The sequence below is a fragment of the Somniosus microcephalus genome, chromosome 9 (genome assembly GCF_052327205.1).
Source record: "Somniosus microcephalus isolate GS21.2 chromosome 9, FLI_Smic_1.0, whole genome shotgun sequence".
In the NCBI taxonomy this organism is placed as follows: Eukaryota; Metazoa; Chordata; class Chondrichthyes; order Squaliformes; family Somniosidae; genus Somniosus; species Somniosus microcephalus.
Genome location: NC_140995.1, coordinates 102,503,285 through 103,484,690, shown reverse-complemented (window position 1 = coordinate 103,484,690; position 981,406 = coordinate 102,503,285). Strand labels below are relative to the sequence as shown.

Sequence of the window (981,406 nt, the reverse complement as noted above, 5' to 3'; positions counted from 1 at the left end):
AGATGTTGCATAGTCTGTGCCTCAGTTCCACATTCACAAGTTGTCGGGCTGGTTGAATATCCCCATTTGCTTAGTGACACCTTTGAGCAACCTACACCGGTCCTAAGTCTGTTAAGGCACTTCCAGGTTGCCCAGTTGCAATTAGCTCCTGGGGGAAGGCTTTCATCAAGTAAAATTTCCATCGCTGGGGGTTGTTCAAGACTGGCGAGCCGGTCTTTCCACAAGGCGATGCGGGCTTCAGATGAGGTTGATTGTAATGGAACAACACTTCATGAAGCTCTTTCTTGACTTTAGGTGGCTGGGTGTAGGTGTATGACAATGCAGAGGGTGTCTCTCATCTGATGTTTGACGGAGTCGCTCTTTCTTGCTGGCTACCGCAACAGAAAAAGAAAATCTAGCAGTAATGTAAAATAGGCTGCTAATCACTATCGCCCGTTTTGGGCTATCCTAAGCAATATATAAATGTTTACAGAAAACCATTTCTATTTGGATTTCTTGCTTGCCTCTTCCAGTATTTCTTTGTCTAGAACTCACAACCAGAATCTCTATCACAACTTCTAACAGTCTTTCGCACAACAAGGTCATATTGGCTGGGCAGTATGATGTTTATCTGCTGTTACACATACAAAATTTTGTCATTGAAAACAATGTGTGTATGTTTGTAAATAGAGGCTTAGAAATTCGCAGTCTTACCGCTGGCCGTTAAGGAACGATTCGGGAACAAAAAAGGTTGTTGCCGCACCTACGCCCGCTGCCATTGGGTCCCGCAGTGGCAGCCATTTTCAGCTGGGCGGCAGCGCTGCCAATGTCCACGCTCGCTATCATTATGGAGATTATGCAGATCGTGACATCAGTGAGTGTGCACTCGACACCCGATCTGCCGTTTTGGAGTGCGCCACTCAATTTACCAGCCTGTGTTAACTGCAATCTGCTGCGCAAGTGTTGACAAGTAGGAAGGAGGCTCCAGCAGTGTCATTTAAAGGGATCATCAGCAACAACTTGCAGCTGACAAATTTCTTCAGTTTGACTGGCTCTGTGGGACTTTCTGCAACTTTAGCAGCTTTATAAACTTCTTTCAAGGTCCTAAGGTGACAGGGAGTGTTGGGGCAAGTGGAGAATGCCTTCATTCTTATTTAAAGGGTTATACTTATTACACTTGCTCATAGTCATGGGGCTCTACTTGCAGTCACCCATGCCCTCAAGTATCTTCAGGAAAGAGCAGAGGCAACGAAGAAGAGAAGATGGGCGCAGAGGGAAGAGAAGGAGGGCTCTCAACGGGAGGCCTTGCCCACCTAGGGTCTTCAGAAAGTACTTCTCTTATATCCACTTAAGCAAGGAGCAATGTATTAGGAGGCTCCGCTTCAGCAAGGAGGTGGTCACAGAACTCTGCCACCTCCTGCAACCAGACCTGCAGCCTCGGAACAGGGTGACCATGGCTCTCCCAGTGGCCCTAAAGGTCACGGTGGCCCTCAATTTCTTCGCCAGCAGATCCTTCCAGTCTGCAGCAGGAAAAATAGCTAACACCTCCCAGTTCGCTGTCCATCGCTGCATCCGGGAGGTCACAGAGGCTCTCTACACCAGGAGAAGGGACTATGTTTTCTTCTCTCTGAGCAGAGAAAAGCAGGAGGATCGCACATGTGGCTTTGCAAAGATAGCGGGATTCCACATGGTGCGGGGCGCCATCGACTGCATCCATGTGGCTTTGTGGGCGCCGCATAACAATCCTGAGATCTTTGTAACCGCAAAGGCTTTCACTCACTTAACGTGCAGTTGTTGTGTGACTACCCACAGCGCATCCTGATGGTCAATGCCCGCTATCCTGGCAGCAGTCATGATGCCTTCATCCTGCATCAGTCCGGTGTGCCAGCAATCTTCCAGCCACGACGTCAAACCCGAGGGTGGCTGCTTGGAGACGAGGGCTATCCGCTCTGCGCCTGGTTGATGACTGCCCTCTGCAACCCCAATACTCGTGCCCAGCACTCCTATAATGAGAGCCATGCTGTCACTAGGAACTTCATCATGAGACCATCGGGCTGCTGAAGCAACGGTTCCGCTGCCTTGCTTACTCAGGAGGAGCCTTCCAGTACTCGGCTGAGTGGGTGTCCCATTTTGTGGTGATTTGCTGCATGCTCCACAACTTGGCCATCATGAGGGCGCAGCAGGAATTGTGGGACCACCTCAGAGGAGGAGGAGGAAGGGAGGAGGCAGACAACAAATTCTCCATTGGCACAGGCTGTCCGTGATTGCTTTATCAGAGTGAATGAAATCCCAGACCCCCGTTGCTCACCACATCCTCATCAACCACATCCCCATCATACCATCTCTCTGTCACAGAATATCACAGCATGCTCCTGGGCACTAAGCTGACATATGAGACACTACAAAACAAAGATTCCAAACAAAATGAGTAAATTTATCACTAAACAATTCACAAATACAATATCAACTAATCACCCTTGTGTAATCTGTTAGTGCCTGTCATTCGGGTGCCCTTTCCTGCTCTGGTGCTTCAACTCAGTGCTCCCCCAGTTGATACAGCATAGTTGGTGGAAGGCTGCTGAGTTTCTGTGGGGGAGACTTCAGATGGCCTTGCAGGACAACCTCGAGCAGCTCTGAACCCAGAAGGCCTGGCTGTAGACTGCACCACCTTGATTTGGACGTCAGCAGTCTGGACGGACTGGCTGGCTGACGGGCAGCGGCAAGGGCAATGGCGGAGTGGCAGTGGTGGGAATAGGAATGCTGTCATCCTGAGAGAAGACGGCAAGGTCCTGCTCCACAGACGCACTGCCACTCTCTCAATCCTAGCAATCTGTTGGAGGACAGATTGCTGGGCTGCTGCAACATCCTGCAAGCCATTGGTAAACCCAGGCACAATGTCAGCAGTCTGAGCTTGGGTGGCAGCAAGCTGAGACTGCATGAGAGCGGTCTATGCTTCCACTCCAGCACTAAGACGTTGGGTCGCTTCCGCCTCTGCTGCAATGGCAGCCGCGACCTCACCCATCACACGCAGCATCATGTCTGGGTCGACACGGTCTCTCCTGGAGTTATCCATCATTTCCAGCCTGGAAATCCTGGGCGCCAAGCTCTGTGCAAAGCCCCGACCAATGTTGGAGGCAGACTCCACCATGCTCCTTGACATTGTCAAGACGCGCTCTGGCAGGCTTGCCATTTCACCTAGTAATTCGGTGTGCATGCCCATCACCCTTCTTCTGAAGGCCGCCCCATTGTGGTCCTGAATTTGAGTGCTGACAGGGTACTGAATTTGGATGATCAACCATGATCTCATTAAATGGCGGAACAGGCTCGAGGGGCTGAATGGCCTATTCCTGCTCCTACTATGTTTCTATGTCCTCCTCTGAGTCGTGTGCAGAAGAACTTGTGCATGAACTAGCCCTCCAGGGAGCTGGCCCCTGAGCTACCTTTTCCCCCTGGCCTTGCTGCAGCCCACTTGTGCCCAGTGCCTCACCCTGTGCAGATCCCATATCTACACTACTCTTTCAGTACCGCGCAGTGCCAGTTTCTGAGCTGGTGTCTGCGAGTGTCAGAGACAGTGACGATATGCCGCCTTCCTCCCGCTTGCTCTTCTCCATCGCCTCGGGGACAGACTCTGCGGCTGCTTGTTCTTGGTTACCTGAAAGCAGAAAGGCACAAGGGTTGGGTTGTGGTGAGGAGTGGGGGGTGGGGGGGGGGATCAAGATCTCCATGCATACAGCATCAGCAGTTTGAAAATGAGAAGAGATTGTGGGATGAGGGGGAAGTGGGATGTGAGAAGAAGGATTAGGAATGAGCAGACCGTTGTTCTCCCCAAGGGCTTCAACTTCACCCGTTGTCACGGCTTCGGTGACTTCCTCTCCAATAAGGTCGAGTATACTCTCCTCCAGTTGGCTCACCTGTTGCTGCTTGCTCCCGGCCTGTCTGCTGCTGCTCTCTCTCATTGTGAGCAACCTTAGCCTGCAAGAGAAAGGGAAGTGTGCCAGTGAGTGTGGTGCAATGTGTTTAGGTGATGTGCCTACCATAGTTGAATAGCTGTCCGTGTGTGCAAGGTGTGAGATGTGGACGTGAGTGTTGCAGCAGTGGTAAGGTTGTGAGGGTGAAGTGAAGCTATGATTGTGAGGTCTGAGTAGTGGAAGATAGAGATTGTTGGTAGGTGAGTGATGGGGGTGTGGTGCATTGAGCAGTGAGCATGGCAGATGCAATATAACGTGGATAAATGCGAGGTTATCCACTTTGGTGTCAAAAACAAGAAAGCAGATTATTATCTGAATGGCAATAGATTGGGAGAAGGGGAAGTGCAACGAGACCTGGGCGTCCTTGTGCACCAGTCACTGAAGGTAAGCATGCAGGTGCAGCAGGCGGTTAAGAAGGCAAATGGTATGTTGGCCTTCGTAGCGAGAGGGTTTGAGTACAGGAACAAGGATGTCTTGCTGCAGTTGTACAGGGCCTTGGTGAGACCACATCTTGAGTATTGTGTGCAGTTTTGGTCGCCTTATCTGAGGAAGGATGTTCTTGCCACGGAGGGAGTGCAGCGAAGATTCACCAGGCTGATACCTGGGATGGCAGGAATGACGTATGAGGAGAGATTGGGTTGATTGGGCTTGTACTCGCAGGAGTTTAGAAGAATGAGAGGGGATCTCATCGAAACTTATAAAATTCTAACAGGACTGGACAGACTAGATGCAGGAAGGATGTTCCCGATGGTCGGGGAGTCCAGAACCAGGGGTCACAGTCTAAGGATAAGGGGTAAGCCATTTAGGACAGAGATGAGGAAGAATTTCTTCACCCAGAGAGTGGTGAACCTGTGGAATTCTCTATCACAGAAGGCAGTAGAGGCCAATTCATTAAATATATTCAAGAAGGAGTTGGATATATTTCTTAAGGCTAAAGGGATCAAGGGATATGGGGAGAAAGCAGGGACAGGGTACTGAATTTGGATGATCAGCCATGATCGCATTGAATGGCAGATCAGGCTCGAGGGGCCGAATGGCCGACTCCTGCTCCTATCTTCTATGTTTCTATGTGTGAGGTTAGTGCTGCAGATGATGGATTATAGCATTTGCTGAAGCCTTCATTCACCTTGACCTGCTGTGTGCGGCATTGTATCCAGGACCTGGGGACCATGCTGTTGGCTGTTACGTATGCAGATATCTCCTGCCAGCGTCTTCTAGACATAGGCAGATGGCTTCCTGCCGGTCTATGGAATGAGGACAGCCTGCCTCCTCTCAACGACCACCACCAGTGCCTCCAGAGCCGCATCTGAGAACCGTCTAGCGCTCTCCCTCTGCTGCTGCTCAGCCATCTCTTGCAAGTTCAGGTCTGCTTCCAAGTGGCGCTCCAAATGGAATGATAAGTTGCTGTTACATCAAAGAACTTCCCCTTTAAGTAGTGGAGAAAGCCTAGGCCAAACATGACTTGCAATTAGACTGCACCCGATATTGGCCTACCAGTTGAGCGGTAAGCCAATGAGCCGTGGGTTTAGTGCTGAGATCGGCACTGTAATCATGGCACTGTAATCATGTAAATAAGCACTCGGCACTAATTTTGCGTGCTACCTGGACCACTTTGACCCGGCGCAGCTAAGTAGTGCTGGGCCATGACACCGCCCGTTTTTGGGCCATATCCAATTTCTCAGCCAGTGTGTTCTATACATCAATTCTCCCTCATACTACTTCACCTCTTCTAGCAGTACATAAAACTCAGTCAGCTATCAAAACATAAGTGGGACTTGTTAAAATTAAATTGTAATCATAAATTGAATATGTAGATTGCCTTACAAGTGTTTCTTGGACAGTAATTATACATATTAGTCATTTCTGAATTTAATGTGCTAGAATCTTAATGAATACCTATTTGACGTGCGGAGATCCTCTATGTGAAGTGTAACAAATATTCACTCTGAATTCCACTGATAAAGATGTGCTGAAATATGTTTTTTTAAAGTAAAATAATTGCAAACAGCAGCTCTGAATGTGTTTGTTTATCACAGCCTAATTAGCACTTTAATGTTTTTTGGTAAATTGCTAAATAACTGCCAAAAGTGTTTTAAAAATGACATTCAATCCCTATGCTCCTTATATGAACTTTGGTCAATGAGGTTCAAACCAAACTGCTGTTCTAAATACATTAGCTAATGCTTTACATATGAATAAAAACACTTCCAATAACACATTTACACACGTAACAAATCACCTGATCATATGTACTGGTGCAGGCATCCCCATTTGGGTTCTCAACACCAATGACATGACCTGTATGAATAGGAAAAGGTTCCATTCCATTTTTGTGCAGATGATCTCTGACCAAAGGGACCAAACCATGCAAATGAAAAAGAGACCAGCTGGGATTTGCAGGAGGAGGCATGGTACACTTTCACACAAGCTGCAAGTCACTTGCAGGGCCATGTAATGAACTGTTCTGAGAGACTCCTATGGATTGTATCCCAAGTTCCTAACAGCTACACTCCAGGCATTCAGGAGAGATGCTGCAACTGGCCTTTGCACCTCTGCCCATGGGGGCTGCATTACAAATGGCCATGGAGTTCCCACAGACTACATGGCAGCTCGCAGATCTGTGAATTCATCTGCACCACTAAGTACTTCTGAACATTGTCTGACAGGTCTTGCAGGATCATGTGAACTTTCTCAAAGGACTGGAAGAAGCACTTCTGCTAATCAATTAGATCCATTCCATAGGTATCCTCTCTGAGGTAAACGTCTATGGGCTCTGCAGCATAGGACAATCTGGTGTTGAGTTCCTCTTCTACCAGCTCAACTTCCTCCTCACTTTTGCTGTGTGCATTACTCAGTGCTCACTCCTGACTCTCACTTTCTAAGAATCCAGGGTGCATATCTCTGAGAAACCACCTGCACAAGGTGGAATAAATTATTATTCTTGTAATGCAGTGGGGTGTTGTGTAACACTGGGGCCTGGTCCCTGTATTTTGAGAGGTCCCGATAGAAAGAGACAAGAAATATGTGTTACATATTCTCGTGTTTGATCAGGTATCTACCAAAACTCGCTTTCACAGCCACATCTCTTTCCTTAGCCGCTGTCTCCGGCTCTGATTTATTCCACGTGGATTCCAACTGAAATTCCACCCTTCATGTTTCAGATCCACCCAGGAGTACAGATATCTCCAAGATATTCAGCATTCGTCGAACCACTGCTTTCACTGCATCCTGAGATCTACGCTCAACGCCATTGCCACAAACATCCACTATAAGCCCACTGACTCCCACAGCTACCTGAACTACACTTCCTCCCACCCTGCTTCCTGTAAGGACTCTATTCCATTCTCCTAGTTTCTCCATCTCTGTCGCAACTATTCTGACGATGCCACTTTGCATAACAGTGCTTCCGATATGTCTTCCTTTTTCCTCAACCGAGGATTCCCGTCTACCGTGGTTGCCCATTCCATTTCCCGCACTTCTGCTATCACTCCTTCCCCTCCCTCCCAGAATCAGAATAGGGTTCCCCTTGTCCTCACCTTTCACCCCACAAGCTTCCACATTCAATGGATCATCCTCTGCCATTTCCGTCACGTCCAGTGTGATCACACCACCAAGCACATCTTCCCCTCCCCTCTCCTTTCAGCATTCCAAAGGGACCGTTCCCTCCCCGACACCCTGGTCCACTCTTCAATCACCCCCTCCCCTTCCCGTGCAAGCACAGGAGATGCAATACCTACCCTTTTACCTCCTCCCTTCCCACCATCCAGGGCACCAAACATTCCTTCCAGGTGAAACAGCAATTTACTTGTACTACTTGCAATTTAGTATACTGTATTCGCTGCTCACGATGCAGTCTCCTCTACATCGAAGAGACCAAATGCAGATTGGGTGACCGCTTTGCAGAACGCCTCCATTCAGTCCGCAAGTGTGACCCTGAGCATCCAGTCGCCTGTCACTTTATTTCTGTACTCCACTCCCACTCTGACCTCTCTGTCCTCGGCCTCTTACACTGTTCCAACAAAGCTCAACGTAAGCTATAGGAACAGCACCTCATCTTTTGATTAGGCACTTTACAGCCTTCTGGAATCAACATCAGGTTCAACAATTTCAGATCATAACCTCTGCCCCCATTTTTTCAGATGGCAGCTGTTGATGATTCTGCTATACCCGTTTACACCTCTTCCAGACCCATCTTTTGTTTCTTTACTTGTCACATTACCATCTGCTTTTGCTTTGTACAATCATACCTTTGTCATTTAATCGCTCCTGCCTTCCACCCTATCAAGACCTTCCCTTTTGTTATTTCCTCCGTTCCCTGCTTTCCCTGCCCCTGTACTTGCTTAAAATCTGTTACATCTCTAATTTTTTCCAGTTCTGACGAAAGTTCATTGAGCTGAAATGTTAATTCTGTTTCTCTCTCCACAGATGCTGCCTGACCGGTAGAGTATTTCTAGCATTTTCTGTTTTTGTTTCAGATTTCCAGCATCCGCAGTATTTTGCATTTGTATGAAAGATTATTAGAGTTTTAACATTTCTGTTTAAGCATTTAAAGTTTTTTTTACAAAGTGCCTTAAACACATTCAATACAGAATTCTGGAGAGAGTGATCAAGCCTGAGATTTTGCATGACAACAGTACGAAGTCCACTCGAGTGTAGCTTCCTGGGGTTTTGACTGAATGAATTAAGCCATTGATTTTGTGAAATAATTATTCTGATTGGTCAGGAATACTTAGAAGACTACTTCCATCTTTTAATCTCTTCATCTAATTCTGTTTTATTCAATCTCTCTGCGATTATTGCATTCTAAAAGTAACTGTGAGATTGCACAGGTGTTTTTTAATTAGAAAATGTAATCTCCTAATACAATGTTTCAAAAACAAGTAACCATAATTATAAGTATTGGAAAAAGTTCAAATACACAGATGTGAGGATTAGCGAGAAGAAAAATGGAGTAAATATTGACGTAATAAAGACTCACTACGCACTTGGTTGTACATAAAGCAAGGCTTTAATCGACTTGTAACAAAACATGGAGGTCTAGTTAATAGTCACTAGCTTCCTGTTTCCAGACTGTCTCTGGCCAAGGTGGGCCCACGCCCGAGTATTTATACTCCTCGGGCGGCGCCCTCAGCTGGCCGTTCAGTAGTACTTCCTGAGTTACTTCTTGTAGAAGTTGCGATTTACGACAAATATTTTATCAAAATTGTTTCCAGTCATAACAATAAATATAAACGGTATGAGATACCAACTACAGACAACACATCCTTCCAAAAACAATATGAACTTTGCTTCCTGAACAGTATTTATCTTAGAAACCCAACTCATGGGGAATAGAATTTTTTCTAGAATGCAGCAAAGTATTCAATGTTGTGTGTTTGATTGGAAAAGAAACTGCCCGCTGATTTTGCACCATGTATTAGGCATGTGGGTGATGCAGTCCAAATCACAAGTTTTTTTTATAGATGTAGAATGCAGGCACATCTCACAGAACCATAGAGGTTTATGACACAGAAGAAGGTCATTTAGCCCATTATCTATGCTGGCTCTTTGCAAGAATAATTTTAAATGAATCTTACTGTTCGACTCTCTCCCCATAGCCCTGTCCTCTGCTTCAAATGTCATAGTCATAGAGTCATAACGGCACAGGAGGAGGCCATGCGGCCCATCGAGTCTGTGCCGGCTCTCTGTAGAGCAATCCAGTCAGTCCCATTCCCCTGTATTGCGTCCAGTTCTGGTCACCACACTTTTTAAGAAGGATGTGAAGGCCCTTGAGAGGGTGCAGAGGAGATTTACCAGAATGGTTCCGGGGATGAGGGATCTTAGCTACAAGGACAGGTTGGAGAAGCTGGATTTGTTTTCATCAGTGCAAAGGAGGTTAAGGGGTGATTTGATAGAGGTGTACAAGATTATGACGGGTTTGGATAGGCTAGATGGAGAAAGACTTTATGACTCTATGGGGGAAAAATTGGGTCGTGCCCCCTTTGGGGCTACTGGAAGTGCCCCGCCTCCCTCTTGGGGCGCTGCGAGTGAATATCGCGGCGCTACGTGCTGCAGCGACACGCTCTGCGGCACATCGCACCGCAGTACTGCAGGCCTTCCTCCCTTTATTAAAGGGAAGGGACCAAGCGCAGCGCGACCCGGAGCCCAGCTGGGCCACCAGGGATCGGAGTGCCAGCAAAAGAGCCCAGCACTCAAGAGAAGTGCCGGGCTCATGGAGCACAGCTGGCACCCCGTGGGGGGGCTGCAGAGGAGACCGGGAACATCAGAGGGGGCAGGTGCTGGCAGGTGGCCAACAACAAAAATGGCCAGCCGGCATCTCCCCTTTAATTTGCGCTGCCCTGGCCGCAGGTAGGCCCCCCTGACCCCATCAGACATAGTGTCCGGCGGTAAGTTGGGGCGCTACAGATGATCGCAGCCGGGGCACGAGCGGGGCGCTGCACACGGTGATGACATCATCGCCGGTGGCGCAACGCTGCGGGGCGCTAACGGTTACCGCCGCCGTTAACCTCCCACTGAATTTTGCGGGAGGCGTTGGCACCGCGCCCGGGCGCTAGTTGCTTTGTGAGGCACAAATCAACCAAATTTTTAGGCCTGTGACTCTACAACTATGACTCCTTTCCCTTTACCCTAGCATTATCCCAATCAATATTTGGGTAATTGAAGTCCCCCAATATCACCACTATATAGCTCTTGCATAGCTCTGCGATTTCCCTGCAGATTTGCTCCACTACCTCCCTGTCATTATTTGGAGGCCTGTAGAATACCCCCAATAGCGTGATCATACCCTTTTTGCTCCTCAACTCTAACCAAATGGATTTTGTCCTTGTCCCCTCAAGAACATCCTCCCTTTCCAACACTACAATGTCTTCCTTAATCAGCACTGCCACCCCACCTCTTTTTTTCCTTCCCAATCTTTTCTGAACACCTTCTTTCCTTGAATATTAAGTGCCCAGTCCTCACCGTTTTAAAGCTACGTTTCCGTTATTGCCTCAACATCATGGGCCCGATTTTGTGGATTGTGTGGGAAATGGTCGGATTCCCTGAATGTGGGGTTCTGACACACAAAAAAATGTCAGCCAGCTGCATGCAATTTTCCCTCAAGTGGCCAATTAATTTCCAGCGTGTGGACAGCCTTGCTAATTGTCCATTTCTAGTCAGAAAGCCCCACAGTATGATGTCATCATTCGTGGTGCTTTCAAGGTCCACAGCAAGCATTGCTTCCTCTGTTGGCTTCCAAACGAACCATACAGGATGGCAGAGGAGCCGGCAGAGGAGCCTGCAGCAGCTGTGGCCAGTGCCAGACCCTGAGCTGCCTCCAAATTCGACGAAGCTTCACGGCAGGCATTATTGGATGGGGTTAGGGCCCACAGGGAGGTCCTCTTTCCTAGGTCAGGCAGGAAGAGGTCTCCCACTGAGACCAAGGCTGCATGGATGCAGGTGTCAGCAGATCTCAACTCGAATGTGCATGTAACCTTGGCATCACATCTCTAACTCCTTCCTCTACTCCCCCACAGGACCATCCAGAGCTCCCGTCCCCACTGTGGAGGAGGAAGAGGCTGTGCAGCCAGCCTCCTCAGAGGAAGCTCCAACCTCGAGGGCGCAGCGTCAGCAGAAGTAAGTGCACCCAGCACCAGTGCAGACACTCACACCTCGGGGGGACCTTTGGGACATAGAGTAGTGTTGTCACCTGGTGTTTTACAGCTCACAAGTGAGCCTCAGCAGATTCTGGAGACAGGGACAGCAGTGGAGAGTCCTCGTCGGAGGGTGCAGGACTCTGCCAGCTCAGCTCAGCTCAGCTGCATGTCGACCCTCTGCCTCTGGGTCCATCCGCAAGAGAAGAGGTGATGGATCTCCATGCACAGATGCAGGAGTCTCTGGCAGGTTTTGTCTCCAGGGTCACTGCGAGTGTGGAGCGAATGGAGGAGTCCATAGCGACCATGAGCAGAGCCTTTGTGGAGTCATTGGCGCATGAACGCATCACCATGGAAAGGTTGGCAACCTCCATGGAGGAGATAACTCGCCAGGGTACGGAAAACACGGTGAGTGCTCATAAGAGAATGACATCTCTTGAGGAGCGTTGGCCATCTATTGAACAGAGAAACCAGACCTTCATGGAAGTCCTTCTGAGTAGGACTGCCAGTGCAGATACGGGTCCCCATGGCCCCCTAAAACGCAGCAAGGTGCTCTCAAGCCACTTCCAAGCGCTGGCCCCTTCTGGCCTGTGCAGCTTCAGGTGAGTGAGTAGCAGCCTGGTGCTCCTGGTGCTCATCCTGCTGTTCCAGGTTCTGCTGCTGCCGCCTCTGCTGCTGGAGATCCTCTAATGGCAAGAAGGGAAGGAAAAAAAGGCGTCCCATGCTTCTCGTAGATGCCTCCGCTGAGGAACCGCTGAGCGAGGGTGGTGAGAGGGGCTTCCCAGGAGATCACATTGGAGAAGTGTGTGAGGCTCCAACCTTCCACAGCTGTGCCTAAGCCTTGAAGAAGCAGCCCCAAGCCTGCAGCAACAAGGTCCTTCACCATACAAATGCTCTCCGTTTAAATCGCAGCTTTCCCGAATGACCTGCAGCTGACGGCAAGCAAGCCGACAAGCTTCATGCCAGGTTTCATCAGTGGGGTTCCCTGCAGGCGTGTTTAGTGTGGGGGACCCCACAAAATCGCAACGGCCCCTGAAAATAGGTTTAAAGAAGGTAATAATTGCTGATTAGGATCCCGACGGCCAGTCCCGCCAGCGGCGGCGGGACTGATTCGGGTCGCGGAGAAACGGCAGTCCGAAAGTCGGGCGGGGGGGTCGCGACCCCCTATTTCTGCGATTTTCGGCCCCCGCCCGCCTGAAAACCCGCCCAACGGCTGGCAGAAAATCGGGGCCCATATTGCCACACGGTTACTTGTGCTTGTCGCTCATCAACCTTATTCACCACACTTTGGGGGAGAAATTGGGTGAGTAGCGCCACCTGTTAGCGCCTAAAGAGGCAGGCAGTGGCTGTAGTGCCACTGGCTGCGCCTCCCGCGATATTCAGGAGGGGCGCTAATGGTGGCGTTAGCCTGTTGCGCTGTGCCGCCACCGATGATGTCATCGGTGTGCGCAGCGCCCCATTCGTGCCCCGTTCGCGATATTTGGTAGCGAATGGCGCAGTTGCACCGTTTGCTACCTGCGCCCGGTTCACGGGGCCTTACTGTGCTGGCAGCAGCGCAAGTTAAGGTGGAGGTGCGGAGCGGCCGCTTTTTTGGCGGCCGCCTGCCAGCACCTCCGTCCCCGGCCTCCTAACCCCCCCCCCCCCCCCGCGGCATTGCCAGCTGTTTCCCGAGAGCCCGGCACTTCTCCTTGGTGCCAGGCTCATTTGCCGGCACTCGCGAGCGGGGATCGCGCTGTTGCAAGCACCTCCCCCTTAACAGTGGGAGGAAGGCCTGCAGTACCGCAGCGTGTGGCGCTGTGGCACGTTGCGCTGCGATAATCAGTTTCAGCGCCCTAAGAGGGACACGGAGCGCCTCGAGCCTCGCCCCGTGTCCCTCGAGGGGCACTGAAACTGAATTTCTGGCGATCGGTATTACTCCGATCGCTGCGCTAAATCTTGCGCTCGGGCGACTTTTGCGCCACTTTGGCACCCCAACCCAATTTCTAGGCCTTTGTGCGTTTACGTACATGCATTCTAAACCCATTTTTGAATTTTTCATAGTCTTTCTTAGTCTGCTCCTATCTAATATGGTACTACTACCGCCTCGAGTACTACTTTCTTCTCTAGTACTATCCAACACACTCACTCTTTTATGCACCTTATTCCTCTTTTCTACTCCTATATGCTGGTGCCCATCCCCCTGCCAAGCTAGTTTAAAACCTCCCCAACAGCACTAGCAAACCTCCCCGCGAGAATATTGGTCCCGGCTCTGTTGAGGTGTAACCTGTCCAGCTTGTACAGGTCCCACCTTCCCCAGAAATAATCCCAATGCCTCAGGAATCTAAAGCCTTCCCTTCTGCACCATCTCTCCAGCCACGCATTCATCTGTTCTATCCTCCTATTCCTATACTCACCAGCACGTGGCACCAGGAGTAATCTGGAGATTACTACCTTTTGAGGTATTGCTTTTTAATCTCTTTCCTAGCTCCCTATAGTCTGCCTGCAGGACCTCATCCCTCTTTCTGCCTATGTCGTTGGTACCGATATGGACAGTGACCTCTGTCTGTTCACCCTCCCCCCTCAAAGTGTCCTGCAGCCGCTCAGTGACACCTTTGACCCTGGCACCAAGTATTTCTCAGCCCCGCGGATGCACTGTAGTGACTCCAGCTGCCACTCAAGTTCCGAAACCCGGGGCTCGAGTTGCTGCAGTTGGCGACACTTCCTGCACACGTGGTCGTCCAGACCATAAGAAGCGACCAGCATTTGCCACATGGCACAGGATGTGCAAATCACGGGACTGAGCTGCCCTGCCATACCTCTATTTACCAGACTATGGAGGTAATTTAGCAGAAATTAACTTAAAACTTAATAAGAAACACTCAACAGCTACCCACCAAGCAGCACTTCCCTATATTAGATAGGCTATGAACGACTTAGCAGAAATATACTCAAAACAGAACAAAAAAAATACTTACCACAAATACTCACCTCTCAGCTCCCTTGTGCCAGCGACACCTTTGAATTCTGACGTCACTCCTTCGTTGTGTCGCTTGCCAACTGTCTCGCTCGCAGGTAGTCCGCTCACTCAGACTCCCAGGCCTCTGCTCCACGCTGCCTTTACCCTCGATCTCTGACTCTGTTCCTCCCGCAGATCCGCTCACTCAAATGTTGATCTCTTCTTCCCCCACTAACTGTGGCAAAAATTACATCCTGTAACAACTCTACATTTCTCATAATTTCTCTCCAAATTCTATTACTGACCATTTTCAATTATGGCTTCTCATGACTGACTCTGCAACCACAGGAAACAGTCGATCCATATTCATCTTATCAAAATCGTTCATAATTTAAAAATCTTTTATCAGATCTCTTAGTTGTCTCAGCTGCAATGTTTTTGCCTCTATCACCCTAATTGTTAGATTATTCCAAATATTTGTCAATTATTGTGTGTCCTGCTACCGTACTAGGAGATAGAGGTCAGTGAGAGTCAACTTCTGTAAGAAGCAGGCAACCAGACCGCTTATGTGAGCAACTGACATCACTGAACGGGAGGAGATATCTGCAGCAGACTCAAATTCATAAAGGTTGGTGGTAACTTTGACCAGAGAAGTATTGGTGCTGTGGGCAGGGCATAAATCAGACCCAAGGGATTTGAAATGGGAGAGGCGAACATGGAGCTGGATAGTGGCAACACTTTTTTGAGGACTGTAGAGAAGCAAAGGTGGTTAGAGATGGTGTAGAAGCTGGACATGATGAAGGCAGCAATGTGTACTTTTAGAGAAGGGGGATGAGCAACAGGATAGAGCCTGAGGATAGAATTGATTACATCACTTTGTCTCCTATCTGTTTTCAGCACAGTAGCATGGCTCTTAACTTTGTTGTTTAAAAGAGTAGCCGCAACTTTCCTCAACAATACAAAGTTCCTTTTCCATCATTCCTTATCCTCAGGCTCTACCCTGCTGCTTTTCAAATTCCAACAGCAAAACATCATTGTGATTTTTGAAACGTTTGAAAACGTATTGAATTTATATCTATGTCTATATAAAACTGATCTCCAAGTGTGTTAAGCAGATGTAATACAATTATAGAGTTCAATTAACTTCCTAAACAGCAAGAGTATATGCTGCCCACTGCATTGTTCAATTTACTAACATCTTTGTAACAATTGAGACATCTGTTATTCAATTTACTTTGTCAGAAAAAACTCAATAAGCTAAGAGTTCTGAATCCCAGAACCATGCTTCTCTTTAGTGCCTTAATGTCCTTTTCTAAAGTTAGTTGCACACAATTAAATTCCCTTACAAATGAGTGTTATATGTAATTAAAAGAACCTTTGTTGATGGAAGAGAAGTCTTGTATCCAAGCTCTCTTGCCAAGGTTTGCCAAGTAAATTAGTGGTATTTCTTATAAATTCTGAAATCATGACCTTGAATTTCCTGGATTGCACTTATGCAAAAATGATGCTGAAATTTACGGTGGGAATTTACACTCAAACTTCCTGCAGTGCTTATTTGCCTATTCCGGAACGCAAACCCACCATAAAACAAATGCAAATGCAGCAACCGATAGTGCAATTAGGAAGTGGGCTGCCATCTTCTGCCTTGAAGCACCTCTCTCAGAACCTCTTCTGCTCCTCTTCCTCTTCCATTATTATGCAGAACAGGAATGTGCCCATTGAAAAGTCCACTCCAGCTGTTTAGTACTTCTGAACACAGGGAGGGGATGGGGTTCAAGAGTTCTGGGTGCACTGAGACTGATAGAACTTAGGTTGTGAGAGTGCAGGTCATAATAAGAAAAAATAAAACAAACACAAAATTGCTTTCAAACTCCAGAAATCTCAGTTCTACTGAGATCAGGTGCCATGCTGCACATAATTTTTTGGGCGTAAATCTGCAGCAGCGTATTACTGGCATAAATGCAGAAAATTCTGATTACTGCCTACCACCCTCCCTCAGCTGATGAATCAGTACTCCTCCATGTTGAACATCTCTTGGAAGAAGCACTAAGAGTAGCAAAGGCGCAGAATGTACTCTGGGTGGGGGACTTCAATATCCATCACCAGGAGTGGCTCGGTAGCACCACTACTGACCCAGCTGGCCGAGCCCTGAGGGACATAGCTGCCAGTCTAGGCCTTGTTGTGTTCATAAATAGACATTTTCATTATGAACAGCTAGCTTGAGCTAGTCATTTATTCAGCCATGTGGACTAGTGTACAGGCATCCATCTTGACGACTGCCTTCTGGGTGTTACATCCCCCTTCCTTAGAGGTTAAACAAAATCAATATCAATCAATCATAACGACATAAACATCTTCACAACAGTCAACACATTTTCAAAGCTTAACTTTATGAACTCTAAGCTTTTCATTCTTAGACTTAATCTTTGAATACAAAGAAAACTATATCAGGCTTTTTTACTTCACGTGTGGATCTTTTCAGCACAGGTAAGTCTGATGTGTTTTCATGAGAGCCTGTATGTGTGTTTGTGTTAGATTGTTCTGGTGGTGAGTGACAAGATTCAGTTGCGGCATTGTCATCGATTTGCTCTTGGATAGTTTCTTGTGTTTTCAGGAGGGAACAGCGTTCCTCCTGAGAATCTGTCCTTCCTCAGTTCTAACAGTGTATGACCTTGGTCCTACTTCCTCAAGAACTGTAGCTTTCCTGTTCCATGCATCTGGATCCTGAATCCTGACAACATCATCCCTTGTCAATGGTTTCAGAGTTTTGGATAACTTGTCATAGTGTGATTTCTGTTTCAGCTTTAACAGTTGAAGTCTCTGTCTCAGTTCCTTACTCTGCTTTTCTTTTGCACAGCAGGGTAGCGTGGTGCGCAACTTGCGACCCATTAGGAGTTCAGCAGGTGAAGAACCACAGTCTAAAGGGGAGGCTCGGTAGCTCAGCAGGGCGAGATAAGGATCAGACTTGCTTTCTGTTGCTTTCTTCAGCAGCTGTTTGAGAACTTGAACACCTTTCTCTGCCTTACCATTCGACTGAGCATACAGAGGACTGGATGTGATGTGTTGAAAGTCATAATGTGCTGCAAACTGTTGCCACTCCTTACAGTTGAAGCACGGACCATTGTCGCTAATGGCAATCCTGGGAATTCCATGTCTGGCGAAGATGGATTTAACGTGCATTATGACACTGCTTGCTGATGTGCTTGAGAGCAGCGCCATCTCAGGATAGTTAGAATAGTAGTCAATCACTATTAGATAGTCTTTACCTTTCAAATGAAAGAGGTCCATACCAACCTTTTGCCATGGTGCTGTTGGTAAGTCAGCTAATATCATTGGTTCCTTTGCTTGTTTGTTTTGGTGTTTCTGACATGTCTCACATATGCCTATCATGTTCTCAATGTCCTTATTTATGCCAGGCCAATAAACAGTGTCTCTTGCTCTCCTTTTGCATTTTTCAATTCCAAGGTGTCCCTCATGAATTCTTTTGAGCATGTCTTGACGTAGAGCCTGTGGAATGACTATTCTGTTATGTTTTAGTGATAGTCCACTTGCGACACTTAACTCTGACCTGATGTGATAGTACTTTGGACAGGAACCTTTTGGCCAACCATGATGAATGTTTTCTATTACTGTTTGTAACACTGTATCTTTTACTGTTTCTTCTGCTATTTGCTTTGATTTTGTGTCTGACACGGGCAGCACAGCAGTGACCATACTCACATGAACATCCACGTCTTTCTCAGTAGAGCTCACATGACTCATTGTGTGTGCTCGGGATAGTGCATCTGCTAACACTATGTGTTTGCCTGGTGTGTAGATCAGTTCAAAGTCATATCGTTGCAGCTTCATCATGAGTCGTTGAATCCTTGGAGACATCTCATTCAGGTTTTTTTTATGATGGCAACCAATGGGCAGTGGTCTGTCTCAACTGTGAAGGTGAGAAGTCCATATATGTAGCCATGGAACTTTTCTAGTCCAGCTACCAAGCCCAGACATTCCTTTTCAATCTGGGCGTATCGACACTCAGAATCAGTCATAGACCTGGAGGCATAGACAACAGGCTTCCAATCTTCACCCTCTGCTTGTAGCAAGACATCTTTTGATGCATCCGTTGACACTTTGATTCTCTTTGTTGGGTCAAAGAAGGTGAGTACAGGTGTGGTTGTCAGCACTGTTTTGAGGTTCATCCACTCTTGTTCATGTCTTTCTGTCCATGTGAACTCATTTGTTTTATGTAGCAGGTCTCGCAGACAGGCTGTCTTGGCTGACAAGTTAGGAATGAACTTTCCAATGAAGTTTATCATCCCCATGATGCATAGCACTCCTTTTTTGTCAGTGGGTCGGGGCATGTTGAGTATGGCGTTTACTTTTTCCATATCTGGCTCTATTCCTTTACCAGATAGATTATCTCCTAGGAAAGTGACTTCCTGGAAGCCAAACTGACACTTGGCTTTGTTGAGCTTCAGTCCATTCCGGCATATGCTCTGTAGCACTTTAGTCAGTCTCTCATTGTGTTCTTTCAATGTGGAGCCCCAGATGATGATGTCATCAACATAGACCTGAACTCCTTCCAGACCTTCAATTATGTGTTCCATCGCTCTATGAAAGATTTCAGATGCAGATATTATCCCGAAAGGCATTCTGAGGAAACAATACCTGCCAAATGGTGTGTTGAAGGTACAGTATTTGGTGCTCTCTTCATTCAGTTTTAGTTGCCAAAATCCTTGTGAGGCATCGAGCTTTGTGAAGTATCTGGCACCTGACATTTCACTGGTGATTTCTTCTCGCTTGGGAATCTGGTAGTGTTCACGTTTTATGTTTGCATTTAAGTCCTTTGGATTCATGCATACTCTTAGATCATTGTTCTTTTTCTTTACACATACCATGGAGTTAACCCAGTCTGTTGGCTCTTCGACTTTCCTGATGACTCCTAGTGTGGTCATTCTGTCCAGTTCTTTCTTGAGCCGGTCGCGCAGGAGTGCTGGAACTCTCTGTGGAGCATGTACCACTGGCTGAGCATCCTACTTTAGCTGGATTTTGTAAGTGAATGGTAGAACTCCAAATCCTTTGAACACATCCTGGAAATTACTCACTACAGAATCCACTGAGTCATCTGGTCTGCTTATGGCACAGTTTATACGGTAGACTCTCTTGACCAGTTCTAAGTCCTCACAAGCTTTGTCACCCAGTAGTGAATCAAGTCCTTCAGCCACAACAGAAAACATGAGATGATGCACTTTGTCTTTGACTGTCACTTTAAGTCTGCATACACCTAAGCTATCTATTTTCTGTCCATTATAGTTCTTCAGTAGTACTGACTTTTTCTGTATGTTGGGCTTTTCTTTCATATTTTTAATGTCACTCATACTGATTAAGTTTGCTTTTGTCCCAGTGTCTAGTTTCAATGTAACTAATGCTCCATTTACCTGCAGTGACATCATCCATTTGTCCTCTTTTACTGCATTAGCTTTATGTTCAGCATTGTCCATTCCTGAGGGCTGCACATTTTCTGTATCCTTTTCGATATTGTCACATGACACCATTCCTACAAAAAATGTCTCACTTAAATCAGTGTCCTCAATCACATTGATTTGTTGCCCTTTCTTTGTTTTTACTTTTGAAAAGCATTGTTTGGCAAAGTGATTCTTTCCATTACATTTTTTGCACATTTTTTCAAACGCAGGGCATTGTCTTGACTGGTGCTGGTAACCACAGCGTTTACAATTAAAAATTCCATCCTCCGATTGCTTTGCATTTCTGTTCTGCCCATGTTTCTTCCCTTTGTAGGACACAGCACCGACAGCAGCACAGTCACTCATTACAGTCGCATCATTATTAATTTCACTGAAAGTCTTTGCGTGCTGTTGAGCTAGCTCACTGGCATGGCATATTTTCACAGCATTCACCAATGTTAGTTCGGTTTCTCTCAACAGACGTTCCCTGACTTTTTTATCATGAATACCAAACACAATCTGGTCACGAATCATGGATGATTTCAGTTCAGAGAAATTACATGTCTGTGCTTTCAGTTTCAGATCGGTCACAAAGCTATCAAAAGTCTCATTTTGCTGCTGTGTCCGTGAACGGAACATGTATCTCTCATAGGTCTCGTTCTTTTTGGGAGAACAATGTGTATCAAACTTCTTTAGCATATCGTCCATTATTTTTCTGTCCTCCTCTTGATCAAACACAAACGTATTAAATACCCCTATCGCCTGCGGGCCTGCAACCGTGAGCAGCAACGCTATTTTCCTTGCATCTGGCATCGTACCGAATCCGATGGCGGCAATGTAGTGTTCGAATTGTTGTTTGAAAGTCCGGCAATTGCAGTCAACATTCCCCGTGAGTTTCAAACCCTCCGGTGGCTTCAAATTCTCCATGTCGCATTTCACAATATTCAGCAGATATTACCAATCCTGGTACCATGTTATATTCATAAATAAATAGACATTTTCATTATGAACAGCTAGCTTGAGCTAGTCATTTATTCAGCCATGTGGACTAGTGTACAGGCATCCATCTTGACTACTGCCTTGTGGGTAGCCCACTACTAAACATACAACTCCACCTAGTGTACCATTCTAGAATGACATGTTACTGATCATTACAGGCCTGTGGCATATGGTGAGAGAACCAACATGAGGGAAAAACCTACTTGACCTTGTTCTCTCCAATCTACCTGTCCCATATGCATCTGTCCATGACAGTATTGGTAGGAGTCACCACCGCAGTGTCATTGTGGAGACAAAGTCCCATCTTCAAACGGAGGACACCCTCCATTTGGCAGATGGAATACAATACTGGAAAGTGTGAGGTTATGCACTTTGGCAGGAAAAATCATAGAGCAAGTTATTATCTTAATGGCAAGAAACTGGAAAGTACTGTAGTACAAAGGGATCTGGGGGTCCTGGTGCACGAAACTCAAAAAGTTAGTATGCAGGTGCAGCAAGTGATTAAGAAGGCCAATGGAATGCTGGCTTTTATTGCTAGGGGGTTGGAATATAAAAACAGGGAGGTATTGCTGCAGTTGTACAAGGTATTGGTGAGGCCGCACCTGGAATACTGCATACAGTTTTGGTGTCCATACTTAAGAAAAGACATACTTGCTCTCGAGTCAGTACAAAGAAGGTTCACTCGGTTAATCCCGGGGATGAGGGGGTGGTCATATGAGGAGAGGTTGAGTAGATTGGGACTCTACTCATTGGAGTTCAGAAGAATGAGAGGCGATCTTATTGAAACATATAAGATTGTGAAGGGGCTTGATCGGGTGGATGCGGTGAGGATGTTCCCAATGATGGGTGAAACTAGAACTAGGGGGCATAATCTTAAAATAAGGGGCTGCTCATTCAAAACTGAGATGAGGAGAAACTTCTTCACTCAGAGGGTGGTAGGTTTGTGGAATTTGCTGCCCCAGAAAGCTGTGGAAGCTACATCATTAAATAAATTTAAAACAGAAATAGATAGTTTCCTAGAAGTAAAGGGAATTAAGGGTTACGGGGAGCGGGCAGGAAATTGGACATGAGTCTGGGTTCGGAATGTTTATGGCCCTGTGGGTAGTGGAGCGGGCCCAGGGGCCGTGTAGCCTTGTTCTGCTCCTACTGTGTTCTAATTCTGTTAGATTTCAGGAGATGGTTTTATTCCTGTTCCTGGCTGGGGTGGAGATCGCCTTTACAGAAGGTAAGTACTGTAGAAAATATAGGGACAGAGTGATCTCCTGGAAGAATTTCGATCGCCTAGATGGGTCGGAGAGGAATTTCCCAGATTTTTTTCTCCCAAATTGGCCATTGGGTCTTTATCTGGTTTTTCGCCTCTCCCGGGAGATCACATGGGTTCGGGTGGATGCAGAGTGATAGAAGATTTGAGGTTAGGATCAGATCAGCCATGATCTTATTGAATGGTGGAGCAGGCTCGAGGGGCCGATTGGCCTACTCCTGCTCCTATTTCTTATGTTCTTATGTTCTTATTGTGTGACAGTACCACCGTTCTAAATGGGATAGATTCAGAACAGATTTAGCAGCACAAAGCTGGGTGTCCATGAGGCGCTGTGGGCCATCAGCAACAGCAGAATTGTATTCCACCACAATCTGTAACCTCCTGGCCTGGCACATCCCTCACTCTACCATTACCATCAAGCCAGGGGACCACCATGAGGAGGGTAGAAGAGCATGCCAGGAGCAGCAACAGACACACCTAAAAATGATGTGCCAACCTGGTGAAGCTACAATACAGGACTACATACATCATAAACAACAGAAACAGCATGCTGTAGACAGAGCTAAGTGATCCCACAACCAACGGATCAGATCAAAGGTTTGTGGTCCTGCCACTTCCAGTAGTGAATGGTGGTGGACAATTAAACAACTAACTGGAGAAGAAGGCTCCCTGAACAGCCCCATTCTCAATGATGGCGGAGCCTACACGAGTGTAAAAGACAAGGCTGAAGCATTTGCAACCAACTTCAGCCAGAAGTGCCGAGTGGATGATCCATTTCAACCTCCTCCTGAAGTCCCCACCATCACAGAAGTCAGTCTTGAGCCAATTTGATTCACTCCACATGATATCAAGAAAATAGCTGAATTCACTGGATACAGCAAAGGTTATGGACCCCGACAAAATCCCGGCTGTCGTGCTGAAGACTTGTGCTCCAGAACTAGCCGCACCTCTAGCCAAGTTGTTCCAGTACAGCTACAACACTGGCATCAACTCGACAATGTGATAAACTGCCCAGGTATGTCCTGTCTACAAAAAGCAGGACAAATCCAATTTGGCCAATTACCGCCCCATCAGTCTACTCTCAATCATCAGCAAAGTGATGGAAGGTGTCGTCGACAGTGCTGTCAAGTGGCATTTACTCACCAATAACCTGCTCACCGATGCTCGGTTTGGGTTCCACCAGGACCACTCTGCTCCAGACCTCATTACAGCCTTGGTCCAAATATGGACAAAAGAGCTGAATTCCAGAGGTGAGGTGAGAGTGACTGCCCTTGGCATCAAGGCAGCATTTGACCGAGTGTGGCATCAAGGAGCTCTAGTAAAATTGAAATGAATGGGAATCAGGGGGAAAACTCTCCACTGACTCACCACCGGTGTACCGTGGCTGCAGTGTGTACCATCTACAAGATGCAATGCAGCAACTCACCAAGTCTTCTTCGGCAGCTCCTCCCAAACCCGCGATCTCTTCCACCTAGAAGGACAAGGGCAGCAGACGCATGGGAACGCCACCACCTCCAAGTTCCCCTCCAAGTCACACACCATTCTGACTTGGAATTATATTGCCGATCCTTCATTGTCACTGTGTCAAAATCCTGGCAGCACAGTGAGAGTACCTTCACCACACAGACTGCAGCGGTTCAAGAAGACGGCTCACCACCACCTTCGAAAGGGCAATTAGGGATGGGCAATAAATGCTATCCTTGCCAGCGATGCCCACATCCCGTGAACGAATTTTTAAAAAAAACTCACGAGCTGGTCTTTAGCATGAGGTGGAGCTATGTAAATGAGCGGAAGAGGATTTGGGCAGATATATCTCAGAAGCCGAGCAAACGATCAAGGAAATTTGCATGTACCAATGTTTTGACGTAAAACCAGCGTAAATCAGTTACACACAGTTAGAACAGCCGAGAGAAAGGGTGAGAAGGTTCTCGGATGCTGCACTTGGGGGCCTTTGTCCTGGGGTTAGAATGATGACAGGCTGTCCTTTACCTGTATTGGGTCAAGGGGCCATCAAAAATAATCAGCAGAAGGATTTGGGAGGAGATTGCACAATCTGTTATGGTGACGACGAATGTTGTCCTCAGGACATGGATCCAGTGCCGAAAAAAGTTTAATGACCCCACCCGGCTGGTCAAGGTGAGTGAAGACTTCAGCAAATGCCATATCCTACCATCTGCACCACAAGCCTCACACACTGCTCAATGCATCACACCCCCATCACTCCCCTGCCAACAATCATGGCTTCACTTCATCCTCACACACTTACCACTGCTCCCACACCCACATCTCGCACCTTGCACACACTGACAGCTGTTCAACCATGGGAGGCACATCACCCACGTTGGACCACACTCACTGACGCACTTCCCTTTCTCTGGCAGACAAAGGTGATACACAACTGCCGCAAGCAACAACAGATGGGAGGCGACCAAGCAAGGATTCACAGCCTGATGGAGCCCAAGGAATCTGTTCCAAATCATTGGAGAGGCAGTGACCGAGTCCGTGGCTAGCGGAGAAGTTGAAATCTTTGCTGATGATGATGGCAAGCTCATACCTAATCCTTCTCACACCCCACTTTCCCCTCTTCCCACAATCTCATCTCACTTACAAGCTGCTGATGGTGAATGCATAGATATCTTGCTTCCCCCAGGCCCCCCACCCCACCTCACCACAACCCGACCCTTGAAACTTTCTGCTTTCAGATACCCAAGAACAGCCTGTCCCTCAACATCTTGAACAAACTGATGGAGGAGGAGGAGGAGAAGAAGACGACACACCGGCACTGCATCTGACACTCACAGACACCAGCTTAGAAAATGGCACTGCGCAGAATTTAGAGGGTAGTATAGAGGCAGGATCTGCACATGGTTAGGCACCGGGCACGAGTGGGCTGCAGCCAGGCTAGGGGGATAGGGTAGCTCGGAAGCCAGCTCCCCGGAGGATGAGTTTGCGCATGAGTTCTGCTCCACAGGACTCAGATGATGACCTCGATGGGGCAGCCTTCAGAAGTGTGATGGGCATGCACACAGAAATGCTAGGTGCATTGGCAAGCCTGCCAGAGAGCCTCTTGTCAGTTACTAGGAGCTTGGAGGAGTCCAGCTCCATCATTGCATGGAGCTTTGCACAGAGCTTGGAGCCCATGATTTCCAGGATTGAAATGATGGACAACTCCAGGAGAGACCTTGTGGACTTACAGGTGATGTTGGGTGTGCTGGGCGATCTCGCAGCTTCCATGGCAGCACAGGCATTTGAGCTGAGAGAGAGTGTGGTAAGTGGGAGAAAAGTCATTTAAGTGTATTTTGTGAATTTTAGTGTGTTAAAAAGTTAAGTATTTGAAGTGAGTTTAATTTTTTAAGTGTAAATTAAACTGCTGGGGAGTTTAAACCGGAAGTAGAGAGTGTGTGGTAAGTGGGAGAGTTCGGGCAAGTGGGAGGTGAGGGGGTGTTTTTGCTCTGTTTTGTTCCCTACTCCCAGGCTTAGGCAGCACTGCGGAAGCGGAGCAGCAAGACGAGTCAACCAAACAGGCCCCACAGACAGTATTTAAAGAGGAGGTTGGTGATCAGCTGGTTGGTAGGTTTTCTTCCTTCTCTTTTATACCTTTAAGTTGGTAAGCCCTATTGAATAGTGGTGTGATATTACCATCTATATCCTTGAGGGTCTTCATAACTAATAATAAGAAATTTAATTAATTATATAGAATGGAGCAGGTGATGTGTTACTGTTGCGAGATGTGGGAGCCGGTGGACCCCATTGAGGCTCACGGTGATTACATCTGCGACAAGTGTTTGCTGCTAGAGGAACTCCGGCTCCGTATTGAGGTGCTTGAGACTGAGCTTCAGACACTGTGACACATCAGGGAGGGGGAGAAGTTCGTGGACTTTCTGTTTCAGGAGGTAGTCACACCTATGAAATTAATTAATTCAGATGTAGTCCGTGGTCAGGGACAGGACGGTGTGACTATGAGTGAGGCAGGTACGGGGAACTAGAAGGTAGTGTTGGAGGAGCCGCAGCCCTTGCTCTTGTCAAACAGTTTCGAGATTCTTTCTCCCTGTGAGGGCGGGAGCGGGGACTGCAGGGAGGATGAGCAACCTGGCCACAGCTCCGTGGAACAGGGGGCCATTCAAGTGGGAGGAGTAAAAAGAAATGTTGTAGTGGTAGGGGATAGTATCATTAGGGGGATAGATAGGGTTCTCTGCAGTCAAGAGCGGGAGTCCCGAAGGCTGTGTTGTCTGCCCGGTGCCAGGGTTAAGGACATCTCTTCTGGGCTGGAAAGAATCTTGGAGCGGGAGGGGGAGGATCCAGTTGTCGTGGTCCATGTTGGTACAAACAACGTAGATAGGACAAGGAAGGTTCTGTTAAAGGAGTATGAACAGCTAGGGGTCAAATTAAAAAAGAGAACCTCAAGGGTAATAATCTCTGGATTATTACCTGAGCCACGAGCGAATTTGGCTAGGATAAATAAAATTAGAGAGTTAAATGCGTGGCTCAAAGACTGGTGTGGGAAAAATGGGTTTTGCTTCTTGGGACACTGGCATCAGTACTGGGACAGGAGGGAGCTGTTCCGTTGGGACGGACTTCACTTGGCCAGTGCTGGGACTAGAATCCTGGCGAATCATATAACTAGGGCTGTAGAGAGGGCTTTAAACTAATTAGTGGGGGGGAGGTTTCTAGAGAGCAAATAATAAAATGATTACGGAGAAGGTCATAGACTTAGGTAGCAGTGGGGGGATTAAAAAACAGAGCATGTCAGGAAGGGACAGAAGGTATGGAGTAAAAGGTAAAGTAGTAAAGGGGGAAAAAGCAGGAACTAAGTGTCACAAAACTTATTTGAAAGTTCTTTATCTGAATGCACGTAGCATTCATAACAAAATGAACGAGTTAACGGCACAAATAACTACATATGGGTATGATCTTGTGGCCATTACAGAAACATGGCTGCAGGGTGACCATGACTGGGATCTAAATATACCAGGTTATTTAACAATCAGGAAGGACAGGCAGGAAGGAAGGGGAGGTGGGGTGGCTATGTTAATAAGGGAAGGAATCACTGTAATACAGAGAAATGATATTGGGTCAAAGGATCAGGATAGTGAAACAGTTTGGGTGGAGATACGGAATAATAAGGGGAAAAAAACACTAGTGGGCGTAGTCTATAGGCCTCCGAACAGTTGCAACTCTGTTGGACAGAGTATTAATCAGGAAATAGCTGAGGCTTGTAATAAGGGAACAGCTATAATTATGGGGGATTTTAACTGTCATATTAACTGGACAAATCAAATTGGGCAGGGCAGCCTTGAGGATGAGTTCATTGAGTGTATTAGGGATGGGTTTCTTGAGCAGTATGTAACTGAACCGACCAGGGGGCAAGCAACCTTAGATCTGGTCCTGTGTAATGAGACAGGATTAATTAAAAATGTCCTAGTAAAGGATACCCTTTGAATGAGTGACCATAACATGGTTGAATTCCATATTCAATTAGAGGGTGAGAAGGTTGGATCTCAAACAAGCGTGCTGAGCTTGAATAAAGGAGACTATGAAGGTATGAGAGCAGAATTGAGTAGAGTGGACTGGGAAAATAGATTAAAGGGTAAGACGGTACATGAGCAGTGGTGTACATTTAAGGAGTTATTTTACAACTTCCAAAAAATATATATTCCACTGAGGAAAAAAGGGTGTAAAGGAAAAGATAGCCATCCGTGGCTAAGTAAAGTAATTAAGGATAGTATCCGACTAAAAACAAGGGCATATAAGGTAGCCAAATCTAGTGGGAGGATAGAAGATTGGGAAGTCTTTAAAAGACAGCAAAAAATAACTAAAAGATTGATTAAGAAAGGGAAGATAGATTATGAAAGTAAATTAGCAAAAAATATAAAAACAGATAGCAAAAGTTTCTATAGTTATATAAAAAGAAAAAGGGTGGCTAAAGTAAATGTTGGTCCCTTAGAGGATGAGACCGGGAAATTAATGGAGATGGCAAAAACGCTGAACAATTATTTTGTGTCAGTCTTTACGGTAGAGGACACTAAGAATATCCCAACACTGGACAAACAGGGGGCTCTAGGGCGGGAGGAGCTAAATACGATTAAAATCACTAAGGAAGTGGTACTTGGTAAAATAATGGGACTCAAGGCGGATAAATCCCCTGGACCTGATGGCTTACATCCTAGGGTCTTGAGGGAAGTGGCGGTAGGGATTGTGGATGCATTGGTAATAATTTTCCAAAACTCCCTGGACTCAGCAAAGGTCCCGGCAGATTGGAAAACTGCTAATGTAACACCCTTATTTAAAAAGGGTAGTAGGCAGAAGGCTGGAAACTATAGACCTGTTAGCCTAACATCTGTGGTTGGTAAAATTTTAGAGTCCATTATTAAGGAGACAGTAACGGGACATTTGGATAAACATAATTTAATAGGACAAAGTCAGCATGGTTTTATGAAGGGGAAGTCATGTTTGACAAATTTGCTGGAGTTCTTTGAGGAAGTAACATACAGGGTGGATAAAGGGGAACCAGTGGACGTAGTGTATTTAGACTTCCAAAAGGCATTTGACAAGGTGCCACACACAAGATTATTGCTCAAGATAAAAAATCATGGGATTGGGGGTAATATTCTGGCATGGGTGGAGGATTGGCTATCTAACAGAAAGCAGAGAGTTGGGATAAATGGTTCGTTCTCAGACAGGCAATCAGTAACTAGTGGTGTTCCGCAGGGGTCAGTGCTGGGTCCCCAACTCTTTACAATCTATATTAATGATTTGGAGGAGGGGACCGAGTGTAACATATCAAAGTTTGCAGATGATACAAAGATGGGAAGGAAAGTAGTGAGTGAGGAGGACATAAAAAACCTGCAAGGGGACATAGACAGGCTAAGTAAGTGGGCAGAGATTTGGCAGATGGAATACAATACTGGAAAGTGTGAGGTTATGCACTTTGGCAGGAAAAATCATAGAGCAAGTTATTATCCTAATGGCAAGAAACTGGAAAGTACTGTAGTACAAAGGGATCTGGGGGTCCTGGTGCACGAAACTCAAAAGGTTAGTATGCAGGTGCAGCAAGTGATTAAGAAGGCCAATGGAATGTTGGCTTTTATTGCTAGGGGGATAGAATATAAAAACAGGGAGGTATTGTTGCAGTTGTACAAGGTATTGGTGAGACCGCACCTGGAATACTGCATACAGTTTTGGTGTCCATACTTAAGAAAAGACATACTTGCTCTCGAGTCAGTACAAAGAAGGTTCACTCGGTTAATCCCAGGGATGAGGGGGTGGTCATATGAGGAGAGGTTGAGTAGATTGGGACTCTACTCATTGGAGTTCAGAAGAATGAGAGGCGATCTTATTGAAACATACAAGATTGTGAAGGGGCTTGATCGGGTGGATGTGGTGAGGATGTTCCCAATGATGGGTGAAACTAGAACTAGGGGGCATAATCTTAGAATAAGGGGCTGCTCTTTCAAAACTGAGATGAGGAGAAACTTCTTCACTCAGAGGGTAGTAGGTCTGTGGAATTTGCTGCCCCAGAAAGCTGTGGAAGCTACATCATTAAATAAATTTAAAACAAAAATAGACAGTTTCTTAGAAGTAGAGGGAATTAGGGGTTATGGGGAGCGGGCAGGAAATTGGACATGAGTCTATGTTCGGAACGGTCATTGCCCTGTGGGTAACGGAGCAGGCCCAGGGGCCGTGTAGCCTGGTTCTGCTCCTACTTCTTGTGTTCTAATTATGTGTTAGATTTCAGGAGATGGTTCTATTCCTGTTCCTGGCTGGGGTGGAGATCACCTTTTACAGAAGGTAAGTACTGTAGAAAATATAGGGACAGTGATCTCCTGGACGAGTTTCGATCGCCTAGATGGGTCGGAGAGGAATTTCCCAGATTTTCTTCTCCCAAATTGGCCATTGGGCTTTTTATCTGGTTTTTCGCCTCTCCCAGGAGATCACATGGGTTTGGGAGGGATGTAGAGTGATAGTAGATTTGAGGTTAGGATCAGATCAGCCATGATCTTATTGAATGGTGGAGCAGGCTCGAGGGGCCGATTGGCCTACTCCTGCTCCTATTTCTTATGTTCTTGTAAGCAACCCAATGTCTCACTGCTGCCATGGAAACTCAGACTGCTGCCATCGTCGCTGGGCTTATGAGTCACGTGTGTGCAGTCGATGATGCCCTGCACCATGGGGAAGCCCGCTATCCTGGCAAAGCCACATGTGGGTTCATCCTGCTTCTCTCTGTTCAGAGAGAAGACAATGAAGTCCCTTCTCCTGGAGTCGAGAGCCTCTGTGACATCCTGGATGCAGCTATGGATGGTGAATTGGGAGATAATCTATGTCTCCTGCTGCAGATTGGAAGGAGATCCGCTGTCGAAAATATTGAGGGCACGGTGACCTTGAGGGCCACTTCAGTGCCCTGCTCTGAGGCTACAGGTCTGGTTGCAGGAGGTGGCAGAGTTCTGTAACCACCTCCTTGGTGAAGCAGAGCCTCCTAATATACTGCTGCTGGCTTAAGTTTGGTTGGAGAAATGCTCTCAGAAGATCCTAGGTGGATAAGGCCTCCTGCTGAGAGCCCTCCTCCTCCTCCTTCTGCGAGCATCTTCTCCTCTTCTTCGCTGCCTCCACTCCATCTTCTATGATACTCGAGCACGAGGGGTACTGCAAGTAAAGCCCCCATGACTGGGAGTGGTGTGTGCAGGTGAGAAGCAAGGCGCTCTCCACTTGCAGCAACACTCCCTGTGACCTCAGCAACTTTGAACAAGTGTAGAAAGCTCCAAACTGTTGCAGAAACAGTCAATAGAATTGAAAATGCATGTCAGTTACAAGTTGTTGATGATCCTTTTAAATAGTGCTGTCGGGGGCTCCTTGCTGCTGCTGAAAGCTTGGTCAGCTGATCATGATTAGGAGAGGGCGTTAAATGGAGCAGCGACGTTGAAAATGGCAGCTCATGCGTCAAATCAGTGTTGCACACTTATTGACGTCACGATCTGCCTTATCTAAATATCTGGAGCGAGCGCTGACAACGGTAAAAACAACATCCCCAAAATGGTGGTCGCTGGAGGACCTGCCACAATTGGGTGGAAGCGAGTTAGTGCCATTTTTTCTTCAAAATGGGCCTTAACGGCTGGCGCTAAACCCTCTAATTTCTAGGCCCAGGTCAGAACAGCAGGATGACTAGAGAGCTGTAATATTCCTGATTGACATCACTACAAACAATATTGGAATCCTGCAGTAGTGAGCAACTTTCTGAATTGAAGCTTCAATTAGGCCCATCACAGTATGTCTCTGTGAGATAGAAATAACTTGTGACATCAGCCTGCTAGGTATTTCCATCAAGAGAATGTTGTAGCAAGAAATGAACAACAGAATCCTCATTCTGTGGCTTTATCTTGTACTTGTTATTGCGATAAATCATTATAGACAGAATGAAATCCATAATCCACATCTAATTAACAACCCAAATCTCCACAACTTTTTAATAAATAGGGTTTTATAAATTAGGGCATAGAATACAAGAGTAAATAAGTAATGATAGGTTTGTACAAAGCAATGGTTTGGCCACGATTAGAATACTCTGTGCCGTTTGGGACAGAGCATTATAAAAAGGATATTAAAGCCACAGGAAGCGTACAGCTGAGATTCACCACAATGATACCAGGAATGAGAGACTATACTGATGATGAGAAACCTGAGATACTAGGACGATTTCCACTGGAGTAGAGAAGAGTAATAGGAAATTTAATGGAGGTTTTAAAAATTATTAAGGGTATTATAGAGTCAATAAGGAAAATCTATTTGCACTAGTTGGTGATTCAGTGACAAGGGGTCACAATTTAAACTTGACATTAAGAGAGTGAGAAGAAAGGTTAGGAGAAATATCTTTACTCAGAATGCCTTTGTTGGAGTATAGATTGCTTTGCCACAGGGACAGCACCAGGCAGAGATCACTGCATCTTTTAAGGGTATATATATTTCAATAAATTTGTATAAATATTTTAAGTACAGAAATTTACAGGATTATGTTGAGAGAAAGTGGGGCAGGGGGATTAGTTTTGGATTGCTCTAGCAAACAACCAGTTAACTAGTTAGCATCTCCTAGTTGTTACGTGAGCTCAGTGACAGTAAAACAATACACTCGCAAGAAAAGTTTCACTTATTCAAAGTCTAATGTTTCAATGAAGGTAAAGTCCTTACAAGGAAACAAAGCTTGGTTTGGGAAATTATGTCTCTTGAGTTTACAATTCTTGAGTTCAATCTTCTTGGGTCGAATCTAAATTCCCATTAAAATTGTCTGGTTTATATTCCTTTCCAAATCAACAATCTATATGCCTTTTTAAAGCATGCTAAGCATAGTCTATTCACGCCTTGTTCACATGTACATCTCTAAGCTACTATACATATATCTGAGTAAATTTATACTATTAATTGACATGGGTGACCGTGATTCATTTTTCAAACATCTAGTTCTCCACTTTCTCAGGTTTCTTATCTCTCCTTCCCGAGGTCATCGTGCCATTTTTAATTAAGTCTTAAGGGTAGTGCCAGGCAGTATCTTTCTGTTCTCTCTCGCTTGGTCCATACCATGATAATGATGCTCTTTCTAGTGCTTTGGCAGAGATAGAAACTTTCTGCCTGCATTTCATGTGTGCTGAAGTTGGTACTCTACGTTTTAACCCTTTCTTAGTCATGCCGTCTTACAAACCGACATAGACACAAGAACATATGGGGCCATTTTGACTTTTGGCAGTAGTGTACATACCTTTGGTGATTTTTGTTTCCATTGAAGTCAATAGAAATGAAAATCAAGAGAAGTGTTTAACAAGTAGCTGAGCCAATATTGTACATTTATTTTGACATTTGTGCTCGCAACGTTCTACAGCTTTGAGGTGCTGCAAACACTGACGAGCACTGCACAGAGGTGCTTATGGAGGGAGTCACAGCACGCAGGGGGTTTCTCTTCCCTTCCAATGGGCGGAAGAGACCTCCACAAGAGGCCAACACAGCCTGCTTGTACATTGCAGAGGAGGGCACAAGCAGGGATATCGTCAGGAGGACCTGGGTGCAGTGCCGCAAACATTTCAATGATCTCAGTAGATCACGAAATGTTAATACAAAGCCACACTCAACCTCATCCTGCTGTGCCTCTCATCACAGCCCCATTACTCTGCCTTCCCTACCCTACTCCTGTACATCCTTGCTCACATCAACTTACCTTACACATCCACCCATCCCCCTCTTTCTCTCTATCTACATTATCACATCCCCATCTCACTAGCCACCCGTCACACTCACCCTCATCCTAGTGCAATCATACCAACTAATCACACACAAGGGTAGGCACTTGGGTGTTTTATGTAATGTTCATGTAAAGTTTCTGTTAATGTGGTTTCAAACATTGAACTCTTTATTTTCAACACTTTGCGTTCTTGGACAGATTTGTGTGCACCTTTGGAAGTGGCTTAGTGAGTTGCAGTGAATGGTGAGACATAACTGTACCCCCGGCAATGGTGATAAGTGTGAAAGGAATGGCTTGGACATTGTAGGGATGCTTTATGGTGTTGGTGTGGGGTGGTGCTAACCTGGCACATCTTGTGGCAGCCAGGGTATGCGTCAAGTGAAGTAAATCTGGCCATGGTGAGGCCATCCCTGACGTCCCGGGCAGCAATGTGGTCAAGTGCTGATGCCCTCTGTCCTGTGCAGCAGCAGGTGATGGCAAAGAAGGTTGGTGGTGGTGTTGCTGGTGTGCCTGATGCTGGTGTGCCTGATGCTGCTGGTGTTGGGGCTGATCATGGCGGGATTCTGAGGACCAAGGTGAGTGAGTATAAAGTGTTTGCAGCACCTCAATGCTGATGGAATAGAAGGCAGATGAAGTAGAGTTGACAGAAGTGATCTGTCAGTGGTGGAAGAGGTAATGAGGTCAGACTGGATGGAGACTTGTGTAAAGACTTGCAGCATGGTGACTGTTGTGGAAATGCAGTGAGGAAAAGTTTGTGGCTGAGGGAAGATATCTCTGTGAGGTGGGAGCTTTTACTGTACATTTGAAGCTGTCACCTCAACAGCTGATGCAATGGCCAGTGAACTCCCGCATCAGCTTGACAGACGTGAAGAAGGTGAGCTGAAATTCATTCTTAAGTGGCTATAAACAAGCCACTAATTACCTGAATTGAACCCGCCACTGCATGTCGGGTCTGCTCGGCGCTGACAGACCCGACATCGGGGAAAGGCAGGTGGCAGTGGGTTCACAGCGGGCTCCCGACCCACTGGGGAAAAAAAAACTCTTTCCCACCCGACCCGCCACCGATCGTGCCCAGTGACCCCCCGCAAAATCCAGCCCTTAGTTTCATCCGCAAACTTGGATATACACCTCTTTATTCCTTCATCCAAGTCATTATTAAATATGGCAAAAAACTGAGATCCCAGTAGAGATCACTGGGGAACACCACTTCATACATGCCACCAATTGGAAAATGTCCCCTTAATCCCTAATCTCTGTCTTTTACCTACCAACCGATTAGCAACCGAATTACCATGATGCGTCAAACAGCCTATTCTGTGCTGTAAACCTCAATGGTTTTACACTTTTTAAGTAAGAATCTTGAGTTGAATAAGATGTACTAATTTCTTTGCATAACTACTGTTTTTGACAGATAACTGAAATTATGCATCTTTCACAGTAATGAAAGAGCAACTATGCCGTTAACCAGTACTGTGATAATGTCATGGATCTCCAAGATACAATTCACAACAGTAATCAGCATAAGTGATTTAGCACCTTTGATTTGTATTATGTATTTCATAATATTTAGAAATCCTCCTGCACACTGCCAATAGGAACCACATTACATTAGCAGCAGCTCATTTAGTTAAATTTGTTAAGATTTAGAGGTACATGTCCATTTAAAAATAATAGTGCAAATAGACTGAAGAGTATAATGCCAGTATGTGTCTTCTGTGAATGTATTGCACTATTTTGTTGCATTTAAAATTTGCGCCAAGGGGAAGCATTGACAACTTGAAGATCAAACTCCTCCAAAGATGAGTGGTGTTTTTTTCAATTAAATTTAGTTATTTATGTCATAAAAGTTGCCAATGGACCACCACCTGTTAAATACAATAAGACTTAGCGCTGCTTAAACTAAAAGCGTGCTGTGTATATTTGTAGAAAAGGCCTGGTCCTGAATATTGCTGGATACAATTTCTTTCTGAACCATTTTAATCTAGGATGAGCATACATCCCTGTTTTTTGGGGACAGTCCCCGGATGAGGTACTGTGTCTCTGGGCTAACCATACCTCCGGAAGAGTCCCTGGTTAACGAAACTCATCCCCGAATACCCTAGTTGCCATTTTCTTTAAATGAACTCCATTCAGCCTAATTGCAGCTCACGTAAATCCGCGCCCGCACTCATGGACTCAGACAGATCAAGCAACAGAGCCCATGGCTGATTGGCAGATTCTCTGCCCATTGGCAGCAATGAAAGGGCAGATCACGGTTTGTGACAACAGTTTGGCTTTGACCGTATTGGCTTTCGTTTGGACCAATGAAAGAACAGAGTGGGAGGTGAGTGCTGGCCAGTTGGGTGGCTGTGTTTGCACAGGAGGTCTGATGGCGGCGTTGTCTTTGTGAGCTGGAGCCCGGGGACAGGTAACACTGAGGGTGCGTTAATGCGCAGAGTGGAAGGATTTTAGTGTCTGCCTCTGTAACTTGGCAGACAGGGCTCGATACCTCAGTCTCACTCAGTCCTATGAGAACAGTGCCAGTCTGAGGCTAAATGTAGCTCTGTGTGTCTGTGTATATAGAAGGGGCTCTCTTTATGCCTGAGGATAGTGGAACTGCTGCTTGCCATTTCCATTATAATAATACGATTGGAAAGCAGCATGGTAACCCCCGCCCTCGACCGTCTCTGCGCCAGTCCGACTCCCCTCTTCCCCAGCCTGTTTGTGACAGGAGAACCTCTATTTTATGTAAAGTAGTAACATTTACACCTGGAAAACTAAATCGGAAGAAAATAAGAAAGAACCGACTTAGGCAACGTGACACTTAACTGTCCAAGCACTGATTCTTTTTCTGCTTTCGAGATGGGCATCATTTTTCTTTCATGTGAGAGCATGAATCGTTTCGCAAACATAAAGTAGATTAGCTGGGTGGTCATGTTTTCATATCTTTTTAATATCTATAATGTTTATATTCTGCACATTCTAATGTGGAATGCTATAACACAATTAGAGTAATATGCATAACCAAAGTATATTTGTCTATTCATGGTATTGTAGAACAACCTTTTAAAAAATGTAATCTTGTGTACTTGTGTGTTTTTTATATATATATAAAATTTATCTTTCTGATTTTGGTGTTGCTACAGCCTTCAGAGCACAGCCCAATTTAAAACTGAACAATCTGTGTATATCTCTATCTGAATCACCAACCACAACATTAATTAGTCTCTGTTGGCTGTAATGCTTGAACAGACCTTTATTTAGGTTTTGAAGAAATGCTTAATAGACAGCATTCACATAAAATTCTCTGTTCAAGCTTTCATATAATTTGTAGGTTCCATAAAACTTTCTATCTGTGAAACATTCTATGCACATAAAAGAAATGCACTTACATGGCAGTTTTAGGGTGACTGTAAAATGAATTTAGTGTAAAATAACAGAGGAAACATCATTTGAGAGTTTCAGTAAGACTGTCTAAACCTGCAAATTGCTCATCATATAAATATCTTGCCACATTATTCAAATACGTTTTTACACTCCCAGTAAATCTGAGACTAACACTCTCCTGACAAGATTTCAGAAGTATCTGGGCTGTTAATAAATTACTTCATCGTTGTCGAGCCCAAAACGCATCAGAGCTTCGACCTAATTACTTCAATGATGCAGCCAGGCTGCTTTTTCAAGTCCTGAGCCTTGATTGGCTGGAAAATGATTTTGGAGCTGGTTTGCAGATAGACAGAGGACACTGTTGGAGGACATAATCCTAACCTCAAGAACAGATGATACGATCTTGCAGGTAAAGGAAAACATGCAAGTTTAATCTTTAAACTTGTACATTTAACTAAAAAAAGTTAGAATATATTATGTTATTTAGAAATGAAGTAGCTGAATGATGGAGAGAGAAAGGGAAAGACAGAATGGAAGGGGGGGGTGACGGTGGGTGGAGGTGAAGGTGCAAATAAAGGTTGAACCTTACTAGAGCATGGGTGGGATTTTGGGTCTGAGGTCAGCAACCAGTCTTTGATGTATGAGAGTCCTGGACGTATACCTTCTGAAGACCCAGTCAGAGGTAATGCCCTTTTTGCAACTAATTGATGCAAACCCAGCCACAACATACATATATCAGGGAATGCCACTGATCTCAACATCATGCCACAATACAAAGTGAATGCCCTTGTGAGGAATAGAGGGGCACAAGTACGTATACACAGTGGGGGGAATTCTCCAGCATAGCTTTGCCAGTGAAAAGCCTTGCTCAATGAGAATATAGAATGAAAATGCAGATGTGGATGATTATTGAATCTAATGGTTGTAAAATCATGCAAAGTGCACTCCTGAATCTCTGATACTTTCTGCTGGTGGGCAAAGCTCCCTGACAGAAGTGTAAAGTTGGAAAATGACTCCTGGTGTGTGATGAAGTGCAAACATTTCATAATTTATAACTGTATGCAATCATACAACCGTATGCATAAAATCTCTCCTGACAGTAGAGAGTGAAGACCAAACACGCAATGGTGAACACAAAAAGGTCGTATGTAGCATCCATTTTGTAAGTGGGGTAATATTCATGTGGTTGAGTATTCAGAACTGCACCAACAGATAAAAAGATGGTTGATGGAACAACCTATGGAAGGACAATGCAGACATTGTAGTTAAGGAGGAAGATTGTGAAATATTAGATGAGATAAGTATAGTGAGAGAGGATATATTAAGGGGTTTAGTATCTTTGAAAGTTGATAAATCGCCAGGCCTGGATGAAATGTATCCCAGGCTGTTAAGGGAAGCAAGGGAGGAAATAACTGGGGCTCTGACCATCATATTCCAATCCTCTCGGGCTACAGGTGTGGTACTGGAGGACTTCTAACATTGTACTGTTGTTTAAAAAGGGAGAAAGGCATAGACTGAGTAATTACAGGCCAGTCAGCCTAACCTCAGTGGTGGGCAAATGATTGGAAAAAATTGCTCAGCATTTAGAAAGGCACGGATTAATCAAGTACAATCAGCATGGATTTGTTAAGGGAAGATCGTGTCTGACTAACTTGATTGACCCTCTTTGTTACTTCCTCAAAAAAGTCAATGAGGGTAGTGCATTTGATGTAGTCTACATGGATTTTAGCAAGGCTTTTGACAAGGCCCCACATTGCAGGCTGGTCAGAAAAGTGAAAGCCCATGGAATCCAAGGGAAAGTGGCAAGTTGGATCAAAAATTGGCTCAGAGGCAGGAAGCAAAAGGGTAATAGTCGACGGGTGTTTTTATGACTGGAAGGTTGTTTCCAGTGGGGTTCTGCAGGGCTCAGTACTAGGTCCCTTGCTTTTTGTGGTATATATCAATGATTTAGACTTTAATCTAGGGGGTGACATGAATCAGTCATTCATGAAAGAAAGACTTATGAAATAATACTGAGTGGCCTATGGGTGGCGCTGTCCAGGGAGAGTATAAATACTCGGGCACGGGCCCAGCTTGCGCAGGACATTCTTAACAGGAACTAGTGAAGGACACAACTAGACCGCCATGTTGTAAAACAGTTGATTAAAGCTTTGTTTAATGCTTAGACCAAGTGCCTAGTAGTTTTCTTACGTCAGGGGGCATGATTAAGAAGTTTGCAGATGACACAAAAATTGGCCATGTGGTTGATAGTGAGGAAGAAATCTGTAGACTGCAGGAAGATAGCAACGGACTGGTCAGGTGGGTAGAAATGTGGCAAATGGAATTCAAACCGGAGAAGTGTGAAGTAATGCATTTGGGGAGGCTTAATAAGGCAAGGGAGTACACAATAAATGCTAGGATACTGACAAGTGTAGAGGAACAGAGGGACCTTGGAGTGCATGTCCACAGATCGTTGAAGGTAGCAAAACAGGTAGTTAAAGTGGTTAAGAAGGCATACAGGATACTTTCCTTTATTCGCTGAGGCATAGAATATAAGAACAGGGTGGTTATGCTTGAACTGTATAAAACACTATTTTGGCCATAGCTAGAGTACTGGGTACAGTTCTGGTCACCACATTACAGGAAAGATGTGATTGCACTAGAGAGGGTACAGAGGAGAATGTTACAGTGCTGGAGAGAGAGAGGATGTCCTGGAGGGGTCAAGGACAGAATCAAAATGGCTAGAGTTAAGAAATAATAGAGGTGCCATTACACTACTAGGTGTATTCTATAGGCCACCAACTAGTGGGAAAAATATCGAGGAGCAAATTTGCAGAGAAAATACAGAATGATGCAAGAACTATAGAGTAGTGATAATGCAGTCTTCAACTATCCTAATATAGACTGGGATAGTAATAATGTAAAGGGCAAAGAGGGAGAAGAATTTCTGAAGTGTGTTCAAGAGAACTTTCTTGATCAGTACATTCCTGGCTAAACAAGGAAGGAGGCATTGCTGGATCTGATTCTGGGGAATGAGGTAGGTCAAGTGGAGCAAGTGTCAATAGGTGAACATTTAGGGAACAGTGATCACAGTATCATAAGGTTTAGATTAGCTATGGAAAAGAACAGGGAGCAATCTAGAATAAAAATACTTAATTGGAGGAAGGTCAATTTCAGTGGGATGAGAACAGATCTAGCCCATGTAAATTAGAATCAAAGATTGGCAGGTAAAACTGTAATGGAACAATTGGCTGCCTTTAAATAGAAAATAATTTGGGTACAGTCGAGGTGCATTCCCACTAGGGGGAAAGGTAGGGCAACTAAAGTCAGAGCTCCCTGGATGATGAAAGAGATACAGAGTAAGATGAAGCAGAAAAAGAGCATGTATGACAGATGTCAGGTTGAGAATACATCTGAGAATCAGGCTAAATATAGAAAGTTCAGAGGAGAAGTGAAAAAGAAAATAAGAGGGGCAAAGAGAGGGTATGAGAATAGTATGGCAGCCAACATAAAAGGTAATCCAAAAGTCTTCTATAGGCATACGGGTAGTAAGACGAGGGGTGGGGCCGATTAGAGACCAAAAAGGAGACCGCACATGAAGGCAGAGGGTATGGCTGAGGTGCTAAATGAGTACTTTGCACCTGTTTTCACCAAGGAAGATGCTGCCATAGACATAGTGAAGGAGGAGATAGAGGAGATACTGGATGGGGTAAAAATTTATAAAAAGGAGCTATTATAAAGGCTGGCTGTTCTTAAAGTGGATAAGTCACCAGGACCAGATGGGATGCATCCTAGGAAGCTGAGGGAAGTGAAGGAAGAAATTGCAGAGGTACTGGCTGTAATCTTCCAATCCTCCTTAGAAATAGGTGTGATGCCAGAGGACTGGAGAATTGCAAATGTTATACCCTTGTTCAAAAAAGGGCGTAAAGATAAACCCAGCAACTACAGGTCAGTCAGTTTAACCTCAGTAGTGGGGAAGCTTTTAGAAACAATAATCAGGGACAAAATTAACAATCACTTGGACAAGTGTGGATTAATTAAGAAAAGCCAGCACAGATTTGTGAAAGGCAAATCATGTTTAACCAACTTGATTGAGTTTTTTGATGAGGTAACAAAGAAGGTTGATGAGGGCAATGCGGTTGACGTGTACATGGATTTCCAAAAGGTGTTCGACAAAGTGCCATATAATAGGCTTGCCAACAAAGTTGAAGCCCATGGAATAAAAGGGACTGTGGCAGCATGGATACGAAATTGGCTAAGTGACAGGAAGCAGAGAGTAGTGGTGGCTGGTTGTTTTTCGGACTGGAGGAAGGTGTACAGTGGTGTTCCCCAGGGGTCAGTTCTAGGACCACTGCTTTTCTTGATATATATTAATGACTTGGATGTGGGTGTACAGGGCACAATTTCAAAATTTGCAGATGACACAAAGCTTGGAAGTATAGTGAACAATGAGGAGGATAGTGATAGACTTCAGAAAGACAGACAAGCTGGTGGAATGGGCGGACACGTGGCAAATGAAATTTAACGCAGAAAAGTGCGAAGTGATACATTTTGGTAGAAAGAATGAAGAGAGGAAATATAAATTAAAGGGTACAATCCTAAAGGGGGTGCATGAACAGAGAGACCTGGGGGTATATGTGCACAAATTGTTGAAGGTGGCAGGGCAGGTTGAGAAAGCAATTAAAAAAGCATACGAATCCTGGGCTTCATGAATAGAGGTATAGAGTAAAAAAGCGTGGAAAATAATGATGAACCTTTATAAAACACTGGTTCGGCTTCAACTGGAATATTGTGTGCAATTCTGGGCACCACACCTTAGGAAGGATGTGAAGGCCTTAGAGTGGGTGCAGAAAAGATTTACAAAATTGATTCCAGGGATGAGGGACTTCAGTTACATGGATAGACTGGAGAAGCTGGGGTTGTTCTCCTTCGAGCAGAGAAGAATGAGAAGAGATTTGATAGAGGTGTTCAAAATCATGAGGGGTCTTAACAGGGTAGATAGAGAGAAACTGTTCCCATTGGCAGAAGGGTCGAGAACTAGAGGACACAGATTTAAGGTAATTGGCAGAAGAACCAAAGGTGACATGAGGAAAAACTTTTTTACTCAGTGAGTGGTTAGGATCTGGAATGCACTGCCTGAAAGGGTGGTAGAGGCAGACTCAATCGTGGCTTTCAAAAGGGAATTGGATAAGTATCTGAAGGAAAGAAATTTGCAGGGTTACGGGGAAAGGGCGGGGGAGTGGGACTAGCTGAAGTACTCTTGCAGAGAGCGGGCACGGGCCCGATGGGCTGAATGGCCTTCTTCCGTGCTGTAACCATTCTATGATTCTGAGATTTACGAGGATGTTGCCAGCATTGGTGAATTTTAGCTATGAGGAAAGATCAGATAGGCTGCGTTGTTTTCTTTGGAACAGGGAGGCTGAGAGGAGACTTAATTGAGTTGTATAAAATTATGAGGGGTCTAGATAGAGTGGTTAGGAAGGACCTATTTCCCTTAGCAGAATGGTCAATAACCAGGGCACATAGATTTAAAGTAGTTGGTAGAAGGATTAGAGGGGCGTTGAGGAGAACCTTTTTCACCCAGAGGGTGGTGGGGGTCTGGAACTCACTGCCTGAAAGGGTGGTAGAAGCAGAAACACTCATCGCATTAAAAAAAATATTTGGATATGCACTTGAAGTGCTGTAACCTACAGGGCTACGGACCAAGAGCTGAAAAGTGGGATTAAGCTAGATAGCTCATTTTCGGCTGGCACAGACACAGTGGCCTCTTTCTGCGCCGTAAGTTTCCATGATTCTATGCTCCCCAGTGATCAAGGCATCAAAACTGTCGCTTGAGAATGTTTACTCAATGATAGATCTGTTGCTTTGTTTAACTGGTTGTATGTTTTGCTTCCTTTTCTGTGGTCGATTGGTGACGAGAGCGTATATTTTGCAAGGTAATGCTCCTATTGCAGATGGGCACGAGTTGCAGATAGGTGACTTAACACAATAGGACCAGTTCTGCGATGCACTCTCCTGTTTAGTGAAGCTCCACACTAGGGCCAAAATTTACCCTATGGTTTCAAACTGTAATTATGGTTCCCCAGCAGCCAACCTTGCAGAGTAATATTCTGTGCAAACAACCTCAGCACTTATGACTAGTCGAGTCATGTGCTGACCCTAAGAATTGGACAATTTGTGTGGAGGATCCTTCTAAGTATCACACATAACATAAGAAATAGGAGTAGGAATCGCCACTTGGCCCCTTGAGCCTGCTCCACCATTCAATAAGAACATGGCTGATCTTGGGCTCAAAGCCACTTCCCTGCCCGCTCCCCATAACCCTTCACTCCCTTATGTTGCAAAAAATCTGTCTATCTCCACCTTAAATGTATTTAATGACCCAGCCTTCACGGCTCTCTGGGGCAGAGAATTCAACAGATTTACGACCCTCTGAGAGAAGAAATTCCTCCTCATCTCAGTTCTAAAAGGGCAACCCTTTATTCTGAAACTATGCCCCCAAGTTCTAGATTTCCCCACGAGGGGAAACATCACCTGCATATTGAGGGAATTAAAGCATTTATAGTTGATATCCATTATTAGATTAACTAATGACCCCCTAATCACCCTGCATCTTAACCACACCCAACCCTATGAGAAAGCTAGTAATAGCATAAAATTGTTCACGTTTCTCTCCTTTTATTGAAATTTATGAAATTGGATGAAACGTTACAGCTTCTGGATAAGTGGATTAGTTAACTCTTGGATTCAGTGGTGGTGCCTTGTCTAATATCCAGGTGTTTGGAATTACTCTGTGTTGGAAAGCTAATGGTTGACTTGCCTATTGCAGCCACAACCAAACCAGTTAGAATCACTTAAATTGACGATACCATCAACCGGTTATACCTCCATCAGTGTCTCCCTGAAGAACCTGAACCTTTTTATGTATTGCTTCTCAGTCAGACCAAGATTTGACATTTGCTGGAGTACAGTTCCTTATGGTCTTCATGTCCTTACTGTAGGCATTTAGAAGATTCTTTGCCTTGTACGATTTAAATGGTAGAATAAAGTTAAATTTTCTTTTGGATTTGCTTGCTGAAAAATATAATGTAATCATTGCAGGCAATTAATATATATCACTGTGAATTATATTGAATGCTGATGAATCCCAATAATTCAAAAACTCACAACCGTTTTATATCGAGCAGAATATTGCTGTCAGATTTGTGACTGAACATTTGTCCAACTAAACATTACTTCAAATTTGCCTTGTAGAACATATCTTTAATGCATCAAAGAATTATGGAAATACTTATTTGCCTTTGTTTAGTTGAATCTACCTCCCAATTAATGTTTTATGGCTATATTTTCCACTGTATAGTAATTTTAGTGAAAAAGTGTGCGCCCCTACTTTAAAAAAAATTCATTCTCAGATGTGGGCGTGGCTGGCAAGGCAGGCATTTGTTGCCCATCCCTGGATGCCTTTGAGAAGATGGTGGTGGACCACCTTATTCAAGATACAACTGAATAGCTTGCTCGGCGACTTCAGAGGGCAGTTGAGAGCCAACCATGTTGGTGTGAGACTGGGTCACATATAGACCAGACCAGGTAAGGAAGGCAGGTTTCATTCTTAAAGGACATTAGTGAACCAGCTGGGTTTTTACTACAATCTTCATGGACACTTTTACTGATACCAGCTTTTTATTTACAAATTTTTAAAACTGAATTTAAATTCTCAAACTGCCGTGGTGGGATTGGAACTCACAGTCGCTGGATTCTTAGTCCAGGCCTCTGGACTACCAATTCAGCAACATAACCACTATTCTACACACACCTACGTTTTCACAAATAGCAAACTGAGGAAAATGTACCCCTCAGTGATTTTCTAGTAATGCATTGAAAATATGTTTAATTCACCATGCAAAATACAAACTTGGAGTATTTGGCAGGTTGACTGCCAAAAACAATTCCCTAAGCAGGACCAAATAGTAATATTACTGTGGATGGTACAATTGTAGCCATTTTCTAAAAGCAAAGTGATGAATGGTTTTACATTTATTTAAGTACCTCAAATCGTTGGCCGTGAAATTCGGCCCATTTGTGCCGGCTGATGAGGCCAGTTGGAATGAAAAAATGTGTGCTTCTGCCCACTTCTGGCATGGAATGCCGCCATTTTGGGAGATCGGCAGTGCTGCAGTTGCCTGTGCTCGCTTCAGATATGGAAATTAGTCAGATCGTGACGTCAATTAGCGTGCAACGCTGAATTGACACACGATCTGGTATTTTGGATATCACCACTCCTTTCAATGCCCTCTCCAAAGCACGCACAGCAGACTGTGCATGCCGCTGTATGACGGACCCCTACCAGCACTTCTTAAAGGGATACATGCAGCTTTCAGGTAAGTTTAGATTTATGGTTTTGTACTGGTTCCTTTACATTTTATTGGAGTAGTGGTTTGGTGTAAGACATTTAAAAAGTTGTTAAAGTGTGCAGGGAGTGCTGCTGGACATTTGCAAGACTTTGGCTCTTAAAGGAAGGCCTCTTAGAACACCAGTTGCTCCCAGTCCTGGGAGCTCTAGTTGCAGTCCCCCTTGGGCTGCAGCATGATGTGGAGATGGAGCGGAAGCAGCAAAGGGGACAAGCTGCTTGCAGAGGGAAGCGGAGGAAGCAGAAGAGGAGGAAGTGGAAGGAAGGAGGCAACCCAGACAGCCCCGTTCTGGCCACGATATCTGGGATTGAATCATCTGCCTGTGGTACCATTGAACACAAACCCAATTCCCCTTTCAACATTTGTCCCACACCTTACCTTCCCTCTGTTGCTGACCATCACAATGTCCTCTTGGCCACAATGCTGAAATAAAAGCCACCAAAAGAAAACTTTCCAATCCAACTTTATCCATATATACATCCAATATGACATCGAAAAATCAAGTAATCACCCTTGTGCATTCTTTACCTATTCTAGTGCTCTTACACAGTGCTACCCCAGTGGCTGCAGCATGGCTGGTGGAAGGCTGCTGACTTTCAGTGGGGGACTCTGCCGATGGCCTTGCAGGCTGACCTCGAGGAGCTGGAGCTGGTGGCTGGGAGTGTGAAATCAAGTGACAGTGTTGCTTCTTCTTCACTCTCTTCTCCTTCTTCTTGTTGATCCACTGGCTGAGAAAGACTGGATTTCTTGGGTGTTGTGTATGTACCTTTAAGAGAATAACTGGTCTCAGACTGCAGTACCGGCAGTGACCACCCCTGTATAAAAGGCGCTAGTGAGCCTCTGTTGTTTTCAGTTTCACTATTGACTTCCATCAGTAAAGACTTGTTTTGTTCAACTCCTGCTGTCCGTGTCTCAATCATTCACGGACGTAATACTGGCGACGAGCAGATACGAACCTACCTACAGCCTGCACCACCTCCTGGGATCCATTCCTACAGCGAAGTGAGCAGAGGTCGAGGCCAGAAAGAAAAGAAAGTAAGAGGCAGTAGAAACGGGCGTCGACCGTGGGCATCTGCCCCTGTGTTTGCGGAGTTGAAGATTGCTGGAGAAGCTGTCGGAAGCAGGGCCTGGTTCCTGTCGACGGTGCTTCAGCTAATCAGGCTGGTGGCAGATAGTGCACTGATCCTTCCTGGGCTGCGGCGGTCGCGAACTCGAGTGGGTGGTGTGCAACGGGGCCGAGCAGCATTGTCAGGAAGAGAGAGAGAGGGTGGAGCACACAGGGCGCGGCCGGTGCTACGAAGCCAGGCTGCGTATAGACCCGCGAAGAGGGAGGCAAGAGTCCCACAGGGTTGTTCCACGACGGGAAAATAATTTTTTTTTAAAATATTAAACGTGCAAGAAACTGCGAGGAGCTGCAGGTTGCAACGGGAACCACGGAAAGCAGCACAAACAACAGCGGGGAAGAAGGCAAAGCGCAGGAGGCGCCATCTTAATCAGCGGGGAAGAAGGCAAAGCGCGGGAGGCGCTATTTTGTTAAATCGGGGAAGAAGGCAAAGCGCGGGAGGTGCCATTTTAGATTTGCAAGATGCCGAAGACTGGCTGTATCACTGCTTTTGATAATACAATAGAGGACTGGACCACGTATGTGGAAAGAGTCGAGGTATATTTCGAGGCAAACGAAATAGCGGAGGAGAAAAAGGCATCGATATTGCTAAACTTAATGGGTGCTAGAACGTACAGCCTATTGCGGGACCTGATTACTCCAGCCAAACCGAAGGCGAAGAGTTCTAACGAAACTGTTGCTGTCCTACAGGAACACCTAAACCCTGCACCGCTGTTGATAGCAGAAAGATTTAAATTCCACAGGAGAACTCAGCATAAAGATGAGAGCAATGCTGAGTACCTTACGGAACTACGCAAGCTATCAAAGCACTGCCAGTTCGGAGCAGGACTGGCAGATACCCTACGGGACAAATTTGTCTGTGGACTCCTGAGTGAAGGAACACAGAAGAAGTTACTCTCAGAGAAAGAGCTGACGCTAGATAAGGCTTTCAGCGTGGCAGTATTGGATGAAGCAGCAGCCAGGGGAGCTGCAGAAATTCAACAAATACCACAGGAATACGGCACCCACGAAATGACACGGGGATTTGCAAAATGTTATCGCTGCGGCAGAACTAACCATGACCAGAAGGACTGCTGGTCCAAAGACAAAATATGCAGGCAATGCAGGAAGATGGGACACATTGCACGAGTTTGCAGGTCTGGGAAGAAGACCAGCAACAACAAAAAGGCTACTAAAGAACCGTACAAGAAAGTACAAAAGATGACTGACAGTAGTTCCGAAGACCAGATGAGCGATAGTGAATCCGGGAACAGGAGATTAAGCTGTCTCAAACTTCACAATGTAATCGCAAAAGAGGATCACCGAACCATTTGGGTCACCCTCACGATAACAGGGTCCCAAGTTAAAATGGAATTGGATACAGGATCAGCGCTAACCATCATGAATCGACGAGACTACGAGCGACTATTTTCACACATACCCTTGAGAGAGACATCCATCATTTTGACGACGTATACGGGGCAAAAAGTATACCCCAGAGGAAAAATAAGGGTGCCTGTCGAATACAACGGCAAGAAAATACGGAAATTGTATCTCTACATACTGCCAAATGGTGGACCACCGTTATTGGGACGGGAATGGATCAGGAAGATAAACTTCGATTGGCACTCCATTCATGCAATGACGGTGGATGGTAAAAAAGATGAAGACGTCGCTCCTGGACGATTGTCAACAATCTTAGCTAATGCCAAAGAGGTATTTCAACAAGAACTGGGCACGCTTAAAGGCGTAACTGCCTCGATAAAAATAGAAGAGAATGCAGTTCCCAAGTTTTTCAAAGCAAGACCGGTACCATATGCAATTCGCCCAGCCGTCGAGGCAGAGCTGGAGAATCTGGAGAAGGCAGACGTGTTGTCTAAGATTGACTGGAGCGAGTGGGCGACACCCATCGTTCCTGTCATGAAGAAAACGTTAAGCAATAAGTCCGGGGAGCCAAGGAAGATTCGCATCTGTGGGGATTTCAAGGTGACGGTGAACCCAGTCCTTCACACAGTACAATGTCCTCTTCCAAGGATAGAAGACATCTTCGCCTCACTGTCTGGAGGGAAGCGTTTTACAAAAATTGACCTAGCACAAGCATATTTGCAGATGGAGGTTGAAGAGTCCTCTAGGAAGTATCTCACGATAAACACTCACAAAGGTCTTTACCAGTATCATCGATTGGTATTCGGAGTAGCATCGGCTCCGGCGATATGGCAAAGAGCGACGGAACAAGTCCTGCAAGGGATTCCGGGGACTCAGTGTTACTTGGACGACATCCTTGTGACAGGTGAAGATGACAGTGAACACCTTAACAACCTAGAACAGGTGCTCTCTAGACTACGGGAACATGGGCTGCGAGCCAACTGCCCCAAGTGCGAATTTTTAGAGAAACAGATATCGTATTGTGGCCACGTGATTGATGAAGAGGGGTTACATAAGTCCCCTGACAAAATTGAAGCAGTTGTTAAGGCCCCCGCGCCTGAAAATGTGTCGCAACTGAGGTCATTCCTCGGATTGGTGAATTACTACCATAAGTTTTTGCTGAATTTGTCGACAATTCTGCACCCACTGAACGCCCTGCTACGAACGGGGGTAGCATGGAAATGGAGCGATGATTGTAAGCAGGCCTTTCAGAAGAGTAAGGACTTAATCACTTCAAGGGAAGTATTGGCTCACTACAACCCAGCACTGCCGATCAGACTGGCGTGTGATGCGTCTCCCTATGGCATTGGGGCGGTACTGTCACATAAATTCCTTGATGGTTTAGAGAGGCCGATAGCTTTTGCGTCACGCTCGTTAACTTCTGCCGAGCGTAACTACGCCCAGATTGACAGAGAGGCCCTCAGCCTAGTGTGGGGGGTGAAGAAGTTCAATCACTACCTGCACGTTCAAAAATTTACTCTACTAACCGATCATCAACCTCTTGTCTCCATTTTCAACCCTCAGAAGGGCGTACCGATAATGACAGCACAACGGCTGCAGAGGTGGTCCCTTTTCCTAGGGGCACACCAATATGACATCGAGTACAAAGGAACTAAACAGCATGGAAATGCTGATGGATTGTCACGCCTACCGTTGCCGATGGTGGAAGAAGAAGACCTTGCAGTGGATCCAATGGAGTTATTCCACTCGACCATAGTCGAATGTCTCCCTGTGACGAATGCAAACATAGAAAAGGAAACACGGAATGACCCGACACTATCACGGGTCTATGATTTAACGGTGAAGGGATGGCCAGCACATGGCGAACGACTGCTGCCAGCATTCTCGCCGAGAAGAGAACAGCTGTCAGTGTGCAGAGGAACCTTGATGTGTGGATCCAGAGTAGTAATTCCACCTAAGTTGTCGGATAGAGTGCTCAATGAGCTTCATGAGGGTCATCTGGGTCAGGTAAAAATGAAGAACTTAGCCAGAGCATTTGTGTGGTGGCCGGGAATCGATAGAGAAATCGAAGAGATGACCAAGAGCTGTGCAGGATGCCAGAAGGTCCAAAACGCCCCACCACAAGCTCCTCTGCATCCATGGGAGTGGCCCTCATCTCCATGGCAAAGGGTGCATATTGATTTTGCTGGTCCCTTCATGGACTCGATGTTTTTAATTGCGGTGGATGCACATTCAAAGTGGCCAGAGGTAATAAAAATGTCCTCAACCACCACGGAAAAAACTATCACGGTTTTACGAACCATATTCGCCAGGAATGGGCTGCCTGAACAGATTTGCTCTGACAATGGACCACAGTTTGTGTCTGAAGAGTTCCGGAGGTTCTTAAAGAACAATGGTGTTAAGCATTACACATCTGCCCCATATCATCCAGCCACTAATGGATTGGCCGAGAGGTTTGTCCAAACATTCAAGAAGGCTATCAAGGCAATGTGTAATGAAGATATACCCCTACAACACAAGGTGGATAACTTCTTGTTTGCCTACCGGAATGCGACACATGCGGTTACCAACCAAACTCCAGCCATGATGTTCTTCAATCGAAGACTACGATGCCGCTTGGATTTGGTTAAGCCAAACGTCCGAAGAGATGTGGAGAACAGGCAGTTTCAGAATATGAATGAAAGGCCGACCAGGAGTTTTAAGCTAGGTCAACCAGTTTTGGCCCGGAACTACCGCACTGAGAAATGGCAGCCAGGAATGATTTGTACACGACAAGGACCTCTCATGTATACCGTGGACATTGGGGAGAGCATTGTAAGACGCCATGCTGACCAGATTCTAGAGTCACTGGAAAACGTCAACTCCACACCACGATCTGATACACCTGGTAATGAAATCGACGTTCCAAGTGCAGCTACCGCAGAACCGGTAATATTGGAAGCAGATGAACCAAACAACGACATTGATCCCGACTCAACATTGCCAGAAGAACCTGATACCCCAAAGAGACGTTATCCAGACAGAATCAGGAAGCCTCCTCAAAGACTGAACTTATAATTGCTTAAACTTAACCAATGTATCTAGCAACCGTAATTGTGATTGTAATTAGTTATCATTTAGTTGTTAAATGAATGTTATGTACTGTTTATCACAAAGGGGAGGAATTGTTGTGTATGTACCTTTAAGAGAATAACTGGTCTCAGACTGCAGTACCGGCAGTGACCACCCCTGTATAAAAGGCGCTAGTGAGCCTCTGTTGTTTTCAGTTTCACTATTGACTTCCATCAGTAAAGACTTGTTTTGTTCAACTCCTGCTGTCCGTGTCTCAATCATTCACGGACGTAATATTGGGTGTCTGAAATGAGGAAGGCACAAGGGTAGGGTTGTGGTGAGGTACGTTGTGGGGTAAAGCAAGAGGTGCATGCTTACACCATGTAACTCCATTATTCAAGAAAGGGGGGATAGAGTAAACAGAGAACTACATGCCAGTTAGCCTGACATCAGTTGTCGAGAAAATGCTGGAATCCATTATTAAGGAAGTGGTAAGAGGGCATTGAGAAAAACCATAATATGGTAAGGCAGAGTTAACATGGTTTTATGAAAGGGAAATCGTGTTTTACAAATTTATTCATTTTTTGAGGATGTAACTAGCAGGGTAGATAAAGGGGAACCAGTGGATGTAGTATATTTGGATTTCCAAAAGGCATTCGATCGATAAGATGTCACATAAAAGGTTATTATGCAGGATAAGGGCTCATGGGGTTGGGGGTAATATAATAGCATAGATAGCGGATTGATTAACGGACAGAAAACAAAGAGTAGGGATAAACGGGTCATTTTCAGGTTGGCAGGCTGTAACTCGTGGGGTGCCGCAAGGATCAGTGCTTGGTCATGGAAATAAAGTAACACTTATGGTGGAAATTATCTTGCAAACAACTTCACTCCAACCACAGGCTACAGTGCTGTGATTTGATCCATTCTCAGGTTGTTGGGACACCAGTCTGCCACACCCTTGATTTTGGGAACATTCATCAAAATCTAATGTCGGATTTGTCCTTTGAAAGCTACTTCCCTTTCTGTTGAGCAAATTGAGGACACTCTCACTAAATTTAAAGCAAATTGACAAGCCATGAAGACTTTGCTTCCATGACTAAGCCACCTAAGGCAGAATTATTAGTGGTTTCAGAACAAGGATCCTTTGGAATAAAACTACCTTCGCTGCAGTTTTCAAGTCCTGTTTTACATAATTCCACTCCTCCCAATTCCAACAATTCTGCCATGTTCATGCAATTCATTTTTCTCCTTCAATTTTCTGCCCTTCTTTATTGAAGGCACTAACATATACTGGTTCCATGGGCGCTGGTTACTCTCCAATACCTCATTCAAATGACCATTCTTCATATGTGAAATGAAATGCTGGCAAGACTGGAAGCAAAGGGTCCTAAAAGATTTCCTTCCCTCTCTGCTTCTTTTTGGTGAAGCATATCTAAAGGAGGATGATGTAAGAAAACTACTAGGCACTTGGTCAGAGTATTAAACAAGGCTTTAATTGACTGTTTCACAACATGGAAGTCTAGTTATACTTCACTAGTTCCTGTTTACAAAATGTCCCTGAGCAAGCAGGGCCCGTGCCCGAGTATTTATACTCTCCCTGGACAGCGCCACCAGCAGGCTGCCCAGTATATTTCATAAGTCCTTTCTACATGAATGGCACGATTTATGTCGGAGGACAAGAAGACAAGAAGTTAGAATGGGTTGGTGAGGAGCAGTGTTCACGTGACTTTTAGTAGAAGGGAGTGACATGAAAATTTCATGATCTATTTTGCTGAGCGGTAATGCGAGGTATAATAGGATGATAAAGAATAGAAGCAGACTGTCATGATGAACTCACAGTTGACACCTGTCCTCTGATTTCCCCATTTCTGATTCTCTCTGTTGGCCACCTTTCCAGGAGCATCAAAGCTTCCTCCTTAAACAGGTTGAGAAAGTGGAGGATGGAAGGGCAGAGATGGAGTGGGGGGGGGGGGCATGGCGGTGGAGGGCTACCACCTGTGGCAACCACTCTCTGGTTGTTTGGGTGGTTTTCTCCTTTATAAGAATTCAAAATATGAGAATGGCATCTGGTTGCCGTGAGATACAATTAAACCTATATGTCAGCAGGCAGATCATAATGCGGGTGTTGATGGAAGTATGAACAAAGCAATTACATAGCACATGAGACTTTTATTGGAATGCATGTATGTAAGTTTTGTATGAAGGAGCATCTGCAGGTGATGGATGGATGTGTAAAGGGCCTTATGCTACTTCTTGAACATTAATGGTCAACTCTTCAAACTTTAACACAGTGAAAGGGAGATTGTTCTAAATGGCTGATATGCTTAGTTCAATGTATTCTTGGAAGCTGTGTCTGATTCTTCTTGCCTTGCCTGACCTGGTAAAGTTATTAAACTTCTTGTGGCATTGATTTGCATGTGTGGGGCCGCTCGGTTGGTATTGACTACCATGACCGTTTCCTTCCATTGGGCCTGAGCACATCCTTTTGGGAGCCTTCAACGCTCAGTCTCTAACAGGGTTTCTCTCCTCTGCTTTACTTAAGACAGCACGTTGTTGTCTCAAGACAGCAGACCTGTTTTGCATTGTCCAACGGAGTAAACTCATGATTCTGCTAATGCCTGGCAATTTAAATGCTGCAGTCGCATGCCTTTTCCTGTCCCCAAACCAGCAAGCTCCCAATCAGAAGCGGTGACAATGTTTGTCCAGTGACCACAATAATCAGATTAGGCTGAGCCCAGAATTCATCACCAGTGCAAAATAACAACAGACAACGCTGGAAAAACTCAGCAGGCTAGGCAACATCCGTGGAGAGAGAAACAGAATTAACGTTTCAGGTCGAAACCCTTCTTCAGCAGTGCAGTTAGGTGAGGGACGAGCCACCCTGCCATTTCTAGTGGTCACCACACTGCAGAGGAAAATCTGGTCGTGTGTCAAACAGCACTTTTTAATATTTTCAAGTGCTCGGAATTTGCAGTCTGGCTGACGGTGAACTGGCAGCGTTCACCGTCATTCCGCCTTTAAAACTGACCACAACTTCGGGATTTGGCGCATGCACAGGCGGAAATCCCGAAGTTGCAGTCTGTCAATGACAGCTCTGTAACTGGCTGCGCTCTGCCACCCCCACCCCCCTGTCCCCTACCGCCTCCACACCCACAGAGCCGGCAATCAGTGAAATCTTGTAAATCATTCATACTGACGAAAACATTGGCTCTTCTGCTGTTACATTCCTCACTAAAAGTTAGACCCAAAGGGATTGGGTGTAACTAGGGTTTTAACAGTGTATTGACTGCTAAACAAATGTTAAGGGCCTGGAAAACTAATTTTAATGTTGTGCAGTGTGAAATATGTCCATTTAATAAAAATCTAAATTTTTAAGAAACTTTTCAAAACATTTTTTAAAAAAAATTCACATTTGCCTTTTCCCTATGTGAGAGCCCCAATCTTTCTTTTGCTCTCTCTAACTATTTTAAAAGGATAGAATTTGAAGGGCTTCGTCACTTCCTTGTTCGCTGTCTGTGAGAATTCTGCCTTTTTAATTGGCTGCTTGGATTCCCGTTACAGTCCGTTGACTTGAATTGAAGCTCGGAAAACCCAAACTTCTCCACACAGGGATGGTGAGATCCTCGTGCAGAGTGTACTTCGGGGCCAGCAGCGAATGTCTTTGCTTCACTGCTGACCGCAAATTCCGGGACAAGATCCCGGTGATAAGTTTCATAGATCTGAGTCTTCCTGTCTGGCTATATTACATCAAATCCATCCCAGACCGATAGCTGCGGAGGGTTCTATATGAAATTAATTTGTGCAATCTCAACTCACTTCCTCTTGGGCATGGACTTGCAACACAAAACTATCCTCATTTAGCTCTGATTTGCAATTACATTAGCTGAGCAAGTTCTATTTCCCTTTAATCGTCTGCTTTAAAGGGATACACCTCCTTTGATGCTGCTGAAAGTCAGTGGTTCTCTCATGGCCTAAGAATGATTGGAAATGGTAGATAATGAAAAATGCCTTTTCGTTGCTAATTAATATTTTTTTATATTCAATGAACCACTGCATATCATCTATTATTACCACTGCAGGTGTCATCAACAAGAGACGTTTATGCCCAGGTTCTCAACATAACTGGTACCTCTGCTTCTTAGCAGTAATGTGTTGAATGCAGATTATCCCTCTGGAGACAAGGAAATCTCAGCTCTGCTCAGTGCACATTAATAATTGCCTGTGACAGATGAAGGTGAAAGTGCTTATATTCCTAATGCAATTACTTGTACCTTACTAAGCTTTGTTTCAACCAGCAGAACTAAGATATTCTTTTACTCCTTCACTGTTGTGTTATGATCATTGAAAAGCTTACCATTCTTCATTAAGCTCCTTTTTTATAGAAGGTTTTGCTTGTCCTTAAATAGTTTTTAATCTCTTGATTCATTGAACTGTCCATGTTCATATTGTTCCTTGTTTGGAGTATGGCAAACAAAGTAAATTTTATTGATTGCAGAAAAATGGAAAACTACCATGAATGTAGGTTATCTCTCTGTCCTGATTGATGACAAAACGATTCCCATAATTTCCAATAATATAATGAAACTCCACGAGTAAAAGAGCTAATGCAGTTCTGTTGACATTTTATAAATCATTGGCCCAGAAATTCTGGTCGGAGGCTTCCCGCGGGTGCAAGCCTCCGACCTGCATTTACCTTGCGCGCCGGCCGTTGTGCTGTGGGCCCGCGTGGGATTCCGATCCTGGGCCTCCTCCAACTGCCGGCGTGCAGTGCTTGCGTATCCCAGGGGCGCGGTTAGTTCGAAGCGTCCCCTGGGATCACATGGGCCATGGAGAGCCAATGGTAGCAGGGAATGCCCATTCATAAATTTGACAGGAAGAGCTGTCAAAACTATAAATACAAATCAGCCCCAAAACATAACCAAAACTTCAAATACATTTTTTTTATCAAATCACATTTTTAAAATAACTATAAATTACATAATATAACTATTTTAAACAATAATTTAAATTTTGAAAAAATTAATTACAGTTTCTAACGGGGCTAAAAATAAACTTACCTTTCTTTAAAGTATTTAAAAATAATAACCCTGTGGTAAAAATGTTTTAATTTTACTTAATTCACCACTTACCTTGTTAAAAGCAGGCCTTGCGACTGCTTTTTAAAAGTGTAACTGCTGGAGACTTACCCTCCCGGAGAAACCTGCAAAAAAATGTAAGTTCCAGGCACACGCGCTGCCTCTCTGGTGCACGCGTTCGACCTGTGAACCCCTTCCTTTAAGGGAACGGAAGTTCCGGTTTCCCGCGCATGCGCAGTGCATGCACGAAACTGACACTTTCGTTGGGCCTACGCGTGAGTACCCAGCGCTTACTCACCCATGGGGACCCGAATTTCTGGGCCATTATCTTGCTCATAAACAGTCAAGAGTAACCTCTATATTCACAAGATGACTATAAGAACATAAAAGCATAAGAATGTAGGGTTAAGTAAAGATCATTCCATCCATTTGGTGGATCACTTCCTCATCTCGATCCCATTTTAGGAGCAGAGTTGACCATGTTTCATGTTTTTCCTGCCCTGAGGCCACCTCTGCTAAGGAAGAAGGTGATCCAATTCTCTTGTGAATACATTGGATGAGTTGGGTATTTACTAAACTAGCTGGTTGGTTGTCCATATATTGATGGCATAAGGCATGTAATTATCCAGTGAGTAAACCTTGGCTCCTAGTTTTTACTTCTAATCATATCTTATGGCCCTCTTGTCCTATTATCTTCCTATTATCAATTCTCCACTACTTTTAAAAACTTCAATTATGTCTCCTTTTATCCAATCTCTCTGTCTCACATAAGTGCCATACCATACACTTTACTTCTAAGTTGTTCTTGCTAATCAGTTCAAGATCACCTCTAATTCATATTTATATTTGTTGCAGTAACATATTAAATAACAAGAATTTAATGAAATGAGATACTACTAAACTTTTTCAGCAGTTCCATTGATGGTTCAGTGTGTTTATCTGGGGCCCAAGTCGGGATACTCTAATTGGCCTTAGTGCCCCTGCATTCAGGAGAAGAAAATCAGCCAGGAAATCCTGTTTGTGATCATTATCCCGTAAGCCCCACTAGAAGTGCAGATGTGCAATCATTGAACAACAGGACCTTGATCGTGATGCCCCATCATAAAATGGCTGACAATCACTTTCAGTGCACACATGTGCATAATGCCCATTGGACAAGATACTAAAGGGTGACTACTTCATTGGAACTGTACTCCAGTAAAGAGACATTGTCTTCAGCAGATGAAAGAATGGGACAAAATTGGTAATCAAAACAAAGCTGTTGGTATACACTTTGTTTTTTCTTCCCTAGCCTCTGGCACCATTCCATATTGATAACACCGCCACTATGTTTGATACAAGCTGATTTCCCATGGCATTGCACAAGGGGAGTCAAGATCAAGTGTAGTCTTCAGGTGAAGCATGGTTAGAAGGTGGGAGATAATTCGGCGAGGGTATGCAGGTGTAATTCAGTCCACATTTTGTAGTCGTACTTTTTGTCCTTTTTGTCATAAAATACTTTGTTTTTATATGATTGCTAAAGTTAAATAGCAAAATGTACAGCAATTTGGGAAGCAGAGAAGTAGTTGGAACACCATCATTTCTGGGAGATGCACTGTAGTCCTCATCACTGGCAGGGTGTAATTACAGAGTGACAAATTTATGTAGGCAGTTTCTATTGTAAATGTGGGCGTAGGAATTTATAATAATCAAAGAAAGAAAGACTTCCATTTGTATAGCGCCTTTCATGGCCACCGGATGTGCAAAAGTGCTTTACAGCCAATTTGAAGTGTAGTCACTGTTGTAATATAGGAAACGCAGCAGCCAATTTTGTGAACAGCAGCTCCCATAAACAGCAATGTGATAATGACCAGATACTGTAATCTGTTTTATTGATGGAGGGATAAATATTGACCAGGACACCAGGGATAACTCCCCTGCTCTCCTTCGAAATAGTGCCACACCTGAGAGAGCAGATGTGGCCTCGGTTTAACGTCTCACCTGAAAGACGGCACATCTGACAGGGCAGCACTCCCTCAGCACTGCACTGGAGTGTCAGCCTATATTGTTGTGCTCAAGTCTCTGGAGTGGGACTTGAAACCATAACCTTCTGATTCTGATACCAACTGAGCCACAACTGACTCTGAAAAGGTTGACACAAAAGTATGATGAAAATGTGGCAATGGGAAGTATGATTTTGCAAGAAAAAGCTTACATTTATATGATGCCTCATGTCTCTCTGAGATGAATGGTCAGTTAATCTATTTTGTTGATCGCACTGAGGGATGAATGTTGTTCAGGACACTGGGATAACTCACTGCTCTTCTTTGGATCATGTTATGGAATCTTTAATATGTACCTGAATAGGGCCTCGATTTATCTCATTGAAGAATAGATGCTCATTGCTTACTGAGCTACTTAACACATTCCTTTCTTGCATTTTGCCATCTGTTTATGGAGCTAGTTAAACTTACCAAAGCCTAAGGAATTCAGTAAGTTCCCTTTTCCGGAAGAATGATGCTAGAACGAACTGAATACTGGAGTAGGTCTCCAATATCCACTCTGCTCCTACAGGAACTGCCCCATTATATTACAGGGCATTTTTATTCTGAACTGATTCTCTTTGAAATAACTGTACAAACACCAACTGCTTCACTGAAGCTGGTGTCTTCTGCAGTGGTTGGGAATTTTTTTACATTTATTTGTTCAACAGATGTGGGCGTCGCTGGCAAGGCCGGCATTTATTGCCCTTCGCTAATTGCCCTTGAGAAGGGGAGCTGCCTTCTGTAATGAGATCAGCAAATAGAGATGGTATTTGCCTGTTTGATTATGATGCCTTATCAGCATGTTTGCATGTATTGATTGCTTGTGCCTGACCAGCAGAGGTCATGTGAGAGACAAGCAAGGCAGTTTAGTTTAGTTTCAGTTTCGTTCTAGATGCATCACAAGCATCGTGTCTCCTGTAAAAGCTGTATAAAAGAGTTGAACAAGCTTTAGATCAAAAGTCATTCTCTTTCATAAATGTCTCGTCATTGAACCCACAAAGAAATCAATACATGGTGTCAGAAGTGATTGAAAGAGATGAAGAGGAAAAATCTGAAGTTAAATCAGCTCTCCACAGATTAGCAAGCCAAAAGAGAACATCGTTACTTACCATTAGAGAATAGCTAACGAAGTGAAAAATGGAAGGTTTACTCCCACCGGCGACGCTTCAGTTGACAGGTAATGTGGCTGAAAATTGGAGAAGGTTCAAACAACGTGTGGGGTTGTATTTATCAGCAATCGGAGCTGACGAGAAAAGTAATAAAAATAAATCGTCACTGTTCTTACATGTCGTGGGTGATGAAGCGCTGGAGGTGTATAATAACTTCACATTCGCTGCTGATGGAGACAAAATGAAGTTAGATAAAATAATGGAACAGTTTGAGGCCTACTGCATACCTAAACGTAACGTGACGTTTGAGAGGCACAGATTTTTCACGTGTTCAGAAAACGGGTGAGACTATTGATCAGTATGTGACTGAACTGAGAAACAGAAGCAAATCGTGTGAATTTGGGGGACTGACAGACTCGCTGATAAAAGACAGACTGGTGTGTGGTATTCCAGATAATGGTCTAAGGGAAAAACTGCTAAGAGAGCAAGATCTAGACCTGGGAAAAGCCATAGCACTGTGTAGGGCTACAGAGACTGTGAAGTTGCAGGCAAAGGAGCTGTTCAGTGACAATAGCTGCAACGTGGATGCAGTGAGAAAGAACGGATACAAACCGGTTAACAAAAAGAGCGCCAATGTGAAAAAAGAGGCGTGGCCAGCGAACGAAAATGAAAGGGACAATCGGAAGTCATGTAGTCGATGCGGTACACAGCATACACCAAGAAAGTGTCCAGCATATGGTAAAACATGCAATAGTTGCAACAAGAACAACCATTATGCCCGTTGCTGTAAGAACCAAGTGCAACAAAGCAAGGTCCATACAGTAGATGAAGGCGAGATAGAGGAGTTCAATGTAGATGTTGTGTCTGAAAACAAAGAAGAAAAAAGAGACTGGATGTTGACACTAAAAGTGAATGACATACACATTCCATTTAAATTGGATACTGGAGCACAAGTTAATGTGATATCAGAGACTGATTTTAAGAAAATTAGACCCAGACCAAAGATACATGGAATAAAAGTGAAAGTGACAGGATACTCAGGTACTGAAATACCAGTGAAAGGAAGATGCATTGTCAAAGTGACACACAATGACAGAGAGCACACGCTAGCATTAATCGTAGTGCCAAAGGATGTGCAAGCCATACTAGGTTTAAAAGCCTGTGAGAGACTGAACCTGGTAAAGAGAGTCCTCGCTGTGGAAAGTGAAGGAGAGACAGTCTATGATGAACTGAATGTTGCGTACACACCGGGTAAGCTGATGTATACAGCAGACACGTTGTCCAGAGCTGTTGAAGCAGGAGAGCCCGCAAACACAGTGAAAAGACTGAAGTACAAGGCAAAAGACAGTGGAACTGACTTCTACCAAAGCATGCTTGTATACCGCACAACGCCGCTCGAGTGTGGTATGTCACCAGCCCAACTCCTGATGGGACGTCGGCTAAGGTCAAACCTACCCATCCCGGAGAACCTCCTGAAAACAAAAGAGGGGGAGAAAGTGAGGAAGTTCAAAGAGCAACAGAAAGAAAAGCAAAAGTACTACTATGACAGAGGAACACAAAACCTACCTGAACTCCACACTGGTGACCAAGTAAGGTTGAAAGACAAAACAAACACATGGACTCAGAAGGGAACTGTCCTGAGTGAAGTTCAACCAAGATCATACACCATTCAGACAGATGAGGGTGCTGTTCTGAGAAGAAATCGTCGCGATCTTCTCATGGGACCAGCCACAGCAGGTCAAGAGACTGATACTGTTGAACAACCTGATCACACAGCTGAGAACACATCATCTGAGGCAACAACTCAGATTCAAGGACAATCAATCAGAAAATCCTCAAGACACGTGAAGCCTCCTGAGAGACTCATTGAGCAAATTTAAGGACTATTGTTATAGAAGGAAGTAATGTTATCTTATTCTTCCTTCAAGTTCTAGTGTATTGACATATTTCATGTGAACACACAAAGCAAGGTTAAAAAACCTTGATCATGATAATGATAATGTAAGTTCATTAAGTGTTACAGTTAAAATGCAGATTAATACAAAGAAAACATGTTGTTAGTTAAAAGTAAAATACTTTTGTTTTAAGAAAAGGAGATGTAATGATATCAGCAAATAGTGATGTTATTTGCCTGTTTGATTATGATGCCTTATCAGCATGTTTGCAGGTATTGATTACTTATGCCTGACCAGCAGAGGTCATGTGAGAGACAAGCAAGGCAGTTTAGTTTAGTTTCAGTTTCGTTCTAAATGCATCACAAGCATCGTGTCTCCTGTAAAAGCTGTATAAAAGAGTTGAACAAGCTTTAGATCAAAAGTCATTCTCTTTCATAAATGTCTCGTCATTGAACCCACAAAGAAATCAATACACCTTCTTGAACCACTGCAGTCCTTGTGGTGAAGGTACTCCCACAGTGACTTTGTCATTGCGGTTTGGTACAACTGAGTGGCTTGCTAAGCCATTTCAGAAGCTGTAAAGAGTCAACCACATTGCTGTGGGTCTGGAGTCACATATAGGCCAGACCAGGTAAGGATGGCAGGTTTCCTTCCTTAAAGGACATTAGTGAACTAGTTGGGTTTTTACAACAATCCAGTAGTTTCATTACTGATACTAGCTTTTTAATTCCAGATTTATTTAATTAACTGAATTTTTATTCCCCCAGCTGCTATGGAGGGATTTGAACTCACGATTAGGCCTCTGGATTACTAATCCAGTAACATAACCACTATGCTGTATTAACCCATACGGAGACAGGCAATAGGCTCTTCAGCTGTTCAGCCCATTAGAAGCCAAAAAATACAACCATCTCCAACTCATACAGCAGAGTCCTTTGCATTTATACATTAGCCCTATTTTGGTGGTACTTGATGCAACCACTGTTTCAGAGGTCCTGCCAGCACCAAACTGTAAATATAAATGGACAAGTTTAGACAGCTTTGCAACATTTTGAAATAATTCAGCATTTGCAAATTTTAATCTTTCTGCTTTTTCTAAGCCAGTTGATGCACTCTCTGCAATTGCATACACTACTCTGTTCTTTATCCAAAAAATATCTCTTTAAACTGATGATTTTATTTCATCCTTTAATAGGTAGTCTTACCCTTGGATGCAATGTATGAGTATTCATTTTGTAAATTCTTATGTTAGGTCTGGTCCCCAGAATATGTGAATCACACAGTAACAAAGCTTAACTCCCCAATTCAAAGTTAATAGTGCTTTGGTTGAGAAAATGTTGGGCAGGATTTTACCAACCTTGGCGGGTCCGTGGTGGGCGATGTCAGTGGCGGGTCCCGGCCTCACTGCTGGCTCCAGCCCGCTGTCCAAACTGATTTTACCCTGATTGGGCTTGTTAAGCCCGCCAATTGAAGGAAGCAGGTCAGATGACGTCATTTAATGGTTTCCTTAAAGGGACCATGCAGAAATTGATTTTGACATTTGTGCTGGCAGTGTTCTAAAGCATTGAGGTACTGCAAACACTGACGAGCGCTGCACAAAAGTGCAGGGCTGCACCCAGGCTCTCCCATGACTCCCTCGATATGCTTATGGAGGGAGTCACAGCATGCAGGGAGGGTCTCTTCCCTTCCAATGGGCAGAAGAAACCTCCCCAGGAGACCAACGCAGCCTGGTTGCACATTGCACAGGAGGACACAAGCAGGGATGTTGTCAGGAGGACCTGGCTGCTGTGGGGCAAACCTTTCAATGATCTCAGTGGATCACAAAATGTCACTGCAAAGCCACACTCCACCTCATCCTGCTGTGCCACTCATCACATCCCCATCAGTCTGCCTTCCCTACCCTACTCCTGCTCATCCTTACTCACACCAACTTAACTTGCACCTCCACCCATCCCCCTCTCTCTATCTACATTATCACTTCCCCATCTCACTAGCCACCCCTCACACTCACCCTCATCTGAGTGCAATCATACCAACTAACAACACACAAGGGTAGATACTTGTGTGTTTTAACCAATATTCATGTAAAGTTTCTGTTAATGTGGTGTCAAACATTGAAACCTTTATTTTGAACACTTTGCATTCTTCGACAGATTTGTGTGGACCTTTGGAAGTGGCTAAGTGATTTGCAATGAATGGTGAGACATAACGGTAGCCCCTGCAATGGTGATGAGTGTGAAAGGAATGGCTTGGACTTTGTTGGGATGCTTTATGGTGTTGGTGTGGGGTGGTGCCAACCTGGCACATCATGTGGCAGCCAGGGTGTACAGCGTCAAGTGAAGAAAATCTGGCCATGGTGAGGCCATCCCTGGTGTCCCAGGCAGCAATGTGGTTGGGTGCTGATGCCCTGTGTCCTGTGCAGCATCAGTTAATTGCGGAGAAGGTTGGTGTTGTTGGTGCTGCTGGTGTTGGGGCTGATCGTGGTGGGATTCTGAGGAACAAGGTGAGATAGTTTCAAGGGTGCTGATGGAATGGATGGCAGGTGAACTGGAGATGTCACCACTGACAGAGGTTGTTCCAATGAGGTGACACTGGTTACAGAGTTTACTCCAAACACTTGCAACCTGCATAAAGCTCAATCTGTCTTCCAAAACAACAGCTTCTGAGCTTGGAAGTGAACAGCTGTGAGATGGGAGTTTTTATAGCACATTTGCAGCTGTCAAGTAATGAGATGATTCCATGGCCGTTCAACTCCCGCCCTGCTTGCCTGACATGATCCCTGAGCAGAGTGCACCACGTGGCCAACCTAGTAAACTCTGAAGGTGAGCTGAAAATAATTCTTAATGCTCTGTTAATCTTCTTCTTAGGCAGTCCCTCGGAACCAAGGATGACTTGCTTCCACATTAAAATTGAGTTCACAGGTGACTGATGAGTCCAATGCGGGACCTGCAGTCTCTGTCACAGGTGGGGCAGATGGTGGTTGAAGGGGCGGGTGGGTGGGTGCTTGGGTTGACGTGCGCTCCTTGCGCTGCCTGCGCTTGGCTTCCACTTGCTCCCGGCGAAGAGACTCGAGGTGTTCGGCGCCTTCCCGGATGCTTCTTCTCCACTTTGTGTGGTTTTGGGCCAGGGATTCCCAGGTGTCAGTGGGGATGTTACACTTTTTCAAGGAGGCTTTGAGGGTGTCCTTGAAGCGTTTCCTCTGCCCACCTGGGGCTCTCTTGCCGTGCCGGAGCTCCAAGTAGAGCGCTTGTTTTGGGAGTCTCGTATCGGGTATTCGGACAATGTGACCCGTCCGTCGGAGCTGATCGAGCGTGGTCAAAGCTTCGATGCTGGGGATGTTGGCCTGAGCAACATCAGTGTTCTTGCTCTGTTAATAACGTCATAATGACTTTAATTGCCTCCCCCGCCGCTGCGTGTCAGGTCTGCTCAGCACTGACAGACCCGGCATTTGGGAAATGCGAGTGGCAGCGGGGTCCCGACCCGCTGTCAAAAAAAATTCCCACTTGACCCACCACTGATCGCACCTTCTGACCCCCCCGGAAAATTCCCCCCGTTGTGTCTGCTTTAAATGTGCAGTTGCATTGGCTAAAATCCAGTATCAAATGTTTAACTGTTTTCTGTGGTATTGTGCAAATATACTGATGAGGTGATAATGTGGCATCTTTTTGAATAAAGTTTTTTTGAAATTTAGCAATCTGCTGACATGATACCTGGTCTATGTTGCACAAAATGTGGATGTATTTAGCTATCAAAGTAACACTTTTGAAACTGCTGAAAATATACAAGATTCTGATCCTGTTCCTCCTTGTTCCTCAATTGACACTTCTTCACCCCAGCATTAACATTTTGCAAAGTGCAGCGAGTGTTATGCAAGCAAAGGTGGCAGCCATTTTGCACACAAGATTTAACGAACAACAATGTGACGAATCACCAGCTAATCTGTTTTGGTGGTATTGGTTGAGGGAGGAATGTTAGCCAAGACATGTTTCATTTCTTCGAAAACTGCCAAAGGATCTTTAACATCCACTTAAATCACGAGAACAGACAGTCCTCAGTTTAATGTCTTATCCAAAGAGCAATTGTACTTATTCAGAGGCCGGAGAATGGCAGAACACAAAAAGGTACTGTTGGTAAATACAAAGGATATACGGCACAGAAACAAGCCATTCGGCCCAACCAGTCGATGGTCCACTCGAGCCTCCTCCCGTCTTTCCTCATCTAAATCTATCAACATAACCCTCTATTCCCTTCTCCCTCATATGCTTGTCTAGCCTCCCCTTAAATACATCTATACTATTCACTTCAACCACGCCCTGTGGTAGCGAGTTTCACACTCTTTGGGTAAAGAAATTTCTTCTGAATTCCCTATTGGATTTCTTGGTGACTATCTTATATTGATGGCCTCTAGTTATGCTGTTCCCAACAAGTGGAATCATTGAGCTCGATTTTAATAGCCCTGAGGAGGTGGGTTTGGAGGCGGGTTGGCAGCGAAAATTGGAAAAAATGGCTTCAGACACCCAACCCGCCTCCATCCCACCTTTACCCAATTTTCATGAGTGTCGGGTCAGCCGCTCCCGAACTGACCCGACTGGAACCGGTGGGACAGGTAGTTAAGGCAGTTAACAGTCTGTTAACTACCTTGCTAATCCTATTTTTATAGTGGTTTCCCATTTTTGTGCTTCTGGCTCCTGTTTCCCATCTTGTCAGAAAGAGGCCAGCTGCATGGAGATGAGTTTCTTGAGGACATGATTTGGAGTCATTGGTGCAGCACTTTAAAAGCGCTCCTGTAACATGGCTGACATTCAAATGCAACAACTTTGTTGTTGGAGTTTTGGGATAAGATTTTGCAAATCTACTGACCTTTGTGATTGTTCAAGCTGACAGCCATCTGCAGTGTGACCTGATTGGAATAATCTCAGGCTACTTCGACTGTGCACTTGCAAGCTTCTTGCCTCAACTGAAATCTATAGCAATGGGATGGGAAACATTTACTTCCTCTCATCCTGCCCGTCAGATTCAGAGGAAGAGCAGCCGCGGCAGCAGCACTAGTACCAGGAGCGCCAACCTCCTCCTCACCCATCTGATGATGCACAGGGCGGAGGGCCTCAATGCAGGGCTGCACCTCGCCGCAGGAGATACCCCCAACACAGGGTTTACAGGCAGAGGATCAGCTTCCTCAGCATGACTGAGCAGCAGTGCCAAAGGAGGCTGAGACTTTTGAGAGAGGTAGTCGCTGACATCTGCGCATGCTGTACCAACACCTGGAGCCCCGAGGAGCGTGTGGACACTCCTTACCAGTGGCTGTCAAAGTCACCACCACACTCAACTTCTTTGCTTCAGGCTCCTTCCAGGGATCAGCTGCAGACATCAGCAGCATCTCCCAGTTGGCCGCACACACCTGCATCACGCAGGTTACCAATGCCCTCTTTGCAAAGGCGCACAGTTGCATCCACGTCTCCATGGATGGCCCAAGTGTGACCGCGCATGCGGTTGGCTTTGCCAATATGGCAGGCTTGCCAATGGTGCAGGGTGTCATAGACTGCACACATGTAGCCATTAGGGCCCCCATCACAACCCAGCTGTATTTGTCAACCGCAAGGGCTTCCACTCCCTGAGCATCGAGCTGGTGTGTAACCACAAGAAGATCATCGTGCATGTTTGCGCAAAGTACCCTGGCAGTTGCCATGACTCCTTCATCCTGTGCCAGTCTACTGTGTCTCAGCTCTCCCATCTGCCAACCCAACTTTCCAGAAAGCTTTTGGCGACAAGGGCTATCCCCAAAAAAGTGGCTTATGACACCGATGAGAAGGCCATCAAACGATGCTGAGGAGCGGTACAATGTGAGTCACATATCTACCAGAAGCATCATCGAGCAAACCATCAGCTTGCTCAAAATGCGATTCCGATGCTGCGACAGATCTAGAGGAGCCTTGCAGTATGCACTAGCCAGGGTGTCCAGAATCGTCGTGGTCTGCTGTGCTCTGCACAACATCGCACAGCAGAGTGGCTTAGTGCTGCCGAACAAGTGGCTCAGCACACAGCCCCCTCGGAGGAAGAGGATGAGGAGGATGGGGAGCGACGCTTTGCGGGGCCGGATGTGGCCAATCCAGCAGTAGGCGACCACATTGCTGGCTGTCAGGCAAGGGATGCACTCATCCATGCCAGATTTGCGTCAGCTTACGCTTCAACCACAGGTGGCTGGCACATGGAGCTGAATATAAGGCTGACATTCTCAAAACCCCAGGCATCATCTGTCCAATAAATGATGGTTTGCGCTCAGTTTCACCACCAACATTCTACATGGAATTCTCCCTGAGCCCTCACTCTTGAACTTCCATTTCCCAGAACACAGAGGCCACAATTTAGGTGATCTCAGCAGATCATTAAACCTTTTTCCACACTGAACCCATGTGCGTCTGCACACAGACCTCGAACTCACCTCCTCAGCAACTTGCAGCCAAGCTGCCTTGGTTTGCTGAGGAGGCTTCCTCCTTCCGTTTCCAGGGAAGAGGAGCTCCTGACGTCCTCTAACACCCTCCACAAGAGCATGGAGGGAGCCCTCATTGATCCTGCGTGCAGCCTTAGTTTTTTGGGGCTGCCGTTCCTGCAGCAGCCAGCACCTTTAACAGAAAAAAGCTAATGCTTCTGCAAAGGGGACATGGCCGCTTTAAATCTTTCCTGAAATGACGTGTCATCAGAGGCGAGAAACTGACACTCTGCAAGCACTTGCCTGGAGGGACCCGCACGTCGGATGTAATGAGGCCAATCAACATAAAATCTGATCTGCGGGGCAGCGGCAAATGGGAGCAGGTCTGGAAGTTGCCGAGCAGCGGGCCTACCGTCAATCCGCCTCCTTCATTAAAATCGAGCCCATTCTCTCTCTATCCACTCTATCAAAACCATTCATAATTTTAAAGACCTCTATTAGGTCACCCCTCAGCCTTTTTAAGAGAAAAGAGACTGTGGTAAACCACTGTATTGTATATTGCCACCTCTGGGTGGCGCTGTGTATGGAGGCATGCCTCAGCTGACTCCACCCACCACTGTGTGGGTTTCGTTCAGACTTGTTCAGTCACTCACGAAGAAGCATGGTCTCTTCTTAGCTAATAAAAGCCTTATTCATCTCTTCTTTCGACTCATCATCTCTTCTTCGACTCATCACCTTTTATGAAGTAATTGATAAGCGTATCAATTTTATTAGCTAAAAGTTAAATGGCGACACCTGAGGAGCAACAACAGCAACGGATACAGCAGACATTGCTGAGAGCCCTCAGACCACCACGCCTGGACCTCGACCCTCAAGATGTGGGTGCATCAGCCAAGTTTGAACACTGGCTGAGCTGCTTTGAATCCTTCCTCGCAATCTCACAGGTTACAGAGGAGGATCACAAACTGAAAATTTTGACCGCCCAGGTGAGCCATCAAGTATATATGCTAATCCGGGACTCTAATACGTACGTGGCGGCCCTCGAGCTACTAAAAGGGCAATATACGCGCCCAGTGAACACAATTTACGCCCGACACCTCTTGGGATCCCGCAGGCAGCAACCGGGAGAATCGGTAGGGGCATTTGCACGGGCGCTACTGGCACTCTGCAGAGACTGCGATTGTAAAGCGGTAACGGCTGTGGAGCACGCGCAGGGACTCGCCTGTGATGCCTTCGTCAGGGGCCTCCAGTCAGACCACACCCGGCAGAGACTGCTAGAAAGCAAGGAACCCGACCTGAAGACGGCCATTGCCCTTGCGCTCTCGTTAGAGGAGGCCCACCGAAACCTCGAGGCATACCCCCGTAACGGCGCCGAGACATGGCAATCGAAACCGTGGGACACGGGACCGCCGCCCCCGGCACCAACCGCTGCAGCGACCCAACCGAGACAGCAGCCTCCGGTAAGAACTGCTTCGATGCCCAGTAACCAGGCCCAAAAATGCTATTTCTGTGGCCAGTTAAAACATCCCAGAGCGCACTGCCCAGCTAAGACAGCTACCTGCTCGGGCTGCGGGAAGAAAGGCCATTACGCTAACGCCTGCAAGGGGAAGCCAGCCAGCAGCGCAGCGTGCGGGCCGTGGGAGCAGCCATCTTATCCGCCATTTTGTGTACCCCCGGCCGCATGGCATCCGCCGCCATCGTATCCAACGCACTCAACCGCCATTTCGTCACCGGAACCGACCACCGTCTCGGCGGATGACTATAGTGACTCACTAAGCCACATACTGGCCTCCGTGACGCTGGATCAAGGCCACCCTCACCATCTATCCAGCTCCATGATGGATATCGCGGTAAACGGCCGCGCCACCAGTTGCCTGATCGACAGCGGGAGCACAGAGAGTTTCGTCCACCCCGACACGGTACGTAGCCACTCCCTCACGATTCTGCCAACGCACCATCGCATTTCTATGGCGTCCAAGTCCCAGTCAATGGACATCAGCGGCTACTGTGTGGTGACCCTGTCAGTAGGGGGCACTGAATATCAAAAATTTAAACTGCTAGTCCTGCCCCGTCTTTGCGCTGCCGTCCTGCTAGGGTTGGATTTTCAGTGCCACCTTAAGAGTGTCACACTAGCATACGGTGGACCCCTCCCCCCACTCACAGTCTGCAACCAACAACTTTTAAATCGCCCGCTGCAAACCACCTGCAGCCTTTCCACATTAAAAGTCCCCCCCCCTCCCCTGTTCGCTAACCTCACCCGCGACTGTAAACCCATCGCTACCAAAAGCAGGCGGTACAGTGCCGGGGACAGAGCTTTTATCAGCTCTGAGGTGGAGCGGCTCTTGAAGGAGGGCATTATCGAAGGTAGCACTAGCCCCTGGCGAGCCCAGGTTGTAGTCGTTAAAACCACTGCAAAACGCCGCATGGTAATCGACTACAGCCAAACCATAAACCGGTACACCCAGCTGGACGCGTACCCCCTCCCTCGCATATCTGATATGGTCAATCAGATTGCGCAATACAAAGTATTCTCCACCATCGACCTTAAGTCAGCGTACCACCAGCTGCCCATCCGCCATGAGGACCGCCAGTATACTGCCTTCGAGGCAAACGGCCGCCTCTACCACTTCCTTAGGGTCCCCTTCGGCGTCACCAACGGGGTTTCGGTCTTCCAAAGGGAGATGGACCGAATGGTTGACCAGAACGCGCTGCGGGCAACCTTCCCCTATTTGGATAACGTCACCATCTGCGGCCACGACCAGCAGGACCACGACGTTAATCTAGCAAATTTCCTCCGTACGGCCCAACGGCTGAACCTAACGTACAATAAGGAAAAATGTATGTTTCACACCAAGCGCCTGGCCATCCTCGGCTGCGTGGTGGAGAACGGAGTCATCGGGCCCGACCCCGACAGAATGCGCCCCCTAATGGAGCTACCCCTTCCCCACTGCCAAAAAGCACTGAAGAGATGCCTGGGGTTTTTCTCCTACTACGCCCAGTGGGTGCCCCTCTATGCAGACAAAGCCAGGCCCCTCATCAAAGCCACCTCCTTCCCCCTGACACCAGAGGCGTGTGCAGCCTTCACTCTTATCAAGAACGATATCGCGAAGGCCGCAATGCACGCGGTGGATGAGTCCATCCCCTTCCAAGTGGAGAGCGATGCCTCCGACTTCGCCCTAGCCGCGACCCTTAACCAGGCGGGCAGACCCGTGGCCTTTTTCTCAAGGACCCTCCAGGGCCCCGAGACGAGACACTCCTCCGTCGAAAAGGAGGCCCAGGCTATTGTAGAAGCGGTGCGTCACTGGAGGCATTACCTGGCCGGGAAACGATTTACCCTGCTCACTGACCAGCGTTCAGTAGCTTTTATGTTTAATAATAAGCAGAGGGGTAAAATCAAGAACGACAAGATCTTGAGGTGGAGAATCGAACTCTCCACCTACAATTATGATATCTTGTATCGGCCAGGGAAACTCAATGAGCCCCCAGATGCCCTATCACGTGGTACATGCGCCAACGCGCAGAGTGATAGGCTGCAGTCCCTCCACAATGACCTCTGCCACCCGGGGGTCACCAGGTTTTTCCATTTTATCAAATCCCGTAACCTGCCCTACTCCATCGAGGAGGTCAGGACCATGACCAAGAGCTGCCAAATCTGCGCCGAGTGCAAACCGCACTTCTATAGGCCGGACAGAGCAAGCCTGATCAAGGCCACCCGCCCCTTCGAACGCCTGAGCGTCGATTTTAAAGGGCCCCTCCCCTCCGCTGACCGCAATGTGTACTTCCTCAACATAGTTGATGAGTACTCCCGTTTCCCCTTTGCCATCCCTTGCCCAGACATGACCAGTACCACGGTCATCAAGTGTCTGAATGACATCTTCGCTCTGTTCGGGTTCCCCAGCTATATACATAGCGACAGGGGCTCATCGTTCATGAGCGACGAACTTCGGCAGTACCTGCTAACAAGAGGTATCGCCACGAGCAGGACCACCAGTTACAACCCCCGGGGGAACGGCCAGGTGGAAAGGGAGAACGCGACGGTTTGGAAGGCAGTCCTCTTAGCACTAAAATCTAAGGGCCTTCCGACCTCCCGCTGGCAGGAGGTCCTCCCTGCAGCGCTTCACTCCATTCGGTCACTGCTTTGTACTGCCACTAATGCGACCCCTCATGAGAAAATGTTCGTTTTCCCCCGGAAGTCTACATCGGGAACCTCGCTACCGGCATGGTTGACTTCTCCTGGGCCCGTCCTACTGCGGAGGCACGTGAGGACGCATAAAACGGACCCCCTGGTCGAGCGGGTGCACCTCCTACACGCCAACCCCCAGTATGCCTGGGTGACATACCCAGACGGGCGGGAGGACACGGTCTCCATACGAGATCTCGCACCCTCGGGTACCCCTGAATTACCACCGTTATCCCCCTTACCACCGTTATCCCCCTTACCACTGTTATCCCCCACCACCCCTCCCAACCCAACCCCTGCAGACGGCATGCCAAAGCCCCAGGAATCTTCGCCAACCACCCAGACACCAGACCCGACGTCGGATGCTGCAACACCACCGCCGCCACCACGACGATCAGGACGTCAGACAAGGCCTCCTGATAGACTTAACTTGTAGTACCCTTCACCCCGCCGGACTTCACATTAAACAAGAGGTGAATGTGGTAAACCACTGTATTGTATATTGCCACCTCTGGGTGGCGCTGTGTATGGAGGCATGCCTCAGCTGACTCCACCCACCACTGTGTGGGTTTCGTTCAGACTTGTTCAGTCACTCACGAAGAAGCATGGTCTCTTCTTAGCTAATAAAAGCCTTATTCATCTCTTCTTTCGACTCATCATCTCTTCTTCGACTCATCACCTTTTATGAAGTAATTGATAAGCGTATCAGAGACCCAGCCTGTTCATCCACCCTTATAGGTATACCCTTGCATTTCTGGTATCATCCTTGTAAATCTCCACTGCCTCTATATCCTTTTCATACTATGGCGACCAGAACTGTATGCAGTACTCTAAGTGTGGTCTAACCAAGGTTCAATACAGGTTTAGCATAACTTCCCTACTTTTCAATTCTATACCTCTAGAAATAAACCCGAGTGTTTGGTTTGCTTTTTTTTATGGCCTTGTTAAACTGTGTCGCAACTTTTAGCGATTTGTGTATTTGTACTCGGAGATCACTTTGTTACTCTCACCCTCCAAGTAGTAAGTGACCTCCCTATTCTTCCTACCAAAATGTAATACCTCACATTTATCTGTGTTGAACTTCATTTGCCAATTATGTGCCCATTCTGCAAGTTTATTAATGTCCTCCTGTAATTTGTTGCAGTCCTCCTCAGTGTTGACTAACTCCCTTGATTCAATTTAACAATGCTTCAGTGGCTCCATAACATGGCACAGGACGGGTGAAATGTATTTTTATATCACTCAGCACAGACATCTTGGGGGTGAAATTGTTTTATGTAATGTATGTACCTTTAAGGGGGAGAACTACTTTTTACAGCTCATGTATACTGTAGTACCGGCAGTGACCACACCTGTATATAACGTTGAGTAGTAATCTGTACAGTTCAGTTGCAGTCTGAGCCACGTTGAGTAAACACCGTTTGTACCGTTCTCCGCAGTCTGTGTCTGATTATACACGGACATAACACTTTAGGCCCATTTTCAGGCCTGAAATAGGCACCACACATAGAAGCGCACCTGAGGCCAAACTGAAATTGGGCTTTGGGCCTCATGAGCGTTATTTGGGTAAGCTGAGGACACCTGTTACACCTCCACAGGCAGCTTGCCCATTTAAAAAAGATTAATTTTAGGCCGCTCGCCTCGCCGGCAGTGGCCCAGTAGTGAACCCGAGTGGGGGTGGATTGGCAACGGGGCAGGGGGCGCAATCTGGATACTGTGGAGTCAGGGAAGCACACTTGTTCCTCCTGGCTCCACAGGAGCATGTTTAGATTTTTTTTTTAAACTCACCTTTTGTTGGCGGCCACTGAAGAATCGGGAGTGGAGCAGGCCCGGCTCCTACTCCGTTCTGCGATATCCAGTTTCATAGAGGGGGCCTAAAACAGACGTTACATATGTATGGCACCTAACAGCTGTTTTAGGCACCTGCCGGGCATGATCAGACACCTTGGGCTGGATTTCTGAATGGGAAGCTTTTGGAGGCGGGACTGCTGCTTGACGGGTTTCAGTCCCGTCTCCATCAGCTTCTGCCAACCAGCGGGAGGTTCCCTTGATTGACCTTGTTAAGCCCGCCCGGCAGGCCAATTAGGGGGAATTCAGTGACGGAGCACGTTAACGTATGACGTGTCATCTGTCAAGAACTTTTGAAAGAAGAAATGTCATCATTTGACAGCTCTGTGAAGCTATCAAACACTGACATTCTGTGTAGTTTGATGAGTCCTTGTGTTCAGGACTCATCAAACCTTTCAACTTTGCAGAAACCACCTGGCTGTTGGTTCGGAGGATCCAACAGCCAGTCTGTGAAATCTACAATGGAGATGCCGGGACTCTGGCTTCTCGGTGGCTGAAGGCTGTAGGCATAAACAAATGTAAGTGAACATTTTCTAACACTTTACACTCACCTCACATACTTACCACTCCACACTTGCACCCATCACTCACCTCTGCATCGCACTTTCAGACCCCTCCAACCCCCGCAGACCTCCTGCACCCCGGCAGGGTTCCCCAGGTCGGGAAGCCCGCACTTCAGCATGAAAAATGGGGATAATCCTATTTTCTGCCTGTTAACAGGGAGTTAATAGGCTTTAATCCCTTCCCGCCTCCAAGGAGATGGAACACGGGGCAGGGCGGCGCTTTGGGCGCGGGTTTTCCACCCACCCCCAAATTCTGCAACTTTCCTGGCAGTCCCGCCTCCATACCCACCTCCTCGGGGCTGAGAAAATTCAGCCCCTTCTAAATGTCCTTCGGGCATGGGATGTTGGTCCATCAAATTGGCCCTCGTGTCCATTTTATGCCTGTAAAATGGGTGCAAAGATGTCCAATTGCTATATCCTTGACCTTGGCATTTAACTGGTGCTCACTCCCTTTTACATTCTGCACAAATGGACTTTAGTGCTGAAATAATCAGTTTGCTTCAAAATGTAGTTTTGCTTATCAAAAAATGGGGGGAATTTTAACCTAAAAAAATGGGTGGGGTGGGGGCATGGGGGTAGTTAAAGTGTTGAAAATCTGAATCCTGACCTGAACCCGCCCACTTTCGGTTTTAACGAGGTGGGCAGCTGACCTGTTGCCAGGAGGCAGGCCGCCTATTTAAATATTATAATGAGGCTTCCAGCCTCTTTAACCTCCATTTTGTGTTTAACTGTAGCTGGTCGAGTTTTGCACACTTTGTAAAACTCGCCAGCTATAGCAAGGCGAGGACTGCTGCATCCAGGAGGTAAGTGCCTTTGCACTAACCCCCCGGATCCAGGATCCCTGCCTAACCACCAGCCCTCCAATTACCTTCCCGGAATCCCCTGCCCCGACCACCGATGATCCTCAGGCTGGCCCCAATACCCCAGCCTCGATCGTTGCTTCTCTCCCTCCCCGTCCCCGTCCCCCCCCAATGCTCCGACCCCCAGCCCTGGTCCCCACTCGATCTCTCCCTCCCTCCTCTGTGCATCCTAGTGCCGCAGGCCTACCCGCTTGCAGCCAGCCAGCCTCTCCATCTGCCGTTAAGTTTGGCAGGGCCTGCAGGAAACTCATTCTCCCAAGTTTCTCGATTGCCTCGGAACCCCCCCTCGTCTTCCTCATTAAAGTTCAGCCCAATCACTCTGCAAAAAGAGCACATTGAAATGTTCGGGGGTTATTTTGACCGAAGGGTGAAAACAGGTGCTAAATGGGTGCAGTGCTAATAAGGCACTTGTTTGAAAGTCTGGATGAAGCACACAATTTTGGTCCTAATTGCTGATTACCATAATTTGAACTTGCCTGGAGGTGCTAAACCAGACACCTGCAGATTTAGCACTTAAGTGCTGATTAGATTCCATTTTTTGGAGCAGTATATGTGGGCTCCTTGCACCCACCTCCACTGAAGGTGTGGAGTGCTCTGGCTGGCACACAGCGGCACGTTGCGGGATTGCTCAGGGACTGAGGGAGAGGGCACACAGGTTCTCGGATGCGGCACTGGAGATCCTGGTGGAGGAGATCCAGAGGAGGAGGGATGTCCTGTACCTGCAGAAGGAACAACGCCACCTCGCCCTCCTGCAGCAGCTGGTGCTGCTCTGGCTGGGCTCATGTCCTCTCCCATTCCTCATTCAAACCAAGGGGGGCCCCTAGCAAGATGCCGATGACCAAGCACTCTTGTTCTCCTGGTGACTCCTACAAGGTGTCCAATAAGGTAGAGTAGCACAGCACGCACTCTTTTTAGGTGAAGTCCTTGGAGAATTTCCTGAATAAATGTTGCTCGAGTGTTGGTGAAGTCGTGACAAAGTGTCCCAGAAAGTCTCTCAATGTGTTTGAGGTGCTCTTCACAGCTCCAGCTGCAAGTGAACATGAAATGGTGAGTATCCCTTTAAGTAGCACTTGAAATCGACATCAAAGCCACATTTACTCCCAAACAGCTGGTCGCTGTTAGGAGAGGTTGTTAGTTGAAGTGCTAGCCACCAAAATGCCATGCAGCCTCCTTAATGAGCACTAGCAGTCAATTTAAGTGGCAGTCAGTCCCTTAACGAGCCTCCGAGCAGCTGTTCCTAACTTCAACTCCTTTACCAAGATGGCATCTTGCGCTAAACGCAGGTTAAACCGGCATTTTAGCTCAAGACCCCATTTTGGCTACCTCGAAGGATCTTTAGGGCCTGAACGTGCTGCCAATAATCACCCCCTTAATATCTGTGTTGAGCAGCAAAATGCACTACTTTGTGGTACTATCTTCATTTTAGATTACTTTGCTCTGCACTTTCGCAGGTTCAATCTACAGGTCTAAGGTGTCACTGGCAGTAAACACAGTCAGAATTGCAATTTGGCAAAGAAAATTCATACTTAGAAGCTTTTTAAAATTTTAAATTGAGTTCTCAAATAGTTTATTCGTAAAATATTTATCTTAACAGTATTGCATAAAGTCTATTGTTCCTTTGTTAAAATAGCAGACAAATAAATTGCACCGAAAAGTGCTAGCGTTTGTTACTAGAGCACAGAGTACAATCTCAATCCATTTGAATATTTGATATTGAAATGAGCCTCATAAATATATGTATCAGAAAAATACAACATATACTTCATCTGTGATTTGGCATCGAAACCATGTTTCTTGGGATCAGCTTAAAATATGTCAAGTTGTTTTTTTGCAAGTAATTTTCAAGAACATTTGAATATTTTTCAGTATAACCACATTATTTTTAAGGAAGGAAATATCTTCCCACTTTCTGTGCAACTTAGTATTCCTGATCTTTCTCTAGTAGTTTTTATTGGCAAAATGGACACTTTTGTGGTTACAAAAATATTTAAATCTGGAAAGTCTTATTAGCCATTCACTAGGTTGGGGTTGCTTGTTTATTCATCAATCTTAAAAGAAAATTACAAAATATCGTGGCATGTGCTGGCCTTCATTTTAATGGTGACATGACCAATAATTTTGTGGTTGTGAAAAGATTACATTTTAAATCCTTTCTGTCGTTATATTTTTGTTAGACAAATCCAACAAGAAAAACAGGATGTGGCTCAATATTTTATTATTCCTCCATGTTGTGGCCCACTGCCAGCTGAGGACAAGCAGATCCTTGCGTATTGAATGTGTGACAGTGCAGCCCTATTGCCTTGTTATTTGGAAGTGACAAACATAAGAACCATAGGTATTTCAAAAACATATTTTGAGTAATTATTTGGAAAAAATCTACAGTATATAATTGTGTGATACATGATGTAAACACAGTAAAAACATTGCAGGTTACAGGCCACTCAATCTATTAACTTCCTCTCTGTGGTTGCAGTAGCTGTATATCCACACCCTTTTTTAACCAAGGTGACTTAGATGCTTGCTTAACTTTGAGTTTTCGGTTCTGATGGATGTTTAGACCTGAAATGTTAACTTGTCTTTTCTCCTTACAGATGCTGACTCATCTGCTGTGCCTTTTAGCATTTTTATTTTTATTTCAGACTTCCAGCATTTCCTTTGTTTTATTTTACTTATACTGTTTGATTTACTGTCCCCTCTCTTTCAGGAGCATATGCCCTGAAGACGTTATGTTCTTCTCTTCGTTGTGATTTTCATTTGTCTCTTATCTTACAGTGCTATCATTTTTCTCCCTGTTCCTTTTTGATTGTAACTGTGTACTTGCCAAGAACCATTGTTATATCATGGGGGAGAATTTCCATGGGGTTCTCCAGATCCACTGCTGTAACTTCGATGGAAGCTCCTGTTTCTTCCGCAGTTCCACCAGTCTTCCGTCAAAGTTACGGCAGTAGATCGGGAGAAGCTTCGCGAAATTCCAGGCACAAATTCTCAGCATCTGCCTCAGCTCTGACTCATTGCACATGGATTGCTGCTGAAGTTGCACCCTTCTTTGTTCAGATTCATTCATGATCAGTGATATCTTTGTGACTTTCAGTGCCCTTCTGACTACTCTTGTCGTTTCATGCAATCCACCCTCTCTACAATGCATTGTCATGTACGTGCTCTCAACCTCTCTGCAACAGCCTTGGCTAAACCCATATATTAGCTGCCCTGGTTCTGTTATACATCATCCTTCCTGTCATCTGGCACCTTAACAGAACATTTTATTTTATTGTTTTAGTTAAAAAAAACTTTAAACTCAAGCAACTCTTGGATGCCATCCAAGCCACAAACCCATTTCCCCTTCACTTTCCTCTGGCTCGGACTCTCCTAATCTCAATCCTTGCCAGTCTTTATCATCTCCTTTCTAACCCTTGACGCTCTGTCTTCAGCAAGGGTATTAGCTTCTTCTCCCTACTTCCCACCACAACAAACCCCAAGCTTGACATGATGCTGTACTTTTATTCTGCTGCTGCCACCACAGCCTTTGCTTCCTTGTCTCCTTTTTCAGCCAGAAGAATCCTCCTCCTGTGCGTTTGACCCCTTTTCCTGAATCTAGCCGCCTTGTTCCTCCTGGACACCTCCTTCTGGTCTCTTGATCTGTTCAAGAATTCCTACCATTAGATCGGCTGTCGAGCTTTTTCTACTGCCTTTACTCATTCTAATTCCTCTCTGAACTGTTCTCTCAATTGCAACCCCAACGTCGTTATTATACATTCTAACAAAGAATGCTGTTGTCATATGGCAGGATGACCCCTAACAGGCTGAAGCTGCTTGACAATCACTCCACTCTTCTGCTGCTTTGATAATTATCTCCGTTTCCCCAGGCATCTTTTTTTCATGATGAAAGTATAGACCCTCTACGCCTCCACCCCTCACTGCTTCTGCTTCTTCTTTGATGCCACACATCTTCACTCTGGTAATATGTAATTCGAATGTTGGATATTTTTTAACCAGAGAAGCATTAAGGAAAGAAATTACATTTAAATATAGTGTATTAGCATATTGATGCGCTATTAATTACTCATAAAAGACGGAGAGTTAGGAGAGTAACTAAAAGGCTTTTATTAACAAAGAACAGAGCATGCCTCTCGTGGTTGACTGGTTTCCAAGAAGGCAGGGGGCTGCAGAGCAGTCACCTTTATACCTGGGCATGTGGGTGGAGCCAGGGGCGGAGCCAGCTGAGGCATGCATAGATACAACAGTGTGCAACAACAACAACGGTGAACAACAATAACAGTGGTTTACCACATTCACCCCTTGTTTAAAATTGAGTCCGGCAGGGTGAAGTGTACTAAAGGTTCGTGTAAGTGAGTCTATCAGGTGGCCTTGTATGCCGTCCTGATCGTCGTGGTAGCGGTGGTGATGGTGCAGCAGCCAACGTTGAATCTGGCGTCTCATTGAGTGGTTGGGTGGTCAATGACGGGTCCTGGGGCTGCGGCATGCCGTCTCCAGGGGTTGGGTTGTGGGTAGTGGTGGATGGCAATGATAGTGTTTCAGGGGCACCCGAAGGTGCGAGGTCTCGTATGGAGACTGTGTCCTCCCGCCCGTCCGGGTACGCCACGTAAGCATACTGGGGGTTGGCGTGGAGGAGGCTCACCCTCTCGACCAGGGGGTCCGTTTTATGGGACCTCACGTGCTTCCGCAGTAGGACGGGTCCTGGAGACGTCGGCCATGTTGGTAGCGAGGTCCCCGATGTGGACTTCCTGGGGAAAGTGAACATTTTTTCATGGGGGGTGGCATTGGTGGCCGTACAAAGCAGTGACCGAATGGAGTGGAGCGCCGCAGGGAGGACCTCCTGCCAGCGAGAGGTCGGAAGGCCCTTAGATTTTAAGTTTAAGAGGACGGCCTTCCAAACCGTCGCGTTCTCTCTTTCCACCTGGCCGTTCCCCCGGGGGCTGTAGCTGGTGGTTCTGCTTGTAGCAATACCTCTCGTGAGCAGGTACTGACGGAGTTCGTCGCTCATAAAGGATGAGCCCCGGTCGCTATGGATATAGCTAGGGAAGCCGAACAAGGCGAAAAGGTCATTCAGACATTTAATGACCATGGTACTGGTCATGTCTAGGCAAGGGATGGGAAACTGGAGTACTCATCAATTATGTTGAGGAAGTACACGTTGCGGTCAGAGGAGGGGAGGGGCCCTTTAAAATCGACGCTAAGGGGCGAGTGGCCTTGATCAGGCTTGCTCTGTCTGGCCTATAAAAATGCGGTTTGCACTCGGCACAGATTTGGCAGGTCATGGTCCTGACCTCCTCGATGGCGTAGGGCAGGTTACGGGATTTGATGAAATGGAAGAACCTGGTGGCCCCCGGGTGGCAGAGGTCATTGTGGAGGGTCTGCAGTCTATCAACCTGCGCGTTGGCGCATGTACCACGTGATAGGGCATCTGGGGGCTCATTGAGTTTCCTGGGCCGGTACAAGATATCGTAATTGTAGGTGGAGAGTTCAATTCTCCACCTCAAGATCTTGTCGTTCTTGATTTTGCCCCTCTGCTTATTGTTAAACATAAAAGCTACTGAACGCTGGTCAGTGAGCAGGGTAAATCGTTTTCCGGCCAGGTAATGCCTCCAATGTCGCACCGCTTCCACAATGGCCTGGGCCTCCTTTTCGACAGAGGAGTGTCGAATCTCGGGGCCCTGGAGGGTCCTTGAGAAAAAGGCCACGGGTCTCCCCGCCTGGTTAAGGGTTGCAGCTAGGGCGAAGTCGGATGCGTCGCTCTCCACTTGGAAAGGGATGGACTCATCCACTGTGTGCATTGTGGCCTTCGCAATATCTCTTTTTATGAGAGTGAAGGCTGCACATGCCTCTGCTGTCAGGGGGAAGGAGGTGGACTTGATGAGGGGTCTGGCTTTGTCCGCATAGTTGGGCACCCACTGAGCATAGTAAGAGAAAAACCCTAGGCATCTCTTCAGTGCTTTTTGGCAGTGGGGGAGGGGGAGCTCCATAAGGGGGCGCATTCTGTCGGGGTCGGGGCCGATGGCTCCGTTCTCCACTACGCAGCCAAGAATGGCGAGGCGCGTGGTGCGAAACATACATTTGTCCTTGTTGTATGTTAGATTCAGCCGCTGGGCCGTACGGAGGAATTTCTCTCGGTTAACGTCATGGTCCTGCTGGTCGTGGCCGCAGATGATGATGTTGTCTAGATAGGGGAAGGTGGCCTGCAGCGTGTTCTGGTCAACCATTCGGTCCATCTCCCTTTGGAAGACCGAAACCCCGTTGATGACGCCGAAGGGAACTTGGAGGAAGTGGTAGAGACGACCGTCAGCTTCAAAAGCTGTGTACTGGCGGTCCTCAGCCCTGATGGGGAGCTGGTGGTATGCCGACTTCAGATCAATCGTCGAGAACACCCGGTATTGTGCTATCTGACTGACCATGTCAGATATGCGGGGGAGTGGGTATGCATCTAACTGGGTGTAGCGATTGATCGTCTGGCTGTAGTCAATAACTAGGCGCTGTTTTTCGCCAGTCTTCACTACCACCACTTGTGCTCGCCATGGGCTAGTGCTACCCTCAATAATCCCTTCCTTCAGGAGTCTTGCTACTTCGGATTTAATGAAGCTCCTATCCCCGGCACTGTACCGCCTGCTTTTGGTAGCGATGGGCTTACAGTCGCGGGTGAGGTTAGCGAACAAGGGGGGGGGGGGAGACTTTAAGCGTGGAGAGGCTGCAAATGGTGCGCGGCGGGCGATTTAAAAGCTGCTGGCTGCAGACTGTGAGTGGGGGGAGGGGTCCGCCGTACGCTAATGTGACACTTTTAAGGTGGCACTGAAAATCCAACCCCAGTAGAACGGCAGCGCAGAGATGGGGCAGGACAAGAAGTTTAAAATTTTTGTATTCTGTGCCCCTTACTGAAAGGGTCACTACACAGTAGCCACCGACGTCTGCTGAATGGGATTTGGAAGCCATAGAGATCCGATGGCGCATTGGCAGGACCGGGAGAGAGTAACTGCGCACCGTGTCGGGGTGGATAAAGCTCTCCGTGCTCCCGCTGTCGAAAAGGCAGGTAGTGGCGCGGCCGTTTACCGTAATGTCCATCATGGACCTGGACAGTTGGTGAGGGAGAGATTGGTCCAGCATCACGGAGGCCAGCGTATGGTCGAGCGAGTCGCTGTGGTCGTCAGACGAGGCGGTGGTTGAGTCCGGGTCACCCGCGATTGGAGTTGGAGGCATCCAAGATGGCGGACAAAATGGCTGCGCCCATGATCCCGATCCCCACGCGGCTGGAGGTGTCCAAGATGGTGGACAAGATGGCTGCCCCCACGGTTCACACGCGGCGCTGCTGGCGTTAGCGGTTTTACCTTTGCAGGCGCTGACGTAGTGTCCTTTCTTCCCGCAGCCAGAGCAGGTAGCGTTTTTCGCCGGGCAGCGTGCTCTGGGGTGTTTTGCCTGGCCACAAAAGTAACATTTCGGGCCCTTGGACATCGCTGCAGCAGTTGGTGCTGGGGGTGGCGGTCCCATGACCCAAGGTTGTGGCGTCCACGGTGCGGAGCGGTTAGGGGAGAATGCGTCCATATTCCGGTGGGCCGCGTCTAGCGAGAGCGCGAGGGACACTGCCTTCTTCAGGTCGATTTCGCCCTTCTCCAGCAGTCTCTGCCGGGAGTAGTCGGACTTGAGGTCCGCAACGAAAGCATCTCGGATAAGTCCCTCCGTGTGTGTCGCGGCCGATACCTCTTTACAATCGCAGGCTCGGCCGAGTATCTGTAGTGCCCGTAGGAATGTCTCCACCGATTCCCCGGACTGCTGTTTGCGGGATCTCAGGAGGTGTCTGGCATAAACCGTATTTACCGGGCGTGTGTATTGTCCTTTTAGCAGATCGATAGCAGGTAGTCGCGTCCTGGATGAGCGTGTAGACTTGGTGGCCCACCTTGGAGGCCAGGATTTTTAGTTTGTTTCCATCTAGTGTCACGGCTGAGGCTTCCAGGTAAGCTTTGAAGCAACGCAGCCATTGTGCGAACTTGGTAGACGAACCCGCCTCTTGAGGGTCTAGGTCTAGGCATGTTGGTCTGAGGGCATGCAGCAGCGCCTGCTGCTCAGCGTTCGGTGCCGACATTTTGTTTTTGTTAATAAAATTGATGCGCTATTAATTACTCATAAAAGACGGAGAGTAACTAAAAGGCTTTTATTAACAAAGAACAGAGCATGCCTCTCGTGGTTGACTGGTTTCCAAGAAGGCAGGGGGCTGCAGAGCAGTCACCTTTATACCTGGGCATGTGGGTGGAGCCAGCTGAGGCATGCATAGATACAACAGTGTGCAACAACGTCAACAACGGTGAACAACAATAACAGTGGTTTACCACACGTATCCTCAGGACATCCCAAAGCACTTCACAAACAATCTGAGGTGCAATCACTGTAGGCAAAGGCAGAAGCCGATTTATGCAGCAAGGTGCCGCCATCAATAAATGAGATCAATGACTAGTTAAACTATTCTTAGTGGTCAATGAGGGAGGAATGTTGGCTAGACCAGAAGAACTCAGTACACCTCTTCAAGTAGTGCCGTGGGATCTTTTATGCCCACCTAAACAAACAGACTTAGTTTAATGTCTCATCCAAATGACAGCACCTCCGACAGTGCAGCACTCCATCAGTACTGCACTGAAGTGTTAGACTAAAGCATGTGCTCACGTCCTGCAGTGATAATTGAGCCCACAACTTCTGACTCGGAAGTTAGAGTGCTACTAATTGAGCTAAGCTAGCACTTGGAGATCTTAAAGTGTATTCTATTCCTTCCCTTTCTAAATATAAACCCCTCCTGCAGGATAACATATAAAGAGTATATTTACCATAAATTTCACCACAACGTCCCACTGGCTGACTATAACCACAGCATCACTAATTTCCCAACAGGAGGAGAATCCAGCCTTTTATCTATACTCACCCCGCAGTATTTTATCCATCCTTCACTTACCTTTCCTCCTTTGAATCCCTGCTTCCGTCATCCAATGGGAGCAAACTTGAAAAAAGAATGCTATTTAATTGGCATCCTTTCCTGCAACATATCATCGACAACGACGAACACCTTGCTAAGGCCATCCCCACACCTCCACTACTCGCCTTCAAACAGCCGCCATCCTCAAACAGACCATCGTTCGCAGCAAATTACCCAGCTTTCAGGAGAACAGCGACCACGCCACCACACAACCCTGCCACGGCAACCTCTGCAAGACATGCCAGATCATCAACACAGATACCATCATCACACGTGAGGACACCACTCACCAGGTACATGGTACATACTCATGTGACTCGGCCAACATTGTCTACCTCATACATTGCAGGAAAGGATGCCCCGGAGCATGGTACATCGGCGAGACCATGCAGACACTGCGACAACGGATGAACGGACACCGCACAACAATCGCTAGGCAGGAGTGTTCCCTCCCAGTCGGGGAACACTTCAGCAGTCAAGGACATTCAGCCTCCGACCTTCGGGTAAGCGTTCTCCAAGGCGGCCTTCGAGACACACAACGCAAAATCGTCGAGTAGAAACTGATAGCCAAGTTCCGCACTCATGAGGACGGCCTCAACCGCGATCTTGGGTTCATGTCACGCTACATGTAACCCCACCTGACGTAGAGTCATCCAGACTCGAGTCGTCGTTGGCTTGTTTTCTCTGCACAGATGCGGCTGGACCTGCTGTGATTTCCAGCAAAGTTTTTTGTTTTTTTTCTGTTTTTCATACAGACCCCAGCATCTGCAACATTTGACCCCTTGTGACCCCACCTCATTGTTCTTTGATGTAATGTTTTCCTGACTGACCTGTTTGGACACCATTCACACCTTTGATTGCTGTGATTATCTCTCTGCCGAGGTGTGATAAAGGGCAGTTAGAAAGATTACCTGTAATCATCTGGCAGTTTTCTCTGACTATATATGCTGTGCCTATATGCTTTTCTTCACTTCACCTGACGAAGGAGCAGCGCTCCGAAAGCTTGTGATTTCAAATAAAGCTGTTGGACTATAACCTGGTGTTGTGTGACTTCCTACATTTGTATTATTTTCAATTAACCCTTTGAGCGTTGCGGATGGGATCGAGGGACATGTCCTGGTAATTTTCATGTCAAAGATTAATCTGCCTGCTTCTATAATGTAACTATATCATTCATCTGAGTTTCTGATTGGCAGAAAATTTAACCTTGAGAGGCAATTGTAAGCCAATTAAATAGCATTCTTTTTTCAAGTTTGCTCCCATTCCTAAAGTGGATGACGGAAGCAGGGATTCAAAGGAGGAAAGGTAAGTGAAGGATGGATAAAATACAGCGCGGTGAGTATAGATAAAAGGCTGGATTCTCCTCCTGTTGGGAAATTAGTGATGGAGCGGCGCTAACACCCGCCAAAGTGACTTTTCCGCTAACTTGCTGCAAATTCCTCTCCAGGGCCGCATAGATGGAGGGTGTGGAGCAGTAATATACCTCCTTACTGGTTTACCACTGCTGGGAGCTAGAAAAATTCAGACTGAAGCATTTAAAGCATTACAGCCATCTAAAGGGAGCAGCAGACAGCCGTGGCCAAGATATCTTGGCTGTGCAGCAGCCTCGGGTGACCGCAGCCAGAAGGGCTCCTGATTCTTGACACATTGGAGGACATCTTCTTGACTTAAGTGAAGGCCAGAAGATTAAGATTGTTGGGCACTAAGGTCAGGAAGTCCAATGAGAGGGTAGTTCAGGCTATATGAAGGGATTTGGCAGAGGCAATCTGTGTAACCTTCACCATCCCACGAATTGCCACATCAGTGACCTCCCAAGGGTAGCTAAGGTAAGTTAGGGATTGGTGCCAAAACACATCATCTCCTACTCGTACTGCCTTCATACTAACAAAGGACAACTGCTGAAAACACTCGAGCATCATCTTAACTAACAACCTCTCTGTCAACTCGCATAGTTTGCCACAGGAGCTTCTGCTAGTCTTCAAGGACACTTAATTTGAAGGGACAATGCACCTGCTCCTTTCATCATTGCAGTGTAAGCCCTGTGGCTAGCCGGAGGAATATTACCATAAATTAATATATATGTCACAAACCTTATACATTATTAATTCTTCCAATCTTGCCATAGTAATATTTTGCAATAATAGAAAATTACTGTAGACTGGTGAGATTCTGTTAAGCTGGCCAGTATGCTGTTTTACTGCTATGCATTTTTCTTAGAATACTGAGTAATTTTTAACAGTTAAAACTGTTAGTATTATGAGGATGAAGTGGCAGCTTTGTTAAAGCTGCAATGTCTCTGTGAGTAATTGATAGTAACCTAATGTCCTGACTCAACGGTTTCAGTTGTGTAGAAAGAGGATATATAAACAGCTAAAATTTGTGGCTGCGAAATTCAACTCTGTAGCCAGATAGTTTTGGCCATTGTTTTTTTTTAAAAAAGTGCCGCCCGGCTCGCTTCCGCCCACTTCTGGCGTGGCCCACATTGTTCGGCTTCTTGGTGAGGACGATAGGGCGGGAGGTACGTGTGTGCGCTGGCAGTATGCAGAGTAGGCAGATCGTGATGTCAGTCAGCATGTAACGCTGACTTGACGCACGACCTGCCATTTTTGGCGTCGCTGCTCCATTCAATGCCTCTCCTAAGCACGCACAGCTGAACGTGCTTCCAGCTGCACAAGGGAACCCCCACTCACGTTACTTAAAGGGATACATCCAACTTGCAGGTAAGCTGCTTACTGCTTTTGTACTGGCTCTTGCTGAGTTTGTAGGCATACTTGGTTACTGTAAGATAGTTCCAAAGTTGATAAAGTGTGCTGTTTTCGGGCCGAATCTAATTTTTAGCCCTGTATGTGGCGTGACACAGGGAAACAGACCAGATGGTTTTGTAATCCTGGTTAGAGCAAAGGTAGTTTGGTATAATTGTGGGCAGTGTAGCTGCTGACTGTTAAAATAGAGCAGGCTTGCTGATGGTTAGAATAGGATAGAAATTTTCAGAACAGATTCAAGAAGATAGCGTGCTAAAACTGTTATGTATTGTGTGTTCTCCTCCCACCTGTGGTGGCGCTGTCACAGGAGATAAATGGTTGGGTGTTCTCGGTTAAGTTTAGCTCTCTTTGTTTGGAACTTTCCAGAACTTCCTTTCCTTCCAATAAAGCACTTCATGTTTGAATCTCTGTGTTCTGAGTCCTAAATTGTGTCTAGGTAGAAAGGTACCAACACAACAAGTGGCAACGAGGAGCGGATGAATCTGTGTACGTTACGGGTGCAGTGAGTAAACAGAAATTTTAATTTGAAACGTGAGATGGCTACTATATTAGGAAACATCGGTGATTTTGATGAAAATGTGGAGCAATGGAGTGCTTATACAGAACGTTTTGACTATTTTGTATTGGCGAATGCGGTGGCAAATGAAAAGGTCGTGCCTACCTTTTTGAGTGTAATTGGGCTGAAGACATTCAATTTACTTCGCAGCCTCGTGCAGCCAGATAAGCCAGGAACTAAAACATATAAGCAACTAGTGGAAATTCTTGGAGCACATTTTTCACCAAAACCTCTGGTTATTGCTGAGAGATTTCGATTTCACAAACGGAATCAAGAGGAGGAGGAATCAGTGACGATGTTTATTGCTGCTTTAAAAAGGTTATCAGAACACTGCGAGTTCAAGGAGGTGCTGAAGGACACCATGAGAGACAAACTCGTGTGTGGTCTGCAAAATCCAGCCACACAGAAGCGCCTTCTTACTGAGGACAACCTTACTCTTGAAAAGGCCATTGAAGTTAGTGTCTCCATGGAGATGGCGGAAAAGGAGGCTCACCAGTTGAGCTCAACAGGGAGAGTTCACAAGGTGTCGTCTGAGCCTAAAGGTGCGCGGAATGGCACATGTTACCGTTGTGGGAAAACGGGCCATCACACTAATGACTGCTGGTGTACGGAGCTGGAATGCCGAAATTGTGGCAAAAAGGGTCACATTGAACGCGCCTGTAGAGGTAAAAAAAGATCAGACAGAGCTGGGAAGCATGGAAGCAAAATGTCTGTATTTGGACAAGAGAGGAAAAAGAGTGTTCATTCAGTGCAGTATGATGGAACAAGCAAAACAGAGGGGAGCGACACCTCTGAGGAGGAAGAGGTGCACATACTGACGGTTGCAGGTGATTCAAATGGCTACTGGGTGTCACCACTGGTGGAGGGACAATCAGTGCGGATGGAGGTGGACACAGGCGCGGCTGTGTGCCTTGTTTCAGACACTGTCTACAACAAAATGCTAAAGCATCTTACCCTTCAGCCAACAAACATTGTGCTAAAGACGTATACCGGCGAACCTGTGGCCATGAGAGGCGTCATTGAGGTGACAGTTAAATTGAACGGACAGACTGCAAAACTGCCACTATATGTGGTAAAGGGAAATTACCCATCGCTACTGGGACGTGCGTGGCTAGAGAAAATCACGCTGGACTGGCCTGCAGTCCGCATGATGTCAAAAGGGGAGTCAGGTCTGACTGCATTGTTAAACAAACATGCAGAACTCTTCAATGGGGAACTTGGGAGCATGAAAAAGATCAGCCTGAGACTGTACATTAAACCTGACAGCAAGCCGAAGTTTCACAAAGCCCGACCTGTACCCTATGCAATTAGGCCAAAAGTTGAGGCTAACTTGGAGGCCTTAGTCGAGAATGGAGTACTGGAGCCTGTGAGCGTGAGCAAATGGGCCACACCCATTGTTCCTGTCCTGAAAAAGGATGGATCTGTTCGAATCTGCGGGGATTTTAAAGTGACTATTAACCCGGTGCTGTCTGCGGAACAGTACCCTCTTCCCCTCATTGAGGATCTTTTTACGGGCCTGGCCGGAGGGCAAAAGTTCAGCAAAATAGACTTATGCCAGGCTTATCTACAAATGCATGTCGATGACAAATCAAAGGAGTTGCTGACAATTGTGACACACAAGGGGCTATACAGGTACTGCCGCCTTCCGTTTGGAATTACGTCGGCCCCTGCTCTATTCCAAAGGGCAATGGATCAGATTTTGAGTGGACTGCCAGGAGTCCAGTACTACCTGGACGACTTCCTTGTCACTGGGACAAATGAGGAGGATCATCTTCTGAACTTGGATGCGACACTACAACGACTGAAAGAGTACGGACTCAGAGGTCGTAAAGACAAATGTGAATTCTTTCAGTCTTCAGTTGAGTACCTGGGGCATGTGATTGACGCTACTGGCCTGCATAAGGCGCCGTCAAGGGTTAAGGCGATCGTGGAGGCCCCAGCACCCCAGAATGTGAGCCAGTTACGTTCATTTCTGGGGCTACTTAACGACTATGGGAAGTTTATTCCAGACTTGGCAACATTGCTGAAGCCGTTACATCAGTTGCTATGTCAAGGCAAAACATGGAAATGGACTGAACTGTGCAACGAAGCTTTCGCCCAAGCAAAGAAAGCATTGCTGAAATCGGAGGTCCTGACACACTTCGACCCAAAGCTACCCGTGCAGCTAGCATGTGATGCATCACCATATGGTGTGGGAGCAGTCATATCCCACTTCATGCCTTTGGGTGAAGAGAAACCTATCGCCTTCGCATCACGCACATTGAACAAGGCCGAGAGTAACTATGCGCAGATCGAGCGCGAGGCCTTGGGAATCGTTTTTGGAATTCAAAAATTTCATCAGTACCTGTTTGGGAGAAGGTTCACACTCCTGACGGACCACTGTCCATTGACTTCAATCTTCGGGCCCCACACCGGAATTCCGTCTCTCGCTGCAAGCAGGATGCAAAGGTGGGCTTTACTGTTGTCAGGACACACATACGACATCAAATATCGCAAATCAGACTTGCACAGCAACGCAGACGGTCTCTCGAGGCTACCCTTGCCTGTTACTCCCCCAGAGCTTCGTCAGATAGACATCTTCTACTTTCGACAAGTGGAGGGAGCACCTGTCACTGCAGTTCAGGTGCGAAGGTACACCCGCAACGATCCAGTCCTGTCTGAGGTAATGGATGATGTCATTCGAGGGAGAGCTATAGGAGATTCTCCTAGTTTGAAACCTTACGTTTCAAAAAGAAATGAGCTCTCCATCCAGGCAGGTTGTCTTCTTTGGGGACGCCATGTCATCATTCCGCCACCTCTGAGGGAACCTATACTGCAACAACTTCATACAGGCCATAGTGGGATGGTTCGGATGAAGGAAATGGCAAGAAGCTACTTCTGATGGCCAGGTCTCGATGGGAATATTGAGGAGAAAGCCAAAACATGTTCCCCATGTCAAAGGGTCCGGAATGTTCCACAGCTGGAAACCCTACACCCCTGGGATTGGCCTGCAGAAGTGTGGCAGCGAGTACATGTGGACTTCGCCGGTCCTTTCGAAGAGAAGATGTTTATGGTGGTTGTAGATGCTCGTAACAAGTGGCCGGAGGTCGGTGTGATGAGGTCTACCACGCCAGAGAAAACAATTGAGAAACTTGGTGAGATGTTCAGCCGTTATGGCTCACTGGAACAACTCGTAAGTGACAACGGTCCACAATTTGTATCACAGCAGTTTGCAACCTTCCTGCATGTGAATGGTGTCCAACACATCAGGTCTGCGCCCTATCACCCCTCTACTAACGGCCAGGCAGAAAGGTTCGTGCAAACTTTGAAGCACGCCTTGAAGGCATCGCAAGGTCAGGGCTCAATCCACCAACGTCTGAACAGCTTCCTGTTGTCCTACAGGAACGAGCCGCATGCCACAACCAAAACTTCCCCCGCTTCGCTCATGATGAAGAGGCAGTTGCGGACAAGTTTTGACTTACTCAAACCTCCAAGGGCAGAGCAGGTTGTCCATCATCAACAACAAGCTCAAGTTGAAAAGAGCCAAGGAGAGACGGTTTCATCCGGGAGAGCACGTCCTAGCTCGAAACTACAACACTGGACCGAAATGGGTTCCTGCTACGGTGATTGCGCAGATGGGCCCTGTGTCTTACATGGTTGAGACTGCTGAGGACATCGTCTGGAGAAGACACACAGATCAACTGTTGCTAGGAGCAGAGACAGCCACAGAGGCTCCAACGGCTGGTTGGCCTGAACTGTTTCTGGATGATACCGCAAACCAGCATCTCTTGTCACAGTGCTCTTCTCCAACACAGGAAGTCAAAGAGACTGTTCCACCTGTGCAAACTCCTGACTTTCAACTGACACAGGCACCTTCTCCATCCAGGCCTGTGTCAATGCCTACTGCTGTGGAAGCCAGCGATGACCGCCGATATCCTGTCGGGGAGCGGCGGCCTCCAAGACGCTTGGATCTGTAGGCTTAGCGACTTACCCACAAGACTGGGGCAGAATAAACCCCAGGGTAAAGTCAGGGTTTGAGGCTGTCTACCTCTACCCTAGGTTCGTTGAGTGCATTGAAAGTAATTTACCTGTTGAGGAATAATGTGGACCTTCCATTTAAGAGGGGAGGAAATGTTATGTATTGTGTGTTCTCCTCCCACCTGTGGTGGCGCTGTCACAGGAGATAAATGGTTGGGTGTTCTCGGTTAAGTTTAGCTCTCTTTGTTCGGAACTTTCCAGAACTTCCTTTCCTTCCAATAAAGCACTTCATGTTTGAATCTCTGAGTTCTGAGTCCTAAATTGTGTCTAGGTAGAAGGGTACCGACACAACAAAACCACTGTACTTTTATTCCCAGAAATTGGGGTAACTATCAACTCTTTCTGTATTTCAGTGTTGTTCAATAAAGATATTAAACTAAATTGCTGTTGTGAAACTTGATTATCTGATGTCCAAAACCAAAAGACTCGGGTGTCGAAATTGTCCACCTCGATCCGGTCAAAAAATGGCGGCTGCCATTCTAGCGCCCTTCTCTGGTGCAGGACTTGGCGGTCACCATTTTGATGAGGGCTTTAGCGTTGCCGATAGCAGCACAGGCCCATGAAATGTAAATTGAGAGGGTGACGTCTGTCGCCGTGCAATGCCGACTTAACGTCACCTCAGTGAACTTGGACCTTAGCGCTAAGTTCAGCGCTGGTTCCTAAGCTTGCCATGAAAACTCAGCAGACTGACAGAGATGCTGTCAGCACCTCTTAAAGGGACACACAGATCTTTCAGGCAAGTTTGCATTCAAGCTTTTTGGACTGGATTTTTTTAATTTTATTGAAGAAGTGGCTCGGTGCAATACCTGTTAAAAGTTTTTTTTTAAGTGTGCAGGGAGTGCTGCTGGATGCTTGCAAGGCCTCTGAAAAGACAGAAAATGGCGGAAATACTCTGCAGGTCAGGCAATATCCGTGGAGGGAGAAACAGTGTTTGTGTCTCAGGTCAAGATGCTGCCTGACCTGCTGAGTATTTCCAGCATTTTATGCTTTTATTTCAGATTTATAGCAAGCAGAAGAGGAGGAAGCAGAAGGGTACAACCCAGACAGCCCCTTTCTGGCTGGGATGTCCGGGATGGAACCATCTGCCTGTGGTACCAGTGATCACAACCCCAATTCATCTTTCAACATTTGACCTACACCTTACCTTCCCTCTGTTACTGACCATCACAGTGTCCTCTTGGCCAAAATGCTGAAATAAAAGCCACCACAAAGCAAACTATCCAATCCAACTTTATACATCAATCCATCCAATATGACATTAAGAAATCAATTCATCATCCTTATGCATTCCCTTAGTGATAATCTTGTGTGTGCCTTTGCCTATCCTACTGATTTCACGCAGTGGTTGCAGCATGGCTGGTGGAAGGCTGCTGACTTTCAGTGGGGGACACTGCAAATGGCCTTGCTGGTCGACCTTGAGCGGGTGGCTGGGAGTGTGAACTTGAGTGACAGTGTTTCTTCTTCATCATCATCTTCTTCACTCTCCTCCCTCTTCTAAGTCAACCACTGGCTGGGCAGGCTGCATTTCTTTGGTGTGTGAAATGAGGAAGACACAAGGGTGGAGTTGTGGTAAGGGAAGGGCGGGAAAGCAAGAGGCACATGCGAGGAGGAGGATAGTATATGAAGATACCAGCATCTTGTATCCTTTCAGCCACGCCGCTGGCCAAGGGCTCAGCTATGCCCCTGGCAAGAATGGCCTGCATCATCTCTTCCAAGGGGGTGAGGTGAAGCTAGGAATGGGAAGTGTGTCTTGTGATTGGTACAGCTTGTTGGTAGGTGAGTAATTGGGGGTGGGGAAGTCATGCATTGAGAAGTGTGTGAGACTCGTGATTCAGTTGGTACGAGACGGCTTTTGAAGATGCATTCACTGGCCTTGACCAGTGGTCTGATGTCATTAAGCTTCTTTGGGCACTGGAGCCAGGTGGTCGGGGCGACACTGCTAGCAGTGATGGCCTCGATGATGTGGTCCCACATTGTTCTTTCTGGAGAGCCTCCTGGCCCCTGTGGGTAGAAGACCTCTCTTGTAGTGTTGACCCCCTGCAAAAAGCTGGAGTGCTACGTGCAAGACCCTGGGTGTGCTTTCCCTGGCTTGCTGAACCACTTGTTTTGGTGCTGAAACACTTTTCTCTTTTTTCAGGTGTGGAAGGGAATTCAGCTTTAAGAGCTGAAGCCTCCACTTGGAAATTCTTTTTAATGTTAATTTCTGTTTCAGAAGGCAGTTCTGCCTATTTTTACATCATTTTAATTTTTTTCATTTCAGAAGGCATTGCCCCTTTCAGAAAATGATAATGCATTGCCCTTTTAAGAATTCCACAATGTTTTGTGAAATCACAGCCTTGCTTTCAGAGGCTGTTCCAGTAGCAACGTTGCTTGTGGACGACACATTGCTGCCTCCTGACGGGACCAACGCCACCAGGACGGCATTCCGCAGTGAGTTAAGTGCTGGGCTAATGGTAATTAGTCCCCAGTGCCAATTTTTTGGTCCTGTCAGCGCCACCATTTTTGCCAGCCATTAACCCCAGGCTTCAGTCTTTAGAGGATCAACATTATCGAGGGATGGATGTGTTCCTATGGAACGAGTGTCCATGTCTTTAACAGTGTCTTCTTTCCCTTCAAAGGAAAATCTCACCCGTAGCAATTGCATGAGAAATGCAACTGGGGAGGAATGCCATCACTCAAAACTCTGAGTCTGTGGGAAGAAGAGTCTTATGGACAGCAGACGAACAGGAGAGGCTGTGGGAGATGGTAAGCTTGGAGGCAAGATGGCAACCAAAAGTTGGTAAAAGCTGGGCAAAGCTCATCATACCTAGTCTCAGCTTCATGTGTTTTCTCAAAGTACTGCAATGCCATTACACAAAGGGAAATGTAGGAAGTCACACAACACCAGGTTATAGTCCAACAGCTTTATTTGAAATCACAAGCTTTCGGAGCGCTGCTCCTTCGTCAGGTGAAGTGAAGAGAAGCATATAGGTACAGCATATATAGTCAGAGAAAACTGCCAGGTGATTACAGGTAATCTTTCTAACTGCCCTTTATCACACCTCGGCAGAGAGATAATCACAGCAATCAAAGGTGTGAATGGTGTCCAAACAGGTCAGTCAGGAAAACATTACATCAAAGAACAATGAGGTGAGGTCACAAGGGGTCAAATATTGCAGATGCTGGGGTCTGTATGAAAAACAGAAAAAAAACAAAAAACTTTGCTGGAAATCACAGCAGGTCTGGCCGCATCTGTGCAGAGAGAACAAGCCAACGACGACTTGAGTTTGGATGACTCTGCGTCAGGTGGAGTTACTTGTAGCGTGACATGAACTCGAGATCCCGGTTAAAGCCATCCTCATGAGTGCAGAACCGCTTTGGAGAATGCTTACCCGAAGCATTGTTGTGCGCACAACAATCGCCAGGCAGGAGTGTTCCCTCCCAGTCGGGGAACACTTCAGCAGTCAAGGACATTCAGCCTCCGATCTTCGGGTAAGCATTCTCCAAGGCGGCCTTCGAGACACACAACGCAAAATCGTTGAACAGAAACTGATAGCCAAGTTCCGCACTCATGAGGACGGCCTCGACCGCGATCTTGGGTTCATGTCACGCTACATGTAACCCCACCTGACGTAGAGTCATCCAGACTCGAGTCGTCATTGGCTTGTTCTCTGCACAGATGCGGCCGGACCTGCTGTGATTTCCAGCAAAGTTTTTTGTTTTTCATACAGACCCCAGCATCTGCAACATTTGACCCCTTGTGACCCCACCTCATTGTTCTTTGATGTAATGTTTTCCTGACTGACCTGTTTGGACACCATTCACACCTTTGATTGCTGTGATTATCTCTCTGCCGAGGTGTGATAAAGGGCAGTTAGAAAGATTACCTGTAATCACCTGGCAGTTTTCTCTGACTATATATGCTGTGCCTATATGCTTCTCTTCACTTCACCTGACGAAGGAGCAGCGCTCCGAAAGCTTGTGATTTCAAATAAAGCTGTTGGACTACAACCTGGTGTTGTGTGACTTCCTACATTTGTCCACCCCAGTCCAATACCGGCATCTCCACAACAAAGGGAAATGTTACTGTATCCACAGCTAAACAAGCTCTTCTGTATTTCATGTCATAGAGGAAGGAATACCTTGGAGGAAGAGGCCAGCCACTCATATGACTACCTGAGCACTTCCAAAGACACAGCTTCTGCTACCATCACAAACTCTGTCATAGTATCTTATCTGCGCGAGCATCAGCCCAGAGGCACCCTCTTGGGAGGAAGTAGTTAGTGAGTCAGAAGGATTTTCACTGGGTAAAGCATCGAGCATTATTGAGGATGAGGACCTGGGAGTAGAAAGATGGAGAGTGCTATTCATCTAAGGAGTGAGCAGAAACACCTCCCTCTAAAAGCCTTCAATTCTACGTCATCATCTTCATAGCATAAGATTAGAGGAATTCCCATTGGGAAATCTGTGTTGCCAAAGCAGTATTTTGAGCAGAGCGGACTAAAACTAGCAGCCAAAGTTCCTGACTGAAATTCCAACGTACTAAAGAGATCAATTTGCGGGAAAAATAACACCAACCTTCAGTGGCAGCACACAAAATAGCCCCCTGAATGTGGTATCTACCTCAGGAATAGCTTCCTGCAGCTCTCACTGACACTGAAATAGTGGTGGTAATTATTTGGGGTGGGTTTGGTGCAGAAGTTGGAGGAGATGGGTTGGACAATTTAGCCATATCTCCTTGACTCTATTTACAAGAGGAATTGAGCTTTGGGCAGACCTTCAAGGGAAGATCATTTTTTGGGGATTATTCTGGTGCAGTTTTTTAGTGGTGGTTTGAGTAACATTTTACTCCATTTTATGCTCCAAATCGGCCCCAAAACAGAGAGTAATTCAGAGGACAATCCAGCTCTCAAAGTATTTAAAGTTTTTACTTGTATGTAAAATTTTGCTTTAGGCATTTAATTTAGTAGTTTAGGGTTAATATTAAAGTGATAAAAGTTATCTCAGTCATTTGAGTAACTTTACTACTGTAACATTAATGTTTATTTTAACATCAAGAGTGCATGAGCTAAAAGCAAACAAATCCAGTGGGGAGCTGGGGGTTTCTCGGAACCTACCAGCAATTTAAGGGTTAAATATTCACGTATATGATAGTTGGCTCAGAGGTTGTAAGTTCTTAATTGCAGGTTGGAAGGAGAGGTAGAGAAAGTACTGAGGACTGTTAATGCAGAGGGGAGTTGGGGAAGGTTTAAGGGGAATGAGTAAATCAAGCGAAGCACTGGGCAAGTCGTTGATCTGAAAAGTTTCTTACTGTAAGCTGGTATCTTCGGGGTCCCTCTTCTGCTCCTTCCTCGCCTACATCTGAATCTTCCTCGTCAGATGAGGGGAGGTCCTCTTACTGTTCTTCCTCCATGTGCATTCCTCTTTGCACAGTGAGGTTGTGCAAGATGCAGCACACAATCGCAGTATGGGAGACTCTTTGTGAGCTGTATTGCAGCGAGCCCCCAGATCTATCCAGGCACCGAAAGCATTTCTTGAGGAGCCCTATAGTATGCTTCACTTTGATTGCAATGAAAAGCCCTGCTTAGGAAATTCAAGGTTATAAAGTTTATGAATCAGTCTAACATTGTTGGTGGAGAAGATGCTCTGGAGAATTTTACAGGATTCTATCAGAGGTTTTTGAAAGAACATAGTGGCTGTAAAGACTTATCAGTGTGGATGTAGCAGCAATGAGTCTCGGCTAACAAATCTAGAAAAATTCTTTTGAAGACAGTTAGACTGCTGGATGAGGGTAATCCTGTTGATCGAATTCACTTTAGTAAACTTCCACACAAGGCCTTTAAAGAAGGTTAGAATTTAAGCTAGCTGTATTTAAAACACAAAACAAATAGGATATTAATGATAATTCTTTGTTACTATTGAAAGTAATATTAATGGCGAAACAAGCAGAATTGTGAGAACAATTTGAATGACAGTGGAACATCAATTATTCAAATTACATTGGACATGGTGCAATCATCAAATACAAGTTGGAAAAGTATTTTGCTGATTCTTTCATTGTATAATGTAACACACTGTACTTGTACTTGATATCCGTGACGTTTTCATGAATAGTAAAGAAGTGCTGTCTGCATAGTGTTAAGGAGCACAGGTGTGTCGTGGTTGTTAGCGAACTAGTAATCCAGAGGCTTGGACTAATAAGCAAGAGAAGATGAGTTTAAAAGCACCATGGCATTTTGAGAATTTGAATTTGGTTTTAAAAGAAAATATGTAAATAAAAATCAGTATCAGTAATGACATCAGTAAAAGTGACTATGAAGCTGTCAGATTGTCGGGAAAGGCAATTGGTTTGCTAATGTGCTTTCGGGAAGGAAACCTGCCGGCCTTAACAGGTCTGGCCTATATGTGACTCCAGTCCCGTACCATTGTGGTTGATTCTTAATTGCCCTCTAAAGTGCCCTAACAAATTACTCAATTGTATCAAATCGCTATCATGCAGCAGTTCAAGGGCATCTTCTCAGGGCAACTGGGGATGGGCACTAACTTCCTGTCTTGCCACCAAAGCCCACATCCTCGAGAATTAATTTTTAAAAATCAAACCGCGAGATGGATATGTTACTCCTAGTGAAATTATTATTAGTGCATCATCAAAATATTGTATTCACTATCTGATGTGTTATACAAATTGAAATAAATGCAATAGAAAAAAGGTCCAAAGTTTTATTGGATACTGGCCAACCAATTAATTGATACTGTTGACCCATCAACTCTGCTCCAGAGTTTCAGTGCCAAAACTCTCAGGGTGTCGGGGACAGATGCTATTGATTCAGCATGTTGTATTTATTTTTAATAAACAAGGAAAGAATGCTTTGATTTTAAAAACGAGAATCATCAAAGGAGATTACATGCATGCTGTATTTTTATTATTCTATGATTAAATCTTGTTCCTATCAATTTAAAACCAAGCAGTTGTTTAAATCAGTATTATGCAACTTCAAATATTACAGATTTTTGTGGCGCTGTATATGATTGACTCTTCTCAGCAAACCACATTACAGTTAGCATAAATAGAATAGTGTAACCCATGCTGAGCACCATACACTGAGAAACAAAATCTTTAGTAGCAAAAATTACATTTCAGAATTGGCACACTGGCCGGAATTTTACCGGTGCTGAGAGGATGGGATTGGAGGCGGGTCAATGGGGAGGCCTTTAGAAGGAGGGTGGTGGGCTTGCACATGGATGGGTGCAATGGCAAGGGTGCCTGAGAGCCTCTCGGCAATGGGAAGGAATGTGGAGGAGTCCACCTCCAACATTGCACAGAGTTCTGCGCACACCATGGAGCCTATTGTTTTCAGTCTGCAAAGGATGGTAGACTCTGAGAGACTGTGGCGACCCAGACCTGATGCCGCGTGTGATGGGCAATCTGGCAGCTTCCATTGCAGCACAAGCGGAAGTGACGCAACGTCTTAGTGCTGTAATGAAGTCTATGCGTGGTGACATCTAATCTCAGACTGCTCTCATGCAGTCTCAGCTTGATGCAATTCAATCTCTGACTGTTGCCATCATGGCTGAGTCTACCACCATCGACCCGGGCTTGCACGATGTTGCAGCAGGCCAGCAATCTGTGCTCCAACAGATTGCTAGGGATGCTGAGGTGCTGCCCCGAGGGAGTGGCAGTGTGTCAGTGGAGCAGGAAGCTGCTGTCCTCTCTCAGGATGACAGCATTCCTGCTCCCACCACTGCCACTCCGCCATTGTCCTTGTCACTGCCTGTCATCCAGCCAGCCCAGACTGCTGCCGCCTATGCTGAGGTGGTGCAGTCTGCAGCCGGGCCTGCCAGGCCGAGCTGGTAGAGGGCGTCCTGCAAGGCCATTTAAAGTCTCCCACACAGACACTCAGCAGCCTTCCACCAGCCCTGCTGCAACTACTTGGCCAACACTGCGGAGGAGCACTAGAGTAGGCAAAAGCACAGTAATGAGAGGCACTAAGGGATTGCACAAGGGTGAATAGGTAATAATGTTACTGTAAATATGTATTCACTGATAAATTTATTAATTCAGTTTGGATTATTTTGTGATGTGTCTCATTTCACTTTTGCGTGTGATATGGCCTGCGACAGGGATGGAATGATGGGGATGTGGTGTTTAATTTATTGGAACCGCAGTCTGATGAGCCGCTTATGGATCGCCCTTCCCGAAGGCTGATTGAGTGGCTGCCTCCTCCTCTTCCTCCTCCTGAGGTGGTCCCACAATCCCTGGTGGCAAAGGCTGGGCCCTCATGATGGCCAAGTTGTGGAGCATGCAGCAGACCACGACGAAATGGGACACCCGCTCAGCCGAGTACTGGAGGGCTCCTCGCGAGTGGTCAAGGCAGCGGAACTATTGCTTGAGCACTCCAATGGTCTGCTCGATGATGTTCCAGGTGGCGGCATGGCTCTCATTATATGAGTGCAGGGCAGGAGTGTTGGGGTTGTGGAGGGGAGTCATGAGTCAGGTGGAGGGAGGCTAGCCCTTGTCTCCGGCCAGCCAGCCGCGAGCTTGATGCGGTGGCTGGAAGAAGGCGGCATCGTGGCTGCTGCCAGGATAGCAGGCATTCACATTGAGGATTCACTGTCTGTGGTCACACACCAACTGCACATTGTGAGTGGTAGCCTTTGCGGTTATGGAAGATGTCAAGATTGTTACGCAGTGCCTGCAAAGCCACATGGGTGCAGTCAATGGCACCCTGTACCATGGGGAAACCCGCTATCCTGGCCATGGCCGCCCTGATCTGAGGCTTGAGGTCTGATTGCAGGAGGTGGCAGAGTTCTGTGACCACCTCCTTGCTGAAGCGGAGTCTTCTAATATACTGCTCCTCGCTTAATTGGAGGTAGGAGAAGTGCTCTTGGAATACCCTCTGCGGGTGACGCCTCCTGTTCAGAGCCCTGATGGCCCTTCTCCTCCCTCTGGCCACATGTTCCAGTCTTTCTGACTGCCTCCGCTCCCTCCGCCGTAAATCCTGGAGGGCGAGGTCGACTGCCAGTACAGCCCCCATTAACGTAACTGAGTGTAGCACTTTGATATGTTGTGAGAATAAATGTAACTAATTATTAGTACCACAACACTCCTGATACTAAACAACCCTTAAATGATTGAATGAATTGGTTTCACAATGTCAAACTGACAAGGAAGCAGTGAAAGACCAACCTGACAACTGTGACTCATTACTCATGATCCCTTTAAGTGGCGCCCCTGGAGCCGGCGTCCGCCTGCTTGACACCTCCTCTCCCTGTCGCTGTCAGGGCGAGGTGCTAAGGCAGCGGGCGACAATGAATTTTACAGATCAGGTGACAATGAATTTTGCAGATCGGGTGCCCAGTGAGCATTGCACACTCACTGATGTCATGATCTGCCTGGCGCTGAGGACCACGGCGGTAACTCGTAGCGGCGGCACTACGGGGGGCCAGATTTGGCGAGCATCGCTGGATTCACCTTGCCCTGGCGCTACTGCATCAGCGCCCGTCAGGTGCTAACTGGAGGCGCAAACCAACTGAATTTTTACCCCATGATCTTAAAGAGATGCTGAGAATGATCTGCTGTGGAATGTTTCAGTCTCTTTTTAAAAAAAAAAATGTCTTTATAGTTTTAGTGCGGGTGTCAGTAAAAATAATTGAAACTCTTCTATTTTTGACACGCAGTGCCAGCTCAACAGTATTTCCTGGTCAGGTATAGCACAGTAAAATGCTATAAATTCCCATTGACCTTCCCCCACCAATGTCCCTGAAATATAACCCCAAAAATCACTTCCCCAATGTAACGTTGTGTATTTTTGGGGGGTAGATTTTTCTGCTTGTTGCTCTGTTCCCAGGCACAGCAAAGAGGAGTTAGGCTGGAAACCTGTTATTTCTGGTCTCCACCCTAATTTTCCTTAACCTTCTGCATACTAAAAGTTTTTCGTAGTATGCTCTTAAGTATTACAGGATTCAATTTTCTACAGAGCTATGATTGCCCAAACTCCTCTGAACTGAAGTTAAAAGTTAAGGTCATCTCACAAGATTTCCAGAAGTATTAAAGTGCTAGCTTTATCCTGTCCTTGTCTGTGTCCACATCCACACATTCACATTTTCAACATGGGATGGAATCAGGAACAAGAACTCTGGATGATCTGCCTCCTTCCCGAGGTGAATAAGATACTTTCTGCAATCCTATCTGAGATCAACAAACTCAGTGCCTTGAATCTTCCTGGATTGTGTAGCTCAGTGACACACTATGTGGTGCATTTACCCACTGAGCTATTGGCCCTATTTAAATCCTCTTTTGGTTATATCTAAATAGTTTATATAGAATTATCAAAAGTTGAAATAAACACTTTCATGATTATGGATTATTGGCTATTTTAACAAGGAGAGAATTTTGTTTTAGGCTACAATTTTTTAATAAGAGTTCAGGTGCAGGACTTCAATGGTTAATTCACAAAGATACAGTCGCTCGCCTCTGGGTTACTTTAGATATAGGGAAATGTTGATGTTGCTGGGACAAAGAGGGGATTGGTATGTTGATGAGCGAGCTACTGAAACAGTTATCCAAAAATGACTTGGGAAAATCGATAATTTGTTATCTTCTTTCAGGCTTCCAATAGGTTACTCACACGAGCTGGTGCTGTTCTTGTGAACACAATAGGAGCTGACAGACAAGAATCCACTCTAGGGAGGGCAAGAGCCCACTGAATTTGCAGCCCCAGTGAATGGCCCCTGGAAAAGGAAGATAGATAGACTCTCTGCCACCCCCACCCCTACCATTCTGTGAACAGAGGAAACAAAAGGAAAAAGATCCACATAGAGTCATAGAGTTATACAGCACAGAAAGAGGCCCTTCGGCCCATCGTGTCTGCGCCGTCCATCAAGCCCTGTCCAATCTAATCCCATTTTCCAGCATTTGGTCCATAGCCTTGTATGCAATGGCATTTCAAGTGCTCATCCAAATGCTTCTTGAATGTTGTGAGGGTTCCTTCCTCTACCACCCTTTCAGGCAGCGAGTTCCAGACTCCAACCACCCTCTGGGTGAAAAAGTTCCTCCTCAAATCCCCTCTCAACCTCCTGCCCCTTACCTTGAATCTATGCCCCCTTGTTATTGACCCCCCTACTAAGGGGAAAAGTTCCTCTTTATCTACCCTATCTATGCCCCTCATCATTTTGTACACCTCAATCAGGTCCCCCCTCAGCCTTCTTTGCTCCAAGGAAAACAACCCCAGCCTGTTTAGTCTTTCTTCATAGCTGAGGCGCTCCATCCCAGGTAACATCCTGGTGAATCTCCTCTGCACCCCCTCCAAAGCAATCACATCCTTCCTATAGTGAGGCGACCAGAACTGCACACAGTACTCCAGCTGTGGCCTTACCAGCGTTTTGTACAGCTCCATCATAACCTCCCTGCTCTTATACTCTATGCCTCGGCTAATGAAGGCAAGTATCCCATATGCCTTTTTAACCACCTTATCTAACTGTTCCGCTGCCTTCAGGGATCTATGTACATGTACACCAAGGTCCCTCTGTACTTCCTAGGGTCCTACCACTCATTGTGTATTCCCTTGCCTTATTTGTCTGTCCATAATGCATCACCTCGCACTTTTCAGGGTTAAATTCCATTTGCCACTTTTCCGCCCATCTGACCAACCCGTTTATATCGTCCTGCAGCCTGAAGCTTTCCTCCTCGCAATTTACCACCCCACCAATTTTTGTGTCATCTGCGAACTTACTGATCATACCTTTTACATTCTCCTCCAAATCATTTATGTAGATCGCAAACAGCAAGGGACCCAGCACCGCTCCCTGAGGTACCCCACTGGACACAGACCTCCACTCACAAAAGCAACCTTCGACCATCACCCTCTGCCTTCTGCCACTCAGCCAGTTTAGGATCCAACGTGCCAAGGCACCCTAGATCCCATGGGCTCTTACCTTCTTGCCCAGTCTCCTATGCGGGACTTTGTCAAAAGCCTTACTGAAGTCCATGTATACCACATCCACAGCATTTCCTTCATCCACACACCTAGTCACCCCCTCAAAAAATTCAATCAGATTGGTCAGACATGATTTACCCTTGACAAAGCCATGCTGACTATCCCCGATTAATCCTTGCCTCTCCAAGTGGAGACTAATTTTGTCCCTCATAATCTTTTCCAATAATTTCCCTACCACAGATGTTAGGCTCACTGGCCTGTAATTCCCTGGTTTATCCCTGCTACCCTTCTTGAATAATGGTACTACGTTAGCTGTTCTCCAGTCCTCTGGTACATCCCCTGTGGCCAGAGCGGTTCTGAAAATTTGTGTCAGAGCCCCTGCAATCTCCTCCTTTGCCTCACACAGCAGCCTGGGATACATCTCGTCCGGGCCTGGGGATTTATCCACTTTTTGGCCTGCTAAAACCTCCAGTACCTCTTCCCTCTCGATGCTAATATGTTCAAGTATATCACAGTCCCCTTGCCCGATTTCTATGTCTACATCGTCTTTGTCCATAGTGAACACAGATGCAAAAAATTCATTTAAAACCCTGCCTACATCATCTGGCTCTACACATAGATTGCCACTTTGGTCCCTAATGGGCCCTACCCTTTCCCTGGTTATCCTCTTGCCCTTAATATACTTATAAAACATCTTAGGATTTTCCTTTATTTTGCTCGCCAGTGTTATTTCATGGCCCCTCCTCGCTCTCCTAATTTCTTTTTTAAGTATGCCCCTGCACTTTTTATACTCCTCTAGGGCTTCCTCCGTCTTAAGTCTTTTGTAACTGCCAAAAGCCCCCCTTTTTTTCCTAATGCGTTTTTGTAGATCCCTTGTCATCTAAGGTTCCCTTTGCTTGTTGGTCCCACCCTTGACCTTTACGGGAACATGTTGGCGTTGTACTCTCTCTATTTCCCTTCTGAAAGTCTCCCACTGTTTTGATGTGGATTTTCCTATAAGTATCTACTCCCAGTCCACTATTGCCAGATCCTGCCTTATCATATTAAAATCAGCCTTCCCCCAATTTAGAACCCTTATTTCCGGGCCGTCTTTGTCTTTTTCCATGACCACCTTAAATCTCACTGAATTATGGTCACTGTCGCCAAAATGCTCTCCGACTGACACTTCCACCACTTGCCCGGCTACATTCCCTAGAATTAGGTCCAGTACCGCCCCCTCTCTTGTAGGACTTTCTACATGTTGGCTCAAAAAGCTCTCCTGGATGCACTTTAAGAATTCTGCACCCTCTAAGCCTCTCACACTCTGACTATCCCAATTAATATTGGGGAAGTTGAAATCTCCCACTATTATTACCCTATTATTTTCGCACTTCTCTGAGATTTGCCTACATATCTGTTCCTCTATCTCCCCCTGACTATTTGGGGGCCTATAGTACACTCCCAGCAAAGTGCTTGCCCCCTTTTTGTTTTTAAGTTCTACCCATATGGCCTCATTAGAGGAACCCGCTAATATATCATCCCTCCTTACAGCAGTAATTGACTCCTTAATTAATATTGCAACACCCCCTCCCCTTTTACACCCCCCTCTGTCTCGCCTGAAGATTCTATACCCCGGAATATTGAGCTGCCAGTCCTGACCCTCCCTCAACCATGTCTCCGTGATAGCAACAATATCGTACTCCCATGTGTTCAACAACAACTTCAGTTCATCCACCTTATTTGCAAGACTCCTTCCAGCCTTCCCATATTGCCTTTTGCCTTCACATATTTGCTCTGCTTCCCAGCTGACTTGTTTTTTCCTCCGTATTTGGCTGTAAATCACCCCCTACTATAGCTCCACTCTGTATCCCATCCCCCTGCCAAGTTAGTTTAAACCCCCCCCCAACAGTGCTAGCAAACCTCCCCGCAAGGATATTGGTTCCCCTCTGGTTCAGGTGTAAACCGTCCGACTTGTACAAGTCCCACCTTTCCCAGAAGCAGACCCAGTGATCCAGGAAACTAAAGCTCTCCCTCCTGCACCATCCCTTTAGCCACGCATTCATCTGTTCTATCTTCCTATTCCTATACTCACTAGCACGTGGCACTGGGAGTAATCCAGAGATTACAACCTTTGAATGTAATGTTTGAAGTCAATTGGTGAGGCCTGCTGAGAGGCAAGTAAAGCTCAGGCACTTTGCCTTAAGAATAAAGCAAACAAATCCAGCATAAGCCTTAGACAATTTCAATGCAAAAACTGACCAAAAGCAAGTATATTTAGCTTGCTAAATGGGACAGGGTAGTTTATTATTTTTCTTAAACTTAATCTCAGTCCCTCCTAGTAATTAAGTATTTGGGATTTGCTGTAACTGTTACACTGTTCACTTACTGACTGTAAAATAAAGCACAAAATGTTTTGTATCTAGCCTCATCTCTAAAGTACTGTATTAACGAGTCTACCTTTTAGGACATTCTTGACATGCATATGAGGGCACTTGCGATGATCATAGTATCCACTTTACCTAACAAAGGGGTCTCACTGTTACACCTCCTGAGGTCTGCTATTGCACAACTAGATATTGGGTAGTAAAAGTAAACTTCTCATTGTGAGGGACATCACTTGCTGAACAGACCGATGATACTAATCTGAGAGAATATCTCAGGAGGACTCAAAATTTGTAATGCACTTCTTGAAATAAAGTAAATGTTCGGTGGCATAGTGGTTAGCACTGTTGCCTCACAGCGCCAGGGACCCGGGTTCGAATCCGGCCTCGGGTGACTGTCTGTGTGGAGTTTGCACATTCTCCCCGTGTTTGTGTGGGTTTTCTCCGGGTGCTCCGGTTTCCTCCCACAGTCCAAAGATGTGCGGGTTAGGTTGATTGGCTATGATAAATTGACCCTTAGTGTTAGGGGGATTAAATACGTGGGGTTACAAGGATAGGGTGGGATATGTGTTGGTGTAGGGGTTACGGGGATCGGGTGGAATATGTGTCGGTGCAGGCTCGATGGGCCGAAATGGCCTCTATCTGCACTGTGGGGTTTCTGTGATTCTGTGAACACCTGAACTCGGTAGCATTCAAAATTCAAACAAGTACATCCAACATGAGCAGTTAAGGATTTTAAACTACATAAATTGGGTAACAATTGGTAATTGGAACACTTAACGTGCATGTCCCAAATTCCTCTCTCCATTACTTTAATGGAGGCATTAACCCATTTAAAATAAGTGGATTAATGCCTCTATTAAAAAAAGAGGGAAATTTGGTACAAGTGCATATTCTTTTGATAACTCTGCCGACAGTAACTGTTTAAAGAAGTTGTGTGCACTTAATATTTCTAACTTGTCACCATCAACCAAATGAGTTGCACTCCTACAGCCTTACCAGAGTCACAATTTTAAATGTGTGTGGGCTGAGCAGATTGCAGCTGTCTGCTTCCACACAAGCAGCTTGGCCCTGTTTCCCAGACAGACTGTGGTACATGAACGGATGCAACCGATTCTTTGCAGCGATATTGAATTGTTTCACACTGGTCAAAAACACACTTCCCAGGAATTTCTTCAGGGTTCTCCCGATGGGCTTTGGCAGAATATTGACAAAATCCCCAGATAAATGCGTAATGGGATTTCTGCAGATCTTCCGTCGAAGTTACGGAGTCTGATTGGGAGAACCCCTGAGGAAAGCCTTAGCAACTGAATTTACTGTCACATTTGTTATTAGGTAACAGGGAAGAGTAGGGTTGCCACCCCTCCAGGATTGCCCTGGAGTCTCCAAGTGAAAGGGACACTACTGGAGCCATCGTGGCAGGGGGGGGGGCAAGCTCGCATATTGGTTTGCTGTAGAGGAGTCAGATAAGGACCTTGTAGGGCCCAGCTTCAGAAGAAGGATGGTGGGTTTAGCAAACCAAATACTTGGTGCAATAGACAGCCTGCCTGAAAACTTACGGGTCGTGGTTAAGGGGATGGAGGAGCGAACATTGACCTGTGACTTGACGCAGAGCCTGGAACCCATTCTCTCCAGCGTGAAGAGGCTTGCCAATTCCATCCTGTGGAGCCCAACATCATGTAGCATCTGATGACTGAGGTCACAGCTTCCAGTGCAGTCATTGCAGCTTCCATGGAACAGCAAAGTGCAATCGGAGCTCAGGCTGCTGCCATGGTGGCTCTGGGCTCCTCCGTTGAAAGGGGCTTGCAAAGTGTCTCAGTGTGATTCATCTCCTTTACCAAGATGAGGTTATGTGCTAAAGGCAGGCTAACCAGGTGTTGCAGCTCAAGACAGCAACAACAACTTTTATATAGCATCGTTAAGGTGCTTCACAGGAGTTTTATAAAACAAAATTTGACACCGAGTCATATAAGGAGAAATTAGAGCAGATGACCAAAAACTTGGTCAAAGAGGTAGGTTTCAAGTAGCATCTTAAAGGAGGAAAGAGTGGTAGAGAGGTGGAGAGGTTTAGGGAGGGAATTCCAGAGCTTAGGGTCAAGGCAGCTCAAGGCACGGCCACCGATGGTTGAGTGATTATAATCAGGGATGCTCAAGAGGCTAGCATTCTAGGAGCACAGATATCTCCGGGGGTGGGGGGGGGAGGGTGGGGGTGGGGCTGGAGGAGATGGGGAGGGGCGAGGCCATGGAGGGATGTGAAAACAAGGATGAGAATTTTAAAATCGAGGCGTTGCTTAACTGGGAGCCAATATAGGTCAGCGAGCACAGGGATGATGGGTGAACAGGACTTGGTGCGAGTTAGGACACGGTCAGCCGAGTTTTGGATGACCTCAAGTTTATGTAGGATAGAACGTGGGAGGCCAGCCAAGAATGCGTTGGAATAGTCAAGTCTGGAGATAAGAAAGACCCCATCTTGGCCACCTCAGAGACCCTTTAGCGCCTAAAGTATCCGGGGAAAATCGCCCCCACCCCCATTAGTCCTAACATTTACAAAAGAAGATACTGTATTGTAACAGTTGTCATTGTGAGGACAAATTTGTTGTGAATTATTTTTCTCATTTTAATGATGGGTAATGGTATACTACCTTTCTCATCAGCAAGACAGTGGAATTTGTCTACAAATTTTGAAAAGTATTCAATAAACCCATCACTAAGATGTGTAAACAAAAAAAGTTTGTATTTACACCAGAATGTCTCCTATAAATAAGACTAATGAAGGCAAGTGAGGTATTAGGTCAATTGAAAAGTTAAGTTCATGACAAAACTATGTTGTCTATCCATTATGGTACACACCAATTATGCAATGTCCAAACCTCTATCCCATTCATACGCATATACTGAAACAAGATCATAATAATGCTCTCTGCTGTAATAATTTACTTTGATACCACATATAGTCCAATAATACACAAAAGTCCAACTTTTTCCTTTGATAGAAAAAAAATCAAACAATACTGGAGACAAACCAGTTATGATGATAACCACAATAATCAATCCTCCTGTATTCCATAGATGCATCATATGCAGAATAGAAGACAGGTAATGGAGAATTGCAGACTTATATGCATAGCCCAAATTAATTTTAGTTTTACTTTTTAAAATTGTATTCCCTAGTCCATTTTTTCTCAATCACAGATCTTCTCACATCATTTCAGTCACGTCCTGAAACTCCTTCAACGCGATGACTCCACCGCATGATGCACACTCTGGTGCTGATAGATCCGTGTATCTTGATGTTGTGTGTCCTTCAATAATTAGACAAGAGACTGCAGGGAACAATCAACAGATGTTTACTGGATGAGGGTTACTCTAAAACTAAGTGTACAGATCCCTAATCAGGGTTTATATACAGGTGTGGTCACTGCCGGTACTACAGTATACAGGAGCTGTAAAAAGTAGTTCTCCCCTTAAAGGTACATAATCTAAAAGGGGAGGAATTGTAGTGTAACAGTACCGTAACATTCATTTAACAATTAAATATCAACTAATTACAATTAACACTTTTAACATGCAACATTAACTGAAAATAGTCTATTTATAAATTCAGTCTTTGGGGAGGCTTCCTGATCCTTTCTGGATAGCGCCTTTCCTGAGTGTCTTGCTCTTGGTGCGGAGGCGATTCTGGCCCCCTGTCGTCGGTTGGTTCATCAGCTTCCGATGCTACTGTTTCTGGGGTAGATGCTACCTGTATGTCGGGTTCATCACCAGGTACGCGAGACATGGGGTTGACTCGTTCCTGTGACTCTAGGATCTGGTCAACATGGTGTCTCACAATGTGCTCCCCAACATCCACTGTGTACATTAGTGGCCCCTGCCGTGTGCATATTGTTCCTGGTTGCCATTTCTCTGTTAGGTAGTCGCGGGCCAAGACTGGTTGCCCTACATTGAAGCTCCTTGTCAGCTTCTCATTGATGTGCTGGAATTGCTTATTCTCAACATTTCTTCGTACATTTGGTCTGAGCAAATCCAGACGAGATCTCAACCTTCGGTTAAAGAACATCATGGCCGGGGCCTGGTTGGTGACTGCATGTGTCGCTTTTCTGTAGGCTAACAGGAAATTGTCCACCTTATGCTGCAGTGGAATGTTGTCATCGCACATGGCCCTTACTGCTTTTTTAAAGGTTTGTACGAACCTCTCAGCCAATCCATTTGTGGCTGGATAATACGGGGCGGATGTGTAATGCCTTACCCCATTCCTTTTCATAAATCTTCGAAACTCTTCGGACACAAACTGTGGTCCGTTATCAGAGCAAATCTGCTCTGGCAAGCCGTTCCTGGCAAATATGGTCCGTAGGACTGCAATAGTTTTCTCCGTGGTGGTGGAGGACATTTTGATCACAGGCCATTTCGAGTGCGCATCCATGGCTATTAAAAACATTGAGTCCATGAATGGACCAGCAAAATCAATATGCACCCGTTGCCATGGAGATGAGGGCCACTCCCATGGGTGTAGAGGGGCATGTGGTGATGCATTTTGGACCTTCTGGCATCCTGAGCAGCTCTTGGTCAGGTCCTCGATTTGCTGATCGATCCCCGGCCACCACACAAGCCCTAGCAAGGCTTTTCATTTTCACCCCTCCCAGATGGCCTTCGTGAAGCTCATTGAGCACTCTCTCCCTTAACTTGGGTGGAATTACCACTCGGGATCCACACATCAAGGTCCCCTGGCATGCTGACAGCTGTTCTCTTCTGGATGAGAATGCTGGCAACAGTGAGTCGCCATGTGTTGGCCATCCCTTCACCGTCAAATCATATACCCGAGACAGTGTCGTGTCATTTCGGGTCTCCTTCACTATATCAGCGTTAGTTACTGGCAAGCGTTCAATTATAGTCGAATCAAATATTTTGACAGGGTCCACTGCTGGTGCTTCCTCCGCAGTAGGCAGTGGCAGACGTGATAGCCCATCAGCGTTTCCATGCTGTTTCGTGCCCTTATACTCGATTTCATATTGGTTCGCCCCTAGAAAAAGGGACCATCTTTGTAGCCGTTGCGCAGTCATCACCGGAATGCCCTTCTTTGGATTAAAGATGGAGACAAGTGGTTGGTGGTCAATCAGCAAGGTGAACTTCTGCCCGTGCAGATAGTGGTTGAACTTTTTTGCTCCCCACACTAGGCTGAGGGCGTCCCTGTCAATCTGGGCGTAGTTACGCTTGGCTGAGGTTAGTGACCGAGACGCAAAGGCTACTGGCCTCTCCGAGCCGTCCGGGAATTTGTGCGACAGCACCACTCCAATGCCATAGGGTGATGCATCACACGCCAACCGAATTGGTAGTGCTGGGTTGAAATGAGCCAACACCTCTTTTGATGTGATCAATTCTTTGCACTTCTGGAAAGCTCGTTTACATTAGTCATTCCACTTCCATGGTACCCCCGTTTGCAGTAGGGTGCTCAGTGGGTGTAGTACTGTAGACAAATTCGGCAAGAACTTATGGTAGTAGTTCACCAGCCCGAGGAACGACCTCAGTTGTGACACATTTTCCGGTGCTGGAGCCTTGACTACTGCCTCAATCTTTTCAGGGGACTTATGTAACCCCTCTTTATCAATAACATGGCCACAATACAAGATCTGCTTCTGGAAAAACTCGCATTTGTGGCGATTAGCTCGGAACCCATATTCCTTCAATCTAGTGAGCACCTGCTCCAGGTTGGCGAGGTGATCACTGTCATTTTCGCCCGTGACCAGGATGTCATCCAAATAACACTGGGTCCCTGGAATCCCTTGCAGGACTTGATCCATTGCCCTTTGCCAAATAGCCGGAGCTGATGCTACCCCGAACACCAGCCGGTTGTATTGGGTAAAGACCTTTATGAAGGTTGATTGTGAGGTACTGTTTCGAGGCTTCTTCTACCTCCATTTGCAGGTACGCCTGGGCCAGATCAATCTTAGTGAAGCGTTTCCCTCCAGATAATGAGGCGAACATATCTTCAATCCGCGGAAGCGGATATTGTACCGTGTGAAGGACTGGGTTCACTGTCACCTTAAAGTCCCCACAGATGCAAACCTTCTTTGGTTCCCCAGGCGTATTACTCAACGACCTCTTCATTACAGAACGATGGGTGTAGCCCACTCGCTCCAGTCCACTTTGGACAGTATTCCTGAACGTTCCAAACCTTCCAGCTCTGCTTCGACGGCTGGACGGATCGCATAAGGTACCGGTCTGGCCTTAAAAACCTTTGGGCTTGCATTTTCCTCTATTTTGATCGTCGCTGTTATGCCTTTTAGTGTTCCGAGTCCCTCCTGGAACACTTCTTGTGCGTCAGTTAGCATTTTTGACAGTCGTCCAGGTGTGACGTCGTCATCCTTGCCGTTATATAAAACGTTCACCCTTATTTTTCCTTTGGGGTAGACTTTTTGCCCCATGTACGTCTTCAAGACAATCTCTGTATCTCTCAAGGGTATATGTGAGAATAGCCGCTTCTAGTCCCTTCGGTTTATGACTGTTAGGGCTGATCCTGTGTCCAATTCCATTTTCACTTGGACTCCGGCTATCTTGAGCGTGACCCAGATAGTTTGGTGATCCTCCGTTTTCATCACATTCTGTAGTTTCTGACAACCCAGCTCCTTGCTTCCAGAGTCTGTATCACTTTTCTGTTCATCTGCACTACTCTCCGTCACCTTATGTACCTTCTTGTACTTCTCCTGTGGGGATTTCTTGCTGCTGGTTTTCTTTTCCGACCTGCAGACTCTTGCTATGTGTCCTACTTTTCCACACTGTCTGCACACTTGGTCCTTGAACCAGCAATCCTTATGGTCGTGTGTTGTTCTGCCACAGCGATAGCACTTCACTGTTCCGTATGACATTTCATTTGTCCCATATTCTTGCGGTCTCCGTTGTATCTCTGCCGCGCCCCGTGCTGCTGCTTCATGTGATACTGCTATGCTGAAAGCCTTGTCCAGCGTAAGATCCTTTTCTGATAGAAGCCGTTTCTGGGTTCCTTCACTTTGAAGCCCACACACAAACTTGTACCTTAAAGTATCTGCTAGTCCCGTTCCAAACTGGCAGTGTTTCGATAGCTTGCGCCGTTGCATTGAAAACTCAGCATTACTTTCATCTTTATGCTGGTTCCTTCTGTGAAACTTAAATCTTTCCGCTATCAGCAGCGGTGTGGGGTCTAAGTGGTCCTGTAGGATTGACACTATATGTTTTCAAAATCCTTTTCCACTGGCTTCTCTGGGGTTACTAAGTTTCACAGTAAGCCATACATTTTTGCACCCATTGAATTCAACAATACCAGCGCTTTCCTGTCATCTGGCACTTCATTCGCCTTGCAGTTCACTTCTATGCGTTCGACATATGTCGTCCAATCTTCGACTTCATTATCGAACGCTGTGACACTGCCACTCTTCGGCATCCCTGGGTGTGGTTAGACTGGCTCAAAATGGCATCTCCCACGCTCTCCCTTCTTCTCCGCTGTGGCTCAAAATGGCGTCTCCCGCGCTTTCCTTTCTTCCCCGCTGACGCTGCTCGGCCCTTGAACACCGGCTGCGCTCTGCGCGTTTTCTTGTGCGCCTCTCTCTCGTTGACGCTGCTCAGCCCTTGAACACCGGCTACGCTCTGCTCTCTCTCGTTGACGCCGCTCGGTCCTGAACACCGGCTGCGCCCTGTGCGTTCTACCCTCTCTCTTCTCCCGTCGACGCTGCTCGGCCTTTTTCTGTGCCGTCGGTCGGCTCTAGCCGCCGCTGTCCGGGAAGGGTCTGCGCCGTACCTGTTGCCAGCCCGTTTCGCTGGACCACCGTGACTGGAGAACCAAGCCCAGCTCTCAACAGCCTCCCCTGCGATGCTCATGTCTCCGCTGGATGGTCGACGCCCGTGCTTCTGGACTCGGCCTTCTTCTTTCACTGTTCTCCAGGAGCGAATCCCTGGGAGGTGATGCAGAGTTGCAGGTAGGTTTGAATCTTCTCGTCGCCAATGTTAGATCCGTGTATCTTGATGTTGTGTGTCCTTCAATAATTTGACAAGAGACTGCAGGGAACAATCAACAGGTGTTTACTGGATGAGGGTTACTCTAAAACTAACTGTACGGATCCCTACTCAGGGTTTATATACAGGTGTGGTCACTGCCGGTACTACAGTATACAGGAGCTGTAAAAAGTAGTTCTCCCCTTAAAGGTACATACACTACAGGTGCAGTGTCAACCCAGGTTTAAAATGTACCCAGCCAGACCTTCTTGGACCTCCTGGATGCTTTTTAAGTCTACCTGCTCCCAATTTAAATATTTAAACAGTGTAGGCACTGCCATCTGAGCTCTCTAAACATACAAATTTAAATGCCAGGAAAGATCTTCACAATGCGGGTAACTGTGCATGCTGTCTACTGAGTGGAAGAATCAAAGTTTCAGCCAAGCAGTGTGTGGTAAACCACTGTATTGTATATTGCCACCTCTGGGTGGCGCTGTGTATGGAGGCATGCCTCAGCTGACTCCACCCACCACTGTGTGGGTTTCGTTCAGACTTGTTCAGTCACTCACGAAGAAGCATGGTCTCTTCTTAGCTAATAAAAGCCTTATTCATCTCTTCTTTCGACTCATCATCTCTTCTTCGACTCATCACCTTTTATGAAGTAATTGATAAGCGTATCAATTTTATTAGCTAAAAGTTAAATGGCGACACCTGAGGAGCAACAACAGCAACGGATACAGCAGACATTGCTGAGAGCCCTCAGACCACCACGCCTGGACCTCGACCCTCAAGATGTGGGTGCATCAGCCAAGTTTGAACACTGGCTGAGCTGCTTTGAATCCTTCCTCGCAATCTCACAGGTTACAGAGGAGGATCACAAACTGAAAATTTTGACCGCCCAGGTGAGCCATCAAGTATATATGCTAATCCGGGACTCTAATACGTACGTGGCGGCCCTCGAGCTACTAAAAGGGCAATATACGCGCCCAGTGAACACAATTTACGCCCGACACCTCTTGGGATCCCGCAGGCAGCAACCGGGAGAATCGGTAGGGGCATTTGCACGGGCGCTACTGGCACTCTGCAGAGACTGCGATTGTAAAGCGGTAACGGCTGTGGAGCACGCGCAGGGACTCGCCTGTGATGCCTTCGTCAGGGGCCTCCAGTCAGACCACACCCGGCAGAGACTGCTAGAAAGCAAGGAACCCGACCTGAAGACGGCCATTGCCCTTGCGCTCTCGTTAGAGGAGGCCCACCGAAACCTCGAGGCATACCCCCGTAACGGCGCCGAGACATGGCAATCGAAACCGTGGGACACGGGACCGCCGCCCCCGGCACCAACCGCTGCAGCGACCCAACCGAGACAGCAGCCTCCGGTAAGAACTGCTTCGATGCCCAGTAACCAGGCCCAAAAATGCTATTTCTGTGGCCAGTTAAAACATCCCAGAGCGCACTGCCCAGCTAAGACAGCTACCTGCTCGGGCTGCGGGAAGAAAGGCCATTACGCTAACGCCTGCAAGGGGAAGCCAGCCAGCAGCGCAGCGTGCGGGCCGTGGGAGCAGCCATCTTATCCGCCATTTTGTGTACCCCCGGCCGCATGGCATCCGCCGCCATCGTATCCAACGCACTCAACCGCCATTTCGTCACCGGAACCGACCACCGTCTCGGCGGATGACTATAGTGACTCACTAAGCCACATACTGGCCTCCGTGACGCTGGATCAAGGCCACCCTCACCATCTATCCAGCTCCATGATGGATATCGCGGTAAACGGCCGCGCCACCAGTTGCCTGATCGACAGCGGGAGCACAGAGAGTTTCGTCCACCCCGACACGGTACGTAGCCACTCCCTCACGATTCTGCCAACGCACCATCGCATTTCTATGGCGTCCAAGTCCCAGTCAATGGACATCAGCGGCTACTGTGTGGTGACCCTGTCAGTAGGGGGCACTGAATATCAAAAATTTAAACTGCTAGTCCTGCCCCGTCTTTGCGCTGCCGTCCTGCTAGGGTTGGATTTTCAGTGCCACCTTAAGAGTGTCACACTAGCATACGGTGGACCCCTCCCCCCACTCACAGTCTGCAACCAACAACTTTTAAATCGCCCGCTGCAAACCACCTGCAGCCTTTCCACATTAAAAGTCCCCCCCCTCCCCTGTTCGCTAACCTCACCCGCGACTGTAAACCCATCGCTACCAAAAGCAGGCGGTACAGTGCCGGGGACAGAGCTTTTATCAGCTCTGAGGTGGAGCGGCTCTTGAAGGAGGGCATTATCGAAGGTAGCACTAGCCCCTGGCGAGCCCAGGTTGTAGTCGTTAAAACCACTGCAAAACGCCGCATGGTAATCGACTACAGCCAAACCATAAACCGGTACACCCAGCTGGACGCGTACCCCCTCCCTCGCATATCTGATATGGTCAATCAGATTGCGCAATACAAAGTATTCTCCACCATCGACCTTAAGTCAGCGTACCACCAGCTGCCCATCCGCCATGAGGACCGCCAGTATACTGCCTTCGAGGCAAACGGCCGCCTCTACCACTTCCTTAGGGTCCCCTTCGGCGTCACCAACGGGGTTTCGGTCTTCCAAAGGGAGATGGACCGAATGGTTGACCAGAACGCGCTGCGGGCAACCTTCCCCTATTTGGATAACGTCACCATCTGCGGCCACGACCAGCAGGACCACGACGTTAATCTAGCAAATTTCCTCCGTACGGCCCAACGGCTGAACCTAACGTACAATAAGGAAAAATGTATGTTTCACACCAAGCGCCTGGCCATCCTCGGCTGCGTGGTGGAGAACGGAGTCATCGGGCCCGACCCCGACAGAATGCGCCCCCTAATGGAGCTACCCCTTCCCCACTGCCAAAAAGCACTGAAGAGATGCCTGGGGTTTTTCTCCTACTACGCCCAGTGGGTGCCCCTCTATGCAGACAAAGCCAGGCCCCTCATCAAAGCCACCTCCTTCCCCCTGACACCAGAGGCGTGTGCAGCCTTCACTCTTATCAAGAACGATATCGCGAAGGCCGCAATGCACGCGGTGGATGAGTCCATCCCCTTCCAAGTGGAGAGCGATGCCTCCGACTTCGCCCTAGCCGCGACCCTTAACCAGGCGGGCAGACCCGTGGCCTTTTTCTCAAGGACCCTCCAGGGCCCCGAGACGAGACACTCCTCCGTCGAAAAGGAGGCCCAGGCTATTGTAGAAGCGGTGCGTCACTGGAGGCATTACCTGGCCGGGAAACGATTTACCCTGCTCACTGACCAGCGTTCAGTAGCTTTTATGTTTAATAATAAGCAGAGGGGTAAAATCAAGAACGACAAGATCTTGAGGTGGAGAATCGAACTCTCCACCTACAATTATGATATCTTGTATCGGCCAGGGAAACTCAATGAGCCCCCAGATGCCCTATCACGTGGTACATGCGCCAACGCGCAGAGTGATAGGCTGCAGTCCCTCCACAATGACCTCTGCCACCCGGGGGTCACCAGGTTTTTCCATTTTATCAAATCCCGTAACCTGCCCTACTCCATCGAGGAGGTCAGGACCATGACCAAGAGCTGCCAAATCTGCGCCGAGTGCAAACCGCACTTCTATAGGCCGGACAGAGCAAGCCTGATCAAGGCCACCCGCCCCTTCGAACGCCTGAGCGTCGATTTTAAAGGGCCCCTCCCCTCCGCTGACCGCAATGTGTACTTCCTCAACATAGTTGATGAGTACTCCCGTTTCCCCTTTGCCATCCCTTGCCCAGACATGACCAGTACCACGGTCATCAAGTGTCTGAATGACATCTTCGCTCTGTTCGGGTTCCCCAGCTATATACATAGCGACAGGGGCTCATCGTTCATGAGCGACGAACTTCGGCAGTACCTGCTAACAAGAGGTATCGCCACGAGCAGGACCACCAGTTACAACCCCCGGGGGAACGGCCAGGTGGAAAGGGAGAACGCGACGGTTTGGAAGGCAGTCCTCTTAGCACTAAAATCTAAGGGCCTTCCGACCTCCCGCTGGCAGGAGGTCCTCCCTGCAGCGCTTCACTCCATTCGGTCACTGCTTTGTACTGCCACTAATGCGACCCCTCATGAGAAAATGTTCGTTTTCCCCCGGAAGTCTACATCGGGAACCTCGCTACCGGCATGGTTGACTTCTCCTGGGCCCGTCCTACTGCGGAGGCACGTGAGGACGCATAAAACGGACCCCCTGGTCGAGCGGGTGCACCTCCTACACGCCAACCCCCAGTATGCCTGGGTGACATACCCAGACGGGCGGGAGGACACGGTCTCCATACGAGATCTCGCACCCTCGGGTACCCCTGAATTACCACCGTTATCCCCCTTACCACCGTTATCCCCCTTACCGCTGTTATCCCCCACCACCCCTCCCAACCCAACCCCTGCAGACGGCATGCCAAAGCCCCAGGAATCTTCGCCAACCACCCAGACACCAGACCCGACGTCGGATGCTGCAACACCACCGCCGCCACCACGACGATCAGGACGTCAGACAAGGCCTCCTGATAGACTTAACTTGTAGTACCCTTCACCCCGCCGGACTTCACATTAAACAAGGGGTGAATGTGGTAAACCACTGTATTGTATATTGCCACCTCTGGGTGGCGCTGTGTATGGAGGCATGCCTCAGCTGACTCCACCCACCACTGTGTGGGTTTCGTTCAGACTTGTTCAGTCACTCACGAAGAAGCATGGTCTCTTCTTAGCTAATAAAAGCCTTATTCATCTCTTCTTTCGACTCATCATCTCTTCTTCGACTCATCACCTTTTATGAAGTAATTGATAAGCGTATCAGTGTTAACTAGGAACTGCCTGGCTGGAGCCCACACTGCAACCACCAGTCTGCAGCAAAAGCAACCCAGCCAGTGATATGTTCCCAACTGATAAGTCTCTTACCAGGTTGCTTGAAGCTACAGCAGACTGTCTCACTTTGATTTTCCTGCCTTCACTTAAGCTTCCACTTGTCCGGGACTAAATGGAGAATGTGATGACTAATTGTGCTGCATTTCATCAAACTGTGTGTTGGGGCGGGATAGGAGAGAGAGAGAAAAATAACCCAAACCTTTGTGCTCCCACCAACCATCATGGTCAGATCTGTGAAGCAAATTATGGATAGTTACCCCAGGCTGTGCCCAGTTATCTCACACACACCTGCATATATCTACACAAAAAAAGAATGGTACCATTAACTCCTCCTATGTACTGACTGGAAAATTAACAGAAAGTCCAGGCAACAGAATGCATAGTTTACACAGGGATGGATTTTCAGTCAAGTGCTGAGTGATAAGGATCCACAACAAATCCACAATAAAGGGCTGATCAATCCGCTGTAGCTAATGCAAAATACTGATAATGGGCTATTGGCAAAAATATGACTTAGTTTTAAAGTGTGAATAATGGTTAATGGAGCTAATAAAAATCAACCAAAATAAATACAAGTACCTCTTTGCAAAAATTATATAGGGTCGAAATCTAAAGTGAAGTGAAAGGCAGGAACTACAGTAAATATGATCTCTAATATGAATTTGAGGCAAGGAAAAGGAGGATTGCAATGAACTGAATGTGACAGTAGAGAGTGAACGTGTAAGAAAGAAAAGGTCTGTAAAAAAGTGGAAGACAAAGAGAAAATCACAAAAAGTCAATGCGAGAGGAGAGAGATCCCTAACCAAAATAAATAGGAGAGTAAGGAGAATACTAGAGAGTGAATGGGAGAAAGTAAGTACAATTAAGGCTGAATGTGGGGGGAAGAGATTAAGAAATGCATTAAGCGAATTTGATCTGCAATAAGGGGAACGGGTGCAGGAGAGAGGCAATCCGCAGCGAAGCCATTTGCGGGAAGCGGCAGTGACTTCTTTTCCTCGGAGATGGAGATTTAGCGCCGAGCTTTGAGGCTGCTGCAGGGAGCCTGGTCCCGGTCCCACGGCGCCTGCCTGCGGATCACAGCGGGCGGCACTGGGCAGAGCAAGCACTCCTGGGCTGAACGCCAGGGACATTCGGCTGCCCAGGTGAGGGGAGCCCGCCGGCAGAGACCTCCGGTAAGTGCCGGCAAACCAGCGGCGGCGGCAGCAGGAGGAGGGCGACAATGTATCAAACATGGCCGCGGAGCCGCAGCTCTCTTCCCCACCGGCCCTAACCTCAGCATCGCGTCTGGCTGCACCGCCCCTCCCCTGTCAGGCTCTGGGAGGTGTCCGCGAATTAGGGACGGAGATTAAAGCGCACCGCCCGCAGCTCAGGATCTACAGCCTCAGCCCAGGTACAGTGCAAAGTCAGCGGCCAGCAGCGGGCCGGCCTCCCTCCCTCCTCCTGCAGGGGGGTCGGTGCTGTGTCTGCTCATTACCTTCAGTCCTTGCTTCGTTTAGCGGGAGGAGCTTCCTGCTTTCTCCTCGGGGTAGAGAGTGAGTGAGACCAGTTACCCGCTGACTCACTGCCCGCTCACTTTTTACACAAGTTACTGTGGGGTTTGTTTGCAGGCGGCTCTCTTTCTCCCGCTAACTTGTGCTGTTTTGATGTTTCCCTCCTCCCTCCCCCAAGACTCTGTGAACCCACATTCCACAGAAGTCGTCCGAAGACTTGATTTCCTCTAATAAACTGAGGTGAATTATTAACATTTTGCAGTTGAACACAGCCACAGGAACAATGTTCGGTATTGTTGTAATGCTGTTATTTATGCGGGGGTGGGAGAGGAATTGCTGTTGTTACAAAGTGAGTGTGTAAGCCGGAGATAAATGTGTGTATCTTTATTTAAATTCGCATCACAAGGTCAGTGTTCAAGGTGGGGGACGATACTTATGCCAGGTCTGGAGTCTTGTACTTGGAGTGGTATTGTGGAGTGCTTTGTAAGTTGATTTGGGTTCACACTGACTGTGTGCAAGGATGTGGGTGCTTATGCATAAGATTTGTTCTCTTGTTCCCCTGGAGCTATGGAATGTGATGGTAATGGTTTAATTATTTTTTTTAAGACGTGCAGTAGGGAACCAGCTCGTCCTCAATTAGCACATTGGTTTACAGGAAGGGGATGCAGCCAGAAATAAGGCACAATCGCATCTATTACAAATAAACAAACTATAGATCAAAATATTAATTCATCATGAGCTGTTGGTTTAATTCTCTGGCTATGTTTTAACTAGATCTGTATTAAACTGGTGTACAGTAGAATACTTAAACCCAGGTTTAAGTATGATACTTAAACCTAGGTTTAAGTATGATACTTAAACCTGGGTTCCATATTCAGTGTAAATGTGTGAGTGCAGCTATGTTTCAGAGTAATGTTCAATTTTATCCTTGTTTTAGGATCTTCATTATGTTGCATGGTATCTGTGTAAGTCTAGGCTTTTGCAGATCTACAGTACAGTATGTGGAATTTGCCAAACCAGTGAAAATTTGGAAGCACCAACTCTATTGTACAAAGTGTGTTCAAATGGTTGGTATCCAAATAGAACCTCACTATTTACATGGCAGTGTCTATACCAGAGTTGCTATGATGTAGGCTGGCCTGTAATGTTAGTCCTGTTCCCAGTATTCCACTGTGAAAACTCCCTCTGGGCTAGGTTTATTAACTGGAAAAGTATTGTGGTGGTGTGAGCACTGCACTGGCATCTTCGTTCTGTGTCTGTGGTATTGGCTTTCAGAGGTGTGCAGAAGTGCATATGCTTCAGGCAAGGAAAGTGATGCACATTAACGTGATAGAACTCCATTTATGTATTTGCTGATGTATAGTGGATTACATTTACTGCATTTGCAGTCCAGTGCGAAATGTCCACACACTGAACTTGGATCAAGCCTTGATCATGTGTGTCATACAATAATGGCTAAGTTTAAAGCCATAATTCAGTCTTCGATTTCTGCTGATTGTTCATTAACCACTTACTAAAAAATTTTACGTTTAACTGAAAGGTCTTGCTAACTCCTAGACTGCAAGAATAAACTGCCTCATCACTGGTGAATTTCAGGGATTTGTTCACTTCTGCAAAAGACCTGGACATAAACTCCTGCCTATGAAAGAACACTGATAATTCATTGTCATTGTTGAAAGCCTCAGTTTGTGTAAGGATACTAGATGTATTTACAAAGTAGTAATCCAGTTGATTGGTGCAGATTAAGCCATAAAAGTAGAGATTGAGTGATTTATGTTTGTTACATGAACCTTAAAATCAGATTATTGGATTTTTATAATATTCATTTGCGGGATGTGGACGTTGCCACCAAGGTCAGCATTTATTGCCCATCCCTAATTGCCCTCGAGAAGGTGAGCTGCCTTCTTGAATACAACTGAGTGGCTTGCTAGGCCATTTCAGAGGGCAGTTAAGAGTCAACCACATTGCTGTGGGTCTGGATTCACAAATAGGCCAGACCAGGTAAAGACGGCAGATTTCCTTCCCTGAAGGACATTAGGGAATCAGATGGGCTTTTACAACAATCCAGGAGTTTCACCATCACTGATATTAGCTTTTTATTCCAGATTTATTTAATTAACTGAATTTAAATTCCCCAGCTGCCGTGGTGGGATTTGAACTCGTGTCTCTGGATCATTAGTTCAGGCCTCTGGATTACTAGCCCAGTAACATAACCACGATGCAACTGTACCCCATGAATTATAATTCATCCACAGCTGAGAAGCCAATCAGAATGCACCTGCAATGATAGAGTATTATAACTAGCAAAACACATTTTTTGGCCCTTGGGCTGTGGGCGATGCTGGCAAAGTCACATTTATTGCCACTCCCCAGTTGCCACTCCTGACCTTTTGACGGAGGTAAGGCCATTGATGAAGTAGCTAAAAATGGTTTGGCCAAAGACACTTCCCTAAGGAATTCGTGCAGTGATGTACTGGAACTGTGATAGCTGGCCTCTGACATCCACAGCTATTTACTTTTGCTTTGGGTATAACGCCAGTCCTTTTGATCCCCATTGACCTTAATTTTGCTAGGACACTTTGCCATACCCAGTTGAATGCTACTTTGATGTCAAGGGCAGCTACATGTACTCTGGCATTCGGTTCTTGACCTATGTCTGGATCAAGGCTGTGATGCGGTCTGGAGCCAAGTAGTTCTGCTGGAATTTGAACTGCATGTCAGCAAGCAGCTAATTGGCAAGTTGGTTTTGCTCGATGGTGCTATTGACGACTCCTTCCAACACTTTACTGACAATTGGGAGGAGGTTGATATAACAATAATTGGCCAAGTTAGATTTATCCTGTTTTTTATGCATGAAATATACCTGAGAGTCTTCCATACTGTTGGATAGATGCCAATGTCATAGCTATACTGGAACAGCTTAGGTCTGGTGCACAGGACTTCAGCGAGAATGTTGTTAGGGCCTTTGTCGCATCCAGTGCGCTCAGTCACTTAACGCCACGTGGAGTGAACTGAATTGGCTAGGCACTGGCATCTATGATGGTAGGGACCTCAGGAGAAGGCGGAATAAGATTATCCACTCAACACCTTTTGGCTGAAGGCATTTGCAAACACGCCAGCCTTGTCCCTTGCGCTCACTTATTGGGCTCCACTCTGGTTCTAGATGGGGATGCACATGGAGTCACCTCCTCCTGTTAGTTGCCTCGTTGCCCACCATCATTTGCAACTGAAAGTGGTAGGGCTACAGAGCCTTCCTCTGATCTTTTGGCTGTGGGGCTGCTTAGCTGTCATTACCCTCCTACTGCTGTGTGACATGCAGATATCCCTGCATAGTAGCTTTACTATCGTACTACTTCTGGTGCTGCTCCTGGCATGCCATTCTACACCACATTGAACCAGGGTTAGTGTCTTAACTTGGTAGTGATTATGGAGTGGGGGCTACTTGGTAGTGATCGAGATTGTGGTGGCATATTGCTGATGGCTTAAAACACCGCATGGGTGCCCAGTTTTGGGCTGCTAGATCTGTCCTTAATCCATCCCACTTAATATGGTGGACATGCCACACTACACAATCGAGGATGTCCTCATGGTGGAGGTGAGATTTTGTCTTCACAAGGACGATGCGTTGGCCTCTTCGTCAAGGACATACATGTGCATGACAGATGGGTTGGTGAGGACAGGGTAAAGCAAGTTACTTCCTCGTGTTGGTTCTTTCACTACGTGATGCAGGTCCAGTCTGGCAACTATATCCTTTGTGGATTGGTCAATGGTGGTACTAAAGAACCACTCAGTGGTTGGCATTGAAGTCCCCTACCCAGAGTAAATACTGTGCCCTTGCTTCCCTCAGAGCTTCCTCCAAGTAATGGTCAACATGGAAGAGTACGGATTTGTCAGTTGAAGTGGGGGCAGTAGATAGTGATCAGCAAGAGGTTTCCTTGACTTTGTTTGACCTGAAGCTATGGGACTTTATGGTGTCTGGAGTTAATGTTGTGACTTCCCAGCGTCACTCTTGTCCGACTGGTTCCCGACATTAGTGAGGAGGACTTTGCAGGGCCAATTGGGCTAAGGTTGCCTTAGTCTTATCCTGATGTCTGGATTGTTGCTGATAGGTCTGTTCAATTTACATCTCATCACTGAACTTCATAGCAATTGTTTAGAATGGGTGGCTTGCTTCAGATGGCATTAAGAGTCAACCACCTAGTGTGGAACTGAAACCACACATGGGCCAGCCCAGATAGTGATGGCAGGCACCCTTGCTGAAGGGTATCAGTGAACCAGTTGGGCTTTTATGACAGTCCCACTCCAGAGATTTGAGCGCACATTCTAGGCTGGCATTTCAGTGTAGTACTCAGTGAGTGCTGCACTATTGGAGGTGCCGTCTTTTGGATGAGAGGTTAAACCGAGGCCCTGGCTGCTGTCTCAGGTGCACATTAAAGATTCTATGGCATTATTTCAAAGAGCAAGGGAGTTCTCCCTGGTGTCCTGGCCAAAAAAAGAACTTGCATATATTTCATGACCTCAGGGTGTCTTAAAATGGTTTATAACCAATTAAATACTTTTGAAGTATAATCACTGTTGTAATGTAGAAAACGTGGCAGCCAATTTGCGCAATGAGATAAATGATCAGATCATCTGTTTGTGATGTTGGGTGACACCCCCGACAGTGCAACACTCCCTCAGTACTGCACTGAAGGATCAGACTAGATTACGTGCTCATCTTGGGAGTGGGGCTTGAACCCATGTCCTTCTGATTCAGAAGTGAGAATGCTACCACTGAGCCACAACTTCATTGGTCAGACATGCCCTCCTCACTCAGAAGTTGAGATGGCTCTGTTGCTTATGGTAGAAACATTGTCTGAGATAGTAGCAAGTACTAGTTGCCCTATCTATGGCCTCTGATCCATTTCCTTCACATGTCCAGCAAAGTAATACTTGAAGCTGCTTCCACGCTGCTGCGCTGCATGTGCTAGAACAGTTGAAATGTTCCTTTCTGTGTCACTGGCTTTGCTCTGTGCTCTGCCTCTGGATCTCTGGGCCCCTGTGCTGCTTGAATGGCAGCTTTTATGTGGGCACCGTAAGTGCAGTTGTACAAATCTAGCTAATTGTTGCTTTACGAGTCAGAAAAATAAATGATTCTGGGTCAACAACAAAAAACTTGTATTTCTGGTGAAGAGCCTTCAGCATCGAAAAATGCCTCAAGGTGCTTCAGAGGCGTAGTCAGACAAAAATGGAAGCCAAGCCAAAGAAGATGTTAGGAGGAGTAACCAAAAGCATCATCAAAGATCAGGTTTTATGGAGGAGTTGCCATTGGTGGGGCAAAGGGATGGGGAACGTACGAGGCCAAAGTTGGAAGAACAGAGTTGTGGAGGGGTTGTAGGGCTGGAGGGGGGTTACAGAGATAGGAGTAAGGCCATGATTGGAGGCATTGGAGGGGGCCAGGAGCCAATGAGGGTCAGCAGGGACAAGAGTGATGGCGGTGCAGGATAGGACATGGGCAGCAGAGCTTTGGATGAGTTGATGTTTACAAAGTGAAAAATAGGAGGCCGTCGAGGAGTTTATTGGAGTAGTTGAATCTAGAAAGATGACCAAGGCATGGATGAGAGTTTCAGCAGAAGATAGGATGAGGCAGTTATGGAAGTAGGTGGTCTTTATGGGGCCAGAAGCACAGCTTGGGGTTAAGTAGGATGCTGAGGTTGTGAACAGCCTGATTATAACCGAGACAGTGGCTGGGAAGTGGGTTGGAATCGGTGGCAAGGGTATGGAGTTTATGGTGGGTGCTGAAGAAAATGGCTAGAGTCTTCCCAATGTTTAACTGGAGAAAATTGTGGCTCATCCAAAATTGGATGTTGGACAGGCAGTCTGACAACAGAGACAATGGAAGGGATCGGGAGAGATTGTGGAGAGCAGAGCTGGGTGTCATTAGTGTACATGTGAAAATTGACTCCATGTCTTTGGATGATGTAGCCAAGAGGTAAAATGTAGATGTGAAAGAGCAGGGGAGAAAGGATAGATCCATGGAGGACTCCAGTGATAGCAATGTGGTTTAGGAAGAGAAACCATTGCTGGAAATACTCTGTCTATGCTGTGGCAGGGGTGGAAACCCAATTCATACATGGAGTTGTGGGTAAGATAGACACTGGGAGGCAACAACACATTCATAGAGTTTGGAGATGGTTCAGTAGTTTGCTAGGGTAAAGGGTTTGAGGTTGGAATTTTTTGAGAAGAGGGATGATGGCAGTTCTGATAGGAAGACTAACAGTACCTGAGGAGAGGCAACCATTTATAATGTCAGCTAGGATAGTGCCAGAAAGCAATGTTGGTCATCAGCGGTTCAGTGGGAATGGGGTCAAGGGAGCAGGTGCTGGCTCTCCTGGCCAAGTTTAGATTGGAGAGTGAATGAAGAGAGAAACTAGAGAAAGACACAGGATCAGAGCTATGGTAGGGGGAAGCTTAGTGTAGGTTTGACTTGGGGCAAAAGGCGAAGGGAAGGTGCAGAGCAGCTGAATGGATGATTTGAACCTTATTGACAAAGAAGTCCATGAGCTGCTTGCACTTGTTGGAGGTGAGGGTGGAGGGGCAGGGGTGAGGGTTATAAGGAGACGCTTGGTCGTGGAGAAAAGAAGTCGGGGATTATTTTTGCTCTTCTAGATGATCCTGCACTAGTGGGTGGTTTTGGCAGAGGAGAGTGAGTAAGGTCCTATAGCACTTGATGTGGCCCAGCCAGATCTGGTGAAGGATGGCTGAACAAGTTGTGTGTCAGATATGCTGAAATCTGCACCCCTTGGGGTACTGGGGACAAGGGCATCCAAGGTGGAGCTGAAGGAGTGGTTAAGCAGATCAACAGCTGCCGAAGTATATTGTGGTAAACGGAAGGCCAAAGACCAGGCAGTTGGGATTTTGAAAGTGCAATTGTACGTGACTTGGGGTAGAGTTTTTTCCCCAGATGAATGTATTGATGTGCTTTGCTTCCATCAACAATTTTAGGGATGTGGGCTAAAGTTTGTGATTGTTCCATTAGTGCTGACAACAACAGCAACTTGCATTTATATAGCACCTTTCACCGTAGTAAAATGTTGCAAGGCACTTCACTGGAGCGTTATCAAACAACATTTGTCACTGAGCCACATGAGATATTCGGAGAGGTGACCAAAAGCTTGGTCAAAGAGGTAGGTTTTAAGCAACATCTTAAAAGAGGAGAGAGAGACGGAGAGGTTTAAGGAGGGGATTTCAGAGCTAGTATCAGTAATGGTGACCATGAAACTACCAGATTGTCGTAAAAACCCATCTGGTTCACTAATGTCCTTCAGGGAAGGAAGTCTGCCTTCCTTACCTGGTCTGGCCTATATGTGACTCCAGACCCACAGCTGTGGTTGACTCTTAACTGCCCTCTGAGAGGGCCTAGCAAACCACTCGGTTGTATTCAAGAAGGCGGCTCACCACCACCACGAGGGCAATTAGGAATAGGCAATAAATGCTGGCTTTGCCGGTGATGTCTATATCCCATGAATGAATTTTAAAAAAAAAGCTTAGGACCTAGGCTGCTGAAGGCATGGCTGCTAATGGTGGAGCGAAGAAACTCTGATGTGCAAGAGGCTAGAATTGGAGGAACACCGAGTTCTCGAAGGGTTGTAGGACTGAAAGAGGTTACAGAGTTAGGGAGGGGCGAGGCCATGGAGGGATTTGAACACAAGGGTGAGAATTTTAGGCATTGTTGGACAGGGAGCCAATGTTGGTCAGCAAGCACAGGGGTGATGGGTGAACGGGATGTGGTGTGAGTTAGGATACGGGGGGCAGAGTTTTGGATGAGCTGAAGTTTAAGTCGGGTGGAAGACGGGGGGCCGGCTAGGAGAGCATTGGAATAGTCAAGTCTAGAAGTAAAAAAAAATGCATGGATGAGGGTTCTGGCAGCAGATGAGCTCGGGTAAGGGCGGAGTTGGGCAATGTTACAGGGGTGGAAGTAGGCAGTCTTGGTGATGGAGAGGATATGGGGTCGGAAGCTCCGGTCATGGTCAAATAGGATGTAAAGATTGCGAACAGCCTGTGACAGTCTCAGCCAGTGGCTAGGGAGAGTGTACATTACGTTGTTTTCAGATGATGTTGCTGAGGGGAAGCAGGTAAATAAGAAATAGGAGGGGGCCAAGAAGAAAAAAAGAAAGACTTGCATTTATATAGCGCCTTTCACGGCCACCGGACGTCCCAAGATGCATTACAGCCCAAAGAAGTAATTTTTGAATGTAATGTGGGAAACGCGGCAGCCAATTTGCGCACAGCAAGCTCCCACAAACAGCAAATGTGATAATGACCAGATAATGGCCCAGAAATTCGGGTCGGGGGCTTCCCGCGGGTGCAAGCCCCTGACCTGCACATACTAGTGCGCCGGCCGTTGAGCTGTAGGCCCGCGTGGGATTCCGATCCTGGTCCTCCTCCAACTGCTGGCGCGCAGTGCTTGCGTATCCCAGGGGCGCAGTTAGTTCGATGCGTCCCCTGGGATCACGTGGGCCATGGGGAGCCAATGGTAGCAGGGAATGCTTCATTCATAAGTTTGACGGGAAGAGCTGTCAAACCTATAAATACTATAAGCCCCAAAACATCACTAAAACCTCAAATAATTTTTTTTAAAAACATCACATTTTTAAAATAAACTATAAATTACATGAAATAACTATTTTAAACAATAATTTAAATTTTTGAAAAAATTAATTACATTTTCTAACGGGGCTAAAAATAAACTTACCTTTCTTTAAAGTATTTAAAAATAATAAACCTGTGGAAAAAATGTTTTAATTTTAATTAATTCACCACTTACCTTGTAAAAAGCAGGCCTTGTGACTGCTTTTTACATGTCTAACTTCTGGAGACTTACCCTCCCGGAGAAACCTGGAAAAAAAAACGTAAGTTTGATGCGCATGCGCTGCCTCTCCTGCGCACGTGTTCCACCTCTTAACCCCTTCTTTCAGGGGAACGGAAGTGCCGGTTTCCCGCGCATGCACGAAACCGGCACTTTTGTTGGGCCTACGCGTGAGTACCCCGTGCGTTGGGACCCAAATTTCTGGGCCAATGTGTATTTTAGTGATGTTGATTGAGGAATAAATATTGGCCAGGACACTGGGATAACTCCCCTGCTCTTCTTCAAAATAGTGCCATGAGATCTTTTACGTCCCCCTGAGAGACCAGACGGGGCCTCGGTTTTACGTCTCATCCGAAAGACGGCACCTCCAACAGTGCAGCACTCCCTCAGTACGGCACTGGAGTGTCAGCCTAGATTTTTGTGCTCAAGTCTCTGGAGTGGGACTTGAACCCACAACTTTCTGACTCTGAGGTGAGGGTGCTACCAACTGAGCCACAGCTGACATTTAAGAATAGACCGATGGGGGAAATCCAGAGGAAATGATGTGGGAAGAGAAGCCATTGCAGGTGATTCTCTGGCTATGACTGGATAGATAGGAATGGAACCAAGTGAGGGCAATCCACCCCCAGCTTGACAATGGAGGAGAGGCATTGGAAGAGGATGGTGTGGTTATCCATGTCAAAAGCTGCAGAAAGGACAAGGAGGGATGGTTTACCATAGTTACAGTCGCAGAGGATGTCATTTTTGACTTTGATAAGGGCAGTTTTGGTACAGTGGCAGGTGCAGAAACCTGATTGGAGGGATTCAAACATGGACTTGCGGGAATGATGGCTACGGATTTGGGAGGTGACCACATGTTCAAGGACTTTGGAGAGGAAAGGAAGGTTGGTGATGGGACGGTAATTTGCAAGGACAGAGGGGTCAAGAGTGGATTTTTTGACGAGAGGGGTGATGACAGCAGATTTAAAGGGGAGGGGGACAGAACCTGAGGGCAGTCAACCGTTAACAATATCAGTTAACATGGGGGTCAGGAAGGGAAGTTGGGTGGTCAGCAGTTTAGTGGGAATAGGGTTGAGGGAGCAGGAGGTAGGTTTTGTGGATAAGATGAACTCGGAGAGGGCAATCGGGGAGATAGGCGAGAAACTAGAAAAGGTGCAAGTTCAGGGCTAGGACAGAGGGGGAACCTTGGGAGAAGTTTGGCTTGGTGGACATGGGGAAGGGAGGGAAGCAGCAGAGGCAGCTTAATGGATGTCTGAATCTTAGTGACAAAAAAGCCCATGAGTTCCTCACACCTGTTGGAAGTGAGGGAGAGGGGTTTAAGAAGACGGTTTGTAATGGAGCAGAAAAGCCTTTTTAAAAGTTCGTTCATGGGATATGGGCGTTGCTGGCAAGGCTGGCATTTATTGCCCTTGAGAAGGCGGTGGTGAGCCGCTTTCTTGAACCACAGAGGGCAGTTAAGAGTCAACCACATTGCTGTGGGTCTGGAGTTACATATAGGCCAGACCAGGTAAGGATGGCAGATTTCCTTCCCTAAAGGACATTAGTGAACCAGATGGGTTTTTACGAAAATCTAGGAGTTTCGTGGTCACCTTTACTGATACTATTTAAAAAAATTCCAGATGTATTTAATTAACTGAATTTAAATTCCCCAACTGCCATGGTGGGATTTGAACTCATGTCTCTGGATCATTAGTCCAGGCCTCTGGATTACTAGCTCAGTAACATAATCACTATGCTACTGTACCCCTTGACATAAGCTTGGGGTTATCCTAGAATAAAGAGCAGTTTCAGCAGAGGAAAACAGGACCCAATAGTGCTTTGAGGTCCAGCTAGATCTGGCGATGAGTGACTAAACCAATTGTCCATCATAAATGTTCAAGTCTGCGTCCCTTGGACTTATGGGAGTGGAGATGGGAGACGATCAAGGTGAGCAAGTTTAATAGTTTTAATGGGGGTAAGGGCATCAAAGGTGAAGGTGAGGGTATGATTGAGCAGATAACACATAACATTACTACCTAGGTGCACAATTAATGTGTGTACAAGCTATAACAGAGTAATTTTGACTCCCTAATGTCACTATGTAGTCATTTCAACCTGATGTAAAAGGGTGTTGCTTCAAAATTAGTGATGCCAGCAAAACATTGAAGGTGTTGCCCCATGCTTGCTGTATGTAGTGAGAACATTTCTAATCACAGCCAGTTATGTCATCAGTTCACAAGGGCAGCAAGCTGCATCAACAGCACAAATTCACTTTGTGACTGTTTAGTACTTAATGGATGATTCAGTCCTATCAACGCTCACTAAATTGGAGTGAGACTTGCTCATTTTGGTTAAAAATGTGACCTATTCCTGCATCTCATTCTCTCTTTAAAAATATATATAAACAGAGCCCCATTTATTTCAATTTGGTAGTGATTTTCTCACTCTGCATCATAAATCTCAGTTTTGAAGGTTCTGTAATTTGACATCATGTGCGTTATAAATTCTGATTACAAACATTTTCATTTGTTTTCCAGTTGATTGAAGGGCTTGTCTCGTAGATATACAGTAAAGTAAAGAGCACCATGAGTGTGAGAAGGTTGCAGCCCTGTGAAGGGTTTTAGGTTATCTAATACAGACCAATGTTCTCGAGTCCACAATTGGCAGTCTTCTGACAGTGTTTGTCGTCGGCCTCACAATTCAACTGGTTGTTATTGTATGTTCATCCAACTCTAGTTAATGTGAGAGAAATGAATTCTTGGCATTGATACTTTCTGTTTCAGTCAACTACCTTGCTTCCTTTGTGGTAATCCATGATAATGCACAATATTACATAGAATGTACAGCACAGAAACAGGCCATTTGGCCCAGCTGGTCCATGCCAGGGTTTATGCTCCACACACGCCTCCTTCTACCCCTCTTCATCTAACCCTATCAGCATAGCCTTCTATTCCTTTCTTATTAAAAGATACATTTTTATTAATCTATGGATTTACATAGTATATGGTAATAAAAGATCATAAAATTCAAACACCTTCTGAAAATCCATGTATCCAATATCTAAACTGTGATTTTTCTCAAATTAAATGAAGTTAGCCAAGCGTTGGTGTCCTTTACAGATCCATGCTGACTGTTTGTTTAGATTAGCCCAACCCCTTTTAAGTGTTCACTAGTTTCATGGCATAAATAAGTGTGCTGGTCACTTCTGCATACAATTCTTATGGGACCCATCAACCGTGCAAGTTGGGAAAGGTGCAACAAATGCAAGTTGGAAACTCTGACATATTCATTTAAAGCATTGCACACACCCATTGCTCTTTTGCACGCAATCTTTCACTTTGTCAAAGCTGAATGGCACACTCTACTTGCAGATGGGAATGCCGGCCGAGGGAATGCTTGGTCTTGTGGCTCAAGGCTCTGCTCTGCTGTTGGTGGGAGTTGGTGGGGGGGGGTGGCGGGGGTGGTGGTGATTCTCCATCGGGTCAAAGGTTAGTCCTTGACTCCTATTAGCTATCCCGCAGTGCTTCTTCTCCTCCTTCCAAAAAATTTGGGCACTGTAGACTGCCACACAAAAATGTTTCATGGCAGTTTCTTGAATAATGGCCATTCACATGTACAATGATGTTTCTGTGATCAAATATCACCTGAATATTAATTGAGTGCAAGCCATTTCTGTTTATTTAGATTATAGTGTTTATTTGAGCAGTTCTGATGCCCACAGGGTGCCTGCAACACCCTGCACATGGGGAAACCCTGCTATCCTCCCCAACTCATCATGTTTTCTTTCCACAAGGATAGTTTTGAAGATGTTGTCACTTGCTTGATGCATGTCTTCAATGCAGACTGTCTGATGTGGCAGATGACTCCTGCAGTGGCTTGGAAGGATTTTGTAGCATGTAAGTTCGACACTGTGGTGACTTTAACTTCTGTCCTGCTCCAAATGTTATTTGTGATGGCCGGTCTTGTGAAATGGAGGCTGTGAAGACAAGTCTAGATTTGTGTGTAGGAATTTCTAAATGTGAGTGATGGGAAGGCCAAAATGCCTCGGGTGTCAATTGTCCCTGTATTTGTCGTTCCCTCAAATTTGTTGTCTTCATCTAAATCAGACAACAGTTTGGGTCTCCCCAAAGGAATTTCCATCCTCGCCACTTTGAATGGTGCAATTTGAATGGCAGCAACATCAAAGAATAATGAAGAAAAGTATTGGGGGAGGGGAAGCACAAAGTCAAGAATGATACATAGGCCACAGGCTAGCTAATGCATATAGAGCAAAATGTAATTGCAAAAAAAGAGTTTCCCAGAAACTCTAACTGTAATCTTTTAAGAAGTATCCTTGAGCAGGCCATCTCCCAGAACTTTGTTGCGGCATTTAATATAAGCAAGATGAACAGACAGCCTCGCCAGAAGTCATGAGATTTGGCATGGAACATTTTAATAATGTGATTTAAATAAGACTTGCAAATGTCTATATCACTATTTCCCTGTTAATCCCCAAATCATTGTAGTAAATCATGTGTGCGGTCACATGTGTGTTTGTATGTACTGTGTCCTCCAGCTGTACATCGCTGGCAAAATCTACCCATGTATCTCTATGGAAATAACCTGCTCGCAAATCGGCCAGTTACAGAAAAATAAGATAAACCTGGTGATCTCCTGGAAGAGTTACATTGACTGAACGTCCGTATAACGCAAATTGAATTGAAATATAAAGGAGGCAATTTAAAAAAAGATAAATAAAAAAAAATGAATTCCCTAGACAGTCGTGTCTCCTGAGTCCTGTCTGTGGGTCAGTTAGAGTGTAAAGCTCACTAGCCTGCCTTTTACTGTACAACCATGTACTGCTTCCAAAGTGGGTCAAGCTGCATGTGGGTGGGTATCTGCAGCTGCTGTCTGCTCAGCCTGCCCACATGCAAAGTAGCGACCTTGTGCTTGTAATTAAATATGTTTTGTGTCTGTATAGATAATTTTTTAAAAATTACATATAATTACATGTAATTTCTATTTAGCAGGCTGTTGCTAGGACTGCATTATTCATTCCTATCAGGAACAAAAGATCGGATCAGAAACCTGGCAAAAAAAAATTGCAGAAATGCTGCTAAATTAGAAGATTGCAAACTTTAACAAGTAACTTTAGATTACTGGTGCAGGAACAGTTCCTAATTCTAGTCTAGGTGTTTTCTTAAAATTTCTTCAAATGATTTTTGAGTTGCTGTCCACTTGCAAAGAGTAGGAAACAAGAGTCTCAAAACAGCACTTGTGACACATGTTGAAACTGTTGTTAAAAACAGGATGTTATGACATTGATCACCAGGATGTGAAAACCTTACAATACAAACGGTTATGTGGCAACATTTAGAAAACTCATGCATACAATCATAACAATGGTATTAAATAGAGTGGAGAAGCAAAGAGATCTAAGGGTGCAGATGCATAGATCTTTTAAAGGTGAGAGTGCAGGTAAAGAGACCATTAAAAGAGCAAATAGGATTCTGGGCTTTCTGCAGAACATTGGTTCGGTCACAGTTACAGAACTTTTTTTTAACCATTGGGCATCGCTGGCAAGGCCAGCATTTATTGCCCATCCCTAATTGCCCTCGAAGGTGGGGGTGAGCTGCCTTCTTGAACCGCTGCAGTCCGTGTGGTGATGGTACTCCCACAGTGCTGTTAAGTAGGGAGTTCCAAGATTTTGACCCAGCAATGATGAAGGATCGACGATATATTTCCAAGTCAGGATGGTGTGTGATTTGGAGGGGAACTTGGAGGTGGTGGTGTTCCCATGCATCTGCTGCCCTTCTCCTGCTAGGTGGTAGAGGTCGCGGGTTTGGGAGGTGCTGTCGAAGAAGCCTTGGCGAATTGCTACAGAACGTCTTGTAGATGGCACACACTGCAGCCATGGTGCGCCGGTGGTGAAGGGAGTGAATCTTTAAAAGTGGTGGATGGGGTGCCGATCAAGTGGGCTGCTTTGTCCTGGATGGTGTCGAGTTTCTTGAATGTTGTTGGAGCTGCACTCATTCAGGCAAGTGGAGAGTATTCCATCGCACGCCTGACTTGTGCCTTGTAGATGGTGGGAAAGCTTTGGGGAGACGGAAGTGAGTCACTCACCGCAGAATACCCAGCCTCTGACCTCTCTTAGGCACAATATTTGTGTGGCTGGTCCAGTTAAGTTTCTGGTAAATGATGATCCCCAGGATGTTGATGGTGGGGGATTTGACAAATGTGTCACCATGGCCCTAATGATGGGGAGCTTGTGGAAAGGCTACAGCAAAGCTTTATTAGACTGAAACCAGGAATGAGAAGTTCTAGTTATGTAAAAAGGCTCAAAACATTTAGACTTTTTTCACTGGTACAGAGGACACCTAATAAAAGGCTTTCAGAATTCTGTAAGATTTTGGAAGGGAAAATAATGAAAGCTTCTTTCCACTGATTGGTAAATTGGTAGCAAGGGTGCATAGACTGAGAATTGTATGAGAAAGGTGATGCTTTTTTTGCAGTGTGTTGAGAACTTTTATTTGTGTCAATATGTTGCTTCAATAATGAAAGATGCACCGTTTGTACTAGTACTGGGTGATGAAGCAGAACAGGAAGGTGGGTTAAAAGTAGTGGAACATTTGGGAGCACAATACAGATAGATTCAGCATAGGAATAAAAAAAAAAGAAAAAGACGAGGACAAAGGTCAGTCATAATAAGACTAAAAAGGGACCTTGCCCAGATTAAATGGAAGGAAACATAAATGAAATTGTAAGTCAGCAGTAGGAAGTATTTAAACAGGAGATGGAAAAGATACAAATCAAATCAAGTGTGTTCCAGCAAAGAAAAAGGGAGCCTATCAAAGGCTCTGGTTCCATGTATTGAAGAGGGAGACTAGATCAAATCTTTAACTGATAAGAGAAGCATTTAGCATCTCCAGAGCAGATAAAAGAAAATCAGCACAGTCCATATTTGAAATTCAGTACATGGAGCACATATTCCATTGATAAATCCTATGGCAGCCTCCTCTTATGGGAAATCCCATTATACATGTGTCCACATTTTCCTGCAATACCTGCCACGCCTATAGGTGACATTGTGGTCAGACTTTCACACCTTTTTGTCTCAAGTATTTTATTTTATAGTGAGAATAGGGATAAAAAGACTGCTTTGAGTCTGCATACAGTTCCTGGCTCCCGCCACTAGGCGGTGCCCATCAACAACTTTCTGATATCTTTGTGCCAGGTCAGACATCAGAATTTGCTGCAGCCATGTATTTCGCGTTGTTCCAGGTTAGTTAGACTTTTCGCTGCACCTTTCAGCTTACAAATTTTTTGCCCTGTAAATTGCTGGATGTGCTAGCTGATCGCAGCGAGGGCAACAAGGTGTCTGGGACCTTCGCGAACAGTGTGACCAACAATGCATCTCCTTAACCAATGAGATTTATGGAATGAGAGATAAACAGAAGAAGGATGGAGAAGGAGGGTGAATTAGAATCAAATCTGGTACAGATAGGGAAATGAAGAGGGAAAGGAAGATTTGATTCATGGAAAAAAAGAAAAAATGGTTAAAATTTTAAATTTGTAATTTTTGAGATTTGATAATTTACTACTGAAGGAATGAGATTCCACACTTTGAATTGTTCACTTTCTGGGACAGTGAGGTTGATTGGTGGTCATTAACAATTAGCACGTCGTTAAAAGGGAACTTGTAGTATTAATTACTAGACTTAACTTTCTGTGGTGAATTTAATGGACAATTTATGTGCAAATGCAGCAACTTCATGAAAGTCATGGGGAAGTTAAGTGCGAGATGCCGTTTTTGTGAAGGTGTCGATGCAAATCTTCCAGCAGTTTGTGGCGATTCACAATTCATGGGGTATCCCTTCTTCCTCACAAGTTGCTGGCCGATTTGCACATTAATAAAACTTTTTTTTAAAGCAAATTCCGGCCCGATATTTTTTTTCCCCTGAGGTAACTAAACTTGGGTTTTTCTTTATCTCTAACTTTTCTGATTTTTATTTTTTACATATTTAACTATTTATACTTTTTTAAATGACTTTTTCAATTCAATTAAATTCAAATCGCTTTATTGGCATGACAAGGTACATCTTATGTTGCCAAAGCATCGAAAAACATTCATGGTTGAACACATAAACACAGATCTATCCATACAGTGTATAAACAGATATATCCCTGAGTGTATAAATATACATTCATATAATTTGTATATACTCTTATATTTAGTGGTTGTCCCTCTGTTTATGGCAAGCTGTAACATAGTGTGCCGCTAAGGTTACACAATTTCTCTCTTCCCCTAGTAGGTATGGGAGTTTTTGGCCGTCATTCAAATTTCTGAATTCCGGGCATATTTTTGTGAATTTTGGGTAGAAATTCTCTCTTATGCCCTGATATTTTCTACAAGCTGTGAGGAAGTGCATCTCTGTCTCCACCACTCCCTGACTGCAGTGAGAGCATATCCTGTCCTCTCTTGGTAGCCGGGTCTGCCTGTGTCTACCTTTTTCGATCGCCAGGCTATGTTCACTAAGTCTGTACATTGTCAAGGTTTTTCTCAGTTTGCTATCCTTTACCATGGTCAGGTAATCAGCCATGTTGTATTGTCTGTTTAGGGCCAAGTAGCAATTGAGTTTGTTTTGGGTTTTTGTTGTTTCTGCCCAATATGACAGATATTTTTCCTGTTGCTTAGTGACGATTGTGTTGGGTCGAATTCTTTGTGTTACGCTGTCACTGTCCTGGGGCTGGTTATTGTTAGCAGTGTTAGTAGTTACTTCACTGAGTCCCAGGACTAGTTGACTGAGGGTATTTTTCTTTATGGTCCTCTCTTGGCATTTCAGGGCTTCATAATGATAGCAGTGGGGGTTGCTCATTTTTAGGTGTTTCCAAAATTTGGTGGCTCTTTTTTGGATAGTGATTATTAATGGATATTGGCCTAGTTCTGCCCTGCATGCATTGTTTACGGTTTTCCTTTGAGTCCGGAGGATACTTTTACAGAATTCTGCATGTAGGATCCCCCCTCTTGGTTCCTCCTGCTCCCGTGTTGTATCCCCGGCTTGCCCTTCAGTTCTCCCAGGAGATTACATGGTTGCGGGGGGAGGGAGGAAGTGTTTCGTCAAGATGCTCAGGCCATCATGAGTGTGTGAAATTCTGTATGTTCTTAATTAGAGCTGGGCCATTCAGGTATGATGTTAGGAAACATTTCTTCAGACAAAGTAGAGGAACTCTGGATCGATCTCCCCCAAAATGTTGTTTAGGCTGGGTCAATTGAAAATTTCAAAACTGAGATTGATAGACTTTTGTTCGGTAAGGTTATTAAAGGTTATGGAGCCAAGGTGGGAAAATGGAGTTAAGATACAGATCAGCCATGATCTAATTGAATGGTGGAACAGGCTCAAGTGGCTGAAAGGAACAGGAGTAGGCCAATGTTCCTTCTTTCCTCCCTTACCTGCCCTCTATTCTACTCAACCATCAGGCCATAGGCCATTGTTCTGAGGCTTTTACAACTAACTCCCCACCTCTCAATGATCCACCAATGTCCCGGTGGCCTGCTTGGTTTGGTGTTGGTGGCAATGTTCCATGGAAGCTGCGTGGCTGCTCCCCACTCCAGGGATCCCGCGCAGCCAGTTTGCTGGCTTTTCAATGTAGAAATCGCGCATGCGCAGTATTTTAAATGGCCCTCGCAGACCCATAAGGGGAGTCACTGCAATAGCCTCCTGTTTTAGTGCTGGCAGCTTTAAGTTGTTCTTCCCAGCCTGGTACAGGATTCTGTTAGAAGGTGCCGTCTTTATTTTCCCATCCAAAGCCTCAGCAGCGCTAACCTTCCCAGCGCGATGCCTCAAGTATCTTAGTGACCCCACCACTTTTCCATGCTGCTGGCCCCCTCTGGCTGCCTTCTGGGTAGTGGTGGCACCCAATTTCTGAGCCCTGCTAAACTTGCAGTCCCAGGCTTCAATATTTTTGTGGCCTTATGCAGCAATTTATCATAATTGAATATTAATAACTATGATACCTCTTTTTTTAAAGTTTATATAAAGAGACTCCTGTGTTTTATTGTGAGAAACACTTTCTCTTATTAGATGGTGTTCAGGATTTTACCTCTCCATTCCACCTTCCTCCTCCATTTCGTCCCTCTTGTCCCTCCATTTACCCCCTCACTCCTCTGTATTGATTTCTTTGTGGGTTCAATGACGAGACATTTATGAAAGAGAATGAGTTTTAATCTAAAGTCTGTTCAACTCTTTTATACAGCTTTTACAGGAGACACGATGCTGTGATGCATCTAGAACGAAACCGAAACTAAACTAACTGCCTTGCTTCTCTCGGTCACATGCCCTCTGCTGGTCAGGCACAAGCAATCAATACATGCAATCATGCTATTAAGGCATCATAATCAAACAGGCAAATACCATTTCTATTTGCTGATATCATTACATCTCCTTTTCTTAAAACAAAAGTATTTTACTTTTAACTAACAACATGTTTTCTTTGTATTAATCTGCATTTTAACTGTAACACTTAATGAACTTACATTATCATTATCATGATCAAGGTTTTTTAACCTTGCTTTGTGTGTTCACATGAAATATGTCAATACACGAGAACTTGAAGAAAGAATAAGATAACATTACTTCCTTCTATAACAATAGTCCTTAAATTTGCTCAATGAGTCTCTCAGGAGGCTTCACGTGTCTTGAGGATTTTCTGATTGATTGTCCTTGAATCTGAGTTGTTGCCTCAGATGATGTGTTCTCAGCTGTGTGATCAGGTTGTTCAACAGTATCAGTCTCTTGACCTGCTGTGGCTGGTCCCATGAGAAGATCTCGACGATTTCTTCTCAGAACAGCACCCTCATCTGTCTGAATGGTGTATGATCTTGGTTGAACTTCACTCAGGACAGTTCCCTTCTGAGTCCATGTGTTTGTTTTGTCTTTCAACCTTGGTCACCTGTGTGGAGTTCAGGTAGGTTTTGTGTTCCTCTGTCATAGTAGTACTTTTGCTTTTCTTTCTGTTGCTCTTTGAACTTCCTCACTTTCTCCCCCTCTTTTGTTTTCAGGAGGTTCTCCGGGATGGGTAGGTTTGACCTTAGCCGACGTCCCATCAGGAGTTGGGCTGGTGACATACCACACTCGAGCGGCGTTGTGCGGTATACAAGCATGCTTTGGTAGAAGACAGTTCCACTGTCTTTTGCCTTGTACTTCAGTCTTTTCACTGTCTGGACCGATTTTTCCACTAGTCCATTGGACTGTGGAAAGTGAGGACTTGACGTTGTGTGGACAAAGTCCCACTCTTTGGCAAAGTGTCGGAAACTTGCATTGTAAAACTGGGGTCCATTGTCTGTGAAGACCTCGCTTGCCACGCCATGTCTGGAGAATATGGCTTTCATACATGTTATCACAGCATCTGCAGTGGTGGTGTGCAGTCTACAAACCTCTGGATACAGGGAGTAATAGTCTGTGACTACAAGATAGTCCTTCCCTTGACATACGAATAGGTTAGCGCCTACCTTCTGGTAAGGTCTGTCTGGTGCTGGGTGTGGCTTTAGTGGTTCTACCCGATTGCTTGCTCGATATTTCAGGCATATTGTGCAGTTTGACACCTCATTTGTCACATCTTGGTTGATTCGTGGCCAGTACATCACCTCTCGTGCTCTTTTCTTACACTTTTCGATTCCCAGATGTCCTCCATGGATCTTTTTTAGCATCTCTCTTCTCAGACTCTTTGGGATAACTATTTTACTTCCTTTGTAGATGATGTCTTCGACCACTGATAGTTCCGCCCTGCAGTTCCAGTACTCTGCTATATCAGGTGAGCAGTCTTGCTTCATGTTGGGCCATCCATCCAAGATGCTTTTTCTCAGTCGTCTCATTGTTTCATCTTTGTTTGTCTCAGCCTTTATGAGCTCCATTTTTGCATCTGCTATGGGCAGTGCACTTGTGATCATGTCCACGTAGGCGTTCACTTTGTCATCCATTGTGGTGTTTACGGGCTCACTTGGGTCTACAGCTCTGGACAACGTGTCTGCTGTATACATCAGCTTACCCGGTGTGTACGCAACATTCAGTGTATAGCGTTGCAGCCTGATCATCATTCTTTGTATTCTAAGCGGACAGCTATTTAGTGGCTTTTGGAACAATGCAATCAAGGGCTTATGGTCAGTCTCTACACTGATTGCTTGTCCTGCCACAAACTGGTGAAATCTTTCGCAGGCGTATGTGATGCTGAGCAGCTCCTTTTCTATTTGAGCATATCGCGTCTCCGCGTCTGTTATTGAGCGCGATGCATATGCAATAGGTTGCCAGTAGTCATATTGTTGCAGAAGAACGGCACCGAGCCCACTCTGTGATGCATCTGATGATATCTTGATGGGTCTCGCTGGGTCATAAAACCTCAGAACTGGTTCCTCTGTGAGCAGTTTCTTTAGATCGCTCCATGACTTCTCATGCTCATGATTCCATTCCCATTCTATGTTCTTTTTCAGTTAGTCTTCTCAGTGGCGCCATCTTTTCTGAGAGGTTGGATATGAATTTCCCCATAGAGTCATAGAGTTTTATAGCACAGAAAGAGGCCCTTCGGCCCATCGTGTCTGCGCCGCCCATCCATCCCTGTCCAGTCTAATCCCATTTTCCAGCATTTGGTCCATAGCCTTGTATGCAATGGCATTTCAAGTGCTCATCCAAATGCTTCTTGAATGTTGTGAGGGTTCCTGCCTCTACCACCCTTTCAGGCAGCGAGTTCCAGATTCCAACCACACTCTGGGTGAAAAAGTTCCTCCTCAAATCCCCTCTAAATCTCCTGCCCCTTACCCTGAATCTATGCCCCCTTGTTATTGACCCCCCTACTAAGGGGAAAAGTTCCTCTTTATCTACCCTATCTATGCCCCTCATCATTTTGTACACCTCAATCAGGTCCCCCCTCAGCCTTCTTTGCTCCAAGGAAAACAACCCCAGCCTGTTTAGTCTTTCTTCATAGCTGAGGCGCTCCATCCCAGGTAACATCCTGGTGAATCTTCTCTGCACCCTCTCCAAAGCAATCACATCCTTCCTATAGTGAGGCGACCAGAACTGCACACAGTACTCCAGCTGTGGCCTCACCAGCGTTTTGTACAGCTCCATCATAACCTCCCTGCTCTTATATTCTATGCCTCGGCTAATGAAGGCAAGTATCCCATATGCCTTTTTAACCACCTTATCTACCTGTTCCGCTGCCTTCAGGGATCTATGTACATGTACACCAAGGTCCCTCTGACCCTCTGTACTTCCTAGGGTCCTACCACTCATTGTGTATTCCCTTGCCTTATTTGTCCGTCCAAAATGCATCACCTCGCACTTTTCAGGGTTAAATTCCATTTGCCACTTTTCCGCCCATCTGACCAACCCGTTTATATCGTCTTGTAGCCTGAGGCTTTCCTCCTCGCAATTTACCACCCCACCAATTTTCGTGTCATCTGCGAACTCACTGATCATACCTTTTACATTCTCCTCCAAATCATTTATGTAGATCACAAACAGCAAGGGACCCAGCACCGATCCCTGAGGTACCCCACTGGACACAGGCTTCCAGTCACAAAAGCAACCTTCGACCATCACCCTCTGCCTCCTGCCACTCAGCCAGTTTAGGATCCAACGCGCCAAGGCACCCTGGATCCCATGGGCTCTTAGCTTCTTGACCAGTCTCCTATGCGGGACTTTGTCAAAAGCTTTACTGAAGTCCATGTAAACCACATCCACAGCATTTCCCTCATCCACCCCCCTAGTCACCCCCTCGAAAAATTCAATCAGATTTGTCAGACATGATTTACCCTTGACAAAGCCATGCTGACTATCCCCGATTAATCCTTGCCTCTCCAAGTGGAGACTAATTTTGTCCCTCAGAATTTTTTCCAATAATTTCCCTACCACAGATGTTAGGCTCACTGGCCTGTAATTCCCTGGTTTATCCCTGCTACCCTTCTTGTATAATGGTACTACATTAGCTGTTCTCCAGTCCTCTGGTACATCCCCTGTGGCCAGAGAGGTTCTGAAAATTTGTGTCAGAGCCCCTGCAATCTCCTCCTTTGCCTCCCACAGCAGCCTGGGATACATCTCGTCCAGGCCTGGGGATTTATCCACTTTTTGGCCTGCTAAAACCGCTAGCACCTCCTCCCTCTCGATGCTAATATGTTCAAGTATGTCACAGTCCCCTTGCCCGATTTCTATGTCTGCATCGTCTCTCTCCATAGTGAACACAGATGCAAAAAATTCACTTAAAACCCCGCCTACATCATCTGGCTCTACACACAGATTGCCACTTTGGTCCCTAATGGGCCCTACCCTTTCCCTGGTTATTCTCTTGCCCTTAATATACTTATAAAACATCTTAGGATTTTCCTTTATTTTGCTCGCCAGTGTTATTTCATGGCCCCTCCTCTCCCTCCTAATTTCTTTTTTAAGTATGCCCCTGCACTTTTTATACTCCTCTAGGGCTTCTTCCGTCTTTAGTCTTTTGTAACTGCCAAAAGCCCCCCTTTTATTTCTAATGCATTTTTGTATATCCCTTGTCATCCAAGGTTCCCTTTGCTTGTTGGTCCCCCCCTTGATTTTTACAGGAACATGTTGGCATTGTACTCTCTCTATTTCCCTTCTGAAAGTCTCCCACTGTTTTGATGTGGATTTTCCTATAAGTAGCTGCTCCCAGTCCACTTTGGCCAGATCCTGCCTTATCATATTAAAATCGGCCTTCTCCCAATTTAGAACCCTTATTTCCGGGCCGTCTTTGTCTTTTTCCATGACCACCTTAAATCTCACCGAATTATGGTCACTGTCGCCAAAATGCTCTCCTACTGACATTTCCACCACTTGCCCGGCTACATTCCCCAGAATTAGGTCCAGTATCGCCCCCTCTCTTGTAGGACTTTCTACATGTTGGCTCAAAAAGCTCTCCTGGATGCACTTTAAGAATTCTGCACCCTCTAAGCCTTTCACACTCTGACTATCCCAATTAATATTGGGGAAGTTGAAATCCCCCACTATTATTACCCTATTATTTTCGCACTTCTCTGAGATTTGCCTACATATCTGTTCCTCTATCTCCCCCTGACTGTTTGGGGGCCTATAGTACACTCCCAGCAAAGTGCTTGCCCCCTTTTTGTTTTTAAGTTCTACCCATATGGCCTCATTAGAGGAACCCGCTAATATATCATCCCTCCTTACAGCAGTAATTGATTCCTTAATTAATATTGCAACACCCCCTCCCCTTTTACACCCCCCTCTGTCTCGCCTGAAGATTCTATACCCCGGAATATTGAGCTGCCAGTCCTGACCCTCCCTCAACCATGTCTCTGTGATAGCAACAATATCGTACTCCCATGTGTTCAACAACAACTTCAGTTCATCCACCTTATTTGCAAGACTCCTTGCATTAAAATAAATGCCTTCCAGCCCTGCCATATTCCCTTTTGCCTTCACATATTTGCTCTGCCTTGTTTTTTCCTCTGTATTTGGCTGTAAATCACCCCCTGCTATAGCTCCACTCTCTACCCCATCCCCCTGCCAAGTTAGTTTAAACCCCCCCCAGCAGTGCTAGCAAACCTCCCCGCAAGGATATTGGTTCCCCTCTGGTTCAGGTGTAAACCGTCCGACTTGTACAAGTCCCACCTTTCCCAGAAGCAGACCCAGTGATCCAGGAAACTAAAGCCCTCCCCCCTGCACCATCCCTTTAGCCACGCATTCATCTGTTCTATCTTCCCATTCCTATACTCACTAGCACGTGGCACCGGGAGTAATCCAGAGATTACAACCTTTGAGGTCCTGCTCTTTAATCCTTCACCTAGCTCCCTAAATTCTTGCTGCAGGACCTCATCCCTCTTTTTACCTATGTCGTTGGTACCAATGTGGACCACGACCTCTGGCTGTTCACCCTCCCCCTCCAGAATGCCCTGCAGCCGCTCAGTGATATCCTTGACCCTGGCACCAGGGAGGCAACAAACCATCCTGGATTCACGTCTACGGCCACAGAAACGCCTATCTGTTCCCCTTACTATAGAATCCCCCACCACTATTGCTCTCCCACTCTTTTTCCCCCCTTCCTGGGCAGCAGGAGCACCCCCAGTGCCAGAAAGTTGGCTGCTGCTGCCTTCCCCTGGTGAGTCATCCCCCTCAACAGTATCCAAATCGGTATACCTGTTTGAGAGGGGAATGGTCACAGGGGTCTCCTGCACTACCTGCCTGCTATTGCTCCGCCTGGTGGTCACCCATTTCCTATCTTCCTGTGCAGCCCTACCCTGCGGTGTGACCAACTCACTAAACGTGTTATCCACGAACCTCTCAGCATCGTGAATGCTCAACAACCCATCCACCCGCAGCTCCAGTGCCTCAATGCGGTCTGCTAGTAGCTGCAGATGGATGCATCCTCTGGCACACGTGGTCATCAGGGGCACCGGGGTCCCTGAATTCCCACATAGAGCAAGAGGAGCATATCACGGGGCTGGGCTCACCTGGCATGACCTTCCCTTTACTTAATTTAAATTAATTTACTATCCCCAATTAAAGATATCTCTAAGGCGCTTGTATAGTCTACCAACAGTCCCTGCTACACCAGAAAAGACCCTAGTAACTATAAACTACAGAGTTTAAGTTTAAAAAAGAGAAATACTCACCAACCAATCACTTACCTGCTCCCTGGTGACGTCAGACTCTGATTACTTTTTACCTCTCTCCCCGCTGCTGAGTTGGTGTGCCTCGCTGGTGCCTCCGGTTTTTATACTGGGCTCACCACGCTGCTCCCTGCTCCGAGTGCTCTGGCCTCGCTGGTGCCTCCGGTTTTTATACCGGTCTCACCACGCTGCTCCCATGTAGTTGATCATTCCATTAAACCTCTGCACGTCCTTTTTGCATTGTGGCTTTGGCATATTCTCAATGGCGGACACCTTTCTGGGATCTGGTCTGATGCCCTCACTGCTAAGGATATCTCCCACGAATGTCAGTTCTGTCACCCCGAGCTGGCATTTCTCTCTCTTCAGCTTCAGGTTTGTTTTCCTTGTTGCTTCCAGCACTTTTTTCAGTCTCTCGTCATGCTCAGTTCTCGTGGTTCCCCATACTATGATGTCATCCATTGATGTATCAACTCCCTCCAGGTGCTCATAGATCATATGGATAGTCTTGTGATACACTTCAGGAGCTGAGGCAATGCCAAATGGTAACCTTAGGAATCTGTATCTGCCAAATGGACTGTTGAACGTGCACAGTCTTGAACTTGCTTCGTCCAGCTTCATCTGCCAAAATCCTGATGATGCATCTAACTTGCTGAAATATTTTGCATTTGCAAACTGTGCCATGATTTCCTCACGTGTAGGAAGCTTGAAGTGCTCTCTCTTTATTGCTCTGTTTAGATCTCTTGGATCCAGGCAAATTCTGAGCTTTCCATTCTTTTTGTCCACAACGACGAGGGAACTCACCCACTCAGTTGGCTCATCTATCTTCTGAATCACGTTCAGGCTTTCCATCCTGTCCAACTCTGCCTTCAGTTGCTTTTGAAGAGCAAGCGGAACTTTTCTGCATGGATGTATGACCGGTGTCATACTTTTATCTACTCTGATTGTGTGTTCTCCTGGAATGCAGCCTAGACCCTTAAATAGGTCGTTGTACTCTTTCATGAGTTCATCATAGACTGTCTCTCCTTCGCTTTCCACAACGAGGACTCTCTTTACCAGGTTCAGTCTCTCACAGGCTTTTAAACCTAGTATGGCTTGCACATCCTTTGGCACCACGATTAATGCTAGCGTGTGCTCTCTGTCCTTGTGTGTTACTTTGACAATGCATCTTCCTTTCACTGGTATATCAGTACCTGAGTATCCTGTCACTTTCACTTTTATTCCATGTATCTTTGGTCTGGGTCTAATTTTCTTAAAATCAGTCTCTGATATCACATTAACTTGTGCTCCAGTATCCAATTTAAATGGAATGTGTATGTCGTTCACTTTTAGTGTCAACATCCAGTCTCTTTCTTCTTTTTTGTTTTCAGACACAACATCTACATAGAACTCCTCTATGTCGCTTTCATCTACTGCATGGACCTTGCTTTGTTGCACTTGGTTCTTACAGCAACGGGCATAATGGTTGTTCTTGTTGCAACTATTGCATGTTTTACCATATGCTGGACACTTTTTCTTGGTGGATGCTGTGTACCGCATCGACTACATGACTTTCGATTGTCCCTTTCATTTTCATTCGCTGGCCACGCCTCTTTTTTCACATTGGCGCTCTTTTTGTTAAACGGTTTGTATCCGTTCTTTCTCACTGCATCCACGTTGCAGCTATTGTCACTGAACAGCTCCTTTGCCTGCGACTTCACAGTTTCTGTAGCCTTACACAGTGCTATGGCTTTTCCCAGGTCTAGATCTTGCTCTCTTAGTAGTCTTTCCCGTAGACCATTATCTGGAATACCACACACCAGTCTGTCTTTTATCAGCGAGTCTGTCAGTCCCCCAAATTCACACGATTTGCTTCGGTTTCTCAGTTCAGTCACATACTGATCAATAGTCTCACCCGTTTTCTGTACACATGTGAAAAATCTGTGCCTCTCAAACGTCACGTTACGTTTAAGTATGCAGTAGGCCTCAAACTGTTCCATTATTTTATCTAGTTTCATTTTGTCTCCATTAGCAACGAATGTGAAGTTATTATACACCTCCGGCGCTTCATCACCCACGACATGTAAGAACAGTGACGATTTCTGTTTATTACTTTTCTCGTCAGCTCCGATTGCTGATAAATACAACCCCACACGTTGTTTGAATCTCCTCCAATTTTCAGCCACATTACCTGTCAATTGAAGCGTCGCCGGTGGGAGTAAACCTTCCATTCTTTCACTTCGTTAGCTATTCTCTAATGGTAAGCAACGATGTTCTCTTTTGGCTTGCTAATCTGTGGAGAGCTGATTTAATTTCAGAGTTTTTCTCTTCATCTCTTTCAGCCACTTCTGACACCATGTATTGATTTCTTTGTGGGTTCAATGACGAGACATTTATGAAAGAGAATGAGTTTTAATCTAAAGTCTGTTCAACTCTTTTATACAGCATTTACAGGAGACACGATGCTGTGATGCATCTAGAACGAAACCGAAACTAAACTAACTGCCTTGCTTCTCTCGGTCACATGCCCTCTGCTGGTCAGGCACAAGCAATCAATACATGCAATCATGCTATTAAGGCATCATAATCGAACAGGCAAATACCATCTCTATTTGCTGATATCATTACATCCTCCACCTTCTCTACCTGCTGCCCACCTCTTCCATCTTTCCTCCCATCACCATTTGCCACCGCCATTAAAATTATCCCATTTTCTCCCTCGCCAAACCTGAATCTGCCCCTGAATCTAACTCCTCTACTTTCCCTTACCTTCTCCCAAACGCACTCCGGCTAACTCTGCTCTAACTTCCCCATTCCTTTTCTCTCCCTCCTCTCCTCCCCCTCCCCCGCTCTGCTTTGCTTTGCCTTTCCACCCCACATCGCTCCATTATACCCCCCCACCCATAGCCTCTTCCAGCAGTCCTACATCAGCTCTGATCTAATTGTGCCCTGCCCGCTAGCCATACCTGAACAGAAGATTCCAATTAGTCTTGACTCTCCATGTATAACACTACAGGATATCGCCTAGTAAAAAGAAAGTATATAGGAAAGCTACAAAAAAGATTAGAAAGGCTGAGGGAATATGAGAGAAAATGATCAGAAAGCAGAGCATAAAAAAAGCTTTCTATAGGCATATTTGTAGTAATAGGATAGTCAACATAGGGGCAGGGCTGCAAAGCAAGAGACGAAGGAGGCACGATTGTAGCGGCGAGCGAGGGGAATGACCGATATTAAATAAGCACTTCACCTCCTCTGTGAAAATTAAGGCAGAATTAGAATTGTAGAACCACCAAAGATGGATGCAAAACAGTATGTGGGTGTTACTATTCAAAGAGAAGTGGTACAAAAGAAGTGACTCAGACCTAAGGTGGACAAATCACTGGGACCTGGCACTTTATATATGCAGATCGTGAGGGAAAAAAATGAAAGACTTGCATTTATAGAGCGCCTTTCACGACCATTGGACATCCCAAAGCGCTTTACAGCCAATTTTCTTCTTTGAAGTGTAGCCACTGTTGTAATTTAGGAAATGCGGCAGCCAATTTTGGCAAGCTCCCACAAACAGCAATGTGATAATGTCCAGATAACCTGTTTTAGTGATGTTGGTTGAGGGATAAATATTGGCCAGGACACTGGGGATAACTCCCCTACTCTTCATTGAAATAGTGCCATGGGATCTTTTACATCCACCTGAGAGAGCAGATGGGGCCTTGGTTTAACGTCTCATCTGAAAAGCGCACCTCCGACAGTGCAACACTCCCTCAGTGCTGCACTAGGGTGTCAGCCGAGATTTTAGTGCTCAAGTCTCTGGAGTTGGACATGAACTCACAACCTTCTGACTCGGAGGTGAGGGTGCCACCAACTGAGCCACTGGCTGCGCACACTGAGGGAATCCAGGGAAGAAACAGTGGAGGCTCTAGCTAAAATTTTCTGAGATTATGTGGGAAGGAAAATTGTGCTTGTGGACTGGAAAGATGTAGCAAGTGGTTTTCCACAGGGTCTGTGTTGTGGCTGCTCTTATTTACTGTGAATTTGAATGACCAAAGTAGATTGTTCCAGTTAAAGAGCAAACATCGGGACAGGCACAAAGGGTCGAATGGCTGGTTCATGCGCTGTAAATTGATCTTCAGTGATGGGAATCTGGTTAATTTGCTAATCCATTGCTTCTGCTACCCTCCTCCCAAGCAAAATTCTAGCATTGAAATATGGACCGTGTATGTGTAATTGCGATTGAAATATTGTCTACTAGCTTTGCTGTTTATGAATTTTCAAGTTTCACTTTCTGTTTTTGAGAGCTATTGAAGAAGCACTTGTTTTGCTGCTTCTCAAGCAAAAGCTCCTTATACTCATTTGATAATTTTAAGGACTTTACTGGACTTTATGACTGAAATTATGTATTTAGCTGCAATATTTAATTTAGACAAGTTGCCCTGAAGCTGACAAATGGATATAGTTGCACATTTAGTTATGGAAGATAAAAGCATTTGCAGCACTAGGAAATGCTTGCCATGGAATATTAATAGATTTTATACTGAAGAACTGTTAGATCCATGATTCTGAGAGTATGATGTTTTTCAATAACCACACGGATGCTGTAACTGAACAATCAACAGGTATTTACTGGAGTAGGGTAATCTCAAGACTGGGGTACAGAGGCATGCTCAAGGCTTATATACAGGTGTGGTCACTGCCGGTACTACAGTATACAGGAGCTGTAAAAGTAGTTCTCTCTTAAAGGTACATACACTACAATTCCTCCCCTTTTAGATTAGTCGTACCCCTAATATTCAAATAACAATTAACACTTTAACATGTACATTAAACAACAATAGTCCATTTATAGATTCAGTCTTTGGGGCGGCTTCCTGATCCTTTCGGGATAGCGCCTTTCCTGAGGTTCTTGTTCTTGGTGCGGAGGCGATTCTGGCCCCTTTTCATCGGTTAGTTCATCGGGTTCCACTGCTACTGGTTCGGAGGTAGATGCTACCGGTATGTCGGGTTCATCCCCAGGTACGCAAGACATGGGGTTGACTCGTTCCTGTGATGCTAAGATCTGATCAACGTGGCGTCTCACAATGTTCTCCCCGACATCCACTGTGTACATTAATGGCCCCTGTCGTGTGCATATCGTTCCGGGTTGCCATTTCTCTGTTCGGTAGTCACGGGCCAAGACTGGTTGTCCTACATTGAAGCTCCTTGTCGGCTTCTCATTGATGTGCTGGAATTGTTTATCCTCAACATTTCTTCGCACATTTGGTCTAAGCAAGTCCAGACGAGATCGCAACCTTCGGTTAAAGAACATCATGGCCGAGGTCTGGTTGGTAACTGCGTGTGTCGCGTTTCGGTAGGCTAATAAGAAATTGTCCACCTTATGCTGTAGTGGAATTTCATCGTCGCACATGGCCTTTATCGCCTTCTTAAAGGTTTGTACGAACCTCTCAGCCAATCCATTTGTGGCTGGATGATACGGGGCGGATGTGTAATGCCTTACCCCATTCCTTCTCATAAATTTTCGAAACTCTTCGGACACAAACTGTGGTCCATTATCAGAGCAAATCTGCTCTGGCAAGCTGTTTCTGGCAAATATGGTCCGTAGGACTGCAATCATTTTCTCTGTAGTGGTTGAGGACATTTTTATCACCTCAGGCCACTTCGAATGAGCATCCACTGCTATTAAGAACATTGAGTCCATGAATGGTCCAGCAAAATCAATATGCACCTGTTGCCATGGAGAGGAGGGCCACTCCCATGGGTGTAGAGGGGCATGTGGTGGTGCATTTTGGACCTTCTGGCATCCTGAGCAGCTCTTGCTGAGGTCTTCGATTTGTTGATCGACTCCCGGCCACCACACATAAGCCCTAGCAAGGCTTTTCATTTTCACTCCCCCCAGATGACCTTCATGTAGCTCATTTAGCACTCTCTCCCTTAACTTGGGTGGAATCACCACTCTGGATCCACACATCACTGTCCCCTGGCATACTGACAGCTGTTCTCTTCTGGATGAGAATGCTGGCAACAGTGAGTCGCCATGTGTTGGCCATCCCCTCACCGTCAAATCATATACCCGAGACAGCGTCGGATCATTGCGGGTCTCCTTCTCTGTATCCGCGTTCGTTACTGGCAATTGTTCAATTATTGACGAATAAAATATCTCGATAGGGTCCACTGCTGGTGCTTCTCCACAGTAGGCAGTGGCAGGCGCGATAGCCCATCAGCGTTTCCATGCTGTTTCGTGCCTTTATATTCTATTTCATATTGATTCGCCCCTAGAAACAGGGACCATCTTTGTAACCGTTGTGCAGTCATCACTGGAACGCCCTTCTTAGGATTAAAGATGGAGACAAGTGGTTGGTGGTCAGTCAGCAAGGTGAACTTCTGCCCATGCAGATAGTGGTTGAATTTTTTTACTCCCCATACTAGGCTGAGGGCCTCCCTGTCAATCTGGACGTAGTTGCGCTCGGCTGAGGTTAGTGACCGAGACGCAAAGGCTACTGGCCTCTCCAACCCGTCTGGGAATTTGTGCGACAGCACCGCTCCAATACCATAGGGTGATGCATCACATGCCAAACGAATTGGTAGTGCTGGGTTGAAATGGGCCAACACCTCTTTTGATGTGATCAATTCTTTACACTTCTGGAAAGCTCGTCTACGTTCGTCATTCCACTTCCATGGTACCCCTGTTTGCAGTAGGGTGTTCAGTGGGTGTAATACCGTGGACAAATTTGGTAAGAACTTATGGTAGTAGTTTACCAGCCTGAGGAACGACCTCAGTTGTGACACATTTTCTGGTGCTGGAGCCTTGACTACTGCCTCAGTTTTTCAGGGGACTTATGTAACCCCTCTTCATCGATGACGTGGCCACAATACGAGATCTGCTTCTGGAAAAACTCGCACTTGTGGCGATTAGCTCGTAGCCCATATTCCTTTAATCTGGTGAGCACCTTCTCCAAGTTGGCGAGGTGATCACTGTCATTTTCGCCCGTGACCAGGATGTCGTCCAAATAACACTGGGTCCCTGGAATCCCTTGCAGGACTTGATCCATCGCCCTTTGCCAAATGGCCGGAGCTGATGCTACCCCGAACACCAGCCGGTTGTATTGATAAAGACCTTTATGAGTGTTAATCGTAAGGTATTGTTTCGAGGCTTCTTCTACCTCCATTTGCAAGTACGCCTGGGCTAGATCAATTTTGGTGAAGCGTTTACCTCCAGATAGCGAGGCGAAAATATCCTCAATTCGTGGAAGCGGATATTGTACCGTGTGAAGGACTGGGTTCACTGTCACCTTAAAATCCCCACAGATGCGGACCTTCTTTGGTTCCCCAGGCGTATTACTCAACGACCTCTTGATTACAGGAACGATGGGTGTAGCCCACTCGCTCCAGTCTACTTTGGACAGTACTCCTGAACGTTCCAACCCTTCCAGCTCTGCTTCGACAGCTAGTCTGATCGCATAAGGCACTGGTCTGGCCTTAAGAAACTTTGGGCTTGCATTTGCCTCTATTTTAATCGTTGCTGTTATGCCTTTTAGTGTTCCGAGTCCCTCCTGGAACACTTCTTTTGCGTCAGTTAGCATTTTTGACAGTCGTCTAGGTGTGACGTTGTCATCCTTTTTGGCCTCATCCTTTTTGGCCTCAACCTTCAGTGCCTGTATGGAATGCCAATCTAATTGTATCTTCCGGATCCATTCACGTCCTAGCAGTGGTGGTCCTCCATCTGGCAATACATATATATCCATTTTAGGTATTTCCTGGCCTTTGTATATCACTTTCACCCTTATTTTTCCTTTGGGGTAGACTTTTTGCCCTGTGTACGTCTTCAAGACAATCTCTGTAGCTTTCAAGGGTATATGTGAAAATAGCCGCTTGTAGTCCCTTTGGTTTATGACTATCAGGGCTGATCCTGTGTCCAATTCCATTTTCACTTGGACTCTATCTATCTTGAGTGTAACCCAGATAGTCTGGTGATCCTCCATTTTGGTTACCTTTTGTAGTTTCAGACAACCCAGCTCCTTGCTTCCGGAGTCTGTGTCACTTTTCTGTTCATCTGAACTACTGTCCATCACCTGGTGTACCTTTTTGTACTTCTCCTGTGGAGATTTCTTACTGTTGGTTTTCTGCCCAGACCTGCAGACTCTTGCTATGTGTCCTGCTTTTCCACACTGTCTGCACACTTGGTCCTTGAACCAACAATTCTTCTGGTCATGTGTTGTTCTGCCGCAGCGATAGCACTTCCCTGTTCCATAGGACATTTCATTGGTGCCATATTCTTGCGGTCTCCGTTGTATCTCTGCAGCGCCCCTTGCGGCTGCTTCGTGTGATACTGCCATACTGAAAGCCTTGTCCAGCGTAAGATCCTTTTCTGATAGAAGCCGTTTCTGGGTTCCTTCACTTTGCAGCCCACACACAAACTTGTCCCTTAACGTATCTGCTAGTCCCGCTCCAAACTGGCAGTGTTTCGATAGCTTGCGCAGTTCCGTTAGGTACTCAACATTGCTTTCGTCTTTGTGTTAGTTCCTTTTATGGAACTTAAATCGTTCTGCTATCAGCAGCGGTGTGGGGCTTAAGTGGTCCTGTAGGATTTCTACTATGCTTTCGAAATTCTTATTCACAGGCTTCTCTGGGGTTATTAGGTTTTGCAGTAACCCATAAGTTTTTGCACCCATGGAATTTAACAAAACCAGTGCTTTCCTAGCATCTGGCACTTCATTCGCCCTGCAGTACACCTCAATACGTTCCACATATGTCGCCCAATCTTCGACTTCATTGTCGAACGTAGAGATACTGCCACTCTTCGGCATCCCTGGGTGTGATTTAACTGTCAAAAATGGCGTCTCCCGCACTTCCCCCTTCTTCCCACGCTCGCCCTTCTTCTCCGCTGCGGCTTCTAAAAATGGCGTCTCCCGCGCTCTTCCTCCTTCGCGGCTCAATGGTGTCTCCTGCGCTCTCCCTTCTTCTCCCCGCGGACACTGTTCAGCCCTTGAGCCCTGGCTGTGCTCTGCGCGTTCTTTTTTGTTTGTGTGCGCCTTTCCCGTATCCGCCGCTCGGTCCTGAACCCGGCTGTTGCTTTACCCTCTCTTTCCGTTTTGTTTTTCCTCGACGCCGCTCGGTTTTCAACCCCCAGCTGCACCCTGTGCGCTTCACCCTCTGTCTTACCCCGTCGATGCTGCTCAGCTTTCTCTCCGCCGTCGGTCGGCTCCAGCCGCCGCTGTCCGGGAAGGGTCTGCGCTGTACCTGTCATCAGTCTATTGCTGATCGTCGTGGCTGGGGAACCAAGCCCGGCTCTCCACAGCCTCCCCTGCGATGTTCACTCTCTGCCGGACGACTGGGCGGTTGCTCGTGGTCGACGCCCGTGCTTCTGGCTTCGTTCTTCTACCGCCCTCCCGGAGTGAATCCTCGAAGGGAAATGCAGAGTTGCAGGTAGATTCGAATCGACACTCGTCGCCACTGTTAGATCCGTGATTCTGAGAGTATGATGTTTTTCAATAACCACACGGATGCTATAACTGAACAATCAACAGGTATTTACTGGAGTAGGGTAATCTGAAGACTGGGATACAGAGGCATGCTCAAGGCTTATATACAGGTGTGGTCACTGCCGGTACTACAGTATACAGGAGCTGTAAAAGTAGTTCTCTCTTAAAGGTACATACACTACAAGAACAACTAGGTGCATCAAAATATTACCAAAAATGAATTCCCATGTGCGTATAGTGCAGGGGATGTACATAGATGTGAGAAGCATGTTGATGCATTCACTGCAGTAATGAGTGACTACTAAAGCATACGTTCATCATTCCATACTGTTTAGGCACTGTGCAGCTTCATTTGGCACTTAAAAAATGAGTTTCATTTGAAAATTATCTTAGCTGAAATAAAGAGCAATGAATGTTTTTATTGTCTAATTTACCAGCTTAATTAATTTGGTATTATATGTATCTTACACTTCAAGAAATGACTCATACACTATTAAGTGCATCAGCCATGAATGAAATAACATTTACTGCATGGCCTATCTGGGAATGCTCTCTTGGGCCAGGTGTTTCGGACCATGGTGAGGAATACTGATACTAATTCATGTTTGTGTAGTTAACGAGATGTGGTTCAATGGAAGTAATTCCTGCTGTAATCTTAATTAATAAATAAGACCTTTGTTACCATATAACCTCGTAAAATGGAAAAAACTGTTGATTTTGTTGACTGAAACCATGCCAGGCGAGTGGGACACTTCTGATGAACACAACAATTCATGCCGCCTTACTCCTTTCCAACTGTGAACATTTGAACAAAGGGAACAGCAACCAGAAAGCTCCGGTTTGACAGGAAGCCAAGGCTCAAGGTCACTAAAAGAGCTCAAGAATTATTTAACATTCATGGGGTTCAACTTAGTGGAATTGAATGCACTGTACTATCCAGTCACATGTTATATCTTACCCTGATCCATCAGTCTATCAATCAATCAGCATTAAAGTTTGTTATTTACATGTACAGTCCACTTCTGATCAGAATAGTTTTCCCACAATGGCGTCTCTCCCCACCCCTGTGCCGCGACCATTTTCCTCCTCTATATGTTACCCCTTGGCGGCAGCATCTGAAGACATGGGCTCAGGTTCCACATGGATGCTGATGATGCCCAATGTTTTTCAAGCCACCACCTCTCTCGACCCATCCACTGCCTCTTTGTTGCCAGCCCGCATCTTTGGCATCCAGTTCTGAATGAGTCACAATTACCTCCCAGATAAACATTGGGATGACTGAAGCCATCATCTTTGGCCCCTGTCACAAACTCTGTAACCTTGTCACTGATTCCAACTCCCTTCTCAAGGCCCACCACCAGCTTCTCCAGGACAATAAATGCCAGTGATGTCCACATCCCGATAATTTTTTATAAAAAGCACCAGTCAGCTGTATTGATTGGATATTTTTCTTTACCTCCTAGCACTTTTTGCCTAATAGTTTTTCTACAAATAATTTTGAAAACAAATGGAGAAATTTCAAAAGCTTTACTAAGGTAAAATTTGTATTGAGTGCTTTTTAAAAATAGTCTTTGTGTGTGTGTAAGGAAAGAAATGACTTATGGTTACATACCTGTTGTAGTTTGTTTCCTATTTATCGACTTTAAAAAGTTTATTGGAGTGAGAGAGATGGACAGTGAGAGAGAGACAGATTAGGGGAAAAAAGTGTGTGCTTTATTCATTTAATGTTGCTTAATTTTTCAAAAAGAAACCACCAGTTGAATTGTGAAGCCGGCTGATTATCTCCACTGGACAGAATAGTTCAATCCTAATTGAATACACATATCCAACAGATTCTCATTTTTAACAACAGAGAGAGACAAACAGATCTGCACTGGTGTTTCAACCTGGATGATGTGATGAAGTCCTGGAAGCGGCCTTGAACACACAACCATCTGACTCATTGGCAAAAGGGCTACCAATTGAGCCAAGCTAACGATTGCAGATCAGCCATTTAAAACTATCTAACGCTAGATGTACACGGCCCGTGGCTCAGAGTGCAATCACGTGATCTTTTTCAGGGACTTTAGCATTTTTTTTTGGCACTTCCCCAGAACAGCGCTGCTGAGCTTGATGACTTATTGTTTGGGCAATTACAGATGTGAACTTGTATCCTACCACACTGTGAAACCTCTGAGTGCCACACCATGCAGCTACCCTCATCAGAAGCTACTCTTAATCAGTGCACGGCTTGGCTGTCACTTATTTTAAAAGCTCCTATCATCATTCCTGTATGTATCACTTACTGCATGGCAGGTGTATTTACATTGATCAACAAAGAGACATGTTGGACCATTACAAAATGGCTATTTTCAAATTAAGTCAAAGTAAGTCAAAGTAAGTGATAGAGGAGCAGGTGTTACCGTCTGTGAATGCTGAAATTGCCCACGTGGTTAATTTGACAAATGACTATCGACAATTAAACTGCTTTCTAGTTTTGAAGATGTGACATTTTCTAACTTTGATTGAAATGATCAAACACATGCACCGTTTATAAATTCAGCTGGCAGAGGATATTTGTGCTGTGCTGCTTCTGCTTCCTGCCAATCATGCAGTCAGGAACTAGTAGCACTGGATGGATGTCAGAAAATGCATGTGTGAGGATCTCAATGTACTGAGATTATGTACTATTCAAATACTGCAAGACATTTTACAAAGCAATCATGTAACCAATTTAGATTTCAAGTTAAACTGATTTAATTTTAAAGGCTAATGTGCAATGTGAGTATTTCACTAAATCTTTTGGAGCAGTTTATGCCATTTAAAGAGGCTATTTTCTGAATCTCAGTAGTATTTACACACCATTTTGAAAAAGTATTTTTGTGATATGGATTTAGTACAATATTAAATGATTTCTTGGAGAAGATTGAAAACAGCAAATTGAACCATTAGGGGTGGAGCCAATCAACTGAAGTGACTCTCTGTTTTCAGCTGTTATAAAAGAGAATGACACATGTCATTGAGTCATTTTCCAACTGGGAACAGTACCATTGAAATTCTTGTTTTCAAGAATTAACTTAGTAGATAAATATGTGAAGGAAAGGGTACTGCATTGAAAAAGCAGAGCGACAAGAGCCAGCCATGCCCTGGCAACTTTAGTATCGATGCTATTGGATTTTTTTAAGCTAATCACTGAGATAACAAATGAGCTTTGTCAATTGATTGCACCTAATTTGGAGGGGTCCACAGTAACTCCCAACTGTTCTGCTGCAGTGAATTTTGCAGCCATTTGCGATCACTTTACTGGCTGAGGGGTCACTTCAGGTGTTGGGAGTTGACTGTAGCACCAGTTAGCACACCATATCTATCTGCATTCAACGGAATACAGATGCACTGTTCCAGATGGGTACTGGGTTCATCCATTTTTTTCAGAAATCCAAGGGGAGTTGATTAGACAACAAAGGTTTTGTCGGTTTTCAGAGTTCTGGATGTAGTCATCTGTGCTCATGGAGACGCACGTGCAGACAGAAACTGTAAGCATGTCTGTTGCCTCAGTAAACAGGTTGTCTGTGATGCTGCCCAAAATACCTTTGTGATGAATACTGAATTCCCAGGGTCAACTCGAGACTCGTTTATCCTCAACCTGTGTTGTGTTTCTTGGTTATATGAAAATAAAGTAAAGAAATAATTGCATTTCAAATCTGTCAAAGCAATTCACATACCAAATTATTTTTGTAGTCGTGAGTCTTGTTATGCAATTAATACTTGCAGAACCAATTGGCAACACCAAGGTTATATTCAAATTTTAGGCAGAATAAGCATCATTTGGAAGCAACTTGCCACTGTCTACGAGAGTGTCCTACCTGAGCTTAACTTCAAAGTAGAGCAATTCTGAGAAGAAGAATGTGAAAATAGCTGAGAAGGAGGAGGAATGTTTTGGGAAGAGAAGAGTAAATAAATAAAGTACCTGTATAAGTAAATGCTGCAAATCTACTTTGGGAGCTTATTAACTTGGAGTAGATGATGCTGCGCAGACTTCTTGAGTTCAATTACCTGTCTAATATCATGGTGTGAAATGTTCTCATTTCAGTTTATTCCTGTCAAAATGCTTTTTGGCAAAATGTTACACATTCAATGTTGCTGGTCACTTTTGTGATTGGTCCCCCATACCCCGGCTTATGTTTAGAGTGCACCCGTACTAGTCTAATTAAGCAAAAGTATAACCTGGGGCATAATAATAGAACGCCTTGTAATCTGAACTGGATACCATGTCTTTCACCTGTGCCTGCACATGCACTTCTCCAAACTTTCATTAGATGAACTCAGAGCAGTTTAGTGAGACAAGATCAGACATGAATTGTTAAGCTGCTTTATTTTACAGACAGCATGAACATAAGGAAATTTATCATTAAAATTCACTTACTTCACTGATCTTCAAGCCCCTCCTTGTAAATGAGACAAATAATAAACCTGGGTAGGGTTCTAAGTAATACTTCCTTTGGCCACTCTAGCATTGAAATAGGCCAATACACTGGCTTGGTTGACAACTCTTCTTACAGTGAACTGCCTCAGCTTTTCTTTTTTCTCAGTGAATCGTCTCGAATGACCTTCCACATGGATTTTTCTCTATTTTTGTTACTTCTGACTACAGGAACTGGGTGACCTGGCTCTCTGACTTCTTCCCCATTGAACGGTTCACCTGTAGGCTCATAACGAAAACCAACCACTTTTTACTCCCCCACCACAATACTGGCAGTAAAATGGCCATAAATTTTGGCGTATCTTTGTTACGCCTTTTGAGGAAATTCTGGGCTGCGATTCCTGTTTGTACCAGTGACTGCAGCATAGAGCTGGAAGGAAAATTTTAAGCCATTGTGAACTCACGTTTTAAGGTAAAATGCAACACTTATATGTAACTCATTTCCAGAGGAAAATGGTCAACAAATCCTGAAATGTGACACATAGGCCCAGATTTTAAGTGGGGGATGGGAAAATGGAGGCCTGGCTGTTATTTACACAAGATTTCAGGATTTCCCGGCTAAGTGACTCGTCTGCTGGTTTTCTGACCACCTGCATTGTGCAATTTCCAGTGGGCGTCCCGGCCACACTAAAAAGCGCTAGTGCACCACTTCGCGGGAGGCTGCATTCAGGTCAATGCTCAAATCTGAGTAATTGTAAATCACTAGTGGAAAGTCTTTGGTTTTATCTTCACTGTTCCCATAGTGCTAGCTTGTCCAACTTGGGATCTTCAGCTAGTTCACATGGCATGGTGGAGGGATCACTTGTACTCCTTCATAGTGTAGCAGTAAAGGAAAGAGAGCTTCAAACAGACATTGTGCTGGACTCAGTGCCTTTGAAGGGGCAACTTAATGTCACGTTCTGGTGCACTGTTCTGATCTGAAGGACAGGCTACTGGCTTGCATTCCACTATCCTATACCTGATATCCCCTACTTAGGCCATGGCTGCCAATGATTAGGTTTCATATATAGAGTCAACGTTATTGCCTCAGAGCTGAACACTTTCTCTTGTCAAGACTGTCCTGCCCTCTCTGGTGAACATGGTTGATTGAGCACATCAGCCATGAATTGGAAGTATTCATCCAAGAAATTATCTCTCCATCTTGCCCAGCCACTCATCCAGCATGGTGTGTATGGTGGCCAGGATATTGTGCATGTTGTTTTAGTGTTCAACAACTTCTTGTAGTAGTTGGGGCGATGGACCTCTTCTGACTTTTCATTTTAAATTTTAAAAAAGCATAACCCTGATTACAAAGTCACAGCCTGTAGTGCAATGAAAGACCACTGTTGCAGCTGCATTCTCGTCGTGGCCCCTTTACATCCAGCACACTGAGCAGTGCCAGTCCAGTCCCACCTGTGTTTCCCATGCTGCACCAGTTATTAGAATAACATCAGGGCCCTAATTGCATCTCAGGACCCCAATTTGCAGATCTTCATGAGCCTCCCGTCTCTACATAGCTGGAGACTCGTCAGCCCCAATGCGTGCCAACATTAATATTGCGGCGGCCAGGAACGTGGCAGGTTGGGGACAGGAACGCCTTTTCCGCCATTTTAAACCCTTACTTGACCCTGGGATGGCAAAATCGAGGCCATAGTGACTAGTTAATCTCTCTTCAATTTTTATACTGACCTCGGTAACCATATATTTGATCAAGTATGTAGATGCAAGGATGTTTTTGCCATACAAATATTGACCTTGTGGAGGCGCACTACGAGAAAATACAGAACAACAGTGCCACGTGCTAGTCAGAGTAGAAATAGAAGGATATTTCAGATGAATACGTGGCTAGAGGAATGGTGCAAGGGGGAGAGATTCAAATTCCTGGGACATTGGAACAGGTTCTGGGGGAGGTGGGACCAGTACAAACTGGACTGTTTGCACCTGGGCAGGGCCGGGACTGATGTTCTGGGGGAGTGTTTGCTAGTGCTCTGGGGGAGGGTTTAAACTAAAATGGCAGGGGGTTGGGAACCTGAGCAGGGAGACAGAGGAAAGGGAAAGAAGGATAGAAGCAAAAGACAGGAAGGAGAAAAACAAAGGCGGCAGTCAGAGAAATCAAGGTTTAAATCAAACATGGCCACAGTAAATAATAATTCTAAAAGGTGTAAGAGTGTTTTTAAAAAAAAAAAAAAAAAACAAGCCTGAAGGCCTTGTGTCTTAATGCGAGGAGCATTCGTAATAAGGTGGATGAATTAGCTGCGCAAATAGAGGTAAACGGATATGATATGATTGGGATTACGGAAACATGGCTCCAGGGTGACCAAGGCTGGGAACTCAACATCCAGGGGTATTCAATATTCAGGAAAGATAGGCAAAAAGGAAAAGGAGGTGGGGTAGCACTGCTGGTTAAAGAGGGGATTAACACAATTGAAAGGAAGGATATTAGCTCTGATGATGTGGAATCTGTATGGGTAGAACTGAGAAATACCAAGGGGCAGAAAGCGTTAGTGGGAGTTAGACCTCCAAACAGTAATGCGGAGGTTGGGGATGGCATTAAATGGGAAATTAGAGATGCGTGCAATAAGGGCACAGCAGTCATCATGGGTGACTTTAATCTACATATAGATTGGTCTAACCAAATTAGTAACAATACTGTGGAGGAGGAATTCCTGGAGTGTATACGGGATGGTTTCCTGGACCAATTTGTCGAGGAACCAACTGGAGATCAGGCCATCTTAGACTGGGTATTATGTAATGAGAGAGGATTAATTAGCAATCTTGTTGTGCGAGGCCCCTTGGGTCGGAGCGATCATAATATGATAGAATTCTTCATTAAGATGGAGAGTGAAGTAGTTGACTCAGACTAGGGTCCTGAATTTAAATAAAGGAAAATATGATGATATGAGGCACGCGTTGGGTAGGATTGATTGAGGAGTGTTACTCAAAGGGTTGATGGTGGATAGGCAATGGCAAACATTTAAAGATTGCATGGATGAACTACAGCATTTGTTCATCCCTGTTTGGCATAAAAATAAAACAAAAAAGGTGACTCAACCGTGGCTAACAAGGGAAATTAGGGATAGCATAAGATCCAAGGAGAAGACATATAAATTGGCCAGAAAAAGCAGTAAACCTGAGGATTGGGAGCAGTTTAGGATTCAGCAAAGGAGGACAAAGGGATTAATTAAGAAAGGGAAAATAGAATGAGAGTAAGCTTTCAGGGAACATAAAAACTGACTGTAAAAGCTTTTATGGATATGTGAAGAGAAAAAGATTGGTGAAGTCAAGCGTAGGTCTCTTGCAGTCAGAATCAGGGGAATTTATAATGGGGAACAAAGAAATGGCTGACCAATTAAATACATACTTTGGTTCTGTCTTCACAAAGGAGGACACAAATAACCTCCCCAGAGATGTCGGGGAACATAGGGTCTAATGAGAGGGAGGAACTGAAAGAAATCAGTATTTGTAGGGAAATGGTGTTAGGGAAATTGACGGGATTGAAGGCCGATAAATCCCCAGGGCCTGATAATCTACATCCTAGGGTACTTAAGGAAGTGGCCCTAGAAATAGTAGATGCATTGCTGGTCATCTTCCAAAATTCGATAGACTCTGAAATAGTTCCCATGGATTGGAGGGTAGCTAATGTTACCCCACTATTCAAAAAAGGTGGTAGAGAGAAAACGGGGAATTATAGACTGGTATGCCTGACATCGGTAGTGGGGAAAATGCTAGAGTCCATTATAAAAGATGTAATAGCAGAGCACTTGGAAAACAGTGACAGGATCGGACAAAGTCAACATGGATTTACAAAAGGTAAATCGTGCTTGACTAACCTGGAATTTTTTGAGGATGTAACTGGTAGAATAGATAAGGGAGAACCAGTGGATGAGGTGTATTTGGACTTTCAGAAGGCTTTCGATAAGATCCCACATAAGAGATTAGTGTGTAAAGTTAAGGCACATGGGATTGGGGGCAAGGTACTGACTTGGATAGAGAACTGGTTGGCAGACAGGAAGCAAAGAGTTGGAATAAACGGGTCTTTTTCCGAGTGGCAGGCAGTGACTAGTGTGGTACCGCAGGGATCGCTGCTAGGACCCCAGCTATTCACAATATATATAAATGATCTAGACGAGGGAACTAGATGTAATATCTCCAAGTTTGCCGACGACACAAAGCTGGGTGGGCATGTGTGCTGTGAGGAGGATGTTGAGAAACTCCAATATGATTTGGACAGGTTGGGTGATTGGGCAGAAGCATGGCAGATGCAGTATAATGTGGATAAATGCAAGGTTTTGGTGGCAAAAACAGGAAGGCAGATTATTATCTGAACGGCAATAGATTGGGAGAAGGGGAAGTGCAACGAGACCTGGGTGTCCTTGTGCACTAGTCACTGAAGGTAAGCATGCAGCAGGCGGTTAAGAAGGCAAATGGTATGTTGGCCTTCGTAGCGAGAGGGTTCGAGTACAGGAACAAGGATGTCTTGCTGCAGTTGTACACTGCCTTGGTGAGACCATACCTTGAGTATTGTGTGCAGTTTTGGTCACCTTATCTGAGGAAGGACGTTCTTGCCATGGAGGGAGTTCAGCGCAGATTCACCAGACTGATACCTGGGATGGCAGGAATGACGTATGAGGAGCGATTGGGTCGATTGGGCTTATACTCGCTGGAGTTTAGAAGAATGAGAGAGGATCTCATTGAAACTTATAAAATTCTAACAGGACTAGACAGACTAGATGCAGGAAGGATGTTCCCGATGGCCGGGGAGTCCAGAACCAGGGGTCACAGTCTAAGGATAAGGGGTAAGCCATTTAGGACAGAGATGAGGAGGAATTTATTCACCCAGAGAGTGGTGAACCTGTGGAATTCTCTACTGTTGTATCCGCGTGTTAATGGAGACACGGAATGCAGGAGTTGGTTTAACAGGCGTTCACTGAACAAAATCTGGAGGTGAACTAAAAGATACAAGACGCTATACAGGCTTATATACCCGAGTGGTCACTACTGGTATTACAGTACACAGGGGCTCTTAAAGGTACATACACTACAATTCCTCCCCTTTTAGATAATTAGTACATAACATTTTAAGTAATTAACATGTTTACAAGAACAATAATCTACACATTTGCTGCAGTTAATCAATTATAAGTCAGACTCGGTCCGGATAACGCCTCGGTGGTGTAGTAGTTTTCGGTGGTGTAGTAGGTTCTTTTGGCAAGGTCGCTTCGGCTTGAATGCCAGCGTCGGGTTCATCTGGTTCCAGTATCACCGGATCGGAGGTAGATACTATGGGTATCTCTGCTTCATCATTAGGCGTATAGAGTTGTGGTGTAGGTTGTCCCTTTTCGGATGACTCTATGATCTGGTCAGCATGGTGCCTTATGCTTTCTCCAATGTCCACGGTATACATCAGCGGTCCTAGTCGTGTGCAGATAGTTCCAGGCTGCCATTTCTCGGTACGGTAGTCCCGGGCCAAAACTTGTTGACCTATCTGGAAGGTTCTAGTTGGCCTTTCATTCATGCCTTGAAATTGCCGGTTCTCTACGTCCCTTCTGATGTTTGGCTTGATCAAATCCAGCCGGCATCTTAGTCTTCTATTGAAAAACATCATGGCGGGAGTTTGGTTTGTAACCACATGTGTTGCATTCCTGTACGCAAACAAGAAGTTATCTACCTCATGTTGTAGATTTATGTCTTCATTACCCATGGCCTTTATGGCCTTCTTGAAGGTCTGGAGAAACCTTTCAGCTAATCCATTGGTGGCGGGATGGTATGGGGCGGACGTGTAGTGCTTAACCCCATTGTTTTTTAAGAACTTCCTGAATTCTTCGGACACAAATTGCGGTCCATTATCAGAACAGATCTGTTCAGGCAGCCCATTCCTGGCAAATATGGTCCTTAATGCTGTGATGGTTTTTTCCGTGGTGGTGGAGGACATCTTTATTACCTCCAGCCACTTGGAGTGTGCATCACCGCGATTAAGAACATTGAGTCCATAAATGGACCAGCAAAGTCGATATGTACCCTTTGCCATGGAGATGAGGGCCACTCCCATGGATGTAGAGGGGCTTGTGGTGGGGCGTTTTGGACCTTCTGGTATCCTAGACAGCTCTTGGTCATTTCTTCGATGTCTCCATCGATACCTGGCCACCACACAAACGCCCTGGCTAGGTTCTTCATTTTCACTCCACCCAGATGCCCCTCGTGAAGCTCCTTTAGCACTTTAACCTGGAGTTTGGGTGGAATCACCACTCTGGATCCACACATCAAGGTTCCTCGGCACACTGACAGCTGTTCTCTTCTTTGAGAATGCTGGCAACAGTGGTTTGCCATGTACTGGCCATCCCTTCACCGTTAAATCGTAGACTCGTGAGAGAGTTGGGTCATTTCTCGTTTCCTTTTTCAATGGTAGAATTTGTTACTGGTAGACATTCCACTATGGTTGAGTGGAACATCTCCACTGGGTCCACTGTAGGTGCCTCTTCTACCGTTGGCAACGGTAGGCGCGATAAACCATCAGCATTCCCATGCTGTTTTGATCCTTTGTATTCTATGTCATATTGGTGTGCCCCTAGGAAAAGGGACCATCTCTGTAGCCTTTGCGCTGTCATAATGGGAACGCCTCTTTTAGGGTTGAATATGGAGACGAGGGGTTGATGGTCAGTCAACAAGGTAAATTTTTGTCCGTGTAGGTAATGGTTGAATTTCTTCACTTCCCCACACCAGGCTGAGTGCTTCCCTGTCGATCTGGGCATAGTTACGCTCAGCTGAGTTCAATGAGCGTGACGCAAAAGCTATCGGCCGCTCCGAGCCATCAGGGAATCTATGTGATAATACCGCTCCTACACCATAAGGGGATGCATCGCACGCCAGTCTGATTGGCAGTGATGGGTTGTAATGAGCCAACACTTCCTTGGACGTGATCAAGCCTTTGCATTTATGGAAGGCACGTTTACAGTCTTCGCTCCATTTCCAAATTACTCCCGTTTGTAGCAGTGCGTTAAGAGGGTGCAGAAGAGTTGACAAGTTTGGTAAAAATTTCTGATAGTAATTTATCAATCCCAGGAACGACCTTAATTGTGAGACATTTTCAGGTGCTGGGGTTTTTATGACTGCTTCAATTTTTTCAGGTGACTTATGCAACCCTTCTTCGTTAATTATATGGCCACAATATGATATTTGTTTCTGGAAAAATTCGCACTTGGGGCGATTTGCTCGTAGGCCCCGTTCTCTCAGCCTAGTGAGCACCTGCTCCAAATTGGCAAGGTGCTCGTTGTCGTTTTCTCCTGTTACAAGGATGTCGTCTAGGTAGCATTGAGTCCCCGGAATCCCTTGCAGGACTTGCTCCATAGCTCTTTGCCAGATAGCTGGAGCTGATGCTACTCCGAAAACCAGTCGATTGTACTGGTACAGGCCTTTGTGTGTGTTTATCGTGAGATACTTTTTAGAGGCCTCCTCAACCTCCATCTGTAGATATGCCTGTGCCAAGTCAATTTTGGTGAAACGTTTCCCTCCGGATAGTGAGGCGAAAATATCTTCTATCCTCGGAGGATACTGTACTGTGTGAAGGACCGGGTTTACAGTCACCTTGAAGTCCCCACAGATGCGAATTTTTCTCTGTTCTTCAGATTTATCATTATTCAATGTTTTCTTTATGACCGGGACGATGGGTGTTGCCCACTCGCTCCAATCTACCTTGGATAACACGCCTGCCTTTTCCAAATTCTCCAGCTCTGCCTCGACTGCTGGACGAATTGCGTATGGCACCGGCCTTGCCTTAAAAAACTTGGGAATTGCCGCATCTTCTACTTTTATTGAGGCGGTGACGCCTTTCAAGGTTCTTAGTTCCTGTTGAAACACTTCTTTGGCGTTGGCCAAGATGTCTTTTAATCGTTCAGGTATGACGTCATCATCATTTTTTTTCTTACTGGTCACCGTCAGTGCCTGAATGGAGTGCCAGTCTAAACGTATCTTCCTGATCCATTCACGTCCCAACAGCGGTGGACCACCATCTTGCAGAACGTATAAATACAACTTCTGTATTTCCTTGCCGTTGTATACAACAGGCACCCTTATTTTCCCTCTGGGGTATACTTTCTGCCCCGTATATGTCTTCAAGATAATGGATGTGTCTTTCAAAGGTATATGCGGAAATAGCCGCTCGTAATCCCGTCGACTTATGACGGTCAGAGCTGATCCTGTATCTAGCTCCATTTTAACTGGGGACCCCGCTATCGTGAGGGTAACCCAAATGGTCTGGTAATCTTCTTTGGCAATTACATTATGTAATTTGAGACAGCTTAGTCTCTTGTTTCCGGTGTCGCTATCGCTCTTCTGGTCTTCGGAGCTACTGTCCGTCATCATTTGTACCTTGCTGTACTTTTCCTTTACTGATTTTTTTTCTCAGTGGATTTTTTGTTTCCAGATCGGCATACACGTGCAATGTGTCCCATCTTTCCGCATTGCCTGCATGCTTTGTCCTTGAACCAGCAGTCCCTCTGGTCATAGGTGGATCTGCCGCAGCGATAACATCTCTCGAAACCCTGTCTCATTTCATGGGTGCCGAAGTCCTGTGGCTTTTGCTGTATCTCTGCAGCTCCTCTTGCGGCTGCTTCGTATGATACAGCCACACTGAAAGCCTTGTCCAGTGTCAAATCTTTCTCAGAAAGTAGCCTTTTCTGTGTTCCTTCACTTAGGAGACCGCAGACGAATTTGTCTTGTAGAGAATCTGCCAGTCCTGCCCCAAATTGGCAGTGCTTTGACAGCTTTCTTAATTCGGTGAGGTAATCAGCGTTACTTTCATTCTTGTGCTGATTCCTCCTGAAGAATTTGAATCGTTCCGCTATCAGCAGCGGTGTTGGGTTTAAGTGCTCCTGTAGGGTATCAACAATCTCCTTTAAAATTCTTGTCCATCGGTTTGGCTGGAGTGATTAAGTTTCATAACCGCCCGTATGTCCTTGTGCCCATCAGATTTAGAAGTACCGATGCCTTTTTATCATCCTCTACTTCATTCGCTGTGCAATATACCTCCACTCTTTCCACATATGTGGTCCAATCCTCTATATCACTATCGAAAGCAGTAATATTGCCAGTCTTAGGCATCCTGAAAATCAAAAATGGCGCCTCCCGCGCTTTCCTTTCTTCCCGGCCGAGAAAAAATGGCGCCTCCTGCGGTTTCCCGCCACTGCCGCGGTTTTTATTTACACAGATATTTTTAATAGTTGGAGACTCATTCCCGCCGGACTCTCTGGGACTTTTCCCTCCCTCTGCTTGGTCCGAACGCCGACCTGCTTTGCAGCGCCGGCCGTCTCCCGAGTGCTGCACCCTCCGTCTCTGTTTGCCTCCGCCTTCCGACTCGCTGCTCGGCCCCGCTGCAGAGCCACCCGATCGAGCCCCAGCCCGCCGCCCAGGAAGGATTAGTGCAGTACCTGCCACCAGCCCGGCTAGCTGGTGAAACCACAGGTTTTTTTTTTCTTCGACCTTCATCTGAGGAATCGATCTCCTTGAGGTGCTGCTGAATTGCAGGTAAGTCTGTTTCCAGTTCGTCGCCACTGTTGTATCCGTGTGTTAATGGAGACATGGAATGCAGGAGTTGGTTTAACAGGTGTTTACTGAACAAAGTCTGGAGGTGAACTAAAAGATACAAGACGCTATACAGGCTTATATACCTGAGTGGTCACTACCGGTATTACAGTACACAGGGGCTCTTAAAGGTACATACACTACATCTACCACAGAAGGCAGTGGAGGCCAATTCATTAAACATATTCAAGAAGGAGTTGGATATATTTCTTAAGGCTAAAGGGATCAAGGAATATAGGGACAGGGTACTGAATTTGGATGATCAGCCATGATCTCATTGAATGGCGGAGCAGGCTCGAGGGGCCGAATGGCCTGCTCCTATATTTTGCAAATTGCAGGTCTTGTGCTGACCTCTTTGTGAAGGTATACTCGGACCTGGGGTTTGGTGCCAGTCCTAGTTTTGCCTCTCACATGCTTCTATGTTTCATTTTAGTTGGTGCATCCCTTCAGTTCAGGTTTTCAACTTTTGATTGACACATTTCGATCTAAGAGATTGGTGCTTACTGTGGGAGTGGGGAGGGGTGTGGAGAGAGATGCTCCAAGTAGCTTATTCTCACTTACTTTTTCTAGCGCAATATCTGTAAATTAATCTGCAGCTTTTCCTTCAGTGTTTTATCATTAGTACCAGTTTTATCAGTGTTGACAAATACCTGAGAATTCTATGCTTTTTGTAGCAACAAAAATGTTGTACAGGCAAGTATATTTGGCACAGGCTCGATGGGCCGAATTGCCCCTCATTCTGTGATTTGGTTACCATGGTGACAGATGACAGCGGATGACTTATTTTTGTTTTCTTTGTAAGATTGCTTGCCCAGAAAGATGTTTGGTAGGAGTACACACAAATGTTTTCAATTACTGGTGGCTTTCAGGGAAATTAGTTGTGATTAAGTCATTATCTGAGGTATTTACAATAAATTCTATATTCAACATAGGTAGGATAACAACCATTCATAAACATGTTCTTGTCTACTTAAAGGTTATATATGGAATGTTTCTTGTGTGCCTGGCATTAGAAGTGCAAATTTTGCATTGTGACTGGATGCTTTCCCAATTCAATATCCCCCTCCTCCATAGGGCTGGCATTGAAAACAGGAAATTAACTTAACCCCAGCAACACTGTTTAAAATTATGAAACCTCTTGACACTTGTAACCAGCCAGGAGTTCCATTTCCTGACTGTGGATGAACAGAGATTTTGAAACCTGATGATATTCAGTTTCTGTGCAAGACCTCCATTAATGTTTAGTATCCAACTTTCTGGAACTTTTTTCTCGTTTCACCCCCCCTCCTCTGCCCAAAAGTAAGATACAATTTTGGAGTGAAAGTTTTTTTGCGAATGCTGCAAAGGTTTGCTGTGAAGTCCATTGATCGTTGCACACTGATGTGCTTGATATAATGCTGGAGCTCGGATAACCTATTGGAGTGTATGTATGTAAAAGTACAACATTTACAAGATTAAATATGCCAGTTTTAACTTGCATGTGCAGAGTATTGTAGAAAGAGGTACGACAAAGTCGAGCGTCCTTTAAACAGTATGGCCTGGAATTTACGGTCGGAATGTCGGCGAACTGGCAGCGTTCACCGTCATCCTGCTTTTGAAACTGACCCCGCAACTTAGGGATTTCATTGACCGCTCTGGACCAGGCTGCTGCCCACCCACCGAGCCGGCAATCTGTGTAATCAGCCAAATCATTGAAACTGATGAAAACTTCGGCTCTTCCACAATAAGTACGCGGTTATCTTCCCCGCTAAAAGTTAGACCCAAAGGGATTCGGTGTAACTGGGGTTTTAACAGCGTTATTACTGCCAAACAAATGTTAAGGGCCTAGAAAACTAACTTTAATTTTGTGCAGTGTGAAATTTGTCCATTTTAATAAAGATTAACATTTTTAAGAAACTTCAACAAAAATATGATTTTTTACATTTAAAAAAAAAGTTTGTCCATCTTTATTTCAGGTTTGCCTTTTCCCCATGTGAGAGCCCCAATCTTTCTTTTTCTCTCTAACTATATTTTAAAAAGTTAGAATTTTTAGGACGTAACTCACTTCCTTGTTTCCTGTCTGTGAGAATTCTGCCTTTTGATTGGCTGCTTAGACAGCCTGTTGACGTCACAGAAATTCGAACAAGGGGATCCCCACTGCAGTCCATTGAATTGAAGATCGGAAAACCCAAAGTCTCGACACAGGGACAGTGCACAGCTTCCTTCGCTGCTGACGACAAATTCTGGGCCTATACGTATGGTCTCCACTTTTGATTCGGACTCCACAAGCAACTGTTGGAACTTGTTTCTGATGCATTGCTATCATTCAGTAATATATGTGGTCATCAGGTGCTTGAAAAATGTTGACCTGAGTTTGATCATGTAGACATAGGCCCTCCAATAAAATGATAAAGTGCCCAAAAACAGATAAACTAACAAAGGAAAAATATTAGAAGAAACTGTATAAATAAAACATACTTGGGACCGGAAAGTAAACAAGCTGTGTTGTAGCTGATATAACTTGGATATCGCGGTGAGACTTCTAACTTATTTAAACAGCACTAATCAATTTATTTTCTGCAAGCTACGAGTTCATGGCTTGCATTCTTTATGTAACAGATGTGCTGTTATAACCACAACATTTTACAACTAAGAGTTTTTCAGTGGTGTTGTTCAGTATCATTGTGTTCTGGTTATTTTTGCCATTAGTTTGAAAAATTGAAACAGAATGCACTAAGTGCACTTCTGTGCTTTTTGAACCCAATGATTGTGTTGAGTTTGCAAGTAAAGTACTGCAAACCAACTGCAGAGTAAAGCATTTCGACTGTGCCCCACTGGGTGCCTTAAGTCTCACATCAGGAGAGGTGTATTTATTCCACATTCCGCCCCAGACATCCTTGTGTCCCCTCAGTTTGTGCTGAATTGTAAGTATTTTTGTGTAGTAGGCCCACACCCACAAGACTGCCCAAACTCATTTCACATAGGCAGCGGTGAAGACTTTCATTCCAGTGTTATGTAATTGACTTGACCCTATGTCTGAATTACAAGGACTGTGCCAACCCACTCTGCCACTTGGTCTGCTTTGTTTGGAGTTTTTAATGAAACTCAGTTATTTGTGAAGTTGCTGAATTGAAGGCTGAATTCTGAAGGAAAAAAACTTGCAGGGCTACGGGGAAAGGTCGGAGGAGTGGAACTAGCTGAAGTGCTCTTGCAGAGAGCCGGCACGGGCTCGACGGGCCAAATGGTGGCTTCCTGTGCTGTAACCATTCTATGATTCTGTGAAGACTGTAGAAGAAACGGCACTGTGCAAACTTCGGAGTTGTTTCTACCTAATATCAGTAGTAAATCAGGAAAAATGTTGTCCCTTGTGTTATTCGCTGTGAAGATATTTCACTTCTTGTGGTAGCGATTGATATCAGTAATAGCTTGAACTGATTTTATAAGAGGAGTTATAGCTACCATTTTGGCTGTAGGGTGTAATTGACATGTTGCTGCTTACAATTTTTTTTTCTGTTGCCCTGTAGCCATTTGTGTTTTTACTGTTGAGCACCTGATTGCCGGAGTTTGTGTGTTGAGGATACAATGTAGATTCCACATGATGTGGACGATGTATACAAGCAGGCAATTCTGCCCACCACTTCCATTATTCAGATTTTCACAATACTCCGCCAATGTGAACATTTTTTTTTGCTGCAGGCATTTCTAAGCATGGCTGTTTTTATAAAAAAAATATACCAATGCACATATGCACTTGTATAACACCTTTAGCATGGCAAATCATCTCGAGGCCTGACCAAGTTTTTGAGGTGGGTTTTGCAGCGAGCTTGTGGACAGTCACCATTAAGTTACAGTAAGTAGGAAACCGTCCTTGAATTGTATTTAATCTTAAGACCCCAGTTCAGCTCCTCAGTTCTTCTGACACTAGTCTACCCTCTATCCCCACCTCTACTGTTGGTGGCAAAGCTTCCAGTCATCATAAAAGGCCACTCTGGAATTCTCTTCAAACTTGGCAGAGGGACTTATGATGCACAATTGAGGTATGGAGGATCCACAGAAGGAATGGTGGAATATCTTGTTTATTCACAATGCGAGCACTCCAAAATGACAAGGATTGTGTGTGTATTATGAAGGTCTTTTTTGTGGAATAATCTCCATGCACATTGTTTTGGGCTTTGTTTATACACAGGTAAGTTGGTTGAATGAATAGCATTCTGAGTCTAGGATGGTTTCAATATTATCCATTATTCCCATTTTGCTATATGGAGCACACTGTAAGAATGCAATGTTGTCACAAAAGCTGTTTCTCACTGGACATGACTGGCTGTCATTTTTGAAAATGAGTTCAACATGGGAAGCAGATCACAAGGAAAGGGTGAAGCAATAAATTTCAGTCCAAAGTATTAGTATTAAAGAACATAAAGTACAGAACAAACTGTTCCATCCTGACACTATAAATGCTCATTCTATTGTGGACTCTTTCTCTTTCCTCCCCACCCCAGTCACCATGTGGTATGTATGATACTACCACTATACAACATCTGAATGTGCTAATAGTGGGACCATAGTTGTACATTTGATGTTGCAACATTCTATGGTTACACTTTGTAGCCTACTGGACTGTGATATCTATTCAGGAAGATTCATCAGAATGCTTGTCATATAAACTTTGACAATCCTTCGAATTTTAGGAAGCTCTGAAAATCTGAAGTAGCTAAATGATGATTTGTGCCGATATTTTCATATTTTTTTAACATCACAAAATATTACTCCACAAAATAACTAGCATATTTTATGTCACAGAAATCTATATTAATAATTTGTTATTTTAATAATGTGATGTAATATTTTGTTCTTTGGGCATTATTCATTTTAATGTTTCCGTACAGGTTTGAAACTTTGGCTGGTCTTCATAGCTCCGAAGAGCTTTACCTGCCATTCATTCTGCCTGAGCACAGCCTTTCTGATAGAGAACGAAGATCAAAGCTGCTTGTGGAACACTCTCAGTGGACAAAGCTTTGAACTTGGTGGCTAGTGGGGGGCGAGACTCATTACAAAGTTAATGTCCACATGTTTTGTTCATCTGCAAACACGTAAAATGTGTAATGTTGCTACAATGAAAATGCCATGCAACTGGTTTGTATCTTCTTGCTCGAGAACAGGAGGGGAATTGTTGCATATTTTTTTAACGTGAAGACTGTGCCTCTAAGTTTTGCAATTGTACCAAAATTTGTATCGAAGCTTTTCTTCCTTGTGCTCTGAACTGTGCTTCAGTATTAGTTTTGAGTTTTGAATGTCAATGTTCCATTAGCTCTGGAATTGGTCTTTTTGATTTTGTTTCTAACTTGAAGTCTAAGGGCCTGTTGGCCACTTTGCTGCATAATGATTGAACAACAACATCAGTTTCACCTGCCAGGGCACTGCTGGCAGTTAGCTACTGATGCAGAATGATGGATTTTCTGTCAGCCAAGAAGTGTTTCTTCAGGTCACAATAGAAAGGAGCAAAAAGAAGTTAGTTGACTGAAGTATTTAACAAAGGCTGACTACAAAGGCTGTATTTTTTTAGGGTAGAAGGGGAAGTAATGCTCACCTCAGTGAAGGATATCATCCATATCCTGGTTGTGGAACTGACTATAATATTCAGTATCATGATGTTCATTCATGCAGACTCTGGTAAATTGAAATCTCCATAGTGCTCAGTTTCACACCATCAACAAGTTCATAAGTGTTAGACTTACCAGCTGGGTAGCTTGCTGGCAGATTTTTAGCACCTACTGATCCTCATTTCCCACGTTGCAAAGAAAGGAAACTAAATGTTGGGCTGCATCTTAAAGGGTATAAAATATAAATTGAAAGTGGTAATTTTTTTTTAATTTTAAGTGTTTTTGGTGGGACTGCATCTGGAGTATTGTCTAGTTTTGCACCCTCTACTTCAAAACGGCTATCACATTACTGGAGAGGGTTCAGCAGAAAGCTATACAATCAATACCAGAACTTGGAGAACTGAGCTACAAACCACAATTGTCCACCGTGATGTTTTTCTCTCGACAAGAAAAGACTAAAGAGGCACTGGAGAGAAATTGTTGAGATGAAATCAAATAGAATTTCTCTATGGTATATGAAATACCAAAAGCAGGGGGGAGGTAGATTCAAGGAAAACTAAAGTAAACTAGTAATCTCCGCTGGTGTTACAGAACATGGAGTGCAGTTGCTGATGTTTACCAGTTTTGCTGTAGTCAAAATGTGACAGCAGTTTACTCATCATTGCATTATATTTACTGAAGCAATGTATCACGTGATTGAAGTAAAAATATCAAACATTACCAATAAAAGATACAGGGCCTCACAAATAATATCTGCAGTACTATTTATCTATCACTTTACAAAATTTGCTCAAGATTCAAGTAACCTTGAGACATCTTGGGGAAAGAAGAACAAACCAGTTATTTACATGATTTTGTTTTCTCTACCTACAGTGGTGGATTTGCAGTATTTGCTTAAAATGCAACAACAACAACTTTTATTTATATAGCGCCTTTAACATAGTAAAACGTCCCAAGGTGCCTCGCAGGAGTATTAAAAGACAAAAAAATTGACACCAAGCCACATAAGGAGAAATTAGGGCAGGTGACCAAAACCTTGGTCAAAGAGGTAGGTTTTAAGGAGTGTCTTAAAGGAGGAAAGAGAGGTTGCAATGTGGGGAGGTTTAGACAGGGAATTCCAGAGCTTAGGGCCTAGGCAACAGAAGGGAAGTCCTTAATTGATTTATCTCACCTTTTTCTTAGTTCTTTATATGAAAGATATTTTCCACGATGAATTTTTACTTCTTTCTGAAGCTATCATTGGCGTTGGACAAGCCCAGGATTCTTCAATAGCAAGCACATTCAACATGTGGTCATTTACCATTGTACGAGGCTGACTGGTTGGCTCTGGCTGCAGTGTTTGAGCTCAGCAACAAAGTGCCTCCTGAGCATCCCTGTAGCCGTAATCCAACTGATGTAAGAAATGTAATCATATAAATAGTGAATTCAAAGAAAATGTTTTCAGCAAAAGTGTGATTGCTATATGGAACAAACTGACCGTGCAGACGTTTGAAGAGATTTATGGTTAGTACATTTTATAAGTTCCGAGTTGATTGCACACAGGGAGTCAAGACAAAGTGTTGTATTCAGATCAAGCAGGTTTGGAGGGTTGAAAGGCGGGGGGGATAATTGGACCCAAGTGGGGAAAGAGAAGGATGCAGATGGCGATGGAAGGGGGAAAGAGGTGGAGACAGAGAAGGAGCAAGATGAGGTATGCCTTTTCTGCTGATAACCCACCTTTGACCCATTTTCCCCCTCTAACCTCCCTTTCTTCTCTACCGTCCTTGAACATGCTCATCATTCCCTAATTTTCCATTTAACCCCTTTATTTTGGGTACTGGTGATCTCAGCACTAAGAGTGCCCTGGCCAAAATCATGAATGACCTTCTTTGTGACTGTGACTATGGCGCGCCATTCCTCCTTGTCCTCCTCAAATTCTTCAGTGTTTGTAACGGTTGACCATGCCATTCTTCTCCCCCTCTCTTCCATTGTCCAGCTGTGTGGGACTACCCTCGTTCCACTCCTACCTATCTGAATGTAACCAGTCCTGAACCACCATCTCGAGAGTCTTCCAAAGTTCGATTCTTGATCCCCCTTCTTTTGCTCATCTACATGCTGCCCTTTGGTGCCATCAACCACAGACTCGTGGTAATTTTCCTTATGGATGCTGATTAACACACAGCTCTACCTCGTCCCCCTCTTTCCTTGACCCTTCAACCACTTCCATGCTGTTAGATTGCAGGTCCAGTGTCAAGTCCTGGAAAAGTCAAAACTTCCTCCAACTGCACATTGGGAAGACTGAAGCCATTATTGTCTGCCCTGCCATAAACTCTGCTTCCTTGCCATTGACTCCATCCCCCTGCACAGCCACTCACTAAGGCTAAATTAGATCTTGTAAAGCTTTGGTGTGTTGCTTGACCCAGAGCTGAGTTTGAATCCCCACATCATTATCAGCACCAAGATAACTTATTTACTCCTCTGCAACATTGCTTGCCTCTGCTGATTCCTCACCCCTTCCCGCCCCACCTTGCATCCAGATTTGATTTCTACCAACGTCTGTTCTCCAAAAGCTCCAGCTTGTCCAAAGCTCAGCTGCCTGTATCCTGTCCCACACCAAGTCCTGCTCAGTCATCCCCATGTACTCGCTAACTTATACTGGTTCCCTTTCCCCAAACACATTGGGGGAAAAATTGAGTCGCACCCCCTTTGGGGCACTACTTTAAGAGCCCCGAAAAAATTAGTACCCCTGCGGCCGAAATTAATCGGTAGCGGGGCACTACTGGAAGCGCCCCGCCTTCCTCTTGGCCTTCCTTCCCTTCTTAAAGGGGAGGGGCCTTGCGCAGCACGACCCGGGGCCCAGCTGGGCCGCCAGAGATCGGAGTGTCGGCAAAAGAGCCCGGCACTCGAAGTGCCAGGCTCACGGAGCGCAGCAGGCGGCCAGCAACAAAAATGGCCGCCCGGCACCTCCTTTAATTAGCGTCCGGCGATAAGTCAGGGGGCGCTACCGAAGACCGCTGCCAGGGCGCTGCGCACGGCAATGACGTCAGCGCCGCGGGGCGCTAATGGTTATTGTCGCCGCTAACCTCCCGCTGAATTTCGCGGGAGGTGTTGGCAGCACCACGCCCGGGCACTAGTTGCTTTATGCCCCGTTAGCGCCCTAACAGAAGGCGCAAAGCAACCGAATTTTTAGGCCATTAAATTTAGAATTCTCATCTTCAAATCTCCCCGTGACCTTGCTCCTCCTATTTTTCTCTATTTCCTTCCTGCTAAGTGAAGGGTGTTACATAATTGCAAAATATTTTGAAAGAAAAAGAGAGAAATAAAGACGTTCATTAAGCGTCTTATCATGTCTCGCAAACACTTAGAAGCACTTGATGGATAATGAATTAATTTGAAATGCAGCAACGAGTGTTGTGTGGGCAAACATGACTTCCACAAACAGCAATGATGTGAGTGACCATTAAATTATCATTGGTCATTGAGGAAGTAAAATATAAAACCTTATGATGTGGTCCCTTAGAGTTACTTTGACAAAGTCCCTCACAAAAGGCTGCTGTATTAGCCCAAATGAGCTGTGTCAGCCCATAATTTACAGCAGCAATCCAGACTCAATGCAAAGTGGTCAAGTTCACAGACACGAAACTCAGGGGGAGGTGGTATGGTGGAGGTTGAATCAGGAGATGGCATTGGAAAAGGAAATGAAAAAAATTGGAAATGGTTAGGATAGTGGCAGATGAAGTTAATTGCGGATAAGTGTAAAGTAGTACAGGTACATATTGGGAAACCAAGTGGGCAACATAATACTCTGTCAGTGGTGTCATAATAATAGCGAAAAGAGAAGTTAAAAGACATCTGGGGCTGTGAGCAGACTCGGCACTTAGCAGATCAAGTCACAGCAAATAGCAAGACAAATGGAATGCTGAAATGTATTACCACATCATTGTGGTGTAAGTCAGTGGAGGTTGTGCTAAAACTATATACTGCTGCTTCAGTACTTTGCCCAATTTTGTGTCACCAAGACACAAAAGTAACATCTGGAGGTATTTTAGAAAAGAGCCCTGAGGCTGATTCCCAGCATCTGAGGACTGGGTTATTGGGGTAGATTAGAGAAAACAGGGTTATTCAGTCGAACGAAGGTGATCGAGGAGGGACCCTAAAGAAATAGAAACAGTATCAAAAAAAGTAGGGGTTTAAATGTCATTTAGGGCATAACATCAATGCCACTGATTTATAGTGATGAGGTCAAATTTAGTTTTTATTAAATGATTTTTTTTAATGCTTTGGGGATTGACTTCCATAATTCCACCCATTATTCTATAAAAGCTTTTATAGCTATATAAATTCCATTACCAATTTGTTCAAATTTTGTCCCAATCCATTTTCCAAACTAAAACTACACAGCAAGATGGTCTGCAAGATACACCAGATATCTGCACCACTAATTTCTGTGTTTTCACCCCCCCAATTTCCCGCTGTAATTTTGGCAAAAATGCTGGAGAAATAGCGTAAACAGCTGTTTTTGGTGAAGTTACAGCGAGAGATCGGGGCACCCCTGCGGAAATTCTACCACTTAGTATTTAGCAGCACTGGAGAGGGGAAATGTGATCCAGCGGCACTTGGGCAGTCCTGTGTTTTAATAGTATTGTGAGATGCTTCTTGGCTTTGGTAGCACGGGGGAATAGTCCTGGGGTTTGACAGGCTCGGGTGGGAGTTCTGGAGATTACCATGTTGCAGTGGAGCTGCTTTAGCTTTCCAGCATGAGGGTGGGGAGGAGTTCTTCGACCCAGCATCCCAATGGAGGGGACTCCTAGTTTGGCAGAACTGGGGGTATAATATGAAGTTTGGCTCATTGTTTTATTCCTAGTATTGATCAGCAGTGAAGGGCAGGGAATGGGCCTGACAGCACTGGGTGTGGGAGAAGCCATGGCTGGCAGCATTGCTTTGTGGCTTTCTATGGGATCTTTGCAAAGACAGAATTTGGCATTTTGTGATCGAATCAGAGAATGGTTACAGCACAGAAGGAGGCCATTTGGCCCGTCAAGCCCATGCGGGCTCTTTGCAAGAGCACCTCAGCTAGTCCTACTCCCCCGCCCTTTCCCCAAAGCCCTGCAAATTTTTTTCCTTCAGGTACTTAACCAATTCCCTTTTGAAAGCCACAATTGAATCTGCCTCCACCACCCTCTCAGGCAGTGCATTCCAGATCCTAACCACTCGCTGCGTAAAAAAGTTTTTCCTCATGACGCCTTTGGTTCTTCTGCCAATCAACTTGAATCTGTGTCCTCTGGTTCTTGACCCATCCGCCAATGGGAACAGTTTCTCTCTATCTACTCTGTCCAGACCCCTCATGATTTTGAATATCTCTATCAAATCTCCTCTCAACCCTGTCTGCTCCAAGGAGAACAACCCCAGCTTCTCTAATCTGTCCACGTAACTGAAATCCCTTAACCTTGGAACCATTCTTGTAAATCTTATCTGCACCCTCTCTAAGGCCTTCAAATCCATCCTGAAGTGCGGTGCCCAGAATTGGACACAATTCCCTTGAAGTCTCCTTGCATCTTCCTCACAACTTACGTTCCCATCCAGCTTTGTATCATCAGCAAACTTGGATATGTTACATTTGGTCCCCTCATCCAAATCATTGATGTAGATTGTGAATAGTTGAGGCCCAAGCACTGATCCTTGCGGTACCCCACTAGTTACAGCTTGCCAACCAGAAAATGACCCGTTTATTTCTACTCTCTGTTTTCTGTCCGTTAACCAATCCTCAATCCATGCTACTATATTAGCCCCAATCCCATGAGCCCTAATTTTGTTTAATAACCTCTTGTGTGGCACCTTATTGAATGCCTTCTGAAAATCCAAATACACCACATCCACTGGTTCCTCCTTATCTATTTTGCTAGTTACAACCTCAAAAAACTCTTAACAGATTTGTCAAACACGATTTCCCTTTCATAAATCCGTGTTGATTCTGCCCAATCCTATTATTATTTTCTAAGTGACCTGTTACCATGTCCTTAAAAATAGATTCTACCATTTTCCCTACTATTGATGTCACGCTAACTGGTCTGTAGTTCCCCGTTTTCTCTCTCCCTCCTTTCTTAAATAGTGGGGTTACATTTGCTACCTTCCAATCCATGGGAACCATTCTAGAATCTATGGAATTTTGGAAAATGACAACCAATGCATCTACTATCTCTATAGCCACCTCTTTCAAAACCCTAGGATGTAGGCCATCAGGTCCAAGGGATTTATCGGCTTTCAGTCCCATTAATTGCTCCAGTACTACTTTTTTACTAATACTAATTTCTTTCAGTTCCTCATTCTTGCAAGAGCCTGTGTTCTCCACTATTTCGGGGAAGTTTTTTTGCGTCGTCTTCCGTGAAGACAGATACAATGGGCACGATCTTGCCAGCTCTGGGGAAGCGGGACTTATGGGAAAATGGCAGAATCTGGGGGTGGGTGCCCAACCCGCCTCCAATCTGCCTTTGTGCCATCTTGCCAGGAGGCGGGTAACCGACCTGCGCTGGGTCCCGTCTTCTTGGAATCAGGAAGGGGAATAGTGCCACTTATCTGCCTGTTAACAGATAGTTAACAGGCAGATAAGAGGATTGTCCCCATTTTACCCATACAAGTGCGGGCTTCCCGAAAGCTGCGAACCCCGCCAGGGTCACCGAGGCGAGCAGTGGGTCGGAGGGATGCAAAAGTGTGCTGTGAAGGTAAGTGATGGGTGCAAGTGTGGAGAGGTGAGTATGTGAAGTAAGTGGAAAGTGTTAATAAAAGTTTACTTACCTTTGTTTCTTCCTGCAGGCTTCAAGAGTTGGATATGCGGAGAGTCTCACACGTCCGCGGCAGAGATGACAGATGGCCGTTGCATTCTCCAATGCAGCAACCATCTAATTTCTGCTAATAAAGAGGTTTGATAAGGTCTTGAATTCAAGAACTCAACAAACTACAGAGAATGTCAGCGTCTGACAGCTTCACAGTGCTGTCAAACAATGACAATATATCTGTCAAAAACTTTTGACCAATGAAACGTCATACGTTGACGTTCTTTGTAACCGGCTTTCCCTTAATTGGCCTGCAAAGCCCGCTGGGCGGGCTTAACAAGGTCAATCAAGGGAAAATAGCATGGGTTAGCCAGAAGTTGATGGAGGCGGGACTGAAACCCGACAAGTGGGAGTCCCGCCTCCAAAAGCTCCCCATTGGCAAAATCCAGCCCAAAGTATTTGTTTAATTTCTCTGCCATTTCCTTATTCCCCATTATAATTTCTCCTGTCTCAGCCTGTAAGGGACCCATGTTTACTTTCGCTAATCTTTTCCTTTTTACATACCTATGGAAGCTTTTACAGTCTATTTTTATGTCTCACGCTAGTTTACTCTCATTCTATTTTCCATTTCTTTATCAATTTCTTGGTCCTCATTTGCTGAATTCTAAAATCCTCCCAATCCTCAGGCTTACTATTTTTAGCAACATTATAAGCCTCTTTGTTCTAATACTAGCTTTAACTTGTCAGCCACAGTTGGACCACTTTCCTGTGGGATTTTTGTGCCTTAAAAGGAATGTATGTTTATTGTAAATTATGTATTAATTTATTAAATGCTAGCCATTGTTTGTCTACTGTCCATACTGTTTAATGTAGTTTCCCAATCTACTGTAGCCAACTCACCCCTCATACCTACGTAGTTTGCTTTGTTTAGATTTAAGACCCTAGTTTCTGATTTAACTAAATCATTTTCAAACTCAATATAAAATTCTGTCATATTATGGTTACTCTTCGCTAAAGGCCCCTTTACTACAAGGTTATTAATTAGCCCTTTCTCGTTGCACAATACTAGATCTAAAATAACCTGTTCCCTAGTTGGTTCCTGAACATACTGATCTAGAAAACTATCTTGCAAACATTCCATGAATTCATCCTCCACACTATTACTGTAAATTTGGTTTGCCCGGTCTATATGTATATTAAAGTCCCCCATGATTGCTGTATTACCCTTGTTACATGAGCCTCTAATTTCCTGATTTATACTCTGCCCTACATTACAACTACTGTTTGGGGGCCTATGAACAACTCCCACCAATGTTTTCTGCCCCCTGCTGTTTCTTAGATCCACTCAAACAGATTCAACTTCTTGATTTTCAGAGCTAAGATCCTTTCTCTCTACTGTCTTTATCCCATCCTTTATTATCAGGGCTACCCCTCCTCGTTTTCCATTTTGCCTATCTCTTCTAAAAGATAAGTATTCTGGAATATTTAGTTCCCAACCTTGGCCACTTTGCAACCACGTCTCCGTTATGGCTATTAGATCAAACCTGCTAATTTCTATCTGCGCTATTAATTCATCTATTTTGTTGCGAATGCTTTGCGCATTCAGATATAGTGCCTTTAGCTTTGACTTATTTCTATTTTTCCCTGATGTCACCTTACCTTATTACCTTTGTTATTCTCTCTGACCCTTCCTGACCCACTCTGCTTATTTTTATCCAAAACTCTACTCTGCTCGAGAGCCTTGACATTTCTCTCGCTGCTTTTAAATTTACTCTTTCCTGAATCCTCCCACACCCACTTCATTAGTTTAAAGCCCTGTCTACTGCCCTAGTTATTCAGTTCGCCAGGTCACTGGTCCCAGCCCGGTTTAAGTGGAGCCTGTCCCAATGGAACAGCTCCCTCTTTCCCCAATACTGGTGCCAGTGCCCCATGAACTGAAACCTCTTCCTCCCACACCACTCTTTGAGCCATGCATTTAAACCTCTAATCTGTTTGTCACTATGCCAATTTGCGTGTGGTTCAGGTAACAATCCAGAGATTATTACCTTTGAGGTTCTGCTTTTTAAGTTGGATCCTAGCTCCTCCAACTCCCTCAGCAGAACCTCATTCCTAGTTCTACCTATGTCGTTGGTTCCTACATGGGCCACGACAACTGGATCCTCCCCCTCCCACTCCAAGTTCTTCTGCAGCTGCAAGGCGATGTCTTTAACCCTGGCACTGGGCAGACAGCACAACCTTCGTAACTCTTGGTCGTGGCTGCAGGGTACAGTATGTATCCCCCTGACTATACTGTCCCCCACCACAACTACATTCCCCTTCACTCCCCCCCCCCACTTGAATGGCTTCCTGCACCATGGTGCCATGGTCAGCTTGCTCATCCATCCTGCAGGCTTTTCCCTCATCCACACAGGCAGCAAGAACCTCATACCTGTTGGACAAGGGCAAAGGCTGAGGCTCCTCCAGCACTGGGGTCCCCTTACCTGCCTGAGTTGCAGTCACACCCTCCTGTACCTGACCACTAACCAGACCTGTACCACTACCTAACCTAAGGGGTGTGACTACCTCCAGGATCAAAGTGTCCAAGTAACTATCCCCATCCCTGATGCCCCGCAATGTCTGCACCTCAGACAACAGCTCAAAAACTGAGCTGAAGTTCTTCAAGATGCAGGCACTTACTGCAAATGTGGTTGTCCGGGATCACAATGCTCTCCACAAACTCCCACATGCTGCAGTTGCTGCACACCACCTGCACTGCCATCCCTATATGACCTTGTTTTATTTAATTAAATTTGTATTTAGGTAATTTAGTTTACAATGTCGTTTCTTGACTACTTACTTGATCTAGATTAAGTTACGGGTAATGAAATTAAATATCTAACTGTATTTACCTCATCAAAAAACTCAATCAAGTTAATTAAACACGATTTGCCTTTAACAAATCCGTGCTGGCTTTCCATAATTAATTCCCACTAGTCCAAGTGACTGTTAATTTTGACCCGGATTATTGTTTCTTAAACCTTCCCCACTACTGAAGTTAAATTGACTGGCCTGTAGTTGCTGGGTTTATCCTTATACCCTTTTTTTGAACAAGGGTGTAATATTTGCAGTTCTCCAGTCCTCTTGCACCACCCCCGTATCCATGGAAGATTGGAAGATTATGGCTAGTATATCTACAATTTCCACCTTTACTTCCCTCAACTTCCTAGGACGCATCCCATCCGGTCCTGCTGACTATCGACTTCTAGTATCTCCTCTTTATCAATTTTTATCCCATCCAGTATCTCAACTACCTCCTCTTTCACTATGGCTTTGCAGCATCTTCTTCCTTGGTAAAGACAGATGTAAAAAACTCATTTAGTACCTCAGCCATGCCCTCTGCCTCCATGTGTAGGTGTCCTTTTTGGCCCCTAATCGGCCTACCTGTTTACTCTTTATATGACTATAGAAGACTTTTCGATTCCCTTTTATATTAGCTGCCAATCTATTCTCATATTCGCCCCTCTTATTTCCTTTTTCACATCCCCTCTGAACTTTCTATATTCAGTCTGGTTCTCACGTGTATTCTCAACCTGACATCTGTCACACGCCCCCTTTTTCTGCTTCATCTTCCATTCTATCTCTTTTGTCATCCAGGGAGCTCTGACTTTAGTTGCCCTACCTTTCCCCCTCATGGGAATGTACCTCAATTGTACCCGAACCAGCTCCTCTTTAGAGGCAGCCCATTGTTCAATTACAATTTTGCCTGCCAATCTTTGATTCCAGTTTACCCGGGCCAGATCCAATCTCAACCCACTGAAATTGGCCGGCCTCCAATTAAGTATTTTTGCACTAGGTTGCTCCTGTTCTTTTCCATAGCTAATCTAAACATTTATGATACTATGATCACTTCCCTAAATGTTTCCCTACTGACACTTGCTCCACTTGACCTACCTCATTCCCCAGAACCAGATCCAGCAATGCCTCCTTCCTCATTGGGCCGGAAACGTACTGATCAAGAAAGTTCTCCTGAACACAATTCAGAAATTCTTCCCCCTCTCTGCCCTTCACACTATTACTATCCCAGTCTATATTAGGATAGTTGAAGTCCCCCATTATCACTGCTCTATAGTTCTTGCACCTCTGTAATTTCCCTGCAAATTTGCTCCTCTATATCCTTGCCACTCGTTGGTGGTCTATAGAATACACCTAGTAGTGTAATGGCACCTCTGTTGTTTCTTAATTGACTCTTGGATGTCGATCTCTGTCTTTCAGCTGTAAACATTCTAATTACTAGCAACCAAAACAACACTGGTCATAATTTAGAGCTTTCAGAATTCAACTCTTGTTTTTTATTTAAAAACATCTCAAAATGAGGAAACACATCCTTACACACACTCTGTCTTATGTGGAACATTAGATATTTCAATTGGAGTAAAAATGGCATTTGGAAAATTTTCTAAAAGCATTTTGCGTATGTTGGAAGAAAAGAAAATATGGTGGCACTAAGTGGCCAGAGCCTGCAACTGTATCTATCCGTAAAGCAATGTTCATGTTTTTCACGTGTTAGAGTGTAATTTTCTACCGACAGATTCAACAAAGGGTTGCATAGAAGTTTTAAGTGGAAACATGGCAGATACACTGATTTTGATGGTATAGAGATTATGAAAATACAGAGAGTGAGGGAGCAGCTTCTGCGAACATTAAAAGGTCGTCACTGGTATAATTGAGCTTTGTGCAAGCATGCTGAAGATTATCTCCTATTCGATGTAGTTTAATTTGCAGCCCTTGTGTAACTCTGGACTTTGACTGTGCTTTGTACTCCATGGTGATTGGTCTCAGACAGTTAATTATGTATAACTGCAGCTTTAGAGTACTGGGTGATCTTTTCAGCTTATAAGACCTGTGCATGCTTTCTGTTCTGCAACAGCTGTAACAATGTTTTTCTATAAATTTCTAATCTGACAGATTATGGAGAACCGGAGGAATAAATGTTGAATTGCATTGCATTTCATGAACTCAGAGTATTCTCTGGCATGGATGAAGTACAACATTGTGACCTTCATACGATAGCAAAATACTGCAGATGCTGGAAATCCGAAATAACAACAGAAAATGGTGGAAAAACTCAGCAGGCCAGGCAACATCCGTGGAGAGAAATTAGAGTTGACGTTTCGGGTTTGATAAAGGGTTTTGTCCCGAAATGTCACTCTAATTTCTCTCCACGGATGTTGCCTTGCCTGCTGAGTTTTTCCAGCATTTTCTGTTGTTATTGTGACCTTAATGTTTTTTTTGTCGTGGGGATTGATTTCTTTGTTTATGTTTGTGTGTATTTTTTATGTTACTTGAACATGATGTAACAAAAATATTGCCAATTTTACTGGTACTGTGTAATACTACCTACAATATACATGTTTTCTATTCTAGTAGAGTAGAAAATAAATCACTCTGATATGTCTTATCTAGAGGATACTGGCTAGGTGACAGTGGATTACTGGATATTAATCCACTTGGGAGTTCAAAGAATGTCACAAACTGCAAGAATAAAGCTGAAGTCATTTGTAAGGTGAAATTTGAGCCTGGATTACTGCCTATAATCTACTAACAGGTATACAGTATTGCTTATGTATCTTTAAAAACCTTGCGGCATTTTGGTTCACTGATTTAAGGACGTCACTTGATGACGGGGCTGTGAGATAAACACTGCAGGATACTGGAGTCTTGTGGATGGTCTATTAGATAAGATATTACCATCTCCGTACTGTGCAGTATAATCAATACTTGGATGAATTACAAGGCTGTAATTAAATTAAGGGAGGTGTGGTGTCACCAAAAGCAAGATTGAAGTTTGAGATGATTGAATTGCAAGCTTAACTTATTTCCAGGTTATTAATTTATTTGGAAATTAAGTTGCTTACTGTGCTATCGTACAGCGGGTACATTGAGTGTACTTATAGGGTTGAGACAATTTGATACACAGCAAAAAATATTACAGCTGATTAATTTTTCAAAATAAAGGATTTCTCTCATTTTATGGTTTGAAAACTATTCCGTTTTATGAAGTGATGCTGCTTCATTCTACAGTGGTGAAAGGCCCCACTCTTCCTTAACTTTTGGCTTTAATTAATTCAACTTAATCACCAATAGCGGAATTTCTATATCTCATCATAGAAATCAGTGATCCTGTGACAGTAAATAAGATTGGAGTGACTTCAATGTTAACCATCAGTAATGGCTCCATTTCACCTCTTCTACAAATCCCTACATTACAAAGCGACTTTATTTTAAAAAGACATAATTGCGTGTAGCGCTTTGGGACACCCTGAGGTTGTGAAAGGCACTATATAAATGCAAGTTCATTCTTTCTATAGTGAGGTCCTTTGTTATCTTATATGACCTTGAATAACTTTTTTTAGCCTCCCTGTATCCTAATTGTCCTGGTAATTCAACTAATCTCTTGGACTTTTTTCCCCTCCCCTCCAGTGTTATATTTGTCTCTTAATTGTGGGCCCTTTCTGATGACTTTTGCACATTGCCTTGCACTGAACTGCATTCTTTAAACTTGATTTGCTCTGTAAGACAGCTAACGGGATGATCGTCAATGATCCTTTGCTCCTTTTCTCTGGTTTAACTGCTGTTTCCACTTTGCTGACCCTTATATCTGTGCCAGTGCAGTAACTATGTTCCAGTTGAGGAGCAAAGTTTATGTCTTGGCTTTCCTTCTGCCAGACCAGGTACCACAACATTTTTCTGTTCCATAATATTCTGCCTTTTTCATTTATGTTTCACAAATGACATCCTATGTGTCTGATACAAAGGTAAACGATCCCTACTCGTCCTGTCTGCAGCTTATGACACGGTTGATTACACCATCCTCCTCCAACGTCCCTCCACTGTCGTTCAGCTGAGTGAGACTGCCCTTGCCTGGTTCCATTCTTATCTATCCAGTCATATACAGTGAATCACCTGCAATGGCTTCTCTTCCTGCTCCCACACCATTACCTCTGGTGTCCCCCAAGGCTCTACCCTTGGCCTCCGCCTATTTCTCATCTACATGCTGCCCCTCAGCGACATTTTCGGAAAACACAGCGTCAGTTTCCACCTGTACACTGACAACACCCAGCTCTACCTCACCATCACCTCTCTCGACCCCTCCACTGTCTCTAAATTGCTAGCCTGCTTGTCCAACATCCAGTACTGGATGAACAGAAATTTCCTCCAATTAAATATTGGGAATACCGAAGCCATTGTCTTTGGTCCGCGCCACAAACTCCGTTCCCTAGCCACCAACTCCATCCCTCTTCCTGGCAACTGTCTGAGGCTGAACCGGACTGTTCGCAACCTTGGTGTCGTATTCAACCCCAAGATGAGCTCCCGACCACATATCCACACCCTCGCTAAAACCGCCTATTTCCACTTCCGTAACAGTGCCCGTCTCCGCCCTTGCCTCAGCTCATCTGCTGCTGAAACCCTCATCCATGCCTTTGTTACCTCTAGACTTGACTATTCCAATGCACTTCTGGCTGGCCTCCCACATTCCACCCTCCGTAAACTTGAGGTCATCCAAAACTCTGCTGCCCGTGTCCTAATTTGCAGCACGTCTCAATCACAACTCGCCCCTCCTGTGCTCGCTAACTTGCATTGCCTCCCAGTTACACAACGCCTCAATTTTAAAATTCTCACCCTTGTTTTCAAATCTCTCCATGGCCTCGTCCCTCCCTATCTCTGTAGCCTCCTCCAGCCCTACAACCATCCGAGATCTCTGCGCTCCTCCAATTCTGCCCCCTTGGGCATCCCCGATTTTAATCGCTCCACCAGTGGTGGCCGTGCATTCAGTTGCCAAGGTCCTAAGCTCTGGAATTCCCTCCCTAAACCTCTACACCTCTATACCTCTCTTTCCTTCTTTAAAGCGCTCCTTGAAACCTACCTATTTTGGTCATATACCCTAATATCTCCTTATGTGGCTCCCTGTCAAATGTTGTTTGATAATCACTCCTGTGAAACACCGTGGGACATTTTACTACATTAAAGGCACTATATAAATACAAGTTGTTAACATCTTGATCAGTCTGAAGCATGCCAAGCTAATTTTATCAGTGTTTATGACAATATACCTCCATTATTAGAGTTCCTAAACATGTACTTCATTGAAAAGGAGCATCAATTGCCGTTTTTCTGCTCCTCTAAAAGACACTACTTCTGGTCCGCCAAAGCTATGTCACACAGCAGCTGTGAATCCTGCCCCCCCACCACACACACACCTTTTCCATCCTGGCAGTACAGTTGATGGCTCTTCTAAAAGGGTTGACCTTTTTGTCATAACCCTGTGTTTCTTCACTCTTTTACTTCCTTTCCTACTCCTTTCGGGATTTGCTCATGTTCATCATCTGCTTAATAAAGACGAGCGCTCTTTCCCTCAAACGACTGCCCTATTGCCTTTACAATTGTAGGCAGAATGATGCATGAAGCTTTTTTTATTCATACTCCATGTGGACTTTTTGGATTAATACAGAAAGGCAACGTGCAGTTGCAGAAGTTCATGTGCTCTTGACATAAACATGGAGGCTTGACCTAAACACTACCAGCTGTACTGTTCAACTCCTTGTAGACGTTTGACCACATCACTCCAATATAGATTGTGGATTGTATTCGTACCAGTGAGTGTCAACCTTTTACTAACTTGTGGTCCATTTAAATACTGCTTCAGTTAGTTGAATAATGCTACCTATTTTGTTTTATTGAAGCTGCACTGTTATAATATTTGTTCACTATTTAAAAATGTTCAATTCATAATCCAAGGAGTTGTAGTGGTTGCTACTGTCCTCGAAGAGATTTAAGTGCATAGTTTAAAGTTTTTTTTTATTGTTCATTCAATGGATGTGGGTGTCACTGGCATGGCCGGCATTTATTGCCCATCCCTAATTGCCCTTGAGAAGGTGGTGGTGAGCCACCTTGAACCGCTGCAGTCCATGTGGTGAAGGTACTGCCACAATGCTGTTAGGTAGGGAGTTCCAGGATTTTGACCCAGCGACAATGAAGGATCTGCGATATTTTTCCAAGTCAGGATGGTGTGTGAGTTGAAGGGGAACTTGCAGGTGGTGGTGTTCCCATGTGCCTGCTGCCCTTGTCCTTCTAGGTGGAAGAGGTTGCAGGTTCGGGAGGTGCTGTCGAAGAAGCCATGGCGAGTTGCTGCAGTGCATCTTGTAGATGGTACACACTGCAGCCATGATGCGCCGGTGGTAGAGGGAGTGAATGTTTAAGGTGGTGGATGGGGTGCCAATCAAGTGGGCTGCTTTGTCCTGGATGGTATCGAGCTTCTTGAGTGTTGTTGGAGCTGCACTCATCCAGGCAAGTGGAGAGTATTCCATCACACTCCTGACTTGTGCCTTGTAAATGGTGGAAAGGATTTGGGGAGTCAGGAGGTGAGACACTTGCCACAGAATACCCAGCCTCTGACCTGTTCTTTTCGCCACAGTATTTATGTGGCTGGTCCAGTTAAGTTTCTGGTCAATGGTGACCCCAAGGATGTTGATGGTGGGGGATTCGGCGATGGTAATTGTTGAGTCTGTATGTTCCAGTTAGGTTTAGGATCAATCACTGGACACAGACAACAAGAATAACTTTTAACAGGTCTTTACTATTCGAAGGTCAGGGCTGAACTGCCCAGCAAATCCTTGCACAACACTTATACACCAGTGTGGTCACCACCGGTATTACAGTATTACAGTATACAGCAGCCAAGAGAAAGTAGTACATCTCTTAAGGTAGTTCTCTTAAGGTGGAACAGGTTACATGCACCACAATCCTCCCTTTTTAGCTTAACAGTTATATCCCCATTTAACATAACATAATAACATATATATATACAACTTCATGCAAAACAGTTCAAAGATTCAGTCTCTGAGGAGGCCTCCTGATTCGAGTTGGATAACGCCTTTCAGGGGTCTCTGATTCTCGTTGCTGGGGTGACTCATCTAGTTGGTCTCTTATGGATTGGACATCATCATCAGGTACATTCACTTCTGAGGTAGATGCTTCAGGTTCACTAACTTCTTTCACGGTTGTCTCTGCCGTAACCATGGGTTCGACCCTTGTTCTCGATTCTACCAGTTGGTCAGCATGACGCGATATTACATTTTCACCAATATCTACCGTGTACATCAGGGGTCCTTGTCTGGCCCGAATTGTTCCAGATTGCCATTTCTCGTTTTTATAGTCCCGGGCTAACACTGGTTGTCCTATTTCGAAACTCCAAGTAGTCTTGTTATTTATATGCTGGAACTGTTTGTTTTCAACTTCCCTCCGCACATTTGGTTTTAACAGTCCAACCTGGACCGCAACCTCCTGTTATAGAACATCATGGCAGGACTTTGGTTTGTCACTGCATGAGTGGCGTTTCGATATGCCAGTAGGAATTTGTCCACCTTGTGTTGTAGTGGAATCTGATCTTCGCTCATGGCCTTTATTGCTTTTTTAAACGTTTGTACAAATCTCTCGGCCAACCCGTTTGTAGCCGGATGATATGGGGCAGAGGTATAATGTTTCACCCCATTCTTCTTCATGAATCCTTGGAATTCTTCTGACACGAACTGCGGTCCGTTGTCTGAACATATTTGTTCTGGCAATCCATTTCTCGCAAATATCGTTCTTAACACCGCGATCGTCTTTTCCGAGGCAGTGGTAGTCATCTTAATCACTTCTGGCCATTCAGAATGTGCGTCCACTGCAATTAAAAACATGGAGTCCATGAAAGGACCAGCAAAGTCAATATGTACACGTTGCCATGGGGTTGAAGGCCATTCCCATGGATGCAGCGGTGCAATCGGAGGTGCATTTTGCACTTTTTGGCACCCTGAGCAGCTTTTCGTCAGCTCCTCTATCTGTTGGTCGATACCCGGCCACCACACATAAGCCCTAGCAAGGCTTTTCATCTTGACTCCCCCCAGATGACCTTCATGCAGTTCCTTTAGAACTCTCTCTCTTAACTTAGGAGGAATAATCACCCTTGTTCCATACATCAATGTTCCTTGACAGACGGACAGCTGTTCTCGTCTTGCTGAGAATGCCGGTAACAGTGGATCACCATGTGCTGGCCATCCCTTCACTGTCACTTCGTAGACCCTGGACAGTGTCGGGTCGTTCCTGGTTTCTCTTTCAATACTTGCATTGGTGACTGGTAAACATTCGATGATGGTCGAGTGAAATAACTCAACAGGGTCAACCGTCGGTGCCTCCTCCTCTGTAGGTAGTGGCAGGCGCGACAGCCCATCAGCATTACCATGCTGCTTTGTACCTTTGAATTCTATCTGATATTGATGTGCCCCTAGGAAAAGGAACCATCTCTGGAGTCTCTGTGCTGTCATCACCGAAACACCCTTCTTAGGGTTAAAAATGGATACCAACGGCTGGTGGTCTGTCAGAAGCGTAAACTTTTGGCCCTGCAGGTAATGATTAAACTTCTTTACTCCCCACACAAGGCTAAGAGCCTCCCTATCTATCTGAGCATAATTGCGCTCAGCGGAGGTCAATGATCTGGATGCGAACGCAACTGGCCTCTCCTGGCCATTTGGCAACTTGTGTGAGAGTACTGCCCCAAAACCATATGGAGAAGCATCACAAGCCAAACGAATAGGCAGCGTTGGGTTGAAGTGAGCCAACACTTCCTCTGAGGTGATCAATGCCTTGCTTTCGCGAAAGGCCCTCTTACAGTCCTCGCTCCACTTCCATGGTACTCCCTTCTGCAATAGAGCGTTCAGCGGGTGCAGCACCGTGGATAAATTTGGCAGAAACTTATGGTAATAGTTAATCAACCCTAGAAACGACCTCAATTGGGATACATTATCCGGAGCGGGAGCCTTCACAACAGCTTCAATCTTGTCAGGAGACTTATGAAGCCCCTCCTGGTCAATGACATGACCACAGTACGAGATCCGCTTCTGAAAGAATTCACATTTCTGGCGATTAACTCGAAGACCATATTCTTTCAATCTGGTGAGCACCAGTTCCAAGTTTGCAAGGTGTTCCTCGTCATCATCTCCTGTAATCAGAATATCGTCCAGGTAACATTGTGTACCTGGCATTCCCTGTAATACCTGCTCCATGGCCCTCTGCCAAATTGCTGGAGCCGATGCCACTCCAAAAACCAGTCTATTATACCGGTACAAGCCTCTATGCGTGTTGATCGTGAGATACTGGCGTGACTCTTCCTCAACTTCCATCTGTAAGTACGCCTGCGCCAGGTCTATCTTGGTGAAGTGTTTCCTGCCAGACAATGAAGCGAAGATATCCTCAATCCGTGGAAGCGGATACTGCACCGTGTGAAGCACCGGATTAACAGCGATCTTGAAATCACCACAGATGCGAACCTTCCCCGGTTCCCCCGGCTTGTTGCTCGATGAACGCTTCATGACGGGGACAATGGGCGTGGCCCACTCACTCCAGTCTACCTTAGACAGTACTCCTGAACGTTCTAGCCCTTCCAGCTCAGCTTCCACAGCAGGTCGTATTGCATAAGGTACCGGTCTGGCTTTGAAAAATTTCGGGTTTGCATGTTCTTCAATCTTGATGTTTGCCGTAATTCCTCTGTTCCCAGTCCTTGTTGGAACACCTCTTTAGCATTGTCCAATATTCTGGACAATCGTTTAGGTTTGACATCTTTTGTACCGGAATCTACCGTTAGTGCTTTTAAGGAATGCCAGCCCATATTTATTTTCCTAATCCACTCCCGTCCCAGTAGTGGTGGACCTCCCTCAGGTAGCACATATAAGTCCATTCCTCGGCTTTCTTTGCCCTTGTGGACCACCTTTACCTCTATCTCCCCGATGGGGTATACTCTTTGCCCCGTGTATGTTTTCAATACAATCTCCGTATCCCGTAGGGGAATATGTGGGAATAACCTTTTGTAATCTTTCTTATTCATGACCGTAAATGCCGATCCAGTGTCCAATTCCATCTTCACTTGGACTCCTGCTATCTGAAGTGTGACCCAAATTGTTTGGAGGTCTGCTTCCTTACCAACATTTTGTACTCTTAGACTACCCAGTTCATTACTGCTGGCGTCTGAATCTGACTTCTGTTCGTTCGAACTGTTCTCTGTCACCTTGTGTACGTGACCAAGCCTGCCACATTTTCTGCATTCCTGATTTTTAAACCAGCAATGGTTCTGATCGTGTGTTGTCTTTCCACAACGATAACATTTTACTGCACTCAAGACCATTTGATTGGTACGGAGTTCCGGTGACCGTAGCTGCATTTCCGCAGTGCCTCTTGCTGCGGCTTCTTGCGATGCTGCAATAGTGACAGCTTTATCAAGCGTAAGATCATTCTCTTCAAGCAGTCGCTTTTGTGTTCCTTCTTTTAACAATCCACACACAAATTTATCTCTCAGCGCATCTGCTAGCCCTGTCCCAAACTGACAGTACTTCGATAGCTTACGTAGTTCAATTAAAAATTCAGCGTTGCTTTCGTCTTTCAACTGCGTTCTTCTGTAAAATTTAAATCGTTCCGCTATCATCAGCGGCGTGGGGTTTAAATGATTTTTCAGGACAGTAACAATATTCGCGAAGGTCTGATCCGCCGGTTTAATTGGTGATAGAAGGTGCTTTAATAACCTGTATGTCTTCGCCCCCATTGAGCTTAATAAGGTTAATGCTTTCTCATCATCTGGTACCTTATTTGCTTTACAATAAACTTCCATGCGTTCTACATACGTGGTCCAATCTTTGACATCACTATCAAAGGTATTAATGCTCCCATGTTTAGGCATCCTTGCAAGTTTAAATTTTTTTTTTTTTTTTTAAATGGCGGCTTCCCGCGCTTGTCTTCTTCCCCCGCCTACTAAAATGGCGGCTTCCCGCGCTTGGCTGTCTTTCCCGCGCTCGTCTTCTTCCCCCGCCGACTACAATGGCGGATTCCCGCGTTTGCCTTCTTCCCCCGCTGGCTGCAATGGCGATTGCCTTGCTGCTGCCGTTCTCGCCTCCCCAGCGGTTCTCACTCCCCGACGCTGCTTTGCCTTGCAGCCCGGTCCTTTACACCGGCTGCGTTTGAATTCTCCGCGGCTCTCGTGCCTTAAGCTTCTCAACTCCCCGACGCTGTTTTGCCTCGCAGCCCCGCTCGCAGCCCGGTCCTGTACACCGGCTGCGTTTGAGTTCTCCGCGGCTCTCGAGCCTTAAGCTGCCCCAGTCGCTGCGCCTCTCGGCCTCGATTGCAGCCCGGCCCTTTCTACCGGCCGTGGTCGAGCTCTCCGCCCTTACTCCTCCGTTTTCCCTCCCCTACTCCACAGTCAACGCGGCCGACTTTCTGCTCGTGTCGCTGATCGGCTTACCCACCACCGTGGTAGAAGGGATGAACACTGCCTGTCGCTGATGGAGGGCTTCGTGGTCAGAATTCTTTTTCTCTTTAACCCGGGTTCTCGATGCCTCCCGTGCGATGGTGCTCAGCAGGATGATGAGGGCGGATGCCTCTTCTCGACGCCCGTTTTGAGGACGAAGCTGCCTTGGATGTAAATTTGCCGCAGGGTAAGATCGGACTCGTCGCCACTGTTGAGTCTGTATGTTCCAGTTAGGTTTAGGATCAATCACTGGACACAGACAACAAGAATAACTTTTAACAGGTCTTTACTATTCGAAGGTCAGGGCTGAACTGCCCAGCAAATCCTTGCACAACACTTATATACCGGTGTGGTCACCACCGGTATTACAGTATTACAGTATACAGCAGCCAAGAGAAAGTAGTACATCTCTTAAGGTAGTTCTCTTAAGGTGGAACAGGTTACATACACCACAGTAATGCCATTGAATGTCAAGGGACAGTGGTTAGACTCTCTTGTTGGTGATATTCATTGCCTGGCACTTGTGTGGTGCAAATTTTATTTTTCCTCAATAATATAATGATTTTGTCGTCTCAGGGCTACAGGTAACAATAGCACAACAAATTGCACTTATGTAGCACCTTTAATGTAAAGAATGTCCCAAAGTGCTTCATAAATAACCATAAGGGAAACAGAGGCTAAGCCAGGAAGGGATCACCAAATGTTTCTAGAATAGATGGGTTTTGAGAAGGTTTGGTTTTAAAGGAGGCCAGGGAGGTGGAGAGGTTCATGTGGAGAATTGCATAGAGTAGCACCCATGTGGCTGAACATTCTGCTGCAAGTGGTGGGCAAAGTGGGTGGAGGATGCATAAAAGGCCAACATCAGAGGACAAGAGTGGTGGGGGCGGGGGGGGGGGGGTGGCAGGCAGGGCTGGAGGATATTGGGGCAAGGCCTTGGAGGATTTCAAGTATGAAGGTTTTAAAGTTAACGCAGTGGGGGGCAGGGAGCCGATGTAAGCCAGTTTTGGCGGGGTTGATGAACCAGCGAAACTTGGTCCAGGAAAGGATGTGTACAGCTGGGGTTTTAGACAGATTGGAGTTTATGGAAGTTGGAGAAGGGAGGTCAGCATGACAACATTAGAATATCTGGCAGTCACAAAGGCATGTATGATCGTATCGATAGTAAGGGGGGAGCCAGGCAAAATTGTGAAAGTGGAAGTAAGATGTCCTTGTGATGGAAAAGTTTTGAGGTCTGAAACTGAGCTCACGATCAGACAGGATGCCGAGGTTGCAAATGATATGACTGAGCCTGTGACAGTGGCTGGGGACAGGAACTGAAGTGGTGAGAAGAGAGTGGAGAGAGGACAAAATGCACCATTCACTGTCTAATACTGTCCATATCTGCCTGCTGGATTAAGCTGCTAGTTACCTTTCAGACAGAGGAGGTAACTGGTCCTCATCAGCAAAGAGGGCATCGTCACTTTTGACGTCTTTCACTGGTTAATCCTGCACAAATTCAGTCATTGCTTTCAGCCATCCCAAGGCTCCCACTAACTTTTCTGTTTTTATTTATACTGTTGCTACTGTCACCACTTGTGCATCTGTTTCCGTCGTCTTAGAGGACGTTGCTACTTTGCCAGTACTAAGACTGCATACAAGGTTTTTGGCACCCTCTACAGACACAGGTATTTGCCCTAACTGTACTCTGTGTAATCTACAGTGTAAATGACATCCCAAGATAGGTTGCTACTTTGCAATTTAAAAATAGGCATGATCAAAACAGGGTCACATTGAGGATCATTTTAAATTAGTTAACTGAAGTGGTTCTAGTTGACATTGGTCCTATTCACATAAAGAGATTAGAATTGCCTAAAATGTAAGCATGTGTACTGTATGACACACAAATAATACTTGACAATGGTTTCATGTTACAGCAAAGCTCAGTATTTTAGTGTGATTTGTGTCACATTTCTCTTTTAAAACGTGTTTATTGAAAACTAAAGTTCTGTTTTGTATTACCTAATCCCTGGAATGTGCCAAAGTCTAACCTAGACTGCTTTCAAAATAAGAACATAAGCATATTAGAAATAGCAGCAGGAGTAGGCCATTCAGCCCTTCGAACCTGCTGTGCCATTCAATAAGATCATGACTAATTTTCAACCTCAACTCCACCTTCCCACACTATCCCCATATCCCTTGGTTCCCTTAATCTGACATGAATCTAGTCTAAAGATGTAATTGCAAGTTGCCTCAATCATTTCTCCTGCTTTTGTACTGGTGACCTCGAATTGGGAGCATCACACACTACATGAGTAAATTTGTCGATTCTATGGGTGATTGTGAGACCGCTCATTGTTTTATTTGCTTAATGAATAGTTCCATTTAAAGTGCATCAAGTAGGTCTTTATTATTGAATGAATTAATAGGAAGTCTGATTCCTTGTCTCCTGTAATTACAGAAAAGTTTTGATACCATCAAGCCCTATACACACAAGGAAAGATGAGAACTATTGTACTGGCTTTTACTACAATTTTTTTTTGAAAAGGCATGTTTTTGAAAAGATGGTTGGTGTAGCCTCATTTAAGCAGATAGGTACATGCAAATTAGCTCAGAGTTGAAAAGAGTTTGAGCTTCCTTTTCTTGAGTCAGCAAGCAGTGCTTCAAAAGAACACTTCAAAATTAGCGAAGAAAAAAGAACAAAAAAAGTTGTCAATGCCACAAATCTGAAGTTGAAAATGCAAATAGATCAGACAGTAGAGAGAAAAGGCAGGTTAATGTTTCAGGTTTGTACCCATCATCAGATGTCATGACGAATGGTAAAAATCAAAAACCTGCCGTATTTATTCCCAGCATTTTCTGCTTTTATTTTAAAATTGAATACTGTAAATCGTTAGCTGTGATGCATATTCTAAATTTGCTGAGTTAATGTTGATATTTCATCTATTTACCGTAAGCTGGATACCATTTTATATATAATTAAATTAGACATTTCACAAGAATGCTGGCAAGTAAATATCAAATATAATTCTCCCTTGTAGAAATTTCAGTGAAAAAATATGCTTTACAAACAAGCTATAGTGCCTGCAGGCTACAATGTCTGCACGGAAGTGATTGTAATGCAGTAATGTGACCGAAGACACCTTTCACCTTTTCTACCAAACTTCTTGCCACAGGGCAGTTGTTTTAATGGGACAATGTTAGAGGATGGAAATACTAAAGAAATAAGATACACTTTTAAGTGGAAACCCAAGGGTGCAATAATAGCGATGTCATTTTCAGACAAATAATGTAAAACTCTTCCTTCAACAGTGTCTATACAGGGTAGGTAACAATAATATCCAAGTTCTTTTTTGCCTTTAGACATGCATTGCGCAATTGGTTATTTCATTAATTTTGTATTCAACAAGTTGTAAGTATTGTTCCGTGCATAAATGAAGGTGGGATTTGAGGAGCGTGTGTCACCTTATGTCTTCCCTTGTGAATACTTGGAGGAATTACTCATTCAGAATATTTAGTATTTTACCTTGATCTTCAATCTCAAGCCAGTTTGCTTATCTTTTGTGCTATCCTCCGACTAAATATCTAAATTTTCTGGGGTAGATGTCTCTGAGCTAGTGAGTAAACAGGATTGTGCAGTGACAGGGTGCTAGTTTTGCTGCTGCTACATAACATGAGGCTTGCTTGCTGGTGAGTCCCGAATGGGGTGGCCTCTGGATGTCTGAGAAGATCCTGCAGGCATAAAAAGGACAGTCTTTTATGAAGGAACTAAGAAAGGTAGTGCTAAACTTGCATAGGTAAGCAAACTGGTTTAAAATTGAAGATGAACACAAAGTAGTAAATATTCTTTATTTTCATAGAATCATAGAAACTTGCAGCACAGAAAGAAACTTGCAGCACAGAAGGAGACCATTCAGCCCGTCGTGCCTGTGCTGGCTCTTTGAAAGAGCAGTCATGTTTATTCCCACATCCCCGCTTTTTGTCCGTAACCCTGTAAGTTCCTCATCCTCAAGTACCTGTTCAAATCCCTTTTAAAATTATTTATGGAATCAGCTTCCACCACCTGTTCAGGTAGAGCTTTCCAGATCCTGACAACTCTGAGTGAAATTTTTTTTCATCATCTCCACTCTAGATCTTTTACCAATGATAACCTCTGGTTATTGACCCACTTGCTAGAGGGAATATTTTTTCCCTAACATTTTCCCTATTTACTCTTCCAAAACCTCTGTTGGGTCACCTCTTTAACCTTCGCTGTTCCAAGAACCTTCTCTGTTCCAAGGAGAACAGTCCTACCTTTTCCAACCTCTCCTCATAACTGAAGTCCCTCATCCCTGGCAACATCCTGATAAACCTTCTCTGTACCCTTTCTAAGGCCTTTTCATCTTTCCTGAAGTGTGGTGCCCAGAATTGTCCACAATACTCCAGCTGAGGCCTAACCAGTGATTTATAAAGTTCTAGCATGATCTCTCTGCTTTTATATTCTATTCATCTGTTTATAAACCCAAGTAACCCATATGCTTTTTTAACTACCTTATCAACTTGCCTTGCCACCTTTAAGGATTTGTGTACATGGACATTGAGGTCTCTCTGCTCATACACACTTTTCAAAATTGTGTCATTTATAGTATACTGGCTTTCCATATTAATCCTCCCAAAGTGCATCACTTCACACTTCTCTGCATTGAATGCCATCTGCCATGCTTCTTTAAAAAATTTTAATTTTAATTTCTGGATTTCATCCAGTCCAATGAAAGCACTTGCCGCACAAGCGCCAGGCTTTCTGAGAAATCAACCAGGTCTAGGGGGGCGGATAGGGAGAATGTGGTGTGGATGTAAAGAGGGTGTGGTTGGAAGAATGTGATCCACGTCTAAGGGGGTGGGGAGAATGTGATCCGTCTTCTCATCTGGATTACGTTCTCTCTCTCATCACCCCATTTTAGACCTGGATCACCGTTCTTCTCCCATCCCCACTTCTCTCTATGCTCTTCTCCCACCCCACCCCCCCCCCCCCCGCCACCGAGTTCCTGACTACCTCTTCCCTGCCCCCCCACAAGTTCTTGAACCTCTTTCCCCCTCCCCCCCGCCCTGAGCTCCTGACCTTCTCAATCCCCTCCCCCCCCCGAGTTCCTGAACTTCTCAATCCCCTCCCCCCCCCCCCCGAGTTCCTGAACTTCTCAATCCCCTCCCCCCCCCCCCTGCCCCGACTTCCTGAACTTCTCTCCCCCTCTTGGGTATTAATGAGGTAGAAGTTCTAAACAGGTTAAAAGGGCTCAAACCAATAAATTCCCAAAGGTAGATGGTCTTTATCCCAGAGTACTGAGAGAGACTAGGGAGGAGTTTCGGATGCCATTTAGGATCATTGTGAGGGAGTCATTGGACACTGGAAGGTACGATTGAACTAGAAAGAGAAAAATGTGGTGCCCATATTCAAAAAGGGGACAAAACCGACTCGAGCAAACAGATCCTTTAGGGTAATTTCCCTTCAGTGTAAAATAATGGGATTGACTATCAGGAGTAAACTTGAAGATTATCTATGTAATATTAACCTAGTAAACATTAGTCAACACAGATTCAGAAAGAGAAGATTCTGCATGCTCAACCTCCTTCACTTCTTTGAATAAGTAACAACTTAGGTGAACTGTGATGAACCCTATGACATGGGGTACCTAAAGTTCCAAAAGGCATCTGACAAAGTTCCACATGAAAAGCTATTAATTAACCGCAAATCCCTCAGGATTCAGGGAATGCATAAGAAATTGTGAAGGATAGAAAACAATGGATACTAGTTAGGAGTTCTGTCGAGCTGGAGGGTGCCACAGAGCTCCTTGTTGGGATCTCTTCTGCTTAGAGTTTGCATAAATGTCTTGCATTATAAACTCAACGCAAAGTGGTCAAATTTGCTCATGATACCAAATAAGGAAAGCCAGTGGATTCGGAAGCGACAGCTCAGCAGTTACAGCATCAGTTAGGACAAACTTGGTAAGTGGACTTGACCCTCAACAAGCACGGTGGCATAGTGGTTAGCACTGTTGCCTCACAGCGCCAGGGACCCGGGTTCGAATCCGGCCTCGGGTGACTGTCTGTGTGGAGTTTGCACATTCTCCCCGTGTTTGCGTGGGTTTCCTCCGGGTGCTCCGGTTTCCTCCCACAGTCCAAAGATGTGCAGGTTAGGTTGATTGGCTATGATAAATTGACCCTTAGTGTTAGGGGGATTAAATACGTTGGTTTACGGGGATAGGGTGGGATATGTGTTGGCGTAGGGGTTACGGGGATCGGGCGGGATATGTGTCGGTACAGGCTCGATGGGCCGAAATGGCCTCTATCTGCACTGTGGGGTTTCTGTGATTCTGTGAAGTCCAATCAATGCTGGGCAGCAATCAACAAATCCAATGGAATGTTGAACTGTAGAGTCATAACCATAGAATACAAGTCACAGGAAGTCCTGATCAAACTGAATACAGTCCTCACTGCTTGTAGCTGGCGTGTTTGTGCGAATGCAGTTTGCCCGTTATACGTAATGGCCAGTATAACACATACACAGTTTGTGAATCGTGTTATTGACCCAGTGCTGACAGCATTAGGGCCCACTGCTGATAGCTGACACCAGAAAGCTGGTCGTCACGACCCTGCTTCTCTCCTTCACTCACTTGCAGCGTACCCATGGCCCTGCCAGCTCCATTCAATTATGCGATGTATGTAGAATCCATCCCATTGAATCCTTTACTCATTCACTTCATTGCTCATTTGAATAGAAAGCTCTGGATAGTGGCAGCAGATTATAATAGCGCTAAACTCTGGACACTGGCAGCAGATTATAAGAACGTTATAAGAATTTCTTCCTGAGATAATACACTGCCTGATTTGTCCTTTTTGCTTTTGGTCCTTAGTTCAGCTTCTCCCAATGAGCTGTTTAAAAGACAATGCATAGCCAGTGCATGAAGTGTTATTTTTGTTAAATATATGTGTACTTCATTCATACAATGTCACAGGTGAATAAGCACAGCTGTTTCTGCCTGAAGTAAATGGAGCACTTAAGACGCTATAACCGGCAACTTTGAAATTGGCATTAATGTAAATGACTAATGGTTGTTGCGTTTTGGCCAATATAAGCGACTGTCTGGTTTAGAGGTGGACATTATAAGTGAGGGACTGTAGTGCTCTGGTCAGACCACACCTTGAGGAATTGGGGAGTTCTAGCCACTGAGACAAAAGGGTGATATTTGAGCTTGGGATGTCTGTGTGTCTGTTCCCCAAGATTTCTGTTCCACCACACTACTTAACATGTTATTTAGATTATGCCTCAATTTCCACCCCCCCCCCCACCCCAAATGTGCTCCTAATTTATGAGTTGAACTACATTTACTGCCTATCTTCTCACTCCTTGGACATGTTTGTGCCCTCCAGCATGCTTCCTCAGTTTTTCATGGCTTCTAATTTGATGCAGTCAAGAAATTTATTTTTAGTCTCTCTGTGCCCATGTTCAAATCAGTTTTGTATATGTAAAATAAGAGAAGTTCTAACACAGATCCCTGAGGAATATCACTGGCTACACCTTTCCAATTGACAAACATCCATTTAATCCCAGTTACTGCTTTCTATCCTTTAGCCATTCCCCTATCCATGCCATCTTTAACAATACCTTAGGGGGGAATTTTCCCAGCCCTGGGGAAGTGGGTATGGAGGCAGGACTGCTGGGAAAATGGCAGAAACTGGGAGCGGGTACCGACCCCACTCCCAACCCGCCTCCGTGCCATCTTTCCGGGAGGCGAGTCCCTGAGTCGCGCAGGGACCTGTCTCCTTGAGGCGGGAAGGGGATTAGAGCCAATTAACTACCTGTTAACAGGCAGTTTTGAGGTTTTTCCCCATTTTACGCCTGCAATTGCGGGCTTTCCGACGGCTGCGAACCTCGCCAGGGTTAGCGAGGAGAGCAGTGGGTCTGTGGGGGTGAGAGGGGTCGAAATGTCAGCTGTAGGGGTGAATGATGGGTGCAAGTGTGGACAGGTAAGTATGAGAGGTGAGTGTAAAGTGTTGGAAAAAATTTCCGTACCTTTGCTTCTTTCTGCAGGCTTCAACCATTGAGGGATCCGGAGGTGCCTCACCTCAACGGCAGAGATGACAGAATGGCTGCTGCATTCTCAGATGCAGCAGCCATGTGCTTTCTGCTGAGGAGAGAGATCTTGGTGAGCCTTCTGTGCAAGGGCTCACCTTAGAAATAGAGATTTCCAGTGTTTGACAGCTTCTCAAAGCTGTCAAACACTTGACAATTCATCTGTCAAAATGTTTTTGACAGATGAAGCTTCATACACTGATGTAATCTGTCACCGGCTTTCCCTTAATTGGCTGGTAGGGCGGGCTTACCAATGCCAATCAAGGGAAAATAGCATGGGTTGGTCAGACGTCACTGGCACTGAAACATGGAAACCAGAAGTCCCGCCTCCAGCACGTCTCCATTGATAAAATCCAGCCCTTGGTCTTTACAACAGGTTTCTTGTGTGGCATTTCATCAAATTTTGTTTGAAAGTCAAAATGTACCTATCCATCAGATTCCCTTTGTCTCTACACATCCTCAAAGACTTCAATTATATTAATCAAGCAGACCTACCTTTTACAAACCCATGTTAGTTGCCCCGATTGATCCATAGCTTTGTAAGTGTTCACTAATGTTGGTCCTTATTATATTACGTAAGCTACTTCCACAATACCCAAATAATGTCAAAAACGATAGCATTTTGCAAACCAAATAATTTTTAGTTCACTCATGATGCCGAAAGAAATGTTTTAACAACCCAAGCTCATCTGCATTAATTACTGGCATTAGTGTTATGTAAATGAGGTGTTGCAATGAGAGGTGGCACCATGAACATTACTTCAAAGCAACCACCCATTAAAAGTGAAGTACGTAATGTATTATCGTGAATGTACAGCTTGCAATGTTTAATTGGATCCTAAGTTTTGGGTATCCATCAAATATTTGATCACTTGGATTTTCAAACAAAATCGATTTTAGAGGCGTTACTGAATTAAAATTGTAACGAAATTATTGATGAACATCTGCTATTTTTAAGCTTTAAAAAGCACTAATTTCACAATTGATCAACTTTGAGTGATTTAGAATTATTTAAATCTGACTGATTAAAAATGTAAGAATATCTCTGCCACATTTGGAGATTTTTGAGTTTTTCTAGAGGTTTTTGTAAAAAAAAATTGTGCTGTGGTTTTAAAATAATGGCCCAGAAATTCGGGTCGGGGGCTTCCCGCGGGTGTAAGACCCCGACCTGCACTTACCTTGCGCGCCGGCCGTTGAGCTGTGGGCCCCCGTGGAATTCCGATCCTGGGCCTGCTCCAGCTGCCAGCGCGCAGTGCTTGTGTATCCCAGGGGCGCAGTTAGTTCGATGCGTCCCCTGGGATCACGTGGGCTATGGGGAGCCAATCGGAGCAGGGAATGCCCATTCATAACTTTGACAGGAAGAGCTGTCAAAACTTAGAAATACTACGGGCCCCAAAACATCACTAAATCTACAAATACATTTTTTTAAAAATTCACATTTTTTAAATAAACTATAAATTACATGAAATAACATTTTAAACAATTTAAATTTTTGAAATTTTTTTTAAATTTTGTAACGGGGCTAAAAATAAACTTACCTTGCTTTAAAGTATTTAAAAATAATAAACCTGTGGAAAAAATGTTTTAATTTTAATTAATTCACCACTTACCTTGTAAAAAGCAGGCCTTACGCCTGCTTTTTATATGTGTAACTTCTGCAGACTTGCCCTCCTGGAAAAACCTGTTTAAGAAAAACACCTAAGTTCGATGCGCACGCGCAGCCTCTCCCGCGCCCGCGTTCGAACTCTGAACCCCTTTCAGGGGAACGGAAGCATATTGACACAAGGTTTTTTTTTCCAAAAACAGATGAAATATGGTTAAAATGTTAATGAGTTAGACATTGAAGTTATTTCTCCAAAGATTGAATACAATAAGCAAATCGCTAGCCTGTCCCAGTAATCTATAAAATGCCTCACACCCATTGTGTTGGAAAGTCTCTGATCTTAGGCGCTTGGAAATGGCAGTCTGACATTGGCCCTATCCTTTGGTTGTAAACATATGTGCTTCTCCAATCTTTTAGTAGGTGGACTGTTCACACTTTTAGTGAGATAAAACCAGAACAAAACATTAAGCCGATTTATTTCTCAGATAGCAAACGAACATACAGAACAACAGATTTGATGAGATTCACTAAGTTCAATCAGTACAACTTGTCTAAGTGTAATAATACAAGATAATGAATATGCTACATTTATCCACATCAGTGAGTTACTTGAATTAAAATAACTAGTATCGATGCTCCTGCATCCTAACCTTCTGAGTCTGGGTGGAAGCTTGCCCTAGCAGCATTCTGTTTAAGAACTGAACCCTCGGCGTATGTTTCTGTATCTATTGTTCTCCTCTGGTTTCAAAGATAGGAGAGAAGACCTAAGCCAGACAACTTCTGCAGAGCACCTGGGATCTTCCCAAAACAATGAGTGTGAAGTATTAGTTACAGAGACAGGCTAACAAATTGCCTGCGATGCCACCTTCCACACCAGTGCTTCCGACATGTCTTCCTTTTTCCTCAACCGAGGATTCCCCTCTACCGTGGTTGACACTGCCCTCGACCGTGTCCGTTCTATCTCCCGCACTTCTGCCCTCACCCCTGCCTCTCCTTCCTGGTACCATGATAGGGTTCCCCTTGTCCTCACCTTTCACCCCACCAGCCTCCACATTCAATGGATCATCCTCCGCCATTTCCGCCACCTCCAACGTGATCCCATCACCAAACGCATCTTCCCCTCCCCTGTCAGCATTCCGTAGGGACCACTCCCTCCGAGACTCCCTAGTCCACTCCTCTATCACCCCCAGCACCCCTTCCCCTTCGCCCGGCGCCTTCTCGTGCAAGCGCAGGAGATGCAACACCTGCCCTTATACCTCCCCCCTTCCCACTGTCCAGGGCCCCAAACACCCCTTCCAGGTGAAACAGCGATTTACTTGTACTTCTTGCAATCTAGTATACTGTATTTACTGCTCATGATGTGGTCTCCTCTACATTGGGGAGACCAAACGCAGATTGGGTGACCGCTTTGCGGAACACCTCCGTTCAGTCCGTAAGGGTGACCCCGAGCTTCCGGTCGCCTGTCATTTTAATTCACTGCCCCATTCCTGTTAAGTCTGTGTGTTATATTGAGAATTACTACACAGACCACAAGAGTAAACTTTAACAGGTCTTTACTAGTCGAAGGTCAGGGCGGAACTGCCCAATAAATCATTACACAGCACTTATATACCGGTGTGGTCACCGCCGGTATTACAGTATACAGCAGCCAAGATAAAGTAGTGCAACTCTTAAAATAGTTCTCTTAAAGGTGGAACGGTTACATACACTACAATCCTCCCTTTTTAGCTTAACAGTATATATTCCCCATTAAACATAACATACTAACATATATACACAACTTCATGTAAAAACAGTTCACAGATTCAGTCTCTGAGGCGGCGCCTCCTGACTCGGTCCGGATAACGCCTCGGTGGTGTAGTAGTTCTCGGTGGTGTAGCAGGTTCTTGTTGCTGGGGTGACTCATCTAATAGTCTTTCACTGAACTTAACAGCTTGAACTTTCGTAACTTCAGTACCAGCATTGCTGACTTCTAAAGGCTCGAGTACCTTGGGAAGTTTTTCTACTTCCAGACTGATTTGGCTCAGTTCGGAGGGACCACGTGCGTGACCTGGTAGGGGTGATAATGGTTCAGATCTTCTGCTTCTTTTCTAATGTCTTCTATTTCCTCCATCACTTCAGCTTTTGCCTCTGCCAATTTCAATTTTTCATCTGCTAAGTTCAATTTTTCATCTGCTAATTTCATCTGCTCAATGTTTTGTTCTGACTGTAAGCTTTCCACTTGCAGCTTCAGCTTTTCATTGGAAAACTTAAGTTGCCTCATCTCCTCCATGCCCAGCTGGATGTTAGCCAGCTTTTGTTTCAAATCCAGACATCTCTCCTGAAGAGGCTTCTTCATGTGTTCAGCTTCATCCAGCTTTTTCTGGGCTTCCTGCAAGTCTTTTACTAATGACATCACTTGTGATTTCAATACTTCAACTTCATTCGGAGATTGATTGTTCGGACTATTCAATCCCTCTACTGGAGCAGCTGATTCAGCATTCTGTTGTTCTACATTGACGTGAGTCAGCGTACCCTTGGCATCCAAGGGCTGCTCTGCTGCAATCTTCTCAGTCGGTGTTGCAACCTCAGCTGTTTCAATAACTTTTGAGAGCTCCGAAACCCTTTCCTTTGAAGATTGAAGCTCGTGTTCAAGTTTTTCCAATTTCAGAGTCTTGTCCCTCAGCATATGAAGGAGTTGGCTGACCGTTAACTCTTCTGACATCAGACGTTTCCCAGTATCGTCGTCATGTGTTTTTGACGTATAGGCTGCAGGGCTGTTTGTAACCTTGCACTGGGGCTCCTTTGTTGCTTTTAATTCGCCATCATCCGCAGCCTCCACCATTCGAATTTCAACAAATGAATCGTCCGGTGATGCTGCACCCAACTTCAGTAGGAGCTCGGAATTCATGGCAACCAAATCAGCCTTTTCTGCCTGCAACCTGCTAACAAGCGCCTTCAGTTGCTGAACATCCCGCTCCACCAGATTAGAGCACGCACCTTCAGAAACTGATTCAGCTTTGATTCGTTTGGCCTCCTCGCGCAGACGGTTTGTGTGTTCCTGATCCATGTTCTCAATCAGCTGCTTCTGCTGTCTTCCCAGATTCTCCAACTCCGTGTCAAAGAACTTTTTCTTTGCATTCATCTCTTGCTCAAAACGACGAATCATTTGTTCTAATTGTTGTTGTAGTTTGAAATGGAGTTGAGTTCAAGCCCGGTGTTCCTCAGAAATGTGCATGTCTGTAGACTGGAGAGACTCAGAATTCTCTGTCAAACTATGTTGTTGTTGTTCAGTGGAATTCTGTTCTGATACTTTGTTCTCTCCTGAAGCATTTATGCCCTCCTTCGTTTTTCCATCATTAGACTGCAAGTCCATTTTAGACTTGTCTTTTGCACATGGGCTGGTCCTACCATCATCAGTTCCAGAGTCTGAGCTGATTGTCTTCACCGAGTTCTCACTCTCTGCCTTGTCATTGTCACTGCTGCATATGCCCTCATCCAATATTCTGGACAATCGTTCAGGTTTGACATCTTTTCTTTTTCCGGAATCTACCGTCATTGCCTTTAGGGAGTGCCAGTCCATATTTATTTTCCTGATCCACTCCCGTCCCAGAAGTGGTGGACCTCCCTCAGGTAGTACATATAAGTCCATTCCTTGGTGTTCTTTGCCCTTGTGTCTCACCTTGACTTTTATCTTTCCGATGGGGTATACTCTTTGCCCCGTGTATATCTTCAAGACAATCTCGGTATCTCTCAAGGGCATATGTGAGAATAGCCGCTTGTAGTCCCTTCGGTTTATGACTGTTGGGGCTGATCCTGTGTCCAATTCCATTTTCACTTGGACTCCGGCTATCTTGAGCGTGACCCAGATAGTTTGTAGGTCAGCTTCTTTACTCACATTGTGAATTCTCAGACTACCCAGTTCCTTGCTGTTGGAGTCTGAATCCGAATTCTGTTCATCCGAACTCTTCTCAGCCACCTTATGTACCTTTCTGCACTTTTCCTGCGGTGACTTTTTGTTGCTGGTCTTCTTTCCTGACCGGCATACTTTAGCTATGTGACCAAGCTTGCCACATTTTCTACATTCTTGGTTTTTAAACCAGCATTGGTTCTGATCGTGTGTTGTCTTCCCACAACGATAACATTTCGTTGTACCCAAAGCCATTTGATTTACGCCGAGTACCGCTGCCTTCAGCTGCATTTCCGCAGTGCCTCTCGCTGCGGCTTCGTGCGATGCTGCAATAGAGACAGCCTTATCAAGTGTAAGATCATTCTCTTCAAGCAGCCGCTTTTGTGTTCCTTCTTTCGACAATCCACACACGAATTTGTCTCTCAGTGCCTCTGTCAGACTTTCCCCAAACTGGCAGTATTTCGCTAGCTTCCGCAGTTCAATTAAATACTCCGCGTTGCTTTCCTCTTTCAGTTGCGTTCTCACATAAAATTTAAATCGTTCCGCTAACATCAGCGGTGCGGGGTTCAAATGATCCTTCAGGACAGCAACAATATTAGCGAAAGTCTGATCCGCCGGCTTAGCTGGTGATAGAAGATGCTTCAATAGCCCGTATGTCTTTGCACCCATTGAGTTTAGTAAGGTTAGTGCTTTATCTTCATTTGATATTTTATTTGCCTTACAATATATCTCTATGCGTTCTACATACGTGGCCCAATCTTCCACATCGGGATCGAAATCGTTGATGTTACCACGCTTAGGCATCCTCGCAATCTTCTTGAGAACAAAGAGAAATTTTTCTTTAACTTTTTTTTTCAAAATGGCGGTTTCCCGCGCTTGTCTTCTTCCCTGCCTACTTTCAAAATGGCGGTTTCCCACGCTTGTCTTCTTCCCCGCCTCCGAAAATGGCGGCTTCCCGCGTTTGCCTTTCTCCTTTGGCTGTCTCTTGTCACTCCCGCTCGCTCGGTCTCGGTCTCCCTCGCTCGTTCTCCCTCGCTCGGTCTCGTTCTCCCTCGCTCGGTCTCGTTCTCCCTCGCTCGGTCTCGTTCTCCCTCGCTCGGTCTCGTTCTCCCTCGCTCGCTCGGTCTCCCTCGCTCGCACGGTCTCCCTCGCTCGGTCTCGGTCTCCCTCGCTCGGTCTCCTCTCTCCCGCTCGCTCTGTCTCTCCCGCTCGCTCGGGCTCTGTCTCGCCCGCTCGCTCGGGCTCTGTCTCTCCCGCTCGCTCGGGCTCTGTCTCTCCCGCTGGCTGTAACGGCGATTGCCGTATTGCTGCGTTCGCCCTCCCCAGCGGTTCTTGAATCGTGCCTCACAGCCCCTCTTGCAGTCCGGTCCTTTCCCCCCCGGCTGCGGCTGAGTTCTCCGCGGTTTTTTTATTTTTTCCCGCGCCTTTCGCTGTCCCGGTCGCTGCGCCTCGCGGCCTCGGTAGCTGCCCGGTCTTTTTCACCGGTCGCGGTCGAGCTTGCTCTCGACGCTGTTGCGTCTCCCAGCCCGCTTGCAGCCCGGTCTCTCTCACCGGCTGCGTTTGCATTCGCTGTGGTCTCTCACACCGGCTGCATTTGCATTCACCGCGGCTTCCGTGCCTTACGCTGCCCCAGTCTCAGCGCCTCTGGCCCCGACTTCTGTCCGGCTCTTTTCCCCGGCCGTGGTCGAGTTCTCCGCCCTTATATCCTCTGTTCTTCCCTCCCCTATTTCACAGCCAACGTGGCCGACTTGCTGCTCGTCGCTGATCGGCTTACCCACCACCGTGATAGAAGGGATGATCACTGCCTGTTGCTGATGGAAGGCTTCGTGTCAGAATTCTTCCTTTGCTCTGCAGACCCGAGTCTTCTCTCAGCAGAATGATGAGGGCGGATGCCTCTTCTCGACGCCCGTTAAACTGCCTTGGATGTATCTCTGCCGCAGGGTAAGATCGTACTCGTCGCCACTGTTAAGTCTGTGTGTTATATTGAGAATTACTACACAGACCACAAGAGTAAACTTTAACAGGTCTTTACTAGTCGAAGGTCAGGGCGGAACTGCCCAATAAATCATTACACAGCACTTATATACCGGTGTGGTCACCGCCGGTATTACAGTATACAGCAGCCAAGATAAAGTAGTGCAACTCTTAAAATAGTTCTCTTAAAGGTGGAACGGTTACATACACTACAATTCCCACTCAGACCTCACCGTCCTCGGGCTCTTGCATTGTTCCACGTAAGCTCGAGGAACAGCACCTCATCTTCCGATTAGGCACTTTACAGTCTTCCGGACTCAATATCGAGTTCAACAATTTCAGATCATAACCTCTGCCCCATTACATTTTTATATATATTTTATCCACACCTTTGTTTTGTGCCCTTCCCCCTTTTTTTTTCTCTCCCACATGGCAGCTGTCTCTCATTCTGCCAGCGCATTTCACACTGCATTCATTTAATAAACATCTAGAGCCGTCTCTTTACTAGTCCTATCACCATCTCGTCTCATCTTGAATACCTCTTAATGTCTCTTCACTTCTCTTTTGTTCTTTTATCCCCATTTCCCAGCCCCCAAACTGGGCTTTTAATCTGTTTCATTTCCTGTGTTTTCTCTCAGTCCTGACGAAGGGTTTCGACCTGAAACATTGACTCTCTTTCTCTCTCCACGGATGTTGCCTGGCCTGCTGAGTTTTTCCAGCATTTTCTGTTGTTCTAACAAATTGCTTATTGTCTTTTGTCTTCCTAGCTTGTTGTCACTTCAACCACATTTTGTCTCTGCTTTTTAAAAAGATTTAAAAAAAACTTGTGTGAATAAACTTTGCTTTAAAAACCCAACATTTAAGTATAACATTTCTCCCATTTTTTTCCTGTGGGGAAAAATTGTCAAGAATCCAAAAATGAGACAGTCTGATTCGGGTAAATTTTCATTTTTAGCAATCTGGCTCAGAGCTTTTCACTCTGGTATGTGAAGCTCTACAGTGGGAGCATTGAAGGTAAACCTGTTGTTTATAAACTTTAAAAAAAATTGCGGTTCCTTTTTTCCATTTTCTTTCATTTTCCTAAATCAAATATTATAATTTGACAAAACATCAATTTTGGGGATATTGCATATTTAAAATATATTCCTTTGTAACAATTAACAATAGAATGAGTGGCAATTTGCCGTCCTTTCTGCTTATTATTTTTTGATTCATGCTTAGTATTTAGCAGTTCTGGTCTTGGTCAGTGGAGCTACTTATTCAGTTGGATGATGTTTTTAGATTGAAAGCACAGTGTAACTGAAAGAAACGGCACCGTGTATGATAAAGTGCAATTGTATTGTCGTCTATGATAGATTAGCCAAACATTACTGTAACACTAAGCACGTGGATTATTGGATTTATCTAGAAGATGCCAGTGAAATGTAAGTGCTGCTCCAAAAATAAATATGATGCAGTGAAAAATGCTTTCCTCAGTGCAGGCTTTTTACAGATTCGGGTAAACGTCAAATGGAAAATAAATAATAGGCATCCGACTGTCTAGATTGAAACTTGTATAATGTAAGTGTGCACACAGGCAAACACTTTTCACTTGAGATGTAACTTTTTTCAGAATGTAATCGAATATAAGATGGTTAGCTCTGAGTTTTTTGGAGCTGCAAACACTGTATTGCATATGGCAGAAAATTCAAGCTGGTTCATTATTAAGCACCTTGCGACGGTTCACTATGCTAAAGGCACTACATAAATGCAAGTTGTTGTACACCTCTTAACCCTTGTAGAATGACCAGGGGTGGAAGTGTGGATGTCTAGATTTTGTTTTGATGACTGCAGGATGACAATAGGTGAGGAGGGGACAACATTTGGTTCCTAGGCTGGTGGGCTGAAGCAGTGTGCCAGTAGTTTATATAACAGTCACTTAAAAAGTAATTCATTGAGTGAAGCGTTTTGAGAGGTCTTGCTATTATAAGAAGCTATATAAAAGCAAGTATTGTTATTAGTTCTTGAAACTCTCTTTGAGAAAAGTATTGGTGAGAAACCTTTCAAAAATAAATTATTGAACTGTTTTGCTATAAAGTTGGAGGTGAATGATACAGCTGAGTTGGAAGAATGGGGCTGAGTGAATTTTGTGACCTGAATTTTTAGAGCACTGACTCTAGTTTGTTGTTCCATTTGCAAATCTGTCTCGAACGAGTGTTTTGCATGTCGTAGATATTCTAAATTGAGTATTTGTCTGCCGGCGCAAACTTACTGGGATTCTGTGTTTGAAAAGAGGTATTTTACGGAACCACAAAGAATTTGAATTTCATTTTATTGTTTTCATTTACACTGTCAGCTTTATTTTCTTTACAGTAATTTAAAATGAGCAGACCGGCTGGGTGAAGTGAATTTGTTCCATTACGATGGAAACTATTAGAGACTTTTGAGTTTAGTTTGAGCCTGGTTTATGGCGGCTTCTGCATTGAGAAATGTCTATTGGTGATGGATATGTCATTTAATGCAATAATGTAAAAACAGTGAGAATTTTTTTCATTATAAAAATATTGCACTGCTCATTAATCTTAAAATAGGAAACTGACTTTAAGAATACAAATTCCACAGCAGAACGTAAATCGATTTTGTTTGATGGACTACTCTGTGCTTGTTTTGATAAGTGATTTTTACACTGGAAATGGACAAACGTTGAAGCCAGTGCCCACCTCCAGGCCCCCATGTTGGATATAGCATGGGTTATGTGTAGATGAATGCTCTTTATCAGCCCCAGTCTCAGAAGAGCACACTTAGTATGCTATTTTCCATTCACTTTCCACAGCCATTCTTAAGCTGATCTGAATAATCTTGCCAAGTTAGAAGCAGCTTTTTGCTGTACTTACTAGGAACTATATTGAGACGAACTAAATTCTTTTTACATAGGACTTTTACAAACATGGGTTGGGCAAATAACCTGGAATATGTCGAGGATGGTGATGTTCTTGCTGGATCTTTGGTGGTTGCTAGCATGATGACAAAGGAGTTTGATTCTGAGTAAAGTAAAACGGATATCAGTTTTCCAAAAACCAAGATCATGCCATAGTAGGAAGAATAGAGAAGGATGATGGAAAACTTAAGAAATTGGACAAGACAGTAAGGAAATAGTAAGCCAGCTTATATAATTGGGAAACTATATACCTAGTGCAGTGGGATGTGAGAAAGAAATGAAGGGCATAGTATTTTAGTTGGAGGTAGGTTTGATTGACTATCGAAGCCTCTCCGACTCCCTCAAGTGATCAAAACCAGTCCAGGAGATCACATGGGCCAAGTGTTTTCTATAAGGATGCTTACCTTCTATATGATGTGATCTCTGCCCCAGTCAAGAAACGGTCCAGCTCCCTCTTGAAGTCATGCAGAATCAGCACCCACCACACCAGCTGTCAATCTATACCAGAGGCTCACTACACTCTGGGAGAAGAACTGCTGAACATCCAGTCTATTCCTGCTCTTACATGGTTTAAACTCGTGTCTCCAGGCCCTCCCCAATCTGTTAAACTGGAATAATCTATCAATAGGGAAGGTATCCAGCCCTTTAATTATTTTATAGATCTCTATCAGGTTGCCTCTAAGTCCTACACTGCTCTAAGGTTCTTAAGCCTACCTAAGTAGCTGAGGTTCTTTAAGCTAGGAATCATTCTTGTAGCTCTCCCATGGACTTTTTCCAAGGTCAATTTATTTATTCTCTTTTTCCATTTATTTTCAGTCAATAGCTGCAGATCATAACTGGTGTCTGCCCACCACCAACATGCGCCCATGCCGGCAATCAGTTTTCCAGCCTCGAGGTCATTTAAATAATTTTGACCTCTGGCAGGGCGTCTGACAGGAGGGGTTGGTGGGGCCAGAGATTGGCTGCGCAGACACGCTCTGTGTCTTTAATAAAAGGATTACTTATTTGAAACTTTTGCCTTGATTACTTTCTAGGTTTTAAATTTTAAATATTGCCCTCTGTTGCCATAACATTGCTGGATGCCAGGGATGAACAGGTGTCCAGCGATTCTGTGGCGCACATGATGACACATTTGATGGATGTTGCATTTCTGTCATTTGAATATGATTTACAATATGGTTAGGGACATTGTTTGTTACCTGTTGCTGCTGGAATGGTGGGAGGGCTGTAGAAATGGCCAGGGAACCAGCAAAACCTGTCTCCGACCCATTTTCCACCCCCAGCCACCTCAGTCCCACTGATAAATTGGTGGAGGGAAGGTGGAAAATTCTGGCCAAAAAAATTTGTTAATGAAATATGTGTTGCATGTTACAGATGTAATTAGGTGTAAACTGGCTCAGTGGTAGTACTGTCGCCTGAGTAAAGCAGAGTTCATGATTGCTTTAATAAGGGAATTAAGATAGTATCTTGAAAAAGAGGAATAGCAAAGACTATGGGAAGTGGGTGGGAGGGTGGGATTAGACTAGGTGGTTGGTGGATTTTTAATGGACTAAATAACTTGGTTCAGTAATTCTCATTCTTTCCCAGATCTAATTTCTTACAGCTCCATGTCTTTTAATAGCATTTTATGATTATCAAGTAATTCCTGTTTAATTCAACATCTGAAAATACATTTTACATGGAGTGCGTAACTTTAAAGTAAAATGGTGATAGTCCAGTTTTGTGACACAGATGGCTCTGTGGCTTTTTGTATGAAATCCCTCTATTCTTACTTCTCTTCCACATGGGTCTAACTGGGAAACATACCACCTGTGGACAGAGCACTGCTAATGGGCCTCTGCCAATCTTCTGCTGGCTGCTAGAAAGCAAATGACATCAACCAGCAATTATATATTTTTTTAAATTACAAAATTTCTTCCCACAAAGATATGGCTAAGTTCAGGAGCTCAGAAGTATAATACATAATGCACTGGACCACTGTGCTTTGTCCTTTTTTCCCTTACTGTTTGTCTTTGGGAAAATTGGTGGCACTGCAAGTTTGGGAACAGCAAAGACTAAAAGACATTAAGATGTAGGGGATTAGATCTGGAAAGGATTGGGAATCAATAACCCTAAGACAAGGTGAGAAATTTAGACTGGAGAGCCATTTGAGATAATGAATTTTAAAGCTGTGTGGGAGAGATAGGATGGTGAACTAAGTTCAGCAAAACTAAACATGACTTGGTGAGTCTTAGATGCTTTGACCAATTATGAAGCATACCAAATATGCTGAACTACTTGTAAACATTTATGGTGTGAATGCTTTGCTTTTAATTAATTTTGAAAACTACATTAGATGGTATCGACCATCTCAATCTGAAGTCTCCTGTCTGTGAATTGAAGGCTGTAAAGTACTAGTTTAAAAATATGTTTGTGGTAAATCCATGTAGTGAGACAAGGAACTCGAAGAGGCGAGGTATGAGGATTAAGACGAGTACTTTATTGAACGACTGCGAGACAACCAGGCAGGCCTGCTTCCAGGCATTGCACCCTTGCTGACCTTAGCAGGAAGCTAACCCCTGACCTTAACAGGAAGCAACCCCTGACCTTAGCAGCAGCATTGGCTACAGCACCACCTGGTGGATAACCTTAATCATAACATCCCAGATTACTATATCCCTCCCCCCTTAAGATTTCAGTATGAATTTCTTAACAAACAACCATTCCTAAGGGTCACATAAGAAGTCTCCATTCACCATGTTCCATACTTGACGAATCTAACAGGTCAGTATCAATCTCTCTGGTGGCTTGCGAGTCCTTTGTGAACATCTGACAGTAAAGTCCCTGCTCGTTTGTGGTGAAGCCACCAGCTGCTCCTGAGCAGTGCTCGGAGTATCTGACTCTGCAACGATGGTTTCCTCTTGACGAATGGGTTCCTGTGGAATTGTCTCTGTCCCTGGTGGTGGCACCACAGAGGCACTTGGATAACTGGGGGCAACCCTGTCCTCAGCCATTGCATCTGGAACCTTCATTTCAATTTCCCCTTGTCTGGTAAGTATCTGATCTACATGTCTGCGTACTACCCTACCATCACCCAACATGACCTTGTATGATACGAGACCGGTCATTGAGTCTATGAAGCCAGGAATTCACTTGGGTCCATAACTGAAATTCCTGGTAAGGACCGCATCTCCTTCTCCAAAACTTCGGCTCTTTGTTCTTTTGTCATGGTTCTCTTTTTGTTTGTTTTGTCTGTTTTCCATTTTCCTTTTTAGGTCTGGGTGGACAAGGTCAAGAGTGAAGCGTAGTCTATGACCTAATAACATCTCAGCAGGAGAGAGTCCTGTGGTGGATTGAGGTGTTATTCTGTAGCTGAACAGAACCTGTGACACTTTGGCTGTTAAACTCCCTTCTGCACTTTTTTTCATCATCTCTTTAAATGTTTGTACGGCTCTCTCCGCAAGTCCGTTTGAGGACGGATGATATGGGGCCGAGGTCACCTGCACTATGCCATTTTTTCCTCAAGAACTCTTTTGTCTCTGTACTCACAAAACAAGTGCATTGTCACTTGCCACGATCTCTGGTAGCCCTTGATTACTGAAGCTCCGACGCAGGCAGTCTATAGTAGTAGTGGCGGAAGCAGAATTTACAGGATAAACATCCATCCATTTGGAATGTGCATCAATGATTATGAGGAACATCTTACCCATGAATGGACCCGCATAATCTAAGTGCAATCTTCTCCATGGTTTATCCGGCCACTCCCAGGGGTGGAGAGGAGCTGCTGCTGGTGCCTTCCGGTGTTCCTGACAAGTGCTGCATGTCTTGACTAGATTTTCTATCTCCTCATCTAGCTTTGGCCACCTCAAGTAATTCCTAGCCAAGGCTTTCATACGCGAGACCCCAGGATGACACTGATGTAGTTGCTCTAGGATAGACTGTTGTGCTGGCTGTGGAATAATCACTCGTGCTCCCCACAACACGCAACCATCCTGCACACTCAGCTCTGTTTTCCTGACACTGTAGGGTGTGAAGTCAGCCCCTTCCGGATGCTGTGGCCATCCCCTCACCACATATTCTCGAACTCTAGACAGTACTGGATCTTTACCTGTCCATGTTCTTACTTGCTCTGCAGTCACAAGTGCTGTGTCAGTGTCCTCCAACATCAACACTCTGTCCTCTGGAGCTGCACGGATAGGTGTGCCTGGCAGTGGAAGACGGCTCAAGGCATCTGCGTTCCCATGGTACTTGCCTGCCTTGTAGACGATGACATACTCATATGCCCTCAACGTCACGGCTCACCTCTGGATCCGGGGTGACACCATCTGTGGAACTGCTTTTATTTCATTGAAAAGAGAGATAAGAGGTTTATGATCGGTGCATATGGTGAACTTCCTGCCATATATGCACTTGTGGAACCTCTGTAACCCAAACATTACTGCTAACCCCTCTTTGTCTAACTGGGAATAGTTTTTTTCTGCTGGTGTTAGAGTTCGGGACATAAACCCTATTGGTCTTTCAGTTCCATCTTCCATGCAGTGTGAAAGAACCGCCCCCACCCCGTAAGGTGAAGCGTCACAAGAGAGAATGATGTCTTTCTCTGCATTGTAGTGAACCAGCACATCCGACGACAGCATCAGTTTCTTGGACTGTTCAAATGAAACCCCCTGCTCCTCTCCCCACTGCCACTGTGTCTCCTTGCGCAGTCGTTTGTGAAGAGGTGCTAACACAGTTGACAAGTTTGGTAAAAACCTGTTATGATAGTTCAGCAGTCCCAGGTAAGCTTTTAACTCAGCCACATTTGTAGGAGCAGGGGCGTCCTGCAGTGCTTGTACCTTCTCCTTGAGTGAATGGAGCCCGGTGGCGTCCACTCTGTGTCCCAGGAACACTGCCTCATTCCCCAGGAAAGTGCACTTACTCCTCTTGAGCCGGAACACTGCCCTCTCCAATCTCTGTAGTACCTCTCTGAGTGCTCAGATGCTCCTGGTCGGTTCTTCCCATCAGCAGAATGTCATCCAGATAGATGGAAACATGTGGAATCCCTTGCAGTACACCTTCGATTGTCCTCTGGAAGATAGCTGGACTAGATGAGACACCAAACGGTAAGCGGTTATATGTAAACAAGCCCTTGTGTGTATTTATGGTGACATACTTCTTTGATTCGTCATCCAGTGTAATCTGCAAGTAGGCATGACTCATATCCAACTTTGTGAATTTCTTTCCTCCAGCCAGGTTTGCAAAGAGATCCTCTGTTTTGGGAATAGTATACTGCTCTAGTTTGGACACCCGATTGACTGTCAATTTATAGTCTCCAGAGTCTTGCTGAATTGTCCGGTTTTAAAACCGGTACTATGGGAGCTGCCCATTCAGAACATTTCACTGGCTCCAGTATGTTCTCAATAGACGGTCAAGCTCAGCCTCTACCTTTGGCTTCATGGCATAAGGCACAGGTTGTTGTTTAAAAAACCTTGGCGGTGCCTCCTTGTCTACATAAATCTTAGCTGGGGGGCCATTAAATGTGCCAAGTTCCTCCTTGAACACATTCTCATGTTCACTCAACACTTCTTGCAAAGTCAACTGTTTGCCCGCATCTATTTGATGTACTGCTCCCCAGTCTAATTTAAGTTCTTTTAGCCAGCCCCGACCTAACAGGTTTGGTCCGGTACCCGATACTATAACTACAGGTAGCTGTTCCACTGTGTCCCTGAGTTGCACAGTTAACTTAGCTGTACCTAATGTCGCTACTTGTTCACCTGTATATGTTCTAAGATGCAGGGAGCAAAGCTTTAACTCTGGAACTTTTGCACGGTTCCACAATTTTGAGTACTCTGCCTTGTTCATTATGGTCACGCCGCACCCTGTATCCACTTCAAAGTTCACCTTGGAGTCATTTACTGTCAGTTGCAATGTGATAGGAGCCACTTTAGGAATGTTCTCTAACATGCCATACATTATGAACATGTCCTCTTCTTCCTCAGCTTCCCCGCTGATGTGGTGTGCTCCATGTTTTTTCACTTCTCTCCCTTGGTTTTGCTGTCCTCCACCTTTTGGTTTGGATTCCTCCACAGGTGATTTCGCCCTGCAAGCTCGTTTTATGTGTCCTTGTTTCCCACACTTGTAGCACTTTTCCTCCAGAAACCGGCATTCACTCGCCAGGTGATTGCCCTTGCATCTATAACATGCCTTCACATGCTCACGTTGTGGTTTCTGACGCATGTTCAACTTGTGCACAACAACTTGACCTGCAACTTGCGTAGCATTAGCCCTGTCTGAACCCTGTATTTCTTTTATGTCTCGGTTCGCTGTCTCTATGGCTTGAGCAAGTTCCAATGCTTTTTCATAAGTAAGCCCAGTCTCGGATAATAATCTGCGCTGCATTCGGTCGTCCATTATTCCGCAAACTAGCCTATCTCTCAGCATTTCCTTCAGGTTGTTCCCATAATTGCAATCTTGTGCCAATTTACGCAACACCGCTACATAGTCCATTACACTCTCTTCCTCTTTCCTGTTCCTTGAATTAAACTTGAACCGCTGTACAATCTCACTAGGCTTAGGGTTGAAATGTTCTTTTAGCACAGCCACTAATTCAACAAATGATTTGTCGCCAGGCTTTTCAGGACTGAGCAGGTTCTTCATCAAACTGTAGGTTTGGCTTCCCACTGAACTAAGCAGAATGGCTTTCCTTTTTCTGGCATTATTTATTTCATTTGCTTCGAAAAAATAACCCAACACTTCTCCGTATTCCTCCCAAGTTTGTGCTTGAATATCAAAAGCGGAGACCGTTCCTACCATGGCAGCCATGCTCTCTTCCAACTGGTAGCTAACTGCAGCTCGTGATTTTGTTGTTTAAACGTCCTGGCAGACTTCTCTTATTCAGGGTCCTGTTTTACCTCGTCGCCAAATGTGATAAATCCATGTAGTGAGACAAGGAACTCAGAGGCGAGGTATGAGGATTAAGACGAGTACTTTATTGAACGACTGTGAGACAACCAGGCAGGCCTGCTTCCAGGCATTGCACCCTTGCTGACCTTAGCAGGAAGCTAACTCCTGACCTTAACAGGAAGCAACCCCTGACCTAAGCAGCAGCATTGGCTACAGCACCACCTGGTGGATAACCTTAATCATAACATCCCAGATCACTATAACGTTGTCTTCACTTTTTTCTTTTCATTTGTGGAGTTTTTAATTTGACTTCCTTTCCTTCCATTACCTATTGTCACTACAGTCAAGAAGGAGTTAGATATATTTCTTAAGGCTAAAGGGATCAAGGGATATGGGGAGAAAGCAGGGACAGGGTACTGAATTTGGATGATCAGCCATGATATTAAATGGCGGAACAGGCTCGAGGGGCCGAATGGCCTTCTCCTGCTCCTAGCTTCTATGTTTCTAAAGTGCTGTTTTACACCGAGGCAATTGTTCAAAACAAGCCAGTATTTCAGGGATTCGTGAGTTTACGTGATTCCTGCCTATAGAACGTCTATCATTAAATTGCTGTTGGGGTTTAAAGCTGGCAGTGCACTATAGTGCAGAGTGTCAGGCTTGTTCTGCATGCAAATTTGGGGATTATTGGTTGTTGAGAGGAGAACCCACAAAATTGCTGTCTTCATGCATTGAATCTACAATATGCTAGATTTGTCCACGTGTAATGGGTGTCTGAGCTTGAGCAAGTTCTCTCCTATCAGCAATGAGGAACCAGCTACAGCACTGTAAAATCAGTTTGTCTCATCAGAAAGTTCATATAATGTGGATTTCTTTTGGTGCTCCCTTGTAACTTGATTTAGTGGAGGAGGACAAAAAAAGAGAAGAAAAAGGGGGCCAGAGATGCCACTTCACACCAGAGGTGTATTATCAGTGCCAGTCCCGAAACTGCCCATCCCAAGGGCCCAGGCACAGCCACCTGGCAACTACTGAGAAGCAATTCCTCTTGAGGCTCAAGTTTAACAGGGAAGCAATTAAACAACTGTGCACCTATTTGAAGAAAATTAGCATACAACCTTGAACATAGAGCTGGCATTGCCAGTGGATATCAAGGTGACCACTAGCCGCAATTGTCATGCGCCCAGGACCTTCCAGGATACTGCAGAAGACATCAGCAGGGTCAGTCAGTTTTCTGTTCAAAGCTGCATTATTCAACAGGGCCAACAACTTTATCAATCACTTTTGCCACGTTCCAAAAGCAGCAAAGGGAATGGACAACACAATTCTGCAGAAGTGCTGGCTTTTTCAGAGTCCGTGCTGTCACTGTCATTTGGGCCTCTGTGCACATTTCTGTGCCCTATATGACCAGACAGAACTTTTATTTAATCGCAGTGCTGCCATGGTATGTGACCTGTAGCACAGAATCATGCAAGGCAATACCAACTCAAATTGGCTGCTGCATTTGCCTACAAAAACCAGTGACTACACTTCAGAAGTAATTTATTGGCTATGAAGTGCTTTGGAATGTCTTGAGGTTGTGAAAGATGCTTTATAAATGCAAGTTTGTTCTTATCCCAGTCTACTTTAAGATAGTTAAAGCCCCACATTGTTATAACTGGTTACTGTACAAACCTTTCAAAATTGCCTACAAATACCATCAATTTCTTTCTCGCTGTTCTGTGGTCTATAGATATACTTACAATATGGTAGCCCAGCCTTTCTTATTTCTTAACTCAGACAGATTTTGAACATCACCATCAATTAAAACTTTCCTTTCTGTATCTGAAATTCACTGTCTTGCTGGCAGACTCCCATTGTAACTCTGGGAATTTGCCGGAATCTGAATATGTCTGGTCACAATCTTGTGTGGGGTTTCTGTATGATCTTGTAAGGGGTGGAGCCTCTGCCTGTCCCTTAAGCCAATGGAGCTTGGGGTGGTGATTCCTAAGGGTGGGAATTCCTTTGGCCCTGGAGTCAACACAAAATTCACTTATGGTGACAGTTGTCCTTCTGAGTTTTCCTTGTTCATGGTTTACTTACATCCTTAAAGAAAATGTTAGCCTCCCTTGATGGCTCAGTGAGTTTTTCCTGTCAATAGCTGAACCAGGCAGACTAGGAAAGTCTCAGGCTTTGATCTCCTGTCCATGCTGAGTCAACTGTACTCAGCTAGAGAAGTAGCGGGAGCACCACAATAAACCTCCGCTCCCAGTGTAAGCAAAGGGAAAGCCAGCCAGGGTTCGTGTTTCTGATTGCTATCGAGCAGCTTCTGTTGGAAATGCATGTGTGTGAACAATGGGTAGGGTCAGCATAAGCAATATTCTTCCCAGGGTTAAATAGCCTGCAAACACTCTCCATCAGGACTTGTTCATAAATAATGAACATTTGGGGAAAGTATTGCCAGTTCTCTGCTGCTAGCACTTCGACAAGAGGTTGGTGCTGCCTGGAGGAGAGGGGACAATAATGCTCAGGCAAAAAGAAATACAAAAATTATCCTCAATCATATATAATATTCATGAGGGAAATGAAAGTTGTAATCTGGTTTTGAAGTTCACCTGACTTTGACAAACTACTTGAGCTTGTCATCCTTTTTTGATTAATGCCACGTCGGGTGAATTGACACATGGAGATGCCCAGGATAGCTGGTACCATGCTGGAGGATATACAGTGTATACAGTATAAAGGAACTTTTTATATTAAGGGTAGGTTCATATTTCTAATGAAAATGGTGTCTTGCCTGTGGTGCCAAAGAATCAAAAAATTTACTCGACTGACTAATCTATAGCTTTTGCATGAGCAGACTCTTTATGGGTATGGAAGTAGAACAGATAATTGTTAGTATATGGACTTCATAGTGTCAGGCTTGGCTCAATGGTAGCGCTCTAACCTCTGAGTCATAAAGTTGTGGGTTCAAGTCCCACTCGAGAGTCTGGAGCACATAATTTAGGCTGACACTTCAGTGACGTACTGAGGGAGTGCAGCACTGTTGGGGGTGTCGTTATTTCAGATGAGACGTTAAACTGAGATCCATTCTGCCCCCTTAGGTGGACGGAAAAGATCTCATGACACTGTTTGAAAAAGAACATGGGAGTTCTCCCCAGTGTCCTGGCCAATATTTATCCCTCAACGAACATCACTAAACAAACAGATTATGCTGTCATTTATTATATTGTTTGTTAGATCTTGCTGTGGACAAATTGGCTGCCGCATTTGCTACATTGCAACAGTGACTACACTTCAAAAGTACTTCATTGGCTGTGAAGTGCTTTGGGATGGGCTGGGGTTGTGAAAGGTGCTATGTAAATGTAAGTTCTGTTATACGTTATTTGGATAATACAATACTCGGTTGAGGATTCCATATTTTGGGGAGAAGACATCCATTCCACCACTTGCCAAATAAATGCTGCAGCTGTGTTTTTCTAAAAACAGTTATGTTTAATTTGGCAAACTGCTGGGAAATTATTCACTTTTATATAAGGCACTTATCCTTAAAAAAAAATCTTTTCTTCTGTTTCTGTGATTGGATTTTTAGAACTTTTGTTAGACTTTCATTGAATTAGTCTAGTTAGCAGTTTTAAACCTTATTATAATTATAACCAAAGGAAAGCATTCATTTCAGGTATTTTTAATTTGGATAAATGTTATGTTTAAATTAAAACTGTAAAGAAGTATTTATTTTTATATTCTCCACCTTTAATTCTTTGTGTACCCTTCATCAGAACCGTGTATGTCTGGAATTTTATGTTTGTTTCCTTTATATCTTATTGAAAGGTGTGATTTCATTTTTTGATGTAATTTTAAATGGATATGTATTTTATTTGTGTGTGTGTTCGTGTTCTGCCTTGCAGAATGTGAGGTACTACAGTTTGTAAGATTAGAAACCGGTGCAAACCAATTGGTGCATTATCACCAAAATGGGGGCAGTGTGTGCCAGCTTGAATAATAAGTCAGTTTTAAGCTTTTCAAAAACTATCTGCTGCAATGGTTTTGTTTGAGAAAGAGAGGAAGTAATAGCTTCCTCTTTCTTTTTCCCCCCTCGCATCTTTCAGCGTGCCTGCTGCACGCCTGACGTGTGACTGGCAGCCACCTCGCCTCTGTCATTTGACAAGCTCCGAGCTCAGCCCAGCAGCAGCATGACGTTCCCCGAGGGTCATGTACTGTACACGGTAATGGCTGTGGTCTGTTCGCGCCTGTGAACGACTGGGGAGTGCGGTGTTGTGGTGGTTGGCGAAGGAGCTTGAAGCAGCTGTTTTGTTAACTGTTGAAGGAATGCACTGTAAGGAAGAACTGCCGGATGCTGTGGGCAGGCAGGAATAGTGTGGCTATCGGGGCAGTGATCTGAAGGAGGAATGCAGAGAGATTGCTGAACAGGCTGGGTCGGAGCTCTTGTTTTGCTGCTTTGCAGGTCAGTTACAACAACACGCTGCACAGCCTCCTCAACGTGAATGTGTCTAATGACCCGGGAAAGCACGGAATAACGAATAGGGCTGACTGATGGTCCATCCAGAAAGGCAGGCTAAACAGGCAAGTGGGGAGGATTCTCCAGCAAGAGGGACAGAGTGCCATAGGTATGGAATCCTTGGCTGCAGCCCTTTGCATCTACACATCTAAAAGCATGCCGTGTTTGTGGGGTTCGTGCCCGATGTGCTTGTCCTTCTATTTTCTACGTGCAATTAAGTCTATTGGTGAGCACTTGAATCAAATGTGTTCAATGCTCAGACCGCTTTTCCGGATTGTGTTTTGTCCGCAGATGTTTTTCTTATTCAACATATACCCCTCGGTTCGGGAGAGGAAATGTTGCTGTTGCCGTGCGTTCTCGGGCAGATTTTCAGCAACTTAAAAAATGCAATTCATTTTAGACGTGCGTAAAGAGGGCGACTTCTTGTTCTATATTTGCACTAAGATACTGAGGAGGACAAACAGACGGTGCGGCAGTTTCGCGAACTTGCGTTTTTCACTCAATCACTGAGTACCTTGAATTCTCGAAGTAACATCCACTGCAGGGCACATTACCGATTTGGTTCCTTTTGAGAGAAATCTTCAGGCTGGAATTTTTTTTGCCATTTAACTACTGCACTGTAACTAAGAATTTTTAGCTATTGGTATTGAGCATCCTTCCTACAACTGTGAATATCCTTTATCAGTGTGGAGTGCTGTACTTTTTAAAACGTTTGATTTATAGGGAAAAAGTTAAATAGAATATTTTTCAGTTATCATCATTCGTGCTCTCCTTTCTAAAGCTGAACATGCCTTAATATTAAACTAACTGCCAAAGCTCCTCAGTTCGAAATTCCTTTTCAATGCAGTAGTTTAGTACATTAAAATGCTTATCCAAACATTGAGCTTTTTCCACATTTATGGGTTGTGTCTTAATATTTAAATGATTACACCAATGATGCCAAAAAGCAGTTGTATATATTGGAAAGCCACAGGCTCCACTTTCTCATTTGGATTCTCAAACTACCTTCTGTGTATTTTTACAAAATTTCTTGCTGATAAAGGGAAACATTGGCTAGAGCTGCATTTTTTCCAACAACTAATCCAGCTGCAGAAACCCATGCCTATTTAAAAAAAAAAACTCTTATCGTGTGCAGCAACGCTTGTTACAGCATCAGACTCCCTAGGTAATGACAGGTTATATAATCTATAACACAGTACTTACTGCCGGTTTTAGTGGTTTGAAAGTGGCTGGATTAAAAAGGCAGTGTGCTGACTAGTGATCTCAGACTTTATTTCATGTTATTTTGCTTCTCCAGCACTGCATTAGTGTTTCAAGTTTTAGTATGCATTTTAAATCCTTTTCTGTTTCATGCTGGGCACCAGGTATTTTAGAAGGATTTAGCTCATAATTTTTGGGTGGCACAGTCCATTCTCTGAATTAAAACTGTAATTACAGTGGGTAAACACTATTGTGGTACAGGTGTGCTTTGTTTAATCCTTGTCTGAGCTCCATGGATAGAATATGCTACTATTCACCCCACTCCATCCCTTCCACAGTATGACTCTTCAAACTTACCACAATGTCTGGCTGGACATGCAGGGCATTTTCACTTTGAATCTTCTATAATTACAGCGTTGAGCCAAGAATTCAGACCAAAGACATACATTCCTAGTGAAGTATGCCACTGTCTCTTGAAACGGAAACTCATTTACAAAATGTTACCACGAGGGCTGTGCTCTTTATACTTCACAAAAATTACAGTAACCAGAGGGCAGATGTTAGACATGCTGACTTGCCTTTGAGGAGCAGATTATACACATTTGTTTTTTTAGGTTTATATATGACTGTCAAACTTTGAGAGTTAAACTGAGTTTTTGTGTGGGTGGTGGACATTTTTGAAACTGTACAGTATTTGTTGCTAAGTGATTATCAGCTTGTTTTCATGTGAAGAAGAGCAGGTGACTACAAGTCACTGTGTAAATAGGCACAGTTAGTATAATTAGGACAGTGTGACCTGAAGCCGTGAGGCACCTGTAAAACATGAATGCAGAAGGCAGACATATTAACCACAATTTGTTTTTAACCACAATTTGTAACCCACATTGGGTATTCAGTTATGTTAATATTGACACTGTCTTACAGTTACAGGTTTTAAATGGCAATAAAACTTAGCTGTGTACATTTAAGTTTATAAAGCCTATTTTTTCCTTTTTTGGTATAGTTTATGCCAGAATGGCCATTGCTGGGTTATAGACAGACAGCAAGAGAAGTGTACTATTTGCACCTAATTTGCCCAGGTCAGCTTATTAGCATAGTTACTGGTGCAGATTTGGATGGATGTAAACAGCGCACTAATGATGGGAGTGTAAAATTGCATGCAAGTGAAATTTAAAGGACTGGGGACCATTAAAGAGTATCTTAAAATCTCTGAAATACTTTGGAAAGTCTTACAAGGCATCAAGAACTATTAATAGAATTTGTTATGGTTGAAGAGGCAAGGGACTAAGAAGGGTGGAGAAAAATGAAAGGGAAGGATACCAAATCCAAGGTGCAGGTTTGAATTTGCAGACAAATGATGGGGCAGCCCAGCTCCTGACCCTCTGTTTTGACTGCTGAAGTGGAGGTGGTGCAGCATGAGGTGGGTGCAAGGATCAAGACCTTCTGTTCCATTGCGCCATCAGCATTGCAGCACACATGCAAGAATGTGGAGTCAGGCTTCAGGCCTTTACTGTTGATGGTTGGGTCACCCTTTACTGCAGGTGTTCTTGCAGTTGATGGCATACCTCTGCATCTGCCTCTCTGCTGACCCAGACTCTGAGATGATAGTTGCCCATGCTCATCAACCGGAAGGTGTGCCAGACCCTTCAGAAATGGTTGGTGGCATCTTGCTGGGTGTGGCTCATCAGGCAATGCTGGTGGTTGATCACCCTGCCATGACTTCCCTATAAACTGAAAACAGGATATGCTGTGATTTGGGTTGCTTCTGAGGAAGCATCCAGCTTTACTATTAGTCACACATTCACACATCTTAATGATGCCATTGGATCTGCTGTCTCAGCTTCTTTTGGAAAGAGGTGCCTCCATCAGCACTAATTGTCTGCCGAAGTGAGGTATATTCCCCTGTGACTACAGCTGCAGGTGTGTACACCCCTTGTGTAGCCTGACCAGTCTAGCATCCTATTGAACATCCTCCTCCTTCCAAATACATCATGTAAGTAGATTTACATTTGGGGAAATTCACTAGTTCCAGTAAATAAACAATTAGCAACAATTGGCACAAAGGCTCATGAAGATTTCCGTGCCAGCTGGGGGAATAAAACAAAAGAAATGGCTGAAGTAAACTTGCCTTTATATAAACAGTATCCTCTTCGTGCCTTTTTAGGATACTTACCATTGCCTAGAAACCCTGGATGCTTGTTTTAAATGAAAGTTCTATGTATTTATATGTATTTAACATCCTGGACACAAGGACTGGAAAATGGCATGCAAGATGGATACCCCCTCCAAATTAATAAACTCTGCTTGAGCTGAGTGCTTCTACCACCACTGGTTACGTCCATTGGGAAATACATTGACATCCAAACTTGGTGCAGTTCTGGTGGCTTGGTACTTCCTTCCAATTTTAGCATCTGGTTGCCACAGTATTGCCCAGGTAGGAAAATCATGGATAAAATGTTGCCATGGATCACTGAATGTCTGGATTTAATTGGCACTTGTGCTGCATTTGTTCATACAGCTGAGAAAATCGATTGCAATCAGGAGTAGTAACCCTGATGGACTTTCCCCTTCGCAAACCAGTGGTGCTGAGGCCCATTGCAGGACCTCTACTGCTGCTTAAGTCAAGATTAGATAAATTGATTGAATCATCTAGAGGACTGAGCCTAGAACCTCCTCGGTATGCATGGCTCAGCTACTTACTGCCCTAACAAGCTGTAACTTGTAAATTACTATCCATGTAATGACATAAATGCTTCCTCCTATGGTGGATTTTGTAGTACAAAGTTTAAAAAAAAATTAAAACGCTGTTTAAAATTAGAGGTCAAAATAGGCTGTTTGTTTGCTAAGGCACTTAACTAGTTAATACTATAGAATTGCATAGATTAGTGACTTCAAGTATATTTAACTGTCCTGTGGTGAAATTTATTGCACTACTTAAAGTGAAGGGTAGATGACCAAAACTAAAAGCCTCTTCAAAAATTACCGAGATGAAACTAGGCTCTTGGTTTGCTAAGGTACTTAACGTGCTGATACTATATTATTGTATGGTGTGGTATTGATAGAGGCTAAGGATCAGGGAGAGAGTCTGACTACCAAATTCAGGTGGGAAGCGGGACATAAAAATAAAATTCATGCCATTCTGGATGTTTCATGGTTGACAGAAATAAGCCTGTGGGATGATACAGGACTTTTTTTTTAATTTTTTTTTAAAAAGAGTCGCAAGTGATGTTAGCTTTGGCAGTTTATTTGAATTGACAGCAGTTAAGACAAAACTCTTACTTTGACACTTTGTTCAGCACGTTGATAGGCCTGGTTCTGAGAGCAATGTGAAGAATATTAGGTCTCTGTGATCCAGGCAGATGAGAGATATTTTCCTGAGGACATGCGATAGACCAACACTTGCTATGTCCTTCGCTCAAGTTCCAACCCAGACAGGTCATAACTATTTTGGTGATATTAAAGATTAATAGCACATTTTTAAAAATATGGTAGCCTAAAATATTAATATGCAAGTAAAGTGTCCATTTAGCTTTCTGTTAATACTGTACCTGAATACGATGACCATTAAATATGTAGATGTTGAAGATGGTCTAAATAACAAAATGCAGAGGATAGAATTATATGGTTAGTGTACTGGTGCATCAGCTTGGAGAAAAGTCTTGTCTAGAAAGGTTAGAAATGTTTTACACATGATGTGTCGCCAGTTCAGAGCATCATTGAACATAAGAACACAAGAAATAGGAGCAGGAGCAGGCCATTTGACCCTTCGAGCCTGCTCCGCCATTCAGTAAGATCATGGCTGATCTTCTACCTCATCTCCACTTTCCTGCACTATCCCCATATCCCTTGATTCCCTTAATATCCAAAAGTCTATCAATCTCTGCCCTGGATATACTCAATGACTGAGCCTCCACAGCCTTCTGGGGTAGAGAATTCCAAAGATTTACCACCCTCTTGAGTGAAGAAATTTCTCCTCATCTCAGTCCTAAATGGCCGACCCCTTATTCTGAGACTGTCATCCCTGGTTCTAGACTCCCCAGCCAGGGGAAACAACCTCCCTGCATCTGCCCTGTCAAGCCCTGTAAGAATTTTGTATGTTTCAATGAGATCACCTCTCATTCTTCTAAACTCTAGAGAATATAGGCCTAGTCTACTCAATCCCTCCTCACTGGACAATCCCTTCATCCCAGGAACCAGTCTGGTGAACCTTTGTTGCACTCCCTCTATGGCAAGTATATCCTTCCTTAGGTAAGGAGACCAAAACTGTACACAATACTCCAGGTGTGGTCTCACCAGGGCCCTATATAATTGCAGTGAGACGTCTTTTATAGCCAAATCCTCTTGTAATAAATGCCAACATACCATTTGCTTTCCTAATTGCTTGCTGTACCTGCATGTTAACTTTCAGTGATTTGTGTACAAGGACACCCAGGTCCCTCTGAACACCAACATTTCCCAATGTAAGATCTTAATGATCTCTGAGTTTTTGGACAAGACACCAATAGGCAGCAGCCAGTATGTTTGAGCAATAGATCAAGATTTATTAAGCATACAGCGTAATATACTTAATATTAGGCAATAGTTTTAATGAGTAGCTCACAGCCCTTGGTCTCTGGAACCTCTCGGACACAGATTACGTCGTCTTAAGTCTGTTCCTTTGTTCTTGCAGTATGTCTGTGTAAAGTTGTTCTTTGAGTATCGAGGTTTTAACCCTCATCAAAAATTAGTTTGGCCAGTGTCCATATATGGCCTTTAACAAAATCACCACCTTTAATTGGTTCTAATGGTCAAAATACCATTGTCACTCAGATTAAGGCTAGTAACCTGGCCACTCCTTTTCCAGTACATTTCCGCTAACTCTGCCCAGCTGTCGTGTTATCTTGTTTATAGCTTTTCACGCCATTGGAATTTACCATATCTCTTTCATTTCATAGCCTCCCTGGTATAAGGCCTTTATACCAAGGGCCCATATCATTATGCTGTCTCGCTTGTCTTGAGGTATCCAGACTCTATCACTTTTTAATCTACCAGATAAATACCTTAATTTCCATGATCTCTCTCATTTTATGTCCTTATACTAATTATCCTTTAAATATTGTTGCAATTAGTTTTGTTAAGCAAATTCAAAGTTCTATTTAGCATTATAATATGTTATCTAATGATTTGACCTTAACTTGCAGCCTGTAGCTGCTTGTTATCAAAGCTTAGTCAAAACTGCGTTTGGCTTTCCCACAGCTGCATTCTGAACAAGTCTTAGCTTTTTAGTTACCCAGGGGTAATTATGGGTAATATTATTTGGTCAATGGCTATATGATTCTCATCCACTAAATATCAGCCTTTCATACACCAATCTCTCACCATTTTAAAAAATACCCTGCTTTTCTATTTTTCCTACCAAAGTGGATAACTTCACATTTCTCCACATTATATTCCATGTTCTTGCCAACTCACTTAGCCTGTCTATATCCCCTTGAAGCCTCCTTGCATCCTCCTCACAACTTACATTTCCACCCAGCTTTGTATCATCAGCAAACTTGGATATATTACATTTGGTCCCCTCATCCAAATCATTGATGTAGATTGTGAATAGCTGAGGCCCAAGCACTGATCCTTGCTGTACTCCACTAGTTACAGCCTGCCAACCCGAAAATGACCTGTTTTTTTCCTACTCTGTTTTCTGTCCGTTAACCAATCCTCAATCCATGCGAGCATATTACCCCCAATCCCATGACCCCATATTTCCTAGCCAGCCTCCCATTCTTCACCCTTCATAAACTTCAGCTCATCCAATACTCTGCTGTTCGATCTCATACCAAATCCTGCTCATCCACTGACCTGGTACTCGCTGATCTATATTGACTCCCAGTCCACCAACCCCTTAGATTTAAAATTCTTATCCTTGTGCATAAATCACTTCATGGCCTTGCCCTTCCCTATCTCTGTAACCTTCTACAACCCTCCGAGAATGAGTTGTTCCTTCTATTCTGACCACATTTACATTCCCCACTTCCTTCACCTCCCCATTGGCAGCCATGCCTTCAGCCGTCCATGCCATACACTCTGGAATTCCCTCCCTAAACCTCTGCCTCTTCGTGTCTCTCTCCTGCTTTAATACCCTCCTTAAAATCCACCTCTGACCAAGCTTTTTGTCATCCCTCCTTAATATCTCCTTATTTTGACTCAGTTGTTCATTTTTTGTTTAAGCTTTGGCAAATGTCATCCACAAAATCATACTTCAGCAAGAATGCCTTCAGGAGAGAAGGGTAGGGGAGAAAATTGGCAGAAAAGAGCAGGAAAATTTCCGTATGTATTTTTTATAAGTATGGTGACTATAACTATATTTGTAGTTCAACCTCCTTAGACTTTTACTCTATGAACACTGATACACTGCAACACTATTTGCCTTGAAAGTTGCTGCCAATGTACTACGTTAGGTTGGCTTATCTGGTGCTGCAATAGAGGGCTAGTGAGCACCTCCACTGAAGGTGGTGTAGCTTCAACAACTTTCCACAGCTTATGTTACATCTATAGTAGCAAATGATGCAGAATATACCTTTGTCAACTTCACTTACTGTGGCATGAACGTTCTGAAACAAAATCACTTAATAATGGGTCGATTAGTAAGTAGCTGACTCTAATTTGTATTTCGGCCCCTTGAGATTGTATTCATTTGAATGATGAAGATGTGAAGAGAATGCAATCTTTTGGGATTACGCAGAGGGCAGTTCCAAGTCGGTTCATTTCCTGGGAGATAAAATAACCTGCTTAACAGGTGATGACTTTCCATTTGTAGTGCTTACATTGGCTTTATGGAATGCAACACTTGAAACATCTGAGGGGAAAAGGCAGCTTTTCTTTAAACTGCATTCTAATTGGAGCAACTAACTCCTCAATTTAAACTTTCCCAGTTCCTGCCCACAACAAATGCAAATTTGTTGCTATTAGATTGTGCAAGTTTAGCACAGAGTTACTTCACTGGAACCTGTTTTCAATTATAGCCAAGACTAATATGATGAAACAATCTCCTCTCAAGAGCTGTAAGGTGTAATGATATCAGCAAATAGTGATGGTAGTTGCCTGTTTGATTATGATGCCTTACCAGCATGTTTGCCTGATTGATTACTTATGCCTGACCAGCAGAGGGCATGTGACAGAGACAAGCAGTTTAGTTTTGGTTTCGCTTTAGGTGGATCTGTAAGATGGTGTCTCCTGTAATGCTGTTAAATTAGATGAACAAACTTTAGATTAAAAGACATTCTCTTTCATGAATGTGTCGTCATTGAACCCACATACAAATCAATACATGGTGTCAGAAGTGATTGAAAGAGATGAAGAGGAAAAATCTGAAGTTAAATCAGCTCTCCACATATTAGCAAGCCAAAAGAGAACATCATTACTTACCATTGGAGAATAGCTAACGAAGTGAAAAATGGAAGGTTTACACCCACCGGCGAAGCTTCAGTTGACAGGTAATGTGGCTGAAAATTGGAGGAGATTCAAACAACGTTTGGAGTTGTATTTAGCGGCAATCGGAGCTGACGAGAAAAGTGATAAAATGAAAGCGTCACTGTTCTTACATGTCGTGGGTGATAAAGCGCTGGAGGTGTATAATAACTTCACATTCGCTGCTGATGGAGACAAAATGAAGTTGGATAAAATAATGGAACAGTTTGAGGCCTACTGCATACCTAAACGTAACGTGACCTTTGAGAGGCACAGATTTTTCACATGTGTACAGAAAACGGGAGAGACTATTGATCAGTATGTGACTGAACTGAGAAACAGAAGCAAATCGTGTGAATTTGGGGGACTGACAGACTCGCTGATAAAAGACAGACTGGTGTGTGGTATTCCAGATAATGGTCTAAGGGAAAGACTGCTAAGAGAGCAAGATCTAGACCTGGGAAAAGCCATAGCACTGTGTAGGGCTACAGAGACTTTGAAGTCACAGGCAAAGGAGCTGTTCAGTGACAGTAGCTGCAACGTGGATGCAGTGAGAAAGAACGGACACAAACCGTTTAATAAAAAGAGCGCCAATGTGAAAAAAGAGGCGTGGCCAGCGAACAAAAATGAAAGGGGCAATCGAAAGTCATGTAGTCGATGCGGTACACAGCATCCACCAAGAAAGTGTCCAGCATATGGTAAAGCATGCAATAGTTGCAACAAAAACAACCATTATGCCCGTTGCTGCAAGAACCGAGCGCAAAAAAGCAAGGTCCATGCAGTAGATGAAAGCGAGATAGAGGAGTTCTATGTAGATGTTGTGTCTGAAAACAAAAAAGAAGAAAGAGACTGGATGTTGACACTAAAAGTGAACGACATACATATTCCATTTAAATTGGATACTGGAGCACAAGTTAATGTGATATCAGAGACTGATTTTAAGAAAATTAGACCCAGACCAAAGATACATGGAATAAAAGTGAAAGTGACAGGATACTCAGGTACTGATATACCAGTGAAAGGAAGATGCATTGTCAAAGTAACACACAAGGACAGAGAGCACACGCTAGCATTAATCGTGGTGCCAAAGGATGTGCAGGCCATACTAGGTTTAAAAGCCTGTGAGAGACTGAACCTGGTAAAGAGAGTCCTCGTTGTGGAAAGCGAAGGAGAGACAGTCTATGATGAACTCATGAAAGAGTACAACGACCTATTTAAGGGTCTAGGCTGCATTCCAGGAGAACACACGATCAGAGTAGATAAAAGTATGACACCGGTCATACATCCATGCAGAAAAGTTCCGTTTGCTCTTGAAAAGCAACTGAAGGCAGAGTTGGACAGGATGGAAAGCCTGAACGTGATTCAGAAGATAGATGAGCCAACTGAGTGGGTGAGTTCCCTCGTCGTTGTGGACAAAAAGAATGGAAAGCTCAGAATTTGCCTGGATCCAAGAGATCTAAACAGAGCAATAAAGAGAGAGCACTTCAAGCTTCCTACATGTGAGGAAATCATGTCACAGTTTGCAAATGCAAAGTATTTCAGCAAGTTAGATGCATCATCAGGATTTTGGCAGATGAAGCTGGACGAAGCAAGTTCAAGACTGTGCACGTTCAACAGTCCATTTGGCAGATGCAGATTCCTAAGGTTACCATTTGGCATTGCCTCAGCTCCTGAAGTGTATCACAAAACTATCCATATGATCTATGAGCATCTGGAGGGAGTTGATACCTCAATGGATGACATCATAGTATGGGGAACCACGAGAACTGAGCATGACGAGAGACTGAAAAAAGTGCTGGAAGCAACAAGGAAAACAAACCTGAAGCTGAATAGAGAGAAATGCCAGCTCGGGGTGACAGAACTGACATTCGTGGGAGATATCCTTAGCAGTGAGGGCATCAGACCAGATCCCAGAAAGGTGTCCGCCATTGAGAATATGCCAAAGCCACAATGCAAAAAGGATGTGCAGAGGTTTAATGGAATGATCAACTACATGGGTAAATTCATATCCAATCTCTCAGAAAAGATGGCGCCACTGAGACGACTAACTGAAAAGAACATAGAATGGGAATGGAATCATGAGCATGAGAAGTCATGGAGCGATCTAAAGAAACTGCTCACAGAGGAACCAGTTCTGAGGTTTTATGACCCAGCGAGACCCATCAAGATATCATCAGATGCATCACAGAGTGGGCTCGGAGCCGTTCTTCTGCAAAAATATGACTACTGGCAACCTATTGCATATGCATCGCGCTCAATAACAGACGCGGAGATGCGATATGCTCAAATAGAAAAGGAGCTGCTCAGCATCACATACGCCTGTGAAAGATTTCACCAGTTTGTGGCAGGACAAGCAATCGGTGTAGAGACTGACCATAAGCCGCTGATTGCATTGTTCCAAAAGCCACTAAATAGCTGTCCGCTTAGAATACAAAGAATGATGATCAGGCTGCAACGCTATACACTGAATGTTGCGTACACACCGGGTAAGCTGATGTATACAGCAGACACGTTGTCCAGAGCTGTTGACCCAAGTGAGCCCGCAAACACCAAAATGGATGAAAAAGTGAACGCCTACGTGGACATGATCACAAGTGCACTGCCCATAGCAGATGCAAAAATGGAGCTCATAAAGGCTGAGACAAACAAAGATGAAACAATGAGACGACTGAGAAAAAGCATCTTGGATGGATGGCCCAACATGAAGCAAGACTGCTCACCTGACATAGTTCCGCCCTGCAGTTCCAGTACTCTGCTATCAGTGGTCGAAGACATCATCTACAAAGGAAGTAAAATAGTTATTCCAAAGAGTCTGAGAAGAGAGATGCTAAAAAGGATCCATGGAGGACATCTGAGAATCAAAGTGTAAGAAAAGAGCACGAGAGGTGATGTACTGGCCACGAATCAACCAAGATGTGACAAATGAGGTGTCAAACTGCACAATATGCCTGAAATATCGAGCAAGCAATCCGGTAGAACCACTAAAGCCACACCCAGCGCCAGACAGACCTTACCAGAAGGTAGGCGCTGACCTATTCGTATGTCAAGGGAAGGACTATCTTGTAGTCACAGACTATTACTCCCTGTATCCAGAGGTTTGTAGACTGTACACCACCACTGCAGATGCTGTGATAACATGTATGAAAGCCATATTCTCCAGACATGGCGTGGCAAGCGAGGTCTTCACAGACAACGGACCCCAGTTTTACAATGCAAGTTTCCGACACTTTGCCAAAGAGTGGGACTTTGTCCACACAACGTCAAGTCCTCACTTTCCACAGTCCAATGGACTAGTGGAAAAATCGGTCCAGACAGTGAAAAGACTGAAGTACAAGGCAGAAGACAGTGGAACTGACTTCTACCAGAGCATGCTTGTATACCGCACAACGCCGCTCGAGTGTGGTATGTCACCAGCCCAACTCCTTATGGGACGTCGGCTAAGGTCAAACCTACCCATCCCGGAGAACCTCCTGAAAACAAAAGAGGGGGAGAAAGTGAGGAAGTTCAAAGAGCAACAGAAAGAAAAGCAAAAGTACTACTATGACAGAGGAACACAAAACCTACCTGAACTCCACACTGGTGACCAAGTAAGGTTCAAAGACAAAACAAACATATGGACTCAGAAGGGAACTGTCCTGAGTGAAGTTCAACCAAGATCATACACCATTCAGACAGATGAGGGTGCTGTTCTGCGAAGAAATCGTCGAGATCTTCTCATGGGACCAGCCACAGCAAGTCAAAAGACTGATACTGTTGAACAACCTGATCACACAGCAGGTCAAAAGACTGATACTGTTGAACAACCTGATCACACAGCTGAGAAAACATAATCTGAGGCAACAACTCCGATTCAAGGACAATCAATCAGAAAATCCTCAAGACACGTGAAGCCTCCTGAGAGACTCATTGAGCAAATTTAAGGACTATTGTTATAGAAGGAAGTAATGTTATCTTATTCTTTCTTCAAGTTCTAGTGTATTGACATATTTCATGTGAACACACAAAGCAAGGTTAAAAAACCTTGATCATGATAATGTAAGTTCATTAAGTGTTACAGTTAAAATGCAGAGTAATACAAAGAAAACATGTTAGATAAAAGTAAAATACTTTTTTAAGAAAGGGAGATGTAATATCGGCAAATAGTGATGGTAGTTGCCTGTTTGATTATGATGCCTTACCAGCATGTTTGCCTGATTGATTACTTATGCCTGACCAGCAGAGGGCATGTGACAGAGACAAGCAGTTTAGTTTTGGTATCACTTTAGATGGATCTGTAAGATGGTGTCTCCTGTAATGCTGTTAAATTAGATGAACAAACTTTAGATTAAAAGACATTCTCTTTCATGAATGTGTCGTCATTGAACCCACATACAAATCAATACATAAGGAACCTATGATACATGTCTCAATACTTTTGGATGCCCAAGGATACCTTGTGGGACCCAGAGGAGAACAACTTCTCCTCGTAGCCCAGAAAGAAACCTTGAAAGAATTTTAAACATTACTTACCTGGGCCTCTTCTCGCCCTGGATCCCTTTCACGGCAGCATTCCCTGTCATAGTCAGCACTGTGCGCAATGCACGCAGCCCGGGGTTAAAGTTGTGTTGAAGTCTAAGGCCGGAATTTTAATCTGGAGGTGGGTTAGGAGCGGGGTGGGGGGCATTGGGGGCTAGAAAGCAGTAGGGAAACCCAGGATAACGGGTTAACGGCAGGGCCTGATTAACATTTCAAAGCTCAGTTTCCCACCAGCAGCCAGCCAGATGTGGCACTAGGCCGCAGAGAGGAGGGAGGGAGGGATTGGGTGGGGGGTGGTCGGGGGGCTGGAGGATCGGGGCCGACTGGAAGAGCATCGGGGGGTGGGATTGGGGCTGGAGCATTCTGCGGGTGGGGAGAGGATCAGGGCCAGAGGATCATCAGGGGGGCACTTGCGTCATGGATCCAGCAGTCCTCACCTTACTCTAGCTGGCGGGTTCCCCGAGGCCTGAGAAACCCGACAGCCAGAGTTAAATTTGTAATGGCGGGTAAATCTGAGGCACGCCAGCCTCATAATATTTAAATGGACGACCCACCTCCTGGGAGTGGGTTGGCTGCCCGTTCCACCTTCATGAAAACCGGAAGTGGGCAGGTTGGGGTCAGCCTGCCTCTGCCGAGACTTCATCAGCCTCCCGAAATCCAGGAGCTAAACTAACGGCCTGCAAACGTGCAGTGAGAATGGGGGAGGTGAGTACTCTGCCCCTATTTTAATCCCTCACAGCCACATTTTGACAGATACGGGGTTAAAATTGGGGCTAACGTCACAAAGCATGACTTTGAAACAATTGCGTGGATGCAATATGAAGTTGTTTTGTTCCAGTGCTGTGGAACCTGCCCCACAATATAAACAGAGAGGATTCGACAGCACTAAGTGCCTCTGGCAAATTTTAAGAAATGCTTCTCAAAATATAGCACAAGTGCCAATGCATACTCCTATTGCAAGACCTTTTCTTTCTTCATATTCTGCCCATCTGGTCTCCGAGCAATACTAAATAAGCTCCAATTACAAGTAATGATTCTTGGTGATTCCATCAGGCCAATTTTACACAACAATAATTAGATCACGATCAGCAAAAATCATTTCAGAACAAATTCTTCTTCTTGACTATTGGTCCCTGACAACATGGCTATTGTGTTTTTAAGATGACTGAAGCTGTACACAAATTCTTAATGGTATATTTTTTAATCTCAATATTCCCCACCTATCCCAATCAAAAAAAATGCCTCCTATGTCTATCAACTCATTCTTGGGAGCTAAAATAAGGTCAACTTTATCCTTCCTCCACCACCCACCCGCCCGTCCGGCATCTTATGAGACACTTTTCCCTTCTGAGTAGCCCCAAATGATCTCGATTCAATCTTCGGGTCCACTTACAGTGCAGCTACCTGCTTGAGAACAGCAGCTGCGGTTCAGGTTCCATCCTGTTTACGCTGCTCGTCTCCTGGCGGTTTGGAACATCTAACTGTCCTGTTGGGAAGGAAGTTCGGCACATGCCTGGATGCTCGTATTAGCAGAGCTCCCTTCCCACGTTTAAAAATTGGAACATTTAGAGAGTAGGCATGGGAGAATCTCTGCTCCCTAAACATGTAAACTGAAGCAAACTACAGGTCCCCAAGGTGTTTAATAGACCTGAGCTCGTTGTAAACCAGGTTTAACATGGCACTGATTTACCTTCTATCCAGCATCAGACTAAAGTGGTTCAAGACTCCCCTTCTGGGAATCTCGCCCTGCTTCACTCCGGAGACAAGTCGAGGCCCCATTCCAGGTTTACACTACCGACTTAGAAACTGGACTGAAATTTCACCTGATTTTTCTCAGACTCTACATTTTACAAATTAAATAAAAACTGCAAAAATGATTTGGGTGCAATTAAAACATGGTGAAAATAAACACTGAAATCCAAATGGAAAGCAAAACTGAAAACCTTAAGTGTAATATTGAAGACTGGCCAATTTGTCTTCTGGTTGCTGAAACACAAAGTGAACAGTTTTGTGCAGTCATATCACCCTTCCTAGCACAAAAGTAAAAAAAAAAAAATTCTTAGAATCTTTACCTCCATGTTAGTCGCTGCCACACAAAATGATTTATAACCATGGCGACACTGCAGAGTTAAAAATTCAACACAGAGCTGATTTACAGCAATCATCTCATTTGGCCATGAATATTTTTGTATATTATTTTGATTCATATGCTAAATATTTTTTATATTGTGTATTTTTTTATATAACTTTTCACTGGCTTCTTTTAAGCGAGAAATGCATTTTGTAAATTAATTCTTTTGGAGCGATTTCTATCTTAGTATCCTTCTATCTTATAAGGAGTTGAGGAATTTATTTGATTTATTATACATTATAATAGTCTGCATAATCCAAAGTATGATATACCATCAGAATTGATTATCGACAGTTTTAATCAACTGTAAGTCCAGATCCAGCAGTCAAGAAGCACAATGCATTCTGATCAGTACTGATTTAGTGTTAACCTGCCCTAACTGAAGCATCGAGTACCATTAGTTGATAATGATGTGGCAAACTCACTTTGATGCCAGAGACTCCGACTCCTGTCTTGCCTTTTGTAACAAACACTTCTTTTCCCCATAACTCTCTATGAAGCCTTAAACACAAGGACTTCAATATTGCTCCCGTATCTGAAGAGGAACTTCTAGGACCTCTCTTGCACTCCAAGATAGATTAGAAGTAAAACGTCATTGTTTGAGAAGCAACCCCTCTTGCACTTAAACTGCCTCTCTCCATTGCACTTCTTGTTCTTCTTCACTTTGATCGATAATTTTAGTCAGTGCTTCTCTGAACTTTCTTGTTCTTTCAAAGCTTGAAATATGCCATCTTACATGCTCTTCCTACTCCTACAACCCACTGCACTGAAATCAAGACTATTAACACTCTCTTGCTCCAATTTGTTCCTTTCTTAGGATCTCAAAATTGTGGAACTCCTTCCCTCCCTCAATGTTTCCTTCCTCCTATGATCTTCAGCCTTTTAATACCCAAATTTGTCATCACCTCATTTCTACTAGCTGATTTACACATCCTCTCTTTTACTCTTCTTAACCTTGGTGGTATTCTGCATTATTGGCTTTGTCCCTTCACCAAGATTTCATCATCATAAACACACACGCAATCTACGAAAGTACCCAAATACAAGAAAGACAACAGCTTTGATTTTATGGTAAGACAAAGATTTATCAGAATAAACTTTCAGACTAGACTGATAATTATTTGCAGCATCCATTACTCTTATACTGCACTTAATTTTTACTGGTGTACAACTCTACAAAGCATTTATATTGATTTGTTAATAACCTGCGTAGGCACATACTGTGAAGATATATATTTGAGGCATTGCACATGAATGCAAAATGTGTGTTTGGAAGTTATTTTTCTCCATTGTTATCTTCCTATTCTGAAATGTTTTCAGTGAAAACATTGCAAAATAACAAAGTTAGTCGATGTCCTATAGCACTGCACATGGGGAGTCAAGAGCAAATGTAGTCTTCAGGTGAAGCAGGATTAGAGGTCAAGGGAGAATTGGACTAGAGTGTGCAGACATAATTCAGTTCCCATTTTAAATTTATAAATTTTATTCCTATTTTTATACTTGCATCATAAATTCCAATGCTCACATATATAATGGAAACTGCCGTTGTAAAATTGTTATGTCTTAATTACAACCCACTAATAAAGAGAGAGCTAATAGTGCGAACACACCAGTTGAAGCAGAGAGCACATTACTGAGTAAGCTGTAACAGTGAGGTAGGAACAGAGTGAAAATACCTGTAGTACTTCTAAAAGAGGAGGTCACAGCAGAGTAGTTTAATTGAAGTTTAAGCAGGGAGCTGGCAATGGTAGAGGAAGGAGTGGTGACTACCAACAGGGCAGGGAAAGTGAGGAGAGACAGGTTAGAGCCAGAATGTCCACAGCAAATGACCTTTTCCAACACATCTGAAGCAAATATGATGGAAGACTTGAAAAATTGGGGCTGTTTTCATTAGAGTGCAAGAGATTTATGAGGTCTTTGAAACTATGAAAGGATGGGACAGGATAGAAACAGGCTGTTTCTGGTTTTTGAGGGCTCTAAAACATAGATACAAGATTCAATATAAGAGATTTAGCACAGAGAGCAGGAGAATTTTTTTTAATTTTTTTTTTTACACAGAATGTTGAGAGTCTGTGGAATGCACTGCCAGAGTTAGTGACTGAAGCAGAGAGGCTGTCAACATTTAAGTATAGGTGGTTGAAGGAAAGGGGAATGAAGAGATATGGAGACAGAGTAGGCACATGCAATTAGGGCTACTGCTTGTGTGGAGGATAAACACCAACACACATAAATTTGGCTGAACGGCCTGCTTCCATGTTGTAATTTCAATGTAATTCTCTCTCAATCCCTTCTCTCTCACCCTCAACCCTGTCATCGAAACAAATTAACTTATCTTATTGTTATTTGAGAGATCTTGCTGTGTGCCAGTTGGCCACTGAAGTAAGTCATTGACAATACGGCACTTTAGGGTGACCTGAGGATAGGAAAGGTACTATATAAATATAAGTTCTTTCTTTCAATCTCCAACCTCGATGCTGTCTGCATATTATCAAGGCCAATAATTAGCAGTTTTTGTAGGAAAAAATGGATGCAATACGATCCCAGACACCTAGTGAAAATCATAGCAAATGGTCAACACCTTATGTAATGAAACATTTTTTACTCAGCCATCTTAAAACATCAGGGCTGATTATAAACAGATAGCTGTGCAGAATGCTGTCCCTCAAACACATACAAATCCCAGAATCCAATGTAATAAAGAGAGAATTTGACTTATCAAGTTACCATTCAATAGCAGAGCTGTCACCACTGAGATTGGGAATCACCCAAGGCATGTCAACAATGCACAGCAAATTTTTCAGCAGCACAAATCCAAATTTAAAACAGGATTTCAAGAATGTTTAAAAATAAGTGGGGCAACCAGGTTTCCCAGCACAGACCAGGCTTCTTAAGTGAGGTGTGAATCAAACATTCCCCTCTATTTCAGTTGTTGATCCCTGGCTGGATGGTCCAGAGGTGGAGAGGTCTGCCTGGATGAGGATAGTGCCTCCAATCCATCTGCAGAACAGCAAGGTTGGAATTGAAACACACCCATCACCACACAGGCAGATTTATTAAAAGCTGAAAGGATTTCACAGTACTCCGTGGGTACAGAAAAAAGGTTTGGGTTCTCCACAAAGCTTGCTCAGTAACAGTAATGGGATGGATCGGTGAACACAAAATGTAATTGATCATAACAGCAAGTAGTCTTTCAGCTGAATATCACCTGTAGGTACAATCCCCTGTAGGCTGTAATTCAGCAAAACTAATGCATCTTCCTGAAATGAAGGAAGAGTGTACTATTGTATGTGAAAATGTGATTTCTGTTTTTGGTTCCAAAAGCAACAGTATTGGGCTCATATACTTAATTGCAGCGTGAATTAAATGCTACATTACAGGTAAATTGCAGTGAAGGGTAGGACTGACACTAAACTATTATCTGCACTCTAATTATAGCCAGGAAGAGAAAAAAAGAGCCATGTGTAGCTTGAGACAAACAATTTGAATCATCTTTACAGAAATCAAAGTGCCTTGAGGAGAGGATGAAAAATGAATATGCTTCAGTTTATTTCACTTTTCTCCACACACAAAGCTTGTTCATCACCTGCAGGCAACGATTTCAAGACAATGTCATTATTGGCAATCTACTCTCATCTCAATGTTACCATGCTTTAAAGGCTAGTCACACCTGAAGATGCATTGGCTCCCAGTTAAGCAACACCTTGATTTAAAAATTCTCATCCTTGTTTTCAAATCCCTCCAAGGCCTTGCTCCTCCCTATCTCTGTAACCTCCTCCAGCCCCACAACCACCCCCCCCCCCCCAAGATATCTGTGCTCCTCTAATTCTGCCCTCTTGAGCATCCCTGATTATAATCGCTCAACCATTGGTGGCTGTGCCTTCTGTTGCCTAAGCACTAAGCTCTGGAATTCCCTCGCTAAACCTCTCCGCCTCTCTTTCCACCTTTTAAGACGCTCCTTAAAACCTACCTCTTTGATCAAGCTTTTGGTCATCTGCCCTAATTTCTCCTTATATGTCCCGCTGTCAAATTTTTTTGTCTTATAATACTCCTGTGCAGCGCCTTGGGACGTTTTACTTCGTTAAAGGCACTATATAAATACAAGTTGTTGTTGCTGAAGACCAAATTAATAATTTGTATGGTTATCTCCAGGTTAGTGCTTGTACAGGAAACTCTCGTTTAAACAGCACCTAAATATCCGGAATTCTCTATTAACCGGCAAAATTCATACTCCGAAAACAACACCTCAATAACCGGAAATGTTGCTGAGTCCGAGTCCGAGTCTCCCGCGGTGGCCGAGTTAGTCAGTGGTGGTAGTTCTCCAAACTGCCACTACTCGGCTTCTTGGCGCTGTCGGAAGTCATTACAGAGTTATGGATTACCCTCAACTGGCAGTACTGTACTTAATCAAGCATCTTCCACCATCCATTTAACACCACATTCTGTAGGTGAGTACCCAATTACTGTATACTGCACGTTTCTTGATTTTTTAAAATTTTTGTTTGTTAAAAATAGCCTCGGTAGATAACCCTCTCCGTCATCCGGAATTTTTAATCAACCGGCACCATCCCGGTCCCGTCGGTGCCGGATACCAAAGAGTTTCCTGTATATGTATTTCTTCATAACGCCCATTCTTGTTAAAGTTCCACTCCCGTTTACTTTATCCAGGACTAAGTAACATTTGAAAATAAAATAAGCCACAAGACTTCTTGCTGATGACCAGTTGAGTGAGTGGGCAAATACATGGTAGATGCAGTATATCGTGGATAAATGTGAAGTTATCCACTTTGGTAGGAAAAACAGAAAGACAGAGTAGTATTTAAATGGTGATAGATTGGGAAATGTTGATGTACAGAGGGACCTGGGTGTCCTTGTACACCAGTCACTGAAAGCAAACATGCAGGTGCAGCAAGCAGTTAGGAAGGCAAATGATATGTTTGCCTTCATTGCAAGAGAATTTGAGTACAGGAGCAAGGATATCTTACTTCAATTATACAGGGCCTTGGTGAGACAACATCTGGAGTACTGTGTGCAGTTTTGGTCTCCTTACCTAAGAAAGGATATACTTGCCATAGAGGGAGTGCAGCGAAGGTTCACCAGACTGATTCCTGGGATGGCAGGACTGTCGTACGAGGAGAGATTGGGTTGACTAGACCTGTATTCACTAGAGTTTAGAAGAATGAGAGGGGATCTCATTGAAACGTATAAAATTCTGACAGGGCTAGACAGACTGGATGCAGGGAGGATGTTTCCACTGGCTGGGGAGTCTAGAACGAGGGGGTCACAGTCTCAGGATATGGGGTAGGACATTTAGGACTGAGATGAGGAGAAATTTCTTCACTCAGAGGGTGGTGAACCTGTGGAATTCTCTACCACAGAAGGCTGTGGGGGCCAAGTCACTCAATATATTTAAGAAGGCGATAGATAGATTTCTAGACACAAAAGGTATCCAGGGGTATGGGGAGGGAGCGGGAATTTGGAATTGAGATAGAGGATCAGCCATGATCATATTGCATGGTGGAGCAGGCTCGAAGGGCCAAATGGCCTACTACTCCTCCTATTTTTCTATGTTTCTACTGCTCATACTCTGTGCCCCTTGAGTAGGGAAGGGGGAAATTAGCCAAAGGTATTGCTCCTGATCACTATATAGGGATTCCTGCTGGAACATGTGTATGTGTGAATGAGGACCTTACTGTGCTCAGCTGCAATGCCTTCCACATTTCAATACTCTGATGGCACACTATCTAGAGTCATCCATGAAAAATAGTCACTTGTGTGAGGTGCACAAGGGCCCCTACAATCATACTCCAGCAAGAGAAACTGGAGGAAGAAAAAAAAACTTTATAGCAAATGGAGAAAATGTCTTAAACATATTTGGCACATCTAGATTGTCTTCACATTAACTTTATGCATAAAATTACGTATCAGAATTTTACTTCAGTATTTTTTTTTGTTGAGAAGTGAACCTAAAGTGAAGGCCAAAGGCCTGACAGTAGGAGATTACCAAGGCTGAAAAGAGCAGGAGAGAGGGGTAATTCTGGAAGCTGTGATTAATTAACCTCAAAATGTTTCTTCTAAAAAGCTGTATATTGTACAAGGAAGGGAATACTGAAGAGCATAAAGAATTCTACAGTACTGAGGTCCTAAGACATTTAAAAATTAGTTAAATTATAACATAGTAGAATAGCCAAGGGTGGTTGCTTTACTATTTAGTCATCAATATTGGAGTTATAAAAAGTTGCCAAATGTTCCTGAATGCATTTCCCAAACACTTACAATGTACAAAACAGAACCCATATTTAGTGTGATTGCTATTCATTTACTAACTACTAATTATCTTTGGAAATACTTTAGGGCATGTAAATCCTTACAACAAAGCATAAGCAAAAGAAATAAAAAAAATAACTTGCAAATCATTTCTTGGGATTTTCAAAAGTATATTTTTCTTTGTATTTTAAAAGGTAAGCTATATGGAAGAGCCCCAGATGAGTTGAGTGTATATTCACAGCATAATTATGGAGCCCAAAAGAGGAAATGAGTTATAATTTATCTTTCAAAACTTTCAATATATTCTTTCCATTGCATCTCAAAAAATTTCTCCCCTCCTTTTTGCAACCCTGGTCCTGTCTTGTGCTCGGAGCCTTGGTCTTTTATCTTGGTTTTTCAATTTTAACAATTTTTTTTCGATAATAGTGTCTAGATATAAAAACCTGTTTCAATTAAAATCAGATTTATAGGACAGAATTGAAATTCATTGTTAGTGTTCCAGATGGCGTGACTTTTTTTGGTTATGAAATGGACACGACATAGAATTTGCTGCAGTCAATGATACTGTAATAAACAAACCACATTTATTCTACATGTTGATTAAAGTAATCCTACATTTCTCATTATCAGAGATAATTTTAAAATGGCATCCATCACTATTATTTGTATATATCTTCTCAAAGTTGGGTGGGAATGTAAGTTGTGAGGAGGATGCAAGGAAGCTTCAAGGGGATATAGACAGGCTAAGTGAATGGGCAAGAACATGGCAAATGGAATATAATGTGGCGAAATGTGAAGTTATCCACTTTGGTAGGAAAAATAGAAAAGCAGAGTATTTTTTAAATGGTGAGATTGGGAAATGTTGGTGTTCCGAGGGACCTGGGTATCCTTGTACACGAATCACTGAAAGTTAACATGCAGGTACAGCAAGCAATTAGGAAAGCAAATGGTATGTTGGCCTTTATTACAAGAGGATTTGAGTATAAGAGTGAAGACATCTTACTGCACTTATGTAGGGCCCTGGTGAGACCACATCTGGAGTATTGTGTACAGTTTTGGCCTCCTTACCTAAGTAACAATATACTTGCCATAGAGGGAGTGCAACGAAGGTTCACCAGACTGATTCCCTCGATAGGGGGATTGTCCTATGAGGAGATATTGAGTAGACTAGGCCTATATTCTCTAGAGTTTAGAAGAATGAAAGGTGATCTCATTGAAACATACAAAATTCTTACAGGGCTTGACAGGGCAGATGCAGAGAGGTTGTTTCCCCTGGCTGGGGAATCTAGAACCAGGGGTCACAGTCTCAGAATAAGGGGTCGGCCATTTAGGACTGAGATGAGGAGAAATTTCTTCACTCAGAGGGTGGCGAATCTTTGGAATTCTCTACCCCAGAGGGCTGTGGAGGCTCAGTCATCTATCTGTATATATAAATAAATCGGTCGATCTGTCTGTCTGTCCTTCTGTCTGTCCTTCTGTCTGTCCTTCTGTCTGTCATCACGTGTGCGTCTGTCGGGCTATGCGCTCGAAAGTTACAGGGCGTACCTACGTGTGCGTTACGTCGAAAGAAAGCTTACCTTTCCAAAACGGTCTTAAGCATATTTACGTTTCGGCCGGGCTAAAATCGTGCCCGCGGTATCCGAAAAACCTTCAACATTCCGCTCATTAGCATCTCATTATCCGCTCATTAGCGACAGAGTGACCTCGAGGTCGACCAATCGTAGGGCGGCTTGCTGCCGCGTGCGGCCGGGCCCTCCTACGGCCGAGTGACGGGACGATTGACCAATCCTACGCTTTGGTGACCTGACGGTCGACCAATCGGTGCGTGTGTGGGCAGGCCTTATCGTTCTGAACCGAGGTGAGTAGCCGCCATCCTGCTTCCATTCTTTTTCCTGCTTTCTGCGTCTTTCTTTTCAAATATACATTTCCAGCAAAATAAAATTCAATTTATTAAATTCTTTTAAAATAAATCACTCATTTGTAAATATTTTATCTAACCTGAACATTCTTTTTCCTACCTTTGCCCATTTTTTGCTTAGGCCTGAAAGCCTGGGCCTTTCTTGCCCAGCCAGGCCTGAGCTAGGTAACTGGGCTGCTGCTAAGCTCCTCACCGCCGCCACCCCCCCCCCCCCCCCTGGTGTCACGTTACCCGGGGCAACGGCGTCAGCCACGAGGGTCAGGGTGCGCGCGCAGCAGGAGCAGGTGAGACTCTGTTCCGCGCTCGGCTCGGGCGGGGTGGGGGGGGCGGGGCTCTCGAGAGTGCGGATCTCGGCCTTGGTGAGCGGGAAGGGTTACCCCGGCAACGGGAGTGCGGGCCGGCTGGGGCTTGGAGAGCGGGGCTCTCGGGAGTGCGGGGCGGGCTCGAAGAGCGGGGCTCTCGGGAGTGCGGGGCGGGCTCGAAGAGCGGGGCTCTCGGGAGTGCGGGGCGGGGCGGCTGCGGCTTCGAGAGCGGGGCTCTCGGGAGTGCGGGGCGGGGCGGCGCGGCAGGGTTACCCCGGTAACCGGGCGTGGCCGTGGCCGTCTCTCGGCCTCAAGCCCGCCCTTCCTCCCTCCCCCCCGCCCTTCCCCTCCCCCTCCCTTCCTTCCCCCCCTTCCCCTGCCCCACTCCCCTCCCCCCTTCCCCCCCGCCCTCCCTTTCCCCCCGCCCTCCCTTTCCCCCCGCCCTCCCTTTCCCCCCGCCCTCCCTTTCCCCCCGCCCTCCCTTTCCCCCCGCCCTCCCTTTCCCCCCGCCCTCCCTTTCCCCCCGCCCTCCCTTTCCCCCCGCCCTCCCTTTCCCCCCGCCCTCCCTTTCCCCCCGCCCTCCCTTTCCCCCCGCCCTCCCTTTCCCCCCGCCCTCCCTTTCCCCCCGCCCTCCCTTTCCCCCCGCCCTCCCTTTCCCCCCGCCCTCCCTTTCCCCCCGCCCTCCCTTTCCCCCCGCCCTCCCTTTCCCCCCGCCCTCCCTTTCCCCCCCGCCCTCCCTTTCCCCCCGCCCTCCCTTTCCCCCCGCCCTCCCTTTCCCCCCGCCCTCCCTTTCCCCCCGCCCTCCCTTTCCCCCCGCCCTCCCTTTCCCCCCGCCCTCCCTTTCCCCCCGCCCTCCCTTTCCCCCCGCCCTCCCTTTCCCCCCGCCCTCCCTTTCCCCCCGCCCTCCCTTTCCCCCCGCCCTCCCTTTCCCCCCGCCCTCCCTTTCCCCCCGCCCTCCCTTTCCCCCCGCCCTCCCTTTCCCCCCGCCCTCCCTTTCCCCCCGCCCTCCCTTTCCCCCCGCCCTCCCTTTCCCCCCGCCCTCCCTTTCCCCCGCCCTCCCTTTCCCCCCGCCCTCCCTTTCCCCCCGCCCTCCCTTTCCCCCCGCCCTCCCTTTCCCCCCGCCCTCCCTTCCCCCCCCCCGCCCTCCCTTCCCCCCCTGCCCTCCCCTTCCCCGCCCTCCCTTCCCCCCCACCCGCTCTCCCTCCCCCCTTCCCCCCGCCATCCCTTCCCCCCCTTCCCCCCCGCCCTCCCTTCCCCCCCCTCCCCCCCGCCCTCCCTTCCCCCCCCTCCCCCCCGCCCTCCCTTCCCCCCTCCCTTCCCCCCTCCCTTCCCCCCTCCCTTCCCCCCTCCCTTCCCCCCTCCCTTCCCCCCTCCCTTCCCCCCTTCCTTCCCCCCTCCTTCCCCCTCCCTTCCCCCCCCCCTTCCCCCTCCCTTCGCCCTCCCTTCCCCCCCCCGCCCTCCTCTCCACCCCCCAGTCGCGCTCTCTCCACCCCCCAGTCGCGCTCTCTCCACCCCCCAGTCGCTTTCTCTCTTACCCCCCCCCCCGTCGCGCTCTCTCTCTCTCTCTCTCTCTCTCTTTCCCCCCCCCCCCCCCCCCCCAGTCGCGCGCTCTCTCTCTTCCAACTACAACATGCCCTCGTAAAAGCCTCGGCACCGCCGGGCACTTAAGCTAGTTGAGTATATTCAAGGCAGAGATCGATAGATTTTTGGATATTAAGGGAATCAAGGGATATGGGGATAGTTCAGGAAAGTGGAGATGAGGTAGAAGATCAACCATGATCTTATTGAATGGTGGAGCAGGCTCGAAGGGCCAAATGGCCTACTCCAGTTCCTATTTCTTATGTTCTTATGAGAGCATTGGAATAGTAGAGTGTGGTGGCGACAGTGGCATGGATGAGGGTTTCAGCAGGAGATGGGCTGAGGCAGAGGGCAGAACTGAGTGATGTTATGGAGGTGAAAGTCTTTATGATGGAGAGGATATGGGATCGGAAGGTCAACTCGGGGTCAAATAGAATGCGGAGGTTGCAAACAATCTGGATCGAACTGACCTCAGTGGGATTCGGAAACGGTGTTCAGGGTGTGGTGTTTGTGGTGAAGGCTGAAGACTAGGGCTTCTGTCTTCCCAAAGTTTAATGGAGGAAACTGCAGCTCATCTAGGACTGGATGTTGGATAAGCATTCTGACAACATGGAGGTAGTGGAGGGGACGAGAGAATAGTGGAGAGGCAGCACTGTATGTTGTCAGCGTACATGTGCAACTTGACCTACGTTTTTGAATGATGTTGCTAAGAGGCTGTATGCAGATCAGGAAGAGGATGCGGGGAGGTGGGTAAGGATAGATTCTTAGACAATTCCAGCGGTAATGGTACGGGGTGAGAAAGAGAGCCATTGCTGGAGATGCTCTGATTATGATATATTTTTGCAAAATATTGTTTAGGCCACAGTGTTTTGGGCACTCCATTATAGAAAGACATTAAAAATATAGAGCGCATACAGTATAGATTCACCAGGATGATGCCAGGGAGGGAAAACTATAGTTATGAGGAGAGACGTGAGATTTTAGCCTTTTCTGCTCCAGTGGAAATAGACCGAAGAGGAGGTTTGAGATGTTCCTACAATTATGAAGAGTTTTGATTGAACAAATAATGAAAGACTATTTCCTCTGGCCTGAAATCAGGGATGATTGGGTGGGGGAGGGGGGTAGGGTCATCAATTTTAAATGGTCACTGATGGTGAGGAGAGAGTTTGGCAGAAATGTCTTTTACTCCGAAGATTGTTGGAGTATGGAATACTTAGCCACGGAGTGGTTGAGGCAGAAGCCATTACACCTTTTAAGGGAAAATTGGCAAAATATTTGAAGCAGAGGAAGATACAAGGATCTGGGGAGCACATGGAACAATGGGCTTAGTTTTGGATTGTTCCAATAAAGAGCCAGCATGGACTTGATAGGCTGAATGGCCTCCTTCTCTGCTATAAACGTCTGTGGTTCTATCACACTTTGTACAACCAACGGATCATAGCTGAACAACAATCTTTTTTTAAAAGAACATTTCCAGAAACGGAGAGCCAGTTATTTCCAGCTTTTTTTTCTAATTTAAAGACAACCTGATATTCCTCACGGAGATTAACCAAGAAGCTGATCAATCCAGAAAAACTTGCAACAGCACTCATTGACCTCAGGATGTGCACATTTAGATCAGTTTCCCACAGGGGACATCTGCGCAGTGGCCTTCAAGAGACAGTCTGTTTAACAGCCAAATATAGCCACTACTCCAGACCGCAGAGCATTCAAGAGTAATGCTGGAATAGAGCTGCTAATATCTCATATACTTGGAGAGTGGGTAACCACTTCTCACTCTCCATATATTCTAAGTTTTGCATCAGTCTGAAAAGATAAAACCATGCAAGTGTCATTCATTGCATAAAATTATCAGCTTCAGTCTGATTTTTGAATCTCACTGTCTATTTTAATGTAATATTTATACTACAGGTACAACTATAAGATCAAGTCAAAGTTTCAGTAAAGAAGCTGTGGTGTATGTACCCGTTCCACCTTTAAGAGAACTATTTTAAGAGTGGCACTACTTTATCTTGGCTGCTGTATACTGTAATACCGGTGGTGACCACACCAGTATATAAGTGCTGTGTAATGATTTTATTGGGCAGTTCCGCCCTGACCTTCGACCAGTAAAGACCTGTTAAAGTTTACTCTTGTGGTCTGTGTAGTAATTCTCAATATAACACACAGACTTAACAGTGGCGACAAGTACGATCTTACCCTGCGGCAGAGATACATCCAAGGCAGTTTAACGGGCGTCGAGAGGAGGCATCCGCCCTCATCATTCTGCTGAGAGAAGGCTCGGGTCTGCAGAGCAAAGGAAGAATTCTGACACAAAGCCTTCCATCAGCAACAGGCAGTGATCATCCCTTCTATCACGGTGGTGGGTAAGCCGATTAGCGACGAGCAGCAAGTCGGCCACGGTGGCTGTGAAGTAGGGGAGGGAAAAACGGAGGATATAAGGGCGGAGAACTCGACCACGGCCGGGGAAAAGAGCCGGACAGAAGTCGGGGCCAGAGGCGCTGAGACTGGGGCGGCGTAAGGCACGGGAGCCGCGGTGAATGCAAACGCAGCCGGTGCGAAAGACCGGGCTGCAAGTGGGCTGGGAGACGCAACAGCGTCGAGAGAGAGCTCGACCGCGACTGGTGAAAAAGGCCGGGCAGCTACCGAGGCTGCGAGGCGCAGCGACCGGGTCAGCGTAAGGCGCGGGTGAAAATTTTTTTTAAAAAACCGCGGAGAACTCAGCCGCAGCCGGGGGAAAGGACCGGACTGCAAGAGGGGCTGGGAGGCACGATTTGAAAACCGCTGGGGAGGGCGAACACAGCAATTTGGCAATCGCCATTACAGCCAGCGGGGGAGAAAGGCAAAACGCGGGAAGCCGCCATTTTCGTAGGCGGGGGAAGAAGACAAGCGCGGGAAACCGCCATTTAAAAAAAAAAAAAATTCTTTGTGTTTCTCAAGAAGGTTGCGAAGATGCCTAAGCGTGGTAACATCAACGATTTCGATCCCGATGTTGAAGATTGGGCCACGTATGTAGAACGCATAGAGATATATTGTAAGGCAAATAAAATATCAGATGAAGATAAAGCACTAACCTTACTAAACTCAATGGGTGCGATGACATACGGGCTATTGAAGCATCTTCTATCACCAGCTAAACCGACGGATCAGACTTTCGCTAAAATTGTGGCTGTCCTGAAAAATCATTTGAACCCCACACCGCTGATGTTAGCGGAACGATTTAAATTTTATGCGAGAACGCAACTGAAAGAGGAAAGCAACGCGGAGTATTTAATTGAACTGCATAAGCTAGCGAAATACTGCCAGTTTGGGGAAAGCCTGACAGAGGCACTGAGAGACAAATTCGTGTGTGGATTGTCGAAAGGAACACAAAAGCGGCTGCTTGAAGAGAATGATCTTACACTTGATAAGGCTGTCTCTATTGCAGCATCGCACGAAGCCGCAGCGAGAGGCACTGCGGAAATGCAGCTGAAGGCAGCGGTACTCAGCGTAGATCAAATGGCTTCGGGTACAACGAAATGTTATCGTTGTGGGAAGACAACACACGATCAGAACCAATGCTGGTTTAAAAACCAGGAATGTAGAAAATGTGGCAAGCTTGGTCACATAGCTAAAGTATGCCGGTCAGGAAAGAAGACCAGCAACAAAAAGTCACCGCAGGAAAAGTGCAGAAAGGTACATAAGGTGGCTGAGAAGAGTTCGGATGAACAGAATTCGGATTCAGACTCCAACAGCAAGGAACTGGGTAGTCTGAGAATTCACAATGTGAGTAAGGAAGCTGACCGACAAACTATCTGGGTCACACTGCAGATAGCAGGAGTCCAAATGAAGATGGAATTGGACACCGGATCGGCGTTGACGGTCATGAATAAGCAAGATTACAAAAGGTTATTCAAACATATTCCCCTACGGGATACGAAGATAGTATTGCAGACATACACGGGGCAAAGAGTATACCCCATCGGAAAGATAAAAGTCAAGGTGGTACACAAGGGCAAAGAACACCAAGGAATGGACTTATATGTACTACCTGAGGGAGGTCCACCACTTCTGGGATGGGAGTGGATCAGGAAAATAAATATGGACTGGCACTCCCTAAACGCAATAACGGTAGATTCTGGGAAAAAAGATGTCAAACCTGAACGATTGTCCAGAATATTGGATGAGGCTAAAGAGGTGTTCCAACAGGGACTGGGAACACTGAGAGGAATTAAGGCAAAAATCAAGATTGCAGAACATGCAAACCCAAAATTTTTCAAAGCCAGACCGGTACCTTATGCGATACGACCTGCTGTGGAAGCTGAGCTGGAAGGGCTAGAACGTTCAGGAGTACTGTCTAAGGTGGACTGGAGTGAGTGGGCCACGCCCATTGTTCCCGTCATGAAGCGTTCATCGAGTAACAAGCCAGGGGAACCGGGGAAGGTCCGCATCTGTGGAGACTTCAAGATCACAGTTAATCCGGTGCTTCACACGGTGCAATATCCGCTTCCGCGGATTGAGGATATCTTTGCTTCATTGTCTGGTGGGAAACGCTTCACCAAGATAGACCTGACACAAGCGTACTTACAGATGGAAGTTGAGGAAGAGTCGCGCCAGTATCTCACAATCAACACGCACAGAGGCTTGTATCGATATAATAGACTGGTTTTTGGAGTGGCTTCGGCTCCAGCAATTTGGCAGAGGGCCATGGAGCAGGTATTACAGGGAATTCCAAGCACTCAATGTTACTTGGACGATATCCTGATTACAGGAGATGACGATGAGGAACACCTTGCAAATTTGAAACTGGTGCTCACCAGGTTGAAGGAATATGGCCTTCGAGTTAATCGCCAGAAATGTGAGTTCTTTCAGAAACGGATCTCGTACTGTGGTCATGTCATTGACCAGGAGGGGCTGCACAAGTCACCTGACAAGATCGAAGCTGTTGTGAAGGCTCCCGCTCCGGAAAATGTATCCCAGTTGAGGTCGTTCCTAGGGTTGATTAACTATTATCATAAGCTTCTGCCAAATCTATCCACGGTGCTGCACCCGCTGAATGCTCTTTTGCAGAAAGAAGTACCATGGAAGTGGAGCGAGGACTGTAAGAAGGCCTTTCGCAAAAGCAAGGCATTGATCACCTCAGAGGAAGTGTTGGCTCACTTCAACCCAACACTACCTATTCGTTTAGCTTGTGATGCTTCTCCTTATGGTATTGGAGCAGTACTCTCACACAAGTGGCCAAATGGCTCGGAAAGGCCAGTCGCATTTGCATCCAGATCATTGACCTCCGCTGAGCGCAACTATGCTCAGATAGATAGGGAGGCTCTCAGCCTGGTGTGGGGAGTAAAGAAGTTTAATCATTACCTGCAGGGCCAGAAGTTTACACTGCTGACAGACCACCAGCCGTTGGTATCCATATTCAACCCTAAAAAGGGCGTTTCCATTATGACAGCGCAAAGGCTACAGAGGTGGTCCCTTTTCCTAGGGGCACACCAATATGACATAGAATACAAAGGATCAAAACAGCATGGGAATGCTGATGGTTTATCGCGCCTACCGTTGCCAACGGTGGAAGAGGCGCCTACAGTGGACCCAGTGGAGATGTTCCACTCAACCATAGTGGAATGTCTACCAGTAACAAATTCTACGATCGAAAAGGAAACAAGAAATGACCCGACTCTCTCACGAGTCTACGATTTAGCGGTGAAGGGATGGCCAGCACATGGCGAACCACTGTTGCCAGCATTCTCGCACAGAAGAGAACAGCTGTCAGTGTGCCGAGAAAGTTTGATGTGTGGATCCAGAGTGGTGATTCCACCCAAACTCCAGCATAAAGTGCTAAAGGAGCTTCACGAGGGGCATCTGGGTGGAGTGAAAATGAAGAACCTAGCCAGAGCGTTTGTGTGGTGGCCAGGTATCGATGGAGACATCGAAGAAATGACCAAGAGCTGTCTAGGATGCCAGAAGGTCCAAAACGCCCCACCACAAGCTCCTCTACATCTATGGGAGTGGCCCTCATCTCCATGGCAAAGGGTACACATCGACTTTGCTGGTCCATTTATGGACTCAATGTTCTTAATCACGGTGGATGCACACTCCAAGTGGCCGGAGGTAATAAAGATGTCCTCCACCGCCACGGAAAAAACCATCACAGTAGTAAGGACCATATTTGCCAGGAATGGGCTGCCGGAACAGATCGGTTCTGATAATGGACCACAACTTGTGTCCGAAGAATTCAGGAAGTTCTTAAAAAACAATGGGGTTAAGCACTACACATCCGCCCCATACCATCCCGCCACCAATGGATTAGCTGAAAGGTTTGTCCAGACCTTCAAGAAGGCCATAAAGGCCATGGGTAAGGAAGACATAAATCTACAACATAAGGTAGATAACTTCTTGTTGGCATACAGGAATGCAACACATGCGGTTACAAACCAAACTCCCACCATGATGTTTTTCAATAGAAGACTAAGATGCCGGCTGGATTTGATCAAGCCAAACATCAGAAGGGACGTAGAGAACCGGCAATTTCAAGGCATGAATGAAAGGCCAACTAGAACCTTCCAGATAGGCCAACAAGTTTTAGCCCGGGACTACCGTACCGAGAAATGGCAGCCTGGAACTATTTGCACACGACTCGGACCGCTGATGTATACCGTGGACATTGGTGAAAGCATAATAAGGCGCCATGTTGACCAGATCATAGAGTCATCCGAAAAGGGACAACCTACTCCACAACTCTATACGCCTAATGATGAAGCAGAGATACCCATAGGATCTACCTCCGATCCGGTGATACTGGAATCAGATGAACCCGACACTGGCATTCAAGCCGAATCGACCTTGCCAACAGAACCTACTACACCACCGAAAACTACTACACCACCGAGGCGTTATCCGGACCGAGTCAGGAAGCCTCCAGAGAGACTGAATCTGTGAACTGTTGTACATGAAGTTGTGTATATATGTTATGATGTTATGTTAATGGGGAATATATATTCTGTTAAGCTAAAAAGGGAGGATTGTGGTGTATGTAACCGTTCCACCTTTAAGAGAACTATTTTAAGAGTGGCACTACTTTATCTTGGCTGCTGTATACTGTAATACCGGTGGTGACCACACCTGTATATAAGTGCTGTGTAATGATTTTATTGGGCAGTTCCGCCCTGACCTTCGACCAGTAAAGACCTGTTAAAGTTTACTCTTGTGGTCTGTGTAGTAATTCTCAATATAACACACAGACTTCACAGAAGCCAAGCGTTCAATATTGCTCTTCAAAGTCTGGAGGTTGGGATATTCATATCAAGCTCAATCTTGCAGTCATGGTAAATAGGTAAAATGTGCAAAGAGCAGCTAAAGATATGAAACTGTGATTAGCACTAAAACTGTTGCACATAATTTGATCCTCCTTGCCCCATCATGTTAGTGAAATTATGTGATGACTGTTGGACGTGGTAAATTTTGGCATTTTCAGTTCAATTACTTTTAATCAGTTTGATAATAAGGATCGATTTTAAAAATTAGTCTCAAGTGGATATTATTTTATTGAAACTATGATTTAATATGAGCATCATGAAAGTAAGCTGTCTCATTAGGGGAGTGGGACTAATAGGATCGTTCTTTCAAAGAGCTGGCAGAGGCACGATGGACCAAATAGCCTCCTTCTTTACTGTATGATTCAATGATTCAGTGGGTTTTAATGTTGTATTGCAACTTGCTAGTTAAATCTTTCCAAAACAGATAGACAAATTCAGAAAGTAATGCCATAACCTGATGTCCGATTAATGAAAGTAACTGAACTGACTTTTTTTTATTGATTACGTTGTTTCAGGAATAAAAACAAGTTATAGATTGTATTCCCCCAAACTTATTTATTTCGAAAACCGACCATGAAAAGAACGTACTTGATTCGGCATCTAGAATCACTGGAAGAATTTGGCTAAAGGAGTTGTTCTGTGCATTTTATTAATGCTTCTGTTTCAAATAGAGTGGGAAGAATTTTGAGACACTGTGGCATCCTGTCAGCCAGTGTTTAGCAACTCGGGCATCTGAACAATGTCACCTATACTGTGAGTGCTGCACTAGGCAGGCGCACAGATTAACTTGATGATACCATCATTAAGTTAACAGCATAACACCAGCTTCCAGTTGGATTCTGACTTCCCCTTTTATGTGTAAGCCAAAAAATAGGCAATATATGAGACTTTAAGAGGAGTAGTTGTTTTCCATTAAGTGTGTGACGGACAGCAGTATTTCCCTAAAATAATTCAGCATCCTGCATTTCTAACTTTTTATTGCCAACTGCAGGATTCTAGGTTCTCGCCTCCAGAGCTGTTGGCTGCTGGAAATTGTAGTAGTGATTCACGCCTAATTCTCACCACCTGTGCTCACAGAACAGCATTGAAAGTGATCACAAGCTTCAGTTCAGCTGTCTTCACATCCCAGCTAGACAAGGATGCATGGTGCAAAAACAGGGGAAGTGAAGAAAGTGATAAGATTGATGTAATAGTTGATGAGTAACTTTTCATTATCACTGTCATTCATTTTAATGTGTGTGCATCCAGAAAATGACTGGGGACAGTGGTTCATCACAGACAGAGTGATTTAAAACATTTTTTTATCCTTATAATTTTGGATTTTGACTTAATTTTAATACACTGCCATATTAAGCAAGTGCCATGCCCATGTGATATTCTAGCTTCCTTCTAGAAACCTATAAAATTCTGTCAGGCCTGGACAGACTAGATGCAGGAAGGATGTTTATGATGGCCGGGGAGTCCAGAACCAGGGGTCATAAGGGGTAAGCCATTTAGGACTGAAGTGAGGAGGAATTTCTTCACCCAGAGAGTGGTGAACCTGTGGAATTCTCTGCCACAGAGGGCGGTGGAGGCCAGTTCATTAAGTATATTCAAGAAAGAGTTGGATATATTTCTTAAGGCTAAAGGGATTAAGGGATATGGGGAGAAGGCAGGGACCGGGTACTGAATTTGGATGATCAGCCATGATCTCATTGAATGGCGGAGCAGGCTCGAAGGGCCGAATGGCCTACTCCTGCTCCTATCTTCTATGTTTCTATGTTTAATGGGATGGCTAACATCTGCCCATGTGTACAACTCTAACCATTACATCTCCCTAATAAAAAAGCTGTTTGGATTTTCACCAAACTCAATAAGTAACTATCTGTAGGCAGACACTAATTTTGATTCTATTTGCCGCTAGTGCTAAAAGGAGATCCGATAGTTAATAATTTTATTTTCTAAAATGTAGAATGTTTCCACTGTTGGTAACTCAATCTTTCAAAACTAAGTTTACTGTCAATATTTCAAATAATGGAGTTTGAACATGGGGAAAATTATGAATTAGATTTGATAGAGAAGAAAATGTTATTTGATAGCTATTAGTGAATGGAAAATAACATTTGTTATCTAAATTTTTCTGTTTTGGGTTGATTTGTGTAAATCCTAATTTCGCTTTAAATACATCTGGATAGTTTTTGAAGAATAAAGAAATAATGGCCCCGATTTTCTCCTAGCCGTCGGGCGGGTTTTCAGGCGGGCGGGGGCAGAAAATCGCAGAAATAGGGGGTCGCGACCCCCCCCCCCCCCCCCGGCCCGATTCACCGCCCCGCCCGACTTTCGCCCCCGTGTTTCAGCGGGACCCGAATCCATCCTGCCCGCCGCGGGCGGGAATGGTCAGCGGGAGCCTAATGACCAATTATTAGCATGGTTAAACCTATTTTCAGGGGCCCTTGCAATTTTCTGGCTTCCCCCATGTAAAACACGCCTGGTGGGAACACCACTGATGAAACCTGGCATGAAAAGAGTTGGCTTGCTTTCAGCTGCAGGTCAATCAGGACTAAAGAGATTTAAACAGGCAGCATTTGCAGGCTGCAGGACCTTGTTGCTGAAGGCTTGGAGCAACATTTTGTGGAAGGTTGGAGCCTCACACACTTCTCCAGTGTGAGCTCCTGGGAAGCCCCTGTCACCACCCTAACTCAGCGCCTCCTCAACGGAGGCATCTGCCAGAAGCATGGGAGGCCATTTGTTCCTTCCCTTCCTGGCATTAGAGGATCTCCAACAGCAGAGGAGGCTGGGGCAACAACAGCAGCACCAGCAGGAGCGGCAGGCTGCCGCTCAGCGACCTGGGGCAGCACAGGCCAGAAGGGGCCAGCGCGTGGAAGGCCGTCGGCGCAGGAGATACCCCCCAAACAGGGTCAGCTACCTCAACATGACTGAGCAGCAGTGCCAGAGGCGGCTCCGACTTTCGCGAGAGTTTGTGACTGACATCTGCGCAATGCTGCAGCAAGACCTGGAGCCCAGAGCACCAGGTCCACACTACTTAACAGTGGTCATCAAAGTCACCACCGCACTCAACTTTTATGCCTCAGGCTCCTTCCGGGGATCAGCAGCAGACATCAGCGGCATCTCCCAGGTGGCCGCACACACTTGCATCACGCAGGTAACCGATGCCCTCTTTGCCCTCGTGCACCATCACATCCATTTCACCAGGGATCGCGCAAGTGTGACAGCGCGAGCGCGTGGATTAGCTCAGCTGGTAGACTTTCCAGGGGTGCAGGGCGTCATTGACTGCACACATGTGGCCCTTAGGGCACCCCACCGCAATCCAGGAGTTTTTGTCAACCGCAAGGGCTTCCACTCCCTTAACGTTCAGCTCGTGTGTGTCCACAAGAAGGTGATTTTGCATGTTTGTGCCAGGTTCCCTGGCAGCTGCCATGACTCCTTCATACTGCGCCAGTCTACTGTGCCTCCGCTATTCAGTCCGCCAAATGAACTTCAAGGATGGCTACTTGGAGACAAGGGATATCCCCTGCGCTCTTGGCTAATGATGCCGTTGAGGAGACCAGCCAGCGAAGCTGAGGAGCGCTACAACTCCAGCCACATTACCACCAGATACATTATCGAGCAAACCATCGGATTGCTGAAGATGCGCTTCAGATGCCTCGACAGATCAGGTGGAGCCCTACAGTACTCATCAGCCAGGGTCTCCAAAATCGTCGTGGTATGCTGTGTGCTTCACAACATGGCACAGCGTCGTGGCTTGCCGATTCCGCAGGACCAAGAGGCTCCTCACAGAGCCGCCTCGGATGAGGATGATGCTGAGGAGGAGGATGGAAACGAGCATCCTGCAGAGGCCCGCCAACCAGTGGCACCAGTGCGCGAGAACATTGCTGGGCGGAATGCAAGGAACGCACTCATCCTGGGCAGATTTGCGTAGCCTGGTACATCAAACACTGCAGCCTCACTGCTTCTTAACTGACCATGGGCAGTGGCCCATGCCTACACTTTCCTACCTATTCTACCAGCTTGCTGACATCTGCAAGTTATCCTAAGGCCTCTATGTGATATCCCCATTCGCCAAATGACAGACGCCATAACTGCAGCAGCTGCCACCAGATTTTTTATGTACAGGAAAATGATGGCATTAAAACTATTTACAAGACTGGATGGTGGAATAGTTATGTGAATGTGAGCATCGAGAGATACGGAATGGGTAAGGGTACATGGATGTGACTGTGAAGTGGGATGTGGAGGGAGAGATTGCTGAAGCTGAGTGCTGTTGGGGAAAGGCAATGGGGATCAGGTTGAGGGTGATGGAAACTTTGTACTTGCTTTCCCTGTGCGGTGAAGGTCATGGAAGCGCTTCCTGCACTGCATCCAGGTGCGACGGGTGACTCCCAGAGAGTTTACCTCTGCTGCCACCTCCATCCAGGCAGCCCTGGACTCTTTGGGAGGCTTCTTCCTCCCTGAGCGAGGGTAGAGGACCTCCCTGTGGGCCCTTACCCCATCCACCAAGGTCTGCAGTGATGTCTCGTAGAATTTGGCCTTCAGCTCAGCCTCTGCCGCTGGCAGCAGCTGGTGCAGGCTCCTCTGCCATTGTGCAAGAGTGGTTGAGAAGCCTGCAGAGGTGGAGAAGCTTGCTGGACACTTTAAAAGCGCCACAAATGATGACATCATACTGTGGGGCTTTCTGACTGGAAATGGACACTTAGCAAGGCTGCCCACACGCTGGAATTTAATTGGCCACTTGAGGGAAAATTGCGCCCAGCTGGCTGACCCATTATTTTTCGGGTCGGGACCCCACATTCGGGCAACCCGCACATTTCCCGCACGATCCAGAAAATCGGGCCCAATGTGTATGTTGAACTTGGCACAGGTAGTTGATGGTCCAATGCATTGGCGTTTTAATGTGCCACAGCATGGTGTGGTAGAGTGGACAGCCCGAAAAGAAGCATTTTTTCCCTACAGGGCATGTGAGAAAATCGGAAGACGATTCATCCTATTCCAATCTCAGACCTGTAGAGGCTGGAATAGGTTTGCTTGCCTGCCTGTCCTCATTTGTGAATCGGTGTGCCTGGCATGTGGAGATTTAAGAGTGGAAGGGCAGGGTTTCTCCTTGACTATTTCTCATGCACGATGCCATTTTCTGCCCCTGTCATCAGGGCATGCACACCCAAAGAAACAAAATGCTGTTCTAGTTTTGTATGCACGCTGGAATTTTCCAACGATGGCAAGATGAACACATCTGCATCAATGGCACATCACATTTATATATCGCTTCTTATGTAGAGAACAACATTTCACAGCATTTTACCAAAAGTTGGATACTGAACAGAGGAGAAATACAAGTGTTATGGTGGAGGGGGTGGGATGAAATTATTAGCTCTAGCAATAATGGTGTGGTCACCTTTTTCTACAGTCGAGAATGGAAGTTGGCAGATGACTGAATGTCCCAGGATTTTGGCTTGGACCAGTCATATTCCAACCATTAGAATGAAAACAAATAAAATGCAAATAACAAAAGAAATGTTTTATTCACCAAGCAAAGTAGATGAATTGGTGGACTATGCTGTCATGTGACATTTTGTGCAAAGCTTTGTGCTGCAAAAAGTCTGGGGGTAAGTAAAAGTTGCACTGTAACTAATTTTAAAATGTAGGAAGCATATTGATGGCAAGACTTGCTTTTTAAAATGAAAAGAAACCAAGTGTTGAATACAGCGGAAGACTCTAAATGATGGAGCTCTGCACCAGACAACATTAGTTTATCCAACAGCTGTGCTTCTTTCAAGCACATGTTAAGCTTAAGTGAATTGGTTACCATTTGTGATATGATTGTCTTGAAAAAACTGAAAATGAATGTTGGTCCACTTAACCTAATAAAAACCTGGTACAGGAAACTTTCGATTTACCGGCACCTAAATAACCGGAAATCTCGGTTAACCGTCAAAATTCAGGAGTAGGTTCAGGTAACTTTTATTACTTGCTTTCCTCCATCTGTTGCTGTGCAAGGGTGTGGCTGCAGCTGTTGCTAAGCTACAGAGACGCTTGCAACTTGTGGCCATTGTTCTGAACCTGTTGCTAAGCAACAGGGTTTGTTGCTGGAGCTCCGTATCTTGCTTTCAGTTATCCGGAATTTTTGATGAACCGGCACCACGTCGGTCCCATCCGTGCCGGATAAAAAATAGTTTCCTGTTGTAGTTATCAGAGAAATAAAACTGTCGTCGTTGATCTCCAGAGATATTAAACCCTGTTTATATTGTGCAATTGTTTCAGTACTCTGGAAACTGCCTTGTATACATACAGGCCAGCGACATAAAAATTGCAATGTTTCTCTATACTCAGGACCAAAGAGAGTGCAATTCTGTGGTGCACAGTGCTGGCACTGGCTGCTTGCTTGGTGTCGTCAGGTCAGTGCTGTGTCTATGGTGGCATGGAGTACCACCTTGAGATGGTTTCCCCAATGCAGAAGCATAAAGAACTAATTTATATTGCAGTGCTGTAAGATTGCAATATAAATGCAGCATACGTGTATTCCGAGTTAGTCGTAGGCAGTTGTACGGTATTTGAAATGCACTCTGATGGGACCTTATATTCTGCTAGTTCATTTGTTCATGAAAAGCTAATCAGCACTACCCTGTAGGACTACAGTACTCGGCTAACTACATGCAAATGAAACTGATTATTGCATTTGTTTTAATAGCGTTTCCATCTGTCTGATTATTCAGTAAGCAATTGGTTAGGTTGCTGACTGGTAGCCTACAGAGCTTCAACCTAAACTTTCCATTTGAAATAGTTAATCAGTATCTCAGGGCAAATGCTCATTTTAACCAAATGTTACAGTTGAAAGCGTGTTCATTGAATGTTGCATACTTACCCTACTTCAGAGTCACTGTACTCTCAAAGTGATTGATTATGTGAATTGCTTTGAGATGCTTCAACAACATAAGACACCATTATTTCATAACCATTTGCATTCCTCCAAAGTAGATTTATTTTAATTGAAATTTAATTATAAAATTGCAAGGCCTTCGATTAAAAATAGTCTGTAATTTTCTATTAAATGCTTACTTTAAAAGGGGGAAATTGATTGTGATGTTGATAAGGTGATTGTTTTTGTGATGCTAGTTTTGACATATTGTTTACATCCGACAAGTCAGTGATTTTCTCCAACAACTTTTACCCTGGCATTTTGCCTTGCATAAGATGAGTTTTTGAAAACAAGTTTTATATCCCATTTGCTGTGGTAATGCAGTTCCCTGCAACTATATTTTTGGTGTCTCTTGGGGCAGTGGCAGAGTACAAGTCTGATCCCTGGCAGCTTTTGCATCTGAATAGCTTTGGCTTCCATTAAGCTCAACACTACTTGCTTTCCCCCAACTGGAACTAAAAGAAATAAGCTGAGGGTGTTTCTGTGTGATCGGTTTACTTGACAAAGCAACAAATGACAGCAGAAGAGTACAATGGCTTCTGAGTAGTTGCTCATTTCAGTATCAGCAATATTTACTGACTGCCCAGAGTGTGCCAGTGAATATGTTGTCAGCACAAGAGTGAATTGAACCTAATATATTAGAAACAAGGGTGAATTTAGTGGCTTTCTTTCATTTTGGTGGTGGATATGATATTCTTAGCCTTTATGAAATGTTGTTAAAACTGTTGCTGTAGATGTGGAGCCTTAGTAATTTCTACAGGTCTGTCTTATATATTTGTATTCACAAGATAGCACAGCACAATTCTCAAGGTACTGAAGACAAAGTGGTTCAAGTATCCAAAATCATGTTCTCAGACTCAAATGTGGTAGCTATGATTGTGATGAGGAATGTTTAAACTCAGTTGAAGAAAGTTGATAAATAACGGTGGTTTGGGTGGTGTTTTGTCGCAGGAGGGTAATACAAATCATGGGGAACATAATGCACAATAATATGGCAAGCGGTATAACATTTTTGTGAGGGAAGAATGTTATGCAAATTATTTCATTCCATCTGTTCTTTGCGTAAGAAAAGGGCAGCTTTATAAAAAAAAATCACGGCAGTGCTCCTCTTTAAATCGCGATTTGATGATCTCTCCAAAATATAACAACATTTGTAAAATTATTGTACTGTTACTTTTCAAGTAAAATAATACCTGTACTAGCTTTCTATTCTGAAAGCAACAATTTTTTTTACTCATTTGTGTTCTTTTTATTGGTAATTATTGCTATATCTTCAGACCACTCTGCTGCTGACAGAGCAAGCAGTTGCTGCCTGATTTATGCTACTGTTCCTTGTTGCTCACCAAATAGTAAGATGTTGCTCAGGCGGGACATCTCATCCGAGTCCACCGCCCTCCTGTGCAAATAAACCAGGTTTCAAACCAGTACATTTTTTCCTGCCGTGTCTCAGGGTGAGAATGGAGTGGGTGCTCAAACCTCTAGTCTTTCTGCAGTGTGATGCTGTGTATTCATGCTCCAATACACAGCACCTGATCTTTGAGAGACTAAACATACTTGGGGAGGAGATACAGGCAAATAAGGAAGCCCCAGACTGGAACCAGAGTGCATGAGAAACATCTATGAATTGGGGAGGAGTTTGGCCCAGGCTTGGTGGCATTCCTCATTTACCTCAAATAAAATGAAGTAGTCTGGAAAAGAGTTCTCTGTGCTCAACCTGGCTGAAAATATGCACTTGTTTATGATGCCTGTTGATAACATTGTATGTTAAAACAGTGAAGAGTATGCCTTTGAATAATAGGAGGAAAGAGAAGGATTTGAATGTGATAGTTGACCAACCATTGAAAAATAGTGTAGCAGTTATTTTCTGTGTAAACAGTTCGGAGTATGGGTAGTTCCCAGTCTAAGAAGTGAATTTGGTACTCCATGGCTGATCTGCACCTCAACTCCATTTACCCGCCTTTGATCCACATCACTTGATACCCTTAGCTAATAAAACTCTGTGGAACTCAGTCTTGAAAATTTCATTTGACCCAGTATCCATAGCCTTTTGTGGGGCACAGAATTCCACATTTCTCTAATTTTAAGATTGTTCTGAATTCTCCCACCAGAGGAAATAGCTTCCCTGTATCTATTCTATCGAATCCTTTGATCATTTTAAACGCCTCAATTAGATCACTCCTTAACCGTATAAACTCAAGGGAATAGAACACAAGTTTATGTAGGGAGGTTAACTAGTGCTGTGAGGGAGGGTTTCAACTAATTTGGCAGGGCACCAGAATAAAACATCTGAGAGGATAAACAAGGTGCACAGAGGGAGAGACAAATAGCACTAGATTAAAGGATAGTTCAGGATTAGGAGGGATCAGACGGGGGGAAATGCGAGGCAGTCTAAGATGGATTTGGAGTGCATGTGCGGCAATGCACACAGCATGGTAAATAAGGTTGGTGAACTGTAGGGCCAAGTCGCCACATGGGACTATGCTACAGTGGCAATACCAGAGATCTGGCTCAAAGAAGTGGAGGATTGGGAACTAAATATTCTTGGCTACAAGGTATTCAGGAAAGATAGGGAAGTGAATAAAAGGTGTGGTGTGATAGCATTGATCAAAGAAACTATTATAGCACTAGAAATGGATGGTTTGGTTGAGGGACCCAAGACAGAATCTATTTGGTTAGAATTAACGAATAGAGGAGCTATTTGGTGTATACTAGAAGATAGAGGAGCAAGTCTGTAGGCAAATTACAGAAAGATGCAAGAACAATAGAGCAGTGATAATGGGGGACTTCAATTAATACTGGGATAGTAACAGTGTAAAGGGCAAAGAGGGGGAGGAATTCCTGAAATGTGTATCAGAATTTTTTTGATCATTGTGCTTCCAGCCCAACGAGGAAGGAAGCAGTACAGGTCCTGACTCCAGCAACCTCGGGACTGAGGCCGAGCCGATTTTCGTGTTTTTCCGGACTTCGGAACGTGTTTCTGATGTCCAAAGTCCAGAAATTTCGCATCCTGGGCTCGGGCGTTTCCGGATTTCGGACATCAGAAACACGTTCTGAGTCCGGAAATGCCTGGGCTGCTCCGCATAGTGCTGACGCGTTTCTCCGCCCCTCCCCTTCTGTTAAAGGGGAGGGACGCTGCGAGCTCTGCAGAGCATCCGATGGCCCACACTAGGCCACCAGGGTAGCGTGGTGCCGTGGCCGCAGCCTGGCAGAAACACTTAGTGGAGCTGTGCAGATTAAGGAGGATAAAACACAACACTAAAGTTTTATTGCATCACTTGCATTTTTCATAGGATTTTTCAAAAAAAGACAACAAAAGTTAATGGCTTTTTGAAGTACAGTTTGAGCATCCAACATCTGGTGTTCCGGATTATGGAACATTTTACGGATTCCGGACGACCCTGCCACCAATCGTCTCGAAGTCTGGATTCCGGAACATTCTGGATTCTGGAACTCCGGATTTTGGACGCTCAATCTGTACTGGAGAATGAAATGGAGCATGTTTCAGTGGGGGAGCTTTTGGGGAACAGTGATCATAATGTCATCGGGTTTAGAATAGCTATGGAAAAGGACAAGGAACAATCAAGCATAAAAATACTTAACTAGAGGAGGGCTAATTTCAGTGAGTTGAAGAGGGATCTGGCCCAGGTGTATTGGAATCAAAAATTGGTAAGTAATACAGTAATTGAGTTAAAAGTAGGCCTTCAAAGAGGAGATAATTTGGGTACAGACTAGACACATTCCCATGAGGGGGAAAGGAAGGGCATTCAATGCTAGAGCTCCCAGGATGATTAAAGATATAGAGATTAAAATGAAACAGAAAAAGGAGGCTTATGACAAATCTAAGGTTCAAAATACAGTGGAGAACCAAGCTGAATAGCAAAAGTACAAAGGAGATCTAAAAAAGGAAATGAGAGATAAGAGGGTCAAAGAGAGACTATGAGAATAGATTAGCAGCCAATGTAAAAGGGAGCCCAAAATCTTTTATAAACATATAAATAGTAAAAGGGTAGTCAAAGGAAGGGTAGGGCCGATTTAGGGACCAAAAAGGAGATGTTCTTGTGGACAAGTTTCACAAGGATGATGCCAGTGATGTGAAATTGTAGAGACTTGAGGTATAGAAACTACTTTTACAGCAGCAGATAAGATTAACAGTTGATTTAATTCCCACTGTTCCCTTTGCTCCACCATTGGTGCCTGTGCTTTGAGCTGCCTCGGCCCTACACTCTGAAATTCCACCTCTTCTCCTCCCTAAAACCCACCTCTTTGGTCACCCGTTCTAACATCTCCTTTGGCTCAGCATCCATTTTGTCTGATTATGCCTCTGTGTCTCGGTATGTTTTCTTTTCCCAGTGGACAATTTTCCAAGCACCATTTCTCAGCACTTGTGCCTTTCGGACACCTAAATCCCTTTGCTCCTCCATAGCTCATAGTCTCTAACCATGTCTTTCTTGGATCCAAAGTGGATAACCTCACACTTCCCCACATTGAACTCCATTTGCCACATTTTTGCCCACTCACTTAATCTGTCTATGTCCCTTTGTAACTTCCTTCTTTCATCTACACAATTTACTGTGTCTCCTAATTTAGTGTCAGCTGCAGACTTGGTATACAACTCTCTATTCCTTCATCCAAGTCATTGATTTATATGGTGAAAAGCTAAGGCCCCAGTACAGATACCTGGGGAGCACCACTTGTCACATTCTGCCAATTAGAATGCATTCACTTTATCCTTACTCTCTGCCTTCTACCTCCCAATCAATTGCCAACCAATGTCACAAGCAGAGTCCATATTTCTTCTAAAAAGAAATTGGATAGCTGTTTGAAAAAGAGGAATAGAGGAATGAAATCAGTGGCTGATGTGGAGAATAACTGAGACTGATTTGATAAGCTGAATAGTCTATTTCTATGCTGTAACATTCTATGATTCTATAATATGACATTTGGTGTAATTAATCGGGTTCTGGTCATCCTAGTTCTAAGAAATTATAGAGTAAATGGAAGGACAGAAAAAAGGCAATATTTTATTTGTTGGTGACAATAACAGTTATGGTGAGACTTGAGAGTGAAGGAGAACTAGTATTTAATTAGTATCTTATCAAATGTCTCGAAGCCCTTCACGCATTAAATTACTTTTGGACTGCAGTGACTTTGACTAGGTTATAAGGTTACAGACTAGAGGACGAGCAATAAAACTGATGTTGTTTCATCATTCAGAAGGGAAATTGGCAGCTTCCTTATTCAGCATAAGGCAATAAGATATAGGGGAAACTGTGTTTTTTTTAAGGTGTTGGCTATGGCTCTTATAAACGCTAGGAAACAAATCATGTTTTTTTCCTGAGAAACGTAGGTGAAAGGTCAAGGTCCACCGTGCAGGTCACCAGCAAGATTGAAAAGTGTAGGAGAGAAGATCAGATAATTTGAGAGGCGGTGTGTGGATGCCACCAAGCCTGAGTTTTAAAGGCCTGTAGATTATGGGAAGCTAAGAAGCTCCACAGTTTTTATGTCCTGGTAAAGAATGACTTGGAGCAGGAGGCTGTGCATTGGATTTTGTTTTCAACACCGTGAGGATGTCGGGATGAAGAAGAGCTCAATTTAAATTCCAGTACTAAGAAAAAGACAAGTTTTTCCAAACCAGATGATTTGTTTTGTTGACCCACTGAAAATAAATCCAAGCACAATCCAACTTTGATATTTTATCTGATGTAATCTCTAAAGCTTCTGTAATTCTCTGGCATTCAGCTGGTCCCATAAGTTAATCTTCTGAAGTCCATTGCGAGCTTTGCTATATGTACCAAGATGTTGCACAGAAATGCAGTGTTTTAGTGTAAGTTTCTGCAGTGTCATGTTGTTCCCTCCTTTAACATGTGCCTAACAGTTTGAGAACTAGATTTGCTTTTTTTGTCTTAAGTTTGTATTCATTAGAAACTGGTTCAGATTTTTGTTTGCTTTGGCATGAAATGCAATTCATTCTGAAATACTATCTACAAAAATTAGGCTGTTTTACTATATTATTCCCAATAATAATCCTTGGGTATTTTATACATATAAAAGAAAGACTTGCATTTATTTAGCGCCTTTCATGACCAAAGTGCTTTACAGCTAATGAAGTACTTCAGAAGTGTTGTCACTGTTGTAATGTAATATTTTAGTCTCGGTAGCTGAAATATCCTAAATTCTGTCCTGTGAATTGTTCGATCATTTTTTTTAAAGCGGTCAATTAATTTAGATTTTAAAGTAAGCTTAAAGTAGGCTCTTAATATGTGAGGCTTTATTTTCCATTGGCTTACTGCCAAATTGGAAGCATAGCCTGTAGATTCTTCCCAGGGCACACAGCTTTATAGCAGCATTTTCAAGATCCTTGATTAATAATCTTTACCTCAGCGTAAATTACATGCCATACTTTCCGCATGTCAAAAATCAGCTTGCGCTTTATAAAAGACAATTTTCTGAAGATAAAAGGAAGTGTTTTTCTATTGCAGTGCATAGCACAAGGGAGTTATCAAAGTCCATCACCTGCAATATTTTTGCAATAAATCAAATATATTAAGTTATTTATTAAAAATGACTACTGTACCTTCTACCGTCTGATGAGGCCAGTGTACAGATTGTGCAACTAGAATACAGGGCTCTTGGAAGAAATTAAACATTTTTCCATCAGTGTTCTTTCACAATGCTTCAGTAGGAGTGCAACAGCAGGTCATAACATCTTCTGACTCACCCAAAAGCAGTGAATTGCTGTAAACATTGGAGAAGTAGGACGACTATTCACCAGATAATTATGGATGAGAAAAGCTATTTGGCTGATCTTAATTTACCTATCCAGCAATATCTTACATGCCACCACTCCCTCCCCCCTGCCCCCCACATTGCAGCATTCAGTTATTTCTCAAATGATTCCAGGGTTTTTACCCACATTATTCTATCCCGGAGTCTATTCCATGTGTTGACCACTTCATGTGAAGAAGAGTTTCATGAAATTAGCCCTAAATTTGCCTTTTACTAATTTGAACCTGGGTCCCCTTGTCCTATTCCCAGTTTACTTTAAATTAGTATTCTGAATATACCTTTTCCTTACTGCTAACTATCTTGCATATCTGTAAAAGAGTGTCTCTCATGCTTCCTTTACAAGATGAAAAGCCCAAGTTCTCTAGTATTGCTTCATAACTCAGACCTCAAACACTAGGGATTAACCCGTGGCTCTTCTCTGCACCACCTCCACTGCTTGAATGTCTGTTTCTCGTGTGTCTCAGCAACCTGAACTGGATGTAGTACTCGAGGTGTGGTCTGACCAGCCACTGCACAGTTTGATCATGATGACCACCGACTTAATATTTAACTGTTTTGGCTATGTAGTTCTACATCCTATTGGTTTCTATTGCTGCTCTGCATTGATTGGACATGTTTAGTATCTTGTGTTTTACAGCTTCATCCATAGCTACTTTAACACCATTCTTAGGCTCGGAATTTGCAGTCAGTGGCGAATCGACAGCGATCGCCGATGACCTCGAAGAAAGCTGCCCTCAAAGATCTCGTGATCTTTGTGGCAAAAACTTTAGGTTTCTCGCCGTTAAATTGATTGTAGTGCTGTCAAATGGGTGTCCCCAATGCAGAGTAACAGTGATGTCATCGAGCTGGCTAAACAACAACAACTTGTATTTATATAGCACCTTTAATGTAGTAAAACATCCCAAGGCGCTGCACAGGAGTATTTTAAGACAACAAATTTGACACCGATCCACAAGGATGAATTAGGGTAGGTGACCAAAAGCTTGGTCAAAGAGGTAGGTTTTAAGGAGCATCTTAAAGGAGGAAAGGGAGGTAGAGAGGTTTAGGGAGGGAATTCCAGAGCTTAGTGCCTAGGCAACAGAAGGCACGACCACCAAAGGTTGACCGATTATAATCAGGGATGCTCAAGAGGGCAGAATTAGAGGAGCGCAGATATCTCGGGGGTGGGGGGGGGGTGGTGGTTGTGGATAGGAAGGGGCGGGGCCATGGAGGAATTTGAAAACGAGGATGAGAATTTTGAAATCAAGGCGCTGCTTAACCGGGAGCCAATGTAGGTCAGCGAGCACAGGGGTGATGGGTGAATGGGACTTGGTGCAAGTTAGGACACGGGCAGCTGAGTTTTGGATGACCTCAAGTTTACGTAGGGTAGAATGTAGGAGGCCAGCCAGGAGTGCATTGGAATAGTCAAGTCTAGAGGTAACAAAGGCATGGATGAGGGTTTCAGCAGCGGATGAGCTGAGGCAAGGGCAGAGACGGGCGATGTTGCAGAAGTGGAAGTAGGCGGTCTTTGTTATGCTGCGGATATGTGGTTGGAAGCTCATTTCAGTGTCAAATACCAAGGTTGCAAACAGTGTGGTTCAGCCTCACAGATGTTAGGGAGAGGGATGGAGTCAGTGGCTAGGGAATGGAGTTTGTGGCGGGGACCGAAAACAATGGCTTCGGTCTTCCCAATATTTAATTGGAGAAAATTTTTGCTCATCCAGAACTGTATGTCGGACAAGCAGTCTGACAATTTAGACACCGTGGAGGGGTTGAGAAAAGAGGTAGTGAGGTAGAGCTAGGTGTCGTCACCGTACATGTGGAAACTGATGCTGTGTTTTCAGATGATGTCACCAAGGGGCAACATGTAGATGAGAAATAGGAGGGGGCCAAGGATAGATCTTTGGGGGACACCAGAGGTAACGATGTGGGAGCGGCCAATCACATTGAAGAATTCTCACAGACAGCAAACCAGGAAATAAAAAGCACTGATTCAATTCACTTTTTAACATTTTTACAAAGAGAGAAATAAAGATTGGGACATGCACATGGGGTTAAGGTAGAAGCTGAAATATCAAACAAACTTTAATTATTTTAATAATCGAGTAAATTTCGATCATAATGCAGAAATTTGACATTCCACAAATATAACATTTGTTTTTCAGGGCCAGAACAGTTGTTCAGCAGTCAATATGCCATTAAAACCCCAGTTACACCTACTCCAACAAGGCTTAACTTTTAATGGGGTGTTTAACAGCCCAGTTAGACTGGAAAAGCTTAGTTCGTGGCGGAGCAGTGAATGACTGACTGCAACTTCAGGATTTCCACGTTTATCTGCACACGTGCTAAATCTTGAAGTTACGACCACAAAATCCGGGCCTTAGAGTTTTATCATTTCCCTTCCTATGTGCAGTACTTTACAATTGTCTGCATTGAATATCATCTTCTATTGATCTCCTCACACAATTTGCCCAACTTAGTCTGTAACTTTTGAGCTACTTCCTATAGCAACAACAACTTACATTTATATAGCGCATTTAATATAGTAAAACTTCCAAAGGCGCTTCCACTGATCCTCCCCACTTGGAAGCATCAGCAAATTTGTTCACTTTGTATTGAGTTTCTGCATCTAGAAACAGCAGTGGTCCAATCACTGAGCCCTGGGACACCCACTCATTACTTTTCTCCCCACTCCCATCCCACTCTGGCATAATTTTCTAAGGAGTACTGATTATTTTCTACCCTTCAGCTAATTTCTTATCCTTCCAAGGTTTATCTCCAATCCCCACAGATTGGAGTTCAACGAATGACCTTTCCAGTGGAACTTTTGGAAGTCTTTAAAGGAGAATTTTAAAATCTGGCACCAGTCACTTGCTGGGGAAAATAAAATCTACAACCAAGTTTCAATTTGTTTGTGCTTCATTTCATACTGTACAGATGTCGCCATTCCTGACATAAACATGTCCTTATGTCCCTATGTACTAACAATATGCGTAGAGGCTTCAATGGGGTTTTTATCCTGGAAATCTTCCTATCTTCCCGGGGGAAGAAACACTTCAGGGCTCGGTAGATCTCTGTGTGATGACAACTTTTATTTTCAACACATACAAAAATTACATTTTTAGATTTTTCTAAGAAAGAAGCAAAGAAGCTCTCGAGTCTTGCATGCAATGTTGTTGGCGATTTTTTTTAAAAAGCAAATGTTTGCTGACGAGCACCAACCCCCTTAAAATGCAAAGTTCTGGTCCCAGCACAAAGCAGCAGTCGGCGACTGCACTACCGACCTGTGTTCCCAAGTCTCTCAATTGCGGGGCTTGAAAATTGATGATGGGACTTCAGAGTAACTGGAGGAAGGGGAGTCACAAACAGACCAGTCTGGATTTATGTCATTACATTCCCTGCTCAGCTTTGGTGTAGCTTTTATTTAAGCCATTGCATTTATTTCAGAACGCTGTTGACCAACTAAAATTGAGCCACTTCCACAATTTATTTATTTATCTATATATATATATATAAAAAGCGGTCGATCTGTCTGTCTGTCCTTCCGTCTGTCTGTCTATCCGGCTATACACTAAAGTTATAGAGTGTACCTACACGTGCGTTACATCAAAAGAAAGCTTACGATTCCAGAACGGTCATAAGCATATTTACGTTTCAGCGAGACAAAAATTGCGCCCGCGGTATCCAAAAAATGTTCAAAATTCCGCTCATTAGCATAGTGACATTAAGGTCGACCAATCGTACGGTTGAGCGACCCGACGGTCGACCAATCGCTGCGTGGAGGGGGCGGGTTCGTCGCGCGTGCGGGCCCTCCTAGAGTCGAATGACAGGACGATTGACCAATCTTACGCTTCGGTGACATGACGGTCGACCAATCGGTGCGTCTGTGGGCGGGCCTTATCGTTCTGAACCGAGGTGAGTGGCCGCCATCTTGATTCCATTCTTTTTCCCGCTTTCTGCATGTTTCTTTTCAAATCTATATTTCCAGCAAAAAAAAATTGCTTTTATTAAAATGTTTTAAAAGAAAGTTCATTCATTTGTAAATATTTTCTCTAACCTGATGATTCTTTCTTTTTCCTACCGTTCCCCGTTTTTGTAAGGCCTCAAAGCCTAGGCCTCAAAGCCTGGGCCTCTCCTGCCCAGCCACGCCTGAGCTAGGTAATTGTCCCACGGCTTCTGGTAAGCTCCTCGCCCCGCCGCCCCCCCCCCCCCCCAAAGTCCCCCCCGTCACGTTACCCGGGGCAACGGCGTCAGCCACGAGGGTCATGGGACATGCACAGGGTGCGTGCGCAGCAGGCGACGCACAGAGCGCGGGAAGCCAGCAGCTCAGATGCGGCGTCCCTCTTCCCGGCTCGGCGGTCTTGAAGCGGGGGGGCGGGGCTCGGAGAGCGGGGCTCTCGGGAGTGCGGGGCGGGCGGGGCTCTCGGGAGTGTGGGGCGGGGCGGCCGGGGCTGTGAGAGCGGGGCTCTCGGGAGTGCGGGGTGGGGTGGCGTGGCCGGTGCTGGGGAGGACGGGGGCTCGGAAGGGGGGGAAGGGTTACCCCGGCAACCGGGCGTGGCCATCTCTCACAGCCTCAAGCCGGCTCACGCCTGTTCCCGGGGCTTGGCTCCATTTGCGGCCGCGGGCCACTCGTCCTCTCTCTCTCCTTCCCTCTGTCTCTGTCTCATTTTCCCCCCTTCTCTTCTCCCACCTTCCCCTTCTCTCCCCCCCCGCCTCCCTCCCTCCCCCCTCGTCCCTCCCCCCCCGTCGCTCTCTCTCTTCCCCCCCCCCCAGTCGCTCTCTCTTCCCCGCCCCCAGTCGCTCTCTCTCTTCCCCACCCAGTCGCGCTCTCTCTTTCCCCCCCCCCCCCCGCAGTCGCTCTCTTCCCCCCCAGTCGCTCTCTCTCTTCCCCCCCCCCCAGTCGCTCTCTCTCTTCCCCCCCCAAGTCGCGCGCTCTCTCTTCCCCCCCCCCCCAGTCGCGCTCTCTCTTCCCCCCCCCCCAGTCGCGCTCTCTCTTTTTCCCCCCCCCCAGTCGCGCGCTCTCTTCCCCCCAGTCGCGCTCTCTCTTCTCCCCCAGTCGCTCTCTCTCTCTCTCTCTCTTCCCCCCCAGTCGCTCTCTCTCTCTCTCTTCCCCCCCCTGGTCGCGCGCTCTCTTCCCCCCCGGTCGCACGCTCTCTCTTTCCCCCCCGGTCGCACGCTCTCTCTTTCCCCTCCCCGGTCGCACGCTCTCTCTTCGCCCCCCGGTCGCACGCTCTCTCTTCCCCCCCCGGTCGCGCGCTCTCTCTTCCCCCCCGGTCGCGCGCTCTCTTCCCCCTGGTCGCGCTCTTTCTCCCCCCCCCCCCCCCGGTCGCGCTCTCTCTCCCCCCCCCAGTCGCTCTCGCTCTTCCCCCCCAGTCGCTCTCTCTCTTTTCCCCCCCCCCCCCCCCCGGTCGCTCTCTCTCTTTCCCCCCCCCCCCGGTCGCGCTCTCTCTTCCCCCCCGGTCGCGCGCTCTCTCTTTCCCCCCCCCCCCCCCGGTCGCGCGCTCTCTCTTCCCCCCCGGTCGCGCGCTCTCTCTTCCCCCCCCCCAGTCGCTCTCTCTTCCCCCCCCCCCAGTCGCTCTCTCTCTTCCCCACCCAGTCGCGCTCTCTCTTTCCCCCCCCCCGCAGTCGCTCTCTTCCCCCCCAGTCGCTCTCTCTCTTCCCCCCCCCAGTCGCTCTCTCTCTTCCCCCCCCCCCAAGTCGCGCTCTCTCTTCCCCCCCCAAGTCGCGCTCTCTCTTCCCCCCCCCCCCAGTCGCGCGCTCTCTGCCCCCCCAGTCGCGCTCTCTCTTTCCCCCCCCCCAGTCGCGCGCTCTCTTCCCCCCAGTCGCGCGCTCTCTTCCCCCCAGTCGCGCGCTCTCTTCCCCCCAGTCGCGCGCTCTCTTCCCCCCAGTCGCTCTCTCTCTTCCCCCCCAGTCGCTCTCTCTCTTCCCCCCAGTCGCTCTCTCTCTTCCCCCCAGTCGCGCTCTCTCTTCCCCCCCGGTCGCTCTCTCTCTCTCTTCCCCCCCGGTCGCGCGCTCTCTTCCCCCCCCGGTCGCGCGCTCTCTCTTCCCCCCCCGGTCGCGCGCTCTCTCTTCCCCCCCGGTCGCGCGCTCTCTCTTCCCCCCCGGTCGCGCGCTCTCTCTTCCCCCCCGGTCGCGCGCTCTCTTCCCCCCCGGTCGCGCGCTCTCTTCCCCCTGGTCGCGCTCTTTCTCCCCCCCCCCCCCCCCCCCCCGGTCGCGCTCTCTCTCCCCCCCCCCCCCCCCAGTCGCTCTCGCTCTTCCCCCCCAGTCGCTCTCTCTCTTTTCCCCCCCCCCCCCCCCCCCCGTCGCTCTCTCTCTTTTCCCCCCCCCCTGGTCGCTCTCTCTCTTCCCCCCCCGGTCGCGCGCTCTCCCCCCCCCCCCCCCCCCCCCCCGGTTGCGCGCTCTCTCTTCCCCCCCGGTCGCGCGCGCTCTCTTCCCCCCCAGTCGCGCGCTCTCTCTTCCCCCCCCGGTCGCGCTCTCTCTCTTTTCCCCCCCCCCCCCCGGTCGCGCTCTCTCTTCCCCCCCGGTCGCGCGCTCTCTTCCCCCCCCCGGTCGCGCTCTCTCTTCCCCCCCGGTCGCGCTCTCTCTTCCCCCCCGGTCGCGCGCTCTCTTCCCCCTGGTCGCGCTCTCTCTCTCCCCCCCCCCCCCCCCCGGTCGCTCTCTCTCTTCCCCCCCCCCCCCCCCCCCCCCCCAGTCTCGCGCTCTCTTCCCCCCCAGTCGCTCTCTCTCTTTCCCCCCCCCGGTCGCGCTCGCTCTCCTCCCCCCGGTCGCGCTCGCTCTCCTCCCCCCGGTCGCGCTCGCTCTCCTCCCCCCGGTCGCGCTCGCTCCCCTCCCCCCGGTCGCGCTCGCTCCCCTCCCCCCGGTCGCGCTCGCTCCCCTCCCCCCGGTCGCGCTCGCTCCCCTCCCCCCGGTCGCGCTCGCTCCCCTCCCCCCGGTCGCGCTCGCTCCCCTCCCCCCGGTCGCGCTCGCTCTCCTCCCCCCAGTCGCGCTTGCTCTCTCTCTCTCTCTTCTAACAACAACATGCCCTCAAAAAACCCTCGGCACCGCTGGGCACTCCAGCTAGTATTTAAATAAACGAGTCTGAAATTGAAGGAGATTAAATAAAACAGAAGATTGTTAATGCATTCACATGAAATAGAGTTTGCCTTCCAAAGTCGATACCACTTTTATTTTCGGGTCTGTGGAAATTCTAGTAGTCATGTGACTGTTACAAATTGCAATATTGTCATCTTTTTGACGACTGTCAGTTCAGCCTGAGGACCACAGATGAAGATAAACTCACTCTATGCCACTGCTTCACTCACTTCTTTGCTAAATCCTTTCTCACTTTGTTTTCCTAATTATTTCCTTCAGAAGATATTTGCTGGTGCCATGAAAACTTCAAACTTACTTTCCTGTTTTCTGAATGTTTCCAGTGGATGCGCCCAATAAAATCAGCGCTGCTTCACCGGGTTCCAATTTTCCTGTCTCGGACGCTGCTGTAATTGATGGGATATTGCCTGGACAGCGTGTAAACTTGGATCCATTGAGCTGCGTATGTGGATAAGTGAGGCATGCTTGTCAGCTTCCACCATGAGTAAGGCAAAATAGTGAGAAAATAATAACTGGAGATAAAGGTGATATCAGAATAGGTGACGAAGTGCTTGGTCAAAAAGGTGGATTTGAAGGACAGTGGTTTAAGGATGGCATTCCAGAGCACGGGGCTTAGGCAGCTGGTTGCCAATGATAGGGAGAGAGGGATGCACAAGAGTCAGAGGAACGGCGCGGTCTGGGATGGGGGTTGGGCAGGGAGTTGTAGGGGTGGCACAGGTTACAGCGATAGGAAGGGCGAGGCCATGAAGTGATTTAAACAGGAGGATGAGAATTGTAAATTAGAGGGACCAGGAGCTAATGTAGGTCTACAAGGATTGGAGCAATAGGTGAGAGGGATTTGGCGCACGATAGGCTATGGGCAGCAGTTTTGGTTGAGTTGTAGTTTAAAAAAAAAATTGTTTTTTATGGGATGTGGGCATCGCTGGCAAAGCCAGCATTTATTGCCCATCCCTAATTGCCCTTGAGAAGGTGGTGGTGAGCCACCTTCTTGAACCGCTGCAGTCCGTGTGGTGGAAGGTACTCCCACAGTGCAGTGAGGGAGGGAGTTCCAGGATTTTTTGACCCAGCGACGATGAAGGATTGGCAATATACTTCTAAGCCAGGATGGTGCGTGACTTGGAGGGGATCTTGGAGGTGGTGGTGTTCCCATGTGCCTGCTGCCCTTGTCCTTCTAGGTGGAAGAGGTATCAGGTTTGGGAGGTGCTGCCGGAGAAGCCTTGGCGAGTTGCTGCAGTGCATCTTGTAGATGGTACACACTACAGCCACAGTACGCCAGTGGTGGAGGAAGTAAATGTTTAAGGTGGTGGATGGAGTGCCAATCAAGCGGGCTGCTTTGTCCTGGATGGTGTCGAGCTTCTTGAGTGTTATTGGAGCTGCACTCATCCGCTCTCTCTCTTCGGCAGTCCCTCGGAACCGAGGATGACTTGCTTCCACATTAAAAATGAGTTCTCAGGTGACTGATGAGTCCAATTTGGGACCTACAGTCTGTGTCACAGGTGGGGCAGACGGTGGTTGAAGGGGTGGGTGGGTTGGGTGCTTGGGTTGATGTGCACTCCTTCCGCTGTTTGTGCTTGTCTTCCGCTTGCTCCCGGTGAAGAGACTCGGTGTTCGGCGCCTCCCCGGATGCTTCTCCTCCACTTTGTGCGGTCTTGGGCCAGGGATCCCCAGGTGTCGGTGGGGATGTTGCATTTTTTCAAGGTGGCTTTGGGGGTGTCCTTGAAGCGTTTCCTCTGCCCACCTGGGGCTCTTGCCGTGTCGAAGCTCCGAGTAGAGTGCTTGTTTTGGGAGTCTCGTATAAGGCATGCGGACGATGTGGCCCGTCCATCGGAGCTGATCGAGCATGATCAGAGCTTCAATGCTGGGGATGTTGGCCTGAGCGAGAACACTGACGTTGGTGCGCCTATCCTGCCAATGAGTTTGCAGGATCTTGTGGAGGCAGCGTTGATGGTACCTCTCCAGTGCTTTGAGGTGCCTGCTGTACATGGTCCATGTCTCTGAGGCATACAGGAGGGCGGGTATCACTACTGCTCTGTAAACCGTGAGCTAGTGCCGGGTTTGAGGTCCTGGTCTTCAAGCACACTTTCTCATGCGACTGAAGGCTGCACTGGCACACTGAAGGCGGTTTTGGACTTCGTCATCGACGTCTGTCCTTGTTGACAGTAGGTATGGAAAGTGGTCCACATTGTCCACGGCCTCGTCATGGATTTTGATAATCGGGAGGCAGTACTGTGTGGCGGGGGCAGTTTGGTAGAGGACCTTTGTCTTATGGATGTTTAGTGTAAGGCCCATGCTCGCGTACGCTTCGGTGAAGGTGTTGATGATGGTTTGGAGTTCGGCCCCCGAGTGTGCACAGACGCAAAAGTCGTCTGCATACTGTAATTCAATGACAGAGGATGGGATGACCTTGGATCGGGACTGGAGGTGACGGAGGTTGAAGAGTTTCCCGTTTGTTCTGTAGATTAGCTCCATTCCAGCGGGGAGCTTACTGAGGGTGCACTCATCCAGGCACGTGGCGAGTATTCCATCACACTCCTTACTTGTGCCTTGTAGATGGTGAAAAGGCTTTCGGGAGTCAGGAGGTGAGACACTCGCCGCAGAATATCTAGCCTCTGACCTGCTCTTGTAGCCACAGTGGCTGGTCCAGTTGAGTTTCTGGTCAGTGGTGACCCCCAGGATGTTGATGGTGGGGGATTTACAGAGCATGGAAGATGGGAGGCTTGCCAGGAGGGCAATGGAAAAGTCGATCTGGAGGTGACAAAGGCATGGATGAGGGTTTCAGCAACAAATGAGCTGAGGCAGGGGTCGAGGTGGGCAATGCTGTGGAGTTGGAAATAGATGGTCTTTGTGATGAAGAGGACATGGACTCGGACGCTCAGCTCGGGGTCAAATAGAATGCTTCAACCCGAGACAATGGCCGGGGAGGGGGATGGAATCGGACACTAGGGTGCGGAGTTTGTGGGGTGGGGTGTGAGGGGGCTCTTTGAAAGACGATGGCTACTGTCTTCCCAATGTTTAAACACTATTGGATGAATTTTCATTTTAGTAGCCTGGTGTAGAGCTTTCCATGTGCGAGTGCCAAAGTGCCAAATCTCCCCTGTACCTTATATGTAACATATATATGTGACTTTACAGTTTATGTTACTGTGATAATTACTGGATCATCTAGTTAATTGGGCCCATTTGTAGGAACAGAACGGTTTAAACTATGTGATTAAATTTCTATTTTGTAGACTTCTTTTGAGAGACTCATTCTGGTGACATTCTTCTGTGTGGAACAGTATCCAGTCAGAGACACTGGTGTGCAGTGTAGGTCTGTGCTGCCAAGAGTTGAGGGAGGCAGTATCAGAGTGATAGATTTTGTGGCTTTTTGTTTGGGGGTTGGGGGGCATTGAGCGTTTTTTGTATGTGTTTGCAGGAATGTACTTGTGGCATATGGCTCAAGGCTTCAGCGTAAGACCGATGAGAGTGTGTAACAATAGTGCCGTGTTGTGGGGTGACCGGAGCTGCTCCACTCCTGTGCTATGGATTTCTCCAGCCCCTGGAGAGGGAAAAGGTAGATTTATACTGTGAAATATATTTCAGACCCCACTGGAGTGTGAGAACATCAATTTGTCCTCCTGACAATCTCTCCACAGTGGTAGTTGAAATTGAAAATTCTGTTTTATTTCTTTGGGACTGTATCTGTCGATCTGTATTGCTGAATGTGCCGTCAGTATGCTGCTGTTAGTGGTTTCTGATCTCATTTTACGGAATGTCATTGACTATGTCTGCAGCATACTCAATATAAGCTCAAGGCTTTGGAGCCATTCACAGGGCTGACCTCTGTTCTGAGACCCAGTAGCCACAAACTGCTTTCCTAAAGTATATACTTAGCAAGGCTTTGCATTAAGAGGCATGATTTCTGCAATACTAGTTGATCTCCCATGATGTTGCATATGGAAATTAAAATAGGGCTAGAGGTTGGGAGATAATTTTGAACCGGGCTGTAGTACATGGATGGTGGTGGGTAGGGGTATGATGGAGCAGAGTTGCAGGTCATGTGAAGAAGGTAGAAGAGGGTTATGGGAGGGCAAGAGTGGCGGTAAACCAGGGTTAGAGGCTGGTCGGGGGAAGGTAAACTCGGGTTAGCAGTTTGGAGGGGCAGGGGAAAGGTAGAGCAGGATTAGAGAATAGTGGAGGGGAAAGATAGAATCGGCTCAAAGGCTTGGGGGGGGGGGTGGGGAAGGGGGAGAGGAAATGGAGCAGTGTTACAGGCTATAAGAGAGTTAGAGTGTGGGGGAAGAGAGAGAATCGATGTTGTTAGAGTCTATGAGAGGACACCAGTGGGATGGTCCTGAGCAAGTAGCCACACCACTGCAGCCAGTGACACCAGTACAGTAAACCTCGCCAGAAGAGGGGGAGGGTGGAGCAGCGAATAGGAGGAAGGGGTGGCGGAGGGGGGAAGGAATGTGGCAGAAGGGGAGAGAACAGAAGAGTGGTGGTGGACAGGCAGACGGCGGAGTGGAATGTGAGGGCAGTCGAAGAATTAGAATAGTGCAAGAGAAGAAACAGGAAGGGGAAAAGATGTGAAGCAGAGAACGGGGCATGAAAATCATGGGTGCGCGGGGAAGAAAGGGAGGAGGGGAGCAAGGGGGTTGACTGTGGAGTAGGGTGGGAGGGGAAGTTCTTCCATAGAAGAATTTAAAAAAAAATCTACATAAAATAATTGAGATTTTGTAATATCTATCAAATAGTGGATGAAAAAAACATATGCCAGGAACTTCCTTGGGAGTTCTTCCGATCGGCTGCCAGATCTTTGGAAGGTTGGTGGAAACGATGAGAGATTGGGAAATGTTGGTGTTCAGAGGGACCTGGGTGTCTTTGTACACCAATCACTGAAAGTTAACATGTAGGTACAGCAAGCAATTAGGAAAACAAATGGTATGTTGGCCTTTATTACAAGAGGATTTGAGTATAAGAGTAAAGACGTCTTACTGCAATTATATAGGGCCCTGGTGAGACCACACCTGGAGTATTGTGTACAGTGTTGGTCTCCTTACCTAAGGAAGGATATACTTGCCATAGAGGGAGTGCAACAAAGGTTCACCAGGCTGGTTCCTGGGATGAAGGGATTGTCCAGTGAGGAGAGATTGAGTAGACTAGGCCTATATTCTCTAGAGTTTAGAAGAATGAGGTGATCTCATTGAAACATACAAAATTCTTACAGGGCTTGACAGGGCAGATGCAGGGAGGATGTTTCCCCTGGTTGGGAAGTCTAGAACCAGTGGTCACAGTCTCAGAATAAGGGGTAGGCCATTTAGGACTGAGATGAGGAGAAATTTCTTCACTCAGAGGGTGGCGAATCTTTGGAATTCTCTACCAGAGGGCTGTGGCGGCTTAGTTGTTAAGTATATTAAAGACAGATATCGATAGATTTTTGAATATTAAGGGAATCAAGGGATGTGGGGATAGTGCAGGAAAGTGGAGATGAGGTAGAAGATCAGCCATGATCTTATTGAATGGTGGAGCAGGCTCGAAGGGCCAAATGGCCTAGTCATGCTCCTATTTCTTATATTCTTATGTTCTTAAACCCCGGATAGGCAGGGTTGCTGCTGAAGCTATGGCGGCCAGTCAGAAAAACCAGCTAGGATGTTGAGTGATGGCCTTGGGATTTTTAGAGTTTCAATACCTATTACAAATATAGCTTTAATCATGTTGCTAATCAACATCATCTCTTTCATTTTGACTACAGTCTGAACAGCTGGAAATGACAGAAGACAGAACAGAGTTCCCTAAAGATGGAATAGCTAGTGTTTTTATTGTACAGTTCCAAACAATTACAATGCATGAATTTGAGTTGGACAGTTTAACAGATGCAACTGCAGAGAACTGGGTAATTGGCTAGTAACTGTCAGGAGAAAGTGGAGTTGCCATTTGGTGGTTAAAAATGGTCTCCAGTTTCTGTGCTGTGCTGTATACACAGGGTTTATATGCAGAATATTTAAAAAAAAACCATTGAGGGCTAAAGAGAGCTAAATGGAGCAGGCTGAACAGTGAAATAAAGAAAGAGTGGGAAAGGAGCACAAGGCTGTGCCCAGGATGACTGATTACAGCTGTGGTCGGCCTTGTCCCTCCCTCATTGCCTGTGGACCTTTTATATCCCTGTTGGAGCTGAGTTCCCGAGTCCCAGTCTCCCACACTACTGCCCTTGGAAGTGAGTTTGACGATGCTGTGATTCTGGTCCCATTCGGAAATCATAGAGACAGGTACCAGCTTACAACTCGGGTGATAACTTGGCACAACCATAATGGGTTTGATGAGCAAAGGTTGGGGCATGATGTAGGGGTGGTTTAGAATGGGTGAGCACATAAACAGCGCTTGTGGGTGGCAGTGGTGGTTGCTGATGGAAAGAGAAATGGAAACTCAAGGTAATCACGTTCTAAAGACAAAATTTTGCATTTATTGCTTCCCATGAAGGCGCGCGCACTTTTTTTGCAACATTAAATTCAGTACATGGGGTGTACGTTGAAAACTTACATGTATCCGCAGTACCTGTTACACCTGTAGGTGGTGCTGTGATAGGTATTTTTATTGTTAAGATATTATGCCGTGTTACATACATTAGTTGCGATTTTATAGCGAGCATGTTCGCTTGTGATTGTGCAACCTGACCATTGAATTCTCACAACTGTCTCAAAATGCTTTCTGAAATATTTTTCAGCTGCCTTTTTTGCTCAGTAGCTAAGATTACTAATGTCCAAAATAAGGGTTTAACCAAAAGGAAAAAAATATATATTTCACATTAACATTTATTAAGTTATCAATTGAATAGTCTTGTGTGTGTCTTTTAATGCCTTCATTAAAGGTTTCACTTGAAGGCCCAAGCCTCGCACAAAAGCCCTGGTTTGGAATTGCTATTTTTGCCCAGTCCTTTGACATTGCTGAATTTGAATTGTGCAGTCTAAGCATCTGCAACCTGCCTCATTTTCCAACAGACATCAGGATTGTTGAGTCAGTTGCTGATGGAATACTTTTTCTTTAGCTAATAACATTTGCAGATCCAATATACTAAGAGAAGTAAAATGGAAGAGTTCGAAATGAAGAAAGAGAGAGAAAATAAGTTGAGAAAAACAGAGAAGGGACCAGAAGGAAAAGAAATAGTAACGTATAGGAGGAAAGATGTTTTGAACTTGGATTGTTCAGGTAGGGACCAGAGAGGTAAATCTACACTCGAAAGAACGAAGCTTGAAGAATCGGGGCTACACAGTTGTAGCTTTATCTCTGACTGCAGCTTCCTGCTGGAGGTGTGGGATCGCAGCATTACCCCTTCAATGCCAAATAATTAAAACTTGAACTTTGGCCTTGAATAATTCTTCTGCACTAAACGTGCACCATATTTTATCTCTGTCAAATGGTGGTGCAGGGGTTTCATCTTCCTAGAGGGGAGACAGAATTGAGGACACGGAAATGCTAATTGATTTGGCACAAGAAACTATGCTGGTAGAATTTTAAAGATTGTATGGCTGTTTCTGGGATCTGCAATACCACTTCTGCAATGTCCGAAGTGGTACAGTAGTGGTTATTTACTGAAATTTAGATTGCTTTATTGTGTTTTAAATACAAAATCTAAATACTTACGACTGCGGACTGCAATGGTGCAGGGGTCTTCTGAATGGGCAAGAACACTTGGGAAGTAGATTTACAATTAGGCTATTTGAATATTCATTCAGCTAACCTCTGCTCTAAGCTGCTAAATTGATTTTTTTTAGCACCATTGTGCTCAGAACTGTGCTCAACATTGGGGTTAACACTATAAATGCATTTTAAGCACAATCTTGCCCTACCTTTTTCAGTAATTATGATATTTGCCAAGTACTGTAGTTAATAGGAAATGTTTTGTTTAGCAGGGAACATAAAAACTGACTGTAAAAGCTTTTATAGATATGTGAAGAGAAAAAGATTGGTGAAGTCAAGCGTAGGTCCCTTAGTCAGAATCAGGGGAATTTATAATGGGAAACAAAGAAATGGCAGACCAACTAAATTCATACTTTGGTTCTGTCTTCACAAAGGAGGACACAAATAACCTCCCAGAGATGCCGGGGAACATAGGGCCCGATGAAAGGGTGGAACTGAAAGAAATCAGTATTTGTAGGGAAATGGTGTTAGGAAAATTGATGGGACTGAAGGCCGATAAATCCCCAGGGCCTGATAATCTACATCCCAGGGTACTTAAGGAAGTGGCCCTAGAAATCGTAGATGCATTGCTGGTCATCTTCCAGAACTCGATAGACTCTGGAACAGTACCCATGGATTGGAGGGTAGCTAATGTTACCCCACTATTCAAAGAAGGTGGTAGAGAAAAAGTGGGGAATTATAGACCGGTAAGCCTGACATCAGTAGTGGGGAAAATGCTAGAATCTATTATAAAAGATGTAATAGCAGAGCACTTGGTAAGCAGTGACAGGATCGGACAAAGTCGACATGGATTTACAAAAGGTAAATCATGCTTGACTAATCTACTGGAATTTTTTGAGGATGTAACTGGTAAAATAGATAAGGGAGAACCAGTGGATGTGGTGTATTTGGACTTTCAGAAGGCTTTCGATAAGGTCCCACAAAAGAGATTAGCGTGCAAAATTAAGGCACATGGGATTGGGGGCAAGGTATTGACTTAGATAGAGAACTGGTTGGTGTTGTGTATGTAATATGTATGTTACTTTAAACCTATGGCCAGGGCGGCACTACTTTGTTGGGTGTAGTGATACCATAGTACCACTCCTGGCCATAGGGGTATAAATAGTACTGTGGGTACTGATCTCCCCTCAGTTCCCGCCTGTTGGTATTAAGTAAAGACCTACGTTGAATCTTCCAAGCTGTCTCTTCATTATTGGATTAAGTATAGACACATACTTTACACTGGCAACGAGTAAGGTTCGAACTCGCCAGTACACGGTGCAACAAAGGAACGACAGCAGTACGGAGAGAGAAGGAGAGAGGCTTCTTACCAGCCAGCCTGCAGAGTCCAGCGTCGACCGAAGGAGGCCGCCCAGCACTCCGGGTTCGGGAGGAGCGGCAGCGACAGAGCGAGAGAGAGAGGGTTCCAGCGGAGGCTGCAGCAGCTGAGAGAAGAGGCTGAACGGGCGCTCCAGCCATGGGGCAAAAGTCCACCCAGGGCCAGGTAAACTGAAATCCTTCCCGGGGAACGGGAGCTGCAAGGGCCAGAACGGGCAGGCGATCTGGGGAACAAACGGAGCCACGAGGACTAGCAAGCCACGAGAGGGGAAGGTCGTTGTTAATAGCAGCGGTGGCAATAACGGGAGCTGCAAGGGCCAAAAATAACGACGCTGGAGAGAGGTCGTTAGCAGCAGCAGGAGAAAAGGCGGGAAAAACGCCATCTAGTGGACAAAGGGGAAAAGTTTTTTCTCTTCAGTTTAAAATAAAAAAATTAAAAAAACGCCATCTAGTGGACAAAGGCGGGAAAAGCTCTTCAGCAGTTTAAAATGTCTAAAGAAGGTTGGTTGTCAGAATTTGTTGAGGACACAGAAGAGTGGGATGCCTATGTCGAAAGGCATGAACTTTATTGCATAGTACACAAGGTGAAAGATGACGAAAAGGCAGCAACCTTATTAAATTTTATGGGGGCAAAAACATACGGTCTGCTGAGGAATCTTCTTACTCCAGAAAAGCCAGCAGACAAAACGTATGCCCAAATTGTTGATACGTTAAGGGAACATTTAAACCCTAAGCCACCATTTATAGCGGAAAGGTACCGCTTCTACAGACGCGACCAAAGGAATGATGAGTCGCAGGCAGCCTATTTGGCTGAGCTCAGAAGGTTGTCCAAACATTGCCAGTTTGGAGCCTTTTTGGCGGACGCGATCAGACAGATTTGTCTGTGGCATGTTAAATGAGAGTACATGAAAACGGTTGCTAGCCAAGAAACAGCTCAGCTTAGATCAGGCGATTGAAATAGCATCGGACCATGAAGCAGCAGCACAGGGTGCTGCTCAAATGCGACAAAACACAACCTGCTATGACACCCATGAGGTGACATTTCACAAAGGTAAATGCTACCGTTGTGGCAAAACCACCCACGACCAAAGTAATTGTTGGTTTCGTGATAAAATATGCCGGCAGTGTGGGAAAAAGGGGCATATAGCGAAAGTTTGTCGGTCGGGTACGAAACCCAATAGTGGGGGCAGTCCGAGCAGTACCAAGGCAAGGACAAAAATACATAAGATGTCTGACAGTAGCTCAGATGAGTCACAGGAAGGCACAAAAGCAGAGCCTAAAGGTCTGGGATGTCTCAAGTTATATGGTGCAGACAAAACGGAGGACCACAGCACAATGTGGGTTAAAATGAAGGTAGCAGGCGTCGAAGTTAATATGGAGCTGGACACGGGTTCAGCCCTATCAGTAATTAATGAACAAGATTATAACAGGCTGTTCAAACGCATTCCCTTAAAGGATACGGAAATTAAATTAAAAACATATACGGGACAAAAAGTTTACCCGAAGGGAAAAATGCAAGTAACAGTTAAATACAACGGCAGAAAAGTGCCAGGACTTTATTTATACGTCCTACCAAATGGTGGACCACCACTTTTGGGTAGGGAATGGATAAGAAAAATCCATTTCGACTGGAAGTCAATACACGAGTTAAAAGTAGAGACCACCAAGGATGATACAACCATTACAAGCAGGCTGTCGAAAATATTGGCAAAAACGCCAGAGGTGTTCCAACAAAGGCTGGGGACCTTAAAGGACATTAGAGCAAAAATAACTATTGCTCAAGACGCAAACCCCAAGTTTTGTAAGGCCAGACCGGTGCCTTACGCCATTCGGCCAGCTGTGGAAGCAGAACTGGATGCCTTAGAGAGTGCAGGTGTCCTTACAAAGATTGAGTGGAGTGAGTGGGCCACGCCCATCGTCCCAGTTATCAAGAAATCTGCAAATAACACACCGGGGGAACCAAAGAAGGTTCGCATTTGCGGGGATTTTAAGATAACTATTAACCCAGTCCTGCACACGGTACAGTATCCGCTGCCGCGGATAGAGGACATATTCGCATCGTTAGCTGGGGGTAGACACTTTACGAAGATTGACCTTTGTCAAGCTTATTTACAGATGGAGGTGGAACAGGACTCGAAAAAGCTCCTAACGATTAACACACACAAGGGATTGTACCAGTACAATCGCCTGGTATTTGGTGTGGCGTCCGCCCCGGCAATATGGCAGAGGACCATGGAACAGGTCTTACAGGGCATTCCAGGAACGCAATGCTACCTGGATGACATCCTGGTGACAGGACAAACGGATAACGACCACCTCGCTAACCTGGAGCGAGTACTTCTGCGGTTACAACAATACGGACTCAGGGCGAACAAGCAGAAATGTGAGTTTTTCCAGGAACGTATCTCATACTGTGGTCACATTATAGACAAGGAAGGCCTGCATAAGTCCCCGGAAAAGATCGAGGCAGTCGTGAAGGCCCCGCCCCCTGAGAATGTATCTCAGTTACGATCATTCTTAGGCCTTATAAACTATTTCCATAAGTTCCTCCCGAACTTATCGTCCATTTTACATCCACTAAATTCATTGCTGCAAAGGGGAGTCTCCTGGAATTGGGACGAAGCGTGTGAGGCTGCTTTTAAAAAGGGTAAACAACTCATTACATCAAAGGAAGTGCTCGCACACTTTGACCCAAAAATGCCAATGAGGTTGGCATGTGACGCCTCCCCGTATGGTATAGGGGCAGTGTTGTCACACAAATTTCCCAATGGGACAGAGAGGCCAATAGCATTTGCCTCAAGGTCGTTAACTACAGCCGAAAGAAACTATGCGCAAATCGACAGGGAGGCCCTCAGTCTGGTGTGGGGTGTAAAACAATTCCACCACTACCTACATGGGCAACGTTTCACACTACTGACGGATCATCAACCGTTGGTGTCGATATTTAATCCAACAAAAGGGGTGCCCCTGATGACGGCCCAAAGGCTACAGAGATGGTCACTGTTCTTAGGCGCACACCAGTACCTTATCGAATATAAGGGTACCAAACAGCATGGCAATGCGGATGGCCTGTCGCGGCTACCATTGTCTGCTGAGATCGAAGAGATAGTACAGGACCCCGTGGAAATATATCATACGGCTGTTATGGAACACTTGCCCATCACCAGCCAATGTATCGAGCGGGAAACACAGAACGACCCGACACTGGCAAGGGTTTACGAATTGACCGTGAAAGGCTGGCCGGCGCAGGGTGACGCATCATTGCTGGCGTTTTCGGCAAGGAAGGACCAGTTGTCCGTCTGCCGGGGCACATTGATGTGCGGAGCCAGGGTGGTGGTCCCTCAAAAATTACAACATAAAGTGTTGCGGGACTTACACGAAGGTCATCTGGGGGGTGTCAAAATGAAAAGCCTCGCCAGAGCCTACGTCTGGTGGCCCGGCATTGACAGGGACATCGAGGAAGTAGCAAAAGGGTGCCAGATGGTACAGAATGTACCACCCCAAGCCCCACTACATCCGTGGGAGTGGCCCTCAACGCCGTGGCAAAGGATCCACGTGGACTTCGCTGGGCCCTTCCTGGATGCGATGTTCCTTATTGTAGTGGACGCCCACTCAAAATGGCCAGAGGTCATAAAGATGTCATCGACAGCCGAAAAGACGGTCGTAGTCTTAAGGACCATTTTTGCCCGAAACGGGGTGCCCGAGCAAGTTTGTTCGGACAATGGGCCACAATTTGTGGCAGAAGAATTTCAAGCATTCCTAAAAAGGAATGGAGTGCGACATTATACGTCCGCACCATATCATCCGGCTACAAATGGGCTGGCAGAGTGCTTTGTACAGACTTTTAAAAAGGCCATCAAGACGATGGGGGAGGAAAGGTTGCCACTACAACACAAGGTGGACAATTTCCTATTCGCGTACCGTAATGCTGCACATACGGTGACCAACCAGGCCCCCGCCGTCATGTTCTTTAATAGAAGGTTAAGGTCTCGCCTTGAATTGCTCAGACCAAACATCCGGAGAGATGTGGAAAACCGAGTATTTCGTCGGGCTCCTGACAGACAGACACGGAGCTTCGAGGTGGGGCAGCAAGTGTTGGCCCGTGATTATAGAAATGAAAAGTGGCGGTCTGGTACGATAAAGGCCTGCCAGGGACCTTTGATGTACACAGTGGATACAGGGGACGGCATAATCAGACGACATGCTGATCAACTTGTGGAGTCCAGAAACCCAACTGATTCACTACCTCAAACGTCTCAGCACATTGCTACAGCGGAATCACGGCCCAGCTCGTCGTTACAGAGGTCTCAGGATTGCGAGGAGTTCAGCACTCCAGTGATCTCCACGGCACAGGATGTGCCATCAGACACAGACGACTCCAGCGATGAAGTGGTGACGGAAGTACCGCCGCCTACACCGAGACCGACTAGAGAAAGACGTTATCCTAGTCGAGACAGGAGGCCTCCTCAGAGACTGAATCTATAACATGTTTCTTTTTTTATATCTATATAGGTAGACAACTCTGATGTAAATATGTTATGTATATTGTGTTACCAAATGTTATAATGTTATTAGCCCTAGTTATGGTGCATCTGTTGACTTAATTGCACGGGTACGTTTTCATTAAAAGGGGAGAAATGTTGTGTATGTAATATGTATGTTACTTTAAACCTATGGCCAGGGCAGCACTACTTTGTAGGGCGTAGTGATACCATAGTACCACTCCTGGCCATAGGGGTATAAATAGTACTGTGGGTACTGATCTCCCCTCAGTTCCCGCCTGTTGGTATTAAGTAAAGACCTACGTTGAATCTTCCAAGCTGTCTCTTCATTATTGGGTTAAGTATAGACACATACTTTACAGTTGGCGGACAGAAAGCAAAGAGTTGGAATAAACGGGTCGTTTTCCGAGTGGCAGGCAGTGACTAGTGGGGTACCGCAAGGATCGGTCCTAGGACCCCAGCTGTTCACAATATATATTAATGATCTGGACGAGGGAATTGGGATGTAATATCTCCAAATTTGCTGACGACACAAAGCTGGGTGGGAGGGTAAGCTGTGAGGAGGATGTCGTGAAACTCCAGTACGATTTGGACAGATTGGGTGATTGGGCAGAAATATGGCAAATGCACTATAATGTGGATAAATGTGAGGTTATCCACTTTGGTGGCAAAAACAGGAAGGCAGATTATTATTTGAATGGCAATAGATTGGGAGAAGGGGAAGTGCAAAGAGACCTGGGTGTTCTTGTGCACCAGTCGCTGAAGGTAAGCATGCAGGTGCAGCAGGTGGTTAAGAAGGCAAATGGTATGTTGGCCTTCGTAGCAAGAGGGTTCGAGTACAGGAACAAGGATGTCTTGCTACAGTTGTACAGGGCCTTGGTGAGACCACATCTTGAGTATTGTGTGCAGTTTTGGTCGCCTTACCTGAGGAAGAACGTTCTTGCCATGGAAGGAGTGCAGTGAAGATTCACCAGGCTGATACCTGGGATGGCAGGAATGACGTATGAGGAGAGATTGTGTTGATTGGGCTTACACTCACTGGAGTTTAGAAGATTGAGAGGGGATCTCATCGAAACCTATAAAATTCTGTCAGGCCTGGACAGACTAGATGCAGGAAGGATGTTTCTGATGGCCGGGGAGTCCAGAACCAGGGGTCATAGTCTAAGGATAAGGGGTAAGCCATTTAGGACTGAAATGAGGAGGAATTTCTTCACCCAGAGAGTGATGAACCTGTGGAATTCTCTGCCACAGAGGGCGGTGGAGGCCAGTTCATTAAGTATATTCAAGAAAGAGTTGGATATATTTCTTGAGGCTAAAGGGATCAAGGGATATGGGGAGAAGGCAGAGACAGGGTACTGAGTTTGGATGATCAGCCATGATCTCATTGAATGGCGGAGCAGGCTCGAGGGGCCGAATGGCCTACTCCTGCTCCTATCTTCTATGTTTCTGATTTTATGAGCCTGTCTAATTACAGTCGAAATCAATTTTGCCAGTTGTTGTAACTGCAGATCATTTATCTGACGTAAAAATCTCACTGCATAACTGTAAGCCTTGGATGTATGTTATAAAGTTGAGGGCACGGGTTAAATAAATTCAATCATGTAAGATAATTAAATTGTGGGGATCTTCATCTACTCTACCTGCATTGACAGGTCTGCGGGGGAGTCCTGTATGGTTGCATTAGCACTGTCCATAAGTAATTTTGCAAGCTAACAACATGGAACAAAATTAGCGAAGTATCAAACTGAACTCAAATTTTATAGAAATTATACCCAAGAGTCGGCAAGATACAATTTAGAGATTTTGCATCATACTGCTCCATCAAAGTGTTTAATAGTTCCAATGCTGACACTTTGAAGGGTCTATACCTGCCACCTGAGTCCCTCAGAAACTAGAATGCCACATAGATAAAAAATTAATGATTTATTTTGCTGAAGTGATGTTGCAGAATAAATAGGTCCACGAGGCTGATGGGTTGAAGTGAGTTTCCAACAGACAACAAAAAATTGGTTTTTAAGAGAAGTCTGTTTTTTATTACACAAACACTTTCCCATTTAATCTGACCTGATGCATTTTTTAAAGGTATTTGGCATTCATGAAGTTGTGGGATACTGTATTTGTATGATATTTGTATGAGAAGGCACCATTCAGTATGTCTGTGAGGAGGACGGCTGATCTAGAAAATAAGAAGGACATGGAGATAGATAAACATAGGCAGGGGCTTAAAATATTTTTTGATATGCATTTTGTTACAGAGATTAAATATAATAGACCCTTGAATAAAACGGTTGAATTTAATACAGAAAATGCTGGAAGTACTACAGCAGGTCCATCAGCATCTGTGAAGAGAAAAGACATTTTTGGTTCATCAGAACTCATTTTAATATCATAGAATGGTTACAGCAGAGAAGGAGGCCATTCGGCCCATCGAGCCCATGCTGGCTCTCTGCAAGAGCACTTCAGCTAGTCCCACTCCCCCGCCCTTTCCCCGTAGCCCTGCAATTTTTTTTCCTTCAGGTACTTATCCAATACCCTTTCGAAAGCCACAATTGAATCTGCCTCCACCACCCTTTCAGGCAGTGCATTCCAGATCCTAACCACTCGCTGCATAAAAAAGTTTTTCCTCATGTTGCCTTTGGTTTTTTTGCCAATCACCTAAAATCTGTGTCCTCTGGTTCTTGACCCATCCACCAATGGGAACAGTTTCTCTCTATCTACTCTGTCTGGACCCCTCATGATTTTGAACATCTCTATCGAATCTCCACTCAACCTTCTCTGCTCCAAGGAGAACAAACCCAGCTTCTCTAATCCATCCATGTAACTGAAGTCCCTGGAAGGCATTCGATAAGGTGCCACATAAGAGGTTATGAAACAAAATTAGGGCTCATAGGATTGGGTGTAATATATTAGCATGGATTGAGGATTAGTTAACGGACAGAAAACAGAGTAAGAATAAACGGATCATTTTTGGGTTGGCAGGCTGTAACTGGTGGAGTACTGCAAGGATCAGTGCTCGAGCCCCAGCTATTAACAATCTACATCAATGATTTGGATGAGGGGACCAAATGTAATATATCCTAATTTGCTGACGATAGAAAGCAGGGTGGGAATGTAATTTGTGAGGAGGATGCAAGGATGCTTTAAGGGGAAATAGACAGGCTAAGTGAATGGGCAAGAACATGGCAAATGGCCTATAATGTGGAGAAATGTGAAGTTATCCACTTTGGTAGGAAAAATAGAAAAGCAGAGTATTTTTTAAATGGTGAGAGATTGGGAAATGTTGGTGTTCAGAGGGACCTGGGTGTCCTTGTACACTAATCCCAGAAAGGTAACATGCAGGTACAGCAAGCAATTAGGAAAGCAAATGGTATGTTGGCCTTTATTACAAGAGGATTTGAGTATAAGAGTAAAGACATCTTACTGCAATTATATCAGGCCCTGGTGAGACCACACCTGGAGTATTGTGTACAGTTTTGGTCTCCTTACCTAAGGAAGGATATACTTGCCATAGAGGGAGTGCAACAAAGGTTCACCGGACTGGTTCCTGGGATGGGGGGATTGTCCTATGAGGAGAGATTGAGTAGATTAGGCCTATATTCTCTAGAGTTTAGAAGAATGAGAGGTGATCTCATTGAAACATATAAAATTCTTACAGGGCTTGATAGGATGAATGCTGGGAGAATGATTTCCTTGGCTGGGGAGTCTAGAATCAGGGGCCACAGCCTCAGGATAAAGGGTAGGCCATTCAGGACTGAGATGAGAAGAAATTTCTTCACACTGAGGGTGGTGAATCTTTGGAATACTCTACCCCAGAGGGCTGTGGAGGCTCAGTCATTGGGTATATTCAAAACAGAAGTCGATAGATTTCTGACTAGTAAAGGCATCAAGGGATATGGCGATAGGGCCGGTGAATGGAGTTGAGGCAGAAGATCAGCCATCATCTCATTGAATGGCGGAGCAGGCTCGAAGGGCCGAATGGCCTACTCCTGCTCCTATTTCTTATGTTCTTATATTCTTGCACCCTTTTTTGAACAATGGTGTAACATTTGCAATTCTCCAGTCCTCTGGCACCACCCCCGTATCTAAGGAGGATTGGAAGATTATGGCCAGTACCTCCGCAATTTCCACCTTAACTTCTTTCAGCATCCTAAGATGCATCCCATCTGCTCCTGGTGACTTATCTACTTTGGTAAGTACAGCCAGCCTTTCTAGTACCTCCTCTTTATCAATTTTTATCCCATCCAGTATCTCAACTACCTCTTCTTTCACTATGACTTTGCAGCATCATCTTCCTTGATAAAGACAGATGCAAAGTACTCATTTAGTACCTCAGCCATGCCCTCTGCCTCCATGCATAGGTCTCCATTTTGGTCCCTAATCTGCCCCACCCCTCCTTACTACTCGTTTACTATTTATATGCCTATAGAAGACTTTTGGATACCCTTTTATGTTGGCTGCAAATCTATTCTCGTACTCTCTCTTTGCCCCTCATTTCTTTTTTCACTTCCCCTCTGAACTTTCTATATTCAGCCTGGTTCTCACTTGTATTCTCAACCTGACATCTGTCACACGCCCCCTTTTTCTGCTTCATCTTACTCTCTATCTTTCATCGTCCAGGGAAGCTCTGACTTTGGTTGCCCTACCTTTCCCCTTTGTGGGAATGTGCCTCAACTGAATCCGAACCATCTCCTCTTTAAAGGCAGCCTATTGTTCAATTACAGTGTTGCCTGCCAATCTTTGATTCCAATTTACCCGGGCCAGATCCAATCTCAACCCACTGAAATTGGCCCTCCTCCAATTAAGTATTTTTTACTCTAGATTGCTCCCTGTCCTTTACCATAGCTAATTTAAACCTTATGATTCTATGACCTCTGTTCCTTCAATGTTCCCCTACTGACACTTGCTCCTCATTCCCCAGAATCAGATCCAGCAATGTCTCTTTCCTTGTAGGGCCGGGAACGTACTGATCAAGAAAGTTCTCTTGAACACACTTCAGAAATTCTTCCCCTTCTCTGCCCTTTACACTATTACTATCCCAGTCTATATTAGGATAGTTGAATTCCCCCATTATCACTACTCTATAGTTCTTGCACCTCTCTGTAATTTCCCTGCAAATTTGCTCCTCTATATCCTTCCCACTAGTTGGTGGCCTTTTGAATACACCTAGTAGTGTAATGGCACCTCTATTGTTTCTTAACTCCAACCAAATAGTTTTGCTTGGTTTACCTTTCTGACAGGGAGAAACTTTGCAGAACTCTTGCTAAACACATGAAATGGTGGGCAGCATCTGTGATTAAACAGTTGTCCATATCCTGTGAAAAGGGACAGGCTTGATGGACCAACAGGTCAAATTTCACAAATTAAAATAGGCAGGGGAGTAGGTGCCAAACCATGGAGGGAGAGATTAGGGATGACCAAAAGCTAGGTCTATTGTAATGCAGTTACTTTATTCTTCAGAAGTTTAAAGATTAAATTTGCAGTAATACCTCTAGTATAACAACTAGAGGTAATAGTCAATTTCAGCACACATTTGATGATTACTCTGACGAACAAGGGCCGCAAAATTCCCCCTCTTGGCACCAGCATTTAAGGCCGGTTTCGACAGAAAAATGGTGGCCGCCTCGCTTCTGGCCATGGCGGTCACCATTTTGGGCAGTTCGGTCGCGTGGCCATCGCTTGCATTTGCTAGAGGAATGCTAACGAGGCAGATGGTGTTGTCAATCAGCGTGGAACGCTGAATTGACGCGCAGCCTGCTATTTTGGACGTCGCCGCTTGATTATATACTCTCTCCAAAGCACGCACAGCTGAACATGGTGGAGCAGGCTCGAGGGGTCGAATCGCCTATTTCTGCTCCTATTTCTTATGTTCTTATGACTGATCCCCCACTAGCACCACTTAAAGGGACACATGCAACTTTGAGGTAAGTTGCTTTTTGCTTTTGTACTGGTTCATGTACAGTTTACTTGAGTAGTGGCTTGGTGTAAGACATTTAAAGTGTGCAGCAAGTGCTGCTGGACGTTGGCAAGACTTTGGCTCTTAAAGGAAGTCCTCTGAGAACACTACTTGCTCCCAGTCCTGGGGTCTCTAGTTGCAGTCCCCCTTGAGCTGTAGCATGACATGGAGATGGAACAGAGGCAACAAAGGGGACAAGCTGCTCGCGGAGGAGAAGGAAGGAGGCAACCCAGACAGCCCCTTTCTGGCTGGGATATCTGGGATCGAATCATCCGTCTGCGGTACCAGTGAACACAACCCCAATTCTCCATTCAACATTTGTCCCATACTTTACCTTCCCTCTGTTATTGACCATTGCAGCGTCTTCTTGGCCATAATGCTGAAATAAAAGCCATCACAAAGCAAACTTTCCAATCCAGCTTTATCCATATATGCATCCAATATTACTTCAAAAAATCAATTAATCACCCTTCTGCGTTCCCTAATGACTGTCTTGCGTATGCCTTTGCCTATCCTAGTGCTGCTACGCAGTGCTACCCCAGTGGCTGCAGCATGGTTGGTGAAAGTTTGCTGACTTTCAGGGGAGGAGACTTCATGTGGCCTTGCAGGATGACCTAGAGGATTTCTGGGCCGATTAGGCCCAGCTTCAGACTGCACCACCTCCGCATGGGCGGTAGCAGTCTGGATTGGGCAATAGCAAGGGCACTGGCGTAGTGGCAGTGGTGGGAGTATGAATGCTGTCATCCTGAGAGAGGACAGCAGGGTTGTCCTCCATGGATCCATTGCCACTCCCCCGGGCAGCGGCTCAGCAATCCTAGTAATCTGCTGGAGTATAGACTGCTGGACTGCAGCATAGACTTGTGAAACTCTGCAAGCCCTTTTCAACACTGGTAAATCCAGCCATGATGGCAGCAGTCTGTGCTTGCGTGGCAGCAAGCTCAGCTTGCATGACTTCAGTCTGAACTTCCATTGCAGCACTTGGATGTTTGCTGCAATGGAAGCGGAGACTTCAACCATCAGTCGCAGCATGATGGTTGGGTCCACAAGTGCATTAATGGATCTGCCCAGCCCTTCCACGCTGGAAAGGATCGACTCCAATCTCTGCCCAAAGCCCTGTGCAAGGCTGGAACTGGCCTCCTCCATGCTGCTTGACATCGCATTCAGACTTTCTGACAGGCCTGCCAATGCACCAAGCATTTCATTGTGCATACCCATCAGCCTTCTTCTATAGGCCACCCCATCGAAGTCCTCATCTGAGTCCTGTGCAGCAGAATTCGTGTGCGACCTCTCCCTCCGGAGAGCTGGCACCTGCACTACCCTTTCTCCCTGCCCTGGCTGCAGCCCACTCATGCTCAGCTTTCACCACGTGCAGGTCCCGTGTCTAACCTATCCTCTAAAGTACGTGGAGTGTCAGTATCTGAGCTGGTGGCTGGGAGTATGAAATCAAGGGATAGTGGTGTTTTTTCTCTCTTGTTCAACCACTGGCTGGGCAGGCTGGATTTCTTGGGTGTCTGAAATGAGAAATGGTGTGGAGATGCCGGTGTTGGACTGGGATGGACAAATGTAAGAAGTCGCACAACACCAGGTTATAGTCCAACAGTTTTATTTGAAATCACAAGCTTTCGGAGCGCTGCTCCTTCGTCAGGTGAAGTGGAGAGATGCATAAAGACACAGCTTATATAGTCAGAGAATAATGCCAGATGATTACAGGTAATCTTTCTAACTGCCATTTATCACACCTCGGCAGAGAGATAATCACAGCAATCAAAGGTGTGAATGGTGTCCAAACAGGTCAGTCAGGAAAACATTACATCAAAGAACAATGAGGTGGGGTCACAAGGGGTCAAATGTTGCAGATGCTGGGGTCCGTATGAAAAACAAAAAACAGACAAAAAAACATTTTTTGCTGGAAATCACAGCAGGTCCAGCCGCATCTGTGTAGAGAGAACAAGCCAACGACGACTCGAGTCTGGATGACCCTACGTCAGGTGGGGTTACATGTCGCGTGACATGAACCCAAGATCCCGGTTGAGGCCGTCCTCATGAGTGTGGATCTTGGCTATCAGTTTCTGCTCGGCGATTTTGCGTTGTGTGTCTCGAAGGCAACCTTGGAGAATGCTTACCCGAAGATCGGAGGCTGAATGTCCTTGACTGCTGAAGTGTTCCCCGACTGGGAGGGAACACTCCTGCCTGGCGATTGTTGCGCGGTGTCCGTTCATCCATTGTTGCAGTGTCTGCATGGTCTCACTGATGTACCATGCTCCGGGGCATCCTTTCCATCAAGCAAGTTCCATCCCACCATCAAACTCACCATGGACTACTCCTCAGAATCGGTTTCATTCTTGGACACACGAATCTCCATCAGAGACGGACACCTCCGCACTGGACTCTACCACAAGCCCACGGACAACCTCAGGATGCTCCACTTCTCCAGCTTCCATCCTAACCACGTTAAAGAAGCCATCCCCTATGGACAAGCCCTGCGAATACACAGGATCTGCTCAGACGAGGAGGAACGCGATGGACACCTACAGACGCTGCAAGACACCCTCGTAAGAACGGGATATGACGCTCGACTCGTCGATCGACAGTTCCGACGGGCCACAGCGAAAAATCGCATAGACCTCCTCAGAAGACAAACACGGGACACAACCAACAGAGTACCCTTTGTCGTCCAGTACTTCCCCGGAGCGGAGAAACTACGCCATGTTCTTCGCAGCCTTCAACATGTCATCGATGATGACGAACACCTCGCTAAGGCCACCCCACGCCTCCACTACTTGCCTTCAAACAGCCACCTAACCTCAAACAGACCATCGTTCGCAGCAAATTACCCAGCTTTCAAGAGAACATCGACCACGACACCACACAACACTGCCACGGCAACCTCTGCAAGACATGGCAGATCATCAACACAGATACCATCATCACACATGAGGACACCACCCACCAGGTACATGGTACATACTCATGTGACTCGGCCAACATTGTCTACCTCATACGTTGCAGGAAAGGATGCCCCGGAGCATGGTACATCGGCGAGACCATGCAGACACTGACAACGGATGAACGGACACTGCGCAACAATCACCAGGCAGGAGTGTTCCCTCCCAGTTGGGGAACACTTCAGCAGTCAAGGACATTCAGCCTCCGATCTTCGGGTAAGCATTCTCCAAGGCAGCCTTTGAGACACACGACAACGCAAAATCGTCGAGCAGAAACTGATGGCCAAGTTCCGCACTCATGAGGACGGCCTCAACCGGGATCTTGGGTTCATGTCATGCTACATGTAACCCCACCTGACGCAGGGTCATCCAGACTCGAGTCGTCGTTGGCTTGTTCTCTCTACACAGATGCAGCCGGACCTGCTGTGATTTCCAGCAAAAAAAATGTTTTTTTGTCTGTGTTTTGTTTTTCATAGACCCCAGCATCTGCAACATTTGACCCCTTGTGACCCCACCTCATTGTTCTTTGATGTAATGTTTTCCTGACTGACCTGTTTGGACACCATTCACACCTTTGATTGCTGTGATTATCTCTCTGCCGAGGTGTGATAAATGGCAGTTAGAAAGATTACCTGTAATCATCTGGCATTATTCTCTGACTATATAAGCTGTGTCTTTATGCATCTCTCCACTTCACCTGATGAAGGAGCAGCGCTCCGAAAGCTTGTGATTTCAAATAAAACTGTTGGACTATAACCTGGTGTTGTGTGAAATGAGAAAGGCACAAGGGTAGGGTTGTGGTGAGGGGAAGGGGGTGGAAAGCAAGAGGTGCATGCTTACACCATGTGCAGATTATAAATCAGAAGAGATTGTGGGATGAGGGGTAAGTGGGATGTGAGGAGGATGATAACGTGTGAGGATACCGGCATCTTGTATTCTTTCAGCCTGTCTCCTCCATGGGGGTGAGGTGATGCAGGCGAGCTTGTCCCCTGCCGGTTAGTGTTGCTGACGCTGGCTATGCACCACCTTTTCTTGCAAGAGAAAGGGAAGTGTGTCTGAGAGTGTGATGTAATGTGTTTGGGCGATGTGCCTGTCATGGTTGAATAACCGACAGTGTGTGCAAGCTGTGAGATGTTGGTATGAGGCTTGCAGCAGTGGTAAGTGTGTGAGGGTGAGGTGAAGCTAGGAATGTGAGGTATGAGTCGTGATTGATAGAGATGGTTGGTAGGTGAGTAATGGGGGTTGTGATGCATTGAGCAGTGTGTGAGGCTAGTGGTGCAGATGGTAGGAGACGGTTCTTGAAAATGCATTCACTAACCTTGACCACTCATTTGAGGTCATTAAACTTCTTTGGGCACTGGAGCCACGTCCTGGGGGCAACACTGCTTGCAGTGACCGCCTTGGCAGTCTGGTCTTATGGGCTTATTTGTGCAGCTGTGATAGTAAAACTACTTCCAATGTCTCCTTAGAAATACTGTTCTGTTCTGTGCATGTATGCTTGTACTTTTTTGGGGCCTACAAATTAACTAAATATTGTGAAAGTTTGGTTTGTTTCTCTCATTAATATGCAATTGGTATTAATGTGACTGGAGTCATGTATATCAGAGTTCCTCAGGGCAGTGTCCGAGGCCCAACCATCTTCACCTGCTGCATCAATGACCTTCCCTCCAACATAATGTCAGAACTGGGAATGTTCGCTGATGACTGCACAATGATCAGTGCCATTCACAACTCCTCAGATAATGAAGCAGTCCATGCCCGCATGCAACAAGACCTGGACGACATTCAGGCTTGGGCTGATAAGTGAGAAGTAACATTTGCGCCACGCAAGTGCCAGGCAATGACTTTCTCCAACAAGCAAGAGTCTAACCACCGCCCCTTGACATTCAACGGCATTACCATCGCCAAATACCCCACCATCAATATCCTGGGGGTCACCATTGACCAGAAACTTAACTGGACCAGCCACATAAATACTGTGGCAACAAGAGCAGGTCAGAGGCTAGATATTCTGCGGCGAGTGTCTCACCTCCTGACTCCCCAAAGACTTTCCATCATCTACAAAGCACAAGTAAGGAGTGTGATGGAATACACCACATGCCTGGATGAGTGCAGCTCCAGCAACACTGAAGAAGCTCGACACCATCCAGGACAAAGCAGCCTGCTTGATTGGCACCTCATCCACCACCTTAAATATTCACCCCCTCCACCACCGGCGTACCGTGGCTGCAGTGTTTACCATCTGCAAGATGCAATGCAGCAACTCACCAGGGCTTCTTTGGCAGCACCTCCCAAACCCACGACCTCTTCCAGCTAGAAGGAGAAGGGCAGCAGGCGCATGGGAACACCACCACCTCCAAGTTCCCCTCCAAGTCACACACCATCCTGACTTAGAAGTATATCACCGATCCTTCATTGTCGCTGGGTCAAAATCCTGGAACTCGCTCCCTAACAGCACTGTGGGAGTACCTTCACCACACGGACTGCAGTAATTAAAGAAGGTGGCTCACCACCACCTTCTCGAGGGTAATTAGGGATGGGCAATAAATGCTGGCCTTGCCAGCGATGCCCACATCCCATAAACGAATAAAAAAAAAAGACACACATTAAATTGTAAAACAGAGCTGGCCACAGGGGTTTTTATTAGATATGGGAAACCAACTTCACTCACTGCTGCATTTGAGCTTTTTGGAACGCAACCATATTATTCAGTCAGTGTTGCATCTGACTAGAAACCAATGAATTCAAACACTTGCGTACTGGGCCGACTGGCTTTCTTCTGTGCTGTAAGATTCTATGGGGGGAAAATTGGGTTGCTTTGTGCCTCTCATTTGCGCCCTGAGGGGGCATAAAGCACCTAGCGCCCAGGGGCAGCGTCACTAACACCTCCCATAAAATTCAGCGGGAGGTTAGCGGCGGCGGTAGCTATGTCTGACCGGGTCAGGAAGCTGTGTTTGCGGCAGCGCAAATTAAAGGGCAAGTGCCGGGCGACCATTTTTTTGGGCCGCCTGCCAGCATCTGTCCCCTTTTGCCTCCTCCTGTGGGATGCCGGCCGTGATCAGTCAGCCTGGCACTCCTCTTGAGTGCCGGGCTCTTTTCCTAGCATCCCGCTCCCCGGTGGTCCTGCAGGGCCCTGGTGCGCGCTGCGCTAGGCCCCTCTCTAATCAGGGGCGGGTGGCCTGTAATACTGCAGCGCTATGTGCTGACGCATGTGGTGCTGTTGCACGTAGCGCCGCGATATTGAATGGGAGCGCCCCAAGAGGGAGGGGGAGCGCTTCCAGTAGCGCCCCGCCTCCTGCCTGGGGTGCTACCATTCAATTTACGGCACGGGGGTGCTAAAAGTAGCACCCCGGCGAAGTTAGCGCCCCAAAGGGGGCGCGACCCAATTTTTCCCCCTATGATTCTGTATACTTTCGAAGGAAAACGTTTTAGGGGTGTGAGGCTAATTGAAAATCTAACTCAAAGAATCTGCATAGGCACGATGAACCAAATGGCCTCCTGTGCTGTAAGCTTCTATGATTCTTGAAGTAATAATGAACAGATGGATAATTACTGTTGTGAAGTGTTATATATTTGGTTAATGTTGTTAAATTTGAAGGATGACCAGCAGGGATTAATAAATATTGTGTACATGAATAAAGAAAAGCACCCCTGTAGATTTGCAATATATCTGCTTTTGACTGGGTTGAGTGTAAGTACAGTACTTAATGTGCAGAGTACATGAACTCTGGCTGTTTGCCTTGCTGCACTGTCAGAGAAGTGACTGTGTTCAGCCCATGATAAGGTGATATACGCCCCACTATAGACTGGTTTGATTTAGTGAGTTTCTCTAAAATCCTAAGCAGTTCTCAATATAATCAGCAAGTAATTCATCTCATAAGTGATTAACTTTTTAGGTTATTTATGCTTCTCAGTGAAGAATATTAGTGGAATTGTTTCTTTAAATTTGAGATTTTGTGCAATTTTAGTAAGACCATGTTAATCGTATCTTTTTAACTTATTTTTGTTGATCCAGAAAGTATTCATTTCTAAAGGAAATCATTGTTCTTTTGCACTGTTATGAATATTGGACTTGCAGAATGTGACCAAGCATTCACAGTGGCAGCACACTAAACTGGACAAACCACCCACACGTCAGTCTTTCTTGTATGTGTGATGCTGTGGAATTTTTCACTCCCCTGCCCCTTTGATTTATTTCTTTGCTCTTCTATTGCTGACTTCAATTTCCAAACATCTTTAGCACTGTTTGAAAATGTTCTTTCCTATGGCCCATGTTACTTCCAGAAGTTAAAATTTAATGCAGCGTAAAAAGAAAAAGAACAGCAAATGCTGGAAATTTGGAATAGAAATAGTTTCGTCAGCATCTGTGAAAAGATAGATTAACGTTTCAGGTATATTCTCTTCATCAGTGCGGGAAATGGCTCTCATAAATATCAATTCAGTTTAGTTTATTCTTCAGATGTCATTACAAATTTTGGAACCTATCTTTTTATCCTGCAACTTTACTAGGTAAACAGAAATGTCTCATTGTGTATTGTACAGATTCCTATCCTGTACAGATCAAAGAGTTACCAATAGGACTGCTTCATTGGAGTCAGTACTGTGTATTGACCACTAATCTTTATTTAAACTGACTCTAGTTGACAGTTGAGTCCAGGAAACTCTTTTTTTTATCCAGGACCGGCGTGGTGCCGGTTTATCAAAAAGTCCGGATTACAGAGAGGCATAATTAAAAGGTACGAGAGCCCCGTACACAGCAACAGATCCAGGCTTCCCTGTTGCTTAGCAACAGGTGCAGGAACCCCGGCCACAAGATCCAGGCGTCCCTGTTGCTTGGCAACAGGTGCAGGAACCCTGGTTACACAGCCACAGATCCAGGAACGGCCACTAATATGAAGTAAAACTTACCTGAATCTACTCCTGAATTTTGCCGGTTAACAGAGATTTCCGGTTATTTAGGTGCCGGTAAATCGAGAGTTTCCTGTAATATAAATATTTTTATTCACTGATTTTAAAATAGAATGTGAATACTCTTCCAAAACATGGATTTATTCAGTAACACCAGATTAATATTTGAACACTGCATGTGTGGTATCTCTCTTGCACACAATATGCTTAGTTAGTCAACAGAAATTTCCTTTTGAATTCAGCACTGTATTTTCCCATTGAAGGGCCATTATTGTTTCTGTGTGGAGACTGTTTTTAGATGGGCTCAGTCCCTGGATGGCTTGCTGAGGAAACTGTTGCACTATGTTGTGTTTGTTGTAGGTTTGTGCTCGAGGCAGTTGAAACCTTTTAACAACGTGTCTATCAAAATTAAGGTCGAAGTAACATTTATAGAGGTGCACGTGAAGTGATAGTGTTATTACTACATCCTCCAATTATAACTTCTTTTTTCCAGACACTTGGGGGCGATTTTGCCAGCCCTGGGGAGGCAGGACTGCTGGGAAAATGGCAGAAACTGGGGGCGGGTACCCATCCTGCCCCCAACCCGCCTCTGTACCATCTCCCCAGGAGGCGGGAACCTAACCCGCGCTGAATCCCGTCTCCTGGAGGTGGGAAGGGGATTACAGCCACTGAACTGCCTGTTAACAGGTAGTTAACAGGCAGTAAAGAAGATTATCCCCATTTTTCCAGCAGAGGCGCAGGCTTCCCGACGTCGGGAAACCCCGCCAGGGTCAGCGAGGCTAGCAGTGGGTCTGCGGGGGTCTGCGGGGTCAAAAGGTGTGCTGTGGAGGTGAGTGATGGGTGCAAGTGTGGAGAGGTAAGTATGTGAGGTGAGTGAAAAGTGTTCGAAAAAGTTTACTTACCTTTGTTTCTTCCTGCAGGCTTCAATCATTAGGGATCCGGAGGCTCGGACATCTGCGACAGCCATCTGCTTTCTGCTCAGGAAATAGGTTTGGTGAGCCTCGAGTACAAGAACTCGCCAAACAACAGAGAATGTCAGTGTTTGACAGCTTCTCAAAACTGTCAAACGATGACAATTTTGACAGATGAAACATCATAAGCTGACATTCTGTCACCGGCTTCCCCTTAATTGGCCTGCTAAGCCCGCTGGGCAGGTTTAACAAGGTAAATCAAGGGAAAATAGCGTGGGTTGGCCAGACGTCGATGGAGGCGGGACTGAAACCCGACAAGCAGCAGTCCCGCCTTCAATACGCCCCCATTGGCAAAATCACCCCCTGGGACTCGCGGCCTTTTAAGTTATTTTTTTAATGACCGAAGCTTTCAATGTGTGAATCAGAGTTGCCCCCCCCCGCCCCTCCCCTCCACCGTTAAGAATAATTTAGTACAATGATACAGTTTTGCACCTGTACCTCAAGGATTTTGAAATTTTTCTGTGTGTGGGAATTCCTACAAATATTGATAAGCACCCAGAGACCCTCTGCAATATCGACACGTACTCAGAGACCACCTATAAATATTGATGCACACTTGGGACCGTGCAAATATTAGCATATCATGGGGGTCCCGCTCCCAGTTTTTTGAAAGATACCATTCCTACACAAAGGAAAGCAGTGCTATCATTGCAGAAAACTTTTCTTATTAATACTGTATATAGCAACAGAAATAACATGCTCGTAAATCAGTTAAACCTGAAGGCACTGGAGGCCCCAGTTTGAAAATCAATGCTGCAACTGGCAGTCGGTAAATGAAAACCTAGGGGGAAAAATTGGGTGAGTAGCGCCACCTGTTAGCACCTAAAGAGGCAGGCAGTGGCTGTAGCGCCACTGGCTGCGCCTCCCGCGATATTCAGCAGGGGCGCTAATGGTGGCATTAGCCATTTGCGCTGCGCCACCACCGATGACGTCATCAGTGTGTGCCGCGCCCCATTCGCGATATTTGGTAGCGAACGCCGCAGTTGCACCGTTTGCTACCCGCGCCCGGTTCACGGGGCCTTACTGTGCCGGCAGCGGCGCAAGTTAAGGTGGAGGTGCGGGGCGGCCGCCTTTTTTGGCGGCTGCCTGCCAGCACCTCCGTCCCCGGCCTCCTGACCCCCCCCCTCCCCCCACCCCGCGGCATTGCCGGCTATTTCCCGAGAGCCCGGCACTTCTCCTTGGTGCTGGGATCGTTTGCCGTCACTCGCGAATGGGGATCGCGCTGTTTTGCAGGCCCCTCCCCCTTAACAATGGGAGGAAGGCCTGCAGTACCACAGCGTGCTGTGCCGCAGCGTTTGGCGCTGCGGCACGTTGCGCTGCGATATTCAGTTTCAGCGCCCTAAGAGGGACGCGGAGCGCCTCGAGCCTCGCCCCGTCTCCCTCTAGGGGCAATGGAACTGAATATCTGACGATCGCTAAAGCCTCGAACGCTGCGCTAAATCCTGCGCTCAGGCGACTTTTGCGCCACTTTGGCGCCCAAACCCAATTTCTAGGCCCTAGTCTTTTCATTCAGTGGTTTACATTTGCATATCGACAGTCAAAATTAACCAAAAGTTAGTTGGAGATTCTGGATCTGAAAGTTCTCCAAAGTTGATTACAGTAGGATATAAACAAAATAGAAGGCCACCATGATCTTGCATGGTTTTCCTGATGATTTACAAATCTGTTCTGAAAATTTAATTTAAAGGTACGAAAAGCAAAACTTCACAACTTCTGCTTACAACAGCAGGGTAGTGGCAGCACTTGTTACTAATGAGTTTCCTTTTGCTTGAAGAAAGTCAGACTGATGGTCAAGATGGCAAAATTAAGACTAACTGATGGGACGCTGGTTTGAAGTAACAATTCGTAAAAAAATATATATTTACAGGTATAAATTTGACCCTTGCTGCCGTGACTTTTTAATTACTACAACCTAATAATTAATCTTTTCCATATTCTAACTGGACTTTTGAAATGATATCTGATCTTGTAAAATTCAGCATGTAATTGCTGGGTAACTTATTCTCCTAATTCTTACCTGTTTTATGAAGAAATGCTATCTGCTTGAAGTTCATTTGCTTTGTGAGCTAAGAATGATAAGTGCTCAGGTTAATACTTCTGCTGTATAAGTGAAGTTGGGTGTTCAAGGGCACTGTAGGATTTTCTGGAGCATTAACAAGTGATTAAAAAGTAAATCTGATTAACATGAAGAGTTTCACTTCAACACTAATTGGTTTAAGGTAGTTGTTCATTCAAGAGCAGGTCAGAGGCTGGGTATTCTGCAGTGAGCAAACCACCTCCTGACTCCCCAAAGACTTTCCACCATCTACAAGGTACAAGTCAGCAGTGTACTATCTACAAGATGCACTGCAGCAACTCGCCAAGGCTTCTTCGGCAGCGCCTCCCAAACCTGTGACCTCTACCACCTAGAAGGACAAGGGCAACAGGTGCATGGGAACACCACCACCTCCAAGTTCCCCTCCAAGTCACACACCATCCTGGCTTGAAAATATATCGTCGTTCCTTCATCGTCGCTGGGTCAAAATCCTGGAACTCCCTCCGTAACAGCACTGTGGGAGTACCTTTACATCGCAGACTGCAGCGGTTCAAGAAGGCGGCTCACCACCACCTTCTCGAAGACATTTAGGGATGGGCAATAAATGCTGGCCTTACCAGCAACGCCCACATCCCATGAATGAATAAAAAAAAAAAGTGGCCATGGGTTCTGTTGTGTATGTAACCTGTTCCACCTTAAGAGAGCTTAAGCCTGTTCCACCTTAAGAGATGTACTACTTTCTCAGGCTGCTGTAGACATAATACCGGGGGTGAACACACCGGTATATAAGCACTGTGCAGTAATCTTGTATTCAGTATAGTCCCTACCTCCAACCAGTAAAGACCTGTTTGAGTTATACGTTTAAGTCTTTGTGTTAATTGTTCAATACAATACACATACTTAACAGGTTCCTTATTAAATAAACTGGTGCCTGGACATACAGTACTATTTATTACATAAATATATATTTTACTCGTTGAAAATTGTTGCTTTTGTATTCCATCCAGTTTGGCTACGCCTCACACTTCTGCCCTCCAGGAAGCCAGTGTCTTTTCAATGACTGCTTTTAAAGGCGCCCCACAATCATCTGATACCAAGTGTATTTTGTGGGAAAGTACTGTGCTTATTTTCATGTCTGGATTAAGATATTTTTGCTTCCATAAAATACTCCATCTTGTGGCCTGGCTGAGAATTTATAGGCCCTGAATTTGCTGTCGGAGGCGTACCAGAAGAATACACCTCCGAACTGAAAAAAAAATCCGGAATGTACCTGGTGTCTCCGGAGTTTCCGACTCTTTGGGTCCTGGGCTTGCAGGTGTACGCCTGCGTAAAGGCCCACGGATCTCGGGGGCGCATGCGGTTCACAAGCGTCCCTGGGATCAGGTGGGCCTGGTCAATCAATCAAAAAGGGGGATTCCTACGATGCTTATGGGAATTCTATTTACATATGGAATCTGCATAAATATATTAGAAATGCCCAACTAAATAAGAATTCACACCACTCAAATAAAAATAAATGTTCCCATGTAAAACATTAATTAAAAGACCCTTTAATTAAGCATTTAAAATAAAAAAATGTAATTTAAAAAAAAAAGTAAACATTTTTAAATGGTCCAAAATTTACCTAAGCTAATTTTAAATGTATCTGTATGTTTTAATCATTTAAAATTTTTTATTTTATCACTTATTTTAACCCGTACGCTGGTAAAAGAAGGCCGTATGCCTACTTTTACCAGACATAAGTGTTTCGTGGGCATTCGCTGGGCAGTAGTTGGGCAAATAGCGCAACTCTGTGCCAGCGAAAGTGAATTTGTAGCGGACACGGTGGACCTGTCCAAGCGAAATTTGACAGATTGCAAGTTCCGGGTTTTCACGCATGTGCAATGCATGCGGAAACCTGGAACTTGCAGGGCCTTTGAGGACTTCCGACAGCAAAGCTAGGCCACTGTTTTTAATAAATCCAAACTCTTGAGGTTTATTACCCTTGAGTTGGAAACTTGGAGTTGCCCCCCCGAGACCTCCTGGGCAGCCTCTGAAATGAATCTATTGTATCGCGCCATTGCTAAAAGTATCGAATTATCTCAAATTCATGTTATGAAACTTCAATTTTTAAGACCGTGTGCAAGCTTGTTGTACACTTACCGAAATATAAAAATAAAGATATGCATACAAGCCTTGGGTTTCTAGGTGATTTTTTTTTGTTCTTGTGTGAAGGGCATCATCAGTTTTAAGTGTGCAAGATTGCTGTGGAAATAAAAGTTTATTTTTCAAATGTTTTATGTGTTGTGGAGAGTTTTGAAATTTTCTGACTACCTCTTTTCACAGTCACCGAACTCTGATTTTTGCCATGGTCTTTGATGAATTAGCCCGAGTTAATGGCCCAGAAATTCGGGTCCCAACGCTTAAGTACGCACGGGGTACTCCCGCGTAGGCCCAACGAAAGTGCCGGTTTCCTGCATGCACTGCGCATGCGCGGGAAACCGGCACTTCCGTTCCCCTCAAAGAAGGGGTTCAGAGGTCGAACGCGTGCGCTGGAGAGGCAGCGCGTGCGCATCGAACTTACGTTTTTTTGCAGGTTTCTCCGGGAGGGTAAGTCTCCAGCAGTTACAAATTTAAAAAGCTGGTGCAAGGCCTGCTTTTAACAAGGTAAGTGGTGAATTAATTAAAATTAAAACATTTTTTCCTCAGGTTTATTATTTTTAAATACTTGATTGCATGACAGTATTTGAGGAAGAGCATGCGGGTTCTCCTGGTATCCTGGCCCACATTTGTTCCTCAATCAACAGATTAACTTGACTTCTATCTCAGTGCGGTTTTTGGGACTTTGCTATGTTCAACTTGGCTGTTGTGACCTTTGGTGAAGTTTGAAGTAGTGTAATGCCTTCATCATTTACACCACTACTTCCAAAGTATTTGGTAACCCTCTGACCACATGATGCTTTTGTGTTTATTTAAAGCGAACAGTTTTTGCATGCTCCACATCTTAAGCATCACATTAATCTTCAACGCGAATGGCTAAAATGAAGTGCAACTTTGCAGAGCAATGTATTTGTTCAGTATGCTAGGCTTGAAGATTGCTTTGTGAATATGCCATGGTACAGACGTAGAAGGCATGCTAGCAATATACAACTGAAACAAGGTCTGTCAGCATCTGAAAAGAGAAAAGGTGGGTGAATGTTTTGGGTTGAGACTCTGTCAGAACTACGTTGTTTTGTCTCTCCAGATGCGGAGAACCTGTTTTGAAGTAAATCAGTATATATTAATTTTTCTCCTGTTTCTTTGTTGCTCTGGTGCCTCCCCAAATCGATCAAAACTTCTTAACCAATTCCTTTACTTTCTGAAGTTAATTTTTTGTCAGTGGGTTTAATTGCAGTGATGCCATCATTATGGTGCGTATATCTCTATGTAATGCTGTAATATACAGCTAGATTTTCTCCTTGTGGGACAAACGTCTCCTGCACTGAGTTCACATTCTTTGGTCAGCCAACCCTTTACCATCGCCTGTTTATAACTTTCTTGCAAATCTTTTGATTTGTTCACAGTAGTGTGGAGGGACAATCCATTGGTATATTTTCACAGATCCTACTTTGAGCACTGTGTGTAAAGAATCAGCCGCAATGCTGCTTTTGAATACAAGAACTGCCAAGAACATACTAATAAGCCGCCAACATAAGAATTGCAACAGTACCTGCAGTCAGCACATTCTGTCTCCAGCCCCCATTACACAAACTTCCACATCCTGACTTCGTAGCAAGGTCATGATTGTATTTTAAAGTGGGAACTAAGACTACACCCCCACTTTCATATAGCCTGCCAACATTCACTGTTGAGGCTTGCGTATGAAGAATGGCCATTGAGGTACTTGCTTGTGGCTGGTTCCCTTGAAGCCATACTCCAGCATGAGCTAGTACCTTCTATTCTTAAGAAAATTAGTAGTAAAAATTGGAAACATGAGTGGACTGATGATGTATGTAGCCACAATGGAAAGTCTGCTGTAATCTTTTGGCTTTTAATTTATAATCTTGAATTTTCATGATTCTTCAGACATGCTCTGTATTGTACAGTTACTAAGCTTTATTTGAAGAATACAATAGATTATGGTTTTCCATTTAAAAGAAAACTGTACTGTACTAATTTTATGCCAGCTGAAAGGTGTCTTTCTCTTCCATTTTATTCTTTGGGAGCTGCGACACTAGCATATGTAGGTATCCACTGCATTAATACATCAGTAATTAAGTCTACAATACACCAACGACAGACTTGTGTATCAGATGTTACAGTAGATAAGCTTTAGGATTTTATTGAAAGTGATTTTTTAATTACATTTTGGTATATTATATTTAAAAATGAATTTAATAAATTGAGACTCTCAATTTCTCTGACACTAGAAACATCAAAATGGAAAAATTGATTCCATTGAAATATTTAACTGAAGCGTACGGTACTTGAAAACAATGTCGTCCTCGAGTGAGCTTATACAAAAACGACTTGTTAAAAAAAATGCCGCTTTATCTTTTAGAAAGTAGTTTTTTCATTTTTTTTTAAACTCGGGTGCAACTTTACAGATTGTTTTAATTGGCATATTACATTGCAGTTTTTCTGTTAACGTTTGATCTTTGGCACACCAGCTCTGCCTTAGGTAAGTAAAACCAAATCTGCATTAGTTCGAGTTATTAAAGTAAAGGTATGCCATGGTATAAGGTCTGCTTAGAGAGATTTAAGCAGATTTATAATTTTGAATGATGTTTAAAACATGCACTAGTTTTAACAAGGACATTTAATTGTTTTGTTCTTTAATGCATTTGTGCTTTCCAAGTTTCAAAGCAATAAGCTTTACAAGTTTTGAATTATACGGAAAAGTCTATTTGGTGATCTGATATCCTGAATGGCATAGTATTAATACTTTTCATGTTTTATTAAGGTAGCATTTACAATTTTGAGTACTTTCCCCGTGTATTGGCAGAAGGCGAGGGGAATGGCTTAGTGAATGGTGGAGATTACAGCACAGGCAGAAATCATTTGGTCCATCATATTTATGTCGCTGCTAGCTCTGTATTGAAGCTATCTATTCTAATCCCAATTCCCTGTTCTTTTCTCCTACTCTTAAATAATTTTCCTATTCCTCTTAACTGATAAGATTGGTTTCAATAGTCACTTTCTAATAATATCCCTTTTGTTAGTGATTTAATGATGAGCAGAACTAATCATTCACTGTTTACCTTCAATGCTCTGAACACTTCTTTTAGATCTCCACTTAACCTTTTCTGCTGCAGTGAATAAAGTGCTATTAATTCCAGTCTCTTGTAACTGTTTTCTTTCATCCTTGGTATATCATAATAAAGCGACATTACATCTTTTTCATCACTCCAATATTCTTTCAATAATGGCATGTCTAAAACTGCCCACATACTCCAATTGTGGCCTCTTGTCTTGCAGCATTATCTCCTTGTTTTAGATTCAATGTTAATACCTTTGTCAATAATTTAAAAACTTTCCTATTTACACAAATGTATTAAAAATAAGGATAACTTTAGTACATATATCAATAGTGAGTAAATCATTGAATTATGAGCGACCGTCTATCTTTATGAAATTTTGAGAGTATAAATGTGAGGCTGTTACGACTTAGTTTAATTATTTTGATCTGCCGCTCAGTTTTGTGAAATGGATGGCAGATTTCCATGGACTTACATCTCTTGGGACTGCTACAAGTCATTTTGCTTGTGACCAGTGATTGACACATTAATCTGCTAACCATATGTCTGGTTAGTTTTGCGTTTTTTCATTTGGATTATTTGGTAGGGCAATTGTAAGCCCAAGCTTTGAGTGTTTGTTTCACCAACAGCCCCAGCTGGGATGAGCTGCAGTGGTATATCTGAGGAAAAATAAGATACAAATGGATGGTGAACATGAAATGATCTTGTTTTCAGAACCTGCTGGTGTACTTCTTCAAACAGTCACTTCTTTTCTTTCACTAGAATGATTGAGGAGTGTGGAAGAAGAGGGAAGACCATGGCCGAGAAGAGGCAGCTATTTATGGACATGAGTGAGTATCCTGCATTTGTACTTTCAAAATAAAAGCATACTAATATTGAAGTGGTGTTGATACAGGGCTCAGTATAATGCCCATTAAAGTTGAAAAATGAATGTCATCATTCAAATGGGAAACATTAAAATGGACAGTTTTAGAAGACTATTAAACTCCTGTAGAGGGAAAACGAAATATATCATTGTGCAGTGTGTCAAGATTGAACAGTGCAATGGTAGGATGTACATTTTCTCTTGTTTCTTTTGTAGGCAAGTTCCCCATACTAGCTGGAGTGTTTCCGGGAGTAGGGAAAGACATCAAGAAAATGAGTTATCCAGAGTTTGTGCTCTCCTCCAGGTCATTAAAAGGAGATAAAAATAGTGTTTGAATTACCTTAGACTAACCTTTTATACCTTTATGTGGCCAGTTCAAAAGTAGCAGAGAAGTGGCCACTGGTAACTTTGACAATGGAATAGTGTGTTAAACGGGATAGAATCTTACATTGAAATTACTAAACAGAACGGGCCGTTCGGCCTAACCAGTCCATTTTTCTGTTTATCTTCCATGTGAGCAGTAGTCCTAATCCCATGGACATGCTTTTTTCCCATATCCCTTTATTGCCCTTTCCTTCAACTGCCCATCTAACCTATTGTAAATGTTGAAATGGTCTCTGCTTCCATCGCTGACTCTCTTTGGGCATTCCACAGCCTCGAATCCCATTGGAAAAATAAATTCCCCTGCTCTCTGTCCGAACACTCTTGCATTTAATTTTGAATCTTTGTCCCCTTGCTCTAGATCCCTCAACCACTGGAAACAATCTATTTCTATCTACTCTGTCCCATCGCTTCCTAATTTTAAATACTTAATCTCCTCTGTTGAAAACTACCCCAATTTTTCAAGTCTTTCTTTGTATTTGTATTCCTCAAACCAGGGCAGCATCCTAAGGAAACTGCTGTACCCTCTTCATTGCCTCAACATTCTACCTATAAATTTTATATAGATTCACCATTATATCTCAACTTTTATATTCTGTATTACTGAGCTTTACCCTATTCAAAGTATAATTATTACTTTTTTTTAACCAAAGTGTACCACCTCACATTTATTGACAAATATTCCATCTGCCACCTTTTTGCTTATTCTATCATCTTATCAATATGAAACATAGAAGATAGGAGCAGGAGTAGGCCATTCGGCCCCTCGAGCCTGCTCCGCCATTCAATGCGATCATGGCTGATCATCAAAATTCAGTACCCGGTCCCTGCTTTCTCCCCATACCCCTTGATCCCTTTAGCCTTAAGAAATATATCCAACTCCATCTTAAATATATTTAATGTATTGGCCTCTACTGCCCTCTGTGGTAGAGAATTCCACAGGTTCACCACTCTCTGGGTGAAGAAATTCCTCCTCATTTCTGTCCTAAATGGCCTACCCCTTATCCTTAGACTGTGACCCCTGGTTCTGGACGCCCCGACCATTGGGAACATCCTTCCTGCATCAAGTCTGTCCAGTCCTGTCAGGATTTTATAAGTTTCAATGCGCTCCCCTCTCATTCTTCTAAACTCCAGCGAGTACAAGCCCAATCGACCCAATCTCTCCTCATACGTCATTCCTGCCATCCCAGGTATCAGTCTGGTGAATCTTTGCTGAACTCCTTCCATGGCAAGAACATCCTTCCTCTGATAAGGCGACCAAAACTGCACACAATACTCAGATGTGGTCTCACCAAGGCCCTGTGTAAGTGCAGCAAGACATCCTTGTTCCTGTACTCAAACCCTCTCGCTACGAAGGCCAACATGCCATTTGCCTTCTTAACCGCCTGCTGCACCTGCATGCTTACCTTCAGCGACTGGTGCACAAGGACACCCAGGTCTCGTTGCACTTCCCCTTCTCCCAATCTATTACCATTCAGATAATCTGCCTTCCTGTTTTTGCCACCAAAGTGGATAACCTCGCATTTATCCACGTTATATTGCATCTGCCATGCTTTTGCCCAATCACCCAACCTGTCCAAATCATCCTGGAGTTTCTCGGCATCCTCCTCACAGCACACACGCCCACCCAGCTTTGTGTCATCTGCAAATTTGGAGATATTACATCTAGTTCCCTCGTCTAGATCATTAATATATATTGTGAATAGCTGAGGCCCAAGGACCGATCTCTGCAGTACCCCACTAGTCACTGCCTGCCACTCGGAAAAAGACCCATTTATTCCAACTCTTTTCTTTCTGTCTGCCAACCAGTTCTCTATCCAAGTCAATACCTTGCCCCTAATCCCATGTGCCTTAACTTTACATGCTAATCTCTTATGCGGGTCCTTATCGAAAGCCTTCTGAAAGTCCAAATACACCACATCCACTGGTTCTCCTGTATCTATTTTACTAGTTACATCCTCAAAAAATTCCAGTAGATTAGTCAAGCACGATTTACCTTTTGTAAATCCATGTTGACTTTGCCCGATCCTGTCACTGTTTTCCAGATGCCCTGCTATTATATCTTTTATAATGGACTCTAGCATTTTCCCCACTACCGATGTCAGGCTTACCGGTCTGTAATTCCCCGTTTTCTCTCTACCACCTTTTTTGAATAGTGGGGTAACATTAGCTACCCTCCAATCCATGGGTACTGTTCCAGATTCTATCGAATGCTGGAAGATGATCAGCAAAGCATCAACTATTTCTCGGGCCACTTCCTTAAGTACCCTAGGATGTAGATTATCAGGCCCTGGGGATTTATCGGCCTTCAATCCCATCAATTTCCCTAACACCATTTCCCTACAAATACTGATTTCTTTCAGTTCCTCCCTTTCATCAGACCCTATGTTCCCCGACATCTCTGGGAGGTTATTTGTGTCCTCCTTCGTGAAGACAGAACCAAAATATGTATTTAATTGGTCTGCCATTTCTTTGTTCCCCATTATAAATTCCCCTGATTCTGATCGCAAGGGACCTACGCTTGACTTCACCAATCTTTTTCTCTTCACATATCTATAAAAGCTTTTACAGTCAGTTTTTATGTTCCCTGCAAGCTCACTCTCCTATTCTATTTTCCCTTTCTTAATTAATCCCTTTGTCCTCCTTTGCTGAATCCTAAACTGCTCCCAATCCTCAGGTTTACTGCTTTTTCTGGCCAATTTATATGTCCTCTCCTTGGATCTTATGCAATCCCTAATTTCCCTTGTTAGCCACGGTTGAGTCACCTTTTTTGTTTTATTTTTATGCCAAACTGGGATGAACAAATTCTGTAGTTCATCCATGCGGTCTTTGAATGTTTGCCATTGCCTATCCACCGTCAATCCTTTGAGTGACATTCCCCAATCAATCCTACCCAACTCGCACCTCAGACCATCGTAGTTTCCTTTATTTAAATTTCGGACCCTCGTCTCTGAGTCGACTACTTCATTCTCCATCTTCATGAAGAATTCGATCATATTATGATCTCTCCGACCTAAGGGGCCTCGTACAACAAGATTGCTAATTAATCCTTTCTCGTTACATAATACCCAGTCTAAGATGGCCTGATCTCTGGTTGGTTCCTCGACATATTGGTCCAGGAAACCATCCCTTAAACACTCCAGGAATTCCTCCTCCACAGTATTGTTACTAATTTGGTTAGCCCAATCTATATGTAGATTAAAGTCACCCATGATGACTGCTGTGCCCTTATTGCACGCTTCTCTAATTTCCCTTTTAATGCCATCCCCAACCTCCGTATTACTGTTTGGAGCTCTATATACCACTCCCACTAACATTTTCTGCCCCTTGGTATTTCTCAGTTCTACCCATACAGATTCCACATCATCAGAGCTAATATCCTTCCTTACAATTGTGTTAATCCCTTCTTTAACCAGCAATGCTACCCCACCTCCCTTTCCTTTTTGCCTATCTTTCCTGAATATTGAATACCCCTGGATGTTGAGTTCCCAGCCTTGGCCACCCTGGAGCCATGTTTCCATAATCCCAATCAAATCATATTCGTTTACCTCTATTTGCGCAGCTAATTCATCCACCTTATTACGAATGCTCCTCGCATTACGAAACAAAGCCTTCAGGGTTGTTTTTTTAACGCTCTTACACCTATTAGAATTATTATTTACTGTGGCCATGTTTGATTTTAAACCGTTGATTTCCTTACAGTATGCCCTTACAGTTTCCTTTAGTATCACTGTTGTTTTAAACAGTCTTCCATTGTTCACTTGAGCAGTAACGAATTCAGTCTTATGGATATATAATCACTTTATTTTTTTCAACTATAACAAAAAAAATCTAAATGTGGAGTATCATTTATTCAGAGTATAACACAATTTACAAATGGAGTTTTGTCAACAGATTTGGACGTAGGCGTATGCTCATCCTTGTACTTTTCTTCTAAAGCTTAACGCAAAAGCATTTTTTATACACTGTTTTCTCCTCATCAAACTGGAAATGGCCTTGCCTTATACGGTAGTCTCTAGTCAATGCACTGTCCTTCAGCCGATGCTTATGCACACAAGTTTACATTTCTCTACAACATATGCACATGAACATCCTTTCACGCAGGTTGCAATGTCCTTGTTGAACACCCTATAGGCAGGAATACCAGTTTCAGTCCTATGGTCCTGAAACTGGTCACTTGAACAAACTGACTTGCTCAGTGAAATTCGTATCTTTTTTTTCTTCTGTTCAATAATATTAATCACTTTTTTTGCTCTTTATTGAATGAGCTAAACATGAACACTTTTCAAAAGCCAAATTAACCAAGTTCCATGTACCAGCAATAACCTACAAATTTAGATGTAATTTTCTCTAGCCCGAAATCCAAATTGTTGATGTACACAGTGAACAGAAATGGTCCCAGAACAGAACCCTGTGGGACACCACTACCCACATCCAACCACTCTGAGAAACTCCCCTTAAGTCCTACTCTCTCTCCCCTCTCTTCGAATCTATTTTTATTTCAGTTTGCTACCCTCCCCCTAATTCCATAATCCTTAATCTCTAATAATGCCTGGGGTGGTACCTTGTCAAAGGCTTTCTGAAACTCTTATGTACACCTCATCCACGGCATTTCCCCCATCGACCATATCTGTCACTATCTCCTCAAAGAACTTGATCAGATTTGTCGAGCGCGATCTGCCTTTCTAAAATCCGTATTGACTGCTTCTGATCATTTTGGTTTTTTTACAAGATATTTAGTAATTTAATCTTTAATTAAAGATTCAAAACTTCCCCAACCACAGATGTTAAGCTAACTGGCCTATAATTACCCTCTTTAGCTCTGTCTCCCTTTTATGAAAATGGGTATTACATTGGCCACTATCCAGTCCATCCAATTTCTAGTTTTAACTTTAGTGATGTATCTAAAACTTTTTCTGTTACTTCATAGCTGTGGATTTTTGTCAGATCCCATGGTTGTCACAAGTAAAGGTCAAGGATGGATTTCCTGAGATGAATGACCAATTAAACTGTTTGTAATGTTGGTTGAGGGATAAATACTGGCTAGGACACGAGGAGAACTCTTGCTCTTCTTCAATAGTGCCATATGATCTTTTACGTCCACCTGAGAGGGCTGACGTGGTCTTAGTTTAACATCTCATTTGAAAGATGACACCTCCGACACTCCCTCAGCCCTGCAGTGCAGCACTGGAGTGTCAGTCTAGATTATAGGCTCAAGTGTCTGGAAGGAGGCTTGAACCCACAACCTTCTAACAAGAGGGGAGGATGGCACCACTGAGCCAAGGCTGACACCAAGTAATGGGTAGAGGTAAGGAACAGCAAGTGATGCAAGACTCTGGTAGGAATTGTCTACAGTCCTCCCAACAGTAGAGGTGTAATTGGGGGATGCATAAATACTGAGATCAGGGAAGCGTGTAGGAAAAACAATGATTATTATGGGAGATTTAAATTTTTACATTGTCAAAAACCAAGTTTTTAAATTTAAGTAAGGCAAACTTCGAAGGGATGACAAATACATTGACCAAAATAAATTGGGCTGAACTGTTAATGGGTAAACCTACAGACAAACAGTGGGAAGTATTGAAAGAAGCATTTGGCATAACACAAAACCAATACATAACACTACAAGGCAGAAGCTCCACTTGTCAACAAATGAGGTAAGAGTCAGTATCAAGCCAAAAGGAAAGGCTTGCACAAATGCAAGGAAAAATGGAAATCCACCAGACTGGGAGAGCTGTAAAAAAAACAATTAAGGGATAGAAAGAAAGTAATATGTGCAAAAAGGGAATATGATAAAAACAATTTGCAAGTGATATGAAAGCTAATAGCAAAAGTTGTACAAATATAAAGAGAGATTGGAAAATTGCAAATGTCACTCCATTGTTTAATAAGGGAGGGAGAAACCAGACCTGTCTCTTCAACATTTGTGGAGAATTTACTGGAATCTATCATCTGCGACAAATTGACCGGGCACTTGGATAAGTGTCAACAGATAAGAGAGTCAGCGTGGATTTGTGAAGGATTGGTCATGTTGAACTAAGCCAGTGAATTTTTTGAGGTTACTAGCATGGTGGATGGGGAGTATATATATATGGACTTCCAGAAGGTATTTGATAAGGTTCTGCACAAGAGATTGTAACAAAAATGAGAGTGCACGGAATTGGAGGTAACCTTGTGATGTGGGTTAGTAATTGGTTGGGGAGGTAGGAGACAGAGTAGCGATGAAGGGTTAGTTCTCTGATTGGCACAATGTGGCAAGTGGTGGTCCCCAAAGATCTGTACTGGATCCTCAGCTTTTCCCCATATATATCTTAACGATTTGGATGAAGAAATAGAGAGTTGTATATCCTAGTTTGCAGCCAACCAAGTTCGAAGGCACAGTTTATGTGGATGGGAGCAGGATGTTGCAATGGGATATAGACAGACGAAGTGAGTGGGCAAAAGTATTACAGTGGAGTTCAGTGTAGTCAATTGTAAAGTTGTCCACTTTGGATCTAAGTAAGACAAAACATATTATTTTCTTAATTGCGAGAGATATGGGGCTGTGGTTATTTACTCATGTACTAATTATTTTTACATTCCTCTCCATTGAACTGCATCTGCCACCCAACTTTGCTAATTATTTCTAATAACGAAGTTTGGAAAAAATTGTTCACATGGAAGCTTTTTAAGCACAGAGAGCATCCCACTACTTCATCCACTTTCCTCAAGAATAACAGGAGGGATGGGAGGCTTGTACTTCCCTAGAAACTTATTCAAATATTTCTTGGGAACCAAGTTGTTAATCAGGATCTATAATAAAGCAAACAGACTCTTCACCTGAGCAAGACATATGCTGGGAAGATTAATGCTGCTTTTGTGAATTTTGTGACTGTTTTGCTTTTGTTTTAAACAGTTAGTCAGCCAAGGATCTGCTGGCTTTCATTCAAGTACCTATCCCTAAAAATGTATCTTAATTACTCTGATGTGCAAATATTTTGTTCGGTCCTTCAGCATATTATTGAAAGAATATCCTGAATGTGACCCTTCTAAACACATTGGGGGGAAAAATTTGATTGCTTTGTGCCTCCCTAAGAGGGCGCTAAAGGGGCGCAAAGCAACCAGCGCTCGGGCACGGTGCCGCCAACACCTCCCGCGAAATTCTGTGGGAGGTTAGCATCAGCGGTAACCATTAGCGCCCTGCAGCGCTGCGCCGCCGGCATTGACGTCATCGTCGTGCGCAGCGCCCCGCTCACGCCCCGGCTGCGATCTACGGTAGCACCCCCTGACTTGCCGCCGGACGCTATGTCTGACGGGGTCAGGGGGGCCTACCTGCGGCCGGGGCGGCGCTAATTAAATGCGAGGTGCTGGGCGGCCATTTTTGTTGCTGGCCGCCTGCTAGCACATGTCCCTGGCCTCCTGACCAGCCCCCCCTCCCCCCCACCCCCCCGGAGTGCCGGGCTCTTTTGCCGGCACTCCGATCCCTGATGGCTCAGCTGGGCCCTGAGTCGCGCTGTGCAAGGCCCTTCCCCTTTAAGAAGGGGAGGAAGGCCTGCAGTACTGCGGCACGTAGCACCGCGATATTCCCTCGCAGCGCCCCAAGAGGGAGGCGGGGTGCTTCAAGTAGTGCCATGCTTCCCTCTTTGGACGCTACCAATGAATTTCGGCTGTGGGGGCGCTAATTTTTTTGGGGCTCTATAAGTAGTGCCCCGGCGAAGTTAGCGCCCCAAAGGGGGCGCGACTCAATTTTTCCCTCATCATTTCCCATTTTAAGGTCGATATTTACTCTCTTCATTCTTTGAGTTACTGAACATCAGCTGGGTGGCAATTGAGACAATATAATTGGTGACAGTGCCCTTAGGCTAGGGAATAGGGGTAACTCTGCCAAGGTTCCTGTTTCCCTGCTGGAGAGTACACATGTATAGCTGTTGAGTGAGGACAGGATTGGGATCTGCTGTACCATCCCTCCTCATGGTTATTCAACCTGCTCACACATGAAAATGGGCATGTGGGCCGGCGCCCATGCAACTGCTCACCAGCATGAATTCTGTATCTTTGAGAGAAAATTTGAAGTGGGAGAACAAATAATGGAAAAACAAGTGTGGGAAGAAGATACATTAAATGCAGGAAATGTCCCCCCTCCAAAAAAAGAAATAAAATAAAGCACTTGATAGGTATTCAATTTAATCACCAAATTTAGCTAAGATTGAGCAAAAATTTAACTGCATTAAATGCACTATGTTAAAGAAAAAGATTTGCAAGTAAAACAGGGCATAGTTGGGAATGTCATTTTGACGTGATTATGTTTGGGAAGAATCATGGATTAATTATGTCAAAGATCATAGAAATCTTAGTAAAAACTGTGAACAGTCATAGACATGTTTGTGGTAACCAAACTACGTTTCTAACAGTCCACGCTGCTGCAGTTGGAAGCTTTGAATTATCAACACTGGTGGGGAAAGTGGGATAGCAAAAATAGAAACTATAAGGAATCCACAAAAAGCAGAGTACATAATAAATATAAGAAAAGATCTATTGAGCACCTTTTTTTTTTGTTTTTCGCGGAGATTCTTCACAGATCATGGGATCTGTGACAGAGGTGCAGCCTTGGGGATCATTTGTTCAAATTCAGCAATTAAAAACCTTTGACTGCCACCGATTTAGTACTTTTTCAGCAATTTTGTACCTGTCGGTTGATATTGCTGACTGATTCCTATAGTTTACCTTGGTAGGTGATGAGCAGAGTTGTCCATATTGAGATGTTGGGAGCGAGATGTACGATGAAAAAAAATTCAGAAACTCGACACAGATTTCAAACCCACTTAAACATAAGGAACTCTTTTATCCTTTCGAAGTGATGTACATCAAAACGTTAGATTTTTAAAGCAAAGCAAATAAATGCCTCTCCTAATGAGTGCCACATAACCAGTTTGATCTAAGGCAATTAGTCCACGAAAGGCTGGTTGAAAATTGCTCTCATCTTTGGGTAACTTTTGCAGATGTTGCTGTAATATTAATAGATATTCATGCAAGCCTATGTGCTTGTAAAGGCTTATTCTACCAATGCATGTTTGTTTCTCTTCCTGCTCCCACATCGTTACCTCTGGTGTCCCCCAACGATCTATCCTTGGGCCCCCGCTTATTTCCCTCCGCGACATCATTGGAAAACTGAATGTCCGTTTCCACATGTACGCTGATGACACCCAGCTCTATCTCACCACCACCCCTCTCGACCCCTCCATTGTCTCTAACTTGTCAGACTGCTTGTCCGACATCCAGTATTGGATGAGCAGAAATTTCCTCCACTTAAATATTGGGAAGACCGAAGCCATTGTCTTCGGTCCCCACCACAAACTCCTTTCCCTAGCCACCGCTCCATCCCTCTTCCTAGCATTTGTCTGAGGCTGAACCAGATTGTAACCTTGGTGTCATATAATGAGCTTCCAACCACATATCCGGATCATAACTAAGACCGCGTATTTCCACCTCCGTAACATTGCCCGTCTCCACCCCGCCTCAGTTCATCTGCTGCTGAAACCCTCATCCATATCTTTGTTACCTCTACATTTGACTATTCCAACTCACTCCCACATTGTACCCTACATAAACTTGAGGTCATCCAAAACTCTGCTGCCCACATCCTAACTCGCACCAAGTCCCATTCACCCATCACCCATGTGCTCACTGACCTACATTGGCTCTCGGTTAAGCAACGCCTCGATTTTAAAATTCTCATCCTTGTTTTCAAATCCCTCCATGGCCCCGCCCCTCCCTATCTCTGTAATCTCCTACAGCCCCATAACCCCGCCGAAATATCTGGGCTCCTCTAATTCTGGCCTCTTGAGCATCCCTGATTTTAATCGCTCAACCATCGGTGGCCATGCTTTCAGCTGCCAAGGCATAAAGCTCTGGAATTCCCTCCCTAAACCTCTCTACCTCTCTTTCCTCCTTTAAGACGCTTCTTAAAAGCTAGCTCTTTGACCAAGCTTTTTGATCATCTGCCCTAATTTATCCTTATGTGGCTTGGTGTCATTTTTGTTTTGTGACACTCCTGTGAAGCGCCTTGGGACGTTTTACTATGTTAAAGGCGCTATATAAATATAAGTTGTTTTTTTTTTCCAATTCTGCATTCCATTTGTACGATATTTCTGTTTACTGGTTATTTATTGAACGGCAGGCATTAAATGTGGATCAAGGAAGTAGAAAGACATGGATCTATTGGAACAGAATAAGCAAGTTTCATTTCTTTAAAAAAAAATCACTGTAAATTGTTCTGTTCGTCCCATTGTTTTGAAGTGGCTCGGTATATATTTTATAATGCTTTTTGAATATTCCACATTATCTCCATCTGGTTCTGAATTTTTAACAGATTAAATGTGGTATTTTTAATCATTAGCAGCTTACTGCTCTATCCTTGGGGAAGAGTGGAGGAATTTGTTAGCAGGATCCTAGTCTGCATGTAATTCAGAAATGTAAGTGAAGAGTAGGCGTAAATAATGAAGGCTTATGTTATTGTATCTGAATGTTGGTGATGGCATTCTGCCATCCCAGGTAGATGTGAAAAGAAAGGCGCTGGGGATGGAATGAACATTGGTTCCATGCATGACCATGAATATCTGCTCTAGGTTGGGTGTAATATAACTTGCAGTAATTGGCACACTGTTGATTATTTGTTTTTGTTACGTGTATTTCTGTACTCAAGACGAGAGACATTAGTCTTGGGAAATTGAATTTTTTTCTCTATTTCAGGTATCCATTGACAAGATTATGCATTCCCAGAGGATAATGAATAGCACCTGGACAAAAATCCATCTGTCTTGACTTTAAAATGTCAGCATGAAATTGAAGTATAGCCAAACTTGCAGGAAGATTGCCCATGTTTGTTCTTTGTTGTGAAATTGAGTATGTGTTTGGGAAGGATGAAAATTTTGAAGTTGAGGCATTGCCAGACCGGGAGCTAATGTAGGTTAGCGTGCACAGGGGTGAGTTGTGAATGGGACCTGGTGCGAGTTGGGATAAGGGCAGCAGAGTTTTGGATGAGCTCAGGTTTATATAGGGGGGGAAGATGGGAGGCTGGCCAGGAAAGCATTGGAATAGTCAAGCCTAGAGGTAACCAAGGCAAGGATGAGGGTTTCAGCAGCAGATGAGCTGAGGCAGGAGCAGAGTCGGGCGATGTTACGGAGGTGGAAGTAGGCGGTCTTTGTGAGGGAGTGAATATGTGTTTGGAAGTTCATCACGTAGTCAAATACAACACCAAGGTTATTAACGGTCTGGCTCAGCCTCAGATAGTTGCCAAAGAGAGGGATGGAGTCAGTAGCTAGGGAATGGATTTTGTGGCAGGGACTGAAGACAATGGCTTCGGTCTTCCTAATATTTAGTTGGCGGAAATTTCTTCTCATCCAGCACTGAATGTCGGAAAAGCAGTGCGACAAATCAGAGACAGTGGAGGGGTCGAGAGAGGTTGGGGTGAGGTAGAGCTGTGTGTCTTCAGCGTACATGTGGAACTTGACTGATGTGTGTTCAGATGATGTCACTGAGGGGCAGAATGTAAATGAGAAATAGGAGGGGGCCTACGATAGATCCTTGGGGTACTCGAGAGGTAATGGGGCAGGAGTGGGAAGAGAAGCCATTGCAGGTGATTCTTTGGCTATGACTGGATAGATAAGAATGGAACCAGGCGAGTGCAGTCCCACCCAGCTGGATGACTGAGGAGAGGCGTTGGAGGAGGATGGTGTGGTAAACTGTGTCAAAGGCTGGAGACAGGTCGAGAAGGATAGTTTACCACAGTCACATCAGATGTCATTACATCAATAATAGCTATAATTAGCTAATCTTTTGAATAGGTTGAAATCTATATGCTTGTGATTAGCAGTGTTTTCAGAACTTGTACGATGTTGTCCTGATGAGTTGATGTGGATCAACTGGTTGCCTCACCTTCCCTCGGAGGATGGTGTTAGCCCTCTGATGTCAGAGTGATGAAGCTCAGTCTATAAGAGGGGGATAACTTTTCCTCTTGAATTCTCTGCTCTTGTGTAAATTCACCTTCTGTGCTGATAGCTGTATTTGGGCTGGGAAATGTACACATCTAAGTGACTTACTTGTATTTGGTTGATGTAGCTGTATAATCTTAACTTTTGAAACCTTTCTCTTGGAAATGCACTTTTACAGAGGCAGCCTTCTCTATATACTAGAAAAAGAACTCTTAAAACTTCTATTGCAAAGACTATTACAAGAACTATTAAAAGAACTAGAACTAAACTAATAAGCAAGGACTGATGACTAAGTGTCAAAGGTGGTAGAGAAAAAGCGGGGAATTATAGACCGGTAAGCCTGACATCGGTAGTGGGGAAAATGCTCGAGTCCATTATAAAAGATGTAATAGCAGGGCACTTGGAAAACAGTGACAGGATCGGACAAAGTCAACATGGATTTACAAAAGGTAAATCGTGCTTGAGTAATCTACTGGAATTTTTTGAGGATGTAACTGGTAAAATAGATGAGGGAGAACCAGTGGATGTGGTGTATTTGGACTTTCAGAAGGCTTTCGATAAGGACCCGCATAAGAGATTAGCGTGTAAAGTTAAGGCACATGGGATTGGGGGCAAGGTATTGACTTGGATAGAGAACTTGTTGGCAGACAGAAAGCAAAGAGTTGGAATAAACGGGTCTTTTTCCGAGTGGCAGGCAGTGACTAGTGGGGTACCACAGGGATCGGTCCTAGGACCCCAGCTATTCTCAATATATATTAATGATCTGGACGAGGGAACTAGATGTAATATCTCCAAGTTTGCAGATGACACAAAGCTGGGTGGACGTGTGTGCTGTGAGGAGGATGCCGAGAAACTCCAGTATGATTTGGACAGGTTGGGTGATTGGGCAAAAGTATGGCAGATGCAATATAACGTGGATAAATGCGAGGTTATCCACTCTGGTGTCAAAAACAGGAAGGCAGATTATTATCTGAATGGCAATAGATTGGGAGAAGGGGAAGTGCAACGAGACCTGGGTGTCCTTGTGCACCAGTCGCTGAAGGTAAGCATGCAGGTGCAGCAGGCAGTTAAGAAGGCAAATGGTATGTTGGCCTTCGTAGCGAGAGGATTCGAGTACAGGAACAAGGATGTCTTGCTGCAGTTGTACAGGGCCTTGGTGAGACCACATCTTGAGTATTGTGTGCAGTTTTGGTCGCCTTATCTGAGGAAGGATGTTCTTGCCATGGAGGGAGTGCAGCGAAGATTCACCAGGCTGATACCTGGGATGGCAGGAATGACGTATGAGGAGAGATTGGGTCGATTGGGCTTATACTCGCTGGAGTTTAGAAGAATGAGAGGGGATCTCATTGAAACTTATAAAATTCTAACAGGACTAGACAGACTTGATGCAGGAAGGATGTTCCTGATGGCCGGGGAGTCCAGAACCAGGGGTCACAGTCTAAGGATAAGGGGTAAGCCATTTAGGACAGAGATGAGGAGGAATTTCTTCACCCAGAGAGTGGTGAACCTGTGGAATTCTCTGCCACAGAAGGCAGTAGAGGCCAATTCATTAAATATATTCAAGAAGGCGTTAGATATATTTCTTAAGGCTAAAGGGATCAAGGGATATGGAGAGAAAGCAGGGACAGGGTACTGAATTTGGATGATCAGCCATGATCTCATTGAATGGCAGAGCAGGCTCGAGGGGCCGAATGGCCTACTCCTGCTCCTATCTTCTATGTTTCTAAAAACACTACCTTGTATGTCCTGAATTTCCAAAGAAACCTTTTTGTTTCTATTGACCAATCTGAGTGACGTGGTAGAAGAATTCAGCCCTTCTGATGTCAATCATCTCGCACAACCCTTTTGGTACCCTAAATGACATCCAAATCATTAAATCAGTGAAGCATCAGCACCGAGACATGCCAGATCGCTCTGTTACTCTACAGCCTCTCAAGTGTTTGTTAACAAAGGGCTTCACACAGGTCCAGGTAAGGCAGGACATATTTAAAAGAAAAGAAAGGTTTGCATTTATACAGCGCCTTTCACGACCACCTGACGTCCCAAAGCACTTTACAGTCAATGAAGTTTTTTTTGAAGTGTAGTCACTGTTGTAGTGTAGGAAACATGTCAGCCAATTTGTGCACTGCAAGCTCCCACAACAACAATGTGATAATGACCAGTTAATCTGTTTGTGATGTTGATTGAGGGTTAAATATTGGCCAGGACACCAGTGATAACTCCCCTGCTCTTCATTGAAATAGTGCCATAGGATCTTTTACGTGCATCTGAGAGAGCAGATGGGGCCTCGGGTTTACCGTCTCATCCAAAAGACGGCACCTCCAACCGCAGTTCCTCAGCACTGCACTGGAGTATCAGCCTAGATTGTTGTGCTCCAGTCCCTGGAGAACCCACAACCTCCTGACTCAGGTGAGAGTGCTACCAACTGAGCCACAGCCGAAACTGCACTAATGAGCTCACTCTCCTTAATGAGCTGTCTCCGGGCCTATGATCTTGAAGGCGTGACTTCAATCCCTAGGATAGGGAATATTTTGTTTGTGCAAGGCTTCATGGTTAAATTAGTACTAGCCCATTACTTTCCTAGCATTCAGTCTGACTACTAACTGCATTTTGAGGACACATTTAAGGCAATTCTTGAGGCATTTTTCCTGCTCAACTCTCCAGCTCTCTCCCTATTCCTTTTAGTATTGGTCTTTTTCAAGGAACTACCTAATACCGTTTGAAAATACTTGATGGGCTCTATTACCACAATGGTTTATGGCAGAGGATTTCACATCCTAACCAATCCCTGTGTAAAAAACACACTTCTGAAGTCACCTTAATACTTTTTGTGATTATTTAAAATTCGAGCATTGTTGTTATTTTCTCATTGACCAGTGGAATCAATCTACTATAACCCTTCATAACCCCCAACATCTTGATTAGGTGGAACAACACATGGTTGCTGCACTGAGACTTGTCACTGAGATAGGATGCACCTGGCCAGTGAGCACACTTGATGTTCAGGTGAAACACACAGCCAAAAAGCTAGACATTTTCCATAATGTAGGAAAGGAAGAAAAGAAATCTTAAGTATCATCCTGTATCGCTGTTGCATGCCTGGCATCTAATTGAAGTAATATTGGTAAAGGCTAAGAGCAGCTTAACATCTGTCACATGTCCACTTGCAATTAAGAGACTAGAAATGGAGAAGGCAATCAATTAAAAATGATGGGGAAGATTATGCTGAGGTCACTATAATTTTGTTCTCCTGTCTCATTAGTTGTCACACTTTTAAGAATAAAAATCAAGTGGGAGGCTATGTTTATGCAAAGCAGAGTTTCTCTCTCTTGTGTATAGTGCGCGCACACATGGCTACTTTGTGCAGTACAGGGGTAATAATGTTCAATAGTTGAGCCTTATTGGCAGTTGCAGTAGCATTTTTCCATTATAATTGAAAGTGACGCGACGTCACATTTTTAGTTCACTTCCCAAGTATAGTTTATTGATATCCATTCCTTACACACATTGTACACATCTCCAATTTTCTCCTCTGCTTTCCTTATGGTTGTGAATTTTGCAGTGGTGAAGTTGCACAGTTATTAGCAATCCTCTGGTATCAAACTTCAGGTGTAACCTATGACCATGAGTGTGGGTAGGCTATACAATTATGGGGCCATCATAACTGAGCCAGATCATGCATTCACTTGGTAGCCACAAATAAATTGAGAGCAAGAAACCTTGGTTGACATTTCTTTCCCCGGGAGCAATTGCAGTGTGTCCACTGCTGTCCTGCACTGTGTGGCACACTGGCTAGTGCATTCACTGGAAGAGCTTGCAAATATTTGAGAGAGACTGGCTTCTTCATTGGGGAGGGTGAAGATCCCAATCTTGCATTCATTGCTTTGACTTCCACAATGTTTCTATGTAATGGATTCTTTATTGCCGGACACAATGTAAACATTTTGGTAAAGAGGCGGTGCCCCTTTAAAACACAGCAATTTCTTGAGTTCTAATAAGTTATAGTTCATGAGCTTTCAAATAGAAACAGTGGTCCATTGTTTCAGTCACTTTATTGATTCTTCTGACTGTTTATTTGTGTGCTGCCTTCTCCCCTGCTTTGAGGTTTGGCCAAATCTCTTCAGATTGGCCCTAAGAAAATCTATCAAGTTGTTGCAATATTGTCAGAATTTTTCTTTTACCCAGTTAAATTATTCTCATGATTCACAAGAAATCAATGGTTGTCTTTAAAAATAAAAGGACTGTGCATAATTATTTGTATTTTTTGTAGTTCTGTTGAATTTATTGGAGAGGAAGTTTGCTTGAAATCATCAATTTTGGAAGATTTATTTCTGCATACAGAGAAAATGTTTCTTACCTGTATTAATCCTGCTTAAGAAGGATTGCGTTTTGCCTTTTATTCCACAGTTCATCTGCATTTCTTAAATGAAACATTCCATTTGAGTTTAATTTTGAAAAATTGAAGGGGAACTAACTGCGCGAGGGCTGGAGTTAGGTAACTTGGGGACCTGAGAGATTGGAGCAGGAAATGAGCAATTACCCTCCGTGGTAACACAATCTGAAGTTATCCTCCTCCTCCCATGTTCTAAAACCTGATTCAGTAAAAAAAACATGTAATGTCATTGTACAAATAAACCCCACAAAGCCATCAGAAGCCATTTTTGCAACATAAGGGAGTGAAGGGTTATGGGGAGCGGGCGGGGAAGTGGCTTTGAGCCCAAGATCAGCCATGATCTTATTGAATGGCGGAGCAGGCTCGAGGGGCCAAGTGGCCTATTCCTGCTCCTATTTCTTATGTTCTTAAAAAAAATCACATTGTCGTCCACAAGTCTAGGAAAGCACCCACAATGTTTGCTGCCAAAAACCAGAAAACCTCAATGATGTCTGTCACAACATCCACTCTAGAATATTTCACTTAATGGAGAAGGTTAAATAGGCATCTAATTGAGGTTTTAAAAATAATGAAATGTTTTGAGATGGTAAATAATCAAAGCTTCCACTGGTTGGCAAATCACTAACAAGTAGACATTGGGCATTTTCTCTGGAAAAACGAAGGTGGAAGTTATAAAAAAAAATTGCACACAGGCTTATTAGAATGGAATGCTTTGCCACAGATGGCTATTGAGGCAGAAATTCAACGACATTTAAAAGGGATTTGAAAAGGAAATGAAAGGACATTGGCAAAGTGCAGGGATTAGCATTGATCGATGAAGTTGAAGAGTCAGCATTGGCACAGACACAGTGGGTTGAATAGCAGCCCCTGGTGCAGTCATCTTTGACTTTATAAAAAGAAACCTTGGATATAATATAAAAAATATCCACCAGAAAAAATAAATAGCTGAAGTTAAAAGCTGGAATTAGCTTTCAAGTCTTACTAATTATTCATCATCTGCCTTTTACTTGTGCAAACTCTTAGAACTATGGCCCAAAAATTGCGGTCCGTGGCATAGCTCCGGAGTTCGCCTCGGACCTGGGAAAAGAATACGAACCTACCTGATTGGGGCCCTCCTTCGTGAACTTGCTCTCTGATGCTGTGTACTGGAGGCCAGCTTAATGGCCCACGGATCCCGGGGGCGCAGCCTGTGCGGAAACGTACCTGGGATCACATGGGCCTGGTCCTCCAATCAGGAAACAGAATTAGATTTTACATCATTTCAGAAGGGCATCCCGTAATCAGATTTAATTACAATTACTTTACAGGATTGGAATTTAATTCTGAATTAGCTTCATTCCATTAACTTCACTACATCTTAGTTCTGTTACTAAAAATGTAATTTTGCTGATAATTATCAACATCATTAAAACTCCAATCTTTGCCGAAACAAGAAAAACTCATTTGATAGAATGAAACAATCCGATTTCTGAGATGAAAATGGTTAAAACATGCCTGAGGTATCCCCTTATGCTGATGCAAACAGCATCAATCATAAAATTTTCATACATAATTGCTGGGCAGTTGGTGGGCAAATAGCTCAACTCTACGCCCGTAATTGTTTTTTCTTTGGCTGTGTGAATGATCTGTCAACATGTACATAGACAGATCGCAAGTTCGGGATTTGGTGCACAGCGCATGCAGAAATCCCGAACTTGTGGTGCATTTCAAAGGCGCTGTGATGAGATACTCTGAGTACGCCATCATACCCACAGCAAATTCTGGCCCATTACTTCTCTACTCTTGCACTCTACCACTATTTATACAACCCAAAATACTGTTGGCTTGTTTTATGGCTTTGTCTACCTGTATTTGCAGCTAATTATAGATTTGAACCCTTAAGTCACTGTTTATTCACAGCATTCAGTATTTTACATTGAGTATATACTCCCATTTCTTGTTCGCCATTCAAATTGTATTACATCGCATTTATCTACATCAAATTGCCTCTGCCCCCTATTTGCCTGTTCTGTTAACTTGACTACATCTTCCTAAAGTCTGTTCTCCTTGCTGTTTACCAAATGCCCTACTTTTGTGTAATCAGCAAATTTTTATACCCAAGTTCCAATCATCTAAAAATACTGAGAACAAAAGTGATCCTAGCTCTAGCTTGCAGCTGCAGGTAGCTGGCAAATACTGCATTGAAACACCCCCTGAAAAGAAATCCTGCCTCTGCCACTGGTGCCTTGAAGTCTTTTATGCCCAAGGGCATATGAGAGGGCAGAGGGGGTCTCGGTTTCAAGTTTCATCTGAAAGACGACACCTCCAAGAGCATAGCACTCCCTTAGTACTGCACTCAAGTGCCAGTCTAGGTTATGTGTTCCAGTCTCTGGAGTGGGGCTTGAATTCACAACCTTCTGACTCAGAGGTGAGAACGCTACCCACTGAGGCAAGACTGATACTTTTGGGAAAATGTACAGGCAAACTATAATTCTTCTATAGCTCTGCCAGTGGCAGTCAAAGTTACCACAGCTCCCAATTGTTGAGCGTCTGACTCCCTTCAGGCTGACTCTGGGGAGATCTTTCATATCAGCTAGTTTGTTGTTCACACATGTATCAAGGAGGTCACAGATGCAGTATTTAGCAATGCCAACAACTGCACTTCTTTTGGCTTTGCACAACACCAATAACAGGATAGGCAAACTCAATTCTACAGATCTGCTACCATGCCCAGAGTCCAGGGGCTTATCAATAGCATATGTTGTCATTCAGGCTCCTATGCACCATGTGACCCAAAAGGGATTTTATTTTTTCCATGTCCAGCTGCTATGTAATCACCAGCACAGAATCATGCAGATGCGTCCCTTGGAGTTTTCACAATGCCTTAATTTTAAAACCGTCATCTCTACACACCCTTATGTAGAAGAAAAAAGCGGAGTGGAAGGAAAGCCTCTTGAGAGACCAAGGGTACCCTTTACACCCATGGCCTTTGCATTAACCATGGAAAAAACAAAATGCAGAAACAGTGGCCCAGAAATTTGGGTCGGAGGCTTCCCGCGGGTGCAAGCCTCCGACCTGCACTTACCTAGCGCGCCGGCCATTGAGCTGTGGGCTTGCGTGGGATTCCGATCCTGGGCCTCCTCCAACTGCCGGCATGCAGTGCTTGCGTATCCCAGGGGCGCAGTTAGTTCGATGCGTCCCCTGGGATCACGTGGGCCATGGAGAGCCAATGGTAGCAGGGAATGCTTCATTCATAAGTTTGACAGGAAGCCCCAAAACATCACTAAAACTTCAAATAATTTTAAAAATAACTATAAATTACATGAAATAACTATTTTAAACAATTTAAATTTTTGAAAAAATTACATTTTCTAACGGGGCTAAAAAATAAACTTACCTTTCTTTAAAGTATTTAAAAATAATAATCCTGTGGAAAAAATGTTTTAATTTTAATTAATTCACCACTTACCTTGTTAAAAGCAGGCCTTGCACCTGCTTTTTAAAAGTGTAACTGCTGGAGCCTTACCCTCCCGGAGAAACCTGCAAAAAAAATAATAAGTTCGATGCACGCGCGCTGCCTCTCCGGCGTACGCGTTCGACCTCTGAACCCCTTCTTTCAAGGGAACGGAAGTGCCGGTTTCCCGCGCATGCGCAGTGCAGGCACGAAACTGGCACTTTCGTTGGGCCTACGGGTGCGTACTCACCCGTGGGAACCCGAATTTCTGGGCCAATGAAGGTCATGCTGCAACTGGAATGATGATTGAGCATGCCACTGGGATCTAGAAGCTCACTGTCTGGATTTACACATGAAGTGTGGGCACTTGGCCAATGCAGGAGGATGCCTGTGGGCCCTAACCTCAGCTTGAATCAGTGCCTTCATGTGGAAAGGGGGGAAACAAAGAATTTAAGTGGACGAAAATGGGGCTGTGACTAGTTTTTTAAGTTGTGTATCCGTGAGAATATGCACACTGCTACCTGCCCTCATATTTAAAATATGCAAAATGACCATTGTGAGCAGTCATTTCATCTGTACTGCGTTACTGCAGGTTGAAATATTTTCATCAATTGTTCTGTTTTTAGAAGTATGGGGGGCGATTTTGCCAATGGGTGAATGTTGGAGGCGGGGCTGCTGCTTGTCGGGTCGATGTCCCGCCTCCATCAATTTGTGGCCAACCCACACTATTTCCCCTTGATTGACCTGCCCAGTGGGCTTAGCAGGCCAATTAAGGGAAACCCGGTTACAGAGAACGTCAGCGTATGACGTTTCATCTGTCAAAAGTTTTTGACAGATGAATTATCATCGTTTGACAGCTCTGTGAAGCTGTCAAACACTGACATTCTCTGTAGTTTGATGAGTTCTTGTATTCAAGACTCATCAAACCTCTTTCTTTTGCAGAAATTTGATGGTTGCTGCACTGGAGAATGCAACAGCTATCAGTCATCTCTGCCGCGGAGGTGCGAGACTCTCCACATACCCAACTCTTGAAGCCTGCAGGAAGAAACAAAGGTAAGTAAACTTTTTCTAACACTTTCCACTTACCTCACATACTCACCTCTCCACACTTGCACCCATCACTTAACTTCACAGCACACATTTGCACCCCTCTGACCCCTGCAGACCCACTACTCGCCTCGGTGACCCTGGTGGGGTTCGAAGCCTTCGGGAAGCCTGCACTTTTGTGGGTAAAATGGGGATAATCCTCTTATCTGCCTTTTAATAGGCAGTTAAGTGGCTGTAATCCCCTTCCAAGGAGACGGGACCCGGCGCGGGTCGGCTACCCGCCTCCTGGCAAGATGGCACGGGGGCGGGTTGGGCACCCGCCCCCAAATTCTGCCATTTTCCCTGCAGCCCCGCCTCCCCAGGGCTGTCAAGATCGCGCCCAAGACTTCAGATTGATTTATTACCAAATAATGGACAAAAGTCAGAATTCCCATGACACATCCAATCACCATTTTTCTATTCCAAAATATAGAGGATTTTTTTCAAGGTAGGTAAGGCAACATGGATTTACAAAAGGTAAATCGTGTTTGACGAATCTATTAGAATTTTTTGAGGATGTAACTGGTAAAATAGATCAGGGAGAACCAGTGGATGTGGTGTATTTGGACTTTCAGAAGGCTTTCGATAAGGTCCCGCAAAAGAGATTAGCGTGCAAAATTAAGGCACATGGGATTGGGGGCAAGGTACTGACTTGGATAGAGAACTGGTTGGTGGATAGAAAGCGAAGAGTTGGAATAAACGGGTCATTTTCCGAGTGGCAGGCAGTGACTAGTGGGGTACCGCAAGGATCGGTCCTAGGACCCCAGCTGTTCACAATATATTAATGATCTGGACGAGGGAATTGGATGTAATGTCTCCAAATTTGCAGATGACACAAAGCTGGGTGGGAGGGTATGCTGTGAGGAGGATGTCATGAAACTCCAGTACGATTTGGACAGGTTGGGTGATTGGGCAGAAACATGGCAAATGCACTATAATGTGGATAAATGTGAGGTTATCCACTTTGGTGGCAAAAACAGGAAGGCAGATTATTATTTGAATGGCAATAGATAGGGAGAAGGGGAAGTGCAAAGAGACCTGGGTGTTCTTGTGCACCAGTCGCTGAAGGTAAGCAAGCGGGTGCAGCAGGCGGTTAAGAAGGCAAATGGTATGTTGGCCTTCGTAGCAAGAGGGTTCGAGTACAGGAACAAGGATGTCTTGCTGCAGTTGTACAGGGCCTTGGTGAGACCACACCCTGAGTATTGTGTGCAGTTTTGGTCGCCTTATCTGAGGAAGGACGTTCTTGCCATGGAAGGAGTGCAGTGAAGATTCACCAGGCTGATACCTGGGATGGCAGGAATGACGTATGAGGAGAGATTGTGTCGATTGGGCTTATACTCACTGGAGTTTAGAAAGTTGAGAGGGAATCTCATCGAAACCTATAAAATTCTGTCAGGCCTGGACAGACTAGATGCAGGAAGGATGTTTCTGATGGCCGGGGAGTCCTGAACCAGGGGTCATAGTCTAACGATAAGGGGTAAGCCATTTAGGACTGAGATGAGGAGGAATTTCTTCACCCAGAGAGTGGTGAACCTGTGGAATTCTCTACCACAGAAGGCAGTTGAGGCCAACTTATTAAATATATTAAAGAAGGAGTTAGATATATTTCTTAAGGCTAAAGGGATCAAGGGATATGGGGAGAAGGCAGGGACAGGGTACTGAATTTGGATGATCAGCCATGATCTCATTGAATGGCGGAGCAGGCTCGAAGGGCCGAATGGCCTACTCCTGCTCCTATCTTCTATGTTTCTATGTAAGGCAATTACTTGAAGCAAAATAACAACAGAAAATGCTGGAAAAACTCAGCAGGTCAGGCAACATCCGTGGACAGAAATTTGAGTTGACGTTTCGGGTTCGACCCGAAACGTCAACTCAAATTTCTGTCCACGGATGTTGCCTGACCTGCTGAGTTTTTCCAGCATTTTCTGTTGTTATTTTGGATTTCCAACATCTGCAGTATTTTGCTATCGTAATTACTTGAAGCATTTGCTTATTGTCACTAAGCATTACTGCCTTGAACTGACGGCTCTCAGCACTGGTGTCCTCAAGATGCAAGCCCCGGGTTCTGCACTACTTTATTAAGCTCATATTTGAGGTTTAATGAAGATGAATGTTGGATTACCTACCTTAAGTTTGGTCTTGTCCTTTTGAACAACCTTGGACAAACCTCCCTTCTGGCCTGTCATGGTCCAACATTGTTGTTGATTATTTATGATTAAGTGAACTTGTTCTTTTTCGGGGTTTCTTTGCTGCTTCCTCCAGTCAAATACATGAAGCTGCAATCTAGAATGAGGCCTTGTATATAGCAGAGGGAAAAAGTTCATTTGAGTGATTCATGAGGCAAGGTTTTTAGAGAGACAGTGCCCCTAGGTGATTTTCTACTGTGCTGATCTTGCGATGAAGGTATTTCCTATTTGTCTGGTCAAGGTTGAACTTCATTCAAAAGGTTCGGCAGACTAGTAATGTAACATCATAGTGCTTGATGCAGTTTTCATATACTCAAGATCTTTACTTAACTCCCTTGGTTACAAATGGCATATACTGTGGTCTTTGTTGTAAGCAATCTAGTTATGAACGGCAAAATGTTCAGCGTTTAAAGAAAAATTAAATGGAGAATGTGTGACTGAAAATCTGCAATCCTGCTCCCCTGCTATAAATATGGTGGAACAAGACCCAAACTCTGCTGTTGACTTCAGTGCCTTCTCTAATTGGAGTTCCAGGGTCAGCAGTGGGTGCCTGCCTTGGTATCACTGCATGTTGGCGGGGTGGGGGTGTGGCAGAGAAATGTAGCATTTGCTAGCTGCTTGCGGGTGAATCAGCCTGTAAATATCTGCACAGATTTGAAGTCGGCCCCCTTTATAAAAGGGCTGATTTCACGATGACCAATACTTTGGTCTTCGAGTGTTTCAGGAACACTGTGGGCCCCACTTCTGCTGTAAAAATATATTGTACACCTGTATCTTGCCATTGGGGGGCTCAGGTGGTGGTACTAGTGGAAATTCTGGCAGATGATACTATCCCACCTCCTTTTAATGTGTTGGGCTACATGGGGGTGGGTGTAATTATTGCCAATTCTGACCTAGAAGAAATTCCCATTGCCATTTCTTCAGGGCAGAGACTGTGTCCTGCTCCATTTCTCACCCTTGCCTACTCATGCTTGCCCCAATTACGCCAGCTGTTCTTCCCAGGCCCTGAAGAAATTTGCGGCCTGTATGTCCAGTGGTGGCACATTACTGCGATTATTTCATGTGCATAAAATATTTTTAATTCGCGAATGCTGTAAGTACAAATAATTTATACAGCCTTTCTCACAGATGATAGAAATATAATATCGTACTGATACCATTGTGGTTGTGCATTTTGTTCTGAGGTGTTGAATGTTGTGCAATGTATATTTTAACCTGTAAGCATTGAGTTTTTTTAATGTGGAAAGAGATAAATGGCCCAAGGTGATTTAGTGTGAGGATCTGCTGCTCTCGATCAACATTACAGAGGTGACATTGGGATGCTGCATGCAGTAGCAGTGGTGAGCCGATGATTTTGCATGGATGTAGTCTGTTTTTTGTCGCCTTGCTGGTGCAATTTCATTTTTTATCTCTGTGAGGAAGAGCAGTAAATTTATCGCACTCTTCAGCTTCCATCCCAGCAGGATGTTCATTGACATTTTCACTCAAGTAGAAAGCACACTACAGAAAACTGTTTAAAAATATTACCAGCAAGCTGACCTCCACTTGACCTACTTTTATCTTCTTTCTAACTGAAAAAGCCTACAGCATCTACCTGAAGGGTCATGTAATGAGCCTTCAATTGAAAATCTACGTGAAGGTTCATGTGTCATCTTCGCTGGAAAATTAGACTTGTTAAACCTGCAATGCTCCATAACTGGACCTAAAACAGGAGGTGGTTATTTGTAGGTTTTGTACATTCCTGTCTCAGCCCATTTTCAAATATTGTTTATACCCAGCCCTGTTCTTGTGAATTTAGGCTGTTAAGCCGGGGTTGGAAGTGAACTAAAAAAAAGTGCATCAGATTTGATAGAACTGTGGACCAGGGTTTCTTAGCAATCTTAATTAGGCTGACATAACAACAGAAAATGCTGGAAGCACTCAGCAGGCCAGGTAGCATCCGTTGAGAGAGAAACAGAGTTAACGTTTCAGGTCTGGGACCCTGTTTCTCTCTCTACGGATGCGGCCTGGCCTGCTGAGTGCTTCCAGCATTTTCTGTTGTTATTTCAGATTTCCAGCATCCGCAGTATTTTGCTATTGTGGCGGAGCCACCAAGGGTCTCAGAACAATTGGTAATAATCCCTTTAACTACAGTGTAGTGCAACCGCGGACTGCACCTTTAAACTGTACTGTATTGTATTTTCCTGCACTCCACGTGATGACGTCATGACGCCGATCACGTGACCACCAGTGGCGCGAAGAACGCGATGACGTCATGACGTCAGCTTCCAGAATCTTCCAGTGGTCGTCGAGTGCCCAGCAAGCTGTATAGATCTGTGTACCGTTTCTCCTGTAGTTTCCCTGTTAACTTCGTTGTTCATTAAAACTTGTTGATTTGATTCATCGAGTCGAATACCTTATTCAGATAGGAACCTCCGTTCCTACACTATTGTATTAATTAGGCTGACATTTGGAGCCCTTGGTGTCAGGTCTATTATTTTCTAGTGTTAAGTGCTATCCTCTTTGTTTTCAAAGTTTCTATTTTTTGTGATTTACAAAGTGACAAATGTCAGCTCTGTCATTTTTCCATCTGTAGCATCCAGTGTCAACATTGAGCATTCTTCTTGGGTACTCTGTGCCCAAATGCATCATAAAGATATCCCTATTTTGCCCTAACCCTCGCCCTTGTCCGAACAGAGCCAGTGTAATTTTCACTGTCGTTATAGTCTGAGAAATTGGCAATCTCATGCTAAAACAAAAAAAGAGAAGATACAACAGCTGGAAGTCCGAAATAAAAACAGGATATGCTTGATATAAACAGCAAATTTATCAGTATCTGTAAAGAAAAGAGATGGGTTATGATGCTTCAGGTCTGCACCTTCCCCCCGATCATCTGCACATTTCCAGGAGTTTCTCTTTCTGGTGAAGGGCACCCACCCGAAATGTTATAATGCCTTTTCTATTTCCAGGTGCTGACTGATCTGTGTACGTTCTGTTATTTTGCTTATCTCATGCTGATATGTTACAACGATATTCAGGATTGTGTTGTGGATGAAGCATTGATTTGAGACTGGCAAAATTATTTTCATCTAGAACCTATGCATCTGCTGGAGAAAAAGAGTCTTTCACCCCATCAGTACAGGCCCAATTTGAACCAAGCTTCCAGAGGTGAATAAACATTGTGCCTACTAGATGGGAATGCATTGCAGACAAGATGCTGATCTGCAGAAGGTGTACAAAACTCCTCTCTACCCCTTTGATACTTGGACAAATCTTGGTCTTCATACCATTCTATATGTAGTGAAACATACTGCTTGAATTTAAACCAAATAGGAGAAAATATAAAGACTTCAGCAAACCTTTGAAGTCAGTTTTTTTGATTACTGAGCATGGGAAGGGGTGGGGGAGACTCGGGATGAGGGGTGATCACTGCTAATAAACAATGCAGTGTCTGTGAACAAATGTGGGCCAGCACATTGTTGTTTCACCTATAGGACTTTGATTAAAAATAGAAAGCAGAGAGTAGGGAGAGAGGGCAGTTATTTAAATTGGAGGAAGGTAGAAAGTGGTGCGCCACAAGGATCAGTGCTGGGACCACTGTTGTTCATAATTTACATTAATGATTTCTACTTGGGAATAAATAACTTAGTATCAAAATTTGCAGATGATTCCAAACTGGGGATATAACTAACACTGAGGAAGAATGCAACATAATACAAGAAGACATTAGAAAACTTGCAGACTGCGCAGTTAAGTGGCAAATGAACTTTAACATATACAAATATGAGGTGATACACTTTGGTAAGAAAAGTAGTGTAATGTATATACCTTTAAGGGGGGAATTACTTTTTACAGCTCATGTATACTGTAGTACCGGCAGTGACCACACCTGTATATAGCACTGAGTAGTAATCTGTACAGTTCAGTTCCAGAGTGAACCACATTGAGTAAACACCTGTTGTACCGTTCTTCTGCAGTCTTGTGTCTTACTACTGACAGACACAACATTGGCGACGAGGCAAATTCGATCCTACCTGCAACTCTGCATCACCTCCCGGGGATTCGTTCCTGGAGACCAGTAGATTGGAGGTCAAGGCCAGAGACATGGGCGTCGACCACGGGCAACTGCCCAGTCATCCAGCAGAGACTCGAGAATTGCGGGGGAGGCTGTTGAGAGCCAGGCTTGGCTTTCCAGTCGCGGTGGTCCAGCAAAACGGGCTAGCAACAGGTAGTGCGCAGACCCTTCCCGGACAGCGGCGGGCTAGAGCCCGACCGAGCGGCACAGCAAAGGGCCGAGCAGTGTCGACGCGAGAGAGAGGGCAGAGCGCACAGGGCGCAGCCGGTGTTCAGGGGCCGAGCAGCGTCGAGGAGAGGGAGAGAGACGTGCAGAAATCCACGAGGACCGCCGAGAGCGGCGTTGGCAGCAGCGCAGGAGAAGCGCGCGAAACCTACAGGGCGCTGCCATTGCCACGAGGACCGCCGAGAGCGGAGTTGGCAGCAGCGGGGGAGGAAGGAAAGCGCGGGAGACGCCATTTTAAGCCACACCCTAAAGGCCGAAGAGTGGCAGTATCACCGCATTTGACAATGAAGTCGAAGATTGGACTACATATGTCGAACGAATAGAGGTATACTGCAAGGCAAATGAGGTGTCAGATGACAAGAAAGCGCCGGTATTGTTAAATTTAATGGGTGCAAAGATGTATGGCTTATTACGAAATCTAGTAACCCCAGCGAAGCCAGTGGAAAAGAGTTTTGGAGACATAGTGACGATACTACAGGAACATTTAAACCCCTCACCGCTGCTGATAGCAGAAAGATTCAAGTTTCACAAACGGAACCAGCATAAGGATGAAAGCAATGCTGAATATTTAACAGAACTGCGCAAACTATCGAAACACTGCCAGTTTGGAACGGGACTGGCAGATACCTTAAGGGACAAGTTTGTGTGTGGGCTTCAAAGTGAAGGAACCCAGAAACAGCTTTTATCTGAAAAGGACCTTACCGCAATGCTGAAAGCCTTGTCCAGCGTATCATATGAAGCAGCAGCACGGGGCGCTGCAGAGATACAACAGAGACCGCAAGAATATGGCACAAACGAAGTGTCATACAGAACAGAGAAGTGCTATCGCTGCGGCAGAACAACACACGACCACAATGATTGCTGGTTGAAAGACAAAGTGTGCAGACAGTGTGGAAAAGTAGGACACATAGCACGAGTCTGCAGGTCGGGAAAGAAAACCAGCAATAAGAAATCTCCAAAAGAAAAGTACAAGAAGGTACATAAGGTGACGGAGACTAGTTCAGATGAACAAAAGAGTGATACCGACTCCGAAAACAGGGAGCTGAGTTGTCTGAAACTACATAATGTGATCAAATTGGAGGATCACCGAACCATTTGGGTCACTCTCAAGATAGCAGGAGTCCAGGTAAAAATGGAATTGGACACAGGATCAGCCCTAACAGTCATAAACCGACGGGACTACGAGCGGCTATTCTCACACATACCCTTGAGAGACACAAAAATTATTTTGAAGGCATAGTGGTTAGCACTGTTGCCTCACAGCGCCAGGGACCCGGGTTCAAATCCGGCCTCGGGTGACTGTCTGTGTGGAGTTTGCACATTCTCCCCGTGTTTGCGTGGGTTTCCTCTGGGTGCTCCGGTTTCCTCCCACAGTCCAAAGATGTGCGGGTTAGGTTGATTGACCATGATAAAAAAATTGACCCTTAGTGTTAGGGGGGATTAAATACGTGGGGTTACGGGGATAGGGCTTGGGTGGGATGGCTGTCAGTGTAGGGACCGGGTGCTAGGGTTTGGATGATCAGCCATGATCTCGTTGAATGGCGGAGCAGGCTCGAAGGGCCGAATGGCCTACTCCTGCTCCTAGTTTCTATGTTTCTATGTACACGGGGCAAAAAGTCTACCCCAAAGGAAAAATAAGGGTGACCGTTATATATAACGGTAAGGAAACACCAAAACTAGACCTGTATGTATTGCAAGATGGAGGACCACCATTACTGGGACGTGAATGGATCCGGAAAATACAGCTGGATTGGCATTCCATACAAGCACTGACTGTGGCTGCCAAAAAGGATGACGACGTCCCACCTGGGCGACTGTCAAAGATCCTAACCGACGCGCAAGAAGTGTTCCAGCAAGGACTCGGAACACTAAAAGGCATGACAGCAACAATTAAAATCGAAGAAAACGCAAGCCCAAAATTTTTTAAGGCCAGACCGGTACCTTATGCGATCCGCCCAGCTGTCGAAGCAGAGCTGGAGAGTTTGGAACGTTCAGGAATACTGTCCAAGGTAGACTGGAGCGAGTGGGCTACACCCATCGTCGCTGTGATGAAAAAGTCGTTGAGCAGCACGCCTGGCGAACCAAGGAAGATTCGCATCTGTGGGGACTTTAAGGTAACAGTGAACCCAGTCCTTCACACCGTGCAATATCCACTTCCGTGGATTGAAGATACTTTCGCCTCGCTATCTGGAGGGAAACGCTTCACTAAGATTGATCTGGCCCAGGCGTATCTGCAAATGGAGGTAGAAAAAGCATCAAAAAAAACCTCACAATCAACACCCATAAAGGTCTCTACCAATACAACCGGCTGGTATTCGGGGTAGCATCAGCTCCGGCTATTTGGCAAAGGGCAATGGAACAAGTCCTGCAAGGGATCCCAGGGACCCAGTGTTATTTGGACGACATCCTGGTCACGGGCGAAAATGACAGTGATCACCTCGCCAACCTGGAGCAGGTGCTCACTAGTTTGAAGGAATATGGGCTCCGAGCTAACCGCCCCAAATGCGAGTTTTTAAAAAAAAACAGATCTCGTATTGTGGCCACGTTATCGATAAAGAGGGGTTACATAAGTCCCCAGAAAAGATTGAGGCAGTAGTCAAGGCTCCAGCACCAGAAAACGTGTCACAACTGAGGTCGTTCCTCGGGCTGGTAAACTACTACCATAAGTTCTTGCCAAATTTGTCTACAATACTACACCCACTGAACACCCTACTGCAAACTGGGGTGCCATGGAAGTGGAGTGACGAATGTAAACGAGCTTTCCAGAAGAGCAAAACACTAATCACATCGAAAGACGTATTGGCCCATTTCAACCCAGCACTACCAATTCGGTTGGCGTGTGATGCGTCACCCTACGGCATTGGAGCGGTGCTGTCGCACAAATTCTCGGACGGCTCAGAGAGGCCAATAGCCTTTGCGTCACAATCGCTAACCTCAGCCGAGCGTAACTACGCCCAGATTGACAGGGAGGCCCTCAGCCTAGTGTGGGGAGTGAAAAAGTTCAATCACTATCTGCATGGGCAGAAATTCACCTTGCTGACTGACCACCAGCCTCTTGTCTCCATTTTTAATCCGAAGAAGGGCGTTCCAGTGATGACTGCGCAACGACTACAAAGATGGTCACTCTTTCTAGGGGCGCACCACTATGAGATTGAATATAAGGGCACGAAACAGCATGGAAATGCTGATGGGCTATCACGCCTGCCACTGCCTACTGCGGAGGAAGCACCAGCAGTGGATCCTGTCAAAATATTTCATTCGACTATAGTTGAATACCTACCGGTAACTAACGCTCGTATAGAAAAGGAGACCCGAAATGACCCGACACTGTCTCGGGTCTATGATTTGACGGTAAAGGGATGGCCAGCACATGGCGACTCACTGTTGCCAGCATTCTCGACAAGAAGAGAACAGTTGTCAGTGTGCCGGGGGACCTTGATGTGTGGATCCCGAGTGGTAATTCCACCCAAATTAAGGGATAGAGTGCTCAATGAGCTTCATGAGGGTCATCTGGGAGGGGTAAAAATGAAAAGCCTTGCCGGGGCTTATGTGTGGTGGCCGGGAATCGATAAACAAATCGAGGACCTGACCAAGCGCTGCTCAGGATGCCAGAAAGTCCAAAATGCACCACCACATGCCGCTCTACACCCATGGGAGTGGCCCTCACCTCCATGGCAATGGGTGCATATTGATTTTGCTGGTCCATTCATGGACTCAATGTTTTTAATAGCCGTGGATGCGCACTCGAAATGGCCTGAGGTCATTAAAATGTCCTCCACCACCACGGAGAAAACTATTGCAGTCCTACGGACCATTTTTGCCAGGAACGGCTTGCCAGAACAGATTTGCTCCGATAACGGACCACAGTTTGTGTCCGAAGAGTTCCGGAGGTTTATGCAGAAGAATGGGGTAAGGCATTACACATCCGCCCCGTATCATCCAGCCACAAATGGATTGGCTGAGAGGTTCGTACAAACCTTTAAGAAGGCAATAAAGGCAATGTACAATGACAACATTCCGCTGCAGCATAAGGTGGACAATTTCCTGTTCGCCTACCGGAATGCGATACATGCAGTCACCAACCAGGCCCCGGCCATGATGTTCTTTAACCGAAGGTTAAGATCTCGCCTGGATTTTCTCAGACTAAACGTACGAAAAGATGTTGAGAGTAAGCAATTCCAGCACATCCATGAGAAGCCAACAAGGAGCTTCAATGTAGGGCAACCAGTCTTGGCCCGCGACTACCGAACAGAAAAATGGCAGCCAGGAACGATGTGCACACGGCAGGGCCCACTAATGTACACAGTGGACGTTGGGGAGAACATCGTGAGACGCCATGCTGACCAGATCCTAGTGTCACAGGAACAAGTCAACCCCATGCCTCGCCCATACGTACCTGGTGAGGAATCCAACGTACAGGTCGCACCTACCCCAGAAACAGTAGCATTGGAAGCTGATGACCCAACCGACGACAGGGTGCCAGAATCGCCTCCGCACCAAGAGCGAGACACTCGGGAAAGGCGCTATCCAGAAAGGATCAGAAAGCCTCTCCAAAGACTGAATATATAAAGGGACTATTTTCAGCTAACGTTGTATGTTAAAAGTGTTAATTGTAATTATTGATATTTAATTAAATGAGTGTTATGGTACTGTTAATCTAAAAGGGGAGGAATTGTAATGTATATACCTTTTAAGGGGGGAACTACTTTTTACAGCTCATGTATACTGTAGTACCGGCAGTGACCACACCTGTATATCGCACTGAGTAGTAATCTGGTCAGTTCCAGAGTGAGCCACGTTGAGTAAACACCTGTTGTACCGTTCTCCTGCAGTCTTGTGTCTTACTACTGACAGACACAACAAGTAGAAATGTCAAATACACCTTAGAAAATAAGAAACTGAATGGGGTAGAAGAGCAAAGGGATCTAGGGATACAGGTGAACAATTCATTAAAAGCAGCATTGCAGGTCAGCAAAGCAATTAAAAATACTAACAAAGCACTGGGATTTATTTCTAGGGGTATAGAATTCAAAAGTAGTGAAGTTATGTTAACTTGTTTTGGACCCTGGTCAGGCTGCACTGAGGGTACTGTGCACAGTTCTGGTGTCCATACTATAAAAAGGACATAGAAGCACTGGAGAAAGTGCAAGCAAGATTGACCAGGATGGTACCAGAACTGAGAGATTACAGCTATTGGAAAAAATTGAACAGGCTGGGGCTTTTTTTTTTCTGAAAAGAGAAGACTTAGAGATGACCTGATGGAGGTCTTTAAAATTATGGATGGATTGGACAGAGTAGATGTGGAGAGAATGTTTCCACTTGTGGGAGAATCCAAAACTAAGGGCCATAAATATAAGATAGTTACTAATAAATTCAGTCGGGAAATAAGGAGAAATTTATTTACTCAGAGTGCTCAGAATGTGGAACTCGCTACCACAGGAATAGCTTTGATGCTTTCAAAAGGAAACTAGATGAGTACATGAGAGAAAAGGGAATAGAAAGATAAGCTGAAAGGTTGAGATGAGGTAGATAGAATTGGAGGAGACTCTCAAGTATAAACACCAGCACAGAGTAGTTGGGCTGAATGGAGCAGAAATGCTTTGGGAAGATCTGGATTTGAATTAAAAGCAGACTGATGTGATAGAAGTTTTCTTCCTTGTGCTCTTTCTCTTCTATCCATTCAACATTTTAGATCTTTTTTGAATTCAGGCAATCAGAACCCATTTCAAAGTATGTGCAACAACTTCACACAAGTCTTGCAGATAAAACAAAAATATGAATTGCAACAAAACAGTTCAGTCTACCCCTTTTATCAAAATAGGTCGCTTGCATGGATGGTTTAATTTTTAACTGGAAAAGGTGGAAAAAGCTTCGACTGTGGATAATGCACAAAGCTCATTTTATTTTATTAAGCAGCCCTGTTCCTTTTTCTGTTGACCGAAAAGAGTTTACTGAAGGGTAATTTGCGTGTTTTATTATGCATACACCATGTGCCACTCTTCCTCTAACCACAGTGTGTGCAGGCAGATTAATTACATGCTTTCCACTCATGGGACTGATGTAGGCCATACCAACATAATGAAAGATTAATATATTTTCTTTTCACACCACAAATACGCATCCACTGCGTAGTCAAATGACCTCTCATGTGCTGGTTACTCAGCTAAGTTACTTCAGAACTATAACTATCAGCTTTCAGATAACTGAGTTCAGCAATACATATGATATCTTGTGCCTGATGCACTTGTTTGTTGTTTTCTTCTCAGGCAAGAAAGAGGTTCCCATTAAACAATAATGACAAGTAATAAAATTACTCCAAGTAGTTTGTATTTCAACTTTGCCTGCAGCATTAGAACTTAAGAAAAGTAAAGGATAAGAAAAGGTCATCCGGTCCAGAAAAATCATCGTTTTTGTATCCTACATTTTCAGTTTTGACATCCAACTGTATTCTGAAAGTACTTAATATCTTTCTTCTTTACCACCCTACTTAATCAGTCTGTGCAAAGAAGTTCTTCCTAATATTTTTAAATTGTTATTGAACTAGAGAAAATCACGGAGCAAAGATGTGTTTGCAGGATCTGTTCGGGAGTGGCAGTACATTTTGTGAGGGGCGGTGGCGGTGGGAGAACTTGGCTCATGTCGGAGGAGGAAATGTTTCATTTGGAGGTAGTGATACGGTTCATATTTGGGAAGGTGGAATGTGTCCGCAGCTGTTGGAAGGGAATAATGTGGCGTCTATCATGGACTCAGCTTGGCGCTCAAAAAAAACAGCCCTAATTCTTTCCTGAAATCCTTCTCTATCCCTGACACACACCCAGACTACCTCCTCAGCGCGATCATCACAAAGTATAAATGGAACGACTTGGAATGCGGTCACAAGCAATCAAGGATTCTCTTGTTAGATTACTTTTACTATTCACTCATTTAAATTAATGGTCTTCAGGCCCATTTTAAGTAATAATCTATATCTAATTTAGAGACAGGAGGTAAAATTATTGAGTAGAATAGGCCTATATTCTCTGTAGTTTAGAAGAATGAGAGGTGATCTCATTGAAATATCTAAGATGCTGAGGGGGATTGACAGGGTAGATGCTGAGAGGCTGTTTACCCTGGCTGGAGAGTCTAGAACTAGGGGGCGTAATCTCAGGATAAGAGGCCCTCAGGCTGTAGGACTAAGATGAGGAGAAATTTCTTCACTGAGGGTTGTGAATCTTCGGAATTCTCAATCCCAAAGGGCTGTGGATGCTCAGTCGTTGAGCATATTAAAGACCAAGATTGATAGATTTTTGGGCACTAAGGGAATGAAGGAATATGGGGATCCGGTGGGAAAGTGGAGTTGATGTAGAAGTTCAGCCGTGATCTTATTCCATGGTAGAGCCGGTTCAAAAGGGCTGTATGGCCTACTCCTCCTATTTCTTATGTTCTTGTTATGGCTTTAGTGGTGAGGTTTTCTCTCAATCCCAATTTGTAGCTGTCGAGCTACATTTTGCTTTAACTCTCATGGTTATCTGCTGACACTTGTGACTAATGCAATTTGAGTTTCTCAAATGTCACAGTAAATAGAGAAAGCTTGAAATCTTCCACTTCCTTTGGGGGAATTTTATGAGCCATAAATTCTTTGTTTCTGGCAGAGTGGGAGCAAATCTTGGACAGTTTGTACATTTCCAACTGCTTCACTCTGTGCGTTTGCAAACTGAGAGTTTTCTCAGATTAGTTTGAAACTAATATCTATTGTAATTTTTTCATAGAATTAGTATAACTTTGTACAGAGGCAGTGATGAACTTGTGGTATCTGCCGAGGCTTAGGCTTTAATATAATCCATAACTCAATCAGTAAGCACCCTTGAATCCCAATTGCAGTGAGCACGGGTTTCCTTGTTGCCTGTTATTCCTACACATCACCCTTGGTTAGATCAGCTCTGTGACCCTGACTGTGAATTATGGAAGGCTACTTAACAATTCTATCCTCCTACTGTCCATAAATGAAGCAAGTGCTGTTGGATAGTGTTTGGGCACAGGGATCCTAAGACCAATTGTATTGACCATGCAAGATTAGTGAAGTCAGCACCGAGCAGGAGTCAAACATGGAATCTTTCAGGCCCGCATGGCTGCTCGCTGCCTTAACTTGCTGAATCTTGAAGAAGCTCCTCTGATACTTCACTCAAGTGACACTTCTTTACATGTGAACGTGATCAGTAATTGACAGTAAACTGTTCAATTTGTTGGGAGCATCTTAGGTAATCCTGATCCTGTTATCAGCCAATGTCCACACATAAGCACTTTGCAGTAGGCATTACCAGGTAGTGATCAGGAGCTGGAACTGTTGGTCCTCTTCCAATCTAAAATGACACTGCGCCAATTGCAATACCTGATGCTGGCTCAGCTGAGGTCAACGAGTTCAATACAAACAAGGGATTGAATGTGGGACCTTCCTCATCTCTCTTTCAATCTTGCATGATTCAAGTTCTCTTGAAGGTTTGACTTGCACTTCAATCTTCAGGTTGTATTAAAATATCTTGATGATAGGATGAGTGGGAACAAGCAGTTCAGGTGTCTCCACTTGCTCATATCACCGCACTGGTAGGCTAGCAGGAGCGCTACTCTGCATTTAGTAAATAATTGATTTAGGATACAGGTTTAAAAATATCTGTCTGACTATAAAGCTTGTAACTCCAACAACAGTGAATCTCCCACCAACATTGCTAAATTAAAGCAACAATCCAGGCTTAACGACTGACCTGTTTGCTTTTTATCAGTGCAATAAGGTGCATCATCTTATAGATAGAAAGGAGCATATTGTTATGTGGTGGTCAGATTAAAAGCAGCAAAGGGCAATGCAGCTTTCCACTAAATATCTCTAAAGCCAAGGAAGTGTGGCATAAGGCAACCATTGTTTGTCCATCTACACAAACAATTTGCTCCTGTCTTTTCTGTTTTACTAAATTTGCTCTTTGCAATATCTGGAAAATTACAGGTTTTGATGCTCTGCATTATACCAGTAGGTGGAAAGTAGTGATTCGATGCAGAAAGTACTGAGGAACACTTGATTAACCTATTAGAGCGATGTAAAGAACTAAGCTTGTGTCAGCAGTAAGCTATATTTTGCCACTTTGTTTTGTTTTGCTTGGTTTTTGACTGATGTGTTGTAGCTGGTTATTCCTATTTTGATTTCAACTGATTGTTCTACATTTGAAATGGTAATTTGGTCTTGTGTAAAATGTCTAATTATCTATGTACTATAATAATTTGGAAGATTATAGGGAAAGTTTGTTACTGTTGTTTAAGAACCAAGGATGGATAATTAACTATGAATTACTTCAGGCAGATAGATAGGGGGTGAGATTCCACTGAACAGAAACATGGGAGCGTGTCTGTTTTCCTAGAGTTTGCACATTAATGAAATTGCAGGAATGTGCCATTTTGAAATGTGATTTCTGGGAATTCAGTTTGTTAGTGGGACATTAATTATAATGAAAAACACGTATTGTGGCGGAGCCACTAAGAGACTCAGAACATTTGAGAATAATCTCTTTAACTGCATTGTCGTGCAGCCACGCACTGCACCTTTAAACTGTTCGTTAACTACACTGTATGTACCTTCCTATACTCTGCGTGATGACGTCATGACGCCGATCACGTGACCGCCAGTGGCGCGAAGAACGCGATGACGTCATGACGTCGGTTTCCAGAACCTTCCAGCAGTCTTCGAGTGCCTCGCAGCCTGAATAGACCTGTATACATCTTCTCCTGTAGTTTACTAGTTAACTTCGTTGTTATTAAACTTTGTTGTTTTGATTTACTGAGTTGAACTGCAATTATTCAGATAGGAACTACCGTTCCTACATTGGTGACCCCGATCTCGTCGAACAACTTTCGTTGAGATTCAAGAATGAACACGAATGCCGTCGCCCTCAAACTTCCACAGTTCTGGGAACAACAGCCATCAGCATGGTTCTTCCAGGCAGAAGCCCAGTTCTCACTCCGAGAGATTACAGCGGATTCGACCCGTTATTTTCACGTGGTCTCCGCTCTCGACAGCACCACGGCCTCGCGGGTCGTCAGCCTCCTGGGCAATCCACCAGAGGAGGGCAAGTATGAGGCTCTTAAAACTCGTTTACTACAGGTGTTTGGTCTCAATAAGTCAGAGCGCGCACGCAGGCTTATTGCTATGCCCGGCCTCAGGGACTCAAAACCTTCTGAACTGATGAGCCAGATGCTCACTCTTTTGGGTTCGGAGCCCCAATGTTTTTTGTTCCGCAAACTTTTCCTTAACCAGCTACCAGAACCGGTTCAGAAGGCCCTGGCCAATTCTCCGATTACGGACTGTGTAGAACTTGCGGCTGAGGCAGACAAGTTTTTTACTGTTGGGCAGCAGTATTGTGCAGCCACGAGGCGCCCTTCCCCCACGCGGGCGCAGCCCAGCCCCCCTCCTGCAGGCTGGTGTGCATACCACGCCCGTTTTGGCGCCAAAGCTCGATGCTGCCGCCCGCCCTGCAGTTTTTCGCCAAAAAAACCCCCCCACCAAGCCCGCGCCCTTCGGCAAAACTGACTGGGTCTAAAAAAAACGTCCACTTCACCATGGCGGTTGGTTCGACGGGAAAGCTACTGTACAACGCAGATTCCATGACAGGGCGACGATTTGTATGCGACACTGGATCCCAGTGCAGTATTCTGCCAGCTTCAAGGCTCGATCTGCAATCCGGCGGGCGCGGTCCACCCCTCGAGGCAGCTAATGGCGCGGATGTCCGCACGTTCGGAAAACGGACAATCAATTTAACCTTCAGCGGACAGAGATTTGTTTGGGACTTTATTGTGGCTAAAGTTTCACAGGCTATCCTGGGGGCCGATTTTTTCTGCTCCAACGGCTTTCTGGTCGACGTCCAACACTGCCGACTCATAAATGCGTCCACTTTCCACCCACTGTCGTGTCATCGCAGCACCACCAGGTCCTGGTCGATTGCCTGTACGCTTGCAGCACAGGATGGGTTTACGCGCCTGCTCGGGGAGTTTCCAGAGCTCACCAGGCCTACTTTTTCGGCAGCAGTCACGAGGCACAGAGTGGTGCATCACATCACGACGAAGGGACCGCCGGTTTATGCCCGGGCACGTCGGTTGGAACCAGGCAAGCTCGCAGCGGCAAAAGCCGAGTTTCGCACCATGGAATGCCTTGGGATCGTCCAACGCTCCAATAGCCCTTGGTCCTCCCCACTGCATATCGCCCCCAAACCAGGCGGTGGCTGGCGACCTTGCGGGGATTACCGACGTCTAAATGAAGCCACTACACCGGACAGGTATCCAGTACCTCATATCCAGGACTTTTCGGCCCATCTGGCTGGCAACTCCGTTTTCTCCAAGGTGGATCTCGTCCGCGGTTACCACCCAATCCCGGTACACCCGCAAGATGTCCCCAAAACGGCGGTCATCACACCGTTCGGACTTTTCGAATTCCTCCGAATGCCTTTCGGGTTGAAAAACGCAGCGCAGGCCTTCCAACGGCTCATGGACTCTGTGTTATGAGATTTGCCTTTTTATTTTTGTTTACTTGGATGACATTCTCATCGCCAGTAGAGATTCGCAGGAACACCTACAGCATTTGCGCACACTTTTTGCCCATCTCAGCCAGCACGGCCTCATCATCAACCCCGCCAAATGCCAGTTTGGATTATCCAGCATCGATTTCCTGGGACACAATCACTTCAGATGGTGCCGTCCCACTAGCTACCAAGGTAGAAGCAGTTACAGCATTCCCACGGCCGCACACAGTCAAATCCCTGCAGGAGTTTCTGGGGATGGTGAACTTCTATCACCGGTTCGTCCCCAAAGTAGCCCAGTTGATGCAGCCGCTGTACGAAGCGCTCAAAGGGAAGTCGGGAGAGGACGCTATCACTTGGACGCCGCCGATGGACCAGGCGTTCCTTAACACCAAGGCGGCATTGGCAGACGCAACCATGCTTGCTCACCCGTTACCGGGTGCGACCATCGCCCTCACTACAGATGCCTCCGATTATGCTATCGGGGCGGTTCAAGAGCAATGGGTCGATGGTGCGTGGCAGTCGTTAGCATTCTTCATCCGCCAGCTTCGCAAGAACGAGCAAAAATATAGCACTTTCGACAGGGAGTTGTTGGCCCTGTTTTTAGCCGTCCGACACTTCCGTTTTCTCCTAGAAGGGCGTCCGTTTACTGCATTCGTGCACCACAAACGTTCGCAATGGCAAAAACGACAGAGCCTTGGTCAGCCCGCCAGCAGCGCCACCTCACCTTTATATCCGAATTTACGACGGATCTAAGGCACGTGTCCGGCAAAGATAATCTCGTGGCCGATTGTCTCTCCCGTTCTCCAGTCCAGGCAGTCCACCTGGGTATCGATTTCGTTGGGTTGGTAGAAGAGCAACTGGCAGATCCCGAAGTACAGGCATACGGACCACGCCTTCCAGTTGGCAGGTGGCCGATGTTAAGTTCCAGGCGGCGGGAACCACGCTTTTGTGTGACACATCCATGGGAGTGCCCAGGCCCATCGTGCCGTTGGAATGGCGTAAGAAAATTTTCCCGGCCATACATGGGTTATCGCACCCAGGGATGCGTGCTTCACAACGGCTAATGTCCCGTAAATTTGTCTGGAAAGGAATGCATTTGGACGTCCGGGACTGGACAAACCATTGCGTGGATTGTCAAAAAGTAAAAGTTAATCGCCATGTCAAAGCTCCACTGGCCGAATTTCCGGTGCCAGAACGCCGTTTCGACCACGTACACATGGACTTAGTGGGTCCTCTTCCCGTTTTGCGAGGTTTCACACATCTCCTAACGGTAGTGGACTGTACCACCAGGTGGCCAGAGGTGATCCCATTGAGTGCTACTGCTGCATCAGACGTCTCCCGGGCGTTCGTTTAATCGTGGGTAGCTCGTTTCGGGGTACCATCCGACATCTCCTCTGACAGAGGCCCACAATTTACGTCAGAGTTGTGGACAGCAGTCGCGCAAAGTTTGGGTGCCAAGCTGCAAGCGAATGGCCTGTGCGAGCGGTTCCATCGGTCGCTCAAGGCGTCACTCCGGGCCAGCTTGCGTGGTTCCAACTGGGTGGACAGACTCCCCTGGGTGTTAGTCAGCCTTCAAACAGCCCCCAAGGATGATCTCCAGTCTTCATCGGCCGAATTAGTCTACGGCCAGCCGCTTCGGGTACCAGGTGACTTTATCCCTTCACACACGGAATCGTGGTCTGCGGCTCAGCAGCTCCTCCAGCATCAGGAGGTGGCCAAGAATTTACTACCTATTCCAACCTCGAATCACAACCTACAGAGGCCTCACGTCCCGGCAGAGCTAATGAGCTCTGAGTATGTTTTTATTCGGCAGGAAGCTCAGAGGCCTGTTAAAACCACCTTATGCTGGACCGTTTCGTGTCATCTCATCGGGTGAAAATTTTTTCACGGTGGAAGTCGGTGGCAAACCAGTTACCATCTCTATCGACCGACTTAAACCGGCCCATCTCGATCGGAGTGAACCAGTCGTTGCTGCTCAACCGCCTCGCCGTGGTCGACCTCCGTTGACCGCCGGACCAGCTCGGCACCAGCCCGCCAGTGAACCGCCTGCATCGGTTTCCACGTCGCCTACACTAGCACCTCTTGTTTCCTCCATGCCTGTCGTGCCGCTCCAGACGCAGCCAAGAACCAACTCGCCCTTCAACGCTCCATTCCCGCTGCCTGAGTTTCGCCGTCGCTCGACCAGGCTTATCAAGCCTCCTGTTCGTTTGACACTTTCTGTTAAAGAGCATTCTGAGGAGGCGCCTGTGGCGGAGCCACTAAGAGACTCAGAACATTTGAGAATAATCTCTTTAACTGCATTGTAGTGCAGCCACGCACTGCACCTTTGAACTGTTTGTTAACTATACTGTATGTACCTTCCTATACTCTGCGTGATGACGTCATGACGCCGATCCCGTGACTGCCAGTGGCGCGAAGAACGCCATGACGTCGGTTTCCAGAACCTTCCAGCAGTCTTCGAGTGCCTCGCAGCCTGAACAGACCTGTATACATCCTCTCCTGTAGTTTACTAGTTAACTTCGTTGTTATTAAACTTTGTTGTTTTGATTTACTGAGTCGAACTGCAATTATTCAGATAGGAACTACCGTTCCTACAGTATTCTGTTATTTGTTCAAAGAATTTCAGCACAACAATCAATTCGATTACTTGAAATTAATATTAAATATTCAACATTTTGTGTCACTGTTGAAATGAAATTGGGAGTATAAAGACGCAGGAGAGTGATTATTTTAATAGTCCTTTTTAGGAAAGAATGTTTTCTCTTCGCTGTGTTGGTCTGATAATTAAGTACAATGAAAACAAATAATTGTGATAGGTGAAAGGCCAAGGCCCAAATGCAGGACAGCACTAAGCTTGAATAAGTACAAGAGCAGACATGGCAATTTGAACAATAGCGGTTAGATGATGTCAAGCTTAGATGTTAAAAGCCTGTTGAATGTAGGAAGTAGGTAACGTTAAGGAGGGAAAGAATCCTCAAGTTTTTGATGTTCTGGAAAGAATGAGTTGGTGAAGAAAAAATCCCTAGGTCATTTTCTTTTTTTCCCTCTGGGTTTTATAAGATTTTTTCCCCCAGTTTCCCCACTCTTTCTCGGCCTGTGCCACGGGTGCTAAAGTAGGGAGATGTCTGGCTTCCAGGGAGCCCTGTGAGCAAACAGTATGAGATAGATGAGGAACAGTTGAGGTACATAGTCCTATTGTTCCCACTGGAGAATTGTGGGGTGAAAAATGGCCGATGACCTTGTGGAACAGCATTCTTAACCTACATTGCTCATTCACAAATTATGAATAAGCAATTAAAAAAATATATTAATTTCTCCCTCAATATAATGAGTATTAAGAAGCCAAGCAAAATTTACAATAATTTAGTGCATTAAGGAGCCCGATCCTAGCAGCCAAGAGGTGCCAGGGACTGCCCAGGTTCAACAACCCCCTTAAATCCCCCCACCCCTTGATCAAAGACCTGACAGCCTCCACTTTGGACCGCAACATGACCTAGCAAAAGATCTGCTATCGTACTCATGTTTAGTTCTGTTGACTTTCTTATACTACGTGCTTTTTCAGCTTTGCTCTCCAATTTTTTTTAAAAATTGATTACCTTTTTCCATTTTTAAATTTTACTGTAATTCTTTATTTTCATATTGGTGCTCCCTCATATCTTCATTATCTCAACTTTCTAGTTTTCCTTTATTTTCTTGCTTCCTTACAAAGCAGATTGTTTTGGGGTGGAACACGAGTGCAGTTTAGGTGCTGATGGAGTTGTGTTCTGGTCGTGTTTACTGTGTGTAACGAGGTACTCCCAGATGATTTTGCCACGTACAGGGTCTGAGTTTGTAGCCTTGCTGGAAATTATCAGACGGGATGTGTTTGGTTATTCTGGTGTACCGGGTCCCTGGAAATGCAGGTGGCTTGACTGCAAGCACAGAGAGGTCACTTAAATTGGCTTCTGAGGTAAAGATTTAAAACTTTAGATGAAAGAGCAGCTCTCCAGCTGAAGCACAGAATTTTACTGGTACCCTGTACTAGAATTAGTTTTGCCATTGATCTGTTAAATGGAGCAAACTGGCACATTTTCTGATGCTTTTCTATTCGGAATGTTGCTTTATATAATCCTGGCAAACAGTCAAAGTCATCTATATGGAAATAATGGAGTTTCCATTGTTTTTGAAAAGAATTGCAATTGGTTTTGCAATGAGATATGGGGGCTACTGACATAACTAACACAGAACACCAGAAAAGGTCTGCTCTTTCAACAACCATGTTGATCAGTTTAAGTTATCTTCTAGATTAAGGAAAAAGCCACTGCAATAATAATGGTTGCTGAAATAATGATTTCTTCGTTCTGCACTGTAATGAGGGCAGATCACAGGTTCTGCAAAATTCACACCATCTATAAGGCACAAGTAAGGAGTGTGATGGAATACTCTCCACTTGCCTGAATGAGTGCAGCTCCAACAACACTCGAAGGTCAACACCATCCAGGACAAAGCAGCCCGCTTGATTGGCACCCCATCCACCACCTTAAACATTCGTTCCCTCCACCATCGGCATACCGTGGCTGCAGTGTGTACCATCTACAAGATGCACTGCAGCAACTCGCCAAGGCTTCTTTGGCAGCACCTCCCAAACCCGCAACCTCTGCCACCTAGAAGGACAAGGACAGCAGACACATGGGAACACCACCACCTCCAAGTTCCCCTTCAAGTCACACACCATCTTGACTTGGAAGTATATTGCTGTTCCTTCATCGCTGGGTCAAAATCCTGGAACTCCTTCCCTAACAGCACTGTGGGAGTACCATCACCACACGGACTGCAGAGGTTCAAGGTGGCAGCTCACCACCACCTTCTCGAGGGCAATTAGGGATGGGCAATAAATGCTGGCCTTGCCAGCGACGCCCACATCCCGTGAATGAATAAAAAAAATATACTGACATATTTCAAATAAATACAGAACTCCAGATTAACATTTTAAAGAAATAGATCAACCATTCTTCAATCCAATGCAAATATCACATATACATTAAAAAAATGAAATGCAACGTAACTTCACATTTTAATAAGTTTTATAACCTTGAATACTGCAAGTTAAAGTTATGGAGCTGTGTGTGGAATGTTATATTGTCACACCACTCAACTGTTGAAGCATATTGTGCCATGAGCAGTATTAACTATTGTATGTTAAACATGTATCTAGTAAAATTCTTATTTTTAATCCATCCATGTGGGCTGGATTCAAGCTGAAAGTCTGGGGCTGGAAAGACAATGTTGTAATCCACTACATCACCCACTCTCCAAAGTAATTTGTTTTTCTAATTCCAATATTCAGCAAAATGAGTTTCCAAGCGGATTTTTCCATTTAACTGATAACAGGTATTAATTCTGTTGGAAATACAATTAATGCCATGGTGCCATCAGGGACTTGGTCTTTTTATGGCTGTACATAAGATGACTTATTTTGTTTTCTTTCCAGGGGCCCAAAATTATGACGTAATCAGGCTTTCAACCTATCGGACAGCATGCAAGCTGCGATTTGTGCAAAAAAGATGCAATCGTAAGTATTAACTCAACGTAAATTATTTCTTTCAAGAAAAGAATTGAATTCATGGGTGGAGGTGAGTCATTCAGTATAAGGAAATTTTGAAGTGAAGGTGACTTGCTGCACATACGGGTGGAATTTCCTGTGTATTTATGCCCAAAGACCTGCGTAATCAGGATGTAAAACAAATACCCGGTATAAAAGAGTAAGAAAACTTGGGTGTGAATGTGTTATGCACATAATTACACTACTACAGAATTTCCTGCAATTACACTGGTTCAAACGGGTGTAAAAGTAAGCCCAGAAATTTAGGTGCAGCAGGAAACAGTCATTTTTCTAGTGTTTTATTTGGCCAGATTTTGCTGTAGCAGGACAGCAAATGGCATCTGTCGTTAGTTAGACTTGCCCTTGTATGTTTAGGTTTTTTAATTTTTTGCGTAGCAAGTTGTTGAAAGTGTAAGCTGATAATGGCCCGAATTTTGCAGTTAGTGCCGAAGGAATGGCGTTACGCTGATGGCTGCCCACAGCGTTTTCGCGGGCTTTTGTGCGGAGACTTGCTGTCACTGGGTGTCTGATCCAGTGCGGTGCCCTCTACAGGGGATCTGTGGCGTGTGAGCAGGGAAAGCTACAACGAGGCTCGTCAACCAATCAGATTGAAGGACCCTCACTTAAACACGCAGGGCTGGATTTTCCGAATGGAGGTGGGTTGGCGTCGGGACTTTTAGTCGGCGGGTTCTGGTCCCGCTCCTGGCTCCAGCTGGTCTGCTGACGCAGTCCCCTGCTGATTGGGCTCATTAAGCCCGCCGGGCGCGTTACCCGCCCTGATCACAAGGTGCGGGTCTGCTGAGCTGCTCTGATGGAGTTTGCAGCAGGTGTATTTAAGGGGGCCGTGTCCCCATTGGCTCTTACTTTGTTTTTGATGCTCCTGAGTGCTGGTGCTGTCAATGATGTCTGCAGAGAGACCAAAGGGACTAAATTAAAAAGCAGAACCACAAAGGTCATTGTTGTGTATGTACCTTTAAGGGAATAACTGGTCTCAGACTGCAGTACCGGCAGTGACCACCCCTGTATAAAAGGCCCTAGCAGGCTTCTGTAGTTTCAGTGTCCAGGTTGTCTCCATTCAGTAAAGACTTGTTATAATCAACTCCTGCAGTCCGTGTCTCAATTATACACGGACATAATAGTCATAATCTCTAGATTATTACCAGAGTCACGAGCAAATTTGCATAGCGTCAATAGGATCGGGGAGATGAATGCGTGGCTCAAAGATTGGTGTGGGAGAAGTGGGTTTCGATTTGTGGGGCACTGGCACCAGTACTGGGGAAAGAGAGAGCTGTTCCGTTGGGACGGACTACACTTGAACCGTGCTGGGACCAGAGTTCTAGCAAATCGAATAACTAGGGAGGTAGATAGGGCTTTAAACTAAATAAGAAGGGGGGAGGGTCCTGTTGGAGAGAAATCTAGAATGCTAAAGAGATAAGACAAGGAAGCAGTGCAGGAAAGTGATTGGGGTAAGGATAACCAGATTGTGTCAGGAAGGGACAGAGCGTACAAACAAAGGATTGCACTAACAAATAGGGTCCAGGTAAGAAAAAATGGTAATAAGACAAATAGGGCCATAGTACACACAAATGTTCAGATGTCTAAATATATTAAAAAGCCAAATCTAAAGGCACTGTATCTGACTGCACGGAGCATTCGTAATAAGGTAGACTAATTAATAGCGCAAATAGATGTAAATGGATACGATATATTTGTGATTACGGAGACATGGCTGCAGGGTGACCAAGGTTGGTGTTGAATATCCAAGGATATTTGATATTTTGGAAGGACAGGCAAAAAGGAAAAGGAGGTGGAGTGGCGTTGTTAGTAAAAGATGAAATGAGAACAATAGTGGGAAAGGATATTGGCTTAGAAAATCAAGATGTAGAATCAGTCTGGGTGGAGCAAAAAAGGGGCAGAAAACATTGGTGGGAGTTGTCTATAGGCCTCCAAATAGTAGTGGTAATGTAGGGGAAGGCATCAAACAGGAAATTAGAGATGCATGTAACAAGGGTACTACAGTAATCATGGGTGACTTTCATCTACATATAGACTGGCCAAACTAAATTAGCAATAATACTGTGGAGGATGAATTCCTGGAGTGTGTATATGAGAGTTTTTTTAGACCAGTACGTTGAGGAGCCAACTAAGGAACAGGCTATCCTAGATTGGGTATTGTGCAATGAGAAGGGGTTAATTAATCATCTTGTGCGGGGTCCTTTAGGGAAGAGTGACCATAACATGATAGAATTCTTCATTAAGATGGAAAGTGAAGAAGTCCAATCTGAAACTAGGGTCCTAAATCTAAACAAAGGAAACTACGAAGGTATGAGGAGTGAGTTGGCTATGATAGATTGGGGAGCTTCATTAAAAGGCATGACAGTGAATAGGCAATGGTTAACATTTAAGGAACGAATGCATGAATTGTAACAGTTATACATTCCTTTCTGGCACAAAAACACAAAAGGAAAAGCAGCCCAACCATGGCTAACAAAAGAAATTAAGGATAGTACTCGATCCAAAGAGGAGTCATATAAAGTTGCCAGAAAAAGTAGCAAGCCTGAGGATTGGGAGCAGTTTAGAGTTCAGCAAAAAAGGACCAAGAGATTGATTAAGAGGGGAAAAATAGACTATGAGTAAACTTGCAAGGAACATAAAAGCGGATTGTAAAAGCTTCTACAAGTATGTAAAAAGAAAAAGATTTGTGAAGACAAATGAAGGTCTCTTACAGTCAGAAACAGGAGAATTTATAATGGGGAACAAGGAAATGGCAGAGCATTAAAGAAATACTTTGGTTCTGTCTTCACAGAAGAGGACACAAATAACTTCCCAGAAATGCTAGGGAACCAAGGGTCTAGTGAGAAGGAGGAATTAAAGGAAATTAGGACCGGTGTAGGTTGCTCAAAGGTGTCACTAAGCAAATGGGGATATTCAACCAGCCCGACAACTTGTGAATGTGGAACTGAGGCACAGACTATGCAACATCTTCTGCAATGCCCATCGTTAGAGGAACCCTGCACTGTTGCAGATCTTGCCGAATTCAACAACAAGGCGCAAAAATGTGTCCAGTTCTGGCTGGGCTATGTATAGACTGTCCGTGGACACGATAAGAAGAAGTAGTATTGGTAAAAAAATAGTGCAGGAGAAATTAATGGGACTGAAAGCCAATAAATCCCCAGGGCCTGATAATCTGCATCCCAGAGTACTAAAAGAGGTAGCCATGGGAATTGTGGATGCATTAATTGTCATCTTCCAAAATTCTATAGCTTATGAAACAGTTCCTGCAGATTGGGGGGTGGCAAATGTAAACCCACTATTTAAAAAAAGGAGGGAGAGAGAAAACAGGGAACTATAGATCAGTTAGCCTAACATCAGTAGTAGGGAAAATGCTAGAGTCTATTATAAAGGATGTGATAACAGGACACTTAGAAAATATCAATGGGATTAGACAAAGTCAACATGGATTTATGAAAGGGAAATCGTGTTTGACAAAAGTTTTTTGAGGATTTAACTGGTAGAATAGACAAGGGAGAACCAGTGGGTGTGGTGTATTTGGATTTTCAGAAAGCCTTTGATAAAGTCCCACATAAGAGGTTAGTGTGCAAAATTAAAGCACATGGGATTGGGGGTAATGTACTGGCATGGATTGAAAATTGGTTAACAGACAGGAAACAGAGAGTAGGAATAAATGGATCTTTTTCAGGGTGGCATGCGGTGACTAGTGGGGTACCGCAGGGATCAATGCTTGGGCCCCAGCCATTCACAATATATATGTCAATGATTTGGATGAGGGAACCAAATGTGATCCTTCCAAGTTTGTTGACGACACAAAACTAGGTGGGATTGTGAGTTGTGAGGATGATGCAAAGAGGCTTTAAGGCGATTTAGACAAGTTGAGTGAGTTGGCAAATACATGGCAGATGCAGTATAACGTGGGTAAATGTGAAGTTATCCACTTCGGTAGGAAAAACAAAGGCAGAGTATTATTTAAATGGTGATAGATTGGGAAATGTTGATGTAAAAAGGGACCTGGGTGTCCTTGTACACCAGTCACTGAAAGCAAACATGCAGGTGCAGCAAGCAGTTAGGAAGGCAAATGGCATGTTGGCCTTCATTGCAAGAGGATTTGAGTACAGGAGCAAGGATGTCTTACTGCAGTTATACAGGGCCTTGGTGAGACCACACCTGAAGCACTGTGCCCAGTTTTGGTCTCCTTACCTAAGAAAGTATATACTTGCCATAGAGGGAGTGCAGCGAAGGTTCAGCAGACTGATTCCTGGGATGGCAGGACTGTCGTATGAGAAGAGATTGGGTCGACTAGGCCTGTATTCACTAGAGTTTAGAAGAATGAGAGGGGATCTCATTGAAACGTGTAAAATTCTGACAGGGCTAGACAGAGTGGATGTAGGGAGAATGTTTTCCCCTGGTTGGGTACTCGAGAACGAGGGATCACAGTCTCAGGATACGGGTAAGGACATTTAGGACTGAGATGAGGAGAAATTTCTTCACTCAGAGGGTGGTGAACCTGTGGTATTCTCTACCACAGACAGCTGTGGAGGCCAAGTCACTGAATATATTTAAGAAGGAGATAGATTTCTAGACACAAAAAGAAGCATCAAGGGGTATGGGGAGAGAGCAGCAATATGGGTTTGAGATAGAGGATCAGCCATGATCATATTGAATGGCGGAGCAGGCTCGAGGGGCCGAATGGCCTACTCCTGCTCCTATTTTTCTATGTTTCTAAAGGCTGCTCCCCGCTTCAACGATGACTCCTCCATGTTCTTCTGGAGGGAGTCAGAGGATGTAGACAGGTACTATTCCCAGTAGATGGAAGAAGGAAACCTCCTCAGCAGACACAGGCATCCTGGCTGCAAATAGCTGAGGAGGTAACTGCAAGGTGTTTGTTCAGTCACACCTGGGTCCAATGCAGGAAGAGGCTCAATGATCTCCTGCGTTCTGGAAAAGTGAGTATAAAAGCAAACTTACCTTAATTCTGCTGTGTCTATCATCACATCCCCATCACTCTGCATTGCCAACCCTACTCCTGCACATCCTAACACACCCCAACATCCCTTGCACCCAACATCCCTCTCTCCCTATGTACAGAATTACATCCCCGTCTTACTATGCACCCTTCACACCCACCCTCAATGTTATGCAATGACAACAACTAACAACTCAAAAGGAGGAAACTTGGTAATGGGAACCCACTCCATCATAATCTCCTTCTAACCATCTATCCTATCCATTCTTTACATTAATTCCATCACTCTCACTGAAACTCCACTTCTTTCCCTCATTGCAGGAAAAGAGAGTCCACAAGGAGAGGGAAAGAACACGAGGAGGACCACCATCGTTCTCAGAGCTCACCCACGCTGAGGAGGCAGCTCTCGACATTGTGGGAACAGTTGAAGAGCTCGAAGTAGGGGATGGAGAGAGGGGCTCAATAGATCAACCTGGTGACAAAATAATTCTCCATCCATCTTATTTGGCATTCATGAGTGACTCATATGGGATCTGATGTCAGTGGCAATCGAATGCTCATCATGTGCACAATGGGATGTGTCTGCAATCTACATATCACATGTCTAACTCATGCCTTTACTCTCCCACAGGACCATCGAAGAGCCCCCCTCCCTACTGTCCAGGAGGAAGAGCAGGAGGATCCTCAGAGGATGCAGCATCCTCTGAGGGAGCAGCATCAGCAGAAATGAGTTCATCCAGCACCAGTGCAGAGACGCACACCTCGGTGGATCGTATGCGACATAGAGTAGTGTTGTCACCTGGTTAATCACAACTCGCGAGTTAGCAGGAGCAGATGGTGGAGACAGGGACAGCAGTGGAGAGTCCTTGTCGGAGGCCGCAGGATGCTCCTTGCTCAGCTGCATGTAAATGCTGAGTCTCGGGGTGGGGGGGGGGGGGCATCCAGAAAGAGAGTTTCAAGACCAAGTGCAGGAGGCTCTGACTGGGTTTGCAATCATGTTGACTGCGAGTATGCAGAGAATGGAGGAGTCCATCTCAAATATGAGCAACGCCGTGGCACACGCAATGGTAAATGTAGGTGCCGCCATGGAAAGGATGGCAACCTCCATGGAGGATAAATCGCCAGACTCAGAGCAGCATGGTAGCTCTACTAAATAGATGATCTGCTATGGAGGATAGATGGGCATCTTTCGAGGAGAGAAACCAGAGGTTCATGGATGTCCCCATTATGAAGAATGTCAGTACAGACACGGGTCCTCATGGCCCCACTGATGTGCAGCAAGGCGCTCTCCAGCTACTTGCTAGCAGAGAAGTGCAGGTGGCCCATGAGAGGGATGATGGTGGGAGGCGACATATAAGTGGGGGCTCCTCTCCAAGCGCTCAAACTGCCAACCCCTCGGTTAGAGCCCCAGATGGCTCCCCGAACAGTGATTGCTGAGTCTGTCCCTGTGCAGCTGCAGGAGGAGCAGACTTTGGCGGGACCCTCACAGGCTCCAAAACCCAGAGGACGACCGCCAAAGGTGCCTAAACAGACGCAGCAGGGAAGTGAGCAGGCTGCCTCTACATCTGCTGAAGCCATGGGTAGCACCACGTAGAAGCGCGTGTAAGAGAAAGCTGCCACTTGGTCACAAGGGTACTCACTTGGGTGTCCTGCTAGAAATCAGTGTTAAGTTTATGTTCTTTTATTCTGTTTGTAATAAATGACTATTCTGTGAATGTTTGAACTCGTTGCCATATGTGTGGTCACAATTTGGATTGGCACAGTGAGGGTGCCTTTTATGTCCAGCAATGGTGGTGACAGTGCAAGGAATGCACAGATCATTATAGAGATCCTCTATGGTGTTGAAGTGTAGTCATGGCAACTTTCACGTGCATGTGGCAGCCACATGTCTGTGCTGCATAAATGTATGTGAATCTGGCATTGATCAGGCCATCCCTGGCATCACAGGCAGCAATGTGCTTGCGTGCTGGTCGCAATGGGCCAGGCGCCTCCTCCAGGTATTTCTCATCTGGGACTTCATTCTGCTCCTCCTCTGAAGAGGCTGTGCGCTCTGCGCCTTGTTCCTCATCCAACGCCAATCCTTGCTGCAGTGCGATGTTGTGCAGGGCACAGCAGACAACGACAACTCTCGAGATCCTGGCTGGTGCGTACTGTAGGGCTCCACCAGATCTGTCCAGGCATCTGAAGTGCTTTTTGAGCAACCCTATTATTTGCTCTTTGAGACTTCTGGTGGAAATGTGGCTTTGATTGTAACGCTCCTCAGACTCGTTTGATGGCCTCCTAAACAGTGTCATTAGGCACGTCTTCAGGGGATAGCCCTTGTCTTCAAGGAGCCAGCCAGAAAGTTCGCTTGGCGGAGTGAAGAGCTGAGGGACAGTGGACTGGCGCAGGATGCAAGAGTCATGGCAGCTGCCAGGGAACTTGGCGCACACTTGCATGATGCTCTTCCTATGGTTGCACACCAGCTGCACATTAAGGGAATGGAAGTCTTTATGGTTTGTGGTTGACAAATACAGCTGGGTTCTGATGGGGTGCCCTGATGGACAGATGTGTGCAGTCAATGACGCCCTGCACCCGTGGGAAGCCAGCCAGATTGACAAAGCCTAGTGCCAGCGCGGTAACACTTGCCTCATCAGTGGAAAAGTGGATGTAATTGAGGGACTTTGCAAAGAGGACATCGGTGACCTGTGTGATGCATATGTGGGCGGCCGACTGGGAGATGCCGCTAATGTCTGCTACTGATCCCTGGAAGGACCCAGATGCAAAGAAGTTGAGGGTGGTGGTGACTTTGACAGCCATTGGTAAGGCGTGTTCACCCGCTCCTCTGAGCTGCAGGTCTTAATTTAGCATTGCGCAAATGTCTGCGACTACCTCTCACAAATGTCTCGGCCTGCTTTGGCACTGCTGCTCAGTCATGTTGAGGAAGCTCATCCTCTGTCTGTAAACCCTGTGTTGGGAGTATCTCCTGTGCTGATGACCTCTGCCCTGCGCAGCATCAGGTGGTTGAGAAGGTTGGTGCTCTTGTTGGTGCCGCTGCTCTGCCTGGTTCTGCTGCTGCTGCGGCTGATTCTCTTCAGATTCTGAGGACCAGGGTGAGAGAGTATAAAGCGTTGCCATTCTGCTTTATATATGGCAGTTGAGGATGAGATGTTAGCATTCAGTCGATGGGGAGAGAGGTTATTTCAAGTAGGTGATGGCGTATATAGATTAGCACCACACACTTACAGCCTCAAAACAGATCAAAATGTGTGTTCCAAATTCTGAAATCAGCAACCTTTGACATTTGAAATTGAACAGAAGTAAGAGTTCAGCTTTTACACTGCAATTGCATCTGTGAACTATTCAGCTCGTTGGTGCTCCTGACATACTCACATGACGTGATCTTCGAACGTAGTGAAACCCATTAAAAATGTGTGAAAATAGGCAAAGGCTGTCAAAATAGCAGTTAACAAGCACTTAACAAGGAGTTAAGTATCTTAAATCCCTCACACGGCGCTTGGTGTCGCAGACCTGACACTTTGGAAACTCACATGGAGGTGGGAAAATCAAATTTAACAGCTGACCCGCCTCCAAACCCACCCTCTGAGCGCCGGCAAAATCGTGGCCGCAGAGTCTAAACAAGGAAGTATAAATTAACTGTAAATATTGAAAGCAAAATAAAGATTGGGAAAGAAAGATGGGATTAAAGAGAGAGATAAAAGAGACAGACAGAAAAAGTTTTTTTTAATTTTAAAAAAAAGTCTCCCAACACTAATTACATTCTGAAGGTAAGAGACTCCACACTTGCAAAATTAAATTTTCAGGGCCAGAGAGGTTGTTTGGCAGTAATTATGACTGATCACTTGCACCTGAATGCACCAGCCCTAACTTTTTCTGCCATGGGTAACTAATGGATCAGTACAGCAACTTCATGCCCTTACATGTATTTCAATGCCGAGTCTATTGGCGAGGCACTGTCACAGCCCAGCCTGTGGAGGAGCAGGGTAACTCAGGCTGCAACTTCCGGATTGCCGCGTTTAACTGCGCATGTGCCGACTCCGGAAATTGCTTTCCAATTTACTCCATTATAACGGTGAGCGCTGTCAGCCTCACTGTTATTCTCAACACAAAATCTGGGGAACAGGGCAAGCAGCTTTGTATCCCCTTAACCAATCAGATTGAAGCATTGTGAAATTAACAGTTCAACAACTGAGAAGGAAGTGTAAGTGAGAGTGGGTGAATTCAATTCCAAATCAGGTACAGAAAGAGAAATGGAGAGGGAAAGAAAGATTGGATTAAGAGAGAAAGGAAGAGACGGAAAGGAAAAGTAAAAAAAATAAATTTAAAATTAAAAGTTGTTTAAATCTCCAACAATTAAAATCTGAAGGTATTAGACTTGATACTTGTACAGGAAACTTTTTTTTATCCGGGACCGACGTGGTGCCGATTCATCAAAAATTCCGGATAACCGAAAGCTATAGTAAAAGATACGGAGCTGAGAGCTCCGTATAAAGCAACAAACCCTGTTGGTTCAGAACAATGGCCACAAGTTCCAAGCGTCTCTGTAGCTTAGCAACAGCTGCAGCCACACCCTTGCACAGCAACAGATCGAGGAAGGCAAGTAATAAAACTTACCTGAACCTACTCCTGAATTTTGCCGGTTAACCGAGATTTCCGGTTATTTAGGTGCCGGTAAATCGAAAGTTTCCTGTAATAGCTAATTTTCAGTGCCAAAGGTTGACTGGCAGTAATGAACACTTATCATGTCATTTAAAAGAATACTTAGACAGGAATGGACAAGACTTAACTTTATGTGGCGAGTTTAGTTCATATCTACTGTGCAAATGCAGCAACTTTACGCCATTCAATGCATTTCAATGGTGAAGCAGACAGTGAGGTGCCGTTTTCACAAAACTGAACGGCGGAGCAGCACAACTCCAATAGCAACTTTTGGATATTCACATTTAACTGCACATCTGCCTCTTACCTGAAGTTGCTGTACCATTTGCACATAAATAACGGCGAGTGCCATTAACCTCACCGTTATTTTGACAGGAAAATCTGGGCCAAGGTGATTTTTTTAAAGCAATTTTTAAAAGTAATTTATCCTCACTGAGACCAGCCATATATTTTCTGTTTCATTGAAGGCATTTTCATGGCTTCAGTATGAGTCACGTTAAAAATTGCAACGCTTCCATGACTGCATGTTCTTAAGCTTGCTGTGCCGAATGTGCAAAAATGATGGTTAGATGGCTTGAAATTTTAATTTTCATACTTGGAGAGAATATAGGGTGCAAGTTCCTCAGGCCCCGTTCTGGCGTATGCTAATTAATTGGCAGTAAAGAAAAAAGGCGCACTAATGGCCGTAATTATGTCCCATGATGTAGGGTTTTACTCCCCACTGTCCACAACAGCACCAATTATTTTAAAGCATCTTTTCTACCAAGGGATCCAGTTGTTTGCCTAGAGCAGGATTTTATGTGGAGAAAGGTTTAAGAAGGTTGCAGACAAAAAAATGCAATACACAGCAAATGAAGGAATATAGTATACTAACCTGGAGGGAAAAATTTAACTAAATTAAGCTGTAATCATAAAGAAATGCCCTTTTTTTTCTACTAATGACTAAGAGAAATTCATGTCACTTTTTGTTCTCTAGCTCCTAATTATTCTGTGACAGTATAGCAGCAACCATTTAATAATAGATCCTGTCATAAGAGATGAGAAATGTACCAACCCCAAAGACCTGATTTTAAATAAGTGCAAAAGAGTTCCTATTTTCAGTGAAGTGCTTCAGCAAATACGTTTAGGTATAAGTATTGGGAGCTCAAGCACATTGAAACGAGTAGTGTGTAGTTCATTGTACTTTACACTCCAGATATTTTAAATGCAGTTACATTTTGGGTGCCATATTGTTACATGCACTTTGGATTTACACTTTAAAGATTCTAAATCTTTCTAACTTTACTGATCTCACAATGATCTGTTCTGGCTGAGAAAGAAGAGAAAATGAATGAATTGCTTTAGGCACAAAATCATTTGACCCTGGTCCATCTTATTAGTTATTTAATAGATTATTTAAAATCTAACATTGTGCAAGTGATTCAATTTCCTGATGCTTGGATCTGGACACACAAGTTGGCTTACTTCTTAGAAATTCTACTACCTGCACATTAAACCTTGTGCCTGTGTACATGTATGTGCACGCATCTATGTAGTTTTATTGTATTTCCACGTTTTAGATTTGTGAACATTTCAGGATTTAGTGAAAGCATTAATATGAAATGTTTTGTTGCTGTGAAATTGTGTAACATGGTCGAAAGATGATATGATCAGCCATCTCATCATCATTTTCTGGAGGAATTCGTAAATCTGCTGCTAAGGGCACAGATACAACTTCAGGCATGTGTGTTTCCCTGAGTGATCATTTTCCAAGTTGGCTGCTTGTACTCTGCAATATATCAGCATGGTCTTCAGACCAGTCAGAATTTATAAATGAATCAATCTTTCAATGAATGTTCCTATTGATTCCGTGGGACAAGGACGACACTGTGGGGATAACTTTCTGTATTGATTGTGTGAGGATATAAGTTGGTGGATAATTGTTCGAATAACTGCAGTGCTTTGCTGTGAAAGGCAGGTAACATGTTTAACTGGTTCCTTCTAGCTAAACTTTTAATGAATGTCTCATCTGTTTTCATTATATTTCACTTTTTTACAACAACAGCGTGTATTTAAATAGCACCTTTAACATAGTAAAACGTCCCACGGTGCTTCACAGGAATATTATAAGACAAAAAATTTGACACCGAGTCACATAAGGAGAAATTAGGACAGGTGACCAAAAGCTTGGTCAAAGAGGTAGGTTTTAAGGAGCGTCTTAAAGGAGGAAAGAGAGGTGGAGAGGTTTAGGAAGGGAATTCCAGAGCTTATGGCCTCGGCAACAGAAGGCATGGCCACCGATGTTTGAGCGTTTATAATCAGGGATGCTCAAGAGGGCAGAATTAGAGGAGCGCAGATATCTCAGGGGTGGTGGGTTGTGGTGTGGGGCTGAAGGAGATTACAGAGATAGGGAGGGGCGAGGCCATGGAGGGATTTGAAAACGAGGATGAGAATTTTGAAATCGAGGTGCTGCTTCACCGGGAGCCAATGTAGGTCAGCGAGCACAGGAGTGATGGGTGAACGAGACTTGGTGTGAGTTAGGACACATGCAGCTGAGATTTGGATCACCTCAAGTTTACGTAGGGTAGAATGTGGGAGGCCAGCCAGGAGTGTGTTGGAATAGTCAAGTCCAGAGGTAACAAAGGCATGGATGATGGCTTCAGCAGCGGATGAGCTGAGACAAGAGCGGAGATGGGCGATGTTACGGAGGTGGAAATAGGTGGTCTTAGTTATGCTGCGTATTATGTCCGTGAATAATTGAGACACGGACTGCAGGAGTGGAACAAAATAAGTCTTTACTGGTGGAAGTCAATAGTGAAACCAAAACACAGAGGCTCACTAGCGCCTTTTATACAGGGGCGGTCACTGCCGGTACTGCAGTCTGAGACCAGTTATTCTCTTAAAGGTACATACACAACAATTCCTCCCCTTTTAGATAAACAGTACATAACATTCATTTAACAACTAAATGATAACTAATTACAATCACAATTACTGTTGCTAGATACATTGGTTAAGTTTAAGCAATTATAAGTTCAGTCTTTGAGGAGGCTTCCTGATTCTGTCTGGATAACGCCTCTTTGGGGTATCAGGTTCTTCTGGCAATGTTGAGTCGGGATCAATGTCGTTGTTTGGTTCATCTTCCAATATTACCGGTTCTGCGGTAGCTGCAATTGGAACGTCGATTTCATTACCAGGTGTATCAGATCGTGGTGTGGAGTTGACGTTTTCCAGTGACTCTAGAATCTGGTCAACATGGCGTCTTACAATGCTCTCCCCAACATCCACGGTATACATGAGAGGTCCTTGTCGTGTACAAATCGTTCCTGGCTGCCATTTCTCAGTGCGGTAGTCCCGGGCCAAAACTGGTTGACCTATCTTAAAACTCCTGGTCGGCCTTTCATTCATATTCTGAAACTGCCTGTTCTCCACATCTCTTCGGACGTTTGGCTTAACCAAATCCAAGCGGCATCGTAGTCTTCGATTGAAGAACATCATGGCTGGAGTTTGGTTGGTAACCGCATGTGTCGCATTCCGGTAGGCAAACAAGAAGTTGTCCACCTTGTGTTGTAGGGGTATATCTTCATTACACATTGCCTTGATAGCCTTCTTGAATGTTTGGACAAACCTCTCGGCCAATCCATTAGTGGCTGGATGATATGGGGCAGATGTGTAATGCTTAACACCATAGTTCTTTAAGAACCTCCGGAACTCTTCAGACACAAACTGTGGTCCATTGTCAGAGCAAATCTCTTCAGGCAGCCCATTCCTGGCGAATATGGTTCGTAAAACTGTGATCGTTTTTTCCGTGGTGGTTGAGGACATTTTTATTACCTCTGGCCACTTTGAATGTGCATCCACCGCAATTAAAAACATCGAGTCCATGAAGGGACCAGCAAAATCAATGTGCACCCTTTGCCATGGAGATGAGGGCCACTCCCATGGATGCAGAGGAGCTTGTGGTGGGGCGTTTTGGACCTTCTGGCATCCTGCACAGCTCTTGGTCATCTCTTCGATTTCTCTATCGATTCCCGGCCACCACACAAACGCTCTGGCTAAGTTCTTCATTTTTACCCGACCCAGATGACCCTCATGAAGCTCATTGAGCACTCTATCCGTCAACTTGGGTGGAATTACTACTCTGGATCCACACATCAAGGTTCCTCTGCACACTGACAACTGTTCTCTTCTCGGCGAGAATGCTGGCAGCAGTGGTTCGCCATGTGCTGGCCATCCCTTCACCGTTAAATCATAGACCCGTGATAGTGTCGGGTCATTCCGTGTTTCCTTTTCTATGTTTGCATTCGTCACAGGGAGACATTCGACTATGGTCGAGTGGAATAACTCCATTGGATCCGCTGCAAGGTCGTCTTCTTCCACCGTCGGCAACGGTAGACGTGACAATCCATCAGCATTTCCATGCTGTTTAGTTCCTTTGTACTCAATGTCATATTGGTGTGCCCCTAGGAAAAGGGACCAGCTCTGCAGCCGTTGTGCTGTCATTATCGGTACGCCCTTCTGAGGGTTGAAAATGGAGACAAGAGGTTGATGATCGGTTAGTAGAGTAAATTTTTGACTGTGCAGGTAGTGATTGAACTTCTTCACCCCCCCACACTAGGCTGAGGGCCTCTCTGTCAATCTGGGCGTAGTTACGCTCGGCTGAAGCTATCGGCCTCTCTTAAACCATCAAGGAATTTATGTGACAGTACCACCCCAATGCCGTAGGGAGACGCATCACACGCCAGTCTGATCGGCAGTGCTGGGTTGTAGTGAGCCAATACTTCCCTTGAAGTGATTAAGTCCTTACTCTTCTGAAAAGCACGCTTACAATCATCGCTCCATTTCCATGCTATCCCCGTTCGTAGCAGGGCGTTCAGTGGGTGCAGAATTGTCGACAAATTCGGCAAAAGCTTATGATACTAATTCACCAATCCGAGGAATGACCTCAGTTGCGACACATTTTCAGGCGCTGGGGCCTTAACAACCACTTCAATTTTGTCAGGGGACTTATGTAACCCCTCTTCATCAATCACGTGGCCACAATACGATATCTGTTTCTTAAAAAATTTGCACTTGGGGCGGTTGGCTCGCAGCCCATGTTCCCGTAGTCTAGTGAGCACCTGTTCTAGGTTGTTAAGGTGTTCACTGTCATCTTCACCTGTCACAAGGATGTCGTCCAAGTAACAGTGAGTCCCCGGAATCCCTTGCAGGACTTGTTCCATCGCTCTTTGCCATATCGCCGGAGCCGATGCTACTCCGAATACCAATCGATGATACTGGTAAAGACCTTTGTGAGTGTTTATCGTGAGATACTTCCTAGAGGACTCTTCAACCTCCATCTGCAAATATGCTTGTGCTAGGTCAATTTTTGTAAAACGCTTCCCTCCAGACAGTGAGGCGAAGATGTCTTCTATCCTTGGAAGAGGACATTGTACTGTGTGAAGGACTGGGTTCACCGTCACCTTGAAATCCCCACAGATGCGAATCTTCCTTGGCTCCCCGGACTTATTGCTTTAACGTTTTCTTCATGACAGGAACGATGGGTGTCGCCCACTCGCTCCAGTCGACCTTAGACAACACGCCCGCCTTCTCCAGATTCTCCAGCTCCGCCTCGACGGCTGGGCGAATTGCATATGGTACCGGTCTCGCTTTGAAAAACTTGGGAACTGCATTCTCTTCTATTTTTATCGAGGCGGTTACGCCTTTAAGCGTGCCCAGTTCTTGTTGAAATACCTCTTTGGCGTTAGCTAAGATTGTTGACAATCGTCCAGGAGTGACGTCTTCATCTTTTTTACCATCCACCGTCATTGCATGAATGGAGTGCCAATCTAAGTTTATCTTCCTGATCCATTCCCGTCCCAATAACGGTGGTCCACCATTTGGCAGTATGTAGAGATGCAATTTCCGTATTTTCTTGCCGTTGTATTCGACAGGCACCCTTATTTTTCCTCTGGGGTATACTTTTTGCCCCGTATATGTCGTCAAGACGATGGATGTCTCTCTCAAGGGTATGTGTGAAAATAGCCGCTCGTAGTCTCGTCGATTCATGACGGTTAGCGCTGATCCTGTATCCAATTCCATTTTAACTTGGGACCCTGCTATCGTGAGGGTGACCCAAATGGTTCAGTGATCCTCTTTTGCGATTACATTGTGAAGTTTGAGACAGCTTAGTCTCCTGTTCCCGGATTCACTATCGCTCATCTGGTCTTCGGAACTACTGTCCGTCATCTTTTGTACTTTCTTGTACGGTTCCTTAGTAGCCTTTTTGTTGTCGCTGGTCTTCTTCCCAGACCTGCAAACTCGTGCAATGTGTCCCATCTTCCCGCATTGCCTGCATATTTTGTCTTTGGACCAGCAGTCCTTCTGGTCATGGTTAGTTCTGCCGCAGCGATAACATTTTGCAAATCCCCGTGTCATTTCGTGGGTGCCGTATTCCTGTGGTTTTTGTTGAATTTCTGCAGCTCCCCTGGCTGCTGCTTCATACGATACTGCCACGCTGAAAGCCTTATCTAGCGTCAGCTCTTTCTCTGATAGTAACTTCTTCTGTGTTCCTTCACTCAGGAGTCCACAGACAAATTTGTCCTGTAGGGTATCTGCCAGTCCTGCTCTGAACTGGCAGTGCTTTGATAGCTTGCGTAGTTCCGTAAGCTACTCAGCATTGCTCTCATCTTTGTGCTGAGTTCTCCTGTGGAATTTAAATCTTTCTGCTATCAACAGCGGTGCAGGGTTTAGGTGTTCCTGTAGGACAGCAACAATTTCGTTAAAACTCTTCGCCTTCGCTTTGGCTGGAGTAATCAGGTCCCGCAATAGGCTGTACGTTCTAGCGCCCATTAAGTTTAGCAATATCGATGCCTTTTTCTCCTCCGCTATTTCGTTTGCCTCGAAATATACCTCGACTCTTTCCACATACGTGGTCCAGTCCTCTATTGTATTATCAAAAGCAGTGATACAGCCAGTCTTCGGCATCTTGCAAATCTAAAATGGCGCCTCCCGCGCTTTGCCTTCTTCCCCGATTTAACAAAATGGCACCTCCCGCGCTTTGCCGCCTTCCCCGCTGTTGTTAGCGCTGCTTTCCACGGTTTCTTGCGCGTTTAATTTTTTTTATTTTTTATTTTCCCGTCGTGGAGCCGACCCTCTGGGACACTTCCCTCCCTCTTCTTAGGTCCGAACGCTGCCCGGCTTCGAAGCACCGGCCGCGCCCTGTGTGCTCCACCCTCTCTCTCTCTTTGCTTCCCGACTCGCTGCCCGGCCCTGTTACAGAGCCACCCGATCGAGCTCTAGCCCGCCGCAGCCCAGGAAGGATCAGTGCACTGCCTGCCACCAGCCCGATTAGCTGGGAAACCACAGACTGGGGAACCAAGCCTGGCTCTTGACAGTCTCTCCTGCAAGTTTTCAATCCGACGATTTGGAGGGCGGTTGCCCACGGTCGACGCCCGTTTCTCGAGTTTCTGTGGATTCTTTTTTTTTCAGTCTTCGACCTTCAAAAACGTCGTCTGAGGTGCTGCCAAGTTGCAGGTAAGTTCGTTTCTTACTCGTCGCCAGTATTATGTCCGTGAATAATTGAGACACGGACTGCAGGAGTGGAACAAAATAAGTCTTTACTGGTGGAAGTCAATAGTGAAACTAAAAACACAGAGGCTCACTAGCGCCTTTTATACAGGGGTGGTCACTGCCGGTACTGCAGTCTGAGACCAGTTATTCTCTTAAAGGTACATACACAACACTGCGGATATGTGGTCGGAAGCTCATTTCAGGGTCAAATATGTCGGGAAATGCAGTAGCCAATTTGTGCACAGCTAGCTCCCAGAGACAGCAATTAGATAACTGATCAATTAAACCGTTCTTGGGCGTATTGCTTGAGGGACAAATGTTGGCCAGGACACTGGCAGAACTCGCTCATTCCTCTTCAATAATGCCGTGGGACCTTGCATCTACCTAAGAGAGCAGATGGGGCCTCGGTTTAATGTATCATCCGAAAGATGGCACCTTCGACAGTGCAGCACTTTCTCAGTGTCAGCCGAGATTATTTGCTCAAGTCCTAGTGTGGGGCTTGAATCCACAACCTTAGACTTGAGGCAATAGTGCTACCACTGAGCAAAAGCTGAAACCTAAAGGAGGAGGGGTTAGGGAGAGAAGGAAGCAGGAGAGGAGGATAGCAGGGGTTTAAAGATTAGGATGTGTGGGGAGGGGTGGAGGGCAGGACAGAGATGAGAGGATAAAGGAAAGAGCGAGAAGGGGACAATGGGGAAAGAGAGTAGGGCAAAGAGGAGGGAAGGTGAAGATGGGGACAAGAACAGGCAGGGGAACAGAGTAGAATACCTCGGGAGAAGGGAAAGGATGTGCCCAGGCTCTTTCCGTTTTCTCTTTTCATCCAGTGCTCTTCCCCCCCCCCCCCTCTCCCCCTTTGCCACTTTTATACTATTCCCTATTTTAAGCCGGATAGTGGAAGAACTTCCTCCCTAGGAGTCGAACAGATTGATGCAGATATCACAATAACAACATGCAAAGAGGAACAGAAAGAGCGGAAAACAACGATAAAGTGCCAGAAGGAATTAGAAAGTGGAAAGAAACAGACATACATTTGTTTTTTGTTCATGCATTGTATGTCACACAGACATGTTACTATTGTTGTAAAGTTGCGGATCCTTGGACTCACTATGGAGGATCCGCTACTTCTTACAAAAATCTTGCATTTAGTGTGTGCTTTGTTTGTCACATTTGAAGCATCATCCTTTTAGTGTCATTTCTGTGTCCAACTTGGATCTGGCTGGCTTCATAAAACAGCAACAAATCACAACTGAACAGCTAGCGAATGCATCAATCATTAAGTAACAAGTGGAAATGAATACTACCAGTCACAAAGGTAACTTTCACAGGAATTCGATGCAAGCTACTATATCAAAGGCATTATTCACTTAGCAAATAAATCATGGCAGCAAATTCTGGATGGCCCATACCATGACTGAAATTTGGAAGGAGGTTCTGAACAATATTCCTGATTTTAAAATATCTATTTAAGCAGAATCATTTAGTCACATAAATTACTGTTGCAGAGAGATTTGTTTAAGAAAAAAAATAAAATTCATAATTTTTTGACAGGAGAACACAAACTAATCTTTTCATCAGTTTTACATTTCTTGGTCCTCACCATAAAAACCAGCACTCAAAACAGTTGAGACAGACTGCCCATTTGATATTGTGAGTAAGCAGCTAGGATTAGAACATGCATTAATATATTTCATATCATCCATTTGTTTATTTTCCGGGGACCAATCAAAAACACTAACCACACACACGGTCACTCAGCAGATCTTTTACAAACTTCTTTCCTCTCCCCCACTCTCTCACCTAGTACCCTTCCCTTCTCCAAACAAAATCTAACTAAATCCTTTTCCTTTTAGGAAATAAAAGTAAAAAAATAGATAAAATTGCCAGCTTGGAGTTGTATGAAAGACTGAGCAGAGGCAGAATGCCTATTGCATATCTATTGTCTGGTTTTGGATTTGGTAAAAGGTGGCAACCATCGTGACGGTGCATTCCTCCTTAACTTGAGGCTTGTTTAAGCCTGGGAGGTCCATCCAGTTTGATCAATGTTGCATCAACGTTTTTTTATCCAAAGCCTTTGTTCACACCTATTTTAAAATCTCTCAGTTCCTCATAACAGGACTTGTTACTTGGAAACCTATTTATAATTCTCTTAATTAAGTTTTATTTTATTTCCAGCTGTGTATAGTATTCACAAACCAATGTGAAAGGTCAGAGTTGAAAAGAGTTAAAAAGAATATCAGATAAATTAGGAAATATCTAGATGCATTGGGAAGCATCCAGATTTTAAAAACAATTCTCCTTGGGATGTGGGTAATTCTGGCAAGGCTGCATTTATTGCCTATTCCCAGTTATAATGGTTGTTACAATGATAGTTATAATGGCTCATAAGGCCACTTCAGAGTGAGTTAAACGTCAGCTGTAACTTAGATGGGAGATTGGCACAACCCGTGCGGAAATTCAGAGCCTAATTAATCAACTTTTGTATGTATTATTCTGCAATGTAATAACAAAATGCCAATAATTCTGCATGCCATGTTTTCTGTGGGCAGAGTGGCCATGTTTGTCTCAGTAAAAATGTGACCCTGGTTAAGCCTGTGGCCCTGATGTCTAACATGGGTTTAGAGTGAATATAGCACTGATCTTGAGGGTCTGACGCCTTTGTAAAAATGCTGCAGCATATAAATATTTGAGATATAGATACCAACTGTGCAATTGCCAAATCAAAAGCAAGGGTTGAGAGTAAATTAATTACTTTAGAAAATGCTGTGAGCCTTATTTAATAGTTATTGTGCCTTTTTATAATTCAAATGGAAACGAAATGACTGGTTGAATACTTCCTTCCTGACATGTACAGTATCATAGTGGTAATGTCACTGGGCTAGTAATCCAGAGGCCTGGACTAATGATCCAGAGACGTGAGTTCAAATTCCACCATGGCAGTTGGTGAATTTGAATTCAGTTAATTAAATAAATCTGGAATAATAAAAGCTAGTATCAGTAATGGTAACTATGAAGCTATCGGATTGTTGTAAAAATCCATCTGATTCACTAATGTCCTTTAGCGAAGGAAATCTGCCGTCCTTACCTGGTCTGGCCTATATGTGACTCCAGGCCCACAACAATGTGGTTGACTCTTAACTGCCCTCTGAAATGGCCTAGCAAGCCATTCAGTTGTACCAAACCGCTACACAAAGGTATAATAATAATAAAACCGGACGGACTACCCGGCATCAACCTTGGCATTGGATTCGAATACGTCAAAGGCAGATCCAGATCAGTCGACTTTGCAAAGTCCTCATCACTAACACCTGAAGACTTGTGCCAAAATTGGGAGAGCTGTCCCACAGACTAGTCAAGCAACAGCCTGGCATAATCATACTCACAGAATCATACCTATCTGCCAACATCCCGGACTCCTCCATCACCATCCCTCGGTATGTCCTTTCCCACTGGCAGGACACCCACCAGAGGTGGCCGTACAGGGGTACATATTCTGTGCCTTTGCTACCAAGCAGGAGGTTTCCTTGCCCATGTTTGACCTGATGCCATGAGACTTCACGGGGTCCGGAGTCAATGTTGAGGACTCCCAGGGCCACTCCCTCCTGATTGATTTTGTTTCCTTCCTCCTAATTATCTGACATTGAATCAACAGCACTCATGAAATGAGTGGAATCTTCACATCGTGCATTTCAGTGTATCCACTTGTGGAGTGGGATGGTCTAAAGATCCTGTAAAGGTCATGGTACATATCTGTTGCAATTGAGCTATTTAAAAAAAAAAAAAAAACGATTCCATTGCATGTCAAAGATAGACTACAGTGCAGTTGAGGCTGATTTCATATTCAATAGTCTAAAATGGTTGTGTATTCATAAATAAATCATTCTAGGAATTGTGAGGCAATGTGGGTCTATGTTTTTTGCTTTGACAGTTCATCTTCCTTCTCGTCTACAGTCCATCTTGTTGATATATGGAACATGATTGAAGCTTTTCGGGATAATGGCCTCAACACCTTGGACCATAGCACAGAAATTAATGTATCCCGATTAGAGACCATTATTTCATCTATCTACTACCAGCTGAATAAACGCCTTCCAACCACCCATCAAATCAGTGTGGAACAGTCCATCAGCCTGCTCCTCAACTTCGTCATAGCAGCATACGACAGGTCAGTGCTCAGGCAGCCATGCACATAAAGGTAGCTCTCAGATAGCCAGGGTAGGGGAACTACATTGTTGTGCTATGTAATTTTTTTTCAAAAGGGTCACATCATTTGTATGAGGATTCCAAAGTGCTCTTTGTCAAATCACCAAGCTGATGTCAATTATGTGAAGTGTCCTGGAGCAGTTCCATTGTAAATGGCACTGGGCCTGAGAACTGGTTTCCAGCTGTCTAGGGTTAGGATATCCATTCTCTGGGCTAGGACTTCAGGTTTCCCAGCTTGTAGCACACAACCCAGGGCTTGTAGCTCTGGAGTGGGTCTCAGGCTGGCCTGAACTCTCACCCCACACCGCTTGTATTGGAACTACCCTTGGAGCTACTCGTGGGGATGTTCTCCTTAATTGACATCACTGGAATTACTGAGCAGGGAAGGAGAACCTGTTCATGAATCATATAGCACAGAAGGGCCATCGTGCCTATGCCGGCTCATTGGTAGAGATATCCAATTAGCCCCAGTCCCCTGCTCTCTCCCCATTGCCCTGCAAATTTTCCTTCAAGTATTTATCGAATTCTCTTTTGAAAGTTACTATTGAATCTGCTTCCACCACCCTTTCAGGAAGTGCATTCCAGATCTGGTTCTTTTGCCAATTACTTTAAATCTGTGTCCTCTGGTTACTGACCCTTCTGCCACTAGAAACAGTTTCTCCTTATTTACTCTATCAAAACCCTTCAAGATTTTGAACACCTCTATCAAATCTTGCCTTAACCTTCTCTGCTCTAAGGAGAACAACCCCAGTTTCTCCAGTCTCTCCGTGTCACTGAAATCTTGCATCCTTGAGACTATTCTAGTAAATCTCCTCTGCACTCTCAGTGGCCTTGACATCCTTCCTAAAGTGTGGTGCACAGAATTGGCTACGAGACTCCAGCTGGGGCCCAACCAGTATTTTACAAAGGTTTCGCATAATTTCCTTGCTTTTGTTCTCTCTCTCTCTCTCTCTCTCTCTCTCTCTCTATTAATAAAGCCAAGGATCCTGTAGGCCTTTTTAACAGCCTTCTCAACTTGTCCTGCCACCTTCAAAACCTTGAGTATGTCCACCCCCAGGTGTCTCTGTTTCAGCACCCCATTTAAAATTGTACCATTTAGTTTATATTGCCTCTCCTTATTCTTCCTACCAAAATGAATGACTTCACACTTCTCTGTGTTAAATTTCATGTGTCTGCCCATTTCATCAGTCTGTCTACACCCTCCTGAAGTCTGTTATTCTCCTCCTCACTGTTTACTACAGGTCTCTATATCACTGATAAAGTTGACACTTCAACTTCCAGTAAGAAATATTTTCATCTTTGAAAAGGGAGTGTTTTGAACAAAAATTGCTAAACCCTCCCCCCACCACTTTGTAAGAGATTTTTTGGCCATTAGAATAAAGGAACAGCCAAACACACTGCGATAGTTTTCTAAAGCAAAATACTGCGGATGCTGGAAATCTGAAATAAAAACAGAAAATGCTGCAAATACTCAGCAGGTCAGGCAGCATCTGTGGAGAGAGAAACAGAGTTAATGTTTCAGGTCGATGACCCTTCGCCAGAACTGGTAGTTTTCTACTTTGTTCTTTCTTCCCTTTCCACTAATTTCTCCCCATCTATTTCACTGTGTGTATCTCAGACAGCTGTTTTTGTGCAGATCTGCTTGTATTTTGAAAGCTGCACAGCAGATTTGGCAGCCAAGGAAGGTGAAAGACCATGAAAGAGAAAACTTTTTTCCCTTCCATTTTCTTGCCATCTCTCCCAAAAGCACTGTGGTTGCAATAGTGCTGACTGCTCACTGGTATCTCATCCTTGTTTGGAAAACTAAGATGAAGGGCCAAGAATGACAGTGCAAGACACAACTAAAATTGAAAAGAGCAGAAGAGAAGATCATTAGGAGGCAGTGATTAGTGATTCTGAGTTGGGTTTAAACAAAGCTAAAAATTGTAGAAGGAAGAAAATTGAGGAAACTCTACTTCCAGAAATGTGAGGGTCTTGAGTTAGAGACTGTGATGTGAGCCTTGATTGCAACAGTGGGATTGGAAGGGGGAAGAAGAGTGTGTAGAATGGTGTATTTGGAAAGTTTATAAGAACACTGACCATAACGGTATCAATAAAATAGTGAAAGACAAATATTGCAATGGAGAAAGAAAGAAAGACTTGCATTTATATAGGGCCTTTCACCGGACGTCTCAACGCGCTTTACAGTCAATGAAGTACTTTTGAAGTCGAGTCACTATTGTAATGTGGGAAACGCGGCAGCCAATTTGCGCACAGCAAGGTCCCACAAACAGCAATGTTATAATGACCATTTAATCTATTTTGTTATGATGGTTGAGGGATAAATATTGGCCAGGACACTGGGGATAACTCCCCTGCTCCTCTTCGAAATAGTGCCATGGGATCTTTTACATCCACCTGAGAGAGCAGACGGGGCCTCGGTTTAACGTCTCATCCGAAAGATGGCACCTCCGACAGTGCAGCAGTCCCTCAACACTGCACTGGAGTGTCAGCCTAGCTTTATGTGCTCAAGTCCCTGGAGTGGGACTTGAACCCACAACCTTCTGACTCAGAGGCGAGTGTGCTACCAACTGAGCCACAGCTGAGAGAGAGTTTGGAGGCTAGAAGTGAAAGAGAGGTCAACTGCCACGTAATCAGGACTTGCCTGTATCCTGTCCATGAGTGTGAGAAGAGACTCATCAGATATGGAGCAATATTGAAGTTTTAGACACTTGGGCTTTAAGAGACTAAGTGGGGAATGTAAACCCCCAGGAGGGGTGGGGGGGATGGGGGCTAAAATTTAAAAAAAAATCATAAACCCATTTTAAATGTAAGTGCTGCGGGCTGGGTTTCCCAGGGCTCAGGAAACCCGGCAGATGTAGGAAGGTGAGAACAGCCAGATCCAGCAGGTAAGTGCCTTGGCAGCACTGCTTGTGCGCCAGGAGAAGCTGGATTGCTACCCCGGCCCCTCAAGCAAACCTGCTTCCCTCCCCGCAATCAGACCCCAACCAACCCCCCCTGCCGCTCCCCCCAGCTTTTCTTTCACTTTCTTCCCCCTGCCCTCCCAGGCCCCCGATATTCGCTCTGCCCTTTTCGATCTTGCCCTCCAATCTCTCTCTCCCTTCTCTCTGCGCCTCTGGCTGGCTGCCGGCCAGGAAACTGAGAAAAATAACTTAAATGTGGTCCTGCCGGCAGGATTTCCGCGTTACCAGTATATCCGGGTTTTCCCCTCCCCGCCTCCCTGTAAATTATAGGGACATAAGAGTTGTTGAAGGAATAAAAAATGTTCAATATGAAAGAAGAACAATGGAGGAATATGGGAGTTTCCCTTGAGGTCAGAGGAGATTGTCTAGGTGACCACTCCTCCAATATTCAATGAATATTCATTCTTCAGTGCGTACTGTTACTCCACTGTGATAGGGTGGGGCATCATTGTTGATCCTGGAATAAGAATAATTTCTAGCATCCGCAGTACTTTGCTTTTGTTATAGTTGATTCTGGTCTTGTCGTAATCCAACATTCCAGTTAGTGCACTTTCAGGAATGGGGAAAAAAATGTTTTAATAATGTATTCTGTACAATGTTGTGTTAATTTTCTTTAAATAAAAAGTGAAATTCATTACTAAAATTACATTGCAGTAGAAAAAAATTGAACAGAACTCTCAGGCAAATAGATATCTTTCAAGTAAGGCTAATGGTTGTTGGCGTGTGTGTCCAGTTAATGTTGCACCAATTAGTGATATGTCACACTATAACTAACTCCGTTTTCTTTTGCAGTGAGGGTCATGGGAAGTTGACCGTGTTCTCAGTCAAAGCTATGCTGGCAACAATGTGTGGAGGAAAAATCCTGGACAAACTACGGTGTAAGTAAAAACTAAACTTGCATGTAAGCTTATTTAGAATTGTATCGCTATCCCCTCTCTTCTTCCTCTCCCTGGCTGGTATATAGTTCCATAAGGGCCATGTGCCTCCTTGTCCAAGTGGCCTTTCATGTGTGAGCCTAGACAGTGAGTGTCAGCAGGTTATTTGATCGTCGGGTCCACAAAACAGTCCAGTCCAACCCTGCCCTCAGCCACTGTCAATGCAGGCACGCTTAAAGCAGGAGTCATTGTCTAGTGATCAGGAGTGTGATTTCTGGCTGGGTTTTCCTTCCCTAATTGAGGGGCGCTGAGGTGCTCGGTGCAGAGGCCTTCTTGGTCCAGTTGGCTCAGCTACTTACAAGCTCAACCTGCTGAGCTGCTGGGGGGAGCCCAGAAATTATATTCTTAATGGAGAGACACATTTATGTGTTATTACTAACACTAAGCTCAGTATTTCAGCACATAAAGTGCATTAGATGTTAAAATGCATGCAGTGTTAATTTTCAGTACATTGCAGAACGTGGACTCTGCACATGGAGCTATATTTTCTGTGTTTATGATTCTTGGAAAAAGAGCGTGTACTGGATTATTCAGAAATATGATGGGGTAATCAGGAAATGATTCTAGTTTGAAATGGCCTCTCCCAGCTTTCCATTGGAGGTTTCACTGTGGTACAGTGCTTTGTATGGCTTTTAATATCTGTGTGGGCAATCTGAGCCTGTTGTTTTTATCTAAAATAAAGTTGCCATGTTAAGGGGAAAAAACTAAAGAAAACTTGTTTATATATAGATTGCAAATCCCTTAGTCTGCTTCAAAGTCTTAAAAGACTATTTTTGAGGTTTGTATTTAACTTGCAAGGCGGCTCTGTATGTATATATTTTTTTTTAAACCGTGGATCTATATTAAGATTCCAAGCCACAAAAGGCTTCCACACAGTGAGGGGAAGTGCTGATTTCATTTGGTTTACCTTGTAATAGGTCTAATTTGTTACATTGTCACTAGGTGTATCTGACATATTGGTTCCATTACATGAGCCATAATTTGTACTTGAGCTAATATGCTTTAATATTGGACAATGCATGTCTTGTGCAATAGTCGTCACCATTTTAAACTATTCCCACTACTACCAACACTGAGAGACCTCTACCCAGCAGTACTTGACCCATATGTTACACAGCTCAACTCTCCCCGACATGACCAAAGTTACTGAGGACAACATCTGTAATTGTACTGCTGGCTATTTTTCAGTTTAAGTGGACATCATTTGATAATTTTATACACCCAACATTGGCCCAGATAGGCCTGCTTTTAAGAGTTGGAAAAAAAAGTTTAAAAAAAAAATTCCACTGATTTATCATTTAAAAATACAGGAAACTTTCGTTTAAACGGAGGTTAAATCTCCGGAATGCTCTATCCACCGGCAAAATTCAGGAGTCGGTTCAGATAACTTTTTTTTACTTTTCGTTGCTGTTTTTCTCCATTCCTGGCTCTGCAAGCGTCTCGCTGAAGCTATTGCTTAGCTACAGAGATGCTTGCAAGCTGCGCCGACTGTTTTGAAGCTGTTGCTAAGCAACAGGGTTTGTTGCTCCGTATGTTTTAACATTAGCGCTGGTTTCTCCGGCAGTGTTGATTGACCAGCACCAGCTCGGTCCAGTCAGTGCCGGATACCAGAAAGTTTCCAGTACTTTAAAAAAGGTAAGTTTATTTTTAGCCCTGTAAAAAACTTTAATTTTTTTCAAAAAATTAAATTTTTGTTTAAAGTACTTAATTTATTGTAATTTCAAGTCATTTTAAATGTGTGATTTTTAAAAAGAATTATTTAAAGTTTTACTATGTTTTTGGGGTGATCTCCATTCATACACTTGACAGGAAGACCTGTCAAATATATGAAGGGAGATTCCCTTCCTTGATTGGCTCCCCATGGCCCACGTGATCCCAGGGACGCTGCGAACTACATGCGCCTCTGGGATACGTAGGCCCTGCACACTTGGAGTTTGGAGAGGTCCAGGAGCAGAACTGTGCGTCCGGGGAGCCCTCCGGTAAGGGCGTAGATTTTTCCAGATCGCAGGCCTCCGCCATTTCCCACGAGGCGGGCTGGCCTATATATGATCTCCGATCTCTGGTGATTATTTCCCTAAAGCACCTTTATCTTCTCATAGCCTGGAAGCTGCTCAAATGGAGACTTGTGACCCTTGTGTACCACTGGCCCCTCGTTACACTGGCCCCTCATTACACTGGCCCACGTTGGCTCGTGCTGTCACTCCTAATCAAGGTCCATTGAAAGCCGGAGACCTGTGATGTCACACATCTAAAAGGGAAAGAATGTGGCTCTAAGAATGTGGCTCTGTGTGTCTAATTTAAAGGGAAGCCCATTGTCAGATAGAAAGACTTGCAGACATGTGAGTTTTGTCTGTTATTTTGTTCATTCACGGGATGTGGGCGTCGCTGGCAAGGCCAGAATTTATTGTCCATCCCTAATTGCTCTTGAGAAGGTGATGGTGAGCTGCCTTTTTGAACTGCTGCAGTCTACGTGGTGAAGGTTTTACTATGTTAAAGGCGCTATATAAATACAAGTTTTTGTTCAGTAACGGTACAGGTAAGTTGATCTTGTCGTACCTGGTGGAAGAGAAGATTGAGGGCACTTGCTATCACTAAATGGCTTGGAATAAGAAGTACTTCTGCCACTGGATCATCCCAACTGATCACGTTTTAGCCTAAATTTTCCAAGTATGCACTGACAGTGATGAACCTTGCCGCTTGCCAGCACATAATTGGCAAATCCCAGGTGGAGACGATTGTGATTCTCCGATATGCATTGCTGACGAATGAGCGAGGTTCTCTGCAGTTAACATGTACTTAGAAATGGACTCCTTTATGTTGTCCTGGGAGCATTTTCACATCACAAGTTTTCCTGCACTTTGGCTGATCTGATTAAATCTTGAGCCCACTGCACCAAATGCACTTTGTGAATATAGCCCTGAGGCAAAGCCACAAAGCCTGCGTCAGTGGTCTTCAATATTATATTCAGTTCTTGACTACTTTATCTGTGCCAGGCCCCAGTCTTACTTTACCCATCTCGGTTCACATTCCCTCTGGATCGGTTTGCACAGCACCCAAAGCTTTTGCTCTACCCTTAAGACTTTGCTTCATCTTAGCTTGTAGTTACATAGGATATAAAGCACAGAAACAGGCCATTCGGACCAACCAGTCCATGCCGGCGTATGTGCTCCACTCGAGCCTCCTCCCGTTTTTCCTCATCTAAATCTATCAGCGTAACCCTCTATTCCCTTTGCCCTCATATGCTTGTCTAGCCTCTCCTTAAATGCATCTATACTTTTCGCTTCAACCACTCCCTGTGGTAGCGAGTTCCACATTCTCACCACTCTTTGGGTAAAGAAGTTTCTTCTGAATTCCCTATTGGATTTCTTGGTGACTATCTTATATTGATGACCTCTAGTTATGCTCTTACCCACAAGTGGAAATATTCTCTCTGTATCTACTCTATCAAAACCTTTCATCATTTTAAGGACCTCTATTAGGTCTCCCCTCAGCCGCCTTTTTTCAAGAGAAAAGAGACCGAGCCTGTTCATCCTTTCCTGACATATATACCCTCACATTTCTGGTATCATCCTTGTAAATCTCTGCACCCTCTCCAGTGCCTCTATATCCTTTTTATAATATGGCGACCAGAACTGTACGCAGTACTCAAAGTGTGGTCTAACCCAGGTTGATACAGGTTTAGCATAACTTCCCTACTTTTCAATTCTATACTTCTAGAAATAAACCCCAGTGCTTGGTTTGCATTTTTAAATGCCTTGCTAACTTGTGGTGCAACTTTTAGTGATTTGTGTATTTGTACTCCGAGATCCCTTTGTTCCGCAACCCCACTTAGACTCGCACCTTCCAAGTGATAAGTGACCTCCCTATTCTTCCTACCAAATTGTAATATCTCACATTTATCTGTGTTGATCTTCATTTGCTAATTATATGCCTATTCTGCAAGTTAATTAATGTCCCCCTGTAATTTGTTGCAGTTCTCCTCAGTATTGACTATCCCCCCACCTTCCCCCCCCCCCCCCCAATTTGATGTCATCCGCAAATACATGAAAACATTGGGTTGTATTTTCCGACCCGAGGTGTGTACGCACCCGTAGAGGCCTCGCAAGTGCCGGTTTCAGGCATGCGAAGAATTCGCTTGACAGATCCTCCACCTGCCCTGGAGAAGGGCCTCCGCAGGCAGAGAGTTCCGCTTTCTGCACAACCTCCGCCCGCTGAAAACCTTTAAAAATAAAAAATAAAAATTTCTCTCATTTATAATTTTAAAATACTTTTAAAAAAGGTAAGATTATTTTTAGCCCCGTAAAAAAAACTTTCATTACTTTTTTCAAAAAAATTATTTTTTAAAATATTTAATTTAATGTAATTTTAACTAATTAAAAAAAATCATTATTTAACATTTAACTTTTTAAATGTGGTCCCCATTCATACTTTTGACAGTTCCGTGCGTAGAGACCTGTCAAAAGTGTGAAGGGGGATTCCCTTCTTTGATTGGTTCCCCATGGCCCACGTGATCCCGGGGCGCTTGTGAACCGCCTGCGTTCCTGGGATACCTGGGCCTCTGCACGCGGACCAGGAGAGGCCCAGGATCGAAGTCTTGGGACCTACGGAGCCAGCAGGTAAGTGCCTAGATTTTTTCCGATTGGAGGCATCCGCACGCAGGAAATTCAGAGCCAAATTACTTTTTAATGTTCCTGAACTTTGAGCTAATTCGTGTACTTTGTCCTCAAATCTTTTCTAGTATTTCTGAAACTACTACCACATCCTCACTTCATTGTTTCTCCCAAACTGACTATTTAGAACTACACTTATGAGTGAGATGTTACCAAAGTGTTGTGAGAAATCTGTGACCTGTGCTCTCAACTAGTCTGCAGCTAGTTACCCAAATAACTCAGCTGGACAGGCAGTGAAACAGATCCTCATGACTCCAGAAATAGTGATGTGAATCTGTACATAAAAAATACTCAACCATTGCTGCAGTTGTTGATTTGTCTTTTTTTAGAAAGTTGTTTTACTTGCATTATCTGCACACTGATTATCCCCCTTCTAATTACCCACCAGATGTTTCACACGACCAAGTCTTGCATGAGACATTGTCTCATTGTGAATCCGACTAACATCAAACTCCTGCTGCCCAACATAAATCAACCACATAGCCCAATACGATTACATTACATTTATTTGTATTCTTATTTCATTCACATACCATATAAAACATTTGAAAATTCTCAATTATCTAGCAATTTCCATTATGCATCAGCATCCTTCCGCCCCGTTACAACACCCGCTCTCCATTGTGGTGGATGATGGAGGGGCTGCTGCGTACGTGTTTTTACCTGCTTTGCTATTATGAAATGCGATGTATTGGCTCTGTACAGATGATATCAACTATCTGCCGTAATGATGGGCGATGGATAATGGCGAATAACTGAAGTTCCACTGTGCAGTATTCAGATTGCTTTTACCCAGTACTTAAAGTTTATTTTGTTAGTCTATAAACTTTTATTGTTTATAGTCATTCTCACTTAATAATTTCAGATCTGAAGGAATTAGCCTTTTTATGAAAAGTTTTCCTTGCTGAGTCCTGTCACTTGCTGATCTCCCAATGGTCTTTGGTCTTCCAATGTAGTTTGTTGCGCATTGCTATCTTGACCCAGCCACGATACCTGCTGAACAACATTCAGACTTGGGCTGACAAGTGGCAAGTAACATTCGCACCACACAAGTGCCAGGCAATGACCATCTCCAACAAGCGAGACTCTAACCATCTCCCCTTGACATTCAATGGCATTACCATCGCTGAATCCCCCACTATCAACATCCTGGGGGTTACCATTGATCAGAAACTGAACTGGACCAGCCATATAAATACTGTGGCTACAAGAGCAGGCCAGAGGCTGGGAATTCTGCGGTGAGTGTCTCACCTCCTGACTCCCCAAAACCTTTCCACCATCTACAAGGCACAAGTCAGGAGTGTGAGGGAATACTCTCCACTTGCCTGGATGAGTGCAGCTCCAACAACACTCAAGAAGCTTGACACCATTCAGGATAAAGCAGCCCGCTTGATTGGCACTCCATCCACCACCTTCAACATTCACTCCCTCCACCACCGGCGCACTGTGGCTGCAGTGTGTACCATCTACAAGATGCACTGCAGCAACTCGCCAAAGCTCCTTCAACAGCACCTTCCAAACCCACGACCTCTACCACTTAGAAGGACAAGGGCAGCAGACGCATGGGAACATCACCACCTACAAGTTCCCCTCCAAGCCACACACCATCCTGACTTGGACCTGTATCGCCATTCCTTCACTGTCGCTGGGCCAAAATCCTGGACCTCCTTCCTAACAGCATTGTGGGTGTACCTACACCATATGGACTGCAGCGGTTCAAGAAGGTGGCTCACCACCATCTTCTCAAGGGCAATTAGGGATGGGCAATAAATGCAGGCCTAGCCAGCGATGCCCACATCCCATTAATGAATTTAAAAAAAAAAGAACTGATCCAGCCACGACACCCGCTGATACTCTGACACGCCTCGACACTTGCTGGTCTCTCTACATGGCTCAATGCCTATCACTCTCTTGACTTGGTCCCAACATCCACTGCAGCCTTGACTCTTGCTGCTTTCTCTACTGTTGTCACAACCAACCATGATGCCCACTGGTCTCCTGACCTGGGCCTGATACCCAGTGCTCTCCTCCTGTATCCATGACTCTCCCATATTCTCCGAGCACAGGCTGGCCTCAAGTTCTGGGAAGATTTTCTCAGACAATCGAGAGCATGGATAGCGTGAGCACGGATGGTTGAGGTTCCAATGTAATTTTCAAAATCTATGCATTGTCACTAGTTGGTTCACTTTGCTCACCTACAGTTAGATATAAATAAAATGGTCAGAACTGATAATATTGATAAAGGTAAAAATATAGATGCTGCACAAAAGGATTTGGACCTCTTTTTTGAAAAACCAAGGGGCCGAGAATCTGCAGGTTGGGATCTCGGCGATTGCAGAGTCTGGGGCAATACCTAATTAGCGGAAGAGCCACTAAAAGTAATTCTCTGGCACTTGCTTATCCCATGCCCATGGAAACTTTGGCTTTGGCCCACCTTTGAGTGGGTGGGGGATTTTTCCACACCCTACCCCAGCAATGTTCCCCTTGGCCAACCTGCATACTTTTTTGTTTTTTAAAAACTCTCATTTGGGATCCTGTCACTCGTGGGTCTGACTACCGTGGATCACTGGGTCCTCGAGCAGGCTCAATATATATCTTTTTTTGCTAGCTCAAAATTAAAAACTATGAAATCACCAATTCAAGCTGTTAAATCCGTGAATCTTAAGGTATGGTGTTCTTCAATAAATAGACGGAGACTGCAGATTAACAATCAACAGGTGTTTACTGGATGAGGGTAGTCTAAAAACTAACAGTACAGGTCCCTACTCAGGGTATATATACAGGTGTGGTCACTGCCGGTACTACAGTACACAGGAGCTGTAAAAGTAGTTCTCTTCTTAAAGGTACATACACTACAATTCCTCCCCTTTTAGACTAACAGTACCATAACATTCAATTAACAGTTAACACTTTTAACATGCACATTAACTGAAATAGTCCATTTATAGATTCAGTCTTTGGGGCAGCTTCCTGATCCTTTCTGGATAGCGCCTTTCCTGAGTGCCTTGCTCTTGGTGCGGAGGCGATTCTGGCCCCCTGTCGTCGGTTAGTTCATCAGCTTCCGATGCTACTGTTCCTGGGGTAGATGCTACCGGTATGTCGGGTTCATCACCAGGTATGCGAGACATGGGATTGACTCGTTCTTGTGACGCTAGGATCTGTTCGACATGGCGTCTCACAATGTTCTCCTCAACATCCACTGTGTACATTAGTGGCCCCTGCCGTGTGCATATCGTTCCTGGTTGCCATTTCTCTGTTCGGTAGTCGCGGGCCAAGACTGGTTGTCCTACATTGAAGCTCCTTGTCGGCTTCTCATTGGTGTGCTGGAATTGCTTATTCTCAACATTTCTTCGTACATTTGGTCTGAGCAAATCCAGACGAGATCTCAACCTTCGGTTAAAGAACATCATGGCCGGGGTCTGGTTGGTAACTGCATGTGTCGCATTTATGTAGGCTAACAGGAAATTGTCCACCTTATGCTGCAGTGGAATGTGGTCATCGCACATGGCCCTTACTGCCTTTTTAAAGGTTTGTACGAACCTCTCAGCCAATCCATTTGTGGCTGGATGATACGGGGCGGATGTGTAATGCCTTACCCCATTCCTTCTCATAAATTTCCGAAACTCATCGGACACAAACTGTGGTCTGTTATCGGAGCAAATCTGTTCTGGCAAGCCGTTCCTGGCAAATATGGTCCGTAGGACTGCAATCGTTTTCTCCGTAGTGGTGGAGGCCATTTTGATCACCTCAGGCCATTTCGAGTGCGCATCCACTGCTATTAAGAACATTGAGTCCATGAATGGACCAGCAAAATCAATATGCACCCATTGCCATGGAGAGGAGGGCCACTCCCATGGGTGTAGAGGGGCATGTGGTGGTGCATTTTGGACCTTCTGGCATCCTGAGCAGCTCTTTGTTAGGTCCTCGATTTGTTGATCGATTCCCGGCCACCACACATAAGCCCTAGCAATGCTTTTCATTTTCACCCCTCCCAGATGGCCTTCGTGAAGCTCATTGAGCACTCTCTCCCTTAACTTGGGTGGAATTACCACTCGGGATCCACACATCAATGTCCCCTGGCATACTGACAGCTGTTCTCTTCTGGATGAGAATGCCAGCAACAGTGAGTCGCCATGTGTTGGCCATCCCTTCACCGTCAAATCATATACCCGAGACAGTGTCGGATCATTGCGGGTCTCCTTCTCTATATCCGCGTTAGTTACTGGCAAGCGTTCAATTATAGTTGAATAAAATATTTCGACAGGGTCCACTGCTGGTACTTCCTCCGCAGTAGGCAGTGGCAGGCGTGATAGCCCATCAGCGTTTCCATGCTGTTTCGTGCCCTTATACTCTATTTCATATTGGTTCGCCCCTAGAAAAAGGGACCATCTTTGTAGCCGTTGCGCAGTCATCACCGGAACGCCCTTCTTTGGATTAAAGATGGAGACAAGTGGTTGGTGGTCAGTCAGCAAGGTGAACTTCTGCCCGTGCAGATAGTGGTTGAACTTTTTCACTCCCCATACTAGGCTGAGGGCCTCCCTGTCAATCTGGGCGTAGTTACGCTTGGCTGAGGTTAGTGACCGAGACGCAAAGGCTACTGGCCTCTCCAACCCGTTTGGGAATTTGTGCGACAGCACCGCTCCAATACCATAGGGTGATGCATCACACGCCAACCGAATTGGTAGTGCTGGGTTGAAATGAGCCAACACCTCTTTTGATGTGATCAATTCTTTGCACTTCTGGAAAGCTCGTTTACATTCGTCATTCCACTTCCATGGTACCCCCGTTTGCAGTAGGGTGTTCAGTGGGTGTAATACTGTAGACAAATTTGGTAAGAACTTATGGTAGTAGTTCACCAGCCCGAGGAACGACCTCAGTTGTGACACATTGTCCGGTGCTGGAGCCTTGACTACTGCCTCAATCTTTTCAGGGGACTTATGTAACCCCTCTTCATCAATAACATGGCCACAATACGAGATCTGCTTCTGGAAAAACTCGCATTTGTGGTGATTAGCTCGTAGCCCATATTCCTTCAATCTAGTGAGCACATGCTCCAGGTTGGCGAGGTGATCACTGTCATTTTCGCCCGTGACCAGGATGTCGTCCAAATAACACTGGGCCCCTGGAATCCCTTGCAGGACTTGATCCATTGCCCCTTGGCCAAATAGCCGGAGCTGATGCTACCCCGAACACCAGCCGGTTGTATTGGTAGAGACCTTTGTGCGTGTTGATCGTGAGGTATTGTTTCGAGGCTTCTTCTACCTCCATTTGCCGATACGCCTGGGCCAGATCAATCTTAGTGAAGCGTTTTCCTCCAGATAGCGAGGCGAAAATATCTTCAATCCGCGGAAGCGGATATTGTACCATGTGAAGGACTGGCTTCACTGTCACCTTAAAGTCCCCACAGATGCGAACCTTCTTTGGTTCCCCAGGCGTATTACTCAACGACCTCTTCATTACAGGAACGATGGGTGTAGCCCACTCGCTCCAGTCCACTTTGGACAGTACTCCTGAACGTTCCAAACCTTCCAGCTCTGCTTCGACGGCTGGGCGGATCGCATAAGGCACCGGTCTGGCCTTCAATAAAAACTTTGGGCTTGCATTTTCCTCTATTTTGATCGTCGCTGTTATGCCTTTTAGTGTTCCGAGTCCCTCCTGGAACACTTCTTGTGTGTCAGTTAGCATTTTTGACAGTCGTCCAGGTGTGACGTCGTCATCCTTTTTGGCCTCTACCGTCAGTGCCTGTATGAAATGCCAATCTAACTGTATCTTCCGGATCCATTCACGTCCTAGTAGTGGTGGTCCTCCATCTGGCAATACATATAGATCCATTTTTAGTGTTTCCTTGCCGTTGTATATCACGTTCACCCTTATTTTTCCTTTGGGGTAGACTTTTTGTCCCGTGTACGTCTTCAAGACAATCTCTGTATCTCTCAAGGGTATATGTGAGAATAGCCGCTTGTAGTCCCTTCGGTTTATGACTGTTAGGGCTGATCCTGTGTCCAATTCCATTTTCACTTGGACTCCGTCTATCTTGAGCGTGACCCAGATAGTTTGGTGATCCTCCATTTTGATTACATTATGTAGTTTCAGACAACCCAGCTCCTTGCTTCCGGAGTCTGTATCACTTTTCTGTTCATCTGAACTACTCTCCGTCACCTTATGTACCTTTTTGTACTTCTCCTGTGGAGATTTCATGCTGCTGGTTTTCTTTCCCGACCTGCAGACTCTTGCTATGTGTCCTGCTTTTCCACACTGCCTGCACACTTGGTCCTTGAACCAACAATCCTTCTGGTCGTGTGTTGTTCTGCCGCACGATAACACTTCACTGCTCCATATGACATTTCATTTGTGCCATATTCTTGCGGTCTCCGTTGTATCTCTGCAGCGCCCCGTGCGGCTGCTTCGTGTCATACTGCCATGCTGAAAGCCTTGTCCAGCGTAAGATCCTTTTCTGATAGAAGCCGTTTCTGGGTTCCTTCACTTTGAAGCCCACACACAAACTTGTCCCTTAACGTATCTGCTAGTCCCATTCCAAACTGGCAGTGTTTCGATATCTTGCGCAGTTCCGTTAAATACTCAGCATTACTTTCGTCTTTATGCTGGTTCCTTTTGTGAAACTTAAATCTTTCTGCTATCGGCAGCGGTGTGGGATTTAAGTGGTCCTGTAGGATTGCCACTATGCTTTCGAAATCCTTATCCACTGGCTTCTCTGGGGTTACTAGGTTTCGCAGTAAGCCATACGTTTTTGAAACCCATGGAATTCAACAATACCAGTGCTTTCCTGGCATCTGGCACTTCATTCGTCTTGCAGTACACTTCAATGCGTTCCACATATGTCGCCCAATCTTCGACTTCATTGTCGAACGCTGTGACACTGCCACTCTTCGGCATCCCTGGGTGTGGTTAGACTGGCTGAAATGGCGTCTCCCGCGCTCTCCCTTCTTCTCCGCTGGCTCAAAATGGCGTCTCCCGCGCTTCCCTTTCTTCCCGCGCGCGCCCTTCTTCTCCGCTGCGGCTTCAAAAATGGCGTCTCCTGCGCTCTCCCTTCTCCGCAGCTCAAATGGCGTCTCCCGCGCTTCCTTTCTTCCCCCACGGACGCTGCTCAGCCCTTGAGCCCTGGATGCGCTCTGCGCGTTTTCCTGTGCGCCTCTCTCGTTGCCGCCGCTCGGTCCTGAACCCCGGCTGTGCTTTACCCTCTTTTTTTTTGTTTTCCGTCGACGCCGCTCGGTCTTCAACCCCCGGCTGCGCCCTGTGCGCTTTACCCTCTCTCTTACCCCGTCGACGCTGCTCGGCCTTTTCTGTGCCGTCGGTCGGCTCCAGCCGCCGCTGTCCCGGAAGGGTCTGCGCCGTACCTGTTGCCAGCCTGTTGCTGGATCGTCGTGGCTGGAGAACCAAGCCCAGCTCTCAACAGCCTCCCCTGCGATGCTCACTCTCTGCCGGATGACTGGGCGGTTGCTCGTGGTCGACGCCCGTGCTTCTGGCCTCGACTTTCTTCCACTGTCCTTCAGGAGCGAATCCCTGGGAGGAAATGCAGAGTTGCAGGTAGGTTCGAATCGACCTCGTCGCCACTGTTAAATCCGTGAATCTTAAGGTATGGTGTTCTTCAATAAATAGATGGAGACTGCAGATTAACAATCAACAGGTGTTTACTGGATGAGGGTAGTCTAAAAACTAACAGTACAGGCCCCTACTCAGGGTTTATATACAGGTGTGGTCACTGCCAGTACTACAGTATACAGGAGCTGTAAAAGTAGCTCTCTTCTTAAAGGTACATACACTACACAAGCCAGGACTGAAATTGTATCTGTGAGAATCTATCGTGAGATTGTGAGCCGTCCAGTGTATATATTTCTAAACTTCTGTTTAGTGACCTGCTGACTAGTAATTGATGAATATATATTAAAGAACACTGAGAAGTTTGCTATTTATGGAAGGCTGTCTTTTGATTTGTGTATTCTAGCCAATTTCAAGACCATCCTGTTTAACAGAAACCAATTGTTGGAGGGCACCATGGCTGTGTTTGCTTGCTCTCTAGTGGTAGCCATGTGGTACTGCATCTGTGAAACACTTTCGGATAATGATGTAACTCATTTGTGCCGCAATCGGGACTCTCTGCAATAATGTTATGTCACATTTTGTTTGTTCTCATACCAGCTGTTCAGGAATCCAGATCTGAGCTTGGTGAAACGGGCCTGCTTGGATGATTTCACCAAAAGCGTGTGTAGGTGTCGGGGCGGGGGGAACCTTAACCTGGTTCTTGTCCTCCCACTTAACAGTTTTAATTGCTGCTACCTGAAATTGGCTTTTTTGTCATAATCAAGGAAAGAAAGAATTTCACAAAAACGTTTACATATAAACATTTGTATGCAGACGTATTTTAAAAATGTGTTTTTTGTTTTTAATTGTGTGGTAAACCACTGTTATTGTTACACTGTTGTTATCACCTACACAAGGTTACCTCTTGCCTCACACGCTGTTATACTTAGGCATACCTCAGCTGACTCCGCCCATGGCTCCGCCTGCTTGCCCAGGTATAAAGGTGATTGCTTGGCTAGTATTCTTCCTTGTTGGAACCGATCACCCACGAGGGTGGGCTCTGTTATTTAGCCAATAAAAACCTATAGTTACTATCTTAACTCGTCGCTTTTCATGGAATGAATTGATAGGTATATCAAATTGACAACAGCAATCAAAACTATGGAGTATTAGAACATTTCAAAAACTCCGGAGATATTCGGGTTAGCATGCAGTGGAATTAAATAAAACCAGAAAATGCTGGAAACACTCAGCAGGTCAGGCAGCATCTGTGGAGAGAGAAACAGAGTTAACGTTTCAGGTTGATGAAACTCTGACGAAAGGTCATCGACCTGAAACGTTAACTCTGTTTCTCTCTCCACAGATGCTGCCTGACCTGCTGAGTGTTTCCAGCATTTTCTGTTTTTATTTCCGATTTCCAGCATCCGCAGTATTTTGCTTTTGTATGCAGTGGAGTTAGTTTGGATTGCTCTAGAAATAAGTTAGCATAGACACGATGGGCTGAATCCTCCAGTGCTGTTAGCTTCTGTAGTTCCATATGTGCTCCTCATCCGTAAACGCTGCAATCAATCAATGGCTGCATAGTTGGAATGATGTGGGAAAACCTATTTTTACGCATCCAGTTTTCTTGCCGGGTCTTGTGAAGGCACTCAGTCATACTGTGGTATGGTTCCATGGGCACTGTCTAGCCATTTTCATCTGTGTGCTTGGACAGCAAGATCTTTGAATTACTCAATGCCTCAATCGAAATAGCAGATTAAGGAATTCATACCCACTTGTATACCACTAATATTTGCACAAGATAATTCAGAGACCCAAATGTCAGCAAGCTATTAATTGCAGCAGCCATTATAGGCGAATCTGATCATCATCTTAAATGACATGTGCGCACTTCAAAGCAAGTGTTGCTGTGGCATAGGTTTGCTGAACGCAAATGCAGCACCCTGGCCACCAAAATGGGGGTCTTTCCCACTGAGCTATCAAGGGACCCTATTTCATAGAATCATAGAATATTTACAGCACAGAAGGAGGCCATTCGGCTCATCGTGTCTGTGCCGGCTGAAAAAGAGCTATCTGGCCTGACCCCTTTTTCCAGTTATTGGTCCGTAGCATTGCAGGTTACGGCACTTCAAGTGCTTATCCAAGTACTTTTTAAATGTGATGAGGGTTTCTGCCTCTACCACCCTTTCAGGCCGTGAGTTCCAGACCTCCTCCACCCTCTGGGTGAAAGAAGTTCTCCTCAGCTCCCCTCTAATCCTTCTACTTATTACTTTAAATCTATGTCCCCTGGTTATTGACCCTTCTGCTAAGGGAAATAGGTCCTTCCTATTCACTCTATCTAGGCCCCTCATAATTTTATACACCTCAATTAAGTCTCCCCTCAGCCTTCTCTGCTCCAAAGAAAACAACCCCAGCCTATCCAGTCTTTCCTTAGAGCTAAACTTCTCCAGTCCTGGCAACATCCTCGTAAATCTCCTCTGTACCCTCTCTAGTGCAATCACATCTTTCCTATAATGTAGTGACCAGAACTGTACGCAGTACTCTAGCTGTGGCCTAACTAGTGTTTTATACAGTTCTATCATAACCTCTCTACTCTTATATTCTATGCTTCAGCTAATAAAGGAAAGTATTCCATATGCCTTCTTATCCACCTTATCTACCTGTCCTGTTACCTTCAGGGATCTGTGGACATGCATTCCAAAGTCCCTCTGTTCCTCTACACTTCCCATTTATAGTGTATTCCCTTTCCTTGTTAGCCCTCTCCATATGTATTACCTCACACTTATCTGGATTGAATTCCATTTGCCACTTTTCTGCCCACCTGACCAGTCCATTGATATCTTCCTGCAGTCTACAGCTTTCTTCCTCACTATCAACTACACGGCCAATTTTTGTATCACCTGCAAACTCCTTAATCATACCCCCTACATTGAAGTCTAAATCATTGATATATACCACAAAAAGCAAGGGACCTAGTACTGGGCCCTGTGGAACCCCACAGGAAACAGCTTTCCATCACAATAACACCCATCGACCATTACCCTTTGCTTCCTGCCACCGAACCAATTTTGGATCCAATTTGCCACTTTCCCTTTTCTGACCAGTCTGCCATGTGGCACCTTCACAAAAGCCTTGCTAAAATCCATGTAGACTACATCAAATGCGCTACTCTCATCAACATGCCTTGTTACCTCCACAAAAAAGTCAATCAAGTTAGTCAGACATAACCTTCCCTTAACAAATCCATGCTCACTGTCCTTGATCAATCCGTGCCGTTCTAAATGACGATTTATACTATCCCTCAGAATTTTTTCCAATAATTTGCCCACCACCGAGGTTGGGCTGAGTGGCCTGTAATTACTTGGTCTATCTCTTTCTCCCTTTTTAAACAGCGGTACAACGTTAGCAGTCCTCCGGCACCAAGTCTGTAGCCAGAGAGGATTGGAAAATGATGGTCAGAGCCTCTGCTATTTCCTCCTGTAGAGATTCGCGTATCTTTGGTAAACAGGATCGAGTGCAAACCAATATGGTGGGTATATTGGGCTGAAAATTCAGTAGGGTTAGCGCCCCATTTGAGGCGCTAGAGGGCCTAGCGCCGGAGTTATGGCCGGTTTGTAAATTCAGTGGGGCCCTGCCATCGGCGTTAGACCGGTTGCGCTGCGCCGGCACCGATGACGTCATCGGCGTGTGCAGCGTCCCGGTTGCCGTGGTGACGGGCCCCAACGCCGAAATTGAGTTGCGGCCGCCTCGCCCGTGGCAGCCGCAACTAACGATGTTTCAGCAGAGTCCTACGCGAGTTAGCGCCGGCGCATTAAGGTCGCGCGGCGGCCGGCCGCTTTCACGCCGGCCGCCTGCCCGCACCTCCCTCCCCGGACTCCTCCACGCCCCCCCCCCCCCCCCGCGGAACAGATGCGTCTGGCCTGCGAGCCCGGCACTTCTCCGAGGTGCCGGGCTCATTTTTTTCAAGATTTCAACGGCCAGCGGGCGGGTGCAGGCAGCTCCTCCTTAACTGAAGGAGGAGGCCTGCACTTCCCCAGCCTGCCGCACCGCATCAGGTGCCGCAGCGCCGGAATTGCGCCGCAATGCGGCAGTCAGCGCCCATTTCGAGGCGCTGACACCCTCCTGTAGCGCCGGCAGCCGTTTGGGCGCGGCGCTACTGAATTTTTGGCGCGCGCAGGGGGACTTAGCGCCGGCGCTAAATTTCCGGCGCTAAAGCCCTGGCGCGGCGCCAACTGAATTTCTAGGTCCTTGTGTTTAATCGGAGTTTAGGATGGAATATAACACACTAGTGTGGTAAACCACGTTCACTATCGTATCACTGTTAGTAGTTAGCACTGTTCACCACTGTTCGTTATAACTGTATCACTGACCACTATTGTATCACGGTACGAGGTCGCCTCTTGCCACACTGCTATACCTGGGATGACCACTGCCGACTCCGCCTTGGCTCCACCCACCAGGCCAGGTATAAAGGTGAGCGACTGGCTGGTATTCCTCCTGCTTGGATCGGATCACCCACGAGAGTGGGCTCTGTTATTTAGTCAATAAAAACCTTTAGTCACCTTCGTAACTCTTCGCCTTTTATTGGAGGAATTGATAGGTATATCAATTTTATTGACTAAATTTAATGATGTCCGACAACGAGTCACAACCGGCGGAGGAGCCACCAGCGCAGCTCCCAGGAGCACAGCCACACCAGCCAGCTTGGCTGCGAGCCCTCAGACCGCCGTACCTGGACCTGAACCCACGAGCAGCAAACTCAGCCGCAGACTTTAAACACTGGCTGGTCTGCTTCGAATCATACCTGAGAGAATCCAGCGTCCCTCAGGCATCCAAACTAAGTGTCCTGCAGGCACAACTGAGCCCGAGAGTATACACTCTCATCGAGGACATGACTACCTACGAGACCGCCATCAACCTGCTGAAACAGAAGTACCGGACCCCGGTAAACTACATGTACGCTAGGCACCTCCTAAGATCACGGCCGCAACAGCCAGGAGAATCAGTAGCCGAATTCTCACAGGCGCTATATGCACTCGCCAGGAACTGTGAGTTTAAATCGGTGTCGGCAGCCGAAAATACTGAAGATAATATCCGCGACGCATTCCTGAAAGGCCTACGGTCCGAGTACTCACGGCAAAGACTGCTGGAAGCTAAAGACCTCAGCATGGAAAAAGCTGAAGCCCTCGCTATCTCCCTGGAAGTGGCCCACCAAGATCAGGAAGCATTCACCAGGTACTGCTCGCGACCCTGGGACTCGGGCCCGACCCCTACCACAGCACCCTTCCCAGCGCCGCCCCCGGGACCTACCTCTGCGTCGGCATCCCGGACCCGACAGGCCCCGCCACCCCCGGCACCGGCCCCGACATCGGGCATCCGCGATCGGGCCGCCGGCTGTTTTTTTTGTGGCCAGGAGAAGCACCCGAGGTCGCGCTGCCCAGCCAAGAACTCCATATGTAAAACCTGCCTGAAGAAAGGCCACTTCTCCAAGGCCTGCAGGAGCGGATCCTCAGAGGCCAGCAGTGCCGCATGCGAACTATGGGGGCGGCCATCTTCGTTTAGGGCAACTGAGGCCAGCATCCCCACACATGAGTCATGGGGGCGGCCATCTTTGTTTAGGGCAACTGAGGCCAGCATCCCCACACATGAGTCATGGGGGCGGCCATCTTTGATTAAGGCAACCGACCCCAATAGTGCCTCATGGGGCCCTACCTCGTGGGAGACGCCATTTTACTCACCACGCCCGACCGCCTCGCCCGCAGATGACAACGACTCGCTCAGCTACACACTAGCTTCCGTCACCCTGGACCAAGCCCGCCCGCACCATCTGTCCAAGTCAATGATGGACATCAAAGTGAACGGCCACGCCACGACCTGCCTGTTCGACAGCGGAAGCACGGAGAGCTTCATCCACCCAGACACGGTGAGCCACTACTCCCTCTCTGTCCTACCAACGCGCAGCCGAATCTCGATGGCATCGAGGTCCCACGCCACGGACATCAGCGGCTACTGTGTCGTGACCCTGTCGGTTAAGGGCACGGAGTATAAAAACTTTAAACTCCTCGTCCTCCCCCATCTCTGCGCTGCCGTCCTACTAGGGCTGGACTTCCAATCCCACCTCCAAAGCGTAACCCTAGCATACGGTGGACCCCTCCCCCCACTCACAGTCAACAACCAGCAAACGTTAAACCGCCCACCGCGTAACACCTGCAGCCTCTCCACCCTCAAGGTCCCGCCACCCTCTCTGTTTGCTAACCTTACCCCTGACTGCAAACCCGTCGCTACCAAAAGCAGGCGGTATAGCGCCGGGGACAGAGCCTTCATTAGCTCTGAGGTGCGGCGCCTCCTGAAAGAGGGCATTATCGAGGGGAGCAGCAGCCCCTGGCGTGCCCAGGTCGTAGTCGTAAAGACCGGCGATAAAAACCGCCTGGTCATCGACTACAGCCAGACCATAAACAGATATACCCAGCTGGACGCATACCCCCTCCCCCGCATATCTGACATGGTCAATCAGATTGCACAGTATAAAGTATTCTCGACCATCGACCTGAAGTCGGCCTACCACCAACTCCCTATCCACCCTGAGGACCGCCAGTATACCGCCTTCGAGGCGAATGGGCGCCTATACCACTTCCTTAGGGTCCCCTTCGGTGTCACTAATGGGGTCTCGGTCTTCCAAAGGGAGATGGACCAGATGGTTGACCAGAACGAACTGCAGGCTACATTCCCCTACCTAGATAACGTCACTATCTGCGGCCGCGACCGGCAGGAACATGACGCGAATCTGGAGAAATTCCTCCGTACGGCCCAACGGCTGAACCTCACCTACAATAAGGAGAAATGCGTGTTTAACACCACGCGCCTTGCCATCCTCGGCTGCGTAGTGGAGAACGGAATCATCGGCCCCGACCCAGAAAGAATGCGCCCCCTCATGGAGCTACCCCTCCCCCACTGCCCTAAAGCACTTAGGAGAACCCTGGGGCTTTTCGCCTACTATGCCCAATGGGTACCCAATTACGCGGACAAAGCCAGACCCCTCCTGAAAGCCACTTCCTTCCCCCTCACGGAGGAGGCGTGCGCGGCCTTCTCCCTCATTAAGGGAGACATAGCCAAGGCCACGATGCACGCAGTGGACGAGTCCATCCCCTTTCAGGTGGAGAGCGACGCATCCGACTTCGCCTTAGCCGCCACCCTAAACCAGGAGGGGAGGCCAGTGGCCTTCTTCTCAAGGACCCTACAGGGCCCCGAGATCCGACATTCGTCGGTCGAGAAAGAGGCCCAGGCGATCGTGGAGGCAGTACGGCGCTGGAGGCACTACCTGGCAGGCAAACGATTTACCCTCCTCACCGACCAGCGTTCGGTGGCTTTCATGTTTAATAACAAGCTGAAGGGCAAAATCAAGAATGACAAGATTTTGAGATGGAGAATCGAGCTCTCCACCTACGATTATGAGATCTTGTACCGGCCAGGCAAGCTGAACGAATCCCCTGATGCCCTTTCACGAATGACATGCGCCAGCGCGCATATCGATAGGCTTCAGACCCTCCACGACCAGCTCTGCCACCCCGGAGTCACCAGACTCTACCATTTCATTAAGGCCCGCAACCTGACCTACTCCATCGAGGAGGTCAGGACCATGACCAGGAACTGCCAGACCTGTGCGGAGTGCAAACCGCACTTCTATAGGCCGGACCGAGCAAGCCTGATCAAGGCCACCCGCCCCTTCGAGCGCCTGAGCATCGACTTTAAGGGGCCCCTCCCGTCCTCTGACCGTAATGTGTACTTCCTCAACATCGTTGATGAGTACTCCCGTTTCCCCTTTGCCTTCCCCTGCCCCGACATGACCAGTAGCACGGTCATTAAGTGCCTGAATGCCCTCTTCGCCTTGTTCGGGTTCCCGAACTATATACACAGCGACCGGGGCTCCTCCTTCATGAGCGAGGAACTCCGGCAATTCCTCCTAGAGAGAGGTATTGCAGCAAGCAGGACCACCAGCTACAACCCCAGAGGTAACGGTCAGGTGGAAAGAGAGAACGCGACGGTATGGAAGGCCGTCCTCTTAGCCTTAAAGTCTAAGGGCCTCCCAACCTCCCGCTGGCAAGAAGTCCTCCCGACAGCGCTGCACTCCATCCGGTCATTACTTTGCACGGCCACTAACACCACCCCCCATGAACGAATGTTCGTTTTCCCCAGGAAGTCGACTACGGGAACCACTCTACCAACCTGGCTGACCGCCCCGGGGCCGGTCTGGCTGCGGAAACACGTGAGGACCCATAAAACGGACCCCCTGGTCGAGAGGGTGAACCTCCTGCACGCCAACCCCCAGTACGCCTACGTGGCGTACCCAGACGGGCGGGAGGACACTGTCTCCCTACGAGACCTCGCACCCTCAGCCGATCCGGAAACACCGCCACCACCCCCCCCAACCTCAGTCCAGGTAGACGGCATGCCGGAACCCCACGAGCCCTCGCCGACCACGCAAACACCAGCATCAACACCGGATAAGGCACCAGCACCGGATAAGGCAACACCACCGCTGCGGCGATCGGAGAGGCTTACGAAGCCTCCGGACAGACTGACCTACCAGAATTGGTAGTACACTTCACCCCGCCGGACTTAATTCTAAACAAGGGGTGAATGTGGTAAACCACGTTCACTATCGTATCACTGTTAGTAGTTAGCACTGTTCACCACTGTTCGTTATAACTGTATCACTGACCACTATTGTATCACGGTACGAGGTCGCCTCTTGCCACACTGCTATACCTGGGATGACCACTGCCGACTCCGCCTTGGCTCCACCCACCAGGCCAGGTATAAAGGTGAGCGACTGGCTGGTATTCCTCCTGCTTGGATCGGATCACCCACGAGAGTGGGCTCTGTTATTTAGTCAATAAAAACCTTTAGTCACCTTCGTAACTCTTCGCCTTTTATTGGAGGAATTGATAGGTATATCAACTAGTAATACAGCAAAAACATACGACCGTGACAAGCAGCTGATACCGGACCCGATCGGACAGATGGCTGGTGTGTGTGAACAGTTCTCTGATTTGCGGCCTCTCTTCCTTTCGTCCAGAACCTCCGAGTTGGTGAGCATGGGATCACTCTCAAAAGAGCGTTCGACCAGCCCAACTTTTGTTTAGCTCTTCCCTCCACGGTCTGTGTGGGCAAGCCCTCAGGGTGTTGCTCTTATTCTCTTTTTAGGGGTGGGCCTGAAGCCAAATTATTGACAAGACCATTTAACCTATAGAGGCTCCCCATAAACCTTAGTACCCAATTGGGCATCGAGTTCTTTGTCTCAATTCTTAGATGAAAGCCCTCCCCTAAAGGTGTCTCATGATCTCAGCCAATTTATCTTTCTTGTTTTTACATTTTGAAGGTTCCTCCATTAGAATTCGTCCTATCTCTCTTTGTCCCCATCCTCCCTGGCACAGTTGGTACTAGGCCTGGCCTTGTACCCTTTCAATCAAGAGGCCCAAGCCAGAGCTGTCCCACTTCAGCCAGTCGCTATCTCACTTTATTCTATGTCTTTCTATATTAATTAACTTTTAATTTTCTTCACAAGTAGTTCTGCTAAATAAACCTAAAATTCTACCTTTGCATTATAATATGGTTATTAGTAATAATGGAAGAAACAGAGGTTGAGTCTTCATTGGCCAAATTAAAGATACATTAACAAAGTCAAAATCCTAACTTACAAACAACAGATATGGCAGACAAGGCCATCCTGTGGGCCGCTGTGTGGAATGTTTATGCCTCATCTAGTCTAACTAACTGAAGACATTTTGTCTCATTCTAATACGAACCTCCAGGAAAAAGAAACTTATTCATTAACCCCTTGTCTCGAGCAGAAACATACAATAATTTAAACACAGTATTATTCGCGTAGCCACATACATTTTTAGGCACTCCTAGTTTCTAGCACTCCCTTGTTTCTTTTAACTCTTAATTTATTTTTAAGGAGCTAGTTTAAATGTTTAATGTGTATTAATTAATGTTGAAGAAAAAGTGAAATGAGTGAAATATATATAAAGTAATAAACAAGTTTCTTGCCCCCCAGAACATTTGTTTTTTGTTTGTCTTGCCAATTTTCTGTCCTCCTGGAGGCATTGGCTCATTGTTGGAGCCGGATTCCATGGTTATCGTAGCCCAACTGGCCATTATTCATTTGTGAGCCTTGACTGAGAGTTGGCAGGCTATTTGACCACAGGTGCATCGTCGCTGAGGCTTATCAAGTCATCACTAACCCAGAGGCACTGAGGCCGATTTGTAGTGCTTCTCCCGTCACCCTAGTTACGACCAGTTAACTCAGTACAGACCAGAGATCCAACCTAGAACATTCCTGATCTGAGCACTTTAGTTTGTTATAAGTACTGAATCTGTAAGTTAAAATTGTGAGAGAAGGTACAGAAACTCCATGAATGGGGTAATGGATTAAAATGTTAGCTTTCCTTTTTCCTTTGTATCTTTTCCCCAAAAGACTTTGCTTCTTCAGATCATTCCTACAGCAGGTACCGTTCCCTGGCTGCGAGGTTAGGCAGATGATCTTTTCCAGGCCTCTCCGTTGAAGGATTTGTTAGAATGTGTGCAGTTTAAGAGTTGGCTAAAAAATTTCAAGATGTTATTTTTAAGATTCAGTGAAGTTAAAATATTGTTGTTTAAAGCATATTACCATTGATATTTGTTCAAATGCATTGTGGAGCTTGGGAAAATAAATGCCTGAAGTTACTGTAACTTATTATTTGAAACATTGCCTTTGAAAAGCATTTATGGTGTTCATCTCCTAGTGTCTGGCTTGGCAGTGCAAGTTGTCTCCTCTTACTATATAGAAAAAGCATGTCATTAGTCTTCCCAGTGGAAGGGGAGGTTACAAGATCAGAAATACAAGAGAGATTAGTAAAAGAGGGGAATGTATCAATTGATTATTTCAATAGAAAATTGTAATGGATAAACTAATGGGATTGAAGACAGACAAATCTCCAGGTCCACATGGTTTCCACTCAAGGATTTAACAAGAAATACGGGTAAAATAAAATTTTCCAAAGCTCACTGGATTTGGAGATACGACTGGAAGTTGAAAAATATAATGGCCCTGAATTTCCGATCGGAGGCTTCCTGCGGGTGGATCTCTCCAATCAGAAAAAATTCTATGAACCTACCTGCTGGTCCCAGAGATACGGAGGCTTCCGATCCTGGGCCTCTCCTCTACGAAATGCGCAGAGGCCCACGTATCCCAGGGGCGCATGCGATTCGCAAGCGCCCCTGGGATCACATGGGCCAGCTCAACCAATGGAAGAATGGAATCCCCCTGCATACTTTTGACAACAACAACTTGTATTTATATAGTGCCATTAACACAGTAAAACATCCCAAGGTGCTGCACAGGAGTATTGTAAGACATAAAATTTGGCACCAAGCCACATAAGGAAAAATTAGGGCAGGTGACCAAAAGCTTGGTCAAAGCGGTAGGTTTTAAGGAGCGTCTTAAAGAGAGGTAGTGAGGCGGAGAGCTTTAGGCAGGGAATTCCAGAGCTTAAGGCCTAGTCAGCAGGAGGCACGGCCACCAAAGGTTGAGCAAATATAAACGGGGATGCCCAAGAGGGCAGAATTAGAGGAGCGCAGATATCTCAAGGGGTTGTGGGGCTGATGGAGATTACAGAGATAGGAAGGGGCGGGGCCATGGAGGGATTTGAAACAAGGATGAGAATTTTGAAATCGAGGCGCTGCTTAACCGGGAGCCAATGTAGGTCAGTGAGCACAGGGGAGATGGGCGAACTTGACTTGGTGCGAGTTAGGACTCGGGCAGCCGAGTTTTGGATGACCTCAAGTTTACGTAGGGTGGAATGTGGGAGGCCAGCCAGGAGTATGTTGGAATAGTCAAGTCTAGAGGTAACAAAGGCATGGATGAGGATTTCAGCAGCGGATGAGCTGAGGCAAAAGTGAGGACGAACGATGTTACGGAGGTGGTTGTAGGCGGTCTTTGTTATGCTGCGGATATGTGGTCGGAAGCTCATTTCAGGGTCAAATATGACACCAAGATTTCGAACAGTGGTTCAGCCTCAGACAGATGTCAGGGAGAGGGATGGAGTCAGTGGCTAGGGAACGGAGTTTGTGGTGGGGACCGAAAACAATGGCTTCAGTCTTCCCAATATTTAATTGGAGAAATTTTTTTTTGCATGCAACTGTCAAGAGTATGAATGGGGATGACTGCAAAAATTCACAAACACACTGAAATAAATAAATAAAAACCATTACATATATAAAATTAATTAAAATGGCATTTAATTACGTAAATGGCCCAGAAATTCGGGTCCCAACGCGTGAGTACGCACAGGATACTCCCGCGTGGACCCGATGGAAGTGCCGGTTTCTTGCATGCGCGGGAAACCGGCACTTCCGTTCCTCTGAACGAAGGGGTTCAGAGGTCGAACGCGTGCGTGCGGGAGTCTGCGCGTGCGCTTTGAACTTACGTTTTTTTTACAGGTTTTTCCGTGAAGATAAGTCTTTAGATTTTAGAAATGTAAAAACCAGGCCTAAGGCCTGCATTTTAAAAGGTAATGGTCAATTAATTAAAATTAAAACATTTTTTCTGCAGGTTTATTATTTTTAAATACTTTAAAGCAAGGTAAGTTTATTTTTAGCCCCGTTTTTTTATAAAATTATTTTTTTTCAAAAATTTAAATTATTGCTTAAAATAGTTATTTAATGTAATTTATAGTTTATTTAAAAAGTGTGATGTTTTTAAATTTATTTGAAGGTTTACTGTTATTTTGGGGCCCGTATATTCATAAGTTTAGACAGGTCTTCCTGTCAATCTTATGAATGGGCTTTTCCCTCCTCTGATTGGCTGCCCATGGCTCACGTGATCCCAGGGGACGCATTGCACTAACTACGCCCCTGGGACACGCAAGCACAGCGCGCCGGGAGTTGGAGCAGGCCCCGGAGCGGAATTCCACGGGAGCCCAGAGCTCAACTGCCGGCGCGCAAGGTAAGTGCAGGTCGGGGGCTTGCACCCGCGGGAAGCCCCGAACAGGGCTTAATATAAACTTACCTTATTGGACAGGGGTTTTAATTTATAAGTGAGCGAGAAAATCTATTTTTCTATTTTTTAAAAACTCTTACGCTGGTAAAAGCAGGCGGGTGGAAATTGAGCAAATAGCGCAACTCTCCAACCACAGAGGCACTTTTCTTTGGCAAGTTCCGGGTTTCAGCGCATGCGCTTCTCATGGCTAAACCGGAACTTACACGGCCCCTATGGGCTCGTACACACCTCGTACGTACCCGTGGGGGTCGGAAATTCAGGGCCAATATAATTGATCAAAAAAGGAGGATGGGACAAAGCAAGTAACTGTATCCCAGTTTGAATGTTAATCGTGAAACAATTGCTAGAATCTTATCCGGAACAGAGTAAGTGAACACTTGGAAATGTATAAGCTGAATAGAGAGAGTCAGCATGGTTTTGTGAATACAACCTTCGACAAGAGTCTGTTGAAGTGGTGGATAGACAAGCATCAGTTGATGTCAAATACATGGATTTTCAGGAGGCATTTGATAAAGTTTACACAAGAGCATGCAGCTTAAAATTGAGGGACACAGAATAGGAGGTAATCTTGTGGCATAAATTTAAAAAAATTAATAGGGAGTAGCAGGGAGAGAATTGAGTTAAAAGGGCTACGTGAATTGTTGGGCAGTGCCATGGTGAATCAATCCCCAGCTTTTGACCTCTCCCTGCCATGACAACTTTCAGCCAAGAAGATGGGTGCACCGCCTATTCCCTGTAGCTGGCTGCTCGGAGGGATTGGCAATGTGACATTCGCACCCTTCCCATGCTGGTTGATGCTGCAGCCTCAGATTGGCACCTGCCCAATGATGAGCTTCTGATAGGGAATTGAGCTGCGTGGGCCTTAAACCTGAATCTGTTTCTGCTTCATGGCATTAAGCATTAGGAGCTAACACTCAACACTGACGAGCATCAATATTTCTATTATTAAAGATTGGTAACTTGCAGTCACTACAGCTTTTCTACCAACTGTTTCTTAAGTTTCTGTCCTTATGTATTACAGATACTTTCTCACAGATATCCGACTCCAATGGAATAATGATGTATATAAAGTTTGACCAGTTCTTAAGAGAGGTATTGAAGTTGCCCACAGCTGTGTTTGAGGGACCATCCTTTGGCTACACAGAACATGCAGTACGAACCTGCTTCCCACAACAGGTGAGATGTTTGGAGTAATTCAACACTCAATTTTGTACAAGCTCACTGACACCAGCATTTGCCCGTGCTTCCAATGTAACTATTTTGTGTCTTTATAGTGAAGCATGTTCATATTGAATTTAGTTATGAGGGCTTGGAATTATCAGGATTGAAAATTATAACATTCTCCAGATCTTTTGAAAGCTACAACAAGGATGACTGTAGAACAGAATCACACCTGAATGACCTGGTGGGACAGTGGAAACCATCCTCTTTCACCTTTAGAACCTTGATCCAAATCCTCACTGCTGGCTGCAAAGGCCCATGAAAAATTAAATTGTGCCGTCTCAATCCTGTTTGCCAGTGGTCGTCAGTTCACAACAGAGTCATGTACAATTTGACTCAGAGACCATAAGAATGGGAAATAGGAAGATTCACACCAGTACTTAAAGATATTGGCCTAGAAATTCACTATAGCCCCGTTTGGGGCGCTAAACCCGGAAGCGTTCGCGGCCGCCCGCCGGAAATTCAGTTGGAGCGCCCCAGAGGGAAGCGCAACGCTACTAGAGGCGCCCCGCATCCCCCTTGGAGCGCTGCAACTGAATATAGTAGCGCAACGTGCCACAGCGCCACACGCTGTAGCACGTCGCGCTGCGGTACTGCAGGCCTTCCTCCCCTACTTAAAGGGGAGGGGCCTTGTTCTGCGAGATCTGGGGCCCAGCTGGGCCCCCGAGGATCGCGAGTGCCGGCAAAAGAGCCCGGCACCGAGGAGAAGTGCCAGGCTCTTGGAACACAGCCGGCACTCCACGGGGGGGAGGGGTGGGGGGATCAGGAGGCCGGGGACAGCAGCGCGGAGAGGTGCTGGCAGGCGGCCAGCAACAAAAATGGCCGCCCTGCACCTCCTTTAATTTGCGCCTCTCCCGCCGCAGGTAGGCCCCCCTGAACCGGTCGCACATAGCGTCCGGCAGTAAATCAGGGGGCCCTTCCTAATATCGCGGCCAAGGCGTCAGCGGGGCGCTGCGCACACCGATGACGTCACCGGTAGCGGCACAACGCTAACGGCTAGCGCCACCATTAGCGTCCTGCTGAATTTAGCGGGAGGCGTGGCCAGTGGCTTCCGACCCACTTAGCGCCCTCTTAAGGCGCTAACGGTTGGCGCAGCCCACTGAATTTCTAGGCCATTATGTTCTTAGACTAGAGTAAGGCATATTGGTTACAGTCAAGGGAGATTTATTCATACAAACATAGAAGGCAGGAGTAGGCCATTCGGCCCCTCAAGCCTGCTCCGCCATTCAATGCGATCATGGCTGATCATCCACATTCAGTACCCTGTCCCTGCTTTCTCCCCATATCTCTTGACCCCTTTAGCCTGAAGAAATATATCCAACTCCTTCTTGAATATATTTAATGAATTGGCCTCTACTGCCTTCTGTGGTAGAGAATTCCACAGGTTCACCACTCTCTGGGTGAAGAAATTCCTCCTCATTTCTGTCCTAAATGGCTTACCCCTTATCCTTAGACTGTGACCCCTGGTTCTGGACTCCCCGACCATCGGGAACATCCTTCCTGCATCTAGTCTGTCCAGTCCTGTCAGAATTTTATAAGTTTCAATGAGATCCCCTCTCATTCTTCCAAACTCCAGCGAGTATAAGCCCAATCGACCCAATCTCTCCTCATACGTCATTCCTGCCATCCCAGGTATCAGCCTGGTGAATCTTCGCTGAACTCCCTCCATGGCAAGAACATACTTCCTCAGATAAGGTGACCAAAACTGCACACAATACTCAGGGTGTGGTCTCACCAAGGCCCTGTACAACTGCAGCAAGACATCCTTGTTCCTGTACTCAAACCCCCTCGCTACGAAGGCCAACATACCATTTGCCTTCTTAACCGCCTGCTGCACCTGCATGCTTACCTTCAGCGACTGGTGCACAAGGACACCCAGGTCTCGTTGCACTTCCCCTTCTCCCAATCTATTGCCATTCAGATAATAATCTGCCATCCTGTTTTTGACACCAAAGTGGATAACCTCGCATTTATCCACGTTATATTGCATCTGCCATGCTTCTGCCCAATCACCCAACCTGTCCAAATCATCCTGGAGTTTCTCGGCATCCTCCTCACAGCACACACGCCCACCCAGCTTTGTGTCATCTGCAAACTTGGAGATATTAGATCTAGTTCCCTTGTCTAGATCATTAATATATATTGTGAATAGCTGGGGTCCAAGGACCGATCCCTGCGGTACCCCACTAGTCACTGCCTGCCACTCGGAAAAAGACCCGTTTATTCCAACTCTTTTCTTTCTGTCTGCCAACCAGTTCTCTATTCAAGTCAATACCTTGCCCCCAATCCCATGTGCCTTAACTTTACATGCTAATCTCTTATGTGGGACCTTATCGAAAGCTTTTTGAAAGTCCAAATACACCACATCCACTGGTTCTCCCTTATCTATTTTACCAGTTACATCCTCAAAAAATTCCAATAGATTAGTCAAGCACGATTTACCTTTTGTAAATCCATGTTGACTTTGTCCGATCCTGTCACTATTTTCCAAGTGCTCTGCTATTACATCTTTTATAATGGACTCTAGCATTTTCCCCACTACCGATGTTAGGCTTACCGGTCTGTAATTCCCCGTTTTCTCTCTACCACCTTTTTGAATAGTGGGGTAACATTAGCTACCCTCCAATCCATGGGTACTGTTCCAGATTCCATCAAATGTTGGAAGATGATCAGCAATGCATCTACTATTTCTAGGGCCACTTCCTTAAGTACCCTAGGATGTAGATTATCAGGCCCTGGGGATTTATCGGCCTTCAATCCCGTCAATTTCCCTAACACCATTTCCCTACAAATACTGATTTCTTTCAGTTCCTGCATCTAACCTGGGGTCTAGCTGATCTGAAAATGCTTACTACAGACACTGGGTGTCCAGTGTGCCAAGTAATGGGTTGGGGAAAATATATTGTGTGCAGCACTCCCAATTCATGTGCATGGAATTTCGGTGGCAGTTCTCCTGATCTCCAGGTTTTCTGATGATCTTCTGCAGAAGTTACAGCAGCAGATTGGCAGAACCATGTTGAAGTTCCCTCCCAAGATGTCACTGAAGAAATGTCACCACACAAAATGTAGCTTTTGGCTCATAATTTGAAGGCAAAGCCTCTGCCAACAAATGTAAAAATATTTCCCTCTACAATATTCATGGGGCATATTTTCTCCTGTTCACCACATGTTGCATGACTCACTGTGTACAATGCCATGGGGAGATGTGCTAGTAATATCAGTGCAAATACAAAGCAGGTTTCTACATTTATATTTATGGAAACTTTTTCCTAACGGCAAACAGTAGAAGAGCATTTCTCTTTTGCCATAGCTGAATATGAACAGAAATGTGTCTCTCTGGCAGCTGGGACAGATATTGGATGTTTGTGCTTGCTGCCAGTCATTTCAAAATAAAATTTGTTTTGAGCTTATTAACACTTTTTTTTCTATGTGTTCAGTGTCTTATAATTTTCATTACATTTGCAAAGTCCAGAACATACAGTGCAGTAGATGAAACCAAAACCCTGCAACAACTTGATGCCTGAAGCAAGAGAAACCCACAATTTAACAATGACTACATTTAAAATACTGACAAGTCTTGTAACAACTAACTCAAATCTGTAGAAAAGACCAATAGAATATGCTTATTTTTACAGTTTACTACAGTGCCATGTCAGCTTATGACTTCAGTCAAGTGCTGTTAATTTATATTTAAAAATAAATGTTTTTGTCAGCTATAGGAAGCTGAATACTTGGCAGGCGCTTAGCACATGCACACACTATATTAACTCTTTCAGTGCCATAGTAAATTTAAGAGCCTGCTTTTAACCTCAGTAATTTTAAAGAGGCTTTTTTGTGCTTTTTAAGTTCTTCTGTGAGTTGCACTACAAAATCTGCCATGGGACAACTATTTATGTCGTCACAAGGATGACACAAGAGTGTATCTTCTGACTCACTGTGTACAATGCCATGGCAAGATGTGCTAGTAATATATCTGATCTGTCTGCCCAGGGCAACAACTCACTTTTTGAAATGAAAGTGCAAGTGTGCTTCCTGTTGTATGTGCTCACATAGTGCTGAATGATTCTGGTTCCTCCACTAGGTTAATAACATCCTGAAACACGCATCTAATTAAAGCACAGCCAGTGGGCAAGCAAAATCCATGTGTGAAGAAAAACACCTTTCACATCACATCCTTAGAGTTCCCAAAACTCTTTACAACAAATAGGTTAACCTTTTGAAGTTTGCTATGCAACAGATTGTGCACAATGAGGTTCCATAATCAGCAAATGAATGAATAACCAGATAATCTGATTTATTTGCTGGTGTTGGTTGAAGTACGAATGTTGGCTAGGACATTGGGAGAAGTTCTTGCTCTTCTTTGAATAATGGCCCAGTAATTCCGGTCCCAACGCGTGATACTCGCGCGTGGGCCCGTTGGAAGTGCCGGATTTCAGCATGCACAGTGCATGCGCGGGAAACCGGCATTTCCTCCAAGGGGTTCAGAGGTCCAACGCGTGCACGCAGGACTCTGCGCGCACGCATTGAACTTCCTTCTTTTTGACAGGTTTGCCCGTGTGTAAGTGCCTGAACTTTTTAGAAATGTAAAAAGGAGGCGTAAGGACTTGATTCTTTAAGGTAAGTGGTCTATTATTTAAAATTATAACATTTTTTCCACAGCTTTATTGTTTTTAAGGACTTTACAGTAAGGTAAGTTTATTTTTAGACCCGATTTCTTAAAACATTATTTTTTTCAAAAATGTGATTAATTGTTTAAAATAGTTTTTTAAATTATTTATAGTTCATTTAATTAGTGGGATGTTTTTTAAAATTTTATTTAAAGTTTAAGTAGTGTTTTGGGCGCCCGTACTTTTCATGAGTTTGACAGTTCTTACTATCAAACTCGTGAATTAAGTTTCCCCTCCCCTGGTTGGCTGCCCAGTGCTCACCTGATCCCAGCCGGCACATCGCACTAACTACGCCGCTGGATCAGGCAAGCACAGCGCGCCGACATCTGAACCGGGCCAGTGACAGGAATTCCAAGCAGTACCAGGCTTCAGCTGTCAGCGCGCCGGGTAAGTGCACATCGGGGGCTTGCACGCACGGCAAGCCCCCGATCCTAATTTCTGGGCCAATGTCATGGAATCTTTTACATGCACCTGGAGACTGGAGCTCAGTTTAGCATCTCATCTGAAAGACAGCACAGCCAACAATGTATCTCTTCCTCAATGCGGCACTGAAGTGTTAGCCTTGTGTATGTGGTCTAGTCTAGAGTGGGGCTTGAACCCACAACCTTCTCTACTAGAGACTGGCAACTGGGTTATTTGGTAGTGCTTTCGCCTCTGAGCCAGAAGCTTGTATTAAAAGTAGTGAGATAAAGGAAGTTCTTTGGAATATGTTCAATTTCATTTTTCACTTTTCTCAATTAGGTTGATTCATGTTATCATATTTGGATAGCTCATGGTAGGTTTGGCCTAGCATGTGCTTAATTTGTATTCCCCCGCATTTCTTGATGGAATAGCCGGTAGTGTCTTAAAAGGAATATATGGTACTTGCAACTTGTACATTTGATTGTCACATGGCCAACCCTTTCCAGTCCTCCCCTCCCCCCCCCCTCCCAAAAGTCAATGAAGCCATGGTGTTTTCCTGCTTTTAGACCACCCCTTCCCCATATGAATATATCAACTTCGTGTAAAGAATGTAACCATTATCAATTTCTTTTCCTCATCTTGAACTGTTGTTGAGTTCTGTGTTTCCTCAAGATGATAAGGGGTGAAAGTCTAGCTGTTGGGTAAGAGTGCAAAACAAGAAATCCAGGGGAAAGTAGTGGCTGTAATTCTAACACAAATTCACAAGACATTGGCCTAGAAATTCAGTGGGCTGCGCCACCAGTTAGCGCCTAAAGAGGGCACTCAGTGGCTTTAACGCCACTGGCTGCGCCTCCCGCAATATTTAGCGGGGCGCTAATGGCGGCGTTAGCCTGTAGCGCTGTGCCGCCACTGATGACGTCATTGGTGTGTGCAGCGCCCCGCTACCGCCCCGATCGCGATATTTGGTAGCGCCCGCCTCTGTAGCGCCGTTCGCAAATCACGCCCGGTTCATGGGGCCTACCCGTGGCGGCAGTGGCGCAAATTAAGGTGGAGGTTCGGGGCGGCCATTTTTTCCAGTGGCCGCCTGCCAGCACCTTCGTCCCCGGCCTCCTGATCCCCTCCTCGGGCAGTGCTGGCTGTGTCCCGAGTGCCCGGCACTTCTCCTCGGTGCCGGGCTCTTTTGCCGGCACTCGCGATCGCTCATCGCGCTGGTGCAGGCCCCTCCCCCTTAAGAAGCGGAGGAAGACCTGCAGTACCACAGCGCGCCGCTGCGGCACTTTGCGCTGTGATATTCAGTTTCAGCGCCCTAAGAGGGACGCGGGGCGCCTCGAGCAGTGCCCCGAGTGTCTCTTGGGGAGTTCAAGCTGAATTTCCGGTGGTCGCAACTGCTCCGATCGCAGCGGTAATTCCAGCACCCAGGCGAGCTTGTCGCCCCGTTTGGGCCTCCACCGAATTTCTAGGCCATTGTGTTTCAAGCAATCACCAGGGTCAATTTTGGGATGTGTTTGTTCTTACTTTGACCCTGGATACATACTGTTGTTGTGCCATTTTATAATGTATAAAATAAGGGGAGAAGAGTACAAAGTACTTGGCAAAATTAAAAAAGAACAAAGGACCTATTGATTGCTACTCATGTTTTGATATTTCTCAATGGGACAAATAATAGAATGAACAATCTGAGAAGAATTTACCTGAGTTCTCCCATATGTATATTATTTGATGATGAAAATACTGTTTAATCTGTAAAATTTAGACATTAATTTATATGATGAATTAGTTCAACTTAATTTGTGTCCAAAAAGTGTTAACACTTAAACTGTTGTAACATTTAGCATATCTGTTTGGGTAGAGCTAAGAAACCGCAAGGGGCAGAAAACATTGGTGGAAGTTGTTTTATTGGCCCCCAAACAGTATTTGTAATGTAAGTCAGAGTATAAATCAGGAAATTAGAGGCATGTGTAACAAAGGTAATACAGTAATCATGGGGGACTTTAATCTACATGTAGACTGGGCAAACCAAATTTGCAGTAATAGTGTGGAGGATGAGTTCATGGAATGCGTACAAGATAGTTATTAACCTTGTAGTAAAGGGGTCTTTAGGGAAGAGTGACCAAAATATGATAGAATTTTATATTGAGTTTGAAAGTGATTTAGTTAAGTCCGAAACTTGGGTCTTAATTCTAAACAAAGCAAACTACGTAGGTATGAGGGGCAAGTGCCTAAGGTAGATTGGGAAACTACATTAAAAGGTACAATGGTAGACAAGCAATGGCTAACATTTAAAGAATTAATACATAATTTACAACAAATATTAAGGCACAAAAATCCCACAGAAAAAGTGGTCCAACTGTGGCTAACGAGAAGTTAAAGATAGTAATAAATCAAAGCAAGAGGCTTATAACGTTGTCAAAAACTGTTGTAAGCCTGAGGATTGGGAGGATTTTGGAATTCAGCAAAGGAGGACCAAGAAATTGATAAGCAAAGAGAAAAAAGAATATGAGAGTAAATTAGCAAGAGACATAAAAACAGATTGTAAATGTTTCCATAGATATGTAAATAGGAAGAGATTAGTGAAAGTAAACGTGGGCCCATTAGAGGCAGAGACAGGAGAAAATATAATGGGCAGTAAGGAAATGGCTGAGACATTAAACAAATACTTTGGGCTGGATTTTCATTCAGAAGTCGGGAAGGAGGCGGGACTACAACTTTCGGGTTTTAGTCCCGCCTCCATCGAGATGCGGCCAATCCACGCGATTTTCCCTTGATTGACCTTGTTGAGCCCGCCCAGTGGGCTCAGGCCAATTAAGGGCCACCCGGCAACAGGTGAAGTCACAGACTGAAATGTCAAGACGTGTTGACAGATGAAATATCAGTGTTTCACAGCTGTTTGAAGCTGTCAAACACTGACAGTCTTACTTCTAACCTGAGTGCTTCTACACAGACTCAGTTAGAAATCTCGCCGGCACTGAAAGCTGAAGGCTGTCACTTTTGACAGCTCGCGGCCATTCTGCTTTCTGTGCCGGCTGAATGATGGACTCCCGAAGCCTAGAGGAAGGAAGGCTGTAAAGGTAAGTACAGGTAATTTAAACTTCTTTAGACACACCAAACACACTTACCTTTGCACTCATGCACCCATCACTCACCTGAACACCGACATCTCGACCCCTCCAAGTCCTTCCACCCGACGACCTGCCTGCTCTAACCTGGCGTGGTTTGGAGCCGTTGGGAATCCCACACGACACCCTTCAAAATAGGGATTAGGCTAAAAACTGCCTGTTAACTACCTGTTATCAGGGAGTTAATTGGCACTAATCCCTTCCTGCCTCGGGTCGGTGGGTCCCAGTGCGGGGCGGGTACCCGCCTCCTCTGAAACTTATGTGGAGGCGGGTTTTGGGCGGGATCGTGTCGGGACCCCCGAATTCGGGATTATTGCCCCCCGCACGCCTAAAAGCCCGCCTCACGGCACACTGAAAATCAACCCCTTTGTGTCTGTCTTCACGGTAGAAGACACAAAAAACATTGAAATAATGGGGAACCAAGGGCCCAGAGAGAATGAGGAACTTAAAGAAATCCACTTTGGTAGGAAAAACAAAAAAGCAGAATATTTTTTGAATGGTGAGAGACTGGGAAATGTTTGCATTCAGAGGGACCTGGGTGTCCTTGTACATGAATCACAGAAAATTAACATGCAGGTACAGCAAGCAATTGGGAAAGCAAATGGTATGTTAGCTTTTGTTACAAAGGGATTAGAGTATAAGAGTAAAGAAGTCTTACTACAATTCTACAGGGCATTAGTGAGGCCACACCTGGAGTACTGTGTACAGTTCTGGTCTCTTTACCTAAGGAAAGCCATACTTGCCTTAGAGGGAATGCAGCGAAGGTTCACTAGACTGGTTCCTGGGATGAGGGGATTGCCCTATGAGGAGAGATTGAGTAGACTAGGTCTATATTCCCTAGAGTTTAGAAGAATAATTGAAACATGTGAAATTCTTAAGGGGCTTGACAACGTTAATGCTGAGAACATGTTTCCCCTGGCTGGGGAATCTAAAACATGGGGTCACAGAATAAGGGATAGGCCATTTAGGACTGAGATGAGGAGAAATTTCTTCACTCAAAGGGTTGTGAATCTTTGGAATTCTCTACCCCAGAGGGCTGTGGATGCTCAGTCATTGAGTATATTCAAGACAGAGGTCGATTACATTTTTGGGAACTAAGGGAATCAAACGATATGGGGATAGTGCGGGAAGGTGGAGTTGAGGTAGAAGATCAGCCATGATTTTGTTGAATGGCGGAGCAGGCTTGAAGAACCAAATGACCTACTCCAGCTCCTATTTCTTATGTTCTTATATGTAGATTAAAAAAAATACAAATAATTATTTTGGCTTATGTTGTGTATATCAGGCTGGTAGGGTTGGCATACACAAGCAGTATTTAATTTTTATTTGAGAATAGAAAAGTAAATTTTTGCATGATTTTGCTGTGCAACCTGCTGTCGTGATTTGACATGGTTTTTTTAAATTTATGAAGTATTGAGTGAAATGGAAATAAGTACAAATGACATGTTCCTGTGTTTCCACAAGAGGGCAGTGTTGTCTGCATCCTCTTGGACTGCACGTATTCGGAAGTCCAGAATTCTTAGTCTCTTTACTTCCTCGTTATACATCTTTTTATAATATCGTCCTTCGATTTTTGAAGAGGGAGAACTTTATAATGTCAGCATTAACTTGCCTCCCTGGTTTCTGCCAATGGGGATCGTACTTTCAGCCACCTAGGCCTCATGCTTTGGAATTTCCTCCCTAATCTCCTTTGCTTTTCCACCTTCGTCTCCTCCTTTAAGACTCTCCATCAAAACCACTTCTTTGACCAAGCTTTTGGTCATCCCTCCTAATAGCTCCTCCTTTGGCTCAAAGTCCATTTTTAGATTACAAAGTGCTTTTGAATGTTTTTCTATGTTCAAGATCCCTAGCTCTGTAATCTCCTAGCCCTACAACCCATTGAAATATCTGCGCTCCTCCAATTCTGGCCTCTTGAACATCCCCGATTTTAATCGCTCCACCATTGACAGCCGTGCCTTCAGCTGCCAAGGCCCTCTGGAATTACCTCCCTAAATCTCTCTACCTCTCTTTCCTCCTTTAAAACATCCCTTAAAACCAACCTGTCTGTCCTAATATCTTCTTAAGTGGCTTGGTGTCAATTTTTTTTTATAACGCTCCTGTGAAGCATCTTTGGACGTTTTACTACGTTAAAGATACTATATAAATACAAGTTGTTGCTTCCCTAATAAATGACAACTGCTTTTCCAGATTTTAGCTGAACTTGATTTCTGACAAGTAAAATCCATGAAGCTGGAAGGTAAACAGTTCCATGTTGGGCGAGGCACTGTGGCCGTGTTCTCTAAACATGCCGATGTTCCGAAATACGAGAATTGTGTTTTCAACGTTTACACCAAACAGCTGAAAAATGTATTTCCATTTGGAAATTCACAGTTGGTTTGGGGCCATTTTGGTGGGAAAGGGTTAAAAATGAGTTAATTGTGTTCTTTTTCAATTTTTTTTTCCTTCATGACCATTTATAGCTTAATAGTGCTCAGTGCTTTTAACCAGATTCTATTGTTTCTGTAAAATAGATTCTAATTCAACAATGAAATGTGAAAGCAATTGTGCTTCATGTCTTGTCAGGTCCAGTATGCAATTTCACTATGAAGTTGTAGAAGTGATATAAAACAGCCTGGTCTTTAAAATCTGTCAGGAATAGCGTCATGTGTGCTGATAAAGTGAAAGATGATAGCCATGGGGAAACGGAATATTTCTTTACTTTGCACTTTGAATATCGAACTCTCCAGCATTGGACATCACACATGTGAAATACATCTTGCTGTTGAAGTAACTCTATGGAAGTGAACTGTGTATTTAAGTAGCTTTGAATCTGATTGTCAGATGTTGAATTGTTTTGTTGCAGAATACAGGCATACAGAACAGTGCATCATTATAACGTGCACTAAAGTGGGTTTACCGGTGCACATTTCTTTGTGCATCTGCATTCTGCTACAGAAGTCAATATCTGAGAGTCAAATTGAAAAGTAAAACTCAAAAGAAATTTGAGATAGTTGGGTCAGAATACATTAGTAAGGTAATTACATATTAAGACAGCAGACATTTTCCATACACATTCCATTATTTTAAACTTGGATCCAGAATATGGGAATGTCTACAACAATGACCATCAATCAGCCATTGTCAAGGTATTGGAATGTGCTAACAACAGCTAAATGATTGTTACTGGTAAATAAATGCTGCCAAAAATCATTACATTCTAGCCTCTTTGAGACTGATTTGATTTTCTATTTTTTAACCAAGTAAATAGTAGAAGAGTAATTGAGATTGGATTTAGTGGGTTAGGTTTTCAGCTGGCAGAAAGGCAGGGGGTGACGTTACTGTCCAATGGTGAAGTTATTTTATACCTCACAGTAAAAAAAATAATTGTGGCTGGATTTTCCCTTATTCTAAATCCAGTGATGAGGATCTACCACTGAGGCTTGCTGGAGGGGCTGATGAATAATATCAGTGTGCGATCCAGTTTTTATTGTACATTGTTGAATTGTGGGTGGATTTTCCCTTGTCCTAAATCCAGTGATAAGGATCTACCACTGAGGCTTGCTGGAGGGGCTGATGAATAATATCAGTGTGCGATCCAGCTTTTATTGTAAATTGTTGATGGGGGTCAGTGGCCCTTTAGAGCATGGTTTGCTGTTTCTGCAGCTGTAACTTTGAGCACAATGCCGGCTACCTCAGCAGGTTATCCGGCAGATGAGTTTTGTCCTCTGCTGCTTAGGTTTCCTTTTGCGCAGTTCTCAGTGCAGTGTGCAAAATGCACCACAAAAAAAACATACGGTGGCACAGGTATCTCTTAACTTGGCTTTCTGCCCATCTGTACACTGCCAGTGGCTTGAGCATAAGAGCAAGACGTCTGTTTGTTGTACATTTACTTACTTACATTTTGGTGTTGCTCCTGTGATGGTAAAATAATACGCAGGATTAACACATGGGCTTGGATTTTGTGGTAATAATAACGGTGAGGCTATCATTGCAACAGTGACTGCACTTCAAAACTATTATATTGGCATTGGGACGTGCTGAGGTTGTGAAAGGCGTTGTATAAATGCAAGTCGTTATTTTCTTTCTGGGGGGGGTAGATGATTTTCCACTGCCGCTGTTGGCAATACATCTACTACTGCTGGCCTGGAGGAAAACCTGAGAAATTCACGATTGGTTACATGTTAAATGACTCGTGTCAAAATGCTCTGTCGTTGTGTGAATATTCATATGCAGAAATTGATTGCTGCATAACAGCTTGCTTTGTTATTTAATAACACTTTCAGACATTCCATCTCTGGATACGCAAGATGACTACTGCCTGGCTGCAATTTTCCAGAATTTATAATTTTATTACTTGGAATAATAATCTGTTTGGGTGTAAGTGTACCGGCAGTGATTTTTTAAATAGCTGATCAAGCTCTTAATAAGGGAAAAAAGTTGCCTCTACTTCCAAGGTCCTCCTGGCTAGGACGTCAGCAGTCCCCAGTTAAGTCCCTTAGCTGACCCTCACACTGCATTTATCCTGACCTCTAGAGCGCTGGCCGGTCAGGAGGCCAGAGCTGAAGATTCCTGGTGTCGGAAATCACACTTCTTGGTTCTCCAATGTCAAGGGTCATGTTTGGGGCCAATGGAGGTTCCACCCATCCAGGCCGTGTCAGGATGAGTGGACTGGGACATGATGTATCCAGGTGCTGTCCAATTTTGTTCAGGTACCATTGCACACCTGGTTGACCTATGCCAGATGTACACCTCTGGCCCAGAGGAAATTTGGGGCCAAACTTTCTGTGAAAGCTCCAAATAAAATTCACTGATTCGAACAGCACAAGCTAACGCATACCCCTGAAATAGTTATTGGGGGCTTCATTTATTGTAAACTAGCTGAAGTGCCCGGCGGTGCCGAGGCTTTTTCGAGGGCATGTTGTTGTTGGAAGAGAGAGAGAGCGACTGGGGGGAAGAGAGAGCGACTGGGGGGAAGAGAGAGAGCGACTGGGGGGAAGAGAGGGAGGGGAGGGGTGGGGGGAAGAGAGGGAGGGGGAGGGGAGGGCGGGGGGGAGGGGAAGGGCGGGGGAGGGAGGGAGGGGGAGGGCGGGGAAGGGAGGGCGGGGGGAGGGGAGGGGGGAAGGAAGGGAGGGCAGGGGAGGGGGGAAGGAAGGAAGGGAGGGCAGGGGAAGGGAGGGCGGGGGGGAGGGGAGGGAGGGGGGAAGGGAGGGCAGGGGAGGGGGCGGGGGGAGGGGGAGGGAGGAGGGGGAGGGAGGGAGGGGGGGAAGGGAGGGCAGGGGGGGAGAGGGGGGAGGGCAGGGGGGGAGGGAGGGCGGGGGAGGGGAGGGGGGGAGGGAGGGCGGCGGGCCCCCCCCCGAGGGTCGCGGCCCCCGAGGGTCACGCCCCCCCCCCCCCCCCCCCCGGGAGGTGAAGACCGCCGATTGCGCGCGCAGCAGGAGCTGAGACGCGGCGTCTCTCTCGGCCGGCGGGCCCGGTTGCCAGGGCAACCGTGACGCTGACCAAGCCAGAGAGAGAGACGCCGCGTCTCAGCTGCTCCTGCTGCGCGCGCGGCCCCCCCCCCCCGAGGGTCGCGGCCGCCCCCCCTCCCCCCGAGGTGAAGACCGCCGACTGCGCCCGTTGCCAGGGTAACGCTGGACGCTCAGCAAGCCCCGGCAGAGAGAGACGTCTCAGCTCCTGCTGCGCGCGCACCCTAGCGGCGCTGGGCTGAGGCTCGGCCCTCCAGCCTTCGAGTGGGGCCGGGAGGTGCCTAGCTCGGGCGTGGGTGCGGAGGAGACGCCGAGGCTTCTAGGCCTACCTGGAAGAACGGGGAAAGGTAGGAAAATTAATGAGATTAGATAAGTTAATTACTTTCTAAATCATTTTTTAAAAAAACAATATGTGTTTTAAAAGCAACGTTTTTTTTTAAGACGCAGAAAGCGGGAAAAAGAAAGGAAAAGTTTGGAATCAAGATGGCGGCGACTCACCTCGGTTCAGAACGATAAAGCCCGGCCACACGCGCACCGATTGGCCCGGCGGCACACGCCAGCAACCCGGCGTACGATTGGTCGAGCTCGAGGTCACTCTGTCGCTAATGAGCGGATAATGAGATGCTAATGAGCGGAATGTTGAAGGTTTTTGGGATACCGCGGGCGCAATTTTAGCCCGGCCGAAACGTAAATACGCTTAAAACCGTCTCGGAAGCGTAAGCTTTCTTTGGAGGTAATGCGCGCGTAGGTACGCCCTGTAACTTTCGAGTGCATACCCGCAACGCACACGCGATGACAGACAGATAGACAGAATGACAGAAGTACCGATTTATATATATAGATAACTGATTGTTAAATTGTGCCAATTAGATAAATTGTGCTAAAAGAATTATCACACAAAATGGTTGCATTTGAAAAGTGTGGCTTGGCTTCTCCTTCAAACAAAATAGCTTAGAAACAGAACTGAAGTACGTTAGGAAAGGAGCCACTTCACTGCATTGGAAGAGTGGGGTGGAGGGATTGTTTTGCTGGGAGGGAATCCTGAGAAAGGACAGAACACATGTAACAAGACAAATTCGCTCACTTTTAGCCTCAAATAGGGATGTACATTTCCAGTCTAATAAATTACACATTTTCTGTACCGCATGAAAAATTATATGGAACTAACAGTCATGTTCTTCATTTTCAGAAAAAAATTACCTTAAATATGTTTTTGGATACAATGATGGCCGACCCTCCTCCACAGTGCCTGGTCTGGTTACCACTTATGCACAGACTTGCCAATGTGGAAAATGGTAAGTTTGAGATATTAAATAACAATATTAAGATATTTTGAAACTAATTGCCATGAAAATTAGTCTCTGCCTTATCTCAATTTAACCAGTGGTGACCAATGTTTGAAAATGACTGTGTAATTTACTTGGTGAATTGTGTTGTCAGAGTTGCATTAAATAGATAGAAATACAGATTGTGCACATGAAAAGGCTCTTAATTACAGGAAAAGCATTCTGAGGCAACTTCTCAGCACCCAAGGGTGATTTTTGTTTGTTTGTAGTTTTGTTCTGTTTTCTTAGTGCATTTGTTCGGGTCTTGAATCTCAGCCCTGAGCATATTTATCTTGTAATAAACCTGGTAAGAAACTGGAAATTATTGCTGGGGAAAATATCAAATATTCAATCAAAAAAATTGTCCTGTGTCCAATTTCAAAGCTCTGTTGAGCAATAAAACCATTACCATATAGCTAGTCATGTGTGGCTCAGAGTTACTATAGTGACCAGAATGGACTTGGCCACCTGACCCTTGACTGCCTACTGCATTTAAATGACAATGAGGAATGCAGCTCCAGGGAAATGGGCAGATTTCCCTGCCTTCCTCCTGAAGTATTGCTGACTGACCCCAGGTATCGGCAGAAGATGGGGCAGTGATGTATGCCGGGGCAGATGTGAGAAGCCTGCTCATGGCCATAATAGAGAGAGAGGGCCTAGTAGTGGCCACTTCTCCCTCTCTTCTGCCCCATACCTTACTCAAAACAGGCCATGGCTCCTCCAGAAACAAATAGTGCACAAAACCTTTGTGGGGACTACTGGCTGGCTCCTCCTATTTCTGGGACTCCAGCACGTGTCTAGATTTTGCTCCCTAGCAGTGGCAGGTTCCCACGTTGTCATGGGGGTACCTGTCCTGCACCTTCAATAACCCTTGACCCAGGAAAATGAGTCACGTGGTGTTTAGAAGACTTGCCCCGACTCACCTCCAGTGATTAACTCATTCTGGAGGGAAATCCAGTCTATAAAGTCTCAGCCCTTTTGCTACTGGTTATGATTTTGCAGCACAAAATTGTCCCCAGTTTTGCACTAATTGACACTGTGGGGGTTATTTAGGTGAAAGGGTGAAAACGGGCGCTAAGTGGGTGCTAATAAGACATGCATGTTTGAAAGTCTGGTTTTAGCACCCAATTTTGGGCCTATCCGCTGATTACCATAATTTGAACTTGCCTGGAGGCGCCAAAACAGACCACCTGTAGGTTTATTCCTCAAGCACTGGAGCAGTATATGTAGGCTCCACGCACCTACGTCCACTGAAAGTGTGGAGTGCACTGATTGATACACAACGGAACATTTCAGGATGGCTCAGGAACTGAGAGAGAGGGCGTACAGGCCCTCGGATGCAGCACTGGAGGAGGTCCAGAGAAAGAGGGATGTCCTGTACCTACAGAGGGGGAAGGAGTCCACCTCGCCCTCCTCCTGCCTGTCCTTCACTGCTGCAGCAGCTGGTGCTGCTCTGCCTGGCCTCATGTCCTTCTCCTATTCCTCCTGTACACGAAGGGTGACTCCTAGCAAAATGCCCATGACCAAATACTCCCTTTCTCCTGGTGACTCCGATAAGGTGTCCAATAATGTAGAGTAGCACTGCACTCGCTCTCTTTAGGTGAAGTCCTCAGATAATTTCCAGAATAAATGTTGATAGAGTGTTGTTGAAGTCTTGACAAACTGTCCCAGAAAGTCTCCCGATGTGTTTCAAAAGTCCTCTTCAAACATTCAGCAGCAAATGAAGAATGAAAGTTGAGTATGCCTTTAAGTAGCGCTCCCAATCCTCTGCAATTACTTGTTTACTTCTAATCAGCTGGTCGTTGTTGGGAGAGGGCGTTAGTTCAAGCACTAGCCACCAAAATGCCGTGCAGCCTCTTTAATGAGCGCTAGCTGGCAATTTAAGTGGCAATCAGCAACTTAATGATCCTCCGGGCGGACGTTCCTGGTGGCGTCTTGTGCTGAACAGGTGTTACAGCTCAATACCCCACCTTGGCCGCCTTGGAGGCTCTTTAGCACCTAAAGTATCCAGGGAAAATTGGCCCCATAATTTTTAACTCCATGGTTGTTGTGGGAAATGAAAACAACATCAACTGTTCTAGTAGGGGATGGTCTTCTGAAGTTGGGACTGAAGCACGTTGTTGGGACAATGTAGATGGAGCTTCACACTGCCTCAAACTATTCTAGACCTGATCTGGATGTACGTGATGCTGATACAAAAATGGAAAATGATCGATTTTCCTGTATTTACAACATGAGCTTGACGAATACAACATTATTTTACATGTACTCCGTAAAGGAAACAAAAACTCTCTTGTAGGTTTTATTCTTGTGCCTCATACTGTCTTAGGGCAACTATGTAGTACTGTACAGATTCTATGCAGGAGTTGAGAGCAGAGTTTTACCTTTTTGATTTTTAAAGCAGACTCCTTTCCCTGATGTGAACTAATTCCAAGAGCATGTCCTTTTAATTTAAGAACTTACCCTCTTGTTTTGATTTCCAATTTTTATTGGTATAGATTTGAAGCTGGGAACTGGCTAGAGTAAAAGACCTGCTTCCCATCGGCATGGAATTTAGCATTGTCAATCAACATTTGAGGGTGAAGGTGAAGGAATACAATTTTTGATCCTCAGTTCAAACACAAAGTACTTGTATGTCCTTCACACTATTTTGAGTGAAATATTGATTGATATCCATTGGAAAGTGGCCCATCCATGCTGTCAACAAATGGCCTTGGCTCTCCTGCATTTCCCCCTCCCATGAAGGACCAGAGAAGTACGCTCCCTGTCCTCCCACTTCTTTGCTCTGGCGATACAGTCACTGACAGAAAATAATCAGAGTGAACTCAGGTAATCACGGACAAGAGGCTGGAGAGACCAAACACACAATGTATGCGGATGTTATTCTACTTTAGGTAACTAACCCCTTTGCCTCACTCCCTAATATCTTACCAAGAAAAACATCAAGGAGTTTGACCGACTCTTAGGATACAAGCTTCAGTATTTCAAAAGAGAGGGTCTGCCCCTCGCTCAGAACATCTACACGCACACTTGTTCGTCCTTCCTCTTTGTGTAATCAGTGACTTGCTTCAGATACCTAGGGAAAATTGTAACTCCCAAACTCTCTAACATGTACAAAAGAAGCTTCCTTATTTGTTTCCTCCCCCGACCCCCGAACACAACTTTCCCAACCTGTGGCATTACTGTTGGGTGAAGACACTATACAAATGCAAGTTATTGTTCTTCTGCTGTACAAATTGTATGTTTTTACTCTTCCTTTTGAATGAATTTGAAGTTAAAAATAAAATTCCTATTAAAAAATCATGTATGATGATCTCAATAATTTATTAGACGAAGACTTGCAGTTGAATATGTTGGTGTAGGTACCTTCTCCATCCATTTCCCCCCCCTCCTTTTGCTCATTAGAATACATACCAGATGCAGGTGAGAGCGAGTGAGCAATCTGCTCCCAGATGCTCAGCAATTCTGCCTAAATTGGGCTATGTAGTAAATGCAAGAGAGTCATCTCCTGAATTTTTCCTGCTTTTTACATCCTTTTCCTTGTCTCTCCTTGTTGTCTTCCTGTGCAGTGTGACAAAGATTACCAACTGAACAGAGTAGGACATTAAGCTGCAGTCTTTCTATTCCATGGCACTGTGCATTGGTGCTCCAGTGAAGGGTCTCGGTTTGCCAGCTGTTGGATTTTTCAAAACTTGAGCTACTTGTGAAATGGAAATACTTGAGCCATTCATGCATTAATCCTTCCATCTGGACCAAATCAGACAGTCTGACAGTCTGTCTAAAATAGGTGATCTGAGAAGAGTGAGCACGTGAGCCTACATTTAGAACCTTCTCTCTCCGCAAACAATAACTTGTCATCTCAAATATTAAACTGGTTTATCCAATTCTTGTCAAACGTTGTCAGTGATCTTGAGGATCCAGATAGATTTTGAAATTGAGTTTGATAAAATTGTTTGGGTGTCAACCTGTCATTCATAAATGCAGAGTGTTCATGACCGGGATGGAAGAAGGACTGTGATCATTGCACAAGTTCTGATGTTTGCTAGGCTATTCAAGCTTTTTTGATAATAAAAGCTTCCAGGCCATAATACATGGAAAGGGAACTGTAAAAGAGGCTTATATTTTGAGAAACAGATCTTGGGACTTGGTTTACATTTTAATATTGTCCCTAACCCCATGAAATCTCATGGCATCAGGCCAAACGAGGTCAAGAAAACCTCCTGTTGATCACCACCTATTGCCTTCCCTGACTGATGAATCAGTACGCTTCCATATTGAACACTTGGAGGAAGCTCTATGGAAAGCATTGGCATTGAATGTACTCTGGATGAGGGTCTTTAATGTCCACCGCCAAGAGTGGCTTGGTAGATCCACCACTGACTAAGCTGATAAAGTCCTGAAGGACATAGCTTCCAGACTGCACCAGTATCAGATGGTGAAGGAATCAACAAGAGGCAGTAACATATTTGATTTGGTCTTCACCAACCTACCTGTCACAGACACATGATAGCATTGGCAGAAATAAGGTCATCCATGCTAAGTGGAACAGTCAAAGGGTAGATCTAGCAACCCAAAAGTGGGCATCCATGAAGCAGTGTAGGCCGTCAGCAGCAGCAGAATTGTACACTACCACAATCTGCGACTTCATGGCCTGGCACAGCCCTCACTCCTTCATCACCATCTAGCCGGGAGACCAAACCTGGTTCAACATGGAATGTAACAGTGCATACTGGGTCAGCACTAGGCATATTTTAAAATGACATATTAACTTAGTCAAGCTGCTTACAGAAAAAATAGAAAGACTTGCATTTATATAGCACCTTTCACTACCTCAGGACGTCACAAAGCGCTTAACAGCCAATTAAGTACTTTTGAAGTGTATTCACTGTTCTAATGTATGAGATGCAGCAGCCAATTTACGTACAGCAAGATCCTACAAACATCAGTGAGATTATAACCAAATAAACTGTTTTAATGATGTTGGTTGAGGGATAAATATTGGCCAGGACACTGGAGAACTTTCCTACTATGCAGGACTACCAGCTAAAGCATCAGGCTATTGACAGAGCCAGGTGGTTCCACAAGCAATGTATTGGAGGATGCAGCCCCACCACATCCAGTTGAGAATGGTGGTGGACATCCAGGCAACTAACAGGATGGGATGAGGGGGCTCCATGAACACACCCATCCTCAACCATGGTGAAGCCCTGTGTATAAATGTAAGAAAAAAAGTCTGAAGTGTTTGGAAGTGTCTTCAGGCAAAAGTACTAGGTAGTGTCTTTATATTTTTCAGTATTGGCCTAATGTAGAGCCTGGTCACACAATAAATATTGAATGGTACAAACTTTAGTTAAATTATCCTTTAATGGAACTGGATTATGTAACCACCAAATTTAGTGGCATCTGTTAGCTGTTAAAGCTGTTAGGAAATCCTTTTCTTCTTAACATAAATATGAGAGACTTGGCATGATGCTCAACAGGAAAACATTGCATGATTTGGTTAGCTGTCTTAATGCTTAGTTACCCTTAGTGTACCCCAGCCAATACTGATATCTTGACAAACTCGTTTGACCTTACCTCAGAGAATTGGCAGTTCATTTTCAAAGTAAGTTATAGAATGGTTGAATTCAAAGCATTTGAAAAGTTACTGTGTTCTTTATGGCAACTGATTCCAACATTTGACTACTGTTACAAAGCAAATTAAGCTTTGGAGATCTGCACTATGATTTTCAATTAAGCACTTACCATGATATTGTAGTTTATTTTAGTGTTCTGTGCTGAGTATAATAAAGCAAAGTGAAAGTGCATTTTTAATCCAAGCAATGTATATTCAAATAACAGCCATTATATTTTTACGGCTAGTTCATAATACAGGAAACTTGGTTATATCCGGCACCGACGGGACCGAGCTGTTGCCGATCTATCAAAACTGCCGGACATACCAGCGTTAATGTTGAAGCATACGAAGGTTTTCATCTCCGTATCTGACAACAAACATTGTTGCTTAGCAACAGCTTCTAAACAGTCGGCCTGTACCTTGGAAGCGTCTCTGTAGCTTAGCAACAGCTTCAGAGAGACTTTCCAGAGCCTGACTGTTGGAAAAAAAAAAGCCACGAGAAGAAGAAAAAAAAGCCACAAGAAGAAAAAAAACCTAACAAAACGGCTCCTGATTTCTGCCGGTAGATCGAGATTTCCGGACATACCAAAGTTTCCTGTAGTAATCACAGTGTGAAGGTGTGCATAATGTAAAGTGTAACAAGGTGAAGCAATTGGAAAATATTTCTGGAGTGCATCAACTACTTTTATTTGATGTAATTTGTTTCTCTATTTCTGTAGTCTTCCATCCGGTGGAGTGCTCGTACTGTCGCGGCGAGAGTATGATGGGTTTCCGGTACCGTTGCCAGCAATGCCACAATTACCAACTTTGTCAGACTTGCTTTTGGCGGGGTTATGCGAGTGGCTCCCATAGCAACCAGCATCAAATGAAGGAGCACTCCTCTTGGGTGAGTAAAAGAATACAAGTCATTTGTAAAAGTATGTTTTATGATGGAAGTAACTACTTGTATCTCTAAATAAGCAAATTACTCTTGTTGGAAAGGTGCACACTTTGGGTCCACACAGTCACTCCATCCCTTATTTGCCTTTTTTACTGTACTTGAATACTGTGGTAACAGTTTCACAGATTTATTTACTATAGCCCTGGATTTTTTTTTGATTCACCAGCCGTGAATGGTGTTGGACAATTAAATAACTAACGGGAGGAGGAGGCTCCATGAATATCCCCATCCTCAATGATGGCGGAGCCCAGCACGCGAGTGCAAAAGACAATGCTGAAGCGTTTGCAACCATCTTCAGCCAGAAGTGCAGAGTGGATGATCCATATCGGCCTCCTCCTGAGGTCCCCACCAGCACAGAAGCCAGTCTTCAGCCAATTCGATTCACTCCACGTGATATCAAGAAACGGCTGAGTGCACTGGATACAGCAAAGGCTATGGGCCCCAACAACATCCTGGCTATCGTGCTGAAGACTTGTGTTCCAGAACTAGCCGTGTATCTAGCCAAGCTGTTCCAGCACAGCTACAATACTGGCATCTACCTGACAATGTGGAAAACTGCCCAGGTATGTCCTGTCCACAAAAAGCAGGACAAATCCAATCCAGCCAGTTAGCGCCCATCAGCCTACTCTCAATCATCAGCAAAAGTGATGGAAGATGGCGTCGACGGTGCTGTCAAGTGGCACTTAATCACCAATAACCTGCTCACCGATGCTCAGTTTGGGTTCTGCCAGGACCACTTGACTCCAGACCGCATTACAGTCTTGGTTTAAACATGCACAAGTACTGAATTCCAGAGGTGAGATGAGAGTGACTGCCCTTGACAGCAGGGCAGCATTTGACTGAGTGTGGCATCAAGGAGCCCTAGTAAAATTGAAATCAATGGGAATCAGGGGAAAACTCCACTGGCTGGAGATATACCTAACACAAAGGAAGGTGGTGGTGGTGGTTGTTGTTGGAGGTCAATCATCTCAGCCCCAGAATAGCTCTGCAGGAGTTCCTCAGGGCAGTGTCCTCGGCCCAACCATCTTCAGCTGCTTCATCAGTCATTATAAGGTCAGAAGTGGGGATGTTTGTTGATGATTGCACAGTGTTCAGTTCCATTTGCAACTCCCCAGATAATGAAGCAGTCCATGCCAGCATGCAGCAGGACCTGGAAGACATTCAGGCTTGGACTGAGAAGTGGCCAGTAACATTCACACCACACAAGTGCCAGGCAATGACTATCTCCAACAAGCGAGAGTCTAACCACCGCCCCTCGACATTCAGCAGCATTAACCATCGCCGAATCCCCCGCCATCAACATCCTGGGGGTCACCATTGACCAGAAACTTAACTGGACCAGCCACATAAATACTGTGACCGTAAGAGCAGGTCAGAGGCTAGGTATTATATGGCAAGTGTCTCACTTCCTGAGCAGCCCCCCCCCCCCCCCAAACCTTTTCTACCATCTACAAGCCACAAGCCAGGAGTGTGATTTTAATACTGTCTTACCTGGATGAGTGCAGCTCCAACAACACTCAAGAAGCTCAACACTATCCAGGACAAAATTGCCCACTTGATTGGCACCCCATCCACCACCTTAAACATTCACTCCCTCCACCACTGGCGTACTGTGGCTGCAGTGTGTACCATCTACAAGATGCACAGCAGCAACTTGCCAAGGCTTCTTCAACAGCACCTCCCAAACCCATGACCTCTTCCACCTAGAAGGACAAGGGCAGCAGCATGGGAACACCATCACCTGCATGCTCCCCTCCAAGTTACACACCATCCTGACAACAACAACAACTTGTGTTTATATAGCACCTTTAATGTCGTAAAACGTCCCAAAGTGCTTCACAGGAGTGTTATAAGACAAGAAATTGACACCGAGTCACAAAAGAAATTAGGGCAGATGACCAAAAGCTTGGTCTAAGAGGTAGGTTTTAAGAAGTGTCTTAAAGGAGATAGAGAGGTGGAGAGGTTTAGGGAGGGAGTTCCAGAGCTTAGGGCCCAGGTAGCTGAAGGCATGGCCACCGATGGTTGAGTGATTATAATCAGTGATGCTCAAGAGGGCAGAATTCGACTAATGCACATATCTTGTGGGGGTGGTGGTTGTGCGGCTGAAGGAGATTACAGAGATGGGGAGGGGCAAGGCCATGGAGGGATTTGAAACAAGGATGAGAATTTTGAAATCAAAGTTGCTCAACCGGGAGCCAATACAGGTCAGCAAGCACAGGGGTGATGGGTGAACGGGACTTGGTGCGAGTTAGGACACAGGCAGCCGAGTTTTGGATGACCTCAAGTTTACGTAGGGTGGAATGGAGGCCGACCAGGAGTACGTTGGAATAGTCAAGTCTAGAGGTAACTGTTGTGTCTCAAGGGGTTTTATACCCTTACCTATATAACAATTAAGGAGGACTCTGGGGTGGAGAGTTTAGTTAACGGCCATTTTATTTACAATGTGCTTTTTCACTCAATGCACTACATTTCCCATAGTGCATTGCAAATCACCACCACGGTATCCCATGTGGGACAATTCTAATACACATTCAAAATACACAACATATTTCCTCCCCCTTAAAATAGAATGTCCACAAAACAGAATAACTGAAAATGACTATAACTTTGGAAGAGAGGGTAGACTGCCTCTACATTCCGCTAACCCTGGGGATTATTCTGCCCCATGCACACAGGTTAGCACTAACTGTAACTAAGGCACTCTGGAGGCTGCCTTTCTCTTTGGGGGTAACGCCTAATCTCAGGAGCAGGCTCTGGTTGGCTCTCCCGTGACCCTGCAGGCGTGGCTTCCTCTCTCGATGGCACAAGAGTGGATGGTGCCACCGTCTCAGGGTCGGACGACCAGTCCCTGCTGGAGCCCCCAGCAGGCCCTTGATCCTCTGTTTCTTGGGTTACCTGTGGCGACTGTCTTGGCAGTAACTGGTCTACATGCCGTCTCCATGTTTGGTCGTCTCCGGTGCGGACTCGGTATGAAATGGGGCCTGTCTTTTGAATGACCGTAGCCGGGACCCACCGCTCCGGGGTGGTGTAGTTACGCGCGAGGACTTTGCCCCCCACCACAAAGTGTCGTTCTTTGGACCTCTGAGCTCGTCTGCTGACTTGATCCTGCTGATTGGCGTGCACCACTGCTTCTTTGGACGTTGGCCTCAGCAGGTCAAGGCGTGTCCGTAGCTGCCTTCCCATGAGTAGGTAAGCAGGAGATGCTCCAGTCGTAGCATGAGGCGTGTTTCGGTATTTCAGCAAGAAAGCATTCAGGCGCTGCTTTAGAGGAGCATCACTTCTTGCCGCTTTCAACGCGAGTTTCCACGTTCTGACAAATCTCTCCGCCAATCCATTCGTGGATGGATGATCAGGCGCGGAGAACGTGTGCTGAATTCCATTGCTCTTGAGGCACTCCTCGATCTCCTGGGATGTGAACTGTGTTCCATTGTCGGTTACGATCTGCTCCGGCAGACCAAATCGCCCGAACATCTCTCTGAGTCTCGATGCTTTTCTCCGTAGTGGTAGTGGACATTACTGCACCCTCCGGCCATTTGGAATGGGAGTCCACCGCGACCAGGAACATCGCTCCTTCCACTGGTCCCGCGAAGTCCAGATGGATCCGTTGCCACGGTGTCGCCGGCCATTCCCATGGATGCAGTGGCGCTGCTCTTGGTGTATCCCTGCTTGTCTCGCATGATGGGCATGATTTCGCTTCAACTTCAATTTCATGATCCAGTCCGGGCCACCAGAAGTAGCTTCGTGCCAGCTCCTTCATCCGGACAATACCACAATGTCCTGAGTACAGCTCGTTGAGGACATGTTTCCGCAGCTTTGGTGGTATGATCACTTGCATGCCCCAAAGGAGGCATCCTGACGTGACAGACAACTCCTTCCCTCTTGACAGGTAAGGTAGGAGCTCAGGTGGTGCGTCTGACACCTGTGACCCGTCTCCTCGCATCACCCGATCCAGCACCTTGGATAGCGTAGGGTCCACTCTGGTCTCTTTCTTTACCTGCCGGGCCGTGACAGGGGCATTGCTCACCATGTCAAAGTAGAAAATCTTCTGCTCACAGCCTTCAGAGGGCACAGGCAGCGGAAGTCTTGACAATCCGTCCGCATTGCCATGTGCTGCTGATCTCCGGTATTTGATGTTGTAATTGTGAGCGATTAACATCAGCGCCCAGCGCTGCATCCTGCACGCTGCCAGGGAGGGTATTCCTGTGTGTGGACCAAAGATCGATGTCGGAGGATCATGATCCGTCAGCAAGGTGAATTTCCTTCCGAACAAGTAGTGATGGAACTTTTTGATTCCAAAGATGATGCTCAAAGCCTCTTTTTCGATCTGCGGGTATTTCACCTCCGCCTTGCTCAGGGACCTTGATGCGAATGCAATCAGCTTCTCTTCGCCTGAGGGAAAGATGTGGGACACGACCGCGCCGACGCCATAAGGCGATGCGTCACAGGCCAACTGAATCTGCAACGACAGGTTAAAGTGCGTCAACACTCTGAGGTCAGTCAAAGCTGCTTTGGCTTTCTTGAATGCAGCTTCGCACTCCTTCGTCCATGCCCAGGCCTTGCCCTGACACAGCAACTCATAATGGCTTCAACAGTGATGCCAGCTGTGGAATAAACTTTCTGTAATAGTTCAGGAGACCTAAGAATGACCGCAGCTGGCCGACATTTGTAGGTGCAGGAGCGTCGGCAATGGCTTTCACTTTCGACGGTGCTGTGTGTAGGCCGTCCGCATCTATGACATGGCCTAGGTATTCCACTGATGGCTTGAAAAATTCGCATTTGTCCTTGCGAACGCGTAAGGCATATTCTTCAAGTCTTCCCAGTGTCTTCGTCAGGTTCTGCAGATGCTCGTCGTCGTCCTTTCCCGTGACAAGGATATCGTCGAGATAACATTGTACCCCTGGAATGCCGCTTAAGATCTGGTCCATAGCCAGCTGAAACAATGCTGGTGCTGACGTTATACCAAAGGGTAGGCGGCAGTACCTGTAGAGGCCCTTGTGGGTGGTGATGGTGAGGTACTTCTGTGAGTCCTCTTCTACATGCATCTGCAAGTAGGCTTGGCATAGATCAATCTTGCTAAACTTCTGACCGCCTGCTAGACCCGCGAAAAGATCTTCAATGATGGGGAGGGGGTACTGTTCAGCTGAGAGCACAGGATTCACTGTTACTTTGAAATCTCCACATAAGCGAACCGCGCCATCACTCTTCATCACTGGTACCACGGGCGTGGCCCACTCACTGTGCGAAACCGGCACCAGGACCCTATCTTGACCAGACGCTCCAGGTCAGCCTCCACCTTTGGTCTGAGGGCGTAGGGAACGTTCCTGGCCTTCAGGAATCGTGGCTGGCTGTCAGGCTTCACCTTGAGTTTGACCGTAATCCCCTTCATACTCCCCAATTCTCCGTCAAAGACAGCCGCATGCTTTGTCAACACTTCTGCTAGCCCTGCCTCTTCGACTGACACCGCATTCACTTTTTTCCAAACCAGATGAATTTTCTCCAACCATGGCCTGCCCATCAGGGATGGATAGTCACCCTTGACCACATAAACTGGCAGCATCACAGTTTGCCCATTAAGCTCCACCTTGATCTCCGTCTTACCCAGCATTGGGACTGTTTCCCCAGTGTAGGTCTTTAAGATGAGCTTGGCCGGCGTCAGTGATAGGTGGTTCAGTTTTTCTTTCAATAGCTTCTCTGAAATCAAGGAGACAGTGGCCCCCGTATCCAGCTCCATTTTGACCGGTATTCCCTCTAGTAGTGGAGTGACTCCATAGCCTGATGAGCCTCCATTCACCGTTAACACATGGAGATTCAGCTCCCTATCAGAGTCTGTGTCACTGTCTTCCTGTTCTTGTTTCACCATGTGTAGGTTTTTCTTTTTAGAACGCCAGTTGGATGTGTTTCCTTGTTTGTTTTTATGTGTCTCTGTGTAGGATTGTTTGCTTTGCCCTTTACACATACGTTCAATGTGTCCTTTTCACATTTCTGACAGGTCAGGTCTTTACACAGTTTTGTTGTGTCTCAAGGGGTTTTATACCCTTACCTATATAACAATTAAGAAGGACTCCGGGGTGGAGAGTTTAGTTAACGGCCATTTTATTTACAATGTGCTTCTTCACTCAATGCACTACATTTCCCATAGTGCATTGCAAATCACCACTACGGTATCCCATGTGGGACAATTCTAATACACATTCAAAATACACAACAGTAACAAAGGCATGGATGAGGATTTCAGCAGCGGATGAGCTGAGGCAAGGGCGGAGATGGGCGATGTTACGGAGGTGGAAATAGGCGGTCTTAGTTAAGCCACAGATATGTGGTTGGAAGCTCATTTCATGGTCAAATATGACACCAAGGTTGCGAACAGTGTGGTTCAGCCTCAGACAGATGATCGGGAGAGGTATGGAGTCAGTGGCTAGGGAACAGAGTTTGTGGTGGGGCCCAAAGACAGTGTCTTCGGTCTTCCCAATATTTAATTGGAGAAAATTTTTGCTCATCCAGTACTGGATGTCGGACAAGCAGTCTGACAATTTAGAGACCCTGGAGGGGTCGAGAGAAGTGGTGGTGAGGTAGAGCTGGGTGTCGTCAGCATATATGTGGAAACTGACGCTGTGTTTTCAGATGATGTCGCCAAGGGGCAGCATATAGATGAGAAATAGGAGGGGGCCAAGGATAGATCCTTGGGGGACCCTAGAGGTAATGATACAGGAGTGGGAAGAGAAACCATTGCAGGTGATTCTCCAGCTATGACTGGATAGATAAGAATGGAACCAGGCGAGTGCTGTCCCACCCAGCTGGACGATGGTGGAGAGGTGTTGGAGGAAGATGGAGTGGTCAGCCGTGTCAAAGGCTGCAGACAGGTCAAGAAGGAAGAGGAGGGATAGTTTACCTTTGTCACAGTCACAAAGGATGTCATTTGTGACTTTGATGAGAGCCGTTTCGGTACTGTGGCAGGGGCGGAAACCTGATTAGAGGGATTCAAACATGGAGTTCCGTGAAAATTTGGGATTTGGGAGGTGACAACACATTCAAGGACTTTGGAGAGGAAAGAGAGGTTGGAGATGGGGTGGTAGTTTGCAAGGACGGAGGGGTCAAGTTTTATTTTTTTGAGGGGTGATGACGGCCGATTTGAAGGAGTGAGGGACTGTATCTGAGGAGGGAGAACCGTTAACAATGTCAGCTAACATGGGAGCCAGAAAAGGAAGTTGGGTAGTCAGCAGTTTAGTGGGAATAGGGTCGAGGGAGCAGGAAGTGGGTCTCATGGACAAGATGAGCTTGGAGAAGTCAAGAGTGGAGATTGGAGAGAAACTGGAGAAGGATGCTAGGGCAGGGGTGAACCTGAGAGGAAGTTTGGCCTGGTGGGCTAGGGAAAGGAAGGGATGTGGCAGAGGCAGCTGATCGGATGGTCTCAATCTTAGTGACAAAGAAGTCCATGAACTCCTTGCACTTGTTGTTGGAGGTGAGGGTGGAGGAGACAGGGGAGAAGGGTTTAAGAAGACGGTTAGTAGAAAATAGTAGTCGGGGGTTATCTTTGCATTACAGAATGATCCTGGAATAGTGACCAGTTTTGGCAGACAAGAGTAGGACCCGATAATGCTTTATGTGGTCCAGCCAGATCTGGCGGTGAATGGCTAAACCAGTTATCCGCCATATCTGTTTGAGTCTGTGTCCCTTGGACGTGAGGGAGCGAAGATGAGAGTCGTACCAGGGGAAACGGCCAGGGTGAGAGAGGGTAATTGTTTTAGTAGGGACTAGGGCATCAAAGGTGGTGGTGAAGGTGTGGTTGAGCAGATCGGTAGCTGCCATGGTGAATGGAGGGCCAAAGGCTGGACAGTTGGGATTTCGTAAGTGCAGTTGTAAGAGAGTTGGGAGAGAGATTTTTTCCAGGGGCGGACACAGAAGGAGGTAGGGTTGGGTGGGGGAAGGGGAATGTGGGTGCAAAGCGATACAAGGAAGTGGTCAGAGATGGCCTTATCTTTGATTGACATGGTGGGAGTAGCGAGGCCACGAAAGATGGCAAGGTCATGGGGATAGCCGTGAATATTACGTAGGATATACGGCACAGAAACAGGCCATTTGGCTCAACCTGTCCATGCTGGTGTTTATGCTCCACTTGAGCCTCCTCCCGTCTTTCCTCATCTAAGTCTATCAGCATAACCCTCTATTCCCTTCTCCCTCATATGCTTGTCTAGCCTCCCCTTAAATGCATCTGTACTATTCGCTTCAACTGCTCCCTGTGGTAGCGAGTTCCACATTCTCACCAGTCTTTGGGTTAGAAAGTTTCTTCTGAATTCCCTATTGGATTTCTTGGTGACTCTCTTATATTGATGGCATCTAGTTCTGCTCTTCCCCACAAGTGGAAACACTCTCTCTGTATCCACTCTATCAAAACCTTTCATAATTTTAAAGACCTCTATTTGGTCACCCCTTAGCCTTTTTTCAAGAGAAAAGAGACCCAGCCCGTTCATCCTTTCCTGATATATATACCCTCGCATTTCTGGTATCATCCTTGTAAATCTTCGCTGCACCCTCTCCAGTGCCCTTATATTCTTTTTATAATATGGGGACCAGAACTGTACGCAGTACTCCCAAGTGTGGTCTAACCAAGGCTCAATACAGGTTTAGCATAACTTCCCTACTTTTCACTTCTATCTCTCTAGAAATAAACCCTAGTGCTTGATTTGCATTTTTAATGGGCTTGCTAACCTGTGGTGTAACTTTTAGTGATTTGTGTATTTGTACTCCGAGATCCCTTTGTTCCTCTACCCCACCTAGACTCGCACCCTCCAAATAATAAGTGACCTCCCTATTCTTCCTACCAAAATGTAATACCTCACATTTATCTGTGTTGAACTTCATTTGCCAATTATATGCCCATTCTACAAGTTTATTAATGCCCTCCTGTAATTTGTTGCAGTCCTTCTCAGTATTGACTATTTCCCCCCCCCCCCCCGCAATTTGGTGTCATCCGCAAATTTAGAAATTGTGTTTTTGATTCCAAAGTCTAAATCGTTAATGTAAATTGTGAACAACTGTTGTCCCAGCACTGATCCTTGTGGAACACCACTATCCACCTTCTGCCACTGTGAATAGCTACCCTTTACTCCCACTCTCTGCTTTCTGTCTTGAAGCCAGCCAGCAATCCATTCTGCTATTTGTCCCCTGACTCTGCATTTTCTGACCTTATTCATTAGTCTATTATGGGGAAACTTATCGAAGGCCTTTTGAAAATCCAGATAAATTACACCTGCATTACCATTGTCTACTCTTTCTGTTACCTCTTCAAAAAATTCAATAAGGTTGTTCAAGCAAGATTTTTCCTTTTGAAATCCATGCTGACTATTCATTATTATACTTTTCGTTTCTGGATGTTCTTCTATTCTCTCTTTTAGTAGGGATTCCATTATTTTTCTTACCACCAATGTTAAGCTGACTGGTCTATAATTCCCTGGACATGTTCTATCCCCCTTCTTAAATATTGGTATTACGTTAGCTATCCGCCAGTCCTCTGGCACTACACCTTTTTCTAATGAATTATTAACTATCTGTAGTAATGCCTCTGCTATCTCTTCCCTAGATTCTTTTAAAATGCATGGATGCAATCCATCCGGACCGGGGTTTTATCCTCTTTGAGTTTGATTAGTTTATTTAATATATCCCCTTTTTAAATTTTAAATGCATTTATCTCATTACTCATCACCCAATGTCATGTCCACCTGTTCTATCTCCCTGGTAAATACCGAAGCGAAATAATGATTTAATATTTCTGCCATCTCTCTATCATTACCTGTGGTATTATCCTGTCCAGCCATCCCTAAATGGCCCTATTCCCATCCCAACCTTTTTGGGTTGGGGAGTTCACATGGAGGGAGAGATTAAGGGAGGATAGGAGGGTGGTAACTCAGGAGAGGGAGCATGATGAATTGACATGGAGGTTGAAATCACCGAGGATGAGAAGTCGCTCGGTACAGAGGCTGAAGGAGGAAAGCAATGAGGATATCTCGGTGATAAACTTTTTATCATACTTGGGTTGGCGGTAGAGAACGACGATTTTAAATGAGAGGTGAGAGGGGTGGAACAAGGTCAGATGCTCAAAGGAGGAGAAAGTGCCGGAGGAGTAGGGGGACAGACCCAGGTGTGATTTGGTGATGAGAGCCACACCTCCACCATGGTGGTTGAGCAGGGCAAGTGGTGGAAGGTATAGCCAGGTGGGGAGGCGTCATTTAAGGGTAAGGTATCATCGCCCCTCAGCCAAGTTTCTGTCAGAGCCATGATGTTGATGCAATCATCCACAATAAGCTCATGGATGGCAAGGGCCTTATTCACAGGTGAACAGATATTCTGCAGGAACATGTGGAGAGGGGCGGTGATGGCTGATGCACTGCCAGAGTCCACAGGATCAGCGCTTGGAGGGGTGAGTTGGACGGGGAGGAGATTGGCAAGATTAGCCCCCCCCCCCCGCAGGCACGCTGGACGGGAAGGTCGGTGAGAGAGTAGGATGGGACAGTTGGGCTTGCTACTCGTGAAGAGACAGCGATGAGTGCCACGATGGGCCCTTTGGATGATGCCAAGAGAGGCACAGAGGGAAGCTGTAGGCTTATCTAAGAGTGAGTCAAGCCTGGGACAGCGGCAGGAGAGTAGGAGGGTCAAAGTGGAATGAAGGGTTGGGGTAGGGATTTGGGAGGGCAGAGTATCAGAGAGGAGAGCTGAAGGGTGGCATGATGACAGGAAAGACCGGTCAGGGAGAGACAGAGAAAACAAAAGGGGGGAGAAAAAAGTGGATGGAAGTGAATGGAAAAACTCAAGTTACATAGGCCTGGTTATGTAGCAATTATAGGGATGCATATTTCCCGATAGTAGGGAATCCAGAGATAAAGTTGGAGGTCCCGTGGAGGGGAAAGGTTGACATAGGTAGGATAGAGTCGGCGTGGAGCATCGGCGAACTGTTGTCCAAGCTCGGAGAAAGGAATAGTAAACTCGTGAAGTCCAGAAGCTATTTGAAGGGTTGAGAATTGAAGGATGGAGGTTATTGCCATTGTAATGAGAATCGGTTGCGCTGCAGGAAGATGATGGTGAAGTTGACCCGTAGTTGGAGGCCACCGTAGATCAGAAGCAGCAGAGAAAATGTAAAACCACAAGCCAGCAACCAACAAAACAGTAGAACAAGTCACCTAGCTCAGCAGAGCAACAGCCACAGTGGGGAAAATAATTTTTTTGCAGCAAATTTTTGAGATAACAAATGAGTCTTACGGTGCAATCCATTGCGGTCTAGTGCAGAAGCGTAGTGGTGTAATCCAGTGTCGTCCACTGCAGAAACGTAGTCTTGATGTCCTGAGAAGTCCAGGAATTCAGAAACCAAATTTGAGAAGCAGAGAGCAGGGGTGGGGGATGGGTACAGGAGGTTTAAAGCAGGTAACTTGTAGTTAGTGCTAAAATGCCCCAACTGATGGAGCCAGGGGAACTTGAACTGTGAAAGCAAGGAGATTTGGGAGAGAAAGGGCAAAGGATGGCAGGATATTCCCTTGGATAGAAGTGAATAGCTCCGGAGCTCCTTATGGAACTGCCAGCCTAACGTCGGCCATCTTGAAATCCTTGGCTTGGAAGTATATCGCCATTCCTTCATCGTCGCTGGGTCAAAATCCTGGAACTCCCTCCCTAACAGCACTGTGGGAGTACCTTCACCACACGGACTGCAGTGATTCAAGAAGGCGGCTCACCACCACCTTCTCAAGGGCAATTAGGGATGGGCAAAAAATGCTGGCCTTGCCAACGATGCCCACATCCCAGGAACGAATTTAAAAAAAATGCTGTATTACTGTTCAGTTGAACACATGCACCCTTTTATGTTCCCTTCCTAATTCACACTTGAACCACATTTAATTGCATTGAATAGTTACTTAGAAAGTCCAGATCCTTCTGAATCTAGTTACATTGTCCCTCGGCTCCCGCTTTGTTATCTTCTACAAACGTGGGAGTTTTGATTTCTGTAACACTTCGCCACCCCCCAACTTATCCAACTCAATTGATGTATACTGTGCTAAAAATAGCAATAGTCTCAAATCCAACCCCCAGGATACCCCTGAAAAAATCCCATATATATGGTTAGCCTTTGTTTTCTATTTTTAAATCATTTTTCTGTCGAGCGTCATATTTTACCTTCTATTCCATGATCCCTTAGCTCAGCCGTTAATGACCAATGTGAAATTTGTCAAATGCTTTCTGGAAATCCAACATTAGGTTGCATTTCCCTATCGGTTGTGTCACCAGTAGGTGAGTTAAATATGATCCCTCATTCCTGAATCCATGCTGACTGCTTAAAATAGGTCATGTTTTTTCACGGACAGGAGCAGGGAGAGGCAAGTAGGATGACACATTTGGCGCTTAGAAGGAGTAAGAGAGGAAAGTTAAGCTCGGAGCATAGTAATACCCAGATTATAGCAACTTTTAATGACAAATTAATGAAACTCAGTTCAAGCACGTTCTCACATAAAGTTCGCATTTGAGAATTCATCTGGTTCAGCATCTGTTTTTATTTTGATGGGTAAAAGGCATCATAATCTGAGGCAATTTTAAAGCTTTTTTTCATACAATTATATTTTCTCAGTCAACTTCAGGAACGCTACCAACATTTATATCGGTACTCATGATGAATAGGATTTTCATTGCATTTTGAATCTTTAAGGTCATATATTTTTAATATCTGTGAGATGTGACGGTTAGTGCTAGATTGCTTTGCCCAGGCTTGAGAAAATGCACATGACTGCCTGGTATGCCAAATGTCAGTTCAAAGACACTATTCTCATGCAGAATACATTTTGAATGCAAACCAAGTGGAAATCACTTAACACAGTGTGCATGTTTTGTCCTGAAATGTATCAAATTAAGGTGAAGTGTTTGGTAATACCTGCAAATGGCTGGGATCTCACATCTGGATGGAGCTTAGGAAACAATCGTGTTAATTTGGTAAGATTGGTTCAACTATGGGGAACGCCTTTTTCTCCTGTAGCTCCGTTTTCAGCTTCAAAAGAGTATGAGATATATATCAAAGGCAGCATGCTCCCAGTGCATCAGTTATTCTTGTACCATTGGTTGCATGTCAGCTTAAGGCACAAAAGATTTTTAGGTAAGCTATTGGCTTTTGAGCATGTGTGGAAGTGATGCATCATGATCTTTGGTGTGCAAACCATATCCCAGGTATTTCTCTTACGGGTGCTGGTTCAAGTTTAGTATTATCAGTAGAGTTAATGAAGGATTGCCCATTCGTTCTGTTTGTACCCAAGGTTAAAAAGGAAAATAGTGCAAGCTGTTGCGTTGTCTCTTTCTGCTGTTCATTTTAATAAGCTTCTTCTCTAGTATCCAGGCTAAACCCCAGTCTGATGAAGTGCTTATTGTTCCACTTTCCGAAATCGCAAAAAGTCTGCGTCATATCCAGTAAGGGCTAAAAACAATGACAAACAAAATATTGTTTGACCCTGGACAACACTGATATTCCGCATGCAAAATCATACTTCAATTTGTAGGCTTACTTTACAAGAGGTTTTTGGTACAGAACATGAAGGAAATATCGAGGTAAATCCTAAAAACCTGATGGTGTCATTGAAATGGGCATTTGAGAATATTTCATTACTGCCAAGTACTGTGTGTGGCCACACAAGTGTAAAAGTCATATCCCAGGTTTGCTGGTTGTAAGATTGGCCCTATACATTGGATTTTCCAGTAAATTCTAATTTTACCATTATGGTATTGCTGTGCAGTGTTTTACAGGAGGCTGCTGGGACATTATCAATTAAATCATTCCCTGAAAATGCATCACACAGCCCCGGCACTAAAACTCCTATTTCTCACCTTTCCAAAATACACATCCAAGCCATATTTTGTCCAAGGATACACCTTTTGCCCTCAGCAATGTGCATATGGATTTCCTTCCCTTCAGATACTGATTACCCTGTACCAGATCAGCATGTACCTTGTATGCAGTCGTTCTGTTTGATGCTTATTCAGTGTAAGTGCTCGATCATATTCTATGCACAAAGTATGTTCAGCACTCAAAACTGGTAAAGGGCAAAGTTTGGACTGATAGTGGAAAGTTCTTCATAAAAAGAGTGACCAATAAATGAAATAAACTCCTGGATAAAGTGGTGGAGATAAAAACCATGGTATAATTGAATATACAATAGGATGATGTAGTGGGTCTTTATGAATGTCGGATGATCTACGGTGAACTAAGTATCCGTCCTCATCTAAAATAATCTTGTGAAGCAACTTGCATAGTTAATGATCTACTGTTGTATCATTTCTACACACTTTGGCACACCACTGGCTATGGCCCACTTTTTAAAGGGAGGTAAAATAGAGAGCGCAAAAAGACTGTGGAAATGTTAAATCAGTAAGGAGAGGTTAAGGAGTTGAGGCAATGGTCGGAGGTTTTTGCAGTGTTCTCAGGGTTTGAGTCAGTCGTGAGCTTTGCCATCTCTGTCAAAGGACATCTGTTGTCACCACGCAGCAAGGGCCTGCCACAACCAGCGACCGTACTGGTCAACTGCAACCTGAAACATGGCACCAGCTCCTTGCAGGCATGTTGTATTGCTGACATATCATGGTGCCCTGGAGTTGGCACAGCAGACCACAACCACCTCATGGAGAGCCACGTCTGGAACAGCTTCTCTCTCACATCTAGCAAAAGTCATTACATTCCCGCTCACCATCATTTCCATACATCTTCGTTTCTATCGTTAGTTTTCCATAGAATTTTAAATTAGTGCCCATTTGCTTCTGTTTTGAGGTCAAACACAGTGAAAATTGTTCAGTTTACTACTCACTCTTTTTGGGACCTTATGCTCACAGTACGTAACTAATATTTGCTTCTGACCATTTACTTAAATTTATACTTTTCAGCAATCTTTTTGGCCTGTAAGTGACATCCCATTTTAGCTGCCAATCAAGGTGAACAACTATCACTATGTACAGTCTAACTGCTTGGTCAGATTTATTTACAAATAAAACAGTATATTGAAACAATAACATTAATACAGTGCAACACCCAATCTTACACAAAAATGAACTGATTTGACTGTCGAAATCATTAAATAGACAGAGTCTGAAAACCTAGCAGTATTTCTTAGCAAATTCTTGATAGCATAGTTTCTGAAATTACTTTACGTAAAATGAATGCTCATAGAATTTTTATTCTTAGAAAAGTTAGGCGAACAGAGGCCTAAGGTTGAAAATGTGCCCGCCCCCTAGTGGTGCACTCCTGGTGTACTTCAGGCAGGAGTGCAGCAGAAAATTGCGGCAGGCTGGAGATTGGGCAGGGACCTGAACACTGGTTCTGGCTTCGTCGATTTGCAGTGGGTCCTGTTTGATGTAGAACCTCCGCCTGGCCCCATATGTCACAGGTTGTGCCGGCCTGTAAAGCAGCATATGTGGGGCCCAGCTTGGGGAGTTTAAGTCTAGGCCCCAGTCTGGTTTCCTGTTGAAAACATTGAGTGTTTGTTGGCAGTAAATCCTTTATGTCCTCCTACTGGGATGGGGCTGACCGGTTTCTATGGCAATGCGGGGTGGGTTGGAAATTCAGCCTTCATTATGTTTCAACCCACCCCACTGGAAATGCTATTTGATCTCAGCCCCCCCCCCCCCCCATTAGTTCCATACTCTGCCATCCTCAATCCTCCAAACCCAAGGACACTCTCCCTAGCCATTGCAGACCCTCGCATGTCCTCACACCTGTGCTCCCACATCCCAGAACCTGTACCAATGGTCCTAGGCTGAAGCACCCTCCCCCAGTAATTCCATATCTCTGTACCCTCTTATCCAATGTTACTAGCGCCCAGCACCCTGTCCACTGCTCCCAAATTTAATTATCCACCTGTCAATGTCCCAAGACCTCCAAACACTGCTCCCAGACCCTGCAACCCCCTTCCACCATCCCAACACCACCCAGTCAATGACATTCTAGCATCCCAAGACCATCCATCTACCACTGCCACATGTTGGCTGGTGCCCCTATCTCCCCACACACACCAGATCTTAAAGCTCTCTTCCCACTGTTTCCAGACCCAAGGACACCATCACTCCAAAACTCCCAGCTCCAATACCACTGCATTCCTCTCGCACCTTACCATCCCTTCCCACAGCTGCCAGATCTATGGATCACCTTCCTGCCCTCCCCCGTACTAGTATACATCTCCAACCTATTTGTGACTTGAAACAGCTTCTTTACCACGATGGGGACAGTTTTTTGATCCGATCCCTCCAGAAGGGAGTGGTGCATTGCAGGAAATTTTGGTGCACAACATGTGATTTTCTGAGATTTGGCCCCTGCAAGCTCTTTTCACAGTGGGAGTGATGGGTCACAGAAACACCCCTAAAACAGGTAGGCAAACATAATATTTTATCAATGCTAATTAGTTACACCTGTAAGACAGAGGTTCTATCTGCTAACGCACTTGTGACAAGGGGAGAGAGATACAGAGACAGATTGACAGTTTTATTTAATTTTTAAAGTTGAATTAAAATGAGGAATGATGTCTTCAACTTTTTATTATCTCCAGTGAACTAGATTCTTGGGTTCTCCTAGTTTTGTTTTGACGACTTAATCGTGTAAATCTCTATTATAATCACTAGCTATCTCCCCAGTTCACTGAACATTCAGTCAGAGTTATAAAGTGATTATTTCTCCATTTCATCTCCCACTACTATTTGGTATAGTTTAATTTATTTTGTATAGTTGGCCTGTGCTACTATTTTTCTTTTACAAATAACCAATGTGGTTCTTTTGACAGGCAGTCATGATTCAGTGCCTTTTTGAATGAGGTACCGATCGTAATGAAGTAATTTACTTCACTGAATTATAGTTTTTAATTTCTCAATGAATCTTCTTGTATTTTTATTGTAATGTGCCAAGTCAAAAATATATAATTTGCTTCAAGCACAAATGTTGGATATTTTACCTTATTCAATGAATTAAATTTAACAGATAATTTAAGTGGAGAATGATTTCTGATAAGGGGCCAATGCATTTGAACGTGATGCTTTCCTATCAGATCAATATTTAAGATTACATGCGTTAGTTTTGTCCCAAATTTCAGGAAATAGGCTCTAGATGTGCACAAACACACATGATGACAAAAAGCACAGCATTTTTCTAACAGCTGGCTGGACCTGGCATATAGTTGCTCATGCCTGTGCTACGTTGTTGAGCTTGCTCATTGGATGAATCTCTTGTATCTCATCATGATTCAAGATCTGTACCCACTATCTATACTATCAGTAAATTATTTATTTAATTCAGAACTTAAATTATTCCTAATGTTTCATCATGCAATTAAGAGCTTCTGTCATCCCATGGGGGAATGGGGAGAAGTGAGCTATATGCCGTTTTGAGATGATCGGAGTCTTCCTGATCTCCAGGCAGACCTTCCCTAACTATTGAGAAGAGGAGATGATGAACGAGGTGAAATGTTGACACAGTGGCTTCATTAAGCAAAGTGCTCTCTGCAACGACAACCCTTTGCTGCTGGCTTTGCACATTTCCTTTTATGAATGTAATTTCAGTTCAAGTCAACCACTGGACTTCAGTGTGTATCCTCCTTCAATGGGTATTCTTTGTCATGAGCCTTTGGGGAGCATTAAAGAAAGAACTTGCATTGATATAGCACCTTTTATGCCCTCAGGATGTCCAAAAGCACTTCATGGGCAATTAATTGCTTTTGAAATGTTGTCACTTATTTTGTAGGAAAGTGTGGCAGCCAAGGTCTCAAACCGCAGTGAGATGAATGACCAGCTAATCTGCTTTATGAGGCATTGATTGAGGGATAAATGTTGGCTAGGATATGAGAACACTTATCTGCACTTCTTTGAATAGTGCCGTAGGATGTTTCATGTCCACTTCAACAGGAAGAGGGGACCTCGGTTTAACACCTCATCCAAAAATTGGCACCTCCGCCAAAGTAGCACTCCCTCAGTACTGCAGTGAAGTGCCAACCTCGATTATGTGCTCTTGTCCAGGAATGGGGCTTGAACCCACAACCTTTTGATTCGAAGGGGAGAGCAGTTCCACTGGACCAAGCTGACGCATATCAGTTGAAGTGTATTTAATTTATTTATGTTGTGAGTAATTTCACCTGCAGGATTAATGTTTTATCCTGTGGAACATTGAAAATAAAATAAGATTTAATTGTTAGCAGCAGCAAATGGCGTGGCACAAAATAAATCTGAATGCACATAACGTTATATCTGGTCACTTAATCCCAATTAAATAATATATCGTGACCACTTAATGAGTGAAGTTACAACATAAGAACAAATAATGGGAATTTGATGAGACGTTTCATGGCAATAACTGTTTCAGTTTTAAGATTTATTCTGATTTTCACCACTAGATGGTGCTGAATAAAAAGCTTGGAAAATATGGTAGGAAAATATGAATGGGAAATAAAATTTATCTTTCCAAAACTTAGACATTTGAAGCATCTTCAGCTTATTTACTTTGTCTATTAAACAAGCACAAAATTCTCTCTTTTTTGGGTTAAATCTACTCCAACTTTTACAGAGAATTACATAGAAATTGCCACCTAAAAACAAGTTGTTTAGTCCAACCAGTCTGAGTTGGAGTTTACCCGCCACAGAATCAGTAGCTCCAATCTCAAGTCCCCACTCAGTTCCCATATCCTTTTATTCCCCTTTCCGTCAGCCCTCTATCTAACATTCTTAAATGTTTACAAGGTCTTTGTTTCAATCACTAATTCTGGTAGTGCATTCTGCAGTCTCAGAGCTCCCTGTGGGGAAATACATTGTTTCCCTTACTTTCTGTCCTAAATCTCTTGTATTACTTCTATATCCCCTTATTCTAGACTTAACCACTAGAAATAGTCTGTTTCTATCTACTCTGTCCCATCACTTCATAATTTTAAATGCCGCTATCAAATCATCCCCTAATCTCCTCTGTTCTAATGAAAACAGCCTCAGTCTTTCAAGTCTTTCTTTCAATTTGTAGTTCCTCACACCAGGCAGCTCCATAATAAATCTGCACCGTCTCTATTGCTTCAACATCTTTGTATAGTATGGAGCCTAAATTGCACTCAGTACTCCAACTGCGGTCTTACTAAGGCTTTATATATTCACCATTACATCTTAACCTTTTATATTCTATACCTCTTAACATAATGCCCAGTATTCCATTGGCCCAGAAATTCGGGTCTCCACGGGTGAGTACGCACGGGGTACTCGCCCGTAAGCCCAATGGAAGTGCCGGTTTCCTGCATGCACTGCGCATGCGCGGGAAACCGGCACTTCCGTTCCCCTGAAAGAAGGGGTTCAGAGGTCAAACGCGTGCGCAGGAGAGGCTGCGCGTGCGCATCGAACTTACGTTTTTTTTGCAGGTTTTCCCGGGAGGGTAAGTCTCCAGAAGTTACACATATAAAAAGCAGTCGCAAGGCCTGCTTTTTACAAGGTAAGTGGTGAATTAATTAAAATTAAAACATTTTTTCCACAGGTTTATTATTTTTAAATACTTTAAAGAAAGGTAAGTTTATTTTTAGCCCCGTTAGGGAAAAAAAAAAAAATGTCAAAAATTTAAATTATTGTTTAAAATAGTTATTTCATGTAATTTATAGTTTATTTAAAAAACTGTGATTTAAAAAAAATATATATATTTGAAGATTGTGATGTTTTGGGGCTTATAGTATTTATAAGTTTGACAGCCCTTCCTGTCAAACTTATGAATGAAGCATTCCCTGCTACCATTGGCTCTCCATGGCCCACGTGATCCCAGGGGATGCATCGAACTAACTGCACCCCTGGGATATGCAAGCACTGCGCGCCGGCAGTTGGAGGAGGCCCTGGATTGGAATTCCACGGGGCCCACAGCTCAACGGCCGGTGCGCAAGGTAAGTGCAGGCTGGGGACTTACACCCGCGGGAAGCCCCCGACCCGAATTTCTGGGCCATATGACCTTATCCACTTGAGGTGATGCTTTTAATGTCTTCCAAATCTGAGCCCCCAAATCCCTCTACTATTCCACATCACCCAGCTTTCCCCCATTAGAAGTCTAATTATTACTTTAACAGTTGAATAGATAGTTGAAAAGTAATATTTAAGCCTATGGGAAGCAAGGAGAGTGGCATTAGAGTAGATGGCTCATCTGGAGGAAAAACTGGTGCAGATTTGCTGGACTGTATGGCCTGTTTTTGTGCGATAAAATTTTATGGTTTTATTTAGAGAAATGTTGCCGCAATTACAATTGCGGTTCATCCTGTCAAATCAAACAAATGAAATGGTAGTGAAGGCCAATGTTGTGAAATAACAATGTAAATAGCAGTGTTATGATGAGCAGGAGGCTATTAAAAGAAGAGAATCTGATAGAAGGAAGGATTTAGCAATTAATAAAGGTAAGGTGAAGCAAAATAATTAGACAACCAAGAGAACACATCGGAGTAAGATTGCTGAGAATATCCTAACATGACTGCCATTTAATGCGAAATTATGGAGTGTTATGCTGTCAGTTCGCGCTCATTCAGAACTTGGTTGAGAATATCCACATTCAATCTTAGAAGCCAGCAGCGAAAAGATGTTAATTCCATTGTCCCTGACTGGGTTTAAACCTGGGTCTATCAGGTAATGTAATATTAATCAGTATCGGGAACGGTAGCATAGTGGTTATGTTACTGGTCTAGTAATCCAGAGGCCTGGACTAATGATGACGGCAGCTGGGGAATTTAAATTCAGTTAAGTAAATAAATCTGGAATAAAGAGCTAATAACCATGGTAACCATGAAATTACCGGATTGTTGTAAAAACCCATCTGGTTCACTAATGTCCTTCAGGGAAGGAAATCCACCGTCCTTACCTGGTCTGGCCAAAATGTGACTCCAGACCCACAGCAATGTGGTTGACTCTTAACTGCCCTCTGAATAGGCTTAGCAAGCCACTCAGCTGTACCAAACCGCTATAAAGAACAGCGGTTCAAGAAGGTGGCTCACCTTCTCAAGGGCAATTAGGGATGGGCAATAAATGCTGGCCTTGCTGGCGATGCCCACATCCCATGAACGAATAAAATTATACCAGAAGATGAGTGGCACAGAAGGTCACAATAAAACTGCTAATAATGGTAAGGTGGGAACTGACCTGAAAAACAGTACTTTCATATCTAATTAGAGTAGGAATTCAGTGGTAGCACACAGGACTGTAAATTAAGAATGGTATATTTTAAAAAAATAAAAAAGGAAAGTTGCAGAATAAATATATACAATTGAAAAATGAGATGACTACAAGTTTCAGAATGCTGTGGATAAAGAGGTTAGAAACAAACTTAAATGAAAGGAGGGCATATGGGACTTGTAGGTCAAGATAAAAGGGAATATGAGCAAATAAGGAAAAAGGTTAAGAAACAGATAAGGAAAGCAAGAAGGGAGTATGAAGAAATAGTCTCAAAAATATTAGAAAGTACAGTTAAATGTGAGATGGGACTCCTGAGAGGAGAGGATGGTGAGTTAGTGGAGGATAGGTAGAGATTGGTGGGGATACTTAACAAATAATTTGCTTCAGTGTTTGCAAAATAAATAAGTTGGGGAGACGATAAATTCTGAATTGGTTAGATGTGAGATAAGATAACAGATAAAAGGAAAGTATTGAAGAAATTACTTACGCTAAAGGAGGTCAGAGTTCCTGGGCCCGATGGTACACGTCCAAAGATCCTGATGGAAATGAGAGAAGAAATAAAGGAGGCTCCAGAAATTATATTTCAGGCTACTATTGAGTGTGGATGTCTACCAGAGGACTGGAGAGTGGCCAACGTAATACCCATTTTCAAAAAGGGAGACAGCGTTTGTACTGTATGTACCTTTAAGGGGAGAACTACTTTTTACAGCTCCTGTATACTGTAGTACCGGCAGTGACCACACCTGTATATAAACCCTGAGTAGGGATCTGTACTATTAGTTTTAGAGTAACCCTCATCCAGTAAACACCTGTTGATTGTTCCTGTGCAGTCTCTGTCTATTTCTTGAAGGACACCATACATCAAGATTCACGGATTTAACATTGGCGACGAGGTGATTCGAACCTACCTGCAACTCTGCAGAGGAAGGCAACAGGTACGGCGCAGACCCTTCCCACACAGCGGCGGCTAGAGCCGACCGACGGCACAGGAAAAGGCCGAGCAGCGTCGACGGGAGCAGAGAGAGAGGGTAAAGCGCACGGCGCAGCCGGGGTTCAGGACTGAGCGGCGTCAACGAGAGAGGCGCACAGGAAAATGCGCAGAGCGCGGCCGGTGTTCAAGGGCTGAGCAGCGTCCGCGGGGGAAGAAAGGAACGCGCGGGAGACGCCATTTGAGCTGCAGCGGAGAAGAAGGGAGAGCGCGGGAGACGCCATTTTTAGCCAGTCTAACCACACCCAGGGATGCCGAAGAGTGGCAGTGTCACAGCGTTCGACAATGAAGTCGATTGGGCGACATATGTAGAATGCATAGAAGTGTACTGCAAGGCGAATGAAGTGCCAGATGCCAGGAAAGCACTGGTATTGTTGAATTCCATGGGTGCAAAAACGTATGGCTTATTGCGAAACCTAGTAACCCCAGAGAAGCCAGTGGAAAAGGATTTTGAAAGCATAGTGGCAATCCTACAGGACCACTTAAGCCCCACACTGCTACCAATAGCAGAAAGATTTAAGTTTCACAGGAGGAACCAGCATATAAAGACGAAAGTAATGCTGAGTATTTAACGGAACTGCGCAAGCTATCGAAACACTGCCAGTTTGGAACGGGACTAGCAGATACTTTAAGGGAGAAGTTTGTGTGTGGGCTTCAAAGTGAAGGAAACCAGAAAAGGATCTTACGCTGGACAAGGATTTCAGCATGGCAGTATCACACGAAGCAGCCGCACGGGGCGCTGCAGAGATACAACGGAGACCGCAAGAATATGGCACAAATGAAATGTCATATGGAGCAGTGAAGTGTTATCGCTGTGGCAGAACAACACGCGACCATAAGGATTGTTGGTTCAAGGACCAAGTGTGCAGACAGTGTGGAAAAGTAGGACACCTAGCAAGAGTCTGCAGGTCGGGAAAGGAAACCAGCAGCAAGAAATCTCCACAGGAGAAGTACAAAAAGGTACATAAGGTGACGGAGAGTAGTTCAGATGAACAGAAAAGTGATACAGACTCCGGAAGCAAGGAGCTGGGTTGTCTGAAACTACATAATGTAATCAAAACGGAGGATCACCAAATTATCTGGGTTACGCTCAAGATAGACGGAGTCCAAGTGAAAATGGAATTGGACACAGGATCAGCCCTAACAGTCATAAACCGAAGGGACTACAAGCGGCTATTCTCACATATACCCTTGAGAGATACAGAGATTGTCTTGAAGACGTACACGGGGCAAAAAGTCTACCCCAAAGGAAAAATAAGGGTGAACGTTATATATAATGGCAAGGAAACACCAAAAATGGACCTATATGTATTGCCAGATGGAGGACCACCACTACTAGGACGTGAATGGATCCGGAAGATACAGCTAGATTGGCATTCCATACAAGCACTGACTGTAGATGCCAAAAAGGATGACGACGTCACACCTGGACGACTGTCAAAAATGCTAACTGACGTACAAGAAGTGTTCCAGGAGGGACTCGGAACACTAAAAGGCATAACAGCGATGATCAAAATAGAGGAAAATGCAAGCCCAAAGTTTTTTAAGGCCAGACCGGTGCCTTATGCGATCCGCCCAGCCGTCGAAGCAGAGCTGGAAGGTTTGGAACGTTCTGGAGTACTCCAAAGTGGACTGGAGCGAGTGGGCTACACCCATCGTTCCTGTGATGAAGAGGTCGTTGAATAATACACCTGGAGAACCAAAGAAGGTTCGCATCTGTGGGGACTTTAAGGTGACAGTGAACCCAGCCCTTCACACGGTACAATATCCGCTTCTGCGGATTGAAGATATTTTCGCCTCGCTATCTGGAGGAAAACGCTTCACTAAGATTGATCTGGCCCAGGCATACCTGCAAATGGAGGTAGAAGAAGCCTCGAAACAGTACCTCACGATCAACCCTCATAAAGGTCTTTACCCAATACAACCGGCTGGTGTTCGGGGTAGCATCAGCTCCTGCTATTTGGCAAAGGGCAATGGATCAAGTCCTGCAAGGGATTCCAAGGACCCAGTGTTATTTGGACGACATCCTGGTCACGGGCGAAAACGACAGTGATCACCTCGCCAACCTGGAGCAGGTGCTCACTAGATTGAAGGAATATGGGCTCCGAGCTAATCGCCACAAATGCGAGTTTTTCCAGAAGCAGATCTCGTATTGTGGCCACGTTATTGATGAAGAGAGGTTACATAAGTCCCCTGAAAAGATTGAGGCAGTAGTCAAGGCTCCAGCACCGGAAAATGTGTCACAACTGAGGTCGTTCCTCGGGCTGGTGAACTACTACCATAAGTTCTTGCCGAATTTGTCTACAGTACTACACCCACTGAACACCCTACTGCAAATGGGGGTACCATGGAAGTGGAATGACGAATGTAAACGAGCTTTCCAGAAGTGCAAAGAATTGATCACATCAAAAGAGGTGTTGGCTCATTTCAACCCAGCACTACCAATTCGGTTGGCATGTGATGCATCACCCCATGGTATTGGAGCGGTGCTGTCGCACAAATTCCCGGACGGCTCGGAGAGGCCAGTAGCCTTTGCGTCTCGGTCACTAACCTCAGCCGAGTGTAACTACGCCCAGATTGACAGGGAGGCCCTCAGCCTAGTGTGGGGAGTGAAAAAGTTCAATCACTATCTGCACAGGCAGAAGTTCACCTTGCTGACTGACCACCAACCACTTGTCTCCATCTTTAATCCAAAGCAGGGCGTTCCGGTGATGACTGCGCAACGGCTACAAAGATGGTCCCTTTTTCTAGGGGCGAACCAATATGAAATAGAGTATAAGGGCACGGAACAGCATGGAAACGCTGATGGGCTATCACGCCTGCCACTGCCTACTGCGGAGGAAGCACCAGCAGTGGACCCTGTCGAAATATTTTATTCGACTATAATTGAACGCTTGCCAGTAACTAACGCGGATATAGAGAAGGAGACCCGAAATGACCCGACACTGTCTCGGGTACATGACTTGACGGTGAAGGGATGGCCAACACATGGCGACTCACTTTTGCCAGCATTCTCATCCAGAAGAGAACAGCTGTCAGTATGCCAGGGGACCTTGATGGGTGGAATTATCACTCGGGATCCACACAAGTTAAGGGAGAGAGTGCTCAATGAACTTCACGAAGGCCATCTGGGAGGGGTGAAAATGAAAAGCCTTGCTAGGGCTTATGTGTGGTGGCCGGGGATCGATCAACAAATCGAAGACCTAACAAAGAGCTGCTCAGGATGCCAGAAGGTCCAAAATGCACCACCACATGCCCCTCTACACCCATGGGAGTGGCCCTCCTCTCCATGGCAACAGGTGCATATTGATTTTGCTGGTCCATTCATGGACTCAATGGCCTAGAAATTGAGTTGGCGCCGCGCCAGGGCTTTAGCGCCGGAAATTTAGCGCCGGCGCTAAGTCCCCCTGCGCGCGCCAAAAATTCAGTAGCGCCGCGCCCAGACGGCTGCCGGCGCTACTGGAGGGTGTCAGCGCCTCGCAATGGGCGCTGACTGCCGCATTGCGGTGCTAATCCGCCGCTGCGGCATCCGATGCGGTGCGGCAGGCTGGGGAAGTGCAGGCCTCCTCCTTCCGTTAAGGAGGAGCTGCCTGCACCCGACCGCTGGCCGTTGATCTGTGGAGAAAAATGAGCCCGGCACCTCGGAGAAGTGCCGGGCTCACGGCCCACACGCATCTGTGCCGCGGGGGGGTGTTGGAGGAGTCCGGGGAGGGAGGTGCGGGCAGGCGGCCGCCGGGAAAGCGGCCGGCCGCCGCGCGACCTTAATGCGCCGGCGCTAAGACCCGTAGCGAACTTTTGAAAAATCGTTGGTTGCGGCTGCCATGGGCGAGGCGGCCGCAACTCAATTTCGGCGTTCAGGCGCGTTGTCACGGCAACCGGGACGCTGCGCACACCGATGACGTCATCGGTGCCGGCGCAGCGCAACCGGCTAACGCCGATGGCAGCGCCCAAGTGAATTTCTCAATCGGCTGCACTTGCGGCGCTAGGCCCTCTAGCGCCTCAAAATGGGCGCTAACCCCACTCAATTTCTAGGCCAATGTTTTTAATAGCCGTGGATGCGCACTCGAAATGGCCTGAGGTGATCAAAATGTCCTCCACCACCACGGAGAAAACGATTGCAGTCCTACGGACCATATTTGCCAGGAACGGCTTGCCAGAGTAGATTTGCTCTGATAACAGACCACAGTTTGTGTACGAAGAGTTTCGGAAATTTATGAAAAGGAATGGGGTAAGGCATTACACATCCGCCCCGTATCATCCAGCCACAAATGGCTTGGCTGAGAGGTTCGTACAAACTTTTAAAAAGGCAGTAAGGGCCATGTGCGATGACGACATTCCACTGCAGCATAAGGTGGACAATTTCCTGTTAGCCTACAGAAATGCGACACATGCAGTCACCAACCAGACCCCAGCCATGATGTTCTGTAACCGAAGGTTGAGATCTCGCCTGGATTTGCTCAGACCAAATGTACGAAGAGATGTTGAGAATAAGCAATTCCAGCACATCAATGAGAAGCCGACAAGGAGCTTCAATGTAGGGCAACCGGTCTTGGCCCGCGACTACTGAACAGAGAAATGGCAACCAGGAACGATATGCACACGGCAGGGGCCACTAATGTACACAGTGGATGTTGGGGAGAACATTGTGAGACGCCATGTCGACCAGATCCTAGAGTCACAGGAACGAGTCAACCCCATGTCTCGCGTACCTGGTGATGAACCCGATATACAGGTAGCATCTACCCCAGAAACAGCAGCATCGGAAGCTGATGAACCAACCGACGACATGGGGCCAGAATCGCCTCCGCACCAAGAGCAAGACACTCAGGAAAGGCGCTATCCAGAAAGCATCAGGAAGCCGCCCCAAAGACTGAATTTATAAATGGACTATTTTCAGTTAATGTTGCGTGTTAAAAGTGTTAATTGTTAAATGAATGTTATGGTACTGTTAATCTGAAAGGGGAGGAATTGTAGTGTATGTACCTTTTAAGGGGAGAACTACTTTTTACAGCTCCTGTATACTGTAGTACCGGCAGTGACCACACCTGTATATAAACCCTGAGTAGGGATCTGTACTGTTAGTTTTAGAGTAACCCTAACCCTCATCCAGTAAACACCTGTTGATTGTTCCTGTGCAGTCTCTCTCTATTTCTTGAAGGGCACCATACATCAAGATTCACGGATTTAACAGCGTTAACCCAGGAAACTACAGGCAAGTTAGCTTAACATCTGTGATTGGGAACATAGTAATTTCATCTTTAATCTAACTTTTTACAATCGATTTAGATGTAGAGTAGATAATGGGAAGCAGCCAATACAGACTCCAGAAACAAAGACCATGCTTGACAAACCTGATGGGTTATTTTGAAGAGGCAACAGATATAATGGATAAGGGAATTGCAGTGGATGTGATTTACATGGACTTTCAGAAAACTTTTGTCAAGGTACCACACAGGAGATTACTAGAGAAAATTAAGGGGTATGTAATTAGGTGAAGGATAGCATACTGGATTTTTTTAAAAATTGTTAAAAGCGAGAAAACCATGAGGGGCAATTTTTTTTTTTTTAATTTTTTTTTTATAGAGTGGTTGGATGTGTCCCACAGGGTTCATATCTGGGACTACTTCTGTTCACTGTGTATATCATTTGGATATAGGCCTAGAAGGAGTCGTGTCAAAATTTGCAGATGTCTTGAAGAATTTTGGGAAGTTACAGTCTGGGTCTTGGCAGCTCTTCCGTAGCTTCCATCAGGATGATACTTGGATGTAAACCATAAGGTACAGTGACTTGCCTGCCTTATGTTTGAGTATTGTCTTTAGTACCATCTCTTTTTGAATAAAAAAACTCGACTAATTATTCTGCACAAACCTCTGCTCATTCTACAATCTCAAATAAATATCAGTTTCCTGAGGCAAGGTATTTATCTCATATTTATACCATTCCCTTACACTCTTCTACAAGCTTGGCTTCTTTATCTCTTATTGCGAGAAGAAAATATTTCTTCATATCTGGTTCATTATTAAAGATTAGGGGGAAAAATTGGGTTGGTTTGCACCTCTCCTGGGGGTGCGAACGGGACGCAAATCCCCTAGCACCCGGGCACGGCGGTGCTAACTCCTCCCGCAAAATTCAGAGGGAGGTTAGTGGCAGCGGTAGCTGGTAGCGGCCGGTGATGACGTCATTGCCGTGCACAGCGCCCCAGCCGTAAACTTCCCTTGCACCCCCTGACCTATCGCCGGACGATATGTCCGACAGGATCATGGGGCGCTACTTAAAGGGCAGGTGTCGTGCGGCCATTTTTATTTTGGCCGACTGCCAGTACCTGCCCCCTTTCACTTTTTCATGCGGGGTGCCAGCCGCGATCTTTCAGCCTGAAACTCCTCTTCAGTGCCGGGCTGTTTTCACAGCACCCCGCTCCCCGGTGGTCCAGGGCCCCCGGTGCGCGCAGTGCTCGGCCCCTCCCCTTTAATTAGGGGAGGAGGCCTGCAATGACGCAGCACTGCTGCACGTAGCGCCGTGAAATTCAGCAGTAGTGCCCCAAGCAGGAGGTGGTGCGCTTTCCAGTAGCGCCCCACCTGCTGCTTGGGGCACTACTACTGAATTTACGGTGGAGGGGCGCCCATTTTGGGGCACTAATGTCGCTGGGGCGCTAATTTTAGCGCCCCAGCAACATTAGTGCCCCAAAATGGGTGCCACCCAGTTTTTCCCCGTAGGTGTAGAATAGTTTTGACTGCATTAGCTGACAGATATACCCAGGATATTCAGATTGGAGAAAAGGCTGGTTTCTGACTTTCTTCTTGTTGGCCATACACCCAAATAACAAAGGTTTGAAGCAAGTTGAACCTCATGAGTCTTGCCTCTTTTTCTAAGGCCCTGGCAGTTTCTCTTTACCGTTGGCATTGTGAAATGAGTGACATTAGAAACTTTGTAGTACTACAATTTTACCATTATGAACAAGAAGAAATTCAATGATCAAATCAGCAGGAAAACTGCATTATTGTATTTTCTCTGCACCATCAAGCTGCATCAGCTCTATTCCCGTAGCAAGGCGGATATATTGAAAATCTGCATTGCATTTACATTTTCTGCAAATTTTCAACCTGGGTTTTCCATGTTGTCAACATCATCTTGTGTAAGAAGATGTTAATGATGCATTTTTCTCTCCTTAATTATGTATGCACGTGGCCATTTTAGTACAGGATCTAGATGGGCCTTATTAAAAAGAAAATGATGTATTGATTCAATAATTTTATGAAAGCATTTTCTATAAAAAGCAGTATCATGTTACAGAAGCTACTCTGTGTCAACAGAAGAACCAGGAGTTTAAAATGTGAGCCTAGATTTTCTACTCTGGCTTAAGCTCAAACTCGAAAGGAGAATCAGTGCGAGAAGAGCACCTGCCGACCTCGAGTGCACTGACTTATCATGCATTTCTGGGGTCAGCATTATTTTCATAATCCTGGGGAATTCCAGGTGTGGAAAACACTTGAAATTGGGAGATTGCTCGTTGGCGGTTGGGAATTTAAAGGCCTGCAGCAAATTCAAGGATCATGCGTTGTGGTTTACAAGGCTGCACCCCTTCAGTTTCAAAACGTACCAAAAAGCATTTCAGCAGGGCAAAGCATGGCCCCTTGCTCCAATGGAGCCATAGAAATCGTGATGAAAGAAGTGAGGCACAGGTGGCTGCTATTTAGGTTGGAGCATTGCAAGACATGCAATCAAGCTACCCAACAAGAATGAAAGGTGGCAACCAGAATAAATGCCGTAAGGGACATGCTGCACACTTGGGGGCAGTTAATGATGTTTATTCCCCTCTCAAAACCTTTCATTTCTTAACCCTGAATGCTCATTCAGTATAGCGTACACTTATCACCACTAGCCTTTTCCAAGAAATGTTCTTCACTCACATCAAATGATGCATTCAGGCCAAAGTAATCACCCCATCTAATGTAGCTATATGATGCATATTCATATCTTCATACCCACTGTGGGCTCCATGGTGACACTTGGGTATCACTGTCATCAAGACAATTGTAACCTCTCCCCTCTTCTGCTCTGTTTGCAGGAGAAGACAGCCCATAACAAAAAAGAGAGAGCACGCACAGGAGAAGGACCTTCTAATCTTAATGCAATAACTTCAGATGAGGCGGGAACCCTACAAATCCTGGGGAGAGAGGCAACAGAGAGGGCCAGAGATGGGCAGGTCAGAGGATTTGTCCCAACTCACAATTCATCCAAGACCCTTTCTGTTAACCTTATTCTCTCATTTACTCACTGCCAACAAACCATATGCTGAAGCACCTTACCATGGAATTCCTTCCATTGAAAGCTCTATATGAAGGCTTCTCATAGGACACCATTGTAATGTCTTGTCCTCTTTTTCTCTAGGTCACACATTAATTATGGATGAGGGAGGCCATTTGGCCCATCTCAGTTCATCCATCCAGAATCATCTTCAAGTCCCCCATTACGGTATCCAATTGGTTCTCAAATGATTCCAGGGATTTGCTTCCACTACTCTATCTGAGAGTCTATTCTTCCTGTTTATCACTCTTTATGGGAAGACGAACTTCCTGATATCAATCCTAAATATGCCTTTTACTTGTTTAAACCTGTGACTCCTAGTTTTACACTCATGGTTTAAATTAAAGTAATGCTCCAGACTTATCGTTTACATATTGGTTTGCAATCTTGTACTCCTCAGTAAGATCACCTCTCCGATATCTCCTTTGAAAGCTGACGAGCCCACGTTTCGCCAGTCTGTCTTCATGACTGTAAATCAGACTCATGGCTCTTCTCTACATTGCTTCCAGGGTCTGTGTATCTCCCTTGTGTCTTGGTGATCAGAACTGGACATAGTATTCAAGGTGTCGCTTGATTGAAGTTGTACAGCTTGAGCATGACCTCCTGACATGTATTCTACTTTTTTTTGGCTATATACTTAAACATTATGTTGGTTTTGTTAATTGCTGCTCTGCATTGATCAAACATTTTGAGTGCTGAGTCTACTAAAATTCTATTAGATCTTTTTCAACTTTATCCATTCATGGAGTACATGTATGGCCCATTTTTCCTTCTGTTTAGAACTTTACATTTGTTTGTTGTGTCAAAGGAACTTCCAGGCTCCAGTAGCACTGAACCTGCTAACACTTTACAACACACATCACTGCTCACAACCCTGTCCAAGCACCAGCTCATGTACATCCATATGGGGGATTTCGATATAGAGGGGAGTGCAATGGGTAAAACATGGAACACGAGGGAGCAGGAACATGCTGTTCAGAGGAACAGCTTACGTCAGATCTTTGGCCAATGAGCCCAGAGACTTGGACCCCACAGGATCTGCTTTCAAAAGAAGGATGCTTTGTGAGCATTATGCATTAGTGCAGCCATTGGGACTGTGCCAAGCAGTGTACAGATGGCAACTTGCATGAAGGAATCTACTGGCCTAATGTACACAGCCTTGCATTTGCAACACTGCAGCTCACCATGGAGAATATGATAATTCCAGTTTCACACATCAGGCTATTAAGGGGAAAAAATCAGGAATGGATAAATGTGAGTTGTGGCGATGTGGCACAATGTGAAGGAAGGTATATTTCTAGTTAGCAGGTGACAATATAGGAGAAGGGTCACAGGTTCAGGGTACAATCCTAGAACACTGGAATGTTAATGAAAGAAGGAGTGCCACAGACATGAAGAGACGACAAGGAAGGTTCAGGGGAGCAGGTAGCTTACCTTGGTCACTCTGGTGAGGTTGTTGAACATAGCCTGCATGCCTCTCCACGCTCTTAACATTTTGATCCTGATATTTAGGACAGAGCCAGGAGTGGCGAGTGGAAGCCCTGCCCTGCCTCTCTTCTGTTGGTGCTGTTGGAATTTCAGGCACTACATCTCATTTTAACTGGCCATCTTGTTCTGTATTCCTCAGCTTTAAAACTGCTAATGGATTAAAAATTAAATATGAAGCTTAAGTAATGCATGTAAAAATGTTAATAAATAAGTAGCCATGAATTTGTATAGTTTTCACAGAATAATGCAGTGCCTTTTGGAAGTTGATGCTCAAAGTACCAGTGAAAATTCCAGAATACCATTCAATAAAAATGGAATTTGACTTATTTAGACACCAAATCAGTGTTATCCCAGACAATGTTATCCCCAACATGCAAAAGCACTCCGATTGTAAAATAGTGCATCCTCTGACTCACCATGTGCAATGTCACAGGGGATCTGCTAGTAATTTAAATTTGCTCTTACTATTAAATATTGAAGGCGGTGGAAATTAAGTTACCTGTTCCTGTAACCAAAACTTGTTTTTCAAATCAGGACTTGATGTATTAATTTTGACACCGGTGCAAGTTTTTTTTGTGTTGAAAGCTGTCTTGAAGAAAAATAGAGGTACAGACATCAAGTCGCACCTGTGTTTTCTGCAGTAATAATAAAATGGACCTGTTTTTCATTGTCAGCAGAAATGTTAAGGTACAGCCAAAGCATTCCACACAGATTCAAAATGACCATTTAATGTTGCTTACTGGCTGCCATCATTCTTTCTGTGATCCTTCAGTTTTCATGTTGAACAAATTGAAATGCTGTACAACAATCTGGAAAATGTAATTATTTTTGCAGTGTGTGGAATAAGATTCATTACTAATTTAAAAAGCAGTGCAGTCAAATTTCTGTACTCGGTTAGAATATTTTTTTCAAACCTCCTAATGACAATATTGGTGTTGAAAAGGATTTCATAAAACCTTCATTTGTGGACAAGTCTGAATCAGTTTTGATTTAATGAACACAATATTTACAAACCAGACATTTAATTTGACCAAAATAGCAAATAATTGAAAATACACAGCAACTCGGTCATCTGAAGGAGGAAGATGAAGGATACCACCTGAACGATTGAGCTAATTTTCTCTCTCTGATGTTGACTGACCAATTGGAGTATTTCCCCTGAATAGTTCTTTTCATCTTAGCTTGATCTTCTGTGCTCTTAGACTTGGAGAATTTTGTTGAAAATAGACAATACTAAAAGTTCATTTTAATAAACTTGCTTACTGTGAAAATTGTCTCCTGTACAAAACATGGGTGGATGCTAGGTGCGTGATGCTTTACTGGCAACGATCATAATCAACTGAGACTGTGTGAAAGCAAAAACATTTTTATACAGACTAGGTGAGTAGGTTTACTAATGTACGTAAAACAATAAAATAGATAACTCACAGAATATTTTTTTCAAACCTCCTAATGTCAGGATTGGTGTTGAAAAGGAATTGTCCTAGAGGCAACAAGGGGGAAGCCATATTAGATTTAGTAATGAGTAATGAACCAGATTTAGTTAACAGCCTAACTGTGCGTGAACATTTATCCAATAACATGATCGAGTTCAATGTAGCATTTGAAAGGGAGAAACGTGAAACAGCTACTAAGATTCTAGCTTTAGGTAAGGCCGACTTCAACGGAATGAGGCAGAGACTGTCCAAAATAAATAGGGCAAATCTGTTAATGGGTAAAATGACAGAAGATCAGTGGGAGATGTTTAAAAAATAATTTAAAGTGATACAGAACCAGTTTATACTCCTGAGGGGCAAGAGCTCCACTTGCCAAAAAACAGCCCTGGACAAAAAGAGGTGAAGGACAGCATAAAACTAAAAGGACGGGCACACAAAAATGTAAAAAAAAGCACAGATCCTGGCGAATGAGGAAAGACAAAGAACAGCAAAGGATCACAAAACAGATAGAGCTACAAAAAGGGAGTAGGAAAAGAACCTTGCAAAGGATATCAAAATCAATACGAGGAATTTTAATAGTTACATTAGGAAAAAGAGGGTGGCCAGGAGCAATGTTGATCCCTTAAAAACTGAAAGTGGTGATATTGTCAATGGCAATGGGGAAATGCCATTCAATAATTACTTTGCGTCAGTATTTACAGTAGAAGAGGAAATCCCAAAGAAACTAATATTGAATTGGGGACAGGGACTCAATAAAATTAAAGTAAGTAAAATAACAGTAATGAAGAAAATAATGGCACTAAAGAGTGACAAATCCCCAGGGATTTAAAGGATGTAGCTGAACACTCGTATCATAAGATTTAGATTACCAATGGAGAGGAGCAAGGAACAATCTAGAGTGGAACTTCTAAACTGGAGTAGGCCTAACTTCAATGGGATGTGAAAGGATCTAACCAGGGTAAAATGGAACCAAAGACTGACGGGAAAAACTGCAACAGAACAATGGGTGATCTTTAAGGAGGAGATGTTCCAAGTACAGGCTAGGTACATTCCAACAAGAGGGAAGGGTAAGGGAACCAAAGCAAGGACTCCTTGGATGATGAGGGAGATTGAGAAGATGATGAAACAAAAAAAGAGGGCGTATGATGAATGTTAGGTGAATTCTTCAAGGGAGAACCAGACCAAATACAATAAGCTGAGAGGGAAAGTGAAGATGAAAATAAGATTGGCAAAGAGAGAGTAAGAGTAGAATGGCGGTTAACATAAAAGGGAACCCAAAAATCTTCTACCGGCATGTAAACAGAGTAAGCGGGTAGTAAGAGGCGGGGTAGGGCCTATTAGGGACAAAGAAGGTGATAGATGCTTAGAGGCGCAGGGCAAGGCTAGAATACTCAATGAGTACTTCGTATCGGTGTTTACTAAGGAGGTGGATGCTGACAAAATATCGGTAGAAGTGGAAAAGGTAGAAGCAATGGAAGGGGTGAAAATTGATCGACAGGATGTACTAGAAAAACTGGGTATGTTTAGACTGGATAAGTCGCCTGGTCCAGATGGCTTGCATCCCAGGTTGCTCAGGGAATTGGGAGAGGAGATAGCGGAAGGGCTTGCCATAATTTTCCAATCTTCCCTAGATGTGGGGGAAGTGCCTGAGGATTGGAAAGTGGCAAATGTGACACCATTGTTCAAGAAAGGGTGTAAGGACAATCCTAGTAACTACAGGCCGGTCAGTTTAACATCAGTGGTGGGGAAAGTTTTAGAAACAATAATCGAGGAAAAAATTAACACGCACTTGGAGAGGTTTAAGCTAATTAAGGAGAGCCAACACGGATTTGTAAAAAGCAGATTGTGTTTGACTAATTCAATTTTTTGATGAAGTAACAGGGAGGATTGATGAAGGGAATGCAATGGATGTTGTCTACATGGATTTTAGGAAGGCATTTGACAATGTACTACATAGCAGGCTGGTTAACAAAATTGAGGCTTATGCAATAGGTGGGGCAGTGGCAACTTGGATAAGGAATTGGCTTAAGGACAAAACAGCGAATTGTGGTAAATGGCTGTTTTTCAGACTGGAGGATGGTAGATAGTGGTGTTCCCCAAGGGTCAGTGCTGGGGCCACTGCTTTTTTTGATATATATAAATGACCTGGATATTGGAATACAGAGTAGAATTTCTAAATTTGCCGATGACACCAAACTTGGGGTTGTGACAAATAGTGAGGATGATACCAATCGACTGCAACAGGACATAGAAAGGCTAGCAGAATGGGCAGACAAGTGGCAGATGGAATTTAATACAGAGAAGTGTGAGGTGATGCATTTTGGCAGAAGGAACAGGGAGAGGCAATATACACTTAATGGCATAGTTTTAAAGAGTGTGTTTTAAAGAGGGACACAGGGACCTAGGAGTTAATGTGCATAGGTCCCTGAAGGTGGTGGGACATATTGAGAGAGTGGTTAGCAAAGCATATAGGATCTTGGGCTTCATAAATAGAGGTGTTGAGTATAAAAGTAGAGAAGTTATGCTGAACCTTTATGAAGCGCTGGTTAGGCCACAACTGGAGTATTGCGTCCAGTTCTGGTCACCACACTTTCGGAAGGATGTGAAGGCAGTTGAGAGGGTGCAGAGGAGATTTACCAGCATGGTTCTGGGGATGGGGGATCTTAGCTACAAGGACAGGTTGGAGAAGCTGGATTTGTTTTCATTAGAGCAAAGGAGGTTGAGGGGTGAGTTGATCGAGGTGTACAAGATTATGACAGGTTTGGATAGGCTACACAGGGAAAGGCTGTTCCTACTAGTTGATGGTACAAGGACTAGGGGACACTGATTTAGGGTTTTGGGCAAGAGATACAGGGGGGATGTGAGGAAAAGCTTTTTTACGCAGCGAGTGATGAGGACCTGGAATTCTGCCAACGGAAGTGGTGGAAGTGGAGACATTCAATGTTTTCAAGGGGAGACTGGATAGGCACTTGAGGGAAATAAACTTGCAGGGCTACAGGGATAGTGTGGGGGAATGGGACTGACTGGATTGCTCTACAGAGAGCTGACACGAACTCGATGGGCCGTTATGACTCTATGACATTGCAAATGCCCTAACTATAATCTTCCAAAGTTCTCTAGATTTAGGAACCGTCCCTTTAGATTGGAAAATTGCGCATGTCACTCTGCTTTTTAAGAATGGCGAGAGAGGGAAACCATGGAATTATAGACCAGTTAGTCTAACATCTGTTGTAGGTAAATTGCTAGAGTCTATAATTGAGGATAGGGTGAGTGAACACCTCAAATCTTCAGTTGATCAGAAGGAGCCAGCATGGATTTGTGAAAGGTAGATCATGCCTGACAAACCTGATTGAATTTTTTGTAGAGGTGACTGAAATAGTGGACAGGGGAATGTCTATGGATGCTATTTATATGGACTTCCTGAAGACATTTGATAAAGTCCCATGTAAGAGACTGTTAACTACGATTGAAGCCCATGGAATTGAAGGCAAATTATTGACCTGGTTAGGAAATTGGCTGAGTGGCAGGAGACAGAGAGTAGGGATAATGGGTAGGTACTCAAAGTGGCAGGATGTGACTCGTGGTGTCCCGTAGGGATCTGTTTTGGGGCCTCAACTATTCACGATATTTATTAACGACTTAGTTGATGGCATAGAAAGTCATATATCCAAATTTGCTGATGAGACAAAGATAGGTGGCATTGTAGGCAGTATAGTTGAAAGCATAGAATTACAAAGAGATATTGATAGATTAAGTGAATGGGCAAAACTGTTGCAAATGGATTACAATGTAAACAAATGTGAGGTCATCCTCTTTGGACCTAAAAAGGATGGATCAGGATACTTTCTAAATGGTAAAAAGCTAAAAACTGTGGATGCCCAAAGAGACTTGGGGGTCCAGGTACATAGATCATTAAAATGTTATGAACAAGTACAGAAAATAATCAAAAAGGCTAATAGAATACTGGCCTTTATATCTAGAGGACTAGAATACAAGGGGGTAGAAGTTATGCGGCAGCTGTACAAAACCCTGGTTAGACCACACTTGGAGTACTGTGAGCAGTTCTGGGCATCACACCTTCGAAAGGATATATTGGCCTTGGAGGGAGTGCAGCGTAGGTTTACCAGAATAATACCCAGACTTCAAAGGTTGTTATGAGGAGAAATTAGGGTTGTATTCCCTAGAATTTAGAAGGTTAAAGGGTGATCTGATCCAAGTTTTCATGATATTAAGGGGAACAGATAGGGTAGATAGAGAGAAACTATTTCCACTGGTTCGGGATTCTAGGACGAGGGGGCATGGTCTAAAAATTAGAACCAGACCTTTCAGAAGTGAAATTAGGAAACACTTCTACACACACAAGGTGGTAGAAGTTTGGAACTCTTTTCCACAAACAGCAATGGATGCTAGATCAGTTGTTAATTTTAAATTGGAGATTGATAGCTTTTTGTTAACCAAGGGTATTAAGAGATACGGGGCAAAGGCAGGTACATGGAGTTAGGTCGCAGATCAGCCATGATCTCATTGAATGGCAGAACAGGTTCGAGGGGCTGAATGGCCTACTCCTGTTCCCATGTTCCGATAAAACCTTCATTATGGACAAGTCAGAATCAGATTTGATTTAATAATACAATATTTACATATGAACCATAGGAATAAATGACAGTAAATGGAATTGTCAATTTGAGTAGCAAATTAATTCGGTATAAATAACAAATTAGAGTCACAGATTAAAATTGAGATTTTCCTTTCTGGCCCCAACTGTGCCGACACAGACATGATGGGCCGAATGGCCGCCTTCTGTGCCGTAAATTTCTACGATTCTGATTTCGGCAGGTGGAACTTCTCCCAGTCCCGTGGTTGCGCCACTCACCAGGGCTGATTTCCCAGGGCCTGCCTTATTTAAATGATTTTGGCAGGGTTCTCGCTGCATCAAATCCTGCCTTGAGGGAGGGTGAGAGATTATTGTGGCAGGTCTTGGGCACCTGGTTGAAATTTGTTCTCTTGCTTTTTTTCAAACTGTGTATAATATATTACAACCTGTCTATTAATGAATGTTAGCTTGACTTCCTAATAAATGAAATCTCTACCACATTTTAATGAGGCGTATCCACCCTTTGTCGGGTACTGTTTGCAATGTTGTAAAAAGTAATGGTCACCTTCAGCAGCTTAAAAACATTTTTTTTTCCTGTTGTCGAGCTTTGAGTGAAACTGCTAAAGTGGTTTGAATCCACAAGGCATTGTCTTAGTATTAGGCATCATATTAGAAACAAATAACTCCTATTTCAGAAATCTACTGGAATCCTGTGAGAAGACAACAAAACTAGTAGAAGAAGGAAATGTTCTGGTTATAATTTATTTTGCTTTTCAGAAGGGAAATGGGGCTTTTAACAAAGGTTGAGACTCATGGAATTAATGGCAAATTAGGTTTGAAGGAAAACTAGCTTTCCATGATGGATAGGAAACTGCCTCAGCATCAGAAAGCTGAATACTGATACATGGAAAAGCACTGGCTGCATGGAAGTGATGAATGGGATTCCGCAACAATCCTTTGCTGTTTACACTGTTCATAAATAATGTGGAATAGGCTCCTTACAATAGTAATATTATACAATTTACTGATCAAACCAAACCATGCAGCCAGGTAATTTGTGCAACTGGGACTGATAGTCAAAAGATGACAAAATTAGGTGGATGAACTAAGGAATGGCAGATTTGTTTTTTTACAATATCCTTCCTTTTCTACACTGAGCAGGAGTTAAACATGGGACCTCCTTGTCTGTACAGCTCAGTGCTGTACGATGCAGGGATCACACATGGATTTTAATGTAACTATAAATATGAGGTAATGCACATAAGGAAAAAATATAAGCAGTCAGACACAAGAATTGGCAGTTGGATATTCATTCCTCGAGGACCTTAACTCTGATTATCAGCCTTCCAGTCTGGTGACATGGCTGTGCTCCAGGAGGGTTTATGTAATCCAGTTTCATTATTAAACAAGAATCCACAGACGTTGAGGCAGAGAGACGCCAAAGATTGCTCGCCAGCAATACATTAAGATACAACAGAGGATAGACTCCAGCGGGACCTGCTCAAATTGGAATTTAGGTAACTAAATTAAGAAATGCTTAGACACTGAGAGAACTCCATTGTACTACGCCTCCAGAACAGCATAAAGTCTCAACAGACCAGGTAAATTTCAAAAGGGGAGATGAGATTACAAGATCTTAAAGAAGATTCCAAAGTGCAGCAGAAGCAGTCAATTTAAAAATTCTCAACCTTGTTTTCAAATCCTTCCATAGCCTTGCCCCTCCCTATTCTGTAATCTCCTCCAGCCCCACAACCCTCTGAGATATCTGCGCTCCTCCAATTCTGGCCTTTTGAGCATCCCCGATTTTAATCCCTCCACCATTGGTGGCCATTCTTTTAGTGGCCAAGGCCCTAAGCTCTGGAATTTCCTCCCTAAAGCTCTCCACCTCTCTGACTCTCTCTCCTCCTTTAAGACACTCCTTAAAACCTACCTCTGACCAAGCTTTTGGTTATCTGCCTTAATATCTCAAGTATCAGCTGTGGCTCAGTTGGTAGCACACTTGCCTCTGAGTCAGAAGGTTGTGGGCTCAAGTCCCACTCCACGGACTTGAGCACAAAAAGCTAGGCTGACACTCCAGTGCAGTGCTGAGGGAGTGCTGCACTGTCGGAGGTGCCGTCTTTCGGATGAGATGTTAAACTGAGGCCCCGTCTGCCCTCTCAGGTGGATGTAAAAGATCCCATGGCACTATTTCGAAGAAGAGCAGGGGAGCTATCCCCGGTGTCCTGGCCAATAGTTATCCCTCAGCCAACATAACAAAAACAGATTATCTGGTCATTATCACATTGCTGTTTGTAGGAGCTTGGTGTGCACAAATTGGCTGCTGCGTTTCCTACATTAAAACAGTGACTCCAATTCAAAAGTACTTAATTGGCTTTAAAGCTCTTTGAGACGTCTGGTGGTCGTGAAAGGCACTATATAAATGCAAGTCTTTTTTTCTTATGTGGCTCAGTGTCAAAATTTGTTTTATAGCGCTCCGGCGAAGCGACTTGGGACGTTTTACTACATTAAAGGTGCTATATAAATACAAGTTTTTGCTGCAAATTTAAAGGAAAATCACCAGAAAAAAAATCAAGATCTAAGAGAACAGTCGTTAAAGTTGGATAAAACAAAGCAGTTAATTGTGCAGGAAGAACGGGTCAGCAAAGGGGAAAAATAGATTGGAGTAAATTCATAAAACGTATAACTGCCTGAAGGTTAACAGAAAAAGGGGTAAACAGAAGAAACAAATAAGGGGTGTGTGTGTAAATCAAAGCAAAAAGGGGTGAAAGAGAGAAGTTGCATCTAAAGGGGAACAGAAGAGAGAAGTAGAAGTAAGATGGAGGTGCAGAGGTGTTTTACTGTAGATTGTTTAGGAAGATACAAAAACAGGTTGATAGATCAGCTAAACTATGCAGAAGCTTTAGAGAGTGATATTCAGGAACTTACAAGGACAGACCTTCGTAAGCGGTGTTTTCTTGGTGTCAAGTTGGCTTGCTCCAGGATGACATGACTGGCAATGAAAGATTGGAACTCGGTTATTCCAAAATGGCAGATTTAATAATCTGATATATGAACCAGGCAGGTCTGTAGTATTCAAGGGCAATGTTGATGATTTACCTGCAGAGATTGGCACTTTCCTGAAGACTCACTGTCCTAACTTCTGAAAGACAATGTCGACTACCCAAGATAAAACAGCGGTATTATTACAGAAAATTATCTAATTAATATACAGCAACATAAAAAATATGTCAAGGCAATGGAGATTTTTAAAATAAGCACAGAGGTTGATGAAAGAAAAGAAAGACCTTGTATTTATATCAGATCTTGCATTCTCCTTGGGATGTCCCAAAGCAGTTTACAGCCAATGAATTGCTTTTGTTGCGTAGGCAAACACTGCAGCCAATCTGCATGCAGCAAGGTCCTAAAAAACAGCAATGAGATGAATAACCGAGTGGTGTTGGCTGAGGTATAAATATTGGTCCGAACACCACGAGAGCTCCCCTGCTCTTTGAATAGTGCCATGGGATCAGGCCTCAGCTGAACATCTCATCTGAAAAATGCCTCCTCTAACAGGGCAGCACTCCCTCAGTACTGCATTGAAGTGACAGCCTAGATTATGTGCTCAGGTCCTGGAGTGTGACTTGAACCCACAACTGTCTGACCGAGGCGAGAGTGCTACCTGCTGAGCCCTTACTATCCGAAACCCTTGGGGCTAGATTTTCTAATCAGATAGGTGGCAGAGAAAGGTAAGGCCGACTTCAATGGGATGAGTCAGAGACTGTCCACAGTAAACTGGGCAAATCTGTTAATGGGTCAAACAACAGAAAATGAGTGGGAAGTGTTCAGAAAAGAATTTAATGCGATATAGAACCAAATACCCCTGAGGGGCAAGAGGTCTACTTGCCAAAAAAAACCAACCATGGATGAATAAAGAGGTAAGAGACAACATAAAACTAAAAGAAAAAGCATACAAAAATGCAAAAAATAACACCAATCCTGGCAAATGGGAAAGTTACAAAGAACAGCAAAGGGTGACAAAACAGATAGTAAGACCTACCAAAGGGGAGTATGAAAAGGAACTTGCAAGGGATATCAAAATCAACACGAAATTTTTTGACAATTATATTAGGAAAAAGAGGGCGGCGAGGAGCAATGTTGGCCCCTTGAAAACTGATATCGGTGATTGTCAATGATGATAAGGAAATGGCGGACATATTTAATAATTACTTTCCATCAGCATTTACAGTAGAGGAAGCGAATAGCATGCCGAAAATCCCAAGGAAACTAATATTGAATCAGTGACTCAACATAATTATTGTAAGCAAAATAACAGTAAAGAAGAAAATAATGGCACTAAAGAGTGACAAATCCCCAGGACCAGATGGTTTCCACCCCAGGATTTTAAAGGAAGTAGGTGAGCACATTACAGATGTCCTAACTATAATCTTCCAAAGTTCTCTCGATTCAGGAACCAATCATTTAGATTGGAAAATTGCGCATGTACTCCGCTATTTAAGAATGGTGAGAGAGGGAGACCAGGGAATTGTAGACCGGTTAGCCTTACATCTGTTGTCGGGAAATTGCTAGAGTCTATAATTGAGGACAGGGTGACTGAACAACTCGCAAATTTTCAGTTGATCAGAGAGAGCAAACATGGATTTGTGAAAGGTAGGTCATGCCTGACAAACATGATTGAATTTTTTGAGGAGGTGACTAAAGTAGTGAACAGGGGAATGTCTATGGATGTTATTTATATGAACTTCCAGAAGGCATTCAATAAAGTCCCTCGTAAGAGACTGTTAACTAAGGTTGAAGCCCATGGAATTGAAGGCAAATTATTGACCTGGTTAGGAAATTGGTTGAGCGGCAGGAGACAGAGAATATGGATAATGGACAGGTATTCAAAGTGGCAGGATGTGACTAGTGATGTCTCGCAGTGATCTGTGTTGGGGCCTCAACTATTCACCATATTTATTAACGACTTGGATGATGGGATTGAAAACCACATATCCAAATTTTGACAACAAAAAAATAGGCGGCATTGCAGGCAGTGAAGATGAAAGCATAAAATTACCAAGGGATATTGATAGATTAAGTGAATGGGCAAAATTGTGGCAAATGGATTTCAATGTAGGCAAATGTGAGGTCATCCACTTTGGACCTAAAAAGGATAGAACAGGGCACTTTCTAAATGGTGAAAAGCTAAGAACTGTGGATGTCCAAAGAGACTTGGGGGTCCAGTTACATAGCTCACTAAAATGTCATGAACAGGTACAGAAAATAATCAAAACGGCTAATTGAATGCTGGCCTTTATATCTAGAGGACGAGAGTACAAGGGGGTAGAAGTTATGCTGCAGCTGTACAAAACCCTCGTTAGACCACACCTGGAGTACTGTGAGCAGTTCTGGGCACCACACCTTAGGAAAGATATATTGGCCTCGGAGGGAGTGCAGCGTAGGTTTACCAGAATGATACCTGGACTTCAAAGGTTAAGTTACTAGGAGAGATTACACAAATTAGGGTTGTATTCCCTAGAATCTAGAAGTTTAAAGGGTGATCTGATCAAAGGTTCCAGGAACAGACAGGGTGGATAGCGAGAAACTATTTCTGCTGGTTGGGGATTCTAGGACTAGGAGCCATAGTCTAAAAATTAGAGCCAGACCTTTCGGGAGTGAAATTAGGAAACACTTCTACACACACAAGGTGGTAGAAGTTTGGAACTCTTTTCCGCAAACAGCAATGGATGCTAGATCAGTTGTTAATTTTAAATCAGAGATTGATAGCTTTTTGTTGACCAAAGGTATTAAGGGGTATGGGCTAAAGGTGGGTATATGGGGCTAGGTTGCAGATCAGCCGTGATCTCATTGAATGGCAGAACAGGCTCGAGGGGCTAAATGGCCTACTCATGTTCCCATGTTCCTAAAACTTTAAGAGATCTTAATTAACAAGTGAATTTTGTTCAGTAGACACGGGATTGCATGCCGTTATTAATGTGCACATTGGCCAGCAAGTTCAGGGGCATGAGATACGCTGTGAGTTGTGAATCTCCAGAACATGCAGATTGATTTCTGCCGCTCCGCCGCTTGTTTTGAACAAACAGCAACTCGCCATTGGCCTCTGTTATATTTAAAAACTTGCCAAATTTGCACATTAATTTCCTATTAAATTTGCCACAGAAAGCTAAGTCTAGAAATTACTAGCATAAGTACCCTTTTGACTACATGATAATAACTGCTAATCAACCTCCCTGGTTCAAAAAGTGAACAATTTAAACTGTGGAGTCTCATTCCTTCAGGTTGTGAACGTCACATTTTAAATTTAATTTTTTTTCTTCCTTTCCCTTTCTGCCTCCATTTTTTTCTCTATTAATCCAATCTTTCTTTCCCTCTGTTTATATACCTGATTTGATTCTAATTCACCGTCCTTCTCAGTCCTTCCTCTATTTATTTCTCAATTCTTAAATCTCATTGGTTAAGGCGATACACTTGGCCCCGCCGTTCACTGAGGTCCCAGATGCCCTTTTGTCCTTGCCGTGCCTTTATTAGCTCGCACTTACAGCAAGTTAAGGTGCAAACATTCTTTGAGCTGCTGAGTGCAGGAAAAAGTCCAACTAATGGTGTTCGGCTTGAGGTGCCCTGCTCCAGCAAATTCCAGCTTGTTGACTTCGCAATGGGGTACGGTACACTGCTGGGTCTCCTCTGCTACCTTGTCAGAAATTGGGAGCAGTAACTGGCCAGTTTTTCCATTTAACCCAGTGCTTTAAAAGCCAATTGCAATGCCCCAATCGATGCTTCATTTGAGGTCAGCTAACTTAACATCGACAGTGGATTGAATTTGGCCCCGCTATTCACTGCCTTTCATAGGCATCAAGGCAGTCTGATTGTTACTTTATAGATCGTTGAATAAACTAGCTGTTTGTTGCTGAAATACTGTTTATCGGAGTTGATGGATCTATTGCAAATGTCTCTCTTTATCTATCCACTGTTAACTCTGTTGGCTGAAGAAAACAATTCTGTGTGATAATTTTATGTAATAGATTACAGTACTGTATTAATTTGTCTTTACAACAGGGAAATTGTGTATTTAACTGGAAAAGAAAACCCAACAATAAACCCAACATGGTACTTAGCTTCTGCAATGGGCCTGTGCTGTATTTGAGTTAAAACAACATAAGCAAAAAGAAAAAAAAAGACTTGCATTTATATAGTGCCTTTCACAACCTCAGGACATCACAAAGCGTTTTACAGCTAATGGAGTACTTTTGAAGTGTAGTCACTGTTGTAATGTAGGAAACGCAACAGCCAATTTGTGCACAGCAAGCTCCCACAAACAGCAATGTGATAATGACCAGATAATCTGCTTTTTTTCTCTTATGTTGATTGAGAGATAAATGTTGGCCAGGACACCAGGGATAACTCCCCTGCTCTTTAAAATAGTGCCAAGGGATCTTTTACGTCCACCTGAGAGAGCACAGGGGGGGCCTCGGTTTAACGTCTCATCCGAAAGATGGTACCTCCGACAGTGCAGCATTCACTCAGTACTGCACTGGAGTGTCAGCTAGATTTTTTTGTGCTTAAGCCTCTGGAGTGAGACTTGAACCCAAACCTTCTGACTCAAAGGCATGAGTGCTACCCACTGAGCCATGGCTGACAAGTAAGGTTAATTAGTAAATTCTTCCCCTATAATTCCAATATCCTAACATATTTTGCATGTTCTTATTAGCAAAAATTAAACAAAGTTAAAGATAGGATTAGAGAGGACTTGTTAATGAAAATGTGGCAGTATCCATGCCCAAGCCATTCCTTGCTGTTTGACACTTGCCTCTTTTACATGGGAAAGCCAAAAGGGACTTTCCATGTAACAGGAGCAAATATCAAACAGATCGGGCATGGGTAGGCCACCTGCTCCAAGCAGGTAAGGGCCTACTTGACAGGCCAAAGTTGTGTCCTGATGACATCAGCGCTGCAATGGCATTTATACTCTCAGATTCATGGGGCTAAACCTGATATCTATAACATAGTGGGAGTGAGTGGACCAATCTTTAGTGGCATGGGTAAGTGGTTAAATTTTACTTTTTGGCAGAATTTCTATGAGCGGGGGAGGAGCCGTCCTTGGGCCTCCTCAGCTCTCACCAGTTTTGGGTTATCGATGCTGCTCTATTTAAATGAGGCTCGGGAGTTGAAATGGCCTGGGCCTCACGCTAAACCCTCCATGGGGGTTTCCCTTCTGCCCTGCGCCCCACCCGCCCCGAACCCACCCCGAGTTAAAATAAACCCCAGTGCCTCTAACTCTTACCATAATTATTTAAGCTACCATGTACCATTAACATTGAAATAATTGTTACCATTAATAATTAACTTACTGACTATGTTTAATAATTTATTTCTATACTTATTAAATCTAAAAAGAAATCCAGATACTGAAGACATTTTATAAATCATTAAGTTCCTCACTGCAATCTATATATATATTATATATAATTGGTATGTCTGCCACGTATTTCATTGAAACATCCTATGTAAAATGAATTGTACGAGGAAGCCTAGTTACTAACTGAAATCTCATGGTAACTAATGGTAATTAATGTGCCTCCTCGATAGCAACAGTGTGATCAATGCAATCTCAGGCTATTGCAAGGTGAGAAGGACGGGTGTGGGCATTTGGCGGCGGGTGATGCAGTGACAGAGAACCCTGTGCGGCAGGGCTGGTCACTACAGTGGGCAAAGGGTGGCATGGCTGACAAGAAGGATGCGGAGCTGGAGTAGTTCTCGTGAAAAGTGGATAAGTGAGGGGGAAAGAGGGAGGTTCAGGTACAGTGTGCGTTTACAGATGTGTAAATTTCAAATAAATGCATGCTGTGCTCAGAGTATGTGAGGTATCAGTAAATGCATGTATATGTATAATATAATATTGTGAAAAACATCCACTAATAAAGTGATTTGCGTTTCATTTTGCCAAGCCCGTGTATCCCCTCCCTTCCCTTCCCAAAGCCATTGTCTTAACTTTCTGCGGCAAACTCTGCTCCCTCGCCACTGATTCCATTCCTGTCCCTAGCCACTGTCTGAGGCTGAACCTAATTGTTCGCTGTCTTCACATTCTGTTTGATCCTGAGCTGAGTTTCTGACTCCATATCCTCTTCCATCTCCTTAACATTACTCACTTCTGCCCTGACCTTAGCCCATCCTCTGCGCAAACATGCATTATGCGCCTTTGTTACCTTAACAACAACTTGCATTTATGTAGCGTTTTTAACATAGAAAAAATGCCCCATTGAACCTTAATTAGCCAAAAAACCGATGTTGGACCAATGATGGAGATATCAGGAGGGGTGACTAAAAGCTTGGTCAGATAAGTGGGTTTTAAGGAGAGTCAAAGGATGAAAGGAAGGTGGAAAAACACACATGTTTATGAAGAGAATTCCAGACTCTAGGATTTGGCCTGAAGACACAGCTACCAATGGTGGGGCGAAGGGATTGAGGGATGTGCAAGAGGCCAGAGTTGAAGCAATGCTGAATTCTTGGAGGGTTAGAGAAGGTTACAGAGATGGGAAAGAGTGAGGCCATGAAGGGATTTAAACACGAGGATGAGAATTTTAAATTTGTCGTACTGGGGGACAGGGAGTCGATGTAGAAAAGCGAGCAGAAGTACAAGGGGTGAGTGGGAAATGGTGCAGCAGAGTTTTGGATGAGCTGAAGTTTCTGGAAGGTCGAGTCTGGAGGAGACAAAGGCAGGGATGAGGGTTTTAAGAAGGGTGGGGGTAAGATGAGCTTTGTTGTGGAGTTGAAAGTATGCGATCTTCGTGATGGAGAATATATGGGGTCATAAGCTCAGCTTGGGGTCAAAAAGCATGATGTCACCAAGGGGCAGCATGCAGATGAAGAAGAGGAGGCGGCCAAGAATTGTTAAATCATTGGGGGAATTCCAGAGGTAACGCTGTGGGTGCAGGAAGAGAAGCTGGAGATCCTCTGGTTTTGATTGGATAGATAAGAATGGAACCAAGCGAGGGCTATCCCACTTAACCGGACAGCGAAGGAGAGACAGTGGGGGAGGATGGAGAGATCGACTGTAGCAAAAACTGCAGAGAAATTGAGATGGACAAAAACGCTGCTTTGACCAAGCTTTTGGTCTCTTATCTCTCCTTTGACTCGGTGTTGGTTTTCCTCAAGCATCAGTGAAACAACTTGGACATCTTCTTACTTACCACAAACAATGCTCTTATCTACAGTTTGTTTTGCTGAAACTAAGGGCTATGACATGCAGGCTACCAGAGTGGAAGTAATGGACGGCAATTGAGATGTGGTGTCCAATGGGACATTACTACATTACTGCTCGTGGATTGCTCGTCAGATGCTGATGAAAAGTGTTGGGGGGGGGAAAATTGGGTTGGTTTGGGGCGCAAATGCCCAGGCGCGGCGCCGCTAACGCCTCCCGTGAAATTCAGCGGGAGGTTAGCGGCGGCGGTAGCGTCTTGCAGCACTGCACCGCCGACGATGATGTCCTCCTCGTGCGCAGCACCCCACTTGCGCCCCGGCCGCAAACCTCCCTTGCGCCACCTGACCTATCGCCGGACGATATGTCCGACGGGATCAGGGGGCATTTTTGCGGCGGCGGCGTTACTTAAAGGGCAGGTGTCGGGCGACCATTTTTATTTTGGCCGACTGCCAGCACCTGCCCCCTACCCTTTTTTATGCGGGGTACCAACTGCGATCGCTCACGGCACCCTGCTCCCCGGTGGTCCAGCAGGGCCCCAGTGCGCGCGATTAAAGTATACTAACTTTAATCAGTGGAGGGAGGCCTACAATACCGGGGTGCTGTTGCACGCAGTGCCCACACTTCCAGTAGCGCCTCACCTCCTGCTTGGGGCACTACTACTGAATTTACGGCGGAGGGGCGCTAACTTTTTCGGGGCGCTGGCGACGTTAGCGCCCCCAAAATGGACGCCACCCAATTTTCCCCCTTGATCTGTTAATGGAGCGCCTTACTATTATCTTGCGTAAAATTTGATCGACCAGGTGTGATGTTTTCTTACAATGTCATTTTTGTTTTGTTTATTTTGTTGCTGTTACACCTACTTCTTGTAATTCAAAAGCATCTGTTTGAGCAATATTGTTAATACACTGTAAACAACAGCCTGTGCATTATATTTCTGTGACAATGTTTGTTTTAGTATTACTGTGAACCTTCATTCAGCTTTGAGCTAGTGGCTTTTAATTTGCTTGGTTTAAGTACAAATTACATTTTTCATCCCAGTTAGGGTTAGGGTCATTTAATTTTCCTGTTTCCTAGTTATTGTTTTATATTCCTTTCTCTTTTTCGGATATTGTTTTCGGGTCTTCTACCTTGCTCTCCTAGATTTTTTTGTACTAACTTTATGAATTCTTTTTACAGAAATCACCGGCAAAGAAGTTGGGCCATGCAATTAGCAAGTCCCTTGGATGTGTACCAAGCCGAGAGCCACCTCATCCTATATACCCTGAGATGCCAGAAAAACCTCTCGATTTGGCACATATAGTGTGAGTAATGAACTTTTAAATTAAGTATAGATGTGAATACAGGTGCAGCTTTTATTGGCAAACAAGTTTAAGCTTGAAATTGACCCTAAGGAGAATTTGGCACTGAATCACTGCAGTAACTTGCTGTACACTAAATGGGATAGGTTAATCTTGACTTCTCCTTTCATAAACTGGTAATCCAATTTTGCACTGGTTGCATACACCACGAGGAACTGCTCAATAATGATTGTCAGTAATTTTGAACTACTTAGGGTAAAAAATTGAGTCGCGACCCCTTTGGGGTGCTAGCTTCTAGCGCCCCGGAAAAATTAGCGCCCCCGCGACCGACATTGAGTGGTAGCGCCCCAAGAGGGAAGCGGGCTGCTAGTGGAAGTGCCCCATCTCCCTCGTGGGGCGCTGACGCTGTGGCACGTTGTACCGCAGTATTGCAGGCCTTCCTCCTTAAAGGGGAGGAGACTTGCGCAGCGTGACCTGGGGGCCAGCTGGGCCCCCGGGGATCAGGAATGCCGGCAAAATAACCTGGCACGCAAGAGAAGTGCCGGGCTCATTGAGTGTCCGGCAGTAAGTCAGGGGATGCTACTAAAGATCACAAGCGGGGCGCTGCGCACGGCGATGACATCATCGCCGGCGGCGCAGAGCCACGGGGGGCTAATGGTTAGCGCCGCCGCTAACCTCCCACTTAATTCCGCGGGAGGTGTTGGCGGTGCCGTGCCCGGGCGCAAGTTGCTTTGCGCCCACGGGAGGCACAAGGCAACCAAATTTTTCCCCCATATTCTTTATTAAGGTTGTGAAAGCCTATAAACAACACAAACAAAACTCAATCATTCTTTAGGCTCACCTTTCTAGACAGGGCCACACCAATACTTGTGAAGCAGGCATCCTTATAAATGGAAAGACAAGAGAGAATGAAATCCAACCCACGTAAGATCAGGTGTAGGCCATTCAGCCCCTGAAGCCTGTTCCACTGATCAAATAGATCATGGTTGATCTGCACTTCAACTCCATTTTGCACCTTTGCTCCTTGACACCCTGACCTAACATATCTACTGATCGCAATCTTGAAAATTACATTTCACCCAGCATGCACAGCCCTTTTCACATACTGCAAAATAGTGAAGCAACCAAACTAGAATTCTTGCTAAACCAATAATGTTATTGGGTGATGATTTTTTCTTTTAGAAACTGGAGTATTAATCTTGCAGTTTATTTCTTTATTTTACTTACAATTAATAGTGATTCTCATAACTTCAGTTTTATACTGGATGAGTTTGCTATGTGTGATTTTGTTCGCCTTGCTGGTAGAAACCTGCCTAAACAAGACGAGTCTGCAATATTCATTTTGTGCCTTTCAAGTGGTTCAACAGCCATTTGACGAGTTAAGTAATGGCCAAGTATGTTAATCCAGTTTGGGAAAGAGAGAAATTTAGGAAGGTAAGCAGAACAGCAGAATAAGTACAGCTCGGTTCAATGACCTGACAATTTCCAGACTTTAGCATTAGAACCAAAGTATTTATTTTTATGTATGTAATCAACTTCTAAGTTTTGAAATCCAAAGTAAATTGAAATACAAGTTTTAAAAATTACCTACATTGTTTCCTTGTGCGATTTAAACATCCAACTTGATTTCCCAAACTGAGAATGAAACATCGAACTGTGCAGCATGTCGGAGTTTAGTGCTCAACAGTTCAAACTGCCCCTGAACCCAGTGCTGCTATCGTGCTGGTGAACCGTTTAAAAGTCAACTGTGGTTTGTGGGGTGAAGGCTTAGTTTACAGTGAAGTCTGCACTCCCCAGGAGCCTTTGTCCATCATCAACAACATTGAACCAGTTAATGTAACAATTGCAGTAAAATGCAAGTTGGAACAGATACTGTCCCAAAGAGTTTAGCTGCTCCGTTGTTGAATTACTTCAAATCAGCAGGTGAGCTAATGTCTACCTGGTCCTTCTGATTTTCCCCACCTGTTGCAACTTTCTCTGAAAGCTTGTTAACGAGGCTTTAACAAGCCTTGCCAAGCAAAGGCAGATTGGTGTTGCAATATGAATGCTGTTACAATAGTGCCAGTCTTTGGATGTGGTTTTACTTATATGCTGATCAGAGTTAAAATGTGTGGAAGTAAATTTTGAAGTGTAGAATTGACTCCTGCGGAGTTGAGAATTAGCTGGAATTTATTTGTATCAAAATAAAGCTAAGAACAGTAATAGCATCATCCAAATATTGAGTAAGTCATTGCGTTCTCCTTGCTAAACTTAATTAAATGAGTTTTTGCAAATATTAGCAAGAATTACAGTTTTAATGAAATTATCAAAACTTAAATTTTTATTGAGTTTGGTGGAATGAAGGTAATTATGATTAAAATTAAAATTCTGTTAATTGTATAATTTTTACATTTCGGGATTCCATTGACCTTGGGCCATTAATCTGCCGTCCTCCTCGAGGCCTCAGACCGCAACTCTTTGCAGCCTGGGCGCCAGCAGCGAATTTTGTAAATGTTTTGCGGGTCGGAGGCATACTCCGGAGGTATGCCTCCGACTACAATTTCTGGGCCCATGTATTTTTTTAAGGGCAGCTTTGAAGGAAATGGGAAAACTGTCAATTTCAATATTTAAAATATATATTTCATCTGTTAGCGTTGATTAAATCAATTAAATAGAATTGTTTTTTAGTACCGCACAACTATATGAGAGTTTTGTTTATTGCTAATTTGAATGAAGACTGAGGTTAAAGAGATTCCCTTGTTAGTTCAGAGCATCTGTAGAGTTCAGTTTTTAAGGAATAATGCACAAGGTTAGGCTTTGGAACAGTTTGGAGCTTACACAAAACAGACTGGGCTGGATCTTGCTGGAGCGGGACATCTCGTGGCGGCGCGTGCCATTAGACTTTTCTCTGTACCCTTCGCGCCATATCTTCCTGGAAGTGTGAGCTGATAACGGCACGGCAAGGACACCGGGGCATCTGGGACCTCAGTGAACAGTGGGACCAACAGTTTATCTCCTTAACCAATGAGATTTAAGAATCGAGAAAGAAACAAAGGAATGACAGAGAAGGACGGTGAACTCGAATCAGATCAGGTACAGAAAGAGAAATAAAGCGAGGGAAAGAAAGATTGGATTAAGAGAAAGAGAAAAAGAAACAGAAAGGAAACGCAAGAAAAATCTTTTACTTTTTAAACCTCTTGACAACAATTGACTACATGCACGAATGAGATTTTACAATTTAAACTGTTCTCTTTCTGGGCCAGAGAGGTTGATTGGCATTGCATCAACAATTATCACATCGTTATAAGGGTATTTACACTCTTACACCAGACTTAACTTTCTGTGGCGAGTTTAATGGGCAATTAATGTGCAAATCTAGCAAGTTCTTAAAAATAACAGGGAGGCAAAGGGCGAGATGCCATTTGTGCGAAGCAAATGGTTGAGCGACGTAAATTGGCCAGCATGCTCTAGAGATTCGTAACTTATGCCATATCTCTTAATCACCTGAATGTACTGGCCGATTTGTGTGTTAATAACGGCATGCATTGTTAACACGCTGTTATTTTACCAGCCTTTATAGTTTAGAATTTCCCTTGTGGTTTCCATAAGCAGACTGTGGTCTCCTGTGATATGAAACCTCTGTCGTTATTCTCTGCTGTATTTTAGATGTGCTCTCCTGCCATGAAAGAGAATCCTTTGTCACTGTGATGCTGATCCATCATTTTGTAATTAATGAAAAGAGCTGCTTCCATTTTTAAACTAGCATTACTCAGGTCTAACAATTAGCCCTGATTGTGGTAACTTACTTACTGGGGAAAATGTAGAATATCCATTTATCTCCTATCACTTAAGAGAACAGAACATATCACATTGTTAGACTGCTTTACACATGCTAAACCAGATCAATTAAAAAATAAAATAACAGAATCAAAAATGCATTGGCAAAATACTAAACAGCACAATATTTATATTGGAGAACTGGAATTGGTGCACATCAGGGATTAATACACTCTATGTTTACATCTTGGAATGTAACAACCCTTTTGGAGGAATCAGTTGACAGCACTATCTTTGATGCACATTCCCACAGTGTCAAAGTGTACCTTTTGCAATGCGATGTTATACGGAGCATATCTGAGCTTCTAGTACCCATGAAGTCAAGTATGTCTTTGCTACAACTGAAGACTAGCAGCTAGAACTGTGATACTTATTCTGTAAAGATTGATGTAAAGTGATTTCTTTCGGAACAATCAAGGAAGAAAATTGTTAGCTGACTTCACACCTTGATATGCAATGGGATAATGGCTTGTAACACACAGCGACCTTCACACTTTCCTGCCAGACTGCTTTCACACCAAACCACAATCAGAAATTACATACTGTCAAAGTTGCAGCCATTCACATGTTAAACATACTGTTCCTTCATCAAAGAAAATCCTTTCTCAGTTACTCGGTTCACTCAATATTTCTCTTATCCATGATTTTGTACTCAAACCTCGGATATTTAAGACTAGATACAGCTAAAGACAACAGTTCCTATTTTTGCCACAGGTACTATTAACAGCTCCCTCGATGGCTCAGTTTTGAAGTTGCTCCCCAGCGTGACTCTGAGCCATATAGAACTGAGATATCCAAGGATCGAACCCTGACCTCAGAGTTTCCTGGGTTACGGAGGGGAGAGCATCCTGGGTTCCTGCCCTTGACCACTACCCTATGACTCAGCATTGAAATCCATTGTGTTTATTGCTGTTTGTGTGTGTTTCATATTGTGATGGGCATTGAGGTGCACTCTATTTCCATGGTGCATTTAGGTTGTTGGAAGGTTGCTATGAGAATAGAATGAAATTGTTTGCGGGTGTCAATTGATGATGTGTGACACTTGTAATTCTGGTAGTGAGTTTGAATGTAGCACATGAAGATATATTTTTTAAATTGTAATTATTACTGACCAATTTGTTTAATATATTTCCACATATTTAGTTTTAAAGTGTCTCTCATCTGAGATAGATGTGTTTTATTGTTTGATGTTTTACTTGGTTTCAACTTAATTCTAGCAAAGAGCAAGCGTATCACTGCAAAATCCAGTCACGTAACAGTTCACAATGATTTAATTCACACCATTCAATGCTGGTTAAAACATGTAGGAAAGTTGAGCTGTCAATTTCCAACAACAGATATTATCAACAACATCATGTGACTCAAATTGTGGTAAAGGATTCAAATGTGAGAGGGCACAAGTAGAAAGTTAGGAGTGAGAATGGGAATCCGATGGATTTTTTTTCACCGAAAGGGTAATAAAGTAACCAGATAAAGATCATTGAAGCAGGTGCTATAAAGTTTCTGGGAAGAGGAGGCATTGATGAAAATTTTGAGAATTTGGATAGGCGGTGTGAAGATTCATCAAAAATGGACAGGTTGTTAGTTAGGTATTGCCTTTCCTGTTCTTGAAATGTCTTGTGGTCTATGACTTGCTGGAATGATGCTTATGTGAACACCAGGTGAGGATAGGATAGGACTCAACCCTGATGACCCCATGAAGGAATAGCAGGCCTATGCGCATGAAGAATGGCTACTTAGGCAAGGTACCAGAGAATAATGTGATTGTGGAACTACATCCCAGTGTGAAACTGTTCTCAGATATTTAGCATTGCTGCTCTGATGTAACCACTGGAATATGAAACAAAAAAAGATATTGGTAGAAACACACAGCAATTCAAGTCAGCATCTGTGGAGTGAACAGACAAGTTTATGTTTCAGGTGTGGACATTTCTTAACTGCTGATGGTTTTGAAGTAGGGTCCACACTCAGATCCTAAACTTGCCTGCTTGTTCGACAGATGCTGACTAACCTGCTCTGCGTTTCCAACATTTTCTGCTTTTGCTTCAGATCTCCAGCATCTGCAGTCTTTCCCTTTTTATTAGAATATGTACGTGAACAACCTGCCACTAGCTATTGATCCGACAGATCAGGAGGTCAAAGTGGAGAAACAGTATTCCTTGACATCAATGCCTTGGATTCAGACCCCCAAAGCAAATTAGTCAAATTTGCAGACAATACCAAACTAAGAGGGACAACTCAAAATGAAATTAATTGAACAAAGTATGGAAGTGGACAAAGCAATGTTCAGATGAAATGTAATTCAGATGGTATAAAGTGCTGCACATATGTATCCTATGAATGGTGTTGAAATAGCTAAGGATGAAGTAAAAAGAGACTAATGAGTCTTGGTAGTCTCAACTTTAACCATGCCCAACCAAGGCTGAGCAACAATCAGCAAAACCAATAGGATGTTGAGCTTAGTAAGGGTACGGAAAAGGTAAACCTATAATATTTTTAAGTAAACTGTGAGGGTAGGGCAGGGGTACACAGGTTTAACTCGTAAAAGGTAAATTTGAGACCGATATCAGGAAGTTCTCCTTCGCACCAAGTGTGATCAACATGTGGAATAGACTGCCAGACCTAGAGCAGTGGACACGAAAAGCTTGGAATAATTTATGCAACAATTCGGGTTTATCAGGAAGGATGAATTAAAATGTGAGTTGTCTTCCTTCCATAATTCTTTTGATGGAGGAAAAGGACAGACGTCAGACTAACTTTGGTAAGATATTAGGGCAGAAATTACTGTTGGTCATTTTATTTTTTGAATGTTTAACATGCTCTTATCATGTTCCTCTCTATGCTATTTCAATGGAGGTGTAAACCTGCTTTAAAATAAATGGATAAATGCCTCCATTAACGTTTTGAAGAGAAGAATTGGATATTATTGTGTTAAGGATTCATACAGTAGCATCGATGGTCATTTATATCCTAATAAAGAAGTAAGTTGAGTACTAAAAGTTAATTTCATAGTGCAATTAATGCTACTTTTTAGTTGGTTTGTACACCATCTATTTATTCTGTGACATAATGGAATATTTGTTTAAAAAAATAAGCAGCCCTTTGAAATTAGAAATTATTCAACTACATTAAATTATACAGCACATAAGATCTGGAAATGTTCCGACAAATTGTTATTGGATCTGACATCATTCATTGGAAATGTTAGATAGACCTTTCTTAATGCTGTTCAATACCAGAGTGCTTCATCTTCTCTTCATGGCCAGTCCATTTCCACCTCTGAAGCTGTTTTTGAAAAATTAAGTAATGTTGCCAAATAACTGGTTTTGCGATCAGCTAGATGGCATGCTAATGATTGTTATACAATAGAAAGATAAGGTTTCACAGTGAGCCCATTGAAATGGCAGACGAAATATGCAAAGTAATTGCACATAACAATGATGGAAGATGCAGGGCAATCATTGTATAAATTCTGAATTTGCTGGAGACTTGAAATAAATTCAACAAGATCTCAGGCTGTGTAACACATTGTCAGTGTTGTATTATTGTGTTGTGATATTCAGGCTTGTGATTAGCTGCAATTCTCTGTTATTTAAAAGTAGAATAACTGCATTTATTCTCTTTCTTTGGAGGATTACAGCAACCTGCTTCTTTCCATATGGAGCGTGCTACATAAACTGTTCTAAAATTCCATTAATATTTTGCAAGTGAACATGACCACATAATGCTTTTTGTGATTATTACAGGTACAGTTTAAATGCTAAGTCATTAGTTATTAGGCTAGCCTCCTCGTGGGGTTTCTGATTATTCAGCAGCAGAAAGTTTAACGTTTGTTTGAGAGTAGAATGTGTGGTGCTTCAGCAGTTCTATTATAGAAACCTGATTTGAGGGCTTGACAGATGGTTTAGCTTTAACAGTACTGTCACAGGTGCCTCTGTCACATTGATATTGTATAACTGTAATACAAATTGTTTTTTCGAAGTTATTAAAATGAAGATAATATTTCAAAAAATGACATTGATCATAAGAGTTCACACTATTTAAATAAAATCTCTACTGTATTTTAAGAGATTTACCAATGGTGACATTTGTCCTTTGAAGGTACACTGTTGAGAGCTTTATTCTGCAGTTAGTCTTGTTCCTTTGACTTGGGAGTGCTTGATGCTGATCCTAGGTTTCTGAAATAGGAAACTGTTTCATTCCAAATTGCTAATCTCCTTTACCTTGAACACAAGAAAAAGCTCAATCTGCTGGAATCACAGACAACATTCTCTGTGACTGTGGTGGGTTAGTTGTCTTTTATATATCTATCTATCTATCTTATATATTATATATGCGGTATTCTGTCTGTCTTTCCGTCTGTCTGTCTGTCAGGCTATACACTCTAAAGTTATAGAGCATACCTACACGTGCGTTACATCAAAAGAAAGCTTACGATTCCAGAACGGTCATAAGCGTATTTACATTTCGGTGAGACAAAAATTGCGCCCGCGGTATCCAAAAAACGTTCAAAATTCCACTCATTATCCGCTCATTAGCATCGAGTGACATCGAGGTCGACCAATCGTACGGTCGAGCGACCCGACGGTCGACCAATCACTGCATCGCGGGGGCGGGTTCGTCGCGCGTGCGGGCCCTCCTAGAGTCGAGTGACAGGACAATTGACCAATCCTACGCTTCAGTGACATGACGGTTGACCAATCGGTGCGTGTGTGGGTGGGCCTTATCCTTCTGAACCGAGGTGCGTGGCCGCCATCTTGACTCCAAACTGTTCATTTCTTTTTCCCACTTTCTGCGTGTTTCTTTTCAAATCTACATTGCCAGCAAAAAATAATTGCTTTTATTAAATTGTTTTTAAAAAAAGTTAATTCATTTGTAAATATTTTCTGTAACCTGATTCTTTTTCCTACCTTTCCCCGTTTTTGTAAGGCCTCAAAGCCTGGGGCTCTCCTGCCCAGCCACGCCCGAGCTAGGTAATTGTTCCACGGCTTGTGGTAAGCTCCTCACCTCCCCCCCCCTCCCCCGTCCCGTTACCCGGGGCAACGGCGTCGGCCGCGAGGGACACGGGACAGGCACAGGGTGCGCGCGCAGCAGGCGATACAGAGAAGTCCGAGGCACAGAGCGCGGGAAGCCAGCAGGTGAGATGCGGCGTCTCTCTCTCTTCCCCGCTCGGCGGACTTGAAGCCGGCTCGGGCGGGGGGGGCGGGGCTCTCGGGAGAGCGGGGGGCTCACGGGGGGCGGGGCTCGGGAGTGCGGGGCGGGGCGGCCGGGGCTCGGGAGTGCGGGGCGGCCAGGGCTCGGAAGGGGGGGGAAGGGTTACTCCGGCAACCGGGCCTGGGGCGGGGGGGGGCGGGGCTCTCGGGAGAGCGGGAGTGCGTGGCGGGGCGGCCGGGGCTCGGGAGTGCGGGGCGGCCAGGGCTCGGAAGGGGGGGGGAAGGGTTACTCTGGCAACCGGGCCTGGGGCGGGGGGGGGGGCGGGGCTCTCGGGAGAGCGGGAGTGCGGGGCGGGGCGGCCGGGGCTCGGGAGTGTGAGGCGGGGCGGCCGGGGCTCGGAAGGGGGGGAAGGGTTACTCCGGCAACCAGGCCTGGCCGTCTCTCACAGCCTCAAGCCGGCTCACGCCTGTTCCCGGGGCTTGGCTCCATTTGCGCCCGCGGGCCACTCGCCCTCCCTCCTTCCCTCTGTGTGTCTCTCTCTCCTCCCCCCCCCACCCCTCTCCTCCCCTCTCCCCACCTTCTCTCCCCCCTCTTCTCTCCCCCCCTCCCCCCCTTCTCTCCCCCCTCCCCACCTTCCCCTTCTCTCCCCCTTCCCCCTTCTCTCCCCCACACTCCTCCCTCCCCCCTTCTCTCCCCCCTCCCTCCCTCCCCCGCCCCCCGCACTCCCCCTCCCCCTCTCCCAGTCGCTCTCTCTCTTCCCCCCCAGTCGCTCTCTCTCTTCCCCCCAGTCGCTCTCTCTCTTCCCCCCAGTCGCTCTCTCTCTTCCCCCCAGTCGCTCTCTCTCTTCCCCCCAGTCGCTCTCTCTCTTCCCCCCAGTCGCTCTCTCTCTTCCCCCCAGTCGCGCTCTCTCTTCCCCCCAGTCGCGCTCTCTCTTCCCCCCAGTCGCTCTCTCTCTTCCCCCCAGTCGCTCTCTCTCTTCCCCCCAGTCGCTCTCTCTCTTCCCCCCAGTCGCTCTCTCTCTTCCCCCCAGTCGCTCTCTCTCTTCCCCCCAGTCGCTCTCTCTCTTCCCCCCAGTCGCTCTCTCTCTTCCCCCCAGTCGCTCTCTCTCTTCCCCCCAGTCGCTCTCTCTCTTCCCCCCCAGTCGCTCTCTCTCTTCCCCCCAGTCGCTCTCTCTCTTCCCCCCAGTCGCTCTCTCTCTTCCCCCCAGTCGCTCTCTCTCTTCCCCCCAGTCGCTCTCTCTCTTCCCCCCAGTCGCTCTCTCTCTTCCCCCCAGTCGCTCTCTCTCTTCCCCCCAGTCGCTCTCTCTCTTCCCCCCAGTCGCTCTCTCTCTTCCCCCCAGTCGCTCTCTCTCTTCCCCCCAGTCGCTCTCTCTCTTCCCCCCAGTCGCTCTCTCTCTTCCCCCCCGTCGCTCTCTCTCTTCCCCCCAGTCGCTCGCTCTCTTCCCCCAGTCGCTCTCTCTCTTCCCCCAGTCGCTCTCTCTCTTCCCCCCCAGTCGCTCTCTCTCTTCCCCCCAGTCGCTCTCTCTCTTCCCCCCAGTCGCTCTCTCTCTTCCCCCCAGTCGCTCTCTCTCTTCCCCCCAGTCGCTCTCTCTCTTCCCCCAGTCGCTCTCTCCCTTCCCCCCAGTCGCTCTCTCCCTTCCCCCCAGTCGCTCTCTCCCTTCCCCCCAGTCGCTCTCTCTCTTCCCCCCAGTCGCTCTCTCTCTTCCCCCCAGTCGCTCTCTCTCTTCCCCCCAGTCGCTCTCTCTCTTCCCCCCAGTCGCTCTCTCTCTTCCCCCCAGTCGCTCTCTCTCTTCCCCCCAGTCGCTCTCTCCCTTCCCCCCAGTCGCTCTCTCCCTTCCCCCCAGTCGCTCTCTCCCTTCCCCCCCAGTCGCTCTCTCCCTTCCCCCCAGTCGCTCTCTCCCTTCCCCCCAGTCGCTCTCTCTTCCCCCCAGTCGCTTTCTCTCTTCCCCCCCAGTCGCTCGCTCTCTCTCTTCCAACAACAACATGCCCTCAAAAAAGCCTCGGCACCGCCGGGCACTCCAGCTAGTCTATATATAAAAGCGGTACTTCTGTCCTTCTGTCTGTCTGTCCGGCTATGCACTCTCAAGTTATAGAGCATACCTACAAATGCGTTGCATCAAAATAAAGCTTACGATTCCAGAACGGTCATAAGCGTATTTACGTTTTGGTGAGACAAAACTTGTGCCCACGGTATACAAAAAACGTTCAAAATTCCGCTCATTATCCGCTCATTAGCATTGAGTGACGTCAAGGTTGACCAATCGTGCAGTCGAGCGACCCGACGGTCGACCAATCGTTGCGTCACAGGGGCGGGTTCGTAGCGTGTGCAGGCGGGCCATTCTAGAGTCGAGTGATCGGACGATTGACCAATCCTACACTTCAGTGACCTGACGGTTGACCAATCGGTGCATGTGTGGGCGGGCCTTATCGTTCTGAAATGAGGTGAGTGGCCGCCATCTTGATTCCAAATTGTTCATTTCTTTTTCCCACTTTCTGCGTGTTTCTTTTCAAATCTACATTACCAGCAAAAAAAAAGTTGCTATTAAAACACACATTGTTTTTTTAAAAAGTTAATTCATTTGTAAATCTTTTCTCTAACCTCTATAATTTTCCTACCTTTCACCGTTTTTCCAGGCCTGGAAGCCTGGGCTTCTGTTGCCCAGCCACGCCCGAGCTAGGCACCTGTCGCGATCAACAAAAGGCCTGCGATCGCCGCCATCTTTGTGAAGGCTGGAGGGGGCGGGCCTGAGCCGAGCGTCGCCACCGCCACCATCTTAGTAAAGGCAGGCGGGGCGGGAGTCAGCGCGCGCGTCAACTTCTGCCCGGAGCGCGACTTGAGTCCGGCCGGGCCTCACGCGGTAGGTTGCGCGGCGGCGTCTCTCTCTCTGGTCTTGAAGCCGGCTCGGGCGGGGGGCGGGGCTCAGGAGGGCGGAGCTCGGGGGGGGCGGAGCTCGGGAGAGCGCGACGCTCGGGGGGCGGGACTCGGGAGAGCACGGGGCTCGGGAGAGCGGGATCGCGGGGCTCGGGAGGCCAGTGCTCGGGAGGGCGGGGTTCGGGAGGCCGGTGCTCGGGAGGGCGGGAGGCTGACGCTCGGGAGGCCGGCGCTCGGGCTGAGCCATGTCAGTGCGTGGGGCGGCACGGACTTCCGCGGAGCCATCGCCGGCAGAGGGGAAAGGGTCTGCTAGCTCCACCCTCCCTTTCTTCCCCCCTCCCTTTCTTCCCCCTTCCCCCCCACACCCCTTCCCCCACTCCCGCCCCTCCCCCTTCCCCTTCCTCCCCCTTGCCCTTCCTCCCCCCTTCCCCTCAGTCGCTCTCTCTCTTCCCCCCAGTCGCTCTCTCTCTTCCCCCCCAGTCGCTCTCTCTCTTCCCCCCCAGTCGCTCTCTCTCTTCCCCCCAGTCGCTCTCTCTCTTCCCCCCCAGTCGCTCTCTCTCTTCCCCCCCAGTCGCTCTCTCTCTTCCCCCCCAGTCGCTCTCTCTCTTCCCCCCCAGTCGCTCTCTCTCTTCCCCCCCAGTCGCTCTCTCTCTTCCCCCCCAGTCGCTCTCTCTCTTCCCCCCCAGTCGCTCTCTCTCTTCCCCCCCAGTCGCTCTCTCTCTTCCCCCCCAGTCGCTCTCTCTCTTCCCCCCCAGTCGCTCTCTCTCTTCCCCCCAGTCGCTCTCTCCCCCCAGTCGCGCTCTCTCTTCCCCCAGTCGCTCTCTCTCTTCCCCCAGTCGCTCTCTCTCTTCCCCCAGTCGCTCTCTCTCTTCCCCCAGTCGCTCTCTCTCTTCTCCCAGTCGCTCTCTCTCTTCCCCCAGTCGCTCTCTCTCTTCCCCCAGTCGCTCTGTCTCTTCCCCCAGTCGCTCTCTCCCTTCCCCCAGTCGCTCTCTCCCTTCCCCCAGTCGCTCTCTCTCTTCCCCCAGTCGCTCTCTCTCTTCCCCCCAGTCGCGCTCTCTCTTCCCCCCAGTCGCGCTCTCTCTTCCCCCCAGTCGCTCTCTCTCTTCCCCCCAGTCGCTCTCTCTCTTCCCCCCAGTCGCTCTCTCTCTTCCCCCCAGTCGCTCTCTCTCTTCCCCCCAGTCGCTCTCGCTCTTCCCCCAGTCGCTCTCTCTCTTCCCCCAGTCGCTCTCTCTCTTCCCCCAGTCGCTCTCTCTCTTCCCCCAGTCGCTCTCTCTCTTCCCCCAGTCGCTCTCTCTCTTCCCCCCAGTCGCTCTCTCTCTTCCCCCAGTCGCTCTCTCTCTTCCCCCCAGTCGCTCTCTCTCTTCCCCCCAGTCGCTCTCTCTCTTCCCCCCAGTCGCTCTCTCTCTTCCCCCCAGTCGCTCTCTCTCTTCCCCCCAGTCGCTCTCTCTCTTCCCCCCAGTCGCTCTCTCTCTTCCCCCCAGTCGCTCTCTCTCTTCCCCCCAGTCGCTCTCTCTCTTCCCCCAGTCGCTCTCTCTCTTCCCCCAGTCGCTCTCTCTCTTCTCCCAGTCGCTCTCTCTCTTCCCCCAGTCGCTCTCTCTCTTCCCCCAGTCGCTCTCTCTCTTCCCCCAGTCGCTCTCTCTCTTCCCCCAGTCGCTCTCTCTCTTCCCCCAGTCGCTCTCTCTCTTCCCCCAGTCGCTCTCTTCCCCCAGTCGCTCTCTCTCTTCCCCCAGTCGCTCTCTCTCTTCCCCCAGTCGCTCTCTCTCTTCCCCCAGTCGCTCTCTCTCTTCCCCCAGTCGCTCTCTCCCTTCCCCCAGTCGCTCTCTCTCTTCCCCCCAGTCGCTCTCTCTCTTCCCCCCCAGTCGCTCTCTCTCTTCCCCCCAGTCGCTCTCGCTCTTCCCCCAGTCGCTCTCGCTCTTCCCCCAGTCGCTCTCTCTCTTCCCCCAGTCGCTCTCTCTCTTCCCCCAGTCGCTCTCTCTCTTCCCCCAGTCGCTCTCTCTCTTCCCCCAGTCGCTCTCTCTCTTCCCCCAGTCGCTCTCTCTCTTCCCCCCAGTCGCTCTCTCTCTTCCCCCCAGTCGCTCTCTCTCTTCCCCCCCAGTCGCTCTCTCTCTTCCCCCCAGTCGCTCTCTCTCTTCCCCCCAGTCGCTCTCTCTCTTCCCCCCAGTCGCTCTCTCTCTTCCCCCCAGTCGCTCTCTCTCTTCCCCCCAGTCGCTCTCTCTCTTCCCCCCAGTCGCTCTCTCTCTTCCCCACCGTCGCTCTCTCTCTTCCCCCCGTCGCTCTCTCTCTTCCCCCCCAGTCGCTCTCTCTCTTCCCCCCAGTCGCTCTCTCTCTTCCCCCCCAGTCGCTCTCTCTCTTCCCCCCCAGTCGCTCTCTCTCTTCCCCCCCAGTCGCTCTCTCTCTTCCCCCCCAGTCGCTCTCTCCCCCCCAGTCGCTCTCTCTCTTCCCCCCAGTCGCGCTCTCTCTTCCCCCCAGTCGCTCTCTCTCTTCCCCCCAGTCGCTCTCTCTCTTCCCCCCAGTCGCTCTCTCTCTTCCAACAACAACATGTCCTCGAAAAAGCCTCGGCAACGCTGGGCACTCCAGCTAGTTATATACATATATATATATATATATACTAGCTGGGGGAGCCCGGCTTTGCCAGGGCTGTTTTGGGCCGGGCGGTTTAAATCGAGTGCCAGGCTTTGGGGCCCTGTCTGTGAATCTGCTGCCGGGCAACATTTTAAATCGAGTCCCAGGCTTTTGGGCCCTGTCTGTGTCCCTTTGTGAATCTGCTGCCGGGCAACATTTCTACCTTTTAATACCTTGAAAGATGAAAGTGAAAGTACTTATAAAAGGTTTTTGGTAAATCTTATGTTATTTTTAAAAGAGATACTAACTTTCAAAGTAGTTTGAGCTGGAAGCTGAAGTCATGGCAGTGAAACAATGGCTGCCACATCCCCGAGATGAAAACGATTAGTCCCGCCCACACACACACACACCGATTGGCCAACCATCAGGGGACCGTACTGTAGGATTGGTCAATCGTGACGGCACAGGATTGGTCGAACCTTGACGTCAGTCAATCAATGCTAGCAGATAATGAGTTTAATTTTGAAGGTTTTTTGCATAAGGCGCGAACAATTTTCGTCCGACCGAAAAGTAAGTACGCTTACGAGCGTCCCGGAAGCGTAAGCTTTCTTCGGAGGTAACGTGCGCGTAGGTACGCCGTATAACTTTCGAGCGCATAGCCGGACAGACGCACACCCGAGGACAGATAGACAGACAGACAGATCGATTCCTTTATTTATATATATAGATAGATATACATACATATTCACACTCACCATAAAGTAGAAGATTAAGCGATTTCAGCAGATTGAGCTTTTTTTGTGTGTTCAAGGTAAACGAGATCAGCAGTTTTCAGCTTTCAACATTATTGACCATACCATTCACCTCCAGTGCCTCACATTCGTTGTCCAGCTCCATCTGCCATTGCTTTGTTCCAACACGACTTATCTAATCTTAGCTAGAGCATCTCTCGCAATGGTTTTCTTTCTCATCCCCACATTATCACCTGCAGAGTTTCCAAAGGATCTATCTTTGGTCCCCTCCTCTTCCTCATGTACGTGCTGCCCTTGCAGACATCATCTGCAGACATGGAATCCGCTTCTACATGTACACCCAGTTTTATCTCTCCACAATCTTTCTTGACCCTGAGTGTTCCCCAGGAACATAGGAGGGAGATATCAGGTCTACAGGTAGGTCTTGTTGCTGGATGCAAGCTGCATCCTCGGTGGTGTCCATCAAAGCATAACCTTGTGTTGTGCAAGATTGTCAATATTTCCAGGGAAGGACAAAGAAGTAACTCCAGCAGTTGAAAAAGTTGTTATATTAATTGTAGTTGAGGCAGCCTCCTTATATGAGCTACATGAGGAAGAAAGTTGATTTATTACTGGCCTCAAGCAAAGGAGCACCTTCTACTCCTGCTATTTTGTAATCCCAAAAATGATGGGGGAGGGGACCAGAAGAGGAGTCTTCATGGACCTTGAAAGAATGAATAAACTTCTTCAAAAGAAGAGTTCTAAGATTATTCCAATAGACAGTTTTATTGTACATTTACAAATCCTTTTGTTTAAAGTCATACAGTAACAGATTGGAAAAATGAGCACTGCTAACCTAAATCTGTCTTGAAACAATTAACCTACCATCATTCAGGTGCTGTTCCCCAGTAAAATAGGTGACAGCAAAAGATAAAGAAAGAGCTGGTAACATTTGTAATCTTCTATTCAATTCTCAAGGTCTTTGGCCATTGGAAGTCACTATTGGCTTTCATTTGAATATGAAAGGGTGAAATTACTCCTTTTGTTAAGACAACTTTTTTTGGGGCAAAATCCATTGAAGAGCAGACACTGGTTTTCCTCAGCAGTGCCTCCTACTGATCCTAGAGAAGTCATAGTTGAAATTATCCTAGATATTATCTTTACAAAACCAGACCTACAAAAACGATAGTCCCTACATTTTCAGAAATTGGTGCCATTTTGCAGTCTGGGAGACATGAATAGAAGCCTCGCTGAAGTTTCTATTTTAATGTTGAGTCGGTTGGCAGCTGACATCTTTGTGGATAGACTGACTCTTGCAGTGGTCTCACAAATAATATCATATCTCTCAGGAGCTGAAGTCATAGAATCAAACAGCACAGATAGAGGCCATTTGCCCCATTGTGCCTGTGCTGGTTCTTTGAAAGTGCTATCCAATTAGTCCCACTCTCCTGCTATAGAATCATACAGCACAGAAGGAGGCCATTCAGTGTGTGGTGTCTTGACAGAATAGTCAAGTCTGAAAGTGAAAATGGCATGGATGAGAGTTTCAACAGCAAATGTGCTGAGGCAGGGCAGAGGTGGGTAATATTATGGAGGTGTAAATAAACCGTCTTTGTGATGGAGGGGATATGGGAACAAATAGGACAACAAGGTTGCAAAAGGTTTGGTTCAACCTGAGACAGTGGCCAAGGAGGGGAATGGAATTGGTGGGAATGGTATGTAGCTTGTGCTGGGGGCTGAAGACGATGACTTTGGTCTTTCTAATGTATAATTGGAGGAAATTGTAGCTCATCCAAGACTACATGTTGGACAAGAAGTCTGACAGTACAGAGGTAGTGGAGGGCTCAAAAGAGGTGGTGGAGACATAGAGCTGGGTGTCATCAGTGTACTTGTGGAAGCTGACACCATGGGGGCAATTTTAACTTAACCCACTTGTTGGGAAGTAGAGTGCGGCCAAATAGGCTGGATGAGGTCCAGTCAGATCTGGTAATGGATGGTGAAACCATTTGGGCATCAGATACACTGTAGTCTGCATCCCTTGAACCTGAGGGAGCGAAGACGGGGACCATACTGGGAGAACGACCAGGATGGGAGAGAGTAAAGATTTCACTGGGCTCATGTGCATCAAAGGTGGATGTAAGGGATAGTTTAGCAGATTGACAGCTGCAGATACATTGTGCACATGGAAGGCTAAAGGCAAGATAGTTTGAAAGTACAGTTCTGTGACTTAGAGAGGTTTTTCCAAGAGTGGACACAGAAGGAAGTGGTGTTGAAGAGGGGTAGAAAGATGAGGGTGGTGAGGGATACACGTGGTGTGTGAATGTATGAAGCATGGTAAATAAGGTTGGTGAGCTGCAGGTGCAAATAGCCACATGAGAATATGATGATGTGGCGATAACTGAGACTGGCTCAAAAAAGGGCAGGATTGGATACTAAATATTCCTGGATATAAAGTGTTCAGGAAAGATAGGGAAGGGAAGAAAGCAGGTGGGGTGGCAGTATTGATTAAGGAGAATATTACAGTGCTGGAGAGAGATGATGTCCTGGAGGGGTCAAGGACAGAATATATTTGGTTTGAGTTGAGAAAAAATAGAGGTGCCATTACACTACTAGGTGTATTCTATAGGTTGCCAACTAGTGGGAAGGATATAGAGCAGCAAATTTGCAGGGAAATTACAGAGAGGTACAAGAACTATAGAGCAGTGATAATGGGGGACCTCAATTGTCCTAATATGGACTGGGATAGTAATAGTGTAAAGGGCAGAGAGGGGGAAGAATTTCTGAATTGTGTTCAGGAGAACTTTCTTGATCAGTACATTTCCGGGCCAATGAGGAAGGAGGCATTGCTGGATCTGGTTCTGGGGAATGAGGTAGGTCAAGTGGAGCAAGTGTCAGTCGGGGAACATTTAGGAAACCGTGATCATAGTATCATAAGGTTTAGATTAGCTATGGAAAAGGACAGGGAGCAATCTAGAGTAAAAATACTTAATTGGAGGAAGGCCAATTTCAGTGGATTGAGAATGGATCTGGCCCGGGTAAATTGGAGGGGATTGACAGTGGATAGACAATGGCAAGCATTCAAAGATAGAATGGAAGAATTCCAGAACATGTTTATACCGGTTTGGCATAAAAATAAACCTAAAAAGGTGACTCAACCGTGGATAACGAGGGAAATTAGGGACAGCATAAAATCAAAAAAAAGGGCATATCAACTGGCAAAAAAAAGCACCAGACCGGAAGATTGGGGGCAGTACAGGATACAGCAAAAGAGGACAAAGGGATTAATCAGGAAGGGGAAAATAGAATACGAAAGTAAACTTGCAGCAAACATAAAGACAGACTGCAAAAGCTTTTATCGGTATATCAGGAGGAAAAGACTGGTAAAATCCCAAGTCGGTCCCTTGCAGTCCGATTCGGGAGAATATATAATGGAGAATAAGGAAATGGCAGACCAATTAAACTCATACTTTGGTTCTGTATTCACAAAGGAGGACACAAATAACCTCCCAGGAATATCGGCAAACATAGGGACTAATGAGAGGGAGGAGCTGACAGAAATTAGTATCTCTAGGGATATGGTGTTGGGTAAGTTGAGGGGACTGAAGGCCGACAAATCCCCAGGGCCTGATAAACTACATCCTAGGGTACTTAAGGAGGTGGCCCTGGAGATAGCAGATGCTCTAAGGATCATCTTCCGGAACTCCATTGACTCGGGAACAGTACCCGTGGATTGGAGGGTAGCTAATGTTACCCCAATATTTAAAAAGGGGGGTAGAGAGAAAGCAGGGAATTATAGACCAGTAAGCCTTACATCGGTTGTGGGCAAAATGCTAGAGTCCATTATTAAGGATAAAATAGCGGAGCACTTGACAAATGGGGAAAGGATCGGACAGAGTCAACATGGATTTACAAAGGGTAAATCGTGTTTGACTAATCTGCTGGAATTTTTTGAGGAGGTAACTGGTAGAATAGATGGGGGAGAGCCAGTGGATGTGGTGTACCTTGACTTCCAGAAAGCCTTCGATAAGGTTCCACACAAAAGATTATCATGCAAAATTAAGGCTCATGGGATTGGGGGCAAAGTATTAACGTGGATAGAGAACTGGCTGGCGGATAGAAAACAGAGAGTTGGAATAAACGGCTCGTTTTCGGAGTGGCAGGCAGTGACCAGCGGGGTGCCGCAAGGATCTGTCCTGGGACCCCAGCTGTTCACAATATATATAAATGATCTGGATCAGGGAATTGGATGCAATATTTCCAAATTCGCTGACGACACTAAACTAGGAGGAGGGGTGGGCTCTGATGAGGATGTCAGGAGGCTACAGTGTGATTTGGACAGGTTGGGGGAATGGGCGGATACGTGGCAGATGCACTATAATGTGGATAAATGCGAGGTTATCCACTTTGGGGGTAAAAACAGGAGGGTAGATTATTATCTAAATGGCAATAGATTGGGAGATGGGGAAGTGCAGAGGGACCTGGGTGTTCTTGTGCACCAGTCACTGAAGGAGAGCATGCAGGTGCAACAGGCGATTAAGAAGGCAAATGGTATGTTGGCCTTCATATCAAGGGGGTTCGAGTATAGGAATAGGGATACCTTACTACAGCTGTACAAGGTGCTGGTGAGACCGCATCTGGAGTATTGTGTACAGTTTTGGTCGCCCCATCTGCGGAAGGATGTTCTTGCCATGGAAAGAGTGCAACGGCGATTCACCAGGCTGATACCTGGAATGGCGGGAATGACCTACGAAGAGAGATTAAATAGTTTGGGCTTGTACTCACTGGAGTTTAGAAGATTGAGAGGGGATCTCATCGAAACATATAAAATTATGGCAGGCCTGGACAGGCTGAATTCAGAGAGAATGTTTCCAATGGCCGGGGAGCACAGAACCAGGGGCCACAGTCTAAAAATAGCGGGCAAATCATTTAAAACAGAGATGAGGAAGAATTTCTTCACTCAAAGAGTGGTGAGCCTGTGGAATTCCCTGCCACAGAGGGCTGTGAAGGCTAATTCAATAAATATTTTCAAGAGAGAATTGGATATATTTCTGAAGGCTAAGGGGATTAAGGGTTACGGAGAAAAGGCGGGGACGGGGTACTGAACTGGTAAGATCAGCTATGATCTCAGACGAAGATCAGCCATGATCTCATTGAATGGCGGAGCAGGCTCGAAGGGCCGAATGGCCTACTCCTGTTCCTATCTCTATGTATCTATGTATCTATGGAATCAAAGATTGGCAGGCAAAACTGTAATTGAGCAATGGGCTGCCTTTAAAGAGGAGATCGTTCGGGCGCAGTCGAGGTACATTCCCACGAAGGATAAAGGTAAGGCAACCAAAGCCAGAGCTCCCTGGATGACAAAAGAGATAGGCCTAGAAATTCGGTGGGCTGCGCCACCAGTTAGCACCTAAAGAGGGCACTCAGTGGCTTTAGCGCCACTGGCCACGCCTCCCGCGATATTTAGCTGGGACGCTAATGGCGGTGTTAGCCTGTTGCGCTGCGCCACAACCGATGACGTCATCGGTGTGCGCAGCACCCCGCTACCGCCCCGATCGCGATATTTGGTAGCGCCCGCCTCTGTAGCGCCGTTCGCAAATCACGCCTGGTTCACGGGGCCTACCTGTGGCGGGAGTGGCGCAAATTAAGGTGGAGGTGCGGGGCGGGTGTTTTGTTCGGCGGCCGCCTGCCAGCACCTCCGTCCCTGGCCTCCTGATCTCCCCCCGCGGCAGTGCCGGCTGTTTTCTGAGAGCCCGGCACTTCTCCTCGGTGCCGGGCTCTTTTGCTGGCACTCACGATCTCTGATCGCGCTGGTGCAGGCCCCTCACCCTTAAGAATGGGAGGAAGGCCTGCAGTACCGCAGTGCACTGTGCTGCAGCGTGTGGCGCTGCGGCACGTTGCGCTGTGATATTCAGTTTCAGCGCCCTAAGAGGGACGCGGAGCGCCTCGAGCAGCGCCCCGTGTCCCTCTTGGGGCGCACAAGTTGAATTTCTGGCGGTCGCAACTGCTCTGATCGCAGCGGTAATTCCGGCACCCAGGCGAGCTGGGCGCCCCATTTGCGGCTCCACCGAATTTCTCCCCCATAGAGTGTAAGATGAAGCAGAAAAAGGGGACATATGACAGATGCCAGGTTGAGAATACAAGTGAGAACCAGGCTGAATATAGAAATTTCAGAGGGGAAGTGAAAAAGAAAATAAGAGGGGCAAAGAGAGAGTATATGAGAATAGATTAGCAGCTAACATAAAAGGGAATCCAAAGTCTTCTATAGGCATATAAATAGTAAACGGATAGTAAGAGCAGGGGTGGGACCGATGAGGGACCAAAATGGAGACCTACGCATGGAGGCAGAGGGCATGGCTGAGGTGCTAAATGAGTACTTTGCATCTGTCTTTAGGAAGAAAGAAGATGCTGCCAAATTCATAGTGAAAGAGGAGGTAGTTGAGATACTGGGTGGGATAAAAATTGATGATGAAGAGGTACTAGAAAGGCTGTCTGAATTTAAAGTAGATAAGTCACCAGGACCGGATGGGATGCACCCTAGGATGCTGAGGGAAGTAAAGGTGGAAATTGCGGAGGTACTGGCCATAATCTTCCAATCCTCCCTAGATATGGGGGTGGTGCCAGAGGACTGGAGAATTGCAGTCAAAAAAGGGTGTAAGGATAAACCCAGCAACTACAAGCCAGTCAGGTTAACCTCGGTAGTGGGGAAGCTTTTAGAAATGATAATCTGGGACAAAATTAACAATCACTTGGACAAGTGTGGATTAATTAAGGAAAGCCAGCACGGGTTTGTTAAAGGCAAATCGTGTTTAACTAACTTGATTGAGTTTTTTGATGAGGTAACAGAGAGGATTGATATGGGCAGTGCGGTGGATGTGGTGTCCATGGACTTCCAAAAGGCGTTTGATAAAGTGCCACATAATAGGCTTGCCAGCAAAGCTGAAGCCCATGGAATAAGAGGGACAGTGGCAGCATGGATGCAAAATTGGCTAAGTGACAGGGAAAAGAGTAGTGGTGAATGGTTGTTTATCGGACTGGAGGAAGGTACACACTGGTGTTCCCCAGGGGTCGGTACTAGAACCACTGCCTTTCTTGATATATATTAATAAATACAGAGCAAAATTTCAAAATTTGCAGAAGACGCAATACTTGTAAATATAGTGAACAGTGAGGAGGATAGTGATAGACTTCAAGAGGACATAGACAGGCTGATGGAATGGGATGAAACGCAACATGAAATTTAACACAGAAAAGTGCGAAGTGATACATTTTGGTAGGAAGAACAAGGAGCGGCAATATAAACTAAAGGGTACAATTCTAAAGGGAGTGCATGAACAGAGAGACCTGGGGTATTTGTGTACAAATCGTTCAAGGTGGCAGGGCAGGTTGAGAAAGCGGTTAAAAAGCATATGGGATCCTGGGCTTCATAAATAGAGGCATAGGGCTCGAATTTCATCGGGCCGTGGAGGCGAGATTGGAGGCGTGTGGGGGGTTAAAATCGTGAAATCGGGGGGCACAAACCCATCCCGCCCCCAACCCGCCTCCGTGCCAGCTTCGCAAGAGGCGGGTATCCGACCTGTGCTGGGAGCCGCCTTCCCGAGGCGGGAAGGGGATTAGTGCCAATTTACTGCCTGTTAACAGGCAGTTATTAGCCTAATCCCTATTTTTATCCCTGAGGTGTGGGATTCCCGACGGCTCCAAACCATGCCAAGTTAGCGAGGCGGACCGTCGGGCTGAAGGGCTTGGAGGGTTCGAGATGTCTGGTGTTCAGGTGAGTGGTGGGTGCATGAGTGCAGAGGTAAGTGTGTTTGGTGTGTGTAAAGTGTTTAAAGAAGTTTTACTTACCTTTACTTCGTAATGCAGCCTTCCTTCCTTCAGGTCTCAGGAGTCCCTCATCTCACCGGCACAGAAAGCAGAATGGCTGCGAGCTGTCAAAATCTGCAGCCTCTGCTTTCTGTTCTGGAGAGATCTCTAAATCAGCCTGAGAGGAAGGAATTAACTTAGAGTACAGATTGCCAGTGTTTGACAGCTTCAAAGAGCTGTTAAACGCTGATATTTCATCTGTCAAAAGCTCTTGACAGATGAAATGTCAATCTGTGACATCACCTGTTGCCGGGTGGCCCTTAATTGGCCTGCTGAGCCTGCTGGGCAGGCTCAACAAAGTCAATCAGGGAAAATCGTGTGGGTTGGCCACAACTCGATGGAGGCGGAACTACAACCCCAAAAGTGGGAGTCCCGCCTCCTACATGCCTCCATTGATAAAATCCAGCCCATAGAGTACAAAAGCAAGGAAGCTATGATGAACCTTTATAAAACACTGGTTCGGCTTCAACTGGAGTATTGTGTCCAATTCTGGGCACCGCACTTTAGGAAGGATGTGAAGGCCTTAGAGAGGGTGAAAAATATTTACAAGAATGGTTCCAGGAATGGGGGACTTCAGTTATGTGGATACACTGGAGAAGCTGGGGTTGTTCTCCTTAGCGCCGAGAAGATTGAGAGGAGATGTGATAGAGGTGTGCAAAATCATGAGGGTCTAGACAGAGTAGCTAGAGAAACTGTTCCCATTGGCAGAAGGGTCGAGAACCAGAGGACACAGATTTAAGGTGATTGGCAGAAGAACCAAAGGTGACATGAGGAAAAACTTTTTTATGCAGCGAGTGGTTAGGATCTGGAATGCACTGCCGGAAAGAGTGGTAGAGGCAGATTCAGTCATGGCCTTTAGAAGGGAATTGGATAAGTACCTGAAGGAAAATTTTTTGCAGGGCTATGGAGAAAGGGTGGTGTAACGATCAATAACATGTCATTCTATAGTGGACACTAGGTGGAGCCGTAGAGCTGTATATAGCTGTATGTATAAGACTACACTACCCAGCTGTGTATATATATTAAGACTACATTACCCATGAGGCACTAGGCTACCCACAAGGCAACAGTCACGATGGAAGCCTCTACAGATACTGTACCAGTCCACATGTGCTCAATAAAGTAACTAGCAAAAGCTAGCTGTGTTCATAATAAGAATGTCTAGTTATTAATGAACATAAGATGGTACCAGGGTGGTGAAGATCTGCTGAAAATTGTGAAAAGCGACATGGAGAATTTGAAGCCACCAGAGCGTTTGAAACTCACAGAAAAAATCGACTACAATTGGCAGACTTTTAAACAACAATTCGAACTCTACATTGCAGCCATCGGATTCGGTACGAAGCCAGACGCAAGGAAGATAGCGTTGCTGCTCACGGTTGCAGGCCCACAGGCGATAGAGGTATTTAATACATTTGTATTTAATCCAGCGGAGAACAGAGAAAAATTAGAAGATGTGCTAAAAAAATTTGATGCACATTGCTCTCCCAAAAAGAATGCGATGTATGAAAGATACATCTTCCGTTCTCGGACACAGCAACAAAATGAGACTTTTGATAGCTTTATAACTGATCTGAAACTGAAAGCACAGACATGTAATTTCTCTGAGCTCAAAGCATCCATGATTCGTGACCAGATTGTGTTTGGTATTCATGATAAAAAAGTCATGGAACGTCTGTTGAGAGAAACCGAACTAAATTTGGAAAATGCGGTGAAAATATGCCAAGCCAGCGAGCTAGCTCGAAAGCACGCGAAGACTTTCAGTGAAATCAATAATGATGCGGTTGTAATGAGTGATAACGCTGCTGTCGGTGCTGTGTCCTACAAGGGGCAGAAACGTGGGCAGAACAGAAATGAAAAGCAATCGGAGGATGAAATTTTTAATTGTAAACGCTGTGGTTACAAACACCAGTTAAGACAATGCCCAGCATTTGAAAAATGTGCACAAAGTGTAATGGAAAGAATCACTTTGCCAAACAATGCTTTTCAAAAGTAAAAACAACGAAAGGGCAACAAGTTAATGTGATTGAGGACACTGATTTAAGTGAGACATTTTTTGTAGGAATGGTGTCATGTGACGATATCAAAAAAGATACAGAAAATGTGCAGCCCTCAGAAATGGACAATGCTGAACATAAAGTCAATGCAGTAAAAGTGGACAAATGGATGATCCCACTGCAGATAAATGGAGCATTAGTTACATTGAAACTGGACACTGGGGCAAAAGCAAACTTAATCAGTATGAGTGACATAAAAAATATGAAAGAAAAGCCCAAAATACAGAAAAAGCCAGTACTACTGAAGAGCTATAATGGACAGAAAATAGATAGCTTAGGTGTATGCAGACTTAAAGTGACAGTCAAAGACAAAGTGCATCATCTCATGTTTTCTGTTGTGGCTGAAAGACTTGATTCGATACTAGTTGACAAAGCTTGTGAAGACTTAGAACTGGTCAAGAGAGTCTACCGTATAAACTGTGCCATAAGCAGACCAGATGACTCAGGTGATGAAGCAGAGAGCCCATCAAGGATGAAAAGGCCAAAGGGTATCCATGTCTTCAAAAAGCCTAGTTTCTCCAAGAAGAAAGAAAAAGACTTTAAGGTCAAAGAGAAGCCAAAGGGAGAAAAGCACAAAGAGGAAAAACACAAGGAGAAAAAGTCCAAAGATATAACCGCAGCAGATGTTGTTAAGCAGTGGAAAGAGAAAAAGAAAAAGAAGAAGCCTGCACCAGAGCAGGAAGCAGTTCCGGTGGATACTCCTTCTTTCCTCAGGCCAATCTTTGGTGTTCCATTAGCCGAGGCTGCTGAGAGGACTATGCTGTATGATGGGATCCAGCTGCCAGCAGTTTTTCGAGAGTGCATTGACTACATTGAGAGTTATGGCATGAAGAGTGAAGGAAACACTGAAACCCTCTCCAAGCAAAGATCGCAAGGAGACCTCGATCTATACAAGAGCAGATTGATGACAATGCCGCAACTGCATCTTGTCATTCACTGCCAGAACAATCTCATGAAGACACATCAGACTTACCCGTGTTGAGAAGATCCACACGTGAAGTAAAAGAGCCTGATAGACTTAATCTTTGAGTACAATGTAAAGCTTTGAAAATGTGTTGACTGTTTTGAAAATGTTTATGTTTATAGAGCACTAACAAAAGTGTTACTGATATTATCTTTATTGTTTTCTTAAAAGTTGATTGATATTGATTTTGTTAAACCTCAAAGAAAGGGGGATGTAACAATCAATAACATGTCATTCTATAGTGGACACTAGGTGGAGCCATAGAGCTGTATATAGCTGTATGTATAAGACTACACTACCCAGCTGTATATATATTAAGACTACATTACCCATGAGGCACTAGGCTACCCACAAGGCAACAGTCAAGATGGAAGCCTCTACAGATACTGTACCAGTCCACATGTGCTCAATAAAGTAACTAGCAAAAGCTAGCTGTGTTCATAATAAGAATGTCTAGTTATTAATGAACATAAGAGGCGGGGTCGTGGGACTAGCTGAAGTGCTCTTGCAGAGAGCTGGCACGGGCTCGACGGACCAAATGACCACCTCCTGTGCTGTATACCATTCTATGATTTTATGATACCAGCCATAATCTCCACTCCAGGTTTATTTGAGGGCTCAGTCGTCAAAGCAAACAAATCAGGTTCTCTAAATTCAAAGGAGAAAGCATCAGTGTGGCAAAACCAGCTGCTGTTAACTCCATGCTGAGGTGACGTGACATGGATGCTGGGAACCCTCTGGTACCTTTCAGAAATAGACATTAGTCATTTGTGAGTGTTGATTGTGAGAAGTTAAGTTATTAAACTGTAGAAGCATCACAGTCAAACTCAATCCTGTCAGGTTTCTGAGGTCAATTGGACTGCTCCAGTTCTGAGCAGCTAACATAAAGCCAACTGGGTATTCAACCGGGGACCTTGCTGCTTGTACAGCTGTTCATTGGATAATCTTGCTGTGTCATTGACAGTTCTTCAGTACCATTTTCAAGTTCTTTTCGGACAAGGATCTATCCAGGGACTCTCTTTGATCACTGCTGAATTTTGGCAGGTTTAAGTAATTGAAAAGGAATTGTATATTTGCCCAGGGAGTATATAGCTGGCTCATGTATATGCTCCTTCTCCAAGACATTACAGATGGCCGCAATTAGTTATTTACTTTGCTTTTTTTGAAAGCGACACTAATGAAGGCAACCTGCACACCTCCCCAGTTTAATGAAACTCATTTTAGCCTGCTGGTATTGTAGAATTACCACCGTAACACCGTTTTGTCCAAAGGGTTAAGAAACCATGCTCATTCTGCCCGAGAGGTAATGTGCTCATCGCACTCAACTTTTCAGGCTAGGTCAGGTATAGGGAGCACACTAGCGATAGGAGAGGCAAGTGAAACTTAAAGGGATGAGGATAATTAAAAGTTGCAATGGGGAATGTAAAAATTCTGAAAGCCTTTAAAAAGGCTCAAAAAGCAACTCAACTGATTAACGGCCTTTATCGAGGCTGAAGTGGAAGGGCTAAACAAGTGATTTACAAAACGAAAGGAAAAGAATGCCCCATACGCAGGCATTAGGTTGCAGGTGGCCCGTTCTGTCACTCTCTGCATCAGTCCTACGGTGCATGTTAGCAGCTGCTGTCATGACAGCACAGATCAGCATCTGGCTCTTGCCAACCTTGGTTCCCAAAGCTGTCGGCCGTTGGCCTGCAAATATGGTTGCTGACATATTGATGTCTGCAGCCACTCCGATCAATGATCATCATTCTGGTATCCCTTCACTCATGCAGTACCTCTTTTTGGTTCTTTAAATTCACTTTGCCATGCTGCTCAGTACCTAGAAACCCTGGATATACAGTTACACTGGACATTCTTTTCATTGCAATAATCTGATGAAAGGTCATCGACCTGAAACATTAACTCTGTTTCTCTCTCCACAGATGCTGCCTGACCTGCTGAGTATTTCCAGCATTTTCTGTATTTATTTCAGATTTCAAGCATCCCCAGTATATGCTTTTGTATTCTTTTCCATTGCTGTAGACACAGCGTTTAGCTGGAAAAAAGATGTGAAAGGCATTAAATGGTGTTCCCACGTCAAGAACATATGCTAATTAACCACGTTTCAAGCGGGACCTGCTCTGCCAGTTTCCTGCCTGAAATGCACATCATGTGCTCTCAGTATGCAGATGCCGACATTAAAGAGCTCAGTCTATTTTTTCTCATTGTATTGTCGCGGAAATGGGTGTTAAGAGGACGTTCCATTGAGGAACATCAGGACCCATGTCTTTAACTTCCCTATATTTTTCTTTATAATACAGGTAAACTGAAATGTATTTTCAGCTGAGAATAATACATAGAATTACATAGAACTTAAGCAAAGTAACTGGCTGTTTGAGCCAAGCCAGTTGTGTTGGTGTTTGTCCCCCATAGGAGCAGCAGTCCTAATTGCAATGTGGCTGCTTTGTTCCTGTATCACTTTACTCTGCTTTCCTTCAACTGCCTATCTAACCTCTCTCTAAATGTTGACATGGTCTCTGCTTCAATCATGAATTCTGAAACTACGCTCCACAGCATCTCAACACTCTGTATAAAGAGGTTTCTCCTACTCACTGTCCTAACTCTTAAATGTAATCTTTTATCTATGCCCTCTCATTCTAGACCTCTCAACCACTGGAGACGGTCTGTTTCTGCCTACTCTGTCCACACATAATTTTGAACACCTCTATCATCGCCGCTTCATCATCGCAATGAAAACCATCCCAATTTTGTATTTGCACTTCCTTATATTAGGCTGCATTCTAGTAAATCTGTACAGTGCCCTCTTGGTTGCCTCTTTCCTATAATTTGGAGCACAAAACTGCATGTGTACTCCAACTGTGGTCTTAAGGTTTTATATAGATTCAGCATTACATCTTGGCTTTTATATTCTTTACTTATTCCCATAACACGCAGTGCATTATTAGCTTTTTTATGGCCTTATCCACTTTAAATAATGCTTTTAATATCTTAAGAACCTGAACCTCCAAATCCCTTTGCTCTTCCACATCACTCATGAGACCCACTTCCTGCTCCCTCAACCCTATTCTCACCAAACTACTGACCACCCAACTTCAATTTTTGGCTCCCATGTTAGCTGACATTGTTAATGGTTCTTGCTCCTCAGGTACTGTCCCCCTCTCCTTTAAACCTGCCGTCAGCACCCCTCTCCTTTTTAAAAAAAAAAAAAAAAAAAAAAAAAAAAATTACCCTTGACCCCCCTCCGTACTTGCAAACTACAGGAAACTCTTTTTTATCCGGCACCGACAGGACCGGCGTGGTGCCGGTTTATCAAAAAATCCGGATTACAGAGAGGTATGGTAAAAGGTACGAGAGCCCCAGACACGGCCACAGATCCAGGCGTCCCTGTTGCATGGCAACAGGTGCAGGAACCCCGGCCACAGACCAAGTGTCCCTGTTGCATAGCAACAGGTACAGGAACCCCGGTTACACGGCCACATATCCAGGAACAGCCACTAATATGAAGTAAAACTTACCTGAACCTACTCCTGAATTTTGCCGGTTAACAGAGATTTCCGGTTATTTAGGTGCCGGTAAATCGAGAGCTTCCTGTACCGCCCCATCTCCAGCCTCCCTTTACTCTCCAAAGTCCTTAAACATGTTGTCACCTCCCAAATCCGTGCCATCTTTCCCGGAACTCCATGTTTGAATCCCTCCAATCAGGTTTCCGCCCCTGCCACAGTAATGAAGCCACTCATCAAAGTCACAAATGACATCCTGTGTGACTGTGACAAAGGTAAACTATCCCTCCTCATCCTTCTCGACCTGTCTGCAGCCTTTGACACAGTTGACCACTCCATCCATCTCCAACGTCTTTCCACTGTCGTCCAGCTGGGTGGGACTGCACTCGCCTGGTTCCATTCTCATCTATCTAATTGTAGCCAGAGAATTGTTACCTCTGGTATCCCCCAAGGATCTATTCTTGGCCCCCCTCCTATTTCTCATCTACATGCTGCCCCATGGCGACATCATCCGAAAACACAGCGTCAGTTTCCACATGTACGCCGACGACAGCCACCTCTACCTGACCACCACTTCTCTCGACCCTAAATTGTCAGACTGCTCGTCCGACACCCAGTACTGGATGAGCGGAAATTTTCTCCAATTAAATATTGGGAAGACCGAAGCCATTGTTTTCGGTCCCTGCCACAAACTCCGTTCCCTAGCCCCTGACACCATCCCTCTCCCTAACATCTGTTCGCAACCTTGGTGTCATATTTGACCTTGAAATGATCTTCCAACCACATATCTGCAGCATAACTAAGACCGCCTACTTCCACCTCCGTAACGTCGCCCGTCTCCGCCCTGCCTCAGCTCATCTGCTGCTGAAACCCTCATCCATACCTTTGCTCCCTCTAGACTTGACTATTCCATCGTACTCCTGGCTGGCCTCCCACATTCTATCCTACGTAAACTTGAGGTCATCCAAAACTCGGCTGCCTGTGTCTTAACACACATCAAGTCCCGTTCACCCATCATCCCTGTGCTCGCTGACCTACATTGGCTCCCAGTTAAGCAAAGCCTTGATTTCAAAATTCTCATCCTTTTTTTCAAATCCCTCCATGGCCTTGCCCCTCCATATCTCTGTAATCTCCTCCAGCCCCACAACCCCCCCCCCCAAGATATCTGTGCTCCTCTAATTCTGCCCTCTTGAGCATCCCCAATTATAATGGCTCAACCATTGGTGGCCATGCCTTCTGTTGCCTAGGCCCTAAGCTCTGGAATTCCCTGCCTAGACCTCTCTGTTTCTCTACCTCTCTTTTATCCTTTAAGATAACTCCTTAAAACCTACCTCTTTCACCAAACTTTTGGTCATTTGCCCTAATATCTCCTTATGTGGCACGGTGTCACATTTTTTCTTATGACACTCCTGTGAAGCGCCTTGGGAAGTTTTACCACGTTAAAGGCACTATATAAATACAAGTTGCTGTTGTTACCCCCCATTCAAAGTATAATTAATACTTTATTTTTTTTACTAAAATGTATCAACTCACATTTACTGACATTGAATTCCATCTACCACTTTCTGCTCATTCCACCACCTTCTCAATATCCCCTTGTAGCTTCCTTTGGCCCACAATTATTTACTATGCTTTCTATTTTATTACCCTCTGTAAATTTGGACAGCACTCCCTCTAGCCCTACATCCAAATCATTGATGTGCATGGTTAACAGAAGGCTTCCGAGAATAGAATACCACTAACTACTTCCAACCAAGAACAGAAACTGCTCTTACCTCCTACCCTGTTTCCTCTCATCCAATTTGCTACTTTTCCCCTAATTCCACACCCCTTAATCTTGTCCAGTAGTGTGCCTTTTAGTATCTTCTCGAAGGCTTTCTGAAAGTCCATGTATGCCACTTCAACTACATTTCCCCCATCTACTATATCTGTCACCTCAAAGAACTGTAACAGTTTATCGAGCGTGATCTTCCTTTCTGAAATCTGTGTTGACTGCTTCTAATTATCTTCTCTTCATCTAGATATTTAATGATTTCATCCATAATTAAATATTCCCAAATTTTCCCTACCACATAATGATATCTTATAATATTTTTACATCTAATGACTAAACTATTAAAAAATGACTTTTTATGGTGTTATGCAAATTTTACATAGAGTTAAATAATTGTGACAATTAATTCTCACAATAGTTACAGATTTCTGGAAGTTTGATTAACTATCAACTGAGACTTATAAAAGTTACATATCAAAAAAGGAAGCTAGAACGAGTTCAGGGAACTATAGACCAATTAGCTTAACGTCGGTGGTAGGAAAGATAATGGAATGAACTCAAAGATGCAATAGAAAAACATCTAGAAGCTGAAAATATAATGGAATCGTCAGCACGGATTTCAAAGGGGAAGATCATGCTTGACTAACCTTACTGAATTCTTTGAAGAAGTAACAGCAAGGGTAGATAAAGGTCATGCAGTAGATGTAATATATTTGGATTTTCAAAAGGCCTTCGATAATGTACCACATACAGGAAACTTTTTTTATCCGGCACCGACGGGACCGGCGTGTTGCCGGTTTATCAAAATTTCCGGATGACGGAGAGGGTTATCTACCAAGGCTATTTTTAACAAAGAAAAATAAAAAAATCAAGAAATATGCAGTATACAGTAATTGGGTACTCACCTACAGAATGTTGTATTAAATGGATGGTGGAAGATGCTTGATTAAGTACAGTGCTGCCAGTTGAGGGTAATGCTATGCAATGACTACCAGCAGCGTGGGTGACACACAGTACCCCTGTAAAATGGCGGATCAGAAGAGACTACCGGCAGCGCGGGAGAGTCAGACTCCTGTTACAGGGGTTTTGGGGTGTTCCGACTCCCAACAGCGCCCAGAAGCCGAGCAGTGGCAGTTTGGAGAACTACCCCCACTGACTAACTTGGCCACCGCGGGAGACTCGGACTCGGCAACATTGCCGGTTATTGAGGTGTTGTTTTCGGAGCGAGAATTTTGCCGGTTAATAGAGAATTCTGGATATTTAGGTGCCGTTTAAACGAGAGTTTCCTGTAGTAAACTCATGACTCAGGTCAGAACATGTGGAGTCAGGAGATGAATAGCAAAATGGATACCAAGCTGGCTACAAAACAGATAACAAGAGAGTAGGAGTTAAAGGTAGTTACTCAAACTGATAAAAGGTAAGAAGTGGTGTTCCACAAGGATCGGTGCTGGGATCACTGCTGTTCACCAGAAAAAGTTAGCACCGCTGCACCGTAAATTGAATAGTAGCATCCCAAGCAGGAGGCGGGGCACTACTGGAAGCGCTCCCCCTCCCTCTTGGGGCGCTACCAGTGAATTTCACGGCACTACATGCAACAGCGCCACACGCGTCGGCACGTAGCGCCGCGTCATTGCAGGCCTCCCTCCTCTGATTAAAGGGGCGGGGCCTAGCGTTGCACGTACCGGGACCCTGCTGGACCACCAGGGAGTGGGGTGCCGGGAAAACAGCCCGGCACTCGAGGAGTGCCAGGCTGAGCGATTGCAGCCGGCACCCCGAGAAAAAGGGGAGTTGGGCAGGTGCTGGCAGTCGGCACAAAAAATGACCACCCGAGACACCTGCCCTTTAACTTGCACCGCCGCAGCTGCAAAAACACCACCCTGACCCTGTCGGACATATCATCCGGCGATAGGTCAGGGGGAAAACCGGAGCTCGCGGCCGGGGCGCACGGATATGTGGTCTGAAGCTCATCTTGGGCTCAAATACGACACCAAGGTTGTGAACGGTCTGGTTCAGCTTCAAACAGTTGCCAGGGAGAGGGATGGAGTCGGTGGCTAAACCTGTATAGAAACTTGGTTAGACCACATTTGGAGTACTGTGAACAGTTCTGGTCTCCATATTATAAAAAGGATATAGAGGCACTGGTGAAGGTGCAAACAAGATTTACTAGAATGGTACCAGAACTGAGTGGCTATATCCATCAGGAAAGATTGAACAGACTGGGGCTCTTTTCTCTAGAAAAGAGAAGACTTGAGGGGTGACCTGATCGAGGTCTTTAAGGTTATGAAAGGGTTTGATAGGGTAAAGAAAGAAAGACTTGCATTGATATAGCACCTTTCACAACCACTGGACGTCTCAAAGCGCTTCACAGCCAATGAAGTACTTTTAAAATGGAGTCACTGTTGAAATGTGGGAAATGCGGCAGCCAATTTCCACACAGCAAAGTCCCACAAACAGCAATGTGATAATGACCAGATAATCTGTTGGTTGAGGGATAAATATCGGCCAGGACACCGGGGAGAACTCCCCTGCTCTTCTTCGAAATAGTGCCATGGGATCTTTTACGTCCACCTGAGAGAGCAGACGGGGCCTCGGTTTAATGACTCATCCGAAAGACAGCACCTCCAACAGTGCAGCACTCCCTCAGCACTGCACTGGAGTGTCAGCCTAGCTTTATGTGCTCAAGTCCCTGGAGTGGGACTTGAACCCACAACCTTCTGACTCAGAGGTGAGTGTGCTACCAACTGAGCCACAGCTGACACAGGTAGATGTAGAGAAGATGTTTCCACTTGCAGGTAAGACCAGAACTTGGGGCCATAAATATAAGATAGTTGTGATAAAAATAATAACTTCCGGGAAGTTATGTCATCACTTCCTGTGAACTGTGAACTATGAACTATGAACTGTGTACATACCTCACTTCCTGTCATGTGTCACTTCCTGTTGGACTGGTATAAATACTGGTCTGTTCAGTATTGTAAGAGGCTTCTACCAGAGGCATGGTAAAGACCTCTCTTGTATATAGTGTGTTTATAAGTTACTTAAAGCTTACTTTAAAGTTACTTGATGGTAAGCCTCCTTTTTCTTACATCAATAGTCACTAATAAATCCAGTAGGGAATTTAGGAGAAACTCCTTTACCTAGCGAGTGCAAAGAATGTGGAACTCGCTACCACAAGGAGTAGTTGAGGCGAATAGCATAGATGCATTTAAGGGGAAGCTAGATAAACACATGAAGGAGAAAGGAATACACTGATGGGGTTAAATGAAGGAGGGTGGGAGGAGGCTCGTATGGAGCGTAAACACCGGCATGGACCTGTTAGGCCATTTGGCCTGTTTCTGTGCTGTAAATTCTCTAATACATAACTTAAACTGAATAGTTTAAGTTATTATTAACCACTGAAGGTCATACAGTACTTGGTACTCAGGTGCATGATTTATGATGAAACAATTGCAGTCAACATAGGTTCATTATAATTGTCTGACTATAAAATCTGAACAGTACTTAATGTGCACTATGAAGGGCAGAGATCATTGTTGTGACATCAGAAACCAAAGATCACTGTACAGTGACATAACTCCAAGGCCAATACTGCTTTAATCTATTGCTCCTTGGTTTCACTTTGAGAAGGCTTTTAAGGTAATCAACAGCGGGTGGTGGAAACTTTCATGTCACATTGCTGCATTTTAAGGCATTAATGTTATGGTGCAATTGGAATGCCATGAATAATGTTTTATAATGATTTCTCCATGGAAAATGAGTTAATTAAAACCCAATTTGTATTAAAGCAGGAGCTGCTATTAAACTACACCACTATTCAACTCGGGACATAAGCTATCCATCATAAAATAATTGGATTTGCTTTGGTATTAGAAAGAAAATGTAATTAAAAACAAATACCTTGTGTATATATCAATTTACATCAGTGGAATTATTCTATTTTTAAAATTTATTCTACAATATGAAGGAAATAAAGTTCACGTGGAAAGATTTCTCTTCATTTTACTTTGTCTTTTGTCAGAGCTTGAAAACATAGTCCCTTTGACATTTCTACAGCTAATTTCTCTCTCTGAATTGCAAATAATTTTCACCCATGATCAGCAGACTGTAAGAGTTGTGAGAGCACAGAATTAAGGCCTAAATGCCAACAGAGATTTTCCATTAATTTAAGGTTCACGGTCCAGGGTTTTTTGATTTAAATCTTAGGGCCTAGAAATTCAGTGTAGCCACTTTTGGGGCGGTAAAGTCGGGCGGGCGCTAAAGTTAGCGCCCGCCGGAAAGTGGAGGCCACTTCGCCGATATTCAGTAGCTTTGGCCAAGGAGTTTGGGCGAGCGCTGAAACTGGCGTTGCACCCCTATCTTTAGGCGCTAAGCCGGCGGTGCAGACTGATAACGCCGAGGCCGGGCGCAGCGCAGGTGCGGTCATGTTTTGATTGACAGCAGACACCCTGACGCCGGCCAGCTCTTAAAGGGGGAAGGGTCGACTTTGTCTGCTGCCACGCCCTGGATAGTGGAGCCCTGCAGCTAGGCCTGAACACTGCTGGTGGACCCAAATAGCGCCTGAAGCCATGCAGAAGGCCCGTGAACGAGCGCAGCGCTTCTCACAGCATGCTTTGAGGGTGCTGCTTAGGGGTTTGGAAAAGAAAAGAGAGATCTTGTGGCCGGACAGTGGCAAGAAGGCTCCCAGGAGGCAGTACAGGAGAGCCTGGAGGGAAATCGCCCAGAGGGTCTCGGCCAACAGCGATGTCCCCAGGACTGGTGACCAATGCCGCAAGAAGTACAACGACCTCACTCGGTTGGTCAGGGTGGGTACCCTTTCCAGTGTCCTCCTCATCCTTGCATGTGCACCTCACATTATGGGCAAAGGGACCTCAAAGGCCTAATGGCCAGCCCTCCTCCCGCAGCTATGGCACTGGCATGATCATCAATAGCGCTTTCTGCACTTTACATACTGGCCAAGCTATTCGACCATGGGAGGCAGTGCACACAACAACAGGGCACCACACTGGCCAAGCTATTCGACCATGGGAGGCAGTGCACACAACAACAGGGCACCACACTGTACTTAGAGGCCGTCCTTTCTCTTGCAGGCCAAGCTGGCGCAGAATCTGAAGAGCCGGACTGTCACCGGGGGAGGCCGTGTCCAGTTCCAGGAGCTCAGTGACCTGGAGGAGCGCGTGGCTCGACTCATGCGTGCCTGGGTGGTTGGCCCCGTAGCTATTGGAGATGCCGACCCTGTGCTGGGCCCCAATGGTAAGGACATGACCGTTTGGACCTCTCATTCCCCTTGCGCTTCAGATCTACATCCTTTGCCACTGTCCCACCAATGCGCATAATGCCAACACTCATGCCTCCCTCGCTGACGCCCTGTCCTCACTCTAAAGCTACTCTTGTGCCTTCCTGCTTTCAGCTGGTGAGGAGGAGGTCCCTGAAGCTGAGAGTGCCAGTCTCTCGGAAGAGGAGGACGACGAGGACCAAGAGGAAGGCGGCACATCGGGGGAACCCTCACCCGCGCCAGGGGATGGCAATGGAGGGGACACGTCTTGCCTGGAGGAGAGCCAGGGGGAAGTGTTGCAGGGGGGTGTAGCTCCTGGGCCCAGTGGCGTCCAGGCACGCGGGAAGGGTCGGGCAGCACGGCTGCCTTCTCCCCAGAGGGGGGAAGTGTTGCAGGGGAGGGCAGTTGCTGGGCCCAGTGGCGTCCAGGCACGCGGGAAGGGTCGGGCAGCTCGGCGGCCTTCTCCCCAGAGGGAGAGTCCGGCCTCCAGTCCGGAGACGGCCCTCGCCCAGGAGGTGCGCCTCCTTGATGAAATGTCCGCGGACTCGGAGCGGCGCCACACCGAGTTCATGGGGGTTGTGGGACAGTTGCCTCAGGCCATTGAGTCCCTGGCTCATAGCGTGGCCAATTTCGGGGACTCGCAGGCCAGGGGTGTCGACCAACTCGCGGCAGCACAGGACGCGAGTCGAGAGTTCCTGAGTGGTGCCGTGCAGACACTGGCTGGTCTGATGCGGGCACAGACCAGGGCAGTTCGGGCACTCACTTCTGCCACACTCGCTGTGTCACGGACGCATCGCCAGGGCACCCGCCGCCCTGCTGCAGCACAGCGGTCTGGCCTTCACCAGATTGCTGCGCTTGCTACAGTGCCAGCCCGGCCGAGAGCCAGTGTCTCTGGTGACCAGCGAGCGCCTGGCATCAGCCAGCTTGCCCCCATTGCTGCAGCCGCCACTGCCACTCCCCCAGCCAAGCTGCGACGAGCTGCTGGTGAGACTGATGCTGCCCAGCCACAGCTGCAGCAGTCAGCAGCCGGCCCCTCCAGGGCCGGACCTCGTCTAGGCCGACCCCCAAGGGCATCTGCCGTCATGCATTGTGCCCCTCAGGAGCCTTCCCCCAGCCTTGCAACACCCACAGGGCCCAGGTTGAGGCGGAGCAACAGGTCGGGCAGGGGCCGGAGAAGCCTGCACAAAGACTCGCCTTCTCGGCACACCAAGTAGAGTGTGTTGCCAACTGTTTTTTTATATGGGGGTGTTTGTGTTCTGTATGGGGGGGTTTGTCTTGGTTAGGCCGAGGATGAAGGCCAATTGGATGGACAAGTTTTGTTATTCCTCCCCAGGTTGTGGGAGTGAGATATGTTTTTGACTGTTTTTTGGGGGTCTTGTCTGTTTTTCTGTTTCATGTGGGAAGGGCCCTGAGTTTGTTAAATAAAGCTTTTTATTTATTCAGCTTGTCCAGGTGTCATGTTTCAAGTGGTGGTTGCGTTAACCGGCTGAGGGCTTGCGGAGCGGCTGCACTCAGGTGTGTTCATTGCCACAAGCCATTCCCTGACAGGGGGCCTAGAAGTGTCGTTCAATAAGCCGCCGGCGGACGGCCCTTGGACCTTGTGGCTCCCTCCTGGGCTGGTACTCCTCCTCCTCCTCCTCCTCATGGTCCTCCTGCTCGTCCTCCTGAGGTGGTGGTCCAACGTGAGGTGGCAGTGCCTGAGTCCTGCGGATAGCCAGGTTGTGCAGCATGCAGCAAACGACGACGAACTGGGAGACTCTATCCGGCGAATACTGTAGAGATCCGCCGGAACGATCCAGGCAGCGGAACCGTTGCTTGAGGACGCCAATCGTTTGCTCTATGATGTTCCTTGTGGCTTGATGGCTTTCGTTGTATGCCTCCTCAGCAGGGGTCCTGGGCACGCGGAGCGGGGTCATGAGCCATGTACACAAAGGGTAGCCCTTGTCCCCAATAAGCCATCCCCTTGGTGGAGGCTGTGCCTCGAACATGTCAGCCACAGTAGTCTGGCGCAGGATAAATGCATCGTGGCTGCTTCCTGGAAAGCGGGCATTGACAGCTAGGATGCGCTGCCTGTGGTCACACACCAGCTGTACATTGAGGGAATGGTAGCCCTTCCGGTTGCGGTAATCCTCGGCATTGTTGATAGGTGCCCGCATAGCCACATGCGTGCAGTCAATGGCGCCCTGCACCATCGGGAAGTCGGTGATCCTGGCAAATCCGACTGCACGCTGCTCCTGCCTCTCTAGGGTCATGGGGAAGGAGATGAATTGGTGTCTCCTTGCGAAAAGGGCATCGGTGACCTGCCGGATGCAGCGATGCACGGCGAACTGGGAGATGTTCGCTATGTCCCCAGCAGCGGCTTGGAAGGATCCGCTTGCATAAAAGTTCAGAGCCACCGTGACCTTCACTTCCACCGACAGAGACGTCCTGCACATCAGCTGTGGACGCAGATCTCTGTGAAGCAGCTGGCAGATCTCTGCAACCACCTCCCTTCTGAAGCGCAGCCTCTTAACACAATGCGCGGCAGTCATGGTGAGATAGGACACCTGCTGCCGGTATTCCCTGAGTGGGTAAGGCCTACGTTGCCGACGCCTGATGGCCCCTCTGCGTCTAGGCATGGCTGGCTCTCTCACACGGCGTCTGCGAGCCCTTCGCACATAATGCTGGAACTGAGGGTTGGAACCCCATGCAGCCCCCATAATAAACTTGCAAACAGTGAAATCACAATGAGTCAAATTTCCAAGCTCTGGCCAGAAGCCAAAAATACCTCTCCTATGTTGTCCCAAATCAGTAAGGTCTGTTCCTTGGTCTCTGTCCAGAAATCCAAAGCACTAAAGTCATTGCAGCAAAATGGCTGGCCTTTATAGTTCAGTCTAAGTGCCCTTTAATTAGCGCTCCCCGAGGCCCGCAGGGCCTCTGCTGCATTCCACTTCACAGTTCTTAACAGCGCCACGCCCACATTGGGCGGGCGCCACTGAATTTCCGGTTTGGGGCGCACAAACAGCGTTGCACGACGAAATGACGTCACAAGCTGCGCGCGCAGCTGAGCGGGCGCAAACACTTTGCGCCGGCGCTAAATGTCAACTGAAGTTGGGCGTAGGCGCAGATCGGCCTGCGCCCGGGCGCTAAGTGCCTAGCGCTCGAAATCTACCCCTCTTATGGCGCTAACGGCTGGCGAACGCAACTGAATTTCTAGGCCTAGACACCAAGAACAAAGCAATTCAATTTTTTTTCCTACGGTCCTTTTATCAGAAACCAATTAAAAACTTTTTGGGGGGGCTACTTGTGAAAAATGTTATTGTTATTATTATTGGTTAATAGTGGCTTAATTAGAATAATACTTATTGTGGTCTCTCGATAAAGCCCAGTTGCATGTGATTGATTCAAGTGTGGTCATCTGGCTGGCGAGCCGACACTAAATCCTGACGGAGCAGCAGGTTCTCATAGCCCAACCTAAATTTCCGAGGTGTCCAACACATTTGCATCGTGGAAGACAAAATTGGTTAGGAATCATGCATAACTGGCATTTCTTTCTTGAGAGAGTATTTTCCTGACCTCCCCTCCTTCTAAAGTATTTTTTTTTAAAGGCAAATTTATAACAATTGATTACCATTTCCTTGTGTTTGAGTATGTGTGTCGATGATTGCTATGACGAATGAATCCAAACTAATGATTACAGATTAGTGTCTGTGCTGGAAAAGGATTAAAACACATGTTTGTTGTCTCATACTTGGATCAAGCTGTGTGTTCTAAAGTTCCAGGATTGAATTGCATAGCATTTATAGCACAGAAACAGTCCATTTGGCCCAACTGGTCTATGGCAGTGTTTATGCTCCACATGAGTCTCCACCAGCCCTACCTCAGCTAACCCTATCATCATATCCTTCTATTCCCTTCTCCCTCATGTACTTATCAAGCTTCCCCTTAAGTGCATCTATGCTTTTTGCCTCAACCACTACATGTGGTAACAATTTCCATAATTTAACCACTCTCTCTGAGTAAAGAAGTTTCTCTTGAATTCATCATTGGATTTATTAGTGGCTATCTTATATTTATGAACTCTAGTTTTGCATTCCCCACAAATGGATAGATTCTGTACTGTAGTTGTAATGTGATTTTACTGCTGGTACCCAAGATGTCTGGAGGATGAGAACATTGGGACTATTGACAATGTTTGGATTGAATATCAACGAGGATGTTGGAACCACTGATACTTTGGTCGAAGTTTCCATATGCTGTAAGCTGTGAGGCTGCTTTCAACAGTCATCATTGAGGTCTGAAGAACCATTTAAACCTAGCCTTTTGAAGACATACCTTTCAACTCAGCAGTCACCCTTTTGTGTCTCTAGGATTTCTTACAATAGCGTTTTGATTTGCCATAATAAAGGAAAGCTGCAGATGACATTCTGAGTTGTAGAGAATAATTTTGAGTTGCAACAAATAATGGACAATCCCATAGGATTGCTGAAGATGTGAACTTCATGATCATTCGTAAAGGAAAGCGGGACTGAACACACCAGTCAGTTGACCTATTCGGCCCCTTTTTATTTGGAACTCAAGCTGTTTCAAACACTAGGTTGCTTTTGCAATCTCCATCCTAACAGGTTCAGAACTTGATCCTTGAAAACTGAAAATTACCTGTTGAAGCATGTGTTGTAGAGGAAGGTTGAAGTTAATATTCTCAGATATGATGGACGGAACCCAGATTTGACACCGTGCATGAACTTGCAGCACTTAGTACTGTCACTGCAACGGTTCAACATAAATATCCATTATAGTTCAGCATTAACAAATATTGACATATTAATATCATATTCATATTTATATTGTGCCATCCTGGTAGGCTGCTCTCTGCATTAATATAGTTTATTTTCACTCATGCATCAAACATACCTTAGTAACCTGCTCCCTTCTATTTTTTCCTTGTTCTTTCTTTCATGTCTGCCCTAAAAGACATCTCTCCATATCTCCATTCCTCCAAGCTTTCTATTTTAAACTGTTCTTCCCCTTCACTATACTTATTCTAAACCCCTCTTTTATGCTCTTAACATTTGTCCTACCAAACTGCAAATGGCTGATGCTATCCTTCAGCAGGAACATCCATTGAAATGATGAAGGCAAAGTGTATGACAAAATAAATTGGTAATATACAGGAAACTTTGGTTTATCCGGAGGTTATATGTCCGGAATACTCGATCTAACGGCAAAAATCAGGAGCCATTTTCTATATTTTTTTAGTTCTCGTTGCTTTTTTTTCCCAGTCAAGCACTGCAAGGTCTGTAGCTATAGCAACAGCTTCAGCTACATAGAAACATAGAAACACAGACGCTTGCAGCTGCAGCCGACTGTTTTGAAGCTGTTGCTAAGCAACAGGGTTTGTTGATTTGCACGGAGCTTCTCAGTTTCGTATGTTTAAACATTAACTCTGGTATGACCGGCACTTTTGATGTTACAGCACCAGCTCGGTCCCATCAGTGCCGGATATCAGAAAGTTTCATGTATTGGATTATAACATTTTAACAGAGCTGGGCTGTTTTCTTGGTTCGATTGAGCAAATTTATTTACTAGGCTGCTTTTGTTACTAAAAAAAATCCTGTTCTGTTTAGTTAATAATTTAATTTATCCATACAGTTAACAACATTGCTTTTGGTGCATATCTGACTTGTTCATAGAGTATGCAATATGCTGATTGGGTCAAATTTCAAATTCATTAAATAGCAGCTGATTATCTGATTGTTAAAAAAATTGCTGTTCATAAAAATAGGGACAAATCACCCCCCCCTTAAAAACATGTCCCTGTTATTTGTGGGGTCATGTTGGGTCCCAACTATGCAAACCTAAAAATTAAATTTATACCATAAGTGTAAGGGGGGGCTTCTTTTAACTGGTTTAAGGTAATTCACCTGGTCTGCAGCCTTTGCCTGCACTCTGACCAATTCCAAATAAACCAATTTTAAAACAGCGGTTTCGAATCGCTACCCCACCTTCCAGTTCTGACTGCAGGATTTATAATTAATGATAGTAAAACAGACACGTGGTTTGGATGAGAGAAAAATCAAGTTTTATTAACTAAAAGAAACCATAATCAAATATAAACTATACCACACGAACACAGTAATTACAGTAAAATTGCTTAAATGGGGGAATGCAGACGGTAAAAACGAGGGGTAAGTGACTACAATGTTGATTAAACAATCTTAGCAATATCCCCTTAATTACCATCCCCCAACTCCTTACTAGGTTGCTTTGCTGAGGAGTCAGAAACCCTGCTCACATGTGGTCCAGCAAAGTGAGAGAGAGAGAGGCTCACCTGTGGTCCCAGGAAGTAAAGAGAGAGAGCAATAGCTTCTCAGGAGCTATCATATATACTTGGTAAGCCCCCCCCCCCCCTCTGCTGTTTGCCTGTCTGGAAAATTCGCGCCCAAAAAGTTCCAATTCACAAGAGAAAAGCTGTGATTGGCTAACTCAAAGTGGTTGGACTGAGTTAGTGTGTCTGCACTGTGAGGCCGAAATGTTCCCACCCACATCCGGAGTTTACCTGGGCTGAAACAAAAGGGAAATACAACTGCTCTATTGTCCAGACTGATGGGTGATTTAAACCCATTCAGTTCTTAAACTGTAGCAGATCAAAATCCGTTCCACAGTTTCAATGTATCATTGTCTGTGAATGCTTTGAATGGCTATGTAAACAGAAGCAGTTTCAAATCGATTGTCCTGCGGTTTTCTCAAGTGGGCTAATCTCTTAAGTAAATAAACAACTTCAAGTGCTTCTGAAGGGAACCTCCCTTTGATTGGCAGGTCTGACTCACAGCCACTGCATCCTCCCATTTTTTTCACACAGACAACTCGAGCTGCTTTGCTGCTTTGTCCTTTTGGTCAAGCTTTCTCTGGCCATTTTAAAACCTTTTGTGATTGCCCAAACTCCAGGGAACGACTTTATTAAGATGTACTGTCTCAAGGTGTGTGAATATTTTCCACGAATTCCACAATTCCATTGTTGTCCACGCCATTTTCAGGCCCCTCTGCAATTTGCACAGTTCGAAACTCAAAGGGTACCATTTTAATCTTAAAGTCCTGGTGTTGAGAAAATTCAGGTCACGCAATTCTTCATCCACGATGTGGACCAATATTTTTCAATCTTCAGGGAAATAGGGGATTTTGCGAAACCCCTACATAAGCACACAAAAAACTAAATAATTATGAGAAACAAATCACAAAATGTAATTATAAACTGACCCTTTCCAATGTACAATACCTAAAGCTACTTTTCTCCTATAAAGACCTACTCCCGCTCAGGGATGTACTCCTTGCCTTCTAGGAGCTTGCATTTTTCACCTACCTTTCCCTTGGGTACTGATACTTTTTGCGCTTCCATACATGTGCGAGCTCAGTAGCTCAAGGAGTTTCCAGCCGATAACATTTGGAAAGCTGCCATTTTTATGCCTGGCAAAATAAATACAACTTTCCATTGCTGAAAGATATAGTCAGGCAGCACAAACTCCTTACTTTCTTCGTTTCCTCGCTCTGCACTGCCAAAGTAGTTCGACTTCATGGACTATTGACTTGATTTATTTCCTTGCTCTCTAGCTTGGGCAGAAATGCACAGTCAGGGGAAAGAGTGAAAAAAGGAATAACATAGAAACACACGCTATTCAACAGCAGGTAAAGAGAAACGGCCTCTCTTGAGTAGGGTGGGGTAAGCATTGGCCAAGATACCCTCTTGAGGGGGAAGAAGAGAGAGGCAGACAGACTGTATTGAGAGGAGACAAAAGGGAGACAGACAGACCTTTTATAATGGGGAGGGATATCTCTTAACTTTTTTCGGACTAGTAAGGATGGTTGCTGTCAGGGATTAACAGACCCAAGGTAATGCAGCATATCCCCTCAGTATGTGCAATAACATAGGTTTATTAGGTGGGCAAGTGACATTTATTGTCTGAAAAATATAACTGAAATGAGCAGTGCCTTGTTTGATGTGATGTTATTGTAAAAGGCATGTCATATATATTCAATTGATGAAGAGCAATCCTGTCATAATGGTTTAATGTATGCAACTACTTGATTAATTATGTTAGCAAATGATGGAAGATTCTAAATTGCAGTCACTGCCATCATTTTTTCTTGGTCATCTTTGTTCCATGAGAAGATTTTACATAATGTGGGTTATAAATTGAAGAATGTGTAAGGAACCTCCTCAGTTAACAGCATTAGAGCTGGACTTGCTCATGCATGATTGATGAGTGGGCAAATTCTGCTTGTGATCAGAAAAGTTAATTATGAACCCTGCTCACAGAAAGTAGGTTCTGATAGCACTCAGATTATGTGTTAGTCTGGCTGTCACCCAGAAAAGCTTCCATCTTTTTACTATTGTTGAAGCAAGATGGTACTCTTGATGTATTTTTTTAAATGACAGTGTGAGGTGAGTGCTCAGCAGGAAGTCATGTGGGGTGAATAAATGAAAACAGCTGTCGAGGTAATAAGGTAAAAAGCAATACTTGGGTGCTACAGTTCTCCTCAGTGGCGCTGTAAAACAGATGGGAAAAAACTAGACTCTGATATGATGTCTGTCATTGTCAAATAGCCTGCCAGGCTAATAGATGGGTGAGGAACCAGTGTGCTGCCCACAACTTCAAGAGGAGGGAAGGTAATAAAAACTGCTTTTTCATATGCTTATCAGTTGGCTTGCTCGCCAACTATGTTGCAGAGCGAACATTTGCGAATTGCTTTGTCTTTGAATTATTTTAGAAGTATTTCTTTGAGGGTAACAACAAGAATGTGTTCCATACTATATTTTCCTCATCCCTATCAGGTGCTCACTCCATGTAGCAAGCATATACAATGTACTCTGGGTGGGAGACTTCAATGTCCATCACCAACAGTTACTTGGTAGTACCACTTCTGACCAAGCTGCACAGGTCCTAAAGGACATAGCTGTCAGACTGGCCTTGTAGCAGGTGGTGAGAGAACCAGCACGAGGAAATAACTTACTTGACCTTGGCTGTACCAATTTACTTGCCACAGAAGAATCTGTCCATGACCGCTTTGGTAGGAGTGACCACCACACAGTCTTCATGGAGACCAAGTCCTGTCTTCACACTAAGGGCACCCTCCATCGTGTCGTGTGGCACGAATATCGTGCTAAGTGGGATAGATTAAGAACAGATCTATCAGCTCAAAACTGGGCATCTATGAGACCCTGTGGGCCATTAGCAGCAGCGGAATTGTATATCGCCACAATCTGTAACCTCATGCCCTGACATAGCCCTCACTCCTCCATCATCATTGAGCCAGCTGACCAACCTTGGTTCAATGAGGATTTTAGAAGGAGTGTACAAATGAAGTATCACTTCCTCACTTTTGAATTCCAATCCACTTGAGAAAAAGGCCAACATTCCATTAGGCTTTTTGATTACATTTTGTAACTCTGCACTAGCTTTTAGTGATTTGTGTACATAGCCACCTAAATCCCTTTGCTCCTCTGCATCCCCTCACCATTAAGAAAAAAATGCCAATTTGTAATCATCAGATCTAAAGTGGATGACTTCACACTAACCACATTGAACTCCATCTTAGTTTGTCTATGTCTCTTTTGTAACTTCCTGATTCCATCTACACAGCCTACTGTTTTTTTTCCAATGACAATGTATTCCCATTATTTGTCTCTTATACTATATCTGATGTTACTTTTGACTGAAAGTGCAAGAGGGGTGGGGGGCAGGGATCCAGTGGCATGGTTCCCTGACTAATTTTCAAATGATCATCTATGGGGAAGATTTCTGCTGTGGGCTATGTGTGGTGAAATTGTAAAAGTATTTATGATTTGGATGAATTTAATGAGGAAACCTTCCCTGTTGGTTGTTACAGAATAGATTTCAAATGCTGTGGTTGTTCATATGTCGTGTTGCCTGTCATCAAAAGAGCCTAAAGGACAGAACAAAATAATTCACAGGAAACCACTGTGGGAAAAGAAGAATATTATCCAAGGGAGCTTTGTTAAAAATTCATTACCTTGCCAAACTCTGAAGGGAAAAATACTAAGGGGAAAGAAAGCACAGGGCATTTGTTGTTTAGTTATAACATGCCCTGAAATAAATTAACTTTTTCATTTCAAATGGTGCAGTGCAGGAATGTTAATGTGAGTTGTGCAAAATTAATGTCTTCTGTTAGCCAGCTGCAGTCTCTAATGTGGCTGAAATCAAGCCACTGGAATGATAAACAAGACGGCGGTAAATGGAATTGAACAGGTGTCAGGGTGATAGAATATTTAACAGTGTAAGAATAGCTCCCATGATAATTGAGTTTTGTACATGATATCAGAACTGTTAAATATTGCCAAAATGTCCTTTGTGCATCCCAATTCACTGTTGCCATTTAAGTACAAGAATGTCATTTTCCGTAAATTGATTTTTTTTGAGTCAGTATTTCAATAATGTATCTGAATCTTGCCAGTGATTTGTACTTTAGTATAACTTCAAAGTAAAAATAATTACTGGATCCATTATTACTCACACAACCTTGATATCAGAATTGAACCTTTTAAGTCTGGCAAAAATGTAAACCCCATGGGGTCCTATTGGAGAATACCGAATGTGGCAGTGGCCATTGTTCCTCAAGTTTTTCTATTTAAACTTTGAACTGATTAAGCAGTGCTGTTGAAATCAGAAATTTGTGGCTGTTCAGATCATCATCATCATAAAAATAATGACAGATGCAATTAACACCTCCACATTGCATAGCCCTAAAATTGGTCCTGAGAAATATTTTTCCTTCACTTTTTTTATCCCTCCTCTTCTCTGAAGGCAGCTACTTGTGCATAGCTGGTTTTATTTTTGTCCTCGCTAACCCAGGGATACTGAGGCTATTTATAATGCCTCTCACACCACCTGGATGAGATCAAGTTATTCAGCACACACTGGGGACTGAATGCAGGACCTTCCTCAGCTGAATGACCCAGGTATTCACTGGACAAGCTTGCTAAGCCATCAGGGGAGATCAGTTGCTATACCTTCAATAATGTTCAGAGCTGTTTACAAGCCTTGGCTTGCACTACTGTCAGATCAGTTGACTGGAGCAGGCTTCCCAAAGCCTTCAATGTATGCATCTGTATGCCACAGACTGTATTGCATCAAAATTCTTTCCTTTCCTGTTTGTACCGTGTTTGCAGTCTCTAGCAGTACCATAACACCAGGGTTCTAATACTGCTACTGGCACTTTTTCAAAAGCCAAAACGAGAGAAACGATTCTCCTTGTCTGTGAACAGTCTCTAGTGAAACCTCAAAAGTTTACTTTTTTTTAAAGCCAGTGAAGCATCACTTTCTAACTTATGAATATTGCTTGTGCATTCTGAACTTGAACTGATTGATACATAAATATTCAAAGTCACTGACAGATTCAGCTATCTTCTCGCTAACACTGGAAAGGTTTTATTCCACATCTGTAAAATGCAGTACAGCTTCACAAACGATCGTGGACCTAGAGTGTCAGATGTGTTTAACTGCGTGAATGTATTTGACATGTCAGGTTAAAGACACATGAGGCTGACATTTCTGTCAAGTATATCTGGGTAGATTTTGAATTAATAGGATCAACATACACATAAATGGTTGGAAATAAAACTTCTGGAGATTGGTGTCCTTTTGCCAGCTATACTATTGCATTTATCAGGGCAGTGCTGGCTGTATTTTTGTGGCAATGTAAACAAGGAGATTGCAGTTACACCATTTGCTTGCAACACTATCAAGGTGGGGAACAACAAATGGTGGCAGAGCTCCCAACACATGCATGGAACACAATCTGCCAACCTCCAGTACTACTGATGAGCTTTCTACTGATGGAAAAGAGCTGACAGGGCTGGAGATTCCTTTCAATCCGTCGAATGGAGGCATTGGAGGCCACCTCAAGTTTAACTGGATTCTTTCTTTATAAAGTATTCAAAATATACTGCTCTTGTTCGGGGTCACCTCTGAGACAGTCCAGCTAACATCGGTGTGGGTGAGCACCAGCAGCATCATACTCCATGCTTGGTGTTGGCTCAGTGAACAATTTGATGCAGTACCGTTGCTATAATTGCAGTACTGCAGAATGGGAGCATTTGATAAATGGCATTACTCTAATGTGCAGTGAAATCTAATTCTATCATTACAATGTTATCAAAAGCAAATTTGATCATAACAGGAAATTTAATTTTGTGAGTGTGACAGATACACTCAAAAGTTGAACGGGGCTGCAGTCAGATCGAAAAAAAATCTCCAAATTATGTCACTGCATTTAAATCCCTAACTTAAAATGGGCAATTAGATTTTAAACAAACTTTGTATGTGAGTTTCTCTCATCCTTTGATTCCATTCACAAACAGCTTCACTGAATGGTGGCACCACAATAATATGAAGGAATCTTTGGTCCTGTCATGGTACAAGGAAACTCTTTTTTATCTGGCACCGACGGATCAAAAAGTCCGGATTACAGCGAGGTATACTTACCAAGGTACGAGAGCCCCGTACACGGCCACAGGTGCAGGAGCCCCGGTTACACGGCACTTGTGCAGGAGTCCCGGTTACACGGCCACAGATCCAGGAGTCCCTGTTGCACGGCCACAGGTGCAGGAACCCCGGTTACAGGGCCACAGATCCAGGAACCCCGGTTACATGGCCACTAATATATAGTAAAATTTACCTGAACCTACTCCTGAATTTTGCCGGTTAAAAGAGAGTTTCCTGTACAAGACTGATAAACTGTATCCTGCATCAAGACAGAAGCAGGTGGTAGTTTTGTTGAGTACATTGTCACTAAAATCACGATCACTATTATTGTACATCATGTGGAAAAGTATTTGGTTAAAAAATAAATAAATGGATGAACACTGAGTGTACTAGGTTCTGCAGGTTTTATTACCGTAACCTTAGGACATGTTAACAGGGTCAACAATCTAAAATCAGCAAATTTTCCAGCCAACTATTGAAACTGTTGAAGAATTATATTGTCAGTGATTTTTAGACTGCTGTAAACATTAATAATTTTTTGTCTTTTAACTGGAATGCTTCACCTATACCAGTTTATTTTCAGCAAATAGATTAGTCCATTTACATTAGTTGTGTGCACTTCCTAATGGAATCGCAGCTACTTAAATAATGGTACTGGAAGCAGATAATAAATATTCAGTTATGGTACCTGACTTTTATGATTATTAAAGCAGAAGAACACACTGTGGGAAAGTATTACATAAGAACATAAGAAATAGGAGCAGGAGTAGGCCATTCGGCCCTTCGAGCCACCTCCGCCTGATCTTCTACCTCAATTCCAATTTCCTGCACTATCCCCATATCCCTTAATTCCCGTAATATTCAAAAATCTAGCGATCTCTGTCCTGAATATACTCAACGACTGAACATCCACAGACCTATGAGGTAGAGAATTCCAAAGATTCACAATGCTCTGAGTATTGAAATTTCTCCTCATCTCAGTCCTAAATGGCCGACCCCTTATTCTAAGACTGTGACCCCTGGTTCTAGACTCCCCAGTCAGGGGAAACACCCTCCCAGCATCTACCCTATCAAGCCCTGTAAGAATTTTATGGCCCAGATTTTGCAGTGCCGATGATGTGTACGCCATCGTAAGCCTTGTAAAAGGCCCTACAAGTATCGGATTTCCGCATGCGTGAAAACCTGGAACTTGCGATCTGTGTAAGTTCACCTTGACAGATCCACCGCACTGCTCAAAAATCACTTTTGATGGCGTAGAGTTGGGCTAATTGCCCAACTACTGCCCAGCAAATGCCCACGAAACGCTTATGTCTGATAAAAGCAGGCATAGGGCCTGCTTTCACCAGCGTATGGGTTAATATAAATCTTAAATTAAAAATTTTTTAATAAAAAAATCATGCACAAACATTTAAAATTCGTTTATGTAAATTTTGGTCCAAATTAAAATGTTTAAAATTATTTTTCTAAAATTTTGCTTTTACTAGAAGTGCTTCATTGAAGGGACTTTTATTTAAATTGGAAAATGGGAACATTTATTTTTATTCCAGTTGTATAAATTATTTAACTATTTTCCATAAATGGAATCCCCATAAGCATATGAGGAATCCTCTTTTCTGATTGGAGGACCTGGCCCACGTGATCCCAGGGACTCTTCCAAACCACCTGCGTCCCTGGGATCCGTGGACCTTTACGCAGGCGTACGCCTGGAGGCCCAGGAACCGAAGTCTCCAAAGCCCGGGAGCCTGAAGGTAGGTGCGGATTTTTTAATCGGGTCAGAGGCCTATGCTGGAGGTATGCCTCCGACCGCAAATTTCAGCCCTATATGTTTCATTGAGATCACCTCTCATTCTTCTAAATTCTAGGGAATGTAGGCCTAGTCTCCTCAATCTCTCCTCGTAGGACAATCCCCCCCATCCCAGGGTTCAGTCTGGTGAACCTTCATTGCACTCCCTCTAAGGCAAGTATATCCTTCCTTAGTTAAGGAGACCAAAGCTACACAGTACTCCAGGTGTGGTCTCACCAAAGCCCTATATAATTGCAGTAAGACTTCTTTACTCTATACTCCAATCCTTTTGTAATAAAGGCTACCATAGCATTTACTTTCCTAATTGCTTGCTGTACCTGTATGTTAACTTTGTGTTTCCTATATGAGGACACCCAGGTCCCTCTGAAGACCAGTATTTCCCAATCTCTCTCAATTTAAAATGTATTCTGCTTTTCTATTTTTTCCAAACAAGTGGATAACTTCACATTTCTCCACATTATATTCCACCTGCCATGTTCCTGCCCATTCATTTAACTTGTCTATATCCCTTTGCATCCTCCTCACAACTTACTTTCCCACCTTTGTATCATCAGCATACTTTGATACATTACACTCAGTCCCCTCACCTAAGTCATTGATATAGACTGTAAATAGCTGAGGCCCAAGCACTGATCCTTGTGATACCCTATTAGTTACAGCCTGCCAACCCGAAAATGACCAAGAATCATAGAATGGTTACAACACAGAAGGAGGCCATTCAGCCCATCGAGCCCGTGCCGGCTCTCAGCTAGTCCCACTCCCCTGCCCTTTCCCCGTAGCCCTGCAATTTTTTTTCCTTCAGATACTTGCGTCTGCCTCCACCACCCTTTCAGGCAGTGCATTTCAGATCTTAACCACACGCTGTGTAAAAAGTTTTTTCTTACGTCGCCTTTGGTTCTTTTGCCAATCTCCTTAAATCTGTGTCCTCTGTTTCTTGACCCTTCTGCCAATGGGAACAGTTTCTCTCTACTCTGTCCAGACCCCTCATGATTTTAAACACCTCTATCAAATCTCCTCTCAATCTTCTCTGCACCTTCTCTAAGGCCTTCACATCCTTCCTAAAGTGTGGTGCTCAGAATTGGATACCGTTCTCCAGTTGGGACCGAACCAGTGTTTTATACAGGTTCATCATAATTTCCACATTTTTGTACTCTATACCTCTCTTTATGAAGCCCAGGATTCCATAAGCCTTTTTAACTGCTTTCTCAACCTGCCCTGCCACCTTCAACGATTTGTGCACACATACCCCCAGGTCTCTCTGTTCGTGCACCCTCTTCAGGATTGTACCATTTAATTTATATGTCCTCTCCTCATTCTTTCTACCAAAATGTATTACTTTGTGCCGGTACCACTGAGTTAATCTAGCTAACTGTATATAATTCTCTTTAACGATGTTCTAACACCAGCCTAATCCTGTACCATTGTGTTAGGCATTACTGGGTTTTGTATATAGAGTTTGCATGTACGGGGCGTGGCCCCTTTAAGAGCGCAGGCAAACGCGATGACGTCACGTCGCAAATCACGTGACGACCCAAGCATGGGAAAATGCGGGCAAACGCGATGACGTCATGTCGCAAATCACGTGATTACCCAAACGCGATGACGTCACGTCACGTGATGACGTCAAGTCGCAATCCATGGGGCTGCCCAGGCAGTCCTCGTGGCATCCCCGTTTGGTAAAGACCTGTACAATGGCTCTCCTGTGTCGATCTCTGCTGTTTTCTGGAATTTGTCAAATCCTACATTAAAGACCTGTTTGATTGTTCTCCTGAGTCGACCTCAGTTATTAGTTAGGAATACGTCAATCCCTACATTGGTGACCCCGTTTTTTTGTGAACGTTTTTCACAAAAGGAGCACAGCATGGAAGCGGAAGCCGTTTCGCTAAAGCTACTGCAGTTCTGGGAGTAGCAAGCGCCCTTGTGCTTTATTCTGGTAGAAGCCCCGTTCGCCCTGAAGAACATCGATGCGGCTCAGGCCAGCTACGTTTCTGTGGTCTCCGCACTCGACAGCTCTACCGCCTCTCGGATCGTCAGCCTCCTTGACAGCCCTCATCGGAGCGCAAGTATGAAACCCTCAAAGCGCGGGTACTGCAGGTTTTCGAGCTCACAAGATCGGAGCGCGCCCCAGCGGAGATGCCACAAGGACTCACCCCTCGCAAACCACGAGGACTCACCCCTCGCAAGCCACGAGGACTCGTCCCCCGCAGACGCCACCCCAGCTCGTCAGCCTGCTGGGTTGCTTTTTCTACCACGCGCAGTTCGGCGCGAAGGCGAAGCGTTGCCGCCCTCCCGGCAGTTTTCCCCCAAAAGAAGCCAACAACAACTAACACTGCAACCAACTAGGAACGGGTCTCACGGGCATCCCGCGGCCACGATGGCGATCGGCCACGCGGGAAAATTGCTGTTCATCACTGATCTCGGCCTCACCCTTGAACCGGCAGCTGATCAACGCAGCAACTGTTTCTTCTCTTCCGTGTTACCGCAGTAACACTACGGCACGCACCGTTTGTGCGTTCCCGACTCCTGAAGAATTCGCTCGCCTGCTCAGCGAGTTCCCCGACCGACAAGACCCACATTCATTTCCTCCTGGATCGCCCGTTTCGGCGTTCCCGCAGATTTCGTCAGACTGGGGACTTCCTACCATCATCGACAGAGCCATGGTCTGCGTCTGCCCAGCTTGCTGGTCACTAAGAGGCGGCCAGATGTTTCGCACCGGCGCCCGTTTCGAACCACGGGCTGCAGAGGTCACACATTTCCACGGTCCTTCACAAGGCTGAATACGTTTTATTTGCCATGACGCACATTGGGATCCGCTCCAGACCCCATTTAACGGACCACATTTCGGTCGACCGCTTGGGGCCAGTACCTTTGGACCTCGCCCACCACGTCGAGACAGCACAGCCGCCGAGACGGGGGGTCAGACACCCATCGTTGTTACGGCAGACCAAGTGCGACCGCCCGCCAGACCACCAGCCGCCCAGCAGCCTCCGCCTCGAGACTACAGGAGTCGTTTGGCCAGGCTCGTCAGACCACCTCACCGTTTGACTTTGTCCGTTAAAGCGAATTCTGGGGGGGTGCATGTGGCGGTACCACTGAGTTAATCTAGCTAACTGTATATAATTCTCTTTAACGATGTTCTAACACCAGCCTAATCCTGTACCATCATGTTAGGCATTACTGGGTTTTGTATATAGAGTTTGGATGTACAGGGTGTGGCCCCTTTAAGAGCGCAGGCAAACACGATGACATCACGTCGCAAATCACGTGACTAACCAAGCGCGGGAAAACGCGGGCAAACGCGATGACGTCACGTCACGTGATGACATCACGTCGCAATCCACGGGGCTGCCCAGGCAGTCCTCGTGGCATCCCCGTTCGGTAAAGCCCTGTACAATGGCTCTCCTGTGTCGATCTCTGCTGTTTTCTGGAATTAGTCAAATCCTACATTAAAGACCTGTTTGATTGTTCTCCTGAGTCGACCTCAGTTATTAGTTAGGAATACGTCAATTCCTACAACTTCACACTTTTCTGCGTTATATTTCATCTGCCACGTGTCCACCCATTTCACCAGCCTGTCTGTCTTCCTGAAGTCCATCACTCTCCTCCTCACTGTTCACTATACTTCTGAGTTTTGTGTCATCTGCAGATTTTGAAATTGTGCCCTGTACACCCACATCCAAGTCATTTATTTGTATATCTCAAGAAAAGCAGTGTTTCTAGTACCAACCCCTGGGGAACACCACTGTATACCTTCCTCCAGTCCGAAAAACAAACGTTCACCACTATTCTCTGTTACCTGTCACTTAGCCAATTCCATATCCATGCTGCCACTGTCCCTTTTATTCCATGGGCTTCAACTTTGCTGGCAAGCCTATTATGTGGCATTTTGTCAAACGCCTTTTGGAAATCCATGTACACTACGTCAACCACATTGCCCTCATCAACCCTCTCTGTTACCACATCAAACAACTCAATCAAGTTGGTTAAACACAATTTTCCTTTAACAAATCCATGCTGGCTTTCCTTAATTGATCCACACCTATCCAAGTGACTGTTAATTTTGTCCCTGATTACTAAACGCTTCCCCATTACCGAGGTTAAACTGACTGGCCTGTAGTTGCTGGGTTCATCTTTACACCCTTTTTTGAACAATGGTGTAACATTTGCAATTCTCCAGTCCTCTGGCACCACCCCCGTATCTAAGGAGGGTTGTAAGATTATGGCCAGTACCTCTGCAATTTCCACCTTCACTTCCCTCAGCATCCCAGGATGCATCCCTTCCGGTCCTGGTGAGCTATCAACTTTAAGTACAACCAGCCTTTCTAATACCTCTTCTTTATCAATTTTTATCCTATCAAGTGTCTCCACTACCTCCTCCTTCACTATGTCTATGGCAGCATCCTCTTCCTTGGTGAAGACAGATGCAAAGTACTCGTTTAGTACCTCAGCCATACCCTCTACCTCCATGCATAGGTCTCCTTTTTGGTCCCTAATCAGCCCCATCCCTCCTCTTACAACGTTTTTAGTATTTATACGCCTATAGAAGACTTTTGGATTACCTTTTATGTTGGCTGCCATTCTATTCTCATACCCTCTCTTTGCCCCCCTTTTCTTTTTCACTTCTCCTCTGACCTTTCTATATATAGCCTGATACTCAGATATATTTGCAACCTGACATCTGTCATACGAGCTCTTTTTCTGCTTCATCATATTCTCTATTTCTTTCGTCATCCAGGGAGCCCTGACTTTAGTTGCCCTGCCTTTCCCTCTAGTGGGAATGTACCTGAACTATTTCCTCTTTAAAGGCAGCCCATTGTTCCATTAGAGTTTTGCCTGCCAATCTGTTTATTCCTACTCTCTGTTTTGTCTGTTAACCAATCCTCAATCCATCCATGCTAATATATTACCCCCAAATCCCATGAGCCCTAATTTTCTGTAATAACCCCTTTTCTGGCACCTTATCGAATGAACATAAGAATTAAGAACAGGAGTAGGCCATATGGCCTTTCGAGCCTGCTCCGCCATTCAAAAGATCATGGCTGATCATCGACCTCAACTCAACTTTCCCGCCCGATCTCCATATCCCTTGATTCCCCTAGAGTCCAAAAATCTCAGTCTTGAATATACTCAAAGACTCAGCATGCACAGCCCTCTGGGGCAGAGAATTGCAAAGATTCACAACCCTCTGAGTGAAGAAATTCCTTCTCATCTCAGTCTTAAATGGCCGACCCCTTATCCTGAGACTGTGCCCCCGAGTTCTAGACACTCCAGCCAGGGGAAAAAACCTCTAAGAATGCTTTCTGAAAATCCAAATACACCACATCCATTGGTTCCCCCTTACCTACCCTGCTAGTTACAACCTCCTAAAACGCTAACAGATTTGTCAAAGACGATTTCCCTTTTTAAATTCGGGTTGACTTTGCCCAATCAGATTATGATTTTCTAAGTGCTCTGTTGCCACGTCCCTAAATAATTTTCCCTACTACTCAGGCTAACTGGTTTATACTTCCCTGTTTTCTCTCCTTTCTTGAATAGCGGGGTTACATTTGCTACCTTCCAATGCGCAAGGACCATTCTAGAATCTGGGGAATTCTGAAAGATCAAAACCAATGCATCCACTATCTCTGTAGCCACCTCTTGTAAAACCATAGGACGTAGGCCATCAGATACAGGGTCTTTGTTGGCTTTTAGTCCCATTAATTTCTCCAGTACTATTTCTTTACTAATACTAATTTTATTGTCATTGTGAAAGAATCACCATTAACTGCATTTGATATTTTGTTTTTCAGTTTGAATTTCTGCATGATTTTCATAGAATCTTGTAAGCCTGTATCTTTGCAGTGTATGTGGAGCAGATGTGTAGGTGTTACCTTGGCCAGAAAATCCCCTTCAGCATATCTGCTCCACGTAGACTGCTTGAGGTGGAACTTTATAGGTTTCGTAGAAGAGCCCTTTAAATGTTTAGCAGTTAATAGATTGGAGAAAAGCTGATTTTGACAGGCTGAGAATAGAACTTGGGCGGGGGGGTGGGGGGAAATGGGCAACAATATTGGCAAACAACGATGTAGAACAGCAATGGGAAACATTTAAAACAGCGTTCAATAGAGTGCAGGAACAATATATTCCGCTAAAAGGAAAGAACAAACTAAACAATAATGAGACTCCATGGATGAATAAAGCCATAGGGGAACAATTGAGGGTAAGGAAAGAGGCATACATTGGCCCAGAAATTCGGGTCGGGGGCTTCCCGCGGGTGCAAGCCCCCGACCTGCACTTACCTTGCGCGCCGGCAATTGAGCTCTGGGCTCCCGTGGAATTCCGCTCCAGGGCCTGCTCCAACTCCTGGCGTGCTGTGCTTGCGTGTCCCAGGGGCGTAGTTAGTGCGATGCGTCCCCTGGGATCACGTGAGCCATGGGCAGCCAATCAGAGGAGGGAAAAGCCCATTCATAAGATTGACCGGAAGACCTGTCTAAACTTATGAATATACGGGCCCCAAAATAACAGTAACCCTTCAAATAATTTTTTTTTTATCACACTTTTTAAATAAACTATAAATTACATTAAATAACTATTTTAAACAATAATTTAAATTTTTGAAAAAAATAATTTTATAAAAAAAGGGGCTAAAAATACTTTAAAGTATTTAAAAATAATAAACCTGTGGAAAAAATGTTTTAATTTTAATTAATTGACCACTTACCTTTTAAAATGCAGGCCTTACGCCTGGTTTTTACATTTCTAAAATCTAAAGACTTACCCTCACGGAAAAACCTGTAAAAAAAAACGTAAGTTCAAAGCGCACGCGCAGACTCCCGCGCACACGCGTTCGACCTCTGAACCCCTTCGTTCAGAGGAAAGGAATTGCCGGTTTCCCACGCATGCGCAGTGCATGCAGGAAACCGGCACTTCCATCGGGTCCACGTGTGAGTACCCCGTGTGTACTCACGTGTTGGGACCTGAATTTCTGGGCCATTAAGTACATAGATAAGGGAGAATACGAAAAGATTAGGAGAGAAGTCAAAAAAACAATTAGGGAGGCAAAGAGGAACTATGAAATTAAATTATCAAGGAACATAAAACAAAATAGTAAAATATTTTATAGGCACATCAATTAAAAAAAAGGAAGGTTGGGATGGGAATAGGGTCATTTAGGGATAGACAGGATAATACCACAGGTAACGATAGAGAGATGGCAGAAATATTAAATAATTATTTTGCTTCAGTATTTACCAGGGAGATGGAACAGGTGGACATGACATTGGATGATGAGATTAGTAATGAGATAAGTGCATTTAGAAAAAAAAGGGGGATATATTAAATAAACGAATCAAACTCAAAGAGGATAAAACCCCTGGTCCGGATAGATTGCATCCACGCATTTTAAAAGCATCTAGGGAAGAGATAGCAGAGGCATTACTACACATATTTAATAATTCATTAGAAAAAGGTGTAGTGCCAGTGGACTGGCAGATAGCTAACAAAATACCTATATTTAAGAAGGGGGATAGAACATGTCCAGGGAATTATAGACCAGTCAGCTTAACATCGGTGGTAGGAAAAATAATGGAATCCCTACTAAAGGAGAAAATAGAAGAACATCTAGAAACCAAAAATAAAATAATGAATAGTCAGCATGGATTTCAAAAGGGAAAATCATGCTTGACCAACCTTATTGAATTTTTTGAAGAGGTAACAGAGAGTAGACAGTGGTAATGCAGTAGATGAAATTTATCTGTTTTTTCAAATGGCCTTCGGTAAGGTACCCCATAATAGATTAATGAACTAGGCCAAAGAATGTGGAGTCAGGGGACAAGTAGCAGAATGGATTGTTAGCTGGCTTCAGGACAGAAAGCAGAGAGTTGGAGTAAAAGGTAGCTATTCACAGTGGCAGAAGGTGGGTAGTGGTGTTCCACAAGGATCAGTGCTGGGACCACTGCTGTTCACAATTTACATTAACGATTTAGCTTTGGAATCAATAACACAATTTCTAAATTTGCAGATGACACCAAATTGGGAGGGGGTGTAGTCAATACTGAGGAGGACTGCAACAAGTTACAGGAGGACATTAATAAACTTGCAGAATGGGCATATAATTGGCAAATGAAGTTCAACACAGATAAATGTGAGGTATTACATTTTGGTAGGAAGAATAGGGAGGTCACTTATTATTTGGAGGGTGCGAGTCTAGGTGAGGTAGAGGAACAAAGGGATCTAGGAATACAAATACACAAATCACTAAAATTTGCGCCACAGGTTAGCAAGGCCATAAAAAAAGCAAACCACTCACTAGGGTTTATTTCTAGAGGGATAGAATTGAAAAGTAGGGAAGTTATGCTAAACCTGTATCGAACCTTGGTTAGACCACACTTGGAGTACTGCGTACAGTTCTGGTCGCCATATTATAAAAAGGATATAGAGGCACTGGAGAGAATGCAGAGAAGATTTACAAGGATGATACCAGAAATGCGAGGGTATACATATCAGGAAAGGATGAACAGGCTGGGTCTCTTTCCTCTTGAAAAAAGGCTGAGGGGTGACCTAATAGAGGTTTTTAAAATTATGAAACATTTTGACAGAGTAGATACAGAGAGAATGTTTCCACTTGTGGGGAAGAGCAGAACTAGAGGCCATCAATATAAGATAGTCACCAAGAAATCCAATAGGGAATTCAGAAGAAACTTCTTTATCCAAAGAGTGGTGCGAATGTGGAACTCACTACCACAGGGAGTGGTTGAAGCAAAAAATATAGATGCATTTAAGGGAAGGCTAGACAAGCATGTGAGGGTGAAGGGAATAGAGGGTGATGCTGATAGATTTAGATGAGGAAAGACGGGAGGAGGCTCGTGTGGAGCATAAACTAGTTGGGGTGAATGGCCTTTTTCTGTGCCGTATATCCTATGTAATCCTATGTAAATTAAAATTGTAAAGTATGATTCAGTGCCCCCACCAGAGCCATTTAATCTTATTGGTTGATTCATTGCTTTTTTGGCATTTCTGAATGTTATTTCTGCTGAGAGTTGAATATTCAGCAAAAGTCACAAAAACTTCAGCTAAACAACTGAGAAAAAAGAGCTGTTGAGCAGATATCACTAAGCCAAGTGATTTGCTGCAGCATGACTTCCTGTAACTTTCTCCACTTACTCTGTGCAGTGTGAATTGCTGCCCATGCAGTCCAATGTAACAGAAAAAGTCAGGGGTGCTTATTGTAAACACTGAGAACACAAGGAAATAAGAGTAAATTAAATACTGTCATGCGCCCCTTGCATCCCGGGCAGCAATGTGCTCGCGTGCTGGTGCCGCTGATTGATGCGCCTCTGCAACCTGTTCGTTGTTGCTGTCCTCCTCCTCCTCCCTATTCTTCCTACCAAAATGTAATACCTCACATTTATCTGTGTTGAACTTCATTTGCCAATTATATGCCCATTCTGCAGCTTGTCCTCCTCCTCCTCCTTCTCCTCTGAGGAGGAGGAGGAGGCTATGTGATCAGCCACTTGTAGCTCAGACAGCTGCAAGCCATGACGCTGTGCCATGTTGTGAAGTGCACAGCAAACCACGACGATTCTGGGGACCCTGGCTGCTGAGTACTGCAGGGCTCCACCTGATCTATCAAGGCATCTGAAGCGCATCTTCAGCATGCCGATGGTTTGCTCGATTATGGATCTGGTGGAAATGTGGCTGGAGTTGTAGCTCTCCTCACCATCGTTGGATGGGCTCCTCAACGGCGTCATTAGCCACATCTTCAGGGGATAACCCTTGTCTCCCAAGTAGTCATCCGAAAAGTTGGTCTGGCAGACTAAAGAGCGTAGGCACACTAGACTGGCGCAGGATGAAGGAGTCATGGCTGGTAGTTAAGGGCCTATCCCACCTCTTGGAAGCGGGATGGAAACAGGGTCTGAAACCATGAATGTGGGAAAATTGCATGGAGGCGGGATCGGAACCGCCCGCCATTTTTTGCGATTTTTTTTACAACTCACGCCTCTAATCCCGCCTCCTCAGGCCTGGGAAAATCGAGCCCATAGTGCGTGCTGCTGAAGAACAGTACTCTAGGTAAAGTGGATTTTGGAAGTAAAGTGCTTGCCCTTTTATTCTTCCCAAATAGTGATATATATATTTTTTAAACAATTCTTCTACACAGCCGTATTGAGCTAATATCAGGTCAAAATGAAAAGGCTGCTGATCTCCATTCCATTAATCCAGTCACACACCGGTTCTGTTTGTCGCTGATGTCGATTGAGTAGCAATCAGTGCTTCCAATCACATGAAAAGGTCAGGTTTCTGAAGGAGCACATGACGGGATTAAAAATGATTCTGAAAACATTTTAAAAAAAAAATAAATCAATACATGTGGAAGCTACAAGGGGAAATAATTTGCTTAGTAAGTACTTGTCAATCAGTAATATTCTCTTTTAATTGACAACTTGCTGCAGTTACTTTCACGAGCAACTTAATACATTCCTTCTTTGTGGAATAATCACAATCGCCCACAGAAGAAAGCAAGTTACCGACCCAGCAGCAGGTGCTAATTTCTTCTATCCAACCGTGACAAAGGAAGCTTTCGCATCTCTAGTAAATTTAAAATGATAATTCATCATCATAGTGTGTGGATATATTACATCAATTCTTTTTGCATTTTCACTGTTAAAGTGAGATCTTTGTTTACTGGTTATACGCCTGTCTTGAAGGAGCTGTTAATATAATTGAGAAAGAATTGAGGGTTGTGAGGCTGCAGAATGCACTTCTGGAGTTGGTGATTGAAATAGAGACTATGTCAACATTTAAGAATAGGTGAGATAGACGGATGAAGAAAAGGAGAACAAAGGGTATTGGGAACAAGGCAGGTTCACAGTATTAAGACCACTGTTGATGTGGAGGATGAACATGGACTGATTGGGCCGAACGGCATGTATGCGCATTGTAATTTTATGTAATTCTTTGTAATAGAATTGAAGCCAACTGTTTCTAGAAGTCGGAAGTAAAAATGTACTGTATTAGGACAAAAAAAGTCTCTCCCAAATGATACATAGTCTCAGTATAGAATATAATGAAACATCTATCAGCCAAGTAGTTTGAAGTAAGTCCCCTCAGGTTTGCAGAAAATTACTTTGTGAGAAATTATATACTTCAGAATTAATCATTAATTCCAATTGGTCAATGTAAAGGATTTGGAGTTTCTTTTAGTAGATTGTGGGGGAAAATTCAGTTGTTTGCGCCTCCCGTTAGCGCCTTAAGAGGGCGCCAATTGGGGCGCAAAGCAACTAGCGCCTGGGCGCGGCGATGTTTGTGCCGCTCGCGAAATTAACTAGACATTTTGCGGCGGCGCTAAACACTACCACCGCGATCTCCTGCGCCGGCAGATCGTGACGTCAGTCGAGTACGCAACGCCCCGTTAGCGCCCCGAACCGGATATTGAGTGGCGCCCCTTGCTTTACCGCCTGCCGCTAGCAACGTCAGTTTGGGGGAAGCGGTATGCTGTCAGAAAGGGACTAGGGGAGCGCTATTTAAAGGCGACCGCTTCCTGCCTTTTTTTTGTCGGTGACATTTTTGCGCCATGCATTCTGAGAGAGAGAGAGAGAGAGAGACTTCTGGAGAGATTCAACGCTGTGGGAAGGAGTTTTGAGTATTGAGCAGCACTTTGCAGGTTCATTTGGATTTGCTCTTCCTTGCTTCGCCAGCACTCCGATGTAGCTCCTCACTCCTCGGCCTTTGCGCCTTAAGACAGCTGTGAAGCGCCTGATTTAGCGCTCCAATCACCTCCAGGGGCAATAAAAGCCAAGTTTGCTGTTGGAGGTGATAATTAGCGCCAGGCGCTAAACGTTGCGCACGGCCGGTAACGGCGCCTCAAATGGGGCGATACCGAATTTTTCCCCCTGTTTATTTTGAGGAAAGCACTGTGAAGAACTAAAATGCAGGGATGCTCGTGAATATGAATGTTTATTTTAGAAATAGTTTTGCTGCGTGTTTTTAAATATCTGCTAGGAGATTTCCCATGTTACTGCTCATGGCGAGTCAGAGGATCCACTGTTTATAACAATAGCAGTGTTTATGCTATACAGATTACCTCCGGGCCATAGATTTAGTGACTGAGTAAGTCAAATTTTATTTTTATTACATAATATTTAGGGATTTTTACTGATGCTTTGGAGATTGAATTCCAGGAGTCTGCCCATTATTCTGTGAAAAGCATAACTAAGTAGCCTTCACGTCAAGACAACACTTGGTCTTGGCTCCCTGTGTGCGATGTCATGAGAAATGGAAAAAAATATTCCGTTACCCATTTACTTTCATTCCTTTCCAATTTTAAAATGAAGAGAATACATAGCAAGATGGTATGCAATATGTACAAGTTGAAGTTACATATCTGAGGCTAGAAATTCTGTCCTGTTTTGAGTGTAAACTCAGCGTGGAAAAGGAATTTAGGGTGGCACCCAATATTGTCGAACTTCTGCCCCAGCTAGGTCAGGATTTGCAATTCCGATTGGGGGTGGGGGGGAGGTGGGGTGGCACGGAAAGTGGGCAGAAGAAGCATCGAACGCTCTCCCCTTGTAACGACACAGCGTACATCCAATAGTAAGTCCACTTATATGAGGTAGGCATACTTTCTGTACAGTGGACAAAGGTGAAGCACACATTGCTATACCTCAGAGGCAATGATTGCTGTTTTGGATAGAATGGTTACAGCACAGAAGGAAGCCATTCAGCCTGTCGAGCCTGTGCCAGCTCTCTGCAAAAGCACCTCAGCTAGTCCCACACCCCCGCCCTTTCCCCAAAGCCCTGCAAATTTTTTTCGTTCAGGTACTTAACCAATTCTCTTTTGAAAGCCACGATTGTGTCTGCCTCCACCACCCTTTCAGGCAGTGCATTCCAGATCCTAACCACTTGCTGCGTAAAAAAGTTTTTCCTCATGTCGCCTTTGGTTCTTTTGCCAATCATCTTAAATCTGTGTCCTCTGGTACTGGACCCTTCCGCCAATGGGAACAGTTTCTCTCTATCTACTCTGTCTAGACCCCTCATGATGTTGAACACCTCTATCAAATCTCCTCTCAACCTTCTCTTTTTTTTATTAATTCATGGGATGTGGGCGTCCATTTATTGCCCATCCCTCATTGCCCTTGAGAAGGTGGTGGTGAGCCGCCTTCTTGAACTGCTGCAGTCCGTGTGGTGATGGTACTCCCACAGTGCTGTTAGGGAGGGAGTTCCAGGATTTTGACCCAGCGACGATGAAGGAACAGCGATATACTTCCAATCAGGATGGTGGGTGAACTTGGAGGTGGTGGTCCCATGCGCCTGCTGCCCTTGTCCTTCTAGGTGGTAGAGGTCACAGGTTTGGGAGGTGCTGCCAAAGAAGCCTTGGTGAGTTGCTGCAGTGCATCTTGTAGATGGTACACACTGCAGCCACGGTATACCGGTGGTGGAGGGAGTGAACATTTAAGGTGGTGGATGGGGTGCCAATCAAGCGGGCTGCTTTGTCCTGGATGGTGTCGAGCTTCTTGAGTGTTGTTGGAGCTGCACTCGTCCAGGCAAGTGGAGAGTATTCCATCACACTCCTTACTTGTGCATTGTAGATGGTGGAAAGGCTTTGGTGAGTCAGGAGGTGAGACAACCGCCACAGAATACCTAGCCTCTGACCTCTTATTGCCACAGTATTTATGTGGCTGGTCCAATTAAGTTTCTGGTCAATGGTGACCCCCAGGATGTTGATGGTGGGGGACTCGGCAATGGTAATGCCATTGAATGTCAAGGGGCTGTGGTTAGACTCTCGCTTATTGGAGATGGTCACTGCCTGGCACTTGTGTGGCGCGAATGTTACCTGCCACTTATCAGCCCAAGCCTGAATGTCGTCCAGGTCTTGTTGCATGCGGGCATAGACAGCTTCATTATCTGAGGAGTTGCGAATGGCACTGAACATTGTGCAGTCATCGGTGAACATCCCCATTTCTGACCTTATATTGGTGGGAAGGTCATTGATGAAGCAGCTGAAGATGGTTGGGCCTAGGACACTGCCCTGAGGAACACCTGCAGCGATGTCCTGGGGCTGAGATGACCAACCACCTCAACCATTTTCCTTTGTGCTAGGTATGACTCCAGCTAATGGAGAGTTTTCCCCCTGATTCCCATTGACTTCAGTTTTACTAGGGCTCCTTGATGCCACACTCTGTCAAATGCTGCCCTGATGTCAAGGTCAGTCACTCTCACTTCACCTCTAGAATTCAGCTCTGTTGTCCATGTTTGGACTAAGGCTGTAATGCAGTCGGGAGTCAAGTGGTCCTGGCAGAACCAAAACTGAGCATCAGTGAGCAGGTTATTGGTGAGTAAGTGCCACTTGATAGCACTGTCGACGACACCTTCCATCACTTTGCTGTAGGCTGCTGGGCGCTAACTGGCTGGATTGGATTTGTCCTGCTATTTGTGGACAGGACATACCTGGGCAGTTTTCCACATTGTCGGGTGGATGCCAGTGTTGTAGCTGTACTGGAACAGAGGCTAGAGGCCTCTAGAGGCACGGCTAGCTCTGGAGCACAAGTTTTCAGCACGATAGCCAGGATGTTGTCGAGGCCCATAGCCTTTGCTGTATCCAGTGCACTGAGCCGTTTCTTGATATCACCGGAGTGAATCGAATTGGCTGAAGACTGGCTTCTGTGCTGATGGGGATCTCAGGAGGAGGCCGATATGGATCATCCACTCTGCACTTCTGGCTGAAGATGGTTACAAACACTTCAGCCTTGTCTTTTGCACTCGCGTGCTGGGCTCCACCATCATTGAGGATGGGGATATTCATGGAGCCTCCTCCTCCCGTTAGTCGGTCAAATGCTGCCTTGATGTCAAGGGCAGTCACTCTCACCTCGCCTCTGCTCTAAAGAGAACAACCCCAGCTTCTCTCATCTACCCACGTAACTGAAGTCCCTCATCCCTTGAATTATTCTCGTAAATCTTTTTTTCAGCCTTTCTAAGACCTTCACATCCTTCCTAAAGTGCGGTGCCCAGAATTGGACACAATACTCCAGTTGAGGCTGAACCAGTGTTTTATAAAGGTTCATCATAACTTCCTTGCTTTTGTACGCTATGCCTCTCTTTATGAAGCCCAGGATCCCGTATGCCTTTTTACCACTTTCTCAACCTGCTCTGCCACCTTCAATGATTTATGCACATATACCCCCAGGTCTCTCTGTTCATGCACCCGCTTTAGAATTGTATCCTTTTAGTTTATATTGCCTCTCCTCATTCTTCCTACCAAAATGTATCACTTCGCACTTTTTTTGTGTCATCTGCAAATTTTGAAATTGTGCCCTGTACTCCCAAGTCCAAGTCATTAATATATATCAAGAAAAGCAGTGGTCCTAGTACCGACCCGTGGGGAACACCACTGTATACCTTCCTCCAGTCCGAAAAACAACTGTTCACCACTACTCTCTGTTGCCTGTCACTTAGCCGATTTCGTATCCATGTTGCCACTGTCCCTTTTATTCCATGGGCTTCAACTTTGTTGGCAAGCCTATTAGGTGGCACTTTATCAAACGCCTTTTCGAAGTTCATGTACACTACGTCAACTGCATTGCCCTCATCAAACCTCTCTGTTACCTCATCAAAAAACTCAATCAAGTTAATTAAACAAATCCGTACTGGCTTTCCTTAATTAATCCACACTTGACAAAGTGACTTAACTTTGTTCCTGATTATCGTTTCTATTAGCTTCCCCATTACCAAGGTTAAACTGACTGGCCTGTATTTGCTGGGTTTGTCCTTACATCCATTTTTGAACAAGGGTGTAACATTTGCAATTCTCCAGTCTACTGGCACCACTCCTGTAACTAAGGAGGATTGTAAGATTACGGCCAGTACCTCTGCAATTTCCTCCTTGACCTCCCTCAGCATCCTAGGATGCATCCCATCCGGTCCTGGTGTCTTATCAACTTTAAGTACAGACAGCCTTTCTAGTACAGGAAACTTTGTGCTATCCGGAGGTGAGCTATCCGGCAATCTGGAGCCACCGGCAAAAATCAGCAGCCCTTTTTTATTCTTTTTGTTTGGTTTTTTTGCTTTGTTTGAACAGTCAAGCTGTGCAAGGTCTGTAGCTATAGCAGCAGCTTCAGCTACAGAGCTTTAGGGCCACACCCGAGTGTTTAGAAGCTGTTGCTAAGCAACAGTGTTTGTTGTCAAATACGGAGATAAGAATCTTCGTATCTCTCAACATTAACTCTGGAGAGTACGGCAGTTTTCAGGCAACAGCAGCAGCTCGGTCCCATGGGTGCCGGATAGCACAAAGTTTCCTGTACCTCCTGTTTATCAATTTTTATTATCTCATCCAGTATCTCCACTACCTCCTCTTTCACTATGAATTTGACAGCATCTTCTTCCTTGGTGACGACAGATGCAAAGTACTGATTTAGTACCTCAGCCATGCCCTCTGCCTCCATGCATAGGTTTCCATTTTAGTCCCTATTTGGCTCCACCCCTCCTCTTACTACCCATTTATTATTTATATGTGCCTATAGAAGACTTTTAAATTACTTTTTATGTTAGCTGCCAATCTATTCTCATACTCTCTCTTTGCCCCTCTTATTTTCTTTTTCACTTATATTCTCAACCTGACCTTGCTCAAATGCCCCCTTTTTCCACTTCAGAAGGAACAACTGGCAACAAAATGACATTTAGAAGCCAGCCTTCAACAGTACCTGGACAACATCCAGGCTTAGACTGATAAGCGGCATGTAATATTTGCCCTGCATAATCCCTGCCAGGCAGTGACCATTTCCAAACCACCGCCCTCTGACTTTCAACCATACCACCATCGTCGAATCCCTCACAATCAACATACTGAGGATCACCATTGACCAGAATTTTAACTAAACCAGCCGTATCAATAGCATGGCTATAAGAACAGGGCAATGGCTGGGCACTCTGATAAGTGGTGCACATCCTGACCCCTCAAAACTTCTCCACCATCTACAAGGTTTAAGTCAAGAATGTGATGGAGTACTCACCACTCACCTTGAATGATGCAGCTGCAAAAACAGTTAAGAAGCTCAACACCGCCCAGGACAACACTTTATACTTGATCAACACTTCTGTCGCTGGACTCTAATCCACCTCATTGGCACATTGTGGCTTCTGTATGATCTACAGGATGCATTGCAGCAACTCAACAAGCTTACTTCAACCACACTACCTAGTCCTGTGACCTCTACCACAGGGCAAAAGCAGCTAGATCATGGGAACAGCATCACCTCCAAGTCAAACCCATCCTGACTTGGACATATATCACCATCCCTTCATCGTCACTTAATATTTCAAAATCTTCATTTATATATTGCTGTATCACATCCACGAGACATTCCAAGACACTTCACAATAAATACATTATTTTTCAAGTACAGTTACTGTTTATGTAGGTCAGTGTTAAAGGTACTGCATATATACAGGTTTTGTATTCCAAGACCCCAGAAAAATGTAATTCCCAGATCGTAGGAGTGGGAATTAAAATGAACGACGGGTAGCTTCAGCAGTCAATCATTGGACTCTCACAGTGTGAGCGAAGTGTGAACCTCAGCCTCGGGTGCCATTTCAACTCGGCTAATCACACTTGAGTGCTGCCACACTGCGATATTGGAGTAGCTATAGGAAGCTCCAGGACTACATGATGACAGCAGAAAGAAGGAACTAAACAAAAGGATTTTTTTTAAAACACAACTCTTTTTTAGCACTTTTGGAAAATTAAATCCTGCATTTTGACTTCAAAGCGAAATGTTGCAAGTTCTAGTTCTAGTCCTGGACACAGAGGACAAAGTGCAGTTTTGGAATTATAACTTTAAAAAATAGTTGTTTTTCTTCCACCCTTTTATCTGCTCACTATTCTTGATTAATAGCATTGGCAGTGATCTCCTTCCTGGCTACTGCAAGTACCATTCTGTGATTAGCGAGTGCTTTAGGAACTATCTGCCAGTACTTCCCTCGGATATTTTCTCCCTCCTTTTGGGGTGCACCTCCTCCAGCAGCTGTACAAATATGGGAAAATCACTGTGTGGAGACTCGCTTGTGAGACCCATGTCATACATCACACTTGCTGACCGGTAGTGCGTGGTATCATTGTGGTCAGTTGAATTACTGTATTTTTTAATCATGTTTTATTTTTAATTAATCCTGTGAAGTCGAGGGTGGAGGTGGGCAGGTAGAGCTGGGTTTTGTCAGCACACATGTGGAAGCTGACGCTATTGCAGATATTTTGGCAAGGGGTGACATGTAGATGAGGAAAAGATTAAATAGTGGGTAATTTAAATAGACAGTGGTGTGTAAAGACAACTTGCAACATCTTAGAAATGCCAGGTTGGCGGCGGGGGGCGCGGAGGTTGAATAATCATGAAGGGGGCAGGAATTAGGCCCCAAAATTAGCAGAGAACAGATTGAAGTGTGGGCAGAAAACACCTGGAGGGAGGGAGACTAAAACCTGGTGCTGCAGCGGGATATAAAACCTAGGGTATTAACAGCATTGAAGGAAGCAGGGCAACCTGGGCTACACGCATGGAAGCCAGATCAAAAAAACTAACGACAGTCTTCAGAGACTTAGACCTGTTGTCCTCATAACAGACATATGGATCAGGAGGGATGTCTTAATTGGGGTTTAAGGCTAGAGACCTGTCAAGAATGTGGTCTGCACTTTGTGGAGGGAAGTGACTATGGCAGTGAGTACCACCCCTTAGACCCCCAGGACTCTTCTGCAATGCAGGAAAAAGTTTAATACCAGCAGAGTAGCCAAGATAAGCTACCTACTCCCCTTCACCCTTCTCTGCAGTATATCTATGGCACTCCTTCCTTGATTGCCTTCAGGGTGCCAAGGAGTCAGAGGTGAAAGTTGCATCTGTTAGAGCGGTGCAGGGGCACCACTGCAGTCAGCCCCTGGCTCCTGAGCCTGCAGTATCAGATCTCTGTGGTCCTTCCTTAAAAATAAGGATGCTAGGTGAGCATCCTACTTGCATGGAGGTACTGAAGCCCACCTTGGAGGACCTGATACAGATGGCACTGGCCCTCTGCTATCCTAGAGATATTTCACACTATGTCGCGCTACCTGGAGTAAGTGGCAGCGTCAGGGCTATCCACATCCAACTCCCTCCCCCCACCCCCACCCTGACCGAGAGCCCTCCAGACCAGTCAAGTAATACATCCAGGATGCTTTGACCACGCCTTGAGGGACCTTCTGGAGAGAAAGACTGGACAGGCTGGGGTTGTTTTCCTTGGAGCAGAGAAGGCTGAGGGGGGACCTGATTGAGATATACAAAATTATGAGGAGCATAGATAGGGTAGATAGAAAGGAACTTTTTCCTGAGGGGTCAATAACAAGGGGGCATAGACTCAAGGTAAGGGGCAGGAGGTTTAGAGGGGATGTGAGGAAGAACTTTTTCACCCAGAGGGTGGTTGGTGGCAGGATACAGGACCAGGTTGCCCAAATACCAGCAGTGGTGACACAGCCTGCTGGAGTCTTCCGAGGCACAAAGATCATGAGACGGGGAGCCACTTTGGTCAGGAGGTACTCATGATATCACAGTGCATTTGTACATTTGCAGTGGGGAAATTGAATGCACTGTGTTTCCATAGAAGCTCTAAATTGAACTAACCTTCATTTACAGTTGTTATTGGCTGCACTAGATTCGAGAATTTGTCCAGTTTCAATTCAGAAGAAATTCTAGATTTTACCTTTTAAAAAGACTTTGTAACTAGGCGAAGTAAGTAAGCAATTTAAAACTGTACTTCTGTTATCAGCATGTCTTGGTGTGTAAGAAAGAATCAGAGCAGGCTCGAGGGGCTGTATGGCCTACTTCTGCTCCTAATTCTTATGTTCTTTAGCGTTGTTATTTGTAATGTTTGTCCTACCAGTGGATCTAAATCTAATCAAACTCTGTTCCCCATCTACCGATTCCTTCCCTCTCCCTGGCAACTGTCCGAGGCTCAACCAGACTGTTCGCAACCTTGGTGTTGCATGTGCTTCAGACCACATATCCACACCATAACTAAGACAGCCTACTTCCACCTCCGTAACGTCGCCAGACTCTACCCCTGCCTCAGCTCATCTGCTGAAACTCTCCTCCGTGCCTTTGTTACCTCTAGACTTAACTATTCCAATGTTCTCCCGGCTGGCCTCCCATCTTCCACCCGACATAAACTTAAGGTCATCCAAAACTATGCTGGCCACATCCTAACTCGTGCCAAGTCCCGTTCACCCATCACCCTGTGCTCGCTAAACTACATTGGCTCCCAGTTAAACAACGCCTCGATTTAAAAATTCTCAATCTTATTTTCAAATCCCTCTATGGCCTCGCCCCTCCCTATCTCTGTAACCTCCTTCCACCCTACAACCCTCCGAGATAGCCACGCTCCTCCAATTCTGGCCTCTTGCGCATTCCAGATTTTAACCACTCCACCATTGCTCGCCGTGCCTTCAGCTGCCGAGGCCCTAAGTTCTGGAATTCCCTTCCTAAACCTCTCCACCTCTCCACTCCTCTTTCCTCCTTTAAGACACGCCATAAAACCTACCTCTTTGACCAAGTTTTTGGTCATCTGCCCTAATATGTCCTTCTGTTTCTCAGTGTCAAATTTTGTCTTATAACACTCCTGTGAAGAGCCTGGGACATTTTGCTATGTTAAAGGTGCTATATAAATGCAAGTTGTTGTTGTAAGTTAAACCCTGTTTGGCTAGGCTACGCTTGTTGATGTTGTTTACATCTGTAATTCCATTTGCCCCATGTCTGTCACTGCAAAAAAAAATTGCACCACTTTGATTAATTGTGAAGAATACCTCTACCTTCCATTATCTCTCCTTTGGATATTGAAGAAATGAGAGAAATAGAACAAGACTAGAGTCCTATATTACCGAGCTTTCCAATTCACTGTTCTGTATTACGAGCTCAGGGCTAATACGCACTCCATGGGCTCATGCCCAAAGGTTGCTGAAGAAGGCTTCTGACATTTCATAACTTTTGTTGTTTTGGAACAGATGGTGTAAAGTTAAATCCTGTGTAATCTATTGATTTATCTCTTTTGGTAATCCAGTCCCCATCACATATAGTCATGGTGTTGCAGATATAGCTGGTGTTAACGCAATTTACCCGCTTTGAGGTGAGCGATAGAACCCTAACAGATTGTGTTATGCTGAGGGCTGATTAACAGATTCACATATCAGTAACCACGGTAACAGCACCTTAATGAGGTACAAAGAGTTTATAGAACAGCAGCTGAAGAGCCTAACTTTGCCTGAAATCAGCCGAGCTTTTAAATCGGTCAATTCAGGGGATTCAGTAATTCAGCTAATTGCACATTAACGAGATGCGAAGAGCTTATTCAACAGTTGAGTCTGCCTGAAATAGCTGGCACACTTAGTTTGTTGTAAGTGCTGTCTTTGTAATTAACTTCTATGGTGATGAAAAATGGTGAGCGTTAATTGCCTGGTATAGTCGAGTGCCCACTATAAGCGCTGGGGACTGCATATAATTTTACTTTTTTATATACTTGATAAGTATTTTTAGCCTGAAGTGTATGCTCTGATTATTGTGTTTTCCATCAAATTGGAGAAATCTAGAAGACATAGTGGGCAAGCTGCACTATTTCTAGATCGTACCTCAGTGGCGTAAGGATTGTTTGTTCACCCTGCAGCATGCAAATCTTAGATATTTCAAGTAGAAGGTCAAATTTTGGTTCATTAGAAGCACAAGGTCTGCCTACAGAACTTAGGCCTAGAAATTCATTGCAGCCACTTTTGGGGCGGTAAAGTCGGGCGGCTGCTAAAGTTTGCGCCCGCCGCCAAATCGAGGCCACTTCTCCGATATTCATTAGCTTCGCCCTAAGAGTTTGCTCGAGCGCTAAAACTGGCGCTGGACGCCTCTCTTTAGGCGCTAAGCCGGAGGTGCTGAGCGAGAGCGCCGAGGCCGGGCGCAGCGCAGGTGCGGCCATCTCGTGATTGACAGCAGACACCCTGGCACCGGCCAGTTCTTAAGGGGGAAGGGTCGACTTTGTCTGCTGCCACGCCCTGGATAGTGGAGCCCTCCAGCTAGGCCTGAACACTGCTGCTGGACACAAATAGTGCCTGAAGCCATGCAGAACGCCCGTGAACGAGCGCAGCGCTTCTCAGAGCGTGATCTGAGTGTGCTGGTTGGTGGTGTGGAGAAGAGGCGCCATATTTTGTACCCGGACAATGGCAGGAAGGCGCCGGTCCGCGCCTACCAGAGAGCCTGGAGGCATGTCGCCAGCAAGGTGTCAGCCAACAGCGAGGTCCCCAGGACCAGTGTCCAATGCCGCAAAAAGTTTAATGACCTCACGCGGATTGTCAGGGTGAGTACCCTTTCCAGTGACCTCCTCATCCTTGCATGTGCACCTCACATTATGGGCAAAGGGACCTGAAAGCCCTAATGGCCAGCCCTCATCCAGCAGCTATGGGACAGGCATGAACATCAATTGCACATTCTGCACTTAACACACTGGCCAAGCTATTCCACCATGGGAGGCAGTGCACACAAGATCAGGGCGACACACTGGCCAGGCTATTCCACCATGGGAGGCAGTGCACACAAGATCAGGGCGACACACTGGCCAGGCTATTCCACCATGGGAGGCAGTGCACACAAGATCAGGGCGACACACTGGCCAGGCTATTCCACCATGGGGGGCAGTGCACACAAGATCAGGGCGACACACTGTACTTAGAGGCCGTCCTTTCTCTTGCAGGCCAAGCTGGCCAATAATAGGAAGAGCCGGACTGCGACCGGGGGAGGCCGACCCCAGATCCAGCCGCTCACCGAGCTGCAACATCACGTGGAGCGCATCATGGGTGGCCGGGTGATTGGCCCCGTTGCATGTGGAGATGCCGACCCTGTTCTGGGCACCAATGGTAAAGACATCAACGTTTGGACCTCTCTCGTCCCACTTGCGCATCAGATCTACATCCTTTGCCACTGTCCGACCAATGCGCTGAATGCCACCACTCATGCATCCCTCGCTGACGCCCTCTCCTCACTCTAAAGCTACTCTTGTGCCTTCCTGCTTTCAGATGGTGAGGAGGAGGTCCCTGAACTTGCCAGTGACAGCCCCTCAGAAGAGGAGGAGGAGGAGGAGCAAGAGGAAGGCGGCCCATCAGGGGAACCCTCAGCCGTGGCAACCCAGGCCAATGTAGGGGACACGTCTTCCCTGGAGGGCAGCGTGGCGGAAGTGTCGGAGGGGAGGGGAGCTCATGGGACCTGCGGCCTGCAGAAACGCGGGAGGGGGGTGCCAGCTCGGCGGCCTTCTCCCCAGAGGGGGGAAGGGTCGGAGGGGAGTCCAATTGCTGGGCCCAGCGGCGTCCAGCAACGCAGGAAGGGTCGGCCAGCTCGGCGGCCTTCTCCCCAGAGGGAGAGTCCGGCCTCCGGTCCGGAGATGGTCTTCGCCGAGGAGATGGAACACCTCGAGGACTTGTCCGCGGACTCGGAGCGCCGGCACACGGAGCTCATGGGGGTAGTGGCACGGTTGCCTGAGGTCATCGAGTCCCTCTCTCGGAGTGTCACCGACGTCGGGGCCTCACAGGCCATCAGTTTGGCGGAATTCGGGGCAGAGCAGGCAGCGAGTCGGGCGGCATTCGGGGCAGATCAGGCAGCGAGTCGGGCGGCATTCGGGGCAGCTCAGGCAGCGAGTGGGCAGCTGATCAGTGGTGCCGTGCAGTCACTGGGTGCTCTGATGAGGTCACTGAACAGGTCAACACGGGCACTCACTGCTGCCACACTCGCTGTGTCAGCCAGGCATCGCCAGGGCACCCGGTGCGCTGCAGCAGCGCAGCGGTCTGTCCCTCGGCAGATTGGTGCGCATGCTGCAGTGCTGGCCCGGGCGAGTGCCAGTGTCTCAGGCGACCAGCGAGCACCTTCCATCCGCCAGCTTGCCCCCATTCCTCCAGCCGCCACTGCCACTCCCCCAGTGGAGCTGCCAGGAGCTGCTGCAGCGACTGATGCTGGCCAGCCACAGCTGCAGCATTCAACAGCCGCCCGCTCGACGGCCAGACCTCGACTAGGCTGACCCCCAAGGGCATCTGCCGTCACGACATGTGCCCCTCTGGAGCCTGCCCCCAGCCTTGCAGCAGCCAATGGCCTTACTTTGAGGAGCAGCAGCAGGGCGGGCAGGGGCCACACAAAGATGGCCAAGGCATCGCCCTAGCGGGCCAAAAAGTCGAATGTGTGGCCAGTTGTGTTTGTTTTTTGAGGCCGAGAATTGGATGTTTGTTTTTTGAGGCCGAGAATTGGATGTTTGTTTTTTGAGGCCGAGAATTGGATGTTTGTTTTTTGAGGCCGAGAATTGGATGTTTGTTTTTTGAGGCCGAGAATTGGATGTTTGTTTTTTGAGGCCGAGGATGTGATGTTTGTTTTTTACGAAGGCCGAGGATGACGGCCATTTTAGTTGCACTGTTTTGTTAATCCTCTCCAGGTTGTGGGAGCGAGTAATGTGTTTGAGTGTTTTTTGGGGGTTTCGTCTGTTTTTGGTTTTCATGTGGGAAGGGCCCTGAGTTTGTACAATAAAGCATTTTATTTATTAACATTGTCCATGTTTGATCTTTGAAGTGTTTGTTGCCTTAACCGGCTGAGGGCTTGCGGAGCGGCTGCAATCATGTTCTTTCATTGGCACAAGCCATTCCCTGACAGGGGGCCTAGAAGTGACATTCAATAAGCCGCCGACGGGCGGCCCTTGGACCTTCTGCCTCCCTCCTGGGCTGGTACTCCTCGTCCTCCTCCTCCTCATGCTCCTCCTGCTCCTCCTCCTGAGGTGGGGGTCCAACGTGAGGTGGCAGTGCCTGAGTCCTGCGGATAGCCAGGCTGTGCAGCATGCAGCAAACGACGACGAATTGGGAGACTCGCTCCTGCGAATACTGGAGGGCTCCCCCGGATCGATCGAGACAGCGGAACCGTTGCTTGAGGACGCCGATTGTTTGTTCTATGATGTTCCTAGTCGCTTGATGGCTCTCGTTGTATGCCTCTTCAGCAGGGGTCGTGGGCGCGCGGAGCGGGGTCATGAGCCAGGTACACAAAGGATAGCCTTTGTCTCCGATAAGCCATCCTCTTGGGTGAGGCTGTGCCTGGAACATGTCAGCCACAGTTGTCTGTCGCAGGATAAAGGCATCGTGGCTGCTGCCTGGAAAGCGGGCATTGACAGCTAGGATGCGCTGCCTGTGGTCACACACCAGCTGTACGTTGAGGGAATGGTAACCCTTCCAGTTGCGGTAATCCTCGGCATGCTGCAGAGGTGCCCGCAAAGCCACATGTGTGCAGTCAATGGCGCCCTGCACCATGGGGAAGCCCGCTATTCTTGCAAATCCCACTGCATGCTGCTGCTGCTTGTCCAGGGTCATGGGGAAGGAGATGAATTGATGTCTCCTTCTGAAAAGGGCTTCGGTCACCTGGCGGATGCAGCAATGCACGGCGAACTGGGAGATGTTAGTGATGTCCCCAGCAGCGGATTGGAAGGAGCCGGTGGCATAGAAGTTGAGAGCCACCGTCACCTTCACTGCCACCGACAGAGACGTCCTGCGCATCAGCTGTGGCTGCAGATCTCTCTGAAGCAGCTGGCAGATGTTTGCAACCACCTCCCTTCTGAATCGCAGCCTCCTTACACACATCGCGGCAGACATGGTCAGATAGGAGGACTGCTGGCGGTATACCCTGGGTGGGTAAGGCCTCAGTTGGCGACGCCTGTTGCCCCCTCTGCGTCTAGCCAGGGCTGCCACTCTCTCACGGCGTCTGTAAGCCCTTCTGGCATAAGGCTGAAAGTCAGCGTTGGCACCCAATGCAGCCCCCATTATATGCTGGCAAACACTGAGCTCTCAATGAAGGCAAAGATAATTGCTAAGCTCTGGCCTGAGCCAAAAATACCTGTCCTAGTGTTGGTCCAAACCAGTAAGCTCTCCTCCTTGGTCTCTCTCCAAAAAACCGTTGCACAAGAGTGAATGCTGCAAAATGGCTGGCCTTTATAGTGCAGGGTAAGTGCCCTTTATTTAGCGCTCCCCGCGGCCCGCCTCGGCTGTGTACCGTTCCACTTCACAGTCGTTCGGGCCGCCCGGCGCACAATGGCCCGGCGCGAGTGAAGTTCGGGTTCGGGGCGCACAAAGGGCGTTGCACTAGTAAATGACGTCATGATCTGCGCGCGCAGCAGGGCGCGCGCTAAGACTTTGCGCCGGCGCTAAATGTGTACTGAAGTTGGGGCGAGGCGCAGATCGCGCTGCGCCCGGGCGCTAAGCGCCTAGCGCTCGAGATCATCTACTCCTAAGGCGCTAACGGCTGGCGCGCCCAACTGAATTTCTAGGCCTTAACCTTTCACTTTGAGAATGAATAAAAAGTATTGCTTAAGAGTCTGATGCCAACACTGGATTTCTTTAGAATTTATGACATTACAGTTTTCATACTTTTCTGTCACACTGAGTGATGCATTGACTTGATGTTTAATTGATCATATGCATTTTAAGAAAATTTGAGAATTTTTAAAGCAAGGTTTAGGTTTGTCAAAATTAATTTTAACATATTTGTCTTGATACTTAAAATATGTGTTTATGTACCAAATGAATAATTTAGGTACTGCTCAGAAATTGAAAGTAAGGAGACCATATACATGAGCCACTGCAGTAGATGTACAGTAGCTCACTCTGGGAGCCCAGCGCCTTGCTACTGTCCTGGTCTCATTTAGCTGTCTTTTCAAGTCTCCACAATGCTTCTCCAGCTTCCAGTCTACTTCTCATAAATAGGGCTGGATTTTGCCGACACTCAGAGGGTGGGTTCAGAGGCAGCCCTGCCGTCAAAATCAAAAAGATTGACAGCGGGACGAATCCCACTCTGAACCCGGCTCCTTGTATGTTTCCCAAGTGCCGGCTCTGCCTGCGCTTTGCAGACCCGGTACTAAGTGGTGGGTCATTCAATTGAAATACTTCCGAGGGTGGTTAAAGGTATTTAATCAACATTTTTCCAGTTACTAATCATTTTTTCAACTTTTTCACGAGGTTCGCTTTGCTCAGGGATCATGCCAGGTAAGTATGTCGGGCTTTGAACAACTCTCCATTGCTTTGAATAGGTGACAGCTGCAAAAGCGTTATAAAAGCTACCATTTCACAGCTGGTGACGTTCCAATCTCAGAAGCTGAAGCCTTCAGTATTTGGAAGATACTTTTCAGCTTTATACAGTTTGGAAATGTTTGGAGTAAACTCTTTATTCACTGTCACTTCCTTGGAACATCATATCTCACCAGTAACAGATTGCTTCTGTCATATCAACTTCAGCTGCCATCTGAAACATCAGAATGGGCACAATTTATTCTCTCTCACTTTGGTCCTCAGAATCTGATGACGATCGCCCGCAGCAGCAGCAGAACCAGCCACACCAGCAGCAGCAACAAGAAGTGTGCCACCCTTCTCCTGAACCAGCTGATGCTGCACAGGGCGGAGGGCGATACTCCCAACACAGAGTATACAGGCAGAGGATGAGCTTCCTCAACATGACGGAGCAGCAGTGCCAAAGGAGGCTCAGACTATCGCACCAGGTGGTCACCGACATTTGCGGATTGCTGGAGCAAGACCTGCAGCCCAGAGGAGCGGATGGACACCCCTTCCCATTGGCTGTCAAAGTCACCAGCGCCCTCAACTTCTTCACCTCAGGCTCCTTCCAGGGATCTGCAGCAGACATTTGCGGCATCTCGCAGTTGGCCGCCCACAGATGCATCACACAGGTCACTGACACCCTCTTTGACAAGTCAGCCAATTATATCAACTTTGCTTCTGATGAAGCCAGTGTTACTGAGCGGGCGCTCGGCTTTGCCATTCTAGCTGGTTTCCCACGGGTGCAGGGCATCATCGACTGCACACATGTGGCCATCAGGGCACCTCATCAGAACCCAGTAGTATTTGTTAACCACAAGGGCTTCCACTCCCTCAACGTGCAGCTGGTCTGCAACCGTAGGAAGATTATCATCCATGTGTGCGCCAAGTTCCCTGGCAGCTGCCATGACTCTTGCATCCTGCGCCATTCCACCGTCCCTCAGCTCTTTGCTCCATCAAACAGTCTTTCTGGCTGGTTGCTTGGAGACAAGGGCTATCCCCTGAAGACGTGACTCATGACACCTTTGAGGAGGCCAACAAACGAGGCTGAGGGATGATATAATCAAAGCCAAATCTGGACGAGAAGTGTCATAGAACAAACAATAGGCTTGCTGAAAATGTGCTTCAGATGCCTCGACAGATCTGGAGGGGCCCTTCAGTATTCACCAGCCAGGGTCTCCAGAACAGTCGTGGTCTGCTATGCCCTGCACAACATATCGCAGCAGCAAAGATTAGCACTGGATGAGGAAAACGGCGCAGAGTGCACAGCCTCATCGGAAGAGGAGGAGGAGGATGAGGAGGGGCACCCTGAGGTTGAAAACTAGGATGACGAAGACCTGGAGGAGCCGGTGGTGCCATTGCGACCAGTACGTGAGCACATTGCTGCCCGTCACGCCAGGGATGCCCTAATCACTGCCAGATTTATCTAACTTTATGCAGCTCAGACATGTGGCTGTAACAGGCGGTCACAGGTTGGCATTACCCCACATCAACACCATAAAGCAGTCAAACAATGACTAGTCCCTTGTTTTCACTCTCGCCACCATTACTGGATGTGAAATGAGCCCTGACCGTTCACTCTGCCACTTCCATTTGAGCACACACATTTGGCAACGACTGCAAAGTGTGACAAATAAGTGATTTATTACAACTATTTCATATAAAGATGACAGTGATAATGAAAAAGACACCTGAGTGACTACCCTTGTGACTATTTGTGCGGGATTTATCTTTTCTGGGTGCTTCTACGTGGTGCTACCCCTGTGGCTTCAGCAGAGGTAGAGGCAGCTTCCTCACCTCCCTGCTGCGCCTGCTTAGATGCCTTTGGCGGTCGTCCTCTGGGTTTTGGAGCCTGTGAGGGCCCCGCCACAGTCTGCGACTCTGCAGGGGCAGACTTGGCCATCACTGTCCAGGGAGGCATCTGGGGCTCTGACCAAGGGGTTAGCAAGTGGGTGGAAGTCTGAGCGCTTGGAGAGGAACCCCCATTTCCATGTTCCCTCCCACCATCATCCCTCTCATGGGCCACCTGCCCTTCCCTATAAGCAAGTAGCTGGAGAGCACCTTGCTGCACTTCATAGGGGCCATGAGGGCCCACATCTATACTGTCATCCCTCCTACAAAGGACGTCTATGAGCCTCTGGTTTCTATCCTCCATAGATGACCATTTATTTTGGAGTGAAACCATGTTCTCATGAGACTGGTGCAGGTGGCCGTCCTATCCATAGAGGAAGCTATAGTTGCCAGTGAGTGCGCCACGGTGGTGCTCATGAAGGACTCCTCCATTCTCTGCACACTCGCAGTCACCGTTGTCGCAGAACCTGTCAGAGCCTCCTGCACTTGTTCCTACAGCTCCAGGATCGCCCTCTTTCTGGGTGGCCCCCGAGGCTCAGCGTCTGCATGCAGCTGAGCATAGCTGGGAGCGTCCTGCACCCTCCAACGAGGAGTCTCCAGTGCTGTCACTGTCTCCACCATCTCCTCTTACTCACATGTGCTGTGTGAGACACCAGGTGACAACATTACTCTACCTCGCAATAAACCCACCGAGGTGTGCGACTCTGCGCTGGTGCTGGGTTGCATTGTCTGAGGTGATGCTGCGCCCTCAGAGGCAGGAGGCTCCTCTGAGGAGTCTGCTTGCTCTTGCTCCTGGATAGTGAGGGGAGATCTTGATGGACCTGTGGGAGAGTGAAGATATCAGTTAGATATACGAGATGTCGACTGCAGACACATACTATTATCCACCTGATGAGCATTCATTTTCTGTTGACATCAGACTCCATATGAGTGACTGATGAAAGGCATGCAAGCGTATGGAAAATAATTCTGCCACCAGCTTCTTCTAATGAGCCCCTCTCTCCGTCCCCCACTTCCGGCAGGTCCACCACTCCAGCAGTCTGCAGTGCTGTTGCCTCTGCAGTGGTCAGAAAGGCCATGTCTTGTTGAGGGCCTCCTCCCATTCTCTCCCTCTCCCTCTTATTGTGGGCTATCTTTTCCTGCAAGGAGGGAAAGAAGAGAAGGTTGAGTGAGAGTGATGGAATGTGTGTAAGGAATGGAATGGGATAGAGCTTTACAAGAAGACTTTGATGGAGTGGTTTGCCAATACCAAGTTGCCTCCTTTTGTGTTGTTAGTTGCTGTCATTACATTATGATGAAGCTGAGTGTGAAGGGTGCATAGTAAGATGGGGATCTGATAATGTAGATAGAGATAGAGGGATAAATGAAGGTCCAAGGGATGTCGGGGTGAGTAATGGGTGAGTGGTGGGGATGTGATGACAGGCACAGCAGCATCAAGGTTTTACACTCACTTTTCCTGATCTTAGGCAATCATTGAACCTCATCCGACACTGCACCCAGGTGCGAACCACCACTGACATCCCTGTTACCTCCTGCGCTATCTGCAGCCACGCTGCCTTCGTCTGCTGGGGAGGCCTTTTCCTACCGTCCATAGGGAAGAGAAACTCCCTATGTGCTCTCACTCCCTCCACAAGATGATGGAAGGAGTCATCAGAGAAGCGAGGTGCTGCTCTTTGGCGCTGGGAGCTCATACTTCAGACCGGCACACACTGCCAGTACTGAATTGTCTGAAATTGCAAGTGACAGCAAATTGGGCCATGGCCCCTTTAAATATGTCGGCAAGAATCGCGTCATCCGGTGATGTCACCAGATCCGCACCTTTTAATTGAGCTGGAAAACGCGCAGGGCGGGCCTAACGAGGCACATCAGGGGGAATATCTTTTTCGCCGGAATCAACGCAGCAGCGGGGTCGTCCCCTGCCGTCGCCCTCTCCCGCCTTGAAGCCGCCCAGGTAGACAAAATCGCTGCCATAGTGTTTTTGTGTAACAGTGATGGTGTGTGAAAACTAATGGGACAGAATTTGCGGTCAGTATGACGGTGTATTAACAGAGTAAGACGGCATACCGCCTTTGACACATGCACTAAATCCCGAACTTGCGATCTGTCAAGTTCCGACTAGACAGATTATCCGCTGTGACTGCCAGTTCTCATTGCTGTCGGAAAGTTGGGCTAATTCCCCACAAACTGCGCAGCAATTATGTTGGAAAATTTTACAGCTGGTGCAAACAGGCACATGAGCCTGTTTGCACAGCATAAGGTGAGGGGGAATAATAAAAATGTATAAATAATTAAAAACTAACACACAAAAGCCCTGTGTATCAACCTACCAGGCAGCTGTAAAGGCTCGGTTTGATGGATGAGATGTTTAAATTTGTTTTAATCTTGCAGAGTCTTCCAGTAAAAAACTGTACTTCAAAGTATTCCCTGTGCTTTTTAAAGCCAAGTACTGCACTTTTCAAATAAATCTTTGCACCGTTTAAGTTAAAATTTGATTGATGTCAGGCATCAGAGATTTCTGTTTCCTGATTGGCTGGTGAAAGGAGCACCGCCCTACATGTACCAGGTACGCTTACTCACCTCGGAGTGCCCCGGGACCCGTGGGCCACTACGCTGCGCACAACTCTGTGCATTTCAAAGCAAGTTTTCGTTTGGGGCCTCGCACCAAGTAAGTGCAGATTTCGTTTGGAGGTCAGGGGTGTAGCTACGCCGCTGACCGCAATTTCAGGACCAATATATCTCGCTATCTGGGGAAGCCACAAACTCTTAAGATAACATTACAAAATTGATAAACTGTTCAAAAAATGCTCTTTGACCGCCTCCGACTTGAGTTATGTTTCCACCATCATTAAATAATAAATCCTGGTACCATTGTGTGACTGAAATAAGCAGAATTATGCAGTTAAATGAAGAGTCAGAACTTGTGTTGTAATGAGAGCTTCTGCAGAATTCTGTTAGCGATTGGGATCTGCTGATGTTTGAAGATAGAGCTCTTTCTACCGTCTGCTACTGTTTGAAGATTTCTTTTGGATGGAAAGTAGGGGAGTTGCTCTTGTATGTGTCAATATATGCAGTTACTGTTAATGTGGGCGTAGAATCTCCAGGTTATCAGCTGTAAAATATTTCTCAAAAGTTTGCAATACTTGCATTATAATTCTACATGTGGCTGGATGGCCTTTCTCATTGTTTGCTTACTTATGTTTCGACATCATACATCAATGACGTGAAACACTTGAACAGTTCATGTCGATGGCCCCTCCCTGTCTGCATAAAAAACAGGCCCAACCTAAAGCACAAATATCCTAACATGTTGAATATGAGCTGTATATATTATTCTTAATTACCCTGCCACTAATCTCATCTCAGATAATGCTTAAAAATTGTCCTAATTTCACACTCGTTAATTTCACACTGTTAGCTAATTACCACCTTGTAATTACTCTCAGATTTGCATTTTTTTTCCATATGTTAAAATAGCATTTTTTTGTATGAATCATCCTAGAAATGTGATGCATTTAGATTTAACATTATATTATATCTAGTCTCAAATACCTCTTTCAGAAGGCAAAATAACTAAAGCGCCAGACAGCAAAAGTAAATAGCTGCCACGTCCGACATTTAACAGTTTTCAGGTCATTGCCCTTTGAAATATTTAGGTTCTGGCTTTACTGCCAGCCCTTTGAACAACAGTTGACAGAGCTGCTACTGTACTGTTCTGGAGTTAATAAGTTCTGTTCCAGCAGGGTTTGAGTGCACATTGGGCATGTAAGAGAATCAGCACATTTTGACGGTAAAATGCATTCATTCACTCATGTACACGCACACAAATAGAGAGCTGGCAGAGACTGATTACTGCTGGAGGGCTGTAATGTTCTTTGCTATGCCAGCACTGTATCAGCTGCCAGGCAGGCGATGATAGGTTATCACATGACCCGTACTAGAATGAATCTCTAAGGTTTGTTCTGCTAGCAGCCAATGGGAAGTAGAGACTTTCATTTAGATGAAGCTGGAACCAAGCCTCCTTCATAGCTGTTTGCTTCTTTCTGATCTCGACAAACTGCATGCACGTAATTGCCTACCTGCATAGATTCCAGCCAGAATTTAATTAAAGGAATCATTTATATAGTCGTTGTCTGGCAGACTTAAGGGAAGAGGTGGTGAGTATTGCATTCCGCAAACTCCAGTTGTGTTTGGAGGCTTCTAGTTAATTTTTAATGTACTCTATGTAATCAGTGACTAATGCAGGTATCTAGAGGTCAGAGTTTGGGGTTCTGCTTGAAACAGACATTCTGTTTGGTACAAGCTCGGCGATTGTGCCTGCAGTGAATAGTATGTTTCAGAAACACAGGCTCCTTTATTGTGTGTATGAAGTAAACTGATGAGGGATGTCTATAATTTCTGTGAAGGATTAGGAAGGATAGATTGAGGAGTACTGTGCTTCACCTGCAACAACTTTTTCAGGAGAGGCAGGATTTTAACCCTTCGGATGCATTACTTGGTGATTTTTATCGCTCACTGCAGAAGTGTAACTTATTGAGGCTGTTAACAAACTTGACTGTTTTTTAAAAAAAATGACAAATCTTGATTTTGCATTGCTTGGGTTATTTTAGTTATTCAATGTTAGTAACTTTTAAATACTTTAGCATTTAAAGGTAAATTCAAACAATCAAACAATCAAATGCTATCATCACTAACTGTAAGATATTATTTTAGTTAATCAGGATGCCAGCTCCTCCTCTCCTTCCCCCCCACCCCACCCAACCCCACCCCATAAAAAAGATCTTCTGGATTAAAAAGCTGAAGCCAGAAGATGTGTAGAATTAATTTACTCTTCAGAAAATAAAATCAGAAATTGAAGATTGGCAAGTATCTGGCCGTATGAAAGTTTTCATGCTGTGGTTGTAAATGTATAGAAAATGATTCTTCATCATTGTTAAGTCTGTGAATTATTTAGTTAATTAAAACAGACTAATGAGTAACAATAAAAACAGGTCTTTACTGGTTGGAGGTAGGGACTATACTGAATACAAGATTACTGCACAGTGCTTATATACCGGTGTGTTCACCCCCGGTATTACGTCTACAGCAGCCTGAGAAAGTAGTACATCTCTTAAGGTGGAACAGGCTTAAGCTCTCTTAAGGTGGAACAGGTTACATACACAACACTCCTCCCTTCTTAGCTTTATAGTCATCCCCCCCATTTAACATAACGTAATAACATATATACATATATAACTTCATGTTTAACGTAACATATCACAGATTCAGTCTCTGCGGAAAACAGTTCACAGATTCAATCTCTGTGGTGTAGTCGGTTCACGTTACTCATTCAATAGTCCTTTCATGGATTTAACAGCTTGAACTTCCGAACTGATTTGGCTCTGTTCGGAGGGACCACGTGTGTGATCTGGTAGAGGTGATAATGGTTCAGATGGGTCATCTTCTGTTTTTACTTTTCCTTTTCTGCTTCTTGGAGACTCTCTGGGCTCCATTGTCAGCTGCCACAGCTGCCAGCTGCATGCGCAGTTCCTCCTTCTCTTCCTCCTGTTTCCGTCGTAGAGCCAGCTTCTCCCGATGTTCCGTAGACTTTTGGTGCTCCTCCATGATTTCTGCACTTTGGGAGTCGAAGTTACAAGCTGGGCAGGACAGGACATCGTAATATTCGGTGTCGTCCACCAGGTCATGGTAATATTCGGTGTTGTCCTGAGCTAGACCAGTGAGAGGGTCGTCTATTTCCTCCATACCCAGCTGGACGTTAGCCAGCTCTTGTTCCAAATCCAGACATCTTTCCTGAAGAGACTTCTTCATGTGTACCTCTGCATCCAGCTTTTTCTGGGCTTTCAGCAAGTCGTTTACTAGTGACCTCATTTGTGATTTTAATACTTCAACTTCCTTTGGAGATTGATTGATCGGACTATGCAATCCCTCTACCGGAGCAGCTGTTTCAGCGGTCTGTTGTTCTACATTGACGTGAGTCAGCGTACTTTTGGCATCCAATGGCTGCTCTGTTGCAGTCGTTTCAGTCTGTGTCGTCACATCAGCCATCTCAATGACTTTTGAGAGCTCCGAACCCTTTTCCTTTGAAGATCGCAGCTCGTGTTCAAGTTTTTCCCATTTCAGAGTCTTGTCCCTCAGCATATGAAGGAGTTGGCTGACCGTTAACTCTTCTGACACCAGATTATGGCACGCACCTTCAGAACCTGAATCAGCTTTGATTCGTTCGGCCTCCTCGCGCAGATGGTTGGTGTGCTCCTGCTCCATTTTCTCCATCAGTTGCTTCTGTTGACTTTCCAGATTCTCCCACTCTGTAACAAAGAACTTTTTTATTTCATTCATCTCTTGCTCAAAACGGCGAATCATTTGTTCTAATTGCTGTTGTAGTTTGAAATGGAGTTGAGTTCGAGCCCAGTGTCCCTCAAAAATGTGCATATCAGTAGACTTGACAGACTCAGAATTCTCTGTTAAACTATGTTGTTGTTGCTCAGTGGAATTCTGTGCTGAAACTTTGTCTTTTGCACATGGGTTGGTCTTACCATCATCAGTTCTAGAGTCTGGGCTGATTATCTGCACCGAGTTCTCACTCTTTATGGCTTTTAGCGAATGCCAGTCCATATTTATGTTTCTAAACCACTCCCGGCCTAGTAGTGGTGGACCTCCCTCCGGTAGCACATATAAGTCCATTATTTGACTTCCTTCGCCCTTGTTGGCCACTGCAACCTTTATTGTCCCGATGGGGTACACTCTCTGCCCCGTGTAGGTTGTCAATATAATCTCCGTATCCTGTAGGGGAATATGTTGGAATAACCTTCTGTAATCTTTCTTATTCATGACCGACAATGCCGATCCAGTGTCCAATTCCATTTTTACTTGGACTCCTTCTATCTGAAGAGTAACCCAAATTGTCTGGAGGTCTGCACCCTTACCAACGTTGAGTACCCTTAAGCTAGCCAGTTCAATACTGCTTGCGTCTGAATCGGACTCCTGTTCGGCCACCTTGTGTATCTTTGCGTATTTCCCTTGCGGTGACTTCTTGTTGCTGGTCTTCTTCCCTGACCTGCATACTCTAGCTATATGTCCAAGCCTACCACAAGTTCTACATTCTTGGTTTTTAAACCAACACTGGTTCTGATCATGCGTTGTCTTTCCACAACGATAACATTTGCCAGAACTCACACCCAATTTGTGTGCACTGAGCTCCGGTGACCGTAGCTGCATTACTGCCGTGCCTCTCGCTGCGGCTTCGTGTGCTGCTGCCATAGTGACCGCCTTCTCAAGCGTCAGCTCATTCTCCTCGAGCAGTCGCTTTTGTGTATCCTGTTTAAATAAACCACACACAAATTTGTCTCGTAGTGCATCTGTCAGTCCCGTTCCAAACTGGCAATATTTCGCTAATTTACGCAATTCCAGCAAATATTCAGCATTGCTTTCATGCTGTAGCTGCCTTCTGTCGTAAAATTTAAATCGTTCCGCTAGCATCAGCGGCGTGGGGTTTAGATGATCTTTCAGGACAGATATAATTAATAGAGATAATAATTTGCAAAATAAATTTAACTGCAGATCCAGTTATAGTTTTGGGGATTTGAATAAGATTTTTGTACGCTTTTGTCATTGCTGATAAAATAAGGAGTGAATTTGGCTACACAAGGTGTGGAGTTCTGAAGCTCACAGACAAGAAGAAAATCGGTCTAGGTGACATAAACAAAACAGCTTCTTCAGACTGAAATTTGCTGGCACATTATATTTCAATGAAAAATTGCTGGAAATACACAACACATATGTCAGCATCTTAAAGGAGAAAAGATGCAAAAATGTTTTGGATGTAGAGCAGTAATCAGGTGACGGTTCTGGTGAAGGGTGTAGAATAGAGTACTAACTCACCTTTTCTCTTTTCAGATGCTGACAGACCTGCTGTGTACTTCCTGCCCTTTATGTTTTTCTTTCAGATTTTCAGCACCTTTATAAAAATATATATATATTCAGGTGCCCACTGGTATCTGTCGCTGCTGCGGTTTCACTTGAAGTGTGTTGTCACAGAGTTCCTTTACAGTAACAGAAATATGACGTGACAGTTCATTTTTTTTAATGATTCTTGTTTTTCTCACCTGCAAAGTGTTTCCTTGTAAAAATAATTGCTGGCCTTCCCCATTACAAGTTGTGAATCTGTTCTACGGTAATCCACCAACAGCTGGTTTTGTTTAAGATTCTATGCAGACAGGCAAAAGAAAATTAATGAGTATTCTTTATCTCCCCATCTCTTCTGAGGATGGTGTGTCATACTGGGGTACTACGATGCCATAGGTGCAGGCAGCCCCCTGCTCCTTTATCCAAGTGTCCATTCTTCGTATGGCAGCTTAAGACAGAGTGTTGGATGACTGACCAGTTCTTCCACATGTGCACTTTCATGCACGGTCACTGATTTCTCTTCTCCTCCTCTCAAGCACAAGGCCACTAAAGCTAACTGGAGTACCCCCACCACTATGCTAGCTCAGCTCAGCTCAGCTCAACGACAGAACAGGCATCAAATCCTGATCGAAATGGTTCAGTGCCTTACCACAAGGTGCATTTAGTCATTGAACCATCAGTTTTAAGCCAATAAGCTTTCATTCATTTTCTCTGATAGTATCTGTGATGATAGAGTTGTCAGCCCAGCAGTGTGAACTGGATGCAGACAACTCTGCAAACCCTTTGATATCTGCACATCACTTGTTAAGAGGTTGGTAGAGATCCAACAAATTCCTTGCCAGAATTAGTTTCTCAACACCCCTGTTGCACTCTCTTACTCTCCCTGGCAAAATGTCACGATCTCATTTTTACCATTTCTCTAGAATACATCTACAGTTTAGGAAGCATTCCTGTTGCATTGTAATCTGATTTTTCGTTTGAGAAGAATTCTCCATTAAATATAAAATGCGAAGCTGCTGGGTATTGCTTGTCAGGACGCCTATGTGCAGTGGATTGACCTGTATTCATTGTACTCTCAGCCTGCTTTAAATTGCCTTGAGGTTGGCTAATGGAAGCAGGCAATTCAATGCTGCATCTGTCGGACTCAAATTGTGCACATTCACTGCAGATTTCACAAAGAACATGTAACTTGTCAAACAGGTGGAGAGGAAAGGTATTTATACAGTATATTACTGCAATCACGATAAAACAGTGTGGGAAATGTGGATATATTGACATCTAACTCCACTAATGAAGCATTTTAAAGGATTTATAATGTCTTTTTTTAAATGGATCTTTATTGGTAATAATTGCTGGAGTCTTTGGAGAGAGAAACCACCCAATATGAGACTATCAAATAGAAACTCCATTCTTTGTAGCAGGCAAGCTGAAGGGCTGTACTAACCTCTCTTTCCAATAGTTCCACAGCATATCTATGGTATAACTGATTCTCAAATGGAAATTTAGAGTGCTGAGGATAAATGATTTAAAGACATTTTTAAAACTTATATATGATGGAATAGCTTTATGAACAAATGCCCATCCACAATGATACTTTTGCCTCATGATTTTCCTTGTTATTATTAAAAACTAGAATTGTTTGAAGTGAATGGGTGGGACACAGATACAGTGGATTTCCTCAAGATCAGATAGCATATGTACAGTAACGTTTCATCATAACAGTATAAAATACAGTGAGCTCTTTTCAACTCATGCCAGTTAGGAGCCTGGAATGTGCTTCATTTGTTTTTTTTCGCACACTTATCCAGACAGATTAACATAGGGGAAAAAATTGGGTCACACCCCCTTTGAGGCGCTAACTTTGCTGGGAAAAATCAGTGCCCCCGCGCCTGAAATTCACTGGTAGCGCCCCGCCCTCCCTCTTGGGGCGCTGTGAGTGAACATCACAGCGCTGTGCCGCAGTACTGCAGGCCTTCCTCCCCTTATTAAAGGGGAGGGGCCTTGCGCAGCGCAACCCGGGGCCTAGCTGGGCCACCAGGGATCGGAGTGCCGGCAAAAGAGCCCGGCATTCAAGAGAAGTGACGGGCTCACGGAGCACAGCCGACACCCCGCGGGGCGGGGGAGGGGGGGGCTGCACAGAAGGCCGGGGACTGCAATGGGGGCAGGTGCTGGCAGGCAGCCAGCAACAAAAATGGCCGCCCGGCACATCCCCTTTAATTTGCGCTGCCCCGGCCGCAGCTAGGCCCCCTCTGACCCTCTTGGACATAGCGTCCAGCGGTAAGTCAGGGGGCACTACCGAAGATCGTGAGTGGGGCGCTGCACACGGCAATGACGTCATCGCCGTGGGGCACTAACGGTTACCGGCGCCACTAACCTCCCGCTGAATTTCATGAGAGGTGTTGGTGGCGCCACGCCAAGGCGCTAGTTGCTTTGCGTCCCGTTAGCGCCTTCTTTGGGCGCTAACGGGAGGCGCAAATCAACTGAATTTTTCCCCCATAGTTTTTAAGGAACTTTTTGCCCGGAATGTGCTGAATTTATATTTTTTATTCTACTCCGTTAAGTGGATTAAAACAAATGGGGTCTAAGTTGACCCAACCTCATGACTGATGCGGAGTAGCAGGACAGCTGGTCACATCTTAAAAGCAACATCCTGCATATTGGTTTAGATTAAGTCTAAAAACATTAAATCAGATTATGAGTTCATTGATCCCATAGTGGTATATTATCAAAAACTCTGCTGCTCTTTGTATTTTCTCGGTCTTTTTTTGGAATGAATAGCAACCACTGTACAATTCATTCTTGTAAATTGTCTATGAATGGGCAGTGTGATTTTCATGTGATTCATCTGATTTTATTCTTCAAATTGTGAGTTATATCGTCATAGCTGCAACTAAAATTTGCAAGTGACAGGTCTAGCTTCAAGCAAAGATGTGCAGTCTCTGGGGAAAATTATAAATCATCCCTTAGCTAACACTGAGAACTGTTGAAGACTTGGTGCAATTCCTTTTTGGGAAGCTGATGTTAGTGCTTACTTGTAGCAATAAGTTACATCAGTGGAAGACTGTTTCTCCCTTTCAGTCACAGCAGATTGAAAACTAACACCAGGACTAGATGGAAGGAGAGGGTGGCTACTGGTCCAAATTGAAGCAAATGATCCTTGTTTGGGGAAGTGTTACACAATAATGTTTCTCTTCACACTAGATGAGTAAAAAACAGACTTGTCTCTTGTTCTACCAATTATTTTATGAAGTTTTAATACTAAAGCTGGAAAAAAATTAAACAGACTTTTCTTTCTGGAATGAGAACTTGAAATTAAAAAAGGAATATATTAAAAAAGGCAAGAACAAGCATTTCTAAGATAAACCTCATCTCTTGGCTCAACTGTTCATTTAAGCCAACTGTTAGACATTCTGGGGAGATGTATGTTGGACTTCTTGAGTTAAAAGTTTAACAGTCGAACGTCTTTGTTAAACAGGATGGCATCGAAGTGTCGTAAAAGGAATGCGTTGTTAGGCTTTCCAATATAAACAGGATGACATTGAAGTGTCATGAGGAGAAAGCATGGCTTGTCTTCTGATATGTAAAATGCTTGTGTAATGAAATAGATGTGGGGTAATAAAATAGGAGTAGCGAGTCCTTTTGCTAAAGATAACAGTAGGTAAAGGAAGTTTTGTTTAAGGGAAGTAGTTCTGGGGTAAACAATTGCAAACTATTTACGTAGATAATCTGTTTTCAGAGGATTTGGGAAATAGATACGTCATTTTGACATTTTCCTTTGATGTAGTTAAAATATAAGAACATAAGAAATAGGAGCAGGAAGAGGCCACTTGGCCCCTCGAGCCTGCTCCGCCATTCAATAAGATCATGGCTGATCTTGGGCTCAAAGCCACTTCCCCGCCCGCTCCCCATAACCCTTCACTCCCTTTACTTGCAAAAATCTGTCTATCTCCACCTTAAATGTATTTAATGACCCAGTCTCCACAGCTCTCTGGGGCAGAGAATGCCACAGATTTACGACCCTCTGAGAGAAGAAATTCCTCCTCATCTCAGTTCTAAAAGGGTGACCCTTTATACCGAAACTATGCCCCCGAGTTCTAGATTTCCCCACGAGGAGAAACATCCTCTCTGCATCTACCTTGTCGTGCCCCCTCAGTATCTTATATGTTTCAATAAGATCACCTCTCATTCTTCTAAATTCCAATGAGTATAGGCTCAACCTTTTCTCATAAGTCAACCCCCTCATCTCTGGAATTAACCTAGTGAATCGTCTCTGACCTGCCTCCAATGCAAGTATATCCTTCCTTTAACTAAGGAGACCAAAACTGTACGCTGTACTCAAGGTGTGGTCTCACCAATACCCTGTACAGTTGTAGCAGGACTTCCCTGCTTTTATACTCCAACCCCCTTGAAATAAAGGCTAACATTCCATTTGCCTTTTTGATTACTTGCTGTACCTGCATGCTAACTTTTTGGGGTAGATTTTCCTGGAGCCGTCAGGCGGGGTTTCAGGCGTGTGTTGTGGGGTGGCGGGGTGGGGGGGAGAATCCCGAATTCGGGGGTCCCGACACCATCCTGCCCAAAACCCGCCTCCACGTAAGTTTCACAGGAGGCGGGTACCCGCCCCGCACTGGGACCCGCCGACCCGAGGCGGGAAGGGATTAGTGCCAATTAACTGCCTGTTAACAGGTAGTTAACAGGCAGTTTTTTAGCCTATTCCCTATTTTGAGTGGCGTCGTGTGGGATTCCCAACGGCTCCAAACCACGCCAGGTTAGAGCAGTCGGGCCGTCAGGTTGAAGGACTTGGAGGGGTCGAGATGTCGGTGTTCAGGTGAGTGATGGGTGCATAAGTGCAAAGGTAAGTGTGTTTGGTGTGCCTAAAGTGTGTAAAGAATTTTAAATTACCTATACTTACCTTAACAGCCTTTCTTCCTCTAGGTTTCGGGAGTCCATCACTCAGCCGGCACTGAAAGCAAAATGGCTGCGATCTGTCAAAAGTGACAGCCTTCAGCTTTCATTGCCGGTGAGCGTTCTAACTGAGTCTGTGTAGAAGGACTCAGGTTAGAAGTCAGACTGTCAGTGTTTGACAGCTTCAAACAGCTGTGAAACACTGATATTTCATCTGTCAAGAACTCTTGACAGATGAAATTTCAGTCTGTGACGTCACCTGTTGCCGGATGGCCCTTAATTGGTCTGCTGAGCCCGCTGGGCGGGTTCAACAAGGTCAATCAAGGGAAAATTGCGCGGATTGGCCGGACGTCGATGTAGGCGGGACTAAAACCCGAAAGTTGTAGTTCCGCCTCCTTCCCGACAGCTTAAGGAAAATCGACCCCTTTGTGTTTCATGCACAAGGACCCCCAGGTCCCTCTGAACTGTAGCATTTTGTAATCTCTCTCCATTTAAATAATAATTAACTTTTTTATTTTTCCTGCCAAAGTGGATAACCTCACACTTTTCCACATTATACTCCATCTGCCAAATGTTTGCCCACTCACTTAGCCTGTCTATATCCCTTTGCAGATTCTTTGGGGTCAATTTTCTGGCCGCCATCGGGCGGCTTTTCATGCGGCCGGGGGCCGAAAATCGGCGAAAAAGCGGGTCGGGACCCCCCCCCCGCCTGATTCCCCGCCCCGTTCGACTTTCGGACCACCGTTTCTACTTGACCCGCTTCAGTCCCGGCCGCCGCTGGCGGGACTGGTCGTCGGAGCACTAACAAGCAATTATCAGCTTGTTGAGGTAGTTTTTCCGGGACCGTTGTGACTTTGGGGCTTTCCCCACATCAAACCCGCCTGCGGGGAACCCCACTGCTGAGAGCTGGCGTGAAGCTTACCGGTTTGCTTGCTGTCAGCTGCAGGTAAGGAGAAGCTGCGATTTAAAGGGACAGCACTTGTATGTTGAAGGACCTTGTTGTTGCAGGTTTGGGGCTACTTCTTCAAGGCTTGGGCACAGCTGTGGAAGGTTGGAGCCTCACACACTTCTCCAATGCGATCTCCTGGGAAGCCGCTCTCGCCACCCTCACTCAGCGCTTCCTCAGCGGAGACATCTACGAGAAGCATGGGACGCCTTTTTTTCCTTCTCTTCTTGCCATTACAGGATCTCCAGCAGCAGAGGCGGCAGCAGCAGAACCAGGAACAGCAGGATGAGCACCAGGCTGCTGCTCACTCACCTGAAGCTGCACAGGCCAGAAGGGGCCAGTGCTTGGAAGTGGCTTGAGAGCACCTTGCTGCGCTTTAGGGGGCCATGGGGACCCGTTTCTGCACTGGCAGTCCTACTCAGAAGGACTTCCATGAAGATCTGGTTTCTCTGTTCAACAGATGGCCAACGCTCCTCAAGAGATGTCATTCTCTTATGAGCACTCACCATGTTTTCCGTACCCTGGTGAGTTATCTCCTCCATGGAGGTTGCCAACCTTTCCATGGTGATGCGTTCATGCGCCAATGACTCCACAAAGGCTCTGCTCATGGTCACTATGGACTCCTCCATTCGCTCCACACTCGCAGCGACCCTGGAGACAAAACCTGCCAGAGACTCCTGCATCTGTGCATGGAGATCCATCACCTCTTCTCTTGCGGATGGACCCAGAGGCAGAGGGTCGACATGCAGCGCAGCTGAGCTGAGCTGGCAGAGTCCTGCGCCCTCCGACGAGGACTCTCCACTGCTGTCCCTGTCTCCAGAATCTGATGAGGCTCACTTGTGAGCTGTGAAACACCAGGTGACAACACTACTCTATGTCCCGAAGTGTCTGCACTGGTGCTGGATGCGCTTACTTCTGCTGACGCGCCCTCAGAGGTTGGAGCTTCCTCTGAGGAGTCTGGCTGCACAGCCTCTTCCTCCTCCACAGTGAGGACGGGGGCTCTGGATGGTACTGTGGGGGAGTAAAGGAAGGAGCTAGAGATGTAATGCCAAGGTTCTTCTGGTGACTCCCAGCGAGTTGGCATCTGCTGACACCTGCATCCATGCAGCATTGGTCTCAGTGGGAGGCCTCTTCCTCCCTGACCTAGGGAAGAGGACCTCCCTGTGGGCCCTAAACCCATCCAATAATGCCTGCAGTGAAGCCTCGTCGAATTTGAAGGCAGCTCGGGGTCTGGCACTGACCACAGCTGCTGCAGGCTCCTCTGCCATCCTGTATGGTTCGTTTGGAAGCCTTCAGAGGATGCATTGCTTGCTATGGACCTTGAAAGCACCACGAATTATGACATCATACTGTGGGGATTTCTGACTCGAATTGGACAATTAGCAAGGCTTTCCACATGCTGGGAATTAATTGGCCAATTGAGAGAAAATTGCGTGGAGCTGGCTGACACTTTTTTATGTGTGTCAGAAACCCCACATTCGGGGAAACCCGACCATTTCCCACACAAGCCGAAAATCGGGGCCTTTGAGTCCTCTGCACAACTTGCTTTCCCACCCATCATTGTATCATCCGCAAACTTGACTACATTACACTCGGTCCCTTCATCCAAGTCATTAATGTAGATTGTAAATAGTTGTGTCCCCAGCACCGATCCCTGTGGCACCCCACTAGTTACCGTTTGCCAACCGGAAAATTACACATTTATCTCGACCCTCTGCTTTCTGTTAGTTAGCCAATTCTCTGTCCATGCTAATATATTACCCCCAACTCCGTGAGCTCTTATCTTACGCAGTAACCTTTTATGTGGCACCTTATCGAATGCCTTCTGGAAATCCAAATACACCACATCCACTAGTCCACCTTTGTCCACCCTGCTCGTTACATCCTCAAAGAACTCCAGCAAATTTGTTAAACATGATTTCCCTTTCATAAAACTATGCTGACTCTGCTTGACTGCATTATGATTTTCCAAATGCCCTGCTACTGCTTCCTTAATGAAGGACTCCAGCATTTTCCCAACGACAAATGTTAGGCTAACTGGTCTATAGTTTCCAGCTTTTGGTCTCCCTCCTTTCTTAAATAGGTGTATAAAGGATCATGGTTTTTAACAGTATCGCAGAATGTACTCGAAAGATGTACAGAAAATGGTTAAGTCACTCTGTATATAGTTAAAGGCCGATCACCTTTCTGCGTATCAGTAAAGTCTGTTCCGTATACTTCACCACAAAGTCTCGTGCTTACTCGAAGCGTGTTGTCGTGAACCAGAGGAGAAAGGAGGTTGCTTAACACCAACCCCGTGCCAGAACAGTGAAATGGCACTGTGGTGATAAAACCTCCCAAGCTTTGTGGCCAGTGGTTTGTATAAGGCAGATCAGGCATTTAACAGGAGCTGGACAAAATTAGTAAAAACAAAGGAGTGGAAAATAGATTTAAATATGAATAAATGTGAGGCATTTAACACTGGAAAAGGAAACTTGATATGTGTATGCACTGGATGGTGTAACGTAGTAAAGCAAAAATATTTAGGTGGGATTATTGAACTGAAAATGTCTGGTTAATTAATGCAGCACAGTTGAATGTTTGATTATTGTTTCTTGTCATACTGTTACATAGCACATCAGCCACAGTACACTATTATACACTGCAGTAAAATATATTTAGGTTCCTACCAGTGCAACATAATAACTTATGAATATAACGAGTCAATTTTTGTCTGATTATGCTCATGTTAAACGCCTTGGGCTGTTTTACTATGTTAAAGACGCGATATGAATGCAAGTTGTTGTGTAAGCTGGCCTGTCCTTTTGCTTGCCTACCTCCGTGATTAGCTATTATATAATACTTATGTCCAGCATAAAACTAGGTTCTCTAAGAATAAATAATCAGATCCTACTGTGACAAATTTGGGACTGTTCGGGAGTTGTAGATAAACTTGTACAGGTGCCAGCAACAAGTCAGTCCAACTTCATACCATATCTGAGGTCAGATGTAAAATCTTGGCTGGTCTCCCACAGAATATAACTGCCTTTCCTTGCTGACTACATTCTCAAGTTCAATCAAGTCAATTCAAACACTTTGCCTTTTGAGTTCTCAGTATAGAAACATATAAATATAAGTACTCATATACTACCTGAGTTTGTTTTCAACAAGAAGATTGATCAAGTACTGGGGTGGATTTGAAGGGAATTTCATTTTACTTGAAACTTGTATCACTTCATGACGAGGCTGTATTTGGAACACTGTACAGTTTGGATTACCCTACCTTCAAAATAAAAGCGTTGCAGTTTCGAGAAAAGGAACCAGGATTTTTTTTTAAACATTGAAAACCCAGGTGTAGAGCAAGCTCTGTTGTGCAAGGAAAGAATAAAAGAGCAAATCAAGTGAATCAGGAAATTGTGATGCTGTAGGAACGGAGGTTCCTATCTGAATAAAGGTCTTCGACTCGATGAATCAAATCAACAGGTTTTAATGAACAGCGAAGTTAACAGGGAAACTACTGGAGAAACAGTACACAGGTCTAATCAGCTTGCTGGGCACTCGACGACTGCTGGAACATTCTGGAAGCTGACGTCATCGCGTTCTTTGCGCCACTGGCGGTCACGTGATCGGCGTCATGACGTCATCACGTGGAGTGCAGGAAAATACAATACAGTACAGTTAACAGGCAGTTTAAAGGTGCAGTCCGCGGCTGCACTACACTGTAGTTAAAGGGATTATTACTAATTGTTCTGAGACCCTTGGTGGCTCCGCCACAGGCGCCCTCCCAGAATCCACTTTAACGGACATTGTCAACCGAGCAGGAGGTTTAATGATCCTGGCCGAACGACGACGAAAATCTGGCAGCAGAAACGGAGCGTTGATAGACGAACCAGTGCCGGGTTGCGGCAGAAGCGGCGCCTCGGGCGAGGCAGAAACGGTAGTCAGAGGTGCAGGTGCGTCTGAGGCCGAATCGGGCTGTTCGACGGTGGGCTGGTGCACGGCTGGTCTGGCGGTCAACGGCGGTCGGCCGCGACGAGGCGGTTGGGCAGCCACGACAGGCTCACTCCGATCTAGGTGGGCTGGTTTAAGCCAGTCGATAGAGATGGTATCGGATTTGCCACCGATTTCGACTGTGAAAAACTTTTCCCCTGATGAGATGACACGAAACGGTCCGGTATAAGGCGGCTTGAGCGGGTCTCTGCGCCCGTCCTGTCTAATAAAGACATAGTCCGAACTCATGAGTTCTGTCGGGACATGAGGCCTCTGCAGGTCATGATGCGAGGTTGGGATAGGCAGGAAATTCCTGGCCGCCTCCTGATGGAGCAGGAGCTGTTGAGCTGCAGACCATGGTTCGTTGTGTGGAGGGAGAAAGTCACCTGGCACTCTGAGTGTCTGGCCATAAACCAGCTCAGCCGATGAAGACTGGAGATCCTCCTTTGGGGCTGTCCGGAGGCCTAGCATCACCCATGGGAGCCTGTCCACCCAGTTGGGTCCCCTCAAGCTGGCACGGAGAGACGCTTTGAGAGACCGATGGAACCTTTCGCACAGACCATTCACCTGCGGATGGTACGCGGTGGTACGGTGCAGCTTGGTACCCAGGCCCTGTGCCACTGCGTTCCACAGCTCTGATGTGAATTGCGGACCACGGTCCGAGGAGATGTCAGATGGCACCCCGAATCGAGCCACCCACGACGAAAGAAACGCCCTGGAGACGTCTGCTGCAGTGGTAGCGGCCAAGGGAATCGCTTCTGGCCACCTGGTGGTCCGGTCTACCACCGTCAGGAGGTGTGTGAATCCTCGTGACCCGGGAAGGAGACCTACTAAGTCCACGTGAACGTGGTCGAAGCGGTGCTCAGGCACCGGGAAGTTGGCCACTGGAGCCTTGACGTGACGGTGGACTTTGGATTTTTGATGTTCGACGCAATTGTTTGTCCAGTCCCGGATGTCCAAATGCATGCCTTTCCAAACAAATTTGTGGGACATGAGCCGTTGAGAAGCCCGCATCCCCGGGTGAGATAACCCGTGGATTGCCTGGAATACTTTCTTGCGCCATTCGACCGGCACAATGGGCCGGGGCACTCCCATGGATGTGTCGCACAAGAGCGTGGTTCCTGCCGCTTGAAACGGCACGTCTGCAACCTGCCAACTGGAAGGCGTGGTCCTAAACGCTTGTACCTCTGGGTCTGCCAGTTGATCCTCTGCCAGTCCGACGAAATCGATGCCCAGGTGGACTGCCTGGACTGGAGCCCGGGAAAGGCAATCCGCCATGAGATTATCCTTGCCTGACGTGCCGCGAATTCGTTGTGAATTCGGATATAAACGTGAGGTGGCGCTGCTGCCGAGCTGACCAAGGTTCCGCCGTTTTGGCCATGGTGAAGGTGAGCGGCTTGTGGTCCACGAATGCAGTGAATGGACGGCCTTCTAGAAGGAAACGAAAATGCCGGATGGCCAAAAACAGGGCTAGCAACTCTGTCAAAAGTGCTATACTTTCACTCGTTCTTGCGCAGTTGGCGGCTGAAAAAGGCTAACGGCTGCCAACTCCCGTCGACCCACTGCTCTTGAACTGCTCCGATGGCGTAGTCGGAGGCATCCATAGTGAGGGCGACAGTCGCGCCCGGGAGTGGGTGTGCGAGGCCCGGGAGTGGGTGTGCGAGCATAGTTGCATCTGCCAACGCCGCCTTGGTATCGCGGAACGCCTGGTCCATTTGCGGTGTCCAAGTGAGAACATCCTTGCCCGACTTTCCTTTTAGTGCTTCGTACAGAGGTTGCAGTAACCGGGCCGCCTTGGGGACGAAACGATGATAAAAATTTACCATCCCCAAGAACTCTTGCAGGGGTTTGACTGTGTGAGGCCGCGGGAATGCGGTAACTGCCTCTACCTTGGTGGCTAGCGGGACGGCGCCTTCCGGGGTAATCCTGTGTCCCAGGAAATCAATACTGGTTACTCCAAACGTGCATTTGGCTGGATTGACAATAAGGCCATGTTGGCTGAGCCGGGCGAAAAGTGTGCGTAAATGAGCCATGTGCTCTGTCGTATCCTTGCTGGCTATTAGGATGTCGTCCAAATACACAAAAATGAAGGGCAGATCCCGTAAGACAGAGTCCATCAACCGCTGGAATGCTTGAGCTGCGTTTTTCAGACTGAACGGCATGCGGAGGAACTCAAACAGGCCGAACGGAGTGATGACTGCCGTTTTGGGGACGTCTGGAGGGTGCACCAGAACTTGGTGATATCCACGAACGAGATCCACTTTAGAAAATATAGAGTTGCCAGCCAGATGTGCCGAAGAGTCTTGGATGTGGGGAATAGGATACATGTCCGGTGTCGTGGCGTCGTTTAAGCGTCTGTAATCCCCGCAAGGTCGCCATCCGCCACCTGGTTTGGGTACCATATGCAGTGGGGAGGACCAAGTGCTGTCCGAGTGACGGATGATCCCGAGGCGCTCCATGGTCTGGAACTCGGCCTTAGCGGCTGCCAGCTTGCCGGCTTCTAATTGCCGTGCCCGAGCGTAAACGGGTGCTCCGGTCATGGAGATATGGTGCGTCACCCCGTGCCGTGTGACTGCAGCCGAGAAGGTAGGCCTGGTGAGCTCCGGGAATTCGCCGAGCAGGTGCGTAAACCCGTCTTGCGACGGAACCGCACAGGCAACCGACCAGGACACGGCGGTGCTGCGGTGGCAGGGCACTGCATGGAAAGTGGACGCATTGATGAGTCGGCAGTGTTGGACGTTGACCAGCAGACCGTTGGCACAGAAAAAATCAGCTCCCAGGATGGCCTGTGAGACCTTAGCTGTAATAAAATCGCAGACAAAACGCTGACCGGCGAAGGTTAAGTTTACTGTCCGTTTACCGAACGTACGCATGGCAGCGCCGTTTATTGCCACGAGGGAAGGCTGGATAGTAGGTCCAGCTTTGAAGCTGGCAGGATGCTGCACTGTGAACCAGTGTTGCACAGGAATCGTCGGCCCGTAACAGAATCCGTAACGTAAATGAGTTTGCCCGCTGAGCCCACCGCCATAGCTAACTTGCCGTGCTTTTCAGACCTTGTCGTCCGTCCGGGAGGGCGCGGGCTTGTTGGAGTTTTTTTTTTGTCTTGAGGGAAACTGTAAGGAGGCCGGCAGCATCGAGCTTTGGTGCCGAAACGGGCGTGGTACGCGCACCATCCTGCTGGGGGAGGGCTGGGCTTTGCTCGCGCGGGGGAAAGGCGCCTCGTGGCTGCACAACATTGCTGAGTAACAGTAAATATCTTGTCTGCCTCTGCAGCGAGTTCGGCACAGTCTGTGATGGTAGTGTTGGCCAAGGCCGCCTGAACCGGTTCGGGTGGCTGGCAGAGGAAAAGCTCACGGATAAAAAGCATTGGGGTTCCGCACCCAACAGCGTGAGCATTTGACTCATCAGTTCTGACGGTTTTGAGTCCCCGAGACCGGGCATGGAAATAAGCTTGCGTGCACGCTCCGACTTATTAAGATCAAATACCTGTAGCAAACGGGCTTTAAGCGCTTCGTACTTGCCCTCCTCCGGTGGGTTGCCAAGGAGGCTGACGACCCGCGAGGCCGTGGCACTGTCGAGAGCGGAAACCACATAATAATAACGGGTCGAATCCGCTGTGACCTCCCGGAGAGCGAACTGTGCTTCTGCCTGGAAAAACCATGCTGCTGGCTGCTGTTCCCAGAACTGCGGCAGTTTAAGGGCGACTGCGTTCGTGTTCATCCTCGACGAAAGTTGTCCGACGAGATCGGGGTCACCAATGTAGGAACGGAGGTTCCTATCTGAATAAAGGTCTTCGACTCGATGAATCAAATCAACAGGTTTTAATGAACAACAAAGTTAACAGGGAAACTACTGGAGAAACAGTACACAGGTCTAATCAGCTTGCTGGGCACTCGACGACTGCTGGAACATCCTGGAAGATGACGTCATGACGTCATCGCGTTCTTCGCGCCACTGGCGGTCACGTGATCGGCGTCATGACGTGGAGTGCAGGAAAATACAATACAGTACAGTTAACAGGCAGTTTAAAGGTGCAGTCCGCGGCTGCACTACACTGTAGTTAAAGGGATTATTACTAATTGTTCTGAGACCCTTGGTGGCTCCGCCACAATGCAAAGCTTTTGCTTTAAAAGTTTAGAGTGTCAAAAAAAAAGAAAGACTGAAAACGGTAAGTAGTTCTGCAATTTGAGGTCTGGGGAAAGAATGAATTAGAGTGGGAAATGGTGTGGTGATTCTGGATTTCAACCCGAGGAGGAACAGCATATAGGATAGCATATTTGAAAATTTAAAGGAACATGAAAGGAAAGTTCAGAGAAACCATGACCAGAGTAGTATTGATGAAACGGAGACCAGAAAGACTCTGACAGAGAGGGAGTGTCATTGGAGCCTTAAGATTAGAAAGGGATTGCTTATTGGATGACAAACTTTTTCTTGTATGGTGTCAAAGACTGTGAGCGAGAAGAGCCTTCCCTGCTGTGGAATTGTTAATCATGATGGTAATCTGATTAAAAGTGAGTCCAGGACTTAAACTAATTTCCGTGAGATAGTTGCAAGAATTATACTTGTTTTCAAAATAATACAAAGTTTTGATGAATAAAGTAGCTTTGAAATCAAACTCTTCTATCTTTATTCAAGACCTCTGGCTCTGATTTGTCACACTGCTTGTCCAACATCCAGTATTGGATGAGCAGAAATTTCCTACAATTAAATATTGGGTAGGCCCCGCCACAAACTGTGTTCCCTAGCCACTGACTCCATCACCCTCCCTGCCCACTGTCTAAGGCTGAACGAGACCGTTCGCAACCATGGCGTCCTATTTAACCCTGAGATCAGTTTCCGACCCCATATCCTCTCCATCACCAAGACCATTACTTACATCTACACAGCATTACCCGTCTCCGCCCCTGCTTATCTGCTGCTGAGACCCTCATCTGTGCCTTTGTTACCTCTAGTCTCAACTATTCCAATGCTCTCTTGGCCCGCCTCCCACTTTGTACCCTAGGTAAATTTGAGCTCATCCAAAACTCTGTTGCATGTATCTTAACTCGCACCCATCACCCCTGTGCTCGCTGACCTACATTGGCTCTTAACTCGCACCCATCACCCCTGTGCTCGCTGACCTACATTGGCTCTTAACTCGCACCCATCACCCCTGTGCTCGCTGACCTACATTGGCTCCCAGTCTGGCCACACCTCGATCTTAAAATTCTCATCCTTGTGTTCAAATCTCTCCATGGCCTCACCCCTCCCTATCTCTCTCATCTCCTCCAGCCCTACAACCCTCTGAGATTTCTGCACTCCAATTCTGGCCTCTTGCGCATCCCTGATTTTCACCGCTCCATCATTAAAGGCCGTGCCTTCAGCTGCCTTGGCCCTAAGCCATGGAGTTCCCTCCCTAAACTTCTCCATTTCTACCTTTCTCTCTTCCTTTAAGACGCCCCTTAAAACGTACCTCAGACCAAGCTTCTGGTCACCTGTCCTAATATCTCCTTATGTGGCTCGGTGTCAAATTTTGTTCAGTAACCTGCGAAGCTCCTTGGGACATTTTATTACGTTAAAACACTACGTAAATGCAAGTTGTTGTTGGTGTAGTATTTGCTGTGCATAAATTGTCTGCCGTGTTTCCTGCATTAAAGCAGTGACTTCACTTTAAAAGTACTTCATTGGCTGTAAAGTGCCGTGGGACATTCTGAGGTCATAAAAGGCGCTATATAAATGCAAGTCTTTTCTTTTACTACAATTTAGCATCAGTTTAGATTACATGCCAAGTCCGTAGTAGGGGTTGAACCCACAACCGCTTGAGTTAAAGGCAAGAGTGCTGCCACTGAGCCAAGTTTACATTTGGCTGTCAATCTGTTGATGTGAGCCAGTCATCTGGTGCTCTAATGACAATACTAAGAGAAACATTTTGAATTTGTCCTTTTGCAGATGAATGGAGATCATTTGGTGCCATTGTATTTTAGCAGAAACTGCTTGTTTGCGGAATCTGTGGTCTCAGATTGCGAAAAAGTGCCTCACTCCGTTAATAATATGCCACCTTGAGCAGACTACATGTTGTTACAGTTGTGCTAACTATACTGCTAATTAAAGGTAGTATTTCAGAAGCAATGTCAAAAGCAATGCTATATTCTGGACTCACATGCTAATAATTATTAAAGATTATTCGCTGACCTACATTGTGTGGTAAACCACTGTTTGTATTCCTGTTTGTCCTGTTTGTATTCCACTGTGTACATGCCTGGACATGCCTCGGCTGACTCCTCCCACAGGTCCTAGTATAAAGGTGACTGCTCCCCAGCCCTTGGTATCCTGGACCGGTCGACCACTCGAGGCAGACCTCCATTCTGTTGTTAATAAAAGCCTTTGGTTACTCTTCTAACTCTCAGTCTTTTATGAGTAATTGATAGCGCATCACATTGGCTCCCGGTCTGGCATTACATCGATAATAAAATTCTCATCCTTGTTTTCAAATCACTACATGGCCTCGCCCCTACCTATCTCTGCAGCCCTACAACCTGCCGAGATCTCTGCGCTTCAATTCTGGCCTCTTGTGCATCCCCGATTCTCATCACTCCACCATTGGCCTTTAGCTACCGAGGTCCTAAGCTCTGGAATTCCCTTCCTAAACCCCTTGGCCTCCCTACCGCTCTGTCCCTCCTTTAAGACGCTCCTTAAAACCTACCTCTTTGACCAAGCTTTTGGTCACCTGTCCTAATATCTCCTTATGTTGATTGGTGTCACATTTTGTTCAATAACACTCCTGTGAAGCGCCTGGAATGTTAAAGGCATTGTATAAATGCAAGCTGTTGTTGTTATTGTATGTGCACTTCTGTAACTATAGAGAAGTAAAGGTCCAATAGAATAGCCTTATCTATAGCACCAGTCATTAGACAACAGCTTCAGTACTTGAAAATATTGTGTGCATGACAAAATTCCTGGATGACATAGTTTTATGAATTGATACCAATTCATATAAATAATTGTCATGGTCTATTAAGTTTCAGTGTCTGCCTGGGCAGCAAATCACCATTTATTCCTGAGGAGGAAGGAGGTTGCAAACAGAGTAATGTGAACAGGAAGGTCTCCTTTGAAAATGTAGTTTGCTTTGCTGAGTTCGTTGTATACTGTTGGGATTTCATTGGAATGGACGCCTTATCAATTTCACACCAATATTTAATTGGCACTGGAAGAGGGTTATGATTTTTGCCAAAGGTTGATGTTGGGATATGCCAAAAATGTACTTCTTTCTGATGAAGGTGGCATGTTCTTGAGAAAATTATTGAAATCTTATGGTTATAGACATAATAAATGAGTAATGTTATATCATACAAATATTTTACATAGGTTGCTAGGCTGCTGTAACTATGCAGGCCTAGAAACACATCTTGGGCGGCGGCGCCTCTCGGGCGGTATCGTGTCGGCCGCCCGTTATTCGCAGCATCTGATATTCAGCGCCACTGCAGTCAATGAAACTGAATATCAGGCGTTGCGTATAACGGGCGGCCGGTCCGATACTGCCTGTTTTGCGCCGCGACCCGAGACAAAATTCTAGGCCGCAGAGCCTTCAGCCACCTTTGCTCCACTCTTGGCGTTCCCTCCTTAAACCAACCAGCTCCATTGTTTTCTTCACCTTTACACTCAAACCCTTCTATCTGACCAAACCTTAGGTCACCCCCATGACTTGACATCCATCTCTTTGTCTATCTCCATTGCAAAGCGCCTTGGAACACTGTTTGAATTAAAGATGTCACACAGGTACTGTGCAATTTTCATTTAAAGTTAAGTACATTTAACTAATTGTCATCTGAATCCAGTCTCAAACTTGAGAATTTTAAATCCTTTGTAACTTTAAAAACATACATTAATTTGCTACCCTATAACCTCTACATAACTAGCCTTAAAGATGTTCAGTCTCTAAGTTAATTGTGTAGAATTACAAATGAGAGAACCATAGAATATTTTCTCACTGCAGTTTTCAAAAGGATAACCTACGTTAATATGTTTCTTCTCCCCTTCCCAAAGGATTGTATTTTATAAAATTCTTTTAACTTCATCTCCATATTACGTAGTCCAGCCACGTTAACTCACCTGTGTCAACTTAACTGTACTTCTGCAAACTAATACTTGTTGATTTAGTAAATGAGCCAATTTCTAAAAACATAATTTATTTGGATTGGTTCTAGATGAAGCACTTTAGAGTGAGTCCTCACTAAATAGGTGAAATGTAAAGGCTCTGGATATTGAGATTACAGAGGTTTTGTGCATTGGGTTATCAGCACTGCTGCACATGTACTTGGAATGATGATGTTTAGGGGCCATGCAATTCGTTCCTTGGTTGGAGACGAGAAAAAGAGATTCTGTTTAAACTGACCAGTGGTCTTGTTGGTTAGGTTGTTGTCCTTGCCTGGCTTCAGGTAGTGATCGAAAATTGCAGGCAGCCCAAAGACAGAAAACTATTCCTGGGGAATTGAAGGTTAAAGAAATATATATAAAAACATAATGATGTAAAGTATGAAAGTTAAACTTCCTGTCAGGGAAAGCTGTGTTAACGATGTATATACTGTGGGTTGTAATTGCATATATAATTTGTGCTGATTGGAGCAGCCATGTGTTTATTTACTATTTGAGCTTCAGTAGGCACAATAGCCTTTTCTCATCTTTGAACTTTCTTATGTACTTATTTATGGGACTATATAATTAAATAACAGCACAGGACTTCTATGATTATTCAAAACCTGTTTCAAGTACCATATATTTTATGGGTGAATACATTTTATGGTTAATGAAAATGTTATTAAGCCTCACACTGGCAAAAATGGCCACCAGACCCACTTTTGAGCCTCCACAGGCAGAGCCTGATATTGATTGCATTGCTTGACTTTATAATAGTGCTGTCTCAGTAGTCTTCAGTTGCTAAAATCTGCAACTAGTCAAACTTCTTACAATAAATACCATAACCATCTCATTTGGAAAAAATGAAAACATTTTGAGTGTATAGAGTATTGAATAATCCTGACCGCACCGTCGCAGCCTGTTCAGGAGATAAGTTGTAAGTTTAGACTACTCGTTATATGTTGTTGTATTCATTGTGGGACTGTTGAATGCCCTCTGAGCTACACGAGGATAATGGCTCTCTGTGAATCCACTGGTTTATATTTGTCATCTGAATTTCTAAATGGGTCAGTCCCGTAAATTTATTGGTGTCTGCCATTGTCAAATATATTGTGAGAGAGATATTTTAAGAATGATTTCAAATAATAAATAACATTATCATTTTGTACGCTGCACTGGTATCTTAGTTTTGTTTTCATTTGCCATTTGAAGATGAAAGTACTTGTTTGTGACATGGGACAAAAGACGGATCGATTTTAATGATGACGGTAAATTCGGCGGGTGATGGAAGACCTGATTTATGATGGAGGGCCTGCAGCATTACCCACTTTTTACTTTTATTGTAAACCACTGCAGAATTGATTGCTTTGTATATCTATTTTAAAAGATCAGCTATAGCATTGCAGCTTTAAACCTTGTTCACCGGGATTTGCCATCCAAGAATTACATGTTTCAATCCAGGGAGATTGGTAGCTACAGATAAAAGCTTTAATCTTAACTATATTTTGATTACTAAGTTTTCATTAATGCTTGTGAGCTTTTTATTACTTAAATTTACTATCTCCTGGGTGTGCAGCACAGTACCATTTGGATATGCAACAGCAAGGGAAATTGAGGTTTCAAGAGAGAGGGTGCGTACACTTTGTAACAGACTTTAAGGTTATAGGCTAGTTTAGACTAGAAAATTTATTATAATGTAGCATAGCTTGGCCACTTGACACATAGATATATGAAGGGGAATTAATGACATTTGATTAGTGGTTGGATTAATACATGCAAGAGGGACTAGCAGCTCTTGGAACATGATGCGCTGTGAATTAGCTCACGTTGGAATGTGAAAAAGTCTTTCCCCTGCAGTCTTGTTACACCAAGCCACTGGTGGGAGTGAAGGGCATTAAATAATGTTGCTTCAGTAGTGCTGCCTGATGACAGTGGCTGCACAAAATTAGGTGGGCTTTGTAAAAGATGGCGCACAGGTGCTTGCGTGCTGATGCACCCATGCTGCATTATGTGTTCATCACACAGCTGCACGTGTACCGTTTTGCTCAGAGGTTTCGCGAAAACTGGAACAATAAATATAACCTGGCCACATGCACTTTATAGAAAACTACCAGGACATCATCTGACAACCTGACTGTTTAGCTTAAGGCTGGTAAACACAGGACAGCCCCAGAGTGTGTTGTGATATTGTAATGTCGTGCTTTTAATTATGGGATCTTTGATAAACTTGGGGGCGATTTTGCCAATGGGGGCGCGTTGGAGGCGGGACTGCTGCTTGTCGGGTCGATGTCCCGCCTCCATCGATTTGTGGCCAACCCACGCTATTTTCCCTGCGGGTTTAGCAGGCCAGTTAAGGGAAAGTCGGTTACAGATGAATTGTCATAGTTTGACAGCTCTGTGAAGCTGTCAAACACTGCCAGTCTCTGTAGTTTGATGAGTTCTTGAATTCAAGACTCATCAAACCTCTTTCTTTTGCAGAAATTAGATGGTTGTTGCATTGGCGAATGCCACGGCCATCTGTCATCTCTGCCACAGAGGTGCGAGACTCTCCGTATACCCAACGATTGAAGCCTGCAGGAAGAAACAAAGGTAAGTACATTTTCTAACACTTTCCACTTACCTCACATACTCACCTCTCCACACTTGCACCCATCACTTACCTTCACAGTGCACTTTTGCACCTCACCGACCCCCTCAGACCCACTACTCGCCTCGGTGACCCTGGCGGGGTTCGGAGCCTTTGGAAAGCCCGCACTTTTGTTGGTAAAATGGGGATAATCATCTTATCTGCCTGCTAACTACCTGTTAACGGGCATTTAAGTGACTGTAATTCCCCTTCGGGACCCGGTGCGGGACGGCTACCCGCCTCCTGGCAAGATGGCATGGGGGCGGGTTGGGCACCCACCCCCAAATTCTGCCACTTTCCCGGCAGTCCTGCCTCCATAGCCGCCTCCCCAGGGCTGGCAAGATCGCGCCCCGAAGGTACAGTAGGAACTGCTTTGAATTTGGTGGTTCTGTACTGGGATTCTTGCATTAAACTGAAGCGACTGCAAGCAGTATTAGAACAATGGCTTTACAGGCTGCTTTTATGTGTATCCTTTGTTCCAGTTTGAGGAAAGTGACCTCTGTGTACCACACTCCTCTTACTGGGTTAGTTTTTAGGTGCCAGTCTACAATGTCCTCAGTTCCTTGTGGTGTATGTAACCTGTTCCACCTTAAGAGAACTACCTTAAGAGATGTACTACTTTCTCTTGGCTGCTGTATACTGTAATACCGGTGGTGACCACACCGGTATATAAACATTGTGTAGGGATTTGCTGGGCAGTTCAGCCCTGACCTCTGAATAGTAAAGACCTGTTAAAAGTTATTCTTGTGGTCTGTGTCCAGTGATTTATAATAAGCATAACTGGGACACACCGACTCAACATTCCTGTAGCACAAGTCACTTACACTTGAATGTAAAAAATTGTGGAGGTGCTACCTGTCTGTTGCCACTGACACTGCTGTAAGAGCCTACAGTCTCACTGTTACTACAGTCTCACAGCCCTTCAGTCTCACTGTTAGTCCATTTCTCTTCCACAGTTCTTCAGTCTCATTGTTGCTGCTCAGCTGCTTCCACAGAAAATTCAGAGACTGGTATACACTCAAAGATGTCAGATGAAGTATGAGCATGATTTGTGATTTTTCAAACTTGGCATTCATTCAAAAAAGGCCGCTTCCATAATAAAGCACTCAAATCAGTACAATATTTGCACTTAAAGCATTTGGTAAATTAGTAAATGCAAGTTTTGAGCTTCGCTAATGGATCAGCAGGATATATCAGTTAATAGCTGAGCCATGTGGACCAGGAAAGTCCGAGGTTAGATCCCTGGTATGTGCTGAATTAACGGATCTCAGTCAGCATAGCAGTAGGTGTGCTACTATTAGCCCCTCTGGACCTGGGTTAAAAAGGGTAAACTCAGCTAAGGTTAACACCCCCATATGTTATCCAGCTGAGGTACAAGTGTGGGGACAGCAGGTGCATATCAGGCTCCACTATTCCCCTGTGTTGAAATGTGCTTAATATTTCGAGCTTTCCATCAGGACAGAACAGTGAAGGGCTGCAAACTGTGGGAATATGTGTTGCTTGTACCCAAATCATCTCTTTGAAAGTTTCTCGTTGTTTGTCCACTATCTCATCTGCCACTTATCTGGACTTTCCACCCTTTTATCTAATTGAAAGTTATTTTTTCAGTCAAGTGTCTTTATCTTTCACTTTTCCCTCTTTTTTCAATTTCTTTGCCTGATACTTACATTATTGTGAGCACTGTTGTTCCTGCATTTTTTCTCTAATTTGTCTACATCTTTCTTTCTCTTTCCAGTGTTATGTAATCCGTAGTAAACTTCCAATAGAGTAAAACTTCCCTTCTTATCTCTTAACTCTAACCAAATAGATTCAGCTTTTGCACTACTATAATATCCTTAAGTTCTCTTCCTGTAATGGAATCTTTCATTAATAATGCCATCTCTCCTTTTTTCATACTCTCACCCTCTCGAATATTTTATGACCAAAAACGTTTAGCTCCCAGTCGTGCACTGACCTGTCTATTATATTATGCCCCCATCATAGTTGTAGGCTCTAACTAACAATTTTATTCAGAATTCTTTGTGCATACATGATCGGTAAATATACTTGATGGGCCAAATCATAGAAACAAGTGATTATTGAATCTGCTTCCACCACCCTTTCAGGCATTCCAGATCATCATAGCTTGCTGCGTAATTTTTTTTTCCAATGACCTTAAACCTGTGTCCTCTGGTTCCCAACCTTTCTGTCACTGGAAACAGTTCCTCCTTATTTACTCTATCAAAACCCTTTATGATTTTGAACACGTCCATCAAATCTCCCTTTAACCTTGTCTGTTCTGAGGAGAACAACACCAGCTTCTCTATTCTCTCCACGTAACTGAAATCTTTCATCCCCGGTACCATTCTAGTAAATCTCCTCTGCACCCTCTCTAAGTCCTTGTCGTCCTGAAGTGTGGTGCCCAGAATTGGCCACAATACTCCAGCTGGAGCCTAACCATGACTTATAAAGGTTTCGCATAACTTCCATGCTTTTGTACTCTATGCCTGTTTATAAAGCCAAAGATCCCATATGCCTTTTTAACAGGCTTCTCAATTTGCCCTGCCACCTTCAAAGACTTGTGTACATATACCCCCAGGTCTCTCTGTTCCCGTACCCCTTTTAAAATTGTACCATTTCGTTTATATTTCCTCTCCTCATTCTTCGTAAGGTCAGCCATGATCTTACTGAATGGCGGCGCAGGCTCGAGGGGCCGTATGGCCTACTCCTGCTCCTATTTCTTATTTTGGTAGGACATAAGAACATATCACTTCACACTTCTCTGCATTAAATTTCATTTGCCATGTGTCTAGTTTCATTTCTCCAGTCTGTCTCTGTCCTCCTGAAGTCTGTTGCTCTCCTCCTCACTGTTTACTACATTTCCGAGTTCTGCAGACTTTGAAATGATGCCCTGTGTACCCAACTCCAGGTCATTAATATGTATCAAAAAGAGCAGTGGTCCCAACACTGACCCCTGAGGGACACCACTGCACAAAATGGCCTTTGCTCTTCTGTAATTTATTTTGTTTATATGTGACACCAAATGTGAGATTTTTGGTTCTCTTCTTTTAAATCTTCAAAGGTTACTTGCTCCTCTTGAGTCCTGAATTACTTTTTATACTATCAAAATTCAACACTTGGTTTATTTAGAACTCTTCAAGTAGAAGTATATCTCGAGCATTTTACAAGGGGGAGAGAAGGACGCCAAGTATGAGGTGGAAAAGTTGAAGGAGGGCAAAGGAATGTCAGAGAGATTTTTGAAGGCTTTTGATGGAAGGGAGGCAGACAGAAAAGTGAAATAAAAACAGAAAATGCTGGAAAACACTCAGCCGGTCAGGCTGCATCTGTGGAGAGAGAAACAGAGTTAACGTTTCAGGTCGATGGCCTTTCGTCCCAAAGCGAAGTGGTTTTGGGACAGAGTACCAAATAGTAAGGGAATAGTGACTGAAAGATTGGCCACCATTGCTGTAATGGAAGGAGTGGTGAATGAGGAATAATCCAGCGTCTGAGAAGCCAAAGGTGTGGCCTGGGACCTACGGCTGCCGAGAATAGCTGAAGTAAGGTGCAGTGAGACAACAGAGGGATTTGAAAACCATAACTCATGAAGTGGGTACACTGGAAGCCAGAGGAACAGTGAGACTTTTTGTGAGAAATTTTAAGTTTGTGAAGCATGGAGGAAAGGACAGTGACGAAGAGAGCATTTGCTAAATCTATTCCTGAGGTGATGAAGGTGAGGATTAGGCTTTCGTCAATGGAAGGAGAGGGTAAGGGTAGGAGTTGGAAACACTCTAGAGGTGAACAATTCCTGTTGGTAAGGAGCACAGCTCAGTGTGGGGCAGAATGCTGAGGTTGCACAGCACAGTCATATTTTTGCTGCCAAATGATTGACACGAAGTGAGTGTGAATGTAATATAACTTAAGTACCAGCACTCAACCACAAAATCATCTTATCTCAGTATTCTCCGGAGCAAAGCGCACCATTCTAAATGTAACAGTTTTATTTTGGGAGCAGCCATTAAAGATCTGATCCATGCTATGTTCATAATACTCCAGAAATAAATAGTTTTATAATAAAGAGTTTTGTAACATCCCCTGATGGTTTAGCAAGTTTATCCAGTAAGTATCTGAGGTATACAGAATAAAAATATCCCAGATTTGAACGCTGGTCTGTGCTAAACTAACTGGTCTACTGGGACAGTGGTAGGGGTGGTACAGTTGTTCTCAGCTAGACACCCAGCGAGGACAATATCAGCAAAGCTATGATGCATCTCTTATATCCCACCTCCACCGCCCCCGCCCACCCAGCCAAGTATGCTCGTGACCTTTATTTCAAGGCTCACGTATGAACTCTGGCTACAACACTGGGTGGTGACCGGCACCAAGAAAACAGCAAGGAGCTAAGTCTTCAGGAGGGTCGGGGAGTAAAGTTGGTGGGAAAATAATTGAAATAAAAACAGTCCAATGGGCTGTAAATACCAGACTGTAATCAAGGGTTTTTGATGTTTTATGCAAACAGAAAATGCTTGAAATGTTAACCATTCTTTCTCTTTCTACAAGTTTGTGGCATTTTCTGTGTTCATTTCAGATTTTTATTATTCATGGTTTTCCTTTTTATGTCTACATTCTGCTGTATAAATATTCAAACAACTTCGAAATGACCTTGAAACATGAATTCAAGTTTCAGCTTTCATCTCACTCTATACTTTTATTGCACCCAAAAAGTCCATAACTAACATTTTGCAGTTATTTTATTTCTTATACCTGTTCTAAAACTTGTCTTTTCATGAGAAGTTTGTTTCAGTATTGAGCTGAATCGTGTCTGCAGACAATTATAAAATAATAAGTTAACACAGTGATTTAATGGTAAAAATATATTATGTATCGGAGACTTGATTCAATTGAAGGGAGCTTGAATAGTTTACAGCCATCAACAGAGCTGTGAGAATGCAACACAGCAATAAGATCAGTGCTGGCTTTCTGTTGTATATAATTAGAATTATTGTATAATTATTTTTTAAAGTTTGCTTTCATCTTTTCATTATGTGCTGCAGCTAGTTGCAGGTTAGAAGTGGCGTGATGCAGATATTAAGACTAGCTTAGGGATATAGGACTTAAGTGTATGTCAACAGATAGTTAATGCTGTCATGAGGATTTGTTTAGCAGTGGACTGCCTGTAAATAACCTGCTCAGTATTTATCATATTGTCATACCTTATCCTAAATACAGCTCAGTCTCTATATTTAAAAAAATCATCCCTTTAATTTGACTATACGAATAAAAAAGTATTTATTGAGAACTTTTCTCGGGTATTAGATATAATACTTAGCCTGACCAATTCTGACAATGGATTTTGTGGCATTGTTAAATTTGTCAAGAAAGTTGTTGTGATTATCTTGAAGCAGTTTTAAGTAGAGACAAGACCAAGAAAAAGGACGTCTGTACCTTTAGCAGGGGCCATAGTCTCAAATTATGCAGCAAACCTAATGTTGTAAATTTAATTAAAACAAATCATTAGGTTACTGGTCATCATGGAAAAAAATATGCCCTGCTTTTCTGGCTTTTCAAAAGAAAAATCCTTGAAAACATGCAATTAATATTTCTGTCCTGAACATTTATTGAAGTTTTTTTATTTAACAATGTCACTTAATAATTCCCCATAACTACTCATGCATTTTTATTTTAACTGTTTACTCAGAAGATTTTCTGTTCTACAAAAAGACTCCGCACCTAAAGGACTCTGTGGTGTGTTAAAGGGCCAGGTTAATGGCTGTTTACAGTAGCATGCCATATTTCCCAGGGCTGTGCATGATACAGCCTGTCATTGACAGGATCATTTTATTACTTTTTCTGTGCATCCAACCTCCCCAAAAATACGCACAGAAACAAAGAATGAGGCAAGCGTAGGCTGTACTGTCATGTGACTTGGAGATCTCCTTGTCCGTATGATAATTCTGTTTCCGTGGAGACAGCAGCAGGATGCATTAGAATTTACATTCATCAGTGCTGAGGGAGGGAGAGTGAGAGACACCTAATAGTGAGTAGGAAGAAAGGTCGGATCTGTGTGACCAGCTTCTTTTCTACATTCAGTTCCATAAGGTTGGTGACATTCAAAGCACTGCTTTTCTTCCTTTTGTCCTTCATGCCGTCTCATGCCATCATAAGGGATTATCAGGCTTCTTTTGAGTTTAGTGTGTAAACACTGAGGTTAATGCAGTGCAACAAATTCAGAAAATACCTTTTTACTCACATACCTGATTTTAGAATACAAGGCGGAGGGTAGATACTAAACTATAGAAAGGTGCATGTCTCGGAGACTTCCTGTTTTATTTCTTTTGTATTTGGTCTTTTTTCCTATTTTGTTTAATTAATAGTGAATAACATTGAGCTATGAGAATTATCTGCTCCAAACAGAGAAATGAACTTTTGCAGTAGTAATTTGTCTGTGGAGCCATACCTTTCTGTAATTTGTCAGATCAATTATGTACTGTAAAATGGTAAATGTTCTCAAATTGACACTGGTCACTCTAATGGTTAATTGTGTGTATAATTGTCTCAGTCTCTGTTTTATAAATACCTATATAGATCTAAAATGAATATGCATGCATATTATGATGTTTTTATAGCAATTAAAATTATGATTCTTTGTAAGATATCCATTTATACACATTTAGAAACATTCATCAAAAGCATCGTTTTGAAAAGGTGCATACGATAACTTGAATAAATGGTGTAGGTAAAGTAAGCGTGACCTATGGATAAATTCCCACCAACATTGATTGAATTCAGAATAAACTGGTTGCAGATTGTGTAAAAGGCAGTAATGAATAGCCTAGTTAAGTTCCATTCGGCAGTCCTCTCGCTTGGATGCTGAGAGCAGTATTGAACAGAAACACACACTAGTCTGGGTTTAGCTCGCATAGGCTGTGGAACTGTTTGGATCATTTTGAGCCACATTAGGTTTTTTCCACAGATTGATCTTGTGCTTGTTTGAATTCAGTTTTTAATATCCCTTGATTTACTTTTTTTATAACCTTTGGGGAAAATAAATGCAAGTTTTTATTTATTACATGACATTTTGAGAATTTTTTTGATGTACCTGTTTGTTTACTCTGCATTAAAATATGAAGGTCATGAAAATAATTTCATTCATGATTTGGAGTGAGCACCTTCAAAATATTCTATTTAAAAGTACCCTCCTCATTCCTTCCTATAATTGAGGTCAAAGGCATCATTAGATATTCCCAAAGTATGTGGCTTACAAACAACATGGATATTTATTGTCTACCTGATGTATCGGGACATTTGTGAGACTAAATATCGATGATGAAGCAGTTGAGCGACAGAAAGTTGAATCTTAACAACAAATGTAGTTTAAATAACACCACATGTACTTTAAAAATACATAGTTGTATGTTAGTTTATTATATCAGTTCACTTCATTGAATTTTGTTCTGGCACTTCCCAAACAGAAGTTTGTGGAAACCTAACTGAGAACTACTTCAGAAATATACAGAGATTCTCACAACCCACTTGCAGTTTTGTTGAAGGGATTGTTCGGTGATTTTATTTGTGGGTTGGACGGGGGAGAGAAACGCATCAACTGGGATCGGTGCAAGCCAGGGTGATTTGTCTTCCACTTTGGTCACTTGACGCCCTTACTTAGATTTCAGATCAGTCTGTTAATATCAGATTCGGCAACAAAAAAAGGCCAATGGAGAGCTGCTGATCACATCGTTAGAACCAGTGCTGTAAAGTGCTTACTGGGTAACAATAGCACCATAGCTTTATTTTCGAGGGTTGTTATCATTTCATTTTTTTCGTCCTTTGTGCTCTCCTTGGGCCGTGCATCTTCTGTGGCCAAAACAGCAAGTAGTTGAGTGACTTGCTCCCAGCCCCCAGCTGTTGTTGAGGTGTGTTGGAGTGGACTGGATTGGTGATAACTCTCCTTTCCCCCTCCCCCCTCCCCTCCTCACAAGAACTCAGCAGAGTGGGGGATCGATCCCGTCACTTTATGATGCCCTTCATATCTCAGCTGCCTGAATCTTTGTGGTTACTGAGCTGTTCCTGATTGATTGCAGCAGTCGCTGCAGTATGGTGCCTTCATGTTGCACTCTGGTGAATTGTTTCTTAATTGCTCTGACGTAACTGAAGAGCTCTATAGAATTTGCCTTGAGAAGAGGTACACAATTAATTACTCAGATGTCCTTGTCACTGAGTAATTCAGTTCAGACAATCTAGTTTACACTGAGTCACACAACGCCCAAACTGGCATGAGGTTACTGAATCCTCTGCCATCCCACAACTTAAACTACCTTGTTTAATTTTTTTTTAGTTGTACTGTACCCATTTCTGTGCCCCTCTTCCTCCCCTCGGACAGTTCCTCCCACAACTAAAAATGCTCGACAGGTGAAGGTCTGTTTTCAAGTCCTTTGTTAATATTACTGTGTAACAAGGAATTAGGAAGTTTGCAAATGCACCTGAAGGTAATTCTCCTGTCAGGGAAATGTTTTCGGCCTCTAGTCTGCATTTCCCACTCATGATTTAGCCAAGTTTAGAAACTTGTGATGTGGCCCTGCTTCTGAATTAATAATTGACCTCAGTGAACAAAAACAAAAAAACCTATTTACTGCAGTAAGTTACTCACTGCTCTGCTCTGCATGACAACACCAATGATTATAACCTTATTTCAGAAATGGAGTGAGTATTTGATGAGCCACACCACTTGCTTTTGGATTTTTTAAAATCAAAACCCAACCAGCATATTGATATTGAAATAAAAAGGTTGTTACGCTGGTGATCCTGCATTGCTGCTGTACGCTGAACTGCGAGAAAACACTTTCAGAAACGCCTTTACGCATTTAGCACTTGAGTTATGGGGCTTTTCTACTCCTGGACATTTGTTACTGGAACAATATATCTGTATCCCATAACGTGGTGTGCTGGTACTGAGTAATTCAGATTAATTATCGAGCAAACAACCATACAAGTGCAGAAGTGGCACAAATACACGCCAAACTAGAAAACTAGCAAAAGCTGACCAACGACTTCAAAGAAAATGCAATTCGAAAGGCAAATGGCATGTTGGCCTTTATTGCAAGGGGGTTGGAGTACAAGAGGAAGGAAGTCTTGCTACAATTGTACAGGGCTTTGGTGAGACCACACCTGGGGTACTGTGCACAGTTTTGGTCTCTGTACCTAAGGAAGGACATACTTGCCTTAAGAGGCAATGCAATGAAAGAAAGAAGAAAGACTTGCATTTATATAGCGCCTTTCACAACCACCGAACGTCTCAAAGCACTTTACAGCCAATTAAGTACTTTTGGAGTGTAGTCACTGTTGTAATGTGGGAAACGCAGCAGCCAATTTGCACACAGCAAGCTCCCACAAACAGCAATGTGATAATAACCAGATAATCTGTTTAGTGATGTTGATTGAGGAATAAATATTAGGCAGGATGAAGGGGCTAACTCCCCTGCTCTTCTTCGAAGTAGTGCCTTTAGGGTCTTTTACGTCCACCTGAGAGGGCAGACGGGGCCTCGGTTTAACGTCTCATCTGAAAGACGGATGGGGCATAGTCTCAGGATAAGGGGTCAGCCATTTAGGAGTTAGATGAGAAATTTCTTCACTCAGATGATTGTGAATATTTGGAATTCTCTACCCCGGAGGGCTATGGATGTTGAGTCATTGAGTATATTCAAAGCTGAGATCGATAGATTTTTGGACTCTAAGGGAATCAAGGGATATGGGGATCAGGCAGGAAAGTGGAGCTCAGGTCGAAAATCAGCCATGATATTATTGAATGGCGGAGCAGGCTCGAAGGGCCATATGGCCTTCTCCTGCTCCAATTTCTTATGTGTTTCTCTCCCAAGCCACATAAGATATAAGGACAGGTGACCAAAAATCTGGCCAAAGAGGTAGGTTTTAAGGTGTGTCTTCAAGGAGGAGAGAGAGGTTGAGAAGAGCGGTTTAGGGAGAGAATTCCAGAGTTGAGGGCCCAGGTAGCTGAAGGCACAGCCGGCAATGGTGGAGCAAATAAAATCGGGGATGGACAAGAGGCCAAAATTGGAGGAGCACAGAGATCTTGGAGGGTTGTAGGGCTGGAGGAAGTTAAAGAGATAAGCAGGGGTGAGGCCATGGCGGGATTTGAAAACACGAATGAGAATTTTAAAATCGAGGCGTTGCCGGACCAGGAGCACAGGGGTGATGCTTACGGGACTTGGTGCGAGTTAGGTAATAAGTACATGAAAGTCTGAAAATAGGTGCGTGTTGAAGGCACAAGGTTTATCTTCCCCCGCCTGAAAATGTTCACTTTTGAAACTTTATTTGTTACATTTTCTGGTATTTGGAATCCACAGTGAACAGGTACGTTTTATGTTTTGCATCTAAAAAGGAAAGGGGCTTTTGCTCTTATTTTTTTCAAAAACTACTCTATATTTATCAAATGGTAATAAGTTATTTTTCTTATATTTTAAAACGTTTTTCTCCAAATAGCAGCAGGTAATTTATTACTAGATGTGGGGGGGGGGGTGGTGAGGGGAGAGTAGTTTTAATTCATTTAAAAAATTGCCCAATAGCAAACAGGGAATTTGAACCTTGTTTATTGACCATGGGATTATTGTAGTCAGAGCTGTAAACAGCAAACTTAGAATTGTGCGAACTTCTTCCAAATGCAGCCACCATCCCACCCAAATTCATGGTGTATGGTAGATCTGATGTAAAAAGTGTGCATTATGTTTACACTGTAACTCTTGCACCTGTGAGCTGTGTCGTGGAATTTCCGGATTTTCAGAATAACACTGATACACAAACATGAGGCTCATGAGGCTGGCTTTGCAGTAATGCCCAATGCAGTTGGTACTGTGGAAATTACAGCTTTTGGCTATTCAGCTTACTCTAGAAATATCAACATGCCACTTGCTTCCTGTGTGTAGGTGACATTTTGGCTGCAGAATGTAATCTATTGATTAGCTGTCTCCATATCTCGTGGGGATAAATCAATACCGAATCAGCTGTTTGGGGATGTGAACAGAGCTGTTGAACTGTTTTACTGCTTGCAGTGTGACTGTCAGATGGTTTCATAAGTTTGAGGGTGAGGATAAATCTTATTTTATTGCATGGCATCTAGCGGCTTGGGAGAGCTCATTGCTTAAAGCAAATATATTATTCAGTGCATGGTACAGAATTCTGCACTGCCTGATAAATGTTGTAATATTTTTTGCTGTTGCCAATGTTATGCTAAAGTAGTAGGGAATGGATGCAAGTTAATTTTGTTGAAAAATAGAAAAAATATATCTTCCTTCCAGCATCAGTGTTGTTTTTGGATGGAAATGTAATATAATGAATGTGATTTGGTTTGTCTTAACCCTTTGCAGCTGCACTGATCTCCCTGCCCCAGATTTATTTCTCCAAATGTAAAACCTCGCCCGCTAGCTTCACACTTTGTTCCTAATCTAAATTAATCATTAAGGCAATGGTGACAATTAGTATAAAAGTAACAATTACAAGTCGCACTTTAAAAAAAATTGCTTTGTACTTGTATCTTCTTTACCTAGTTTCATCCTTGTAAATCTACATTGCACCTATCCCATGGCGCCAAAAAAAATTCTATTATGGGATGCTGAGACATCAGTTACCTCAGTAATTCTTCCCTTACGACTTAAGCCACATAAATTGACCAATAAACATTGAAAATAAAAATTCCTTCAAATCATAGGTAGCAAAGGGATGGAATGCAGAGAGCTGAGTTCTCAATAGGTCTTGTCTATCCCAACACATAGAGCCACACTAGTGTAATTTGGGCCAGGTCCTTGTGAGGTCTTTTTAATTAAAAAAAAGCTTTTCAGCACACCCCAATTTTCTCCCTCCCTGTCCTGAAGATGCTGGCTCTGACTGGGGTACAGTTCCATGGGCACTATCGGCACTTTGATACCTCACCTAAGTAGCCAGAGTCGTTTAGCTGAATCAGTGCCACTTATCTTTGTAAAATGATGCAAAAATAAGGAGAACGCAATGCTACCCCTACTTTGCTGGGTCATCTTACTTAAAGAGAATAATCCCTCTGTATCCTGACCTGAAGCCCAGAGAACCACTTTCCTTGCAGTCTCCTGTCTTTCACAGTATTCTGCGGCCTGCCTTTGCATCGTCTTGTGACCAAAAGCCTGATTGATTTCCTTGATGTCTGTGTTCTGTCCTGAAAAGCCCCTCGCTCTGTGTTCAAAATGCCTGGCCCTCTTGCAAACCAACAGATATCAAAGGGCCTTTCAGCACAATGGTGCAACTAACGAATCACTAGGTGCCTCCGTTGTATTTTAAATTAGTGACAATGCACATTGCTTTTAAAGACCCAGCATTAAAATAAATATTGTGGACAAAATGGTCACAAAATCCAGAAATGTGACGAAGTACGAAAAAAAATGCAAACCAATTAAATGGATGAAATGAAGTGTAGTAAAATTAGATTTTAATGTAGATGAATGTTGATGCTGTACATTTGTGCACGAATAATGAAATCAACTAAAAGTGTAAAGAAATAGCAGGTGTCCCTTAGCAAAAGGATTTACGTGTGCTTGTTAAGCGTTCAATGAAATGTCCAATCAATGTGAAGCTGTTATCAACACTAATGTACTGCAATGTAACTTGGGGACATTTGATTATAATTCAAACTTTGTGTAGATAATTTGTGAGACCACATTTGGAATATTCCATACAGTTCTGGGCATCCCATCTTCAAAGAGACATTGATGCTATGGAAAATGTGCGGAGAAGTGTGACGGGGATGATTCTGAGACTTGGTGATCTCATTTATGAAGAAAGACTCTGCATTAAATCTGTTCATGTTGGAGAGAAGGCAACAAAGAGAGTGCATGACCTACATCTTTAAAATACTCAGATAATTTAGATGTAAGTAGGTTATGTCAGCCGTGGCTCAGTTGGTAGCACTCTCACCTCTAAGCCAGAAGGCTATAGGTTCAAGTCGCACTCCAGAGACCTGCACACACAAATCTAGGCTGACAGTCTTTTCAGATGAGATGTTAAACCAAGGCCCCGTCTGCACTCTAAAATGTAAAAGATCCCATGTCACTATTTCGAAGAGGAGCAGGGGAGTTATCACCGGTGTCCTGGCCAATATTTATCCCTCAATCAACATTACTAAAACAGATTATCTGGTCATTATCTGCTGTTTGTGGGAGGTTGCTGTGTGCAAATTGGCTGCTGCATTTACTACATTACAACAGACTAGACTTCAAGAAGTATTTCATTGGCTGTAAAGCGCCCTGGGTCGTCCTGAGGTTGTGAAAAGCACTATATAAATGCAAGTCTATTTTTTTTTATTTGTAATGTGAGCACAGAACAAGAGAATATGAATACATAATTAATAAGTTATGTAAAACAAAAGATTAGAAGGGAATTTTTTCCCACACAGTAGCAGATATTAAGAACTGTCTCCCAACAAAAGCCCACTAAATATCTTGTTAAGAACAGGAGTGAAGGGTGGAAGATAGACACAGTTGATCAACTTCTGTAAGTAAGGTAATGGTTTGTGTGCTACATCTTACATAGTAAATAGGGTATTCGTACAGTATAGGTTGTATGCAAACAATTATAAAGATTATAAAGCCAAAGTTGCATGACCACTTTGAGGCTACAATGGGAAAGGTGGGTGGGTCACTTCTGGTTTTGTATGGGAAATAAACCGTGACTGCTTTATTCTGGTGGAGAACCAGCTTCGACCCAGCAGCTGCTAAGATGAGACTTTGCACCAGTTTCAGACCTGAATGGACTTATTGGAAGAATTTGCACTGGAGAAACACAGAAATTATGATCACAACTGTTTTTCTTGTAGGATCACTATGATTTGACATCCTTCCCCCATCTACGGCCACTCCATTCTCTAATACTTTAAAAAATGTAGAACTTTTTTTTCCCACTCGTCTACCGACCGAACCGCCAGCGTATCCTAACTTATTCTGCCAATAGCTTAATTATGAGGAAAAGCCTGATGTTCTTCTTGTTTCTGCAATCCTGTGATGCTAGGGATCAGTCTCGTGGCTCTCCTCTGAACCATGGCTGGAGCTTGAGTGCCTTGGCAGTCCAAAACTGGATGCAACAGTCCAGGAGTTATCTGAGCACAGCACCATACTGTTTGATCATAACTTAATCTGACTTTATTCTGTAGTTCTAACTATTTCATTTAGCATTCCATTTGCCATGTTAATTGCTGCTCTGCAGTGATTGGTGATGTTGAGCATTGAGTCTAAGACACACCTAAGTCTTTTCCAACTTCAACAGTATTTATTTTGACATCATTTATGGAATAGTTATTGATAAATTCTCCCAACATTCTTCAGTTGTGCTCACTTCAAAATACAGCTTCCATACACAGGTCTATGCCTCTTACTAACCAAAGCATATTATTGGCCCAGATATTCTAATCGCAGGCCTCCCGCGGGCGGAGGATTGCAATCTAGAAAAATCTGCGCCCTTACCTGAGGGCTCCCAGAATGCGCACATTTCCGATGCTGGGCCTCTCCAAACTCCAGGGGGGAGAAATTCAGTATAGCCCCGTTTGGGGCGCTAACTTCACCAGGGCGCTAAAAGCAGCGCCCCAGAAAAATTAGCGCCCCCCCCCCCCGCACCGGAAACTGGTCGGTTGCGCCCCAAAGGGAAGCGGGGCGCTACTGGAGGCGCCCCGCCTCCCTCTTGGGGTGCTGCGAGTGAATATTGTGGCGCTGCATGCCGCAGCGCCACACGCTGCAGCACGTCGTGCTGCGGTATTGCAGGCCTTCCTCCCCTTCTTAAAGGGGAGGGGCCTTGTGCAGCGCGATCTGGGGCCTAGCTGGGCCCCCAGGGATCGGGAGTGCAGGCAAAAGAGCCCGGCACCCAAGAGAAGTGCCGGGCTCTTGGAGCGAAGCCTGTACTCCGCGTGGGTGGGGGGGTTCCAGAGGCCGGGGACGGGAGCGTAGGCAGGTGCTGGCAGGCGGCCAACAACAAAAATGGCCGCCCCGCACCTTGCCTTTAATTTGCGCCTCCCCGGCCGCAGGTACACCACCCTGACCCTGTCGGACATAGCGTCCGGCAGTAAATCAGGGGGCGCTCCCGAAGATCGGGGCGTGAGCGGGGCGCTGCCAGCGGCGCAGCGCTAACGGTTAGCGCCACCACTAACCTCCCGCTGAATTTGGCGGGAGGCATGGGCAGTGCCACACCCGGGCGCTAGTTGGTTTGTGCCCCACTTAGCGCCCTCTTAAGGTGCTAACGGGTGGCGCAACCAACTGAATTTTTCCCCCCAAGTGCGCCGGGCCCACGTATCCCAGAGGCACAGGTAGTTCGCAGCGTCACTGGGCCATGGGGAGCCAATCAGAGAACGGAATCTCCCTTCATACACTTGACAGGAAGACCTGTCAAATATATAAATGGAGATCACCCCCAAAACATAGTAAAACTTTAAATACATTTTTTTAAAAATCACAATTTTAAAATGACTTGAAATTACAATAAATTAACTATTTTAAACAAAAATTTACATTTTTGAAAAAAATTAGTTTTTTATGGGGCTAAAAATAAACTTACCTTTTTTAAAGTATTTTAAAATGATAAATCAGTGAAAAAAAAATTTTAAACTTTTTTTCACCTCTTATCCTGGTAAAAGCAGGCCTTACACCTGCTTTTACCAGGCGCAAGAATTGTAAGGGCTTTCTGCGGGTGGAGGGTCTCCAAAAAGCTTCTTGACAGATCAGAAATGCTGGATTCCAGCACATGCGCTGTGCATGCCTGAAATCGACATATGCGGTGGATAGGCAATGGCAAATATTTAAAGATTGCATGGACGAACTACAGAATTTGTTCATCCCTGTTTGGGATAAAAATAAAACAAAAAAGGTGACTCAACCGTGGCTAACAAGGGAAATTAGGGATAGCATAAGATCCAAGGAGAGGACATATAAATTGGCCAGAAAAAGCAGCAAACCTGAAGATTGGGAGCAATTTAGGATTCAGCAAAGGAGGACAAAGGGATTAATCAAGAGGGGGAAAATAGAGTATGAGAGTAAGCTTTCAGGGAACATAAAAACTGACTGTAAAAGCTTCTATAGATATGTGAAGAGAAAAAGATTGGTGAAGTCTGATATACCTATCAATTCATTCCATGAAAAGCGACGAGTTAAGATAGTAACTATAGGCTTTTATTGGCTAAATAACAGAGCCCACCCTCGTGGGTGATCGGTTCCAGCAAGGAAGAATACTAGCCAAGCAATCACCTTTATACCTGGGCAAGCAGGCGGAGCCATGGGCGGAGTCAGCTGAGGTATGCCTAGGTATAACAGCGTGTGAGGCAAGAGGTAACCTTGTGTAGGTGATAACAGTGTAACAATAACAGTGGTTTACCACATTCACCCCTTGTTTAAAATTGAGTCCGGCGGGGTGAAGTGTACTACTAGTTCGTGTATGTCAGTCTATCAGGAGGCCTCGTAAGCCTTTCTGACCGGCGCAGCAACGGCGGCGGTGGTGCAGTATCCGGTGTTAATGCTGGTGTCTGCGTGGTCGACGAAGGCCCCTGGGGTTCCGGCATGCTGCCTACAGGAGCTGGATTTGGGGGAGTGGTGGGGGATAACGGTGGTGTCTCAGGGGTGCCCGAGGGTGCGAGGTCTCGCAAGGAGACTGTGTCCTCCCGCCCGTCTGGGTATTCCACATAGGCATACTGGGGGTTGGCGTGCAGGAGGTTCACCCTCTCGACCAGGGGGTCCGTTTTATGGGTCCTCGCGTGCTTCCGCAGCAGGACGGGCCCCGGAGAAGTCAGCCACGTTGGTAGCGAGGTTCCCGTAGTCGACTTCCTGGGGAAAACGAACATTTGCTCATGAGGGGTGGCGTTAATGGCAGTACAAAGCAGTGACCAGATGGAATGGAGCGCTGCCGGGAGGACTTCCTGCCAGCGAGAGGTTGGGAGGCCCTTAGACTTTAGGGCTAAAAGGACAGCCTTCCAAACTGTCGCGTTCTCTCTTTCCACCTGGCCGTTCCCCCGGGGGTTGTAGCTGGTGGTCCTGCTCGCAGCAATACCTCTCGCGAGCAGGAACTGGCGAAGTTCCTCGCTCATGAAGGATGAGCCCCGGTCGCTATGTATATAGTTCGGGAACCCGAACAAGGCGAAGAGGTCGTTCAGGCATTTGATGACCATGGTACTGGTCATGTCTGGGCAGGGGATGGCAAAGGGGAAACGGGAGTACTCGTCAATAATGTTGAGGAAGTACACATTACGGTCAGAGGACGGGAGGGGCCCCTTAAAATCGATGCTCAAGCGCTCGAAGGGGCGGGTGGCCTTGATCAGGCTTGCTCTGTCCGGCCTATAGAAATGCGGTTTGCATTCGGCACAGACTTGGCAGTTCCTGGTCATGGTCCTGACCTCCTCAATGGAGTAGGGCAGGTTGCGGGCCTTAATGAAGTGGTAAAGTCTAGTGACCCCGGGGTGGCAGAGGTCGTTGTGGAGGGTCCGCAGTCTATCAACTTGCGCGTTGGCGCATGTACCTCGTGATAGAGCATCTGGGGGCTCGTTGAGTTTACCAGGCCGGTACAAGATATCGTACTCGTAGGTGGAGAGCTCAATTCTCCACCTCAAGATCTTGTCGTTCTTGATTTTGCCCCTCAGCTTGTTATTAAACATAAAAGCAACCGAACGCTGGGCGGTGAGGAGGGTAAATCGTTTGCCTGCCAGGTAATGCCTCCAGCGTCGTACCGCTTCCACAATCGCCTGGGCCTCCTTCTCGACAGAAGAGTGTCGGATCTCAGGGCCCTGGAGGGTCCTTGAGAAGAAGGCCACAGGTCTCCCCGCCTGGTTAAGGGTTGCAGCTAGGGCGAAGTCGGATGCATCGCTCTCCACTTGGAAAGGGATGGACTCATCCACTGCGTGCATTGTGGCCTTCGCAATGTCTCCTTTTATGAGGGAGAAGGCTGCGCATGCTTCTGCTGTCAGGGGGAAGGAGGTGGACTTCATGAGGGGTCTGGCTTTGTCCGCATAATTGGGCACCCATTGGGCATAGTAAGCGAAGAGCCCCAGGGTTCTCTTCAGTGCCTTTTGACAGTGGGGAAGGGGAAGCTCCATGAGGGGGCGCATTCTTTCGGGGTCGGGGCCGATGACTCCGTTCTCTACTACGCAGCCGAGGATGGCAAGGCGCGAGGTGTTAAATATACATTTCTCCTTATTGTAAGTGAGATTCAGCCGTTGGGCCGTACGGAGGAATTTCTCCAGATTAACATCGTGGTCCTGCTGGTCGTGGCCGCAGATGGTGACGTTATCTAGATAAGGAAACGTGGCCTGCAGCGCGTTCTGGTCAACCATCCGGTCCATCTCCCTTTGGAAGACCGAAACCCCGTTGGTGACGCCGAAGGGAACCCTAAGGAAGTGGTAGAGGCGGCCATTCGCCTCGAAGGCGGTATACTGGCGGTCCTCAGGGCGGATAGGGAGTTGGTGATAGGCCAACTTAAGGTCGATGGTGGAGAATACCCGGTACTGTGCAATCTGGTTGACCATGTCAGATATGCGGGGAAGTGGGTATGCGTCCAGCTGGGTGTACCGGTTTATGGTTTCGCTGTAGTCGATGACCAGGCGGTTTTTATTGCCGGTCCTAACGACTACGACCTGGGCACGCCAGGGGCTGGTGCTCCCCTCGATGATGCCCTCCTTCAGGAGACGCTGCACCTCAGAGCTAATAAAAGCTCTGTCCCCGGCGCTGTACCGCCTGCTCTTGGTAGCGACGGGTTTACAGTCGCGGGTGAGGTTAGCGAACAAGGAGGGGGGCGGGACTTTAAGAGTGGAGAGGCCGCAGGTGGTATGCGGCGGGCGGTTTAAAAACTGCTGGTTGTAGACTGTGAGTGGGGGGAGGGGTCCACCGTATGCCAAAGTGACACTTTGGAGGTGGCATTGGAAATCCAGCCCTAGTAGGACGGCAGCGCAGAGCTGGGGCAGGACGAGAAGTTTAAAGTTTTTATATTCCGTGCCCCTAACCGACAGGGTCACCACACAGTATCCGCTGACGTCTGTTGAATGGGACTTCGACGCCATCGAGATCCGATGGCGCGTTGGCCGGACAGTGAGGGAGTAGCAGCGCACTGTGTCTGGGTGAATAAAACTCTCCGTGCTCCCGCTGTCGAACAGGCAGGTCGTGGCGTGGCCGTTTACCTCGATGTCCATCATGGACCTGGACAGATGATGCGGGAGAGCTTGGTCAAGCGTGACGGAGGCCAGTGTATGGCTGAGTGTGCTGCTGTCGTCGGCAGGTGAGGCGGTGGTCGGGTCTGGAGACAACCTGGCGGCCGAGTGCGGCGAACAAAATGGCGGAAAAGATGGCCGCCCCCACGACTCACATGAGGCACTGCTGGCGTCTGTGGCCTTGATCAAAGATGGCCACCCCCACAACTCACATGAGGCACTGCTGGCGTCTGTGGCTTTCCTTCTGCAGGCGTTCGCGAAGTGGCCTTTTTTTCTGCAGCCGGAGCAGGTCGCGTTCCTTGCAGGGCAGCGCGCCCTTTGATGTCTCGCCTGGCCACAGAAATAGCAGCTGGCGGCCCGATCGCGGGGCTCCGCTGCCGCAGCAGGTCCCGGGGGTGGTGGTCCCAATCGATTCCGGGACACCGACGCCGTAGTAGGTCCCAGGGGCGGCGGTGCAAGGGGTATTGCGGCCGGAGTCGGGCCCGAGTCCCACAGTCACGCAGCACTGTACCCGGAGTACGCCTCGAGGTCCCGATGGGCCACTTCCAGGGAGCAAGCGAGGGCTGTAGCTGCTTTCAAGCCGAGGTCCTTTGATTCAAGCAGTCTTTGCCGTGAGTAGTCGGACCGAAGGCCTTTCACAAAGGCATCACAGATATTTCCTTCAGCATGTTGTGCAGCCGATACAGCTTTAAAGTCACAGTCCCTGCCGAGTGTTTGTAGCGCCCGTAAAAATTCATCTACAGACTCTCCTGGCTGTTGCGAGCGGGATCTTAGGAGATGTCTGGCATACTTTGAATTTACTGGGCTCCGGTACTGCTCTTTTAGCAGGTCGAGGGCCTCCTCGTATGTAGTAAGGTCCCGGATGAGTGCAAATACTTTAGGGCTCACCTGGGCGGTCAGAACTCTTAGTTTGTCGGCTTCCGATGGCCCGCCAGAGGCTACCAGGTAGGATTCAAAGCAGCTCAGCCAGTGATCGAAGTCGAGGGCTGAATTCGCTGCCTGTGGATTTAGATCCAGGTACGGCGGTCGGAGGGCTCGCAGCCAAGTCGGCTGCTGGGGCTGGTCAGTCATTTCAAAATTTAGCCAATAAAATTGATATACCTATCAATTCATTCCATGAAAAGCGATGAGTTAAGATAGTAACTATAGGTTTTTATTGGCTAAATAACAGAGCCCACCCTCGTGGGTGATCGGTTCCAGCAAGGAAGAATACTAGCCAAGCAATCACCTTTATACCTGGGCAAGCAGGCGGAGCCATGGGCGGAGTCAGCTGAGGTATGCCTAGGTATAACAGCGTGCGAGGCAAGAGGTAACCTTGTGTAGGTGATAACAACAGTGTAACAATAACAGTGGTTTACCACAAAGTCAAGCATAGGTCCCTTGCAGTCAGAATCAGGGGAATTTATAATGGGGAACAAAGAAATGGCAGACCAATTAAATACATACTTTGGTTCTGTCTTCACAAAGGAGGACACAAATAACCTCCCAGAGATGTCGGGGAACATAGGGTCTAATGAGAGGGAGGAATTGAATGAAATCAGTATTTGTAGGGAAATGGTGTTAGGGAAATTGACGGGATTGAAGGCTGATAAATCCCCAGAGCCTGATAATCTACATCCTAGGGTACTTAAGGAAGTGGCCCTAGAAATAGTAGATGCATTGCTGGTCATCTTCCAAAATTCTATAGATTCTGGAACAGTTCCCATGGATTGGAGGATTGCTAATGTAACCCCACTATTTAAAAAAGGTGGTAGAGAGAAAAATGGGAATTATAGACCGGTAAGCCTGACATCAGTAGTGGGGAAAATGCTAGAGTCCATTATAAAAGATGTAATAGCAGAGCACTTGGAAAACAGTGACAGGATCGGACAAAGTGAACAGGGATTTACAAAAGGTAAATCATGCTTGACTAATCTACTGGAATTTTTTGAGGATGTAACTGGTAGAATAGATAAGGGAGAACCAGTGGATGTGGTGTATTTGGACTTTCAGAAGGCTTTCGATAAGGTCCTGCATAAGAGGTTAGCATGCAAAGTTAAAGCACATGGGATTGGGGGTAAGGTACTGACTTAGATAGAGAACTGGTTGGCAGACAGGAAGCAAAGAGTTGGAATAAATGGGTCTTTTTCCGAGTGGCAGGCAGTGACTACAGGAAACTTTCGATTTACCGGCACCTAAATAACCGGAAATCTCGGTTAACCGGCAAAATTCAGGAGCAGGTTCAGGTAAGTTTTACTTCATATTCTACTTGCCTTCCTCCATCTGTTGCTGTGCAAGGGTGTGGCTGCAGCTGTTGCTAAGCTACAGAGACGCTTGGAACTTGTGGCCATTGTTCTGCACTTGTTGCTAAGCAACAGGGTTTGTTGCTTTATACGGAGCTGTCAGCTCTCCGTATCTTTCACTATAGCTTTCGTTTATCTGGAATTTTTGATGAACCGGCACCACGTCGGTCCCGTCGGTGCCGGATAAAAAAAAGTTTCCTGTAGTGGGGTACCGCAGTGATCGGTGCTAGGACCCCAGCTATTCACAATATATATAAATGATCTAGACGAGGGAACTAGATGTAATATCTCCAAGTTTGCAGACGACACAAAGCTGGGTGGGCATGTGTGCTGTGAGGAGGATGCAGAGAAACTCCAGTATGATTTGGATAGGTTAGGTGATTGGGCAGATGCATGGCTGATGCAGTATAATGTGGATAAATGCGAGGTTATCCACTTCGGTGGCAAAAACAGGAAGGCAGATTATTATCTGAACGGCAATAGATTGGGAAAAGGGGAAGTGCAACGAGACCTGGGTGTCCTTGTGCAGCAGTCGCTGAAGGTAAGCATGCAGGTGCAGCAAACGATTAAGAAGGGAAATGGTATGTTGGCCTTCGTAGCGAGAGGGTTCGAGTACAGGAACAAGGATGTCTTGCTGCAGTTGTACAGGGCCTTGGTGAGACCACATCTTCAGTATTGTGTGCAGTTTTGGTTACCTTATCTGAGGAAGGATGTTCTTGCCATGGAGGGAGTGCGGCAAAGATTCACCAGGCTGATACCTGGGATGGCAGGAATGACGTATGAGGAGAGATTGGGTTGATGGGCTTGTACTCGCTGGAGTTTAGAAGAATGAGAGGGCATCTCATTGAAACTTATAAAATTCTAACAGGACTAGACAGACTAGATGCAGGAAGGATGTTCCTGATGGCGGGGGAGTCCTGAACCAGGAGTCACAACCTAAGGATAAGGGTAAGCCATTTAGGACTGAGATGAGGAGGAATTTCTTCACCCAGCGAGTGGTGAACCTGTAGAATTCTCTACCACAGAATGCAGTTGAGGCCAATTCATTAAATATATTCAAGAAGGAGTTAAATATATTTCTTAAGGCTAAAGGGATCAAGGAATATGGGGAGAAAGCAGGGACAGGGTACTGATTTTGGATGATCAGCCATGATCTCATTAAATGACGCAACAGGCTCGAGGGGCCGAATGGCCTACTCCTGCTCCTATCTTCTATGTTTCTATACGGCCCAATATAGCGAATTGGATGTGGAATACCTCCGGATTAACGATCTACTTTTTGCCTCTATGTTATACCAGGAATAGTATTGGATGCTCACTGTATACTACTGATCTGTCTAAATGGTAGAAAAACACTATACTGACCAACCATATAATTCAGGCTGAAATATCAAATACCAATTACAGAAAAGAAGCGTACACAGAAGTCAACAGATAAAATAGCAATATAGAACTTAACTCTCCCTGATACTTTTAACTCTTCTCTGAAACCAAAAAAGCATAACATTTCAAAATCCTCATACTCCTTTTTCAAAGTCCTTTACATGAGCATTTTACTTAAGTATAATGCCTTGCAGCTCACATAATTCTGTCTCACCATGAGGACCTGGAAAGATGAGCAGCTATTGCAAGGTCGCGAAACCAGAAGCAGCCTTTCATTTTGCGGGTGCTGATTTTAAAAAGAAAAACGTACATTTATTTAGCGCCTTTCATGACCTCAGGACCTCCCAAAGCAATTTACAGCCAATGAAGTAATTTTGAAATGTAGTCACTGCTGTAATATAGGAAACAGGGCAGAAAATCTGTGCACAGCAAGGTCCTACAGACAGTAATGAGGTAAATGACCAGATAATCTGTTTTTAGTGATGTTGTTTGAGGGATAAATGTTGGCCAGGACACCGAGGAGAGCTCTTAGAAATATTGCATTGGGATCTTTTACATCTACCTGAGAGGGCGGATGGGACCACGACAATGTAGCTTGGATTATTTGCTCAAGTCTTTGGAATGGGACCTTCTGACTCAGAGGCAGGAGTGCTACGGCTGACGCCTCAATGGCTTCTTGGTAGGATACTCGAGATGGAACAGGCTATTAGTGATTGTGATGGAATCATAGAATTTCATTCAGATTTTAGCTAAACCGTATACTGGTCTCTGTTTGCTTTTCAGAGGAATTTATTAGAAAATCCCTTCCAGAAAGCAGTTAAAGGAGATTAGTTTATATGTGTGTGCTTTTGCTTTGAACAAATATTCACAATTTTGTTGGGAGCATTACATATTAATGGAAACTGAATTTCTGCTCTGTCTGTGGAAATTGTTGATTCATCCAGTAGCTTTTGAACTATAGTTAATTTAACTGTGGATCCTTTCAAGACAATGGTTATTTTATTTTGTAGGTTGCAGACAGACAAGAGAATCTAATCTTGCAGACACAGTAGGTTGCCTTAATAGCTGAGCCGTCAAAATATAAACTCTGCAGGACACATGGTAGGCACTTTCACTTAAAAACAGTCAGGTGCAGTATGCTATTCTGAGAACGAACCTGATCGTGTTTCATAACGGCATGAATTGGGTATACAAGACCTGGATGAGATGTGAAGCGTTATTCAATCAGAGGATGCCATGTTCAAGATAGTTAATCGTGTTTTTGAAGTTAGCTTTGTTGACTGCTTTATCCTTGGAGATTTCTTTAGGCTGTAACAAGCACACTGATTGGTACTTTTTGAGTTTGTTCTAACCTACCAAATTCTAAGAAAGAAAGACTTGCATTTATATAGCGCCTTTCATGACTACCGGACGTCTCAAAGCGCTTTACAGCCAATGAAGTACTTTTGAAGTGGAGTCACAGTTGTAATGTAGGAAACGCGGCAGCCAATTTGCGCACAGCAATGTGATAATGACCAAATGATCTGTTTTTGTTATGTTGGTTGAGGGATAACTATTGGCCAGGACACCGGGGATAACTCCCCTGCTCTTCTTCGAAATAGTGCCATGGGATCTTTTACGTCCACCTGAGAGAGCAGACGGGTCCTTGGTTTAACGTCTCATCCGAAAGACGGCACCTGCTCAGTACTGCACTGGAGTGTCAGCCCAGCTTTATGTGCTCAAGTCCCTGGAGTGAGACAGAATTCCAGAAGCCATATTATTTTATGTGCTGACTTAACTTGCTTCTTTCATTTGTTTTTCTTGTAATAATTGATTTCTGACGGCCTGAAATATCAGATATGAGGAGTATAATGTTGCATCGCATATTATTTCTGGTATAACCCAGAGAAAGCAGAGTAGATTGTGAGCCCTGAAGCATGGTGGATCTCATTCACTACATACACAAAGTTGTTTCAGTTCATAAGAGGCACAGGCCTATTGCTGGGAGCTGACTTTTGTGGTGAGCCTGATTAAAAATTATTGGGAGACATAAATTATATCCGAGATAGTGGCCTAGAAATTCAATAAACCCTGAAAACGGGCGGTGCCACCACGGGCCGAGGTTAACTCCCGCCCGTAAAGAGAGTGCAGACAGCACCTCATACATCTCTAACTTTTTCCAGTTCTGACAAAAGGTCATCGACTTGAAACGTTAACTCTGTTTCTCTCTCCTCAGTTGCTGCCTGACCTGCTGAGTATTTCCAGCATTTTCTGTTTATATTTCAGATTTCCAGCATCCGCAGTATTTTGCTTTTGTATCTGTTATTTTGGTGCTGCCTGCTGATTTAAATGAGCGCAGTGCAGAACCTGCCATGCAACCAGGCGGTAAGATCAGCAGGAGGCCGACGGTTGGGTCTCAGCTATCTGTGCGGTGTTATCAGGAAATCACGATTTATGAAAGTGAAGTGTAATGTTTCCGATTATGTTTCTCATGTTTTGTAGGTTGACAGAGAGGTTATGGAAGATAAATCAAAGCCTAAAAATACACTAATCTATCAGATTTTAAAGAATGCAACCTACAGTTTAGCTGAAATCTATGTTTAATTCAACTGCTGACAATCACAAATATTTAGTTGGCTAATTTGTCAAGTACAATTATCAATCAAAAGAAGTCATCATTAACTGATTAAATGACTGCAATTTGAGTGGAATCATTCGAGCAGTTTGAGGTTCCAAATACTTGAAGTTACGAAAACTCATACAACATGTGTCATAAGATTTCTGATTACACCATCTAGTGCAAACAATATCAAAATTATTTAGAACAGTGACCAGTGAAGAATGCAAATCTGTCACAGAGCCTGGATTTGGTGGGGCTGCATATACTCTGCATAGTTCTTGAAGACTTCTCAGAGATTTATAGCTCTCCGCTGCTTTCTCCCGGGTTTACGTGCTGACAATGGCTGCATGCGCGGGCATGCTTTGGAGAGGGCGGTAAAAGGAGTGTCCAAAATTGCTCAGAGTGCGTCAATTCGGCATTGCGCGCTAATTGACATCACGCTCGTGATCATTAAGATATTTCAGGCGGGCGCCGGCAACCACAACGCTGCCAACCTGCCCAGTATGGCGGCTGCTGCATTCCGTACCGGAAGTAGATGAAAGCAAGGCAGCCGCCATTTTTTCTTCAAAACCAGCCTTAACAGCCGGTGCTAAAAGTTCCAATTTCTAGGCCAATGGCTCTGTCTCCTTACCATGACAAACTCGAGGAACTTGTCTGAGGAATCGATGAAACAAATTTTGTCTTGTTAAGGTTCTTTCTGTAAGAATTTCATAGAAGTAGAAGTGGGCTGTCCTTTGAACTTCGCACCTGTGCTCCAGACGGGATTTGTGTATTTGTGTCACCCCATAATCAGACAATGGAAATCGCTTTCAGAAAGCCATGGACAAAATCTAGTTTAAATTTGTCATTAATGCATAATGCTTGACTTTGCCTACAGGCTCTCAAGCTAAAAGGGCAGCAGAAAATTAGATTGAAACAGCAGCAAAGGTTTCCATTTTACAAGAGCCTGACTCACTGCAATCTGAATGAAAGATTAGAATTTAGCTTGCAAGAGGATGGACCCCATTTTTATCACATATATGCTGCCCGTTACTTCTTTTTTACAATACATTACATTTGCCAATATTAAGTTTCATCTGCTATTGTTATTCATCTGCTATTGTTATACCTATTTACATATTGTCTAATGTATTCTGTATTCAAGAGCTGCTTCCGAGCTTGCAAATTTGACTAGTTTACCTTGAGCTTCTGAATGTAAATTAGAAATAGTTTGGGTTCCAAGCAATGTTCCCTTTAAGCTGCGCAGCGCTCTGAAAGACCCACGCAGCTGGCTCATCGGCTTTTAAATGCAAAAACTGCACCTGCACGGATTTTTGAATGGGCCATGCAGCCCGTTAAAGAGGCCGCGCGACCCCCAAAAAATGACAGGAAACATTTATCCATGGAGCACCCCAGTCAGCACTTCACCTTGTCCCAGCCTAAGACCTCTATCATTGCTTCTTCCCTGAATCCAATTATTTTTATCCATTTCCAGGTTTTACCCTAAATTTCCAATGTTTAAATAGTAGCCTTTGTGTTGAACTTGGTCACATGCTTTTTGAAAGTCATGGTACACTGTTGTAGGGCTTTTTGCAGTCCACTTACGATCCCACTACTTCAACAAAGGTTAAGGAGGTTGGGTTAGACAGTACCTTTTCATAAGAACATAAGAATTAGGAGCTGGAGTAGGCCATACGGCCCCTCGAGCCTGCTCTGCCATTGAGAAAGGCCATGGCTGAGCTTCGACCTCAACTCCACTCTCCCGTCCGATCTCCATATCCCTTGATTCCACTAGAGTCCAAAAATCTATCGATCTCAGCCTTGAATATACTAAACGATTCAGCATCCACAACCCTTTGGGGCAGAGAATTCCAAAGATTCACAACCCTCTGAGTGAAGAAATTCCTCCTCATCTCAGTCTTAACCTTATCCTGAGACTGTGTTCCCTAGTCCTAGACTCTCCAGCCAGGAGAAACAGCCTCTCGGCATCGACCCTGTCAATCCAACACTGATCCTTGCGGCACCCCACTAGTTACAGCCTGCCAACCTGAAAAAGATCCGTTTATCCCTACTCTCTATTTTCTGTCCGTTAACCAATCCGCTATCCATGCTAGTATATTACCCCCAACCCCATGAGCCCTTATCTCGCGTAACAACCTTTTATGTGGCAGTTTATCGAATGCCTCTTGGAAATCCAAATATATTACATCCACTGGTTCCCCTTTATCTACCCTGCCAGTTATATCCTCAAAAAACTCTTAACAAATTTTTCAAACACAATTTCCCTTTCATAAAACCATGTTGACTCTAAATGCCCTGTTACCACTTCCTTAATAATGGTTTCCAACATTTTCCCGGCAACTGATGTCAGGCTAACTGGCCTATAGTTCTCTGTTTTCTCTCTCTGTCCTTTCTAGAATTGTGGGGTTACATTTGCTCCCTTCCAATCGGCTGGGACCGTTCTAGAATCTAGGGAATTTTGGAAGATCACAACCAGTGCATCCACTATCTCTGCAGCCACCTCTTTTAGAATCCTAGGATGTTGGCCATCAGATCCAGGGGATTTATCGGCTTTTAGTCCCATTAGTTTCTCAAGTACTTTTCTCCACAGATCTTAATTAGTTTAAGTTCCTCATTCTCATTTGCCCCTTGGTTCCCCACTATTTTTGGTATGCTATTGAATCCATGTTTACTAAGTATTATCATGCAAGTAAAGTTTAAGTTTCCGCCTGATAATTCCATTCATTATTTTACTCTGTATCCTCTAAAGGGATTATAATTACCTGAGTTTGTCACCCTTCCAGATCTACTGAGATTTCCTAATCATACATAAATTCCCACATAGCGATAGTGTATGCCTCACATCTTTTGTCTCTTATAGTATGATGACATAAATGTCGTTATTCCCTGGAGATTTATTTGTTTTGAGCCCTTTTATATGCTCGAGACTAGGACTTTGTTTCATTTATGCTAAATGTTACGAGGTTATTTATTTTCAGTAAGACGCTGCCCATATATTATCCTTGATTAATTCAAACAGCATGAGTGATTCCCACTTAAGTTAAACAAGAACAGTGGGAGACTCTAGTATAAATCTGTGCTTTGCTCACAGTCTATATCCTTCCTTCTTTTCCCTCTCTTTCCCTCTCCTTCCCTACTGGTAGTTTGCTGATTCTGCCCAAGTTACTGGGTGTAGCACTAGGCTAATCCAAGGTGTTGTATCGGTGGGAGAGAAGAAGTATTGTTAGGGAGCTCACAATTGAGCACTTCCTAATAGCTGAGCACATATCACCACTGATCTCTTGATCTTGAGACCAAGTTAGCCATGCTCTGCTGCCCATCCTTGCACATGACCTATAGAAACCTGGCATACAAGGTTGCACTGCACCTACACAAACCTGGGTGCTCCAAGGATGGGAAAAGATGAGGAAGGAGACTTAAAACATAAACACTCAGTTTTTTATTTTATTGTTGTGCAATGAGCAGCCAAAAAGATATTCAACATTGTACTCTCCCTGTATATTTTTAATTTTAGGAGTCATTCTCCCATGCCATTGCACAATTGAGGTCAAAACCAATTGTAGTCTTCAAGTGACTCAGTGTTAGAAGGCAAGGACCAGAGCATGCAGTCATAATTCAGTCGCTATTTTAAAGTTGTGCATTCTGTCATTATTTTTGTGTAATAAACCTAGATTTTAATATTATTTATGGTTAATAGAAAAATACACAGCTATTTTTCAGAAGTAGAGTTGGCTGAAGTACAGGAATTTCTCAGCAAAATAGACTGAAGAGCTGGAAAAAAACAAAACTGAGGTGCTACATTGCCATCACTGGCAGAATGATGTAATTACATTATGTCAAGTTCACACAGGCAGTTTCCTCTATAAATGTGGACAGAGGAATTTAGAATGGGGAAAAGTTGGCACAAAAAGTCTGACAAAAGCTTGCCAACAGGAAGTCAGGTTGTGCAGACAGGAAGTATATTTTTACTAAGATAAATGGATAGATGGATATATACGCACAGTGGACTTTGGCATCTCAGGGCATTAAACCAGAAAATGATTCCTGTGAATTGATGCACAATGGTACTGAGAGATAAGTAATTTGAGATTTTATTTTTTCATCCAGCAAGTCTGTTGAAAAGCAGTTCAGAAGTATATCTTCTCTCGAGATAAGATGAGCTTCATATGCAACTCATCTCCACCTTGTCATTTTTCCAAGTGAATGCAATTCCTCATCCTCTTAAGCCCTCTCAGTTGCTTTATATTATTGTGGGAGAGGGGTTGGTGACGTCTTGTTGTCACTGTTTCTTTAACAGTTGAACTCGATGAAAGTTTATCTTTTTCTGGGGGGGAGGGGCACATGCTTGGGACGAATCAAACCCATTGTAGCTCAGGACAGATCTTCGCTGAAGTATCTGATTGTGCTTACTCGCCCATAAAACTGGTGAAGTACTAAAACTGATAGCGATGTCACAGAGAGAGCATGAGAGACTTTCCTGAGGTTCTCCTCGCTCAGACAGTATGCCAAATTAAATAAGGGAAAAAAATCTATAATCTTGTGTATTCGAAAATGATAATTTACATTTCAGATTTAATTAGATATTTTTGCTCTTTGTTTCACTATGTTCGTGACTGATGCATTTGGGTCTCCTGTTTATTACCCTTTGAGTCTAACTGAACATTGAATAAATGAAACTACCAGACTTTGTAAAATAACATTATGTAATGTAATACAGTTTAGCCGTTTCCATCTAGTACTGAACGTTGAGTGTATTTGGATGAACCCTTATGTTTTGCAGTCTTGTGGTGCTCTTAAATTACAGCTACTGGCTTGAGACCACGACCTGCTGTGAATGATGCAGGGCCATCAGTCTTGATTATAGTGCCTGTTCTGCATTGCTCTCTAGTGAGCCAAAGTGGAGCTCTGTGCATGAATACTCGAGCATGAATGTCAGAGGAGCATATGTGGCTGTGTGTTTTTTGCCAACAGTAAACCATTTAAAAATGAAGCTTAAAAATTCCCCGAAAGTCCAATCTGCCACCTGACAGTTGTTTAAAAATTTGCTTTGCATGATTGCAGTTACATGTGCATCTCGTGCATAATGAAGGGTTGTCAGACAACCACCTCGATCTGGCTGATTGCACTCCCAAATGACACCACGGCCTAGTATTTCTGCTGTTTTTTCCAGCGCAATTAGCCTGATATCAGCCAAACCAGCGCAAAAGATTGAGGAATTTTAAGCGCAAGTTACATCGAGCGCAAGTTGAGTTTCCGGGATCTTTAACGCTGGTTTAAAAAACATTGTGCTGGAAGCTGGCCCTACCCACAAAACTGGTCACGCCCCCAGGTACAAATAATGAGCAAGGCGGGTTTCTGCAGATTGCGCCCATTTGCGACCATTAGAGAAGGCTCTTCAAATTAAGCTTTTTTTTTGAGGCACAAAGGCACTAGTAGGCACGTTTTAAAAATATTTAATTTACTAAGAAACTGACTAGTGTACACCAATGAAACTAGTAAATGGTTCATTGTAGTTTTTTAACGTCATTTTCTGTGATTTAAAATCAGGTTACTCACAGATGGTGGACGAGACACATTAAAAATGCTTTTTTTTGTCGATAAACCCATTTTCAGCTGTATTAATAAAACTGCACCAGGTTACCACTCTTAAAGATATCAAACAATAATTTTTAATTCAAGGGGAAAAAAAAATTACGTTCTATTATGTTGCCCAATTGCACTGGTTCATGGAAGATTTTACATCTCTGATTATGCAAATGTGTTTGAGCAGAAACTTGAACCGTAATTTTACTTTCGAAAACCAGCGCAATTTCAAGCACAATTTGCGCCCCAAGCGGAAACTCTATCCCCACATCTTTTGTATCGGTACAAAGCCCAAACTGATTCACATTGACACAACTTGTGTAGTAAAGCTGGCCTGTTAAAGATATTTCATCTGTGCAGGATACTAACAATTCCTACTGGGACACTTGTTAAAGAACAACTTGTACATAAATGTGTGAAGTTACGAGCTGGTCAATACAGACCAGTTATAGTGTACAGTATAACTGCAAGAGACTAATATCTAAAGCTCTTTCTTAAATTGCTTTTTTATATTGTTCTTTGTAGCCCCCAACAACGATCTTTGCCAAACATGAATGATGCTGTGGTGTCCCAGTCAGTCTTGTCCTCTGGAGCACCTACCCCTACTAAAAGGTACGTCAGGATCTGTCTTTTAATAATCCTTTGTCAATGTAAAAACTGCACAATATTGTCAAGAGGAAGCAATATCTAATTTGTCCATTATTAATGGCTTTTTGTCCCATAAAACACTACCCTTCTTTTGCCTCCATTTTAGCCACTAATAAAACTGAGGGTTTTTTTTTTATACGTGTGTAGGCTAGCATGTGCTGCCTGTAATAAAATGAATGACTTACTGATTGGATAGTATGACTTGAGCCCCTTTTGATGACTGGTTAGCCTGTTGAAGCAGAGAAATTCTTTCTATTGTGCATGAGGATGTGAAAATCCCTCACTAGATTGACCAGCGCAATAAAGAGTTCTGTTTACAAGAGTCATTCATTCTCAGGAGTTCTTTTCACATTCTGTATGCACTGTATCCTGTATAGTAACTCAATGCTACTTCTACTACTTCGAAGCAACTGATTTTATGGCTATTGATTATGCATTTGTAAGCTATATTGTAGGAATTGAACGTACAGCTCTGTGAAGGTCTAAGTTTATTCGACCAATTTTCGAACCTCTAGCCCAAGCTGGAAGCTAAGACATTAAATTGTTCCCTTATACCTTGTTCTGAATTGTGAGTAAATTGGAGAATCCCTGAATTCAGAATTAGGTCATGAATCCAGTGTATTGTTCAGATGTCTTCAGTTTAAAAAAAACCTCTTCCCTACTACCTGAATGACTATGTTTACGAGATGGTGCCTTTACATTTCTACTGACAGTTGTTTTCCCACTACGTAGTTTGTACAATTCTATACTGTCTGCACATATAACAGAACACATTTCATTATATAATCTCTATAAGGACTTTGCCTGCCAGAATGTGAATTTTTTAATTTAGTAATTTGGCCATGTGTTTCTGTGGGAAGCACTCTGGAGAAAAATTCTAATATTTTCCTACACATGAATTGTGGACCCTGCCAATATATCTCATCAGAGGCGTTTCCAGCTATCTGTCACAAATCATTTGAAAAGATTTAATTGCTATGTTGCAAGTTTGTCACATAACAAGTGGGATTGAGACAAAGCTATGGAAACTATGAGCCCATTTTGATTTTCACCAAACGCGAAAGCCATCTCACAAAATTAATATGAACACAGTTTTAACAGAGAATTTTTAAAGTATATATACCTCTGTTGTACTCATGTTGTATTGATTTAAATCTGTGTGTTGGCAGCAATCTCCAGTTGTGTGGAGCAAGTCTAGTTAAATGCTGAGGTTACAGCCTGGTCAACCCACCACTTTGAAAGCCGTAACAGAAAAATTTCACAAATGATAACTGTTCCTTGAAATATTCTAAATGTACTACAACATTGAGTTGAGTTGTATCTCGCAAATATCTTTTAAAATATTTTAATTTGTAATGAAGTGCATCTCTCCTGTTTTCTTGTGTTTTACAAAAGCTATTCAGAAAGCAAATGTTGGCAAGAGGCAACTGGTTGCACAGTAGGATATCGTGTTGTATCTTTGGGGCCTGTTTTCAAATCCAACCCAGATGATCTAAAATACTAATACAAAAGCAAAATACTGCAGATGCTGGAAATCTGAAATAAAAACAGAAATTGCTGGAAATACTCAGCAGGTCAGGCAGCATCTGTGGAGAGAGAAAGAGAGTTAATGGCCCCGATTTTCTCCCAGCCGTCGGGCGGGTTTTCAGGCGGGCAGGGGCCGAAAATCACAGAAATAGGGGGTCGCAACCCGCCCCGCCCGACTTCGCCCCCGTGTTTCAGCGCGACCCGAATCAGTCCCGCCCGCCGCAGGCGGGAATGGTCAGCGGGAGCCTAATGATCAATTATTAGCATGTTTAATCCTATTTTCAAGGGCCCTTGCAATTTTCTGCCTTTCCCCACGTAAAACACGCCTGGTGGGAACACCGCTGATGAAACCTGGCGTGAACAGAGTTGGCTTGCTTGCTTTCAGCTGCAGGTCAATCAGGACTGAAGAGATTTAATCAGACAGCATTTGCAGGCTGCAGGACCTTGTTGCTGAAGGCTTGGGGCAACTTGTTGAAGGCTTAGGCAGAGCTGTGGAAGGTTGGAGCCTTACACACTTCTCCAGTGTGAGCTCCTGGGAAGCCCCTCTCACCACCCTAACTCAGCGCCTCCTCAACAGAGGCATCTGCCAGAAGCATGGGAGGCCTTTTGTTCCTTTCCTTCCTGGCATTAGAGGATCTCCAACAGCAGAGGAGGCTGGAGCAACTCCAGCAACAGCATCACCAACAACAACAGCAGCACCAGCAGGAGCGGCAGGCTGCGGCTCAGTGACCTGGGCAGCACAGGCCAGAAGGGGCCAGCGCATGGAAGGCCGTCGGCGCAGGAGATACCCCCCAAACAGGGTCTACAGACACGGGGTCAGCTACCTCAACATGACTGAGCAGCAGTGCCAGAGGCGGCTCCGACTTTCGCGAGAGTTTGTGGCTGACATCTGCGCAATGCTGCAGCAAGACCTGGAGCCCAGAGCACCAGGTCCACACTACTTAACAGTGGTCATCAAAGTCACCACCGCACTCAACTTTTATGCCTCAGGCTCCTTCCAGGGATCAGCAGCAGACATCAGCGGCATCTCCCAGGTGGCCGCACACACTTGCATCACGCAGGTAACCGATGCCCTCTTTGCCCTCGCGCACAATCACATCCATTTCACCAGGGATAGCGCAAGTGTGACGGCACGAGCGCTTGGATTAGCTCAGCTGGTAGACTTTCCAAGGGTGCAGGGCATCATTGACTGCACACATGTGGCCCTTAGGGCACCCCACCACAATCCAAGAGTTTTTGTCAACCGCAAGGGCTTCCACTCCCTTAACGTTCAGCTGGTGTGTGACCACAAGAAGGTGATTTTGCATGTTTGTGCCAGGTACCCTGGCAGCTGCCATGACTCCTTCATACTGCGCCAGTCTACTGTGCCTCCGCTATTCAGTCCGCCAAGCGAACTTCAAGGATGGCTACTTGGAGACAAGATATATCCCCTGCGCTCTTGGCTAATGATGCCGTTGAGGAGACCAGCCAGCGAAGCTGAGGAGCGCTACAACTCCAGCCACATTACCACCAGATGCATTATTGAGCAAACCATCGGATTGCTGAAGATGAGCTTCAGATGCCTCGATAGATCAGGTGGAGCCCTACAGTACTCATCAGCCGGGGTCTCCAAAATCATCGTGGTATGCTGTGTGCTTCACAACATGGCACAGCGTCGTGGCTTGCCGATTCCGCAGAACCAAGAGGCTCCTCAGAGCCGCCTCGGATGAGGATGATGCTGAGGAGGAGGAGGAGGACGGAAACGAGCATCCTGCAAAGGCCCGCCAACCAGCGGCACCAGTGCGCGAGAACATTGCTGGGCGGAATGCAAGGAACGCACTCATCCTGGGCAGATTTGCGTAGCCTGGTACATCAAACACTGCAGCCTCACTGCTTCTTAACTGACCATGGACAGTGGCCTATGCCTACATATTCCTACCTATTTGACCAGCTTGCTGACATCTGCAAGTTATCCTAAGGCCTCTATGTGATATCCCCATTCGCCAAATGACAGACGCCATAACTGCAGCAGCTGCCACCAGATTTTTTATGTGCAGGAAAATGATGGCATTAAAACTATTTACAAGACTTTTCACTCAAGTGACTACCCTTGTGATTAGTGGTGCTTTATTTTTCTCTTACGCGTGCTCCTACATAGTGCTACCCCTGTGGCTTCAGCAGATGTGGAGGCCCCTTGCTCACTTTCCTGCTGCACCTGTCTCGACACCTTTGGCGGGCGTACTCTGGGGTGGCGAGCCTGTGAGGGCTCGCCAGCAGTCTGCTGCTCCTGCGGCTGTGCAGGGCTTGAGACTCCTATCTCACTGGTGTGTGGACTCCGGCGGGTCTCTGACCGAGGGCTCTGAAGTGGCATGGAAGTGTGAGCGCGTGGAGAGGAGCCCCCACTTCCTTGAGGTGTGCCAACAACCTCCCTCTCATGGGTCAGCTCCCCCTCAGCGCCTGCAAGTGGCTGGAGAGCACCTTGCTGCACATCAGGGGGGCCATGGGGACCTGTCTCAGCACTGGAAGTCCTGCTCGGAGGGACTTCCATGAAGGTCTGGTTTCGGTGCTCAATAGATGCCCATCTCTCCTCAAGAGATGCCATTCTATTCAGAGCACTCACCATGTTTTCGACACCCTGGCGACTAAGCTCCTCCTCGGCCGCAGCCCTCCTCTCCTCTGCTGCAGCCCTCCTCTCTTCGGCTGCAGCCAGCATTGCCACGGAGGTAGCCATCCTTTCCGTGGTGATGCTTTGATGCGCCAGTGACTCCAATAAGGCTCTGCTCATGCTCGCCATGGACTCCTCCATTCGCTCCACACTCGCAGTGACCCTGGAGACAAAACCTCCCAGAGACCCTGCATCTGTGCATGGAGATCCATCACCTCCTCTCTTGCGGATGGACCCAGAGGCATAGGGTCGACATGCAGCTGTGCTGAGCTGGCAGAGCCCTGCGCCCTCCGACGAGGACTCTCCACTGCTGTCCCTGTCTCCACAATCTGCTGATGCTCACTTGTGAGCTGTGATACACCAGGTGACAACTCTACTCTATGTCCCGAAGGTCCCACCGAGGTGTGAGTGTCGGTGCTGAGTGCGCTTACTTCTGCTGACGCTGCGCCCTCAGAGGCTGGAGCTTCCTCTGAGGAGTCTGGCTGCAAAGCCTCTTCCTCCTCGGCAGTGGCGACGGGGGCACCGGATGGTCCTGAGGAAAGAGTTAGAGATGTGATGGCAAGGCTACTTGCACATTGGATTTGGCATATGCTCATAAGTCCAAATGATGTGGCTTCAGAATCATATCAGCAACTCATGCTATGTCAGTGAGAGAGATGGGGAACTATTCTGTCACCAGCTTGCGGGCTTGCTCCTGTGTCTCCTGCCCCAGCACCCACAGGCACTTCAGCCCCAGCAATCTCGATCGCTGCTTCCTCCCAGGGGCTCAGGTGGGCGACTGAGGGTGGCCCTCCTCCAGTCCTCGCACGCTCTCGTCTATTGTGAGCTCTCTTTTCCTGCAATGAGAGAGACAAGTGGAGTTTGAGTGAGAGTGCAGAAGTGAGTGTAGAGATTGCATAGCATAGATGCTTAGAAGGAGACAAAGATGTTTTGAGGCTGCAAGACCAAGGGCCCTCCCTGTGTGTTGTCAGTTGTGTTCCAAGCATCAGAGTGAGAGGCAGTGTGAGGGCTGGATGGTGGAATTAGTTATGTGAATGTGAGCATAAAGAGAAACGGAATGGGTAAGGGTGCATGGATGTGACTGTGAAGTGGGATGTGGAGGAAGAGATTGCTGAAGCTGAGTGCTGTTGGGGAAAGGCAATGGGGATCAGGTTCGTACTTGCTTTCCCAGTGTGGTGAAGGTCATGGAAGCGCTTCCTGCACTGCATCCAGATGCGACAGGTGACTCCCAGAGAGTTTACCTCTGCTGCCACCTCCATCCAGGCAGCCCTGGACTCTTTGGGAGGCCTCTTCCTCCCTGAGCGAGGGTAGAGGACCTCCCTGTGGCCCTTACCCCATCCAGCAAGGTCTGCAGTGACGTCTCGTTGAATTTGGCAGCAGCTCGGCCTCTGCCGCTGGCAGCAGCTGGTGCAGGCGCCTCTGCCATTGTGCAAGAGTGGTTGAGAAGCCTGCAGAGGTGGAGAAGCTTGCTGGACACTTTAAAAGCACCACGAATGATGACATCATACTGTGGGGCTTTCTGACTGGAAATGGACACTTAGCAAGGCTGCCCACATGCTGGAACTTAATTGGCCACTTGTGGGAAAATTGCGTGCAGCTGGCTGACCCATTTTTTTTCAGCTCGGAACCCCACATTCGGGGAACCTGCACATTTCCCGCACAATCCAGAAAATTGGGCCCAATGTTTCAGGTTGATGACCTTTCATCTAAACTACTCCTCTGTCCACTGGCTGCAAAGGCCTTGTATGAAATTAATTTCCCAATTCCTAATACAAACCTGCCCCTTAATGTGGGACAAATTGACATTAACAGCAATGTCATACTCTGGCCACAAAGATGGCAGGAATAGAAAATGATAAAATTCACACTGGTGATATGAGTGTGTTGAGGTTGCTTATGAAAGCATGTTGATAAAGCTTAACTCTACATTCAGCTTGCCCAAACCCAACAATGGACTGCTCGATACTGACCCCAAATGGTAAACCTTGAGCAGAAAAATATAATTCACTAATAACATTCAAACATTTTTTTTTCTATTTTATTGACCATTTGCAACTGTGTGCTGTTTTACTAATAAACACATTTGGCTTCTGTAGTGCTTAAAGTGTTATGTTAATCTCTGTATCTGTTTATAATGTGGTTGCCACAGTCAGGAATTTAATACGTGTCTGGACTTAACAGCCTCCTAGATTGTAACAGTAAGGTTCATTAAGCATTCCTGCTGCATGTTTGCCTTAATAGTTGAATTGCTGGCAGCTTATTTTCCTGCCTTCTATACAAAAGTGGAATAATTTTATTCAGAATGAGGGCATAACTTCATTTATTGGCCTTACCAGATACATGTTGGCTTAGATTCACAGGCCGCAATTTTTCCTCTCGATGCGGCTTGGGGGCGGGACAGCTGCCTTCCAGGTTCCAATCCCGCCCCAACGACGTCCGATGTGATTTTGCGTCAATTGGTCTCGTTAAGCCTGCCCTGTGGGCTTGCCGGCCAGTTAAGAGAACGCCGGTGTCAGATGACGTCAGTTGTTGACGTGTCATCTGCCGGTTTTCTTAAAGGGGCCACGCACAATTTGTTTTGACAGCTGATCTTTCAGTGTTTGACATCATTGTCAGTGTTTGCAGCACCTCAATCACTATACAAAGGTGAGCCCTTGCACCCAGACTCTCCAGTGACTCCCTCCTTAGGCTAGAACAGATGGCAGCTGCAGGTGAGTTTACAAAAGTGATCTGTCACTGGTGAGAGAGGTTCTCCCAATGAGGTGGGACTACACAAACAATTCAAAACTTGTCACCTACAGAAAAGTCTAAATACATTAAAAATGATTTCCCCAACATTTTCTTACCTCTGAAACTCACCAGTGTACCATTGGATCCTTCACACCACTTCTGCAGTTGTCATCAATGCAGAAACTTACCGTAGACCCACAGCACGCCACACTTACTCTAGTGTGGTGTCCGGACGTCGGGAAGCCTGCAGTAGACCTGTCAAAATTGCAAAAAGCCTCTTAACTGCCTGTTAACAAGCAGTTAAGTGCCTATAACCCTCTTCCTGCCACTAGGTGTCGGGTCCATGCGCAAATCGGGGACCCGACACCTGGGAAGATTATTTGGAGGCGGAATGACAGCGGGTTTCTGACCCGCTGTCAATCTTTGCGATTTTGCCGGATGTCCCGCCTCCAAACCCACCCCCTGAATACCGGCAAAATTCCAGCTGCTGTGTCTGTGCAGATGCCAGTCTGCTGGTTGCTATTTCAGTTAACAGTCAGAAACAGTTATCTGTTGGACTGTCAAACACTCGGATTTCAAAAACTGTGGTGCAAGAATTTGTCACGGTGCAGCATGTTCTGAAATAAAGCATGATTTGAAACCATATTGTATAATATTTAGACTGATTCATCTTCAAAAGAAGTTTATCTTACCTTGTATTGCTTCTCCTCTTCACCCTGCTGGATAATGTTTTGCTTGTATTAATGGGCAAGATTACATTCCTTAAATGGATAATACCTAATAGAAAGAAAGGTAGAGAAGTCTTTCTTGGTCTGACAAATATGAGTGTTCATGTCTTCTAGCAGATAGGACCATCAGTATTAGGTTGTGATGGTTTCATAACTGAGTTAGGAACATGAGAAAGCATGGAACAAGGAAAGGCAATTTGTCCCATCAAGCTCAGACCTTCCACAGACCATGTACAATCTGCCCTTTCATGAACTTTTATTGCACTCTATACAGCACTTGCTCCCAATCCCTTGCTCCAGCACCATAGGACCATTCCGATCCCATGGAGCACTGGAGCTGCAGCATTATATCTATCATGTGTGAATGCTTAAATTGTAGAGGTATACAGAACCTCAAAGAGGAGTCACTTTTTGGAAATGGTGCTTAGCTATTTCCAGAAGGTTTTCAAATGACTCATGAACGACAGGTCCATAAAAATCAATCTGTCCTAAAGTTGGTTTACCACATTGCACCTTTATTTTTCATGCAATGAGTGTTTAGAACAAATGTAATAGAAGTGAGCAGCTCGTTGACATATCAAGCAAGAAATCTCAACTGATTAGTTAATTTAAACTTGTATCTTTGTACCCCTGTATTTTATTTCTGAAATTCATTTTCTTTGTGTGTATAAAGTCTTCAAAACCGTTGGTTACTAATTGGTGTCACTAGGAGTAGTAGTCTTGGGACTTGAGGCTAATCATCCATTTCAAATATAACCTGAAAGCATCTAGGCATTATTTTAACAAGACAATATTTCAGTAAAGTTTCATGTGGATAAATATTGAGGCAGAAATTCCGATCCCTACAGGTGAGTACGCACTGTGTACTCACCCGTAGGGACATCGGAAATGCCGGTTTCAGGCATGCACTGCGCATGCGCTGGAAACCGGCATTTCCGATCTGTCAAGAAAGCTCTTGACAGATCGGAAGCCTGTCCTGGAGCAGGGCCTCTGCGGATGGAGAGTTCCGTTTTTTGGAGACCCTCCGCCCGCAGAAAACACTTACAATTGTTATGCCTGTAAAAGCAGGTGCAAGGCCTGCTTTTACCAGGCTAAGAGTTGAAGAAAGTAAAAAAAAAATGTTTCCACTGATTTATCATTTTAAAATAATTTAAAGAAAGGTAAGTTTATTTTTAGCCCCGTTAAAAACTTTAATTATTTTTTTCAAAAATTAAAATTTTTGTTTAAAATAGTTAATTTATGTAATTTATAGTCATTTTAAAAATGTAATTGAAAAAAAATTTATTTGAAGTTTTACTTATGTTTTGGGGGTGATCTCTATTCATAGATTTGACAGGTCTTCCTGTCAAATGTATGAATGGAGATTCCCTGCTCTGATTGGCTCCCCATGGCCCACGTGATCCCAGGGACGCTGTGAACTACCTGCGCCCCTGGGATACGCGAGCACTGCACACCGGCAGTTTGAAGAAGCACAGCAATGGAACTCTGCGCCTCCCGGGAGCCCTCTGGTCCAGGCGGAGATTTTTCCAAATCACAGCCCTCCGCCCGCGGGAGGCCTGCAAACGGAATTTCTGGGCCATAGTGTTTTTCACTAAGAAATAAGCAGCATATCTTGTTAACTGTGAATTATAACAGGCCATGAGTGTATACTCATTACGAACAAGGTGATGTGCAACTAAACAATAAATCCTACAAAGTGCCAAGGTACCAATTCCTGGGTTTTATAACCAAGAATTAAGAGGATTGTGTACATTCAGAATTGGCTACAGATTCAAGAGTTCTATTTTTGGATCTCAAAATCCATTTCTTTTTTCTGCTTTCTATTCAATTATAGCAACAAATGATTTCACCTGCAATCAAAAGGTTTGAATTGGTAAATTCGGTGCATATTCCTTATTTGTATCATGTAAGGCACAGACATAGTAAATTATTTACGTAATGATTTCTTGAGTTTGATGCTCCAATGTTTTTAATCAGGCTGTCCGAAAGCAGTTCACAGCCAATGAAATCCTTTTTAAGTGTAGTCACTGTTGTAATGTTATAACACAATGGAGGTGCAGAATAATTAATTTTTTTCCATATAACCACAAGAAAATTCCAAAGAGCCGAAAGTTATTTTTTCTGTTATTTCAAATCATGCCGACCTGTTTTATTTTATACTTCACTTGAGCAGAACGCAGCCCAGCTGCTTTCTTCTTTTATGTCTTTTTAAATTGACTTCGTCACTTGCCTCACTTGTCTATCTGTCACTTCAGCCCTCATGTATGTGTTTAAGAGCTCATGTGTTTCTTTTTTTTTCTCCAGTTGTAGTACTGTGTGTATAACCTGCAAGAGCAATTAAATCTACGTTAAGCAGCACGGCTAAGAATTCAATTTTTGACTGATGTAACACTGCTTGTTAGTGTTCCTGCATATACTAAAAACAAATACCAACCACTTGAACATGCTATTAGGTGTTTAGTTTTGGTGAAATCACTAGCTGATTGGACAGCAATTTTACTCTTGCTGAAAAATCATTCACCCCCTCAAGAGATTGTGCTTAATGCATAATTGAGGAACAGAGAGACCTTGGTGTCCAAATACCAAATCCTTAAAGATGGCAGGGCAAGTTGATAAGGTGGTTAAAAAAGCACATAGGTTACTTGGGTTTATAAATAGAGGAATAGAATATAAAAGCAAAGAGATCACGCTAGAACTTCATAAATCACTGGTTAGGCCTCAGCTGGAGTATTGTGGACAATTCTGGGCACCACACTTCAGGAAAGGTGTAAAGGCCTTAGAAAAGGTACAAAGAAGGTTTGCCAGGATGTTACCAGGGATGAAGGACTTCAGTTATGAAGAGAGATTGGAAAAGTTAGGACTGTTCTCCTTGGAACAGCGAAGGTGAAGCGGTGGCCTAATAGAGGTTTTCAAAATGATGAGAGGTTTTGACAGAGTAGATAGTGAAAAACTATTCCCTCTGGCGAGTGGGTCAATAACCAGAGGTATAGATTTAAAATCATTGGCAAAAGACCTCGAGGGGAGATGAGGAGAATTTTTTTCACTCAGAGAGTTGTTGGGATCTGGAACGCTCTATCTGAAAAGGTGGTGGAAGTTGATTCCATAAATAATTTTAAAAGGGTGTTAGACAGGTACTTGAGCTTACAGGGTTATGGACAAAAAGCGGGGATGTGGGTCTAAGCATGACTGCTCTTTCACAACGGGCCAAATGGCCTCCTTCTGTGCTGTAAGTTCCTATGATTGATGACATTGCTGATGTCAATTTTAGGATCAAAACCGTCTCAGTGCAGAGTCCTGGTTTGACTAATGTTGAAGTTATGAATTTATAGCTATGGGAATTTGACAAAAAATAAACAGAATGGGGTAAGTGGCTGGATCAAATGCTAAGGCAATACTAAGCATTCTTTTAATAGCTGAAATGGTTGGATATTTTGATATACTATACCATCATGTATTCTGGAGTTTGCTGAATAAGCCGCTGTTCATTTATCACCAACACTAGTTACATGTGCCAGCATATGAAGATTAAATATGTTTCAGCTTTTGTTTTGTTAGAATGGTATCAAGAATTCTCTGTAGAACAAAACCTGAATGGCAATACCAAACATGTATTTAGCAATCACTCATACTTATCCCCGCTGTCTTAATGATTTATAATCAGTTAATCACTGCAGTCCTAATTAATGCCAAGTGTCTTGTTCCACTGTGGCTGGTACTGGTTGCATGATTGCCTGGCCTTTCAATGTCTAAGGATGAGGATTGCCCTTCATTGGCAGTGAATCTACCAAAAATAAAGATTTTCACTTCATCCAGATGCATGTCGGGAACTGTGAGAAACTGAGAGTCAGTTTTACTGCTTCCTTTATCATGGTGCAAAATAATTTTGAATGCACATCAAAGCAACACCTCTAACATAATTCAGCATTAGGGTCAGAAGGCTGCACCAAAAGCAAGCGGTACGCGACCACCTTCAGGTGGACTGTACATCTGTTCTTTCGTTGCTTCAAAAGCTTTAAAAATGAACCTCTGCCCAGTATTTGGAAGTTGGTGGCTAAAGCTCTGCAGATGGGTTTAAGCAGAGCTTGTGTAGTGCTGCAGCTGTGTCTGGGCAAGAGAATTGTCTGAGCCAGCAGCATAACTCAAGTCTGCTAATCCTGTAAAAAAAAAACAGAAAATGCTGGAAATACTCAGCAGGTCGGGCAGCATCTGTGGAGAGAGAAACAGAGTTAACGGTTCAAGTCGATGACCTGACGAAGGGTCACAGACCTGAAACATTAACTCTGTTTCTCTCTCCACAGATGCTGCCTGACCTGAGTATTTCCAGCATTTTCTGTTTTTATTTCCGATTTCCAGCATCTGTAGGATTTTGCTTCTGCTAATCCTGTGTCACTTTATAGAGATACCTGAAAATAGTATTCACAGTATAACTAATCCCTTACATTAGTGTGAGGGGAGGAAACAAGACAGCGCTAGTCTGACCAGGCTTAGTTACTTCATTGACACCATTCTGCTTGAGAGTGACATCTCGGGCAACTCTGGAAAAGTGCATTTCTGATTCAAGCATTGATTTCCAACTTTGCAAAAGTACCGAAGTAGCAAAATAGTTCCCACTAATTCTCATTGTATAGAATCGCTGACCCAAGCTGAGATGTAGCTAATTTAATGCACTGCTAAGTATCACCTAGAGACGGTATCACAGAAATCTAATTACTTGTGTAGTAAACATGTTTTTGTTTCAACTAATTAATGACTACATGGGTTGTGATATAGAAACTTGAAGATTAGTTAATTGTATCTGTTTATCAATATTCTGACCCAAGCAGAAAATTTCTCAGCAGATGAGTTATGCATTAGCCATGGTTCATCTCCATATGCAGATGTATCCTGAATTCAAACACAATACAGTCAGTTCCTCTGTATAATTGAGCACTGTGGGATTTCTGTTTCTACTTTACACTCACAACCCAGAGTGGAGGGTGATGCCCGACAACTCCTGCCAAGCAACTAGAGACCTCCCAAAGCAATCGGGTGTAAGGTGTTTATTATCGAGACAAGCTAATGAGTTGTTTATTGTTTTCCATCTTTGGGGAAACAACTTCAATGCCTAGCTCATTAGTATTTTAGCCACCTTTCATCTTGGTGTTTTTTTTTAAAGAGCTTGTGTGAATACACTTTGCTTTAAAAATGCAATACTTAAATGTAGCTCTTCTTCAAATCCTTTCTGTGGAGAAATGGTCAAACAATCCTGAAATATGACTAAAACTGGTGTGAAACCAAAACATTTGCAGGAATTAGGTGGCCAGTGCATGAGCATTTGGGATCCTCAGTGTCATTAGCAATGAAAGCTCTCAATTAAAAAAAAATGGAATCCAACAAATTAATGGTTGTTGAAAGGCAATGGAGGATTCCCATGATTCATCTTTCATTTTTGTCTATAAGCATGTACAAGTTATCTCACTGAAATAATATTGGACATTACTATGCTGTTGTGAGAAACTATTGCCTGTTAAAATGAGCTTTTCACTCCTTGAATTTGTTTTGTCTGGCTTTGGATCATTAATGTGTGATTCAGTCTTGCAGACTACAGAATGCCTGACTATCTCAAGATCAGCTTGGAGTTTTGGCATTTACTGGAACTACAACAAATTCTGCTTACAAGCAATAAAACTTGTATTTAACAGTGTCAGATTAATAGAAGAAGAGGAAAATTTGCATATGGATCAAACTTGCTGTTCTTTGACTTGACTGAATTGGAGCAGCGTGCTGTTGTAGGAGAGGAATCAAAGAGCCAGTCTCTGAGTTTGGTTGGTGTGTAATGGTTCATTTTAGCTTGAATTAATGGCATGTTTTAACACGCAGGTTATTCCTTATATGAACAGTTTTTCTTCTAGCACTCATATTGCAATAGATATTCAAGATGATTTTAATGTTTTTCTCTTTAGGGAGAGATTGAATACTTAAATATTCAAAACATGATTGGATCCTCATTCTAGAGAGAAGAACCCCACCAAATTGATTTACCCGACAATGCATAATTTCCAGTTGCTTGGCTTGTGTCTTCTAGGTGTTATGAATAATAGAGCTGTAACTGAGTGATAGATGCTCCAGCCAAACTTAACATGGAGTAACATTTATTCCTCCCATAGTAGTGTGGGAAGTTGATTTTCCCTTCTGCTCAAACTCCTTGATTAGTTCTATTAAGATTAAAAGTTGTGTGCGTGAAGATATCCATGCACATTGGCTACCACATCTTTCTACACAACAACAGTGCCGTACTTTAGAAGTAACTCATTGAATTTTTCAAGAATTACAGGTTAGCAACATTTTCATGAATGCTTTTACAGGTTAGCTTTTCTTAATTATACTTGCACCTTAACATTATTAGTCTTTGAATTACAGTCACATAATGTAATCAGCAATCACACCCATATGTTGCTATTGTTTCACCTTAATTAATATGGTTAGTGTGTCAATTTTTGAGCACCAACATGCATTGCCTTTAAATTCTCAATCTTAAGTGCCATTTGCCATTCATCTGCCTATCTCCCTTTGGAACAGCTTTGGGATGGAGAGGTTTCCTTTTTGCATTGGTGTAGCAAAATCTTAAACCCTATTTATATTTACAAAATGGTTTATGACTTCACTACCCTAGAACATAAGAAATGGCCTTTGATATCAACAACAAACAGGCTTTTTACTTAGTGTCCTTATTCACATTTTGAATAGGAGGTAAGTTGGGTGACTCCCCTGGTCAGAATTGTCCAATTAGAACTATTACCATAAACTCCCCTGATGGCCGAACACTGAGCTGCACGGGCCAGCTAATTCCAGATTTGAACCCCATTGTGTGCTGGATTAGCTGATCTTAGCCAGGGCAGTATTCGTTTCTTGCAAGGTATCTTATCAAGTGCTTTCTTAGAATTAAGATGCCTAACATCAGTCACCTTATCTTCATCCCCACATCTGTTACATCCTCTGAGAATTCAATAAACCTGTTCTGATCTACCTGCTTTTTCACAAAACCCACACTTGACTTGAATTTATTGCCCTTATTCTTCCTGGATGCTTTCAATTTGCTTAGTTTAGAATAGACACCAATATTTTCCCATTGTACCAGTCAAGATAAGCATGTCCATAATCCTCAGAAGCGTAATTCAGATTTTTTTCTTTTTAAGTTTGGAATTACATTAGTAATTTTCCAGTCTTTATCACTAAGTTTTGCCCAATTTTTGCAACAACAGTTCTGCTTCTGTGCCCATTTCTTCTGATATGCTTCGGTGCATTCTAGTTGGACAAACTTTATCCAGAAAACATCAGCCTTGGTGATAAAATTATGTTCTGAGTTCTTAGCAGTAACATAACAACTCGACGACTTAAACCACTGATTGCAAAGCACACTGGTTCCAAGACTATAAAATAGCAAAGTTATTCAAGGAAGAAAGGAAAGAGAATTACGAAATACGATGAAAGGACCACTTGGGATTAGATTCCCCTCAACCCCTCAATGAATTCTCGTCTCGTCTACCTTGTACAGATTGCTGTGGTCATATTTACCTTTCTAAGAAGAGCAATTTGTGGTTCACTCATTCACAAAGATTGTATTCCTTTTGCCAGTATGTTTGCAGCAGATTTAGAAGCCAGTAATATACAAAAAAAACAACCCTACTGTAGAATGCTTTTTTACAGAAAGATACTGCACCATAAAAATAAAAATAGTGGTTTTCTGCTGACTTAACTGATCTCAACCAGGGTGGTAATAGAGGCACTGTAACTGGCCTCAACACCCTGAGAGAGAGAGAGAGAGAGAAAGAGCAAAGAACTAAGCCAGCGTTGCTGCCTTTAATTAATTGATATACAGTAACTGAAAAATAGATAAATGTGGATGTTGGGTGAGGACAGAACTGGGCTCAGCTGTGATGCCCCCATGGCTGAATAATTGATGCTGTGTCCAGAGAGCACGACTCAAATCCCACCATGAGTTTGAGAATTTGAATTCAACTTAGCAAAAACAATATTTGGAAATAAAAAGCTGATGCCAGTAAAAGTGATCAAGCTGTTGGATTGTCACTAATCTGCTGTCTTTACCTGCTCTGCCCTATATGTGATTCTAGAGTTGACTTTTAACTGCCCTCTGAAGTGGCCTTGTAAGCCACTCAGTTGTATCAAACTGCTACAAAATTTGCAGCAGTTCAATAAGGCCCACCATCACCTCAGGGCAACTAGGCATGGGCAACAGATGTCTGCCTTGCCAGTGCCACCCACATCCCAAGAATGGCAAAAGAAAGAAGGAATGCTTCTGTAATGTAACTTGCTAAATTTGTGTTTGTTCCCTTAACAAGCTGATTTGTGTAACTCACTCATGGCTTTGTTACTCTCGTGCCTGGAGGTCAGCTTCATGTGTAGAATACAAATTGTTCGACACTTCAACATGCTTTAAGAGATCTGATTTCTTACAGCTAGCAACCAAGCTCTAAGGCTTCGCTCATTTCTAGAGCAAGTTAGTTGTACATTGAATGTTTGCTCATAATTGCAGTCGAACCATACTTAAAATGTCTGTGTTGTGCCACTTGCTTGTAGCCTGAAATCTAATGACGGAAATGAAAATACTGATATTTATCTGACCTAGTAGAAGGAGGCAGAATTAATTGAGGAAATATGTTTAGTCAAATTTACATCAATCTAAGGCTTTTGTAACAATAACAAAGTACACTTCCATACTTCCAGGAAAGTAACTCCATTGATATAATACAGTAATCCAAACAATGATAATTTTAGTTTTAGAAATTTGTAGACACATTAGATAAAAGTGCTTTTCTGTCACAGGAGTTCTTTAAATTATACGATATGACATGAGATGCCTTTTCACAGAATCACACAGAATCACAGAAACCCCACAGTGCAGATAGAGGCCATTTCGGCCCATCGAGCCTGCACCGACACATATCCCACCTGATCCCCGTAACCCCTACACCAACACATATCCCACCCTATCCCTGTAACCCCACATATTTAATCCCCCTAACACTAAGGGTCAATTTATCATAGCCAATCAACCTAACCCGCACATCTTTGGACTGTGGGAGGAAACCGGAGCACCCGGAGAAAACCCACGCAAACACGGGGAGAATGTGCAAACTCCACACAGACAGTCGCCCGAGGCCGGATTTGAACCCGGGTCTCTGGCGCTGTGAGGCAACAGTGCTAACCACTATGCCACCGTGCTTTTGATAATGGATTATTATTTCATAATCCAATGTTGCACATCAAGCATGAAGTGAATCACAATTGATATAGTCCCCATCTTTAATTTGTTCAAGTGCCCATCTTGTCATGGTTGAACTCTAACGTAAAGCACCCTGCTTTGAATAATATATTGTGAATCAAAGGTCAGTTTCTTAAATTAAAATGAATTAATATTCCTTAATTGTTCAGGCTAATTTAGTAGGCAGAGTAGAAGTAAAGTGGTGTAATTGTAAGAAAAACTGTTTAGTTTTAATAAACTACTTTTTTCAATGCGTCATCAAAACTTGCAAGCTGAAAATGATTCCCATACACATGAATGATCTACTCTATAACCAAATGGTGGTTTTTATGATGGTCTGCTATTGTACACACCATTCCTTATCAAAGGTTCAATTCTGTAGGTTACAGGCAATAATATTGTGGCACGGTTTGAAAATATATAAATTCCAACAAATGACCAAGGTAATCTGTTATTGATAAGTTAAACTTTTTCACTCATTGTTCAACTACCAGTGCTGCATGGCTACTGGTACTTGGACCGCTGGGTTTGCCTGTTCTTGTGGCAGCAAACTATCATAGTCATAAATAAACTCCTAACCAATCCTAAATTGTGAGCATGATCATAGGACGTTCTGCATCGAGTTTAAAAGTTGACACTTTGATTTTACTCCTGTCCCGCCCGGTGGAAACCAGTCACATGGGCAGGACAACTTACCCCTGAGTACCCCCTCTCTTCCTGCTGTCATCGATTTCAACCTGCTCTTCTGAGCAGGCGGTGTCCTTCTTTAAATATGTAGATCAGCTTCTGATGATGTCATCGGGGCCTGACTGCTAATTTCACCATGGGCCTGAGTGGGGAAGCGGCTGTGACTTTCCCGCAAAGTCAACCTAGTGGGAAGAGAAGCCGGGGCCAGAAGAGGCACAAAGAGGTAAGTCTTTTTTAATTTTGACTTTTTTTGTGGGGCAGGAGACGCACAAGTGCTCCTCCGGCCACCTCGGGGAAAGTTTTGGCCTCCCCTGATCGTGAGCCCTTCCCGAAATCCCCATCTCACATTTTACCAGCCTGCAGGAACCATTCCTTCGGTCCCTGGCAGTTGCCTCCTGCCACCTGACATTATGCTCCCGCCTCCTGACATTATGCTCCCGCCTGCTGACCAGCTGCTACTTTCCACCAGTTTCGAGTGGGTAACTGACCGATGCCATGCCAATGAGACCCAGGAGATAAAATTACCCAGGCCTCATTCTGCAGAGGTCAGGACGGATTGCCACCCACCTCGGCCCCTGCCCGCTGATTCCCACCCTGAGTTAAAATCCGGGCTTTTGAGTCCAAGGACCTGATGTTCCCTCTTTTACTGAAAAAAATAGAAGAATTGCTGTTTTCAACATATTTAATGAACTGCCAAAGAAATCATTGGAATATGTGACTTGAAAGCATTCACTTCCTGAGAATGCAATTTTGTTAGAGGGAAGGAAAAACTAGCAATCAATTGTAATGCATGAAATAACAACAGAAAACACTGGAAAATCTCAGCAGGCCAGGCAGCATCCACGGAGCGAGAAACAGAGTTAACGTTTCAGGTCTGGGACCCTTCATAATGCATGTGTGGTAATGATCCTTTAAAGTATCTCGAGCAGCTGAACCACTTACAAACATACGAAAAAGACAGAAAAAGGCCATCTAGTCCATCAATGCACCATTGTCCCCCTCCCCTTAGTCATGTGATATCCTGAGCACGCCAAAACCTGTAGTCAATTTAGGATATTTCTCTCCGAACCCCTAAGGCAGTTAGGCAAGCTCTTGAGTACTGTAGTACAGGTAGCTCATAAGTCCCCTGATTATTAGCTAGCCTACAACTTACCTTCAGTAACTTGAAATGTCTTCCTCTTTTAGCAACCTGTCCAGCTCTATTATAAAGGATGGCAGAGAATCCATACTTGGCGCACACTACAATAATCTGTTCCAGAGGGCCATGGCTCGGAGAAGAAATGCTTCCTCTCATCTGGCTTGACCTTTTCCCTACATATTTTATAAATATTCCCCTTAGTTCCTCCATCCCTATCTATCTCAAATATCCTGTGCAATGGAACAAAATATATTCCCTTCATTATTTTAAAAACCTCAATCATACCTACTCTAACCCTACCTTATTCTAATGAAAATAGCTCCTAATAAAGAAAAGCCCAAACACTGGGTATTACTTTAGTCGTGCATATGGGAATCATTTTTATCTCTCTATCTTCCACAGAGCCTCAATATTATCTGTCATGCATGAGGACCATAACTGGACACAATAGCTGCCTTGTACCAATCTAAGTCTGCTTAGTTTTATTTGGTAGAGTTTTCATGCAACCTAAAAATTCTATTTGCTTCCTAATTACCTCATCTCACTGCTTGAGGACCTTCAATGATTTATCAGCTATGGCTCCCAGGCCCATTTCCTGCTCTATAACCTTTAACAGATTCCCCATATTGTATACACATGCCTCTAGTTTCCGGGACCCAAATGTATAACATTGCATTTATCCATTTTAAAGGAAATTTGCTACACGCACAGGCCCATCCCCCTAAATTATCTAAATCATCTGTGCCCTATTTATTTGATCTAAATTTACAACTCCCATGCTCATTTTTGTCACCTGTAGACTTATCCAGAATAAATACTGAAAGCCCATTAATCTGCCCGCTGTATAATGTATAAAATTCAGAGTACTGTATAGCAAACAGCTTTATAACAGAGTTATGCTGTAATTGTAGGATAGGAAAAGAAAGGAGCTTTTGAATAGAAAAGATAAGAGTAGTTTATTCCAAGATACCAAAATAGCACGAAACCGAGTTCACCATAGGATTGGTTTCACTGATTGTTCAATTTGCTTTGATGCCCTGATCCTGATTTTCTTCAACTGTCCAGTATTTCTGTGTTTTTTATATATTGCATTTTATTATGTTGATCTCTCTCTCTCTCTAGGCCTTTACTGCTCTTTGTACTGGTTTCCACATTCAAATTCTGCTCAGCTTATCTGTACACTGCAGCAGTTGAGATCCCATGATATTTTCAAATTGGCAGGATCAGCAAGTACTTGCATCGGGTTATACAGCAGCTGTCACAGTACTTAAAGGAACACAATTTTTAATTATTTAAGTTGAATTTGACTTTGCCCCATCTACTCAAACATTTTCTGTGGTACCACATTAGCAATCTAAGTAGCTATTGGAACTGATATCAATTGTATGCCACAGCCATAATATCAACCTATTTTTGTGATTGTGCTGTGGCATTTGCAGGCTTGACTGAATCGTGTTACAAGCCTCCCTCCTTCATTAACATTCACGTGTCTCCTTGGTATTCATAATGGCTGTTTGTTCAGCAGCATGCACAATGATTTTTAATTGGAAAATAAAAAAGGAATAACTTAATAGTATGAGACATGTAGATGTTGTAAAAATAAACAGCGCAATTCTACATTTAAACCTCTTTTAAGTCATATATACTGCAAGACAAAGATATACTACCCTAATCCTGAAGTGTTCATTCAATATATATATAATATGTACAGGAAGCTCTTTGGTATCCGGCACCGACGTTGCTGGTTGATCAAAAATTTCGGATGACGGGGGGTTATCTACCAAGGCTATTTTTAACAAAGCAAAATAAAAAAATCAAGAAATGTGCAGTATACAGTAATTGGGTACTCACCTACAGAATGTTGTGTTAAATGGATGGTAGAAGATGCTTGATTAAGTACAGTACTGCCAGTTGAGGGTAATGCAATGCAATGACTACCAGCAGCGTGGGAGACACACAGTACCCCTGTAAAATGGCGGATCAGAAGAGACTACCGGCAGCGCGGGAGAGTCAGACTCCTGCTACAGGGGTATTGAGGTGTTCCGACTTCCGACAGCGCCAAGAAGCCGAGTAGTGGCAGTTTGGAGAACTACCCCCACTGACTAACTCGGCCACCGCGGGAGACTCGGACTCGGCAACATTTCCGGTTATTGAGGTGTTGTTTTCGGAGTATGAATTTTGCTGGTTGATAGAGAATTCCAGATATTTAGGTGCCGTTTAAACGAGAGTTTCCTGTATCACATTTTGGTTCACTTTTTGGTAAAACCTGTTTTGGTCGTCAAGATGCTTGTGCTTGGTATTGTCTGGTCAGGTGCAGAATCAAGGTTCCTCTACTATGACCAAAATATTACCTTCATTCTAGCCTCGCAATAACATTTCCTTTTCACACACCAGCCTTTATTTTAATGTAGTATCACTGAGTAAGATTACTAATTTATCCAAATTGTAGGAAGTTTTGTTCCAAGCCTACCAGAAACTAGATTGAGACTATCCAAGCTTATTTCACATAAGTCCTAACAGTTCACTGAGAGCAGACACGTTTATTTTATCAGCCCAGATTGGGTTTGAACAGAACTTCTAAAAGTTAAAGGACAGTGCCTTGACTCATTGAGCTACCCAGTCGTCCAGAAGTTACTTTTCAAAAAGACACACTTATTTCATTACCTGAGTGGAGCTGTAATTTAAATGCCACTTCTGAGTCTGCTCTGTCGTCAGCCTTGTCCTGACCCTTCCGACAGCAGCAGCTGCTTCTCTGAAAGTAATAAAAAGCAGGAACCAGCCAACTTTGGAAGTTGCAAGAAAATGGTGGTTCCATCAGGACACCCTGCACTTTGAATTAAATGGCCCTGAATTTGCGGTCGGTATGACGGCGTACCGCCTTTGAAATTGACCGCAAGCCCCGAATTTGCGATCTGTCAAGTTCCGAATAGAAAGATGATCCACTGTGACTTTCAAATCCTCATTGCTGGTGAAAAGTTGGGCTAATTGCCCACCAACTGCGCATCAATTACGCAGAAAAATGTTATGGCTGGTGCAAACAGGTGCAGGAACCTGTTTGCACAGCATAAGGGGAAGGGGGATGAGATATTTGCAATTTCAGGGCCATAATAATTAAAAATGAACATGTAAAAGAACCTACCAGGCAACTGTAAAGGCTCAGTTTGAGGAATTAGATCTCTTTAATCTTTTTTAATCTTGCAGAGTCATTCTTCTCATTTCAAAATTGAATGTTAACCAAAAAATCTCTATCGATCTACTTTCAAGAAAAAACATAGAAAACTTTCAATAAGAAACATAGAAACATAGAAGATAGGAGCAGGAGTAAGCCATTCGGCCCCTCGAGCCTGCTCCGCCATTCAATGAGATCATGGCTGATCATCCAAATTCAGTACCCTGTCCCTGCCTTCTCTCCATATCCCTTGATCCCTTTAGCCTTAAGAAATATATCTAACTCCTTCTTGAATATATTTAATGAATTGGCCTCTACTGCCTTCTGTGGTAGAGAATTCCACAGGTTCACCACTCTCTGGGTGAAGAAATTCCTCCTCATCTCTGTCCTAAATGGCTTACCCCTTATCCTTAGACTGTAACCCCTGGTTCTGGACTCCCCGGTCATCGGGAACATCCTTCCTGCATCTAGTCTGTCTAGTCCTGTTAGAATTTTATAAGTTTCAATGAGATCCCCTCTCATTCTTCTAAACTCCAGTGAGTATAAGCCCAATCGACCCAATCTCTCCTCATACGTCATTCATGCCATCCCAGGTATCAGCCTGGTGAATCTTCGCCGCACTCCCTCCATGGCAAGAACATTCTTCCTCAGATAAGGTGACCAAAACTGCACACAATACTCAAGATGTAGTCTCACCAAGGCCCTTTACAACTGCAGCAAGACATCCTTGTTCCTGTACTCGAACCCTCTCGCTACGAAGGCCAACATACCATTTGCCTTCTTAACCGCCTGCTGCACCTGCATGCTTACCTTCAGCGACTGGTGCACAAGGACACCCATGTCTCGTTGCACTTCCCCTTCTCCCAATCTATTGCCATTCAAATAATCATCTGCCTTCCTGTTTTTGACATCAAAGTGGATAACCTCGCATTTAACCACGTTATATTGCATCTGCCATGCTTCTGCCCAATCACCCAACCTGTCCAAATCATACTGGAGTTTTTTGGCATCCTCCTCACAGCACACACGCTCACCCAGCTTTGTGTCATCTGCAAACTTGGAGATATTACATCTAGTTCCCTCGTCTAGATCATTAATATATATTGTGAATAGCTGGGGTCCTAGGATCGATGCCTGCAGTACCCCACTAGTCACTGCCTGCCACTCAGAAAAAGACCCGTTTATTCCAACTCTTTGCTTTCTGCCTGCCAACCAGTTCTCTATCCAAGTCAATACCTTGCCCCCAATCCCATGTGCCTTAACTTTACACGCTTATCTCTTATGCAGGACCTTATCGAAAGCCTTCTGAAAGTCCAAATACACCACATCCACTGGTTCTCCCTTATCTATTTTACCAGTTACATCCTCAAAAAATTCCAGTAGATTAGTCAAGCACGATTTACCTTTTGTAAATCCATGTTGACTTTGTCCGATCCTGTCACTGCTTTCCAAGTGCTCTGCTATTGCATCTTTTATAATGGACTCTAGCCGCTTCCCCACTACCGATGTCAGGCTAACAGAAGGGTTTGGGCAAAACAATTCTGAGATGACAGGGTTTTGTGTTTGTGTATTATTTATATATATTAAATCATTTTATCAAGGTTATGGTGTCAAAGTAGATTTCAACTTTTTGTCAGGTCATTTACAGATATATGGAAATGTATTGATGTAAGCTGGCAAGAAAGGCTGGATTCCATTTGACCTGTATCTTCCTTTAAAGCATATTCATCAAACGGGGCTTTTTATGTTTCCTGATTGGTTAGTGAAAGGAGCACCGCCCCACGTGATCCCAGGTACGCTTACGCATAACGGTGTGCCCCTGGGATCCGTGGGACACCATTTTTAATATTTGTTTCCCTTAATATTTTTTTTAATATGGTAAGTGTAATTTTAAAATAATGTTGAAGATTATGTTATCTAGGTGTATTACTTCAAAGAAAAATAGAATGTTTTTAATTATACAGAGAAATAATGGATATCTGGGAGTAATTACAAGGCAGTGATCTAATCAGGTGGCACCATAAAATGTGAAAAAGAAGCTTGAGCTGTTTACAGCAATTATCAAAGCACCAGGGAAAAGATGATAGTCTTGCAATCACCTCGTGACATCAGTTTTCTTTCTATAATTTATTAAGATTGTGATCTGTTTTTGTACAGCAATGGATGTCAGTAGAGAAGCTGGGTACGATGTCACTCACCACAAAGATTACTGTTGATGGTTATAGGAAGGTTACGATAGCATAGTGGTTATATTACTGGACTAGTAATCCAATGAAACATGAGTTCAAGTATGGCAGTTTGAGAATTTAAATTAAGTGTTAAAAAAATCTGGAAATAAAAAGCTGGTATCAGTAAAAGTAATCATGACATTGCCAGAAATCCAACTAAACCCACTAAACAAAATTGGGTTGTTCTTGCCCAGTCTGACCTATATATGACCCACACCAACGTGGTTGACTCTTAACTGCTCTCTGACATAGCCAAGCAAGCCACTCAGTTGTATCAAAGCACCACAAAGAATAACACCACTATGCGCACTGCAGCGGTTCAAGAAGGTGGCCGACCACCACGATGGATGAATACTCAGGAATTTTGCTTTATTATCTAGCCATACCATTTTATTCAAGAGATTAAACGGCAGCTGTAGAGTCCTTTTTCTTTGATCATCTGACCCATACAGAAATCCATCTCCCTGTTTAATAGCCTCCAAACCAAGTAATGAGAATTTTTTAATTCATTCACGGGATGTGGGCATTGCTGACAAGGCCGGCATTTATTGCCCATCCCGAACTGCCCTTGGTTGTGAGCCACCTTCTTGGACCCTGAGGTGAAGGTACTCCCACGGACAACTGCGCTGGACCATTTCAGTGGGCAGTTAAGAGTCAGCCACATTGCTGTGGGCCTGGAGTCACATGTAGGCCATGTATACGACAATTTACAAATACTAGCTGTTTATTCTAGATTTATTTAATTAACTAAATTTAAATTCCCTAGCTGCAGCGGGATTTGAACTCATGTCTCTGGATTGTTAGTCCAAGCCTCTGGATTACTAGTCCAATAACATAACCACTATGCTACTGTTCTTGCTATTCAGAACACAGTTCAAATTGATGTTTACCCTACTTAGCCAGGTCCAGAGAACTGACAAAAATAAGAAATACTAACCAAGGCCTTCAAATTCCACCTTCTCTCTTCCTCCACCCCAGGAATAGCCCAAAACCCTGGCCATATTTCCAGTCGTAGGCTAATCTGTATACTGGAGATGGAGCTTTCCATCTTCTGCAGGGGAGGCCTGCCAAAATTAAAGTGGGAATCGGCAGCAGTAGGTCACAGAAGCCAGCTAGTGCATGGGAGGGCTGGCAGCCTCAGAGCTGTCAGGAAAAGGTTAAAAAAATAATCAATTGTTGCACTCTTCTGGGGCCTGTGCATGGTGATGCTTGGAGAGCAATAGCGCAGGCCCTCATGGCTGGTAATATTTTCTTCATTCAAGATGTCATCCAACTAGACAGGCATGTCAGAGATTATAATTGCCAGATTTTAATTAGCACAATGAGGGGCAAGGCTTCAATGAGATTTTACACTCCTGTTATGATTCAGGTGTTGGGAAATGAAAAGGACACATCTTTTCTAATATCGCAGTTGCTCAAGGTTCTTCTTACATTGTTACCAACTCATTAATCAGTCATTAGTCCAACGTTATGCAAAAACACCATTGAAACTGTCAGCAGGATCTTAATTGGAAATGCCTGCTGACACTGAGATGTATGAGTTCTCTGTTTGTGTCTGAGACTCTCCAGCATGCAAGGATTAACCCTTTTACAGGAAACTCTCGTTTATACGGCACCTAAATATCCAGAATTCTCTATTAACCAGCAAAATTCATACTCCGAAAACACCTCAATTACCGGAAATGTGTCCGAGTCTGAGTCTCCCGCGGTGGCCGAGTTAGTCAGTGTGGGTAGTTCTCCAAACTGCCACTAGTCGGCTTCTTGGCGCTGTCAGAAGCCTGAACACCTCAATAGCAGGAGTCTGACTCTTTGTTTGTTAAAAATAGCCTTGGTAGATAACCCTCTCCATCATCCGGAATTTTTAATCAACCGGCAACACGCCGGTCCCGTCGGTGCCGGATACCAGAGAGTTTCCTGTAGTTTTCTCGTGTGTCCAGACTGACTATTTGTTCAAAAAATGTGTAAGATACCCTTAGTTTTCCGTTGGTGCCTGAAAATTACATTTGGGGTTCTCTGTCATATCACAGTTATGTGGATAGACTGGAGAAGCTGGGATTGTTCTCCTTCGAGCAGAGAAGGTTAAGAGAAGATTTGATAGAGGTGTTCAAAATCATGAACAGTTTTGATAGAGTAAATAAAGAGAAACTGTTTCCAGTGGCAGAAGGGTCGGTAACCAGAAGCAATATGAGGGGGAAAAAATAATGCAGCGAGTTATGATGATCTGGAATGCACTGCCTGAAATGGCAGTGGAAGCAGAGTCAATAGTAACTTTCAAAAGGGAATTGGATGAATACTTGAAGGAGAAAAAATTACAGAGTATGAGGAAAGAACCGGGGAGTGGGACTAATTGGATAGCTGTACCAAAGAGCCAGCACAGCCATGATGGGCCGAATGGCTGCCTCCTGTGCTGTACGGTTCTCTGTATTTTGTAGAATCCCGATTTGTTTGCCTTAATGAGACACCCGCCTGAAACAGGCGAACTCTCTGGCTGCCTATTTCCAGAACCGGTCGGAAATGGCAGCGGGGGCATCGGGAGTGGGAATGGGCTGGTAAGTTTAGTGCCTGGATATTTCGAGCACTACCGCCCCATTCCCACCCGGCAGAGGCCCCATGCACTCGTTCTATCCTTGTCCTCGAGTCAAAGTTATAAAGCCCAATTGTGTATTTGGAATAAACATATTATCTGAGGTCATTCTCTCTCCTGTAATGATTCTCTTAACATGATTATAGTCTGATTGCTCAAATATTTATATAACAAGATGCAGAAGAAAAGAGATTGGTAATTCAAATGAGTGCTGTAAGTTAATTCTAGCATTGATTTACTTTTTTATTTTCTTTGAAACAGATTCTTGTTTTCTGGTAAACATGGACTCAAAATTCTTTCTTTTTTGTCACTAATTTCTTTTGTCAATTTTCTCTGCTTCCTAAAGATGCCCTCTGATACTTAGACCCAGCTGGCTGTTCAACTTAGTCATGCGTCACACCTGTCCTTATTCTACGAGCACACACATGCACTTTCAGCAGGGCTCGCTGGATATTGGTCACAACTGGAAACCCTGGCCAGTTTTTCTCTACCTAACCCAGAGATGCTGAGGCCAGTAGTAGCACCTTGCTGCTGCTCTAGCTGAGATCAGCTAACTCACACAGACTGGCAATTCAACCCAAGATCATCTTGTCTGTATGGCTCAGCTACTGATAAACATGTTGAGCTATTGAGAGAATCTTGAAACTCCTCTTAACAAAAAATGTCTGTCTTGGAGTACTGTGTACAGTTCTGGGCACCACACCTTCGAAGGGATATATTGGCCTTGGAAGGAGCGCAGCGCAGATTCACCAGAATATTACCAGGGCTCCAAGGGTTAAATTATGAGGCGAGATTACGTAAACTAGACTTGTTTTCCCTGGAATATAGAAGATTAAGGGGTGATTTGATTGAGGTTTTTAGAATTTTGAAAGGAATTGATAGGGTGGATAGAGAGAAACATTTTCTGCTGGTGGGGGAGTCTAGGACAAGGGGACAGAACCTTAAAATCAGAGCCGAGCCATTCAGGAGAGAAGTTAAAAAACACTTCTTCACACAAAGGTTGGTAAAAGTGTGGAACCTCTTCCACAAAAAGCAGTAGATGCTAGCTCAATTAATAATTTTAAATGTGAGATTGAGAGATTTTTCCTAGCCAAGGGTATTAAAGGATATGGAGCCAAGGCTGGTAGATGGAGTTAGGATACAGATCAGTCATGATCTCATTGAATGGCGGAACAGGCTCGATGGGCTGAATGGCTGGTCCTGTTCCTGTTCCTATTCATATGTTGCTAATTGACAACCCACTAAAACAAAATTGCATTCCTGAAATCGCACATTTAAAAGCCACATAGTTGTATGATTGCATTAACATATTGTCAATTGCAGAGAAAATGAGGATTCTCCAATATTAAATGAACAATTTCAGATCCTATATGTCATTGAGTAACAGCTGTAAAAGTACTAAACCTCATGCTATGTTGAACCAGTGTTACATGACCTGTGTGTGTTGTCCGTTTGTTACATGAAAAGCTGGGAAATGCCCAGGTGCACAATTAACTAAGCATAGATTGATAGAATGATACAGCACAGAAGGAAGGTATTCGCCCCATTGTGCCTGTGCTGGCTCTTTGAAAGAGCTAATAACTAGCAATTTTAAATTCATTCTTCCATTCATCTCATATAGTTCTTTTACAAAACAGTCTGCAGCATAATTGCACTTTACCATGAACTCCACTCAGCCACTTCAACACTAAGCAGATTTTCAATTTTAGTTCTAGCCAAAGGTGCAAGACTGGTTGGCACCAGCTAGTTTTTGATTTTAGTTGCAAACAAGGTCACGCGGTTAGTAATGTGTACTTTTGTATCCTTTCTTCTTGCGTTTCAGTCTAAAACAGTTATTAAAGAAAAATTCCCTTCGTGAGTTGTCACATCACTCACAAAAATGTATTAATGGTCTTATGGGCTGCATGCGCTTCCTGTCGACTTTTCCATTATAAATTCCTATGTCGGATTTTAGATTGGAAAATGTCTACCTCGGATTGTCACAATTTAATTGCACCTCCTGCTGGGGGAAGTGCTGCAGAACCACCACTGGTGGGAGGGTATAATTAGAACAGGACAAATTCACGTGGGCAGATTCCATTATAAATGCAGACATAAGAATTTATAATGCAAATGTAAAATAAGAACAGAATGCGTGATTTTTAAACTGGAGACTAAATTGAGACACAATAAAGTGCTATATAAAAGTCTTTGTTCCAGTTACGTGGGAAACTGTATACATCCAGCAGTGCATTGCCTGATGCCTGGCTGCATCAAAATGCCTGGCAATCCACTGAATGATTATCTACTGGTGAATCTGCTTATTTTAACTTTTAAATTTACGACTTGGAGCAGCCAGATAATGGAGCCATTCAGCATTGTCTAGATAGATTCTCCTCAGTCATGGATCGCCCAGGTAAAAGTCAAAGTAAAGTCCTTTAGCACAGACTTGGTATGCTCATATTGGCAAAAGCTAAAGATTTTTGATCTTTTGTTGATTAGAATTCTCTATTAATGCTTTTGATTTATTTTCATTACTATGTATTTGTTTCAGTATTCTAGAATGTGAATCATGTATGCTTTTATTTTATTTCTTTAGTTCTACTTTTTACTTTATTTACCTCCATTGTCACTAGGTTACAGTACGGCCTGGACACGGCCAATCGGTTGGCTGATGAGCACGATCTGATAGCAGTCTATGTGAGCCGGCTGCAGAATGGCACACGGTTAGTGTTTGTTGAGTTCCACGTAGAGAAATACTGGAGAAATAAGTCTCTGAAATGTTTTAAGCACAATCTGTGCAACCCTCTTGGAATGACTGGAATACCACACTTGGGACGAGGGGTGTGGGGGAAACACCATCTGAGTTTCCTTGTGCCTCGAGAGTTCTGGGACTATTGCGTTCTTGATTAAGAAGCCATGGTGTTCTAGTACCATTGGTATACATTTCATATGACAGCGAGAGTTAGGGTTCAGTCTTAATAACTTATTCTTTTCTGTATTCATTTTTGTATATAAACAGGGTGCAACTAGACAACTTTAATCAGGACAAAAATCTCTCTAAGTTGAGGCTGATAGTTCCTGGGAGCACAAGGTCTTGCTTTTTGATCGCGCTGCCCTAGAACATGTCAGTCAGTAGCAATAGCTTATTGATCAGTTTTATAGGGTTCTGTGTAAAGAGCCCTGAAATTGTCCACCACCCAGCAAGATATATGTAAATAATTCTTGTTTCATATTTAGGACTCTCAAAATGTCACGCCCTACAATATAACATCTAGGGTTTTTAGGGAGCTGTTGCATTGGGTGTATTTTTGAGTCAGATTAATTGGCACTTAATCTTCCTAGGCATCAATACATGGCCATTTGCGCTTGTTCTAACTAGGCACTCGATCTTATTGCTTAGCCTGCAATCCAGTGCTGGAGCATAATAATGGTTGTGTTATAGAAGGGTTCTCAGAACTGTTTGATTATGAAATTTATCAGCCATTTTTGGAGCCTGGTGCGCGTACATTTTAAATTATGCTCTGTCCTTCAGACATAAGACAGACAGTAAGAGCAAAGTAACTCTAAAGCACATGCCAATTTTCTTTAATAACATTTTCACCCATGATTAACTGTCTTGTTTTTTTACAATCTAGTTGATGTTTTCCATTTTTGAATTCAAACATAGCTTGTAGTGGCACCATACTGATTACATGTTGACAAGTGTTTGAGTTGGAAGCTCCTCCTCCCCGTGTGAGAGCCAGAAGTGATGCTGGATCTCTGTTGCACTTGTTACTCTGGAGCAGTGGTGAAGTGAGGTTCATTAAACACCATTTTACAGGATTACATTGGTTTGTGGAAAGTGGCACTTTGATTTCCTGTAATAACACAGGGGACACTGCACATGCACAGAACAGACAATTCAATTTGTACAGATCGTTTCATGCAGCTGTACATATTTTAATTCTACATACCAATGCAAATGTACCAGTCAGTGGGTTGGACTTCTGATGGTAAGGGGGTCACTTTGACTTTTTGTTTTTATTCGTTCCAGGGATGTGGGCATTGCTGGCAAGGCCAGTATTTATTGCCCATCCCTAAATGCCCTCGAGAAGCTGGTGGTGTGCCGCCTTTTTTGAACCGTTGCAGTCCGTGTGGTATGGTGAGACCCTCACCACAGAATACCCAGCCTCTGACCTGCTCTTGTGGCCACGTTATTTATGTGGCTGGCCCAGTTAAGTTTCTGGTCAATGGTGACCCCCCCCCCCCAGGATGTTGATGGTGGGGGATCTGGCAATGGGGAATCTGGCCGTTGAATGTCAAGAGGCGGCGGTTAGACTCTTGCTTGTTAGAGATAGTCATTGCCTGGCACTTGTGTGGCGCGACTTCATGACGCGTGTTAATTTCTGGCTCCAGCTGTTAAACTGGAGCCAGTTCACTGATGCTTCAGTGTCAGATTGCATATTAAAGGTGAACTAAGCTTATTGGAGTGTGATGTACATGCTCGAGACTAAGATTTTCATTCAAATTGATGGTGCTACAGTGTATGAGCCCCACTGCAGCAAACAGCAAATCAATTAGAAACTTGAACTGCATAGCCAACACAGTGGAATATAAATCAGAGGAAGTAGGGATCAAGCTTCATAGTGCTCTGGCCAGATCACACCTTGCGTACTCTGTCCACAAGACTGATTTCCTAGCATCAGAAATCTGACGGTACAAGGAAAGAGTGGAGAGATTTTGGCATTTCATCCAAGAAAGGGTGATCTTACAGAGGTCTATAAGATGGTTATGGGAATGGAAAGAATAAACCTGGAATATTACTTTAAATTGATTTGCAGAGGTAAAACAAAGGGACATAGGTTCAAATTAGTAAAGGGTAATTTTAGGGCTAATATCAGCAAATTTTTGTTCTCACAAAGTGTAATTAATGTGTGGAATAGGTTTCCAGATAGAGCAGTGGAGGCAAAAAACCCTGGAATCGTTTCAGAAACAGTTGGATGCTGCAGTAAGGAGACTGAGATCCTTCTGCATGGATGAATTTAGATGGGCTGAATAGCCGCCTTCATCTGTAATTATCTTGGGATCTTGTGCTGCAGGTTGTATGGAGCATTCCAAGTGTTCTGACCCACCCCCTTCTCCCAGTCTCTCATTGCCACCATGTTCCATAACATTTCCATCAGCCATTTTTAAAATTATTTTCTGCAGATAGTTTCAAAGTTAAATGTTTAGTATTTTATTTATTAACTAAAAAAAATTATGTCCTCTCAGTTTCTTTGACTTCTTTTACCACTCAGTATGAGCTCTGAGGAAAAATAAGGAGGCTTTATTTCACTACAATAGCTTAAAAATTAATTCTGGTACCTCACATCACAAAAATAAAGTGCACATTTTGTTCATTCACTGCGTCTTACAATTTGCATTGGACATTTGAAAAGTTGAGAGATGCACACTTCTTCTTTGTTGTGAAATTCCTGCTATAACAGTGGCCATGTTACTTTTTTGTAGGCTGAAAAAATCATGTTTTTTGTAGTTAAAAATAGCAAAATCTTTAATTGTAAAAGGCCATCAGCTACTTCTGTTATTACAGTGCAATTCAAAAGGTCTTATTAATTCATCTGACCTGTAGAGGGATTATAGCAGTAGCAGAGGCAGGAGTCTGCACTGATCTCAAGCATGATTAATTGAGGCTCCCAGATGTGCAGTAGAATTAAAATAAAGAAAAAATATTAGATTTAAATTCCATTTTTTTCTGCCAACTTCCAATCTTTTTGGATTGATAAATGGATTCCAAGAGATATTTGGTTAACACTTTAACTGAGCTGAAGAAACATTTATGTAACATGGTGATGTTTTTTAACAGGTATCTTATTATCTTTGTAATGCTCAGCTGAATGACTCTCAATTTATAACCATTTAACATAACACTGAAGAGAGAGCTGCTTCTGAAAATATGCTTAACCACTATGGCTTTATCAGCATGGAATGTTTTTTTTAAAGTTTGCTGGGCTTTTTCTCCCATGATGTTTTATATCATCTGATGCAACCTGTATCCATAATTTTTAACAATTCTATCTAAATCATATTTGATTTATTGTGACATGCAATGGACAGAAAGCAAAATGGTTGCTCTATGTCTGTGAAGTTGGGGCCCTAAGAATAAAGTATATTCTGACGAAATTTGAGAGGGTACTTACAGAGTGACACTTGAGCAATCAGTGAGTGAAAAATAAAAGTGCCAGTTCTTGTAAACATATTGACAAATACTAAGATCAGTATGGATGTGGAAGGCCATTTGGCCCAACTTAGCAAATCCATGTAGAAAACAAACTACAGCCCCACCCCACGTCCCACCCCCACCCCCACCCCCACCCCCACCCTCACCCCCATGCAACTCTTAAATGATACAATAGTTCTTCTTTCCACAACCTTACCTGGCAGTGTTATTACTCTGTGGGATGAAGAACTTCATCATGTCACCTTTATCCTAATCCCTAAGTTGACCATGATGTAGTGTTCCAGAATTTAAATATATAAGGAATGGTGGTCGGGGTAGGAGGGAGCTGGAACGGACAATGCAGGGAGCTGCGCAGGGGAGGGATTGGGCGGTGCTGCAGGCAAACAGGTCACAGGTGCATTTTGGGCCTTAAGTTTTGATTGGCAGGTGGTGGGGGAGGGATTTAGTCCACAGGTCCTCTTTTCTGGTGGCAAATGTGAGCTACTATTTAGGGAGGGATGAGGCCAAGAACAGCATGCGGTAGGAAGGAATGGGTGAGGGGTGGAACAAGGTAGGAGGAACAGGGGCATCATAAACACCTCACCCCTATTGTGTTTCAGGCATTCAGCAGCGGCTGTCTGGCTGTTTGTGAACACAGAGGGGTAAAAGATAGGGAGACACACAGTTAATCAGGTTTTGAAATGGAAAGCTTCAAGGGTGAGCTTGCACCAAGCTCAGAAGGAGGATGCAGAAGGGCAGTTAGCAGTTACTTTGTTTAAGTCAAGATGGACGTCCCACCAATGTGAGGAAGCGTAACGTGTTCATTATTTTGTATTGTTACATGAAGGCAAGTTTTATGATCGAATTGTGACACTGATCATAACTGTTGCTGTGTGTGTTCATTTTCTGTGAAATAATGCAATTAACAATTCATATCAGGCCTTGTCTTGTCAGGTAGTTTCTCAGTCTGCTTGGAGAAACATTGGAGAAGCACATGGGGGCATGTGTGAAAGATACGAATCTCTGGTTCAGATCGTAAATGGATACTTTTATTAGACCTCTAGGATACACTGTTGAATAACTATATATTGGGTAATTCTAAAAGCAAAGTGCTCAGACTGCTTATGGGCGTGATAATGTACCCAAGAGAGTAGCTAAGGTAAGACCCTAAACTTGTAACGGAGTAATTGTTTGTTAACTCACTAAAGTTTGGAGGGTTTTAATTGAAGCATACTGCTGGGTTAAGTAAAAAGAATATTATATGATTACCAAATTACACAAGTGTTGTCGAACCATTCAGGTTTCACATGGTGCTTCAATAAGAAATGGTTCCTTTTAAGAAAGTTACACACCATATTTTCTTGTAAAAAGACATAAATTTGAAAGGACTTACCATCATCTTTATATGAGTTGCTAAAAATTGATGTATGCAATTCATATTCTTCCTCATCTTAAAAATAGGCTGTTATAATTTTGGCTTAGTTAAATATCTTCTGTTTATATTTGCAATGAGACTCCAAAGTGCAGACTTAGCTTTCGTCTTTTTATGTAAACCCAACCCATTTTCTTCAATATGATCATATGCTTAACTCGCTTATTTACCTCTTCACTTCACTCCCATTTGTTTACTATAATAAATTGTTGAATGTGGGCCTGCAGTCTCCCACCAGTCTGGTATTTGAAGGTTGAATAAATGAGGGGGAACATTAAATTACTATCAGGTACAATCTCCTTCATTTTTGGAACACCTATTAACCTGAACAAACAAAGCTCCCTCCCTTTCCTGCCCTTTAGATCTCTTTCTGACGGTGTAATTTGTAATATTTTTGTTTTAATGCTGTATTTTCTTGTTCCTTTTTAGTTTTGTATAATTCACTGCAAGGCCTTATAGAGAACAGGGATGGGAAAGAGCATCTAATGTAGATGACTCCACTTGACACAGCTATTAGTGTTTACCCCCTCTATTAGATGCATTGGTATGTGGAGGTTAAATTACTTTTAAATAATAAAGACCTAAACAAGTAAATAATGAAGACCTAAACAAGTAATCTAACACTTCAGATTGAATAAGGGAATTAAGTTATTTATACTACCTTTCCATTTGTTCATAAATACACCCCAAATTATGACAATCGGAAGAGACAAAAAGATGGATTTTGTGGCAAGAATGACGGTGGGGCTATCAGCACTCACCGTTATTTAGGAGTAAATAGGACAGCAAATTCCAGTGTCCTCACATGCACAATTAAATGTGGAAATCAGGAAGATGCTGTCCGAGTTGCCCTGCTCCTCCACCAGCTTCGCTACACCGGTATTTGCCAAGAGATTCAGCATTCAAAACACATGCAACGGCGCAAGTTGCTGTACTTTATCCAGTAGATACCCACTAAACACGCTAGAAAAAGTTAGGGCTTGTCCATTCAAATGTAAGTGAACTTTTAGTGGCGTGACAAGTCTTAATTACTACCAAACAACCTCTCTGCTACTGAAAATTTACTTTTAGAAGTGTGGAGTCTCATTCCTTCAGATTTTAATTAGTGTTGGAGATTTTAAATAATTAAGTTTTTTTTTTACTTTTACTTTCTGTCTCTTTTATCTCTCAATCCTGCCTTTATTTCCCTCTCTTTATTTCGCTTTCTGTACATGATTTGGCATTGAATTAAATATTCTAACTTACACTTCCCGGTTTACACTGAGTGTCTCAGTAAGGATTCTTCAATCTGATTGGATAAGGAGACACACCGCTTCTTTCCCTGTTCACACCGGTCCCAGATCCCCTGTAGAGGGCGCTGCGCTGTTTATCACAAGTCTGTGGGCAAATATAAGTGGAATGAACGGTGAGTGCCGTAAGTTTGCCGCTGACCACAAAAGTCAGAGAGAGAGATTGTTCATTTTAATGGGTGTGACACAGTTTCAGAACTCATAATTGTTAATTATGTGTCCTAATGAGCAATTCAGTGAAAGGGCTCCTCTGAACCTGCAGCTATTCTTTTATTTTGAAATGAGCGCATCATTCATTCTACTTGTTCGTGGAAATTAACTCATTAGCAGGTTTGATTCACTCGAGTAAAGGACAGAGATAGATTTTAGCAGACTTGAGAGGGAAAGGTTAAATTGTCCTAACTGTATAGAGGTACCGTGCGATTGTCTGGGATACTGTCTTTCATGATTGAAAACAGTAGTTTAGATTCAGTTCAACTATCACCAGTGTTTATGAGCTCAGCCCTGCCATAAAGCTTGCTAGTGAATTGGGTTTGTAAATGTCAGTTCAGTTTCACTGGATTGTTTCAAGTGACAAGCATGCTTCTAATTTAGGTGAATATTGCTAAATACCTTCAATGACCTTTCTGAGAACCTTGAAGGATATGAGGTTTTATGGTAAGCACTTAACTATTCTATTCGAATGATCTTAAGGGACCCTTAAAACGGCACTGCGGTCCCAAATTTCCTTCGCCTTGCTCTGCCTTCTGCCAACCCACTAATTGCGCCCTTCACCCTGTACCACCTCCCGTGATCCAGGGCATTTAAATATTTTGGTTGGGCACTCAAACTATTTACAGTACATCTGGCCAGCCTGCTTAAGCGGGGCAGAGGAGTGGCATTTGTAAGGCTGGAGGAGGTTACAGAGATAGGGAAGAGCGAGGCCAAGAAGGGATTTAAACACGTGGATGAGAATTAAAAATTTTAAATTTGGAGGACAGGAGCCAGTGTAAATCAGCAAGGACAGGGTTGATGGCTGTGCAGGACTTGATGTAAGATAGGATATGGGCAGCAGAGTTTTGGATGAGCTATTATGGAGAATGGGATGCAGAACAGGAGAGCATTGGAATAGTTGAGTTTGAAGTTGGCAAAGGTGTGAATTTAGCAAGTGTGTTTATTTATTTTTCATTCGCCAAACTCCTGCATCACCACCTCCCCAATAAAAGTTTGTATTTATGTGGTTTAACTCTTGAAAGACCCAAAACAGTCTACTGCTCGCATTGTTTCTTGGTTAGCCATGTGGAAACACATGTTTGCGCCTCACAACCAAGTGACTGACAAATCCACACAGTTCTGATATGAAGTATGCATTCTCTCCTTACAAGGATGTACCCCACTTGGCTAAACCCAGAAAGTTTAGGTGCAGGGTGGGAGAACTAACAGTCCTCATAATGTGTGCAGGGGTACTGCCAGAGTTTAACTAACTAAAACAAGGTAAGCTACTAGCACAGAGAACTGTTAAACTTTCTGCTGCTTATGCAGCAAGGGCCATTGTCCTGCATGGTTATTCGGAGCCAAATAGGACGAATATCAGCCACCAAGTCTGCCCCTCCAGGTTTCATGAGTGAGCTAGTGTGGCTGGTCCAGAGTGGACTGGTCAACAGTGCCCGGGAGTGCTTTTGTATTAGTGTTTAATTCACTGCCACTTCTCGTCTAGGAATGCCCACCTTGAAGAAGTTCTGCTCCTCTCTCCGACGGGATTTCCGTTTGTCTCTTTTACCTTGTTCATCTTCATTGCTTTCTGTTTCCCTTCTCGTGTTTGATCAGGTATCTACCAAAACTCGACACTTCATCTAGACTCATCTTTTGTTTCTTAACTTGTCCCAGTACCATCTCTTTTTGTCTTGCACCATCATCCCTTTTGTCTCTTAATCTCTCCTGCCTTCCATCCTATCACAGACCTTCCCTTTTGTTCTTTCCTCTTCTCCCCCCTCTCCCTGCCCCTACATTTGCTTAAAAACCTTTTACATCTCCAGCTTTTTCCAGTTCTGACGAAGGGTTATCGACCTGAAACGTTAACTCTCTTTCTCTCTCTACAGATGCTGCCTGACCTGTTAAGTATTTTCAGCAGTTTCTGTTTTTAGTACTGTGAACCTTCTTGGCTCAGGTATCAGATTACTGAGCCTACCACAGAGGGTTGACTTGGTTCCATTCTTTTATCACCAGACGTGTCATCTTGGAACTGCCTCAACCCCAAGGAGGAGGATAGTCCATGGTTGGCCTTGAGACAACTGGCAAGTGTGCGTTTGAGCCCTTGCCAGGTGGATAGCACGTACCACGCGCTCCTCCTGAGTGGCATGGTGAGCTGCAGAACTTGCTATAAAATATGAGAGTGTGTGAGTGTATTGTCACCATTCTCCTGACCACAGCACGAACCCACGGATCACAGCACACGCGCACACCACCATGGATAGGTGAGAACATATTCACATACCCACCTCCAGGTATCACCTTTCCTTCCTGCAGCTGTTGCCCCAAGTCTCAGACTTTCCTCATGAGATGTATGACGCACATCTGCCTTAAACATTGCAGAAGAAGAAGAACCTATGAAGAGCTGCTTACAGCATGCCAGCCACTTTGATGTTTTAGATGTCTAAGTCGAGTGTCCTGTTTCAAATTTACTGATTACCTGATGGTATTAGGGCGTATAAGGCAGTTATTCTTCATGGTACAGAACCACTTGCTATGTAACACAAAGAGCAAGATTTGGGACCAAACTGAGGTGGATTTTTTGGCAAAAAGGGTGACTAGGGACACACTGTTATTGAGCATCCCTATTTTTCTGTTTGGGTGTCACAACACTAAATAGGATGGCTTAACTCTCATCCATGCCTTAATCCCATCAGTAGTAGTACCAAAGCTAAATCTATTTTGAGAAAAATATTTAATAAATTTTTGTTGAAATTAATTTAGTTTGAAAAGTAAAAGTGAAAAGCATTAAGTAGTTTGTGTAGATAAATGTTTCATTTCACAATGTTTTGCCCTACTTTTTAAATCATTTCAAATATATCAGTCAACTTTAAATATATTGATTATTTTCTTCAGTTCTGAATCATTTTCTTTGCTTGTATTTAATTTAAATGACAACAAAAGCCAGTGTTGTATGTCTTTGGTTTCAACACTTCTCGAATGGTTAGTAAGCAGTTTGTTTCCACCTGTAGTCTCTCAATTGCCTTACACAGTGAGTGCTGCATCAATATTTTTTTAAATTGGACTATTACAGTGAATTATTGACTATCATCATTTTTGACAGGTTTTTTTTGAACAGTAGATGACTACTTTAGGAACAACAAGGGAATTGTCTAGGAGTAGCTCAGTTGAGATCAACAATGTTGTGCTGTAAGGTTCTCACAATCTATTTATGTTTGTATGAGTTTAAATGCAACTTAGGGCATATCAGTATAGTGCTGATAAATCCAGAACAGTTCCAAGTGTATCATCACTGCAGAGTCCTGTGGTGTATGTGCCTTTAAGAGCCCCCTGTGTACTGTAATGCCGGTAATGGCCACTCAGGCTATATAAGCCTGTATATTGTCTTGTATCTGTTAGTTCACCTCCAGACTTTGTTCAGTAAACACCTGTGAAACCTACTCCTGCCTTCCGTGTCTCTATTAACACACGGATACAACAGGCCCACTACAACCCAACACTACCGATTCGGTTGGCATGTGATGCGTCACCTTACGGCATTGGAGCGGTGCTGTCACACAAATTCCGTGACGGTTCAGAGAGGCCAATAGCCTGTGCGTCGCGCTCGCTAACCTCAGCCGAGCGTAACTATGCCCAGATTGACAGGGAGGCCCTCAGCCTGGTGTGGGGGGTGAAGAAGTTCAATCACTATCTACACAGACAAAAATTTACCTTGTTGACTGACCATCAACCCCTCGTCTCCATATTCAACCCTAAAAAGGGTGTTCCCATTATGACAACGCAAAGGCCACAGAGGTGGTCCCTTTTCCTAGGGGCACACCAATATGACATAGAATACAAAGGATCAAAACAGCATGGGAATGCTGACGGTTTATCGCGCCTACCGTTGCCAATGGTAGAAGAGGCACCTACAGTAGACCCAGTGGAGATGTTCCGCTCAACCATAGTGGAATGTCTACCAGTAACAAATTCTGCCATTGAAAAGGAAACAAGAAATGACCCGACTCTCTCACGAGTCTACGATTTAACGGTGAAGGGATGGCCAGCACATGGCGAACCACTGTTGCCAGCATTCTCGCAAAGAAGAGAACAGCTGTCAGTGTGCCGAGGAACCTTGATGTGTGGATCCAGAGTGGTGATTCCACCCAAACTCCAGGATAAAGTGCTAAAGGAGCTTCACGAGGGGCATCTGGGTGGAGTGAAAATGAAGAACCTAGCCAGAGCGTTTGTGTGGTGGCCAGGTATCGATGGAGACATCGAAGAAATGACCAAGAGCTGCCTAGGATGCCAGAAGGTCCAAAACGCCCCACCACAAGCCCCTCTACATCCATGGGAGTGGCCCTCATCTCCCTGGCAAAGGGTACACATCGACTTTGCTGGTCCATTTATGGACTCAATGTTCTTAATCGCGGTTGATGCACACTCCAAGTGGCCGGAGGTAATAAAGATGTCCTCCACCACCACGGAAAAAACCATCACAGTATTAAGGACCATATTTGCCAGGAATGGGCTGCCTGAACAGATCTGTTCTGATAATGGACTGCAATTTGTGTCCGAAGAATTCAGGAAGTTCTTAAAAAACAATGGGGTTAAGCAATACACGTCCGCCCCATACCATCCCGCCACCAATGGATTGGCTGAAAGGTTTGTCCAGACCTTCAAGAAGGCCATAAAGGCCATGGGTAATGAAGACATAAAACTTCAGCATAAGGTAGATAACTTCTTGTTTGCATACAGGAATGCAACACGTGGTTACAAACCAAACTCCCGCCATGATGTTCTTCAATAGAAGCCTAAGATGCCGGCTGGATTTGATCAAGCCAAACATCAGAAGGGACGTGGAGAACCGGCAATTTCAAGGCATGAATGAAAGGCCAACTTGAACCTTCCAGATAGGTCAACAAGTTTTGGCCCGGGACTACCGTACCGAGAAATGGCAGCCTGGAACTATTTGCACACGACTAGGACCGCTGATGTATACCGTGGACATTGGAGAAAGCATAATAAGGCGCCATGCTGACCAGATCATAGAGTCATCCGAAAAGGGACAACCTACACCACAACTCTATACGCCTAATGATGAAGTAGAGATACCCATAGTATATACCTCCGATCCGGTGATACTGGAACCAGATGAACCCGACACTGGCATTCAAGCCGAATCAGCCTTGCCAAAAGAACCTACTACACCACCAGAAACTAATACACCACCGAGGCGTTATCCGGACCGAATCAGGAAGCCTCCAGAAAGACTGACTTATAATTGATTAACTGCAGCAATGTGTAGATTATTGTTCTTGTAACATGTTAATTAATGATTACTTAAAATATTATGTACTGGTTGTCTAAAAGGGGAGGAATTGTGGTGTATGTGCCTTTGAGAGCCCCCTGTGTACTGTAATGCTGGTAATGGCCACTCGGGCTATATAAGCCTGTATATTGTCTTGTATCTGTTAGTTCACCTCCAGACTTTGTTCAGTAAACACCTGTGAAACCTACTCCTGCCTTCCGTGTCTCTATTAACACACGGATACAACAAGTCCCACCTGAGATTGTGATCTAGAATAGAGTCACGTTGTGTCAACTTTAATAGATGACCTATGACAACCCCTTGAATCAAACATGCAAAAAGGATACAACATTGCATTCGCCCTATGCCTACATATCAGTGGGTGCCCAACCACCCAGGTCCATAGATCATGCTCTGGTTGGTAAATATAATTGTGATCAGGTAATACCAGGCACAACTCTAGATGCTCTGTCTTCATCCAAAGTTCATAGAGCTGCACTACATATAAGGAGTCGAGTATAGTGCATTCCTTATTATTTGTCTCTTTTGGGAGGTAAGCAAAATCTTTAAGTTGAAATAAATAGTAGAATAAGGCTTAATTTGTGTGGTTTTAGCTTTTTGGTCAGATCAGTTAACATCATATATTGTATTTTGATGATACATTGATAAATGGAGTTTTAAACTAGAATATGTTTTTAAAAATTGTTTTTAATCGCACATTTAAGTCAGATAGATTAAAGAAAAGCCAAGCTTACAATTAATGTAGAGTTCAAAGTTACCTGGTCCCATCTTAAAAAGAGTGCACTGTGCACATTGCCTGGCATGCCACATGCATACCTGCACATTGCCTGGCGCATGCATACCTGCACATTGCCTGGCGCATGCATACCTGCACATGTGCAGTAGGACACTGAAATACATAACTTGGTTGATACAACTGAGGTGGTATAATTCAATAAGCCTCACTCATGGCAATACCTTAGTGCTAACCAAGATCATCAGTCATGAACCTAAAGATACTTCATCTTCAACTGTACGTTTAAATTCTGCTCCCTTACATTGTCAGTGTTACTGATAAACACGGCAAATACTTGGCAAGCATCGGCCAGCTGAGCTAACTGCTGATGTGCCCCAGTACATAAAATAAAGTAGCTTTCATTAAAAATAAGTGTTATTGCTGCATTTTGCTATGGTAGCTGAGCTGTGGTTTCAGTCTATATTCATATGGAGTGAAGGGGAAAGGCTGCATTTTGTCAGTGAAGAATGGGGCTTGGAGCCATAGGGAGGTGGTGAGAGCGGGACCTGGAGAGAGATGAGACGAGGAACCTGAAGCTGTTCAGAGTGGTAGTAGAAGGACCTGGGGCCCAAGAGTAGGGCCAGGTAGAGGTTCAGCTGTGGAAGGAATGGGGAACCTCATGGCTGTTAGGCTACAGTGAAAAGTAATTATAGTTTGAGAGTGGTTGTTTATGTGACTTAATTAATCAAAAATTACACTACAGCTGTGAGGGAAGATTTCTTTTGCACACTAGACATAACAAAATTGTAATTGGGTTCTTTATCTGTTTATGATATCACTAAATATTGTGCACAAATAAAATCCTCCCCTCTCATTATTCCTAAAAAAGTAATAACAAATATGTTATTGAAAAGTTTTGTTATCAAGTTGCCTTAAATTACCACTTTGGCATATTAGAGGAGAGGATTCCCTCTGAGGAAAGCCAAATGTGCTCTTGGCATTCCACAAACTCAGTCTATTCATACAGCTTTATTGGTCAGAGCTGAAACTAAAATATCTGTCTTTCTCAAGGAAATTTAAGGTAGATGCAAAGGAATTGATTTGATTGCTCTCATTGCTGTCCTTTGGAAATTAAGAAACACGCAGGTTTTGTGTTGTACCATAGTTTGTGTTGATACATGATCACCTTATTTCTATCTCTGCGAGCCTTGAGAATGGATGCTGATGACACATTTAAAAAATTGATTTTTTTCCTCTAAAATATAAGAGTATTAGACAGTGACATTTTTATACATCAGACAAAACATCAAATTTTTGCTTTTAGTAGTGGCAGATAATTTACGATTTTTGCCATTACATTAGGATCAAAATCTACCAAACCCCAGTGTACTGCAACTCTGCCTTTATCCATGGCCCTCAGCATTGTGTCATTGGATGTTGGGTGGGTGTATAACCCTCTGTTGGGGTTGGGTGGGTGTGTATTGTTGCATTGTTGATTTGGAGTGAGTAACTGATAATGGAACTATAACACTATTGAATTTCTGACCTAACAAACAGGTCCCAGTCCAGCTTACTGTAGTGGGGTGAGATCCACTGCCTAAAAATAAAGGTTAATTTCTGGAGGATTGCATTTTAATTTTTATTTATTTGTGGGCAGTGTCCTGGACAGTCCTAGCAGGCTGGATGAAGAACACAGGCTGATTGCTAGGTATGCTGCCAGACTGGCTGCAGAAGCTGGAAACACAGTAAGTACCACAGCCTTCCTTATTACACTAATCCACTTATTTCAGACCTTGGGCTTGACAACCAACATCCAATAAATGACAGTTATTTAGTTCAAAAGATGTGGATGACTAGGTTTTTGTAAGATGTAGAATAATAGACCTTTGCCTTGGTTTTAGGGCATTCATCCGATCAAAGGGTTTCAGACAGTGTTATGAATCCTAGGAGTGAATTGAGTGGTTTGCAATGGTTGTCTGAACCCAAAGGTATAATTACAGCCTTGACATGCCTCCAGAGCATATCTCGTATATAAAACATTTAGCTTGTGGTAGTTTTATGTTTTAGCTTGGTTATCTGCTAGAAGCTGTCATTTCGATCCTGGCACTCTGTTAGATACCATTCATTTGTACCCACTTGCTTGATGAGCAAATTCCCTTTTCTTCTTTAGTTTCTTACGTTTTTGTCTTCATGAGGAAGAAGAATCAAGGACGATTTTGGATACAGTGCACTTAGGGGCAACTGAAACAATTTACATAGTCACAAATTTGGAAATGAATAAAAATTGGTTTGTCAAATGTTTTTTCATGATGCCAGTCATGCCCAAACTTCTGCATACTAGTCTTTTGTAATTTCACTGGCACCAGAATGTGGAAGAAATTAATTTACATGAAATCGTCCGTTGCAGCATTAACCTCTGGCACAATGCTAAAAAATGTCTGCTTCAGTATTAAAAATATACATTGATTTGGAATAAGTATTGAAAACAACAGCAAAAGATCACATCTGTCCCAATTCCTCTGTCACACTTCACATCAATCCCCAGGATCCATGCATGATAGAACCATTGATGATTTCACTAACTATTCGGGTGGGGAGGGGGGTTGCGAGCAGATGAAATACCAGTTTTCCTTCCCCTCCTCTCCCTCAGGTTAAATATAACTTGTGACAAACAGCATAATATTGGGACCTGCTCCCATGTCCCCACCATTCCACTTGTAACCTGAGAAAGAGTCAGAGAGTACTTTCTCCCCACCCCTTCCAATTTACCATTTCCCTGTGGAGGGATGACTTGTCTGCCAGTCAAGTCCTTGTAGCAGTGAGGTTATGATTAGGAACCTGATGGCATGGGGATCAAATAGTTGTTAAAACTGAGCAAGTTAGGAGTAAGAAGGGAAATCAGGTTGAATTTTCTTTTTTATACAAAGGGTCATAGACTTGTGGAGCAAGTTACAGGGAACGTTCTTGAAGCAGTTAAGCCAACTAGGGGTGTTTATGGAGAAAGAAGCATTTGAGATATATGGTAAGATGCTACGTAGATATTCAATCTGTCAAAAAGAGATGAACTTGTTGGGCCTCATGGTCTTTACCTGTTTTTAAATATTCTCTGTTCAGACCAAATACATTCTAGTGGAGTTAAAGCTCTTGTGAGATTTTAAATCTGTATGCACACTTACACCTGATGAGCTTATTTGTAGTTTGAGTCGATACAGACACTTGTAGGTTAGCCTATCTGTGTGCTGTCTGTTACTCTGCAAACAGCTGCATCTGCTGGGAGTTAAAGGCAACTTCCTGTCTGAAAAGCATATGCATAATAATGTATGTAACATCTAGAGCGCAATAGTGAGTAAGGGTATTAGATATTGGAAAGACTAGTGTAATCATCTTCAGCCCCCACCGCAAACACAGTACCCTTGCCACTGACTCTGTACCCCTCCCCAGTCACTGTCTCAGGCTGAACCTGTTTGAAACCTTGGCATCTGAGCTGAGCCTTTGACTGCATACCCTCTCCATCACAAAGATCGCCTATTTCTATCTACCTCTGTAATATCGCCTGCTTCTGCCCCTACCTCAGCCTATCTGCTGCTGAAACCATTATTCATGCTTTTGTCACCTCCAGACTCTGCTATTCCAATTCTGTTCTGGCTAACCTCCCATCCTCTAACTTCAGCTCATTCAAAACTCTGCTGCCTGTATCCTAGCCTGCATAAAGTCCCGCTTGCCTATTACCCCTATCCTCATTGTCCTCTCTTGGCACCCTGCTCCCCCAACACCTCAGATTTAAAAGTTCTCAACAGGAGAAGCTGAACTAGCTGATGCCTGGAAGATACATGATGGGCATCTTTTCCATAAGATATAATTTGTCCATGACAGTAACTTGAGGCCTGAATCAGTTGTAGTTTTTGTAGCTTTGGATTTCTAAGTTGAATGTATTACAGGTATCAATGTTATTGATATCGCAGACTGTGTGTGGGTGGAGTTCGCTTTTGTCTCTTCACAAAAGTCATTTCAGTCCTGGAGGCTCAGTGATTTACAGGAACCAGACATTTCCTTTTTGTTGATAACTTTGCTTAGAGAGCATTTTAGTCATTCCTGCCCTGCTGATTCTTTGCTGTACCTTGGCAGTTATGAAAACGTTGCTAATCCCTTTAAGAATTAGTTGATGAAATTTGAGTACAAACGAAGTAGGATAAATTGTACATGTAACAACTGGAGTTATTTACTGCAATTACAAATCTTACGGTTCATGGCTTTTCAAGATTGTCTCTAAGTATAGCCTGGCCAACAGTGCATGTGATAAATTGCACTACTTTTTTGCAGGGCCATCAGATGAGACAAACCACCAGAGAGTGAACTAAAGATAAAAGGGGGGAAAATAGAAATCTGAAATATAAATGCAAATTTCTCAGTATGCACAGAAGCCTTGTTCATATGTGAAAATAGAAAAAATGGGTTGACGTCTCGCATAGAGAGCCATCACCAGATCTCAAGTCAGAGAAGTTAGGAAGAATTTTAACCTGTTGTTGTTTCACTATGGCGACATCTAGTAGTTAATATTAATTGTGCCCTAAACTGCCGAAGACTAAACTATCTAAGAGGGAGAACAAAAATCATATGCATCTCACATCACCTGGCAGCTGAGCTGAAGAGTGACATTGGCATCATGTACCTCAGAACCATTCATGGCCCAATCTAGACAGCCGGAGTAGAACATTGGATTGTTGAGGAGAGAGGAAGGCAAAATATAATAAAATTAACTGCTGATTATGTGGTTGTTAAAATGTTTTATTTATTATTTTAGCAGCGTTCAACATCAGAAATGGCTTTCAACTTCGATGCCAACAAGCAGCAGCGGCAGCTAATTGCAGAACTGGAAAATAAAAATAGGTAAGAAAAATCACATTAAAATCACAGAGCAGTGACATCGCAGGAGCTCTGATTCTAGCAGTGTTTTGTATCGCGGGCTGAGTTCATAAAACAATCTCGTACTCCGATTCTTTAAATCACTACTTATCAGTAGACAAAAAAGGATAGTAAGAGCTGCAAAAAGAGAATACGAATAGAAACTTGCAAGGGATATCCAGATTAACACAAAACATTTTTTACATTGTATTCGAAGAAAAAGAGTGTAGTCAAAGGTAATGTGGGCCCTTTAAAAACAGATGCAGATAATATTGCAAATGAAAATAAGGAAATGGCAGAACTGCTAAATAATTACGATAGCAAAATACTGCAGATGTTGGAAATCCGAAATAACAACAGAAAATGCTGGAAAAACTCAGCAGGTCAGGCAACATCCGTGGAGAGAAATTTGAGTTGACGTTTCGGGTTGGACCCTTCTTCAAAACCCTGGGGTTTTGAAGAAGGGTCCAACCCGAAACGTCAACTCAAATTTCTCTCCACGGATGTTGCCTGACCTGCTGAGTTTTTCCAGCATTTTCTGTTGTTATTTCTGCTAAATAATTACTTAGTGTCAATCTTCACAGTAGAGGAAGAGGATAATTCACCTGACATTCCAGGTAAACTAATCATGAAACAAGGACTGGAACTCACTAAAGTTAATGTAAGCAAGGAAATAGTATTAGATAATATAATGGCACTGAAGACTGACAAATCCCCAGGACCTGAAGGTCTCCACCCCAGGGTTTTAAAGGAGGTAGGTGAGGAAATTGCAGCTGCTTTAGCCATAATCTTCCAAAGCTCTCTCAATTCAGGAATTGGCCCTTCAGATTGGAAAATTGCAAATGTAACTCCATGATTTAAGAAAGGTGCGAGAGAGAAACCAGGAAATTATAGACCTGTTAGTCTGACATCTGTTGGGGGAAGTTCTTGGAATCTATAATTAAGGGCGGAGTGACTGAGCACTTAAAATTTGATCTGATTAGAGAGAGCCAACATGGATTTGTGACGGTTAGGTCATGTCTAACGAACCTAGTTGATTTTTTTGAGGAAGTAACTAAATTGGTAGATGGGAATGTCTATGGATATAGTTTATATGGACTTCCAGAAGGCATTTGATAAGGTTCCATATAAGAGACTTGTGGTGTATGTGCCTTTTAAGAGCCCCAGGTGTGCTGTAATGCCGGTAATTGCCACTCGGGCGATATAAGCCTGTATATTGTGTATATCCGTTAGAACCCCCCCCCCCCCAGACTTTGCTTCGTAAATACCTATGAACCAACTCCTGTCTTCAGTGTCTTTATCAACACACGGACACTACAGTGGCGACGAAGTGGAAACGGACTTACCTGCAATTCGGCAGCACCTCAAGGACATCGATTCCTCGGGCGTCCAGAAGACTCAAGGAAGTGAGAGAAGCTGTGGTTTCACCAGCTGGCCAAGCTGGTGGCAGGTACTGCGCTAATCCTTCCTGGGCGTCAGGCTGGGGCTCCAGCGACTGGCTCTACAGCTGAGACAGGCAGCGAAATCGGAGGCAAGCAATAACGGACTGGGAGGGAGCACGCGGGAGACGGCCGGCGCGGCAAGCAGGTCAGCGTTCAGACCTCCGGCGGGAACGAGTCTCCAACAGTAAATTAAATTTTTTTTAAAAAGAACGGAAACCGCAGTAAACAGCGTTGTTATCGGCAGCAGCGGCGGGAAAGCGCGGGAAGCGCCATATCTTCGCTACAGAAAAGAAAAAAAAGCGCGGGAAGCGCCATATCTTTTCTGAAATGCCTAAGTCTGGCAATATTGATGCTTTTGATAGCGAAATAGAGGATTGGACCACATACGTGGAAAGAGTAGAGGTATATTGCACTGCAAATGGAATAGAAGATGAAAAAAAAGCTTCAGTACTTCTGAACTTAACGGACTGTTATGAAATTTAATCACTCCAGCCAAACCAAAGGACAAGAATTTTAAAGAAATTGTTGATACCCTGCAGGAGCACTTAACACCGCTGCTGATAGCGGAATGATTCAAGTTCTTCAAGAGAAATCAACACAAGAATGAAAGTAACACTGATTACCTAACCGAATTAAGAAAGCTATCAAAGTACTGCCAATTTGGGGCAGGACTATCAGATTATCTTCGAGACAAATTCGTTTGCGGTCTATTAAGTGAAGGAACACAAAAAAGGCTGCTTTCTGAAAAAGATTTAACATTGGACAAAGCTTTCAGTATGGCTGTATCATACGAAGCAGCAGCAAAAGGAGCTGCAGAGATACAACAAAAGACACAGGACTTCGGCACCCATGAAATGACACAGGGTTTCGAAAGATGTTATCGCTGCGGCAGATCCACCCATAACCAGAGGGACTGCTGGCTCAAGGACAAAGCATGCAGACAATGCAGAAAGATTGGACACATTGCACGGGTATGCCGATCTGGACAAAATAAATCCACTGACAGAAAAAAAAAAAATCAATAAATAAAAGTACAGGAAGGTACAAATGATGACGGACAGTAGCTCCGAAGACCAGAAGAGCGATAGCGACTTCGAAAACAAGAGACTAAGCTGTCTCAAATTACATAATGCACTTGCCAAAGATGATTACCAAACCATTTGGGTTACCCTCACAATAGCAGGGTCCTCAGTTAAAATGGAGCTGGATACAGGATCAGCTCTAACCGTAATAAATCGACGGGATTACGAGAGGCTATTTTTGCATATACCTCTAAAAGACACATCCATTATCTTAAAAACATATACGGGGCAGAAAGTATACCCCAAAGGAAAAATAAGGCTGCCTGTTGTATACAACGGCAAAGAAATACAAAAGTTGTATTTATACATTCTACAAGATGGTGGTCCACCGTTGTTGGGACGTGAATGGATCAGGAAGATACGTTTAGACTGGCACTCCATTCAGGCACTGACGGTGACCAGTAAGGAAAAAAACAATGATGACATCATACCTGAACGATTAAAAGACATCTTGGCCAACGCCAAAGAAGTGTTTCAAGAGAAACTAGGAACCTTGAAAGGCATCACCGCCTCAATAAAAGTGGAAGATGCAGCAATTCCCAAATTTTTTAAGGCAAGACCAGTGCCATACGCAATACGTCCAGCAGTCGAGGCAGAGCTGGAGAATTTGGAAAAAGCAGGCGTTTTATCCAAAATAGATTGGAGCGAATGGGCAACACCCATCATTCCAGTCATGAAAAAAGCATTGAATAAAGATAAATCTGAAGAACAGAGAAAAATTTGCATCTGTGGTGACTTCAGGGTTACTGTAAACCCGGTCCTTCACACGGTACAGTATCCTCTTCCGAGGATAGAAGATATTTTCGCCTCACTATCCGGAGGGAAACGTTTCACCAAAATTGACTTGGCACAGGCATATCTACAGATGGAGGTTGAGGAGGCCTCTAAAAAGTATCTCACGATAAACACACACAAAGGCCTGTACCAGTACAATCGACTGGTTTTTGGAGTAGCATCAGCTCCAGCTATCTGGCAAAGAGCTATGGAGCAAGTCCTGCAAGGGATTCCGGGGACTCAGTGCTACCTAGACGACATCCTTGTAACAGGAGAAAATGACAATGAGCACCTTGCCAATTTGGAGCAGGTGCTCACTAGGCTGAAAGAACGGGGCCTACGAGCGAATCGCCCCAAGTGCGAATTTTTCCAAAATCAGATATATTGTGGCCACATAATTAATAATGAAGGGTTGCATAAGTCGCCTGAAAAAATTGAAGCGGTCATAAAAGCCCCAGCCCCTGAAAATGTTTCACAATTAAGGTCGTTCCTGGGATTAATAAATTACTATCATAAATTTTTACTGAACTTATCAACTCTTCTACACCCTCTTAATGAACTTCTACAAACAGGAGTGATTTGGAAATGGAACGAAGACTGTAAACGTGCCTTCCATAAATGCAAAGACTTAATCACATCCGAAGAAGTTTTGGCTCATTACAACCCATCACTGCCAATCAGACTGGCGTGCGATGCATCCCCTTACGGCATAGGAGCAGTATTATCCCATAAATTCCCTGATGGCTCAGAACGGCCGATAGCTTTTGCGTCACGCTCATTAAACTCAGCTGAGCGTAACTATGCCCAAATCAACAGGGAAGCATTCAGCCTGGTATGGGGAGTGAAGAAATTCAACCATTACCTACACGGACAAAAATTTACCTTGTTGACTGACCATCAACCCCTCATCTCCATATTCAACCCTAAAAAAGGTGTTCCCATTATGACAGCGCAAAGGCTACAGAGGTGGTCCCTTTTTCTAGGGGCACACCAATACAACATAGAATACAAAGGGTCAAAACAGCATGGGAATGCTGACGGTTTATCGCGCCTACCGTTGCCAACGGTAGAAGAGGCACCTACAGTAGACCCAGTAGAGATGTTCCACTCTACCATAGTGGAATGTCTACCAGTGACAAATTCTGCCATTGAAAGGGAGACGAGAAATGACCCGACTCTCTCACGGGTCTACGATTTAACAGTGAAGGGATGGCCAGCACATGGCGAACCACTGTTGCCAGCATTCTCGCAAAGAAGAGAACAGCTGTCAGTGTGCCGAGGAACTTTGATGTGTGGATCCAGAGTGGTGATTCCACCCAAACTCCAGGATAAAGTGCTAAAGGAGCTTCACGAGGGGCATCTGGGTGGAGTGAAAATGAAGAACCTAGCTAGGGCGTTTGTATGGTGGCCAGGTATCGATGGAGACATCGAAGAAATGACCAAGAGCTGTCTAGGATGCCAGAAGGTCCAAAACGCTCCACCACAAGCCCCTCTACATCCATGGGAGTGGCCCTCATCTCCCTGGCAAAGGGTGCACATCGACTTTGTTGGTCCATTTATGGACTCAATGTTCTTAATCGCGGTTGATGCACACTCCAAGTGGCCGGAGGTAATAAAGATGTCCTCCACCACCACGGAAAAAACCATCACAGTATTAAGGACCATATTTGCCAGGAAATGGGCTGCCGGAACAGATATGTTCTGATAATGGACCGCAATTTGTGTCTGAAGAATTCAGAAAGTTCTTAAAAAACAATGGGGTTAAGCACTACACATCCGCCCCATACCATCCCACCACCAATGGATTGGCTGAAAGGTTTGTCCAGACCTTCAAGAAGGCCATAAAGGCCATGGGTAATGAAGACATAAAACTTCAGCACAAGATGGATAACTTCTTATTCGCATACAGGAATGCAACACATATGGTTACCAACCAAACTCCCGCCATGATATTCTTCAATAGAAACCTAAGATGCCGGCTAGATTTGGTCAAGCCCAACATCAGAAGGGACGTGGAGAACCGGCAGTTTCAAGGCATGAATGAAAGGCCAACTAGAACCTTCCAGATAGGTCAACAAGTTTTGGCCCGGGACTACCGTACCGAGAAATGGCAGCCTGGAACTATCTGCACACGACTAGGACCACTGATGTATACCGTGGACATCGGAGAAAGCATAATAAGGCGCCATGCTGACCAAATCAGAAAGTCATCCGAAAAGGGACAACCTACACCACCACTCTATACATCTAATGATGAAGTAGAGATACCCATATCTACCTCCGATCCAGTGATACTGGAACCCGATGAACCCAACACTGGCATTCAAGCCGAATCAGCCTTGCCAGAAGAACCTACTACACCACCAGAAACTACTACACCCCCGAGGTGTTATCCGGACCGAGTCAGGAAGCCTCCTGAGAGACTGACTTATAATTAATTAACGACAGCAATGTATATTATTTTGCTTATAACATGTAATTAATAATTACTTAAAATATGATGTACTGGTTAGCTAAAAGGGGAGGAATTGTGGTATATGTGCCTTTAAGAGCCCCAGCTGTGCTGTAATGCCGGTAATTGCCACTCGGGCTATATAAGCCTGTATATTGTGTATATCCGTTAGAACCCCCCCCCCCAGACTTTGCTTAGTAAATACCTATGAACCAACTCCTGTCTTCAGTGTCTTTATCAACACACGGACACTACAAGACTGTTAGCTAAAATTAAAGCTCATGGAATTGAAGGCAAATTATTGACCTGGTTAGGAGGTTTGTTAGTTGGGATAATGGGGATGTACTCAAATTGGAAGGAATTGACTAGTGGTGTCCCACAAGGATCTGTGCTGAGGCCTCAGCTATTCACTGTATTTACTAATGATTTAGATAACACAATAGAGAGCCATATATCAAAGTTTGCCACTGACAAAAAGATTAGTGACATAGTAAGTAGTGTAGATGGGTGCATAAAATTACAAAGAGACATTGATAGATTAAGTGAGTGGGCAAAACTGTGGCAGATGGATTTCAACGCAGGCAAGTGTGAGATCATCCATTTTGGACCAAAAAAGGATAGTGTATTTTTTAAATGGTGAAAAGCTAGAAACAGTGGAGGTCCAAAAGTTTTAGGGGTTCGTGTACATGGATCACTAAAATGTAGTGGTCAGGTACAAAATATAATCAAAAAGGCTAGTGGAATGTTAGCCTTTATATCTAGAGGGCTAGAATATAAAGGGAAGGAAGTTTTGCTACAGCTATACAAAGCCCTGGTTAGACCACACCTGGAGTATTGTGTACAGTTCTGGGCACACACTTTAAGAGCGCAGCACAGATTCACAAGAATGTTACCAGGGCTCCAATAGTTAAATTATGAGGCAAGATTACATAATCTAGGCTTGTATTCACTGACATATAAAAGGTTAAGGGGTGATTTGAATGAGGTTTTTAGGATTTTGGAAGGAATCGATAGGGTAGATAGAGAGAAATCTTTTCCTCTGGTGGAGGAGTCTAGGACAAGGGGACAGAACCATAAAATCACAGCCAGGCCATTCAGGAGAGCAGTTAGGAAACACTTCTAAACACAAAGGCCTAGAAATTCGGTGGAGCCCCAAATGGGGCGCCAAGCTCGCCTGGGTGCCGGAATTACTGCTGCGAACGGAGCAGTTGCGCCCGCCGGAAATTCAGTTGGAGCGTCCCAAGAGGGACACGGGGCGCTGCTCGAGGCGCCCCCGCGTCCCTCTTGGGGCGCTGAAACTGAATATCGCAGCGCAACGTGCCGCAGCGCCACACGCTGCGGCACGGCGCGCTGCAGTACTGCAGGCCTTCCTCCCCTTCTTAAGGGGGACGGGCCTGCACCAGCGTGATGATCGATCGCGAGTGCCGGCAAAAGAGCCCGACACCGAGGAGAAGTGCCGGGCTCTCGGGACACAGCCGGCACTGCCCGGGGGGTGGGGGGGGGGGAATCAGGAGGCTGGGGACGGAGGTGCTGGCAGGCGGCCACCGAAAAAATGGCCGCCCCGCACCTCCACCTTAATTTGCGCCACTACCACCACAGGTAGGCCCCGTGAACCGGGCGCAATTTGCGATCGGCGTAACAGAGGTGGGCACAACCAAATATCGCAATCAGGGCGCTGCGCACACCGATGACGTCATCGGTGGCGGCGCAGCACAACAGGCTAACGCCGCCATTAGCGCCCCGCTAAATATCGCGGGAGGCGTGGCTAGTGGCGCTAAAGCCACTGAGTGCCCTTTTTAGGCGCTAACTGGTGGCACAGCCCACCGACTTTCTAGGGCAAAGGGTGGTAGAAGTGTAGAACTTTCTCCCACAAAAAGCATTAGATGCTAGCTCAATTAATATTTTTAAATCTGAGAGCAATAGATTTTTGCTAGCCAAGGGTATTAAAGGAAATGGAACCAAGGCAGGTAAATGGAGTTAAGTTACAGATCAGCCATGATCTCATTGAATGGTGGAACAGACTCGAGGGCTGAATGGCCTACTCCTGTTCCTATATGCACCTACTGTAAGATCTGGCGCCTTAGTCACTTCCTGCTACATGTTTTTACACCCTTGAAATAAATGGGCACAATGTATGGCACAATTTAAAAGATTGTCAGTTTATCAAACAGGGAACAATTTTATACTAATTATGAACTCTATGTAAATACAACATTTTTGTTTAGAATTAGGTTGTTAACTGGTGACTTCCTAATGTTCATTGAAATCCTCAAAACACGTACTTCATAGTGACACAGAATGTGCAGTATAACTGAAGTGAGTTCAGGATTCAGCTTCGGGTGTGAAACCATCTCGAGGAGGATTAGTCTTGTACCATTTCAGTTTCACATTGGCTGCCCTGTAACAGTGTGAAGTGAACTTCATAAAATTAAGTTGTAAAAATTTTCCAGGTACCTGTACTCCAATAGAGCATCTCATTCCTCCCCTTGTACTGATGCTTGTGGCAGCTCAGTGGGATTTCCTCCCTCCCCCTCCCCCTCCCCCCCCTCCCTCTCTCCCTCTCCCCCTCCCTCTCCCCCCTCCCTCTCCCTCCCTCCCATGATTAAAGCCCCAGTAATTACAGCTAAGAAGAAGGCTATTCATCACTTCATGCCTCTGCTTATGCCTGAATTTGCTCGTCAACAAGAGCTAGCTACTCTAATTCATTTTCCTGCAGCAGATTGCCGAGGGGCACAGTGGAATCATATAGTGTGCAGAAATTTAAGGAATAAATGGATAGATATTTGAGGGAGTGGGTGATTGAGGTATTCACTTTTTTAAGATGGTCAGATGGCTATGCTTTCCTATGTTCCTACCCCTTTTACTCCCAGTCAGAATGTATTTAACCTGTATCTTATTCATCCCATGATTAAATACCTCCCACTACTCGTTCACTGTTTCATCTGTTATTTTTTTTAATTGATCTAAACTCAGTCTCTTTCATCTACTGAAATGAGCTAATTTCCAATACAATGGGCAAGAAATTTGGGTGTGCCCATTGGGGATCGAGAGCTGTCCTTGCATTTGAATAGTGAGGCCTGAGGCACACCCAATATTGAGCTTCGGGCCTCATTACCATCGAGACAGTGAGCTGTGGACAGTAACAGACAGCTCACTGGTATAGTGGGATGGAAGATCGGGCCTCTGTAATTCCAGAAGCGACCCTTAAGTAAGTGAAGGCAACTGGAAAATGGGGCGATTTGGAAGGAAGGTAGTGATGACTGTAACATTTGCATATCGAATTATCATTGGCCCGCAGGCATCTGTAAGGAATACCTATTATATTCACATGTGATCACATGCTGAGTTGTCATTGGCCTGCAGGCATCTGTAAGGACTACTAGTGTTTGGAAGACCCAGGCTAGGGGTCCAAATGCCAGGCTTTTCCCCAAGGTGCTGTATGAGTAAGATCACAGACCAAATGCTTAATAAAATAGTTAAACTGTAATACTCCGTTGTCATGCAATTTATTAGTTTTATACAAAGTGTGTAAAACAAGACATGGTGTCAGAACAGGGATTTGAAATGGACATCGTTGGAGCTCCCTTGCCTCGAATGGATTGGGGATCTTTGAACTTACGTGGAGAATGGCTCAAGTTCAAGCAACATGTGGAGTGGATGTTCTCGGGTCCGCTGAAAAGCAAAGGGGAGGAAGAAAGATGCAGCTACCTACTCCTGTGGATCGGAGAAAAAGGGAGAGACATTTTTAACACATGGTCTCTCACTGTGGATGAAGCAAAGGTACTGAAAAGTTATTTTGACTGTTTTGAATCATATGTGATGCCCAAGACAAATACGATATTCGCTAGGTACAAGTTTCAGGAGAAAGTACAAGGAGCTAGTGAGTCATTTGAACAGTTTGTGACTGAGTTAAAACTGCTGGTAAAAGACTGTGAAATTGCAGATAAAGATGAGATGGTCAGAGACCGCATCGTGTTTGGAATACATTCAGCTAAAGTGAGAGAGAAACTTTTGAATGTTGGGTCCGGGCTAACGCTGGACAAAGCTATGGACATAGCTAGATCGCACGAGATAGCCCAAGCACAGTTGAAAACCATAACTGGCGCCATGAGCAGCTCGCGTGAACAGACAGTGCATGCAGTTAATAGACACACACCAAAGAACACCACCCAGAGAGCGTGTTTCAGAACAGAAAGAACAGAGAGAGTTCTAAAAATGAGCGACACAGACATAAAACGCTTCAAAAACTGTGGATATTGTGGAAACAAGATGCACGGGGAAAAGGAGCAATGCCCTGCCAAAGGAAGGCAATGTGCTAAATGGAACCACTTTGATAAAGTTTGCAGGACTGTTTTTTGAAAAGCAGTACACACAGTGAGTGACAGCCAAATGCCAGATACAGAGCCAAATGCAGAGGAACTGTTTATTGATTCTGTGTCACAGATTTCAGAGACTGAGCAAGCCTTTGCAGGTATTGAGATAGGAAAACAGGGCACAGAGCTTAAGTTTAAACTAGACACTGGAGCTCAGGTTAATGTAATTCCTCTGAGTGAGTATCACAGCTTGAAGGATGACTGTGAGCTACAGCCCACCTCATGCAGACTGACCAGCTATGGGGGTGAGCAGCTCATTGTAAAAGGCACATGCGTGATGAAATGCAAGTGCAAAGAAAGCGACATGATGTTGGACTCGAGCACCTCCAGTGCTAAGTCTAAGGCATGTTTAGACATGGACCTCGTCAAGCTAGTGCTATCATTGACAGCACCAGTTGAGAAGCAGACAGTCCCATGGAGGAGTTTGCTGACGTTTTCAAAGGAATCGGACTATTCCCAGGTGAATGCACTATTCACCTTAACCCAGCAGCAACCCCTGTGGTTTGCCCACCGAGAAGGATACCCCTTGCTCTACGTAGTCGCCTGAAGGAGGAGCTGCAGAGCATGGAGAATACAGAAATCATCGTCCAGGAAACAGAACCGACAGAGTGGGTCAACGCGTTAGTAGTGGTTGAGAAACCACGTACAGGCAAGCTCAGAGTCTGTCTCGACCCCAGAGATTTGAACAAGGCTATCAAACGCCCTCACTACCCTCGACCAACGCTAGACGACATCACACCCAAGCTAGTGGAAGCACGTTACTTCAGTGTAATGGACGCACGATCAGGATACTGGAATATCAAGCTCACGGAAGAGTCATCTAAGCTAACAACGTTCAACACACCATTTGGACGCTACTGATTTCTGCGTTTACCATTTGGTCTTATCTCAGCTCAGGATGAATTCCAGCGGAAGATCGACGAAACCTATGAAGGCCTCGATGGAGTAGTCGCAATCGTAGACGACATCCTCATCTATGGCAGGAATAGAGAGGAACATGACAGGAACCTCCGTGCGATGCTACAAAGATCACGAGAGAAAGGTATCCGGCTCAACCCCGAGAAAAGCATAATCGGATCCACCGAGATCAGTTATTTTGGGCATCGCCTCTCAACTGATGGCATTAAGCCGGATCCAGAGAAAATCTCCGCCATCAAGAAGATGGAGCCGCCGAAGAACCGCGCAGAGCTAGAGACAGTACTAGGCATGGTTAACTACTTAGCCAAGTTTGCCCCGAGCCTCTCCAAAATCAACGCACCCATGCGTCAGTTGCTCAAACAATCCAATGAGCTCCTGTGGGACAAACAACATGACACAACATTTCAGAAAATGAAAGACTTAATCACCAGAGAACCAGGACCAGTTCTTGCCTACTTCGACCTCAACAAAGAGCTCAGACTACAAGTGGACGCATCAACGGACTAGGCGCAGTATTACTGCAAGAAGGAAAGCCCATCGGCTACGCTTCCAGATCTCTCTCAGACAGTGAAATCAACTCTGCTCAAGTCGAGAAAGAGCTATATGCTGTTTGGATGTAAGCGTTTCCACCAGTACGTCTATGGCCGACAAGTCATTGTGGAATCCGACCACAAGCCCCTCGAGTCAATCATGAGGAAGCCACTAGCCGCAGCCCCACCAAGGCTACAGAGAATGATCCTTCAGCTACAGAAGTACGACTTCACAATCATTCACCGTCCAGGCAAAGACATTCCTGTCGCAGACACGCTCTCCAGAAAGTCTCTTAGCTACGAGGACAGCAGCCTCAGTGAAGGCATGGATGTGCAGGTGCACATGGTGTACAACAGCTTACCTGTGAGTGACTCAAAACTGAAGGAGATCCGAGCAGGAACAGAGAAAGATGCACAACTCACACTGCTGAGCAAAGTCATACATGAAGGATGGCCTGAGGAAAGGAGGAAATGCCCTCAGAGCATATCTGAATTCTGGAACCACAGAGACGAACTGTCACAAATCAACAGAATCGTCTTCAAAGGGGAGAAAATCATCATTCCTACCAGTCTCAGAGAAGAGATGTTGACAAAAATTCATGCTGGGCATATGGGCATGGAAAAATGCAAACAAAGAGCACGTGACATTATGTTTTGGCCCTGAATGTGCAAACACATTGAGGACATTGTCGGAAAATGTTCCATTTGTCTAGAACGCCGCCCATCAAATGTCAAAGAGCCCATGATACCTCACCGTATCCCAGACAGGCCCTGGCAGGTCACGACAACGGATCAGTTCACATGGAACAACGAGGACTACATCGTGACCGTTGATTACTACAGCAGATTTTTTGAACTGGACAAGCTTCACAGCACCACATCTGCAGCTGTGATCCACAAGCTAAAGGCAGCCTTTGCCAGGCATGGCATGGTAGAGACTTTAGTCTCAGACAATGGCCCCCAATACAAATCAAAAGAGTTCAAGTCGTTTGCCAAGGCATGGGATTTCACACATGTCACATCAAGCCCACATTACCCTCAAAGTAATGGCCTTGCTGAAAAAACTGTCCAGATTGCAAAAACACTCATGGACAAAGCCAAAGCGGACAAAAGAGACCCCTACATCAGTCTCCTTGAGTACCGCAATACTCCGGTTGACAACTTCAAGTCACCAGCGCAGCTGTTGATGAGCCGCAGACTTCGCTCAATCCTTCCAAGCACCAGCCAGCAGCTGCAGCCAGAGGTCGTCAGCTGCAAGCAAGTGCATGCAAAACGTGTACAGAGACAGCAACACCAAAAAAGATACTATGACAGGTCAGCTAGACTACTGCCGCCGCTGCACAATGGGGAATCCGTCAGAATCCAGGAGCATGACTACTGGAAGCCAGCAGTCGTCATCCAGCCAGCTGACACTGAGTGATCGTATCACATCCGCACCCCAGAAGGACAGGTGTACCGCCGCAATCGCAGGCACCTCCTGAACACCAAGGAACAACACCGTCATTCCGACGAGAGGATCAGTTCAACAGAGTGTGATGAACAGAGCAATACACAAAACACATCATACTTACCTGAACTTGAATTGTTGACCGATTCAGGAGCATGCTCAATTTCATACCACACAAGGTCGGGACGAGAGGTCAAGCATAGAGTTATCCTTGACTTGTGAACTGTCAAAGGGTGTAGGCGGATCGCTGCCCTAAAAAAAACTGTACATCGTTATTGAAACATTGAGATGTTTTCAGTGCTAGTTAAATGCTGAGTTTACTTATATGTTTATGCTACCGAGAACATTATGTAGAAGCAAGGTTTAAAAGTAATGCATAACATTTTTCTTTTAAAAGAAAGGGGATGTAACATTTGCATATTGAATTATCATTGGTCCGCAGGCATCTGTAAGGAATACCTATTATATTCACATGTGATCACATGCTGAGTTGTCATTGGCCTGCAGGCATCTGTAAGGACTACTAGTGTTTGGAAGACCCAGGCTAGGGGTCCTAATGCCAGGCTTTTCCTCAAGGTGCTGTATGAGTAAGATCACAGGCCTAATGCTTAATAAAAGAGTTAAACTGTAATACTCCATTGTCCTGCAATTTATTAGTTTTATACAAAGTGTGTAAAACAAGACAATGACTGGGAGAGAAGGTAGTGGTGGTGTAGGGTCAGAAGGAGCACTTTTAAAAATCTTATCTTGTCGGTTGCTGCCTGCAGCTGCCCCTTTAAGGATTGCCTGTTAGACCGCACATTGACCTGGTTTCCTGATTGCAGCCGGTGCAAACCAATACTGCAGTGGGGGCCTCAAAAAGGTGTTAGGCGCCTAATTTGCATATGCAAAGGTATCATGTCTGTTTCAGGTGTGGGCACTGCACACCGATTTTTTTTGTTGGCCTTAATCAAAATGGCGGGTGGCTCACTTCTGGCTCATAATGAGCGTGCATTTCCTGCCCGCCATATTGGAGGCTTAGGGGGGGTGTTTAGCCCCTGAAAAATGGGCAACGCATTGCCAAACTTTTAGGCCAATATCTTTGCCTCCTGTTTTTCATTATCTGTTTTCAATGTGAACCTAATTAAGTTATAGTCACTATTTCCCAAGTATTTTCTTACCTCCAGGTTATTTATTTGTTCTAAAAACAGAAAATGCTGGAAATACTCAGCAGGTCAGGCAGCATCTGTGGAGAGAGAAACAGAGTTAACGTTTCAGGTCGATGACCCTTCGTCTGAACTGGAAAAAGCTGGAGATGGAACAGGTTTTTAAGCAAGTGCAGGGGCAGGGAAAGGGGGGGAGGGGAGGAAAGAACAAAAGGGAAGGTCTGTGATAGGATGGAAGGCAGGAGAGATTAAGAGAGATTAAGAGATGGTGCAAGGCAAAAGGAGATGGTAATGGGACAAGTTAAGAAACAAAAGATGGCTCTAGATGAAGTGTAAATGGCACTGGCAGAATGAAAGACGGCTGCCATGTGGGGGAGAGAAAAAAATATATAATAAATAAAATAAATGGAGAAAAAAAATAATGATAGGGGCAGAGGTTATGGTCTGAAACTCTTATGTTGAGTCCAGAAGGCTGTAAAGTGCCTAATCGAAAGATGAGGTGCTGTTCTTCGAGCTTACGTTGAGCTTCATTGGAACAGTGTAAGAGGCCGAGGACAGTGAGGTCAGAGTGGGAGTGGAGCGGAGAATTAAAGTGACAGGTGACCGGAAGCTCAGGGACACCCTTACGGACAGAACGGAGGTGTTCTGCAAAGTGGTCACCCAATCTGCGTTTGGTCTCCCCAATGTAGAGGAGACCGCATCGTGAGCAGCAAGTACAGTATACTAAATCGCAAGAAATAGAAGTAAATCGCTGTTTCACCTGGAAGGAGTGTTTGGGGCCCTGGACAGTGGGAAGGGTGGAGGTAAAAGGGCATGTGTTGCATCTCCTGCGCTTGCACGGGAAGGTGCCGGGCGAAGGGGAAGGGGTGTTGGGGGTGATAGAGGAGTGGACCAGGGTGTCGCGGAGGGAGCAGTCCCTTCTTTTGGCAGAGAATATATAAGTGTGACTAGTAATGTGTACAACCATGCTAAAATGCAGTGTAAATAGTTGCCCCCTATGTAAGATTTCCTCATGTGAAGAAGTCAAAGAAAGCTGAAAGGGACAATGGGGGGAAGATGTGTTTGGTGGTGGGATCACGCTGGAGATGGCGGAGGATGATTGTATTTATTTGTTCTACCTTGTTAGCCAGAATCAGATGGCAGCTGTAAATGGCAAAAAGGAGATGCAATGGAGCAGCTCAAGTTAATGACCTCTGATTTTCCCTCCCTTCCTATGGAGTCAGGCCAGGCTTCCACTCACTATTGTCCTTCAGTGATTGTGGAATCAGAGGTGTGATGCCGTGCTTTAGTACAACTCATGGCTGCCCATTATTCCGCTACTGAATGCTTCTTCAAAGGATCTCCATGTGTTTTTCTTTAAATGTACTCATGCTGCCTCCAATAAAGAACTGCTCACAGTTGGATTGCAATTCTTTCTTGGATTTTCCGAAGACATATTCAGCCACCAGAAGCCCTAAAAGCAAGAAAGCACTGGAGCCATAGGTTTAGTGAGTGTGCACTTGAGTTTGAAAACTAAGTTGCCAGGAACCATAAATGTAATCTTGTATTTCACAAGAAAGGTGCAAGACCAGTAATGTACTTAAGGGAAACATTTAACTCACTGATCTGATGATCACACTACTTGGCAGCTGCCAACGACTCCACAGAGATGCTTTCAGTTCCCTTCACATGCTCTTAGACGGTTCAGTTAGGAATAGAAATAAATTAATTCAATCAAGGGAGCATTACAAAGAATTACAGGGAACAATATAGTTCTGTAATGTTAACTCAACAGATTAATCCTCAAAGCCCTCCGTCTTTTGGCAGAGAATATATAAGTGTGACCAGTAATGTGTACTAACCATGCTAAAATGCAGTGTAAATAGTTGCCCCCTATGTAAGTTTTCCTCATGTGAAGAAGTCAAAGAAAGTTACCTCTGAGAATATTGCGTAACAGGTGTCTGTCACTGGGACATATTTCTTTTGCAGTGGAGATAGATACCTGCAATGCACTGTTTGAGTGCTCACAACATTGACCTCTGCTCTTTACCCCTGGATTTGGGCTCTGATTCTCAGGAACTCAGTGAAGAGCAGAGGTCGGCAATGTGCAGAAGATATGGGGTCAGTTTCCACATGTACACTGATGACATTCAACTCTACCTCTCCAACCCCTCCCTCGACCCCTCCACTGCCTCTGTACTGTCAAATTACTTGTCCGTCGTGCAGTCATGGATGAACCACTATTTCATCCAGTTGGGAAGACCAAAGCCATCATCTTCGCCGCCCACCACAAACGCCGTGCCCTTGCCACTAATTCCATTCCCCCCTCCCTGGCTACAGTTCCAGATTGAATCAGACTATTTGCAACCTTAGCTTCCTATTCAACCCAAGCATTAACTCCTGACCCCATATTCTTTCCATCACAAAAAAACCCTACTTCCTTCATCCCAGTTTCAACTCGCTGCATCTGAACCTCTCATCCATGCCTTTGCCACCTCCAGACTTGACTGTGCCAATACTCTCATGGCCAGCCTGCCTTCCATCCTATATGCTCTGTAAACTTCAGCTCATCCAAAACACTGCTGCCCATGTCCCACTCTGCACCAGATCCTGCCCACCCATCACCCCTGTCCTTGCTGACCTACATTGGCTCCCTGCTCCACAACACCTCCAGTTTAAAATTATTCTTCTCATTTCATGGCCTCACTCCTCCCTATCTCTGTAACCTTCTCCAGCCTTACAGCCTCCCTCTCCCCAGAACTCTTTGTTCCTCCAACTCTGGCCTCTTGTGCATCCTTCCCTCCCTTTGCCCCACCATTGGTGGCCATGTTTTCAGCCACTTAGGCCTGATGCTCTGGGAACTCCATCCCTGAACCACTCCACTATTCCACCTGCCTCTCTTTATAAGATTCTGCTGAAAATCCACCTCTTTGACCCTTTTTAATATCTCCTCCTTTGGCTCTGCGTCATCTAAGTCTCTGAAGCACCTTGGGATGTTTTTCTATGTACGATCTATATAAATGCAATTTGTTGGTGTTGAGTATGTACACTGTTTTACTAATATTGCTATCTACTACCATAACTGGAATACATTCCAAATAGATGATGCAAGGAACACCACTTTTTAAGAGATAAGTTTGTTTAGTCACTGTTTAGAATTAGGGGAAGTTTGATCGTGGGACAGTTGTGAGGAACTCCACATTTAGAATTAATTTTAATTTAAGGATAGTTATGAATACATCTCCATATTGGCTAGTAATCATCTTTGTAGATTTTTGGAGAGATTACAAGGCATTGATGTGTTACTGACATGATTACCCGTGGAATTGTCTTTCAGAGTAACTCTTCCATGTTGCTGGTCTTGTTTCCAGGGAGATTCTTCAAGAAATCCAACGTCTTAGATTAGAACACGAGCAGGCCTCACAACCAACCCCAGAGAAAGCGCAGCAGAATCCTACCCTATTGGCTGAACTGAGGCTACTGAGGTAAGGTCTGACAAATGTCAGGTTAGACTTTTTACTCTGTCTGTTTTGTTTTGATCAGCAACATCTAGCTATTGTCATGTCAATGAAGTGCCGATTCCTGCCAAGTGCAGTGACATTTAGGATTACTTCAATTGTTTCAAAATAAATAACGAGGCAGCACTCGGTGCTTTTCAGAACGTGTCGGTTATTTTTATTGTGCATGTATTTCGTGTACTTATATTTCATTGTCTTTGTTTTTAATTAGCAATTATGCACAACTATCTATCAATGTAGTTAAAAGTTTTGCATCTGACATGTCAATCAAGTGCAAAGCATGTTAATTGGTTCAGATTTCCTCACTAGAAGCAACTGATCAAAAATACTTAAACGTTTATTATTTCACCAACTTCCGAAAAATTGCCACTCACAAAAAAAGAAATCACTTGAGCTGCTAGATTGGTTTGCCACTTGCTTCCCCTATCACAATATACCACAAAGAATAACATTTGGAACGTAAAAAATGCATTGAAATCCATGGGTTTCAGAAAAAAAATCACAGCACTTGCCCAACCACTTAACCATTCCATCTTTTAATAATTCCAGCAACTTCCACCCCCCCCCTCCCCCACCGCCATCCCTCCCACCCCATGTAGTCCTTTCCTATGAAGCTTGCCTTTCTGCTCCATTGTAGAAGCTTCAAAGCTTCAGCAAGACCTTGGGCTCAGATGTCTTTGTGCCATTGCTATATGTGATCGGAGGGCTCAGTGTCTCTCACTGCTTGTTTTTTTTTGTTGCCTTGAGTGGCACATGTGGGCATAATTGCAATATTTTCCTGTCTTCCACAAATGCACATTCATAACATTTTCCCAACATCTGTACATAAGTGTCCTTCATTACACACGCCATGGGAGATGTTGTATTGTCTAAAATTACTCTGATTTTCCCAGCAAGTGAAAGAGCTGCTGTGTCTTTAAGTGACTTAAACTAGTTAGCCCTTCTGAAAACACTGCTTTAATCAATGTTTTTGCTGCTGTTACTTCCCAGTTCTGCAGGTGATGTTCCTGCTTGTCATATGTTTCCCATCAAGGAAGTTATGCCTATTTATCTGAAAATCTCTCTAGTGCAGCTTCCTTCCCACAATGATAGAAATAGCAATCACAGAACATGATTTGCCATTGCTGAGTTTGAGTCTGTTGACCAGTGTATGAACCGGTCTTGACGAATCTTAGTAACGGCAGGAAAATCACAGCAGCACAATGCCCCAGAATGGCAAGTTGTCGATTCAATCCCCACTCCACTCAGTTCCTGATCTGAGGGGAGGCTTGAGGTGTTGGCCATGTCTTTCTGTACAGCAAAGGGAAATTGGACAGGGATTTCCTACCTGAACGACACCTCATGCTACTTGTTGGCCAGCCAAAGGGGCATAGACAGAGCGTGGTGCAGGCTGTCCACCTGTCCTCTCAGCAGAGGAGGTACAAGCCCTTAAACACCTAAATATGATCACAATAATTTTGGGTTCTGTAAACTACAAAAAAAATGAAAGTTCACACAGAGATTGTCAACCGGTTGATGGTTGGGATCTTGTTTTGCGTGATACAGTTTGCAAACCACATTGATGATGCCATTTTCCTGACAACTTACAAAACAAGATGGGGACTGGAACTATCTGAACAGCAGCTGTGTTATCACTGGCCTGTGATGCTTGCACTGCAGTTGATGCTGCACACAACCTTAACAAAATGCTCCATTTACTCATACAGTGTCCATACTCTTGATTTTTATTTGCTCCTTTATGGCCCAGCTGCATAGATGCCCGTTGACTGATTCCAATGCTGCCGATTTTTATCAGAAATAGGACTTGTAAAAAGAGGAGTCCAGTTGCTCATTAATTGTTCAGATTACGTCTCCCAATGATGAACTCAAATCTCCACAACAGAAGAGCTGTGCCACATATTCATCTCCCGCAAAACCAAATATTGCTGTTGCAAATTACAGTGCCTGAACTTCATGAGTGGATAGCAGCCAGTCGCATTAGAAACAGAAGGAAGTTAAAATGTACTGCTCTTTTACTGCCGCGTGACCATTTTAATGCTGCTTGGTGGTTGAGGTGCCTACCTGACTCAGCAGGAGCCTCCTGGATACATGTAAATCGGGGACCCCAAAGCTATATTAACGGCTTAATCTCGCCTTATGTTAATAGGGCCCGGCCATTAAAATGGACCGGGCTTCTTGCAGTGCCTCCCAGGTGGCAGCCCACACATTCCACTGGCCATCCACCCAGGAGTTAAAATTCCCCTTATAGAAATGTTAACATAAGAAGAAACCATTTGGCTCGTCTTGCCTGCATTGACTTAAGGTCCCTCTTGCGGGCTGATTTTGCACAGTGTCATTTTCCTACTTTCTCCCCATACTCTTATATTCTTTAAGTAATTAAACAATATTGTTTTTAATTCATCAAAGCTTTCTACTTGTAAGAGGATGGCTATTGCATAAAAACATTTCTAATCTCCCCTTATCCTCATCTTGAGATCATGATTTCTTGTCATTGATTTAATTTCCAATTCAAGTATGTTTACCTTTCCTGATCCTTTTATCGTTTTGAATACCTCAATCAAATCTGCCCTCAATCTCAGTTTGAGAGTAGAGCCCTTGTTACTTTACACTTTCCTCAGAACTCAGACACATCCTAGTAAATCTGTATTAGACTTTTTTCCTGTGCTGTTATAATCCTCCAGAAATGAAGAGCCCAAAACTCTAGTATTTCAGGTGTGGTCCAGCTGTTCTTTTTGACAGAGCCATCTGACCTCTTTGTTCTTGTATTCAATCTCTTTTGATGTAAACCCCAAAATCCCATTTGTTATCTTAATGGCTTTTTATAACTGTTCATCCATTTTAAGGAACTTTGGGCTAGAAATTCATTATAGCCCAGGAATGGGCAGCATCATTAGAAAAGTTGGAGAATTAGCACCAAGCGCTAATGCTTCAGACTGCACACAAAATTTGTCCTCACTGCTCAAAGAAATGATTGGAAGTCCTAATTCAGGTCTTTATGCCCAAGCTCATTGGAGTTACACTCAAAGGGTGGACCAATATCGGGTGCAGTCTAATCACAAGTCATGATTGCCACAGGTTTTTTTCAGTACTTAAAGGGGAGGTTCATTGATGCTGCAGAACCTCATTCTCTGCATTGCAGCTGCCTCAGCAAGCAGCAGCAGGTCAAGGAGTAGGAGCTGGAGGACTGAAGCAGCTGTACTCCTGGCAGACCCACGCCCCGGGGAGAGAGCCCACAGATTCTGCGATCAAGCATTGGAGGCATTGGAGTTTGCTGTGGAGAGACGGAGGGCGGTGCTCTACCTGGCAAGTGGCAGGAGGCGGTGCACTACCTGGCAAGTGGCAGGAGGCCCTCGCCGCACGTCGTTCGAACCATGTGGAGGGAGGAAGCGCAGTACGTCTTGAGCAGCACTGTAGTCCTCAGAACCCACACACAGTGCAGGAAAAAATTTAACGACCTCACTCGGGTGGTCAGGGCGAGTCAATGCTTCAACAAATGCTACATACCACCATCTGAACTACAGTCTTCACACACTGCCCAAAACACCACACCCACAGCACTCACCCACCAACAATCTCTACCTACCAACAATCTCTACCTACCAACACTCACACCCACATCTCACACCTTGCGCACAATGACAGCTATTCAACTATGGCAGGCATATCACCCAAACACATTGCTCTACACTCACTCACACACTTTCCTTTCTCTTGCAAGCCAAGGTGGCTCACTACAGGAAGGAGCAGGAGCACACAGGCAGGGGACAAGCCAACACCCAACCACTGTCTGTGCTGGAGAATAGAGTGCTGCAGATTATTCAGCGCCATGGCTACTGATGACATTGACCCCTTGGGGACAACAACGTTATGTTCATCCCTACTGCTCCTTCTGACATCCCACTTCCCCCTCACCCCACAAGCCTTTCGCACTTTCCAACTAATCATTCTGCATGCATGTATTTCTCCCTTCCTGTCCCCTCCCCTCACCTTAACCTGACTCTTGTGCCTTTATGCTTTCAGATAATGAGCAAGCACCTGAGCAGCCTGTCCCTGAGGGCACCGTAGAGAGCGAGGCGGGAGAAGAGGAGGAAGAAGAACACACCGCGTCACTGCATGTCTCACCTGCAGGCACCAGCTCAGATACGGGCACTATGCGTTCTTTAGAGGCTAGTATAGTTGTGGGATCTGCACAGGGTGAGGCAGCGGGGATGAGTGGGCTGCAGCAGGGCCGGGGGGAAAGGGTAGCTCGGGGCCAGCTCCCCAGAGGGCAAGTTCATGCACGAGTTCTGCTGCACAGGACTTAGACGAGGACCTCGATGGGGAGGCCTTCAGAAGAAGGGTGATCAGCATGCACACGGAAATGATAGCTGCAGTGGCAAGGGTGCCCGAGAGCCTCTTGGCAATGGTAAGGAGCATAGAGGAGTCTGCCTCCAACATTGCACAAGGCTCTGCGCACACCATGGAGCCCATCATTTCCAGTCTGCAAAGGATGGTAGACTCCCAGAGAGAATGTGACGACCCAGACCTGATGCCACGTGCGATGGGCGATCTGGCAGCTTCCACTGCAGCACAGGCGGAAACGATGCAATGTCTTAGTAATGCAGTTTATGCTTGTTGCCATTCAATCTCAGACTGCTCTCATGCAGTCTCAGCTTGATGTCACACAAGCTCTGACTGCTGCCATCGTGGCTGGGTCTACCACCGTCGACAGAGGCTTTCACGGTGTCACAACAGGCCAGCAATCTGTGCTCCAACAGATTGCTAGGGATGCTGAGGTGCTGCCCCGGGGGAGTGGCATGTGTCAGTGGAGCAGGAAGCTGCTGTCCTCTCTCAGGAGGACAGCATTCCTGCTCCCACTGCTGCCACTCCGCCATTGCCCTTGTTGCTGCCTGTCATCCAGCCAGCCCAGACTGCTGCTGCCCATGCTGAGGTGGTGCAGTCTACAGCCGGGCCTTCCACACCCAGAGCTGGTCGAGGGTGTCCTGCAAGGACATCTGAAGTCTCTGGCACCGACATTCAGCAGCCTTCCACCAGCCCTGCTGCAGCCACTGGGCCAGCACTTCATAGGAGCACTAGAGTAGGCAAAGGCACAGTAACGAGAGGCACTAAGGGATTGCACAGTGGTGAACAGTTAATATTTTTGTTGTAAATATGTGTTCACTGATTTTTGATAAAGTTATTAATTCAGTTTGGATTCTTTTGTGGTGTGTTTCATTTCAGCTTTGCGCTGTGATATGGCCTGTGACAAGGAAGGAATGATGGGGATGTGTTGAGCAACGGGGATCTGGGGAAACTCAGTCTGATGAGGCGATCACAGACTACCCTTCCAGAAGGCTAATTGAGTGGCTGCTTCCTCTCTCGCTCCTGTTCCTCATCGACCTCCTCATCTTCCTCTTTCTCCTCGTCCTCCTCCTCCTCTCCCTCTTCCTCCTCCTGAGGTGGTCCTACAATCCCTGGTGGCAAGGGCTGGGCCCTCATGATGGACAAGTTGTGGCGCATGCAGCAGACCACCACGAAATGGGACACCTGCTCAGCTGAGTACTGGAGGGCTCCTCCTGAGCGGTCAAGGCAGCGGAACCATTGCTTGAGCACCCTGATGGTCTGCTCACTGATGTTCCTGGTGGCAGCATAGCTCTCATTATATGAGAGCTGGCAGGAGTGTTGGGGTTATGGAGGGGAGTCATGAGCCAGGTGGAGGGTGGATAGCCCTTGTCTCCAAGCAGCCAGCCACGAGCTTGACGTGGTGGCTGGAAGAATGCTGGCACACCGGTCTGGTGCAGGATGAAGGCATCGTGGCTGCTGCCAGGATAGCGGGCATTCACATTGAGGATTTGCTGTCTGTAGTCCCACATCAACGGCACATTAAGTGAATGGTAAACTTTGCAGTTACGGAAGATGTCAGGATTGTTATGCAGTTCCCGCAAAGTCACGTGGGTGCAGTCAATGGCACCATGGGGAATCCCGCTATCCTGGCAAAGCCACATGCACGCTCGTCCTGCTTCTCTCTGGTGATGGCGAAGGAAATGTAGTCCCTTCTCCTACTGTAGAGAGCCTCTGTGACCTCCTGGATGCAGCAATGGATGGCAAACTGCGAGATGTTAGCAATGTCTCCTGTTGCAGACTGGAAGGATCTGTTGGCGAAGAAATTGAGGGTGACAGTGACCTTGACTTTTTTTGTTCATGGGATGTGGCCGTCACTGGCAAGGCCAACATTTATTGCCCATCCCTGGTTGCCCTTGAGAAGATGGTGGTGAGCCACCGCCTTGAACCGCTGCAGTCCGTATGGTGAAGGTACTCCCACAGTGCTGTTAGGGAGTGAGTTCCAGGATTTTGACCCAGTGACGATGAAGGAACGGCGATATACATCCAAGTCCGGATGGTGTGTGACTTGGAGTGGAACTTGGAGGTGGTGGTGCTCCCATGCGCCTGCTGCCCTTGTCCTTCTAGCATGGACTGCTACTGTGAGAGCTGTGGTCGCCCTGATCTGAGGCTGAAGATCTGGTTGCAGGAGGTGGCAGAGTTCTGTGACCACCTCCTTGGTGAAGCGGAGCCTTCTAATATACTGTTCCTCGCTTAATTGGAGGTAGGAGAAGTGCTTTCGGAATACCCTCGGAGGGTAAGGCCTCCTGTTGAGAGCCCTGACGGCCCTCCTCCCTCTGGGCACATGTTTCAGCCTTTCTCGCTCCCTCCGCCATAGATGCTGGAGGGAAAAGTCAACTGCCAGTACAGCCCCCATTAATGTAACGAAGTGTAGCAGTTTGATATGTGAGTTTTTTTAAGAATAAATGTAGCTACTTTTTAGTTGCCACAATACTCCTCATACAAAATAACCTTGAAATGACTGAATTAAACTGTTGGACTATGTGAAACTGACCAGAAACTATTGAAACTTCACTAACATGACAGCTGCGAGTCATTACTGATGATCCCTTTAAATAACATCCCTGGAGCTGGCTTCCTGCTACTTCATGCCAGCTCTCCCTGTCGCTGTTTACTCCAGGCGCTAAGGTAGGTGGCGACAATCAGTTTTGCAGACCGGGCGCTCAGTGAGCGTTGCACACTCACTGATGTCACGATCCACCTGGCATTGAGGCTTCCCACTCAGCTCCAGATAACCTTCCAAGTTAATGCATCAACAGATAGGGTGGTCCTGATCCCTGCTTAAAGCAGCTCTGGTATTCTGTATAGTTTTAATTAGTTACATTCTAACAGTACCCTTATGCACATTTGGAGATCCATAACTCTTGCCTCTGCCAACCTGTGTCTGAGCTCTCTGATTTGGGCAAGTGGGATGTGTCCTTACAGGGGGGAGAGTGTACACTCCATATTGGGAAAACAGAAACCCAACGTTCAGGTGTAGGTTTCTCAGTAGCTTAATTTGGAGATTCTTAAACACGGTAATGGGTTTCTGCACATGCCAAGAAGCTTACTAACCCAACCTGGGCACCTCATTAGCCAATCTTTGCCAGTCTGAGAAACATCCATTTACTGCACATACATTAGTGCTCAACTTGGCCAACTCAGGTGTCTAAAGGAAAATTGGGGTCTAATTTAAAGCTGCTCATCTATTTTCCTTTCACCACACTGGTTGTTCACGTAATGTTACATATTGATGAGAAAAATATACATCATTGTTACACTACATCACGGATTAAAAAGTTGTTGTCCAAAAATGCTGCATTTATTTTGTTTTCATAGAATGATACAGCACAGAAGGAAGCCATTCGGCCCATTGAACCATTACTTATTTACTGACTGCCAATGAATGAATTAAGAAGAATCACTTTAACCTCAGTGAATGCTTTGTTCTCATTGCTGTAGTCCTTGGCTCAAATCCCTCCAGTGTTCAGTGCTGGAACCTCAGTTATAATGGCCCGGAATTTGTGGTCAGCGGCAAAGCAAAGGTTTTCACTGCTGGCCCCGAAGCTTCACCCACAGATCTCATGACATGTAAATCAAATCAATGAAGTATAGCGGGGATGCCCTAGCGCAAGCTGCTGTGACGTCAACAAGCTGCTTAAGCAGCCAATCAAAACGCAGATTTCTCATAGACTGCGAACGGGGAAGTAAGTAAACTCTTAAAATTCTAACTTTTTAAAAACGTTAAAGAGAAAAACAAGGATTGGGGCTCTCATGGGGGAAAAGGCAAACCTGAAATAAAGATGAACAATTAAAAAAAAAAAAAAAAAAAAAAATTCTTACAAATTAATTTTTTTATTAAAATGGATAAATTTGACACTGCACAAAATTAAAATGTTTTTTTAGGGCCATAACCTTTGCTTAGCAGTCAATGCATTGTTAAAACCCCAGTTACATCTAATCCCTTTGGGTCTAACTTTTAGTGGGTAATTAACAGCAGAATTACTGCGGAAGAGTCGAAGTTTTCATTAGTTTCCATGATTGGAGAGATTTCACTGATTCCCGGCTCTGTGATAGGGGGGGCGGGGGTACAGCGTAGCCTGTAGAGGAGCAGTGAATGACAGACCGCAACTTCAGGATTTCTGCATTAGGCTGTGCATGCGCTAAACCCTGAAGTTGCGATCAGTTTCAAAGATGAAATAGCAGCAAACGCTGTCAGTTCACCGTCATCAGGACTGCAAATTCTGGGCCATTGTGTATAAGGTGCATTTTCAGTTTTCAACTGAACCACAAGGTGGCATAAGGCACCACAAAGAGTGTCCACCTCACCTGAATCAAGCCTCCTGCTGGTTGATTTATCCACCCCCAGAATGAATGAAAGTTAACACTGCAGTATACTGACAGGAACACAGGCAAGATAAGAATGGAACGGAAAAGGACAGCGCTGAAGAGTTGAACCAAGTTAGCCCAAATATTTTATTGAAACTGATCCTCAAGAAAAGGACAATTCCCTGGAAAGTGTAGGGTTTTCAATTTCACCACCTGGGAGGTAACCAGATTGAGCAGATTGCCAACCCATTTGAAATGAATGGGATAAAATTCGGGCGGGTGCCACAACAGGCGAGCGATGTGCTCTGCCAGTTTACACCCCAAGGCAGTGCAGTTGAAAATTGCCTCCTGTGTCATTTACAGAGAAATTGTTTCCAGGAGGAAAAACTGCTAAAGCCTTTTTAATCTGAACCTTTACTTGGATTATTTTTTCCTGACATATTTACTTATCCCCAATCAATTATTTTATAGAAGATGCATATGTTATTGACGGATGTGTTAGACCCATTGATGGTTTCTACATCGGTCTGTCTGCTTATTTTGAATGGTATTTGTTAAGTATGTGTATTGTATTGAACAATTAACACAAAGACTTAAACGTATAACTCAAACAGGTCTTTACTGGTTGGAGGTAGGGACTATACGTAGGTCTTTACTTCATGCCCACAGGCGGGAACTGAGGGGAGATCAGTACCCACAGTACTATTTATACCCCTATGGCCAGGAGTGGTACTGCGTATCACTACGCCCTACAAGTAGTGCAGTCCTGTCCATAGGTTCAAAGTAGCACACATATTACATACACAACATTCCTCCCTTCCTAGCTTTACAGTCATCTCCCCATTTAACATAACGTAATAACATATATACATATATAACTTCAGGTTTACATAACAGAATAACATAGATACATAGATAACTTCATGTCAAAACAGATCACAGATTCAGTCTCGGCGGAAAACAGTTCACAGATTCAATCTCTGTGGTGTAGTCGGTTCACGTTGCTGGAGTGACTCATTCAATAGTCCTTCCATGGATTTAACAGTTTGAACTTCCGAACTGAATTGGCTCCGTTCGGAGGGACCACGTGTGTGATCTGGTAGAGGTAATAATGGTTCAGATGGGTCATCTTCTGTTTCGACTTTGCCTTTTCTGCTTCTTGGAGACTCTCTGGGCTCCACTGTCAGCTGCCAGCTGCATGCGCAGTTCCTCCTTCTCTTCCTCCTTTTTCCGTAGTAGAGCCACCTTCTCCCGATGTTCCGTAGACTTTCGGTGCTCCTCCATGATTTCTGTATGGTGGGAGTCGAAGTTACAAGTTGGGCAGGACAGGACATAGTAATATTCGGTGTCGTCCTGATCTAGGCCAGCGAGAGGGTCTTCTATTTCCTCCATACCCAGCTGGGCGTTAGCCAGCTTTTGTTCCAAGTCCAGACATCTTTCCTGAAGAGACTTCTTCATGCGTACCTCTTCATCCAGCTTTTTCTGGGCTTTCAGCAAGTCGTTTACTAATGACCTCATTTGAGATTTTACTACTTCAACTTCTTTTGGAGATTGATTGATCGGACTATTCAATCCCTCTACCGGAGCAGCTGTTTCAGCGGTCTGTTGTTCCACGTTGACGTGAGTCAGCGTACTTTTGGCATCCAAGGGCTGCTCTGTTGCAGTCATCTCAGTCTGTGTTGCCACCTCAGCTCTTCCAATAACCTTTGAGAGCTCCGAACCCCTTTCGTTTGAATATTGAAGTTCGTGTTCAAGTTTTTCCCATTTCAGAGTCCTGTCCTTCAGCATATGCAGGAGTTGGCTGACCGTTAACTCCTCTGACATCAGACGTTTTGTGTGCTCCTGCTCCATTTTCTCCATCAGCTGCTTCTGTTGTCTTTCCAGATTCTCCAACTCTATATCAAAGAACTCTTTCGTTGCATTCAACTCTTGCTCAAAACGGCGAAGCATTTGTTCTAATTGCTGTTGTAGTTTGAAATGGAGTTGAGTTCGAGCCCGGTGTCCCTCAGAAATGGGCACATCAGTAGACTTGCCAGACTCAGAATCCACAGTTAAACTATGTTGTTGTTGCTCAGTGGAATTCTGTGCTGAAACTTTGTCTTTTGCACCTGAGTTGGGCTTACCATCATCCGTTCCAGAATCTGGGCCGACTATCTTCACCGAGTTCTCACTCGTTATTGTTTGTAGGAAATGCCAGTCCATATTCATTTTCCTAATCCACTCCCGTCCTAGTAGTGGAGAACCTCCTTCAGATATCACATATAAGTCCATTATTTGACTGTCTTCGCCCTTGTGGACCACTGCAACCTCTATTTTCCCGATGGGGTACACTCTTTGCCCCGTGTATGTTTTCAATATAATCCCCGTATCCTGTAGGGGAATATGTTGGAATAACTTTCTGTAATCTTTCTTATTTATGACCGTCAATGCCGATCCAGTGTCCAATTCCAGTTTTACTTGGACTCCTTCTATCTGAAGAGTGACCCAAATTGTCTGGAGGTCTGCACCCTTACCAGCGTTGAGTACTCTTAAGCTAGCCAGTTCATTACAGCTTAAGCTAGCCAGTTCATTACTGCTAGCGTCTGAATCGGACTCCTGTTCGGTCACCTTGTGTACCTTTGCGTATTTTCCTTGCGGTGACTTCTTGTTGCTGGTCTTCTTCCCTGACCTGCATACTCTAGCTATATGTCCAAGCCTACCACAAGTTCTACATTCTTGGTTTTTAAACCAACACTGGTTCTGATCATGCGTTGTCTTTCCACAATGATAACATTTGCCAGAACTCACACCCAATTTGTGTGCACTGAGCTCCGGTGACCGTAGCTGCATTACTGCCGTGCCTCTCGCTGCGGCTTCGTGTGCTGCTGCCATAGTGACCGCCTTCTCAAGCGTCAGCTCATTCTCCTCGAGCAGTCGCTTTTGTGTATCCTGTTTAAATAAACCACACACAAATTTGTCTCGTAGTGCATCTGTCAGTCCCGTTCCAAACTGGCAATATTTCGCTAATTTACGCAATTCCAGCAAATATTCAGCATTGCTTTCATGCTGTAGCTGCCTTCTGTCGTAAAATTTAAATCGTTCCGCTAGCATCAGCGGCGTGGGGTTTAGATGATCTTTCAGGACAGTAACAATCTCATCGAACGTCTTATCCGCCGGTTCATCTGGTGATAACAGGTGTTTCAATTGCCCGTATGTCTTCGCACCCATTAAATTTAATAATGTTAGAGCTTTATCTTGGTCACGAATTTTATTGGCCTTACAATAATTTTTTACTCTTTCAACATATATGGCCCAGTCTTCGAGGTCACTATCAAAGGTGCTAATATTCCCGTGTTTAGGCATTGTAGATTTGCAATTTCTCAGATTTTATTTTGTTTACTTGTTATCAAAGATGGCGGCTTCCCGCTCTTGCCGTCGTCCTCCGCCCACAAAATGGCGGTTTTCCCGCGCTTGGCGGTCTTCACCCGTCCCCCGACGCCGTCTCCCTTCAGCCCCCGAGTGCGGCCCTTATCTTCGCCGCGATCGCCCAAGTGCGGCCCTTATCAGCGGATGCGATCGCTGGATCGCGAAGTGGCTCCCGACCGAAGCGGCTCTTGCTCGCTCCCTCCCGGGCTCTGGCTTACCCGCTCGCGCGTTTCACCGCGGCTCTTATCAGGGATTGCGATCGCCCTTATCTTCTCCAACTTCCCCAGCCCTGTCTTTGCAGCCAACGCTGCACGGCTTACCCCACCACCTAGGTTGAACAAGGAAACTGCAGAAAGACTTCTGTCAGTCGCTGGAAGCTGTCAGGATGGCTGCTGCACTCCAGTGCTCAGTCGCTGATGGAGGCTTCAGAGTCCTAAAGCCTGTCGCTTCTAGTGGGGTGGTGATGTTTGAAACCTCTCTTCAACTGCCGCAGGGTAAGAACCTGACTCGTCGCCAGTGTTAAGTATGTGTATTGTATTGAACAATTAACACAAAGACTTAAACGTATAACTCAAACAGGTCTTTACTGGTTGGAGGTAGGGACTATACGTAGGTCTTTACTTCATGCCCACAGGCGGGAACTGAGGGGAGATCAGTACCCACAGTACTATTTATACCCCTATGGCCAGGAGTGGTACTGCGTATCACTACGCCCTACAAGTAGTGCAGTCCTGGCCATAGGTTCAAAGTAGCACACATATTACATACACAACAGTATTGTCACCAGGAATGTGTCCTAAGGTAAAATTAATTCTTTTTAAACTTTGTGAGAAAGATAATTGGCAGTACTAGTAATGAAACTAAGAAAAGGTACGCTGTCTTGAGCAAAGCATTTCGATGAGTGGCACAGTTAATTTCAGAGATTTTATAGACGTAGTACATCAGACATCAGCAATGCTAGAAAAGTTGATTATGATTTTAATAATTGCTCTGCCTACTGACTGATTAAATTTAGATTACAGGATTCAGATTTGTAGAGGTTCTTCAAATCCCAACACTCAGGAGATTAAGGTCACATTGGCAGCCAGTAGCCAACCCTGCCCTTCCATTGACCTGCCTCTCTAACCCAGCTGAAAACCAGAGATGAGTGCAGAACTGGAAAAGAGAAACCAAACACACATTTAATTTCTTATCCACCCTCCACAACACTACAGTATTTGAGTTAATTTTGATGAATAAATACACAAAAATAACCTAATTTATGCAATATCAGAATTAGAAGCATCTTTCCTGTGTTCTTAGTGGTACCAACAATGCACAAGGGTAGCAAGATGTCCCACTGCATAAGAGCAGCTCCATTTGCCATATCCTGTTAGGTTGTTTTGTTGTAATGATGGACTAGCAGCCTTTCTAGCTGATTACAGGGCAAATTGTCTCAATGAGAAGGAAAATAAAACTGCAAATACGAGAACTCTTCAATAAAAATGGAAATACTGGAACTATAAGCCAGTATGTCAAAAAAAAGGTAAGCTAATGCTGTAGTGTATGTAACTGTTCTACCTTTAAGAGAACTATTGTATGTAACCGTCCACCTTTAAGAGAACTATTTTAGGTGTGGCACTACTTTATCCTGGCTGCTGTATACTGTAATACCGACGGTGACCACACCGGTATATAAGTGCTGTGGCAGAATTGATTGGGCAGATTCGCCCTGACCTTCGAATAGTAAAGTCCTGTTTAAGTTACTCTTGTAGTCTGTGTATTACTTCGCTATACAACCCACAGACTTTACAGTGGCGACGAGTTCGATCTTACCCTGCGGCAACAATACTTCTGAAGAAGTAAACGAGCGTCGAAAAGAGGCACCCGCCCTCGTCGTTTTGCTGAGAGAAAACTCGAGTCTGCAGACCAAGAAAGGAGGAAGATTTCAAACACGAAGTCTTCCATCAGCAACAGGCACGGATTGTCCCTTCTGCCACGGTGGTGAGTGAGCCGATCAACACGAGAAGCAAGTCGGCCACGGTGACTGTGAGTAAAGGGAAAATTAAAAAAAATAAACGGAGGATAAGGGCAGTGAACTCGACCACGGTCGAGGGGGAAAGGAGCCGGACAGAAGCCGGGCCCAGAGGCGCTGAGACGGGGCAGCGTGGAGCGCGGAAGCCGCGGTACAAGCGGGTTGGGGAGCGTTGTGAGACGGCTAGACCGCAACGGCGAAAAAGGCCGGACAACTACTGCGACCACGAGGCGCTGCAACCGGGATCGTAAGGCGCGGGAAGATATAAAAATAAATAAGCCACGGAGAACTCAGCCGCAGCCGGGGAGGAAAGCACCGGACTGCGAGAGGGCTGGGAGGCGTGATTGGAGCGAAAAAGGCCGGGCACCTACCGAGGCCGCGAGGCGCTGCGACTGGGATCATAAGGCGCGGAGGCAATAAATAAATAAATAACTAAATAACCCGCGAAGAATCAGCCGCAGCCGGGGAGGAAAGGACCGGACTGCGGGAGGTCTGGGAGAGGCGCGCGAGCGGGAGAGACAGAGCCCGAGGGAGAGACCGAGCGAGGTTCCGGCCAGCGGCTTGCAGCAGCTGCCGTGAAGGACCAGGAGCTGGATCTGTCCGACACCAACTGGTTGTCCCCAGCGCCGGTTGCCCCTGCCGAAAAGAAGAAGGGGGGGGGAACAAGGAACGCGATCGGCTTTTCTAGCGCGCGCTTCAGAATAAACTGAAGCCGGCGCACAGGCTACAAACCCCGTAAACCAGTGGTCGTCGCCCGAGGGCAAAGCTTACCCCTCCCACCAGAGGAAGAAGTCAGGAGCGGGAAACCGCCATTTTGCCAGTAGGGGGGGAAGAAGACAAGCGCGGGAAACCGCCATTTTGCCAGTAGGCGGGGAAGAAGACAAGCGTGGGAAACCGCCATTTTTGGAAAAAAAAAGAAAAAGTTAGAAAGTTAAAGAGAAATCCTGTTGTTTCGCAGAAAGATAGTGAGAGATAGTGAAGATGCCTAAGCAGGGTAACATCAACAACTTCGATGCCGAGGTGGAAGATTGGGCCACGTACGTAGAACGTATCGAGATATATTGTGAGGCCAATAAAATAGAAGATGATGATAAAGCTATAACCTTGCTAAACTCGATGGGCGCGAAGACATACGGGTTATTGAAGCATCTTCTATCACCAGCTAAACCGGCGGATCAGACTTTCGATAATATTGTTGCTGTTCTGAAGGATCACTTGAACCCCACACCGCTGATGTTGGCGGAACGATTCAAATTTTATGCGAGAACGCAACGGAAAGAGGAAAGCAACGCGGAATACTTGGTCGAACTGCGTAGACTAGCGAAATACTGCCAGTTTGGAGGAAATCTGACACAGGCATTGCGAGACAAGTTCGTGTGCGGGCTGTCGAAGGAAGGAACGCAAAAGCGACTACTCGAAGAGAACGACCTTACACTTGAGAGGGCTGTCCTTATCGCAGCATCGCACGAAGCCGCAGCGAAAGGAACTGCGGAAATGCAGCTAAAGGCAGCGGTACTCAGTGTGGATCAAATTACTTCGGGTACAACGAAATGTTATCGTTGTGGGAAGACAACACACGACCAGAACCAATGCTGGTTTAAAAACCAGGAATGTAGAAAATGTGGCAAACTGGGTCACATAGCTAAAGTATGCCGGTCAGGAAAGAAGACCAACAACCAAAAAAAGCCATCACAGGGAAAGTACAACAAAGTACACAAGGTGGCTGAGAAGAGTTCAGACGAACAGAATTCGGATTCAGACCCAAACGGCCAGGAACTGGGTAGTCTGAGAATTCACAATGTGAGTAAGAAAGCTGACCTACAAACTATCTGGGTCATGCTAAAAATAGCCGGAGTCCAAGTGAAAATGGAGTTGGACACTGGATCAGCCCTATCAGTCATAAATCGAAGGGATTACAACCGGCTATTCTCACATATACCCTTGAGAGATACCAAGTTCGTATTGCAGACATACATGGGGCATAAAGTATACCCCATGGGGAAGATAAGAGTCAAGGTGAGAGACAGGGGCAAAGAACACCCAGGAATGGACTTATATGTACTACCTGAGGGAGGACCACCACTTCTAGGATGGGAGTGGATCAAGAAAATAGACATGGAATGGCACTACCTAAAAGCAATAACGAGTGAGGACTCGGTGCAGACAATCAGCTCAGACTCTGAAACGGATGACGATGAGACCAGCCCAAGTATGAAAGAAAAGTCTAAAATGAACTTGCTGACTGAGGTTGGAAAAACGAAGGCGTGCATAAAGGCTTATGCTCCAGAGGAGAACAAAGTTTCAGAACAGAATTCCACTGAACAACAACAACATAGTTTGACAGAGAATTCTGAGTCTGTCCAGTTTACAGACATATACATTACTGAGGAACACCGAGCTCAAACTCAACTTTATTTCAAATTACAACAGCAATTAGAACAATTGAGTTACCGTCTTGAGCAAGAGACAACAGCAATGAAAAAGTTCTTGGACACAGAGTGGGAGAATCTGGAAAGACAACAGAAGCAGCTGAGGGAGAAAATGGAGCAGGAGCACACAAACCGTCTGCGCGAGGAGGCCAAACGAATCAAAGCTGATTCGGTCTCTGAAGGTGCGTGCTCTAATCTGGTGGAGCAAGATGTTCAGCAACTGAAGGCGCTTGTTAGCAGGTTGCAGGCAGAAAAGGCCAATTTGGTCGCCATGAATTCCGAGCTCCTACTGAAGTCGGGTGCAGCATCACCGGACGATTCATTTGTGGAAATTCGAATGGTGGAGGCTGCGGATGATGGCGAAGTAGAAGCAGCAAAGGGACCCCAGTGCAAGGTTCTAAACAGCCCTGCAGCTAATGGGAAATGGATGATGGCAGAAGAGTTAACAGTCAGCCAACTCCTCCAGGGCAAGGTTATAAACAGCCCTGTAGTTAATGGAAAAGGGATGATGGCAGAAGAGTTAACAGTCAGCCAACTCATTCATATGCTGAGGGATAAAACTCTAAAATGGGAAAAACTTAAATACGAGCCTCAATCTTCAAAGGGAAGGGAGCTCTCAAAAGTCATTGGAAGAGCTGAGGTGGCAACCCAGACTGAGAAGTCTGCAGCAGAACAGCCCTTGGATGCCAAAAGTACGCTGACGCACGGCAATGTAGAACAACAGAATACTGAAACAGCTACTTCAGTAGAGGGATTGAATAGTCCGATCAATCAATCTCCGAATGAAGTTGAAGTATTGAAATCACAAATGAGGTCATTAGTAAAAGACTTGCAGGAAGCCCAGAAAAAGCGGGATGAATCTGAACGCATGATGAAGTCTCTTCAGGACAGATGTCGGGATTTGGAACAAAAGTCGGCTAACGTCCAGCTGGGTAAGGAGGAAATAGAAGACCCTCTCGCTGGCCTAGCTCAGGACGACACCGAATATTACCATGATCTGTTGAGTGACACTGAATATTACGAGGACCTGGTCTGCCCAGCTTGTGCCGAGAACTCCCAAAGTGCCGAAATCAGGATGAATCACTTAAAGTCTAAGGAACATAGGGAGATGGTGGCGTTACAGCTGGCAGCTGACAATGGAGCTCCGAGAGTCTCCAAGAAGCAAAAAAGGAAAAGACAAAGCAGAAGATGATAACCATCTGAACCATTATTACCTCTACCCGATCACACACGTGGTCCCCCGAACGGAGCCAAATCAGTTGGAAGGTAGGAAAATTTCCCAAGGCAATCCAACTGTTTTTTGTTTGTTTTAAAAAGTCAGCAATGCTGGTTCAGAAGTGATGGAAGTAAAGCTGTTAAGTCTAGGGAAGGACTATGGGATGAGTCTCTCTAGCAAGGTGACCCGACTACACCACGGAGGCGTGGTCCGGACCGAGTCAAGAAGATCAGAGACTGAATCTGTGAACTGTTTCCCGCAGAGACTGAATCTGTGAACTGTTTCCGCAGAGACTACCTCTGTGAACTGTTGTAACATGAAGTTGGATATGTTATGATGTTATGTTAATGGGGAATAAGTATGTTGTAAGCTAAAAAGGGAGGATTGTAGTGTATGTAACTGTTCTACCTTTAAGAGAACTATTGTATGTAACCGTCCACCTTTAAGAGAACTATTTTAGGTGTGGCACTACTTTATCCTGGCTGCTGTATACTGTAATACCGACGGTGACCACACCGGTATATAAGTGCTGTGGCAGAATTGATTGGGCAGATTCGCCCTGACCTTCGAATAGTAAAGTCCTGTTTAAGTTACTCTTGTAGTCTGTGTATTACTTCGCTATACAACCCACAGACTTTACAAATGCTTTGGGCAGAACCCTTTGGAACTTAAACAAACCTGTATATAGGACTGGACAAAATGAAAGAGGAGGGAAGAACAACAGATTATTGCAGTCAGGAATGCTGACTCCTGTCACAGAGAGGCAGTTTACAGGTTTCATTGGCCTGAAGTCAGGATCATACTTGTGGATAGATGTGGATGTGCAGCAAAGCAATGGCCCAATCTGTGTTTGGTCCCCCCGGGGTAGTGGAGACTGCACTCTGAGCAGTGAATACAAATTAGAGTCTGATTTTAAGCCGGCTGAGGTTCTTGCTAAGGCAGGCGGAGGTCGAATTGAAATGTGAAAGTCTTGGCCCTAGGACATTATCGGCGCACATCGCTATTTCTACGGGAACTTGGGGTGAGGCCCAGCTGGCGACAGGAGGCAGCAGAGTGACCAGATAGAAGTCAAGGTAAATTCAGCTTTTTGATTTTCTGGAATATTTCTGAGTGCCAGGAGGAGCAGGATTGCCTTCCCTGGAAAGAGGATTTCTCCTCCGACCGATGTTGGCTGTGCACGCTGCCCCTCCCCCCCCCCCCCAGCACTTTATGCTGGAGACCATTCCCTTGGGTCCCAAGTAGTGTCTGTCTCCTGCCCCAATTCCTGCTCCCACCCGCTGGGCTTGACATCATTCCCACCTATCTATTAAAACTTTAAAACTTGTCTAATTCTACTATCAACTACTAATTCCACTGTAAATGATTTAGCTTATTCATGGGTTCATGGATTACTCTGTCACTGTTTTGTTTCAAAGGGTTTTTATTACAGATTTTGGTCTGCCATAGACACATTCTTGCATTCATTGGTGTCAGTCACTCCCCTAAGTGGATTCCACGTCCCTTATGCTCCATGAGTTGTCAGACTACCCAATATCCACTTATACAATAGCGTAACTCAGGGGATGCAACAATGCAACCCCTTGACATACAAACTGAATATTGTGTCTTTCACATGTGCCCTCACGTGTGCACCTCCAATCTTTCAGTAGGTGGACTCTTCACACTTCAGGAGACAAGGGCCTAGAAATTCAGTATAGCCACGTTTGGGGCGCTACAGCCGGGCAGCCGCTAAAGTTTGCGCCCGGCGCAACTTAGCGCCACCTTCGCCGATATTCAGTGGCATCGCCCCAAGAGGTTGCTGCTGCGCTAAAACAGGCGATGCACGGCTATCATTAGGCGCTAAGCCGGCGGCCCGGGGCGATACCCCCGAGGGCGGGCGCAGCGCAGGTGCGGTGAGTTGCTGATTGAAGGCAGACACTCTGGCGCCGGTGAGCTCTTAAAGGGGGAGGGTGGATTTGTTTGGCTGCCACGCCCTGCACACTGCAGCCCTGAAGCAAGGCCTGACCACTGCTGCTTGATCTGTACAACGCCCAGGACAATGGAGAAGGCCAGGGAGAGAGCGCAGCGCTTCAGCGAGGGTGACCTGAGGGTGCTGGTTGGCGCAGTGGAGCGCAGGCGCCATGTTCTGTTCCCTGAAGGTGGCAGGAGGCCGCTGCCCAGCGCCTATCGGAAAGCCTGGAGGGAGGTGTCAAACAGGGTGACCTCCAAAAGCGTGGTTGCCAGGACTCCTGTACAATGCCGAAAAAAGTTCAACGACCTCACTCGGGTTGTCAGGGTGAGTACCCTTTCCAGTGTCCTCCTCATCCCTGCATGTGCACCTCAGTTTATGGGCAAAGGGACCTGAAAGCCCTAATGCCCAGCCCTCATCCAACAACTATGGAACTGTCATGAAAATCACTTGCACATTCAGGACTTTACACACTGTCAGAGCTATTCCACCATGGGAGGCAGTGCAGACAAGATCAGGGCTTCACACTGTCAGGGCTAGTCCACCATGGGAGGCAGTGCAGACAAGATCAGGGCTTCACACTGTCAGGGCTAGTCCACCATGGGAGGCAGTGCAGACAAGATCAGGGCTTCACACTGTACTTAGAGGCCGTCCTTTCTCTTGCAGGGCAAGGTGGCGCACAACCGAAGGCAGCAGCGTGAGACCGGGGGAGGCCATCCTGACCTCAAACAGCTCTCCGACCTGGAGCAGCGTGTGGAGCGCATTATGTCAGGCCGGCTGATTGGCCCCGTCGCCAGTGGAGATGCCAACCCTGTTGTGGGCCCCAATGGTAAGGGCATCACCTTTTTGACCTCTCTCTTTCCACTTGCGCCTCAGAACAGCATCCTTTGCCACTGTCGGACCAATGCAGTGCATAGCAGCACTCATGCCTCCCTCGCTGCTGCCCTGTCCTCACTCTAAAGCAACTCTTGTGCCTCCCTGCTTTCAGATGCTGAATCGCCAGGTGAGGAGGCGGGCCCTCAAGCTGGCACTGTGAGTGAATCGGAGGGCGAGGAGGAGGAAGAGGAAGCCGGACCATCAGTGCCACCCTCAGCCGAGGCAGCCCATGGCAATGATGGGGACACGTCTTCCCTGGAGGGGAGCAGGGGGGAAGGGTCGGAGGAGAGTGAAGCTCCGGGGCCCAGCGGGCTGCAGCAACGCGGGAGGGGTGGGGAAGCTCGGCGGCCTTCTCCCCGGAGGGTGAGTGCGGCCTCCAGTCCTGCTACGGTGAGCGCAGAGGAGGTGCGGCTCCTAGCGGAAATGGCCGCCCAGGCTGAGCGCAGGCACACTGAGCTCATGGCTGCAGTGGCAAGGATGCCTGACTCCATAGAGTCACAGTCAAGGAGTGTGCAGGAATTCGGGGCAGCACAGGCCAGGAGTCTGCAACAATTCAGTGCAGCACAGGCCAGGAGTCTGCAACAATTCAGTGCAGCACAGGCCAGGAGTCTGCAGGACTTCGCGGCAGCACAGGCGGCTTCTAGCCAAGTGCTCAGTCGTGCCGTGCATTCACTGGCTGGTGTCATGCGGACACAGACCAAGGCCACACGGGCACTAACTGCTGCCACCCTCGCTGGATCGGCCAGGCATCGCCAGGGCACTCGCCGCGCCGCAGCAGCCCAGCAGTCTGTGCTTCAGCAGATTGCTGCGCATGCTGCAGTGCTGGCCCGTGTGAGTGCCAATGTATCAGGCGACCAGGGAGTACCTGTGATCTGTCAGGTTGGCCACATTCCTGCAGCCGAAACTGTCACTCCTCCATTGCAGCTGCCACCAGCCGCTGGACAGACTGCTGCCGCCCAAGCAGAGTTGGAGCAGTCAGCAGCCGGCCCCTCCAGGCCCAGAGCTGGTCCAGGCCGACCCCCAAGGGCATCTGCCATCTCGCCATCTGACCCTCGGCAGCCTTCCTCCAGCCTTGCTGCAGCCACTGGGGTCCCATTGAGGAGGAGCTGCAGGGCGGGCAGGGGCCAGTCACGGATGCGAAACGCATCACCCTCGCGGGGGAAAAAGTAGAAGGTGTGGCCAAATGTTTTGTTTCACTTGTAAAGGCCGATACTGGTGTCTTTGTTTCACTTGTAAAGGCCGATACTGGTGTCTTTGTTTTACTTGTAAAGGCCGAGACTGGTCTATTTGTTTTTTTGGAAAGGCCGAGACTGGTCTATTTGTTTTTTTGGGGGGGGCTTCTCTCCATTAGTTTGTTATGTGGGAAGGGCACAGAGGTATCAAAGTAATACATTTTCTGAAATCGCACTGTCCATGCTTTCTTTTGGAAGTCCTGGTTGCCCTGCTCGGCTGAGGGCTTGTGGAGCGGCGACATTCATCTTTTGCCCATTCCCTGAGAGGGGGCCTAGAACCGACGTGCAATAAGCCGCCGACGGGCGGCCCTTGCACTTTCTGCCTCCCTCCTGTGCTGGTCCTCCTCCTCCTCCTCCTCCTCCTCCTCTGGTGGTCCTCCAATGTCTGGTGGCAGTGGCTGAGTCCTGCGGATAGCCAGGTTGTGCAGCATGCAGCACACAACAACGAAATGGGAGACTCGCTCAGGCGAGTACTGTAGGGCTCCTCCGGAACGATCCAGACAGCGGAACCGTTGCTTCAGGACGCCGATTGTTTGCTCAATGATGTTCCTGGTTGCTTGATGGCTGTCATTGTATCCCTCTTCAGCAGGGGTGCGGGGCGCATGGAGCGGGGTCATCAGCCAGGTGCACAAAGGATAGCCTTTGTCCCCGAGAAACCATCCTCGTGGGTGAGGCTGGGCCTGGAACATGTCTGCCACAGAAGTCTGGTGCAGGATGAAGGCATCGTGGCTGCTGCCTGGAAAGCGGGCATTGACAGCTAGGATGAGCTGCCTGTGGTCGCACACCAACTGCACGTTGAGCGAATGGTAGCCCTTCTGGTTGCGGTAATCCTCGGCATTCTCTAGAGGTGCCCGCAAAGCCACATGCGTGCAGTCAATGGCGCCCTGCACCATGGGGAAGCCCGCTAATGCTGCAAAGCCCATTGCACGCTGTTGCTGCTTGTCAACGGTCATGGAGAAGGAGATGAACTGACGTCTCCTTCTGAAAAGGGCATTGGTCACCTGGCGGATGCAGCAATGTACCGCAAACTGGGAGATGTTGGAAATGTCCCCAGTAGCGGATTGGAAGGAGCCGGTGGCATAGAAGTTGAGAGACACCGTCACCTTCACTGCCACCGACAGAGACATCCTGCTCCTCAGCTGTGGCTGCAGATCTCCGCGAAGCAGGTGGCAGATCTCAGTGACCACCGCCCTTCTGAATCGCAGCCTCTGAACACACTGCTCATCAGACATGTTCAGATATGAGAACTGCTGGCGGTATACCCTGGGTGGGTAAGGCCTCCTTTGCCGACGCCTGTTGCCCCTTCTCCGTCTGGCCATGACTGGCACTCTCTCACGGCGTCTCTGAGCCCTTTGAATGCAATGGAGAAGCCCAACGTTTCCACCCATTGCAGCCCCCATTATATGTTTCCAATCAATGCTATGGCTCTGAAGTTAAAGACAAGTGCAAAGCTGTGGCCTGAAGCCACAAGTACCTGTGCGAGTGTTGAGCCAAACCAGAAAGCTCTCTACCTTTGTCTCTCTCCAAAGATCCGTCTCTCACAAAGAAGGAGTGTTGCAAAATGGCTGCCATTTCTACTGCAGGAGGAGTGCCCTTTAATTAGCGCCCCCCGCAGCGACTGGGAACCGTTCCCCTCTACCAGTCGCTAGGGGCGCCAGGCGCACAATAGGCCGGCGCCACTGAATTTCCGGTTTGGGGCGCACAAAGGGCGTTGCACCATGAAATGACGTCAGGATCTGCGCGCGCAGCTGAGCGCGCACAAAGGCTTGGCGCTGCCGCTAAATCTTAACTGAAGTTGGCGAGAGGCGCAGATCGCGCTGCGCCTGGGCGCTAGCCGCTTAGCACCCCACATCTCCTCCTCCTAAGGTGCTAGCGGCTGGCGCAAACAACTGAATTTCTAGGCCAAGGCATTTTATTTCTCAGACAGAAAGTGAACATACAGAGCAGCAGTCAGAGTCAGTTCAATCAGTACAACTTGTCGTCTTGTAATAATACAAAGCAATGAATGTGCTCCCACTTCACCTTTCTTGACTTAAGCAAAATAGCTTCAAGCTCTTCTGCATTTTAACTTTGAGTCTGGTGAAAGGCCTATCCTGACATGTTTCTGTTTGAAAGCCTTGATGTCAGTGAGTGTTCCTGGCCATATGTTTACCTGCATGTGTTCACAACCAGAAAGGAGGGCCAATGACAGACAACCTCTACCAAGCATCTGCAACCAGGAATCTCCCAACACAAATGGGTGTGAGGTGTTTTATCGATTATTAAGGCAAGCTAACAAATTTTGTGTTGCTTTTGGTCTTTGGGGAAATTACTTAAATGTCTAGCTCATTAGCATTTTAGCCACCTCTCATCTCAGTGCTTTTTTCTAACCTTGCATTTTGCTTTAAAAATTCAACATTTAAGTATAACTCTTTTCCAAATTCTTTCCATGGAAAAATGGTCAAATATTCCAAAATGTGCCAATTTTATTTGTCTTCTTCATGGCAGACATTCTGTGTTCATTACCGTCATGACCAAGGTTCATAAGTACTTCATAGACTACAGTGATGGGCCTTTTCTTCTCTTGTTCTTGAAGATAAATCTTACAAACCTTGAATGATAAACAAAACCCATAGGACTAGAAATTAATCTGCTGAGCATCATCAGCATGAATTCATCCATAGTGCCATGAAATGGTGATAAAATGGCTGGTGGCGGGTCCCACAGCGGCCGCCATATTTGTGTCCCTCTTTGCGCTGACGGTAACTGGCAGCGCCCTGAAAGAAAAAATGGCGGCGTGGTGACGTCAATTGGCGTGCAATGCCGACTTACCATCACCATGCTGAACTTTGACCCTAGTGCTGAATTCAGCGCTGGGTCCTAAGCATGCCAGGTTAAAGGAACGCACACATCCTTCAGGTAAGTTTGCAATTAAGCTTTTGGACTGTTTTTTAAAATGTTATTGAAGTAGTGGCTTACTGCAATAGATGTTAAAAGTTTTTTTAAGTGTGTATGGAGTGCTGCTGTACGCTTGCAAGGCCATGGATGGTAAACAAAGGGTTCTGAGAAGACAGAAAATGCTGCAAATACTCAACAAATCAGGCAACATCCGTGGAGAGAGAAACGGAGTTCATGGGCTGGATTTTCATTCAGCAGTCGGGAAGGAGGCGGGACTACAACTTTCGGGTTTTAGTCCCGCCTCCATCGACGTCCGGCCAATCCACGTGATTTTCCCTTGATTGACCTTGTTGAGCCCACCCAGCGGGCTCAGCAGGCCAATTAAGGGCCACCCGGCAACAGGTGACGTCACAGACTGAAATTTCATCTGTCAAGAGGTGTTGACAGATGAAATATCAGTGTTTCACAGCTGTTTGAAGCTGTCAAACACTGACAGTCTGACTTCTAACCTGAGTCCTTCTACACAGACTCGGTCAGAACTCTCACCGGCACTGAAAGCTGAAGGCTATCACTTTTGACAGATCGCAGCCATTCAGCTTTCAGTGCCGGCTGAATGATGGACTCCCGAAGCCTAGAGGAAGAAAGGCTGTTAAGGTAAGTACAGGTAATTTAAACTTCTTTACACACTTTAAACACACCAAACACACTTACCTTTGCACTCATGCACCCATCACTCACCTGAACACCGACATCGCGACCCCTCCAAGTCCTTCAACCCGACGGCCAGCCTGCTCTAACCTGGCGTGGTTTGGAGCCGTAGGAAATCCCACACGACACCCCTCAAAATAGGGATTAGGCTAAAAACTGCCGGTTAACTACCTGTTAACAGGTAGTTAATTGGCACTAATCCCTTCCCGCCTCGGGTCGGCGGGTCCCAGTGCGGGGCGGGTACCCGCCTCCTTTGAAACTTACGTGGAGGCGGGTTTTGGGCGGGATGGTGTCGGGACCCCCGAATTCGGGATTTTTGCCCCCCCGCACGCCTAAAAGCCCACCTCACAGCACACTGAAAATCTGGCCCCACGTCTCAGGTCAGGATGCTGCCTGACCTGCTGAGTATTTCCAGCATTTTATGTTGTAATTTCAGATTTAAACCATCCGCTCGCAGAGTGAAGAGGAAGACACAGAAGAGTAAGAAGCCGAAGAGGAGGAAGCAGAAGGAAGGATGCAACCCAGACAGCCCCTTTCTGGCTGAGATATCTGGGATGGAATCAGCCGTCTGTGGTACCAATGACCACATCCCCAATTCCCCTTTCAACATTAGTCCCACACCTTACCTTCCCTCTGTTACTGACCATCACAGTGTCCTCTTGGCCACAATGCTAAAATAAAAGTTGCCACAAAGCAAACTTTCCAATTCAAGTTTATGCATCTATCCATCCAATATGACGTCAAGAAATCAACTCATCACTCTTATGCATTCGCTTAGTGACTGTCTTGTATGTGCCTTTGCCTATCCTACTGATGTCACGCAGTGCTACACCAGTGGCTGCAACATGGCTGGTGGAAGGCTGCTGACTTTCTGTGGGGGCCACTGAAAATGGCTTTGCTGGTAGACCTTGAGAAGGTGGTGGCTGGGATTGTCAAATCAATCTTCTTCTTCTTCTTCTTCTTCTGCTGCTTCTTCACTCTCCCCTCCATCTTCTTGGTCAACCACTGGCTGGGTAGGCTGCATTTCTATGGTGTGTGAAATGAGGAAGGCACAAAGGTGGAGTTGTGGTGAGGGGAGGACGGGAAAGCAAGTGTATGCCAGAAGGAGGATAACCTATGAGGATACCAGCATCTTTTATCCTTCAGCCCTGCCGCTGGCCAAGGGCTCATCCATGCCCCTGCCAAGAATGGCCTGCACGTCTCCTCCAAGGGGGTGAGGTGAGGCTAAGAATGGGAGATGTGCCTCGTGATTGGTGCAGATTGATGGTAGGTGAGTGATTGGGGGTGGAGGTCGTGGATTGAGCAGTGTGTGAGGTTAGTCGTGCAGTTGCTAGCAGATGGCTTTTGAAGATGCATTCACTGATCTTGACCAGTAGTCTGAGATCATGAAGCTTCTTTGGGCACTGGAGCCAGGTGGTGGGGGCGACACTGCTGGCAGTGACGGCCTTAGTGATGTGGTCCCACATTGTTCTTTCTGGAGGGCCTCCTGGCCCCTGTGGGTAGAGGCTGCTCTTGCAGTGTTGATTCCCCACACAAAGCTGGAGTGCTATGTGTCAGGCCCTCAGTGCCCCTTCCCTGGCTTGCTGAGCCATTTGTGTTAGTGCTGAGGCAGTTTTCCCATTTGTTGAGATTCGGAAGGTAATTCAGCTTTAACAGCTGAATATTCGCATTTGGAACTTCTTTTAATTATTAAATATTTCTTAAAAGGCAGAAAGGGCTGAAAAATGTATTTATTCACTGCATTTTATTTTGTATTGCTTCAGTGTGCATGGCCCCTTTAAATCTCAGACCTCTTCATTGCCCACAATTCCTTGCGAGCGCCATAGCTTCGCTCACAGAGGCTGTGGGAAGCTGCAACACCGGACCTAGGCAGGAACTTTGCCCCGGATCCCTCCAGCAATGCCACCAGGACAGCGTTGCACAGAAGGTGAGCGCTGCTCCACCTATCTCCGTGCTCCCCAGACCAATTTGATTCGCTTAGCGTTGCGCCCATTTCCAGCGGCCATTAACTGCAGTTGCCGGTGACACTGACACTGGCAACTTTGCAAGCGAACAAAAATTTATTGCTTGCAACTGACACAAACGCAGCTTTAATCAGCAGCAATTGGACAGTTAATTTGCTTTGGAATTTATAATTTTGCTGGATCCTGTTGGAGTGAGAACACTATCAACTTAACGTTAAGCCCTGCAGTGTGCCACATCAGCTGGAGCGCACTGGCAGAAAGTTAGCATAATGGTGGAACTGGGAACTTCTTTTTAAAAATACTGCTTCTATCAACCCTTTTTTGTTAAATTTGGTTTTTTAAGAGAGTGCCAGCTTCAGCTGGAGTTGCAGTTGTAGCTTAATCCTTGTTTTTAATGATTGTTCCTTCATTCGAGCATTAGAAACCAAGGTCTTTTTCAGTTTGTGTAAAATTGGAGTCTACTGATGTGGGAGCAGCAGTGATTGTCTTAATGCAAGTGTCTTTGTGTTGACTTAAATGTCTGAGATATGTGGATTGTTTTGAAATGCAGCAGAAAAGTGATGAATTCCATCAGTATTGTATTATAGAGGAAAAGTGAAAGACAAACGACCAGAGTTTGTGGCCTGAATTTTATTACATTGGTGGGTTGGGAGCCGAGGGGGCTTGGAAGCGTTTGGGAAACCCGGGAGGACGGGTTTCCCGCAGGCCCTGCCGAATATAACGGCAGGGCCGGATTTGCATTTGAAACCTGTGTTTCCCCCCTTCAGCCAGCCAGATGGAGAGGTTGGTTGGCTGCGGGCGGGTAGGCCTGCGGCACTCGGCCACAGAGAAGAGGAAGGGAGGGATCACGTAGGGGCCGGGGGTAGTCGGAGGGTAGGGGGGGCGGAGGAGCATGAGGCCTGGGGGGCAAAGGCAGAGACATTGGGGGCTGGAGGAGCATGTGCGGGATCGGGGGGAGGGGGGGGGGCAGGTCTCCGATCGTGGTGGGTGGGTTAGGCAGGGACTTTGGATCTGGGAGGTAAGTGTAAAAGCCACCTCCTGGATCCAGCAGTCCTCGCCTTCCATTAGTTGTCGGGTTTCCCGAGGCCTGCAAAGCCCGACCGGTGGTCACTGTTTAAATTTTAAATGGTATTTAAATATGAGGCAGCCAGCCTCATTATAAGATTTAAATGGACGACCCGCCTCCTGGGAGCGGGTTGGCAGCCCGGCCCCTGTTAAGCCTCCGTTAGAAACAGAAAGAGGCGCGTTCTCATTGGGATTCAGATTTTTAAACCTTTAACTTCCTACCCGACCCCAACCCACTCATTTTTTGGGGTTAAAATCCCTCCCCAGTCTGTGTGTTTGTATATAATATATACGCACACACAACTGGGACAGGCAGAAATATCCTTCACTGCAACCTGGCATGAATCCAGCTTGTTAATAAATCTATTATTTATAACACTTCGCAATTTAAAAGTCTGAGTGAAGTGCTTATTGTGGCAATATTTATTTTACTCTTTTTATAATGTAAAATAATTCATTATTCAATTAAATTGTTGCTTGTAATTGTTGTTCTACCACTCTAAAATAAGGTGACCGTTTTCTGAATACATTTTGAATTTAGTGGTTTTCAGAGCGATTTTGAGAGAGATGGGCTATGTATCGCCCCTACATTGGTAATAGGTTGTCAATTAGGGTTTGTTTTCTGATCCATACTTCAGGCAGTTTGGCTTATGAAAGCAAATTTTTCTCAGCAGTGACTGTCCTCATGAATAAGTAACCAACCAGCCAGTTCTTCGCATCCTGAAATCTGCTGGTATTTGGGGGAGAAAGCCTTTTTATCTCTTCTTTGTGTCAGCTATTTTTGTATTTTTCTTGATAAAGGAGTTTCTTTTCGAAGCTAATCTTCACCTGTGCACCTGTGGCATGTCAACCCCTATGCTCACAAAGCATCATTAACGAGGTGTTACTCTTAGCTACCACGAAACAGGCATTATTAAGATGTGCAGTTTTTAATCCCAATTTATTAATGCAGTGTAAGTGTGAAGAGCATTTTTAAAATAATGCACGCAGTTTCTTGGTACAATTCATCATTAATGAATGAAATTTCATCTAACATTATAGCCGTATTGACAAGAGGCTTTGTTTTTGTCCGCGTTGCAGTGGAGTGCTGAAGCTGCTTTTTGATACACAGTGTAGTTCTGAACCAGACAGTCTGAGTGTCTGAATTCCCCAGTGTTTTTCGAGAGAGACGGGGCTTAATTTCTTTGTCTGTTCATTCAACAGGCAAAGAAAAGACGAGCTGGAGCAGCGGATGTCAGCCTTGCAAGAGAGTCGTCGTGAGCTGATGGTGCAGCTTGAAGGACTAATGAAGCTGCTGAAGGTAAGAAATGTTCCCTGCTGCAATATAGACTTCTCAATCCTTCATCTCCTTTGTGGATAGTATATTTTATTCTCCTGTTTTATTGTTCTGGTTTGGCTTTGTTCTTGGCATTCACGTAATTCAAATATCAATTTGCTCTTTACATTATTAATTCATTACATTATAATTGCAAAAATAGTTATGCAGGCCTTTTTAAATTTGTATTTTTTTTTGTGTTCTCTAATGAAATGTACTATTCAGCTAACCAAGTTTTTTTTTAATACTTCTGGGCAATTGTCGTGACACACTATGACATGAAATGGTGGGACAAGGTTCATACTGGGAGTCAAACTCCCGCCCCCATGCAGTGAGCTTCCAAAATGCAGTTGTGCAGTCATCAGGCGATGTAGGGAGGAGACCTGACAATCCCTGGTAGAGGGTGCCACCCAGGGTCCTTTTGTATGTCTCCTAGCAGTTGGGTGAAGAGCTGAATTAGCAGAGAAACTGGAAGTATTTGGCACTGAGCAGGATGGTGCAAGGAAAAAGAACACAGAAAATGACACTTCAAAATTGGGGGATTTTACATCATTGCCTAAATAAATTCCGATAGCTCAACTTCATACCTTTTTGAACCTTATTTTACAACATTTCAGTTTCCTTTTCAGTTGACTACACGCAGCCATGTTTTCTGTTAGGAATGTGCAATATTGATATCAGATTTTTGAGCTCTCCAGTCTACGTCACATCAGATGTGATTAAAGTATTAAGAATGCATAGAACGCCAGTGTTACTGTGTTACTCTCGGTGTAGCTCCAGCTGAGACCATTTCCCCCGGGATTCTGCTGATCTCCCTCCAGAGTTACAGTGGGAACTCCCGCAGAATATCACGGCCAACTTGTTCTTTCGAGAGCCTGCTATGAAACCCTTTCAGGTAGGAAAAGTTTGTCTGGAAAATTGTCCTGGTTACAAAGTTTCTGTTGCCAAGAATGACCCTTTAAGTGATATTGCCAGCGATAATCTCTATTAAGGTGTTTCTGTTTCTCACTGCTGTGGATTTTCATTTCACAGGCCAGTGAAATTATTAATTACTCTTGTACAAATAAAGAATAGTGAATGAAGCTGCAGTTATGATCAATTTTGTTCATCAGGTGTGCAAACCTTAACATCTTGTATTTCTGTATTTGTTCTTGGGATATTAGTGATACTGGCAAGGCAATATTTATTGCCTATCCCAAGATACCCTGAGAAGATGGTGGTGGGAATTCTTGAACCATTGCAGCCCTTGTTGTGATGGTGATTCCATAATAGTATTAGGTAGGGATTTTGACCTGGAAACAATGAGGGAATGACAATATATGTCCAAGTCTAGATGTTGTGTGACTTGGAGGGGAAATTAGAGGTAATAATATTCCCATGATCTTGCTGCTTCTTTCCTTCCCGGTGGTGAAGGTCACAGGTCTGGGCAGTGCTTTTGGAGTAAGCTTGGTGTGTTGCTGCAATACATTGTTCAGATACTACTTACTGCAGCCACAGTGCGCTGACAATAGAAGGGTGGATATTAAATCCAAAGGCAGAGGTGACGATCAGCACCTATCGTGGATGGTGTTGAGTTCTTGAATGTTGTGGCTTCACTCACCCAGCCAAGTGGTGATTATTCCATCACAAGCTTGACTTGAGCCTCGTTGGTGGTAGAGAGATTTTGAAGGGACATGGGGTGAGACACATGATGCAGAGTATCCAGACTCCGCCCTGCTTTTGCAGCCACGGTCTTGATATCGCTAGTCCCATTAAACTTCTGGTTAGTGGTGGCCCCCAAATATGTTAATGATGGGGGACTTTGCAATGGTGGCTCCATTGTTGGTCAGAGGAAGGTGGTTGGGCGAGGATTGGACAAGCCACAATTTGCTTTAGTTAAACATTGAGAAGACCGAAGTCATTGTCTTCAGCCCTCGCCACAAATTCTGTACCATCGTCAACAATTCCATCTCGCTCCTTGGCCACTAAATCAGGTTGAACCAGACTCTTCGAAACCTGGTGTTCTATTTGACCCCCGAGCTGAGCTTCCTATCCCTATGTCCTCTCCGTCACAAAGGTTGTCTACTTCTACCTCCGTAACATCACCTGTCTCCGCCTTGTTTCAGTCCATCTGTTGCTGAAATCATCATTTCCCCCCCACCACCATTTACATGCTGCAATTTTGGGTGGGATCACCAAGCAATCCAGCTCCTGATGTTAAGAGTTTTTACTCTATCACAAATAGGAATTATTTTTTTTAAATTTAAGTTGAAACTTAAGCTTGTTACCTTGGATTTAATAATGTTATCATCACCTATAGTCACGGATATGTACGATACTGGTGCCAGGACTGCTTTCCTTGTAAAAATACAAATAAGCAGTGAAAAATGTGATTGAGCCATGTTAAGGACCATTGAACTCACTGATAAAATTGATTCAGATTGGGTGTGAATAAAATTAGGTGGACCAGCTTCAGGAAAGAAGAGGAGAGAACTGGAAAACAAAAAAAATGGTGTCAGAATCTGGTTGATAGCTTGCCTTCCTGATCATTATTTATTTATTTATTTATTTGTGGCACATGTATTAAGATGAATGTACTCTGAAATCCTGTCAGTTTTAAAGATTATGAGGCATTCCTCCTCATTTTTATGTTTACTGTGTGCTGGGCCAAACTGTTAGCAAACAGTGAGCAAATTTTTAGACGTGTACCTAACTGACACATATGACTTAAGATCAAGAAGCATGGAGATATCTTTCCACCTTAAATTGTTGGACACAATCTATGAGACATACATGGATATATTTGTATGTATATGCTTACACACAGCAATGTGAGGTACTTATGGATCTATTTATTATGCCACTGAGGTATCTCAATGATACAAATGATTCAGAAAAAGTGTAAATATGTCTCAAAATGCCTGAAGGGTTTTTTGAAAAGGAAATTATTTTACAAGACATACCTAATATTTACATATTTCAGCACAGAAAGCCTTTCAACAGACTCTGCTTTAAAGACATGAAAATCATATTATGTCCATTCAATAAAGTCCAGCCTTTTCTTGGAGGATGAAGTTGGAATCCAATTAGTTCCCCCACTTGTAATCTTGCAATAGAATCATAGAATGGTTACAGCACAGAAGGAGGCCATTTGGCCTGTCGAGTTCGTGCCGGCTCTCTGCAAGAGCACTTCAGCTAGTTTCACTCCTCTGCGCTTTCCCCGTAGCCCTGCAATTTTTTTTCCTTCAAGTACTTATCCAATTCCCTTTTGAAAGCCACGATTAAGTCTGCTTCCACCACCCTTTCAGGCAGCGCATTCCAGATCCTAACCACTCGCTGCATAAAAAAGTTTTTCTGCATTTTGCCCTTGGTTCTTTTGCCAATCACCTTAAATCTGTGGCCTCTGGTTCTCGACCCTTCCGCCAATGGGAACAGTTTCTCTATCTACTCTGTCTAGACCCTCATGATTTTGAATACCTCTATCAAATCTCTTCTCGGCCTTCTCTGCTCTAAGGGGAACAACCCCAGCTTCTCCAATCTATCTATGTAACTGAAGTCCCTCATCCCTGGAACCATTCTCGTAAATCTCTTCTGCACCCTCTCTAAGGCCTTCACATCCTTCCTAAAGAGCTCTATGACTCTATGAGAGTGATGCTAAGAATTGGACACAATACTCCAGTTGAGGCCAAACCAGTGTTTTATAAAGGTTTAACATCACTTCCTTGCTTTTGTACTCTATGCCTCTATTTATGAAGCCCAGTATCCTGTAGGCTTTTTTAACTACTTTCTCAATCTGCCATGCCACCTTCAACGATTTGTGCGCATATTCTATCTTCTGATACTTTGTCAGAAGATATCATATCTTCTATGTTTCTATAGGGACAAGGTACTGAATTTGGATGATCAGCCATGATCACATTAAATGGCGGAGCAGGCTCGAGGGGCCAAATGGCCTATTCCTGCTCCTATCTTCTATATTGAAGCAAAAAGGCAGGAAGTATCACTACCACCAAGAAATATTAGAAATTGATGGTGTTTAAATACCTGCGAATGTACACATTTTTCCCTCTTAATTTTTTGGGGTGATGTTTTGGTTAATTGAAGTGTAGGATATGCACGCTGGGATTTCAAGGTTTTCCACTTTTGACACCCTCTTATCAGCATCAAGCACTCCCCGGTCATGATTAAATGCAGAGTAAAGCTCCTATATTCTTGTCTTCAATGACAGGCCTGGCTACAAACCTCAGAAGAGCCTCCATTACTGCAGCAATGTGATATTTTTTTCCATTTCTCACACCCTGTGGCATCTCTGAATGAGATAGCCAATTTAGTGTTGGGAGCCCATGTCTAATGAATCTGCCTAAACTCATTTCACATGAGACCCAACAGAGGAGACTTTCATTCATTCAGTTTGAGCTGGATTTGAATCTAGCTCCAAGAATAAAAACCTAACACACTGCACCATCCAGTCTTCTTAGTTATTTTTTACAATTCATTTCAAAAATAAAATGTTCCTGTTGGTTGTTGGTGAAAAGTAACAAATGATAACATGTTAAATTAAGTATATGGCTTTGCACAATGCATGTTGGTTTTCAGCAGTGTATTATCATTAAATGAACTATACTATATATACTTATAGTTATACTCCCTAAACCTCTTCACCTCTCTACCTCTCTCCTCATTCAAGACGGTCCTTAAAACGTACCTCTTTGACCAAGCTTTTGGTCACCTCTCCTTATGTGGCTCTGTGACAAGTTTTGTTTGATAACGCTCCTGTGAAGCACCTTGGGATGTTCTACTACATTAAAGGTGCTATATAATTGCAAGTTGTTGTTGTTTATTACACATTATTTACCATGTTCTCCAGTTTTCCTCCTTTCTCTTCTGAAGACATTGACGGGGCACTGTTCATGAACATCAACAGCCCTCCACTCATCCAATGGCCCTCCTTCATGTGTGAACTTATGGTTATAACATAGAAACATAGAAGATAGGAGCAGGAGTAGGCCATTCGGCCCTTCGAGCCTGCTCCGCCATTCAACGAGATCATGGCTGATCATCCAAATTCAGTACCCTGTCCCTGCCTTCTCCCCATATCCCTTGATCCCTTTAGCCTCAAGAAATATATCCAACTCTTTCTTGAATATATTTAATGAACTGGCCTCCACCGCCCTCTGTGGCAGAGAATTCCACAGGTTCACCACTCTCTGGGTGAAGAAGTTCCTCCTCATTTCAGTCCTAAATGGCTTACCCCTTATCCTTATACTATGACCCCTGGTTCTGGACTCCCCGGCCATCCGAAACCTCCTTCCTGCATCTAGTCTGTCCAGACCTGACAGAATTTTATAGGTTTCGATGAGATCCCCTCTCAATCTTCTAAACTCCAGTGAGTATAAGCCCAATCGACACAATCTCTCCTCATACGGGCCATTCACCTGTGGGGAGCATCACACCCAAGTTTCATCTTATTCTCACTGATTATTCATGCACAGAATTTGCAGCACGAGTCACTGAAAGTGATTGGGAGCAGGAATCCTGCCTCTTTCTCTCCCCCCCCCCCCGCCCCCCCCACCAACACTTGCTTGAGATGTGCAAACTCGGCACAGAAAGGGATCTAACCTGGGATCTTATTGGTCTGCTTGGCTCAATACCACACTCTGTGGTGCTTTTTTTCTTCAGTATTTGATCTGAAGGTGGATTTTACAAGCAGACACTTCTGCTGCAGAGCATCATGCATTAGGTGCACATATTGGAAATCTGGGTGGGAAGGAAAATCCTGCTAGGTCCTCTGACCTCTGCATGCAAATTCTCAAAATGTGCTCCCACCGCACAAAGCTTTATGCCAGGATCATTAATTTGTAAAAAATCTACCCACTACTGTTTTTTATGCAGCTGTTGCCAGCTACTTGCCTCATTGCTTGGTACCAGATCCGCAGATGACTTTATTTTAAAGCAGCTGGTTTTGACTCGACGAGCGTACTTTTTGTTTTATTAGTGGACTTACAAATTTTACTCAATTTGTGGACTATGTTGAATCCTTTTAGATGTATCTAGAGATTTTCTTTTAACTGTTTTATAGGTCTTAGCCAGTCCTAGTGACATTGTTGGTTACACTTTTTTCAAATATGCAACATTGCAGAGAAATCCTCAATAATGTAAAACGCAGGTATTTTTTATATTTACCTTTTAATTCTCAAAAAAATACGCAATGAGATCTAGCAGCTTATTGTAATTGCTTCCTATGTTCACTCAACAATATTGGCAACTTATGAGCTTTTACTTGTAAATCATTGACAATAATATATACATATTTTCTTTGTGTAATATAGCTTTCTTCCTACCCAGTGTATTCTTCATTAACCTTTTATATTGTTCTGTCATTGTGTTTTTAAAAAAATGATTGATCGTGTTAAAAAAAAAAATTGAAAAAGCATAGCAATGTTTCCGTTCTGGTGTATCATCATATCATACTATAAAATCCAGTGACATTTATTGAAACACCCATCACCAGCTGACAGATGGTCTCCACGAGTTAACAGAATGATCACTTTCTTGCAAGTATGATGATGTTGGTTGTCTGGAAGACATGAACCCTTTTTTAATACTTTTTGTGTGTTGGTTTCAGTTATTTTCATATATTAAACCTTAGTACAGTATATTGCGGATGAGTTTGCTGGTTTGCGGCATGATGTTGCTGTACAAAATACTGGCAAGTCTGCTTCCCGCCAGTAGTCCCTTCCCATGTCAGATTAATTTGGTCGATTGCTCTTGGTCAGCACACCCGGGCCCCAGTTAAATAAATGAGCTTTGTCTCAATTGATGGGCTATGTCTTGCAATCCATTAAAGCATAATTTGCTCTGCTAGCTGTGGGATGAGATGGGGATGTCCGATTATTCAGCAGGGTAAGGATTGCGACAAATAAAGTGTATCAAGTGCAGTAGAGCAAATTCAAGTTTTTAATACAATTATTAAATTTAAAAATGGTAAATATTCCACTTGTTCCATACACATACACTTTCCAGAAGAAGCAACTGGATTGTAATGAAGAAAGAAAGAATGAGGGATAAATATTGGCCAGGACACTGGGAAGAACTCCACTGTGCTTCTTCAGAATAGTGCCATGGGATCATTTACATCCACCCAAGAGGGGAGACGGGGCCTCAGTTTAACATCTCATCTGAAAGACGGCACCTCTGACAATGCAGTGCTCCCTCAGTACTGCACTGGAATATCTGGAGTGGGACTTAAACCCACAACCTTCTGACTCAGAGACGAGAGTGTTATCACTGAGCCCTGGCTGATATTTATCCTTCCTTAGTCTAGGGCCACTGAGGTCAGTTGTAATTTCCCAACTGCTGTCCCAGCTGAGATCGGCAAGATCGGCAAAGACCTGAGGGTAAAAATTGGGTAGCGCCCCCTTTGGCACCCCGCGGGGGGAGCTTCACTGGAGCCGGGGACAGCAACGGGGGCAGGTGCTGGCAGGCGGCCAGCAACAAAAATGGCGGCCCGCCACCTCCCCTTTAACTAGCGTCACCCCGGCCGCAGGTAGGCCCCCCTGACCCCATTGGACATAGTGTCCGGCGGTAAGTCGGGGGTTGCCACCCAATATTACAGCCGGGGCGCGAGTGGGGCGCTGCACACGGCGATGACGTCAGCGCCACGCAGCGCTAACGGTTAGAGCGCCACCGCTAACCTCCCGCTGAATTTCGCAGGAGGCGTTAGCGGTGCCACGCCCAGGCGCTAGTTGATTTGTGCCCCGTTAGCGCCCTCTTCGGGTGCTAGCGGGAGGCGCAAATCAACCATATTTAACCCCCCTGGAACCTTTCCAGGCTTAGTACCACTCAGGCATCAGGAAGTGAATTTACCAACTTAGCCATCTGTTGAGCCAATGCTTCATTTCATGAACAAACAACTTAGGAAAAATAGGATGGTGTGGGCCACTGTCCACCCGTCTGCCTCTTCAGTATAACTGTTATTCTAACTTGTGAACAAATGGCAGGAAGGAAATTCCATGACTGTGTGAAGATCTTCTGTTAATGCTTTCAAGAGAAGGAAAATAATTTTGTCACAAATAACACAGGCCAAGAATTGAATGGCTGTGGATAGTTCAAATTTTCTTTTCACATAGCATGTTCATGTAGTATCATCATTTGGAGTGTGTATTGGAGGCTCCCTATTTATTTGTTTTTCCTAGGGGCTTAAATCAGGTGTTCATTGAGGAGATCACGTTCCATCTTTGATCCTTCTATATCACCGCATTGAGAGGTTAGATGCAGATTTTTCACCACTGTAGTCCTGGGTTTGTGTTTGTTTCTGTAACACTTCTGCACAGGGAGAGAAGGAAAGTAAGGGATGGATACCTTTGGACTTCTCTTGTGTACTTCTTTGCAGCTAGATCAAAAGCAGCATAGGCAGAGGTTTGGGAGCAAAATCCATACTCAGAACCTTAAAAAAAATGGCCACAAAGTTAAAATGGTGCCGAGTAGTTTGTATTTGCTTCTTGGGCCGGTGGGGGTGGGGAGGAGGGGCAGCGGGGAGGCTAATGGTCCCCAAAGAATAATAAAATCTTGCTTACGTTTCAAAAAGATATGTAAATGACACTATTAACTGCCTTATTTAATCACTAGTTCTTACCTTGTGCACTGAACTTTGCTGGAGCCTAGTACAAAGTCCTACTGAATACTCTTCTTTACCTTTTACAGTTGCAGATGACTGTCGAATAATCTATCTTCTCTTTTCTTGTTTCTTTTTCCTTTTCCAAATGCTGACTTATGTAGGACGAGGAACAGAAGCAGGCAGTAAGTTGAACTCAATCTTGTGTTGCTGAGGATTTTATTTTTCTGCATGGAGATAAAATATGAGAGGTCTTTCCAGGGATGTTTGGGAAAGGAGGTTGTGTATATAAATATAATAAATAAAATATCAGGAACTTGCACCTTATATCTGCACTCAATGCAGCTCACCTTTGTTGATTCGATGCCCACCAAGCTCAACTTTCCAATAAATGAAGGTGATATGTTGCTCGTCAATTTTATAAGTGGATAAATAAGCTAAGTTGCATACAACTGACATTTTATCCACAAGCAACATGCTTTTTGTCATTCATTCCTCAAGTTGACTGTAATTGACCTGTTTATCACATAGAATGATACAACACAGAGGAGGCCATTTGGTTCATTGTGCCCGTGCCAGCTCTTTGAAAGAGCTATCCAATTAGTCTCACTGCCCTGCTCTTTCTCCATAGCCCTGCAATTTTTTTCTTTTCATATATATATCCAATAGAACATAAGAACATAAGAAATAGGAGCAGGAGTAGGCCAATCGGCCCCTCGAGCCTGCTCCGCCATTCCATAAGATCATGGCTGATCTGATCCTAACCGCCAAACCACTATCACAGAACCATCTCCTGAATCTAACAGAATTAGACACACGAAATAGGAGCAGGACCAGGCTACACGGCCCCTGGGCCCGCTCCGCTACCCACAGGGCCATGACCGATCCGAACCTAGACTCATGTCCAAATTCCCACCCGCTCCCCGTAACCCTTAATTCCCTTTACTTCTAGGAAACTGTCTATTTCTGTTTTAAATTTATGTAATATTAGTGGGATAATACTTTATATAAAACTATTCTTGCACGCTGGACCTTCCTTGGGACCTAGTGTAAAGTTGGAATAGATTGACCAGGTGTGGCTCCTGCCCCACTGGTGGATGTGGGGCCCACCTGAGCATCCAAAATGGGATTGATGCCTTTACTCCCAAAGATATGGCCACAAGTTTTTAAATTTTTTTTAAAGCTGCCCTCTTTGTAAGGGGGATTTGATGACATTTACAGCTTTCTTCTAGGGGAGAACCAGCACACCTTCACCCCTAGCCCAGTGAAGGTATTTTATTCATGAGACCCCGCCCTGGCCCCACAAACCTTGGTGGGGTTAGCGGCAAAGATCTTGGCACTTGCATTACCCCAACAATGTTTGGAGCCCCTATTTTGCAGCTGTGACCAGGAGTCCTGAAAGACATGGGCCTAGAAATTGGGTTTTGGCTTAGCCAGGGCTTTAGCGCCGGAAATTAGTGCCGGCGCTAAGTCCCCTGCGCGCGGCAAAAATTCAGTGGCGCCGCGCCCAAACGGCTGCCGGCGCTACTGAAGGGTCTTAGCGCCTGGAAAAGGGCGCTAACTGCCGTTTCGCGCCGCAATTCCGGCGCTGCGGCACCCGATGCGGTGCGGCAGGCTGGGGAAGTGCAGGCCTCCTCCTTCCGTTAAGGAGGAGCTGCCTGCACCCGGCCGCGGCCCGCGCAAATCTGCTTAAAAATGAGCCCGGCACCTCGGACAAGTGCCGGGCTTGCATCTGTTCCGGGGGGGGGGGGGGGGGGAGAGAAGTCCGGGGAGGGAGCTGCGGGCAGGCGGCCGGCGGGAAAGCGGCCGGCCGCCGCGGGGCCTTTAATGCGCCGGCGCTAACTGCAGTAAGGCACCTCTGACAAAACGCTGGTTGCGGCTGCCACGGGCGAGGCGGCCGCAACTCAATTTCGGAGTTCGGGCGGGTTACCACGGCAACCGGGACGCTGCGCACACCGATGACGTCATCGGTGCCGGCGCAGCACTACCGGAGCAACGCCGATTTAGGGCCCCAGGGAATTTCACTACTGGCCATAACTCCGGCGCAAGGCCCTCTAGCGCCTCAAATGAGGCGCTAAGGCTACTGAATTTTCAGCCGATGTTGTCTTGCAGGTGATTGGAAAAGGGATGTAACAGAGTGGGTGGAAAAACTTCTGAAAAGCAAGCAAATCATCCAGAAGTCTTGATTCACATAGTAACCAATAACATTGGAAAAAGTAGGTTAGACGTCATTTGAGAAGTTAACTTTTGTCTAAAGTGCAAGACCTCCGGGTAGAAATCTCAGCGTGGTGTAGAGGGAAGGGTTTCAGATTCCTAGAACACTGGGGCAAGTTCAGGGGCAGAAAAATGTTGTATAGATATCTGAATCAGACAGGTACCACTTTACTCTCCCTGCAGAGAAGGTAAATAAGGCAGTGTGGAAGAATTGAAAGTAATAAGGGAGGGAGAAGGAGAGGCAAACAGAGCATCTTTTATATAAAAAAAAGAGTGGAATAAAGTGATGATGGTAGAAGTAATACAGAAGCTGAATGTTATGGTAGAGAGCTGTTAGATGATGGTTCAACTGCAGACATGGCAGGTAAGTGTGCAGAGCATAAGGATACGAACACAGAAGGAAATGATGATGAAATAAACAACCATATTAGTCTAGGGAGTGGGTGAGATGGACACCTCAAAGTTCTGTGTATGAATGCTTGGAGTCTTTGAACTAAAATGGGCGGCCTGGAGGTCCCTGCTGGAGAGAGAGGCTGTGATACTGTAGGCATCATGGAGACCTTGTTCAATAATGGCACGGGTTGGGTAAATGTACAGGAACAAAGGTTACTTCATCATAGAGATAGAAGATTCAAACTAGAAGGGGCTACAGGCTTTTATATAACAGATGGACCTAACTGGTCCCGGTGCAGATAAGGTAGGAACCTTTTGGATTGGGATAAGAATTTGAGGGGAAGGAAATAGTAAAAGAAATATAAATTTTAGATTAAAATGTCATTGATAGGCTGAGGAAGTTAAAGTGAAACAAGATCTCAGGTCCGGATGGACTTCATAGAAAGTTACCTAAAGAAGTTACTAGCAAAATTGGTCATGGCCCTGCTCCTCTCTTTAGGGAACCTTTAAGAAGGGGAGTAGTGCTGATTGTATAGTCAGGAGGAGAAACTTTGTACAGGAACAGATGCAGTTTTTTTAGGTGACTTTATCTTTACTACTATCTTTAGGGAACCTTTAAGAAGGGGAGTAGTGCTGAGGATTAGAGAGGAGTTGACACAACAACAACCTTTAAAAAGGAGTTTAGTGTTCACCCGTGCATTTACAGCCCAGTGAGCTTAACAAATTTTATAAATAAAATATTAGAAAGCATCATGAAAGAAGGAACAATGACATGCTTAGATATTTATAGTATGGTAAGAAGGAGTCAGCGTGGATATTTAAGAGAAAGGTCCTGCGTAGCAAATTTATTAGTCCTTTGAGGAACTTAACTGGCCTTGTTGACAGTGGAAGTTCTGTGGATATGATATATTTAGATTTCAACAAGCCTTTTGATACTGTGGCACAGAAGTGATTAGTCCACAGGTAGGAAGGCATGCAACAGAAGGCAGCCTTCTGAGGTGGGATGAACATTGCCTAAACCAGAGGAAGCAACTGGTGGTTATGATTGGAGTTATGTCAACGTGGAAATGAGTCATGATCGGAGTACTGTGGATCAACCCTGAGATCATTATAGTACATATAAATGATTTGAAACAGGATACCTGTAGTAACAAAGCTGCCTCCGTTTGGAGATGACACTAGATTCATCAAGCAGCACCAGATCATCTCAGCAGTACATATCCAGCAGGATGCATCAATCCAGGTGAACTTTCCAAGAGCTCTCACGGGATCTGTGTCTCAGGAGGCTGCGCTTCAATCGTGAAGCTTTGGAGGAGTTCTGTTTGTTGCTGCATCCAGATCTGTAACCAAAGACCACAGCATCGACAGCTCTGACTGTGGCAAAGAAAGTTGCCACAGCTCTCAACAACAGGCTCCAGAGTGCCACAGGGATCTTTTGCAAGATTAGCCAATTCACTACAGTCCTGTATAAGGCAAGCCACCAATGCTGTCTTTGCCAGGACAGCTCAGTTTATACACCTCAACAGTGGGCCCAGAAAGATGGCTGGGAGGGCAATAAGTTGGTTTGAGGCTCGTGTGGAGCATAAATGACGACATAGACCAGTTGGGCCGAATGGCCTGCTTCTGTACTGTTGACTCGAGGTAAGTTTTTATAGGATTGACCAGGGTTGTGAGTGTTATTGATTGCCCACATGTGGCTTTGGGGGCCCCAAATGTTCACCCTCATATTTATATGAACCGCAAAGGCTTCCATTCTCTGAAATGTGCAGCTCATTTGATAAGTAGAGCATCCTGTACATGAATTCCCAATATGATGAAAGCTGTCATGGTGCTTTTATACTTTTATCAGTTCGGTGTCCCCAGTCCATTTTAGTATAAGGAGCAAGGGAAGCAGTGGAAGGTTTGCAGTTGTTTCTGCTGCTGCCACTTTTTCCGGGATACACTGCAGAGAAACTGTCTCAGATGCTGGCGCACAGCAACATGCTGGACTCCACTACTATCCCATGGGTTTGATGGCCTTTTAGCATCCTTTGTTTTATGACATGACCCTGAGATCATCACCCACATGCTCTGTAGCCAGGAGCTGACATTTCTTAAGGCTCCTCTCAGCTACGTCAGGCTCCATGTCCGCACCAGTATCCCTTGGCATCCTTGTGCCCTGTGTCTCACCGCATGTCAATTCCTCAGTTGCACCATCGGACTCTTCCCAAATGCCTCCCACTGAGCTGCTGAGTTCAAGATGGTGGGTGCCAGTGTTGCCAAAGCTAGAGGGGACTGCAGTCACTTGGTCTTCAATATCATTCTTCCCATTTGTTTCCTGGTTTGCAGCCTCTGGAGTAAGAAAGAGTTCTGTTAGCTTGAGCATCATTCTAACTTGAACAAATACCTTGAGGATTTTTTGAGGACTGTAGTAGCTGACAGAGAGAATGAAGAAAACGGAAATATGATATAAGAAACCATGTATGTGCTCATGAACCCACTGAAGGCACATTGACTCCCATATTTCCATCCTCAACTGCCAGGCCAGCGTTGGTTCTAATGCCTGTTGGTGCCTCCTCTTCATGCTGATGTAATATGCAAATGTCTGCAGTTCCTCGCTCAGTGGGCTCCTTCTTTGGCTTAGTGAGCACACCATTGTGAATCGTCTTGATTGCTTTTCTACGTTAAAGGCGTTGTATAAATGCAAATTGTTATTGCATTCAAAGAGAGATGTCCCTTATTGTACTTAATTTATACATTGCAGTGAATTTCGTTTTTTTTTACTGTAACATTACCATTGCTGTTAGGAGAAACCACTCGTGAAATAAGACGTGAAAGCACATCAGTTTTGTGTGCTTCTTGATTTGTGATGTGGCACCTATATTGCTTGCAGTGATTATAGGAAATGTCATATATACATATTTTAGGTTTATTTTCTACTTTGGATTACAATTTTGTTTTTTGGTTTATTAAATTTTTAAATTTCTATTTACAGTGCTGCCTGTGATCTTCCTGATGCTAAAAGATTGATGCTGAGCCCGGCTTTGTGTCGATCATGGGCTTTACCCATCCTAGTGTTTTTTCTTATAAATATTTATTAAAACTGAAGTGCCTCATAATCCATGGGATTAATTTTTTTCTTGCAGTTTTTTTTCTTAATGTATACATATATCTGTTGTACACACTATAAATGTGTTTTGGCCAGTGCACTCCTGATTACAGTCCCTTCCCTTTGCCTATTGTATTTGGGTCTATGGACTACAACTGTAAATGGTTTTCACTTGATGTCTGAAGTCCATCTCCTGTAGCCAACTAGGTGGCATAATGTGAATAGACTTCTCCATGAAGAGCTGTTTAAAGCTGCAGTTCACAAAAGAAGAATCATAAAATGCCCCTCTTTCCTTCCACACAAGGTAGAAAACTTCACTGGCATGGCACTTTATATCAACTCACCTGAGAACTGAGGCAGAGGCTTGAACTTGGCTGGGAGTCAAGCAATTATTATTATCCTGTTTGTTTTATAGTACTACCTTGGAAATTGCAGCTTTATAGCTTTTAAATTCCTTGTTATCTTTTTTCTAGTCAGCTAGCCACTCACCTTTAAGTGTCTGTCAGTACTTTTCTACTAATAGGGCCCTTTTTCAGTCTGATTTTCTGTTTCCTAGTACAGGTAGACTATCCCTTATCCGAAAACCTTGGGACCAGCCGTGTTTCGGATTTCGGAAATTTTCGGATTTCAGAAGGTATTACGGGCAGCACCCCGTAAGCCACCACATTAATATTTCTGCAGCGAACCTTATGAATATTCACACTGAGTGGGATAAATAAAGACTATGGCCTAGAAATTGGGTTTTGGCTTAGCCAGGGCTTTAGCGCCGGAAATTAGTGCCGGCGCTAAGTCCCCTGCGCGCGCCAAAAATTCAGTGGCGCCGTGCCCAAACGGCTGCCGGCGCTACTGAAGGGTCGTAGCGCCTGGAAAAGGGCGCTAACTGCCGTTTCGCGCTGCAATTCCGGCGCTGCGGCACCCGATGCGGTGCGGCAGGCTGGGGAAGTGCAGGCCTCCTCCTTCCGTTAAGGAGGAGCTGCCTGCACCCGGCCGCGGCCCGCGCAAATCTGCTTAAAAATGAGCCCGGCACCTCGGACAAGTGCCGGGCTTGCATCTGTTCCGGGGGGGGGGGGGGGGGAGAGAAGTCCAGGGAGGGAGCTGCGGGCAGGCGGCCGGCGGGAAAGCGGCCGGCCGCCGCGGGGCCTTTAATGCGCCGGCGCTAACTGCAGTAAGGCACCTCTGACAAAACGCTGGTTGCGGCTGCCACGGGCGAGGCGGCCGCAACTCAATTTCGGAGTTCGGGCGGGTTACCACGGCAACCGGGACGCTGCGCACACCGATGACGTCATCGGTGCCGGCGCAGCGCTACCGGAGCAACGCCGACTTAGGGCCCCAGGGAATTTCACTACTGGCCATAACTCCGGCGCAAGGCCCTCTAGCGCCTCAAATGAGGCGCTAAGGCTACTGAATTTTCAGCCGTTAAAATAGTATTACAGGGATAAATACTCTAGTACAGTTTATTTGTAAGCAAAACATTCAGTAAAACTTCAAACATATACAGGTACAAACTAAGCTAAATACCTGTACATATACATGCAGTAAAGGTACATTACATCTGGCTTGAGGATCTTGGAGAAGAGGGTACATCAGTGTTGTCATCGTCGTCATCAGGTTGGAGTCGGACATCTGAAGATGGGCCAGGAACAGGATTCTCAAGTGATGAAGCAGCACTACGACAGACGGCCTTTTTAAAGATTTCTTCCAGTGTCATCTGTCTCATTAACATTGGTTTCTGTCTAAGCAGTCTCTCTTTAATTGAGTAAACTTGCATAATCTCTTGCTCACTGATAAATGCACGTTGTTCAAGGCCAGCAATTAACTGATCACACATTGTCACCATATCGTCTATGGGGATTTTTTCACCTGTGTTCACAATGTCATCATCATCATCATCACTACTATCCTCATGCTTGTCTTTATTTAACACCACTTCAGCAATTTCCCCATCACTCAACGAATGCACAACAGGTGCATCATTGTCAATGTTCAGCACTTCTTCGATGTCAGCTTCCTCTAACTTATTTACACTTTCGGATGATAAACCTTTGGCGTAAGTAAGGAGGTTTGATATCATCATCTTCTCCTGACTGACAGGAAATCCTTCAAAATCTTCATCTGCAGGTCCATCTTCATCAAACATCGTTGAAGGCCAAAGTCTGTGCCAAGCATTTATTAATGTTGGTTTATCAACATCGTTCCAAGCATTAGCAACTGCGTAAATGGCATCCTTAACATTGAACTCTTTCAGGAAGCTTTGGATTACTATGCCTCTGTTGATTGCATCAAGCATACAGTTCAAAAAAACGTCTTTATACTTGCTCTTCATGGAGCATAAAATTCCTTGGTCACAAGGCTGTATTAAAGATGTCACATTAGGGGGAAAGTTAATACCGAAAACATAACTTTTCACAAGAAGTTCAGGAGGGGCATGTGCGGAACAGTTGTCCAGGAACAATAACATTTTGCAGTTTTCCTCCAGTCCAACTTGCCTGCAATGAGCTCGTGTCGCTGGTACGAAGTGGTTATTGAACCAGTGAGAAAATATTCCTCTGGTTACCCATGCTTTCTTGCTCGCATAATAATGCACAGGTAAATTGCATACACCTTTCAAACATCTCGGATGTTGGCTTTTTCCAATCACTACCAACTTTAACTTGTGTGTGCCTGCAGCATTGGTACACCCAAGAACAGTCAACCTGTCCTTAGCGTCCTTAAAACCTGCTGGTGCACTCTCATCAGCTGTTGCTAATGTTTTTCTAGGAACGTAGCGCCAGAACAGAGCTGTTTCATCAGCATTGTAAATTTGTTCAGGACCGAGGTTTTCATCAGAGATTATTTTGGCAAATTCGTCTATGTAATTTTCAGCTGCTTCATGATCAGCAGAAGCTTTTTCACCACAGATTTTCAGATATTTTATACCATGACGCTTCTTAAATTTATGCAGCCAACCTTCTGAATATTCACACTCAACTTCAATGTTCAGTTCTTCATGGTATATTCTAGCTTGTTTCATGACCATCAAACCAGTCAGTGGCACACGTTCACCTCTTCGTTGTCGAATCCACTCAATCAGCACACGGTCAAGATCTTCATTTTTTGCCCTATGCAATGTTTTCCTACTTTTCATTAGTTTATGGTCATCACTGTCAGTGTAAAACTTCAACAACTTGTCTTTCTGTTTCTTTAAGTCATATATGGTGGTAGTTCCCACACCATATTCTTCAGTAAGATGTCGCACAGACACACCACGATCAAGCTTCTGTAATAACTCCACTTTCTGCGATATCGATAATGAGAGATGCTTCCTTCTCTGCTTCTCACTGTTACCCATAGGGGTATCTGCAGCTCTTTTTAGCATTTTCACAACTCGTAAAAAAACAACAAATATCAAAGAGAGCAGCAGGCGCAGGTGTGACAGCGCTGAGACACAACTGACGCCTCACACCTGCGTGGGTCAAGCATCGGCCGCATCGGGTCATGTTTTGCACCACTCGGGTCATGTCGTGCGCACGACTTACGCTCCACGAAAAAACTTTCGGTTTTCAGAGGTTTTCGGTTTTCGGAAGTGCGGAAAAAGGATAGTCTACCTGTATCCTCAGCTTCTCATTTCTAACTGGCTTCTACTGTTACAATCCTAACCTCATTCTCAATGTTTTTTTGTATTTCTGCTCACATGATACACCTCTGTTTAGATAAATGAATAAGTCAGTTACTTCTGGAGTTCTATTGTATTAAGCAGTATTATTAAAAGTAAGTATTCACAGAATAAGAGGTAAAAATTAACTTAAAAACAGCAAACAAAGGATAGCTATAAATGGGAAATTGACAGGCTGGTAGAAGGTTTGAGCAAAATATCACGGTGGTCGTACCTGGGACATTTGCTCATAATATATAATTAATGATTTGGATGATGGTACTGTCAAATGCAAAGAGGCAGGGCAAATCATAAAAAGTGTATTTAGATGTTTTAGGTAATTTAGCCAATTGGTGGAACATGCAATTACTGTAAAAAAAAAGATATAGTATGGGAGCAAAGAACCAAATGAGGGAGCATTTATTAAATCAGGAGCATACAATCATTTTATCTCTGTGTCTGCTTTTGTATATTAAGGACCACACATACACTCACAATTCAATTTGCCATAAGATCCAGCCTTTTTCACTACATTTCATTTATTTTCTTTGAACTTGTGCGCGTCCTCTTCATTGGTCATTTTTGCCTGTTGTCATTTGTTTCTACACAAAAAAAACATTTTCTTAATGCATCCATCAGTTGCAAGTGCTTGCAGATCTATCTAAACGAACGGCATAATCAAAATCTGCACCGATCCATACCCTATTGGGGTCAATTTGTTCTTTTGCTCCCGCACACTGTCACTACTTTGGCTGGCAAACTGAAAGTGATCATTACAGCAACATACTGTACTTGCATAAAATTAAAAGTTATCCAAGTATCAATAATTATAATTTTGTTACTTGTTTAACTTAATTTAAAAGCATGCTACAATACGTGGGTTATTAGTGTTTAGCATTCCAATATACTTGCGGGGAGGTTTGCTAGCACTGTTGGGGGGGGTTTAAACTAACTTGGCAGGGGGATGGGATACAGAGTGGAGCTATAGTAGGGGGTGATTTACAGCCAAATACGGAGGAAAAAACAAGTCAGCTGGGAAGGCAGAGCAAATATGTGAAGGCAAAAGGCAATATGGCAAGGCTGGAAGGCATTTATTTTAATGCAAGGAGTCTTGCAAATAAGGTGGATGAACTGAAGTTGTTGTTGAACACATGGGAGTACGATATTGTTGCTATCACGGAGACATGGTTGAGGGAGGGTCAGGACTGGCAGCTCAATATTCCGGGGTATAGAATCTTCAGGCGAGACAGAGGGGGGTGTAAAAGGGGAGGGGGTGTTGCAATATTAATTAAGGAGTCAATTACTGCTGTAAGGAGGGATGATATATTAGCGGGTTCCTCTAATGAGGCCATATGGGTAGAACTTAAAAACAAAAAGGGGGCAAGCACTTTGCTGGGAGTGTACTATAGGCCCCCGAACAGTCAGGGGGAGATAGAGGAACAGATATGTAGGCAAATCTCAGAGAAGTGCGAAAATAATAGGGTAATAATAGTGGGGGATTTCAACTTCCCCAATATTAATTGGGATAGTCAGAGTGTGAAAGGCTTAGAGGGTGCAGAATTCTTAAAGTGCATCCAGGAGAGCTTTTTGAGCCAACATGTAGAAAGTCCTACAAGAGAGGGGGCGGTACTGGACCTAATTCTAGGGAATGTAGCCGGGCAAGTGGTGGAAGTGTCAGTAGGAGAGCATTTTGGCGACAGTGACCATAATTCGGTGAGATTTAAGGTGGTCATGGAAAAAGACAAAGACGGCCCGGAAATAAGGGTTCTAAATTGGGGGAAGGCCGATTTTAATATGATAAGGCAGGATCTGGCAAAAGTGGACTGGGAGCAGCTACTTATAGGAAAATCCACATCAAAGCAGTGGGAGACTTTCAGAAGGGAAATAGAGAGAGTACAACGCCAACATGTTCCCGTAAAGGTCAAGGGTGGGACCAACAAGCAAAGGGAACCTTGGATGACAAGGGATATACAAAAATGCATTTGGAAAAAAAGGGGGGCTTTTGGCAGTTACAAAAGACTTAAGACGGAGGAAGCCCTAGAGGAGTATAAAAAGTGCAGGGGCATACTTAAAAAAGAAATTAGGAGAGCGAGGAGGGGCCATGAAATAACACTGGCGAGCAAAATAAAGGAAAATCCTAAGATGTTTTATAAGTATATTAAGGGCAAGAGGATAACCAGGGAAAGGGTAGGGCCCATTAGGGACCAAAGTGGCAATCTGTGTGTAGAGCCAGATGATGTAGGTGGGGTTTTAAATGAATTTTTTGCATCTGTGTTCACTATGGAGAAAGACGATGTAGACATAGAAATCGGGCAAGGGGACTGTGATATACTTGAACATATTAGCATCGAGAGGGAAGAGGTACTAGAGGTTTTAGCAGGCCAAAAAGTGGATAAATCCCCAGGCCCGGACGAGATGTATCCCAGGCTGCTGTGTGAGGCAAAGGAGGAGATTGCAGGGGCTCTGACACAAATTTTCAGAACCTCTATGGCCACAGGGGATGTACCAGAGGACTGGAGAACAGCTAACGTAGTACCATTATTCAAGAAGGGTAGCAGGGATAAACCAAGGAATTACAGGCCAGTGAGCCTAACATCTGTGGTAGGGAAATTATTGGAAAAGATTCTGAGGGACAAAATTAGTCTCCACTTGGAGAGGCAAGGATTAATTGGGGATAGTCAGCATGGCTTTGTCAAGGGTAAATCATGTCTGACCATCTGATTGGATTTTTCGAGGGGGTGACTAGGTGTGTGGATGAAGGAAATGCTGTGGATGTGGTATACATGGACTTCAGTAAGGCTTTTGACAAAGTCCCGCATAGGAGACTGGTCAAGAAGGTAAGAGCCCATCGGATCCAGGGTAACTTGGCACGTTGGATCCTAAACTGGCTGAGTGGCAGGAGGCAGAGGGTGATGGTCGAAGGTTGCTTTTGTGACTGGAAGCCTGTGTCCAGTGGGGTACCTCAGGGATCGGTGCTGGGTCCCTTGCTGTTTGTGATCTACATAAATGATTTGGAGGAGAATGTGAAAGGTATGATCAGTAAGTTCGCAGATGACACGAAAATTGGTGGGGTGGTAAATTGCGAGGAGGAAAGCCTCAGGCTACAGGACGATATAAACGGGTTGGTCAGATGGGCGGAAAAGTGGCAAATGGAATTTAACCCTGAAAAGTGCGAGGTGATGCATTTTGGAAAGGCAAGGGAATACACAATGAGTGGTAGGACCCTAGGAAGTACAGAGGGTCAGAGGGACCTTGGTGTACATGTACATAGATCCCTGAAGACAGCGGAACAGGTAGATAAGGTGGTTAAAAAGGCATATGGGATACTTGCCTTCATTAGCCGAGGCATAGAGTATAAGAGCAGGGAGGTTATGATGGAGCTGTACAAAACGCTGGTAAGGCCACAGCTGGAGTACTGTGTGCAGTTCTGGTCGCCTCACTATAGGAAGGATGTGATTGCTTTGGAGGGGGTGCAGAGAAGATTCACCAGGATGTTACCTGGGATGGAGCGCCTCAGCTATGAAGAAAGACTAAACAGGCTGGGGTTGTTTTCCTTGGAGCAAAGAAGGCTGAGGGGGGACCTGATTGAGGTGTACAAAATGATGAGGGGCATAGATAGGGTAGATAAAGAGGAACTTTTCCCCTTAGTAGGGGGGTCAATAACAAGGGGGCATAGATTCAAGGTAAGGGGCAGGAGGTTTAGAGGGGATTTGAGGAGGAACTTTTTCACCCAGAGGGTGGTTGGAGTCTGGAACTCGCTGCCTGAAAGGGTGGTAGAGGAAGGAACCCTCACAACATTCAAGAAGCATTTGGATGAGCACTTGAAATGCCATTGCATACAAGGCTATGGACCAAATGCTGGAAAATGGGATTAGATTGGACAGGGCTTGATGGACGGCGCAGACACGATGGGCCGAAGGGCCTCTTTCTGTGCTGTATAACCCTATGACTCTAATTGTTTGTAGCAGGTTCGGGAAACGTACAGCAAAAATTGTGAATGAGCCACAGTGAACAAAAGCCCAAGTGAGCACAACACATGGTTAATGTTCATATTGATCAACAAGTAATGAAAAGCAGCCTGCACAACCAGCTGTGCTGTTGCTATGACGTCCTAGACAACAAAATGCCACAAGCATTGAAGGAGGAAATGTGCATGACCATTAGGTAGATGGACCATACACAGGTTGAGATAAATGTGAGTGGCAGCAGTTTGACTTGACGTGGAAGCCCAATTAGCTTCTGCAAAATTATCTGTCCAGCAATGGAAAAACTGAGTGGGCAGAAGCACTTTGCAACTGAGAGCACATAAATCACAGTTTACGCAACCCTGTGTTAAATCTCACAGATGAGGAACGTGGACTAGAGATTATATTGAATACTTGTAAGAAACTCTAAACATAGATTTAGCAGCAGTTTAAAAAGAACTAAAGGAGATAGTTGGTTGTATTCATAAAGGGATATACTGCAAATGAAAAGAGATTGCTGTATAGGGCACTGGCCAGACTCCATCTGGGGTACTGTATGTAGTTCTAGTCACCTAATCATAAGGCTATTGCCTACGTAAGGGTACAGAGGAAAGCAATGAAGATAACTCGTGTTATCAGAAATGTAAAGTTTGGAGCAGATGTTAATGAAGTTTGGCTGTTTTCTTTCAGCCTGCCTGACATCTAATGACTTTGAATGGGACACAGATCTCCTAAGCTAGCATACATGTTACTTTAGTAAAAGTAGTAAAAAATGGCTGTGCCTCAATGTGGTAAACCACTGTTGTTGTTGTTGTTGTTACACACTGTTGTACCTATGCATGCCTCAACATGTCTCGGCTGGCTCCACCCACACAGGCCCAGGTATAAAGGTGATTGACCTGCAGCCCCCTGCCTTCTTGGAACCCAGTCAACCACGAGAGGCATGCTCTGTTCTTTGCTAATAAAAGCCTTTAGTTACTCTCTTAACTCTCAGGGCTAGATTTTCAGTATAGACAGTTTTGGGGCGCTAACCTTAGCGCCCGCCCGAAGTTAGCGCCTGCCCCAAAGTAGCGCCCCGTTGCCGGAAATTCAGTGGCTTCGCCCTAAGAGAGTGGTGGAGCGCTAAAAGAGGCGTTCCACTCCTACCTTTAGGCGCTAAGCCGGCGGTCCAGAGGGATAGCACCCAGGCGGGGCGCAGCGCGGGTGCGGTCATTTTTGCACTGACAGCAGACCCCGTGGTGCCGACCAGCTCTTAAAGGGGGAAGGGACGAATTGGTCTGCTGCCACGCCCTGCACACTGCAGCCTTGCAAAGAGGCCTCAACACTGCTGCTCAGCCCCAGGGAGTCATGGCAACGCCAGAGAAGGCCCGTCAGCGTGCCCTGCGCTTCTCAGAGGGTGATCTGGACATAATGGTCACAGCTCTGGAGGTGAGGCGCAAGATCTTGTTTCCAGAGAGTGGGAGGAATCCAACCCACCATGACTACACCAAAGCCTGGAAGCAGATCGCCCAGAGGGTGACGTTCACCGGCGAGGCCCCCAGGACCCACAAACAATGCCGTAAAAAATACAACGATCTGACCAGGATTGTGAAGGTGAGTAGCCTTTCCAGTCTCCTCCTCATTCTTGCATGTACACCTGACATGATGGGCAAAGGGACCTGAAAGTCCTATTGGCCAGCCCTCAGCCAGCAGCATTGGGACAGTCATGAGCATCAAATGGCCATTCGGCACTCTACACTTTGGCCAAGCTATTCCACCATGGGAGGCAGTGCACACTACATCAGGGCTTCACTCTGTCCAAGCTATTCCACCATGGGAGGCAGTGCACACTACATCAGGGCTTCACTCTGTCCAAGCTATTCCACCATGGGAGGCAGTGCACACTACATCAGGGCTTCACTCTGTCCAAGCTATTCCACCATGGGAGGCAGTGCACACTACATCAGGGCTTCACTCTGTCCAAGCTATTCCACCATGGGAGGCAGTGCACACTACATCAGGGCTTCACTGCGCACTTATAGCCCGTCCTTTCTCTTGCAGGCTAAAGTAGCGTTTAATCGCCAGGCCCGTGCCAGGGGTGGCCGCGCCAAGCTGCAGAAGCTCACTCGGCTGGAGGAGCGCGTGTGTGTGCTCATGGGAGCCCGTGTGATTGTCCCCACAGCGTGCGGTGTATCCGACCCTCCACTGCCCGGCAATGGTAAGGACCTCGCCTTTTGGCCCTCTCGCGTCGCACTGGCCCATCCGAGCTACCTCCTTTGCCACTGTCCCACCAATGCGCTGAATCCCACCAGTCCTAACTCCCTCGCTGACGCCGTCTCCTCACTCTGAAGCTACTCTTGTGCATTCCTGCTTTCAGCTGGTGACGACCAGGACCCTGAAGCTGCCAGTGACAGCACCTCCGACCAGGAGGAGGAGGAGGAGCAAGCCGGACCTTCGGGGGAACAGTCACGTCCCGCAGGAGAGGAGGAAATGCTTGACACCTCCTCACTGGACGAGTGCCTGGAGGAACTGTCGCAGGGCAATGCAGCTTCTGGGACCAGTGGCGTCCAGCCACCCAGCAGCCGTGCGCGTGGCCTGCGGCCTTCCCCCCCAAAGGGGGGAAGGATCAGAGGGGAGTGCTGCTGCTCGGCACACTCGCCGTCACCAACGCGGCAAGGGTCCCCTAGTTCGGCCCCCTCCTCCCCAGCGGGAGAGTCGCGACTCCAGTCCGGACACCTTCACTTCGGAGGAGGTGCAGAAGCTGGATAAGATGGCCGACGACTCGGACCGGCGCCACACGGAGCTCATGAGCGTGGTGGGGCGCATGCCTGAGGCCATCGAGTCGCTGGCGACCAGTGTGCGCGAGTTCGGGGCAGCAACTGCCGCGAGTGGCCGCATGCTGACTGATGCCGTCAAGACCCTGGCGGATGTGATGCGCGCGCACCCCAAGACCACAGGGCCACTCACTGCTGCCACACGCGCTGTCTCAGGCAGGCATCGCCAGGGCAGGCGCCGCGCTGGACCATCCCAGCAAGCCGCCCGTCGGCTGATTGCTGCGGATCCTGCAGTGCGGGCCCGGCCGAGTGCCACCGCGCCACAGCACCAGCCAGCGCATCCCAGACGCCAGTTGGCCCACATTGCGCCATCCGTCGCCGCCATTCCCCCTCTGGGGCGTCAACGGCAAGCGGCTGCAGCTGATGGTGGCCAGGCTCAGGTGCGCCACTCAGCAGACGGCCCCTCGAGGCCCAAACACCGTGTAGGCCGCCCCCCAGCGGCATCTGGCGGAAGGGCATCTGAGCCTCAGGCGCCTTCCCCCAGCCTCGCAGCAGCCACTGGGCAGAGCTTGCGAAGGAGCAGCAGGCCGGGCAGGGGAGGCAAAATGCTGGCCAAGGTCTCGCCCTCACGGGCCACTCAGTAGAGGGTGTGGGCAGCTTTCCTTTAATATGGCGGTGGCCATCTTTATTTTGCCCATGGTTGTGCTTTTGGAGGGCTTATTTTTTGCGTTAGGCCGACGTTGAGGCCCGGTTTGAATAAAGGTGGAGTGGCTCCTCCCCAGTTTGTGTGAGTGAGTCGTTTGTTGGGCTTTTTGTGGGGCCCGTTTATTGTTTTTGGGGATTCATGTGGGAAGGGCTTTTCATTTTTGTGCAATAAAAAATTATCTTTATTCATGCAGTCTCCATGGTTGTTCTTCTTAGTGTTTGTTGGCTTCGCCGGCTGAGGGCTTGCGGAGCGGCTGCATTCATCTTCCCTCATGGCCCCTGGCCATTCCCTGACAGGGGGCTTAGAAGTACCGTGTAATAAGGTGGCGTTGTGCGGCCCTTGGCCCTGGTCGCTCCCTCCTGGGAACGTACTCCTGCTCCTCCTCCTCCTCATGCTCCTCCTGCTCCTCCTCCTGAGGTGCTGGTCCAACGTCAGGTGGCAGTGCCTGAGTCCTGCGGATAGCCAGGTTGTGTAGCATGCAGCAAACCACCACAAATTGGGAGACCCGGTCCGGCGAATACTGGAGAGCTCCTCCGGAGCGATCAAGGCAGCGGAACCGCTGCTTGAGGACCCCAATAGTTAGCTCGATGATGTTGCGGGTGGTTTGATGGCTCTCGTTGTAGGCCTCTTCAGCAGCGGTCCTGGGCGCGCGGAGCGGGGTCATGAGCCAGGTGCACAAAGGATAGCCTTTGTCCCCGATGAGCCATCCTCTTGGGGGAGGCTGTGCCTGGAACATGTCATGCACAGTACTCTGCCGCAGGATAAAGGCATCGTGGCTGCTGCCTGGGAAGCTGGCATTGACTGCCATGATGCGCTGCTTGTGGTCACATACCAGCTGCACATTCAGAGAATGGTAGCCCTTCCTGTTGCGATACTGCTCGCCATGCTCCAGAGGGGCCCGCAAAGCCACATGCGTACAGTCAATGGCGCCCTGCACCAAGGGGAATTCCCCGAGTCTGGCAAATCCCAATGCGCGCTGATGCTGGCTCTCGAGGGCCATGGGGAAGGAGATGAATTGGCTTCTCCTTCTGAACAGTGCTTCGGTCACGTGGCGGATGCAGCGATGCGCGCCATACTGGGAGATGTTTGCTATGTCCCCAGCAGCGTATTGGAAGGAGCCGGTGGCATAGAAGTTCAATGCCACCGTCACCTTCACTTCCACCGACAGAGACGTCCTGCACCTGAGCTTTGGCCGCAGATCTCGGCGAAGCAGGTGGCAGATCTCTGCAATCACCTCCTTTCGGAATCGGAGCCTTCTAACACATCGCGCGGCACTCATGTTTAGGTAGGAGCGCTGCTGGCGGTATAGCCTGACTGGGTAAGGCCTACGTGGCCGACGCCTGTAGCCCCCTCTGCCTCTAGCCAGGGCTGCCCCTCTCACAATGCGTCTGCGAGCCCTACGGACATGGCGCTGCAGCTGCGCGTTGGCACCCCATGCAGCCCCCATCAAATCCTGGCAAACAGTCTAATTTCCAAATGGCCACTTGCAGCGCTATTGCCTGAGTCCAAAAATACCTGGCTCTTGCTGCTTGAAACCAGTTAGCTATCCTCCTTGTTGTGTCTCCAGAAATGCGTTGCACAAGACTGTTTTCTGAAAAAAGGATGGCCTTTATACTGGAGAGGACGTTCCCTTTAATTAGCGCCCCCCGGGGCCCGCGCTGGTTGTGTTGCGTTCCTTTTTCCAAACGCTCCGGCCACCCGCCGCACAATGGGGCGGTCCGACTGAAGTTTGCAATCGGGGCGGCCAAAGGGCGTTGCACGAGGATGTGACGTCATTTTCTGCGCGCGCATCCGGGCGGGCGCTAAACTTTGCGCCGGCGCTAACGGGCAACTTAATTTGGGGCGGGGCGCAAACTGCGCTGCGCCCGGGCGCTACACGCATAGCGCCCGGAAATCACTTCTCTTAAGGCGCTAACTGCTGGCGCAAGCGACTGAAAATCTAGCCCTCAGTCTTTTATGAGTAATTGATAGCGCATCACTCATAATAGAGCAAATGTGCTTCAAATGATGACTATGGGTGTTGTCAGTAATTGACGAGGGTTCTATGTTTACTTGGAACTTTTCATGTGCCTCAAAAGTCTCCGCTGGACTAATTTCATTTTGAGTACCTACAAAATGGAGGAGAGGAAAACAAATTTAAGATGTACAGGTGAATGCTTTTCAAATTTCTTTCTAAATCTGAACACTTTTGTGGCATCTCTGTTGTACAGTTTTCCCCGTTGATTGCAAAATTGCAGGACAAGTTCTTTAATTCTTTTATTTTAGTCCATGGTGCTTATTCTTTCATGCAAGAATTTCTGGGATTTCTATGCAGAGTAGCTTACTTCTAGTTGGTGAAGCAGTCATGTGATTTACTTAATTATGTGTGAGCACTCTTATTTGGTATTTTGAAATGCTGTTCATTATTGCATATGCTTTCTTCACATCCTTATCTCCAACTGTCACACATAAGAGGGCAGCAATTAGCTATCTGAACTGTCCTGAACCCATCCTCAAAATCCTATATTGCTGGCCTCTCCGCAACTCACTTTATGTGCTTATAGTGCAGAACTGACTGATGGTCAGTATCCCTATAATGTCACTCCCTCTTCGCTTTCCTCTTCCCCCAGCGCATGTGCTCACCCAAGTGACGTTCTGCCAACAACTGATAAAACCCATTACATATATTGATTTATAGGTTTGAGTGTTGATCGCCAAGCTGGACTTAGCTCAACTGTAGCAGGGAGAAGCAAGTGTCCTGACGAATAGGCTCTCCTTTATGAAGGCACACTGATATCATGTAAGAACAAAGAAAGAAAGTAGAAAGCGAAGCAAATGTTTTGCTATTGAATCAAAGCCAAGCACGGTGATGCTGTAATTCATGTTTGAGGCTCACGTCAGACCCTTGTCTGATAGCAGTGCTATTGGTATTTCTTTCCATCTAGTATCCGCTTACATTTTGCCCTAACTCTTGAATTTCTGTCCAAGTTCAGCACACATGTTGTGTTGCTACTTTGTGGTAATTAAGATAAGATATTGTATGTTAACACTACAGTAGTACTGTACTGATTAAACAATTTTATTCTCTGACCCTGTGCTGATAGTTTAAGTCTTGCAGTGTGTCTTAAATAATATGAACTGACACAAAATAAGGCTATAATCTTTCACCATTAACAACTATTACTTTCAGTTAATTATCATTCTGTTTTCACTAGTACTGCTTTCTAGAAGAATATTTGTGTGTGTCTGTCAATATGTGGGGCAGCTGGCGGTAGAAATTCAGGCCCCAAAAATCCCTGTTGTTTTGTCGTACTCCTGTTCCGCCAGTAAAGCTGGAATCTAGGTCATGACTCGAATACCCCGGCTCATGGCCTGGTGTCAGAGATTGCAGAAGACCTAGTGGAGATGGACCTTACACCAATCTGTTTCAGGGCTATTGGTGTCAGAGATGGTTGGGCGGAGGGCAGGGACTTCCTATATTTGGAGTTCCCACAACCTAAGCCCTCAAAGGATCCGGCGTATGGTCAGTGGAGATCTGCCTGGTGAGACTAGCCGCACCCATCAGCTGAATTGGGCCGCACACCTGGAACCTCAGCGTGGATCTGTAAAGACATTTTTTTTAAATCTTGAAATATTTGTAATTCAGCCCCCTGAATTGGTCAATTGGTGCAAATTGGCAGCCTTTCAAGCATCCCAGCATCCCACTTCCCCATGCCAGTCACTTTCACAGGAATAGGCCTTTTGGGCAGACATGACCCCAGATGTGACCTTAGTGGAGCAGGCATCCACCATTAGCGCACAAATGGAAAATCCTCCCTTGACCCCGTAAACTTTAGTGGGGGTCAGTGGCGGAAGTCACGGTGGACATATCTTGGCACTTCACTCTCCCCTCGCCCCTCTCCCTGTTCCCTGTGAATTTTTGGGGCAGCGTGAGCATCATTGGCCTAAGGTCTATTTTGGAACCAAGCAAAATGTCCAGCCCTTTGTAGCATTTGGCCCATGTTTCCATAGCGACACTCCAGACCTGTCAGTTTAAAAAATGTGGCGATCTTTTATTTTGTTTCACATTATTTTGTTTTTGTTTTGTTATGGTTTAACAAGTGTTTTGAATTGTATTTGTGTTAAACTTGTGCATTTGTTAGTTTTTTCGGAATAAAATGGGATTTTGATTGAAATTTTTTTCTCTTATTTTCATTTCACTGTTTGTTAATTGCATCTTATAATGGACTGAACTTTGTGCACAGAGTGGCAGCTGATGCATATCGAGATATATGTATTGGGCCAGAAATTCCAGAACGGGGCTTGCAGCGCGTGCAAGCCCCGTATTTGCACTTACCCCGCGCTCCTGCCAATCAGCTCCAGGGACGCCTGCACTTCCAGAAACTGAAACAAGAATCCCGGGCAGCGTATGACGTCACGCCGCCCAGGAGTGCAGCCAGCGCGGACCCAGGAGCGTGCAGTGTAAGTGAGACACGCCCCTTGAGGTCTCAGTTTCACTGGACACGCCCCCAATGTTTCTGTCAAGCTGCTTTGCTTTTTTACATGCAAAGCAGCAGTTTAAATAGGTTTTTGGAAGTTTTTTCAAGATTTTGGGAACTTTTATAAAATTTTTAAAATGTTTACATTATTTTGAGTAATCTGAAGTAGTTTTAAAGAGAATTAAAGCAATTTAAAGACTTTTAAAAGCCCTAAAATAATTTTTTTAATTCCATTTATTTATTTAGCAATGTCGTCGTCATACGTGTCTTCACACTGTTCCCTTTGGGGAACTGTATGAAGTGGTGGAAGGATTTATGGTCGTGATTAACGCTCATTCCGTGACCGTAACCATCTTTGAACCAGCCATTAGGGCGGTTAGTCCTATGGCGGGAGGGTTTTACGGGCTCCCACAAGCTATACAAGGAGGGGGGGCCACCCACACCCACGGACGCAAATATCCCACTGGATGTCAACCCAGAATTTAGAGCCGGAGCTCCGACTCCACTTGCCGGGACTGTCTGGAGCGGGGTTCGAAACCCTACCCAGATCTGGCCCAGCGGCGGGGATCCTACCGCTATGACAAACGCCCAATCCGATTAGCAACGTGAAATGGCAGCATAGGGCTCCAGTCACGGGGAGGGAAAAGGCGCAGGAAACGTATGGGTGTCACCTTTTGTGCGGAGTGGGCCTTTTGCGTAGCAGTAAGCATCCCCTCCGCTGGGCCAGAAGGAGTAGGGTTTTGAACCCCACTCCAGACAGTCCCGGCAAGTGGAGTCGGAGCTCCAACTTTAAATTCTGGGTGGACATCCAGCGGGATACTTGCGTCCGTGGGTGTTGGTGGCCCCCCCCCCCCTCAGATGGATTGTGGGAGCCCGTAAAACCCTCCCGCCATAGGACTAACCACCCTAATGGCTGGTTCAAAGATGGTTACGGTCACGGAATGAGCGTTAATCACGGCCATAAATCCTTCCACCACTTCATACAGTTCCCCAAAGGGAACGGTGTGAGGATACGTCCGATGATGACCTCTTGCGCAATGCACCTCCTTGGACCCTCAGTCGCAGATGCGAGGGGGCAAGTCGTGCAAGTGTTAAATTTTTTATTTTATTGACATGTAAAATGTTGGCCCAATAATTCCCTTCCAAATGCGCTAGTACGGTCGGGGTACTTACGCATCTGGCCGGATGAAATGCCGGTTTTCAGCATGCACAGTGCATGTGGGGAAAACCGGCATTTCCTGTCCTCTGAACGAAGGGGTTCAGGGGCAGAACGCGTGCGACTGCACATGCAGCGCGTGCGCAGTATAATTCGCCGCTTTCATTAATGCTTTCAGTGAGGTCCAGTCATTACAACTTACACATGAAAAAAGCATGGGTACAGTTGCTACAGAGGCTGCGGAGGAAGATATTTCTTATCGTGGAGCTTCTGAAAGTATGTATGTCTGTATATATTCCTTTGCGTGTAATGTATATATTCCTTTACTTATGTGTATGAATGTATTATTTAATTATGACTTTCAGAGAAAGTAACTTATTGGAAAATCATAATTAAAAACATACATTCATAGTAAAGGAATATAAAACATACATACATATACGTAAAGGAATATATGTGGACATACATACATAACTCATTCTCACATTCCATTCACACAGCCACAAATGCTCCTTCTACCTACCGTTCTGAAAACCCTTTAAAAAAAAAAAAAATTTAACTTTAAAACTTACTTAAAATTTCTTAAAATAACTTCCCTCCCTTTCCCAAACAAAAATATTGCATTTCAAAAGCTCCACGATAAAATATATCTTCCTCCGCAGCCAATGAACCACTTTACACTTGCTTTTTTTCAGTGTAAGTTCTGAGGACTTACCCTCACGGATTTCATGAACGAAATCCACGAAGTTCACTGCGCAAGCGCTGCCTGTGCAGTCGCACGCGCTCGAGGTCTGGAAATGCCGGCGTTCCCCGCATGCGCTGTTCCTGCTGAACGCCGGCATTTCCAACGGCCAGAAGCGTGAGTACACCGAGCGCACTCACGCTTCTGGCCTGGAATTTCTGGCCCATTATCTTAAAGTCACAAGCAAATAAAATGAAAATGCTCTAATAAAACTCTAATACGATATTTACCCACACTTTTGGTTTGTGCCTTTTCCTTTTTTTCTCTCTCCCACATGGCAGCTGTCTTTCACTCTGCCAGCGCATTTCACACTTCATCTAGAGCCATTGTTTGTTTCTTTACCTGTTCTATCACTATCTCGTCTCACCTTGAATATCTCTTAATGTCTCTTCTTTCATCCCCTCCCCCATTTCCCAGCCCCCCAAACTGCCTTTCAATCTTTTCATTTCCTGCCTTTTTTTCTCAGTTCTGAGGAAGGGTTTCGACCCGAAACGTTGACTCTGTTTCTCTCTCCACGGATGTTGCCCGGCCTGCTGAGTTTTTCCAGCATTTTCTGTTGTTATTTCTAATAAAACTCCTGTTTTAAACACTAGTTTCTTATGGACGAAATTAAATGGTGGAAGAATAAAATAATGTTACCAAATGTGTGTTAATTAATCTCTGCCCACCCTTGTTTGTTGAAGACACCTGTTTGTCTAACTAAACTGCATTCATTAACTGTTACTCTACAGTCCCAGTTCCTGATCCTTTGAGCAGGGAAGTTAATTGAGAGGCTTGTTTTTAATAACCGGTGTCAGGGCTCCTCCATTCAAGATTCACCAAATGTACTGTTTGACTCTGTAACTGGCAACTTGGAGCAAATGCTAGCAGTGGGATTTCATATCAAAGAGTTATATATTTCAGCAGAGCAGAGACTATTCTGTCTGACATATTTGTGTCAACTCTGTATCAGAGCCATCTCCTCTAATTCCATTTCTCTGCTCTTCCTTGTGTCCTTAAACAAAAAGAAAAATAGTAATCTAATTCCCTCTTAAATGCTGTGCTTGACAGAGCTTCAATTTTACTACTTGTCGTTATGTGTTCTTTATTCTCGTAGCACTTCACATGATTTTTTTGTAACGGCTTGCTGTTTAAGTAATGGTGATTACTCTAAAGATGCATTAAAGTTGGCCATATTTGTAACAGTCACAGGGGTCACAGTCTAAGGATAAGGGGTAAGCCATTTAGGACAGAGATGAGGAGGAATTTCTTCACCCAGAGAGTGGTGAACCTGTGGAATTCTCTACCACAGAAGACAGTTGAGGCCAATTCATTAAATATATTCAAGAAGGAGATAGATATATTTCTTAAGGCTAAGGGGATCAAGGGATATGGGGAGAAAGCAGGGACAGGGTACTGAATTTGGATGATCAGCCATGATCGCATTGTATGGCGGAGCAGACTCAGGGGGCCGAATGGCCTACTCCTGCTCCTATCTTCTATGTTTCTATGTCCTTGATGATGACTAAGGCATCTACTCTTCACCTGTAGGTCAGCTGAGTGTCAGGCTCTAGATGGAGCTATTGTTCTGAGGTGATTTGAAGCACTCTGCTGTGCTGTGCAGAAAAAAAAACAGCAACAGCTTGTCCATATCTGTTGAAGTTTTGTCACCAGTATTGAGATCATGCGTTATACCTACACCATGCATGGTATCCAAGACACTCTGTATTTATATAACTTGTGGTAACGTTTTATTGTTTTACTGCCACATTTACCAACAAAATTGCCTGCCGTATTTGCCTACGAAACAGCAGTAACTGCGCTTCTAAAGTAATTAATTGATTATGAAGACTTTGGAACATCCTGATGATGTGATAAGTGCTAGATAAATTCTTTCTTTACTACCCTATGTCAATACTCAGTGTAAGCTTATTCAGAAGATTACTTAAAACGTGGGCTGTGTCTCTTGCGTTAACATTTCACGTTATTGGTTTAATAGCAATTATAAGTAGCAGCTAGAGATTTATATTTAATCAATACTCAAATTTGAAAATTTAATGGTTTAAACTTAATAATTAAGTGCATAATAGAGATCTTTTCAATAATCTTTTGACCAGAATTTGTAAGAGTAAGTTGTTACCAGTGGTAGACGATTGATTCGTTTTCTTCAAATTCCATTCACATGATTGAAATATTGGTGGGATGAGCAGACTGTTAAAAACTTTATATTTTGCTTCAATTATTGCCCACAGGGTTTCTCTTGGCTGGTGACTTGCACGTGCTGAGACATTGGACTGGAATTTTTTTAAATGCTGACAGTAGATGCTTCTTAACTAGTTGCATCAAAACCGAAACCCTTGCTGCCTAAATGGGTCGTCGGATGAGCACACATCAAAAATGCACAATTCTCCCAAACTGGGACTCTTTTTCATCTGCCAGCAACCTTTTAATGTTTCAGTGCTGTAATAGAGGTTCATCACTCAGTAGAGACCAGTCAAATTTCTGGCTTAACTCTATCTTGCACCAAGTCCACTTCACCCATCATCCCAGTGCTCGCTGCACTACACTGGCTCCCGATTAAGCAAGGCCTTGATTTAAAAATTCTCATCCTTGTTTTCAAATACCTCCATGGTCTCGCCCCTCCCTATCTCTGTAATCTCCTCCAGCCCCACAACCCCCCCAAGATAGCTGCGCTCCTCTAATTCTGCTCTCTTGAGCATCCCTGATTATAATGGCTCAACATTTGGTGGTCGTGCCTTCTGTTGCCTAGGCCCTGAGCTCTGGAATTCTCTGCCTAAACCTCTCCGCCTCGCTACCTCTTTCCTCCTTTAGGACGCTCCTTAAAACCTACCTCTTTGACCAAGCTTTTGGTCATCTGCCCTAATTTCTCCTTATGTGGCTCGGTGTCAAATTTTTTGTCTTATAACACTCCTGTGAAGCGCCTTGGGTCATTTTACTACGTTAACGCTGCTATATAAATAGAAGTTGCTGTGTTGAAAGAACTTTCCACATTTCAAAATACTTGTGTCTTTGTTGCAGTTAACATTTAGCAAAATAATTCTTGAGTAAGTTTTGGAATCAATATTGAAGCAAAATCTTAAGGAACATTTGGAAATGCATAAATGCACATACTTAAGAGTGTTCTTGGAATACCTTTACCTCAGATTATATTAATTTGAGATTCATACAGAAATGCTTCAGCAGTCCTCAGAGGGTTAATGCAGTGGAGTCCATGCTAAGATGAAGGTAGGTCTGTTGCATTATTAGTCAGACTAAATATCAGCGTGATAATGCATAGGTACTGAAGTAATTTTTTTCATCAGGTAAGTACTTTAGTGTGTGTTTTTCCCTTAAATTAGCCGCAAGTTGTGGGATGAGGAATAAGTTGCACCATATGTGTGCGCGGTTGTCTAAATGCCAGGAGGAAGAAAATGTCTGGAATTAGTCTGTGTTCCCTCCTTCTCATAAAGAAAAATGCAGCATAATGTAGCATTCAAACATGATTGTTTCCACCTGTACCTTCTCTCAGGCAGGCACTATAATTCTTTTTAAAAAAACGATGTTATGGTCTAACTGGGTGGTGTGAAAAAGGAATCTGTTTTGCACCTCGACAAGATGCAGCTTTTATCTCCTTCTCACTTGACTGAGTTGACTGTGGTATGGTTCCATTGGAGTTAAGTGCTCTCTGATTCCTCGCCCAATTGGCCATTATTCATGGGTGAGCCTCGACAGTCAGTTTTAGCAGGTTATTTTATCATAGGGAGCATCATGGCCATGCCCAATCCTGTCCACATGTGCATTTTGAGCAGGAGTGAGAACCCATGCCAATTTCCCTCCCACACCCCAGCATTGACACACATCACCTTGATGTATGTAGAGTTCACTCAAAAAACTTGGGACTGCACAAACACGTAGATTGGAATGTAAGTGATAAATTATTGGGAATAGTCCAGAGGAAAATAATAGAACAGCAGTATCAATGTAATGTTTGAGATTCTGGGGCGATTTTAACTCTACTCACTCAGCAGAAACCTGGCGGGTGGGCAGTTAAAATGGCCCTGGCTCTTAACTATCCGAAAGCCGCTATGATTGCAACATCTGCAATTTTAACCTGCTCTCCTGAGCAGGCAGCAAGGACAAGCCAACAGGGTCCTTCTTGCGGCATGTTGGGGCCTGGTGACATCATTGAGACCCGACTGTTGTTGTAACTCAGGCCTGAGCGGGGAATCCACCTGGAGTTAAAATCGGGGCCAGTGTATGCATTGCTAGTACAAAGGGTCACTGAAGAAGAGATAATAAACTACTTGATCTATTACTTTACATTATTTTCCTTATTTGATTTTTCTGCTGCCTGGTAAGACATCTTTTTTCAGCCTTGGTGATTTGCACATTTAGACTGATTCCATAATTTCTAATAGAACATATACTAATCCTATAACCATGTATTCTACAGTTTTTTGAACCTTAGCTAGCTTGGGGATGGGATTAGCACATTCCTGTTTAATGGAAGTGATCAAAGATGCCAAATATCAACACTGTGCAGCTCCATGAAGCTCATACCCTGAGGCCCATGTACTTCCATAGGATTATCGAGTAGCATTAGTTTCTCGCTGGCTGCGTCCACTCTAAAGCAGTTACCTATGAGAATCATGTATTGCAATAACTGAGGAATAGACTCTGCTTCAGAGTTGATGCATCCAGCGAGAAACTAACTCCTGTATGTTCAGCTGCTCTGTAATCCTGTGGAAGTACATGGGCCCCAGGGTATGAGCTGCACAGTGGTGGGACTTAGCATCTATGTTCATTTTCTTGAAGCAAGAATGATCCACAGCGCTAAATTTCACATCGTCTCAAAACTTTGCTTTTGTCAACATAGGAAAACAACTACCATGATTCTTAAATGCTATTCCTGCATTATCAAAGAAAGAACATGCAGTTATATAGCATTTTCATGTCCTCAGCATGTCCCAAAGTGCTTCTCATCCAATGAATTATAATTTGAAATGCAGTCACTGTAGGCAAACACAACACAACAAATTCCCACAAAAAGCAATGATTTAAATGTTGGCCAGGTCACTGAGTCAATTATTCTTCCTTTGGATCTTTACATCCATTCGAACAGGAAGTGGGGGCCTGGGTATAACGTTTCATCTGAAAGATGGCACCTTAAACAATGCAGCATTCCTTTAATACTGCACTGAAGTATCAAGCTAAGCTATATGCTCATGTTCTGTAATGGGACATGAACCTTCTGACTCAGAGACAAACAGTGCTGCCATAGAGCCAAGCTGGCTTCATCATTATTTTTGACTTGAAGACAGCAGGTTCTGTTCATAAAAAAAATCAAAATGGCTGCTTTACTATTAAGATGGCTACCAGATCTACTATAACTATTAGGCACTTGCATAACACTTAACTCAATCAAAATAGCAGCTGACTGAATGGGGGGATGATACAGGGATACTGTTGATCTCTCCGCCCACCCCCCGGGTTACTGTAATCACATTTTTCAGCTGTTTGATGTAAAACATTTGATGCTAAAATGTAATAAGGATTCACAACTGGCTCGTTGTTTTATAACAGGCTAAATTAAAGGCCACACGAAGAAGTTACTGTTTAATAAATCAACCCATTGTTTTTATTAATGTTACCATTTTTAAAAACTTTTTAAATGATTGAAATGGTGAAGGGGGGGAATAAACATCTGGGGGGAAAAAATTCAGACCTTTACAGCCTTTTGATTATCAAAATGTTGTAATATTTTTCATGGATGATGACCTCGAGCAGAATTGTCCTGCACAAATAGTTATTGCCAGTGGCCTAACCTTGGGAGTGAATGGTATTGTCATTGAAGGAGAAACCGTTCTGCAGCAACACCATTGTCTCCTCTTAATAATATTTAAATGATGACAAATGGAAAGACAGAAAATAATCCCCAAATAATTCCTGTACTGAAGTTCAAATACTTATGCACACTGTAATACCTGCCCTGGTTAAGTGGAATAATTTAAATCTCATGCTATCCAAGCTATAGTATTTTTCCCCGTCTTTCGATTAGCTATTGTAAACAATGGAAATTATGATATTATTTAAAAGTTCAACAGTGTTTGAGATTTTTCTCTTGTTGAATTCCCTGAGGAGGAAGTTGGCGACATGCCTCTATCCTCACTATATGCCATATTGTTTTAATTTACTACAAATTAAGCTCGTTAAAACTGTCCATTCATTGAAGGAATCGAAGACCAAAATACAGTGCTACCCTGTAGAGATAACTGAAGTGTTGTCTACAAGTTAAAATCCAGTTTTAGCTACCACTTACTAATTTACTCATTTACCTACCAGGCCACCAGTAATCCCTTTGATGTTTGGATTTCCATTTTTTATTTGGAAACAAAAAAGCTGTTTCTGTGAGAAGAAGCTGTGTAATTATGTTTGAAATGCCCAGTTCCCACCGAACAACTGAGCACAAAGAACTTCGTATTCACTATTCCAACGCTTTCCTCTCGTCCACCCTACATAAACTTGAGCTCATCCAAAACCCTGCTGCCCATATCCGTACTTGCTGACCTACATTGGCTCCTGGTCCGGCAATGCCTCAATTTTAAAATTCCTCCATGGCCTCGCTCCTCCCTATATCTGTTACCTCCTCCAGTCCTACAACCCTCCAGGATCTCTCTACTCCTCCAATTCTGGTCTCTTGTGCATCCCTGATTTTAATCACTCCACCATTGGCGGCCGTGCTTTCAGCTGCCTAGACTCCAAACTCTGGAATTCTCTCTCTAAATCTCTCCACCTCTCTACCTCTCTCTCCTCCTTTAAGACACTCCTTAAAACCTACCTCTTTGACCAAGCTTTTGATCATCTGTCCCAATATCTCCTTATGTGGTTCCATGTCAAATAGAGCCATAGAGTCATAACGGAGGTCATTCGGCCCATCGAGTCCGTGCCGGCTCTCTGTCGAGCAATCCAAACAGTCCCATTCTCCCACTCTATCCCCGTAGCGCTGCAAGTTTATTTCCCTCAAGTGCCTATCCAGTTTCCCCTTGAATACATTGAGAGTCTCCGCTTCCAGCACTTCCGTCGGCAGCAAATTCCAGGTCATCACCACTCGCTCCGTAAAAAAGTTTTTCCTCACATCCCTCCTATATCTCTTGCCCAAAACCTTAAATCTGTGTCCCCTAGTCCTTGTACCATCAACTAGTGGGAACAGCCTTTCCCTGTCTAGACTATCCAAGCCCGTCATAATCTTGTACACCTCTATCAAATCACCCCTCAACCTCCTTTGCTCGAATGAAAACAAATCTTCTCCAACCTGTCCTTGTAGCTAAGATCCCCCATCCCTGGAACCATTCTGGTAAATCTCCTCTGCACCCTCTCAAGGGCCTTCACATTCTTCCTAAAGTGTGGTAACCAGAACTGGATGCAATACTCCAGTTGTGGTCTAACCAGTGCTTTATAAAGGTTCAGCATAACTTCTCTACTTTTGTACTCAATACCTCTATTTATGAAACCCAAGATCCCATATGCTTTGCTAACCACTCTCTCAATATGTCCTGCCACCTTCAGGGACCTATGCACATTAACTCCCAGGTCCCTCTGTCCCTGCACACTCTTTGAAACTGCGTCATTAAGTGCATATTGCCTCTCCCTGTTCCTTCTGCCAAAATGCACCACCTCACACTTCTCTGTATTAAATTCCATCTACCACTTGTCTGTCCATTCTGCTAGTCTTTCTATGTCCTGTTGCAGTCGATTGGTATCATTCTCACTGTTTGCCACACCCCCAAGTTTGGTGTCATCGGCAAATTTAGAAATTCTACTCTGTATTCCAATATCTAGGTCATCAAAAAAAGAAGTGGCCCCAGCACTGACCCTTGGGGAACACCACTGTCTACCATCCTCCAGTCTGAAAAACAGCCATTTACCACAACTCGCTGTTTTCAGTCCTTAAGCCAATTTCTTATCCAAGCTGCCACTGACCCACCTATTGTATTGAGTCTCAGTTTTGTTAACCAGCCTTCTATGTGGTACTTTGTCAAACGCCTTCCTAAAATCCATGTAGACAACATCCATTGCATTCCCTTCATCAATCCTCCCTGTTACTTCATCAAAAAGTTCAATTAGATTAGTCAAACATGATCTGCCTCTTACAAATTCGTGTTGGCTCTCCTTAATTAGCTTAAACATCTCTAAGTGCCTGTTAATGTTTTCCTTGATTATTGTTTCTAAAACTTTACCCACCACTGATGTTAAACTGACCGGCCTGTAGTTACTAGGATTGTCCTTACACCCTTTCTTGAACGATGGTGTCACATTTGCCACTTTCCAATCCTCAGGCACCAACCCCGCATCTAGGGAAGATTGGAAAATGATGGCAAGCCCTTCCGCTATCTCCTCCCCATCTTGTTTGATAATGCTCCTGAGAAGGGCCTTGGGACATTTCACTACAATAAAGGCGCTACATAAATCCAAGTTGTTGTATTAACTCTTCAAATTCTGTAACCACTTCCAGCCATATCTCCCACTCTTTCGAATTTGGATTATTGTGTTCCAATGTTCCCTTTAAGTTGTGCGGTCACGCAGCACTCCAGGGGTCCCATGCAGCCAGCTTTTAAATACAAAAAAATGCGCATGCATGGTATTTTGAATGGGCCGCGCAGCCCGTTAAAGGGACCGCACAGCCCCCCCTAAAAATTACAGGAAACGTTGGTGGGTGTCGTCGTCCCCCGCCCCCCCAGCCCACTCCCTCTCCCTGGTGGCACAGATGGCCCTGCATTCTCAAATCCTTCTCTTAAACATTACTACCTTGCTGTATTCTCCCCATCTTCCAAACCTTTCCCCCACCACCTTCCAGAAAACTTGCAAAAGCTGAATAACAGCTCTAAAAAAGCTGCCACAGCCCCAAAAGGGCTGACAGCACAAAAAACAATGTACAACTGAAAAACAGTCCTGAATAAAGGCCCATGACCAATGCCGCTGTTTCAGGGTGACTGAATAAGTTCAAATTTTCATTTCTACATTAGATTTCAGGATTTTTAAAAAATCAGTGTTTGTTTCTCTTGCAAACTGAACCCAAGAGCCCCATGTTTACCACTGGAATCCTCAGAAAGCTCCGTGTGCCGATAGTGATCATTTCATATTTCACGGACCTACATGGCCATCCGTGTTCAAAACGCTACCCTAGAATAATCCCAAGCGTACCAAAACACAGTTAATAATCATAGACTCAAAATGTTAGTGCTTCTAAATACTAATCCTGGTTAAAAGTATATTGCTCCTTTGATGACTGGACACAATAGGGGTGAATTTCCTAGGGAGTTCTCCTGCTTGTCCACTGCAGCTTTGGCTGAAAAACCACAGAAACGCTGGAAAAACGGCAGCAACAGCAGTTCTACTGCTGAAATTATAGTAAATATGGGAAAATCCCCATGGAAATTTGCACCCCCACCCCCCTTCATGTTTTTAAAAGTTTCAAAGGAAGTAACAACAAAGTCTTCACATTTTCATATTGATGTGTTGCATTCATATCTAATCTGTACTGATTTTTTGAAGTTAACTGGAGATAGCAGTGAGTGTGCAGGCACCAATCAGCTGAGGAAAGGGCAGAATGACAACTTGAGTTATTTAATCCCCTACTTAAGCTCCTCCTGCAAGATTTAGAAATAATGCATGAAGATGGTACGGCTTATATAGTTATAAAAACAAGGAGGGGGAATGAATCATACCTCAGCGTTCATTTCCTGGGCATATCCTCCAGCAGCAGCTAGTAAAGTTGCTAAGTTGGAAAATTGCTGTGAGGCAGGTGCACAAGATGGCAGGTAGTTGACTCAGGGCAGCAGACAGTAAAGCTCAGGTGGCTACATGTTTGTGTTCAGAATGTAATTGTAGCAGATCAGTAGCTACAAAAATCGCTGGTTGTGATTTAAGATGTGAAGGACTTCAAGATGTTGAATTTATGAGTTTGCAATATATTTTGCTCTTTTTGTTTACACCATCTGACTTCTACCCTTTAATGTCTATGCTTGACAATCAGATTGAGTACTGCATCCTGTGACCGTTTAACTTAATAATGAATGTGTGAAAACCTGGTTTGATATTCTGAATGGGACTATCAATCCAAGATCTTCTGGGTAGAACAAAATCGAATTCTCATGGGTCATCATTGCTTACTTAAGCAGGAAGTTTTCTGATGATAAACTAAACTGCACAAGCAAAAGCATATCTTGACATATTGCAGAAAAACCTTATTATTTTGAAGGGAGGTTATTGATGTTTGAGAGAGTAAACCTGTATAATTCATGCATGACAATGTGGAAATGGTTTAAAATTTTTGGTACAAACAATGAAGGTGTAACATAAAGAAGGAATCACAGCAAAATATTCCATCAAAAATGCATATACTGGAGTTTCTTTGAAAACTTGTTTTCATGGGCAAAATTAGATAAAATTACATTGAACGATGGGAACCTTCCTATCTTTCAAGATGGTAAAGTAATGAACTATAATGGTTCACTCACACAAACGTGCCAACCTCCATTTGTAAAGTGCCTCCTCAAATAACATTTCTGGCTCTAACTGCTTCCCACTCCTTAAAGCTCATAATTTTCCACTTCTGTGTGGGAGTCAACTAGTGCTGGAAATTCTATTTGAGGTGCCACTACACAAATAAAGCAGATGGGGGACCACTTTGATTGCAAATAGTTGGCAACTACGACCCTCAACCATGTCCAACCAGTCCCTCAGTGAAGTGCCTTGGGATGTTTTGCTATGTTAAAGGGTATGTTAAATAAGTTTAAGAGCGATTCCATTTTTATAGTAGCGTATTACTCCTCTTGGAAATGGCCCACAGTGCTTCCCATACCATGAATTATTTCGAAGTGCAACCATTGTTGTTATGTAGACAAATGTGGCAGCCATTTTGTACACAATAATATCTTATAAACACCAATGTGATGAATGAACCAGTTAAACTGCTTTTATGGTATTGGTTGAGGGAAAATGTTGGCCAGGACACCAGGAGAATCCCTGTTCTTCTTCAAATTGTACTGTGTTCCTGACCACTGGAATATTTAGACAGGTCCTAGATTTAACATCTCACCTGAAGGATGACACCCCTAATGATGCAGCGTCCCCTCAGTACTGCACTGGTGTGTCAGCCTAGATTATGTGCTGAAGCCCTGAAGTGCAGCCTGAACACCCATAACCTAATGTAAGCTCCTGTCATTTAATCTTTGGGGTCTGTAGATATGAGTTACTGCGATGTTGGTAGAAGTGAGTACCTCATCCAAATCGCTCATTCTTCATTTAGGATTCTTAGTCAGAGAGGGTCAACATGTTATTTGTTATTGGCAGGGCAGGCATCACAGCTGATTCCAATGCTGTCATAACCCAACACCCACATGCACTTTTCAGCAAGAGTTTGATAACTCAAGAGCAGAAATCCTGATTTTTATTTTTCCATCTTAATCTGAGGAACTGAGACCAATTATATCGCCATCCCACTGCCCAGGTAGAAAACAGCATGCCAATTATTGCCATGATTATGAGTTACACTGAAAATTAGCAGATTAGATAAGAAGTAATGGATTCCTAAGAGTGATTATAAGGCTGTAGTCTCAACTGAGAGAGTCAGATGTAAAAGCAAAGCTGGAGAAGTTCAAGATGAACTGTTATCTGATCCCCCTCATGTAGATTGCATCACTTACTGATGTGTGTTAGAATATACGTTCTATTGTCTATAAGTGTATTTTTTTTAATGTGTTTGTTTTGCAATGGCTGTGGTTTGCATTGTGTGACAACTGCTGCATCTTCCGTCCTTGGTGCAGTGACATTCCACAAGGAATACTAATGCTTTTCAAAGTCCTTAATCCAGATTTATTGAGAAATAGTCCCCAGTTGATACCGGGAGGTTTTTAGTCCAGTAGCTATCACAGTATTTTATTAACAACCATTTGCTTCACATCAGAGCAGTTTGTCGACACTTTTTTTTTTTCAAATACAGTGTCCCATTTGAGTAGTGGATTAACATGAAGAATTTTCAGTTGTAACTCATCGTTAGCATAAAGTGATTGGAGCTTGCTATAAGCAATTCCCATACATGCTATAGATAGTTTTCAACAGCTTTCCATGTTTCCTGAGAGGGGAGAAGACAGATAGATGCAAATCTCTGTTTTATGGTACAAAAGTGATACCATAGTCCCTAAAAGTTAGTAATAACTACATTGTTTCAGACATTAGGTCACCTCCATTCATTCCTTAAACGTCCTCTGTAAATAGGGACCATCTCCCAACAAACAGTCCAATCAGCCAACAATGTGTAGCAGCAACAAGTAACTGTTAAGTCTGTCGATACTAGCAGTGAAAGGTGAGCAGAATTATTAGCTATTCCTTTTCAGCCTGCCACAGCAAATTGAGGCTAATTGTACCCGTTAGCCATCTGCTACCTGGCCTGTTTCCATATGCCTGAAGCAGTATATTGACAAAGTGGGCCTTTCAGGCCGTTGCCATGAGACAGCCCTGCAATCATTTTTTTTGTGGTTCTATTAATGCCTAAGAAAGGCTATTAGCCTGGTTCCACAAACAGAATTAATGGACTTCTTAGCTCTGATGTGTGTGCTTCAAATGCTAAAGAGTAACAAAACCCTACTGCACCGGAACACTAAAATGTGAGGCCAAAAGAGGGATATGGGTGCCGGAATTATAAAAGGCAGGTTTGTCCTAATGTATCACTGGAGTATGAGCTATTTGATTTAGAGGTTATTTGACATGAAAACATGATTAGTGAAGCTAGTTTTATCATAAATAATCAGTACGTAACAATGCAAATCAGGTGGATGACCGCTTGAGTTTAGGGATTTCAAGCTCCACTTGTGGGGTGGTGCTCATTCAGATGAATAAATAAAGATGCCGTTGGGAGAGGAGGTAGTTTCCATATTTTTGCTCTGTTTCTGCCAGTCAAATTAAATGACCATCAACAGTAATGGTGCATCCCTCATCATACTGGTTACAAAATACATTCAAATTGATCTTTGCTGTTTTACACACCAAGAATGTTGAGAACGAATGAAAAGTACTAAGCAATGTCACTTTAATGAGTCCAACAGTTTGGTTGAAGGATGAAAATAGTCATAATGTGATTTTTGTTTTCTTTGCGGTGACATTGGATGATCCAAGGTATGGTGAAATTGCTTTAGGAAAGGATGACATTACTTCTTTTGTCTTTGGTTTATAAAATGTTATGAACTGGCTTTTGAGATGAACATTATTCTATTTTCTCATTGTACAGGCTCAAGCCGCTGGCTCTCCTCGTTCATCACCTAGCCATAGTGCCAGCCGTCCCATGCCAATGCCCGTTCGGTCAACTTCTGCTTGCTCCACACCAACCCATGGTCCTCAAGACTCATTGTCTGGGGTTGGAGGAGATGTGCAGGAAGCTTTTGCACAGGGTAAGTAGTAATCTTGCTATATGTTGGTTGCCTAGATAAGTTTGCTTTTTCCTTTCATGATTACATGTGTATACTTTTACATAAAGAATTGCAGAAATAAGCGTTTTTCACGCTGTATATTTTATTTGCTGATTATAAAGAGGTAACTTTTTATATCCCAAAATATTTGTCCTTCATATCTTGTAAAAACAAAAACCCTGCCAATGTCAGTTATATGTAGAAATATGAGAATTCATGGCTGAAAGCACACCTCAGCTGTGATCTCGCAAAAGTAGTAGCAATATTCAAGAATGTGCCACAAAAACAGTTTAATTCTGAATAAGACACGTAAGTGGCATAGTAGAATCCTAAAAGGAGAGAAAAATGTGATGCTATCAAAGATTGACCACTGTATTTGCATCATCACTTAGGTGCAATGTGGTCTGACAGTTCCTAGAACTAGATACTGTTTAACTGCTTAACACTCGTGGGCCTTAACAGCCATTAGTAAGATAAGACCATTACCTTTCCTGGAATGGATTTGACTTGGGCCCCTAAGGTGAGGGGAATAATAACTGAAACTGCAGTCGATATTTTGAAGTCTGTTGAAGGTACTATAATAGTTGACTAAACAGTAAAATCCTTTATTTCTTTACGCTTTCTATGCAACCTGTTAGAAGTGATAAATATTTATAATAAGCATTTTATGCCAATATGACTTATTTAAATTTGTTCTCGGGATGTGGGCATTGCTGCATTTATTGCCCGTCTCTAGTTGCCCTGGGAAGATGATGGTGGTCTTTCTCCTTGAACCACTGTGGTCCTTGGTATGATTGTTCTTCCACAATGGTGTTAGTAGGGAACTCCAGGATATTGGCTCAGGAACAATGAAGGAACAGTGATATATGTCAAAGTCAGAATGATGTGTGAATTGGAGGTGAACTTAGATGTGATGGTGCTCTCATGATAGATATTACTGCTCTTGTCCTTCTTCATGGTATAGGTTGCAGGCGAGGGAGGTGCTGTTGAAGTAATCTTGGTGAGTTGCTGTAGTGCATCCTGTAGATTGTACATACTGCAGCCACAATGCACCAGTGGCAGAGGGGAGTGATATTGGGCCAGATTTTCATTGGGCTATGAGGCGGGCTTTCAGGCGTGCGGGGGGCAAAAATCCCGAATTCGGGGGTCCCGACACCATCCTGCCCAAAACCCGCCTCCACGTAAGTTTCAAGGGAGGTGGGTACCTGCCCCACACTGAGACCCGCCGACCCGAGGTGGGAAGGGATTAGTGCCAATTAACTGCCAGTTAACAGGCAGTTTTTAGCCTAATCCCTATTTTGAGGGGTGTCGTATGGGATTCCCGATGGCTCCAAACCACGCCAGGTTAGAGCAGGCGGGCCGTCGGGTTGAAGGACTTGGCGGGGTCGCGATGTCAGTGTTCAGGTGAGTGATGGGTGCATGAGTGCAAAGGTAAGTATGTTTGGTGTGTCTAAAGTGTGTAAAGAAGTTTTACTTACCTGTACTTACCTTAACAGCCTTTCTTCCTCTAGGCGTCGGGAGTCCATCACTCAGCCGGCACTGAAAGCTGAATGGCTGCGATCTGTCAAAAGTGACAGCCTTCAGCTTTCAGTGTCTGTGACAGTTCTAACTGAGTCTGCGTAGAAGGACTCCGGTTAGAAGTCAGACTGTCAGTGTTTGACAGCTTCAAACAGCTGTGAAACACTGATATTTCATCTGTCAAAAACTCTTGACAGATGAAATTTTAGCCTGTGACGTCACCTGTTGCCAGGTGGCCCTTAATTGGCCTGCTGAGCCTGCTGGGCGGGCTCAACAAGGTCAATCAAGGGAAAATCGTGTCGATTGGCCGGACGTCGATGGAGGTGGGACTAAAACCCGAAAGTTGTAGTCCCGCCTCCTTCCCGACAGCTTAAGGAAAATCCAGCCCATTGAGTCCAATGGCAGGGGCATTGATCAAGCAAAGTGCTCTATTCTGGATGGTTTTGAGCTTTTTGAGTGTTGTTGTGGCTACACACTTCCAGGCAAATGATAAGTATTCCCTCACACTCCTGACTCCAGCCTTGTAGAGGATGGATATGCTCTAAGGGTCAGGAGATAAGCCACTTGTCACAGATTACCCAGTCTGTGCCCTGATCTTATGGCCACTGTGTTGATATGGCTGCTATAGTCCTTCGAGTCATTGTTGGTCCTCAGTATATTGATGGTGAGAAACTCAGCAATGCTGGTGCTGTTGACGGTCAAGGGAAGATGGCTGGGCTTTGTATTATTTAACTTGCCTCCAACAACCACAACTATCTTCATTTGTGTAAGGTGTGACTTCAGCCGCTGGAGGGTTTTACCCTTTAGCCCTATTCACCTCACTTTTGCTATGGCTCTTTGGTGCCATACTCAGTCGAATACTGTCTTGACAACAACAACAATTTACATTTATATAGCACATTTAACATAGTAAAACATCCTAAGGCGCTTAACAAGAGTGATATCCATAAATAAACATTTTTGACACTGAACCACAGAGGGAGATATCAGGACAGATAAGCAAAAGCTTGATCAAAGAGGTAGGTTTTAAGGAGCATCTTAAAAGAGGAGAGAGGCGGAGAGGTTTAGGGAGGGAATTCCAAAGCTTAGGGCCAAGGCAGCTGAAAGCACAGCCGCCAATGGTGGAGCGATTAAAATCGGGAATGCATAAGAGGTCAGAATTGGAAGAGCTCAGAGACCTCGAAGGCTTGTAGGACTGGAGGAGGCTACAGAGATAGGGAGAGGCGAGGCCATGGAGGGATTTGAAACCAAGGATGAGGATTTTAAAATTAAGGCATTGTTGGACCGGGAGCCAGTGAAGGTCAGCAAGCACAGGGTTGAAGGGTGAACGAGATTTGGAGCAAGTTAAGATACGGGCAACAGAGTTTTGGCTGAGCACAAGTTTATGTGTGTTGGAAGATGGGAGGCCGGCCAGGAGAGCATTGGAATAGTCAAGTTTAGAGGTAACAAAAGCATGGATGAGGGTTTCAGCAGCAGATGAGCTGAGGCAGAGTCGGAGTCGAGCGAAGTTACGGAGGTGGAAGTAGGCGGTCTTGGTGATGGAGCGGATATGTGGTTGGAAACTCATTTTGGGGTCAGACACAACACCAAGGTTGCGAACAGTCTTGCTCAGCTTAAGACAGTTGCCAGGAACGGAAACAGTGGTCAGGGAAAGGAGTTTGTGGCAGTGACTAAAGAATGGAACCAAGCTAGAGCAGTTCTGCTCAGTTGGACAACGGAGGAGCAGCGTTGGAGGAGGACGGTGTGGTCAACTGGGTCGAAGGCTGCAGGTAGGTCGAGAAGGATGAGGAGCGATAGTTTAATATGGTCACAGTCACAAAAATGTTATTTGTGACTTGACAAGGGCCGTTTCAGTACTGTGGCAGGGCTAGAAACCTGATGGGAGGAATTCAAACGTGGAATTGCGGGAAAGATGGGCACAGATTTGAAAAGCGACAACATGTTCAAGGACTTTGGAGAGGAAAGGGAGGTTGGAGATGGGGCGGTAGTATGCAAGGACGGAGGGGTCAAGGGTGGGTTTTTTGAGGAGAGGGGTGATGACAGCAGATTTGAAGGGGGGGGAGGGACAGTACTTGAGGAGAGGAAACAGTTAACAATATCAGCTAACATGGGGCTCAGGAAGGGAAATAACGTGGTCAACAGTTTGCTCGAAATAGGATCAAGGGAGCAGGAGGTGGGTCTCACGGACAAGATGAGGTCGGAGAGAGCATTGCAGGAGGTGGGATAGGATCTAGAGAAAGAGGTGTGTTCAGGGTTAGGGCAGTGGGGAACATTTGGAGAAGTTTGTCCCGATGGGCTTGGGGAAGGGAGGAAAGCGACAGAGGCAGCTGAACGGATTGTCTCTTTTTGTGACTAAAGAGTCCTTGAGCTCCTTGCACTTATTGTTGGAGGTGAGGGTGGTTTAAGAAGATGGTTTGTGGTGAAGAGAAGCCAGGGATTATATTTGCATTCCTGGATGATCTTTGAATAGTGAGCAGTTTTAGTGATGGAGAGCATAACCCGATAATGCTTAATGATAACCTAATAATAATCAAAGCTAGTCTAAGGTCTAGAGTGAATCTGGCAGAACCTGAACTGACCGGGTGAGCAGGTCTTTGGTTAATACGTGTTTAATGGCACTATTGATGAGCAATGTTCCCTTTAAGCTGTGCGACTGCACAGCTGTCTCGAGGTTCCGCGCAGCCAGTTGAGCCAGCTTCACAATGCAAAAAATTGCACATGTGCGGACGTTTGAATGGGTCATGTAGCCCTTTAAAGGAGCAGCATGGCCCCAAAAAAATTAAGGGGAACATTGTTGATAAGTCCTTCCAACACTTTACTGATGATTGGGAAGAGGCTGCTGGAACAGTAATTGGTTAGGTTAGATTTATCAGTACTTGTTCCGTGAAGACTTACGCTGTGATATAAAATGTTAACTGGCACATACAGCAGTATACATCTGTGGTTTATTGAATTGGAGAAGGTTTTACTTATTCAACGAGCCATACCAGCGATAATTTGTCTTATTTTATCATGGAGATTGGTCAATAGAAGATTTCACACATTTTCCTTCCTATACTTCTGTTTGCATTTAATTTTGGCTTATTTCTGGTTCTTTCTCCATTAAGAACATAAGAATTAGGAGCAGGAGTAGGCCATACGGCCCCTCGAGCCTGCTTCGCCATTCAATAAGATCATGGTTGATCTACGACCTCAACTCCACTTTCCTGCCCTATCCCCAAATCCCTTAATTCCTCTGGAGTGCAAAAATCTGTCTATCTCAGCCTAGAATATACTCAACGACTCAGATCCAAAACCCATTGGGGCAGAGAATTCCAACGTTTCACAAACCTTGTGAGTGAAGAAATTCCTCCTCATCTCAGTCTTAAAAGGCCAACCCCTTATTCTGAGTCTGTGCTCCCTAGTTCTAGACTCTCCAACCAGAGGAAATTGGCATCTACCCTGTCAATCTCCCTCAGAATCTGATATGTTTCAATGAGATCACATCTCATTCTTCTAAACTCCAGAGAGTGTAAGCCCAATCTACTCAATCTACTCAATCTCTCCTCATAGGACAGCCCTCTCATCCCAGGAATCAGTCTAGTGAACCTTCATTGCGCCACCTCTAAGGCAAGTATATCCTTCCTTAGTTAAGGAGACCAAGGGGGAGAAATTCATTATTGCCTTGTATGGGAGTGGTAACCTTTGAAAGCTGGGAAACTTATGATTCCTAGCTTTCACGAGATTGGGTTTAGCGCTCCAGGAAGGAAGTGGAGCACTAAATCAAGCGCTCCACTTCCTCCTAGTGCGCTAAAGGACGCAGGCAGGGCAGTAGTTGTGCAGCGCTACACAATGGGTCATGCGGCACTGCCGCATTCCGAGGCTGCTTCGCTCCCTTAAAGGGAAGGGCCATCGCTGCAGACTCTGCATTGGGACCAGTTAGCTGGTCCCCAACAGAGGCCACGAATCGGCTCAATCAGTCCCATGCACTCCAGCAGAGTGCCGGGCTGATCGATTGTGGCCCAGGAGAAGGAAAAATAAATTACCCAAACAATTTTTTTAAATTTAGGCACTTAGCTCAGCAACCTCCCCTTTAACTTTCACCTCCGAAGCACCCGGCCTCCTGAACAATGCCTCCTGCAGCTGCCGGTGTTGTCACCCGGCGATGCTGCAGGGGCGAAACCGAAGTTCGAGTCTGGGGCACAACCAGGGCGATGCGCACAGCGATGATGTCACGATCTCCAGGTGAAGGAGATCAGGGCGCAACGCCATACCGCCGCCGCAAACCTCCCGCCGAATATAGCGGGAGGCGATATTCTTGCTGCGCCTGGGCGGTAAGTGGTTAGCACCCTGTTATCGCCCCCCCCCCCCCCCCGGAGGCAATAACGGGAGGCGCAAAGGCACCCATTTCCTTCCCCCTAAACTGTGCGCAGTACTCCAGGTGTGGTCTCACCAAAGTCCTGTACAATTGTAGTAAGACTTCCTTACTCTTGTACTCCAATCCCCTTGCAATAAAGGCCAACATGCCAGTTGCCTTCCTAATCGCTTGCTGTACCTGAATGCTAACTCTGTTTACTGTACGAGGACACCTAAATCTCTCTGAACACCGACATTTAATAGTTTCTCACCATTTAAAAATATTCTGTTTTCCCATTCTTCCTACCAAAGTGAATAACATCAAATTTCCCCACATTATACTCCATCTACCACCTTATTGCCCACTCACTTAACATGTCTATATCCCATTGCAGGCTATTTGTGTCCTCCTCACAGCTTACTTTTCCAACTAGCTTTGTATCATCAGCAAACTTGGATACATTACATTCAGCCTCTTCATCTAAGTCATTAATATAGACTGTAAATAGCCGAGGCCCAAGCACTGATCCTTGTGGCACCCCACTAGTTACAGACTGCCAACCAGAAAATGACCCGTTTATCCCTTCTCTTCGTTTCTCTCCGTTAACCAATCCTTGGCGGACAGAAAGCAAAGAGTTGGAATAAACGGGTCGTTTTCCGAGTGGCAGGCAGTGACTAGTGGGGTACCGCAAGGATCGGTCCTAGGACCCCAGCTGTTCACAATATATATTAATGATCTGGACGAGGGAATTGGATGTAATATCTCCAGATTTGCAGACGACACAAAGCTGGGTGGGAGGGTATGTTGTGAGGAGGATGTCGTGAAACTCCAGTACGATTTGGACAGGTTGGGTGATTGGGCAGAAACATGGCAAATGCACTATAATGTGGATAAATGTGAGGTTATCCACTTTGGTGGCAAAAACAGGAAGGCAGATTATTTTTTGAATGGCAATAGATTGGGAGAAGGGGAAGTGCAAAGAGACCTGGATGTTCTTGTGCACCTGTCGCTGAAGGTAAGCATGCAGGTGCAGCAGGCGGTTAAGAAGGCAAATGGTATGTTGGCCTTCGTAGCAAGAGGGTTCGAGTACAGGATCAAGGATGTTTTGCTGCAGTTGTACAGGGCCTTGGTGAGGCCGCACCTTGAGTATTGTGTGCAGTTTTGGTCGCCTTATCTGAGGAAGGACGTTCTTGCCATGGAAGGAGTGCAACGAAGATTCACCAGGCTGATACCTGGGATGGCAGGAATGACGTATGAGGAGAGATTGTGTCGATTGGGCTTATACTCACTGGAGTTTAGAAGATTGAGAGGGGATCTCATCGAAACCTATAAAATTCTGTCAGGCCTGGACAGACTAGATGCAGGAAGGATGTTTCTGATGGCTGGGGAGTCCAGAACCAGGGGTCATAGTCTAAGGATAAGGGGTAAGCCATTTAGGACTGAAATGAGGAGGAATTTCTTCACCCAGAGAGTGGTGAACCTGTGGAATTCTCTGCCACAGAGGGCGGTGGAGGCCAGTTCATTAAATATATTCAAGAAGGAGTTGGATATATTTCTTAAGGCTAAAGGGATCAAGTGATATGGGGAGAAGGCAGGGACAGGGTACTGAATTTGGATGATCAGCCATGATCTCATTGCATGGCGGAGCAGGCTCGAAGGGCCGAATGGCCTACTCCTGCTCCTATCTTCTATGTTTCTATATCCATGCTAATACATTTCCCCCAACCCCATGAACCCTTATCTTGTGTAACAACCTTTTATGTGGTACCTTATCCAGTGCCTTTTGGAAATACAAATATACTACATTCACTGGTTCCCCTTTATCTACCCTGCTAGTTACATCCTCAAAAAATTATAATCAATTTGTTAAACACGATTTCCTTTTCATAAAACCATGTTGACTCTGCCCAATCATATTATGATTTTCTAAGTGCCCTGTTACCACTTCCTTAATAATGGATTCCAGCATTTTCCCGACAACTGATGTCCGACAAACTGGCATGGAGTTCCCTGTTTTATCTCTCCCTCCTTTCTTGAATAGTGAGGTTACATTTGCTACCTTCCAATCCGCTGGGACCGTTCTAGAATCTAGGGAATTTTGGAAGATCACAACCAATGCATCCACTATCTCTGCAGCCAGGTTATTTTATTTTATTGAATGCCTTTTGGAAATCCAAATAAGCTACATCCATTGGTTCCCCTTTATCTACTCTGCTAGTTACATCCTCAAAAAACTCTTAATTTGTCAAACATGATTTCTGAGGTTATTACAGACATGGTCCAGATCTTTAAAATGTTGAGTGGTAACGGGCCTATAGTTTTAACATGATAATTAGTGAAAAGCCCTGCCTCCATAATTTCAGCAAGAAAAGACATTTAAAAGAGAAATACAGAAAAGAGGAGACCAGGAAAGAGAAATGGAAAGAAACAGAAAACAATGCATTAATGCAACATCTCCTTTGTCCCATATTGAAGTTTATGCTTTTGATGTGAATGGATGCCGTATATGATTGATTGCAGAAAATCTCATCCCCAGTTGTAAGCAATTCAGACCAGGAGGTCTGTACAGCTCAGTGCTACACCAGTCCAATTCCTTGTCTGTGCTAGAAAAAGCAACTGGAGAACTATGGTTGTCCCCTGAGCTTAGGAGGTAGTGAAAAAAACAGCCAAGGTTCTTGCTTTTGAACACTAGCCAGTGCCTCCTGCTGCAAATTCTGCATGTGGACATTGAGTGAGAGCAGGAATGAGATTTGATTGCGATGTTCACCAGCAAGAGTGCATGTACCAACTGAGTGAACTTAACAACGGAGCCACCAGGGGAACTTAAATAAACATTTAAATTGTTAATTGATTTTTGTTTTGGAAGTGTTAATGTAGGGAGAGTATTTTTTCCAAATTAGTAATTATATTAAGCTCACAGAACCCCCACCACCCTATCCCTCTCCATGCCTTATCCTATTATAGAGCAATGCAAGGAAAAATATTTATGTTGTGAGTATAATGAAAAGGCAGTAGGGCTGTGGTTGTTGTAGGACAAGGATTTTAGAACTGCTCCTCGCCTCCAGGGCGAGACGCACACTGCAGCATCAAAAAGAGCAGGAGGCATCAGTAGGGGGCAGAAGCACCTGCAGATGGTGAGGGGGAGGGAATGGCTGTCAATCTGTCTATTCTATATTTAAGGAAGACATGGGGCAGGATTTTCATTGGGCCGTGGAGGCGGGATTGGAGGCGTGTGGGGGGTTAAAATCGTGAAATCGGGGGGGGCACAAACCCATCCCGCCCCCAACCCGCCTCCAGGCCAGTTTCAAAGGAGGCGGATACCCGACCTGTGCTGGGAGCCGCCTCCCCGAGGCGGGAAGGAGATTAGTGCCAATTAACTGCCTGTTAACAGGTAGTTAACAGGCAGTTTTTAGCCTAATCCCTATTTTTATTCCTGAAGTGTGGGATTCCCAACGTCTCCAAACCACGCCAAGTTAGCGAGGCGGACCGTCGGGCTGAAGGGCTTGGAGGGTTCGAGATGCCTGGTGTTCAGGTGAGTGGTGGGTGCATGAGTGCAGAGGTAAGTGTGTTTGTTGTGTGTAAAGTGTTTAAATAAGTTTAATTACCTTTTACTTACCTTTACAGCCTTCCATCCTTCAGGTCTCGGGAGTCCCTCATCTCACTGGCACAGAAAGCAGAATGGCCGCGAGCTGTCAAAAGTTGCAGCATTCAGCTTTCTGTTCTGGAGAGATCTCTAAATCAGCCTGAGAGGAAGGAATTAACTTAGTGTACAGATTGTCAGTGTTTGACAGCTTCAAAGAGCTGTCAAACACTGATATTTCATCTGTCAAAAGCTCTTGACAGATGAAATGTCAATCTGTGATGTCACCTGTTGCCGGGTGGCCCTTAATTGGCCTGCTGAGCCCGCTGGGCGGGCTCAACAAGGTCAATCAAGTGAAAATCGTGTGGGTTGGCCACAACTCATTGGAGGCGGGACTACAACCCCAAAAGTTGTAGTCCCGCCTCCTACACGCCTCCAGTATCAAAATCCAGCCCATGGTCTCCATAAGCCAAGCCCTTCGGATTAGGCATGAGGTAGAAGAGGGACAGAGGTGTCCACTACTGGACTCCTTCCTTCTAATAGTGACATTAGCAGGCTTTTTGCTCCTGCCTCAGGATGTCCTCTTCTGACGCTAGGTGGAGTTAGTGGTACTGAGGCAAGAGGTGGAGGGATCAGCTGATTTCCCAGACCAAGCTCCCACACCTTCATTTTAATGCCATTTGGCAGTCAAGGGTTGAGTGACTGAGTTCCCTGTGAGTGGTTGCCGGGAGGGAAAAAATTGCCAGCAGTACTTTCATCAGTGCGAATCCAGTGGGTCTCTCCATCCCATTTTCTCTCTTTTTCTCCCAGTATACCATTCAATCTGGAAAATCCAGTCCAGAATCTTCAGGTAATATCGTGCAGAAATTCTGAAAGTGATCTCCTACTGCACAGAAAGTCCTATTAGTGATATAGGTTATACACCAGCCTGAACCTGCAGATCTTTTTTCATTTTGTACAGGAGCCCGCAGAAACCTACGAAATGATTTGCTGGTGGCAGCTGACTCCATTACAAACACAATGTCCTCGCTGGTCAAGGAGCTCCATTCAGGTAGGAGCATAGGTTGAAACTGGGCATGGAACCTAAGCTCATTCTCTGGCTAACCTGAAGAGTTAACTAAAAGCTATGTTTATGGTGTTCATTTTTAACAGAATTAATATATTTTTAAAAAATTATAATTTGGTTTCAGATTGCTTAAAATTCATAGCGTGAGATCGTGATCCCACTTGCTGTAAGTCTCTCTAGATTTTTGAGGAGCATTGATATATCTCCCTACTCTGCTGGTGGGGAAAATGGATGTTTAGCCACCCCTTGGGATCAGATGTAGCCCTTTAACCTTTCAGCCTGTCAACACCAGATGATAGTCACACTAGACCACTCAGAATCAGATTCCACTCACAAGACAAATGTTTAAAAAGAAAGCTCCCAACACATGGCAGGATGTGCACAAGTGGCAACACACATAAAGAGGCATGCTTACTGTCCGTACTTGCTATTGGCTCTTGCTGTAAAGGGATTTGGCAATCTGAAAGCAGAGTTCCCGCTAAGGTGCGCGTGCGCGGCTGCACAGTGGTCTGACAGGTCCCGCGCAGGCCACTCAACGGTTTTTATATGGTAGATACCGCACATGCACAAAAATTTGAATGGGCCGTGCATTGGGGGAAGCAATCTGCGCAGGAGGCAGTGCAGCTTCTGGGGAACACTGTCTGAATCTTGTCACAATTAAGCAGAATTAAGATATTTGTGAACGAATTCAAATGGGCCTCAGCACTTCTTGACAATATTAAGGAGATCAACCTGCAACAATATGGCAACAAAATAGTTTTCCCAATTTAGTTTGACTCCAGCTATTGTAGAACTATTACTATGCTGACATTCCATTTACAGGCTGTCTAACACAGGTTCACTTTGAGTCTGATCTTGTGTATGACAGCAGAACTCTGATCCATAGTACTAGCTCATCGCAGTTGCTTCACAAAACCATGAAGCAAACCATGCTGCCATCTTTCCTTTGCCTGAACAGGCACTGATTACAGGAGCTCAATGAAGCTCTTAGTGCAGTGTTCTGCCATTGAGAGGTGTTTTTGATGTCGACTCCTCCATAAGCTTCTGGAGTAAAACTGCATTTGCAGTGTTTGAATTTGTTCTAAAGGTACACGTATTGCGTATGAAACCACATCATCAAAATGTACAAACATATTTGCTCTGTTGGGTCAGAGTGAAAACTATTTGTGTCATTTCCAGTACAACCCTTTCTCGAAATAACTTCAGCTCCAGACCCACCAGTGGTCCATCAACCACCCCACTTTGTATCACTTTGGAGAAAATTTCTCCCTTGCAAATGAGGCCTTCATCATTCAGAACCTCACTGGACCAACCTGATCAAATTCGTCAACATCCTGCATGTCTGCAAATGCAGTACGTTGTCCCTCCTTGGCCTCCTCAGCATGTCCACGGTATTTGTCATGGTCAATGACAACATCCTTCTTCTCATCTCCAAGTGACTGCACTTGCATGGTTCCAGTCCTACCTGTTCCAATACAGTCAGTATTGATTGATCCTATTTCTGTCAGAAACCCGGCTTACCAGCAGTAGATGGCTCCTTTTTCATCAAAGACTTTCTGTGTGAATGTCGGTTCCACCATGTTCTCCACCTAAATCAACATGGCCACGGCATGTCTCCCATTGCCGAATCCCATCTCAGGTGCTCCCTTGCTCCTTGGGCACCTATTCCTCGTTTGAGCACCTCACCCTCTTACATTCCTCTCAGCTTTCATATAAAGTCCTGTAGTTACTGCCTTGCCAAGATCGCCTCAGACTTTGCAGTGAGTGACTGCTCAACCTTGCCTACTTTAACTTCCACCTTCATTCCTTTTGCTCCCTCTCTTCTAACTTTTCTGAACCCCTGCCCATACTGAACCTCGCCCTTCACATCAGTTCACCTGCACAGATTCATGGCCATCTCAGATTGCTCCAGAAGCCTCCTAGGGTCTTTATTACCAACAAAGACATCTCACCCATATCCTTGGCAGCCTACACAAGACCACTAGGATACATAGACCTCTTTTTTCTTAAAGATTGAGACAGTTTGTACAGCTATCACTTGTCCCTCCTCCTCCTCCCTGCACCTGGACACCCCCAGCCCCTTTGTCATCGCTATTGCTGCAGCTTTTGTCCTAGCTCACCCCCATGCTCTTTAAGCTCATCTATTTCATGAAACATACTAACCGTGATGGACAGGTAAAGACCCTCTGGTCCATCTAGCCTGTCCCACACAATTGTGATACCTTGTGAATCACAATATATACACTCCACCCCACCCAAAGCCATGTCTCCTGGGAAAGGTAAAAAGAAAAGATAAAAAACCCAGGCCAATTTGGGGGGGGGGGGAAATCTGGGAAATTCCTCTCCAACCCATCTAGGTGATCGAAACTAGTTCAGGAGATCACTCTGGCCCTGAGTTCCCTGCAGTACCACCTTTTGTAAGAGGTGATCTCCGCCCCAGCCAGAAACAGGTCCAGTTCTCGCTTGAAGGAATTCAGCGAATCAGCATCCACCGCACGAGGCGGCAGCCTGTTCCAGAGATCCACTATTCTCTGGGAAATGAACCATCTCCTGACATCTAACCTAGATCTGGCCTTACACAACTTAAATTAGTGACCCCTGGTCCTCCCAAACCTATTCAATTGAAACATACTGTCAACTGGAACACAATCTATTCCCTTCATTATCTTATGAACCCCAATCAGATCACCTCTAAGCCTGTGCTTCTCTAAAGTGTAGATTCCCAACACTTTTAGCCTATCTTGATAACTGAGATGCTTTAAACTGGGCATTAGCCTAGTGGCCCTCCTCTGCACCCTTTCCAGAGCCTCGATCACCCACCATGTGAGGAGATTAAAACTGGACACAGTATTCCAAGTGTGACCTGACCAAGGTCTTGTACAAGGACAGAATAGTATGCCTCGTCTTATACAATTGTCCCATGGATACACCCCAACACCCTATTTGCTCTAGCTATCGCTTCACGGTATTGCTCATGTACCTTTAAAGATGTATGCACTAGAATGCCCAAATCTCTTTCTATCTCCACCTTCTTTAATGCTTTTCCATTAAGGGTGTGTGAATGTTGAGCATTTTCCCTGCCCACATGCAAAACACTGCACTAATCTAAGTTATACATCATTTGCCAGTTGTGAACCTAATCTCCCAACACTGAGGGGCTTCAGTTACATGGATAGACTGGAGAAGCTGAGTTTGTTCTCCTTGGAGCAGAGAAGGTTGAGAGGAGATTCGATAGAGGTGTTCAAAATCATGAGGGGCCTAGACAGAATAGATAGAGAGAAACCGTTCCCATTGGCAGAAGAGCCAAGAACCAAAGGGCACAGATTTAAGGTGATTGGCAGAAGAACCAAAGGCGTCATGAGGAACAACTTTTTTACTCAGCGAGTGGTTAGGATCTAGAATGCAATGCCTGAAAGGGTGGTGAAGGCAGATTCAATCGTGGCTTTCAAAAGGGATTAGATAAGTACCTGAAGGAAAAAGATTTGCAGGGCTATGGGGAAAGGGCGGGGGGGGGTGGTGTCAAAAGAGGGGTCAAAAACCAGGGGGCACAGATTTAAAGTAATTGGTGGAAGGTTTAGAGGGGATTCGAGGGGAAATTTCTTCACCCAGAGGGTTGTGGGGGTCTGGAACTCACTGCCTGGAAGGGTGGTAGAGGCAGAATCCCTAACCACATTTAAAAAGTACTTGGATGTGCACTTGAATTGCTGTAACCTGCAGGGCTACGGACCAAGAGCTGGGAAGTGGGATTAGGCTGGATAGCTCTTTGTTGGCCGGCGTGGACACAATGGGTCGAAATGGTCTCCTTCCGTGCTGTAATTTTCTATGATTCTATGAGTGGGACTTTGCTGAAGTGCTTTTGCAGAGAGCTGGCACTGGCTCAACGGGCCGAATGACCGCCTTCCGTGCTGTAACCATTCTATGATTAAGATGTGCCTGAAGCAGACGAGCATCATCTACAGTCCAAACACTCACACAGATCTTGGTACTATTTGCAAATTTGCAGATCGTGCCCCTGACACCTACATCTAAATCATTAATAAAAATAGTAAAGCGCAACAGTCTCAATACCGAAGCCTGCGGAACAACACTGGTGACCGGTCTCCAAACAGATCCATATCCTTCTATAACTACTTTTTGCCTACATTCTGCCAGCCAGTTCTCAATCCAGCTCAATATATTACCACTAATACCAGCAGCTTCGATCTTATAGAGTAGCCTCTTGCGCGGTACCTTATCAAAAGCTTTTTGGAAGTCTAAGTAGACAATGACTACTGGACTTCCCTCATCCACCAACTTTGTAACTTCTTCAAAAAATACAATTAGATTTGTAAGACATGACCTTTTTATGAAGCTATGTTGGGTGTCCCTAATATGCCCCTCTCTATCCAAGCATTCATATATTTCATCCCTAATGATTCCCTCAAGCATCTTACCTATTACTGATGTTAAACTAATGGGCTTATAGTTACCCAGGTCTGTCTTGTCACCTTTTTTTAAAGATGGGGACTACATTAGCCTCCTTCCAGTCTACAGGAACCATTCCAGAGTGCAGTGAGCTATTAAAAATATAGGCTAGGGGCTCGCACAGAAATCCACCTCCTACTTCCATGACCCCCTTCCCACCCAACAACTGACCACTCAACTCCCTTCTCTGGCCACAAAGCTGACAAAAGTTGTCAATATCTAATTGCCCTTTTCACTATCAAAGCCACCACCTTCATCCTCCATTCTCAAGAAGCCCACCCTTGACTCAGCCACTCTCCCCAACTATCATTCCATTTCTAACTTCCCTTTTTGACTCAAGATCTTTGAATGTGTCCTCACCTCCAAGTTCTTTGTTCATTTTTTCCTCAACACTCTATTCAAATCAGTCAAGTTTTCATCTGACCACATCACTGGAACACCCTGATCAAATTCATTAACATCCTGCGTGACTGCAATTGTCCCTCCTTGTAAAAAAACATCAGTTATTAATCAAACTTGACTCAACATGTCGACAGGATTTGTGATGGTCAACTGCAGCATCCTCCTCAGTCCATCTCCCAAGGGACGGCTCTTGCATGGTTCCAGTCCTACCAGTTCCTACAATCAATGCATCTCCCACAATGGTTTCTCCTGCGTATTCATTTCCAGAGTTCTTCAAGGTTTCATCCTTCAGCTGTCTCAGTCCTACACTTTGGAACTTTCTCTCCACCCTTCAGCTCTCTAACCCCCCCCCTAGCTTTAAAAGCCACCTCAAAACTGATCTCTTTAACACAAGCTCTCGGTCAGCACTTCTAACTCTGCCACAAAGACCGAGCAGGAGAGCACCTGCTCCTTTCCTTCGTGAAGCAATTTTCTATGTTAAAGACATAGTTGTAACGTCCGATTCCTGTGGATCAGAGTGGATACTCCCAAGATGTTTTGATGAGAAATACTTGAAATCAGCTCCAGTTAGTGAATTTTGGTGGGGATGCGAGCCAAATTCTGTGTTCGGATACTCTCCCCGATGGTGGTTCTTATCTGTCTGTGATTTAATGCGAACTGAAATTGTTGATAAGAGTGAGCATTCGCAATAGTGTTGGATTTCCAACCAAAATATAAGGAATCCAGATTCCAGCCTCTAGACTGAAAGCAAAGGCATTGATGGCAGTTACAAACAAATCTGGCATCCAGACTATGCCAACCTCTCAGCTGAAGGAGGATGTGTGATGGGAAACAGCTGTATGGAAAAGTAAAAATATCAGATATTAATCAAACTTGATAAATGATTTCCTTTTGTTAGCCTGTGTGTTTCTTTTAGAAAAGAACAAGCTGGGAATCTAAGCGCGGCCACCCACGTGTCTGAATAATCTTTCCTTGCATATTAATTTACCTTTCCTGGCAGCATATGCATTGCAGACATTGAAGTGCCATCTCAGTGTAAAGAACACATTATGACATTATTACCAGACCTGACAATGTGACTTGCTGTCATTAGAATAATGGATCCTTTTGAAAACTGGCACACTGGAAAATTGGATACATGTCCACAGACGCTGAAATGTCATCTGACAGATTTCAACAGACTCAAGGTGTTCAGCAGGTTTCCTGAAACCTTCTATTGTGGGGTTGACATCCATAATCCACAAATCTAGCCAGGTGTCTGTTTAAGTCAGCAGCCTTATCAAATTACCAATAAACCACATTCTGTGTCAATTTTAAATGTTAAAGCTGCAGTGTTACATAAAAAGTTATGGTCCAGTTATTGTATTAAAGCAATAAGGTTTTCACGTCATATTGGGACAAAAACTACAGTGTAACTAAACAGTAAAATCACTAATCTGATGATGAAACCCAGTAAGTGGTGTGAGACCACCTTAAGGAGAGAGTTTTACACTATTTTACCTTCTCATCTACTGCAATATAATTGTAACCAGTGTGAAGCCATCTTAATAAAATGTTTTCTTAAGCAGTCCCTCAGAACCGAGGATGACTTGCTTCCACATTAAAAATGAGTTCGCAGGTGACTGATGAGTCCAATGCGGGACCTACAGTCTCTGTCACAGGTGGGGCAGATGGTGGTTGAAGGTGCGGGTGGGTGTGGTGCTTGGGTTGACGTGCGCTGCTTGTGCTTGGCTTCCGCTTGCTCCCGGTGAAGAGACTCGAGGTGTTCGACGCCTTCCCGGATGCTTCTCCTCCACTTTGTGCGATCTTGGGCCAGAGATTCCTAGGTGTCGATGGGGATGTTGCACTTTTTCAGGGAGGCTTTGAGGATGTCCTTGAAGCATTTCCTCTGCTCACCTGGGGCTCTCTTGCCATGTCGGAGCTCCGAGTAGAGCGCTTGTTTTGGGAATCTCGTATCGGGCATGCGGACGATGTGACCCGTCCATTGGAACTGATCGAGCGTGGTCAAAGCTTCGATGCTGGGGATGTTGGCCTGAGCGAGAACACCGACGTTGGTGCGCCTATCCCGCCAATGGATTTGCAGGATCACGCGGAGGCAGCATTGGTGGTACCTCTGCAATGCTTTGAGGTGCCTGCTGTACATGGTCCATGTCTCTGAGGCATACAGCAGGGCGGGAATCACTACTGCTCTGTAGACCATGAGCTTGGTGCCAGGTTTGAGGTCCTGGTCTTCAAACACTCTCTTCCTCAGGCGACCGAAGGCTGCACTGGCACACTGAAGGTAGTGTTGGACTTCGTCATCGACATCTGCCCTTGTTGACAGTAGGCTCCCGAGGTATGGAAAGTGGTCCACGTTGTCCAAGGCCTTGTCGTGGATTTTGATAATTGGGGGGCAGTACTGTGTGGCGGGGGCAGGTTGCTAGAGGACCTTTGTCTTACGGATGTTTAGTGTAAGGCCCATGGTCTCGTACGCTTCAGTGAAGGTGTTGACGATGGTTTGGAGTTCGACCGCCGAGTGAGCACAGATGCAAGCGTCGTCTGCATACTGTAATTCGACAACAGAGGATGGGACGACCTTGGATCTGGGCTGGAGGCAACGGAGGTTGAACAGTTTCCCGTTTGTTCTGTAAGTTAGCTCCACTCCAGCAGAGAGCTTACTGAGGGTGAGATAGAGCATTGCAGCAAGGAAAATCGAGAAGAGCGTTGGTGCGATGACACAGCCTTGCTTGACCCCGGTCCATACGTGAATTGGGTCTGTGGTGGAACCGTTGGTCAGGATCATGGCTTGCATGTTGTCGTGAAGCAGGTGGAGGATGGTGACAAACTTTTGAGGACAGCCGAATTTGAGGAGGACACTCCATCATCCCTCATGGTTGACAGTGTTGAAGGCCTTTGTGAGGTCAAAGAAGGCCATGTACAGCGGTTGGTGCTTGTGGTAAACCACTGTTATACCTGTCTGTATGTGTATGTGTATTCCACTAGGTACAGGTCTGGACATGCCTCGGCTGACTCCTCCCACTATTCCAGGTATATAAGTGACTACCTCCCAGTCCCTTAGTATTCTGGACGGGTCGACCACTCGAGACAAGACCTTCATTCTTTAGTTAATAAAAGCCTGGTTGTTACTCGCTTAACCTCAGTCTTTTGAGTAATTGATGGCGCATCAGTGCTATTCTCTGCATTTCTCTTATATCCAGTATTTGAACACCATTGACCAGAGTTCTATGGATGGATACATGCTTGGGATTGGGAAATGTTGGTGTTCAGAGGAACCTGGGTGCCCTTGTACAAGAATCACTGAAAGTTAACATGCAGATACATCAAGCAATTAGGAAAGCAAATGGTATGTTGGTCTTTATTACAAGAGGATTTGAGTATAAGAGTAAAGACGTCTTGCTGCAATTATATAGGGCCCTGGTGAGACCACACCTGGAGTATTGTGTACAGTTTTGGTCTCCTTGCCATAGAGGGAGTACAACGAAGGTTCACCAGACTGGTTCCTGGGATGGGGTATTGTTTGATGAGGAGAGATTGAGTAGACTAGGCCTATATTCCCTAGAGTTTAGAAGAATGAAAGGTGATCTCATTGAAACATACAAAATTCTTATAGGGCTTGACAGGGTAGGTGCAGGGAGGATGTTTCCCCTGACTGTGGAGTCTAGAACCAAGGGTCACAGTCTCAGAATAAGTGGTCGGCCATTTAGGACTGAGATGAGGAGAAATTTCTTCACTCAGAGGGTGGTGAATCTTTGGAATTCTCTACCCCAGAAGGCTGTGGAGGCTCAGTTGTTGAGTATATTCAAGACAGAGATCGATACATTTTTGAATATCAAGGGAATCAAGGGATATGGGGATAGTGCAGGAAAGTGGAGATGAGGTAGAAGATCAGCCATGATATTATTGAATGGCGGAGCAGGCCCGAAGGGCCAAATGGCCGACTCCTGCTCCTATTTCTTATGTTCTTACTTGCATGTGTAGAATTTTGCTTTGCCGTATTAGACAGAGAAGCAAAGCCTACAATAAAACTCAGTATTGCCAGTTCACACTGCTCTAAAACAAGTATCAGTGTCAAACTGGTAACTGGGTCATTCGTTTCAAAAGTATTCATCCTTTTAAATGTCTATTCTAAAAATAGCAGTTCTATGCAGCTGTCTTAATGTTATTTTTAAAACATTTTCGTTTGTGTTTTTTTTAAAGTCTCTTCAGTTAATGAAAGTGACAACTGAGAGTGAATTATACTGTAATTTGGCTGATCGCACCACACAGAGATTTACACACATGTATTTAGAGAGGCAGTGTCTTGTAAAGATGTTTGTCAAATCCTGTTTTTAGTTTGGAAATGGAGGAGAACCAGAAGAGCCACACATCAGCTCCAACATGATGACATTTCATATTGGTAACTCACTGATGTGTGCCAATATGATCTATAGGATTCTATTGCTCATTTGTTAATACTTCAAGTGTGTTAGTTCTGATAATCATTACCTTTGTACTAGCTGAAATTAATTGGTCACTCAGTAAGTTTTCATGTTGGGAAGGTGATGGTCCAGTCATGCTATTTAAGCAGAATTTATGTCTGCATTCAGAGTGAACCCACTTAAGCTTGTTCTGAATATTGCTCAGATTAAGGATTGAGCTGCCCAGTTTCTATTACTCCTTGGCGCAGACCTGTTCTGAATGTTGCTAGCAGGTGATTCTATTTTTATCCAGCTTCAAAATCCAAAAATATATTCTGTGCTAATAGGGTGACATCAGGTTGCTAGGCGACTGCAAAGTCTTTCAGGATATATGTTCCACAGTCCTATTGGCTAGATATTTATAGTTACTTGGCAGTAAACCCAAGGTGAGATGGAAATCTCCTGAGAGTAGTTTGTTTTCTCGTTACTTTGGATCCAGAGTTTGGTCTCTGGAATGGTTTACCGTCTAATTTTTACACTGAATTATGAATTATAAAAATATACCAAAGAATGCTTCTTGGCTTAAAAGTACCCTTGATTTTTTTGTGATTATCATCTTGTTAGGTATTTTTCCTTTCTTTGGAAGAAGGGCTGTTATTCTCAATTAAACCGACGGATTTGGTTTAACAAAAGTTTCATCGGTACATTGAGCTCACACTAGTAAAGAAAGAATGAATGTACATTTATATTGCACCTTTCACATCCTCAGGGTATCCCAAAGCACTCGTCAGCCAATGATTTGTGTGTTTTGAATTGTGGTCACGGTTGCTATGTAGGTAAATGTGGCAACCAATTTGAGTACAGCAAGGCCCGCAAATAGCAATGAGATCATCTATTTTTTGTTGTGTTGGTTGCGAACTCCCTTGCTCTTTTTTGATTAGCGCCATGGGAATTTTTAAGTCTACGTGAATAGGTAGCCAGGGCCTCAGTTTAATGTCTGAACCAAAAAATGGCATCTCTGACAAAGAAAGAAAGACTTGTATTTATATAGCACCTTTCATGACCGCAGGACATCCCAAAGCATTTTACAGCCAGTGAAGTACTTTTGAAGTGTAGTCACTGTTGTAGGAAATGCGCAACAATGTAGAACTCCCTCACTACTGCACTATAGTGTTAACCTAGATTATGTGCTGAAATCCTGCAGTGGGGCTTCAACCCATGACCTTCTGACTTAGAAGAGAGAATGCTACCACTGTGCCAGGCTGACACTTTAATTGCAAGACAACTTAAATAACAAAATAATTGTTCCTTAAACACTTGGGGTACGGTAATAAACTGTGCAGGCCAGATAGACTGTAATCGCCAGCAACGTTTCCTCTGCCGGTCCCATGCAGCCCAGGGACCGGCTTTTCAAATGTGAAATGACACGCATGCTGTGAATGGGCCACGCAGCCCGTTAACGGGACCATGCACCCAAAAAAAATTCGAGGGAACATTGATCACCAGTAAATATTTGACTGCTGCATCTCTGGAACTTTGCTTTTAAACAGTTTGGTGAATCATCGCTCATTGCCTTTGACATCTCGAAAGCTTTAAAAGAGTCTAGTATTTGCACACTTCTTAATCTGTCCCACCAAGCTGTGTCCGCGGCTAATTAGTTTCCTTTCAAGTTGCTCTGCATATGCTGTAGTTGACTTATTTTCCATTAATTCAGAGCTCTCTCCTCTCTTCCATTGTGTTCCTTCTTCACATGAATGACTTTCTCCACTTACCATCCTACCTTATTTGCACTTCCGTTCTTGATTCCACTTTATGCTTATCAACTTTCTTTAGATTGCACACCCTCAACACCCATAATCTTTGTTCCTTTTCCAAATTTATTGCCGAATCACTTCATCATAATCTCCTCCAGGCCTGTTTTAAGGAGCAGTGAAAATTTTGTTTTTTTCTACTCTTTAGCGGTATAGTGCCCCTGAAAATCTACAGCCACAACTTCAGCAGAAGTCTGCCGGAATGGCCAGAAATGAGGCTGCTTCCAGCCTTCCCCCGGAGTTTCCTCTATGGACTGTTGGGGGCAGAGCTTACATAGCTGTCATTCATAAGGGGAGTCAGGCCAGCGGCAGGGAAACCCAAGTCTGAGCAGTTTCTGTACCCCAGGCCTTCACTGACACCATGAGTTTGGTCGGCAGAGGTATGCTTGGTCAGGAAAACGTGATCATGTATAGCTCCTCAACCATCAGCAATGAGACCCACATGGGGTTCCATCATGGTCTAGGAAGTTTCAGGAGAATTTTTTAATTTTTAAAGCAGCTCCCTAAAAAAATGGAGCTGCAGGAGCACCTCTAACTTATTTCCAGGAATGGGTGGCACTCCTGGCACCCAGCATTCCTCTCCAGCCAGACAATCATCGACTGAAAATTCTAGCCTCTTCAGTGGGCCGAGAGACATGGGCTCCTGTCATTGGCAGGGAAATGTGTGAACTTCTCCCAATCCCAGAAAGTCTGTCAAGGTCGTGGAGTTTCCCAAATGACGCCTTTCAGTACTGAAGCTGAGATGCGCCCCATCACGGATTTTCAGCGCCAGTCCTTTCATGTCCCCTGCAAGACTAACCAACAGCTGCCACTTCTTATAAAAGGCACTACCTTTGCCCTTCATCATCTCGCGACGTTCTTGGCCTCACTAGCTCCCCTGACCTCAAATGGAACATCTATTCCATTGATAAAGCTGCCTTTAAGAAGTTCAGTTTCCTTTTGTGCTTAACAATTCTTAAATCTTTATAAAGTCCATTTGAGACTCATATATTGGTCCCATATTTAGTGAGGTTCTTCTAACACTTACCTAACATTCCTGCACAGGCCAAAGCTAATATGTCATCCCTGTCATATAAATAGCCTCCAACCTCTCCCTCCATCATGACCTTGCTTCTTTCTATTTTATCGATAATAGTAGCGTTGCTGTTCAGCCCTTTCCTCTCTTGTTCCTCCCAAGTCACTAACATGTGGTCCTCTACACACTTCCTCCTCCCTATACCTTCACTAAATTGAAATCAAGATTTATCGCAGTCTCTTACTCTTACTTATTCTTTTTCAAGACCACAAAACAGTGGAACTCCTTACTTTCCTTCCCCTTATGTTCCTAAAGGCTTTAAAATTCAAATTTGGTATCACTTAACCACTACTTTCTGATTTGCCTCCCCTTCCATTTTCAAACTTGGTGATATCCTGCGCTATGGGCCCTGGCCCTTCACCTTGATTTCTCTTTTTTTGTTACATCATGTGCAGCAGAGGGTGCTGACTGATCGCCCATGAATTCCCAAAGAAGTTTCTTAGTGATAGAATCCCCTTCATCACCCAAAAAATTGAAACTTGGATGATTTGGGAAGAGTGGATATGGAAAAAAGGGTAATTAATCTACTTGTGGTTTCCAATACACTATTAGGCCCCATACCATGTATAATCTGACAGTACTACCACTTAAGCAGGTCACAAGTACAAATTTTAGCCTTTAGCAAAATTGCTTCAGGCACAAAAACACAGCATTGAAAAAGAGTGCAGTGAGGACTGTAGTCCCTCTACATTTTTGCCTATTTAATGTGACCTTTTCACAGGTCAGCACCAAGTTAGTTCAGTAAAATTACTTTTCTAAATTGAGTCCACATTAGAACAAATGTAGCTCAATGGGCTGTAGGTTAGTCTTGTTTTTATTTTAATTAAGTCTGCTTTGATTGGGAACGAAAAGCACAAGATTTTTGGGCACCTAACTGTTCTCATTAAATTTTATTCCGTCTGGGTATTTTAAAGATGTTAACGATGAATAGTTAATTCATAGGTGTGATAACTAGTCAGAATTTATGGGCAGGCCTGTTTATAAGTTGAATTATAGTAAAGTTCATTGTTATACGGTAAACATTTCTTATGTCGAGGACTTCTGTGCCACAGCCTTCTGGCTCCGTGGACAATATATTTTGTGGTGTAAAACTGGGTCATACAGGTCAGCTGAGCCCCAGATTTGATTCCTCATCTGTGCTGTGTTAGTTGATATCCACTAGAGTGAGAATTTAGCCCTTGCAGTTGGCCCCAGCAGCTGAGACTAGGCCACAAAAATATTGACCAGGGTTGCTGCTTCTGATTTTATCCACCGTATGCATAAAACATGGTCACTTGAGTGAGATCCCAGAACACTGCCAGCACCTATAGAAACACACCGCAGCCCGAGTCACTATCTTCGGGAGAAAAGAAGTCCGAGACAAAAATTGGAGATGTGGTTAATAAGAACTCTGTGTTTGACAATATTAATTTTAAAGCACGCTCCAGGATAAGTGTCTGTAAGTGCCTTATCCTAGAACTGTCTTGATTGTGTGGATAATAAAATTGGCAGTTTTTGTCATATATTCTTTTAAAATAAGCCTTTTAATTTTACACTCCTGTTACACTTCTGCTAATTGGAACTACCGTTTTACAAACATGTTTTCCCCGACTGCTACTGTACTGGTTGATTGTTCTGTTTGACGTTTCAGTCCCCAACAAAACACTTCCATCACTGCTTTGCCTGCCCAGCTGGATTAGAATGTATGATGCTTAATGCTATAAGATTTTCACAATATCGAACTTTATTCTGGAATGATTGAATCCCCAACATCTGGATATCTTAAAAATTATCATCCAATTTGGATTCATTTTATTTTATAACAATGATTTTAAACTTGGCTGGCCAATCATGCCTTCTTACTGCTGACAGAAATACTGTAGAGAACATAAGCAGTCGAGAAAGTAACAGGAGGGAGATGACAAGGAGCAATTCTTGGAAACAAGAGAATCTGTACCTGTCGATACTTACAAAAAATTGTGGCACTGGTTAAGAGGCCTGCCATAAGGGAGAGAAAAAATAAAATGTCTACTTTAATAAGATGCCTACATAAATCTGTTTTATTGTGAGTTTTTAAAAGCAATAGTGCATCACAAGAGTAAAAGTATTGTTTTAAAAAGACAGGACGTAGTGGGTGCAATCGGCAGTTCCAACACAAATTGTGCCTGTTTTGAACAGTGTTTCTTTTCCCCCAAAAGTTTCTGCTCAACCTGATTTGCATATTGCCAAAAGTTAAATCTGCCATGAACCAGCGCAATTGGGCGGCGATTTAAAACATAATTTTTTTTTTTTAATTCCTTGATATATTTGAAAGTGGTAACTTGGTAAAGCTTGATTAATACAGCTGAAAATGGGATTATCACAAAAAATAAGCATTTTAAATCACAGTGTCAGTCCAGCACCTGTGAGTAACCTGATTTTAAATGACTGAAAATTACTTTAAAAATATGCAAAACTATTTTCTAGTTAGATTGGGGTACAGTAGTCAGTTCCTTAGTAAAAATTTTTTTTAAATCATTCAAAACATTTCTATTGGTGTCCTTGCACCCTAAAGAACCAGCTTAATCTTTGGAGCCTCCTCAAAGGCCTGCAGATGACCACAATTAGCGGAAACTCCCAATGGTGATTAATTCACCCTGGGGGGCGCTGCCAGTTTTGTGGGCGGGGCTGCTTCTAGCACGATTTTTTTTTAAACTAGTGCAGTAGATAACGGAAACTCGTGTTGTGCTGAATGCAATCTGTGCTTAAAATTTCCACAGTCTTTTGTCCCGGTTACGCCGATATCTGGGGGATTGTGCCAAGCAAACCAGCACAATCGAGCGGAATCTCCAGGCCAATACATTTATCTCGCCCCACTCCCGTAATATGCTCAATATTTTTTGTTGTCAAGCTGGAAGCCTGTTGAATTTTAATACTTCATTTCCTCTAATTAAATTATAGCTTAGAGATGTTTATACTAAAAATAATAATTGGCTTTCCATCCATCCAAAGCCACTAATTGTTGAAAAGGTAGCAGACTTGATGAGTGACTTCCTTTCAGCAGAATCTGGCTTACCTCAAGCAGACTGGAAACAGGCCAGTTTGTGGTGAGGCAGCTTGCTAACTTGTTTTTGTTTACTTTTGTTCAGTGAATTTTTTTTTGTCGTATTTCCCTGTTTCTCTCCAGTCTTTCCCTTTATTTTTCAGTTTATTATCCTCCTCCTGTATTTATTCAGCACTATTTTCTATCTTTATTTGCTTTTGTAGTATTTTCCCTTCTCCTTTACCGTTTCTGTATCCTTTATTTCTGTTGCTTTAATTTTCTTGTTACTTAGCTCTTTCTCTTTCATTTTGCTTGTCCTTTGTCAGCAGTTCTCAGTTTAATTTGCTCTCACCATGATTTCACAGATGTGTCCTCACTCCTTTTAGCTCTGGCCTGACAATTTTGTCTCTGCTCCATCTCCAAGTTCCATCGTTCAGGAAGGGTACAGGTAAATTCATGGGCCTATAAATTCAGTGGCGCCCCGTTTCAGCCTCGCCAGGGCACTAAAAGTAGCACCCCGGAAGTAGTCGCAGCCGCCCGCCGGAAATTCACTTTGCGCGCGCCCCAGAGGGAAGCGCGGTGCTACTGGAGGTGCCCCGCATCCCTCTTGGGGCGCTGCAGCTGAATATCGCTACGCAACGTGCTGCGGTACTGCAGGCCTTCCTCCCCTTCTTAAAGGGGAGGGGCCTTGTGCAGCGCGATCGAGGATCGCAAGTGCCGGCAAAAGAGCCCGGCACTGAGGGGAAGTGCCGGGCTCTTCGAATGCAGTCGGCACTCCTTCCTGAACTGATGGAACTTGGAGATGGAGCAGAAAGAGACAAGATTGTCAGGCCTGTATACATTGGTCTGATGATGCACTATTTTCCACTTTTTGAGGGAAACAGGACACTTAGTGAACACCCCACATGATTTCCAGTGCACAACAGCATAATTAAGGGATAATTATTAATTTAATGGCAAGCTATACCACTCATTGCGCATGAAAGGGTGCAAGCTTAGGTTTGCAGGAGACTGCCTGCTTATGGAAGCTACTTTTTTGTCACGAGCACCAAACAAAAGTGCAAGGACTTAGCCTGAACTATAACAATCCTGTACTGTTATAAAGTTTTAAAAGAATTTAGATAATTCAAGCAAGCATATTTTACTTGAAAGCACCAAAGTTCAAGTGGTATCAGACTATTTCCTCCACATGGTCTCGCTGTGCTATAAAATGGCTAAATGGAAATTAATTTGGTGAATTTATAGTGCTCATGTTGGTTCAGTAGGAAAACTGTTCATTTTTGGCCTATACACCTTTCCTCTGAGAAACTTTAAGGATTTCCACATGTGTAGAACGTAAAGAAGATTAAAAATCATTTTACAGTTTGGGATAGTTCTGCTTGTTTACACTCATGATGCATTTCACACTCAGGATGTTTCTCGCTGGTCCAAGGATGGTAGAAACTCCGTTCCCTAGTCACTGACTCTATCCCTTTCCCTGGCCACAGTCTGAGGCTGAAGCAGGCCATTCACAACCTTGGCGTTCTCTTTGACCCTGACATGAGCTTCCAATCCCATATTCCCTCCATCACCAAGACCGCCTACTTCCACCTCCGTAACATCGCCCATCTGCATCCCTGTCTCGGCTCATCTTCTACTGGAACCCTCATCCATGCCTTTGTTACCTCTAGACTCGATTCTTCCAATGCTTTTCTGCTGACGTACCATCTTGCACCCCCCGTTAACTTAAGCTCATCCAAAACCCTGCTGGCCATATCCTAACTAGCACCAAGTCCCCATCACTCATCACCCCTGTGCTGCGAAGTTACATTGGCTCCCGGTCCAGCAATGCCTCGATTTTAAAATTCTCATTCTTGTTTTCAAATCTCTCCATGGCCTCACCCCTCCCTATCTCTGCAACCTCCTCCAGCCCTCTGAGATCTCTGCACTCCTCCAATTCTGACCTCACCCGCATCCCAGATCTTAATCGCTCCACCATTGGTGGCCGTACCTTCAGCTGCCTAGGCCCTAAGATCTGAAATTCCCTCCCTAATTGTCTCTACCTCTCTCCCTTTAAGATGGTCCTTAAAACCTACCTTTGTCACCTGTCCTAATACATCCTTATGTGGCTCGGTGTCACCCCTGTGAAGCACCTTGGGACATTTTTCTACATTAAAGGCGCTATATAAATGCAAGTAATTGTTGTTGTTGCAGGAGGAGAATGAGGAGAGCTGCATTTCTCAGAGGAAAGGTGTATAGGCCAAGAATGAACAGTTTTCCTACTGAACCAACATGAACGCTATAAATTCACCAAATTAATTTCCATTTAGCCATTTTATAGCACAGTGAGACCATGTGGAGGAAATAGTCTGATACCACTTGAACTTTGGTGCTTTCAAGTAAAATATGCTTGCTTGAACCATCTAAATTCTTTTTAAACTTTATAACAGTACAGGATTGTTATAGTTCAGGCTAAGTCCTTGCACTTTTGTTTGGGGCTCATGACAAAAACGTAGCTTCCATAAGCAGGCAGTCTCCTGCAAACCTAAGCTTGCACCCTTTCATGCACAGTGAGTGGTATAGCTTGCCATTAAATTAATAATTATCCCTTAATTATGCTGTTGTGCACTGGAAATCATGTGGGGTGTTCACCAAATGTCTTGTTTCCCTCAAAAAGTGGAAAATAGCACATTATCAGACCAATGTATGCAGGCTAAAAATAATAGTCCAATTTGTTTTGCAGGTAAAATAATATATTGAAGCCGCAAAGCAGCAAGATACGGATACTGCAATACGTAAAAGCAATAAAGATAGAATCAGTTCACAAGGGGTTAAAATAAACAGAGAATGCTGGAAACTCTCAGCCGGTCAGACAACATCTGTGGAGAGAACAGACAAGTTGACATTTCGGGTTCGGACCCTTTGTCAAAATTTTACTGGATTACAATTCCTTTTTCAGAATGTATTTCTTACACAGCTTGCTAATCGACAGGACTTTTGGATCAAACATTCTTTCATAGGCATTCATGATGTCAGGATCTCCAGTTAGAATTGAAGACATAAAAGCGTTCCCTGGACTAAAAGAGTTAAAAGCCTCTAAGCTAGACCTGCTCATTATCCTTGATTAATGAAATAATGGTAGGGGATATTGCATATCCAATTAATGAGCTGATGTTCTCATCTAATCCATATTTCACATATCTGCTAATGTTTTGACCATATATAGTTTAATTTGCACCAAGAACAAAACTCCTGTATATTAACTGATTTACAGAACAACACCGTGTCTATATTGAGCAGACAACCAAGTTCCAGGCTCCATTTTGACATTTGGTAAGAAAAGGCAGTTTCCATTTTACCCCCTTGCTATTATAAAACAGAACAAAATGAAATCCAGAAATGTCTCTCTTCGTCACAGAATTAAAACTCTGCTTCAGTCATAATGATAGACTGATCTTTTCTAATATCCCTGTATCACGAGCAGTTTTAGGCCAGTGAACAGAGCTCGCCACGTGTTTAAATATACATGTACAGGGCCCTGCTTGCCATGATTGCAGAGCAGTGCAAGTTCAGCATTCTAAATCCGCACCGCACACTTGCAGTACCCCAGATACAGTGCAGGTATCAGAACTTTAAAAAATATATATTTTGAGAAACCCCAGATAAAGGGTCAGGGCCCGTAGTGCAGGACACAGCCAAGAAAAAAGGATCAAACTTACAATCTTCTAACCCATAGTCAGAAACACTATGCACTGTGCCATTGGCCTTGTGACAAGTGAAACTGTGCCATTGTATATGTGAAATCTGGCAGTAATCACTGTGTTGAAAATAGAGCAACAATTATGTTAGAATACATGTTTTGCATTACAAAAGAAAATTATTAATTGTTGCTATTCTTGGTAAATACTAAATCACACACACATACATATAATGAAAAACAGTCATGCAGCAGTGTGACTGTTGTCAGTCAATATTAAAACATTGTATCACATAATCGTGTACTAGCCTATGTTTCATTGTAGATTAACGTTTTTCTTATTTCTGAAGTGCTGCTTAGCAAAACTAGAAAAGGGAATCTAGCAGCTTTAATCAGAAGCAGGCTTTGGTTTGGTGACTCGAGTTACCAGTCATTTTTCATCTAATATTACATGGCTTTCCCTACCTGGCCAATGCCCAAGAAATAAATCTATTTGCATGTGTCGAAACTGAGAGATTTAGTCAAGGAATTCCATGAAGGAGACTGAAATTGTGCAATTTGTATAAATCAGTTCCAGCATATTTTCCATTCTGCTCTGCTTAAAGTAACTCTGAAGATGACTGTGTCAAAAAATGAAACATTTTTGTATAGGGTATATATATCATGGTTTTGGCTTCATGTTTTTGTTGTACTAAATAAGGGTTAGAAACCTGCTTCACTCACAAAAAAAGCTGCAGCCTATTTAGACACAACTGTTGTAGAATCAGTCATTTTTCTGAACCAGGTTTACAAAGGAAGGACCAAGCCCTTCAATTCAATTACAACCATCTTGTGGAATTGATTTGAAGATATAATTGACTGGCAGCTCTTTTAGAGTTTAGCAGACAGTTATTTTAAATTTCCTCCCTCCCAGTCAATTTTTGAGAGGTATTTCTCAGCCTCTTTCAAAACGAAAAGTCCATCTGAAGACGTTGGACAGATACAGCTAAGCTGGAAAGCTTCCATGGATGTTAAGAAATAAAAGAACAACCACTACGGTCGAATGTTGTGTACATTATAATTTAGCGCAGTATGACTCTTCAAAACATTCAATCACTCAAGGAATTGTTAAGCTTAATAAATACTATAAAACCTGCAGTGTGACAGTGCTACTGTGCACTTATTTTTTTACTGTTAACTTTGTTTAGCAGTTTAAGCCTAAGTTGCCATCTAGTGAAGTGTTATTCGGCCATCTTCCAAAGTCAAGGAAGATCAGGTGCAGGGACACAATAAAATCAAGTAAAAAGGATTCTCAGTTTCACCCCTGAGCAATGAACAGATTTACCTGGATATGTGGGCAAGTGAGAGTTATCTCTTGGATTTAAGGGGCAAGAGTGCAAATATGTGAGTGGCCCAAGATGCAGAACCCACAAAAACCCAGGGCGAAAAAAACTACCAAACAATAGTCTTGACGATACAAAGAACAATTCCATCCACTACTGAGCAAAACTGCTTGAATTACTTTAAAATGGAGACCGTTAGCAACGCTGCAGCTAGGTTTATTTATGCTACAGGTAAGTCGACAGGTTTGCCACAAGAAACTTTTCCAAAAAATGAAGCTAGCTGAGAGTAGAATCAAGAAAATCCCATTACCTGAAAGAAGGACTAAGTGACTTACTTGCCCCTCTGTCTCAGAACTCTTTTATCACCAGTCATAGAGCTAGTAAAAAGAAAAAAAGAAAGACTTGTATTTATATAGCGCCTTTCACAACCTCAGGACATCCTATAGTGCTTTACAGCCAATGAAGTACTTTTGAAGTGTAGTCACTGTTGTAATGTTGTATTTCATCCCAGTGTTAAATTACACAAAAACTCTCTGCACACACAATCCAAGTTTAGACGGGCAAAATCTATAATTGAACTCTTGTTATTTTTTTCATTGTTAAAACAGATGTAATATGAACATTTCACACAGGTGCATTAGCAGCTAATAGCATATCCCTATTTTGTGCTCGGGAATTCAGTACAGTGAAATGGGTTTCTGTGAAATTTCCATACTGCATCTGCTTTGTTGAAGTTATTTTGTACCAATGACACTGCTGCAGAGGATGACCAAATTGCACAAGGAGGAATGTGCCTAATTTTTCTTAAGTTCTTTGCTATGAGCCTTTCCATAAGAGAAACATGAATGATAGGCTCCTACGACAGTTTGGAAAGTAGTCGTATTTGTTACAATTTTTTGGTTAACTTTTTAAAGTTCTCCTTGTTTTCAAAAATCCCTCCCTGGCCTTGCCACTCTCTAGCTCTGTAACATCTTCCAGCTCTACAATCCTCCGAGATCTCTGCGGGCCGTGCCTTCAGCTGCCTAGGCCCTAAGCTCGGGAATTCCCTCGTAAACCTCTCCACCTCTCCTCCTTTAAGGCGCTCCTTAAAAGACACCAATTAATATCTCCGAGCTGCCCCCAATATTGGGCTTCAGGCCTCATTTCCACGGAGCCGGCGAGCTGTGCAGAACTGCCGGCAAATCGTGACTGAAGGTCAGGCCATTGCTGGTGACACAGCAGCCCGTGAGTAAATGAGGAAGGGATGGGGGGTGCGATCAGGGTGTGGGGGACAATCGGGCCGTGATTTGGACTTGTGGGAGGGGCACTTGGGCCGGGGGGGGTGGCCACGAGCCGATGTGGGGGTAGGTAGCGTTGGTTGTGTGGGGAGCGATTGGAAGCTGGGTCACAGCCCACGGTCTTTTAATGTGGGTCAGGGTTAGGTAAGTACGGGGGCCTTCCTGCTGGTTAGCGCCACGTTGTGGTGTGCATGTGGTGAGTGAAGCACTGGCGCGTTCAAAAATTGAAAATGGGTCCTGCAAGACACACAGGAGACTTAAACCCTGCTCTTGTTCAAAGAGTGCCATGGAGCTTTTACATCCACCTGAGAGGGCAGACAGGGCCTAAGTTTTAACATCCCATCTGAAAGCTGGTACCTCCACAGCATTTCCTCAGTACTGCACTGAACAGTCAGCCTGCATTATGTAATCAAATCTCTGGAGTAGGACTTGAACCCACAACCATGTGACTCAGAAGTGAGAGTGCGAGCACTGAACCAAGGCTGACAGCTCCCCTGAAGCTTTTGTGTAACCAGTACAAATTATCATCTAAATTTCTAGATCATGGTGGCCCATTTGTTAATACACTTCAGGTTTGGAATTGCCTGTTCCTTTAAAAAGTAAAGTGAAACAAAGTATGAATGGCGATCACTCCATTTTCCATTTTTCATCATAACACTTGTCTGCCATCTGTAACTGAGTGTAATAGTAAACTGAGCTCTTTTGTGTTTGTTTTGAAAGTTATATTTGCTTTCTCCAATTTCTGCCAATTTCCTTCTTGCAAGTAGTGACCTTTTGTTGGGTATTATTCTGTGGCTGCTTATCACATTCTGGTACCTCACCCAAATAGTCATTCTTCATGTGTGAACTGAAATAGCAAATAGCAGCAGGCCATTTGATTGTACTGAGCCATCACACCATCTGGAATGCTCAGATATTGGAAGTTTGCCAAAGAAGATTGACTTGGTTCCAACTTTCCATCACCAGACGTATTATCTTTGAGCACCTTTACTCCAAAGATACCCCACTTGCCTCTCCTTCCCACCTCTCAGGAGGATAGTCACTGGTTGTTCATTGACAAGCATGGGTTTGAGCCCTCGCTAGATTCACAGCAGGTACCAGTAACTAACTGATGAGCAGCACGGTGAGCAGACCAACTCACCATAACATCTGTGAATGAATTACTACCATCCTCCTGACTATAGGATGGACACATACTTTTGTACCCATAAAACAGTGAGTCCACCAATGGGAGGTGAAGAGCTTCAGCAGTACCTGCTTGCCTCTCTGCAACCTAATCATGGTAGGCATTGAATCCTGGCTATTTGAGCGGATGATCTCAAATCAGTAGCTGTCGTGACAAGTCTCTTTCTTGAAAAAGATGGTACAGCCACATCTGTACCTCATGCAGTGGTTGCATTGTACCTGACATTGGCCTTAGGTTTTGGCTTTGCAAATACCCAAGTTTTAATCGCTTCAGTTCTTCCCCATCCCCCAAAAGATGTTATATACAAATAAACTAACACTAGAATTTATATAATTCAAACTTTATATGCTTGTCAGCGCAGCTAAGTTTCAGCACAGTAAAGAAACTGCACTATTAGAATGGCCTAAGTAAGTTATTAAAAGTGGGGTAAAGCTCCATCTTTGGAATGAGTACTTGCTGTTGTTTACCCTTTCTGGCACATACATTATCCAAATCAGTTGAATTCATATGGTGCAAGCTCAGTGTTGCTATAGAAATGTTATTAACTGAATTGTTCACCAAGTTCTAACACATACAGTAAACCTTTCAGAAATAAATGACATAGTGGGAGATATCCTTGGTGCACTAGACATAGCAAAATTGTAAATGCGTTCTTTTTAAAAACACTGTTGCAGCTTAGCTACACCTACCACAGAGGAGGAAATTTTCTCCTCTGGTCCCTTAACAGCTGCTAAATCAATGATGAAAAATGCTGAACTTTAGCTAGAAAACTCAATCACTTCGTCAATTTTAATGATTTTTATTAAAGTATCTCGGCACAGAATCTACGTGAAGAAACATGAGAACTGTTGTCCTGCTTTGATCAACTGGCCACTTATTCAGTGTGACTAAGCAGGGCTGTTTTCACAGTACAGGAAACTTTGTGCTATCCGGCACCAACGGGACCGAGCTGTTGCCGTTCCCTCATAACTGCCGGACACACCAGCGTTAATGTTGAAGCATATGGAGCTTTTCATCTCCGTATCTGACAACAAACACTGTTGCTTAGCAACAGCTTCTAAACAGTCGGCCCGTACCTTGGAAGTGTCTCTGTAGCTTAGCAACAGCTTCAGAGAGACTTTCCAGAGCCTGACTGTTGGAAAAAAAAGCCACGAGAAGAAAAAAAAGCCACGAGAAGAAAAAAAACCTAACAAAACGGCTCCTGATTTTTGCCAGTGGCTCGAACTTAGCCTCCGGATAACACAAAGTTTCCTGTATAAACAACTGTCATCTATCATAGAGCAATAGAGCACTGTCACTTACCTGCCCTGTTCTTTCAGCAGATGAAGGGTGTGAGGATGAGGAGGAAGCAGAAAAACTGCAGAATGGAAAAGAAAGGGGTAAGTACATCAAGTAGAATCACACCGTGCTTGAGGCTTTACCATGAATAATTGTTTTGTTAACTTAGTGTTATATTGAAATGTTGGCATTCAATAAATTAAACTAGTCTGCATCAATGAGCAGGCACCTGTAGGGAAAGATGAATAATGCCCAAACATATCTGGACTAGTTTGTTGAAACTGGTCATAGAAATTATCAACACAGAAAGAGGCCATTCAGCCAATCTTGTCTGCGCCAAATCTTTGCGAGAGCAATCCAAAATAATCCTATTACTTTGCTCTGTTCCATAGCCCTATATCTTTCTCTGCTTCAAATATTTATCTAATGTTGCTTTAAAAGATGCAATAGTCGCTGCCTCAATTGCTCTCTGTGGCAAAATATTCCATGCTCTAATTCTCTGCATAAAGAATTTTCTACTAAATGCTCTCCACATTGTTAGTGACAATTTTAGATGAATGACCCTTTTTCATTGCCTTTCAAATCAGAGTAAATAGTCGTTCCATATACATCACATCAAACTTCATAATAAAAAAAAACAATTAAATCTCCTCATAACCTTACCTGTGCCAGTGGAAATAGCCCCCACCCCCCCATCTCTCCTCAGAACAATAGTTTCTTATCCCTGGTATCATTCTAACGGGAACGGTAGCCTAGTGGTAATGTCACTGGGCTAGTAATCCAGAGGCCTGGACTAATGATCCAGAGACATGAGTTAAAATCTCACCACGGCAGCTGGGGAATTTAAATACAGTTAATTAAATAAATCTGGAATAAAAAGCTGGTATCAGTAATGGTGACCATGAAACTATCGGATTGTGGTGGAGACCACATAGGGACAATAACACAATTCACAATGTATAGCCAATATTGTTATATGTACGTACTTGGTTGGGTTATCGGGGCAGGGTCCCTTTAAGAGTGTCGGTAGCATGATGACGTCATGCGTCGGTAGCGTGATGACATCATAGCCCTGCAACGAGGCTGAGACCCTCAGTCCTCATGAAGAGTGAATAAAGTAACACGCGTTTTGCCTTTGCTGCAACAAAAGTCTCGGAACCTGTTGATTTCTAGTGACCCCAACATTGGTGACCCCCGCTGCTCTTTTGGACGATTCCAAAGACCTCATCCGAAATGGCGACGAACGCCGTTTCCATCAAATTACCCGAGTTTTGGGAACGACAGGCTGCCGCTTGGTTCGCCCAGGCCGAGGCTCAATTTGCACTCCGGGACATCACCGCGGACGACACGAGGTACTACTACGTCGTCTCTGCTCTCGGCAGCTCCACCGCGGCCAGAGTCGTGAGCCTGCTCGAAAACCCCTCGGAGCTCAACAAATTCGAAACGCTGAAAACGCACCTCTTAGAAACTTTTGGACTCACCGAAGCCGAGCGCGCACGCCGGCTTCTCTCTCTACCCGGGCTTGGCGACTCCAAGCCCTCGGAGCTGATGGACCACATGCTGGCCCTCCTGGGCACACACAGGCCGTGCTTCCTCTTCAAGGAACTGTTCCTTCAACAACTGCCAGGTCAGGTACGGTTGCCAACTCTTCCATTACTGATTTCCGCAGCCTGGCCAAGGAGGCCGACCAATTTTTCTCCGCCGGGCAACAGTACTGCGTGGCCACGTGGAGCCCTGCCCCCACCGATACAGCCCAACAGCGGCAGCCCCCAAGCCTCTGCTTCTACCATGCGCAGTTCAGCCCCAAAGCCAGGAAGTGCCGGCCCCCGTGCAGTTTTCCCGCGTCGAAACAAACGAAAGACCACTCGTCGGCTGCTATGGCTGTCGGCCGTTCAGGCAGTTTGTTATTTATTACGGACACCAACTCCGGACGTCGTTTTCTTTGCGACACGGGTGCCCAGGGGAGCGTCCTGCCCGTGTCAACCATAGATATCCAAGGGGGTAATCACGGCCCCATCCTCGAAGCCGCCAACGGCAGTTCCATCCGCACCTTCGGGAAACGGAGCGTGGCGCTTTGTTTTGGCAGGCAGCGGTTCACCTGGGACTTTGTCACGGCAAAAGTGTCCACCCCCCTTCTCGGCGCTGACTTCCTCTGCGCCAATGGCCTTTTGGTGGACGTCAAGAACCGACGTCTCATCAACGCTGAGACTTTCAGCTCGCTCCCGTGTTTCCTCAGCGGGTCCAGCACGACGAAGTTGTCCAGCGCGCGCTCGGCCTCCGACGAGTTTTCCCGCCTCCTTGCCGAGTTCCCGGACCTCACGAAGCCCACGTTCTCGTCCGCCGCCACCAAACACGGGGTAGAACACCACATCTCGACCACCAGTCCGCCCGTCTATGCCCGCGCTCGGCGCCTCGACCCGGGGAAACTCGCCATCGCTAAAGCCAAGTTCAACACCATGGAGCGCCTCGGCATCACCTGCCGGTCGAACAGTCCATGGGCCTCGCCCCTCCACATCGCTCCGAAACCAGGCGGCGGGTGGTGCCCGTGCAGCGATTACCGGCGCCTCAACGACGTTACGATCTCTACCCGATTCCACACATCCAGGACTTTTCCGCCCGCCTGGCCGGGAAAGTGGTATTCTCGAAAGTGGACCTCGTCTGGGGTTACCACCAGGTCCCTGTCCGGCCGCAGGACGTCCCGAAAACCGCGGTGATCACCCCGTTCGGGCTGTTCGAATTCCTTCGCATGCCATTCGGCCTCAAAAACGCCACCCAGGCTTTTCAACGCCTAATGGACACCGTGTTACGGGACCCAACATTCCTGTTCGTATACCTGGACGACATCCTCATCGTCAGCGTCTCCAGGACGGAGCATGTGTCGCAACTTCGGACTCTCTTCCAACGCCTCAGCCAGCACGGCCTAATCGTCAACCCGGCCAAGTGCCAGTTCGGGCTGTCCTCGATCGGCTTTCTCGGGCACCGCATCACGAAGGACGGGGCGGTGCCACTGCCATCGAAAGTGGCGGCCGTGATGGACTTCCCGCGACCCCTCACCGTGAAGGCCCTGCAGGAGTTTTTGGGCATGGTGAACTTTTACCATCGCTTCGTCCCCCGAGCAGCCCAGCTTATGCGGCCCCTTTACGAGGCCCTCAAAGGCAAGCCCGACAAGCTCGCCGTCGACTGGTCCGAGGAGATGGCCAATTCTTTCACGGACACGAAAAGGGCCCTGGCTAACGCGACCATGCTGGCGCATCCGTTACCTGATGCGCCGATCGCTCTCACCACCGACGCCTCAGACTATGCGGTTGGCGCCATCCACGAACAGTGGGTCAACGGCACCTGGCAGCCACTCGCCTTCTTCAGCCGGCAGCTCCGCCCCAATGAGCGGAAGTACAGCACCTTCGATCGCGAGCTTCTCGGCCTCTACCTCGCTGTCCGACACTTCCGTTTCCTACTGGAGGCTCACCCGTTCACAGCGTTCGTGGACCACAAACCGTTGACCTTCGCCATGGCCAAAGCTTCCGAGCCGTGGTCAGCCCGTCAGCAACACCGGCCTTTATCTCAGAGTTTACAACGGACATCCAGCATGTGGCTGGGAAAGACAACCCCGTCGCCGACTGTCTCTCCCGAGCCGTCGCCAGCGCCGTACACCTCGGCATCGACTACACCCGCATGGCGGCCGATCAGGCCTCCGACCCGGACGTCCAAGCCTACAGGACGGCGGTCACGGGCCTTCAACTAGCAGACGTCGCGTTCGACGATGCCGGCACCACACTCCTGTGCGACGTCTCCGTTGGGCAGCTACGTCCCGTCGTGCCCGACTGGTGGAGACAGCAAGTTTTCGACGCCGTCCATAATCTTTCCCACCCGGGCAGGAAGCCGTCACAGAAGCTGGTAATGGCTAAGTTCGTCTGGCACGGGCTCAGGAAAGGAGTTCGCGACTGGGCCAGCACCTGCGTGGTATGCCAACGCTCGAAAGTGCATCGCCATACTAAAGCCCCGTTGGCGCCTTTCGCGGTGCCCGAGAGGCGGTTCAACCATGTTAACGTGGATCTGGTGGGACCCCTGCCGCCCTCCCGCGGGTTCACCCACCTCCTCACAATGGTCGACAGAACCACCCGATGGCCGGAAGCCGTCCCGCTGTCTTCAACGACGTCCGCCGATTTGGCTCAGGCGTTCATCAGCACTTGGGTCACCCGGTTCGGCGCCCCATCTGACATTTCCTCCGACCGGGGGTCCCAGTTCACGTCGGAGCTCTGGAACGCTGTCGCCCAAGGCCTCGGGTTGAGACTCCACTGCACCACAGCATACCACCCTCAGGCTAACAGACTGTGCGAACGGTTTCATCGCTCCATGAAGGCCGCGCTCCGGGCCAGCCTCCGGGATGACAGTTGGATCGACAGACTCCCATGGGTCATGCTGGGACTCAGGACCGCCCCCAAGGAGGACCTCCAGTCCTCGTCCACCGAGCTCGTCTACGCACAAAGGAAGATGTTTGTGGTGGTTGAAGGTCAATCATCACAGCCCTAGGACATCACTGCAGGAGTTCCTCAGGGCACTGTCCTAGGTCCAACCATCTTCAGCTGCTTCAACAATGACCTTCCCTCCAACATAAGGTCAGAAATGGGGATGTTCGCTGATGACTGCAGTGTTCAGCGCCATTCACAACTCCTCAGATAATGAAGCAGTCCATGCCCGCATGCAACAAGACCTGGACAACGTCCAGGCTTGGGCTGATAAGTGCCAGGCAATGACTATCTCCAACAAGCGGGAGTCTAACCACCTCCCCTTGGCATTCAATGGCGTTATCATCGCCGAATCCCCCACCATCAACATCCTGGGGGTCACCATTGACCAGAAACTTAAACTGGACCAGCCACAGAAATACTGTAGCAACAAGAGCAGGTCAGGGGCTAGGTATTTATTCTACGGCGAGTGTCTCACCTCCTGACTCCCCAAAGCCTTTCCACCATCTACGAGGCACAAGTAAGGAGTGTGATGGAATACTCTCCACTTGCCTGGATGAGTGCAGCTCCAACAACACTCAAGAACCTCGACACCATCCAGGACAAAGCAGCCCACTTGATTGGCACCCCATCCACCACCTTAAACATTCACTCCCTCCACCACCAGCGTACCGTGGCTGCAGTGTGTACCATCTACAAGATGCACTGCAGCAACTCACCAAGACTTCTTCGACAGCACCTCCCAAACCTGCGACCTCTTTCACCTAGAAGGACAAGGGCAGCAGACACACGGGAACACCACCACCTCCAAGTTCTCCTCCAAGTCACACACCATCCTGACTTAGAAGTATATCGCTGATCCTTCATCGTCGCTGGGTCAAAATCCTGGAACTCGCTACCTAACAGCACTGTGGGAGTACCGTCACCATACAGACTGCAGCGGTTCAAGTAGGCGGCTCACCACCACCATATTGGGCAATTAGGGATGGGCAATAAATGCTGGCCTTGCCAGCGAATCCCACTTCCCAGAAATGAATTTAAAATTCTATGCTGTACACGCTATATGGCTTTAATGGGGTGCAGGCTGCACACAAGAAACAAGCTATGGCCTAAACATTGTCTCCTAGAAATTTGTGAACTTTTTGCACTTGTACGCCAAGTTCCAATTTATAAGCCGCGAAATGCTATTGACCTTTTTATTGCCTTATCTACCTGCATTCACATTTTATCGGAATTTATAGACTAGATATTTGATTGCGCCACACCCATTTTTCCAGACTAAAACAGGCACCAAAGGGTTCACTATAGCTGACGGTGCGTGTGCACCCGTCCCGCACCGGAAGTGTGCTGCTCGCCATATTGGATTGAACTGCCCCACAACGGTCCAGGGCATGAGCAGAACTGATTCAGGAAGCTCATTATAATATTTCAGCTACGCTGGTTGTAGGACTCTTTTGTGAAATTGGTCTGCCCCAGTGCCTCACTCATTACGTGCTCAAGCAACGCTTCCGTTGCCTGGACTGTTTGTGAAGTGTTGTGGAGTACTCCATGACCGTGCTCCCAGATTTATGGTCATGTGCTGCATGCCGCATAACCTTGCTCGACTGAGGGATCAGCTTTTGCCACCACCTGGGCAGCAAGAAATGGAGGAGGAGGAAGAGCAGCACAAAGTGGAGGAAGAGCAGGAGCAGCATCCACCACTTCTGTCTCTAGCTGCCAAACCTCTCAGAGAGCTACGCATCCAAGAGCGCTTCACCTGAACCATCCTTCCCATTCCCAATACACCAACAGTCCCGCAATCCTTATCACCACTGTTCTTACTACAACATCCAATTGCCTTCCTTCAGTCCAGCCTCATGTGTCTTGTCCTTAACTGACTACAAATATCAATACCAACACCAAATCTAGAAAATAGAAATTTTACTTCAACAACTCACTATATTTGAATAATAGTTAACTGGAATAGTTAAGAATCACCCTTGTGCAACCCCCTAGTGCCTTTCTCACGTGCTCGACTACCTATCCCAGTGCTCCTACGAGGTGTATCCCCAGTGGCTACACCTGGGAGGTGGAAGCCTGCTGAGCTGCCATTGAGGACACGTCAGAAGACTGTGATGGGCGACCTCGAGCTGCCCTGGGCTGTCTGAAGTGTCTGGCTAAAGACTGCAGTATCTCGGCGTGGACCAGGCAATCTAGCTCAGATATTGACAAGGGCAGTAGTGGAGTGAGTGGTGTGGACCAGGCAATCTAGCCCAGATATTGCCAAGGGCACTAACGGAGTGAGTGGCGTGGACCAGGCAATCTAGCCCAGATATTGACAAGGGCACTAGTGGAGTGAGTGGCGTGGACCAGGCAATCTAGTCCAGATAGTGACAAGGGCACTAGTGGAGTGAGTGGCGTGGACCAGGCAATCTAGTCCAGATAGTGACAAGGGCACTAGCGGAGTGAGTGGCGTGGACCAGGCATTCTAGCCCAGATCGTGACAAGGGCACTAGTGGAGTGAGTGGCGTGGACCAGGCAATATAGCCCAGAAGGCTGCGTGATATTGACAAGGGCACTAGCAGAGTGAGTGGCGGGGAAGCAGGCATGCTCTAATCCTGAGAGAGGACAGTAAGTGCCTCTCGCTTGGAGCCAAAGTCACTTTCCTGAAAAGGCGCTTCAGCACTCCTACTGTTCTGTGTCAGAACAGAGTGCAGGAGTGATGTAACACTCTGGAAGCCCCTGTCAACATTGGCCGCCACAGGTAAGATGGCAGCCGTACGAGTTTCCATTGCAGCAGTGTGAGCTGCCATGGAAGCTGCCAATAGAGGCTCCATCATGGTGGGCCCGACTGTTGTGTTCACCTGACCACTCGCTCCGTGTTGGATGGAGTGGTCTCCATTCTGTGCACAAAGCCCCAACATAATTTGGAGCTGGACTTCTACAATGGCTCTGAGTCAGTGTGTGCAAACTTGCTGGTAGGCTGCCCAGTGCACCTAGCATTTCCTGGTGTATGTCCATCAGCTTCCTTCAGTAGCTAGGGTCCGCAAAGTTAGCATCGGAGTCCTCTGCAGCAGAGCTAATATGGGATCTCACTCTCCGATGAGTTAGCACCTGTGGCATCCTATCGCCTGCCCAAGCTCCTGCATACTTGTGCCCAGTGATTCACCATGTGAAGACCCCTCCTGCAGCCTATCCTCTAAAGTATGTGTGATGCCAGTCTCTGAGCTGGTGCTTTCTATGGTCTGATCGAATGACGCTGCATCTTCAGGAAGGCTGCCCTCCTCTTCCTGGACTGGCGCAGGGGCATCGACATTTTCACACCTGAAATGAAAGAGAGGGACAAGGGTTAGTTTTTAGTGTTAAGAGTAAGAAGAGAGAGATGAGTAGCTGCTGAAAGCAGCTGCAGTTTGTCACGTAGAGTGTGTGGGACGGGATAGAAGTAAGAAGGAAAAAGGGGGTACGGTGTGAAGCGATCCTGCGCAATGTCTCCTTCATCATTGCCACTCGCCGTGGCCATGATTTGCCCTCTGCAATGATGTACGGCACATCCACCTCAGGTGGGGAGAGGGAATTCCCCTGCAAGAAAGAAGGAAGTGTGTAGGTGAGTCTTGATAACTGTTTTGGAGAATGTGCCTGTCATGGTAAATTCTGCAGATGTGTGCAAGATGTGAGGCGTGGGGAAGTGAGGGTAGTAATAGCAGTGAGAATAGGGGGTACAGTGCGTGTGCATAGGAGGAGAAAGAGGTAGAATGAAGTGTGATGCAGTGATTGTAGGAAAGTTGAGGGGAGTTTTGTGAGCAGTGGGACTGCAAGTGGTTCACGTATGAGGAGAGAATAGTTGAGGTGAGAATCTTAGCTTAATAACTCTGGTGAGGTCATTAAACTTTTTCGACATTACAGCTGTGTCCTGGGAGCTGAACTCATACTTACCTCCTTAGCTGCCTCTTCCCAATGGCAACAAAGGTATTGCCTGGAGGGCTTTCTGTTCCCCCTGGATGGAACACTATCTCCATCCTCCTGTCCACCGCCCTGAACCAGGGCATCCAAAGCAGTATTGGAGAACCCGGAGGTACAGTCTAGAGGTCTTGCAGCCATATCTTGCTTCACAACCATTCCCCCCTGTCCGCAGCTACAATGCATCTCCCTTTAAGAGGTGTTGACTGCCTTTAAGTGGCATCAGAGGGGCCCGATTTCTCGCCCCTAAACAGGCGCGCAGCCATAAGCAGCGCGGGCAGCACTGGCTGCATGCCTAACCCATTATAATGATCTGCCAGCACCAATTTCACCTTGTACCTGTACCCATCAGTCTCTGTTCTTCCAGACCTTTCAACATCTTTTCATTGAATGTATGTATACTCCCATTCCTGTTCTTCCAGATCTTTCCATTGAGTGTATACTCCCGTTCCTTGTTTTTCCTTCTAAAATTCATCGCCTCACAATTCTTCACATTAAATTGCATTTACCATCTGCCATGTATCCTACTAACGACTTTTACAGTCTGCCTCACAGTTTGCCAAACTCCCTACTTTCGTGTCATCATTAAATTTCAATAAACGGTTCCTGATCATTTGTACATATTGAGAACAAAACCAGACCCAGCACTGACCCCGAGGTACACGGCAACCAATCCTTCTCTGATCCAAGTAACACCCATTAATCCTGGCCATTTGTTTCCTGTACATTAACCAACTTTCTATTTATGCTGCTCCATTTCCTCTTCTGCCAAATTTTAGTAACAAACCTACTTGTCGAATGCTTCCTAAAATCCATATACACTACATCTACTATATTCCCTTTATCTATAGGGTCAGTTGCTTCTTAAAAAAACTCTTTTAAATTTGTCAAACAGACCATGGGGGAACATTTTTGGGGGAAATGTCCAATTTATTCTCACGCCAGCTTTTTCCCCCATAAGCCTACAAATTTTTAAGTACATGTCCAATTATCTCATGCAGTTCTAAATGTTCACTAATTTGATCCCGAATTATGGATTTTAAGAGATTGATAAGAAATTATGTTAATTCACCAAACTTGTTGGTTGACTACAGATTTTATTTCCTAAAAACCAGTCAATTAAATTATGTATGCATCAGTTTTATGAATATGCAGCTATGATTTTGTGTTTTTTTAAGACAAAAAGCTGTTTGGGGGGGTTTAGTTATTCATGCAGTTTAACAAACTACAGTCGCTGTATTTTATCAAAGTCATACCTATTTATTCATAAATTTTCCATTTTGTGTGACTTCACAGCCTAAATGGTGCACAATCACAAATCCAAAATGGTGCAATGTATTTTTCAGTGTAAATTCCTAATAGTAACTGCAATAACATCCAATACAAAATTAAATAAATTCAACTTCAAATATTGCTATCAATACTAAGCACGTGTATTTTTGATAGGCTCCATCATTTATGTATCCAGGCTGCTAATGCATAAATATTGTAGGGACCCTTACTGTTGTTTTATGTTGCTCAATTTTCTTGATAGTTGATCTCGCTTCATTAGAATTCTGTCTCATAACGTCGTGCATTGGTGTAGCAGCAAGAAGTATGTGGCAGTAAGAGGGCAGTCAGAGAAGAGGTGCAAACCATTAAAGGTGCAAACCGGCTTCAAACTGAGGATGAGCACTCGATAGTAAATATTCTGAAAGTCTTTCCCGCAGTAGTCACAAGGGAAGGCATGAACAATATGCTCTCTTTAAATAAAGATAGCCCAAATATAATCAATCACTGCGCCATAAATGAGACAGGCTAAATGGGTTCAAAACAAATAAATCCCCAAGGATAGGTGGTATTTATCCTAGAGTGCTGAGAGCAACAAGGGTTCATCTGCTTGTGATCCGAGCGGCTCTCTTTTTATAATATCACTTAAACTGGGATCATCCAGAAAGTGTCTGTGATGAGAATTTGTTTCAACAAGGTTGAACTTGTGCCTTTATATTATTTGGATCTGTAATTGACCTGCAACAAGGGAGATAAGATTTTTACATAAGCTGGTGCAGAGCTGGTCAGCTTCCTGAACAGAACAAGGACATTTGTCTGGAAGAGAGAGATCTAAACCATACAGAGTTTTGTCAAAATGCTTTATCTTGTTACAGGTTAAAGAGGAGTATGGAAGGTGTAAAATAACTCAAGTAAGTAAGTTAATCATTGCCAGTAATTGTCTTTCTCTATTATCAATAATGTTACGTGCCGTAAGTTAGAGTATTACTTAAGATTTAAAATATAATGACAGCCATCAGTTATTACATTCATTTGGTTTGTGACCACAGATAGACTGTAGAACTATTGAAGCTACAGATAGTGAATTCTGTTTCTATATCCAGAGGGATACAATTTAGATGTCAAGGCATGCTTTCACTTCACACATTTCTTTCAACATACTATATATAATTTATGATAATTCTATATTGATATGCATTTTTTCACAGTCAAACCAAGCCTCTTACTGGCCTAATTTTGTCCTTTTTTTAATACCAGTTTTCTCCCATTTCTTTTGTTTGACTGCTTACTGGACAGTGATTCCTTGGGTACCAGTCACCTTCTGGTACCTCGCCCAATGACCATTATTCATGTGTGAGCCTTCACAATTACTGGCCTATGAATGCGGCCACGCAGCTCTTGTTTTTTGGGCACTACTAAGTCACCAATATTGCGGGAAGGAAGTGAGCGCGCATTTCTGGCTGAAAGTGCGCTACACGCCATATTGGGAAAGGAAAAAATAGGCTTCTGGAGCCCACAATTGAAGCAGGCATTAGGTTCTTTGCATATGCAAATAAAGAGCCTACCACCTGTATTTGAGGTCCCATTTCAAGTCAGGTTTTCCCTGAGGTGCCAGCACCGACTGCACTCAGTAAATCCAGACCTTGGAACCATCTGTGAGATAGGTTTTTCACATTTACTTACCTGAATTTGGAGCAGGGAAAAGCAGGTGTGCTCCTTCTGACCCCACATTTAACAGAAGCTCATTGCCACTCCAGATTCCCAGCCTCCTCTCCTCCGCCACAGCCTCTGATCTCAACACTGCTCGTTGCTCCACTCCCGACCCACGGCCTCCAATCATTCTCACCACTCCCTCCCGGCCTCCAATCCTTCTCCCCACTCCCTCCCGGCCTCCAATCCTTCTCGCCACTCCCTCCCAACCTCCAATCCTTCTCGCCACTCCCTCCCAGCCTCCAATCCTTCTCGCCACTCCCTCCCGGCCTCCAATCCTTCTCGCCACTCCCTCCCGGCCTCCAATCCTTCTCGCCACTCCCTCCCGGCCTCCAATCCTTCTCGCCACTCCCTCCCGGCCTCCAATCCTTCTCGCCACTCCCTCCCGGCCTCCAATCCTTCTCGCCACTCCCTCCCAGCCTCCAATCCTTCTCGCCACTCCCTCCCGGCCTCCAATCCTTCTCGCCACTCCCTCCCGGCCTCCAGTCCTTCTCGCCACTCCCTCCTGGCCTCCAGTCCTTCTCGCCACTCCCTCCCGGCCTCCAATCCTTCTCGCCACTCCCTCCCGGCCTCCAATCCTTCTCGCCACTCCCTCCCAGCCTCCAATCCTTCTCGCCACTCCCTCCTGGCCTCCAGTCCTTCTCGCCACTCCCTCCCGGCCTCCAATCCTCTTGCCACTCCCTCCCGGCCTCCAATCCTTCTCGCCACTCCCTCCTGGCCTCCAGTCCTTCTCGCCACTCCCTCCCGGCCTCCAGTCCTTCTCGCCACTCCCTTCCGGCATCCAATCCTTCTCGCCACTCCCTCCCGGCCTCCAGTCCTTCTCGCCACTCCCTCCCGGCCTCCAGTCCTTCTCGCCACTCCCTTCCGGCATCCAATCCTTCTCGCCACTCCCTCCTACCCTTACCCCAACCTCTGATTCTGATCTCTTCCACCCCCTCCCCCCCCCCCCCCCCCCGGCTTCACTTACCTGAGAGCCGCTGCGACCTCATCGCTGGCTAGCTGTTCGGGCTATGTCGGCTCCGTTATAATGAGGCCCGACGCCAAATATCGGGGCATCTTAGGCCTCACTATTCAGGTGCAGGGCGCATGCGAAAATGCATGCCTCTAAATTTCTAGGCCATTGTCCTCTGGGTCATTAGAACATAAGAACATAAGAAATAGTAGCAGGAGTAGGCCAATCCGCCCCTCGAGCCTGCTCCGCCATTCAATAAGATCATGGCTGATCTGATCCTAACCGCCAATCTACTGTCACAGAACCATCTCCTGAATCTAACAGAATTAGACACACGAAATAGGAGCAGGATCAGGCTACACGGCCCCTGGGCCCGCTCCGCTACCCACAGGGCCATGTCCGATCCGAACCTAGACTCATGTCCAAATTCCTGCCCGCTCCCCGTAACCCTTAATTCCCTTTACTTCTAGGAAACTGTCTCTTTCTGTTTTAAATTTATGTAATGATGTAGCTTCTACAGCTTTTTGGGGCAGCATATTCCATGGACCCAGCACCCTCTGAATGAAGTAGTTCCTCCTCATCTCAGTTTTGAAAGAGCAGCCCCTTATTCTAAGACTATGCCCCCTAGTTCTAGTTTCACCCATCATCGGGTTTAATAGGGTCTACAGCCTAGACCAATCTTATCCTCATTTACTGTCCAAGTATGCACATTTCTAGCAAGGGTCACTGATAGTAATGAGCCACATCCCTAACTTGGGGCACCGAGGTGAATTCACCCTTACCACCGTCACCCCTGGGTGAGATTAGCTATCTCAGCACGGATCTAACCTGGGGCTTTCCTGGTATGTATGACTCAGGTACTCACTGGAGCACCATTTCATGTTTTGAGATTTATTTAACTGTCAAATGTCAGGTTTCCACTATCCTGGAAGATAATTCCATAGTTGTATCTATCCATTTTTATTATTGCAATATTACCACATATCAAGTTAACTCTACTGACAAATGCTTTTTCTTTCTTGGTTTCTTCTCCCCACTATTATATATTGCAGGCACAGTGACTATACAAAGAAACCAATCATACTTGACTTTTGTTCATCCATTTGAACCACACTTCTTTCAGCTGTTGAAGACACCATTATGTGAATGTAAAAGAAAACAAAAACAGAAACAGCCTTTTGCTGAAAAATAAACTTTCTAGTTCTGCTCATTGAAGGGCTTTGACACAAGAACACATTCATATTTGTCTTCTAGATCTGTGCATGTTTTATTTTCATCTTGAGCAAATTCTTACTGTTATCATCATTACAAATTTGTTGTAAGAACCTTGATATTTTTTTTTGTTATGTATAAAAATGAAAGCTTTGCCAACTCAGTGTTGGCAACTTAAGTAAATTAACTACTGAAACAGTGGTATTAATATTGTGTCTTTTGCTGCTATATTTTTCATGTCTGTCCTCTGACAATTTATACTTTGAATATGCCCTTTAACGCTTGGTATGCAAGATGGGTAAACACATTTTTTAATTTAAGAATGATGAGGGCATATATTAAGGGAATTATTTTGAGCATTACCTAAGCCAACAGGCAACATTTATTTCTCCAGCAGTGCTGCCCTTGCCATCTCGACATTTCTGAGATTTGGGTTCAAATCCATTTCTGTGATAAATGCATCCTTGCATTGATATCTTAATCTATTACTCAGTGAAAGTCAGCCCTAAGCATGAAACTTAATGAATTCTGTGCTCAGAGACTGAGATTGGAGGATGCAGAGAGTGCACGTGTCAGACTTGGAAAGTGCTCAAATTACTTGCTGTTCATGAGTAATTTTTTTCACTTATCGAAACTAAAATAAGTGATTTGGACTTTAAGCAGATGAAGTTAATACCCAAACTACACCTTGAATAAAACAATTGCTAAAATAGGATAGAGACTCAAAAGGCCCTATTATGCAGCAAGCACGGTGAGAGAGAAATCCAAAACAGATTGGAAATTGAGAAATTCTCCTGTAAAACATAAGCACATGTGAAAATGCACTTCCACAGGCAGTGTACAATTCTCTATCATGACTCTGTCCAACTATTTTAATCCATTGAAGAAGGGGTCTTCTCGTTGTGCCAAAGGTAAATCCAGCAAAACTCCAGCATATTTATTCAAACTTGCATGTTATTTTATTGATTTATAATGATTGCCCTTCCTTGACATGACATTTCCATAGTGCCTGCAGCTTAAAATATAATGTTCCACATGGCACTCAGATTTTTCTGTCTGTACTTGTTCTCATCACCGTGAATTCCGTTCCAAGCTAGATGCTCATTCAAGTTATTTTTAAAGCTATAATCGAGATATTATTTGATGCTTTATCTGGGAGTCCATTCCACAGATTCACAACTTTGTAGGGAAAAATGTCATTTAATCTCAAATTTTGATTGAGACTTGTTAATTTGATACTCATACCCTCAAATTCTGTGCTCATAGTCCAGGTTAAATAACGTGCTTACATCTATGTTTAATTTGCAAGATCACAAACTTGGTTTCTTTTTCAGTTCATAAAAGCTGGAGAGGAACTTGCTCCAGACTAGTCAGCGAGTGGAATTTTCCAGACCTGGTCTATGCTTCCGGGATGAACAGTTTTCCAAGGCTCAAGTTGAATTTTTTGGAGCAACTTCTGTACACGCACATTGCCACTGAACTGCATCTTAACCTATCAGCACTCTGCGATAGATTGCCTTGGTTACCCAGGACCCAGAAATGTGGGATCTTATTGTGTAGTTTGGGTTTGAAGTGTCCAGTCAGATGGTTGAATTTCTTAGTTTTACCATTCTAATTTTACCAGCGCTACCTCTCTACCATCTTTCTCGACCCTTCTGCTGCCTCTGTGTTGTCAGACTCTTTGTCCAATATCCAGTTGTGGATGAGCAGCAATTTCATCAAAAAAACTAAGGCCATCAACTTCGGCCCTTGCCACAAACGCTGTACCTTTGCCGCCGGTTCCAAGCCCATTCCTGGCCACTGTTTCAGGCTGAACCTTGAGCTGAGCTTCCGATCCATATACTCTTCATCACAAAGACCGCCCGCCTCTGCCCCTTCCTCAGCCCATTTGCTACTGAAACCCTCATCCATGCCTCTGTCACCTCCAGACTCAAATGTTCTAACATTCACCTGGCCGGCCTTTCAATTTTCACCCTCTGTAAACTTCAGCTCATCCAAAACTTTGCTTCCCAAATTCTATTTTGCACTATGACCCGCTCACCTATCACCCTTGTCCTTGCTGACCTATGTTGGCTCCCGGTCGCCCAACGTCTCAAATTTAAATTTCTATTCCTTGTTTAAACCCCTTCATATTCTAGCCACTCCCTATAACTATAATCTCCTTCAGCCCTACAACCCCGTATCCCCCCCCCCCCCCCACCCCTGCCCCTGCCTCCTGAACACTCTCTTCCTCTGACTCTGGCACTTTGTGCATCCTTGCCTCCCTTCACCCCACCATGTAGGGCTACGTCTTCAAGCATCTAGGCCCCACACTCTGGAATTCCCTCCCTAAAACACTCCTCCTCTTCCTTTAAGACCCTCATTAAAACCCATCTCTTTGACCAAGCTTTTGGTCAGCCTTCCTAATATCTTCTTCTTTGCCTGGCATACATTTTTGTCTTATTACACCTTTGTGAAACCCCTTGGGGCTTTTTTCTATGTTAAAGGCACTATATAAATGCAATTGTTTTCAATATAAAGCATCTGATTTGATTGGGTCACCAAGGTTTAGTTCCCAGACCATCAGGTAAGCTCGCTGTGGCTGGCAAGGGTGCTTTGTGCTCTTCACTCGACACTCCAACTTTTACTTCAATGAGCACTTAAGAAATATGGGATATTATAAACAAAGTGCATTCCAAGGGCTGAAGGTTGTCAGGATAGGTTGAAGGAAGCATGATAAATGTTACTGTACTCTCAAACCTGCATGACCTATTGTTGCAATGGTTCCTATCTCTTTCAGATGCTTTCTTTCTACTGTGTAGCTAAGACATTCCTCTGCAAGCAGAGGGGCTTTAAAAAACAAGCAAAGTTAGGCAGTGCTGTAGTTAGTTCAGTATTGTTAATAGAAAATTAATAATTTTAGAGCGGATTCGGATATTTTAAATTAGCTAGAAAAATCTGTATAATAGAATTGTTATAAGTGAGGTCACTCTTCACATTGGAATCAGCCACATTGTATATTATGCTGCTCTAAGTTAATTTGTATAGTATGTTAAATGTTTTACCAGTTTGAATTCATGGTGCCTGACTATGGTTTAGCTAGTTTTGTGCAACCCACACTTGCCATCTGTGAAAGGTGTCTTAATGTTATGCTATATTACATTGCAATGTGCATTGGCTGTTTTCCCCCCGATTGCGAAGAACTAATCCTAATGCAACAACTGAAACAGCATTAAAGAACCAGAGCAATGTCTTCAAAGAAAAAAATGGATAAATTTGATTTTATTTGCGGAATTGATGACAGTCTTCAATTTCCTATTTATTATGTTGTGGTGCTGATATAGTGCCGCCAAAACTACTGAGTCCTTATCAGTGGTTCAATCACAAATAAAGCTGAATCGTGTATTTGAAAGCCAATGCTTCATAGAGTCTCATGTGTGAAAGAGTGGCACTGATACCAAACTTGAAGCAGGGAAATAGATAGAGGTCCACTCTAAGTCCACAATATCACAAACCCTGGGAATTAGACTCCTGTAAAATTCCACTTTGCAATAACAGTTAAAAAAATATTCGAGGATAATGCTGTACAATACCTTATTCCTCAAGTGTTTGCCTGTAAAATATAATCTTTTAAAGCAATTATTTAGAAGCTATGATTTTTTTCCCCATCTTTCCATTGTAGCTGACCTCTTAAATGGTGCTTCCCTGTTTACAAAGCTTGAGTATAGGATTCCCATCTTTTGCCAAACATGGCAGGGGTAGGATAGGATCAGAGTGTGACTTCCGAGGTTGGTTTTCTGCTGATGAAAATTAATTAAAATTTAATGACATTAATAAATAGTGTCTCCATACCATAAGTAGAAAAATAGACTTCTTTTGGGTTGTCTAGAAATTTATAAAATGTAAACCGATCAAAACAGGACAACAAAACAGATGCCAGCCCTATGAAAACATGGGATTTGAAAATCCTTCATAGTATATTTACCAAAATGTTGGCATTAGTGCAGAATGGGAAAAGCAGAGGTTGTGGAGAGCCGAGGATCTCGACATTGTTAATCAAATCACAGAATTCCAACCTTTTTTTTTAAAGTCATCAACGGGTGCTCCTTTCAAGCAAATATTCAATGAGGATGTTTATGTAAAGCGGGTGTAGAACCATATTCTGGAGTATTAATACCAATCCTAAATTGGTGGGTGGGTGTCCCACTATTAGAATTTTAATTTTTTTTCCTCATATATTTGCTCAAAAGAATCTATATAATAGATATTCAATATTGATGCTGCTGCCAAGACTACTAAATCACTGTAGTACACTTAGTGTTCTGTAAAAAAAAAAAATGTTAGGATCAGAAATGTTTGTTTGAGCCCTGTCCCAGTGCTGAACTGGAGTGATCGTAATCAAAGCCTAAAAGCAAGCTAAATTCAGTAGCACAGTGATTGCACACAACCACATTACATAGAACTACATAGAATCTACAGTGCAGAAACACACCATTCAACCCAACTGGTCTATGCTGGCATTTATACTCCACACGAGTCTCCTGCCACTCTAATTACCTCTTCCCACTCTTCCCTATATCCTTCTATTCCCTTCTCCCTCATGTATGCATCAAGCTTTCCCTTTAATGCACCTATGCTATCTGCTTCAGTCGCTCCATGTGGCAGCAAGTTTTTCATTCTGTGTTAAGAAATTCCTCCTGAATTCGTTATTTGATCTGTATGCATCCTTGTGCTGGACTTATTTTTCCCACATTCACCTTATTGAACCACTTCCCATCCAAGCTGAAGTCTGTTGTTGGGTCAAAGGTCTTAATGTTTCAAGTAAATTGTTATCGAGCTATTAAGTGCCACATTTCTTGTTCAGCCAAGTGCCAGCTGAAAGCAACCCCCGCTGCTTCAGTAGTCTATGTTCATTCGGTATAGACATGTATATATTTGTTAAGGTTTTTTTTTTAGTAATAACATGCAATTTTCTAACCCTGCAGATACTCTTTGAATAATAGAAGCTTTGCAGTTTTACATTGGCTGGCATCTTTTATTTTGCATTCTAATTTAAAAGAAATGTCACTCCTTCGTTAAGAAAAAGACGAAGGCCTGAATTTTAATTGGGAGGCGGGTTGGGATACCCATGAGAATTGGTTTCCTGCAGCACCTACAGAATTTATCAGCAGGGTCTGATTTCCATTTGAAATCTCTGTTTCCCACCCGCAGCCAGCCAGATGGAAAGGCTGGCTGGCTGGCTGCGGGCGGGTAGGCCTGCGGCACTAGGCCGCAGAGAGGAGGGAGGGAGAGATCAAGTAGGAGCCCATGACTGATGGCAGGGCTGGACTTGAGCACTGGAAGGCTGAGGGCTGATCGGTGGGCCAGACTCGAGCATTGGGGGGGCCGGAGGATGATCCAGGAGTGGGGGGGGGGGGAGGAGGTGGGAGAGAACATCGAGGGACCGAAGTCTGAAGCAGGGGAGGGAGAGAACATTGAACGACCGGAGTCTGATCGAGCGGGTTGAGGCAGAGTACATCGTGGAGCTGGAGTTTGATCAGGAGGAAGGCAGAGATCATCGGGGGGCTGGAGAATGATTTGGGGGGAGGCAGAGAACATTGGGGGCAGGCTGTAGATCATCAGTGGTTGGGGGGGCGGAATCGGAGGTCTGGGGGATCGGAGGCCTCATGAGGAGTCTCTGATTGCGAGGAATGAGTTAGGCAGGGACGCTGGATCCAGGAGGATCCAGCAGTCCTCACCTTCCATTAGCTGTTGGGTTTCCTGAGGCCTGCGAAACCCAACCAGCCAGAGTTAAATTTAAATTTCCCTCCCGACCCCAACCCACCTGTTTTTTGGGGTTAAAATTCACCCCTACGTGATTGAAAGTGCTATGTGTCCTATCTGTTCAAGATTACAAGCAACCTCAGAAGCTACTCGTTGTCTAGCAGTGGACTACAAGGGAGTAATTCAGAACGCAGATGATGTTGTCACTAATGAGAGTGATGCTTAATTGGCTTGGCGTCAGTTGAGCTCTGAGACTGGGTTGCTGTCGGTACTCCTGTCAGATAATCAGTATTTATTATAATATTAGCTAAAACCTGTATTTAAACTGCCACTATTTTTATGATCACTGTTTAGTCCCTGAACGTAGCACCTTGTCCGATACCTGTTTATTTTCAATCGTGACTTCCAACCATTTACTAAATATATTAATTGATGTATTTCAGCGTGGTCACCTGGTGCAGTTTTATTAATACAGCTGACAATGGGTTTATTCAAAAAATAGCATTTTTAGTAAGAGTGTCTAGTCCACCACCTGTGAGTAACCTGATTTTAAATCACTGAAAATGACTTTAAACAATTATACTGAACCATTTACTAGTTTCATTGCTGCACACTAGTCAGTTTCTTAGTAAATTAAATATTTTTTATTATTTAAAAACTTTTAAAACGTGCCCACTAGTGACTGTGCACTTTTTAAAAAAAAACTTAATTTGAAGAGCCTCCGTGAAGGCCTACAAACAGAAACTCGCCATGTTCATTATTTCATTCGGGGCGTGGCCAGTTTTGTGGGTGGGGCCGGCTTCCAGCACAATGTTTTCTAAACCAGCGTAAAAGATCGCAGAAACTTGATTTACGCTCGACTTAATATGCGGTTAAAATTCCGCGATCTTTTACGCTGGTTTGGCTGATTTCAGGCGGAAACTCGAGGCCAAAGTACTTTAAAATGGTGGGACATTTGCTTCTCATAAAATTGGGTATCAATTTAATAGGTATGAAGTACAAGAATCCTGATAAATTTATTTGAATTTAAGAACAAATTATTTGAGAAACTTATTTTGATTGTAACAAAGATGTGAATACAGTAGAGATCATTTTAAAAACAGAAACTTATTTTACCCCGAAGTCTTGATTACAGTTGACAACTTTTTAATAAAAATCACAAGATTTTGGAAAGCACGGCAATGATATTAAGTTAAAAACAGCGAAGTTGATTCTGTTGTATGATCTTTGCAAATCTTAGTGATCACATTTCCAAATTACACCGGAGAGTTCTGTAAAGTTTCTGTTGTTTGTTAAGCAGCAACTGTCCTGTAAGGCAGTGGCTCCGGCATAGACATTGATGGTTTGATTATTTTTAGAGCCAAGGGAAGCTGAAGTCATTTCTGTGGGCACTAAATCTTTGGTAAATGTAAGATAGATCATGAGAATGTGGCATTATTTAATTTGGTTTATGATGTTGTGCACAACTGGTTAGAAAGAATTGAGATACGGGGCATTTTGCTAAGTCTCATTCAGTAACATGCGGTGATTGATTCGTTTCTGTAATAATACTTGCATTTATATAGCCCCTTAACACATTGAAATGTCTTGAAGTACTTCCCACACTGAATTACTTTTTAAGTGCAATGGCTTTTGTTATGCATACAAATTGTTAGTCTAACGTGGATACTATGCATGTTGTGAGTGTGGGTCTAGCTTGAGACCATGGAGGTCTCCCATTGAAAGACTGCAAGTAGTTATTTTTAATGCAGTGGTTAGAGAAACGAGGGCGTGGAGCAGACAAGTGAGATTCTAATATCCTCGCTAATCAGTTCCTAAAATCTTGCAAATGCAGAAATATTCATCCCCTTCTAAATTTGTGCCAATAATTGATCCATTTATTTACTAGTAATATGTGTCCAAAAAGGATGTGATGCACAATATTTCACTACCTTGTAAAGGGACAATTGTAGCTGGAGAGAACAAAGGTAGAGATCAATTTTTCTTCTTTCAGTGCAAAAGAACATTGCAAAGTCAAGCCGTTGCCTTGGAGATCGAAAACACACAAAGCCCCTTGATAAAGACTTGAGCAAAGGCCAAAAATAAACAGCAGGAAGTTGCTTTTCCACAAAGTTACTTTTTTCTAGAAAGTTAACAGATTGAAAATGTTCTGTTAGCACAACATTTCTATGTTGTTTCTGGCCATGTTCACATGTAAACATTTAATTTACAGTGCAGGTATATATTTCCTGAATAAACATTATTCCCGTTGACAGTAATTCAATGGAACCAATCAGTCATTTCTACTTGATTGAAATTCATTATGAAAAGATGGAACTAATGCATCAGCAAAGGGATTGAAATCTAAGATGCCCTTGATTTTAGTAACTCTGGAAGGATGTCATCAGGTTTTGGTTCTTGCCCCAGAGGTACTGGCCATAAGCCTGTGTAAAGTTTCTGGTACGTATTTCAATGAATATGCCTTTATTTGTCAATTACAAAATAATATGTAAAATGGGGAGAAACATGGGGACATCTGTTTCAATCCTACCTTGGTGTTTGGACTCTTGCAACAGTGAGAGTTTTGAATGGATTGCAAAATCATCAGCACAAACCTGCCCTGGAAACATCATAGACATAATGGGGGAAAAATTCGCTATTGACCATTTTGGGACGCTAACTTTAGCGCCGGCGACTGCAAAATTTGAGTTTTAGCACCCCAAGAGGGAAGTGGAGCATTAAATCAAGTGCTCCAGTTCCTTCTTAGGGCGCTAAAGTCAGACAGCGGGGAGGAGACTTCAGCAGCGCTGCACACTGGGCCGTGCAGCGCTGCCGCGTTCAAAGGCTCCTTCCCTCCCTTAAAGGGAAGGGCCATCGCTGTAGGCTCTGCAATTTAAAAAGCACCTACCGGGACCACCAAAGCAGCCGCGATCCCGCGCGATTAGCCTGGCACTCGAGCAGAGTGCCGAGCTGATCAATCGCAGGCAAGAACCTGCGGAAAAAATTAGAACAGGAAAGGTAAGTTTTTTTTTCCACTTACCTTGCCCCCGAAGAGCCTGATGCACGTCTCCTGTAGCTGTCAGTGTTTTCGGCCGGTGCTGCTGCAGGGGGCGGAAGTCATTTTCGGGTCCGGGGCGCTACCGGGGTGATGCGCACGGCGATGATGTCACGATCTCCAGGTGAAGAAGATCGGGGCGCAACGCCGTAGCGCCGCTGCAAACCTGCCGAATATGGCAGGAATCAATGTCGGCACCGCGCCCGGTCGCAAAGCCATTTACGTCCCGGGCGCTAACGGGAGGCGCAAAGACACCCAAGTTCACCCCCAAAGAAACCAAAGAAGGGAATGGTCATGGCAATTTTAATATCCAAGCTAGCTCAATAATATACAAGTCAACTTCATCGCACCACAAGATCTCTGACTTCAATTTTCGACCCTCTCATGTCCTCTCCTCTTTATCCTCTGTTTACAACCAGGTCATGTCTCTCCTAATCTTTGGCATACCTATGTAACCTGAATTTCCTCTGCCCATTTGGCTGCACATTTTGGCTGCTGCTCCACTCAGGGCTAATCTTGCCAACCTCTTCCAGTCCCACTCAAGCAATCCTAATGTTGGCTGCCTTTGAGCTAGGACCGGAAAATCTACACTTACATATGCACAATGCAACCTTTTTGAATTAAGAAACGTTTCTCCTTTCATCTTTCCCTGTCATATTTTGCCCAAGTGGATGCCTTACCTGTTTGAGCCTCAAGCATGAGTATTAGTGAGGTGTTTGACTGGGTCATCATAGTCAGACTTCATATTCAGAATCTGCACATTCACACTTTACAGCAGAAGTAGCTGAATCACGATCAGGAGCAAGAACCATGGCTAATTTATTTTCCCCAATCCTTGGCTCAGGATGACACAACATTGAAAGTACTTCATATAATTTGGTTAAAAAAAAGTTTTCTGTCACTTAAAGAAAGCTAGTTCCCACAGAACCTTTACCGTGCTCTTTAACAGATGCAGTGGTTCATTGGTGTGTTCTTCTGTTGTAAAACTATACCCCATTTAAAAGAAAGAAAAAGACTTTGGGGTCGATTTTCCTGAAGCTGTCGGGAAGAAGGCGGGACTACAACTTTCGGGTTTTAGACCCGCCTACTTCGACGTCCAGCCAATCCGCGTGATTTTCCCTTGATTGACCTTGTTGAACCCGCCCAGCGGGCTCAGCAGGCCAATTAAGGGCCACCCGGCAACAGGTGACGTCACAGACTGCAATTTCATCTGTCAAGAGTTCTTGACAGATGAAATATCAGTGTTTCACAGCTGTTTGAAGCTGTGAAACACTGACAGTCTGAGTTCTATCATGAGTCCTTCTGCACAGACTCAGAACTCTCAGCAGCACTCAAAGCTGAAGTCTGTCACTTTTCACAGATCGCAGCCGTTCAGCTTTAAGTGCCAGTTAAATGATGGGCTCCCGACGGCTACAGGAAGAAAGGCTGTTAAGGTAAGTACAGGTAAGTAAAAGTTCTTTACACACTTTAGACACACCAAACACACTTACCTTTACACTCATGCACCCATCACTCACCTGAACACCGACATCGCGACCCCTCCAACTCCTTCAACCCGGTGGCATAGTGGTTAGCACTGTTGCCTCACAGCACCAGAGACCCGGGTTCGAATCCGGCCTCGGGCGACTGTCTGTGTGGAGTTTGAACATTCTCCCCGTGTTTGCATGGGTTTTCTCCGGGTGCTCCGGTTTCCTCCCACAGTCCAAAGATGTGCGGGTTAGGTTGATTAGCTATGATAAAATTGACCCTTAGTGTTAGGGGGATTAAATAGGTGGGGTTACAGGGATAGGTGTTGGGGTTACGGGGATTGGGTGGGATATGTGTCGGTGCAGGCTCAATGGGCCGAAATGGCCTCTATCTGCACTGTGGGGTTTCTGTGATTCTGTGAACCCGATGGCCCACCTGCTCTAACCTGGCATGGTTTGGAGCCGTCGGGAATCCCACACGAAACCCCTCAAAATAGGGATTAGGCTAAAAACTGCCTGTTAACTACCTGTTAACAGGCAGTTAATTGGCACTAATCCTTTCCCGCCTGCTTTTGGCGGGTCCCAGTGTGGGGCAGGTACCCACCGCCCCTGAAACTTGTGTGGGGCGGGGTTTTGGGTGGGATGGTGTCGGGACCCCCAAATTTGGGATTTTCCCCCCCACATGCCTGAAACCCCACCTGACGGCTCCAGGAAAATCGACCCCTTTGTGTCTTTCATGACCTCAGGACGTCCCAAAGCGCTTTACAACCAATTAAATACTTGTGAAATGTAGTCACTGTTATGATGTAGGAAACACAGCAGCCAATTTGCTGTCAAGGTGCCAGAACAGCAATGAGATAATGACCAGATAATCTGGGGGATTTTTGTAGTGTTAGTTGAGGGATAAATGTTGGCCAGATGACCGGGGAAAATTCCCCTGCTTTTCTTCGAATAGTGCCGTGGGATCTTTTACATCCACCTGCGAGGGTAGACGGGGCCTCGGTTTATCAAAAGATGGCACCTCTGACAGTGTAGCACTCCCTTAGTACTGCACTGAAGTGTCGGCCTTGATTATGTGCTCAAGCCTCTGGAGTGGGACTTGAACCCACAACCGTCTGATCCAGAGGCGAAAGTGTTACCACTGAGGCAAAGCTGACACCTTTTAAAAGAAAATTCTTCCTTCTCTCCATATTATTCCCCAGGCAAGAGGATTGTGCTTTTTTACAGTAACTTAGTCACGATTATTAGTCCTTTAGTATGTCACATATCAAGTACATAGAGCTCAAAGGCCATTGATGCCCACCATTGTTATATCTGTGTATCTTAATGTTGCGTCCTTCAATAATCAGACAACAGACTGCAGGGAACGATCAACAGGTGTTTACTGAATGAGGGTTCAAACTGCAACTGACTGTACAGATCACTACTCAGGGTTTATATACAGGTGTGGTCACTGCCAGTACTACAGGATACAGGAGCTGTAAAAAGTAGTTCTCCCCCTTAAAGGTACATACATTACAATTATGACACCAGAAGGGGCTCAATGAAGTTGATTCACCAAAGGAGTTTACAGACTCATTTCATCTTGGGGTTAAAATGATGATTATGACCCACTCTCGTGTTTTGTAATGACATCTTAACCACTCATTTATATTATCGCTCTGTAGGCCCTTGGATATACAGCATTTTTCATTTATCATGTTATGAAATGTACTCACTTTTGCTTTGTTAAAGGAATTCTCCGAGATACGATCTTGCAATGGCCTGGACATGTCATCTGAAAAATTTAACCAATTTGCCTGACACAATCAAGGTGGATTTATTTCTTAACCTACGTGTTGAAGTAGGAGCCTTGAAATTTCTGGCGTTGCTGGAAGTGATGTGAATAGGATTTTCACCTGCCACACAGCCCTGGCGCTGACCCCACCCCAGGGATGAAAATGGTGGACACCTACCTCATTTACAATGCTCCCTGGGCATCCGCCTCCTAGGGCCCAGAATTTCAAAGCGGCACCTTGCCTCTCCATTGGGGGTTCTTGATAGGTCTTTCTAGCCAAAGGATGAATTTCTCTGAGAAATAATAGTTACTGTTAGGAAACCACAAGGTGGGCCCCCTTCTGCCAGTATACAATGCTGGCAAGCAATGTGTGTACAAGAAGCGTTCATTACCCCCCTCCCCAACCCCCCATCCATATTTTGTTGACATTGAAAACCTGGACACCTGGCATAACTGGGTCCTGCCCTAAATGCTGGTCCCTTGCTCAGGAGTTTCAGGGCTCAGTTGTTTTTATGTTTAACCGTGGCTCTTATCAGTGAATCAGCGGTACTTGGAGCCCAGGCTAGGTGGGGAAGCATTGAGGTAAATTTTCATCTACATCGTCTGGGCGGTAATCTGGCAGATCGTCCATTCAATTTTCATTCCATTGATTTCAGTGGAATGCAAATGCAAATCAGACAGGTTCTGCAAAGGGCAGATGAGCTGCTCCACCATATTACTGCCTAGAGGTGGAGATGAAAATATATACCTTTGTGTTTTGGGAGCAACGACAGTAATCCCATCAGGAGACCAGCCATCTCTTTGGGAGAGTTCTTAAAATCTTAATTTGCAAAATCATTGGATGCAGCGGTATGTTTCTTGGACACATACTGGAGAAAAAAAAGTTATGGAGGGCCTTATCATTTCCCTTGCCATAAATAATAAATATTTAACCATTTGATGTAGCCTTGGGTGCTTTTGAGTTTCTTCTCCTTTAACAACATAATTTTAATGTTCCATACTTCAGAAAGTCAGCCAAGGTTAGAGGGCCTTTATAACACCCACAGAAAAGAACAGTAGCACCACTGCATCCACAGAAGCTCCAACTCCATGAAGCCATGCGTTCTTTTTATGCTTTTATAGTGAGAACTAGCCATTAAAAAACTTTGAATTTTGTAATAAGTGATGTCAAACATCATTCAGTGACAGGCTTACCAACAATGATTTTGTACAATGTTATTTATTTTGAATCACAATTTTAATTCATTGACTGCTAATGTTCTGGAAGCTGTTGCTGATCTGTGTATTAAGAACACAGATCTGACAGTTGCATCAGTGAATTTGTGAATAGTTACTGTAAAAATAAATATGGAAATTAATATGCAGCAGTTTAAATGTGCAGAAAATGCACTTTGATGCAGGCTATCTTTATTAATAATGGTTAATTTCACTATTGGAAACAACCATAAAAGGTCAAATTGGAAAACAAATCTCCAGTTTTAAATGTAGAGCTGTCTGGAATTAAGCTTGATGAACTGGAAATCAAGAAGAATGTAGACTATAAGCCACTTAACATAGTACTGGTCATTAGGTTTAGTAACCCTTCTATTATTCTTCATCACAATATGGTTAGTTAATAGTAGACAAGTCTAATATTCAGTCATTAATCCTTTCACTTAACCAAAGCAGCATTATAGAACAGAAGACATTGCTTCTTCAGCTATGCTAGTTGATGCCCTTAATTAGAATTTACAGTTTATGCTAAGCACTGCTACAGGAAACTCTTGAGACATTTCAGATCTTGTGAATTGTACAATTTTCTCTTTGGCAGCTTTTAGGATGGTTCCCCATCCTCAGAATGTAAAGGTTGTATAGGATTTTTGAATTGGAAATGCTGTCTTATGTTCTTAGTTAAGTATTTTGGATAATTATGTTGCACACACATGCAAATATCAGTTGCTTTCTAACAGCATCATGAGAACTGTTACCAGTCTAGGGGGAGAAGGAATGCACACCTTTCAGCCAAATTATCCATAGGATCAGTGGATGCTGGTTATCATCTACACAGCAATATATATGACTGTTAAAATGCACATTGCTATCTCCTTTCTTTTAAAGAAATAAAAATAACTGGAAAATTAACAGGATGTTGCATCAGCAATGAAGCTTTGTAGAGTTTATTTCACTTGCGACAAAAACGTCCTAATTTAGTTTAATGTTGCACCAGCGGCTTCTTGTTCCCTTCTACTTGCGATTAGTGAATTCCTAGTTCTCTTGGAAGTTCTGACAAGCGAACTCTGGGCTGCATAAATTTGTGGTTAGTGGATTCCGGATCTCTTGCTCTTGTGGCTGGTGGTTTCTAGCTCTCTTGCGCTTGTAGTGTATTTTGGATCAATTGTACTTATAACTAATGAATTCTGAGTCTGTTGCCATTCTGATTAGGGAATTCTGGGTCTATTACACTTGTGAATGAAATATGATATTCCTGTTGTAATTCTTTTCATCTTTCTACATAGGTAATGAATATTTACAGATATGTAGCTGTTAAATAAGCACAAATGTGCAGTATCTGAAATTAATTTCCACATTTTATGCCATGGATTTTTTAAAAAAAATTCTGGTAGCATAATATTGTACTTCTTGACTGCAAGTAATCTCTTAATTTCTATAGCTAAGTTTAAATGCCAATACTATAACAATAACCACTCCCACAAATTAAGTAAGGCAATTAAATAATTAATTGTTTTAGCAACAGATCTTCAAACCAGGACATAGTTATTTTGTTTTTCACTTTTACATGGAAATCAGGTTGATCACTTTTATGTCTAAAATTGGTATAAACCCATGTAAAACAACTGAAAGCTGTAATATCAATGTAGATATTATTGCACATCGGGACCCAGTGTCATCTAACGATGTACATGACCTTTTTTAACATCACATTACATGAGATTTTGTGTCGCAGCAGAAACGTTCTTTTTTCCAGTGCAGTGTATGTTATGCGTAGAACAAGAAACCAAACAATTCCACTGCAGAATAATGGAAACCCATGTCGTGTCTACTGTGTATCACACCATTCTTAGTCGCACATTGATACAAAATATTAGCAGTGTTAGATTGTGAGCTATCACCATTTCACCATTTTGTCTCCGGGGAATAGAAAATGCAGGAGCCATATGCTGTGTAAGCTACTAAAATAAGTAGCTGTTAAACTTGGTAAACCTCAAACTAGTCTTACTTGCCTAATTGAATAACAGTTTCATAGCTAAATGGATCTTACCTATAGCACTGTCTTTGGAGACTGTACAAAAGCATGTTATTATGATGGGTGTGTAGAAATGGAATATGATTTCTTTATTGGTGAATACACCAACAATGAGGTATGTTAAACACTATCAATGAGATATGTTAAATCAAACAGTGTTATAGTGAAGGGGTGACAGTACTTCGTAGCTGATGCAACAATATTTTACCTTTCGACCTGTCACCTATGAGCAACAACTTAGTATCCTCAAGTGTCCAAGTGTCTCCTTTAAATATTACCTCCAGATAAATGATGCTCAAAATACACAAATCAGAATGGAATCAGTTCTGTTAAAACAACTAATACAAATATCCACACATTGTCACTCAAAAGCCATTTATGGCATGTTTTGGGCTGAAGTCAATGCCATGTCATGCTGCTATGTGCTGGTTGCTCAACTTGTATGAAATCTTGTTTGCTGTGTTCCATTTTTTGTATTGTACTTGTGTGCAAATGAATAGAGAATAAAAGCTGTCAGTAACTTCCAAGTGTTTATATGAAGGAATGCTTTCCCCTTCTGTGTAGAAATAGCAGCAGTGTATTTTGGAACCCTATCTATGGCCAATAAATATTGTATTTTAATTAACTAATGATACTGTTGTCTCATTTCTCTTGAAATACTTATGTTACAGCTTGGCTTGTCCTTTTCACATCTTCTGTTGTTATTCTGGCTTTTTCTACCTCATGTCTCAAACTTATTGCCCAGAAATTCGGGTCGGGGGCTTCCCACGGGTGCAAGCCCCCGATCTGCACTTACCTTGCGCGCCAGCCGTTGAGCTGTGGGCCCCCGTGGAATTCTGATCCGGGGCCTGGTCCAGCTGCCGGGGCGCAGTTAGTTCGAAGCGTCCCCTGGGATCACGTGGGCCATGGAGAGCCAATCGGAGCAGGGAATGCTCCAGTCATAAGTCTGACAGGAAGTGCTGTCAAGACTTATAAATACTACGGCCCCAAAACAGCACTAAATCTTCAAATAAATTTTTTTTAAATCACATTTTTTAAATAAACTATAAATTACATGAAATAACTATTTTAAACAATAATTTAAATTTTTGAAAAAATAATTTTATTTTCTAACGGGGCTAAAAATAAACTTACCTTGCCTTAAAGTATTTAAAAATAATAAACCTGTGGAAAAAATGTTTTAATTTTAATTAATTCACCACTTACCTTGTTAAAAGCAGGCCTTATACCTGCTTTTTACATTTCTAACTTCTGCAGACTTACCCTCCCGGGAAAAGCTGTAAAAAAAAAAAAAAAAAAACGAAGTTCGATGCGCACGTGCAGCCCCTCCTGCGCACGCGTTCGACCTCTGAACCCCTTCGTTCAGGGGAACGGAAGTGCCGGTTTCCCGTGCATGCGCAGTGCATGCAGGAAACCGGCACTTCCATTGGGCCTACGGGTGAGTACCCCGTGCGTACTCACCCGTGGAGACCCGAATTTCTGGGCCATTGTCAGTATTTTGCTTTGCTGTTTTCTGTACTGTATAAACCCTCTGAACTTCAAATTTAATACCAAGATTTTGGGGTACATAACATAAATTGTTCAATGCATCTGAATGTAATTAGTATATATTTTGGGCAGTTTGAATTTTACTTGCATTCAGTTGTATTTAACAGTCTGACACTTTCCAGAGTGTAAATTTCTGGTTCAGTGGTGTGGTTTGGGAGTTCACTTGCTGAAGATGTCCATAACACTTTTGTTTACATTTAGGAATGTGTTGAGTCAGTGAATGCAGCCACTTTAATGAATGAGGCTACTTTGTAAAATTGCGTGTGAAGTGCCAACGAACTTGGTTCTGTTTGTTTTCATAAATCAGGGTGAGGAATGGTGCGCACATCATGATAATTAAAGGTATGATTATAAAATTACTTGTATGGAATCATTACTCATTTATCCTGATGATAAAGGCCCCGTGTTGTGGCACACCAAAACTATGGAAGGGTGGGCCTGAAGTCAGCTGTGTCGCTGTGGGAAGGCGCAGAGTGGACGCCAAGCACCTCTCCATTTGGAGGAAGAGAATTAGTCTGGACCACTCTTGCGCACCTCCTAGTGGCTGGCTTAAGTATTGATGGGACTTCGCGGCAGGTCACCAACACTTGCCCAATGGTATGGGAAGTCAGGAATGCAAAGGAGAAAAAAGCAACTCTGACAAGTGGACATTAGCCAATTGGGCTGTTGAATTTTGCATTGTTTTATTTTGTAAGCATATTCGTTGGATACAAGTTTAGATTATTGTGGTGATTTACATTCAACAAATTTTGCATCCAGCGAGCCACTTCCAGAACGACATTTCACTACCTCTGTTGCAAGACTGTAAGTGGCAGCAGCAATTGCATGACAACTACAACAACTGGAATTGCTGCAACACCTGGACTAAAGTGGTAATGCAGCAAACTCAGCAGCCAAGCAGGACTACTTCGAGATATGACAATATACATCTCTCCCGATCACCTCAATGCATGCGCCCAGTAAGCCTTTCTAAAATTGAAAAAAAAATTGTGTTGCGGTATTGTAGCAACAATATTCATGCCAGGAAGCCTTGATTTACACAAAATAAACCATTCAAATAACAGCCAACGGGGCTCATAAGTGCCACAATCCATGAGGAGCTGATCAGTCAATCTGAGGTGGGTCTACCAGCATTTTAACAACATTGTTCTGGTCAATTACAGTTCTGAAATTGCTCTGCCCAAAATTTAATAAATAGTAAAAGAAAAATGCATGCAGTTACTTCATATGATATGTAACAGTGGCCACGATTTTCCCTACCTAGACGGGCCTGGTGCCGTCGGGGTCAGTGGTGGGCCGCAAGCCCATTGCTGCCTGCATCCCGCTGCAAAAAAAGACTCTGCCGTAATGGGGCTTGTTAAGCCTGCCCAGCGCGTTACCCGGCCCAGTTAAAAGGTGTGGGTCTGGTGACGTCAGCGCTGATGCGTTTGTTGCTGATATATTTAAATGGGCCATGGCCACATTTTATTTGAAGGTTCATCTAGGAGTGTGCAAGGTTCAGTGGGTGCTTGTTTGTTTATAACATGAGTTTGCAGAGGCAGAGGGCTGCTCCATGATTCTGTGATGACTCCCATGTACTTGTGGAGGGAGTCCGAGCACACGGTACTTCTCTTCCCTGCCAGTGGCTGTAGGAGACCTCCCCAGGAGACCAAGGCAGCCTGGCTCCAGATTGCGCAGGAGGTCACAAGCTGGTCTGTGGTCCTGAGGACCTGGGTGCAGTGCCACAAACATAGAAGATAGGAGCAGGAGTAGGCCATTCGGCCCCTCGAGCCTGCTCTGCCATTCAATGCGATCATGGCTGATCATCCAAATTCAGCACCCGGTCCCTGCTTTCTCCCCATACCCCTTGATTCCTTTAGCCTTAAGAAATATATCCAACTCCTTCTTGAATATATTTAATTTATTGGCCTTGTAAGGATTTCGCAATAATTTCAAAATTTCCTACAGTTCCGAAGATTGATTTCTTGATTAAAGAATACCTGGGTAATATACCTTTAATAATCCAGGGATCAAAATGGCCGTCAGACCTCGTGGCAGAAGACATTGAAAAGGCAGCTTGTGTGTGTCTGTGAAAAAGGGGTAATCAAAGATGGCTGCCCGACCTCGTGTCAGGACACAGACTGTGGACATATGAAAAAGGAAGATCAAAGATGGCTGACTAAACTGCCAATCAAATGCAGTTCAGGGAGTTCCCCTCCCTGCAGAGACAATCGACAGAAACTGCTACTATGTTTACACAAAGGATTAACCACTTGAGACTGCGGTTTCAGTTTGACCACAGGATAATGACTTTTGTTTACACTAACTTTCAAAGCTGTTTACTCAGCAATTATAGAAAGACATGCTTTTTTTCAAACCAAGGCAGCTCCATTCAAACTCAGTACGATGAATGGGAATACATTCACAAACCCATCACGATAAATGGGTAATTCATCCAAACCCATCACACACAATGGGGACAGTTTGGATCCCTTTTGTTCAGCCCAGATGCATCTGGATTTGGGCGGGAAGGTTTCAGCCCCAATTGGGGTATAAGATAGCTTCTCAAGAAGCCATCTCTCTCTCTCTTTCTCTCTGCAGCCTCGCCTCCGTGCCCTCTACAACTCAGGAGCCCACCCAAGGGAGTGGAACACCAGCAGTTATTTTTAAACACTGGGGTGTCTCCATCTTCAGGGTGGTGAAGAATCTAAAACCGCAAGGGCACGGGGCAGGCATTCATTGGTGAGCATATAATTTTCTGGCCCATTACAAGGCAACTTAGAATAGGTATAGGGGTGGGAATTAAGGGGAATTTTGTTAGAACTGTAATTTTAGTTGATTTTCCCTCGTTGTGTCTGTTCTCTCCTCCCCTATTTAAGTAACAGTGTTGCACTAGCAGATAAGTGCTGTAGTGAACACTGAGTTCTGTATTAAAAGTGCTGTATTTAAATAAAAGTGTTGCATTAAGCAGGGAAGTGCTGTAGTGAACATTAAGTGATTTGTAAGAAGTGCTGTATTTGAGTAACAGTGTTGCGCTAAGCAGAAAGGTGCTCCAGTGGACACTAAGCAGCTGTATTAAAGTGCTGTATTTAAGTAAAAGCCACTAAGCAGAGGTGCTGTAGTGAGCAAAGTGTACTGTATTAAAGGTGTGTTGCACTAGTCAAAGGTGCTGTATTTAAGTAAAGCCATTAAGCAAAAGAGTGCTGCAGTAAACAATAAGTGAACTGTGTTAAGCAAAAGTGCTGTACCAGGCATAGGTGTGTTGTATCGATTATTTTTAAGTTGTTTCTTTTGTTTCAATAAATACTGGTCTGTTTTGCACCCGAACCACGAGTCACGTTTTTCTGTCTACATCGCTACCGAATAAGTCCGGCGGTCAGAACTAGGAATAGGGGAGCGCTTCGAAACCACATGGGGGTCCCTGGAGCAGCTCAGGGGCTTCTGACTGGCCAGAGACAATAACCCCAACCCCACTTGTTTAATTCCTACAGCCTCTACTGCCTTCTGTGGTAGAGAATTCCACAGGTTGACCACTCTCTAGGTGAAGAAATTCCTCCTCATTTCTGTCCTAAATGGCCTACCCCTTATCCTTGGACTGTGACCCCTGGTTCTGGACTCCCCAACCATCGGGAACATCCTTCCTGCATCTAGTCTGTCCAGTCCTTTCAGAATTTTATAAGTTTCAATGAGATCCCCTCTCATTCTTCTAAACTCCAGCGAGTACAAACCCAATTGTCCCAATCTCTCCTCATACGTCATTCCTGCCATCCCAGGTACTGTATCAGCCTGGTGAATCTTCGCTGAACTCCTTCTATGGCAAGAACATCCTCAGATAAGGCGACCAAAACTGCACACAATACTCAAGATGTGATCTCACCAAGGCCCTGTACAACTGCAGCAAGACATCCTTGTTCCTGTACTCAAACCCTCTCGCTATGAAGGCCAACATACCATTTGCCTTCTTAACCGCCTGCTGCACCTACATGCTTACCTTCAGCGACTGGTGCACAAGGACACCCAGGTCTCGTTACACTTCCCCTTCTCCCAATCTATTGCCATTCAGATAATAATCTGCCTTCCTGTTTTTGCCACCAATGTGGATAACCTCACATTTATCCACGCTATATTGCATCTGCCATGCTTCTGCCCAATCACCCAACCTGTCCAAATCATCCTGTAGTTTCTCGGCATCCTCCTCACAGCACACACGCCCACCCAGCTTTGTATCATCTGCAATTTTGGAGATATTACATCTAGTTCCCTTGTCTAGATCATTAATATATATTGTGAATAGCTGGGGTCCAAGGACCGATCCCTACGGCACCCCACTAGTCACTGCCTGCCATTCGGAAAAAGACCCGTTTATTCCAACTCTTTGCTTTCTGTCTGCCAACCAGTTCTCTATCCAAGTCAATACCTTGCCTCCAATCCCATGTGCCTTAACTTTACACGCTAATCTCTAATGCGGGACCTTATCGAAAGCCTTCTGAAAGTCCAAATACACCACATCCACTGGTTCTCCCTTATCTATTTTAGTAGTTACATCCTCAAAAAATTCCAGTAGATTAGTCAAGCACGATTTACCTTTTGTAAATCCATGTTGACTTTGTCTGATCCTGTCACTGTATTCCAAGTGCTCTGCTATTACATCTTTTATAATGGACTCTAGCATTTTCCCCACTACCGATGTCAGGCCCGTTTTCTCTCTACCACCTTTTTTGAATAGTGGGGTAACATTAGCTACCCTCCAATCCATGGGTACTGTTCCAGATTCCATCGAATGTTGGAAGATGATCAGCAATGCATCTATTATTTCCAGGGCCACTTCCTTAAGTACCCTAGGATGTAGATTATCAGGCCCTGGCGATTTATCGGCCTTCAATCCCATCAATTTCCCTAACACCATTTCCCTACAAATACTGATTTCTTTCAGTTCCTCCCTTTCATCAGACAAGCGTTTCAATGATCTTGTAAGATCAGGAAAAGTGAGTATAAAGCCACACTCAACTTCAACTGCTGTGCCTCTCATCACATCTCCATCACTCTACCTTCCCAGCCCTATTCTTGTACATCCTTATACCAATACCTCCACCCATCCCTCTCTATCTACATTATATCATCCCCATCTTACTAACCACCTCTCACACTCACCTCATCCTGGTAATCATACCAACTAACAATACACAAGGAGGCAACCTGGTATTACCACCCCACCCCATCATAGTCACACTCTACACATGTAGCCCTTCCATTCCTTACACTCATTCCATCACTCTAACTCAACCTTCTCTTTCCCTTCTTGCAGGAAAAGAGAGCCCACAACACAAGGGAGAGACAGAGAACAGGAGGAGGCCCTGCATCCCTAGTAATCCTCACCAGTGCGGAGGAGGCTGCCCTGGAGATCACTGAAGAGGGTGACCAGTCGGAAGTGGGGGACGGAGAGAGGGGCTCATCACAACAATGTGGTGACAGAATCAGTTTTCATACAGCTACATGGCATTCATCAGTCACTGATATGGGGACTGATGTCAAGAGATATTGAATGCTCATCATGTGCATAAAGGTATCTGTATGCAATCTACATATGACATATCTAACTGATCTCTTTACTTTCACACAGGGCCATCAAGAGCACCCGCCCCCCCCCCGCCCCAGTGTCCATGAGGAACAGCAAGAGCACTCCCCAGAGGAGCCTCCAGCCTCTGAGGGCGCAGTGTCACCTCAGACAAGGCAAGCCAGCACCAGCGCAGATACACACACCTCAGTGGGCTGTCACGACATAGAGTAATGTTGTCACCTGGTGTCTCACACAGCACATGTGAGCAAGAGGAGATGGTGGAGACAGGATCAGCAGTAGAGACTCCTCATCGGAGGGTGCAGCAGTCTCCTAGCTCTGCTCAGCTGCATGTAGACACTGAGCCTCAGGAGCGATCCAGCAGAGGGCGATCCTGAAGCTGCAGGAACAAGTGCAAGAGACTGACTGGTTTTGCAAGCGCGTTGAGTGCGAGTGCTCAGAGAATCGAGGAGTCCTTCTCCAACATGAGCACTACCATGGCGCAGGTAATCACGGCTGTAGGTTCCTCCATGGATAGGATGGCCACCTGCATGGAGGACCTAATGCGCCAGTCACACAAGCATGTGGTCTCTATGCAAAATAGATGGGCATCTATGGAACATAGATGGGCATCTATGGAAGATATAAACCAGAGGCTTATAGACATCCTTTCTAGGAGGAATGTCAGTGTAGAGGTGGGTCCTCATGACCCCACTGATGTGCAGCAAGGCGTTCTCCAGCCAATTGCTAGCAGGGAAGTGTGGGTGGCCCATGAGAGGGATGATGGTGGAAGGGGACATGAAAGTGGGGGCTCCTCACCAAGCACTCACACTTCTCCCCCCTTGCCAACCCCTCAGTCAGAGCTCCAGATGCCTCCCTAGACAGCGATGGTCGAGTGTACCACTGCACAGTTGCAGGAGGAGCAGACTTTGGCGGGGCCCTCACCAGCTCCAAAACTCAGAGGATGACCATCAAAGGTGTCTAAGCAGGTGCAGCAGGGAAGTGAACAGACTGCCTCTACCTCTGCTGAAGCCACAGGGGTAGCACCATGTAGAAGCACACGGAAAATAAAGATGCCACACAAGTAGAGTCACAAGGGTAGTCACTTGGGTGTTTTCTTAAATGTTATTGTAAAGTTTACGTTCAAATCATCTTTTGTATTAAATCATTTATTTTCTAAAGTTTGCGGTCCATGACAAATTTGTGTGCACAATTGGAAGTGGCAGAGTGAACAGTCGGCTACCTTAAGCTCCAGCAATGGTAGCGACTGTGAAGAAAATGGACTGATTATTGCATGGATGTGGGGTGTAGCCAACCTCGCTACGCATGTGCCAGCCACATGGCTGTGTTGCATAAAGTTAAGTAAATCTGGCCATGATGAGGCCATCCCTGGCAGCAATGTGGTCACATACTGGTGGAATCTGGACCGCCGGCTCCTCCAGCTCTTCCTCGTCCTTGTAATCCACCACATGCTCCTCCTCCTCTGAAGATGCTGTATGCTCTGTGCCTTGTTCCTCATGCAGCACTGATCCTCGCTGCTGTGCTATGTTGTGCAGGACGCAGCAGACCACAACAATTCTGGAGACCCTGGCTGATGTGTACTGAAGGCCTCCTCCAGATCTGTCAAGGCATCTGAAGCTCATTTTGAGGATGCCTATTGTCTGTTCTATGACACATCTGGTGGAGATGTGGCTTTGATTATAATGTTCCTCAGCCTCATTACTTGTCCCTCTCAAAGGTGGCATGAGCCACGTTTTCAGTGGATAATCCTTGTCTCCAAGCAGCCAACCAGTAAGTCTGTTTGGAGGTGCGAAGAGCTGAGGGCCAGTGGACTGGCGCAGGACGAAAGAGTCATGGCAGCTGCCAGGGAACTTGGCGCACATATGCATCATCATCTTTTTATGGTTGCAGACGAGCTGCACATTGAGGGAGTGGAAGCCCTTGCGGTTGACAAAGACTGCTGGGGTGCCCTGATGGCCACGTGTGCAGTCAATGGTGCCCTGCACCCGTGGGAAGCCAGCCAGAGTGGCAAAGCTGAGCGCCCGCTCAGTAACACTGGCTTCATCAGTGGCAAAGTTGATATAATTGGCGGACTTGTCAAACAGGGCATTGGTGACCTGTGTGATGCATCTGTGGGTGGCCAACTGCGAGATGCCGCAAATGTCTGCTGCAAATCCCTGGAAAGAGCCTGAGGCGAAGAAGTTGAGGGCCTTGGTGACTTTGACAGTCAATGGTAAGGGGTGTCCACCCATTCCTCTGGGCAGCAGGTCTTGCTCCAGCAATTTGCAAATGTCTGCAATGACCTGGCACGATAGCCTGAGCCTCCTTTGGCACTGTTGCTCAGTCATATTGTGGAAGCTCATCCTCTGCCTGTATACCCTGTGTTGGGAGTATTGCCTCCGGTGCAGTGCAGCTCTGCGCTGATGCCCTCAGCCCTATGCAGCATCAGATGGTTGAGGAGAAGGTTGGTGGTGTTGTTGTTGGTGCTGCTGGTGTGCTTGGTTCTGCTGGTGTTGGGGCTGATCGTGGTCTGATTCTGAGGACCAAGATGAGAGAGTATAAATGGTACCCATGCTGATGGAATAGATGGTAGGTGAAGTTGAGATGACAGAAGCAGTCTGTCAATGGTGAGAGAGGTTGTTCCAGTGAGGTGACACTGAATAGAGAGTTTGCTCCAAACACTTGCAACCTGCATAAAGCTCAAACTGTCTTCCAAAAGCAGTAAGCAACAGCTTGGAAAGTGAACAGCTGTGAGGTAGGAGCTTTTATAGCACATTTCAAGCTGTCAAAGAAAGACTTGCATTTATATAGCACCTTTCACGACCACCGGATGTCTTAAAGCACTTTACAGCCAATGAAGTGCTTTTGGAGTGTAGTCACTGTTGTAATTGTTAAGTCTGTGTGTTCTAGTTGTATTTAAGATTAATTACTGACACAGACTACAAGAATAACGTTTCAACAGGTCTTTACTAGTTGGAGGTCAGGGCTATACTAACAGCAATATCACTACACAGTACTTATATACCGGTGGTCACCACCGGTATTACGTATACAGCAGCCAGAGAAAGTAGTACATCTCTTAAGGTGGAACAGGCTTAAGTTCTCTTAAGGTGAAACAGGTTACATACACCACAATCCTCCCTTTTTAGCTTAACAGTCATATCCCCATTTAACATAACATAATAACATATATACATATATAACTTCAGGTATAAACAGTTCAAAGGTTCAGTCTCTCAGGAGGCCTTCTGATTCGGGTTGGATAACGCCTTTCAGTGGTCTCTGATTCTTGTTGCTGAGGTGACTCCTCTAGTTGGTTTCCTATGTATTGGACGTCATCATCAGGTACATTCCCTGCCGAGGTAGATGCTTCAGGTTCATTAACGTCTTCCACAGTTGTCTCTGTCGCAACCATGGGTTCGACCCTTGCTCTCGATTCTACCAGTTGATCCGCATGACGCCTTATCACATTGTTACCAATATCTACTGTGTACATCAGAGGTCCTTGTCTGGCCCGAATTGTTCCGGACTGCCATTTTTCATTTCCATAGTCCCTTGCCAACACTGGTTGTCCTACGTCAAAACTTCGAGTGGTCTTGTTATTAATATGCCGGAACTGTTTGTTTTCCACTTCCCTCCGCACATTTTGTTTTAACAAGTCCAACCTGGACCACAACCTCCTGTTATAAAACATCATGGCAGGACTTTGGTTAGTTACTGCATGAGCGGCGTTTCGATATGCCATTAGGAAATTGTCCACCTTGTGTTGTAGCGGAATCTGATCATCGTTCATGGCCTTTATTGCCTTTTTGAATGTTTGGACAAATCTCCCGGCCAACCCGTTTGTCGCCGGATGATATGGGGCAGAGGTATAATGTTTCACCCCATTCTTCTTTAAGAATTTTTGGAATTCTTCCGACACGAACTGTGGTCCGTTGTCCGAACATATCTGTTCTGGCAATCCGTTCCTTGCGAATATTGTTCTTAACACCGCAATTGTCTTTTCTGAAGTAGTGGTATTCATCTTGATCACTTCTGGCCATTTGGAATGTGCGTCCACCGCAATTAGGAACATGGAGTCCATGAATGGACCAGCAAAGCCAATATGTGCGCGTTGCCATGGGGCTGAAGGCCATTCCCATGGGTGTAGCAGTGCGATCGGCGGTGCATTTTACACTTTTTGGCACCCAGCGCAGCTTTTCATCAACTCCTCTATCTGTTGGTCAATACCCGGCCACCATACATAAGCCCTAGCAAGACTTTTCATCTTAACTCCCCCCAGATGACCTTCATGCAGTTCCTTTAGAACTCTTTCCCTTAACTTGGGAGGAATAATCACTCTTGTCCCGTACATCAAAGTACCATGGCAGACGGACAGCTGGTCTCGCCTTGCCGAGAATGCCGGTAACAGAGGATCACCATGTGTTGGCCATCCCTTCACTGTCACCTCGTAGACTCGGGACAGTGTCGGGTCGTTCCTGGTTTCTCTTTCAATACTTGCATTGGTGACTGGTAAACACTTGATGATGGTCGAATGAAATAACTCAACAGGGTCAACTTTCGTCATCTCTTCTTCTTCAGGTAGTGGCAGGCGCGACAGCCCATCAGCATTGCCATGCTGCTTTGTACCTTTGAATTCTATTTGATATTGATGTGCCCCTAGGAAAAGGGACCATCTCTGGAGTCTCTGTGCTGTCATCACCGAAACACCCTTCTTAGGGTTAAAAATGGATACCAACGGCTGATGGTCTGTCAGAAGTGTGAATTTTTGGCCCTGCAGGTAATGATTAAACTTCTTCACTCCCCATACAAGGCTGAGAGCCTCCCTATCGATCTGCGCATAGTTGCGCTCAGCGGAGGTCAATGATCTGGATGCAAACGTGACTGGCCTTTCCATGCCATTTGGCAACTTGTGTGAGAGTACTGCCCCAATACCATATGGAGAAGCATCACAAGCCAACCGAATAGGCAGTGTCGGGTTGAAGTGAGCCAACACTTCCTCTGAGGTGATCAATTCTTTGCTTTTGCGAAATGCCTTCTTACAGTTTTCGCTCCATTCCCATGGTACCCCCGTCTGTAAAAGAGCGTTCAGCAGGTGCAGTACCGTGGATAGATTCGGTAGAAACTTATGGTAATAGTTAATCAATCCTAGAAATGACCTCAACTGAGAGACATTATCCGGAGTGGGAGCCTTTACAACTGCCTCTATCTTGTCAGGAGACTTATGAAGCCCCTCCCGGTCAATGACATGACCACAGTACGAGATCCGCTTCTGAAAGAACTCACATTTCTGCCGATTAACTCGAAGTCCATACTCTTTCAGTCTGTTGAGCACCAGTTCCAAGTTTGCGAGGTGTTCTTCATCACCATCTCCTGTAATCAGAATATCGTCCAGGTAACATTGTGTGCCTGGAATTCCCTGTAATACCTGCTCCATGGCCCTCTGCCAAATTGCTGGAGCCGATGCCACTCCAAAAACCAGCCTATTATACCGGTACAAACCTCTATGCGTGTTGATCGTGAGGTACTGGTGTGACTCTTCTTCAACCTCCATCTGCAAGTACGCCTGCGCCAGGTCTATCTTGGTGAAGTGTTTCCCGCCAGACAACGAAGCAAAAATATCCTCAATCCGCAGAAGCGGATACTGCACCGTGTGAAGCACCGGATTAACGGTGATCTTGAAGTCTCCACAGATGCGAACCTTCCCTGGTTCTCCTGGCTTGTTGCTCGAAGGTCTTTCATAACGGGAACAATGGGCGTAGCCCACTCACTCCAATCTACCTTAGACAGTACACCTGAACGTTCTAGCGCTTCCAGTTCCGCTTCTACAGCAGGTCGTATTGCATAGGGTACCGGTCTGGCTTTGAAAAATTTTGGGTGTGCATGTTCATCAATCTTGATGTTTGCCGTAATTCCTCTCAGTGTTCCCAGTCCCTGCTGGAACACCTCTTTAGCATCATCCAATATTCTGGACAATCATTTAGGTTTGACATCTGTTTCCCCGGAATCTACCGTTAGTGCCTTTAAGGAGTGCCAGTCCATATTCATTTTCCTAATCCACTCCCGTCCCAGTAGTGGTGGACCTCCTTCAGGTAGCACATATAAGTCCATTACTTGGCTTTCTTTGCCCTTGTGGACCACTTTTACCTCTATCTTTCCGATGGGGTACACTCTTTGCCCCGTGTATGTTTTCAATATAATCTCCGTATCCCGTAGGGGAATATGTTGGAATAACCTTTTGTAATCTTTCTTATTCATGACCATCAATGCCGATCCAGTGTCCAATTCCATCTTTACTTGGACTCCTGCTATCTGAAGAGTGACCCAAATTGTCTGGAGATCTGCATCCTTACCAACGTTGTGTACTCTTAAGCTACCCAGTTCATTACTGCTGGCGTCTGAATCTGACTTCTGTTCGTTCGAACTGTTCTTTGTCACCTTGTATACCTTTATGTATTTTCCTTGCGGTGACTTTTTGTTGCTGGTCTTCTTTCCTGACCGGCATACTTTAGCTATGTGGCCAAGCCTGCCACACGTTCTGCATTCTTTGTTTTTAAACCAACACTGGTTCTGATCGTGCGTTGTCTTTCCACAACGATAACATTTTACAGTACTCAAAACCAATTGATTTGTACTGAGTTCCGGTGACCGTAGCTGCATTACTGCCGTGCCTCTCACTGCGGCTTCGTGTGATGCTGCCATAGTGACCGCTTTCTCAAGCGTCAGCTCATTCTCCTCGAGCAGTCGCTTTTGTGTATCTTCTTTTAATAATCCACACACAAATTTATCTCTTAGCACATCTGTTAGTCCCGTTCCAAACTGACAGTACTTTGCTAGCTTACGCAATTCCATTAAATATTCAGCATTGCTTTCATCTTTCAGCTGCTTTCTGCTGTAAAATTTAAATCGTTCCGCTAGCATCAGCGGCGTGGGGTTTAGATGATTTCTCAGGACAGTAACAATCTCCTCGAACGCCTTATCCGCCGGTTCATCTGGTGATAAAAGGTGTTTCAATTGCCCATATGTCTTCGCACCCATTAAGTTTAATAAAGTTAGTGCTTTTTCATCATCTGGGATTTTATTTGCTTTACAATAATTTTGTATGCATTCTACATACGTGGCCCAATCTTCGATGTCGCTATCAAAGGTATTAATGTTCCCATGTTTAGGCATCGTTGCAATTTTTTTAGTGATTTCCCTTTTTCCAAGATGGCGGCTTCCCACTCTTGTCTTCGTCCTCCGCCTACAAAATGGCGGTTTCCCGCGCTTGGCGCTCTTTCCCGCGCTCGCCTTCTTCACCCGCTGGCTGCCATGGCGTTTGGCGTGCCACTGCTGCTCCCCTTTCCCAGCGGTTAGTAACTCCCCCGACGCTGTCTCCGCTTCACCGCGGCTCCCTCGGGCATTCACGCTTCCCCGATGTCGCGCCTCGCAGCCCTTCTTGCAGCCCGGTTATTAGCACCGGCTGCGTTCGCCTTCACCGCGGCTCTTGCGCCTTCAGTCGCCCCAGACGCTGCGCCTTTTTGGCCCGAATGCGGCCCGGCCCTTATCACCAGCCGCGATCGATGTCCCCGCGCTGCGCCTTTTGGCCCGAATGCGGCCCGGCCCTTATCTCCGGTCGCGATCGATCTCACCGCCCTTATTCCTCCGTCTTCCCTCCCCGTCTGTACAGCCAACGCGGCCGACTTTCTGCTCACGTCGCTGACCGGCTTACCCACCACCGAGGCAGAAGGAAGATAGCTGACTGCCGCTGATGGAGGCTTCGAGTTCAGGATATCTTCTGCACTCCGGGTTCTCGATGCCTGCCGTGCGACGTGTCTTCCAGCAGGGTGATGAGGGTGGATGCCTCTCTTCGACGCCCGCTCTGTGGACGAAGCCGCCGTGGATATAAACTGCCGCAGGGTAAGAATCGGACTCGTCGCCACTGTTAAGTCTGTGTGTTCTAGTTGTATTTAAGATTAATTACTGACACAGACTACAAGAATAACGTTTCAACAGGTCTTTACTAGTTGGAGGTCAGGGTTATACTAACAGCAATATCACTACACAGTACTTATATACCGGTGGTCACCACCGGTATTACGTATACAGCAGCCAGAGAAAGTAGTACATCTCTTAAGGTGGAACAGGCTTAAGTTCTCTTAAGGTGGAACAGGTTACATACACCACAGTAATGTGGGCTACACAGCAGCCAATTTGCAAACAGCAAACTCCCACAAACAGCAATGTGATACTGACCAGATAATCTGTTTTTGTTAAATTGATTGAGGGATAAATATTGGCCAGGACACCGGGGAAAACTCCCCTGCTCTTCGAAATATTGCCATGAGATCTTCAAAATATTGTCATGGGATCTTTTCTGTCCACCTGAGAGAGCAGACGGGGCCTTGGTTTAACGTCTCATCTGAATGACGGCACCTCCAACAGTGCAGCACTCCCTCAGCACTGCACTGGAGTGTCAGCCTAGATTTATGTGCTTAAGTCCTTGGAGTGGGACTTGAACCAGCAATTTTCTGATTCAGAGGTGAGTGTGCTACCCACTGAGCCACAGCTGACATTCTCAAGTAATCAGCTGATTCAATGGCCATTCATCTCCCGTCTCAGCTGAACAGACATGATCCCCGAGCAGCGTGGACCCCATGGGCGAGCACATAAAGTCAAAAGGTGAGCTCAAATGTGTTCTTAATCATCTCTAAACAAGGTCATAATGACCTGAAATGGGTCCCCTGCCGTTGTGTGTCGGGTCTGCTCAGTGCTCTCCGACACAACACTTGGTAAAGGCGTGTGACAGCGTGGTCCCAACCCGCTGGGGAAATAAAACACTTTCCCACCCAACCCGCCACTGATCGCGCCCGCTGACCCCCCGGAAATCTCGGCCAATGCCATTTGAATTATGTATAATTTCAATATTATCTTACACTAAACTAATGCACTAATACTATAATATCTATAATTCATGCATAGAATCTAGTCAAACATGGAATAATCCTCTTTCTACACTGGAATTAAAGTAGCATACCAATCCACATGACACCACACATAACCTGCCTGCATCCACTCTGTAGGTTTTCACATCATAATATGGAGTTGGATGAAGAAGTCTCCTGATCCATTGGATCTCATCCTTCAAAAATACCAAGAATACTGGCCCAAAATTTGCGATCGGAGGCTTCCTGCAGGCGGATGCCTCCGACCTGTAAAAAATCTACGCATTTACCTAGTGGCCCGGGAGGAATGGAGACTTGCAATCCAGGGCCTCTCCGGGTATGCACGAGCAGAGGCCCACGTATCCCAGGGGCGCATGCGCTCCGCAAACACTCCTGGGATCATGTGGGCCAGCCCAACCAATAAAAGAAGGGAATCCCCATTCATACTTATGGGATCTCCGTACGTACTGATTCCCCATAAGTATAAATGGGTATCACTTTAAAGATACACAAACACATGAAATAATTATTTTTTTTAATTCCATATTTAAAATTAATTAAATTGCCATTTAATTAAATATTTTAAATGAAAATTTAATTTTGTGAAACTTTTTTATTTGTTTTCACGGGGCTAAAAATAAACTTACCTTATTGTACAGGGTTTTTAATGTATAAATGAGTGATAATTTATTTTTCTATTTTTTTAAAACTTATGCTGGTAAAAGCAGGCATTATGCTAAGTTCAGAGACGTGAGTTCAAATCCCAATGTGGCAGCTGGGGAATTTAAATTCAGTTAATTAAATAAATCTGGAATAAAAAGCTACCATCAGTAATGATAACCATGAAACTATCGGATTGTCGTAAAAGCCATCTGGTTCACGAATGTCCTTTAGGGAAGGAAATCTGCCGTCCTTACCTAGTCTGGCCTATATGTGACTCCAGACCCACAGCAATATGGTTGACTCTTAACTGCCCTCTGAAATGTCCAAGCAAGCCACTCAGTAGTAACAAACCGCTACGAAACAATAAAACCAGATGGACCACCCAGCATCAACCTTGGCACCGGCTACGGACATGACAACCCAGCCCAGTCGACCGTGCAAATTCCTCCTCACCAACATCTGGGGACTTGTGCCAAAATTGGGAGAGCTGTCCCACATACTAGTCAAGCAACAGCCTGACATAGTCACAGAATCATATCTTTCAGCCATTGTCCCAAACTCCTCCATCACCATCAAGATAAACCTACCAGGGGTGGCGGCACAGTGGTATACAGTCGGGAAGGAGTCCTCAACATTGATTCCGGACCCCATGAAGTCTCATGGCTTCAGGTCAACCATGGGCAAGGAAACCTCTGCTGATTACCACCTATCGGCCTCAGCTGATGAATCAGTACGCCTCCATGTTGAACACTACTTGGAAGAAGCACTGAAAGTAGCAAGGGTACAGAATGTACTCTGGGTGGGGAACTTCAATGTCCATCACCAAGAGTGGCTCGGTAGCACCAGTACTGACTGAACTGGCCGAGTCCTGAAGGACATAGCTGCCAGTCTGGGCCTGCGACATGTGGTGAGAGAACCAACACGAGGGAAAAACCTACTTGACCTCGTCCTCACCAATCCACCTGTCGCAGATGCATCTGCCCATGACAGTATTGGTAGCAGTGACCACCGCACAGTCATTGTGGAGACTAAATCCCATCTTCACACGGAGGACGCTCTCCATCGTGTTATGTGGCACTACCACTGTGTTAAATGGGATAGATTTAGAACAGATCTAGCAGCTCAAAACTGGGCATCCATGAGGTGCTGTGGGCCATCAGCAGCAGCAGAATTGTATTCCATCACAATCTGTAACCTCATGGCCTGGCATATCCCTCACTCTACCATTACCATCAAGCCAGGGGACCAACCCTGGCTCAATAAGGAATGTAGAAGAGCATGCCAGAAGCAGCACCAGGCATACCTAAAAATGAGGTGCAACCTGGGGAAGCTGCAACACAGGACTACATGCATGCTAAAAACCAGAAGCAGCATGCTATAGACAGGGCTAAGTGATCCCACAATCAACGGATCAGATCAAAGCTCTGCAGTCCTGCCACATCCAGTCGTGAATGGTGGTGGACCATTAAACAACTAACGGGAGGAGGAGGCTCCATGAATATCCCCATCCTCAATGATGGTGGAGCCCAGCAGGTGAGTGCAAAAGACAAGGCTGAAGCGTTTGCAACCATCTTCAGCCAGAAGTGTCGAGTGGATGATCCATATCGGCCTCCTCCTGAGGACCCCACCATTACAGAAGCCAGTCTTCAGCCAATTCAATTCACTCCACGTGATATCAAGAAACGACTGAGCGCACTCGATACAGCAAAGGCTATGGCCTCTGACAACATCCCGGCTGTGGTGTTGAAGACTTGCGCTCCAGAACTAGCCGCGCTTCCAGCCAAGCTATTCCAGTACAGCTACAACACTGGCATCTATCCAACAATGTGGAAAACTGCCAGGTATGTCCTGTCCACAAGCAAGACAAATGTAATCTGGCCAATTACCGCCTGATCAGTCTACTCTCAATCATCAGCAAAGTGATGGAAGGTGTCATCAACAGTGCTATCAAGCAGCACTTACTCACCAATAACCTGCTCACTGATGCCCAGTTTGGGTTCCGCCAAGACCACTCCGCTCCCGACCTCATTACAGTCTTGGTCCAAATATGGACAAAGGAGCTGAATTTCCAGAGGTGAGGTGAGAGTGACTGCCCTTGACATCAAAGCAGCATTTGAACGAGTGTGGCATTAAAGGAGACCTAGTAAAATTGAAGTCAATGGGAATCAGAGGGAAAACTCTCCACTGGCTGGAGTCATACCTAGCACACAGGAAGATGGTTGTGGTGGTTGGAGCTCAATCATCACAGCCCTAGGACATCGCTGCAGGAGTTCCTCAGGGCATCGCTGCAGGAGTTCCCCAGGGCAGAGTCCTAGGCCCAACCATCTTCAGCTGCTTCATCAATGACCTTCCCTCCAACATAAGGTCAGAAATGGGGATGTTCGCTGATGACTGCACAGTGTTCAGTGCTATTCACAACTCCTCAGATAATGAAGCAGTCCATGCCCGCATGCAGCAAGACCTGGAAGACGTTTAGGGTGGGCTGAAAAGTGGCAGGTAACATTTGCGCCACACAAGTGCCAGGCAATGACTATCTCCAACAAGCGAGAGTCTAACCACCGCCCCTTGACATTCAAAAGCATTACCATCGCCGAATCCCCCGCCATCAACATCCTGGGGGTCACCATTGACAAGAAACTTAATTGGACCAGCCACATAAATACTGTGGCAACAAGAGCAGGTCAGAGGCTGGGTATTCTGCGGCGAGTGTCTCACCTGCTGACTCCCCAAAGCCTTTCTACCATCTACAAGGCACAAGTAAGGAGTGTGATGGAACACTCTCCGCTTGCCTGGATGAGTGCAGCACCAAAAACACTTAAGAAGCTCAACACCATCCAGGACAAAGCAACCTGCTTGATTGGCACTCCATCCACCACCTTAAACATTCACTCTCTCCACCAGCGGCATACCGTGGCTGCAGTGTTTACCATCTACAAAATGCACTGCAGCAACTCGCCAAAGCTTCTTTGGCAACACCTCCCAAACCTGCGACCTCTACCACCTAGAAGGACAAGGTCATTAGGTACATGGGCACACCACCACCTCCAACTTCCCCTCCAGGTCACACACCATCCTGACTTGGAAGTATATCGCCATTCCTTCATCATCGCTGGGTCAAAATCCTGGAACTCCCTGTCTTGTTTTGCACACTTTGTACAAAAATAATAAATTGCAGGACAACAGAGTATTACAGTTTAAACTCTTTTATGAAGCATCAGGTCTGTGATCTCAATCATACAGCACAGTGGGACAAGATGGAGTTAGGACCCCTTACAGATGCCTGCAGGCCAATGAGAACTCAGCATGTGATCACGTGAATATAATAGGTATTCCTTACAGGTGCCTGCGGGCCAATGATAATTCAGTATGCAAATGTTACACTCCCTCCCTAACAGCACTGTGGGAGTACCTTCACCACACGGACTGCAGCGGTTCAAGAAGGCGGCTCACCACCACCTTCTCAATGGCAATTAGGGATGGGCAATAAATGCTGGCCTTGCCAGTGATGCCCAATTCCATGAACGAATAAAAAAAAACTTGCAGGAGAGATGTGGTCAGGAGGAAAGTTGCGTCTTTCCTTTGGACTGTTTTTAACTTGACTCTATTTGGGCTGGAGTTTAATATAAACATCCTACTTCTATGTGATATGCTCCATTTGCAACATCTTAAATATAACCTTAAAAGCAGCTAATTTGTCTTTAAATTCTCCCCTCATTATTCTTCCTCTCATTTTATGTTTGGTTCCTGCTAGCAGGTTATTTAACGAGGCCTTAGCCCTCCTTCTATGATGATGACCTTTATGGTTTATTTAAATTTAAAAATCTTTGCGTTTTAATCCTATAAACTAAGGTATAAAATCACTGCCATACAAATTAATGTGCTCTACGAACTCCAGTGCATGCTGAGCAGAGTTAAATGACTCAGAAATTTCTTCAGAGGTTACCCAGCATGTAATCACAGATCTGGTTTGTGAAACTGACAGGTTCGTCTGGAAAGACAGAGAGTAATAGCAAATGCTATAAGTGATATGCCATGACAGTAGCCCACCCACTGCACAGATCCAATCAGGCTACTGTCATCCAGTCAAAGAGGATTAATTAATTACATTTCCAGTTGAATTATCTGATATGTGTGAGGTCGGACAGCCTAGTTTAGAAAACAAAGGGCTCGATTTTAAACCCTCCCCTGAGTCCGAAGAGAATGGGGTGTACACAGGTTAAAATAGGGGCAGAATATTTAGCTCCCCGTTCATACTGCACTCTCACCAGCCTCTATTTTAACTCCTGGCTTTCGGGAGGTGTCTGAGGCCCTCATCGCAGGCAGACAAAGTCCTCAAATATTCAAAAGCCGGAGTCCAATGGCACCAATCTAGTGAACCTTTGTTGCACCGCTTCTAAGGCAAGTGTAACCTTCCTCAGATAAGGAGACCAAAACTGTGCACAGTACTCTAGGTGTGGTCTCACCAAAGCCCTGTACAATTGTAGCAAGACTTCCTTACTCTTGTAATCCAGTTCCCTTGCAATAAAGGCTAATGTGCCATTTGCCTTCTGAATTGCTTGCTGTACCTGCACGACAACTCTCTGTGTTTCCTGTACGAGGACACCTAAATCTCTCTGAACACCAACAGTTAATCGTTTCTCACCATTTAAAAAAATTCTGTTTTTCTATTCTTCCTACCAAAGTGAATAACCTCACATCTCATCTGAAAAATGACACTTCTGGCAGTGCAGCACTCCTGCAGCCTAGATTACATGTTAAAGTCTCTGGAGTGGGTTTCTGAACTCACAACTTTCTGACTCAAAGGCAAGAGTGCTACCTTTGAGCTAATGCCATCACGAATACAACTATAATTAAAGCAAAAAACAGCATCGCTGGCACCATAATGTCAGTCAAAAAAAAAAACATTATCTCTTTCCAGTGATCCAATTATATGCACTTGATTGAGATAGAGAAATAGTTGTGTATAAGTCAGGTTTGTCAATATGTGGTACATTGTCCATTTTAATGTAAAAGAATACATGAAATGTTTCAATACATGTCCAAGCTGCCCACAGATGAGATTTATTTTGTGTCATTTATTTCCACATTTGAGGCTGACTACATAACACGTGCAAAACGTTACAAACAAGTAAAAATTATGAACTTAAAACAGATTGCCTGTGCTTACTTCCATATGTCAAGTGTTTTATTTTCTTTTAATTAAAATTTGTACATGTTCCTGATTACTCTGGTACTGATCAAAGTATACCTCAATCCTTAATCAGTGTTATGCAGAATATTACATGCTGTACTTTAGTGTACCGTTTGAATAGTCAAGGCATCTGAAATGCATTATCAAGATGCCAAAAGTCCTCTCAATCACCCACTGAGTCGAACAGTACATGATTTCATCTGTGTTCAGCAGTAGTCTAGAGAACAAAAACTAAAATCAGAAGTAAGAATATTTACTGTCTGTGGAACAAAAATAAAATGGAAGCTAGTTTAGAGGTTAATAAGTATTCAGAAGATTATTTGTAGGTCATTTGCTGCCTTTTTGTCACTGGCCTTTGTCTAATTCAGCAATTTCGCATCTAAAGAGGAACAATTAAACTGTCAGAAGCATGTCATAACTCACTGCTTTTCAATACTGTCTTTGACATCAAAGAACATGCAACTATCTATGGAATGAATTGCAAATATGTCTTCCTTCTCTGAAGATATTCTAAAAGCTACTGTATTGTCAATAGTACCACAAACAAATCAGGCAACTATTTGACATGCTGCCGTTGCTACGTTTTATGATTGTTAAGGTAGTTATGCTAAATCAACTTTTGACCAATCACCTTGGCACATTATCTCGCAGGGTGTGAACGCTTCCTGATTTTCACTCACAATCTTCCATTGCTAAAAATCCTAGCAGATGTGTGTGACAGTTGAACGTTCAGTGAGCAGACTTCCTTTTATAGGCTTTGCAAAGCAGTTATAGGAATTTTAAAACTATGTAAAATATTTCTCCACAGATGGCAAATAGCACCAGAAAGTTCTTTGGGAAATAATCCACGAGAATGAAATGTGCAGAAACTTTTACTGGAATTGTAGAAAAAGCATTGTGGAATTAAACAACTCAAAGGTTTCAAGATATCACACACTTCAAATCCTGCAGCACACAATACAATGAAGGTGATACTGTCATACTGCAGAATTTTTGGAAATTAGGTTTTCTGGGGTAGAGTTTACGCTTTAGGTGAAATCAGGAAATTGTGCCCAAAATGTGCTTGAAATTACACTGGTTAGGTTATATTCAGGTAAAGTCATTTGCATATTAACAAACGTAAAATCTTCCATGAACCAGTGCAATCAGGCAGCTTAATAGAACATAATTGTTTTTTTTCTTTCCAGAAGAAAGTATTCCTTGATATATTTAAGAGTTATAACCTGGTTTAACAACAGAAAATGCTGGAAAAACTCAGCAGGTCAGGCAACATCCGTGGAGAGAAATTTGAGTTGATGTTTCGGGTCGAACCCTTCTTCAAAACTGGAAAGAAAAGAAAATAGATCGAAGGCAGGGCTGCGATCGGACAAAAGAAGTGAAAGAAACAAAAGAAGTAAAAGAGACAATAAAAGGTATTCGAAGCTAGACGAGATGGTAATAGGCTGAGATTAGGTGTAAAGTGTACTGGCAGGGCAAGAGATAGCTGCCAGGTGTGAGAGAGAAACAAAAGGAAAGTAGGGGGGGGGGGAAAGGAGTGGAAAAATTACAAGAAAAATGTAATAGGGGCCGAGGTTATGATCTGAAATTGTTGAACTCGATATTGAGTCGGGAAGGCTACAGAGTGCCTAATCGGAAGATGAGGTGCTGTTCCTCGAGTTTACGTTGAGCTTCCGTAGAACAATACAAGAGGCCAAGGACGGTGAGGTCCGAGTGGGAATGGAGCGGTGAATTAAAATGACAGGCAACCGGAAGCTCGGGGTCACCCTTACGGACTGAACGGAGGTGTTCCGCAAAGCGGTCACCCAATCTGCGTTTGGTCTCCCCAATGTAGAGGAGACCGCATCGTGAGCAGTGAATACAGTATACTAGATTGTGAGAAGTACAAGTAAATCGCTGTTTCACCTGGAAGGGGTGTTTGGGGCCCTGGACAGTGGGAAGGGGGGAGGTATAGGGGCAGGTGTTACATCTCCTCCGCTTGCACGGGAAGGTGCCAGGCGAAGGGGAAGGGCTGTTTGGGGTGATAAAGGAGTGGACTAGGGTGTCTCGGAGGGAGCGGTCCCTACGGAATGCTGAAAGGGGAGGGGAGGGGAAGATATGTTTGGTGGTGGGATCACTTTGGAGGTAGCAGAAATGCCGGAGGATGATCCGTTGAATGTGGAGGCTGGTGGGGTGAAAGGTGAGGACAAGGGGAACCCTATTGTGGTTCCGGGAGGGAGGGGCAGGGGTGAGGGCAGAAGTGCGGGAGATAGAACTGACACGGTCGAGGGCAGTGTCAACCACGGCAGAGGGGAATCCTCGGTTGCGGAAAAAGGAAGACATGTCTAAAGCACTGGTTTTATTGATACAGCTGAAAATGGGTTTATGACCAAAAGTAAACATTTTTAATAAATCATCCCTCTGTGAGTAACCTGATTTAAAATCACTGAAAATGACTTAAAAATCTATACTGAACCTTTTAATAGTTTCATTGCTGTACACTGGTCAGTTTCTTAGTAAATTAAGTATTTTTTTACTATTAAAAACTTTTAAAACTTGCCTACTATGAGCACAACCTGAAGAGCCTTTCTTAACCAGCGCAATCTCATAATTTCAACCTGGAGCTGTTGCCAGTTTTGTAGGTGGGGCCTGATCTGGGAAAATTGAATCTTGAACCAGCATAAAAGTTTGCGGAAAACATGAGCGTAAGTGGTTTTGGGCATAACTCACTTCCGTTTTAAATTCCCCGATCTTTTGCACTGGTTCGGCCAATTGCACTAGAATCTGGCTGCAAAACTAGCAAAACTAATGCCTAACCATCAAATGATTTGTTAATAAGTTGCTGCAGTTGTTCTATAAATGTAGGTGACTTTAGCACCCTTCAAAATCTTAAAATGTTTATCATTGGCAGAAAATAAATAAGATATAACTTGTTTTATTAATAAACTAGAAATATAATGGCCCGGATTTTGCAGTAAGTGGCGAGGGGATGGTGCTCACTGCTAACCCTGAAGAAGGCTGCCAACAAAGATTTAGCGGGTTCTGTGGCGTTGATTTCCCCTATTCTGACGTAACTTTCTATCTGGTGCCATCTATAGGGGATCTGTGACATCCAAGAACAGTGAAGTCATCAAGCAGGCTAAGCAGCCGATCAGACTGAAGAAATTTCACAGACAGCAAACTATGAAGTAAAAAAGCACTGATTATCCATCCCTTGTTAATCATTTTACAGAAAGTGAACTAAAGATTGGGACATACACATGGGATTAAGGTAGAAGCTGAAATATAAACAAACTTTAAAAAATAAAATAAAAATTAATTTTTATTACTTTAATAATCTATGGAATTTTTATCATGGAATGGAGGGAATGATACTCCACACTTATAAAATTAGTTTTCCAGCAGAGGTTGTTCAGCAGTAATTATGACTTAGTACACCATTAAAAACTCTGTTGCACCTCATTCAACAAGGCTTAACTTTTTCAATGGTTTTTACAGCGAGAATAATGCGTAAAAAGTTGAAGTTCACATCAAATCACTGATTTTGTGTTGATTCCTTCTGTGAAGATTGCAAAAGCGCACCCTGTGGGGGAGCAGGATGTAACTGACAGCAACTTCAGATTTCCGCGTTTAACTGCGCACGTGCTGGCGCCAGCAGTTGCTGTCAGGTTTACACAGTAATGACGGCGAGTGCTGACCGTTTCGCTGTCATTACAACTGCAAATTCCGGGCCATTATAAATTCTTCCAAACCCTCTGTTGGGAATCAGACGATATTGATTTATAAACATCTACTGCTTTAGGCAGGAGTCAGAAGCACATTTCTACTGCTATAATTGAATCTATGTAAATCAAATTACACCTGTTGGACTCTGTACTTGTATTAAGACGATGTCCTATTCATCAAGGATTCAATAGGAATTGTGTGAGAATAATCTGGATATGTTGCTAAACTAGAACATTATTACAATTAAAAGACTTAAGTCATCTTCCAAACTAAATGTCAGGGTGGTCCCATTCTACAATTTCCAACATGGCACCAATCATAAAACCTGTCATGAATTTTGTGATAACTATAGGTTTGAAATTCTCTCAGTGGTTTCTATAAGAAATAAATTTGCACATTTGTCTGAAATTCCTCTGTGTGCTATTTCATAGCATTGGTTAACTAATTTACTTTAAACGGATGAATGAATGTGTTACCAAAGTACTCACTGTAAATACTGTTGAGCACATTTAACGCTTATATTTTTGATCTGTATCAGAATCATAGTACCCGTTTAACTGTTTTAAAAATTGTAGAATATACAGTGTATTGTTGAAAAAATCCATACTTTAGGCCTTTCAGTCATTACCAGGAATTGTATCTTAATGACCAAATAATCTGTTTTTAGTGATGTTGGTTGAGATAAGTGTTGGCTTGGACACCGAGGAGAACGCCCCTGCTCTTCTTCGAAATAGTGCCATGGGATCTTTTACGCCCAAGTGAGAGGGCAGATGGGGCCTCGGTTTAATGTCTCATCTGAAAGATGGCACCTCCAACAGTGCAGCACTACCTCGGTCCTGCATTGGAGTGTCAGCCTAGATTTTGTGCTCAAGTCTCTGGAGTGGGATTTGAACCCTTCTTGACTCAAGCAAGTCCTTTAAGACAATCCTTAAAACCTACCTATTTGACCAAGATTTTGGTCACCTGTCCTAATATCTCCTTTTGTGGTTTGGTGTCAAATTTTGTTTGCTAACTGCTCCTGTGCTTCACTTTGGGACGGTTCACTACATTAAAGGCGCTATATAAATGCAATTTGTTGTTGCTACTACAGAGCCACAGGAAGTGGATATTGTCATAAGGGATGCTGTTCTGAGATTGGGGCTCTGTCACATTGCTGAGGCTGAGTAAAAATTCACCAAAAAGTAAATTAAAAATATTAATGCAAGAGGCTGCAAATATACATGTTTTCATAATTTGGTTTTTAGATTTTTAAGTTTTTAACATTTAATTTAATTGGCATATTTTGTACTCACTGACATCTCAATAATGAATTAGAACCCGACTATAAAGGTGGCAGTAAGTGCCCCGCAGGTGGGAAAAGTTAGGAAGGTGAAAGGTCACACAGGGGAATGATTCTGCAAGATTGTTTTGGCTGGAACTCACTTCCAATACTTAGAAGCTACAGTATCTGAGGCCGTAATTTTCACTGTGCGACGCGCTGACAGCGCGGGAGCGCTGGAGCACGTGGGAAACCCAGAACGCGTTTGTCAGTGGCTTTTTAATGAAACCACTGCATTTGCATCTGACTTCTGGGCTTCACGACCAATTAACGTGAGCGGGCATGATGACGTCACGCATGGGTCTATTTCGGCTGAGGTTTTTAAAAGAACACAGCAAAGATGACAGTTGAAGGTTTGTGATGGTGGGAGAAAGATTTGTTGCAGATAAAAATGGAATCTCAATGTTCCAAAGCTGCCCCTTGCTTTAGTGATGCCACCCTGGACCTCCTGCTGTGAAATGTTAGGGCCAGCAGAGAGGATTTCTTCCCTTTTGACGGGAGGAAGACGCCAGCCTCAATTATGAAGAAGGCATGGCTGGAGATAGCAGAAGAGGTCAGCAGCAGAAGTGTGGTGTCACGCTCCTGGATACAATGCAGGAAGAGATTTAATGACCTCATGAGGGCAGGAAAGGTGAGTGCAATGCCACATTCAACTACATCCTGATGTACGTGTCACCCCAACCCCCTCACTCTGCCTTCCCAAGCCTACTCCTGCACATCACTCCTCACACCAACATACCTTGTAGACGCACCCATCCCTCACTCTTTATGCACTTCCTCACATCCCCATCTGACCATCCATCTCTGACACTCATCCTCATCGTAATGCAATGTCACGCCTCTCTCTCATAGTCACTCTCTACAGATGTCCATCCATCCATTCCACTCATTCCATGTCTCTCACTCAAAGGTCTTTTGTTTCTCTCCTTGCAGGAGAAGAGAGCACAGAACACCCGGGAGAGGCAGAGTAAAGGAGGTGGCCCTTCAGTCATAGCAATTCTCACAGCTGCAGAGGAGGAGGCTCTTGAAGTAAGTGGAGTGTCGGCCTGCTTGGCAGTTGGAGATAGAGAGACGGGGAGTTCCCAGCTACCTGGTGCCAGAATTCAATATCACACAGCCACGTGGAATGTGGAACTCGCTACCACAGGGAGCGGCTGAAGCGAATAGTATAGATGCATTTAAGGGGAGGCTATATAAGCATATGAGGGAGAAGGGAAGAGAGGGTTATGCTGATAATTAAATGAGGAAAATCGGGAGGAAGCTCGAGTGGAGCATAAACGCCGGGCCGATTGGCCTGTTTCTGTGCTAGAAATTCATGGCCTTAGCGCCAATCCATAGCACCATTAAATGGTGCTAAAATAGCAGCTCCATACACACTCTGAATGCCACCTTAACTAGGATGGATCTAAACCTAGCCTTAGCTGTTCATCATCCCACTGATGTGCAGCAAAGTGCTCTCCAGCTCATTGCTAGCAGGGAAGTGTGGGTGGGCCATGAGAGGAATGATGGCGAAAGGGGACATAGAAGTGAGGGCTCTGCTCAAAGCGTTCCCACTTCTCACCTGTTGCCCCCCCCCACCCAATCAGTGCCTTGCATGCTGCCTCCTGTCCTGATGGTCGAGTTTGCCCCTGCACAGGTGCAGGTGGAGCAGTCTTTGGTGGAGTCCTCATGTGCTCCAAAACCCAGAGGATGTCAGCCAAGAGCATCTGAGCAGTCAGAGCAGGGAAGTGAGCAGCCTGCCACGACCTCTGCTGAAGCCACAGAGGTAGCATGTAGTAGGAGGTATTGTGAAGATAGTAATCTCAGGATTGCTACCAGTGCCACATGCTAGTCAGAGTAGAAATAGAAGGAAATTTCAGATGAATACGTGGCTAGAGGAATGGTGCGAGGGGGAGGGATTCAAATTCCTGGGACATTGGAACCGATTCTGGGGGAGGTGGGAACCAGACGGTTTGCACCTGGGCAGGGCCGGGACCGATGTCCTAGGGGGAGGGTTTAAACTAAAATGGCAAGGGGTTGGGAACCTGAGCAGGGGGACAGAGGAAAGGGAAACAAGGATAAAAGCAAAAGATAGGAAGGAGAAAAACAAAAGTGGCAGTCAGAGAAATCAACGGTTTAAATCAAACATGGCCACAGTAAATAATAATTCTAATAGGTCTAAGAGCATTAAAAAAATAAGCCTGAAGGCTTTGTGTCTTAATGCGAGGAGCATTCGTAATAAGGTGGATGGATTAGCTGTGCAAATAGAGGTAAACGAATATGATTTGATTGGGATTACGGAAACATGGCTCCAGGGTGGCCAAGGCTGGGAACTCAACATTCAGGAAAGATAGGCAAAAAGGAAAGGGAGGTGTGATAGCATTGCTGGTTAAAGAAGGGATTAACACAATTGTAAGGAAGGATATTAGCTCTGATGATGTGGAATCTGTATGGGTAGAACTGAGAAATACCAAGGGGCAGAAAATGTTAATGGGAGTGGTATATAGACCTCCAAACACTAATGCGGAGGTTGGGGATGGCATTAAAAGGGAAATTAGAGAAGCGTGCAATAAGGGCACAGCAGTCATCATGGGTGACTTTAATTTACATATAGATTGGGCTAACCAAATTAGTAACAATACTGTGGAGGAGGAATTCCTGGAGTGATTACAGGATGGTTTCCTGGACCAATATATCGAGGAACCAACCAGAGATCAGGCCATCTTAGACTGGGTATTATGTAATGAGAAAGGATTAATTAGCAATCTTGTTGTACGAGGCCCCTTGGGTCAGAGCGATCATAATATGATCGAATTCTTCATTAAGATGGAGAATGAAGTAGTTGACTCAGAGACTAGGGTCCTGAATTTAAATAAAGGAAACTACGATGGTCTGAGGTGCGAGTTGGGTAGGATTGATTGGGGAATGTCACTCAAAGGGTTGACGGTGGATAGGCAATGGCAAACATTCAAAGACTGCATGGATGAACTACAGAATTTGTTCATCCCAGTTTGGCATAAAAATAAAACAAAAAAGGTGACTCAACCATGGCTAACAAGGGAAATTAGGGATAGCATAAGATCCAAGGAGAGGACATATAAATTGGCCAGAAAAAGCAGTAAACTTGAGGATTGGGAGCAGTTTAGGATTCAACAAAGGAGGACAAAGGGATTAATTAAGAAGGGGAAAATAGAATATGAGAGTAAGCTTGCACGGAACATAAAAACTGACTGTAAAAGCTTTTATAGATATGTGAAGAGAAAAAAGATTGGTGAAGTCAAGCGTAGGTCCCTTGCAGTCAGAATCAGGGGAATCTATAATGGGGAAGAAAGAAATGGCAGACCAATTAAATACATATTTTGGTTCTGTCTTCACAAAGGAGGACACAAATAACCTCCCAGAGATGTCGGGGAACATAGGGTCTGATGAATGGGAGGAACTGAATGAAATCAGTATTTGTAGGGAAATGGTGTTAGGGAAATTGATGGGATTGAAGGCCGATAACTCCCCAGGGCCTGATAATCTACATCCTAGGGTACTTAAGGAAGTGGCCCTAGAAATAGTAGATGCATTGCTGATCATCTTCCAACATTCGATGGAATCTGGAACAGTACCCATGGATTGGAGGGTAGCTAATGTTACCCTAATATTCAAAAAAGGTGGTAGAGAGAAAACGGGGAATTACAGACCGGTAAGCCTGACATCGGTAGTGGGGAAAATGCTAGAGTCCATTATAAAAGATGTAATAGCAGAGCACTTGGAAAACAGTGACAGGATCGGACAAAGTCAACATGGATTTACAAACGGTAAATCGTGCTTGACTAATCTACTGGAATTTTTTGAGGATGTAACTGGTAAAATAGATAAGGGAGAACCAGTGGATATGGTGTATTTGGACTTTCAGAAGGCTTTCGATAAGGTCCCGCATAAGAGATTAGTGTGTAAAGTTAAGGCACATGGGATTGGGGGCAAGGTATTGACTTGGATAGAGAACTGGTTGGCAGACAGAAAGCAGAGAGTAGGAATTAACGGGTCTTTTTCCGAGTGGCAGGCAGTGACTAGTGGGGTGCTGCAGGAATCGGTCCTTGGACCCCAGCTATTCACAATATATATTAATGATCTAGACAAGGGAGCTAGATATAACATCTCCAAATTTGCAGACGACACAAAGCTGGGTGGGCGTGTGTGCTGTGAGGAGGATGCCGAGAAACTGCAGGATGATTTGGACAGGTTGGGTGATTGGGCAGAAGCATGGCAGATGCAATATAACATGGATAAATGTGAGGTTATCCACTTTGGTGGCAAAAACAGGAAGGCAGATTATTATCTGAATGGCAATAGATTGGGAGAAGGGGAAGTGCAACGAGACCTGGGTGTCCTTGTGCACCAGTCGCTGAAGGTAAGCATGCAGGTGCAGCAGGCGGTTAAGAAGGCAAATGGTATGTTAGCCTTCGTAGCGAGAGTGTTTGAGTACAAAAACAAGGATGTCTTGCTGCAGTTGTACAGGGCCTTGGTGAGACCACATCTTGAGTATTGTGTGCAGTTTTGGTCGCCTTATCTGAGGAAGGATGTTCTTGCCATGGAAGGAGTTCAGCGAAGATTCACCAGGCTGATACCTGGGGTGGCAGGAATGACGTATGAGAGGAGATTGGGACAATTGGGTTTGTACTCGCTGGAGTTTAGAAGAATGAGAGGGGATCTCATTGAAACTTATAAAATTCTGACAGGACTGGACAGACTAGATGCAGGAAGGATGTTCCCGATGGTCGGGGAGTCCAGAACCAGGGGTCACAGTCTAAGGATAAGGGGTAGGCCATTTAGGGCAGAAGTGAGGAGGAATTTCTTCACCCAGAGAGTGGTGAACCTGTGGAATTCTCTACCACAGAAGGCAGTAGAGGCCAATTCATTAAATATATTCAAGAAGGAGTTGGATATATTTCTTAAGGCTAAAGGGATCAAGGGGTATGGGGAGAAAGCAGGGACAGGGTACTGAATTTGGATGATCAGCCATGATCGCATTGAATGGCGGAGCAGGCTTGAGGGGCCGAATGGCCGACTCCTGCTCCTATTCTTCTGTGTTTCTATGTTCTGAAAAATACACCATCATATGAACAGAATTCTGATTTTATTAATATATGATATACTGGGTTTAAAAATCTAAAGTCTCAATGACACAAGCTGTGCAAACAGGCTTCTGAGGTAAGATAAAGTGTTAACACACAAGCTTTTGAAATGGGAATTGGTTAAAAATACTAAATCAATGGCCCTATTGAAATAGCAGTTTGGCGCTTCCAGAGGTCTGGAGATTGGGAGAAACACAATGGAATGACCCAAGTAAAGCGTTAAAAACTAACACTTCAAACAGGAACACAGAATATTAAAAAACCATGTGCCTTTGTAAAAGTAACATCAAATGAACCAGGAAACACGATATAATATAACCAACTAAGATGGCTAGGAAAACAAACACCCTAGTTGAAGTGTCTGTAATTTACATGTTGTAAATATGATTCCAACAGAACACTTTGAAGATATGACTTCAATAGATGTACCAAGCAATCACATGGTTTTTGTATTGAACTTGGAACACCATGGAGACAGGAGTCTGTGGTTGTAACCAGTTAAGGTGGTTTTAGAATTGAATGGATGACCTTCAATAAGAATGGCATCAAAGAGATAAATCTGTTATAGCCATTTTATATGAGAAGTTTTTGGAACACCTAAAGGTAGAGACATAATTATACATGCAGCAGCTAAATTGATAGTAAGAATAGAAAAAAAGTCAACAGGAAGATGACTAGAGATAATGAGCTTACATCAGGAGAAAACTTCAAAGGATAAACCACTAAAAAAAGGTATAAAAATACAACTTTTCAGATAGTCAGAAGTCGCTGGAAAGGGGCAAAGCGATTCTCTCACACTTCAGAGGCATCTCTGTACGTTTTTAATTCTTTGAGTCTCGGGGGTCAAAAAGGTATTTTTAATTTGACTTTGGTGGATATTCTGGATTAGAAGTAATAAGGAATGTATAAATGTAATGAAGTTAAGATTTGAGAATAAGTATTTCTGAAAATAAAGAAATGTAAGCTATTTGTTTTTGAACTATTAAAGTTGCGATTGACTCACAAGCTGTCAACTGTATGTCGGCTCTTAAATAAATCTATATATTTTTAGAATTGTCTCAAGTAGTATTTCTGTATCAAACTCGTGAACTCAATTTCTGTACACTCTTTTGTGAGGAGTTGCAGAATTCTGGCGGGTATTCCAGACCCTCATAATATCCGAAAGGTTACAGTCTAGTTAAACTTATTAAAAAGTGCTATCCGGAGGACAGTAACACCTTCACGTCATTTCTTTCCTTTAGGGAGAGATAGTCTGAACCTTTAGACCCAATTAAGCGTTTTATAGAATTCGGCTATCTTTAACGTTAGTTGAAGGTGAACATCTGGGGAATACGCCTGATCTGGGGTAGCCCGAAAAAGGCTAGGTCTAGTAATTATCCCTTCAGTATAGGAAAAGGAAGATGAAAGATTATTAGTTGCACAAGGGTGTATGCACATGGGTGTTTTAGACATGTCACAATAAGTTACTGTACGTTTTGATGCACATATAAAATTATTTCTTTGCACCACTTTCCAGTATTGCCCATTTTTGCCTGCAGCTTGCCAACTGGCTTTCTCAGTTCTGAATGGTAGGACAAAACTTAAATCTGAGCAATGGGTGTCTGTGAAAAGGATACTTTGTTGATTGCAGGCATGCTTTGTGCTGGGGAGGGGGGAGCGGGGCAAGTATGTTCAGCATATGGCTGCCAGTTGGGTACAGTGGTGGAACCTAAGTAAATGTTGCCATGATGAGTCCATCCCGCGCATCCATGTGCGCTGCTGCTGTTGATGCTGGGTGCTCCTCTTGGTCCTCATCTGAGCTCCAAGGTGAAACAGCATAAGCGACACCCATGCTGATCCGATATGACAGATTTAAAATGGCGATCAGACGCACAAACCTCCAAAGTAGTGAGCGTCACCTCCAAAGTAGTCGCAATCACCTGCAAAGTACTGAAAGCAAACTCTTAAAACAAGTGCACTGCGCAAAAGCCTTTCACTTTGGCAAGGAAGCAGGTGTGAGGTCTCTTTTTGCCTGTCATTTATTCAGCCCCCTCAATTGTGCTCGTTCCTTCTTTTCAATGGCAATGTCCAGAAAGCTCGGGAAACCCATGGACCCACACTGAAAGTTGAAACCCTCTGTTAAAAAACCTGTTAACTACTTCTGAACTACCTCTTAAATGCTTTCAATTGCTAACCCGCCTCTCCCGAGGGGATTTCCTCGCACGTTGCCAAAAGCGCTCCAGTGAAATGCTGTAGTCAGCAGGTTAGAACCTGCTTCCCGACACACTGTCAATTTCAACGCTTTTTACTACCAACCTGCTCCCAAACCCACTCGCTGCTGCTAGTAAAAATTCCAGTCCAAGTATTTAAAGGTATTTTGTGAAGCTTGCAGAGAATATAAAGGGACCTGTGCAAATTCAAATAATGGATTTCCCTCTGGATATTCCATTGTTCCTGTGCTTTTGAGCAGGAGGATAATGAGGATTTGAAGGAGGAGAGGATAAAAGCCTGGAGAGTGCGGCACCATGCATGCAGGAAACACCTGACCCACAGGAATCCACACCACAGGGTCTAAAGACCACAGAGGTCCTAAGTGGATTTTTCCAATGGGCTGTGCCTCAGAAGGTTGCACTTTAGCCCAGATGATGTCAGAATATGCCAGCTGTTGGATCGTGACTTGAAAGCCACTTTCCACCAGGGGCACAGCATTGTCAGTTACTATGAAAGTGACACCACTGAAGTTTTATGTATCCAGATGTTTTTTGGTGGCCAATGGTGATATTTGTCACATCAGTCAGTCAGCAGTGCATCGCTGACAGGTCACGGATGCCCTGTTCAGACACTCGAGTTTCTTAATTGCCACTTGGACCCAGCAAAAGAGAGCGAGCTATCAACCTCTTCACAGTGCCTGGATTCCCACAAGGGGTAGGGTACCATTGATGCCACCCACTAAGCTATAAAGGCCCCATCCAAAAGCATCATTAACTTCATCAGTAGGAAAAGGTTTAATTTACTGAACGTGAGTGATGCCAGCCACTTCATTTTGCATGTCAATGCATATACGCGGGAAATAGCAATGATACTTTTATTAGAGGCAATTCTGGATCCCTGCACTGTTCATCGAGATAACTGACAGGGTGTCTGCTAGGAGACCACAGATACCCACTTCAGCCTTGGCCGATGACTCTTTTTCTGATGTCTGGAAACAAAAAGAATGAGGCCTTGGGCACCACCAGAATCATGGTTGAACAGACCATAGGAATTCTCTTGTCCTATTTCCGTTTCCTGGATAGATCAGGGGGAATCCTGTACTGCAGTCCAGCAAGGATTTCAAGAATTATAGGGGCTTGCTACATCCTTCATAATTTGGTCATTACAAAGACTTTGGAACTTCCAAGCAGCGCAGAGGAAGAGTGGTCCAATATTTTCTTTGTCTATAAGCATATTTGTGATAGCTTAGTAGCTACAGTACTAGAACTCTGCTGTCAGCGAGGTGATCCAACCCTAAGTGGTGGTCTTGAATGATACTTGCAGTTGAATGTCTCCAGAGAGGTTTAGGTTTCTTGGCACAATGGGAAAACTGGCTGGGAAGAGGTGTTTGCCCTGCCCACACTCTTTAATTGCATCTCCCATAAAGTTCAGGTGCAGAATCAATGTCAGCAATGGAAATGTCTGTAAATCAAACATCAGGCCTTAAGAGTGATGTGAGTTGAGCTTTGGGGCAGGAAAGAGATGAAAAAACTTACAAAATTAATCAGGTCCATTGTGGGTACTTGCAGTTTGCAACACTGTAAACTGCTGTTGAGGAACAAATAATATCCTTCAGCGCATGTCATATGTTGAGATGATACATTAACGTTCATAATTTATTGTCCTTTTTCTCTTGTGTTTGTTCGCCACAAGTACAGTACTTGAATGAGTAACAGCTCGCAAAGGGGACATCACAGTGACTGTTTACTGCTAACAAAGCAGGCTTCTGCACAACTACTGCCAAACCATTTCAAGCCATATAAAGACCAGCAACAACCACAAAGGATATTTGCTTACCACTGTTAATTTTTTTCAATGCATTTCATCTGTTCTTAATGAAGTTTAATTGCCTTAAAACACTCATTCTGTTATTTAATACATATAAAATTGCACAGCCCACATTACACCAAATTAAACAGACAAAGCTTCAGAACAAGGAATATTTCTACCCTGCCTGCTAATTTATTAAAGCCAGCCAGTAGCAGCAGGCAACAGTGAACTTCTATTTTCATCTTTAAAGTATATATTGTAGAAAAAAAAGAAATACCCTGGAAGAAAGGATGACTGTAATTCAATGAGTTCTGATTACTTCTTCAGCATCATCAATTCTTGCATTTATAGCATCTTCAGAACTCTTCATTTGAGCTATGACTGTATAATTCCCTCCCGGATATCTATTAGAGTATGTGGTGTACAAGTTTCTCAAGGAACCATCTTCCTGCATTTCTGTCATCCTTACCCGAAAGCTAAATTCATAAATTGCCTTTCAGTTGCCAAGTAAGATTTTCCAAACATCCACCAATTAGATCAATTAGCCAACACATTTCTTAGCCTAAATAGCAACCAAAGAAGAAACCGGTTTTGATCCTGAGGCAATTGAGTTAAGAGGATACTGTTCACGGAGGGTGGTGGAATGGGAGGAGAGGAAATGTTTGGTAAGTCTTCTCTTTGTTTATGAAGATGCAGCTGAGACATGGCAGTTGCAACAGTGCGGTCGTTGTCTGAAACTTGACCAGTACCAGGGACCGAGTGTAACATATCAAAGTTTGCAGATGATACTAAGATGGGAGGGAAAGTAGTGAGTGAGGAGGACATAAAAAACCTGCAAGGGGACATAGACAGGCTAAGTAAGTGGACAGAGATTTGGCAGATGGAATACAATACTGGAAAGTGTGAGGTTATGCACTTTGGCAGGAAAAATCGTAGAGCAAGTTATTATCTTAATGGCAAGAAACTGGAAAGTACTGAAGTACAAAGGGATCTGGGGGTCCTGGTGCACGAAACTCAAAAGGTTAGTATGCAGGTGCAGCAAGTGATTAAGAAGGCCAATGGAATGTTGGCTTTCATTGCTAGGGGGATAGAATATAAAAATAGGGAGGTATTGCTTCAGTTGTACAAGGTATTGGTGAGACCACACCTGGAATACTGCGTACAGTTTTGGTGTCCATACTTAAGAAAGGACATACTTGCTCTCGAGTCAGTACAAAGAAGGTTCACTCGGTTAATCCCGGGGATGAGGGGATGGACATATGAGGAGAGGTTGAGTAGATTGGGACTCTACTCATTGGAGTTCAGAAGAATGAGAGGCGATCTTATTGAAACATATAAGATTGTGAAGGGGTTGGATCGGGTGGATGCAGGGAGGATGTTCCCGATGATGGGTGAAACTAGAACTAGGGGGCATAATCTTAGAATAAGGGGCTGCTCTTTCAAAACTGAGATGAGGAGGAACTACTTCACTCAGAGGGTGGTAGGTCCATGGAATATGCTGCCCCAAAAAGCTGTAGAAGCTACATCATTACATAAATTTAAAACAGAAATAGACAGTTTCCTAGAAGTAAAGGGAATTAAGGGTTACGGGGAGCGGGCAGGAATTTGGACATGAGTCTAGGTTCGGATCGGTCATGGCCCTGTGGGTAGCGGAGTGGGCCTAGGGGCCGTGTAGCCTGATCCTGCTCCTATTTCGTGTGTCTAATTCTGTTAGATTCAGGAGATGGTTCTGTGATAGTGGATTGGCGGTTAGAATCAGATCAGCCATGATCTTATTGAATGGCGGAGCAGGCTCGAGGGGCCGATTGGCCTACTCCTGCTCCTATTTCTTATGTTCTTATGTTCAGGCCCCCTCTCTTTCCCTACGAAAACCCAGACCATTCCCCAGGCTTTATCCTGGCAAAGGATGATGACCCAAACTTTAGGCCGTTATTAGTCCAAATAGGCAAAACCTCTTCTGCTTACAACCGAGCTGAAACCTAGGACCATAACCAGAAAAAGCACATTGCACTCAGCATTTGCACAACCAAGCCAGCAATTCCAATGTTACTAATGTATTTTTAAGTAAATATCCTGTGTATAAATGTTAAAAAGACAAAACATGATATAAAATATAAATCACATCAAAAAGCAGCAATGCATCACTTAAGTGTTACCACTGACTAATATGGCGCACAGCTCTTGTGTGCTATTCAGACTAACTGCAGTTAATCTACTGTTCCTTTGATGGAGATCAACTAATTGAGCAGAGAGCGATGATCAAATATGGGGACTTTTTGGTCTATGAGTAGTTAGTTAATTTTCTTATCGCACTTTAGTTTTCCAACTAAGTTCTTCCTTCAATTAATTTTTAAAAAGTTCATTTTACACTTTGCCATGAAGTATTCCTTTGAAGGAGAAAGTAAGCATAGTGAGAGTACTTTTCACATCAAGTATTCAAGTATTGTTTTAAGTAAAAATAAATTATTCAAAGCTCCACCCTTTTAGAAACAGATATTTAAAATTGTTATGTATCCTTCCTGCGGATATTCACCAGTCTGGATCTGCACAGTCAGCTGTCATTTTCCATAAAACCTGACGGCAAGTAGCTCCAAATAGAATGCTGATTTCTTTACAGTCATTGATTCAAAAAGGAAGGAACATTACAAAGTATTTACAGCACAGAAATAGGCCATTCGACACAACAGGTCTATGCCAGTGTTTATGCTCCCCACGAGCCTCCTCCCACCCCTCTTTAACTAACCCCATCAACACATCCTTCTATTCCTTTCTCCCTTGTACTTATCCAGCTTCCCCTTAAATGCATCTATACTATTCGCCTCAACCACTCCTTGTGGTAGCGAGTTCCACATTCTAACCCCTCTCTGGGTAAAGAAGTTTCTCTTGAATTCCCTTTTGGATTTATCAGTGACAATCTTATATTTATGGCCCTTAGTTCTGGTCTCACCTGCAAGTGGAAATATCTTCTCTACGTCTACCATATCAAACCCTTTCATAATCTTGAAGACCCCTATCGAGTCACCCCTCAGCCTTCTCTTTTCAAGAGAAAAGAGCCCCAGCCTGTTCTATCTTTCCTGATAGGTATTAACCTGAGTTGAAAAACTAAAGTATGATCAGAAGGAAGCATTGCCTCGTCAGCTTCTGCCTATAATTAAACTAAGCATTCTTCTACCTAAAATTGATGGAATTCAATTGGCATGATCTTGTTTGCAATAAGAACATAATGCTTAAAAGACAAAAATGTAATGTGCCGCTGGCCTTGCAACCCTTGTAATCTGATGATTTAAGTTAGGAACCAAGCCAGTTGCATCTGCTAGGTTTTTGAGTCTAATTACAGAATGAATGAATGCCTTAGATTTTCCATTCCGCGTTATTTTTGGCTCAGCTTCTTAACAAATCATCATAAGGAAATAAGCAGAGCTGCAGACACAAAACAGAACTAAGACATTCAGTACTATAGCAATAAGAGAACTGTGGGAGAAGAGATGAGGACCTAAAATATATTCAGATTTCCAACATCTGCAGTATTTTGCTATCGTACCTAAAATATATTAATGGGGCTGAAACTGAGGCTTAACATTAAATAGTAAATATATGAAATGCTTGCAGTTTGTTTCTTGTGCAAATGGCTTGATAACAGCTTCTGTAAGCAGGCCGTGTCTCCTGTGATCTGAAACCTGACTCTCTTCTCTCTGCCATTCTGAGTTAGCATAACCCAATTGAAATAAATTGCTTACTGGAGAACACGTAGATGCTCTCTATCTCCTGGGAACTCTGAAGACAGAAAATATCACACAAGCAGACCATTATGTACAGGTGAAACTTTGGCAAACTGATTTACAAAGAAAATTGATTCACCCAAGCATACAGGCAATGGTATTATACAGCCCAATACTTGCATATAAGAACCGGGAACCGTCCATAAGCAGTTAATGCACCCTTTTCAGTATGTTGTTTTCATGTTTTTTTTGGTTTCTTAGATTAGAACAATTTCCTTATGAACAAGAAGTCAAACAAACAAAATGTTAAGTCATGATACCCTTTGTAAATAATACAGCAATAGCCTGTTACAGTTCTGTTTCCTTCCCTACAGTTTGTATTATTAACACATGACAATATTTGGAAATTAGATATCAGTCTGGATGCTGCATACATTAACATTTTAAACATGCTGCACTTTCATCAAAGGAAGCCTTTATTTGCTAATCAATAACCTGATCTGGTGTGTCTGGTCCATTATTTTATACATTATGATGAAAACAGCATACTGAAAATTATTGTTTTCATCAACAAGGGATGATGAGAAACATTCCCTCCATGATAACCCTTGTAGAATTAACAACGTTGACATAAATGAAGTGAAGGCCCAGAAAGGCTGAAAACAATAAGGGGGCTAAATTGGATGGCACCCGAAAATGGGCGCAGAGATTGCGATGTGCGATTAACCCGCACCTGTTGATTGAAATGCCGGCAGCACGCCAACTTTGTAGTATTCGGCACTGCACTGGGAATCATGGTGGAGTAGGTGGAAAGATGTTCTGTATCCACAGGGGGTCAGGAAGCCCTTCAGAAACACGTTCAAAAGGCAGTCGGAGCAGATAGCCATGGAGGTCAATGTCAGGAGTCAAGCCCCAAGTACTTGGACGCAGTACCACAAGAAGTTCAATAACGTCACATGAGTGGTCAAGGTCAGTGAATGCATCTTCAAATGCCATATCGTGACAACTGCACCACTAGCCTCAGCCACTGCTCAATTCACCACACCCCCCCTCACTCACCTACCAACAACCTCTGTCAACCAAGCCTCATACCTCACATTCCTAGCTTCACCTCACCCTCACACACTTAGCACTACTGAAAGCCTCACACCCACATCTTACACACACTGCCAGCTAGTCAACCATGAGAGCCACATCACCTAAACAGATTGCACCACACTCACTGACACACTTCCCCCTCCCTTGCAGGACAAGGTGGCTCACAACCAGAGGTGGCAGGAGCTAGCCGGAGGGGGGCAGGCGTGCCTGTATGTCCCAACCCCCATGGAGGAGATAGTGCTGGTCATTATTGCAGCGACCATTTCTGAGGCGGGGACGAAACCATCTAAGTTGATGGTGTCCACAGCGGGGATGAAACCATTGAAGATGACGCTATCATACATAAACTTCCCCCTCATCCCACAATCTCTTCTGATTTACAACTGCAGATGGTGTAAGCATACAACTCGTACTTCCTCCCCCGCCACCCCCGTTCCCCTCTTCTCACCTCAACCTTACCCTTGTGCCTTTCTTGTTTCAGATACCCAAGAGGTGCAACCTGGCCAGGCAGTTGAGGAACACCAAGAAGAGAGTGATGATGAAGACACAGAACTATCACTTGACTTCACACTCGCAGCCACTAGCTCAGATACTGACACTGCGCGTATCTCAGAGGATAGATTAGATCTGCATGTGGTGAGACACCAGGCACAAGTGCGCTTCAGCGAGGGCAGAGTGCAAGGATAGTGCAGGTGCCAGCTCGCCGGAGGGTGAGGTCACACGCGGATTCTGCTGCAAAGGACTCAGATGAGGACTTTGATGGGGCAGGCTACAGAAGAACGCTGATGGGTATGCACAACAAAATGCTTGGTACATTGGCAGGCCTGCCAGACAACCTGAGTGCAATGTCAAGGAGCATAGAGGAGATCAACACCAACCTCACACAGTGCTTTGCACAGAGCTTGGAGTCCATCCTTTCCAGCATGGAAGTGGTGGCCAACTCCGTTCGCACACTTGTGGACCCAACTATAATGCCGCGTCTGATGTCTCAGCTTCCATTGCTGCACAAGCAGCAGCCACCCAATGCCTGAGTGCTGCAGTGGAAGCTCGGCCTGCTGTCATGCAAGGTCAGACTGCTGCCATCATGGCTCTGGAGTAGTGTGCAAAGGGGCTCGCAGGGCGTCACTGTAATCCAACAACCTGTCCTTCAACAAATTACTAGGATTACTGAGGCACTGCCCCAGGGGAGTGGCAGTGGCTCCGTGGAGCATGAACCTGCTGTCCTCTCTCAAGAGGACAGCATTTGTCCTCCCACCACTGCCACTCTGCCAGTGCCCCTGCTGTTACCAGTCAGCCAGCCAGCCCAGACTACTGCCATCCATGCCGAGATGGTGCAATCCGCAGCAAGGCCTTCTAGGCCCAGAGCTGCTCAAAGTCATCCTCCAAGGCCATCTGCAGTCTCCTTCACTGAAAGTCAGCAGCCTTCCACCAGCCATGCTGCAGCCACTGGGTTAGCACAATGTAGGAGCACTAGGACAGGCAAAGGCTCACGGAAGACAGGCACTAAGGGAATGCATAAGGGTGATTAGTTTACGTTTTATGCAATATGGCATGATTTGATTTATGGGTTTGGAATGTTTATTTTGTGGTGGCTTATTTTTGCATTGTGGCCGAATGAGCACTATGATGGCCAGTGACAGAGGGAAGGTAAAGATTGTGGGGCTGTTGGGGAATTGGGGTTGTGGTTACTGGTATCGCACTTAAATCAGTTCTTCACCGACAGCCCAGACAGAAGGGGGTTGTCTAGGTTGCCTCCTCCCTGCCTCTTTCTCTTCCTCCTCCTCCTCATGCTCCTCAGCTGCTCCCCGTATAGCTGGTGGCAAGGGCTGTCCCCTCATGATGGCGAGGTTGTGCAGCATGCAGGAGACTACCATGAATCTTGACACCCGCTCTGCTGAGTACTGCAGGGCTCCTCCAGAGTGGTGCAGGCAGCAGAAGCATTGCTTCAGCATGCCAATTGTCTGCTCTATCACATTTCATGTGACAGCATAGCTTTCATTGTATGCGTGCTGCGCACATTTGTGTAGGTTGCGCACCGGAGTCATGAGCCATGTCATCAGCGGATAGCCCTTGTTGCCTAGGAGCTAGCCTTTGGTTTGCCATGGTGCCCAAATGCTGCTGGCACAGTGAACTGCTGCAGAATGAAGGCATCATGACCAATGTTCCCTTAATTTTTTTTGGGTGCGCGGCCCATTGAAATATCTGCACATGCGCTGTTTTTCCAATCAAAAGCCAGTGAGCCGACTGCACGGCCGTGCAGCTTCAAGGGAACATTGATCATGACTGCTACCAGGATACCGGGCATTGACCGGCATGATTCGTTGCCTATGGTCGCACACCAGCTAATAATTGAGGGAGTGGAAACCCTTTTGGTTCCGGTAAATGGCAGAGTTGACATGCAGTGCCCGCAAAGCGATGAGCATGCAGTCAATGGCACCCTGTGCCATGGGGAAGCCTGCAATCCTAGCAAAGCCGTGTGCTCGCTCCGCCTGCTGGTCTCTGGCAGAAGAGATGAAATATAGTCAGCTCTTTTTGAATAGAGAACCTCTGTGACCTCCCTTACGCAACACTGGACGGCAAACTGCGAGATATTGCAAATATCTCCAGCTCTAGCCTAGAAGCTGCCAGACGCATAAAAGTTCATCGCCATGATCACCTTCACAGCCACTGGCAATGTGGTCCTAGCCCTGCCCTGGGGTTGCAGTTGTGGCTGCATCAGGTGGCAGATGTCAGTGAGGACGTCCTTATTGAAGCACAGATGACTCACACATTGTTCCCCGCTGAGGTTCAGGTAGGAGAATTGCTCCCTGAACACCCTGGGTGGATATGGCCACCTGCTGAGCGCCCTTCTCCCCCCTCTTCCAGCAACTTTTCCTGCTCTGCGTGGCCTCTAATCATTCTCCCAGTCATGCTGTATTCCAAGGGGAATGTCTACTACTGCAACCATGTCCAAAAAGAGCAGTAAGCCTGAGGATTGGGAGGATTTTAGAATTCAGCAAAGGAAGACCAAGAAATTGATAAAGAAAGGGAAAATGGAATATGAGAGTAAACTAGTGAGTATTTAAAAAAATTTTTTTTTATTCATTGATGGGATGTGGGCGTCGCTGGCTAGGCCTGCATTTAGTGCCCATCCCTAATTGCCCTTGAGAAGATGGTGGTGAGCCGCCTTCTTGAACTGCTGCAGTCCATATGGTGTCAGTACACCCACAATGCTGTTAGGAAGGGAGTTCCAGGATTTTGGCCCAGCGACAGTGAAGGAACGGCGATACAGGTCCAAGTCAGGATGGTGTGTGGCTTGGAGGGGAACTTGTAGGTGGTGATGTTCCCATGCGTCTGCTGCCCTTGTCCTTCTAAGTGGTAGAGGTCGCGGGTTTGGAAGGTGCTGTTGAAGGAGCTTTGGCGAGTTGCTGCAGTGCATCTTGTAGATGGTACACACTGCAGCCACAGTGCGCCGGTGGTGGAGGGAGTGAATGTTGAAGGTGGTGGGTGGAGTGCCAATCAAGCCGGCTGCTTTATCCTGAATGGTGTCGAGCTTCTTGAGTGTTGTTGGAGCTGCACTCATCCAGGCAAGTGGAGAGTATTCCATCACACTCCTGACTTGATGGAATCATAAAAACAGACTATAAAACCTTCTGTAGGTATGTAAAAAGGAAAAGATCAGCTAAAGTAAAGGTGGATCCCTTACAGGCTGAGACAGGATAAATTATAAGGGGGAATAAGGAAATGGCAGGGAAATTAAACAAATACAATATTGGGCTGGATTTTACCAGCCCTGAGGAGGTGGGTTTGGAGGCGGGACTGCTGGGAAAAAGGGAAACATTGGGAGTGGGTCCCAACCCCGCTCCCAACCCGCCTCCGAACCATCTTCCCAGGAGGTGGGTCCCCGACTCTCGCAGGGACCCGTCTCCTCGAGATGGGAAGGAGATTAGAGCCAATTAACAGGCAGTTAAGAGGCTTTTCACCATTTTACACCTGCTGATGCAGGGTTCCCAATGTTGGGAACCCCGCCAGAGTCAGTGAGGCAAGCAATGGGTCTGCGGGGGTGAGAAGGGGCGAAATGTCCACTGTAGAGGTGAGTGATGGGTGCAAGTGTGGACAGGTAAGTATGAGAGGTGAGTGTAAAGTGTTGGAAAAAGTTTCCTTACCTTTGCTTCTTTCTGCAGACTTCAACCTTTGAGGATCCAGAGGTGCCCCATCTCAGCGGCAGAGATGACAGAATGGCTGCTGCATTCTCAGATGCAGCAGCCATCTGCTTTCTGCTGAGGAGAGAGGTCTTGGTGAGCATTCTGTGCAAGGGCTCACTTTAGAACAGAGATTGTCAGTGTTTGACAGCTTCTCAAAGCTGTCAAACGCTGACAGTGCATCTGTCAAAAATTTTTCGACAGATGAAGTGTCATACGCTGACATCATCTGTCACCGGCTTTCCCTTAATTGGCCGATAACAAGGCCAATCAAGGGAAAATAGCGTGGGTTGGTCAGACGTCGCTGGAGGCAGGACTGAAGCCCGGAAAGCAGAAGTCCCGCCTCCAGCACGTCTCCATTGAGAAAATCCAGCCTTTTGTGTCTGTCATCACGGAAGAAGACACAAAAAACTTCCCAGAAATAGTGGAAAACCAAGGCTCCAACGAGAATGAGGGACTGAAAGAAATTAATATTAGTAAAAAAAAGTAGTACTGGAAAAATTAATGGGACTGAAAGCCAATAAATCCCCTGGACCTGATGGCCTACATCCTAGGGTTTTGAAAGAGGTGGCTATAGAGATAGTTTGCTGATGATGCAAAGCTGGGTGGGAATGTAAGTTGTGAGGAGGATGCAAGGAGGCTTCAAAGGGATATAGACAGGCTAAGTGAATGGGCAAGAACATGGCAAATGGAATATAATGTGGAGAAATGTGAAGTTATCCACTTTGGTTGGAAAAATAGAAAAGCAGAGTATTTTTTTTAAATGGTGAGAGATTGGAAAATGTTGGTGTTCAGAGGGACCTGGGTGTCCTTGTACACGAATCACTGAAAGTTAATATGCAGGTACAGCAAGCAATTAGGAAAGCAAATGGTATGTTGGCCTTTATTACAAGAGGATTTGAGTATAAGAGTAAAGACTGCTCACTGCAATTATATAGGGCCCTGGTGAGACCACACCTGGAGTATTGTGTATGTTTTGGTCTCCTTACCTAAGGAAGGATATACTTGCCATAGAGGGAGTGCAACGAAGGTTCACCAGACTGATTCCTGGGATGGGGGATTGTTCTATGAGGAGAGATTGAGTAGACTAGGCCTATATTCTCTAGAGTAAAGAAGAATGAGAGGTGATCTCATTGAAACATACAAAATTCTTCAAAATTCTTACAGTGCTTGACAGGGTAGATGCAGGGAGGATGTTTCCCCTGGCTGGGGAGTCGAGAACCAGGGGTCATAGTCTCAGAATAAGGGGTCGGCCATTTAGGACTGAGATGAGGAGAAATTTCTTCACTCAGAGGGTGGTGAATCTTTGGAATTCTCTACCGCAGAGGGCTGTGGCGGCTCAGTCGTTGAATATATTCAAGACAGTGATCAATAGATTTTTGAATATTAAGGGATATGGGGATCGTGCAGGTAAGTGGAAATGAGCTAGATCAGCCATGATTTTATTGAATGGCAGAGCAGGCTCGAAGGGCCAAATGGCCAACTCCTGCTCCTATTTCTTATATTCTTATGTCTGTGAGCAACTGATTTGCGCAGAAGCCTTGAAGTCAGCAAAATGTCCTTCAGCACTTGCCACACCACACCCTGTAGACTTTTGCAACTTGAAAGAACTATGGAAAGCATCAAACACTTGTAGAATCATAGCACCAGCCAGAAGAAATATACCAGCAACTAACCTGTAAGTAGTTGATGATACCTTTAAATAGCGCTGGTGGGGGGCTCTTCCTTCTGCTTAACGCATGTTCAGCTGTGCGAGGTTAAGAGAGGGTGTTAGCTGGAGCATTGAGCTCCAAAATGGCACCGCTGGCGTCAAATCAGTGTTGCACGCTGATTGACATCATGATCTGCCTACCCAGCATACTTCTGGTGGACATTAGCTGCGCGTGAGCGCTAACGCCCTCACCAAGATGGTGTCCGGTGCAATTCACAGCTGAGGTGTGCGCATACGCGCATCGGACACTATTTTGGTCTCCGAATGGCACCCATAGCGCCCAAACAACGGGTGCTACTGAGCCCAATTTCACGCCCTATATCTCCAGAGTATTTTTCCTGGAGTGCTAAGAGAGCCAAAGAATGAGATTTGTGAGTGTTGATGGTTATTAGGGCAATGAATCAGTGCTGGAAAGGTATAACTAGAATAGAAGTAAGCTGCTTAGGAGCACATTTTCAAAAAGGATACTGAAACAGACACTCACCAGCCTCACCAATGCCAAATAAAATAATAGAATTGATCAGAAATAAACTTAAGAATTACCTTTATGATAGCAACCTTGTAAATAGCTGCCAGCATGGATTCAGAAGGATAGGCGGCATCTGTGGAGAGAGAAACGTAGGATTAACTTTTCAGGTCGACGACCTTTTCTCAGAACCCAGTGCTGAAAGATCAACTTGAAACATTAACCCTACATTTCTCTCTCTCAGATGCTGCCTGACCTGCTTAGTGTTTCCAGCAAATTGTGTTTTTATTTCAGATTTCCAACATCTGCAGTATTTTGTTAGTTTTGAGGCAGTGATATCCCAAATCATAAGCCATACAGTACAGTGTGTCTAGACTTCCAAAAACCCTTTGACACAGAACTGCACAAAAAACTACTTGTTATTGAAGTATTGGATATTCAAAGTAAAACCTGGGGTGGATAAAAAATGACTGAGTGGTAAGCAGAGGTTGCGTTTTGGAAGAATAATGTTGGTATGGAGTAAATGCTGTGTGGCTTCCTGGTGGGACCCCTTCTATTAAATTGCATTAGTGATCTGGATTCAAAACTCAATGCAAACCTGTCACATTCACTCCAAATACCTAATTTGGATGTACAGTTAAGGGCAGATTAATTTGATGAGGCATCCAGGGAGCTACAGAATAAGTTGGACACAATATGTAAGTGGATGGAATATGGCAGATGAGATAAAATATGGAAAAGCGTAAAGCACTGCACAAAAAAATCAATACCCCCCCCCCCCCCCAGATAAAATAGTAGAATTGATCAGAGTGAACTTGAGGATTACCTATGTGATAGCAATCTGGTAATTAGCAGTCAAAGTGGCCTGTCAGAAGAGATGAGAACATTAAAATGGATGATGAGCACCAAATAGTAAATATTCTGAATGATAACTTACATGTTCAAAAAAGGTGACAAAACAGATAGACAGCTTCAATTCACTTCAAATCCATGTAAAATAATGAAATTGATTATCAGGAGTAAGCTTGAAGACTATTTGTACAACAACCTAGTAAACAGCAGTCAGCATTGCTTTAGAAGGGGGCGATCATGTCTGACCAATGTCTTTGATGGATTGTTTTTTGGGTTTTTTTTATTTGTTTTTATGGGATGTGGGCATCACTGGCATTTATTGCCCATCCCTAATTGCCCTTGATATCATTGTGGTAAACCCTAGAACATTATGTGCTTTGGGGTTGGTTTTCATATATGGCATGCATTGGGTAGCCAGTGGGAGGGGTCTCTGCTCCACCCCCTGATGACATCGGCAGATGACCTGATCAATTTTAGTGGTTGGGCCTCATTTAAATTCAACTGGCAACTCAATATTTAGAAGGGTGCAAAATTGGGTAGCTTGCTGCTGCTTCAAGGAAGCCTGCAGCCCTTAAAGTGGAGGTGCCCTTTTCAAAGCTGGTCAGAGACGAGCGCATTACTGAGGCAGCATAACATCCCATTTTGGTGCACTGTTGCCCTGTTTTTAGGTGTAAATTGGTGTAGTGGCATGAAAATTGGCCCCTGGGACTATCAAAATACTTTTACAAAAATGTTCCATGTGAAAGGCTACCAATTAAACTCCAAGCTGTGGAGAGTCAGGGTAAAACTTGGGAATGGATAAGAAATTGGCTGAAGGATAGAAAATAATGGGTACTTGTTGGAGGAGTTATGCCAGGGTACAAGGGGGAAGTACTGGATGGGATGCCCCAGGCTCTGTTGAGGCAACTACTTTTTAAATTTACATCAATGACTAATTCAGAATCTCAATGTAAATTGATAAAATTTGTAGATGATACCTAACTAGAAGGGACAGTGGCACCAAAGGAGGCAACCCAGAAATTGCAGAATGACTTATCAAAATGTAAAGTACGAGAGGTCGGACAAATGGGCAACACGTGTACTCCATGAATAGTGTTGAAATAGCTCAGGATGAAGTTCAAAGAGACTCAGGAGTCTTGGTAGACTCAACGCTCAACATATCCAACCAATATGGAGCAGCAATCAGATTCACCAGAATGATGTCTGTGCCAAAGGGTTAAATGATGAGGACAGTTTGCATAGAATAGAATTGTATTCCCTTGAGTATAGAAAATTAAGGGGTGACCTAATTGAGCTGTTTAAGATGATTAAAGGAGTTGATAAGGTAGATAGAGAGAAACTATTTCCTCTGGTGGGGGTGTCCGGAACAAGACCCAGGTCATTCAGGGGTGAAGTCAGGAAGCACTTCTTCACACCAAGGGTAATAGAAATCTAGAACTCTCTCCCACAAAATGTTGTCGAGGCTCGGTCAATTCAAAATTTTAAAACTGAGATTGATTGATTTTTGTTAGGTAAGGATATTAAGGGTTACGGAATCAAGGCGAGTAAAAGGAGTTAAGATACAGATTAGCCATGAGCTAATTGAATGGTGGAGCAGGGCTTGAGGGGTTGAATGGCCTACTCCTGTTCCTATGTTCCGAACAAAGCAATAGAATGTTGAGCTGCATCATCAAAATACTAGGCCAGGATTCTGCTCCTGATCACTAGCCAGTGAACTGCTGGCAGGTATTTGGGGGAAAATTTCATTCTCGCTCGGAAAGCAGTCGGTGTCCTCGCCAACTGCCGTTAACGGCCACCAGAAATGGCTGCCGCGCTAAATGAGGTAAATTGGCGTGGGAGGCATGGTGGTAGGTGGCGCAGCATGAACCTTAGGTGCAACGCCGTCCTGGTGGCATTGCACGAGAGATCCAGGACCAATTTGTGGTGCTGGGGCGGCGTTGCTGCTTCCCCGAGTGTCTGTGTGCGAGACTGTGAAGCTCGCAATGCATTGTGGGCAGTGAGAAGCTCTGAAATTTAAAGGGCCATGCACATTGAAACAAAATAAAACGCACTGATTCAATACAATTTCAGCCCTTTCTGTCTTTTAACAAATAATCAATATTTAAAAGAAGTTCCAAATGTCAATATTCAGCACTTAAAGCTGAATTAGCTTCCTAAACTCAACAAATGGGGAAACTGCCTCAGCACTAACACAAATGGCTCAGCAAGCCAGGGAAGGGGCACCCAGGGTCTCGCACGCAGCACTCCAGCTTTGTGCAGGGGATCAACACTGCAACACCTCTACCCACAGGGGCCAGGAGGCTCTCCAGAAAGAACAATGTGGGAGTACATTATCAAGGCCATCACTGCCAGCAGTGTCGCCCCCACCACCTGGCTCCAGTACCCAAAGAAGCTTCATGACCTCAAGCCACTGGTCAAGGTCAGTGAATGCATCTTCAAAAGACGTCACCTACCAACTGCACTACAAGCCTCTCACACTGCTCAATGCAGGATCCCCAATCACTCACCTACCAACAATCTGCACCAATGACATAGCACATCTCCCATTCCTAGCATCATCTCACCCCCTTGGAGGAGACAGTGCAGGCCATTCTTGGCAGGGGCATGACTAAGCCCTTGGCCAGCGGCAGGGCTGAAAGGATACAAGATGCAGGTATCCTCGGACGCTATCCTCCTTCTGGCATTCACCTCTAAGCTTCCTGTCCTCCCGTCAGCACAACTCCACCCTTGTGCCTTCCTCATTTCACACATCCAAGAAATGCATCCTGCCCAGCCAGTGGGACCGCAGGCAGATGATTCCATCCCGGATATGCCGGCCACAAAGGGGCTGTCTGGGATGCATCCTTCCGTCTCATTGCTCCTTTTCAGCTTCCTCCTCTTCTGCATCTTCTTCTTCCCTCTGCAAGCAGACACTGTAAATGTGAAATGACAGCATAAAATGCTGCAAATACTCAGTTGGTCAGGCAGCATGTCGACCTGAGACGTGAACTCCAAGGATGTTGTGTGACCTGTTGAGTATTCGCAGCATGTTCTGTCTTCTCAAAGGCGTTCACTTACCATCCAAGCCCTTGCAAGCATCCAGCAGCACTCCCAAAACACTTAAAAAAAAACTTTTCACACCTATTGCAGCAAGCCACCACTTTAACAAAATTTTAAAAAAGTCCAAACCCTTCCATTCAAACTTACCTGATTGATGTGTATGTCCCTTTAACAGCTGCAGATATCACCCCTGTCAGCGTCTGTCAGCCTGCTTGCACGCCAGGTTAACCCTGATGATGCCCTTGTAAGGCAAGGGAAGGTTAACCTGGTGTGCTTAGGACCCAGCGTTGACTTGAGCGCTAGGGTCGAAGTTCATGTAGATGACAATAAGTCGCCATTGCACGCCGACTGACGTCACCATGCCACCATCTTTTTTCATACCTACAGCGCAAAGGAGGCAACCAATATGGCATTACTGACGCTACCAGGTGGCAATAAGGACATCAATTTCTCGCCTTTTGTAAATATAAGGTGAAAGCATTTGTGAGATTCCCTTGCCCTAATTGACAGAATAGCCTGCTGCTACTGATGACCTTGTCTCACGCTTGAAGAATGACCCTGTGCAAGGTACCAGAGGTCTGCTTCAAGTTGTGGAACCATAGTTGAAGATGAGTCCCCACCCTCAGCCTCTGCCTTACTCTTTTAGCCATGGTGTTGATCTGGTTGGTCGAGTTAAACCTGGTCAGTGGTGATCCGCAGTGATGGTGATGCTGCGGAATGATGCCCTTGTAAGGCAAGGGAAGGTGATTGAGCCTTTTTCTAATTGGAGATGGTCATTATCTGGCACTTATGTGATGAAAATTTTATCTGTCACTTGTAATTCCAAGCTCAGATGGTGTCCAAGTCCTGCTGTCGACTGGCATGGGCTGCTTCATTAGCAGGGGAGTTATGAATGGAGCTAAACACTGTAGAACCTTCAGTGAATAACCCCAGTCCTGATGTTATGCTGGAGGGAAGGTCATTCAAAATAGTTTGGGGCTAATTTTAATAAAGTGGATGTTGGCATTAATTAGAGGAGCTTACTCTACCTTTGTAGAGCTCACTCTATCATTTGGGACTTGGACATTGGGATTATTAAGATGATAAAGCACACCTGCCTCACTGGCTTAATAGGTAAATGCACCACCTGGTGTGCTTTTGAGCTATTTAGACCAGTTGTCGCTCGTCTGGGATCTCAGCCAGAGCAGCAGTATAAATGCTACAATTGGCCTCAGTCTTCTGGGCTGGGAGGCAGTGTTCCTGCTCCTGGGTGCTGGCTAGTGGTCTGCTAATGGAAAGTGGTAGTATGGCTAATGGGTGAGGACAAGATCAGGTTTCACTGTTGTAGTGTATGTACTTTGCAGAAGGAACTATATTCTGCAGCCCCTGTATACTGCAGTACCAGTAGTGACCACCCCTGTATATAAGCCTGTGTAGTAACTTTGCATAGTTAGTTCCAGTTTGTCTCCACTCAGTAAAGACCTGTTATAACCAACTCCTGCAGTCCATGTCTCTACACACGGACATAATACTGGCGATGAGCAGATCCGAACTTACCTACAGTCTGCACCACCTCATGGGGATCCATCCCTGAAGCGAAGTTGTCAGAGGTCGAGGCCAGAAGGAAGAATAAAAAAAATAAAACAATCAGAAGAAACGGGCGTCGACCGTGGGCAACCGCCTCTGATTCATCGGAGTGAAAGATTTGCAGGAGAGGCTGTCGAGAGCGGGGCTTGGTTATCCTGTCGATGGTGTTCCAGCTAATCGGGCTGGTGGCAGGTAGTACACTGATCCTTCCTGGGCTGCGGCAGGCTAGAGCTCGATCGGGTGGCTTTTCAACGGGGCCGAGCAGCGTTGTCAGGAAGAGGAGAGAGAGAGAGAGGGTGGAGCACACAGGGCGCAGCCGGTGCTACGAAGCCGGGCAGCGTACAGACCCGAGAAGAGGGAGGAAAGTGTCCCGCAGGGTTGCTCCGACGACAGGGAAATAAAAGAAATTAGAAGCACAGAAAGCCGCGAGGAGCTGCAGTTTGCCATGGGAACCGTGGAGAGTGGCGTTAGCAGCAGCGCGGGGGGAAGTGCGCGAAGACCATAGGGCGTCGCCATCAAGGCATAAAACGCCAGCAACAGCGCTAGCAGCAGCGGAGAAGACGGAAGTCGCGGGAGGCGCCATTTTGTTAAATCGGGGAAGAAGGCAAAGCGCGGTAGGTGCCATCTTAGATTTCCAAGATGCCGAAGACTGGCAATATCACTGCCTTCAATAATGCAATAGAAGACTGGACCACGTATGTGGAAAGAGTCGAAGTATATTGCGAGGCAAACGAAGTAGCCGATGAGAAAAAGGCATTGGTACTACTAAACTTAATGGCCGCAAGAACGTACGGCCTATTCCGGAACCTGATTACTCCAGCCAAACCGATGACGAAGAGTTTTAACGAAATTGTTGATATCCTACAGGAACACCTAAATCCTACACCACTGCTGATAGCAGAAAGATTTAAATTCCACAGGAGAAATCAGCATAAAGATGAGAGCAATGCTGATTACCTTACGGAACTATGCAAGCTATCAAAGCATTGCCAGTTCGGAGCAGGACTGGCAGATACCCTACGGGACAAATTTGTCTGTGGACTCCTGAGTGAAGGAACCCAGAAGAGGTTACTCTCAGAGAAAGAGCTGACGCTAGATAAGGCTTTCAGCATGGCAGTATCGTATGAAGCAGCAGCAAGGGGAGCTGCGGAAATACAGCAAAAGCCACAGGAATACGGCACCCACGAAATGACATGGGGATTTGAAAAATGTTATCGCTGCGGCAGAACAACCCATGACCAGAAGGACTGCTGGTCCAAGGACAAAATATGCAGGCAATGCGGAAAGATGGGACACATTGCACGAGTTTGCAGGTCTGGGAAGAAGACTAACAACAACAAAAAGACTACTAAGGAATAGTGCAGGAAAGTACAAAAGATGACGGACAGTAGTTCCGAAGACCAGATGAGCGATAGTGAATCCGGGAACAAGAGACTAAGCTGTCTCAAACTTCACAACGTAATCGCAAAAGAGGATCGCTGGACCATTTGGGTCACCCTCACGATAGCAGGGTCCCAAGTCAAAATGGAATTGGATACAGGATCAGCCCTGACCATCATGAATCGACAAGACTACGAGCGGCTATTCTCACACATACCCTTGAAAGAGACATCCATTGTCTTGAAGACGTATACGGGGCAAAAAGTATACCCCAGAGGGAAAATAAGGGTGCCTGTCGAATACAACGGCAAGGAAATACAGAAATTGTATCTGTACATACTGCAAGATGGTGGACCACCGCTTTTGGGACGTGAATGGATCAGAAAGATAAGTTTAGACTGGCACTCCATTCAGGCACTGACGGTGGCTGGTAAAAAGGATGACGACATCACACCTGGACGATTGTCAAAAATCTTAGCTAACGCCAAAGAGGTATTTCAACAAGAACTGGGAACTCTTAAAGGCGTAACCGCCTCGATAAAAATAGAAGAGAATGCAATTCCCAAGTTTTTCAAAGCAAGACCGGTACCATATGCAATTCGCCCAGCCGTCGAGGCAGAGCTGGAGAATCTGGAGAATGCAGGCGTGTTATCTAAGGTAGACTGGAGCGAGTGGGCGACACCCATCGTTCCTGTCATGAAGAAAACGTTAAACAATAAGTCTGAGGAGCCAAGGAAGGTTCGCATCTGTGGGGACTTCAAGGTGACGGTGAACCCAGTTCTTCACACAGTACAATAGATATTTTCGCCTCACTATCTGGAGGGAAGCGTTTTACAAAAATTGACCTAGCACAAGCATATTTGCAGATGGAGGTTGAAGAATCCTCCAGGAAGTATCTCACGATAAACACTCACAAAGGTCTTTACCAGTATAATCGACTGGTATTCGGAGTAGCATCAGCTCCGGCGATATGGCAAAGAGCGATGGAACAAGTCCTGCAAGGGATTCTGGGGACTCAGTGTTACTTGGACGACATCCTAGTGACAGGTGAAGATGACGGTGAACACCTTGCCAACCTAGAGCAGGTGCTCACTAGACTAAGGGAATATGGGCTACGAACCAATCGCCCCAAGTGCGAGTTTTTTAAGCAACAGATATCGTATTGTGGCCACGTGATTGATGAAGAGGGGTTACATAAGCCCCCTGACAAAATTGAAGCGGTAGTTAAGGCTCCAGCGCCTGAAAATGTGTCGCAACTGAGGTCATTCCTCGGATTGGTGAATTACTACCATAAGTTTTTGCCGAATTTGTCCACAATTCTGCACCCACTGAACGCCCTACTACAAACTGGAGTAGCATGGAAATGGAGCGATGACTGTAAGCGGGCCTTTCAGAAGAGTAAAGACCTAATCACTTCAAGAGAAGTATTGGCTCACTACAACCCATCACTATCGATAAGACTGGCGTGTGATGCGTCTCCCTACGGCATTGGAGCGGTACTGTCACATAAATTCCTTGATGGTTCAGAGAGACCGATAGCTTTTGCGTCACGCTCGTTAACTTCAGCCGAGCGTAACTACGCCCAGATTGACAGAGAGGCCCGCAGCCTGGTGTGGGGGGTGAAGAAGTTCAATCACTACCTGCACTGTCAGAAATTTACTCTACTAACTGATCATCAACCTCTTGTCTCCATTTTCAACCCTCAGAAGGGCGTCCCGATAATGACAGCACAACGGCTACAGAGGTGGTCCCTTTTCCTAGGGGCACACCAATATGACATCGAGTACAAAGGAACTAAACAGCATAGGAATGCTGATGGATTGTCGCGCCTACCGTTGCCGATGGTGGAAGAAGCACCTGCAGTGGATCCAGTGGAGATATTCCACTCGACCATAGTCGAATGTCTACCTGTGATGAATGCAAACATAGAAAAGGAAACACGAAATGACCCGACACTCTCCTGGGTCTATGATTTAACGGTGAAGGGATGGCCAGCACATGACGAACCACTGTTGCCAGCATTCTCGCCGAGAAGAGAACAGCTGTCAGTGTGCAGAGGAACCTTGATGTGTGGATCCAGAGTTGTAATTCCACCCAAATTGAAGGATAGAGTGCTCAATGAGCTTCATGAGGGTCATCTGGGAGGGGTAAAAATGAAGAACTTAGCCAGAGCGTTTGTGTGGTGGCCGGGAATCGATAGAGAAATCGAAGAGATGAACAAGAGCTGTACAGGATGCCAGAAGGTCCAAAACGCCCCACCACAAGCCCCTCTACATCCATGGGAGTGGCCCTCATCTCCATGGCAAAGGGTGCACATTGATTTTGCTGGTCCATTTATGGACTCAATGTTTTTAATTGCGGTGGATGCACATTCAAAGTGGCCAGAGGTAATAAAAATGTCCTCAACCACCACAGAAAAAACTATCACAGTCTTACGAACCATATTCGCCAGAAATGGGCTGCCTGAACAGATTTGCTCCGACAATGGACCACAGTTTGTGTCTGAAGAGTTCCGAAGGTTCTTAAAGGACAATGGTGTTAAGCATTACACATCCGCCCCATATCATCCAGCCACCAATGGATTGGCTGAGAGGTTCGTTCAAACATTCAAGAAGGCTATCAAGGCAATGTGTAATGAAGACATAACCCTACAACACAAGGTGGATAACTTCTTGTTTGCCTACCGGAATGTGACACATGCGGTTACCAACCAAACTCCAGCCATGATGTTCTTCAATCGAAGACTACGATGCCGCTTGGATTTGGTTAAGCCAAACATCAGAAGAGATGTGGAGAACAGGCAGTTTCAGAATATGAATGAAAGGCCGACCAGGAGTTTTAAGATAGGTCAACCAGTTTTGGCCCGGGACTACCGCACAGAGAAATGGCAGCCAGGAACGATCTGTACACGGCAAGGACCTCTAATGTATACCGTGGACGTTGGAGAGAGCATTGTAAGACGCCATGCTGACCAGATTCTAGAGTCACTGGAAAACGTCAATTCCACACCACGATCCGATACACCTGGTGATGAAACCGAAGTACCAATTGCATCTACCTCAGAATCGGGAATATTGGAAGCAGACGAACCCAACAACGACGTTGATTCTGAATCAACTCTGCCAGAAGAACCTGATACCCCAAAGAGGCGTTATCCAGACAGAATCAGGAAGCCTCCTCAAAGACTGAACTTATAATTGCTTAACTTCAGCTAATGTATATGACAACTGTAATTGTAAATATGTTATTTAAATATTAATCGAATGTTATGTACTGTTTAGCTAAAAGGGGAGGAATTGTAGTGTATGTACTTTTCAGAAGGAACTATATTCTGCAGCCCCTGTATACTGCAGTACCAGTAGTGACCACCCCTGTATATAAGCCTGTGTAGTAACTTTGCATAGTTAGTTCCAGTTTGTCTCCACTCAGTAAAGACCTGTTATAACTAACTCCTGCAGTCCGTGTCTCAATTACACACGGACATAACAACTGTGATTATATAGCCTGCCAAAACTTAATGTGAAAAATGACATTTGTCAGGTCTCATCAGAAGACATTCAGTCTAGGGTCAGACATGAAGGATAGTCGCTTGGATAAGATATTGAATGGCTGTTGCTACCTGTAGAACTACACCCCAGGACAGTCAGCAGAGGGGAGAAAAGTTGACAAACAAGTAAAAATACAAACCCTGAATGATTAAAAGAATAACAGAGATAAAGTCACACCAACCAACACCCAGTTTATTGTGCAATTGCAGAGATAGTGTATTTTTACAGTCAAGCTTTGGAATTGGTCCATTTTGAAAGAAGGAAGCAAACTATAGATGGAATTCCAGACATTAACAGATACCACCTGTGAATCTGCTCTTTGATAGTGTGTTTTAATTCTTTTTGCATCTGCAATTGGATAAATAACATTCCTGGGTGAAGCTAATGAAGGTGTTACGTTATAAAATATTGTGCTATTTAATGCTCATTAAAACTGCAGGATGCTAACAGGAAGTAATTTTTTTAAAAGTATTTGACCATGAACATGGTTTGTTTATTACACAGGCTATTTACTGGTGTAGCAGGCATGTGGAAAATCATACATATTTTAGATTACAAAATTTGCCTTGAGGACTTCAAGCACGAGAAGCATCACATTTAGAGCACATGAATATCCCATGACTTTCCCATGAATTTCTGCACTTGCTACATATTTGAATTTGCTATTTTGAGTAGCACGATTTTACAGTAAAAGTCTCAGGGGGAATGAAAATTCCACTTTCTGGTCAATGGTTCCCATTACATAGAAACATAGAAGATAGGAGCAGGAGTAGGCTATTTGGCCCCTCGAGCCTGTTCCGCCATTTAATGAGATCATGTTTGATCATCCAAATTCAGTACCCTGTCCCTGCTTTCTCCCCATATCCCTTGACCCCTTTAGCCTTAAGAAATATATCTTGAATGTATTTAATGAATTGGCCTCTACTGCCTTCGGTGGTAGAGAATTCCACAGGTTCACCACTCTCTGGGTGAAGAAATTCCTCCTCATCTCAGTCCTAAATGGCTTACACCTTATCCTTAGACTGTGACCCCTGGTTCTGGACTCCCCGACCATCAGGAACATCCTTCCTGCATCTAGTCTGTCTGGTCCTGTTAGAATTCTATAAGTTTCAATGAGATCCCCTCTCATTCTTCTAAACTCCAGCGAATATAAGCCTAATCGACCCAATCTCTCCTCATACATCATTCCTGCCATCCCAGGTATCAGCCTGGTAAATCTTCGCTGCACTCCCTCCATGGCAAGAACATCCTTCCTCAGATAAGGTGACCAAAATTGCACACAATACTCAAGGTGTGGTCTCACCAAGGCCCTGTACAACTGCAGCAAGACATCCTTGCTCCTGTACTTGAATACTCTCGCTATGAAGGCCAACATACCATTTGCCTTCTTAACCGCCTGCTGCACCTGCATGCTTACCTTCAGCGACTGGTGCACAAGGACACCCAGGTCTCGTTGCACTTCCCCTTCTCCCAATCTATTGCCGTTCAGATAATAATCTGCCTTCCTGTTTTTGCCACCAAAGTGGATAACCTCGCATTTATCCACATTGGGCAGATGCATGGCAGATGCAGTATAATCACCCAACCTGTCCAAATCATACTGGAGTTTCTCTGCATCCTCCTCACAGCACACACCCCCACCCAGCGTTGTGTCATCTGCAAACTTGGAGATATTACATCTAGTTCCCTCATAAGAACATAAGAAATAGGAGCAGGAGTAGGCCATACGGCCCCTCGGGCCTGCTCCGCCATTCAATAGGATCATGGCTGATCCGAATCTAGACTCACGTCCACTTCCCTGCCCTCTCCCCGTAACCCCTAATTCCCTTATCTGCTAGGAAAATGTCTATCTCCATTTTAAATTTATGTAATGTTGCAGCTTCCACAGCTCTCTGGGGTAGCAAATTCCATAGATTTACTACCCTCTGAGTGAAGAACTTTCTCTTCATCTCAGTTTTGAAAGGGCAGCCCCTTATTCTAAGATTATGCCCCCTAGTTCTAGTCTCACCCATCAGTGGAAACATCCTCATCGCATCCACCCGATCAAGCCCCCTCACAATCTTATATGTTTCGATAAGATCGCCTCTCATTCTTCTGAACTCCAATGAGTAGAGTCCCAACCTACTCAACCTTTCCTCATACGTCAACCCCCTCATCTCTGGAATCAACCGAGTGAACCTTCTCTGAACCGCCTCAAGAGCAAGTATATCTTTTCTTAAATATGGAAACCAAAACTGCACGCAGTATTCCAGGTGTGGCTGCACCAATGCCCTGTATAACTGCAGCAAGACTTCCCTGTTTTTATACTCCATCCCCCTTGCAATAAAAGCCAAGATTCTATTGGCCTTCCTGATCACCTGCTGCACCTGCATACTAACTTTTTGTGTTTCATGCACCAGGACCCCCAGATCCCTTTGTACTGTAGCACTTTGCAGTTTCTCTCCATTTTGATAATAAATTGATCTTTGATTTTTTCTGCCAAAGTGCATAACCTCACATTTTCCAACATTATATTGCATCTGCCAAATCTCTGCCCACTCACTTAGCCTGTCTATGTCCTTTTGCAGATTTTTTATGTCCTCCTCACTCACTGCTTTCCCTCCCATCTTTGTATTGTCGGCAAACTTGGATATGTTGCACTCGGTCCCTTCCTCCAAATCGTTAATATAGATTGTAAAGAGTTGGGGTCCCAGCACTGACCCCTGCAGAACACCACTAGTTATTGATTGCCAGCCCGAGAACGAACCATTTATCCCAACTCTTTGTTTTCTGTTAGATAGCCAATCTTCCACCCATGCCAGTATATTACCCCCAATCCCGTGATTTTTTATCTTGATCAGTAATCTTTTGTGTGGAACCTTGTCAAATGCCTTTTGGAAGTCCAAATACACTACATCCACTGGTTCCTCTTTATCCACCCTGTATGTTACATCCTCAAAGAATTCGAGCAAATTTGTCAAGCATGACTTCCCCTTCGTAAAACCATGCTGACTCTGTCCTATTAAATTATGTTTATCCAAATGCTCTGTTACTGTTTCCTTAATAATGGACTCCAACATTTTGCCAACCACAGATGTTAGGCTAACTGGTCTATAGTTTCCAGCTTTTTGTCTACTTCCCTTCTTAAATAAGGGTGTTACATTAGCAGTTTTCCAATCTGCCGGGACCTTTCCTGAGTCCAGGGAGTTCTGGAAAATTCTCACCAATGCATCCACAATCCCTACCGTCACTTCTCGCAAGACCCTAGGATGTAGGCCATCAGGTCCGGGGGATTTATCCACCTTAAGTCCCATTATTATACTGAGTACCATCTCCTTAGTGATTTTAATTGTGTTTAGCTACTCCCCCCCCACCGCCCCCTGTTTGTCCAGTGTTGGGATATTTTTAGTGTCCTCTACTGTAAAGACTGATACAAAATATTTGTTCAGCGTCTTTGCCATCTCCATGTTCCCCACCACTAGTTTCCCGGTCTCATCCTCTAAGGGACCAACGTTCACTTTAGCCACCCTTTTTCTTTTTATATAGCTGTAGAAACTCTTGCTATCTGTTTTTATATTTTTTGCTAGTTTACTTTCATAATCTATCTTCCCTTTCTTAATTAATCTTTTAGTTATTGTTTGCTGGCTTTTAAATGCTTCCCAATTTTCTATCCTCCCACTAGATTTGGCTACTTTATATGCCCTTGTTTTCAGTCGAATACTATCCTTTATTACTTTACTAAGCCACGGATGGCTGTCTTTTCTTTTCCTCCCCTTTTTCCTCAGTGGAATATATTTATCTTGAAAGATGTGAAATATCTCCTTGAATGTAGACCACTGCTCTTGTACCGTCTTACACTTTAATCTGTTTTCCAAGTCCACTTTAGTCAATTCTACTCTCATACCTTCATAGTCTCCTTTATTTAAGCTTAGTACGCTGGTTTGAGATCCAACTCTCTCACCCTCAAACTTAATTTGGAATTCAACCATATTATGGTCACTCATTCCAAGGGGATCCTTTACTAGGACATTTTTTATTAATCCTGTCTCATTGCACAGGACCAGATCTAAGATTGCCTGCCCCCTGGTTGGTTCAGTTACATACTGCTCAAGGAAACCCATCCCTAATACACTCTATGAACTCTTCCTCAATGCTGCCATGCCCAATTTGATTAGTCCAGTCAAAATGAAAGTTAAAATCCCCCATGATTATAGCTGTTCCCTTATTACAAGCCCCAACTATTTCCTGATTTATACTCCGACCAACAGAGTTGCAACTGTTAGGAGGCCTATAGATTACGCCCACTAGTGACTTTTTCCCCTTATTATTCCTTATCTCCACCCAAACTATTTCACTATCCTGATCCTTTGACCCAATATCATTTCTGACTATTGCAGTGATTCCATCCTTGATTAACGTAGCAACCCCACCTCCCTTTCCTTCCTGTCTGTCCTTCCTAATTGTCAAATACCCTTGTATGTTTAGTTCCCAGTCATGATTATCTTGCAGCCATGTTTCCGTAATGGCCACCAGATCATACCCATGTGTAGTTATTTGTACTGTCAACTCGTCAATTTTGTTACAAATGCTGCGTGCATTCAGATAAAGTACTTTCAAATATGTTTTCTGACAATTTATTCCTGCTTTTACCCCTTTTTACTACTTTACCTTTATCATTATACATTCTGTCCCTTCCTGACACGCTCTGGTTTTTAATTCCCCTACTGCTACCTTGCTCTATTGCCTTCTCCGCTGTCATTTTTATTTTTCGCTCTCTTAAAACCTCCCCCCCCACTAATTAGTTTAAAGCCCCTCTACAGCCCTAGTTATTCGATTCGCCAGGATTCTAGTCCCAGCACTGGCCAAGTGAAGTCCATCCCAACGGAACAGCTCTCTCCTGTCCCAGTACTGATGTCAGTGTCCCAGGAAGCAAAACCCATTTCTCCCACACCAGTCTTTGAGCCACGCATTTAGCTCTCTAATTTTATTTACCCTAGCCAAATTTGCACGTGGCTCAGGTAGTAATCCTCATCTAGATCATTAATATATATGGTGAATAACTGGAGTCCTAGCACCGATCCCTGCGGTAACCCCACTAGTCACTGCCTGCCACTCGGAAAAAGACCCGTTTATTCCAACTCTTTGCTTCCTGTCTGCCAACCAGTTCTCTATCCATGTCAGTTCCTTACCCCCAATCCCATGTGCTTTTACTTTGCACACTAATCTCTTATGCAGGACCTTATCGAAAGCCTTCTGAAAGTCCAAATACACCACATCCACTGGTTCTCCCTTATCTATTCTATCAGTTACATCCTCAAAAAATTCCAGTAGATTAGTCAAGCATGATTTACCTTTTGTAAATCCATGTTGACTTTGTCCGATCCCGTCACTGTTTTCCAAGTGCTCGACTATTACATCTTGTATAATGAACTCTAGCATTTTCCCCACTACCGATGACAGGCTTACCGGTCTATAATTCCCCGTTTTCTCTCTACCACCTTTTTTAAATAGTGGGGTTACGTTAGCTATCCTCCAATCCATGGGAACTGTTCCAGAGTCTATAGAATTTTTGAAGATGACCAGCAATGCATCTACTATTTCTAGGGCCACTTCCTTAAGTACCCTAGGATGTAGATTATCAGGCCCTGGGGATTTATCGGCCTTCAATCGGGTCAATTTGCATAACACCATTTCTCTACAAATACTGATTTCATTCAATTCCTCCCTCTCATTAGACCCTATGTTCCCCAACATCTCTGGGAGGTTATTTGTGTCCTCCTTTGTGAAGACAGAACTAAAGTAATATATTTAATTAGTCCTACATTTCTTTGTTCCCCATTATAAATTCCCCTGATTCTGACTGCAAGGGACCTACGCTTGACTTCACCAATCTTTTTCTCTGGCTTTTACAGTCAGTTTTTATGTTCCCTGCAAGCTTACTCTCATACTCTATTTCCCCCCTCTTAATTAATCCCTTTGTCCTCCTTTGTTGAATCCTAAACTGCTCCCAATCCTCAGGTTTGCTGCTTTTTCTGGCCAAATTATATGTCCTCTCCTTGGATCTTATGCTATCTCTAATTTCCCTTGTTAGCCACGGTTGAGTCACCGTTTTTGTTTTATTTTTATGCCAAACAGGGATGAACAAATTCTGTAGTTCATCCATGCGATCTTTAAATGTTTGCCATTGCCTATCCACCGTCAACCCTTTAAGTAGCGTTCCCCAATCCATCCTAGCCAACTCATGCCAAATACCATCGTAGTTTCCTTTATTTAAATTCAGGACCCTAGTCTCTGAGTCAACTACTTCACTCTCCATCTTAATGAAGAATTCTATCATATTATGATCGCTCCTCCCCAAGGGGCCTTGCACAACAAGATTGCTAATTAATCCTTTCTCAATACATAATACCCAGTCTAAGATGGCCTGATCTCTAGTTGGTTCCTCGACATATTGGTCCAGGAAACCATCCTGTATACACTCTAGGAATTCCTCCTCCAAAGTATTGTTACTAATTTGGTTAGCCCAGTCTATATGTAGATTAAAGTCACCCATGATAACTGCTGTGCCCTTATTGCACGCGTCTCTAATTTCCCATTTAGTGCCATCCCCAACCTCAGCATTACTGTTTGGGGGTCTGTATACAACTCCCACTAATGTTTTCTGCCCCATGGTATTTCTCAGCTCTGCCCATACAGATTCCACATCATCAGAGCTAATATCCTTCCTTACTATTGTGTTAATCTCCTCTTTAACCAGCAATGCTACCCACCTCCTTTTCCTTTTTGCCTGTCCTTTCTGAATATTGAATACCCTTGGATGTTAAATTCCCAGCCTTGGTCACCCTGGAGCCATGTCTCCGTAATCCCAATTATATCATATCCGTTTACATCCATTTGCGCAGCTAATTCACCCACCTTATTGCGAATGCTACTCGTATTAAGACACAAAGCCTTCAGGCTTGTTTTCTTTAACGCTCTTAGTCCTTTTAGAATTATTTACTGTAGCCCTGTTTGATTTACACCCTTGATTTCTCTGCCTTCCACTTTTGCTTTTCTCCTTCCTGACTTTTGTTTCTATCCTTGCTCCCCTTTCCTCTGTCTCCCTGCACAGGTTCCCAATCCCCTGCCATTTTAGTTTAAACCCTCCCCAACAGCACTAGCAAACACTCCCCCTGGAACATTGGTCCCGGTCCTGCCCAGGTGCAAACTGTCCAGTTTGTACTGGTCCCACCTCCCCCAGAACCGGTTCCAATGTCCCAGGAATTTGAATCCCTCTCCCTTGCACCATTCCTCTAGCCATGTATTCATCTGAAATATCCTTCTATTTCTACTCTGACTAGCACGTGGCACTGGTAGCAATCCTGAGATTACTACCTTTGCGGTCCTATTTTTAAATTTACCTCCTAACTCACTATATTCAGCTTTTAGGACCTCATCCTTTTTTTTACCTATATTGTTGGTACCTATATGCACCACGACAACTGGTTGTTCGCCCTCCCCCTCCAGAATGCCCTGCAGCTGCCCCGAGACATCCTTGACCCTTGCACCAGGGAGGCAACATAACATCCTGGAGCCTCATTTGCAGCTGCAGAAACGCCTATCTATTCCCCTTACAATAGAATCCCCTATCACTATAGCTCTCCTGCTCTTTTTCCTCCCGTCCTGTGCAGCAGGACCATGGTGCCAGGAAGTTGGCTGCTGCTGCCTTCCCCCGATAAGCCATCTCCCTCAACAATATCCAAAGAGGTATATCTGTTTGAGAGGGGGATGGCCACAGGGGACCCCTGCACTACCTTCCTGCATCTACTAATCTGCCTGGCGGTCACCCATTCCCTTCCTGCCTGTGCAGCCTTTACCTGTGGCGTGACCAACTCATTAAACGTGCTATCCACAATGTCCTCAGCATCGCAAAAGCTCCAGTATGTATCCATTCGCAGCTCCAGCACTGCAATGCGGTCTGCCAGTAGCTGCAGCTGGATACACTTCCCACACACATGGTCGTCAGGGACACAGGAAGTGTTCCTGATTTCCCACATAGTGCAGGAGGAGCATGCCATGGGGCTGAGCTGTGCTGTCATGACTTGCCCTTTAATTAATTCAAATTAAATTAAATCAAAGCAATACCACCAATTACACTACAATTAAATGATATACTCAAGGGCCCTTGTTTACTAGCACTCCCCGCTACACAACAGAGACCTTGGAAATGATAACCACAAAAATTAAGACCTTCTAAACTTTATAAACTATTAACCTTAACAGTCAAACTATAGAGTAGTATAAATACTCACCTGGCCGTACTCACCCAATCAGCTGCTTCCTCTTGCCCGCGTCACTTTTTGAATCATGACGTGGCTCTGGAACGCCGCCGCCGGTCTGAGAGATTAGTAAGTCTCTGAAAAAACCCGCGAAAGTGAGTATAAATATTCACCGGCTTCTCCCGACACTGGGCCTCTGAAAAAAGCCAGCGAAAGTGAGTATATGTACTCACCAGCTTCTCCCGATACTGGGTGTACTGGTCTCGCTAGACGTGCTCCTATCTAGTTATCCAGCAAGTTAAACACTTATTCAAAATAATTCCTCGTGAAGCCGTTTGCTGTTTTGAAGCTTTACTTGAACAAATTTGTGAAACTGTAAACAAAGACAAAGTATGTTTTGTACATAAACTGAGTACTATACATTCGATATTACATAAGATATAAACATATTTACAACAGTAGAATAGACTAATTGTATAACTAACATTTGGACTGTACTTCTGTAAATATCAAATATTAACCTTTTATAAACATAGTGTTATCAAAATACTACACTGACAAAGTTACTATCATGCTAATAGACAAAGATACTCACAGATATTGCGCCTGGCCTAACATAGAAGATCAGATTACATTGGATTGCAAATCCCTCATGGAATTCTCCATTACTCAAGCCAGATTCTTCCTGGAATTCCACTTCCTGGGATTCTACTTCCTGGGTCACACAGGAAGAAAGGTAGAAAGGTCAAATGACCTCTCCTCCCACACAAACACTGCTAACACATAACCACCACCAGAGGGTGCTATCTGCATATAAAATGGTCCATAAGTCCAGAACACTGGGCCTCTGAAAAAAGCCTGCGAAAGTGAGTATAAATATTCACCAACTTCTCCTGATGCTGGGCCTCTGAAAAAAAGCGCGTGAAAGTGAGTATAAATACTCGCCGGCTTCTCACGAGACTGGGCCTCTGAAAAAAAGCCTGCGAAAGTGAGTATAAATACTCACCGGCTTATCCTGATATACTGGGCCTCTCATTACCAAGGACACTATTCCCAGCTGATCTTTGCACAACGATTCTGATGTAAGGGTGACACCCGCACGGAGCCAATTAAATGTTAGTGTGTTATAATTTAATGTTCCTGCGCACAATGATGCTTCTAACTCTTTCCAGTGCACTGTGTTCTGCTGGGTCCTGGCCCGTCGGTGTGAATATCCAGATTTCCCCCACAATTGCCTGCATTTACACTGCTCAAATCACTGTCAAAGGCGGTAGGGCGGGGGGTGGAGGGATTCTGAATCCATCTGTAACTTGGGTTGGATGAACTTAATTGAACAAACTTCATGTTTCATTTTAGCGGTGGTGGTCATTGGGTTGGTGTTTTCCATTGTAATTGTTTATATGTGACGCTCTGTATATAACTAATTGGACCATAATATAAAATGGTTGGATACTCCTGGTGTAATGGCTTTCCCCAAGAGATAATTTCCTTCTCCATCACCATCCCTGGAGGTGGCGACAATGTGGTATACAGTCAGGAGGGAGTGGCCCTGGGAGTCCTCAACATTGACTCTGGACCCCATGAAGTCTCATGGCATCAGGTCAAACGTGGGCAAGGAATCCTCCTGCTGATTACCACCTACCACCCTCCCTTAGCAGATGAATCAGTACTACTCCATGTTGAACACCACTTGAAAGAAGCACTGAGGGTACCAAGGGCACAGAATGTACTCTGGGTGGGGGACTTCAATGTCCATCACCAAGAGTGGCTCAGTAGCACCACTACTGACCGAGCTGGCCGAGTCCTGAAGGACATAGCTGCCAGTCTGGGCCTGCAGCAGGTGGTGAGAGGACTAACACGAGGGAAAAACTTACTTGACCTCATCCTCACCAATCTACCTGTCACAGATGCATCTGTCCATGTCAGTATTGGTAGGAGCGCCCATAGAATCATAGAAATCTACTGCACAGAAGGAGGCCATTTGGCCCATCATGTCTCTGCCAGCCAAAAAACAGCTATCCAGCCTAACCCCACGTTCCAGCTCTTGGTCCATAGCCTTGTAGGTTACACCACTTCAAGTGCATGTCCAAGTACACCCCACAGTCCTTGTGGATACCAAGTCTCGTCTTCACATGGAAGACACCCTCCATTGTGTTGTGTGACACTACCACCGTGTTAAATGGGATGGATTCAAAACAGATCTAGCAGCTCAAAACTGGGCATCCGTGAGGTGCTGTGGGCCATCAGAAGCAGTAGTATTGTATTCCACCACAATCTGTAACCTCATGGTCTGGCATATCCCTCACTCTACCATTACCATCAAGCCAGGGACAAACACTGGTTCAATGAGGAGTATAGAAGAGCATGCCAGGAGCAGCATGAGGCGTACCTAAAAATGAAGTGCCAACCTGGTGAAAGTACAACACAAGTACATTCATGCTAAACAGTGGAAACATCATGCTATAGACAGAGCTACAGACAGAGTTAAGTGAACCCACAACCAGTGGATCAGATCAAAGCTCTGCAGTACTGCCACATCCAGTGGTGAATGGTGGTGGGCAATTAAACAACTAATGGAAGGAGGAGACTCCATGAACATCCCCATCCTCAATGATGGCAGAGCCCAACATTTGAGTGCATAAGACAAAGCTGAAGTGTTTGCAAGCATCTTCAGCCAGAAGTGCTGAGTGCATGATCAATCTTGGCCTCCTCCTGAGTCCCCACCATCACAGAAGCCAGTCTTCAGCCAATTCATAAGATCATAAGAAATAAGAGCAGGAGTAGGCCATAAGGCCCCTCGAGCCTGCTTCACCATTCAATAAGATCATGGCTGATCATCGACCTCAACTCCACTTTCCTGCCCGATCGTCATGTCCCTTGATCCCCCTAGAGTCCAAAAATCTATCTATCTCAGCCTTGAATATACTCAAAAACTCAGCATTCACAGCCCTCTGGGGCAGAGAATTCTAAAGGTTCACAACCCTTAGTGAAGAAATTCCTCCTCATCTCAGTCTTAAATGGCCTACCCCTTATCCTGAGACTATGCCCCCTAGTTCTAGACACTCCAGCCAGGGGAAACAACCTCTCAGCATCTACCCTGTCAATCCCCTTCAGAATCTTGTATGTTTCAATGAGATCACCTCTCATTCTTCTAAATTCCAGAGAGTGTAGGCCCATTCTACACAATCTCTCATCATAGGACAGCCCTCTCATCCCAGGAATCAATCTAGTGAACCTTCGTTGCACCACCTCCAAGGCAAGTATATCCTTCCTTAGATAAGGAGACCAAAACACTGCACAGTACTCCAGGTGTGGTCTCACCAAGGCCTGGTACAATTGTAGCAAGACTTCCTTACTCTTATACTCCAACCCCCTTGCAATAAAGGCCAACATGCCATTTGCCTTCCTTATTGCTTGCTGTACCTGCATGCTAGCTTTCTGGGTTTCTTACATGAGGACACCCAAATCTCTCTCAACACCAACATTTGAAAGTTTCTCACCATTTAAAAAAGATTCTGTTTTTCTATTCTTCCTACCAAAGTGAATAATCTCACATTTCCCTACATTATACTCCATCTGCCACCTTACTGCCCTCACTTAGTCTATCTATATCCCTTTGCAGACTTTGTGTTCTCCTCACAGCTTACTGTCCCACCTAGCTTTGTATCATCAGCACACTTGGATACATTACACTCGGTCCCTTCATCTAGGTCATTAATATAGATTGTAAATAGCTGAGGCCCCAACACTGACCCTTGCGGCACCCCACTAGTTATAGCCTGCCACCTGAAAAAGATCCATTTATCACTACTCCCTGTTTTCTGTCAATTAACCAATCCTCTATCCATGCTACTACATTACCCCCAACCCCATGAACCCAAATCTTGTGTAATAACCTTTAATGTGGCACCTTATCAAATGCCTTTTGGAAATCCAAATATACTACATCCACTGGTTCCCCTTTATCTACCCTGCTAGTTACATCCTCAAAAAACTCGAACAAATTTGCCAAACACAATTTCCCTTTCATAAAACCATGTTGACTCTGCCTAATCATGTTACGATGCTGCCTAATTCGATTCACTCCACGTGATATCAAGAGACGGCTGAGCGCACTTAATAAAGCAAAATCCACGGGACCTGACAACATCCTGGCTGCCGTGCTGACGACGTGCTCCAGAACTAGCCGCACTTCTAGCCAAGCTGTTCCAGTACAGCTACAACACTGGCATTACCCGACAATGGCGGCACGGTGGCATAGTGGTTAGCACTGTTGCCTCACAGCGCCAGAGACCCGGGTTCGAATCCAGCCTCGGGCAACTGTCTGTGTGGAGTTTGCACATTCTCCCTGTGTTTGCGTGGGTTTTCTCCGGGTGCTCCGGTTTCCTCCCACAGTCCAAAGATGTGCGCGTTAGGTTGATTGGCTATGATAAATTGACCCTTAGTGTTAGGGGGATTAAATACGTGGGGTTATGGGGATAGGGTGGGATATGTGTTGGTGTAGGGGTTACGGGGATCGGGTGGGATATGTGTCGGTGCAGGCTCGATGGGCCGAAATGGCCTCTATCTGCACTGTGGGGTTTCTGTGATTCTGTGATTCTGTGAATGTGAAAAATTGCCCAGGTAAGCCCTGTCCACAAAAAGCAGGACAAATCCAATCTGGCCAATTATCATCCCATCAGTCTACTCTCAATGATCAGCAAAGTGATGGAAGGTGTCATCGACAGTGCTATCAAGCGGCGCATAAAACCTGTTCACCGATGCTCAGTTTGTGTTGGAGTCATACCTAGCACAAAGGAAGATGGTTGTGGTTGTTGGAAGCCAATCATCTCATCCCCAGGTCATAGCAGCAGGCGTTCCTCAGGGCAGTGTCCTAGGCCTAACCATCTTCAGCTGCTTCATCAATGACCTTCCCTCCATCATAGGGTCAGAAATGGGGATGTTCGCTGATGATTTCAGAGTGTTCAGTTCCATTCACAACTCCTGAGATAACGAAGCAATCCGTGCCTGCATGCAGCAAGACCTGGACAACATACAGGCCTGGGCTGATAAGTGGCAAGTCACATTCGTGCCACACAAGTGCCAGGCAATGACTATCTCCAACAAGAGGGGACTATCTCCAACAAGAGAGTCTAACCACCTCCCCTTGATAGTCAATGGCATTACCATCACCGAATCCCCCAACATCAACATCCTAGGGGTCACCATGTGGTAAACCCCTGTTTGTCCTGTTTGTATTCCACTGTGTACATGCCTGGACATGCCTCGGCTGACTCCTCCCACAGGTCCTAGTATAAAGGTGACTGCTCCCCAGCCCTTAGTATCATGGACCGGTCGACCACGCGAGGCAGACCTCCATTCTGTTGTTAATAAAAGCCTTTAGTTACTCTTCTAACTCTCAGTCTTTTATGAGTAATTGATAGCGCATCAATTTTATTAACAACATTTTTATAATGGAGAAGATCCTCACACCAGCATGCCTGGACTTAGATCATCGGGAGGCGGACTCATCCACCAAGTTTACTCACTGGCTTAAGTGTTTCGAAAAATTCCTGACCGCCTCCGAAGCAATCAAATCGGACGAGGACAAACTGGATGTCCTGACCTCCAAAGTGAACCACCGAGTGTACTCGGTCATCCAAGACGCGGCCTCGTACGCGGACGCTATCAAGCTCCTCAAGGACCAGTACACGCGCCCAGTGAATGAAGTGTACGCCAGGCACCTCCTGGGGAGTCGTAAACAACAACCTGGGGAATCGACCGTGGAATACCTTCAGGCACTGTCTGTGCTTGGCCGGGCCTGTGGTTGTAAGGATGTAAAGGCCGCCGTGTACACAGAGGAACTTATCCGGGACGCTTTTGTAGCGGCCCACAGATCCAATTACACCCGACAGCGACTGTTGGAGCAGAGTAACCTCGACCTCAACAAGGCCTCTGAACTCACACTATCGTTGGATGCAGCCTACCAGGGCATGGATGCCTACTCCTCTGCACCGTGGACGCCGCGGGGAATGACAGCCTGGGACACGGTAGGACCGCCTCATAGCGCCGTGCCACCCCAGCCACACCCCAACAACGGCCCAACTACCGCAGCAGTGTCCCAAGGCCAGACAGCAGTGCCCCAAGGCCAGAAATGCTACTTCTGTGGCCAGGCAAAACACCCCAGAGCGCGCTGCCCGGCGAAAAACGCGATCTGCTCGGGCTGCGGGAAGAAGGGACACTACGCTAGCGTCTGCAGGGCCAAAGCCACCCCGAACCCCAGCAGCGCCGCGTGTGGGCCATGCGGGCCGCCATCTTGGACCTCCCCGGCCATGTGCGAATCACCGGTACAGCAACCATTTTGGACGCCTCCAGCCACATGGGGATCATGGACGCCGCCATCTTGGACGACAGCCGGGACGCAGCAGGCCCCCGACACCGCCTCATCTGATACCCGCAGCGACACACCGACCCCTACGCTGGCATCCGTTACACTGGACCAAGCGAGACCGCACCAACTGGCCAGTTCCACAATGGACATTAAGGTAAATGGTCACGATACAATCTGCCTTTTTGACTCTGGGAGCACGGAGAGCTTCATCCACCCCGACACGGTGCGGCGTTGCTCTCTCCCAGTCCTGCCTGCGCAACAGCGGATTTCTATGGCCTCCGAGTCCCAGTCGGCGGACATCGGCGGCTACTGCGTGGTGACACTCGTAGTAGACGGGACCGTGTACGATCATTTTAAACTTCTGGTCCTGCCTGACCTCTGCGCTGCCGTCCTGCTGGGGTTAGATTTTCAGTGCCACCTTAAAAGTGTTACGATGGCGTACGGTGGACCCCTACCCCCACTCACAGTCCGCAGCCAGCAGCTTCCAAACTGCCCGCCGCGCACCAGGTGCAACCTCTCCACACTCAGAGTCACCCCCCCCCAACTGTTTGCTAACCTCACCCCCGACTGTAAGCCCATCGCCACAAAGAGCAGGCGATACAGTGCCGGGGACAGGGTTTTCATTAAAACCGAAGTGGAGCGGCTCCTGAAAGAAGGGATTATTGAGGGCAGCACCAGCCCCTGGCGAGCCCAGGTTGTGGTCGTTAAGACCGGCGAGAAGCAGCGCCTGGTCATCGACTACAGCCAGACAATAAATCGCTACACCCTGCTGGACGCCTACCCACTCCCCCGTATAGCTGATATGGTCAACCAGATCGCGCAGTACCGCGTCTTCTCGACCATTGACCTGAAATCAGCGTACCACCAGCTCCCCATCCGCCCTGAGGACCGCCAGTACACTGCCTTTGAGGCAAACGGCCGCCTCTATCACTTCCTTAGGGTTCCCTTTGGCGTCACCAACGGGGTCTCCGTCTTCCAAAGGGAGATGGACCGGATGGTAGATCAAAATGCGTTGCAGGCCACTTTCCCATATCTGGACAATGTGACCATCTGCGGCCGCGACTTGCAGGACCATGACGCAAACCTCGAAAAATTCCTCCGCACCGCCCAACTCCTAAACCTGACATATAACAAGGAGAAGTGCATATTCCGCACAAACCGCCTCGCCATCCTTGGCTGTGTTGTGGAACACGGAGTTATCAGCCCCGACCCCGACCGGATGCGTCCCCTTATGGAACTTCCACTGCCCCACTGCCTCAAGGCCCTGAAGAGGTGCCTCGGGTTTTTCTCCTATTACGCCCAGTGGGTCCCCTACTATGCGGACAAGGCCCGTCCGCTGATCAAGTCCACCTCTTTTCCCTTGACGGCAGAGGCCCGCTTAGCCTTCCACCATATCAAGGAGGACATTGCCAAAGCCACCATGCACGCAGTGGACGAATCCATCCCCTTCCAGGTGGAAAGCGACGCGTCTGACTTTGCCCTGGCCGCTACCCTCAATCAGGCGGGGAGACCCGTGGCCTTCTTTTCACGAACCCTCCAAGGCCCGGAGACCAGACACTCCGCTGTTGAGAAGGAGGCCCAGGCGATTGTGGAGGCTGTGCGTCATTGGAGGCACTACCTGGCCGGAAAACGATTTACCCTGCTCACTGACCAGCGTTCAGTTGCTTTTATGTTTAACAACAAGCAGAGGGGCAAAATCAAAAATGACAAGATCTTGAGGTGGAGAATCGAACTTTCCACCTACAACTACGAGATCTTGTACCGGCCCGGGAAGCTAAATGAACCCCCGGATGCGCTATCGCGTGGCACCTGCGCCAGCGCGCAGATCGATAGACTGCGGGCCCTCCACAATGACCTCTGCCACCCGGGGGTCACCAGGTTCTTCCACTTCATCAAGGCCCGCAACCTGCCTTACTCTATTGAGGAGGTCAGGACCATGACCAGGAACTGCCAAGTCTGCGCTGAGTGCAAACCGCACTTTTATAGACCAGACAGGGCCCACCTGATAAAAGCCACTCGCCCCTTCGAGCGCCTGAGCGTCGATTTTAAAGGGCCTCTCCCCTCCTCCGACCGCAATGTGTACTTCCTCAGTATTATTGATGAGTACTCCCGTTTCCCGTTCGCCTTCCCCTGCCCGGACATGACCAGTGCCACGGTCATTAAATGTCTGAACAACCTCTTCACCCTGTTCGGCTTCCCCAGCTATATCCATAGCGACCGGGGCTCATCGTTTATGAGCGACGAACTCCGTCAGTACCTGCTAGCTAGGGGTATTGCCACAAGCAGGACCACCAGTTACAACCCCCGGGGGAACGGACAGGTGGAAAGAGAAAATGCGACAGTTTGGAAGGCCGTCCTGCTAGCCTTAAAGTCTAGGGGCCTTCCAACCTCCCGCTGGCAGGATGTGCTCCCCGATGCGCTCCACTCTATTCGGTCACTGCTCTGCACTGCCACTAACGCCACCCCTCATGAGAAAATGTTTGTCTTCCCAAGGAAGTCCACATCGGGGACATCGCTACCGCCATGGCTGACGTCCCCAGGGCCGGTCCTACTGAGAAGACACGTGAGGACCCATAAAACGGACCCCCTGGTCGAGAGGGTCGACCTCCTCCACGCCAACCCCCAGTATGCTTACATCGCATACCCGGACGGGCGGGAGGACACAGTCTCCATAAGAGACCTTGCACCCTCGGGGGCCGCAGTAACCCACTACCCACTACCACCCCCCCCCACGATCCGATATCCAGCCCCAGCAGACGGCAGGCCTGGGCCCCGCAACCCGCTCGACATCTACGAGGACGACACGCCTGTGCCACAGCCTACGCTGGACTCGACGCCGGAAACTTCACTACCCCTGCCGTCGCCACGCAGATCACAGCGGCAGACAAGACCTCCGGAGAGACTCCAATACACTAACTTTTAATACACTTCACCCCGCCGGACTCAATTTTAAACAAGGGGTGAATGTGGTAAACCACTGTTTGTATTCCTGTTTGTCCTGTTTGTATTCCACTGTGTACATGCCTGGACATGCCTCGGCTGACTCCTCCCACAGGTCCTAGTATAAAGGTGACTGCTCCCCAGCCCTTAGTATCATGGACCGGTCGACCACGCGAGGCAGACCTCCATTCTGTTGTTAATAAAAGCCTTTAGTTACTCTTCTAACTCTCAGTCTTTTATGAGTAATTGATAGCGCATCAACCATGGACCAGAAATTTAACTGGCCCAGGCACATAAATACCGTGGCTACAAGAGCAGGTCAGAGGCTGGGTATTCTGGGGCGAGTGACTCGCCTTCTGACTCCCCAAAACCTTTCCACCATCTACAAGGCACAAGTCAGGAGAGTGATGGAATACCCTCCACTTGCCTGGATGAGTGCAGCTCCAACAACACTCAAGAAGCTCGGCACCATCCAGGACAAAGCAGCCCGCTTGACTGGCACCCCATCCACCACCTTAAACATTCACTCCCTCCACCACCGGTGTACCATGGCTGCAGTGTGTACCATCTATAAGATGCACTGCAGTAACTCGCCAAGGCTTCTTCGGCAGCACCTCCCAAATCCACGACCTCTACCACCTAGAAGGACAAGGGCAGCAGACGCATGGGAACACCACCACATCCAAGTCAAACACCATCCTGACTTGGAAATATATCATCGTTCCTTCATCGTTGCTGGGTCAAAATCTTGGAACTCCCTCCCTAACAGCACTGTTGGAGTATCTTCACCACATGAACTGCAGCAGTTCAAGAAGGTGGCTCACCACCACCTTCTCAAGGGCAATTAGGGATGGGCAGTAAATGCTGGCTTTGGCAGCGACACCCAGATCCCATGGACGAATAAAAAAAAAAAAATTAATGCATCTAATAGCTAAATAAGCAGGGAGTGAGAGAAAATAACTAACAAAACAAGAAGGTAATGAAGACGGACCAAAATCCTTTACTCTTGGATCTTGGCTGTCTCAGGCTGGTTTGCTCTTTGTTCTGTACTGAAAGGATTTGCAAATTTCATGTCTCCCCTGAAGATTTACTTCTGGCTTATTGGAGAAACCCTGGCTGGACTGAGTTTAAAATCCAGGGCTCCAGGGCCCAACAAGATGGCTACGGTCAACCTCATGGCCAAGGCCTGCAAAGTTCAGGTTTGGACTGACAAAGAAGGAATGTTCCAGAAATTAGAAGGCAGACAGGCCTTCTGCATTTATGTATGAGAAGCAAACAGTGGCATTCGGGCCTCTGATTAAAACCCATCAAGGCCACTTGCACAGATAATCAATGGGTAATAACTGCATTCAGACCTTCGTTAGCTGACTTCAACACTGTTTGGAAACGATCAATGGGGCATTAAAACTGGAATGGCCCCATCACAAGACCAGTTACACAAAGGAAAACACTTATGGGACATTTAAAAACCGATTAACCGGCCATCCAGGTGGATGGGCCCAGAACGGTTTCCTTTGTATAGACTTCAACACGTCCAGGTCAGACAAAGAAACAGGCTGATCTGGCGAGTGATAAGGGCTCCCAGAAAGGGGTATAAGTAGTCCCTCGGGAAGCCATCTCTCTCTCTTTCTTGCCTGGACTCCGGTGCCCTGCCTTACCATCAAGAAGATCGACGACGAAGAGCCCGTCCAAGGGAAGCAGGATACCCGCAGTTACATTTTAAATCACTGGGGTATCTCTGCTCTGGGCGGTGAAAACCCTAAAGACATCGGCAGGCAACGGGGCACGGAGCAGGCGTTCTAACATCCGAGACTGGTGAGCATAAATTTTCTGGCCCATCGCAAGACAACTTAGATAGGTGTAAAGGGTGGGAGTTAAGGGGATTGTTAAAATTGTCATTTTAGTCATTTTCCCTCGATGTGTCCGTTTCTCCTCCCCCGCTAAGTGTAATTGTGTTACATACATAGTGATTCTCTCTGTATAGTGTTTATTTTTCTCTATTTTAATAAACATTGGTTTTCTTTGCACCAAACCACTGGTCTCGTTTTATTTATATCGCTGCTCGTAATAAGTCCGGTGGTCAGAACCAGAGGGGAAGCGATTCGAACCGCACGGGGCTGGAGCAGCTCAGATACGCCTGACTGGCCAGACACAAACCCCAAACCAAAACCCCCTACAGAAATGGCGACCATGGCAAGGACATCGGCGACAGTATGCGATATAACAGACAATGGTGTGGAGGGAGAAACCGTAATGGAAGAGAGGTTGTCCACTTATGTGTGTAGAAAGGTTAATATCGCCAAGAAATGGGTGGGCGCTATGTTAAAGGCCGAGCGTCCCATAAACGCTTGCTGCCCAGTGGACGGCGAGTAAACAGCATAAGAGGGCAATTGAAAAGGCAATCTGGTTAATGTGCTATAAGAAACAGGTCCTAGTGCTGGACAGGGTTGTAGCAGCACAGGCTGCCAAGCTCAAGAAATTGGCCCTAGAATGCAGGATAAGGTTGCAGCGGAAGAGAAGGTGCTGGTGGCGCTTCAGGCTTTAAGCCAAGAAAGAGCGCAGACAGCCAAGGAACACCAGGCAAAAGTAGAGTGTCTGGAGGCCCGGGCAGTCGAGGTGCAACGGGAACATCTGGCAAGGGTAGAGTGCCTGGAGTACCAGACCGCTGAAAGTAAAGCCAGCGCTAGGCGCAAGATGGAGCACTTAGAATACCAGGTTAGAGAGGTGAGGGGCAGCAAGGTAAGGCTGCAGGACACAATTTGCGACCTTACCCAAAAATTAAAAGAGCAGGAGGAGAAAGTAACGGAGGTAAAGGCAGCATATAAGCTAGCCTGCGACTGGGGGTTCGAGGAGGCAAATCACAGGCCCTGTAGGGAGGAGATAGGAAGCTTGGGCATGGCCTCATCAGCCTGAAGGCGGGCCAGTTGGACTTTACCGGCAACCCAAACCGAACCGTCCCACAGGCAGCACCCAGGACAAAGTTGGCTAGGGAATCAGAGGTCCCACGGCCGCCACCCATAGCTCCGAGTTTTCAGGAGATCTGGCAGCAAGGAGGGGTGGAGGATAAAGTGGTAGGGGAAGCACAGCAGGCCCCGCTAGATAGGCCGGGACCAGGACCAGTGTACCCCCTCCAACAACGGAGGTACGGCCCGCCCGTTGATGACGAGGACCCAGGGGCCATCCAAAATCAGGTTGTGGTGCCGCATGGCACCCAACAGCTCAGGGCCATGGTTAGCCACATCCCCAAGCTCACCGAAAAGGGAGACCCCTCTCTGCACTTCAGGGAGATAGAACAGGCAGCGTGCGTCAATGACTGCGATGACGCAGAGCAAGCTAAGATGCTGCTGTTTTCTCTGGGGAGTAATCTCCTCCAGACCCTATCTGATGAATGTAAAAAGGGGCAGAAGGATTATGAGGATCTGAGGAATGAGATATTGGAGGCCATGGGACTCAATGACGGTAGTCCGTTCGCCCGGGTGGAAAAAACGGTACAGCTCCCAGCGGAGTCCCCGCAGGCGTTCGCAGACAGGCTGTGGCCAGTCTACCGGAGCGCATGCCCGGGAATGCCAGCGCGGGCATTACTGAACCAAGTTCAATTGACCCACTGGCTCCGTTGTCTAATGACAAACTGCCTGCCCCAAATCCGAGCCCAGGCTGCGGCCTGGTTTGACCCTAGTAGCCCCCAGACCACCGAGGAAACGGTGATCCGCCAGCTCACAATAGCATTAAAAAATATGAGGGGTATCGAGACGCCCCAACCCAAGGGAAAAGTCCATGAGGTTAAACCTGGGGGCCAGAGTAAGAAAGAGTGGCACCAGGAGGGGAACCGTCCCTCCCAGACTAAGCTAAACTGCTATGGGTGCGGGAGGGACGGCCACTGGCACAAGGATTGTAAGAATCCCTGGAAGGAGAATAAGGGAAAGAATTCATCAGCCCCAGCCCAAAAGGCAGAGCCAGGTAGCCCTCCTGCTGCGATCGAGCCACTCTTGGAGTCGATACGATCTTTCTTCCTGACCAACCAGGGGAAAATAGCAGCCACCAGTGGTGGTGGTTCCCTCGGCCCCCTTTGACGCCCCACAATGACTGGAGCCCGCGCAGCCTGTCCACCTGTGTGATCTCCGGTATGACGGGTGGAAGAGACTGCTCGTGCAGATGGAGGTGGAAAAAGTTAAAGGGATTTATCTGCTGGATACGGGAGCATCGTGCACCGTGATCCATGCAGCTAACCCCACCACCTCACCTCTGTCTAGCGGGGTTCCATACGTCCTATCGGGATTCACAGGCAAGGAACAGGCAGGAGCGTTCTCCAAGCCGCTCTCAATCCGGCTCGGCATGCTCCACACCAAGTGGACGTGCATCCTGGCGAAGTGGGAGGCGGAGGGAGGAAAGGGGATCCTAGGGGCCGACTTCATCGTGGGCCACGGGATCCTCGTGGATCTCCGCAATCACTGCCTTTGGGGAGCCAACACGGTTAAAGAGGGAGGTGTGGTAGTCATCCCGAGTAAGGAAGGGAAGGGTACCCTGTGTACTGTGAAGCCAAAAGAAGGTTACGACCTCGGGCTCATGGTCGACGGTGTCCCGGGGGAATTTTGAGCATTCGTGCAGGCTAACCCAGCTGCGTTTGCCACGCACCAACACGACTGCAGGAGGGTCACCGGGTTTGAGGTCAGAGTAGATGGGGACCCCATGGCCTGGCCCCAGAAGCAATATAATTTCCCCAGAGAGGCAGAGCCCGACATGGAGGCAGCCATGTCCTCTTTAGTGCAGCAGGGAGTGTTGAGGCCCATAGCCACCCATGTTAACTCTCCGCTTTGGCCGGTTAGAAAACCGGACAATTCATGGAGAGCCACGATGGACTATCGGGTGCTCAACAGCAATATCCCCGCGTGCACCCCCACAGTGGCAGTAGTGGCCGACCTCATCGGGAATATTCCAGCATCCGCGACCACGTTCACGGTGCTGGATATTTCAAATGGGATTTGGTCCATCCCCTTGAGGAGGGAGGACCAGTATAAGTTTGCTTTCACTTTTAAGGGGCAACAGTATACTTGGAACTGCTTGCCACAAGGCTTCCATAACAGCCCCAGCATCTTCCACCAGTGTATGGCAGATAGCTTGAAGGAATTTAGTCAGCCCACCCAGTTGCTGCAGTATGTGGATGACCTGCTCTTGTTTACCGACTCAGTCGGGGAGCATGGCCCGCTACTCGCCGAACTGCTGGAGCTGCTACAGAGTAAAGGGTTCAAAGTCAACCCGAAAAAGGCGCAGATCGGCCAGCAGGAAGTTAAATTCCTGGGCCTAACCGTCCGCGCAGGGGAGAGAGCCATAGACAAGTCTAGGAGGGAAGCGGTCCAAGAATTGCCGGTCCCCAACACAGTGAGAGGTGTGAGGTCATTCCTGGGGTTAACGGGGTACTGCAGGGACTTCACTGAAGACTATGCAGCCACAGCAGCCCCTTTGCTCTGACTCCTACACAAAGGAGTGGAGTGGTCTTGGGATGAGGGTTGCCAGGCAGCATTTGTCAAGCTCAAGGGAGACTTGCAGACCGCACCAGCCCTAGGAGCCATAGATGGGGGGAAAGAGTTCTTCTTGGAGGTAGCGGCCAGCGGGGATAGTCTTAGTGCTGTGCTGCTCCAGGAGCGGCACGGCAGGCTAAGGCCCGTGGTCTACTCCTCCAGAGTACTCACTGATGTGGAGAGGAGCTACTCAATTTGCGAACGGCACCTTTTGGCCACGTATTGGGCTGTGAAAAGATCCTTGATCTTCACAGGCACCTCTCCCATCACCCTCCTCACACACCACACACCCACCCAGATGCTTCTGGACAGGAGGATTAAAGATGGGACAGTCAGCAGTGCACGCATTGCACGCTGGACCCTCCTCCTCTCGCAGATGGATCTGAAGGTGAGGGGCCTTTGCGAGCCAAAGCTCACGGCCAACATGGTATATCCTGGAACAGCCCATAGTTCCATAGAAGGGGTATGGGAGGTAAACGTAGGTTTACGGGCCGGGATACATCCCGCAGGCCGCAAAATCTATGTAGACGGTTCCAGCATGGTATCTGCTGGCGAACGACTCACGGGTTGTGGAGTTTATGACCCAACGGCAAACATTGCCCTGGCGATCAAGCTCCCCAGCACCATGAGCACCCAACAGGCTGAACTGTCCGCGGTGGTGTACATGGTTACCCACCCCGAAATCTTCCCCACCCCATACACGATTTGCTCGGACAGCATGTTCACTTGCAACTCGTGTACGGAATACCTGGCCATCTGGTCCCGTCGCGGGTCTACCTCCACCGATGGGAGGCCCTTAACAGTAAAGCCCCTGCTGGAAAAAATCCTGGCAGCTGTGGGGGAGGAAGGCGAGGTCTTCATCCACAAAGTGAAGGCCCATTCCTCCACAGAACCCCGCAGCCAGGGTAACCAGCAAGCCGACATGTTTTGCATCTGTGTTCACTATGGAGAAGGGCGATGTAGACATAGAAATCGGGCAGGGGGACTGTGATATACTTGAACATATTAGCATCGAGAGGGAGGAGGTACTAGCGGTTTTAGTAGGCTTAAAAGTGGATAAATCCCCAGGCCCGGACGAGATGTATCCCAGGCTGCTGTGTGAGGCAAAGGAGGAGATTGCAGGTGCTCTGACACAAATTTTCAGAACCTCTCTGGCCACAGGGGATGTGCCAGAGGACTGGAGAACAGCTAACGTAGTACCATTATTCAAGAAGGGTAGTAGGGATAAACCAGGAAATTACAGGCCAGTGAGCCTAACATCAGTGGTAGGGAAATTATTGGAAAAAATTCTGAGGGACAGAATTGGTCTCCACTTGGAGAGGCAGGGATTAATCAGGGATAGTCAGCATGGCTTTGTCATGGGAAGATCATGTCTGACCAATTTGATTGAATTTTCGAGGGGGTGACTAGGTGTGTGGATGAGGGTAGTGCAGTGGATGTGGTATACATGGGTTTCAGTAAGGCTTTCGATAAAGTCCCGCATAGGAGACTGATCAAGAAGGTAAGAGCCCATGGGATCCAGGGTGCCTTGGCACATTGGATCCAAAACTGGCTTAGTGGCAGAAGGCAGAGGGTGATGGTCGAAGGTTGCTTTTGTGACTGGAAGCCTGTGTCCAGTGGGGTACCGCAGGGATCGGTGCTGGGTCCCTTGCTGTTTGTGGTCTACATTCATGATTTGGATGTGAATGTGAAAGGTATGATCAGTAAGTTCGCAGATGACACGAAAATTGGTAGGGTGGTAAATAGCGAGGAGGGTAGCCTCATTCTGCAGGACGATATAGATGGGTTGGTCAGATGGGCGGAACAGTGGCAAATGGAATTTAACCCTGAAAAGTGTGAGGTGATGCATTTTGGAGGGACTAACAAGGCAAGGGAATACACAATGAATGGTAAGACCCTAGGAAAGACAGAGGATCAGAGGGACCTTGGTGTGCATGTACATAGATCCCTGAAGGCAGCAGAACAGGTGGTTAAGGTGGTTAAAAAGGCATATGGGATACTTGCCTTCATTAGCCGAGGCATAGAATATAAGAGCAGGGAGGTTATGATGGAGCTGTACAAAATGCTGGTTAGGCCACAGCTGGAATACTGTGTGCAGTTCTGGTCGCCACACTATAGGAAGGATGTGATTGCTTTGGAGAGGGTGCAGAGGAGATTCACCAGGATGTTACCTGGGCTGGAGCGCTTCAGCTATGAAGAAAGACTGGACAGGCTGGGGTTGTTTTCCTTGGAGCAGAGAAGGCTGAGGGGGGACCTGATTGAGGTGTACAAAATTGTGAGGGGCAGAGATAGGGTAGATAGAAAGGAACTTTTTCCCTTAGTAGAGGGGTCAATAACAAGGGGGCATAGATTCAAGGTAAGGGGCAGGAGGTTTAGAGGGGATTTGAGGAAGAACTTTTTCACCCAGAGGGTGGTTGGAATCTGGAACTCACTGCCTGAAAGGGTGGTAGAGGCAGGAACCCTCACAACATTCAAGAAGCATTTGGATGAACACTTGAAATATCGTAGCATACAAGGCTACGGACCAAATGCTGGTAAATGGGATTAGATTATACAGGGATTGATGGCCGGCGTAGACGCGATGGGCCGAAGGGCCTCTTTCTGTACTGTATAACTCTATGACTCTATGACTATGACTCTATGTTGGCCAAGGAGGGTGCACATGCAGGCACTTTCTGGGACCTGTATGAGTCTGGGCCCGTGGCGGCAGTTAGAGGCAGGGATGGGACCCAAGGGAGCTTAGGAGTAGTGTTAGCCCTGGACCTTAAAACGGTCCAAGCCCAAGACCCTGTCCTGAAAATCGTCATTAGCACAGTAATGGAGGGTACAAAGGTAGAAGGCCCTTACGGCGCAGCGGCCCTCTCCATAAGGGAAGGCGTGCTTTTCAAAGAAGAACAGTGGGTAGTACCCCAGCAACACCGGAGGGAGTTCCTTCAACTGGCCCATGAGGGTCCGGGAGCGGCACACCCCGGGCCTGAGACCACCTGGCAACGGGTGGAACAGGTGGGATGGTGGCCAGGACTCCTGGAAGACGTCCGCGAGTTCTGTGCTAGCTGTCTTGTGTGCGCCGCAAATAACCCCGACCCCCACAGAAGGAAAGTGCCCATGGGACACGTTAGGAGGGTAGAGGGACCATGGCAGTCGATCCAGATCGACTACATCGGGCCCCTGCCCAGCGCCCAGGAAGGCTACAAATACTGCCTCGTCCTGGTAGACGTGTTTTCCAAGTGGGTGGAAGCCTTCCCCTGCAAAACGACCACAGCATTAGGGACTGCAAGGATCTTGGTGCGAGAAGTGTTCTCGCGGTGGGGACTACCCCAGTTTGTGGAGTCCGACCAGGGAAGCCACTTCACCGGCCAGGTCATGCAGAATACCCTTATGCTGCTCGGCATCAAGGGGAAGTGGCACGTAGCTCACAATCCACAGTCCTCAGGGATTGTGGAGCGCATGAACCGCACCATTAAGGAAAAGTTGAGGAAGGAGACAGTGAGCTCGCCCCAAAAATGGGCGGAGGTCCTGCCTCTAGTCCTCATGGGGATCCGGGCCAGCCAGTCCAAGGGCACAGGGTATTCCCCACACAAACTCATGACCGGTAGGGTTATGAGGACCCCCACCCATATCCTTGCCCCAGTTCTTACTGAAGGTCAGCTCTGGGAGATAAATCGGGATAAATTCGCCCGAACACTCCTCGAGCGCCTCAAACAGATTTATGAACAGGCAGCAAGTAGCATGGGGAAGCAGCATCGGAATAACCGGTTGCTGCTTGAGCCTAGCAAGAGCCAACAGTGGGAGATAGGGGACCAAGTGATGGTTAGGAACTACGCCCAAGTGGGGAGTTTAGAGCCACTGTACATGGGACCCTATAACATAGTCGATAAAGCCAGCCCCATGGTTTACGCAGTAAAAATACCCCGGCGTACAAAATGGTTCCATGTGAATCAATGTAAGTTGTTTAAGCCGGAGGCAGGGAAGCAGCCAGTTGGGACAAGGTCTGAGGTTAGAAATCCTCAGCCCGCAGCGGGTACAAGCTCACAGGCTGCACAGGCAGGCGCTGTGGCTTGTGTTAGGGGAGGAGCCATTCCGTCCACTGTCCAGACCACTCCCCCTCTCCTATGGGATTCCGAGGAGAAGGAGCCCGAATCAGAAGGCCCCGAGCCCGAACCAGGTTTTGAGCCTGGAGGGGAAGACCCTCAGCCGCCGGCAGCCGGTGGCGAGGGATTGCCCGTCCCCAGTTCAGGTTTGGGAGGGAAGGGACCCGAGGGAGAAGGCCCCCAGCCAGCGAGGACTGTGACCCGAGCCAAGGGTCTGCTCGCCAGGGTAGCCCCACCGGTAGCACTCCCCAGGAGGTCTCCTCGGCCACCCCAGCCCAGAAAAGTATGGTCACCGGCTCTTCAGTTAAAAAGGACGGTCTCCCGTGTCAGAGAGAAGCCGAGAGACAGAGGTCCCCAGCCAGCAGTCATAAGCTGCGAGGGACCAGGAGTAGAGATCAGTGCAGCTACGCTGCAGGGAGCAGCCTGTAGCAGCCCAAACAGGGATTAGGCTGGCCGCCCGGAGACGGGCAGCGCATGTATATAGTTTAGGTAGTATAATTTTAAGTAGCGTGTATAGAGGATTAAGTTAGAGTGTTTTTAATTTAATTCTAGGCAAGGAACCGGTAGTGTATAAGTTTTAAGTATGGAACCGTTCCAGAGTGTTGTCTACGTGAGCCGAGGTCGCGGGATCCGATCACACTTCCCCCGAGCCAGGGAGCCTCCAGGGAACCTGGCTTGATGTTTTTATGTCTTTTTCAGAATTTTCGAAATGTACAGAGACATAATCCTGCTCGCCCTGTTCGGGCTGAGCCTCGCGAGAAGGGGCGATGTCGAGGCCCATCATATCTTTGGATGCTCGGGGAAGAGAGCGCCCCTAGCACACGATGGAAGTGGTCTACAGGAGGCGGGTGAAATCACCTCGTATGTCCACGAGGGGAGCTGGCCGGGATGGCTGGGATCCAATTCAACCCAGTATTCTAGCGAGACCGGCTTCACGTGTGGGGAGGCCTCCCTCCAGTGCCCGAGGATACGAATCGTCACCCCGAGGATTAGCGTCACCGTGGGCAAAAGAATATGTTTGACCTGTAAAGGGAACGTTTCCCTGGATAGGTGGTGGTGGCTCAGAAAGTTAAGCAAAGACATGGGGAACCCCGAGGTAGAGTGGGAAAGGTTAGGGAATGACACTCACAGGACCATTACAGGGACCCAGGGAGGGTTAAGTGTGTGCTGGGATAAATGGTGGGAACCGGATCAAGGGATCTACGTCTGCATGTGGGGATCAGAGAAAGTCTGCCCCACAGGCGTTTCCATCATTTTCCGCAGCCAGTGGCAAAATAACGGGAGGGGGATAGACTGGGAGTCCCGCCTGGACGCACGCGCGATCCCGTACTCCCCAATCTCGGTTAATGCCACTGAACTAGTGACCCAACCCCGACGGCCCCTGCCCACGACCCCGACGTCATGGACAGTAGCAGAGGGATGCCCCGCTACCACCAAGGGACCAGGGAATGGCTTGGTGCTAGTACCCACAGACCAGGTGCTGTACCAAGGGGTGCATTACGCGGTGGCCTCGGTGATTTTAAACCTCACTGAGGTACACTTACCCGCATGGTGCCCTGCAGAGACTGCCAAATTGTATCAAGCCCTGTTAACTGACATGTTTCGAAAATTCCGTGAGTTTGACTTTTCGGAGGTCAATAAGACCGCATTGTATACTCACCACGAGGTTTGGGGTGGGGTTGGGAGGCAAAGAAGGGGTGTTTTTAATGATGTTTTAACTGGTTTTAACACGGGATCCTCGGTCATCAACAGTTTAGACGACATCGAGTTGCAGACCCAGATTAATGGTCTAAAGACGCAATGAAAGGGTATTTTAACTGATGAGAATAAGGTGGTAGGTTCTGAGTTGCATGAAGACCAGGCGATGACTCTCCATTTGAAGGAGATCATCGCAGAGCTGGAAAAACATGCAAAGACGGTAAATGCTCCCATCAGGGAGGACAGAAACGCTTCTGACCAGGCTACGCAAAACGAGGTGTGCGTGCTGTATGGAGCATGGCTGCTGGGCGAGGGCCGCAGCAATCTGGAGGATTTAAAGCAAGGTTTAGTCCCCTCCTGGATCAGCAACAAACACCTCGCAGCCCTCCACCCTTTTGAGAACACATTAAGCCCGTGCCAGCTCCAGTTAGCTTCTGAGGCCTACCCAGTCCCGGTGGACTGTGGGCGGTCCAACCACACTGTCATGGGGATAGTTATAAGAATGCCGGTCATGGGCGGGACGGCCCGACCTGCACCGGTATACAGGGTGGAGAACATTGGAATCATTCAAGGGGGTGCACACATTCGTTTTGCAGCGGTCCCGCCCTATGTCATAAAGTGGGAGCATGCTATGACGGGTACTGACCTCTCGGGGTGCCGTAGCCGGGGAGCACACATCATCCTGTGTCCCCAGCACTTGAATGCCTATTCGAAACCACAATGCGGGTTCAGAGCTGCTGACGCGAAACCTATAAATTGTACCATGGAAGCCATGGCACAAGGCCATGTTCCCCCACAGGTAGCATATATAGGAGGTGGGACATATTGCGTCACCACAGGAGCGTCTCACTACTAGCACGGACAGCACAGCTGGTGCGCGGTGAGTGACAGCAGTTTCTGCTTCAAACCCGAGGCAGAAGTTCAAGTGGCACAGGTACGAATTGTCCCCATTCCTGAACCATCCACTGTTCACCTCACTGTGGAGGAGAATTTCACTCACCTCCAGAAATATGTCGCCCATTTCGGTTACCCGATTCCCCCTCTCCCAGAGCACCTTACCAAATTATTAAAAGCTGTTCTAGTATCACAAAAGCACTTCTACACTTTGGAACAGAAGACTGTACAGATAGGGGTCGACATTTTAGATATTACGACCCCGCCCTGGTGGGACGTTTTTGAGAGTATAGAGGTCCCCTCCTGGATTCGAATGGCGTCCCACATCTTAGTAGTCTGTCAGCTAGGGATCGTCCTCTACCTGGTTTGTGTCCAGTGTAGGAGAAAGGGTCCCGGGGTAGAATTTAAAGTAAAAGGGTTGTGGAAGGACCAGTATGCCCGGGTGGAAGAAGAAACACCCATGTGAGTTTTGTGTCATATCACTGCCGAGTGATGGCAGATCCGTTTGCTATTTTTAATAAAGCTCGTTCCTTCCGTTTGTTATTTTTAATAAATATGTTTCTTTGGCCTGATGTTTATTTTTATTAAAGGTTGTGTGTTGAAATGAAGTTCTATGATGTCCCAAGTAGTGCAGGGGTGTTGGACCCCTCCGTGCTTGGATTATTGTAACAGATAGTAATTTGTTTCTATCGATAGATGCCTGTTGTGCACTGTAGTTTTCTCTAAGTAAGGGGAATGTATGGGTCGAGGGATCGTGGATAGATAAATATAGGGTAGGTTGTTTGTGGGGGGTCAGAAATTTGCTTACTTTCATTGAATACTTCAAGCAAGTTTCAGTATCCTAGGGTGGACTGAAAGGATTCGCAAATTTCATGTCTCCCCTGAAGATTTACTTCTGGCTTATTGGAGAAACCCTGGCTGGACTGAGTTTAAAATCCAGGGCTCCAGGGCCCAACAAGATGGCTACGGTCAACCTCATGGCCAAGGCCTGCAAAGTTCAGGTTTGGACTGACAAAGAAGGAATGTTCCAGAAATTAGAAGGCAGACAGGCCTTCTGCATTTATGTATGAGAAGCAAACAGTGGCATTCGGGTCTCTAATTAAAACCCATCAAGACCGTTTGCACAGATAATCAACGGGTAATAGCTGCATTCAGACCTTCGTTAGCTGACTTCAACACTGTTTGGAAACGATCAACGGGGCATTAAAACTGGAATGGCCCCATCACAAGACCAGTTACACAAAGGAAAACACTTATGGGACGTTTAAAAACCGATTAACCGGCCATCCAGGTCGATGGGCCCAGAACGGTTTCCTTTGTATAGACTTCAACATGTCCAGGTCAGACAAAGAAACAGGCTGATCTGGCGAGTGATAAGGGCTCCCAGAAAGGGGTATAAGTAGTCCCTTGGGAAGCCATCTCTCTCTCTCTCTCGCCTGGACTCCGGTGCCCTACCTTACCATCAAGAAGATCGACGACGAAGAGCCTGTCCAAGGGAAGCAGGATACCCGCAGTTACATTTTAAATCACTGGGGTATCTCTGCTCTGGGCGGTGAAAACCCTAAAGACATCGGCAGGCAACGGGGCACGGAGCAGGCGGTCTAACATCCGAGACTGGTGAGCATAAATTTTCTGGCCCATCGCAAGACAACTTAGATCGGTGTAAAGGGTGGGAATTAAGGGGATTGCTAAAATTGTCATTTTAGTCACTTTCCCTCGATGTGTCCGTTTCTCCTCCCCCGCTAAGTGTAATTGTGTTACATACATAGTGATTTTCTCTGTATAGTGTTTATTTTTCCCTATTTTTAATAAACATTGGTTTTCTTTGCACCAAACCACTGGTCTCGTTTTGTTTATATTGTGGCAGAGCCACCAAGGGGTTCTTATATTGTTGTACATAATTGCCTGTAACAAAGTCAATCGGTATCTGTATTCGTTTGCTGCATGTTAACAGCGCGGTCTCTAAAGGGTTAAGACCAAGCGCGATGACATCATCACGTGGGTCATGTGACGTTCCCAATGGCAGGAAACGTGATGATGTCATGACGTCAGACTGAGGAGCCTCCCCTCTTATTCCTCGTGGAGCCAGCTTTAAGCAAAGAACTGTGTTTGAGTTCTCCTGTGTTTTTGAATGTTACTTCCACCAGTTTACATTAAACATCATTTTGGTTAGCTGATTGCCTCGCTCTTAGTAATTTCGTCAGGAATTCACGAATTCCTACAGTGGTGACCCCGATTCTTCGTGGATGATATTCGCGGAGGAAGCGAGACGCAGTGACATGATGGAGGCCAACGCAGTGGCTTTGAAGCTCCCTCAGTTCTGGGAACAACAGGCGGCCTGCTGGTTTGTGCAAGCGGAGGCTCAGTTCGAGCTCCGGAACGTAGTGCAGGATCAGACCCGTTACCTCTACGTGGTCTCCGCACTTGACAGCTCCACGGCTTCGAGGATCATCAGCCTGCTGGAAAATCCCCCGGCCGACAGCAAGTACGACACCCTTAAAGCGCGGCTTATCCAGGTATTCGGCCTCACAAAGTCGGAACGCGCACGGCAGTTACTCACGCTGCCCGGGTTAGGCGACTCCAAGCCGTCGGATTAATGAGCCAGATGCTCACGCTCCTTGGTTCAGAACTGCAGTGTTTCCTATTTCAGGAATTGTTCCTGAGCCAATTGCCCGAGCAGGTGCAGGCAGCCCTCGCGAGGTCGGAAACTACGGATTGTGTGGCGCTCGTGGCCGAGGCTGACAAAATTTACGCCATCATGCAACAATACTGCGCTGCCTCGAGGCCTCCCTCCCAGAAAGGCCCCGCCCTGAAGCCTCCACCATCCGGCTGGTGTTATTACCACGCCCGTTTCGGCCCGAAGGCCCGATGCTGCCGTCCTCCCTGCGGGTTCAAGCCTAAAACAACGAAGAAACACCAGCACCAACCGCGCGACGGGAAGACCGAACCTGAAGTTTGCCCCACGGCCGCGATGGCGATTGGTGATTCCGGGAAGCTACTCTATGTCACCGATTCCATCTCAGGCCGACGGTTTTTATGCGACACGGGAGCGCAGTGTAGCATCCTTCCCGCATCGGTCCTCGACATCCGGACTGGGAGGCGCGGTTGTCCACTCCAAGCTGCCAATGGTGGCACTATTCATCCATTTGGGAAACGGCGGGCCCAGGTGTGTTTCGGCGGTCAACGTTTCCAATGGGAGTTTATCACCGCCAAGATTGCGCAAGCGATCCTTGGCGCCGACTTTTTATGCGCCAACAGCTTGTTAGTAGATTTGAAAAATCGTCAACTGATCAATGCCGCCACGTTCAACTCCATCCCGTATTTTCAAGGTTCTGCCATGTCGCACGCGGTCTCCTGCGCCTTGCCAGCGTCCAAGGCTTTCACCCACCTCCTTGGGGAATTCCCAGAGTTAACCAGGCCCACCTTCTCTGCAACGACTGCCAAGCATGGGGTGGAGCACCATATTACGACGACCGGCTCCCCGGTTTACGCACGGGCTCGGCGATTGGAACCCAGCAAACTCGCGGCCGCGAAGGCAGAGTTCGCCGCAATGGAGCGGTTGGGGATTATTCGCCGGTCGAATAGGCCCTGGTCCTCGCCGCTCCATATCATCCCTAAACCCGGTGGCGGATGGCGGCCCTGCGGTGACTTCCGACGGCTTAACGAGGTCACAACTCCTGATCGGTATCCCATACCACACATTCAGGATTTCTCCGCGCATTTGGCCGGGAATTTGATTTTTTCCAAAGTCGACCTCGTCCGTGGGTACCATCAGGTACCTGTGCACCCCCAGGATGTCCCAAAGACGCCGGTTATTACCCCTTTCGGCCAATTTGAGTTTCTCCGAATGCCATTCGGGCTCAAGAATGCGGCACAGGCGTTTCAGCGCTTTATGGATTCGGTACTGCGGGACCTTAAGTTTTTATTTGTGTACCTCGATGATATTCTAATCGCCAGCGCCACTAAAGAGGAACACATCGCTCATCTGCGCTTACTCTTTCGCTGCCTCCATCAGCATGGCCTGATAATCAACCCGGCCAAATGCCAGTTCGGGCTGCAGCAGTTGGACTTTTTGGGCCACCGCATCACTTCGGAGGGGGCATTGCCACTTCCGTCAAAGGTGGAGACGATCGCAGCATTTCCGCGGCCGCAGTCCATCAAGGCCCTCCAGGAGTTCCTGAGTATGGTGAATTTTTATCATCGGTTTGTGCCCAGGGCTGCACAACTAATGCAGCCACTCTACGAGGCTCTCAGAGGAAAGCCGGGAAAGGGACCCGTGGTTTGGACGCCGGAGATGGATTGTGCCTTCGGGGACACAAAGGCCGCTCTTGCGAACGCAACGATGCTGGCACACCCACTGCCTGGCGCCACCATCGCCCTCACGACCGACGCTTCTGATTTCACGATAGGAGCCATGCAAGAGCAGTGGGTCAATGGTGTGTGGCAACCACTGGCGTTTTTTAGTCGCCAACTGCGCCGTAACGAGCGCAAGTACAGCACGTTCGACAGGGAGTTGTTGGCGTTGTTTCTGGCTATCCGCCATTTTTGTTTTCTTTTGGAAGGGCGCCATTTCACCGCGTTTGTGGACCACAAACCGCTGCCGTTTGCTATGGCCAAGACTACCGAACCGTGGTCAGCTCAGCAGCAGCGGCAACTCACCTTTATTTCAGAGTTCACCACAACCATCCGTCATGTGGCCGGCAAGGACAACGTGGTGGCCGATTGCCTCTCGCGCGCGGCCATCCAGCTGGGAATAGATTATTCACACATGGCTGCCGACCAAGCAGCTGACCCCGAAACTCAAGCTTTCCGTACCGACTCCTCCTGCCTTCAGCCGACGGATGTACATTTTCACTCGGCGGGCACCTCTTTGCTCTGCGACGTCTCCATCGGGCCTCCCCGCCCGATCGTTCCGGTTTCCTGGCGTCGCAAAGTTTTTGACGCCATACACGGACTTTCACATCCTGGCGTGAGGGCGTCTCAGAAGTTACTGGCATCCAAATTCGTCTGGAGAGGGATGCGCAAGGACGTTCGCGACTGGGCTAACACCTGCGTCGTTTGCCAACAAGCCAAGGTGCAACGTCATGTTAAAGCCCCCTTGGCCACTTTCGAAGTGCCGGAATGCAGTTTTGACCACGTCAACGTCGACCTCGTTGGGCCACTTCCACCGTCACATGGTTTCACTCACCTCTTGACCATGGTCGACCGCACTACGAGATGGCCGGAGGCGATTCCGCTGATGTCCACTACCTCAGCGGATGTCGCCAGGGCTTTTATTTCCTCGTGGGTGGCACGGTTCGGCATCCCATTGGATATTTCGTCTGACCGCGGCCCACAATTCACGTCCGAGCTTTGGAATGCTGTGGCTATCGGTTTGGGCACCAAGCTCCATTGCACCACGGCCTACCACCCGCAGGCCAACGGGTTATGTGAGCGCTTTCATCGGTCGTTGAAGGCGGCACTCAGAGCCAGCCTCCAGGGCACCGCATGGGTAGACAGGCTACCTTGGGTTATGCTTGGTTTGCGTACGGCACCAAAAGAAGACCTGCAGTCGTCTGCCGCGGAACTGGTGTACGGCCAGACACTCCGGGTGCCAGGCGAGTTCCTGCCGTCACCAATGCAGCCGTGGTCCGCAACCGAGCAACTCGATGCCCACTGGGATGCTGCCCGGATGTTCCAGCCGATTCCGATGTCACATCATGGTCTTCCGGCCTCCCACATTCCAGTGGAGCTAATGCGGGCCAAGTTCGTTTTTGTTCGTCACGATGCCCATCGCAGTCCACTCAAGCCTCCTTACGCGGGGCCTTTCCGAGTATTGCGGGCGGGTGCCAAGAGTTTTTTGGTCGACATTGGCGGCAAACCCGACCAAATTTCAGTGGACCGCCTCAAGCCCGCGCACCTGGACCTCGAACAGCCAGTCTAAACCGCACAGCCACCGCGTCGTGGTCGGACGCCCGTCACTGCCACGCCCAGCCAGATCGTTCCACCTGCCAGTTCATCAACTGCCCAGCACATTCCTCTCCGGGAATATAGGAGTCGTTCGAACAGGCTTGTCCGACCTCCTCTTCGATTGACTGCCGTTGTTAAGGACAATTCTGGGGGGGCGCATGTGGCAGAGCCACCAAGGGGTTCTTATATTGTTGTACATAATTGCCTGTAACAATGTCAATCGGTATCTGTATTCGTTTGCTGCATGTTAACAGCGCGGTCTCTAAAGGGTTAAGACCAAGCGTGATGACGTCATCACGTGGGTCACGTGATATTCCCAATGGCGGGAAACATGATGATGTCATGACGTCAGACTGAGGAGCCTCCCCTCTTAGTCCTCGTGGAGCCAGCTTTAAGCAAAGACCTGTGTTTGAGTTCTCCTGTGTTTTTGAATGTTACTTCCACCAGTTTGCATTAAACATCATTTTGGTTAGCTGATTGCCTCGCTCTTAGTAATTTTGTCAGGAATTCACGAATTCCTACAATATCGCTGCTCGTAATAAGTCCGGTGGTCAGAACCAGAGGGGAAGCAATTCGAACCGCACGGGGTTGGAGCAGCTCAGATATGCCTGACTGGCCAGACACAAACCCCAAACCAAAACCCCCTACAGTGTTTGGAACGCTCACCCCCAAAACCACTTATGGAAAATAAAAGGCTAATTATGGGAATGAAGCCTTTTGGAAAAGCTTCCATCGCAGAATAACTAGAAAGGTGCTCCATGTTTCCTTTATGGGGTAATTGAGAATAGGTTTCAAACTCAATGTCTGTTTTTCTACTTCAGCCATGTCATAGCTTCCAGTCACTTTCTGATAGTCTGTGGCTTGGGTATGGAGTTGCGATCATGGGCAACAAGGAAACTGGGTGACATTAGTCTGGGGATTTTCTGTAGCTTTTGTAACAACATATGCCTGCCAGCGATTTAGGGTGTACCATGAAACCAAAGAATTAGTTTGACTCAAATTGTCTCATTGAACTATGTATGAGAGTGTAGCCTATTGAACTGGACATTGTTGAGACCCCTAAAAGGGTGTTACAATTGCAACCACCTGCATAAAATGCCAATCCTTTATTCACATAGGGATTTTGTGAAACATAAATTAGTTGAATATTGTTTTCTAATCCTGACTGTAATTGAAGCATTAAGAAGAATTCAAGAGGAAAAGCTGAAAAAAGATGGGATATAAAAAGTAGCTTTTACAATACAAACTTCACAGGAGCTTGGAGAACCACAAAACATCGAAGTGGAAAAATTCCTAGCAGTTGGCAAGTCAGGTTAAGTTTGTGATGGGAGGTTAGTTTTGAAGGGTTTTAATTACAGTATTTTGTGGTTAAAATGGTACAAGGTTGTGGGGGGAAGGCATGGCAGGGGGATGAGTACCGTGCACACCTACCTGCACAGAGCCAGTTGCAAAGCTGTGCTGGAGGACACCTGCTGCGAGTATCATCATCGGGCTAACACTGCCAGTGATCATCAAGATAACATCCTTCCTCTACCTTTTTGCTGCTAATCCCTGCTAGGTGTGCTATATTGTTTTCCAGAGAGGTGCTCTTGACTGCCAGGCAGGCCAACCCCCTTGCATCCATCTCGTGGAGCAGCAATTCCACTTTGCCAGCAGAGATTTGGATGCTGCATCGCCGCATCACTTACCCACTGATTCCTTTTCATGTGTCTACACTCACTTTGCCAGCCATTTTTTCTTGCCCTGCTTTTGGAAAAGCTGAAATATACATTTGAAATATTTAGTCTTGGCATAGGCTAAGAAAGAAATTTGCCTGGCTACGTGGTGGCTAATATTTAACCTTTACCAGCAACCAGCTGCTCAATCACACAATTCCATGTCCGATCCATGATGAGCTCCAAATGTCATGCCCAATGGGGATTGGGAGCTTTCCATAAATACTTAATTAGGGCCAACCCCATGAAATCCCAGGTGATTAACCCACTTTCAAATCAGCAAGGATTAATTTTGCCACTTCATTAGGTTGCCTTTAGTTGTTACAGCTGCAGACAATCTACCCTCCCATATCAGTATCACGCACTCCCAGTTCAGATACAGCAGGACGATGAAGAATGAAGCTGCCTCTACTCTCATCCAACAATATGCCTTCATGTTAATTTCAGAAGATCGACACATTGCACCACATTGAATTTTTACACTTCCCACATCAGCCTCTCTGAATAAGAGTGCCAATTTAGTGCAAGTTTGTGCTGAACTATAGACCCAACAGGGTTTTTTGGCAACACTTCAGGACACTTGATAACTGCACCAGGGAGTTTTAACAACGATGTGATTCCCTGGGCATATGTAACATCAGATTTAAACAACAAATGCAGTGCCATTCAAAGTAATTCAATGCAGTGAAGAATTAGCAAACTTGCATTTATATAAGACCCTATTACAGCCTTGGGATGTTCCAAAGCAGTTCACAACTATTGGATTACTTTTTGAAGTGAAGTCACCATTGTTAAGTAGGCAAACATGGCAGCTGGTTTGCACACGGTGATGTCCTGCAACCAGCAGATGAGATAAATACAGTGCAGCTTCACCAGAATGATACCAGGGCTAGAGGTAAATTCTGCACAGGCTCCATAAACTTGGGATGGGTTACCTTGAGTTAATAAGGTTGAGTCGTGATCTCATTGAGGTGTTTAAAATTATAAAAGGATTCGATAAAGTCGATACAGAAAAGCTATTTCCTCTGGTGGGTGAATCCAGAACAAAGGGGTAGAATCTTTTAAATTAGAGCTCGGCCATTTAGGAATGAAATCAGGAAGCACTTTTTCCACATGAAAGGTAGTGGAAATGTAGAAATCTCACCCTCAAAAAATCTGTGGATGCTGGGTTAATTGAAATTTTCAATTGACCCAGATTTTTGTTAGCTAAGGGTATCAAAGGATAAGGATCAAAGCTGGGTAAATGGAGTTGAGGTACAGATGAGACATGATCTAACTGAATGTGGGGCAAGCTCGAGAATGGCCTACTCCTGTTCCTAAGAATGGCAAGATAATGTTTTTGGTGGGGTTGGTTGAGTGAGAATTGTTGGCATGGACACTAGAAGAACTCTCTGTTCTTCTTTGAATAGTGCCCTGGGATCTTTTACATCCACCTGGACAGACAGGGCCTTGGTTATCACATCTCATCCAAAAGATGGCACTTCTGACAGTACTCGCTCAGTACTGCAGTGAAGTGTTAGCCTCGATTGTGTGCTGCATTCCATAGTGGGGCTGAAACCCACAAACTTCTACCTCAGATGCAAATGCTACCAACTTGGAGAACTGAGGTTATGTTTGATTTCAATTTTGAAAGAAATGCTTTTGTTAATTAACAACAAATATTGAAAATTAAGTTTTAGTTGTTTTAATGATGGCAAAAGAGTTTCTTTGAGACTAATTTAGAGCATGGCCTTGGCATGTTCAGTTTGTTTAAAATACAAAAATAGACACTAAAATGTTTCCAACTTGTTTCACATCTGTGTAACTTCTGGTGTGTTTAAACTTGTCTGGCTCAACCCTTAATATATTCATGTAGAATTCCTTTGTGTGCTATTATAAATAAATTGGTTGGTGACTGTTAAAATGACATACGAGGGGCTTTTACATGAAAGCCTTGAGGAATTTATCAGCCTGCTGATTTGGGTTTTTTTTGTCGCAATATTGGCAAAATATAGGTCCGCAAGACCCCTCGTATGTGATGAAGGAAGAGTTTCCATTTTCATCACCAGTCAAGAGTTGAAGCAAAAAAAATGTCAAAAGTTAGTTCAGATCCAAGTTGCATTGAGACTGCATTCAATCCTCATAGGGCCATTGTTTAAACCCCAGAGGTGAAAGGACAGTATTCTAAGCCATTGTTAAATCTCTAGAAATTACTCTTTTATTGTAACTTCTATTCAGAATAATAAATAGTGTGTATGTGGGGGTGTTTGTATATCATCCACAATTAAATCCAGGTGCATTGACATTCTTTTTTCAAAAAAAGCTGTTCAAATGTTTGCTCCTCTCCAGTACTGTAACATATGTGGGTAGAACAAATGAAGGACAGAGACACAATGAGTTGCTCGTCAATGTGCTTGTTTACTAGGCCAGAGCAAACTGAGCACGCTCATACCAAACCATGTGACAAATCATGTGATAATACATTACACTGCTTTCCCCCTTTAAAAAAATGTATGTATTCCCCTCTCAAATACAACAAAACTATGGTCACACCTTTCTCAGCATTACATGTACCACATAACAAAAACTCCTGGCTATTTTCTTTTAAATGAGCTACAAATCCAGTTTTATTTTATTCGTTGGTGGGATGTGGGCATTGCTGGCAAGGCCAGCATTTATTGCCCATCCCTAGTTGCCCTTGAGAAGGTGGTGGTTAGCTGCCTTCTTGAACCGTTGTAGTCCGTGTGGTGAAGGTACTCCCACAGTGCTGTTAGGGAGGGTGTTCCAGGATTTTGACCTAGCGGTGATGAAGGAACGGCGATATACTTCTATAGGATGGTGTGTGACTTGGAGGGGAACTTGGAGGTGGTGGTGTTCCCATGCGCCTGCTGCCTTTGTCCTTCTAGGTGGTAGAGGTTGCAAGTTTGGGAGGTGCTGCTGAAGAAACCTTGGCGAGTTGCTGCAGTGCATTTTGTAGATGGTACACACTGCAACCATGGTATGCTGGTGGTGGAGGGAGTGACTGTTTAAGATGGTGGATGGGGTGCCAATCAAATGAGCTGCTTTGTCCTGGATGGTGTCGAGCTTCTTGAGTGTTGTTGGTGCTGCACTCATCCAGGCAAGTGGAGAGTATTCCATCACACTCATTACTTTTGCCTTGTAGATGGTGGAAAGGTTTTGGTGAGTCAGGAGGTGAGACGCTCGCCACAGAATACCTAGCCTCTGACCTGCTCTTGTTGCCACAGTATTTATATGGCTGGTCCAGTTACGTTTCTGGTCAATGGTGACCCCGAGGATGTTGACGGTGGCGGATTCGGCAATGGTAATGCGGTTGACTATCAAGGGGTGGTGGTTAGACTCTCTCTTGTTGGAGATAGTCATTGCCTGGCACTTGTGTGGCGCGAATGTTACCTGCCACTTATCAGCCCAAGCCTGAACGTCATCCAGGTCTTGTTGCATGCGGGCATGGACTGCTTCATTATCTCAGGAGTTGTGAATGGCGCTGAACACTGTGCAGTCATCAGGGAACATCCGCATGTCTGACCTTATGATGGAGGGAAGGTCTTTGATGAAGCAGCTGAAGGTGGTTGGGCCTAGGACACTGCCCTGAGGAACTCCTGCAGTGATGTCCTAGGGCTGTGATGATTGACCTTCAATCACCACAACCATCTTCCTTTGTGCTAGGTATGACTCCAGCCAATGGAGCGTTTTCCCCGATTCCCATTGACTTCAGTTTTACTAGGGCTCCTTGATGCCACACTCGGTCAAGGGCAGTCGTTTTCACCTCTCCTCTGGAATTCAGCTCCTTTGTCCATGTTTGGACCAAGGCTGTAATGAGGTCTGGAGTCAAGTGGTCTTGGCGGAACCCAAACTGGGCATCAGTGAGCAGGTTATTGGTGAGTAAGTGCCGCTTGATAGCACTGTTGATGACACCTTCCATCACTTTGCTGATGATTGAGAGTAGACTGATGGGGCGGTTATTGGCCGGATTGGATTTGGCTTGCTTTTTTGTGGACAGGACACACCTGGGCAGTTTTCCACATTGTCGGATAAATGCTAGTGTTGACACTTGTGGTGGAGCAATTAAAATTGGGGATGTGCAAGAGACCAGAATTAGAGGAGCGCAGATTTCGCAGAGGATTGTAGGACTGGAGGAGGTTCGAGATGGGGAGTGGCGAGGCCATGGAGAGATTTGAAAAGGAGGATGAGCATTTTAAAATTGAGGTCAGTGCGCACAGTGGTAATAGGTGAACGGGACTTGGTGGAGTCAGGTTATGGGCAATGGGGTTTTGGATGAGCTTAAGTTTATGGAGGGTGGAATGTGGGAGGCCGGCCAGGAGTGCATTGGAATAGTCAAGTCCAGAGGTAACAAAGGCAAGGATGAGGGTTGCAGCAGCAGATGAGCTGAAACGGGCGGAGTCGGGTCATGTTACGGAGGTGGAAGTAGGCGGTCTTAGTGATGGCGCGGATATGTGATCAGAAGCTCATCTCTGGGTCAAATACGACACCAAGGTTGCAAATGGTCTGGTTCAGCCTCAAGATAGTTGCCAGAGAGAGGGATGGAGTCGGTGGCTAGGGAACAGAGTTTGTGGCGGGGGCCGAAGACAGCGGCTTCCGTCTGCCCAATACTTAGTTGGAGGAAATTTCTGCTCATCCAGTACTGAATGTTGGACAAGCAGTGTGACAATTTAGAGACAGTGAATGGGTCAGAAAAGGTGGTGGTGAGGTAGAGCTGGGTGTTGTCAGCGAACATGACGGTATGTTTTCGGATGCTGTCGCCGAGGGGCAGCATGTAGTTGAGAAATAGGAGGGGGCCAAGGATGGATCCTTGGGGTACTCCAGAGGTAACGGAGCAGTAAGGGAAGAGAAGCCATTGCAGATGATTCTCTGGCTACGAATGGATAGATAAGAGTGGAATCAGGCGAGTGCAGTCCCACCAGCTGGGCGATGGTGGAGAAGCTTTGGAGGAGGATGGTGTGGTAAACCGTGTAAAAGCTGCAGACAGGTCGAGAAGGACGAGGAGGGATAGTTTACCATGGTCACAGTCACATAGGATGTCGTTTGTGACTTGGCACTGTGGCAGGGGCGGAAAGCTGCTTGGAGGAATTCAAACATTGAGTTCCGAGAAAGGTGGGCACAGATTTGGGAGGCGACAGCATGTTCAAGGACTTTAGAGAGGAAAGGGCTGTAGTTTGCAAGGTCAGAGGGGTCAAGGATGGTTTTTTTTAAGGAGAGGGGTGATGACAGCAGATTTAAGGGGAGGGGTCAGTACCTGACAACAGAGAACTGGTAACAATATCAGCTAACATGTGTAAGGGGTGGCGTGCGCCCAGTCAGCTCTGCCCCTGACTGTCTCTGAGCAGTTCGAATCGATCCCACACCCCTGGGTTCTAGACACCGGACTTAGGTACAGGCGGCGATACCGAAAAACGAGTAGACAACTGGTTCGGTGCAAGAAAACCGTAATTTTTATTAAAGGCAAAACAAAATCCCAATACTGAGAATTACTAGAATAATTACAGGCATATAAAAACAATACTTATTTGGGAATGGGGAACACATGGCACATCGAGGGAACAAACACATTAAAATCCCCTTATCCTTATCCCAGCCCCAATACCTAACTAGATTAAGCTATGAGTGGCCAGGGATTCATGCTCACCAATTTCGAAACCTGTTGATTTAACTGGTTGTGGGTGTTGGGGTTCACTCTTGCTGTCCTTTGGGGTGCGTCGTTGCCACATGGTCGCAGGGTGCGGCAATGGAGTTGTTTGTGCGAAGCACCCTCCTTTTCCTCCGTTAACGTCTTCGTTGAGTACTTTGTCGCGATGGGTCTTCTTCTTCTTCTGGCAGTTGGGTCGCCGATAGTTTTATTACGGTTGGGGCTTGATATTGTCAATATGCTTTTACTACCTATGCTTTGAACGCCAACTTATGCATCAAACGCCAGCTTATAACTAGGCCGTTTGTCCCCAACGCGTCTTTCCGCTGCCCTTCTCTGCCTTTATCGGTTTTACCGCTTTTCTCGTCTCGTCTCGTCCGTGGCCCCGTATGTCCTGTGCATCTTTGAATCGGGTCTCGTTCTCCTCCCATGTTCGGCCCTCGGTGTAGCAATGGGGGCTTGGTGTTGAGTGGCACGGGGAACGAGAAGAGAGCCCACGACAAGGCCAGGGCAAGAGCGAAGAGCAAGCAGCCAGAGCAAGAGGCAAGAGACCTTGGCTACCAGTGGGCCTACAATTATACTCGGTTCTTCATCCCTTATCTGCGTGCCAAATCAGGTCAGTCCTTTGTCTAACTTTTGGCGGGCTCGTCCAAAGTGATTACGGTCATCCACTTTAACGGCTTTTGGGGCAGTTGTCTGCTTGTTTAATGGCTCCGATATCCTGGCTGTTTGTTATTTATGAAATTTAATTGTCCTTATCCTGGCTTGATGGCTACTGTAAGCTGTTACCGATTATGTATGCAGAAACTTAATGGCCTCAAGATTAGGCCCATTCTGACTTGATCTGTTCCAAGGTGAGGAATGCATATTCTGTGTATACCTAGCTGTCTGGCTTCACAAAGTCTTTCACAGATTCATGCATCTTAGGTTTCGTTTCAGGTTTTGAAAGTGCCTGCCTTTTGCAGGGCCTTGCTTTTAAAATCCTGTACATTTTGGTCACGAGGTTTCAGAAGCCATTTTTGGGTACCCTTTTTTAATAACTTGTCCATACAGGATCCCTTTATCCATAACTTTCAGGGAATGTGCAATTTTGAGAACCCTACACTCCCCCTGTTGATACTAAACTCGCTTTAAGTATCATCCTGACCCTCCATAGTCAAACTTCCCCTGTAATTACCTATCCATGATCCCACGACACATGATTTCCCATTCTGTAAAAATGTAGTGTACATAAGCATACATAGACAGATTACAGGCGTTTACACACATCCAAGCACGGAGGGGGTCCAACACCCCTGCACCACTTGGTACACATACATCTTTATTAAAAATAACAAATCGAAAAATCTTCTTTATTAAAAATAACAAAAGAACACAAAAAAACAACAATCTTTATTCAAAAACACAAACAAAAAAATTCAAACAGGTGTATCTCCCTCCACCTTAACATAATGTTCCTTCCAGGTCTTTTGGTTTCGGAATTCTAGTATTTGGCCTTTTCCCTTGCACTGAGTGCACACTAGGTAAAATACTATTCCCAGCTGACAAACCACGAGGATGTGGGAAGCCAGTCTACTCCACGGAGGGACCTCTATGTTTTCAAAAATGTCCCACCAGGGTGGAACTACAATGTCCAATATCTTGGCCCCTGTCTCTACTGTCTTCTGCTCCAGAGTGTAGAAATGTTTCTGTGAGACTATTACTGCTTTGAGTATTTTGGTAAGATGTTCTGGGAGAGGGGGAATTTTGTAGCCGAAATGCGCTACATACTTTTGTAGATTGGTAAAATTCTCTTTTACAGTGAGGTGAACAGTGGAGGGTTCAGGAATGGAGATAATTTGTTCCTGGGCCACTTGAACTTCTGCCTCGGGTTTAAAGCAGAAACTGCTGTCACTTACCGGACACCAGCTATGCTGTCCATGCTGGTAGTGGGGTGCTCCTGTGGTGACACAATATGTCCCACCTCCGATATATGCTACCTGTGGGGGAACATGGTCTTGTGCCATTACCTCCATGGTACAGTTTATAGGTTTTGCGCCAGCAGCTCTAAACCCGCACTGTGGTTTCGAATAGGCGTTCAAGTGCTGGGGACACAGTATTATGTGTGCTCCCTGGCTCCGGCACCCCGAGAGGTCAGTACCTGTCATAGCGTGCTCCCACTTTATGACATAAGGTGGGACCGCTGTGAAACGGATGTGTGCACCCCCTTGAATGACTCCAATGTTCTCTACCCGGTATACCGGTGCGGGTCAGGCCGTCCCACCCATGACCGGCATCCTTACTACTATCCCCATGATCGTATGGTTTGAATGTCCACAATCTACTGGGACTGGGTAGGCCTCAGAAGCTAGCCGGAGTTGGCACGGGCTTAATGCATTCTCAAATAGATGGAGGGCTGCGAGGTGCTTGTTGCTGATCCAGAAGGGGACTAAACCCTGTTTTGAATCCTCCAGATTGCTGCGGCCCTTGCCCAGCAACCACGCCCCGTACAGCACGCACACCTCGTTATGCGCAGCCTGATCCGAAGCATTTCTGTCCTCTCTTATAAGGGCATTTACGGTCTTTGCGTGCTTCTCCAGCTCAGCTATAATTTCTTTTAAATGGACCATCATAGCCTGGTCCTCATGTAACTCTGAGCCTACTACCTTGTTTTCATCCATCAAGATTTTCTTCAACTGTGTTTTTAAACCGTTTATCTGTGTCTGCAATTCTATGTCATCCAAACTGTTGATGACAGAGGACCCTGTGTTAAACGCAGTAAAAACATCATTACATGCTCCCCTTCATTTCCTCCCCGTATTACCCAAAAACTCAAGGTGTGTGGTATATAGTTCTGTTTTGTCGACATTGGCAAAATCGAACTCGTAAAATTTCCTAAACATCTCTTTTAACAGGGCCCGGTATAGCTGTTCTGTCTCTTTGGGGCACCACTCCGGTAAGTGTACCTCGGTGAGGTTTAAAATCACGGAGGCTACCGCGTAGTGTACCCCCTGGTACAGCACCTGATCCGTAGGCACTAGTACCAGCCCATTCCCAGGTCCCTTGGTGGTGGCGGGGCTTTCGGGGTGGTGGTGGTGTGTCCTTGCTGCCTGGGTGGTGGGCAGGGGCTTTCGGGGGCGGGTCACAAGTACAGTGGCATTCACTGGGATCGGGGAGTATGGGACCGCGCACGCCTTCAGGCTGGAATCCCACTTCACCCCCTCCCCAGCGTCTTGCCACTGCCAGTGGAAAATGATGGATATGCCTGTGGGGCAGACCTTCTCTGACCCCCACATACAGACATAAATCCCCTGATCCGGTTCCCATCACTTGTCCCAGCACACACTCAATCCCCCGTGAGTCCCTGTAATCGTCCAATGGGTATTGTTCCCCAATCGTTCCCACTCGACTGCGGGGTTTCCCATATCCTTGCTCAGTTTTCTGAGCCACCACCACCAAAGGAATCTGTCCCTTGCATGTTAAACATACACGTTTCCCTACGGTGACGCTGACCCTCGTGGCAATGACCTGTACCCTAGGGCACAGGAGGGAGGCCTCCCCGTACGTGAACCCAGTCTGGCTGGAGTACTGAGTCAAATTGGACCCCAGCCACCCTGGCCACCTTCCCTTGTGGAAGTAAACGGCGAGCTCCTCCACATCCCGTTCGCCGCTTCCGTCGGTCACTATCAGTGCTCTATCTCCTGAGCACCCATAGTTGTGGGATTCCTCCACGTCACCTCACTTTCCAATGCTCATTCCTATCAGGGCGAGTAGGAGTATGCCCCCCTTCATCCTGAAATCCTTTCTACAAAGAGATACAAGAACATATAGCCAGGTCCCGAGGAGATTCTCTGGCTTGGGTGAAGCATAGTCGAGTCTTGCGACCTCAACTCAATATAAACACTCTTAACAAATTACTACTTATTTAAAACTACCCATCACCTTGTTTAACGTTACACTAAACACCCAAACTTAACGATATCAGACTTAAAATTACCTAAACTATATACATCTGCTGCTCGTCTCCGGGCGGCCAGCCTAATTCCTGTTTGGGCTGCGGCACACCGCTCCCTTCGGTGTGACCGTACCATCCTGTACTTTCGGTGCCTCACAGCCTGTGGCTGGGGACCTCTGCCCTCAGACTGATCCCTCACTCAAGAGGCTGCCCCTTTTAAATGGGGAGCCGGTGACCACAGTTTCCTTGGCTGGGACGTCTGTGGGGACCTTCTAGGGACTTTGGCGGGTGGGGGTTTTCTGGCTGGTGGGCCTTTAACCCGAGCCACTGCCCCCTCCGGTGCAGTCTGTGGACTTACCACTACCGCTGGCTGGGGATATTCTTCCTCAGGCTTTACCTCTCCTGAACCTGGGCTAGGGGCAGGTAACTCTTCGCAGCCTGGTGCTGCAGGCTGAGGGTCTCTGCCCCCAGGTCCCAAATCTGAGTCCGGGGCGGGGTCTTCGCCCTCAGGTCCCTCCTCCACTAAACCTGGGTCCGGGGCGGGGTCTTCACCCTCGGGTCCCTCCTCCTCTAAACCGGGGTCCGGGGCGGGGTCCTCACCCTCAGGTCCCTCCTCCACTAAACCTGGGTCCGGGGTGGGGTCTTCACCCTCAGGTCCCTCCTCCACTAAACCTGGGTCCGGGACGGGGTCTTCGCCCTCAGGTCCCTCCTCCACTAAACCGGTGTCCGGGGCGGGGTCTTCGCCCTCAGGTCCCTCCTCCTCTAAACCAGGGTCCGGGGCGGGGTCTTCACCCTCGGGTCCCTCCTCCTCTAAACCTGGGTCCGGGGCGGGGTCTTCACCCTCGGGTCCCTCCTCCTCTAAACCTGGGTCCGGGGCGGGGTCTTTGCTCTCAGGTCCCTCCTCCACTAAACCTGGGTCCGGGGCGGGGTCTTCGCCCTCAGGTCCCTCCTCCACTAAACCTGGGTCCGGGGCGGGGTCTTCGCTCTCAGGTCCCTCCTCCACTAAACCTGGGTCCGGGGCGGGGTCTTCGCCCTCAGGTCCCTCCTCCACTAAACCGGGGTCCGGGGCGGGATCTTCGCCCTCGGGTCCCTCCTCCTCTAAACCTGGGTCCGGGGCGGGGTCTTCGCCCTCAGGTCCCTCCTCCACTAAACCGGGGTCCGGGGCGGGATCTTCGTCCTCGGGTCCCTCCTCCTCTAAACCTGGGTCCGGGGCGGGGTCTTCACCCTCGGGTCCCTCCTCCTCTAAACCTGGGTCCGGGGCGGGGTCTTCGCCCTCGGGTCCCTCCTCCACTAAACCGGGGTCAGGGTCGGGGTCTTTGCCCTCGGGTCCCTCCTCCTCTAAACCTGGGTCCGGGGCGGGGTCTTCACCCTCGGGTCCCTCCTCCTCTAAACCGGGGTCCGGGGCGGGGTCTTCACCCTCGGGTCCCTCCTCCTCTAAACCGGGGTCAGGGGCGGGGTCTTCGCTCTCAGGTCCCTCCTCCACTAAACCTGGGTCCGGGGCGGGGTCTTCGCCCTCAGGTCCCTCCTCCACTAAACCTGGGTCCGGGGCGGGGTCGTCGCCTTCAGGTCCCTCCTCCACTAAACCGGGGTCAGGGGCGGGATCTTCAACCTCAGGTCCCTCCTCCACTAAACCGGGGTCAGGGGCGGGTTCTTCGCCTTCAGGTCCCTCCTCCAGTAAACCGGGGTCAGGGGCGGGATCTTCACCCTCAGGTCCCTCCTCCACTAAACCGGGGTCCGGGGCGGGGTCTTCGCCCTCAGGTTCCTCCTCCACTAAACCTGGGTCCAGGGCGGGGTCTTCGCCCTCGGGTCCCTCCTCCTCTAAACCTGGGTCCGGGGCGGGGTCTTCGCCCTCGGGTCCCTCCTCCACTAAACCGGGGTCAGGGTCGGGGTCTTTGCCCTCGGGTCCCTCCTCCTCTAAACCTGGGTCCGGGGCGGGGTCTTCGCTCTCAGGTCCCTCCTCCACTAAACCTGGGTCCGGGGCGGGGTCTTCGCCCTCAGGTCCCTCCTCCACTAAACCTGGGTCCGGGGCGGGGTCGTCGCCTTCAGGTCCCTCCTCCACTAAACCGGGGTCAGGGGCGGGATCTTCACCCTCAGGTCCCTCCTCCACTAAACCGGGGTCAGGGGCGGGTTCTTCGCCTTCAGGTCCCTCCTCCAGTAAACCGGGGTCAGGGGCGGGATCTTCACCCTCGGGTCCCTCCTCCTCTAAACCGGGGTCCGGGGCGGGGTCTTCACCCTCGGGTCCCTCCTCCACTAAACCTGGGTCAGGGGCGGGGTCTTCGCCCTCGGGTCCCTCCTCCTCTAAACCTGGGTCAGGGGCGGGGTCTTCGCCCTCGGGTCCCTCCTCCTCTAAACCTGGGTCAGGGGCGGGGTCTTCGCTCTCAGGTCCCTCCTCCTCTAAACCTGGGTCAGGGGCGGGGTCTTCACCCTCGGGTCCCTGCTCCTCTAAACCTGGGTCAGGGGCGGGGTCTTCGCCCTCGGGTCCCTCCTCCTCTAAGCCTGGGTCGGGGCGGGGTCTTCGCTCTCAGGTCCCTCCTCCTCTAAACCTGGGTCAGGGGCGGGGTCTTCACCCTCGGGTCCCTCCTCCTCTAAACCTGGGTCAGGGGCGGGGTCTTCGCTCTCAGGTCCCTCCTCCTCTAAACCTGGGTCAGGGGCGGGGTCTTCACCCTCGGGTCCCTCCTCCTCTAAACCTGGGTCCGGGGCGGGGTCTTCACCCTCGGGTCCCTCCTCCTCTAAACCGGGGTCCGGGGCGGGGTCTTCACCCTCGGGTCCCTCCTCCTCTAAACCTGGGTCAGGGGCGGGGTCTTCGCTCTCAGGTCCCTCCTCCACTAAACCTGGGTCCGGGGCGGGGTCTTCGCCCTCGGGTCCCTCCTCCACTAAACCGGGGTCCGGGGCGGGGTCTTCACCCTCGGGTCCCTCCTCCTCTAAACCTGGGTCCGGGGCGGGGTCTTCGCCCTCGGGTCCCTCCTCCTCTAAACCTGGGTCCGGGGCGGGGTCTTCGCTCTCAGGTCCCTCCTCCACTAAACCGGCGTCCGGGGCGGGGTCTTCACCCTCGGGTCCCTCCTCCTCTAAACCTGGGTCCGGGGCGGGGTCTTCGCCCTCGGGTCCCTCCTCCACTAAACCTGGGTCAGGGGCGGGGTCTTCGCTCTCAGGTCCCTCCTCCACTAAACCGGGGTCAGGGGCGGGATCTTCACCCTCAGGTCCCTCCTCCACTAAACCGGGGTCAGGGGCGGGATCTTCACCCTCAGGTCCCTCCTCCACTAAACCGGGGTCCGGGGCGGGGTCTTCGCCCTTGGGTCCCTCCTCCTCTAAACCGGGGTCCGGGGCGGGGTCTTCACCCTCGGGTCCCTCCTCCTCTAAACCTGGGTCCGGGGCGGGGTCTTCGCCCTCGGGTCCCTCCTCCACTAAACCGGGGTCAGGGGCGGGGTCTTCGCTCTCAGGTCCCTCCTCCACTAAACCGGGGTCAGGGGCGGGATCTTCACCCTCAGGTCCCTCCTCCACTAAACCGGGGTCAGGGGCGGGATATTCACCCTCAGGTCCTTCCTCCACTAAACCGGGGTCCAGGGCGGGGTCTTCGCCCTCGGGTCCCTCCTCCACTAAACCGGGGTCCGGGGCGGGGTCTTCACCCTCGGGTCCCTCCTCCTCTAAACCGGGGTCCAGGGCGGGGTCTTCACCCTCGGGTCCCTCCTCCTCTAAACCGGGGTCAGGGGTGGGATCTTCACCCTCGGGTCCCTCCTCCTCTAAACCTGGGTCCGGGGCGGGGTCTTCGCCCTCGGGTCCCTCCTCCACTAAACCGGGGTCCGGGGCGGGGTCTTCGCCCTCAGGTCCCACCTCCTCTAAACCTGGGTCCAGGACGGGGTCTTCACCCTCGGGTCCCTCCTCCTCTAAACCGGGGTCCGGGGCGGGGTCTTCACCCTTGGGTCCCTCCTCCTCTAAACCGGGGTCCGGGGCGGGATCTTCGCCCTCGGGTCCCTCCTCCTCTAAACCTGGGTCAGGGGCGGGGTCTTTGCTCTCAGGTCCCTCCTCCACTAAACCGGGGTCCGGGGCGGGGTCTTCACCCTCGGGTCCCTCCTCCTCTAAACCTGGGTCCGGGGCGGGGTCTTCACCCTCGGGTCCCTCCTCCACTAAACCTGGGTCAGGGGCGGGGTCTTCGCTCTCAGGTCCCTCCTCCACTAAACCGGGGTCCGGGGCGGGGTCTTCGCCCTCGGGTCCCTCCTCCACTAAACCGGGGTCAGGGCCGGGATCTTCACCCTCAGGTCCCTCCTCCACTAAACCGGGGTCCGGGGCGGGGTCTTCGCCCTCGGGTCCCTCCTCCTCTAAATCTGGGTCCGGGGCGGGGTCTTCGCCCTCGGGTCCCTCCTCCTCTAAACCGGGGTCCAGGGCGGGGTCTTCGCCCTCGGGTCCCTCCTCCACTAAACCGGGGTCCGGGGCGGGGTCTTCGCCCTCGGGTCCCTCCTCCTCTAAACTGGGGTCCGGGGCGGGGTCTTCGCCCTCGGGTCCCTCCTCCTCTAAACCTGGGTCAGGGGCGGGGTCTTCGCCCTCGGGTCCCTCCTCCACTAAACCGGGGTCCGGGGCGGGGTCTTCACCCTCGGGTCCCTCCTCCTCTAAACCTGGGTCCAGGGTGGGGTCTTCGCCCTCGGGTCCCTCCTCCTCTAAACCTGGGTCAGGGGCGGGGTCTTCGCTCTCAGGTCCCTCCTCCTCTAAATCTGGGTCCGGGGCGGGATCTTCCCCTCGGGTCCCTCCTCCTCTAAACCTGGGTCCGGGGCGGGGTCTTCGCCCTCAGGTCCCTCCTCCACTAAACCTGGGTCCAGGGCGGGGTCTTCGCCCTCGGGTCCCTCCTCCTCTAAACCTGGGTCCGGGGCGGGGTCTTCGCCCTCGGGTCCCTCCTCCACTAAACCGGGGTCCGGGGCGGGGTCTTCGCCCTCAGGTCCCACCTCCTCTAAACCTGGGTCCAGGACGGGGTCTTCACCCTCGGGTCCCTCCTCCTCTAAACCGGGGTCCGGGGCGGGGTCTTCACCCTCGGGTCCCTCCTCCTCTAAACCGGGGTCCGGGGCGGGGTCTTCACCCTCGGGTCCCTCCTCCTCTAAACCAGGGTCAGGGGCGGGGTCTTCGCCCTCGGGTCCCTCCTCCTCTAAACCTGGGTCAGGGGCGGGGTCTTCGCTCTCAGGTCCCTCCTCCACTAAACCGGGGTCCGGGGCGGGGTCTTCACCCTCGGGTCCCTCCTCCTCTAAACCTGGGTCCGGGGCGAGGTCTTCGCCCTCGGGTCCCTCCTCCTCTAAACCTGGGTCCGGGGCGGGGTCTTCACCCTCGGGTCCCTCCTCCTCTAAACCTGGGTCCGGGGCGGGGTCTTCACCCTCGGGTCCCTCCTCCACTAAACCTGGGTCAGGGGCGGGGTCTTCGCTCTCAGGTCCCTCCTCCACTAAACCGGGGTCCGGGGCGGAGTCTTCGCCCTCGGGTCCCTCCTCCACTAAACCGGGGTCAGGGCCGGGATCTTCGCCCTCAGGTCCCTCCTCCACTAAACCGGGGTCCGGGGCGGGGTCTTCGCCCTCGGGTCCCTCCTCCTCTAAATCTGGCTCCGGGGCGGGGTCTTCGCCCTCGGGTCCCTCCTCCTCTAAACCGGGGTCCAGGGCGGGGTCTTCGCCCTCGGGTCCCTCCTCCACTAAACCGGGGTCCGGGGCGGGGTCTTCGCCCTCGGGTCCCTCCTCCACTAAACCGGGGTCCGGGGCGGGGTCTTCACCCTCGGGTCCCTCCTCCTCTAAACCGGGGTCCAGGGCAGGGTCTTCACCCTCGGGTCCCTCCTCCTCTAAACCTGGGTCCGGGGCGGGGTCTTCGCTCTCAGGTCCCACCTCCACTAAACCTGGGTCCGGGGCGGGGTCTTCGCCTTCAGGTCCCTCCTCCACTAAACCGGGGTCAGGGGTGGGATCTTCACCCTCGGGTCCCTCCTCCTCTAAACCTGGGTCCGGGGCGGGGTCTTCGCCCTCAGGTCCCTCCTCCACTAAACCTGGGTCCAGGGCGGGGTCTTCGCCCTCGGGTCCCTCCTCCTCTAAACCTGGGTCCGGGGCGGGGTCTTCGCCCTCGGGTCCCTCCTCCACTAAACCGGGGTCCGGGGCGGGGTCTTCGCCCTCAGGTCCCACCTCCTCTAAACCTGGGTCCAGGACGGGGTCTTCACCCTCGGGTCCCTCCTCCTCTAAACCGGGGTCCGGGGCGGGGTCTTCACCCTCGGGTCCCTCCTCCTCTAAACCGGGGTCCGGGGCGGGGTCTTCACCCTCGGGTCCCTCCTCCTCTAAACCAGGGTCAGGGGCGGGGTCTTCGCCCTCGGGTCCCTCCTCCTCTAAACCTGGGTCAGGGGCGGGGTCTTCGCTCTCAGGTCCCTCCTCCACTAAACCGGGGTCCGGGGCGGGTTCTTCACCCTCGGGTCCCTCCTCCTCTAAACCTGGGTCCGGGGCGGGGTCTTCGCCCTCGGGTCCCTCCTCCTCTAAACCTGGGTCCGGGGCGGGGTCTTCACCCTCGGGTCCCTCCTCCTCTAAACCTGGGTCCGGGGCGGGGTCTTCACCCTCGGGTCCCTCCTCCACTAAACCTGGGTCAGGGGCGGGGTCTTCGCTCTCAGGTCCCTCCTCCACTAAACCGGGGTCCGGGGCGGGGTCTTCGCCCTCGGGTCCCTCCTCCACTAAACCGGGGTCAGGGCCGGGATCTTCACCCTCAGGTCCCTCCTCCACTAAACCGGGGTCCGGGGCGGGGTCTTCGCCCTCGGGTCCCTCCTCCTCTAAATCTGGGTCCGGGGCGGGGTCTTCGCCCTCGGGTCCCTCCTCCTCTAAACCGGGGTCCAGGGCGGGGTCTTCGCCCTCGGGTCCCTCCTCCACTAAACCGGGGTCCGGGGCGGGGTCTTCGCCCTCGGGTCCCTCCTCCTCTAAACTGGGGTCCGGGGCGGGGTCTTCGCCCTCGGGTCCCTCCTCCTCTAAACCTGGGTCAGGGGCGGGGTCTTCGCCCTCGGGTCCCTCCTCCACTGAACCGGGGTCCGGGGCGGGGTCTTCACCCTCGGGTCCCTCCTCCTCTAAACCTGGGTCCAGGGTGGGGTCTTCGCCCTCGGGTCCCTCCTCCTCTAAACCTGGGTCAGGGGCGGGGTCTTCGCTCTCAGGTCCCTCCTCCTCTAAATCTGGGTCCGGGGCGGGATCTTCGCCCTCGGGTCCCTCCTCCACTAAACCGGGGTCCGGGGCGGGGTCTTCGCCCTCAGGTCCCACCTCCTCTAAACCTGGGTCCAGGACGGGGTCTTCACCCTCGGGTCCCTCCTCCTCTAAACCGGGGTCCGGGGCGGGGTCTTCACCCTCGGGTCCCTCCTCCTCTAAACTGGGGTCCGGGGCGGGGTCTTCACCCTCGGGTCCCTCCTCCTCTAAACCAGGGTCAGGGGCGGGGTCTTCGCCCTCGGGTCCCTCCTCCTCTAAACCTGGGTCAGGGGCGGGGTCTTCGCTCTCAGGTCCCTCCTCCACTAAACCGGGGTCCGGGGCGGGGTCTTCACCCTCGGGTCCCTCCTCCTCGAAACCTGGGTCCGGGGCGGGGTCTTCGCCCTCGGGTCCCTCCTCCTCTAAACCTGGGTCCGGGGCGGGGTCTTCACCCTCGGGTCCCTCCTCCTCTAAACCTGGGTCCGGGGCGGGGTCTTCACCCTCGGGTCCCTCCTCCACTAAACCTGGGTCAGGGGCGGGGTCTTCGCTCTCAGGTCCCTCCTCCACTAAACCGGGGTCCGGGGCGGGGTCTTCGCCCTCGGGTCCCTCCTCCACTAAACCGGGGTCAGGGCCGGGATCTTCACCCTCAGGTCCCTCCTCCACTAAACCGGGGTCCGGGGCGGGGTCTTCGCCCTCGGGTCCCTCCTCCTCTAAATCTGGGTCCGGGGCGGGGTCTTCGCCCTCGGGTCCCTCCTCCTCTAAACCGGGGTCCAGGGCGGGGTCTTCGCCCTCGGGTCCCTCCTCCACTAAACCGGGGTCCGGGGCGGGGTCTTCGCCCTCGGGTCCCTCCTCCTCTAAACTGGGGTCCGGGGCGGGGTCTTCGCCCTCGGGTCCCTCCTCCTCTAAACCTGGGTCAGGGGCGGGGTCTTCGCCCTCGGGTCCCTCCTCCACTAAACCGGGGTCCGGGGCGGGGTCTTCACCCTCGGGTCCCTCCTCCTCTAAACCTGGGTCCAGGGTGGGGTCTTCGCCCTCGGGTCCCTCCTCCTCTAAACCTGGGTCAGGGGCGGGGTCTTCGCTCTCAGGTCCCTCCTCCTCTAAATCTGGGTCCGGGGCGGGGTCTTCACCCTCGGGTCCCTCCTCCTCTAAACCGGGGTCAGGGTCGGGGTCTTCGCCCTCGGGTCCCTCCTCCTCTAAACCGGGGTCAGGGGCGGGGTCTTCGCCCTCGGGTCCCTCCTCATCTGGATCCCAGAAGAGTGGGGGGGGTGTCCCAATCGGTGGGCGGGATGGCCCCTCCCCTTAAACAAGCCACAGCGCCTGCCTGTGCAGTCTGTGAACTTGTTCCCGCTGCAGGCTGAGGATCTCTATCCTCAGACCCTACCCCAACTGAATGTTCTCTCTTCTCGGGCTTAAACAGTTTACACTGATTAATATGGAACCATTTGGTGCGCCGAGGCATCTTAATGGCGAAAACCATGGGGCTTGCCTTGTCTACAATGCTGTAGGGCCCCATGTATAGCAGTTCTAGACTTCCTACCCGAGCATAATTCCTTACCATGACCTGATCCCCTACCTCCCACTCGTGGTTTTTTCGGGGTTCTAACAGCAATCGGTTGCTCCGATGCTGCTTTCCCATGTTCCCAGCCGCCTGCCCGTGGACCTGCTTAAGGTGCTCGAAGAGGTTTCGGGCGAACCTGTCCCGGTTTACCTCCCTGAGCTGACCTTCGGTGAGCACTGGAGCTAGTACATGGGTGGGGGTCTGCATAACCCTGCCAGTCATCAGCTCATGCGGGGAGTACCCCGTGCTTTTCGACTGGCTGGCCCGGATCCCCATCAGGACCAACAGTAGGACCTCTGCCTATTTTCAAGGCGAGTCCACCGTCTCGTTCCTCAACCTTTCCTTTAAGGTTCTGTTCATCCTCTCCATAATCCCTGATGATGGTGGGTTGTGGGCAGCGTGCCACTTCCCCTCGATGCCAAGCAGCATAAGGGTATTCTGCATTACCTGCCCGGTAAAGTGACTCCCTTGGTCGGACTCCACATACTGTGGTAGCCCCCATCGCGAGAACACTTCCCGGACCAGGATCCTGGCCGTACCCAGAGCTGTGGCTGTTCTGCAGGGGAAGGCTTCTACCCATTTCGTGAACAGATCTACCAGGACTAGCCAGTACTTATAGCCTCCCTGGGTGGTGGGCAGGGGCCCGATGTAGTCGACCTGTATCGACTGCCATGGTCCCTCTACCCTCCTGATGTGTCCCATAGGTACCTTCCTTTTATGGGGGTCAGGGTCATTAGCAGCGCACACCAGACAGCCGGCGCAGAACTCGCGGACATCTTCCCTGAGTCCTGGCCCCAATCCCACCTGTTCCACCCGCTGCCAGGTGGTCTCAGGCCCGGGATGCCCCGCTCCTGGACCCTCATGGGCCAGTTGAAGGAATTCCCTCCGGTGCTGCTGCAGCACAACCCACTGTTCCCCCCTGAACAGCATGCCTTCTTTCACGGAGAGGGCTGCTGTGCCGTAAGGGCCCTCTACCCTTTTTCCCTCAGTCACTGCACTGAGGACTGCCTTAAGGACGGGGTCTTGGGTTTGGACCGTCTTGAGGTCCGGGGCTAAAGCTACCCCTGCACTCCCTTGTCCCGGATTGCGGCTACTGAACCTGTCCGATAGGGGTCCCAAGACTCTCCTTCCCTAGCCCTCTGCTTGGCCACCTCGTTGGCCCTTTGGTTACCCTCCCACATGGTAGGGAGGGATCCTAAATCTATGGCCAAAGGTTTGGCCATTCCCCCAGCCTGCTCGTTCCCTGTAAATCCCAGTAGGCTAAATGGGATCTTGTTAGACCTGGGTGGATTGGTCGGGTCTTCCGAATGGACCACCATGCTGGAAGCACCAGTGTCCACCGAATATCTCCCCTGCACCGTCTCCACCCGCATCTTAACACAGGGCCTGCTCCCCTCGTCATTTTCAAGGGGACACAGGTCGACAGGCTGCGCTGGTTCTAGTCAGGGCTGTGGGTTGGATGGGGTGGATGGGGTCAAAGCACCGGTAGTGGCTGCTACCTTCCCTTAGCCAGTCAATAGGGACCTCATTGCGTCCAAAAATGACTCGACCGCGGCGGGAGGGATCCCTGCCTCTATCTTTTGGTCTGGGGCTGTGGAATTCTTTCTCTTGTTATCTTTTCAAGTGTTTTTGCACTCCTTCCTCCAGTGTCCATCCTTCCCACACCCGTAGCAATTGAGCTTTGTGCTCGAAGGGTTATTCCCTTCCTGATGCCACTCCTTCCTACCCTGTCTGGGTTTTACCTCATGCACCTTCCCTTTTGGTGGGTGTGCATCGGTTCCCCTACCGTTCTTATAGGCTAGGGTCAACTGTCTAATCACCGTAAGTTCGGTGGTCTGGGGATTCCTAGGGTTGAACCAGACTTCCGCCTTGGCCCGGACCTGTGGCAAGCTGTTTGCCACCAGGCAGCGGAACCAGTGGGCCAGATGATCCCGGTCCAGGAACGCCCGGTTAGGTGCCCCTGTACAGGCACTCCTATATACCGGCCATAACCTGTCCGCGAAAGCTTGCAGGGTTTCCCCTGCGAACTGCACGGTCTTCTCCACACGGGAGAAGGGACTTCCCTCATTCATCCCCATGGCCTCCAGAACTTCATCCCTGAGCTCCTCATACCCACCCTGTCCCCTCTTACACTCATCAGAGAGGGATTGGAGGAGCTTACTCTCCAAAGAGAACAGCAGCATTTTAGCCTGCTCAGCATCATCGCATTCGTTGATGCTGGCTGCCTGTTCCACTTCCCTGAAGTGGACCGAGGGGTTCCCTTTTTCGGTGAGCTTTGGGATATGGCTCACCATAGCCCTAAGCTGTTGGGTGCTGTAGGGTAATACGAACTGGTTTTGGAGGGGTCCCTCTTCCTCGCCATTAACGGGTGGGCCAAACCTCCGATGCCGGGCTGGGCACATCGGTCCTGGTTCCAACCTCTCTTGCGGGGGTTGTTCCACCTCCGCTTCTACCCCTGACCTCGCTAAAACCTGGCGCTACGGGTGGTGGTCGTGGGACCTCCTGTTCTTCCACCAGGTCGCCCCTTGGCACTATCTGTGGTGTCTGAACCGTTCTCCCCAGGTTCCCTGTAAAGTCGACCTGGGCTGCCTTCGGGCTTATGAGGCACACCATGCCCTTTGCCCTCCTTAAGGCCAGGCTCAGATTTTCTATCTGTTCCTTGCAGGGGCCATGATATGCGTCTTCAAACCCCTGTTCGCTTGCCAACTTATAGGCTGCCTTTACTTCCTTTACCTTTTCCTCCTGCTCCCTTACTTGTCTCGCTAGGCGGGCGTTCTTCTCCCATAACCTCAACTCGTTACCCTTGGCTTCGGTGACTTGGCACTGTAGGTATTCCAACCTGGCCTTATGTTCTCCCATTAACTGCACCCTTTCCTGATTCAGGGCCTGCAATGCTACCAGTAACTTCTCCCCTGCTAGAGCCTTGTTCTGGACCTCCAGGGCTGACTCCCTTATCTCGGCTGCCTGTGCTGCAACGAGCCTGTCCAGAAGCTGGACCTGCTTTTTGAAGCACATCAGCCAGATTGCCTTTTCTAGGGATTTCTTGTGCTCCTTCCCTTCTGTCCACTTAGCTGCGGCATCTACCGGACGCCCAGCCTTTAACAGATTGGTGATCCACTTCTTTGTGATATTCACCTTACTAAACACATAATCAGAAATCCTTTCCTCCATCATGGTTTGCTCTTCCAAACCATTGTCAACCGTATCGCACCCCTGTTGCCGGTGTCCTGCTGCGGTCGCCATTTCTGTAGGGGGTGGCGTGTGCCCAGTCAGCTCTGCCCCTGACTGTCCCTGAGCGGTTCGAATCACTCCCACACCCCTGGGTTCTAGACACCGGACTTAGATACAGGCAGCAATACCGAAAAACGAGTAGACAACTGGTTCGGTGCAAGAAAACCGTAATTTTTATTAAAGGCAAAACAAAATCACAATACTGAGAATTACTAGGATAATTACAGGCATATAAAAACAATACACTTATTTGGGAATGGGGAACACATGGCACATCGAGAGAACAAACACATTAAAATCCCCTTATCCTTATCCCACCCCCAATACCTAACTAGATTAAGCTATGAGGGGCCAGGGATTCATGCTCACCAATTTCGAAACCTGTTGATTTAACTGGTTGTGGGTTTTGGGGTTCACTCTTGCTGTCCTTTGGGGTGCGTCGTTGCCACGTGGTCGCAGGGCGCGGCGATGGAGTTGTTTGTGCGAAGCACCCTCCTTTTCCTCCGTTAACGTTTTCGTTGAGTACTTTGTCGCGATGGGTGTTCTTCTTCTTCTGCCGGTTGGGTCGCCGACGGTTTTATTACGGTTGGGGCTCGGTTGGTGGTTTATATTGTCAATATGCTTTTACTACCCATGCTTCGAACGCCAACTTATGCATCAAACGCCAGCTTATAACTAGGCCGTTTGTCCCCCAACTCGTCTTTCCGCTGCCCTTCTCTGCCTTTATCAGTTTTACCGCTTTTCTCATTTTGTCTCGTCTCGTTCGTGGCCCCGTATGTCCTGTGCGTCTTTGAATCGGGTCTCGTTCTCCTCCCGCGTTCGGCCCTCGGTGTAGCAATGGGCGTCCTTGGTGTTGAGCGGCGCGGGGAGGGAGAAGAGAGCCCGCGACGAGGCCAGGGCAAGAGCGAAGAGCAAGCGGCCAGAGCAAGAGGCAAGAGACCTTGGCTACCGGTGGGCCTACAATTATACCCGATTCTTCATCCCTTATCTGCATGCCAAATCAGGTCAGTCCTTTGTCTAACTTTTGCCGAGCTCGTCCAAAGTGATTACGGTCATCCACTTTAACAGCTTTTGGGGCGGTTGTCTCCTGGTTTAATGGCTCCGATATCCTGGCTGTTTGTTATTTATGAAATTTAATTGTCCTTTTCCTGGCTTGATGGCTACTGTGAGCTGTTACCGATTATGTATGCAGAAACTTAATGGCCTCAAGATTAGGCCCATTCTGACTTGATCTGTTCCAAGGTGAGGAATGCATATTCTGTGTTTACCTAGCTGTCTGGTTTCACAAAGTCTTTCACAGATTCATGCATGTTAAGTTTCTTTTCAGGTTTTGAAAGTGCCTGCCTTTTGCAGGGCCTTGATTTTAAAATCCTGTACGTTTTGGTCACGAGGTTTCAGAAGCCATTTTTGGGTACCCTTTTTTAATAACTTGTCCATACAGGGTCCCTTTATCCATAACTTTCGGGGAATGTGGGAATTTTGAGAACCCTACAATGAGATAGGAGAGAAACTAGAGAAAGTTGCGAGTTCAGGGCTGGGGCAGGGGGAACCTCAGAGGAAGTTTGGCCCAGTGGGCAATGGGAAGGGTGGGAAGCAGCAGAGGCAGCTGAATGGATGTTCTCAATCTTAGTGACAAAAGAAGTCCGTGAGCTCCTCGCACTTGTTGTTGGAGGAGGCAGGGGAGAGGGGTTTAAGAAGACGGTTTGTTGTAGAGAAAAGGTGCTGGTGGTTATCTTTGCATTCCAGGATGATCCTGGAATACTGAGCAGTTTTGGCCGAGGAGAGCAGAACCCAATAGTGCTTTATGTGGTCCAGCCAGATCTAGCGATGAATGGCTAATCCAGTTATCCGCCATATCCATTCAATTAGATCACGGCTGATCTATATCTTACCTCCACCTGCCCGTCTTGGTTCCATAACCCTTAATACCCTTGCCCAACAATAATCTATCAACACAATAGCAAAATACTGCGGATGCTAGAAATCTGAAATAACAACAGAAAATGCTGGAAGCACTCAGCAGGCCAGGCAGCATCCGTGGAGAGAGAAACAGAGTTAACGTTTCAGGTCTGGGACCCTTCATCAGAACTGGAAAAAGCTGGAGATGTAACAGATTTTAAGCAGGTACAGTGGCAGGGAGTGCGGGGGGGGGGGGGGGGTGAGGGGGTGGGGCTGGGAGGGGAGGAAGGAACTGAAGGAACATTCTGTGCTAAGGTAGGAGGCCGGAGAGATCAAATGTTGCGAATGGGGATGGCAGAATCATACAGCCTGAAAAATGGGGGCAGGGGTTATAGTCTGAAATTGTTGAACTCAATGTTGAGTCCAGAAGGTTGTAAAGTGCCTAATTGAAAGATGAGGTGCTGTTCTTCGAGCTTCACTGGAACAATGTAAGAGGCCGAGGACAGAGAGATCAGAGTGGGAGTGAAGCGGAGAATTAAAGTGACAGGCAACCAGAAACTCAGGGTCACCCTTAGAGACTAAACGGAGGTGTTCCGCAAAACAGTCGCCCAATCTGCATTTGGTCTCCCCAATGTAGAGGAGACTGCATCGTGAGCAGCGAATACAGTATACTAATTTGCAAGAATTACAAGTAAATCGCTGTTTCACCTGGAAGTGGTATTTGGGGCCCTGGACAGTGGGAAGGGAGGAGGTAAAAGGGCAGGTGTTCCATCTCCTGTACTTGCACGGGAAGGTGCCGGGCGAAGGGGAAGGGCTGTTAGGGGTGATTGAGGAGTGGACCAGGGTGTCGCGGAGGGAGCGGTCCCTTCAGAATGCTGAAAGGGGGTGTGAGGGGAAGATGAGTTTGGTGGTGGGATCACGTTGGAGGTGGCGGAAATGACGGAGGATGATCCGTTGAATGTGGAGGCTGGTGGGTGAAAGGTGAGTACAAGGGGAACCCTATCGTGGTTCTGGGAGGGAGGGGAAGGGATGAGAGCAGAAGTGCGGGAAATGGACCTGGGTCCAGGACGGGGTCTTCACCCTCGGGTCCCTCCTCCTCTAAACCGGGGTCCGGGGCGGGGTCTTCACCCTCGGGTCCCTCCTCCTCTAAACCGGGGTCCGGGGCGGGGTCTTCACCCTCGGGTCCCTCCTCCTCTAAACCAGGGTCAGGGGCGGGGTCTTCGCCCTCGGGTCCCTCCTCCTCTAAACCTGGGTCAGGGGCGGGGTCTTCGCTCTCAGGTCCCTCCTCCACTAAACCGGGGTCCGGGGCGGGGTCTTCACCCTCGGGTCCCTCCTCCTCTAAACCTGGGTCCGGGGCGGGGTCTTCGCCCTCGGGTCCCTCCTCCTCTAAACCTGGGTCCGGGGCGGGGTCTTCACCCTCGGGTCCCTCCTCCTCTAAACCGGGGTCCGGGGCGGGGTCTTCACCCTCGGGTCCCTCCTCCTCTAAACCGGGGTCCGGGGCGGGGTCTTCACCCTCGGGTCCCTCCTCCTCTAAACCTGGGTCCGGGGCGGGGTCTTCACCCTCGGGTCCCTCCTCCACTAAACCTGGGTCAGGGGCGGGGTCTTCGCTCTCAGGTCCCTCCTCCACTAAACCGGGGTCCGGGGCGGGGTCTTCGCCCTCGGGTCCCTCCTCCACTAAACCGGGGTCAGGGCCGGGATCTTCACCCTCAGGTCCCTCCTCCACTAAACCGGGGTCCGGGGCGGGGTCTTCGCCCTCGGGTCCCTCCTCCTCTAAATCTGGGTCCGGGGCGGGGTCTTCGCCCTCGGGTCCCTCCTCCTCTAAACCGGGGTCCAGGGCGGGGTCTTCGCCCTCGGGTCCCTCCTCCACTAAACCGGGGTCCGGGGCGGGGTCTTCGCCCTCGGGTCCCTCCTCCTCTAAACTGGGGTCCGGGGCGGGGTCTTCGCCCTCGGGTCCCTCCTCCTCTAAACCTGGGTCAGGGGCGGGGTCTTCGCCCTCGGGTCCCTCCTCCACTAAACCGGGGTCCGGGGCGGGGTCTTCACCCTCGGGTCCCTCCTCCTCTAAACCTGGGTCCAGGGTGGGGTCTTCGCCCTCGGGTCCCTCCTCCTCTAAACCTGGGTCAGGGGCGGGGTCTTCGCTCTCAGGTCCCTCCTCCTCTAAATCTGGGTCCGGGGCGGGGTCTTCACCCTCGGGTCCCTCCTCCTCTAAACCGGGGTCAGGGTCGGGGTCTTCGCCCTCGGGTCCCTCCTCCTCTAAACCGGGGTCAGGGGCGGGGTCTTCGCCCTCGGGTCCCTCCTCATCTGGATCCCAGAAGAGTGGGGGGGGTGTCCCAATCGGTGGGCGGGATGGCCCCTCCCCTTAAACAAGCCACAGCGCCTGCCTGTGCAGTCTGTGAACTTGTTCCCGCTGCAGGCTGAGGATCTCTATCCTCAGACCCTACCCCAACTGAATGTTCTCTCTTCTCGGGCTTAAACAGTTTACACTGATTAATATGGAACCATTTGGTGCGCCGAGGCATCTTAATGGCGAAAACCATGGGGCTTGCCTTGTCTACAATGCTGTAGGGCCCCATGTATAGCAGTTCTAGACTTCCTACCCGAGCATAATTCCTTACCATGACCTGATCCCCTACCTCCCACTCGTGGTTTTTTCGGGGTTCTAACAGCAATCGGTTGCTCCGATGCTGCTTTCCCATGTTCCCAGCCGCCTGCCCGTGGACCTGCTTAAGGTGCTCGAAGAGGTTTCGGGCGAACCTGTCCCGGTTTACCTCCCTGAGCTGACCTTCGGTGAGCACTGGAGCTAGTACATGGGTGGGGGTCTGCATAACCCTGCCAGTCATCAGCTCATGCGGGGAGTACCCCGTGCTTTTCGACTGGCTGGCCCGGATCCCCATCAGGACCAACAGTAGGACCTCTGCCTATTTTCAAGGCGAGTCCACCGTCTCGTTCCTCAACCTTTCCTTTAAGGTTCTGTTCATCCTCTCCATAATCCCTGATGATGGTGGGTTGTGGGCAGCGTGCCACTTCCCCTCGATGCCAAGCAGCATAAGGGTATTCTGCATTACCTGCCCGGTAAAGTGACTCCCTTGGTCGGACTCCACATACTGTGGTAGCCCCCATCGCGAGAACACTTCCCGGACCAGGATCCTGGCCGTACCCAGAGCTGTGGCTGTTCTGCAGGGGAAGGCTTCTACCCATTTCGTGAACACATCTACCAGGACTAGGCAGTACTTATAGCCTCCCTGGGTGGTGGGCAGGGGCCCGATGTAGTCGACCTGTATCGACTGCCATGGTCCCTCTACCCTCCTGATGTGTCCCATAGGTACCTTCCTTTTATGGGGGTCAGGGTCATTAGCAGCGCACACCAGACAGCCGGCGCAGAACTCGCGGACATCTTCCCTGAGTCCTGGCCCCAATCCCACCTGTTCCACCCGCTGCCAGGTGGTCTCAGGCCCGGGATGCCCCGCTCCTGGACCCTCATGGGCCAGTTGAAGGAATTCCCTCCGGTGCTGCTGCAGCACAACCCACTGTTCCCCCCTGAACAGCATGCCTTCTTTCACGGAGAGGGCTGCTGTGCCGTAAGGGCCCTCTACCCTTTTTCCCTCAGTCACTGCACTGAGGACTGCCTTAAGGACGGGGTCTTGGGTTTGGACCGTCTTGAGGTCCGGGGCTAAAGCTACCCCTGCACTCCCTTGTCCCGGATTGCGGCTACTGAACCTGTCCGATAGGGGTCCCAAGACTCTCCTTCCCTAGCCCTCTGCTTGGCCACCTCGTTGGCCCTTTGGTTACCCTCCCACATGGTAGGGAGGGATCCTAAATCTATGGCCAAAGGTTTGGCCATTCCCCCAGCCTGCTCGTTCCCTGTAAATCCCAGTAGGCTAAATGGGATCTTGTTAGACCTGGGTGGATTGGTCGGGTCTTCCGAATGGACCACCATGCTGGAAGCACCAGTGTCCACCGAATATCTCCCCTGCACCGTCTCCACCCGCATCTTAACACAGGGCCTGCTCCCCTCGTCATTTTCAAGGGGACACAGGTCGACAGGCTGCGCTGGTTCTAGTCAGGGCTGTGGGTTGGATGGGGTGGATGGGGTCAAAGCACCGGTAGTGGCTGCTACCTTCCCTTAGCCAGTCAATAGGGACCTCATTGCGTCCAAAAATGACTCGACCGCGGCAGGAGGGATCCCTGCCTCTATCTTTTGGTCTGGGGCTGTGGAATTCTTTCTCTTGTTATCTTTTCAAGTGTTTTTGCACTCCTTCCTCCAGTGTCCATCCTTCCCACACCCGTAGCAATTGAGCTTTGTGCTCGAAGGGTTATTCCCTTCCTGATGCCACTCCTTCCTACCCTGTCTGGGTTTTACCTCATGCACCTTCCCTTTTGGTGGGTGTGCATCGGTTCCCCTACCGTTCTTATAGGCTAGGGTCAACTGTCTAATCACCGTAAGTTCGGTGGTCTGGGGATTCCTAGGGTTGAACCAGACTTCCGCCTTGGCCCGGACCTGTGGCAAGCTGTTTGCCACCAGGCAGCGGAACCAGTGGGCCAGATGATCCCGGTCCAGGAACGCCCGGTTAGGTGCCCCTGTACAGGCACTCCTATATACCGGCCATAACCTGTCCGCGAAAGCTTGCAGGGTTTCCCCTGCGAACTGCACGGTCTTCTCCACACGGGAGAAGGGACTTCCCTCATTCATCCCCATGGCCTCCAGAACTTCATCCCTGAGCTCCTCATACCCACCCTGTCCCCTCTTACACTCATCAGAGAGGGATTGGAGGAGCTTACTCTCCAAAGAGAACAGCAGCATTTTAGCCTGCTCAGCATCATCGCATTCGTTGATGCTGGCTGCCTGTTCCACTTCCCTGAAGTGGACCGAGGGGTTCCCTTTTTCGGTGAGCTTTGGGATATGGCTCACCATAGCCCTAAGCTGTTGGGTGCTGTAGGGTAATACGAACTGGTTTTGGAGGGGTCCCTCTTCCTCGCCATTAACGGGTGGGCCAAACCTCCGATGCCGGGCTGGGCACATCGGTCCTGGTTCCAACCTCTCTTGCGGGGGTTGTTCCACCTCCGCTTCTACCCCTGACCTCGCTAAAACCTGGCGCTACGGGTGGTGGTCGTGGGACCTCCTGTTCTTCCACCAGGTCGCCCCTTGGCACTATCTGTGGTGTCTGAACCGTTCTCCCCAGGTTCCCTGTAAAGTCGACCTGGGCTGCCTTCGGGCTTATGAGGCACACCATGCCCTTTGCCCTCCTTAAGGCCAGGCTCAGATTTTCTATCTGTTCCTTGCAGGGGCCATGATATGCGTCTTCAAACCCCTGTTCGCTTGCCAACTTATAGGCTGCCTTTACTTCCTTTACCTTTTCCTCCTGCTCCCTTACTTGTCTCGCTAGGCGGGCGTTCTTCTCCCATAACCTCAACTCGTTACCCTTGGCTTCGGTGACTTGGCACTGTAGGTATTCCAACCTGGCCTTATGTTCTCCCATTAACTGCACCCTTTCCTGATTCAGGGCCTGCAATGCTACCAGTAACTTCTCCCCTGCTAGAGCCTTGTTCTGGACCTCCAGGGCTGACTCCCTTATCTCGGCTGCCTGTGCTGCAACGAGCCTGTCCAGAAGCTGGACCTGCTTTTTGAAGCACATCAGCCAGATTGCCTTTTCTAGGGATTTCTTGTGCTCCTTCCCTTCTGTCCACTTAGCTGCGGCATCTACCGGACGCCCAGCCTTTAACAGATTGGTGATCCACTTCTTTGTGATATTCACCTTACTAAACACATAATCAGAAATCCTTTCCTCCATCATGGTTTGCTCTTCCAAACCATTGTCAACCGTATCGCACCCCTGTTGCCGGTGTCCTGCTGCGGTCGCCATTTCTGTAGGGGGTGGCGTGTGCCCAGTCAGCTCTGCCCCTGACTGTCCCTGAGCGGTTCGAATCACTCCCACACCCCTGGGTTCTAGACACCGGACTTAGATACAGGCAGCAATACCGAAAAACGAGTAGACAACTGGTTCGGTGCAAGAAAACCGTAATTTTTATTAAAGGCAAAACAAAATCACAATACTGAGAATTACTAGGATAATTACAGGCATATAAAAACAATACACTTATTTGGGAATGGGGAACACATGGCACATCGAGAGAACAAACACATTAAAATCCCCTTATCCTTATCCCACCCCCAATACCTAACTAGATTAAGCTATGAGGGGCCAGGGATTCATGCTCACCAATTTCGAAACCTGTTGATTTAACTGGTTGTGGGTTTTGGGGTTCACTCTTGCTGTCCTTTGGGGTGCGTCGTTGCCACGTGGTCGCAGGGCGCGGCGATGGAGTTGTTTGTGCGAAGCACCCTCCTTTTCCTCCGTTAACGTTTTCGTTGAGTACTTTGTCGCGATGGGTGTTCTTCTTCTTCTGCCGGTTGGGTCGCCGACGGTTTTATTACGGTTGGGGCTCGGTTGGTGGTTTATATTGTCAATATGCTTTTACTACCCATGCTTCGAACGCCAACTTATGCATCAAACGCCAGCTTATAACTAGGCCGTTTGTCCCCCAACTCGTCTTTCCGCTGCCCTTCTCTGCCTTTATCAGTTTTACCGCTTTTCTCATTTTGTCTCGTCTCGTTCGTGGCCCCGTATGTCCTGTGCGTCTTTGAATCGGGTCTCGTTCTCCTCCCGCGTTCGGCCCTCGGTGTAGCAATGGGCGTCCTTGGTGTTGAGCGGCGCGGGGAGGGAGAAGAGAGCCCGCGACGAGGCCAGGGCAAGAGCGAAGAGCAAGCGGCCAGAGCAAGAGGCAAGAGACCTTGGCTACCGGTGGGCCTACAATTATACCCGATTCTTCATCCCTTATCTGCATGCCAAATCAGGTCAGTCCTTTGTCTAACTTTTGCCGAGCTCGTCCAAAGTGATTACGGTCATCCACTTTAACAGCTTTTGGGGCGGTTGTCTCCTGGTTTAATGGCTCCGATATCCTGGCTGTTTGTTATTTATGAAATTTAATTGTCCTTTTCCTGGCTTGATGGCTACTGTGAGCTGTTACCGATTATGTATGCAGAAACTTAATGGCCTCAAGATTAGGCCCATTCTGACTTGATCTGTTCCAAGGTGAGGAATGCATATTCTGTGTTTACCTAGCTGTCTGGTTTCACAAAGTCTTTCACAGATTCATGCATGTTAAGTTTCTTTTCAGGTTTTGAAAGTGCCTGCCTTTTGCAGGGCCTTGATTTTAAAATCCTGTACGTTTTGGTCACGAGGTTTCAGAAGCCATTTTTGGGTACCCTTTTTTAATAACTTGTCCATACAGGGTCCCTTTATCCATAACTTTCGGGGAATGTGGGAATTTTGAGAACCCTACAATGAGATAGGAGAGAAACTAGAGAAAGTTGCGAGTTCAGGGCTGGGGCAGGGGGAACCTCAGAGGAAGTTTGGCCCAGTGGGCAATGGGAAGGGTGGGAAGCAGCAGAGGCAGCTGAATGGATGTTCTCAATCTTAGTGACAAAAGAAGTCCGTGAGCTCCTCGCACTTGTTGTTGGAGGAGGCAGGGGAGAGGGGTTTAAGAAGACGGTTTGTTGTAGAGAAAAGGTGCTGGTGGTTATCTTTGCATTCCAGGATGATCCTGGAATACTGAGCAGTTTTGGCCGAGGAGAGCAGAACCCAATAGTGCTTTATGTGGTCCAGCCAGATCTAGCGATGAATGGCTAATCCAGTTATCCGCCATATCCATTCAATTAGATCACGGCTGATCTATATCTTACCTCCACCTGCCCGTCTTGGTTCCATAACCCTTAATACCCTTGCCCAACAATAATCTATCAACACAATAGCAAAATACTGCGGATGCTAGAAATCTGAAATAACAACAGAAAATGCTGGAAGCACTCAGCAGGCCAGGCAGCATCCGTGGAGAGAGAAACAGAGTTAACGTTTCAGGTCTGGGACCCTTCATCAGAACTGGAAAAAGCTGGAGATGTAACAGATTTTAAGCAGGTACAGTGGCAGGGAGTGCGGGGGGGGGGGGGGTGAGGGGGTGGGGCTGGGAGGGGAGGAAGGAACTGAAGGAACATTCTGTGCTAAGGTAGGAGGCCGGAGAGATCAAATGTTGCGAATGGGGATGGCAGAATCATACAGCCTGAAAAATGGGGGCAGGGGTTATAGTCTGAAATTGTTGAACTCAATGTTGAGTCCAGAAGGTTGTAAAGTGCCTAATTGAAAGATGAGGTGCTGTTCTTCGAGCTTCACTGGAACAATGTAAGAGGCCGAGGACAGAGAGATCAGAGTGGGAGTGAAGCGGAGAATTAAAGTGACAGGCAACCAGAAACTCAGGGTCACCCTTAGAGACTAAACGGAGGTGTTCCGCAAAACAGTCGCCCAATCTGCATTTGGTCTCCCCAATGTAGAGGAGACTGCATCGTGAGCAGCGAATACAGTATACTAATTTGCAAGAATTACAAGTAAATCGCTGTTTCACCTGGAAGTGGTATTTGGGGCCCTGGACAGTGGGAAGGGAGGAGGTAAAAGGGCAGGTGTTCCATCTCCTGTACTTGCACGGAAGGTGCCGGGCGAAGGGGAAGGGCTGTTAGGGGTGATTGAGGAGTGGACCAGGGTGTCGCGGAGGGAGCGGTCCCTTCAGAATGCTGAAAGGGGGTGTGAGGGGAAGATGAGTTTGGTGGTGGGATCACGTTGGAGGTGGCGGAAATGACGGAGGATGATCCGTTGAATGTGGAGGCTGGTGGGTGAAAGGTGAGTACAAGGGGAACCCTATCGTGGTTCTGGGAGGGAGGGGAAGGGATGAGAGCAGAAGTGCGGGAAATGGACCTGGGTCCAGGACGGGGTCTTCACCCTCGGGTCCCTCCTCCTCTAAACCGGGGTCCGGGGCGGGGTCTTCACCCTCGGGTCCCTCCTCCTCTAAACCGGGGGTCCGGGGCGGGGTCTTCACCCTCGGGTCCCTCCTCCTCTAAACCAGGGTCAGGGGCGGGGTCTTCGCCCTCGGGTCCCTCCTCCTCTAAACCTGGGTCAGGGGCGGGGGTCTTCGCTCTCAGGTCCCTCCTCCACTAAACCGGGGTCCGGGGCGGGGTCTTCACCCTCGGGTCCCTCCTCCTCTAAACCTGGGTCCGGGGCGGGGTCTTTCGCCCTCGGGTCCCCTCCTCCTCTAAACCTGGGTCCGGGGCGGGGTCTTCACCCTCGGGTCCCTCCTCCTCTAAACCGGGGTCCGGGGCGGGGTCTTCACCCTCGGGTCCCTCCTCCTCTAAACCGGGGTCCGGGGCGGGGTCTTCACCCTCGGGTCCCTCCTCCTCTAAACCTGGGTCCGGGGCGGGGTCTTCACCCTCGGGTCCCTCCTCCACTAAACCTGGGTCAGGGGCGGGGTCTTCGCTCTCAGGTCCCTCCTCCACTAAACCGGGGTCCGGGGCGGGGTCTTCGCCCTCGGGTCCCTCCTCCACTAAACCGGGGTCAGGGCCGGGATCTTCACCCTCAGGTCCCTCCTCCACTAAACCGGGGTCCGGGGCGGGGTCTTCGCCCTCGGGTCCCTCCTCCTCTAAATCTGGGTCCGGGGCGGGGTCTTCGCCCTCGGGTCCCTCCTCCTCTAAACCGGGGTCCAGGGCGGGGTCTTCGCCCTCGGGTCCCTCCTCCACTAAACCGGGGTCCGGGGCGGGGTCTTCGCCCTCGGGTCCCTCCTCCTCTAAACTGGGGTCCGGGGCGGGGTCTTCGCCCTCGGGTCCCTCCTCCTCTAAACCTGGGTCAGGGGCGGGGTCTTCGCCCTCGGGTCCCTCCTCCACTAAACCGGGGTCCGGGGCGGGGTCTTCACCCTCGGGTCCCTCCTCCTCTAAACCTGGGTCCAGGGTGGGGTCTTCGCCCTCGGGTCCCTCCTCCTCTAAACCTGGGTCAGGGGCGGGGTCTTCGCTCTCAGGTCCCTCCTCCTCTAAATCTGGGTCCGGGGCGGGGTCTTCACCCTCGGGTCCCTCCTCCTCTAAACCGGGGTCAGGGTCGGGGTCTTCGCCCTCGGGTCCCTCCTCCTCTAAACCGGGGTCAGGGGCGGGGTCTTCGCCCTCGGGTCCCTCCTCATCTGGATCCCAGAAGAGTGGGGGGGGTGTCCCAATCGGTGGGCGGGATGGCCCCTCCCCTTAAACAAGCCACAGCGCCTGCCTGTGCAGTCTGTGAACTTGTTCCCGCTGCAGGCTGAGGATCTCTATCCTCAGACCCTACCCCAACTGAATGTTCTCTCTTCTCGGGCTTAAACAGTTTACACTGATTAATATGGAACCATTTGGTGCGCCGAGGCATCTTAATGGCGAAAACCATGGGGCTTGCCTTGTCTACAATGCTGTAGGGCCCCATGTATAGCAGTTCTAGACTTCCTACCCGAGCATAATTCCTTACCATGACCTGATCCCCTACCTCCCACTCGTGGTTTTTTCGGGGTTCTAACAGCAATCGGTTGCTCCGATGCTGCTTTCCCATGTTCCCAGCCGCCTGCCCGTGGACCTGCTTAAGGTGCTCGAAGAGGTTTCGGGCGAACCTGTCCCGGTTTACCTCCCTGAGCTGACCTTCGGTGAGCACTGGAGCTAGTACATGGGTGGGGGTCTGCATAACCCTGCCAGTCATCAGCTCATGCGGGGAGTACCCCGTGCTTTTCGACTGGCTGGCCCGGATCCCCATCAGGACCAACAGTAGGACCTCTGCCTATTTTCAAGGCGAGTCCACCGTCTCGTTCCTCAACCTTTCCTTTAAGGTTCTGTTCATCCTCTCCATAATCCCTGATGATGGTGGGTTGTGGGCAGCGTGCCACTTCCCCTCGATGCCAAGCAGCATAAGGGTATTCTGCATTACCTGCCCGGTAAAGTGACTCCCTTGGTCGGACTCCACATACTGTGGTAGCCCCCATCGCGAGAACACTTCCCGGACCAGGATCCTGGCCGTACCCAGAGCTGTGGCTGTTCTGCAGGGGAAGGCTTCTACCCATTTCGTGAACACATCTACCAGGACTAGGCAGTACTTATAGCCTCCCTGGGTGGTGGGCAGGGGCCCGATGTAGTCGACCTGTATCGACTGCCATGGTCCCTCTACCCTCCTGATGTGTCCCATAGGTACCTTCCTTTTATGGGGGTCAGGGTCATTAGCAGCGCACACCAGACAGCCGGCGCAGAACTCGCGGACATCTTCCCTGAGTCCTGGCCCCAATCCCACCTGTTCCACCCGCTGCCAGGTGGTCTCAGGCCCGGGATGCCCCGCTCCTGGACCCTCATGGGCCAGTTGAAGGAATTCCCTCCGGTGCTGCTGCAGCACAACCCACTGTTCCCCCCTGAACAGCATGCCTTCTTTCACGGAGAGGGCTGCTGTGCCGTAAGGGCCCTCTACCCTTTTTCCCTCAGTCACTGCACTGAGGACTGCCTTAAGGACGGGGTCTTGGGTTTGGACCGTCTTGAGGTCCGGGGCTAAAGCTACCCCTGCACTCCCTTGTCCCGGATTGCGGCTACTGAACCTGTCCGATAGGGGTCCCAAGACTCTCCTTCCCTAGCCCTCTGCTTGGCCACCTCGTTGGCCCTTTGGTTACCCTCCCACATGGTAGGGAGGGATCCTAAATCTATGGCCAAAGGTTTGGCCATTCCCCCAGCCTGCTCGTTCCCTGTAAATCCCAGTAGGCTAAATGGGATCTTGTTAGACCTGGGTGGATTGGTCGGGTCTTCCGAATGGACCACCATGCTGGAAGCACCAGTGTCCACCGAATATCTCCCCTGCACCGTCTCCACCCGCATCTTAACACAGGGCCTGCTCCCCTCGTCATTTTCAAGGGGACACAGGTCGACAGGCTGCGCTGGTTCTAGTCAGGGCTGTGGGTTGGATGGGGTGGATGGGGTCAAAGCACCGGTAGTGGCTGCTACCTTCCCTTAGCCAGTCAATAGGGACCTCATTGCGTCCAAAAATGACTCGACCGCGGCAGGAGGGATCCCTGCCTCTATCTTTTGGTCTGGGGCTGTGGAATTCTTTCTCTTGTTATCTTTTCAAGTGTTTTTGCACTCCTTCCTCCAGTGTCCATCCTTCCCACACCCGTAGCAATTGAGCTTTGTGCTCGAAGGGTTATTCCCTTCCTGATGCCACTCCTTCCTACCCTGTCTGGGTTTTACCTCATGCACCTTCCCTTTTGGTGGGTGTGCATCGGTTCCCCTACCGTTCTTATAGGCTAGGGTCAACTGTCTAATCACCGTAAGTTCGGTGGTCTGGGGATTCCTAGGGTTGAACCAGACTTCCGCCTTGGCCCGGACCTGTGGCAAGCTGTTTGCCACCAGGCAGCGGAACCAGTGGGCCAGATGATCCCGGTCCAGGAACGCCCGGTTAGGTGCCCCTGTACAGGCACTCCTATATACCGGCCATAACCTGTCCGCGAAAGCTTGCAGGGTTTCCCCTGCGAACTGCACGGTCTTCTCCACACGGGAGAAGGGACTTCCCTCATTCATCCCCATGGCCTCCAGAACTTCATCCCTGAGCTCCTCATACCCACCCTGTCCCCTCTTACACTCATCAGAGAGGGATTGGAGGAGCTTACTCTCCAAAGAGAACAGCAGCATTTTAGCCTGCTCAGCATCATCGCATTCGTTGATGCTGGCTGCCTGTTCCACTTCCCTGAAGTGGACCGAGGGGTTCCCTTTTTCGGTGAGCTTTGGGATATGGCTCACCATAGCCCTAAGCTGTTGGGTGCTGTAGGGTAATACGAACTGGTTTTGGAGGGGTCCCTCTTCCTCGCCATTAACGGGTGGGCCAAACCTCCGATGCCGGGCTGGGCACATCGGTCCTGGTTCCAACCTCTCTTGCGGGGGTTGTTCCACCTCCGCTTCTACCCCTGACCTCGCTAAAACCTGGCGCTACGGGTGGTGGTCGTGGGACCTCCTGTTCTTCCACCAGGTCGCCCCTTGGCACTATCTGTGGTGTCTGAACCGTTCTCCCCAGGTTCCCTGTAAAGTCGACCTGGGCTGCCTTCGGGCTTATGAGGCACACCATGCCCTTTGCCCTCCTTAAGGCCAGGCTCAGATTTTCTATCTGTTCCTTGCAGGGGCCATGATATGCGTCTTCAAACCCCTGTTCGCTTGCCAACTTATAGGCTGCCTTTACTTCCTTTACCTTTTCCTCCTGCTCCCTTACTTGTCTCGCTAGGCGGGCGTTCTTCTCCCATAACCTCAACTCGTTACCCTTGGCTTCGGTGACTTGGCACTGTAGGTATTCCAACCTGGCCTTATGTTCTCCCATTAACTGCACCCTTTCCTGATTCAGGGCCTGCAATGCTACCAGTAACTTCTCCCCTGCTAGAGCCTTGTTCTGGACCTCCAGGGCTGACTCCCTTATCTCGGCTGCCTGTGCTGCAACGAGCCTGTCCAGAAGCTGGACCTGCTTTTTGAAGCACATCAGCCAGATTGCCTTTTCTAGGGATTTCTTGTGCTCCTTCCCTTCTGTCCACTTAGCTGCGGCATCTACCGGACGCCCAGCCTTTAACAGATTGGTGATCCACTTCTTTGTGATATTCACCTTACTAAACACATAATCAGAAATCCTTTCCTCCATCATGGTTTGCTCTTCCAAACCATTGTCAACCGTATCGCACCCCTGTTGCCGGTGTCCTGCTGCGGTCGCCATTTCTGTAGGGGGTGGCGTGTGCCCAGTCAGCTCTGCCCCTGACTGTCCCTGAGCGGTTCGAATCACTCCCACACCCCTGGGTTCTAGACACCGGACTTAGATACAGGCAGCAATACCGAAAAACGAGTAGACAACTGGTTCGGTGCAAGAAAACCGTAATTTTTATTAAAGGCAAAACAAAATCACAATACTGAGAATTACTAGGATAATTACAGGCATATAAAAACAATACACTTATTTGGGAATGGGGAACACATGGCACATCGAGAGAACAAACACATTAAAATCCCCTTATCCTTATCCCACCCCCAATACCTAACTAGATTAAGCTATGAGGGGCCAGGGATTCATGCTCACCAATTTCGAAACCTGTTGATTTAACTGGTTGTGGGTTTTGGGGTTCACTCTTGCTGTCCTTTGGGGTGCGTCGTTGCCACGTGGTCGCAGGGCGCGGCGATGGAGTTGTTTGTGCGAAGCACCCTCCTTTTCCTCCGTTAACGTTTTCGTTGAGTACTTTGTCGCGATGGGTGTTCTTCTTCTTCTGCCGGTTGGGTCGCCGACGGTTTTATTACGGTTGGGGCTCGGTTGGTGGTTTATATTGTCAATATGCTTTTACTACCCATGCTTCGAACGCCAACTTATGCATCAAACGCCAGCTTATAACTAGGCCGTTTGTCCCCCAACTCGTCTTTCCGCTGCCCTTCTCTGCCTTTATCAGTTTTACCGCTTTTCTCATTTTGTCTCGTCTCGTTCGTGGCCCCGTATGTCCTGTGCGTCTTTGAATCGGGTCTCGTTCTCCTCCCGCGTTCGGCCCTCGGTGTAGCAATGGGCGTCCTTGGTGTTGAGCGGCGCGGGGAGGGAGAAGAGAGCCCGCGACGAGGCCAGGGCAAGAGCGAAGAGCAAGCGGCCAGAGCAAGAGGCAAGAGACCTTGGCTACCGGTGGGCCTACAATTATACCCGATTCTTCATCCCTTATCTGCATGCCAAATCAGGTCAGTCCTTTGTCTAACTTTTGCCGAGCTCGTCCAAAGTGATTACGGTCATCCACTTTAACAGCTTTTGGGGCGGTTGTCTCCTGGTTTAATGGCTCCGATATCCTGGCTGTTTGTTATTTATGAAATTTAATTGTCCTTTTCCTGGCTTGATGGCTACTGTGAGCTGTTACCGATTATGTATGCAGAAACTTAATGGCCTCAAGATTAGGCCCATTCTGACTTGATCTGTTCCAAGGTGAGGAATGCATATTCTGTGTTTACCTAGCTGTCTGGTTTCACAAAGTCTTTCACAGATTCATGCATGTTAAGTTTCTTTTCAGGTTTTGAAAGTGCCTGCCTTTTGCAGGGCCTTGATTTTAAAATCCTGTACGTTTTGGTCACGAGGTTTCAGAAGCCATTTTTGGGTACCCTTTTTTAATAACTTGTCCATACAGGGTCCCTTTATCCATAACTTTCGGGGAATGTGGGAATTTTGAGAACCCTACAATGAGATAGGAGAGAAACTAGAGAAAGTTGCGAGTTCAGGGCTGGGGCAGGGGGAACCTCAGAGGAAGTTTGGCCCAGTGGGCAATGGGAAGGGTGGGAAGCAGCAGAGGCAGCTGAATGGATGTTCTCAATCTTAGTGACAAAAGAAGTCCGTGAGCTCCTCGCACTTGTTGTTGGAGGAGGCAGGGGAGAGGGGTTTAAGAAGACGGTTTGTTGTAGAGAAAAGGTGCTGGTGGTTATCTTTGCATTCCAGGATGATCCTGGAATACTGAGCAGTTTTGGCCGAGGAGAGCAGAACCCAATAGTGCTTTATGTGGTCCAGCCAGATCTAGCGATGAATGGCTAATCCAGTTATCCGCCATATCCATTCAATTAGATCACGGCTGATCTATATCTTACCTCCACCTGCCCGTCTTGGTTCCATAACCCTTAATACCCTTGCCCAACAATAATCTATCAACACAATAGCAAAATACTGCGGATGCTAGAAATCTGAAATAACAACAGAAAATGCTGGAAGCACTCAGCAGGCCAGGCAGCATCCGTGGAGAGAGAAACAGAGTTAACGTTTCAGGTCTGGGACCCTTCATCAGAACTGGAAAAAGCTGGAGATGTAACAGATTTTAAGCAGGTACAGTGGCAGGGAGTGCGGGGGGGGGGGGGTGAGGGGGTGGGGCTGGGAGGGGAGGAAGGAACTGAAGGAACATTCTGTGCTAAGGTAGGAGGCCGGAGAGATCAAATGTTGCGAATGGGGATGGCAGAATCATACAGCCTGAAAAATGGGGGCAGGGGTTATAGTCTGAAATTGTTGAACTCAATGTTGAGTCCAGAAGGTTGTAAAGTGCCTAATTGAAAGATGAGGTGCTGTTCTTCGAGCTTCACTGGAACAATGTAAGAGGCCGAGGACAGAGAGATCAGAGTGGGAGTGAAGCGGAGAATTAAAGTGACAGGCAACCAGAAGCTCAGGGTCACCCTTAGAGACTAAACGGAGGTGTTCCGCAAAACAGTCGCCCAATCTGCATTTGGTCTCCCCAATGTAGAGGAGACTGCATCGTGAGCAGCGAATACAGTATACTAATTTGCAAGAATTACAAGTAAATCGCTGTTTCACCTGGAAGTGGTATTTGGGGCCCTGGACAGTGGGAAGGGAGGAGGTAAAAGGGCAGGTGTTCCATCTCCTGTACTTGCACGGGAAGGTGCCGGGCGAAGGGGAAGGGCTGTTAGGGGTGATTGAGGAGTGGACCAGGGTGTCGCGGAGGGAGCGGTCCCTTCAGAATGCTGAAAGGGGGTGTGAGGGGAAGATGAGTTTGGTGGTGGGATCACGTTGGAGGTGGCGGAAATGACGGAGGATGATCCGTTGAATGTGGAGGCTGGTGGGTGAAAGGTGAGTACAAGGGGAACCCTATCGTGGTTCTGGGAGGGAGGGGAAGGGATGAGAGCAGAAGTGCGGGAAATGGAACGGACACGGTCAAGGGCCGTGTCAAGCACAGTAGAGGGGAATCCTCGGTGGAGGAAAAAGGAAGACATGTCGGAAGCACTGGTATGGAAGGTGGCATCGTCAGAACAGATGCGGCGGAGACAGAGAAACTGGGAGAACGGAATAGAGTCCTTACAGAAGCGGGATGGGCAGAAGTGTAGTCCAGGTAGCTGTGGGAGTCAGTGGGCTTGTAGTGGATGTTTGTCAATAGCCTATCGTCAGAAATGGAGACAGAGAAGTCAAGGAAGGGAAGAGAAGAGTCGGAGATGGACCATGTGAAGGTGAGGAAAGGGTGGAAATTGGAAGCAAAGTGAATGAACTTTTCTAGTTTAGGGCGAGAGCAGGAAACAGCACTGATACAGTCATCAATGTACCGGCAAAAGAGGTGAAGGAAAGGACCTGAGTAGGACTGGAACAAAGAGTGTTCCACATATCCCACAAAAAGGCAGGCATAGCTAGGGCCCATGCAGGTTCCCATAGCAACACATTTAATTTGGAGGAAGTGAGTGGAGTCAAAGGAGAAGTTGTTCAATGTGAGAACAAGTTCAGCCAGGCGGAGGAGGGTGGTGGTGGATGGGGACTGGTTGGGCCTCTGTTCAAGGAAGAAGTGGAGCGCCCTTAGGCCGTCCTGGTGGGGGATGGAGGTGTAGAGGGATTGTACGTCCATGGTGAAAAGGAGGCAGTTGGGGCCAGGAAACTGGAAACTGTTAAAGTGGCGGAGGGCATCGGAAGAGTCGTGAATGTAGGTGGGAAGAGACTGGACAAGGGGAGAAAAAAGAGAGTAGAGATAGGAAGAGATAAGTTCCGTGGGGCAAGAACAGGCTGAAACGATGGGTCTACCAGGGCAGTCCTGTTTGTGGATCTTGGGAAGGAGGTAGAAGCAGGCTGTGCGGGGTTGGGGAACTGTGAGGTTGGCAGCCGTGGGGGGGGGAAGATCTCCAGAGGAGATGAGGTCAGTGATCTGTCAATCTCAGTTTAGAAATTTTCAATTGTCCCAGCCTCAACAACATTTTGGGTGAGAGTACCAGATTTCTAATACCCTTTGTGCAAAAAACTGCTTCCTGACATCACCCCTGAATGGCCTAGCTCTAATTTTAAGGTCCGGATTGACTGCTGCCAATGTAACGGAAGCTGTGCAGAAGCATTCTGTGTGTAAATGTCAGGTCCCAATTATGAAAAATTAACATTCCCCACAACAGATAGAGGAGCAGATAGCGATAAACACACTCGGCGAGAGTACAATAAAACTCTCACAAGCTGACAACATCCTAATATCACCTTCAAGTCACATTTCCTCGTTAAATTGTACTGGAAGTTTAAGCAGTTCATTCTGATGCATTACTCACACGGCTGCCAATCTCTCTCTTCTTGCGTTTCTTCTCCACCCTCCCTCGCGTTTTCCTCCCAGTCTCTTTCTCTAGCACTCCTTTCTCTATCTCTCCACACTGTCTGTACTCTCTTTCTCAATGATCCTTCTCCCAGCCGATTAAATCCTAAGATCCTGCGCCTGCATTTTGTTCACCAGCCGCGTGTTCAAACCACAACAGACAGAGGACCTGATGGCGATAAACACACTCCACGAGATTACAATAAAACTCTCACAAGCTGACAACATCTTAATATCACCTTCAATCACATGACAGACCTCACAATACCTGAAATTTCCACCCCTCATCTTTCTCACTAATCTGTGGGAAGTCCGGCGAGAACAAACAAAAAACCACTGGAACTGTGCAGGCGTAACTACTTTGTCGTTGGCAGCAGTCGCGTCCTTTAAGGTTACGCCCCCTTGTTCTGGACTCTCCCACCAGAGGAAGTAGTTTCTCTCTACCTTATCAACTCCTTTAATCATGTTAAACACCTCAATTCGATCACCCCTTAATCTTCTGTACTCAAGGGAATACAGTTCAGCTGGGAACTGGGCATTTATGAGAGAAATTGCACTGCAAAAATTGAAGAAGTTCCAATTTACTTACAAGTGCCTGCATGTGCCACTCACAATTGCTTGTTCAATAATGGATAGACATGATCATCTAAGTTTCTCAAAATTTCCAGGAGAGTCTTGTGGTTCCTGCTCATGATTACAATCTTATGGGCCACCAGCTTGGATCCTACATTTTTTTTCAAAAACTGTATATGATGCACATAATGTAAATAATCAATAATAGATTGCAATGAATAAAATAGAATGGGTCTAGGATGATGAGAGAAAAGCAATGCAAAAAGAAATAAAATTAAAATCATCAGCTAATATAATACAATGATCAAAGCTAATATAGCAAAGAGCAAATGTATATAAAACATGACTGCAGTAACTGAATATAATACAGCAGTGAATTATTCAGAGTCAGTAAAATAATAAAATGCCAGAGACAATGTCCCATAATTTGCAGTCAGTGGCAAAGCAAAGGTGCTCGCGGCTGGCGCTGAAGAAAGTTGCCCACAGAGATCACAAGAATTTGCCTTTTTCGACGTTCAGTTGATGTCAGCACTCTATAATGGGAATCCCTAGTGCGATGCTGCTGTGACCTTTACAAGTTGTCTAAGCAGCCAATCACATTGCAGAATTCTCACAGACAGGAAACCAGGAAATGAGAAGCTGCTTTTATCCAGACTTTTAAAAAATGTTAGAGAGCAAAACAAAAATTGGAACTCTCACATGGGGAAACTGTAGAACCTAAAATATCATGAACAAACTTTTAAAACAATTTTTTTTTTAAGTTTAAAAAAAATTGTCATTTTTATCATAATAGAGAAATTTGACACTCCACAAATATAAAAATTTGTTTTTGAGGGCAGGAACATTTGTTTACCAGTCAATAAGCTGTTAAAACCCCAGTTACACCTATTCCAATAACAAAGCTTAACATTTAATGGGGTGTTTAACAGCGATATAACCGCGGAAAAGCCCAAGTTTTCGTCCATTTCACTGATTAGACTGATTGCCAGTTATGGGGGGTTCCACAGTGGAGGCAGTGTTAGAGCAGTGAATGACTGACTGTAACTTCAGGATTTCCGCATTTAGATGCGCTGTCAGATGAACTGTCAGTTCACTATTACTACCCACTGCAAATTCCAGGCCAATAATGTAATGCAAAGTGAGACTGTTTGATAAGTATATCCGAGGCTGAGAATGTATAATTAGAATATTATAAGTGAGACTGAATAGAACAATTCAATGCAACAGTAACCGTATAATATAAAATGATAAATGCTGGAAATACACATCAGGTCAGTTAGCATCTGTAAAGAGAAAAGACCAGTTAATGTTTTGGGTGTAAGACCCCATCCTCACAATATATCTGCATTAGTGCTTCTGACTTCCATTCCACTAATTTTTACTGATACTTATTTGGTTTGCAAAGTCAAGGTAAACAGCCCTGTGTTCTAAATATTTTCTTAATTTGTATATTTAATAAATGCCACATCTGTGTGGTATTCTGAGTAGGATGTAAACAAACAGATGTAGTTCCACAGTGATTGAAATTTGTTTAAAATTCTAAAAGACAAAACAAAGTAAGAACAATTTCCAAAATCAAAACACCAATGAGGCCCAAGTTTCTTGCATCTCCTGTTATAACATGTAATTTTCCACATGAGTTACTTTGAAAAGATTTGTGGTACCATCAGAATATGTGTGACCAACTAAAATGAGCTACGTTCCTTAACTGGCATTGTTGGTAGTAGAATTGAACATAAGAATACAAGACGTAGGAGCAGGAGTAGGTCATTTGGCCCCTCGAGCTTGCTCCGCCATTCAATAAGATCATGACTGATCTGATCTTGGCCTTAACTCCACTTCCCTGCCAGCTCCCCATAACCCTTGACTCCCTTATTTTTCAAAAATCTGTCTATCTCCACCTTAAATATATTCAATGACCCAGCCTGCACAGCTCCCTGGGGAAGAGAATTCCAAGATTCACGACCCTCTGAGGGAAGAAGTTCCTCCTCATTTCCGATTTAAAAGGGTGCCCCCTTATTCTGAAATTGTGCCCCCTAGTTCTAGATTCCCCCATGCATCCTCTCTGCATCTACCTTGTCAAGCCCCCTCAGCATCTTATATGTGTCAATAAGATCCCCTCTCATTCTTCTAAACTCCAATGAGTATAGGCCCAACCTGCTCAACCTTTCTTCATAAGACAACCCCTTGCTGCTGCCGTGACTCTACAATCACCAATATGCTTATTAGGAAAATGTGTATTAACATCAGAGTATTCCTTTTTTGCTGGTCTTGCTTTTTATAACCATCCACCAGCAGTCTGACTAATTATTCAATCTCCTACTCAAATTCATTCTTTCCCAGAACGTCAAAACTGTGAAACACCTTACTTCCCTCATGCTGTTTTAGTATTGCTCATGATAGTGCTGCCTCCTGACACATGGTTTCTCACAGTACCAAAATAAACTCACTGGATTTTATCATGCAAATGGCTTGGAAGACCTTGGTTTTACTTAGCCCAATATAAATACCGTTTCAGTTTTTCCTTCCGCCTACAGGCTTTTAAAACCAAAGTTTGACATTACATAATCGCTATTTCCTGATTTATGTAGTCTCTTTTACTTGTTCCACTTGGTAGTCAATGTTCCCGCTAAGGTGCGCTTTGTTCTGCGCAGCTTATTTGTTTTAATGCGCGGACCCTTTACATTTCGTACATGCGTGGTATTTACAATGTAAAAGCCGATTAGCAGCCTATGCATGACCTTTGAGATTACTGTGCGGCCGCGCAGCTTAGTGGGAACATTGATGGCAGTGTCCTCTACCACACAGCTGGCAACACCCAGCTCTACCTCACTGTCACTTCTCTCCACTGCAACTGTGTTGTCAGCCTAATTCATCAGATATCCAGTCTTGAACGAGTCGTAATTTCCTCAGGTTAAACATTGGCAAGACCAAAGCCATCGTCGACAGCCCCACCACAAACTCAGTACCATCATCACGGATTCCAACCCCCTCCCTGGCCACTGTCTCAGGTTGAGCCAGAATGTTTATAACCTGAGTGCCCTATTTAACCCTGAGCTGAGTTTCCAATCCCATAACCTTTCCATCACAAAGACCACCCACTTCCACCCCTAACATCACCCAGCTCAGCCCATCTGCTGCCGAAATCCTCATCCATGCCTTTGTTACCTCCAGACTCTACTATCCCAGTGCTTCCATGGCCAGCCTCGCATCCTCCACCCTCCATAAATTCAGTTCATCCTATCCTGCACCAAGTTCTGCTCACCTATCGCTGCTATCCTTGCTGATCTACATTGGCTCCCAGTCACCCAACACTTCACATTTTAAATTCTCACCCTCATGTTCAAACTCCTTCATGGCCTCGCCCTTTCTTATTTCTATAACCTCCTCTAGCCCTACAACCCTCCCAAAAATTTTGCAGCCTCCAATTCTGGCCTCTTGTGCATCCTGAAATTCTTCACACAAGTTAATGGTACTGCTGCAAAAATATAACTGATTCATCAAAATGGGTGCCCAGGGTTGCTCGGGCTTACACTTTAGACAAGCCCTGCCCGCAGACTACAGGGAGAGTTTACACCACATTTATGAAAGAAGGATTCTTTTTGGCAATCCACCAATCACCAGTCTGCTATCCCGGAAGCCGGGTTCTGAGATAGTCCAGCTGTATGCTCCTTTACTTCAGTAATTGCAGGGGCGGGCTTGGCCCTGTTTACTTTTTACCACGTGCGGGCATCAGAGGATGTTGATGTGAGCATCGAGATATGTGGCCACCCTGAGAAAACATCACCACCTGTGCCCATGGTCAGCACTTCTCACCATGGCCACTGATTGGTGTGACAGCACATCTGTAATACACAGGTATCATGCGGGTTATAGTGGCAGTAATGATTTGTACCTGTATCATACAGCTACACTAGATGGGAGGATGACTTTGGCCAGAATGGGTGTAGGGATACGAGTGAAGGAACACTCCAAGGTGAAGGCTGCAGGTTCAAAGTGAAGGCTGCAGGTTCAAAGTGAAGGCTGCAGGTTCAAAGTGAAGGCTGCCGAAAAGGTGGCGTGCGGAGCAGCTTTTTGCAGAGAGCGCTTAAGCAGCTTTTTCACTGTGTTTGTTTTCGATGGTAGTCGTTAGATTTCAGTTGGTTAGGAGGCTGGCTGCAATGGCATCGGCACTGATCTTTGGCGCCTCACGTGGGGGCAGTAAGACGGCGCCAAGCCGGCAGTGCAGGTTCCAGGGTGAGAAATCCAGGCTTTCGGTGGTTTCTCGCCATCGCGCTAGTCTGCCTTCGTCAAAGGAATCCGTAAGTGCTGTTGCTGTATCCGGGACTTGAGTGGCAATGAACTGTGCCGGCAGTCTCGCTCTGCTGGGACCAGCATGGCACGTATTCTTTCCTGTAGCCACACGGGATGCTTCTGACGGCCCTCACTTTCAGCAGTTGCGCAAAGCAGTGGTAGTTGTTTGGGGACGGCGGTATTCTCTGGATTGTGTCCTCGACAATACTCCTGAAGATGGGCCAAGAAACCTTGCAGAGGTTCCAGCTTGGTTTCAGGACTGAGTTGACTTTCGGCACCTCGATCCCTACATATGCGATGCTGGGTCGGTGTTGTCAGCGGGGGAAGTTCTTAATCCTCTGGGAGCAGGTGAATGGCCATCCTTTGCTGCTACTGAAGAGGTGGACACAGCGCTGACAGCCACCAAGCTTGGGAAGGCTGCCAGGATCGATGGTATCTACCCAGAATTTCTCAAGAACCAGGGCCCAAATGGACAGATGTTGCTTGCCAAACTCGCCTCCAACATCCTTGACACTGGGATAATCCCAGAGGTTTGGCGCTTTCCAAAGCCAGGAAAGCCAGCCAACAATCCCAAAAGCTACTGTCCCATTGCCCTTCAGTCTACAAGGTGGTTGAATGGCTCATCCTTAACCGGATAAAATCGGCTTTAGAAACTGTCCTCCCAAACGACAAGCTGGGCATCAGAGAGGGAAGAAGCTGTTCTGACCAGGTCCTTGCACTCAATACCAACATTGAGGCAGGGTTCCAGAAGCAGCTGAAGACTGAAGCTGCCTTCATAGACTTGTCATCAGTATACATGTACGACACTGTCGGGTGCGAAGTTCTGCTACTGAAGCTTTCAATAATCATCCAATGCCACAAGAATCTCAGTCTTATCGACACCTTAACGAGGAACCGGAAGTTCTGTGTCTATCTTGGTGACAAGACCAGCTGAACACAGACACTGAACAACGGTCTGCCACAGGGGTCGGTGCTCACATCTATTCAACATCTATACGGCAGACATGCCCTGCACCAAATCCCAGAAGGTTGCATATGCCAATGACATAGCACTGCTGACACAGGTATCAATGCTGGAGGAAGCAAGTAGGAAGCTAACAAGCGACCTGGACCTACTGAAATGCTACGTCCGGACCTGGCACCTCCGCCCCAATCCAAAGAAGACAGTTGTGTTGGCGTTCCATCTAAACAACAACGCCACTAGGAAAGCATTCAATGGTTCATTCTGCGGAAGGCGACTTACCCACGAACCCCACCCAAAATACTTGGGCATCGCCCTGGACAGGACACTCACCTATTGGCCTTAGGGAAGAGTGACCATAATATGATAGAATTTTATATTAAGTTTGAAAGTGATTTAGTTAAACCCGAAACTAGGGTCTTAAATCTAAACAAAGCAAACTACATAGGTATGAGGGGCAAGTTGGCTAAGATAGGTTGGGAAACGACCTTAAAAGGTATGATGGTAGGCAAGCAATGGCTAGCATTTAAAGAATGAATACATCATTTACAACAAATATACATTCCTTTAAGATACAAAAACCCCACAGGGAAAGTAGTCCAACTGTGGCTAACAAGAGGATAGTATTAGATCAAAGGAAGAGGCTTATAATGTTGCAAAAAAGAGCAGTAACCTGAGGATTGGGAGGATTTTAGAATTCAGCAAAGGAAGACAAAGGAATTGAAAAAGAAAGGGAAAATAGAATATTAGAGTAAACTAGCGAGAGACATAAAAACAGACTGTAAAAGCTTCTATAGATATGGAAAAAGGAAAAGATTAGCGAAAGTAAATGTGGGTCCTGTAATGTATATACCTTTAAGGGGGGAACTACTTTTTACAGCTCATGTATACTGTAGTACCGGCAGTGACCACACCTGTATATAGCACTGAGTAGTAATCTGTACAGTTCAGTTCCAGAGTGAGCCATGTTGAGTAAACACCTGTTGTACCGTTCTCCTGCAGTCTTGTGTCTTACTATTGACAGACACAACAGGTCCCTTACAGGCTGAGACAGGAGAAATTATAACGGGGAATAAGGAAATGGCTGAGAAATTAAACAAATACTTTGGCCGCAATTTTATCGGCACTGAGGGGATGGGTTTGGAGGCGGGTCAAAGGTTAAAATCATTTTGATTGATGGTGGGGTCCGATCCCGCCGTCAACCCATCTCCAAACAATTTTCCCAAGTGTCGGGTCCCCGAGCTGCACATGGACCCAACACCTTGCGGCAGAAAGAGGATTAAACCCACTTACCTGCCTGTTAACAGGTAGTTGAGAGTATTTTGCTGCTTCTGCCTCAGGCTTCCCTAGGTACGGACACCACGCCAGGTAAGTGTGGTGTGTTGTGAGTCTGCTGTATTGTTACTGCATTGATGACAGCTGCAGAAGTGGTGTGAAGGATCCAGTGGTGCACTGGTGAGTCTCAGAGGTAAGAAAATGTTGGGAAAATCATTTTTAATGCATTTACACATTTATTTAGGTAATAAGTTTTGAAATCCATGTCCAGTGTCACCTCATTGGGAGAACCTCTCACCAGTGACAGATCGCTCCTGTCACCTCACCTGCAACTGCCATCTGTTCCAGCCTATGGAAGGAGTCACTGGAAAGCCTGGGTGCAAGAGCTCACCTTTGTACAGTGATTGTCAGTGTTTGCAGCACCTCAATGCTGTCAAACACTGAGAAATGAGCTGTCATGGAAAAATTGTGCGTGGTCCCTTTAAGAAAACCGGCAGATGACGAACCATCAAATGACGTCATCTGATCGGCTTCCTCTTAATTGGCCAGCAAGCCAGCAGGGCGGACTTAACAAGGTCAATCAACGTAAAATCACGTCCGTGGGCTGGATGCAGTTGGGGGCGGGACTGGAAGCCGGAAACCACCTGACACGCTCTCAACCCGCATCCAATGATAAAATCACGGCCTTTATGTCCATCTTCAGAGAATAAGATGCAAAAAACTTCCCGGAAATAGTGGAGAACCAAGGCTCTAGCAAGAATGAGGAACTGAAAGAAATTAGTATTTGTAAAAAAAATAGTACTGGAGAAATTAATGGGACTGAAAGCCAATAAATCCCTTGGACCTGATGGCCGACATCCTAGTGGTTTGAAAGAGGAGGCTATAGTGATAGTGGATGCATTGGTTGTCATCTTCCAAAATTCCATTGATTCTAGAACAGTTCCCGCGGACTGGAAGGTGGCAAATGTAATCCCACTATTTAAGAAAGGAGGGAGAGAGAAAACAGGGAACTGCAGACCAGTTAGCCTGACATCAGTAGTAGGGAAAATGCTAGAATCTATCATTAAGGATGTGGAAATGAAGGGATATTTACTGGTCCTAGCCTCTTTGGGGTTATCGTGGATCAGGCGTCTGTCTCAGACGTTCACTTTCAACTAAAGTTTGAGGTAGCCGAATCCTAAAGACGCTTAAATGGGTTTAAAGGTCCAGGCTATCTCTCCCTAAAGGAAAGGAACAACCCAAGAATGTTACCATCCTCCAGGTAGCGCTTTTAATAAGTTTAGCTAGGCTGTTACGTCCTGGATATTGTGAGGGTCCAGAAAACTCCCCTCAGACATGTACCTCTCCACCAAAGAGTGTACAGAGATTGAGTTCGTGAGTTATTGATACAGAAGACTTATGTGAGACAATTCTAAAAATATAGAGATTTATTAAAAGAACCCACATGCAATTTACAGTTGGTGAATCAGTCAATCACAACGTTAACAGTTCTAAAAAGAGAAAAAATATGATCTTCTTATTAACAGAGAATCTTACTATTAAATCTTAACTTCGCTACATTATTGCAGTTCTTAAAAGTTTTCTATACAGGATACCCATCAATATCAAATACCTTTGATTCCCCGAGGTACAAAGAGTGAAAGACCACAGAGCCGCTTCTGTAGTTGAGAATCGCTTTGCCCGATTAAAGCGAGTCTGCTATCTCATTTGAGACTTCAATATTTATACCCTTTTTCAGTTGTATTTCCTTTAAAGTTTTTGCTGATGCAGGTTAATTATCCCTATTCATCTTTCTGCTGACCTCTGCAATTCTTTACTGCTACATCAGCGTGTTATATTCCAGAATCTTGTTTAATCTCCAGGTGTTCTGGGTTCACCAAAGAAAGTGGTGTGAAGGGCAGGTGTCCCTTATTTTATGTCATCTTTACGAAGTTTAAATTAAAATACCTTAACCAGGGTGGACCATTGTTTTTGTTCCCAAACTTCAGCCTGTCGGAGCCATGCACCTTCTGTTTCAATAAGGTTATTTTTATTCAGGGTCAACAACTTATCCTGTTTCAATAAGGCCAGGATTCTTTCAGAAGATAGTGTATTTTTCTAAATAGGTTATATGGCTTATTCCCTCACAGTAACAGGGCACTTAGAAAATAATAATAGGATTGGGCAGAGTCAACATTGATCATGTTTGACAAATCTGTTAGAGATTTTGAGGTTGTAACTAGCAAAATAGATAAGGGGATGTGGTGTATTTGGATTTTCAGAAGGCATTTGATAAGGTGCCACACAAGAGGTTATTAAACAAAATTAGGACTCATGGGATTGGGGGTAATATACTAGCACGGATTGAGGATTGGTTACCAGACAGAAAACAGAGAGTAGGAATAAACAGGTCATTTTGGGTTGGCAAGCTAGAACTAGTGGGGCGCCGTAAGGATCAGTGCTTGGGCCTCAGCTATTCACAATCTACATCAATGATTTGGATGAGGGGACCAAATGTAATATATCCAAGTTTGCTGATGATACAAAGCTGGGTGGGAATGTAAGTTGTGAGGAGGATGCAAAAAGGCTTCAAGGGGATATAGACAGCCCAGGTGAGTGGGCAAGCACGTGGCAAATGGAATATAATGTGGAGAAATATGAAGTTAATCACTTTGGTAGGAAAAATAGAAAAGCAGTGTATTTTTTAGATGGTGAGAGATTGGGAAATGTTGGTGTTCAGAGGGACCTGGGTGTCCTTGTACACTAATCCCTGAAAGTTAACATGCAGGTACAGCAAGCAATTAAGAAAGCAAATGGCATGTTGGCCTTTATTACAAGAGGATTTGAGTATAAGAGTAAAGATGTCTTACTGCAATTATATAGGGTCCTGATGAGATCACACCTGGAGTATTGTGCACTGTTTTGGTCTCCTTACCTAAGGAAGGATATACTTGCCATAGAGGGAGTGCAACGAAGGTTCACCAGACTGATTCTTGGGATGGGGGGATTGTCCTATGAGGAGAGATTGAGTAGACTAGGCCTATATTCTCTGGAGTTTAGAAGAATGAGAGGTGATCTCATTGAAACATACAAAATTCTTACAGGGCTTGATAGGGTAGATGCAGGGAGGATGTTTCCCCTGGCTGGGGAGTCTAGAACCAGGGGTTACAGTCTCAGAATAAGGGGTCGGCCATGTAGGACTGAGATGAGGAGAAATGTCTTCACTCAGAGGGTGGTGAATCTTTGGAATTCTCTACTCCAGAGGGCTGTGGAGGTTCAATCGTTCAGTATATTCAAGACAGAGATCGATAGATTTTTGGATATTAAGGGAATCAAGGGATATGGGGACAGTGCAGGAAAGTGAAGTTGAGGTAGATCCGCCATGATCTTACTGAATGGCGGAGCAGGCTCGAAGGGTCAAATGGCAATCCTGCTCCTGCTCCTATTTCTTATGTTCATCTTGCCAACACAGGCCAAAATGTAAAAACCAGGGTGAACCCGGTCTGGAAATTTGCTGGAACGTCATGGGGAGCACAGCCAGAACCACTGCATTGCAACAGTGGCCCGTGTCTACTTTGCTGCAGAATACTGCTGTGCCTCCCAAGGAGCGTGAACGTGCAGCTAAACACCGCTATGAGGACGGTCTTCAAATTCTATAGAAGCAACAGGCCAACTAACAAAAGAACTCCTAATCAACAGGCATTTTTAAAAATTCATTCCTGGGATGTGGGCATCGCTGGCAAGGCCAGCATTTATTGCCCATCCCTAATTGCTCTTGAGAAGATGGCGGTTAGCTACCTTCTGGAATCGCTGCAGTCTGTGTGGTGAAGGTACTCCCACAGTGCTGTTAGGGAGGGAGTTCCAGGATTTTGTCCCAGTGACGATGAAGGAATGCCGATATATTGCCTAGGCAGAATGGTGTGTGACTTGGAGGGGAACTTGGAGGTGGTGGTGTTCCCATGCGCCTGCTGCCCTTGTCCTTCTAGGTGGTAGAGGTCGTGGATTTGGGAGGTGCTGCCAAAGCCTTGGCAAGTTGCTGCGGTACATCTTGTAGACGGTACACACTGCAGCCACGGTGCACCGGTGGTAGATGGGGCCCCAATCAAGCAGGCTGCTTTGTCCTGGATGGTGTTGAGCTTCTTGAGTGTTGTTGGAGCTGCACTCAGTATTCCATCACTCTCCTGACTTGTGCCTTGTAGATGGTGGAAAGGCTTTGGGGAGTCAGGTGGTGAGACACTTGCCGCAGAGTAACCAGCCTCTGACTTGCTCTTTTAGCCACAGTATTTATGTGGCTGGTCCAATTAAGTTTCCAGTCAATGGTGACCCCCAGAATGTTGATAATGGGGATTCAGCGATGGTAATGCCATTGAATGTCAAGGGGTGGTGGTTAGACTCTTGCTTGTTGGAGATAGTCATTGCCTGGTACTTGTGTGGCGCGAATGTTACTTGTCACTTATCAGCCCAGGCTTGAATGTCGTCCAGGTTTTGTTGCATGCGGGCATGGACTACTTCAGTATCTGAGGAGTTGCGAATGGCACTGAATACTGTGCAGTCACCAGCGAACATCCCCACTTCTGACCTTATGATGGAAGGAAGGTCATTGAAGCAGCTGAAGATGGTTGGGCCTAGGACACTGCCCTGGGAAACTCCTACAGCGATGTCCTGGGGCTGAGATGATTGGCCTCCAACAACCACAACAATCTTCCTTTGTGCTAGGTATGACTCCAGCCAGTGGAGAGTTTTCTCCCTGATTCCCATTGACTTCAATTTTATTAGGGCTCCTTGATGCCACACTCAGTCAAATGCTGTCTTGATGTCAAGGGCAGTCACTCTCAACTCACCTCTGGAATTCAGTACTTGTGCATGTTTGGACCAAGACTGTAATGAGGTTGGGAGCTGAGTGGTCCTGGCAGAACCCTAACTGAGCATCAGTGAGCAGGTTATTGGTGATTAAATGCCACTTCATAGCACTGTTGACACCACCTTCCATCACTTTGCTGAAGATTTGAGAGTAGACTGATGGGGCAGTAATTGGCTGGATTGGATTTGTGCTGTTTTTTGTGGACAGGAAAATTTTCTATTGTCAGGTAGATGCCAGTGTTGTAGCTGTACTGGAACAGCTTGGCTAGAAGCACGGCTAGTTTGGAGCACAAGTCTTCAGCATGACAGCCGAGATGTTATCGGGGCTCATAGTCTTTGCTGCATCCAGTGTGCTCAGCCGTTTCTTGATATCACATGGAGTGAATTGAATTGGTGGAAGACTGACTTCCTTGATGGTGGAGACCTCAGGAGGAGGCTGAGATGGATCATCCACTCGGCACTTCTGGCTGAAGATGGTTGCAAATGCTTCAGCCTTGGCTTTTGCACTCGTGTGCTGGGCTCCGTCATCATTGCGGATGGGGATGTTCATGGAGCCTTCTCCTCCCGTTAGTTGTTTAATTGTCCACCACCATTCATGACTGGATGTGGCAGGACTGCAGAGCTTTAATCTGATCCGTTGATTGTGAGATCACTTAGCTCTGTCAATAGCATGCTGCTTCCACTGTTTAGCGTGTACGTGGTCCTGCTTCACCAGGTTGACACTTCATTTTTAGGTACCTCTGGTAGTGCTCCTGGAATGCTCTTCTACACTCCTCATTGAACCAGGGTTGGTCCACTGGCTTGATGGTAATGGTAGAGTGAGGGATATGCTGGGCCATGAGGATACAAATTGCCATGATCTTTATCATAATGTGGATATGTGACTGTGTCCAGAAATATATGTGGAACCAACACACTAAAGGTCAGGTAGGTCCTCCACCCAAGCTCCTCAACTTCTTGTTGAGATTATGCCCAATGAATTCCTCATATCAATCAAACCATTTTTAAGAAGGGAAGGAAGCAAATTAGAATGAGAAGACAAGTTTTGCTACTCATGCAGATCATATACTAACAAGTTCAGAGTGTTGTTGGTAGGACCCGAGAACAGATCCCTGCCCATGCTCTCACTGGGAGTACATGTGCAGCACTGAGGGTCTAAACAGAAGAAGAAAATATTCGTGAATCAATGCCAAAAAAGTTGCTAAATGAAAATCAGAGACCTTTGCTAATTTATAAATTAGTTCAAAGATGAACAAAAATCAGACGGGCAGTGACTGGATATAAATTTCCTGATCCTGATGGCACACAAGAAGTATGAATATATTTTAGGAGAGATGCTTGTTGGGACGACTTTATTTTTTTTCTCCCTTATTTCTCTTTCCATTACAAGTGACCACTGGCCACATATATAGTGAGCGCTCTGTCATGCAATCACACCGCATAAACAAATCCTACAATTTTTGCCCTACAACCCAACTTTGTATTATTTTGTCTACTCACTGGCTGTTTAGCATATTTTAAATTGCCAGCATTCTGCCTCTCATCCTGCCTAAGGATAAACGTTTTAGCTAGTTATTGTAACAGCTGCTTGCACAGTCGGCACCCACTCCACTTACTAGCACTTTAATTCAAACTCTAATTTTAAACAGTGCTGCTGAGCTGAGCTCTTGCCAACTGTATAAGCAGCTGTTATAGTAACCAGCTGGAAACTTACTTCATGGTTGGGTGTGCTGAGAGAGGCAGAGCAGCACTTCAAAACTTGCTGCTGATTAAAATTCATTTCTTTCTTAAGGTGCTGGTGAAGAGAGAAAATGGCTTGAGACAAAACTTTTTGCAATTTCAGCTCGTGTTACTGCTGGGTCTACAGGTGGTTTAGTGTGAGGCAGCGAGTAGTAGAGGTGTGAGTGGGAGTCTTGCCTTAGTGCTGCCAGGTCCTCAGAGCAATGCTACAAGCCTTCACCTGCTCAGCCACCTCTGCCCATTGTTACCTTGGCAAACCTCTGGCATCGGTTGGAAACAGTTCCTCGTGCTGAGCCTCTCTACAAGGACCTCTATGGGATTGTCTGAAAATCAGGGGGGAGGGGGCCTTGCAGAACTGTTATTAACTGGTATGTCTGAAGTTTGAAGTCCCAAGCATGAAGCAGAGGCAAAGTGTACCTCCTCTTTAGAAGTGCAGGCTGCCTTTAAATGGCATCAATCCGGCCCCAATTCTGGCCGCCACCGCCATGGGCAAGTTAATAATAATCAGTGTGAGTAGCGCTGACAGCTCACACATCACATCGAAGTGAGGCACAAACCTGAAAATGGTGTGTGCTTCTTGCAATGTAGATGACCTGCCCACTTCATGCCCTTTTTGGGCATATTGTGAAACTTTCCCCCATAGAGTTCAAAGTAATCTACATACAGTTCACAGATATAAACTGTAGTGGTATAAAAGTTCAGTTTCTGCACAGCTACTCTTTAGAATCATTTCCAATGAGGCAAAATCTTTAAAATTAATTTTAGTCACATCCTGATCTATTATTTTGACGGCAATAATTTTCCTTTCATGAGTCTTCTTTCTTTCGTAAAACTGCCTTAATGTCATGCCTTTAGTAAATCAATAGTGATTGTCCTTCTGATGTACATTTAAAATGTTTTATAAATGCTCAAATGAAACCCGAATAGAGAATTAAAAAACCTCATTTTTTAATTAGTTTAACATAAGGTTGGATAATTGCAGAATGTGCAGTGTAAACCAGCATGGCATAGGATGACCAAGCATGGGGAAGCACAACTGAGTGAAAAATTGTAATCCCAGTACAACAAATAATGGTGGACTGCTGCGCAGCAAGGGGTTTTGTGAAAGACTCTGATGAGAAGTTCTATGAACCATGTTCTGGCTGCTCTCCAACTTCTACAGCACTGTGATAAGCAATGCAAGTGCTGAACATCTCTTAGCATTCGGTGAAAATCAGACAAGGTTGGCCTTTCTTCTAACTGAACAAATGTCTAGTGGCTTGATCTAAATTGAATCAAACAGACCGAATGCGACCGTACAACATAAGAAACATATCCTACGAATTACTGTTAGTGATATTAATGCATAGGTATTAAATTTCTCTTATTATTTAACCTGCTTACAAATGGGATGACATGTCTGCTAAAATGTCATACAGATGTGTTAAGTGTTCATCCACTAGTTTCACCAACAACAATCTCTGAGTTCTTGTGTTACTCTTATTCCTCCACTGAACTAAGAAAAAAAGTGTCTACGGGATCCTTGGCTTTATAAATAGAGGCCTGGGCTCGATTTTAACAGCCCTGAGGAGGCGTGTCAGCTGCTAAAATCGGAAAAAATGGCTTCAGACACCCAACCCGCCTCCATGCGATTTTTGCGAGTGTCTGTTCAGCTGCTCCCAAACTGACCCGACTCCAGCCGGTGGGACAGGTAGTTAAGAGCCTGTTAAAGGCCTTGATAATCCTATTTTGATAGAGGTTTCCCATTTTCGTGCCTCTGGCTCCTGTTTCCCGTCTTGTCAGAAACAGTCCTGCTGCAAGGAGTCGAGTTGGTGGAGGACATGATCTGTAGTCATTATTGGTGCAGAAAGCGCTCCTGTAACATGGCTTGCATTCAAACAACTTTGTTGTTGGAGGTTTGGGATAAGATTTTGCAAATCTACTGACCTTGTGACTGATCAAACTGACACAAATCTGCTGTTTGAACTGATTTGAGAATAATTTGAGTGTGTGCTTGCAAGCTTCTCGCCTCAGCTGAAATCTATAACAACGGGATGGGAACCATTTACATCCTCTCGTCCTGGTCACCAGATTCGGAGGAAGAGCAGCGCGACTTAGTGCTGCCGGATGAACAAGTGACTCAGCACACAGCCTCCTTGGAGGACGAGGAAGAGGACGAGGAGGAGGACGGGGAATAACACTTTGCGGGGCCGGATGTGGCCAATCCAGCAGCAGGCGACCACATTGCTGGCCGTCAGGCAAGGGATGCACTCATCCATGCCAGATTCACATGAGCTTACACTTCAAACACAGGTGGCTGGAAGATGGAGATGAAGATAAAGGCAAGATTCTTAACACACCATACATCATCTGTCCAATAAACAGTGCTTTCCGATCACTGTCACCACCATCATTAAAAATGGAATTAGCCCTGAGCCCTCACTTCCATTTCCCGGACCTTTTATTTAATGACATCACAAACGGAGGACACTTGATAATTTACAGCACAATAAAACACCCATTTAAAAAAATAATTGTTTTTATGCGATGTGGGCGTCGCTGACAAGGCCAGTATTTATTGCCCATCCCTAGTTGCCCTTGAGAAGGTGGTGGTGAGCCACCTTCTTGAACCGCTGCAGTCTGTGTGGTGAAGGTACTACCACAGTGCTGTTAGGTAGGGAGTTCCAGGATTTTGACCTAGCGACGATGAGGGATCGGCAATATACTTCTAAGTCAGGGTGATGTGTGACTTGATGGAGAACATGGAGGTGGTGGTGTTCCCATGCATCTGCTGCCCTTGTCCTTCTAGGTGGAAGAGGTCGCGGGTTTGGGAGGTGCTGCCGAAGAAGCCTTGGCGAGTTGCTGCAGTGTATCTTGTAGATGGTACACACTGCAGCCACGGTACGCCGGTGGTGGAGGGAGTGAATGTTTAAGGTGGTAGAGGGGCTGCCAATCAAGCGGGCTGCTTTGTCTTGGATGGTGTCGAGCTTCTTGAGTGTTGTTGGAGCTGCACTCATCCAGGCAAGTGGAGAGTATTCCATCACACTCCTTACTTGTGCCTTGTAGATGGTAGAAAGGCTTTGGGGAGTCAGGAGGTGAGGCACTCGCCGCAAAATACCTAGCCTCTGACCTGCTCTTGTTGCAACAGTATTTATGTGGCTGGTCCAGTTAAATTTCTAGTCACCCAACCATCTTCAGCTGCTTCATCAATGACCTTCCCTCCAACATAAGGTCAGAAATGGGGATGTTTGCTGATGACTGCATAGTGTTAAGTGCCATTCACACCTCCTCAGATAATGGCCCAGAAATTCGGGTCCCAACGCGTGAGTACGCACGGGGTACTCGCGCATCGGCCCAACGAAAGTGCCGGTTTCCTGCATGCACTGCGCGGGAAACTCGCACTTCCGTTCCCCTGAAAGAAGGGTTCACGGGTCAAATGCGAGCGCCGGAGAGGCAGCGCGTGCGCATCGAACTTACGTTTTTTTTGCAGGTTTCTCCAGGAGGGTAAGTCTCCAGCAGTTACACTTTTAAAAAGCAGGCGCAAGGCCTGCTTTTAACAAGGTAAGTGGTGAATTAATTAAAATTAATACATTTTTTCCACCGGTTTATTATTTTTAAATACTTTAAAGAAAGGTAAGTTTATTTTTTAGCCCCGTTAGAAAATGTAATTAATTTTTTCAAAAATTTAAATTGTTTAAACTAGTTATTTCATGTAATTTATTGTTATTTTAAAAATGTGTTTTTTAAAAAATTTATTTGAAGTTTTAGTGATGTTTTGGGGCTTATAGTATTTATAGGTTTGACAGCTCTTCCTGTCATACTTATGAATGAAGCATTCCCTGCTACCATTGGCTCTCCATGGCCCACGTGATCCCAGGGGACGCATTGAACTAACTGCGCCCCTGGGATACGCAAGCACTGTGCGCCGGCAGTTGGAGGAGGCCCAGGATCGGAATCCCACGTGGGCCCACAGCTCAACGGCCAGCGCGTTAGGTAAGTGCAGGTCGGGGGCTTGCACCCGCGGGAAGCCCCCGACCTGAATTTCTGGGCCAGTGAAGCAGTTCATGCCCGCATGCAACAAGACCTGGACGACGTTCAGGCTTGGGCTGATAAGTGGCAGGTAACATTCGCGCCACAGAAGTGTCGGGCAATGACTATCTCCAACAAGCAAGAGTCTAACCACCGCCCCTTGACATTCAATGGCATTACCATCACCGAATCCCCCACCATCAACATCCTTGGGGTCACCGGACACTGCCTTGAGGAACTCCTGCAGCGATGTCCTGGGGCTGTGATGCCAGTGTTGTAGCTGTACTGGAACAGCTTGGCTAGCGGCACAGCTAGTTCTGGAGCACAAGTCCTCAGCACGATAGCCGGGATGTCGTCAGGGCTCATAGCCTTTGCTGTATCCAGTGCACTCCGCCGTTTCTTGATATCACGTGGAGTGAATCGAATTGGCTAAAGACTGGCTTCTGTGATGGTGGGGACTGCAGGAGGAGGCGGAAATAGATCATCCACTCAGCACTTCTGGCTGAAGATGGTTGCAAACGCTTCAGCGTTGTCTTTTGCACTCATGTGCTGGGCTCCACCATCATTGAGGATGGGGATATTCATGGAGCCTCCTTCTCCCGTTAGTTGTTTATTGGTCCACCACCATTCACGACTGGATGTGGCAGGACTGCAGAGCTTTGATCTGATCCGTTGATTGTGGGATCGCTTAGCCCTGTCTATAGCATGCTGCTTCCGCTTTTTAGCATGCATGTAGTCCTGTGTTGCAGCTTCCCCAAGTTGACGCCTCATTTTTAGGTACGCCTGGTGCTGCTCCTGGCATGCTCTTCTACACTCCTTATTGAACCAGGGTTGGTCCCCTGGCTTGATTGTAATGGTAGAGTGAGGGATATGGCGGGCCATGAGGTTACAGATTGTGGTGGAATACAATTTTGCTGCTGCTGATGGCCCACAGCGCCTCATGGCTGCCCAGTTTTGAATCTATCCCATTTAGCACGGTGGTAGTGCCACACAACACGATGGAGGGTGTCCTCAGTGTGAAGACAGGACTTCATCTCCACAATGACTGTGCGGTGGTCACTGCTACCAACACTGTCATGGACAGGTGCATCTGTGACAGGTAGATTAGTGAGGACGAGGTCAAGTAGGTTTTTCCCTCGTGTTGGTTCTTTCACCGCCTGTCGCAGGTCCAGACTGGCAGCTATGTCCTTCAGGACACGGCCAGTTCGGTCAGTAGTGGTGCTACCGTGCCACTCTTGGTGATAGACATTGAAGTCCACCATCCAGAGTACATTCTGTGCCCTTGCTACTCTCAGTGCTTCTTCCAAGTGGTGTTCAACATGGAGGAATATTGATTCATCAGCTGAGTGAGGGCAGTAGGTGGTAATCAGCAGGTGGTTTCCTTGTCCATGCTTGACCTGAAGCCACGAGACTTCATGGCGTCTGGAGTCAATGTTGAGGACTTCCAGGACCACTCCTTCCCGACTGTATACCACTGTGCCGCAACCCCTGGTGGGTATGTCCTGCTGGTGGGACAGGACATACAGGAAACTGTGAGATATCCGGCACCGACGGGACCGAGCTGTTGCCGTCCCATCAAAACTGCCGGACAAACCAGCGCTAATGTTAAAAAATACGGAAGCTTTTGAGCTCCGTATCTAGCAACAAACCCTGTTGCTTAGCAACAGCTTCTAAACAGTCGGACGTAGCTTGCAAGCATCTCTGTAGCTAAGCAACAGCTTTAGCTAGACCTTGCAGAGCCTGACTGGTGAAAAAAAAGCAACGAAAAGAAAAAAAACTTACTGAACCAACTCCTGAATTTTGCCGGTGGCTCAAGCATTCCGGACAGTTAACCTCCGGATAAACCAAAGTTTCCTGTACCCAGGAATGGTGATGGAGGAGTTTGGGACACTGGCTGAAAGGTATGGTTTTGTGAGTATGACTATGTCAGGCTGTTGCTTGACTAGTCTGTGGGACAGCTCTCCCAATTTTGGCACAAGTCCCCAGATGTTGGTGAGGAGGACTTTGCCGGGTTGACTGGGCTGCGTGTGCCGTTGCCGTGTCCGTAGCCGGTGCCGAGGTCGACGCCAGGTGGTCCATCCGGTTTCATTTTTATTATTTTGTTTCGTAGCAATTTGTTACTACTGAGTGGCTTGCTAGGCCATTTCAGAGGGCAATTAAGAGTCAACCACATTGCTGTGGGTCTGGCGTCACATATAGGCCAGACCAGGTAAGGACGGCAGATTTCCTTCCCTAAATTACATTAGTGAACCACATGGGTTTTTACAGCAATCCGATAGTTTCATGGTTACCATTGCATAGAAACATAGAAGATAGGAGCAGGAGTAGGCCATTCGGCCCCTCAAGCCTGCTCTGCCATTCGATGAGATCATGGCTGATCATCCAAACTCAGTATCCCGCACCTGCCTTCTCCCCATATCCCTTGATACCTTTAGCTCTAAGAAATATATCTAACTCCTTCTTGAATATATTTAAAGACTTGGCCTCAACCGCCTTCTGTGGTAGAGAATTCCACAGGTTCACCACTCTCTGGGTGAAGAAATTCTTCCTCATCTCTGTCCTAAATGGCTTACCCCTTATCCTTAGACTATGACCCCTGGTTCTGGACTCTCCGACCATTGGGAACATTCTACCTGCATCTAGTTTGTCCAGACCTGTCAGAATTTTATAAGTTTCGATGAGATCCCCTCTCATTCTTCTAAACTCCAGTGAGTATAAGCCCAATCGACACAATCTCTCCTCATACGT

General features: G+C 45.7%; 1 protein-coding gene and 1 long non-coding RNA gene across 16 annotated transcripts; one reads left to right on the top strand and one right to left on the bottom strand.

Annotated features, from left to right (window-relative positions):
- Positions 1-108,206: 108,206 nt before the first annotated feature.
- On the bottom strand, positions 108,207-119,820 carry LOC147112564 (uncharacterized). The gene is made up of 2 exons (XR_015079518.1): positions 119,601-119,820; positions 108,207-108,618 (listed from the first exon to the last, which is right to left on the bottom strand). It is a non-coding gene; the product is annotated as an uncharacterized LOC147112564 (long non-coding RNA).
- dtnba (dystrobrevin, beta a) lies at positions 118,690-812,789 on the top strand. 15 transcript variants are annotated; one of them, XM_085996923.1, is made up of 21 exons: positions 118,690-119,298; positions 314,667-314,734; positions 359,501-359,581; positions 380,707-380,943; positions 384,737-384,822; positions 411,152-411,306; positions 426,170-426,275; positions 432,642-432,808; positions 482,197-482,321; positions 622,087-622,173; positions 651,522-651,611; positions 665,678-665,765; positions 668,822-668,907; positions 686,436-686,549; positions 716,208-716,304; positions 725,077-725,097; positions 761,282-761,441; positions 771,855-771,944; positions 795,890-795,949; positions 806,395-806,430; positions 809,234-812,789. In XM_085996923.1, the coding sequence occupies exons 3-20, from the start codon at positions 359,547-359,549 to the stop codon at positions 806,397-806,399; spliced, it is 1,809 nt and encodes a 602-aa protein (XP_085853049.1). In that variant the 5' UTR covers positions 118,690-119,298; positions 314,667-314,734; positions 359,501-359,546; the 3' UTR covers positions 806,400-806,430; positions 809,234-812,789. The 15 variants fall into 15 exon arrangements, 14 of the variants coding, with proteins under 14 accessions (XP_085853049.1, XP_085853039.1, XP_085853041.1 ...); XM_085996913.1 differs by having other exon boundaries at positions 118,691-119,298; positions 380,730-380,943; XM_085996915.1 differs by lacking the exon at positions 118,690-119,298 and adding an exon at positions 119,314-119,516 and having other exon boundaries at positions 380,730-380,943.
- The last annotated feature ends 168,617 nt before the right edge of the window (positions 812,790-981,406 follow it).

Coding starts and splice junctions, on each gene's coding strand:
- dtnba (XM_085996913.1), top strand. CDS start 314,668: ATGATTGAGGAGTGTGGAAGAAGAGGGAAGACCATGGCCGAGAAGAGG. Junction 482,322..622,086: donor CTCGATTTGGCACATATAGT/GTGAGTAATGAA, acceptor TGTTCTTTGTAG/CCCCCAACAACGATCTTTGC. Junction 725,098..761,281: donor ACGAGGAACAGAAGCAGGCA/GTAAGTTGAACT, acceptor CTCATTGTACAG/GCTCAAGCCGCTGGCTCTCC.